Source organism: Lissotriton vulgaris, chromosome 4_1, assembly GCF_964263255.1.
Source record: "Lissotriton vulgaris chromosome 4_1, aLisVul1.2, whole genome shotgun sequence".
In the NCBI taxonomy this organism is placed as follows: domain Eukaryota; kingdom Metazoa; phylum Chordata; class Amphibia; order Caudata; family Salamandridae; genus Lissotriton; species Lissotriton vulgaris.
Window position 1 is genome coordinate 1,851,139,190 of NC_141691.1, and position 1,043,728 is coordinate 1,852,182,917.

At 45.4% G+C, this 1,043,728-nt stretch overlaps 2 protein-coding genes across 2 annotated transcripts; one reads left to right on the forward strand and one right to left on the reverse strand.

Annotated features, from left to right (window-relative positions):
• Positions 1-3,557: 3,557 nt before the first annotated feature.
• DSCC1 (DNA replication and sister chromatid cohesion 1) lies at positions 3,558-173,411 on the reverse strand. The gene is made up of 9 exons (XM_086966161.1): positions 173,164-173,411; positions 166,537-166,705; positions 132,240-132,374; positions 94,369-94,459; positions 90,188-90,326; positions 78,173-78,225; positions 39,393-39,550; positions 16,870-17,018; positions 3,558-4,309 (listed from the first exon to the last, which is right to left on the reverse strand). The coding sequence occupies exons 1-9, from the start codon at positions 173,337-173,339 to the stop codon at positions 4,201-4,203; spliced, it is 1,179 nt and encodes a 392-aa protein (XP_086822287.1). The 5' UTR covers positions 173,340-173,411; the 3' UTR covers positions 3,558-4,200.
• A 198,936-nt stretch (positions 173,412-372,347) lies between these two features.
• DEPTOR (DEP domain containing MTOR interacting protein) lies at positions 372,348-917,349 on the forward strand. Its single transcript, XM_086966162.1, has 10 exons — positions 372,348-372,978; positions 373,454-373,577; positions 615,645-615,823; positions 651,974-652,097; positions 754,641-754,819; positions 817,866-818,048; positions 824,400-824,534; positions 865,783-865,853; positions 868,561-868,665; positions 908,495-917,349. The coding sequence occupies exons 2-10, from the start codon at positions 373,495-373,497 to the stop codon at positions 908,621-908,623; spliced, it is 1,188 nt and encodes a 395-aa protein (XP_086822288.1). The 5' UTR covers positions 372,348-372,978; positions 373,454-373,494; the 3' UTR covers positions 908,624-917,349.
• Positions 917,350-1,043,728: the final 126,379 nt, after the last annotated feature.

The following is a 1,043,728-nucleotide window of genomic DNA, read 5'->3' on the forward strand; positions in this document are numbered from 1 at the left end:
CCGCGGGCCATTTGCGGCCCACCAGGCCATTCCATGCGGCCCCGTGGAAATCAGCAGGCACAGAAATGGCATAATTTCTGCCTATTGTAATTACTCGGGACCGCGTTTGCCCGGAAAAGCATAAAAGAGGCATGCGATGACAAACAGTGTCTCGCAGGCTCACCCATAGCCCCCCGCCCTCACCTCTGTCTCTGGCTTCACTTGCTCGCCCTGCCACTGAGAACCTTGGCTGTACTACTTGTACGTACTGCTCGCATACAGTGGGGCCTCTTTAATATCTCGATTGGTGCCACTAAAACAAAGCGGTCTCTGTGGTTAAATGTATGTTTTGAAGGCCCCTGGTTAGGGTTTCCGCCGAGCCCGGACTTTACTTCCTCATGGTCTCAGAGCAGACACGTGGTGTTAGCAGAATAAATCAAATAAGGATCCAGCAAAGTCTTCACATGGATCCGTGGGCTGCGCCTAGACGTTTGTTTCATGCATGGCTTCACTTTAGGTAAATGGGATGCTACAGGCTCTCGGTTCACAACTGTGGTGCTACGGAAAGTTTACAGGTGAAATTGGGGGAGATGCAGTTTATACACAGTTATATGCCTCGGAAGCAGCCCAGCAGAATAATTGTGTACAAATCCCAGCTTCCCCACTTTATTAAATTGTATGATTCTGAGTGAAACATTTATGTGCTTGTGTTGTGGAAAATATTTCTAACGTTTTTTACAGGCAATTCAGCTTGCTTTGTGCATTTCTTTAGAAAGTATGTTACTTTTTAGTCAATGTTATTTTATCAATTTTGATCAATGTATTGATGATTTTTATCGTATTAAAAATGTATTTTCGTAAATTGAACTAGTTGATTATTATTAATTATAGTTTGTTTGCCAAGTCTAGTGTGCCAATATCTTGTTTGTGTGCCTGGGAGTGTTACTTTGCATACATTGTTTACCCTGTCCCAGGATCTTGATCCATATCAGGGGGTCCTTGTTGTTAACACAGTGACACATTAGGTAGAGTCAGAGCTGAGGGGATAGGGGCACAGTGTGTACATAGAGATGAATGGGCAGAGGCAGAATAAGACGGCAGAGGTATAGGGAAGGGACAGAGAAAGGAAAAACAGAGGTACTGGCTGACTTTGTATGAGTAAAGCATACAAGACGAATGAGGAGCGCAGTGAGGAGGTATAGAAAAGTGAGGGATCAACATAAGAGAGCAAGGGAGTAGGAGCAATGTCAAATATGAGCGCAGAGTAATGATATTGCAGGTTATGAGGACTGTGAGGGGGCAGGAGCAGAGTAAGGACAGGACGAGTGGGCTGCTTTACATGTAAGGCTTATATTGTCAAGGATATGGGCAAGGAAATAGTGAGGGGTACAACACGGACGGAGGGTGACCGACGGAGGGTGACAGAGGGAGGGAGACAGAGGGAGGGAGACAGAGGGAGGGAGACAGAGGGAGGGAGACAGAGGGAGGGAGACAGAGGGAGGGAGACAGAAAGATAGAGACAGATAGAGGCAGAGATAGAGACAGGGACAGACAGACAGATAGAGGCAGAGACTGAGAGACAGCGAGGCAGAGAGAGAGAGACGGGGAGGGAGCGGGAGACGAAGGGAGAGCGAGGGAGGGAGAGAGATGGAGAGGGAGGGAGACAGAGGGAGAGCGAGGGAGGGAGAGAGAGGGAGGCAGAGGGAGACAGAGGGAGGGAGTCCGGGAGACAGAGGCAGACAGACAGAGGAAGGGAGACAGAGAGGAAGGGAGACAGAGGGAGACAGGGAGGGAGAGAGAGGGAGGGCGAGATAGAGAGAGGGAGGGAGACAGAGAGAGAGAAGTGTGTATGCAGAGTCTGGTGGCTCAGTGGATGAAGGCATCCGCTGCAGGGGCCTGTGTTCAACCTCTTGGTCACAGTTTTTTTTGCTCTAGCCCTTCCCCTTCCCCTTCCCCCACCGACCCCGCCCCACCGGAGCGGCCCTCGGCCACAAACCACACTGTAAATTTGGCCCCCGAGAGAAACTTTGTGAGTACCCATGTGCTAGATTGTCATTCACATTTTGCTTCTGCCCACCACAACATACATCACGGAGTAATGGGCCAGCCCACTTTTTCCCATTAGTTAATTTCATTTTGGTTAGTCGTCAAGGCGTGTGCACACGGTTCACCTCCGCATAAAGTGACAAAGGTTCTCAAAGAGTGATTTTTATTTTTTATTTTGTATATTAGCTTTAAATAGTGATTATTTATTATGCTTATCATTAGGGTGCCCGCTTAAATGGCGATTTATTTTCCGTCTCCTTTTTAAAGTTATAAAGTGTTTACACAATCTCGTAACTGCTTGTGATTTGAGTGCTTTATTGCGTAGTGATTTATTATGGTCTCATTCACAAATAATAATAAAATAAATTGCACAACTGAAAAGTTTTTCATTTAAAAATTTAATTTAAAAAAAAAACTTGTGAAACAACCAAATCGGTGAATGATTTTTATATCTAAAATGTTAACACAAGCATGCAGCATCCACATTTACGTTTATGCTTTTTTTTTTGCAAATAATTAACCATTGTACAGCATGACAAGGCCATGCCTACTGGCTGTGCAAATGACTGCTTATAGAGGACAAGTAAAATACTCCCCTGCCATGACTCTTGTATGAGCTTGGAACTGGAGAATGACTGATAATCCAGTGTTAAGAGAAACACCCACGGTTCTGGGTTCAGTAATCAATATGCCATTGGTGAGGGTACACATGTTCTAGTGCGATGGGTTTCATTTTTTAAATTCGCTTGAAGGCCATGATCGTAACTGCACGTTTTAGGGTGTTCCATATTTGGAAAGTACTGAAGATCTATTTTTAAATTAGTTATTTTTTCTTAATATACCCCAAAACAACCTAGTTGGGGATCGTAAATGGACAAGATGTAAATCCTGGTGGGGCCCACAAGCTGATCTTCATAGACAAGATCTTTTATACCTGCCATGTAGCTGCCCTCCCACCCCACAATTGATTGGCATACTTAATTAAGATGAGTGTACAAAATCATGAATCTCGTCATTATTTGAGTTGCCACTATGGACTAATTTCTGAAGATTTGTGGAGCTGTTTGACTTCATTGCTCTACATAATCGAGAGCAAATGTGTTATGGCGTTATTGTTTGAAGTTGTTGTAATACACCGCATAAAATCTTTTTACTTAAAAAAAATAAAATAAGACAAATGACGGATAATTACGTGAAATCTTTTAAAAATAAAAATGTACTGGGAGATAGTATATACAATAAAGTTTTTACCCTCCTACTGGGAGATAGTATTCCACTTAAGTCCCTTTTCTCCACCAGGAAACCCAAACTGGACTATTCCACAAATGTTTTATCCCCTTTAGCCAAAAGTAATACTGATACAAAAACGCGCAGGAATATTTGCTATTCAGAAGAAAAAAAATCCCTTAAAAATACAAAATAAAGTACACAGATGTTATATTCCATTCAATCTGTTGCATATTGTGTGCAGAAGCTCAAACATAAATTCAAGATTAACAATTAACCTTTAAACATACTGAAATACACACAAATTGATAATCACACAGTATTTTTATTTCACGAGTAAAATACAATATGGTTATTTAGTGTGCAGTTCACTCACTTGTATAGAACTACAAGTATCATTCAAAATGTGTGTCGCATATTGTGTGCAGAAGCCTAAACATCAGGGTTGTATTATTCATTAAAAAAAAATCAATTCAAAATTAACAGTTAGCATCTAAACAAAATTAAATAAACACAAATTGATAATCATGCATCAACTTTTTAATTTTTGATGCGTAAACTACAATTTGGTTATTTGGCATATAGTTTACTCACTTGTATAGAACTACAAGGATCACTCAAAATATATTCCAAGTTTTCTTTTTTGAAAATGTAAGGCAAGTATTTATTAGCTATGATGAAGTAGTCTTCTCTATTTATGACCTAATGTCAAATGGAAAGAAGAAAGAAAGTCATAGCATTACATCGTACAGTTACCTAATAAAACAGTACATCAACATTGTACCCTCGTGCATATTGAATTTTTGAAAATTCCAAATGCTTTCCAAATAGCTAGCATACACAGTAGTAATTACTGTGAATGGCAATTTGATTTCCTCCTTGTACTAATGTATGTCGTACAAATGATGATGTTGCATAAAAAGTATTTGTCAACAGTAATCATTCCCATTACTGTATCGGCCGTCTTGAATTATAAACCTTGATGCCATTCTGTATCGATGATCGAGCATATTTAGTCAGCAAGGCTCCTATTGTTTGCTTCTCTCCACACAAGTCTCTGTTTAACACAATAAGAAAAGAGGTCAATATAGAGCAAGCACTATCAAAACAAACAATCTGTAGTCACAGCCTTGAAGTAATAACTAGGCCATAGCCATGATCATATTCCATGGCTGTAAACATTAAAATAAGAGCCATTTTGGGAGGCCATCTGACTGCATAGGCTGCCACAGGGATCAGGTTTATTACCTAAATAAAAAAAGGTTCATGCTTTGTGGAGCTCAAACTGCTTTTTTTAATGCTAATTTTATTCCCAAATAAGCAAGACATCCTTAAAGAAAGAACAATGAAAGCTCACACATTTTGGATAGTAAAATGGTTTTAAAAAAACAATAGTTTAAATTTGACATCAAACTTTATTCCACTCACAATCAATGTAGAGAGATTGAAAAAAGCTCTACTAAAGCATACAAAAAGTCAAGATATTGGAGGCATCAGAAAGGGTTGCATGGGATGACTTATAACCACTGTAGCTGCATTGGAGGAGTGGCAATAAAGATCCCCGCAGACATGACTGTGAGGAGCCAATGACAGGCTCAGCCCGCAACGGAAGGTGGTGTTAAGTGCAACTGCCCAGGGGTGGGCCGTGGCTGAACTAGATGCTATAGGCGGCTTCTCGAACAGTGTCTTAGATCTGCTGTCTTAGGTACCCAGTGAGGACGTAGCAGGACGGGTATAGCCCTTGACCATGTGCCAGGCACACCGGGGTGCCTTTCCGTAACTTGGGCGGCTGGGCCCACTGATGTTGGTCCAGGAGTGGTCCTCGCGGGTTGGCCAGTAAATTGAGTGCAGGCTCGTGGTCTACGACTATACAAACATTTAGCAGCGGAAGCTGAGCATTTTGTGTGCAAATTGGGGAGAGACTTGTGGGCCTTATGAGATATACCCCTCTAGTTCTGGCTTCCACTGGCCACGGATGAATGGTACTTTAACAAAAGCAACTGATATGGTTGTGATACTGGGGGGCTTTTCACAATTTGTAATAGTTTGGTGGCAACCATTGGACCTATATGTCTGGTTCTCTGTATTGTAATTAGAAGCTTAATCGATTGCTGGTCTGTTCGACTGATGAGCAAATGTTCACTGGAGAATTCGCCCTCTGCACACTTAAAATCAAACTGTCAACATGTCTGCTCGTGCCCTGTAGGAGGCAGGTCTGTGCTGCTGTTGTGTTGATGATGAAGTACTACCTTGTGCCCCTGCTGCGTGATGATGCAGCTGGGGTTTCAGGGAATAAAACCCACACAGCTGTGAAGCTAGGTTTCCCTGGACCCAATAGGCTGCTAGTACCATATGTAATGGTAACTCAGTACGAGAAGAGGTTTCCTTTCTTTGTAACTGGACGGGAAGGCAAAGCCTGACCCAATGAGGGCCCGGGACAAATGCCGTCCGGGGGCGGGAAGCCCCTCCCTGCCCAAATTATGTAGCCCGCTAGAGGGGGCGACCAGGATTGGTCCCCCTAATCCAGGGGTGAGCTGAAGAAAACAAGGGGGGGTGGGGGGATAAATAGGGGTAACAGGCCCAAAAGAAGCACAAACCCCGCCCTTGCAGAAGAGACAAACAATCAGGAAACGCTGGCGAAGAAAGGACAGAACTGCTCCGTGGATCGCCGGTCTGAGGCAGCAAGGATCAGCAGGAACCGGATTACGTGCCGAAGGGCCTACCTGAAGTCAGAGCGGGCAGCTTTCGGAATCAGCCCGGATCCCCAGGGTCCAGCCGTAAAAGGAAGCGAGACGGATCGAGCAGTGGACGTTTTTCGGCCTCCACCCCCTCCCTTCCTCGGAGCGCATCGCAGCAGCTGGTCTTTTGCGGAAAGGAAAGAAGCAAAGGTTCAGTGGCAGAGCGGTGTGGAAGCGGCTCCATAGCAACCAACGCCAGGAACGAAGGACGACACACGTCTGAGGCCGGGCGTGGCCAGCTGGGAGGAGAGGCGCCCTCTTAAAGGCACACAGCCTTTTTTGCCTGCATTAGAGTGGATAGCGGGCCGTTCCAACCGGAGCCTGCATCAGCCTCAATTTTCCTGGTAGCTGAAGCACAGTGCCAATATCGGCCCACTCACCAGCCCTCCCGCAGCAACATGCATGTATCGTAAATAAACATACAAGACAACTTTTTTGTTGGGATAAAGTCGCTGCAGGTTTATTAGCATATACATATGCCAACATGGTGGGTTATCTTACAGACGATCCAAAGGCAAGCCGTCCCTCACGGCCTACCACCTGATGGGCCAACTTGCATCGTGGCCTTAGCCAATCGGTGCTTAGCGGTTGTGGTGAGTGGGTAGCCACTCTCACTTCCGGTGAACCAACGGTCCACCCTCTTGCTCACGCCCCCCCCTACGAGGGGCGGAGCGTTCTAGCGACCCCTGGTTGTACAGGTTTCCAACCGCCCGTAGGACAGACGGGGCGCCGTCGCACCCCAGGGTCCACCGCACAGACTTCCTGGGGATATTAGGCCTCAGCCCCCATTGTGCTCTTGAAGAGGGTACCCCTGAGTACCTTTCCGCCCTTGGAACGCCCTGTAACTCTGCCACAGCCCTGGGTGTGGCGACCGTCGCAGCCAGGCCCCCCACCAAGGCCGCCATTCCTCCCCGCTATTCCTACTTGCGATTACTAGGGCCTCATCCGTGTCCAGCAAAACAGGTCCAAGCATAAGTGGACCGCTGTACCCAATCGTCCCAAAACGCCCTGTGAATTTGGCGTGTAGCACACAAGACTAGTAAAGCCAAATCTCTGCTCCACTGGGATACACATGGCGCAGATGAACGTCCTGCGGCCAGCTGCCTCACTTGTCCGCAACAGAGCTCCATGCCACGGGAGCTAAGGGTGTAAAATCAGACCACTAAGCTCACCTGACCCCAACGGGTGGCCAATTGCCTTTAGTGGTCTTCTTCTAGGGTGCAGCTTGCCCCCTTGCCTAGGCAAGTTCACAGTACTTTTAATTGCTCCCTGGCAAACATTGCATGGAGTCACCCTTAGAAAGAGGGAAAGTGTGTGTGCCTGATATAGACACTCAAACTTCCGTTCAGGCCAACTTACGCAGCCTAACCTGCTTGCTGAACCTTCGACCGGGCACCGATGCCCGGTTCCAGCTAACCACCTGTGTGTCCTAGATCTTACACCAGGATGGTGTCGTACTACCACGTTCTGTGTCACCTGCTTCGCTGTCGTCCCTTTGGAAGCTCCGCTGGGACCCTTCAGTATCCCTGCAAATACTGCGTCACGCACTAGGCCTTATAATGCCCTTTCCTGTCCCTCAAAGACATCTGACCTCCTGATGCCCCATCCCGGCTATGGAGCCTGGCATTGGGCCCAACACCTCCAGTCAGTGTTTGCAACATATATTTTCCTTATAGTGCGTGACTAGCCCTGTCCTGCAATGCATGTCAAAGGCAGACCCCACCAGATGGTGACTATCTTGCCAAGGTAATGTGACATATGCACGGGTGTCCCTGAGTACCTGCCGGGAAGAGGGAGGAACTACAAGAACGAATACTTGCCCCTTCTAGAGCAGTGGGAAAGCCACCACAAACCTTCTTCAAACGTAGCAGTAACCTATGCTCTGACCCCGTGTTCCCCTTACCTTATAGCCCCGCAACCCACAAAAGCCTGGTTATAGGGTGGGTCTTTTTGCCAGTCTTGGATGATCTCGAGGATCCATCTCTTGGTGCATGCTTGCCCCCATAACACATTCCAATAGTTGGACAGCCCACTGCCTAGTCGCAAGCTTCTACATCATGCATATAAGGCCAGTTTGAGTTAGAATAGGCAACATCCCTTTAACATGTGAAGAGTATCTCCTCATGTATGTCACTTGTATAAGTCGTCGCCCTTTGCCTGGCTTTCGTTGGACCCTATAAAGCTTTTGCAGCAGCCTCTACCTGTATATACATGTTGTGCAACTAAGGGAACCAAAGCAGGCCCAGATTCTGTGCAAGATGCACATGCATCACCTTAGTGTGAATGGGCCTGCATGAGAAACTGGAAATTCTGAGATACAACTAAGTGAATGTTTCACCGTGTGCCAGGTTATAGGGTGATGAGTGTGGCTTAAGCGGGCCCAACTAATAAACAGGGCTACCACAAACGGAGCACTACTTCTACAACCAGCCCATCTGCCGGCCACCCACCACGGCCGGAAGTGACGCATAGGACCCTTTAGGGTCGTGGACCACTGGGCTGCCCCGTGTGCCATCTTGTGGCACTAATGTGTGTCCCCTGCGGGGACGTGTCGATCAGCCAGCAGTAAGGCAGCCTGAGACCAGCAGGAGGTTTTCAGGTTGCCGCAAAGGGGGAGAAAGGGCGCGAACAGCGTCGGGCCTATTTCCGGAGTCCGGCAGGGGAGTCAGGAGGAAGCCTTAGACTTCATCGAGTGGGCCTTCATGTCAACCAAGACTAAACCTTGGGCCCAGACACACTTGAACACAGTAGCATATTACACACAACTGGCAGCAGCAGAGGACCGGACAAGGTCCTTCCAAATCAGGATGGCACTGAGAGAGGCTAGGGCAGGTTGCAGCAAGCAAAGAAGGATGCAAGGCGTCCCATCCACTTTAGCATACTGCAGCGGACGATGGGGGTCCTACAGGGAGTATACTCCTCGAGACAGGAAACCATGCTCTTTGGGGCAGCATTCATACTGGCATTCTTTGGAGCTTACAGGTTCAGCGAGTTGGTAACCCCATCAGGGACCTATGCCTGAATCCCAATACGAATTTGTACATTATTTAAATTTGACTAGAAGGGTTTGACCTCGCTCACAGATAGTAACCTGCTGCACACGGGATGCGAGAATCCTGAACATCGATGTTCTCGATGTGCAATACGATATGGTTCCGCGAGTTATTGTGGGATCCGAAGTCTAAACTTTACTTAGTAATCCACAATAGTGGACGAGACATCTGAGGTGCGAGCCATTGAGAACTACAAAGACCGGCTGGCTTGTAGTTCTGATGCGACACCATACGTAAAGTGCACAGAATTATTTAATCTCTTCAAACTTCTCCTTCTTAAAATATAGTTATTCATATTTTTTTTAAACGAGACCTACATAAATATCTAATTTCATTATATATTGAGAAACGTGTCATTCCAATACAGCAGGAAAATGCGGGTATAAAATCAATTAGAAAACGACATCTCCCAATGTCTGTGATGTAGTTTTGTAGTTCAAGGTGACGCAATCAGTATACGCCGGCATCACGCCAATCAACAATACCGGCAATTATTTGCATTTCAAAATAAAAAGACAGTCTGTGTCTCGTTACCTCCATCCCAGCCATGTCAAAGCTGGAGGCAACGATGGACAGGTAAGGGGAATGAGACTTCTACAGGGTGTAATTTAGCTTTTTTCTAAAAAAAATCTAACTTTGATAGGTTGAGAGCTCACTGCTTCGCTACCGCGTACTCTGCCGTAGATCACTCACTACCTTGCAATCTGCCTAAAAACTTTAGTACCCTAGGTAGATAGCGAGTTATATAGTGGGGATAGTGCCGGTTGTTAACATACCCTATCCATGTGTCTTTTAACACACTCGGTCTAAGTGTCTGCTAGCAGCGATATGACTGTTGTTGCCGAAGAGCATGGCCTAATAACGCTAAGGGATATGCAGAAAAGGTGACAGTTCCCCATAAAAACGGGTCGGCTGTACACATGCAACGGCTGTCTGTCGTTAAGCATATTAAATGACTCGACTGGCATCTTTATTCACTGTTTATTTTCTGCTTTTTTTCTGCTTAATTTGCCATAAATGTATATAATACATTTTACACAAATTCAAATACTAGAAAACTATAAATACAATAGAAAGAAATATCTTTTAATAAAAATTAGTTATATGCTCAGCCCTAAATAAGTCAAGATATGGTTGTTTCGAAGAAGCACATAGTATACAAGAATGCAATGTGGAGTAAACCATGTAGAATAAATATACACAGGTTTAAAGAATTACATACAGTAAAGATACTGGTCCGTAATCCGATCTTTATTATTGGATTATGATTTTTCCATTGAGCGGGCCTCTTTGACTAGAGCTGTATGTATGTTTATTAGTGGTATCCTCACTTTTTTCCATATGTCGTATACATCAAGTACACATGGAGGATCAGAATACGGATTACACATGGTAAAACAGTGTCCAACTAATATGTAAACAATTTTATAAACAATGCAGTGACAAAGTCTTTGTACATAACGGTCCTGAAGAAAGCTAGGGAAAGTTATCCCGAAAAGCTGAAACATGTCGACCAGATAGGCAGTGAATAATTATAACTGCTTCTTTGTCTTCCTCTCACTTTTTTAAGTAGAAATCCAACTTAGAGAAGAGAACTAAGAGGAACACTCCATGTCTCCGTTGTATATCCTATTTTAATACACTCACTTTTTTGTTGCACTGCACTTATTAGAAAAGAAATCCTTTCATCTACACTCATTTCTCTCATATAAGAAATCCAACAAGAGGATACAACTCATTCCTAACAGTTTTTCTCCTGGATGGAGAAAAGAAGAGTAAGAGTTGTTTGGAATCCCAGATGATGACACTGGGCACTTTATGTGTAATGACGGGATACCATCTATCCTAAAGTGGATTTCTTTTCCTTCAAGTCACTTTTGAAAATTACTTTATACTACATCTTGATTTAGTCTATTTACGCCTTTTTTACACACTCAAGAATATATAAGACCACAGATTTTTTTTTTTTATTACAGTCTAAAACAAACCAGGTAGGCAGAGGGAGGAGGACTATAATAAACTGCACTAGGGACAAAGCCAGCTGCCCAGTGTGCATACTGCGGGAATACTTGGGACCTGGAAACTACGGCCAAGGGCCTCTGTTCAGGCATAGGGACGGGTCGTTCCTCAGCCGTTTTCAATTCATAGCAATGATGAGAAAGACTCTAGAGGCTTTGGGGCTCCCTGCTAGAGAGTTTGGGTCCCACTCTTTCAGAATAGCGGCAGCCACCACAGCCGCAGGGCTAGGTTTAGATAACAAACAAATCAAGTGGATAGGGCGCTGGGCATCCAGTGCATTTAAGCGTTACATACGCCCAATGATGTACTGTATCCGGTTTCGTCCTCTCATCCTTTCCCCCCACACTTTCCCCCCCGGTCTAGGTCTGACCAAACCACGAAGGTATGGATCCTGGGTCACTCCTGAGTGACGAAGGCTCAAAGATGGCCGGCGGCTAGACGTGAATTCGGCGGCATCTGGCTGAAGGACACCGACGTAGCCTGGTTGGGGCGTTCTGGAATGAAATGGGATCAACAGCTTCTCGCGGTACGGGAGTCAATAGGGCAAGGTGGCAGACCGGATGAAGTGGTGGTCCAACTGGGAGGCAATGACTTGGCAGCCTTGGGGAGGAAGATCCTCCTAGAAAATATGCAGAAACGCCTCACGGCCTTGGCTCGAATGATACGCCCAGCTGAAGTAATTTTTTCAGAAATAAAAGTTTGGAAGGCATGGCGTGGGTCCATGGACTTGGGGGCGGTGAAAAAATCCAGACTAATTCTAATTTTGTGATGAATAACCAAGTAGGGTCTATCAAATACATCTGTCCATTAGTCAGATGGTACATTATATTGTAGAAGCATATGGGTCAAAATTGGTAAGTGATGTTTGAAATTACCAGCAGTTATTTTGGATTACTTCAATTTCTATGTTTTCCTCAAGTTCCCATTATATTGGGCTGTTGCATATACCAGTTTGCACTTTTTGCTCATGTATTCAATAAATGTGTTGAACAATCATGATGTACAATGTGAAGCCACGTTTCTTTTCCGAACTAAAATTAGTCTTTGGCTAGACTTTACGGATTGTTGTCTGTAACAAACTTGCAGAAGTATGACGCTCAGTTTAGCAATTTGGGGATTTCTTTGTGGCTTTCTGAGATTTTTCGCCTTTTCACGGATTGAATTTTGCTGGTATACTGACTCTGTGCACAGTGACCATGCCATTCATTGCCAGTGTGCATTCCGTGTCCATATAAACAAGGTAAAATTAGTTCCACCCAATTGGCTTCTTAAACTTTACAGTAGGGCCATGGTAAGTTGGTACTGGAAATGCACCTTTTTCACTGAAGTTAAATACCATGCAGACAGTAGTATAGGTTTGAGGGGTTGAGTGCGCTACTGGGGTGTAGGCGCATCCCTGTGGTGGGCACACTTGTGTGGAGCTGTGTGTAACAAAACAACACAGTGATTTCCAAACGGTTAATTCAAATAAAGTTCCATTGGTTAAAGGTTTCAAAGTTTTAATCAAAGTCTTTCATTTGATGTGTTTCATATTAGATTCATATGAATTAGCAGACCATCAATTTAATCCATCAGAAACTGTAAGTGGCTCCGATGCATTTCGGACAAAAAGTGTCCTTTCTCAAGGAGCACTGAAACAAAGAGAATATATAAAACTAGATCAATGCACGTAGTATGAAAATGGATAAGGTACATCAATGTTTACATGAGTGACTCAGTGTGTGAACCTCATGCGCCCAGTAGCGGGATAGCGAAGAAACGTGAAAGGAGTGATGTCTCACCAAAGGACAGGAGTGTTCTCACCAAGATACAGGTGTGGGAAAGTGTGGGTAAAAAAGATTACCGGGGTGGTTTAAACAAGGATTGGAGACGTAAGTGCTACACGTGAGAACGTGGTTTAAACCGGGATTAGAAGCATCAGAGTTAAACGTGAGGAAATATAAGGCGTGGCGGGATAAAACAGGGTGAATGGTTTAAAGAGCAAGACAGTTAGGTGGTAAAACCAACGGCTCAAAAGAGCATCACACAGGGCTTACGTGACAGCTTGCGGTATACTCAGTGATCCTAGAAGAAAGATAGGATCACCGTTTTTAATATAATGGCGGGTGAAGGCGAAGCTGAAGGCTGTAAGGACAGCGAAAGAACGGGAAAACTTACTGGGTCTGCCGGTATAGCGGAGCCGTGTAGTGGGTTCCTGGAAGGTGGAACTCCGCGTAGCGAATGCGGAGTTTAGGTGGGTGGTGGAAGGGTGAAGGAAATGGAAGAGGGACTGATGAGAAAAAGTAAACAAGAGCGTTAGGTGAGGGAAGTGGCCATATTGGAAGGGAGGATGAAAACCCGAAGATACCAGGGAAAATCAGATGAAGGAGTGTGTTAAACAGAACAACAAATGAATGCAAACGGCAAAACAAAGTTGTAATGCATCAATGAATGCCCTGGAGCGGCATTACAAGTAACAGCTCAATTCAGTCCGGTCGTTAAGACCAAAAGGTTTCTGTGATTGCAGCCTGTACATCCAGGCAGTTTCTCTTTGTAACAAAGTCTTGTTATTGTCTCTGCCTTCGGTTTTAGGGACAATCTCGAGGACCATGTATTTAAGTTGAGCCACGCTGTGGTTGGCTTCATTGAAGTGGATGGCAATATTAGACTTGATGTTTTTGGTCCTTATGTTAGACTTATGTTCGTTCAACCTCGTCTTTATTTTCCTGCTTGTTTCTCACGTGTAGCACTTACGTCTCCAATCCTTGTTTAAACCACCTCGGTAATCTTTTTTACCCACACTTTCCCACACCTGTATCTTGGTGAGATAACACTCCTGTCCTTTGGTGAGACATCACTCCTTTCACGTTTCTTCGCTATCCCGCTACTGGGCGCATGAGGTTCACACACTGAGTCACTCATGTAAACATTGATGTACCTTATCCATTTTCATACTACGTGCATTGATCTAGTTTTATATATTCTCTTTGTTTCAGTGCTCCTTGAGAAAGGACACTTTTTGTCCGAAATGCATCGGAGCCACATACAGTTTCTGATGGATTAAATTGATGGTCTGCTAATTCATATGAATCTAATATGAAACACATCAAATGAAAGACTTTGATTAAAACTTTGAAACCTTTAACCAATGGAACTTTATTTGAATTAACCGTTTGGAAATCACTGTGTTGTTTTGTTACACACAGCTCCACACAAGTGTGCCCACCACAGGGATGCGCCTACACCCCAGTAGCGCACTCAACCCCTCAATCATTTAGGACGTACCAGCGAACAGTTACGTCACCTGTAGGAGCACCTTAAAATCGACACCTTGTTTACTTTTCCCACCTACTGTTGATAACCTACGCTGTGCGCCACGCCCAATTACCTTAGTAGTATAGGTTTACCATAAACATGTGTCACTGAAAAGGTCTTACTCCATTGACTCCTAGCGCAGTGTCAAAGGGCTTCTCCGCGCCGCAGACTGTGACGGGTCATTGATGCCTGCACTCGCAATTAAGGTTTAAAGAAGCTTTTTGACCTAGCATAAATCCATCTGGTCAGGTTGTTTCAAGGACAGTAACAGTCTACACCCTGGTGTTCGTCAGCATCCAAAGGATACTAACCCAGTATAGGGAACAGTAATATCATTGCTTCCCTTACAGTGGGGGCAAATCTCCTGTCCTTCTGATCAGAATTGTAAATTTTGCGGACTCGTGCTATAAGTATCACTTTGTATGCATCAGTACTCTGTTGAAAGCCCATACAAGCCAGGAGTCTTGTACCTGCTGAAAAGCAGGTAGCTGCTCGTATTGAGTGTGTGGCTGGCAGCACTTTCAGAGTATCCCTTTGCGCTGAACAAAATATGGGTAGTGTCGATAAAATATATATATTATGTGGGGCAGCAGGCTGAAAGTTATGAAAGGAATAGTGATCAACAAAGATAGCAGTGATCTCTGCCTGGGTGCAAACTTGGGTTCCATATTCATGGCAAGACAGTCATTCCCAGCCTGGAGTTGTCAGTGTACAGCAGATATGCAGTTTCTCTGTCTTGTCTCCTACATACTGTCAGAGGGAGTCTGAATGAATATCAAGGGTTCGCAGGCTCTCCATAGAAGTGGCATTTTCAGCACCAGCTTTCTCTGAGCCTAGCGCCAAACCTGCATTATGCATACGAAAGAGTCAAAGCATCCCGAAGTATGTATGCACAGTACCATCTGTCATGCCACCAGTTTAGTTACAGCTGCCCCATTCCTGGCCGCCTTGTTGTGTTGTAATGCATCTCTGCAGATTTCAGACCATCTCATCAATAATGATGGAAGTAAGTGATAGACCAGGTACCTTCGTATTCGCTGCAACATCCAACTTCCAGTCTGATTTATTAGATTGAGAGGCTGTCTTGCTGGAGAGGACTGGAGTTCCAGTGCAACCCCACAAGACCACTGTTGGGTTTATGGTTTCTCACCACCCAAGACTCTGTCCAAACTCATGCTGCAGCTGCATCGGTGAAAAACAGGCCACACTATTTACAATCACGTTCAGTTTGGCTAGGAACATTAGCAAGTACTTGAATGGCACGTATACTTGTTTGAACCTTGGTGATTAAACTCACTGCAGCTGAAATGCTTATGCACAGTTGAGAAGGTCATTACTTGTGTGTTTTCAAAATGCAGTGGGCTCACATGTTTTGCCATGTTACATATGTGGCCAAGCGCTCAGCCCCAGGGTTGGCAAGAGCATTGCTCAACAGCGAAACTTATGGATATTCCTTTTCACACCAATGACATGGATAACCAGTTCTCGAGTTAAAACTAGGGCCCTTAGCAAATTCAGAAAGACCCACTGCTCTTAAGTTATGGAGTTTGGATCAGCCCTCATCATCCTCAACATAAAACTCCAAGTACTTCACTTACTCTGTAGTTTCTCTAGATATTCCTGTAATTCAGCAGGTTTGTACGAGTCACTTTAGTCCTGCTGGGAATATGCTTTTGCTCAAGGGCCCCGAAAGTACGGGCTCAGCCTCTAGTAAGGGCTTTATTTACTGCTCCAACATGAGTTGGGGCTGGTGCAGTGGTTTTGTTTCCCCATCTCAAAAACAAGCAAAGTCAAGAAAGTGCAGATGGGGCCTGGTCTTGCACCCAGAGTGGGAGATGATGCTGTGGATAAAAGGGTAACTAATATAATACCAAGTGTCAGTATCTCAAGGGACTCAGAGTTCAGCAGCCAACGTTCATGATCTCAGGAGGGCAAGAGCTTCCTGGGTGCCCTTGAAATGGATTCACCCCTCCAGATTTGCAGTGCCAGTAAACCTGCTGCACCACACCCAAGGGTGCATTCCCTGTGGCAATACAGCAAAAGTAAATAAAGGCCCCGGCTACCGAGCAGCCACAGAAACTCCCTATCTATTGTCCCTGTAAGCTCTAGTTATGATAGACTATTCATAACTTTAGGCCCATGAAAGGATCACTCCTTCAATTTAGTATTGCACGGTAATGTGAACAGCTGTTTTTGATGGTAATTGTTACAAACTGAAAGACAGTGCACAAATGACATTACTGAATTGTATTGTCTATGGAGTAAACTAATAATTATATTTTAGAAAATATATGGTAATTAGTTTTATGGTAATTGTAATTATTGGGCTAGATACGTTCCCTTCTCAAAAGGTGAGTTGTACTATGTTACAAAACAAATTTTCAGGGAACAAAATATAAGGATAAAAGTCCTTTTTCGTATCCATATATAACACTGCTAGGTCCCAAGTGACATCCAGTCTCCTACACACTAAAGTATATTACTCAAATAAAATCTAGTTTTAAGTCACTTACTGAATATATGGTGCAATGTCAACTTCTGACCACTTCTCTCGGATGCCAAACAAGTAGTTAAATCTGTCCTGGGTGTCTTCTGGCAAGTCTTCGGTCTTTAATATACACACAGTTTCCGGTCTGGAACTTCGATCCAGCAATGCCAAGCCCTTATTATGGAAAACAAACATGTTTTGTATTACTGAATATATTCAGAGATTTCTCTGGATCTAACCTACGTTTGGTTATGTTAGGAAATGTTCCACAAGTGAGCAAAGGAGAAGAGAGAGAGAGAGAGCCAGAAAGACCTGGATGTCATTAAGCGGTTGCCCCTTGTGACCCCTGGCACTGCTTTACAACCTCTGGCACGGTCTTTGCAACCCGTGGCCTTAGTGGAGGCAAAAGAACAGAAGGTAAACACTGCCCTAATAAGCACGGTTTACTTTTGCAGCTCCCACTGCGACTTGGGACATTAAACGTTTCAGTTAAACAAACAAATCGGGTGGTTAATGCCGGACAAGTGATCATAATAAAAATGTAGTAACTGTGATAAGAAATAAATCAATATAGCTTACACTCCAAATATGGTCTGCATGAATAATTTCAGGTGGATAAAAGCACTTTTGATTTTTATGTCTTTTCATGATAATTTTCAGTATATATTATTCTTGAAGCATTCACTAGAACAATACGTCATGACGGTTTATGATTAAAATAACTTGGGTTCTCAGTATTTCCTCTTTCAACAAACTCATATCTTTTCATTCTTCACACAGTAAAACGAATCAGAAAAGTGTAATATTCCTATCACTTGAGCACCTTATTTAAAAAAAGATGGTAAATTATATGGACATTGATCAGATTTAAAAGCGGTTGTGTTATTATATAATCGTGGGCATTAGGGGTTCTTACCTTCAACAGTGCAATTACTGTGATGTCATCAAGGTCACATGACATCACTTCCAAGTAGAATTCTCCATCAAAAATCATACGATGTCACTTCCAGTGACAAAAGGAACAAATGATAGACGGAATGCTAAACAATGTCAAATATTCACCTCCAATACAGAGATCTGGGCTCAAATACATAGTTTCTTTACTCACCACACCTTTCCTGCTTGGACCCAGCCATATGCAAATCAGTCTTCACTCTGCTCCCCATGGGAACAAGACAGCCCGAACTGCCAGGCCAGGTCCTCCCTGGACAGGAAAGAAGCGTCCTAGGACCGTCCCACTTAAGGCAACAAAAACAAAAAGAACAAATGATGGATGGAATGCTGAACAATGTTAAACATTCACCCCAGTGCAGAGGTCTGGGCCTAAATCCATCAGAGTCAAGACTGGTTCGCTTTGGGCTGGGTCCAACCTGGGGTGGGGTAGTGAGCAAAAAAACAATGATTAAACCCAGATCTGTGATGGGGTGAATGTCTGCATTGTTCCGTATTCCGTCCATCATCTATTCTTTTTGCTTTTGTCGCCCTAAGTGGGATGGTTATGTCCAGACGTGGGTCCCGTGTTCACGGAATCACTGGATTCAAGCTAGCCTAGCTGATGAGGTGCGATGCCCCGAAAACCAGCCCCAGGATGCTTGTTTCCAGTCCAGGGAGGACCTGGCTTGGCAGTTTAGGTTGGACTGTTCCCATGAGGGTCAAGACTGATTTGAATATGGCTGGGTCCAAACTGGGGTGGTGTGGTGAGCAATAAAACCATGGATTAAACCCAGATCTGTGATTAGGAATGCATGTTTGCTTTGTTCAGCATTCCATCCCTCATCTATTCTTTTTTCTTCCAGTGATGCATTGAGGCAAAGGACGGGTATGCGGTTGTACTTTCGCTACCCCTGCCATTTTGGTGAATCAAAGTGTATGGAGGAACAGTGGGTGGAAGGGGTCGTTGAGAAGAGACAGTAAAGTATGAACATCTTGAAAGTCAAGATAATGAAGTATCGGCAAATACAACATTTGGAAATGTAAAGCCATTTTATATTGCACAATGCAGTTTTATTTCCACGTTTAAACAGTAACTAAAATAATCCTATTTTACATTGCGTAAAAATAAATAAAACAAGCATTGGAAATGCAATAGGTCTCGCATTAGGAAAGTTTGAGCAATTGCTATTGTAAAGGACACTTTTTTTAGTTATGTGTTGGTTTTGAAAATAGCAAAAGTAATAGCTTTGTCAGTTACAATGTCAATAGTTTTAACTTTCTCAAATGTGACACCTATAGCATTTGTAATGCAATGTGTGTTGTCTTTACGTGACTTAGATGTATTGATATTGCAAATAACAATGGCTTTTAATTTTGTAAATAATTAATACTTAAATAAAATTTATTGTAATTTATAATGGCAATAGCTTAAACGTTTGTAAATTAATTTTGTGAAGATTATGTTCAGTGTATTTTATTGTGACGAAAATCCAAGAACATTGCATTTGCACCTGGTGGTGGATGTGGTGGTGGATGTGGAGGTGATGGTGGATGTGGTGGATGTGGTGGTGGATGCGGTGGTGGTGGTGGATGCGGTGGATGTGGTGGTGGTGGATGCGGTGGAGCATGTGTTGGATGTGGTGGTGGATGTCATGGTGGATGTGGAGGTGATGGTGGATGTGGTGGTGGATGCGGTGGTGGATGTGGTGGTGGTGGATGCGGTGGAGCATGTGGTGGATGTGGTGGTGGATGTCATGGTGGATGTGGAGGTGATGGTCGATGTGGTGGATGTGGTGGTGGATGCAGTGGTGGTGGTGGATGCGGTGGTGCATGTGGTGGATGTGGAGGTGATGGTGGATGTGGTGGTGGATGCGGTGGTGGTGGTGGATGTGGTGGTGGATGTGGTGGTGGTGGATGCGGTGGAGCATGTGGTGGATGTCATGGTGGATGTGGAGGTGATGGTCGATGTGGTGGATGTGGTGGTGGATGCGGTGGTGGTGGTGGATGCGGTGGTGCATGTGGTGGATGTCATGGTGGTTGTGGTGGTGGATGCGGTGGTGGTTGTGGTGGTGGATGTGGAGGTGGATGTCATGGTGGATGTGGAGGTGATGGTGGATGTGGTGGTGGATGCGGTGGTGGTGGTGGATGTGGTGGTGGTGGATGCGGTGAAGCATGTGGTGGATGTGGTGGTGGATGTCATGGTGGATGTGGAGGTGATGGTCGATGTGGTGGATGTGGTGGTGATGGTGGATGTGGTGGTGGATGCGGTGGTGGTGGTGGATGTGGTGGTGGTGGTGGTGGATGCGGTGGAGCATGTGGTGGATGTGGTGGTGGATGTCATGGTGGATGTGGAAGTGATGGTCGATGTGGTGGATGTGGTGGTGGATGCGGTGGTGGTGGTGGATGCGGTGGTGCATGTGGTGGTGGATGTTACGGTGGTTGTGGTGCGGTGGTGGTTGTGGTGGTGGATGTGGATTTTGTCGATCATTTAAGTATAAGCACTGTATGTCAGTCAACTACATTGTACTGACTCTAATAGATGGAGATACATAGTTTTAAGCACAATCACTTTAACAATGGAGAATTGGCTTGCTCAACACAAGAACGTTAATATTTATCATAGGATACCCAACAAGGGACTTCAGTGAGACTAACATATGGGATGACCACACTCATGAAGCAAATGGTCAAATAGTCCAATTCCTAAAAACATTTCTCTTTATACCAAAATAAATAAGGAATCACAAAATATAAGAAATTAGGGCGATCAAATTGGTGGTTCATTTGTAATTAGGATAGGACATACAGAGATAAGCATGAACGTACTAACTGTCCGGCTTTAGAAGATGGCTGCCGTACTTTCACATGTACTTGTAGTCTTGATATCTGCGATACTTAAACATATAGTATCATACAGTTGCACCAAGGGATTGAGCAATTATAGATATGAGTGTCAAATACAACCCAAAATAAATATAAAAATGACTTAGGCAAAGACGGCACAAATAGAGGTTATATAATATAGACAATTACCAAAAATAATGAACAGAGCAGACTTTTTAGTCCTTAAAGATGGCCGCAGTGTAAACGACAAACCAGAAGTCCTTCCTCGATCTTTACACTGGTAGACAAGGGAGGAAATCAACACACCACGAGATCACGCAGATCTCAGATAGTATTTCAACAGGAACGCGGGAGTCTCTCACTCGAGCGTACTCTGCCTCGAGGACCCCGGGAGGCGTCTCGATAACTTCATGAAATCAGAGAAGGTAAGAATTACTGACACCAACCTTAGGGATATACGAGCGAAAACGAGCTAATCTCACTTCTAAGAGCCGGCGAATAGCTATAAGAGAATAATTTATGGGACCTTTTTACTTTTTTCAAGCACACGAGGGGTTTTAACATATGGCTGGGGAGTTGCAAAGACCGTAACACGGCGGGCAGGGGAGGGGGCGGAGCGGGGAGCGGTGCGACACGGCAGGCAGGGGAGGAGAGTAGGAGGAGGAGGGGGGAGGAGAGTAGGGGAGGCACGGCCTAGCGGCCGTGCAATCAAGAAGTGAGGGGGCGGAGCTGGGGGAGGCTGTGAGAGAGAGAGTAGGCAAGGCAGGCGGCTGGGGGCATGTGCACGCGCTTTTAAGCTCAATGCGTATGCGCATTGAGCTTAAATTTCTCGTGCACTGCAAGGAATCGCCACGATTCCTTGCAAGTTGGTTAAAGAGTGGATAAGCCCCCATAGTCTCGCAAGCTCGATGCGCATGCGCATCGACAGGCGAGACCTAAAAAAGACAAATATGCTCTTTTTTCCTAGAACAGCAATAAACCACAATAAGATTGCAAACCACTTTAGTAACCCATGACCCTGCTTGCAGGTTAGGCCGCCACCCACACCGCACAGCTCTGCCTGTGTGTGCCTGCCTTTCGAGCCAGCTGCTGCCGCCTAGTGAGTTCGCCGCACCCCCCGCCCCCTCCTGTACTGTGCCGTTTTTTCTTGTTCTGCTGTTTTTACTCTGTTGACTTAAACTATACTGTGCCATTCTTCTGGTTCTGTTGTTCTGCGCTAATTGACTGTATTGCGGCCCTGCACACATTCCCTTTTTGCCCCCTGTATCTCCCCGTCCCTTCCCGCCGCTGCCTCCCAAAGGCCCACCCCCCGCTCTCCCATTCCCCTCCCTGCTCCTGCCTCCCAGATGCTCCTCCCTCCCACATCCCCTTATAAGGCGCACCTAAGGCAAGCCCTTCTGCGCCCGACCACGCCCAGCTCCAGAACCCCTGGACCCCGAAGACACCATGACACCAGACTGCACTACGACGCCAGCACCCTCAACGCACTCAACCCCGGACGAGAACACACCTGCTACTGGGCCACCCCGAAGGGCACCCAAGGGCCCTTCACCTGCCGGAACTGCAGCTTCACCAGTATCCGAGCCGCAAAACCACCAACCAACGAACCCAACCACCACAGGTGCATCCTCCTCAACACTCGCTCCGCCCGCAAACACGCCGTCAAAATCTGGGACCTCCTCGACTCAACCGCCCCAGGCGTCGCCTTCCTGACGGAGACCTGGCTGAACCCCGCCTCAGCACCCGACATCGCCATAGCCATCCGGGAATGCTACAAGATCGCCCGCAGAGACCGCACCAACGCAACAGGAGGTGGAATTGCCATCTTCCACAAGAACATCCTCAGCGTCTCGTCCAGCACAGGCGACACCCTCAGCACCGTCGAACACCTGCACTTCCAGATTCACACCGACCCAAACACCACCCTCAGAGGAACCCTAATCTACAGACTCCCTGGACCCAGACCACAGTTCAGCGACTCCATCGCCAACCTCATCAGCATCCACGCCCTCGCCTCCACAGACTACATCCTCCTCGGGGACCTGAACTTCCACCTCGAGGACAACAACATCGTCAACTCCACCACCCTGATAGATAACCTCGGACTCAGACAGCTTGTGACAACACCCACCCACGCCGCCGGTCACACGCTAGACCCCATCTTATCCGCAAGCCCCCATGTCTCCTTCAACCACACCACCGAACCCCACTGGACCGACCACCGCTGCATCTATTTCACCTTCAGGAAGCCCACCACACACCGCCACACCCAACAGATGCCTCGTCGCTGTTGGGTCAAAGTCACTGAAGAGCAGCTAGTTACCGCCCTCGCCCAGAGCCCACCAGCCGACCCCACCAAACCAGACACCGCCGCCCTCAACATCCGACAGTGGATCGACGACTGCGCCAACACTCTCACCCCGCTCAAGACACCCTCCAACAGCCACACCAGCAAGAAAGCCGCCTGGTTTACTGAAGACCTCCAGACCTCCAAGCATACATGCCGGAAACTGGAGAAGAACTGGCTCCGCAAACGATCAGCAGACAACTACACGGCCCTCAAGAACTCCACCCGCAGACACCATCAACTCATCAGAACTGCCAAGAGGACAGCATTCAAGGACCGCCTGGATAACAACGCACACAACAGCAAAGAGCTCTTCAGTATCGTGAAGGAACTCTCCAACACCAACGACATCCCCCCTTCGCAGGACCTGTGCGACTCACTGGCAACCTACTTTCACCGCAAGTTCGCAGACATCCACGACAGCTTCAACGCCACTGCCGCCCGGCCAACCGAGACCCTCACCGCCACGATCACCAGCCGCTGATCGCATGGTCCAACGTCAACAATGATGACACCATCAAAATCATGAACTCCGTCCATCCTGGATCCCCGTCTGACCCATGCCCACACCACGTCTTCAACAAAGCCAGCACAATCATGGCCCCCCCATCTCCGGAAAGCTATCAATATCTCCTTCGAGACAGCAACCTTCCCGGAGAGCTGGAAGAACTCCGAGATCAACGCCTTACTCAAGAAGCCCAAGGAGGACCCCAAGGACCTCAAGAACTTCCGTCCCATCTCCCTGCTCCCGTTCCCAGCGAAGGTCACCGAGAAAATCGTCAACAAGCAACTGACCCGCTACCTCGAGGACAACAACATCCTGGACCCATCCCAGTCCGGTTTCCGCAGCAACCACAGCACCGAGACCGCCCTCATCGCCGCCTCCGACGACATCAGGACCCTGCTCGACAACGGAGAAACGGCAGCACTCATACTCCTGGACCTGTCAGCCGCCTTCGACATGGTCTCCCACCTCACACTACGAACACGCCTACACGAAGCGGGGATTCAAGAGAAGGCCCTGGACTGGACCACATCCTTCCTCTCCGGCAGAACTCAGAGCGTCCGCCTCCCACCCTTACGCTACACCGCCACCGAGATCATCTGCGGCGTACCCCAGGGCTCTTCCCTCAGCCCAATGCTGTTCAACATCTAAATGGCACCCCTCACCTACATCGCCCAACAGCACAACCTCAACATCATCTCCTACGCCAACGACACTCAGCTGATCATCTCCCTCACCAAAGACCCTCACACCGCCAAAACCAACCTCCACGAAGGAATGAAGCCCGTCGCCGAATGGATGAGGAACAGCCGACTGAAGCTGAACTCGGACAAGATGGAGGTCCTCATCCTCGGCTCCACCCCTTCAGCCTGGGACGGCTCCTGGTGGCCGACATCACTGGGAACAGCCCCAACACCCACTGACCACGCACGCAACCTGGGGGTCATCCGCGACTCCACCCTCTCCATGACTAAACAGGTCAACGCCGTCTCCTCATCTTGCTTCAACACCCTACGAATGCTCCGCAGGATCTTCAAGTGGATCCCAACCAAAACAGTCACCCAGGCCCTCGTCTCCAGAAGGCTGGACTACGGAAATGCCCTCTACGCAGGAAAATCAAACAAACTCCTGAGACGGCTGCAATGCATCCAGAACGCCTCGGTACGACTGATCTTCCACATCCCCCGCCGCAGCCACATCACACCCTGCCTGAGAGACCTACACTTTCTCCCCGTCAACAAGAGGATAACCTTCAAGCTCCTCATCCACGCACACAAGGCCCTCCACAACGCTGGCCCAGCATACCTCAACAGACGAATCAGCTTCTCCGCCCCTACCCGCAAGCTCTGCTCCGCCGGCCTTGCCCTCGCCACAGTCCCGCGCATCCGAAGAACAACCGCCGGCAGCAGATCGTTCTCCCACCTCGCCGCCAAGACCTGGAACACCCTCCCCACCAACTTACGGCAGACCCAAGACCTCCTGGCCTTCAGAGGACTTCTCAAGACCTGGCTCTTCGATCAGTAGCAGCACGCCCCATCCCAGCGCCTTCAGACCCTCACGGGTATGTAGTGCGCTTAAAAAATGCCCTGATTGATTGATTGAATGATTGAGTAATAGGCAGGTTGTAATGTATTGTAAAAAGACATACCATTTACCGATGTCATTTCTATTGATGCGATTGGGTGAACATTCTGTACCAAACAAGGCACTTTAGCCACAGCATATTCTTTTGAAATGCTGTTTCTCACTTACCCGTGGAGTTATCAACTTTAGTCAAAGTAAAACTAAAACTTTCAACCCTGCCCATGTGAATGAAACGTTTACAGAAACATTTTTCACATGAAATACGTATATTCAGATACATGCATATGCTTTTATTTTATTAGGTCTCGCCTGTCGATGCGCATGCGCATCGAGCAAGGCGAGAGTATTGCGAGTTATCCACACTTTATCTGCACTGCAAGGAATCGTGGCGATTCCTTGCAGTGCCCGTGACTTTTAAGGTCCATGCGCATGCGCATTAAGCTTATGCGCATGCGCATTGACCTTAAAAGTCACGGGCGCGTGCATGTCCGTCTTTGATTACCCGCTCCGCCCCCTTCCCGCCGTCTCGCATTTCCCCCTGCCGCATCAAAGGCTTTCACGGCCGGCCATGCTTTCAGTTTCACGACCGGCCGGCCGTGTCAATTACATTTCTCTCCCCGCTCCGCCCCCTGCTGCCACTTCCTTGACTGCCAGTCTGCCACATTTCCAGCCATAATGGCCGCCCGAAGCACTCCTCTGGTTTCTTTTTGAGGAGAAAATCAAAAACATAATGACCCATGTAACTAGCAGGATAAGAAAACTCGTGCCCTTGTAAAAGGCGCACACAGCAGCAGCAACATGCCCTAAACTGAAACCCACAAGTCTCTCTTCTCCACTCCCATCCCACTGGGTGGCGCTGGGAGCTAGTGTGGCATGACATGTGCTGCAGTTTTGTTTTCCAGATTTCTACAGCTTTGCCCCACGCTGCCGTCGGGAGCCGACAACTCCGCCTGTGAAGTGCAGCTCCCAACGGGCTCGGACACGTGTGATTGACTCACCCACAACTTTTAAATTCTTCACATTTTTGTACCCTGACTGCTCAAAGGATAGTCTCTTTTACATGAGGGCATAGTTGTTTAACACCTCTCCCCTCTCCGCCCCCTCCCCGCTCCGCCCCCTCCCCTTCCCTCCGTGTCGCATTTCTCCTCTCCCCCTCTCCGCCCCCTCCCCTGCCCGCCGTGTTATTTGTTTATTTTACCCGCCGTGTCTCTGCTGCTTCCCCCTGTCCTGTCTCTCCTCCTCTCTCTCTCTATACCCTCCCCCTCCTCCCCACCACTCCCATCAAGTCCCTCTGGCCCTTCCCTCCTCCCCGGACCCCTCCTCCCCTGCCCCCTCCACCCTTTCTTGTTTAACAGGGTCCTAAGTGCCATTGCCGGTGCAATCCCTTGACTTGTGACATTGTAATGTCACTTTCCAGTAATAAAGTAAGCAAAAATATGTATGCTCCCTGGCTTTCGTGTACCTTGTTAGTCAAAGCCGCTCATCCCCCTGCAAAAGGAAGTGGACTCGGAGACACAGAAAACGGTGCTCACAAACTACATGTTCCCCCAGCAACCGAGGACAGAGGACGGTAGGAGTAATCTCTTTAAGGACAAAATGTCTGAACCCTGCATTGGCCGTCCAAAGTGATGGCCGCTCAAGCCAGACCCTAAAGAATGGGCTTTTGTCACAGAACCTCAATTTCTATAGGTTTTAGACGTCAAAGGCCCGGCTATTCAAAATGGACGTCTCAGGAATGTGAGATCTTTTCTTTTTTTGTAATAGAATTTTGTTAGTCTTTTAGAGGGAATCTTCAAAGCGTAGTGGATGACTGCTCAGGTTCAAAAACGTCTGGTGTTTGGCAGCTCTGTGGTTGCATGCCTTTGGTTCATGGGGTAAGACCCTGTCACTGGAAATAATTCTTAGAGAGTAGTTGATTCTAGATTTTCTGGAAATCGGGCACTTTAAGATGAACTGCTGGCTATACCAGTCTTCAGAATGAGAGCTCCAGCCAGCGGACCTTGCAGAGGCTGTTCGTTTATTGATTTTAGCTCCTGCAATCTTTTAATAGCTCCCCTCTCTCAGCAGCGTCATCGGACCTGGTATGATTAAAAAAAAAGCGAAATTGAGTACCGAAGCATTTTCTTTGCATTTTCTCCTCCTCTCGCGGTCTATTACCATTTAACACTTTCATGCTGCCCCTGGTAATCTCAATCACATGCGGTCTTGCATAATCAAAAAAACACATCATCTTTCATAACTGATCCAGTTTGCTTTTAGAAATGCTACGATGAAACAGCCATGTGCCTGTTATCTTAGTTGTGCATTAGCTCTACTGTGGCCCTGTGTAGCTCCTTTAACTCCCTGCAGAACAGATCCCCGCGGCTTCCTTGTCTGGCGTCCGAATGAGCACCAGCGGAGTCCTGTGCAAAAACTACCAGGAGGGAATGGACAGATGCAAGAATCATACACTGCAGCGCACTCCAAGTACCTCAGGTTTAAAGAATTACTCTTGCTTCGTTGAGCAAAGCAGACCAACAGAACTTAGAATTAATGTGTTAGGCGGGTAGTCAGGCCCAACAGCGGAGAAGGACCTAAACTTGAACCTTGAATGGTCATTCAGTCAGTAGACTGTTACCAGGGTGAGCCATGCGGGAGTCCCACTGTTGACAGTGGGGGAACAGAGTACCGGTTCTGGGCACAGTGCTCTGGCCACCTCTATCTGTTGCCGCTTTGTTCTCTGCTCCAGGGCTGGGGCCTGGTTTTCCCACTTGCTCAGCACAACGTGATCCTGGAGTCACGGTTTTGGGCTCTCAGTTATGCAACTGAGACCATATTCAGTGACTTAGCGGTGTTTTGATGTCGGGTCCACCTCCTACCTGAAACGTTCAAGTGAAACTTCTCCAATATTACGAGGTACTCGAGAGTATTGCGAGTTATCCACTCTTTATCCACACTGCAAGGAATCGTGGCGATTCCTTGCAGTGCCCGTGACTTTTAAGGTCAATGCGCATGCGCATTAAGCTTATGCGCATGCGCATTGACCTTAAAAGTCACGGGCGCGTGCACGTCCGTCGTGTTTTACCCGCTCCGCCCCCTCCCGCCGTGTCGCATTTCTCCTCCCCCCTCCCCTCGCGCCGTGTCGCATTTCTCCTCCCCCCTCCCCTCTCTTCCCTCCGTCTTGCTTGTTCTTATTGCCAATTTCATCGGCTCCGTTGCTCACGGAGATGCCCTTCAAGACTTCTAGAGTTCACGCTCTTTTTTTCTGTTTGGGGGCTTGGCACCTCGAGCCGCCGTGGGGGCAGGAGGCAGGTGTTTCCTTTTGACGGCGCCACACTTCCTGGATGACCGCTCTGTAGATAACGGAAGTAGTGGCGTGTTGCTGATGGCCATCGCCTTGCTGCCAGGTGACACAGTTTGCTGCTGCTGCTTCCTCTTCTTCGGTAAAAGCAGATCTGGTCCACGCCGGTGCTGAGTGACATTCCCCGGAGAGGTGACCTCTGCTGCAATACCCGGCTGGAACCCCTGATGTGGTTTGGTAAAATGCCAAAAGTTGTACTTTATTCCTATACGACGAAAAACCATTTTTAATATAGAAAAGACCATCTTTTTTGATAGTGTACCATCGACTTTTTGACGTGCTCGCCAATTTGAAAAGGTATTGTCACAACAGCTCCGTTTGTTGCCTTTATCCTCGTTTCTTTTAAATTGTTCATTTTACACTGGTACAGTAACTTAACCCGCTCGCGGTTTGTATACTTGTAAATACTGTAGCGAGTGTTTCAAATTATGGTATAGTGAGAAAAGTGACTGCAACAAGTGTGTAATTAGTGCTTACTTTTTGAAACACTGCCGCAAAGTTGTGTGCTGCTTTTTTTGTAATCGTACGGGGTGATGTTCTTTATTTGGACTCTCACTAATCAAAATATTATACATTTCCCGTCTAACTCCCGGGCATAGCGCAGTAACTGTTTCTTTAATACTACGTGCAGTTATTAATGTATTGCTTTCATATGTCATTTCCTTGTACGCAACCGTAATCGATTCGTCCGTAGGGTGTTGGATATTTTTCCTCGTGGCAGCATATGTATCGGCGCTTTTGTACCTCGATTTCCTAATTTCCCATCGCTTTCATAATTTCCCCTCGCTTGCAGCAGACGTTCAATGTTTCTGGTTACTGTCTCGTAAGGTAAGGTAGAACTCGTCCTCTTTCCTGTATGTAATACGGTCCTGCGGCGGGATATATGGGTTCCAAATCGCGGCTCATCTCTCGCCTCCTTTGAGTACAGCTGGGAGTCCCCCAAGAGTCTGCGTGTTCCTGGATACCAAAGCCCTGCTACCTTGTACGTCAAGCAGCCCCCCCCCTACTTATCGCGATTTTGAGACTGGCAAGCCTCCCGTGAAATCTGAAGAAGCACGCAGCGAGCGCACTCCTCACCCTCACCCACCCTCAACCCCTCACCCACCCTCAACCCCTCACCCTCACTCACCCTCAACCCCTCACTCACCCTCACTCACCCTCAACCCCTCACTCACCCTCAACCCCTCACCCACCCTCAACCCCTCACCCTCACTCACCCTCAACCCCTCACTCACCCTCACTCACCCTCAACCCCTCACTCACCCTCAACCCCTCACTCACCCTCACTCACCCTCACCCTCACTCACCCTCACCCTCAACCCCTCACTCACCCTCACCCTCACTCACCCTCAACCCCTCACCCTCACCCACCCTCAACCCCTCACCCACCCTCAACCCCTCACCCTCACTCACCCTCAACCCCTCACTCACCCTCACTCACCCTCACTCACCCTCAACTCCTCACTCACCCTCACTCACCCTCAACCCCTCACTCACCCTCAACCCCTCACTCACCCTCAACCCCTCACTCACCCTCACTCACCCTCAACCCCTCAGCCTCACCCTCACTCACCCTCAACCCCTCACCCTCACTCACCCTCAACCTCATGCTAAAGATTTACAAAAAAACCCATAAACAATTCTAAAAGCACTAACTCTAATGCTGCGAGACCTATTGCATTTCTAATGCTTGTTTTTAACATGACACTCATTACTAGCTCAGTAAATAAAGCCTTGTTGTCCTTCGCGGAGGTCGTTAGTTGATGTGTGGTACCTGTCCCATAATTAAGGGCCTCAGTCAGAGATGAGGGGTACTGGCACTTAATACCCGTTAACACCCTACAGCAAGTAGGCACTTCGGCCAATAGTATCCATTGCCCAATGTCACCTAGCACAGGCAGACCAGCTGTGCAACTAACCAAGACTGCTTCATGGACCTGCTTCACAGGCGCTTTGGAGTTACAATGTAGGCCTGACACAGTAGGTACTGCTTGCATCCTGATTGCCTGAGCCAGCATTGCGAGCTTCCAGGATAAGCACAGGTGGGACCAAGTAAACATTACAGAGCCTGGAGAGAGCAGAACTTTGGGGGACTCAGCACACGAGGGGATATCTGCACTTGCAGAGATGAATCCTTCCAATTTTGGGGGTATGTTTTACAGGAATGGAGTGCGCTCACCTCGCTCTTGCATGGGGCACCAACCATTTGAAAAGTGTTTAACGATCGATGATGTCACTCTGAGAATAATGCACACAACTCACCTTTACTTTTATCCCTTGCTGTGGGCACCTCTTTCGGCGTTTGTGCCTCACCGAAAATAAAAACCAGACTAAAGTTTCTCAGCAAGAAGTTGCTTTCAAAATGCTGCTGTAGATTTAAGAGCCTTTGATAAAAACTTTGAGTTTTTGAGCAATGCCGCAGTGGACTGTGATGACTAAAGCTGGGCGGTGCAAGTAGGTAACTTTAGCTTTGCAAACCGGAAAAAGATTAGATATAATGAGTTTTTGTTTTGGCGTATTTTAAAAATGGTCTCCGGTCTCAGCATAGTTTCAGAAAGTAAACTGCATCAAAAACATAGCTTATGAATGCGGATATGGCCCATTCGTTATACAGGGCACAAATAAGATCTTCTGAAGTGTCAAACATATAAGAATTTATATGATTTAAAATCACAAGCCTTTCATTAGTAACAAAGAACCTTCCACAACAGTACTTTGAGTTATGTCAAAATCAATTCAATCTTCAGTGGTTCTGGTCTGGTGCTGCAATTAGGTTCCCTGCCTACCAACATTATGCGGCAAAAACTGCTACTTCACTGACTTAGAGAAAAGAAGGCAGGTATATATTTTACAAAGTACATTCACGTGTCTAGTCAGATACCAATAGAAGAACTAATTTCTTACGGTTAACAAGTTTAAGGAATTCTTGAAAGCCTCATACGAAATAAAAATTGCGATATTCACTCGATAGGTATAAATCAGAAGAACTTATAGACTTAATATGCGTCTGTAGTGCAATGCTCAAAGAGAGGTACGATCTTATATCTCTATTTAAGGATAACCAGCTACGCTTTTGCACACAGATACTTTAATTCCGTTTCACTGCATCTTTGAATATACTGTGTGGTTGACTGGTTACATTTGTTTCATAATTTGTGTCAAAGCCTAGAGCCTCAAAAATCATCTTTATTGATTAAAGTGCTGGAGATACTTACTGGTGCATCATTGTGGAGAAGTGTGGCTCAGGGGTTAGAGGTGGCAGACCCGGAAGCTGAGATCGGCCCTGGACCAGGGTTCAATTCCCCGCCTCGGCGGGGTCTTGAGTCCTAAAATGTCCATGGACTCGACAATTCTCGCTCCGGTGCCTTCTCGACTCACGGGTTCACACTCTGCGACTCTGGGCAATAGCTTGCTTAATCTCCACAACGGCCCCTCGCGGCGGGATGCCTGGCTTTCACCTTGTGGATACCCTGCCGGCGTTATCTCACAGGGGAATACCAGGACGGGTTCCCTAAGCAAGCGCCGGGAAACCCACTGCGGGTAGCTGTGCGCTATATAAGCTCAAATACATACATACATACATACATAGGGCCCCTGCTGTGACTAGGGGGTATCACGGTTTAGTTATTCTAGTAAGTAGGCCCAGGGAAGCGCGCCAGTTCCATGCGGCTAGATAGGTTATCAGAATTATCACAATGGTAATGGGTTATAGATATCTAATATTTAAGTGAAATACTTAAGTGCACATATGTGACTTTCTCCTTTTTTACAATCAGTATTTAGGGGCAGACACTGTAAATGTTTAATCTTTTTGATTGGTTTGTATGTCATTGTTTTATCATTTGGTAATGTTCTGAGGGGCTTGTTTCTCATGGTTTCTATGAGTCAACAAATTAAGTTGTTCACTTCATGCATGTGAACAGGAGGGCATTAAAAAGGGAGCCATCACAGGATAGCTGCCTTGTAGGTACTGATGTGTTACAATTGCAGTCAGCGATATGATGTGTTGCTCTGGAATGGTCGACAGTGCGCTGGGGGGTGGGGGTTGGGTTAGGGATGTTACAGTTATAGGGTTCAGATTTTATCTGTATTGTTCTTCATTTTCTCCTGAAAATATATGAAAATGGACAAATTCAATTGATATGTATTGATGCGGCAGAAGCTTCTGAGTCACAGAGCTCTGCGTCAGATGTGATGTTTTGACAAATAAAATGTGTTTAATAAAAAGAAGGAAGCCATTGCCTTGACATTCCTTATACCTACATAACAAGCATTTACAATGCAACGGTCTCTCCTTTGCAAAAGTTAGCGCTTTTGGCATTGTAAATGACAAATGTTTTATTTATGTGTTGGTTTTGGAAACAGATAAATAAATGGCATTGTCATGAGCAGTAGAGAGTGAGTAGTAGAGAGTGAGTAGTAGAGAGAGTAGTAGAGTGAGTAGTAGTGAGTAGTGAGTGTGTAGTAGAGAGTGTGTAGTAGAGAGTAGTGAGTGTGTAGTAGAGTAGTGAGTGTGTAGTAGAGTAGTGAGTGTGTAGTAGAGTATGTAGTAGAGAGTAGTGAGTGTAGTAGAGAGTAGTGACTGTAGTAGAGAGTGAGTAGTAGAGAGTGAGTAGAGAGAGTAGTGAGTAGTAGAGTGTGTAGTAGAGTAGTGAGTGTGTACTCGAGTGTGTACTAGAGTTTGTAGTAGAGAGTGTGTAGTAGAGAGTGTGTAGTAGAGAGTGTGTAGTAGAGAGTGAGCAGTAGAGAGTAGTGAGTGTGTAGTAGAGTGGTGAGTGTGTAGTAGAGTGTGTAGTAGAGTGTGTAGGAGAGTGTGTAGTAGGGAGTGTAGTAGAGTGTAGTAGAGAGTGTGTAGTAGAGAGTAGTGAGTGTGTAGTAGAGAGTGTGTAATACAGAATGTGAAGTAGAGAGATTGAGGTAGAGAGATTGAAGTAGAGAGTGTGGAGTAGAGAGTGGAGAGTCTGTAGTAGAGTGATGTAGAAAGTAGTGAGTGTGTAGTAGAGTATTAGATAATGTGTAGTAGAGTAGTAGAGAGTAGTAGAGGGTGTGTAGTAGAGTGTGTAGTAGAGCGTGTGTGTAGCAGAGTGTGTAATGTAGAGTGTGTAATGTAGAGTGTGTAGTGTAGAGTGTGTAGTAGAGAGTGTGTATAGAGAGTGTGTAATGTAGAGTGTGTAATGTAGAGTGTATAATGTAGAGTGTATAATGTAGAGTGTAGTAGAGAGTGTAGTAGAGAGTGTAGTAGAGAGTGTAGTAGAGAGTGTAGTAGAGAGTAGTGACTGTAGTAGATAGTGTGTAGTAGAGAGTGTGTAGTATAGAGTGTGTAGAAGAGAGTAGTGGCTGTAGTAGTGAGTGTGTAGAGAGTGTGTAGTAGAGTGTGTAGTAGAGAGTAGTGACTGTAGTAGAGAGTGTGTAGTAGAGTGTGTAGTAGAGAGTGTGTAGTAGAGTGTGTAGTAGTAGAGTGTGTAGTAGAGTGTGTAGTAGAGAGTAGAGTGCGTAGCAGAGAGTAGTGACTGTAGTAGAGAGTGTGTAGCAGAATGTGTAGTAGAGAGTAGTGACTGTAGTAGGGAGTTTGTAGTAGAGAGTAGTGACTGTAGTAGAGAGTGTGTAGTAGAGAGTGTGCAGTGATTTGAGTTTTACATCAAATTAAAAACGGGAACGGAACAAACTCATCCTATACATTATTGTGGTAGGTGCCCACGCATATAGGGTTAAATGATGCGTTAGATGCCACAGGTCCCACCAACACGCTTCCTTTATGATAGGAGAATGCCCAACATCGCGGAGATTTGCTCTCTGCTCTTCCCGGATATTTGTATTTTCAAATATATAATGTTATCCTGCTAAACGAAGACGATGCTCAAACTATAAAAGAAGAGGGTTTCACAGATATGTTAGTCCTTCCGGTCAAACGAAATGACCCAAAGAAAGATCAAGTGACAGTTTAGAGCTCCAAGTGAGTCTTAATAAAATCAGCATCAAAGGCGAGCGGGGCATCAAACTGCAGTGTCATTCACTCAAAGCTTCAAGGCTTCTGAGCGCTAGCCGAGAATTATTTTTTGTGAAGCACTAATCACTGTGGAAGGTGCCCCTGCTATCCCAGATGTGAGAAGTGAGTCTGATATGAAAATAAGCAGTTTTGGAATGAATGTATTTGGCAGGGGGAAGGTGGGGCGGCGCAAGACCGTACTGACGAGTGAACAGGAGCCATTTTGTACCGAGTGATTCTGCCTGTGTGCATGTAGACAAACCAGGCAGCAGCATGAGCATGTGATTCGGTAAATAAAAACGGGGCTTGATGTTAGGAGGGGGGAGCTGGAAGCTGCAGGTCCCCGGAACAGAAGGAGGAAGGGTAGCTGCATCCCCTGTGTGACAACAGGAGCCAGGCATTACTGGGGGTACAGGATAAAAAATTGAAGAACCACACCTCTTAGTCCAGAAGTTGTGATATACCACTTCATGTGATTTCATTTGGGGCAGTGGGCACCTTACATCATATCTGCCACGCCAATCATTTGCTTAAAATTATACCACATGTAACAGGAGGAAATAAACGGTCAGACTCCAAAAATCGGCCCTAATCACAATAGTATTATTTCACCTGCGTGAATATAAGTCTTTGAAATTCTGGCCAGTGGTAATACACACAAGTAATATAAAATTGTTGTTCCAAAGAGCATTAAATGGAAATAAAAAAATGAATATGCTGGAGATCACAAGCTTGGCTTGTGTTGTGTAAATGTTGTAACCTGCTTCAGTAATACCCAGATGGCTAGCAACATTAAACTTAATTACAATGTCCGGACCATGCATGCTGTTCGGCAGCAGTGAAAGGATCCCGCGCCCTAAGAAAACGCCTTACAGGCTGTGGGACTCAGCTTTTCTGCTGTCCAGGTGGAATAGGCGGTGGGTGTGGCCACATCTTGAAAGCTTTTTTGAGACAGGTTAATCATGCTGTGCCACTGTCGAGTCACCCCACCGCATTGCTATGTCATGCCGTGAAGTGGCAATTTAAAAGTGTATGGAAAGATTTGAGAAGCATGGGCCTAGGGCCTCGCAACCCGACCCGCTTGCCCCTAACGTCAGGTACTGCAGTGTGGACAAAAAGGGCCGCCTTGCTCAGTGGCGTAAAGTTACGTAAAATGGGGTGCCCCTCAGATTGTGAAGTCTCCCACATTTCACAGACCCCGTGCCTCACCCGCTGGAGGCGAGTGATTATCACACACCCCTATGTGTTATAAAAATGTATAATTGCATAAGATACGTTTTTGCGTAGTGGGTGTCGGAGCTGATTCTTAAATGCAAATACATGCGAACATGCCATTATTTTTTTATCCCTGTTGTTTGTATTTAATTCATTCTTTGGTGTTTTCTGCTCGCCAGTACGGGCCTGTTTCTTTCTCGACTCCTATCCGTGTTTGTTTCCTTCACCTCTGTGTTTTTGCGGCTTTCTTCTCCCCCGGTGGACGGTGTGGGGCAGTTACCGGCCCCCCGGACCACAACGAGCTCTGAAAACAGGACAACGAGCGCTCACAAAACGGCACCGGAAGAGACAAGTTGTCTTACGAATCCTCTAAGCAATGGAGGGCGTGAGATCCTCCTTGTGATGGCCAAGCTATCTGATGGGGCCATGGTGACGGAGACTCGTTCTACTAGCATACACCAACCTTACGCCTGGATGTTCTGATTTTAACCAAACAGAGATTCCCTTCCCATTTCCCGGTTGTCACCTGGTTGGTTCTTTACGGACCCAAAATGCTAAGGGAAAATTTGCTTCAAACTATTAGTGTCATGCTCCATCTCGGTCTGTACTCGAGACCCCCCCCCCCACCTTACCTAAAAGCGCTAAACAGTTAAATGACACCCACAAACAACTTAAACGTACCTAAGGCTACCAGATGACAGCCACCGAGAACACAGCTCCTGTCCTGGACTGCTTTACACAATGCATTCTGGGAGCAGCAGTCCTGGGCTCGTTGTACTGACCCAAACGAACCAACGCTCAGGAGTTGAAAACTGCATCGTTAGTGACAAGGGGTCATCTGATAACGCCTCGGCAGGGGGTAGTTCACGCTTCGTAACTACCATTACGATTACCGCTGGCTGCCCTATTGTGGATCCCGCCACCCTGCCAGCCCTTCACAAACGCTACCTGCCCACACCCCCACCCAGTCCGGGTGTTACCTGGCGTCCGGCTCAGTCAGCACGGTGGTGTCCAGGTAGTCGATCTTGTAGAACTCGAGCAGCGCCGGCAGATTGTCGAACTCCTGGTTGCCGATCTTGAAGCGCCTCGAAGGCAGCAGCGAGTTGATGATGTAGTGGGAGAAGTGCAAGTTCTCGGACACGGACAGCATGTAGTCTCCGGGGCACGTGGAAGAGTCCCACACCAGGAAGACGCCGTCCGACTGCCCCTGCAGCTGCCGATGAGCCTAGTTGCGGGACACCGGCCTGAAGTAGCAGCTCGAGCGGTCCGACGAGTCAAAGCGGGCCGAGGATATGGCTTGGCGGAGGTGGGCCCTGGGGCTGCAAAGGAGGTGTCACCGCAGGCCAGGGGCTCACACCCGATTCTCCTGACAGGGAACGCATAGGGCTCCTCAGCCAAGGCGGGGGCGGTCCCCCATCCTCCGAGTATTTGTTTATTGGTTCAAATAATTACAATTGTTAACAAAAGAAACAAGGAAATATTTATTTTCTTGTAAACACGGGGAGATTATGTGATGTGTTACGCAAAGAAGCCCCTCCCGCCCGGCGTCGACGACACTTCCGTTGCCAGGCAACGGCCCCACCGGCACCAATCCCAGCGCGGCTCCTCGTCTGACGTCAGAGGAGCTGCGCTCGGGATTTGTGAGGCTACCGAACTTCCCGGGCTGCGGCGGTGTTTACGGGGAGGCAAGTTTTAATTTACATACAATGCCGCTGTGGGAGGCGGCGGTGATTTTAGACAGCGCACCTTCTAGCACAGTGCCTTCACATGCGTAAGTGGAGAGGAGCCCGGTGAGTGGGGGTGGGGGTGTGAGTGGGGGTGTGAGTGGGGGTGGGGGTGTGAGTGGGGGTGGGGGTGAGGGTGGGGGTGGGGGTGTACGCGCGTGTGTCTGTTTGAGTGTGTCTGTGCGTGCGTGCGTGTGTCTGTCTGTTTAAGGGGGGGTGCGTGTGTCTGTTTACGGGGGGGTGCGTGTGTGTGTGTGTATGCAGTGTGTGTATGTGCGCATGCGTGAGTGTGCCTTGGTTTCAGAATGGGAAAATGAGGCACGGCGACGTGCGCGCTCACGAGGTAGAATCTCCGGCAGGAGACGCTCGCTCGTGACAGTCTGCTGTCCACATTCCCCCGAAAGTGATTACATAAATTGTCTCGCCCTAGACAGCAAAAAGCTTCGCTTTTTGCTTTCGTCTAGGCGAGACCTAAAAAGGGAGTAGGCTTTGTCACCCAATGACAAAAAGTACAAACACCTTTGACCCTCCAGGCAGGAGACTCGAGAAAGTGGGTGGCACCTTGATGTAAGCAGTGCAGTTCCAAAGCGGCTCATATCTGGTCCATCCAATGAGAAGTTGTCCCTGAAGGGCATAGGTCACAGACTGACTTCTGTTGGTGAGAGAGCTGCCAGGGCCTAGGTTTGTGACTAGTTTTTGGGCAGGTCTTTCCTGACAATATGCGGCACAGACTAAGAGCCTGCAGACCTTGCGTATGACACCAGTCACTAAAACACAATCCCTGGGGAGTCAGAGTCAGCAATTAGACTAAAGCTTGAAATACTATCTCAAAGGGTTTGTTGGGTGGGTGTTCTTGTTATTTATGTTGCTGTATGCTATTGATGATATGCTAGATTCATTACATTTATCCTCACCCTTGCTGTGGCAAAGATGGGCATAACGTGATGTGATGAGGGATTGGGAATACTCGAAACAAATCAATAAAAAATTACTGTTAAAAAAAAGGAGTCAGAGGCAGCGCACATGCAACAGTGAAACAAACAACAGAGAATCGAGAGTGGTGTGGCCGATGGACAGTGCAGACACTTCATTTCTGCTCCTACAGCACTACGAAGGGCGCCCATATCATGGGTCACGCCAGCACCTCTGAGTGGCAATTCAGGTACCCTGTGACCAATCGCAACTCCACTGTAGAAACCAGTCTCCAAGGTCCTTCACTGGTCAGACAGGCTTAGTATTAAAAGAGATCTCTTCACTTGTGCTTGACAAAGTCACAGAGAGTTCGGAAACGGATCATCTCAATGAATATAACCTTATTGATAAAAGATCATGCAAAATATAATTGAATGAACGTGGCTGGAATGTAGAAGCATAAACACCCAGGAGGACCATCTTCTCAAAGATGTAATCTGTAAGATACACATTTCTTAAAGCAAGTGAACTACGGCATATGCTGTCCGCTGTAAACCAAAGGGGGAAGCTTGCTAGCCAGAGAAGTCTGCGATCGAAAAAATATATGAAAACAAATGAGGTTCAGGGTGGGAAGGGGAGGGACAGATTCTTTTTGATCACCTTGGAAACAAAGGAAGAAGTATAGTCATTGGAAGCTAAAGTGTATGAAGAGGTGGGGCCTGGGCATAGGAGTGGCTTGCACATCCAGGCATGGAACTTAAAAGAAATCTACTTTTATGGTGGGTAAATGTACTCTGGGCCTCCTTCTCTCCTGGAGGCAGCTCCCATAAGGGAGGAGGAAAAGGGGAGAGGATGTGGCATGCGAAATGGTCAAAGGTTTGGAGCCCGGATAGAAAAAAACTCCACGAAAAAAGAAACGCAGTCTTCAGACTGTGGTTAATAACCCAGGCATAACAGACCTTTTGGCCAAGCTGAAGAAAGAAGTCACAGCTGTAGGGGATACCTTACCCAAAGCTTAGCACCGACGGCATAAAACTGTTATACAAAAGTACCTAGAAACGTTGGCTAAGTGTTCGGATCACTAGAATGCCATTTTTTCATGGAACGTTAGAGCTTGAGAATCAGTCTAAATTGTAGCAATGATCTAAAACTGATTACCTTGAGCTGGTCCAACCTGGTAGTCATTCCTTCTGGAACGCTCTGCTGCCAAACTTCCTGAAACTCGGAGAGGTTGAACTTCACTGCATTCTGCAGAAGCATTTGCGATGTGGCTCTACATATCTTATCTTCATTTAAGGCGAAACAAACTTTGCCTGCTAAAAAACAGAAACACACTTGAAAATCAATTTTTTATATTATAGTAGCATAAAACACGATAATACATTTGGACAGTTCACGATTTTCTGTTGTAGTAGAAATGATGTAAGAGAAATAAAGTTCACAAGTGTAAATTCAGGGTTATCTTATTTAGTTAAACATCCTTTGATGTTAAAAATATTAATTTCTTTCTAAAATCTAAATACATTGTTAATTTGTATTTATTTTGAGACAGTGGAATAGATCCCTGAGGGCATCATCAGAGCATGGAACAAAATTGACCAGTGTCTCTTCCATGCACTGAATGTAAGGAAAACAATGAAGAGCAATTTTTACATAATTCAGAAAAGTGATTTTTTTTTCCTCCAAAACGAATAACATTCAGCATTACCTTCAGAATCAAGTGCAAGGATATTCAACATATGGTAGAGTCCAGAATAATAACCAGACATCGAAGAGGTAAAGTAGATAAACCGCTATACTTGCGGTCTGTGGGATATAGATTTTAGATGTGTGGTGTGTATGCGTACAAACAAAAATACGTCAACTTGAAAAAAAAACTGTTAAAGTGAATTGATCCTTACAAATCCTTACAAAACAAACCATAAAACTCACCACAATTCACTGGTTATGGTTAGGAGAAATAACCATAACTCAAACCGTGCCATGCACTGCTTAGGACCTCACATTTGACTTCACTCATAACATCATTGATTACATGAAAACCGGCGTCACTGATAACCACATCATCAAACTACTGTTGGCATTGTATTGATTTTTAGAATGATATATGTAAGGACATGCGTCTTTTTGTATGGTCACCCCCAGGTTTTTGAACTACTGTTTTATCAACTCAGAGTACATGGAGGTCTGCCAACCAGACCTCAGTGCCCGTGCCCTGACCCTAAAATATGTTTGTTGAAATAGCTCATATCCGATTGGCATAAAGTAACTTGCCTATAAGTCCCTAGCATATTATACCAACGGTACTCATGGCATGTAATTTAGAAGGTCACCTCACCTCAGGGATTGCAGCACCGGTTGTGCCACCCTGGGTGTGACACAGATAAAAGGAGTCTCCCAGTTCGCCACTGCAGACTAGAAGAGCTCTTTTGAGCTGCTATGAGACTTTAGAATTTAAAGCAATGGCAAAGCCAAGCCTTCACCACGTGCCAGGCCTACCGAGCCCTAAGGCAGGGGGCAGCATATATCACAGGCAGAACATGTGTTTTCAATGTTCTAACAGTGAAAACTCGAAACTTGTTTCTACTATGGAATAACTTGGTCGCCCCATACTCCAATGTATCAAACAACTTGTTACATTCAGCCTCACAAGATTCTCTGGGCGAAATTAATTTAACAGGTTGTGATATACAACGTTTACAAAGTTGCCGTTTTGTTGCCTTTAATCTCCTGTGTCCTTAACAGTTGCACAAGGGGCCTCTCCCTGAGACAGCCTTCTGCTTTCCTGGAGGGACGTGCTAACGACTGTTAGGAAAGGAGACAACAGAGGTCTACACTGGAGAGAGATGTTACCTCCTTCCTGCAGGAAGCAGCACAGGCATTGACCTAAAAGGCGAGCTTCAAAGGAGAAGCGGACTTTGCAGAGCAATTGGGTAAAACTTGAGAGAGGGGCTGCTCCATTGTCTAAGTAGAAAGGTTGGCACCAGGAAAGGTAAGGGGAAAACAGTTGCCTAACAGTTTTTCCAGGGGTGTGTAGCTCCCTTTTTTAGCCACACCTCTCGGTAAGGCTAGGAAGCTATGGATGATGAGAGGGGGGATTCTGCCATGTTGGACATGGGCAAAATGGTGCATTTTGGGCTAGCCAGTAGCCAAACTTCACAGGAAGTGGTCATCAGTAGGGAAGAAACCTGATAAACAAGTTACATACTTTTGATAAATGCCTTATCTGGTATAGACTATCTAGCTGCAATTTTCTTGGCTTAGAATTATCCCCTGGAGTCAGACTGGATCTGGAATTTTTCCGTGAGCACTGCCCGTGCACGGCGGTAGGTGGTTTCAGCATCCACGGCGGTGAATGATCTAATTCATTCACGTTTAATACAGAGGACGTGGGCTATTATTTTAGCACACACCATTGCAATCTACATATTGGGGTAATTGTTACCCCTATGATTTTACCTCTGGAGGAAGGGAAATGGATATTTATACTCAACAACTGTTTGCATATATGCTGGGATTCGCTGTATGATCTAATTCACGTTTAATACAGAGCCCTGACGAAGTTATAATGAACGAAACGCATTGGCTGTGGTGCAAATTTTAAGAAACTAACTTATGGAATAAAGGATATTTTGAATACATTTACATTTTCTTTGACTTCATCTCTGGTGCACCGTCCTTACCTTCGCTTTTTGTCTGATCCCCAGTGGAGCGAAAGTGCGGCAAGCTCCGGACGGGTGTGCACGAAAAAAAGGACTTTATCTTACTTTGGAATGAAGTGCTGGACCTTCGCCCGCCGCATTGGTCTCTTTGAACAAATCAATGACTGAGTATCCTGGACTCGCCATTCAGGAGAATAAGCCCAAAACTGCACCAGGTCCAGAACAGCTCTGATGAAACTGAGCGTCTGCGAGGGAATCAGGTGTGACTTCGGCACGTTGATAGTAAACCCCAGCGAATGCAGGAGGTCCGCCATCGTCTGGAGGTGGGAGACAACTGCCTGGTGCAAGCCCGCCTTTAACAGCCAGGCGTAAAAATAGAGAAAGACTGGTGCCCCTCATCTCTACGGATTGTATGCAACCACCACCATCTCTTTGGTGAACACACAAGGGGCGCTGGTAAGGACAAATGGGTGCACAGTGAACTGAAAGTGCTCATAGCCTCTGAGAACCACAGATAACATCCTTGGGCAGGCAGGATGGCAATGTGAAAATCTGCTCCCTGTGTTATCCAGGCTCCCTGGTTCAGGACAGACAGGACTTGAGTATGAGCATTTTGAACTTCTCCTTTTTGAGGAAGAAATTGAGAGAGCACATGTCTCGGATAGGACAAAGGCATCAATCGTTTTTGGGCACCCGAAAGTAGCGGGAATAACGACCACAACCTACTAATGGCATTGGCATTCTCTCCATGCCTTCCCTGGCAAAGAGAATCTCCACTTCCTGGAGGAGTAAGGAGAGATGGTCCTCGGTCACCCTGTCACAAGTGGGTGGCATGGGTCGAGGGTTAGTCACAAAAGGGAAGGGAGCAGACCCTTCAGACAATCTGGCAAACCAAGCAGTCTGATGTTATTGACCTCCAGTAGTGCAGATGATGGAATATCCTGCCTCCCATTGGTTGCCCATAATTGTTGGAGGGTGAACTAAAAGGTTTAGAGGCCTCTGGCGACGAACAGGCTGACCTCTGACTGCACGACCCACAGGGTCTGGGTGGAACGCGTCTTCGTCCAAGCACAGGCTTGGGAGCTTGCATGCCGTAGTCGCTGAGCAGGTAAAGATGTGACTGTAGGCTCCTTTTGGGCAACAAAAGGATCAAAAGGTGGACTGAGGTTGGTGGGAGGCCATGGAAAGGCCAAAGCACCTGTCTGTAGATCCTTGAAGCACTCCAGCTTGTCTCCGAAGAGACTGGAACCATCAAAGGGCATGTCCATAAGTGAGGTTTGGACATCCCCTAAAAAGCCAGTCATTCTCAGCCAGGCGTGACGCGTAAAGCCATCAACGGAGAAACCGATTCGCTTAGCCCACACCTGCTCGTGAACTTGGCTGCATCTCTCCAGTCTGCCATTGCTTGCGACAGTACAGCCTAGGCTTCCTCCAGAACCATGAGCAGCACCTGCGCAACCGAATCCCACAGTGCATGGGAGAAATGGCCTAAAAGGCATGTGGTGTTACAGACCGCAGTGACAGGCTGGTGAAAGAAAACATTATCTTCCCTAAGGTGTCCAGTCTCCTGGATTAACTATCCAATGGGGTGTGAAGTAATGCACCAGGGTTTACACTGGAAGTGGAGACTTGAACCGCCAAGCTCTCTGGGGTATGTTGTTGCGTAAGGAAATTGGGGTTTTTGGGTCTGGCGATGGCAGCGGGCAATTGTCCTGTTCACAGGATCTCCTATGCAGGGCTTGGACTAGGTCCCAAGCAGGACATCCGTAAAGGCTTTACTAAATGGGAGAAGCGGTTCTGAAGGAGTCACTCATCAGCTGAAGCACCTCTGTCAAGATGCTAGTCCTGACATACACTGAGAGCAGGCTATGGTCTATGACTTTGTCCACCCTTCTCACCAACATTGCAAAAGAAGCTCTCTGCTCCATAGCCATGGTAGTAGGAGAGACCCTTTCATTACACATCTAAAAGTGGAGAGAGGTACTACTCCTTTTCCATCCTCTATCTTAGTCTACGCAGGGATGCTGTAGCAGCCCTATGATGAAGCAGGCCACTATTAGTGGGTGAGGGAAGTTTTAAACAAACCTGGAGCTTTCCCGAGGGGATGAGCTTTTACACCAACCTCTTTCTCCTTTTCCTCTTTTTGTGGGTACAAGAGGAGAAAACATACCAGTATCTGGGAAGGTGCCCAGTCCACTACCGTCTGCTAATCCCTCACACCAATCCATGTTGAGGTCTAGGGGCTGGTATTCCTCAGCGTCCAGAGGTCCCTCACAATATTCCACAAGTCCTAACATGTAAAAATAGGGCTCAGGCTCCGATCTGGAGTAAAAAGCTCCATTAGTCGTTGGGTGACACCCCTGCAGCTCAATGTTCGAGTCAGGGGTAAGAATGGGGAACGCCGCTGCTGGTGCCGGGGAAGGTCATGGTGGTACGGCGGGTACCGGTCCAGACCCATCTGTGGATCCAAGGGATTCCCCCCACGGGAAACCAGTAGAAGCTCCTCCCGAACCCACCGGACCCGAACGCATGGGCTGCCCAAATATGAGGTATATGGCCTGATACAATTATCAGAGGAGGCTCGGAATCAGGCCAGGCTCAACCATGGACCCATGCCTTGAATGATGACGCTCCCTCGCCTCATCAGATGCCTTTGATGGACGGGGTGAAGTCGAAGACCTCTTTGACTTCTTACTCTTTTTCATCTATTCGGACTTACTCAAATGCCTGTACAACTTCAACTGCAACAAAGATCAATGGCTTCCTGTCAACCGAGATCGAGACTGTTGCAGCGGTGCATGTTGAGCAGCAAGGAGCTTGAGGGACCACTCCTTCAAAGCATTCGGGTGAATGGTGTGGCAGTTGACACATGCCTTACTGTCATGGTTCGTTTAAGGGCCAGAGGCAAACAAGATACGGGTCTGTAACCAACATCTTTTGGTGACATTCACCGTAGCGCTTGAGACAGCTTTCCTAGTGAATATCCCTACCACACTAAGAGAACAATCTCCAAAAACTTTGCTGAAAAGTCAAAAGGTCAGTCAAAAAATTACTGGGGGTAGTTCTCCCTGAATCTGCGCTGACAGGAGCGTAATGTAAATAACGGACATCAGCGTGCTAGGGTGGCATCTATATAGGCACCACGCAGGTCATGTCTGACGCCACGCTGTGCCGAATGACGCCATCTACCGACAAGCAGAGGTGCTGCTCACGAACAATTTCCAGATCTAGTCTGACGCCTGGGAATAATTCTAAGGTAAGGAATATGCAGGTAGATGTCTCTATCAGATAGCCCATTGGTTACCGACCCATGTCCTACCATGAGGGCATTTTCTGAGCATAATTATGGCACACCTAGTACCCAGAACTCAGATCGTGACTGCCCTGCTGCTTGTGGAACTGGAAAAGAAAAGCTGCACCATGGACTGGACTGCTGAAAATTAGTGGCTAGCAGAGGAGAAGGGACTGTGCCTGCTCTGGCCTGCTCATGGAGAGTTGTCTCCAGAGCCAGCTGAAGCTGGAGACTCCATGGGGCAGTTGGCTGACCTAGTCGTAGCACAGGGCCGCAACAGCTGAAGAAGCCTGCTTTGGCAAGTTGGTATCCCAGAATCTTCACCCCACCACCAGACCCAAGACCCAACGTTCAAAGTTGCACTAGAAACCGCTGGACCTAGGAGAGTCGTCGGACTGCAGCCTGGTCACCCAGAAGACGTGTTATCGCCCAAGAAAGGATTTGGTTGGGAACGTGATACTGGGAAACTGATAGCCCGTTGCCAACTGGACTTCTACCAGGATCGAAAGGACTTCAATGGTTGCCTCGCCCCCTCCATGAACCGAGAAGCAGCCACATGAAGACACCCCTCCCCACACTGCTGTAAGACACCCCTGCCCACACTGTTGACCGCATTGCATCCACTGCATCCTGTATCCCTTGTATTAGGACCACCTATATAGAAGCCTACAGTAAACAAGATAAAAGTGTCCGGAACGGACTGAACACTGAATGATCTGCTGAGGTAAACGTTTGAGGACCTTACTGGTCTCCCTGATTAGCTTCCGGTCAGAGTTAGTCACCCAAAGTAACTAACCAATTGCAATTACACTAGCCAAATGTTTTTGCTTAAAAAGTTTCGAAGTGTCAAATGTGTAGAATTTGCCAATGCTTGTTCGCAGTCGAGTACAAAGTGCATATTTACTGTAACTTGTAAATCCTTTATCTCCAGATCATTCCAGTGGATCTTTTTATTTGTGTTGTCTAAAAATATATAAAAATACAGTCGACTTTTATAAATTGGTGTTGGATTTCTTGAGTTTTTCGTGTAATTCTTCTTCAGTTGTTTTGGTGCTGCTTAAATGGTTTACACTTGTTCCGTGCTCAGAGCCACAGAAACCCAAAGTTGAGCTACTGGGTTTAACAAATGAAACCTACTCATCCTAAAGCAGTTGATAGGTGTATAACATGGTGAGGTTGCACTACCACACCATATAATTCACCCCATTTCCTCAGAATATTAATGATGACTTTTGATATTTACATTATATTTAATATAAGTAAAATCTTTTTTCAGAATGAGTAATTTTGGATCTACTGTTTTGTGTGACAGTATTTTAAAAAAGTAAATAGATTTTTAATAGTTACATATATTTTGCAATGTGCGAAAGGGTCTCTTGTTCTGTAATAAGAGTTGTTGGTTTGTATGTTGGTTATACAGGTTTATTATTATTATTATTATAAAAGCTTTTGTAGCGCGCTCTATTACTAAGAAAATAGTATCCTGGCGCGAAAGAGAGAGAGGGCAGAGCAGAAAGAATCCGGAGATGATGATGTAGAGAGAGGGGAGAAACCTACAGAGTGGTGTTAAAGAGGTGGGTCTTCAATCCTTTCTTAAAAACAGTGATGGTGGGGGCTGTTTTTAGGTGGAGAGGAAGAGTGTTCCAGGCTTTCGCTGCTCTGACTGTGATGGATTGGCCACCTAGTCTGCTGCATTTAAATTTAGGTACGGTCATTTGTCACAAATTGGCCGACCTAAGGGGCCGGTTGGGTACATAGAGGGAAAATCTTTTCCTCAGATAAACTGGACCAGTTTGATGGACGGCGCGATAGGAGAGGACAAGGATTTTAAACATAATCCTGTGAGCGAATGGGAGCCAGTGATGGTCGCGAAGAGAGTGGCGGACACGGGAGCTTCTGGGTATGTTAAACAAAAGTCGCACAGCGGCATTTTGAATGACCTGGAGGCGATGTATAAGATAGGCCGGTAGACCACAGAATAGGCCATTCGCATAGTCTAATCTAGACAGTATTAGGGCACGGATAACAGTCTCTTTGGCCTCTCTTTATGTTACTTAGTATGTGATTTTATACTTATGTGAGGGTATCCGTTTGTGATGCTACTTTTGTGTGTCTATGGTGATAAGTATATTGCAGGACGTATAACTATATTTCTGTTCATGCTTTTCGTAGTCAAGTAAAGATAACTTCGATTTCGTCAACTGGAGCTATACAATTACATTCAATAAAATACATATAGGTACAGCTAAAACAGTAAAAGTAATCACAAACATCATATAAAATAATAAATAGGTATTACATTTCCTGGTTTGGCACAAATAGTCAGTACAAAGGGAAAAGTCAATCATAAAAACTGGTTGGACATCAGTGGAAGCAACTTAAGATGAAACACAAAATATTGCCACAAGTGCAGTGTAAAGTACAGTGTGCAAATAAAAGGTAAAAACTCTGCACGGAATCACCTTTGCTTCTTATTGGGATGGTAATGTCTTTCTTCCTATGAGCCACATTCGGACCAAGAATTTGGCAACTGAACAAGCACACAGTGGCTAGAGTCCAATCTTAAAATTCTAAGAGCTGTACAATGGCTTTGCATGCCCATCTGTTTGTATAGGAGCTTTATCCATGGGTGTTGTGGTAGAGTATAAGCCGGACAAGCAAATAAACCATGGGATATAGATTTGTCTGCAGTACTGCAAACTGGACATAATACAGAACCAGTAGCCGTCCATTTACAAGTCAACATTTTTCTGAGATAAAGCGCCAGTCCTGAATTGAAAGTAGAGCTTCCTGTCCATCGGAACAGCTAGGAGGCCCCAATATTGCTCAAAGGCGCTAGTACATTTGAAATCAAGAAATTCCAGTGTCAGTGTAGCTCTAGCAGCCCTTTGGGCGTCATTCCGCATTGTCCAAGACCAATATTGTTTTTTAGGAGCTCTTTGGAAGGAATAGAGTTGCGAGATGGAGTCTCCCAGAGCCCCTTCAAGCACAAAGAAGTCCACAGCTTTTTGATGTTCAAGAGTCAGGTAATTTTATTAAATCTGCTTTAATGACGTCCTGCAAAGTTACAGCGTAATGGGCGAGCTCGAGATGGACCATACCCTCCTCCAAAATAGTAATGGGCGCAGTCTGGCTTGCTTTCAAACGCTTTCCTACCCATATCTAGTGCCCATGGATGTAACGGAGTACTAGCTGGAAGGTAGGCTATATTCCTTAGAACTTGTTCTCAGATGTCCTCAGCCCGTGGAGTTCATCTCTATATAGGACGGATCCCACAACGTTTGCTTCATGAATCTCAAGGGCAGGTGCTATAGGTTTACTAAATGACGCACAATGCTCTTTGAGAATGACAACTGCAATTTGTTTTATATTTTACAATCATTATGTGAGGAACTTCAATGTCATAGTAGAAGACAATTTTATACCCAAGTCATCAAATGAGTTCACCTTTCTTAAGAATAGCGCTGACCTCCCTTTGCAGGATTAGTGCTGATTAAATGTGATGTATTTAGTTTTTGCTGCATTGATCTCCAAGCCGGGAGGGCATCAGAACTGGTTCAGAAGTTGCCGGAATCTGCTAGGGGTTTTGGAGATTATAAGGTTTTGTCAGCGAAAAGAAGAATAGGTGTCTTCACTTTGGCTACAGTGGGGGCATCAATGGGGGGCTGGGAAAGAAAGTGAACTATGTCATTTACGTATAAAGAAAACAATGTGGGAGCCAAGACACAGCCCTGATGGACTCCTTTATTTACAGGAATCGAATCAGTAAGATGGCCTTGGGGGGCGTGGCTTGAGCGCCATTGAGTATGGACGCGTGAGCTGAGAGCTTCGGGTCGATCTCGATATTTATCCTGACAGCGAGACTCCCCTGGCGGTGTTTGCGGCCCAGTGTGGGCAATCCGGAGCTGTGAGGCGCCCGAGCATCTATCTAGGGCGAGCGGAGGGTTCCGGCTGCAGAAGGAGGGACAAAAGGCGAAGCTCCGCCTAGAGGGCCCGGCCATTTTGCTTGCGGCCTGAGACGGGCCTCTCATCCTAGAGTGACGGCGAGGCCATCGGGGAGGAAGAGCGCCCAGGAGACGGCGAGGCGCTGAGCAAGAGCAGAGCGCGGACGCTGCCCACGCTTTGTGTGGACCTATCGGCTGAAGCAGCCAGAGTGGTTCCCCGGCGGCAACAGGAGGGACAACTGATGAGGCTTCATACGGAGGGCCTGGCTATTATCACCGCGGTCTGAGGCGGGCCTCGTGTCCCCGGCATAAAGTGGCGGCGCGGCCCTCCGGGGAGAGGAGCATCCTGGTGACGGCCTGGCGCTGCATTGGAACAGAGCGCTTGCGTTGCCCACGCATTGAGCGGGCTTGCAGGCGGGAGCGGGCAGAGCGGTGCAGCCCGCGCCCCCCCCCCCCCCCCCCCCCCGAGGCGGGCCACTGGAGGGGCCACAGGGCGGTGAGGAGCGCGACGCCCGTCTGGGGGTGCCATACCAGGGGGGCAGCCGGCCCGGAAGCTGGGAGCAGACATTACTGCATAGCGGGACGGGCTCTGGAGCTGGTGCCCGGCCCGAAGCCTGGCAGAGGTGGCAGCAGGGGCGGTCCTGGACTCCGCAGGCGACCAGACCCAGACTGGCGGTGGTGCTTGGTCGCGAATCAGAGGGGCTTAGCGGAGCGGCTGTGGAGATACCTGGACGGCGTGCACATTGTGGGGGCACTGACCAGCATGTTGTCCTCTCGCACCCTCGCTTATGTCAGCCGGCGAAGAGGGGGGTCTGAGGCCGTAACAGACCTGCAACGACCGCAGTGACCTCCCACTGCGACCTAGTAATTGTGGACTCAGTGCCCTGCCACACTGCGGAGGTGTGAAGACCTCGGGGGTCAGGACTGGCCTGCCCAGCCTACTGCGACGCTGTGTAGAGGACTGGCTCAACTTTACAGCGCTGTGGTGCAGGGACCCGATTGGGGACGGACACGGGGCCCTGTTTAGAATGGCCACAGCATGCCTGGTGTAGGCCGGGCTGAAGGACTGTGACGCTTGCAGGAGGTGCTCCCTCGCTGAGCAGAGGGCAATTGCGGTGCCCAGGGAATCGCCGCAGCAGGGGGTTGCTGGCCCTTGGAACATCCTGGGCAGGTGGCTGGTGAGGTCGCCTTTCTGACCGCCCACCCCCACGGACACAGCGGGGGTAACAGGCGCGCAGCTCTTATCTCTGCGGAGGGCGACTGGAAGTGCTGGGCCTTTACTGTCGGTGCTGGCGATCGGTTCTAGGGCTGGGACATGGGGAAACCGCGTAAGGTGCCGGGGACGGCACCAGTCGACCAGGTTGAGGATTCGCCGGAGACCCAGGAACAGAGCTTGACCGGAAACCCGAACACAGGGCTGCAACAGCAACAGATGGACCAGATCCTCAAGGCCATATCGGACACGAAAGAAGCGCTGCATCACGATATCGCGCAGGTGTCGATAAGCCTGGGATTATTAAGGGCGGATCACGACAAGCTAACTGGTCGTGTCAAGAGCACGGAGCTGGGGCTGGAAAAGCTGGAGCCGGCCCAGAAGGCGACGGATACTACGATGGGAGACCTTCTGCGCAGAGTGCAGCAGCTGGAGAAGAGGGCTGAGGATGCGGAAGGGCGCAACAGGCACAATAACATTCGGGTGGTAGGGCTGCCCGAACAAGTCGAGGGGAGTGATATGGTCTCCTATCTGGAAGCGTGGCTGCGTGATGTGGTTGTCCCCGAGGGCCTGACACACTTTTACACATTGGAAAGGGCCCACCGAGTGCCGGCCCGACCGCCGGCGCCGGGTCGCCCCCCTCGCCCTGTGGTTGCACGCCTGCTGCAGTTTAGGGACCGGAATATCATAATGCGGCAGGCCCGGGCGTCTGGCTCGTATAAGGTGGACAATGCCTCCGTCTCTTTTTACTCTGACTACTCCCAGGAGGTTCAACGAAACCGCTTGTTCTTCCTACCGGTCAAGAGGGCCCTCCGCGATGAGGGTGTGCAGTACACTCTGTTATTTCCGGCACGCTTGAAAGTGATGGTAGACGGGGTAGCGATCTTTTGTGACACGCCAGAAGACGCCTGGCAATGGCTGGAAAGATACAGTGCGGGAACGCACGGCGCTGGCAAATGGGACAGGACAGTTGAGGCACAGCCAAAACCCTGTAGGAGCCTTCGCAACCGGAAACGCACATTGAACAAACAATCCCCGTCTACATCTCAGACAGAGTTGTAGAGACTGGCTGCTTTACAAGCGTTGTCTGTCATTTCCGGAGCGGTGACTGCGGCCTCACAGGCGGACTCTGGATCGCAACAGGGATCGGATGAGGGTGGTCGGGGGGCTCTGAGGGGGACCCCGGTGGCTTGCCTCAAGTTACTCCACGAACTGCTGATGACCTGATGGACGAGTGATCCTGTTGGACTTCGCATGGTATACAGTAAGGGGTCATGCTTGTATTTCGGCAATAAGACGCCTGGGGCTGTAGTGGAACATTTACTGGAGCAGGCGGGAGGCTTGGTTTTCTCCTGGGGCGGGAATGGGCCTGGAGGGGGGGGGCTCCTGAGGAAGGGGGGCACGCATGGGGCGGTTTCCATGTACGAGTACTGACCGATACGCTGAGGCAGACTGATCGTGGTCCGGCTCGGTTGGTGTAGGGTCACCCCCTCTACCTCACATAACTTGTGAGCCTCTGGTTGTTACCAGAGTATCCCTGTCAGCGGGGTTCGGGTTTGGATGGGTAACAAATGTTTGGTGCCTGTTCTGGGAGAGGGTGGGTTGAGGGCTTGTTGGGGTTGTTTTGAGTTGCGGGGGTTTGTCAGTGTGCCCGTTAGGATGTACGGGGTTGAGCTCAGCCCTATACCTGCTTATGGCGACCCGACTTGAACTAAAATGTACCACCTGGAATGTGCAAGGGCTGAACTCTATGAGGAAGCGATATAAAGTGCATGCATATTTAGTCCGCAGGGGGATGCAGGTGGCCTTTTTACAGGAAACACACATTAATTAGGTTGAAGGGCAGGCGCTGCAGAGGAGATAGAGGGGACAGCTCTTTTATACCACTTACTCTGCATTTACCAGAGGAACCTTGATTTGGGTGCACGCAGGGGTTCCCTTTCAGCCCATGACCACGTTGGTAGACTCGGAAAGGAGATTTGTGGCGGTGTTGGGTCGTCTGGACGGCCGAGATGTTACGCTTTGCAGTGTCTATGCTCCGAATACCGATCAAGCCGCTTTCTTTTCGAGGCTCTCTGGGAGGTTGGCGTCCTTCTTGGTAGGCACAGTGTTTATGGAGGGGGGACTTCAATTCTGTTGCGGATGTGGAGTTGGATCGTTCTCATCCCCCGTTGGCCCAATCAGTGGTGCGTAGAATGGCTAAGACGCGGTGGGAGTGGCAGGAGGAGTGGGGCCTCACGTATGCCTGGCGGACGCATCACCCCGCAGATCGGGATTATTCGTTCTATTCCGCGCCCCATGACGTCCACGTACGACTTGATAGCATTTTATGTACACCAGGGGCCCAGGAACACACGCATCATAGTGAATACCTCGCTAGGACACTCTCGGATCATAACCCTTGTCTGATCACAATCCTCTGGTCGCGGCAGCGTCAGGCGGTCCCCACGTGGCGACTGAACCCATTGGCGCTGGAAGACCCTGTGTTTTGTGTGGAAGTCAGGGAGGGAATTGAACATTATTTTAAGGAGAACTCTGGGACGGCGACGACTAGAGCCCATGAGTGGGATGCCTTCAAAGTTGTGATGCGGGGCGTGTGCATCTCGTCCACCGCAGGGGCGCGTCAGACCTTACTACGCGACATAGAACAAGAGGAGGCTTGCCTGCGCCAGGCAGAGAAAGACAGTCACGCGGACACGGGGGGTCAGGAGAAAGTATTGGCGGCGCGGGAACAGATGGCCACTCAGGTTGAACGGCTTTGCTGCTTCAACTACAGAGAATACATGGTTCGCGCACATGCTGAGAGGGACGCGCACATGCTGAGAGGGACAAGGTTGGCACGCTGCTGGCCTGGCTGGCTAATCCGGCTGTCAGGGGCACCCCAATAGTATCGCTGGCTACGCCAACTGGGGATCTGGTATACTCACAGAGAGAGGTCAATGACCAATTTCTGGATTATTATACATCGCTCTATCAGAGTAGGCTGAAGGTGCTACCTGATGGTCTAGACACTTTTCTGGAGGAGGCACGGTTGCCACGATTGGAACCGGAGCAGGGTGACATGCTGGGCGCTGTTATTTCATTGGGAGCGATCAGGGCGGCGGTTAAGCACATGGCCAGGAAAAAGACACCGGGGGCGGACGGCTTGCCGATGGAGTTTTACGCAACATATATTGACCTCCTCGCCACAGTTACACATGGTGTACGGAGAGGCTTGGAACCTGGGCAAGTTGCCGCCATCAGCCAAAGAGGCGATCATAGTGCCGCTGCTGAAGAAGGGCGGAATACCCACTTCCAGGACAGCATACCGCCCACTCTCAATGCTCACAGTAGATTAGAAGGTGCTGAGCAGGATCTTGGCCACGCGACTTACGGATCATAGGAGTACTCTGGTGCACCCGGATCAGTCGGTCTTCATTGACGCGCGGAATACTGCGACGTGCATACGGCGGATGATACGGATCATTGGGGAGAGAGGAGAGGATCCATCGGGAACGGTAGTGCTGTCGGTGGATAGTGTGGAGTGGCCGTACCTGTTCCGGGTGCTACGAGGCTTTGGATTGGGGGATAATTTAATCCGCTGGACGCAGCTGCTGTACAGCTCTGCTACGGCCAGGGTTTGCACGGGACGCTCTATATCGGCGGCGTACCAGGTAGAGAGAGGTACCAGTCAGGGCTGTTCTTTATCTCCTCTCTTATTTGCACTGGCGATCGAACCATTGGCGGCGCATGCCCGTCAAGGACGACATTATGAGGGGGTTCTACTGCGTGGAGAAACTCATTATATCTCCTTATATGCGAATGATCTCTTATTGTACTTGGCCGATGCGGAGGATTCTGTGCGGGGGGGCCCGGACCCTTCTCCTGGAGTTTGGCCGGCTATCGGGGTTGCGGGTTAACTGGACTAAGACCGGTTTGTTCCCCTTAACTCCGAACTGCCCACAGCCCTCGACACTGGAGGATCTACGCTGGGAGTCTGTGTGCTTGCCGTAACTGGGTTTTCGCATATACCATGCCCACGCCGACCTTTTGGAAGGAAACGTAGGCGGGGCGCTGAGGGGAATTAAGGGGTAGCATGGGGTTCTGGCGAACTCTTCCGCTGTCGGTAGCTGGGAGAATAGCGCTCCTAAAGATGGTGGTCCTCCCGCAGTTGTTGTACTTCTTCCGCACTTTGCCGGTGTGGATCCCAGCTTCCTTTTTGCAGACGCTAAGATCAATGGTGACAGGGTTTATCTGGGGTTCTGGCAAACGGCATTGGCCACCCTGCTGCGGCCGCGGAGGAGGGGGGCTGGCAGTTCCAGATTTTGAGTGGTACTACTTGGCAGCGAAGTTGCAGTGGCTTACACAGGCGGTGGCGCGCGAGTTTAGAGGCCCAGATGGGCTGCAGGGCAGAGTTATTCCTCGCCACGTGTTGTCCTTTATAGTGCTACAGCAAAAACTTAGGTTGGATCAACTCACTCTTGAGGAGCGCACCATCCGACAATGCTGGTTGCGCAGCCAGAAACGAGCAGGAATTCCCGTCCCGTACGCCCTAGAGAATCCTTTGGGCATGTGCACCGCCATTCCACATGGCGGAGATTGGTCAGTGCTGGCAGGTTGGGAGGAGTGCGGAGTCCACGTGATAGGGGACTTATATAGGGACGGCGCCCTGTTGCCTTTCCGAGATCTGCAGACTGCCTTTGGTCTACCAAGTGGAGACTTTTTGCTTCACGCCGCCCTAGTGTCGGGAATCCAGAAACAGTGGAAGATGGGACTGTTGGAGCCCCCCAAATCATTGGGCTGTCAATATGTCGAGATGGCCGCGGGCACATTCAAGGTCATCACCTATTTATAAAGGAGACTGGCGATGGAGGGGCTCCCGCCCCTGGATAGGCTAAAGGGTAAATGGGAGGAGGACCTTGGCAAGCCGATACCTGAGACAACATGGCCACAGCTAGTGCGGAGGGCCTGGAAAGGCACGCGCAACGCCCGGTTTCAATTAGTTCAATATTTCACGCTGCATAGGGCTTACCTAACGCCGGTTAAAATCCAACAAGCTTTTGGGGGGACTCACTCGATGTGTCCACGATGTAATGCGGAGGGGGCTGATTTTGGTCATATGTCTTGGTCCTGCGTAGGGCTGGGTTCCTCTTGGACGGAAGTGGTGGCGTGTCTGAACCGGGTAACGGAGCGTCAGATTGAAGTGGGAATGGGAGCTAGTCGTCTGCTTTGGTTCCCACACACACCCGCCACAAAAATTACTAGCAAATTCTTTGATTTGGGGTTGGTCATGGCCAAAAGGAAGCTCACCATGCATTGGAAGTCAAGAGCGGGACCCAGCTTTCAGAGATGGCGAGGGAGTTTCCAGCAATGGGCGAGCAGCGAAGGGACGCTCAGACTACAATTAGCCAGGCGCACCTCTAATGACAAGGCGCTAGAAGCAGCGAGGGCTTGGCGCGCGCTGGTAGTGGAGCTTCAGTCTACAGCAGAGGCAGATGAGGAGAATGGGGAGGAGGTGCCAGCGAACCAGGAACTAGAGAGTGGAGCAGGGAACGCCGGGGAGCACACTGGGGACGGAGCCGCCTAGACCCATGTAGACATGAGACGGCTTCCACGCACTAGGCTGAGAAGAGATGCGGTCCCAGCGCACGGACACAGAACACACCTGATTATTTAGCTGGAACCATCGGTTTCCCGAGACGGACGTAGTTGCACACAACCATTGAAGGGAGCTAGGTGCCTGAGCGCAAGGGGTTTCTGTCATTTCATTAGGGGGGTAGAGGAGGGCACACTGACATGGGGGGATGGGGGTAGAGGGGGAGGCGGGTGGGGGGGCCAGGCGAGAGTTACTAGGTATTGGATACTTCTGATTTGTATTCTGAAGATAGGACCATCGAAGCGATGGCCCTGATTGAACTGTAAGAATGTTGGTAGGATGACTGAAGAAAAATTTATAAAAATGTGTTTAAAAAAAAAAAATTAGTAAGATGGCCTTGCGTACCCTAGTGAATTCTGGCATAATTATCTACGTGGGGGCAAATTACTAATAATAAAATATCAGTGGGCATGCGCCCATGTCTTGAAGTACCTGCCACAGATTTGGACGGGGAACTAGGTCAAAAGCAGATTTGAGATCAACGAAAGCAACTACAACTTGCCTCTGCCGATAAGAACTGTCTTCCAATATAGGAGTAAAAAACAAAAGACCTGGTCAATAGTGCTGTTTTTTTACTAAAAACCAGCTTGGAAGAGTGTCAGTATATCCTTTTCGTTGATCCAGTACTGTATTTTGATCGGTACTAGACAGCAGAAAACCTTTTGAATACAATCTATCAGACCGATTGGTCTATAATTTACTGGCAAATTTCTATTGCCGTTTTTAAAGATTGGTATCACTTCAGCACCCTTCAATGAATCCGGAATTGGGGCTCCCTTTGCAATAGCATTGGTAAGGATAAGAATTTATTTTGACCACTTTTCTTTATCATAGATAAATGTATTCGCTGGTATGCCATCAGGCCTGGGAGCCCTGCCACTTGTAATGGCGTCAAGAGTAGCAATAATATTGCATGGCTCAAACATTGGGGAAACATGGCCTGGGGATTCCGTTACTAGGAGGCAACCCCTTATCTGGACTAGGGCTTCATCAAAGTACAAATTTGTGAAGTGCTTAGACCAAACTTATGGAGATCTATAATTTGTAGGAGGGGGCGCAGAGCCGTTGCCACCTCAAGTGACCAAAGACCAGAACTTGGTAGAGTCAATGGCAGAACATGCTTCTTTTAGGTCTTTCCACATCTGTTTGTCCCAATCCCTTTTGACTTTAGACAGGCTTGTCTTGTAAGCCTTTCTAGAGTAACTGATTGGAGTGTTCTCCTTCGATTTAATGGTCAAAGCCAGGAGTCTTCTAAGATGTCTACATACCATGTTAAACCAGGTACTAGCGTTGTGGGAATGCTTTTGATTGAGGGGCACAGGAACAAAAAAATATGACGAAATGTGCTCAAAGAAGTTATTATGGAGGTCCGTTAATGATGGTAAGTCTACTTCCATGTTAGAACAGGCATTTGGATTCGCTAGTACCACTTGTCATCAGAGCTAATGGCAGGTAAGATATCAAGGTGGGCAGCTGCTTGGGACCATTCGAGGTGGTGTGCATCAGTAGATCGTTCAATATCCCCTGTAATGGAAGGCAGGAGGGAATCAGATGGATTTCCATAACAACCATATCATCGACATAGGGCCAAAGCCTCAGATTGACTAAAATAGTTGATAAGACTCATATGGTTGGGTTTGTTGAGCGTTAAGGCCCCCTTCATGTCTGATTTAGTCCAACCATTCGTGGCCCTGACTCCTATTCCTAAAGATAGAGTTTTCAACTGTAAAGCAGCCTAAGACCACCTTTTTATGGGTGCTAAGTCCAAATGAGGGATGGCCCATTTCTCATCCACCTCACAAGCTAACCTAATATCTTCTCTATCCAGGGGCTCAAATGTGTTGTTAAAGTCTCAGAAAGTATGAGATGGGATTAATGCTGGTTCCTTTCCAGGTAATGCTCTAGGAATTGGACAGTTTGACGCCAGACCACCCTTGATCCCTCTGACATAGATATTAAAAATGTCTGCCCTAAGATTCTGGTTATTCTCCATCTGAAAGCCTAGGATGTCAGGGCAGTCAGAATATAGTTGGCGGATTTTACAATTTAAAAAGGCTCTGAACCAGATAGTTAGCCCTCCAGATGGTCTCCCAAAGGAGCTCGTTTTCACTGGAACTTAGAAGTTTAAGCAACCTTTAAAAATTGGGCCATTGGACCATTTTTCTAGAAACAGAAAATGTCCTGTTTGTCGATGAACTCGTTCCAATCAAGTAGGGTTATTTTTGACTTCATGTCAGCAACATTCCATGAGACAAATATTATGAACGGTGGCTTCTGCACTGTTGTAATCATATTGGGCGGACTGATCAGAACCAGGGATTCTTGAGTTGGTATGACAACATTAGTATCCAGTGAGCATGGTGAAAAGTTGAGTTGTTGGACATTTGTTAGAGTGCCATTCGCACTATGGGTTATCTTAACACTAGACTCAATTTGAAGGGCAAGGGATGGCTGGTACCTCGAGCGAGCCATCGACGAGCTACTATCAGATTTCGGTGAAATTGGGCATGGAGTTAATAAGTGGATTCTAGGTAGATATAGTCAATCTACTTCACGCAAAGGAGAAGATCCCAGTGCAGTGCATGAGATGTTACACGGGGCGCTAAAGGACCTGTTGCCTGATCACTGATACTTAAACTGAATGTTTAAATTATTAGGACAACAAGACCTAAAGTCAAGAGCCACCGAATTGTCAACCATTTCTCTGTATTTGAGAAGGAGTTCTATTCTGCCAAATGTCTGATTTCTTGGGAAGTGTTTTTTGGCACAGAGGATGTCACCACGAATAACTGAGTGGCATCTCCTCACATATCGGATCCAGTGAACGGATTGGTTTTTTATCGAGTCCTCCCCTTCATGGCTTATGTAGGAAGGGATTTTTGGTACATTAACCATAGAAATTGAACTAGTGGGGGGGGGGGGGGGGGGGCGAATGCCTACTAGTGGCGTTAGATAAGGACTGGTGACATGCATTGCTCGGTAGGCCGTTAATGCATGAGCTGCCTAGGGGCACTAACTAGCTTTGATTGTTGGAAAGTGCCTGAGTATCTAGTTGGCCTATGTTCTCTGGAGGCTCAGGCCTCAAAGAACCCCAGGCAAGATCTTTACCTCGTCTCGCACAAATATCGTTGGATAATCCTAAAGTGGTGTATCCTGAAGTAGACCTGAGTGGTTGCTCAGGAGACCTGTCTTCCTGATTACGTGATACTTCATGGACTTTGGTATCATTAGTATCCTTAGCAGTTAATAACGGATGGATCTTAATAGATAGATTAAGATGAGCTTTAGTTCCCATACCTCTACCTTCAATTCCTTAATTTGTGATGTGTAGATAGCGAAGTCACCAGAAGGAGGAGGCAACGGTGTTAATGCACCTGTGGGCCCGCTACAAATCTCAGGGGTTGCCTACTAGGGGCAAAAAAAAAAAAAAAGATTACTGCAAGGTAAAGTATCTGCGGGGGAGGGGCACGGGGGTAAGCTTGGGAGCTTAGGCACATTGTTCTCTCTTGTGCAAGCTAGGTCGACATCAGCAGGTAAAGAAGTGGCCTTACTAGTTGATTTCCTGATCGTTTCCCAATTAAAATAACTAGGGAGGGTTCGTACAGATTTCTTAGAATTGCCCAGTAATTTGCCTTGGGGTGCAGAATCCGTGCCTATGATGGATTCAACCTCTTCTATTAAGAGGTCTATTTCATTGAGGGTACAGGTATTTGATTGTTTAGATGCCTTGCTGTGCTGCGTGGCATCCTGCTCAAGCTCAGATGTCTTGTATTTCCACATTTTAATGAGTCTAATGAAGGGGAGGGTACCAAAAGATCTTAAGCAAAAAAAAAAACAACAAAAAAAAACAAGAAAGTTGTCCCTGATCACACAGTCAAATTGTATACAATATTCTAATGGTTTAATCTAGAACATAAAAAACAATACTAATAACAATAAAACCAATAATAAGGGAGAACATGAGTAGAGCCTTAATCTTGATATGCAATAGCCACAAGTGTGATTTACAAACATAGCAAAATCTTAGGGGTCCAGCAAAACTTAGTTAATCAACCTCTACTAATTAACTGTCTAGATATCACTATAATACAACCTCTTCATGAACCCCAAAAATATTTTTAAATGCCAATATCTCCCAAAATACTGGATAGATTACATAAACCACACACAGGCCCTTCCTTGAATAAAGCTCTACTTTCATGCCAAGCTTGCTGTAATTCGGTTCAGTATTTTATTCTGTATTGAACAGCAAGAATCCTCGGGCATTGAAATGGGAAAAGTCACCTTTTTTGCCAAGCCCCCACTTGTTTTGGCCCTGCTTGACAGCTCTGCATGAAGCTTGCCATGCTGAACCCAAAGTAGATTTGCGTTTTTTTTTTATATTTAGTTTTATGCACATGAGCAAAAACGCTTCATTCCAGAGCAGTCGAGGTTGTGCATGTGACCTGGCTTATAAATAGGCTCAGTGCTCATCACCAATACAAACATGTTTACTGTACACGGTTTTCAGCCATGCACAGTAATAACTGAAAGCAGAGACTGGCACCAAAGACTCATGTACGTGGGCTTAAAACGAATTTCACTGATCAAAATAGGCTCTTAAAGCTCCATAACATGCCCTGTAATACAGCGAAAGCATATCCGTGGTGATGTGATCAATCATGTCAATGGTGAGGTGATATAACAGGTAAGGCGATAGATAAAGTAGTCTGTGACATGCGTGGAGAAGTGTGGCTCAATGGTTAGAGCGGCAGACCCTGATGCAGAGGTCTGGCTCGGGACCAGGGTTCAATTCCCGCCTCGGCGGGTCTTGGGCTCAATTTCCTCAGACCTGATAATTCTCGCCTCTGTGCCTATTCTAATCATGAGTCCCACTCTGCAACTCTGGTCAATAGCTTGCTTATTCTCCACAATGGCCCCAACAGCGCTGGGATGCCTGGCTTCACCTTGGGGGTGCCCAAGAGTGGACATTTCACAGGGAAAAGCCAGGAAGGGTTCCACAGTGGTATGCGTTACAGCGCCAGGACACCCCAGTTTTGGGTATTAGTGCGCTTTACAAGTACAAATTACATTACATGCGTGAGGTCATCACCAGTGGTCGGGGGCTGGGGTGAGTTACGGTTTCACAGCTAACTTTACTGTCCTATTTCAATGGGTTTGAGCCTGGTTTCATTTTAACTGTGTCTTTCTAGCCTAAGGATGTTGTTTTAAACATATGTTAACATCCTACGAGTAAAAGATATCATATCTTACCGTTAACATTTTTAGATGAATTTGTGGGTGTTTTTGAGGACAACAAATCCAACTTTTATGGTTTGATTGTATTCCAACCAACCATGCAACTAATCTCTTTGACCACATGCTACGGCTAATCCACTCAGTATGCAAAGGCTGTGCACAGCCAGGGGTTGGTCGTGCGGATAGGCCCTGTACTCTGGATGGGTGGAGGCCGGAATACAGGCCTCTAAGAACACCTGCCGTTAATGGCTTAGTGGGAAATTCAGCAGTGGGATCAGTGAAGGCCTTTTACGGAGGGTGCATGCAGGCTGTTGGGGAGCTCCCTTATAAAATCATGCTCGCGTGCATGGAACGCTTTTCTCTCCACGTTTAGGGATGCTGACTGTTTTCATTTCCTTCTTTAAAAACAAGCATTTACAATGCAATGGTCTCTTTTAAAGTTAGAACTATTGGCATTGCTCATGACATTATTTTTATTTATGTTTTTTTTTTTAAACATAAATAAATTGCATTGTCATTTACAATGCCAATAGCAGGGCAGGAGAGCAAGCACAAGCAACGAGGGGGCAGGACAGCAAGCACAAGCAACGAGGGGGGGGTAAGGGAGGACAGCATGCACGAGTAACGGGGGGACAGTACGCACAAGCAACAAGGGGGGCAGGGGAGCAAGCACAAGCAACGAGGGGGGGGCAGGACAGCAAGCACGAGCAACGAGGGGGGCAGGACAGCAAGCACAAGCAACGAGGGGGGCAGGGGAGCAAGCACAAGCAACGAGGGGGGACAGCAAGAACTAGCAACGAGGGGGGCAGGGGAGCAAGCACAAGCAACGAAGGGGGTCAGGGGAGCAAGCACGAGCAACGAGGGGGGTAGGGGAGCAAGCACAAGCAACGAGGGGGCAGGACAGCAAGCACAAGCAAAGAGGAGGGCAGGACAGCAAGCACAAGCAACGGGGGCAGGGGAGCAAGCACAAGCAACGAGGGGGGAGGACAGCAAGCACGAGCAACGAGGGGGCAGGACAGCAAGGGGGGGCAGGAGAACGGGGCACAAGCAAAGGGGGGCAGGGGAACAAGTACAAGCAACTGGGGGCAGGGGAGCAAGCACAAGCAACGGGGGGGGGGGATCAGCAAGCAATAGCAACGAGGGGGCAGGACAGCAAGCACTCACCTGAGGACGACTTCTTCCGGCGGCGGTCGGGCTGAAATGGCTTCAGCAAAGCGCCAACATTTTCCAATTCGGGGCGTGGTTTTCGTTCTCTCCTCTTCCCATTGACTGGAAGGTAAAATTCCAGCCAATGGGAAGAGGAGAGAACGAAAACAAGAAAAAAGAGAAAAAACACGCCCCCGAATCTGGAAAAGACGGGGCTTGAACCGAGTGACTCCCCCTCTCCTCCAATGGCTGGCCTCGGTTCAGGAAGCCAGCCAATGGAGAAGAGGGGCGGTGTGGGACTACTGAAGTTTGCGGTGCTTATTGCTTGGTCCGCTGGGTTTTTTTTTTTGTGACAAGCAGTAATATGAATGACAGGGAGGATAAATTCAATAGTTAAAATGGGAATATCCATAATTAATATGAGGAATGCGATTAAACAGCTAATTTGACAGAAATGTTGTTTGGGGTCTATGGATGTATAGGCCCTCCGACCGACATCCTTGTGGTTTTTAAACCAACCAACCAACCTCGGTTCGGCGGTCCGAAACCGCAATTACGATGTGACCACACGTGGTGCGGTCGCAGACTCCCATAACCCTAAGGGAGTTTGCGTGGTGGTCGGAAAACCGGTTGCAGCACAACCTCCCATAGAGAAATGGGAGTCACTGTAAATACCTGCACCTGCCACACAGTCCAAGGATTTACAAGGGGGGCACGTTAGGTGCTCCCCCCATATGGTTTCCCCCCTTGCTTTACAACACGCTTTCCATGTCAAAAGGCCCAACATGGAAAGCTTGTCGGAAACAGACATCATAATCCCGACAGTAGAAACACCGTCCGTAAGGGATTATGGTGGCAATTCCACCTGGCCGACGGGGTCCTTGAGCCAGTCGGAAGCCAGCCGGATTGACCGTCCGGTATCAAATCTGACCGCCGCCATTGTATAACAGCTGTCAGATTTGAAACCTTACATGTCGGTCCGACCGACATCCAAATTAGGGGCATAATGTCAGAATCCAGAAAAAGTGAAGGGGACAAAGGATTAACTAATGCCTGACGGAAATTACTGATGATTCCTTAGGCCTCTTTGGGTGGAGGGGTTTGGTTTCTAGGGTCCAGTTTGGTTGCTTCATTCCTGTGATTCACTCCTTTTGGCGATGGGAGACTGCAATAAATGGGTGCTTTTCAAAATGGGAGTGGAAAGTGGGTGTTAATACTAAATGCATAGGCTGTGTGATCTTGGTGCACAAGATTCTTCAAGGTATTAATGAGTTGCCTTTGGGCGGAGATCAGTTCATTGTGGGTGGATAGATCTTACTGGGTGAGGTTGAAGTGGGCTTTGGTGCAATTTGTGAGGTCTCTTTGTGGAAAGACCTTCCTTTGGGCATTGATAATTGTGGCTTTTTTATTTGGGCTTCCAGTTACATGTCATAAATTTAGCCTAATTAACATATTTGTTCCAAATTAAGTGAGCAGAAACCAACTATATAAAAAAAAATCCAGAGTAAAGTATTCGACCACCCTTTCCAAAACTCCCTGGCATATTACAATAAACTCCATTTTATAAAATCTATAAACAATACCATCCTGGGAGCTAGAACCATTGTACAATACAATTAAGTGTGTCATAAGAAAGCATATCATTCATGCCTTATTTTTTGCAACAACAAAAAAAGCAATGCTAAGGACAAAGTCCAACCCAAACATGTACTGCCTAAGCCATGTGACCTACAACTACACGATCTTAGATAGTGTTTTGGAATGTATTTATCTAGGGGAGGTAAAACAATCATGGAAGTCAGAAAGGCAGAATGCTATAGGCTGCTTTAGCTATTGCAAGACAGAGAATTTAGCACACAGTGTACGATGTTGTCCAGCTTCTCCTATGCAACACAAAATGTTATAAACAGCATTACGTGAATTGCAAGCACACAATTGCAATGAAGCAGTTTAGACTGTTTTAGCAACACAGAAGGGATTTTTATTGACAATTTTGTGAAATATATGAACTTAATCACCCCGCCCCCCCTCCCCCACCTCTCTACTAAACACTGTATACCTAGTATGGGAAATATGAATTTCTGTCAGTTTCAATCAATTTTATATGTAATATTTTGCACTGCGTGTAAAATGGGCTTATGCACTCAAAGTGAAATAGTTAGGCATAAGAAGCACTTTTATTAAACAACCTAGTGAACAACATGAATTAGATTTAAAAGGACAGGGCAATCTTTTAATTCTATCTCCCTATATATATCATGGTTTTAGGTCTCGCGACCTATCAATGCGCGCAAGCACATTGAGCGGAGCGAGAATTCAAGTGCTCAAAATGCTCGTCAAACCAAGGGTTTAGTTCCTGCGGTTTTCTTTAAGTTCACGTGAATCACGTGACCAAACAAGCACGCGCATCAGCCTCCCTCCTAATCCGGCTTCCCTCTGGCCATTTGCCACACTCCTTGCCTCTGCCGCAAAGGACTCCTCCCCCCGTCGACACCCCCTACAGTCTCACCGTGAGCTCCTCGCTCACATTCCCGCCCCCCCATCAGGCTCTCCCGCCCCCATCCGGCTTCCCTCCGGCCATTTGCCACACTCCTTGCCTCTGCCGCAAAGGACTCCTCCCCCGTCACTCTCCAAAACAGCTTTGTTTGCTCTTCTTTTCGCTTGTATTCCGTGAGCTCCTCGCTCACATTCCCGCCCCCCCACCAGGCTCTCCCGCCCCCATCCGGCTTCCCTCCGGCCATTTGCCACACTCCTTGCCTCTGCCGCAAAGGACTCCTCCCCCCGTCACTCTCCAAAACAGCTTTGTTTGCTCTTCTTTTCGCTTGTTTAATATACTAATATACTAATACGCCTCAGATCGATAAAGGAAAAAACGAATGTTGTTTTTGCAGGCGCACAAATGCATGTTGAACGAATACAAAATGACGCGGCATTCACATCATTGTGCTTTTTGTGTTTTTCTTTCTTTTTCTCTTGACTGGCATGTCATCCTGAAAGTGTTGCTCAGGGCACAAATTACATGACAAGTGCGATGATGAATATGACTTGAAAAATATAAGTAAAGAAGTTACCCTGCAATTATTTACCCGGCACTACAAATCGAAGGCGTAGTGAAACCTTCTGTCTCGATTCGTGTAGTTGAATATTTGGGATTCTTTTCTGGCTGCTTTATTTGACTGGTAACATTCACTAATGCGATCTGTCTGTCGTGCTTTGTTTAGCTATCGAGTTATAGAATTCACCTCGATCTCTTTCCGTGCTCCTTCCCTCTCACCGAGCTGAGTAAACTAGGATGCCCCTGGTGGCTGGCTCCGTACAGGTGGGCGGGCAGGCTCCATCTGGCAGGCGAAAGCGCTAAGTTTGTTGGCACTACTACCCACTTGTACTGCATGGGCTGGTTATTCAGTAACAAAAACAATGCCAGCGCTTGTTCATCCACAGGCCTCTCCGAAGCGCCGGCTCTTTGTGGTATGGGTGCAGGCTTCCCAGCATCGGCTCAATGCTGAGGGTGTGAAGTCACCCCGTCCGGCTGCGTGCCTCGACCTCATTATTAGGTGCCGCCATGTGAGACAGATGGATGTGCCGCTGAAGGGTGGACTATTCTCCCCCTGCAGGGGTGTATACACAGCGCCCGGCGTGTTTATCGTAAGTCCTTTTATAGTCTGCCGGAGAGGCTTTCCCGCCTCTGCCCACAGCGGATTGTCGGGCCTCGTGTGTCCGGGCGCCCACACCAGTCATTAGTAGTGATATCACTTTCTTGGCACACTTAATCTCGTTCTGACTTACCATAGCGTTCACAAACGCCGATTTATATGGTTGACTTCCACAACGTGTAATGTTTACACATTACTGATTTGGAGATGATTGTCCCTTAATTTTAGCTTTCGCCTGCTAAACCTCCATCCACTTAAGTGCAAATTAAAATGGTAATTAAATTCCGTCTTTTTAATCCAACTCTCTATCTGTTCAAAGATTTTGCCATTTGCGGAAATCGTATATCATCACACGAATAATATAAAGCAGTGTTTTAAATCCTTAAAATTTATTTTAACATGCGTTTCCTCGCGTTTCTCAATCTTTTGACACCTCCGCCAAAGATCTTTCAAGATATGACACCTGCAATCTTTTAATTCCAATGTGAGATTAGCAGCATGTAAAGGATTCTTTAAGACGGCAGTTTAAACAAATGCCTGCAACTCTACCCCTTTTCTCTTCTGACCGTGTGGAACCACACGCACAACCACACACACAAAACCACACGCACACAACCACACACACAAAACCACACACGCATACACACAACCACACACACAACCACACACACACACACAACCACACACACACACACACACAACGATACACAACCACACACACACAACCATATGCACAACCACACACACAACCACACAGCATCAGTGCACAATTTCTACAGGCAGACACACCCCCAGCCATAAGTGCACACATCAATTGTTAATGCATCCACAATTAACTATTGTAGCAATCGCAGTATGGGGCTCTTTACTTTTACTAATAAACAAAGAGAGAGTAAGGGTATAACAAATCACTCTCTTACCCCTAAAGGAATAATTACATCAACAACTAAAGAGTGATAGGAAACAAAACAAGACACCACGTCCAGAGGGAGATCGTGGCGTGGTGAAAAGACAGGCAAAAAGTGAAGGGAAACCAAAAATAGGTTAAATAAGAACCCTCACTCACCACCTAGTGGTGACATGCTTCATCACTGGGTTCCCACTGGAAAGACCTAGCATCTTTCCAGTGTGCTACGACGCCTGTTTTGCAGCGGAGCTGGTTGTCGTGAGTGTTGAGGGTGCAAACAGAAAAACCGAATTGTGATAAGTGAGTGCAAATAATTAAAAAGTGCGTAGTTGTGACAGTCAACTATTTTATTCAAAGTCCAACTAGCACTGGTTAAAAACAATTTTGAGTGGAAACATAGGGTAAGTCTCAGTAATTAAAGACACCTAGTCCACTAAGTGAAAAAATTGGTCGACATGTTTCTGCTCAGTGAGCCCAAGTCGCTCAGCTTTCGTCAGGACCAAAGGGACTGTGATCCCCCGGTGGTGTGCACACACTAAGGTGCACCCAACCGTGAGGAATAATATGTGAAAAATTAAAATTATAAGGAAAATTTTTCCAAAATATTTATGGCTTAAGGCCAATTCGGACCCAGATAGCAAGTTGCTGGGGTCTGTACCTGTAAGAGAAAAGTTGTGCTTAGTCAGCACAACTTCATTCCATTGTTTCATTAGCAAGTCATGATAAACCTTCACCACAAAAACCACCCAAGTGATGAAATTAGAATGCATGGGCAGTGTCGTTAACTATGCGTAGTGCATAGTAGGGAGTCCTCACTATTTTATGTTAACATTGAGTTGGTAAAAACAAACTGAGGAATCCAGACGGTAGATCACCATATAAAATAAGTAGATGAGTTAGGTCTAATAGGATCCTCAATTGCGAAAATCCTCCCCCATACTTCAATTCAAATTCAAACAAAGTGCTTGGGGTTATCAGAATTGAAGGCTATTTAGCCTAAGGTACAATAAATTTTGGGAAAGATGGAATGTCCAGAAGCACTCCTACTTGAGGAGACGCAAAAAGGACTGCAGAATTAATGCCAAGCGGTGTGATAACATCGGAAGACTGGGGGAACTCACTATCAGAGGGCGATAGTCTCTCCTCAGAGGCAGACGCGGTGGAGGGAAAGCTTCACGTCGCGTATCTTAAAGGAAACAAACAAGATAATAAACCTGATGTGAGCAGTTAGCAAAAAAAACCCCGAAAGCACAATATCATATAACAATATATCAATGGGCTGTATTGCTTGTTTCAAGATCATAGTGAGACGTCTATGGTTCCTAGTGAAAAATCATTTTGCCAATGATGGATAATTCGTGAACGGAAATGAAAATCTGTCCGTAGGTACGTGTTTATATTTCTGCAGGCAACTATGATAGATGTAACAAAATGTGCGGTATCGGGCAGGACATTACTAGAAGTTACGTGTGCCTGTATACCGCGCTAGTCTTTGAAAATAAGTTTTAAAACACTCACGGTCACGCTGACGACTCCCCGTATTCGACCTACTTTGTCGACACCGCGGCCCGGTAAAACGCCGAGTCTGCGCGGTGTGGGGTTTAACTCGTCATTGTTGTGATTACGTGAAGGTCCCGTGACCTCGTGTTTAATCCGCCCAGTTCTCGCAATTAAAGGGGCACCGTCAGTATTCACCGGTGCTCAGGAGACTTATAATAGAATTAAGGTTACTAGTGCAATATGTGTAAAGGGATATCCGACTTATTAATTACAACGTGACAAGCGAGCTGATCAAGTGAGCTGTACAATACAATTGGCATGACGAGGAGGGTGTTCAATCCGAGCTTGTTACTTACGAACATCCCCTTCAGCAAAGTGGTGTAGTCATACATTATTTGAATATGGGCCACAGTAGTCTCATAGTGCAACCAAAATATGTCGCAAAACCTTATTACCAATGGTGTAAGCATTTAAGTGAATGGACCGAGGGTATTTACTTTAGTCGCAGTATCGATAGTAAGGACCACGTTTTAAAAGAGTAGGGACCACGTTTTAAAAGAGTGTAAGGCAGGGGGAACATCAAGGAGGGCAAAACTGCTGAGGTGGAGTAAATGATCAAAGGTAAGAAAACAGGGGAAAAAATGAGTAGGCAGTATCACTAAGCCTATGCTAACAACCTCAGTGTTAGATCACAGTCCTAATAAAGGTGTGTACTATAGAGATGTATCATATCATAGAGATAATCGGACTGGATTGGATTACGGAGCAATCATGATATGCAGATTATTGACAGATTTTAGCGTCTTAATACAGAACCCCACGGGATATCATCATTTAATCCATGTTTGTGACTGGATAAACGGTGAATCCACAGTTGTTCTTTCTCAAACAGAAGTCTTTCGTCTCCTTGAATTTGCTCCACCACGGTCCACCGCATATCATTCGGTGTGTGGTTATTAGCAATGAAATGGTTCGTCAATTTCGTTGCATTGCGTTTGCACCGAATATTGCAGCGGTGCTCGCAGATCCTTAACTTTACCCTTCTGGTGGTCATACCAACGTACTTTAACCCACAGTTGCAGATGATCAAATATACCACATTACTGGTATTGCAGTTGGTATGGCCCCGTTGTTCCCTCACCCTCACACCCTCACTCACCCCCTCATCCTCACCCCCCTCACAACCCTCTCACTCTCACTCAGCCTCACACCCTCACCCACTCTCACCCTCACACCCCCTCACTCACCCTCACACACTCACACACCCACTCACCCTCACACCCTCACACCACTCAGTGCTACAACACATATGTGTGTGTAGGTGCAAATGCAATGTTCTTGGATTTTCGTCACAATAAAATACACTGAACATAATCTTCACAAAATTTATTTACAAACGTTTAAGCTATTGCCATTATAAATTACAATAACTTTTATTTAAGTATTAATTATTTACAAAATTAAAAGCCATTGTTATTTGTAATATCAATACATCCAAGTCACGTAAATACAACACACATTGCATTACAAATGCTATAGGTGTCACATTTGCGAAAGTTAAAACTATTGACATTGTAACTGACAAAGCTATTAATTTTGCTATTTTCAAAACCAACACGTAAATTAAAAAAGTGTCATTTACAATACCAATCGCTCAAACTTTCCTAATGCGAAAAGTTAAAAGTATGGGCAATGTAAATCACAAAACAAAAAAATAAAATGTCATTTAGAAAACCAATAGCTCAAACTTTCCTACTGCGAGACCTATTGGCAACGCCAGTGCTTGTTATATTGTATGTTTATATTTATCAATAAATAAATACAAAATATATTTAGGTGCATGTAGATGTCTGATGTATGCGATTACTAATGTGAACTCATTAGTGGCGCTTAAGAGGTAATGGGTTACAACTCTACTGTTTTCAAGTGAAGGTTTTGGGTCAGCAGTATTAATCCATAGGTATGGGTCTGGTGGCTTAGGGGACTAATGCGTCCACTGTAGGGGCGTGTTCAACCTCATGGTCACAGGCACGGATCCACTCAGCCTTTCATCCTTCTGAGGTCAATAAAATGAGTACCATTGAGTTGGGTAACACACATCTGTTATTCAGCACCAAGATAAACTTCTGGGTGAACGTGCGCTTTACAAATGCATGTTATGTTTACAAATATACAGTATGTTATAAGACGTCTTTTTTGCAGGCCTCCCTGATAATGAGGAGTCTCCGTGGCCTGGTGGCTGGACATTTTTGACTTCGAGGATGCACCGACTCCGGCAGTAAGTCACAGCCCAAGAGATCTTCCTCCATATCTGGCTGAGCAGCGCTAGAACACAGACCTGCAAGAACCCTGCCTCACTTTGTAATTCCACAAGGTGAAGCCGATTGCCACCACTTCCATGACAAGAAACAGGCTTCAAGACAGGTTAAGGCTCTACCGGCTGGCCCGGAGACTGGAGGAGACTGGAGGCCTCAGGCCAGCCCACGGAGTGCAAAGAAGCAGACAAAGCCTGTAAGTTTACATTCTTTTTGTGTGTTTGACTAGGGTCTTCCACACACTAAACAAGCATTTGCAATGCAATAGGTCTCGCATTAGGAAAGTTTGAGCTGTTGGTATTTTAAATGACAATTTTTGTATGTATGTGTTGGTTTTGAAAATAGTGAAATTAATAGCTTTGTCATTTACAATGCCAATAGCTATAACTTTCGCACATGTCACACCTATAGCATTTGTAATGCAATATGTGTTGTATTTACTTGACTTAGATGTATTGCTATTACAAATAACAATGGCTTTTAATTTGTTTTAATAATTAATACTTAAATAACGGTTATTGTAATTTATAATGGCAATAGCTTAAACTTTTGTAAATAACTTTTGTGAAGATTATGTTCAGTGTATTTTATTGTGACGAAAATCCAAGAACGAAGTGAAATATTAACATCTTTTTGTGACATTTGTAATAAAGCTTGAAACATTGAGAGAACATATTTGAACCAGTTGTTGAATGGTTGCACAGATTGATGCTGTGGTGGCGCTGAGTGATGCTGTTGTGGCGCTGAGTGATGCTCTGTTGGCGCCGAGTGATGCTGTGGCGTTCAGTGATGCTGTGGTAGCGCATAGTGATGTTGTGGTGCCCCTGAGTGATGCTGTGGTGGTGCTGAGTGATGCTGTGGTGATGCAATATAGTGAGGGTGATAGATAGATAGAGGGAGGGCTATGAGATAGATAGCTAGAGGGAGAGCGATAGATAGATAGATTGAGGGCGATCGATAGATAGATTGAGGGCGATCGATAGATAGATTGAGGGCGATCCATACATAGAGTGAGAGCGATCAATACATAGAGTGAGGGCGATAGAGAGAGTGAGGGCGATAGAGAGAGTGAGGGCGATAGACAGATAGATAGATGGTTGTGTGTGGTTGTGTGTGTTGTGGTGTGTGTGTTATTCTGCTATGCTATTTTTGTTATGTTATGTTTTGTTATGCTATGTTTTGTTATGTTATGTGTTGTTGTGTTTGGTATGCTATGCTATGTTTTGCTATGCTATGATATGTTTTGTTTTGCTATGCTATGCTATGTTTTGTTTTGCTATGCTAGGTTTTGTTTTGCTATGGTTTGTTAAGCTATGCTATGCTATGTTTTGTTTTGGTATGCTATGTTTTGTTATGTTATGCTTTGTTTTGTTATGTTATGTTTTTTTTTTATTGAGCATGATCTGTAGCATTCAATCAAACATTTTCTTTACAAAAGAATACATTCTTAATGAAACGATAATACATCAGGAAGGTTAATAGGAAGAGAATACATACAAAAAAAGAAAAGAGGGGAAAAAAAACAAAAAAAAAAAACATTACAACCCAATACATGTGCACAGCTGATATGAAGAAAATATAAAGAGAAAATTTATACAATTTGCCTCATCATATCATGTCAGTCCCTCTCTTATCAGGGGGGAGATCTTACATTGGAGTACCAGTTGGAGATTGGGGCCCAGATCTGGGTACCCCGGGCTCTAGCTTTTCTACCTCTTGTGCTATATATAGCTATCTCCTGTTTATATGTGGCAAGAAATCGACTAAGTCACATCTGAAAGGTGGGTACGTTGGGATCTTTCCATCGGGCCGCCAGAATAATACGAAAGACGGCATGCTAGGTTTTGTTGTGTTTTGTTATGCTACGCTATGTTATGCTAGGTTTTGTTTTGTTATGCTATGTTATGCTATGTTTTGTTATGCTATGCTTTGTTGTGCTTTGTTATGCTATGTTTTGTTGTGTTTTGTTGTGCTATACTATGTTTTGTTTTGCTATGCTATGTTTTGCTATCCTGGTGTGTGGTTGTGTGTGTGGGTGTGTGTGGGGTGGGGTGGTGTGTGTGTGTGGGTGTGGGTGTGTGTGTGTGTGTGGGGTGTGTGTGTGGGTGTGGGTGTGTGGGTGTGTGGTGGTGTGCGTGTGTGTGGTTGTGTGTGTGTGTGGTTGTGTGTATGTGCGGTTGTGGGTGCAGTTGTGGGTGTCTGTGGATGTGTGGTTGGGTGTGGTTGTGTGTGTGGTTGTGGTTGTGTGTGTGTGTGGTGTGTGTGTGGTTGTGCGTGTGTGTGGTTGTGCGTGTGTGTGGTTGTGCGTGTGTGTTTGGTTGTGTGTGTGTGAGAAAGAGAATGTGCATGTGTGTGTGCTTGTGTGTGTGTGTGTGAGAGAGAGAGAGAGAGAGAGAGAGAGATAGCGTGCATGTGTGTGTGAGGGGGAGAGAAAGAGAGCACAACAAAAAACCTACTGAGATTGTCCATAGAAGGCTTCCTGAGGACTGTGCCCCCAGGGGAATCTTCCAAGATTTAAAGGAAATTGTCTAATATAAGTGTAGAAGCCGGTGACCCCAAAGAGACAGCATGTTCTGATGAAGGTGTTACAACATCAAGTACAATAACACCGAAACGCGTCGACGCTTTTGTGGCTAGAATCCCAACAAGGTCAAGGAGGTAGCAGATATCCATAAATTATAGATACTGTCTACTGTACCACCAGCATTAAAGAAAAGACCAGTGGATCTATATGAGTAGTGGCAAAAAATATCAAGGCCACAATTACAGGGGGTTTGCGAAAAGGATCCATTTGTTGTTTTTTGTGGAATTGTACTGATTAACTTGTTCTCCTTTGTCTTATAATTCTGATGAATGTGATATTATGTTTTTTATGTATAATGAATTGTTTTTAATTGTCTTTTGATATTTTATTGTACTTATCCAGAGAGATGTACTTTGGATTTTTAATTTATCCAGTTGCGACAAGAAACTTTATTTTTACAAAACATTAAAGAGATTGTGAACGTTTACTTTTAGTGTGGAACTCCTTATCTAATGCTTTATTTTTACATAAATTTTCCCTCTAATGCCCCTATAAGAAATGTCTGTATGATTGGTTAGAACCCATGTAGTGAACATAACACACCTAGTTTAGCGTACAACCAGGGATTTCTTTTTGACTATATTTGTGCAACATTACAGTTTTCTTTGTAAACTACGCGGTCCGTTTTTTTTTACCCTGCAACAGGCGTTTTGGATTGTCAAAGAAAGAGTCTCCATAGAGAAAGAAAAGTCGAATAACATATCTGAAACACACGTCACCTCACAAACCGGTTCAGCAGTAATGGACTAGCATCTGAGTAGAAACTATTTAACATCAACCTCTCAGAAGGGGACCCTCCCCCACACATCCTGAACCTATGACATTCAAAGCAATGGTCCCGGATCCTTACATGACCCTTTCTCATCATTACTGGCCAAAGTGGAGACAAATGGGTAAAGAACGATTCTTTGATTCTTGTAGTCACATATTATTGCACAGAACTACAATTGCCATCGAGAGGCATACTATTAAGGTTCAGACTCCTCCCCTTGCTAATTGTCAAAGAAATGGGGCTTCTACTTCTTTATGACACATGCAAGGAAGTAGGCTGTGTGCAAGTTCCCCCTTGATCCCCCACCACCAAGGTTGATGGTTTTTAACTCTGAAAGTGCATTGGAGCCTGCTAATCAGGCCCCAGTGCCAGTGCTCGCTCCCTAAAATGATGTATGTGAATTGGTAACCCCAGTTGGCAAGGACTTTAACTCCCTTATAAGTCCCCCGGTAAGTGGTACCAGTGGTACCCAGGGCATGGGAATTTTAGGGGTCACCAGGGCCTGCAGCACTGATTGCGCCACCTTGAGTGACCCAAGTAAGTAAATGACAGCAGGCCTGCCATTGCAGCCTGCCGAAGAAGTGCAAACTGCTCAAACTCTACTTTCACAGCACTATTTTTAATATATGTCAGTCACCCCTAAGGTAGGCCTCCTGAGCCCATGAAGCAGGGTGCATTATATTAAAGGTGTGGAAATATAAGTACAATCTTATTTGGCGCTATAGTAGCCTTCTTCTATTTGGGGCTAATATAAGTGTTCAGGAAGCCATAGGATAACAAAGACTAGCACCTGGGCACCCTCAGGTTGCCAAGTCCATTATGGTTCCACTGAAAAGTGTCATGTTTGGTATCAAACAACTTGTCTCATCGAACCCACCTTTTTGCCAAAGTCTGATTTAATGTGACATGCACCCATGTGGCTACCTTCGCCCATGTGCCCAGCCTTTCCTGTGTCCTGGCTAATAGCCTGCAGCTGCTGCTGCCGCCAAAACAGGAATCTGACCCCCTGCCAGGAGGTGTGAACACTCCCAGGAGTCACCAACAAAGACCTGCCTAGGCGGAAGGGGTCACCTCCCTCCCTGAGAGGATGGGTTGTGAAGTGACACATCAAGGCGGGGAGCTTCAAAGCTCCCACCACCTGACATGCACCCAGGGAGGAAAAAGCCAACCCCCTGCCCCAGGCACATTTGCAACCCGGGCTGGTTGGAAAATTAGATAGTCAGGAGGCATCCACACCTTGGCTAGCCTCACCCCTAAGGTGGGTTACCTGGTCTGCACAACCGAAGAAGGGTGTTGCCATTTTTAAAAGTGGCAGAATATAGGCTTCTGAGTACAAAATGTGCTACACGCCACAGGAAGTGGTCATCTGAGCCTAATTAGCCATTGGGGCTAGTCGCCCATTGGCCACTAACTCCCACAACCCTAAATCTAAGATTTAATGAGTTCCCCCTAGCAACAGAAACCCAGATCTGATCGACTTGCAACCAAAAAACAAAGAAAAAACCAGAGCCTGTGACTTCAGGACTTTCACGAAGAAAAGGCGCCAAAGACTGCACCTGTGGCAACCATCCTGCAACTGCATGACGACGACTCATCCTGGTCCAAAGACCGGTTCAAAGGAAAGAGCCAACCCTCAAAGAGCCAAAGACAACTCCAGAACTCCCTAATACTAGAGGTACTCGTACCCTGCAGCGACAACTGCACCCAGGTGCGAATTACTGGCCATCGGACCAGCCAAGAAAATCTGACCTCCAGCGAGTTTCAGGCTTCTACCATTTTCCTCCCGGACTCCAGGAAGTCATAGTGACTGAAGGCTGAGCTTGCTGCTGCCAAGGCTTGTTGGTAGCCAGAGTCAGAGTACCACTGCCTTTATTCAACGCTATGCCTTGAGGGAACCTCGCAGTATCTTCATTCAACCCAAAGCCTCTCATTGCCCCCAGTAGTCCCCTTCGATCCGCTCACAAAAATCTACTCGTGGTCCCTAGGTGGGAGAGGGCCAGGTGGCGGGGTAGAGCCTTCTCCACGGTCGCGCCCAAACTGTGGAACTCTCTCCCTCTAGAGATCTCTGGACAGGCCGCTCTCCTTTTATTTCGCAAGGCTTTAAAAACCTGGCTCTTTCCTTGACATTCCTTCTTTAGCTCTATTCCTTTCTGTGTTCCGTTTCTTTCTCCGCACCAGCGCCTTGATGCCCTTGGGCTAAGTCTGCGCTTAACAAGATTACATTCATTCATTCATTGGCTCAGTTGTCAAGATTCTGCACACCTTTCCTCACTAGCACCGTCTAAGTGGTAAAACCAAAAACCAGAACCTGCACCGTTCCCCACAAGATAGGTAAAAAGCAACTGACTGTCAGAGCCTGGTCCCTGGGCACGCCTCACCTAATGCCCCCTCACCCCCCATCCTCTGTGCTTTCTACTGAACTCGATCTGCAAGTCACCAATTGTCACAAGTAAATTTCCTCATAGACTGCAACGTTATCATTTTGCAAATTTGAAATGCACTGATTTTTCTTCTAAGAATCCATGACTCCGGTTATACTCATCCGATTTTCTTCATTTTGGTGTTTAACATGATAGAAACATCTGCTTTATTTTGATAAATTGGTGTTGCATTTCTTTCGAGTTGTGTCAATTACTTATTGTCCATGTTGGTACTCTGAAATGTTTAACACATGTTCCTGTAGGAAAGCCTGACTGCTCTGGGCCACACCACCAGGACTGAGCTACTGATTTATTAATGTGAATCCAAAGGTCATATTTGGGGCAAGGTGAGATTATTACACAGTGAAGCCTAACCAGCTTTACTACATAATAATCCACTGTCCTACAACACACCATTGCTTCACCTTACTACATTAGCCCACATTGTTGATATCTAGATATTCCACAAGAATGTAGGGACAGCTTATGAGTCATGATGGCTCATTCAAGCAAAGAGAATACCACTTTTCATATAGTTTGACTAGCTCACACAGAGGCCAAGCAATATTCATGGAGTAGTTCTTTAACTTGCAGCCTGCCATCACACCATTCCATCAGGATAAGGGGCAACAAAAACACTAAGGGCCAGATGTATCAAAGGATTTTGCCCATTCTGTGTCTATGGGGAAATGTCTTGATACATATGGCCCATAGTCTTGATACATTTCACTAAGGGCATAGTAGACACAAGTCCTTCTTCCCAATCAGTTATTATCTCCAAACAACGTGGTACAACTGTTCTTTGACATATACACATACAGGAAATGTGAATGTAATAAACGAGAATCTGTTCAGATAGGTGGGCTTGCTTCATTTCTTATATTCCATGAATCTCCTTACATGCGTTAATTGAAGCATGTCATTCTAAGAAAGAATAACTAAAGTTGTGAAGCATTGTTATCTTCATAGTGCCTTTTTAGGTCTCTGCAGTAGAAAGTGCATGCACTGCCTCGAAGAGACATGCTGTATCGACTTTGTGGGCTGCTGCATGCCCATACGCTTCCCATTTGCTTGCTCCATCGTCACTTTCCTATTATTTCTCCCCATGTGTCCATGGCATGCATTTGTAATGCCTCTTCCTGTATTTACCCCTCCCCAAGAGCCCTCCTTTTAAGACCATTTTAGGAACGTTTTTGTTGTTGTTAATATTCTCTTCAAAATTACACACTGATTGTATACAGCTACAGGTGAAGACATTTTACACCATCTTCTATTTTTTATGCTTGTTTCTGTTAACTGAAGTTTTACAAACTGTCCTTTTGTGAACGTAGGACACAATTTGGCTATAAAACTCACTTCAAGTTCTATCAATGGATATGTACTGTTAATAACAAGAAAATGTTAATGATACGTTGCAAGTTTTCCAACACGAAATAAAGTCTTTGGTGCCATTTATATAACAACTCGGAGCTCTACTTTTTTTTTTACAGCAAGCAGAAAATGTCACCTAATATGGATGTCAAAAATAAAGCACAACCGGAAATACAAATATTAATTACAACTTCACATGACCAAACTAATGGTATGTGCAGCAGTTTCCCTAAAACGCTGACATTTCTAAAACTACAATGGCAAAAAATATAATGCTCAAACTTACCATCATCTGTATATTTTTTCCCATAGCACATGAGACAATGTTCTATCATATTGCTGAAAAGTAAAAATATGTAAAGATATTTAGCATTACTATTCTACCAGTATGCTTCTAAACTAAATTACTGCATTGTAATGTATTTACATTGAGCACAGCCCAGGTGGACATCTAAACATTCCAAGATGACAAAATCTGTTGCACTACAAGGGACCATGAACATGAAAGCGCAAAATTCTCCTTTACATCAAAACAAATGTCGATTTTGAAAAGTAAACATTAGTAAGAACCAGAGAAATCAGGATAAAGAGGCTAAGATGTGAAAGTGTGTGTGGTCCAATTATATTTCGGCTGAACTTCCCTTTTTGTAGCTGGTCCCAGTTTGAGTTGCATATTTCGGTGCCTTTATTTAGCAGCAGGCAAGCCAAAAATGATGGAATAGAGCGCTAAAAATTAATAGGACCTCTTAAGGCGGTCAGCTGAGCTTGAAGGAAGGAAGCAAGTAGTGGAACTGAGGAATAACCAGAACATATAATTGTCATGCCATTTCTTTGTTGGAATTTACTCATGAGATACCATTTCGCTGTAGGCCATTTAAATGTTGGCAAATTACAGTGGGTAATATATATATAAATATTTATTACACATATAGGAAAGTAATATAATATTAAAACAGTTAATTGGTTGCACAATGTAATCTGTGTACTTGATTTTGGTAAAAAAAAATTATTTGGAATTGTGACAGTTAACTTTCATTAAAAAAAAATAATAATCATTAAAAAAAAAGAGTATCAGAGTTGGGGATTTTTAGTAGTTTGGTATACACAGATAGCAATTTAATTTATATATACACATTTAAAACAATAAAATAATTAAAGCATTGCATTAATAATATAATTTTTAGGAAAAATGATGGGCCAGAAGCAGCCACACCCTAAGTATAACAAAAAGAATTTGTCATTTATATGGCAAATCTATAGATTCCTTAATTTAAAAAATAAGAAAACTATTTAATTGAGTAAATTAAATATTATTTACATATATTTATAGGGTAATAATGCTCGAGTTAGTGATAGCAAGGAAAAAATAAGAATATACTACAATATTTTGAATACCGTAATACAAAAATGAAGGGCTGCACTTAGGCTTAGTAAAATCAATCAATCAATCAATCAGAGTACTTTTAAAGCGCGCTACTAACCCGTGAGGGTCTCAAGGCGCCGAGGGAAGGGGGCTGCTGCTATTGCTCGAAGAGCCAGGTCTTGAGGAGTCTTCTGAAGGAGAGTAGGTCTTGGGTCTGCCGTAGGTGGGTAGGGAGGGTGTTCCAGGTCTTGGCGGCGAGGTAGGAGAAGGATCTGCCGCAGGAGGTCGTTCGTTGGATGCGGGGGACAGCGGCGAGGGCGAGGCTGGCGGAGCGGAGCTGGCGGGTGGGGGTGTAGAAGTTGAGTCTGCTGTTCAGGTAGGCTGGTCCGGCGTTGTGGAGTGCTTTGTGTGCGTGGGAGAGTAGCTGGAAGGTGATCCTCTTGTCGACGGGGAGCCAGTGTAGGTCTCTCAGGTGGAGGGTGATGTGGCTGCGGCCGGGGACGTTGACGATCGGGAGGGGGCGTTTTGGATGCGTTGTAGTCGTCGTAGGTGTTTGGCTGGGATTCCTGCGTAGAGTGCGTTGCCGTAGTCCAGTCTGCTGCTGACGAGGGCCTGTGTATCCGTTCTTCTTGTTTCGGTCGGGATCCACTTGTAGATCCTGCAGAGCGTGCGGAGGGTGTTATAGCAGGAGGAGGAGACGGTGTTGACCTGATTGACATGGAGAGGGAGGAGTCGGGGATGAATCCTAGGTTGCCTGCATGGTCGGTGGGTGTTGTTGCTGTTCCCAGTGTGGTCGGCCACCAGGAGTCGTTCCAGGCTGAGAGGGTGGTTCTGAGGATGAGTAACTCCGTCTTGTCCGAGTTTAGCTTCAGACGGCTGTTGCTCATCCAGTCGGCCACGGTCTTCATTCCCTCGTGGAGGTTGGTTTTGGCCGTGTGTGGGTCCTTTGCGAGGGAGAGAATGAGCTGGGTGTCGTCGGCGTAGGAGATGATGTTGAGGTCGTGTTGGCGGGCCACTTGTGTGAGGGGGGCCATGTAGACGTTGAACAGAGTCGGGCTGGGGAATGAGCCCTGGGGGACGCCTCAGTTGTCGGTGGCCTCGGATCGGAAGGGCGGGAGGCGGACGATCTGGGTTCTGCCAGAGAGTAAGGACGTGGTCCAGTCAAGGGCCTTCTCTTGGATTCCGGCTTCTAGGAGGCGTGTCTTTAGAATGCGATGGCAGACCGGTCCAGGAGGATGAGGGCTGATGTTTCACAGTTGTCTAGTTTGCGCCTGATGTCGTCTGTGGCAGCGATGAGGGCTGTCTCAGTGCTGTGGTTTCGTCTGAACCCGGACTGGGACGGGTCCAAGATGTTGTTGTCTTCCAGGTGGCGGGCCAGTTGCGTGTTGACTATTTTCTCGATGACCTTCGCCGGGAACTGGAGCAGGGAGATGGGCTGGAAGTTCTTGAGGTCCTTCGGGTCCGCCTTGGGCTTCTTGAGGAGGGCGTTGATTTCGGCGTGCATCCAGCTTTTCGGGAATGTCGCCGTTTTGAAGGAGATGTTGATGACCTTCCGTAGTTGGGGTGCGATGGCTGCGTCTGCTTTGTTGAATGCGTGGTGTGGGCACGGGTCTGACGGAGATCCTGAGTGGATGGAGTTCATGACCTTGCGTGTCTCGTCGTCATTGAACCAGGAGGTCAGGCGGTTGGCGCTGGTGGTGTTCACAGGGGAGGTGGAGTTTGTCGTAGTCGGGGTTGTCATGGTGTTGAAGCGGTCATGGATGTCGCCGATCTTGTGGTGGAAGAAGATGTGAGTCGCACAGTTCTTGTGAGGGAGGGCGTTATGTTGTTGGCGTTGGCGCTGGGGTTGGAGAGTTCCTTTGCGATGCTGAAGAGCTCTTTGCTGTTGTGTGCGTTGTTATCCAGGCGGTCTTTGAAGGAGGATCTCTTGGCTAATCTGATGAGGTGGTGATGTCTGCGAGTGGCGTACTTGTGGGCTGCGTGGTTGTCCGGAGCGCGTTTGTGGAACCAGATCTTCTCCAGTTTCCGGCATACGCGTTTGGAGGTCTGGAGCTCGTCTGTGAACCAGGTGGCTCTCTTGCTGGCGTGGTTGTTGGAGGGTTTCTTGAGTGGGGCGAGGATGTTGGCACAGTCGTCGATCCACTGTCTGAGGATGCGGGCTGCTGTGTCTGGGTTGGTGGGGGTGGAAAGTGGTGATCAGCTGGTCTTCGGTGACTTTGCTCCAGCAGCGGCGAGGTAGCTGTTGGGTGCGGTGGTGCGTGGTTGGTTTCTTGAAGGTGAAATGGATGCAGCGGTGGTCGGTCCAGTGGAGTTCGGTGGTGTGGTTGAAGGCGACGTGGGTGCCTGTGGAGAAGACGGGGTCCAGCGTGTGTCCAGCGGTGTGGGTGGGTGCGGTGACGAGTTGTCTGAGGCCGAGGTTGGCGATTAGGGTGGCGGAGTTGGCGTTGTTGTTGTTGTTCTCGAGGTAGAAATTCAGGTCCCCGAGGAGGATGTAGTCCGTGGGGGCGAGTGCGTGGGTGCTGGCGAGGTCGGCGATGGAGTCGCTGAATTGAGCTCGGGGTCCGGGGGGTCTGTAGATGAGTGTTCCTCTGAGGGTGGTGTTGGGGTCGGTGTGGATCCGGAAGTGCAGGTGTTCGGTGGTGTTGAGGGTGTCGTCTGCGCGGGTGGCGACCTTGAGGGTGGACTTGTGAACAATGGCTATTCCTCCTCCGATTCCATTGGCGCGATCCCTGTGGGTGATCTTATAGCCGTCCGGGATGGCTATGGCGATGTCGGGTGCCGAGGAGTCGTTCCACCAGGTCTCGGTCAGGAAGGCCACGTCTAGGGCGGAGGTGTCGAGCAGATCCCAGAGCTCGACGGCGTTTTTGCGTGCAGAGCGGGTCTTGAGGAGTATGCAGCGGAGGTGGTTGGGTCCAGTCCTTTTTAGGTTTGGTGGCTCTGTCGCAGGTGAAGCTGCAGGTGTGGCAGGAGAAAGGTCCGTGTGTCTGTTTCTGGGCGGCTTGGAAGCAGGTGTGGTTTCGGCCGGCGTGGAGTGCGTAAAGGGTGCTGGCGTCGTAGCGGAGTCTGGTGTAGTGGCGTTCGTGGGGTCCAGGGGTTTCTGGCGCAGGGCACGGTCCAAGCGCGGACGGGCGCAGATGGGCTTGCCTTTGGTGCTCCAGCTGCGCAGCCTCCATAAGAGGGGGAGAGGGACTAGCACGGGACCAAGATGGCCGCGTGATCGTGTAGCTCCGTAAGACCCGTTCCTCCGTTTGACTATCCTGCCAGTTATCCTGTGACCCGAGGACCGTATTCGATGGGAGAATAGTATTGCTGCGCCCTGGTGAAATTGCGGCTCGAAAAGGTGCAATTCTACCCTCCCGGATCGTTGTTTGAAGTTTTGGGCCTTCCCATCGCCCTAGCCGCGGACGGTGGTGACAATTGTGGCCGGGCGCTAATGCGACAACAGCGGCTGTGCCGACCGGAAGTGGTGCCTCCTCCTGTAACCGCTACCAGGACTTATCCCTAACTGCTCGGCGTCCTCAGGGGGCCTTCCCTGCACTACTTGATTCCTTATGGTTCTACTCTTGGAACGCGGAGGAGGTGTGAAGTGTTGTCGGAGGTGTGAACTTGTGCGACATCGGCCGGTTGATTGAGGCCTCCTCGCTCACCCTCCGTGGCGGCGAGGTCTGAGACCGATAAACCCCCCCCAAAGGTGGGAGAGGGCAGAGAGCTGTCCAATCCAACAAACTGGACAGGTATACACTTCCTAAGGGATTTCCGAGCGATCTGAGGCAACACCCCGCGACCAGACCGGCCTCCCCAAATGGCGGCTCCGAGCCTTCTCTGAAAGACAAAATGGATGTCGTCACTGGGATTGTAGCGTATATGGGGACGAGGATGGATGCACTTGATACCAAACTGGACTCGGTTAAGATCGATGTTAACCTTCTGAGCACGTATCACGCTAAGACTAGTGAAAAAGTGAAGTCCCTGGACATCAAAACCACCAGCCTGGTCGCTGACGTACAGAGAGAGATCCAGGCCTTACAAGCGGCACGGGAGGAGACCCGACAGCTGCTTGATGACTATGAGGGCCGTAATCGGCGCAACAACGTTCGCATCCTAGGTGTGCCGGAAAAGGCAGAAGATCGTACACCTGATCTCTACGTAGAAGACCTGAACCTTAAACATCTGAAGCCCAAGGGACTCAGCAAGTTTTTACGGTTGAGAGGGCACATAGGGTTCCGGGCGGGCCGCCGAAAGTGGGGGCTCCAGCTAGACCCACGATTGCGAGGGTCCTGAATTTTCGGGACCGGATGCCATACTCCAGGCCTCACGGACAGATGGTCCGCTACGATACGAAAATACCACTGTGTCATACTTTTCAGACTTTACGCAAGCCGTACAGAGGATGCGTCAGAGTTTCCTCCAAGTCAAGCGGAGGATGAGAGACAAAGAGATGAAATACTCTATGCTATATCCAGGTAAGCTATGAGTTGAAACGAATGGTAAGACTTGGTTTTTTGACAATGCGGAGGTGGCATCGGACTGGTTGGACACAGTGATGGCGGATGGTGCGGAAGACCGACGACATGAGGCCGAGGTCGAGCGGCAGAGCCCGGAATGAGAGACTTCTGCGCTGACCGATTTAATTGGTTTCTGGACACGGGGGTGGATATAACCTTTTCTTATTGTGTAACAGTAATGCTTTGGGCTAATATGTGTGTTCCTTAGGCATGATTTTTGTGGGGAGATGGGTTGGGGGGCTGTGCGGCAGGCTCCTCTTCCTACTTTTAGCTACCATTGTTGGGCGGGGCGACAGGCACACTACGATTTGGGGTTGGGGCGTTGTCCTAATGCAGAGGTGCAGGTTGGGGGGGAAGGGCCTTGAGTGAGGGGAGGTGGAGGGGGAAGTTGTTTGTTTCTTTTTGTTTTTGGTTTCGTTTTGAATTGCAATGGGTGTTAGCAGATGTGAATGTGCGCTTGTGGAGTGGGGTGAATGTCTTGCTCTAATCGTGCATCTGGGATCCGGGTGTTGAGTTGGAACGTGAATGGTTTGGGGGACAAAATTAAGAGAGGTATGGTTAGTCAACTTATCAGGCGCCATTCACCAGAGGTGGTACTTTTGCAGGAGACGCATCTTGTGGGTAATCGTTGTATGGCCCTTCACAGAGGGGGATATAAACTGATTGCGCATGCTGGGTTTACAACAGGCTCTAGGGCAGTTGGAATTTTGGTAAAGAAGGCTTTCCCATTTGAGGTTCAGGCTACGTGGTCCGATCAGCGGGGAAGATATGTGGGTGTCTCTGGGAGGGTCGGGGGTAAAGCTGTCACATTTCTCACTATATATGTTCACCCGGGACTCCAGTCTGACACATGTAAGGACCTTGCCAAGGTTTTTCTCTCGCTCCCACTTGGTCTCTTCGTTCTTGGTGGTGACTTTAATACAGTTGTCGATGGTAGTTTAGATTGTACCCTGCCGAGATCACTCCCTCCGTCACGTCAGTGGCTCCCCGAATTTTTGGATTCTTTGGGTCTGGTCGATGTGTGGCGTCTTTTGAATCCTGTACTACGGAGCTATACACATCTCTCAGCGACGCATGGCTCTATGTCGCGACTTGACTATATTCTTTTGCCCGCGGCTATGGCTGACACTATCAGGGAGGCGCGTCTTTTGGGAAGGGGTGTCTCCGATCACTCCCCAGTTTGGATCCGATTTGAGATGGGACAACCTGCGGTGGGCAGAGTTGCCCCTATTAACGCCTGGCACCTTCGGGACCCCGTCATCAGGAAAGGGATGTGTAGGGCTTCAGAACAGTACTTTCAACATAATCAGGGTACAGTGGATTCTGCACAGACATTGTGGGAGGCCTATAAAGTTGTTCTACGCGGGGAGGCTTTGTCTCTCATTGCGGGTAAGAAAAAGAGACGTCTGGTGGAGATTAATGCTGTTGAAGCCAAGGTTGTCGACTTGGAAGAGCAAGTTGCTTGTGGCGTGTCTGCCGGGAGTCAACATCAGTTACTCCTCAAGCAGGACGAGCACCATAGGTTGTCTAGGGAATCGGCGGTGACGCAACATAATGATGTCCAGAGTAGGATTTATGAACATGGCGATATGACGGGCAAGCTCATAGCGTGGTTGGAGCGTGGAGAGCGCGCCTCTCGGTTGGTACCGGAGCTTGAAGGTGGCGGTCAGGAGGCTCTCACAGATCCTCAGATGATCGCGGATTCCTTTGGTAGCCACTATCAGAGTGTCTATGCTTCCTCAGACACTTATACTGCCGCTGAACATGCTGAGATGATTAGAGATATTATTATGCCTACTTTGTCTGAGGAGGATCAGAAGTATACGGATTCCGATATTACAGATGACGAAATAGTGGGAGCCATCCAGAGCATTACCTCGGGGAAGTCGACAGGTCCCAATGGTATTCCAATTGAGCTCTATAAATTGAACGCTTACAAAATCGCACCACACATTAAAGCCATGTTTATTGAGAGTAAAGAGTCTGGTAGCCTCCCATATGATCAGCGGATTGCGAATATCGTAGTTATCCACAAGCCAGGTAAGCCCCGAACCTCCCCCTCTTCTTATTTCGTTGCTTAACACGGAATCCAAGATTTTGGCTAAAATACTGGCGATCAGGTTGGTCAAGGTGATCTCCGCTTTGGTACACCCAGATCAGTCGGGCTTTATGCCACGCCGCAACACTGCGTTGAACCTTCGGCGTTTACACGGAGTGCTGGGTAGGGCCCGTGATTTGTTGCAACCCGCTGTGTTGGTGTCCCTGGACGCCACCATGGCCTTTGATCGGGTTGAATGGTCGTACCTATTCGCGGTGTTGGAGAAGCTGGGCTTCGGGCCTGAGTTTATTGGATGGGTGCGCCTGCTATACACTGACAATTGTTCACAACGACGCGAGCCATAGGGGCAATCTGGCGATTTTGCGTTGGAGAGAGGGACTCGGCAGGGATGTCCTCTGTCGCTCCTTCTGTTTGCGTTGGCGTTGGAGCCGTTGGCAGCTTGGGTCAGATGGGATAGGTCTGTGCGTGGTCTGCGGTGGTCCCCGGACTGGGAAGACAAGATTTCGCTTTACGTGGATGATGTGCTTCTCTATCTCACATCGCCTAGATCCTCATTGCTCGTCTTTCTTGATATTCTCAGTGTTTGGTGAGTACTCAGGCTTTGCTATTAACTAGGCGAAGTCTGTATTGTTAGTATTGTCGGGAGACCCGCCGGTGATTCCACAGACCTGCCCCCTCCAAATTGTCACCACGGGCTTTGTTTATTTGGGAATTTATGTTGCCTTGGACGCCAAGACAAGATACGTAGAGAACTTGTTGCCACCGCTGGTCAGACTACATACTGATGTTGAGCGTTGGAGGGCCTTGCCTCGGTCTCATCTGTGCAGAGCGGTATTGTTCAAAATGTTGGCGCTTCCCCGGTTTTTATATGTGCTCCAAAATACCATGACCCTGTGCCCGCTAAATACTTTAAGGAGGTAGAGGCGCTTCAGAGGCTGCTTCTGTGGGATGGTAGACCCCGCATCGCGTATGCTAAACTCACCCTGGCCTGGTATGATGAAGGTATCGGGCTTCCCGACCTGAGGAAATATTATTGGGCCTCCCAGTTGGCGGCTATTAATCAGATAGTGTATGGCTTGCCAGGAGACCCTGGGTACGCCATGGATCGTAGTCAGGCGCCCGGGGGAGACTTCCTTCGGGCCTTGTATAATCGGCCGGGGCGGTTTTCACTCGCGGGTCCCACCTCACATGCGGTGAAGGTCTGGGTTGGGAAGGGAGATTGACTTTCCCGACCCCTCTCTTTAGCTCCGCCAAATTGGGCAACCTGTGGACCACCAAAGGATTTGACAAGTGGGAGCTGATTGGTGTTAGTCAGATTAAGGATGTCTGGGGGAAAGGGGAAGTGCTGTCCTTCGAGGCTCTCCAGCAGAGACATCGCCTTCCTAGTAATGAGCGGTTTTGTTACCTACAGATCAGACATGCCCTCCTCTCCCATATGTTACCAGGTGAAGCCCTCCCCGAGGCCTCCCCTCTTGAAGATCGTGTATTGGATGGGCATATCCCAGAGAAAACTATTTCATTGATTTATTGAAAGTTGATTAATCACATGGAAGACCCGTTGGGGTCTCTCAGGGTGGCGTGGGTTGCTGATGGTTTGGAGATAGACGATGAGGATTGGGTTGAGGCCGTATCCTCCCCTAGAGTAGTGGCGATACAGATGAGGTTGCGTCTGGTACAATTAAAGATTCTACATAGATCGTATGTCACAGGTCCGGTTCTGGTCAGGATGGGATGGACCACGAATGGCGCATGCAAGAGAGGATGTGGAGAGATTGCGACGTTTTTACACATACTGTGGCACTGTGATAGTGTTCAGAGTTATTGGCGCGCCACTCATGATACGCTGAAGGAGGTCCTGGGCTGTGAGGTGCGATTGGAAGCGCGCAGATGTCTTTTGAATATCTGGGAGCCCACGGATCTCAATCAATATTTACATTTACATCAATGGGTTACTCTGGCCTGTATGATTGCGAAACACAATATAGCACAGCTCTCGGGAGCTACTCGACCGCCGCAGCACACCAAATGGGCCCAGGATTTGGACTGGTGTATGTTCAGGGAGCGTGCTGTATATATTGCAAAGGGCTGCCCTGAAAAGTGGATAAAGATTTGGGGGCCATGGAATGTTTACCGGGGCGACATCTGTGCTCCCCCAGCCGGACAATCTGATTTGGACACTCAGGATTCCCCTTGATTCTAAGTTCTATACTATTCTGTGTATCATATTCTGTTTGCGAGACTTCCTCTGCTCCGAGCACTGCAGAAATAATGTCAAGGTATCCCAATGCATTTGTTAATTTTGTTTTATTGTTACCATATATCAATAAAAAGAAATATAAAAAAAAAAAAGAGGGGGAGAGGGAGGTAGGAGCAGCTGGGAGGCGGGACCGGGGTGGCCAATGGGAAGCAGGGGGGGGGCCACAGGGACGCAGTGGCGGGAGGAGCGGGACAGCAGGCGGACGGCAGAGAAAAGGAACAAAGTAGCTGGCGGCCGTGTGGTGGCGTGGGGAGCGACCTGCCTACGAGCAGGGTTAGAGGTCGCTCCTACACCACTGCGCGGTCTCCTTAAGAGGGGGAGAGGGAGGGAGGAGCAGCTGGGAGGCGGGAGCGGGGTGGCCAATGGGAAGCAGGGGGGCGGGCCCGCAGGGAGCGGTGGGAGGAGCGGAAACGGCGAGAAAAAAGGGTTACTATCCTTACGCTGTTTAAAGAAAAAGACACAAAAAAAATATAAGGTACAAAGAAATCGACAGAATGTGGAGATGGAAATGAGGAAATCATAGAAATAAGGGAAAGCGTATCTCAACTACATAATAGCAGATTGCAGTCAAGAAATTGAATTTGCACAAGGATATTACTTTTACTGTAGTACTATGCAGGAGATTCAGAAAAGGCCCAATTTCGTAAGGTGAGGAGTGCCTCTGACAGGAACGCCTTCATCCAGGATTTAAGTCTTTGAACCTTAATTCATGGTAATGCTCTCCAGCTCCAGATTGCCCTTTGTCGTCATATGGGCATCAATTCTACTCTTAAAGCGGGCAGATGGTTTGACATCAATTTATTTTGACTCTTCATGATCTCCAGATGTTAGGAGAAGTGTCTATGCATTCCTGCCACAAGTTCTTACTCCCTGACCATGCCCAAAGTGTAGAACAGCAGCCAGAAGGCTCTAGATGTTGAAGGTTTGATCGCTCTCACGAATCAGCGTCACAGTGACAAAGAAGGACTTGGCATTAGTGAAAAGAAGCCTGAAATTGAGAAACCGAAAGTCAGAGGAGACAAGATGGGTTGGATAAGACTGCTAGTTAAGCCGAAGTTTTAAAGGTCTACCTGAAGTAATTTCAGAGGACGCAATTGATAATCAACAGTGTCTCTGGGGTTAAAATGACTTTAACCCTTTTCTGAGTTGGGACAGATGCATAAAGGGGTCCTGTTTCACTAGGAGTTCCAAATAAGGTAGTCACCATTACTTATCCTACTTGTATAGACGCAACAGCTCTTTAGTAAGAGAATGATAATCTGCAGGACTCAAGAACATTAAAGGCAGGACACACTTAACCACATCCGTGCGGTACGATTTACCGCCGGGTGCTGAGCCCTAATGGAAACGTGCGTGGTCATGACGGAACGGTTCCGTCATGAGAACAGCTCAACCGATGCTCATGACAGAACCGTTCCGTCATGAGCATCGAAAGGGTTAATCAAGGATATAAAATGTTTACCAGAGACTTGCAACCCAGGAATATAATAAACACATGCGCTAGGAAAAGTGAAAGGAATTACTAAGTTTTGGGGCAGGAAATACCTGATAAGTGTCATAAGAGTTCATAGTTTACTACCGGTCAGCTATCTTGAAAAAGGAGGTCTGGCTTGCATCAACACATTCCTTCAGAAATAAAGAGCCAGAAAAGACTAATATCCGGCATCAGATGAACGGTAGACCAAAAACTGTGATTCTGCTACAATTTATTGATCTGCGCTAAGATTATATAATTGATTATGCAGACTCCATTCCGTAGGAAAACCCACACATATTTGATATTCTTGGACACTCAACATTCAGGGCAACATTTCCTTGGCTAGCACTCTAAGATGTATATTTGCCCAGTAGCGGAATGCAACAAAATACCTAGCATATCTGTTAAAAAAGGGCAAGATCTCTATATTTCTCAATAGGTCTTACGTTTGCAATAAGATACGGATGCAGGATTTACATTGATACGAATTGGATGACTGCACAAATGGATTCAAGAGATACATGTGTTTAAACAAACCTAAGGTCGATTTCTAGAAAAAGCTCAAGCGCAGAGGTCCGCAAACACCCAAGCAGTGAAAGGGTTAAATACTGAACCTAAAAAAAAAATCATTATTACTCACGGAGGCTCCAAAGTTTGAAGTTCCTGTAGACACACATCCAACGGTACTCTGCTGAAAGACCAGGACTCTGAATCCACGAGCTGTGTGATATGATTCAGAAGTTTCATCTCATAATCAAACTCAAGAATTCTCCAGCATCCTGCCAAAAACATATTTTTCATGTTAACTTAATTCTTTACACTAGTTGACCTTAATTCAAGAATCCTAGTACAAAACGGAGATTTAGAAGTAACTTGAGATTTATTTATATGTCTATATTTAACCATATTTTAAGCTAATGCTGGCCTTATCTCCAAGGAAGCTCCGCTTTGTGTCCAAATGTGTGGGAGGGTGTGAATTAAAAGTATCGATAAGGTGTGCAAGTCAGGTCTTGTCTCAGTTGCTGATGCATACTGGTCATCTGTCTTAAGTCAGTAAACAAAACACAGCTTAGGGTCCCACTGGGAAAAAGAGGGGGAAGAGAGAGTAGTGCTGGAATCAAGTGCCCGTGCAAATTAATACAGCAAATAGAAGTCACCCTTTTTCCCAATCAGTCATAGGTTATAACATACAACTAAAAAACACCCTTCTGCATAACTTATGCATAATTAAACCATACTTAACCCAATGAGTAAACTGGGTGTATCCTAACAACATTACTAAAGAAAACTAAGTATGTATAGAAATTAGCTTATAGGAATAATGGCACGGCAATTGTGAGGGAGTCCTATTGGAGCTACGATTCAGTGGTCAAGAATTACTATTTTTTTTATTATACTTGGTCCATCGAAGAAGAAACGAGGGAAAATAGGGAGAAAGATTATTCCAGGTTCTCAAAAAAAAAATGTGATAGCAAGAACGTCAAAGGTAGTTAAACAAAGAGGATAAGTAAGAAGATGTAAAAATAATAGCAAAGAAGTTTCAATAGTTAGTGTTGTAATTTTGATCCAATAGACATTAAGGGCAATTGAAGTGCAACACTGATATGTAAAGCAGATCCCATACAACGTGCAAGCAAACAAAAGAAACTTCTCTAAACTACTGTAGCAACATTTGAAAAAGCTTTCATTGTTAAAGGCTGTTCAGTGTTCCACTTTGAAAGAGCTCTTTCAAAGGAGTGAAAACAGAATAAGTGTGGTTTCTGGTTTTCAGTTAAAACAGATTTCAACCAATAAAACGCCACTGAATGGAACACTTTTTCTTTTCAGTAGAAACTGGAAAATACCAGATTTAGTTGCATTTTTATTGCTTTAGTGCCCTCTAGATTTAAACATTATAAGTGCAGCCTCTATGACCCACTCAGGACATTGTAAGCCATTTATTTGGCCACAAATTTCCTGCAGTCTATTTTTACTCCTGTATGAGAGCATGTCACAACTCATATGGCTTCAGCTCACTGTCAAATGCATGTGGTTGTGTAATGGCCAAAGCAAACACAAGGAGATGATGGACAGGGGGTAGAAACGTTTCACTCCACCCCAGTCCCAGATCTGGGTTGAATCTATCATAATTCTTCAGCCACCCCAATTCAGACCCAGCTATATGCAAATCAGCCTTGACCCTGTGCCTCATGGGAACAGTCCAGCTCGAACTTCCTAGACCGGAAACAAGCATCCTGGGACCGGTTAGCCCTGGAAGTAAGCAGGTATCAAGACTGCAACAACAAGATCACTGTGCATATGAACCCCTCTAGAATCAATGTCCTGTAGCCAGTACTCCTTTCCCTAGTTTTAAATGGCGATGATCATAAAAGCGTGCCTTTGTTAGCCATATCTTCTTATACAGAAAGACAAGGTTCATATTATGAAGAGCTTCAACAACCGTGCTGAAGCCCAGAAGAGGCCTATGCTCTGCTTTTGCTGAAACCGAGCTGCCTGGAACACAAAGATTAGCACAGAAAATCTACAAGTTTGTTTATGAGCTGCAGACAGCACAGCTCAAAATCATAAGAAGCAGCCATAGCTCTTTCCATTTCCAAATATGTGCTGCAGGCAGCATAATTTGAGAGAAAGCATGTGATGGAACCAGCACTGAGCTTGTATGCTGAAGTAGGACATGTTAATGATACACCCCCAGATCACCACGTTAAAGTTTCATTTCTACTGTCCCAATGTGAAAATGAAGCTTGGTAAGATTGGAACCTGTAGAGCTGAAACAAGGCCTGACACTGGACAAAGTCACCTGTACAAACTATGGCAATATACTTCATGTGATGGGAGAGCCGAGATAGTTTTTTTTCTCTACGGAAAATGCACTAAAACAGTGAGCAGTGAGCAAAGGAAGGAGCACAGGCACTCGACTGATTTCAAATAAACAAATGCCTACATGCATGGCACAAATCAATTGTTAGCTGCTCCCTCTTTACTCACTTTCAAATAAGCACAAAATTCCATACACGTAGCCCAATAATGTAAAATAAACAATTCATGGTGTGAACTGCAGAGGCATGACGTTTCATCACTATGTCAACAGTTTCTTTATACAGTAGAAGAGTTAGCTATCTCCAAAGACCCCATAGCTAACAGCATGCACAGTAGTTCCTCAGCAGACTTCTCCCATATTATCTTGTAGAATAGGACTAGGCACAGAAAACCACATTTATTTACCCAGTCCTTTCTTGGAATTTCGAAATAAAGAGCTGAACAGTGCGTATTGTTTTGCAATAACAGAGCACAAACCACAGCGTAATGTATATCACATGTCCTAAGCAGAAAATATTCATTCAGTCTATCTTTGAAAATCAAGCAGCAGGAAAACGCGTTTAATACTCACCATTAACATTTCATCTGCTGCAATCAAATATGAATGATTTGCTAACATATCAGAATCTTGCTCACTCTGAACACGGGGTGGGACTAGACGGCTGAACACCGGACATGGGGTGGAACTAGACTCAACAGTTATTTGGAAGAGCAAATGTAAAGAGAAAGGATTTAGGAGAAGGAAAGAAAGAAAAGAAGGAAGGAAGGAAGGAAGGAAGAACTTGCAATAGGAATGAACGAACAAAGAAACTAAAAGCCACATTATTTAAAGGACTGGAAAACAACATGCCCATAATTTTGTACGGTACAAAAAAAGAGTAAATATGGATAACCATTGATTTGTAACATTTTTGAAAACCCATTTAAATTTACTACAAACAGAAACCGAAAACAGGAAAGCCCAAGACTAAGCTGAGAAGTAACAGAGGAGCCAGGTTTGGAGTTCTTCCAGTTGTGCCAATTATGAGGTCTGTAATGGTATTGGTCTCTGAAACAAAGATCTGTCAGCCTTGAAAAAGTCTGATAATGTGATTCTTTGTCAGATTTACTGGAGGGAAAAAGATGCTGGAGTGACCGTAGTTAGTAAGCCGAGGGCAGTAATGATCTGCAAGGACCTCCAACACTAAGATAACGTGGTAATCGATGGTGTCAAATGATGCATTACACAGGTAAGAAAGTGTTTCAAGTGTTAATGGAAACCAATGCAAAGAGAAAATGAGCAAGGGCAAGAAAGACTGATGCTTCTCAAAAGATCTGCTGCAAAAAATCAATGCAAACCTCTCAGCGAATCAAACTGGCCTATCACAGGCCCTCAAAACTTCTGGTTCACTTATCACATTACGTCACACAGTCTAAAGGAGCCATGTTTTCTTTAAGTTCCCATTGCTTGACCCAGCTTCAGAGTGTACAATGTCACTTCCGCTACCATGACATTATGGTGAACTGGCAGTGGTGTCCTGCTGCTCTATCTGTCACTGCAACATAATGTAGTGGCTAGACACGGTACTACAGTGAGAAAAAAACAGAACCTATATACCTTTTGTCTTGCATTAAAATATGAAGGAGGGACCTGAATGCCATGCAGCTGCAAGTCAGCCTTATTGAAGGATGTATCAATAGTATTACTATGATCTAGGTGGTGTGATTTCCAGGTTGGCTACACAGACCCAATTAGGAGAGACACTCTTACCAAACCAAACAAATGAGGAGATAAGCAAATGTAGGTGGCACAGGCATGGATGTTTTTCTTTAATGTACAATTATGTATCTAAAGCGTGTAGCACATATTTCAGCAGAAGAAATAATGAGCGAAATTAGGATTTGTGGAAATAGGATTGCTTCACTTCAGGGAATAGAGAGTGTGAACTGCAAGCAAAAGGCCTCCATGTTTTAAAGAACCACCTGATAAGATATCCCAATTCTTTTTGCATGGCATCATACCTTCAATTTTACAGGCATGTATAACTTGCAATTGGTCCGTTAGCTCTTGCTCACTGGCTTGAATCTGGTTTAGCAAGTCTTCAGTGGTGTACTGTATGTAAGAGAAAACAATGCATTGGTGTACAAAAAATAAATATATGGAGGTAAGAATATGCACTCACATTCAAGAAAATACCTTCTTATCAAAATCAAATGTCAGAATTGTGTCCTGCTTTATACAAGAAATACAAGAGCGTGAGAAAAAAACACCAAATGAAACAGAAAAAATGTTTCGTGAATGTTATCAATTCAAACACACTGGCAACGTCAACATGCCTTGCGTAATGTGCCAATGAACACAAACAGGCAGACACAAATGCCCATATAGACTGTTCTTGCCATTTACGACTGTGCAATATGTTGGGTGACACCACACGCTTGAGGAAAGGTCTGTGCCCAGCTGGTTCCTCGTGGATTTCTGCATGCCTGTGTGTATATGCATTAGCAGATTGAAATAAGACCTTTTATCTTTGGTGATGCTGGTTTCACTCAGTGAGCTGCCCTAAGTACAAAGGGTGAGCATGGGTCTCGTGCTCACTGTATCAAGGCCAAAAACAGTACAGGGTTGCTAGTCTTCCTGCTCAGAGGGGTTACAAGTCAACACTGCAGGCGGACTATTGAACCTAGAATGGAACCAAGGCTGAGTTTCATATGGTTGGGTTATCTCTATGGTGGCACATGGAGCCCAAAAAAGATAAAACAGTAAAGTGTCTCAGAGTACTTACAAATACCCGAGTTTAATCCATTCACCAAACTAGTGTTTGTCTCAGTGGTTACACTGCAGTCACTGTTGTTGTCCTGTCGGCAACTGTTCTACTGTCCTTGATAGCAACCGCGGTCCCTGCCATAGCTGCTGTGGTGGTTCCTGCTGTGGTCAGAGCCAGGGTTGCTGCTCTTGTCCCTGATGTTATATCTACTGTGGTGACAGCTGTGATCTTCTGTGGTGACAGCTGTGATCTTTGTTGTTTTAATAGTTGTCTCTTCGGGTGTGGTCTCTGCTATGTTTGCAACTAGTGTTATAGTTGTGGGCGCTATTGTGCTTGTATCTACTATTGTAGTGCATATAGGGGTTAGGCCCAATGACAGGAACCAGGTAGGGCCTGAGATACAAATTACAACAACAGAGGACCTGGATTCCCACTTCTTAATTTTCAAACACCACACTATATTCCGTTGGTGGTTAGGTTTTTAGGTCGAGCAGACCTAAAAAGCAGGAGAAGCCTGCTTTGTCTGCGAAGACATCTTTTGCTGGCGTGTCTGGAGGAATGTGAGACAGCGTTCAAGCACGAGCTTCGCTGTCTCAGATTCCTCCTCAAGGGCGCGCACGTCGCCGTTCTATCCCCTGCCTCGCATTCTCTCTCATTCACACACAGTCACGCATGCGCACACACATTCCCTCGCGCACACACGCACACACACTCCCCCCCTCCCCCCCAGGCATACACACAGGCAGGCACTTCACATCAGCCCTGGGCCCCACTCACCGGCTGCTCTCTTCCGGCGGGGCTCCTCTCGCGCTCTGCTCCTCACGGCGCGTCTCCTCTTCTGGATCGGGGCTCCCTCAGGTCAGAGGAGCCCCGCAACAGGCGCCACACTGCTCCTTCTCCCCGGGCCCCCTCCAGGGGACCCGGGCTACCCAAGACCGGCAGGGCGCTCCATGCGCCGGCAGGCTTTCTTCTCCCGGACCTCAGGAGGCGGGACTTCCGGTCGGCCGCAAGCGGTTTGGCCGGCCGGGCAAGAGCTTCCGGGTCGCCGCGGGCAGCGCGGCTGCCCGTTTTTCATATACTTGTCTGTTCATGTGGTAGACGGCTTTTCCGCGAATGTATTTTACCTGACATCTTGGTCAAGAAGGCACAAAAGGGCACAAAATGGCGGTGACAAACTCTATCCCTGCAGTCTGTCCACACTATTAATAACGTCGTGTTCAGTCTTCTTATTACGACTTTACGTCGGACGCTCGCGCGCTTGGCAGCTGAGAAGGCGCCGCATCCTTTAGTTACCATGGAGAAAGGGGAGGTTTGTTTTCAAAACATGGCCCGCCTCTGTGGGTGGAGCAACCATTGTTTAGGGTAACAGTCAGACTGTACCATTCTATTTCATACATGGTGATTTTATTACTCTGACGTTCTTCAGTGCTCGCGAGGTGGAGGGTTAATGAAAACAGCACCCTACCTATCCTTCAAGTGCCGTTTCGTTCCGAAGCCTTCGCGCACTTAACCCGCCCTTTCAAACACCCCTGTTTCGTATGACAATTAGTCGCGCCTGTGTTAATGGGTTGTGTGGGGGTAAACAGAGCTTCGGAAGGTCCTGAATGTGAAGGTGAGTTCGAGGCTTGTGAAAACAATGCAAGAGTTTAACGTAATCAGCGCGGAAGGAAAAATAAGCAGTTTTTCAGCGATTACACTAAAGTTACATGGAGAGAATGGGTTCATACTAGTTTACCTTGCCTTCCTCCGCATCTCCTCCTTCAATATTGCAAATTCTTTTGTCTCAGCGTTTCTTGCCTTACCACTCCTTCCTCAAGATCTCCTGCTTTGCCTCTACGTCTGCATCCTCTTTTGCCTTTCTCACTCATTTCAGTTTTTTCTTTCTTCTTTCATCTTCTGCTCTTTCTCTGTGTTATGAGCTGAGCATCTTCCAATTTATCTCTCCTTTCTCATCTCATCTCACTTAAACTTTCTTTCTAATCTCTAGCCTTCTTTTTTCTCCCTAGCTTCTGTTTTATCTTTCCTTTCTTACTAGAACATGCTTTGTCTTCTTCCTATGTATCGCTTATTTTTCCTTTCCTCCACAGAAACGTCTGCGTTATTCTTGTTTTATATATTCATTCGAATCACATTATTTACCTCTGCTTCCATCCTCAGCATCTCCTGCTCCCCATCTCTGCTTTGTCTCTTTTCTCAGCATCTTCGGCTTTCCTAATTGGACATCTACTTTTTCTTTCTCCAACAGCTTTTTTTTTGGCTCTCTTTCTACTTTGTCATTTTAGTACCTTCTGATCTTTACTCTGCAGATGTTATCTTTCCTATGTATGTTGCTTTCTCTTTGTGTTTCACCGCACTAGTCTTAACTCCTGCTGCTTCTCTTTCACGTTTCCCCTCCCTGCTGTTCCTCAGTTCTTTTGCACTCCCTGCTTTCTCCATCTTCTCGCTAAGCAATTTCTGCTCAGAGTGCTTTTCCTTTTACCTGTTCGGCTGCTCACACATTCTTTCTCTTCCCTGTCTGACCAACTCGTCAGCAGTTTCTGCTGTTTTTGATTTCCTATGTTCTGTATCTCTCACCTCTACTCTACATGCTGTCTTTACCTAAGTCATACATGCCCCTTCCTCAGTCCTTTGCACTCCTGTTGTTCCCACCTGTCCTTAGTTTGTGGCTTTTTCTAGTTGTCTATTTTGCCTTCATATCTTATACAGTCACTGCTCCTGTTTTTAATCAACATCTGCCTTAATTCCAGTCAGAAGTTTATACAGCTTCACGGTAGTTCCTGTTGCTTTCTGGCCCCACATCAAAGTATATTGTACTGCCATCTCCTGTTTACAGTTACAAAGTACATCTAAACTCCCGCTAGGCTAGGGAAATTAAAATCTCACCTGCTACCACATATGCCATGATTGTGCAATCAGTAAAAAGCTTCTTCAGATAAAGGAGACTGGCACCTGACAGTCAAAAGATTTCTGATTGCCAGGGAAACACATTTGTGAATCCCCAGTCCCACTGACCTCCATGTTGGGCCTGTTTGAGAATATCTGTGGCACGAGAAGGTGTTCTGTGGGAGTGAGATGCTCTCGCAACCTCACAGCCTTGATTTAAGCTCTCTGATGTTTAGAAGTCCCTTGCTGTCATGATGCTGTGTGCCCAACTAATATGGCAGTACCAGTCAACTAATTGAAAAAGGTTGTTTATACTATTATAAACTATAGGTGAGGAAGACATGCAACAGTTTGAAATTTGAAACACCCTACAAAATGACCGACTTTTGACCAAGCTTCTTGCCATATTGATGGATACCAGAAATTTCTCCCGTAAAAGATATATTGCCTGCCTTTATCAAAGAAGGCTTGGAAGGCTCTCATCGGCTGAGTTTGAACTTCAGTTGCCCTATTTACTTTGACTTCCCTGCTAGTACCGTGACAGTGCCTTTACTCTGGCTTCATTTACTCAGCTGCATCATCATTTTCTCCAGAGCAACAGGAAAATTACTGTTAAGTTAATTGTAGTTTAGTGTTACTAAATTACTGGTAAATAATTTGTATCCATGTACTTCATTTTAATGTAGGGACATGGTTAATATCACTGTAATTTGTTGAAAAATAAAGAACGGGTTTGGTTAGAATAACTTTAAATATTTATTTTGTTACATTTCATTTGAAATAAATTGGGGACCTCTATGGTAATGTTAATTTTAACATTTAATACAAATACACTGAAATAAAGTGTACACCTGAAACAAAGGATTAGAATAAGGATTATAATTTTAATTTAGTTAAGAATGAATGTAATACAATGTACTTTGTGTTCATTTGATTAGATGGAGTTTATTTTTCTACTGGGGTAAGTTTTGAGTTTAAGTAAGGGTAGTTCAATCAATCAATCATTGACACTTATAAAGCGCGCTACATACCCGTAGGGTCTCAAGGCGCTGGGGGGGGGGGGGGGGGGGGGGGGGGGGTGCCGCTACTGCTCGAACAGCCAGGTCTTCAGCTTCTTCCTGAAGGAGAGGTGGTCTTGGGTCAGGCGCAGGTCGGTCGGGAGGGAGTTCCAGGTCTTGGCGGCCAGGTAGGAGAAGGACCTTCCTCCTGTAGTCGCTCTTCGGATGCGGGGGACGGCGGCGAGGGCGTGGTTGGCTGATCGGAGGTGGCGTTTGGGAGCGTAGAAGTTGACTCGGCTGTTGAGGTAGCTCGGGCCTTGGTCGTGTAGGGCTTTGTGTGCGTGGGTGAGGAGGCGGAAGGTGATTCTTTTGTTGACGGGGAGCCAGTGAAGGTCTTTCAGATGTCCGGAGATGTGACTGGTTCGTGGGATGTCGAGGATGAGTCTGGCTGAGGCGTTCTGGATCCGCTGGAGTCTCTTCTGGAGCTTGGCGGTGGTACCGGCGTAGAGGGCGTTGCCGTAGTCCAGTCGGCTGGTGACGAGGGCCTGGGTGACGGTCTTCCTGGTCTCGGTGGGGATCCACCAGAAGATCTTCCGTAGCATGCGTAGGATGTTGAAGCACGCCGAGGAGACGTTGTTGACTTGCCTGGTCATGGAGAGGGAGGAGTCCAGGATGACGCCCAGGTTTCGTGCATGGTCAGTCGGTTTGGGTGCGGTGCCCAGGGCGGGGGGCCACCAGGAGTCGTCCCAGGCGGAGGGTGAGGAGCCCAGGATGAGGACCTCTGTCTTGTCCGAGTTCAGTTTCAGGCGGCTGGTCGTCATCCACTCGGCTACCTCTTTCATCCCTTCGTGCAGGTTGGCTCTGGCGGCGGCGGGGTCGTTGGTCAGGGAGAGGATCAGCTGGGTGTCGTCGGCGTAGGAGATTATGCTGAGGTTGTGTTTGCGTACGATGGCCGCGAGGGGGCTCATGTAGACGTTGAAGAGGGTGGGGCTCAGAGATGATCCTTGGGGGACGCCGCAGATGACTTCGGAGGCCTCTGACTTGTACGGTGGTAGGCGGACTCTCTGTGTTCTTCCGTCGAGGAAGGAGATGATCCATTCCAGCGCCTTGTCCTGGATGCCGATGTTGCTGAGGCGCCGTACTAGGGTGCGGTGGCAGACCGTGTCGAATGCCGCGGAGAGGTCTAGGAGGATGAGGGCCGCTGTTTCTCCATTGTCCATCAGGGTTCGGATGTCATCGGTGGCGGCGATGAGGGCGGTCTCGGTGCTGTGGTTGGCTCTGAAGCCGGACTGTGAGGGGTCGAGGGATCCGTTCGTCTCGAGGAAGGCGGCCATCTGCTTGTTGACGGTCTTCTCGATGACTTTGGCTGGAAACGGGAGGAGCGAGATGGGGCGGTAATTCTTGAGTTCGGTGGGGTCCGCTGTGGGTTTCTTGAGAAGAGCGCTGAGTTCGGCGTGCTTCCAGCTCTCGGGGAAGGTGGCGGTGTCGAAGGATGTGTTGATGATGTCTCGCAGGTGGGGTGCGATGACAGCGTCGGCCTTGTTGAAGACGTGGTGAGGGCAGGGGTCGGTCGGTGATCCGGAGTGGATGGAGTTCATCGTGCGGATGGTGTCTTCGGTGCTGATCGGGGTCCAGGCGTGGAGGGTGGTGGTGGGGGGTGGTTGTTCGGTCATGGTGTGCGTTGGTTGGTTGTTGAAGCTGTTGTGTATGTCGGCGATCTTGTTGTGGAAGTATGAAGCGAGGGAGTTGCAGAGGTCTTGCGATGGGGTGATGTCGTTGTTTCCTGCGCTGGGGTTGGAAAGCTCTTTCACGATGTTGAAGAGTTCCTTGCAGTTGTGTGCGTTGTTGTCCAACCGGTCCTTGAAAGCTGTTTTCTTGGCGGCGCGGATCAGCTGGTGGTGTTTCCGGGTGGCAAGTTTGAAGGAGGTCCTGTTGTCCGGTGTTGGTTCCCTTCTCCAGACTTTCTCGAGGGCTCGGCAGTTCTTCTTGGAGCTCTTGAGTTCGTCGGTGAACCATGGGGCCTTCTTGCTGCCGGGTCTGCTGGGCGGGGTCCTCAGTGGGGCGAGTTCGTCCGCGCAGTTGCTGATCCACTTCGTGAGGTTGTCGGCGGCCTGGCTGGGGTTCGCTGAGCTGGCAGGAGGGTGCTGGCTCAGGGAGGTGGCGAGCTGGTCTGCTGTGATCTTGTTCCAGCTTCTGCGGGCGGCCTGTTGCTGGTGGTGGTGGGTCGTCGTTCTCTTGAAGGTGAAGTGGACGCAGCTGTGGTCCGTCCATTGAAGCTCAGTGGCGTGGCTGAAGTCGATGTCTGTGCTGGAAGAGAAGACTGCGTCGAGTGTGTGTCCGGCGAGGTGGGTGGGGGTGGACACCAGTTGCTTGAGTCCCAGGTTGGCGAGGTTGTCGAGCAGGGTGATGGTGTTGCGGTCGTTGTTGTTCTCCAGATGGAAGTTGAGGTCTCCCAGGAGGATGTAGTCGGCGGAGGGGAGGGCATGCGGGCTGACGAAGTCGGCGATGTCCTCGCTGAATTGTGTGCGTGGTCCAGGGGGTCGGTAGATCAGGGTGCCTCTGAGGGTGGTGTTCGGGTTGGTGTGGATCTGGAAATGCAGGTGTTCGGCGCTGGTCAGGGTGTTGTCGGTGCTGGTCGTGAGACGGATGGTGTCCCTGTGGATGATGGCGATGCCTCCTCCCATCTGGTTGGCGTTTCGGTCCCTCCGGACGATCTTGTAGCCCTCTGGGATAGCGATGGCGATGTCGGGAGCTGAAGAGGCGTTCATCCAGGTCTCCGTGAGGAAGGCAACGTCAGGGGCTGTGGCGTCTAGGAGGTTCCAGAGTTCGATGGCGTGTCTGTGGACGGAGCGGGTGTTGAGCAGGATGCACTTGAGGTGGGTGCTGCTGGTGTTCGTCTTGGCGGGTGCTGGTGCGAGGCTGGTCCGGATGCAGGAGAACTTGCAGGCGTGGCAGCTGAAAGGTCCGTGGGTACCTCGTGGAGCGGCTAGGTGGCATTCTGGGAGTCGGCCGGTGTTGAGTGCGGTGAGGGTGGCGGCGGAGTACGTCAGGCGGGTCGGTCGGGCTCTTCGGGGGCCAGGGGTCCTGGCGCTGGGCGCGGTCCGGTCGCGGACGGGCGCAGACGGGCTTACCTTTGGCGCGCCTTCGGCGCACAAACGGCGCGCCCGCTGCGCGTGACCGCTGCGCGTTCGCACGGTCGCCATTTAAGGCGAAGTGCGCGGGTGGGCGGAGCAGCTGGGAGGCGGGAGCGGGGAGGGTACAGAAGAAAAAGGGGCGGGGCTAATGGCGGTGGCGGGAAGCGGGAGCGGGGAGGGAGAGCGGAGGGCGGCGAGGTAGGCGGGCAAGCAGGAAGGAGACAGGCACAATGGGGGTCAAAAACACGAAGAGTAATTGGAACAGAAAAAACAGGCTAGAATACAGGTCAAAAAACGGCACAGAAAAAACAAGCAACAAATCAGGTCAAAACGGGGGAAAAAACAGTAGGAAAACGATCTTGGCCACAGAAAGAAAACAAGCACAAATTTTAGACAAAAACGGGCTAAAACCCAAGGGGAGCGCTCAAGGCGGCAGCGAGGTCGGCGCTGAGGCAGAGGCAGGCACTGGGGGCACACGCAGCAGCTGGTGGCCGTGCGGCGCGGGGGTGTCCCACAAGTCCTAGTTGGACTCTTTAGGATCACAGTATGGGTTTGCTTTAATTGAAGTGCATGGATTATGAATTGGTTTTCCATTCGTATTAGTGTATTATAATAAAGCTAATCTAAATTAGTGTAACGTAATTTAGAGTTCGATACGTTTTACAAAAATGTATTGTTATTTTTATTAATAAAACAAAGTTGAATTCAGTTTACTGTGGCATAAGCAGTACTGTTATTAAAATGTAATATATTTGAACACCAGCTTAAGCCATTGATTAGTATTATGAGACAGTTAGGGGACCACATGAAGGTAGGAAAACCCTGGCAGATTTGGACAGAATATTGTTGTGGTTGAGATTCCTCTAACAGTGTTTTTTGGTATCTTTGTAGAATAAGGCCTGCTCAGACCCCTTCAATAATCACGCCTCTCTTAGCCACTGATGTTCTTCAGTATCCTGTACCTCTCCGTGTTCCTCTCTTGTGTGCCCATTCTCGCTCCCATCCTCGTGTATTTGTGTGCCTCACTCTTTCATTACCTTAGTTTTTTATGTCTTTCAATTTTTTACTTCCTAGTTCTAGCAGTCTTTTCTTTTCACTATTCCCCTCAGCTGTATGCAATCTTGCTCTATCCTTGTCATCCCCTGTTTATTCCTTCCATTTTCTATTCCTTACCCTTTTGGCTACTTCTTCTTTTTCCATTCTATTTGTCATTTTCCCTTCCTCCTATCCCAATTTGAGAACATTTACCTTCTCTGTCACTCTTCCGTTACCTCTTCTGCAACCCTCCGTTCCTTCGGAACTTGTGTGGAACACGTTCCTCCCCTTGTCTCCTCATTTCGCACTCCCTATGATTTGTCCATCTATCTTGGCCTCAGGTTGTTTTCGCTCCTTGTTTGTCCTTTGTGATAACATCTCACTTACGGTGTACTTATTTTCTGCTATGCTTGCATACTCATCATAAGCGCTAATCATGTGAGACCCTGGAGCCCCTTAAAAAACCTCACCTTGCAGCATGTTTTTCTTTGATGGGAGATCTGGCAAGGCGACCAGCTAGTGGATGCATGGACGTGTTCTAGTTTAGCATGCAGCTTTGGCATGGAGGCGAAGGTGCATGACCTTTATTCCAGGAACTGGAACCTGAACAGCCAGTGAAGAAAAGAAGCATCCTGGCCTGGGAGAGTGGCACCTAAACTGGGCTCTGCGGTGTCCAGGAGTAGTGCTTCTGCAATCTTTCATTGAAATGCAGTATAAATGTCCCCTGCCATAACACCGTTGACTGGATATTATTATTTTAAATTTATTAAATCTATTGCTTGACTTCATATGTGGCCTGCTGTACCCATCACCCCTCCTTATTTCCCATAACTTTGTTGTTCATCTTCTCCATGGTTCATTTACTCGGCAGTGGAAAAACTGTGAACTGTATGTTTTGCATCAAATAATTTCCATCTCCTCTGTGCTAATGGGCGTAGATCACTATTCCTTACTCTGATTATGTTGATGCTTCTTAAGCTTCTCTTGAAAATAAGGTCAGCAGCTGGTGGGAGACACTGGGTTGGGGGGGGGGGCATGGGACGGGTTGGCGAGGGGCTGCATACTATTGGATCCGAGGCATTACAACATTTAAGGTGTTTGCTTACTAATTAAAGGTAACAGTTGAACGTGCATGGATATAAAATACCCTCACTTTCAGCATTACATAGGCAACAGCGGAATATTCCTGTTTAGGAGGATGAGGTTTGACAAATATATTGATGGAACATTTGACTACAAGAAAAATACTACCTAGTGTACACTGCTCCTCACATATTGTCACATTTGAGCATGCTGGTTTACAAGTTGCCTGCTTATTTCGCCTTCAAATCTGAACTCTTTTATGGATTACAACAGTAGAACTTTGCAAGCTGTGTTTGTACCAACCTTTCAATTTGTAATTGAGATAATACATATATACAATGGTTAGCCATTAAATTAGTTAGAATTATAAACTGAATATAAACTAATGGCTCCTTTGTGCCCCAGGCTTTTACACGTTTGTCTAATTTTTAGGTCTCGCAAACCTAGCGTTGCAGGGCGCATGCGCTGCTCGCTCTGCAGGGCTTATAGTAATTGAGGAGATTTCAGAAGTGGAGCTGTAGCCCCGCATTTAATTTTGATTGGCTAGTGTCACTGTTTATGCTAAACGCTGGCTTGTGATTCAGAATGAGGCTTCTTAGTTACCACCCTGTCTCCTTCACCGACTGCACATCCGGACTGGATCTTTTACTTGCGGCGTTATACAGTCTCCTTTAACTAATGAGTAAGCACTCTTTTTATTATTTGGGTAATGGTGACAGCTTGTTGTCTTTTGCATTGTAAAACTGTTTTGCAAGCTTCAGTAAGGCACATGGTACTGTGTAGGCTGCATATATACAATAAAAGGGGGTTCCCCAGGGCAATAGGCGATGTAAGCAGGAAGGGAGGGGATCAACAGAGCAATTAGAAAAGAACACCCTGCCAAGGTTGACAATAAGGGGTCCTATACAGGATCCTGTTGGACCCGGCCTCGTGGCGTGGTCCTCGCTGATCTCCGCAGCTCCAGATCTACGGGTGGAACTGATTCCCGTCCACCCAGAACTGTACATGACACTCCTACCCCGGACCTGAGACGATCCCCAGACCGCGTGCCTGCACCCGTGCACGTGACCATCAGACTCCATGTTTAGCCACCCCGGCCGGCCGGCCACCTTCTTTCCTTTCGGCAGCCCCTGGCCACTCCCGGCTACAGCCAAGCATGCGCGTCCGGCGCGCCCAGATCCGCCCGCGGGGGGGGGGGGGGGGTGAACGACTCCTCAAGTACACGAAACCAAGACCTCCATCGCACCTCCGGCCCCCTTCCGAGGAACTGGTTTCCCTCACACCTCTGAACTATCCCTGGGGGCTGGTTTCGATCACACCTTGGACCTCCTAGCGAGCTGGCTCCAGGCCTTGATGGGCGTCTGGGATCCCCTGGACGCATGGTCCAAAGCATCAAGGAACCAACCGCCAGACAATCAGGCGCCTGGCCCTTGGACCTCCGGCCTCCTGCCTCTGAGGGTCCGGACATCAAAGAGCTCCAGAACTATAAGACAGCCTGCCTTCCATCTAGTCGGCAGTTGTATTTTGGACAAGAAAGCCCTGCTGATCTGATCGCGGCTGACTTTCAGGAGAACAGACTCTGACCCACTGAGCCCTGCTGACGTCGTCGCGGCTCATCCTCGAACCTACGGAACGGAACCATCGGGGCCCTGCTGACGCTGTCGCGGCCCCCTCCCGAAGAACACGAGACCTGAACCATCGGAGCCCTGCTGACACTGTCGCGGCCCCCTCTCGGAACACAAGACCTGAACCATCGGAGCCCTGCTGACGCTGTCGCGGCCCCCTCTCGGAACACGAGACCTGAACCATCGGAGCCCTGCTGACGCTGTCGCGGCTCCATCTGCTTACGAGTACGACGGAGTACTCCTGACCAAGCCCTGCTGACCTCGTCGCGGCTTGACGAACTCTCTGGTCCAGCTGGACCATCGACGCTACCCTCACTATCATCTTGAACCAGAAGTGAGTAGGACAGCAAGTCCCATCACCAGCCCCCGTACCCCCCAGTTCGAGGATTGAGAACTGTGCGCAGGGTGCGTGGCGTGCCAGCTGGCCTCCTAAGACTGTCCCGCTTCCCCGATCCCTCGTTACGAGACCTTCGCGATCCCTCGATCGCTGTGTATTGCTCCTTACTTTTAATCTTGATAAAGTCCTTCTTGATAAAGAATCACGGTGTGGTGTCCGTTCATAAGTGTGGTGTGTCGACAGTGTGTACGATCAGTCCTCCCCGGCAGGGACTCCCCCCTCGATAAGACTCGGCAGTAATTGTGGGAGAGGAGGTTCCAGGTGGTTAGGAGAGTCCTCTTGACCCCTGGGGTCACCGCCTTCCAACAGATCCAATTCTGGTTAGAGGGGAGCAATATCAAATGAATATCAAGACCCAAGACAACAGATAGATAACAGTCAATTCATCTTTTTATAGAAAATATATATTTTTTTATTATTATTTGTTTTGATGCAATCAGTCATTTTTAAGAAACAGTCAAAAGCTAGCAAATTCTAGAATTAATAAAAACCATCAATGAAGTTCATCATTTCATGTGGGGAAAGGATTTTCTCCAAAGGATTGGGTGTTCCACTCACTCCAGGGTATTTCAAGGGGCTCAACAGACACTCACATCTTACGAGGGTCATTCATACTCACACATGTTCAACCACTTCACACGGGTAAATCTCGTTTCGCCTGCAACAAAAAGGTTGGACTTATGGTTGCATGGACGGGGGTGCAACTTAGGGAGGGCAAATTAGATGGAATAATGTTGCCGTTCTTGATGTGTAGGCTGCAGCAGTCAGACAAACGTGCGTTCTTCTTTTGTCTTTGTTTTCATATCACTTCTACCCAAGCTGTTTGTACTATCTGTAGTAGCTCTTCAGAAGTGCTGGCATATTGGGCAATCCTGTCTCCACCCCCGTGAAGCACGATCAGCTTTTCCGAGACAGTGACCTACTTCTCGTCTATACCATCCTGCAATGAACCCCAAACTCTCCGGCATTTTAGATACACCAGATTGTCTAGAAATCTACTGACATCTCCAGCATGCTAGAGAAGAAACATGTAGGGGTGCAGAGGTCAGTCGAAAGAGGCAGCCTCTTACCAATCAGTTTAGAGAAGTTGAGGAATCCCCTTCATAGATTATTGCAAACAGCACTTTGAGCAACTGCTTCTGTATATGGCGACTCTTGCTGTCACTCTACCGCCCTCACTCTACTACTCTACCACCCTCACTCTACCGCCCTCAATCTACCACTCTACCGCACTCACTCTACCGCTCTCACACCCTCACTCTACCTCACACACTCTACTGCCCTTCCTCTGCCACTCTACCGCCCTAACTCTACCTCTCTAGCGCTCTCACTCTACCGCCCTCACTCTAACACTATCTCCCTCACGCCCTCACTCTACCGCCCTCACTTTACCACTCTACTGCCCTCACGCCCTCACTCTACCGCACTCTACCGCCCTCACACACTCACTCTACCTCACACACTCTACTGCCCTCACGCCCTCACTCTACCACCCTCACTCTACAACTCTACCACCCTTCCTCTACCACTCTACCGCCCTAACTCTACCAGTCTAGCGCTCCCACTCTACCGCGCTCACTCTAACACTCTATCTCCATCACGCCCTCACTCTACCGCCCTCACTCTACCGCTCTCACTCTACCGCCCTCACTCTATCGCCCTCACTCTACCGCCCTCACTCTATCGCCCTCACTCTACCGCCCTCACTTTACAACTCTACCGCCCTCACTCTACCGCACTTACTATACCAGTCTACCGCCCTCACACACTCACTCTACTGCCCTCACTCTACCACTCTACCGCACTCACTCTACCGCCCTCACGGCCTTCACTCTACCATCCTCACTCTACCACTATGCCGCCCTCACTCTACCACTCTACCGCCCTCACTCTACCACTCTACCGCCCTTACCCCACCACTCTACCGCCCTCACTTTACCGCCCTCACTCTACCACTATACCGCCATCACCCTAACACTCTACCACCCTCACTCTACCACCTTCACTCTACCGCCCTCAATCACTCTACCGCCCTCAATCACTCTACCGCCCTCAATCACTCTACCGCCCTCAATCACTCTACCGCCCTCAATCACTCTACCGCCCTCCCTCACTCTATCGCCCTCCCTCACTCTATCGCCCTCCCTCACTCTATCGCCCTCCCTCACTCTATCGCCCTCCCTCACTCTATCGCCCTCCCTCGCTCTATCGCCCTCCCTCGCTCTATCGCCCTCCCTCGCTCTATCGCCCTCCCTCACTCTATCGCCCTCCCTCACTCTATCGCCCTCCCTCACTCTATCGCCCTCCCTCTATCGCCCTCCCTCACTCTATCGCCCTCCATCATTCTATCACCCTCTATCCCTCTATCGCCCTCCCTCTATCGCCCACCCTCTATCGCCCACCCTCTATCGCCCTCCCTCTATCGCCCTCCCTCTATCGCCCACCCTCTATCGCCCACCCTCTATCGCCCTCCCTCTATCTATCACCCTCCCTCTATCTATCTATCGCACTCACTCTATCTATTGCATCACCATAGCATAACTCAGCACCACCACAGCATCACTCAGTGGCACCACAACATTCAACAACAACTGGTTCAAATATTGTCTGTCAATGTTTCAAGCTTTATTACAAATGTCATGAAAAGATGTTAAATGTTTTCACTTCTGTTCTTGTTAAAACATTGTGATTTGTCAGATCCATATATGTAAGACAGGGGAAAACTAAACATGTACCTTTACTAATGCTATAGATGTAACATTTGCTAATTTTATAACTATTGGCATTTCTAATAACAAAATTAATACTTTTATATTTTGAAAAACAAACAAAAATTAAAAAATATTTACATTTTCCACACCAAAAAAAGACATTCTTATTTGCAATATCAATACATCTAAGTCACGTAAATACAACACATATTGCATTGCAAATGCTATAGGTGTCATATTTGCGAAAGTTAAAACTATTGGCATTGTAAATGACAAAGCTATTAATTTCTCTATTTTTAAAACCAACACATAAATAAAATAATTGTCATTTACAATACCAATAGATCAAACTTTCCTAATGCGAGACCTATTGCATTGCAAATGCTTGTTATTCAACCATTTCTTTTCTTCAGTTTACTTTTTTTTAAATGGACTCTCTTCCATTCTCAGAACCACATACAGTTCATACAATACAAAACATTACTACACATATATCATATATACAACTATTTTTTGCCAACAATCACATAACTGTACACAACAATGGCTCCATTAATCAATTTCAAAATAGAAATCGCTGCTAAGAATTACTAATCTCCCCCACTTAAGAATCCACAAGAAGATTGTTCAACTTTTGCCTATAATAAGAAAGCCCTGATGAAAGCCTGTGAAGAATATATGCGTGGCTGGAAACGCGTCAGCATTTATTCATGACTGTGTCATTTACAAAATTATTGGTTTCACGAGTTGAAGGATTTGAACTGTGCATAAATTGATTTAGATATCCTCCTAGTTCACAAGAATTAATTTGATTGTGATATGGTGTTTTGAGAAATAGGCAAATATATGTGTTTCACGCTGCAGGAAGTGATGAATTATTCTTAGCAGCGATTTCTATGGAGCCATTGTTGTTTATAGTTATGTGATTGTTGGCAAATTTATTTTGGCAAAAATTAGTTGTATATATGATATATGTGTAGTAATGTTTTGTATTGTATGAACTGTTTGTGGTTCTGAGAATGGAAGAGAGTCCATTTAAAAAAAAGTAAACTTAAGAAAAGAAATGGTTGAATAAAAACCTAACCACCAAAGGAATATAGTGTGGTGTTTGTAAATTAATAAGTGGGAATCCAGGTCCTCTGTTGTTGTAATTTGTATCTACTATTGTGTCAGTTGTTGCAGCTGTTGTTTCTACTACTGTTGCTAGTGTCCTTGCCTTGCTGATAGATGTTGTCTATGCCAGAGTGACAGCTGTTGGTTCTGTGATTTCTGCTGTCCTGGCAGTTGTTTTCATTGCTATGTCCCCTTCTATGGTGGAAGCAGTCATTTCTGCCGGTGTCCCTAACATGGTGACAGCTTTGGCATATTTGGCGGTTACAATTGTGGTTTCCTACGCGGTCCATGCGGTGATAGAAGCTGTAGTCACTGTTGCGGTTTCTACTGTGCTTGCAACTGTTGAAATGGTGGTTGTGGCAACTGTGGGAGCAGTTTTGGCTGCTATGGTCATGCTAGTGTGGCAGCTTTTTATCGCAGTTGTGGTTCCTGCAGTCTTTACTGTTGTGCCTACTATGATAAAAACGCTGGTCAGTGATGGTGGCCCCAGCACTTGCTGACAGCAGGTGTTACTCCCATTGCTCTTGCCACTTTGGCAGCTGTGATCAATATTGTGGTTCGGGCAGTGGTGTTTTCTGTGGTCTCTACTGTGCAGGCAGCGCCTTGTCCCAGTAATGGTGGCCTGATCACATCAGAGTTTCCTGTAGTGGTCAATACAGTTACGCTGCTTTGATCCCTGCAATGATTACTGTTGTGTATGTTGCTGTTGTAAATGTTGCTCCTATGTTGTAGTGGTAGCTGTGGTCATTATTGTGGTTGTGGCTTTATTCTCATCGTTGTGGCAGCTGTGGTCCCTGCCTTATTGGAAGATGTGGCAGAAGCACTCACTGCATTGCTTGCAGCTACTACTGCAGCTATTGTTGCTGCAGTAATGGTGGTTGTGCTACTATTCTGGCTACACCGGTTTCTAGTGTGCTAGAAGCTTTGTCTTTGGTGTTGTTGCTAATGTGGTGGCAGCTGTGACAAAGGCTATTGTTCGTGCTGTGGTGACAGCGGTCATTACTGAAATGTCAGCATCCGTGGTCACTGCGGTCCGTAAATCTATGGTCACTGCTTTGGTGCCTGTTGTAGTTGCAACTGTGGCAGCTATTGCTGCTGCACACAGGGCAGATATTGTGGGTGTGTTTGTGGCAACTGTGGTCAAAACCATGGTGACTTGTCATCCTGGGCTTGCTAGTAGCTGATGGTGGTGTTATCCTTGCCATGGTGAAGCTCTGGTCACTGCTGTGATGCCAGCTGATATGGAAGCTGTTGCTGCTAGTATGGTCCCTGTTGTGGTGGCAGAAGGGGTTGCTGCTGTGGTCACATGTGTGGTTATGATTAAGGTCATTGCCTCTGTGGCAAAGTTACTGCTGTAGTTCCTACTCTCTTGACAGCTACTGAGAGAGTGGTTGTCAATGCTTTTTCCCTGCTGCTGTGACAGCTGCGGTCTTTGCTTTGGTTGCTGCTCTTGTTGCTTTGCTGCAGCTGTGGTGGAATCTGTTTTCACTCCTATGGTCCCTTCTGTATTTGCAATAATTGCTGCAGCTGTTACTACTATAGTGGCAATTGTTTCAACTGTTGTGGCTACTGCCAGGGATTCTGGCGCTGATGCAGTCATCTCTCCTCTGGTAGAAGCTATGGTGGATGAAGAAGTGGCAGATGTGGCTGAATGCTGTTCTGCTGGGGTTACAATTACGGTTACTGCTCCCTGGTGTGGTGGAAAGCTGTGGCCCTAGCTAGAACTGCTGCTGTTCTCCCTGCTGTGGTAGCAGTTGTCATGGCGAGACAATGTCTGTGGTCACTGCTGTGGTCTTTGATGGAGTTGCAACTGTAGTCAATGCTGCGCTTATAGAGGATGTCACTCCTTGGGTGATGGAAAAAAGGTTGACCCAAATAACTTTAATGTCGGTAGGATAATACTTTACCCCTAAACACCTTAAGCACACAGAGTTGCGGTTGGGGAGGGGGCAGAGAATGAATACCCCCTCCAAACACCGCTCTTTAACCCTCGATGAAGAAGGTCAAGTGGTTGCGTCCAGGTGCTGATGCTAGAGAGGCTTGTTAAACGTTGGTGGTGCTGTGCAGCCAACGTTTTTAAGAATACTTAGCTTTCACTGCAACAAGGCACACTAACCCCTTAATTAGCAGCTTATTGTCCATGCTCAAGAATAATGCACTGAACCACAAGAAGGTCTGAAAATGTTCCAAGCTGAAGTGAAAGCCAATGTATGCCTTGCATTCAGTCCTAATGAGTGTGACACAAATGCTACAATGAATTCACCTTAACCATTTACGTGACTCAGCAGCACCAAAGAGCTGTTAAGCCTTTGATTCTTCCTAACTGTGCACATGAAGACAGGAACACGTGGGTGTTGCGTGCCAGCTGAGGCTGTGCCTCTATCATTTATTCACACGTCAGGCCAGTGCATGCTGTGTACAGAACTCCTCCAACCTCAAGGATTTCTTGTCACTGGCCTCAGAACGTACCCTATCTTAGTCAAGTAAGGGATTTCAAAGGATTAGCGGGATAAGGAGAGTAAACTCTTGAGCGAATTCTCAAAGCTCAGCGAGGTGGTCAGCCGCAAGGTTCAACACCTATATGTATCCTTCTGATATGAGACTTTTAACAGCACAGCACTAGATTGAAGGATAACGGGGATTAACATAATGGGTCGATTTACACAGGATCTGGACAGGGGTGTATGCTGAGATCAATAGCAGCTCTATGCTGCGAAGAGATTAAAAAAATCAATCTCCTACAAGAATGAGCTTTTATTTATCGGATTTTTGTTTCTCTGAAGTCACTACAGAGGGATTTTGCTAATGAAACAAAGCTCTCATAATCAAACCACAAGCCCACCACCTAACATGCAGGCAGATGCTGTGAGACATAGTGGGGTCCAATTTAGCAGCATTAGCTGCAACAAACAGAGCGAAAAGGCGCCTCTGTAATTCGGTGGGACATGCATGGCATCCAAAAACACCTTCAAAAGTATTTTACAAAGTGCAGGCTCTCTGTAAACACAGGAATTCTAACAGCCAACAAATAGATCAGCAAAAGGAAGAGCATTAACAAAACAGACCAGCTTTTCTGTACAACAGATCCCCTGGCTTGGAGCATGTTTACTCAATGTAATCCATGTCATAAATGATAGCCCTGTCCCACATGAGAATACAATATAAATCTCTGGCTTCGAAATTCAGAAGTGCGAACTTTACATTAACATCCGGATATTAACCTTCACAATGCATCATCTTCAATAGCTCACACCTCTCGCCAGAACAACAAGACATCCATCTACTCAAATCTAATCACACCATTACAAACTCTTAAAACCTCTGCCTATGTTTCACTAACTACATTGACCCCACAAATAAGACTGCAACACAATATGCTAATAAACCACTGAGGAATTCTTCAGAGTCTAACAATACTACAAGACAGGGGACATTGACCAAAATGAGGTTCGGGAGCCCTGTTCTCACTCACCCACAAAACACCCAATGTACTGTGCAAGTCTTCATTCCCTCCCAAGAAGAGGGATATCTCATTACCTCATCGTCCCTCCCTCGCTTCCCTTCCTTACGAAATTGAGGCATCCCTGCCTCACCAGACACCCGTACCCACGTGATTTGTCACGTGGGGACTATATATAGCCCCCAGCCCCCTCATACCTCCTGTTTTTTTCTGTCTCACCACTGTGAGACGCGCGTCCCACGCGCTGGCCGTTCTGCGGAGCTGCGGTCATTTTCACTATCTTGAGGGCTTCTCCCTCACTTGCTATCGCCATCCTGGGTCTGGCGGCGCCGACGTGGTGTATGCAAGCCTTTCCCACCGCATTGATGTTTTTGCGGTGCACTTCTCGGCGGCTGGACGGTCGGGTTCCGGGTGACGGAGTCACCGGCCCTGAGTGGCTGGGGCTGTGGTTCCGGTTCGGATGGCCGGAATGGAGGCGGCGGCTGGCGGATGTGCTGTAGCTTCTCGGCTGGCTGTTTCCGATGCTCCTATGCGGTAGGGGCCTCGTTTGAGGTCGTTTTTTATACATTTTAATGTTTTTGGTGATTGGTTTCATTGTCTGCGAGGCTTCTTTATTGGTTGCCTCGTGTATCCTTTGATTTTATTGGGTTTCTCCCGGCTGGGGCTGTGTTACACATTATTTAAGGGCTTGCCTCGGCTTTCTACCCTGTCAGTTTCACTATGGCTAAACGGACTTCGAAGCGCTTGAGGGTTTTGTCCTCCTCTGATGAGGATGGTGAGGTGCCTGTCCCGGCTCGTAGGACCAGGTCCCAGGGTCCGGTGGATTCTTCTGCCCTCCTGTCTGCTTCTGAGGTGCAGTCCATGATTGAGGCTGCTGTGTCTCGTGCTTTGGAGGCGAGGGGTGCTAAGCCACGACGCAGGTCTTCTCGTGTTGCGGGGGGTCCGGTGGACTCTCCCTCTGAGGACTCGTCTTCTTCTTCTTCGGACTCTGCCATGCCTTCTACATCTTCGGGGAAGTTTGTGCGTAGGGAGGAGGTGCCTGCTATTCTCCAGCACATCAGGGAGAACTTGGGGTTTTCTCCTTTTGCTGCTCCCATGGGGTCCGAGGACATTTTTCCCCAATATGTTAAGCCTCCTGAACTCTCTATGCCCTTTCATGGTCGCATCAAAGACTTGATTTCGGGGGAATGGCGGGACCTTGAGCGCTCCTCTGTTCCTCGCTTTTTGCAGAAGCTTTATTCCCTGGAGGAGGGGGAGGTCTCTCTTCCTTACTCTGTGAAGGTGGATGCCATGTTGGCCACTCTTATTGGGCGCACTTCTATTAATCCTGAGGATTGTTCGCCTTCGGATGCCACGGATATAAAGGTGGATGGTGCGCTGAAGAAGGCCTTTTCCGCTGGGAATTTGTCTTTACGTGCTGGTATCTACTCGGCGTATGCGGCGCAATCTTTGGTGTCTGACTTTGGCAAGCTGGCCACGGCTGTTCAGGAGGAGTCGGACTGCTCTGGCTTGCTTGTCCACATGGAGCAGCAGGCTAAGCTCTTGGCTGACGTCTCTTCAGATGTTCTTCGCTCTGCGGCCATGACCTCTGGCTCCTTGGTTTTGGCTCGTCGGAACTTATGGATGCGTGACTGGAAGGCTGATTCTTCGGAGAAGTCCTCACTCCTTAAGATTCCCTTTGATGGCAGGTTGCTCTTTGGTGACCAGCTGGATAGTATGGTCACTAAGGCATTCAAGGACCGTAAGCATGCTCTGCCTTACAAGGGCAAGGCGTCTTCCTCTGGTTCTCGCCGTTTTTGGAATCCTGCTCCTTCCTCCTCTGCGTCTTTTCAGTCTTCCCGCCAGTCCTCCAGGAACTTTTCTGCTCGTCAACGCCATTTCAGGCCCAGGAAATCTTCGGCCTTGCCTGGTCCCAAGCTTCCGGCGGATACCTTCAAGAGGAAGTCCTGACGTCGACTGTGTTTCGCCCTCGGGTCCTGTGGGCGGGAGGCTGATGTCTTTCCTGGACGCTTGGCAGCTGGATGTAAGGGATCGCTGGGCATTGACTATTGTCAGGAGAGGCTATATTATCGACTTTGTCGCCGTTCCGCCCGGCTGGGGCACCATCCTTACTCCTATCCCCAAGTCTCCATCCAAGAGGGAGGCTCTACTGGAAGGGGTTCGGGATCTTCTGTCAAAGAAGGCGATCGTTCCGGTCCCGCTGGCGCAGCGAGGTCTGGGATGTTATTCCATTTTGTTTCTGGTCCAGAAGGTGTCAGGGGGATTCCGGCCGGTTCTGGACCTGAAGAGGGTGAATGGTTGGGTTCGGACCGTTCACTTCAAGATGGTGACTTTGCAGTCCATCATTCCGTTGGTGGGGGTCCGGGACTTCATGACGTCTATCGATTTACAGGACGCCTACCTTCACGTTCCTGTGGCTCGGACTCATCAGCAGTTTCTTCGCTTTGCGGTTGGCGGCTTCCACTTCCAGTTTGCGGTTTTGCCATTCGGGCTGAAATCCGCCCCTCGGGTCTTCACCAAGCTCTTGGCCCCCTTGGTGGCCCTGGTCCACTGTCAGGGGATATTTTTACATCCTTATCTGGACGACTGGCTGGTTCATGCTCCCTCTTTCCAGTTGACTGTCGATCACACGGACTTGGTGCTGGCCGTTTTGAGGGGGCACGGCTTTCTTGTCAATCTGGGCAAGTCGTTCCTTCCCAGGATCGTCTCTTCATTGGGGCCAGGTTTCGGACAGATTTGGGAGTGGTCACTCTGCCCGAGGCTCGGGTGGTCAAGATTCAGTCTCACATCCTGTCTCTGCTGTCCGGTCCGGTGCAGGTGGCGGCACGTTGGCTGCAGGTTCAGGGGGATATGGCTGCCACGGTGTTTCGGTTCCTTGGGCCAGATTTCATTTGCACACACTGTTGGCTCATGTTCTGGCGCATTGGTCTCCCCATTGCCTTCCCCTCTCTTCTCCGATCCCGGTTTCCCCTCAGATCAGGTCTTCTCTGGGTTGGTGGCTGGTTCGGGATCATTTGCTGAAGGGTGTCTCTCTCTCTCCTCCGGCTCCGGTTGTGGTGACGACCGATGCCAGCCTCTCGGGTTGGGGGGCCTGGCTGGGGGTTCATCAGTCCAGGGGCTTCTGGTCTCCCGCTCAGAGCAGGATGTCATCGAACTGGAGGGAGTTGGAGGCTGTCCGTTTGGCTCTGTTGGCCTTCTCCCAGTTTCTGCTGGGTTCCGTGGTCCTGGTTAGGACGGACAACGTCACGGCCATGGCTTACGTCAACAGGCAGGGGGGGACGAGGTCCTCTTCTCTGGCCCTTGTGGCGAGGCGGTTGTTTGTTTGGGCGGAATCTCATCTGTTGGCTCTCTCGGCGATCCATATTCGGGGGGTGTCCAATTCCCGGGCGGATGCCCTCAGCAGGGCCATTCCGTCGTCTGTGGATTTCTGCCTTCGTCGGGAGTTGTTTGTGGCTCTGACGTTGCGTTGGGGTGTTCCGGTGGTGGACCTCTTTGCGGATGTGGGAAATGCCTTGGTGTCCCGGTTTGTCTCCCGCTGTCGGGAGGGGTCGGCCTGGGCGGTGGATGCTCTCTCTTGCCCTTGGCCCCGCGGGCTTCTGTATGCGTTTCCTCCTTTCCCCCTTCTTCTCCGCTTCCTGCTGAGGGTCCGGTCCTCGGGGGCTTCTGTGATTCTGGTGGCTCCGGCGTGGCCTCGTGCCTCCTGGTTTCCTCTCCTGGTGGAGTTGAGGTCGGAGGTGGAGTGGTTGCTGCCTCTGTCTCCTCCCCCTTTGGTCTTCCCGGCGTTTCAACAGGATGTTCTGGGCCGGATGCGCTTGGCGGCTTGGAGGTTGAACGCCTAGGTCTTCTGCGACGAGGGGTTCCGGCTGGTTTGACCTCTACTCTGCAGGCGGCTAGACGCGCTTCGACCAACAAGTCTTACCTTCGGCACTGGCGTTCTTTCAGTCGGTGGTGTCTTGTCAAAGGTTTGGACCACTCTTCCTCTTCTTTGTTTGAGGTGATGCTGTTTCTTCAGGAGGGTGCTTCCTTGGGCTTGAAGGTGTCTTCCCTTCGTTTGCAGTGGGCTGCGATTAGGGCGTTTAGGAGCTCTTGGGGCAATCTCTCGGATTCTGAGGGGTTGGTCAGTCGCCTTTTTAAGGGTTTGAGTAACGTTCTTCCTGCCCCTCGGCGGCATTTTCCGACCTGGGATCTTTCTCTGGTCTTGGACGCCTTGATGTCATCTCCCTTTGAGCCGTTGGTTTCTGTGGATCTGCGCCTGTTGTCCTTCAAGACTTTCTTTTTGGTGGCCATTTCATCTGCTCGCCGCCTGAGTGAACTGGGGGCTCTTTCTTCCAAACACCCTTTTTGTCGGGTTTTTGATGACAGGATCGTGTTGCGACCTATTCTTTCCTTTCGTCCTAAGGTGGACTCTCAATTGCACAGGGATCAGGAGTTGGTTCTTCCTTCCTTTTTTGGTTCCCCGTCCTCGGAGTCTGAGGTGCGGCTTCACTCTTTGGATGTTAGGAGGGCTCTCCTGGTCTATTTGGAGCGGGTCGCTCCTTTCCGTCTCTCGGATTCCCTTTTTGTTAATTTTGGTCCTGTGAATAGGGGTTTGCGTCCTTCTACTCCTTCCTTGAGTCGTTGGGTTCGTTCTCTGATTTCTTTGGCGTACAAAGAGGGGGGGCACCTTTCTCCTTTGGGGGTTCAGGGTTGTTCCACTCGCTCCATGGCTGCTTCCTGTGCGGAGGTCCAAGGGGCTTCCATTTCAGAGATCTGCCGGGCTGCCACCTGGGCTTCCCCGCTGACCTTTGCCTCTCATTACAGGATTGGCCAGGAGGTTGACTGTGCTGATGTGTTTGGACACAGGGTTCTTTCCACTATGATTCCTGAATAGTGGTTTTTCCCCTGGTCTTCTGTGTTTTTTAATAAACCTGTTTTTTGCATACCTTCTTTGGTTGTCCTGTTTGGCTTTGTATATCTCAATTTCGTAAGGAAGGGAAGCGAGGGAGGGACGATGAGGTAATGCTTCAATTACTTACCGGTAATTGCATTACTCTGAGTCCTACTCCCTCGCTTCCCTTACTTACATCCCTCCCTCCCTCCCTGATGGTCCAGGCCAACCTTTTGGTATGGTTTCGATCTGCATGGTATTACAGGAGGTATGAGGGGGCTGGGGGCTATATATAGTCCCCACGTGACAAATCACGTGGGTACGGGTGTCTGGTGAGGCAGGGATGCCTCAATTTCGTAAGGAAGGGAAGCGAGGGAGTAGGACTCAGAGTAATGCAATTACCGGTAAGTAATTGAAGCATAATCTCACTTTGACATCGAGATACCTAACAGTTCACCCACAATAACACCAGAGGGTGTATCTTTTGATAAACACAAGAGGCCGGGGTAACAGCATAACTACAAAACATCAAGGTGCTCCTTGGGCAAAGAAGACTTGAATGTATAAGAAATATATTAAAACATATATAGTTCCAGTACATCATAATAATCAATCTTAAGAAGAGAATATATTTATATACTCTAGTTAATACAAGAACAATCATAAAAATTACAAATAAAATACAAACTATTTCTGCAACCTTATTGGTAGCCCCATTCTTCAAATCTAACAAACAATAAATCAATCAGACATATATTTAATACAAATAAAGCAATAACGAAAGGAAGAAACAGTCATAACGTTACAGCAAAAACTGTAATACTTTCCTCAGAGCATGCAGAGGAAAAACCCATGGACAATATTCAACCTCTCCGACTTTTAAATTGGTCAATGTTTCTGTCCCTTTTAAGACTTATACAGAACATAAAGAGGCACCTGGACACCTACCCTGGCCTCCAGCTCCTGATTGTTCCAGACTGATCCAGTGAGACCACTGATGCCCAGGGTTTCCTGCCCGGGATTTCCCACTCACCATTCTTCCTGCCAACAGATGCCTCACCTACCGCAGGACTTATTTAATACATGTCACAGTGGGACCGCTCCGCTGGTGCATCAAAGACGGGTAAAAGGCAAGCCCGTCTGTGCTGGTCTGCAACTGAACTGCACCCATCACCACAACCGCTGCCCCTACCGCCCCCCTGAAAGGGGACCCCGGACGCCACAACAAACGATGCCATGCACCGACCAACACTCCACAGTATGACCTTTCACCTGTACCCACTGCCCCTTCCCCTGCCACAGCACACACACCAGCCCACTGACCATCCCCACCCCAAATACACAACAGACACCACCTGTACAAAAACAGCAACTTGCATACGCCCTTCTCAACACACGCTCACTATGCAAGCCACCCTCCCACCTGACATAGTATTCCTCATCGAGACCTGGCTCAACCATTCATACGCCCCAGAAATTGGATATAAAATCACTCACCAGGAAAGCACCAACAAGCTAGGAGGAGGAACAGCTATTATCCACAAAGAGAGCATACAGGGCACCACCACACCCTGGACCATCTCAACTTCAAGCTCCACATGGACAAGACAACCATCAGAGGGCCCCCTTCCGGCCAGCGCTCCAGCTCCGGCAACATCATCGCAGACTTCATTGCACCCCTAGCCTTAGACTACATCTTCCTCAGCGAAATAAATGTCCACATCGACAACCTCAGTGACAACACCGCACACCTCCTTGAGAGTATAAGCAGCCTCGCATTCACCTAGATTGTCAACAACCCTACACACACCACAGGACACACGTTGGACCCCATTTTCATCTCCAGCAACCGTGTCAAATACAGCAACGTCACAGGACTTACATGGACCGATCACTCCATCATCCACTTCAGCATCTCCAGCCCCCGCACCACCATCCCCAAGACAACCAGCGACCCCCACCGGAGGTAGAACAAAATCTCAGGGACCAGCTGGACGGACGCCCTTACCAACTCCAACTCCGCTACAACCACCAACCTCAAACAGGAGTGCAGAATTTCAACGGCTGGATCACCAATTGCGCCGACAGCATGTCCTCATCAAGAGCAACATCCAGAGAAATCCTCCAAAAAGGCCAGCTGGTACACCGAAGAATCCAGAACAGCGAAACAAGTCAGAAAACAGATGGAGCGGGGATGACACGCCAGCAAGGACACCTTTAAGACCTTCCTCACCCTCTACCACCACCTGATGAGCGCAACAAAAAGGCCAAACATAGCCACACGCATCAAAACCAGCACCAACAACACTAAATAACTTTTCAACATTAAGGAATTCTCCAACCCAGCTGCTAGCTGCTAGCAAAAACATCACACTCTCACAGAAGCTGTGTGACAACCTCGCCTACTTCTTCCATGACAAGATCGCAACCATATACAAAAACCTAGAACCTCAATCCATACCTATGGGCTTCCTCGACAGACACGCCACCACTGCAACTGACACGATCCAAAGACTGACCAACTGGAACATACTCACCACCCAGGACACCACCTCCACCATGAAATCCATCCACTCAGGAGCTCCCACAAACCCAGGGCCTGCACCAAATCTTCAACCTCGGAAACTATTTCTCGACGTCTGGAAACACTCCAAAGTCCGACCACTACTCAAAAAACCCTCCGCCGACCCCAGCAAACACAAAAACTACCGGACAATCTCCCTGCTCCCATTCTCAGTGAAGGCATTTGAAAAGATAATCAACACGCAACTCATGACACACCTGGTGCTGAACCAGCTACTCAATGCCTCCCAATCCGGCTTGCACAGCAATCACAGCACCAAAACAACCCTGATCGCAGCCACTGATGACATCCGAACCCTCCTCGACAGATGAGAAACAGCAGCTCTGATCCTCCTTGAGCTCTCGGCAGCCTTCAACACCTTATCTCAACACACACTGATCGAAAGATTCCACCACATCGCCATCCAAGGGGATACGCCCAGATGAATCACTCCCTTCCTCAAAGGAAGAACCCAGTGGAACCACCTTTGAACCCAAGGAGATCACCTTTGGTGTCCCCCAGAGCTCATCCCTCTGCCCCACGCTCTTCAACGCGTATATGAACCCGCAGGCCAACATCGTCTGATCCCGCAGTCTCAACATAGTTTCTTACGCAGAAGACACCAAACTCATACTCTCACTGACGACCCCACCACCACCAGAAAGAACTTCCACAGCTGCATGACCAGCATCGTCGACTGGATGAGGAACACCTGCCTGCAGCTGAACACAGACAAGACAGAAGTACTGATCTTCGACAACAGCAGCAACACATGGAACGAATCCTGGTGGCCATCAAATCTAATGTAGGAAGGTGAAAATCTGACTAAACCCCCACTTTTTGCCTGGTGTTTTGCTGGTTTTCGACTTTAGTATGGCTGTGGCCCTGCTAATCAGGCCCATAGCTGTACTCTCTCTAAATTTATACCATGTACTTTAGGTACATACCAGACTGGTTACTGGGTCACCCTTGTGAGCCCCTGTATATGGTACCTTAGGTACCCAGGGCATAGGTGCACCCTAGGCCTACCAGGGGCTGCAGCATGTTTGTGCCACCCCTGGTTAGCCTTCCAAACTGACACCACAGGTCTGTACTTACAGCCTGGGTAAGATGGTAATCACCCCTTACTTAGATATAGTATATCTAGATCTACCTTATATATAGACACATAGTAACCTATAAGTCACTCCTATGGCAGCCTTGACAATCCTGGAGGCAGAGTGCTTGGTTTTGTGTGAGAGGGTGCTTAAGCATGAGCTAAGCCCCTCTGCAGCTTTCGGAACCATCTCCTTAAAGCTGTCCTATGATATAGCCATACCATATACTCTTAAGTGCATTATAATCCTCGCGGTTAATGTGAACTTTGGTTTGGCTTTATCAAAACATGTTGTGTAAGGAGTCAAACACTTTGGAATACTACTCCCGCCAATTCTGGTGGTGAGGGTAGCATTCCACCCTTTTAGAGGGCGAAGACATGTAGTTACTGTTAAACCTGCTTAAAGTTAAACAGAGCCCCAGCATCACAAAATGGATGCTGCTACCACAGACACGAGTCTGCCCTCCTGCTGCTGGACGAAACTCCGGCAGGGGAGGCCTGGACAATAGGTGCCCTGTCCAGGGAGGTGCTGGCACATCCCCAGACAGCATTTAGTGAATTGGGGCAGGGAGGGTTGCATTCGGTGAATGCTTTTCAGACACTTCTTGGGGCACACAAGGTGCCCCATGCATTTCCCAGTTCAAACTGGTAGCTGGGGCACTCAGCCCAAGCTCTGGCGTGAAACTGGTCAAAGGGGAAGGGGTGTAACCACCCCCTCCCCAGGTCCACCCATAGGAGGGACCTTAGAGTTAGTCCAACCCCTAAACTTACTATAAGTATAGAACCCCAGTCCCTAGGACTTTAGATTTCCTGGCCGAAACTCTGCAACATATATCTTGGACCTTCGACATCCCATATTGAATGGAAGACGGAAGAAATCTCCCTTGTGGTCAAAGAGTGACCAACCTGTTCAAACAGGCACCATATATCTCTTGAAATGTCCATGCTCTCAAGGGTATGTAGGTGAAACATCACGTGCAATACAGACAAGACTGACAGAACATCGTTCAGCAGTCAAAACTAAAAAAATGACTGCACCCATTGTGAAACATTTCTTAGATCATGGCCATGGTCCCAATGATTTTACTTGGCGCATATTAGAAAAAATTAACATTGCTGATGACAAAGGAGGTGAGGCAATACGCAAAAAACGCGAAGTCTTCTGGATTTTTTCTCTCAATACATTCCGTGAGGGATTGAATAGTGAAATCCCGTGGGAGAATGCAATCTTTTAAATATAAAATTATAGGAGAACAGAAGACTAACCCCTTCTGTACTCCGTTCAAATAACTTAGGAAAATAGTTTTTGTTTACAGTATTGATATCCTTTTTATTTGTATTTCAGTTCATTTATTCATTTTTTAGATGCATACTAGCGATAAAAATTAAATCTAGTAATTTAGATTAATAGTATGTTAAAACAGCAATAGTCCGTCTTAGTGGACCTCAGTCTGTCATCGAGTTCTAGTTAACACAAGTAAAGTGAGGCGTGCGTTTAGTTTTCATAGCAACAGCGTGTTTACATTTGACCCTTGCGAGTAGATCGTAGTCTTTCCTCGCGTTCTAAAGCACCAATTAAGTCAGGATTAGCCTAATTAGCGGCAGCGATGTGCACATAAATACGCGCGCGCTGCACTACTCTTTCATTTCATCCCGGGACTACGCCCGAAGCAGACGTTCGCCTCCACGCTACTTCAACTCCAGTATTTAAAGGTATGCCATCGGCAGAGAGAGATCAGTACGTGTCAGTAATAGAAATAATCTGGCCTTACCATAATTTAGGAATTAATGTTGCCCTGCAGGAATCTGGAAAGCTGTATTTATTGAATTTACACGCTCCAACTTCATCTTGCCTTTTTGCAGAGAAGTTACAAGCCATCAATAACGGTATGTTATTAGTAATTACTTGCTAGATTATCTGTTAGACCAGACTCCGTCTTAGATATAGCCCTGTCCCAGTCTATAACAAGCATTGCTCTTGTCATTTAAGGAATCAGACGCAAGTGTATGTATGGCCATTACGTACACAGAAATTTCTAATCAGCTTCTGACCCCCTATCAGTGACGGTCACCTATTGATAATAAGCCCGGTAAGCATGCAATAGGGCTCCATAAAGAATACCTGTCGTTTGTAGTTAATAAAACAGATTCTCCGTACTGATATGTCCATATTTTAATTGTTTCTATTATCAGATACCGTGGGTATCTCAGATCCTGAGACCCAACTAGCATATAATTACAGTGTGGAGGCGACACTTTTCTAAAGCTCGCATTTGGGTAAGAAGAGCAATTAAGCACATTTATCTGTGGCATAGCCTTGTAAACTATCAGACATAGTCCATATCTAAGTATATCCTAACAGATTATTCTTTCATTACGATCCAGGCAGTTATTAAACCTAGAACTACAGATTGAATTATTTATCAACTAAGTAGCAATACCACAAGAAGTGACAAGTCTTCAAAATAGGTTAGTTGCCCTCTTTACAATTCTATTATCCATCTTTAGAGAGGATTGCATTTATGTATACCTGTAACACTAACTGTGTTTTTTATTTGTAGTCATCAACATTACTGAATTAGTCTTGTACCAAATCCGCTCTGGTTCAGAATAATAGATGAAACCGCTTTAACATCAATATCATCAGTTATTTTTGAAGTTTTTACTTATCTGTGGTAAGTATAAATTAGATATATGAACAGATTGACATCCGTTAGCGATACCCTATCATAATGACTAGGAGATCTACTAGATATATACATAGAGATTCATAAATAGGAAAATCATTCTGTTTTTTATATACTCTAATAAGAACAGAAATATCCATGTGATATAACCGACTAAGACTCCAACAATAATTAGTAGAAAATACAAAAATCATTTAATGTAGAAGAAAGACCTATGAGATTCAGTTTTTCTTTCCTGTTATCTCCACTCTATCCTTTATCTGCTTTTCTCTTAATTATATCCTTAGATCCATTCTTACTATTCAAGATCTAATGTTAGCTTTGATCATCGCCTTTCACTGCTATATAATGGTGACTGTATAATGGATCATGAAATATCATAATGGAATTAGACCTGTTCCTGCTTTTTCTATTAGATATTTAACCACATCTGTCATACTATACAGAATGTTCCAAAAATTATAGAAGATTAACTGTTTATGTTAAGTGATGAATACTCTCCTTATCTGACAAGTAGGCTGATATATATTTACCTTGCTACAAATTAGCATTTGTCATAAATGATTTATTGTACAATAATGATGCTCAAACCCTGAAGAATAAAATATTGAGATCAACAAGCCACCAGTCATTACATCTACAGACTGTGGTTTAAATATATACAAATCAGTAGCAGGCTACAAAAAGAGGTTATGATATTTTAATTTATGTTTCACAATTTTTGTAAATTATCAACTGTGTTGAGGACAGATTTAGGACCTGAGACTTCTGAACAATGTTTCTGTTATTTTTTAATAAAATGTATAGAATAAACATATTAATGTAATAACTAAGAATGATTTAATTAATACTATACATCATTTCATTTTCAGATAGTTGTAAAATTGTCTTGAGAAAGGCGCTGGTCGCCGAAACGCGTCGACATACAACTCACTCTTCTATGTTCAAGAATTTTTATGTTATGATTAATGTGAATTCAACCTTTTATGAAATGTACTTTTTAACTATTGTTTATGTGACTGTAATAAACTTATGTTTTTAATTGGAAGCTGTTCACTCTCAGTGTTGGTCCTTTTCGCAATGTGTGTTTAACTTCTAAATGACTGCCTAGGTAGTTTTTTCCATCAAACAGGCACCAACTGCATCTTTGCCGGTCTGCATTTTCGAGGCTCCCGTCGGATCCAGAAGAATCTGCGGCACATGACAAGGACTTCCAGACCTCTGACGCTGACGTGCGCTCCCAGCAAAGCTGAGACCTGTGGCGGACACGAGAGACGTGGGACCGGAACGCCTGGACATCCTGCATTTTGCAACCTACACCTACTTCTTGAGGTATCCCGAAGTTGTGCATTGGGGTGCTTGAAGCCCCAGCCCGAGCGCCTTTTGCACCGAAGCTCAGAGGCCCACACTCCACGAGTGTCCCATGGGCTTTGTGCATTTCAGCTCGACGTGTCTCCCCAGTTTCTAGTCCGTTGGCTAGTGAGCCCCTACGAAGACCAATGCTTGATGTACTTTGCTTTCCTGGTTGCTCCAGGCTCTCCAAAGGGGGAGTTCCACAGACCTTGCTCGTCTGCACAGAAGCCCATCTCGACATCCTTTGTGGATTGCGTATCCCAAGGCTTGTTGGGTCCAATCCGGATACCGACACCGCAGTCAACTAGATCCTTCGTGGGACAGCTCGAATCCAGCTCCAGGTCGTCATCAACGCCTCCTGGTCCTCGTGGCTGAAGAGACAAGCTTCACATTCTCACCTGAAATCACCAGACATCGGCTGGCATCTTCCCATCGCCATCCTGGTCACTGTCTAGTGACCCGGACTCGGTCTCCTCTGCTTTCAGGTTCTTCACATCTCCGATCCACCCTTGGATCCACCCGGACACTTTTCCTCTGGTCGCCTGCAGCACTTCTTCGCAGCCCTCCATTGGAATCGACGACGAAACCCAACACCAAAAGGCACCTATGCACCGGCTTCCCTGGGTGAGTTAACACGAGTACTCCGATGCTCCCGTGGGTCTTGACTCTCGAAGTGTCCTAGTGTAAAAGGGTTCCATCGTAGTTCATCTAGAAGTACCCTTAAACTGTAACTTTGCAACTTGTTCGTTCTCCATAGAAAGTCAATAGTAACCCGTGGCTGTGTTTAGACACTGCAAGCATCTCTCGTGGGCCTCCTACATCCTAACCTTTGGTGGTTCTAGGCAGCCCCAGCGATTCCACTGGCTCTAGGCCTGCTTTCTAACTCTCACGTGGTTCTTATACCACTGTTTTAGTATACGGTTTGTGAGGCCCCTAGGGCATAACGTATACTGTGCAACTTATCGTATGCTAATTAAGTTCCTTGTATTGTACTTTTACCTCTGACCTCATAAAGAGTGCAGAGGGGTAGTGTTTAGAATAAATACATATATATTTGATATATACCTTGTGTGGTGTGCTTTCATTTGATCATTCAAGAGCTTATAATTTGTAAAACAACTTGCTTAACTCGTCTCCAAGTCTTAGCCTGAAGGCTGCTCTCCACAGCTACCACTAGGATAGCTTTCTATAAGGTTGACTTTATAACCTACCATCAATAAGGGTCGTTCGGACTGGTGCAAGGTGTCCACTAGAATAGTGGACATCATATACCAGGCCAACTTCTCAAATCTAGGACCCACATACACTTCTTCCCACCACACCAGAAACCTCAGAATCATCACTGACTCAAGCTCACCATGAAATCACAGGACAATGCCATCGCAACGACATCTCAATGCTATCTTCTCCGTCTGCTTCCTCACTCTGCGCATGCTACGCAAGATCTTCAAGTGGCTACCCCTACACATGAGATGCACTGACATAGGCCCTTATCACCAGCCGACTGGTCTACGGAAATATCTATGTAGGAATCGATGCACACCTCCTATAGAGACTTCAGACTACACAGAATGCTTCATCCAGACTCATACTCGCCCTTCCCCGATAAACCCACATCACACACCACCGCAGACAACTCCACTGGCTCTCCGTACAGTAGAGATGCCAATGTAAGCTGCTGACGCAAGCACACAATAACATCTGCCTGAACTTCTACCAACCGTCAAAAAGACTGTGCTCCAACTCCCTCTCTCTTGCCCATACTCCCTGCAACTACCGAAGCAGAAGTGGAGGACGCTCCTTCTTCCACAATGCAGCAAACAGCCTGCCCAGGCAACTCCAGACCATCACCTCACTTCTGGAATTCCGAATGGCCCTCAAGACATCACAGTTCAAATTAGCCTCCGGGATCGGCAAGCACCTGGATACCCTATTGGGTGATTAGCCACACTTTATAAATCCTGATTGATTGACCATCATCAGGACCAAGCGAGGGTCTTTGCATATTTTTTTTTTTTTTTTAATACATTTTTGAAAACCTTTATTAGTGCATCCAGAAAAGTACAAATAGTGGCCCACAACCTTCAGGCTGGCCACAAATACTGTTGAGCACAGGTGCATGCAATACGGTGACGCAACAGCACAGCAATATCAATTTGTAAGCAGGCAGCAGTTACACTGTAGATCACGTGCTGTCACGCCTCAGGAGCAATGACGGTTAATTTTCAAGTTTTCATAGCAGCTAGTAAAGTCCAACTATTGCGTTTAAATAGAAAATAGAAATAGAAACTAAAAGAAAGGAACAGGGTCCATGTAGACGTGATATAGCGGTAGCGACAGAGGCACACACTGCCCAGCAACTCAAATGACAAATCTCCCCAGGCGGCATGGCGGCCAGAAAGTATGCAACAAGGATATTAGACCCAAGACCCTAACAGTGATCTACCGCCACCCGCCCGCCAGCAACACCGACACGGACCCAAAATAGAAAGAAAGAATAAATAAATTAAAAAGAAAAAACAAGGCACCATAGAAACAGAAACGAAACGAAAACCCATCCCCCAACCCCCACCCTACACGCATGCGAAGGCTACGGCCTACCCCCCCCCCCCCCGCAGCGCGTCTGTCGCCCCATAAACCCGAAATATAGAATAGAGAAAGAGAGAAAGAAGGAAAGAAAAAGATATATCGACACCTAGGATATAGGGAGCAAGAAAAGAGAAATCTAATCTAAAACTCCCACGAAATACCTAACCCCGGAGGAGGGCCATAATTTCTGAGTCCCGGACTCCACTACCCGCACAAGACCTACAACACATCAACTATGTCAGAGCGAATACAAAAGTCATTGTCACTAATGAGGAGGGATATTCCAAATAGAGCCCCTGCGTATATCAAGATAGTGTTCCAACCCGAGTCCCCCCCAGCCGAACAGAAACAAAGTTCGAGACCACCAAAAGTAACAAATATCCCCGGACCCCCAGCCCGCAAATACATCCACCCCGTTAGGAAGGGACAAGAATCAGATACATCAAGTGCAACCCGAAATGAAAAAGACCATGGCAAGTAATAGCAATTGCATTCTGAAATAGGGAATTACACATATGCAACACAACCAAAATATCGGCAAGTGTTCTAGTTCGGGTCACAGCCAGTCGATCAGGCAAAATCAGCGAGAGAGACAACATCAGCCCTGGCCTGAACGTTGAAACCCTCCCAAGCCTGGCCGTCGCTGCGAGTGCACTGCAGGCAGAACAAAGGAGCAAGATGGCCGCTCTCGGCATAGAAGAAGCAGGGGGAGAAGAAATGAGTGTTCCCAATCACCGACCATCACCATGCTCAAGATGACGAACGCTCTTTTTACCGCAGGACGGCACACACTCCAGCAATGTAGAAAAGACCATGGCAGCACTGGCAGAGGCAAAGTCTCAGTTTTCGGAGTGGAAGGAGACTTTGTAACTGCAGCTTCGTCAATAAGGGAACACTCGACACTGTAGCCAGGGACAGAACGTTCCACAGTATTCTCATGTCGCAACATTGTATCCACCGCGGGAGGAATAAGAGGTAGTAGGGGGCCAGCCAGCCGCAGTCGTTCCTTGTAAGGAACCGCTCCTTCAATCTTTCGCTCCAGCTCTCGGGCGTTTCGTCGCCATGTCGCCCTTAGGTCTGCAAGGGCTATCAGGATGTCGCCATAATTCAGGTCTTTCCCCAGCATCGGCCGGGTAGCAGTGCGCAGCGACGCCACCAGAGCACCCTCCAGCTCGAGAATAGGCAGGGCAGCAGGTACTGGGGATATGGGAGCATCCGCCTCTTCGGTTCGGTAGGCAGGCGCCATCACCACCCCTGCAGTTAGCTCACAACGGAGGGGGGGGGGGCGACTCCATAGCCAGGAGAAACATCAGTTAGAGCCAACAAAGGAAACACGGCTCGTAATCCGGGGCCTGCACGGTGTGAAAGCCCCCTCGCGTTCTGTCGATGCGGGTGGTACACGGCGGAAGAGGCGCTCTAAGATGGAGGCCACTCAGACTGCTGGCCGCCCAACGAAGGAAATGTCGCCTGCAACTCTTTGCATATTTTTTGAAAGATTGCTCCAGCAGCCATATATTTATTCTTCTCCGAGCATTCTTAAAAAATCACCCCTTGATTTGTATTTAAACAAAGCACTCTAGGGCTTACAAACTCCAAAATGGTGCAGACACCTGATTGTCTACAGCTTCAAATAACTGTGGTTTATTTCTTTTGCCGGTAATGCAGTCTTAACTTATGCAAGCTGAGAGATCAATCCCAAACGGCACACACAATGGTTATGTGGGGTCATTCGTTATATTTAAAGACCAATAATCAGAACCTCTCATTCACCGACACAGTCTTGGACCTAAAGATAGCATTTGAAAATGCTGTGCCGGAGAGCTTTCCAGATATCTTTGGTCAGCTGGTGTGTGCCCTTGGTAGCCAGGTTCTCTGTTCCCATTGCTCCTCGCACCAGGGGCCTACTAGATGTATGCTGTTCCTGGGGCCTTTTAGTGGGATATCAGTTCCCTAATCATATTAATCCGCTGTCAGCTGCGCTCTTTAGTGTGCCTTCTCAGATCCATTCTTGCAGTGACCACCTCACATTACAGATCAAAGAGGCCTTCTGATTTCCCCCCTGGGGATGTCCTCCTGTAGTCTTCGGCATTCCCTCTGCAGCTGTGCCATCATTCTTTAAGTGATTCACAAACTACAGCTCATCACTGGATCACTCCAACTCTTCCTCAAACTCTGGTCACGCTTATTTGGCTTAGTGGGTCTTGTCATGATCCCCAGTCAAAAGAGATTAAAGCAACTTTTCAGTTTGTGGTTACGTAGACGCTCCCTGCAGGAATAATCAAGATAAGTCTGAGCACCTGCTTGATAATCACTCCTTGCCAATCACATGTCCCCATTGCCTGAAAAGAGGGATTTGACCACCTTTACGGTATTCGAGTATACACGGTGTGTGCACCATAGGACTAGCTGAGTCTAACATACTGAGGTCTTCAGTGGTCTTGGAGAGGCTGCGTTCAATGGGGGAACAAAGGGTGATGCTAAAACTAAACCGGATAGGGCAGCTGCCCGCTCAGTTCAAAGAATTTCATTCTCAAAGAAATTGGAGATTTTGAAAAAACAATTCCATCTGTTAAAATGATCCAAGATGCCACATCAGTGCTTATGAATATCTCAAGTCAGATCAACTGTGTTTTAAAATAGCGGAGCAACAATTGTTGTACAGTTGGCAGAGCCACGTAACACCATAGTTATGTGCACCATCGATTTCCTTTACTCGTGTAAAAAAAACTTTTACAGTTCAACACCGGCCACTCTCTATGAAGGTAATTTAACAGGCTGAAATATAAGCAAAGATCATAACCGTCTGACTAGTCATCTGCATGTCGCATTGGCCAGAAATCTTGACAAAAACCATGGACCTGAAATTGCCAGTAGGCCTTTCATACTTCCTTCAGGAGCAAAACTGCCTTTGGTGCACACCCAGGGAGTTGTAGAAAATGTTCAAGACCCCTTTTTCACAGCTTCCAGTACAAAACGTTGAAGACCCACTTGTTCCCTAGGGCAGTTTAAGATGTTGGTTCTGTTGCTGACAGTGATCTCAAGCGCCAGGATGCCCTTGGGGTGACAGTAAAGCGCTATACAAATATACAATACAATACAAAAGATTTTTATCTGCAGCAGAAGCTTGAGGTAGCCTTTGGCAAACAACTGCACTGTTGGAAACAATGTAATTTTTACTATTTTCTATTAGTGCTCATTAATACAGCTAGGTCTCACCGATAGGCCTGTAATGAGCGAGGTAGCAATGTTTTCCCTTCATAATTCATTGGAACAGCGGGTAAAGAATATGGGTTGAATCTCTCACCCAATGAAAACCCCTGAAGATCCGCCTAAGACTGGCCAAAGACAGGTCCCAAAAGAACAGATTAGCATGGTGTGTGGGAAATCTTGATTTCCTTACTAGCCACATAAGTGCAACAAGATCCTGAGAAAAGAACCCCAGAAGCATTTTCAAGACGAAATAAGAACGTGACCATAAAGTAAGAGTGCGGATGACCACGAGAGAACTTGCACATGCACCAGGAGCATTACCGTGACACCCGCAGAATCTCTGTTACGTTCCACATCTGGGCCTTCGTAGGTATTTTCCACCAGAAGCTTTTTTAACTTCTTTACTTTGGGTCTGCATCTTCTTAATTCCCAATAATGGTTGGAGAAACCTGAAATCTGATTTTAAAAGTATACATGAATGAATACCATTTCTTTAAACACTTCACTGACAGAATTTAACATTAAGAATTCAAGGCGTAAACATAATGAAAACAAAACAACGCAGCCCATCCAACAATCTACCATACATACTACTACTTAAATGCAGAAACCTATTCTCCTCTTGTTTACAAATCCTTTACAGCCAGGAAGGTATGCAGCTAGGAAGGTATGCAGCATTAACATCCCACAATACGGCTGCTTTGGAGACTCATGCGTGCAGTTTAGTGCAACCGTGAAGGCTGTAGCTAGGTAGTTATGTGTGAAGGTTGGTGGCCAATCTCAGCTTGCATTTGTACCTTTTTTTAATTTACTTTTAATTGCCGTTCCCTGATCTAACATGATCTTTCAAAGTCTCAGGTTCTGACAAGCTGTACAGTTTATGTTTTCAGATGTTTAGGTGGGAACACCAGATCCCCATAAGACTGTCTACATATATATCTTAGCTTCCAGTGCACTGTAAATCAATTCTGTTTCATAGCTTGCAAATGCTGCCTAATCGATACATGTGATGTGTTCTCGCAGGTCCTTACAAAATCGGTCCTATAACACTTTTACATGGTACTAGCAACATGGGTGTTGGAAGTAGGGGTCCTAGTTGTGCTGCAGCACCCCAAAATAAACATGTTGCAGTTCAGAAGGTAAATGACCGTTAAAGATGCCTTTACATTTTGTTTTAATCTGGTCCCATTTGCTGTGTCTTCAAAGACAGAGGTCAAATAGGTCTACTGTCAAATTGCGGTTTATCCTTTTAACATGAAGAATGGTTCTTACTTTTCTTTCTCTGACTGCAAAGTTAGAGTATTATGTGAAGCAAACTATGTGACAATATTGCTGGGACACAGAGTGGAGTGTGAAAGAAAAAGCAACAGCGTGTCAATTCTTTAATAACGTTTATAAACACAAAAACATTGCTATATCTGTAAATGAACTGTGCAAGTATTTCTAAAATATTTCAGCAGTTAGGAAAGCACAAATGTAATTCTGCATATTTTGTTTTTCTGAAGTGTGATGAAATCAAATAATAGAATTTAAACAAATCGAGGCACTTGGCAATGTGCAAATGAAATATTTGCTGAAACATTTCCACACATTATCGTTGGCGCGCTATTTAGGTTTCTCAGTAAATGCAGGTCAGTGTGATGTTTTTTACCATTTCAATGGAAAAAGTGCGGTCTGTAAATGACCATGCTCTCCCACACCATGCTTTAGTAATATATTTGAGACAGTGTGTGCTCCACTGCCAAGGTCCTGGTGAATAAACCTGGCTTATTTGCTATACTCATTCTTTTCGTGACGCTTCCCTTTTCACAATCCCTATAACGTCCGTGATGTAACATTGATGCCAGCATCCCCACTCTGAAAATTGTTCCCGCACCAGTGACAAGCAATGAAACTGAAAGAAAAACAACAGGTTAGAATGGACTTGTAGCTTCCGAGCTGGCTTTATCCATGGAGCTGTGCATGCGATCAATGCTTGTGATATATGCTTGTATAGGAGTATAGTTGGTATGCGTGCAAAGCCATGCCTCTGCCGCCCATCTTTATCTCATATGCCACACAATTCAACTCCACTCCACACAACGCCACAACACTACACTCAAATCCACTCCATGCCGCATAATTTCACTTGACAGTACCGTCCAATTCCACCCCACACCATACAGTGCCATACAATTCCAAGGTGTAGATTATTGTAATGCCCTACTATTGGAGTCCCCTGGCTTCTTGTTGGATAGGCTTCAAAGAATGCAATCAGCGGCCGCTAGGTTGGTACTGGTGCTTCCTAGGAGAGCACATGCGCCGGCAGCCCTGGCAAAACTTCATTGGCTCCCGGTGAGACAGAGGGTACAATTTAAGGCCCTCTGCCTCGTTTTCAAGTCTCTCCATGGAATAGGTCCTCTACCCCTGCGATCTAAATTTGCCTGGTATACCCCAGCCAGGTGGCTTCGCTCCTCAGCGGCTAGGCTGGGGACAGTGCCTAGGTTTAGGAAGGTTAGATCAGGGGGTAGATCTTTTGAGGTGGCTGCTGCCAAATTATGGAATCTGCTACCGTCCGAGATTAGGCAAATTGGGGAGCTTCTCCCCTTTAGGAAAAAGGTTAAAACCTGGCTTTTTCCCAAGTAATGTAATCGGACTGTCCTGTTCCTGTCCCTTCCGACTCTCGTCCGTACTTTTTTGAGCCACCAGCACCAGGATGCCTGCAGATAGTGCGCTTTATAAGACTAATAAATAAATAAAATAAATAAATTCCCCTCCATGCCACATAATGGTCTTGTGCCCCAGCCCGAAATGACGAAAACATGGAGGCCGGTAAGGGTGTGCAAAATTTTTTATATTCAGCGTGATCAGTACAGTGCATACAGGCACCTCCTTCTCCCCTTGAGGTTTCCTGCAAGTGATTGTCCCCTCTCCTTGACCGGAAGTGGTGTCTGGTGTCCTGTCCCCTCCCCATCTGGTTTGTGCAGGGTCTTACTCCGCACCTACGCACGTTGTTCCAACAATAATGGCACACAATTCCAATCCACAAAATACCACACAACTTCACTCCATGCTACACAATGCCACACAGTCCCATTCCACACAGTGCCACAAATGTTCTCTCTACCAAAAATCAAGTGGAGTGGTGTGGCTCACTGGTTAGAGGCGGCAGACCCGGGAACAGAGGACGGCCCGGGACCAGGGTTCAATTCCCGACGCGGCAGGGTTGTGGACCAGGGTCAGCGGACTCGATAATTCTCACCTCGGTGCCTACTCTAACCAGGGATCACACTCGGCAACTCTGGGCATTAGCTTGCCTCATCTCCACAACGGCCCCCACATACGCCGGGGATGCCTGGTTTCACCTTGGAGATCCCCAGTAGGGACCATCCCACAGGGAAAGCCAGGACGGGTTCCCCAGCGGTCTATTCGCGCCAGGATACTCCGGTAGTAATTGAGCGCGGTATAAAACAGCATATAACATATAACATATAACAAACAATGCCGATCCACTCCCTACCACAATTACACTCCATACAATTGCACTCCACTCTAGTCAATGCCACACACTTCTTCTCTACACTACACAATTTAGCTCCACTCCCCTACACACAATGGAATACAATTTCACTCCACTTCACACAATGCCACTCCACTCCAATTCATGCCACACAGTTCCACTCCATGCAACATGTCACACAATTTCACTCCACACAATTGTATTCCAAGGTGCTAAAAACCATAGTCTCAGCTAGCAGCACTGAGATATTTGCGAATTTGGATATTAATACCGAACCATCACAGATTTTAACCAACTTTTGTAAAATTAATGGATCCATACAATACCGACCACAACATCAAGTAAGAAACACACTCAGAAAAGAGGATGGTTTAATCACGCCTGTACTCTCTCACTGAATTAGTTAAAACAAGCACTCTCTAGCAGCCACAGGGATATGGTGCTTGTTAAAAAATTAACACTAGACTATAAACTAAAACAAAACAGGAGGAAGAGAGAGCTCCAACAGGAGGCCTGGGAGAAACTAGCTATGGCTGCAGATACATCAAACAGCCAGTTGTTCTGGGAAACAGTTCATTCACCATTTTAAAAAAATGAAGTAGTCCCTGAATTGCTGTCCCAAGTTAGTAGTGAGGCGTGGGTGGTACACTTTTCCAGCATTTTTAACCCAGGAAATATTATTATTGAGGATTTTACTAATTCAAGTATTTGGCCTATCATGCCTTTAAACATTATATTAGCTAGAACAAGGAATTAATAGCAGTAAGGGAGGGAAAGCCCCAGGCCCGGACGGCATACCTGTAGATGTCTATAAAGCCATGCTGGATCTCTGGGGCCCCATACTTACAAGAGTTTTTAATGCTGCTGTAACGGAGGGGGCCTCCTCTACTTGGGGCGAATCAATCATTATACCCATCTATAAGAAAGGGAACAAATCAGAAGCTAAAAACTACCGGCCAATTTCTTTACTAGATTCATCGATCAAAGTTATGAGTAGGGTTCTACTGGTCAGGCTAGAGGAGTGGGCTGAGGACAATGGGATTTAACACAGGCCCAACATGGTTTTAGGAAAGGGCGGGGAACCCTAGAACAGTGCATCAATTTAGAACTTTTAATTGGAAAATACACATGTGCTAAGCAAGGGTCCCTTTTTTATGTTTTGCTGACCTCATGTTTTGCCTTTGACCTAGTGGATCATGCTATACTTTGGCCGATTCTACTTGATCTTGGAGCCCCAGAGTCCATTATTTATTTTTTAGCAAGGGTCTATGAAAAATTAGTACGGTACAGCCAAAGGGGCGAATGTACCCCTAAATTTGATGTTAAACGTGGCATCCGACAAGGCTGCGTCCTCGCATCATTGCTTTTTACGCTTTTTATAAATGAAGTTGACGCAGCACTTAAACTTGTACAGTCAGATGGCCCACAAGCTGAGGGCCAGGATGTGCCGGTACTGCTTTATGCAGACGACGCTGTACTTTTATCTAGAACGCCGGTAGGCCTTCAGCGGTTAATAGATAAGTTTACTGATTTTATTAATGGGAGGAAGTTGCAGATAAATAAGACAAAAACATACACTATGGTTTGTGGTCCGAGGCCCAGGAGGACAAAATCTTTCTTTATAGACTGGTACAAAATTCAAACCGTGGACAATTCCTGTTACCTAGGGATAACTTTCTCTGGTGATGGGAATTGGTCGCAGGACATGTTGAATGTCCGGGCTAAGTTGGCAAAAAGTGTACATGGGGTCTTTAGGTTCGCATCGAAACTAGGTAATCCCCGAATTGAAGATATGACACATATTTACCAATCTAGATGTACCTCTATTGCATTATATGGTGCTGGGGTATGGTGTCATCAATCTAATGGTGAATTGCAATCTGACGAAAATACATTCCTCAAAAAGCTTCTCTGTCTACCTACTTCGACGTCCACAGAATTAATCCACAGTCAAGGGGGGATTAACTATTTGTCAGACCATTACTGATCTGGAGACCAATATGGCTGAAAGAGGAGACTTTATTTAATAGAATGATTATCAAAGATTGTCTTCGATTAGATAACTGCCTTAAGATCCCCTGGCTTAAATATATAGCACACACTTTTAAAGATTTATTTAAATCTAGTATTCTGGATAACCCTAATGAAGTGATAGAGCTGCCCAAATCAGAAATAAAGAACACGTTCTAGTTGCATAGAAAGGGGTCACAAGAGAAATGTAGGGCAGCAACAACTTGTCAGTTGTATTACTCTTACTTAGACTCGGAGGGTTTCCAAATGTATTTGAGCCAGGTAAACAGATCTTCACATTGTTTTGTTCTCACAAGAATGAGACTGGGCCTTGTCCACCATCTAGTAGCATTTCCTAGTGTGAAACAGCATCCTGTGTCCCCCTGTCCCTGTGATGGACGCACAAAATAAAGCACTCTGCACTTTCTTCTCATATGTGATCTGTATTTGAACCTCCAAATTGTTTACTTGAAACCTTTGTTCAAAAAACACCGTATTACAACCACTGAAGCTGCTATGAGTTTACTGTTTACAATGCGAGAGCCTGATTTTTATTTTTTTATTGCAACATTCATATTGAGATCAATTTATGCAAGGAAAAGTATGCTGTTTTAAGCGGTATTAATAATTGTGACTGTACTTTTATTTATTGAATTGTAACTGGATTTTAATAATTGTATTTGAAATGTGCTTTTATGGTTGTTTTATAGTAACTGAATAAAGCTTATTGAATCGAATCGTATTCCAATCAATGCTACACAATTCCAATCTACTACACACAAATCCAATCCACACAATTCCACTCCATGCTATACAATGGCACAGAGTTCCACTGCACATCACACAATTCCACTCCACACAATGCTACACATTTCTACTCCACTCTTTGCCACACAATTCCACCCCATTCCACACAGTTCCACTCCAAGCCACACATTTCCACTCTGCAATGCCACATAATTCCTACCATGTCAAACGATTCCACTCAAGGCCATGCAACATAAAAACACTCAACACAACTGCACTCAATTCCACACAATGCCACACTATTCTATTCCACTCTATCCACACCACTTAATTCCAATCAGTTCACACAATGCCACACAGTTGCACACCACACAGTTCCACTCCACACAATGTCAGTTTTACTCCATGCCACAATTCCACTCAATTCCACTTCACCCCACACAATTCCACTCCATGATACACAATGGAAGAGAGTTCCACTCTACACAATTCCACTCCAGTCCACAGTTCCACCCTACACAATTCTACTCCACACATTGAGAGACACACAATGCCATGCAATTTCACACCACACAATGCCACTCCACAGCATACATACCACACAATTCCACTTCATTCTACACAATACCACTCCACCATCTACTCCACATAATTCCAAACCACTGCAGTCCACACAATGCCACATAGTTCCAACTATGCCACACAGCTGCATGCCACACAATTCCAATCTACACATTTCCACTCCATGCCACAAAATTCCACTCCATTACACTGCATTCCACTCACAGGAGACAATTCCACTCAACCCCATGCACACACAATACCACATATTTACACTCCACATCACTCAATGCCACACAATTCCACTCTACTCTACTACACACAATGCCATACAATTTCATTCCACTCCACTCCATTTCACACCACACATTTCCATCACATAGTGCCACACAATTCCACTCCAATCCATGCCATATTATGAAAATTCCACTAAACTCAATTCCAATCCACTCCACACAATGCCACAGAATTAGGATAGGATAAAGGATAAGAATTACAATCCACATCATACAATGCTACACAATTCCTTGCTGAGCGGAGCCTCATGGCACAGCATTAAGCAACTCTCTCTACTGAGGTACTGGTGAGATGGCGAGGCTGAACGGCGGAATGGGGAAAGGGCTTCCGTTTTGGAGGTACTGATGAGCAAAGAGCTTGGTAACGACACCCCTTTATTGCTGCCAGTTCTGGATGAGACTTTGAGGCTCAACTGAACTGCCCTAGTAATCGGTGTATTGGTGGGATCCCAACGTGGCAAGGTGATAGGGGGCCGGTGCGGCTCACCAGAACTGAGAACCTGCAAGGCTGCGGGGGTTCGAGGAGGCAGAGATTACAGCTAAGTGCACTGCGGGCGAAGGAGTGACTAAACTGGGGAGCGGAGACCAGTGAAAGGCAGGGCAGGGCCTACCCTTTTCAAGACATTCAAGGCAGTACTGAATGGTGAAAAGAGAGGGAGAACAGCCATCATATTCGGAGCATGTGAGGTTGGACATTGTCACACAGGGGACAGACTAAAGAAGTGTCGGCGGAGACGGTGGTGGCGGACCCTCCTGGACCGGGCAGAACTGAGGGAGTACGTCGCTGCTGATGTGCGTAGGCTGAGTGAGGAGTGGTGCACTCACTGCCAAATCTGGAAAAAAATGGCTAGAAAAAAGCTGTAAGAAGAGTGTAACTATTGGAGGAGGAGCAGGCGCACTAGGGTTGATGTGAGCGAGCTGACCGAGGAGCTGCTTATTCGCTACCATCCCTGGAATCACAAGGCCAGGCAGGGACTGAGGGAGAAGTGCCCTTAATGGCGCAGTTCGCCGGTGAAGGAGCTGCTGCGTTGGGGTGCACCGCGGACCGGGCGAGTTTGAGAGATTCTATGGTACGGCTGAGAGAGGTGCAAACACAAGGAGCTAATTAGCCACAGGCGGACGGGGAGCGAGCCTGTGACTCCTGCATGCCAGTGGGGTGACCCACCAGGAGACTGGTAGGGGTCGGATACGGCACGTGGTGGACTGTCGTGGGGATCTGGAACAGACGGAAGCAGAGGGCAGAATCGCTGTGGTGGTGGAACTCACGATTAGGACAATCGCAGGGCATGGGGAAGCCAAGGGGGAAGCAAGGGTGTGCAATGCCAGACCCTGAATATTCGGCTATGGAACCCAGGAAACAAGGCACTGTGGAGCAGCCACCTGGGACCATGATGCAGCAGCACGTAGATCAAATACTGCAGGCCATCACGGACAGAAGAGCGGCCCTGCAGCAGGACATTGCGTAGGTAGCAACGGGGTTGGGTCTCTTCCGGGTTGACCACGCAAAATTGACCGATAGGGTGAAGTAAACGGAAACGACATTGGAAGTCATGGAACCGGCCCAGAGGAAATTGGAGTCCCAGATGGGGGATGTTATAATCCGGTTACAGGCCTTGGAACAGAGAGCAGAGGACGCAGAGGGCCGCAACCGCAGGAATAATATAAGGGTGGTGGGGTTGCCGGAGGGAGTGGAAGAGTCCGGCATGGTGAACTATCTGGAATAGTGGCTGAAAACTGAGGTGGCACCGGAGACCTTTCCCCTTTGAGAGAGCAAATCGGGTTCCGGCATGCCCATTGGCACCCGGAAGGTCCCCCAGGCCAGTGGTGGCGCGACTACTCCATTACAAGGACAGAGAACTACTGCTGCACAGAGCCCGATCGTCGGGTCCAAACAAGGTAGACAATGGCAACGTGACGCTGTTCCCGGACTACCCCTTCGAAGTGCAGCGACGTTGTGCCTCATTCCTGGAGGTCAAGAAGGCGTTGCAGGATGAGGGACTGCAGTACTCGCTGATGTTCCCCGCGCGCCTGAGAGTAGTATTGGATGGTACAACACATTTTATGGATAGCCCAGGAGAGGCGTGGGATTGGTTGGAGTCTTACAGAGCGGGCATGGGGAGAGCGGGGCGAAGCACGAGAACGCATGCCCGGAGAATCACGCCTTCGCCGATCACAGCGCATCAGGCGGCGCCACCATGGTGCAAGAGGACCCACTGTGACCCAAACGGAGACGGAGAGGTCAGCTGCATTGAAGGCTGTGTCTGAAATATCCCTGGAAAGGCTTTCCCAATCAGTGGTGGACACCGAATCGGAGAAGGGCACGGAAAGAACTGACACGGACGGAACTGGAACAGGCAGCCCTGTTATACCACATGTTACAGCTGGGACAGCGGATAAGATGGTTGATGTTCCCAAATTGTGCTTAGTGATTATTTGAGTGTAAAATAACGATGGATCGCACACCACTAGCCCCTCCTCCGGATCGCCCCTATGCACTCTGGTATTCGTAGTGCGTGAAGTATGAAGAGTTGACACAAAGTTCGTAAGTGGTACACCAAGCTTGGTGTAAGTAAGTACTTATTGTTCCCAAGATCTCTAGACCAGAGGCATGGCCCGGGTTTCGGGATAGTTTCCCTCATTAGTAGAGAAAGTATTTGGGGTGGATGAGAAGGCCGCCAAGTAACCGTCACAGGCCTCGTTGCCTTTTCCGGCGCAGGTGCGTCTCCAAAAGCTCGTCAGCTTGGAGGCTCATGGGAGCCCTTAAGTAGAAAACAACGATGGATCGCACACCGCTAGTCCCTCCTCCGGATCGCCCCTATGCACTCTGGTATTCTTAGTGCGTGAAGTATAAAGAGTTGACACAAAGTTCGTAAGTGGTACACCAAGCTTGGTGTAAGTAAGTACTTATTGTTACCAAGATCTCTAGACCCGAGGCATGGCCTGGGTTTCAGGATAGTTTCCCTCATCAGTAGAGAAAGTATTTGGGGTGGATGAGAAAGCCGCCAAGTAACAGCCACAGTCCTCGTTGCCTTTTCCGGCACGCAGGTGCGTCTCCAAAAGCCCGTCAGCTTGGAGGCTCATGGGAGCCCTTAAGTAGAAAACAACGATGGATCGCACACCGCTAGCCCATTCTCCGGATCGCCCCTATGCACTCTGGTATTCTTAGTGCGTGAAGTATGAAGAGTTGACACAAAGCTCGTAAGTGGTACACCAAGGTTGGTGTAAGTAAGTACTTATTGTTCCCAAGATCTCTAGACCCGAGGCATGGCCCGGGTTTCGGGATAGTTTCCCTCATCAGTAGAGAAAGTATTTAGGGTGGATGAGAAGGCCGACAAGTAACCGTCACAGGCCTCGTCGCCTTATTTTTGAGTGGGATTGAGGACTGCTGAGACCTTATCTCACATTAGAATGTTTTCACAATTGCTGTACGGAGGCAAGGGAGGTTAGAAGGTCCTGGGTGTACTCATCCTCTTGTACAGTGGCGGCTCTCACTGAGATGCAGGCCCCAGGAGAGTTGGGGGGCCACGCGAGTAATGGGGGTATGGCGCCAGACAATGAAGGCGTAGTACGGCAGGTCCTCTTGGCCCTTGGTCGCCTCCCCTACTTTTTGGGATTGTGAGTCCTCAGTAGCTACTGAAGGACGAAGGTTGGGTTTTGTAGTTTGGATGGGAACTAGTGTTTTATAGTTATAGTCTGTTCTGGGGGGGGGTGGGAAGAGAGAGATCAGAGAGTTGCTGGATAGGGGCGTCTGAGAGCACAGGGGTTGGGTTGGGACTGCCGGTGTGTCCAAGTGGGGTAGGCAGATGTGTACAGGAACGCAAATGCGACATGGAGACGTTACCTGAAGTAAAATGCATAGCATGGAATGTACAGGAGTTACACACAATGCAGAGGCACCATAGAGTGCACGCTTATGTGGTACATAGAGGGGGACAAATTGCATTCCTCCAAGAAACCCATATTAACGGCGCCGAGGGCTTGGCGCTACTATGTAGGTGGAGGGGACAACTATTCTACACAATATACTCAGCTTTTGCCAGGGGGGGCGTTGATATGGGTCAGGGCAGGGTCCCATTCCAGATGACCAGTCAACGAGTGGATCCGGAGGGGAGGTATGTGGCGGGCGCCTTAATGGGAAGGATGTCACTTTGTGTAGCATATATGCCCCTAATGTGGACCAGGCAGCCTTCTTTGCCCATTTGTCAGGGAGACTGGCGCCGTATTTGACTGGCTCGGTACTCATGGGAGGCGATTTTAACTCTATAGCGGACATATGGATAGGTCACATCCTCCTTTGCCTGAAGCGCCCATACATAGTCTCAGACGTGACTGGCAAGACAGGTGGGGGCTCATTGACACATGGCACGCGCATCACTTGGGGGAGCGGGATTATTCCTTCTTTTCCGCGCTGCACGAACTGCACGGGCGGCTGGATGTGATATTATGCTCCCCGGATATACATGCTACGGTGGGCCACAGTGAATACCTCGCAAGAACACTCTCCGATCATAACCCGTTATTGTTGAGGATGCAATGGGCCCAAGTAAAGCCCACGATTCCGACCTGGAGATTCCGACCAGGAGCACTGGAAGACCAGGTCTTTCGCGAAGAGGTAGGGACCGGAACAACGCAATATTTTCTTGACAATGAGGGCACAGCGTCGTCAAAGGCACTGGAATGGGACGCATTTAAAGTGGTGGCAAGGGGACTATGTATTACTAAATTGGTGGGAGTGCGGAAGACGCTAGTGCAAGAAATAGATGGCGCAGAGTGTAGGAGAACAGAGTCTGCTTCCTATGGTAGCCCCCACTTTTTGCTGTGATTTTCTGGTTTTTCGACTTTAGTGTGGCTGTGGGCCTGCTAATCAGACCCACAGCCCATCTCTCTAAATTGATACCATGTACTTTAGGTACATACCAGATTGGATATTGGGGCACCTTTGTGAGCCCCTGTATAGTGTACCATAGGTACCCAGGGCATAGGTGCATCCAAGGCCTACCAGGGGCTGCAGCATATATTATGCCAACCCTGGTTAGCCCTCTAAACTGACACCACAGGCTGATCACTCAGCTTGGGTAAGGTGGTGTAATCACCCCTTACTTAGATATAGCATATCTATATCTACCTTATATATAGACACATAGTCACCTATAAGTCACTCCTATGGCAGGCCTTATCGATCCTGGAGGCAGAGTGCTTTGTTTTATGTGAGAGGGTGCCCTAGCATGAGCTGAGCCCCTCTGCAGCTTTCAGAACCATCTCCTTATAGCTGTTCTATGATATAGCCATACCATATACTCTTAAATGCATTATAATCCTAGCGTTTAATGCTAACTTTGGATTGGCTTTATCGAAACATGTCGTGTAAGGTGTCAAACACTTTGGAATACTAACCCCCCCCCCCCCCACCCCCACCCCCCCCCGCCACCAGTTCAGCACGGGTAGCATTTCACCCTTCTAGAGGGAGAAGACATGTAGTTACTGCTTTACCCGGTTAAAGTTAAACACAACCCAGCATCAGGCTTATGTGTATTAGGACAGGGAGGGCTGCATCAGCAGATGCTTTTTGAGACACTGCCTGGGGCACACAAGGTGCTCCATGCATAGCCCGGTTCAAACCAGTTGCTGGGGAACTCCAGCCCCGCTCTGGCGCGAAACGGGACAAAGGAAAAGGGGTGTAACCACCCCCTTCCCAGGGCCACCTTAACTTAGTATAAAGATAGGAGCTGTGACCCCAGGACTTTAGATTATCCTGGAACGAAACTTTGATACAGAACTCTTGGACCTTCGACGTTCTATTACGACTAGAAGACTGAAGACATCTCCCTTGTGGTCAAGGAGTGACCACCCTGTACAAACAGGCACCACCAGTAACTTGCCGGTCTGCTTTGTCGACGCTCCCGCCGGAGCCCGAAGACTCAGCGACACAGGAACTGGATTCTCAGACTTCTCTAACTCCGACCCACATCCATAGCAAGGCTGAGACCCGTGGCGGACACGAGAGACGTGGGACTGGATACCCTGGACATCCTGCATTTTGCTAACTGCTCGACTACCGAGGTACCCTCGTAGTTTGCATTGGTGTACGAGAGGCCCACTCTTGCATTTCAGCTCGACGCGTCTTCCTGGTTCCTTGCCCGTTGGATAGTGAGCCCCCTGAAGACTTTTCTTTTGAACTAAACTGCTTTCCTAGTTGCTCGAGGCTTGTTCCAGCTTCCCTTCAAAAGGAGAAGCGCCAGAGACCTTGTTGATCTGCAACAGAGCTAATCTTGACATCCTGCGTGGGTTGCGTTTGCCAAAGCTTGTTGGGTCCAATCCGGTTACTGACACCTCAGTCAACTAGATCCTTCGTGGGACAGCTCGAATCCAGCGCCTGGTCATCGTCAATGCCTACTGGACCTCGTGGCTGAAGAGACAAACTCACCTTCTTCACGTTCAAGCATGTGACATTGCCTGGTTCCTTCTTGGTTCCTGGCTAGTGACCCAGACTCGGTCCCCTCTGCTTTCAGGTTCTTCACATCACCGATCCACCCTTGGATCCACCCGGACACTTTTCCTCGGGTGCCTGCAGCACTTCTTTCCAGATCTCCACAGAAAACAACGACTAAACCCGCCACGAAAAGACAACTATGCACCCGGCTTCCCTGGGTGAGGTAACACGAGTGCTCTGGTGCTCCCGTGGGTCTTGACTCTCAAAGTGTCCTAGTTTAAAAGGGTTCCATCCTGGCACATCCGGAAGTGTCCTTAAACAGTAACTTTGTAACTTCTTTGTTTCCCATTATAAGTCAATGGCAACTCGCGACTGTGTTTAGACACTGCACGCGTCTCCCGTGGGCCTCCTACTTCCTAACCTTTGGTTGTTTAGTGTAGTCCCAGCGATTCTACAGGCCCTAGGCCTGCTGACTAACTCTCACGTGGTACTTATACCACTTTCTTAGTATATGGTTCGTGAGACCCCTACGGCATAACCGTATATGTGCACCTTATCGTATGCTAATTGAGTAACTTGTGGTGTACTTTTACCTCTGACCTCATAAAGAGTGCAGAAGGGGTGTGTTAGAAATAAATACATATATATTTGATATATACCTTGTGTGGTGTCCCTTCATTTGTTATTCAAGAGATAATAATTGGTAAAACAGCTTGCTTCACATGCTCTCTGAAGTCGTAGCCTACGACTGCTGGTCCATGCTACCACTAGGATAGCTTATCTATAAGGTTGACTTTACAACCACCATCAACAAGGATCGATTAGACTGGTGCAAGGTGTCCACTAGAACAGTGGACATCATATGCCAGGCTAACTTCTCACACAGAGCAACACCTGCGGATGGCCGAGAGGACTCGCCCTGAGAACCCAGACGCACAGGAGGAAGTTTTGAACGCCAGAGAGGCGATGGCGGTACAATTAGAGAGGTTGCGCTGTTTCGATCATAAGAGATACTTAGCAGGCGCGCATGCGGAGCGAGACAAAGCAAGCAAGTTGCTAGCTTGGTTGGCTGACCCGATCCCCAGAGGCACTCCCATACTGGACTTGGCCTCCCCGACGGGGACACTGGTGTATACCCAACAGGGAATTAATGGACTGTTGTACGACTATTATCAGGAGCTATACCGAAGTAAATTACGGATTGCCGGGGATGATATAGGGAATTTCTTGCCTGCCATCGAGCTGCCCCAACTAGAAAAGATGCAAGCAGATCTGCTTGGACAGGAGATTACATTAGGGGAAATTAGGAGCTCGGTTAAACAGATGGCAAGTAACAAAACGCCAGGGACTGACGGGCTGCCTATAGAATTTTATTCGGTCTATATAGATATTCTGGCCCCTAAGCTGTTGGTGGTTTATAAAGAGCCGAGGGAGGTTGGTGTATGACCGGCCTCCACTCTGGAGCCGGTCATTATTCCGTTGTTGAAGCCTGGGAAGGACTCCACTGATAAGACAGCTTATCGCCTCTTATCCATGCTCACATCTGATTACAAAATTCTGAGTAGGATCCTTGCAACTCGACTTCTCTCATACATGGTGCGACTGGTTCACCAAGATCAAGCGGGATTTATACCTACCAGGAATACGGCTACCAATGTGCGCAGGTTACTTCGTATACTAGGGGAGGACCGATACGAGAATACGTCCGCGGCCATCCTATCGGTGGATACTGAAAAGGCGTTTGATAGCCTTGAATGGCCATATCTGTTCTAAGTCATGCGGACGTTTGGTCTCAGGGAGGATTTTGTAAGATGGACTGAAATACTTTATAGGTCGCGATGGCTCGGGTTCGGACGTGGAATATGATTTCCCACTCTTGTCCAGTAGGGAGAGGAAAGCGACAGGGGTGCCCGCTCTCTCCTTAATTGTTTGCCATTAGCGGCACATACCAGATTGGAGCAGACTTATCTCGGGCTGAGTCTGCGTGGGGCTGTACAATATATCTCACTGTATGCTCATGATCAGCTCATGTTTTTAGCTAACACAGAGGAGGCCCTAGACGGAGTGACATCCCTGCTTCGCAAATTTGGTAGGGTCTCGGGGGTTGGGGTGAATTGGGCGAAGACTTCCCTGTTCCCAATGATCTCCTCAGATAAGGGTCCTGCCCATGTCAAGGGCATTAGGTGGGAGTCTCGGTGTTTGCCTTATCTCGGAACTAACATTTATCATGCACCTGAGGACCTGCTAGAAGGGAACATAAGCAGAGCAGTGCGAGGACTTCAGGTCAGTTTAACATTCTGGAGTATTTTCCCGCTCTCGGTGGCAGGTCGGGTGGCCCTGTTAAAGATGGTGGCTCTCGCTCGGTTGTTGTATTTCTTCAAGACGCTGCCAATCTGAATACCGGGATCTACTTTTTGTCGGCTCCAGTCGATGATCGGGGGTTTCTGTGGGGGAACAGAAGACGGCGAGTGGCACTGGACACAATGATGCGCCCGAGGGCCGAGGGGGGGTGGGCTGTGCTGGATTTTGAGTTTTATTATCTGGCAGCTCAACTACAGTGGCTTACCGAAGCAGTGGTGTTGGAGTTTCGGGGCCCAGATAACCCAGAGGGAAGATGGATACAGCACCACGTGTTGTCCTTCATAGTGCTCCAGCTAAGATTTCAACTCGGGATGCTTTCCAACGAGGAGCGGACGTTGAGGCTGTGCTGGAATCGGAGCCAACGTAGAGCTGGAGTTATTCGGCCCTATGCTCCGGAGATACCACTAGGTTTGTGCACAGCTCTCCCGCATGGGGGGGGGGGGAGGGGGGGTTGGTCCGTGTTGGCTGAGTGGGAGGCATTGGGAGTACAGGTACTGGGGGATTTGTATGAGGATGGTGCCTTGTTGCCCTTCCAAGCTTTGCAGGATTGGTACGGACTCCCTCGCGGCGACTATTTATTGCATTCGGCTTTGGTAACAGCCGTGCAGCGATATTGTAGAGTGGGTCTTACGGAACCACGGACGGCCATGGCGTGTCAGTATGTAGTGATGGCGGCGGGGACCTACAAGGCATTTACATTGAGGAAAATGAAATTTTACATGGCCTGTGTGTCCCCTGCTTGTACTCCAACGTTTAGTGTATGTGCAGGTTACCCATGCATTTTCCCTCTGTGGCCTGATTAATGAGGCCTCTGCATTTACGTCCCACATTAGGATGTCAGTTACCATGTCTTTCATAAAAGAAACGTTAATTCTGCACTGAGGCCAATGTTGCCCATGTGTTTGCATTGTGCACGTTTAATATATCGACATGAACCCATTTTGTGGCTCAGCCTGAGCCAGGACCCGAATTAAGGTTTTCATGCCTCCAGACACTCTGAAAGCTGCAGCTACGTATCCCTGACCTCTCGCATACTTTTGGCTCAGCCGAGAGGGGCCCAGCCCGGGGTGCCAAGACAGTATTTAGCACACAGTTATCTGCTTGCTCTACAGAATCACATTCCTGCCTAGTGAAGAAGGTAAACAGAACCCGTCTGCAGAGATAGGGCCTAGCCTTTCTGTCTCCGTTTAAGTGATTTGCACAGCTCGCATCCATAGAAAGCCCAAAGCCCCCACGCAATGAACGAAGAAATATATGAAATATATGCCCACACTGGCTCTTGGTGATGAGCAACCTTTGCTTGAGCGACCTTTACTTCAGATAATACATCTCCGGACACAAGATATCAGATAATACCAGACGTGCAGGTCGTCCTGACACTGAAGGTATCTCTACTAGACCGAAAGTCAGCTCCCCCCCAGCTTCCCCCCAGTTACACGTCAATTGCACGTCATGACCAAGTTGCGCACACAAGTAGGGAAAAGTTCAAGCTGGCCATGCAACCCCCTCCATGTATCCACCCACCTATGACTCACCTATGACTCCTCAAGTGAACGCCCACATGTACGCCCTCATGCACGCCCACATACTCTTATCTCTCTTTCTCTTGCTCTGCCTGGAGCGCTCCTCCCTATGTACAAGATTGAATGTATAAATATTGTACTCTGTGAATAAAGTTTAGAAGACCCTTCCTGAATCTTAGTGGTGATGGAACCGATTCTCCCTTAACTCGAGTTACTGAAATAAAGCCCTTTCTGAATCGGACACCACGGACTCTGCCTCTCATTATATGCATGACCCTTTGTTTAAGTATAGAAATTATGACAGGGTAATACTTTATTTACCACTTTAATCTGGCGCCCGAATAGGGACAAATCCCCTTCCCCACGCGCCGGAGATGTAGGTCCAGCCCTTGCCCCCTTCTACAGCTGTGACGGACTTCAAAGTGTACACGCCAGCGGGACTTCCTGCTTACTCCCTCAGGCCCACGAGGAGGACGGACTGCGACCAGGCATCCACACGAGGCGGTGAGGATCGCGGATCATCCCAACCAGAGCCCAAGCCGTGAGAGAGCAAGGTCCGAGGTTTCCAGAGGCCCACCTGTTCCGTGGCGCATGCGCAGTATCCAGCAGTACTAAGCAGTATCAAGTTTCCGAGGCCTTCAAGTTCTGCTTCCCGGTGAGTACCGCTATTGGGAACGCATAAAGTTCAAGACGGGTTCATTTATTTGAGCTCGGTAGAGACGTGTCCGTTCACACGAGCACGGTAAAGACGGGTCCACGGTAAACGTGGACACGGTCAAGACGTGTCTCATTTATGAGACCGGTATGGTTGTATTGTATTCCAGTGCATAAAGTTAACTGTTTTCAAATACATGTATCTAGTCAAACTGTATCTGTTTTAATGTTTTAGTGTTGTAGTGTGAATGATTGTTTCAGTCAGGGTATTTTTGTGTTTATTGTGTTTTTCATTACGTTGGTTTCAACATGCCACTGTTTTCGAAATTACGTCAGATAGGGACTAGGAAAGGCATACTAGAAGAGCCAGTTAACATCCCGCCTAGAGACACACCTGGTCATTACATGTATAATAAGCACGGGCTATATGCCGTATTGTATTTAGAACTATGGGTAGATTACACGAAGGATTTAGAGGAGAAGTACAGATGGCCTATTTCAGGAACGTGGGATTCTGAATGCATTATGAAAGTAGAGGAAGCGCTATGGAAAAGGAAAGCAAGACCCTCACAGAAAGATGCCATTGAGTTATGGCGCAAAGAGTCACATAGGAGATCAGAGAAAGAATTCCACCAAGCAGAGAGATCCAAACAAGCAGCGGAAAAAGCCAAAGAAAAAGAACTGCGGGAGGAGGGGGAACGGGTCAAGGCAGAACAGGCTGATAGAGAAAGAAATGCCGTCGTTACTGGTATTTATCCCGTCCTCTCAGAAGAACTAGCTAGAGTGACCCCCTCAGAAACACGCCGTAGGTCGCGAACGCCACCACCTGTACCCTTTAGAGTACGTAGAAAGAAGCCAACAGCATCAGAGGCTTTTATTTCCTCCTATCTAGAGGAGCCCGCACCAGACTATGTAAATGCAGATTTCCCTCCGCCCCCACCGGTAGATCAGCTCGAACAGCTCCAGCAGGTCGTGAAAGACAACGTAGGGCCCGGGGCAGTAGGAGGAGGGGGGCCAACGCCAACGTCACCGCCATATACGTTTACTGTAGATGTAGCAATCTCACGCTGTATTTACGATCCAGAACCAGGAAAGGGTTCAATGCTCGTGTTTTCACTAAGACTAAGACAAGCCGTCGACTATTTGGTCACACTACCGGATATGAAAGACCATCTAGATAAAATATACTGTTTCATTAGGTAGGGGGAGGGACCAGAGTGTATAGAAGAGGCCATGGAACACAGAAAGGTAGGGGTTAAGAACTACATTCTACGCTTTATGATTAACTGCCTGATCAGGGAACAAGACCAAGGAGACGGAGATGTAAAGCAAGGTCTGTTAGAATGGAGTGATAACATAGATGCCGGTCGGCATGATAAACAGGGACAAACAGATAGCATGACAACGAAAATACGAAAGGAAATATTGGCGATACACAGAGCAGGGTCTGACGAGAAGGGTGAGTCATCATCGGAAGAGGAAAACGAAGCAAAGGACAAAATGAATTATGTAGGTAAGGCACGACAGTTTGACAGGCCCAAGTGCCTCGACTACCGTAAACAGGGACAGGCTATAAAAGAAAGATATTCCCTTGAAAATCTGTTCCAAGCTACTGAAAAAGCACTGAAACGACGGATAGGAAGCGAGCGATCCCACACCCCACACGAAAAGGAATTGGCTCGGTCAGCCACCCAGTGGGTGTCAAATTCTAATATATATAGCAATGATATAGTGGCTCAGACTTTCTTGAGCCTCCCACCGAACGAACAGCGTTTGGCTGGTATTTACATGGTCCAACATTTAATAACATTGTATGAGAGTCAATATTCCGATCCTGGTCACTTGTATAAATTACTGGACGACATACTTCTAGAAAGATGGACAGGCCTAGGTACTGACTTAATTAACGTTATCCTGGATCAACGACATAAGTACTTGAATTCTCTGACCACATGCATGCTACCCGCCCCACACCATGACAGAAAGCACCTATACATAGACAGACAGAACCCCCTACGAGAGGTACATCCCGTAAAAAATGCAACCGGTGAGCTTCAACGAGTGTATGTTTACACCCCCTTAACGAAATTAGAAATACTGGAAATGAAAAAGATGCTGCCCTGCCATGATAAAGACCCGGGGGGGTTTCACCGAGAATTAAAAGACATTCTCCGCATTGGAGATTATACGTACGCTGACATTCTGAAACTATTGAAAGTACTGTTGCCTGCAGGTATTTACGAAAAGCTTAAGGAAAAAGACTGGAAGGTGGGAGAGAAAAAGATAAGTTGGACAGAATTGGAAACAGAGGATAAAGCCAGGCTCCCGGGGGTGGGGCTTGGTGACAAAGCTAGAGAACTACCTGAACTCCTAATACAGGTTTTGCCGAGATTATTGACTACTAAAAAGGAAGACTGGGATGCTATTTCAGCCTGTAAACAGAAAGCAGACGAGGACACAAGTGATTTCTATTCTAGATTCGAGAAATGTTTTGCCATTAATAGTGGCCTTAAGCCCAGTAGCGAGTCGTATCCACATCTTTTCGTGAGCAAATTAGTAGAGAATTCCTTACCCCAGATCAAGAATAGAGTATTGAAGGTTGAGAGTACTTGGCAAGCAAACAGTCCGTCGCAAATGTTACAAATGCTACAATATCACCAGAACAGGATTAGAGAAGAGCAGGATCAGGAAAAGAGACGCATGAAAGAGACAAAAATGAAGGTGCTGGTTGCCCAAACGGTACCGGCAAACACGAACAAAAATGGCAAAAATGCCACGACACCTGTCGAAGGGAACTGTAATTATTGCAAGCAACCAGGTCACAATGTAAATGAATGTGCTGTCCTGAAACACAATATAGCTACAGGCAAGACAAAAGAACGACCACACGTTCCTAGGCAGAATAGCACCCCACAGAACACACAACAGACAGTAGCGAATTTTCCACCCCCACCACCGCCTGTTAATGCCACGCAACAAATGTATCAGTACACGCAGTCGGACTATCCAGAATATCAAGCATACTCATGAAACAGCCTTGAGAGGGAAGTTGGCTTGCCCCTTATTGAGGTTCCTGTAGATCAAGAGGGTCCCTATGTACATAGTCGTGTATTGGGAAAGGATAGAAAGTTTCTGATTGACACAGGGGCGAGCAGAACTACCATCAGCCATGACGAGGTTCCAGGGGCACCCCTCTCGGGCTCACAGAATGTTTCCCTGGGATTTTCAGGAAAGCCTATTGTTAATGAAGTATCGAAACCAGTCTCCCTAGGAGTTGGTCCATTGTCACGTACCACAGACTTGCTACTTACTAAATCATGTCCAGAAAACTTACTTGGGATAAAGACGTTAAAAGAACTAGGAGCAGTTATCTGTTGTTCTCCGGAAGGAGTACGATTGTTCTTATGTGATTTTAAGGGACATTATGTGTTGACAGATTTTGATCACAGACTCCAGAATGTGCCACAGCACCTATGAGCACAAGGTCCGACTGACGTAGGTTACATGAACATAACACCACACCGTGTCACTCTCAAAGTAGGAGTAGTACTACCACGTATACGACAGTACAAGTTACCACCAGAGGCCGAAGAGGCCTTATTGAAAATTGTTGACGAACTCATTGCACAAGGGGTGGTAGTGGAGACTGACTCGAATGTATGCAACTCACCTGTTATTCCTATCCTTAAACGAACAGACCCTAATGCACCACCAGTTTACAGACTAGTTGTTGACCTTCGAGAATTGAATAAATGTGTAGTCCCTCAATACCCAGTGGTCCCAGACATTTCTTCATTACTGACTGCTATTGATTCTGAGGCAACGTTCTTTACAGTTATTGACTTGAAGAATGCTTTCTTTAGCGTTCCAATTCATCCAGACAGCCAGTATCTTTTCGGATTTAGTCTAAAAGGACGCAGCTTTAAATTTACGAGAGCTCCCCAAGGTTTTACAGAGAGTCCTAGCATTTACAGTCAAGCATTAAAAAGTCAGCTGGACAGTATTGACATGCCTACCAACACTGCACTGCTCCAATATGTAGACATCCTAATTACAGCACGATCAGAACCAGACTGCGAAAATGCATCATTGACAGTTTTACACTTTCTGGCAGACAAGGGGCACAAAGTGTCCCCTTCCAAGTTGCAATTCTGTGCACAGCAAGTGGTGTACCTTGGACACTTGCTGTCCAAGAGGGGTAGACAGCTGACACAAGAACGTATTCAGTTAATTTCTAACCTTTCACAGCCCAAGACACAAAAGGAAGTGCGGGCCTTTATTGGCCTCACTTCATACTGTAGGCAATGGATTCCCCAGTATGCCTATCTAGCCAAACCACTCATACAGTTGACAACACAGGAGGCAGCGTCTTCGACTGTCCTCCCTTGGACACAAGACCATACCTTGGCATTTGAAGAATTAAAAAGAGCCTTATGTCAAGCGCCAGTTTTAGCGACTCCTGATTACAGCAAACCTTTTATGCTTTTTGTAACTGAACGAGATGGAACAGCATTATCTGTCCTCACACAAGATCAAGCAGGAAAACACAAGCCTTGTGCTTATTTTTCTAGTACACTGGATCCAGTGGCCCAGGCTCTGCCTGCGTGCCTGAAATCGGTTGCTGCAACAGCCCTAGCCATAAGACAAAGTGACTCTATAGTGCTGGGACACCCCCTGATAGTCCAGGTACCACATGCAGTGGAAGTTCTCTTGAACAGGACACAGACACAACACTTGACTGTAGCGAGACTGACAGGATATGAACTGACGTTATTTCAGCCACACATAGAGATCAGACGATGTAACATTCTGAACCCTGCTACACTTTTGCCCTCAAGTACAGTAGACACCGCACCACATGACTGTGTGGAAGTAATGAATATAGTGACGAAACCAAGACAAGACTTGACAGATGTGGCACTGCCAGACCCTGACCTGACACTTTATGTAGATGGTTCATGCATGAGAACGAGTACGGGAGAGTTAGTGGCAGCATATGCCGTGACCACTGACACTCAAGTCATAGAGACACAAAGAATAGACACACTGTCAGCACAAGCAGCAGAGCTCATCGCTCTGACACAAGCCTGCATAAGAGCTAAGCACTTGAAAGTGAACATTTATACAGATTCACAATATGCATTCGGCGTAGTTCATGATTTCGGAGTATTATGGAGGGAGAGAGGTTTCTTGACCTCTCATGGTGCCAAAATTCAGCATGGCCCGCTTATTCAGGCCCTGTTAGAAGCAATACATTTACCTGCAGCCATAGCTATTCTGAAATGCAAAGCACACACCAAAGTTACAGACACCATTTCCCAGGGTAATGACCTGGCAGACCAAACTGCTAAACTTACAGCCCAGACACCAACAGACACGACAAAGACAGAGGTACCATTACTGACAAAAAGTATGACAGTCAGGGATCCTTCTCAAGATGTACTCGACATACAGACACATGCCACTTCAGACGAAATAAAGAAATGGACTGAACAAGGAGGGGTCCAGACTGACCAAGGTTGGATGACTAAGGGCAAAGCTACATGGTTTCTTCCAGATTCCATGGTACAAGTGATCATAAAACCCAGCACATAGTCCAGCACACTTGGGAGAGAAGGCAATGTTAGACAGCTTACAGAATATCTGGTTTAACAAGCACCTGCGTGCAGCAGCAAAGCAAAAAGTGCGAACATGTATGATCTGTTGCCAGTTCAATCCAGGTAAAGGCATTCCGGTGGAACAAGGCGGATTTCATCCTCCTGACCATCCTTTTGAGGTCCTCCAGATGGATTATATCCAAATGGACAGATGTAGAGGTTACAAGTATGTCCTGGTAGTTGTGTGTGCACTATCTAGATGGACAGAAGCGTACCCAGTCCCAGATTATAGTGCTGTGACCACCGCCAGGCAATTGGTGCGAGAATTCTTCCCTAGATACGGATTGCCCCGTGTCGTGTACTCAGACAATGGTCAGCCTTTTTCTTCTGAATTAATGAAACAAGTGTCCCTTCTGTTAGGATATCAGTGGAAGTTTCATTGTGTACGACATCCTGAAGCAGCAGGCCTTGTAGAACGACATAATCAGACAATAAAGACGAAACTAGCAAAGATCTGTGCAGAAAAAGGCGTGGATTGGATGGTAGCCTTGCCGGTTGCCCTCTTTTACATGCGTATGGTAGCCCATTCCAGAACAGGCCTATCTCCGTATGAAGTGGTTTTCGGTAGACCGCCAAATATGTGGGGTACGCCTATGCCTAAGAAAATAACTGATGTTGACAGTAACATGCTGACAGATAACCTGGCTTCCTTGATGTCTGCACTACTCTCTTGTCGTTCACAGGTTCCCGCCGCCTTCCCTGACAACACCCAAGTCAAGGAACATGCCATAGTCCCTGGTGATTTCGTATTCGTGCAGAATTTTGATCGATCAAGCCCCCTTGAGCCGCGCTGGAAGACACCAAAATTAGTGCTACTGACCACGAGGACAGCGATCAAGGTCGAAGGAAGAAAAGGATGGCTTCATGCCCACCATTGTAAAAAGTACTTTGGAGATTCTGGAACTTTGATAAAGACAAAAGACAGTACAGACTTTGAGCCCCCTTTGCTAGAAAAGACTCCGCAACAAGAGTACAGGTCCAAATTACGATCTAGTAAGTCAGACAGCGTTTAATTGTTTAAGTCCACTAGGTGGTGAATCGGTTAGACAGGTTCCTCACCTGCAGGAAGCGAATATACTGGATAATTCCCAGAACGGATTCCGTGCAGGTCATAGCACCGAAACTGCTCTTTTGGCTGTGGTGGAGCACATCAGGAAGCTGTTGGACCAGGGCCTGACGGCGGCACTGATCCTTTTGGATCTCAGTGCCGCCTTCGATACTGTGTCCCATCAGATTCTTTTACATCGTCTGATGGAGGCTGGAGTTGGAGAGGTGGCACTTGAGTGGTTTCGCTCCTTTCTTAAGGATCGAGGCTTCAAAGTGTCTACACCCCCTTTTGTTTCTGCTTCTCGCCCTATACTTCAGGGTGTTCCCCAAGGTTCGGCTCTCAGCCCTACCTTATTTAATTTATATGTTCAACCATTGGCGGAGGTAGCCCATAGTTTTGGTCTCTCCTTAGTGTCATACGCCGATGACACGCAGCTGGCGGTGGCACTTAATGGTGACTCCAAAATGGATGCCCCCACCTTTCAGTCAGCTCTAAAAGCTGTTGCTGGCTGGATGGCGAACAATCGACTCCACTTTAAGGCCTCCAAGACCGAGGTCATTATTTTTGGTAGGGAAAGTGGGCTATGGGGAGATCAATGGTGGCCATCTGATCTAGGCCCTGTTCCCACCCCCGTGACTGAAGTCAGAAACCTCGGGGTGTGGTTTGATGATAAGCTTTCTTTCACCTCCCATACTAAGCGTGTGGCTGGCACATGTCTAGGGACTCTGCAGTGTCTTCGACCAATTTTTAAGTTTTTTGACACGGAGACCAGACAGATTATAGTCCAAGCTCTGGTTCTTACCAGACTGTTTTTGGGTTTAAATCAGGCTGAACTATCCCGCCTTCAGAGGGTCCAAAATGCGGCGGCCAGGATGCTTGTCGGTCTCCCGAAGTTTGTCTCGGCTCGTCGAACCATCCAGGATCTCCATTGGCTACCGATAGAGCAAAGAATTAAGTTTAAAGCTTTATGCTTAACTTTTAAAATTCTTAAATTAGCCTCTCCTCCTATTCTCTCACAGACTATCCTGCACTATGTCCCTGCTAGAACACTCCGCTCTGCTGGATTAAATCTTGCCGTTGTGCCGCGATTTAAAAAAGCTAGAATGGGTGGACGCTCTTTTTCAGTGCTGGCGGCTGCCCTCTGGAACTCTTTGCCGGCTCCTCTCCGTTCAATCCCTGACTTGCTCCCTTTTAGGAAGGCTTTAAAGACCTTCCTCTTTTCTACAGTTTAGATCCTGTTTTCTGACCTTTTTCGATGTGTTGTGTTACTCAATGCTCCAAAGCGCCGGGACGCCACTTGGCTGCGGCATCCGCGCGCTATACAAAATAAAATAACATAACATAACATAAGATCGTAGACCAGAATAGTAAAAAGAGCAAAATGAAAGAGAAATACTGCAAGATATTACGCAGTAGATGTATAGTAACTCTGATTTTTCTGTCTCTTCTGTGCATCACTATAATCTGTATCAGTTTAATACTACATGTTTCCTTTCCTCCTATTGCCTCGCATATACACTTTTCCATAAATGACACTGTAGAGCATACATTTAGTGATCTGCCTCCCCATGAACTGTCATATCGACTAGCCCTGCGCAACAATACTTTAATTCGGATGTTGCACCGTTCTCATCAGACCAGCAATGCAACAGATTGCTGGGTATGTGGCCGACTCCCACCTTATCAGAAGACGAAGGGAGTTCTGCCCCTCGTCCCTTTTCCGTTCTCCCACAATGGTTCGTGCGGAGCATGGTTTGCTTTAATGACATCACTAGACAGAAAGTTCACAGTTTCCCAGGGCGACTGGATATGGGGAAACTTGAATAAAGTAATGAATGAGGCATGTTTTCCAGACGAAGACGGTCTTCCCCAAAGGAAGGGGACCGATCTAGAAAATGAAGAGTACGAGCAAGGAAATGCTTCCCTCAGTTTTATGATTCTGAATGTTCAGCCCAAGCAAAATGCAGGTCCACCGACTATTTCAGTCCTACCAGTAAAAGGTGATTTGTGCGTTAGAAAGAAAGGATCAGTACTTATGGGACACAGCGAGTGTAATGCTATAGTCGAGTTTAATGATAAAGGAAAGTCTTCTTTCAAAGCATCTCGCCATACCTATTTCAATTGTGGTCAGACAGCCTATGTACATCTGCCCTTAGACTGGAGTGGGACATGCTATATAGCGTTCCTGCTACCACCCGTCTTTCTGGCCCCATCCCATTATCATCGAGATTCACGACTAGAGCATGTTAGACACAGGAGAGAGACCGATTCCCCAGTGATTGATCAGACTGAGACAGCTTGGGAGCAATATACAGATTTCAATGGAGGATTCTTTTTCTTCATAGGTCCCATCCAAAACAGTAAACTCATACGCAGGTTAACAAGAACTCTAGAAGCAGTAGTGAATGAGACTGCATCTGCCCTGGCGAACTTGACCCAGGAGCAGTCTGCCATGCGACTTGTTGTTCTTCAGAACCGTCTTGTTCTTGACGTCATCCTGGCAGATAGGGGCGGGCTTGTAGAGTGATCGGCTCCAGTTGCTGCGTTTTCATACCGAATAACGCGCCATCTGTGTACGCAGCAATAACAAGGCTCCATAAGATTGCTCACGAGATACATCAAGACCCAGGCACATGGACTTGGTCCAGTTGGCTCTGGAGTGTAATATCAGCATGGGGATGGAAAGTGTTGTCGTTCCTAGGAATGATACTGCTTATGATATTCGGCTGCTGTCTCTGTCTGCAGTGTGGCCCGGCGATTTGCGGCCTGTGTGCCACTGCCTGTGTTCCCCATCCACGTATACAAAAGATTAAAGATGAACAAATGATGCTGTATGATCAGATATACGGTCTCATGAATATAGATATGTCCTGAAGGGTACAGTAGGGGACAAGGAGGGAATGAGGAAAATGAAATTTTACATGGCCTGTGTGTCCCCTGCTTGTACTCCAACGTTTAGTGTATGTGCATGTTACCCATGCATTTTCCCTCTGTGGCCTGATTAATGAGGCCTCTGCATTTACGTCCCACATTAGGATGTCAGTTACCATGTCTTTCATAAAAGAAACGTTAATTCTGCACTGAGGCCAATGTTGCCCATGTGTTTGCATTGTGCACGTTTAATATATCGACATGAACCCATTTTGTGGCTCAGCCTGAGCCAGGACCCGAATTAAGGTTTTCATGCCTCCAGACACTCTGAAAGCTGCAGCTACGTATCCCTGACCTCTCGCATACTTTTGGCTGAGCCGAGAGGGGCCCAGCCCGGGGTGCCAAGACAGTATTTAGCACACAGTTATCTGCTTGCTCTACAGAATCACATTCCTGCCTAGTGAAGAAGGTAAACAGAACCCGTCTGCAGAGATAGGGCCTAGCCTTTCTGTCTCCGTTTAAGTGATTTGCACAGCTCGCATCCATAGAAAGCCCAAAGCCCCCACGCAATGAACGAAGAAATATATGAAATATATGCCCACACTGGCTCTTGGTGATGAGCAACCTTTGCTTGACCGACCTTTACTTCAGATAATACATCTCCGGACACAAGATATCAGATAATACCAGACGTGCAGGTCGTCCTGACACTGAAGGCATCTCTACTAGACCGAAAGTCAGCTCCCCCCAGCTTCCCCCCAGTTACACGTCAATTGCACGTCATGACCAAGTTGCGCACACAAGTAGGGAAAAGTTCAAGCTGGCCATGCAACCCCCTCCATGTATCCACCCACCTATGACTCACCTATGACTCCTCAAGTGAACGCCCACATGTACGCCCTCATGCACGCCCACATGCTCTTATCTCTCTCTTTCTCTTGCTCTGCCTGGAGCGCTCCTCCCTATGTACAAGATTGAATGTATAAATATTGTACTCTGTGAATAAAGTTTAGAAGACCCTTCCTGAACCTTAGTGGTGATGGAACCGATTCTCCCTTAACTCGAGTTACTGAAATAAAGCCCTTTCTGAATCGGACACCACGGACTCTGCCTCTCATTATATGCATGACCCTTTGTTTAAGTATAGAAATTATGACAGGGTAATACTTTATTTACCACAACATGACTATATAGGCGCATGGTGGGAGAAGGGATGGAGCCGCTGAGGGAACTCCAACATAAATGGGAGGCGGATTTGGGCAAGGAGATCCCCGAGATGACATGAGCCCAAATAGTCAGAAGAGCATGGAAAAGTACTAGAAGCGCTAGATTCCAGCTGATTAATTTTTTCATATTGCATAGGGCATATCTTACTCCCGCTAAGATTAACAAGTATTTTAAAATAGCCACTGCCCAATTCCCGTGCTGCCATTTAGAGGGGGCAGAGTTTTGCCACATGATGTGGGGCTGGCGCGCCTCTGGGCACCTACTGGGAGGGAGTAACAGATATGCTCTGCGAAATCACGGAACGGCGGATCAATCCTGACATGGGTACCTGTTTGTTGCACTGGTTTCCGCACACTCCCAAACTGAAGGTAACAAGCAAGTTTTTAGATTTGGGGTTGCTCTTGGCCAAAAGGGACAGAACAGCGCACTGGAAGTCAAGGGAAGGGCCTAGCTTTACGAGGTGGAAGGCAGACCTAGTTAAATGGGCGTTGAGCGAAAGCACAGTTAGACTTCAGCAAGCCAAGTGGACCAATAGCGATAAGGCACTGGAGTCCGCAAGGGCATGGGAGGTCTTAGTCATAGCACTACAAGAACAGGAGACTCAGATACAGACTCGGTCCCTGACACACAGACGGGGTACTCTTGAAAAATGAGGGTGGGAGGGGGCCCCGGGGCAGACATGCTATGCAGTTGTTGCAATAGAGAGAGTAGAAATGGTGAGATAATGTGATAATATTACCACGCAAAGTACTGCTGAGGGAAAGGTTATTCAAGATCATTTAGATAATTGAAGGTTGTACGCACCGGTGGCGGAGGGTGGATCGTCTTATTCTAAGTTATATTGCCCAACTCTTGTGGAACGGGCACGCCTCGAAGAACAGAGTGGAAGGGGCTCCTGTCCGACAATTGCACGTTGCAAGGGAGGAGGACTAGTTGGGGCAAGCTAATTGATCGAAAATATTTGACTTCATGAATAGGAAGATAGGGGGCGGTGAATCTCCTGTTTAGAGGGGCATCGTGTTTGAGCATTACAGAAATGTTTGTGTGTTGTTGGGCAAGAAAAACTAATTAAAATATATATTTTTTTTAAATATCAAAAGAAGAGGAATACGAGCTGGCCAAAGGTACCTCTGACAATAGAAAATTGGACAGCGGCGTTTTTGATTTACACCAGTGTATATTGTGAGAAGTACCCGGAGCTCTGCGTAGCTTTATTTAAATACATGAACGTGATTAGAAAAGCTCAGATGGCAGGGGGTGGATACGCATGGGCACAATATGATGAGGAGTTCAAAGTGCGAATGGGGTGGGACCCAGAGGCAAAATGGGGGGAATTAAACACAGATCTGTGGCAACACACCATGGGGGCGGCAAAGGGGGGAGAAACCATATTTACAGCCAGCGGCTTACCAATAGTATACCGGCCCTTTCAAGGAAAGCCCATCCGGGGGAGGGGTGGGGGGCACGGGAAAGACTCAGACTGGGTCAGAAGGGGCGTGACGGGACTTTAACAAAGGCCTGTGCACACTGGAGGTTTGTAGGTTCCATCACGATTGCTCCAAATGCGGGGGCCGCCATTCATTGGTCAACTGCTGGGGCGGACAACCATAGGGAGGCCAGCAATGGCATCAGCCAGGATATAGCGCAGCAGGACACCCGCAGCAGTTCATGGGCAATAGGGGCGGGTGAGAGGCCACAGGGACCTGGGCTCAAAAGTTAGAACGCCAGTTAAACTTGAGAAGTTGGAGGAGGGGCTGCTGGGGTATGAGGACGTGAGAGCAGGGAGGGGTTCAGATGTGGGTTTCGTTTGGGTTACAGGGGTCCGAGACAGAGAAGATGGGCTAACAATCTGAAATCAGCTACAGAACAGACAGTTAGTGCGAGACAAATTGAAGAAAGAAGTGCAGGAAGGGAGAATGGCAGGCCCCTTTGACAATTGGCCAATAGAGAACTTGATTGTCTCGCCAATAGGGGAGTGCCCAAAAAAAGAAGTGGGGCAATACAGATTGATTCAGCATCTGTCATGGCAAGAAGGGACTTCGGTCAATAACTTTATTGCTGAGGAGGCAGCCTCCGTATCTTACTCATCAGTTGACGTGGCCATGTCACTGGTAGTGACCGCGGGTGCAACTGCACCAATGGCAAAATGTGACAAAGTCGGCTTTTCGGTTGCTTCCAGTCCATCCAGATGATTGGGATCTTCAGGGTATCCATTTCGAAAGAAAATGGTATGTGGACAAACACTGCCGATGCACATTGTATTGAGTGCTTCAGCACATTTCGGCAGTGGTAATTCACACGGCGCACAGGTCACCGACTAGTGACGCACTATCTAGACAATTTCTTCTTCGCAGGTTCGCCGGGCTCCAGGGAATGCCAGGCAGCGCTGGACAATTTCCACGAGCTAACAGAGGAAATGGCGGTGCCTTTGGCACCAGAGAAGACAATGGGACCCAGTACGGCTCTATCTTTCTTGGGCATAGAAATCAACTCTGTGGCAACGTGGGCTCGCCTACTAGAAGAGAAAAAAGGAAAAATGTTGGACTTGCTAAAAAGCATGTTGTCCAGGGACAAAGGCAAGATTAAGGACATTCAGGTACTGTTAGGACATCTCATCTTCGCATGCAGGGTAGTGCGGGCTGGGAGGACCTTTTGTAGGAGATTGGGGCGTGCACTAGCAGGGCACCACTTACCCCACAACCTGGAGTGATAGAAGATTGGGGGATGTGGGCTGTGGTTATTCAGTCATTCAATGGAGTGCTATTGGCGAGTGAGGATGAAGTCACATGGGATGTGCACATTTTTTAAGATGCGGCAGGAAGCGAAGGCTTTGGCCTGTTTTGGCAGGGAAAATGGTGCGCAGAACAGTGGCCGCCACTTTGGAAAGGTGGGGGCAGAAGCATAGCCTTTTTAGATTTTTTTCCCTTAGTGGTAGCAATAACACTTATGGGGTAGGAGTTAGCTCACAAGAAGGTACTGTTCAGAGTGGACAACATGGCAGTGGTCGAAATTGAGAATAGAAAGTCAGCAAGAGACGAGCAAATACTGAAGTTGTTAAGGGTCTTCGTGTTGGGGTGTCTGAGACATGATATTGCTTTCAGGGCTTTACACTTACCTGGTGTGGACAATGACATAGCCGATGCTTTGTCTCGTTCACAGTGAGGGAGATTCCATGGGCTGGCCAAGGAGGCAGACAGGATGCCAACGCCAATGCCCGCTCATTTGTGGTACATAGGTACCGTAGAATGCTACAATTGGTGGTAGGCTCGTTGTCTGCAACAACTTGGGCATCATACAGGTTGCCATCAGGTGCCCAGCGGCACATTAAGATCTGGCGGCGGTCAGAGGACGTCATTCAGTTCATTCTGGATCTCATTGATCGGAGTTTATCCAGGGTGACAATTGCCAGGAAGCTGGCTGGGATAGCTTTCATGGGTAAATTGTTATGGGGTTATCCTCCGACACCAGGTGAACTAGGGAGAATACTCGAGGGGTGGGCCAGGGAGAAATCCAGGGGTTGCAACTCGGGAAACCGCTTTCATGGCGGACTTTAGCTCGGGTGATTGAAGTATTACCAGTGGTATGTAGGGATGATTTTGAGTCTTGCCTATTTTCGACATTAATGGTTTGGATGTTCTTTGGGGCATTCAGGGTGTCAGAACTACTGGGTAACAAGTACGTTGGAGGGGTAGGGAGGCAGGATGTGACACCACAGGGGACAGGTTTGCAGATTTGGTTGGCCAGGTCCAAAACAGACCAAAGGGGTAAGGGTAGATGGGCCAGGTTGGAGGCGGCAGTTCCACAATTGACATGTCTGCTTCAGTGGACCCGATGCTGGTTCAACATGATGGGCGGGACGGGGGTGCGGTGTTTAAACATGAAAATGGACACAATGGGGCCCTTTTTGGGAATCATTCTTTTCAGATTGGAGCTGCAACAGAGGCGTGCAATAGGAGATGGGTCCGGGGGGATATCATGCAATTGGGGCACTGGTCTTCTGATTCCAATTTTTCCCGTTTCAGGTTCTGTGACCGGCCCTCAGGCAGAAGAATTGACCATTTGGATAGTGGGGCACTCTTTTGTCAAATGGGCGCAAGTTCAAGAGTTATTTTTTGGTCCACCTGGGTTTCAATGAACGTTCGTTTAAGGTTGTCTGGAAGGGAAAGGGGTATGCACTGGAAGGAGCTGATCCATTGTCTCAACAGCTGTGGCAGGTGCCTGTACATTTTATTGGTTCACCTTGGGGGAAACTATTTGTGCAGTGAAAAATGGGTTGTTTTGATGGGGGCGATGAAGGATTTGGCCTTGATAAAGGAGCAGTGGGCAGGTTGTCATGTGATGTGGACAGAGTTTGCACCATGCAGGGTGTGGAGGGGTGCCTTGCACCCGAGCGCCATTGACAAATCCAGGTGAAAGGTAAGTACCGAAATGTCCCGTTTTAGTCGAAGCTTAGGTTTTGGTCGAGTTAGCCATAAGGACATTCGTTTCAAGTCAGTGGAGTTTTTCAGGGATGACGATGTGCACTTGTCCAGGCTCTGTATGGATTTATACTTCTTAGAGATCAGGGAGGTTTTTTCCAGGTCTTTGAACGTGCAGAGGCACTCAACATAAGGACACGGGGATTGCATGCAGGTTGGGGGGCAAAAAGGTGGAGAAGATTCTCTCTGCCCACCTTCTGGGTGGCGGGGGTTATTGAAAGTTTGCCAGGGTTGGCAGAAGTTTTTTTGGTTATTGTTGAAGTTGGGTGTATGGACAGGGAAAGGGTAGGCAGGTTATTTTAAGCTCAGTTGGACAAGTTTGTGGATTTACTCTTGTAAAGAGGCAGGTATAGGATGTTGGTTAATTAACGTGTATAATTAAAGGGTTTAATTTTACTTCAATGTTTAAATGGTAATGTCAGGGTGTGGGCGTGTTCAGGGGATCATAGGGGCGGGGTCAGTAACTTGATGTAGTAGTGAGGCTTTAAGTTTTGTAAGGCAGTTGCCATGGATGTTCATTGTGATGTGCACCTGTTTCAATAAAGCGGCATATTTCACACATCAAAATGGTCTTATCTGGTCTGCTTCCCCAATCCCCCTCCCTCCCAACAGAGGATTCTTCTTTGAAACACTCCTGGTTGGCAATCATGGGTGGAGACATCACAGCAGTATGCAACATTTGGCACGATCAGTTCATCAGCAGACATGCGCAAGGTTAGTGGGTAATGACAAAAGCGAGACAACATATACTGGGGTGCTGTGTACCCATAGAGTATTGCAAAATAAACCTTCAAGCAAAGAAGCTGTGAGAGCCAGCTAGCAAAACTGTTTGCTCTGGGAATGACGATTACATAAAATAAAGAAAGTTCATTAGCCCAATTCACTAGTTTACTGAACACGGACATGCCCATGGCATGCTTAGGTTCTAAAGAGCTGCAGGCCAACTCACATCCAACAGTCATAGATTAAGGAAACCATACTTCTGTTGGCCTTAGCCAGGGTATTACTAGAATAGGCGAGTCTTGTAAAGACTTGTGGCTCTAATACAATGAGCATTTGCTTACAGGATCACTCAGTTATGGTTACCTCACTCCAAGGGCAGAAGGCCATGGAGCCCAAGAGCACTATACCCAAACAGAAGAGCCGTCATTACATGGAGATTACACAGAATGCCTCTTAGAATACCATTACACATTCTAAAAAATAGTTGCACACTTTAACTAACACCATTAAGAATCCAACAAAGCTCAGTTTACCTGTGTGTGAATTAGATTCCGCGTTTCCTTATCAGCAGTCAGCTGCTCTGGTGTTCCACAACCAGGAATAAAAAGCAGTAGATTTGAAGTATCTGCTATTTTCAAGTCATAGGTTTTGTCTCCACTGCATAAAACTGCATGCTCATTTTTGTCACCTCTGATTATAAGGCTAGAAAAAAAAGGAAGCACGTCATACAAAACATATTTACCTTTGTACAAAGTATTGGCATAATGAGCCAAGCGATAGATCTCAATCTCAGGGGAATAGGAATATAAATGCAGGAACTTTACCGGGCACCTCACAGGAGTACCTTGGGGCCTTCTCACTTTGCCAGGCAGTGACTGTAAACAAAGTTTTTCTAATAAGGTGCGAGGACGTCACATCAATTAAACATAATTTACAGAATTCTACGTTTACAGATAAAAGTGAAAACTAACTTACTATACACCCTATTAATTTAATAATCACCTACAATGAAAATGTTCCTAGCAAACATAAAATAAAAACTTCCAATTCTATTAAGGACACGGAGGGGAGGATTATGCTTATAATATTTTGGTTCACCTATTATATGTTTTAAACAGCAGCCATTTCAACAGCTTTGATCAAAAAACTAACATTTCCAAAAGACTTAGGGGCATAACACAACAACCAATTATAATAAAGTCAGTCCTAATAAAGTCCATCTTCAGTTTCCACGCTGCCTCTTTTCTTCGTATGAATCACTGCATTTCCACTGCTCACAAATCGTGCTTGGACCCATCATTTCCTAAGACCTTAAAGAGACCCCAGAGGATATATGACTGCATCCAGCAATTCACCACATTGCCAGCTGTACAATTTCTTGTTTACAATTGAACAGTCATATAAAATATTTTAAAAAATCCCAAAAACATTAATTTACAGTCAATCATAATGCGAGCATTCGCAGGGTAACTTAAAATAGCCAGGTACTTACAGAATACAGGGGGGAGGGGCGACCACAGGGACGACTGGTTTGAGAATTTCTCGCTGGGTGGGATAATCTTTGCCTCTGTGTCCTCAATCGAATTGAAACTTATGTTTGCTTGGGAAACTTTCATTCTATGTCAGGACCAGAGACGAGGATGTTGCTAGTTTAAAGCCTGCTGACAGCCAGCTATGCCACATCCATCACCAGTGTGAAATAAAACCTCTCATATGTAGAGTTCGAGGACCAGTCCGCTGCTCTGTGTACTGAGGCATCAACGGCCTCATAAAAATTATCGTCCCAAAGGATGAAGGACATGCCCTCCTCCTCAATATAAGTGTTCTCTGAATCCAGGGATGTGGAATTCCTATAGCCCAACACCCAGGACATATTGTTTGGGGTCAAGGGCAACAAGTTTTCATGTGTATTTTGACCTTGGGACAAGTACGCCAAACCCCTACAGCATAAACCCTTTGGCAGCCAGTTTGCAGTACTACAATATGGATCAGAGAAGGGCACTGTCTGTAGTTAAGGTAATATTTGTGTCCATATGTTAATGCTGCTCAAACTTGTATTTATGGTTTATTATCTGAAATCCTTTATTATTAGGGTGAGCACTCTAAGTAAATGTTGTAAGCTCTGACTGCACTTCTGACAGTGGTTCTAGTATAAATAGGTTTAGCAATATGAGGCTATGTATAATGCTTGATGATTCTTTGCTTTTAAAAAAGAAATTCATAAAAAAGGAAAGCCGGAAAAAAAAACATTTTGCAAAGCTTCTGTGCAAACAGAATTATTTTAAACATGGATGCTACTGGCAGAAAGCAACTCTTAAGTTCCGCCTAGACAGCACATGCACGGCCTCTGAGAGACATGCCTCTGTGAGACATCCTGCCCATAGCTTTCCATATGTTAGCTTCAGAGTCGCTCTCATTTCCTTTGTCCCAGTTCGTCACCACAGGTAAACGTTGTGTCTCCTTCTTCTTGAGTTTGGCCCACCCCTGGAGCAAGGACCAAGTATTTGTGTTCATCTACTACTCCTGTTTTTGGAGAGACTTTTTTCTTTGTGTTCTAGCGCTCCATATGTAAATGTAATGTAAATGTCATGGTATTTATAGAGCTCACTGTCACCAGACGATCACCAGTGGTGTTGCCTATGCGGTTTCCTGGCGCTGAAACTCATACTGCTGTGGAACCCCTCCTGGCTTTCCCTGTGAAGTGTCCACTCCTGGGCACCCCCAGGGTGAAGCCAGACATCCTTAGCGCTGTTGGGGCCGGTGTGGAAGTTAAGCAAGCTATTGCCCAGAGTTGCAGCGTGGGGCCCATGCTTAGAATAGGCACCGAGGCGAGAATTGACGGTCCGAGGAAATTGAGCCCGAGACCCGCCGGGGCGGGAATTGAACCTTGGTCCCTGGTCCGAACTCTGCATCAGGGTCTGCCGCTCTAACCATTGAGCCACACTCCTCCACACCCTGTGTGCCTGTGTTTTCAGTCCATCTCCCATATCTTTTTACATGTAGCTTCTTTTTCCTCCCATCCCCCTATCCTGTACTCTATGCCACTGTACACTATTCTGCACCACTCAACTTTACACCACTACATTGCAATGTACTCTGCACCAATGCACTTTTTCGCCACCCTATGCAGCTACACTCTATGCCACTCTGCTCTTCTCTGCACTACTGAACCACTCGGCGCCACTGCCTTCCATGCCATTTGCTCTTCTCTGCACCATTCTTTGCCACTGCACTCTGCTCTGCACCACTTTACGCCACTATACAGGCCAGTTTGAGTTGGTTTCAGGCTTCGTAAGGAAGCCAATTCAGGGTCTTCAGATGTGTGAGATGTAGTCAAATGTGTTCGAGTCTGTTATGAGCAACCTACCCCATGGACAAGTAAATATTCTATTAAAATCCACACCCCTGCAACTGCAACTTGAATTGATACACAGGACACAGAAGCAATAGTCCGTTTTTACTTGTTTGGACGTATTTGACAGACCGTACTGCAGCCGCTTTACACGCGGAGAATTGACCATGCTTGCTCGCTGTTTTTGGGAAATAAATGTAGCTATACTGGTAAGAATACTACAAATTTATGAAATTTCAAAGATAGCTGTATAGGAGATTTCTGATAGCGTCGAAGGTTAAAATAGTTGTAATTAATTAGGTTTCACATGCCATTCTGTTTGAAGGATGAGGCTATGAGGAAAACAATAAGTACATCACAAGGTGCACGGTGATATATTCTAATTGGGACTAAACTTAAAACTGGAAAACGGGGCTGAGTGCATGGATTCTTATGATACTTTTGGTCATTAGTTAAATAATGTTAAAGTCTGATCACAGTTTTGCATATTTACAGAAAATACACGCAGAACTCTTATGTCCATACCGGTACAGGATCACAACTAGCTTTAAGGTATGGTTTCCCTGCATTAGTCGGGCAAGATGTTTTGTAAGGTTGTTACCAAAGTGGGATCAATACTTTGATAATTATATAGTGGTATTGTGGCTCTTTTTTTTATTTTATTTCCTTGTTTTGCCAGAAACATTTTGACAAACTAACAGGTATCTATTAATGGTGATCATATTATTTCATTCTAGCAATGCAGTTACATTGCTTTGCACATAATGAAGAATCACAATTCGGAGTACGATATCTCCACAGTGCTAATCAGCGCATATGATTAGTTGCTTAGAATTGATAATGTATCTCTAACTGTTACATAGAGCACAACTTGAACATTTATGAACTGTATATTATATGATTACGCATGGGTTTCCACTAAAATGTCACTAATAAGAACAACTAATCAGCAGTGCCACACCAATATCACCGCAATTAAGGTGCAAATGACTAGAAAATTAAGTGTCACATTTCAATGGAATATATTTCTGTATTCTTTTAGCCCTGAGGAAGTCCTAGTTTTTTCCTCTTATGTGACGAAATGCATGTTGACTTGATGGCTAAGGACCAAAGAACAGGGCTTTGCTGGTTAACGACCAAAGACCTGAATACAAAGATTCAAATAATAAAAAGAAACCTGTGAAAATCTCAAACAAATACAAAATAACTTGCATTTGATGTTAGCGTGTGCTGGAGGATAACAGTTGACTATATTCAGAGAAATACTTTGTTAAGAAAAGTTTCAGAATCCTGGAGAGGTTCAATAATCTATCCCATTTTTAAGAGAGGGAAGTCAACCCAGCCAAGTAATCATCGCCTGTTATCCCTTTTGGATATTAAAGCAAAAGAATTTGCAGATTTACAGTAGGAAGATCTTAAAGGCTGGGCAGAAGTAAAAACGTTAATACCCCTGAACCAGACTGGGTTCCAACAAAATCCAGGCTGCACCTCAAACCTGATGACAATCTTGATTCTTATGAACCAGGACGTTCGATCACAGTAATTATCATGAATATGCATTGTTTATTTTAAGGCAACATTGACTTAGTTCCAAGGAAATCTCCATTGAAAAAGTTATTATTAGGGGCAATCCTCTTAAAACTACTGAGAGTAATTGAACTCCTATATACAGATACGTGAACAATGATAAAACTGGGTGATGGCAGGTTTCTCCCTCGAAAAATTAACACCACAATAGGGCTAAAACAAGAACGTGTTTTGGCAGCTTTGTTATTCAATCTGTACATGTTGGACTTCACTCTGGCATTGGACTTTGTAAATGCTCACCCCCCCCCCCCCCCCCCCCCCCGAGTTAAGGGGAAGGCAGTTGTCAAATCTGCTGTACGTTGATGACCTGGTGATGTTAAGCAAAACATGAGTGGGTCTCCAACGGCTGATTAACAAACTTGGTGAGTACACCAGATTTAACAAACTTGAATTGACTTTGGACAAAACACAAATTGTTGTTTTTGGAAAGAGAATTAATAAACCTGGTACCTGACTAGGTGGTGAACACATCAAAAAAGTGTCAGAATACAAGCACCTAGGTGTATGTAAGAGGGGAACTATGTGCAGCCAAGGGAATCAATCAATCAAAAACAAAGCCTGTGCTCTACAATGTGCCTCAAGCGTCTATGGGGTCCCTCCCAGTCTAGAGACAATTCTCCATGTCATGAAGGTGAAATTAATGCAAGCAATAACCTATGGAAGTGAATCAATGATGGGAAAAGTTTCAAAGCTATCGGGCGCCCTTGTGGTGAAAAAAATACAAATCCATCTTTTGCGTGCCAAAAATAGCAATTCAGGCGCAGGTATGGATTGAATTAATCAATCCACAGACAGACAGTGCGCATTCTTTAAATTTTTTTCATAAGCTGAGGGAATCAAAGCCAAACATTCTAGACCACGTTAGCTGGCAGGAACAAGACCCTACCATTTGGCCCATTACCACATCATGGAAAAAGGTCTAGACACTACATAAGTGAGGGAGGCATGGAAACTGTATGTTATCCACAAAGTGCTAAAAAAAACACCTTAATAACCAGCGCACAAGAGCTGAGCAGATTTAAGGATAAAGACCCAGCAGCACAGCGCAGTCACTCCTGGATGGAGATGAACACTTATAATAAGAAAGAAAAAACGTTATCTGAGAACAGATTATTCAAAGCAAGTTTAAGGCATTTCGGTACGGAGACTGCAAATGTTGGATTTTCTTTCGAAGTGGCAAAATCAAATCGCAGATCTAAAATGCAGACGATGCAAAAAAAGGAATGCATCTTGTATGTCTGAGACCCGAGCTTTTAGAAGCTCGCAGGCCGTTATTATGTAAATCATTCAACAATTTGAGGGTGTGGCCTTGCAGGCAGGCCATTACAGAGGAACATTGGACTGGTTGCATTTCTCCTAGTATTCTTGGACAAGCTATGCACTAAGTTGTACAGTAAGCACTAAGGAAGAAACCACTACCTCGTCCAGTTTGGTAAAAAATTCCATGTCGTTCACTTACGTAATTTATGTACATTTGACTGAAAACTAAGAACCGTACAAGATAAGCAAGGATTTGCCACCTGCATGAACTTTAGTGACTATGGCAGTCCCCACCTATGCACCGTTTTTGATTTGAACACTATAAAAGGCAGTTTTATCAATCGTTGATTTTCTTTTTTAGGATTTGCAATGATTTTACCAGACTGCTTTACAATGATTTTAATTAATCGCGCTATATATACATTGTTATTGTTTTATTGGGGGATGGGGGGGAGGGGTAGTACTTCACTCATTTTGTACCAATAGTCCGATTCCTAGAATGCAATCATTTGTTTAATGCAACGTCTGGACAGGATGTGTAGTGTCCCATTGCTGCGGTCACCTGTCCCCCTGTGAACTTACTTAGTGGCAGCATATTTCAAATGTGCAACTTTCAGCCAGTTTTCGATTTTATGAAAATCATTCTCTCTTCTCATACTTTTAAGTTCATACATTTAGTGGTCAAAGAAGAAACGTAAAGTAATGAATAACAGAGCAAAGTTCGACTGGCTAAAATGCCCTTGCTTAAGATGTCACACACGACTTGCGTCCACTTGACATTTATGCCAGGATAAGTTGTAAGAGAAGGAGTTCTCTTTCAAGACGAGCTGTGTACTTGTGTTCAGCGGGGCGAGCTAAGCAGTCACAACCAGTGATGTAAAGTGTGTACCATGCTAAAGAGTGAGGCACGTACACAATTTTGCATTACAGGCTACAGGAGTGACAGCAACACTGGGAGTACCTCTGGCCGCGCTGCACGCTTTCGCAGAGCGTGGGGTCCAGTTCCAGCAGGCTGTACTCCCCGGAGGTCACACTGGGGCTGAAGTTAAGGCAATGCACGGTTTCCAGCAGTTCTTCCGGAACTAGCTTAGCCACTTGCAGAGTAGCGTTCACCTCCTCCCGGGTGCGGCGATCCATGGCGCGAAAGTTCTCTCAGGATCGCACCGGGGAACGGAACAAGATGTTCTTCACTAAGACCATGCTCGAAAGTACGCGCATCCTCAGTGCCTTCAAGGTCTCAAGAAGCGGCCATCCTAAAACCAGGCAAAACAATCATGTTCTGTGTGACGTCACTAAGCTGTGAGCGCGCCGCGCAAACTTCTGCTGCTTTGAACGTGTATTTCGTGGTAATGAGACGGGGCCACTGGGGTGTGAGTGTAATGGCCTCTCTGGCTAGAGATTTTTTTACGTTATCCATGTAGAAACGGCACTACAGGAATACAACAGAATGATCTCATTACATTTTCTATAGGCTACGCTATCAATTATTAATCAAGGTCACGGTTCGATGTGTTACTGAGGGGGGCAGATTGGCCAATAGGGCAATAAGGTAGTGTCCGAAGGGCTGGTTTGACAGGTCAGTGTGTGGGCTTTTTTCGGCTTGTAACTGTTTGTTGGTCTTTTTAGGTCGAGTAATTTATTACTCAAAACTATTGTGTTAGAACAAACTCTCTTGACCAAGCGGATTTCTCACAATGCATGTTGTGTACTGGAGCGTGAAGCTTCCCCAGGCACGCGTTTGGCCTCACTCACACTCCAAATGCCTGCTCCCCCGCCCCCACGCCTCGCACCAGACTTCATTGGAATGCGCTCCACTCGCTCGCTACCCTGCCCCCCCACAAGGCTCTTGAAGCGCGACGCTTCGCCAGCTCTTCCCTCCCACTCGCTCACTCCCCCTCCCACCCCTCCACCCCCACAGCAATGCCGAGAACTTGTTGTTGGCCAGCTGTTACCTCCTTGCTCCCACCTCTGCCCGTATTTGCTTCCTTCCTTCCGGCGCCTGTCACTCCGTCTGAGCACACTCGCTGAGAGTAATGGGCATCCGCTCTTAAGCAATGCTGGTTTTATTTGTCGATTGCTTTGGTGTTAAAATAAAAAAGAACATTGTCACTGTATATGTGGCAATATGCTCCATAATTTGTATTTTCTTGTCCCATAATTTTGTCATTCTTGCCATACAATATGTTTTTAAATGCTGCAAACTTTTATCCCCCTCCTGTGATGTGAAACTAATTTCTGGACGTGGTCACCTATCGCCACCTGCAGGCCAAAACTATGATTTGTGTGCTGTAATCATCTGAACTCGCCACAAGAAAGATCTGAATGGCGTCTGTTGATAGGGTTGTTTTCTTTCTCAATATGAAAGTACGGGTGAATTTGTAAATGATCTTTTGCATTATAAGGCTATATAATGCAATTGCAATAATTACTCTAATTTCCAAACATATTTGATGTACTACGACTCTTGAAAGAAGATGCTGCAACCTAGGGTAGCTGTTAACCAAATGGAGACTAATATTTCAAGCGATTTGAGGATTTTGTCTGTTCACATCAGCTGGTCACTTAGCGCAACTTAGTCCAGTCCAGGAGCAGAAGAGCACCATGTCCAACATTTACGGTACTATCACAGGCGAACCACAGATAAGCATAAAAGGTTTATCCCTTGGCTTTGGTTGCTGGGAGGTTTCTCGTGGTGGGATTGTTGGTGCACTCGGTTGTTTGGACAGCACTTGCTGATTGCGCATTCCTTGTCTGTCTAAAAAGAATTCCACAGCTGAGCGCGAGCCCACAATCCTCTGCCCACCATCCCCCACACAAGGGCCGGATAGAAAGCACACAACTGCGCATTTGTCGTGGCATCTCCCTAGGCTTCAAACGGGAGGCACTGTTACTTTAGCACAAAAGAATCTCGGTGCACTTAAAAATAAGGCGGGAACTGGGTGCGTTCTAATTTTGTACCACTTCAAACATGGACCAATCACGTGTCCTCTTGCTGCAAATAACAGTACACCCGTCTATCAAAAGAGCATGGGGTGTCAATGCCTTTGTGAAATAATACACAACTGCTACATTTATCTAGAGCCTAATATCTTACTTTACAGTTTGAAGCTTAACTAATGGTCCCGATTATTTAAGTTTTTTTTGTGACTAAGTGCGACTTTGTATAGGATTTCCAGGAAAAAGTGGTCCCTACTTCTGGGTTTAAAACAAAAAAGCTGTGGAAATCTGGCCCAAAGTCTGTACTTTCACTGTTCACTAGGAGTGTGTATTTTCCCATATACATCAGTTAGCTTTGAGGACGAATGTCGGTTTTCTGAGCAGGGCATTAAACTACTTAAGAAATGTGAAAGATTGATGTCAGAATGGTACATTTTAATGGGTTGATTCCAGCAGTCCGCATCCTTCCATATGATAGAGTAGGTATTGTTTAGATTGCTTAATAAAGTACGTCAGAATATGTATGTAGATTCATTGTCCGAATTCAGCATGCACCTTCTCGCAACCCCTTCGAGCACTGTTATTTTAACATTTGTGTTTCTATCTCATGATTTCTGCCCTGCCACCATTTACTTTGTACCCTCACACACCCTCACCCTCACTCCTCACACCTCCTCACCCTCACACACCCTCTCACCCCCTCACACACCCTCACACACCCTCACTCACCTTCACCCCTCACCCACCCTCACCCTCACACACCCTCACTCACCCTCACTCCCTCACCCTCACACACCATCACTCACCCTCACACCCCCTCACACCCCATCACCCTCACCAACCCTCACTCACCCTCACACACCCTCACTCACCCTCACATCTCCTCACCATCACACACCCTCACATCCTCACACCCTCACTCACACCCTCACCCTCCCCCACCCTCACCCACCCTCACACACCCTCATTTACCTTCACACCCTCATCCTCACACACCCTCACACCCTCACCCTCACTCACCCTCACACACCATCACAAATCCTCACACACCCTCACTCACCCTCACACACCCTCACTCACCCTCACACACCCTCACTCACCCTCACACCCTCACCCACCCTCACACCCACACACCCTCACACTCACACACCATCACTCACCATCACACCCTCACACCTTCATCCTCACACACCCTCACACCCTCACCATCACAACCCTCACGCTCTCACCCTCACTCACCCTCCCAACTCCACCCTCCAACTCCACCCTCCAACTCCACCCTCCACTCCAACTCCACCTCCAACTCCACCCTCCAACTCCAACTCCACCCTCCAACTCCACCCTCCAACTCCACCCTCCAACTCCACCCTCCAACTCCAACTCCACCCTTCAACTCCACCCTCCAACTCCACCCTCCAACTCCACCCTCCAACTCCACCCTCCAACTTCCAATTCCACCTCCACCCTCCAACTCCACCCTCCAACTCGACCCTCCAACTTCACCCTCCAACTCCACCTCCACCCTCCAACTCCTCCCTCTAACTCCAACTCCACCCTCCAACTCCACCCTCCAACTCCACCCTCCAACTCTGCCCTCCAACTTCCAACTCCACCTCCACCCTCCAACTCCACCCTCCAACTCCAACGCCACCCTTCCAACTCCACCTCCACCCTCCAACTCCACCTCCACCTCCAACTCCACCCTCCAACTCCAACTCCACCCTCCAACTCCACCCTCCAACTCCACCCTCCAACCCCACCCTCCAACTCCACCCTTCAACTCCATCTCCACCCTCCAACTCCACCCTCTAACTCCAACTCCACTCTCCAACTCCACCCTCCAACTTCCAACTCCACCTCCACCCTCTAACTCCACCCTCCAACTCCACCCTCCAACTCCACCCTCCAACTCCACCTCCAACTCCACCTCCACCTCCAACTCCACCCTCCAACTCCACCCTCCAACTCCACCCTCCAACTCCAACATCCAACTCCACCCTCCAACTTCCAACTCCACCTCCACCCTCCAACTCCACCCTCCAACTCCACCCTCCAACTCCACCCTCCAACTCCAACTCCACCCTCCAACTTCACCCTACAACTCCACCCTCCAACTCCACCCTCCAACTCCACCCTCCAACTCCAACATCCAACTCCACCCTCCAACTTCCAACTCCACATCCACCCTCCAACTCCAACTCCACCCTCCAACTCCAACATCCAACTCCACCCTCCAACTTCCAACTCCACCTCCACCCTCCAACTCCAACCTCCAACTCCACCCTCCAAATCCACCCTCCAACTCCACCCTCTAACTCCAACTCCACCCTCTAACTCCAACTCCACCCTCCAACTTCCACCTCCACCTCCACCTCCAACTCCACCCTCCAACTCCACCCTCCACCTGTTCTGAACCTTTTGGTTGCAACCTTTTGGTTGCTAACGTCTATTCCCTCCACCCTCCAACTCCAACTCCACCTCCACCTTCCAACTCCACACTCCAACTCCACACTCCAACTCCACCCTCCAACTCCACCCTACACCTCCACCCATACAACTCCACCTCCACCCTCCAACTCCACCCCCACCTCCAACTCCACCCTCCAACCCCCCTCCAACTCCACCTCCACCCTCCAACTCCACCCTCCAACTCCACCTCCCCCCTACAACTCCACCTCCACCCTACAACTCCACCCTCAAACTCCACCTTCAACTCCACCTCCACCCTCCAACTCCACCCTCCATCACTCAGGGACACCATCACATCACTCGGGGACACCACCACATCACTCGGTGACACCACCACATCACTCTGGGACACCACCACATCACTCTGGGACACCACCACATCACACAGCCCAACCACATCATCACTCAGCCCCACAAGAGCACTGTTCTTGCTTGCTACCAACAAGCATTGCCATAGCCAATAGGACTCGCATTAGGAAAGTGTAAGCTATTGGCTTTGTGAATAACGATGCTATTAATTTATATATTTTCAAAGCCAACACATATTAAAAAAATGTGTAATTTACAATACCAATAGCTCACACTTTCCTAATGCGAGACCTATTGCATTGCAAATGCTTGTTTTTTTACGGGTTGGTCTGGTAACACAAAATGATGGCCTCCCCTGCAGAATGTGATGAAGTGCCCCTGTGGTTCGCATAGCTCACAGATATTCATGGACTCTGAGCTTAATTAGGGAGCCCCTTGAAGTGTTCTTTCCCTACGGTGCATTCGTTACCACATGGGTCTGCTGAACCGTATTTTTTACTATTGATTATACTGATATTAAAAAATACATTGCCTTTAGCAAACTCAAATCCACTCAGTCTTCAATAACTTGCAAAACACATACAGTATGACTTTCCAAGTTAAAACTGGCCCAGTTTGCAAACACTGTGCACTTTTTAGGTCTCTTCTGCGACAGTGCAAATGCCCTCTCTTGGAAGACTATGGGCCTGATTTCGCTGTCGGTCGGAAAGCCATAACCGCTGGTCGGATCCTTTCACCAACCTCTGTATTACAAAGCTGGTGGTCAAAGTTCAAACCGGCAAGGGAATTCGACTCAGTTCCGATGGGCTCCTGTAACAGACGGCGTTTCTGCCGTTGGGATTATGATGGCACTTTCCAACATCGGTTCGATGTTGGCCTTTCCGATATGTAACTGTGTAGTACTGGGAGTAGAATGTGGTTGCTGTTTTTTCCTTGACATAATTCTCTTTCAGGGATTCTGGTGTATTGTGGAATGAGGTCAGGCTATCGAATATAATGGTTTGAAGGACGGGCGGATTCAGACAACAGTTTGGGTTGGCTGAGGAGGTTTCTTTCTACAGTGTAGCTACAAATAAATATCTTCAACTTACCTACCCTCACCAGTGTCGTCATTACTACAGTATTCTTGGCAACGACCTGGCTACATGCCAACATCGCAACCCCACGCGTGCGAAGTCCTTCAAGTTGCTGCTGCTTTGCCTCGTCTTGCCGGTGGAGTTTCGAGCTGTTTTGCCTCGTCTTGCCTCTGAGTCCGGAGACTCCTCCTGCTGCTTGACGAACCCTGTTCTGAACCTTTTGGTTGCTAACGTCTATTCCCTCCCGCTGTGCAGCAGTTGTGGAGGTGTGCAGAGCTCAGCAACCAATCTTCTCCACTTTTCAGTGGACTGCAGTGCGTTCTATTTTTCCTATGGTTTCCGTGCGCTGATCTTCTTTGGGCTGGGAACTTTGTGAATTTATTCAGCGTATTTTCTAGATTTTCCTGGCTCGCTGTGGGTGGGTCATCGATGACGTCACCAGGACAAGCTGTAGTCCCACGTCCTCGCTTCCCCGCAGCGTTACCCTAGCAATGTCAGCAATGATGCGTACCTGCAGCGTGTCTTCACGCAGACAGTGTTACTTCGTTACCAAGGTGACTGCACGCTGTGCCAGGCTCTGGAGTGTGTCCAGAGTTACACAAAGGCTGTACCGCGCTCTTACTTGCAAAAGATAATCAAACATTTATTTGGAAATACATTTGTCAACACGGTCCACTTCCTGAAGTTCACCATCTGTCTCCACATCCTTCATGTCCAAGCGGATAGTGGTAATTTGCACACCAATTTATTTCTCTTCTCCCAACATTGTATTGTGAAGGATTTGTTAATTTCCACCACCTTTCTGCAGTGTGGATCGCGCTGATTCACACACCTTTGAATAAATCTTGTGTCAGTATTTGGTTCACATGTTTCAAGATATTTATTTGAAGCTACATGGTAGACAGGGACCTCCACAGCCAACACAAACCATTGTCTGAATTCGCCGTCCTTCAAATCATTACATTCCACAGCCTGACCTCATTCCATAGAAACACCAGAATCCCTGGGAAAAACTGGCATGATAAAAAAGGGAACTAAGTTGGTTCCTTTGGCTGTGGGTGACATAGATCACATCAAGTTGCCTGTTTGTGTGAAGAAAGGCCAAAACAGGTTTGGTTCACCCACCACTATCATAAAAGTGGGGAGCAATGGCGTTCAGGTGGATGGAGGGTGATGCAGCGGAAGGCAGTGTTTTTTCTTTTTTTCGCTACTACTTTATGACAACAACGTTATAATCACCTCAGCTACCACAAACCTACCAAATAACAAAGTTTAGCCCATATAACCTCTAACTTCACCGATTTCTGTCTAATTTACAACCTTCAGGGTCCTCTGATAGATCTTTTGATTGAGCTAATAAGGACTCAGATAATAAGAGACGAATGGACACTTCCTCATGAGGACATGGAATGAAGAAGTGCCTTCCTAGCAACAAAATCCACATATAATATCCAATGACCAGACATTAAATAATGACATACATATGAATGTTTATAAAAAGGAAATATTTATCTAAATTTCAAGTCGAATGGTCAAGAAACAAAAATTCCTGTAGAATCATTTAATATCAGTTATCAATTTAGTACAACTGAATCACAATACATCACCGTTCAGAGCCAAATACATTTCAAATCAATACCTGGTGAGAATGAGCGAGAGAGAGCATAATGCAATGTTTAGAATGCAAACATGAATCATACAAACTAAAAAATCGGTTGCAGATTATCAGGACCGGGGGTCTCTGGATGAACCCCAGAGTGACGCTAGAGCACATTGTGCGAAAGGCGGAGACATTCAACCCTTCAGCCAAAAGGTTTTGCCTACTCGACTTCACCAAGTGACAAAGTGCAGGAAATATGAGAGTTCAGTTCAAGGAAATCAGAGTTCAGTACGACTGCATGTCAGGCATATAGGACATTTTCAAAGATAGCCGGCCACAGTCCTTTTTCCACCTGACCGTTATACTTCCAATTATTCAAAGTTCCTTCCTACAAAAGTATCTTATGTGCAGTTTGCATGATTTCCATTGGTCAAAGTCTATGGTCTATCCATGGGGTGATCGTTACCTTACCCAAATGATCCAGAAATTATACGTAATACCATTGTCTGATGTTCATCATTTTACCGATAATGTTATTTCATTCCTCCGTGGAACTAGGAAATCCATTTGTATCTTATCATGTCTGTTCCCAAGTGCTCTCTTCTGAGATTGCAACATAGTCGACACAGTTCTGTTCTAGCAGAAAGGGTGTCCTTTATTCAAAACTAGAGAAAAGAAACTTTAATAAAAGTTCTCACAGTGGGTAGTGAAGTCATGTCAGCATATTCTAGTCTTATTTGAAGGAAATTATGAAAAATGCATTTTAAGGCCTAGGTGAAAGTCTGCTAAATCATTACTATTTACTGAAAGGTATCAAACTTTTAATTGAATAAAGCGGATTATATTTCTCTTGCGAATAGACTGTTCATAGAAATTAATACGCAAACACCATTTTATATTCTAATCAAGCATTAACTCATATACAAATCTTCTATAAATGAAACAGCCCATTTTCTCTCAACATTGGAAATTGCAGGTTTTTTCATGTCAGTGCTGCCACGTGAGCAGAAATCATTTTATTCCTTTTCAGCTCAGGTTAACCCATTTATTAAATACGCACTTTATTCTAGCATTTTCATAGTCATTTTGATAACAAGACTATACCATTATGTGACACATTATGGCATTCACAGGTTCTCATAGTATATTATTAACCGTCAAATTATTAACATAATTAGTTTCTCTCTGTCATGAATAATTTTGATCTCAAACTGAATTGCGACCGTACTTCATGCTTTTACGATGTATGTTGAACTCTTGTGTGTTTTACGAGCCACACTGTTAGTCATGTTTTTTAAGTATATATTAGTATCACACTATCCAATGAGCAGGAATTTATTGAGACAAATCACACTAAGATAATTACACTCCATTAATTCCCCGTTAGATGGCGAATTAAGCTATCACCCAATCTTTTTGATAATCTGATAACAATCTGATAACTCTTAGAATGCACTTATCTTCATTTGTTTCAGTCTAACACCTTCCCTGTCTTTCACAACATCATAATAAGTACTTTTTTCAGTCTTTAAATTCTATTTCAGTTCTCCTCCTTTTTCAACCTCTACTTTCTTTTGTTTCTGCTTTGCATTTACAGTGTCTGAATATCAGTACTAAGATGAATATGCCAATAGCAATAGTTATTAATGGTGTTAGTATTTGCCTAACCAAGATATTCCCTAATGCTGCAATCCAACTTCCCACTTAGGAAAACCCTCTCCCATTATCTAGCATGCACCATTAGCCTTTAGTTCTGTTAAATCATGGCTTAAGCTTATAATGTTGCCTATAAATCCCCACAAGTCTTTACTTTTATCAGGGATATAAATGCAACATTGTTGAATGTTCAGCATGCGTCAGACACTGCCTTCTTTTGCCAATAATACATCCAAAACAAGTCTGTTTTTCAAAACTATAGATCTAATAGCAACCATTTCAGTGTCAATCACTAAGAAACCAACAGCGGTATCTGTCGCAAATCGATCTGCCACTGTAGACAGTTTTCAAATTTCATGCAAGTTCAATATTACCCCACTAAGTGTATTATTGCACCAAATATATCACTAATAACCTCTGTAGCACCTATTCCCCTTTTGTTCTATGTACATTTATTTTAATTGGTTCCTTGATGATCATCCACATAATATATTTAAGGAAAGATAATACCCATGTAACAGCATCCCTACCAATATTTGAGCAATTTATAATAAGCATTTCTCCCATACACTTAGTACACGCCCAGAAATACTGGGTCAGTACCACCTTTTAATCCCCAACTTCCTGTTATCAGTAAGGTGTGTTCACACTCACTGGAACTAATGAATTTATTATTATATTCACTCTGTTGTCTTAGTATGCAGAGCTTTCCTTTGTGTTGCCAATCTAGAGACATTGCAGTGCAAGTCTCACCCTTTTTGTAATCACCTTCCCTATGCCCATGGAGGTATTCTAACTTTCTGCCCATCAGCTTTTCCTTTTATCTACCTTCTACGTTGTTAATACATTATTTTTCTACACTGTATACGATGCACGTTAAATGCGCATGTACAATAGCTATAGGCTTTATATTATGAAAGAATTCTCCTATTACCTCAGCATATTTCGCACTTACCACAATATTCAGATTTTCAGAAAATACTAGATCAAAATTAGAATAATACTGAAACTGCTCCTTGCCATAGAATAAACTTGTTAGTACACTACAAGAGATACCATAAGTTAAAGGAAGGCAATGGTAAGTCACCCTGTCAAACACAGACATCGGTAATTGCATGCACACATAGTAGTCTCTTGCATCCGCTGTGTCAACGTACTCTTACAAAAGTTTGGTAAATACATTTAATGAGAAGTCATTAGTTTAATTATCTTGGTGTAAGTCACTACTTGTTAGTTCTTTAGTGTCTATATTTTCTCCGGGGACTCTTGTTAATTCAGTAGTCGTACTCACATATACATTAGTAGATTTAACAAAATAAACATGATCAGGTACATTTAGAATGATCAACATCAAAACAAGTATTAGGACAAGAATAGACATAAAGCAAGCACTTATACGCTTTTGTCTAGGCGAAGCAATCTTTTTCGGATCTTCAGTCTTGGAACCAGAAACATCCATTTCTAAAATCATTTTCTATATTAATACGATGATTAGCAGCAGGATTTGCGTTTTCGATCACTTATACCATTGACTGATCACAGCTTTATTTTTTTCAGCCTTTATTTCCAGCATAGTCAAATTAGGATGGGTTATACTGAGTATTGTCTTTAAAACAGAATGTGATGAACTCTCTCTCGCAATTGTTTGCTGCAGCTACATATGTCCATTCTGGTGCTGCGTATCTTTGATTTGGGACTCGTGTTCTTTTTGTTTTGCTCACTGTATTCTCTTCTCCGTCTGTATCACTTTGTTCACACTGACTGGAGACTTCGATTACAGAAGATGGGATTCTTCCCACAGTCAGAATATTTTTCAATCGTTTAGTTCTTCTGGCCATCGGTCACCTTTATGCATTTGTTTTTCTGGCACAGTGTTTATTTCAATTGTGTCAATACTTCGTTTGGCTGAATTCCTTTCTCTCTGACCCTAATTACCTACAGGGATCAACTCTCTTTTGCTTTCAACAGTGTTTCGATACCCAGTAGCTGATGCCCAGTCTGGTCAGGCTGTCTCACTGCTACTACCAGTTCACCTGCAGCAGAACTCTGCACTTTCAAGTGGACATGGGACTCAATGAGTATGGGCTGCATCAACCCAATTAGGGAGACCACCACATTTAACCACAGTTGTTCTTACAAGAATCACTTGGTAAGGCCCACACCAACGTGCGTTCAAACAGGACTTTCTCACATGTTTCATGACAAGCACCTAATCACCTGGGCACAAGTCGTGTGTTTGCTCCTGTTGGACAGTAGTGGTGACTTCTCCAACCTGGTGAGACACAGAACGCACAACATCAGCCAATCCTTTAAAATAATCGAGCACCAAATCATCAGATATGTTTACAAGCTGATTTGCTGGGCTGTAAGCTGTCTCATAGCCCTCCCCATAATTATCTTGTGTGGGGACAGTCCCGTTCTTTTATATGGGATACTTCACAAACTCATCAACACTAAAGGCAATGCATCAGGCCATTTTAATGATGTGGATGCACATACCTTTGCCAATCATGATTTTCTTGTGCCATTCATTTGTTACACCACGCCTGACGCCTCAGATCGATAAGCACAATGCAACTTTTGCTCAATCTGTAAGTACCACTTCATTATTGAAGTGTGTTCCTCTATCTGATTCAAACGAGATTGGAAATCCAAATTTTGGAATTAACTCTCTAAGCAACAGTTTAGCAACAGTTAGGCTGCCATTTCGTCTCGTAGGGTATGCTTCAACCAAACTTGAAAACAGACACACAAACACAAGGTCATATTTTAATCTATTACAAGGAGGCATTTCTATTAAATCCAACTGCATGCAGGGAAAAGGACCTCCAAATTTGAACCATGCTAACTACTGTTTTCCTTCCTGCATTCTGCTGCTGACATGTTATACATCTCTGCCACAGCCTATCAGCAATGGCTCTTAATTTGGGGTTGTACCATGACTGTCTAAAAAGTTGCATCATTGCATCCCTGCCTACATGTGTTGGTCCATGGCAGACTCTTGCCATTGGTGACAGCAGACTATCTGGCAACACAGGTCTTCCATCTGTATAAACCTACACTTCATCTTCTGGTCTGCATGTACATCCTGCTTTGATCCACCATTCCCTTTCTGCCTGGTTAACTGAATCCTGTAACGCTCTAATGTCTTCCCATGTCTAAACAATTGAAAACATTAATCTGCATCCAGATTCATCGGATTGTTCTTTCAAGGATTCCTCATTGAATGCATAATAATTTAGAGCACAATAACAAGCAGTTTTGTCAGCATATCTATTGCCAACAGTCACATAGTCATGTCCAGATTGATCAGTCAAACATTTTACCATTGCAATTTGAGCTGGCAGTTGTAATGTCATCAATAGGTTCTTTACACACTCTGCGTTTCATATCGGTGAACCCAAAGAGGTCATGAACCCACGGTGAGACCACAACTGCCCAAAATCATGCACCACCCCAAAACCATATTGACTGTCTGTAAATATGGTTACTCGCATCTGCTCCATAATGCAACATGCCCTAGTGAGTGCAATCAATTCTGCCACTTGTGCTGAATTTACTCCTATCAACCAAGCTGCTTCAACAATACCCATCACTGTACAGATTGCATATGCAGCTCGTAAGGTGCCCCCAGAGTATCTCAAGCATGATCCATCCACAAACAAAACATGAACTGATTATGGCAATGGAGTGCACTTTGTTGGTCTAGGCTTTGTACACAAATCAGTCACATCAAGGCAATCATGATCAACTTCTTCCACAACCACTTCACAACTTGGGAGCGGTATCAAGGTAGCTGGATTCAGACTTGTGCACCTCGTTACAGTTACATTTTCCGCACCCAATATCACTGGTTCATATTTTGTTAAGCGACTGCTTGTAAGATGCTGTGTGCGCGTTCGTGTTAACAAAATTTCAACTGAATGTGGCACATATACTTTCAATGGATGACTCACAATGCTCCAAACTCACACATGTTGCAGCAACAGCTTTTAAGCATCCAGGTAAGGCAGCAGCCATGGGATCTAATGTGGCTGAAAAACATGCCACAGGATGGCGTGCTGTTCCGTGCACTTGCGTCAGAACTGAGAGTGCACAACCGTCTTGTTCACTGCAAAATAGAGTGAAACTCTTAATAAAGTCGGACATTCCCAATGCTGGAGCTCTACACAAACTGTATTGCAGTTCAAGAAACGAACACATGCATTCTTCATCCATATTTACCGAATCTGACACATCTTTGTGTGTCGGCCATTGCAAGGACTTGACTGTCAGTGAAAAGCTTGGTATCCAATGCCTGCAATATCCATCTGAACTTCCTTTTGTGTACTCAGTGAATTCATCTGCAATATGACATTGATCCGATCTTGAGACACTTTCCTGACTCCTTTTTCAATGTGATGTTCCAAATAAAGAACCTCTCTCTGACAGAATTGTAATTTTGCTGGCGACACTTTATTCCCACTTACTGCCAAATGATTCAGTAGAGCCATCGTATCAGTAACACAAGCATCTTTGGTTCCTGATGCAACCAGCAAATCATCAATGTACTGCACCAGCACAGAGTGATTAGGCATTATCAACGACTTCAAATTGCTTTCCAAAATCTGTTTGAAGATTGATGGGCTTTCAGTATACCCTTGTGGGACTCGGCACCATGCCAAAACACGGTCTCCGAACTGGAATGCAAATAAATATTATCAATCCAGATGCAAAGGGATTGAGAAAAAAGCTTGACACAAATCAATCACTGGGAACCATTCTGCTTCACATGGAATCTGATATAGAATCACAGATGGGTTAGACACTGCTGGATAACAAGTTATCACAATCTGATACATTTTTCGAAGGTCCTGAACAATTTTATCTTTCCCGTTAGGTTTTCGTATGTCCATGATAGGACAATTACATGGACTTCCTAATATTTCTCTCATAATACCTTGTTTAATCAATGTTTTATTCAAAGGGATTATTCCAGCCACTGTCTCAGGACTAAAATGATATGCTGTAATTCTCGGGAATTCTGCATTAGGTTTTACAGTAATTCGAATTGGAGCTACTCCTTTCATCAGACCAATGTCTTTACCTGAAAAGTCCCACACATTAGGCAGAATTGCATCTTTCAATACAGCTGGCATATCATTCGCTGTAAGTAAAGGATATAGGCTATTTACTTCCAATTGTTGTTGAGCCATTTTAAACACTACATCTTCATCTTTAATATGGAATTCTATCCCATTCTGTGTACAATAGATGGAACAGTTCATTTTGCATAACAAGTCTCGTCCTAACAGTTTAACTGGACTGGTATCACACACCACAAATTTGTGTATATCTTTAAAACTTCAAATTTGTACTTTCATTGGTTAGGTCACTGGGGTCGAGATCAATTTATTCGATACTCCTACAACTTGGATACTTTCTCCCAAGAGGGGTAGGTTGGGAATTTCCACAGTTCTCACAGTGGAATGGGTAGCACCAGTGTCTACAAGGAACAAAATAGATTTTCAGTCTACCTCGCCATCCACACAGGGACCACTTTGGTCTGCCTTTAAGGATGCGCCAAGCACGCATTCCTCCTCCTCCACAGGCACTATTAGAAATGGTGGTCTCTAGTTGGCAATGATATACACCTTTGTCTAAATAGGGACCCTTGCTTCTAGTCAGGGTAAGGGGCTAAACTTCTAAAAATAACCCCTGCTCACCCCCTTGGTAGCTTGGCACGAGCAGACAGGCTTATCTCAGAGGCAGTGTGTAAAGCATTTTGTGAACACATACAGTAATACAGTGAAAACACTACAAATGGACATCACACCAGTTTAGAAAAATACTTAATATTTACTAGACATAACACAAGACCAAACAACAGAAATTTACAATACTGTAATCAAAAATAGACTTTAAAATGGTAGAAAATAGCTTAGTTTAATGTAGATGGTAGGTGCAACACTTAACTCTCAAAGTACCTTGGATGTATCACGCAAAAAACAAACAAAAGGGTCGCAGGGAAGTTGATGCGCCGTTCCTTACACTCAGGGGAGTGGATGCATTGGTTCCTTACTTCTGCGCATGGGAGTTGATGCTCGTTTCCTTACTGTGTGGGAAGTTGATGCTCGGTTTCTTACTGCGTCCTGGTTATGATGCGACAAGATGGCGCCTTGGATGTGGCGCGCTTCCAGCTCCTAGCGACCCGTAGTCTCTTAGAAGGCCCAGCACAACAGCAGGTACTTCAATTCCCAGCAAAGGAATTCAGGAGGGAGCTAGTGGTGAAGTCTTGTATCCCTGAGACTTCAGACAGGTGCCAAGCACAGTTCAAACCCTTGGAGATTCTTCTTCAAGATGATGAAAGCACACTCAGTGTTTTTTCTCCTTTCTTTGGCAATGAAGCAACCACTGCAGGCCAACCCACAAAGAGCACACAGCACGGGGTAGTCTCCTCCTTCAGTTCTCTGGTTCTTCTCCACACCAAAGGGTCGTCTTGATTCCCAGAAGTGATCTAAAGTTCTGGGGTCTGGGTCCCCCTTTTATACACACAATCCCTTTGTCTCTGAAGGCAGAGAGTACCTGTAACTAGTCCAAACCAGTTCTGGGTGCATTCTGCCTGTGCACAACTTCTTCTTTGTCAGTGTGGGCCAGGGTCATCAGACGCACCACGGGAGGTAGAGCCAGCATTGTGGAAGGCAGGCACAGCCCTAATCAGGCCAAGGTGCTACTCCACCCACCACTCCCAATGCAGATAGGTCTATTCAGCCTAGTGCTGAAATACCTTGCCTCCTGGAGCCACCCCAGCCCCTGTCACTCACAAACCAGACATGGTTTACACAACCTAGCAGAGGCAGGCTTGGATGGTTAGGCAAGAAAATACCTCCTTTCTAAAAGTGGTATTTTCAAACACAGAATATTAAAACCAACTTCACAAAAAAAATTATTTTATCATTCTGAGCTCAGGCATACTAAATTCGAATTTTCACCTCGTTCCCTGGGTCAGTTAGGATTATAAGATGTTATAATAAAACTGCCCATTCTGGCCTATGGGAACAGGCAGCCTTGCAATAGTGAAAAACGAAATTGGCTGTAATTAACTATCAGGACATGCCTCACACATCAGGACATGTCCTACCTTTTACATAAAATGCACCCTTCCCATGGGGGTACCTTGGGCCTACCTTATGGGTGACTAACATGTAGAAAAGGAAAGGTTTAGGGGCTGGCAAGTGTGTGCACTTGCCAAGTCGACGTGGCAGTGGCAGCCCCAAGCTGCACACAGGCTCTGCAATGGCAGACCTGAGTCACACTTTACAAGCTGCTTCTGTGGGTGGCACATTCAGTGCTGCAAGCCCACCAGCAGCATTTGATTTACAGGTCCTGGGCACACATGGTGCACTGTACTAGGCTCTGACAAAAAAATCAAATAAGCCAATCATGGAGTCACTAATCCATTACAACAATTTACAATAGAGAGCATATGCACTTTAGCACTGATCAGCAGTGGTAATACCCGAGGAAGACAAAAAGTTCAGGGATGACCCTGCAAAAAGAGCCAAGTACATCACAACCCCCTTCCAGCCAAAACGCAGGGTAGACCAATCACTACCTTGATGGGATTCCCAGTTTTGGGCGATAGAACATGGACCCTGGCCCACAACTGCAGGGGCATACTCCAGTTCTACGCCAATCTGAACCTATTTGGATCCCTCTGTCCATACTCTCAGGACCCACTAAGCTAACCCATGGGGAACCTTTCTCCTCACCTGTGGACACCATCTGTGCAGGACCTAACCTTAGCTTGCTCACATGTGTGTCCCAACAGACAGACAGTACCCACAAGGACAAAACAGAGGTGTGGCCCAGTCCAACCCCGGGGTGCGGCTCCTGTCCCCCTCCAGGGCAACTCTGTCCACCAGGACAGCAAGCCACAATGGCCACTGAAAGCTGTCAGGTATGAGAACCAGGCCCCAGGCCTTTCATGGTTCTCCAACCTCTGCGGCGTCAGAGAGCGGGGGGGGGGGCAGTAGCCCCAGGTGATGGGTATCCTTGATCCACTCTCCCTCCTGTCAGGTCAGGTATGACATCCTGACACTGACCCACCAGCCCCGGGCCTGTCCCCGGGGACTAGACAGGAGACTGGGGTGGGCTTTCCCACACCCGGTCCTCCTCCTTGGGGTTCTGCACCCTTCCACCTGGAGCGGTACCTCCTTCCAGAATTGTGAGGGCACCTGTGGCAGGTGTCCTGCACAATGTGCCCACCAGTTCAGGGGTTCTATCCTGCAACTGGGATCCCAGCCTAGGGTCTGTACCCTTAGACTGGACAGAGGTCAGAGTTGTGGCTCCCCTCTCCCCACCACCCTTACTGGGGCCCTGCACCCTCCCACCTGAAGCGGTGCCCCCAGAAGACAAACCGGTAGGGACACGGATTACAGTTGTCTTTTCTTCCAGGTCAGGCAACACCTGAACCTGACTTCCCAACCCAGGGACTAACCCCTGCCGCGGAGCACCTGCCCAGCGCACCAGGACTTCCTGGGGAGCACACAGGGCCCCTGAGGGTAACACATAACTCATGTGTTGTGTGACAGTCTGCCTGGCGCAGATCTCCCGACCCCTGTCCATCTGACAGGGCTTGAAGATCCCCCAGGACAGAGGTGGTGTCACCATGGTCACTGCTGGGAGACTCAACCCTTCTGGCTGGCCCCAGACCCACTGGGTATTCCACTGAGGACTCTCGCCCCCTCTCACCCCTCAATCTATACTTCTGCACACTCCACATAGGAGTGGCACTGCCAGACATTAGAACTGATAGAGGTCCACTTACAGACACTCCCAGTTCTCCTGACACTAGGAGATCCCCTTCTGGACTATTAGTACAGCATATGCTCCCTACCTGGTGTTCCCTTAAGGAACCATCCAGGTCCTGAAACTGAAGTTGGGGCACTTTGGGACACATCCCAGTATCACTCTTTCTCCTTGGAGACAGGACGTGAGGCCCTACAACCCTTCCACTATACCAGGACCTAACTGGGCTACTCTGAACCTCTCCCACCACTCTGGGCTGGAAGATACCCGAGCCACTCCTCTTAGGGTCACTCCCCAATGCCTCTTCAGACGCTCTGGAATCCACCAAAAAAGGGAAATACCTGCCAGGACTAATATTGTAAGGTAAGGCCCAAGGAGAGGATCCTAAAATACATACGTTATCACAGGAGCAACCATGAGCAAGGTCAAAGTTTCAAATCAAAAAGTACATAGATTTATATTCTCAAAATCATTTCTTTATTCAAACATAAACATTAAAATATCAGATCATTTCATGATTCATTTACTTAAAAACAATAATATATATATATCTCATAAACTCAAGTCCCACACATCCAATTCATGCCCACCAGTCAGACCATCAACCATTCAAACTTCAAACGCACACTCTTAAATCCACCAAAAGTTCTGCCTCCCGGGTGAGCTTCCTGGGGTCAGAGAACTCACACTCTAACAGGTGTTGGCATAGCTCTAGAAAACAGGGACTTACAACAATCTCTCCTACAATTAGATCACACAGCCCCCCACAGGAGTTAACCAAACTATCTTTCACCTCATCATCCAGTCCCTCGCACACATACTCGACACCGCTCTCCTGAGATTGGCAAGACAGTATCTGACTGTCTCTGTCACTAAACCCACATTCTTCTGGGTGGTGTCCACACTCACACACCAGGATTTCAACCATGGGGGAACCCCTCTCCCTGCACCTCTCATCTAGAGTCAGTAGAGTGTCCCGCCCACCACTAGGACGATGAACCCCTGCGTCAGTTTCCCAATTTACCTCATGGACACTGTAAACCCCTGGAGCTACCTCATATCCTTGAACCCTCTGGTGTATATTAACCCCCTCCTTTAAGTCAGGCGCCATATCTCTGGGTGTATGTACTGCTCCCTCAGCACTAGATAACTCAATTTTGCTGCCATCATCTGAGCTGGACTCCACCTCCAACCCAGCCAAGCTCACTTCCTGAGCTATACAAATTTCCTCTACTTGGGTTAAGGCCTTCTTAACTTCAGCCCTCTCGAGCTCCTCATCAAGCTCTCTCAGCCTCTTCTCACAAACCAGTTGCCCTTCATCTTTCTCTGTTTCTCCCGTACTTTCAGAGAATTCCTCCTCCTCAGACTCATTTTGTAGTGTTAGCATCCAGCGTGGTCGTTCATACTGAAATAGGATTGTCTCTAGATCCTATCTGGACCTTCTCTTCATCTCTTCTAGTCAGGGTAAGGGGCTACACTTCTAAAATAACCCCTGCTCACTCCCTTGTTAGCTTGGCATGAGCAGACAGGCTTATCTCGGAGGCAGTGTGTAAAGCATTTGTGAACACACACAGTAATACAGTGAAAACACTACAAATGGACACCACACCAGTTTAGAAAAATAAGTAATCTTTACTAGACTTAACACAAGACCAAACGACAAAAAACCACAATACTGTAATCAAAAATAGACTTTAAAATGGTAGAAAATAGCTTAGTCCAATGTAGATGGTAAGTGTGACACTTTACCCTCAAAGCACCTTAGATGTGTCACGCAAAGCAAACAAAAGGGTCGCAGGGAAGTTGATGCGCTGTTCCTTACACTCAGGGGAGTGGTTGCGTTGTTTCCTTACTGTTGCGCAGGGGAGTTGATGCTCGCTTCCCTACTGTGTGCGGAGTTGATGCTTAGTTTCTTACTGCGTCCCGGTTACAATGTGACAAGATGGCGACTTGGATGCGTCGTGCTTCCAGCTCCCAGCAACATGCAGTCTCTTAGAAGGGCCAGCACAACAGTAGGCAATTCAATTCCCAGCAAGGGAATTCAGGAGGGAGGTGGTGGTGAAGTGTTGTATCCTGAGACTTCAGGCAGGAGGTAAGCACAGTTCAAGCCCTTGGAGATTCTTTTTCAAGATAATGAAAGCACACTCAGTCCATTTTCTCCTTTCTTTGCGAATGAAGCAACCACTACAGGCCAACCCCCAAACCACACACAGCACAGGGGTAGTCTCCTCCTTCCGTTTCTCTGGTTATTCTCTTAAGCAAAGGGCTGTCTTGATTCCCAGAAGTGATCTAAAGTTCTGGGGTCTGGGTCCCCCTTTTTATAGACACAATCCCTTTGTCTCTGAAGGCAAAGAGTGCCTGTACTTAGTCCAAACCTGTTCTGGGTGCATTCTCCCAGTCCACAACTTCTTTCTTTGTCAGTGTGGGCCAGGGTCCTCAGACGCACCACAGGCGGTGGAGACAGCATTGTGGAATGCAGGCACTGCCCTATTCAGGCCCAGGTGCTACTCCTCCCACCACTTCCAATGCAGATAGGTCTATTCAGCCTAGTGCTGACTCACCCTGCCTCGTGGAGCCACCCCAGCCCCTGTCACTCACAACCAAACATGGCTTACACAACCCAGCAGAGGCAGGCTTGGATGGTTAGGCAAGAAAATACCTACTTTCTAAAAGTGGTATTCTCAAACACAGAATATTAAAACCAACTTCACTAAAAGATGTATTTTATCATTCTGAGTTCAGGCATACTAAATTCGAATTTCTACCTTGTTCCCTGGGTCAGTTAGGATTATAAGATGTTATAATCAAACTGCCCATTCTGGCCTATGGGAACAGGTAGCCTTGCAATAGTGGAAAACGAACTTGGCTGTAATTCACTATCAGGACGTGCCACACACATCAGGGCATGTCCTACCTTTTACATACAATGCACCCTGCCCATGTGGGTAAGTTGGGCCTACCTTAGGGCTGACTAAGATGTAGAAAAGGGAAGGGTTAGGGACTAGAAAGTGTGTGCACTTGCTAAGTCGACATGGCAGCCTCAGGCTGCACACAGGCTCTGCAATGGCAGGCCTGAGTCACACTTTACAAACTGCTTCTGTGGGTGGCACAATCAGTGATGCAAGCCCAACAGCAGCATTTGATTCACAGGCCCTCGGCACACATGATGCACTGTACTAGGGTCTGACAAGTAAAACAAACAAGCCAGTTTGAGTCACTAATCCATTACAACAATTTACAATAGAGAGCATATGGACTTTAGCACTGATCAGCAGTGGTAAGGTGCCCAGAGTCATAAAACCACCAACAACATGTCAGAAAAAATACAGGAGGAAGGCAACAAGTTCAGGGTTGACCCTACAAAAAGGGCCAAGTCCAAAAGGCACCATCATTGAGATGCATCCGAATCGCTTTGATTCAAATATTATGAAGACACCTCCATATTTGAATTCATTTGGTCATTTGTATTGAAACCCATATTCGTATTGTATCTTTGCACTTGACCATTCATATTTGGCGTAGGAGCTTGAGGCATTCCCTGACCCTGTCCTTTTCCTACAGACATCGGCTGATTCGGATTCTGCTGATTCATTATTTAACTTCCCATTTGCAAATGCCTCAATCCATCTACTCCTGGGTCTATCGCTTGTACACCTCCTCTATTTGTCAGAATATTCCTACACTCGTGCCTCCAATGCCCAAACTTGCCACAACCATGACACAGAAACTTCTTCTTCAATTCTTCTAGATTACCTCCTTGACCTCTCCCCTGTGGCATCAAATTTGTCACAGGATTTATCGCCATACCTCTCATTCCAGTAGTAGTCTGACCATTTCCCTGAAATGCTCCTGAACAATCCGTATTCATACTCATATGCCCCCTTTCTTGGCTGCTTTCATCTGAGTGAACATTTGTTTTTCCTTTAATTTTTTGTGACACAAATCAATGTCATTTCCACAGTATTTTGTATAGCGAAGTATCCCACTATACTGTTTAAATGCCTGTAAAAGCCTCTCATAATATGAATGAATTGACTCCTTCAATTCTTGAGTAGATCTATCTAGTTTTACCCAATCTGTCTTTTGGCAAACTTTTCCCTTTCAGATAGATAATAATCTGATTATATTTTTTCATGACTTCATCTGACGGTGCTCCTGTTTTCGGATCTCTCGGATACTCCTCTTTTAGCCAATCTACAGCAATTTTGCATTCGGCCCATAATTCGGTCAGGACTACAATGTCGAACAAAGCATCTAGATCCTTCAATTAAACTTTCGGAACCTTAACAAACCTTTCCACTTGCTTGTACCACTTTAACAGGTTTTTCCCTCAACCTGGGAAAATCATTTGTGAATGACAATATATCCATTCTAGACCATGGAACATGAAAAAACCCTCTTTCTGGTACCTCTCTTATAGTGTTGCATTTGCTTCCCCCTTTTCTGCCTCCCTCACAGGATACAGAGGTAAAAGTACTTTTGCATCCTCTTTTTTTACCCATCTGCCTTCCCATGTATCCACTTCACCCCAACACCTTAGTGCGTTTATTCTTTGATCTGTAATTGTTTACCTGAGACATTTAAACTTTCCAAATCCTTGTCACTAAAATCCAATTGATATGTCTTTTTTAAATCTTTCGTCTTTTCTATGTCTACTCCATAATTGTGTGCTATCTCAGCAAATTTCTTGTGTGTATTTTTCACTTTGCGAGTAATATCCTTACACATAAAGAGTAATTCTTGATTACAATATTTGGCTAATATTTCGTGACTTATGGTTCCCAATATAATTTATTCTATTTCCACTATTAATTTGCTCATATCTATGCCCAAATCTCGAGAAGAATTACCAGGAGCAATTTCCCTTATCCATTTATCAAGCTCCTCTGGGGAAGGTCCTAACAATGTATCCTGTTCTGATCTTTGTAATCCCTCGCTAGTTCCAGGAGCCATCTCAGGCTGAAGGGTGGGTCCCAAGATGAGTACTTTGGTCTTGTCTGAGTTGAGCTTGAGGCAGCTGTCTTTCTTCCACGTAGAAACAGCCTTCATTCCACAGTGGAAGTTGTTTCTAGCGGTTGTAGGTTTGTTGGTGAGGGACAGGATCAGCTAGGTGTTGTCAGCATAGGAGAAGATGTTGAGTCACTGGCTCCTGGCGATGGCTGTGTTGGGGGCCATATAGATGTTGAAGAGGATGGAGCTCAGGGAGCAATCCTGGGGCACTCCACAGCTGATCTCTGTGGGTTCTGAGAGGAACAGTGGTAGTCTAACTTGCTGAGTCCGGCCAGTGAGGAAGGAGTGGTTCCAGTCCAGAGCCTTGTCGCAGATGCCAGCGTCATGGAGTCTCGTGATTAGGGTGCAGTGGGAGACGGTGTCGAAGGCGGCCGAGAGGTCTAGTAGGATGAGCGCTGCGGTCTAGCCCGGGTCGGGGAGGGAGCGAGTGTCATCAGTGGTGGCAAAGACTGCGGTCTCCGTGCTTTGGTTGCTTCGGAAGCGGGTTTGGGAGGTGTTCAGGATGTGGTTCCCTTCGATGAACTCAGAGAGTTGGGCATTGATGGCCTTCTCGATGACCTTGGCTGGGACGGGGAGGAGGAAGGCGGGTCTGAAGTTCTTGAGGTCTGTCTGGTTTGAGGATGGCTTCTTCAGCAAGGGGTTGATCTCGGCGTGTTTCCAGTCACCGAGGAAGGTGGTAGTTTCGATGGAGCAGTTGATGATGCAGCGACGCTGTTGATGGCGGTGGCTGCTCGGTGAAAGATGTGCTATAGGCAAGGATCTGCCGGCACTCCTGAGTGGATGAACTTCATAGTCTTGAGTGGGCCCTCTTTTGTGAGCCGGGTCGAGCGGAGCACAGTCTGTTGGGGTGCGGTGTAATTGTGTGCGATGGTGGCAGGTGTCTTGGCCGGGTCTAGGGCGTCGAAGCTGTCATAGCTCTTCCTGATCTTGTGATGGAAGAAGGTGCAGAGTTTGTTGCAGAGGTCTTGGGAAGGAGGAATGTCTGTGGTCTTGTTGTTGGGCCTGGCAAACTCCTTGACGATGGCGAAAAGTTCTTTGCTGTTGTGTGCGTTGGTGTTAATTCTGTCTTGGAGGGACGTTTTCTTTGTGGTTTTGTCAGGTACTTTTGGTGGGTAATGGTATGGAAGTGGGTAAATCCATTTGTTAGAAATTTCCTGATGCGTTTGTTGATGGAATTGGTACTTAGAAACAATGTGAACATAAAAACAGTTTAAAAGATACAGCTTGTCCAAAGGTTTTTAGTCTTTGAAAACAAACCTATGGTAAAAAGGAAGATGTGAAAGAATACTGGCGAAGCTAGTTGCATCCAGAGTGATAGAATCTGTTGAAGGTTCGGATTGGATTTTACCTTTGGTAGGGGCTAAATTGAGTAACTGGAAAATAAGACTATGTATCAACATTAGACATCTGAACAATAATATCATCATTAATAGTTTTCCCTTGCCTAGAATTAGTAAAATAGTGTAATTTGTAAAGGATGCAAATTAGTTCTCAATGATAGATCTAGCATCAGTTTACAGCCATGTTCCTTTGGTACCATAGTCCATGACAGCTTTCATTACATCTTATTTTTTATATAACATTTTATTTCTCTTTCCATGAAACATAAGATAAGCCAACAAGTAACCATGGTCACATTATTCTCCCCTTTCCCCTGCCCTCTCTTTCTTGGGGGTCACACCATACAGTTGTAACAGAGCCAGGCACCTCATTACACCTTTTGGATGTTTCCAATTTATAAATAAAATGCCTTTTGGATTAGTATCAGCTGCTACAGTCATTCAGGGGTTGATGGTTTAATCTCTTTGGCAAACAAAAGGGCATTATGTGCTTTCAAGATGATTATCGTATTTTCGGGTAGGACAGAGATGAGCATGATGACACAAGTTACAGGTGTGATCCTAATTTGCTATATGAGAACAGGATCTGTCGCTCAGCCCATTCCACTCTCCTCATATTTGATTGTGGATTAGACCAACATATAGGAAGACCAGAGGGACGTAGAGGAAATTACCTCACGCCTATGTGAACTATGAAGTTGCCTCCTCACTGTGTTTACTGAGCTACCAACAAAGAGCAGCGTATGGCACTTTTGGGTGCAGTAGGTTGGGATAAAGAGTCTCTACTATAAACAAGTGAAGAAAAAGGATGTTATCTCACTAGTGTGAGTGTGAGCCACTAGTGCAAAGTGAGTGAGCTGCATAGTGATCGTTTATGTGTACTGTCAAATGATCAATTTTACCAGGTGTTCCAGAGAGGACCAGTCTTTCATCATTCTCCAGTCTCCTGCATCAGGGTGACTGTAAATAACCTGCCAGGGTGTGTGAGTGATTCTTATTGGAAATAAACATAATGGAAGGTTTTCATTGACAACAACTGTGATAAAGGTACACTGACTGCTTTCATCACGGCCCTTCCATTCCCACAGTACATTTTACATCCAGATTATGGGGTGTTTCGGCTCCTGTACACATTAGAATCAATCAGGCCGAGACAGGAAGAGAGCCGCCTTAAGATGCATAGATTGCAACAAGGAGTGAAGTACAGCTGCAATATTTTCATCATAAAAAAAACATTTTCTCATTAAAGTCTCCCGTGAAGATTGTTTTTTCAAATTAGGCTAAATTCACCAGTGCCAAAATCATTGATTTAAAATTCTACAAAATATATTTTTCTAGCATTGCACCCTTCTGGGACAGATATCGGACAGCTTCTATGCCACCCAACGGTTGATGTCCGTAAACTATCTGAAACCAAATCCGAACAAAAGCAAATTTCTTCTAGCTTCACCAGAAATTCAGTTGGAGTCTATACATTTGTCCATAATGCTCACCCCAAGCCCTCTTTCCCAAAGTAGCCACAAGGGTGCAGAACCTTGGTTACTATAAGGAATCCAATCATGGGCTTGAGTCACATTTCAAGCATAGTCAAAAGCTGTTTTTTTTTCACTTGAAGACCCTGCGTAAAATAATGTCACTTCAAGATTGTAAAATGTAAAATACGAGTTGTTAATGCTTTCATTTAATCCCACATAGATTATTGGAACACTGTTTTACTAGTCGTGCCCAAACAAGAGGTCCCTGTGGTCCAACTCATTCAGAACGGAGAGTCAAGCTTGCATATACCCTAAGGAAGCCTAACAAACCTGACTTCTTGAGTAACAAAACTCACCATACATATACCAGTCAGGGATGTATGACGTTACAACGCATGCTTTTACAACGCATGCCTTTACAACGCAGTTTTTACAACGCATGCCTTTACAACGCATAGTGCTTTGGGGCACTGGATAGTGAATAGTTTATTTACTATTCCAACTCCAGTCCCTGTGGATAGTAGGGAAGGTGTTGGATAGTACATTAAACATTCCCTATCCTAGAGCGCCCCCCAGCGCAATGCGTTGTAATTGTTTGCGTTGTAAAAGTTGCATCGTAATGGTAGTGCGTTGTAAAAGTTTTGTTGTAAAGGTTGTTTACCACCAGTCAGGCTTCTCTGCTAGCAAAACAAATACTCCCTCCAAATCCCAGAGTATGCACTATCCCATATGAGGGACAAATCCTTTTATATTGCTGCCACTAAAATCTAAAACACTCTTCTACATAATCTGCGTATTCTTCCCTTCCACACTTCAATTTAGGAAATCATTCAAAGCGTACTTATTCAACCTATAACATCTCACCGATCTATGCAGTATCTTCAAATGATCCTATGACTGTTTTTATTGCTATCCACTAAGAACCTTTGCTGTATAAAGAAACATTAACATAATACAGACACATATTTGTCATCTCCTTTTTAATCTGCTTTGGGGTAACAATCGAACTGTAAGATAACAGTGAAAGAGTTTTTCCTTACATTTCAGGTTAGCCCCTAAATGAATGTTGAACTTAGTGATGCTGGTGCTATACCAAGAATGGGTTCGAGTTGGTATGCGGGCTCAGAATTGCTCCATGCACCTGTTTTTGCTGTAGTGCATACAGGTACACATAGAACAGTTGTCACGTCTTCTTCTTTCTATGCTGTACTATGTGCAGCTCAAACACTCATTTGTAGCTTTAATGTTCTGCTTGGGCACATGAACACCTTCTGGAATGTTATCTCAGGCCCGGCTTGGCAATGCATGTCCTCCTACTTTATCTTTGCTCCTCTTCATGCTATTTTCAAGTGGAGGCTTAAACTATTCATATGTCTTGTTTAATTACATTTTTGTTATTTCATTTTGAATTGATCTTCATTTGATTGTAGTTTTTTGTCAGAGATTTCACTTTTCTGATGCCAGCAGGGACAACCGTAAACACTACAAGATGATGGTAAACACAATAAGATGATGGACGGAGTGCTGAAACTTTTCAACCACTCATCCCCCAGTCACAGATCTGGGTTTAATCCATCGTTCTTTTACTCACTATGCCACCCCAGTTTGGACCAGCCAAATGCAGTCTTGACCTTGTTTCTCATGGGAACAGCATCGCCCGGACTGCAAAGTTAGGCCCTTCCTGGACCGGAAACAAGTATCTTGGGACCAGTTCTGGGGTATAGCTCCTCATCAGCCAGGCTAGCTTGAATCCAGTGGCACATTGAGCAAGGGACCCACGTCTGGGCATACCCTTGGCCACTTGGGGTAAACATAGCAAACACAACAAGATGATGGACAAGTGCTGAAACTTTTCAACTACTCACCCCCAGTCGAAGATCTGGGATTAAACCATTGTTCTTTTGCTCCCTTCGCGACCCCAGTTTATATCCAGCCATATGCTAATCAGTCTGACCCTGTGCCTCATGGGAACAGTCCAGCCCTAACTGCCAAGCCATGTCTTCCCTGGACCGTAAACAAGCCTCCTGGGACCGGTTTCAGGGGATGTCACCCTTCATCAGCCAGGCTAGCTTGAATCCAGTGGCACAGTGAGCAAGGGACCCACGTCTGGGCATTCCCTTGGCCACTTAGGGCAAGCATAGCAAACACAATATGATGATGATGGACGAGTGCTGAAACTAGGGGCAACGGTCACATGAAGTAATGCCTGTGATTTCAACAGATTGAAGAATGTGTGATGTCACATCCTATGATATCATCAGTGTCAAAGGGCATGTGATGTCACTTCTTTTACCCTCTGACATTTAGATTAAATATACTTGGAGAATGAACAAAGGGGCGAATCAAGTGTTTTTCTTTGGCAGCACTCGAGGTGCTTTTAAAGACAGCCTGCAATAAATCCCTTTTAGTGAGCTGACTTTACTGCCAGCACCTCCACTCCAAAGGTAGTTCCAGCACCCATGGCGAGTGGCGCACAGCTAACATTTTTTCAGTATTTATACAGTGTTGAGCATAAAGTGTTTCAGGCAATACGTTTGACTCTTCTGCCCCCTGGCGGATTGTGACAGAATTCAAAATTAGAAACCTCAAGTATAATAAACAAGCAAATCGGGTTTGCTGATGATGCTGCAGTTTGGCAAGTGCTGACAAATCCAGGAGCCAGATAGCGCACGGGGAGGGGGTAGGGGGGAGGAGGTCGGCGGTAACGGGGCCATCCTGCACTGGAGCGGCGGGGACCGCCCCAAAAAGAATTAAAAAAAAGTATTTAATGATAATGCACGCATGGACTAGGTTTTAGTATCCGCAAAATGCAGTGGACTGATACTCGCGGTTGTCTGCCCTTTAATCAATGGGGAAAAGCCAGCTGAACCACAGTATCTATTGGCTAAAAAGTCCCAGAGCCCCTGTAGATGGATTTATCTGTGGTGTGGATGACGTGCTCTCTCACCAGACCGATAAAGCTGTCTGTACAGTATCTAAACAAGCATTTGAAATGCAGTAGGTCTTGCATTTTTTAGAGTTTGCACTATTGGCATTGTAATGTAAATGGTTTTAACTTATGTGTTTTGGAGTGAAGTGGATGTCTCTGATGTCAATTGTGTGTTTTTTCACAAACTTGCGTAAATGCGAGACCTATTGCATTGCAAATGTTTGTTTTATTTCCGTTCTTGCTGAATAAAATCAATTGATAGGCATCAACATGAATGTTCAGGCTCAAAACAGGTGATGGGCAGCTGAGAAGATCGAATCCTTGTTAGGTTGGATTAAGCTTTAAAATGGCAGCGGGTCTTTGACAGGCCTGCTGCAGGTGCGCTAGCGGGAAGGTAATTGTGCAATTACAGGTTGTGTTTTGGCATGCGGTGTTTGCTTATCACATTAGCTGTGGTCTTCGGGGCTGCCTGGCACAGAGCGGCAAGGTTTTTCCAGGCTTGTGTCTCTCTTCCGAACTAGCCGCAGCGCACAGCGAGCACTAAAAAGCATCAACTGTGCGGCTGAAGGAAATCTGTCATTACTCCCCCTACAACAGTACGAATAAAGTGGCCAGTCTGCAAAACACGTGTCAGATTCCAAGACTAGCCCATTATATATAATACATGTGTATGTGTATATATATATATATATATATATATATATATATATATATATATATATATATATATATATATATATATATATATATATATATATATATATATATATATATATATATATATATATATATATATATATATATATATATTTATATATATATATATTTATATATATATATCTCCAGAGACATAAACAAAAAAACACCTTCAAGTTCTTGAAAACCCAAGTTCACTCAAAGGCAGGTGACCCTCCAGATTGGCCGCAGCACTTGAAGTCTCCACATTTTAGCGCGCTAATACTACAATATAAACATAATACAGGCAAAACCAGACTGTGCCGATGCTTGTCTGCAATACATGGATTTATTGTCACTTCTTCCACTGTACACCACACTGCCTAGAATTAATAAAGTAGCATTCAATCAGCGTTCTACATATGGCGAATATCGGATGCAACTCACTGATAGTTAACTTTTGTTGAGCTTCTTTTTTAACAATATTTTTTACATTATGTAAAGACGAACATGAAGTACTGTGCACTGAATTGCTTTAACTTTTTATGTATGTATAAACACACAGTTATTGCATTTAGACCGACTGAAAACAAGTAATAACATTCATCAAAACAACACCTACATCAAAAACTCTTGTTTCCTGCTCCTGTTTGAACAGACATGAACAACGTGGGTATTATTACCATAACTAATACCTCAAGTGTCAACGATCACTTGACCCTACCTGCACTGTGTGCTGCAAACAAACGTTTGCTGAAAATTAATCAACAATTTTCTACTAACTTTTGTACATTTTGAAACTTCACAAATTCATTTTAAAAACATATGGAAAACTTTACGCTTGAAATTTTATAAACTTACATTTTTGTCCACATCAATGATGTAATGTTTAACATGGGCAAGAAAGGCCTATACAAACAATCAATAACTAATCTTGAACTAATGTTGATGTTGTCGTAAGTCCCAATGCATTTTGGGATTCTAGATCCCTTCTTCAGGGGAACAACACTTTCATGTTACTACAACCTAGCTGTGCTGAACCCATTCGGTAGATTGAAAAAATGGAAGTTGAGATCTGTGCTTTCATATTAAGCTGAGACTGTGAATGTTCGTCGACCTCGGTCTAGAACAGCGTCTCTCTAGAAAAAAGTGCTCGGTGTAGGGAAAACAGTCACTAGGTTCAAGCTGCTTGACCACAGGTTTACGCGGCAATGCCGTAGCAAAACAATCTCTTAAGTTAGGCAAAGCTCGACATCACAGTCCCTGCAGACATTAATCCGGTGGCGCGGGGCAGCGTACTAAAAAGCGCCCATCGGCCCTTAAATGAACGTCAAAGGGAGCCGCAGTCTGCAGGACATGCCTCGGCATGTTATCGAGTCGGCCACCTCGATTCCGGGGTTTTAGTGCTGAGAGAGAACACGGGTGCACCTCCGCTATCTGTGCAAGACATTGCCACACAAGGCGACCTGGAGGTTGGGGCACCCACCAACGGTGGTCAGAGCCGGCGGGTGTGTCTCCCTCCCCTGAGATCTGGAGCGCTGGAGACCAACCAACTAGGGCCTGTAGGCAGACCCCCTCCTGAGCAGAGGGTGGGCAGGGTCGTGGCCTCCAGCAGCCCGCCGGCACTGACCACCGCGTGAGGCCAGTGATTAGCAAAACAAATCTTCACTCGTGCCTTCCTGTGAACTGAGCTGGGTGCAATACATGGCAAGTAAATGGGAGCTGTGCGTCGTGTTTGAAACATACCACAAAGTTCCATATTTTTGTATCAGAAGTACATTTGCAGTTTATTTTTAGCGCAAACTCGACCCGAAGGTGTTGGAGCACTTTACAGGAGCCCAGAATCACAGGGTGTTGAGCCAATGACGAGATTCGAACCAGGATTCCCAGCTCCAAAGTCGTCTGTTGTAATTCTTAGTTCATAGGCACGACAGTGGGGTCCTGGAACTACTGCAACATGTTGTATATTTATCCTTCTTCTATTTCCTTTACTCCACCACAGTTCTTACCTGTGTCACCCATTCCAGAATGTATATGGCTCTGTCTCCTCCTAGTGTTCTAGCTGGTGACAGTTTGTGCCTGGCCAGCTTGTGTTGAGGTTACTCCTTTCTGTTTCCTGCAATAAACCTCTACTGCTGCTCCTGTGGTCTCCTGGTTACTTACTACAATTTTGGCGACGTTACCTGCTGGCCAGTATTATTGAAGACCTCATCTTGATACTTCATTTCAAGATTTCCAGCGGAAAGCAGATTTAAACGGAGTTTCCTCAACAAGAAACGAATCTACGGCGTGCAGATCCCACTTTTGGTCCTCCTCTTCGGTTTCCAGTGAAGGCGCTCATCTGTGGTAATTCTACTACTTATTTTGGACTTAAAAGCGGAGCGGAGCTCGAGCTCTACCAGCGCTGACGTCACCCAAACAGCTGAGCTGGTGAGTCACACCTGAGCGAGCGCAGCGCGTGTGAGCCACGCTCGAGACAACGTCTTCAGTTGCCATAGAGACCCACCAGACTGGTGAGTCACAGCGCTCGAGACACTGCTTCCGTTGCCCTGGAGACGCACCAGCTGACGCAGCGCGTGAGTCAGCGGAGGCGAGCGCAGCACGTTTGCCTGGTGCTAGTGGAGAGACGCTCCTTGTGCGTTCCAAGCCTCGTTTAAGGACAATCTCAAGCCTCGTTTTCGGCGGCGGACATCTTCCTTCAGGTCTTTGCCCTTCAAGCCTCGTTTCAGCCCCAATCCAAGCCTCGTTTTCAGCGGCGGCCATCTTTGCATTCCAGTGTTTACATCCCAAGTCTCAATTTCGTCTTGCAGCCGTTTTTGGTGATTTCAAATCGGATTTTCCTCGTTTTGCCATAAAACTTCTGCCTGGCTCTGTCGCAGTACTATGGTATCGTTTGGACACTTTATGAATGGTAAGAGGTGTTACTTTAATCGCTAAATTTCTTTTGTTGTGCAAAACCTGTGGTTATTTTGTTTCACTCTACAATCAGTGAACATGGCACAACAATTTGTGGTAACTTTGCCTCCCCAGTTTTTACCTGAACCTGGTGTACCTGAAATACCTTGGGAAGACTGGTATATCATGTTTGACAATTACCTGGAAGCACTTGATGGACAGGAATTTTCACCCAAAAGGAAAAAAGCTATCCTTTTGAGCACTTTGGGCAAAGAAGGGCAGAGGGTCTTTAGATTCCTACCTATCACACTTGGAGCTAGTGGGCATGACATTGATGAGTTTAAGGAAGCGGTTGATCGCTTGGAGATCAGATTTGCAAAGGAAGAGAATCTGATTATGAACCGATATAAGTTCTATACACAACGCCAAAAAGAGTCAGAAGCCATAGATGATTTCGTGGCCAGACTCAGAGAGCTTTCTATAAAGTGTAAGTTCGGTTCTATGAACGACGAGCTCATAAGAGATCAATTAGTCGTCCAGTGCTCAAGCAAGAAAATCCAAGAGAGGCTATGGGCAGCCAAAAATCCTACCTTGAAAGACGCAATTGATCTGGCCAAAGTAATTGAGGAGTCTAGTAAGTGCATGAAGGTCCTTGATTCGCACAAGTCTACTCCTCACCAAGAAGTTTCTGTGGTTACCGACAAAGGTAGCGTTGTGGGGTGTGAGCATTGTTCTGGAGACAGTGTTGCGGTAGTAAAAAACAGACCCAGACCCACTGTCAAGAAAACCTCAGTAAGCAAAGTCTGCAACAGGTGTGGCAGTAGCAGTCACTCTTCCGACGCCAGGTTTTGCTTTGCATCAAACAAAGAATGTTTGAAGTGTGGGAAAGTCGGACATTTTTCCAAGATGTGCAAGGGCAAAGCTAGACAGAGAGTGAATATTGTTGATGACTACTACGCTGATGATTCTGGAGTTGAACCTGACAGGCTTCTGGTCATTGACGATGTTGATGTCATCTGTGATGATCCGAGACAAACCAGACCCAAAGCCATCTTCAAGATTGACTCCCACGAGGTGTTGTTGATGGTTGACACGGGTTCTCGACATACCATTATACCCAAGTCTACTTTCGATGCCTGTTGGGAAGGGGTGAATTTACAGCGTAGTGATATTTCACCTAAGGGTTTCAATGGCCAGAAAATTGAAATCCTGGGTTTCTTTGAATCTGAGATTGTGTTTGAGAAAAGGTCTATTTTTGGGAAAGTTTATGTTTCCATTGATGGTCCGCCTATTCTAGGGTGGGTACATCAATATGACCTCTACATCGTCATCAATCCTAGGGCAAAGAACCAAATAATGGTTGTCGACGATGACTCTATTGAGTTCATTTTGTCTGAATTTGGGTCTGTGTTCAGGGAGGAGTTGGGTGAACTTCGGGGGTATGCCCATCTCATTAAGTTAAAGAAGGGTAGTCTGCCAGTGCAACATCGGGTAAGGAGGATTCCCATCTCAATCCGGAGTGAGGTAAAACTCTTAATTGAAGAGATGCTTCAGTCTGGTGTAATTGAGCCTACAGAAGCATCAGCATGGGTTTCGCCCGTCGTGATTTCTAAAAAATCAGACGGAAAATTGAGATTCTGTGTGGACCTCAGGTCCCTAAACAAGTGTGTCGTTGCGGACACCTTCCCTTTACCCAACATCACGGAGATGGTTTCCACTCTTCAGGGGGCGAGATATTTCTCAAAACTCGACCTGAAGAGCGCCTACCATCAGGTTAAGCTCCATGAGTCCTCCAAGCATCTTACCGCCTTCATCACTCCAGAGGGTATCTTTCAATTTACTCGTCTTCCCTTTGGGTTGATTTCGGCGGCGAGTGTCTTCCAAAGATTGGTCAGTGAAATCTTTAAAGGACTCAAAAATGTAGTATTCTTTCAAGATGACATCTTGGTCTTTGGAGAGTCTGTGACTGACCACAACCTTGTTCTCAGAAATGTTCTACACAGAATCTGGGACACTGGCCTTACACTACGTAGGGAGAAGTGTTCTTTTCTTGTGGAGAACATTGAGTACTTGGGACATGAGATTTCAGTCAATGGCGTCAGACCCAAGAAGAACCTTCTTGATGCAATACGCTTAGCCCCTTGCCCGTCTGACAAGGACCAGTTGCGGTCATTCATGGGTTTGATCGAATACTACTCCAAATTTGTGGAGAAATTCTCAGAGAAGACCTTGCCTCTGAGAACCTTGCTGAAGAAGGGTTGCAAGTTTTCATGGGGTCCTGAAATGGAAGCTTGTTTCAATGAGATTAAGGAGGCTATCTGCAGTGCTAAGGTTCTGGCACCCTTCGATACTGCCAAGTCCTCCACTTTGTTGGTGGATGCCAGTGCCTGTGGCCTCGGTGCAGTTTTACTTCAGTCCCACAAGGATGGTGACAGACCTGTTGCCTTTGCCTCACGTACCCTTTCAAAATGTGAACAGAACTATTCTGTTATCGAGAAAGAGGCTTTGGCCGCTGCGTGGGGTGCTCATCACTTTCGACCATACCTATGGGGCACCCGTTTCAACCTTAAGACTGACCATAAACCCCTCATCCGCATTCTTTCTCCTGGGGGTGGGGCATTTGGTTCTCCAAGGTTGGCAAGGTTAGCCTCTAAACTCCAGGAATACCACTTTGACATCTCTCACATCTCTGGGTGGAGGAACTTCCAGGCCGACTGTCTGTCTAGGTTGGCTGTTCCGTCTGGTTCTGATGTTGGCTTCAGTCTGGAGGGATGTGATGCGAATGTTGCTTGGATCGACGATGTGCTTCTACTTTCTGAGAGCTCCTTTTCTCGCTCTGAGTGGGTTGATGCCATGTCTAGAGATAGTGTGTTACAGGAAGTCATCCAGCTCATCAAATTGGGTTCCCGCAGAGAGAGCTGTCTCCATGTCTCTGTCCGTCCTTTTCTCAAAGTCATTGATGACTTGTCTGTTTGCAATGACAACGTCATATTGCGTGGTGACAAATTTGTGCCTCCTGCTGACTTGAGACCGAAGCTCATCTCCTTAGCACATGAGGGTCACCTTGGCCAAACCCTGACGCAACAGCGTCTCAAGCTCAACTTCTGGTGGCCCGGTATGGACTCCATGGTCTCCTCATGGGTTGAGGATTGTTCTACCTGCAAGGTGGGTGAGAAGAGACTTAAGGTTTCAGTGGGTTCTGAGATGGGTGCGTTGCAGTTCCCCGAAATTCCATGGCACACCATCTGCTTAGATTTTATAGGTCCCATTGCCGAGCTGCCTCTTTCCCAGAGGTTTGCTGTTGTCATTGTCGACTGCCATTCTAAGTGGTTGTCTGTGGAGTTTCTCAAGGACATCACTACGGCTACTACCATTAATCACCTTAAGTCTCTGTTTTTTAGAGAAGGTTTCCCTAGTGTTCTTATAACTGACAATGGCACACAGTTGGTTTCGCATGAGATGCAAGCCTTTTTGTCTGATTGCGGTATCTCCCACCATAGGACCTCCCTCTACAACCCTCAGGGTAATGGCCTCTGTGAACGCCTTAATAGGTTGGTGAAAGGCACCGTTCAAATGGCCCTCTCCAGTGGTTCTTCTGTCTCTTCCCTTGTTAGTGAAATGGTTTATGCGTATTGTACCACTCTTCATGGTTCCCACTCCAGATCTCCTTTTGAGATGATGAGGGGTAGAGTTCCCAGCACCAAACTCATTCCCTCTTGGCTCAAGGACTTGGTCTGTCAGTCCCTTTTAGGTGATGTTTCTAGAGTGGTCCCCAAGCTTTCTCGTAAGGGCCCTGTGTGTTCTCCTGGTAAGGGCGCTTCTAGTTGTAGTTCTGTAGGTCTGCTTCCTAAGGCCTCCTCTCGCAAATCTCTTGAAGGTGATGGGCCCTCTGCCAAAGTTGTTGCTGGTAAAATTGCGAAAGGTGACCTTGTCAAGGTAAAGTCTGGTCGTGTTTCTGGCGGTTTGTCCAAGTTCCGTGGCCCATTTCTCGTTAAGATGGTCTATCCTCACTATGTTGTCCTCTCCAATGGGGAAAAGTGGAACTTAAGGAGGGTTGCCCTCTATCAGAAAGGTAGTGTTAGTCCTGTGGTTGGTCCTAGTCCTGCTCCTGTTCCTTCTCCTGTCCAAGACCTTCCCTCCTCAGGGTTCATGCTCGTTCCTTCTCCGGATCCGGGTCCTGTGGTTCCTGCTCCTGTTAATGTTTTGGCTAGGGGTGATGGTGGAGGGGATGCTCCTGATCCCGTTGTGTCTGTTCCCAATTCCATTGCTGATCTCGTTCCCAACTCCTTTACTGATTCTAATTCCAACCCCATTGCTTCTTCAAGTTCTCCTTTGCCTGCCATCAGACCTCAAAGGAGTCACAGACCTCCTGCTTATTTGAATGATTTCTGTTGTGATTAGTTCTTTTAGAGGGGTGACGTGTGTCCCTTTCAATGCTTATTAATTATATGATGTTTTCATTGCTTATAATTATTTGTGTTTGAATGCTTATCATTCTATGATGTCTTCTATTTTGTCTTTACTTCAGGAATTCTTTTTTAGTCTTGTGCTAAGTTTCCTTTCCATGGCATGCATATCCTTTTGTGTTAATTTTCCTTTAATTTCTTTTTGTTTATTCTACGAGAGGAGATGTGTTGTATATTTATCCTTCTTCTATTTCCTTTACTCCACCACAGTTCTTACCTGTGTCACCCATTCCAGAATGTATATGGCTCTGTCTCCTCCTAGTGTTCTAGCTGGTGACAGTTTGTGCCTGGCCAGCTTGTGTTGAGGTTACTCCTTTCTGTTTCCTGCAATAAACCTCTACTGCTGCTCCTGTGGTCTCCTGGTTACTTACTACACAACACTAATCGATGACCACGATAACGTGCTGCTCAGTTGTGCACGCGCCCTGGATTTCAAAGATTTGTATTTTGCAGGGGCCGCTAAAGATTTCATCCTTCCGATGTTGATGAGTGCAAGTAAGTACAGTAAGTACAGTAAATCTGTTGTAGCACTGCTACCATGCAAACTATAGGAAAAGGAATAGGGTAGTTGAATGCAATTAACATATTTTGACACCCTGACCACCCTAAAAAGTCAGCGGCCGTATGCGCTATGTCCTTGGCACAGAAACCATGCTCCCAGAGACCAAAAGCTAACACATTAACACACCCGACCAGAACAACACAGAGGTAAAACGTCCCAAAAATACATGTCATGATTTACATCCACAACTTGTGTGGTGGACAGTTGATTAAACGTCAAATTTAAAGAGAAAAAGGGCGACAGAGTACAATCTATTTATATCAAGGCAACATAACGATTCAGTTGTTGGATTTTAGCATGAGCACACCGAGTGCCGAGCTTGGCCCGTGGCCCATAGCCCTGGGCCTATCACGCCAAGATACGCAGCCTGGCATTTACAATAGAAGACGGGGCTGGCTTGCCCAGGTCAGAAATGGCTGTGACTGGGCTAAACCCAATTGGGCACAGTGTGCCAGTGTGTGTATCCATTAACACATTCCCGGAGCTGCTGCTGATTTTAATGCCAACCGCTCTTCCTCGAGCCCTGCGTGCATTAATGCCTACGACCTTGTGTTACATTACTCTGGGTATCACAGGGAGTGACGCGGCCTGTCAGCCCGTCTGCTGTAATGTCTCATTTCTGCCTTAAAACCTCCGCAGGGGCAGCTTGCTGACGGGCACAGTGTTACACAGGATAACTTCATGCGGTGGTCTGCTGGGCAATGCCAACACAGGGAACCCAGTGTGGGCAATGCTGAGGCTCATGAGGGGCAAAGCCACCAACACACAAAAATACATTTGTGGCTACGTTTATTTGCACTATCCAAGGTGCTGAAGAAAGACTTTTCCACTTTGCATTTATTATAGACACGCCATTTGCTGTCCGTGTCCCTCGTCTAATATTTTCGAAAACTGCGGCAACCATGATATAATATCAATACAAAAGTGATTTGTTGATGTATGAGAGAAATTGAGCTAATTTTAATCACCTGGACGCCCACAATGTAGCAGTGTCACTTGTAATAACTGCTTGAGGAAAACAAGCACAAGCATGCACAACAGCAGGGGGAGGGGAAAGAGGAGGGGTCCTGGGCGATTCACTTGCGGGAGCGAGCGGCTGGCGCCAGGATAATTGCTACCATATGGCACCGCGTGCTCCTGCAAGTGAATCGCCACATGTGCACGTGTTGGCATTGAAGGCAATGGAACGCGTGCCCGTGTTTGACTGAAAAGACAAAGCATATTCCAAAAGGTCTTTTTGCCTATGCAGCACATGCGCGCTGCGTAGCCGAGACCTAAAAAAGGTACATGGACAATGAAACGCCCACATCATATTTCCCAGTATTCAGAAACCATGAAGTTGTGTGTTGCTAAATGTATGTGATAGGCTTTTATATTTGAAATGTGGGCAGTCTACAATTATGAATGCAGCACTGTGTGTGTACTGTGGAACAATATATCTTCAAAAAACGTTCCTCTGAGGGGCGTGGCTAGCAGCTGATGATGGCGGCAGCAACCTAGAGAGGCTCCCGTAGCGCGGCGGCTCCCCGCATCAATCCGCATGCCTATCCGCTCAACAATCAACCCAGAAGGGGTGTCCTGGGTCCGGTGACCGAACGACGGCTGCAGGAGAAATCTGGGAGCGTTTACGCCCCGGGAAGAGGGAGAAGGTCCTACTTCGGCTAATCTTGGCAGTGCGGCCTGGTGGCACGAGTGCAGCCGCGGTAGTCGAGCTGAGTTCTATCCGGGCGGAAGTGGATCTTCATCTGCGCGGCCGAACGGAAGTGCCCGCTGCGGCCACGGATCGACACCAGCGGACCCTCGGACTGGCGGGTCCCTCTTGGTCACTCAACTTCTAGCCCTACTTCTCCGGCGTCGTGGCGGAGCAGTGAATAGTGGCGGCGAACTGACACAACTGAAGTTCGAAAGACACTGCGTAGTCGCCGCCATCTTGCATTTCGTCTGCCAGTGTTGATGCGGACCCGCTGCCGAAGGGTCCAGGACGCCATTAGTGACTTGTAAACTGTGCCTGGCGTGTCTGTTTGCCAAGACGCCTTGGCGCCATTGGTCAGAGGCGGCCTGCTTACCCTTCTACCGAAAGTGCCCCGACGTCGAGCCACGATGGCGGGGAAGGGACTCCGACAAACCGCCGCGCAGGCGAAGCTCGACAAATTCGCCTACGACAAACAGACACTTTCCCAGCCGGAGCAGCGCAAATCTCTGGGCAATGGTGCGGATAGTGATGGGGCTAAGAAGGCCACCCTGGATGATGTCCTTCACGCCCTGGCGCAGGTTCAGGCAACGGTGGGCGCGACTGCTACCGAGGTGACCCTGATACGAGCGGACCTCCAGAAGATGAGCGAAAGAGTTAAACAGGTGGAGGTGGTAGCCAAATCGCTGGTGGAAGATGTCTCGGACCTACAGGTAGCGATGGAAAAGCTGCAGGCTGACAATAAACTCCTGAAAGACAAACTGGATGATCACGAGGGGCGCTCCAGGTGGAACAACGTCCGCATTTTGGGGGTCCCGGAATCTGAAACTAAAGGGGCCATGGACTTGTACGTGGAGGATTTGATTAAAAATCAGCTAGCCCCCAAGGGGCTCTCCAACTTCTTCACAGTAGAACGAGCCCATAGGGTACCCGGTGGAACACCTAAGCCGGGGGCTCTCCCACGTCCGATCCTGGCGAGACTTTTCAACTTCAGGGATCGGGACACGATCCTACAAGCGGCCAGGGTGGCACCACCTATCCAGATCCAAAACTTGCGCATTTCCTTTTTTCCGGATTACACAGCGGAGGTCACGAGAAGGAGGAGAACTTTTCTGGAGGTGAAGAAAAAACTCCGCGAACAGGAATTGCCGTACTCCATGCTGTACCCGGCCCGGCTACGAGTGGTGGCCGATAAGAAGGTCTGGTTTTTTGACTCTCCTGAGGCGGCAAGAGACTGGCTGGAGGGATGGCGCACAGTGGATCGCACATATGGCCGACAACGCAACAGGCCCCAGAACGACAGCCGGCCCGGCTCACAGACGTCGGCTAGAAGGAGCGCGAGTGCATCGCCAACGCAAGACTTATCCGGGGCTGCCGGGGGCAGCTGAGATTCACAGGCCGCGAAATGTCTAGACTTCGACTTCCTCACGCACTGGTTGCTCAATCACGTCGTTATTGGACGCCGGCCTGGACATCCCGAGGGCAGCAAGGGGGCCGCCTGCTTTGGGGGACACTCTCCCCCGACGCGCAAGTACTCTGTTTGTGGGATGGATTAAGCGCTCTGCTAAGTTGGGGTGGCGGGCAGTTGTAGGTCCGTTAAGCAGGGAGGCAGTGTGGGAAGGGGTGGGGAGGGGTTGGTTCTTTTTCTTTTTCATGGGAAATCCACTAAGTCGATCAAGAACTGAAAAGTGTATTACTACTAGAATTGTGTTATTGCAGGTGCGATTGATTCCTTATGGACGTTTTGTGTGTTGTGTGATTGAAGATGGCGGATGAACGACTTAATGCCGCAGGGCTGGATGGGGCGCGGACTAGTGGCTCCGCCCTCTGAATATTTTCTTGGAACGTGCGGGGCCTGGGGGACAAGGTGAAACGTGGCCTAGTTCTGTCTGAGCTGAAGCGCCATAAACCAGACATAGCACTCTTGCAGGAGACTCATTTGGTGGGAGGGGCTACCAAGGCCTTAGACAGGAGAGGATATAAGATGATTATACATTCAGAATTTTCCTCTGGTTCACGGGGCACGGGTGTCCTGATTAAAAAATCCTCACACTTCATCACACTGAGTACTAAAGCCGATAATCAAGGATGTTTTGCGGCGGTAGTGGGGCAGTGGGACGGTCGTCCGTTGACAGTGGTCTCGGTGTATGTTCCGCCGTCCCTGCATTCAGTGATGCTCCCAGCCCTGGGTGACTTCTTGTTATCTCTCCCGGACAGTGATGTGATCTTGGGGGGGGACTTTAATGCAGCTGCGGACCCGCAGCTTGACAGGTTTCCGATGACTGCTTTGCCGGGGGGACCCTCCCGGTTTCAGAGGTTCCTAGAGGCAATGGGACTAATAGATATCTGGCGTCATGTTCACCCTCTGGTCAGACAATACACGGTCCACTCCACAGTCCACAACAGTCTCTCCCGCATTGATTATTTCTTGGCGTTGGGGGAGGGTGTACAGCGCGTATACACAGTAGACATACACCCCCGAGGCATTTCAGATCACTCTCCGTTAACTCTCACCATTTCCACCCGGACAAAGTCACGTCGCCGCATATACCCTATTCAGGCCTCTTACCTTAAAGTCCCGAAAATCAAGAGGGCTCTCCAAAAGGCCACGGAGCAATACTTTGTTGAGAACGAATCGACTGTGGCATCCGCCGAGGTTCTCTGGGAGGCCTATAAAACAGTGTTGAGGGGACAGGCTATAAGCTCCATATCGGCGCATAGGAAGGAACAGGCAGCTGAGCAATCTACACTCGAGCTCCAACTGCGCGCAGCCACAACCGCGCACGAAGCTGACCCCACAGAGGACATGGCACACAACCTTACACTCCATCAGCGACTATACACGGACCACGCTCGCCTCGCAGTGCAGGGACATATCACTGAGGTACAGAATCGAGTGTATGATGTGGGTGACAAGGCGGGAAAGATGTTAGCCTGGCTTGATAAGAGAGGGGGTAGCTCCAAGGGGATCCAGCAGGTGAAGGATGGGAACAGTACGATGCTGACTGACCCCGAACAAGTAGTGGAAGCACTGGCGGCCCACTTCGAAAAGGTGTATACTCCCGAAAGGGAGGTGACTGCGATTATGGCCCAGTGTGCGCTGAGCGACATAGATGTCCCGACATTGCAACCGGAGGCTATGGCCGACCTAGATGCGGCATTAACCACCGACGAACTACGGATAGCCATAGGGGCGCTCAAACCCGGTAAAGCACTCGGCCCGAACGGCATTCCGGTCGAATGGTATCAGGCGCGCTCTGAGGACCTTTGTCCTTATCTACTTAAAATGTATGACGAATGCCGCGAGAGGGGGCAGCTCCCACTGGACCAGCGCACGGCCACGATCGTGGCTATACCGAAGCCCGGCAAGCCTCAGGAGGAATGCTCATCCTACCGCCCCATCTCCCTGCTGAACGCAGAAAGTAAAATCTTGGCGAAGCTCCTGGCTAACCGACTGCTGGCTCACCTGCCTGATCTTATCCACCCAGATCAGTCGGGGTTCATGCCCCACAGAAACACTGCGCTCAATCTCCGTAGGGTTCATGGGGTGTTGGCGAGGGCAGACCAACTTAGTGATAGTGCAGTTATATTGGCCCTGGACGCGAAGATGGCTTTCGACTTGGTGGAGTGGGTCTACCTTTTCGAAGTACTGTCTCACATGGGCTTTGGCCTGAACTTCATATCCTGGATAAAACTACTCTATGCGGCACCAGTGGCACACGTAGTTGCAAATGGCCACATTTCACGCATGTTTCCACTTGGGAGGGGCACCCGGCAGGGTTGCCCTCTGTCTCCCCTGCTCTTCGCACTCACCCTGGAACCTCTGGCTAACTGCATAAGACAGCCTCCCTTGCTCAAGGGACTTCAATGGAAGGAGGTATGGGAAGACCGCTTGTCCCTCTATGCGGACGACATGCTTGTGTATCTGACGGATCCCGAGCGTGGAGTCCCGGCCCTTCTGCACTTGTGCGACGAGCACGGCAAAGTCTCTGGCTACACCATAAATTGGAGCAAGTCGGAGATGTACGTGTTGGCGGGTCAAACCCCGACACTCGGGCCAGACTGCCCTCTGAGACTGGCTGGTTCCTCCTTTAAATATTTGGGCATCCACGTCACGGCGGACCCACTTGAATACAGGAGACTGAACTTGATGCCACCGCTGGAGCGCCTCAGGCAGGAGGCCACCTTCTGGGCAGGGTTGCCATTAACAATGCTGGGGAAAGCAGCGCTGTACAAAATGAAATCACTGCCCCGCTTTCTGTACATCCTAGATAACACACCATTCCCGGTGGCAGCGGGATATTTCAGGAAGGTCGCGGCGGTAGTCTCCGGACTGTTGTGGGGCAATCGGCCGGCGCGCATAGCTCAAGCTAAACTCTGCAGAGGCTGGTATGATGGGGGCATTGCACTTCCGAACTTGCATTTGTACTACTGGGCAGCACAACTTAGGCCTATTAATCAATGGCTGCACGCCCCACAGTCTGACCCAGCATTCCAAGCAGACAGGGCGCAGTTGGGCATCAATAACATACTTGCCCCACTTTATGATCGGAGAAAGTTGAGATGGCTCATAGGACCCACCAAACTCACGGTGGAAACCTGGCACGCGGCGACAGCTGCGCTAGGATGGAAGGGGAAGATCACCAAACTCACCCCGCTCTGGGACGCACGCGCCTTGGGCAACTTGAGGACTAGCAAGGGGTTTTCCCTCTGGGACTCCATCGGCATCTCCACGGTGGGGGACATGTGGGAGCGGGAGGATGTGATTTCATTCACCCGCCTGAGAGAAATATATGATCTGGGGCCGCACGAATCGTACCGATACGTGCAGATCCGCCATGCACTCTACTCGGCCATCCCCTCCGGATCGACTCTCCCTGAGTCTTCCCCGCTGGAGGATCACCTCCTGACCGAGTTCATGGTGGAGAGAGCAACTTCCTTGACGTACCGTAAGCTCCTCAACAATTCGCCAGATCCTCTGGCTCCCCTCAAGGAAAGGTGGGAACAGGAGGTAGGCGCCCTGGATGAGTACGAGTGGAATGAGGCTCTTGCTTCTCCGAAAGAGGTGGGCATATCGGCTAGGATGAGGCTAGTCCAACTAAAGGTCCTTCACAGGGTGTACTACACGAGGACACTGCTACACTGCATCCACAGAACACCACACCCATTTTGCTTGCGTGGCTGCGGGGAAGAGGGCACCTTCTTTCACACGTTTTGGGATTGCCCTCGCATACAAAATTACTGGCGACAAATACTGCGTACTGTATCCCAGGTGCTAGAGATCTCGGTTCTCCCGGAGCCAAGGCGGTGTCTCCTCAATGTATGGGAACCGACAGATCTGTCCCGGCATGGTCGACTCTGGGTGACACTGGGAATGATGGTAGCGAAGCGGGACATTGCACAGCGTTGGGGGGCGGCAGACCTTCCAACTACGTCACAATGGTGCATGAATATGGATAGAACAATGATAACTGAAAGGGCGGTGTACTTGAGTCGGGCTTGTCCAGGCAAATGGAATAAGGTGTGGTCCCCATGGAATGCGTACCGAGGTGACATTTGCGATCCACTGTCAGAAGACGATCCACTGGACTCAGATGATGAGGGGGGGGGAGGAGTGAGGGGGAGCGGTTGAGGTAAAGGGTCCTTTCGGGAGGGAAGTGGGGGGTGACAGTTTCTATACATTCCACATTAGATCCTAGACAACACACAGCACCATATCCTATCCTGGGGACTCTTCTTACAGCTATCCTGCAATGTTATTTATCAATGATCGCATTGTGATTTCCCGCTGTTCTTTTGTTTCCTTTTTTATTTTTCATCAAAAAACAAAAAACGAAAACCTCATTTAATTTGTATGAAACGTGTACTAGAGACCTTCATTTATTTATGTGGCGAGCCTTCTTATACAGTGGCTTCTTTATCATGTGGACCTTATTTCTGCAAGGCTGTCATTGCTATCTCTTTTATTTAGCGGCCGGCCCCTCGGGGTTGTAGGCGACTTGCTGTGTAACTGTAAGAAGGTACAATAAAGGTTTTAAAAAAAAAACTAAAAAAAACGTTCCTCTGTTTTAAGTTGCACTTGTATGTTGGTCACAAATTTCAAAATTACTAAACGTTACATAATATTTTCCCTTACTCGTGTGTAGCCCATCGAGTTCAGTTTGTTTTTTCTTTGCATTCTGAGATTGTAGTGCTGATTAATTCGTAGTGAGATCAGGAGTACTGGTCCCATAACGCAAAGATGAAACCTGGGTCGACGATAGATCTATAAAAATTGAGCACTATGAATTCTATGTAAGTGGGGCTGTCCACTTGTTCGTGATACTGATAAAGGCTAAAAATATAGTAAATACAATACTTAACAGGATTGACTGGGCCTCTAGACCTCTACGCTCCAGCAAAACTACACCTGCCACACCATTGATTGGTTTTATGGAATTTGTGTGCTTTTCCTCCAAACTGTCTTACGTTGTTCATCACCACTGCTGGCATGCCCATACTCATTAAACACTGGATGGAACTTGAATGAAAATAAAACTCATAATATTAGCAGACTCCAATAACAATAATATCACGGTTAACGGGGAGAGGATGTGGCCTAACGGTGAGAGCGACGGAACGAGTTTCGGCTGTGGCTCAACATCTTGTGATTCTGGACAAATCACTTAATCTTCCTGTGCCTACCCAAAAATGTATGTTTCCCTTTTTAATGTAACTGGTGCTCATGTAAAGCACTTCTATAGCTTCCGGTCAAGTTATCCCCCAAAAAAGCAAAAATAAAACTCCCTTGCTCCTATTAGAACGGAGTAGGGCATTCATTAGAACTGTGCTATTTTTATTCATGGGAACGCTACCATGCAGACCTTCATGGCTGGCAAATGTTAACCTTTAGATCGCAGAGAGGCAGCGTAGAACTATGCACTGTGTTGAGCATGAGAGCCTATACACCCACGGATCTGTTCGCAAAGGTGTAAATAAATAAAACGAGCATTGGCAATGCAATTGCACTCGCATTTACGCAAGACCTATTGTATTGAAATGGCAACGTGTGCGGGCGACGAGGCGGGGGGGCAGTGAGAAGGCATCGGACAGGTAAGAAAGTAGTCTGTGCTGTAAAGGGGGCAGTAGCCATGAAAGGATACAAATGACTGACATGACTGTCATGGGGAGGGACTAACAAGCTTGAAACCAATCGGAAGGCTGCATTTATAACCTAAGCCTATGAAGAAGATGGGCGGGAGAGTGGGCGGAGCTTCCACGAAGCTTCCACACTATAGTGTATACTGCATGCCTCGCAAAGCGATGGCAGCGCATTAGCAGAGCATGTAGCCTTATGGGTTGAGCAGCCGACCTTGGAGCAGGGGAACCAGGCTCCAGACTCGGCTCAATATCCTGTGATTCTGGGCAAATCACTTAATCTCCCAGTGCCTACCAAAAGTTAATGTGTCCTTGTGTGATGTAGCTGGTGCTTGTATAAAGCGCTCAAATACCTACAAGGGACACAACATCACAAAGCAGTAACTGTCCAATCTCTGCTCTCTGAACTCAGCTACCCCTTCAGTCACCATCAACTGCATCTTTAGCCTTGACCATATACAGTACTCCTCTACCTTTACCCAAAAACCTTTTCCACCCATTCATACGTGCGAACGTTAATCCATACAAATCCTCATGTAAATCGTGCAAAGACATTTGTAGGTTCCAACGACTTTTTGTTCAAAGTCCAAAATTATTAATTTGGGTTCCTTTTTTGTTTTACCATCATATGTATTTTTATTAAGGAGTAAGACCTATATTAATGGAAATGTATGTCTTTCATCTACTATATGAACGGTGTACATTTGCGTGAAAAGTGAAAAGCAAGATTTGAAAGCCCCATTAACATGCCATGTCTCAGCATGGTGTAAATGTTCAATATTTTTTGTGTTTCCAAAAATTATAACCCAGATGTCGTTATAATAGAAAATGTACTCTCATAATTTGTAATGGGTTTCCTGTAAATTTCTTTGTGTTATTTTTCAGAAGCTTTTGGTGGTTTTCTCATGTTCGTTTCTTGCATTGCACAACAGTCGCAACAGTACTAACCAGGAAGTACACAGGCCTGTGTGGAAAAGGCTGCGTCAATGGAACGGATATGCATCACATTATACAAAGGCCTTTACCAAACCCTTGTGGACTACGTGCAACCTTACTAAGCAGATAATAATCTGACCCGAAACTACCACACTTACATTTCCCATGAACCTTCTAACATAGCTTTATCTAGCTTGAAACTTCCCATCCCCCATTGCACAACTTCCCCCAGGCGCTACCTGTCCTGTGACCAAGCCCCGCCCCCTGTTCACGCTCTTTGCTCTTTCAAAATGGGATCTCTTTCAATTAAAATACACAGCACCCTACCCCTCGAGCTACTCCACCTGCCCAGTAAACCCACTGTTTCTCAAAGTCAGGGGATACCTAAACCTACCAGCCAGAAAAACCCTCCACGGAGGAATGTTTCTCCTCCAAACCCTAGCAACCATCCAGATTCCCTGCCACCTAGCACCAATCATCTTTCCTCAGCGCCACAGCTAGAGTTTCCTTTAGTTACAACAAAAAAAGTATTATAGCCATAAATGAAAGGTGCTCACATTATGCTCTTTACCATACAGTAGGCCTTTACAATGGCCAAAGGTGTCCTTGCCTCAGGCACACCCTTTGTTGTGTGAGCTCCGTCACGACTACAATAGTCACGGCCCACAGGACTTTCACCTCCCCAATTCATCTCTTTCAATGGTACTCTGCCCTTTAACTGAATGAAATCGTTCTCACCAGGATCACTAAGATGTCGGGACACCATCTCCCTCTAAGTAAGTCCGCTAGCATTGGGAGAAGCTGACCCCACTGTATACAGACCTCTTTTTACCAGCTCTTCTGGCGGTCCTCTCTACTCCACTCTGTCGCTGCCCCAATCCTAAACGAATACATACCAATAAAGTTATACTAGATCAGTTTAATCATACGTTTGAGTTTATCGCTTTGACCCCTTCATGGACTTTAATTTCAATCCTTTTCAGTCCTGTTTTGCATCATCTTGCTTCTAGCCACTTCCTGCTAGCCCAACAAGCGAGACACGGATTCTGACGTTAGTCCACTTCAAACTAATGTTTCAACCATTACCAAGATTTGAGAAGAACTTAAAATAGCCCAAATAGAAAGGTCTTAACTTTTAAGCAAAACCTTGAATTATACAATAATCCTGATACATCAGCTTTATCAAATACCACAGTGGCATCACTAACAGTCGTATGGACTGTTACTGCTGGCGTTTCCACTATACTGAATATTCCCCCCTCCTCAAAAAATGGGAACTGGAGTCCTAACCATGCCAGAGAATTATGCAGGGACCCTGTAAACTCAATACATTTCTACTGCATTGTAAATTACATTCTGTGAATTGTTCTCAGTTATTTCAAACTAATTCAGCAAAAGTGATATTTTTGTTATTACATTTAATGCACTGAGCATTGACTAGGGCTACACCTCTAAGTAACAATACTATTCCTTTATTAGCCAACTTGCACCAATATTTTGGTTATATTTGGAAAGACAGCATATTTGGAGGATCTGTCCTTAAGACAAGGTTCATGGACATATCATTCCATACATAAGCAATATCCAGCAATTATGGTCCAGGTCTAATTGGACTGACGACTGCCGCCGTTTAATATTGGGTTAAGGGAGGAACAAAAGGATGTTCTTGTTTCAGTGTTTAACCGCCCTCCAAGAACTGTTCATCTAATTAATCTTACTTTAAAAATTGAGGCTCAAAAAACGCAGTCCAGAAACAAAAAAATGGCGGGCTTTCCTTTGGAGTGAGGTTCTTCCAGCCAATCTTCTGAAGGCACGGAGGAAAAGGAAGAACCAATTCAAACTGGATTGGTACAAAATACTTTTTACTTACAAGAAAAAGAGAAAATAATGTTATTTATATTGCTGGAGAAAAGAACATTGAGTATGTAATTGTCTCCAGCTGCAGGAAAACTAGAAAGCTAACCTATGACCAGCAAACGCAAGGTGACCTCATCTTCTTTCAAATAGTTTCCTACCAAACACACTCATTTCAACCTTAAAGTGTAGATAAATGTTCCAGACTATGGTACAACCTTTATTGCCAGTGGGGCCTTAGGATGCTTCATTAATTAAAGATTTTGCAAAGTTTTCAGCCTGTTGTTAAAAGCAAAGTTGCTGAGGCAATACAAGGCATTAATGGAAATTTTTTAATATCAATCAGTTTGTGCCTGGAAACAAAACAATTGCTTATGGTATTAGAAATGGGTATGAAGAGTCACTTACTTTTGGTATAATAGCTACTCCTATGTTTCCAATCGTTCCAGGCACTTCATAGTTAAGAACTTGCAATCATCAAACACACAAAATGTGATGGGTGCAATCCTTACAACTTGATTGCAAGTGTAACCACTGGCAATTGCTCGGGGTAGCATTTCAACCCATCGTTCTTTCGTCCACCATGCCACCTCAGTGTCAGGCGACACTGTTCTGCCCACTTGGCTAGAGCGTGCAGTTGGGTTAATTGAGGTGACTGCAGGCAGACCCGTTACTTACGTGTTCAGCCACATGAGGAGCCCCTGAAGTTTGAGGGCATGGCAGCTGCCTGGGGAAACTCCTTCCCACTCTGTTATTAAGGAGGTCGGTAGAACTGCTGCATCACCTTTTGGATGCGCACGAGGGCGCCATCTTGAAATCTTATTATAGCCCAATCCATGATGGCACGCTAAATTGCAACTATCCATCTAAGAAGATGGGAAATTTGTTCCTGTTCCTCTTCTATGTCCTGTGTAATTTGCACTAACTATTTCTGTTTGGGTAGCTATTTTCTTTGCGATTTCCCTATGCTGATTCCTTGTCTATCAGAATCCTTGGTGTCACTCCAGAGTTTGGTTCTCCCTGCTGTGAGGTTTATGCCTCTGCTTTTTCCCTCCTCAGCAGTGATTTCTTTCCAGGGCATTTGACAGCTTCTGTATTTTACATCACCTGTCAGTACAGTGGATACAGAAAAGAATCTCCCTTTCTTCTGGGTCAAGTCCTTGAAAATGCAAAGACTTCCACTGCATCCAGTTCTTAACACCCATATATAGGCAAATCATTCTTGGTCCTTCTTCAGTAGGAGCAGTCCAGCTCCAACTGTCAAACCAAGTTGTCTTTGAAACTGAACACAAGGAACCCAAAACCTGTTTCAGTCTGATTGGGCCTCTTCTGTCATGTGTATCCTGGTTCCACTGCCACTATGAGCAAGGGATCCATGTGTGGGCATACCCAAGGACACTTAGGGCAGTGCATCAAACACACAAAAGGTGGGGAGGAATGCTTGCAATAAGTCTGACCACAGGCTGATGATTTTTATTCTTCTCTTGATTTTCTTATGACATCATATGTAGATCTATAAATTGTTGTGGTAAAGCTGATTTGCAATCCGGATAAGATGAAGCTTAAGGGATTGAAAGTGAACCTTTCTCAACTCTTAAAGACATCTTGAATCAAGTGGTGGAAATGAAAAGAAAGAAATCTGGCAAAATCCAGTGCTAAGAAAGGATATAAGAAAGATGCAGCATTTGCCCAATATAAAATAGCCTCTTGGCCCATCACAACTAGATATTCATTGTTGGCAAAGAACAGCAGAAAAAGATCTTTTATTGGTTTCATGCTGTAACAGAACCAGGGCACTCAGGAATAAAAAGATCGCAAGATCTGATTGAGAGTCTGATTTAGTGCTGAGAATGGACTAAACCTTCAAAGATTATGGAACGAGTGGAGCGGTGCACTACCCGAGTTGTCTGTTTTAGTAATGACGATTGGTCGGTTTCTTTTTTTTAAAAAGATTCTTTATTTAATAGTCCAGCAAATTGTGCGCGTTTCGTTCAAGAGATTGCACTTCGTCAGGGCATTTGTGAAGATGGACAAATTATATACTGGTTCCAAAGTAGCAAGTCGCCTCACAGGATTCAACCGTGTGAATTGATGGAGAGGTCAAGTCTAAGTCAGTGGAGATACAGATATTGTGGATTGTTTTAACTAACACATTACATTTTTTCTTTGTTAATTTTTACAATGCAATCTTTAATGTGGGATGTCAGTTAATATTTTGTTTGAGGTACTCTCAGTTTTAAAATCGACATCATTTAGCTTTTTAAACTATTTTTATGTAATTGTAAGGGGTGATTTTAACGCCAAGCTTGACTGAAAATCTACAACCTACAATCCTTTTGTGACAGCCAATAATTTACCATACACCCAGCCTGATCATAAGGGTCTGGAGGTGCTTTATAGTTTACGTAATTTCGGGTTATTTAACATAGTGGAAAGCATGGGAGATCTACATAAACAGCCTCCCACGTTTGTTGGATGGGGCACATGTTCAGTCATTGACTATGTCTTCATTTTAAGAACATGGAACCTTTTGCCATCTCACGAAAGGTGACTGAAAGTACCTTCAGTGACAATAATCCACTTGAGTTTATTCTTAACATACCCGATTGCATCCAACCATCAGTTCCTTCGGCTGCAGTTGGTCTGTCCTAGAATAATAGTGGTCTGAGGTTAAGCTGGAGAGCCATCCCAAAATCCACTTTGCTGAGTCCAATCTTGATTTATCTGATATTTTCTTAACTTTTAACCCACCACCATCTAAACCTTTAGACACGTTTATATCCCTGAACCAGGCTATAAGGAATATTATTTGGAACCACTCAAGGTGCAAAGAGGCCCCTAAAAAACGGTGGTTTGATAAGAATTGCAGATAGGCAAACCGAAGCTTGCATGTAGCCCTTACTACCAAGCCCAGGAATCAACAGTGCATTGTAGGGGCTAGGGCAATCTATAAACATGCAATTAAAAAAAGGAAATCAGTACGTAAAGAGGCAACTTAGGAACGTTTAGTACACACATGCACAGCCAGGGACTCTAAGGAATTCTGGGAAATTGTTAATGGTTCAAAATCCTCACTCGCATTGTCAGAGTGATTAGGATCTAATATCAATTCTGATAAATGGTTAGACCATTTCAAATTGATCTACTTATATGGGGTGGTGCCCATGGCTGAGGACACAGTTAACGTTCTAACAGCCAGATTCATCAACCAAAATTGCGATCGCAATAGCTGCGAATTAGCTATTGCGATCGCAAACAAAAGTAAAGCAATTCATGATGTGAAAAAATCCCAAAAAGCGAATTCGCAAAATTTATTTAGCGAAATCGCAAAATAATTCGCAGAATCTAGGTGGAACCCCTTTAGCGAATCGGAATCGGAATTAGCGAGAAATACAAGTATTCTGTGAAGTATTTTGCGAACTTGCTAAATAATCGCAAACACAATTCATGAAAACTCGCAAATAGAGAAAAATCGGAAAATCGCTATTTGCGAAGCGCAATTTAAGGAGAACCCAAACCAGGTGGTAACCATGAAGTGAATAAAAAAAAATAATAATAATAAAGTAGCCCCAGGTGCAGGCCTGACCAAACACACTTAAGGAGACACAGTAGGAGCATGTGGGCTCACACAATGCCAGGACTCTACATGGTGGTCAGGCGGCGAAGGCTCCAGGCAGCAGCAAGGAACAGACGCAGGATCCATGAGGGAATATTCCACCAGCGGATCACCCTTCTGGGCCAAACTGAGGAGCAAATCTACTCCAAGTACCGCCTGAATGGGGCAATGATCACCAAGCTGGTCCGGGACCTAGACCCCCTGATGCAGCACCCAACAAGGAGGACCAATGCCGTGCCCACCCATGTCCAGGTCTTGTGCAGCCTGCACCTCCTGGCCTCCGGAAGCTTCCAGGGGGTAGTTGCCGTTGCAGGGGGATCTCCCAGAGCTCCATGTCCCGCTGCCTAAGGAGTTTCCTGGAGGCAATGCTGACCCGGCTGCACCATCACGTCACATTCCCGACCACCCAACAGGACTTGAATCAAACCAAGCAATACCAAGAATACAACATTATATCCATATCCACATCTGCCCACCTGCACAACCAGAATACATGTACTGGAACCGCAAGACCTACCACTCCCTGAATATCCAGATGGTGTGCAACGCTAAGACAATCATCACGGACATAGTGGCACAATGACCGGGGATCACACATGACTCCTTCATATTCCGGCACAGCGGCATGCACACACGACTGGCCAGGGGAGACTTTGGCGAAGGACACCTTCCCCTTTTCTGAATCGTTTTGTCCACCACAAGCGTGGAAGGGTATACTCAGATGTGAGTCCCTTGCTCACTGCACCATCAGGATTCAAGCAAGCCGGGCCGAAGATGGCTGTAATGCCAGAAACCGGTCCTCGGAAGCTTGTTTCCTTTCCAGTAAAAGAATTGGCTTGGTAGTTTGGTTTGCCCTGTTCCCATGATGCACTGGGCCAGGGACAGACTAATTTGCATGTAGCCGGGTTCTGAGCTGGGATGGTGCAGTGAGATAAAAAACGGTGATGGATCAAGCCCTGATCTTTTGACTGAGTACGAGTGTTCTGTTTAATTCAGATACTCTGTCCATCACCACCCCCTTTTATAAATAGTGAGAGGCATAAGGGACCAGGTCTTAATGTCTGCACAAATGTGCTCCCACACCGGTGCCAAGTTCCATTCCCACGATATCGCCAGCACATCCGAAAGGCATACTCCCAGATATTTAAGTCCTCCCACCGCTACCTGTAGCGCAAACGCCCACGTGCCCACTCTCACCCGAACACCAAAGACCCACAGCGTAGACTTGCGGGTGTTCATGTACAGCCTGGTCGTTTCCCCGAATATTTGCATGATCTCTAGGATTCGCGGCCCGACCTATCCAATGCCGTTAAAAAGAAGAGGACATCATCCGCATATAGTGGGATCCTGTCAGATAGGCCAGGAGCCCACTCAAATCCCTTCAACTGTGCGTCTATACGCACCCAGGCCGCTAACGGCTCCAGAGCGAGGGCGAATAAATAGGGCGACAGGGGGCACCCATGTCTGATGCCACGTTGGATGGGGAGTATCAATAGGGGGTTCACCCAGATAAAGTCACTGGGACCTGGGTCATGTCACTACTGAGAGAGGAGGGGTCCCAGTGAGAGAGTAGCAATTTCCACAAATTATAAACAAAAAATTAGTAATGCACTGAATTAATCTACACTATTTTTATTCACAACGTAGATATAACCAGGATATAGTATCCAGCAATAACCATTTCAAAAAGGTTGTATAGTGCCCCAGGGAACAAGGAAAAGGTGATAAGGTGAGGATAGTGTGGATGGGGAATTGTGACAATAAAATCAGGCAGTAATCTGAACGCACTTGTAGGTCAATTAGAACATACAGACGAACATAAATGCAAATATATCACTTGATCAGAAACATGCTCCACGTAATACATAAATGTAACAGTTTTGGTGTGGAGCTGAAGGGAGAAAAACAGTTGTCGACGTTTCGACCCTCAGGTTATGCAGGGATTAATGGTGCCCTTGCTGCGGGGTCTTCATCAGGACAGTGCGGGGGCAGGCAACCTATTTATGTGGTGCTCATCATCATTGTAATTGTAGACAGGCCAATTAAACCTCATTGTTGGGAACATGGATACATGATGGATTACAAGATCCGTGTTACGGCGGGATTCGAAATCTGGCCCGGGGACACTGGGAACTGGGGATCCGGAGATAGATCCGAAAGGTATTTAGGATTTAGTTGTCGTCCCCTCGTGGTTGACGTGCTGCGAATATTTCAAAGGGCACCCTCGGAGTGTGAATCAATCTGGCGTCTTGTCCGCTCGCATCTACAACGTCAGATGGGGAAGCTGGACGAGGACTGATGCTGTCAATTCGGTATAGAGAAGCATCACATACGACAGATTAAGCCTACGAAGGAGGGCGAACAGGTAAACCGAGCTCAGGGAATCAAATGCCCTGTCCATGTCCGCCAGTAGGAGCTCAGCCGGCTTCCCCGTCTGCCGGACCGCTGCCAGTGCTACGTATGCCCGCCGTATGTTGTGGCGCGTCACCCTCTGAGGCATGAACCCGGCCTGGTCCGGGTGGACCAAAGCCGAAATGTGGGGTAGGAGGCGATTAGCCAGTGCTTCAGCTAAAACCTTGGCCTCAACATTGAGAAGGGAGATGAAGTGGGAAAAGGCATGCCGCTCCAGGGGCCGACCAGGCTTATGAAACATCACTACCTCTGCATGCCGCCAGTCCGGGGGGAGCCGACCGGCCTCCCTGGCCTACTCCACCGCCGGCAGGAGGGGGTCTGGGTGCAACTGGGTTGAGTGCCACCCAGAACCCCTCCTGCCCTGCTCCTGTCCCTGCCCATATCCATGACATCATTCCAATCTCCACCCACCACTGAGGCCACATCTGGCATGTCAGCCCATAAGGAGAGCATCCGCTCCACCAAGGACCACTGTAAAGGGGGAGGGGCTTATACACATCCCAGTACAATAGAGTCCTCCCCAATCTTGCCCCGAAGAAACAGGTACCGCCCCTGCGGGTCCAGCCATTGTTGCGCGTTCACATATGGAACCCTGCGATGTATTAGAACCGCTACTCCCCTAGAACCCTGCATGAACCCAGCGTGAAAGACCTGCTGGAAGCCATAACGCTGCAGGCACGGGACCTTGAAGCCCATCAGATGGGTTTCCTACAGAAAGAGGATGTCAGTTCCGACACTCTTTGCCTGACGCAGGACTGCCCCTCGCTTAATTTTATCCAGGAACCCACGCACATTCCAACTGACAATACAGAGGGTGCCCAGGGACACCCGAGCATCTACAGCCCCACTAGCCATTGGGCAACAAGCATTGATGTAGCATGGATAGAAGGTCCCAACCGTGTGTGTGTATGACGTGGTGGGTCGAGTGTAAAAGCGCAACTCATGCCCCTAACCAAACCACTTCTCCATAAAAAACTCCCCACCCCATACTTCAAGAACACTGAAGTACCTGTCGCGGCGGGGTTGGCACCAAGCCCCAAATGGGGGGGCACAGTCCACACCTGCCAATGGATCCCCAACCTACAGCCCATGTCACCCAGGCCCACCCCCCACAAGCACTAGATAGGTGGGGATTCAGCCCTCCTAAGGGCTCCCTCTATACCACTTAAATCAAACAGTCACACTGTCCAATTAAAGAAGCGCCTCAGCACCATCCTAGTCACAAGGACCAAGGGTCCAATGTCTGGCACTGGGAAGCGGGGTCTCCCCGGGAAGAGGCTCTACAGGAAACAGAGCGTCTCTGGGACCGCGATCTTCTGTGCCCACTCCGGCGCTGTCCATGGGGATTCTTTGACGGCCTCTCACTTAATGATGAGTCTGATTGCAGCCCAGGCAGCGTATTCACCCGCAACAGTACAGTTTCATCTGTCCACTTGAAGACCTCCTCCGGGGAGTCAAAGAAGTAGGTGCGGTATTGAAATACCACATGCAAACGAGCAGGGAATAGTAAAGCATACGGGAGTTTGAGGTCTCTCAGTCTGGCCTTCACCGCCATGAACAATTGGCGTTGCTGCTGCATGAGTCGTGTATAATCCGGGAACACCAGGATACAATGATTGTTATTGAGCAAGGGTTCATTGACTCGGGCCTGCTTCAGCACAGTATCACGGTCAAGGTAATTCAACAGTCTCGCAATCACCGGTCGTGGACGAGTCCCCACTGGGGGTTTCTGAATGTGCGCTCTGTGGGCCCGCTCCACGATGAAGCACCGGGACAGCGCATCCAGCTCTCCAGCCACTGCGTAAGGAAACATTCCATATTGCCATTCTTGCACCCCTCCGGGAAGCCAACAAAGCGCAGGTTGTTCTGCCGGGCCCGCCCTTCAGCATCCTTGACTTGGAGTGCCAAGCCTTTCTGGATGCTTTCCATACCTTCCACCTTCTGCTTGAGGACCGAAATGTCGTCCTATACCCCTGAGATGCCGGTCTCTGCCTCCGTGATGCTGGACACCGCGTTCCGTAGATCTTGGCATAATAACATAACATCCGCACCCACAGCACCAATTTTGGCATTGAGCATATCCCTGGATTGGGTGATTGCCGCCATCAGGGCCGTGTTGTCTGGTACAGCATCTTGAAAACCCCCGGCGGCACCACCCATCGCTCCAGGGCCAGTGAACTAGTCTATAGGCCAATGCTTCGTGGATCCACCGCCGCCCTTGTTCCCTTGTTATGACGGCTTTCAACGGACACTCCGCAGATTCAGGCCATGGTGGACTGGGCTCCGGCACAAGAGCGTACTCTGCACAGGCACACCACAGGTAGATCTGTCACCCGGCCCGATCCCAAGGGAGAAAAAGAAGGAAGGAATAGAGGCGAGAAGGCACCCCGGTCCGGGGCCTGAAATCCACTAGCGGGGGCCTCGACCTGCAAACGGTCCCTCCACCAACCTGCCCGCCGAAGTCGCTAAGCACCAAGGCTGCATGGCTCCGCCGGTGACGCCGTCCTCCGGCCCCCAAACTGCCCACTCGACTGCCAATGTCCGCCACCCGGGCTAACAACGTGGGCACAGGGCAGTCTCCTCACGCACGTCCCCCAGGGGTGCGACCCGGCGCGGCCGCCGATCACGGGCCCCGTCACCACAGTCAAGGCATGGGAATCTCCACAAAATCAGGCCAACCAGCCTGCATCCACGCCCAGGGCTCACACAGCAGAGAAGGTCCATCACGATCCGCTGCATTCACCCTGCGGCTACACTGTCCCTCCTGGCCCTGCTCTTGCCACCGGCCTGTCACGGGGCACCCGTGGGGGACACACACCAGGCCCGGCCGACCTCCTCTCAGGCCCAGGAAACCCCCAAGGCTAGAGCACCACAAGGCCGATTCGCCGCCTCCACCACGGGACCCCGAGGTTCAAGGAGAGACCAGACCGCTCCGTTAGGACCTCCTTAGCCCCCCCAACGCGTCCCGATGCAGCCGCCGGTCCCCCAAGCAAAGGCACCAGCCCAAGGGGGGGCGAGTAAAGGCCTCCCGCTCCCCCTGCCATCGCTGCCGCACTGTAGCCACCAAATGTCTGAGTAGAGGGCCCTCCCGCGCCCGGGGCGCCAGAAACCGGCCTCTCTCCTGGGCGCGGTGTGCAGGCGCAGCTGAGCCTTCCTGCTGGCCGGGGCGCCCCCTCCTCCCCTTATCTCCTCACAGTTGTTCACAGCCTCGATCCCGGGCCGACCTGCCCCATGAAGACCGCCGCCGCCACTGAGCCATCAGGACCGCAAGCCGCCGCCGCAGGCTCTCAAGGGCAGCCACGAGGCTCGTGCCCCCTCCAGGGCTGGCTAAAATCCACTTTCTGGCTCCACCACCAGACAACAGGCCGTGCCTGGTGGACGTGTCGGTTACAGCGCCCAGGTGCTCCGGACACCGCTGCTGCTCACCGGACTGTCCCCAGAGTGACTGGCGCCGAGATGCCCCCTCCAGGACTTCTCAAAGGTCCGAGGGAGCTTATTATAATCGTCGGATCAATGTTGGGCTGGACGGAGCTGGCTAGCACACGTCGCCATGCCGGCCTGCTAAGCCACGCCCCGCTTCTGTTTGTTTTTAAGATAATTGAATAACCATTTTATCAGAGTGATACTGCATTGCTTTTATTGCTTGTTTAATAGCGATGACCATAGACTTTCTGTACCTGATGGCATTTCCTTGGCATTCCTGTCTTGGTGACTTTTGTTATTATCTTCATGGAGGATGCCAGGGAGTGAGGCTACCAGCCTCTCCCATTCTTCCGTTGTAAGGTATGGTATATTTCTTGATTCACCTTTTGCAGTTTTCGCAGGTTCAGTGTCTACCTTCTCTGTGGCATAGTCCGTTTTATTGAGGTGGTTCAATGCCTGAGGCTCCCCTGCATTCATGGCCGATAACCTAGGAGAGTTCTCAACCCCTACCCCTATCTTGTCAAATTGTTTGGTCACCTTCATGTTCCTCTGTGTTGAGTCGGGGTCAGAACCGATGAGCAAGCTTGATCCTTTCCAGTTGGCTGATGGGCAACCACTTGTTAGGTCTTTTGACCTCGTTACAATTGTTGTTGTAGATGTTGTACATGTGTTGTAAGCATATGAGGCTTAAATGCCAGCGATAAGTTGGACTTTGAATTGTGTATGGCAGGGTTATAATTCTTGGTTTGAGCGGTGCCTCTGGGGCCCCAGAGGCACCTGACATGTGCTTGGAGTTACAGTGCCGTTGTAATCAGTGCTTTGTATAGGCATGCTTTCTGCCAATATCTCCGTTTGAATATGTGCATTTATAGTGCCTGTTACCTGAGCACCTCCATTTTCCTGTGCTATGGTCCCGTGATATCTTTCTGTGCCTCTGGCTTCTTTGTACATAGTTAAACTCCTGTTGATTGCCTGCATTAGTGTAGCAGCTGCAGCTTCTGTTTGATCTAAGACCTCTGGGTACAGTGGAGAGGGTGTCACGTCGTCCTCACAATGATGAGGCAGACGACATGCTTTATTCACAGAGCTTTATTTAGCATGACCCTTCCTCTTCTATCCCTACTCTATTCTGCCCCTTTCCTTTCGCCTCCGCTCCTCCCTTTCCTGTCCCTCCCACATCTCCTCCCCCCAACTACTAGAATGCTAAGTCACGTTCTTACATCTCCCCTCTTCTTGAACAAATGCACAGTCAATCATGCTGGCAACAGCTTGCTACCTCAGTGAGGGTGTGAACATATTTACAGTTCTTCAATCAGCCGTGCAGGTTTTCGGATGGTTCGTCGTGGTTTCCAATAAGCTTCTGAGTTCCCACCTTCAGACTCAGCGAGATTTTCGTGTCTCGGCCGAATGTTACCAGCTATGGCACTCTCACTAGCCAGGGTCCTAGACGGATTAGCAAGGGCGTCTTTAACTGCAGATGGGCACTTGTCAGTGGTCACATGTGTAGTTGTTCGGTAAGCTCCCAGGACTCCGTTTGTTTCGATGCTTCACGAGAACAACAGTCAGCTCTGGGACCCATTTACTTGTTCTGTTTGCCTCACCCATTCCCACTTGCATTCGGGACTGTTGAAGTCTTTGACCATCTGAGCATCTGCATGTTCCTTTCTCATCCCCTTCTCCTTGAGAATGACCTCCCTCTGTCAACACATTTTGCCTTTCTCACAGAGTGATGAGACAGCCTTTTCTCAACATTTTGGGTAATGTCTTATACATTTGTTCTCATTCTGCAAGCCCTTTGAGTCAGCCTAGCGGACCCCATCAGGGGTGGAGGTATATTATTAATGTCCTGATATGAATGTAACTGACATGACATGTTGTGTGGTGGCGTAAGTGAATGTTCTTAGTCATCGGCATGTGATATTTTGCTCTGGACGGGGAGAACGTTCTCTGATTCCATGGTGCATTCGGGTGATTGATGCCATGGGCATTTTCTTGATCTTGATTCCGTTGACCCGAGTGATTGTACAGACATGCATTCTGAATCGGAGGAGTCTTTTACTGATTTCCTTTGAGGACGTTCTTTTGGGTGTGTCTTGACTGGTAAATTTCTTGAGCTGGTATGCTGTGATACGTGCTCCTGGAGTCGGAGCTATCTTTGGGACATTTCTTTGGGTACATCTCTCGAAGTGTCTTCTGTGTTATTGCAATGGAGAGATTGTTTGATAGCCACGCGTTAATTTTTTTTGTTTGGTCCCGGGGCATTTTGTCTCTGCCCCTCTCATATGTTAATTGTCTCCTCTCAGTTTTCTCATTGTCATGGTTGTCTTGAGTGCACTTGCCTACCCATTTCCGGTGTCTGAGTGGATTTCCCCGTCTTATGTGGTTTGTTTCTTCTTCTCGCTTGTTGGGTGCACTGATGTCTATGCCATGTGTGTGATGTATCCCACTGCTTGATGCTTCTTCGGAAAAGTCTAAGAAGTTTGATGAACAGTGGGTTGCTCGGGTGTGTTCGTATACCGGTTTACAGAGTTGGCGTGACTTTTCTACTCTTCTGTAGTTTGTCTTTTCTTCACACTTGTTGAGCAGACTGTCATCTGTTCCATTTGTGTGGTCTGTCCCACTGCTTGATGCTTCTTCAGAATAGTTTGGAAAGTTTGTTGAATGACTCCTTGAAGTTATATCAGGTAGGCTGCCACAATCCCGGATTGTCCCGGTCCTTTGTTTGCCATCCTCCACTGCCTTTCGTATTGTTGAATCGGAGTATTTCATGTCACTTTGTCTTTCATGATGTCTTGTCTCTGGCCTGCCTTTGCCCTCCCTCTTTCTGTTTTTTTGGTTTCTTGGGCTTTATTCACTGACACGAGAGGTATCTCCTTTCTCTTGTCTTCCTTTCTTGCATTGAGGTGCAATTCTCTTGCTTTGGCCCGCTCTCCAGCTTTGGCCCTGCTGATGATTTCCTTTAGCAAGAGCTGCTTTTGAAGGATCTTGCGCTTCGTGTCTGATATTGAACAGCCCTCAATTACCCAGAGTCGAATTGCTTCCTCATTTGTGAATGTATTGACATGGCAGTATTGTACCAGACTTTGTAACCTTGTTGTGAAGTCTGGTAATGATTCCCCTGGTTCCTGCCAAGCTGCGTTGAAGATGATGCGTTCATGATCAACGTCCTTCTTTGTGTTGAAATGGGCGCGTAGTGTCTCTTTGAGTTTTCCATATGTTTCTGTGTCCTTTGCTGAAAATGTTCTGATTAGGCGTCGGCCTTCATGACCCACCGGCTGAAGTAGTAGTAGGAGACGTTTTCCATCTCTTCGCTCACCGGTTGTTACAAGAAATTCATCCAGTGACTTCAGCCACCGGTTCCATTTGGGACCCAAACTCTGGATGCCAGTCTGTGTCACTGGGTGTGGCACTTCAATGCAGGGATTGGATTTTTGTGTTTCTTTTCCCACCGACATGATGGAGGAAAGTTCTAGTATGCTAATGTCACAGGACTGCTCACTATGCTTCCTGTATTATTTGCTGACCCTCTTCGGTCGAGATCTTGCATATAGTTGTTTTCCCTTAATTTTGGGAAAGCTTACTCACAGGTTACCACTGTAGTTTGCCCGCCAGCTTCACCTTTTCCTTATAGAGAGGTTCCAGTTTTTATGCCCCCAGCTATGCGTATTCCTTTCAAAAGCCACCCTAGCTTGGTGTCCGCCCTTAGTATGTCTATCTCAGTAGGATTCCGTGAATTAGACTTGGATTGCCTGAGTTCAAAATGGTCGCCACTCAGCTGCAGGTGATTTGTGCTTCCTCAGCACTGGTACTTGGCGATGTCCACTTCTTGCTCTTTTTCTCAAGGTTTATGCGGGTTACCAGCCACTTTGGTTGATGAGAGAAAGCTTCCCTGACACTTGTTTACTCGTGTTTCTAGATAATTTATTTTCTTTCTTCCTTTAATTTCAGTTACTTATCTTCACTTGGTGCTGAAAATTTACTTCGGGACTTGCACTTGCTTGTGCTTCTTACACTCTGGATTTGCATTTGCTTGTTGCATTCAAGACATGTATTTGCTTGTGCTTATTGCACTCAAAACTTGCATTTGCTTGTGAGAACTGACCATGGTAGTCCATATCTGTAAGGGGAAAGAGCACCCCCCTTGGATTGCACTGTGAGCACGGCTTAGGCGCCACTGGCTGTGGCGAATGGCTGGCAATACTGTCCAGAGCCAGCAGAGGAGGTGAGTGGAGGCGTGCTCTATGCTGGTGCTTGTGCCACTGCCTGAGTAGAGCAATACAATGTAGTGTAGAGCAAGGGGAGAGAGCCGACTGTAGCTGTGGCTGTCTGGCTGTGGCTGTCTGACTGTGACTGTCAGCGTGATGCCGCGAGGGAGGACAGGGAGGCGAGGTGCAAAACAAGCGTTCTTGGGTCGCCCAAGGGTATGAGTAGCAACCACCACTCCTACAGATACTGCAATCTTCATTGAAACACCCATCACCCATTCCCACATGCTAGCACGCTATATATGTGCCAACCCATGCAACTAATGTAAATGTGTGTTGTTATATTCCTTCCATTTACATGAAAACTTAAAAGAAATTGTAGATACTTATCTGGTGCTCCGTATTACATATTTACCTGTATCTAAAAACAGGAGCATATTACTACTGTAATCTAATGTGTGGACTAATCTTGGTCATGCGCTTTATTCAATCAGGTAATCAGACACTCACCCATCAACAGACACGCTCACACAGAATGCACACAAATGAAAACAAACATACTCAAGTTAGATTTATCAAATGATTTTACATAGAAGAGATTAGCAACAAATGTGATATCTAAGGCCAAAATAGAGGGGAGTATAGGTAGGAGTTGATAAAAACTATCAATGAGGAGGGTATAACTAAAATAGTCTCTTGCCCGGGTAGGGTATATAACTTGGCGGTGGGGAGGGGCAAAGCAGGATAAACATTCGATTAGTAGGGAAAAGGCTCTATACACTGTCCAAAGGGGAAAGGTATGGAAGCGAATGCCCAAAATATGCCTAAATGTCCCAAATCAAAGTAGTTGAAACAAAAAGTAATAACATGTCCAAATCAAACACATAGAGTCCCTCAACACACATAGAGTATTGTCTGAATCCTGGGATGGGGTCTGGAGATAGGTGGTAGCGGGTGAGTAAAAACTGTCCATGAGGAGGGAATAACTAAAATAGTCCCTTATCCAGGTAAGATAAATTGACTTGGAGGTGGAGGTGCAAAGGTAAAGGTTTGGCTAGAAGGGAAAAATCTATATGCAGTGTCCAAGGGGGACATGCATGGAGACAAAAGTCCAAAATAAAAAGCCCCAAAATGTGTCTAAATGTCCCAAAGTAATTAGTTCAAACATGCCCAAATTAAGGATAAAGCCAGTCCCTCAACACGGACAGGGTATCATCGTCTGAGTCCTGGGTTGGGGCCCGGAACACCTGGTCATCCTTTATGTCAGACGTGAGAATCACCTTTACCACTTCCAAGCTCTAAGACATGGTGGTTTGCAACTGGTTAAATTGAAGGGGCAGTCATGGTAGATGAGCGGGCTGACAATGACAGCAGGTGGGGAGGAGTGGGTGGAGCAGGGAAGACAGGGCAAAGGTCTAAGAAGGTCATTTTGCAATGATGGACTGCCTAGCAATCGTTCAGTGCTTGGGAGTGCTGCAGCCTCTACCAAGAGAACTGGGACAGCCTTGCTAGCCAGTGTGCAACTCCACCCATATTGAATCTTTTGGATTGGGAGTGTGTCACCTTCCAGGTGGGCACACAGTCACATCATTGAAGTCCGGCCCCTCCTTCTCCATGGTGTTATCCTCTAGTACCCACCTTGTCGCTGAGATGTGTCTTTGCCTGTCCCCTGGGTTCTGTGGCTCCCATTCTAGGTCTTGATTGCCAGCCGCAGAGGATTAGTCAGAAGCAGGTGTTCTGCAGGATGTATGACGTTACAAAGCATACTATTACAACGCATGCTTTTACAACGCATTTTTTACAACGCAAGTACCTTTACAACGCATGACTTCACAAAGCATACTTTTACAACGCGAAATAGTAAAACTAATGTAAAAGTACCATTACAACGAAATCACTTACAACGCATACCTTTACAATGCAAAAAAAAATATATATATATATCTATATTTTTTGTAAAATAAAGTCTGGATGCAGGGAAAATAGGGGTTTTGGGTGGGGAAGTGTATTAAAATGTAATGAAAACCTGAACGTAGATGTTACGAAATACAAACCTTTTTTAAAAATTAATACACGAGTATTAAAATTAATACTCGAGTATTAAATAAAGTACTACCTACATTTCTAAAAAGCGTTATTCCTCCTCTAAATATTAATATATCCTTTAAAAACAAAAACATTGCTCAAAACAGATTAATAAAATTAAATTTGCAAATATCAAACATTTGTCTTTCGAAAACTCGTCATTTTAGAAAGACAACATAATATTTTTTGTCCTACTACTGTTTTCATGAAAATGAAACCACAACACGATTTTCAAAATGGATGCCAAACTGAATGCGAAACTTAAAACAACACTTTTATAAAACATTATTTATAAATTGTAAGTTTCCACAGGAAATGAAAGGATTTTAGAAGCACATTAAAACGCCGTATTTCTTACTAATCATAATACCACTAATAAAATGTTATAAATACGAGCAAGACACCATTTTGAAACCAGTTGATTATCAACTCCCAGAGTGAGCAGACGCCGAAACCTGACCCTCTGACCTATGCAACAAAGTACGACCGGAATAGATTACAAGCGAAATATAATCAAATACTCAAGTAAGTGCACAAGGTAAAAACTACATTTTTAAATGTAAAGAATAATAATAACAATTATTAGTAATATTTAAAAAAAAATGTATAGGATTTTAAAACTGTCAAGAATAAACATTCGATTTTATACGTGCAAAACAACTTACAAAAAAATGTAAGGATATATATAAATATATGTAAATAAATATTTAAACCTTTAATTTTTTTTTCGAAATAATAGATTTCAAAATAAAAATGTTACATAAAGTAAACCTTTAAAAAGCCACAAATTATAATAACCTGCAACTTTTTTCAGATATTATAAAATCTAAATGAAAAGAGTGCAAAGTAAACCTATAGAAATATATTATTTCTATTTTTAATTTAATAAATATAAATTATTTTTCTTAACAGCACCACTGATAGATATACGGAGAATATAATTCGAAATTGCTTTTTCAAAAAAATACGACGCTCCTTTCCAACTAAAATAAAAGGTACTGTTTATAAATATTTTTCAAGGCATTTCAAAAGTTGCCAACACTACGAGAAGTACTTGTAAAACACACACATTTTATATCATTGTAACAGGAAAAAAACAAGTAAGAAAGAAAGGACAACTTCTTTAAGAGATAAATAATGAAACAAAAAATATATGTAAATAATTTTGTTATAAAAAAAGACTCAGCAGTAGGGAAAGTGTAGGATAATATATATACAATACTTATTAATCCAACTCCAATAAACTGCATCAGTAAGTAAAATATGAGATAGAAATAGTAGAGGATTACCAATCCTATCTCCAATAACATGCAGCAGTAGGTATAGTGTAGTGTCTAAAATTACTATTGTAACTCCAAAAAAGGTGCAGCAGTAGTGAAAGTGATGGATAGAGAAGAGGAAATATTTACTATTCTAACTCCAGGAGGGTACAGAAGTATAAAAAAAAGTGTGAGATAGTGTAGGGGCAGAATTTACTATTCTAACTCCAGGAAGGTGCATTAGTAGGGAAAGTGTGGGATAGTGTGGGGGCAGGATTTACTATTCTAACTCCAAGAACGTGCAGTATTAGTGAAAGTGTGAGAAAATGTATTGTTAAAGAAAAGCAAAATTATGTTTTTGCTCAAAAATGTAGACCTTTCACTTTGTTTTAAAAAAATGTAGGCAGCAAAAAACATTAACATATTTTTATCTACTTTCAGAATCAAAAGCAACTCTTTGAAAATCCGAAGCAAAGTCAAAAGCCAAGACACAAAAAAACAAACAAGGAGAAAAAACCCAACCGAATAAGGTAATACAAAAGAACATTCCTAGCAAAAAAAACTAAATAAATGACAGTACTTGATTATTAATACTTCAAAAAGATACTGCATTATTGCAACAGTAGGGAAAGAGATGGATATTGTAGGAGCAATATGTACTATTGTAACTCCATGAAGGTGCAGCAGTAGGGAAAGTGTGGGATAGTGTAGGGACAGGAATAACTATTGTAAAACCAGGAAGGTGCACCAGTAGGGAAAGTGTGGAATAGTGTGAGGGCAGGATTTTCTATTCTAACTCCAGGAAGGTGTAACAGTAGAGAAAGGGTAGGATAGTAAAGGGTGTGGATTTACTATTCTAACTCCAGAAGGGTGCAGCAGTAAGGAAAGTGTGGGATAGTGTAGGGGCAGGATTTACTATTGTAACACCAGGAAGGTGCACCAATAGGGAAAGTGTGGGATAGTGTGAGGGCAGGATTTTCTATTCTAACTCCAGGAAGGTACAGCAGTAGAGAAAGTGTAGGATAGTGAAGGGTGTGGATTTACTATTCTAACTCCAGAAGGGTGCAGCAGTAGGGAAAGTGTAGGATAAAGTAGGGGCAGGATTTACTATTCTAACTCTAGGAAGGTGCATCAGTAGGGAAAGTGTGGGATAGTGTGGGGGTAGGATTTTCTATTCTAACTCCAGGAAGGTGCAGCAGTAGGGAAAGTGTGGGAAAGTGTAAGGGCAGGATTTACTAAACTAACTCCAGAAAGGTGCAGCAGTAGTGAAAGTGTGGGATAGTGTAGGGGCTGGTTTGACTATTTTAACTCCAAGAAGGTGCAGTAATAGTGAAAGTGTGAGAAAATGTATTGTTAACGAAAAGCAAAATTATGTTTTTGCTAAAAAATGCAGACCTTTCTCGTTGTTTAAAAAAAAATAAAGCAGCAAAAAACATTAACATACTTTTATCTACTTTCAGATTCAAAAGCAACTCTTTGAAAATCCGAAGCAAAGTCAAAAGCCAAGACATCAAAAAACAAGGAGAAAAAAACAAACCAAATAAGGTAATACAAAAGAACATTCCTAGCAAAAAAACATAAATAAATGACAGTACTTGAGTATTAATACTTTAAAAAGATAGTGCATTATTGCAACAGTAGGGAAAGAGATGGATATCATAGGGGCAATATGTACTATTGTAACTCCATGAAGGTGCAGCAGTAGAGAAAGTGTGGGATACTGTATGGGCAGGATTTACTATTCTAAACCAGGAAGATGCAGCAGTAGGGAGAATGTGGGATAGTGTGAGGGCAGGATTTAATAATCTAACACCAGTAAGGTGCAGCACTAGGGAAAATGTGGGATAATGTGGAGGCAGGATTTTCTATTCTAACTCCAGGAAGGTGCAGCAGTAGAGAAAGTGTAGGATAGTGAAGGGTGTGGATATACTATTCTAACTCTAGGAGGGTGCAGCAGTAGGGAAAGTGTGGGATAGTGTAGGGGCAAGATTTACTATTCAAACTCCAGGAAGATGCAGCAGTAGGGAAAGTGTGGGATAGTGTGGGGGCAGGATTTACTAATCTAACACCAAAAAGATGCAGCAGTAGGGAAAGAGTGGGATAAAGTAGGGGCTGAATTTACTATTATAACTCCTTAATGGTGTAGCAGTAGTTGAAATAAGAGAAAATGTATATTTACTGTAAAGCAAAATTACATTTTAGCACAGAAATGCAGACATTTTTCTGTTTAAAAAAAAGGTATACAAAAAATAACAATAACATACTTTTTTCTACTTTTAGAATCTGAAACAATGCAAATAAAATCCGAAGCCAAGTCCAAACCAAAACAGCAACAAACCGAACAAAGAAAAATAACCAAATCTAAAACGGTAATTCAAATGAACATTCCAAGCAAGGAAACATACATTAATGGCAATACTTGAGTATTAATACTTTAAAAAGATACTGCATAATTGTAACAGTAGGGAAAGAGATGGATATTGTAGGGGCAATATGTACTATTCTAACTCCATGAATGTACACCAGTAGGTAAAGTGTGGGATAGTGTAGGGGCAGGATTTACTATTCTAACAACAGGAAGGTGCAGTAGTGGTGAAAGTGTGGGATAGTGTAGAGGCAGGATTTACTATTCTAACTCCAGGAAGGTACCTCAGTAAGGAAAGTGTGGGATAGTGTGGAGGCAGGATTTTCTATTCTAACTCCAGGAAGGTGCAGCAGTAGAGAAAGTGTAGGATAGTGAAGGGTGTGGATTTACTATTCTAACTCCAGGAGGGTGCAGCAGTAGGGAAAGTGTGGGATGGTGTAGGGGCAAGATTTACTATTCAAACTCCAGGAAGTTGCAGCAGTAGGGAAAGTGTGAGATAGTGTAGGGGCAGGATTTACTAATCTAACACTAAAAAGATGCAGCAGTAGGGAAAGTGTGGGATAAAGTAGGGGCTGAATTTACTATTATAACTCCTTAATGGAGTAGCAGTAGTTGAAAAAAGAGAAAATGCATATTTACTGTAAAGCAAAATTACATTTTAGCACAGAAATGCAGACATTTTTCTTTGTTTAAAAACATTTATACAAAAAAAATAACATACTTTTTCCTACTTTCAGATTCAGAAACAATGCTAATAAAATCCGAAGCCAAGTCCAAACCAAAACAACAACATACCGAACAAGGAAAATTAACCAAATCTAAGACGGTAATTCAAATGAACATTCCTAGCAAAGAAACATACATTAATGGCAATACTTGAGTATTAATACTTTAAAAAGATACTGCATTATTGTAACAGTATGAAAAGAGATGGATATTGTAGGGGCAATATGTACTATTCTAACTCCATGAAGGTGCACCAGTAGGTAAAGTGTGGGATTATGTAGGGGCAGGATTTACTATTATAACAACAGGAAGGTGCAGTAGCAGGGAAAGTGTGGGATAGTGAAGGGTCTAAATTGACTATTCTAACTCTAGGAAGGTGCAGCAGTAGGGTAAGTGTGGGATAGTGTAGGGGCAGAATTTACTATTCTAACTCCAGGAGGGTGCAGCAGTAAGGAAAGTGTGGGATAGTGTATGGAGAAGATTTACTATTCTAACACCAAGAAGGTGCAGCATTAGGAAAGTATGGGATAGTGTGGGGGAAGGATTTACTAATCTAACTCCATGAAGGTGCAGCAGTAGAGAAAGTGTGGTATAAAGTAGGGGCATGATTTACTAATCTAACTCCAGGAAGGTGCAGCAGTAGTTAAAATTAGAGAAAATATATGTAGGAAGGTGGCTACCTGACTATGGTTACCCCAGAATTTTTGCCTTGTGTTTAGCTGGTTTTCGACTTTGTTGGCCTGGTTCCCTGCTAATCAGGGCCCCAGGCTATCTGCTCTCTCTGTAAAATGGATTCCATGTACGCTAGGTGCATAACTAGATTGGCTTGAGTCACCTTATCAGCCCCTGTACAGAGCACTATAGGTGCCCAGGGCATAGGTGCATCCAAGGCCTACCAGGTGCTGCAGCATATCTTTTGCCACCCCTGGCTGGCTATCTAAAATTGACACAACTGGCTGATCACTCAGCTGGGGCAAGGTGGTGTAATCACCCCTTGCTTAGATATAGTATACCTATATCTAAACCTATATCTGGACACATATAAACCTGTGAGCCACTCCTATGGAAGGCCTTAGCAATCCAGGAGGCAGAGTGCGTGGTTCAATGTGAGATGGAGCTCTAGCATGAGCTGAGCCTGTCTGCAGCTGTCAGGAACAACTCCCTAAGCTGTTCCGGGATAATGCCATACCATATACTATTAAGTGCATTATAATCCTTGCGGTTATATAGCAACTTTGGTTTGGCTTTATCAAAACATGTCGTGTAAGGTGTCATACGAATTGGAATACTACCCCCTCGCCAGTTCTGGCGACGGGGGTAGCATTCCACCCCTCTAGAGGGAGACGACATGTTACTTTGCTAAAACGCGGTTGATTTTTAAAAGAGCCTCAGATCCACAAAATGGATGCTTCTGCCACAGACACCTGTCTGACCTCCTGCTGCTGACCGAAACTCAGCAGAGGAGGCCTGGACAAAGGCTTTCCTGTCACAGGGAGGTGTCACACCACCCCAGACAGGAGATAGTGGATTGTAGCAGGGAGGTTTGTAAGAAACCAGACAGTGCCTGGGGAGCACAAGGCTTCCCCTTGCATAATCCGGTCAAACCGGTTCTGGGGCACACCAGCCCCAGCTCCAGGGCGACCTGGACAAAGGAAAGGGGGTGTAACCGCCCCCCTTCCTGGTCCCACCCATAGGGAGGGACCTAGCAGGAGATCCACCCCTCAGATTGGAATAAGAGTGGGAGCAGTGCCCTAGCACAGCAGATCATCCTGACATCACCCTTAAACTAAGAAGACAACTGTACTTCGACATTCTGATGAACAGAAGACTGAAGAGCATCTCCCTTGTGGCCTAGGAGGGGCCACCCTGTGAACACAGGCACCATCCAGCAACTCGACGTCTGCTTTGCCGCAGCCTCCCGCCGGAGCCCGAGTGCAGAGCCTGACAAGACCCAGACTCCCAGACTTCTCACAGCGCTATCCACAGTCCCTGCAAAGAAGGGACCTATGGAGGCACTGAGAGACGTGGGACCGGACATCTTGGAAGACCCCCGAGACGCTGACTGCGCAGCACCCGAGGCACCCTTGACTCTGTGCTTTGGGGTTTGAGAAGCCCTTACAACCGAGCAGCATTTGCACCAAAGATCAGCCCTCCAGCATCTCCACGATCTGCGTGGGGCCCTTTTGCTTTGTGCCACTCGATGCGCCATCCCGGCCACTTGCCACGTGGTCAGCGGCCATCTTGGTGACAAAACCTACAATTTACACTGCAGGTCTGGTTGCTCCAGACTTGCCCTCGCTCCTGTAGAAAGGAGCACCCGCTCTGACCTTGCTGGTCCCAGTAATAAGCCTTTTTTACTTTCTGCGTGGCTTGCATTAGCCAAGGCCTGTTTGCTTTAATCAAGTTGCCGACACCGCCATCAGCTAGAGCCTTTGTGGGACAGCTCGTGATTGACTCCTGGACATCCTTTACCTCTTCGTGTCCACGTGGCTGCAGAGAGAACAACACCTCATCACCTGTTTGCACCCGACTTTGCCTGGTTACAATCTGGTTCCACGGTGGTCACTGGTCAGTGACTTTGAACATTGTCCCCTCTGCTTTCAGGTCTTCCCCACTTCAGATCCACCCTTGGATCCACCGGACACTTCTCCTTCACATAGCCTGCAGCATCTTCAGCTTCAAGCACCAAGAGCCTGCGTGTCAAAACCCGACGCCACTTCGACCCTATGCACCCGCTTCCTGTGGGTGAGGTAACATTACAACGCCGGTGTTCCCACACTGGTACACATCTCTAGGGTCTGTGTCTAAAGTTTGGTTCTTCTAGGTTCAGCCGAAGTGTCCTTAAACTCTATTTGTGTAACTTTTACGCACCATTGAGATTGCATTGGTGCAAGCCGCACTTTAAGTGCTGCACCCGAATCCCGCGGGCTTTTTCCGACTTCAGCATTGCTTGTCCCAACTGCTCCCAGCGATTCCCTAGGCACTAGGCCTAACCACTGTTCGATTGGTATCTCTTATTCCATTTTTTTAATATATGGTTTGAGTGGCCACCCGCCCTCATCCATAATTGTGCAACTTTGTATGTTATACTGTGCTTTTGATTTAACGCTTGTGCCCCTTTGCTCATAAAGAGTACTGGGGATTATTTTAGAAATAAACACATATATTTTTATAATATATACTTGTGTGGTGTCCTTTCATTTGATATTACAGGATTGTATGTGGTAAAACAGCTCGCTTAACACGACCTCTTAAGTTAAGCCTTTAAGGCTGCTTAGTCCATGCTACCCCTAGGATAGCTTGTCTAACAAGGTTGACTTACAACCAGACACCATAAGGGATTGTTTGGACTGATACAAGGTGGTTCCAGAATTGGAAACATGATATATCAGGCCAACTTCTCACAATATATAAAAAACTGTAAAGCAAAATTACATTTTAGCACAGAAATGCAGACATTTTTCATTGTTTAAAAAACAATAATACAAAAAAATAACAATAACATACCTTTTTCTACTTTCAGATTCATAAAAAACTCTAATAAAATCCGAAGCAAAGTCAAAACCCAAAACGACAACAAACTAAACAAAGAAAAATAACCAAATCTAAGATGGTAATTCAAATGACCATTCTTAGCAAAGAAACATACATTAATGGCAATACATGAATATTTATACTTAAAAAAGATACTGCATTATTGCAACAGTAGGGAAAGAGATGGATATTGTAGGGGCAATATGTACTATTCTAACTCCATTAAGGTGGATTAGTAGGGAAAGTGTAGGATATTGTAGGGGCAGGATTTACTATTCTAACTCCAGGAAGGTGCAGCAGTAGGGAAAGTGAGGGATAGTGTAGGGGCAGGATTTACTATTCTAACTCCAGGAAGGTGCATCAGTAGGAAAAGTGTGGGACAGTGAGGGGGCAGGATTGTCTATTCTGACTCCAGGAAGGTGCAGCAGTAGGAAAAGTGTGGGATAGTGTAGGGGCAGGATTAACTATTGTAACTCCAGGAGGGTGCAGAAGTAGGGAAAGTGTGGGATAGTGTAAAGGAAAAATTTACTATTCTAACACCAGAAAGGAGCAGCAGTAGGAAAAGAGTGGGATAGTGTAGGGGCAGTAATTACTATTCTAACGCCAGAAAGGTGCAGCAGAAGTAAAAGTGTGTGATATTGTGGGGAAAGGATTTACTAATCTAACTCCATGAAGGTGTAGCAGTAGAGAAAATATGAGATAGTGAAGGGTCTAGATTTACTATTCTAACTCCAGGAGGGTGCAGCAGTAAGGAAAGTGTTGGATAGTATAGGGGCAGGATTTACTATTCGCACTCCAGGAAGGTGCATCAGTAAATAAAGTGTGGGATAGTGTGGAGGCAGGATTTTCTATTCAAACTCCAGGAAGGTGCAACAGTAGGTAAAGTGTGGGATAGTGTAGGGTAAAGATTTACTATTCTAACTCCAGGAAGGTACAGCAGTAGAGAAAGTGTGGGATAGTGTGGGAACAGGAATTACTATTCAAACACCAGTAAGGTGCAGCAGTAGGGATAGTGTGGGGGAAGGATTTACTAATCTAACTCCATGAAGGTGCAGCAGTAGAGAATGTGTGGGATAGTGAAGAGTCTGGATTTTCTATTCTAACTCCAGGAAGGTGCAGCAGTAGAGAAAGTGTAGGATAGTGAAGGGTGTGGAATTACTATTCTAACTCTAGGAGGGTGCTGCAGTAGGGAAAGTGTGGGATAGTGTAGGGGCAAGATTTACTATTCAAACTCCAGGAATATGCAGCAGTAGGGAAAGTGTGGGATAGTGTAGGGGCTGGATTTACTAATCTAACACCAAAAAGATGCAGCAGTAGGGAAAGTGTGGGATAAAGTAGGGGCTGAATTTACTATTATAACTCCTTAATGGTGTAGCAGTAGTTGAAATAAGAGAAAATGTACATTTACAGTAAAGCAAAATTACATTTTAGCACAGAAGTGCAGACATTTTTCTTTGTTTAAAAAAAATGTATACAAAAAATAACAATAACATACTTTTTTCTACTTTCAGAATCTGAAACAATGCAAATAAAATCCGAAGCCAAGTCCAAACCAAAACAACAACAAACCGAACAAAGAAAAATAACCAAATCTAAAACGGTAATTCAAATGAACATTCCAAGCAAGGAAACATACATTAATGGCAATACTTGAGTATTAATACTTTAAAAAGATACTGCATAATTGTAACAGTAGGGAAAGAGATGGATATTGTAGGGGCAATATGTGTTATTCTAACTCCATGAATGTACACCAGTAGGTAAAGTGTGGGATAGTGTAGGGGCAGGATTTACTATTCTAACAACAGGAAGGTGCAGTAGTGGTGAAAGTGTGGGATAGTGTAGAGGCAGGATTTACTATTCTAACTCCAGGAAGGTACCTCAGTAAGGAAAGTGTGGGATAGTGTGGAGGCAGGATTTTCTATTCTAACTCCAGGAAGGTGCAGCAGCAGAGAAAGTGTAGGATAGTGAAGGGTGTGGATTTACTATTCTAACTCCAGGAGGGTGCAGCAGTAGGGAAAGTGTGGGATGGTGTAGGGGCAAGATTTACTATTCAAACTCCAGGAAGTTGCAGCAGTAGGGAAAGTGTGAGATAGTGTAGGGGCAGGATTTACTAATCTAACACCAAAAAGATGCAGCAGTAGGGAAAGTGTGGTATAAAGTAGGGGCTGAATTTACTATTATAACTCCTTATTGGAGTAGCAGTAGTTGAAAAAAGAGAAAATGTATATTTACTGTAAAGCAAAATTACATTTTAGCACAGAAATGCAGACATTTTTCTTTGTTTAAAAACATTTATAAAAAAAAAAGAACATACTTTTTCCTACTTTCAGATTCAGAAACAACGCTAATAAAATCCGAAGCCAAGTCCAAACCAAAACAACAACAAACCGAACAAGGAAAATTAACCAAATCTAAGACGGTAATTCAAATGAACATTCCTAGCAAAGAAACATACATTAATGGCAATACTTGAGTATTAATACTTTAAAAAGATACTGCATTATTGTAACAGTATGAAAAGAGATGGATATTGTAGGGGCAATATGTACTATTCTAACTCCATGAAGATGCACCAGTAGGTAAAGTGTGGGATAGTGTAGGGGCAGGATTTACTATTCTAACAACATGAAGGTGCAGTAGTAGGGAAAGTGTGGGATAGTGAAGGGTTTAAATTGACTATTCTAACTCTAGGAAGGTGCAGCAGTAGGGTAAGTGTGGGATAGTGTAGGGGTAGAATTTACTATTCTGACTCCAGGAGGGTGCAGCAGTAAGGAAAGTGTGGGATAGTGTATGGACAAGATTTACTATTCTAACACCAAGAAGGTGCAGCATTAGGAAAGTGTGGGATAGTGTGGGGGAAGGATTTACTAATCTCACTCCATGAAGGTGCAGCAGTAGAGAAAGTGTGGTATAAAGTAGGGGCATGATTTACTAATCTAACTCCAAGAAGGTGCAGTAGTAGTTAAAATTTGAGAAAATATATAAAAAACTGTAAAGCAAAATTACATTTTACCACAGCAATTTTTCATTTTTAAAAAAACAATAATACAAAAAAATAACAATAACATACTTTTTTCTACTTTCAGATTCATAAAAAACTCAAATAAAATCCGAAGCAAAGTCAAAACCCAAAACGACAACAAACTAAACAAAGAAAAAGAACCAAATCTAAGACGGTAATTCAAATGACCATTCTTAGCAAAGAAACATACATTAATGGCAATACATGAATATTTATACTTAAAAAAGATACTGCATTATTGCAACAGTGAGGAAAGAGATGGATATTGTTGGGGCAATATGTACTATTCTAACTCCATGAAGGTGCATTAGTAGGGAAAGTGTAGGATATTGTAGGGGCAGGATTTACTATTCTAACTCCAGGAAGGTGCAGCAGTAGGGAAAGTGAGGGATAGTATAGGGGCAGGATTTACTATTCTAACTCCAGGAAGGTGCATCAGTAGGAAAAGTGTGGGACAGTGAGGGGGCAGGATTTTCTATTCTAACTCCAGGAAGGTGCAGCAGTAGGGAAAGTGTGGAATAGTGTAGGGGCAGGATTAACTATTGTAACTCCAGGAGGGTGCCGAAGTAGGGAAAGTGTGGGATAGTGTAAAGGAAAAGTTTACTATTCTAACACCAGAAAGGAGCAGCAGTAGGGAAAGAGTGGGATAGTGTAGGGGCAGAGATTACTATTCTAACGCCAGAAAGGTGCAGCAGAAGTAAAAGTGTGTGATATTGTGGCGAAAGGATTTACTAATCTAACTCCATGAAGGTGTAGCAGTAGAGAAAATGTGAGATAGTGAAGGGTCTAGATTTACTATTCTAACTCCAGGAGGGTGCAGCAGTAAGGAAAGTGTTGTCTAGTATAGGGGCAGGATTTACTATTCTCACTCCAGGAAGGTGCATCAGTAAATAAAGTGTGGGATAGTGTGGAGGCAGGATTTTCTATTCAAACTCCAGGAAGGTGCAGCAGTAGAGAAAATGTAGAGAAAATGTGGGATAGTGAAGAGTTTAGATTTAGTATTCTAACTCCAGGAAGGTGCAACAGTAGGTAAAGTGTGGGATAGTGTAGGGTAAGGATTTACTATTCTAACTCCAGGAAGGTGCAGCAGTAGAGAATGTGTGGGATAGTGTAGGAACAGGAATTACTATTCAAATACCAGTAAGGTGCAGCAGTAGGGGAAGTGTGGGATAGTGTGGGGGAATGATTTACTAATCTAACTCCATGAAGGTGCAGCAGTAGAGTAGGTGTGGGATAGTGAAGAGTCTGGATTTACTAATCTAACTCCAGGAAGGTGCAGCAGTAGTGAAAGGGTGGGATAGTGTAGGAGCAGGATTAACTATTCTAACTCCAGAAGTGTGCAGCAGTAGGAAAAGTGTGGGATAGTGTAGGGGCAGGATTTACTATTCTAACACCAGGAAGGTGCAGCAGTAAGGAAAATGAGGGATAGTGTAGGGGTAGGATTTACTATTCTAACTCCAGGAAGGTGCAGCAGCAATGAAAGTGATGGATAGTGTAGGAACAATAATTACTAATGTAACTCTAGGAAGATACAGCAGTATAGGAAATTCTAGGATAGTAAAGGAGCAAGATTTACTTTTCAAACAAAAGAAAAGTGTAGCAGTAGGTAATGTGTGAGAAAATGTAAGAATACAGTAAAGCAAAGTTAAGTTTACGTACAGAAATACAGTATTTCTCTTTGATTAAAAAACATTAAAACAACAAATTACATTGATACACTTTTATCTATTTTCAGATTTAAAAACAACTCTATGAAAAACCGACGCAAAGTGAAAACCCAAGACATCAATAAACAGAACAAGGAAAAAAACCACATCAAATAAGGTAATTTAAAAAAACATTCCTAGCAAATAAACATAAATAAATGGCAGTACTTGAGTATTAATACTTTTAAAAGATACTGCACTATGGAAAATAAAGGATAGTGAAAACGTAGCATATAGTAATCTAACTTAAGGAAGTTGTAGCAGTACGTAAAAAGTGGGATAGTAAAAGGACAGAATTACCTATTCTAAGTACAATAAGGTGCAGCAATAGAGAAAATTATGGATATAATTTGAGTAAAATGTAATATTCTCTCTCCAGAAAGGTGCAATTGTAGGGAAAGTGTGGGATAGTGTAGGGGCAGGATTTACTATTCTAACTCCAGGAAGGTGCAGCAGTAGGGAAAGTGTGGGATAGTGTAGGAGCAGGATTTACTATTCTAACTCCAGGAAGGTGCAGCAGTAGGGAAAGTGTGGGATAGTGTAGGGGCAGAATTTATTATTCTAACTCCTGGAAGGTGCAGCAGTAGGGAAAGTGTGGGATAGTATAGGGGCAGGATTTACTATTCTAACTCCAGGAAGGTGCAGCAGTAGGGAAAGTGTGGGATAGTGTAGGGGCATGATTTACTATTCTAACTCCAGGAAGGTGCAGCAGTAGGGAAATTGTGTGATAGTGTAGGGGCAGAATTTACTATTCTAACTCCTGGAAGGTGCAACAGTAGGGAAAGTGTGGGATAGTGTAGGAGCAGTATTTAGTATTCTAACTCCTGAAAACTATAGCAGTAGGAAAAGCATGATATAGTGTACTTACTTATTAACTGTATAAAATATACATTCTAAAATAAAATAAAAAATTCACAGAAAATGTCAACTCAGGAAACAGTAACATACATAAAATCTAGAAAAGGAAACCGTTTACTGAAACATTCTGGATATATATATTGTAAAGAAAGGATAAGTGAACTACGTAGACATTGGAGGTGCGTGCAATACTACTCATCCCATTGCAACGGCAGAGCGGTTACCCTTGATGATATTATTATTAAAACAACAGAACATAACCACTCTGCCTCTGCAATGGAGATTGAAGTAAGGGAAACCTTAAACGAAATGAAAGACATTGCAAGCACCTCCAATGAAACTACTAGTTCAATATTACGAGAGGTTGCACAGCATGTTCCTAGTCATGTTGCTAGTAGTATGCCTATTATACCCAATTTGCGAAGAATTATACAAAGACAAAAGCAGGCAAGTAATACTCAAACTTCAACTCCTCACACTTTTTCTGACATTAAAATCCCAAATGAACTCACTATATCTTTTTCTAACGAACCTTTCCTCCTGCACGACAACCAAAACCCTCAAAAACGTATTCTTATCTTTAGTACACCCCGCAACCTTGTTAAGTTAGAAAATAGTGAAATTTGGATGATGGATGGGACGTTTAAAAGTACACCCTATCCTTTCACCCAAATTTACACTATTCACGCAAAGATTAACCATAATGTTATTCCATTAGTATATAGTTTGCTACCAGATAAGCAATCAGCAACCTACACTGAGTTTTTTTCAGTGATTAAAAGCAAAACATCCAACAAAAGTCCTAGGAAGATAATAATTGATTTTGAATTGGCTATGATCAATGTGATCACTAAAACTTACACGGATACCCAAATTCAAGGATGTTTTTTCCATTTTTCCCAGGCATTCTGGCGTAAATTACAAAAAACATCCCTGGTTGCTGAATACTCATCTGATAGCAAACTTCAATTTGAATTAAAATAACGTACCGCTCTTTGTTTTATCCCTCCTGAAAGTGTAGACGAGTACTACACAGCTATTTTATAATCTGATTATTTCAATGAAAATGAAGACAAATTGGCACCCTTACTAAATTATTTTGAAGACACATGGATTGGACATCTAAGCAGATCGGGTCGCAGGAGGAAACCACGTTTCCATGTGGAGTGGTGGTACTGCTACACGAGCTGCTTAGAAGGAGAAGGCAAAACAAACAATGCCATAGAGGGATGGCATAACTCCTTCAACCATACAATTGGCAAACCACACCCAAACTTCTACTCATTTTTGGAAACTTTGAAGAAGGAGCAAAGTTTTCAAGAAATGAGAATCTCTCAAACATTAACTGGTAGTTTAAACCCACGCATTTAAAAAAATCTAAGGAAATGTCTGAGAGACTATTGGCAATATTACAACCGTTTACGTTGTGTGTGGCTTTAGACTACCTAGATAATGTTGCTAGCATACTAAATTTCTAAGTTTAATCTACACCTTACTTTTCTGCTTCTACCTAAATTTAAATAACAATCGATTCAATTGGCATTTTTTTTTTACTAAATTACTTTTTTTAAATTTAAAGTCGGGTCAGCTTACCTTTAATTTTTGATTTTTTTCTAATTCCACTTCTTTCTCCAATATTAATTCAATAGAGAGAAATAAACAAATATACAAAGCCAAAAGAACTAGAAATGCACATAGCAAATAAACCTATTTTTTCAAAAATAATTTTCGAGCATTTTCTAATGTACAGATGCATTATCTTAAGAAATCCAAAGTGCATGCAAAAAAATTTATTGAATAACACCATTCAAAGTAATGGACAATTGAGAAAAAGCACGTTTGATGGTAAACAATGTGGTCTGTTCTACAAAATCTAAATTCATCCTAAAAATCATCCATACTCCCAGAACATCTTTGTCCCCCTAAATCTGTCTGAAAAGGTTTTTAAAATTCTAGTACATTATTTTGACAATCAAAATGATTTGAAAATCAGGTTAGTTCAAAACCATTTTTTAAAAGAATTACAACAACCATGTACATGTTGAAAACAATCAAAACTCCTAGAAATCCAAACTGTATACAAAACCTTCAATGAAGGTTTCTTTCATTCTTTTCCTTTCCCAAAAAAAGCCAAACTGCACGAAATCAATTTTTTTTTACATTTTGAAACATGTACGATTTTTTTCCGACCATAATCATCCTGATAGTAGAACAAAAATCCTATAAAAACCTTTTCATACAAACAACATACAGCATACGTTACTCGAAGAACGAAAACATGCTGAAAAAAAGACATAGACCAAAAAATAAACATCCGAAAATAGAACAAAATATTAAACAATCCATAACTTTCCCCACTGCATCCTATAAACAATTCGGTATTTACGTAGCAACAGACCAAAGTAATAAAAAAACAACCAAACCATCAAATATCTTTTTGCGATCTTTACGTTTTCACATTTGTGAAATATCCGGCACTTTGCGTTTAAAATTATCAATGCATTTGACATTATTATTTTTTTAACATTAAAAATTCTCCCATTAACTTATTTCATATTAATTGACATGTCCCTTTTATTTAAAGCTACCCGACAAAGACATACTACAGTAACATGATGGGCGACATGCTGAAATAACATGATATACAAATCAATTACATTTGCAACCTCTTCTTATCATTTCTTTACAATATATATATCCTAAATTACATTAAATTGTAAAATATTAAGTATTAAAAGTTTCCTACCTGAGCGCAGATCAGCTTCCTGCTGCTTCCAGCTTCGACGCTCTTCAAAATGGCCGCTTAACGACACGTTTACGCGTCAACCTCATCACCAGCTACAAAGATAAAGACAGGACTATTAGTATATATTTATTTTATTCATAATAAACATTATTTTTTTATTAATTATTTACATTTCATAAATGTATTAAAATATGAAAATTACAAATAAAAATAATTACATTTATTCATGATTTTTTCAATAAAAAAAAAACAATAATATCGACTAATTGTTTTCATTAATATATTTTTTTATAATGTATATTTATATTAAATATTTCAAGTTGTTAAATATTTAAAAATGTTACTTACCTCTTCTCTGATGCCAAATCCATTTAAAAATTGTTCCTAGTACCTTTTTTGCAGCTTCCAAAGTAGTTCCGCGGGACTCTAATCTACAAGTATGGAAATAAATGAAGAACAAAAATTCTCAATTGAATTCAATGTTAAAGCGTGGGAAAATTTCTCAAAATATTATTTAAGCATATAATTCCTTAACTATAAAAATAAAAAAATATATATAAAAATGATTTTAATCAATAAGAAATAATTTTAAAATGTCTAATTTTTAATTTCTATTAATGCACTATGTTTTTTAAATAATTTGTAAATAAACATTTTTTTAAATTCAAATTTTAATCATAAATTAAATAAAACATAACATTAAGAACATGTTTTAAAAATATTTTTATAAATATTTATTAAATTTTCATTCCATACATATTTTTAAATTTAACAATAATTTATTTTAAATAAATAATACTAATATCATTTAAAAAAATATTTAAATATAAATTGTATTAATTTACATTCAATACATATTTTTAAAATAAACAATAGTATTTTTTTTAATTAAATAAAATAAATTAATAATACTAATATTTTAATCTTATAATGTAACAGACTATAAATAATTATTAAATAATTTTAATTATAATTACGTTTTATAATTAATAATCACATTACTCTTTTAAAATTTAAAAATAGATAATATTTAAAAAAAAATTAACATTTTTATTAAAGATTTTAAAAAATTTAAATAAAAAAGATACACTTTTACATGTGTATTACCTATTTTTAAAAATTATTAAATAAACTTAAAATGAAACTGAAAAAATACTAGAGTAATATTTACATTACTCTTTTTAAATTAAAAAAGTAGATAATTTTTATAAAAATGTAAATACTTTTAAAAATTTTTTTTACAAATTTATAAGAAAAAAGATATACTTTTACATGTGTATTACTTATTTTTTCAAATTAATAATTAAACTTAAAATGAAACAGAAATTTTTCATTTTTTAAAAAAACTAGAGTAATATTTTAATAACATCAAAACAAAAGTAAACTTTACAAATTAAATACTCTAGAATTAATTATTTAAAAATATTACAAATTAACAATAAATTAATAATATTCAAATAAATACTTGAGTATTATTTGTATTTGTAAATAATATATAAAAATAATAATAATAAAAAAAATTAACTAATAATTAATTTACAAAATAATATAAAAAAATCTTTAAAAAAATTAATACAAAATATAAAACTTAAAACTATTATTAAAACTTGAGTAATATTTTTTTTAATATATCAAATATTTAAAAATATAAATAAAAAATTAAATAAATAATTTAAAAAAAATGTAAATGAAAAAAAACGATACTAAAAACCTACTTACGATGTAATAGCATGCGTTGTAATGACATCTGTGTTGTAATAGCATGCGTTGTAAATACAGGCGTTGTAAAAGCACTTGCATTGTAAAAGTTGCGTTGTAATGGAAGTGCGTTGTAAAAGTTGCGTTGTAAAGGATGTTCCCCGTTCTGCAGGATGTTCTTCTGTAGTGCATCAAGCCATGGGTGCCTGTTGTGTGTTTAGGTGTACTTGTCAAAGCTAGTCTGGGCACTGACCTGAACCCTGTAGAGTTACTTCCAGTGTTCGTGACATTACTAGACACTGCAGGTGTAATGCTGACTGCATTGCAGTGCCTGGCGATGTTCTCTCAGATGCCCAGGTGTGCATTCTTCATCAGCTGGGTATCTCGCTTTAAATAAAACTGCGGATATTTCTGAAGGATCTGCTCCCCGATCACCTCAATTTCACCCTGAATGGAGCCGTCTAGCTTTTATGTTCAGCCATTTTGAGAGCACCAGAACAAAAAAGCAGAAGCAGGATGGAGAAGGACTGTCATTCCCTTCGAGGGTGGCTCATGAATAGCTGTTTCTCTACTTCCACTATGGACCTTCTTGTAGGCCATAATTGGCCTAGAACTCCTCCTATGCTGTATAGCTCTAAGTAGCATAGACATAATATTTTCAAAAAAGTTGGAGAAAAAGGGGACAATAAACCTGGAGTAGCTAGTGTCTCCTTAACAGGAGTTGGTGCTAGAAGTGCTGGAAGTGTAACTCTGAATCATGTAGACGTATATTTACATGTGTTGAGTGTATCTGTAGAAACATAACTAATATTTGACGATTTTGATAACAATTATGAAAAGTATTACTACTGTGATTATTGTGTATTTCACTGTTGTATTTTTATTTTAGAATATGGTAAGAAGTGGCATTTTACTTCAAAATGTACTGGCTGTTTTGAGTGTTGTGTGTGTTTTTGGAAATTGCAATGTGAGATTATGTAGCTAAGAGTGTGTGTGTGTGTGGTTATGAGTGACGTCATATGTGTTACTTGTATTTTTAGGAGTGTTCTACAAATTTACATATTTTGGAACATAAGTGCATCTATTCTGTTTGCATTTTTAAAAAAGTGTAGAGTGTAATTGTATTTGACCAATTATTATTTAATGGTGATTTCTTTTTAGGGCTCGACCTCTGCCAATGCGCAAGCATTGCAGATGTCGAGACATATTGGGCCTTATCCAGAGCTTAACTAAACGGGCGATTTGATGCTGTGCCCGTAAAAAAGCATGTGCACAGCATCAAAGCCACCAGCCTCCCTCCACAAGCTTACCCCAGCGTGCGCTCTGGCATTTCTCCTCCCCTAATTATTCACTGCCCACGGCCGGCAAGCACATCAAAGGCTGCTGCTCCCCGTGCGTCTTGTCACCCTTACTCTCCCCTATTCTTCCCTTCTTGCCTCTCCCCGCCCTCCCCCCTCCCCACCACAGCAATGTGGAGGGCTTGTCTGCCTTCTCCCAGACTCGTTTACCTAACGTTCCCTAGCCTGCACACTAAACTTTCCCTAGCTCTGATGCCTGGGACTTCATTCCGCTTTTTTTACAATGCATTGACCAATGCTTGAGAAAATGATTGCATTTACCAGTGCTTGTTATGTCTGCGTGTCCCTGCGCTATGTAGGCTCCCAGTAGTCAGCAGAGCATATCTGTGGGGGTCCCTCCTTCTCCTCCTCGCTCTCAGAGTCCAGAATCAATAAACAACAAACTGGTTCTAATCTCCACCCTCAGAGTACGGCATCTCACCCAGGACTAAACACAGCAAACTACAACCCCCGACAGGCAGGACGCAAGCGTTGCACATCATGGCAGATGAAAATTCAATATAGTGTCATGTGCTGTCCAACTAATGAGCAACATGGTACGGTATAATGTTCAGCATTATTCTTAAACGTCACATGGTGCCTTATGTTATTTCTAACTGTTCCGTCACGCGCATGTCTCGTGGTGCCCAACGTTGCTGTGTTGGTGAACTGAGTCAAAAGCAGGCGTGGCACATTGGGCACCTTTCTCAGAAAAAAACACCGGTCGTTTATTTACATTCTGATTTAGGAGAAATATTTTTTTTACATAGGAACTATGCATGTTTGCTACTTTTTAAGTGAGTTCTTCTAGCTTTTGCGTTTCAAACTTTATGCCTCAAAGACTCGTTTTAACTAGTGTTACCGTACTTTTATTTGAATATAACACACTTTTATCATTTCAGGGGGCTTTCTGTAACTTTACATGGCTGTGAGCATTTGTAGGCGTATTTTCACTCAGCGTCCTACTTTGCCTAATACTTTCTAACTAGTAAGCTTTCTTTCTGCGTGCATTTCAAGCATGGTGGCAAGTTGCATACTTTTATCTTGAAACAATGAGTCTGGGATGCAACCGAAGCACCCACCACACAGCTCCACCGAGGCACCCACCACACAGCTCCACAGATGCACCCACCACACAGCTCCACAGATGCACCCACCACACAGCTCCACAGATGCACTCACCACCCAGCTCCACCGATGCACCCACCACACAGCTCCACCAATGCACCCACCACAAAGCTCCACAGATGCACCCACCACCCAGCTCCACAGATGCACCTACCACACAGCTCCACTGATGCACCCACCACACAGCTCCACTAATGCACCCACCACCCAGCTCCACCGATGCACCCACCACACAGCTCCACCGACACAGCTCCACCGATGCACCCACCACCCAGCTCCACTGATGCAACCACCACACAGCTCCACCGACACAGCTCCACCGATGCACCCACCACACAGCTCCACTGATGCACCCACCACAGAGCTCCACCGAAGCACCCACCACAGAGCTCCACCGATGCGCCCACCACAGAGCTCCACCTATGCCCCACAGCAGAGCTCCACCGATGCACCCACCACAGAGCTCCACTTATGCCCCCACCACAGAGCTCCACCGATGCACCCACCACAGAGCTCCACGGATGCCCCCACCACACAGCTCCACCGATGCACCCACCACACAGCTCCACCCAGGCACCCACCACACAGCTCCACCGATGCACCTACCACACAGCTCCACCGATGCACCCACCACACAGCTCCACCTATGCACTCACCACACAGCTCCACCTATGCACCCACCACACAGCTCATCCGAGGCACCCACCACACAGCTCAACAGATGCACCCACCACACAGCTCCACAGAGGCACCCACCACACAGCTCCACAGATGCACCCACCACACAGCTCCACCGAAGCACCCACGACACAGCTCCACCGATGCACCCACTACACAACTTTACAGATGCACCCACCCCACAGCTCTGCCGAGGCACCCACCACACAGCTCTACCGATGCACCCACCACACAGCTCCACCGATGCACCCACCACACAGCTCCACCGAGGCACCCACCACACAGCTCAACCGATGCACCCACCACACAGCTCTACCTATGCACCCACCACACAGCTCCACCGATGCACCAACTAAGCTCCACCGATGGACCCACCACACAGCTCCACCAATGCACCCACTAAGCTCCACCGATGCACCCACCACCCAGCTCCACTGATGCACCCACCACACAGCTCCACCTACACAGCTCCACCGATGCACCCAGTGCCACCGTTGCACCCACCACACAGCTCCACTGACACAGCTCCACCGATGCACCCACTACACAGCTCCACCAATGCACCCACCACACAGCTCCACCGATGCTCCAACTAAGCTCCACCAATGCACCCACCACACAGCTCCACCAATGCACCCACTAAGCTCCACTGATGCACCCACCACACAGCTCCACTGATGCACCCACCACACAGCTCCACCGATGCTCCAACTAAGCTCCACCGATGCATCTACCACACAGCTCCACCAACACAGCTCCACCGATGCACCCACCACACAGCTCCACTGATGCACCCACCACACAGCTCCACTGATGCACCCACCACACAGCTCCACCGATGCTCCAACTAAGCTCCACCAATGCACCCACCACTCAGCTCCACCAATGCACCCACTAAGCTCCACCGATGCACCCACCACACAGCTTCACCGATGCACCCACCACAGAGCTCCACCGAGGCACCCACCACACAGCTCAACCGAGGCACCCACTACAAAGCTCTACCGATGCACCCACCACACAGCTCTACCGATGCACCCACCACACAGCTCCACAGATGCACCCACCACACAGCTCCACTGATGCACCCACCACACAGCTCCACCGATGCACCCACCACACAGCTCCACCGAGGCACCCACCACACAGCTCCACCGAGGCACCCATCACACAGCCCTACTGATGCACCCACCACACAGCTCCACCGATGCACCCACCACACAGCTCCACAGATGCACCCACCACACAGCTCCACTGACACAGCTCCACCGATGCACCCACCACACAGCTCTACCGATGCACCCACCACACAGCTCCACCGATGCACCCACCACACAGGTCCACCGATGCAGCCACCACACAGCTCCACTGACACAGCTCCACCGATGCACCCATCACCCAGCTCCACCGAGGCACCCATCACACAGCTCCACCGACACAGCTCCACCGATGCACCCACCACACAGTTCCACTGATGCACCCACCACACAGCTCCACCAATGCACCCACCATACAGCTGCACCGAGGCACCCACCACACAGCTCAACCGAGGCACCCACTACACAGCTCTACCGATGCACCCACCACACAGCTCCACCGATGCACCCACCACACAGCTCCACAGATGCACCCACCACACAGCTCCACCGATGCACCTACCACACAGCTCCACTGACACAGCTCCACCGATGCACCCACCACACAGCTCCACCGAGGCACCCACCACACAGCTCCACCGAGGCACCCATCACACAGCCCTACCAATGCACCCACCACACAGCTCCACCGATGCACCCACTACACAGCTCCACAGATGCACCCACCACACAGCTCCACTGATGCACCCACCACACAGCTCCACTGATGCACCCACCACACAGCTCCACCGATGCTCCAACTAAGCTCCACCAATGCACCCACCACACAGCTCCACCAATGCACCCACTAAGCTCCACCGATGCACCCACCACACAGCTTCACCGATGCACCCACCACAGAGCTCCACGGAGGCACCCACCACACAGCTCAACCGAGGCACCCACTACAAAGCTCTACCGATGCACCCACCACACAGCTCTACCGATGCACCCACCACACAGCTCCACAGATGCACCCACCACACAGCTCCACTGATGCACCCACCACACAGCTCCACCGATGCACCCACCACACAGCTCCACTGAGGCACCCACCACACAGCTCCACCGAGGCACCCATCACACAGCCCTACCGATGCACCCACCACACAGCTCCACCGATGCACCCACCACACAGCTCCACAGATGCACCCACCACACAGCTCCACTGACACAGCTCCACCGATGCACCCACCACACAGCTCTACCGATGCACCCACCACACAGCTCCACCGATGCACCCACCACACAGGTCCACCGATGCAGCCACCACACAGCTCCACCGACACAGCTCCACCGATGCACCCATCACCCAGCTCCACCGAGGCACCCATCACACAGCTCCACCGACACAGCTCCACCGATGCACCCACCACACAGTTCCACTGATGCACCCACCACACAGCTCCACCAATGCACCCACCATACAGCTGCACCGAGGCACCCACCACACAGCTCAACCGAGGCACCCACTACACAGCTCTACCGATGCACCCACCACACAGCTCCACCGATGCACCCACCACACAGCTCCACAGATGCACCCACCACACAGCTCCACCGATGCACCTACCACACAGCTCCACTGACACAGCTCCACCGATGCACCCACCACACAGCTCCACCACACAGCTCCACAGCTCCACAGATGCACCCACCACACAGCCCTACCGATGCACCCACCACACAGCTCCACCGATGCACCCACTACACAGCTCCACAGATGCACCCACCACACAGCTCCACCGATGCACCCACCACACAGGTCCACCGATGCAGCCACCACACAGCTCCACCGACACAGCTCCACCGATGCACCCATTACCCAGCTCCACCGAGGCACCCATCACACAGCTCCACCGACACAGCTCCACCGATGCACCCACCACACAGCTCCACTGATGCACCCACCACACAGCTCCACCAATGCACCCACCACACAGCTGCACCGATGCACCCACCACACAGCTCCACCTACACAGCTCCACCGATGCACCCACCACACAGCTCCACCGATGCATCCACCACACAGCTCCACGAGTCACCCACCACACCGCTCCACCGATGCACCCACCACACAGCTCCACCGATACACCCACCACACAGCTCCACCGATGCAGCCACCACACAGCTCTACCGACACAGCTCCACCGATGCACCCACCACCCAGCTCCACCGATGCACCCACCACACAGCTCCACGACACAGCTTCACCGATGCACCCACCACACAGCTCCACCGATGCACCCACCACACAGCTCCAGCGAGGCACCCACCATACAGCTCCACCAAGGCACCCACCACACAGCTCCACCGATGCACCCACCACACAGCTCCACAGATGCACCCACCACACAGCTCCACAGATGCACCCACCACACAGCTCCATAGATGCACCCACCACACAGCTCCACCGAAGCACCCACCACACAGCTCCACCGATGTGCCCACCACACAGCTCCGCCAAGGCACCCACCACACAGCTCCACCGATGCACCCACCACACAGCTCCACTGATGCTCCAACTAAGCTCCACCAATGCACCCACCACACAGCTCCACCAATGCACCCACTTAGCTCCACCGATGCACACACCACTCAGCGCAACCACAGCATCACTCAGCGCAACCACAGCATCACTCAGCACCACCACAGCATCACTCAGCGCAACTACAGCATCACTCAGCGCAACCACAGCATCACTGGTTCAAATATGTTCTTTCAATGTTTCATACTGTTTTCAAGCTTTCACACTTTATTACAAATCACAAAAGATGTTAATATTTCACTTCTGTTCTTGGATTTTCGTCACAATAAAAAACACTGAACATAATCTTCACAAGAGTTATTTACGAAAGTTTAAGCTATTGCCATTACAAATTAAATAAATTATTTAAGTATTAATTATTTAAAAAAATTAAAAGCCATTGTTATTTGTAATATCAATACATCTAAGTCACGTAAATACAAAACATGTTGCATTACAAATGCTATAGGTGTCACATTTCCGAAAGTTATAACTATTGGCATTGTAAATGACAAAACTATTAATTTAGCTATTTTAAAAAATAACACATAAATCAAAAAAAAAAAATCATTCATAAGACCAATAGCTCAAACTTTCCTAATGCGAGCCCTATTGTATTTCCAATGCTTGTTTTATGTGGTTTCTATGCACGTTTGCAATGTGGCAATGAGGCTGCTTCGAGATTCCATGCCTTTTCCACTAGTGCAACGGTTACACTGTTATCCTTAGAAAGACTAACCCTCATCAGAGACAGTTGTAGGGTAGCAAAACTACATAATTCCAAGGGTGCTTCTCCTGGTAAATAGGCCACAAAGTGCTGTGTGACTTGCTCTACTGAAGCCAAGAGGGGCATATGTTGTCTTACCCCCTACTAGCACGTTATCTGAAAATCATTTTCCTACCCAGACAAGAAGGAGGGAGAGCTGGACTACAGTGCAAGGAACATTATATTCACGGTGATTCAGTACTCTTATTCATTCCACATCAGGCTTCACCTTCTATATAGGAAAACATGTAGAAACAAGGGGCACTGATGTATGTTCAAGCAGGTAACGAATAGTGGCTGCAGATTGTGGACTAACTTCTCTGGCCTGGTTGCCATTTTTGGATGTGACATGTGCACTGATGGATTATATCGCAAATTGGACATTCAGAGAGGGTTACAAAACAACATGCCTAGTGAATGCTAATTAGTCAGGTCGCTAAGTGCACACCCCGTGATTGGTTATGAACACAGGGACACCAAGAGACAACAGACCTTCATCCCTGTATTCACATTCTCAAAGCTTTTTTTAAAGTAGCCCGTGTCCCTTAAGGATAAGGTCTGATTTTAGAAAAAATGTCTGCTGCCCTAGAGCCCCACCAATATGCTTTTCAAAGGAGGAGTTGTCCCAAAGGGACAGCTTGCCTTTGCAAATCATACACCAACCCAACTCTAGAGTTGAAGTCTGATCAATGGCTATTCACAGCCACATGTAAGTCTTAGAAATGTGCAGCTGTTACCTTTCATGTCTCCTCCTAATTGCGATTCAGAATAAGTCTCAGAATCAGAGCTAACTAGCAAGAAATGAATGCTAAATGCATTTTAGAAAGTCTAAAATCACATTCTCTATAGTAATATTTCTAAGCTATGGATTATTGGGTGAAGCCAGAATTTCTAGTGAAACCACTTGTTGATGCATGTTTTTTAAGATAAAGGTTGGATGACTGCCCATGCTGACATTTTGGTCCGTTTGCAAACAGAGCTTATTGATTCAAAATACATGCACACAAGGGACAATAAAAGCTACATGAGCAGTCGAGTTTTTCCCATATATGCTCATAGAGAGCACAAGATTTAAAGTGTGGGTTGTTGCTTTGGGATCAACTGCCCTGCAAACTGATCCCACAAATTCAAAATACAAGGGAACTTGGGAGATAAAAATAGAAAAACTGTCAGGAAGAGCACAGTTGCACAGTTACTTGATGACTTTCGTCCTTACACCCTCGCCCACGAGGCCTTACATGACACAGACCCGGGTATGGTTCCCAACACTTTTACACTATACCGCTCAACCAGGCCCCTAAAGTAAGCCATCCCCAACTGTCCCCCAGTATTACCTTTGAGGTACAGAGTGATCAGGGTTAGCTGTTAGCACAATCAAAGCTACTCTAATGCCTCTACATTTGCCTTTCTAAGCATTCAAAGTTGCACTTTCACTAAGGTTTTGGACGTGAACAACTATCAGTTCTGTTGGTTTCTTGCTACTCTCCAATGCCCTTATTTGTCCAAACGCCGGAATTATTAATTGATGACACTACTTATTTAATAAATAGTATATAAGCAGATGCACTGAGTGTAAAATGCTATTCATTACCATTGTTGAGTATGGGGAGGGGCCATGACATACAAGAGGCGAAGGCGCGAGGGGAGTCATGATACTTGTTTTCTTCCTGCGGCGCTGTACATGTTAATATGTTGTTAATGTCATGGCATTTTTCCTGTGTATTTGTTTTTTCTAAAGAAATTTACCAAAAACCAGGATGTAAGGGGTTAAGTATGTGTAGAAAGTTAAAATCACACTGACAAAATAGCTCAATGTGACGGAGTCCCAGCGTCTCCCCCCCCCCCAGGATTCTTTCCCCCTGGGTCTTTACCTCATCCCGGGGACGTCCACACGAACCCTGGCCAGCCGATCCCTCGGGTCCGCCCCGAGCCGGAAAAATAACATTGACCCACAGTTCCCCGCCTCTCTCTTCAATACAGGAGCCAATCACGGACCTGCAAATACCGGAAGCACTACGCTGTGAACCCGGAAGTCCCGCCACGGAAAGAGCGTCAGAACCGGTGAAAAGCATCCCGGATATTGGAAGCAGGGTCGGAGAATCGTGGCAGGATACTCAGGCTGGAGACAGAGGAGAGGAGCCAACCGAAGCAGACGAGTGGTCGGAGGAGTGGTGGAACCCTTAAGGAGGAAGCTGAAGAGCGGCCGTAGCTCACCTGGAGAGCTACGGCAGACCGCGTGAGTACCTGTAAACCGCCCCTGGAGCGCGTTAGGTGCTCTCTGTATATATTGTAAATAATCTCTATCTTTGTAGGCACGAAGCACTTAGAGTTAACACTGTAACCTATTGTATAGCATTTATCACCGTGCACGGCCCGATTCCCCAACACGTCCCGAAAACCCTTGCGGATTCGCTATCTTGGTCCTGGCCTATCGTCCCTCTTCCCCCTTCCCTCCTTCCCTCACCAACTTCCGCTCCGCCCTTTCACCTCCCGGTGTTGGTAGTGGCATATTTGCCGAATCGCGGTTCGGACTAACGGTCCTTTTCTCTCTTCTTGCCCTCCGAGGTCTCTCCACGTTCCACGACGACCTACTACCCGGCAAAGAACCCTCCGAAGAGAGCTACACACCAGAGACGCCGGATCCGAACACCAGGAGCCCCTGTCGTCACATCTTGTATGACTGTTGTACTGCGAATAAACTACCTTAACTATAGCACACTATCTCCGGCCTCCTCGCCTGATTTACCGGCCCGCGGACACCCCACGACCACATCTGGTGTCAGAAGTGGGATCAGCCGGTAGCATGGAGGCCGTTATGAAGAGGATGGCCGAGTCCCAGGAGCAGCTGGGCAAACTCATGGAACAATTCTTGAAAACTGCCGAAGACGACAGGAGTCAGCTCCATGATGTCCTGAAAGGACATGGAACAGTGCAGGAACAAGCTTTGGGGAAATTGACTGATGTCCTGGGACAACCCAGACCCATGACCTCTCTACCGTCCGTGGTGTTACAGAAATATGTCCCCGGTGAAGACCCCGATTACTTTTTTACCAATTTTGAGAGATTGTCCCAAGCAGCTAACTGGCCTGTGGATCGATGGGGCCAGTATTTGGGTCCCTTGCTTACAGGAGACCTACAGGCCGCATACCAGCAGGCCAACATCCAAGGCACCACCCCGTATCCGGACATAAAGAAGTGCATCCTTGAACGTCTGGGCGTAGACGATGATACGTATAGGATGAAGCTCAGACAGACCAAGGAAGGACCCCAAGAAAATCCTCGAGCGCTGTCCTTCCGGATCAGGGATCTTGTCAACCGGTGGCTTAAACCGGAGGCTTCCACAAAAGAGGACATCATCGAAAAAATCTGTTTGGAACAGTTCCTAAACTCCCTTCATCCCGCCACGCAGAGATGGGTACGGCAACACACCCGGCTCACCCTGGAGACCGCTGTCGAAATTGCCTGTGCGTATGGACGGGCTCAAGACCTACAACGTGGTAAGGATGAAGCCACCCACAGGCCACACCCCTCCAACACCAACCGATTCCCAAGGCCACCTCAACCCCGAAGACAAGAACCGGCTCCTCTCTTGCCCTCCCCGATCCTATACCGTCCACCCAACCCTGGACCGCAATGCTATCATTGTGGGAACTACGGCCACATAGCCCGTATGTGTCCCCAAAAGGAAGTACCAATGGAAATCGGAATGGTACGGAACTATGTCTGCAACACCCCCGGGGCTGCTCCCCCTCCGTTTCATTGTCCCGTGCACATAGACGGACAGGAAGTTTTGGCCCTCGCAGACTCAGGGTGCCGTCAAAGCGTCCTTCGTCCACAGGACTTGGGTCTCCACCAGAAGACCCCAACAGGGGCAGTGGCCATTCAGTGCGTGCACGGCGACACGAAACGGTATCCCACCACCCGGGTTCGGGTGCAGCATCCCGGAGATACAGGAACCGACCTCACGGTTGGACTCATACCAGCCTTACCGGAACAGGCAATCCTAGGGAGCGATTACCCAGGTCTCCCGACGTTACTCCAGGACACAACGGACTCCCTGGCCCAGTGGTGGAAGGAGGTCCCCTACCCTCAGACACCGACCGGAAGCTCGGCGGAACCGAAACCTCACAAAAGCAAGAGACAGAAAAGACAGGAGAAGATGTCATACGCCTCTGCATATCCAGTTGAGGTGGAGGAACACCCATGGCAGACGGACCAGGAGTTCCGCGGGGCTCAACAGGAGGATCCGCTCCTACAGGAAGCCTGGGGAAGGGCCCTAGAAAACGAAGACCCTACACAAGTAGGTCCTTATTTCTTTAAGAAAAGGGGTTTGCTGTACAGAAAGGGGGGCCCACAACAAAACCCTCAATTGTTGATTCCTAGCCCCTTCAGAGACAAAGTTCTTTTCCTGGCCCACAGCCACCTATTGGGAGGACATTTTGGGGATGAAAAGACTAGCCAAACGGTCCTTGACCGTTTTTACTGGCCAGGTATACATCAGCACATAAAAACCTATTGCCGTGAGTGCGCTATTTGTCAAAAGAACAGTCGGTACAGACCTCCTAAGGTACCCCTGTGTCCCTTGCCTCTCATCGACATACCATTCAGTCGGGTGGGAATGGACATTATAGGGCCCCTATTGCCCTCCCGCAGTGGTTGCCGATATGCCCTTGTCATCGTGGACTATGCCACGCGCTTCCCGGAAGCCTTTCCGCTACGCCAGCCCACAGCCCAAAACATCGCCAAGGCGCTTATCACTCTATTTTCCCGTGTAGGCTTCCCCCGTGAGATCCTTACGGATCATGGCACACCCTTCGTTTCTGCCCTGATGAAGCAGGTCTGCTCAAGGCTAGGGATCAAGCAAATCAGGACTTCAGCCTACCACCCCCAGACAGACGGCTTGGTCGAACGCTACAATGCCACCTTAAAGCAGACCCTAAAGAAGATGTTGGGACTGGAGGCTAAGCGGTGGGAGGAGCTCCTCCCGCTGGCCCTTTTTGCCATCCGGTGTAAACCCCAGAGCAGTACCGGCTACTCCCCATACGAGTTGCTATATGGAAGGCCCCCTCGTACCCTGCTGGAGATGGCACAGGAAGCCTGGGAGGCTGACCCGGACCGCACACGCCCTTTGCCTGAGTATGTCAACAACTTGAAGACCCATCTAGCCCAGATCCGAGACATAGTCAGACAAAACATGGAAAAAGCGCAAGACAACCAGAAAAGGCAGTACGATAAGGGCACCAAAACCAGGACATTTTCCGTTGGAGACCTGGTCCTCCTAATGATGCCCTCATCCGACCACAAACTCCTCGGACAGTGGCAAGGACCCTACGCCGTCCTACGGCAGGTGACCCCGGTCACTTATGAGATCGAGCTCGACCCCACTAAAGATACGACCCAGATCTACCACGTGAACCATCTGAAGAAATGGGAGGGACCCCGTCCTGTCCTGGTCGGAGACAGTCACCCGGTTCCCTTTTCCTTTGCTCCCTGTCTAGACCCTGCCCTGACCCCGGAGCAGATCCATGCACTCCGCACAGCCCTGTCCCCCGTACAGAATGTGTTCTCTCCATACCCCGGTAGAACCACCATCACCAAACACGCAATAGACACTGAACCAGGGAAAGTGGTACGGTTGCGTCCTTACCGTGTCCCTGAAGCACGAAGGGCTGTCATAAGAAGAGAAATTGAGGACATGTTAAAGATGGGAATCATCGAGCCATCGATCAGTGAGTGGAACTCCCCGATCGTTCTGGTGCCGAAACCTGACGGGTCTGTCAGGTTCTGTATTGACTTTCGCGAAGTGAACAAAGTGTCCAGATTCGACACATACCCCTTGCCGAGAGTCGACGAAATGGTCGAACGGATAGGGAAGGCCAGATTTATCTCCACCCTCGACCTCTGCAAGGGTTATTGGTAGATTCCCCTCCGAGACCAAGATAAGAAAAAGACAGCCTTCTCCACCCCGGAGGGGCTGTTTCAATTTATTGTTATGCCTTTTGGACTCCACGGGGCCCCCGCCACCTTCCAGCGGGCGATGAACCAGGTCCTGCGGCCACACACGGAGTATGCAGGAGCTTATCTCGATGACATTGTCATCTACAGCGACAGCTGGGAACAACACCTGATCCACTTGCATGACGTTGTTTCTTCCTTGGGCTCCTTTGGCTTTTCCATCAACCCCGCCAAAACCACCCTGGCGGCCCAAACCGTCCAGTACCTGGGGTTCCTGTTGGGCGAAGGTATGATCAGACCTCAGAAATCCAAAACCGAAGCCATAGAGAACCTTCCCTTCCCGTGAACAAAAAAAGATCTCCGTGCATTTCTCGGGCTCCTCGGTTATTACAGGAGGTTCGTGCCTAACTTCTCTCAAAGAGCTGCACCTCTTACAGATCTTCTCAAAAAGGCTACCCACACCGAACAGGCCCTGAAGCATCCTACCCCCCTCCTATGGCAGGCGTTTTCTGACCTGAAGGGAGCCCTAACCTCCAGTCCGGTTCTAGTGAGTCCGGACTACACACGACCCTTCATTCTCCAGACAGACGCCTCCGACCAGGGATTAGGGGCGGTTCTGTCTCAAAAGGACGAACAAGGGAACGAGAAACCCATACTTTATCTCAGTCGAAAACTGTTCCCCAGGGAACTTAACTATGCTGTGGTTGAGAAAGAGGCCCTTGCCATCAAGTGGGCTATCAAAACCTTAAGATATTACCTGGAGGGCCGTGACTTCACAATCTATACCGACCATGCCCCCTTGGAGTGGATGGCCCGGAACAAAGGACACAACGACCGGGTCCTCCGCTGGTTCCTTTCTCTCCAGCTCTTCCACTTCCGTACCCAACATCGGAAAGGGTCGGAACAAGGAAACGCTGATTTTCTGTCCCGGTACCCCCTCTCGCCCTCTCCTGCCCGTACAAGAAGGACAGCTAGGGGAAGGGAATGTGACAGAGTCCCGGCGTCTTCCCCCCCCCCAGGATTCTTTCCCCCTGGGTCTTTACCTCATCCCGGGGACGTCCACACGAACCCTGGCCAGCCGATCCCTCGGGTCCGCCCCGAGCCGGAAAAATAACATTGACCCACAGTTCCCCGCCTCTCTCTTCAATACAGGAGCCAATCACGGACCTGCAAATACCGGAAGCACTACGCTGTGAACCCGGAAGTCCCGCCACGGAAAGAGCGTCAGAACCGGTGAAAAGCATCCCGGATATTGGAAGCAGGGTCGGAGAATTGTGGCAGGATACTCAGGCTGGAGACAGAGGAGAGGAGCCAACCGAAGCAGAGGAGTGGTCGGAGGAGTGGTGGAACCCTTAAGGAGGAAGCTCAAGAGCGGCCGTAGCTCACCTGGAGAGCTACGGCAGACCGCGTGAGTACCTGTAAACCGCCCCTGGAGCGCGTTAGGTGCTCTCTGTATATATTGTAAATAATCTCTATCTTTGTAGGCACGAAGCACTTAGAGTTAACACTGTAACCTATTGTATAGCATTTATCACCGTGCACGGCCCGATTCCCCAACACGTCCCGAACACCCTTGCGGATTCGCTATCTTGGTCCTGGCCTATCGTCCCTCTTCCCCCTTCCCTCCTTCCCTCACCAACTTCCGCTCCGCCCTTTCACCTCCCGGTGTTGGTAGTGGCATATTTGCCGAATCGCGGTTCGGACTAACGGTCCTTTTCTCTCTTCTTGCCCTCCGAGGTCTCTCCACGTCCCACGACGACCTACTACCCGGCAAAGAACCCTCCGAAGAGAGCTACACACCAGAGACGCCGGATCCGAACACCAGGAGCCCCTGTCGTCACATCTTGTATGACTGTTGTACTGCGAATAAACTACCTTAACTATAGCACACTATCTCCGGCCTCCTCGCCTGATTTACCGGCCCGCGGACACCCCACGACCACACTCAACTATTAGAAAAGTTCCTTCTCTGTGTCAAATTATTGTTACCTGTAATATGTGAGGCAGAAAAAAGTGCTGTACTGCAATAATAAACGGGAAATCTAAGGACCAGGTTTAGATCTTGGTGGTACTACCACCGTCCCGCCACTGCAACAGTCCCACGTACTCGGCGGTCCACCCGCCGTATTTAGATGTATGCTGGCAGACTCTCCGTCCATGTTTACAGATGCGGTGTTCTCAAATGCCAGTGAATAGTACTCCATCGCCGGCAGGGTGGGAGGATTGCGCGGAGCCAATTTAGATTTCCCAGTTGTGCTGGCGGTGTCCCAGCGGCGGGTTGCTGACATGGTGAATCCATCGCGGGACGCAGTCAGCATTGGACTATTTCTGTGGCTGTAGCCTGTATTCATTTTGCTTTTCCTACTACTTGTTCATTCTCTCTCTTTTCTAAATTTGAATGGGGTGGGTAAATACAATCAGTACATTTTATAATTTTATAATGCCAGGACACAAATATCTCCGTTTTACTGAGGGAGAATTGTCTGTCATGGTGGATGAAATCATAAGAGTAGAGCCGCAATTGTTTGAAGCCCAAGTTGAAAATATACCCCTATCTCAGACAAAGCAAATGTGGGCACCAACAATCAACAGAGTGATTGCTATAGCAAACAGCCTCGCACACAGGAGGAAATTAGGAAGAGGTGGATTGACTTGCAGGGGAGAGTGTGTTCCCTGGTCTTCAAGCGCCACCTGGAGGCCCAGAGGACTGGTGGCGGTTCTCCCAGGCTCCCCTTACAACTCATGCCCTAGGAGGTCTTGCTATCATCCTGAAGGCTTGACAGGAATAACTGGTGGAGTGGAGACTGGTAAGTTACACTTTTCAATGTGTCACCAAACCTAAAATATCCTGTTTTCTTTCATGTTAGCTGTTGCTAATGTGTTCTGCTCAATTTATTTCACATAGTAACCTAAATATATCAGTGTTAGGCTTGTTTGATTGAGTGTATTAAGTTTTATTTAAGGTAACTGGTTTCAATACACATCATATTCCACATGATGTTATGGTGCTTGTAAGTGTTTGTACTCTGTTTTGGGAGTCTTGTGAATATTTAATTGAAATAGCTACAACTACCATGATGCCTTGTTTCAATTTTGTGATAATAATATTGCCATCTCATTTTGTTTATTGTCCCTTTTCGGTCATATTTTTACATATGGTAAAGTGTCATTTATTGATCAATCTCTATTAAATGCTCTCCTTTGGAAATTGTTTGTATTGAATTTTGTAGGTTGTCCTTTTCTTGACATGTGATACAATTGATGTCATTAGCTTTACAAATCAACATTTGTTGAGCTTTAAAATTTAAGGTATGCTAAATTGTATGCTGAATAAAAGTGTCATATGCGAAAACTGAACTCTGCACTGTTTATATGATGACTAATGCTAAACATCTTTCTAAACATAAATGTTTGTTGTTTAGCCTGCTAGGCATTTGAATACTAAAGTTCACATTATTCTACTCTACTATGTTGGGTTCAATAGTTGTTATATTTTATGAATACTTATTCCTTTATCTTTTTTAATTTCAGGATATCTTCTTACCTGTTTATTTGAAGTAGTGGTGTATGAAACATAAACTGATTGTGAAATTAAGTACATTTCTCCTGAAAGGTCTAAGCATGATATTAAATTCATTTTCCCTTTTAGGTTGCTACATTCTATTTGCTTATAACTCATTGGATGTATAATTCACACTTTTAATGAATATTTTATTTGTCACAATCATTAAAGGTCCCAAAGCCAGAGCTTGTGTTCAAACATCTTTACTCCTGAAAGTCCAGATGAAGTTGAGCTGCCTGGTCCATCTGGTCTGCCTGGACAGATTGCTCCATTAAGCAGGCATTGGCACACAGCTACACCTCCCACCCCAGCTGTTACAACACCTGAGCAGATGGGTATCCTCACTTCCAATGTCAAAAGCAACATAACACCAATCTTGTCTCCCCCCCCCCCAGTCCTGGTTGATTGTGAGACAACACCACCACCACCACCAACTTCATTTCAACCAAGATCCAGTGAGACGAGACCCACTGGCTCAAGGCCCAGGTTAGTTAGGGTACGGGTCGTGGGAGGGATCCTGTGGGCCAGCATAGTGGCTACTGGGGTCACTGTCTCCCAGGCCACCATTAGTCAAGTCTTGGGAGCCCTCCATCAGTCCTAAGACATGATGAGCCAGGTCCTTAAAGAGCTCTAGTACATGAAGCAGTTGCAGAGGGAGCACACAACTCAGATGGAATTTCGGCTCCGTTACTGGGGTGATTAGGGTGCTGCTGGACCTTTACACCCATATGTGCAGGGCTTTTCCAGAACCATCTTCCCCTTTCTGTGGCCCAAATAGATCTGAACCTACTACATCCGCCTCAGCCATAGAAAGAGAGGCCCTGTCACAAGAGGCAATAGCTGCACCCACCTCAGTCTCTGCAACTGTGGTTCCAGCATCCACTCGCGAGAGCACACATTTAACGAGACCTCAAGGAGGGGATGGTAAGACCCCCACCCTCAGTAAGCGACACCACACCTAATTTCCTCCAGTGTGTGACTACCATTCACTCTGTGGACTATTTTCTGGTCACATTTACCTTTCTGAGGACAGTTGTATTTTGGTCATTGGACTGCAAACAATGTAGGTTTTACACTTATGATTTCATACACCATGACTGACTTTTTCTTTCTTTGTTTGCTATTTTGGTTGACCTCCTCTCTTACTTTATTTGCTTTTGCATAATAAAAGAAAAAATTCAAAGACTGGTATTGTAGTTATTTTCTGTATTCTTTTGTTTTTCCTTCCATTATATAATTCAAAATGTAAACAACAAAAGTATTGTTTATTTATAAATACATTGCAAGTAGGTAATGTTACTCACTAATGTCTACCATGACAACAAAATACAGATAACAAAAACTCATAAAATAGCATTTCATTCAATTGACAGAGTGTTCTGTCCAATTTGTATTGAACATAGCAAACCATACATAACACACATACTCAGAGCCAATTTTACATTTGCAGGTTCACACCTTGCCTCCAGGGAAGAAGGGGGAAGAATATAAATATTTAGATTCAATAGACAAAATATTAATGTGTAATGTCATGAGCTGGAGACAGATATTCTGGCTCACAATAGGAATTGTACAACAATAACATCAATAGTCATAAATCCTGGCAGTACTCACTTTTGACATTAGTGAGATAAATCAACATAGTCATACACGAAATGTGCATTTGGCCAGTGTGAAGGAGGATGACTATGCATTTCATTGACTACCATGTTGTTAGAGCAAATCAAGCAGCACATAATGGCTTGGTGCCATCATTCAACAGAAAACAAGTCTAATGCTATCTAAAACACTTCTATGCAATCACTGTGCAAGTTGTCTCAGTACAAGATATGTACACACAAAGTCTACGTGTATCTTCCACAGAAACAACCCATGATCCCTTTGTATGTTAAAACAGCACCATTTAACTGCAAATGTCACAATCTTGAAATCTCCAAATTAAGATGACATGGTAAAGATACATGAATAAAGATTAAAACAAAACAATGGGTAATGAAACATTATAAAATAGGCACATTACAAAGTCATGTTTTCCAATCCAAGATAAACAATGAAAATGAACACAAAAGTCAATGTCTCCAAACTTTGATCAACAAAGACTTTTAGCCTGGATTTCCCTGAACTTGCCCTTCCTAAAAAAAAATGTCCAGCACATACTTTAATACTCATTACAGCAATAGTTGGTTTTACAGTTACTGTGATAATATGTAAAGAGATACTTAAACTCATGTGAAGAAGTTGTCAGTGACATCCTGTTGTAAGTCAACTCCTTCCTCCTCACCACTATCATCTTCATTTGGCATTTCAGGATCCTCCCCTGGTGGCTCTTCATTGTCTCCATCCTGTGCAATCTGAGGGATATTCCATCACAGGGCTATGTTATGCAATCAGGCGAGTAGAGGAGGGCTCCACCAGTCTTGTCCAGACAGCAAAACCTTACCTTTAGGAGCCTAAAAGCCAGCTCCACTGGCCTCATTGAAGCAAACTTCCCCTAGCATTGTTGGATTCCTTAGCTGTGTCAATAACCATGGTGAGTTAGGGTAAGCTGAGTCTCCTAAATGGAGAAAAAAAATATGAGCCAAAATATGTAACACCATTTCAGATGATTCACCTTGAAATTATCCAAAACAATCTTATGTTAGGTTGAACTTACCAACAAGCGAGGGCCTGTCAGCACAAGTTTTAACATTTGCAGCTGTATGCTGCTACTCCTTAGTACAAAGCAATCACGGCTGATTCAAGGAATCACGCACAGATGCTTGTGATGTGCAAATCAGCTAAGCAGACAACGTTTACATTGATTGAATGGAAGTGCTTCTGATTCCGGTAGACTTGTTCCCTGGCGTATAATGGCACAAAGGAAATATGTGTGCCATCAATTGCTTCAACCACATGTGGTAGGTGACCCAAAGAACAGAAATCACCCTTCATATTCACAAAATCCGCATGGCGTGGAATCTGGATGAATCTGTTGATGTGTCTCCTCATTGACGAAAGAGCTTCATGTAGCAAACCACCGAAAGTAGGTTGTGACATTACATCAGATACTGCCACCGTGTATTGGAATGATCCTATGGCCAAAAAATGAAGTACTGCCACAAGTTTGTCAGTAGGTATAATAGATGAGGGATTCTGTTGTGAGGCAAAAGATCTGGCTCCAGCTGGTTACATAAATCCAGCATAGTTTTCATATTCAATTCTATTTTTTTTTATAATGTCCAGGTCTTCCATTGTGGTAAGGTCTGGAAATTGGGTCAATTGATGCTGTCATCTCTCAACTCTCCCCGGTTTCAAATGTCTGCATTGAAGAATTGTGAACATATTTTAACATTATCCACAGCAAACATTTTTTTTTATTATTGACACATGTTATATTGTGCTAAAAAGATATGTGGTTTTAAAAAATATGTTGTCATTTCTACTTCCCAAATGTAGTTTTTTAGCTGTTGATATTTTAAATCTGAAATAGTGTGTAAAAAATACATTACTAATGTATTATTTATACATCCAAATATTTTATGATGTTTTTCGGAAAAAAAACATCAACGGACGTGTACACAACACCATGCAAATATTTCATTTAACCACAGTAACGCCCTACATATATATATACTTTTTAATACATTAGTGTCAAACTGCCCACCATTTCCAATGATGGTGATACTCTTAACAGTCGGAACCCCACTATTTGACCTTCTAAGATGGTAGTCTCCTAACCTCACTGTCAGGACATTTGTAGTCCGGTGTCTGCGGTAGAAGTCGACTGCGTAGTGGGTGTTCAACTCTACAACAGGCACAGCCATAGGTTAACATGTGTGAAAGCAACATATGAAAACCGATGGCTGTATCCGTCTCCGCTGAAGACCGCGTACATGTAAGCGGCAGTTTAAAAAAAGCTCACTTTACTCCAAACACTGCAGCTATCAAGCCTGCCTCCACTTTTGCTGCGGTTTGTAAGCAGGGGCTGCTGCCTATATAAAGTGGTGGGGCACCGCAGGGGTAATTTTTTTTTTTAATGCACTCACCTGCTTCTTCCGCTGCCGGCCGCCTCAGTACTTCTCTCTTCTGGAAGTTCCTGGGGCAGCACAGGCTCGCAGAGCCCCACCCAATCCAGACACTATTCTCATGCTGTGGGAGCAGAGTCTGGATTAGTCTGAGTGGCCTAGTTAGTTGCTCAGTAAGAGACTAGGAGCCTGTGCCATTTCTTCACCCAGCAGTACAATGCAGTTTGGTGGATAAATTATAAGTGTTCATGTCTGTATGCCCAGTCTATTCTTCCGGCCAAACAGACATTCACCCTTACATGTGCCTTCCACTCCTCCTCGGAGTTCCTGCGCCAGTGTCAAGAGAGGACTGCTTGGGTCCACCCTATACTCGACAGCATCAGCTGCCAGTGAAAAATAAAACTATAGTAAAATTGTTTTATAATCATTTTATTTTTCATTCTGCAGTGGGACTACGTTCTTCCAACATTTTAGGGAGCCACATATGCTGTTTGTGACCTCTGGGAGCAACAATGCCAGGTTGAGCAGGTGAGAGGGCCCCTCCCTTCAAGCCAAAGGAGCTAGAGTTGATGGCAGAGGAGGTCCGTTCCCTGTATGGCCAGTTATCTGGCTCACCAGTGGAACAGGTACATGTTTGAAATGCATATGTGAATCTGTCTAACTGTTTGTTTTCCATTAACACAGACTACAATGTCCCTTTGTTTTGAGCTCCTGAGTAAAGGTAGTGATTGATGTTAAGTGTCAAATATTTTGGCCCTTACATAGGACAAAGATATTTGGGATTCATATGTACTTTACAATGTAAAAACAAAACACCATTAATATGTGTGGTTTGTTTAAAACCCTAGATTCTATATGGTGTGTATGTAGAGATATTTGTATCTATATGTATGATGTACATGTGATATGTTGACAACTCACATCATGGAAATTATAAAGCGCATTATTTACTCTTTACAACTGTACATAAATATGTATTCTGTACAAACAAAATGAAAATTATGTTAGCTGTGTATATTGTCCCACAAATCACTCAGCCTAGATCAGTGCTCTCCAAACAGTTGTTTGGGAGCTACCAGTATTTCCCAGATCCCTTCAGAGTAGCACACAACCTTGGGGTCACTTATTACATGGGCACAAGGTCTTTTTTCATGTAAGAGTTAAGGGAAGGGAAGATTGTGATCATGAGAAATCATGATCATGAGGCTGCAAATAGCAGGGCCTGACAATGAGCAGTAATCATTTGCCTGTCACTGCGACAAAAAACCGAAGCACTGAAATATATCTGTCATAAACATATCTCCTTGCCAGGTCAAAATGTGAGTGTTGCTTAAGAAATATTCCCCTGAAAGCTTTTAAATGGATGACAATTGAAAGGGAGAGTTACCTAACTTCTTGAGCTAACACTTTATTTCATTTAACTCCCATGAAGTAGGTCGGAACTGGGTTTGAGTCTCGGCGATGACGCTGAACATCCTGTGATTCTGGGCAAATCACTTAATCTCCCCGTGCCTAACAAAAATGAATGTGTGTCCTCATGTAACATAACTGGTGCTATGTAAAGCATTCGTATACCCGATTCGAGTCAATTTTGCGCTATATAAAACTCTGCAAATAATAAAGATGTATAAAAATGGTGTTACATCAATGCAGACACATAAAAAGTCACAAAAGCATTGTTTTTTCTTTTATTTATTGTATCTATACAGGTCAACGCCCATCAAAGTGTGAAATTTGGAAGGCGATCACTAGGAAGGTCCAGGCCCTGGAGGTCTACAAGCTGCGCAGAGTCCATTGCTGTAAGAGATGGGAGGACCTATGATGCTGAACCATAAAGTCAGCCAAAGTCCAGCTCAGGCAGTCCTCCCAACGTGAGAAGTGCGTGCTCCACAGCCTGACACTCCTAATGGCCAGCATTCTTGTGGTGGCCAATCTGGAGCTTGATGGGCAGTTGAGGTCCCAACAGCAACATGAGTTATTAGAGTTTCATATGTTACATGACTATTTTTTGTTACAGCCAGGATGTTTGCCATCAACATTAGGGTGATCCATGTCCAACACACAAGAAGAGTTCTTGAAGATGCAAGTTTTGCACACGATGTATGATGATATGCTTTGTCTATTAATTTGTTGGAAAGGATCCCACCTCATTCCTGTTCTGAGCAGACACATGGCTGCCTAAACTCCACATATAGATCAGGTCCTTTGATGTCATGAGGAACTGTTCTACCAAACAGGCCATTACTCTTTATCATGTCAGGTGTGATACTCCTTAATTATTGAGGATGATGTAATGGTACCCCTATGACATGTGATACAGTATACTATGCAATTATGTGGATATATCAAACACCACATTAGTAAATTGGGATTCCACACAAACAAGAGTGAGCATTTGATCCAAAATGACTAGTGACCTCAGAATTAATGGCTACATTATGGAATCAACATATATCCAAACTGTGTTTAGCATCCGAAATACTGTAAATGTTAGAAGTGGCAGATTTGCATGAGGTCTTACTCCTTCACAAATGTATGTATGCCAGTCTGTTTTTGGACAAATTGTGATAGGCATACACTTTTTGTTGCAACACAGACAGGAATGTGTACTCATTGATGACAGAGTAAGACATGCCCCAAACCATTTCTCATTGTCATTTGTCATGTCCAGATGATAAATCAATGATGGTAAAAAATGGAAACCTAAAGGGATTTTGGAAGTTGGAATGTTTCATCATATATATATATATATATATATATATATATATATATATATATATATATATATATATATATATATATATATATATATATATATATATATATATATATTTTAGATTAAGCCTTCGGACAAAGGTGGGAATATTGTTATGTTTAGCAAGGAGAATTATGAGCAAGAAGCACTAAGACAATTAAAAGACACTGAGTGCTATACCACTGTAAAGAGAGAACAATATGTACAAAGCACCATTGAACATCAGACACTACTAAATGGGTGGAAAGAAGATGGATTGCTGACTACAGATGAATTTGCTTTTCTCCATTGTGAATCTCCGGTACTGCCCACCTTTTATCACTTGCCAAAGATCCACAAAAACGCCAAAAGACCACCAGGGAGGCCGATTGTGTCGGCGATCGGCAGCCTGTTAGAAAACACTTCTCACTTCATTGACACTTATCTTGCCCCTATTGTGAAGGACTTACCCTCATATGTGAGGGACACACAAGACTTCCTTCGCATAATGGACAGCATATCATGGGAACAAAACATGCTCTTAATAACATTAGATGTGGTCAATCTCTATACATGCATAGACCATGAAAGTGGTCTGAGAGCGACAAAGTGGTTCCTGGATAGGAAACATGATAAATTCCAGGCGCACAGTGACATGTTATTATGTATGATGAGATTCTGTCTGTATAACAACTTTTTCCTTTTTTCTGGCCAACTGTATAGACAAATACGGGGTACTTCTATGGGCTCGTGCTTCTCCCCCAGCTACGCGAACTTGTTCGTGGGCTGGTGGGAGAGGCACGAGGGATGGGGAGGTACTAATGAGAGGTGGAGTGAAAGGATTTTAATGTGGACAAGATATATTGACGATCTTTTTATTGTTTGGTGTGGAGATAGGGCCTCGGCTGAGGAATATGTCGCCACCCTGAACAATAATGATCTTAATCTGAGATTCACCAGTAACATCAGTGAAAAGAGTGTATGTTATCTTGACCTAGAGGTATTTGTAGAGAATGATAGTCTTCAGACTCGACTCTATAGAAAGCCAACGGCGGGCAATGCCGTGTTACACGCGGCTAGTCACCATCCGAGAAGTCTGATTAAGAACGTACCCTATGGTGAATACTTGCGCCTCAAAAGAAACTGCTCACCTAAGAAAGATTTCCTAGATGCGCAACAAGATGCTAGTAATAGGTTCCTAGCAAGGGGCTATTCAAAGTGCATTTTACAACAGGCAGCTGCAAAGGCATCAGCAATCAACAGGAGGGATCTCCTTGTGGTGCAATAGGCACAAACAGACAATGATCAAGTTAGAATGATCACCACATTTAATACAAAATCAGGTGATCTGGTCCACACCTTTAAGAAAAACTGGCATATTTTACACACAGACAATATCTTGAAGAAACATTTGCCAGACAGGCCGATGATAACATATCGGCGATGCCAGTCCTTATCAGACCACCTGATCCATAGTCATTTCTCCCCTCAAATGGAACCCCCGGCCATAAACAGTATAAAGGGGTTCTATCCGTGCTTACGCTGCAAAGCCTGTAAGTATAGCAAAAAAGTCAAAGAGTATCCAGGGAGAACGGGAGATGAGAAACAGAAAAGAAGAATCACTAAACATCTCAATTGCAACTCTGACTATACGATTTACTGTTTAGAGTGCCCATGTAAGAAACGTTACATAGGTAGCACCATTAACCCCACAAAACTGAGAATCCTAGAGCATATGAGAGCCATCGCGAACAAGGACAAGTACTATCCGGTGGCTCGTCATTTTGCTGAATTCCATGGAAGTAACAGAGATCTCCTCAGTTTTTACTGTATAGATCAAATCAAGCGCCTAGAACGCGGTGGGGACAGGGAAAAAGCACTCCGCATCGCAGAATCCAGGTACATCATTGACCTCAAAACCATGACACCGTGGGATCTTAATAATGATGAGGAGATGTGGGTGCACCTGTAGATGTAGAAGGGTTGCTCTCCAATGGGTCAGAACTGGAAAACTTAAATAGAAAACACTACTATACTATACTTAAGAACTCCTAAGATCTAACATTGTATACATACATTTTTCTCAAGTAATAGTAGTAATTAAGCCCATACAGGGCGAAACAACCAATCTGAGAACAAGTTGTGAAACTCCAGTGGTCCCACAAGAATTACTTAGGGGTTACACCCCGCTATAGTAAAAACAGGAATTTGTAAAAATCTTTTTATAACTATTTGGTCATGGAACTGATTTATTACTTGATGAATTTAATGAAATGAAGTGTGCACGTGAATAATGAAATGTTTGTTGCTGTCAATGCACTAGAGCACTTTATATTCGCCATAATAACCAATGAAATGTATGTGTAATACTACACTCTAAAATGGCCACCACGTTCACTAAGATTCACCATCTTCTATGCTGCTGGAAAAAAAAATGTGAGGTGGGGTTTAAAATGGCGATCATTTCTATGCACAAACTGACACTGACGAAGCTTTTTACAGCGAAACGCGTCTGTCGAGGGTGAAGGGGGTCTGAAATAAAGAATTTCACAACAGGATACCCGTGTGCTTGCCATTTATCAACTAGGACTAGTTGATTTGTGCTGCTATATATATATATATATATATATATATATATATATATATATAAATATATATATATATATATATATATATATATATATATATATATATATATGTGTATTACATTACGCTGCCACAGTTGGAGGTGCACGCAATGACAGGCAAACTCAGTCACCACGGTTAAGTCCTTTATTGAGGCACAACGGGACACAGCGCTGGATATTTCATTAAGCCCCAAAGCGTTTCGGAGCTCCTTATGCTCCTTGCTCACGGGGTGGGCATGCAGTGGCAGACGTAGGAAGAGAACAAGTCCCTGGTTCGTCCTGTTTCATAGCAATTATTGCTGACGTCATCTTTGGACTTATGGGATTCGTAGTCCTCCAACCACCATATGACCCATGTTGGGCTCTGCCTCCTGTAAGATAAAATCAAACCCTTAGTTGGGCCTCCAAATCTGTGTCCGTTGCAAGTTAAATGCACAAAACCTGTCATTCTGCAATACGGTTTCAAAATGTATCGAATCCTGCAGTCCACAACCATTGTCGTGATGTTGCTACCTCCCCGACCTGGCTCGGCCGGTAAATATGTTCCATTACGCTGCCACAGTTGGAGGTGCACGCAATGACAGGCGAACTCAACCACCACGGTTAAGTCCTTTATTGAGGCACAACGGGACACAGCGCTTGATATTTCATTAAGCCCCAACGCGTTACGGAGCTCCTTATGCTCCTTGCTCCCGGGGCAGGCATGCAGCGGCAGACGTAGGAAGAGAACAAGTCCCTGGTTCGTCTGGTTTCATAGCAATTATTGCTGACGTCATCTTTGGACTTATGGGATTCGTAGTCCTCCAACCACCATATGACCCATGTTGGGCTCTGCCTCCTGTAAGATAAAATCAAACCCTTAGTCGGGCCTCCAAATCTGTGTCCGTTGCAAGTTAAATGCACAAAACCTGTCATTCTGCAATACGGTTTCAAAATGTATCGAATCCTGCAGTCCACAAACATTGTTGTGATGTTGCTACCTCCCCGACCTGGCTCGGCCGGTAAATATGTTCCATTACGCTGCCACAGTTGGAGGTGCACGCAATGACAGGCGAACTCAACCACCACGGTTAAGTCCTTTATTGAGGCACAACGGGACACAGCGCTTGATATTTCATTAAGCCCCAACGCGTTACGGAGCTCCTTATGCTCCTTGCTCCCGGGGCAGGCATGCAGCGGCAGACGTAGGAAGAGAACAAGTCCCTGGTTCGTCCGGTTTCATAGCAATTATTGCTGACGTCATCTTTGGACTTATGGGATTCGTAGTCCTCCAACCACCATATGACCCATGTTGGGCTCTGCCTCCTGCAAGATAAAATCAAACCCTTAGTCGGGCCTCCAAATCTGTGTCCGTTGCAAGTTAAATGCACAAAACCTGTCATTCTGCAATACGGTTTCAAAATTTATTGAATCCTGCAGTCCACAAACATTGTCGTGATGTTGCTACCTCCCCAACCTGGCTCGGCCGGTAAATAGGTTCCATTACTCTGCCACAGTTGGAGGTGCACGCAATGACAGGTGAACTCAGCCACCACGGTTAAGTCCTTTATTGAGGCACAACGGGACACAGCGCTGGATATTTCATTAAGCCCCAACGCGTTTCGGAGCTCCTTATGCTCCTTGCTCATGGGGCGGGCATGCAGGGGCAGACGTAGGAAGAAAACAAGTCCCTGGTTCGTCCTGTTTCATAGCAATTATTGCTGACGTCATTGTTGGATTTATGGGATTCGTAGTCCTCCAACCACCATATGACCCATGTTGGGCTCTGCCTCCTGCAAGATAAAATCAAACCCTTAGTCGGGCCTCCAAATCTGTGTCCGTTGCAAGTTAAATGCACAAAACATGTCATTCTGCAATACGGTTTCAAAATGTATCGAATCCTGCAGTCCACAAACATTGTCGTGATGTTGCTACCTCCCCGACCTGGCTCAGCCGGTAAATATGTTCCATTACGCTGCCACAGTTGGAGGTGCACGCAATGACAGGCCAAGTCAGCCACCACCGTTAATTCCTTTATTGAGGCACAACCGGACACAGTGCTGGATATTTCATTAAGCCCCAGCGCGTTTCGGAGCTCCTTATGCTCCTTGCTCAAGGGGCGGGCATGCAGCGGCAGACGTAGGAAGAGAACAAGTCCCTGGTTCGTCCTGTTTCATAGCAATTATTGCTGATGTCATCTTTGGACGTATGGGATTCATAGTCCTCCAACCACCATATGACCCATGTTGGGCTCTGCGTCCTGCAAGATAAAATCAAACCTTTAGTCAGGCCTCCAAATCTGTGTCCGTTGCAAGTTAAATGCACAAAACCTGTCATTCTGCAATACGGTTTCAAAATGTATCGAATCCTGCAGTCCACAAACATTGTTGTGATGTTGCTACCTCCCCGACCTGGCTCGGCCGGTAAATATGTTCCATTACGCTGCCACAGTTGGAGGTGCACCCAATGACAGGCAAACTCAACCACCACGGTTAAGTCCTTTATTGAGGCACAACGGGACACAGCGCTTGATATTTCATTAAGCCCCAACGCGTTACGGAGCTCCTTATGCTCCTTGCTCACGGGGCAGGCATGCAGCGCCAGACGTAGGAAGAGAACAAGTCCCTGGTTCGTCCGGTTTCATAGCAATTATTGCTGACATCATCTTTGGACTTATGGGATTCGTAGTCCTCCAACCACCATATGACCCATGTTGGGCTCTGCCTCCTGCAAGGTAAAATCAAACCCTTAGTCGGGCCTCCAAATCTGTGTCCGTTGCAAGTTAAATGCACAAAACCTGTCATTCTGCAATACGGTTTCAAAATTTATCGAAACAACATAAATCCGATACATGGCCACGATGCAACCGAACGGGTTGAATGATAGGATGGAATTCCTATGTTATCTTTAATATGTTCTATTCTCATGCAGCAATGTTGTTGAATCAGTTTCTGTTTTACGTACCTCTATCTTGTTTATCTTCGTATAATTAATGTTGTAATGTGACTATTTTCATTATTTTGTCAATTTACGACACAGTTATAAACAGTCTTTTCTGGTATTTACTAACGCCGGTAAATATGTTCCATTACGCTGCCACAGTTGGAGGTGCAAGCAATGACAGGCGAACTCAGCCACCATGGTTAAGTCCTTTATTGAGGCACAACGGGACACAGAGCTGGATATTTCATTAAGCCCCAACGCGTTTCGGAGCTCCTTATGCTCCTTGCTCATGGGGCGTGTAGGAAGGTACCTCCTGACTATGGTTGCCCCCAACTTTTTGCCCTGTGTTTTAGCTGGTTTTTGACCTAGTCGACCTGGGACCCTGCCAATCAGGACCCCAGGCCTACTGCTCTCTCTGTAAAATGGATTCCATGTACCTTAGGTACATTTCCAATTGGTACTGGGCCACCTTATCAGACCCTGTAACTCAGGGCATAGGTGTACCCAGGGCCTACCAGGGGCTGAAGCATGTATTATGCCACCCCTGGCTGGCCTCCTAAATTTGACACAACTGGCTGCATGACAGCTGGGGCGAAGTCGTGTAATCACCCTTTGCTATAGATATAGTATACCTATATCTAACCCTAAAAATGGACACACGGATTCCTATCAGTCACTCCTATGGCAGGCCTTGACAATCCTGAAGGCAGAGTGCTTGGAATCGTGTGAGATGGTGCTCTGGCATGAGCTGAGCCTGTCTGCAGCTTGCGGAACCAAGTCCTAATAGCTGTTCCATGATAACGCATACCATATACTCTTAAGTGCATTATAATCCTCGCGGTTAAATGCTATCTTTGGTACTGCTTTATCAAAACATGTCGAGTAAGGTGTCATACGAATTGGAATACTAACCCCTCGCCAATTCTGGCGACGGGGTTAGCATTCCACCCTTCTAGAGGGACACGACATGTATGTAACTGTGAACCCCGGTTAAAGTTAAACGAAGCCTCAGCTCCACAAAATGGATGCTGCCACCACAGACACGAGTCTGACCTCCTGCAGCTGGGAGTCCTTCCAGCGAGGGGAGCCTGGACAAAGGGTTTCCTGTTGAGGGCGGTGCTAGCACCGTCCCAGATAGGGTTTTGTGTATCCTGGGTAGGCAGGGCTTTACAGGAAGGTGACTGCTGAGTGGCACCCCGGTGCTCACTACGCATAGGCCGGTCAGAACCAGTTCCAGGGGCACACCAGCCCCTGGCCTGGGGAAAGTCCGGCATGGGAGAGGGGTGTAACCACCCCCCTCCTAGTCCCACCCATAGGCAGGACCTAGTCACCGGGTCAGCCCCTTTTCTTAGTATAAAGATAGGAGCGGGCCCCCTGTTCAAATTAGATCATCTTTGAATCAAGAATACTTTCTACGAAAGGACTTCGAGACTCTTCTCAAGATTTCTCCCTTGTGGCTAAGGAGTAGTCACCCTGTGTCCGCAGGCACCATCTAAGAACTCTGCGGTTTGCTGCAAGTCCTTCCTCAAGGATCCGACGGCCCAGCTCGACGAGAACCGGCTTCCCTGGCACCTCTGACCTTTACCCACGTCGTCAGCTCAGCTGAGATCTGTGGGTGCGACGAGACCTCGAGGGACCGGCCATCATCAAAACCTGCACGCTTTCTTAAATCAGCACGACCATCGAAGCAATTCTCTGGTGAGTGCTCTGGGGTCCGAGAAGCCCCGACCCTGAGTAGCTCCAGCACCGAAGTGCAGTCTCCCAGCATCTCCACGATCTGCGTGGGGCCCTTCTGCTCGCTGCTCAGCACGTTGTCTGGTCACTAGCCGCTGGCTTGTGCCCTTCTCTGACGACATCCGACAACCAACGCTGCTGGTCTGGTTGCTCCAGGCCGGCCCTTGCTCCCTTTTTCGAGAGGAGCACCCCGGACCCTCCTGGTCCACTCAAGACGCCATCTTAGGCCCACCACGTGGCCCTGAGATCTGCCAAGGCTTGTTGCCCCAATCCTGGGCCCAGCGACGCCGACAGCATCAACCTTCGTGGGACAGCTCGCACCTCCATCCTGGTCGCCGACAACGCCTCCTGGTCCGTGAGACTGCAGAGCCTAGCGTCGCCCACTCACCTAGTCGAGGTGACGGCCATCCGGTGCCTTTCTGGTACCCTCTGACTACTGGCTAGTAGTACGAACTTGGTCCCTTATGCTTTCAGGTATCATCGATCTCTGATCCAGGCTTGGATCTCTGCGAACTATTCATCACTGGTCGCCGGCCAGCAACTCCTTTTCTTCCGGCTCCTGGCTCGTCAGCGAAGACCCCAGACGCCTGTAAGACTTGTGCAGCCGCAGCCCTCGTGGCTACGTAACTTCGGCATTTCGGTGCCTGCATAGCCTCCTTACTCTAGGGTCCCGAGTCCCTCGCTTCTGACTTGCATTATCGGGTCCGCCCGAGACCACTAAACTTTCCGTGCCCTCGGGCACTTGTTTTTAATTGTGCACTTTAAGTATTTTCTAAGAGCTTTGGTTCTGTGCTTAGTACCCTATCCTGATAAAGAGTACAGGGCTGTTGTGATTCTAATAAATATACTGTTTATTTTCATAACACTTGTGTGGTGCCCTTTCACTTGGTGTTCAAGGGGTATGTGATGGTATTACAGCTGGCTTAACACGCCCTCTAGAGTTTAGCCCGAAGACTGCTCGTATCCACGCTACTAGGATAGCTGGTCTAAGGTTGACTTACAACCAATCACCATAAGGGTCGTTGGAACGATACATAGTGGTCGCTAGAATAGTGAACGCTGCATATCGGGCCACCTTCTCACAGGGCGGGCATGCAGGGGCAGACGTAGGAAGAGAACAAGTCCCTGGTTCGTCCTGTTTCATAGCAATTATTGCTGACATCATCGTTGGACTGATGGGATTCGTAGTCCTCCAACCACCATATGACCCATGTTGGGCTCTGCCTCCTGCAAGATAAAATCAAACCCTTAGTCGGGCCTCCAAATCTGTGTCCGTTGCAAGTTAAATGCACAAAACATGTCATTTTGCAATACGGTTTCAAAATGTATCGAATCCTGCAGTCCACAAACATTGTCGTGATGTTGCTACCTCCCCGACCTGGCTCGGCCGGTAAATATGTTCCATTATGCTGCCACAGTATGAGGTGCACGCAATGACAGGCCAAGTCAGCCACCACCGTTAAGTCCTTGATTGAGGCACAATGGGACACAGCGCTGGATATTTCATTATGCCCCAATGCATTTCGAGCTCCTTATGCTCCTTGCTCACGGGACGGGCATGCAGCGGCAGACGTAGGAAGAGAACAAGTCCCTGGTTCGTCCTGTTTCACAGCAATTATTGCTGACGTCATCTTTGGACTTATGGGATTCGTAGTTCTCCAACCACCATATGACCCATGTTGGGCTCTGCCTCCTGCAAGATAAAATCAAATACTTAGTCGGGCCTCCAAATCTGTGTCCGTTGAAAGTTAAATGCACAAAACCTGTCATTCTGCAATACAGTTTCAAAATGTATCGAATCCTGCAGTCCACAAACATTGTCTTGATGTTGCTACCTCCCCGACCTGGCTCGGCCGGTAAATATGTTCCATTACGCTGCCACAGTTGGAGGTGCACGCAATGACAGGCGACCTCAGCCACCACGGTTAAGACCTTTATTGAGGCACAACAGGACACAGCGCTTGATATTTCATTAAGCCCCAACGCGTTACGGAGCTCCTTATGCTCCTTGCTCACGGGGCAGGCATGCAGCGGCAGACGTAGGAAGAGAACAAGTCCCTGGTTCGTCCGGTTTCATAGCAATTATTGCTGACGTCATCTTTGGACTTATGGGATTCGTAGTCCTCCAACCACCATATGACCCATGTTGGGCTCTGCCTCCTGCAAGATCAAATCAAACCCTTAGTCGGGCCTCCAAATCTGTGTCCGTTGCAAGTTAAATGCACAAAACCTGTCATTCTGCATACGGTTTCAAAATGTATCGAAACAACATAGATCCGATACATGGCCACGATGCAACCGAACGGGTTAAATGATAGGATGGAATTCCTATGTTATCTTTAATATGTTCTATTCTCATGCAGCAATGTTGTTGAATCAGTTTCTGTTTTACGTACCTCTATCTTGTTTATCTTCGTTTAATTAATGTTGTAATGTGACTATTTTCGTTATTTTGTCAATTTACGACACAGTATCCACTATAAACAGTCTTTTCTGGTATTTACTAACGCATTATTGACTAACCCACCATTCAGATTTCACCATTCCAATATGGCGACCATTCGTTCCGCTAGAAACACAGTCCTTCTATAGTGTTTATACAACTAACAGGCGGGCTTTAACATCACGCTTCACTCTCACACTTAACGCCACGAGTCAGGCGGAAGCGCGGATACACGGCGGAGTTCCTTCGCATCCTAGTAAGTACCTCACATGAGGACCCGTATAAGCACTCACACCATTAGTATTGATCTATAATGATGTATATAAATATTGATATCTTTCCAGGTTTACCGGACACATCATAATTCACGTGAGTGAACCTCACTGTTAGACTCCACAGCTATTAATTCATTAATGCGTAGCCAATACTCACCATCACCTGCCAGTGTAAAATCGAGCACCGGATACGACACACATTCTAACATCACTCATAGAGTAACATAGCCAGGGAGCAACAACACAAATCACAGTCGTACAGCTTTTTGTTTGTCACTGTAAGGCACGAACCTGATTATAGACACTGATAAGGAGCATGTTTCACACACAAACACTTACAGTGTTGGACATTGCATGGCATGGAAGTACACCTTAACCCGTATCACTGATTTCTAACAGCGCATTGCATACTAGCAACATCTGAGAATACAACCATTGATGGGCGCATACTTTCTTTACTTGTAGAGTAATCCCCTGACGAAGGGCTGACACGAAGCCCGAAATGCATTGGGAATAGCGAAGAGGGAGGATCATATAACGGCAATATTGACACTGTGATGAAATGGATAAGGATGATATGTCACAACCATGAAGATAATGAGTTGAACTAATAAAAAAACTTTGAATCCACACCACTTTGAATACAGAGAACTTTATCAAACCCACAAAAGTGAACAAGACTATTTAGTCTCCAAAGCAGTGCACAGAGGAGCCTTCCCCCTGGCTGGGGCAGCTTTGTAATAGTCCTTGTCATATCTAACGCTGTGTGGACCAGACAGCGATTCCACTGTAGCACGCCACAGATAACAAACCACAGAATACAACAGAACAAACTGAGCGGTGCAAGTCCCATTCACTCCTTTTGACAACATGGCAGTATTCATTAACACACATTTATCCATCTTTTACTTATTGAGAATGAAAACTATGCAGTTTAGTACCTTGTGAAAACATTGCACAAAGGTATTTTGGTTAATATCCTTTTTGGTGACATAGTTCTCTATTCCAAACAACAAAGCCCAACCATTCAGAGGTGTTAAACAGTTTCTTGAGAGAATTAATATTGGATAAGTGTAAAGATTATACATGACATAGGAGCTATCATGGGGAATAACATAACTCCGACTAAATTGTTTCTGAAAATGTTGCCCACATGCATGAGCTTACGCTAATGTAGAACCAAAGTTTGAGGGCCTTGAAGCAGGGAAAATATGAAAATTTGGAACATGTTTTGTGATCAAAGTTCATTATCAGTTCTGTTACACAGATTCAATAAAATTATTGTATATGTCATTTCAGCATCATCCGGAGCAGGTGATGGAGGATTTGCCACCATAGGCCACTGTGGTTTGGGTGCTGACACCATCGACATCGAGGGACACAGTGGCATGGAGAAGGAGGGGAGTACAACGGAGTCCGCCAGCTCCGCAACATCTTCTTCAGAGGCCACCTCCAGAGAGCACTCCCTAGTGGGGGCAGACCAGACAGGAAGTCTACCAATTGCATCCTTATCCGCCACCCATTGTACCATCTCCACCCTCACTCTTACTCTTGCCGGTAGGCGAAAACAACCTGCCTGAAAGGGGTGGTGTCTCCTTCGCTCCAGGCACCTCAACCCCCTGCCCCTGTTTCTCCAGCTGCACTGAGTGAGGAGACTATTGACGTCCTGCTGTCATATGCAAAAATGGCAGCATACCTGGAGGGAATTTACAGTGCTATGTTGGCCAACAGAGTCCTTTTCAAGGTCTAGCCTTCTCACGGACCGCAGCCTCCAACCATCCCAACTGTGTGCCCCACCTGCCACCCCTTCCCCCTTCCAATTCCCAGACATGTTCCAAGCACACTCATACTTTTACATGCACCCACTCAAACATACACAAGCAGCACACCCATACAGAAACACAAACACCATAAAAAACACAGGCATACATCCAAATACACAAACGCCACACCTACATGCACCTCTATTAGCACACCCAAAGACACCGCACCCACCACCACACACACATGCACCACTCCAGCACCAGCACACCCATAGGCACAGCATCTACCACCACACCCACATTGACCACCCCTAGCACACCCAGACACCGCACACACAACCACACCCACAAGCACCACCACCAGCACACCCAAAGACACCACACCCACCACCATATACGCCCACATGCACCACTCCCACTACCAGCTACCAGCACACCCATAGACACTGAACCCACCATCACACCCACATGCACCATCCCAGCACACCCAGCCACTGCACACACTACCAAACCCGCATGTACCACCACCAGCATACCAACAGAGCCTGCACTCACCACCACACCCACATGCACCACCACCAGCACACCCAAAGACACAGCACCCACCACCACACCCACATGCACCCCCCACAGACATTGTACCCACCACCTCACCCACTTGCACCATCACATCCACATGCAACACAACCACACCCAGCATCTCAACAGCACATCCAACCACACGCACAAGCACCCAAATGTGGACGACATACACCAGAACCACAGACACCTGCATCCTCAACAAACACATGCACATTAGCCACTGACACTCCCTCTACCTTGCAAACCCAACTCTCTGCTGAACATCCTACCCATTTTCCCCGTGAGAGTTTATTGCTTGTTCTTTCCTTAACCCCTTTCAAAGCCCAAATCTCCCCTCCCAAATGCAAACCTACCTCTTCCACACCCCAACACACCCCTTCCACGTCCCAAACCCACCCATCCCAATACAGAAACCACCCATACTAAAACCAAAAGTACTCCTCCCAAATGCCAAGCCCCCACCAAACCTAAGAGCACCTCACAACCCCCACCCCTCCAAACTCAAGAGCACCCCTCCCAAACTCAAACACCCCCGTCCCAAGTAAGATCTTTGTGGTGTCAGCTCTACCCACTACATGCCTCTCCCTGAGGAGGTTACCCTTGACAGTGATTGAGGAGGCAAGCTTTGTGGAGGCAGCTTTGTGGAACCACACAACAGTGCACCATTTAATTTTGGTCATTTATGTACTGCCATTTGGTTTCATCCCATCAAGAGACTTCTTTCATTGTTTTCAACAAATGTATATTTTGGGTTTCACCAAATTAGTTCCTACCTTTGCAATTGTTTCATTCTAGCAATGTTTCTGAATAAAATGTGAAGTGATGGCAGGTAATACAAATAGGTTTTAGGTCTAATGTCACATGGCTAGGTTAGGCCCAGAAAGTACCAGCCAGTTAACATGTATGTGTTTCTAAAGTTGCCTTCTTTTTCCACACAATGAATTTTGACACACTTTCACTTGTGTGACAGTGCAGAATTAGTTCCACTGAAACCACATTGTTACAATTCTACTTCTAAGTACACTATCATGACACCATCATGACACCTTGAAGATTCAGTACAAGGCCTGGTTAAACATTGTGCAAATGTTGTGGTTTTTTATTCATCTATGAGGCGACTAAGATATCTCAGAGACAATAAACAATGTCACCTTGGCTGAAGCCTCAACACGGAGGCATGTATATTGTTGTTATAAATACACACGTATTTCCGTGATCAAATTTGACGAGCATTCAACTGTCATTGTGAGGTTGTCTCTATTGTCGAAGTCTCAGCCCAGCTAATTCCTGTGTACCCTCCGCGAGGAGGGGTGTCCAACTTGTGACCAAGACAGGGGCCTAAGTATCTTGCCATCAGGTAATGGGGATTTAGATCATCCTGTAAGGGATTCTAGGCAGAGCACATACCCTAGGCAACTAGATTAAGGAATGCATAGTAGGAGTTCAGGATATCCAGTACTTATATGCCAGGATATATACACTGTTTTAGCATGATGGTGGAATCGTTCATTCTTTTCAATGTCATGTTCTGAGGTTGCCCAAACAATTTGTTACCTTGTCAGGTTGAGGGTTATCTATGGTGGCACTGTGAGCTATCAGGGCTATAGGCCAACATATCCTGAGGAGGTGCATAGAATTAGTCTGGCACCATCCCAACGTTTATGTTGTCCAACAAAGGAACAGTCTTTCTGAAAAGTGCAAACCATATGACATGGCACCAACAAAATTGGTATATTGGGTTCTAATTTAATGGATTGCCTGAATAGTTCTTTCATGGAAAAGGTTCTAGATCTGTTACCACAATTCCTGGGGGGTCAGGGTTGGTATGTTCTGAGGTTGCCTAAACCATTTGTTACTTTGCCAGGTTTAGGTGTACTTTTGGTGGCACTGTGAGCTACCAGGTCTATAGGCCAACATATCCTGAGAGGATGCATGGAAACAGTCTGGCACCATTCCAATTTCTATGTTGTTAAACAAAAGAACAGTTGCTACTGAAAAGTAGAAACTGTACAACACTACTTTGTTAAGTGCATACACTGGTTAACATTGTATGTAATGGTCATTTGAATGTAGGTTCAGGCATTCATCATAGTAAGGCCACTTACACCAACTAATAGATATTTAAAGAGATTTTCTTCAAGTAGTTACTACAGGTGTGTTTGTTTCACCTTGATTACTGAACAGTGTGTACACATATGCATTACAGTTTATTCAATATTGTGACTACTGAAATCAGATACAGTACAGGACTTGCAGTAGAAAAGAGAAAATGTTACATAGATGTATATGTTGAATATTTCATATTTGGGCCAGACATTGATTTGACAAGTAATTAATAAGACAAAGGTTACACCTTGTCTAGTGCCATTTCCACATCATCTTAGATCGCACTTATCCCAATGATGTGCGTTGCATATGTTTTTACTGTGACAATTTACGAAATTAATTAAAACACACCTATATGGTGACTTTTTGTAATTTGATTTGATACCCTTTTTTGTGCAAATGTCCATTATGTTTGAAGGCAGCTTATACCAAATGAATACTTAAAATGTGATGAATCAGGTCTGTTTCTTTAATGTTCTTAAACGTCAACTTTACAGACATATGCATTCCACATTGGTATGCTATTGCTTGTAAGAGTGATTTATAAATGCAAGAGTCCACTGCAAATGTTAACATACAAGTCAATAGGTAACAGGTAAAAGTGGAGCGTACCGTCGATTGCGTCCGTGATGGTGTTAATTTTGTTGATAAAGTAGCAGTATCAGGAGTGGGAAGATCATGTCCATGGCAGAACATGAAGTGTGAAAAAGAGAAAAGGTGAGTTTCTTCCTTATGTCCCTTTCATTCCGCCTACTCAGGTGCGGAGGTTTTACTGCCACAGTCATGTCGGCAGGAAGGCACATAGTGACTTGCCCGGTGGGGAAGCTGGCGGTCCTCCTAGCGACATCCACTTTTGCCTATCCTGCCGTTGATGTGGTTGAGATTTTCTGGAGGTGACAGCGGGACCACAGTAGTTTTTCATCTAAGGACCCGCTAACATCTAAATAGGACAGGCGGAACACCAAGCTGGAGGGGGGAAAGATCGCTGAAAAAGCAACAGTGGGACTTGAAATGCCAAGATCAAAATCAGGCCCTTAGACTTCAGTAGCTTTTTCTGCCACAACTGGGAAAGCCTAAAAAGAAGTGATAAACTGTGCACCTCACACTGGAGCAATGTCTGGAGGTGTCTATTAAAGAACACTAAGACATCTAAATGAAACAAAGGTGGTTGTTTAGTGCTTCACAAACAGCAAACTGTTATGACTTTAAGTAATCTCCTGCTTGAATGTTCCATTCCATATGTCATTGAGAGTGTTGCGATGTATGGATTCCACCTTTGTTGGTTGATCTGTGGCTGACAGGAGGGAAACAGTAATAGTAGCAGGAGAACCTGCCAGTACCATGCTCTGTTCACTGGGTTTCTTTAATCCCAAAACCCTATTGTTAATAGAAATAAACAAGGCTAAACGAATGTTTGTACTGTCATAATATTCAGCTTGTTCAAAAATTAATCAGTACATGTCAAATGATAAAATTCATAATACAAAAACAATATTTCTGTGTTTAGTAATGCATGACAATAATCACTTTTAATGATACAAAAGCACAATACAAAGTCTTTAAAGATTAGGAAACTAACTAAATGGGGGCCTGAATGGGGACCTGCGAAGCAGGGAATTCGTTGTTAGTCAGCTTTTGCCACGTTCTCACTTGCGTGTATTACCCTCAGGGTTGCCAGATTTTAAGACCGGTCCCAAGCCAAATGCTACTCAAGTATAAGCCTAAATTTAGCCCAGCGCAGCCCAGTGTCAGCCCAAAAAGTAGACCAAAGTTGCAACTCTCAAATGATGCTAAACTAGTCATCAGAAAAAAATTCAACGATACCTCTAAAATCTATTCAGTTTACAGCTAGGGAGAGGGTGTTAACTGGGCACCTGTGTTAATAGCTACTCATTTTCAAGACCATTCACCACTGTGACTTTTCAACATGTAAAATGCACTGCTAAAGTTACACTGGTAGAAAACATGAGAGATTAAAAAAGGCAGCAATAGTATTATGTTCTAATTGTAAGCAAATATGTAGGACACGCAGTGCCTGAATTATTCATTGCATTACATTAAAATGGAAATAGACTTGGAAAAATGATCACTCATTTCTCATGATGAGCAGCAAATTGGACAAAGTAGTAATTCTGGGCTTGGTGAGACACATATGTCTTTAATCACATGCAAAGCGGTCCTTTGACACACCTTTTGCATTGGAGCCCTTTGCAGCATCCAGTTTATTTTCTTTCATTAGTAGACAGAAAGCAAGTGCAATAGCCACATCCTATGCCTTGATATGCTAGTTTCGCACTGTGTTAAACCTAATAAAATATCAGTCCCAGCATGCAAAGATAACATTTGCTACACCATTAACCTACAATAATCAACAACCCCACCTAATGGATTCTAAGCACAACCTGCTCTTTTTACTGCCTTTCATATGTACACTGATAAAGGTGAAATGCAAGTGGTCATTTAGCATTCAGAGTGTATATGTATAGTCTGCTCTACTGTTCTACTTTCAAGATTTTGCAGTAAACGGCCAGCAGACAACCTGTCAGTCTGATTGCCCTGCCTCCCATAGACGTACTGAGGCACTATCCCTACACCTATATTAGTGGGCTACCTCTGTCCTAGACTTTGGAGGTAAACATGGCCCTGAGGGAAAATATATCCGAGTACTGTTCTCCTTTTTTTTGTGGAGTTTTATATAGCGCGATCTAGACCCGAAGGTATTAGAGTGCTTTACATGAGCACCAGTTACATTACAGATGAACACATTCCTTTTTTGTTAGGCACAGGGAGATTACATGATTTGCCCAGAATCACAGAATGTTGAGCATCCCTGCCAAGACTTGAACCTGGGTCCCCAGCTCCGAAATTGACCGCCCTAGCCGTTAGGCCACAATTGTTGAAGCAACCGACCTGTTGATCTTCCTTTCTGCCCCCTCAATGCACTTTTTATTGATTGAATACAGACCACAAAATGAATCCTAGCCTAAGCATGGAAAATACAACCAAAATAAGGCATATTAAAGTTTGTTTTTAACTCTGTGAGTTGTTAATACTTAATACTAGAAAATACAATTATTGAAAAAAATGTGTACACCATTTTGTTTCACATTACACATTCCTCTTTAGTGAGAATACATTTTGCTTGAATATTTAGCAAGCTGGGAACATGCACCCCACAGAACAGTTAAGAGTTATTCCATTGAGCATCACTCATCTAGAATTTCATGCATCTCGTACATTATTGCGCTTTAAGCACCATCAGGAATTAATTCAAAATGCATGATATTGCACTTTCAAGAGTGGATTTTTAGCATCCTACTCCTTTGTCAGACACTTCCCCTACCTTCTTTGTATGTACTGTCCCACCACGCTTAGTCTCTTCAGCAAACATCCTGCCTCAAAAGCACATCAGAATTAAAGGCGGTATAAAGTAGTGTACCTAACTAGGAATCTTATGTGGAACGGCATATCTTACCAGTAACAAACATCTCATTTAACATCCAAAATGCCTAAAAGCATGAATGCCTGCTTTACAAATGCAGATGTTACATTCCAAATTAAAATGTGACTCCATCAATCACTGCTCCTCAAGCAAAACTTTCCACAATTCAAAATAGATGCACTTCATCCATGATAATCTCTTGAATGCACTTTAAACTGTGACATTTTCCTTTTGTAGATTCCAAGACTTACAATGCAAGTGGATCTTTTCCGCAGCACATCTCCTAAACACTTACGTGTGAATGGACTCACTAGCACCTGACAGTGCCTTAAATTACTTAAGCACAGCATGTGCGCTGTTAAATAGAGATGGGCAAATCAACGAACTATCAGGGGGTGGGCACTAGCTTGAGGATCCCCTACAAGAGCCCTGCAAATAATTACCAAGTAAATGATACAGATCAGGCACTCCTGTTGCTACATATAATTCAGTTATTCCCCGTCTAGGATAGGTTTGTGCAACATAAACACCTAAAATAAACTCAGCGCATTGCGTTACCAACCTATGTACCCATGAGGGCATCAACTTTTTTTTTTTAATGGCAAAAAGATATTGGCAACAAGGAGAAACATGGCAGTAAATTTGTTACATTTAATTGGTTGCAAATTCTGCATTTTAAAATATCTTATGGGGTTAAGGTACTGTACCGACCAGATTTTCGGACCAGATGGAATCAGCCCCTAGGGGCCCCTCTAACCCAGCCGGAACGTAATCACCTCCCTCCTTAGAACGTATTTACAATGGGTATAGATATATGTATGTACATCTCGTACCTAAGGATGGGGAAAATAGCAATAAACATGCATTGGTTTTCTACAATATCCTATTCACACCTACTAGTCTCGCGGCCACTTAGGCCCAGACTGATCTACCCTGGGGCAGGTCTGATAATATACTCTCACACACTGATCTCTCTCAGTGCTCACTCGACACGCAATCCGGCGCGCCTACACACATGGGCCTGCAGTCCCAGTGCTCTCGTTTATACCCGGTCCGCAATCCGGCAGACCTACACACCCCTCTATCTTAGGTGCTCTCACTTACACACAGTCCGCAATCCGGCAGACCTCCACACCGTGTCCCTCCGGTGTTCTCATTTACACACGGTCCGCAATCCGGCAGACCTCCACACCGGGTCCCTCCGGTGTTCTCATTAACGCCGTGTACCAACGACGATCACTTTCCTATGAACACTTAAGGATGAAGTCTTTTGTTATCTATTTGGGATAGAACTACGACAATAGAAATTGGTATGGCTTTCCAAATTACAATATGTACCTTCTGCTCCTGACATCCAATGTTCCCTCTCTCCCTACTTGCTCAGTCACTCCTTACCTGATCGGGATTCGCATCCGCTCATGCAAACAATGCCTGACTAGAAGACCAGGTTACCCTGATTGAACAAGAATACAAGGCACATGTCGGTTCACTAAGAACTGGGGTGTTTTATTACAATAAAAATAAACACAATACTACACAATGTATATGCTGCAAAGAAAAGTAAAGGTTAGAACGCGCGCTTAACAAGGAAAGGGCAGAGATCACCTGGTTAATATGAAGTCGGGGCTCGGCAGTCATCTAGGTTCCCTTCTCGTCTCTGTGTCTTGGCTCGTCTCGGAATCACACCTCAGCGTCACGGGTACACGTCTGCACCGCTAGGCTCAATCTCCTCTGCTTCCCTCCAAGTCACTGGAACCTTGCTCGCTATTAGCTACCGTCTCTCTCTCTCTCTGTCTCTGTGCGCTCCGCGCTATTTCTCCTTCAGTCTTTCTCAGAGAGTCTCGGTTTCAGGATCTTTCTCGGACTTCAAAATGGCGATTGTCTGCCTTGGAAATAATTAATGGCATAGATGCTAACGGCTAGCTGCCGCCTACAGACTGACTGACTCATTGCCTAACACTTTCGCTAATATCAAAACCTGTCCCTTCATGGAAAGTTACGGCCAGTAACCTGCCGCCCACCAAATTCTTGTACCTCCCCGTACCAAGGGCACGTTCCCAGCCGGCCGGCCTGGAGTTGTGTCTTCGGAGTGGAGAAAAATACAGTCTTTCGATAAGGGCCAGCCTGAACCGGTTCTCTCCAAGCGAACAACACCTCGAAACTAAAACATTACACTTGACCTAGAAAGCCTCTCAAGCTACCAGGCAGAGAGCAAGATGGAGTCTGTCCCGTTTAAGGCCTACAAGGCCCAAAATATGCATAACTCCACGGAAGATATACTAACACTCTTGCAAAAGGATGGATCATCACTAACACTTATATATCTATCCCCTAGCTTAAGTTTATAAGCCCTGATCTAAAGAAAAGGGTACGAAAATGCACTACTGTGCCTCATGGATAGGTCCTACTTATAATCCTAATCCCTATACTGCAAGGGTAATAGGCTGGAGTCATCTTCTATCATCCTCCCTCTAAAAGAGGGTTGAAAAAGTCGGCTATTACACTTCACCCTTGACTCCAGTCTATTAGCCATATCCTATATAGAACTAACATCAGTGGAAGAGTAATAAGAAACAAAATTAACTGACCTATTCTTCCTACCAAATCTACAAAATTGTAATAGAGAAGGAATGCACTGAATAAAGCAACAAAAAGCTACTAAAATACAAACAAAAATAATGACACCCCCTAGAATCTGTCGTAAAGAATGTAAGTCAGGCAACCAGTTAAAGAGCCAGTCGAACCAGCCCTGGTCGATATGTTTTCTAACTTCTGCAGTCAAGTCGTGAAGTTTGTCAATATGGGCCTGAATCGATTTAGAATGGTCCAAAAGGTTAAAACAACAAAGACCCTCAAAGTCAGAACAGTCATGGCCATGTTTTAACAGGAGATAATCAATCGCTGCGCGGTTTTGCAGAATAGCTCGACGTTCACCCTGGGCATCTAATAACAGGTCAGATAATACAGTAGAAGTTTGATTAATGGATTTAACCATCCAGCAGGCCATCTTGCCAATTGTTTTAGCATTGTAAACGGCTAGCGCCGGGACACCAATAATAGAAATAGCTAAACTAAGATACTCAGATTTAGAGTAAAGGTGTATGGAGGAATCACAGTCTTCATGTAATGTCATAGAGTCCCGTACTACACGGGAATGGGAACCAGGGTGCGATGAAAACATTAACAAGCTTAATCTAGTGATAGCGCATGGACCTCCAGAAATATTAGCGGGAATATAGGGCCAGGAGGAATTCCCGCATGAGAACAGCCAACCAGATGGCAGCAACATTGCACGGTAATAACTAGGAGCAACTAATACACGTTTACATGTCATATTGTTTTTAACGGAAATACATGAACTTGGAAGTCTTTGTAAACACAATAATCGTTGATGAGCTGAAAAAGAAGTGGCAGCCTGCAACTTCAATTTTATACATTCGGAAATTGCTTTAGGATCACATGTCAAAATGAAACATAAATCACTGTGTGTAATATTGTAGGTAGTAATTTGGGAATGAATTGGGGGAATGGAGTCAGAAAGGACAGTACACAAAGGGCAAAATTCATGAGCCGCAAAATCGCCCAGAATAATATTGGGTCGGGCACTTGAAATATTGAAAATGTGCCGCAACGTTTCGGTGGAAGCAGGGACAGCAACCAAGCAGGTCGCTAGGATATCAGTCACAGATCTCATGGGAGTGAGGCAAAAATGCGGAGAGTTAGTAACCCGTTTAGCAAGGGTAATCCAAAAGTTCGACGAAGAGTCCCACGCAGCGAAGGATCGCGGAACTCGGGTTCTCCAATCAACCGAAGTCGGTGGGTTCTCTCCTCTCCCGGCGTAGCAGACCAAAAGGAGTCCAACGCCGGCACATCCTGCAGCAGCAGTCCAGAGAATGATCTGAAAGAATACAAACACAGGCCTTAATCATTCTCGTAAGTAACAAACAGAGATAAATCGATGGACCCTTCCTAATGTCAGCACCTGACTACCTTTCTCCCCGTAATGTTACGTGGCCCTTGAGTTACTAAAGGGAATTGTGTGCACACTGGCTGGCACCCATCGTTACTGTGCCTATTCCCTAGGGAATCCAAGTACAAATAAAACAACCGCAAAGGTGCACCACAAAGGACAAAAAATAAGTGCAAATGATATATAGCACAAGAAAGAATTTTTTCTCAAAAAGATGTTGGTAATCTTCTGGTAATCTTTATTTTCAATTTTCAGTAAAACATACAGCCGACGCGTTTCGTCCCAAGCTGGGACTTCTTCAGGGCTTTTATAATCTTGGTTCATCACTTTTTGAGCGAATATACAGAAAAGAGTCCGAAGGGCGCCTTCCCAGACTCAGTAGTCCTAATATGCAAGCCGGAATATGTATTTCCTTCCAGTTTGGAACAGTCAGGGTTGAACTGTAACATTTTTGAGTGGTGAGGACAAAGCTTTGCAGGATTCCTAAACAATAAGAGGGGTCGGTCTCGCAACCTTAATGTGTATATGACTCATTTCATATTCTGAGTTGTTTGTCGGAATTTCAAAGGACAAGAGGTCTTATATGTCTCAGGGAGGAGGATGTGGGCACTGTATTCCAGTAGGCCGTTCGTGTTAAAACAGCCGGCGCCCATCCACAAAGCCTTCGTCCCGCCGAAACACCCGCAAATCGGATGCAAGACGATGCTCAAAAAGTGACGAACCAAGATTATAAAAGCCCTGAAGAAGTCCCAGCTTGGGACGAAACGCGTCGGCTGTATGTTTTACTGAAAATTGAAAATAAAGATTACCAGAAGATTACCAACATCTTTTTGAGAAAAAATTCTTTCTTGTGCTATATATCATTTGCACTTATTTTTTGTCCTTTGTGGTGCACCTTTGCGGTTGTTTTATTCTCGTAAGTAACATTTGTCAGCTGGGACAGCTTCCCAGCTATCTTTCCCTGGTCTCATTACCAAAATGGTATTGTCATGACCGGTCGCAATAACTTCAGCCTGTTCAGGGGGATGTTTAGGCGATTGCACCCATATTTTCGCACCAGGGTTATCGGTGGAACCAAAGCCTTTTTGGCCTCGTATTGTCAGCAAAGTCGGGGCAGTGCCTTTCTTAATCTCACCACTGAAAACAGGCATAATCAGCAACTGAGCAACACGGTCAGATTTTTTAATTGATAAATCAATCTCACTGCTATTAAGCAGGAGAACCTTAATCTCTCCCTGATAATCGCTGTCAATCACTCCTCCGAGAACTTGAATACTTTTCATGGCAAGGCCCGATCTAGGGGCAATCAGTCCAAAACTACCGGCTGGTATACAGACACCAACGCCGGTTTCAACAATGATTCGGTCTCTACCTTTCAGAATTGCATCATTCATAGCATGTAGGTCCAAGCCTGCGGAACCTGGGGTCGCTCTGCATGGAGCCAAAGCTCCGGGGGTAATTTCCCAGTACATGATAGTATTGGACATGGAATTGGGCTTTGCATCAACAGTTGGAGGAAACAAACGCATTAAAGGAGATTCAGCATGCAACAAAGGGCGATTATTTAAAATCAACAATGCTTGGAGCAAAAAATCTCTCCAGTTTTTATAATGTTCATCAGTCAATTTACGTAGTTGTTCTTTTAGCAAACCATTCATTCTCTCGATGAGGCCCGAGGCCTGCGGATAATATGGAATATGAAAAATCTATTCAATGTTACTTTCCACACAGAATTCCTGCACCAATCTTCCACGAAAATGGGATGCGTTATCAGATTGAATTTGGAATGGAACACCATAATACAAAATAAGCAATTCCAGAGTCTTAATGGTATTCACTTGAGTAGCTTGTTTGCAAGGGAAAGCGACCAATAGGCCACTAAAAGTATCAACAGCTGTGCAAATATACTGACAATTTTTGCTCATAGGGAGCGGGCCAATATAATCAATTTGCCAAATTTGGGCGGGCATTTTTCCTCGATGTAAATGGCCTTTAACAAAATGAGGCACTGTTCTTTTTCTAGAATGCTGACAGATAGGACAATGCAGAATGACGTCTTTAATCAAATTTAAGGGAATATGAATTCCTCGATCGGAAGCCCACCTGCTAGTGGCTCTTTCTCCAAAATGTCCCGCTTTTTGGTGGGCCCATTTCGCCAATCCCGCCAAATCAGAAACCTGCAAGTCCACCACTGCCTCAGAAATCTTGAACTTTTCATCTGCAATGTTATGAAAGAATTTGTCAAGGGAGTCAATCGGGGTATGAGCATCTACATGAAAGATTGTAACAGTACTCTGTGGGAGTAATTCCCAAATTTCTTGCCATAATTCTTTTCCCCACAGTTCTTTTGAATGCAATTCCCAATTATGAGAATGCCAAGTTGGTAACCATACCGCCAGTCCATTAGCAGTGGACCAGGAATCAGTGAAAATATGACATGTGCCAGGTAGTTCCTGTTTCAAAACTTGGTAAACTGCATACAATTCAGCATATTGACTACTCTTTCCATCACCAGTTGTACTCAATAATTTTTGCGTGATCGGATTATAGGACACTGCTTTCCAATGACGTTTTTCACCAATGAACTTCGCTGAACCATCTGTAAACCACACATGTTTTCTGTCCTCCACGGACAAATCATCAAATGGCTTACCCCACCTGACAGGAGATTCCTGGACTACAGGCACAGAACAATCATTTCCAGTCTCATTCGATGGCGCCTGCGCCACTCGCTCATGCAACACAGCCACACCTTTCGGACCCACACGCGCTCTGTCCTGAATGTACCATTTCCATTTAATCACGCTCGCCTCCTGAGCATGTCCAATTCGATGGGATTTCGGCGAACTCAAAACCCACTGCATGATAGGAATTTCAGGTCTCAAAATCACAGTATGATCCAATGTCAATTGCTCGGTATCCACCAGAACCCAATAACATGCAAGTAATTGTTTTTCAAAAGGTGTATAACGCTCACCAGCCTCAGGTAACTTTTTGGTCCAAAAACCTAATGGCACTTTTTGTCTGCCTTGCTTTTGCCACAGACTCCAATTGGCATACAGACCATCCACAGAAACATTCAAATCCACATCACCTTCGCCCACAGGCCACAAATCCAAAGCATACTGAATTGCTTCTTTCGCCAAATTAAAAGCATTTTGTTGTGGTTCACCCCATTCAAACGCATTCTTTTTACGGGTGACTCGGTACAAAGGAGCTAAAATCTGACTCAAATGGGGAATATGCTGACGCCAAAAACCAAACAGGCCAATGAAACATTGAGCCTCCTTTCTGTTCCTCGGAACAGCAAAATCCAAAATTTTTCCCCTCACCTGCGGGATCACTTCTCTGTGACCTTCATGCCAATTAATTCCTAAAAATTTAACATTCTGGGAAGGGCCCTGCAATTTATCGGCATTAATCTCCCAACCTTTTGCACGTAAACAGTCAAGAATCTGATCTAAATGGGATTGGACTTGGTCTTGCGTTTCACCTTGAATCAAAATGTCATCAATATAGTGACACACCTGAATATGGGGATGTACGGGCACTTCAGATAAATGTTCCGCCACCAGCCGGTGACAGATCGTAGGACTATGTACATAACCTTGAGGAAGACTCCTAAACGTCATTTGACGTCCATGCCAGGTAAAACTGAATTGTTCCTGACACTCAGGGGCAATTGGAATTGAAAAGAAAGCATTAGCAATATCAATAGACGCATACCATGTACCTGGATGCTTCTGAATTCTCTGAATCAAAGTAACCATGTCTGGCACTGCAACAGCTAAACGTGGAGTGTGTTTGTTCAATTCTCGATAATCAACCGTCATGCGCCAAGAATTATCACTCTTGCGTACAGGCCACACGGGATTATTGCAGGCAGAAGTGATTGGAGTTATAACCCCTGCGTCAATCAAATCCTGAATTGTGGCACTAATTTCCTCATGACCACCTGGAATACGGTATTGTTTCAGAGAAACAATTTTCGTAGCTTGGGGAATTTTAATGGGGGGCATCCGCAAACGACCAACTCGTACGGGTCTGGACGAAATGTAATGCTTCGTTCCAAATTGATAGCAACCATCATCAAGATGCAAAGTCATTCCTTTCAAAATGTCAATTCCAATTATATATTCCAGGAGAGGCACAACTAACACAGAATATTCTTTACGGGGAATTCTGCCAATTTTCATTTCAAGCGCTGTTTGCACTGCGGGGGTTTCTTTACCACCTAAACCAGTAATTGTAAAAAATTGTCCTTTGAATTTTTTCGATTTACCATGAATTAAAGTGGCCTCCGCTCCAGTATCCACCAATGCCCGGGCCCTTTGGATATTACGATGTTTCCAAAAAATTTCAATATCTACATAGGGTCTATTGTCTTTGTGAGCCCACCTGCGTACCGGAGCTTGACCTATTTCCTAGTAATTTTCCCGTGGTCAGGCAACCAAGACAAATCAGGATAAATGCTTTTAACTTTCTTTGGGATCAGAATGTCTTGCTCATATCCATCTCTATTACGAAATGGATTATTGTCATGTTCAAAGAATTGAGAATTACGGTCAGAAAGCTTGTGACGATCCTCCCGTCGTCTAACATCAGGGGAATAACTTCTCTCATCTCTGCGTCTATTAGAGACACGATCATCTCTTCCCCTGTCTCTCTCTCCCTCTCTCACCCTTATGCTCTCACGGCGGGGGGAAACATCACGTTCATAGCGCCGGTCATCACGGCGATCAGCATCCACACGACGCCTCTCATCACCACTGTCATCGGACCCACGGTCACAATCATTCTTTCGTACACGACGGGCACCCTCCTTCCGATCTAAACCACGCTTACGGAACATGTCCCACAAGCGATTATTAGGTTCACCATCAATGTCCTCCTTTTTCATACCATCAGCCAAAAGTGCAAGAAACATATCACGTCTAGAGAATTTATAATCCCCAGCGGTACGACCTTCAGGTCGAGATTGCCTCTCAGGTTTAAACCATTCACCCAACTCACCAAGCTGACGAACAGATTCAAGCACCATAGACAAAGGATTGCCAGTTTGATTGATCAACAAAGTCATCATAACTTGTTTATAAGCAACAGGCGAAGAACGGATAATGCGATTACGTACAGAAGATGTTAAAAGACCATCCAACAATCTGTCAGACGTACTGAGAAAAATGGCAGTTTTCATCACCTCCTCTTTCAAACGTTGCGACGCATCGCGCAAAGTGTACCATGGCTTGTCATTAACAGGCCAATCAGATTCAGTAGGGTATTTATGGTTACAGCCATCATTCGCAAGCTGGAGCAAACTAATTTGGCCAGCACCATTATAATTTCGAAAATGATCTTGTACAGTAGAATCGGAACTCAAAGAACAAAAACGTAAGCAATCACCAGCATCAAGCATAATACCAGCAGCACCCAATTCATAAAGGCGCACCATCCAAGTAAGCAAAGTTTCACCGGGTCGTTGTCGAAATCGTTGTAAAATGTCACTAACCTCCTGTTGAGTAAAATCTTCAATACTATCCAATTGAATACCATTTGGTATACCAGGAGCCTGTTGTAATTTGCGTCGAAACACAGGGTGAGCAGAAACCTCCGGAAGAGCCTCCGAGGAAGCCCGGTCCTTAGATTTAGAAGAACAATCAGAGCGTAATACGTCATCAGAATTGGTAGAGCGACCACGGTCGCCAGAAATGTCGTCTTTGTCACAAGAAGCAGATTTACAATCACGTCCGGAGCGAGAAGACTCGCGCTTGTCACCCTCCTCAGCCGAGGAGCCAGATTCGTTCGAGTCCCAGATATTACCATCCCACTCGTCAGGGTTCCAATCTAGTCCGGCTTTAGCCACGACCAGACGCACTTTCCGTGTAGACACACGACCACGACGGTGTCTGTATTTATATTTCGCAATGCGCACTGCAGCCCTTTCGGCTATAGTTTGATAAGTCTCAAGTTTGTCGGCAAGCAACTTATTCTGACATCGCAAAAGAGTATGCGCATTCTGCACTTCAACAAACTTTTCTTCCATATCCACAAATCGCTTCTGCAATTTAACAAACTTCTCATGAAGCATTCTGTATGCAGTCAGCACAATCCAACCTCTGCGTCCTAAAATAGGAAGCTCATCACCCTTCACTACTGGCGCTTTTTGCAAGCAAGAAACCACATCAGCAGGCTCCGCCTGCTCCAAACAAGAAGTCCAATTCTCACTCAAAGCAGAAGAATTGGCCCACTCACGGGCCAAAGCCTCATAAGGCGTTGATTCCCAGCCGGGAATATCTATAGGCAACTTGAAAGTAGATTTCGATTTTTTCGAAAACATTGTAACACACAAAAAATATATATACAATTATAAACAAAGAAAATACGTACGAGCCGAGCGCAAATCAACAAGATCAAAACAATACAGCGCACACAGGCTTCGTAAACAGTTCGTGACGCCAGATGTACCGACCAGATTTTCGGACCAGATGGAATCAGCCCCTAGGGGCCCCTCTAACTCAGCCGGAACGTAATCACCTCCCTCCTTAGAACGTATTTACAATGGGTATAGATATATGTATGTACATCTCGTACCTAAGGATGGGGAAAATAGCAATAAACATGCATTGGTTTTCTACAATATCCTATTCACACCTACTAGTCTCGCGGCCACTTAGGCCCAGACTGATCTACCCTGGGGCAGGTCTGATAATATACTCTCACACACTGATCTCTCTCAGTGCTCACTCGACACGCAATCCGGCGCGCCTACACACATGGGCCTGCAGTCCCAGTGCTGTCGTTTATACCCGGTCCGCAATCCGGCAGACCTACACACCCCTCTATCTTAGGTGCTCTCACTTACACACGGTCCGCAATCCGGCAGACCTCCACACCGTGTCCCTCCGGTGTTCTCATTTACACACGGTCCGCAATCCGGCAGACCTCCACACCGTGTCCCTCCGGTGTTCTCATTAACGCCGTGTACCAACGACGATCACTTTCCTATGAACACTTAAGGATGAAGTCTTTTGTTATCTATTTGGGATAGAACTACGACAATAGAAATTGGTATGGCTTTCCAAATTACAATATGTACCTTCTGCTCCTGACATCCAATGTTCCCTCTCTCCCTACTTGCTCAGTCACTCCTTACCTGATCGGGATTCGCATCCGCTCATGCAAACAAGACCAGGTTACCCTGATTGAACAAGAATACAAGGCACATGTCGGTTCACTAAGAACTGGGGTGTTTTATTAACAAAAAAATTAAACACAATACTACACAATGTATATGCTGCAAAGAAAAGTAAAGGTTAGAACGCGCGCTTAACAAGGAAAGGGCAGAGATCACCTGGTTAATATGAAGTTGGGGCTCGGCAGTCATCTAGGTTCCCTTCTCGTCTCTGTGTCTTGGCTCGTCTCGGAATCACACCTCAGCCGTCACGGTTACACGTCTGCACCGCTCGGCTCAATCTCCTCTGCTTCCCTCCAAGTCACTGGAACCTTGCTCGCTATTAGCTACCGTCTCTCTCTCTGTCTCTGTGCGCTCCGCGCTATTTCTCCTTCAGTCTTTCTCAGAGAGTCTCGGTTTCAGGATCTTTCTCGGACTTCAAAATGGCGATTGTCTGCCTTGGAAATAATTAATGGCATAGATGCTAACGGCTAGCTGCCGCCTACAGACTGACTGACTCATTGCCTAACACTTTCGCTAATATCAAAACCTGTCCCTTCATGGAAAGTTACGGCCAGTAACCTGCCGCCCACCAAATTCTTGTACCTCCCCGTACCAAGGGCACGTTCCCAGCCGGCCGGCCTGGAGTTGTGTCTTCGGAGTGGAGAAAAATACAGTCTTTCGATAAGGGCCAGCCTGAACCGGTTCTCTCCAAGCGAACAACACCTCGAAACTAAAACATTACACTTGACCTAGAAAGCCTCTCAAGCTACCAGGCAGAGAGCAAGATGGAGTCTGTCCCGTTTAAGGCCTACAAGGCCCAAAATATGCATAACTCCACGGAAGATATACTAACACTCTTGCAAAAGGATGGATCATCACTAACACTTATATATCTATCCCCTAGCTTAAGTTTATAAGCCCTGATCTAAAGAAAAGGGTACGAAAATGCACTACTGTGCCTCATGGATAGGTCCTACTTATAATCCTAATCCCTATACTGCAAGGGTAATAGGCTGGAGTCATCTTCTATCATCCTCCCTCTAAAAGAGGGTCGAAAAAGTCGGCTATTACAGGTACCTGCTGCCACAACTAAGTCTCAGGGGATAATAATAATAATGGTAAGAAAACTCTGGAGGATAACAAAGTTGATGGAGAGATCTGTGTTTTGTCTAGTCCCAATTTTGAATCTAAGTAGCATAAAGGATTAATATGTCTCCTGCAAAGATAATTATGTAACATGCAGATAACAGATTTTTATTTAATGTAGATGGGTAACTGGGATTCTGATTTTTGCAGTTCATAAATTGTAGTCCTTGTAATAAAACACAGTGATCTATGAAGGACATATGATTCCTACACCTGGTAACCTTCACTGTCTTATTTAACACATCATGTACATTGATTTACACACCAAATTTATTGCGTATGTGTTATGTAAGGTGCTCTGACACCCTGCATTGGGATTAGCAGCACAATAAAAAACATTTGTTAGTTACCCCCTGCATATACCCCACACAAAAAGGCAAGGAAGACAGTCTGGTTGCCCTATAATTTTACCTTCATTAAACTCCGACATGAGACAGCAAAGCCTGAATACATGCCGGGTCTGGTGGCTCAGTGGACTAATACATCCATTGCAGGGGCCTGTGTTCGACCTCATGGTCACAGGTTCAGATCCCGGCGGGTCCACTCAGACTTTCATCCATCTGAGGTCGATAAAATGAGAACCATTGAGTTAGGTAACAATGAACATCTGTTATTCAGCACCAAGAGACCTCGGGGTGAATGTGCGCTTTACAAATACATATGTTATGTTATGTTAATACATGCATAATACATTTAGAATGAGGCCGCATGGTGTGATGATCGTGTGTGCAACATGTGGTAGGTGAGGTCTGTGGGTAAGGCACGCAGGTCAGAGAAGAAATTAAGTTCAGTTGTTCCTGAATCTGAGAGATGTGTGGTGTCCTGTAGGTGCTCTCCTGCTATCTGCCCTCTACAGCAGTGCAGGTGTAATTAGGAGTAAAACTGAGGCTACAATGCATGAACATGTAACACAACATATGCATGGTCTTAGGATGGCACAGCAAATCTGTGCAAGATCAAGAACCAACAAGATGTGTTTTTAGTTGAACTTGACTAGCATGAGACACAACTTGCTGCCGCCCCTCCAGCTGTGATCTTCTCCATTGCACATCACCTTACATAACAAGGAACAGGCCAATGCGAAGTAAAGTTGGATGGGGGGCTGGGACGGTGTAGGCATGGAGGAGCGAGAGTGAGAGGAACTTGAAAGGGACGCTGGGACAGGCACTAATTTAAGGGAGGAGAGCATGTTCCCGAGAGGGCAGCATTGTGTGTGGGAAATATGCCGGGGTCAGGAAAGTGAGAGTTCTCAGTGTGAGGTCGAGGAAGGAGTACGTGTGTGACAGCTGAGTGGTAGTAGTGTGAGGAATGCGCACGTCTGCGAGGAAAGAGGTGCACGTCACTATGCATTAAAATGAAGAGGCGAGGGGGGGCGTGGTCCGGCCACGCAGGAAGATGGCCGCCTGCTAGGAGAGCTCCACCGAGGGACGGACCCCTGACGAGCTTCTCCGACTTGCCTGCTCGTGTGAGGCGTCTCTTCGGTGATGGCAGAGCTCCGGAGACCGTGAGGGTTGCGGCGGTGTTCTTGTTTGCTGGGCAGCGGCTTCTGAACACATGGCAGCGGAGTTGCGGTGAGGCGGCCGGCTTCCACAGCGTGCGCCTCGGGAGTCACGCGCTCCTGTGGCCGCGCTTCTCCTCAGCCGAGGCGGCGCCTACGCTACCACAGGGCCGCGCCTCCTTCACAAAAAGGCCCGCCTCCTCAGACGGTGGGGGCACGCTCTATCAACGCTGTAAGCTGCCTCTCTACCTCTTTTAATGTTATTGCGAACAATCAGCAGCGCCCTCCTCAGGCTATTCTAATATTGGTTTTTCTCACAAGCTGCATTTAATGCTTTTTTGGATAGGAAAGGCAACACAACAGGAATAAAGGGAAACCTAACAGACTGGCACCATGAAAACATGTCTACTTAATTAAATGTGCACATGTGCCCAACAGATTTATCAATACTAGTGGAACTACTATTGCCTGAATTGTCAATTCTAACATTTATTATTCCATGTGGAAGCAAACAGTGACTATCATTTGAAAGGGCAGAAATAATGGTACTGGCAGATTTAAGTTCAGGAGTACTGGTCCATTTCTCCCTCTTATTTTCACCACCTGGTTTTGGTACTTGTGCTTAGCTGTTTAATGCGCCATAAGTGAAATTTGTGTCAGATTGACTTGACCTTCTCAGTTTTATTACCCCTGTTATCTGACTTATCCTCCCAATATAGTATCTTACTAGTTACATTATTACAGGGAGAGGCAGATGGAAAAGATTGACGGCTAACTTTTTCATTTAAAGTCGCTATTTTATACTGTAAGCTCATGTACTTTGTTCTTCTTTGCAGCCATTTACTGTACTTACATACTTTTCCTATAAGGTAGTTTATGCACACAAGACTGGCTACTCTGATATCTCATTGGTTTTGTGGCATAATCATTTTTCAATTTCAGGAACTACTTGTCTGCTGGTTGCATTAGTTATTTTCTTGCTGCGTACACCCTATTGCCTCATTGTTATTTATTACATTCCTGGTTTCACCATTGCCTCATATTCCAATATTTCCTCGATTCGCTACTGCAGACCACCATTGAAACGGTGTATGACCATGTCTAACAATAGAAATGGGGGTCTTGGACCTAAACAGCCACTTTTCAATGAAGTGGTGAAACAATCTTCTTCTGTGGCAGTTAAAGGTAATGGCTCTACGTCATCTCCTTCATCGCAAGCTGCACTGCCTCCGAGCGACAAATCCTTATCTGACACTATGCAACGTATTTTGCAAGAAGTCTCTGGGGTCAACCGACGGTTAGAGGCAGTGGCGTCACTAGGGTCGGTGTCACCCGGTGCGGGTTACTCATGGTGTCACCCCCTCACAACTTACCGCATGGACCTCTTCCGCAGCGAACAGAGAACAATGGAGGGTGGGTGAGGGTAAGCAACACAGACAATGAGAATGAAGGAGGTGGATGGCGGCAAGCAACAAAGTCCACAATGAAGGGAGGGAGGGTGGATGGTGGCAGCTACTTGGACAACAGAGGGAGGCAGGTCAGGTGCGTATGGCTGTTATTAAATTTAGCAGTTTAGGAAACATCAACCGTGACATGAAATTTTAATACAAACGTATGGGTGCCTTCTGTCAGGATTATGCAGTGAGGCATGGTATAGAAACCCTTCTTATTTGTAATGTACATTATAAGAAAATATTACTCCAATTGGCACCAAAAAAAAGCTACCATCAACTTTGAATTACTGTAACCTAAGGACATTGTTTAAAACACATGGATGACTACACAAAATAAAACATGTGGAAAGAATGGAGAGAAAAGGGCGTTCCCAAGTAAAGTACAAGTTCACTGGCCCTGGCATTGAAGTGCTCCTCTTTTTATGCACTGGAAGGGGAACAAGGGAACCCTACTCACTGGGAGCCTGGGTATGAAGATTAAGAAGAAAAAAATGGGGTGTGGTTTGGATGAAAACCAAACTGTTCAAGTGTGTAGACAGCTTCTTTTTCTGACATCCAAACCACCCCCCTATATTGCCATTGTGCGTCAGTTCTATCAAAAGTTTTTTTGTATTATCCCACAGGAGCCGTTGTTTTTCTTCTTCTTCTTTTTAGGCAGGCTTGCACATGTGGACAGGAAAAATACTGCCACTCACAGAGGAAGAAAACCAGTGGCTGAAGTGGTCTGCCCCATTACACCATCATAACTGCTGTAGTGGGGAGAAGTAAAATGGGAATAACTTTGGAACTGATCCATGGATGACACACATAAAGTTTTTGTCCACTAAAATGATATAATGACAGTTAAAACACAGCATTTTTTAATGCAGATTTACAGCGCAAACTCGACCCGAAGGTATTGGAGCGCATTACATGAGCGTCGGTTACGTACATATTCAGGCACAGGGAGACAGGGAGATTAAGTGATTTACTGAGAATCACAGGATGTGGACGCGACCCCGAGGCTCGAACCCTGGCTTCCAGCACCAAAGTCGGCTATCTAGCCGACCGACCACATCCTCTCCCATCAAAGAATCAAAGAAGAGCCCTCGAATTTTACCCAGTGGTAGGTCCTCGGAAAACGTATTAGTCTTAAAACAGCGGCAATCGCCAGTTATAATGAAAAAGTTTATGTTAACGTATTAATTTCATGTATCAACTTCAAATCTCTCAATTCATTGTCAATGTCATGTGAAGGGTGCCTGCCTCCTTCGAATCAGATTCACATTCGAGCTAGACATCTGCTCGTGTTAGATTGCAATTTGAACTTACTGTCGCTCACCCCAATTCACATCCATGTACTCACCTTAACAAAACATACAATATCTCCCATCTTTAAGTATTGACTGGGAAATATGTTGTTTTTCCATTTCCAATAGTAATAAGAGCTGCAACAAACGTATAGAACATACCACCAGAGCCCCATTCACTAGAAAGGATGTTCTAGGCTGCTTACACCGGATACAACTTAGGGGCTGTGAGATGATGGAAGATTGGAAACGGGAACCCCTGTGCATGTTGATATAGGACAACAAGCAGAGTGGAATATTACAAAAGCTGAGGTGTTACACATTCAAAAGAGCTCTCACAAGCTAGTGCACTTTGACAGAGCGGTCACACGCCCTTCGGGACACCTGGCACGCACATTTTCAGACAGATGAATCAAAAGATGCACGAACTGGGCAACACACATTTTGACAGCTCGGTCAAACACAGGGTCACGAATGGATAGGTAGGCTGCTGTGACTAACACCCCGAAGAAACATAAACTCACAAGGAGGGGAGCAGGTTAACCAACAGAATGAAATTACAGAGACCTGCGATGTGAACAGAGTGATATTCACATGTTCACGGATTTGCAAGTACAGTTGTACATACCACTGCCATCAATCTCACCCATAAACACAAATCCTTCCACAAAACCCGAAGTTGTGCTGTGAAAGCCACACGATGTTCGCGCTGAGCTCTGCTGTTTGTAAACTCTGATTCCATAGGCCTGAGCAGCAGTCAAGGGTCACAGGCATGGTGCACACCTGACTGCTGCTCAAAAGGCCTCCTTGCTCCTAGGTTGCTGACATACCCTTGGCGCCGCCAAATAGAACCAATGGCTGCAGTGAGCTGACCAATTGCCTCATGCTGCATGTTGGTGTTGGTGGTAGCAAAGTGAGAATAACAATTTAGCAGATCAATGGAAAAATCCCGCTGACCTAAGGGCCTATATAAGTACATATTATAGTATTATTCAAAGGCCAGGCCTTAAAGCAGTCTATAGGTGCTGATATGAAATCATTTCCTTCTCTGAATGAACATCCAGATGTCACCTCTTCATCTGGCCTGGTGCCACGTCAGGCCTTTCCCTTATTCAAATACATCCCCGCGGTAGTTCTAATTAGAGAAACACCTGCGCAAGCATGAGAATCGGGATGCACGCCATAGCGAGGAGCACTCACTTGAGACAAATGTGCAGAAAATATCCCTCCGAGTGCGCACAAAGTGGGAATAAACAGGCAGTGTGCATATGACGTTCTTGTGCAACAAGAGATGATAGTTTGTAATTGTATGCGTTCTAATAAAAGCGGGGACACTTGGAGTAATAACGGGTGTCATCAAAGTAAAAAAAAAACATAACACAGGGATAACTTAAGGGCTCAGCACTCGCGATGAGTTTACTTTCTGAACTTTACATACCCGGCTCATGAAAGTACACGGTGCACACCGCCCGAAGAGGGTCGTGTTTTCGTTTGTGAGAAAGTAAGTGCACCCAAGAAAAAAAAGCATGTGCTAATACTGAATCTGATTCATTTGTGTGCCATTGCGCTGCTACAATAAATTAATAAATGATATTATTTCTCGCTCTCTCACCGCTCAAAATTTGAAGGGGAGACCAGACCACGACGGCGCTCGCGAATCGCGATAAACAGAAGATGGTGGTGATCTGAGTGATGTCATCGGTATCAATTCTTTATCATCACGATGCACACACTCTCGTCTCCTCTCACTGGCGACCTTGACGGGCGCGTGACCGCCGTGACGCGTCAGGTGCGCACAGCGCGCGGGGGCTGTCTCAGGGCCGTCATTGGTAGTGCTAAGATTGACGGCCCTGGGACCCACAAACTGCTGGGTACGTGGCGTACTCCGCGCGCATCCGCATCGCACCAGACACTGACAATCATCACATGCTGGTGCGTGTGTGGCGACGTGCTGCTGGCTGCAGTGAGTGCATTTGAATTTTTTGGAAGAAAGTGCGTGCGCAACTGCACATCGCACCGTGGTGGCGTGCGCTGCACTAAAGCCAGTGAGCACTACTGTGGCCAGGCAGCTAGCTAACTAGATTGGTGTCACCCCAGATGGGGTGACACCCGGTGCGGTCCGCACCCCCCGCACTCCCCTTGTGATGCCACTGGTTAGAGGGTCTGGATATTGCCATGACTTCATTGACTGCAGAAACGAAGTCTATCAGGGCAGAACTTGCTACGTTCCACTCCAGGATTGATGTTATTGACTCTAAAATAATGGACATAGAGGGTCATCTGGATTCTGTTCAGGGTTCAGATCAAGACTTACTTTTCCTACACAGTAAGATCATCGACTTGGAAGATCGCAGTCGTAGGGACAATATCCGTTTTTTTGGTTTTCCAGAGAATGTTGAGAAACAAGACATGAAGTCCTTTCTTTGTGATGCCCTTCCCACTATGACTGGGATTTCTTTTACTCCTCCTCTTGAGCTCCAACATGCTCACAGACTAGGCCCACCGCGTCCTGGATCTTCGGCAAGACCTAGACCAATCATTGCTTGCTTCCTTCGACATGAACAAACCAGAAAGATTCTATCACTGGCTCGTACTCATGGTTCCTTTCTGTTTCAGGGTCATACCATCCATATGGCTGCAGATTTCTCTAAAGAAATGAATGAATGACGGAAAGCGTTTCTTTCCATGCGACCCCAATTGCGTCAAATGGACATCAAATATGGATTATTTGAGCCTGCTCGGTTTCATATTACTAGGAATGGGGAGTCCAAAGACTTTTACGATCCTGCACTTCTACTGCAGTTTTTGAATGATATCAGGTCCGATGATATGGACACGCAGTCTCCTCCCTATGCTCACTCTTCTCAGTCCAAATCCTCCTCTATGAATCTTCCAACATATCAATCGTATTCCTCTCCTGAATCTAGACAACGTGGCAGAGATCTCACTTGTCTGCCTCGCTCTCAGGATGGCAAGGAATCTGCTCTACGTTCTGTCTCTTCTCACACTACTACGCAGCAAAGAGACAAATCCAGATCGCCTCTTAAGACACCTTCTGATGCTGACTGATTTTTTTTCGATGCCTTAATGTTTCATTACTTTTTCTTATTGTATAAGTGTATGGCAATGTTTACTGTTCATAATGTTTTCACTTCTCGTTTCGCTCACCGAGTTTTTAATGCATGATATAATAAGATCCACCCTCCTTAGTGTCCTATATAGTATTCTGTACCCTATTGTTCTTCTATATTTACTAATAATATGTGATTTACAGTTTGCAGTTATTTAATTATTACAGGTTTTGCTTATTATATACTATATGACTGTTCTCTATCCCACAAGAGATCTTTCTCTCCTCCTGTTCGCTCCCCCAGCTATGGTGTTGTTCTGTTGCTACGCCTCTCGCCATTTATTTTATGTATTACCTACTCTGGTTTTATATGATATTCTTTGTTTTACTGTTTTCTCGCTTTAAACTGTGTTTGATCATTTTTCTTTTGTTTCTTCTCTGTAGTATGGCTTGAGGAGGTCCTTCTTCCTCTTCTTTTACTTCCTATCTCTTTCCTGTTCTATGACAATATTGGTATGTTTCTCATTGCCTGTTTTCTTCTCCTTAGATATGTTTTCTCTTTTTTCTTGTCATGTTATTCTTGTCTAGGTTTTATTCTAACGGTGTGTTGTTCTTCTTTGTGGTGTGCTTACCCTTGTTCTCTGTTTCATGTTGTGGCTTATGCCTCCTTGTTCTTTTACGTTTTGTATTAGGTGATTGAATCCTTTAGAGTATTTATTTGATTGCAGCCTCTCTCCAAAGTTATTACCTCTTTTATGGTGGTTCCTTTTCCAATGCATTCCCCTTCCTATGATGTTGTACTTGTTGTTAAATGTGACATTATCTATTTCCTTTATTCTGATATGGATGGTTTCACATATTTCTTTAAATAGATCCTAATATTTTTTCCTGCGTCTATTACAACACCTCTCTCACGCTTTTTCTTTTTTTGTACCTTATCTTCCCTTTGCTTTATCCTTATTGCTTCTCTTCACTCTTCTCATGTCTTTCTCATATAATCTTTAGGATGCTTGGGGGTTTTGATGTATTGGTTCCTCTTCTTGTTACATTTCGTGACAGTCTCCTTTGGGGACGTACAACAGTTGGTCCAGGCTTTTATGATGCTATTTTATTCTCTTATGCTTTATGTATTTCATGTTATCATTTATCCTGTAGATCCCCATTCTTCTTTACTTGAAGGGGGTCCGGTTTCCCCCCTGGCGTTGGTCTAAGTGCGCCCAGACCCGCAGTTAACAGTCCAGGTTGCTCTTTTCTCCTACTGTTCTTACTTAATTTTCTTTTTCTTTTTCTTTCTTTTCTTCTCTTTTTTCCCTCCCAGAGTAGCATTTCTCCTCTTTCTTCTCTCTGCTTTCCCTCACTTATTGTTAACTTACTCCTATTATCATGCCTTCTATATCCATCCGTTGTCTGGGGTTTCTTGGAATGTTCATGGCCTCACCCATTACATAAAACGTAAGAAAGTTCTTTCCTATTTACATTCTAAGCATGTGGATGTTGCTCTATTGCAGGAGACTCGTTTGGATGATATTGAGTCTAGTAAGCTCAGCAGAGACTGGGTTGGTAAAGTCATTCATAGTTCAGTCTCTAAACCTGATCCCACCAATCCTAATCCTATTCGTAAATGCAGAGTCGCCATTCTTTTTCGGAAGTCACTTCCTTTCACAATTTTAAAGACATGGTTGGATCCGGAAGGTCGGTATGTTTTTGTTAAATTGAAGCTCGGCAATTCCTTCCTTTGTCTTGGTTCTGTATACGTTCCGCTTGGTTCCAAAAAGCAATTTTTTCTTCGACTAAATCGTCTTCTTACGGAAATAAATGCTTCTTATTTTCTCATTGGTGGTGATGGGAACCTGGCACTGGATCCTGCTCTTGACAGAACCGGTTGCATTGACACTGTCAACGCTTCAGACAGGGCCATCTTCGGTGACATTCTTGCTGACGCTGGTCTTGTTGACCACTGGCGACTAAGTCATCCACAGGATAAAGAATATACGTTTTTTTCTTCTACTCATGGTACGTTTTCGCGTCTTGACTACTTTCTTCTTTCGCAAGATTCAGTCCGACTGGTTACTGATTCTAAGATTTTAGAAGCAGCTATGTCTGCTCATTCTCCTGTCCTTTAGTCTCTAGATTTGAGTCTTATGTCTCCGGGGAGCAAACCGTGGCGTTTGAATATCAACAAATACAAATCACCAGCGGGTAAACTTCTTTTGTAATCCCACTTACATGATTATCTTCTCAATAATGCAGACTTGGTTTCCTCTAGACGAACGCTTTGGGCAGCTGCTAAGGCAACCATTAGAGGCCAAATTATGCGGGATGCTGCTCTTTATAATAAAAAGAACGCTGCCAAGAAGATTGAACTGTAAAAGGATATTCGCCGACTCTCTCAATTATATATCTCGCAACCATCTCTCCAAAACCGAAGTTATTTGAACAAGCGTGCATGTCCCTCAATACTCTTTTTACTTCTAAGGCGGAATATGCCTTACAAAAGATGAAAGGCCGCCATTATGAACAAGGAGAGAAAGCTGGTCGGTTATTGGGTGCGCAGGTGCGCCAAAGAGAGGCCGATTTGGCGATTCCAGCAATAAGATCAAGTGGTGGTGATATCCTTACTCGGCCTCAAGAGATAGTTGAGGAATTTGCCTCATTTTATTGATCTCAATACTCCCCAGGCAGTCAGGTAGATACGATAGCGATGTCTAAATTTCTGGATGAAGTTCATATTCCACGGCTCTCCGATGATGGTAGGGCTCTACTTGAGGGAACTATCAACAAGGAGGAAATTTCTTCAGCTATATCTGCCTTACCGTACCATAAAGCCCCGGGAGATGATGGTTTCCCTCCTGAATTCTTTAAATGGACTGGCCAGAGTATGCTTGATACTCTTCATGCTGCCTTTGAGGAAGCCGTGGAGGAGTCTTCTCTTGGTTCTATCTCTAACAAAGCCATCATAGCAGTCTTGCCAAAACCTGGCAAGGATCCTCTATTGTGTAATAGTTATCGTCCTATAACTCTTTTAAATTCTGATGTTAAGGTTCTTGCCAGCATTCTAGCATCACGACTCAGCAAGGTTTTGCCTTCCTTAATCCATAACTCCCAAGTAGGTTTTGTTCCCGGTCGTTCCTCCCGCAATCATTTACGTACTCTCTCCCATGCCCTATGGTCCGCTAAACATTTTGCAGATGATGCCCTCCTTCTTTCTTTAGATGCTGAAAAAGCATTTGACCGTATTGAGTGAAATTACCTTTTTACCATAATGCAAAAATTTGGATTAGGTGACCAGTTCATAGCCAAGTTCGACTACTTTATGATAGCCAATCTGCCCAAGTTAATTGTGGAGGTTTTCTCTCTACTCCATTTCCTATTCGATGGGGTACCCGTCAAGGTTGTCCACTCTCCCCTTTTCTTTTTCTTTTAGCTATGGAACTTCTGGCTGCTGCAATTCGTCAATCGGCTGCTGTGGTGGGTGTTCCTCTTCCAATTGGTCATTCAAAAATGTATTTATATGCGGCCGATATTCTTCTTACACTTACTAACCTTTCGCGATCTCTCCCTGCTCTCCTCCATGTCATTGATGATTTTTCTTCTTTTTCTGGCTATAAAATAAACTGGGACAAGAGCGAAGCCTTGCCTATGTCCCTTGGTACTACAAAGGATGCAATCTCTGGTTTTCCATTTCACTGGCAGCCTTATCGGCTTAAATACTTAGGAATACTCCTCAATAGGGGATTGGATAACGTTGTCACAGACAATTTAACTCCCTTGATTACGCAAATGCAAAGGGACTTCGATAAATGGAAGGTCTTGGGTTTATCCCTTTGGGGACGGGTTCAGGCGATTAAGATGGTCACCGTACCGCGTTTTCTTTATGTTTTAGGTATGCTCCCTTTGACTATTCCTCAGGCTACTCTTCGGTCCATTGATTCAAAAATTACATTTTTTATATGGGGTACAGCTAAACCGCGTCTCAGCTTTGCTAAATTAAAATCCCACCAATTGCAGGGAGGTTTGGGTCTTCCCTCTATCGAGCACTACTCCCTTGCCCTACATCTTTCCCATCTTTCTTTCTTTTTACCTAAATCTAACGACATCCCTCAATGAGTGCCACTTGAACGCCATTTATTGGCCTCTGGTCCTGGTTTATCCCTTTTATATGGCAAGGGTTCCAGTTCTCTTGACCCCAAAAATCCTATCTTATCTGCCATGTTTAAGTCTTGGCAAAGAAGTCACCGTCTCCTTAAATCTAACTCGCGGCTTCATTTTAATGCTCCTATATGGTCTAATTCGGCTATTCGGGTTCGAGGTCGAACTGTATCCTGGCCTCTATGGCAGGAAGCTGGTATTCATTCCCTGGAACAACTGTTCCATGGTGACAATTTTAAATCCTTTTCCCAATTAAGTGAGGAATTTCATCTTCCGCCCACACAATCCTGTAAATACTCTCATCTTCAGCAAGCTCTCACAAAACATTTAAGTTCCCCACCTGAGTAGTTGTCCATCTCTTCTATTTTATCTTATCTGAATTTATGGGGAACTTTTAAGGGTGTCACTTCTGGCTTTATAAGACTTTCCTGCTCCCTTTATTTTCGCAACCCCTTTCGAAAGCGCTTCAATTGAAATGGCAAACACGCCTACCTGTGACTTGCTCTGACACTCAATGGGATCTCATTTTGGAAGGATTACATAAGGGTGTTCGAGAAGCTCGCCTTAAATTTTGTATTTTTAAAATTCTCCACGAATGGCACTGGTCACCGGTCAAATTACATCATGCTAAGTTACTTTCGCATTCCTTGTGTTGGAGATGTTCTGCTTCTGACTGTGATATAACGCACATTATATGTGAGTGCCCTCGTACCAGATCATTTTTGGCTTTTTGTACGAAACACTTTGGCTCATTCTATGTCATTGCCCTTACCCTTTACCTCTGCAAATATAATTTTACATGACTTTCGTGGCCTTTCCAAGTTTACTAAACCACAGACTCGTCCCTCCATACTGCTTTAGCCACGGCAAAAATTTGTATATTGCGTCATTGGAAGTCTTCCTTAACTCCTTCTCAGGAGGAGTGGTTGGTTGCAATGATACAAACAGCTTCTTATGAACGTATAATCTATAGTCTACAGGATCAAGCTTCCATTTTTCTTCAAGTATGGTCCCCATTCCTGGAAACCACAGTGGATAATGACTCTGTCTCTACTTCTTCTTCTTCTACGACTACTCTTCCTTCTTAATTTCACCTTCCTTGTACCATGCTTTCTTTCTTTTCCTTTCTCTTTTCCGCTTATTATCATTATTCTTGCTTCCATCTCTCTTCACAACTAGTTTGTTACTCTGGGTTTCCTTTTCTTTTTCTTTTTCTTTCTCTTTCTTTTTCTCCTTCCTTTCTTCTTTCTTTCTTTTCTTTTCTCTATTACCCTTAATGTTGCCTTATGAATACTAGAGGATGTGTTGTTTTATGCCTCCTTTGTTATATTCTATGAATGGTTTCATCATTTATACTATGTTCCATTTCTTCCTCTGCATGTATATCTGCATTTGTGATTTATTTGAAATTTTCTTAATAAACAATTTCAACACAAAAAAAATGAAGAGGCGAGTGTGAGATGTAGTTGGGTGGGTGTCCGGGACAGTGTAAGCATGGGAGAGAGAGTGGAGAGGGAAGCAAGAGAGCATGATTGAGGAAGGAAGGGACAAATTGACAGGCACTATTTTAAGGGAGGAGAGCATGTGCCGGAGATGGCACATTGTGTGTGTGGGAAATACAGCAACTCCGGGGATTCAGGGAAAGCAAGAGGCAGGATCAATGATGTTTCTAGCAGGCAGGCGCAGCAGGTATTTCCTTCCCAATGGTGTGTTGGTTACTGTGGTAGATAAATGTTACTAGGTGTTATACTGGTCCCTACTCCCTACATGTTAACAGTTACTTACTGAATGTGTGCTTGCTTGTAGGGGGTTTTCCGCAGCTGAGCCCACACATGTCTGTTATAATCTATGTATATAGCTCTTGTTCTTTCCCCACCCCTTTCCTCTCTAGCTGCAGTGGTCTCTCCCATGGAACTTAGAGAGAGATAGGCAAATTAGAGTGTTGGTGGTTTGAGGCGTTTGGCACTGAGCTGCTCTCGCGAGCTGATGATGTTCATTGCTTACTTTTGAATAAAGTTATTGACTTTCTTTCTGCATCCTCATTACTTCATTTGGCGACGAGGATGGGATGCTGTGTAAGGGACAGCGCAACATCTTCACCCTGTTGACATTCTTCTTGCCAGAGGTGTACAATTAACGGTGAGCTTGTGTTGGAGTCTGTTTACCAGCACACATGAGGGGATTTCTCACCATTCTGGTTTGGTGTGCATGCGAGGTACTTTAGACATATTTTACAGCATACCCCGGAGCGAGCATGAGATTGAGACAAACAGCACGACTGTTAATGGGCTGTTAACTAAACTATTTGCATCCGTGTACCAACACAGGACCCTATTCAACAGAAACTGTAGCTGACTTAAAACAATTTTGGCAACCTTTCTGGGAAAAGTTTATTATACTAAAAGCACTTCCCTCAGCAAGGTGTTCTGTGCACTTAGCAGTCTGTCGTGGTATCTCACTGAAAGATCTTGTAGTTTTTGGATAGCGATTATTTATCGCGCCTGTACTGTCCATGAGAGGCTTTTCAGCCAGTTTTACGCTGGTCAGTGTCAGGATATAAACTCAATTTACAGGAGACTTCAATCAAGATCAGCTCGGTTGTTCTTACCATCATCCGGTGGCAGGGTACATCGAGTAATGCTGAAGAGGAAGAATCTCTGCTCACCAGTTCATTCGTCTACGTGTTGAGGAGGCGCCACCAGGGACTTCTTCGTAAAAGACAGCAGAAAAGATCATAGAAGTCAAAAGAGCACTGTTCTTTTACATATTAAGGGAAATGTTGAAACTTTAGTATAACTGTGAAAAATTACAGTTTTTATTTTTTTAGGTACAACTCATAGTCAATTTTCATACAAAGTTGTCACTTGTACTTATGCTTTTGAACAGTTGTATACTGGTACATTTAAGTTTCAAATTATTGGAGTTATACAGGTAGCAGGCTGAGGGTAACTTCAAAATGGCTGCAGCCTGCCTGAATGAATCAGTCCCCATCATTTTTGAATGAGTTAGGACAACCAGACATACCCTGGCAGAGATGGCTTAGAATATTTAAAGCATATCTAATAGCAATAGGAGGAAGCAATCTCTCTTCAGTAAGGAAACAACACATTCTTCTACATAATTTAGGGCTTCAAGGGAGGAAAATATATGAAGACATTACAGGAAGGGAACCTAATGAAGACAATGAGGAAGATTTACTGGGGAAGATGTACAAGAATATACTTTGAGGAAGTTAGAAGCACACTTTAAAAAAAGATTAACAAGGTGCTAGAACGTCACAAATCTTTTAGGAGGGTTCAAAGAAAGGAGGAAAGAGTGTCCACCTATGTAGCAGGTATATCTGCAACTTGTGATTTTGGAGCACTTACAGACTCTTTAATAAGGGATTCGTTAGATAAATGTACAAAAGACCAGAAGATACAAGAGGAACTATTAACTCAGAACGCAGACCCCCCTGGACAGCCCATAACTAGCGATACTCTAAGAACAGGGGACCCGGGGAACCTCTTCCCACGTCTGGCTCTCCTGACTCCCTGGGCCCGTTGATTCAAGCCTGCAGAAGCAATACAGACCTGCCGAGGCCCCTCAGACCGCGAATGGACTGTGATGTTGCTGTGAGTGAAAACCAAGTTCATAAAAACGAACAAGATCCCCCCCTACGTCCTATAGTTACAACTATCGGGAGTGTGACAGAACCCATTTCAAAGTATATAGATGCAATCTTACGTCCACACATAGAGAAAATACCTGGACACATTAAAGACACTAGGAATGTAATCACCCAATTTGAAGGCACCTCGTTCAATGCTCACCGTCAGTGGATGGTAACACTTGACGTGGAGAGCCTATATTCCAACATTCCTTGTATAGGGGCAATGGAAGCCACTAAGTGGTTTATCGAGTCCTTTAACATCGACTGTAATATGTCATTCATCCTGGACTGCCTCCAAATCATTTTGGACAATAATATTTTTGAATTTGCGGGTCAATTGTACAAGCAAATTAGAGGAGTCAGCATGGGCGCTTCATGTGCACCAACGATCGCAAATATCTATGTGGCTCTCTTTGAGGAGAAATTTGTCTTTAATGAAGTTGCGCCTTTTTTTGAATCAGTTTTTTATTGGTCACGTTTTATCGACGATATTATTTTCGTTTGGGACGACAATGAGGATGTCCTAGAAGAATTTGTATCTTGGTTGAATGCCTGTGACCCCAACTTAAAATTTACAGAAAAAAAGAGCAACACAGAAATTGAATTTTTGGACTTGAATATCAAGCATGACGAAGGAAAACTGATTATGGACCTTTTTACCAAACCTACAGCACGTAATACTCTCCTTCATTATAGTAGTTTCCATCCCTCGTCTCAGAAAGACAGCATTCCCTTCAGCCAATTTCTCAGACTTAGAAGGAATTGTACTAGGCTAACCGACTATGACCAGAAGGCTACTATAATGAAGGAGAAGTTTCTGGAACGCGGTTATCCACACAGACTAATACGTGACTCTTTCAAAAGAGCTAGGTATTATGACCGTCAACATCTCCTTACAGGCACCAATAAAAAAAGAGATGCCAGTTTAGTATTTGTAACTAGGCACTCTATGTTAAACAAACAAATTCAACAAATCCTGTATACAAATTGGCATATCCTTAATGTCAACAAAAGCGGAAATGAAATTATAAATAAACCTCTTTTCGCATATAAGAAAAACAAAAATATCAAGGACATAGTTGTCAGATCAAGGATGCCAACTCAGAAGGCCTTGAGCCAAAGAGATATCATCACTGGGGCCCCAGTGATTGGAAACCATAGGTGTGGAACTTGCAAAATTTGTCCACTTACTATCGAAACTGCTGAATTTTCGTTCAATAACATAACTATTCCCCTATTAACCATGACGAATTGTAAAACTACTAACATCGTTTACCTTCTAATTTGTCCATGTAATAAAGGCTATGTGGGTGAATCATCGCGATCTGTAAGTACTAGAATCACGGAACATAAATCAGCGATTCGTACACGAAAATTAACTGCCCCTTTAGTATTGCACTATTTGGATAAAGATCACAAACCTGAAGATATCAAGTGGATAATCTTAGAAAAAATTGTAGCTAAAGCAGGCATCAACACAGACAAAATCCGTCGTAAACGAGAAGTTTTTTGGATATTCACTTTGGACACCTTTAAATCAGGTCTTAATTCCGAAATTCCATGGCATCAAGCAATACTTTAGTGCTATTATCTAATTATGTGCTTAATTAAAAGAAAAGTGCTTAAATCTAACCATGTACTAGATTGTTAGAGTACATATGCCACCTTATCCAGACAATAACTATCGTCCGGATATGAACACTTCCTTTTCATTTGAATTGTCAGCTATAATATGTGGTCTTTAATAGTAATTGCATATAAATCTAGGCAAAATATATTGTGCTATGTAAGACTATCATCAAACCATAGACTAAAGTCTTTCTTTTAGTTGCCCTGGTAGTCGAACTACAAACTCTCATTTGGCAATAAGTCTGTTTTCGACCTCTACACGGTTTATTGTGACTCGTGACTCTTTCTTTAAAAACGTCATCGAACCGCGCCCTGAGCATTTGGCCGCAGCTGTTCAGTACAAACTTCTATTCGGCAATAAGTCTGTTTTCGACCTCTACACGGTTTATTGTGACTCGTGACTCTTTCTTTAAAAACGTCATCGAACCGCGTCTTTAGCAATTGGCCGCAGCTGTTCAGTACGTAGCGCAAGTAAATGAGCGCGCGTTTTCCTAAATAAAAAGGCGAAAACTGCTCAGTCCGTCTAGATCGCGGAGCTTAGAAGAATTAACCGACCAGAATCCCCGTCTGAACGAACGAAAGTCATATCAGAAAGGTATGTGTCTAACTACTAAGCGACATGACGTTGGCTAAACTAGACTCTTAATTTAGTTAAGTCATTCATATTATAGTTACGCCAATTTTAATAATGGTTTTTATTTTCTATTTTCTTCAACAGTGGCTGCATTACTTATCATTCTCAGCCCTTTCATGTGCGTCAGTATATTAAGGTAATAAACTTAAGAGACACTAGTAGATAGGCAAGTTGCAATGATATCATGCTTAGTACAATAGTGTCGCCTTATATCTTTTTGGTGCAGATTGACTTCAAGGAAAATGACCAAAAGCATTGACACTTTCTGTGGGTCGCCATGAAAATACGTTACAAAATTTAATCATCATATATCTGAGGTAGGCGTTTATTAATTAATTAAGACATACTCTGTTAAGGATCCCCCTTTGGTGTAAAATTTGTGAGAGTCTTTTTGCGGCAAAAATAACATATAATTCGCAATAGACCTAAATGTAATCTATATAACATGAATAAAATTCTAATTTACATAAATAGTAAATCTTGTTGTCCTCATTTTGATTCAGAATCAGCCCACTGGAATAAAGAACTTAAGGATTCACCTGTATCTCCGATTAACTAAACATACTATAATCTGTACGTGACTCAGTGCGTATAAAGTCTTGTCACAGGAACAAATAAGGTACATCTTCATTACAGAGCAGTTAAGATTAAAACTAAAAGTATATGGCTGGATATTAATATCTAAAAATGGGTACTTACTTATTTTTCAGCACAATTGACTCGATACAAATGAAATTAAAACTGTCGCCATAGGAACCGAAGTGTTAAGTTGTCAACCTGTCCATTGTTGTGTAAGTAGAAATAGCTATACTCCCCTACTTCATAGGTAAAGGTATCTCTAGGATGAGTGTAAAAGGCTGTTTATCTGTGTCTACATCTATTCTGCTTTCGGATCTCTTTCCTCTTGAAACTTTAGTGTCTAATATGGAACTGTTGGTCAAAAATCCTTTCAGCAAAACTATCACATTTAGAAATGCTACAAAAAGGGATATAGTTTAAGTGACGGTCTCTAACTTAACCAATATAGAACCAGAATCATCAAATAGATATCTATGCATCTGTAAAGCAACAAACTAGATGGTCTGGCATTAATTAAAATTAGGTAGTTGTACCGAGAGGATAAACATTGTATATATATGCATCTGTATTGAAACTGTTATAGACCCTAAAAATATAGAAATAGAAATTGCTTGTAAATAGATTAAATGATTATGTGTGTCTGAGCTGTTGATATATTTATATTTTTTCTGTTTTGTCTGTTTAGGTTATATCACCTGTTTTATTTATTTATAATATACGAATGACGGTCACCTGACGAAGGCCTTGGGCCGAAACGCGCGTAGTTCCATTCAACCGCATTGCCTTCATCAATTATTCCAACGACTGAATATCTCGTATATCACTGGGTTATTTTGCTTTTGTAATTATGGTTATGTAATTTTTTCTGTTCTCACCTATTGTCTTTACACGTTCTTAGTTGTAAATAATCAAATTTTTGCATCTGTTTAAATATTATGTATTATATACCAAGGTTCTTTTTAAATGTGAACAATGAATTAAGCAAGTAATTGAAATTTATACAAATGACAAAAATAACAAACTAAATATACTAAAAACAAAATAAATAAATTGAAGAATTTTTGTATAAATTATTGTTTCAGCACACAGTTATTTGAATGTGTTGAAGGGTCTATTATTTTGTTTAGATTATGTTCTAGGGACTATCCATGCCCTTAGAGTTTGCTACACATTCTTTCTCTACATAACCCGTTGATTCAAGCCTGCAGAAGCAATACAGACCTGCCGAGGCCCCTCAGACCGCGAATGGACTGTGATGTTGCTGTGAGTGAAAACCAAGTCAGAGGGGTCTCGTAGACGTAGTCTGGGAGTGGCGGTGCTGAACTTGCGGACTGGTGTGATCCCGGTACTGTACGACTGACGCGGCCTCCCTCCACACCGTAGGTGGTGTAGGGGCCGCACCTATGCCGCCGAAGAGGGCGACAACTAAAGTCAGTCATGTCTTCCCCCCACCGAGCAAAGGCACCCATTGGAACAAGTGACTCCTCAACCACTATGGCTCTCACCAAGACGGAAAAGATGGCATCTTTGCGCAAATTTAAGGAGGAATTACGAGCCGAATTGAATCAAGACATGAAGGCCTCCATTGATCAGTTGCAGGCAGATTTAACTACTCGCATGACCACTCTCCAGCACGACGTCGACTCAGTGGGCACGAGAGTGGCCGATCTGGAAACCCAGACCCAGGAGCTCGACAAACATGCAATGGACACTCTTGGGAAGCTGCAAGATCTTCAAAACCAATTGCATATGGCTCAATTGAAAGCTGAAGACCTAGATAATGGGGCAAGGCGAGATAACATCCGGATCCGAGACCTGGAGGAGGGAGCAGAAGGAACAGATCTTGAAGCATTCCTCGAAGGCCTCTTTGCTGGAATTGTCAGCCTGCGCCCACTGAAGATTAAACTGGAATGAGTGCACCGAGTGGGGGGCCTGACCAACGGAGAACGACGACAGACGCGTGGTGTCTTAGCTAAATTCCACTCCTACACGGTTTCTACCCCCCCACCCAAATCTGACAATCTCTAAGTACTCCTGATCTCCATCCTGACAGCGTAGTCCGAACACTATGTCCGGTGCCCGGTGGAGCTGCTCTGTTCAGCTATTGAGGAGATCGGCCTTGGTTCATCCCCTGACCGTCACCTACCCAGCCGGACTTTGGGCACAGTTTTTCTCTCCATCTCCCTGTCTCACCCACCCACCCCCATCGCATTTATGTAACTCTGCTTTTTTCCTTGTCTCCTATCTATCTATCTATCTATCTATCTATCTATCTATCTATCTATCTATCTATCTATCTATCTATCTATCTATCTATCTATCTATCTATCTATCTATCTATCTATCTATCTATCGATCTGTTCCCATTAAGCACTCTTTCTTTGTCCTACTTCCTTTACTCCTATCCCCTCTCACCTGAATCTTTCCCCTTGCCCGCTACACCACCTAGCCCCCTGTCCTTTTGTGCCCTTTGACTAAGCACTCCTTCTCCCCTTGTTGGGGAAAGATCTAATATTTATACTCTGAAGTCTCAGCGAATCCGCTGAGAGAGTCCACAGCACCTAGGGAGCCACTCACAGTTGATGTATGGTATGGCACCCCTTGCCAAAGCACTCCCTCTCCCCTTTTTGGGGAAGGATCCAGTATGTAGACCTTGGAGGATCACTGACAGAATATCGACAGTCAAAATATCGACTTGCCAAAATATCGAGGTTAAAATACTAGCCTTTTGACAGAGTTTCCTCCTATTTCCTTAAAAGAATTTTCTTCATTGCTTCAACCAGACATACCCTTGATTGCTTCTCAAAGTCAGCTCAGGTTCACCTAACGACTGTTGCCCTCCTCTGATTCTGAGGGAGGCCTTTCTGGCCTGTCCGGACCCTCCTCTGTCCTTGCTTAACCACTCCCTGGCCACTGAAGAGGTCCCTCGTTCCTTTAAACAAGCAGCCGTCCTACCTATCTTGAAAAAACCTAATGCGGACCCTACCATCTTAAGCAATTACCGCCCCATATCCCTTCTCCCTTATTTAGGAAAGATTTTGGAGACGTATGTAACCCGCTGCTTGACCTCTTTTATAGAGAAATCCTCTTTCCTGGATGTCCAACAAGCTGGATTTCGACCCCTCCACTCAACCGAGGCGGTTATAGTAGCTGTCATGGATGCCCTCAGGACTAGTGCCGATAAAAACACCTATCAGGCCCTTGTCCTTTTGGACCTTTCTGCAGCATTCGACACGGTCGATCATGCTATTCTGATCGACCGTGTCCACAATGCTGGCATCCAGGGAGTGGCCCTCGACTGGCTAAGTTCCTTTCTTGACCAGCGAACTCAAGCTGTCAACTTGTCCACATTCTCTGCACCTTACACATCTCTAACTTGCGGGGTCCCCCAGGGCTCGGCACTATCCCCTCTTTTATTTAATCTGTATTTACAACCCCTCTTAGCTATCCTCAGAAACTCTCCGGTCACAATCTTCAATTATGCAGATGATCTTCAGTTAATCTTTCCCATCGATTCCCAACCTTCTTCCAGTTTTCATTTTCAGTCCACCATGTTGACCATCTCAGATTGGATGTGCCACAGTCAACTCAAACTAAATCCCGCAAAGACTGAGCTGGTACTCACGGGTGTTCCTGCTAACCCTTGGAATGACACCTTCTGGCCACCTTCCTTGGGGACGGCTCCCACTCCGGTCAGTACAGTCAAGAGTCTAGGGGTGATGATTTCTGAAGATCTCTCGATGAGGCCACAAATAAACTCAGTGACCTCCTCCTGTTTTTTCCAACTCAGGAGGATCCGTAAAATTAGTAGGTTCCTCACAAGAGACGCCCTGATTTTAGTGGTCATTGCTCTCATCACCTCTAGGCTTGACTACGCCAACCTGTTGTACGTGGGGACCCCGGCATGCCACCTCCATCGGCTGCAATTGGTGCAGAATCAGGCTGCCCGCCTGATCTTTCACCAACCCAAGTATCATCATGTCACCCCCCTCCTCCGTAGTCTCCACTGGCTTCCTGTTTCCACTCGGTGTCTGTTCAAGATGGCTTGTACCGTTTTTAAGGCACTTATCGAGGCGGCTCCCGCCTTTATTTCATCACGCCTGGTTCGCTACACCCCCCCCAGAACCCTCCGCTCCTCCTCCCTCAATCTCCTTGTGGTCCCCAAATACAAACGGAAAAAACACGGTGGCTCGAGTTTCTCTGTTTTAGCTCCCTCCACCTGGAACTCCCTGCCTCTCACTCTCCGTCTTTGCCCCAGCTATGACTCCTTCCGTAGACAGTTGAAAACCCTCTTTTTCCAGTCAGCATTTGAGTAACCCCTTCTCCATGACCTCTGCTGTTTGTCAAGAGCGCCAAGAAACCGTTGGTGTATGTGCGCGGTACAAATATTTTTAATGTAATGTAATGTAATGTAAAATATCGAATGCCAGAATATCGACTTCCTATCTACAAACAGGTAAGTACAAAAATATCGACTCCAAAATATCGATAGAAAAAATATAGACAGTCAAAATATCGAATTTTTAAAATATCTTAAAAGTAATTTAAAACTAATATAATAATAAATATAATTAATCTAAACATGCATAAAATACTTACATAAACTTAACATTAATAAATAATTAATGCAACTTTAAAAAAAATTCTTTAAATATATATATTTATATATACATATTATTAACAAAACATATACAATATTTTTTCCGTAGGATAGCGAGAGGGTTACATTTACTATTCCCACTCCAGAGAGTGCAACAGTAAGGAAAGCGTGGGATAGCGTAGGGGTAAAAATTACTATTCCCACTCCAGAGAACGCAACAGTAGGGAAAGCTTTGGTTAGCGTAGGGGTAAAAATTACTATTCCCACGCCAGTGAGTGCAACAGTAGGGAAAGCGTTGGATAGCGTGGGGTAAAAATTACTATTCCAACTCCAGAGAGTGCAACAGTAGGGCAATCGTTGGATAGTGAGAGGGTAAAAATTACTATTAGCCCTCCAGAGAGAGCAACAGTAGGGAAAGCGTTGGATAGCGTAGGGGTAAATATTACTATTCCCACTCCAGAGAGCGCAACAGTAGGGAAAGCATTGGATAGGGTAGAGGTAAAAATAACTATTCCCACTCTAGAGAGTGCAACAGTACGGAAAGTGTTGGATAGCGTAGGGGTAAAAATTACTATTCCCACTCCAGTGAGTGCAACAGTAGAGAAAGCGTTGGATAGCGTAGGGATAAAAATTACTATTCCCACTCCAGTGAGTGCAACAGTAGGGAAAGCGTTGGATAGCGTAGGGGTAAAAATTACTATTCCAACTCCAAAGAGTTCATCAGTAGGGAAAGCGTTGGATAGCGTAGGGGTAAAAATTACTATCCCCACTCCAGTGAGTGCAACAGTAGGGAAAGCGTTGGATAGCGTAGGAATAAAAATGACTATACCTACTCCAGAGAGTGCAACAGTAGCGAAAGCGTTGGATAGCGTAGGGATAAAAAATACTATTCCCACTCCAGTGAGTGCAACAGTAGGGAAAGCGTTGGATAGCGTAGGGGTAAAAATTACTATTCCAACTCCAGCGAGTGCAACAGTAGGGAAAGCGTTGGATAGCGTAGGGGTAAAAATTGCTATTCCCACTCCAGTGAGTGCAACAGTAGGGAAAGCGTTGGATTGCGTTGGGGTAAAAATTACTATTCCTACTCCAGAGAGTGCAACAGTAGGGAAAGCGTTGGATAGCGTAGGGTTAAAAATTACTATTCCCACTCCAGTGAGTGCAATAGTAGGGAAAGTAATACTTCATATATAAATATAAATAACATAAATATTAATACCAATTACAAAATAATTAAAATATTTTACAATGTTATCAAATATATTAATTAATCAATTAAATTAAATGTAAAAAAAATTACTTGCTAAGCCCGGAGTGCAGGACCTCCTCTGCTGACCATCTACAAGTGGAGGTCCGGAAAGTGGCTGGACGGTAGCCTGCGGGCCGGACCATTGCTGGCACTACCGCGCGACTGACTGCGAACTGTGAGTACCTCCCCTGGGTCCCTGAATTCCGAAGGAGTGGTGGCCGGTTCTGGGGAGCGGGAGACCGGCATTACTGAGCCCGCAGCACGCGGCGGAGTGGCACAGATCGGCCAACAGAGTGTGGGACGCGCAGATCGCCGAGGACTGGGGTGTAGACCCCGGGGCCTGCCTTGGCCTGACCCGGGTACGGTGCCGGACCAGGGGTACGAGCATCTGACCCTCATAGTGGAAGGAGAGCTGCTGTGTCGGCCCCCTGTTGGACTTTGCAGACGAGATCAAAGACCTTATACTGCCATACCTGCCTACACGGTCGGTGGCCCAAGTACAGTCCGCAGCCATGACCAGAGGAGGCGGCGGCCTCACCAAACAGGCGACCATTGATAAATTCACGGGGCCTAGTGGGGGCTCCGGACCCTCGGGCGGAGGACAACAAGGAGGGTGGTCGGACAATGCAGCAATTATGGCGGCCATCACCCAGTCCAGGGACATGCTAGACGCCAAAATAGGCGCAGTGGGCACAGATGTCACCCTGTTGCGCCAGGACTTGCGGAATGCAGTGGCACGGATTACGGAGGCGGAATCTAGGGTTTCGGTAGTGGAAAACGACGTGGGCTCCCTAAAGAAGAAAATGGCGGCAATGGAAACTGCGCAACAGGGCCTAGTGCTCCGGGTGGAGGATGCTGAGGGGCGTGCACGTCGAAACAACCTCCGCTTCATTGGTTTTCCAGAACGATGCGAGAAAGGGAACATGGAACAGTTTCTCACGCAGTGGCTGAAGACCTGGCTGCCCCCGGGGGTTCTATCCAACTGCTTCGTCATTGTACGCGCGCATCGAGCTCTGACACAGAGGCCGCCGGAGGGCGAACGTCCCAGAGCAGTGATTGCTAGACTCTTGAATTATCACGATCGAGACGTCATTTTGAAGGAAGCGAGAACCAGGGATGCCATTCTCTACGAGAATCGAAAGATCATGATCTTTCCTGACTATTCCAAGCTCGTACAGCAACAGCGCCACTCCTTCATGGCCGCAAAGGCGAAGCTGCGAGGTCTGAAACTTCAATACTCCCTGCTGTACCCGGCTCGTCTGAGGGTGATTTTCCAGTCGCAGACGCTATTCTTTGACACTCCGGAGGACCTCTTTAAATGGACCGACGAAACAGTGAGAATCAGGCCAAATGCCCAGCCGGGACTGAACCTGGGCTCTTCGAGGGGATCGTCGCAGGAACGGAGGGATCGGACGGCCAAGAGCAGGAGAAATCGGAGGTCCAAATCACGCAAGCGGTCAGTCTCTGTCAATGGTACGCAAGATAGCGGCAGAACTGAGGCCTCGGACCACTCTGGGACGGATCACTGAAGACCAGGGGAACTCTGTGCTTCTTGTTTGGTGATGTAGGTCCTAGCTAATTGGGACGGGGCGCTTGAGGTTCAGTGGACTGGATGCATTATCGCTGCCTCAGCATCGATTCGTAACTGAGTTATTGAACATGAGTGGAGTTGTGGGGTGGGGCTCGGGGACTGCTTACTAAGGGCTGCCACCCTCCTACTAATGTGGGAGTTGATAGGGGAGGGGGGATGAGTTCACTGGTTTCCGGGGAGTTGGGATCCATTGGCATGGTTGGTCCTGGGCCCTCTGTTTTGGACTCGGGGCTACCCATGCCGCGACAGGTACTTCATAGTTCAGTGAGGTATAGGGGGGGGGAAGAGGGGTGCGGGTGGCCAGGGAAGGGACTGTTGAGTTGGGGACCGGGGTTACTCAGGACTGTGTGGGCAAGGGGTCTGTGGTTGTTTGGGGGGCTGGGTGTGAGGGGGGGAGAGCGGGTGTTGCTCTTTTTGTTGCTTCGGGGTCCTGGGGTGGGTGGGGGGGAATGCATGTGTCGTTTGCAATGGCTTTGATAACAGTGCGCAGTGGGTGGAATTGGCGCAGAGGGCCTACTTGGTGGGTCCCGCTTGATTATGGCTGAAATGACTCAGACTCCCTGAGGAGTCCCTACGAGTGATCACATGGAATGTCAGGGGGATGCTGGACAAGATTAAACGTGGGGCAGTCTTGCGCTGGGGAAGAGAGAGGTCGCAGATGTGCTCTTGCTCCAAGAAACTCACATGATGGGCTCGAAGGTACTAGGTCTGCAGAGGTTTGGCTATCAACAGATTTTTCACGCCGGCTTTTCCAGGGGGTCCAGAGGGGTGGCTACCTTGATTCATCGCAGGGTGGCCTACGTCCATGAGAAGCAGTGGGTGGACCCACAGGGTCGCTATCTCTTTGTTAAGGGCATGGTTAGCACTGAGCCTGTGGTCTTTGGGAGTGTCTACGCCCCCCCCCCACTGCAGTGGGCCCTGGCCGAGAAGCTGTTCACAGTGTGGGAGGACATCCCGGAATCCTTAGCAGTGGTTGGGGGTGATTGGAACGAGGTGATGGACGTATGTATGGACCGCCAGAGGCGCCAGGAGGTGTTTGGGATCCCTTCCCCCCCCCCTACCAGACTGCATGCTATGATTGAGGGATTAGGCTGGGTGGATACGTGGCGACATATGCACCCTACAGTACGCGAGTATACGTATGTGTCTGCGGTGCATGGCTCCTTCTCAAGACTAGATTATGTGTTTGTGCCCAGAGTATCCCTGTGCAGGGTGAAAGAAGCAGAGATCTTACCGAGGGGACTGTCCGATCACTCCCCGGTGTCGGTTAGGGTAGAACTCCTTAGAAAACATCAGCCATTCAGATGGAGGATGTCCTCGTGGCATCTCCAGCAGCCTGCCTATGTCCAACATCTGCGGGAGGCGATTGACCACTATTGGCGAGAAAACCTGGTAGGCGATATTGACGCAGCGGTGGTGTGGGAGGCTATGAAGCCCACTATACGGGGGGTGGACATCGCGTGTTGTACTGCGGCCCGTCAAAGGCGTCGGGAGACGATCACGGCGGCGGCCAAGCTGGTGGAAACCTTAGAACAGCAGAGCCGGGAAGGAGGCGATGAAGTTGTGATACAATTGCTTCTCCAGGCACAGCAATCCTATGCATCTGTCTTAATGGATGAGGCCAAACAGGCGTGGCTGGCCACGCGGAGTAGAATATACCAGTGGGGGGATAAGTCGTGTACGATGCTCCATAAACTCTGTCAACACAACCTCCAGCCCATCACGCTGCCGGGACTTACTGACCCGAACTAGTTAGCAGCGAGCTTTGCTAGCTACTTCACGACCCAATATGCCCCGTGTGACCGTCTGTCGGCAGACGAAGTGGCTAAATTCATCGATGACTTGCCACCTAAAGCGGTGTCGGATGAGACCAGGAAGGCTCTTGATGTTCCCCTTACAGCGGAAGAGCTGGGGGAGGCCCTGGGACAACTCAATGCAGGGAAGGCCCCTGGGCCGAGCGGCTACCCATGTGAGTTCTATAGGAAATTCCATGTACAACTAGGGTCCCATTATCGCCGTGCACTTGAGACGGCGCGTACACGGGGCAGGTTGCCCCTGGAATGGCGCCATGCTGAATACGTGGTTTTTCAAAAACCAGGTAGACCCCCAGACAGGCATGACTCATATCGCCCCATCTCTTTACTCAATATAGAGGCCAAAATTCTGGCAAAGGCTCTGGCGAATCGGTTACTCCCACATATAACAGATCTGGTTCATCCGGACCAAGCCGGATTCATGCCACACAGGGCAACGCGACATAACATCCGACGCGCGCAGGCCGCGGTAGATGCAATAGGGGCCACCGGAGAACAAGCGGCTTTGTTACTAGCTGATATAAACAGAGCCTTTGACTCGGTTAGCTGGACATACCTCTTTGCACTCCTGTCCCGTCTCAATCTGGGCCCGATATTCCTGTCATATGTCAAGCTACTGTATACCGACATCACGGCCTCGCTGCGAGTCGCGTGGGCGGTGTCGGAGGCGTTTCACATTGGACGAGGGACTCGGCAGGGGTGTCCACTATCCCCTTACTTGTTCGCCCTAGCCATGGAGCCTCTGGCCGCCTGGGTGCGCATAGATGCGCAGATGCGGGGCTTTGTGTGGACCGAAAACCTCTCGGATAGAATCGCACTATATGCGGACGATGTCCTCTTCTTTCTTACCGATCTGCAACGCTCGGGGCCGCGAGTGTTGGAAATTATGCGAATCTTTGGGGAGGTCCCGGGCCTTTACCTGAATCTGCGCAAGTCCACCCTGTGGGTACTGGGGGATGGAGCCGTGACAGATCCCTGGACATCGGGATTGCAGGTTGCTACCGGCGGTCTGAAATATCTGGGGGTGTTCCTGTCGGAATCGGTGAACATTACCTGGGAACGGAACATAGTGCCTGTTTGGGAGCGGGTTCAAGCAGATGTGAAAACGTGGTCTCGGATGCCCCTCACTATCTTTGGCAGGTCCGCAATTTTCAAAATGGTAGCGCTCCCGCGCCTCTTATATCAATTGCAGAATTATCCCTACCCTATCGCACCCCAGTGGTTTCGGCAGGTCAACTCGGTCTTGGGCCGCTTCCTGTGGGCTGGGGGGGCTGCCAGGGTAGCGCTGCGTACGTGCTTTTTATCCACATATTGTGGGGGCTTAGCCACCTCGGATCTACTATCCTATTACCAAGCCCCTCACCTACTAATCCTGAATGAATGGTGGTACGGAGACAGAGGTGATCCGGCTTATGCCCTAGAACGCGCGTTAATGGGTGACAATACGCTCCATACGATCCTCTACTCAGCCCGGCTGCGTCGGACGTTGCCAAGGGTCACAAGACTTGTCTTTGCTGTGTGGCGGCAGGCGTTACGTCGCATGGGCTGGTGGGGTAGACTGACTGCAGAAACGCCGCTGTGGCATAACGGCCTACTCCCCGAACTTTCCACATTATCGGGATTCGATGGCTGGGACACAATCGGGATCTCGCTGCTGGGACATGTACTGTCCGGGACTACTCTCAAATCCTTCCAAGAGCTCAGTACGGAGTTCAATATGCCCCGGTCCCAATTTTTTCGTTATCTGCAATTTAGACACACACTGACACCCAGCATTGCCAACCTGGACTCGCTTCCTGAATTTAGTCCGATTGAGGCGAAGGTCTTCATGGGTGACCTTGGAGATAAGAAGGTCTCCCGTATTTACCAAACGATGGTCACTCACTGTTCCTCCACCCTTCTTCCCCTGAGGGCGGCCTGGGAAGCAGATATTGGTTCCCTGGATGAGGATGATTGGAGGGAGTCCCTGGAATCCCCGCGGGGGACGGCCATTGCAATGCGGTTTAGGTTAATCCAATTCAAAATTCTCCATAGGGCCTACTACACCCGTGAGCGACTGTGGAAGGCAAGATTGATTGGGTCACCGGAATGCTTGCGCTGTGGGGCTGCGGTGGGCACATTGCTCCATACGGTATGGTCGTGCCCTAGAATAGTTGGTTTCTGGAGGGGGTGTGGAGCTGCCTGTCTGAGGTGCTGGGTTGGGACCTTCCTCGCACTCATCACCTAGGTCTACTCCACATCCTGGAGGGAGTTGGTGGGAACATATATAAACGACACTTGTTGTTACTGGGGCTGGTGGTTGCCAAAAGGGATTTCTGCCCGAGCTTGGAAGGATGAGAGGGCCCCTCCCCTGAGTGCATGGAGAGCCGGACTGGACTTTTGTATGGGTCTAGAACGACCAGTATTTGAAGCACGAGGATGCCCCCGCAAACACTTTAAGGTATGGAAGAGATGGGCAGACTATAGGGGGTTGACACTAGATCCCCCGGCGGAACCTGAGGAAGATCTCTAGGCGTACAGTATCCAGCGGGCCTGTGAACTGCGTCATGCTTGCCATACCACGACCAAGCACTGAAGCTATCTGTACACACGTGCACGGGGTAAGGGAGGGACAACGGGGGGGTAGCGGGGAGGTTGGGTGGTCAAAGTTGGGGGGGATAGGGGCGGGTATAGAAGTTTCCCTTCATTTGTGCTCTCTCTCGTTTTTGATTGGACTCTGGTCCTGTGATGTAACTGTACCAAGATGCCTGGTGGTGTTCTCCTGACTGTGGGGAGCCACACTTATTACTCTGCCCAATCCTATCAATAAAATTTGTTGTGAAAAAAAAAATACCTGCTAATACAAATTTTTTACCAATTACCAATAAATTAATTTACAATATAAAAATATTTAAAAATTAGACACAATAAAAATATTTAGAAAATGTAATTACTTACAATTAAATTACTTCCCAAACTATTCCCCAATAAATACACAACCCACTACAGAAAATAATGTAATAAAAGTAACAAATGTATCAATTAATCAATTACAATAAATTACAAATTATATTTTAATTAATTGCCAATTAATAATTAATTAACAGTTAATTCTAAATAAATAACATTAAATAAAAATAACATATTTAATTAATTATAATTAAATTACTTCCCACCCTATTCCCCTATAAACCCACAGCCCGCTACAGAAAATAAAATACTAAAATTAACATATTTATCAATTAATCAGTTAAAATTAATTGCCAATTATATTTTAATTATTTACAAAGTAATAATTAATTCACAATTATTTCCAAAAAAATACCAATAAATAAAATAACATATATAAATAATTATAATTAAATTACTTCACACCCTATTCCCCTATAAACCCACAACCCGCTACAGAAAATACATTACTAAAATTAACATATTTATCAATTAATCAATTAAAATTACCAATTATATTTTAATTATTACCAATTAATAATTGATTGACAATTAATTTTAAATAAATACCAATAAATAAAATAACATATTTAATTAAATATAATTAAATTACTTCCCACCCTATTCCCCTATAAACCCACAACCCGCTACAGAAAATAAATTACTAAAATTAACATATTTATCAATTATTCATTTAAAATTAATTGCCAATTTTATTTTAATTATTAACCAATTAATATTTAATTAACAATTAATTCTAAATAAATACCAATATTTAAAATACCATATTTAATTAATTATCATTAAATTTCTTCCCACCCTATTCCCCTATAAACCCACAACCCGCTACAGAATTATATTACACAAAAATTAAAAATTAATATTAACTTACCTTAAATTCGATATTTTTGTTGTCTATATTCTGTCTAGTCGATATTATGTCCATTCGATATTTTTGATTAGATATTATGTCCATTCTATTCGATATTAAAATTTTCTAGTCGATATTTTGGTAATCTATATTCTGTCTAGTCGATATTATGTCTATTCTATATTTTATACTCGATATTATGTCTAGTCGATAATAAAAACTCGATATTTTGACTCTATACCGTCCTTGGAGTCTCAGAGACCCTTCTATGAGAGTCCACTGCGTATAGGGAACCTCTCGAAACAGAGATGGGGAAATTATACCACTTACCCTGGGATCACAGCTTACTGGACTTTGGACGCAGCTTTGACTCGTCTACTGGTTTGTGTCCCCGTCACCTCTCCCTCCTCTTTCCATGCTGTGTATCTCACCCTCCCCTCCTCTTCCCTCCTCCATTCTCTGTCTACCTCCGCTGCTCTTACCCCCTCCTCCCCTGAATCTCTCTCCTTGCCTGCTTTTACCCTTACGTATATGTCCTTTTTGTTTGTCTCGACCTTACTTGTCACTATGTTGCCAGGCTCTAATAACTGTGTAACCTTTGTAACAATGCAACCTGCAATTATGGTCTGATACTCATGTAAAGCGCTCTGATACCTCCGGGTCTAGCCAGCGCAATATAAAACCTTTAAAATAAATAAATAAAATAAATACAATGAAAGGAATGGAACATACACTTATATGTATTAAGAAGATGAGATTAAGTAGTGTAACTCATAAAGAAAGAGAGGCGGTGACGGTGCTTGCTGAGGAGGAAGTTGTGTGTAAAATTAATGAAAAGATTTAGGAGATACATACACCCAAACATTAAAATGTACGTTGTTACAGATGTGGTAATCAGAACCATTTGGCTAACAGTTTTAAATGTCCCTCAAGGGGTGTAATTTGCAGGAAATGTAACAAAAGGGGTCAATTTGCCAAGGTTTGCAGAGTTCAATGTGACAAAGTTCATATGGTTTCTGATTCTGAGGGCAAGGTGGAGGAAACAAAAGAATATATTTCTCAAGTAGAACAGGAAGTGGGTGGAGAGAAAGTACAATACATAACATGTGATATTTGGCTTGATGGAGTATCTGTACAGGTTTACGCTGATTCATGTTCACCATATACCTTGATTGATAAGAAAACATTTGAGGAGAATTTTTCCAAGGAAAGATATACATTGAAGATACCTGACATTCAACCTGGGGTGTACAATAAGGAACTTATTCCTCTTGCGGGAATAATGAGAATGCGTATAATATTCAGGAACAGGTACACAATAGGGAAAGGTTATGTAACCAACAAGGGTCAAATTTACTGTGCAGGAAACACCAGAAGGATTTGGGGATTACTTTAGAAACCAACAATGTGGATCATGAGTTGCTTGTGGACAGTGCTTAATTTCAGCCAGTGCTTTCCAGTGCTGGGGCACCTGCACCTAATCCTCAGCACCGGTTATTATAGCACGAATTAAGGACAAACTAATTTGAAATTATAAAAAACAACAAGGGCACCCAATCGAGTCAGCACAGGACCTCGGGGAACATATGAGTAAAGACAACAGCGGTCCTATGCAAGGAGGGATATAGTCAAAAGGTAAATATAGACACAATGGAAACTATATTGTAAATTGACTTGCCCAGCCGGGCAGAGGTCTAATATTTAATTTAGAACCACAATATTAGGAGATACCTTCAACAATTTCTTGGAGATGGGCACAAGCCTGTGCCCAGACGTTTACAAATTGTCATGGTTAGCGGAGTGGATAGAAGGTAGAGAAAGGTTTTTAGGCAAAAGCTATTGTTTTCTGTGCATATAGCAATAACAGAATTCACATTTACACCATTACTTGAAATATAGTAACAGATACACAACAGAGTATATGGCCGTCGACAACTTCTACAGAAATTGTTGAAGGTATCTCCTAATATTGTGGTTCTAAATTAAATATTAGACCTCTGCCCGGCTGGGCAAGTCAATTTACAATATAGTTTCCATTGTGTCTATATTTACCTTTTGACTATATCCCTCCTTGCATAGGACCGCTGTTGTCTTTACTCAAACTAATTTGGAAGGCACACAATTTTCTCTGGAATCTAAGGATGTTGAGCCACGCCAAGACTCAAACACAGTTCCCCAGCTCTGAAATCGGCAACTCTAGCCATTAGGCTAAGTCCTCTCCAGAATAATAAGTGCTAGTCAGGAGGCAGTTTGCACCAGCACATTTCACCGGTTAGCGCTGCCTCCTGAGGAGAGCGCTGGCACTTTTTATTTTACAAATTAACCACTGCTTATGGAACAACCCATAGTGGGAAGGTATTTGTGTAAGGAATTTCCAGAAGTATTTTTCAACCAACTAGGAAAATTAAATAATTGCATGAATATGATCACATTCAAGGAAGTTCCATTCCAGTGGGGCACAAAGCCAGATCAATCCCACTATTGAGGGAACCTTCAAAAGCTCGAACTGCAGATACTAATGAGTCAAGGGGTCTTAGAAGAAATAGAAAGCTCTGAGTGGTTGGTACCCATTGTTATCACAAAAAAAGATGGAGGAAAGAGCATTCAGCTTTGTGTGGATTTGAGGGATCTCAATGCAAATATTTGGGTGCACAGTACAAGATCCAGTTATTTTAGTGTACTTGACTTATCCTCAACCTATCATCAGGCCATTCCCCATCCTGAGTCACATATGTTATCAGCTTTCACAACCCTTTTTGGTAATTTCAAATTCTCAAGAATGCCCTTTGGATTAGCTTTGGCCACGGCAGCCTTCCAGAGGATCATGCAACATATACTAAAAAACTGTAAGAAGACTATATGCTTTCAGGATGATATTTTAATTTATGGTTCTAGTGAAGAGGAACACAATTGTAGAGTGAGAGATATTTTGTCCAAGCTAAAAAATTCAGGTTTCACCACAAGAGAAAGTAAATGCAAATTAGGTGTCACATCAGTAGATTACTTGGGTCACACAATATCAGAAGAGGTTATCAAACCTAAAATGGACCTGGTAGAGTCAGGTTTGGCAGAGTACATGGCTAAATACACAACAACATTTTCAGTTTTGGTTCAACATCGTAGGGACTTATTAAAAAAAAGGTATACCCTTCCATGATGCAACATTTAAAGAGATAAAGAAATGCCCTTATATAGGGAATTTTCATGTTGATAGAGAAACCATACTAACAACAAATGCAAGTAATAGGGGTTTAGGAGCCACTCTTTCACAGAGAGCAGAGAATCAAGAGAAAATTGTGACATTTGCCTCCAAGACCGTGGTGGGCTCTGAAGTCAATTATTTGACAGTGGAAAAAGAGGCGTTGGCATGCTATTGGGCCATCAATCATTTAAAAAATGTATTAGTGGGGTTTACCATTTGGATTAAGTACAGATCACAAACCTTTAACCCCTTCCCTGCGCGGCAAATTCCGGAGCGTCGCGGGAGGGGCTAAGGGGTGGACGTGGCGCTCCCGTACTTACGACGGTTCCACGCCGTCATGAGTCACGGGCGGCGTGTGCTCATGATGGCGTGGAGCCGTCATGACCCCGCCCACTCACTAATTCGCCCGCACAGGTGGGAAATTAGTGCCGCGTGGGCGGAGCGGCATGATACCCTTGTTGTCTAAGAAAGAAATGTAAAAAAAACACTCCCCGGATAGCTAAATGGGTGTTGGGACACCAGGGTTTCAATAACAAAGTTGCATATGTTCCAGGTATCAAACACTGTGCTGCAGATTTCTTATCAAGGAAAGTGGAAAGATTAGAAGAGGCCAGAGAAAAGGAAGGTACAATATTGGAAGTTACAGTTCCAGCTATTATAAAAACTGAGTGGGAAGCACAGATGGATAGAGACCTCACTCTTAAAGCGGTTAGAACGTCCATTGTGGAGGGATGGCCCCCCAGGTGTAAAGAATTATCAGAAGAGTTACAACCTTTTTGGAATTTAAAAGAAGAAGAATCTCTAGAAGGGAACATAATCTTAAGATCAGGAAAGATTGTAACACCTTTTGGGTTACAAGAACATATTATTAATTTAGCTCCGGAGGGACATTTGGGGAGGAATCTCACCAAATCCAAGCTAAGAGCAGATTATTGGTTTCCTTACATGGATCACTTAGTGGAGGAAAATTCAAAGATTGCCATGCCTGCAGTTTAAGTGATAAAACCAAAGGCTAAAGAGTGCTCCCCTTATTTTGGTTGACGTACCCACTGTTCTGTGGAATAAGTTGGGCTTGGCTATTGCAGTTAATTGCTAATACTACCGTGGATTGGGGGTCTATGGGGAAAGTTTATAGACTTATTAGGTACATGTCCCTGAATACATAGAAAAACACGTAATACATACCTATGGTCTTCCACACGTGTATGTGATGTAATATTGAAGAGCTCTAATCTCTCTCTCAACTCTCAAGGTGTTGTAACACCGGGGAAGGCATCCCTTAAGGATAAGACCCCTCACTCACCCGAAGGTGACATGCTTCATCATATGGGGCCTCCTTACCAGTGGGGAAAGCCTAGTCACCACTGGGAGCTACTACTTCTGGAATTTAAGGAAGGAGTTCAGAGATGTTTTTTTGGAGTCGGATGGTAATCCCATATGTGTGCTGTTATAGGTTGAGTGAGGTATGTTGCAGCGCTGTGTGAATAGGGGGGTGTGAATTAAAACTGTCTAGATAGATCACCACTAACCTTTATTCCTGTGCACTACCTGACAGGGTTAAAATGTAACAGCACAGTGGTATGGATATGAGCCACTGTTAGTGATAGGTCGACATGTTTCAGCCTCTTGATCTGTTTTTAGTATCAGCGGCTTTCTTCAGGACCAGATATTTGTACAATGCTGCTGCAATTTAGTGATAAAGCAAAAAAGAACTAAAGAAGAATTGGTAATACACCACCAGTACTCCTTCGCAATGTTATTGCTGTGTCAGGTCATACTCTGGATATCTGTAAAAAAGAGTAAGCTGCAAAAGGTGGTTGTTGAAGAGAGCAAGAGAAATATATATATAGAGCAAATCAAAACCACATCTTACACATTCATATCACATGTGTCATGTGCATATTTTTCTATCATATGTCACACAAAAATTGCCTAATTTTAAGCTTATAGGACTTACCCACAATTGTTGAATAGTCCAGCCTCACCTCTACCTGTCAGGTTGCTCTGGAGGGAGGCCCCGCTCTGCGGGAGGAAAGAGATACTCTAGTAGTTTCTAACCATACTGTCTAATTTTTCCTAAAATCTAGTTTCTCTAAATGTCTGGAAGGGTTCCCAAACAGGGGCTATGCATAGTGAGGTCAGTGTTACATATACATGTTATCAATACTAGTGTACTAAAAGAATGTGTTTAAATGATATCCAACAAATTCCATTTGACACTGAAAAGGATTGGCTGGTGTCCTTCGATGTGGAATCCCTCTATACGTGTATTCCACAAGAGGAGACATTAGCCACCATAAAAGGAATGCTTGAAAACACTACTTGGGAGAGTATCACCCCGATTGATTTCGTGATATTCTGTGCAGGAATGGTCCTAAAAGAAAATTTCTTTAGATTTGAGGATCTATTGTACCTACAAATATCGGGTACTTGTATGGGCAGTATCTGTGCCCCTAGTTTGGCCAATTTGTATGTTCACAAGGTAGAACAGGAGATGATATTAACTACTAGCAACCCGTTCTACAGTCATCTACGTACCTAGAAAAGGTACATAGACGAAATTTTTGTCATATGGAGAGGAGAAGAAGAAACCCTTAAAATGTTCCATGAATGGCTGAACAATCAAAACGATTTTTTGCGGTTCACTTTAGAATCCTCCAAACACAAACTCCCTTTTCTAGATCTATTGATTCAACCAATGAATGGAGGACTCATAACAGAACTATACCGGAAGCCAACCTCCTGCAATTCGCTTTTACCATTTGAAAGTTACCATCCTCGTGCTTTGCGTGAAAATCTACCGTTTGGCCAGTTCTTACGGATAAGACGTAATTGCACAAATCTGGAACAGTATGAAGAACACGCTCAAGGACTGACAATAGATCTTAAGGTGAAAAAATATCCTAACCGCATCATTCGGAACTCCAAGAAAAGAGCGGCCAACAATAACCGAGAGCGGCGATTGGAACAACATACACAAAAGGAACCTAATCAAAGGATGACGTTTGTAAATACTTTCTCTAGTTTTTCAAATTCAGTCAAAAAAAGTATAAACAAACATTGGCCCATTCTCAACCTAGGAAATAATGAACTACCTCGCCCATTATTTGCATACAAACGGAGTGCGAACTTGAGGGATAAACTGGTCCATACCCGTCCGCTAAAAAACAGTAAGTCAGAGAGACAGCTGACTCTCTGGAATCTACCCCCAGTAGTAGGACATTTTCCCTGTGGCACATGCTCAGTCTGTCCTCAAACAGGGAAAACTTTGGAGCTAGACATTGGAACTTCACGCCCCTGGAGAATAGAAAAACATACCAACTGCAATAGCGAGGGGTTGATTTACCTTATATGGTGTCCGTGCCAGCTCCGCTACGTGGGCATGACCATCAGAAAAGTTAAAACGCGGATACAAGAACATAAAAACACGATAAAATGTGGCAAACGGTCAACAAAGATGACTAATCAATTTTTGGATAAAGGACATCGTGAGATAGACCTCAAATGGGTGGTATTAGAAAAGCCATGGATCCCGTCACACCTGACAGACCCCGCGAAATTTCTATTTCGCAAAGAACAGAAGTGGGTATACAGACTTAGAACGGACACCATAGGTCTAAATGATGACATACCCTGGATCTTACTCTAAATAGATTAACCATACACTTACAATCCTTAGTGCTAGATGCAATATGTGTAGATATATCTATATATATGTAAACTAATAATGGTAGAGAAGGCAGGATGAGGAGAATGCCAGCCTAAGCACGAAAGAAATAAAAACTCTATCATATCTGCCTTGGAGATATAAACAAAGAATAGGGCCATAAGTCGCTAGGTAGTACCCTCGAGTACCATGCCCTACTACACTTCATACACGAATAGTAACAACATTATACCCAGAATTACTGGGTAAGAATTTTCTTGTGAGTATTTCAGGATGAGAGTCCGTAAAGATTTTATTAATTCTAATAAAGATGCACTTAATACTCTAAAGGGATCCCCTTATAAAGCGTTACCTAGGAGGTACATATTCAGGGAAATTATTAGTCGTGTAAACATCACTCCAGTAGAGAATAATACCTCCTCACTCGTTCTACGAGAAATAATAGTAGCAGCTTGCACGAGGACAAATTATTGTAAATACACTAAGTAATACGCAGAGACATAATGTTGCCAAGTTCCTTAATTGATGACTACAATACACGGAATATTTCTCCGCAAGCATGGTTAATTTATTTTCTTAAATAACACTACAGCACTCAAAACGCATGCGCGAGTGGTTAGTGCGTTATAAACACACATGCGCGCATCGTTTAGTAATGAATGACAAAGAGAACGTTCAAGCGCATGCGCTAACTCGTAGCGTTTTTTAGCAGCACATGCATATTGATACTCCAGAATGCAGGCATAAACTAAGACGGCGTCCATGGGAAGGACCCGGAAGACACAGCCGAGGCCTATTAACCTCATTAAGGTGACTATAAAAACGCGAGCAAACCTGCCGTTGGACGTGGCGCTCCCGTACTTACGACGGTTCCACGCCGTCATGAGTCACGGGCGGCGTGTGCTCATGATGGCGTGGAGCCGTCATGACCCCGCCCACTCACTAATTCGCCCGCACAGGTGGGAAATTAGTGCCGCGTGGGCGGAGCGGCATGATACCCTTGTTGTCTAAGAAAGAAATGTAAAAAAAACACTCCCCAGATAGCTAAATGGGTGTTGGGACACCAGGGTTTCAATTACAAAGTTGCATATGTTCCAGGTATCAAAACCTGTGCTGCAGATTTCTTGTCAAGGAAAGTGGAAAGATTAGAAGAGGCCAGAGAAAAGGAAGGTACAATATTGGAAGTTACAGTTCCAGCTATTATAAAAACTGAGTGGGAAGCACAGATGGATAATGACCTCACTCTTAAAGCGGTTAAACGTCTATTGTGGGGGGATGGCCCCCCAGGTGTAAAGAATTATCAGAAGAGTTACAACCTTTTTGGAATTTAAAAGAAGAAGAATCTTTAGAAGGGAACATAATCTTAAGATCATGAAAGATTGTAACACCTTTTGGGTTACAAGAACATATTATTAATTTAGCTCCGGAGGGACATTTGGGGAGGAATCTCACCAAGTCCAAGCTAAGAGCAGATTATTGGTTTCCTTACATGGATCACTTAGTGGAGGAAAATTCAAAGATTGCCATGCCTGCAGTTTAAGTGATAAAACCAAAGGCTAAAGAGTGCTCCCCTTATTTTGGTTGAGGTACCCACTGTTCTGTGGAATAAGTTGGGCTTGGCTATTGCAGTTAATTGCTAATACTACCCTGGATTGGGGGTCTATGGGGAAAGTTTATAGACTTATTAGGTACATGTCCCTGAATACATAGAAAAACATGTGGTAACTTTCAAATGGTAAAAGTGAATTGCAGGAGGTTGGCTTCCGGTATAGTTCTGTTATGAGTCCTCCATTCATTGGTTCAATCAATAGATCTAGAAAAGGGAGTTTGTGTTTGGAGGATTCTAAAGTGAACCGCAAAAAATCGTTTTGATTGTTCAGCCATTCATGGAACATTTTAAGGGTTTCTTCTTCTCCTCTCCATATGACAAAAATGTCGTCTATGTACCTTTTCCAGGTACGTAGATGACTGTAGAACGGGTTGCTAGTAGTTAATATCATCTCCTGTTCTACCTTGTGAACATACAAATTGGCCAAACTAGGGGCACAGATACTGCCCATACAAGTACCCGATATTTGTAGGTACAATAGATCCTCAAATCTAAAGAAATTTTCTTTTAGGACCATTCTTGCACAGAACATCACAAAATCAATCGGGGTGATACTCTCCCAAGTAGTGTTTTCAAGCATTCCTTTTATGGTGGCTAATGTCTCCTCTTGTGGAATACACGTATAGAGTGATTCCACATCGAAGGACACCAGCCAATCCTTTTCAGTGTCAAATGGAATTTGTTGGATATCATTTAAACACATTCTTTTAGTACACTAGTATTGATAACATGTATATGTAACACTGACCTCGCTATGCATAGCCCCTGTTTGTGAACCCTTCCAGACATTTAGAGAAAGTAGATTTTAGGAAAAATTAGACAGTATGGTTAGAAAGTACTAGAGTATCTCTTTCCTCCCGCAGAGTCCTATAAGCTTAAAATTAGGCCATTTTTGTGTGACATATGATAGAAAAATATGCACATGACACATGTGATATGAATGTATAAGATGTGGTTTTGATTTGCTCTATATATATATTTCTCTTGCTCTCTTCAACAACCACCTTTTGCATCTTACTCTTTTTTACAGATATCCAGAGTATGACCTGACACAGCAATAACATTGCGCAGGAGTACTGGTGGTGTATTACCAATTCTTCTTTAGTTCTTTTTTGCTTTATCACTAAATTGCAGCAGCATTGTACAAATATCTGGTCCTGAAGAAAGCCGCTGATACTAAAAACAGATCAAGAGGCTGAAACATGTTAACCTATCACTAACAGTGGTTCATATCCATACCACTGTGCTGTTACATTTTAACCCTGTCAGGTAGTGCACAGGAATAAAGGTTAGTGGTGACCTATCTAGACAGTTTTAATTCACACCCCCCTATTCACACAGCGCTGCAACATACCTCACTCAACCTATAACAGCACACATATGGGATTACCATCCGACTCCAAAAAAACATCTCTGAGCTCCTTCCTTAAATTCCAGAAATAGTAGCTCCCAGTGGTGACTAGGCTTTCCCCACTGGTAAGGAGGCCCCATATGATGAAGCATGTCACCTTCGGGTGAGTGAGGGGTCTTATCCTTAAGGGATGCCTTCCCCGGTGTTACAACACCTTGAGAGTTGAGAGAGAGATTAGAGCTCTTCAATATTACATCACATACACGTGTGGAAGACCATAGGTATGTATTACGTGTTTTTCTATTGCAGTTAATTAACATGGTCACAACCAAGACCCTCACAAATGTCTTGACAGAGGTGTTTTCCAGGGAAGGTATTCCAGCCACTCTGATCACAGACAATGAGGTTCAGTTTGTTTTGGAGGAAATGAGGAACTTCCTAAAAGACTTATACATTAAACATGTTCGCACACCTTTGTATTGTCCCAAGGCCAATGGGAGGGTGGAAATAGCCAATAGAATGATTAAAGAACCGATTCAGTTGGCGGTAGCCTCTTGTAAACGCATAGAAGAAACCATAAGAAACATGTTGTGGTCTTATCACACCACTCCAAATTTGATAACGGGGTTGTCTCCATTTGAGGTGCTATGGGGCAGGACAGCAGGTACCAAATTGTAACCGCCTTGGCTCTGTGAAAGTAAAGGTATTTCAATCAATACAGAAGAAGTTGGGGAGAAAGTGAGTAGACAACAAGCCTTGTATAAAAACAGGTATGACAAGAAAAGGGGTACAAAAAGGAAAGATTGGAAAATAGGGCAATGGGTTCTAGTCTGAAAGCCCTACAATTTATGTGGGAGGGAGAAATTTTACAAACCTGATAAAATCAAGTAAGTCAAAAACAATGCGGTAATCCTTGAAAATGGGAAAATGTGGAGCATGGATAGACTTACCAGTTGTCCTATCAACATGCTCCCATTGGAGGTACCTGAGACGGTTGTAGGTAAAGCCCCACTGAGTTTCGATCCCAGAGTAAGAGTAAAAAGACAACTTCATCCTCAAGGTTGGCACAATGATTTCATGATGATTTAGTTTTGCAATATTATTTTGTATTTCTTCTGTTTCTAGTATTAACTGGTGGGGCTTTCCGCTTTCTCCCCTCTGTCCCCCCTTTTTCTTCTTCCTTTTCCATTGATGCTCATATTGTTTTTCCTCTCGCCTCATATCTTCATTTGTTCCTTGCTCTTTCATTATTGAAGGGAGATGTGTTGTAATCTATGGATATAGCTCCTGTTCTTCCCCCACCCCTTTCCTCCTTAGCTGCAGTGATCTCTCCCATTGAACTTTGAGAAAGAGGCAACTTAGAATGTGGGCAGTTTGAGGCGTTTGGCACCGAGATGCTCTGGCAAGCTGAATATGTTTGTTGCTTACTTCTGAATAAAGCTTTTCACTTTCTTTCCACATCCTCGTTACTTCAACGTCACAGGTGGACGGACGCCTACGTGCACAGCACAAGGCGCACCACCACGTGAGTCTGACAGTCCGAGACTCTCAGTCAGTAACACAGTGAAGTCAAGGGCCGCCGGGTCGGGAGTCTCGGGTGTGGCACTCTCGAAGTCTGTTGCTGGTCTCACTTACTCATTCACTCAGAGATGGCAGAGTAGAGGTATCAGTAAAAACACACAAGTGACGAATCAGTCAGTCAGTGACAGTGTAGTGACGATGACGAATCCCGAGTCTGCCAGTCCCGAGAGATCAGCATGGCACATCATTGAGGCTTTTAAAGAGCACTGAGGGGGCTGGCCAAAAATTATTTCCTGGGCCGTCAGCCCTGTGACCCAAACAGACTCTAAACCCACGGCACCACTATGCTAGTGTAGCAACGTAACTTGAACAGCAGCTGCAGGTGCGCTTGCAGATACAAACATGTGCTGCTGTCTTCAGCAACACATGTGTATAGTAACTAACAGTCACTGACTCTCCATCCCAAAATTGTGTCATGTGTCCAATACTATCCAATCGTGCCTCAGGCATGCAGCACGCTTTACGCTTATTTGCGTCTGACCTCTCATGCATCGCATGTCACTGACAGTAAAGTGATAGCCATCAATGCATCATCATCATCATCTCCGTGGCTACCTGACTTGCTGCGCTGGCTTTTGGCTGCCATCCATGCCTGCCAATGCATAATGGGTTACGCACAACGGGCTAATATACGCCCAAAAAATAGTCACCCACCAGGTGTGATTTCCCCCCCACAAATTGGAAACATGTCACCCATTTGTGCGGGAAATAACCCAATCTGGCAACACTGATTACCCATAAAGTGTTAATTCTGTAAGACAAAACCAAAAGGTTAATGTATGAGGTATAACAATCCTGAGTGATATGAATGTGGAACTGAAGGAGAAGAAATGACTAGAAAGACAGCCTAAAGAGTGCTCGAAAAAGTACCCATCAGCCCGCTCAATAGCGGAGCATCGTCATCTGGGTTGCATGGTTGAAATTGTGGTATCCAGTGTGCCCTTCCTCAGGACAAACCTAAGGCTAGCAAAAGCTTGGACCACTTTATTGACCCTCAACCATTAGAGATGATCAGGTGCAGACTGAAAGGGCTTAGGTTGCAGTGCTCAGAAAGTTGTGAGAAAAAGAAGGAAAAAATTGTAATCCACATGTTCTAAAAATACCTATCTTGATGTCATTTGAGAAACTTTATTGGGTCTGACCATCAAGGTGGTATGATTAAAAGCAGAGTGAAAAATAGCATGCAAGGAATTGCTATTCACCATGATTGTAAACTGGTCGACATGTTTCAGCCTGGATAGGCTTTCTTCAGGACCTATGATGCACTACTGCAACGTTTACTTACTGTGAAAAACTACAGACCAGCTACACTTCCTCAAATGAGAAAATGGTATTTCTTCTCCTGTGTATAAAGAAAATAATAATAGATAAAGATGACAAACATTGTTACTATTTAAAGAACTATCACATGTGCCTGGTGCACTGATTAATCCTCTGATCATCAACTCACCCAAATTGTAGGGAGGAAAAGCCTCACCTCACCTGGCACTGGCTCAGAGTGAAGGAGGCCACGCACTAAAAAAGACAAAAGCAAAACATACATTTCAAAAAAACCAAACTTGGACTGGGATTAGTCCAAAAATAGTTTATACACCTACAGCGACCACAAATGTGGCAGTACAAGGAGGTCAAAGGTTGAAAATGACATTACTCTGTTACTGGGTATAATGCACCAATCTCAAGGAACAAACCAGTATCCTAGGGTCAGCGTCAGAAATCTCATCTGCCCCAGGAAAAACTAGAAAGGACCCACGTGACCAGCGCCTCCCATAGAGACATCTACAAACGAACTGTGGGAAGCCAGTGCCTCAAAAAGGAAGTCTCTCCAATCTATGTTGTAATATTATAAAATGCAGCAAACTGCATTGTTAAAAGAGAGACTGCCATGTTCTCAGACTACTGGCAAAATGCGGAGTTACTGATCTAATCTCCAACTATGCTTCATCTCCTCTTTGAAGAAGTAAAAAAATGAAAAAAGTGAGCGCTCTCACCTCTCCGTCGTTGCCTCGCTCTGTGTCATGAGCCGAGGGGGAGGTAAAGGCACTCTGTAGGTGGCCGCGAGATATACGGCGGCTGCGGACGTGAGAGAGAACCACCCCATGTCTAGTAGCTGGTTCGATCTCTTCGCGTCCAGTAATATTGCTGTTATTTCAAGAAAAGCCGATGTGAATTGTTCTAACCACTCTTTACAAACCGAGCCCTGATTGGGCAAAAGGGTGTCTCGAAGAATCGCATTGGTCCGTTCTTAACCAATGCGCGTCGGACAATAGTTTGTTTATGTATGTTCGTGTCAGTGAAAGCATTCGCGATGTCGAATGGTGTTTCAAACCTGGACACTACTTGAAAAGACCGACTTCGTGTTGGAAGGTCCGTTCTTAAACACTTTTTTCATTTTTTTACTTCTTCAAAGATGAGATGAAGCATAGTTGGAGATTAGATCAGTAACTCCGCATTTTGCCAGTAGTCTGAGAACATGGCAGTCTCTCTTTTAACAATGCAGTTTGCTGCATTTTATAATATTACAACATAGATTGGAGAGACTATGCAAATGCGCTCTTTGCGGGCCTACCTAAATATCTGATATCTAGGCTGCAGATTGTACAGAATTCGGCGGCCAGAGTCATCTATAGCCTGCCCAGGAGAGCCAGTGCCTCAGCGCTCTTAGCCAGGCTGCACTGGCTGCCTATCGCTGGGAGAATTAGATTTAAACTCCTCACTTTGGCGTTTAAAGCTCTCCATGCGATTGGCCCTCACTATCTGAGGAAGCGTACCGCTTTCTATGTGCCACGGAGGTCTTTGCGATCGGCGGAACTGGCCAAAATGGAGGTTCCTGTGGTCAAACGTGTCCGGATGGGAGGCCGTTCCTTCCAACACGTGACAGCTTGCCTGTGGAACGAACTCCCACTTTCCCTTCGGAAAGCAAACAATCTCTTGGCTTTCAGGAAGGAGCTGAAGACTCTGCTCTTCACCAAGTAACCCGCGATAACTGTAGTGTGTCTGCCTTGGTTTTTTTCTGTTTCTAGGGGCCTCTTTGCTAAAGCGCCGGGACACCCTTTGGGGTAGCCGTGCGCTCTAAAAGTTTGGCTTACATTTAACATTAACTTCCTTTTTGAGGCACTGGCTTCCCACAGTTCGTTTGTAGATGTCTCTATGGGAGGCGCTGGTCACGTGGGTCCTTTCTAGTTTTTCCTGGGGCAGATGAGATTTCTGACGCTGACCCTAGGATACTGGTCTGTTCCTTGAGATTGGTGCATTATACCCAGTAACAGAGTAATGTCATTTTCAACCTTTGACCTCCTTGTACTGCCACATTTGTGGTCGCTGTAGGTGTATAAACTATTTTTGGACTAATCCCAGTCCAAGTTTGGTTTTTTTGAAACGTATGTTTTGCTTTTGTCTTTTTTAGTGCGTGGCCTCCTTCACTCTGAGCCAGTGCCAGGTGAGGTGAGGCTTTTCCTCCCTACAATTTGGGTGAGTTGATGATCAGAGGATTAATCAGTGCACCAGGCACATGTGATAGTTCTTTAAATAGTAACAATGTTTGTCATCTTTATCTATTATTATTTTCTTTATACACAGGAGAAGAAATACCATTTTCTCATTTGAGGAAGTGTAGCTGGTCTGTAGTTTTTCACAGTAAGTAAACGTTGCAGTAGTGCATCATAGGTCCTGAAGAAAGCCTATCCAGGCTGAAACATGTCGACCAGTTTACAATCATGGTGAATAGCAATTCCTTGCATGCTATTTTTCACTCTGCTTTTAATCATACCACCTTGATGGTCAGACCCAATAAAGTTTCTCAAATGACATCAAGATAGGTATTTTTAGAACACGTGGATTACAATTTTTTCCTTCTTTTTCTCACAACTTTCTGAGCACTGCAACCTAAGCCCTTTCAGTCTGCACCTGATCATCTCTAATGGTTGAGGGTCAATAAAGTGGTCCAAGCTTTTGCTAGCCTTAGGTTTGTCCTGAGGAAGGGCACACTGGATACCACAATTTCAACCATGCAACCCAGATGACGATGCTCCGCTATTGAGCGGGCTGATGGGTACTTTTTCGAGCACTCTTTAGGCTGTCTTTCTAGTCATTTCTTCTCCTTCAGTTCCACATTCATATCACTCAGGATTGTTATACCTCATACATTAACCTTTTGGTTTTGTCTTACAGAATGAACACTTTATAGGTTCCTGCAATCAGACTTCTGGTATCTCTCATGTTATTTACTGTTAAGTTGGGGGACAAGGTACCAACAGGTCTATAAATAAGACTCCCCTCAGGCCCTCTTTCACACTCTGTAATTTAACACTAATTACCCTTCAAGTCACCAGCTCGACTTGTGTAACTCCTCCTGCTGGCCTTGCATGGGAGTGAAACTGTCGTAGAACTAGTTCTGGTTGTGAGGGTTTTTAGTAACTCAGGAAAATCGGCACTCTGCTGGCTCACTTATGTGTGGGTAAAATCCTACACAGTTACAGAATTCAACAAGAGCCTGGGCACATATGTAAAACAGTTGTACAATGTAGATGTAATCAAACAGATCTAGAGCATTTTGAAAACAATGGTCAGAAACCAGCCAACACGTGATTCGCCGCATTTGGAAATTAATTCTGGTTGGTCAATATGTAGTCCTTAAGTGATGGCCTATTCAGTTTAGGAAACACTCTGATATTGGTGATCCAGAGTTTTAAATCTGCCGTGAGTCTTCTCTGGGTGAAGGGCCGATCGTGAATATCAATGAGATCTCAAGTGTGTGCACTAATACTCCTCACTGCAGTATTCCGTGTTCCGGATAATTGACCATTGTTTTCAAATTTATTAGATCTGTATGAATACATCTACATTGTACAACTGTTTTACATGTGTCCCCATGCTCTTGTCGTAGGACTAACGCCTGGTGAATTGAGGGGTAGATGCTGAAAAAGGACTCATGTTTCAAGCTCTCCTCCAGATTAGAGGAAGGCATCTTTTGAACTGCATTCACTTATTGGAAAGCATCAAGTTTTGTTGTTGTCAAAGAAATCGCGGACCACTAGGGTATTTGAAAGACTATGTAGAGAAATTATTTCTACTTATTGTTTTGAGACTTGTCCTTTTATGCACTGTTGTATTGGTGGGAAATGTGAGTAATGGAAATTATTTTACAGGTTTTCTTTATAAAGTAGAGGCTCCTATGCTAAGGCGGAGGAACTTTGCCCGACTGCTTTGCAGCAGTGTAAATGAAGGAAAAATAAAATGATAATAACTTGATGTTGATATTTGTTATCTTTTCCTACTGCAGCAGCTTGGAGGGGCTGGGCTAAACTGCTCTGCTCACAGAGCAGAGGAGGGATGATGGGCACTCTGTAAGTGCGCATGAATGTTTGGCTGTCCATCTTGGGCCTGTCAAACAGTCATGCACACTTTGCATGCTCTCCACCCAGGCTGCATTAGAGCCTGGGTGGGGAACATGCCCAGGTTTCCAGTCCCTCTGTTAGCGCTGAACCACGGTGCTCAGACCGATCACAACACTGCATTGCAGCGTTGTGATTGTCTCAGGGGAGCCTGGGTGCTTCCTGTTCTCCCCCACGTGGAGGAGAGACAAAGGAGAGACACGATGATAAGGGATGTTTTTTATAACTTTTCTTATACCACCTTATCTCCCCGCCACCCAAGTCCTGTGCCGTCCGCCCCAACATTTATACGTTTTATTTTTATGTTGATTAGTTCCTTTTCCTTGTTTATCATATATTACTATAAAGGAGGTAGATGTTTTATGACTGTCATCTCCTGCTTGGATATTCCATTCCACATGTCATTGAGAGTTTTGGGGTGCTTAGATTCCACCTCTGTGAGTTGATCTGTGGCTGGCATGAGGGAAGCAACGTGAATAAAAGCTGTTTATTTGTAACATCACACGTCTTCGGTGTTTCTCACAACACAAACCTTTGAATTTTACGGTTTTGCAGCAAACCTGCATTTGAGATAGTGCAATCCTACACAAGTCCTGCGATGTCTGTTTCACAATTCTTTATTAGAGTTTCACATAAAATGACATTGAATACAATCATGATCAATAACTAAAAGCGCCCCCACGAGCCCAGCAACTACCTGGGAAGGTCACAATGGTTTTCCTGAGCGACTGTAATGGAAACTCTACAGCATCAAGAGTAGGTTGTGAACGTAGTTAAGTCAGGATGCGATGTCAGTGCTTGCAGCACGGAGAAAAACAATGTTCCTTCCAACTGTGTGCAAACTTGCACACAAAAACCAAAGAATTCTTCAAGGATTTCCAGATAATCAAAAAAAGGGGTGTAGCCCAGTATCAGTGGGCCCGATTCACAGCACTAACTTAAGACAAAATCCTAAACTTACTACCATTTTGGTATTCACAGAAAGCACTTACTCATTTTGGCATTCACAGAAGGCACTTACTCATTTAGGTATTCACAGAAGTTAGGAGTCCTAACTTTAGGACACCTAAATGCCTTCTGTGAATACCGAAAGTCTTAAAATTAGGATTTTTCTCAATTAATAGTAGTAAAGTATTAATAGTAGTGGTGTATTTCTGTTTGATGTAGATGGCCCACTCAGTGTGGTTGCCTTCTAGGTCGGCTGTCCTCAAGCACTTTGTGATTTATCAAACACATAATCCATTTCTTGTCCTTGAAAGGAGGCACATTGTCAATTTTTATCTCCTGGTGAATTCCATGGGTTGAAAATATTATCTCGCGTTTTTTAATTACTTAATCTCGCAGACGTCGATTGGATCTACCTCACCATCAGCGTATTTATTTTAGTCGTCCACAATGACTAAGAGGTAGTGATTTTGAGACAGAGTATAGATGATAGGTGAGAGGCACAGAGAGCTGAACCAGCTTTAAGATGGACCAATGGGAGAGTGGGAAAGTCCTCTGACACTATAGGTGCTGGTGGGTCAGGTTTGTAACCACTTGACATGGTAGGCAGTCAGCAACTGTTTGGTCTTCTTGGATATCAAGCACAGGAAACCAGACTTTCTTTCACAGACTCATGGTGGGTATGGTGTACATTTGAGTTTCTAACTCCGAGGGAAGGACCATTCTGTGGCCTCTCATTATCTGTTACAGATAGCTCTCCTTACATTATAATAAGCTTGGACTTTAGATTTTGCCTCAAGCATGCGGTTTGGTTGGTCTTTGAGAAGCTTCTACCAGTTGTAGTTTTGGGTGGCTTCTTCGATCTGTGTCAGGTAGGCATCCTTTTGTAATACTGCCACTTATGTGACAGTGAGTGCCTGGAGGCTGGGAATCACTGACAGAATATCAACGTCAGAAATATCGACGTCAAAAATATCGGAGGCGGAATATCAATGTCAAGAATGTCGAAGTTCTCTCTCCATTATGGTAAGTACAAAAATATCGGGAAAAACATATTGTTGTCAAAAATATTGTTGTTAAAAATATCATTTTTTAAAATATTTTTAAAAAATAATGTAAAATAAAATAAATAATACATATATTTAAAATACAGATAGTTAAAAATGTGTTTTAAATTATAAGTAATACATAAAATGTAAAAAAATAAACAAATACATATAAAATATAATATATACTTACTTAATATTTACAATGAATTATTATAACTTATAATTTGTTAAAAAACATTATATATATTATAAATACATACATACACATACAACAATAAAATAAATAAAATATAAAAACTATATATAATAATTTTTTTTAACTATTTAAATAATTTATAAACTACATTAACTTAAACAGTAAATATTGGATAGTGTTCGGGTAAAAATTACTATTCCCACTCCAGAGAGTGCCAATGTAGGGAAAGTGTTGGATAGCGTAGGGGTAAAAATTACAATTCCAACTCCAGAGAGTGCAACAGTAGGGAAAGTGTTGGATAGCGTAGGGCTTAAAAGTACTATTCCAACTCCAGAGAGTGCAAAAGCAGGGAAAGTATTGGATAGCGTAGGGGTAAAAATTACTATTCCAACTCCAGAGAGTGCAACAGTAGCGAAAGTGTTGGATAGCATAGGGGTTAAAATTACTATTCCAACTCCAGGGGGTGCAACAGTAGGGAAGTGTTGGATAGCGTAGGGGTTAAAATTACTATTCCAACTCCAGAGGGTGAAACAGTAGGGAAAGTGTTGGATAGCATAGGGGTAAAAATTACAATTCCAACTCCAGAGCGTGAAACAGTAGGGAAAGTGTTGGATAGCGTAGGGCTTAAAATTACTATTCCAACTCCAGAGAGTGCAAAAGCAGGGAAAGTGTTGGATAGCGTAGGGGTAAAAATTACTATTCCAACTCCAGAGAGTGCAACAGTAGCGAAAGTGTTGGATAGCGTATGGGTTAAAATTACTATTCCAACGCCAGAGGGTGCAACAGTAGGGAAGTGTTGGATAGCGTAGGGGTTAAAAGTACTATTCCACCTCCATAGGGTGAAACAGTAGGGAAAGTGCTAGATAGCGTAGGGGTTGAAATTACTATTCCAACTCCAGAGGGTGCAACAGTAGAGAAAGTGTTGGATATCATAGGGGTTAACCAAAAAACAAGAATTAAAAAAAAATATGTAGCAATTAATGAACAATAAATTATTAATAATTACCAATACATTATCATTATTAAAATGGAATTACCAATTATTAATGAATGAACAATAAATTAATTTTCCTTTTTTATTACTTATTGAAAAGTTAGTACCAATTAATATTTAGCAATAAATGAATTATCAATACTCAACAATAAAATAAATATTACTTAATTACAATTAAATTACTTCTCAACCTATTGATCTATAACCTCACATCATACGTCAATAATAAATTAAGACACTTAATATAATTATCAACTAATCAATTAATAAAAATGAATTACCAATTAATACAAATTAATTACCAGTTCATAATTATTTAACATAAAATTAATTGTAAATACCAATCAATAAAAATAAATAATTACTTAATTACAATTAAATAACTTCCCACCCTAGTCCCCTATAAACCCACAACCTGCTACAGAACTAAAACGTAAAATGTAGTTACAAATAATTACTATTTTTTTTTAATTCATTTACTATAATTAAATTACTTTCCGCTCTATTCTCCTATAAACCGACAACCCGCTACGGTACTATAACGCATAATTTATTTAAGAAAAATATTAATAACTTCTAAAAATGTAATACATATTCTAAAATGAGTACAATAATTAACAAAAAATACAAACATAGACATAAAATACATAATAAAATACATAAAACTAATATTAATATCGATATTAGTTACATCAATATTTTTGCTATTGATATTACTAACTTCGATATTAACAAAAACGGTATTTCTTACCTTCAGGTCGATATTCTGGTTGTCGATATTCTTGATTTCGATATTGTGTCCCTACCATATTTCCAACTCGATATTCTTGTAGGTCGAAATTAAAAACTCGATATTTAGACTGTTTACCCAGGCTGGCGCTCTAAACGAGGAATTCAAGTTTCTTTTGCCTGTTTGGCTTTTTCTTGTGTGGCATTTCGATGTTTTAAAAATAGATAACCTGCTGGGTTGTTATGGAGTGATCTGTACACTAGCTCAAAGGAACACTGCTGTCACGGGAGAATTCACTTGTATTAGTTGTGATATTCTTTGTTATTCTGTATCCTTCATGATATGCTGTGTTGAGCAGTTTGGGCTAAAATCATTCCAAAACCCGATGCATTTCGGTTCGTTAAAGCCCCTTCGTCAGGGCCTTTAAATTACAATCCAATAAGATAACTGCTTCTCTTCAGGTTCCCTCTTTGGAACAAAATCTTGTTGATGATAACCAATTGAACGTTTGCAATCCATTGGAAATATTGCACATGAAATGTGATGTTTGGATGAAAAACATGTTTGTTTTGAAGTTAAGTGCGCCCATCAGCTTGGGAGCAGTTGATCCGCACCTAGCAAACATTTGATGGTTTACTTTTCCAGTGCTTACCAGACACAGCGCTATTGAATGGGATGCACACGAGTACTTGATTGAATAAAAAGGTTTATACAATAGTTAACAGGAGTGCACCACTGTAACATTATTTATAGCCACTTTGCATGTTCCTCACCAGGCTGCATTACACAGCCTGGTGCGGATCATGCCCAGGCCCCCAGTCTCTATCTGAGCATGGATCCGCGATGCTTAGACCAATCACAACACTGCATTGCAGCGTTCGTATTGGCTATGGGGAGCCTATGTGCTTCCTAGTTCCGGGACACACCAGAGAAGCGGAAGAGAGATGCGGACAAGGTAAGTAGTATTTTTTTATATTGTCCCCCCGCCCCCGCGAACCCCTACCCCTCCACCCTCATTCTTCCCTGCCAGCCATTATTGGAAATATATTCTTATTAGTAAAGCCAACCCCAACCAATGTGATACGTTTTAAATCCTGAGTTTTTCCTTCTCCAGGCAAAACACTCTTAAAATATACAGCCTACTAGCATAGATATCACATGATTCTTACACCTTGTGATCCTAATTGTCTAATGTAACATATCCTAAAGACTGATTTACACATGTGCGATTCTTTGTCTCTGTATAATGTGCGTGTGATATAAAGTGCTCTGACATCTTACACTGGTATGAGCAGCACATCAAATACCAAATGAAATACATGTGGGAGAGGGGCTATGGAGCGTTGAGGGGCACTATTGCAATGTGGCAGTGATGGAATCCACGGATATTAAGGTCATGAGGGGGGGGGGCCCAAAAAGCTTTTCATACTGGGCACCACCAGCGCTAAAGCCAGCCCTTGGGCAGTTTGCAGTATGACTTTGCAGAGGAATGAGGAGTGGCTCCCTTGTATAATCTTCACTCAAATCTCTTTGTCTACGTTGGTGAGCTCACACATGCTGGCAAGACCTTTGAGGTGAACTTAGAATGTGTCAACTGTTTCTATGGGTTTTCTTTTGCTTGGTGCACAATACATTGCTCATAGTCCCCATTGGCTTGTGTGCTGAACTGGTTGTAAGGGCTGTTAGAGCAGCATAGTAATTCGTGTTGAACCCAGTGTTTAGACGGGTCAGGAACATCTTGTGCACTTGTTCACCAAGCAGGTGGAGAAGGATGAAGCACTTTACTGCTGGGCCTGTTTCTTTCACAGCTGTGACATAATTTTCGAGCTTGGTCACCCTATTTTCCATTGGGCTGCCACGGATGATGGTGAGGTTAGCTTATCAAAAGGCTGTATAGCATTTGGTGCGCTGTGCAACAAAGTGTCGAAGTCTATAGCGTTCCTTTTGCTATCTTATTTTCTATTAGAAGTGGCTGCAGGGTGAAAAATGTGGATGTACACTCAAAGTTAAAGAAGTATACTTATTTGATGCTATTGCCTGCTAAAGTAATTCATTATGACATGTCAAAGTGTATTTTCCTGGCTTATGTTAACTAAGGCTCAGTTAGGCCTCAACACCATCTTGTTCAAAATGGATGTCTTCCTCTTCCACATTAACAAGTTTGTTCTGCCATCGCCAGACAGCATGCGCATAGAGTCTGAATCAATATTCATGTAGTAGGACAGTGCATAGATGGTAAGGTAATATGACACTTAATAGAACTGTGCTATGATTTGCTTAAGTTATAACTTTTTTGCTCACACCATGATGATTTAGCACCTTCAATGTTAGTCTATGAGATTGTTTCCTATATAAACCCTAGATTTTTGTTGTGAGTCAGAATATTTCGGAGACTTTTCGGATGCTATTTGGGATGTGGTCCAATTTCTTATTGATTTGCTGCTCATTTGAGATTTATAATTTTTCTAATTAGGTGATTCATACTGTACTGTTCTATCTCTGAGAACCTTTGTGGTATTGGCTTTAGGCAATTGCATTAACAATTTCTTATACCGCACCTCAAGATTTATGTAATAAATATCTATAAAGTGTTATAATTCTGCCCTAGAACACACTTATTGAGTTTATCCTTTCTTAATCAACTGTATTTTTCATATGCTGTGTGGTCCTTTGTTTGTGGACCAAATGCCAAGAAATTGAGGTTTACCATCGTCCCAGACCCAGTTACCCATGGACGTGCTACTGAAGTATCTTGTAGGCTTTAAGAATTTAGGGGTAGTCTGCACCCACACTAATATGATGTTAATACCTTTGAAACCATTTTTTTTTTTTAAACCTTATTTCGACAGAGCAATACAAATACAGACCTACAACCACAGGGGCCGGTCAGTAACAGCTAGCGTCAAATTCCATCAGTAATACACAGCTCATCAGCCGGCAACCCGGGGGTCCGGCAGCGATAAAATACACCCAGACGATATCCATGTAACGGAAAGAGGATCATTGAAAGGTTTCGCATTTTTTATTTTTTTTAAAAACAAACAAAACAACCTAATCCTGAGGCAATGTATAAAGGGTGTGTGACTGTCTCAAGAAGACAGCTATGAAAGGATATGAAAACATAAGGGGGGAATGAAGGGGTCAGACAACCAGGTGAAATACAACAGGACATGGACGTATGGAATGTTCGGTCACGGGGACTGAGGGACGGCAGTCGTTTCTACGAAGGGGGGGGTACAGATTTCTCCACGATACGAGTTCCATTGACCCCATATCCTTCCCCATTTCTTAGGTCGTCCACGGGCGATGTACACAGTTTGCTTTCGGAACATGCACCAGTCCATGTTGTCCTCCCAAGCGGAAACCAGGGGTGCACGTGGAGACCCCCACAGCTGGGCGACGTCTCTTTTCGCAATCATGTTGCCGAGGGTGGCCCATTGAGTCTGCGCTACGCTATAGTCATTCGGCTCCCACACATTCAACAGACATCTCCTGGCCTCTGGCAAAAGCGAAACACCCGTGACTTCATCCATAACCTCATGCACTCGTCGCCAATACTCCACCACATCAGGACATTCCCACAGAATGTGAAGAAAAGTAGCAAGCATACCACAGCCGCGCCTACACAATCCATCTAGAGAATAACCCATGCGCAGCAAACGTGGACCCGTATCATACACACGGTGTAGGATCTTCAATTGCACCAGTCGGAGACGCGCCGGGATCGCTACTTCCTTAGGAGAGGATATCGCAGCCTGCCAATCTTCATCGTCCAGCTCAAGCCCATCACCAGTCCAGGCCTCACGAAGCCGCACAAGAAGATCTGAACGATTATTAATCAGCTTTTTATAAATAAGGGAGATGGTGCTGTCCGGGACATGCCCGTCAAGCACCCGGTCTTCCAAGGGAGAGGACTCTGGGACATCAGTACCAACAGGGAAGACGGATACAAGTGCGTGACGAACCTGCAAGTAGCGGAAGTGCTCCCTATCGCCCAGTCTATATTCTTGTTGGAGTTCCACAAAGGATTTGATCCTGTCCTTGACCCAGAGGTCTCCTACCTTGCTAATCCCTATGAGATACCACTTGTCAAACCCCTTTGTTCTCCAAAGACAGCCCAGTCTCTCAGCCGCATAAAGCGGAGTGGCTCTGGTCAGCCGATCTGTCCACCCCTTAGCAACAGTCGCCGCGCCCCACACTCGTACCGCAACCCTGGTAGGCCCGGTTAAATACTTTCCCGCCGACCTGGAGTACAGCGTTCTGGTATAATCTCCTCCCGGGAGCTGCCATCTGTCCATCTCAAATGCCGGGTTAGGGACCGGGCCGTACATTGCATGGTCAATGGCATTTAGTTGCGACGCCCACTAATACCTGTTTATGTCAGGCAACGCAGTACCACCGTCGTATCAGGGTAGGGTCAGTTTCGCCAACGCAATGCGAGGTCGCCCGCCCCATACCAGCTTCCTCTGGATGCCCTCGATTTCCCGGAAGTAGCTTGCAGGCACCAGGTCAAGCGTGTTCTAAAGGGCATACAAAAAGTGAGGGAGGGATATTATTTTAAACAAGGCCGCTCTCCCAACCGGGGACAACGGCAATCCGCACCATGCTGTAACGTCGGATCGAAGCCGGTGGAGTGGCGGGAGCAGATTCTTCTCATATCGTATGGCTGAGTCCAGGGAGATATAAATCCCTAAGTATTTAAAGCCTTCACGCGATACTGGTATCAGACAGAAACGGGGCAACAGTGGCATCTCAGCAGTGAGCGGGTAAATACAGGATTTAGACCAATTGATGGCCAAACCCGAGTTTCTTCCAAAGGAGCGCAATACGTCGAACAGCACTCCCAGGGACTTACGAGGGGAAGTGAGATATAACAGGATATCATCCGCGTATAGGGATATACGGTCCTCAAAATCAGAGGACCACCTAATACCATTTAGCGACGGTTCCCACCTAAGCCACGCTGCCAGGGGCTCAAGAGCAAGCGCAAAAAGGAGCGGTGACAATGGACATCCCTGTCGTGTGCCTCTGCCAAGTACGAAAGGCTCCGAAGCCCTACCGTTTACGACCACTTGGGCCATTGGCTGTTCGCAAAGGAGTTTAACCCAGCCGATAAAATGAGGTCCGAAGCCGAATTTAGCAAGTGCCGCCCACAAATATGGCCATTCAATCGTGTGGAAGGCCATCGAGGCGTCTAACGAAACCAAGATGGCCGACTCGCGAAGCGACCCCGCCCTTGCAAGCACACCATGGAGGCGGCGTAAATTGAGAGCCGTATTCCGGTGAGGAATAAACCCGGACTGATCTGGGTGTATCAGATCACCAATAACCGTGATCCAACGATTCGATAGGAGTTTCGCCAAAATTATGGGTTCAACGTTCAGGAGTGAAATCGGCCGGTATGAAGAACATTGATCACGAGGCTTCCCATCTTTATGAATAGCTACAATAGAAGCCAATCTCTGATCTCAGGGAAAAAGCCCAAGATCACGCGATTCCAGAAACATTTGGCGAAGGCGTGGCGCTATTTTATCCGGACACAATTTATACAGCTCTATCGGGAGACCATTTGGACCAGAGGCCTTCCCTGAACGAAGAGAGCGAATAGCGAGCGCTACTTCATCAGTAGAAAAATCCACCTCCATAAGCTCGCTATTAGACTCCGAGAGGCTAGGCAACGCGATATCCCTAAGCAGCAAGTGTGAATCCTCCTCTGGCCTGTCGGAAACCGGCGAGTAAACCTTCTGAAAGTGCTGAGCAAACACCACAACTATACCATCCGGTTCCACAACCCGTTCACCGTCCTCACTCACCACGACAGGCACCACATGATTCAGCCTTTCTCTCTTATCCAGCCACGCAATCAACTTTCCAGCCTTATCTCCGACATCGTACAAACGCCCCTGTTGCTCACGACTCATCATCCTCGCCGCATCCGTCACCAACGCCTTATAATCGGCTTGTTTAAGGGCCAAAACATGTAAACCATCGGGTGTGACCTCAGACCCCAACTTCTCTTCCAACTACGTAATTTCAGTCTCCAGTCTCACCACTTCCTCATTCTTGCACTTTCTCGCGCTAGCAATCAGAGAAAGGGCTTGCCCCCGGACAACAGTCTTAAAGGCCTCCCACAGGGAAACCGAAGAGGACACCGACCCAGCATTCTCCACAAAGTAATGGTCTACACACTTAACTAACTCAGCCCTTGTTTTCGGATAACGTAGGTGCCAGGGGTTAATTGGGGCAACCCGGCCCCCGGCTTCTAAATGTACATCTATTGTAAGCCAGAGAGGCGAGTGATCCGGGATCCCCCTAGCAAGATGGCGAATTTCCCTCACAGAGACCATCTGCGCCGCTGGCAATAGGATATAATCGAGCCTAGAGAGAATTCTGTGTGCACCCGAATAGAAAGTATATTGTGCCTGCCCAGGGTGGAAGTGCCTCCAGCAATCTACCAAACCCAATGCATTCAGGAAATCGCTCATCCATAACTGCGACCTCAAAAGAGTCCGGGGGGGGGTGACGGTCTTCGCTACCACAAACAACCGAGTTAAAATCCCCACCAACCACCATCATACCCAGTGGGAAATTCAGCACCACCCTACCCAGATCAGCAAATGTGATGGACTGTAAACCCGGTGGGACATATACAGAAAGAATAGAGATCGTCTTCCCCTCCCAGCGACCTGTAATGGCCGCGTATCGGCCTCTTTCATCTAACACAGTGTCGCCTATCTCCAAGGGGAGGGAACTCCTAACCAAGACACCCGCCCCCCTCGATCCAGTAGTGAATCCTGAATGCGCCACCAAGCGGTATCCCCTTCTGTTCATTGCCTGGCAAGCATTCCCTATAAGATGAGTCTCCTGCAATAACACTACATCAGGTGAAAGACGTTTCAGATACTGTAAAACAATCCCCCGCTTAATCCTGTCACCCAGACCGTTGACATTCCAACTCAGCACCCGTAGCCCCCTACCCCCCATTCCCAGCGCATGAGCTATGCCCCCCCAAAGAAACAGACACAGTGATCCAAGTATGCAGCAAAACAGATCCCCGGGATAAACAAATAGACAAGAAGCCCCCCACACCCCCAGGAAAACCCGTAAAACACACCCCCCCACCCTGCCCCCCTGCGTTAGACCCGAAAGCCACCCCTACTTGCAGTGTGCCTGTCGCCCCATTGAACTAATCTACGGAAAGAGAGAAAAAGACCCCTTAGAGGAGGAAGAATCCTGAGCCCTCCCGCCCCCTAGCAATCAACAGGTCATATGCAAAATAATAATCAAACCCCCGCTGAAAGTCTAGATAGATGGCCCGCCGGTAAGGGCTCACTCCACCCGTTCCTCCAGGCCACCTTCGGCTCCCGTCGTCCGATCTTGTCCATCGCGATGTGTCGGCAAAGTGTCGAGCCAGTCACTTGCGACCTCCGGGCGGTCAAAGAAGAGCACACGCTCCTCGTACTGGATCCTCAAGCGAGCCGGGAAGAACATGGCATATTTTAGACCCATGTCCCTGAGGCGCCTTTTAACACCAGTGAAGCTCATGCGCTGGTTTTGCACCGCCTGCGTGAAATCTGGGTAGAAGTTGATCGAAGCATTATCAAATTTCGTAGGTCCGTTGGTACGCGATGCTTGCAGGATAGCGTCCCTATCACGAAAGTTGAAAATCCTGGCGACAATAGGCCTCGGCGCGGCGCCCAGTCTAGGCCTACCACCTGGGACTCTGTGAGCACGCTCCACAGTGAAAAAATTGCTAAGTCCCTTAGGCGCGAGATGGTTCAGCACCAGATCCTCCACTAAAAGGTCCATGGAGAGCTCCGAGGAACTTTCTGGAACACCAATAATACGAACGTTGTTACGCCTGGCACAGCTTTCAAAATCGTCCAGCCGGCGGGCAAACAAGTCATTTGATGATCGGAGAGTACGAACCTCCGCCTGTAGATCCGATACATCCGTCGTGAGGCTTGCGGTCTTAATGTCCAACGACTTGACCCGCTCGTTGGTTTTCACAAGTTCCGTTCTAACAAGGTTGACTTCAATCGCAACCGTGTCTATTTTGGAAACCAGGGTCTCATACTGCTGGCTCGTTGAAGTCTTAACGCCGGCAATGGCGCCCATGACATCCTGCAGTGACAAGTCTTCCATTCTGGGAGAGCCATCTCCAGTCTCATCCAAAACTTTGCCCACTCCTCCAGGGGATCCCTTTGGGCGGGCGAAGCGGTCGATAGTGTTCGACTGGGCTGCACCTCCTCGGAATGTGCCCCTGGTGGCTCTCTTCTCACTATCCGACCTACCCGCCATACCAGTTAGTGAGCCCAGCCGGGCCGTTCGAGATCTGGTGAGAATGGCTCCCCAAGACACCAACCAACAAAGGCAGGGATGAGGGCAAGAGAAGAGAGACGTAGGGCCAGCAGCAGAGCGAGGTCAACAGTCGCAGCAGACGGTGAATCTCAGTGGGTGATGAACCAAAAGCGAAACCGAAAGTACCACAGGGGCGACAGATGGATCTCAAAGGCCGCTGTTGTTCAATTGCCACCTGGGTACTTCAGAGACTCAAGGCCGCGGAGGTCTGTCGGTGTAGGCCACAAAGTTCAAAGGCGCAGAGAGTCCGGTTCCCAGCGGCCAAATCAATTTCTGAAAAACGACAGTATGTCAGCAGGGCATCAGCTAATATAACCCGTCGTCCAAATCAGGATATTTAACAGGATAGATGCGGGAGGCGGAAAGGGTCTCGGAGTCCTGTGCTCACGCGTCCATCTTGGATCCGCGCGTAGCTCCTCCTCCCCTTTGAAACAATTTTAATACAACCTGTTAAAGAGCAATTTACAGGCTTATGCTAACTAGGCCTTGACTGGGTCTTGACGCCATCTTGTTCAAAATGGATGTCTCACGCTGCACATTAATTTTTTGCTATTTCTGCAACAGAGTCGAACAAAGTCATATTTGTTCATTTGCAAAACACTTCTCAAAGACTTTTTAATCTTTCTCAAGGTTTCTACCACTTGCATGCACTATTGCATTCATTCACAATAGTTCACTGTTGTTTTTGTGACTAGTTTGTTCTGCCATTTCCGGATGATTTCAGCCTCCTCTGTTTGAAACAATATGCATGTAGTGAGATAGTGCTTAGGTAGTAAGGCAATATGACGCTGTTCATTTTCTGTGCTCTTATTTGCTGGAATTGTATTCTTTTTCTCAAAGCAGTATGAATCTACAGTCTTCATTATAGTCTATGAACAGATTTCCTATATAAACCCTCAAATTTGTGGGAAAGCCAGATGACTTTCCGATGCTACTACGGATACTGTCCAATTTCTCTCCGATTTTGCTGCTCATTTGGAACTTTGAATAATTCTTGTTTTTGTTTATTTTTCTGCATTGTCCAATTACTGAGAGATTTTGTGGCAATGATTTATGCATCTGAATTTCATAATTTATGCATTATTCCCTTTAAATTTCTGTAATAAATCATTCTAAATGTCGAATTCCGCCCTTGAACTCACTTATTGAGTCTATCCTGCCTTAATTAACGTGTTTTTGAGATTATGTTTTGTATCTTACCGGGGGACACACTGCCTCATGAAATGGAGGTTTAACACCGAACGCAGTCCACCCAACTTTTGGCGTGTTGTTGAGGTGTCTTTTTTGGGTGTAAGATTTTAGATGTCACCCTAGCTCACAGTTGCAACAAATTGGCGGATCGCTCGCACCCCCTTCTTCTTATGGGAGCTACACTGTTGACCTGTCACATCGGTTGTGCTTTGCTGCGGCAGGTGTGCATAGTCCACTGAGGCATGATGGGCCGTTTGATGAGATAGCTTAGCCTTTCAAGGTCATGGGTGGAAGGCAGAAAAGACTTGCCAATGGAAGGGCAGACATGTCTGGTGCGTGAAGCAACATGAGGCCTTGGCAAGCAAGTCTATACCTTGCTGCCGCTTTTTGGTGTATCGTTCGCTCAGGCAGATGTGTGCACCGCAGCAACTTAAGGACCACTTAGACACTGTCAGGGGGTTCACACCCGACTGCTGGAACTAACTAGGCATGATCAATAAATACATACAGCACGTCTCATGCTGGAAGAAGCCATTAGGTATCAACATACGTGCCAACAGACCTGGTTCAGATGGGAGGCTTCGATTTTTTTTAGCCCCAAATGGCTTTATTTTAGATGTCTCCAGCCTAAAATCTCCTCTGCTTCAATGTAAGTCAATGGGGAAAATCAATTACCCCGATTTTGTTTTCAAAATATCCCTCTTGCCAATTTCAAAATGTTGGCATGTATTTATCAACGAAGGAGGGGGACAAGAGTCTGCAGTGGGTCATTACAGTAGATCGTAAATAGAAAACGCACTGCGTTTCAGTGGAATTGTACACTGAGCAGACAGCTTCTTTTTAATTCCCAGCAGATTAAAGCGATTTTGAGGGCAAACAGCAGTCACAGGCTCCAGCGCAGTTAGGACTGCCTCCTTCCTTGCTGCGCAGACCCCTGCAGGGCAAAGGGGCCCCCTTCAACACAAGGCTTATGATTATGTGTGAGATATGGGGCTGTCAGAGGCTCCTAGCACATTCTGCAGGGGCGCCCCATAATGCTGGATGCCTGCAACCGGTTTCGGAGCTGGGCTGCGAAGAGGTTTGATCACTCCTCTAGAATAAAATGTATTTTCAGGTCTTATTCAAAACAGTGTCACTGTCACATGTTGACAGATGTAACGGGAGACTGTACGAGACTCCAATGTATGGTATTTAAACAGGACACGCACAACTGTTGCTTTAAATAGACTAGCTGTGAGTGCAGACCGTAGCCTTGGTGTGTTTTGGGAAACATTTTAAAAACAATTTCCAGACAAGCAGAGTGCACGCTTGCTTCTTTCAGTCCGGTTTAAAATAAGAAAAGTACAGCGCAGACCACTGAGCATTCAACGCAGCGGCTGTTATTCAACCCCAGACCCGACGACAGTTGGGAGGGGAGGGGAAGGGGGAAAAGTAGAAGCAGAACAGTCCCAGCTCTTTGGGAGGGATTCGGCGAGCTCGCGGATTTCTGCTGGGGCCCCACGTGAAGCAGCTGGAGCAGCGCGCGAGGCCGGCGGAAGCGCGAGGCGCTCGCGCCCCAGCTGCCCTCCCGTTTTGTTTGTGCGCCGGGCGCGAGCTGCCCGGGGTTCAGAGAGGGCACTTCAGCAGGCTGTGCCTTCTAACCGGGCGCTCGGCTGGTGCGCTTGTCAGACGCCGCCGCGCAGCTGGCTCTGCTGTCAGCCAAGTGCAGCATGCTCGTGAACTCGCAGCGCCCCCGTCCACTCCCCCGGCGGACCCACCTTCAGTGCCGAAGTTCAGCCCGATAAAGAGCGCAGCCCTTGGACTGAGCTCCCCTGCTGCCTTATTTATCTTCTTGGCGCAGCCTCGTGTTTGTAATTTGCAGTCGGAGCCGTGTGTTGCTTTGTGCTCCCAGCGGCCTGATGCAGGGGGAGCGCGGCTGCCTGGGACTGGGAGGATTGCAGCGCAGGCTCGCCCAGCGTGCACGGAGCTGCTGCCCGGTGTGCCCGGGTCCGTCTCCCGCTGGCATTAAAAAGAAGGGACAGGAACTCCAGGGTGAGTAAAACACGACACCCGCCAAATCTCCTATTCATCACATTGTGCCCGGCTTCGCGTCAAGGTGCATCAGCCCCGCTGGCTGGGCTGTGCTCGCGTGCACGGTTGCAAACAAAGAGGCAGCGTGGGAAGCTGGAAAATGTCATGCAAGGTTTATTTAACGAAATCAGCTGAAACAATCTTGTTTGTTTTGTTTTTGCTCAGAACCTTGGCATGTGGGCATTGCTGGTAACTGGGATTTCACGCGGGGCATGAGCACAACTCTCATCTCTCATTTAACATGTGAGAGGAATCTCACAGGTATTAATCGCTGCAGCTGTGAACTGACAGCCTCGTGCACGCTCCAGCAGTTCGAGGTGGGGTGGGGGGGAGAGGGGGTTCTTTGATAAGCAGCAGCAAAAGAGGGATGAGCTCGCGCGCAGGCTGGCAGCCGGCCCCGTGCCCTCTTCACCAGTCGTTGTGTTGTTGCTCACAGGTTGTTCGTAGAGGCGCGCTCAGGGCCCAGGAGTGGCAGCGATGGACGCAGTTGTGCACAATATGCAGAAGGTGACCGAGCTGGAGCACATGGCCGAGCTGCTTATCACCGGGGAGCAGTTAAGGTAGGGAAGCCTCCTTTGCACGGACGTCACTTTACACACCCACCCCTTCAAGCCGGGGAAGGGCCGGATAAGGCCTGCAGATGTAACTGGACAAGTACACTGAGCTGACATGATGGGCGTGGCCGAACCACGTGGTGGGCCACACAATTAAGCATTTGTGCGGGATGTATAAATTTAGCATTTTTATCCTCACAGATTGTTTTTAAAGAGCATGTAGAAGGGGTGAATTTTGTTTAAACGTATTATTATTTGCATGCACAAAATCACATTGTACAGTTTGCTACACATAGATACAGCAATGCATTAACATTACATTGACACAGATGTTGCTCAGCCCTGACATTCTTTGGGCAAGAAGGGGTGAATTTGACCATAAGTTCTACTTTGTTTAAAATGTATGTATCACAATTAGGGAGTCCTCTGGATAGACAAGCGAAGAAATTAAAAGTAAAATCTAATCACCTGCCACGAGGGCTTTAAGTGGAATGAAAAAACTAGGGGGTCTCTCAAAGTGGCGTGGCCGATGTAATTAAGGGCGTTGCTTAAAAATACACAAGGTAAAATTCGGTGCTTAGCAAAGTGTGCCTCCTTACTGGTATTTTGCTGCTTCAGTCCTTGCATACAGATATATAATACAAGTGACAGGGGCGGCTCCTCCACTTGGGCGGAGGAGCGTCGCCTCACTGCTTTCCTAGTGCGAGAGCCAAAACCTAAAATGGTAATAACTTTTGGGTATTACCATTTTATGTTGCTTTCTGCATTGCGGGTGGGCGGAACTGCCAGGGAAGGGCAGGAGTGGTTTGCCCACTCCTGAGTACGCATGATTGGTTTGGTCGGCCCTCTCGGGCCACCCAAATCAGTCCTGCGTACTCTGCAGTGCACTTCTCCATGCAGGCTGCATTGCAGCCTACATGGAGAATATGCAATCCCCTACAGCCCCCAGCTGGGGTGGGCCCTAACAATCAAAATGCCCCACTGGAGCGTTTTGATTGGCTTAGGGGAGGGGAGGGAGGCTGCCTGCTTCCTGTTCCTGCTGGAGGCAGGAAAGCAGGAGCAGTGAAGACTCTCGACCCAGGAAAGGTGGTATAACTTTTTTTTACATTATTTGAACCTCCCCTTCCCCACGCAACCCCTCACCTTAAGGATAAGGGCAGAAATGGAGGGCATGACAGGGAGAGCACTTACCTGAGACGCCGCCACCGCCAGGAGTCACAAAGGGGCCGCCATTATCACGCCGCCACCGCCAGGAGTCAAACGAACGCTGACATACCGCGCCGCCGCTCCGGGACTTCAATTCCCGGCAGCATTTGCGGCTGCGCGCTCCGTTACACCGCGCACCGCGCCAGGAGGCGCCAGGGGGCATAAGAGCAGGCTACGCCCGCTTCGCGGGACGCCCGGGGCTAAGCCCGGGCAAAGGGCGGGCCCTCTACGGCCCTCATCGTCAGGAAGCGACAGGGACAGGGCCAGAAACTCTGTTGGATGCTTGAGGCATACCCTACTATCCAAGTAAGACATTGTTGTATTTACATTACATCTACTGTTGAGACTGAGGAGACAGTCTTCTGGCTGTAGTGGCAGGATGCCGAAAAGAGGTGCTGTCCCTATAGCAAATACTATGGAAAACTACTTGGTCCAAACTGTGCAAAAAATAAATATTCAGAGGAGAGAATCTTTGGTGTTGAGTCAATCACCCGATTTACGATGTTTGAGCCTTACCATACTTCCCCCCACTGATGATATTATATCCCTGGATACTGATCTTGAAGCCTGTTCTATCCTTCCTATTAATCAGGATACCGGCAATTTAACTGAAATTACTGTGCCAGGCCCGGAGGTACTTATTGCGGACCCTGTGAACAATATAGACAGTGACTCTGAACAGGAGATACATGCTTGTCCTTCAGAGGAAGATCAGTCCATATCTGATCAAGCCCCCCGGTCAGAACACTCTAGGGCAAAAACCCAGCCAAAACGGGGTGGGTTAAGGTCGGGGACAAGGAGGAAGAGGGCAAACACCCCAAAGGTTAACTTAAAGGAAAATGGAGAGGGAAGAGCAAAGCTCAATGTCAATGTTGATGATGATTTGTTTGTAAAAATTGCTGAGCTAATTGAAAGTAAAATTAAAGCCATTGTTAAACCTCTAATTGCCAAAATAGACAAATTACAAACTGAGGTTAAAAAGCTAGGTGGCCAGCAGAACAAGCTAGTGGAGGGTGTTGAAAATGTTACTTCGCTGGTAGTTAACTTGGGCAATAATACTGGAGAGCATGTTGACCCCGAGGGTGAAGGAACAGATGAATTATTGCATAATAATCCCCCAACGCAGTTACCGGTTCTAAAAGCTAATGAAATAGTTGGTAAAGGGGATGGTCCTTTAACAGTTGAAATTCCCCCAGTACAAGACCAGTTAACGGACCCTTTACAATTTATAGTCGAAGCTTCACCTGTTGATCTAGTACTAGCCAATGTTCCCCCCCTAGAAGCTGGTATAGTAGAATCCCCCTCCTCTTTGTCTAATAAGGCATTGCAATGGCTCACAAATAGTATGAGGCTAGCCCCGGGGGGTGGGGGGGGGGGCAACAGTTGGCTCAAGAGATTAAGAACGCAAAAAGGGTTTCCTGGTTAGGAAATCGTCCCCAAAAATTTAAAGGGGACTGTGTGGCAGTGAGTTTTTCACATACAGGCGTTTTGCCAAACATCCTCACTAACTTACTCCCGCCCCAACGCAGGCAGGGTACTGTTGTCCCATTAACTTTAAATTTTTTTATGGAGAACAACAGAATGTCACCTACCCTAGGACTCCAGCTTTTGGGTGGGATAATAATTGGGATACAAACAATAGATGGGGTCGAGATCAACATCGAAATACTGTAAACCACCCAGTCTTTCCAGTTCACCAAAATCCTTTTGTACAACCTCTTTTGTTGTCTAACCGATATGCTCCACTATCCTTTCTGGATCAAAACAATTGACTTTTGCCTGAACATATAAGCCAAGAGGAGAACAATGTACCTGTATTTAGTATGCTTACTTGGAATATTGCGGGAATCAGGGCCAAAGTAGGCAATGTGGCATGGACAGACTTTATGATTAAGTTCGACATTATTGCATTGCAGGAAACATGGGATACAAACAATAGTTTTTCTTTAGATGGCTATAGCCATTTCTGTATTCCTGCAGTGTCTAGCGCTGCAGGAAGAGCCAAGGGAGGATTGTTAAGCCTCTTTAAACTAGATATTAAAGGTAGCCTAAAGAAATGTGACTTGGGTTCCGAGCAATGTTTAATTGTTGAACTTTCCTCAGTAGAATCTCCCAACATTTTATTTATACATTTTTATAACTCCAATGTATCAGACTGCACTTTACATAGTCTAGATAGATTGGACCATTTTTTGTCAGTCTATAGTGAAAATGTTAATTCTTTTGAAATCATTTTCTTGGGTGATTTTAATATACACCCGTGTTTATTAATGTGTGTTTGCGATGACATAGAATCCCCTCCAAATTGTTCGCCCATCCATCTTGAACATAACAAACAGGGGGATTGTTTAGAGAACTTTCTAGCAAGATGGAACTTATATGAGTCTGGCTGCATTCAACCGACCTTCGGGGGCACTTTGGAGTAAACTTTCCTATCGGCTGGCAGTGTGTGTGGTTCCCCGCCGCCGCAAGCAAAACGCGGCCGCCGGGTAGAACTACACTACCCAGGATCCCCTGGGACGCCGACCTCCGTGATCCCCGGACTTCCGCGCCTGGAGGCGCTTAAATTCCAGCTGCCCCTCCCGCGTCGCGGGAGCGCGCGGGGCCGCGCCGGGCTAAGCCCGGGCAAAGGGCGGGCCCTCTGTGGCCCTCAGAGGCACGAGGAGGACGGGACAGGGCCACCCCCTTTTTATTCACCCATTCGATACAACTTGAAGGTACTGTTCATTGGTCCATTGGCCATTCCTCATTTGGGAACTGTGGGTACTACTATCATTTCCGGGACTATTCTGTTTGCTATGTGTCATTGAAACCTGTATCTGTAGTCCTGCGTAACAACCCAAACCGCAGAACAGGGGTTAGTATCTGTCAGCATGTCCCCAAGAGGCACCCGCAGCAAAACTGCTGCTGCTGTGACTGGCCCCATTGACCTTTTTATATCTAAGGCCAATGATGCCATCAATCAGGGCATTAACCTACTAGAACGCAGGGTATCACAAGACCTGGCGCATGCCAAACGTTCTTCGCTTGGCCTTATTGCTACCGCCACCACACCTGCACAAGCTATGCCTAACAATATTAGACCCCTACTTGATGTTTGTGCTGACATACACACCATTCCCAGCGAGGTTAACCTCTCAGCCTCCATTCCCCTGCTAGACACAGACACCGACACTAGCACCGATCTGGAAAAAACGCCTGACTTACTAATTAACCCCTCTCCCAAAGTAAAATCTGCTGATAACATCAGGCATGCTAGAGGCAGGCGAGAGGGGGCAGTTCAAAAACTGAAGTTACACGCACCCAAGCCCCGGGTCACTACGATCAGGAAATATGGCCGGGCACAAAGGAAACCTGGGAAAAATACCAACTCTGTCCCTGACAATAATCATAACGCGACTAAGGTTATGGTAATATCCCAGAGGGATGATAGTGAAACTGTTCAACAGGGTAGAACAACGAACACTAACGGAAACATAGACAAGGCATATGACCCCCTGTTGGAAAAACTGGGGGATTTATTAAGCATTTATCTATCCCCAATCGAAAATAGGCTTGCTCGATTAGAAAAACAGCTAGATGAATTGAGCAACCCTCTTAAGACTTTCCTAAAGGGAGGTCCTGCAATTAGCACAAAAAATAGTAACCCCACCAATATAGCAGGCCCTAAAACAACTATTTTACAATTGCCCCCAGCTGCCCCAAATAACGTAGATAAAGTCGTACCTGTTGCGCCGGCCAATGGCCCAATTACCAAACAAAAAACAGCAACACCACACACTAACAGCAAATCCACAGATAAAAGGAAGGATCCTGGCACCAATACCACCACGAATACTACACTCCCAATTGCGAGTACCACAGGCCACCCTTCAGTTTCAACAAGCAATCCTATCTTGACCCAACCCATCCCAAAAACATCCAGACAAGTTCCTGCACGCATTAATCTTCCTCCGGAATGCGGTGCATATGTATTAGTGTTAGTAAACGTTACCAAACTAAGAGAGGATCAGGACGAAAATCCCACATCACTCAAAAATAAAACCCTGCACTGGCTAATTACTAACTGTAACTACCCGATTGATGGTGCAAGGGAGATTATTAACACACAGAGGGTGGGTTGGATTGGACCACTTAGGAAAAAATTTGAGGGCGACTGTGTCACTATTAGTTTTAGAAAACCACATTGGGCAGAGAAAACATTAGCCAACGCCCCTTTACCATCGCCATGGGAATTTAACACCACGCTCCTTCCCTTAGGATATTTTTACCGACACCTGATACCCCCAGAACAAGCCACGGTTAACTATCCCGACAATTTCCCCACTAATTCATACCCAGAGATGAATTTTGGTGCAAGGGTCAAATCACCCCTTTTTGCCCAAAACCAGAACTTACATGCCGCCTTTCCCAACAACCTCAATTGGCACCCACAACCTCCTATGCCAATCCCTACCCCCAACCATCCGCAGTACTTTCAAGCCCCAACTATGCACCAGAGCAAACACAGGGATAGGTCCTACTCAATCCCCAACCCATTCCAGTTTGCACAGATGACACAAGCTAGGCCAATGTACAATGTCCCAACTTTCAATCGGTTCGACTACCTATCATCATTAGACGAACAGGATTGACTGAGCACACCCCTTAACAAAAAATTACGCAACAACGCAAAAGCCTGTAACCAAGAGGATGCCACAATTATAAATTCACCTGCATCGCTCCATGTTAAAACAGCAGTTCCAGAAATCATATTGTCGGATAGTATTCCGGCCATTGTAAACGAACCAACTATCTATGATAATGGGAATACTAGGCGCACATTTATTAACCAGGGGTTCAAACACGGCCTATCAATTCTAAGCTGGAATGTCGCAGGTTTAGAATCTAAGCTCTCTGACCCTGCTTGGACCGAACTAATTAATGACATAGATATACTTATGTTCCAAGAGACTTGGGCTGTTGATAACCTGTATATTGAAGGCTACCACTGTTTCAGCCTGACATCTACAAAACCTAGCTTTGGCCGAGCGGTGGGTGGACTCTTCATGGGGATTAGAATTTTGGCAGGCGGTATAATTAATGTTTTGAAGTCAGACAACCTTGCCAATTCCAACATTCAAATTCTGGAATATAAATTGAAATCAAAGACCACAATTTATTTAATTAATTTTTACAACAATGATTTTAATGGTGTACCGAACAAAAATTTTGCTGCTTTATCTAAGGTTTTAAACATGATTGATTGTTCTTTGTCAGTAGACACTAAGACTAGTATTCTGATCGGGGGAGATTTTAATGTGAAACTTATAGATAACTACGGATCCACTAATTTTGATCACTGTAATGACCGCAGGGGTTTGGAACTGATTAGCATACTCTCTGATTTTAATCTTGCTGATGTAATGAGTGTAGGGTATGATATGAATTTTCCCTATGCCCCTACGTTTAAGGGCAGGGATAACGGTTCAATCATCAATTACATTTTTACATCACCTGTGCTAACGGACTGTTTAATCAAATCTACTGTGGTGCAAACGTCCTTCAGCGATCATAATCCTTTGTTTGCTATTTTTAACCTCGCACCCAGTCCGATTTTTATGAATTTAAATGGAGCAAGGGATATCACACCCTCAATTGACGGCCTTCGCCTTAAATGGAGAGGAATTGATTGTGGGGCCATTATAGATACGATCCGGGAGGCACATCCGGATTTATTGAAATGCCTCTCCTCCCCAAGTACAAATAATGAAGAACTGATTATTAATTTTGAAGCTTTATGCACCAATATAAAAAATCTCCTGTCAGTCCCACTCTCTACTGACCACAAAGAGCCACGGTGGTTTGATACATCTTGCTCCGTGGCCAATAGAGAGTTAAGAAAGGCCCTCTCTGCCAATCCCAGGTGTAAGGACGTTGTTCGAGCTGCCAGGAAAAACTATAAAGACAAAACATCAAAAAGGAAGGCAGATTTGCTCTCCGATCACTGGGATAAGCTGGTTATCAGCGCCAATCTGGGTGGCAGCGGCCCATTTTGGTCGGCAGTTAGGAGAACGAGGGAAATGGGCAAAGAGCTTACAAAAATTAGCTGCAACATAACCAGCTCAGCCTGGGAGACCCATTTTTCTAATATTTATGCCGCCCCCTCTGATGAGCAACCTCTCCCTAACCTGAACCAAACAGCAGGCTTAGAGATCTCGGACCTAGAAGTCAGGAAAGCTATCAAAGAGAGCCTAGGTAACAAGGCGCCCGGGCCGGACGGCCTCCCTATCGACATCATCAAATTTAACGTTGATCTCTGGACACCAATACTTTTAAACATTTTTAACAGTCTTCCACATGTAGCCATGCCTGCCACCTGGGCTACTAGTATTATTGTCCCCATCTATAAAAAGGGAGACAGATCTGACCCAGTAAACTATCGTCCCATCTCCCTCCTGGATAATACTCTAAAAATACTAGGACGAATAATTTATAACAGGGTACTGGAATGGGCGTCTGATTCTGACTTTTTAGACCCCTGCCAGATGGGGTTTAGGAGCGGGGTAGGAACAGTCGAGCAATGCCTAAACTTAAAATTGATAATAGATAAATACTGCATTGCTCGCTCATCCCCCGTTTACCTAGCCTTTATGGATCTTTCATCCGCATTCGATCTAGTGAATAGATCCAAGCTATGGTTAACCCTCCTGTCAAACGGTCTCGATGCCACTCTTGTTAGATTCTTAGCCTACCTCCATACTGACTTGAAAGCTCGGGTACGTATTGGGATGGGCGGAGAGGTATCGGGAGCCATCAAGATAGGGAGGGGGGTGAGACAGGGGTGTGTTTTAGCACCCCTGCTGTTTATTATCTATATTAATGGCCTGTCCAACTGTTTAAAGAAAGCTACCCCTGATGTCCCAATCATTTTAGGAAATCCCTTGCCCGTACTTTTATATGCAGACGACGCTGTCCTTATGGCACGTACACCTAACGCTCTACGTCTGCTTGTACATAGTTTTGTAAATTTTATGGAGGGACTGGATTTGAAAGTTAATTTTAAAAAGTCTTTTATCATGCCCTGTGGGCCGGGCAAAAGGAAACTCGGTACTATTCAAATTGGAACAGACAAACTTGAATCTGTCCATAAGTTCCCTTATCTGGGGTTGGTTTTCGCTGCGAACGGCTCCTGGAGTGGGCATGTGGCCCACGCCACGAGCAAGTTCTCGAAAGCCAACAACTCTGTCCTGAGTCTCCCCCGCCCTAAGAAAATCGGTGCCACTAAAGCTATTGTTAAAATTTTTAAACTACAGTGTTCCCCTGTTGCCACGTATGGAGCCGAAGTTTGGGGATCGGCCAGCAGCATTGGTATTCAAAGAGAGGAAAACCGTTTTTGCAGAAAATTGCTGGGAGCACCAATTTCCTCTTCCAATTTCATCTGTCATAATGAACTCAACCTCCCTTTTATAAACGACTTTATTAAAGCAAGACCAGCACTCTTCTGGATCAGAATCTGGAGGAATGAGGCTGCTGCCCTTACGCAAAACATCATTAGGGACTGCCTTAATAGTGAAAATGGCATGCAGATCCCCTGGTTTAAAGAAGTTTTTAAAATATTTAATGAAATTGGTAGAGGTACTTTGTTTACTGAGCCAACGGCTATTGAACCAAAGGACAAATATGAGGTCCAAAAGGCACTCTATGCACTTTACCGTAATGAACGGCTTGGAATTGAACTACAGAAATCAGGGGTCAAAAAATACATTGGCAATGGTCTCTGTATGCAAATCATGTCACCCTACCTATCATTGCCTATGTCAAATTGGGAACGATCTCTACTGTTTCGTCTAAGGGCAGGAACTGTGAAATTTTTGCTCTCATTTCCTCTGGGGTATCAACACCATACTGACCTTACCCCCTGCCCCTGTGACGGTACAAGCACTCAAGACGATTTGCACTTTCTGTTTTTCTGTAAATTTTATGCGAGATATACCAAATGGCTTTTAATCCCGTATTTTAGAAAACTTAGACCTCTCACACTTCAGGAATCTTATATGCTGCTGCTCACCTTGGACAATGATGAACTGACATTTCGCACTAGCACTTTTCTAAGACTAGCCATACGCGCACGCAAGACTATGGAAAGTCCTTGAAATCAGATTCAGTCAAAAATACTACTGCTAAAACCTTATAAGTTTATGAAATTTATTGTCTAACCGCTGTATGAATTGCTTTGTCACTATGAAATGTAAATTATTTAACTGTTTTGTATTATGTGTATGTATATGTTCTTTGATGTGTTCGGTACTTTTATGAATTTTAACAAATTCGAATAAAGGTCTTTTGAAACTTTGAAACTTGAAACTTGAGTCTGGCTGCGGGGAGGGGGGGTTAGGGCCCCTACATTTAAGGGAACAGACAATGGCTCTATTATTGATTACATATTTATTTCTGCATGTTTTTTAGCTAAGGTTTTAATGTATAAAACTGTGGTTTCTGTTTTCAGTGATCACAACCCTGTCTCCTTGGACCTAGTAACTTCTGATCTTATAGGGCGTAAATATGGCCCCTGTAATAATAAACAAGTATTCAAAGTTAAGGACCAGGGACGCAGACTGAAATGGGATAGTATAACCCCGGAATCCTTCATACAAGAGGTACTCTCTGAGGCTGAGGATGAGGTTGGTGTGTGCCTATCTAGTGTGTCCGAAGACAGGGAAGTGATATTTGCATTTGGTAGTATATGTAGCAAGATTAATTGCAGGCTATCTGTGGGTTCTAAACCTAAGACAATGCCCATCAAAAGATGGTTTGATCACAGATGTTCAAAAACACACTCTGCACTGCTAAATGCCTTAAAGGCTGTTCCTAAAGATCGTGAACTTATCATCACCTGTAAAGTCCAGTATAAAAAGGCCATAGCTGATAGGAAAAAACAGATTAAAGATGAAGCCTGGACACTGCTCTTAGACCCAGCAATATTGAAAAACAGTGGAGAATTCTGGAAGATTGTCAACCAACCTTTATTTACAGGGGAGGAAAACTCCCCCCTCGAAACTAATATTCCTGATGAAGGCTGGATTAAACACCTTAGTGACATCTATTCTGATCATACCAGTGGAGATCCTAGGGCGCAGGATGTTGACACTAACGCCACAGGGAATCAATTGCACTTTGAAGTAACGGAAGTCTTACATGCCATACACTGTACTCTGAAGAAAAAGGCGCCAGGACCCGATGGTGTTCCTGCAGACGCCTTCAAATGCTTCCCCAATTTTTGGTCGAGACTACTTTGCAGGGTCTTTAATGCATTAAACCATGATAATATTCCCGAGTCATGGAAAACTTCTATATTTATCCCTGTGTTTAAAAAGGGAAACAGGCAGGATCCTGCATGTTATAGACCAATCTCACTGATTGACTCATCAGTTAAGATCTTAGGAAGAGTTATTTTAGTAAAAGTAAATGAGTGGGTTACAGAGAACAGTATTTTGACAAATGTGCAATATGGTTTTAGACCTAAAAGAAGTACCAAGGATTAATGCCTTAATCTCCACTTGCTGATTGAGAAATATACCAGGGCTAAGGAGGGGTCCATGTACCTTGGTTTCATGGACCTCTCCTCCGCCTTTGATCTGGTCAACAGATCAAAGCTTTGGTCAAAACTACTGGAAATGGGCTTGGATAGGACAATAGTCAATTTATTGGCTGACTTGCACTCTGGCCTTACTGCAAAAATTAGAGTTTCCCAGAGCGGAAGGTGTACCGACGTTTTCGCTTCTGAAAAAGGAGTCAGACAGGCGTGCATTATGGCACCCCTATTGTTTACATTATGTGTGAATGCCTTGGAGCCTGCTCTTAGGGACGTGACTCTCGATATTCCGCGTGCAGGGGATCAGGGGATTCCTGTTCTCCTTTACACGGATGACGCGGTTCTACTTGCGCATACCGGGGTGGGGCTCCAACGCCTTCTGGACGCCTTTGAATCCTTCATGGGCTCACTTGATTTGAAAATAAATGCGAAAAAATCTCAAATTATGCTCATGGGCAGGGCAGCTAGGAAAAACTATCACAAAACTTTTCTCTGCGGACAGGATAAGCTTGCTCGTGTAACCTCCTTTCCCTATCTAGGGATTACCTTTGATGAGAAGGGTAACTGGGGACCCCATGTTAAGAATAGAGTAACTATGTTAGCTAGGACATCTGCAGCCCTTCAGGGGTTCTCTAAGAAACTTGGGGGTAGGCCAATTGCAGCCATTATGAAAATCTATAAGGCCAAATGCATTTCAGTGGCATCATATGGTAGTTCGATATGGGGATATAGGAGAGTGGATCCCTTACAGATGATGGAAAAGAAATTCTTTAGATCTGTTCTTGGCGTCCCACAGTCAACCCCGTCCTACACTGTTCATATGGAATTAGGGGAAGGCTACATCACAGACCTGATAAAAACAGCACCTTTAGTAGCTTGGCTGAGGTTGTGGCTCAACAAAGAAATCCCTTTAACCACATCGCTGCTGTGGTTATTTTTCCCCTGTGCTGGAAATTGCCATTTTGCTGGTGTCATGACGAGCTCAGCTCGTCATCTGCACAGCTCAACTGTGCCTCATGACGAGCTGAGCTCGTTATGAGCATGGAAGGGGTTAAACCATATTATTATGAGAGACTGTTTGTGTTTGGACAAAGTTAACAATATTAGGTGGCTGACATACATCAAGGAAACTTTTTTAAGGTTGGGGAGGCCTGAGCTTTATTCTGTAACAGATTCTATGAATCTAAAGATATAGTGTCTACAAAACTTGCAATGAAAGAGCTTTTATCTCTGGAGAGGGAAGAATGTGAGCTGAAAAAACCCTGTGTCAGGGCCAGTCTAATATTGTCCATACCTGATGGCCCAGAAAATTATTTGAATACGGTGACTTATCCTTACCACAGGTTTATTTTAACTCGTTTTCGTTTTAATTTGATACATTTTAATCTTGGTTTTTATCCTGTATGGAGTACCCCAGAAAAGGCGTCACCATGTTCTTGCGATCATTTCTCCGAACAAAACACCATGCACTTTGTAATGTTCTGTAGTCATTACATTGATGCTAGGAGAAAGTTCCTTGTGCCTATTCTTAGGGAAGCTGGATTTATCCAAGTTAAACCTGCTCTTATTTATTTACAGCTCCTACAGACTCCCAAGATTATGTTTCACGTGGCTAGTTTCTTGGTGAGAGCTATTAGGAGTAGGAATATTAGATTAAAAAATGCGCCTATTTCCCCTTGTAGTATAGATTGTGTACTTCAAACAGGCACTTTGTAATTATATCAGGTTTTGTAATTATATAAGGCATTGTAACAGGGACATCTGGTGCTAGTAATGTTTGTCTTGCTGGGGATTTGCTTAGTACTCTTTTAGCACTTTAGCACTTTGCACTTTGTATCATTTTATCGACATGAATTGTAATATGATCTATGATTTTTTTTATCTTATTGTATTTTAACTGTTTTTAAAGTATGTATTTTCTTTCTTTGTATCATAAATAATTTGTACCTTGCCATTGTCTTTATATGATATTAAGTTATCGCAATAAAGTATTTTGACTGACTGACTGACACGTCTAAGCACCTGCTTTTTAGAACTGCCGGTGCTGAGCACCGGCAGGACCCAGCCCAGGACCCGGCCCACTTAAAGCCCTACCTGCCACATCCAATCTAAATCTCCTGTACCTTAATGCACATATGTTACCATTAAATGCTGTTAGTTTACACCACTTCTCTGCTGCACTTCTTTCAATATGTATATCTCTTATGAGTAATGATATTTAATATCCCTTATCTTAGACACGCTCTGTACATAACTCTTAATTATCTTCTTATCATTAGGGTAACTCATACATGCCAACAGACCCGAATCAGGAGGAGACTCCCGATTTTTTAAGCTAAATGTGGTTTTATTTTAGCTGAAATTGCCTTTGTATCCATAGAAGTCAATGGGGAAAATAAATTCCCCAGTTTTGGTTTTCAAACCTCTCACTTACCTATTCTGAAATATTGGAATATATGCTTTCAGCTATTCCTGTTTTTTTCCACAGCACTATTGCTAAGCTTGCTGGAATAGTAATTGTACTTTTCTTGCTAGAAACAAGTTCAATGATGCTTTTTCTCTACTTTCACATATTTATTACAAATATATCCTTATTAAAATACTGCATTTGATTTTAAAGTAGATAGGTTTTGCAGCAACAGTTCATCCATTTGTGAAATTCACATTGATTTTTGCCAAAGGCTTTAACGATTTCCGTGTTAGTGGTGTTCTACTTGAGATAATTGGTTGTGTTTTAAGAGACAACTCTTCAATGAGCATTACAAGCATTACCACATTATACAAAAAAATCTGGAATTCGCCTGTCTCCTTATAAACAGCCTTGAATCGTATCCATGGGCTCTTGCTTGTTGTTCAGCTTACTGTTGCTTCACAGCTACGTTTGTGATGAGTAAATACCTACATACTCATCTTGTTTTATATTCTTTTAATTTTTCGTTGTCTTTTTTTTTCTCGTCTTCTTTCTCAACAATTTTTAGGTCTGGCATCAGCTAAGACCTTTTGATTTTTACAAAAATTATACATTTGTTATACGCATAAGGGTTTTTTCAAACTTTTTTATTCATTGGTCTGTATTTGTGTCATTCACTTTTTTTCTGCCCACTATAGCATAGAGCATCGGGCAAAGGGGCAGCCCACTTCACCCAGCTAACTTCACTATCAATGACTGCATTCTTCCCTTTCACAAGCAGTACACCCACCTACAAAGTAGTTCTTAGAAGTGCCAGGAACTACTTTTTTTTTTTGCATGCTTTTTGAGACCAAAAATATTTTAGATTTTGCACTTTTTTTAATCATTGGGCCCGGTAGCTTCCCCTGCAACAAAGCTTTGCATAAATCAAGATAAAACAAAGTATTGGCAAAGCTAAACAGCTGGTTGCCAACACAGAACTATTGCTGTGCCTTCCTATTTGGTAATCTACAACTTTGGTGTCTTCATCTCAGGCTTTGGAAATGCCTTGGCCATCACTGTTGACATCTTGAATTGTTCTGAATATTCTCAGTATCCACTTAACTAAGGAAATACCATATTCTTCTTTTGAATGCCCTCTATTTATAGAGCATGTCAGACCCAATCAAGTCATCGTCTTAGGTCTCACAGTGATGCAGTTCTGTGGTTGTTTAACCCCTGGGGTTATGCCAGTATCATTTCTTGTCACTGTTGTCGAGAAACAGCCATTTCTCTTTAATAGTGTTCTTGAATAGATTTTTCTTTCCAGTCCCTATATGGTCGCAATGGCAGGTGTTCATGATATTGTGTATTCCTGTTCATCACTTCATTGTACTTGTGGCTATAGTATGGCCTTTTTAATTTCCTCTGTGGCAGATAACAATGAGCTTTGGAGGCTGCAGGTTTTAAAAACCGCAGATTAGGAGTGGAGATAGATCCCCTCTATTCCTACACCATTTCTGTTTTGTGTTTCTAGATCTCCAAATTTTATTTAACTAAGTTTATCTATACTTATATTGGTGTCACAACAATGACACAATTGTAGCATTTAATCATTGTTAAGGACAGAAATTCAATAGTCGAAAAGCTCCAAGTAACTATTCCAAATTTGATGAAAAACAGCCAATTGAGACATTTATCGTTAGAGCTAGAATAGCGTTGTCCAGGCGCCAATTATTAATATGCAGTGTGTTATTCAGTCTCAAATTTGTAAGAACAATCTTGTTTTTGCTACTGTTAGGCCTTATTATAGCCACATAACTTTTTTCCCCAACATTTTCCTGTGTCATTAAAAACAAGTTTTTTGGCTGATAATGCCAGATTGCGTTTAACATCAGATTAATTTTGATATTGATTTCTTTACATCATTCTGATACTAAGTCACCATTCATAAATGGGTGAAGATAATCTGCATGTGTTTTTGACATGTCCAGTACTTCCCTACCAATCGTTTCCATTTAAACATTTTCTAGTATATTTTTTTGAGAATTGTTTGTTGCACTCTGTAGGTTGACTATTGACTCTGGTTCTTTTTGAACATTCCATGCCTAAGGTGTTGCAGTTAATTAGCTTCCCAACTCCTTTCGCTTTTTGAATAAAGGTGTACATTGCCACTTATCTATAATTTATACATTATTCAAATTTAATTGTACTGTTGTGACAGTTTTGACAACGTCATTTCTGTCTAAGTTTAGAAATAGTGGGATAGAAGTAACAAACATTAGAAATAAGGTGCTAGCAGTGGTAATAAATTGAGTCTTCTCGACCTCTCCTTTCTGAAGGCTATAGTGTTGTGTGGGATAGCAAAGATGGAACCCTTGGGGCTCCTGATGGACTCAATAGAACTGTGACATAGGCGTTAAAGCGTAGCAAAGTGAAGGCAGGTTTAGAATGTTTCGTTTGCGGTTATACACAGAAGAATAAAGACATGTTATGCTAAGCTCCATGTGTTGCGTAGTCATTGGCGAGACCCTGGGCTGCTGAGTAAGCTACAACTGGTGATGAGGTAGGAAATAAGTAGCCCAAAGATAAACAGTTGTCTCCCAAAGAGTTTGCCGTGGTCCAGCAAACTGCTCTTGCATGCCACGTGTCTCTCAGTCGAATGCGGAATCAATGTTTGGCGTATGTGAGGTCATAGCACAGCTCCAGTCTGTGTGAACATTTAACAATAACGGAAGGTGTACTGAGAAGTCCACGCATCGTTGGCCGAGAACCTGCTGGGAAAGCCACAAAAGGAGGTGTCATGCTGCCACGCAACGTCATGTTATACAACTTACGGAGTGATAACCCCAAAGGCGGATGCAACCAGGTTTTGAAAGAGCAGCAAATTGCAAGGTAACGCTGTGAACACAAGTGCTGCGAGGCAGAGATCAACCATGTGTCATACAGCACAAAGAGATGCCTAAAGGTAAAGTGATACAGATATAAGAAACAGTCATCCACTTACCAGAACTGAGAAAGGAGAGTCATCATGTCACAGTTCTGGGGAGAGTGAACTCAGAGGAAGCACCCAGGGTTGTCTTTGCTGAGCCTTCAATGCCCAAAGTGGGACACCATTAAAGCTGCAGAGTGGGGCTAGGAACAACTCCAGAGGTCTCAGAAGATCAGAAAGCTGAGAGCGGTGATCAGAATCCTGAAAGCTTGCATTTCCAATAGAGAAAGAGGTCATGTTTCCTTTCATTATCAAAGATGCCCCAGAGGCCAACACATCACAAGGCATCAGAGATGGTTTGCATAAACAAGATCACCAAGCAGCTTCAGAAGGAACACTACTCACCACTTCACTAAGTTCCAGTAATGGTTACAAATTTGCCGCCTTTCTGAAACCACCACTGCCATTCGATACCACCAAAAATCTGAATATTGGCGACAGATGGACTGCTTGGAAGGAGACATTTGATGATTTCATTCATGCAATAGAAGAAGCAGGTAATAAGAAGATTATCAAATGCCTTAAGAATCTTACTGGGGAAGGTGTAAAAGAAGTCATAAAGAAAATGCAGCGAGCTGATAATATTACACACAGTAAAATCAAAGCAGCATTGAATCTCAAGTTCAATCCAATGATGAAAGTAGATTAGGAAAGGTACAAATTTAGTCAAGAATGACCGAACATTAGTGAAACCATCAACAAATGTGTTGAGAGACTGGGTCCACTCAATTTTCCCAAAGCAACAACGGCGGACCTCCTATGCCGCACCTTGTGCCAGTTCCTATACGTGTGTTTGCTGTGCAAACTACCCCTATGCCAGCCGTTAAATGACATCACAGTGCTCCAGATCAGAGAATATTGTAACAAACGGGGGTGCGCAGCTCAAGAAGTCCAATAGGCCAAGGTAGTTAGAAAAATAACTTCTTTATTCACAAAATTCTTTTAAAATTCATTGAGTATAGACAATTCAGCCAACGCATTTCATTCCCATATAGGGAACTTCCGCAGGGCAAACAATGTGTCCGTGTGAAGTACACTTCAAAAAAGATGCCAGCAAATAGTTGTTAATAATAGTTGTTTTGAAGCAGTTGACTTTTCACATAGAACAATATACTCCTATGTAGGACTGTATATTACAGAAAGAACTTCCACTGGATATCTAGAAAAGGGGTTCCAAATGTGGTAAGATGGCCCCACGGGAAAAAGTCAACACGGAGGAGAAGGACAGATTCGCTTGCGACATTGAGGAATCCCTTTTTCTACTTAAAATATATATGGGCCACGGTGCAATACACTGTACCATATCAGAATTTTTGGAATATATTGTTGGTGATGCTAAGAAAATATAGAGGCACTCCAAATTACCTTTCCAATTGACCTTTTTTACTGTGAAGGTGTATGATTTCCTTCATACGGATTAATTCACTACACATCCTTGGAGTGTCTTGGGCAGTCACAACAGCCAATACCTGGTTGTTGACTTTTTCCCATGGAGCCATCTTACCACATTTGCAACCCCTTTCCCAAGGTACATTGCAACCTTTTCTACACCTATTGGTGTGTTCCGTTACAAAAGACTATATTTCAGTGTGTCATCAGCTGCAGCTTCAAGATGGCGTTTGACGTATCATGCAGCCTGTCATGAATGCTTTCAATATAGTGATCTCATGTTGTTTTTCAGAGCTACACAAAATGAGCATGATAAAGCTCTCACGCAAGTGTTTCTTTTGCTTGCTGAGGCAGGTTTAACATTGAATGCCAGAGAAATGTGAGTTCCATAAGACTAAGTTAAAATTCTCTGGCTATATTTTTTCTAATGGAGGTATGACACCTTATCCTGCTAAGGTGCAAGCGTTGTCAACTGCTAATTTCCCACAATGTTACATTAATTTCTTGGCATACTGTTGAAGATATATATGAGACTCTGTCACTGTCAGTGTGCCAATAAGAGACTTGACAAAAAAGGAATGTTTAATGTAATTGGTTACATGAATGCGAGAAAAGCTTCCAGAAACAACTACACTATCGTGCACCGTCCAGGGAAATGTCAAAACTCTGCTGACTACTTCTCAAGAGAGCCTTTACAGTGCCTAGGCATCCTTTGAAGACAGCTGAAGCTTACATAAATTTCATTGTGAAATGAAGCACACGAGCTTCCATTTTGTTGGAGCAAACCGTTACTGCCATAAGTCAAGAAAGTGACATGTTAAAACTAAAAGGCATTATTACACATCGGTCTTGACACCAGCACCCTCAACAGCTTACCAGTGACAGTGAATACCTGAAGTTTAAAAATGTCAAAGATGAGCTGTCCGTTACTCAGGAAGGCATTATCCTAAGAAGTTCAAGAATTGTTATTCAGTAGGAGTCTGCGATAGCAGATAATTTAAGTGGCACACGAAAGACATCGTGGACATAAAAAGAGCTCTCAGAGACAGAGCCTGGTTTCCATATCTCAACGAGAGTTGAAAGAGAATTGAAGGCCTGTCATGTGTGCAACTGCCTTTCAGTGAAAAACACTCAACTCACCTTAAACATGTCAGAGTTGCCAAAGCATGTATCAGAAAGAATTGCTGTTGACTTCTTCGGTCATCTTGGCATTGTACATCACTTGATGGCGACTGTTGATGAATACTCACATTTTCCATTGAGTCATCAAGAGATTAGACAGCATCTTCACGACATGGGGCGTTCCAGTGATTTTGAAATCTGACAAGGGTCCACCTTTCAACATTCAAGAATTCTGACACTTTCTCAGTAATCTTAATGTGAAGCATCTGAAAAGCACACCTCTTTGGCCACCGGCCAATCGCCTTGTCGAACATTTTTATGAATACTCTTAAGAAAGTTGTTCAACTTGCTGTACAGGAAAAGTTCGACCTTAAAACAGTCTTAAATTCTACTCTTCGAGCTTACTGTTTGACCCCGCATTCGGCCACAGGTGAAAGCCCTGCAACTTTGATGTTCAGGAGAGCCATGGTGCCCAAGTCATCTCTATGGACCAACAGAAGATCAAGTACTGAGGAAGAAACCCATATGAAAGACTTGGATCGTAAAAAGAAAATGAAGCCTATGCAGAAAAGGGTAGACATGCAAAAGATGTTAAGTTCACTAGAGGAGATCGTGTGCTTGTTCGTCAGCATAGAAAACGAAAATCTGATGCTCCTGTCGATGCTGAGCCATTTCATGTTGTGACCAGAATATGGTGACTGCCCAACGTCTTGGGAAGTCCATTACCCGAGATTCCTCACATTTCTGACATGTGGCTCATCGCTCGTCAGGCACTGACGTCAATGTAGAGACTGGGTCTGAAAGGACAAGTGAAGATTGATTACCTGACTGCAGTTGTTCCTTCATCACCTGCGCAGGGCATGGACACTTCTACTGCCTGTCCCCAGTTTTTCGAAGACACGGTTTGGGATGTGTTGTCAAAGCACCAGGAAGACTCATTAAAGAGCTATGATTGTTTATATATTTGTAAAAACATAAAACAAAATGTATTTAACAGATGCGGAGATGTAGTGTTGTATGAGTTAGCAATAACTGAACACTTGTGGCTCCAGATGGACTCTGTAAATCTGTGACATTAGAGTTAGATCATAGCGTAGAGAAGGCAGGTTTAGACTGTGGAGTTTGCGGATACACACAGAATAATAAAGATATATTATGCTAAACTCTGTGTGTGGCGTAGTCATTGGCGAGTGCCTGGGCTGGGGTGGACGCTACAAAGGCATGTGCAAATATTAAAATAGTTGCTAAGTTGATTTTGTGAGAAGCTATAACTGTGTCTCAGAATCTTGAAAGGACCTTGTTTTCTTCGGACGTAACTTACACTACCTTCTCTCCATACTTTCCAGGAGAGAGGTTTGTTATGCACCTTAATGAATGGGATGTTCAAGAAAAGAGCTGCCTGTACGTCAAAATAATTTATGTTATTTTTTTCAGTTTACTTCTGAAATTATATTTATTGAAGGCCATACTGTTTGTTCTCAAGATTTGTGGCCTGAGCCTGCCTACAGATAAATGTGAATAATATTTCTTTTAATGATTACTTGCCTTTACTAAGCTTGTTATAGGGCCTTTTCTTCGTGGTCTGAAAAAAGTAAGCCCAGTAGGTTTTTGAATTTAGAGAATAAGAAGTTTTACCTGACACATGTATGTTCTTTAACACTAAGGGGTCGATTACGAGTTTGGCATTGCGGCCAAACCTGCGTGAGAACCGCTTGCCATACAATGACTTTTTTAGTAATTGGCGGGCTATTCTTTTGGGTTTCCCATGGCGGTGCCTATAGGTAAGTAAATATTTTATTGTATATGGTTAATTAAAATCTTTACAAAGTTTGCAAAGAGAATATAACATAAAATCATTAAAATGAAAAATGAATGAAAACCTACATTTACTCTCTGTTTTAAAAGGGAAGACAGAAAAAAAATAAAACAATTTGACATTTGCTAAAATCGGCGTCTTTTGTATTCCTTAATCCTTTGATTCGATACCATTGTTCGCCATTTTTTCAGTTTGCATTATTAGGAGGCTCGCCTTCTGAAGAAATCTATAAAATAGGCATTGCCATGGGCACGTCAAAAACAGTTCCAGCACGACATGGACTGAAAAGTCGATGCCATGCTGGAACTTCTGTGCAGGCGCACAGGGGGTGCACATGTTGTGCCCTCCTGTGTGCATACACAGGGTGTGAGTCACATGGGGGCCTTGTAGGACTCCCTTTGTTTCCTCTCGGCCAGGTTTTTCATAGAGGAGGAACCGCCATGTAACCCTGGCGGAGAGGAAACTCCTAATATGCTCGGCGAGACCACGACAGACTCGCCAAGCATATGGATGACTCTGGACCAGCTCCAGGGACCAGCCGTTCCTTGGCAGTGTCAGCGGTCCCAGGGTGGCATGACCACTAGGGTCGAAAACAATGTTATAGAATGCATACCTCCTTGTATTCTACTTCACACTGCTACTATTAACCAATATTCATCCAATGCTTCACGTTTAATCATTCTTTTTATTGATTGCTCCAAACTTCATTATTTTTTTTAACTTCAAAGACAGCTTAATTCCACATTTTTTTCAAATGCCAAATGCATGCCTATCCGGGCCTTAACCTTGGCACATAGGAATCAGATTAACAGTTCATGGAGTGCTTGATTTAGAATTGGAAATCTTTGTTTCACGAAGGCAAGGGGTCTCCTTTTTATTTTCATTTTTTATTTTACTTCTGGTATGATTGTTTTCTTAATTTCATTAGGTTTTGTCAATAGCATTAAGTTTAAATATTTCATAACAACAATTTTTTTAAATAGCACGGCTGATAAGGGGGTAACCAGGGTAGTTGAGATGGAAGTACAACAGAATATTTATATATTTCTTTATTCATTGCAGTTACCCCTGACGAAGGGCTGTAGAGCCCGAAATTCATTGGGTCACAAAAATGAGGCTAACCGGAATTAATCTGATTCCTCTGCTTTGTGGCCTGGGGGGGGGGGGCACATATGGTGACCCCCAAACATCACATGGTGCCTGGCACACAGTGTATAGATATATAGAAACATACCCTTTACCATTGCAGCTTGTGCTGTGGCCCTTTTCTGGGTCGCAGTACAAGCCGCAGTAGGAAAGACTATGTTTCTGACTGCTGTGCTGATAGTCACATTCCACTCCCGAAATTATGTTGGTCAGACACTCGTCCGAATGGCATCGTAATAAGGCTCTAAGAGTAAATCTGTTCACATTTAAAGAGGTACCTGGTTTGGGCTATAACATTTTAAAATGGTACAATTGGCACAATTTGACAAAGCCCTATGGCGAAACGCATTGTTGCTGTTTAGTTCCCTGAAAATAAACTTGCTGTGGAACTACCCCCTGCGTGTGCTACTTTCCTGTGGATATATTGTCCGTGGATTTTGGAGCTGTGATTTCGTAACGGGCACACCCCCGTTCTGTGTGCACCCGCTCACGAGTGCATCTGGCTGGTGTTTGGTAGCTGTGGATATATATATATATATATATATATATATATATATATATATATATATATATATATATATATATATTGAGCCCCCCGAAATTCTAACTAGTTTAAGTATTTTAAAGTTGCAAGCGGCATAGTATGAATTGCATAGTTCTTTTTGCCATTTCTATTGTTTCTTCTGAATTTGTGCATACCTAGCAGTAATTTATGGATACCAAAGTAATAGTCAAATCAGTGAATGAGATTATGATGTTGATGTTCAATTTGTTAAAAACGTATGCAGCGTTTTGCACAACAGGGAGAGGTTTGTTTACAGTCGAATCTATAATGGAAATATTAAGTGACTATTTATTTAGTGTTTACCCTGGGTGTGATGCTGTGCAATAACCAGTTTATAATGAATATTTATCAAGAAACTCCCGTAGACATATATATTTAGATATTTTTATATTTATTTAAATATATTCTGTTTGCAATTTATCACACATTTTGGTTGTCTAAGTATGGGTAATGAGATATATTTGTGGAATATAAACTGTGGCTCCAATAGCTCCACTTTTTGTTAGGTCTTCTAAAATACTGATCCATCCCTTAAGCCAGCGCCGAGACGCCTACGGGTATTCGCCGCGCTCAATAAATGTCAATAAATAAATAAATAAATAAATAAATAAGATTAATGAGAGTATAACCATTTGGAGATTACATTTGGATTGAATTTATGATGTTTGATGTTGTAGATGTTGTGATTTGGGCACTGGCCAAAGATTAGCTCAATCCGTCCAAGAACCTAATACCATGGACGGTGAATAAAGTTTTTTTGAAAATATAAAAAGAATTTTTTTTTTAAATGTACTGGGACATGTGAAATTTGACATCATATAGGGCCATATGTATCATCAAACCATTTTGCATTTCCTAAAAACGAATTTTAAGGAATCGCTATTTAGGAAATGCAAAATGGTATGTATGAACAAAATCGCTTTTTTATAGTGATTCCTTACCATTCCTAATTTGCGATTCGCAAATTGCTAATCACAAATTACCCATTCATTTCTATGGGCCAGGAGGCTCAAGAACACCCTGCTGCACCCCTGAAAATAACATTTGGGGGCATATGGCGCACATACATGCCCTAAGGGCATGTATGAGCGTCATATGGCACCTTTGGTTTTTTTGAAAAAAGATTTTTTAAAAGAATACGCATCTTACCACCAACAAGAAGTTGGTGGTAATTTGCGAATCCTTATGGGCATTTTTTGCATATTTTTTCTTTGATACATTGCATTTAAGGATTCGCAAAATTTGCGATTCCTTAAGTGCAATCGCAAAATAAGGAATAGCAATTTTTGCGATTCCTTATTTTGATGCTAAGATGTTTGATACATACCATTTAGGTAATTAGCATTCGCAAAGGCCGAAATTCGCCGAATTTCGGCCTTTGCGAATGCTAATTAGCTTGATACATATGGCCCATAATGTTTTATGAATGTCTCTTCTATAGAAAAGGTAAAAAAAGAGGACGAAAAGAAAGGAAAAACTAAATAAAAAGTGCATTTGAAAGTATGTTTTTTATATCTATGATTATGATATTTAAAACTTTCACTGGTTTGTGGGTTTTTTACACTCTGAGAAAGACTAGGAATAGCCAAAATGTGTCAATGACGGATGTGCTGCAATAAAGAATTTAAATTGAAAATTGGATACCTGGTCTGGAGTGCCCATGTTTGTCCCGCTTTTGGAGAAGAAAATGTAAAAAAGAAATATATAAAAATTACTGGCCACTTGCAATTTCCTGATGAAATATAGCAAAACAAGATATGGAAACTCTTTTTACACCTTCACAAAATACTTCCCAGTTTTTAGAAAAAGGGCACTCTGGCAAAAGCATAGGCTGATCTAACTTATCAGCTTGAGACAGGGCACCCGCAGCACTCACCCATGGATCACTACATGAGGATGATGTGTTCTGAGCAATGACCAATCTTGTGAAACTACAGAATTATTTGGTATATTAGTGATTTCTGAAAATCATAAAGAACACACAAAACAAAATAAATGGTAGGTGTGTGTATTTTATTACTATACGTAATGCTAACCCCATGCTGTGCACAACATTTGGCGCTGTGGATTTGGAATCAGGGCCTGGCCAGAGGCCAGGCCATGCATTTAACCCCCGGCAGGCAGCCTACCTCCCTCTGCGCACCATCTTTGACCGTGTGTGGCAGGGGGTGGCCACAGGGCCGGCGCGCAGCCAGGCCCAGAATCCTAACCCCTGTGGGCAGCCAACCCACAGGTTGTGCACGGTCTACAACTGTGCGATTCAGGTGCTAAGGCTGCAGGGCCTTCAGTGAATTCCTCGGAGGCAGCCAACCCCATGTGGGGCATAGCATTTGGTGGTGGTGTGACGTTGGCCACAGAAAGCCAAGGATTTTTTATATAGTTTGAATCCCACAGGTATTCTACAGGAGCCAGCAAGTGAACCAGTTGGCCTCCTGTGGGAGTCCAGGGGCCTTTCTAGCTCCCATGGGATATCCCTCAAGATTGGAGAAACCAAAAACATTGTTTTTAAGTTCGGGCCGGGGTGGTCCTTTGGGATCCCTCACATGGTCCAGGGAGTCAGGATAGCAAGGATAGTGAGATGGTTGATGGGGAAAAAAGCAATTTTGGCCAACCAGATTTGCTCTATTTTTTTAAATTGTGTGATTGTGCAACTCTTGCGAACCTCTCATGAACCCAAATTCCAGATGTACAGAGTTTTTTAACTTTAATTTCTCAAAAACTACTGAACTGATTAACACCAAATCTCAAAAACATGCTTTTGTGACCAAGATCTAGTTCTTTTGCCAAATTTGTTGTAAGTACGGTCAGCCATTTTTGCGTTAACACTGTTTAATTGCTCTATGGAAAAATGAATGGTAAAATTGCGTTTTGGGACCACCTTTTTTTCTCAGCCTCAGCTTCACATATCACCCCAAAACTTTTCAGAAAGGAGTTAGGATGGTTAAACCTTTTAAAAAAAAGTTTTGTGAAGATTCCTCAAAGGGCTCCAAAGCTATTAGCAAACCAAATCGCCACTCTGTTTCATAAATACATATATATATATATATATTTTTTTTTTATATATAATATACATTAAAATGAAAGCAATTAAGAATCAAAATATTAAAAAAGAATTGCAATATTGTGGTGGTATTTCATTAATTCATTACATTGAATGATGGAACCAGTTATTTGTATCCAACCCCTCCTTCTAACCACTAACTAGCTGTCTAGTTGTCTTAGTTAGCTTCTGTATTTCGAGAAGGTTGCTCTGTGTCTTAGTTATGATGTTCCCAAACGGATACAGCTACGTTGGCTCTATTGAGCCAATTACCTTTGCTAGGTTTGTTTTCAACTCAGCTCGCACGATTTCTCAGTCTCCAAGGAAGAGGAGGCTTACCCCCAGGTCCCTTATGTCCTCGTCCCATTCATAACTATGTGGAGATAACCATCTCCCGACAGAAAAAAAGGATCAGAAGAGTGCTTGGGACACTAACCCCGCCCCTCCCATCGGGAGCACATAAGGGGTACTTACCCAGCATTCCGCCTGTTCTTTTTTCTGTCCGGCTGCCTGGCTTTGCGGGCGGGGGGAGGTGGGGGGGTTCTGTTGGTCTGCCTCCTGGCCTGCCGGGCTTGCTGGGAGGCAAGGCTGTTCCTGGATGGAAATCCTGGTTACCGGCCCTTTGCGGCTGGTGCACCGCCTCCCGGTTGCTTCCGGGTCTCTGAGCGCGTCTTTCTGTGGCCTGGTTGGTGGAAGACATGCTGCGCTTACTTTACCTGGATGTTGGAGTGGGGGCCTTGTTCCTGTTCCAGTCCCCACTCCGGGTAAGTCCCGCGTAGCGGTGTTTTTGTTTCCATACAATTTTCAGACGTTATGGTTCAATGATGCCCGGCCATGACGTGCACATGGATGCCACTGTAATAATTGTGTGCAGGCACACGGCTTCCCGCTTCCCGCACGACGCGGCCGTGTTCATGGACTGCTTCCTCCTGGCAAGTGGAATGTCGAGGGCTCTGATATACAGTGTGCGGTGGCAGTGGGCCGTTACTGTTGGTGCGCTTCAGCGCTTCGCCTGTGGTACTAAGCTAGATAACTGCATATTCAGTGCACTACTGTGGGATGTGCTCTGTGATACTGCTATTCTTTTACAGGCGGTGGTGTCTGTCAATTGTTACCTGGACTCGGAGTAACAGCATTCTTTTAACTCGGCCTCTTTGCTTTCTCCTGCTTCTGGTTGGCTAGGAGGCTGTGTGTAATTCCTATGAGTTTCGCACTGCTTGCTTCCGCCTTGTGCTATTACCTGCCTAGCTTTCTGCCTCCATGCGGAAACCAGGGTCCTCAATAGGCATGGTGGGGGGTCTGGAGATGCCGGGGTTTGCTCCTCGGTCACTCTCACGCAATGGCAGGTTGGGCTTCTGAAGTACGCCCCGTTGTGCACCGTTGTCTCCTGGAGATTTTGGGGTTTGGACCCGCGGCCTCCTCCAATCGTGGCATGTGCTCTACCACTGTACTGCATCCCCGCTTCTGACCTCAAGTGTTCCCCCTTCTCGAAGTTGTTATATTCTCGTCCTTGCTGTGAGGGGCTGTGTCTCTTATACTGCGCTGTGTTCTTGTTGGTTAGGTTCTGCATCATGGCTGGTCTGGTTTCTGCCTCCTGTGCTGCTTGAGGGACGCAGTGTTTCCGGCGGCGCCATTTGGTGTTGGGCTTCGTGGTGCTACCAGTCTTGGGGCCTGGAGTCCCTTGTTTGTGCCCCGTACGGTGCTCTTGCTTCGGGATCGTATGATTCTGGGCGCGTCACTTGGTCTCCCATGTTTAAGTACTGCATTTGCTGTGTGGGGTGAAATGTATTTTTGTGCTCCCTGATGTGTGAGCATGCTTTTGTGGCACCTGTGGTTGCGGCCTTGAGACATGCACTCGCGCCTTTGCACCATGTCACTCTGTTGTGTGTTTCATGACTGCAATAGGTTCTGGGCTGGTGGGATACTCTTTCAGCACAAACTTCCATGGTTCACTGATTGTGTTTACACTACTCTCCGTTTCTTTCTGCGTGGCATGCTTTGCTTCTCCTGCTCTTTTGCTGGCGGGGTGCCTGTCGATGTTGCCGTGGACGGGCGGTGTTTTTTGCTTCCTGTTCCTTGGGCTGCTGCCTTTTCCTCAAGTTTGGCAGGCTCCTCCAGGGCTGGGGCCTGTTGGGCTCTGCTCGGGTCCTGTGTTCTGCCTCCTTTGTGCCACTGGCACAGGCGCTGTTGCAGTTGTGTTTCTCGTTTGATGGGTTTGCACTGCGTTCTTCTCCTTGTACTTCGGGGCTATGCTCTTCTCGGACTTTGTGGCTACCTTGGGCTGTCTGTCGGGGTGCGGCCTTGTTCCTGGTGGTGTCCCGGCCTCCCCTCCGGGTTTGCGGGGGCTGTGGCCTTCGTATCCCGGTGGGTGCTCTCTGGGTCGTTTGAAGGGATTTCTCGACCCTGGCCTGGGCTTGGCCTTCCCTGTGTCTCTAGAGTGGTGCTCTGGGCTCCAGTGCCTCTGGGGGTCTCTGCCTGTGGCTTATCCTGGATGTTGTGTCTGTGGCTGCAGTGCCGGTTGTTGTCTCGGTCATCCTGCTGCTGTTCTGCTTTCATGGCACTTGCCACCTACAAAATAATGATAATTGCAGCCAAAAAACACTTTTTCTCGCTGCATATAGAAAAAGCGAAAAATTCCAGCAAGCAATTGTATGACATTGCCAAAACCCTATCTGGTAACACACCGGACCTAAACCCGCCCCGTCACAATCATTATGCGACGCTCTGTCCGAGTTCTTCTTCTCTAAGGTAAACAACATATACCAAGCTTTTACATCAGAATCTAACATCAGCAGTGCTTCCACTCCCCCTATCATCCTGGGAAATACCATGACTAGTTTTAAAACCCTAACCACTGATCAAATAAAGGCCATTGCTAGGTCTGTCAAATCGGGATCAGCTCTGGATCCTTGTCCCACCTCTGTACTCTCCTTGGTATCGGATACAACTATTCCGATTATTACTCATGTCTGTAATACGATATTGAGTTCTGGGACTTATCCTGACTCTTTAAAAAACACGCTGATCAAGCCTCTGCTCAAAAAACCAAATCTTGATAAGAAGGAATTGAAAAATTACCGGCCTATAGCGAGTCTCCCTTTTTTAGCTAAAGTGACGGAAAAGGCCATGAACCAGCAGTTATCTGCACATATAGAAATAAATATTCTGCTTGATGATACTCAGTTCGGTTTCCGTAAGTACCATGGTACAGAAACCGCTCTTATCAAAGCTGCGGACGACATCAGAATCATCCGTGATCAAGGAGGAACCGCACTATTGGCACTCCTAGATCTCTCGGCAGCCTTCGAAACGGTCGTTCATAAGACCTTGGTCGACCGTGTCGGAAGGATGGGTGTTCAGCTCACTACGAGAGACCTGCTTGCCTCCTTCCTGGCCAACAGAACACAGGCGGTCACACTGGGACCATACCAATCTGCCAAACTGTCATTACCGTGTGGGGTTCCTCAAGGCTCATCCCTAAGTCCGACACTATTTAACATCTATGTGTCGGACCTTGCTAGTGTCATCAAAGCATATGGGATGAGCCTAACCTCATACACAGATGACACGCAATTGGTGTTGGCCATCAAGGGTGATGGGCAGGAGGTGGCAGGACGTTTTCAAAATGGAATGACTGCTATTGGTGAGTGGATGGCAGGCAACTGCCTGAAGCTCAACTCTGATAAAACGGAGGTGGTCATTTTTGGAACTCTCTCCCCGGCCTGGTCTGCAACCTGGTGGCCCCCAGCTTTTGGCACCCCTCCATGCCCTACCTCTAAGGTCAGGAACCTGGAAGTAACCTTCGACGACCAGCTCAATTTCATGGCACATGCAAATAAGGTAGCGGCCTCTGCCCACTATAAACTCAGAATGATAAGAAAAATCATTCCTTTTCTGCCGGACGCGGCCGCTAAGACCCTGGTCACTTCTTTGGTTTTAACATCTTTAGACTATTGTAATGGACTCTTTCTTAACGCACAAGCTCGAGTCACAAAAAAGCTGCAGGCTATTCAGAACGCGGCGGCACGCCTGTTGTCCAGAACACCTAAATTCGCTCCCATCTCAGACACCTTGAGGACTTACCACTGGTTGACCATCCAAAACAGGATTAAGTTTAAATCTCTGTGTTCAGTGTATAAAGTACTGCAGGACCAAGGACCTCGTTTTCTCAAGGACCAGCTTATTCTTTATAACCCGGTTAGACAACTCCGGTCCCACGCTCCAGAACAGTCTCCTGGGGTGATCGCCGCTTTTTAGTTGCGGCTCCTAAGATCTGGAATACTCTGCCACACCACATAAAAACCAGTCCTTCACTCCTGCAGTTTCGAAAAGAAGACGTGGCTATTCAACCAATAACATGGCACATCAATCTGCATGAGCCTTCAATCTCTGGGGAGGGACATTACTGTTGTCTAGCGCCGAGACGCCTACGGGTATTTGTTCGCGCTCTATAAATGTCAGTAAATAAATAAATAAATAAAATGGTCCCTTTCCATGTTGCCTTTGCCTGCGCTTCTGCGATGGTTCTTGGCTGTGTTCTGGACCTGGTTGTTGCGGTCCTGGCCTCTGGGGATTTTGCCTGTGGCCTTTCCTCCCTGGGGTTGGCTTCTCACCTGGTTGGGGTCGCCTGCTTGGATTTCTGGATGCGGTTGATTTCCTCTTTTTCTGCTTCCCCGGGCTGTTGATTCTTGGTGGGCGCTGTGGTGCCGGTCTAGCCTCCTTTCAGGGTCTGTCTCCCTTGCGGGTGTGCTTGGGTTGCCCTGGTTGATCCTCTCTGATCCTCACTGCTGCGTGGTGTTCTGGGCGCCTCGTCTGCTCTGGTGCCTTGGTGGGTTTTGTCTTCCCCTGGGGTGTCTTGTGTTTGGCCTCTTGGCTGTTGGCTGTGTTTCTTCCTTCAGCCTTTCCTCCCTGATTCTTCTGGTCTCGTCTGGTATCAGAGGTGCTGCTGGGTGGACATTCTTTGGTGCCTGGATGGGTTCCCCGGGTGCTGTTGGCCTCTGCTGGGTTTCTTCTGGCCTGCAGTGGTCTTCTCCGGCTTGATTCACTGAGGAGGGGGGGGGGTGTTGTCCCTACCCTTTCTGGTTTTTCTTTTTGCCGGTGTTGTTCCTCAGCTTTCCCTGGACTCCTGTTGTTCAGGGGGCTTTGTTTCGGTCGATCTTGGTCTGCAGGCTTGCGGTTGCTTCTGCTTGTCCTTCGGCTGTTGCTTCTTTTGGTTGCTGTGGCCTTCGGCCTTCCTCCCTGTTGGCTCCTGTTCCTGGCTGGCCTGTTGGTTTCTGTTTGGTACAACCTGCTCGGGTTTGCCTGGTTGGGCTCTTGCTGCAGTCCTGGACTGCCTGATGGGGCTGTGTGGGAGGTCTGTTGGGTGGCCTGGCTCTTCTTTGCGGGGGTCTTTTCTGCCTGTGGGATGGCTGGTCCCTCTGCTGTAGGGTTCCGGTCCTTGCGGGTGTGGTTTGTTCCTGATGTTGTGGCATCTTGGTTTTGGCTGTGCCTGTTTGGGGCTGTTGCCCACTCCTTGTTTGGGCAACGCCGGGGCTTCTTTTGACCTTCTCCTGGTTTTGGGTTGGGACTTCGGGTCCTTCTGGTCGTGCGAGTTGCTTGGCTTCAGATTTGGCTTCCCAGCTGTGTCATCAGTTGCCGTTTTGTGCCCTGGGGGTTTGTCCCCTGCGTGGGCCCTGCCTTGGGCCGTTTCGGACTGTGGGGTTTGGTTTGCTTGTGCTTTCCACCCTGTTTGCCGTTTCTGCTGTGATCAGGTTGTTTTTTAGTGTTTCCTCTCCCCTGGTGGGTTGGGGTTCCGTGCTGTGATGGTTGGGCCTGTCCCGCTCCTTTGGGACCTCTGGAGGTTGTTGGCCCTCGGTCTCGCTGGCCTCTGTGTTTTTGCCCCAGCCTTCTGCTTGGACTGTTTGGGGTCATCTCTGCCTGGCCTGTATCTGGTTGGGCTTGGCTGTGGTTGATGTTGGCTCCCTTGGGGTTCCCTTGCTGTGATCTTGTGTTCTCTGGGTTGTTTAACCTTCCGGTTGCACTCCTTCTCTGGTGTTCGGGATGGGCCTTCTTCGGGCGGTTGCTTTCTGCTCCTATTTCCTTCAGTTTGGGTTTGGGGTGTTTTGCTGGAGCTGTGTTCTGGGGTTCCTGTGGTTCCTCCGGTTCCCTTTTTTCCTCTTTGTTTTTCCAGGTCTCCTAGTCCTGGTTGGTTGCCCTTGTTGGTTCTTGCTGCTCGGGTTTCCTGGAGGTGCTGGTTCCCTTGGTGCCTTGTTCCTCGTCTCTCGGAGCCTGGTGAGTTGGCTTCCGGGATTTGTTCTTCCTTCCCCAGTGCCTTGGTTTTCCCTCTTTCCCTGTCCGTGGGTTCTGTCTCGCCTTCCGGGCTGGGTGCTGGTGGACTGTCAGCTGCTGCTGGTCCTTTTCTCTAGGGGCCTGCTGCTCTTTTGTGTGGTTCCGGGGGTTTGTCCTCTGGTCTCTCTGGGGTTGGGTCATTTGCTTCCCTTCTCTTCTGGTTTGGTCCTGCCCTTGGTGGGCTTCTCTGCCCTTTTTTCCCCGGGGACAACTTTGGTTCCGTGCTCTCCCCTTATCTGGTGACCTCTGTGGTTGTGGGTCTGGTCGTCTGGTTGTTCTCCCGTTGTTTTATTGAGTGCGTCCAGGATTGGTGGGGCTCCCTCTTGTCGAGGGCTCTGACTGGGGTTTCGCAGGTTCTTCCTTTTGTTTCCTGCGGTTGCTGCATTGGTATGTTTCCTGGGTTGGCTTCTGTTTTGTTTGGGAAGGCCGGCTTTTTCTGCGTCGGTATTCTCCACATAGTTATGAATGGGACGAGGATATGAGGGACCTGGGGGTAATGCTCTATTACTTACTGGTAATCTTCATTACTCTGGGGCCCGTTGTCCTCATCCCATTCATACACCCCGCCCTTCCTCCCGGACGGCCGGCCTTCCTGTTTTGGACTTGGTTGTTCAGGCGGAATGCTGGGTAAGTACCCCTTATGTACTCCCGGTGGGAGGGGCTGGGTTAGTGTCCCAAGCATTCTTCTGATCCTTTTTTTCTGTCGGGAGATGGCTTTCTCCACATAGTTATGAATGGGACGAGGACAACGGGACCCTGAGTAATGAAGATTACCGGTAAGTAATAGAGCATTACTTTCTGCCTAATAGCTATAACAGGTTCAAATACACTTTTATGATTATTTTGCAAAGAGAAGACCTTGTGATAAATGATGTGAAATGGAAGAATTATCATATGAATTCTGTTTCACCTTCACTAAATCTATCGCATATTTAAACCATATTAAAACCTAAATACACTGTAATAAAGTAAATGTTGTATGGTATACAAGCGCAATCAATACTAAATGCAGCACACGTTTATAATGAAAAATGTGCACTGAGATACATGAACATACGAAATGCAGTGAGGATTCTTAAGCAGAAAATGCAATGCCTTTACAGAATGTTCAATATTTTTCTGGTATATAAAAGTCACACTAAAGATCAAGTATGTTTGTTAAGGTAACTACATTAGGGACTTGGATATACAAATGAAAACGGATTCACAAATTAAAATTGAAGCATTTTTTATTTTAATTGGTGTTTGTTTTAAGAAACAAATAAAACAATTAAATGAAAACAGTTACTTATGAATTCATGTTTGCTTGTTACTGAGAGAGACAAAAAAGTGACATTATAAATATAGTACATTCCTAGAAGGGAGGTCTTATGCATAGTCTCTATTGTCTACTCCTTCGCCTCTGAGACTAAGGGGGTTTCCCTGTGTCTTCAGAAGCACATCACCAAATATTTAGACTTTACCTTAATCATAGGAGGCCATAAGAGACCTTGATCATCCTCTATCCTCAAGGTGGCCAACAGTGTGTGTTATGTAGAGGAGAAAATTGTGGATTTGGAGTCATGAGGGTACTTTTATAGTGTACCCCAACCCTTCTAGACGCTGCCCAATTTTTTTGAAGGAGATGCATATAAGCAAAAAGATTTGTGAACTGAAGGCCTTCGTCTTAAATGTGGTCCATTACATTCAAAGGAACAACAGAAGTTTAATCCCAAGGCGTAGCTGGTAGACACTGGTGATTGCTGTGGCTAAAGAAACGTATTTAGCAGGAACATGTGCGTATTGTTGGGAAGGCCGTGAGTGTCGGGTCTTCGCAAATCTGCATGAAGAGTTTGGAGTCCTATATTGAGGAGCATCTTTTACAAATTATGATGTGCTTGGAGGTCAGAGGACCCGGACGGGTGCATTTTGCTGATTGCAGAAGTTGTCTTACGGTGTGCATAGACATCCTGTTCTGGAGATATGCTTGGGCAACACTGGTGATGCACTTGTTGTTGAAGGCAAATGTTAATTCTTGCAATCACTGAAAGACCGGGGGTTCTGGGAGGCAACCCGACGAGGTCTGTTAGTCTTTTTACTTTTTGGCTAGTCTTGCTTGCCACATTTTTTACTTTTTGGAGTTTATTAATTTGGGTGATGAAGTGTTTGGATAGTCCACTGTCCATTTTGGAGCGGATGACCGGGCTGACCACTGCAAGCTGGACTTTTTAATCAGTGTTGGGAGGGGTAATTTGAGTGCGCCCATTGGTAGTTTCTTCTTTACAGTGGCACTGACTTGACTGATTAGGTTGAGATAATTGAATATGTAGAATCCCATATTCTTCAACATGGGATTTTTCAGTAATCCTAAAAGGTTGAATATCTCCGGAACTGTGTAAAATCTTTGAACACATCTCAACAAATACATGTTTTCCAAAATCAGTAGCACATCTAGAAAACATGCCCAAAGACTTGAAATATCTGCTTAAGAAGAATACAAGTACCATGACAGCAATATCTAATCTCACTGTGTGACATAAAATTATCTCCTCGTTATTCCTGAAAAGACAGAGGAAGGCATTCGTTTGGCGAACAGTGTACACCTGTTATTATTTTCTTTACATCTGTATATTCCCTCATTCTAACTGGGTTGGAATTACTGTGAGGTAATTATGTACCAGCTAAAGTCTAATATCACACCTTCCACAATTATGTGTTATTTTTCTCTTTTCAACCTGTTTTCCCTGTACAAATTTCACCTGGCAATGCTTTGTAAAAGGTAAATGTGAAAAAACGCTTTTGCAGAATAACTCAATTTCTTGTAATCCAGATTAGGGTGCAAACACCTTTTATAAACCGTGTCTATATCTATTATTTTGAAATACCGGCTAGTATATTATTTGTTATTTCCATATTTTTAATTAATGAGGCAGGTTTTATACACACGCTGGAAATGCTCGTGAAATGTTCTTTTTTTTTTCTCCATGTAGTTTGCGAATCGTGGATGATTTGTAGGAATCCGGTTAAATGTTTGCTACACACTGTGTACAACATATACTGGCTTTTATAAATCGGATATTGGTCGGCTCATAGTTTGCACCTTAACTGATGTTGGCACTGCTCGGCATATTATTTTATATTCTGGATGAAATTAGTCAATTTTAACAGTGTGTTTACATTTTTAGATTTTTAGATGGTTTCTATCTGTATTTATTTATTCGTTGTGGAAATGGAATATATAACTGAATTTGTATTTTATGATTTATTGTACTTTTGTGATCTTATTGCCTAAGGTCAAATAAAGTTAATTGCCTGACTAATGACAAATATTTTTCCGGTAACTGTGTAATTCATTACATTGGAAAAACAACATACACAACCCCCTGCGATGTTCCTAAACTCGTCTTGTGTTCACATATAAATGGAGCGCAGTACTGCTAGGCACGTTGCAGTTGTGCTACTTTCATGGCTAGACTGGAACAAAAGGTTTCTGAGTCACCCGGTTGTGTATTCGCTCTTGAGTGAGGCTTGGCGTACAGAACTGCCGCTTGTGAAAAATGCTGACTCAGCATAAGCAGCTCTCCGTGCCTGCAATTGGTTCATGTGCGAGCCGCGTCACTGCATCTTTGTTTGGACGGTAAGCTCGAGCGGGCTCGAAAGAGGCCAAAAATAAACCCACGATGTTGTGCAAGGGCTTTTGTTTCTGTCTTGGTAACAGAGATTTCATCTCGCAGATGAAACAATATTTTGATTATTCTGTGATAAAGGGTATGTTTGCGCCTGGCAGTCTTCAAGATTATTTGCACAACAGTTATGCTTGAGGACAGAGGCAAGATCATTTGATTGTATTTGATGGAATAACCATTGAGCAGACACGCTGTAGTAGTTTTATGATGGATATACAAATAGAAGCAGCAGGGTGGTGACATTGATAAGTGGTGATGTTAGGTGGTGTGGGTTGGTACAGTTCAGTGACCCACACGACTGCGGTGATTACATGAATGACATAGGCAGATGGAGAAATGTGATGGAGGTCTCCCATACTCTGAAGACCAGAGGGAGGAGGGAAGGTATGGCCGAAACATTGCTAGGCCTAGGTGCCAGACGTCAAAAGGATCTCACCCTGATGGACTTGCACAAAAACATAACCAGACACCACAACTGTGGCTTTAAATCAGAGAAAATCTTTTTTTTCGTGGTGAAAAACTTCCCCCTTCTGAATTTCTTCAGAGTGTAAGCCATTTATGCCCTGGAATGTATTTTTGAACCAGGAGCAAAAACATCTGATGCAGTTTGCTATTTTCAATTGCTTGCATTACAATCGATGATCCTACACTTTATACTCATTGCCATCACTAAAATTATTTCACATTATCATATAAAAATATATTATTAAAAATGCATTACTCACTGTGGTTGGAAGACACCTACAATTCTCTCATTTAAGAGAAGGCAGACAAGGCAGCGCTTTCATCCTAATGCATTTAGGATTTGGACAAAGTCTAATCTATGTGTCATCTTTCAGACCGTGTGATGACCTACATGTAAAAAGTAGGAAAAGCGGTGGTAACACAAATTGAATTCTGTTTCATATGGAGGATAATTTGATTTTGGAAATTATCTTATTGGACATTGGGGATCTGAAGGTTGAGTGAGGGATGCACTTTCTACTTAATGAACTGCTGGGATATTTTAAAGTACAAGACATTAGTATCTTTTCAAAATCATTGAGTGATGATTTTCTAGCAAAGTCGTAATTTTTTTTGATAGTTCAATATTATTCTGTTGAAAACTGTGATGTGGAGAAATGAGTTTTATATTACAGATACACTGACAGATGTGACATTCTATGTATATTTTGTTTTCTATCTGTTTAAAATGTATTTATTTTTGTTTTACAGTAATTTATTTTTCAATTTTATAGAACTGAGCAACAAGTACAGTGCTCAGGTGTTGGATACAGTAACGAAACCAACATTCCTCCACATGTGACATGGTCAGCTTTCTAATCCATAAAAACCCCACCATTCCCCTCAAAGTTTCCAATACTTCCAAGGACAGCCCGTGCAACTCATATAATCTCTTCCTGTTTTCATACCAGTCCATAGCTGTCCAACATTTGCCCAAAGGTAGGAGGGTTAGGTAGTCTCCATTTTTTGGCAGTCACCCTTTTGGGGATCACTGTTCCAATCCCCACCATGATGCAGTCACAACTGTGCCCCTTAAAATCCTCTAAGATACCCAGGAGCACAACTCTACATGAGGGCTCCAAAGTCCTTCCTAATAGGATCGTCTGGGTGGCGAAAACCCAGCCTCCTATATGTCTGGATAAGTGAACAAGGCCCATCCACATTGAAGACATCCCCCTCCTTCACCGAGCAGTGGAAACATATAGGTGCTGGGATTTTGCTTGCTTGCCACAACCTTTAGGGCATAAGGTAGGTAGTATATAGCTAACTAAGCTGTATAAGCCTACGTCTCACTGAAACAACTAGCGATTTGGGGCCATATATGCATTCCTTCGATCGCTGATATCAAGGGATCCTACCCACTCCTCCCACTTGGTTTTCTGCTCTAGGAAGATGGTCTGGGGAGTGAATCACTAATAACTTATAAATGTAGGGTTTTGCCTCTTTTCCCATGGGCTCACGCAGATTTTGGCTTCCAGTGGGCTATATTTAGAGACTTCAGAGAGGGGGCTCAAGTGCTGTTCCAGGGCTTGACAAAGTAACAGATACTTGTAGAATTGCGATCAGTAAAGCTGAAACTCTGTGTGGAGGTCATGAAAGGACTTCATGGGGTTCCCTTGCTGGACATTTCCCACCCTTGATATACCAATGAGGTCCCACTTCCTAAAACCTGTCAGGCTGGTACAGTGTTCCTTCCACATGCGTGTTTCCAAGTGTGATCTTTTAGTTCGGTCCGATCCAAAAAGAGCCAATCTCCAGAGCAGGAAAACTATTCTAGTTGCTTTGGGGCGTGCCTGGGAGAGGGAGAACCCAAGCAACATTCCAGTTATAATATTCCGTCCCATGAGGGCTACTTTGAGATGGGCCCCCCCACAGGCAGTTATACAACACCAGGATTTGTGATGCCCAGTAGTAAAGTCAGCCTTGCCCATCCTGCCATCAAAAGTCAATTGTACGCATTTGCCAGAGGCGAAGTTTGGCAGTGGACCTTGGTTAGCAGTGATGGGAACCACGACTGTGGAAGGAAGAGCAGGAAGGTCTGGCATACATATACAAATTGAGGCAAGATCATCATCTTCAAGAGGGCTACTCTACCCTGGCCATTAAGTGGAGGTTTAGACCAGTGATTCAAATTTGTCGTCATTTTACACATGAGGGTTGTAATGTTAAGATGACAGGGGAGAGTGGGCCTCCAGGGTAGTATAAATACCCAGTTGTTGGAAACTAAGCCTACGGATTGGAATGCCTGACTGCCAATTCATATCTGCGCTGTCTCCTTTAAAATGAGATCAGGATATATTTAGGCCAGTTAATCTGGAGGGCCTAAAGCTCATGGCTTAGAGAGGAACAGGAGGACATGGTACATGTACAGTGCAGTTTGGTTTTCCATACCGGGTCCCAGTCAAACCCTCATATGTGGGAATCACACCCCTTCCAGACCCCAGGGGGTTTGATAGCTAGAGCGAATGTAATGAGGGAGAGAGAGTGCATCCCTGTCCTGTCCCTCTATGAATCTCGAACAGGGTGGAGAGTGTGCTGTTCACCAGACCTGGGCCTGTGGGTACGCATAGAGGACCCCGAAGCACGATATGAGCTACAGCCCGAAACCCATCCACCACAGCACACTCTCCAGGAACCTCCAATCCACAGAGCCAGATCCTTCTCAAGGTCTATAAACATAAGCACGCTAGGGTCCGGCAGAGAGTGCAATCATGACAGATCCGTGTGCAGTCTGTGTATGAAGGGTTACGCACTTCAGAGTGTAAGCCATGTGCAATCTGATCGTGAGCAGCCTGTTCGCAAGGACTTTAGCGTAGAGTTTGACCTCTGAAATAATGCGAGATAGGCCTTGTGGCACAGGAGACCAATGCCCTGGAAACCAATGAGTGCCCCTGCTTAGGGATAACCACAATGGTTGCCATGTCTAGGACCCGCAGGAACCGGCGTGCCTCAGCCGCCTTTAGGTACATGGCCAGGAAGGAAGGCAGCAGTTGATAAAATTCAATAGGATATCTATCCGAGCCAGGTGTTTTGTACAAATTCATCTTCACACTAAATGCCCTAACTCAGCCTGCATGATTGGACTGTTGAGTTCCAGTTTGTCATCTAGGAATATTCTTGGGAGGGGGAGCTCGCCAAAAAGCAGAACGAGGTATTCTCAAGCTGGCCGTTGACATGTTTTGTAGAGCTGGCGATAGTAATTTGCAAAGGAGGCTGCAATTTTGGGGGCAGTGGACACCCTTCTCCCACTGCTATCACAGAGGATGAGCTTGGATGCAAGGTCCCTAGTGGCTAGCTAATACAACAGTTTACTGCGCTAGTTTCCCCGCTTATACACCCTTTGTGTGGAGGCCAACCAGCATTGGCACTCCTTTCCAGACAGAGTTACCAGAGGGAAACTCTTTCAAGCTCAAAGCCTCTCTACACATGGTCCAGGTATTGTCCACAATCATCTATGTCCAATATCAAATTCTGGTCTCCACCCCGTGTATCTTTTGCTTTGTTTCCTGCTCTTTATCTTGCAAATATGTCCGTGTAAGTCTTCTCATGACTTTTTTCTTGTCCACCTTGCCCATGTTGACTTCGAGGTAGGCCTTCAGTTCTTGACCCAGGAAACGGGTGCAAGATTTGGCCACCAGGCGTTAAGGTGCCAGATTGGTTAGAAGCTGCCAGCCAAAGTGATGGGTAACCGGGGCATGATCCGAGATGCCTTGAGTTAAGATCTTTGCTGCCATCATCAGGTAGATATCTGCCACTGGCAGAAACAGCAGGCCAGTGCATGACAGTGTTGTGTGAGCTGCTGACATGTGTGTATATTTAAAGGCACATGGGTGCCACATATGCCACACATCGAAGAGGCCCAACATATTGACACAATTGGCCAAGTTACTCCTCCTCCCTACCTCCGCTTTCTTGGGCCCGCTGAATTTAAGTCAGGCACCATTGTGTTGTTAAAGTCTCCTATGACTGTGGTGCCCAGTGGAAATCCCAGCCTGGAGCATCGTAAGGGTCGAGCTTGAGCAGTGGGGGTATATTAACACTCAGAGGTTGTGTTGGCAGCCTTCAAGGGAGCGCTGAACAGCAACCAATGGGCAAGGAAGGAGCGTTTGGTACCCAGAAGATGGGTCTCAAGGAGCTTGATTGCTGCCCGAGCATAAAGCTACACAAACTGAAGGACTGCTCCCGTTTAATACACTCATCTGTGCTATGATAAAGCAGGCCTGTGTGGACGCAAAGCATAAGAGTAGTGCATGTCAAATAAGGAGAATCAGTGTAAACAAGCATATCGGGTAGTGTGCATGAGCAAAGGCCATGTTTTCAATGTGTCAAACAAGAAATTAACAACTATCCCATCCCCCCACCTCATGCTTCCTTCCTAGAAGCATCTGTCGCACCTCTTGCAACCAGTGAACTGGGAAACTACATGTAAAAGGATTAGCATTAGTAACAAGTATTTGCAATGCAAATTGTTCTCGCATTTGTGAGAGTTAGAGGTATTGGCGCTGTAAACGACAATGTCTTTTACCATTGTCTTTTGGATTGGCATGGAGTGGATGTATGTGGTGTGGAGTGTAATTATGTGAGTTGGATTGGAATTCTAATGGAATTGTGTGGTGGAATTGTGTGGTGTGGAGTGGATATGTGTAGTGGAATTATGTGGAATGGTGTGCAGTTGAAATATGTGGGTAGTAATGATGTGGTATTGAGTGTACTGGAGTTATGTGGAGTGTAATTGTGTCATAGGGTGTCATTATGTGGAATGGCAGTTTGTGCTGTGGAGTGGAACGTTGTGGATTTTAATTATGTGATGTGCTGTTGAACTTTGTGACATGATGTGGAATTCTGTGGTGTGGTTTGGATGTATGTGGTGTGGTGCAATTGTGGTGTTGAGTTTAAATATGTGGTTTGTTGGGGAATTATGCGGTGTGGAATGAAAATATGTAGAGCTAAATTTTATGGTATGAAAGTGTGTGGCATTGAGTGAAATTATGTTGATTGGAATTTTGTTGCATGGTGTGGAGTGTATTGACGTCGATTGTGTTACCAAGTTTTAAAATAATGAAACATAATTTCAAAGAATTGCAGCCTTTCACTGCACTCACATTTACAGGACCTTATAATATTCAAAGACTTGTCCAAATATCTCAATGAAATTTGTGTTGATGAATTTTAGGGGTGGGGGCTTGAACAATGTGGGGTGCTATTTGGGTAGCTAATGGTGCTAGGGTTCTGCACATGTGCGAGAAGGGGTGGGGGCACGAACCATGTTTATCTAAACTCAGCCTGGCACATTTGTTAGGGGAGTTCTGATTCCGGGAGTTTAAACCCTGCGTCCATAGATGTGTATGTGGCGCACAGAATTCTAAATTAATTCACTGCTCAGCAGGCAGCGAGCGAGTTGCTTGTGAAACTGTAAATGTATTAAATGCCTCAGCATTAGATAGCTATTGAGTGAGGTAAAAAAAACAAGCATAAACATTTATGTCAGATAAAAGTGGCAAGTCAGCGCATCATTACTTGTGGAGAAGTGTGGCTCAATGGTTAGAGCGGCAGCCCCTGATGCAGAGGTCTAGCCCGGGACCAGGGTTCAATGACCTGCCTCGGCGGGTCTTGGGCTCAAAAATTCCACTGACCTGATAATTCTCGCCTCGGTGCCTATTCCAATCATGGAGTCCCACTCTGCAACTCTGGGCAATAGCTTGCTTAATCTCCACAACGGCCCCCACAATGCTAAGGATGCCTGGCCTCCACCTTGGGGGTGCCCAGGAGTGGATGCCTCACAGAAAAAGCCAGGATCGGTTCCACAGCGGTATTTGTACAAGCGCCTTGAGACCCTTGCGGGTGTGTAGTGCGCTATACAAGTATCAATTTACATTACTTCTGGCTGCGCAGAGTTGTGTTTTCCTCGCTGCATTCTCGAGCTCTTATTGCCTTGTTTACCTTGTGAGATGGGGGTTGGATCTCGCTGGGGGGGCAGTCTTGTTTCTTTTAGAATGATGTTGCCCCGCCTTAATGCCAGTGTGATTGCTGTGTGTGTTTATGACTGGTGTGTTTAAGATGGTCATTTGCCACAAGTGACTTAGATCAATTTCCAAAAACAATAAATCACGCTTTCTTCCACAGGGCTCCGAAGACTGGCGATTTCACTATTACTGTACTTCCTGAGAAATGGTCTTATTCAAGCGGGATTCTAGTCTTGCTGCACAATGAACCCTAATAAGCGGGTCTGCTCAGTAGGTTACCTGTACCCTGCTGATATTACTGTGTGGCCTGCCAGGTTGAATTCCAGCTCAGCCTTGCATCTATCAAACACAGATAATTGAGTAGCATTAAATTGGGTAAGATGTGTTATTACAGTGCCTACAACTGCAAACCTGTGGCATTACACACCATATAAAACTATTTATCATCATTATTATTATTATAAACCTCCTAGTCATAGGATTGTAGTGGCAGGGCAAACTGATTGTTTCATAGTGCTAAAATAAGCTAAATGAGTTGGGTAATGAAGACCACTTGTTATTCATAGCATTATAAACAGGCCCGGACTGGCCGTAAAGGGCACCGGGCAATCCCCCGGTGTGCCGCATGGGTGGGGGCCGGTTTTGGTCACCTGGGGGCCGATTTTGTTACAGGGTCTTTTTTGCAGCATAGCTGCAAATTCGCCCTGTAACAAAATCGGCCGAAAACCGGCCCTGGCAAAGAGCTCAGCGGCATCCCGGGGGGCCGGCCGAGCACTTTGCCAGGGCCGGTTTTGGTTCCCAGTCCGGCCCTGGTTATAAACCGTAAACTCTTTGAAGCATCTGTAAAAATAACCATGTTCTTATCTGATGGTAAGACCAACGAGTACACCTAGCAGGTAATCTGTTTTAGATATCACCTGTACTCTTCTATTTGCTAAATCAAACAGAGAAGAAATGTGTGGATTTTTTTTGCTCACCTGGCTATCGAGCAACGGCGCAGAAAACAGCGAGTCAGAAGGGTAACAGAAAGTGCATTCGGGAAAAGGTGGGAGGAGGGAGACACCTGCCTGACAACAGACTGAGCCAAGAGCCACATCACCACTACTGTAGACAGATCCCAGCCGTAGTGGAGGGCACGCTGTGGAGTGGGAGCTCAGCGTCAAAAAGGTGTGGTCTTCCACAATCAGTTTCAGGAACAAGAAAAGAGCATGCCGCTGTATTAAGTCTAGAGGAGCAGAAGACCATCTGCATTATCGTAAAATTTGCAAATAGTACAGGGGGTGAAGAGGCTTAAAAGGTCACTTTGCCAAGGGTAGCAAAAATCCATGCACCGGTTGGCTTTCTTTGGTGCCCACTGTTTTGCTTGGATAATTTTTGGAGGGTATAGAGGACTGAAAAGCACTTTAAGGTGAACTACACAATACATCTTACATGGTGGGGTGTGGTTTCATAACAGAACACAAATGTTCCAACCACTCCACACAATAGCTTGGAGAAACAAGAGATCATGTGCGTTAATAGTTACAGCTCCGAAAGGACGTCCCTTCTCCAGAAGCAGTCTATACTCACAAGCAAGCGAGGCACGGAGTGACCTCAGTCTAAATATTCGACTAACATTTCCATTAGTCTATTATGCTTCCGGTGACCGGTCTCTCAGGTTTAAGCATAAGACCACCTTTGCAGATCCCTTCCCCACATGACTTACAATCGCCGTCTGTGAAAAACGAAAGGAAACCTAAACTGCAATAACCCTCACTTGAGCAGAAACATGCAAAATACAAAGAGAAACATGCAGCGGTCAAGAAGTCCTTCTATTTGAAGCATGCAGTTTAAAGTGCGAATGTGTCCATGCTTAAAGTTGAACTTCGGTGTACCAGATGAATGGATAAAGCACTTCGTGCCGCGCTGATTAAGGGGGAAAGAGCAGAGGAAGCGCGCGTTGCTATGGCCAACCAGAAGTAACCATGAACGTGTGATGGCCAATCCGAAGAAACAATTAGTAAAATCGCCTGGGAGTGAACTAGGCACCCAAAGGAGGGACAATTCAAGCAATGCACCAAGAAAAAGGCAGCATTTCTCTAAGGCACAAAAAAGAACGAATGGCAATCGATGGGCTTATTGTAGATGCATCATGCCTCGCTGAGCAGCACATGCTTGCTGACCTGAGACTCGACCTAAAAACTACATTGTGCTGCTAGCTTAAAAGTAAATGAGGAGCCCAGGTTCAACACAGTCTTCAGTTAGTCACCAGATCAGTTTCTCCATCCGTCCCGGAAGCCTAGGGTGTTACTCGGGCTGCAGCTGTCATACTGGTCAGCTTCCTGGGGCTCTCTGTCCACGTTTGCGGAGTATACATTTTATTTAATTTAAGCATTTTATCTATATTTTATATCATGAATTTCAGTGACAGCAGTAAGTGCATATTTTAGAGGGAAACCAGTATTATTCACGGCACTACAAGTACCAGAATTCCACTTCAAGTGAATACATTTGAAGCCAGATCTCAATGACAGCTCAGGAAGCCAAATAGGGCAAAAGGGCAAGCTTGTATTGACTTTGAGAAATTTGTGTGAATTTTGTATTCTGTTCATTCTCACAGTGTATGTATTAATGCATTTAAGCTGTATGTTAGAATTTTATGCAACAAATTAGTCAATTTGTATGATGCCAGTGAGTGTAAATTGTATGATTGACTAGTTAATATATTTGGCACTTCAAGCACCATAGTTCGTTAGGTGGGTTTGCTCCTAGTTTAATATTTAATTCCACTCCTAGAACTAGGGCAAAGCTTTCATTTCTTGTTACTCTAGTTTCCTCCCCTTCTCACCAATCACTTTCAGAATATGCAGAGCCAACACATGATTGCATCTAAAAGTCATGTGTGTGTTACACCGATGGTGCATACGTCTATTTTGGAATCTTGATAGTTTGCATTGGAAATGTACTATAATTTGAGACAGAAAGAGCACTCCAGTAGATTATGTCACAATTTGACAGAGACTGAGGTTCTTACAATTGGTAGTAGAGTCTTCGTGACTACTCTAAAGTAAAGTAGTTAAATCAGTTACCATTAAAAAATGTGGTACATAGGTGAAAACAGTCAGGCACGTGTGAAGATGCATGCCACAGAGCACAGGTTTCACTTCTAGGGTACCCCTAGCCAACCCAGGGGCGCAGGTCACTCTTTGTGGCCAGTGGACCATAGAGGAATCATGGGGAACACCATCTTGGTGTTCTTTTTTACATCATATGTTTACGTCTGGTGAGATGTAAACGAACAGTGCTCCTCTCTCCCACTAGTACCAATAAGAGTGTAAACAAGTATGACACGGCTCCTGTAACAGCAGGTCTGACCATGCATGACAGAGAGCAGGTCTGCAGCAACAGGAGGTGCTTGGACAAGGAGACGAGAGGGAGCTATGGAAAGTTCGAAAGAGTGCTTGAAAGCCTGGAGTGGTCACAGAGGAAGATATTTTCTATAAAGAGTGCTATTTGCTATTGTAGTCAGTCTTAATTTATATACGTGGGACAGCCCTTCCTTGGTGCCACACATTCCTATGAAGCAATGCACGAAGTGGTGGTGCCAAAATGAATAAAGGTGAGCACATGCTTTGAAGTGAGCACAAAGACACTGTGAGGTACCTTGCTGATCTGCTGGGAAAAGATTTTGATGAACAGAATTAAGACAGGGAACAACACCAACGCGGTAGCACACCAGACCATGAAGGCACTCTCCATCACTTACTAGGCCTCTCACGTTCTAAGTGCAGGATACGTTGGTAAAGTCGAGATTACAGCCTGAACAGTCTGTAATGAGACGCCACCATACCAGCAAGTTGGGCTGGAATCCCTGTAATGAAAAAACTGCGATGACTGTATGTTTTATGCTGTATGTGTTGCCGTATTGTAAAAGACAATAAAAACGTATTGAAATTTAAAAAAAAACAACAACATGCAAATGTTGCTAAAAGAAGATATGTGGAGGGGTCCACATTATAAGAGAAAACAGTTGTTTTTTGATTTGTGTAGAATATGTGGCATTACCTTATTTATTTAAAGTGATCTTTGAAAGTGATTTAAATAAAAAAAAAACGAGAGCCCGCTATAGGAAGTGTGAGAAACTGAGAGCCTGTAACCGTTTTGCATAGGTATGGGAGGACAGCTTCTATAGAAGTTACTAATTTTGCTTAATGCAGCGGACTGTAAATGTCTGGGCTTCTTGAATTTGCATCATCTATGCCTTCATTCAAAGCATAAAGTGTAAAATTGGGCGCAAACAGCGTTTTCAATAACTGCAATTCATGGGTTTCACATATCTTGTCCTCAGTCCCGACATTCATATATTCCTCAAGGTATTAACCGGTGGAAACAGTGCCGGTAAACCGCTGTGGTATGAAAGATACCGTGCTTGCAATGCAGGTTTTGCATGTGAATGACTTTTGCAGGGTGTAAAACTTGGAATCAGGTAGAAAAATTGACCTCCTACCGTGTTCAGCCGGTATTTCACAGGTTGATTTTTGCAAAGTACTTTCTGCAGTACCCGGAAAAAAGCTCATAATAGCTTGAGTACTTGCATTACGTGCCTCTTGCAGTCATCAGTTCACGAGCTCTGTATGTCCATTTCCGCGAATACTTCAGATCAAGTGGGTTGATATATATTTAGCTCTGGAAAGCACCATGACAGTTGTAAGTTCCAGAGTCAGTTGTTCGGTTTATGGAGGGATGTGCTCCCCAGTCAAAAACGTCCCCTGTTCCATAGAGCACGTCCTTGGAATTTACAAAGTATCAAAATAACTATTCCAGTTGTTTGATGCTGTAAAAACATGGCCGAACTCCAGAACTGTCCCAGCTACCTGCTCGTGTTCTGAAGTGATATGAGCAGGTACATTGAGATGTAGAAAATATAACATGTTTTTAGAAGTGCTGTTTAATTCCATTCATTGTTTGGTTGTTTAATAAGTTATCGCGCCCAGAGGAGAAAAATGAATGTCAATAAGAGGTACACCTTTCTGACACTTGGATGGAAACTATTCCTTAGCCTACAGTGTGTTTGGTAGTCAGAAATTCCACTTTCTGTGAGATGAACTAACAAATCATGTATTTAAAGCTTGGTGAATTCATGTCAACCTTTCGTGGATGAAAATAGTGATATATTTATAGAGCAAACAGTGGTGGGTAGAATCTATTTGCAGCTTAAGCAAAGGTTCAAGACGGTGTATCTTATATGTGCATGCATTTCCAAAAGCCATTATTGACTTGTGTACAAAATAAATTTACCTCAATGGTTATCGATTAAGATTCGCAATTTCGGATGGATTGCCAAGACGGAATATTACTGTTCTCAAGATAATGCTGATTTTAGGTGCCTCGGTCCCCCTTTTTGAATATTGTGTAATATTAATGAGGATGGGATATTGTCTGTCAATTATAAGTGATGACAAGGTGCAGCCTGTTTTTGTTGTCAGAGCAACATGTAGTTGTAGTAGGTATTACTCAGTGTCATAAATTTAAAAAATGAATTGAATACAGGCTTCTTGTTGGCTCCAGACCCTGCAAGCACGGTCACTTTGCTAGTCCCTTGCAGTGGACACAACCATGTGCGGCTCCAGTATAGTCGAAGGCCAGACCTGGCATTGTGATACTGACTAAGCAGAGGACACTGCTTGAGACTTGAGTAATAAACCCTGGTCCAGCTATTTTCATTTGCGAAGTGTTACTCCTGGCGAAAGTTCCTTAAAAGAAAGGAGTCAGTGCCATCCTGTTAACCCATTCCATGCCTTTATGGTGAGTATTAAATATTCAAGAAGTGCTTGGTCTTCAAGAGCCTAAAGCATTACTTACCAAATAGGGTTGATATCCAGATTTACCAGACACACATGAACTAAGACTGCATGTACCATCTAAGAAGCTGTTTCGATCTGTGTCAGAAACAGTATTGAGGTCACCTATAGCCTTTCTGGACTAGCCTAATGGGAAAGCAAATCATACATTATATAGTCTGTTTGAGATGTTACAGGCCTGACACATAAAGGAGTGAAAATAAGGAGGTGCTTCATACTGCCTGATAAACAAAAGCTGTAGTTCATTCAACTAAACTATTCATAACCATGGTTAACAAAGAGCTCTCTCTGTCTGTGTGTCCCACTATATATGTATGGTTTAGGAAATCACTTTAGGCTCAGTTTACACAGTTGTTTAAAGGCACACAAGTTTAAAGGCACACAAGTACAAAGATTGTGTAGGGGACCCTAAATTCCCTGACGGATTATCAGGATTAGTGAACATTCTTTTTCACCAATCTAACTGGCGAATGTAGACAATAATGCAGTATAGCACATTGTTGCATTCGTAAAAGTGGGCATTCGAAGTGATCCGCATGCAAATTGAGAATACCCACAAGCTTTGCCAGTTTGAAGGAATGAAAAATGTCCTAGCAATCTTAAAGGAAAGTTTCAGTTCTATTTAGGACGCAGAGGCGAGGATTAGGCTGTTCTTTCTCCACTTTATTCATTCCAGCAGCCATCATTCATAACAACATAACAAAAACTACATTTCCCATGATGCCAAGAGGAATGGAGAGAGAAAAAGTCCAACTATAGTGCCCAATCCTGAGCCAGGACCACTGAATAATTCCCTTTGAGGACTCTCCTCTATCTTCGTGCGACCTCAGCCTGCAAGTCTTCGAATTATTCTTGTTTGCTGGCGTCTGAACCTAAATCAAATAAGGATAGGTCGTAAGACCGGAATATGGGACAACATGTAAATCGTCAAACAGCAGTGATGTTCACAACCAGAGCAAATCAATATAACAAACAGGTTAACCAAGAATAACCATAAAAAATGTAGGCAAGTTACTCACCACGTGTAATTAGGTGCTCTGGGAGGGATTCTAATCTGGTGGGATAATCCTCTCCTCTGCGTCCTTAATAGAATTGAAACTTTCCTTTACGATAGCTAGGAAATTTTTCATTCTATGTCAGAACCGGAGGCTTCGGATTAGACTAGTTTAAAGCTTGTCCACCACTAGAGAGGCCAGAGATAGCACTGGCTTGAAATAGAATCTATTGAAGGTGGAGTCTTAAGACCAATCTGCAACTTTAAGGATATCCTCCAGCCACGCCCCCAGAGAAAAAGCTTTTGATGCCATTGCCCCCCCAACAGAAGGAGCTCCGAAATGAGAAGTGTCTATCCCTGCTTCCTGCATAGCCCAGCGAACCCATCTCACGATCGTAGGGGAAGAAACTGCCCTATATGGTTTAGTAAAAGTGATAAACAATTGCCTGATGCCCTAAGGACGTATGTCGACTGTTGCCACTTCATAGGCTTTAAGTGCTCTGACCACACATAATTTGGGGACGTCCGGAAAAGTGGGATAGGACACTGACTTTGAATGGCATTTGGTTCTCCTGGAAATATGAAATGTAACTCCCTTTGGAGTAACAACTCGGCCTGTGAGATCCAAGGCCTGCACATCGGAAACCCTGTGGCAGGATATCAAACATACGAGAGTCGCCAGTTTTGCTGATATTTGGTTTCTGGAGAGATACTTATTCGATAGCCATGATCAAAACAGGTTTAAAACCTTGTTAACATCCCAAAGGGCGGAGTACTGAGGTTCGGGAGGAATGGATAGCCTGATACCGCTCAGTAGTTTACAGACTAGCGGATGTTCCCCTACTCCTACTGGATGACTATCTACTGGCATATGGCCCTCCGATATTGCCAATTGGAATATGCTGATTGACCTGTAGGCCAAGCCCTCCTATGCCAGGGAGACTAAAAAGTTAAGGACGTTGACAACCTCGGTCCCCATCGGATCCACTTGTTGTCGAAGACACCAACTCCCCCATCTAGACCAATCTGAGTGGTATCTCTTGTTTGTGCTCTCTCCCCAAGACTTCGCAACTAGTGAGACAGCATCAGCAAAAGGGCCTGACACCTTCCAACATTGCCTGTAACCCACCAAGCAATCAGGTGAAGACTGCCTGTGAGAAGGAGGTGATGGGGATTCCCCTGAGGATCCCTGAGGAGATCTGGAAACTGGGGTAGACGGATTTGAAAATCCCAAGAAAGTTCCATCAGAACTGGAAACCATGCTTGCGGCCTCCAGATTGGGGTGATCACCACTAGATCCGCACGCTGCCTCCTCAGCTGAGTGGACACCCTCATTATCATCAAGAAGGGGTAACCTGTTCCGCACTCCAGTCCTGCAGGAACGCATCCACCGCCAATGCCTCAGGGTCCGGGCGCCAACTGTAATACATCTACAACTGGGTATCCAGTCGGGAGGCAAGGAGGTCTATCGAGAAGGGGCCCCAAAGAGTTTGAAGTTCTTAAAATATCCCTGGGTGTAATTTCCATAGGCTGGTGTCCTTTCAATAGCGGGAACACCAGTCCTTAACCTGATTGGATGTTCCCAGAAGATGTTCCGCTGAAAGCGAAATCTGGTTGGACAGACAGTATTCCCAGAGGTCTCGCACCAGATCTGATAAGGATCTCGCTCTCCCTAGATGATTGATATAACATATTTCTGCCAAATTTTCCATCTTGAGTAGGACGTTAGCATTGGGCCTTGTCTCTGGTCCAGCATTTCTCAGCAAAGGACCATGCTGTCAGCTCAAAACAATCCGTGGGGGACCATTTTCTGCCGGCAGAAATAGCTCCGCACCAGGCACTCCAGCCTGAGCCGCTGGCATCGGATTCTATCACCAGGTCGGGTTGGATTCCGACAGTCACCCCACCATTCCATGCCTCCATGTGTGAGATCCACCACCGCATCTCGGTTTTGGCCTCCTCTGAGAGGGGAACTAACTGGCAGTAAGTAAGGCCCTTGCGAATGTGAGAGTATTTGAGACACTGAAGGGCCCTCATAACTACTGCCTGTATTGATGACGATAGGAGGCCCACCACTCTGGCTTGTTGGCGAAGAGATATCGTGGACTTGGCTAGAGTTCGTCTCAGTTCGTGCCTCATTTTGGCCAGTTTTCGAGAAGGAAGGCATAGAGTCGCCTCGACAGAGTCAACCAGAAAACCCAGGAATTGCATCCTTTGTGAGGGGTTGAGAACTGACTAGGATTCGTTGATCACAAACCCCAGGGACTCCAACAGACTTACTGCTTGCTTTAGCTGGACAAGCGAATGTCGAGGACACTGATTCATTATGAGGATATCATCCAGGTAAATTATCAGCCGGACCCCCTCCGATCTGAGGTGCTCCATCACTTTGGTGAAACACCTCGGAGCAGAGGATGAACCGAAAGGAGGGATGAAAACTGAAATATCTGCAAATTCCACAGGAACTAAAGGAAACGCCTGTGAGGGGGAAAGATTGGGATCATAAGATACACATACTTGAGGTACAGGTGGACCATCCAATCCTGACTGTGGAGAAGATCGCTGAGGAGGTGGGTACCCTCAATTTTGAAGTGGAGATAGATGAGCCACTCGTTGAATTCCTTGAGGTTTATTACTGGGCGGTAGCCCCCATCCTGCTTCTCCACCAAGAAGATGGTGCTGAGGAAACCCTATGGGTGGAGGGTTGAAATTACAATGGCCTTCTGTTGCAACAGGTCTTAGACCTCCCTGTCTATGAGCTCCCTCTGTTCCTTTGGAAATTAGAGGGGTCTTGGGCGAGCTAACTGGGTAGAGTACTCGAAAAACTCTATCTGGAAGCCTTGCACTGTCTGTAACACCCAGGCATTAAGGAGGAAACGAGGTCCAAATCTGGAAAAAACATTGCAGTCTACCCCCTACTGCCACATCTCCTGAACTCTGAACTCTCACCTTGCTGGTTGTTGTAGGATCAGTTTCCTCTTCCTCTACCGCCTTTGTGGTGTGGGCGTGATCTGGTAGGGTAGAAATTCCCAAACTTGTTGAGGTCCTGTCACTGTCCACTCCGTGTTTCTGCAGACTTGAAGGAGGCTTGGTTGTAGGGACAGCTGTTCGACTGCCCCTTCCATGACCGGCTGCACCAAAAACACATGGGGTGAAGATGCGTTTTAAAGACGTTTCGCCTTTGTCAAGGGAGTTGAACGTATTACCGAATTTTCCCAACTCCCTGACAAAGGGATCTCCAAAAAGGTTGCCCTCCGCCACAGATCCAGCTTCTGAGGTGGTCAATTCTCCCAACTTAGGGTATATTTTAATCAATAATGATCTGCGATGTTCTGTAGAATTTGCTGCGTTTGCATTCCCTAGGAAAATAACTGCCCTCTGAGCCCAGCTGGAGAGGGTCTCGGGGGAAATAAGCATGCCTGAGAACTTGACGTCTTCTGCCGTATCTAGAATTTTTGCTAAGGGACCCGCTATATCCAGGAGCTTTTCCTAGCACGGCCTCCAGGAATTATGTATGCTCTTCTCAGGGTCCCTGATATATTTGGCCAGAAACGTGGCCATCTTACGGTCCACCTCTGGCATGAGGACGAATTTCCCTTCCAAAGTAGGTCTCGGGCGTTCTGCACTTAGGCAGCTCCTAATCTCCTTGTCAAGCGGTTTATGAAGCCTGGCAGCCATGTACGCTGCAACCTTACGGGCCGGAACCCATTCTGCTGACCGTGGATGAAGTAGGTCATCCGGGCTCAACATGTCGCTGCCTGCATCAGGCTCTGTCATCTGATCTACCTTTACTGGGTGCCATGGTCTGCCCAAGTCACCATAACCATCTGAGGTCTGGGGGGACTCGTCCGGATCCGGATGCGATTGTCTTCACTTGGATTCCTCTTTCTGCCAGAAAAGTCCTCATACATACGCTTCTTTTTTTTTTTTAAGTTTGAAGTTTATTGAAATATAAAGAAACAAAGACAGAAAATGAAGAAACAATCAAGAGTTATGAAAAAATGAAACCAATCTTACATAATAGTGAATTACATTGGGGAAACTGAAGCATAAAATATGAAAAAATAAATAATGGATATGAGGAACATAGGGGAATGAGGAGATATCGGAAAATATGAGAATGGATAAAAAATATGATAAAATACTAGCTATAACCGATAGTATATTAAACGAATAAATTAAGGTAATGCATTCATGGAGGTTTACAAACTTCAACAGTACGAATCGGAAGTGGTGGAGGAGGTTTAGCAACTGTGGATAGATAGTCAGTGAGGGGAAGCCATAAGAGATCACGTTTGATTGTTAAGGAGATAGGAGAAACAAAATTAGTGTCAAGTCGGTGATTAAAGCAAACTGCGTTCCACCATGCAGTAAAAGAAACATCATTAGCTTGTTTCCAGTGTGATGTAATATGATGGAAAGCAATGGCTATGCATAGATCAAGTAATTTTTGGTTGGAGTGGGAATCAGCGAGTGTGGGAGAGAGGGAACCTAAGAAAATATGTGAAATGGAGAATGAAACCGTAATGTTGAAAATTTTTTGGAGCTGAAACCATACTAAGTGCCAGAAACGTAATATGGGAGGACATTCAAATAACATGTGTTTCAAATCAGCTGAGGGGAAATTGCAGGACCAACAAGTAGATGGAGTGTCTGGGGAAAAGGAGGACAGGAATAATGGAGTGAATAGAATACGATTATAAATAAAGAATAATGTTTGTGTGGTATTTGCAGCTCTGGATGTACTATGAATTTTAGACCAAATTTTGTCCCATAAAATAATGGACCATGTGTGAGATAAATCTTCCTCCCAAGCCAACTCAATCTTAGATTTTGTACGATCAGCAGAGGACTGTAAAGATTTATAAATAAATGACGCAGAAAGAGATTGATCAATAGCATTAGAAATCGAAAGATGTGTGGTAGGGATAGAGGTAGAGGTTGGGAGTGAAGAAAGATATTGAGTAAGGGAAGGAAGTATCGATAAATATTGTTTACGGGATGAGGCAGGTAATGAGAATTTTGCTTGAAGGTCTTGGAAAGAAAGAGGTTGAGTATCTGAGAGGAGTTGTGAGATCCATTTTAGACCAAGGGAATGCCAGGATTTCCAATATAAGGAACGATTACGAATTTTGAGGAATTTATTGTGCCAAATAGGTTGAGCGTGGGTGGAGGAGGCAGATGGGTATGTGGATATTAAGTATGGACGAAGAAGAGAGCAGGAGTGAGATATGATGGGGGAACAAATGGATGATACCTTAGAGGTAAAGGAGAGGACTTCTCGAAAATCATAAGGGTGAAGAAGAGAGGATTCTAATGTGAGCCAAAGGGGAGGAATGCGAGGAAGATCTGAAGAAAGCCACCTCAGAGATTGTTTTAAAGAAAATGCGTTATGGTAAGACTTAAAGTGGGGGAATTTGATACCACCTAGGGATTTGTCTTTTTTCAGGGAAGAAAGTGCTATCCGAGATTTTTTGCCTTTCCACAAGAATTTTAATAGAAGGGAGTCGATCGATTTGAAGTAATGATCTGGAATACGGACGGGAATCATGGAAACAGAATAGAGGACTAAGGGAGCTAGCATCATTTTGATGGAGTCTAGTCGACCCCACCAAGAAAGGAATAGAGGGTTCCACCGCGTTATTGATGTATTAATTTTGGTAGAAAGAGCTTCGAAATTAAATTTAAGAGTGTCTGGAATGCGGGGGGCAAACCAGATACCTAAATATTTGATCTTTATGGGCTGCCAGGAAAAGCCAGAAGAGTCAAAGAGATGTTTTTGGCATAAGGGATTTAAAGGTAAGATTTCACATTTATCTGTGTTAAGACGATAACCTGAGACGGTAGAGAAAGAAGAAACTTGACGAAGGAAGGAAGGGAGAGTTGTTTGAGGGTCCGAGCAATAAAATAAAATGTCATCAGCGTATACAGATAGTTTAGCTTGCTGGTGAGGGCCATATTGGAAACCAGTGATCGTGTCATCAAGTCTAATCTTGGTTAAAAAGGGTTCTAAGGCTATAATAAACAGTAGAGGGGATAGTGGGCATCCTTGACGAACCCCTCTTTGAAGAGGAAAGTAGTCGGAAACCATACCATTGGCAAAGATTGACGCATGGGGGCTAGAGTATAGTAGTGATATTAGAGATATGAATTTAGGGGGGAAGCCAAACCAATGAAGAGCTTGGAACATAAAGTCCCAACCAATTCTGTCGAATGCTTTTTCAGCATCGAGGGAGATAGCAGCAAGGGGGGAAGAAAGGGATGGGGCTCTACTCAAAATATTAAAGAAAACACGAGAATTATCTGAAGATAGGCGACCCTTAACGAAACCGGATTGCTCAGGACCTATAAGTTCTGGTAATAAGGGATCTAGTCGGAGAGCTATAATTTTGGCGAAGATTTTATAATCAGTGTTTACTAGTGATATGGGACGATAGTTCTTACATAGGGTATGGTCTTTATCTGGTTTAGGTATCAAACAAATCAATGCTTCTTGGAAGGTTCCTTGAGAGGATCCGGAGGCCGCAAAAGATTGGAATAGGAGATGCAATTTTGGGAGAAGAAGGGAAGAGAAGTAAGTATAGAATTCAATGGTAAAACCATCGGGCCCTGGGGCTTTACCTCGACGAAGAATAGAGATTGCATGAGAAATTTCCGATTGGCTAATGTCCAAATCTAATGATTGAAAATCAAGATGGGATGCTTCTGGAGAAGGGATATTTTGAAAGTATGAAAGGAGATCTTGAGGGTCGGGAATAGATTCGGGAGTGTAGAGATTTTGGTAAAAGGAAACAAATTGAGCCAGTATGTCTTTATCTTTAAAGAAAGACACTCCATGTGGGTTTTGCAAGGATTCAATTTTTGTACGTTCTTTACGTATCTTAAGGTAATTGGCCAGGAGCCTGCCCATCTTGTTTTGTCCGCCGTAGTAGCGGGAATTGCATTTTAGAAGAGAGTTAGAGGCAGCATTGGTGGTAAATTTATTGAAATCAAGTTTGGCTGAAATTAATTCACGTAGAGAAGATTCAGAATTTGAGTTATAGTACGTATATTCCAATTTTTTAATTTTATCCAAGAGTTGAGTTGACTTAGAGATTGATTGTTTTTTCTTTTGGGAGACAAAATTAATAATAAAACCACGTGCAGCTGCCTTAAACGAGTCCCAAATCATAACAAAAGGAGATTCAGGAAGGTGGTTAAGTGTAAAAAATTCAGTGGAAAATTGCCTAAATTGGGTGCAAAAATCAGAATCAAGAAGTAGAGAATTATTAAATCTCCAACGGCCTGAATGAGGGGAGTAGGGAATAAGATCAATGTCCACAAAAACGGGAGCGTGGTCTGAAATGAGAATGGAGCCTATATCTGAGTGAATGGCAAGTTGGGCCAGAGGTTTGCTAAGGAAAAGGTAATCAATACGTGATTGGGAGTGATGTGTGGGGGAGTAGAAAGAGTATTCTCTGAGGTCAGGGTTACAAAGCCTCCAAATGTCAACTAATGCATTATTCTGTATAGAGGAAATAAACTGGGTATGCATTTTGGAAGGAACAAATTTAACTTTTGAATTTCTATCGATAAAGGGATCATAAACTTGGTTGCAGTCACCGCCAAGAATAACGTATTGGTCATTGAGGGTAACCAGTTTGTTCGAAATAGCAGGCCAGAACAATTTATCAACACCAGTTGGGGCATAAACATTAAAAATAACTAGAGGTATTTTGTCTATAAGAAGATTAACAATTACCCAACGACCATCATCATCGCACTCTTGGGATACAATTGAAACATTTAACTTTTTATGACAGAGTATAACAGTACCATTTTTCTTACCTACAGCAGGTGAATAAAAAACATGACCCACCCAACATCGTTTAAGTTTAGTAGACTCTAAATCTGTGAGGTGGGATTCTTGAAGAAGGGCTACATCTGCCTTAAGTCTAGTTAAATGTGTTAAAACTCGTTGACGTTTAATGGGGTTATTCAACCCCTTAACATTCCAGGTGACTACTCGGAATGTACAATATCATGAGAATGATATACGAGAAAAGAGAAAGTGGAATAGAAAAGTAGATGAGAAATGTTGAAAGAAGTAGTAAGATTGCAAGAACATATGTATGAGAGAGATAGAGAGAGAAAGTGAGAGCAAGAAAGAGAAGAAGAGATAAAGAAAGGAATATAAAGGAAGATAAGAGAGAACAAGTCAAGAGAAGAAACATAACAACAAATACAAATGAGAACTAGGGGGTGACGACGCCAGAAGAGGACGACATCAACAACAGAAACTCACGTCATCGAACACCGGAGGAACCAGCTTAGGATCAATTGAAGGGAGCAGAAACTACACCGGGACGGGGAACAGAAGGAGAGGATCTGTGATGAGACAAAAAATGGAATAGATAGGTTAAAAGTACATAAGGACGCCAAGTATAGGAACTACGCGACAGTAGAATGAAGTAAACAAAATATATATGTATACAATAAGGTAAGGGGAGTCGATACTAGGCACAGTAGGGAAATAAAGGGGTAATAATTTTAGTCAAATCAGGAAGACACATAAATCATTAAACTGGTCTTGCAGTGTCCATGTTGATGTTTTCATGGTGACGGAGGAATTCTTCAAGGACTCGTGGGTCTTCAAAAGTCGTTGTCTTTTCTTTATACGTAACCTTGAAGAGGCAAGGATGAAGGAGACCGAATCTGGCACCAAGATCTCGCAATCGTGGTCGTAGATCGAGAAATTGTTTCCTGCGGTCAGCTGTCACTTTGGCTACGTCTTGAGATAGATACAGACGGTGACCTTCCCACATAATCTGCTTCTTCGCTTTGGCTGCTGAAAGTACCTGAAGTAAGTCGGTATATTGTAGGAAGAGCATGATGACTCCGCGGGGCTTGGAGGAAACTTTCGGACCCAGTCTATGAGCACGTTGAATGTTGAGTGTGACAGAAGATGGAAGATCCAAAATTTTTGGTAAAAAGGTTTGGAAGAAGGAGGTTGGATTGGACCCTTCTGTGAGCTCTGGAAGATTATAAAGGCGCAGGTTATTGCGACGATTTCTATTTTCCAACTCCTCAGTCTGTCGTCTTAAGAGAGAGACATCCTTCTCCAATGAGGAAATTCTTGAGCAGGAAGATTGTAGAGCCTCCGTTGATTGTTCCACTATCAGGACTCTGGATTCGAGAGTGGACCATTTATCGTGAAGAAATTGCAGTGTTTTAGTAGTTTCAGCCATGAAGGGTTTAAGTGCTCGAAGTTCTTCAAGAATAAGATCCATGGAAGCGGATGATGACTCAGAACCTGGAGATGGTGGATCTTTCTTGTGACGTTTCGTGGAGCCAGGTTGCAGAAGTTTACTGGTGACAGTAGTCTTAGGAATAGCCCCACGAGTGACCTCCGCTTTAGAAGGAATGGTGTCCTCCATGGCCTGCGTCGTCGAGTCAGAGTCTGAGGAAAGATGTGGCTTGGTTTTGGTAGCCGTGAGCTTGAGAGTGCGCAGTTTCCCCATATATGGTATGGGAGATAAATAATAATGTTCCTGTAGGTTCAGAAGATAGAAGCTCTGTGGTGAAAGTATTCCTCAGTAAGAAAAAATATCAGTGCTGTGAAAGGTAGAGCACAACACATTGATGTCAGAACCTTGTTGCGCAGAAGAAAGTAAAATGCGTCACACAAAAGACATCATTAAAATAAAGGTGTACTCAAAAAGACTGGAATAGCACTGTATAATATGAGCATGAAGAGAAAAATCGTCTGTATCATGTGGAGAGACAGATAGACGTTGTTGAGGATAAACAAAAACAAATGATATCCTTTCTTGTAGGTTCCATTGAAAATGCCTTTGAAAAGCGGCGCCCAGATGAGGAATTCAGCCTGAAAGCAGCGCTCAGCGTGAAGAAAGCGTGACGAAATAGGGGAACCACAGGCTGAAAAACGCTGACAGGAAGATTCAGTTAATGAGGAACATCAGTATTATGTATACCTTCTTGCCGCATTGAGTAGCGTTGACAAGGAGAGCACCGCACCGCGGTGCAAGTCCTCCGCTGACAGAAAACGGAGACGCGGCAAAAGTTCAAAGGAAATGGCGGCCGCCTGAGAGCGCGCCGCGTCAGTCACGAAAAGTCTGCATTTAGACGGAGTAGAGGGACGCAGGTGGTGTCAATCTGCTCACCTCATACTCCGATGCAAGAAGATGAAGTCGGCGTTCGAAAGGGTGCAGTTTAAGATAGGAAAACTGCTGGCATCGGCGTCCGATGTCCGGAGCTCCGCAGTCAAGCCGCCATCTTGTGCGGCGTTCAGGCCACGCCCCCCCATACATACGCTTCTAGTCAGTAGACTAGACTATGGAAATTCCCTAATGGAAGGGGTAAGGGAGGATTTATTATCAAGGTTGCAAGTTGCCCAAACACAGCAGCGCGCCTAGCCCTCAATAAACCCGCACAAACTCTGTCACTAACCCTTTTGCGACAACTACATTGGCTCCCTATTAGAAAAAGGTCAGTCTTTAAACTCCTATGTCTAGTGTTTAAATCACTTCAGGGGATGGGTCCGGCCTATGTAATGAAATTAGAACCTTACACTCCTGTGCGCCAACTGAGATTGAGCAGTCGAAATCTGCTCTGCACTCGGAGAATCAGGAAATCAAAAATGGGTGGGCGTGCTTTTTCCTCATTTAGCTCCCACCCACTGGAACAGACTGCCAGAGGATATTCAAGCCTGTTCCAATCTGGCACAATTTAAGAAACTGCTTAAAACTTGGCTGTTTTAATGAGCACTCCCTAACATGTTGTCTGCTACCCACGCGCCAAGAGAGCCCCCTGGGGATGATTTGCTGCGCCTTACAAATAATAATAATATCACCACTATTACTGCCACCACCAATACCACCAACACCACTAATACTACCACCACCAATACCACCACCACCAATACCACCACCTCAGCGCCTCTCGCTCACTAGTAATAGCAGGGGCACTGTACGAGGCTGGAGCTGCAGCCAAGACCATCCCTCCCTCCCTCCATGCCTAACATTAGGCACAGCCCGCCCTGCACCAGGAGGTGAACCCACAGCCCTATTACATCTGGAGTGTTTTTATTAGTCCAAAGATAGCAATGACATTACACAATGCCACACCTCACATATAAATCACGGAGAGGCCAGGAAATAGCCCCCTGTCCCGCTCTTCCTCCTGAGCAGCAACAGTGTGGAGAAGTGTGGCTCACTGGTTAGAGGAGGCAGACCCTGATGCAGAGGTCCGACCCGGGACCAGGGTTCAATTCCCGACACAGAAGGGTCTTGAGCTCAAATGTCCACGGACTCGATAATTCTTGCCTCGGTGCCTACTCGAATCATGGGTTCACACTCTGCAACTCTGGGCAATAGCTTGCTTAATCTCCACTACGGCCCCACCGCGATGGGATGCCTGGTCTTCACCTTGGGGATGCCCAGTAGGGGTTATCTCGCAGGGAAAGCCAGGACAGGTTCCCAAAGCAAGCGCTAAGAGACCTGTCGGTGATTTGGCGCTATATAAATCGAAATTAACATAACATAACATAACATAACAGTGTAATCACAGAGCGAAAGGTGTTGGAGTGCTTTGCTAGTGTTTATACCTTGGATCATATGAAACTCTCACTTCACACTTTGTGTCTGTGTAATTTACTACACTCACACATCTTCTTCACTGCACTATTTATCACTACTTTGAAGATCTCACAGGTCGGTCTCTTCCTCTTATATTTACAATCTGACAAGCGGTCGAGAAGGCCCTTTATTACATTAAAATAGGTCTCGCATTTGCGAGAGTTTAAGCTGTTAGTATTGTAATTGACAATGCCTTTTATTTATGTTTTAAAACCCAAAACATAAATTAAAGGCATTGTCATTTACAATGCCAATAGCTCAAACGTGCATGAATGTGAGACCTAATGCATTGCAAAAGGTTGATTTTTATAACCAATTTTATTGAGTTTTCGTGAGAAGAAAAAAATACAGCACTTTTCACATCATCGCAGGCATGAAACATTAATTTCAATCAATGTAGCTGTTTACAATACACACTGTGGTCTGCACAAGTCCGAGGTGTCTTGCACAATAATAATATCTCTCTACACAACCTGACCCAACCATTTGCCCCACACCTGACCGTGCTTGGTTGCACATCTTCTGGCTATGTACAATGGCCCCTCTTGTGTTGCACACCAATCTATGCCCCTGCGCCATTTGGCTACACTAAGTGGGGTAGGGTTTCTCCATACGGCAGCTATGCCCGTTTGGCTACCATGCTGGGTGTACCCAAGAACAGTTTGTCCGCCCGGGACACGTCTAGACCATCAATAACTCCCAGGAGCAAGTTCATAGGATTACGTGGCACCTCCCAACCCATGACTTCAGTCAGCTCGGATACCAGTGCCTCCCAGTATGGGACGAGACAAGGACATGCCCATACCATGTGAAAGAAGTCTGCCGGTTCAGACCCGCAGTGCGTGCAGGACGGGTTGGTCAGCAGGTCCGCCCAGTTGAGACAATTAGGGGTGGGATATGTACAGTGGAGATAATACAGTTGGACCACACGGAGCCTGGCTGAAATGGGGATGGCTTTAGGAGCCATCAGGGCATCCCGCCAATCCTCCTCCGCTCCAGTGGGCCCAGCCATGCCTCCCATCGGCACCTAAGAGGGACGAGTGTGCTCGGACTGTTATTGGTCCAAGACTAGTAGATCCTCAACATCCCGCTTCCCAAATTACCCATTATGATCTGTGCTGACATACTTAAACATTTACACATATTCTTTCTAGGATGAGAAAGTACTCATGTTTGATGGGGGTAAAGGGTGCAGGTGTTTCCCCTGTGAAACCATTTTACCCTTGTGGTAGCGTACTTGAACAAATAAACATGTGTTTTTACTTTTGCACATTTCCACCATGGATGCTAAAATGGTTTTTACCTCTGGTGGGAAGAGTGTTCCTGGAAAATCTACAGTTTGCATAGGCTTCCGAGTGTAAATTTCTTGGGTTACGTGGATCAGCAAAGAGGCGTAGATTTTTTATAAATTGTACACCGAAGTCTGTGATTCATATGTGTTGTTTGCGGCACATACACTAAAACACAGTTTCAAGATGCAGATAATTTACTTAATAAACAGCATGAAGAAAGGGAGAAAGACAAGGCATTTCCTTCAAGCTTACGTAGTCCCATTTGAACCGCCACCTAAACCCTCAACCCCCGCACTCCACATTATCCCCAAGAACATGAGCACGGGCTCATAACTTTTCACACAGGCAGCATGAGAGCACTATAACAACATGTTTCTGTCTTTTTATTTTAATAAGTCAGGCCATTTATTTCTCTACTAATTTTTTTTAGGCCAAATTCAGGATGTGTTTAGAAACAGGCAAGGTAGTAAAACTATATCTGCCTATAGAGGCATATCTTCAACATATCGCAGTAATTAATATTCCAGAAGCAATATCTTGGCAGGACATTGTGTCCCTCAGTAGAGTGAATTACAAGATTGCTGGATGGTTCAAGTTAAATATGTCATCTTTTGCTGTTAAGTGATTTACCAGACAGACCCAAAAATCAGTAGTGACCAACTTCTTCCAGAAACAAGTTTTGGCTTCCAAAAGGAAGAAGCACACTTTTGTATAATTTTATATAGTGTTTTCTAAATACTGTCCCACACAAAGATTAGAATGGTTAGAAAAGTAACCCCTTTTTTGGTCTTTGTGAGATTATGACACAAACCATCTAAGGAGGATTTTTTTTTATCTAGAATTTTGACATCCAACGAGAAATGTGGTGGAGGAGTATAGTTAATCTAGCAGATGATGATTTCAGGGAAAGCTCATCATTTTCTATCCAGGAATAAAACAGTTTTTGAGCAAAAGATTTATCCTTCATGAAACAGCCCTCAGGAGAAGGAGGATGGGACACCCTAATTCCTCTAATGAAACAGCACCTTCAAGTTTTTTTGGCAGTCAGTTTATTGCCCAATCTGGCATGTTCCATTGAGGAAGCTTAATGACACAATTTGCATTTCTGTTGAATTTTTCATGACGGGATAGGAATGCAGGAGAATTTGCTATATAGGTCAAATCTTCTGAACCGGGATCAATGTATCCCCCTATGGCCAACTGTAGAGACTTGTATGCCTTAGATTTTCAAAAGAACAAGTGCTCCAGATGATGGATGCATGCATGGGATCCAGGCTGATCCGGGTGTAGGATGCAGACACCGGGAAATATTAGATCTTGACATTGCCACTGGGGAATTCTAAGTAGATGGTAAACATTATTGAAAACATCAAATGATAGAACGCAGACATTGTAGTACACTTGGGAGCCACAACCGTGACTATAGAAGCCTGTTCCCATTTCAGCCAGGGATCTGACGATCATTGTGATATAGGGAAATGTATCGTGAATCCCTTCCAATCAGTCCTGTAAGAAAGCATCTACAGCCAGAGTCAGCGGATATTGCCACTAGCTGAAAAATAGACAACTGTATTTTTAAAGTTGATCAAAAAAATCTACTTTAGTAAAACCCATAACTAAGAATTTCTTATAACATGAAAGAAGGAAGACTGGTTAAAATGGTGATATCTTCTGAAAAGCCTTTCTGCTACCATGGTTTGAATTCCCAGCATGTGTTCTGCGTAGTCTGAAATATTGTGATTGAGACAAGGGACCTTATTAATATTTTGGCGAATGGGATGCTTAATCAAAATGTGATGAATATCCTGGCTGCTTTTTTTGTAGTTGCATAGGCTATAACAGAGCGATTCTGCGCCTGATGTGTTTATTTGCACATTTTAACAAAAGTAAAATTTGTTTTTCGCTCAAACGGACCAAAAGTTATGAAAATTGCAGTGAATTGCTGCTGTGCAGTGGAGGGCACATTGCAAAAGTTTACTGCTCACCTTTCAATTTTCTATTGCGGTATGTGATTGTTAAACTATTATTAAAATGTACAAAAAACAATACTTTTTATTGTCACAAAATGTTGCATTACGCTGCATAATTTGGGCTTCCTTGCCACTAATTGAGTCAACTCTGACGCATAATTTGCTCATCCTGTGTTGCATAATTCTATTGGCTTATGCTGTAATGCACATGTAATACAATGGACGGGACATCCAACATATTTGTGACATGAATGCCAGAACCAAAATGAAACCCAAAATGTATTAAAATACTTTACTAACTATACTAAAAGATTTGCCCTTAGCCTTCTCAGATGATGATCTCTAAACAACTTATTTGCAAAGATGACTACTACTTTAGCTGTAATCTTCCATTTGGGAGTTGGATACACCTTGTGCCCCAATTTATGTGCGTAGATAAATACTTCATTGGCCATAGACTTCCATTTGAGAGTGGACACACCTTATGCCCCATCAAGACCTATTTGCTTTGGACTGTTCCAGGCATCAAAGTGATCTAGCAGCTATTGTAGTTTTAGTTGACATTCTTGATCTAGGGGAATTACTTGTGAGTGTACTAGGACTTATTTTAGATGGCACACCTTCAGTCTTTTAAGAATCCTGTAATGTAAGGATCCCATAAAAAGTAATTAAATTTAGGATATAAGAAGAGTTTGAATAGAGTTAGAAACATTTCTTACTTCATTCTTAAGAATTTTAACTCCAGGAGTTGCAGGTTCGGAAGATTTTGAGAGCATGGAATATGATCTTTCTCAAGAGAAATGTGTCTGATTTGTTGTTGATTACTAAATGCAGGGTCTGTAAAATAACTTTGCTATCTGTGTATGTTCCTGTGATATTAAATGATTCCGTACCACAAAGAGGATGTAAATATACCGTTTTTTAAATTACTTGTGAGCAAAGTATTGTGGTAACTGGCTTTCAAAACATTGTAAATCACATGGGGTAGGCTGAAGACAGCCTGAATTAAGGTAATCTCAAAGTAACTACAGATATTTGTGAGATACATTCATAACATACCATGGGGTTTGCTTCTTGAAGATTGAAACTTGTCATCCATTTCCCTAAAAAAAAAAGGGAGTCCGTCAACTACTCTGTTTTTGAAATGTTGGTAGAAAACAAAGAAATTGAAACCCTTGTGATTGATCGATTTATCACTGAATAGATTTTCGTATTCTTTTTCTGGACCAGGAAATTTGCACTCAGGAATCGAGGTCAGAGAGATGTTTGCTCGATTCCCGCCCGTCTATAATGGACTTTAGATCTCTGGAGTTACTTGATCTGTATTTGGGAAAATGGGGTTTGCTTGATTGGGAAGTTTCAGTGGAGTGGCATAAAACTATCTGAAGCCCTTTTCTACGTGTGAGAACCGAATGATGCACTGAATTGTGTACCCCTTTTAAATAAACATTGGTAATCCACCTCCTATGTAAAGAGGTGTTGTCTATGTTAAGCTTACCCCCAGGGACACGACCTCTACAACCACAGGATCTAAAACCTCATCCACTTTACAGGAATTATTGACTGAATAAATCTGTAATCTTGGAAGCCAGTTTGAGAACCCTGAAATTGTGAATAAAACTTGTTTAGTTGGAAGCAGTAGTTTTACCAAAACTGACCATAAAAGCGTTGCAAAATACCAACGGACAGATGTTAGGCTGAAAAGAGTGTATTGGAAGCAACGCCCCGCTCTAACAAATAAATTATAGATACGTGCTATGTTATAGGTATGTTGGTAACTTGAATTATGCTTCTTAAAGGTTAAGACATGCTATCCATTCCTTTGGAAGAAGGATAGTGGAGTATCTCGGGTGATAAAACTACGGGATCTAAAATCTCATCCACTTTACAGGAATTATTGACTGAATACGTCTGTAATCTTGGAAGCCAGTTTGAAAACCCTGAAATTGTGAATAAAACTTGTGAATAAAACTTGTTTAGTTGGAAGCAGGAGTTTTACCAAAACGAACCATAAAAGCGTTGCAAAATACCAACGGGCGGAAGTCAGGCTGAAAAGAGTGCATTGGAAGCAACGCCCTAACAAATAAAATATAAATACATATATGTTACAGGTATGTTGGTAACTTGAATTATGCTTCTTAAATGTTGAGACATGCCATGCATTCCTCTGGAAGAAGGATAGTGGAGTGTCTCAGGTGTAATATTGTTTGCACTTTTAAATGTTGATAAACCACAAATAAAAATGTAAGCCCTTGATATTTCTCACTAAAACTCAAGATTCAGCTGAGATGCAGGCACATGTTGAAGAAATCATTGTCAATATTGATAGCATTTTCTGCTAACCTTCAGAGACTTGTCTTTTGCATTGACCTTTCTGACAACAGTATTTGAGACCTCTTCCGCTTTGTGGACAGAATTGGGGTCTGCTGTAACGCTGATAGCCAGTTTGAGAACCCTGGAAGTGTATATATAACGTGAAATTTTGTTGGAAGCAGGTGGAAGAGCGGTTACTTCCACTACAGGCCTTTGCTAAATCCTTGGAGCCAATGGTGTTTAACAAAGTCCTTCCTACCTTAAGAATGCTTGGATATTTGCTCCTTTCAGTGGCAGGAGTCATACCTTTCCAGGGTGGGATTGAAAACAGAACACCCACATAAATGGTTGGGATTTATGGAAAGTGATTCTTTACAGAGGAACATATTTTCCTTGTTTTTTGTGGAGAAAAAAAAACTTCCTGAGTGTATTTGAACTTTATCTGATTATTTTGCACACAAAAATATGACTTTGTATATTTGTGTGCGCAAAAGAAAAATTCGCAAAAGTTTTCCAGGAGTACACCTGGAAACCTGTTACTTGGGGATGTTTTTGGGCATAACCTGGAAAATGTTTGTGAATTATGAAAATGAGTAAATGTATATTGATGTGATGTCCTAAATCACAGGGTGCAGATATACACATTTTCTGTGAATCGGACGCACTAGGACGAGCAGTTGGTGAATAGCTTCATATTTGGTACAGTAGAGATGTCAGGTATAATGTGTGTTGTTTTCTTTGTGTTGGGTGTTGGAGGAGCAAGAGAATTCTGCTAATGACGAGAGAAATCCGACATTGCCTTTCCGACTAGGAGTCCTGGCACTCAACTTCCAAGCACATAATGCATTTATTAGTGGAGTGACACTCCAAACACCCCCTGAAGCTGCACTCCTGCCATTAAGATCATTATTTTGGTAATTTTTGCCCCACTGCCAACCATTCGTCCTGAGGATATTTGTGGTCCACAACCACAAGCCAGATGGGAATGACTATACTGATTCAATTTACTAACCAAAGTTGCATTCACATGAAGTTGATATTTTCTAGAGGTGGTTATTTGTTTTTTCTCATGCTAGTGTGGTTCATCACCTTCTTCTCGCATATTTCATCCCGCATACCTTCCGGGATGAAAAATGCGGGATAATGGTATGCGGGATTTCATCATATATTCAGCTAGTGTATGTGTCTGCTCTGTTAGAAAGTATCCAAAACAATAGTACCACAAACAATTGTTGGTACACTCAAAACTGTGGTCCTGATTCCCAAAGGTAATTTGTGGGTAGTAAAGTTTAGAGCGCGGAGTCTCCGCACTCAGGGAAGTATCTCTGCACTGCAGGGAGTGCACAGTGCGGAGATTCCACCTCGAGTGTGCAGACTACGCACTTGTAACTTTACTACTCATAAGTTACCTTTATGAATTGGGTCCTAAGTGAGAAGCTTCCTGCTTTTATCAGTATGAGGGATCATGGCAGTCCAACCAATAGCTCGAGTGTCTCTGTTTCTTTGGAGTTTGACTTCATTGAGGACGTCATAGCCTGTTTATTTGAAGATGACCTAGAGGCTCTAATGAAATAGATCAGGTTATGCCTAAATACTTGAGCTTCACCAGACTTCTAATCGTGAATTGTGCCTACACATTAATCATAGGGCATTTTTACCTAGAAAGATGATGCACAACAAATTGTGGGCAAATTGACAGTATGTCAATTCGGATATCTGAATGAATCTACTCTGTTGGCAATGGATACTGCAGAGGGGAGAAGGAGATGTGCTGCAGACAGCAATGCGATACGAAGGGGAAAGTAAGTCTCATGAATGAAAAGTCACTGAACTTTTCTGATACCCACAGTAAAATGATTTTTAGGTCGAACCTACGCAGCGCATGCGCTGTCTCTCGACATGCTGTATTCAGTCAGGCGGGCTTACAACCCGCCTCCAGCTTCTGATTGGCTTTTGTCAGTGTCCTTTAAAAAACATGTGCTTCTAATTGGATAATGGTTCCTGCTTGTCCCACCTTTTTCTCAATTGTTGACTCCCATGGATCACCCACAGGACTTGTCCTCTTCCACTTCTCCTATTTTACATTCGGCTCAGTAATTATTTAAAAATGTTGACCAGCGCTTCACATATGCGAACGCTCGCTCCCTCTCCTCAGGCTGCAGCGGCCTCCTCGTCCCTCCTGCTTGTCGGGCTCTTTTCTCTCCTTCAGCCAGTGTGGCATTGTTGATCCCCCTCCCCTTATTTATTTTGATATACAGATGCTCGCTCCCATGGATCAATGTGTGTTTGTTTACAGCCAGTAATGGGCGTTTTCTGGGCACTTGCACCGGTATCCAATTGCTCTTTGTTGCTTCTGGTCTATAATTGCCTTCACTGGTTTATGCTTTGTGTCTGTAAAATCATTGCTCTGTTGTTGCTTGTCTCCTGTTCTCACCTCATTGTTTGTGCTTGCACTGTGCCCCGTCCACAGGTATTTGTTCCTGTCCCATGACCCATTCCGCGCCCTCGTTTGGCTGGTTCCCATCCCACATTCTTCCTTCCCCATTTTTTGTGCTTGCCCCGTGGCCCTATTTCCTTACCCTTTGTTTCTGCTTGTTCTGTGCTCAATCCCTGCTCTCAATTTTTTGCTCACACCCACCCGATGTTGCTTGCACCGCTTCCACCTGCCCTATTCCCACCCACAGTACTCTCCCGCAGAAAACAACTCTATGACACGGCTGCCACTGGTTGCATCATATCGATTTTCTTAAATTTCATCCGCAGCTTTGTAAATGCTTGAGTTTTTTTTTTGGTGGCTTGCCGCTACTCGATTCCACACCAAAATGTGATTAACGCTTATCTTGTTTATTTATTAATTAGTCATTTTCAGATGGCACAGCACCCAGATGCTCCTGTTCGAATATTAGTTGCTCTCTGACTGCACTGCTCCCAGCTGATCGAGTCTTCAGCGTACTGCTAATAAACTATCCTATCTAAATGTTTAGTCTTTTATGTATGTTTTCCTTAATTCAGCCAGGTATTATCCAGTTACACATCAATTACATATTAAAATTTGCTTATGCATTTATCTTTAATTCTATATAAAGTTATTCTACTTCGGCATTTGTCTTTTATTCTTTTCCCATGCATTTCTCTTTGGTTATTTTTTAAATGTTGTTTTTATGTACTCACGTTCAGCGATGCATGTGACGGGCAAGTTGTTTCATCGCACTGAGATAGGGGACTCTTGCTCACTCATCAATATTTCAGGAGTTCGGGAGGCGGGGTGGGCAGGAGAGCCATGGACATTCCTCGCTCCTTCTTTGACATCGAATCTGATTTGAAGAACTGATTTATTTATTCATGTCTTTGCAGAGCGCTATTATTTCGAAGCACTTGACTGAGTCTTTAATATGGAGAAAGACAGTATTTGGCAGGTAATTGTGCCTTCTATAGACAGCTGCCCTCGTGTTGTCTACGCCCAAGCCAGACCGCAGAGAGGCTTGTCGGCACCTCATGAAAGAAAATTTAAAAAACCACACACTTTTTCTTCATTCCTGTGTGTAGTGAAAATTAATTTGGATTTTTTCCAAATTTCTCAACTCTCGCCTTGCACACTGAGGAGGGCAATGTCATGCCAACCAGGTCAGCTTGCTCCTGACCACACATACTGGATATGTAGAGACGGTGTTCATATTGTGATCTTATTGGTTTATTTGTCGCCGTATAACGTGGAACTATACCCAATCTGGTTTCAGGGCGCTGTATAGAGAAAAGGTATGACAAACACCCCACAAAGTCAGCCCTGCTTGATAGGCAGCAAAGTAGATCACATTGTTTACAGTACATTGGTCAGACGTTCTAGAGCATTATAATGAGAGTCACTGAAATTATGCAGCAGGGAAGGACAAAATGCTTCTGCGGGGTAGAATAAACTATGCAGCAAGGAAAGAAAATAATGCAGCGCATTGCAACACATTTTGTGATAGTATAACTTGATAGTTTTGATATGTTTACACTCTTACCTGTCAGGGCTTAGATTTTACCTCAGTGCCATTTGAACACCCAAATACAGCAATAAGTCTACATAGTTACCCTCATGAAAACATACATACTTCAATGTTAAAGAAAGATTTGAAGCAGAGGGAACACTCTGCTATCATGGGATATTTTTCCATATGGTAACATTGCTCATCAGTTTTAAAGGGTAGGTTAACTTATTACACACACAATTCCTCACCACACAATTCACTGCCACACATTTCAGCACCACTCAAAATAATTACACTCCCCATAATACCACTCAACACAACATAATTCAACTTCACTTAATTACACTTACCTCAATACCAGATAATTACACCCCACATAAACCCTCTTGATAACACATAGCAACAATCCACAAAAAAACACTGCACACCATGCCACATAATTGCAATCAGCATAATTTCACTCAACGACACACAGTTCAACGCCACACAATTCAACTCCACACATTTCCATTCCACACCACATAATTCGAAAACAAACCACACATTTCAACTCAGCAACAGAATTACAAAACACGCCACATACATCCAAACCACACCACAGAATTCCACATCATTCCACAAAATTCAGCAGCACACCAGATAATTAAACTCCACTACATACCACACCACAACACAAAATACCAATTCACGTATTTACACTCCACACTTAATACCACATAATTACTATCCACATAATTCGACTACACACCATGCCACACCATTCCACGCAGCACAATTGCACACCTAACAATTCCAATCCAACCCACAAAATTCCACTCCGCACCACATACATCCACTCCACTCCATAACACATGGGTAAAACACATTATCATTTACAACGCAAATGTTTAGTTTTAGGCAAACCTAGTCCACATCCCATCCAGCTCCTGTATTGGTCCCCTAACTCCCTCTTGCTGCTGCAGCTTTGTCTTCATAACTAACCTTTGTTTAAATAATAACAGGGTGACAGAATAAATGAACACTAGCAAATACAAACTTAACTCGTCTGATGGTAGAAGGAAAAGAGTATCTTCTTTTAGTAGTGGATTGTTCTGTATACATATAAGATTATATGTTGGAGATTAATTTTCCTGGTTTTCTTCCTTTGTGTCTCGAGGAAGTGTTGCTGTAAAATTATGCACATCCAAATTAAAGACAAAGCACAATGACAACGGTTTCAGCTCCTTTCAAACCTGAGTATTACTAACTAGCACAAGGGTGTGTTTACAGGCAACAAATGCATTTCCACACACAGTGAGTGGTATTTCACAGTTCTCTGACATTTGTTTCCTGTAAATATTCTTATGTGCATGTTATTGTTAATACGTTTAGTATCATGGAAATACTAAATGCACGTGCCCTTGTCAAATTCAGGTCACCCTTTATACTTGCTGCTTATATGTATATTAGAGCTCTTAATAAACTTTATATTGGCAAAGTAGTCGCAAACTTGCAGCAACAGATGGTGGACCTCTAGGTACTGGCGAGAAGTAAACAGCAATTTCCTTGTTGTCCTCCTGAAACTGTGTGATGGAGACAAGGGACTGTTTGGTCCACTTAAAGCTTTGTTCTTTCAGTTCATGATACTTAAGCACCCAGATAATCTTTGCCACCTGTACCATGACCACTGCACGCACCTTGTAGTTGGCATGGTCAGGTGCACTTATGACTGCTTTCATCCAGTAACTATCGTGTTATACTGAGGATGTGCCACAGAAAGAGCAGGATGACTTCTCTGCTCAGCATCCTCTCACTCCACTATCTTATCAAATGGATAGTGCACGTGAAACACACACACACACGCACAAGTTTACATACACCTGACTGGACACTGCAAAGAGCCCAGGGAATATCCGGGCCCTGCAGAGACCATGCCAATGGAGATAAGCTAGAACATGTTATTGAACTCATGGGAGTCCAATGCTCATAGTGGGACTTGCATACTGTACTGTACAGTTAGCACTGGAGTAAGGCATTCCCTTCTAAGGCAAGGGAATCAATCTCTTTATTAATTCCAACTGTGAGGTCTGATCCAATTGAAGACTTCCTCCACCTCCTCTTCTCACTTCCTTTGCAAATGGATGCATGCATCATACAGCAAGCAAGTATTGGCATAGTCTGACTCATGAAAGTGTCTCTTCAGTCACTGATGAGATAAGGCAATCAGTAAGTCATACATACACTCTTTCACTCTTCACTGACCTCTTACATCTATTTATGCCCAGCCCAGCTCTCCCTCGCCACTATACCTCGCTTTAGGAAGAGCAGAACAGGAGAACACTTCTTCTCCTTCCTCGTTGCCAAGCATGGGACACCCTCCCTCTCCACCTCCACCGGACACCAACTCTCTCCAAGTTCCTGAAGGACCTCAAGACCTGGCTCTTCGACAAATCTCCATGAGCATCCGACACCGCACGCACATTGATGAGCTATGGCAACCCTCTGATGATTCCACTGCAAGGGCATTGAGCCACATGCCCCACCTCCCCCAGCGCCTTCAGACCCTTCTGGGTGAGTAGCTGCGCTTAATACACCCTGATTGAATTATTCACCATTGACTTATTCTTGCATTCATCCACTTACCCATCCACATTAAAACAGACACACGTCAATAAGCGTATGCAAGATAAATTGAAATAATCAAAGTAAAGCAATTGGCCTGGTAGGACTGGCTGAGAATAATGTTCTAGCAAAAAAGGAAAAAAGAAAAGAAATGAAAGGGGACCTATACGGAGAAAAAATGGAATGCTAAATGACTTGTCGACCAGTCCTAAGAATGACGCTCATTCCTTTTCCAGTTGCATAATAAACAGATATAACTTTTCATAATGTACTAATCGGACCTAAAGACTTTAGTAATGGCTCATCGCCATCAAGGGCGTAGCATAGGCAATATTTCTCGGAGGGGGGTGTGTGTCTGAGTATTTCCAACAAGCAATTGGGTGCACCCAACTAAAAAGGACAGTGACAACCTGGGCAGGCTGGTGGGAAGGGTAATGTGCAAACAAGGAACATTCTTGCTGCCATGTTTATCCACGTAGATCCATAAGCTGTTGGAAGCAATCCTTTTTGCACCGCTGTCCAAGCTGTACAGCCAAGTAATGCTAAAAATACATACTATAAGCCAATCATGTGTCACAGTTCCTTGTTTCCTTGTTTACAATGTGGCACAATGCAATTACAAATTTACAATATATACAGTAGAAGCTATGCACACAAGATATGGCACTGTGCCACTTTGGAACTATGTTATGTGCTAGGCTTGGTTCACTGAATTGTGTGTGTGTGTGTTTCTTTTTTTTTTGAAGGATGCCTAAATATAGGTCCCAGGTACCACAATATCCAGTACAAGGTCACAGGCCTCACAACCATACAGTGCTTTAAAGGATTACAGAGGTGAACATAGACAAACTTAAGGAAATACAGTTAACACAAAACCCCTTATTTACTTTACTCTTTCTATCTTTTATGTGAGCTAGGTGCTCAGCTGGGAATTCAGTTTTATTTGAAACTAGTCACATAATTATTTGCAGAGTAGACAATTGGCTCCTTCTCGCACAGGGTTAATCTGTTTTTGGGCAGTCCACCTCCTCTTGTTTACTTGTAGGCCAGGTAGCCAGCATGGGTCCCCAATGAGATAGTTGCTTGGTGGACAATGTTGTACACTCCAGTCCAGTTCCCCCAAACAGCACTACATGGCATGGGTTCCAAGAACAGCAGGTCTAGTATTAGCCCAGACTTAACACCAGGAGATCTGGCTAGTGAAGGGCAGCAAGAGCATGCTTAGTAGCAATTAAGCACTGTGACAGGGTATTGTAGACCAGGCTCAGCAGCAGTATCAGACAAGGCTGAAGGTGGGGGTACAGAAGAACTATCAGAGGTTAAATGAGGAACACAAGATTCACATTTTCCTAGGTGAAATGTGGACCAGCAGGAAACGCGTGCATACACCTAGCACCAAGTAACAACATGAGGCCTCCAAAACACAGAAGATTATACAGAAAAGTTTATTACAACCCGCATTGGCTGGTGTTGACCTTTGAAAGTGTTAGGAAAAAACAGATGAACTGTCATACAGCGACTATGCTAGACAATTTTCCCTAAGAAGGGTTCTCCCATCTTGCTCCCAGGGAATACCATGTAAAAGGGAGTAAAACAGTACATTTGAAGGCCCAATTTACACCTACGTTTGCTGTGGTGTCATAGGCTCAGAGAGGGCACCAGTGATGGTTTTCCAGTTCTGTGCTGTAACCAAGCCAGACAATTTCCTGTCTGTAGTGGTTGCAGGTTCAACATCCATGAATCAATTAGAGAAGATGGTGTTAAGATGGTGCAAGTAGACACTCAATAGTTTGTTGTGACTGAGATCATATAAGATAATTTTTTTGTGAATCATTGGAAGCGTCCAATGAGCAAGACTGTTCTCTAAGCTTTAAGACCAACTGAGTGAATCTGTGTTAGATTGTGGAACTTACATCAAGTTAGTGAAGCTGTGCTCCAGAAAATGTGTCTTGCCAACAATCAGATACTCTCTATTTCTGAAGTGAAACTCACACCCAGTGAATGCAACTCTTCTCTAAGGTATGAGACTTCCACCAAATGGAAGAGACGGTGCAGGAATGCCTAAATTTACACTCATTGTAAGATATTGTCCAATACATTATGGGACTTACATTAATGCAAGACTATGCTCTAACACAGCTCTGCAAATGCACCTCGTTCCTGGCACTGAAAACCTCATAGGTGCTAGTGTTGTGACACTTCCTCACATGTACAGTAATTAGCACTCCTGATTATCAGCACTCTCTGGTATTCAGTCCGGGTACACACAGCTTTGCAGCGAAATTCAGTTCTAACAGTCAGTGCTCCATGTTATTCCACTCCCTAATTTTAAGCAAAGACGGCTGCCAACTCATCTCACTTGCAACACCCCCTGGTTTAGACCTAGCTCTCCCACTACACCTCGGGCCTTACCTGTATCACCTTTAACTATTTCACATTCACACAAACACTTTCACTCACACACACTCTCCAACCCTTAGACACTTTTCCCTTCCAAACTGACACACACAGCTCCATAGACACACTCCCTGACTTTCAGCACCCATTGCTATTCACTGAGGTAACACACATCTCTACCACTGCAACTGATTCCTGACAAGAGCTCTTGTGCGCTCACGTCTTGACACCTGCTAGAAGGATTGTGCTACTAGAGTTCCTCAGTCACTTTAGTTATTACCTCTACGCAATGTTGCAGTGTTGAGTGCCAAACAGAGCTTTTATAATCCAATCACTCCTGAACTCCAATCAGTGTTATTCCAGTGCTCGGTACGTGTGTACACACACAATCGCACGCATGCATGCACAACCCCCCCTCCCAATTATTATTAGGATAGGCAATTGAACGTAATGAAGTGTGCATTTACTATTCTAACACACGTACACACACACTGTCCTTATGCAATGCAACTGCTGCTCATATAAAGCGCTCCAACACCTTCGGGTCGAGTTTGCGCTATAAAAAACTACACAAAAAAAGCACTTGATTCTTACTCCATGCTAGCCACGCCTTAGTGTCCAGATGGGAGATTTTGCCAACAGCCTCTCCAGACACACCCAAACACATATCTAATTCCAACCATTGGTAACCTTTTTCTATGCCAAAGAACGAGCTTTGCTAATGAATTTAATCATGAAGACCAGATAGCTGACTACAGGCCTTTGCCTTATGACATCTCTATCCCTCTCTCTCTCTCTCTTCTTCACACACATACACTCCACCCCATCAACATTATTTTATGAGGCTTCAAACTACTGACCAGACATCACACAAAGAATATCTAGAAGGTGCATAGCTGGCATGACTCGCGGGGGAGGGGGGAGCTTGCGGGGGGGGGGGGGGTGGAGGGGTGCAGGCAGGGGGGGAATAATTTCATAATAATTTAAAAAAATTAACTTACCGTCCTGCCGGCCAGGTCCTGCGTCTTCTCTGCTCCTCTCCTGCTCCCCTGCCTCCTGCAGGAATAGGAAACAGGCAGCCAGGCTCCCACCTCTAAGCCAATCACAATTCTGCAAGCAGCGTTGAGATTGGTGGGACGCGGCCCAGCCAGGGGCTAATGACCCGGCCATGTTCTCCATGTAGGCTGCATTGCAGCCTGAATGGAGAAGGGCAGAGTGCGCATGACTGGTTTGGTCGGCCCCAGAGGACACACCACTCCTCCCCTGCCCAGCGCTGCTCTCAAAGCATAACCCGCCCACCCACCCACCCGCAACCAAACCCTTCTGCTTTCTCGCAGTGCGAGAAGCAGAAACATAAAACTGTAGTTATTACCATTTTATGTTCCTGCTTCTCGCACTGCGAGAAATCAGAGGGGCGACACTCCTCCGCCCTAATGGAGGAGCCGCCCCTGCTAACCACTTCAGCTACCGAGTACCAATAGGCACTGAAACACCCTTTTTAAACAGTTGTAGCAACAGACAGAGAGAGAGTGCTAATACAAAAACAACTCATTATTATTACTATATGCCCCAACTCCTGTTTAAAGAAGTAACATACTTGTCTCTAAAGGGCCTGGCATAAATGCTGCACTGAAATGCTTAGGCCTTGAGCAATCAGAAGCTCCTGCAGCCCTGTTCAATGACAAACGCAAAAGTCTGAGGAAAGCGGTAAGTGATGTTATTTTGGGGATACATAGACCTGACTGTTTAAAGGAAGACCTGTGCCCAGGCTTCACACTACCAGAAATCAGATGTCACACTTCTATCCAGCTCTGATTTCTTAACTAGATAAAGGACGAGTCATGACTAGGGGTGGGCGTAATTTGCGTAATTGCGTTACGCAAATCTCTGTGAAACAGTAAAAAATCTCTGCGAACACGCGGAATTGCTTTTTCGCAATGCTTTTTTACTGTTCGCAATCGCTGTTTGCCTGCTCGGGGGGAGATATCTCGCAAACACACATTTGAGAACGCGAACAAGCAAAAAATGTCACGAAAGTCACGGAACGCAGAATTGTGGGCAATTTCGCGTTCTCCGCGGAACGCACAATTACCCAAATTCTGCGAGCGGAACGGAATTTGCCGCCCAGGCCTAAGCATAACACAATTCTAAATTGAACCCCTACTTGACCACATTGGCCTCTCCTTTAAATGAAATGCTCGGCAGTAGGAGGGTGACAACACCTTCGAGCATCCAGCAGTAGCTTGATATACAGCCCTGCTGTTACTGACCACAACAGGCGTCACATCTGACTGTGGAGATATTAACCACATGGCTGCTAGGCGTTTTCCCCTCCTGTGCTGGGAATTGCTGTTTTACTTTATTTCATGACGAGCTGGCCTTGTCATCCGCGCACGGCAGGTAAGCGCCATGACGAGCCCAGCTCGTCATTAGCTTCGAAGGGGTTAAGGAGGTGTTGTCCCATGTATCCCCCCTTAAGCTACACCCCTGATCACCATAAGTATCTCAGGCCTACTTTATTGAGCACTAGGCAGCCATTGGGACACAGGCAACAAAATCATAAATATGTATAAAATTACTATTGGCTCAATTACATACAACTCCTCTCAGGAAGGTTTTTTAAAAAAACATTTCTTTATTGATTTTCAAAAAGGAACAAAACAGAACGATAGTGGTACACTGCTTGCAGACACATCTCCAGGATGTCAATAACCATGCTACATACACAGAGATATAATCAAGACACACAAAGGCACTAAGCATATAGGTGTGCGACAACCAGGCCAATAAGCTGGATTACGAAGGAAAAGAAATAGGAAAAACAAGGGGGGCTTCTGCTTCAAGGTGAGATAGGGGAAGGACCCTAAGGTGGGGTGTCTGGGTCTAATGTATGGAGGTGGTCACACAATCGCCCCCAAATGTCCTTGGGACTGGAAGAAGGGGGTTGCAGGACGGCGTAGTCTTCGCTTACAATTTCACAAAATGACATACTTTTAAGCCAGGCAGTAGTAGAAGGAACTACAGTGCCGCCCCAATGAAGCACTATCTCACGCTTAGCCAGGAGGAAGCACATGGAGACAAAGCGCCGCAGGGAGAGTGATATGTCTTTTATGTATCCCAAGAGTGCAAGAAGAGAGTTCGGGGAGAGCAGTTACATATACAAAGACAGAGGTTCAGTAAGTATGTATCACAGGGCAGGGCCAGGCTAGATGTGCATAGTCAGCCTTGGGGGCATGGCATTTGACACACAGATCAGATCTAGTGGTGTCAAGTTTGGCAATATCCGAGAGTGAGATCTAAATGTTTTTGATTTGTGAACAGCAGTATGTCCGTATTTTATCCCTGAGGGGGACACCCAGCTCCTCTGCCCATACCCCCCGAACCGTAGCAGTGGTATCAGGTTTGCGTGAGATGCATGTATGATATAGTTGTGAGACTAGTCAATCACCAACTCCATCGGTAGCAACAAGCGTCAAGGGAGGGATATCTTTAGGGGGCAGCGGGAAGGTAGGGAGCAGAGAATGCAATGTGTTATGGAGTCTCCGGACAATAAAACGATCCATGAATGGTAATTCATGTAGGTGAGGCTCTGCAGTCGGCTGTACAACATGGCCGACTGGGAATAGATCCCATAGTAGAGAGGTGATGGCAGCGGAACATTCGTATGAGCTTTTCTCTGGCCAGAGGGAGCTAGGGATTATGAGGAAGGGGAAGAGCAGGGAAATAAAGAATGTCCCCACCCAGCAGCTGCCGCAGTCTACACCACGCCCAACAAGTCGTGGACTGTCTGGATGTCCTTGGCACCTAGCGAGATGCCCTTTTTGCAAGATTAAATTGTGTGGAAGGTAACCAGTTGGGACCGCTCTGGTCTCAGATAGGGGATGCGAGCATCTAGATGGTACCAGCGATTGGAATACTGGCATTGAGCAACCAGATAGAACAAGTGGAGGTTGGGAACCCCAAGTCCTCCGTGCTCAAAAAGGAGAGTGAGAGTGTCCCAGTGGACCCGTGGGCGACCCCCAGCCCTCACCACGTGCAGAAGGAGATCCCCCAGGGAGTGGAAATAATTCTGGGGTTGTGGGGTACGAATATTCAGAAATAATTATAATAAGCAAGGGTGAATGACCATTTTTATGATGGATAAACGACCAGTGATGGACAGGGGCAGCTTGAGCCAGCTATCAGCCTGTGAAGCAAGTTTGCCCATTGCCGGTATGTAGTTTAGTTGTAGAACTTGCTCCCTGTCTCTATGGAGCCCTATACCGAATTATTTAGTACGATCCGCTGCCCAGGGAAATGAGTAGTCAGCCGGCGTCGACAGCACCGCATCAGTCAATGGGAACAGTTGTGATTTGGCCCAGTTAATTCGGAGCCCAGACAAGTTGTCAAAACAAATGAATTCCTGTACCAAGGGGTACAAGTTTTCAGACGGATGACGAATGAAAAGCAAGATGTTCCGCATATAGGGAGAGTAAGAACTGTCCATTGGTATATTAAAGATTGCGATGCAGATAGTGGGCATGCATGTACCAGACCTGTGGATCCACGGGGATGATGAAGAGGAGGGGAGATAGGGGGCATCCCTGCCGGTCCCCCTCCTGATATGGAACATCTTGGAGAGTGAACCATTGACATGGGTAAGAGCCACAGGGTTAGTATACATAAGCATGCTCAGGGAGATGAAAATTGGGGGGATACCCAGTTTACCGAGGGCCACTCTTAGAAAGGGCCACTGGAGTGCGTCAAAAGCTTTCTCAACAACCAACAGAGCCACAACTGTGGAGATAGATGGTGAGATCTTGTTGAGGACGACAAAGATGGTGCGGAGACTGTGGGAGGTGCATCAATGTGGGAACAAGCCTGATTGCACAGGTGAAATAGAAAGGATCAGCCTAGTGGCAAGGATTTTATTGTCAAGGTTCAAGAGTAATAGGGGTTGGCAGGAGGATCATAAGAGGGGGTCAATTCCAGGTTTCAGCAAAAGGACAAGAATGGCCTCACGCAAGAATGAGGGCTGGGTGCCACTGGCCAAGAATTCGCTATACAACGTCAGAAGGTGGGGAGCCAGTAAGTGCTTAAAGGACTTGTAGAAGACCCTCTTCGAACCGTCAAAAGTGTCAATAGCAAATGTAATTTATTTGACAGTAATAGGCTCAGCAAGAAATTGGCATTAGCTGTCCGTCAGCCAGACCATCACCTCCTCCTTGAGATAGGAGGACATTTCAGAAGGAAGATCAGAGACATGTGAGGAGCATAGACTACGGTAATACTGATGAAGGTCTGCCACTACACCCTCACAACCAGATACCCGTTTCCAGATTCTGAATGCAGCTCCGTGAGGTAATTATGGGAGCTGTTGGGACTCAGAAGGCGGGTAAGAGTGCAAACTAGACGCTCCCCCTTCCCATACTGTCGAGCCCTGGTACTCCTCCCAATGTAGGCGACCTCTCTGTCAGCAAGGTCATGGAACTCTGTTAACAAGACTGAACGTCGATGTGAGCAGGGCTCGCTGCCTGCCATTTCGTCAATGTCTTGTAAAGCGGACTCAATACCATGCAGCTGTGTGAGTATGTCACATAAAATTCCCATGTGCTTGGAAGTACACACTCCGTGGATAAAGGTCTTAAAGGCTTCCCAAAGTGTGGCCTGCCTCCCCGCATTCAACTAAAAATATTCAGATATAGCAGCGAGCACCTACCTTCATAACATCGGTTCCCGAAGGGGCTTGCTAGGCAGTCTCCAAGTGCGTTCCGCAGCCATAAGAGATCTGCAGGTGAAGAATAACAGGACTGTGATCCAACAATGTGCATGGTAATACTGTAAATTCCCACAACCATTGGCCGAGAGTAGCCAATAGTCCAGATGGAGTGGGGAGCAGAATAAAAAGTAAATCCTGAGGCAGAGGTGTAGCGGGATTGTTAGGCTTCTTGCGCACAGGGCTTACCACTAGGGTGTGTACTTTTGGAGTCAGTTTGGGTGCACATCAGCATATTTAGGTAGCCACCCAATATCCATGTGTCAAGAGGTTGTGAAAGAAGTTAGGATCATCCACATTAGGACATAAATATTCAACAGCATCACTCGTTGAATATAAGTGCCCCATGAATATGAACTGTAGCAGAAGATGTATTGATGCGCACACCGTGGCCTAGCGTATGAGCAATCAGCAGTCAGAGGCAAAGGTGCTCTCTTGCAGAAAGGCGATTTTAATGCCATTTCTGTTTAAGTACAACAGAATCTGTTTCCCATTTCTAGGGTTGTTGATTCCACAAATGTTCCAGGTACTGAAAGTATGGTCCACTGACCTCTTACTTTGGGTGGGCGGCATGGCAATAACAAGGGAAAAGTGCATGAGGGTGCCTAGGGAGTGAAAGTGAAGGCATCACAGGAGGTGTTGCAGCAGTAAAACATGAGTGAACAAATGAACAGAAGCTTAGATCAAAACCTAAATCCCCATCCCCACCCACACTGGAACATAAGGTATCCAGTGAGAACCAACAAAATGAATCAAAAATCAACACAATCCCAACAACGAGAATGTGGTGTACACCATGGGAGCATAGCGGCAACACGACGGGCAGTGGACCATTATGAACCATCATCATGCAACAATAGAGATTAATCAACCACAGTTGTGCTAGAGCAACAATCACAAAGAATACAAGAAATGCACAGGTGCAGACAACACCGGGTCCTGGTGGGGAGACAGCGGGCAGGCACTAAGCTTGCAGAAATAGGGCAGTCACATCGGAGTAGGGTGGTCTGGGGTGATGGACCGGGGGCAAGCAGGGGATCCAGTCATGTTCAGAACAGATCTTCCAGGAGAAGTGGACTTGGCCCGCAGGGACTTGCAAAAGGCGGAGGCATCTAAATGGCATCGAATATTCGGGATCTTCCATTGTGCTCACTCGCCGACGTGCTGGGCAGCAAATCAGATGCCCAGCTTTTGAAGACAGTTCTTGGCATCACTGAGTTTGCTATGGGCCTCCTGGACCATTGGAGTGAAGTCAGGTAAAGGGCGATGTCGGCACCCCGATATCGGAGGGGACCATTCTCACAGGCTAGATGGAGAGCAGTGTCCCTTTCCCTATAGTTGAGGAGGCATGCAATGAGAAAATGAGGTGGAGTGCCCTCAGGATGGCAGGGGGCCAAGGGAACGATGTGCACACTCTGCTGCAAACGTGTGAGAAAACTGGAATGGTTAAATAGTTCAGTGAGGATTTGCTTTACGAAGGCGGTTGGTTGGCAGTCTCAGCAATGCCAGATATGCATATGTTATTTTTCCTGGACCTAGCCTCCAGATCTACATTCTTGACCACCACCTGCTTCAGAATACGTTCCATCTTGTCAAGCCTCTTCTGCATCGTAGTACTATTGTCCTCTAGCCCTGATATTCCCTCCTCTGCACCATCTATCCTTGATCCAGGCGCTCCCCCACCTATCTATATGACCAGCGAGGGTGTCGAAGGGTGCGTCGATTGCACAGAAGCCCGCTTTGAGCTCCAACATAATGGCTGTCGTATTGTTGGTCACTACGTTGTCCGCTTAGCGACCTGAGGCCTCCTACGCGTCACAGTGAAAGGCGGTATCTATAGCAGATTTTGTGTGGCCTAAGGTCAGGCCTGTGTTGTTTGTGGTCCGATAGGCCCATTGCAAGAGGAAGAAGGGCCTCAATTGGCGACTACAGTCATGCAGCAAACGCTCCTGAGGAAGCAGCCAGGTTATAAAGAACTGCACTGCCCAGTATAGTCATGTAGTAATGGGTATTGCCCACCTCCAATGGTCAGCTGCCACTTGACCATAAACAGAAACATGCAGAACTGGAGATGAGAGGCAACACAAGCTGTTTGGTATGAGAATACAGTTAAGTGTACAGTTGGAAAAGCAAAGAATACACGTGATCGTTGAAGTCGTTCCGCTCCTTTATTTCAAGTCTGCTTGGTCTGCACCATATCAAATAGACAGTCAATGCGTTTCCCCAAACATGTGCTTCAATCAGGGCAGAGGTAAAGTTGCCAGAGTCTTGCCTGGTGAAGAGGATCAATGATCCTAAGATCAGTGTGAAACATCCGTTTCAGAGCGTGAAGTTCAGACAGAGATAACAGACTCTAGGCCAAGGAACCTCCTGTATGTCCGTAAGGTGGTGGTCCTAGGTCAGTAGGAGGGTGATATGTCCAGGCAAATCCGTCTCTGTCACGCCAACTATCGGACGCTTACCGGACATGGCTACAACGTACATGACACTGTAAAGCTTACAAATCACTATACTACATCGGGTTTCTCTGGACATATTACCCTCTTACTGACCAGAAGGGATCACCAACACAAAAACTCTTGCTTATTACGGTAATCTGTGACTATCTATGTAACACAGTCTACAGACTGTCTACAGGGTTTAACACTGTTTAATAACAATCCATCCTTATAGGTAAAAACAAGGACTAATTTTCACGAGATGTGCATGTCTTCTGCCTAGTGAAAGTCTATAATCAAGGCGATCCACTTTAGGGTGGAACCAAAGACACTTTCTCAGTAGTGTTTCTTAAAGCTGTTTTTCTGTTGCTTACACAACTTTAGCAACAGCTTCTCTGTTAAGCAACACCTAAAAATGGCTTTTCAATCCCTAATACTGACAAGAGAGTTGTTCCAGGTCTTCCTCAAATGAGCAGATCATTTACAGACAACTGTCTCTCCAGTCCTATTTCTGCAGACGTGTGACAGCCTCCTGTTCCAATTTCCTAATATTGCACAACTCCATTCTAGAATTCCATCACACCATACTCTCCTAGTTTAGTAATTAGGACCAGAGTCCACCTGCCTGGCGCGAGACCCTCCTACACCAGATACTCCTCATGTGCCTCTTTTTTTATATCAAAGAAAATATGGAACATGGAGGAAATTAGAAATTCAAAATCAGGTAGTTAAATATCCACGCCGGAAAAATTGGATCCTCGGTCAAGAGTTCCTTGGTATGGGCTTTTTTTTGCTGTTCCAAAGATTGCTTCATGAAATTTTGGTATAATTTTCAGAGTGCACAGAAATTCTAAGAATTGTGTAAGAGTTATCGTGAACACAAACAAGCCACAACAGACATGTGTTTTATGGAGTATCCGCTTCCTCTGGGCCTCTGAAATTATCATAGCATCATCACTGAAAGTTTGTCTTTATTTTAGATATAACTCTAAATGAGTCGTGCAACTCTGTAAGTGTGTCCTTACTAGTTTACCAATTCAGCATTAGCTCGAAAGGGATCAAAGCAGATCCTGTCCTAAGTTTTTGAAGAATTTCAGTGCTTGCTATTCCATGATTATGATACAGCAGCCCATAGTGGAGACACGCTGTCAATTCTTGCCTTAGTTGCAGACTAAAAAACAATGCCCCATCCTTTTGCCTTTGGAGAGTTTATTTCCAATGCCAATATCGTAAAACCCCTGGTACTGCACCCACTTGCCTTTCATCACCAAGCTAGTCAATGCCTCTCTCTTCTCGTGTTCAGTAGGTCAGATGCTGAAACATCAGATAAACACTCGTTTGAAAAAAACTAGCACCAAAGACATGTCCAAACCAGTCATAGACCTATCACAGATCTTCCCTGCATTGTAAATGTGCTGGTAGTTTTCTGTATCCACCTTTTTATTATTTGGAGGTTAAATGCTTCCTTAGCGACTACCAGTCGCACTCAAATCATATAGAGAATTCTTTGGTGGTCAGCACTGTTGCTAATCTTTTACATGGGTCACTCGGCACACTTACAGTCCTCACCACGTGGGCTTTCACAGGAAGGCTGACGAAATCAAACTACAGCCCAGACGTCTTGATTATCCAAGCACTTCATCGCCAGCTGCATGGCAAACATCCAGAATTGAATGCAACAGAACAGACTGTGCTTAATTTCAAGCTTGAGGGAGATCACATTAATTGGCTCAGAAAATTCCTCCCAGTCTGACGCAGCCAACATCATTTGGCAGACAGCCCTCTAACACCCAGAACAAGAAAGACCTAAAAGTCACATTTCCCACGGACCTTTCATTCAAAATATTTATAAAGGCTATTGCAAAATGTGCTTATCTTCAGCTTCAACGATTCCTCCTTCTGATCTTGATTTCTCATTAAGTCACACTAGTGACTACCACTCAAAAGAGTAATACTATTTCATCTAGAGTCTGATGCGCAGAACACTTTTGTTGTGAAAAGCATTCAATTGATAAGATCACAGGCTTTTCAAGGGCAAAAGAGTGCTTTGGGGTGTACAAAATCTCTTTTGTGAGTTGGAAAATACTTTCCAGCTTTCAAAAGAGGTTCTGCAACTCATTCCATTCACAGGCAGGGGCATCCCTGCCTAATTGCGAGATGCACTGGTATAACGGTGGTTTATGAACACAAGTGCATTCACAAACAATGAATCAGACACCTGAGATGAGTGGTGTCTGATTCTAAAGGAAGTGCTATCCCAGCGGACAGCTTCTGCTTTGTGAATCTTGTCAAGGGACCGCAAAGGAGCATACAGTGGTCCCCGAACCCTTGACCCAACCAGGTAGGTCGCTCCCCCTCCGCACAGCACCACCTGTGCCTCCCTGCCCCAGCTGCCACTGCAGAGGGCGTTCAAGGCCCTCCACCACCCGCAGGCTGCTACCTGCGCCTCATCCCTGGTGGCCAGTGGTAGGACGTAGGTAGGTTTGTTCATCCTCCGCTTTATTGCTTTTATCGTATTGCCTGTATTTTCATTGTTGTGTCTGTGACTGCTGTTGTCTGTCTTCCCCCGCTGCCTGTACGTGGTCTGTGCCCCTTTGTCTTCCCTCTGTTCCCCTCGCTGTCCCTGTTCTCACTCTGCCCGGTCTCTCCTTCTGTACTCCTCGCTGCCCCCGTGTCTTTGTCCGGTTTTCCCTTCTGTTCCCCTCACTGCCCTCGTGCCTCTCTGCCCGTTCTGCCCTCTGCTCCACTCGTTTTTCCCTCGTTTTTTGTGCCCCTCTGCTCCACTCGTTTTTCCCTCGTTTTTTGTGCCTCTGCCCTCTGTTCCACTCGTTTTTTGTGCCTTTCTGCCCTCTGTGCCACTCATTCTTCCCTCGTTTTTTGTGCCTTTCTGCCCTCTGTTCCACTCTTTTTCCCTCGTTTTTGTGCCCTTCTGCCCTCTGTTCCACTCCTTTATTTGTGCCCTTCTGCCCTCTGTGCCACTCATTTATCCCTCGTTTTTTGTCCCTTCCTGCCCTCTGTTCCACTTGTTTTTCGTGCCTTTCTCCCCTATTTTCCACTCGTTTTTCCCATGTTTTTTGTGCCTTTCTGCCCTGTGTTCCACTCATTTTTCCCTATTTTTTTGTGCCTTTCGGCCCTCTGTTCCACTAGTTTTTTTGTACCCTCTGTTCCACTCGATTTTTGTGCCCTGCCCTATGTGCCACTTGTTTTTCCCTCGGTTTTTTTGCCTTTCTGCCCTCTGTTCCACCCGTTTCTCCCTCATTTTTTGTGCCTTTCTGCCCTCTGTTCTACTCGTTTTCCCCTCTTTTACTTGTGCCCTGCTGCCCTCCGTTCCACTCGTTTTTTTGTGCCATTCTGCCCTCTATGCCACTCGTTTTTCCCTCGTTTCTGTGCCCCTTTTGCCTTCTGTTCCACTCGTTTTTTGTGCCCTTTTGCCTTCTGTGCCACTTGTTTTACCCTCAATTTTTTTGCCCCTTTTTCCTCCTGTTACCTTCGTTGTCCCTCGCCGCTGTGTCCCCTGCGGCCCGCCCCCTGACTGCGCACTGCCCATTCGCTGCCCCCCCTCCCGCCTCCCAGCTGCTCCTCCCTCCCACCTCCCCATATATGCCAGCCGCTGCGAGGCCGCCTAAGGCGAGCCCGTCTGCGCCTGGACCGCGCCCAGCGCCAGAACCCCTGACTTCCGCCACGACGACCGCCACCACTATGACGCCAGCACTCTGCATGCTCTCAACTCCGAACGGAACCACACCTGCTTCAAGGCAACCCGAAAACGCACACACGGCCCCTTCACCTGCCGGAACTGCAGCTACACCAGCCTCAGAGCCGACGAACCACCCGCCAAGAAAGACCCCAACCACCTCCGATGCATACTACTGAACACCCGCTCCACACGCAAGCATGCCGTCGAGCTCAGGGACCTGCTCGACACAACATCCCCGGACGTCGCCTTCCTGACAGAGACCTGGTTTAACGACTCCTCCGCACCCGACATCGCCATAGCCATCCCAGGCGGCTACAAGATCACCCGCAGAGACCGCACCAACGGAGTCGGAGGAGGAATTGCCATCGTCCACAAGAATAGCATCAGGGTCTCGACTAGCACCGACGATGCGCTCAGCACCGCCGAACACATGCATTTCCAGATTCACACAGACCCTAATTCCACCCTCAGAGGCACCCTCGTCTATCAACTCCCCAGACCCCGCCCCCAGTTCAGTGACTCAATCTCCGACTTGATCAGCACGCACGCCCTGACCTCCACCGACTACATCCTCCTCGGAGACCTGAACTTTCACCTTGAGAACAACAACAACAACAACTCCACAACCCTGATCGATAACCTTGCCAACCTCGGACTGAAGCAACTCGTCACAACGCCCACCCACTCCGCCGGCCACACGCTCGAACCAGTCTTCTCCTCAAGCTCATACGTCTCCATCAGCCACACCACCAAACTCCTCTGGACCAACCACCGCTGCATCCATTTCGCCTTCCAGAAACCCACCACACACCACCGCACCCAACAGATCCCCCGGCGCTGCTGGAGCAAAATCACAGAAGTCCAACTACATGCAAACCTCGCGCTCAGCCCACCCACCGAACCCTCCAAAACCGACGACACTGCCCACAGACTCAGACGCTGGATCAAGGTCTGTGCCAACACCCTCGCACCACTGAAGAAACCACCCCACAGAGACACCAGCAAGAGGGCCAGCTGATTCACCCCAGAACTCCTAGCCTCCAAGCAAGCCTGCCGGAAACTAGAGAAGAAATGGCACAGTGAACAAACTCTGGACAGCCACGCAGCACACGAGGACACCATCCGCAACCACCACCACCACTTCATCAGGGTGGCCAAGAGGACCTCCTTCAAAGACTGCCTTGACAACAATGCACACAATAGCAGGGAGCTCTTCAACATCGTTAAGGAACTCTCCAACCCCAGCTCCAACACCAACGACATCCCGCCGTCGCAAGTCCTGTGCGACTCCTTCGCCACCTTCTTCCACCCCCAGATAGAAGACATCCATGACAGCTTCAACACCCAGACAGCCCCAGCAGACAGCAACACAACAGACCCTCCATACACCATTGACCACGGTCCACTGCTAGCCTGGGCCAGCGTGAGCATCGATGTCACCATCAAGAGCATGCGCTCAATCCAATCCGGCTCTCCGTCGGACCCATTCCCGCACCACGTCTTCAACAGAGCAAGCAGCACCATCGCACCCCACCTTCGCAACGTCATCAATCTCTCCCTCGAGACCGCGACCATCCCAGAGATTTGGAAACACGCCGAGATCAACGCCCTACTCAGAAAACCTAATGCAGACCAAAGAGACCTCAAGAACTTCCTGCCCATCTCTCTGCTCCCCCTCCCGGTCAAGGTCATCGAGAAAACCGTCAACCGACAGCTAACCCGATACCTCGAAGAAAACAGAATCCTGGACCCTTCCCAGTCAGGGTTCTGCAGCAACCACAGCACCGAGACTGCCCTAATCGCCGCCACTGACGACATCAGGACCCTACTGGACAACGGCGAGACTGCAGCACTCATCCTCCTAGACCTCTCTGCCGCCTTCGACACCGCCTGTCACCGCACACTACGTGCACTCCTCTACGCCGCAGTGATCCGATTTGTGCTCATCCCGCCCCTGGTTCATGGACACATTACTTGTACTTCACTGCTCATTTTTCAGATTCAATTTTTTTCTGCTTATGTAAGCAGTGTATCAGAGTGCTGTGTTTTCCAGATGTCTCCCTCGGTTAAACCTCCACAAGTGTGTTCCTCTTTCTCGTCCTCCCTCAGTTGACATGTTTGCTTTCCCTTCACCGCCTTCGCTGTGTGTTGCCCCAGCTCTGCCTGCCCACTTGCTGTTATCAGTTTGCTTCCCCAGAAACTCCTGTCCACCCTCCATTTTATGCGTGCTTCCCCATCTCTTCCTGGCCCCCTTTGTTAGCGTGCTGCCTAGCCACTCCTGCCCAACCTCTGTTGTCAGCGTGCTGCTCCCAACCGTTGCCAGCTTCCCTCCAGTGCAGCTTGCTTCCCCATCTGTTAGCGCCCAACCTCCATTGTCAACCATTGCCAGCTGCCCTACAGTGCAGCTTGCTGCCCCATCTGTTATTCCCCAACCCTCAATTTTCACACTGAAGTATACAAAAAGTGATGGATGGAATGCTTGTATTAATCTCTGCCACTGGTAATTACTCTGGGCTGTATCCTAGTCCTTTTTAGGTTTCGACCTGGCCAGAGCACTGCAAAGCAGTGCTCCGCCCAGGCGAAAGCTTTTGTTTACAGTATGGGGGACTTGAATCCGCCCCTTCTTCCATTGGCTAGCTCCATAAATGGAGGCTAGCCATTGGAAGAGAGTGGCTGTCAATCACGCTTTCCCTGTGAAAACGTGATTCAGGGGCGTTTCCGTGTCTTTTTTTAAGTCCCGCCCTCTCCTCTTCCCATTGGCTGGAATTTTACCTTCTAGCCAATGGGAAGGGGAGAGGGCGAAAAACACGCCCCCGAATCTGCCGGCCGGGACACCCCCGTGACGTCATTCCCCGGGCCGCGCTGTGATTGGCTGCCGGCCTGGGACCTGACTTGTTTTCTCCCTCAAGGGTCCCTTCCTGGAAATTCATTCAAGGATTTTAAAGTCACACTTTATTGAAGGAGAGATGTGTCATGCTTTGAATGCATTAAGCAATGTTTATTTATATACCCTTCCACTCCCCTCCCTCCCTTCTCTTTCCGCTGCGTCCCCTCCCGCTTGGAACTATGGTATGTTCCTGGAATGCTGGAGGTGCGTGGATTCGGGGAAGAGGATGTGACGTTCATGCAGGAGTCTGCTTTGGCAGCTGACGAGCATAATAAAGGCTGATTGCTTTATATTACTTCTCCGGGTTTTGTCCCATGCGACAGGCACCGCTCAGGTGTCAGAATTTGTCCTAATTTGCAGTGATGCCTTTTAACTCTCCTTAAGATCCTAGCCTCGTCTCCGGTTTCCAGAAGGCGATCCCTCTTAAAACAAGTGCTGGAGATAAAAGCGATGTATTATTGAAGAGAATAAGTCAGTGAGTGCACCCCCTGGCAGGCACCGGCAGAGTCCTCAGCAGCCGGTCCCGGGATCCTGACACCTCGGCGTGGAGATTTAAAGGGAAACAGATGATAAGGAAACATAACAAGGTCTGGGTAACCTCTGGGGCAGCGCCCTGAGAGTCTTGCGTGCGCCAAGGCTTGATAACAGGCGGGCCCCCTCCCGGTGCCGGGGCACGCCGTCGTGCAGATGGCATGCGGCGCACGGGAGTTTAATGTACTGTCTGTAATCTCTCTCAGCGCTTTAATCCGCTCGTATTTTTCCTGCTGTCACGTTGTTAAAGTGACGCAGCAGATAACGAGGCATTCGTCGCCTCATAACCGCCCGCCATTGTCAGGACAGTCTGATGCGGTGTCATCCCGCGGCTAACTAAGTGCCAGTCGGTGACCGTCTCAACTGGTACCCGCCGCAGCCGGCAGCAGCTTTCAAGCATTTGAACCTGCGACCCCCTGTGTAATGGAACCCCAGGGGCCCCCCGTTCACACTTCCAAGTACTGACTCTGCTGCTGCACCGTGGGGGTCACCGAAAGGGCAGGTCCGGGCTCTGCTGCATGCCCCCTTTGTAATATGAAAGCTCCCCTGAGTGCGAACGCCCGGTTTCTCTGCCCAGGCTCTTCCGTAATAGGAAAGCTAGTACTGGCCATGGAGTAAGACGGCCACCCGAGACTGCTTGGTCTTTGGGGCTGAGCGCGTGCACCCAGGACTGTCTGAGCTTTTCACCGGCGCTTACTACTCACTCTTGAGTATGGAGGCCCCTGTGATGACACCAGACCTCCTCATATTTATGACAGAATCACAGAATGTTCAGTGTCCGTGCTGAGACATGAATCTGGTTTGCCGGCTCCGAGGTCGACCGCCCTAGCCATTAAGCCACACCACTTACTGTGTCCTATGCTGAATGTAAAAAAAATTACAGTTTAAAAGTATCTTCCCTCTGTTTCAAGCCATCAAATGATTCCCCACTCTGAATAAGATTTCTTTCGTTTTGGGTGGCACATACATATGGGCAATGCAATAGGTCTCGCATTTACGTGAGTTTGAGCTATTGGCATTGTATATGACAAGGCCATATATGTTTTGGTTTTTAAAACATAAAGGCCATTGTCATTTACAATGCTAACTGCTTAAACTCTCGCAAATTCGAAACCTATTCCATTCCAAATGCTTGTTTATTTTGCACACCATGTGACCTCATTTTGGACTCCGCCACATGCAAATCAGTCTTGACCCTCCTCCAGTGGAAACAGTCTAGCCCAAACTGCCAGGCTAGGTTCTCCCTGAAACGTAAGACAAGCAACCCAGGTCCGGTTTTGCCCTGATTAGGGCTCATCATTCAGGCGTAGCTTGGTTCCAGTGGCACAGTATGCATGGGACTAAAGTCTGGCCATATCCGTTTCACTAAGGGCAACACACTGAGGTATGCAAAAAAAGTGATGGAGGAATGCTTGCATTAATCTCAGCCTTTGGAAATTACTCAGGCCGTATCCCAGTCCTTTTTAGGTCTCGCCCTGCGATTGCAGGCCAAAGGCCTGCTGTCGCAGAGCGAGACTATTGTTATCATTCCGGTTTTCAGGGACTCAAGGGGAGAGGACAACAGACTGTCACGCGCACGCAGCAGCAGCCTGCCGGGATCAGGTCGCGCGCGTCAACACGCGCTCCGATTCCGGCAGGCTGTTCACAACACATATACAGACCCCCCCCCCCCGCTGCGCATACACACACTCACAGAACCCCCCCTGCCCCCGCCGCCATGCATGCATACACACACAGAACCCCCGGCGCTTAAACACACACACATCCCCTACCTCGTCTCGGCATGTCTTCGAGCTCCCTTGCCCCCGCTCCTCTGGTGCGCGCGCACCACTGGTTTCGATTCCCGCGTCGGCTCCTCTGTGCACCACAGGTTTCTATTCCGTGCTTGTTTTTATTTTCATTCGTGTCCGCCAATGCTTGTCCTCATTAGCAGTTCATTTGCCTTTGATGCCTCGGTTTTCCTGCATCAATTCGACCCCAAAGGAAAGCTGGTCGTTAACTGCTAGAGAGGCCGACTTTGAAGCTGGGGACCCGGGTTCGAGTCTCGGCGTTCACTCAAAAATTCTCTGATTCTGTGCAAATCCCTTAAGCTCCGCTTTCCTAAAAAACAATCCGTATGCAATTGGTGTTCTTGAAAAGCTCTCCGATATCTTCTGGTCGAGTTCGCGCTATTAAAATTGAAGGGAAAAAAAAGCTGGTCTCCACGCACTTCCGGTGTCGCCGGAACCGAGAGCTGGTTGAAAAGCATGACTGTTACGCACTTCTGGTTGCACCGGAAGTTACCTTACCTGCAAAGCCTCCCCGTCTGGTCTACGCTGCGAACTGCGAGAGAGGGAGATGGTGGAGAGACATTGTGGTCATTTAAAGTGAGGGTATGGCGTTTCTTGTCTATCATTAATTCGTCATCGAACATTTTTAAAGAGGCCTCCTCCCGCTCTTGCATCTCTTTGGTCGACTTATTAATTTGTGTGCACCCTTACCGCCCAGCTCCGTGTACCACCTCTCGGAGCTGTTTAATGTTTCCAGCGGTTCTCCCTTCTCCTGCTCCTTTATGCACTCTGTAGTCTTAACTGGGTGGTAAACTCGTCCCTGGGGGGTCCGCCGGCTCTCCAGTGCCAGATCTACAGCTTGTGTTCACACCGAAATCGCATCGCGGGCCCGGCGACTTCCTCTCCTTCACATTCACAACCCGCTGACTTCCGCCAATCTCCAGATCGAAGATCATGTCGTCCCTCTGGATCCAGTACAAACCATGAGTTTGTGCTTGGAAAAAGAGCAGACTGCTTGCGCGCACATGCACGCGCTCGGCCGATGCTTGGTTTCCGACTTACAGTTTTCCAGGGAGCAGGAATAGTCAAGTGAACTTAGCCTGCGGGAGTGGGCAGTTATTCAAACAGTGCCAAATCTAGAGCAGTGCCTGGGCTGGCTTTTGAGCCCTCGAGAGGGATCACTCTTAGCGATATTCCAACTAGGAACCATACGATCTTTACTCTGCTTTCCTTTGGGCCAATACAAAACTGACTCAGTTTTAGTCTGTCCCTGTGATGAGCCTGTGGTGCAAACTCTTGCGATTTTATTTTGTTGTAAATATGATCAGCAGTGTACTCGTAAGTATTTAAAACCAATGTTAAATATGTATGGACTTAGTCAATGCAAGCCAGCATTGTTCTTTCTACGAACGTATCATTGCCTAATTTTCAGGTTTGCTTTAGCGTCTGCAGTTTTCTTGAAAATCATCAATTTTTAAACAGAAAATGTCATCTGTATGAGTGAATATTACTATCCACGTTTACATATTTGTGATGGATTAGGTACAACTTGTTCTGCTTTTCTTTATTTTTTAATAATCGAATAACGTTTTTGATGATGCTGATTTTTACCTTAGTAAAAGGAAATTAAATCGAATTACAAAGCAAACCTGCATCAAATATCTCAACCGTAAGTAGAAACCAGCCCACATTAAGGAAGATAGGTGGCTCTCATCCTCGGAAGAGTTGAAAAAACAGCTAAGGAAGAAATATAATACCAACATCCATGGAGTTCAGTTTCATACAGAAAGCCGCACACCTCCAGCAACGCGAAACAGGTTATGTAAAGGCTAAAAAAAGACTACCTTCAAGGAGAGCCTGAATATATTTCAAAGATGACGGGTTGAGCTGTACAAGAGCGCATCATATTGGGCATTGCGTTTCACACAAATGACGTGGCTTAAGGCAGGCAGGTGAACAGGTGGAACTTTGGGTGACGTGACCTTGACGCTGGAAGAGCAAAGCTAGTGTCTGAGCTTTCATGAGAGGGCAGGCATATTAACAGTTATGTGTTTGCTAGCTAAAAAATACGCACACCGACCAAACACACGACTGCAGCATTACAAAAAAATATATATAGAAATTGAAAAAAGGAAGAAAAAAAAATCTGTCCGCAAAACAAATTACGTTACTCATGTGGTAACCGCTCTCATGGTTGGATCCCTTCACTTCCATGCCACAAAATGAAACTTCGTATTTCACGTTGTCCTTTGTGGTCTTTACAGTTCAATGGATACAGTGCCAGGCTTGAGCACAGATTTTAGAAACTGTTCTCGTCACCCAGCTATGGCTCGGGATCACTGACCCCAGAAACAAACCTAACAAAGAATACGATACAAAAACAGAACTTGGGACAAAGGAAAAACTGACAGACCACCAACCCTTGCAGAGTTTCACTGGCATGCAGAAGCATCAATAGGGGGTCGCCAGCCAAGACCCAAAGACGCTTTAAAAAGGAAAATGCCCAACTCGAAGGCATGTCTATATTGTGTGTGGGGAAGGGGGGCGGGCACGTTAAAAAAATCATACTTCACTACCTATATACTGTCAGTGAAGTGAGTTTCATAGTTTGTCTCATGACCACTCACAGCCCTTTAAGTTTGCCTGGAAGAAACAGGTCTCAAGCAAGTCCTTCTTTGGCGAAAAGCAATCACACAGTCATTCTTGCAAATAAATAAAGGGCGGACGAGCAGGTCTGAGGTCTAGGGCTCAAGCTTCTGCAGCCACTAAATAACACCAAGAAAGCAGGGTCTGATAACTGGCTGCACCAACCACTACAACACAGTAGGAAGTAAGTTAGAAGGGGCTATCAGAGGAACTTTACTGGGGCAATAGGGACAACAGGTTAGGTGCCCTCTCACCAAGCACTGGAAACGGGAGAAGGCATAGCATTGCTTGAGGTGCAAGGTTTAACACAGAAGAGGATGGGAAACAGCAGTGCCCAGACATGGTCAAGAAGTGTTGCGTGGCCGAGGAAAGCAACTAAAGTTGAGTTTTACAGATCAGAACTTGAGGCCAACAAGTCATAAGTGCCCTTGCGTGCAGCCGAGTAGTTCTACAGAATTACCGGTCAGAGGAGTTGAGCACTCCATAATTATGCATAGCATGTCAGCCGGTATGTCTGCTTTGAGCTTAAAACATGTTTAATGGTGAAAATAAATGGGCTACATCTGTAGATGCTATTTAAGTCCTGCATTGATGTCTGTGGCCCACAGTCAGTAGCAGGAGCACAAGCACAGCAGAAGAGCAATATGCATTGGCATAGCCAATAGGTCTTGACTTTGGGACCTTATAAGTATTTAGTTATGCAGCACAATATCCGTGGTGCAACAACATTAACTGTTGCATGGGTAAACACTTGCAAGGTCCCAAAGGCGAGACCTATTGGCTATGCCAATGCTTGTTTATTTTGCACACCATTTGACCTCAGTTTGGGCTCAGACATATGCAAATCAATCTTGACCTTGCTCCATTGGGAACAGTACAGGCCAAGCTGCGAGGCCAGGTCCTCCCTGAAAGGGAACACAGGCAACCCAGGATTGATTTCACCCTGATTAGGGCTCATTGCCCAGGTATAATTTGGTTCCGGTGGCACAGTGTATACAGGACCCACATCTGGGTATATCGTCCCACTTAGGGCGACATACTTAAATAACAAAGAAGTGATGGGTGGAATGCTTGAATGAATCTCTGCCACTTGTAATTACTCTGGGCTACATCGCAGTCCATTGTTATTTTGCACACCCTGCCACCTTGGTTTGGAAATCCGTTTGGGTGCTGCTCCAATGGTAACAGTGCAGCCCGAACTATCAAGCCAGATTCTCCATGAAACTGAATGCAAGCTATACAGGACCGGTTTCACCCTGATTCTGAAGGTTTTCAGGCTGGACTGTTCCCATTGGAGCAGGGTCAAGACTGAGTTATAGGTCCTTGATTTGTAATCTGCCAGACACTCTACTGACTCTTCTTGATTATTTGGTAGAAGATACGGGTACAGGTTCCATGCAATACAAACATTGGGAGGAGTCCCTTACCCAGCCTAGTAAGCATGCAATACAGTAAAGCCTGAGACTCAATTAAGTCAACAAACTAAACTGGGTTTATTACAATAGTCAGAAAATATGCAATAATAATCTGGTGTTTAAGATGCAATAGGGAAGAGAATATGTTCCATCACACAATGGATGTGATATGATGTGTTTTGGGAAGTGACCCATTCTCAGCTGATGGAGATTCTTGAGACTGGCATATTTCTATTCCGTTTCTCCGTCATTGTCTTTGATATTGCACTGATGATAGGGGACATCGCCAAATAAAGGGGCAGCTCTGTACCACTAGAGCTTGGCACATCAATAGGAATTGACTGCTGGGCAGTATTTGCTGAAGGGGATGGGTATGCCACAAGAAATGGTAAACAAACAAAGGCAGTGCCAATAGGTCTGGCTTTAAAAGAATGTCATATGGTACCTTGAAGCACTGCAAGTACATAGCATGGGAATGGATATGTATTTGTGTGGAAGAAAAGAACTGTAGAATAATTTTCGTGTAGGTTAAAAGGTCAGGTGACAGTTGCACTGTCAACATCTAAAAATCCATGTACATTAATGACATCCTCCTCTCATCCCTAATAATAACAATAATAATAATACATTGTTTATTTACTTGATTAATTAAAAGCATTGTAAAATATAAAATGGGATTCATCCCACAGCAGCCACAACAAAAATCTTTCAAAGCAATATAAGTGGTAATATAAACTGAGCCACAATACCTCTATTAGCATGGCAATGCCAATATGCAGCCTGGGAAAAGTACATTGCAATTGTGCCTTGCTTCTTCATGATGCTAGCCGTTCAGCAGTAGCGGCTCGGGGAGGGAGTGCCGTGGGGCGGGGCGGGGGAGGGTTCAGGGTGGGGGGTAGTAAACTCCAGCTCACAGCCGACCGTAGTAATGTAAATAAATAAAACAAATTTAATTGCGTGCGCTGAAACGGCAAATGCGTTTCAGCGTGCGCAATGAAATTCGTTTTATTTATTTCTTTCTTTACATTACTCTGGTCGGCCGTGAGCTGGAGTTTACTACCCCCCACCCTGCCCCTCCCCCGACCTGCCCCGTGGCACTCCTTCCACGAGCCTCTACTGCAGTTCAGTACGTAGGAGGATATTAACAAGGAAGTGGGGGAGGGAGGTGTTAGCCTTCTTGGCTTAACGCCTCTCTCCGCCACTTCGAAAATGCAAGGCTGCACCATATTCACAAGGATATGGTGCAGCCTTGTGTTTCCCCCTACTATGGTGCTAAGTTTCACAACTTAGCGCCGACGCAGGCACCCTTGCACCAGAGTGCAAGAGTCTCTGCAAGCAGGGAGGTTTGTTTATGTAGATGTAGAGGAAGGTGTTCCTTCCTGCACATAAATAAACCTAAAATGCCAGTTTGTAACTTACATGTGTGCTGCTTTATGCAGCACACGTACAAGTTACATAACAGCATTTGAAAAAAAAGGTTGTTTATGTACTGGAAGGGACACCGTTCTGTACGTACACAAACATGGCATTTTGCCTTTTCCATGTGTGCTGCACAAGGCAGCACACATGAAGAAAAGCAAAACCAAGGAGAAATAAAGCATTTCTCCTCGTTTCGCCAACTTAAGACCAGGGTTTTCCTGGCCTTAATGTTGGCGCTGCCTCCTACTTATGCTACCCTTGTGAATAGGGGGCGGCGTCAAAATCAATGGGTGTTGTGGTGGCAGGCCCACCAAAACACCCACTGCACGCCCCTTGCACGCTAAATACAGCGTGAAATGGGGCCCTATTTACAAGGTAGTGTTAAGCCATGTTAAGTGGCTTAACGCTGCCTTGTGAATAAGGCGAGGCCCCTATTGCAGTAGTGTGGCTCACTGGGTAGAGGCGGCAGACCCGAGAGCAGAGGACGGCCCGGGACCAGGGTTCGATTCCCGACGCGGCAGGTTTCTGGACCAGGGTCAGCGGACTCGATAATTCTCTCGCCTCGGTGCCCACTCTGATCAGCGATCACACTCGGCAACTCTGGGCATAAGCTTGCCTCATCTGCACTAACGGCCCCACCAGACCGCCAGGGATGCCTGGTCTCACCCTGGAGATACCCATTAAGGGACCATCTCTCAGGGAAGCCAGGAAGGGTTTCGCAGCGGTCGAAGCGCGGAGATACTCCTCCGGGAGTCGATCCTAGCGCTATATAAAAAAACTTGCAATTGCCACCACAACGTCACTGAAAGTGACGTTGTGATGACAATAGGGGCTTGTGAATATGCCCCATAGTGCCTACAGAATATTCAGTAGCAACACATTCTGAGACCTATCTAGATTGCTTACCATTTAAATGAGCAGTAGCATTTTGATATAAAGTGACATAAGCATGAAAGGGACGCTGCTTTGCAGGTATTAGTTGCAAAGATATAACATTTCTTTGATGACTAATCTGCCTAGCGTGATTCATACAAGCAGGTACTTTAACTGCGTTGGGCAAATCTTTTGATTAGTCTTAAAGTGACTCGAGCACAAAAAAAGCCCTGCTGTACATCCGATAGTGTAATAAAAATAAAAGTGCTTTAGTGCCCAGCACATGCTCAGCTCAGATCAACGAACGGTTCTTAAAGTGCGTTGTGCTAATCTTTCGGTTAATCATTTCAGGCTGGCGTGTTCAGGTCCCCACAGAACTAGTGAGTTACCAGTTCTTGTGTGGCAATACTCTGGCCTTCCCAAATTGCACGTTTCACCGTCTTTAACATCAGGGCAAAAGATGTTTTCTTCTGATGGGTTGGTGGTTCCATTTGGCTTTATCTTGGCTCGTCTAATGTTTTGGTTTTTGCGTCTGTTCTCAAGTTCAGAGCATTCTTTTCTACCCTCTGAAGATAGTTTATCACCGTGCAGTTTAGTCGAGGATCACTTGGATTAAAAGAGGCTGGAACAGCCTTTCTACATGACCTTATTCTTCTTTCATTGAATTTCCTGTGTAGGATTGATCGACGATCCACTAGGGTGGCCTTGCACAGACACAGCACATGAACCATGACTACATAGCCTGCAGTTGCCCTGGCCTTTCTGTTCTTCCTCATGGTAGGGCATGCTTCAGTGCAGGCAGAACTCTCATCCTATATTTTAAAAACATTTTCTTTATTGGGTTGTTTATATAGCTCTTCTAGATAGCATTGGGGCCTGAGCTTCATGTAGTTATTGGGAGTTAGCCAGCCATGACTACGCCTAGCTTGAGCGGATTAATTCTTCATGAGTGACAGGGTTTTAGTGCTGGATTTTGTTAAAATTGTTAAATCCCTGCCTGCTCAGTTGTAGGTCTCAGGCCGATGAAAGGTCCAAATTAGTTATGGAATCTCACAATTTGTGGTGCACCGAAAAGTTACAGTCCATTTAACAAAAGTTCAGTTCCAAATTCCATGTGTTCGAAAAACGTCTTTATTTTCTTTGATGGTTAAAATAAGACAGCCAATGCTTGTTGTTCACCACATGTGGACGTCCTCAGGGCTGTAAAGAGATATATAACATAACATATATCTGCGTGCTCACGATAAAACATACAAAAACATAACTTCACGTAATACAATAGATGCAAAACCATTATTCCTACACCATACATACACATAACAACCACATAATAACTATACAAAGAAATACGATGGGTCAAATGTTTGCACATGTGATTTGCACTTACTATAACACACCGGACATGTCGTTGGCGATTTCCATTTTACATTTGTGTCTCTGTTGGTTTTAACTATATTTGTCAATATATATGTAATTTCAATAGTAGGGGGTTTATTTGGGGTTTCTTGTGATGGGTCTCTCCGTCTTTGTATTTCAGCGTCATTATCAATCAAGGCAACCAATCGTTAGTTTCCTGGATTACTCTTGTCCCCTCCTTTCTGTATTGGCGAGATTATGGAGCCATTCAATGAAGTGGGAATAATACTGCTGCAAATGATATAATAAAAAGTGGGGACAGTTGATCTGCCCAAAAAGTGGACTACTCCTTATAAATCTCAGGGGGAATCCCATTTGGGCCTGGAGTCCTTTCTCGTCACCCCTTAGCTATGTGTCTTTGAATGACGCCCGGACTGAAAAAACATTTACTGCTTCAATACTCTAGGTGGCCATGGGTGGAATTTTGGAGGACACCAGCAGTGGGATTGTTACTCTGTTTGCTCTGTTCCAGCTGGTTACTTGTGGGGAATCTTTGACCACAAGGGTGCTATTTTTTATTTCCCTAGTTGAGAGATTATGCATCTGGTTACTCCACTCAGACTGATTGTGAAAGGGGAGGTCTTTTCCTGTATGGGTTATACTCCCCTTGTTAAACGCTCCAGAAACCCTACCCATGCAGGTTGTGGGATGTTTGATTTTATCGCTCTGGTTGAAAATCTATTAATATAATTCACTGTGCACTAAAAGGAGATGGAGGTCTTCCTCTTGATGCCCCACAAGGTGTTGTTTCGATTCCCTGCCAGTTTCTGCTTTAAACTTTTAAGTCTTTCTTTGCTTTCCCAAGTTCGAGTTGTACAGCTGGATCTCTTGGGGCAGGGGTGTGGAATCCTATAGCCCGACGCCCAGGACATATTGTTAGAGGTCAAGCACAACAGGTTTTTATGTTTATTTTGTCCTTCGGACAAGTAGGCCTAACCCCCTACAGCACAAACCTTTTGGCTGCCAGTTTACAATACCATGTATCAGGGAAGGGCATTGGCTGCAGTTAATCAATCAATCAAGACATTTATATAGCGCACTACTCACCCGGAGGGTCTCAAGGCGCTTGGGGAGGGGGGGTCCGCTGCTGCTCGAACAGCCAGGTCTTGAGCTGCTTCCTGAAGGCGAGGTGGTCTTGGGTCAGGCGGAGGTGGGTCGGGAGGGAGTTCCAAGTCTTGGCGGCCAGGTAGGAGAAGGACCTTCCTCCTGTTGTGGCTCTTCGGATGCGGGGGACGGCGGCGAGGGCGTGGCTGGTCGATGGAAGCTGGCGTGTGGGAGTGTAGAAGTTGAGGCGGCTGTTGAGGTATCTCGGGCCTTGGTTGTGTAGGGCTTTGTGTGTGTGGGTGAAGAGACGGAAGGTGATTGTCTTGTTGATCGGGAGACAGTGCAGGTCTCTCAGGTGTCGGGAGATGTGGCTGTGTCGGGGGATGTCGAGGATGAGTCTCGCTGAGGCGTTCTGGATCCGCTGGAGTCTCTTCTGGAGCTTGGCGGTGGTTCCGGCGTAAAGGGCGTTGCCGTAGTCCAGTCGGCTGGTGACGAGGGCCTGTGTGACCGTCTTCCTGGTCTCGGTGGGGATCCACCGGAAGATCTTACGTAGCATGCGCAGGATATTGAAGCAAGACGAGGAGACGGCGTTGACTTGTCTGGTCATGGAGAGGGAGGAGTCCAGGAGGAAGCCCAGGTTGCGTGCGTGGTCTGTCGGTTTGGGTGCGGTGCCCAGGGCGGGGGGCCACCAGGAGTCGTCCCAGGCGGAGGGTGAGGAGCCCAGGATGAGAACTTCCGTCTTGTCTGAGTTCAGTTTCAGGCGGCTGGTCATCATCCACTCGGCAACGTTTGTCATCCCTTCGTGTAGGTTGGCTCTGGCCGTGGCGGGGTCGTTGGTGAGGGAGAGGATCAGCTGTGTGTCATCGGCGTAGGAGATGATGTTGAGGTTGTGTAAGGTAATATTTGTGTCCGGATGTTAATGCTGTAAGAACTTGTATTTGTGCAAAGCCATTATTATTAGTGTGTGCGCTCTGAGGAAATGTTTTAAGCTCGGACTGCACTACTGAAAGTGGTTCCAGTATAAAAATGTATACACGTTTGCAAGGTTTAACAATATGGAGCTACATATAATGCTCCAAGAATGCTCTCTGATAAGATGCAAATATTTGCAGTAGTTTGAAAGCAAGATTGATGATTCTTTGTTTTCAAAATAAAATGTTCACAAGCAAATGCAACAAGGAAAAAAATAATTTTGCTAATTACTGTGAAATTTTATGTTCCGTTTCTTTGAAGCATCAGTTGGTTAAATGTGTTGACACATGCTACTATTTCCCAAAAATATTCATATAAGAAAAATCAGGGAAGCCAATTTTCAACAAGATTATGGGAAACATGAAAATAAACAAGCAGTGGCAGGGATAGTAGGTCTGACATTGGTGGTGAGCCTTTTGGTTTTGTCAATACGTGTCTTGTTTTGATATGGTTTTTGTAACACTTTATTGTTGTAGGAGCTGCCAGGCCCTCACCATTATATTAAACATTGGCAAAATACAAAAAAAAATTGTCTCAAAAAAGCATTTATTGCGACAGCAGTTTGGGCAGTGAACAAAGCTCTGTGTGCTGATATGCTTCTTGTGAAAGAGCAGAATGCTGTCACAGTGAAGCCATCCTATTTAGAAAGAGAGACTTTCAATAAAAATAAAAGTCACAAAGGTGCATCCATGGTATATGTCCTTGCATTAGTGCAGATTTACAGCTTTCATGAATTCATTCAAATTTACAGAAGTAGGCTTGGAAATCATACTCCTAGAAAATATTTGTGAACTCCATTTTAGTCACAAGTAAATATGTATGTGTTGATTTGCTCATGCGATAATCTGTTCACTTTCCCTCCAACCCTGGAAGAAGTTTTACTTTTGCCCTGGTTAAGGAGTAAAATTTCCAATCTTTCCAGTATGGGAAAAGATTAGAAAAGAGCTGGTAAAACCCCCTAAAACATGCACGTTAGTAGGTTTGCACAGACTCATAAGGGCATTCCAATCCTGGAACTATTGCTTACCGCTACCTCCAATCCCAGTATGCAGATCTACGGATTTGCGAGTATTCAGACCTTACTATAGTATGAGCCTTTGCTTAATCAGAGAGGCTATTATCAGAGCTCTTATATAATGAGTTTGCTGCTTTAATTAGCCGCGCACTACACAGCACCAAAGGGACAAGTGGATTTTGTTACAGGATAAGTAGATTTAAGAAGCAACCTGTCCCATGGACAAGTAGATAGTTTATTAAGTTCCACACCCCTGTGGGGGCCCTCCAATGTACCCTCAGAAGTTTTTGTATACGTGTATTTCCCTCCCAAGAAATAAGCTGGGTGCCCTTATAACTGGTGACAACCTCTCATCCCTGCTGCTGCCAGAGAAAAGCACCATCAATTATCCAGTTATCTAAGACACTTTAATAGCTTTACAATGTCATGTGTGTTCTCCTAAAGTTCAGCCTCAGACAGCTGGATGAAAAAAATGATCACAGCTGTATGGAGACAAGCACTATTTTGTGAAAGCAGACAATGTCTGCCCAATTAAAACATGTCCTCCTGGCTTCCAGCATGTGGGCTGAGCCAAAGCCCCTGTTCTGGTGGTTCTCACTTAATTGGTTGGCAACAGCTGCGCCGTCAAGCCAGGCCATAAAAATATGGGTACCATGAAGTGGCTTGTAGTTGGTCTACTATGTTGATCGATATTAGGGAGCATTCATGCTAAGTGTGTAGCAGTGGATAGGAGATAGGGATTGGGTTGTCTGTGTGTCCGTCCCAATATGGAATGCATGCGTTTTGATATGCTGTTGTTCACATATTTTTTTAATGGTGCAGTACTTATTCAAATGGTGTTCCACTGATGTACTAAAAATGCTTTAAAAAAGTTAAATTGTGGTAATCATACTCTTTGCCTAAAACATGCTCCTTTTAGTCAACAGTACAGTGCAAATAAAATATGAAGGACATTCTGTATTGCTGAGTTCCATGGTGTGTGAGTTTTTCCCAAGAGCCTCCTCTGTTGCTCCTGATTCTGCCATCTTTTAGTACTTGCTGAGTTTGTGCCACTAGTAATCCCCTATTTTTGCACAAATTCTGGTTCACGGTCAATCCGTGCCACCCATCCCTTCTCCTTTGGAGTGATAATCCAAAAACATGCATTAACTGCTGTTTATGCCCTGGTTCCGGAGACTGATGGGGTGCTGGCGTGGTGGTTTTCCGTTGGGAAGTGAACCTCCAGGAGTGGAGTCCTTTCATCCGCCCTTCAATGTGTACAGTGTCTGAGATTAAAATCGACCCTCTCGACTCCTAACGGATATTTTCTAATATTCCAGACTTTTTTTTACCAGAGAATCGTTCCCGGATCAGCTTTCCTCAGGTTGAGCCGTCTTCCAAGACCGTGCGGTATAATGCCGAATGAACAATGCCAGCGGCGCGAGCCAGGGCTCTGTAATGAGAGCTCTTCCTTGTTTTTGGATCGGATTTGACAGTTGACTTCACAGATCAAATTGTCTGTTTCTTGGCTCGAGCCTTTCATCAGAGTGAAGTGTGCCAGCCTGCCGCAGGGCACCCCGCGGCTCCTTTCTCTCTCTCTCTGATCCACTCTCCCTTATTTACTCGAACAACTCCCTCAGTGCCGCTCTCTTTGTTACTTACTCCACCCCTTCCCTCAGTTTCACTGTCAAAGTTTTTTACTACTCTGTTCCCTCAGTTCTGCTCTCTCTGTTACTTACATAACATCTTTCCTCAGTTCCACTTTTCCACTTATTTACTTTTCCCTTTTCCTCGGTTCTATACTCTCAGCACTTACTCCAGCCCGTCACTAGTTTCTCTCTCCCTGCTACTTACTCAACCCTTCCATCAGTTCCATACTTCCCGTTAATTTAATCCACCCCTTCACTTAGTTCCTCTCTGCGTTACTGACTCTCCCCTTCTGTCTCTTCCATACTCCCTTTCTTTACCCCACCCCTTCTCTCTGCCTTAAACTTCTCACATATTAATATTCTTTAAAGCATGAACCGGATGGACTGAACGCTGAATTTACACCTGGCTATAATTAAGTCCTTCAACCTCTTGAGTATTACTTTCCCATGCCACCACTGAACATCCGAAGCCTCCTGCAATTCCATGGACACTGAGTCACCAAAATGCCAGGGGGGGTTGGGGGGGGCAGGTGTTAGATCACATACACATTTAAATACCCCCCCCCCCCACACTTCACCCCCATGACATCACAGGGTTCCCCTTGAACAGATTTTTGTCTCGCAGGAGACTCCCTCTAATTTCTGAGTGCCTAGGGAAATGTTACTAAGTGCAGAGGGAAAGACAAGGGGTGGAAACATCGGACAGTATACATGGCTCTTCTGGTCTCTGGGCGGAGGGGTCTCAAGGGCACAGAACCAAAGGGTAAGGCAGGTCTAGCACCTTGTACTCCTGGCGAACCCCAATGGACGACTGTGAGCAATTGCTGATGGATCATTTTTCTACCTCATACAATTTTCTCAGCCTTCATACCATAGTAAATATGATTGAGGAGTGTATGGTATTCCACCTGACTATCGACTATGTATCTAGGTAAGTGCAGGTTTACTATAATTAACTTCACAGATGCCTCGGTGATACACACATCTTCAAGGTGCATAGATGTGGATTTAAGCATAGTAAATCTATAGTTTCCTGTATGCACATTTTGGTCCTTGATATTTTGTGTCCACAATATTTCACCCTTCGATATTCTACCATACAACCAAGTCTTTTAAGATGCACTGCACTCTATTTTGCTGTGTTGGCATAATCGGAGAGCGTGTGCTATCGGAGAGTCCTGAAATCATGTAGACTCAAGGTTTGGCGCCAGTGTACAAGGCAGATGTACCACTTTCCTCGCTATATAAGTAAATTTATTGAACCTGCACCCCGCTCTGCTGTGCCTGCCCTACTGTGCGCCCAAGCCCGATCCTGTATAAACATGGGCGAGAGACTGCTGATCCAGTGCTATGGGCACTCACAGGGTAGATGACATAGAACTTCTGAGGTTGTTTCACCAAGTTTGCACAGTTAGTGGAAATTGAGTACATGTCTCTGCCACAGTTGTGGGTTGACTGATGTCCTAAGTAGTTGTAGAGCAATAGCTTTGGACCATTACAAATTTAACAACCCTAACAGTAAATGGCTGCTTGGCACAGGAACTTTAAAGGCATGTGCCGACTTTTGTTTGGAAAGGTACTCGTATTTGTTGACATATCTAAAGTAACCATTAGAACATAACCCAATAACTTGCACAGGGGCGGCTGGCAAGTTTATGGCGGGCAACTAAGTGGTGGGTGGGTGCCTGCATGCAGGCAAGGCGAGTAGCATATAATAAAAAATAAAGTCACTTACCGTGCCCGCTGCACGTTTGACGGTCTCCTCAGTTCCTCTTCTGTTGGCTCCACAGACTCCAGCCTCCAGGATATTCCACTAACCAATCCTGGCGCTACTCTAACCAACAAGAAAGCAGTGCCAGGATTGGATGGAGCGTCCTGGCTGGACGCTACTCCAGGCACTTTAGGCCTGTGCTTGGTCTCCACCCAGCTGTGTAAGACAGTTGGGTGGAGAGATTCAAGGTGCACGTTACTTTGGCCGACAAAAGACATCCGGCCAAAGTAACATGCGCACTTTGGAGCATCCAGTCAGCCCTGCTTGGGTACTCCTCTGCTGCTAATCAACAGCAGAGAAGGCCATGCCCCTATTTTTCCTGGCTGAAGGCAGGCTGGCACCTGCTGCGAGCTAAATGTGAAAATAAAATGGCAATGAAATGATTTCATTGTGATTTTATTTTTCACGTTTAACACCGCTACAGCATGTGTGTGTGGGGAGGGGCGGGGGCAGCCCTTCTCTGCTCTCAGGAAGAAACCGCAGCTGAACTTGCATTAAGCAACATAGGAGCGCAATTAAAGCATAAGGGCAAAACAAAAAAGTCAAGTTTGCTCAGACGTTCATGCCAATCAATCAATCAAAGCATTTATAAAGCGCGCTACTCACCCGTGAGGGTCTCAAGGCGCTATGGCGGGGGGGGGGGGGCGCTGCTACTGCTCAAATAGCCAGGTCTTGAGGTGCTTCCTGAAGCCAAGATGGTCCGGGGTCAGTCGTAGGTGAGTGGGGAGGGAGTTCCAGGTCTTCGCTGCCAGGTAGGAGAATGATCTTCCTCCGGAGGTGGTTCTGTGAATTCGTGGGACGATGGCTAGGGCGAGGCTGGTGGAGCGAAGCTGGCGGGTGGGGGGTGTAGAACAAGAGTCGGCTGTTGAGGTAGACGGGGCCCATGTTGTGGAGCGCTTTGTGTGTGTGGGTGAGCAGTCTGAACGTAATCCTTTCGTTGACGGGGAGCCAGTGGAGGTATCTTAGGTGGGTGGATATGTGGCTGTGACGAGGGATGTTGAGGATGAGACGTGCTGAGGCGTTTTGTATGCGCTGGAGACGAGTCTGAAGTTTGGCGGTGGTTCCTGCGTATAGGACGTTCCCGTAGTCCAGTCGGCTGGTGACAAGGGCCTGGGTGACTGTTCTTCTGGTTTCGGTGGGGATCCATCGGAAGATATTTCGGAGCATTCGCAGGGTGTTGAAGCATGAGGATGAGACAGCGTTTACTTGTTTGGTCATCGAGAGGGAGGAGTCCAGGATGAAACCCAGGTTGCGGGCGTGGTCTGTGGGTGTTGGTGCGGTTCCCAGCACCGAGGGCCACCATGAGTCGTCCAGGCAGATGGGGATTGTCCGAGGATGAAGACCTCCGTCTTGTCTGAGTTGAGCTTGAGACATCTGCGCTTCATCCAGTCTGCTACCTCTTTCATTCCTTCCTGGAAGTTGGTTTTGGCGGTGGCTGGGTCCTTGGTGAGGGAGAGTATCAGCTGGGTGTCGTCGGCATAGGAGATGATGTTGATGTTGTGTTTTCTTGCGATGGTGGTGAGGGAGCTCATGTAGATATTCAAGAGTGTTGGACTGAGTGAAGATCCTTGAGGTACGCCGCAGATGATCTCGGTGGCCGCTGACCGAAGGGGGGGAGGCGGACTCTTTGGGTTCTGTCGGAGAGGAACGAGGTGATCCATTCCTGGGCCTTTTCTTGGATTCCAGTGTTGCTGAGGCGGTGAATTAGGGTACAGTGGCATACGGTGTCAAAGGCTACTGAGAGGTCCAGAAGGATGAGGGCGGCTGTTTCTCCGTTGTCTATCAGGGTTCTGATGTCGTCTGCTGCGATGAGGGCGGTCTCAGTGCTGTGGTTGGCTCGGAATCCGGACTGGGAGGGGACGAGCGAGTTGTTGTCCTCAAGGAAAGCAGTCAGCTGTTTGTTGACGGTCTTCTCGATTACTTTACCCGGGAAGGGGAGAAGAGAGATGGGACGGAAGTTCTTGAGGTCCTTGGGGTCTGCTGTGGGTTTCTTCAGGAGGGCGTTGATCTCTCCGTGCTTCCAGCTCTCAGGGAAGGTTGCTGACGTGAAGGAGCTGTTTATGACGTTCCGCAGGTGGGGTGCAATGGTGGTGTTGAAGATGTGATGGGGGCATGGGTCGGAGGGAGAGCCGGAGTGGATGGTGCTCATGACGTGGATGGTGTCTTCATTGCTGATGGGGGTCCAGGAGTTGATGGTGATGCAGGGGGTCACTGGTTTGGTGTCCGGAAGTGGAGTTTGGGGTCCGAAGCTGACGTGTATGTCTGTGATTTTTCGGTGGAAGAACGTGGCGAGGGAGTTGCAGAGGTCTTGCGAAGGGGTGATGTCGTTGTTGCTGGCGTTGGGGTTGGAGAGCTCTTTTACGATGCTGAAGAGTTCCTTGCTGTTATGGGTGTTGTTGTCCAGTCGCTCTTTGAACGATGTCCTCTTGGTGGTCCGGATCTGCTGATGATATTCGCGGGTGGCGGCTTTGAGGGTTGTCAAGTTTTCAGTCGTCCGTTCTTGGCGCCAGGTCTTTTTGAGTGTTCGGCAGGATCCCTTTGCGGCTTTGAGGGCATCTGTGAACCAAGAGGGTCTTCTGGTGGTGGTCTTGCTGTGGGGGGTTTTCAATGGAGCGAGGTTGTCAGCGCAGTTGGTGATCCACTGTGCGAGGTTGAGAGCTGCGTTGTTGGTGTCGGGTATATTAGTGTCGGCAGGTGGGTTCTGGCTCAGTGACATGGTGAGCTGGTCAGCGGTGATTTTGCTCCAGCATCTGCGGGGGATCCGATGCGTGTTGTGGTGTGATGTAGTCTTCTTGAAAGTGAAGTGTATGCAGCTGTGGTCGATCCAGTGTAGTTCTGTGGAGCGGTTGAAGGTGACGTGGTTACTGGCGGAGAAGATGGCGTCGAGGGTGTGGCCAGTGAAGTGTGTGGGGGTGCCCACCAGTTGCTTGAGTCCGAGGTTGGCGAGGTTGTCGAGCAGGGTGGTGGTAGCGTTGTCGTTGCTATTCTCCAGGTGAAAGTTTAGGTCGCCTAGGAGGATGTATTCTGGTGAGGCTAGGGCGTGCAGGCTGATGAGGTCGGCGATGGTTTCACTGAATTGTGTGCGTGGGCCCGGGGGTCTGTAGATGAGTGTTCCTCTGAGTGTGGTCTGGGGGTCGGTGTGGATCTGGAAGTGTAGGTGCTCGGCGGAGGAGATGGTGTCTTGGCGTTGGTCGTGACGCTGATGGTGTTCCTGTAGATGATGGCAATCCCTCCTCCTGTTTTGTTGATGCGGTCCTTCCGGGTGATTTTGTAGCCGTCCAGGATGGCAATGGTGATGTCGGGGGCTGAGGAGGCGTTCATCCATATTTCCGTGAGGAAGGCGACGTCAGGTGTTGTAGTGTCGAAGAGGTCCCAGAGTTCGATGGCGTGCTTGTGGACGGAGCGGGTGTTGAGGAGGATGCACTTGAGGTGGTTGTTGTTGCTGTTTGCTTTGGGGGCGGGGTATGGGGTCTGAGGCAGGTGAATTTGCAGGCTTGACAGGTGAAGTGTTAGTGGGTGCATCTAGGGGTGGCTTGGTAGCAGGCGGTCGTTCGTTCGGTGTTGAGTGCGTTGAGGGCGGCGCTGTCGTATGTCAGTCGGTTGGTCTGGGTCCGGCGGGGTCCAGGGGTCCTGGCGCTGGGCGAGGTCCAGGCGCGGACGGGGTAGACAGGCTTGCCTTTGTCGCGCCCGCTGCGCTTCCGCGCGGTCTCCTCCATATATGGCGAAGTGGGAGGGAGGAGCAGCTGGGAGGCGGGAGCGGGATGGCGAATGGGCGTAGGGGAAGCGGGTACAGAAGGAAAAAGGGGCGGGCCGCAGGGGAGCAGCGGCAGGGAGCGGGGGGGAACAAAGCGGTAAAAATACAATCACGGGCAGAGCGAAATGAAAATAAGAAACAGGCAGAGCAACAGTGGGCACAAACAGATGCAGGGGCACAGAACAGCAAACACAAAATACTTATGGCGCAGGGGCAGAGTCAAACTAGCGGAAGCAGCGGTGAAGTCCTGGGAACCCACAGAGAGCCGTGTGGTGCGTGGAGCGGCCAGCCCTGCCACGTATTACTACCTCGACAAACAAGCTTTTATGAGACGATGGTTAAGAGTGTTTGTACCAAGCACTGCCTTTCTTCAGGGGCGGCCTTAGGCATGTGCAAGCTGTGCACCTGCACAGGGCCACCAAACCCCAGGGGCCTCCACGCCAATATATAACCTTAATATAATAATCCTCTGAGGATGGATACATATTTGCGTGGCGGCCCCTGGCAGGGATTTGGCGGCCTCCAGCTCTGTTCCACTTCCTAACACCCTGACCCCCCCCCAAGCCCCCCCCATCTGAGCTCCGGGGGGCCACTGCCCCGCCCAGACCCCCTCTTCCGGGACCCCCTACCTACGCTCCCTGCCCAGGGCCGCCATGAGCCTAGAGCCGCCCCTGCTTTCTTACACCCCATCACATGAACTAACAAGAGTTTTAAATGTTGTGTGATTCGGCCTCGGGTTGTCATATGCTTTTAAACTGAAAGCAATGGCAGCATATTTTCAGTGAGCATTAGAGTGTTCCTGAAGCAGAGTTATTTCCTGCACCACTGTGATTAGTCAGCCACTGCTGTTGGCAGGGGTGTCGTCCTGTCCACCGAAAAGCTAGACCTCGCCTTGTCTGAGGCTGTTTTGTGTTCATGCCCTCTGCTGCATCTGCATCACGGTTGTACCGTTTTATGCCACAAACATGGAAGCAACAAGCTGCAGAAAGTAAAAACGCAATCCAGTTTGCATGGCTTAGTTATGGACATATTATAAGATACGGAGGTTTAAAGAGTGGCCTCGTAGTAGTGGTGATATTTTGTTCCTCTGATTGGCATTTGTGAAATTAGCTTTTTCCTAATCTTTCTTTTTTTTGGTCAATCTTTAAGTACGATTAAATAATAAAATAAAATAAACATATTTAAAAGTGAAGATTGGAGCCACTAATTATATGTTAGGCAAGGACATACATCGCGCTACAAATTGCAGCATGGAAGATAAAAAGTTTAATTAATTATAGTCGGTTCTACAGGGGCATTAATTACATATTCAAATTATTTCATGTTTGCCCCTATTCTTCATAGGGGGTTTACAGCCGGGATGGTCCCTAAAAAACTTTAAATGAAGCCAAACGGTATGGTTTATGAAAGTTCCATAACAAATTGGCTAAAAGACAAGGGTTTTACAGGCACATTAAATATTGTATATCTGTCACACTGTCTCCTATCATTTTCAAAGTATATAAAGCATCTTCCTCCACTTTTACCTCCCATTTTATTTCATTTTCTCTTACACGTGGGTTCTCAGTCATAATTAGTTTGAGACTCTATTTGGTGAGGATAAAAAGTTACACAAATCACCCAATATCAAGACTGCAGACAGCTGGGCTGTCCCTCAGGTCGGATAATGTTAAAATAGGGTCAACAGGAGAGATTCTACCTGGGTTGCAGAGACCTCAGAGGTTCAGGCAGCAGACATATGCACTAGGTGACACCAATGTTACCGGCTCTGGTCCCTGTTACGGATGTATGTTGTTACAACGCATGCTTTTACCACGCATGCCTTTACAACGCAGGTTTTTCAACGCAAGTCGTTACAACGACTTGCGTTGGGGGGTGCGGGATAGTGAATAGTTTAATTTACTATTCCAACTCCAGTCCCCGTGGATAGTAGGGAAGGTGTTGGATAGTAAATTAAACTATTGCCTATCCTATAGCGCCCCCCCCCAGCGCAAGTCGTTGTAATGACTTGCGTTGAAAAACCTGCATTGTAAAGGTACTGCGTGGTAAAAGTTGCGTCGTAAAGGATGTTTCCCCCCTGTTACTGATAATGCTATGAAAAGCAATTGGTGTAGACGAAGATTGACATCCATCTGAGTCATGAGGTAACATTTACAGCAGCAAGTGCCCTCTCACAATTATCGAAATGCACTTATTTTGTCCCTGAAGATCAGGTCACAATTTCCTAAACTTTGTCTCTATTTTTAATAATGTCATTTTTCATTAACAATTGTTTATTATATTCTTTTTATTAACATGTGTTATTGTATTACCCATACACATCTTGTCATAAAATGCAAGCTCTCCAATTTTAGTACATAAATTAGTTTGCTCACAAAATATTCGAATTTTAGTTTTTAACCATACTTGCATGTACTGCTGCTCAACATGGACAGCTTCTGGGTCGCTTGCCTATGTGCCACCAGCAGATACCAGAAATACCATCCATGTACTGGGACGTTTATGATATGCCAGGGACACTTATAGCACGAATAGCCACCAGATGATAGGATTTAACACCTGGCTGCTGGTAGCCACCCTGTTCCCCTTGATTGCTCCCAATAACCAACGTGACAAGCATCCTCACCTTATAACAGCGATGCTCGCCTTATGCTGGACTTGGCCATGAGATGTTCAGGGTGCTGACCATATGCCACAAATGCCCGATTGTGGCCAAGAATGACCACCTTTTACCAGGGGTAGTGACCCGAGGTTAATGATGTCCACCTTACCACCAGAACTTTTTCATTATGCCGGAGATTCGTACCTTTTTTCCTAGGTGGCCACCAGATGGGTTTTCACATATTCATGGATGCCCGGCAGGTATCAGCACCCTGGTTCGCACATGTGTGCACCCACTTGCACAGGCAGACATGCGGACACACGGCACACCGTCAGCCTCATCTCTTGCCTCCTGTCACCCCACCTTCCTCTAGTGGAGCTGGTTGGCCACTGGCCTGTTCACAGCAGCCCTTCTCGTGCTTGCAAGCACATTACGGCCCGTTCTAGTCCCAGGAGGAGGGAAGTCCTTGGTCTGGTCAGCCACAGGACTTGGTTGTGTGCATCTACTGGATGCAGGAGCAAGAGAGCTGAAGATGACATTCTTCTACATTCTGTGCCAATAGAAGACTTAAAATGAGTTTAACAATTCATTTTACAGAGCCTAAATATTTGCCAAGAATATAAAGTTTGTGTGGTTTTCTGGATGCATGGTCAGAGGACCCTCTAGCTCTCCAACATTGATAGCCCCCTATCCTTCAGTCTACCACGGTTTTAGCTGTCTCCGTGCATTCTCCTATGCAGAGAGCCCCTGTAGTAATATTCTGAATATTCGTCGAGGCTGAAAGGCGGCGTGGGTGGCTGTCTTGACCAGAGATTAGGAGTGATGGTTTTGCCATCATGCAACTTGCTGGGAGCTGTGGCAGGTCTCAGGGCAGGAGCTGGTGGCCACATTGGGTTTCACCCTACGCTGCTTATAACCACGAGCACCAGATCTATGAGGAGAGCTTTCCTTTGTGCTTCAGAGACACATTTTGTGTTTGCTTGACGGACATTCCCTGTCCAGCTGCTGCAGATGCCTCTGCAATGGCCTGAACAGCAGCCAGTTCACAGCTGGCAGTCTGTTGTGAGCAATTTAATCCGGTTAACGATGCGCTCTGACTGCCTTACACAGATGTGCCTCCTCTGTAATATTTGTAGATAAGTTGCTTCTTTTTTTAGCCTCCTTAAGAAGATGAATTGCTGTTCTGCTCTTGACAGTGTGGCAGAATACGTCATCACTGTGCATACTATTAAATAGATTTTGAAATAAATGTTATTTCCGCCTTCTTCTTTGGGCTTTTGTGTAGAGCAATTTACCATAGGGATGGCTGCACTCTTAACCCTAAACAGAACAAATGACCAAGTCCGAAACAGCTTGATAGGTATATCACAAAAAAACTATAGCTCTGGCACCCATTATATTTTATCTCGGGCATAAAGCACTCTGATGTGATTTGACATTTTTTTTTTTAAATTTTTGAAAACCTTTATTGTGCATAGTAAGCATACAATTACGGGCCTACAACCATACAGGCCGGCCTCGAAAGCAATCCGTAGCACAAAAAGTAAGGATAGACCATCTCAGCGGTCCCTAAGAAAACCCAAACGATAAGTGTCCAAGACATGAGAAAGAAACAGGACCGCTAGGCTAAGGAGAAGTGAGGTTAATTTTTAAAAGTTTTGTAGGTAAGAAGGATCAGATGCATTCAATCCACCGAGAGCAATTGGCAGGCAACGAACCTGCGAGTCAGCAACAATATGAGGAAGAGACATGATATGCGACAAAGAATAATAATCATCAGAATAGTTGCACAATAAACAGTACACATTGGCCATCGCCCGCCCACGGACTCAGTACACCCAAATCCACTAAAATGACAGTATCAACAGCGGATAGAATAGGTATCACTACCCCAAGGCACCTGAAAACCCAAAGGGAAAGAAAGAAAAAGGAAGAAGAGGAGATGAGAAAAATAAGGCCCATAGAAACTGAAACTGAAACTAAATCCCTACCCCCCACCCCCCACCCTGCACGTATGCCGAGGCTACGGCCAACCCCCCCCCTAGCTACGTGCCTGTCGCCCACAAACCGAACCCGAAATTTAGAACAGAGAAGGGAAGAAAAGAAAAGAAAGGAAAAGAGAAAATAAAAAAAAACGTGTTACACATAAGACCGGAGGAGGGCCATCGGATATTTCCAAGACTACTATCACATATCACTCCGGCCACCCGATCCAAAGCCCCGCGACCAATACAATACCAATATTCACTATCTCCGGCAGTCCATCAGTGTCCCAGCAGTGTAAGCAAAAACAGTCCGAGCATATGAAGAGACAACCTCATCCCTCCCCTCCGCGATGCGGAGCAGCGACATAGTCCAGCCTCACAGTAGACATCCTGGGGGAGGTGAGCGAGCAAAGTGGCCATATCCGAGCGGGGGGGTGTCCATCAAAGTACATCCAGCACACAGCCGTGTTGATAACCACAGTACAGGAGGATGTAGCGCCCTTTAGTGAACCACCAGGATCAGCAAGCCAAGATAGTAGAAACCATTCCAGGATAGATGAGCAAGTCGTGTCAATAACCCCGCGAGGAGTCGCCAAACGTGGCACCCGGGCATCGCTCCTCAGCCACATTGCATCTCCAGAGATTTCAAACCTCCTCGTAGGAGTAACAGCTGGCCCTTCAGCAGGAGTAGGGTCTCGCACTCCAGGCGTGTCAGTAGCAACCGGAGAGGAGGGGAGGAGAGTAGAAGCCGGGTGTGGCATAGTGTCCTGCTCCCAGAGGCGTTCAGGCAAGGATGTCGTCGATAGAATCCCATCCAGCCGATCCCCCAAGTCGCGGCCAGCAACACCAAAAGCTGCTCTTAAGGTACATAGGGCTACCAGGATTTCACCAAGCAGTACCGGTGTATCAGGGAGAAAGGACATAGTGGTTCCCCTGGGCAAATGGTCGCAGTACTGACCCGGAATATGGCCGCCATCCCCCTCCACAGTCAGCTGGTCCCTTCGCCGATATATACCATGGCACCGCCCGACCGAGGGGACAGGGGAGGCAGACTCCATGGTCACTCAGTGCCGATGCAGTGTGGGCAGACGTCCGCAGCTTCAGGAGCAGCCCGGGAGCAGCCGTTACGGGAGTGAAGGCAAGCTGCAAAAATGGCGATCGGCACTACTCGCCAAGAAACAAAGTAGCAAGGAAGCCGTCTCCGGGCTAGGGATTAAATACAATGTTGCCTCAGCGGCGGCGGCGCCCAAAGCCAGAAAAAGCGATAGAGCAGGATCCAGGGGGCAAGACACGCTTGCCACGTGAAGTCGTTCGATTCCGATCTGCCAGGAATGGCGGCCGTCGTTGTGGACAGGGCCGGTCAGCGGGAGAACAAAGACCCGGCACAGCAGCGCAGCGTCAGGAGGAGGCAGAGGCGTCTCAGCACTTTCACAGCCGGGATCAAGCTGAGGAGCACATCGGCAGGTCCGGGTTCGTCTCCCGTTTCCGTTACCGCCACTCGAATGCAGGATGAAGTACAGGATGAGGCGGAAAACGGGAGAAAGGCGAGGTGGTCGGCGGAGCCGAGAGATCAGGCGGCCATCATGGTTCGAGCTAGGCTCCTCCTCTGATTTGACATTTTTGATGATGAATTTTATACTTCATTAGGAGGTTCTGCCCTAGTCTGTCATCTTTTTTGAGTTTGGTGAGGTGAACAGCATTTTCAGTGTAACAAGGTGCTACAAACTGTCATTTTTGTTGTCGCATTGTTATTTTATGAATCTGATGCATGGTTTTACTCTTCTTGCACTAGCACTTTAGCTCTCTGTTCTGGGCGCTTATACTGGAGAGAGCTCTGGGAGCCGGTTGTCATTTCTCCTCCCTCTGCACTTGAGAGGACGCCATTTTGGGTAGTTCCCACTCTACTGATCTGCCTGTGGTCACAGGGATGCACCTGCTTTATCTCTTTTAAAGATAGGTTGTGGCGCAGACACACGCAGCAAGTGCGTTGCTAGCTCACCAAAGCCAAGCCCATCCACATCCCTGCCACGGCCAGCGCTAGCCACACTGCCCACGTTGTCGGCCAGAATACCAAAAGATTGGTCTCCACTCCGGCTGAACCTAAACGTTGGGGCAGTGAAGCACATTCAGTGGCGGCTCCTCCCCTAATGCGAAGTAGCGTCGTCCCACTGAGCAATTCAAAACAGAAAAATAAAATGTTAATAACGCAAGTTATTATCATTTTATTCAACTGTACTGGCCCAGTTTGTTGGGGGTCGGGCTATTTAGAGCTGGGGAGGAGTGGTAGGCACTTCCTAACTGCGCATGATATTTTGGCTCGCCCTCTCAGGCCGGCCAAACAATCATGCACACTTTGCATATTCTCCAACCAGGCTGCACTCCACTACAGCCTGGGTGGAGAACATGCCCAGCCTTTTAGCTCCTGTCTGAGCGCTGAACCATGGTGCTCAGACCAATCACAACACTGCTGTAAGGCAGCATTGTGATTGGTCAGGGGAGGCTGTGTGCTTCTTAGTTCCTGCTGCCCAGGGCGAGAGAAGAGGAAGGAGGAGAGGCGGCCGCCGGCTGGCGGTATCCAGGTGTTTTTTAAATTTTATTTCTAACCTATTCTTCAGCCCAAAGCATGTAACTCAGCTATTATACCCTCTGATTAATTATTCTATGATCTCTCAGATTTCGTTGAGAATAAAATACAACCTGATTTTTCACCTATTACTCAACTCATTTTTCCTGAAGCTCTCTCTTGTTTTTTGAGGTTCATAACTAAATCTTGATTTCACAGATTTGAACCATTACTCTTCAGTAATCTAAATTCTAAACCAACCGTGATCGGTTGTAAATCAGGCTCCCCCTTGGCCTCGTGTCCCCCCAAAAGGTGCCATATCAGGCGATCAATGTTCTTTATATTGTGATAAATAAACTGTTTAACACATAATTAGCCTCTGTTGCAGCCATTTGTAAACAAGCAAATGTATGACCCCTCGTGAAAAAAACATATCAGCTAATCTTACCTTTTTGTCAAATAATTGTCCCATTTCTCTGCTCCCTGCCTTTGCTAAAGCCTTAGAAAAATTGGTTAATAGTCAATTATCTGACTATCTGGAAGGGCTGGGCGTCTGCTACATTGAATACAATCAGGATTTAGGCTTCTTCCACTCATTGTCAGCACTGCTGGAAGTATCTGATTTCATTACATTTGCCTTGGATGAAAGGGAAAGAGCTGCCCTCCTGCAGCTGCTTTCGACACGGTTTTCACCTCTTACTTCTTCAATGGCTGTCCTAACTAGGCATTTGTGGCATGGCGCTTCGATGGCTCCAGTCTTTTTTGTCGTACGGTGTCCAATCAGTCGGCTTATCCAACTTTTTTTCAGACAATAAACTACTCTGCTGTGGTGGTCCTCGGAGGTCGGCACTGAGTCCAACCCTGTTTAATGTTTACATGTCTCCTCTGGGGTTGGTCAAACCGTTGGTATTAAGGTAATATCATATCCTGATGATACCCAGCTGCTTTTTCAATGGACAGTACAACTAACACCTCAGTTGCATATTTTAAAATGTGTCTTACCAAAGTTGTGGCGTGGATGGATAGCAGTTGGTATGTGTGCCTGTTAGATCGCCTTAACACGCTTGGGAGAAAAGTCTGTATCTCAGTTTACGATGTGTTGTTTGTATGCAGATTGCTATGATTCTGGGTATGGTGTTGTCTTTATAATGATTTCTATTCACCTGTTCAGTGTGATCAGTGATTAATCTCTGAATCTAGGAGTGTCGCTCTTCGTATGTATGTATCATGCCTTTCATTCATTTTAATCTGAACTTTGAGTGGACTGGTGCTTTTTTTCACTCATTTTGGCTTAAATGTGGGAGCAGTAGTCTACCTGTATTAAATTACAACAGTATACATGAATATAAAGGATAAGAATAAAAGCTCATTCCTGTATATGGGTGAGGGATGGCCTCTGAGTGATAGACTTGCTCACCAACTTATCCCCAAACGTAACAAAATGTAATTTATTCTTGTTCAGGATATTTTACAACAATTATTATTACCATTTCTGAAATCTTTCCTTTCACTCTGTTTTAGCAGTACATCGGACTCTTCCTATTATTAACTTTGAAGTCTTCATTTTTCATGCTTTATGATGTTTGACACGTTCAACATCAATTATTAACCAGAGCTTTAAAAGATACTCTCTAGTGATCCCCCGTTAAAATTCCCTTCATCTTTGCTTTCTGATTTTTTTAAGTCAACTATATTTATAGTCACATCAATTTTATCTAAATAAAATATCTTGTATGAATCTACTGTTACTAGTGACCTGTATGCCAGCTTTTTGCATTAATTTCAAGTAGTATTCACAGTATACTAACTATGTCCTTCTTCTACTTTCACCTTTCTGGTGTTATTATTCTTGTTTATGTATATTTTTTTCCATGCAGTATGTAGTCTTTTAGCAGTGATCTTGAATAGTATCTCGTTTTTTGCTTATCCTCTTTTTATTCTAGTCACTGCTTGCCAGTCTCCATCATTCTGTGGAGGCAAGGGTTGTATGAAGTCCTTTATTTATTCCTGTGACATCTATGTCCAAGTCATCCAAAGAATCCAACAATTAATTGTTTCTGCTCTCAAGAGTCTTCGTTTGCTCTAGTTTTTCCGTCTATATTCACCAGCAGGTTCACCAGTCCCAAACGTAAATAGTTTGTCATCTTAGATCTAAGTGGCAAGTCTTTTCTGCTTCAAGTTTGTTTCGTTAAAGAAGCTCTTTGTAGTGTAACTAACTTGTATCTCTCATTTCCATATCTCTACTGGTCTGACAAAATCAATTGCTGGTGCTCTGGGTTACACGTTTTTATCCTGGGTCTTCTTTAAAACTCAAGTAGCGGAGTACATTTTATCTTTGTGAGTTCTGGTTTGAAGTTCAAGACGAATCCTATTATATAACCCTCTTCCAGCTTTTCTACTGGTTTGGGAAACACATATCTTGTCTTAGTGTTTTCTGTCTTCCAGGTCTATCCTTTTTCTTTTTAGGTTGCAATAGTCCTGCTGTAGCAGGGTAACTAGAGTTAGTGTGTTCACCAGTGGTGCCTGAGAAGGTGGACTGGCAATTCACCTTCTAAAGACTGGCTGGCTACACTGCCTCAGAATGCTGCCAAATACAGACAAGCAGTAGCAAAGCCAGTACATCTAACCATGTAATGGTTAGTGTTAGTAGTATTTCCTATCATGCTAAAGTACATAGAATATTTTTAGGAACACCTGTTCGTTTTAGGGCACATCACATCAACATATGATTCATGTTGAAGCAAAGAAAAGATACTACTGGATTTAAACTACTTTAACCTGAAGTCCTAGTTTAAAGGCACCAAGATGGCTCTTGGTACAATGTTCCCTGCATAGTATACAGACATGCCAACCTGCATGTACATCTGATATCCTGACTTTTATGTTGGCCCTAGCATCACACTAACATAAACATGTAGTCAGAGACCTTGGCGTGTCATTGACTATGCAAGGTCCTGGGCCTGTCCTCTGAGGGTCCTGAAGAGGCACACTAAACATGCGCCCACTCTTGGGCAGAGGACTACTATTACCCTCCTGGGTAGAATTCATAAAGTAGTGGTGGCATCATACCACATTTTTGAGAGTGAGAGCAGTGTGTTCTAGAGAGGATGGCCTACAGGCACCTCTTGTGTGAAGTTCTTATTCTTTTGTTTATGCCCAGAACGTTGCACTGACATCCCTTGTTCATGTGGAGTGCATGTGATTGCATAATCTGGATGTCGCACATGTGCAGTAGCGGGGCTCTTTCTGTGAGTGAGCCTGAGTACTGAAGCCATTGGAATCCATTTTAGATGACCCTGGCATGTCACAAGATGGAGATGAGGACATCTTCCCCAGAACTGTATTGCCTGCTTACCTGTGTCTTCATGGTCGATATCCAGGCACTGAACTGAGGTGGATGGAGACATAGGGCTACCTGTAAAAATTCCATTACTTTTGCTAGCAGGGGACTGATGATTAGTTTTACATGGGTACTGCCATTTGGTTGATGGTAGGGATAAGGGGTAGGACTGAAGTGTCTGGTATACTTAGATAAATTTGTCTGGGTCAGGCCTTCCCTCCTTTCCTTTTGTCTGTCCATGATTCCTACTTAAGAAACCTCACACTTTATTGTGGCTTTGTTGTAGGTGCTCCAGTTTGGAGACAGCCACAGTGCTTACCGCTATAGGAGGCACCACTCTACACAAAGGCTGTGTTTGAGAACTACCTCAAACCAGTTCTGAAATTTAAGACAAAGAATTCTCATCCCCTATCTAGAAAATGTTTATCAAAGTTTAAGGGCCTTATTACGAGTTCGGCTTTCCAGTGGACCACCGAACCCGTTACGGCAGTCCGTGTACTTCCAGAGTGGCGGTTAACCCCCCGCTTTAAGACTGTGGCGGTTGGACCGCCACGGGACCGCTGCTGCCACCAGGAATCCACGATCCCTAGTTGTGGCACCGCTGTCTGAGGCCCCTAATATGCCAGCTGTTCTGCTACTGCACCGCCACGCATTTTAGGAGTTTCCTCACTGCCACACTTTTCATGGCAGTGCGACTACCATGAAAAGTGTGCTTCTGCTCCATGGAGTGCATGCAGGGGGCACATGGTATATGGCGGGCCTCCTGTCTGCATGCACCTCCATCTTCCTGAACGGAACGAAATGCACAACATTATGCATTTCAGTCCGTGCAGGAACATGCTTTGACGTTCCCATTGCCTTGCCTATTTCGCAGGCCCCCCTGTGGGAATGCTAAGAACTGCTCGCCAGCAATGTAAAAAGTCAAATAAATAATAAAATTAATAGTCTGGCAGGCGGTTAGTTTTGGCTTTGGCAGTGTGGAGGCAGTGTGGCAGCACTGCTTCCACACCGCCAAAGTCATAATAAAGCCCTAAGCCAAACCAACCAATATAGTTCTAGTTCCAGGTCCTTCATGTCCAAGGAAGGGAGTGTTCCGTAGAGTACTTGCAGGACTGGTAGGTCCAACCAAGACACAGTGGTTTCCCTGCCCGCACTGGTAGTGATGCAGACAGGGAAACAGATCAACAGATTGCTCCAGCTCTGAGAGAGCAGCATAAACAGCTGCTCCATCCTGGTGTGAGCAACCCCTGCCCCCTACCAGCAACCCCCAACGAGGTGCCTGTTGAGTGCCCTGGGTGGGTACCAGGACACCCACCTTAACCGCATGCGCGCTAGCGGGTTTTCCCGCTGTGCGCTGAATTTTGAAAATCGCTGCTTTTGTGACAAAGCCAGCTCGTCATCCGCGTAGCGCAGGTAACGCCCATGACGAGCTGGCTTTGTCACCCGCGTCGAAGGGGTTAAATAATGTGGACCCTGGGCGATGGGGTACCAGGAGGTTGGGCAGTCTTACTTAAAATGACACCCTTTATGTTGTAAGGCAGACTTACTGACTTTGTCAAAAGGTCAAAACACCAAATTATAAAAAGTTAGCATATCAACATATATAAAGCACTCCTATTGTCTTTGTCAAATTATCACCAATATGTATAACCAAATGTATATTTCATTTATTCACATAGAGCAATGTTTAATAATAGTGACTGTCATAATTAAAGTGTAACTAAATGTTACATAAATAATCAACATTTTCAACAGCATTTAAGCTACACCTTGCAGCCATTGAATCAGCTCAAGGAAAATCTGCACTCTAGCTGAAGAACATAAAGCTCTAGCTAGAAATATGGTAAGCTTTCCTGGAGTCATGGATTTAAAGACTCAGGAGATGTGCTGTTCTTTTAAATGTTGGTGGAGGCTGATGAACTCACTGCTGCTCTCCACAACATTGAAAAGACTATCTTGGTAGTGCTCCTGCCCCTTCTAGGGACAACACAAAGATCTCAAAAATGTAAATAGGAAACCCCTGCAGGGCATTATGGGGCACTCCTTGCTTGGAGCAGTGAATAATAAATTGCTCAGCCTGGATGGCACTATGCTAATCCAATGCTTAAAACTCTATTAAAAAAAAAAACATTTGAGGTGAACAGTATCAGAGTGTCAGTGGTGTTGTAGAGTGCTCCATATAAAGGAGCTGCTGCCCACCTAAAACCTGAGAGTTACCCAGAGATCCCTTGCTTTTTTGCCTAATTTATGCAGCACTCTAGGCCTTAAAGGGTTTTTACTTCTATATACAATATTTCTTTCATGCGTTATTTTTCTAATATTTAATAAAGGAGGAACTTAACTGTTTAACAAGTATTTAAATGTAATTTATTCTCAAAAGCTATTTACAGTCCCTTTTTTAAAAGCTTTTTTTTGCACTCAAGGCAGCTCTACCCAGTGTTTTAACCCCTTCGATGGGCGCGTTGGCCAACGGCCGTCGTGAGCACCACCTCGGTAGTGCTGCACGCTACCGTTGGCTGACGCGGCCCGCTCACTTATTCAAACCGCGGCGGAATTCGCGCTGCGGTTTAGAGGTTAACTGTCAAAAGTCAGTGAGGAGCCGTGTTTTTAGTGAACAATAAATAAAACTGGATTGAAGTTTACGTTTTGAAATAGTTTTTTCTTTTGGAGTATAAAATGCATATTTGGTGTTAATACTGCATTAAAACCAAAGTGTTTACAAATCCTTTTTACAAGGACTTTTTTTTCACTGCCGGAGTAGCTCTTCCCTGACATTTAAATGTTGGAGGTCACTGATTCTGAGGAGGTGGGTTTTCGGTAGCTGCTGGTACATTCTAAGTGTCCATTATTTCTTTCAGAATATTTGGTGTTCATTCCGTGTCAGAGCAGGGTGAATAGTTTTAACAGTAAAAAATTGTAAATTGATACTTGTATAGCGCACTACTCACCTGCAAGGGTCTCAAAGCGCTTGTACGAATACCGCTGTGGAACCCATCCTGGCTTTCCCTGTGAGGCGTCCACTCCTGAGCACCCCCAAGGTGGAGGCCAGGCATCCTTAGCGTTGTGGGGCCGTTGTGGAGATTAAGCAAGCTATTGCCCAGAGTTGCAGAGTGGGACTCCATGATTGGAATAGGCACTGAGGCGAGAAATATCAGGTCCGTGGAATTTTGAGCCCAAGACCCGCCGAGGCGGGGAATTGAACCCTGGTCCCGGGCTAGACCTCTGCATCAGGGTCTGCCGCTCTGAGCATTTACAGACTTGCATGGCGAGACGAAAAGGGTAGAATGAAAAGCTAGTGGGTAAGATGCATTTGGAGTGCTGTACTGCAGTGAAAGGTCTGCATACAACCCATCAGGCCTAAGTGCAATGGTGGTGGGTCTTGAGATTGTTTGGGTTGAGGTTATTGTTATGTTCTAAATGTTTTGTTGTGTAGGAGGCTTTTGTTCTGTCTAAAGTGGTTTGGGTCCCTTCACACAAAAGACAGCTGAGGATTCAATACTACATTTAGTTGTACCATGAATAAAAACTGTTGAGTTTTGACATATTACGTTACTGTGATTTGTAATGCCATCTGTAATGTTATTTTTGAGGTTACATGAACAATCAGTTAACCCGAGAACATTGAGTGACAGCATTCAAAATAGGATCGCAATGACAGATTTCGGCATGCCCTCCTGTGCCTCCATTCCAGAATGGAACCATCAGTTCACTGAACCTGTGGCACATCAGCTAAATGATTGTTTAATGACAAAATTAAGAAAAAAGCATCCCCTGTAAGTGAGTTGCAAAAGGAAAGCACCTCCACTGTGGTATTGTACAGGAAATCCAGTTTATGCCTCAAAGAGATTTCTCTTCTATTAGCAAAATAAGGAAAGAATTTGACACCACTTCCAGAGTGAATGAATGGAAAAAGCAATGCATGAGTTACAACTATCAATATGTACAATATAAGAAGACATCTATACTGCAAGTTTATACCGTGGCTTGTATTGAGCCTAGGTAAAAACATGACCTGATGAATCTGCAAAGAAAACATGACCGCGAAACATGTTAATCTTCCCAAAATGGTATATATTTGCCTTTTACCTTTCACATATAATGAAGCTTGCGTCATTTATTTGTGGCAAACATATTCTAATCTATACTTTTAAATAACAATACACATATGAAGGAGGCTTTACCTCTTTAATTCATTGATTTGTTGAAGATCAGCCCACAAGTCATATAGCGAAAGTGGTGCTATTTATCACTACTGTTTCAACCTTTGTCTTCTTGGTAGCATCATTCACAATTTAGATTTGTCCACAGGACAGCCATTCGGTCTTGGATTTTTCAGTCATGATGAGTGACTGAATTTTTAGGCCTTGCCTGAAATAGTGAATGCACTGTCACTTGTCAGACATTTTGTTTACTTACAGGGGACTTAGAATCCCTCCCTTTACTTACCATTGGTTAGCTTCATCATCACTGTAATTTCCTTGCTTCTCTTTCATCAGCGTATGGTGGCATTACTTCCTTTTCACCTGTTTGCCCCTCCTCTGGAGCTTGCCCGAAGAACTGCTTCCTTGCCCAGTGTGTGTCCTTCCACTGGTTGCTCTTTTAGAGTACTTTTTTCTTTCTCTTACACCCGCCCTTTCCATGTTGTTGCTTGCCCCATCGTTGTGTGTTCTGTCCTTCCTGCATTGGCGCTTGCCTTGCCCACTCCATCCTCCACATGGATTGCCCTATCCCTATTACCCCCCTCCTGCATTGTTGCTTGCCTGTCGCTCCTGGCTCTTCCTGCCTTGTTTCTTTTACCCATCCCTCCAACCTCCTCCCAATTTGATGCTTGCCACATCCGTCCTGACCCCTCTGGCTTTGTTGCTTACCCCGGCCCTCCTGCCCTCTCCCTCTTTATTGTTTGCCTTGTCCTTCCCGCTCCATTCCCGCTTTTTTCCTTGCCCCCTCTTTGCTTGCCCTGTTCCCTTCCCATCCTGCATTGTTGCTTGCCCCTACCACCTCCTTTTTTGTTTTTTTACTACCTCCCTCCCAAGTGCATAGTTATTGCTTGCCCCATCCCTACCACTTTGCCAGAAAAAAAGTGCTACGAGGCGGCCAGCCCTGGCCGCATCCTAGTCGTTTTTTTCAAACTTTCAGCCATGATGCACAGCAGCCACACTGCTATACAAAAAGGCTGAAATGCTTTTAATAACACCTTTGTAGAAAGCTACCCTTGCGCCCTATGTAAGAGAATAGTTCTTTGGGGAACAGAGGAAAGATAACCAAGTTTTCACCATGACAAGATCATGCATCTACTCCTGCACAAGACATCAAGGGTAGCACATATATCACTTCTTCACACAAAGGCATTATCACTACCTTTGATATAAAACTCACAAATAAACACTGCCTCCACAAAAGGCACTTGCCTCTAGTATATCAGAATAACACCTTTCCTACGAGCGAACTCCATCACAAGCTTGTTCCTTTCCATGTGAGGAGCCTGCTAAGTGTCAAAAGCACGATCGACAGCTACTTAATGCTTAGAGCTAACCCTTCATCAGCCCCACTGTATCCTGACTTCGGATAGGCCATGGGCCAATGTTGTGTAAATGGAATCGCTGTCTGTGTTTATTCCTGCTGCTCAGGTTGCAAGGAGAACTTTAATGTATGTGTAAGCTGGTGCTGGTGAGGCTGCTCCCCAATGACCCCTTATGCACCAACCACCCATCAACTAGTGTGGCTGAGAGATCAAGAATTGGCAAAGCCCCTAGGTCTCGCATACGAGAACTATTGGTTTTGCCCATTTTATTTTAGCCTAATTGTACAGCAGCATGGCAGCAACAAACCCCAAAGATTTTACTCAATCAATTTTCAGTGTATTCTAGAAAGCACCCCACCAAGCCCTCAACTAGGAATATCCAAGTTATCTTCCCCGTTATCTGATGGGTATTTAGTAGAAGACACAACTCACCCGGTAGGCTAAACTGGTGCTGGAAAGGAGCAGCGACCTGGGCAGAGCCAGGGCCAAGACTAGATGAAGAACTAGGTCGCTCCAGGCTTTAGGTACGGGGTAGGAGAAGGCATGGCCGCTAGATCTGGGTCTGCATATGTGGGATGTGTGTGAGTAGGAGGAGTCCGGAAAAACTGAGGTGTTGGGTGTGTATGTGGAAGTCAATGCTATTATTAAGGTACGCAAGTCAGATGTTGTGCAAAGCTTTATATGTGTTTGTGAGGAGTTTGAAGAGTGCCCATTTGTGGATGGGGAGCCAGTGGAGGTCTTTAAGGTGTGTAGTGATGTGGCTGTGGGATGCCGCCTGAGGGTGAGTCTGAGAGCTGAGTTCTGTAAGATCTGGAGTCTTCTAGCCAGCTGTGTGTGGATTCCTACTTGGTGTGCATTGCCATAGTCCAACTTACGGGTGATGAGAGCCTGGGTGACGGTTTGCAGGTGTTGAAGACAAGTCACTTGAAAATCTTCTTCAACATCTTCAGTATGTGGAAACAAGAGGCAAAGACTGCATTCACTTTGACCTGTCATAGCGAGCTGGTTATTGACTAGTATTTCGAGGTTCTTCACGTTTGTGGTTGGGTTTGAGTGTGGGTCCAATATCAGCAGGCCACCAAGTGGAGTCCTATAGCGAAGTGTCTTTTCCAAAGATGACTACTGCTGTCTTGTCTGTGTTGAGCATGAGACAGTTGGTTTTCATCCATCTAGTGTCTTTGGACTTGCAGGTGAAGAAGTTGGTCCGTGTGTTCGAATTTTTGACAGAGAGAGAGAGGATGAGCTGGGTGTCGTCTGTGTAAGATATAACTTTGATTCCGTGAGCACGAATGATGATGTTGAGTGTGGCCATGTAAGCATTGAACAGTATGGGACTGAGCGCCGATCCTTGTTGTAATCCCCTAACAGTAAACTGGATAATACAGAAATTCTGCCATACTGATGTGAACGTGTGCTGTACTAAGATCCATCTTTTCTCATAAATATATCAATCTGTGAATCCAGATATCAGATTCTGCACTAACAGGCGGTTCTGTCTGTCTCTGGTTTCAAAGTATTACAGGAAAGCATGAATTTCGAGTTTTTTACCAGACACCTTTTGGATGTGTAAAATAGGAAGCTAATATTTAGGGAAAAATGCTCAGAAGCAGAAACAAACATGTGAAAAGTAGTGCACAAACATCAATTCCTGTAATTATTGGTGTTTCCAGGTGGTAAAGTAACACTGCACATGGTGACTACTGTGACCCGCTGTAATTCCGGGGGCAATGATGCTGCATCACTTTTCTCTGGAAACTCATAATGAGCCCCCCTATAGTAATCCTGCTATTCAGATCATGGTTTCTTATAACATCTGGATTAAATAAAATCGCTTATGTGAACAACCATATAATAGTTTCCCTAAACTTGGTTACAGAAAACGGAAGGACCTTTGGTCGTAAATATAACTTCTCATAGGAAATTATCATCATGACTGCTGACCGATATCACAGGTTACTTGCACATTATCCACCCTTGTGCATCCTGTTATCACACACTCTACTTGCTAAACATTTTAGAGAGTACGATTGACATTAAGAAGACAGAATAGTTCTGTGTTATTTATGTGGAACTGAACAAGTTTTTCGTAAGTGCAGCACTATAACCGGAAGAGCCTCTAAGCGGGCTAAATTTAACCAAGGGCTATATCTTATTTAATTACTTGATACTTTCACTGCCAGTGAGGGAACTGGGCACAGATAGCACATTATGGGTCAAAGCTCTTATTTTAAATCTGCAGTTTAACTTCTCGAAGGGAAAAGTGCACAACAACCTTGTTGTTTGTACCCTGTGAACACTCAAGCGGTGTCTATTTACTCTATATTTGCGTCTGTTATATTTTAGCCTCAACAGCTTTGGAGTAAGCGTGGGCGGAAAATCCGTTCCGCTCGCGGATTTTGCGGATTTTCGGGAAATCCGCAATCCGCGAGATTTGCGGATTTCCCGCAAAATCCGCAAATTCGCACGCAGCGGATTTTTTTGGCGGCGCGCGGCGTTGGTGATACAATTTTTGCGGCGCGCGGCGTTTATCATCGTTTGCCGAGTTGTTTTTTTCGATAGTTTGCGAGTGCTGCGCCATTTTGGATCTTGCTGTGTGATCCCGCGGGAATTGGCGAGCGCGATTACGTCATCGCGGCTTGCCAGCGATAGTTTGTCAACGCGAGTACGGCGAGATCACGTCTCGCGGTACTTCGCAATTTGCGAGATTTGAGATGCGGCGAGCGAAAATATAAATTTGCAATTCTGCACAAGAAATCCACCAGCAAGCAGCATAAACCTTCTAGAAATGATGATTTTTATGTGAATAACTCCTTAGTTTGACATTTGCCTGCACTTTTTTAGCGAGGAGTCCATTTTGGGGAGGGGGCAGGGGGGTGGGAGGAAGGAAGTGCCCCATAGTCTTCAACTTCCTGTTCCTGTTCAGCAGGCTCCTCCCAGTGCTTTGTCCATCTCCTGGTCACTTTTCATTCGGATGTGGACCTGGAAGGATTACCTTTTGTGGATGCTGCTGGATCTTTGGATTTGAGGCCTTTTTGACTTTCTTTGGATCACTGTTGGATTAGAAATTTTACAAGTAAGTTTGTTTGGGGCATTACAGTTGCTGCAACTAAAATTTTGGGATTTTCGATTTTTGGGCTGTTTTGGGGCCTTTTCCCAGGGGTACTCAGTGGTGGGTGGACTGATTCTTTCTGTGGGTTGTCTTGAATTTAAACATCATGGAGGCCATAGATGAATTGGGATTGTGCTGATTTTTCTGTGTTTTTCGATTTTTTTTTTTTGTAAAATTTTGTGTTTTTCGATTTTTGACCTGTTGTTGGGGCCTTGACCAGGGGTAGTGAGTGGTGCATGGGGCCTAGTCTTTCTGTGGGCTGTCTTGAATTTAAACATCATGGATGGAATGGGATTGTGCTGATTTTGCAGTGTTTTTCGATTTTTGGGGGTGTTCATGGGGAGGGACATGCCATGTGGCTGGTGGCCATTTTGAGTGCAGCTACAGGCACTGGCCATGTGCTGGCAGGCAAGTGGCCATTTTGAATGCAGGCTTTGTTGTTAGGCCTCCAACCATTTTGCCTACTTTTCAACCTTTATTTATGCCAGGGGTAGTGAGTCTTGCATGGGCCTAGTATTTCTGTGGGTTGTCTTGAATTTAAACATCATGGAGGCCATGGATGGAATGGGATTGTGCTGATTTTTCTGTGTTTTTCGATTTTTTTTTTTTGTAAAATTTTGTGTTTTTCGATTTTTGACCTGTTGTTGGGGCCTTGACCAGGGGTAGTGAGTGGTGCATGGGGCCTAGTCTTTCTGTGGGCTGTCTTGAATTTAAACATCATGGATGGAATGGGATTGTGCTGATTTTGCAGTGTTTTTCGATTTTTGGGGGTGTTCATGGGGAGGGACATGCCATGTGGCTGGTGGCCATTTTGAGTGCAGCTACAGGCACTTGCCATGTGCTGGCAGGCAAGTGGCCATTTTGAATGCAGGCTTTGTTGTTAGGCCTCCAACCATTTTGCCTACTTTTCAACCTTTATTTATGCCAGGGGTAGTGAGTCTTGCATGGGCCTAGTATTTCTGTGGGTTGTCTTGAATTTAAACATCATGGAGGCCATAGATGAATTGGGATTGTGCTGATTTTTCTGTGTTTTTCGATTTTTTTTTTTTTGTAAAATTTTGTGTTTTTCGATTTTTGACCTGTTGTTGGGGCCTTGACCAGGGGTAGTGAGTGGTGCATGGGGCCTAGTCTTTCTGTGGGCTGTCTTGAATTTAAACATCATGGATGGAATGGGATTGTGCTGATTTTGCAGTGTTTTTCGATTTTTGGGGGTGTTCATGGGGAGGGACATGCCATGTGGCTGGTGGCCATTTTGAGTGCAGCTACAGGCACTTGCCATGTGCTGGCAGGCAAGTGGCCATTTTGAATGCAGGCTTTGTTGTTAGGCCTCCAACCATTTTGCCTACTTTTCAACCTTTATTTATGCCAGGGGTAGTGAGTCTTGCATGGGCCTAGTATTTCTGTGGGTTGTCTTGAATTTAAACATCATGGAGGCCATAGATGAATTGGGATTGTGCTGATTTTTCTGTGTTTTTCGATTTTTTTTTTTGTAAAATTTTGTGTTTTTCGATTTTTGACCTGTTGTTGGGGCCTTGACCAGGGGTAGTGAGTGGTGCATGGGGCCTAGTCTTTCTGTGGGCTGTCTTGAATTTAAACATCATGGATGGAATGGGATTGTGCTGATTTTGCAGTGTTTTTCGATTTTTGGGGGTGTTCATGGGGAGGGACATGCCATGTGGCTGGTGGCCATTTTGAGTGCAGCTACAGGCACTGGCCATGTGCTGGCAGGCAAGTGGCCATTTTGAATGCAGGCTTTGTTGTTAGGCCTCCAACCATTTTGCCTACTTTTCAACCTTTATTTATGCCAGGGGTAGTGAGTCTTGCATGGGCCTAGTATTTCTGTGGGTTGTCTTGAATTTAAACATCATGGAGGCCATAGATGAATTGGGATTGTGCTGATTTTTCTGTGTTTTTCGTTTTTTTTTTTGTTGTAAAATTTTGTGTTTTTCGATTTTTGACCTGTTGTTGGGGCCTTGACCAGGGGTAGTGAGTGGTGCATGGGGCCTAGTCTTTCTGTGGGCTGTCTTGAATTTAAACATCATGGATGGACTGGGATTGTGCTGATTTTGCAGTGTTTTTCGATTTTTGGGGGTGTTCATGGGGAGGGACATGCCATGTGGCTGGTGGCCATTTTGAGTGCAGCTACAGGCACTGGCCATGTGCTTGGCAGGCAAGTGGCCATTTTGAATGCAGGCTTTGTTGTTAGGCCTCCAACCATTTTGCCTACTTTTCAACCTTTATTTATGCCCAGGGGTAGTGAGTCTTGCATGGGCCTAGTCTTTCTGTGGGTTGTCTTGAATTTAAACATTATGGAGGGCATGGATGGATTGGGATTGTGCTGATTTTGCAGTGTTTTTCGATTTTTTTGTGCTCTATAACTGAACTGATGTTCCTCTGTCTTCCATTTTTTTTAGGTGCACAAGACTCAAGAGAACCACCAGTGCCAGGAAGAAGTCCTGCAGCGGTGTGTGTGTGCAGCATAACGTCACGCGACGTCACGTCTGGCCTCAGACAACTCTACAATTCGTGCAACTGCGGCCTGCTGTCTGACCTGCTCTGAAGAAGATGGCCCCAAAGAAAGTTCTCCGTAGCTCCTCTAGCAAGAAAGTTGCTAGTAAGGAGCAGAAGAAGCAAGTTACCAAGGAGGCTGGTGTGCCACCCGCCACTTTTTTTGGGAGCAAAAAAAAAAGTACGCCTGCAGCAGCAGGATCTGCTGGGGACCAACCTGAGAGCAGCACCCCTGCTCCATTGGGTTCAGTGCCTCCACCACCACGCCAACTTAAGTCAAAGCCCTTGAGTGCTTCAGAGGCAGTCAGTGTACTTCTCCAATCACCATCGACCAGTGATGTTGGCTCATCGCAAGAAAGTAGCAGCAATGTCCCTGAATCAACACAGGTTGTTGTAACTCATCTGACAAGTGTTGAACAACCACAGCCGCAACAACAACACCATGTGCAAGTACACGCCCAAGTACATGTGGAAGGAGAGGCAGCAAAAGGAGATGCGCAAGCAAAGGTGCATGGACGTTCACAAGTGCCCACAATAGTTGTTCCTCCCGAAGTAGGGGCACATTTGGAAATCGACAATGAAGCTGAGGTATCATTGGAAGCCACTCCTCCTGATGATCATTCATTGTCTTCCACATCCCTAGCAAGGAAAAGATCAAGGGGGGTGTCTACATCTTCTTCAAGCCCACCTCGTTCTGGTGCAAGTGATCTGTCTTGGGAACCACGACAACTGCGGTCTGACAGTGAGGCAGAGGCACACCATGATCTGCCACCGGTACCTAAGCGTAAAAGGAAGGTCGTCCAAAAACTCAAACCTATGGAGTGTGATGAGGCTCAACAAGAAGTGACAGATACTGCTGGTGATGAAGCCTCTCACGATGACGACGAGGCAGTCATCACAAAGGTCACTGCAGCCCCACCGGGCATGCAGCAAAGAGACATTTTGACCCTATCCCGAGAAGCTGCTGAGCGTGATGATGATGTCGGCGAGGAGGCAATGGAAATGGAATCATTAGATTTGGAGTTAAGTAGTACACCAAAACCTACCGCTTCCATATTTCTTCCTCGCAAGAAGGTACCCACCTCGTCCTCGACCTCAATTCGTGGTGGTGAAAGTGCAAAACGTACTGAAGTTCGGCAATCCACATCCTCCACTTCATCTGTCATTAGCAGCAGGACCACCACCACCAGTATCGCCGCCTCCTCCGGCCCCCGAAGACATTTCAAGTCTCCAGTTTGGGACTTCTTTAGTGTTTGCCCAAAAAAGGAAAACGTAGCCATTTGTAGCCTTTGTAAGCTTCGATTTAGTCGTGGTAAGCTTGGTTCTAACTATGGTACCGGAGGCCAGAGAGGTCATCTTGAGAGAAGGCACCCTGTCGAATGGTTTCCGCACCTAGAGGCGGTCAAGAAAGCCGGAATTGCACGTAATGAAAACGTTGATTTGTCATCTGCTGATGACGAGGAGGTAGAAGACGATTCAAACACTTCACTTACACCCAGTTCCCATGTCAGCAGCACACCCCATGGGAGCCACACTAAGAGTGTGGGAGAGAGTGAGACATCAATGCGGAAAAGTTCATCAGCGAGCGTAACTGGGTCGAAGAGATCATCATCATCCCGTAAATCATTGGTCCAGGGCAACATTAAAAAGATGTTGTTTACAGAAGCGCAATATGAACGCAACCACCCAATGACCCGTCTGTATAACACTAAGCTGGCTAAAATGCTAGCTCTGGACCTTCTCCCTTTTTCTTTTGTAGAAGGGGTTGGTTTTCTAGAATTAGTGACAGTGCTCTGCCCTAAATGGAAGGTTCCTAGCCGGTTCTATTTTGCCCGAGTTGCGGTTCCAGCACTACATGAAGATGTTCTGAAGGTGATTGGGGCAGCTTTGCAGAAGAGTGCTGTTCACACTATACATCTGACAACAGACATGTGGACCAGTGGCGCAGGCGCTGATTACATGTGCATCACTGCACACTGGGTCTCTTTTTCAGGGGCTAAAGCAAAGCTAAACTCAGGTGTTGACACTAACATTGTTTTTAAAGGTGCTCGGAAACATGCAACACTAGCCATGTTTGGTTTGGAGAAACGTCACACAGCAGAAAACATTTTGGATGTCTTTAACACAAAGGTCCTTAACTGTCTGTCCCCACTAAAACGCAAGGTTGGTTATGTTTCCACAGACAATGGCTCCAATATAGTTAAGGCCATGAGGGACGGTTACTATTTCAGAGTGCCGTGTTTGGCGCACTGTATAAACCTGGTTGTCCAAAAATTCTTGGGTAATAAACGCAGTGCAGCGTACAGTGTATTGGAGAACTGCCGAAAAATTTGCAAGCATTTCAGGCATTCTTTTAAGGCCCGCAAGCAGCTGAGGAGCATGCTATATCAAAGTCAAATGCCAGTGAAAGCACTCATCCAGGAGGTGGTAACACGTTGGAACTCAACCTTCTACATGCTTGAGCGTCTGTATGAGCAGTATACGCAACTCGATCAATTTTTCTTGAAAGAGGGTATAGAGGAGCTGAGGATGGGTGGGCCGCAATGGAACATAGTTGAAAGCCTAACACGCATGCTTCGTCCTTTTGAGGTCTTCACACGTGCAGTCAGCAAGGAGGACTCTAATTTGGGAAAAGCTATCCCATTGTTGTACATGCTGGAGGACCAACTGAAGGAGGTGTGTTCTGTGTTTCGAAAAGATGACAAAAAGAAAGACTCTTTGCTTCTGGCTGAGACATTATTAGAGCTCCTACAAGGTGATGAACGTCTTCAAAAGATCCACTCAGAACAGCATTACATTTGTGCTACTATTCTGGATCCACGCTACAAAAAGGCGCTGGCAGGCAGAGCATTCTTTCCTTTTGCTGATGAAGATGTTACAAAGTACAAACGTTGGCTAGCCTTGTCAGCCAAGAAGTTTGAAACAGAACGGCTGGAAATTGAAGGAAATGGCAGTACATCAGCAGGCCATCCCCAGTCAAAACAATCCACTTCTGCACCTGTGGCTGTGGCACAAGTGACCTCTCAGCCGTTAAAGACACCGGCAACCGCATCATCTGCACGAAAGGCAGCAGAAACATTGGAGGCTGAAGAGGATTGGCTAGCTCTGCGTGGGTTTGGTTCTCAAAAGGCCAGAGGCACAGCAAGAGCTACGCAAAGTGGAGGAACCTTGGAGGAGGACCTTGAGTCGATGGTGAAGGACTATCTGAATGACTCCACAGAGGTCTATGTTAATTCTGACCCATTGGCGTATTGGCATGGGAAAAAAGAATTGTGGCCACAGCTCACCAACCTGGCTTTAAACTACTTGTCTTGCCCACTCGCAAGTGTGTCTTCTGAACGGGTTTTCAGTGCGGCTGGTGGGATTGTAACTCCCAAACGGAGCCGCCTCTCGCCCAAAAATGTGGAGAGGTTAACAATGATCAAGATGAATCAGCACCTCATACCACCAGATATAAGAGTACGAGAGAGCGTGCCGGATGAAGAGGAGGTGGCCAGCACCATAGATGAGGGAATTTCTACTCTGTCAGGTGGCACTGACCTCACCCGGGCTGAATTCGCAGAGTATGATGACGAAGCCTTATTCTTATTCCTGGACCGTGATTCCGGCTTCGAGCCCTGAAAATGAGACAACGAATCAATAACTTTCTTTTTCATCCTTATTCACTTTTATTCCTGTGTGTCTGTCTTTCTTTGTTGTGCACAGTTAATATAATTCAAACTTTAATCAGATAATCACAAAGACAAGCCCATCAGCAGAACTGTCTTCACTTGTTTGCTAATTTATTTGAAGGTGCCGCAGTCTGCATTCCTCAGGTTCACAAGTTCAGAAGAACATGCTCCTCTATCCTCCTCCTCCAGACTCCTATTTCCATCAAAGCAGAGGGCTGGTTTACGCCCAATGAAGAAAGACTCAGCACTTGTGGGGGTGTTGTTCTACCTCTTTGCAGGTGAGTTGACGGGTCTGGGGCCATTGCTGGGAAGCACTAAAAGTGGTTTGTGCCAAATCCGAGGCGGAAATTTTTTTGTGTTTTTGATGACTTGCTTGCCTTTGAGGTGCTCTTAGGGGGGGTTCCGTCTGTTTGTGGGTGAGTTTCATGGTCTGAGAGCATTGCTGGGACACTCTAATCTTGATTGCATTTGCTTTTCAGGAAATCCGTCGTGCCAACCCCGACTTATGGCCCAGCTACGCAGCGCGTTTGGACCGAAGGCCCAGAAATATTGCAAGTATGAGAGTTTGCTTTTGGCCTGTTTGGGGGTGTTATACTTCTTGGCGGGTGGGTTGCCGGGTCTTGGGGCATTCCTGGGAAGGTCTAATACCGGGTAGAAGTGGTTGGGACTAAATCCAGGCCGATTTTTTTTTGGGCTATTTCTGACATTTTGCTCTATGTAGCGTTTTCGGGGGCCTGTTTGGGGGGCTTCCTGGTGTTTGCGGGTGAGTTTCGTGGTCTGGGAGCACTGCTGGGACACTCTAATCTTGATTGCATTTGCTTTTCAGGAAATCCGTCGTGCCAACCCCGACTTATGGCCCAGCTACGCAGCGCGTTTGGACCGAAGGCCCAGAAATATTGCAAGTATGAGAGTTTGCTTTTGGCCTGTTTGGGGGTGTTATACTTCTTGGCGGGTGGGTTGCCGGGTCTTGGGGCATTCCTGGGAAGGTCTAATACCGGGTAGAAGTGGTTGGGACTAAATCCAGGCCGATTTTTTTTTGGGCTATTTCTGACATTTTGCTCTATGTAGCGTTTTCGGGGGCCTGTTTGGGGGGCTTCCTGGTGTTTGCGGGTGAGTTTCGTGGTCTGGGAGCACTGCTGGGACACTCTAATCTTGATTGCATTTGCTTTTCAGGAAATCCGTCGTGCCAACCCCGACTTATGGCCCAGCTACGCAGCGCGTTTGGACCGAAGGCCCAGAAATATTGCAAGTATGAGAGTTTGCTTTTGGCCTGTTTGGGGGTGTTATACTTCTTGGCGGGTGGGTTGCCGGGTCTTGGGGCATTCCTGGGAAGGTCTAATACCGGGTAGAAGTGGTTGGGACTAAATCCAGGCCGATTTTTTTTTGGGCTATTTCTGACATTTTGCTCTATGTAGCGTTTTCGGGGGCCTGTTTGGGGGGCTTCCTGGTGTTTGCGGGTGAGTTTCGTGGTCTGGGAGCACTGCTGGGACACTCTAATCTTGATTGCATTTGCTTTTCAGGAAATCCGTCGTGCCAACCCCGACTTATGGCCCAGCTACGCAGCGCGTTTGGACCGAAGGCCCAGAAATATTGCAAGTATGAGAGTTTGCTTTTGGCCTGTTTGGGGGTGTTATACTTCTTGGCGGGTGGGTTGCCGGGTCTTGGGGCATTCCTGGGAAGGTCTAATACCGGGTAGAAGTGGTTGGGACAAAATCCAGGCCGATTTTTTTTTGGGCTATTTCTGACATTTTGCTCTATGTAGCGTTTTCGGGGGCCTGTTTGGGGGGCTTCCTGGTGTTTCTGGGTGAGTTTCGTGGTCTGGGAGCACTGCTGGGACACTCTAATCTTGATTGCATTTGCTTTTCAGGAAATCCGTCGTGCCAACCCCGACTTATGGCCTAGCTACGCAGCGCGTTTGGACCGAAGGCCCAGAAATATTGCAAGTATGAGATTTTGCTTTTGGCCTGTTTGGGGGTGTTATGCTTCTTGGCGGGTGGGTTGCCGGGTCTTGGGGCATTCCTGGGAAGGTCTAATACCGGGTAGAAGTGGTTGGGACTAAATCCAGGCCGATTTTTTTTTGGGCTATTTCTGACATTTTGCTCTATGTAGCGTTTTCGGGGGCCTGTTTGGGGGGCTTCCTGGTGTTTGCGGGTGAGTTTCGTGGTCTGGGAGCACTGCTGGGACACTCTAATCTTGATTGCATTTGCTTTTCAGGAAATCCGTCGTGCCAACCCCGACTTATGGCCTAGCTACGCAGCGCGTTTGGACCGAAGGCCCAGAAATATTGCAAGTATGAGATTTTGCTTTTGGCCTGTTTGGGGGTGTTATGCTTCTTGGCGGGTGGGTTGCCGGGTCTTGGGGCATTCCTGGGAAGGTCTAATACCGGGTAGAAGTGGTTGGGACTAAATCCAGGCCGATTTTTTTTGGGCTATTTCAGACATTTTGCTCTATGTAGCGTTTTCGGGGGCCTGTTTGGGGGGCTTCCTGGTGTTTGCGGGTGAGTTTCGTGGTCTGGGAGCACTGCTGGGACACTCTAATCTTGATTGCATTTGCTTTTCAGGAAATCCGTCGTGCCAACCCCGACTTATGGCCTAGCTACGCAGCGCGTTTGGACCGAAGGCCCAGAAATATTGCAAGTATGAGATTTTGCTTTTGGCCTGTTTGGGGGTGTTATGCTTCTTGGCGGGTGGGTTGCCGGGTCTTGGGGCATTCCTGGGAAGGTCTAATACCGGGTAGAAGTGGTTGGGACTAAATCCAGGCCGATTTTTTTTTGGGCAATTTCTGACATTTTGCTCTATGTAGCGTTTTCGGGGGCCTGTTTGGGGGGCTTCCTGGTGTTTGCGGGTGAGTTTCGTGGTCTGGGAGCACTGCTGGGACACTCTAATCTTGATTGCATTTGCTTTTCAGGAAATCCGTCGTGCCAACCCCGACTTATGGCCTAGCTACGCAGCGCGTTTGGACCGAAGGCCCAGAAATATTGCAAGTATGAGATTTTGCTTTTGGCCTGTTTGGGGGTGTTATGCTTCTTGGCGGGTGGGTTGCCGGGTCTTGGGGCATTCCTGGGAAGGTCTAATACCGGGTAGAAGTGGTTGGGACAAAATCCAGGCCGATTTTTTTTTGGGCTATTTCTGACATTTTGCTCTATGTAGCGTTTTCGGGGGCCTGTTTGGGGGGCTTCCTGGTGTTTGCGGGTGAGTTTCGTGGTGTGGGAGCACTGCTGGCTATATATACTTTACTTTGCAAGAGGTTTGAAGCAAATCCATGGTGGCTGAGGGGACTTAGGGCCTAGCTGCAGAGCGCGCGCGGAGTGATTTGGGAAATTTGTGAAAAAGTGACTAAGTCCCCATTTTTGTACTTTTGCTCTTTGGCTGTTTGGGGGTCTTCTACTCGTTTTCTCCTGGGTTGACGGCTCTGGGGCCATTGCTGGGAAGCTCTAATACCGGATAAAAGTGTTTTGGACCAAATCCCAGGCGGAATTTTTTTTGTGTTTTTGATGACTTGCTTGCCTTTGAGGTGCTCTTAGGGGGGGTTCCGTCTGTTTGCGGGTGAGTTTCGTGGTCTGGGAGCACTGCTGGGACACTCTAATCTTGATTGCATTTGCTTTTCAGGAAATCCGTCGTGCCAACCCCGACTTATGGCCTAGCTACGCAGCGCGTTTGGACCGAAGGCCCAGAAATATTGCAAGTATGAGATTTTGCTTTTGGCCTGTTTGGGGGTGTTACGCTTCTTGGCGGGTGGGTTGCCGGGTCTTGGGGCATTCCTGGGAAGGTCTAATACCGGGTAGAAGTGGTTGGGACAAAATCCGCGCGGAAAAGCCTTTAGTTTTGGCACTTTTTGTAACTTAGGGTTCGTTAGGGTTAGCCCTAGCAGCAGGATTGCATGTGTTTCGGGGTGTTCTAGATTTTTCAAACTGAGTTCTGGGGTCTTAGAGCACTCGTGAGAATGTGTAATTTTGGTTGCAAGTCATTTGAAGAAAATCCATGGTGGGAAAGGGGGGATTTGGCATAGTTAAAGAAAGCCTTTGCCACTATTCTTAACTTAGGGTTCGTTAGGGTTAGCAGTATTTCTATTGCATGTGTTTGAGTGGGGGGGATTTCGAGTCTTGGAGCGATGCTGGCTATGGCTACTTTTGCTTGGTTGCTTGCAAGTGGTTTGAATGCAATCCACGGTGGGTAATGGGTAATTAGGGTACTTCGGCCTACTTTTACTTTCAAAGTAAGTTTTGTCACCAGTTTTCTGCTAGGCCTCGTTTTTTGAGATTTGATTGGGGGTCTTCTACATTTTTGCGACTGGCTTTAGTAAGGGTCTGGGTGGGAGCACTGCTAGGAAGATCTAATTTTGTTCTAAAACACAGTTTACAGTACACCTAGCTTGAGGGGCAAGATCCGATACATTAATTTGCCCATACATCCTTCAAAAGGTGACTCAGAGTACGCACTTTCAAAAACATTGTACTGTCTACTAGGAAAAACAAATTGTGACTTTTTGCACTCCACAGCCTACATGCCTTATATTTATTTATCAGTGGTGTTGTAATATTATATCACTTCCTGTTTTTCGTTGAATAATTACAGGCCGGGTTTCAGTCTCTGCAATGGGGAAAAAAGGATGGAGTCAGGCTTCACAGTAGCGAGCCACAATTCAGCATCAGGCAGGCAGTGGACAGGGTGTCTTCTGGTGACCAACATCGATGGACGAAGCGTCGGCTGCAATGGAGGAGTGCCGCTAATAGGAGGATTTTTTTTCTGCGGGCAACTTACTTACCACTTCCAACAGGACCACTACAACCACATAGATACAGTATCCCTTGCCTTTTTCTCTGACTGTGACTGCATTTCTTGGCTCTCTCTCTGCTTCTACATTGATCCCTTAACACATCACTTAGTCCACTCCACTATCACATCTGCACCACACATAGTCATTTGTAAGTGCTCCTACGTAATTCGCAAGTCGCAGCACGCCCCAGGCCGTAGAGGACTGGGATGGCCCCAATGATGAAGCATGTCACCAAGGGGCAACCCTGGTGAGTGAGGGGACACCTAGAAAAAAAGCAATTTCTCCTTTTCTATCTACTATACCTTCTGTCAGGTTACGCAGCCCCTAAGCGCCTACCGTACTATGAAACTACATTTCCCATGAGTAGGCGGGAGACTTGCAGACTATTTAGTGAGACTATATGAGAGTACCCTTGTATGTTAGGACAGCACTTCACTGATGCCTGTCTTGTCTTCTGTTACAGGTATCCTTTCCCTGCTGACCCTACCTTTACCCATCCCACATTTTTTATTTTAGTTTGTTATTTTTCTCCCCCGCCTAATGCCTCGAACACCCTGTGTTTACACTTCTGGGTGTTGGTGACATTTGGAAGTGGAACCATATTTGCATCGACTGGATCACGGGGAGTAAACCTGACACCTTCCAGACCAACCCCATTGAGTGTTGTTGTGAATGGATTTATAGTGACCAGCAAGGCTCTCAGGTATCTGGCTACAGAGACCTTATGTTGAATATAGTTATCAATATTTCCACCCACGCCCTGTACTGTCGCATTCTTTCTTCCACAGTTGTCGAAAGTACTAATTACTTTTAACTGACATGCATGCAGTTACAGTAGTGTATGCACTTTCAAAGATTGATGGATAGGTTTGTACCCAAAGATTTGTTTATGTTCACAATTGTTCGTCCATGCTGTGCTACTTTTTCTTGTCTCCCAAAACCTTTCCCAAAAACCCCCGTACCCATCCATTTTTCAAACCCTAACCCTCTTCCCCCGGGCTGTGTGGTTTTGATTGATGTGTGACTAAATTACAGCAATAAATCCACACACTTGCTGGGGAGGATAAGGTGATAGCAACAGGCTGGTGAAGAAATCCGATGATATATTCTTACTCTGCTTGACAAAGACCCATGGCTAATGTCAAAGAACTTCAACCGAATTAGTTATACTTTAACATTTGTTAGGCTACAACGTGGCACTGTTCTAGTGTACTTCTGTCACCTGCTATATTCTGTATTGTACCTTTGTATTGCTCAGGAGCACAAACCAGATTTCATTTTCTTTTTTTCATAGGCAAGCAACTGCCACTGTGTCACACCACTAGTACCACCGCTATGAGGAAATTTTATCCGCCCAGGATTGCCAACCTTATTTGCTGTTTCCCGTGGAGCCAGCCCTGGGCCTAGCCCTACTTGCAAACAGAAATTACAGGTAAGATAGGCGTTTGGTTGGAGGTAGTATAATGGAGTATTAGGAGAGACGAGAGATTTGATTGACGGTAGTACTACTAAAGTCCTAGGACTATTCAGGAAAACAAACTTACTGTTATGTTAAACCCCCACCCACCAGACTCAAAAGCAGTAAAAAACAGGTATGGTCAGATAAAGTTTCAAAAAGTATATTTTTATAGCCCTAACAAAAGAATCTCCCGCAAGACCCTCCCTAACCCCAACGATTGTCCTTCAAAAGTCCCCAAAAATCACAACTCCCAATTCCCACCCCCCAAAAGTCTCTAAAAAAGGGGCAAGGGACACTATGGCAGGGTGCTGTTGGAATTAGCAGCCAGGGCATCATGCTCCTTGCGGAGGGTGGCAAGTTCGAAGCGGAGGCCCTCCACCACGTTCTTATAATTATGGACCTCCTGCTCCAGGTAGGACAGTCTGAGGGATAAGCGGCGCCGGTGTGCCTTGCAATTCCTGTGAGGGGCAGCTGCTTTCTTTGCTGCTGGGCGGTGGCGTTTGGCTTTGGTAGCCCGGCTCCGTACCGCTGGAGCACTGCGCTGGCTGGCAGCCCGCACGGAGGAGGAGGCAGCTGTCCCAGTGGACGTTGTTGTTGTTCCAGACTGCGTCTCCTCCTCCTCCAGGGCCACCAGCCGCCGATATTCAGCAACAGTGGCATCCAGCCTCCGTTGCCGGGCCATTCGAGCCTGCTCCTTCCTCCTTGATGGTGTCTTGGATTTGGAAGGAGCAACTACATGAAAAAAGAAAGACATAGTCTGTAACCAATGCTCCTTAAGATTAACACAAAATGATTGAGCAGAAAGTTGTCACAGTACAAGTAGCAAATTGAAAGCACAGTGCATAACTATTGAGGACAGTATCTATGTAACCTCCGACTTCTTCATCCTTGCTCTAACATTAGTGGGAGTTTAAGGAACAAATTCTACGAGCACTATGGACTTCTATTACAGTCGACTATGACAGTACACCACTCTTATTCTTCTTCTTCTCTCTTGTTTAGGACAATTGGTACGTTATCTTATGCAAGCCGGCATAATGCCAGCGCAGTGAACTTGCACCCGAGAAAAACAGACGCACACCATGGTGAGTGAGACAGACTTGCGTTACTGTACCGGTCCAGTACATGCAGGTGGTGAAGCTCTTACTTTTCTATTACGGGTGGCACTGAGAATACTCTGTTAAAAGGGCTACTGCTTAATTAATTTAGCTTTCACCCTACAGTGCAAATGAGTATTAGAAAAGGAAAATGAAGAAGCTAAATTATCTGATTATCTATCACTTCACATGGGATGTATTTGATGACATATGGGATGACTTTAGGTGCTTTGCTTATTATTGAGTGAACAGTGATACCCCCACACATGAATGACGTACTACTACTAAACTAAAGTTATTAAGGGAGGTAGGGAGTGCCCACCGTAATAACTGGATATATGCTGTGCTTGCAGTTGCAATACAAACTACTGCTACTATTCATGGTAGTCTTTGGACAACGTTACAACTTCTTTTCCTTGCCTTTCCTACACTGGAACGGACGTGCGGGTGCGGTGTTACATGCTCTTCAAAGTAACACTTAGTTCATCCAGTGACCGTCTACTCTCTCTAGATTCACATATGCTATCTAAGAGTCAGATAGTACCATGAATGATCCAGGCATCCATCCATTCAAAGTATATTGCACACATACAGTTTCTGTCTCACCCACCCAGGCTGTTCTCCTTCCACCCATCCTTGCTTCATCATTCACCCAGCCATGCACCATACCATTTTCTTACCTTCCCAGCCACCTCGGGGACCAAGCAAACACATATCATTCTTCTTTGCCAGTCATCATTACATTTCTCGTGCTTCCACACTTACTTACACCCTTCTTTCGCTTTTCGTTCATCCCATCCATCAAGTTCACCTCAGATCTGATTGGGATTCTTCTCGCCAAAAACTTCACAGCTAAGTCGAAGTACATTTAGAGGAGGCTACTACCTGCTTTTTTTATAATACACCCGTGCAGAAAGCACACTCTGCAGTCTTCAATCTCAATGACTAAGGAATGTATAGCTTACCTCTGCCCGCCACCACCGTGTGAACCCTCACAGGCATGTCCTTTTCCGGCACTTGCACCGCCTCCTCCCCAGAGTTGTCCTCCTCGTCCAATGCCACCACCTCCGCGCTGGCCCCGTCTCCAGATGTTCCACCTACAAAGTACATTTAATAATGTTAGAATACACCACTCACTACTATATAATATTTGGTCTAGGAGGAAGAAAGAAATGTGAAAAAAAGTGTACAATTTAATAATTTTTGACTGTCTACTCTAGAGTAAAAAGGTCCCTTTTTCCAGGGAAGGCTGTTGTCTTGCTGCACTTTTTGGCACAACTGATGAATGTTTGCTTTTTACTTTTTAACACGCACCACTTTTTCTCCTAACAGACAGAACCTTGACTTCTAAGAACACGAGCAGGATCAAGTTCAAACCAGGTGAGAGCTCGGCTCGACCACAAGAAATGTGTCCAATTAATCGTCAGCACTAAGCACTTTTCCATTTTCAGTTACACGTTCACTTTTATGACAAACTTGAATTTAATAAATGTGTTTACTTTTAATAAAGCTTTTAAACTTAAATAGAGTCTGTGGTTTTTGGTCCTCCAGACTAGAGTGGATGAGCTAAAGGTTTTCGAATTTTTGCAAGCATGAGTCCGTGCCTCTGCCATCGGTGACTTTGGGAGCTAAATGACTCTGCCACACTATCTAGTCAGTAAGGAGATTGGGGCCGGGGTTCAACTACAAAGTCTGTTATCACTGAGGTATGTGGAAAGTCTAACAGTTACAGCACCTATTATAATTGATAAGCTAAGCGATGCATTATTTAGTGTCCATAGTTCTGTTTGTGCAGATTTGTCCCTGCAACAGTAGTAGAATGGATTGTCCTATCCAAACCAAAAGTAAAGTAGTATCTTATTATTTCTTGGTGGTGGTCATTCACCTTTTTATTGTTGGCAATGGTCAAAGCATAAACATTTAGAATACTTGAAAAGACAATATGGACAATCCCAGAGGACTACACTCAGTGCATAGAGCTATTGCTGACTAGAATGGGAGTCCAATGGAAATGCCAAATGTGCAATCTTAGTTAGCTACACAGACAGACTAATAAGAATAATCTAGTAATACCACACGGAGTCATAGGGATAAGAATTTAGATCCTGTCTACAAGAAGATCAAAGACGATTTAGAAAAAATCGAATGAGGAACGCTAGGAAAAAATAAGTACTCTATATTAAAATTAAAACTTACTGGGGCCAGCAAAGGAGCCCTCGACTGCCCGGTCCTGGCCTGCATCGACAACAGCACCCTCCTCCTCCTCCTCCTGTGTCCTCCTCTTGCCCCTGGGGGAAGCTGATGTACAACATGAAAGAAAGAAAAACAGAAAACATGGATGATATTTATTTCTCAACCAAATCAAACATTTAAAAAAGAACTAACAAAGTAACAAAATATTTTTGCGAAATAGCAAATAGGGAACGACTCCACGGGATATATTATTGACCAATCTCATGTGGTCGACTACGTCATTACTTTAGTATTGCTTGATTTGCGGACCGTCGAATTGGAAACTACCCTATGTAACTCACTAAACAAAGTACTAAAAAGGTTTGCCTAGGATTGGCAGGCAGCAGTCCGCAGCACGCAAAGTGACAGCCAAAGTCCATTGTGATTGAAGATCAGCGACAACACTAAAGTTTCCTACTACATTCACCAGTCATTAAAATACTCAAACTATTAATCCACCACCACTATTTCTTCTTATCGCCATGTGTACAAAGGAAGGACTGGACTTGAGTCTGTAGGGGCTGATTTATAAGGCCCTTGCGGCTCTTTTGCTCCATTGTTGCGTGACTTTTGTGACGCAGCGACAGCACATAAGAGGCGCAATGGTGCGGCGTATATTAACAACGTGACGCATCTGGGAGATGCATCACGTTGTAAAGCCCTGCGCCAATAGGGGTGTTCCGGCGCAAGGGAGGGCGTTCCTGCGCAGGAACGCATCCTAAAAGTGGCTGAGGGAAATCTACAAGATTTCAATCAGTCACTTTGAGGACAATGATGCGTGACTCAAACCCTGCGCCTGCTTGAAGCAGACGTACGGCTTGACGCAGCATTGGGGAGATAGGGCACCCCAGAGAATTGATGGAGCTGCACCATCGTTGCGACGCAACTCCAGCAATGCGCCACCTTTACGGCACAGATGCGTAACGCTTTGGTGACGTTTTGGGCCCATGGCGCGCCGCATTGTAATACGGCGCACCATGGGTGATGGTGGCGTGACGCACAATTACTGGCGCATCCCTGCAACTTTGCAGGGATGCGCCGGTAATTAAAAATCTGAACCTTAGTGTGTAGCATTGCGCAGTTCTTTCAACTACACTCATACATAATTTCACAGGCCAATGAAATGAACACAAAATCTAAAACAAATAAGCATAGTAGCAACACTACTGAGAAGGAGAGCAGTGTACCTGAAATGCACAGAAGATTTTGAAATAAAATGTACCTACAATGTAATGAGCAGCATTATTGCTCTTGTAAAAAAAACAAAAATTTGCAATATAATAACACAGCAGGAGAAAACATAGTAGTAAAGACATAGCTACTACTACTCACCAAGCCCGGGGATCTCAAGGCCAAGGAGGTCGAGCAGATCTCGCTCACGGGTCAGGACATCCGTCCAGCGGTGGGTGGCCTGGTTGTAGGTGCGCCAGACCCGAGAGTGGTGGTAAATGGCCTGGCACACCTTCTCCCACCGCTTCCGGCGCTCCCGGGCCCCGTACCCGGCACTGATCTTGCCGCCTCCCATGATGGTCCTGGGGAGGCGGCGCTGAACATAAAAAATGAGCTGGCCCACCTCCTCCGGGGTAAAGATCTCCCGTGGCATCACTAGCTCCCCCCTCAAACGCCCGCACGGGAGCCGGACACGGGGTGCGGGACCCTTCCCCTTCTCGGGATGCTTCCCGGCTCCCTTCACCATGGTCTGGGCGGAAAGGAATAAAGAAAATAGAATAGGGAAGAGAAGAAAAGAAAAGAGTTTACAAAAGTAGTTTAAAATTAACCAAAAGTAGCAGTAAACACAAAAATATAGGGCTAGAAAAATAGAGGGATAGATAATAAGTAAAATAGATAAAAAAAAACTTCAAACAAGCAAAGGATGGCAGAGATTGACAGAGGATACAAAGACCATGCCCAGAACCATAGCAATGAATGAGAAACAAGATGGCCGCGCCCGTTCACGACCGCGCGGGTAAGTTCGCGCGAGATTTTCCTTGCGAACACGCGCGAGACTGTACTGGCAAACCGCGGACTTTGCGAGATTACACTTCGCGCCCGGAAACGGAAATACGTCAGGCAAACAAGATGGCTGCGCCCTTGCACGACCGCGAGGGTAACTTCGCGTCTTGCGCTACGAGCGGCTCGCAAAAACGCACAAAACCTTGCCAACTAACACGCTGCAAAAAAAACAAATTGCATATTCGCACGAATTTGCGGCTTCCGAATCCGATCTTGCGCGTGTTCGCACCCCGCGAACCCCGCGAAATTGCAGAAAAACGAGTTTTTCAAAAGTGAAAGCACTCGGCAGGGGCAAGAGTTCAAACTCATCATTAGTAACAATTCCCGGTAGTGCTTCCTGACTGGGGCCCCTCCAGAATTCAGTTGCTAGTTGCAACAATTGTATGACCCTGCTCTGACCCTCACAGCAGGCTCATACAATAGCTACAAGTAGGCCACAAAGAAGGTCCTGGGGAAAAAAAATGCACTGCAACAGAAAGCAAAATTACAGATAAGGAAGCAGGTGCCAGACTGGAATTTTAAAACAGTGACACATTAATAAACTAACCCCAAATTAATTCATCTGAGTTGAAGCAGGGATGGTGTGCTTGCTTTTCCCCCCCATAATCTACAGTAATGATGAACCAGAGGGTGGCATTGATGTAACAGAGGGTTGCAGTGGTGAAACAGAGGGTGCTGGGAACCTGTGATGATGAACCAGACGTAGAAACAACATAATTCGCGACCGTTGCGCGACGAAATGTAAGTTCGCAATTGCGAACTGGTACGAAACCCTCGCGAACTGGCAGAAATCCTTGCGAACACAAAAAAAAAAAAAAATCCGCAAATTCGCAAGAATTCGCGGATTTTGCGGATTGCGAGTTCAAAAATCCGCAAATTCGCGAACGCGAGATCCGCAAAATTCGCTCATGCTTACTTTGGAGCCATAAGAGCTAAATTCCTCTCTTCTGGGCAGAGGTGGGTCTGGGGGACAAGAGTAGTGGGCGCAGTCTCCACCATCCTCTGCTAGCTCTGTTGTCCCAAAATCTCACCCTTAAGCCATCATCTCCATCTCCTGACGTCCCTTCGTCCACCAGGATGTGCTATCCAGCGCACACCTCGATTTTGGGGCAGAAAGAAATTCCTGCCAAGCTGAATAAGAGGCTATAGAGGTGGTGCCTCTGTAAGAAAGGGGAATGGCATTGTACTTCTTGATCCCCAAGAATGATAGAACACTGAAGCCCATCCTGGATCTCTGCATCCTTAAAATTTTCATTCTGTAGCAGAATTTCAATATGCTACCCTTTTGCTAAGTCCTTTTTGGCCCCTAATGCGGGAGATGGGTTAGCCAACCTGGATATCCAGAATGCCTTTTTCCATCTTCCAGTTCTTCCCAGCCACAAACATTACCAGAGGTTCATGTTGGGATCCCAGCACAATCAGTCCACAGTGATACCATTCGAACTGTCAACCGCTCTGTGCATCTTTACTAAAGTGCTTGCAAGTGTGATGGCTTTATTCAGATGGTCTGGAGTGCATGTATTCCTGTACTCTGACAACTGGCCGGCTAAAGAGAAGTCCCTGGCACTGGTCAAGGAACCCCTTCAGCAGACAATGACTGTCCTCCACAATATGGGCTTTACCATCAACTTCATCAACACACAGAGGCTACATGGGCTTCACTGACCATGACCCGCATTTGCATCCTATTTGTGCCACATGATAGATGGCAGATGAGCACCATTCAGTGGTTTCTGAGGTGACAGTGGCTAAAATATGAAGGAAGTCTCACAGCTCAAGAGCAGAAAGGCAACTCTGCTGATCTGGATCTGCCACTCAAACCATTTGATGGGTCGTTCTTTCAGTCCTCAGAGGGTCAGTCTACCATGGTCATGGACACTTCTTTAATGGATTGGGCTGGACGACAGGATGACATAGGCCTTTGGTTAGCATTGGAGTGGCTCTTTTACATAAATCTGTTAGAGCTGTGGGTGGTACATCTTGCCTTCTTCTTTCCATCTTGTGGAGCATCTTTCAGATTTTATTAGAGAGCACCACCACAGTCCATTATATCAAAAGAGTGCTGTGGGGGTGGTGGACCCTATGTTGGGATGTGATTCAATGAGAATTTTCGAAAGAGCTGCTCATCGAGCAGACTCCCTCATAGTGAGGGAAGATGCTGTCAATCACCTCTCGCTGGAATATCGTGACGCGGCAAAAATACTCGGCAGAGGCAAGTAGATTGAGGAGCTTTAATTTAAATCTAGAAAAACCACAATGTGGCACATCCTGGCAGTTCGGATCCTAACAGCAAACTGGCCGTTGTACAAGAATCCTTGCTGACCGTTCATGAAGAACGTGGGGAAATATATTTAAACGCAACAATGGGCGTGTGCATACAGCTTATGCCCAACGTTCCCAAAACATTTGAATAATGCATGACGATACATTCATCATATCACCTTTCCACCTTTAAAATGAATCAAATAATAATAATAATAAAAAAAATAATAAAACTAATAAAATGCAAAGTATATATATATATCGCATTAAGAGTATGTCCAGAATAATCACATTTTTCATAAACAATTACGAGAATACAAAGTCACCAAACCTCTTTGGAACCCTTCTGGTGCGGGACCCCACCGAATCATTACCTACAAGTATGCTGGGAAACTCACCACCCTTAGAACAATGTTCATCTATGTGTACATGGTCATCTTCTGCACATGTGCCTAAGTCTTACTTACTCATTGATTGTAACCACAGTGTCGAATCTGCAGAACCTTTCCTCTTGCACATTTTGTTTACCTGCTCTGGCGTAAGCTTCACTAACTGCCTCTTGTTCCACCAACCTTTTCCCAAAACGAGTGCAGCGCCTTTATTCACTTTGTCCACACTTATAGGTGCAGAAAACTTGCATTCACCTTTCCTAGCTGTGATGGGGTTCTTAATCATTACGCAGTCACCTACCTCTAGATCTGCTCCCGTTTTATAAAAAACGTTGCTTCATGTAAAATTGCTGTGCCAATCCCATGTGAGGCTATATCATCTCTGGAGAGGCCAACATCCACACTTTTGTGGACTCTTTCATTCAACAATCAGGTAAACAACGACGTGTGTACCTCTCTATCCCATCGTAATAAAAATGGGATCTACCCTGTGGTGCAATGTGGGGAATTATTATACCCCCAACCTTCTGAGTAACACACTTGCCCACCTCTAATTCTGGTGCCAAAGCAGTCTGTACACCTTCCTTAAAGATTTGGTGCCACACTCAATGAAATCATTAGAGGTAGGTGGGTACAAGGCTTCTTTAAGCTGTTTAATATCCATGTTGGAGAAAAATCTTCTCATACAATCAGACACAAAGTGTGTACAGTTGTCCGTAACCACAATTTTCGGTGCACCTTCCAACACAAAAATATGTTCTGAGAATTTGATAACTGTCTCAGTGTCAGGCTATTCTACGAATGAATGATACATCCACTTTGAGAAGTAATCAATAAGAAGCACAGTGTAATTCATAATACCTCGTAGTGTGGGACAAGGACATGAAAAATCTAATTCTACTTGTTTCCATGCATTCTCAGGAAAAGGTGTTGGGTGTAAAAGTGTATGCATGCTCTTTCAGTGCCTGTCAGAAAGCAACCACTCAGGACACCTGACAATCTTGAGCTTTACCCCACTGTCCAACGCAGGCCACCAGTAATGTTGGTTGATCTTCATGCATATCTCAGTGTCCCCACATAAATCTCTTAAAGCCAGAGTTGTAACAATTACATTGTTGACGTTCTCAAGGGCTTTAGCCAATTCATCTGACCATGCAAACTTCTGTTCCTTCCTGAGTAGCAACCTCAGAGGTCCAAAAGCCTGTGCGTACCCAGAGACAAAACATACGTAATACTCAGCTAGCCCTAGGAACGAGCGCAGTGCATCTTTATCTACTGTGCCTTTGTGTCCTTAATTGCCTTAATGAGGGACATTTTAGTTTTTATACCATTGCACGATACAGTATGACCAATATATTCTAATTCTTTAGTGGCAAACTTGCACTCCTCCAGTCCGATTGTCATACCTCTATGCATCAAAATAGACAAAATATTTCTCAGGATCTTGTCATGTTCCTCCAAATCCTTTGCAAAAACGAAAATGTTGTCTTGGTACACCTGAACGCCAGCGATGCTTCCAAACAAATTGTCCATGAGTTTTTGAAACACACCTGCAGGAGACGCCAGACGGAATGGCAATCTAAGATATTTGTAGGCACCATCAGATGTCATAATGGTTGTTAAATCCAATGACCCGGTAGTGAGGGTGACCTGATGATAAGCTGATTTTAAGTTCATTGTGTACAACTATATTGCTCCACTCAGGCTGGCTAACAGATCATGTATCTTGAGAAGTGGGTGGCAATCCACTACTGTTTTTGTTGAGGGCACACAAGTCTGCACACAATCTGATCACGCCAGACTTTTTGCTTGCCACCCACTAGGAAGAATCAGTGGATTGAATGATACTTTGAGACAATAATTCATTGTGTTTACTTGAACTCTTCGCTTACACTTAAAGACACTAGGCATATCTTGTGAGCTAATGATTTGCATTTGGGAGCAACTTCATTTGATGTTCAAACCCTTTAACTTTGCTCTCATGCATACAGAAAAATGGTTTAAAATCAGATAATATGTTGGCAACAGTTTCGTGTACATCACCAAAAAATTATACTGGAACATCACAAACCACTTCAATGTTGTCAGAACCTGGAACTATATATAAGCCCATTGTAGCCAGGTCAGGCCACTCCTAATATTTCTCCCCTTGACAGCAACATAATCTTTGGTGTAAGTCTCCCTTTCGAGATAAGAGACTTTGGAATTGAAATAGACTAGCATTTCAATGTCCTTCTCCCCACCTTGGGATTAACATCCATGGGAGACTAGGTGCAGTTAGCTCCCCAAAACTCATGGAATGTGGTGTCTGTCAGAATGGTTATGAACGAACCCGAGTCAGCCATAACTAATAGTGGCACATTATCAAGGAGAGCCTCACACATAGGGCCTTTAACAGCCATGGTTTGACTAGTAAAATCTAAGGTGAGAAGAACATTGTTTAAAGATTCAGCACTCGAAACTACGTCCACATCCACATTCCCAATTTTCACTGGGTGGTTAGCACTCTTACACAGAATTTGAAAGTGTCCCATTTTTTTACACAATGGACACCTTTTGTCAACTGCGGGACAGCTGGCAAAATTGCTGAGGTAACTTTTGGAACCACATCTGTAGCATGTGCCAAAAGTTTCCTTACCAGTGTTCCTAAATGACTTACCTTTAGTGTTAACAGCACTTAAGGATTCTGAGTAAACCTCGTTGGACACTATCGTGTTGACGGCAGGTTCAGGATGAAGAATTTTAGAAGAAATCGGTGATCTCTCGATGCTCTTGGCTAGGTCAACAACTTTAAACAATGTTGGATTCTTACAATTTACAAGTCTCTCCTGAACCTCTCTGAAGAACATTTAAACATGTACCTAAACCACTGGATCCATTTTATAGGTGGTTTACCAGGTTGACTTAAGAATGGAGGTGGTTGTGTGATTTTCTGTGGAGTGGCCATGATGGCATGTGCAGCAGCAGAGAACCAACAGTATACAGTGCAATGAGAAGAGCCCAAACTGTCCAAAGTAGCAGAATAGAGTGCAATAACATGAGCAAAGTCAGACTAAATAGCGCTTTAAAATGCCAGAAATGTACATCGAATGTATTGAAGTACTGAGTTCTGAATTACACAGTCACAGGATTGAAATACCTGGAACCACAATTAATCAGAATGTTCCCTGGAAACTGTTGCTGTTGTTGTTTTGATGTGGCGAGTGAAAAAGCTCAAAAATATGGCAACCACACAAATACTTTTGCTAAACCCTACTGCCTCTTTTCTTTGAGACAAAACAGGTACTTAGCCTGAGTTGTGTTGGATGACTTCCTAGATGACAGGCAGTACTGCGTGCCACCTCCGAGTGAGCTTTTGCTTTAGGACTGGGTCAAAAGGTAAGGAATGTGCGGGAAGATGTAACCATCAAAAGAAAACTGTACTTACCTTTTTGAATGATATTTCTGGGGGATCTTCTCACAGCTATCTCATCACCTACCCTCCTCACTTGGGAGTTCGCGCAGTAAATAATAAGATCTCAAGGTTTACAAACATGATTTTGGTTGTATTTGATACTTTAGTGATGTTCTTGGTTTCACTCTGTGTGCCTTGCTGTGGTTCAGAAAAAATCCAGGAACTGATGCATGCTTGTCAATTGTCACTTTTCTATACTCTATTGTTGTCATGTCCAAGGGCGAAGTTTTAAAGCCAGTCAGAAGCATAGAGATATAATTCATATGGTGATGACGCTAAAAAAGAAGAGTATGCACATGCTAGATATATTGTTACTGAAGAAAAGAGATTAACGGAAAGGTTCGAACCAGGCCGATAAAAATACAATTTCCTGTGATTATTTTAGAAGATTTCTAATCGTCAGGTGGTCCTATGGACATGCAGTGTCCTGTAAGAGCGCAGAAGTGTATTTGATGAGCAACTTGTGCATGGTGTTTCTTTGGAAAGCTGGTGTTTCTCGGTTGGATTTCTTTTTGGGGTATAGTTCCTTCCTTTGAGGATGATTCTTAAACTTGAATTTATGTTTTTTTCCCATTTATAATCTGTAATTCCTTTTTTTCAGAATGTCTTCTAAGGCATTCGCATGCGGCAGTCCTTAATTAACATTGTTATTGAAAATACTTTTGTTTGACTTCTGCAAGCTCACAGCTTGTGCACGCCTCAGGGCTCTGGATTTCACAACAGCACTCACTCCAAAACTCATCTTGTCACAATGGCCACGTGCTGAACCGCAATTGTGTACTTTGAGTGGCCCAAAAAGATGTCGCTCTCCACTCTGTGCCCAGTGTTCAAGCTGCTGACATAACATCCTTAAGGAGATCAGTGAGTCACTTCTCCTTAAGTGCTACCTGTTGACAGTTTCTGCAGACATAATGGAAGCAGGACCGCTGGCAACATTGAATTATTTGTTTATTGCAAGTAACTCTATAGATTGAGCCTGTCGTGTGTGTGGCTGAGCGCTTGCTATTAACTGACAAACGGAGGAACGAGAGAAAGGGTTAGAGACTGAGTGTTACCTATTAGGAGCAGCAAAGATAACAAAGGGTAAAAGTAGCGAAGACTAACTGGAATACAGTTTATTGTGTTTTCAGAAACAGATCAAACGTTAGAACCACGAACAGTGAAAATTCAAACAAAAAAGACATTGATCGAGTCATTTTATCATAATTGTACTAGTAAAGTGAGAGTCATCAGAGTTATAATAGTAAGGTTACCTTTGTCAAATCATGTTGATTTTCTATTGCTTTCCTGTGATATCTATCAAAACCTTGTAAGAGTGTAGGTCCCCTCTACCTGTCTTGTATTAGGTATCCTCATGTGCGCTACTCCAACCCTATCATGGTTGGGAAGGTTAGCCTTCTTTTTTGGGTGCCACGTTTATAGTTAAAATCCCATATGCTACTCGTGTGTCCCGTAGTACGTGGAATATAGTACAGGATTCAATGGGGATAATCCTCAGGTGGCCTCCTTTTCCGTACATAGGAATTTGCTCATCCATGGGGGTCTAGAATTGGCATGTCCAGTGTGTTTAAACAGGATGGCTCCAGTATCTTCGCTTGCTCGGCATGCATGTTTGTGGACTGACAGTTCTCAGACTACGTATTCTGCAGTGGCCCACCTGTGGATGTCTCTCGTCCAATTAGACCAATCCGACTCAGCGACACACCCCCTACGCCCCCGTTAAGTGCGGTAAAAAGAATGTAAACGAGCGCAATCACTAAGGCCCTACGGAACGATTGGACCAACGTGGCTCCCTATCTCGTCATAAGCAAGCCAATGATGTGACGGCTTGTCACACTTTTATAAGCCTCACAACTACAGAACCTTCCTAGTGCCCTTATTTCACTCCTTTCTCTTCTGCTTTTTACTTTCATCTTTTTTCTTGTTCTCACTTATCCACGTCAGGTGGGGTTAGCTAAGCATATGATTCGAAGTGACTGCTAACACTATTGTACAAACTACGATTGGCTAACCTTGGAACAGAAATGCTGATGTCTTGTTTATAAAAATCAATAAAATACTTTGAAATAAAAAAAAGAAATCATTCATGTTGCAAACAAGAAAGCCAAATCTGCGACTCTCTACTCCGTTTCACTAATTTTCGGACGTACAAAAAGACCAAACAGGCATGTTTTACATAAGTGCAGGTTTAGTTTGTGCAACAGGCCAAAAAGGTTGTCAGTCTCCTGGCTTCCAGTGGAGCTAACTGATGGAACTGGAAGAGTTAACTAGATTTGGGTAGTGGAATACGATGGTGATTGCTGAATAGGTGCTTTTTATGCTTTCAGATTAATGAATGATTAATGTTGAGGTTCCAATAAAAAAGTTAAAAATTAAACATTTGGTTAAGCATGTCATGCTGACACCAGATTTCGATGACATTACGTATCACTGTGGGATTTTCAAATATCACTAACCCAAAGAAAATCAAGTCTTTGGTTAAAGCGATAACACAATACCGGGCGGATCGTTGTAACAGAGACGCTGATCTGAGTGTCAAACCTACTGCCTCAAACTACATAAGGAAGTATAAAGGTATGTTTGGGGGGGATGAAGCAAAATGCCCGGCTCCATACAGTTGTCATCAATACTAGCAAATAGTCTTTCTTCTGAAATTTGAGTCCCTGCATAGCGCTATAGATGGATAAATGATGCTGTTTGGCAAACTGCTCTTATTCCCAAAGGTTTCCCCAACCCTGAGGAAAACAGGGAGCCAGCAGCCAAAGGGCACAAACGAGAAAACACTGCTGGACGGTCCATCATTCCACTCTTTTTCTCGCAGTGAGAACCAGGGATGCTGGTGGAATCAAAGAGCTGGAGTTGGAGCTAAATAGAAAATGTTGAGTCAAACTGGAAGATCCTGAACTTTCAGAACATGGAATAAATAATATGCACATATTAGAAAGCTAGTATAGAAGTCATAAACAAGATGAATCGTACCCATTCCGCTCACAACGAGCTGTCACAGCCCTGCAGGCATATCCGGTGGTAGGAGATTCCGTATATTTCAAGAAGGAGAATGGTGTCCAGCAGAGAGAAGCTCGGTCTATGGAATGCCAAGGGAAGTCCTTCAATGAGGGGGCAGAAGAGGAAGAACATACAAACGATGAGGGGTGCTAGTGTTGTGAGGTGGTGAAAAGCAACAGGCACTTGCTGACCATTCCTGCACCATCTATCCAGAGGCACAGTATGGAGCAATTAGAGAGGCATCTGTGGCACGTTGAATAAAAGTTGAAGGACGCAGGTTTGAGTTAATATAATGATAAGGTTTATTTGTCACAAGTAATAGGAAAAGAGTGACCCCAGCCACAGCTGACTATCACCCTCGCTCAAGCCGTATGACTCGCCTGGGCGCTCACCTTAGAAAGTTACCAGCTGTGACATTCTAAGGGATGTCACTAGCGGTGCGTTCCAAGGTGATTGCAGGGGAGAAGATACAATAGTGTGGCATGGCTTCCCCCTTGGGCGGAAGATACCAAAGCATCCCAACCAGATCTTCTCTTTGAGGAAAGCTGTACCAGATAGCAATATACTGTTACCAGCAAAAGTCAGGACAAGTGACACAAGCTTAAGAGTACTGAATTTGGGGTAGTGGCTGCTGATAAAGGAAATATCAGTTCAGGTAGAGAGATTAATGGTCGAACAGTGTAGCTGTCAGAGACAAGAGTGACTTCTTTAGAGCTACTATATTTGATTTGAGGAGGTTTAAGTTTTATTGATGAGTTGGAATGATGAATGATGAACAATGTAATTTGAGAGTCAATGAAAACAATTCTGTCGTTAGGAGGAGACATTCTGATTGAGGAATGCACTGGTCATGTAAAAAAGTGATAGAGGAATGATTGATTCAGGGACACAGAATGCTAGTTGAGGAATCGGACATGGTGATAAAAGAATCATAAGGATAAAGCAGAGGGCTACCTAAAGGTTACTGGTGAAGTCCGGCCAGAGACACTGATGTCTGGGAAATACTGAAATCAGGATACAGGAGTACTGATTAGTAAGAAATGTCTAAGAGCATGGCAGCATAGATGGGGAATAGTGGGGCTGAGTAGAAGGTACTGAGATGTGTACTGTAGGCAGACAGGTGAAACTGGGACACGACAGGCTACTCCCTGATAGCAGTTGTGGACTAATGCTGACTGGTGTATGTACAGAGATGTAGTAATTGATGTTTTAGTGTAGTATTGATGCTAAGTTCTTCTTTTTCATTTTATAGCCAGCTTCTGGCCACCAGCTATGCTTTATGGGTGGCTCATTAGATAGGTGTGGACAGAGGCGGCTGCTCTATCCTCCGAGCGACAGTGGCGGCTTCCCTATCCTCAGAGCAGTGGGACAGTGCGAATGCTGGGGTATTGGGGTAAGAGGGAATTCATGAATTAAAAGCACTTAACTGCAGCTGCGGTCTCTGTCTTGGTGCTCCTCTTCTGACCCTGTGTACACTGCACAGGCTCCCAGGGGCCAATCATGGCACTGCTCTCCTGCTGGTAATACTGGGGCTGAACTAATGCTCGCTCAGGGCCTGGAAGTCTGTGCCTTTTCTCCACCCGGCTGTGCAACATAGCTGGGTGGAGAAATGTAAGTGAGCATGTCAGCCGACCAAACCGGCATTCGCACTTACAGTGCACAATTCTCCTCCACCTTGTAGGTCAGTGACTCTCCTCAGGATGGCTCCGCCCCCACCCTGACGCTGGCAATTGGCGCAGCAAGAAAAATAAAATGACAATAAACTGGTTTTAATATTATTTTATTTTTCAGTGTGGCAGTGCTACTCCTCCATAACAGAGGAGCCACCCCTGGGCATGCAGATGACACCTAGCTTCTATTTAAACTGGCTAGTAAGTGTTGGGAAGCAACCAGTGACTGTGTCCTCAGTCCTGCAGCTATTACTTCCTGACTTTGAATAAGCCACTGATGGACATTTGATATTTTAGTTTTAAATTAAAACACTCTAAAATGGAAATTCTGCCATCTAATATAAATTCATCCTTTCGGGCATCATCATTTGGTCTCTTCGGTGAGGTTAAAGCCTACTCCATCGAAAGGAGGAAAACAACTCGGTATAACATTTTAGATCTCTCTAGGCACCCTCTTATGGTGAATGTTTCTTCCTCCTGTTTTTCTAACCTTAAAACCTTGAGGTGGAGTCACCATTGCACATACTGGTTGTTAGTGCTGTAGTGCAATTACTATTGGTGTGCGGAAATATGATTTCATCGCATGAATAGAGAGTTTTAAACTAATTGCAAATCGTGTAGCATGCAGACGCTGCACTGATTGTAGAGCTGAAGAAATATTATTTCAGCTACTCTATGTAAATGTCACTGGCTGCCAGTGATACCGAGAACACGTTCCAAAGCATGGACCATCGATCATAAAGCTCTGTTAGGAACTATGCAATGCAACATTTTCTGGCTTCAACTTTTAGGTGCTTTGCAGCTGTCCTGTTCATGAGATTGACCGATCGAAAATTCATTGGACTAGTTTAGTAAAAACGGATAGTAATGGTTTCTTCAGGAACTATATTCAGTTCCAAAATCACTTTCCTTCGATGCTAAGTGCAGAAACAAACCTAATGCATGTTCGAAAAAATGTAAAAACCTACTTTTGCAGTCAGCCATCAAGCTAAGTAAAGTTGTGTTGTGCTATAATATGTTTTCTAGCACCATAATTATTTGATGTACATGCGCCCTAGAAATAAAATATATTAAACAGTAACATATCTAATCATGCCTTAAGCATCTAATTATTCGCAATTTCCTGTTCTGATATTGATTTGTGTTGGTCCTTATTTCAGTCAATAACAGGCATTAAAATATACTTTTTTTGTAATACTTGGTTGGAGACATTGTAACAAAATGCTAACCACACTAGGGACAGATTTTTTTTTTTTTTAAACAAGAACTGGTGTACCCCTATCTAAAGGAGGACTTCTTTAAGAACACTAACCCGGGGAATCTCAACACCCAGTACAAGGGAAGATCTAAAACGAGATTCTTGACTTTCTCAAATTCCTCTTCTGACTCAGACCAAAGTGACGGAGGTTACTATTACCCCCCTTACCCACAATACCATTCATATTACCAATACCAGCAAAACCCGCCACCTTTTGTAGATAGAGGGGGTAGGAGAGGTAGGGGATATAGACGAGGTTGGAGACAACCACAATATCAATCTTTCCAACCATTTCCACAGCCAGCTCCAGCACAAGATCCAAATTTTTTTCGGACGCGACGAGTGTACCCACGTTGAACATTACTATCAACCGCCAGGGTTCTGGTGGTAACCATATTAATGACCCCATGAATACGGAACCTATACCAATCTACAATTTGTCCAAAATATCTTTGACCCCTGTGGAATTAAGAGTCCTCCAGAAAGGACTATCTTTTGTGCCTCTAACCATACAAGACACTGTAGATACGAAAACTGAGGTCCTTCAGTTCCTCAGAAAGGTTAGGTTAAAAGCATTCTTTCAAGATCAAGAAAAACCTATGGAATGGAATGCTAGTGGACTCAAACTTAGGTCCACTTTTTGCCCTGACGCTGCTAGCATGCCAGACGAAGTGATACTTTTTGAGAACCAGGTGTTAAGGGAGGTAGATAAATTGAATAAAAAGAATATTTCTTATAGATTCAATTTCTGGAAAGAAGATCGACAAGCACTTATCAGTCTAGCGAATAACCCCTTAGCAGTGATAAAACCTACCGACAAGGGTGGTGGGATTGTATTGTGGGACAGTGATGAGTATGATAGTGAAGTACTGAAACAGCTGAATAATCCTGCGCATTATCGGAAAATAGACAATAGCCCCGCCCCTATGTTGAGAGCCAAAATTCTGCATTTGACCACTGAAGCCTAAGACTTGGGATATCTTGGCAAAAAAGAATATGAATTTTTGAACACTTCGGAACAAAAGACACCCAGTATATATGTACTTCCGAAGGTACATAAGGACGTCCAAAAACCTCCGGGACGCCCAATTATTGCGGCATGCGGCTCAATGCTTGAGCCTTTAGCCAAATACATTGACACATTCCTTAAACCATTTGTCTGTACCACCAGGGCTTTTGTGCGAGATACTATGGACTTCATACAAAAGGTGGAAAACTCGGTGTTCGATGGTGACCAACAATTGTTGGTCACCTTCGACATCGAGAGTTTGTACACCAACATACCTCAAGATGAGGCACTGTTGTTCATGGGGTTGGTGTTGGACCGTAGAAGCAGACCTCACCGAGTGCCTACTAAATTCTCATAGAATTGGCCGAAATCTGTCTAAAAAATAACTTTTTCACTTTCAAAGACTCCCTTTATTTACAACTTAAGGGAGTCGCAATGGGTTGATGTTTTGCACCGGAGATTGCCAACCTGGTGATGGGTCAATTCGAAGAGGTGTATGTCTTCGGTGAGGCGAACCCTTTTCGGCACTTGATGTTGAGGTGGGTTCGCTACATCGACGAAATATTCCTTATCTGGAATAGCAATAATGAGGAACTTTCCCAGTTTCATGATTGGCTGAATTCATGTTCCTCTGATTTGAGATTCACTATGAGTGCTAGCAATGACAAAATCAACGTCCTCGATGTGTGGATTTTCAATAACGAAGGAGTCCTGAAAGTTAACCTTTACACTAAACCTACTGACCGGAATACTCTCTTAGAATTCAGTAGTGGTCACCCTAGGAGCCTTAAAGAAAACTTGCCCTATGGGCAATTTTTGCGTATTCGTCGCAATTGCTACAACAAAAGCGACTATTTTGATAATGCGGATACCTTAATGAACAAACTTTGCAATAGAGGATATCCCAGGAAGTTGGTCAGAGCAGCACTTAAACGTGCTTGGTACACGCCTCGAGAAAGTTTGCTGACACCCAAAGAGAAGAAAGAGGGCTTATCATTGATCTGCGTTCTAACATTCAACCCCAAAGCGAATAAGGTCAAACAGATTATTTAAAAAAATTGCAGACTTATAGATCATTTGAATATCCCAAAACCACTTTTTGCGTTCCATAAAGGAAAGAACATAAAGCAGCATTTGGTGAAGGCAAGTAGAGTGGTGCCAAGCAAAAAAGACACTAGGAGCTTGTTAGGATTACCACCTGTGATCGAACACTACCGCTGCATGAATTGTTCTGTGTGTCCGAACACTAAGGATCTGAAAGAGATGGATATCAATGGTCACATACATACGATGCGTACCTTCTCTAACTGTAACACCAAGAACTGTATCTATGTAGTGACCTGTCCCTGTGATTTGTCCTATATTGGGCAGACTACACAAGCAGTCAAAATGCGTATTGGACAGCATAAATCACGCATAAGATGCAAGTACATTGGGGCGCCTCTAGTACAGCACAATATGGAGGCAGATCACAATGAAGAGGAGTTGACTTGGGCAGTCCTAGTCACCATCTCGGCTAAAAATAAAACAGAATTAGAGACCAAGTTGAATCGTACAGAAGCAAGACTAATAGAGAGGTACCATACGTCTGATAAAGGACTGAATGAACGTGATGAAATTTGGGCTTTGATTTGATCACTTGTCCCCTCTTTCCTTAAGATCTGCTCTATGTCCATTTTTTGCTGTCGACTTTAATGAGTTGATATGGATGATGAGATAATATGACACATACTACTGTAGTATGTATAGATAAACTATACTGACATTTATACTGATTCTTGATGCGATTTTATCTTGTATATACAGCCATAGACTATGCCACAGTGTGTACTTGAATGGCCTTTGTCCATTTGGATGCTGCTTTGTCGTCTTGCAATATAAGGTCCAGGTGCCTTCTTTAAAATGGGAACCCAATAGTGGAAATGCAGGAGTATTAATATATATTACACATGCTTTTTATGTCTCTTTAGATTTGCTTTGTTCATTTGTTATCCTATGCTTATTTAGTATTTATTTGGCATGACTTTATTTTCTGTCGTTATTATTTTTGATTTGTACACTTTGTCTTGATAGAATGAGTCACATACGTTCCTCCTATGCCGATAGATGTGCCTCGGTTGTGGGTATACGGACTCAGGGATCCTCTTTGAGATTTGTAGTCCCTTCTTAGTGTTGCCCGCCGGTTAGGCGCCCTTGTTGACGCATGACACGCCTCATTTATATGGGCGGTGCCGGCGGCTCCTAGCTTCCCGGTGGATTGACTGACGCTGCGGTGAACACTGTTTGTTCGTGTCGCCGCGTGATCTGATGACTCAAGGTAACTGCTGCTTCCTCTCGTCTCTCGCTCTGCATACGTATGCGAGCAGGCTGCGGCGGCTGCGTTGTACTTTTGATATGCAGTAGACTTCTGAGGAGCACGTTAGGTTCTGCAGCGTAGTGATATGCTGCTATGGCCACCTAGTTTTCTTTCCGTGGATGGGTTTTGTTCTAGTGTTGGTCCCCAGCCTAGTAGCGACTTAGATTATGGAACCCTCGATGTCAGGTGGGTTTGTGTCTAATGGGGTTTGTGAGTCCCCGCTCCTCCCCCCCCCTTTTCCCCTGATGTAATTCCTTATTTGACCGGCTGACCCCTCCATTTGTTGTATTAACTACTGGCCTTGTTGGTTGAGACGGATAAACACATGTAGTACAGACTCTAGATGTGCGCAGTTCTACTTGTGCGCTCTTGTATTTAGTGCAGCCTGTTCTTTGGTGAAAGATTAATGAAGATAGAGGTTGGTGTGACTTTTAATGCGCTGTCCCTCTCTCTTTCCTTCCCCTGTGTTCGGACTTGATGACAGAAAGATCGTGTGACTTGAGCCACGCCTCTTTTACCTTTACATTACCCGAGCGGACACATTTTATATATAAGGTATGCCCGCCGCATTTTGTCTAGATATCATATTAAAGTGGTTACTTGTATGGAACTATCCCCCCCCTGTTAGATCTGTTACTGCGGCTGATTGGCCTTTATATGTGTTTACCCTATGTAGAACTTTCAAGACTTGAGCTAAGAAAGTGGTTCCTACCCCACCCTCGTGGGTGGTTGTGTGGACTAGCCGGCGATATCTGCTCTAGGCTCTGCCAGGGCCTTGAAAATTAGGTATTTACTCTTTTTCTTTGGTTTATAGTATCTGGTACTTAGACACACTTATACACTGTGGGATATAAGGTGTAAATATTTTCTGTTTCTAATTTTTTTGATTTCGTCACACGCGTGTGCTGTTCACCTTAAGAGGTTTGGCTGAGGTTTCGTCTGAATGTATCGTGTTTTATCTATTTTACCTTGATTATTGTTTGACCATTTAGTTGTTCTTGGCTCGGCTTTAACTTTCTGCTTTCTTTCGTTCTCTCTGATGTATTCACCTAGCGACACTGCATTTCCACGTGTGGGGGAGAGTTTGTCATTTTTGCAGCTGTTATTTTAGTTTATTTTATGTGGTGCCCATGTTAGGCAAGTAAGAAGATAATATATGTATTTGTTATTACTAGAGTACCCATGTCCTGATGAAGCCTATATCATCTGTCTGAAACGCGACCCGACTGCGTCGACACCTCTTGCTTTGAACGGAGTCCCCTGTTATAATTCAAAAAAGATTTGATTTTTTCCTTAGGTGCACCAATACAAATATAGACTGGGTTGATGTTCTAACCTCCTGGTGCTTTGCTTTTGGGACTACCATTTTGTTGTGCACTCCATTGTAAATAAAGAGGAGGCACTTATGTTAATTGGTGTGTATATATATCCTTATATATTCCTTGTATGTAGGGTACATAAAATTCATATTGTAAATGTTTTATATATTTGTATATGATGTACATGTGATGTTTTGTATATAGATTGTTGTTTGCCGTGCCTCCCTGGATGTCCGCTCATATATGTGTATATGAATTAATATATATATTTTTAAAATGTATAATTTGATATTCACAAGATAATTAATTGTTTCTTGTTTGAAAATTAAAAGTGGATTGATCCCTTCGGTACCCCTTGTTACTACTTTTTCATCCTTGGATGTCTCCTGCTCAGGTACGGGAGGGTAAAGTGGGCAGAACCCCTAACCATTTTCGCTAGTCACACTAGGGACACAAGCATCTGGTCATTAAACAGAAATATGGGCCTGATTATGAGTGTGGTGGTCGTAAGACCGCCGCAATTGCGCTGGCGGTTGTCCATCCGCTGCATTACGTCTTTAAAAGTCGTTTCAGAGGAGGACCACCAGCTGCGCCAGGGAACAGCCAATTTCTGGTGGTGGCGGAGCTGCCGGGACAATGTAAGTCCCGCTGAGCATACTATATGAGTTCCTGCAAACCCAGCCATTTCATGGCGGGAGCCCCGCAATGAAAGGGCTGGCACACCAGTAACAAAGGGGGTCCTACAGGGCCCCCACGCCCCCCCCCCCCCCCCATGGGATACATTCAGGGGGCATAACATGTGCTCCCCTGTCTGTATTCCCCCAAAGTTCCAGCATGGCATGGATGTCACTGTCCATGCCGTGCTGGAACTTTTTTGCTCTTCCATTGGTGGTGCCTGGTTTCCCAGCACTGCTATGGGAAAGGCAAAGGGCCATTCCGCCTTACACAAGTTCAACTTGTAATAAGGTGGGCAGTCCTTGCTTGCCTTTGATGGTGTTGTGGCGGCGGAGAGCCGGCACAGAACCGTCAAACGTCTAATGTGTGCCAGTGTAACTCAGTGCAGTTACTAGAGATGCAAACACAGTTTGATTGAATGTTGAAATGATCTTTTGAGGCAAAGGGAAAAGATATAAGGCATTTGTCTTGAAGAGGGTTTAACCTGGACAGAAGCATGGTAGCAGGCAAAACAATACATATAGTAAGGTTAAAGCCAAGAATTTCATGGACTTGATAAAAGAACAGCTGTGTAACATGTTGTTTGCATTTACCTGGACACAGGTGAATCAGAGTCTGAGACACAGTTTCCTATATGGAATATATTTTGTAGTTTATACTAACAAAGAAGTAACCCCTAATAATGATTGCTAATATCACAAATGTAACCCAACAACGTATCCATGTTAATAAACAAGCAATATTCAGTATGTATGACACTTTTTGCTGGTTATTGATTGGGGAAAAGGCGGGGCAATACTATATGCCCTGCCTTTCTAGGCCCTATCACCATTGAATCTGCATGTCTGCTAACTTCACCTTTTTCCAATTTTTAGCTCCATTTGACTAATAACCACATTATGGAAATCGAACCCCTTTTGATACTCCACCCTGAAGTCATTGTATTGTTTTGGTATCTATATAGCACTTTCCAAACCCCTTGCAAGACCCAAAGCGACTTTCTATTTTGAGTACATAGTTACTCCATATGTATTTTTTTATGTAGTGCTTTGTAACCCCCAAAAGGTCAAGCAAGGAAGGCTCCACTATTCATTGAGTGTCTAAGGTCTCATCATAGTGTATGACTCAAAGCGTGTTGGGAGTATCTCAATACGTGAACTAAGGAAGCAGGGCAGTATTGCTGCAGAGAATAAACATTGATGTTGCAGAGATTTTATATGGATAAGTGCAGCTGCACATATGAATACTTGTCGTCTTTGTGTATGGATTATTTTAGGGAGGAGTAGTGGTTGATGGTGTCTCTACAGTCTGTAGGTTGGCCCAGTGTCTTGGTCCATGCACAGTTTTGCAATCTGACTGGGGTCCTTGAGATGATTTCAGGTCTGTGTGGTGATGCTAAGGACATCCCAACATACATCTCTGTTTGTATGGCATTTTGGATGTATTATTTGGATCAGTTTATGCCATTTTCTAAAAACTGACATTGTATATGATCTTTGGTTTGTTGAGTCATGTTTGGGGAACAACCAGGTTTTTTATTGCTTTTTTAAGTTCGATGTTGTTGCTGATTGTATTTATTTTTGTGGATAATATGTTCCACAGTTTTCAGATCTGTACAGAGAAGGAGTCACCACCTAAGTGGGATACTAAGCAGTGGTGCCTGCCATTCTTAGGTTCCTCTTTTGGGTGTAGCGTTTGAATCTGTATCCTACAAAACGGGTCCAATGCTATGATTAGCCCTGTCAACTATGCAGATTGCTTTGAGGGAAATTCGTTTACAGCAAGTGCCCATTTTCTAGCTACTACATTCTGGATTTGCTGGAGTTTGTGGTCAGGAATTGTGTAATCCCTATGAATAACAATTTATCATCATATATCCGTGGCTGCATTAATGCAGTTGAGATCTCTTCGTATGGAGTTAGCCCAGGTAGGGCAAACGTCCCATTTAACACTATGGCTCTCAGCGGGCTCCCCCTATCAACAACGGCACCCCTAAGAGCCTCCCTGAACGCTGCCGCGAGACTCATCACTGGCTCAAGAAAACACTTGCATATATCCCCTGACTTAAAAACCCTGAACTGGCTGCCTTTTGAAGCCAGAATACAGCTGAAAATTGCCTGTATGACACACTCGGCCGTATATCACAAGTCACCCAACTACCTCACTCAAAAGCTGACTATATCGGGAGGCTCGAGATCCAATAGAAGCACAGAAACCCTCCTCCTGAAACCTCGAAGATTCCGGAAGGATAAAACATACAAACGCTCCTTCTCAGGAATGGCACCCAGGATCTGGAATGCACTCCCGCCTGAAACCAGACTTATCTCCTCTACTGCATTTTTTAAGAAAGAGGTAAAAGCCATCCTCATGGCTAAGTTCACCTGAACTCTAGTGTTACTGGATCAAAGACATTGCGCGGCTTCTGTATTATTGGTTTCCTGATTGTTTATCGTGTTATACTCTTACTTGATTGCTTTCCTACCTTGCAACTCACTGACTACCTACTATTATATTGTTTTCAAGAATTTGTTTAATCACCCCCTTGTTGCCCCTTCTCTCTATTTCTGTAAAGCGCTCTGATATCTGCAAAGATCTTGTTCACGCTATATAAAACCTTGAATAAATAAATAAAATAAATAAATAAATATGAAAGGGTTTTTTGTCACATTGTTGAACTGTGTCCCATAACAGAGGGATTAGAAGAGAAGCGGACTGTGATCGTCGGTACATCCCATAAAAAAAGGGGACAAGCTCTGAAATATGTAACAATGATCATCTTTTTGTCACTTGCCCAAGATTTACTGACTCTGTTAGATCATACTGAAGCAGCGTATTAATTAGCATCAGTTACATGAAAGCAAGCAGGATTTTCCAGTAATGAAATGTGATGGGAAGTATAAATATACCATTTGTACCATAGACTAAGGTAATGATGCTGCTGTTCTGCATATGAAGTTTACTAACTTGTATTGCCCTATGCAACACTTACGTCCAAGGATGCTTCCGGAGTTTTCACTTGTTATCATTTGCAGTGAGGAACAATCCGTTCATCCATGTTGTAATGCCACCCCTTAACATGGAAAATAGGGTCTTCCAAACAAAGTCATGATTGAAAGATTTGTTCTTGAAGTAATTTTTTTTCTCTGTACATAATGATTATGCATGACAATTTATTTTTCCAATTTACTTTCTAAAAATGATTTATAGTAAATAGTACCTTCTGTTTGCATTGGATGGGCAGGGGTGCCGTGTTAGGTGCGGCATGTTTGCAGTTGCATGCCCCAGTGCAGGTTGTAGTTTCTGAGATTATGAAATCACTGAAAACATTCATCATCCTGACAGAAAAATATTCCTCTTACATCACAGCCTGTATTTGCTCATGCGGAAAGCTGCCAGGAGAACTTATTTACATCAATAGGGCAGCAGTGATTAGGCTGTGGTGGGAGTCAAATTCTGTGGTAGGTACTGACTAACTTTGCAGCCATTCAGCGTGTTGCACTGGCAGGCACTGTTATTTATCACAGTGTGTTAATGGTTGACTTGTATAAACAGGCCCTCTGAAATAAACATACACAAACCAAAACTTGGACAGAAACTTCCAAGTTATTGGATGAACTATGGCAAAACAAGCACAAAAGTAAAGTTGTTGGCAGGAACTATACAAAGATGAAGGGAATCTTGTGGCTTCTGTATGAGGTCATGGAACTTCCCAATGACTTGCAGTATACTTAAAATGTACAGCAAAATATATTTTGTTCCTTAAAATACATGGCCATAACAACACACTTCCTACAAATCCCTTAAATCCTTGGTGTCTTACTCTTTCTTGTTCGTTAGAGACAAGAAGAATAAAAGCAGATTTTACTGCGAAATTAGTCACAATATAGATTAGTTAGTTATGTTTGGAAATGTATATTGAAATCCTTTTTAACGTAAGTTTTATTAAAAAAGGTTTTGGCTCAGATTGTGTAGATACATGCCGAGATTCTGTCTTTCCAGCAATGAGTCATTGGTGGAAAGACAGAATCTCTGCATGGAATGAACATAAGCATGTTCCCATTAACATCTCCTTACTGCTGATCAGTTTTTGTTTTTAGAAAATGGTATCAGACGAAGGAAAAGGCAGTTTCCGTTTTCCTTATTTAAACTGCAGCTGTTATTATGGTACCCGACCTGCCTTTCACTCTCGGTGCTACCTCTGGCAGCATTACTTGTGACATTAGAACTCAACTGTAATGACTTATTACAGTTGAGCATCTACTCCATTTCATGACTACAGGTGACTAGAGAGGTCACAGTTTGACTGTAATAAGGATATTAGAGACAGCTTTTTGTACAGCGATTGCAGGCACCCTTCTATAATTACCTTGGCGCTTGCCTAAAGTGTTTGCGCATTGATGAACTCTAGTTGGTTAATGCTTATTGGAGCAAAATTAGAAACAATGTTTGTCACTCCGACTCAGTTCCATAACCAATCTATCACTGGGAATTTTTCATAATTCAGTTACACGTGGTGAAAAGTCTAATGGTTATTTTGGACAAAATCACTCCACCCTTATACAGGTGAACTGTAGTTCGATGGAAAAGCTCAGATTTGACTATGTATATGATGACGCTATTTTCTGATTGAAAACATATTTGCTTATTAATATGAATCCATTGATGTGCAGAACTATATTTTTCTGACCTGTGCAATACTAGGACTCTGCTCCATTTTGTGTTCATATTGTTGCTGCTGAGAGAGCGCAAACTGAACAAAATGTATGAGTGCACCCGAATTGCAAGTAGTATGCACAATTCATAAAGAGAAATGCTATGAGTGTTGAAAATATATTCATCTATACCTTGAAATGTGTAGCTAGTCTAGAGATTTTATATAGAAGTAGAACTGATGTAGAAATGTGTGAAAATGTATAACCTTATTAGATGTGATTTATCAGGATCCATGTTATGTAGCTGCTAATGGAAGAAATTACGCTGTAAGGCATAGAAGGGAACGGGCCTCATGGCTAGGCCAGAAGGGTTCAGAAACGAAGATTGCTTTTCATATACATGGATTGCACTAATGTTACACTGATTTGTTTATTCATTGAATTTATATTCCATAGGTGTGTTTTCTTATTATGCTAAGAGAAAGAAGCTAACATGTTATTTTAGTTAACTTGCGAAAGGGTTGTAGGCCTGAAATGATGAAAGGTTTTTGATTTGCACGTACTGGTACAGGCTGAACTGTGTCAGGGGAAAATGTTGCAAGCTTCTGTTAGAAGTTTATGAGAAATGAAGATTCAGCTACGGATGTCTGTCTGCAAATGGGAGGGGGATCCAATTAATAATTGGATGAATAGAACGTTGTTCAAGAGATGGATGTAGACATGGAGGAGGGTTCAGGAATGTTTTAGGGGGTATCGGCGGGCCGGAGAAGAGTCTGAGAAGCAAGGTCAACGCTAACGCACGAGGCCCAAGAGTAGAACAGCATGGAAAAAGCCAGAAGAGACATCACGTGAGGGGCGTCTCGCAAGGGGCGTCTCAAATGTTGTTGTGTTTTGTATTAGGGTCAGCACCCCGGGGTGGAGAGAGAGCAGATGCCTGAGGACCCTTTAGAGAGCGGATGGGTAGGCAGAGAGGGGTCATGACTGGCGATCATAGGTTTTCATCTAGAGACTAAGTGTGGGTAATCTCCTTAGGGAGCCATTCACAGCTGACACCTTTGGTAGGTTGGGGTTCTGTTAAGTAGGGATACCATCCAGAGCAGGGTAGGGACAGCCTAACCTGAACCTTTCACTCCTGCTGTAAATGACGGAGAGATCACAATACGTGTCTATGCTTGCAGCCCTTTTGATTTTAGAACTGGTACTCGTAGTGTTCTTTGCTCGCTTAAGGGCCTTTCGAGAGCACATGTATGTAGTGGTGCCTGTATATCTTTTGAATCTCATTCTGAGATGTCTGTACTTGCAGTTAACCTTAACCTTGTAATAAATCTTTAAAAGCTAGAAGTAGTTTGTGGTTTTTCCGAGCGAGTCCACTATTGATTGAGTTAACCTGGTATTGGATGCACTTTCTTTCCTCAAAGACAGGCAATAAAGGTTCAGTTGACCAGAACGGGGTTTAGATCTAGAGTGATAAGATAGAGATCTACAATCTCGCCCTCGCAGTTGGTAGCTATAGAGGATGGTTGCCTTCTTGAGGAAGGTGATCTAGGCCAGGTTAGATTACCCCAAGGCCCCTAGAGATCGATGATCGGAAGAACCGCCCGCCGAAGAAGGTCCGGATGACGTGAGACAGAAAAGCAGCAGTATCGGTCGAGAGTGAGTATAAAGGGTCATGCGTGTTAGATTGCGGTGTTTTTGTGTTGTATCTATGTTGTAATGTCTGGCGGAGTTGAATGCCTGTAGAGTGACTGCGGAACAGGTTGTGAGCGCGCGCAACCGGTGAAAATCTTAAGTTCAAGGAGAGCTTAAGTGGTTCGGGTGTATCGGACATCCAGAGTAATTGTCAACCAGCGTGATAGGGGGAACGTAAGTGTGAGTGCGTGAGTAACGGACGCTGGTCGGAAGTTACTGTGTGTAAGCAACCTATCAGAGAGACGGAGGACGTTTCGTCAGTTGTGGTGACAATTACAGATAGACTGTGGACGTACAGTCAAGAGAAGTGACGGCTTGGTCGGAAGTAGTCATTTTTCGGTGTATGAATGGGACGCATGCATGACCAGGAGACTAGCTGAGAAAGGAGGGGTGCTGCTGCGAAGCGGAGGCGAGTGACGTCAGAAAGTGCCGCGCTGGGATTGGCCGGCCAGAGCAAGACCGCGCTGTGATAGGCCAGTTAGCAAAGCCGCGCTAGGATTGGAGGATTGTCATCAGGAAGTAAACAGAATAGCAAGGTCGGAAATTGTACGTTTAATCATGAAATGTTTTAAATGGTTAAGAGCGGCGTTTAAAAGAGAGAGACGAAGATCTTATGATGGGGAAGAAGCCCCGCCGGAGGGTACACCAGCTTATTATATGGCAGCAAATGTTGGGCTACACACGATAATGTGGATTTCAGAGTGGAGTAAGATTACAGAAGGAAATGAGGAACTAACGTTCCCAAAATACGGGACGTTCAGATTAGAGGTGCTACACCGATTAAAAGCAGTCATGACCTCAATGAGACCTATGCCTAGACCGACCCAGTTTGAAGCTCTCAATGCGTGGATTAGGGCAGCGCACGAGAGGAACCTGAATAGACGACAAGAAAGGGTGAAACGATCGGTAAGAGCAGTGCAGGATGCCAAATGGGATGCGGATGCTAAAAGATGGAGCGTGCATAACATTGAAGTAAACAAATTGAACCCAGTATTAGAGGTGACCGGAAACAAGAGCCCATTTGAGGAAGATGAGGAGAGCGAGACAGAAGACAGCCTGATAAATAGGTTACTAACAGATAGGCCACCCCCGTACAATAAAGAGACAGGAAATGTCGAGCCATGCAGGGAAGGGGGGCCTAGCAAAGGGGAGTATGGACCGCTTCCCACTACAGATTGGGATCCCACGGCAAGTAAAGAGTCGTCTCAACCTAGTCCGGTGCAGAAGGTAGTCGGAAGATTTGTGGTACAAAGGGTGCCAGAAACGGAGTGTGCCACTTCCTACGCACTGCCAGATGCCCTGCAAGTACCTGTTACTATAGGCCCTATAGTATTGATCTATGACCCAGGGAGAGAAAAAGGGGAGGAACAGGTACGACTAGACAGAGAGAGAGCAGAAATGACAAGGAGGAATGATACAATCAATTCACCAAGTCAGTTGACAAAACCAAGAGATTGGAGCACCCCAGTTCAAACAGCAGTAGATCCAAAAGGGGATCCGGGGGGCCCGAGATGGCCGGAGGATCTGAGGGGATCAGGACGGAAATCCTTCCAGGAGCTAAGTGAGTACATGAGGAAATGGGATGAGGCAGTGGAGGCTCACAAGAGCATCATAGCAGCGGAAGCTGGAAGGGAAAGCCAGGATAGCAGGACCCGGACTCACTGTGGGGCTGACGAAAGCAGTCCAGAGTGGGACGGGAGGGGTCAGGACAGTAGAGGAGACACTTGTCCAACCAGGAGAAGAGGGAGACCAGACCTGGAAGACAGGAGCCCCGAGTGTGGGGGGGTGTCTCGCCCAATTCACAGCGAAGGGGATAGGAGAACGCAGGAGTACAGGAACAGTTTTAAGTGCACCCACTATGCGTCTGACAATAGTGGGCAGAACGAGAGTTGCGAGAGGTCTCGCCATAACCCCTGTGACTACGGACAGGAACGCAGTCCTGGGGAGATGGGGAGCCGAGAAGGAACCTACCGTATCTTGAGTGACACTAGGCAACGGGAAGATAGCGACAGAAGGGAGAACAGCAGGGAATCCTATCAGGGAGCAAGTGAGGGCAGAGAGAATGAGATTGGGGGAAACAGGTCCGTGTTTCACCACCTTCCAAGGCCGGATGGCAGAGCATGGGACTTAGAGAGATGGGAACAAGGGAGGACACTCCTTAACTCCCCTGAGCCCAAGCGTAGGACTCGGAGTTGGGATGGTAGAGAGACCAGTGAACCCCCTAAGAAAGAGATCTTGCGAGCCGAGATAAAAGCTAAGAGACTCGATGTCGCCAGCCTAAAATCAGATCTGGATGACATGGTGGATGGTACCTTGCCTCTAGAGAGAATGGAGATGTATGAACAGGATGAGATACTGTTCATGGCAAAGGACATCACTCGGAAAGCGAGAGCGGCACATGAGAAATTAGTCGAACTAGCGGGAAAATATATGGTAGACCTGTCAAGGACCAAAGCATTACAGGGTAACCATAGGCTCCATTATTCCGATCAGGACCTAGATGAGCGAAGAACAATAGGATTAAAAACACACATAAGGGAACTGATCACGGGAATAAGGACATGGAGAGCGCTTGATAAATGGGAAGAAAGGTGGTCCAAGAAAGGGACCGTCAGGAGAAGCACGCTTGGGATGACCCCGGAGGGAGGACTACAGAGAATAGAGGCATACCCTTTGCGTGAGGTTGCAAACGGGAATTATGTGCATGTGCCATGGAGTAGAGGAGACTTAGCAGCTTTTACCAACTCCTTCCCTAAATTGAGGGAGAACCCAGTCGAGTGGTATAAACAGGTGGAGAGGTTCGTGAAAATCTCCAAGGTACTGTCAATAGATCTGAATACACTGTTTGATATAGTGGTACCAGGAGACTTGTGGACAGCATGTAAGGTTAGTGCTGAGTGGCCCACATCAGAGCCAGAGAGAGATGCACGGACCAATGGGCCGTCCGAGACAGTAATGGTAAAATACGAGAGAGTGATAACTTGGCTGAAAGACAAGGTGCCTATGCAAGACATAGACTGGGTCAAAATAGATCGAACAAGGCAAGAACCCAAAGAGACAGTTCACGAATATTATGAGAGATTGCTGAAGGCGTTTAAACAATATAGCGGGTTGGATGTAATGGACCCGAAAGACATAGGGCAGTTTGTGTCTAAGTTTGTCTTAGGGTTGAGACCGGATATTAGTTTAATGATTCAGCAACACTTGATTTGTTGGCAAAATAAACCTTTGGATGAAATTCTGAGATATGCTAGGTACTGTTGTGATGAGATAGACTCAAAGGCAAAGAAGCTAAAGGAAAAACTGATGGTGGTGCAGATGCAGTCAGCTGGCAAAGGGGGACAACAGCAACAGCAGCAGGGGACAGGGACTGGGGGTAAGAAGCAGTATAGTCAGAACAAGGGCAATGAGGAGAACTCCACCTTCAGACCTAGGGTGGACATTGCGGCATTGAAAAAGACGACCCGGTGCCATCAGTGTAATGAGGTGGGACATTGGAAACGCGAGTGTCCCTACAACATTGAAATTGGAGAACAAGAGGTAGAGGAGGAAGAGATTCAAAGCACTCCAGGAAAAGGGGTAACGCCGTACCAAGGGAAGGTGGTCAAAGGGGGGACCCCAGCTCCGCGAGCCCAGTTCCCTCAACCACCCAGAATAGGAACAACTGGGAAGACCTATAGACAAATGCCTTTTTTTGTAGGAGGAGAGGAGTGCTATTACGTTGATCCCTTAACCGGACAGAGAGTAGAGAGAGAAGACTGTACCCTCGGGGCAGCCTTAGACGTCGATCAAAGGGGACCCTATGTTGAGGCAGAAGTGGCAGGGTGCCCCACGACATTTTTAGTGGACACAGGAGCCACCAGATCCACGATAAGATCAGCTGCAGTTCCAGGCTTGCCTATGTCTGGAGAGACTATTCAAGTAGTGGGGGTCGCAAACAGGAGAATAACGAGCTCATTGACGGAACCGGTAAAGGTGAAAATAGGAAAGTACAGCGATGAGCATCAGTTTGTGGTTTGCGATTCTAGTCCTGTATGTTTATTGAGAAGAGACCTATTGTGTAAGTTAAATTGTACCATATATTGCACCCCGCAGGGAGTGGAGGTATTAACCAATGATGATGACGCTGACTTCAAAGTCGCAAATTCAAGAATATGTGTGGAGCTGTATCCCACTTTGACAGTGGATGAGCTCCCCTGGGATCTAAGGGAGACAGTGGCACCAGAAGTGTGGGATTTCACTGGGGAAGAGATTGGACCCAGTGAAAATAATAGTGAAACCACATGCTGAGTTTCCAAGAACACCCCAATATAAATTGACTCCGGAAACGATTGCAGGTATAAAACCCGTGATCGAGTCCATGATTAAGCAGGGAATACTGAAAGAGATCGTGGGTAGTCCGTGTAACTCCCCGATCATGGGTTTGCAGAAACCCAACGGAAAATTCAGGATAGTGCAGGATCTTCGAAAGATTAATAACATAGTTGTCTCATGTTGTCCAGTGGTACCGAATCCATCAGTGATATTGTTTCAGATACCGTTCCAAGCCGAATGGTTCACTGTGATAGATCTTTGCCAGGCGTTCTTTTCGATCCCTCTGGACGAGGAGAGCCATTTTCTTTTCGCATTTAAGCTGGAAGGTCGCGTCCTAACATGGTGTCGTATTCCTCAGGGGTATACAGAAAGCCCATCGATCTTTAACCAGCTGTTGAAGAAAAATCTTGAAAGTCTAGTGCTGCCCCAGAAGTCAGTTCTGGTCCAGTACATAGACGACCTGCTTGTAGCGTCAGAAACGGAAGAGGCTTGCAGGGAAGACTCCATCGCTTTGCTAAATCACTTAGCTGCGAATGGGCACAAGGTGTCCCCGGGAAAATTGCAATACTGCCTGACAGAGGTGCAGTACTTGGGGCACAGAATAGAGAAGGGGAAACGGAAGGTCTCCCCAGACAGAATAGAGGCGATCATGAAGATGAATGCGCCCAAAACTCAGAGAGAGGTCAGGATGTTCCTAGGGATGGTGGGGTATTGCCGACAGTGGATAGCGAACTTTTCACTGAAAGCAAAACCCTTGCAAAAACTGACGCACAAGGAGGTGAGTGATCCGGTACCATGGGACAAAGACTGTTTGATGGCGTTCCTGCAGCTGAGAGAGGACCTGTGTCGTGCTCCTGCTCTGGGAATGCCTGATTACGATAAAATATTCTTGCTCTACTGCTGTGAAAGAGAGGGTGTGCGTTGTCTGTCTTGGTCCAAATCCATGGGAATGCCCGTAGACCAGTTGCTTACTTTTCGGCTACATTAGACCCAGTAGCCGCAGCGTTGCCCGGATGTCTCAAATCCGTTGCTGCAACAGGTGTCAGTATCGAGCGTTGTGAGAACATCGTCATGGGACACCCGTTAGAGGTGTACGTGCCGCATTCTGTTGAATTGTTAATGACCAGGACCAAAACACAGCATCTGACCAATAGCAGGCTCACGCGATATGAGCAAGTCATTCTTGCTGCAGAGAACGTGACCCTCAAGAGATGCTCTGTTTTGAACCCTGCCACCTTGATGCCACTCCCAGGTGACATTGATGATGATGTATGTACAGACCATGATTGCCTTGATGTGACTGAACTATGCACCAAACCGAGACCCGACATCGTGGATTAGCCACTGACTGACCCTGATGAAATATTCTTTGTCGATGGCTCATGTGTAAGAGACGAAGTTAGGCAGTTGAGAGCAGCTTATGCTGTTTGTACAATTACTGGAGTTTTGGAAGCCGGATGCCTGGAAGGAGTACACTCCGCTCAGGTAGCTGAAATTATTGCCTTGACGCGTGCCTGTTTGGCAAGCAACCAAATTCGAGTCACCATATACACCGACAGCCAATATGGTTTCGGGGTAGTTCATGATTACGGGCAATTGTGGTCTCAAAGAGGTTACATGACTTCTTCAGGCTCTCCCATTCGTAATGGAGAGTTTGTACGTTTACTGTTAGAAGCTTTGCAATGTCCAGCAGGTATTGCAGTTGTAAAATGTACCGCCCACACCAGAAATATGGACTTCGTGTCACAAGGCAATAGATATGCCGACGAAGTCGCGAGATATTGCGCGGAACAAGGGTACTCTTTCACGGAGGTGGAGGTGGGCGGAATAAATGTAAGAACTGAATTAGCTATGATATTGGAGACTGTAGACACTTGGGATGAGTTGAAATGCATGCAAGAGAATGCACCCGATTTTGAAAAACAAACCTGGAGGACAGCAGGATGTGTGATAGGTGAAGCCCATTTCTGGGTTTCAGCAGATGGAAGAGCAGTGTTGCCCAATGAGATGGTGAGCCCAATGGCCAGGCAGATACATGGTCCAGTACATTTAGGGAGAGACGCTATGTTGAGAGTATTCAGACAAACCTGGTACAATCCTAAGTTCAGAGTAGCAGCAGAAGCCGTGTGCCAGCGTTGTGTGACCTGTCAGCAGTTGAATGTCGGAAAAAGAACACCAGTCACATTGAGTCATATAGGGAGGTCTGGAGGTCCATTCAATAGGATGCAGATAGATTTTATTGAAATGCCAAGGTGCAACCGCCTTCGTTATGTCCTGGTGGTTGTTTGCATATTTTCCAGATGGGTCGAGGCATACCCTACACGCAGGTGTGACACCCTCACAGTAGCCAAGTTATTGCTTAGGGAACTCATTCCACGCTTCGGGGTACCGGCCTCTTTGGAATCAGATAGGGGAACTCATTTCAACAGTGAGCTTGTGAAGATGATTTGTGCGGCCCTGAACATAGATCAGAAATTGCATTGCAGTTACCGACCAGAAGCTTCAGGAATTGTGGAGCAGATAAACAGCACCATCAAAAATCGAATTGCCAAAATGTGTTCATCAACGTCCCTGAGTTGGCCTGATGCTCTGCCATTGGTCCTTATGAGTATCCGTAGTACCCCAGACAGAAGAACGGGACTGTCACCGCACGAGGTGTTAATGGGGAGGGCAATGAGATTGCCATCAGTACCAACTGCTGCACTGTTAAATATTACAGATGATATGATCCTGGACTATTGTAAGGGGCTGTCTGACGCCATTCATTCTGTGTCCCTTCAGGTGCAGGCTGCCGAGGTTCCATCGTGCCAAGACCTGTGCCATGACCTGTACCCTGGAGATTGGGTGCTTGTGAAGAAACACGTAAGGAGAAGCTGCCTAGATGTTCGTTGGCGTGGACCCTACCAGATCATCCTGATCACGAACACCGCAGTGAAGGTGGGAGGCCTGCCCAATTGGATCCACGCGTCTCATACGCGGAGGGTTCCAGCACCTCTGGAAGAAACAGCTCCTCTCTCGGATGGAAGTCCAGCTGTGGACCGAGAAGCCATAGAGGGGGCTAGCCAAGCTGTAGAGGTGCAAGAAGAAGCAGGGAACGAGTCTGACCAAGCTGAGGACGGTCAGTACAACAGCGAAACGGACGACGCTACAGAAGGAGGAAGTAGCTGGGAGTACGAATCAGACACCGACCAGTCTGAAAGAGAGCGTGAACAGACCAGAAGGAGAAGGAGCAGAAGGGTACGTGGAGAAGCCAGTTGGCCACAAAGAAGGAGTTCTAGCCTGAGGTCAACTCCAGAGAGAACCCTTGCTCCAATATCGGAAGACTCAGACCAGGAGGAAGGTGCGCAGGGCGCTGAAGCACCAGATCTAAGAAGGTCAAGAAGAGTACGTGTGACCAGTAGAAGATACGCCACTCCTGAGTGGACATATCTGGCGACAAATGTCTTTGGAGCGGGAGACAGGGAGGATACGAGCGGTGCTGGTGTCCAGCTCTGAGCCCATCGTCACTGTGGAAGTACAGCTGTTAGTGCCCGGAGTCGAAGCAGAAGGGTCACTAACGTTCACACTCCCCAACCCTCCCCGCCTGAGCAAGTTAAAGCACATGTTTTTCACCGAATTGCAATTCCCTTACTTTGGAACCAAGATAACAAGCCATGAAGAGCACACTCTTCGCCTGGAAATATTGAACTATGCTATTCAAGCCGCGGGCTCAAAACTCATTGTAGATGCTTAAAGACTTTTTGTAAATAAGCAAGAAAAAGAAGATTACCTAGCGCCTAGGAAGCAGAGAATCTTAGGGACTTCCTATTAGTTGACGGAGAAGGGCTAGGGCTGTCTGTGTTAAAGCTTCAAAAGGACTTTTGCAAAAAGGGACTGCCCGCTTCCAATTGTGTGATTCTAAAGACTGGTTGATCCAAAGAGACTGTAAAGGAATAAAGAAGAAAGGAACTTTTGGGTTGAAAGGAGAGAGAGTCATACTGTCTGAAGAAATGGAGGCCGGTAGTCCGAACCGTAGGGCCAAATGTATAATAGGCACACTAATAGTAGGAGTGATACTTCTAATAGCTTTGGTAGTTATTGTATCATATGTAGTGGGACGTGAGAGAGAGGCAAGGGCATCAGACGAGAAGTCTGTAGTGACACCAAGACCCACTGTTGCTGGTAAGGCAGGAGAAAGCATACATGAGAAAGCGTTATTAGCAGCAGAAGCCCGTAGGTTACACATGGATGAGTCCCAAGGCGACTTTAGGTCAAATGCTTATGCTAAACTTTTGTATGAATACGTGGATGCCATGGAGGTCAAGGATTGCTACGTCTGCATGCAACTGCCTGCATCAGTAGACGAAGGCATTAGATATCATCACCTCCCGTTGACATATGGCATTACATGTAGCTTATTGCTTAGCATATTTTATGGGAGAGATAGTTTTGAATACTATTTCTCTAATTATGACTCAGTGTTACCAGAAGTCCCAAATTACAAGCAAATGAATAAATGGGACTACTGGAAGAGTGAAGACAGATTGGCCAAGTTCTTCATTCCTTGGGTTACCTTAGATACTTCACATGCCCGCAGAAATAATTTGACATGCAAAGTGTCAGAAGTCGAAAAGAAGTTTATAGGGCAGGTGGATGATCGGTATAGAAGGCAAAAGATTTTGAAGAAATCAGGACAATGGAAAACAGATTGGACCGAGGAAGAGAAGGCACACAAGAGAAAGGGTAGTAGTGGTCCAATAGCTTTGGATAAGACACAGAGAGGGAAGTTATGTCTTCACAGAAGCAAAACGTATTACGAAAATGTATTCGTAGGAGAAGTCAGTTGTGAACATGCTTTCAATTTAGAATATTATACAAAGGATTTCTTGAAAGGAATGCAAGTGATTCCAAATGTCTATTTTGTATGTGGAAGAAATGCCTACGTGAGACTACCTGATAATTGGTATGGATCATGTTACTTGGCAATTGTTTTCCCCAAAATATACCATGCTCAAGACTTAGAGATCATCGAGGGCAAGGCCTCGAAGAGAGGGAAAAGAGGAGTAGGAGATGCAGAATTAGTTGGAGATGTATTTGGAGCTGCATTTCCTATCTTAGGACTGATCCTCAATGATGTCAAAATTAGGCGACTGGCAACAGTCGTAGACAGGTTGTCTGCCAGCACTGCTAGATCCTTAATGCTGGTGGAAGGAGAGATGCAATCGATAAGGGCCATGGTGCTTCAAAACCGTCTTGCATTAGACGTCCTGCTAGCAAAAGAGGGCGGAGTCTGTAAGGCTTTGAAGGTCCAGGAATGTTGCACTTACATTCCAGACAATTCAAAACCTCTTGAGAAGGTCATTATGAATATAACTAATATTCATAAGGAGATCGAAGACCTAACCAAAGTAAATGTTTGGGAAAAGGTGAGTCATGGAATGGGCGAAGTTGGAGGTTGGTTCGCCAATCTAGGGAAGAGCTTTGTATGGTATGTGCTGAAACCTATCATCATAATAGTGATCTGTATGATCCTGTTGTGGGGATTGGTAAGGTCATACCAATGGTATAGATCGAAGAGATTGGAGAGATCCAGGAGAGAGCAGTTACAGAGATTGGCTGCAATACAAGATAATCAGTATCGGAGTCTGAGGGCTCTAGAAACGCAGAAACGAGGAGCATTAGCCATTAGTTCAGTTTAAAAATTGGTGATGACCCCTGGAGGTCATCAAAGGGGGGAACTGAGAGAGCGCAAACTGAACAAAATGTAAGAGTGCACCCGAATTGCAAGTAGTATGCACAATTCATAAAGAGAAATGCTATGAGTGTTGAAAATATATTCATCTATACCTTGAAATGTGTAGCTAGTCTAGAGATTTTATATAGAAGTAGAACTGATGTAGAAATGTGTGAAAATGTATAACCTTATTAGACGTGATTTATCAGGATCCATGTTATGTAGCTGCTAATGGAAGAAATTACGCTGTAAGGCATAGAAGGGAACGGGCCTCATGGCTAGGCCAGAAGGGTTCAGAAACGAAGATTGCTTTTCATATACATGGATTGCACTAATGTTACACTGATTTGTTTATTCATTGAATTTATATTCCATAGGTGTGTTTTCTTATTATGCTAAGAGAAAGAAGCTAACATGTTATTTTAGTTAACTTGCGAAAGGGTTGTAGGCCTGAAATGATGAAAGGTTTTTGATTTGCACGTACTGGTACAGGCTGAACTGTGTCAGGGGAAAATGTTGCAAGCTTCTGTTAGAAGTCTATGAGAAATGAAGATTCAGCTACGGATGTCTGTCTGCAAATGTGAGGGGGATCCAATTAATAATTGGATGAATAGAACGTTGTTCAAGAGATGGAAGTAGACATGGAGGAGGGTTCAGGAATGTTTTAGGGGGTATCGGCGGGCCGGAGAAGAGTCTGAGAAGCAAGGTCAACGCTAACGCACGAGGCCCAAGAGAAGAACAGCATGGAAAAAGCCAGAAGAGACATCACGTGAGGGGCGTCTCGAAAGGGGCGTCTCAAATGTTGTTGTGTTTTGTATTAGGGTCAGCACCCCGGGGTGGAGAGAGAGCAGATGCCTGAGGACCCTTTAGAGAGCGGATGGGTAGGCAGAGAGGGGTCATGACTGGCGATCATAGGTTTTCATCTAGAGACTAAGTGTGGGTGATCTCCTTAGGGAGCCATTCACAGCTGACACCTTTGGTAGGTTGGGGTTCTGTTAAGTAGGTATACCATCCAGAGCAGGGTAGGGACAGCCTAACCTGAACCTTTCACTCCTGCTGTAAATGACGGAGAGATCACAATACGTGTCTATGCTTGCAGCCCTTTTGATTTTAGAACTGGTACTCGTAGTGTTCTTTGCTCGCTTAAGGGCCTTTCGAGAGCACATGTATGTAGTGGTGCCTGTATATCTTTTGAATCTCATTCTGAGATGTCTGTACTTGCAGTTAACCTTAACCTTGTAATAAATCTTTAAAAGCTAGAAGTAGTTTGTGGTTTTTCCGAGCGAGTCCACTATTGATTGAGTTAACCTGGTATTGGATGCACTTTCTTTCCTCAAAGACAGGCAATAAAGGTTCAGTTGACCAGAACGGGGTTTAGATCTAGAGTGATAAGATAGAGATCTACAATCTCGCCCTCGCACTGCTTCATAATATTCATTGTGTGTTTATATTTCTCATTGACATCATACGTGGCAAAATGTGCACTATTTAGTTTGGTAATTACATTCACGAAGAACTGGAGGAAGCCTTCAGGAACGTTTCAAGGCTCTGCCTGCGCACTCACTGTAGGCCATTAATTTCTGTCTCATTGTTGATGATTTGTTCTGACACTGCTGATGACATTAGGTTAGAGGAGTTCATAATTATATAGGGTGGGATAGTGGTAGGAGGGTGGGATTAAATGATGTTTTTTAAGGTTGTGCTTTGATTTGTTGTGTATTGCTACATACGCTCACCCCATGCTTGCAGGAATTTCCAGTGCTTTCTGTGGTGCAAAATATTATAAATGGCCCTCAGTTTGGGGGTGAGCCAAGCTCTTTTGTGAGCTCTAGGCATTATGCCCGATTTTCTATTGATTTGCTGCACATGTTGGACTTAGTCTATTTATATATTTCTCTGATTTGTTCATTGCTGCATCTATCTTCAATGCTAAAGAGTTTTAGAGTAATTCATTTCTATGTCCTGTGACTGATTTATTGAGACTGACTACATTTTTATCTTATGTATGGCACTTTAATACTTTAATAAACCTTCATAGTTACCCCAATTTACTGATCTCAAACTCCCTTTTTGAATCAGTCCCTACTTTTTGACTGTTCAAAAATCCTGTTTTTAATCTTGTCTTTAGGGACGCACTGCTGCATCCTTTGTTGCAGACAACAGTCCCCGACTCTGCTATGGGTGCTTCAGTCTTGCAGGTTATCTAAGAGATAGCATCAACACAAATAATCAATATTTAGTGTTACCTATGTTTTGCGCCACAGGTTGCTTAATCCTCAGGTTCTGCTCTGTTATTTGCAGCTTCCGTTGCCTAAAAGTGGAGGATCATGCAGCCTTTACATGTTATGCACTGTCTGCCAGTTTATAAACAGCTATATACCTTCATATCTCAGTACCAACCTAACTCATCCCCCAAATCTTACATTCAACCTGTGGCAAAGCTAATGTGGACAGGGTATAAATCTGTCCTCTTGTATAGTAGCAAGGATGGACTATTCCTGGTAAAGCCTAAACGGAAAACGACCATTAGGATGGATTGATAAGTCTGAAATATTTGATAAGGCCTGCATATATCAAATGTAACTTTGTAACCTCCAGCAATGTCCCTATTGATGAGGTATAAGCATTTAATTTCCGATACAGCCCATACAAATGGAACATAAATATGGAATCTCTCGTAAGACCTGTAACTATGTATTATTGGTAATGTTAATCTGCAGACTCATATAAGTCCCCTGCATGCACTGTACAGTAGTGAGAATGGTTAGGTTTAAGGGACTTTACATGGAGAATTGAATGATGAACATGGAAACATATGGACACCACAGATATGGGTGTCTTATATGATAATATGTTGACACAGATATGTAAATATGTTGACTTAGATATGTAGATGTGTTGCAAGTTACTTTAAATGAATGGTTGTTTTCTCAGAAATGCAGGCAGATAGAAATGTGGCTGTTGTCTGCTTATTAACTGAGTCAAAGGTCTGATGATGATTTCTTTTATTGAGGGTTAATCATAGCTTCGAAGTTCAGTAGTGATAAACATTTGTCCGAGAAAATGTTAATGATTGAACTCCCAGGTTGGTGTACCAGGAGGTGTTTGTTGCTCTTTGCTATTCGTGTGCCTGCTCTTACTGTTGTTTGCATCTGCATGGAATGAGGCTTGTGCATGGTCACGTCACTGACTGATGCCTACAGGTAGCCACAGTACAGATTATTATGAAAGGAATACATTCTGTCATAGGTTAAAACTAATTTTTCTGGGAGGGATTTGCGAGGGCGAAATCTTGTTTTTAAGGCAGGCTTAAAACTGGTTTAATGGAGAGAGTCGATCATAAACCAGATTCCGTGTCTTTATAATGGCAGTTAATTGGTAAATGAAAGACATATCACATCTCATTTTCAGCGTGCAGCTTGATGACTATAATCGCTGGTGCAGCATGGTAAATATGTTAAATAACAATTTAAGGCGTGCTCAATTTCAACCTGCATCATTTTTTTTTATTTGGCTGGAGAGAGAGTCCCTGCATCCTGACAATTTTGTCAGTTTAGACAACATTGCGGTTAAGCTTGGGTTAAACTACATGGAAATCATGAGACATTTTCAAAAACTATATCGTTTGCAAAGTGGTGAACATTCTAGAGCTGTGGTGTACTTGTAGCGTCCAAACACTGAACATTTTGTAACATTATGCGAAGTCATTGTAGGCTGTACAGCTATGACTTTCAAAAGTAATGTCCGTACAATTTAATATTTTATAAATATGGGTAGGAATGAGTACTGGCGGCATAGCTCATGTGTGAGCTCTAGGAAAGTAGATTGGACAGGCTCTTCGGAAGAGATTAAATATGTGGCGTCACTTTACGGTAATCAATTTCCCAGTGCGCATGTTAATAATTTGGCTTACCGTTTTTCATGCATATCCTTTCAAGACATCCTCTATTTTGAGATGCAGAGGCCGAACAACTTATTGTTGTTTGCTGCCCCTCTTACACAACACATCACCATTTTGAGGCCATTTGTTGCAATCTGGTGCCGTGAGGTAGCTACACACAATGGCCTGCAAGTAATAGTGGCCCTGCTGACTGGGTGTCACATCTGTGCCGAGAATAGAATGGAGATCTTTCCTCTGCTGGAAGAAGAGGAAGAAGCATTTATGGCATTGTTGTGTTGATGGCTAAGGGCTGGCGCTGCCAGAAGCTTCCTGGTGTCACATTTGAGGCCGCCTGGAGGGGTGTTTTGCTATGTAAAGTACAGGAAGTGAATGGTGGCAGTAGGATTGCATAATGCAGAGGAGCGGAGAAAGATGTTAAACTTCGGCATCCTCCCTTCTCAAGCGAATACCCTGATTGCCAGAATGAGGCATGGTCAATCCATATAAAAAATCCCTTTCTGAGATGGTGGTCAGTCAATAGGATGTTGTCCAACGATCCCAAACCTAGACGAGGAAGGTCTTTTTCCTGGGATGTGAGTTTCCATTAGAACATATAAAAGTTTCAAGTGAAGGATGTCTTGTAAAGCATTTGTTCCCCTAATTGTCAATGTGTTTTTGTTCTTCGTCCCCTTGCTTCTATTTTTGCTCCTTGCAGCTGGAACTTTTAGTGTATTTGTTTCCTGGAATTTGGCCCAGCTCTTTTAAAAGGGGGTGGTGATGAACAGAGTGTCTGAATTAAGCAGACCACTCTTACCCAGTCCAAAGATCAGGGCTTGATCCATCACCGTTTTTTAGCTCACTGTAGCTTGTCTCCTTTCTGTTGAAGAATTGGCTTGGTAGTTTGGTCTGCCCTGTTCCCATGATGCACTGGGCCAGGGACAGACTAATTTGCATATAGCCAGGTTCTGAGCTGGGATGGTGCAGTGAGCTAAATAACGGTGATGGATCAAGCCCTGATCTTTGGACTGGGTAAGAGTGGTCTGCTTAATTCAGACACTCTGTTCATCACCACCCCCTTTTCTGAATCGTTTTTGGCCACTATAGGTGTGGCAGGGTATACTCAGACATGAGTCCCTTGCTCACTGCACCATCAGGATTCAAGCAAGCCGGGCCGACGACGGCTGAAATGCCAGAAACCGGTCCCCGGTAGCTTGTCTCCTTTCTGGTGAAGAATTGGCTTGGTAGTTTGGTTTGCCCTGTTCCCATGAGGCACTGGGCCAGGGACAGACTAATTTGCATATAGCCAGGTTCTGAGCTGGGATGGTGCAGTGAGCTAAATAACTGTGATGGATCAAGCCCTGATCTTTGGACTGGGTAAGAGTGGTCTGCTTAATTCAGACACTCTGTTCATCACCACCCCCTTTTATGAATCGTTTTTGGCCACTATAGGTGTGGCAGGGTATACTCAGACATGAGTCCCTTGCTCACTGCACCATCAGGATTCAAGCAAGCCGGGCCGACGACGGCTGATATGCCAGAAACCGGTCCCCGGTAGCTTGTCTCCTTTCTGGTGAAGAATTGGCTTGGTAGTTTGGTCTGCCCTGTTCCCATGATGCACTGGCACAGGGACAGACTAATTTGCATATAGCCAGGTTCTGAGCTGGGATGGTGCAGTGAGCTAAATAACGGTGATGGATCAAGCCCTGATCTTTGGACTGGGTAAGAGTGGTCTGCTTAATTCAGACACTCTGTTCATCACCACCCCCTTTTCTGAATCGTTTTTGGCCACTATAGGTGTGGCAGGGTATACTCAGACATGAGTCCCTTGCTCACTGCACCATCAGGATTCAAGCAAGCCGGGCCGACGACGGCTGAAATGACAGAAACCGGTCCCCGGTAGCTTGTCTCCTTTCTGGTGAAGAATTGGCTTGGTAGTTTGGTCTGCCCTGTTCCCATGATGCACTGGGCCAGGGACAGACTAATTTGCATATAGCCAGGTTCTGAGCTGGGATGGTGCAGTGAGCTAAATAACGGTGATGGATCAAGCCCTGATCTTTGGACTGGGTAAGAGTGGTCTGCTTAATTCAGACACTCTGTTCATCACCACCCCCTTTTCTGAATCGTTTTTGGCCACTATAGGTGTGGCAGGGTATACTCAGACATGAGTCCCTTGCTCACAGCACCATCAGGATTCAAGCAAGCCAGGCCGACGACGGCTGAAATGCCAGAAACCGGTCCCCGGTAGCTTGTCTCCTTTCTGGTGAAGAATTGGCTTGGTAGTTTGGTCTGCCCTGTTCCCATGATGCACTGGGCCAGGGACAGACTAATTTGCATATAGCCAGGTTCTGAGCTGGGATGGTGCAGTGAGCTAAATAACGGTGATGGATCAAGCCCTGATCTTTGGACTGGGTAAGAGTGGTCTGCTTAATTCAGACACTCTGTTCATCACTACCCCCTTTTCTGAATCGTTTTTGGCCACTATAGGTGTGGCAGGGTATACTCAGACATGAGTCCCTTGCTCACTGCACCATCAGGATTCAAGCGAGCCGGGCCGACGGCGGCTGAAATGCCAGAAACCGGTCCCCGGTAGCTTGTCTCCTTTCTGTTGAAGAATTGGCTTGGTAGTTTGGTCTGCCCTGTTCCCATGATGCACTGGGCCAGGGACAGACTAATTTGCATATAGCCAGGTTCTGAGCTGGGATGGTGCAGTGAGCTAAATAACGGTGATGGATCAAGCCCTGATCTTTGGACTGGGTAAGAGTGGTCTGCTTAATTCAGACACTCTGTTCATCACCACCCCCTTTTCTGAATCGTTTTTGGCCACTATAGGTGTGGCAGGGTATACTCAGACATGAGTCCCTTGCTCACTGCACCATCAGGATTCAAGCAAGCCGGGCCGACGACGGCTGAAATGCCAGAAACCGGTCCCCGGTAACTTGTCTCCTTTCTGGTGAAGAATTGGCTTGGTAGTTTGGTCTGCCCTGTTCCCATGATGCACTGGGCCAGGGACAGACTAATTTGCATATAGCCAGGTTCTGAGCTGGGATGGTGCAGTGAGCTAAATAACGGTGATGGATCAAGCCCTGATCTTTGGACTGGGTAAGAGTGGTCTGCTTAATTCAGACACTCTGTTCATCACCACCCCCTTTTCTGAATCGTGGCCATTGTAGATGGCACATAGGATTTCCGAGGAGGCAAAGAATGTTCAGTTCAGTTCAGATTAGCTTTATTCGATTTTGATTTAAAATCATAAAAGCAGCAACAATACATAAATAAATACCTTAACATTTCGTTACAAAGTTAATATTAACTATTAAAACAGGATTAAATAAATATTACGTATCAGCTAATCAATATAGAACATTTCATTATCAAGTAGAACAACTCTAAGAACAAAAAGGGTCATGCATACAGTGCCACAAAATAGCTTAAAGTTCAGGGGAAGAACATCAGGCAAACCTATGTCAGCAGTTTTCTTATTAGTTGCATACTACCGTGTCAATTAAGCTAGTACTCATGAGTGGCCTCTTTGTAGTTGGTTCTCAGAAAATACCATTTTTAAACAGTGGTACAAATTTATTAGCAGCTAGAAGGTTAGTGGCGCTAGGTGCACAAGATCCCCTTCCCCAGGAGTTGTATTTCTTTGCCGTTGATCTTAGTAACGGGATGTGTGGGATGCTCGGGTAAAAGACATGCAAGTCCCAAATGCAAATGGGGCCATCTCCTTCTTTGGGCTGGCAAGATCGTAAGTAGGGGACGATGTTCCTATTCTTAAATTTAATTAACACCAGGTCCCCAGAGGTGTCTTTGGGCAGCGTACCTAACCACCCCGCCCTCCTGACGCTCAGTATTCCACCATTTAGATCAGGTGGCAAAGGTCTGTTGTTCTGTAGCCAAAAAATAACCTTATTTAGCAGGTCCTGATGTGTTTCGTGTTTTCCCTGGCTAAGTGCAGGAACCCCAGAGAGGACAGTCACATATGGGGCGGCTTCAGGAGGTAAGTTAATACGTGGCATTCTTTCTGATTCGGCTCTGGCCACTGTGTAATTTATTAACGCAGGTTTTAAAGCCACTTTAGGTCCTGTTGCGGTAGGTGTATTAAGAGATAGTAATTGAGTTTGGGCATTCTTACGTGTAATTGACTTAAACTTTTTGGGGGTAATCGGAGGATTAGGGCAGATGGGTATTGTCATCTTATTGGTTGGTGGAGAATTCCTTTTAATTATTTTCTCAATGCTAGTCAGCCTGTCCCCCAGGTCATTAATTTGTATTACCAAAGGTGATATGACAGATTGTAACAGTTGCTCGAGCTGAGCCAGTAAAGTCGGTTGGGAGGACGATACAGGGTCATCTGTTTTGTCCACAGCCATGTCCGCCATTGATGTGATTAGGTTGGAGGGGGATGATGTAGGGCTGGTGCACAATTTTGGGATTTTAGGTTGGTTCTCATTGACATTTTCCCTGTCATGCTTCCTTTTAATATTGAGACCCCGAGGCAGTGCATTGGCTTGAGTTTTGTCTTTATTTAAAGGTAGGGATAGGTCCTGCGAAGTGCAGTTTGAATTGTCAGAATTACTGCCCATAATAGGGGGGGGTGATGCATCCGGGACATACTTGGTGCCACACAGGGCATTGAGCTCCTCCCAGATGGACATGTTTTGTATACAATATGCCAAGAAGCTGCAATAAGCAGTACAGTGCAAGTCAGTAAGTAAAGTGCGTCTCTATACCTCCTCCTATGGAACAGTCAGGTGGGGTGGCCCGTCCCGTCCTCTTCTGGCCTCTGAGGGCCGTAGAGGGCCCACCCTTTGCCCGGGCTTCGCCCGGCGCGTCCCGCGGGCCGGAAGTGAGAGCTGACTGAAATAGGCTCCGGTTGCAAGTGGGTGTGGCCGCCGCCTCCCGAGTCCTCCCGTAGCCTCCAGGAATGTCCGTGCACTTCCCTGTGCACACGCTGCGCCTCCCGCGAAGCGGGAGACGCGAGGTCTAATTTGATTCCCCCTGTAGCAAGGGGGTGTGGCCGCCGCCTCCCGAGTCCTCCCGCAGCCTCCAGGAATGTCCGTGCACTTCCCTGTGCACACGCTGCGCCTCCCGCGAAGCGGGAGACGCGAGGTCTAATTTGATTCCCCCTGTAGCAAGGGGGTGTGGCCGCCGCCTCCCGAGTCCTCCCACAGCCTCCAGGAATGTCCATGCACTTCCCTGTGCACACGCTGTGCCTCCCGCGAAGCGGGAGACGCGAGGTCTAATTTGATTCCCCCGGTAGCAAGGGGGTGTGGCCGCCGCCTCCCGAGACCTCCCGCAGCCTCCAGGAATGTCTGTGCACTTCCCTGTGCACACGCTGCGCAAAGAATGAACTGTGAGTGAGATTTCCAAAAGGTAGTAGGAAGCACATTGACCAGACATGTTTCTCTTTTGGTCATTTGTTTGTAGTTACAGCCTGGCTTCGGTTGGTGACTGCAAGAGAGACTCATAGAGTATATATAACTGCCTCAGCATGTCCCAGTCATCACTGTGCATGACTACATGCCATACTTCACACTCTGGAAAACACATTTATTTCAGAAGACCACATTTTTACAGTCTACCAAGCAGCTTCACATCTGCATCCCATCATCCGTGGAAAACCTTTCAGCACAAGATGTGCTCGATAAAATTGAGATCATCCTGAGCATCATTATATTATTGGAATATATATATATATATATATATATGGGATAAGGTACCCTTATCCACCAGGGATTCCTTGGCCACATAGAAGAATAAGGCCACAGGTCTCCAATGTGACTTGTTATGTAAATGTAAGTTAGAGTTGTTTTTTATCTCTCATTATCATAAATAGTCATACTATCCATTTATCTCTACAGCATTTTAAATGATTTCTTTCTTACTCTTTTTATGAAAGATGTTCTATTGTTGCAGAGACACAGAATGTAAATGCAACTTGCACGGTGAAAATAACTACAGCAATAAGCAAATTAACATTGGTTGTAAAACATAATAAAAAACTGTTGTGTTTCAGTATACATAAAAATATGTAGACTGATTCCTGATTTCTTGTACTGGAATCCAACTGTGCAATAGATAAGCACCATGACATAAAATCACTTAATCAGCTAATAATGTTTCATGGGAAATAGATAAGAGATGTGAAGTTAGCTCCCGGTTCACTGTTTATACACAGTTGTAATTCCAGTGACCTGGCTTTGACACTATTCTGTAGCAGACATGTTGATGCCGAACCTACCTGTAATGGCCTATTACTGTTAAGTAGCTAAGTGATTTTCAAATTAGTGGTGAGTAGTGAGGCCACAGCTAGGCAGTAATAAGAACATTGGAGACAAATTTGTATACCTGGATTATAGTTAAATTCAGTGTTTCCCAAACTCTAGTTCACGACCCACTGGTAGGCCATGAGCCAATTTTTTGGTTGTTGGGAAAGTCCAAGCAACAAAGATTCATTTAAAATCTGCATTTATGGTGTCATATTGGCTATGCTTCAAAGACAGAGATCAAATGTCGGGATATGTCTTCTAACAGATTACAGCACAGGTTTCTTAACATGAGGACTGGTGTTTACAAACTCCTCCCACTTTGTAGTCAGAGAAAGAAAAGTAAAGTGAATTATGCGGTACAGAGAGTGACAGGAAGGGCAAATTGTTTGCAACACCACTAAATGTAAATACCTGTAATTGAACTGCACACATTCAGCAGTTAGGAAAGCAAAAATGTAACACATTTTTATAATCCTGAAATGTGATGGAAACAAAGATTTTAACCGGATCAAAACATATCAAGATACTTTACTTGCTGATGTACAAATGATGCATATTCACTGAAACCTGAAACCTACACATTATCATTTGTTTGCAATATAGTTATATTTGTAAAATTGTAGTGCGCTACCTCACGATTATTTAGTTACATTAAAAAATCACCCACGTCATGTCAATTAACGTGGGTTGCGAAAGTTTGTTGTTCTAAACATTTAGTTGTGATTCTAACATGTTAGGAAGCACCCGTCTAGTTCCATATAGGAGAAGGAAGTAAGAGCTAATCAAATGGAGCCCAGAGATGGATTGATTCTCTTATTTCTTTAGATCATGCATGATGTATTAATGGTTGCCTCTTGGTAGATAACTTGTTGATGGAAAATAAATATTTCACCACTATGCATCAAACTCAAGAGCAAGGGCTGGAGCATCTCTTGAACTTGAAAATGACTTGATGTGACTGTAGGTTCTTATCCTGAGTACTGAGGAATTATGGGTTTAGTTGGATTTGGTTGGGTAATTTAGGTATTGTATAGCGTGAATAGGCTTTGCTGGGATGCTTCATTAGGCAGAAGGCTGCAAACTCTCTTCTATATTCCCAAAGCTGTTACTAACAACTGAATGAACGATTCAGGCTTTTCTGCTGAATCTCCATGAACTGATATACTGCTTAGGTTGAGTGTTGCCTAAATATTTGCATAGAACCACACTTCTCATGGGGTGGGGATTGGAGAAGCGGAGATAAATACTTTGCCCCACAAGCACGCCATCTTCCGTCTATAAATATCTTTGTCAGATCAGTAGTTACTAAAAAAGATCAACGCATTAAAGAAACCTATTTGATGTTATACAACAGCATAAGCATTCAATTAAAAAAACTGTAATCTATTAGCACAGGTGGACCGTTCTGCCTGACCTGAAGCTACTCCAGGCTGCATTTAATGTAAGAATTGCAATGCACCAAACCTGACTTGAATGCCTCTTCCGTAGGACAAAACATCTTCCTGTGACGTAGGTCCTTATGTAGTGTTGGGCAGACGTGTTACTCCATGAACATGAGTGATATCCTGTCCGTCTTATTACAAGTCCATTATATCATATGGAACTTGTAATAGGGCAGACACAATATCAGTCATGTTTTTGACAGGGCATCCTGTCGGTTAAACTCTAAATCAGAATGTAAGAGTGCTGATCTTCTCGTCACCGTTCCTCCTTAATGTTGTATCTATCAAGCCAAGCTTAAACAATTTAGATCCACTAAAACTAGTTTACTGTTGCATCAGAAGCACACAGGTCTTTATAGAACAGGGGTTGGCAATGTAGATGCAAGAATGCCAGATTCATATACGCTTTTCAGGACAATCCCGGCAATCTGCGCCCTGGTTCACAGAGGCGCTACGCATGGCTCGCAGCCTATGTAAGGTTGCTGAGCGGGCCTGGCGCCATCAATATGATGGGGAGGCCAAATTTGCCTATCGATCAGCGGTGAAGGCCTATCATCGCGACATTCTTGCTGCCAAGCGGGAATACCTCGCCAGGAGGATTGAGGCATCAGCGAACTCCTGCAAGGAGATCTTCACGATTGTGAAGGAGTTCACCTCTCCCTCCTCTTATTTACCCCCGCCTGTGTCACCCGATGCGTGGGCGCGTGATCTTGCCATCTTTTTCACCGACAAGATTAAGGCTATTCAGGCCTCCTTCTCGGAGAGCACGGCGGAGGCTTGTTGTGATCCTGGAACAGGACTTGGAACACCGGCCACGCCTGTGGCTATCCTGGAGGACTTTCCATCTGTCTCCAGTGACATGTCCCGAACTCTGTTAGCCAGTCTTAAATCTGGATCCCCACTTGACCCCTGCCCCGCCAAATTTTTGGCTGGGATGGCGGCAGTGGTGAATCCCCTGGTTAACCCGATCCTCAATGCCTCCTTGAGTGAGGGGAGTGTCCCACGCTCCTGGAAGAGGGCGATGGTGATCCCCCTCCTGAAAAAGCCAGGTCTTGATGCCGAGGTCTTGGCCAATTACAGGCCAATTTCACTTCTTCCGGCCTTGGCCAAGATCACCGAGAAACATGTTCATGGCGTCTTGTCAAACTTCTTGGAGTCTAACAATCTGCTCCACCCATCCCAATCCGGTTTCCGTCCGAACTTCAGCACGGAAACAGCGCTGGTGGAGGTCTCTGAAATCATCAGGGAGACCTTGGATGGGGGTGGCAAGGCCATGTTAGTCATGTTGGACCTGTCGGCGGCTTTCGACACCGTCCCCCATAAGGCGCTGCTCGCCAGGCTATATGACATCGGCCTAAGGGGGACGGTGCTCAGATGGTTTACATCTTTCCTGGAGGGCCGCCGCCAGACGGTCTGGGTATCCCAGAGCTCAGCCGAGATGCCGCCTTTGGGTGTTGGGGTTCCACAGGGCTCTGTGCTGAGCCCGACATTATTCAACATCTTTATGTCCCCTCTGGCGGCTATGGTGGAGGCCTACGGAGCCCAGATCGTGTCCTACGCCGATGACACACAACTCCTCTTCACTTGTGAAAAAGATCAGACATTTGATGGGGAGAGAATCCGGGACTGCTTGGACAGGGTCTTCAGCTGGTTTCAGCTAAATTGTCTGAAGGCCAACTCCAGCAAGTCGGAGGTTCTTTTCTTTGGCTGTGCCTCCGATCCCGAGTGGCGGCAGTGGTGGCCGGCTGCCATGTGTCCTCCGGCACAATCATCCTTGGTTGCCAAGAACTTGGGTGTTAAGCTCGACAACAAACTATCTCTGAGAGCGCACATCCTTGGCCTGTCCGGCACCTGTTTCGGTATCCTCAGAATGCTCCGCAAGTTTCTTCCCTTATTGTCCGCGGAGCACAGACGGATTACGGTGCAGGCGCTCATCGGTTCTAGGCTTGATTATGCCAATGCCCTTTTTCTAGGCCTTCCGGATTACTTAGTCCAGCGTCTGCAGGTGGCACAGAACTCGGCAGCCCGGGCAATCTTCGGTCTGCACAGACGAGCACGGGCTTCTGTGTTACTGCAGTCGCTCCACTGGCTGCCAATTCGGAAGCGGATTGTCTTCAAATCTATGACCCTGATGCACAAGGCTCTTTTTGGCTCAGGCGCTGGATATCTGAAAAAAAGACTAGTCTTCTACCGCCCGGCTCGCTCACTGCGTTCAGAATCCCTCTTCACTGCTGTGGTTCCACGCGTGAGGAAGGCACGTACTGGGGGGCGCTCTTTCAGCTTCAAGGCCTCCCAGTTGTGGAATTCGCTCCCTTTGGCACTGCGTAGTACCCCCAACCTGCTTCATTTTAGGAAGAATTTGAAGACGTGGCTTTTTAACCTCTCTGTTTAGGTGGTTTTCTTTTTTTTCTTCTCTATCGGGGTCTGTTTTTATCTGTTATGTTGATCAAACACTGTAAGTTGCCTGTGGAAAGCGCCGGGACACTCTTTCCGAGTAGCCGAGCGCTATAAAAATGCAATTTAACATATTAACATATGTAATACATTTCCAGTTAGATTTATTGTACAGAGGTTTACCATGGGGAAATATGCTGAGTATCTAGGGTGGAGCCAGCCCTGCTAGATCAATGTTGGGCACCCCTGCTACAGAACACAATTTTATGTTGCAACAATACTACTGTTTCAGAGCCATGCGGGTTCAATCAACCATAGTGCAGAAAACCTACCTTAAACTATGCATTGGAGCTAACCACAAAGAATTTCAGTTTTACCATGTGGTTCACAATCAGGTGGTGTGTGATGAAATGATGTGGCTAATGTCCCACTGTGGCCCACATCGTCCACACCTGTGTCTCCTTGACTTCAGGACTTCCTCTGCGAATGTGGAGGTATTTGCAGCAAGGTTCTTTTAGAGTAGTCCCACCACAGAGAGGCTCCATCATCTATCATTTCAGCCATTAAAAATACATGTTTTTGTTAGGAGCTTAACTCCACAGTAGTTGCCGCTTGTATTAGCCAGTTGAATTGTGCTTGATTTATCGACCTAAGAAAGATGAAAGTTTGATCTAAGGTTCACATTTTTGATCTCTAGATGGCGATATTAGGAGTGAGGAGTTCCCTCACTGAATTGGTCTACTTAAATGATCTAATGGTGGAATGTTGAGTAACATTTGAGTTATAGTCAGTATTTATAGTTTTTCAAGCTGTTTTCTAGTATTCATGTTGAATTGATATTTTGAAGTTCTAGATCTATAATAACAAGTAAACTTTGAGAACATTAGTCGTTTAAATTAGTCATGGAGAGTGGCAAATCCTCCTTTGGCCTCCACTTGGGTAATTTCTATGTTGGCATTAGCTCAAGCGAGAGTACATTGCTACTCAGTGAGGAGATGAAGGGTATCCTTAAATACCCCAGTTCAGAGACGTAAGACGCCCTCCTGGAGACGTTCTGCGAGGGGATCCCGTCCACTCCATCCACCCCTTAACTATATATGTGGAACATATGCTTCTCCTTCCCCTCTTCTTCCTTTCTCCGCATTGTTTTTCTTTCTCCTCTTTCGCCCCCACTGCCTCTTGTTGGCTCCCAGCCATTTGTGTTAAGCTACCATACCACCACGAAGTAGTGCAGCCACTGTTTCAGATTTATTTCCTTCTTTACTTTCCTCAGGTTTTTCACGCAGTTCAGTTATTGTTTAGAACAGTGTTCCCCTTTTGACATCCTTCATTGTTATATCGGTTTTATGTTCAGTGCATATGACCTCAAGAGAGAAATGTTCCTTGCCACCTAAATAGTTGACACCTTGATTTCTCTTTGTTATCTATGCATAGGTGGCTTGCATATACAGACTGCATTCTATGATGCTATACTGTTTTTTGTTTTTTTCAGTTATCTTGGACATATGTTTTGTACACAACTTGTACTCTGCTGCATCAATCACACTGTACTGGTTATATTCTTTAAAACAAAGTCAATAAAAATGATTCAAACAGAAAAAAAGTGAGTCATGCTGTTATTTCTTAAAAATATTAACCTTTTCTTTTACCTAGATGAATATGAGACGATACCATCATTCAGATAGGGTGTGTGGTAAAGGTGATCAGTAAAACGGGGTTACTGTGTATTTTTACATTAATGCACATTTTACTAATTCACTGTACTATCTTCCTTACCACGCGCTATTTCCTATGTTTTCACACTGGACTCTAAATGCAGCTAGGGTGATCAACGGGCATGGGTGCAAATTCAGGAGGGTGAGTGTAAAAATTCAAGACAAAGGGTCAAAATTCAGGACAAAAATTCAGGACAGGAGGTCAAAATTCAGGACAAAACTTCGGGACAAAAGGTACATTTTACAGACACGTCAGAGGAGGTGGCGCAATAGTATATAAGTAAGTAAATAGACAACCACTTTAGTACAAGTCAAAATAAGTTCATATTAGGTGGAGACAACCGTGCACTTAACAGTCTTTCAGTATGCCCACAGCTTGCTACCTTAGACGATTCAAAACTCGCATCTCACTCCAGCAGGTACATTAGTCACTAGACAAAGGTGAAACTTACCTAAATATAGGCGAGGCTGCTTTTATTGTTGATTGAAAACTACTGGATATACAAGGAACTTTGCAGTGCCAGCCCCCAGTAACAAAACCGCCCCCTTTCCAGCCTCCCAGGGAAACACCTGATGCCCGGTCCAGCCAGTCAGGCCTTGCTACCACCCTCCAATATTTCCCCTCATCTTCACATTGACTGTCTCTCATGTGTATTTAATTTCTTATAGTGTTACTCATCCCAAGTAAGTAGGGCAGAGTGTCGGAGTACGTTACATCACACACACGTTAATTAGAGACAATGACTCATATAAACATGAAAGGGAATGTATAGGAAATGTTACTTAAGATAAGAGGTGCTACAAGGTGTAAACATTATTTTATCCATCATTTAGTCTTTCACCGTTCATTCTGTCCTTCCATCTGTTTGCCCATCTATATCCAAACATATTCAACCATTTGTAAACCTATCCACCTTGTATCCTTCCATCCATCATTTGACTCATCCATCCCCCATCCACCCTTTCATCCCATCCAGCCGTACTCTCATCCATCCACTCTTCCACCAATCCATCCATTCACTCATCCACCCAGCCATCCTTTCACTTACTCATTCATCCATCCAGTCACTTATCCTTCCATCCATTCACCTTTTCAGTCATTCATCCTCCTGTACTCTCTCCATCCCCCTTTCACTTATCCATCCATCCTTCCACCCACCCATCTACTCATCCATTCATGAATCCATCCACTGACCCTATTACTCATCCATCCTTTCACTCATCCATCCTTTCTCTCATCCATCCACCCTTTCACTTCTTCACTCATATATCCATCATTTTGTCCATCTAACCCCTTTCACTCACTCATCAATCCTTACATCCACCCTTTTATTCATCCATCCATCCATTCACCCATCAATTCATCAATCCATCCATCCTTTCACTCATCCATTCACCCATTCATCATCTACCCTTTCACTCATCCACCCATCCTTTCACTCACCCATCCACCCTTTTACCCATCCATCTACCCTTCCACCCATCCATCCATCTATTTACTTTTTCTCTCATTCATCCTTCCATTCACTCACTCATCCATCCTTTCTTTCATTATCTATCCATTCACCCTTTCATTCGACCATTCATCCTTTCACTAATCCATCCAGCCATTCACATATTCCTTCACTTATTTACTCACCCACCTTTTCACATTAAGAGCTGAGCCTTTGTCTTCAGAGTTGCAGTCAGAAAAGGCCCATCAAGAACTTCACCTCACTGTAGTTCCTAAAGCAAAGGGTGGGGTGGGGGAGGGTTCACTATGCCCCTGCACATAGGCAATCTTATAACGTAGAAGTCATGCATGAGGCACAGTGCCAGGACGTGAGGCGACTATGACATGGTGTTGTTTCCAGGGCTTTAAGTGGGGGTAAAGAAACTGGGAGGTCTCTTCACAGGCGGTGTTCGATGTAATTAGGGCGTTGCTTAAAACACCTAGGCTAAAAATCTGTGCTTAGCATATTGGTCCGCCCGACTGGTATTATATTGTTTCTGTCTTTACATCCAGATGTATAATACAGCAAGTATCATTACACCAACAACAACCCAGGGCTATTGGCTTTGTCAATGGTTGTTAGTTTCTTAAAATAAAAAAGCAGCAACCATGGCTTTGTTGAATATAATATTGAAAATGCGTCAGTTCTAAAATGATGAGACAGTGAAAGTACTCTAGCCCTTTCTTTTTAACTTGTTTCACAGGCTTCAAACTGTTTTCTCACTTGCAGCAGGGCATTTTACATTTTATCCCTCTAACAGAATGCCCTGCAGTACACTGGGGCAGGAGGAGGCCACCACATGCTTTTAACAGCCCAGACTGCCCCATTGTCATTCTGAATGTCACTATTACCAGGCAGAAGCGTTCATAGAGTGCGGTAAAATACAGTCCCGCTCTCTTGACTGAGCACGGAAGTGTGCCACAGCACTACAGTTCTGTAGCTACAATAGAAAGTCCGCGTGGCCCAGTCACACGTGCTCGTGTTTTGTTTTACAGAAGATCCGGCCCAATGGTGACCGCGAATAGCACTGCTTGAGAAGTTACGTAACTGAAAAGTGATCTGAAGCTTTCAAGTAAACAGGAGCCAGCCGAGGGGCCCACACACTCGAAAAGGGAAGGAACAAGTGTTTAGATAGATTTCAAAAGCTGGGCTTTATTATTCTTCCTCTTAAAAACTCTGCACACACTTGGTGGGTGTGTGCCTGTACTTAGTGAAAAATGTTATACTGCAGAAGGTACTGGTTAGGTCTATAGTTCTATAATTCAACCTTAGTAAGACAAACCACCCCAGACTCCTATAAAGTGCATACATTGAACAGTCGTTACGATTAAAAACAATAAAATCAGCCAGTTACGTTGAGCCAGAACTCGTTCTCATAATGCGTCTATACATTATCTTGGGGTCTTATGTGTTAAAAGTTCATTTAAACTAGAAATGCGCAAACTTTTTGTGAAATTGCATTATAAATAGGTATGCATATTAAGTGTTACTGGAAGTGCTTTGCCAAGGTCAGGGAATTTGGTTACTTAGACTCCGGTGCGTCTTGCAGATTGTCTAAACAGATGAAAAGATCTGGAAAGATCTAAGATTCAACAGCTGGTGGTTTGCAGTCTTTCACTTGGAATTTTTTTGACTGATCTTCTCTGCAGCCTTCACCGCCTATAAGGCTAGGTGTCTCTGCAGTGCTTTATATGGGGCCGAACCTTGGAGTCAGCACGATGCAAAATGTTTGCCCAGGTGAGATCTTTACCGATTACTTTACGATTGCAGATGGGCCTCTTTACTAATCATAATGGAGCAACATTCAGAGGCACTGTGAGAGATTTACTTTCGGGTAGAGACAGGCTTTAGTTCGCTCCAGGGATCACCTTCCTTTTCTCTTGTGAGAGATACTTCTGATCAGTGAAAGTCATCAGAACTACTGAGGGCCAAGCACCTAATGCATTGTTACCAGACACCCTCACACCCAGGTCCATTGACTTTAAAGCCTAATGCCCATAGACCCGATAATATAGTTTCAATCAATCAATCAGGGATTTATAAAGCGTGCTACTCACCCGTGAGGGTCTCAAGGCCCTGGGGGGAGGGGTGCAGCTCCGGATCAGTCAAAGAGCCAGGTCTTGAGGCTCGTCCTGAAGGTGTGCAGAGTGGGTGAGCATCTGATGTTGACTGGGAGCTTGTTCCAGGTCTTAGCTGCGATGTAGTAGAATGCTCTTCCGCCTGCTCTGGTTCTGCTAATGTGTGGGGTCTCTGCCAGGGCGAGGTCGGCTGGGCGAAGGTTCCTTTTGGGTACGTGGAAGGAGACTCTTTTGTTGAGGTATTTGGGTCCGATGTTGTGGAGGGATTTGTAGGCGTGGGTGAGTAGCTTGAAGGTTACCTTCTTCTCGATGGGGAGCCAGTGAAGGTCTCGTAGGTGCTGGGTCATGTGCTTGTGTTCCGAGGACGAGTCTGGCTGAGGTGTTCTGGATGGTTTGGAGCTTGTGTAGCAGGGTTTTGTTGATTCCGGCATAGAGGGCGTTGCTGTAGTTCAGTCTGCTTGTTATGAGTGGCATGGCTGTCATGTGTGCCAGTGAGAGCGTGGACTTTGGGGATGAATGAACATGTGTGCGTATGAATGTGATGTATTTGTATGGCTTACTTAGAGTGTATGTTGTATGTACTAGTAGCAAAGAAGATACCTTTCGCCATATGAGGCACAGTTACATGTTACAAACATACAATCTTTTTTTTAAATGGGAGAAATTTAAATTGTAGAAACATTTTCTGCTAAAATGTTCATAACATGGAACATTTTTCTGCACTTTAAATTTTCCTAATTTAAAAAAATGGCTGTATTTTTAAGTTATTCTTATTGGACAGTGTCCACTGGCCACTGGAAGCAAGACTCCTGCTATTTATAAATGCAACACTTTGAAATAGGAAAAAAATAAAAGGAAGAGTCAACTTAATGATTAAGTTAACAATTCATTTGCATTTTCTCCCTGTTAAAAATATGAAGAAAAATTATTTTGTTCACAGCTTCAACAGTTACTTGACAAAAACATTTTATTTAAGATTTAAATCCCTAAGTGCTTCAGTTGTTCACCTCTGTGCCTCAGCCCCAATCTTAATTCTGACTGAGCACTGCTCATTATCAGGCCCTGATATCTGCATATATATATGATAATACTGTAAAATAAACTCAGCCTTCCCTTAACTTTAAAAAGAAAATATGACATTGCTTATTTAAAAATTAACACAATGCTGTTAGCTAATCTGAAGTGTCTGGAAGCTAATGGTAGCACGCCATGGACTGGTCGAAGACACCTGGTTTAAACACACAAAATGTTTATATTATCCATTAAACTATTCCCGAGGTGTGGCTGTCCTCTGATAATCTACAATCTAGAGACAGACAGGTTGCTAAAACAACGTTTTATGAATGGATAGATTATTTAAACTGAGAGTTGCATTTATTGACCTCCAGAGACCGCACATATCATGCACACAAAAAACAGGAGCAGCGAGTATTATCTGGAGATTATGCCCCTACACTTGCTCACTTTATGCCAAATTCAGCCTGGTAGTATTACCAGTAGCTGTGACAGGTAACTGGTGCTCTGCCACATAATAGTCTGGAGATACTTTTCTTCAGCACTGTGAGATTGAAATCACTTTTAATCCTTTGTTATCCTGCCCCTTTATGACAGCACCAGGAGTAATGGGGCTTACCTCTGTTTAGGGCTTTTAATATAAGAGGTGTGCGGGATGCTTATGTGCTGTGCAACTGTACTAAATAATCTTCCTGCCCCTTTACAATCTGTATATTTTTTTACTTGGCAGACGTGTTGAAATTTCAGGAATTGTATTTGTGCGTGATTAATTGAAACGAGTTATGAATTGTGCAAAAGTTATTTCCAATTGTAACTGTATGCGTGTTTTTCATGATGTGAGGATCTAATGTAATGAATGGTTCCACTAGTTTTCATCTAAATGAATCCGGCTGCCTGGACCTTACTTAACAGTGGGGAAACTCTTGGGCCAACCCTACCTGTAGAGTATGTTTTAACAAACCTGCCACACACAGCGTGACCCTGCAACTGACTGCAGTGATAGATCATGGTTACCAGATGATTACATTTCATCCGGATCATTACTGGCAGGCAGAGTACAAGTCCTAAAAAAAGAAGTGGGGGGACGCTCCAAGTTAGGTGGTGTCACCGGAAGTGACGTCACAACAGGAAGTGATGTCACGAAAGGTTGTCCCCTCTCATTACAGGGAGTCCTTCACTTTGACCCCCTGTGGCCCCTCCGGACTTAGGGCCTCGTTTGGCTGACTTATTGTATCATATTTTTTCAGATTTATGGCTGAGTTTAAGGTTGCTGCCAAGTGTTGCTGTTTTTAGTTTTGAGAGGTTCTTGGCCAGTGCTTGGCTGTTTGGCAGAGAGGGGGGGCACAAGGGGTTGGTTTTAAAGTGCTTATCCCTCGGAAGATGTTCAAAGTCCGTATTTCCCGCCCATTCTTTGGCGTATTAAACAGAAATCTGGATATTTAAAGTGCCTAGAAACAACTGGTGTGTGCTTTACACATGGTTTTGTCATAGAGCTCAGCCCTGCGATCTCACCAACTGTGGCATGGCCGCATTTGTTGGTGTCTCTCCATCTCGCGGGTTGTCCCGGAAGAGCTCCGGAGCCTGAGGCAGCCAGCTCTTCTTCCCAGAAACAACAGTGAGGCAGGGGGGGCGGCGTCCACCCGGTAAAATAAGTGGGGGGACGCCATCCACCCGCGTGGTACCCCGACTCGAGCCCTGCTGACAGGCCACTTTCATAAATCATTAAAGTCGAGAACTTTAATTCACTTGGTTCTACGAAGGTGTAGGAGGACTAATACAATTAGTTGTTAAATGAAAGCCCGAGACTGGAACAAAGTGTTCACCATGACAGTGTCATCTGGTAACTCTACAAGTCCTTGTACTCTCTCTTCAGCATTTCTGCATGCATGAAGGGTTGGCAGGTGCCTCTGTTTTGTATTTATAATGAGGCATTCTGTCAGAATACAACAACAAATAGAAATTTCAGCAGCAATGGTGTAATGTATTTTAACTTCACTTCATTTGAATATATATGTAGAATGTGTTATCTACAGCGGATCGGACGAGCTGGGAAGTGCGTGGAGGTTCAGGTGCGTTGAGGAGTGCAAGTTAGCCTTTGACTAAATATGTAATCAGCATAAGGGCACATTTCTCGTTTGCTCATTTCACCTACTTCATCCCAGTTCAAACATGCTTATCAGCACCTGCGCTCAGTGGTGCCTCCCAAGGGTTAGCATACTCCGGTAATTGTGTAGATATGTCCTTGATTCCTAGCTGGACACCAGTTGGAGATTTTATTTAAAAAAAAAAATTTTTGTTTATTTTGAAACATAGTCGTATTCCAACTGTACAATGTTATGTGTTAGCGGGGAACAAACCCGAATATTGTAACCATCTTTAGACTTGGGTCCGCCCAGTTGGATATTTACAATTTATTTCAAGAGGCCAGGTGGAAAAGAGACTCCTCAAGGAGGAAAGGACATTGTTCTGCCCTCGAATTTTAATATTGTGGTTCAGTCCTTTGTGTTCCTCAGTGCCTATGGATTTAAGATAATATTGTGGATATCTCAGACTATCGGACATCCAATGAAGAGTTTGTAAAAAGACTGATGGAGGGTGAAGGGCGTATCTACCATCTGATGGCTTATACATGCCAGTAACATGATGACATCGTTTAATCAGAGTGCTAAATTTGTAATTTCATGGCTATTCCTAATGATTGTTTTCTTGTGAAATCATATGCTCAATGCAGTAGGCCTAAAAAGTTACAAATAAGGCAGTAGTCCTGACTTATTTATTTTGAAAAGTAAATGTTATAGACAATAGACTCTTAATAGAGGTTTGTTATTACACTATGTTTAAGGCTTTTTATAGGTGTTTCATCAAATGAAAACTCACAGATTACCATATTAGGTTTGAATGTTGGTGTTGATTTCTTAGTCTGACGAAGCCTGGGGTAGAAAATGTGCAGTCTGATAATCCCTGTTGGTCCCTTAAGTAGGGGTTGTATGCTGTTTTCCCAGATGTAGTTTTGTACATATTTTCAAAAAATAATAAAAATAATATTGTAATAATGTGTATATTAATAATACATTATAATCATTCTATGCTTGGTGACTGCCTTTTGGGAAAGTTTTGTCAATACAGTACCTCTCAATTGGTTATGCTGACAGGCAACCACAAAGGCTATAGACCTGATTGGTTCTTCGGCAAAAAGTTATATCAGATGCCATAGATCTGATCCGTTTACCTTGAAACGTTACGACAAAGGCTGTAGGTGTTGTGTGGCCTTCCTTGGCCCACTTTGGTTTTCCATTTTAGATTTACATATTTTAGGTTAACATCGTTTTAGTAATGTTATTTTCACATGTTTTGCTTGCACAATATTATTCCAAGAAGACACTGCAGGTGCTGCATGTTTTTAGAAAGCCTTTCTCGTCATGTTAACCTAAAATGTGCAAAAAGTAAAACTAAAATGGAGAACCAAAGTGGGCCCAAGCAGGCCACATGACATAAGCATGTAGTCAAATACTTATATGTTATTTATGTAATGGCCTGCATACATTTTAATCATAAATATAAGAAATGTGTATATATATAGTAATATATTCATTTGTGCATTTGTTAAGCATAAATATATATATTCAAAAGTAATATGTGAATTTGTGCAAAGAAAATCACATATCTGAATACATACATATAATCAAAGTATACAAGCCAATAAACCTTGATTGATAGATTGTTACTTCACTCTGTTAGAGCCTGTAAAAGTTTTTTGTGTCATGATAATTACAGACTACTGCAGCAAACATTGGAGGTGGATTTTCCCTGTGAGGACCCATATTAGGCTCTTTTGAAGTGGTTGGGTAGTAAGTAATAAGTGTATCGAATAGTTAACATTTATACATACTTTCTGTATAATCATGTTTATATGTTGTGATATGAGTGATCATAATAAATAGAGACCCATAAGCTTGTAGTCAAATACTTATATTATTTATGTAATGGCTCACATACATTTTATTTACAACAAGGGGTGGTGAGGGACAGAGTCTCTGAATTAAGCAGAAAGCTCTCACCCAGTCAAGAGATCAGGGCTAGATCCAACACCGTTTTTTAGCTCACTGCACCATCCCAGTTTCAGAACCTGGCTGTATGCAAATTAGTCTGTTCCTGTCCCAGTGCATGATGGGAACAGGGCAAACCAAACTACAAAAGCCAATTCTTACACTGGGAAGGAAACAAGCTCCCGGGGACCGGTTTCTGGCATTACAGCCGTCTTCGGCCCGATTTGCTTGAATCCTGATGGTGCAATGAGCAAGGGTCTCACATCTGAGAATACCCTTCCACGCTTAGGGTGGACAAAAATATTTACAACAAGGGGTGGTGAGGGACAGAGTCTCTGAATTAAGCAGAAAGCTCTCACCCAGTCAAGAGATCAGGGCTAGATCCAACACCGTTTTTTAGCTCACTGCACCATCCCAGTTTCAGAACCTGGCTGTATGCAAATTAGTCTGTTCCTGTCCCAGTGCATGATGGGAACAGGGCAAACCAAACTACAAAAGCCAATTCTTACACTGGGAAGGAAACAAGCTCCCGGGGACCGGTTTCTGGCATTACAGCCGTCTTCGGCCCGGTTTGCTTGAATCCTGATGGTGCAATGAGCAAGGGTCTCACATCTGAGAATACCCTTCCACGCTTAGGGTGGACAAAAATATTTACAACAAGGGGTTCATCACCACCCCCTTTTCTGAATCGTTTTTGGCCACTATAGGTGTGGCAGGGTATACTCAGACATGAGTCCCTTGCTCACTGCACCATCAGGATTCAAGCAAGCCGGGCCGACGACGGCTGAAATGCCAGAAACCGGTCCCCGGTAGCTTGTCTCCTTTCTGGTGAAGAATTGGCTTGGTAGTTTAGTCTGCCCTGTTCCCATGATGCACTGGGCCAGGGACAGACTGATTTGCATATAGCCAGGTTCTGAGCTGGGATGGGGCAGTGAGATAAATAACGGTGATGGATCAAGCCCTGATCTTTGGACTGGGTAAGAGTGGTCTGTTTAACTCAGACACTCTGTTCATCACCACCCCCTTTTTGTAAATCGTTTTTGGCCACTATAGGTGTGGCAGGGTATACTCAGACATGAGTCCCTTTCTCACTGCTCCATCAGGATTCAAGCAAGCCGGGCCGAAGAAGGCTGAAATGCCAGAAACCGGTCCCCGGTAGCTTGTCTCCTTTCTGGTGAAGAATTGGCTTGGTAGTTTAGTCTGCCCTGTTCCCATGATGCACTGGGCCAGGGACAGACTGATTTGCATATAGCCAGGTTCTGAGCTGGGATGGGGCAGTGAGATAAATAACGGTGATGGATCAAGCCCTGATCTTTGGACTGGGTAAGAGTGGTCTGTTTAACTCAGACACTCTGTTCATCACCACCCCCTTTTTGTAAATCGTTTTTGGCCACTATAGGTGTGGCAGGGTATACTCAGACATGAGTCCCTTTCTCACTGCTCCATCAGGATTCAAGCAAGCCGGGCCGAAGAAGGATGAAATGCCAGAAACCGGTCCCCGGTAGCTTGTCTCCTTTCTGGTGAAGAATTGGCTTGGTAGTTTAGTCTGCCCTGTTCCCATGATGCACTGGGCCAGGGACAGACTGATTTGCATATAGCCAGGTTCTGAGCTGGGATGGGGCAGTGAGATAAATAACGGTGATGGATCAAGCCCTGATCTTTGGACTGGGTAAGAGTGGTCTGTTTAACTCAGACACTCTGTTCATCACCACCCCCTTTTTGTAAATCGTTTTTGGCCACTATAGGTGTGGCAGGGTATACTCAGACATGAGTCCCTTTCTCACTGCTCCATCAGGATTCAAGCAAGCCAGGCTGAAGAAGGCTGAAATGCCAGAAACCGGTCCCCGGTAGCTTGTCTCCTTTCTGGTGAAGAATTGGCTTGGTAGTTTAGTCTGCCCTGTTCCCATGATGCACTGGGCCAGGGACAGACTGATTTGCATATAGCCAGGTTCTGAGCTGGGATGGGGCAGTGAGATAAATAACGGTGATGGATCAAGCCCTGATCTTTGGACTGGGTAAGAGTGGTCTGTTTAACTCAGACACTCTGTTCATCACCACCCCCTTTTTGTAAATCGTTTTTGTCCACTATAGGTGTGGCAGGGTATACTCAGACATGAGTCCCTTTCTCACTGCTCCATCAGGATTCAAGCAAGCCGGGCCGAAGAAGGCTGAAATGCCAGAAACCGGTCCCCGGTAGCTTGTCTCCTTTCTGGTGAAGAATTGGCTTGGTAGTTTAGTCTGCCCTGTTCCCATGATGCACTGGGCCAGGGACAGACTGATTTGCATATAGCCAGGTTCTGAGCTGGGATGGGGCAGTGAGATAAATAACGGTGATGGATCAAGCCCTGATCTTTGGACTGGGTAAGAGTGGTCTGTTTAACTCAGACACTCTGTTCATCACCACCCCCTTTTTGTAAATCGTTTTTGGCCACTATAGGTGTGGCAGGGTATACTCAGACATGAGTCCCTTTCTCACTGCTCCATCAGGATTCAAGCAAGCCGGGCCGAAGAAGGCTGAAATGCCAGAAACCGGTCCCCGGTAGCTTGTCTCCTTTCTGGTGAAGAATTGGCTTGGTAGTATAGTCTGCCCTGTTCCCATGATGCACTGGGCCAGGGACAGACTGATTTGCATATAGCCAGGTTCTGAGCTGGGATGGGGCAGTGAGATAAATAACGGTGATGGATCAAGCCCTGATCTTTGGACTGGGTAAGAGTGGTCTGTTTAACTCAGACACTCTGTTCATCACCACCCCCTTTTTGTAAATCATATACATTTTAAGCATAAATAAAAGGAATGTATACCATAGTAATATACACATTTGTATTTTTGTTTAGCATAAATATTAGAAAATATATATTTTTTTATTCATATGTAATAGGTGCATTTGTACAAAGAAATGCACATATCTGAATACATACACATAATCAATCTGATCCCAAGAATTTAGATCACTTTTGGACAAACAAGAAGAAACCTTTGCTGAGGAGTAGAACCAGAAGAAACTGAGGAGAGACTATCCCTAAGCTGAAGTGCTGCTTGGGTGATTGGCCTGCAGTGGTTGCCTGACTGCGAAAGAAAGGAGAAAGGAACTTTGTGCACTTTATTCAACTTGTAAAGGATCTCCAAGGGCTTGAGAGAAGAGCTTGCCTCCTGCTGAAGTCTCAGGGACAACTGACTTCAACCACCAGCTCCCCAAGAGTTCTTTAGAAGTGCCTGCTGCTGTTTTTGGCCTTCTGAGGGACTGCGTGTCTCAAGGAGCTGGTAGCATCTCGCAACGAAGAAGAAGTGTGTCGCCTTCACAGCCGCTGCCGTCGCATTGTGGATGTCGCCACTGTAGCTGTCGCATTGCACCGCATCAAGAAAAGCGTCTCGCAATGAAGAAAAAGCGCGTCGCAGCCGCTGCTATTGCATCGGGATGTCGCCGCTGTAGCTGTCGCATCCACTGCATCAAGAGAAGCGTCTCACAACAAAGAAGAAGTATGTCGCCGTCCCAGCCACTGCCGTCGCATCGTGGATGTCGCTGCTGTAGCTGTTGCATTGCACCGCATCACGAGAAGCGCTTCGCATCCACGGAGAAGCGTGCCGCCGTTAGAGCCGCTGCCGTCGCATCACAGAACAAGGGTGTCGCCGCTGCAGCTTATGCAACCAGTCGAGACTTCTTGCAACTTCTGAGAAGCGTGTTGCATCAAGAAGAAAACAACATCTTTATTTCTTTGCACCAAAATGTCATCGCATCGCGGCGTTGCTCGCCGCATCGCCCTGGAAATGCAGTAAGGGATCAACGCATCACCATCCTTGCAACGCTTTCGTTGCCCTGCGTGTCGCATCTTAAGATACATTGACTCAAAGTGTCGCATTTTAAGATCTAAAGAGAACAGTATTGCGGATTTTTGTTGTTTGTGGTCTTGTGTTAAGTCTATATAAACAATATTTATTTTTAATATACAACCTGTGTGATGTCCATCTGTAGTGTTGTCACTGTATTACTGAATGTGTTCACAAATGCTTTACACACTGCCTCTGAGATAAGCCTGTCTGCTCGTGCCAAGCTACCAAGGGGGGAGCAGGGGTTATTTTAGGAGTGTACTCCCTTACCCTGACTAGAGGCAAGAGTCCCTATTTGTCACAAGTACCTACCTGTGCCAACTAGAGACCTCCAAATCTAACAGTGGTTTAGGCAGTTTCCATGACATGATGAGAAACAGTCAAGCAACAGTGCTAAGTTCAAGATGCCATTCCCTGATCATTCCCTCTTGGGCATGGAAACAGGCCCAGCAGGTGCAAAATCTTCTAATGTGATGGTAACCTCTCTCCAAATTGACCTGTGATAGGACAGTCCCGCACCATATGGAAAAGCCCTGTGTCTATGTTTTTGCAATTAGGACTCCCCTCTGTGATTAGCTAAATTATATATATATATATATATATATATATATATATATATATATATATATATATATATATATATATATATATATATATATATATATATATATATATATATATATATATATATATATATATATATATATATATATATATATATATATATATATATATATATATATATATATATATATATATATATATATAACCTAGTGTTCATGATGATTTAGTGTGGGTATTCAAAGGTTATATCCCATTATCTTTCTCCTCAATCATGCCCAAGATCTGTTTTCCTCTGTTTATCAGTTGGGCTTTAGATGAGTCTGCAGATTTTCCTCATGTCAAGGAGGGCTTTGTAAATCCAAGTTCGAATTTCCTTACCCTCTACGATAGTAAAGAGAAGCTGTAGTACTCAAGTCTCAACATGCTGGAGGAGTAACACTCCACTACGGCCCTTGCAATCACCTTTTCAACCCTTGTCCATCTGACCGATTGCCTGTGAGTCTGACAAGCCTGTCAGTGGTGTGGCAGGGGCCTAGAGCTTAGTTCTAAATATACATCAATACCAGCACTTTAGGGCACCATGGTGAAAACAAGGTTACGCATTGGCTGTTAATCTGCCACATATGAACACGTTAGCTATCATTCCAGTTTGCACCTGATGCCACTGCCATCATCTGGCCCACTTCAGTTACGTGGCTAGGAAGTAGAATGTTACATTCCACACCCCAGTCCTCCCTCCAATAGAAGGAGTTTGAATTTGTCAAGAGCTACCCTGTGTCTGCCTGTCCCCAAGATCAGCTCAGTATCAGACGCATCCAAGGCTTTAAAAAAAGGTCAGCAGGAGCCACAGTAGGAAGTTGAAGGAGAAATATAGTAGTCGTGTGAGCTTTAATATGTTGGACAATGAAGCTTTGCCCATAACCAAGAGAGGCCGTACCTCCTCAAAGTTGACACACCGCTCAATAATTGCACAGCTGTGTTCAGATTTACAGGTCTAAGGTTATTGCCTAAATTATAAATACATATCCCCAGGTACCTAAATGAATCTGGTTCTCGTGATAATCCCTTGTAATTCAGTCACTTGATTTGCTATAGGTATTCCTAGTTTGTCTTGAGTCCTGATATACCTCCAAACTCATCAAGGCAATTAAAAGAAGGCCCAACTCGTGTTTTCCTGCCCATCATGAATAGCAGCAGTTCATCCGCGTATAGCAATATGGTGCTTGCATTGTCAGCCAGTGCCACGCCTCTGTCCTCTCTATCGATTCTGAGTAAACCAGCAAAGAGCTGTATTGCCAGCACACACAGCTGTGGAGACCTATGGCATCCCTTCCTAATGCCTCAGAGGATTGAAAGTGATATCAGGTTGCCTATTAGCATTGTAGCTGTTGGTGCAGTCTATCTTACCATAGCTTGTTGAGTTTGTATTTAGGGTTTATTGGGGACAGGGGAGTGCATGGATGTGATAGTGTGCATGCATGATGATAATATTGAGTGCCTTAACTCGCCAGTAACTGAAAATGCATGTTTAATTATAAGCCAGACGTTTTTTGTTTTTTCTCCCCTATTTGCTGCAATATATCCATAACTTTTTAATAGAGGCTCCCACACACTCTTCTCACTTCTTATCAAAGTGCATTGAAAAGACACTCAGACACTCTAGAAACAAGTTTTGGATAAGCCAGTAGGTATGGCTTTAACTCGTATAAACAAAGGCTTTCACAAATGCTGTTTACAAGGTTTGCATGCACAAATGCTGCATATCACATTAGAGACTGCAATAGTGGATTTCCCAGTGCTGTTAAAAAAGTAGTTAAAATGTTGAATTCGGTGTAGAATGCATATCGACATAAACAACTGAAAGCAGCTAATAGTATTATGACTGAGTGTACTATTCAGATGTCAAATAGTCCATCCTGCATTCCTATGGATCCACTTCCTGGAAGGAGGGATAATGCAATAAATAGTCAAAAGCATGATGTGGGAGTAGAAGTCCTTTAGTTGGAGCCAATACTTTGTGTATTAAACTAACTGGTAACAGTACATCTGTGAAGCCAGACTGAAAAACAAAATAAGCCTGTGCTCATCCTCAAGTATTTGATACTCACTAAATCCCTCACACTGAGTGCGTTCATCCCTACCGATGACTTGTCCAGTGATAAACTTTGTATTATGCTATGTTTGATCCTACCCTCTTTCAAAATTTCTTACAATCAAGATGACCATTCGGGCACATTCCAATCATGCTGGACATCCCCAAAAAATGGTAAAATGGTAAAAATAAAGCTTGCACATTCTCATTAGTTTAAATGGAGGCAAATGAGTTAAATCATGCTTGGGTGATCAGTAGTTGCGAGCTATTTCCTCAGTTACCACCGTCAATCTTTATCCTCCCACATCAACCAGTTTCTCGCTGTCCACGTTGGTTCTATTGAACCTCTCTGCTAAGCTATTAGATTCAGGATGGCACAAGTATTAAAGTTCTGTCAACTATCTTTTTCTTCTCTATAAAGCTGCGCCTCTCTCAGTGTGAACTAAATCCCATGTTCAGTCAAGATCTAATCAGAGAATTCTATACTGGAAATACTCCCCATAAACTTTAACGAACACTTTGTTGTTCGACTGTTTATTTTATTTTACTTGTTGCCGTTTTGTTGCGGTATGAACTAGAGCTTCAGGAGTGTTTTGCAGAGGATTGCTTTTCTACCTACGAAACAAGAAAAAAAGAAATTCTTTAGTAGTCTTTGCTGGTTTAATTGCCTAGAAAATGCGGAGATGTCCATTTAATGTGATTGTTAGACATATCGGTCTGTCTAGAAATATAAATCTATTCAGCAATTGATGGCATTATTTGGAATAGTTTCATTGGAATACCTGAAGGTTCGGTTTTCCTTTGAAGTTATCATAGGAAATGATTGTCCTGAAGGCTGGTTGAATGGAATTCCAGACTTTTGGTGCACTTCCAGGGAAAGATTGTTTTAGTAGTTTCTCTTTTTTGGGAGGGGGCACCAAGTCTGAGGAAGGCCGCAATTCAGAGTCTGCCTTGACCCCTTAACATGGACAGGTTTCGAGTAAGGTGTTACGCAGATAGGTTATGTATGCTAATTGGAGAAACCTTTTCCTTCAGTAGAGAGCCATTTGAGAGTAATTAGATGTGGTGTGATGTGGTCATAATTCCTCAAGGAAGTGGTTGTCAACCTGGCAGAAATCTAAGCCGTCCCAGAGAGCTCGCAACACCCCTCCAAAAGTGCCCCGCGAAACTCTGTCTCTTCGTGATACACCTGCATACTTCTGGGCACCTTGCGTAGAGTTTGACTAAAACATAAATCTGGGCACCATAACTTTCAATCACAGTGAAACCTGTGTATACAAACCAGAACCTTCTACATGACCTCATGGGCAAGGGTAGAGGAATTACAGAAATAACCACTTCTCATTTACGATCCCTTCTCTGCACGGTTTGTATTAATCCTAGATGAGCCTTGTATGAAATATGACTGAAACATTGCCTTTCACCTGCTGGTGCCAATACTTTATCTCTCCTAAGTGGTTGCTCCTCTCTCACTCAGTGGGTTCTTCACAGACCAGAATCTATGTTATTCTTCACCTGGCCTTGTACTTAGCATAAAGCCTTCGACCATTTTTAAATCAAGTCCTTTCCTTCTCCAGTCTTATAAAGCAACTCCTCCACTCTGCACTTTCCAATTTCCAGTATTGGTGATTCTAATTCTGCTCTGATACCTGTGAAAGCGGTGAGTGCAGGAAAACCACTGAACCATTTCTCATCCAAAACAATTATATTACCATAAAAACACATTTGCAGCACCAACCACAGACCCAGTCTCAAAGTACTCAATTTGAAATATAATAATCCATCCATTTATTTTCTCTTACATCAAAACATCCTATTTTAGTTTAAATAAAAAATAGTCACTCCTAAATTAATTCCTATATATGTAAAGACCCACCCATCCTAAGGGTTCTGCATGAGCCATTGTGTAGAAATCTACACTCATCTGCTCCAGCAACAACATACACAAATATGTCACTTCCTCTCCAACGTCCTCTAACTTGTCACCAGCATCATCTACTTACCAGTCTGCTTGGCCAACTTGAAAGAATGTTCTATACATTTCCTTGTTCCTGAAAGATTTACAACTCCAAAAGAGTGCTCTTTTAACCGAGTTACCGATTTGCAAATGTATGTGGAAATTGCAACTAAATCTGTGTTGATAAAAACAGCCCTGTGTGCTGTTCTCTGTCCCCTTAACATAATGTCCCCCCTCAAGTCAGGAACAAAAGGTTCTCGCTGCATGAGAACGTATTTCCCGGAGACCAGGACTCCGCTTCCTTCATGCAAACTCTCTTGATAGTGTAATGCTCTTACATTCCTCACACATCTGAGTTAAAAATGGCACCTTAATCGCATCAGTCACACTAGTGGGTGTTATGGTAATTGTGTCCTTAAGAACCGATTCAAGATTAGTGCTTTTGCAATCTTTGTAGTGATCCTCTCTAACTCATTCTGTCAGTCAGTTGGTGATGCACAACTCTCTACCTTCGTCAAGAACTCTCTGAGATTAAGCATTCACTCAAAACATGAATTACAGTGAGTCATACTGATACATTTCTGTTATTGAGTTCTAGTTCTTGAATCGCACAAATAACCTTTAATATGCCTAGTGCATGAGGATGGGAGGTGGGTGGAGCAGGGGATCCCTTGCAGACGCCTTTCCCTGCAGTGCAAATCTGTGACATTTCCGTATTAGGTGTTTTCATGGCGCTGCCCTGTAGACTCCTCAATCTCCCTGGTGGTTTGTTTATCTCTGCAGTGCTGCCCTGGCTGCCTTGTTTCAACGTGGCGTTGCCCTGCGGCATGCACTTTGCAGTTCGGCCTAAGGCAAAGCACCGGTAATGCAGTGTCAAAGCGGTTTTCTCAAATCTTGGGAGTGGAAAAGCAAAGCTCAGAAGCTGTGTTTATCAGTATTCACAGAATGGATCTACTCTATTTCTACAAATGCCTACAAATTTAAAAAAGAAACATGTTCCCCAGCGATCCCTCTTCTATATCGATCTCAGTCAATTATGAACATTAAATAGGGCATTTTACTCAAAGCCATGCTGCTGCTTTCTCCCATAAAGACTCCTCAGTTTGTTGCTCCCTCTGGAGTCCTCTGGTTTGGTGCCTCTCTCATCTCCATCTGCCTTGCATTAACTCCTGCTCATGTCCATAATTATTGGCAGGTATAGCACCTGCCAGAGATTTTTCTTGACCCTCTGTATTTTCCTTTGGAAAGACTCTGTATTACACTATGATGTCTGTTTCATCTAAAATTTGGAATTTTACTGATTCAGGAAACGTACCAATTCAAATTGACAGAAGGGAAAGAAGACCTGGACTGTAACTTCACAATGACAAGCCCTTCACACAGTGTTAAATTGCACAACATCCCTGCTTAATCTAGAAAACTCACATTAAATATTCATCTCTACTTTCTGCATCTATGACATTTCACGAGAAAAATCAGAGGACTCTCCTATAGCCCTTCTATTGGATGTCACTACAGTGAACAACAATATTGTCCTGAAAGAGAATAATCCTAAATTAACCTTTCAGTAACACATTTATGACATACTGAAACTCTGTGCCAATTGATACCCAGTTAAATTCTTCTGGATTGGTAAACTCCCACTGATGCCACAAAAGCAATGGGCTTTACGAAGAAGGGTGCATCTCGAACTGGTGTTACACCAACAATAGATCGATTTGCCTTTACCTAAGCTCTGTCTAATACGGTACTCACCTCACAAAAAGGTAGTCACACCTGGAAGGACATAACCTCTTCTTTGTAGCTCATTCTAAGCAGTCCGCAAAATCTTAAGGCCAGCTATGATGCAGACACCCTAGTATCTCCCATTTCAGATGCACAATCTAATCTCTCTCTCTCTCCTCGAAACTGACTTTGGTTTTAAATGAACTATCTTTATAGATGCCTCTTCATTCCTCTCTGTCGCAATTGTGCCTTTTTTTTAAATTACCATCTCTTCTTCATACATTTCATTAGCTGTGTCTAATGACAGCATGGTGACAGTAACCACAGGAACCCACCAGCATCCTAATAGGTTTACTATGAACACGTAGATTGACAAACGTTGCCCCTTTACGTTTCATGGTCACCATCAGTACTACTTTCTCCTTCTCTTTGGTGACCCTTTAAAAAAAATTCTGTTTGGGATTTAAATGCTCCTCTAATGCCCTCAAATTCATGCAGCGCATTTCCATGGTGATCCCTTCATTAAGTAAAGCGCAGTATACTTTCTCCTACCCGAGGGGGGCGCACTGCAACTATTGGTGCACAATTGGGGCCCTGTCTGCAAATGATTGTCTTCTGTGAACTGACCAACTTTGCAGGGCTTAAATCCTCAGCAGTGGACTGGAGTCTGAAAATAAAGACTGCATAATTGTTGCAGGTGACAGTAAAACTATGGTGGACCCAGCTAGTGTGTGACGATACCTGACGCTGAAGGGCGAACAATAAAAATAATGGTCAAGCTGGCAATCACACGTGTGATGAACCCAGCTGCATGTAGGATTCCAAATATTTATTGACATTTGATGATGAAGGATGCAAGAGGCCTAAAGGCCTGTAGGGGAGCATCCCACCAGCAAACCTTTCACTTTCATTCTGCGTTCAGGAAAAATGAGTGAATCGCACCCTGCAGGGTTCTTTAAAGTAAAATTATAGTATAGTTAGAGGTAGTCCGCAGGATCGGGGCCTTCTTATCTAGGGTCATATGTATCAAAAAGTCATTTTGCGATTCTCTAATAGCGATTTTTTGCGAATCGCTATTTGAGAATCGCAAAATGCTATGTATGTAGGATTTGCAATACATTTTGCGAATTCTACATATTCCTTAGTTGTGAATCTCAAATTGCGATTCGCAATTAAGGAATACCTCCCCATTCATTCTTATGGGCCTAGAGGCCCATAGGAATGAATGGGAAGACATTCTCAATTTGCGATTTGCAATTAGCGAATCGCAAATTGAGAATGCAATTTCAAGGGTGCAGGGGTGTCAAAAGGACACCCTGTTGCACCCCTGAAATAAGCATGGGTGCACATGTGGCACACATACATGCCTTAAGGGCATGTATGTGCGTCACATGGCACTTTGAAAAATGAAAATAAGTGAATTTTTCAAAGAAATCGCAAATTACCACCAACTTGAAGTTGGTGGTAATTTGCGATTCCTTAAGGCAAAATTGCACTTTTTTTGTGCTTCTTACATTGCATTTAAGGAATCGTAAAATTTGCGATTACTTAAATGCAATCGCAAAATAAGGAATTGCAAATTTTGCGATTCCTTATTTTGCACGCAGATTTGCTTCATACATACCATTTAGCAAAAATGCGATAGCAAACGCCGAAATTCTGCGAATTTCGGTGTTTGCGAACGCATTTGTGCTTGATGCATATGGCCCTAAATGAGGTTGACATTCACCTTGGGAAGCCCTCTTATCCTGGATGAAGTGTTTTATGATAGGGGCCACTAATACCAGGAATCAGGAACAGCTATTGTGTCTCCTTTCCATGTCCATTTTTAGGTCTCGCCTGTCGATGCGCATGCGCATCGAGCTTGCGAGACTATGGGGGCTTAAACAGTCTTCAACCAACTTGCAAGGAATCGTGGCGATTCCTTGCAGTGCCCGTGAAATTGAAGCTCAATGCGCATGCGCATTGAGCTTAAAAGCGCGTGCACATGCCCCCAGCCGCCTGCCTTGCATGTATTTTCCCTCAGGCGCACTCCTCCCACACCCCCGCTCCGCCCCCTCCCCTGCCTGCCGTGTTGCATTTCTTCAGTTCCCTCAGCCGCACTCCAGGCCCCTGCTGCTTTCACACCCTCTCCCCGCTCCGCCCCCTCCCCTGCCTGCCGTGTCGCATTTCTCCTCCCCCCTCCCCTTCTCTGCCTTCCCTCCGTCTTGTCTCTTCACTTCTTGGTTGCACGGCCGCTAGACCGTGCCTCCCCTACTCTCCTCCCCCCTCCTCCTACTCTCAAGACGCAATATGTTCCCTCGCATTGAACGGTGCTTATTTTACAAGTGAAGCACCCCGGCGCCTCAGCGCGCTAATCCTTAAGAATGTGTTTTGAGAGAGGAGGAGCTTCGCCGGCGATCAAGATGGCCGCGTGAGCTCGGAGCTCCGAAGACCTCCCGATCCTCCGCAATAATCCTGCTATCTATCCTGTCCCACGACAGTGGGAATCGACTGCTGAGTGGGTCCTGATGCGGCGCCCGCTTTCGGAATGAAAATCGGACATTCCTGGACTTAGTTAGCTCGACGAAACCCAGAGGCTCCTTCCGCGTCATTGTACACCATTGAGGGGTACAGCGGTGCTTCCGCACGAGCGCCTCTTTGTCTGAGCTTAGTCCCACCGATGAGCAACTCTGATAACTGCATGCCCTGTTACTCGGCCTAAGTACCGGACCCTGGTTCTACCATCGTGTGTGTGGCGCGCCTACCAAGAGGCTCCTTACCCCTGCTTGCCGCCTGACCCGAGGGTACCAACATGGCGGGCAAAGGAGACCTGGACAGAGGCAAGTCCCAGCGGGTCAACAGAAAACCGTCCCAGTCCCAGTCTACTATCCCGGAACGCTTTTCCCAGTCCAAAAACTCGCCGGTGCAGGCGGGCCGTACTAATGACTCGAAACGGGATGGATCGCCGGACGATTCTGCCATAACGCTTCGGGACGTTCTGGGCGCGATCACGGGAGTACAGACGGAGATGCACGCACTCCGGGAGGAACTGTCCAGCAAGGTCGACTCCCTGAAGATCGAGATGAACCTCATCAGGACTGACCTCGGGAAAACCAACGACCGGGTGAAGTCGTTGGATCTCAAGACGACTAGCCTGGTCACTGATGTATCTGATATCCAGACGGAGGTACGTGACCTGAAATTGGCGAACGGAATGCTGGCGCGCCGACTGGACGAGTTTGAAGGCCGCGCGCGGCGCCAGAACGTCCGTATTACTGGGGTACCGGAGAAGGCCGAAGAGGACTCGGCTGAACTTTTCGTGGAGGATCTGGTGCTTAAGAACTTGGCGCCGGGGGGCCTGAGTAAGTTCTTCTCGGTGGAACGGGCACACAGGATACCGGGGGGACCACCCAAGTCTGGCGCTTTCCCTCGCCCCATCATCGCACGGCTCTTTAACTTTAGGGACAGAGACGCTATCCTGCAGGCGTCAAGAGCCGCGGGCCCTTTGCGATTCCAGAACTCCGACGTGAACTTTTTTCCGGATTTCACTCAGGCTGTGCAGAAAAAGCGTCAGAGCTTTACCGGGGTGAAACGAAGACTGAGAGAAATGGGCCTGCGGTACTCCATGCTCTACCCTGCCAAGCTCCGCATCGAACGGGACCACCGGACCCTGTTTTTTGACTTTCCGGACGAGGTGGGGCACTGGCTGGATACCCTGCCACAGGAGCGGCGCGAACCGGCTGACCAGACGGAGGAGTCCACCGAGGGCGCGGAAGCGCAGGAATGAATATTTATTGTTTGACTTTCTGTGAGCTGGGTAGCCGTATGGGACTTTCACTTCAGACACTGCTGCTATGGTTTGACTCGTTTTGTCAATAATATGGGGGATGACGGGGGGTGATAGGATGTCTCCTTTCTCCTCTGTGGGCTTTCTGTAGGTTAGTTAAGGGGCGACAGGCACACTGCTAGTTGGGGTGGATTTTAGTCTTATGCAGGGGTGCAGGGTGGTGGGTAGTTGGGGTGTGTTTTTTCGACTTCTTTTCTTGTCTTATTCTTTGTCCTGGCTGAGGTCTTATTGCGCTGCTATGTTACTGCTGTGGGCGCCATTGCGGGCACGGGTGGGGGGGAGGGGGCGGAACGTCCCTGATGATGGGGGGTAGAACTCTTAACTTGTTAAGCTGGAATGTAAACGGGTTGGGGGACCGTATTAAAAGGGGTGTGGTGTTGCAAATGCTCAAACGCTGTTCGCCAGATGTGGTTTTCCTGCAGGAGACCCACCTAGTGGGGCACACTTGTAAAGCCTTGACTAGACGTGGTTTCAAAATGGTGGCACACTCGGGGTTCTCCTCGGGATCACGAGGGGTGGGCATCATGGTGCGCATGTCCCTCCCGCTGGAGGTGGAGTCGGTGCTTGCGGATGAGAGAGGCAGATATGTTGCTGTGGTGGGCAAATGGGAGGGCCGCACGCTAGTTTTAGTTTCGGTTTATGTTCCCCCGGGGCTACAAGAGACTACTTTCAGGGATCTAGCTGGCGCCATTTTGGGTCTCCCTGAGGGGCTGCTGCTTGTGGGTGGTGACTTTAATTCTGTCGTTTCCGGGGACCTGGACCGCTTCCCATCCAGAGATCTGCGTCCTTCCCAGTCCTGGCTGTCTGATTTCCTAGATTCCATGGGGATGGTTGATTGCTGGCGTCTGTTGCACCCCTCCCAGAGACAGTACACGTTCCTCTCCGGCGCCCATGGTAGCCTTTCTAGACTAGACTACGTCCTCACCCCGGCTGCCCAGGCGCAGTCCGTGTCCACTGCGCGTCTCCTGGCTAGGGGCATTTCGGATCACTCCCCAGTTTGGGTCTCCTTTGACTTTCGAATCCCCGTGTCCTCGCGGGTGGCTCCCATCAACCCTTGGTACTTTCGCGACCCGAAGACCAGGTCGCTCCTGGCTAAGGCTATGGATCGGTACTTCGTCGAGAATACAGGTTCAGTTGACTCGTCCGTTTCCCTTTGGGAGGCCTTCAAAACTGTACTTCGCGGCGAGGCCTTCTCCTTGATTGCGGAGGTCCGCCGTCGGCGGGACGAGGACGTAGTTCGACTGGAATCTGACATTGCTGCATTAAACTCCCAGCTGGAGCTGGGCCCGTCTCCCGAGCTACTCCACGCTCTCTCCCTCAAACAGTCTGAGCTCCGGGCGACCGCCACTGACGCGGCGAAAGCCCTGAGCAGGGAGCAGCAAGGCAGAATATATGACGCGGGTGACAAGGCTGGCAAGCTCCTGGCGTGGCTAGATAGAAGGGAACTCGCGTCTCGGGTGGTCCCGGAGCTGACCAGTGCGGAAGGCCTATCCCTCACGGACCCGGCGGCTATAGTTGGGTCCTTCGCGGACTACTTTGGGGAGGTTTACGCCTCGGCGGACCCCCTCCCGGAGTCTGCGTCGGCATCCTTCTTGGAGAACATTGAGCTTCCCTGCCTCTCGGACCTCGAGCGCGACGACATGGATCGGGACCTAACGGTGGATGAGACGGCCTTGGCTATTAAATCATTACGCTCGGGCAAAGCGCCGGGGCCAAACGGCATCCCGGTTGAGCTCTACAAACTCAGGGCCGACGCACTTGCGGCACCTCTGTTGAATATGTTCCTTGAGGCCTGCGAGGTGGGAGAACTCCCCCCCGACCAGCGGCTGGCCACCATTGTGGTGATACATAAGGAGGGGAAGCCTCGCGATCTTTGTCGATCCTACCGACCCATCTCCCTCTTAAACGCCGAACCCAAGATTCTGGCCAAACTATTGGCTAATCGGTTGGTGGGAGTGATCTCGGACCTGGTGCACCCGGACCAGTCCGGCTTCATCCCGCATCGGAATACGGCGCTCAATCTGAGACGGCTTCACGCAGTAATGGCGCGTGTCCATCTGCTCCGTGAACCCACTGTCCTCGCTTCCCTCGACGCCACTATGGCATTTGACTCGTTGGAGTGGAACTATTTGTGGGCAGTTCTGGCCAAGTTGGGGTTTGGACCCGCTTTCATCGGCTGGGTCCGGCTGCTGTACTCCGCTCCACTGGCCAATGTGACGGTCAATGGTCGGTTGTCTGCCTCCTTCGCGCTGCACAGGGGCACTAGGCAAGGTTGCCCGCTTTCCCCGCTCCTATTTGCCCTAGCACTTGAGCCACTGGCGGCCTGGATCAGAACGCACCCCGATATCTCTGGGATACCGTGGTCCCCGGGTTTCGAGGACCGGATATCGCTCTATGCGGATGACATCCTTCTGTATCTCTCCTCTCCATGCCACTCGCTTATAATGGCCTTTGAACTCTTGGGAACCTTCGGGACCCACTCGGGCCTGGTAATCAATTGGACTAAATCCTCGTTGTATGTACTGTCCGGAGACACGCCGCGCCTCCCCCGTGGGTGCTCAATTCAGGTGGCCCAGCAGGGCTTTCGGTATTTGGGCATCTACGTGTCGCGAGACTCCCGAGCCCGGTACTCGCACAACCTCCTCCCGCCGTTGGAGCGATTGCGCCGGGACGTCGAAGGCTGGAAGAAGTTGCCGATCTCCCTGATGGGTAGAGCCGCACTTTTTAAGATGATGGCGTTGCCTCGCTTCTTGTATGCCCTGCAGAATACACAGGATCCCGTACCGGCAAAATACTTTACGGATATCGAATCACTGCAGCGGGCGTTGCTGTGGGATGGTAGGCCGAGAATCTCGTTGGCTAAGTTGACTATACCAAGTTATGATGGGGGCATTGCCCTGCCTGACGTGAGGCGCTACTATTGGGCGTCCCAGCTGGCGGCAATTAATCATGGCCTCTACGGCCCGGCGGTCAACCCGGGCTACGCTATGGATCGGTGGCTAGTGGGAGATGGGAATTACTACAGAGCGTTGTACTCCGGATCTCTGGATCGGAAACTGACAGGTCCCACTATGACGATGGTGCGTATATGGCGCACAATTACTAAAACTCTGGGCTGGCATAATAAGGTTACTATGGCCACTCCGCTGTTTGATTCGGATATACTGGGGAAGCTGTGGCATACTAAGGGCTTCGACAGGTGGGACACCATTGGGATTTCCAAGGTTGGGGACATGATAGCCAGAGGACGGGTCAAGTCGTTTGAGGTGCTGCAGTCTGAATACCAACTGGCGGCGACGGAATACTTCCGACACGCCCAGCTTAGTCATGCCCTCTCTCCCTATGTAGCGGAAGGGGAGTCTATCCCTGAATCATCCCCCCTGGAAGATCGGGTGCTGGACGGCCATATGCCGGACAGCGCTATCTCTCTAACGTATAAAAAACTCATTAATGTAAGAGTGGATTTGCTGGTGCGACTGAGAGAGCTGTGGGTGCATGACGGTATAGAGGTGGATGACGAAGAGTGGCAATCGGCGATCTCCTCCCCTAGGGAGGTGGCCATATCGGCACGGCTCCGCCTGGTGCAGCTGAAGATACTGCACAGAGTGTATGTCACCGGCCCCAGACTTCTACGTATGGGGCTTTCTATGGATGGCGTGTGCCGGCGGGGGTGTGGTATGCTTGGGACCTTCCTGCACATCATATGGGAGTGTCCGGATGTGGCCCGCTATTGGAAGCGTGTGCATGAGGTTATGGAAGAAGTGACTGGTGTGGCCCTGCCGGCGGAGGCCCGGAGATGCCTCCTCAACATCTGGGGCCCGACCGATTACAATGTTGCACAGACCCGTTGGATCACCCTGGGCAATATGGTGGCTAAGAGAGACATCGCCCAGAAATGGGGTGCGCCGGCTCCTCCCTCGCTCAGCCTATGGGAAACTAATATGGACTGGTGCATGCTGCGTGAAAAGACGGTGTATGTAGCCAGGGGTAAACCTAAAATGTGGAGATCTGTTTGGGGTGCCTGGAACTCTTATAGAGGTGATATTTGCGACCCCCCCGTTGAACTTGATCCCGAGATCCAGCTTTCCCCGTAGTGCCCCCTACCTGTGGTTCCAGATTGTCTATCCTGCGGTACTACTTCCCACATGCCTCATTGTTGCCATTATCAGTGTGTTACCTTGGGTGTGCAGCCCCCGACCTCCTACCGCCACGCAAGTCCGCTGTATCTGTATTGTCCTCAGCCTACCCTCTCTTCCCCTCTTTTTCTCCCGTGCTTATTGCACACTTCTTTTTCTTGGCCTTCTGGGCCCTTTCTCCTTATGGTTTACTTGTTTCAGATTTTGATGTTATTTAAAAATTAAACCTGATTGCTCCTGCTTCTGGTATGGTACATGACCTATCCTGTTGCCTTAATGCTGCCTGGCCTCCGGGATGTATGGCTGAATAGCGGTGTACTTTTTCCTAAAAATAAAGGTTTTCCAAAAAAAAAAAAAAAAAAAAAAAAAGAAGGTGTTTTGATACGATGCAAACAAGAGGTGCGGCGGCTTTCCTTTACAATATCTCTGCCCGGTGCAATCATATTTCATCTCTTGGTTCAGTAATGCTGAAAGAACAGGTCGCCGTTGCTCGGAATATACTTAAGAGATGGGGGATTTGAGATTGCTTTTCTGCCGAGCGGGAGGAAGTCTCCATTTGTAATCGTGTGTATAAAACATGACTTTGAGGCAGATTAGCTTGCCTCTGCCCCGGCTCTGTCTGACATTGAACCGTGAAATGTTAGCATTTCATTGAACACGCACTTTAATGACAAGACGGGAGCGTTACTTTGACGGGGGAATCGGATTTTTATCAAAGGTGGCCAATAAGTGAGGTAAAATATGCTTAAGCAGTTGCAAAGAGGAGCAGGTGTTTGAGAAATTAAATTGGCCACTATCAAATCTGCGTGCTTCTGCGTGAAGGCTTGGGACATTGTCTTGTAACGTTATTATATAGTATACTCCCTTCGAAAGCAACACTGCCCGTGCACTTTCTACCAATGAGACTTCCAACAACATTTCTCTTGTTATGGCTTTTTTTATTTGTAATTCTTTAGCATTGGCTACAGGAAACAAAAATGCTAAAGATTTACAAAAAACCCATAAACAATTCTAAAAGCACTAACTCTAATGATGCGAGACCTATTGCATTTCCAATGCTTGTTCTTCATTGGTATAGCTGACTCTCCCCAACCAGAGCCTCACCTCGTTTACCTGCTGATCCATGGAGCTACATTGTCAGGTGACTGTCTGATCCATCCTCGGTGGATTCCTGGATGCTGCTGTACTGCAGTGGAGGCTGTTCCTTTTCAAGCGTGTGGCTGTCCTCCTGATTTCTACTGGAACTTTCACATGCCAGGGAGTAACCCGGGGAGAACCAGTTTGTGATTTATAAGGAAGGATGTTGTCTTCCTCTGCAGCCTCTTTGCTGCATAATAGTTGTTTTTCCCTAATGTACTGTGCTTTGTGAAGTAATGCCTTTCCAAACCCATTATCACTTTAATGTTGTGAATATTTGAAGCCTAGTAAACTGCATTGTCATTGTTGATTGAATACAGTGAGCATTCATTTTAAAATATGTCAGTGTTCGCTCACATTAACACTGAGCATGGCATTTTGGAAACTGGAAGTCACATGTCTTGGATGATGTTTTTAGATTGATGCACGGCAACCTGGGATTGACATGCGCATATTCACACCAGTTGAAGTTACGTGGTCCAACTTGCACCATCTTGTTTAGATCGCGATCCTGTCTGAAATTTATCAGGGTGAGTGTCCCTGCTCCCCAGCCGGCACCTTCTTGATGTGATTTGTGTGGGAAAAACAATAACAATACATTATCCTCCTCCTTAACCAACAATCAATATATCTATCTATCTATCTATCTATCTATCTATCTATCTATCTATCTATCTATCTATCTATCTATCTATCTATCTATCTATCTATCTATCTATCTATCTATCAATATAAAGTACTATTTTTAGATATAACATTTTAATTTGAAAGATGTATCCCTCCTCATGCTAAACCCATTGGTTTGGCATTGGTTGCCTGCCTTTTGGCTTTGTCAGTGCATGTTTTGTTTTGTCATGATTTTTGTAACATTTTTTGAAGTACTGCCAGGACTCGACCAATTAAAAAAATAAAATAAAAATAAAAGTAAAAGTTGTTTTTTGGCTTCACAAAGCACACTACTGTAGTTGTCCCTGACACTGAACAACTGCATTCGGCCAATGTGCTCTTTGTGAAAGAGCAGAGTGATGTCTCTCACAGTGGAGTTATCCAGTGGCTGAGAGGGCTGATCCATTGCCTCATGCTGTACGCTGTAGTGGAAGGAAGAAAAATGTGAATGACACAACAACAGACCAATAGTTGGAGAGGACTGGCAGAAAGTCTCTCGCTCTCTCTCTCCCTCTCTCTCTCTCATTATATTTTGTTATATTGGCGAGACTCGCGCCCGCTACCTTGCACTGGCTGCCACGCAGCAAGAGAATTCGTTTAAAGCTATGGGCTTCTGCCATCTAATGTTTAATGACAGGGGCCCACAATACTAGCTTGAATGGTGAAGGGCCACGATTTAAGCTCCAGTCTCATGTCTTCAGGGACCAACATGGCGGTAGTCCCTAGGGTGGGGAAGGCCAGCATGGGCGGTTGCTCCGTTGGTTTTTGGCAGCAAATGTCTGGAATTCTCTGCCTCTTCAGTTGAGGATGGAACCTTCAGAAGGCTTTTCGGGCTGTCTGTCTCTAGCACGGTGACACGCTTTTGGGCGTAACCATGCACTGTATAAATCTGGCTATTATTATTTTTATAAAGCTGGCTATTTTATATATTTGTCTGTACAATCAAAAGGCCTTGTCTAAAGCCATAATTCTTAAAACAGGGAGTTACAAAAAAAGGCTTTTCACATATATAATCTTCAAGTTTTATTTTGGAGGTATATTCTTCATCCTCACTCTTTATTCTTCTAGGGCAGCTTCAGAAGCTCTTGAATTAATTCTAAACCTTTTGCCCTTTCAGATAATCCGGTTGCTGTTATAATTTGTTCTGAAATGTACGTTTTCACCTAATTTCTTCATCTATACTCTTGGCTGTTAAGAAGAAGGATGTGCAGTGTCCCCCTCACTGCACTGTGTCCCGCCTTCTAAAGAGTGTATTTCACATTTTCCTTTGAGCAAGCTATCGTCATTTGATTTCATGGTGTGTATTATATCTATTTTTTAAGGACGAGGGCTATTGACAGCGTCTGAACAATTCTCTTTCTACATAGCAGCTTTTACTTTCTTTGAGACAGATGTATCCTTGTTCACATCTTACTTAAGCCCTATAGTTACCACATTTTGGGTTCTTGGCTCAGGGATAAGAGAAGGCAGCTGTCGGCGCCCTCTAAAAGCTCGAATTCTCCGACTGCTTCCCCTTTCACATCAAGAGATTGAGCAATACCTTGGAGAGAGGGATTATTGCTGTTTTTGTGAAACTGCAAAATTTCTTCCAAATGGTTTTCTTTTGCATTTGTGGATTACATTATTTCTTGAGCTGAAATGCAACACCTTTTTGTGAAAAGCTCCCCTGCGTTATAAGAGTGAGAGTGTTATTAGAATGAATTTGTGGAGCAAGAGCCATTGATATTTGGTGTTAATGCATTTTCTGAACTCAGCCCTATCCTTCCTTCTTTTGAGATTTCTTAACCCCTTGGCTGAGGCTTTACCCGTCATGATTTCTTTCTGTGAAAGGCAGACCTGCCAACATGAACGAAAATCTCACTGTGCGAGAAGGGGCGGTGCCTTCGGAGGGGGCAGGGCCTTCGATGAGGCAGGGCCTTGTACCAGAAGTTCCTCAGAGGCTCTTTTGCCCCCACCCTGCAACCAAGCCCTCTTCTCCTTTCCCCAAAAAATGAAAGCTTGCTGAAACTGTGTCAATGTACTTGGGTTTTCACACTCCTTAATGGACATCAGCAGTTTAAAGCCTTGGAAAACGAGCTGGAAATCCACTATTTTCAGTGGTTTTCAGTTCGTTTTCCATGCCACCATGTGATATTGGTTCCTCACTGGGTAACCGTGTGAAAAGAGCTGGTATTGTGTGTCACATGTGTGGCACTGTGTGAGTTGGCAGGTTTGGAAAGGAATCCAGTCCAAATTTGCATTTTTCCCCACATGTTGGGAACTCTAAAGGACCCAAGGTTTGTTGATTTCCCTGGGGGCAACAAGAACATTGCATAAATAAAACAATTTCTTTGGATAAAGGGGAAAAAATGCTTTGCAAGAAAATGTATGCTTTTTCTAAAGATGGTATCACAAGTTTAGCTGTGCTAACATTGCTTGTTATAGAAATCTGGAAAGATTGCAGAGTTGTAAAAAAACTAAAATACCACAGTTTTTGAATTTTTTTAAACGGTAGTCCATCTTTTTGGTGGTTTGTAGTTTGTGGGGGGAAACAGTTCCGAGGTAATTTCTGTAGATTGGTCATGGTTTTCCAAAATGAATGAATCACTGAAATAAACAAATAACAAAAATAAGTAGGAGAAAATAGAACCTGGTGACAACATTTTCACCTTTATTGTTTGCCCTTATGGCCAATTTACAAAATTGATATACCATTATGTCTGTCAGACCCCTCTGGTCACAGTGATATGAAGTGTTTTCTGGCTGTCCATAAACACATGGTAACAAGAGCTAACTTTAGTTGAGATGCAGGTTACAATGATTTTTCATTGTATACCCATATTTGGGCCTGAGCTTAGCTGCCACAAAGTGAAACATACTAAACCCAGGTATTTCTGAAAACTAGACACCCAGGCAGTTCAGATTGGTGTGACTTGTGTGGCTTCCACTTCATTTTTTTATATTTTTATGAGAGGAATCTCCAAAATCTTTAGAGATCCCCAAAAGTTCTACCACCCACCATTCCTACACTCCTGAAAAAAACTGTTTCCCACGTGTGTGGCTGGGCCAATCGTCTCTGACACAATAGACATAAAACACAATGTGAAGACATCATTTTTTCACAAGGAAAATTAACCTATTTTGGTTATGTGGGTGTATTTGGGCATGGGTTCGGCCACCACTCAGCGAAACGTACCAAACCTAGACATTTGTGAAAACTAGACACCCCAGTGAGTTCAGGGTGGTTTGACTTTCATGGGTCGTACAACTCTCACCCAGCATGCCCGGCAAGCCTCAAACTTTGGCTAAAATTACGCACTTTTCTCTCAAGGTATTGAAGGCAGGCTTTTCTCCTATCTCGGCTCGGTTGCTTTGAATAAACTTCCTTTGGTTTTACATACAACAGCTGAGACATCAATCTTCTAGAGCCGTGCTGAATTTTCATGCCTGCAAGGACCCCCATTGCGGACCTGCTCATTACATTGCCAGAATTCTAAACGAGGGCATCTTCCCTGTCGATCTAATTGAGTCAATTCTTGGATGTTACCATTGAATATAGTTGCATATTGATTTTCGGGCTGAATCTCTTTCAGCCTCACCCCACCGTAGGGACAACTGTGAATGTTAACTCTTTAGGCAATTATTCTTTGTCCTGAGGATGAACCGATATTGTTTAAGGTTCGAAACGTCGTCGACCTAAATGCACTAAATGCATAGTTGATACAAATTTTTCATGCATATGTGTATGTTTTGGATTATCTGCTTTATGATTTACAATAACCAGATGACCTGTTATTGCCTACTACTTCCCCTTTGTTTGTGCTCCCTTAGTGTGTTAGTCGGACATCGGCTGGTGTCCCGCTTCCATCACACTCTGTGGTTTATTGTGTTGTGACCATTTTCTATCAAGATAATAAATTGTCCGGCTGGACACTTCCTTAAAAATATAGTTCCATTTGGTCTATATTCATTCTCCTTTAATCTTCCCTTGGCTAAGGACCTCTGCCTTTGTAAATAAGTACAACTCTCACCCAGAATGCCCGGCAAGCCTCAAACTTTGGCTAAAATTACGCACTTTTCTCTCAAGGTATTGAAGGCAGGCTTTTCTCCTATCTCGGCTCGGTTGCTTTGAATAAACTTCCTTTGGTTTTACATACAACAGCTGAGACATCAATCTTCTAGAAAAAAACTAAAAACCTGGATGGTCCAACAGGAATAGTGCCACTGTGTGCAGATAGCCTTGAAGCCAGCGCTGAGACACTCAGTTAAGTATCTGAGCACTTTCAAATGTGTAGGGAGTCACAAAATTCCTATCACCCAGCATTTTCAGACATCTGCCGTTAAAAATGGTACCCCACTTGTGTGGCTAGACCAAGCGCCTGTGACAGAAACGGATGAAAACTGAGACCATATGAGGTCATTGTGGCCTTCAAAGGTCCCTAGTTTGATGAAGTGTTATTTAACAAAGGTATATTTAAGGCAACCGCAATCATGCCTTAATTGTTTGCTAAAATATGGGGCAGGTTAACTTAATATTTGTTGGCAGTATTTCAGTATGTTGTCATTTTATCACGTAAATAATTTCTGAGGAAAGATTTCACTGTGTTAGCATAGTACCAGCTTAATACCTTTATGTAGCACTCAGCAATTGAAATTTGATCAGGTATCAACCTTTGCAAAGGATCTGTCACTAAGTGGCACCACATATGGCACTTTTATGTTACATTTGATCAGTTTAAGCTAAAAACTCAATGTGTTTGTTGAAAACTTCAGATAGTGAATTATGGGAATGAAGTCTATAATTATGCAGAAAATGCGGTCAGAGAGCTGCGTTCTTCCTGTGACCCTGGCTACATTCAACATACTTTTTGATGATCATGGTTAAGTTGAATCTCTTCACTTACCTGGTCCTAACTTTGCCATGTATGCGGCTCCAAGCTTCTTATACCGATCTTATCAACTAATGTTGAGGTTAATTGATATTTGTATATATGTACCTTTTACATCTTGTGACTGGGCTGGATTCTGCTTTGTGACTTTCTAAAATTAAATGAGTACACTGCCAGAACTGCACATGTGTACCATTATGCTCAATCTTCCAGTGTGCAAGACCTGTAAACCTTTTAGGCAACTGGCATTCGATGGAGTCCTGGCTGTTCTTAGGTTGCTCTTAGGACCACTGAAGAATGTTCTATATCAAATGCAGAACAACAGTATAGGAGACCCTTGTCTTTTAGTGAAGTTTTGGACATTGACAAATAAGTTACCTCCCCATGTCGAATGTTTAGAACCTGCAGACTCAAAGCAGAGACTCTCAATGAGGAGGTGTCGTCCACTCACTCACCCTAATCTTTGCAATTCTGAATAAGTCGAAAAAGGCTGTTTGCGAGTCAGAAAGATTGTTTCGACTCATCCAACACGGACAGTGTCTTTAAAACACTCCGAATTTTGCTAAGCAGTCCGTAAGTCGTAACCATTGAACCGCATGATCTGTTTAGGTGAAAAGACTCAACATGGCTAGATTTCTTACCGTACGGTAGTAGTATGTCACAGGCATCTACTCTAATGATGAGAAAAGTAAACCTCACATTTACCTTGACGAACTTTTACCTCTTTACAAGAACGAGCCTGTAAACGAGCCATTTTATACATGTTACGTACTCAAAAGTTATTATACATGGAATCTAATATACAATTACTTTGGAAGTAAGAGCGTACACAAACAATTGTATATTGTGTATTTCTACTCCTTATCTATTCCACATAGGAGCTTCAGTTTCTGTAACATCATTTGATGTATCAGGATAACAGCAAATATCTCTTCTAGAAGGGAAAACAGGTGTGGCCATTACAAATCCATCATACCAGATCTTTCACATTCTGTAAGAGAGCCAGTATCACTCTCCTGAGAGGTGTTACTAAGTTTTGGATCCAGAGCTTAGCATTCAAGCAGAATGAAAGATGCCGGATCAGGTTGTAGGCTTGCTTAGGCATGTTTTTTTGGCTTCTCTTCAGTAGCATCTTGATTCAGCACCCAGATCTCTATCCTTCAACTTCTAAGAGTAAATAAACTGTATGGAACCTCTACCACTCCTCTAATTATGGATGGACAATATCCAGGCATTTGCATTTGTTCAGATCCAATTACAGTTACCTCACCTTAGAGCTGATCAAATCAGAAATTACATGAAATCACCTATAACATCTGTGTACGTTTTAGAATGTTTCAATTTCTCTTTGACCTATAGAGACCTTTATATGAATGTTCAAACTGAGGGCATCACCTGATGTTACCTTTGTACTCGTGCTTTGGCTTCATACCTAAGTTGCATAAGTAATTGGAAAATATCTGAGCATCATAAGATGCACTTCTTACCAAAGGATGCTTCCTGCTCACCCTGGACATTGGCAGCTTTTCAATAACCTTGGATGGCAGCCAAAGCAAGTTCTTGCTCTGGCAGAAAGGGGAGTAGGGACCCTTTGGGGTGAATGCAGACTGTTTAAGAATGACCCTTTTCTCTAACGCTGTACATATTTTAATTGTGCTACTTAGTAGGATAGTAAAAATACACCATGCATAAAATACACCTTTCTTTGGTTAATTCACAAATGAAAGTTGTTATGCGTTATATGTTTAATAGTTCTAGCTTATGAATAATAATTCGACCATGCTATTATGGTGATACTTTTAACACAGGCATGTCACCGGGTCACATCTCAGTAAGGTCTATTTAGCCTTCCATTCTCCTGAAGATTGGTAATTTAAATACCATAAATTGGATAATAAAAGCATGTTTTATTTACAGAATTGTGACACAGCACACCACCTGTGAAGAACTCTTGTTGCATTCCATAAAAAAGATCATTACATAAATAATTAGTTATTGTTCTGCCCACATGCTGCATTGACTCCTCCATTGTTGTCATTATGGTGAAAAAAGTAAAACCACAATGCCGTTGGTTTGCACACTAAGGCCATCTGCTTTTCACACCTACTTTTAAATCTAGGAACATATTGGTAGTAGTTTCTGAATAGCTGTTCCCATCTCAAGCTTTTCACTGGTGCTTCCAGCTTCATTGCCATAATTCATGGTCTTTTACTTTGGCATTCAACAACTGCTATTCTTTTATACATGGACAACTCTTGCAGTCTAGTGTTTGAATATGTCAAGGTAATGAATGGAGCAGAGTTCCAAAGAATAAAATGCCCCTGTATGTTTTCTTTGTGTCATATAAACTATTTTGTGTTCCCCATGTGGTTTTCAGCAGCCCGATTCATACGTTTGCTTGCTATTTAAAGTACACCACTGCCCCTCTGTCCTGTTCCCTTCTCTATAAATGCTGTTAATACAATATAAACAATTATTTGCAATGCAATAGGCCTCACATTTGTGAGAGTTTAAGCTATTGACATTGTAAATGACAATGCCTTTTATTTATCTGTTTTGATAATTGGCACATAAATAAAAAGCATTGTCATTTACAGTGCCAATAGCTCAAACTCTCGTAAATGCGAGACATATTCCAATTCAAAGAAGTGGCCGCCATTGGCCCTGGTTGCTTGGAAAGCATGTCGTGCCTGCAGTAGGAGAAACTCATTAAAGACAATAGTGCTTACAGACTAAATAAGAGGTACCATGTAACAAAAGAAGTCAAAGAGCCTTTCCACTTGGGAGGTTACAAATGACGACAAGCCAGTACTAAGGAGGTACTCGAAAGCCATCATTTACAAAGAACAATGCAACAAGCCAATGAAATAATGGACAGAGAGAGGGAGGAGCTTCAAATCCATACTCGAATACAGCATGCTTCGCAGAGCAGCGCATGTGCTGCCCAGGCTCGACCTAAAAAACATAAGCACTGTACATTAATTCACAAAGCAAGTCACTCCTCGCCTGCGAGGTTATCACATACTCCAAACATCTCCTACTTTAGCCCTTATGCTGGAAACAGTCAAGTCAAGTCAAGTCAGATAATTTATATAGCGCACTACATACCCAGAGGGTCTCAAGGCGCTTAGAAAGGGGAGGAGGATTACTTGTCAAATATCCACGTTTTAAGTTGCTTTCTGAATGCTAGGTGGTTCTGGGTAAGGCGAAGGTAAGCGGGGAGTGAGTTCCATGTTTTAGCAGCTAGGTATGAGTAGGATCTGCCTCCCATGGTGGTCTTGTTGATGCGAGGTACAGTGGCGAGGGCTTGGCTGGAAGAACGTAGTTGGCGGGAGGGGGTGTAGAAGGACAGTCGTGAGTTAAGGCATTCTGGTCCGATGTCGTAGAGTGATTTGTGTGCGTGGGTTAGCAGTCGGAAAGTGATTCTCTTATTGACGGGTAGCCAGTGGAGGTCTTTCAGGTGACCGGAGATGTGTTCGTTGCGCGGTATGTCTAATATGATCCTGGCTGAGGCGTTTTGGATTCGTTGGAGTTTCTTCTGGAGTTTAGCGGTAGTACCTGCGTAGAGGGTGTTTCCGTAGTCCAGTCGGCTCGTGACCAGAGCATGGGTGACTGTTTTCCTTGTTTCGGTGGGGATCCAGCGAAATGTTTTTTTGAGCATGCGGAGAATGTTGAAGCAGGATGAGGATACGGCGCTGACTTGTCTGTTCATTGAGAGTGAGGAATCCAGGATGACGCCTAGGTTCCGTGCGTGGTCTGTCGGGATGGGTGCTTTTCCAAGGGCTTCCGGCCACCAAGAGTCGTCCCATGCAGAGGGGGATGTGCCTAAGATGAGGACTTCTGTTTTGTCTGAGTTCAGTTTCAGACGGCTTTGTTTCATCCATTCGGCAACTTCTTTCATTCCTTCGTGTAGGTTAGTTTTGGCTGTGCTGGGGTCATTGGTGAGAGAAAGGATTAGTTGAGTGTCGTCTGCGTAGGAGATGATGTTGAGGTTGTGTTGGCGTGCGATGGCCGCGAGGGGGCTCATGTATACGTTGAAGAGGGTGGGGCTGAGTGAGGACCCTTGGGGTACGCCGCAGATGACTTCAGTGGCCTCGGATTTGAATGGTGGAAGGCGGACTCTCTGGGTTCTTCCGGTGAGGAACGAGGTGATCCATTCAAGTGCTTTTCCTTGTATTCCGATGTTATTGAGGCGTTTTAAGAGGGTGCTGTGGCAGACTGTGTCGAATGCTGCAGAGAGGTCGAGGAGGATGAGGGCGACTGTGTCTCCATTGTCCAGTAGAGTTCGAATGTCGTCTGTTGCAGCGATGAGGGCGGTCTCAGTGCTGTGTTTTGCTCGGAAGCCAGATTGTGAGGAGTCGAGTGATTTGTTGGATTCGAGGAAAGCGGCGAGCTGGTTGTTGACAGCTTTCTCGATGACTTTGGCCGGGAATGGAAGGAGCGAAATGGGGCGGTAATTTTTGAGTTCGGTGGGGTCCGCTGTGGGTTTTTTCAGAAGGGCGGTGAGTTCAGCGTGTTTCCAGTCTTCCGGGAAGGAGGCGGAGTTGAAGGAGCAGTTGATGACGTCTCGGAGGTGCGGTGCTATGACGGAGTCTGCTTTGTTGAAGATGTGGTGAGGACATGGGTCTGTGGGGGATCCTGAGTGGATGGAATTCATCAGGCGGATTGTGTCCTCGGTGGAGATTGGGTTCCAGTCGTTAAGGGTGTTCACGGGGGGAGGATGTTCAGCAAATGGTTGGATGGGTTGGTCTCCGGGTTGGTTGTCGAAGCTGTTGTGGATGTCTGCAATCTTGTTGTGGAAGAATGAGGCTAGGGAGTCGCAGAGGGCTTGAGAGGGGGTGATGTCGTTGGAGTTGGCCGAGGGATTGGAAAATTCCTTGACGATGTTGAAAAGTTCCTTGCTGTTGTGGGCGTTGTTGTCAAGTCGATCCTTGAATGCTGTTTTCTTGGCCTTTCGGATTAGTTGGTGGTGAGTGCGGGTGGCGTTTTTGAAGGCGTCCTTGGTGCTAGTGGTTGGGTCTTTTTTCCAGGCCTTTTCAAGGGAGCGGCAGAGTTTCTTGGACTTCTTAAGATCCTCGTTGAACCATGAGGCCTTCTTGCTGCCAGGTTTGCTTTGACGTTTTTTCAGTGGTGCTAAGGTGTTGGCCGTGTTGGATAACCATAGTGTGAGGTTGGCGGCGGCTTGGTTTGGGTTAGAAGAGTGGGCTGGGGTGTTTAGAAGGAGCGATGCTGAGATCTGGTCGGTGGTTATTTTGTTCCAGTTTCTTTGCAGAGTTGGTTGGAGGTGGTTGATGGGTTTTGGCTTGTTGTAGGTGAAGTGAACGCAACTGTGGTCAGTCCAGAGGAGATCCGTAGTGTGGCTGAAGATGTTCATAGATATATAGACAGATATATATGAGGCCGGTCATCTTCAGAGATGCTCTGTATGGTCATCCTGCTTTCGGGTTCTTTTACCAGGTTCTTATACAACTAGTTCGGACTGATTAATAGGACAATCAGGGAGTGCCTGATGGGCTGGTCTGACAGGTCAGTGTGTAGGCTGGTTTTCTGACTGTTTGTGGGCCTGTTTATTGTCTGCTTGGCTGGTTTTTACTATTGATTTCCCTGGTATTGAAACAAACATTGCTTGCAGCAAGCTCAATTCCATGCAGACTTCCATACCATGCAAAACGCCTATACAGCTTGTCTTTGCAAGTTTAAAACTGCCACAATTGGAAAAATGTGCCTCATTTTTAGCTTTCTAATTCACTAAAGGGGGACACTTTTATTTTGTTTCCCAGGCCTATTTCCTGTTCCAGTCAGACCCTGTGAATACTGCACAGGCCTTCTTACCACGGAAAGGTGTTAGTAGTCAATTTAAGATTTTGCCTATACAAAATAATGTGCTAACAAAAAACAGGATTAGATCCTGCCCATTACTTACCATTGCTTGTTCTCAGCTGTACCCGTTTCCTTACTTCTTATTGGTCACTGCCTCCTGCTCGCATCCTACTTCCCGCTGTGTCTTCGAGCATTTGCCCCTGCTATGGAGCATGGACCAAGTACAGTTTCCTGTCTGCGGCCAGTGTCCTTCCACTGATCACACACTCCTGCAGTTACTTTTCGAAAATGTTTTTACATGCAGTCTAAATGGTGTATATGTCTCGAGTCCCTCCCTCCTCTCCCACACCTCGCTCATGTTGCTTACCCCCACATTCCCACACCCTCTGTTGTGTTGCTGCTCCCTCCCTCTTCTTCACACTTCCCTGATGTTGCTTCACCCCCACACTCCTCCTACCCTCTCTTGTGCTGCTGCTCCACCCCCTCCCCCACACCTCCCTAGTGTTACTTTCTCCTCCTCCCTATATCCATTGTGTTGCCAACCTCCCACACCCACCCACGGTTATTCCTGCCCGCTCCAACCTTCCCATCCCCACAAAAGAAATTTAACACAGCCAAATAGCTCTCACGGATGCGAGTACAATTTAGCTTTGTTTAGTCTTTTTTAGAAACATTGCACAGCAGTGGGGCCTCTGTGCAACATGGTGTAAAGAAAAAAGTCACTATGACTTGGTTAATGTTAGCCACGTCATAGCTCTTTTTAAAATTTTCACTTTAAGCAATGTTGTACTTCAGCCCGCGCTGCTGTACAACATGTTTAAAAAACATTGACAAAACCAATAATCTCGTATAGGTGAAATCTGTTGGCTTTGAAAATGCTTATTATGTAAGCCTGGGGTCTGGTTTGTGATTTGGTAAAGAACAAAGGCACCACTTCTAAATAAATAGCATATTGCATTCTGTTTATCTGTATTTATACTATGTATTGACCACATAAGAAGGGGGATTTGCATAACATTGTATGTTCCTCTTTGCTATTTTAAGATTGTAGTTTTTTTATGGTCAAATAAAAAGCAGGCTCTTAGAGGAGTCCTATTTCCTCTCTTGAATGATGTCTTTATTTCAGTTATACTTGTGTAACTTGTTTTGCAATACCAGTCTGTTAATTTCATGTATTTGCTTCATTCCCTTTTAGGCAAAATTGCAGGTCATGATAATAGAAGTGAGAACTGCATTCTGTAACTCAACACACAAAACACCACATGCCTCCCACATGGGCCACAATCAAAATCATCCCACTTTTCAGCCAGACACAACAATAATATAAAGCTCAAGTGATCTATCCATGTGCTTCTAAACGCTCTAGTCTAGCAACATGTGACAGCATAAGAGTGCCCTCCCTGGTCATCTCGCTTGACACCAAGAGATATTCCCCTGAGATAACACTCTTATTAAACACCCTTACACAACCTACACTGTATTTTTCTACCCGTGCACCAAGGTATGTTGTTCCTTTGTTAGTGGCATGTACATTCATCTGCAATGCAGTACAGAAGAAACCAGGGGCAGCTCTAGGCTCATGGCAGCCATGGGCAGGGAGCGTAGGTAGGAGGCCCCGGAAGAGGGGGTCTGGGCGGGGCAGAGCGTGGAGGCCAGTGAAGGGGGGGGGGAGTAGGGTGTGGTTGTTTGGAAGTGGCCGCTAAATCCCTGCCAGGGGCCACCACGCAAATATGTATGTTATGTTATGTTATGTTATTTTTATTTTTATCGCACACAGCTGCCCCAGCAAAGGGGCGTCCTAGCGCTTTGACAAGGTCAACACAACACAACACCACAAAATATCAGGGGGACCAAAGAACACAGCAAGGGAGCTAAACAAATAAAATGGTTTTGATGGCCCGTCTGAACTGAAGAAGATTGTCCATAGCTCGAACATGTACCGGGAGAGAGTTCTATCCTCATTATCATATTAAGGATATATATTTGCCAGGTGGCCCCTGGGGTTTGGTGGCCCTGTGCAGGTGCACAGCTTACACATGCCTAAGGCCGCCCATGGTAGAAACACTTCTCTATGGTACGATTGATCAGTTCATTCTGTTGTGTACTTCCTACGAACAGCAAAAGACGCAGGACTTAGTTGTAGCAGGACACAGTCAGCTTTTTTTAATAGATTGATACAATGAGTGTCTTTACTTTATATGCTATTAGCAGCTAATATATAAGCATTGAGATACAATATGATATCAGTATTAATAATAGTATAGTGAAAAATGAATCAAAATAAGAAAAGAAGCTGAAGGTAATGAACAATAATTACTTGGAAAGATGTTTTGTTGCTGCCAACAAAAATATAAAAAATTATACTAATAGAAAGCATGCCACTTGGGGGTGCTCTGTGTTTTTCTTGCTTTTTAAAAAATATTTTTATTTGCAAACAAAACATACAGGTCTGTGTAATACAGTGGGGTGGTGTAGGCAATCAGAGTAACAATCAATACAAATCATTCAGCACAGGAGCGACTGGTGACATAGAGCCATCATTCCAGTACTGTATAAGGTGATCAGCAGGGAGTATGGTTACACAGAACCTAACCATGGAATTAGAGTGATCAGACTTTGACCAGCTCAAATCCCTGTATACATGTGGGCCACAGGCTAATTTCCAGTTCATCCTCAGCTGTCTGTAAGCACGTATAAGCGCGAGATATGCAAATATGTCAGGCACCTTTCGAGAAGCGCCACGGTCATGAAGGCCTTATAAACAAAAATGGTGGAACCAAGCTCTGATCAGTAGCTTGGCAAATAACCTAGAGGACAGTGGTCCAGTGCAGTTTCAATGTCGGGCAAGCCCACACCATATGAAAAAAATCTGCATAGTCTACATGGCATCGAGGGCAGGACAGCGCCGCACCAGTGAACTTGGCAAGTAGACGTCTGGGTAGGTACGCCGTGTGCAAGTAGTAGAACTGAATGAGTTTGAAGCTAGCATTCCTAGACACCTTGGAAGTAAGTTCTAGTGCCCTTCTCCAAGCTGTGTCAGACAATGGTGTCCCTAAGTCCTCCTCCCAGCGCTGTCGCAAGCATGCAAAGTCAAGTAGTGCCTCCTTCAACCAAGCCCTGTAGAGTAACTTAACCCCCCTTGCGTGGCTTGTAATTTGGAATAGATAATACAGCCACTCATGTCCTGGAGGTTTTGCAGTGCCTCAACCCCACCACTCGTGTATCCCATGCACCAGAGCCCCGGGGAGTAAAAAAACTCCACTGGGAGGTCATACATCTCCTGCAGCTCAAGAATATAACATGCCTCGCCCCCCAAAAATGAATCACCCACTATGTTTAGCCCCGTCTGTGTCTACCGGCGCACCCCCGACCAACCCCCAAGGCGCTGCCAGCGCTGAGCAACCGGCAATGGCAGTTTGTGTATGTTCTTTGTAGTGCCCTATCCCAGACGTAGCAAGCCATTCTAATCAGTACATTCTTATCTTGAACCATGGGGGCGAGCTTAGGTTTTAACAAAATGCTAGGCAACAGTCTCTTAGAGGGCAGTCCATGTTGTCGGTGGCCCACCCTGTCTCACTGCACAGATCTCCACTGAGCCACCCACTGCATTTGTCCTGCCTGATAATGAAGTTCGAAATCGGGACAACCCACCCTCCTCAAATGGTAATCTCAGTTTCTGCAGTGCAACCCAGCTCTGCTGCGTTCCCCAGTATAGTGTTAGTAGGATACCATCCAATTCTCAAAAGAACCACCGTGAAAGTTCTACTGGTAGGGCCACAAACAGACAGTGGCGGCATGGTAGTACCAACACGTTAGAGACAGCTATCTGCCCACCCACTGACCGTGTCAGAGTGGTCTAGAAGGTCAGTGAACATTTTAGGGCAGTAATTGCACTGCCAAAATTACCCTCGTAGAGCATTTCCTCTGTACAGTAAATAGCCACTCTCAAACAGCGAATGACGGCTTGTTCCCAGCGCAATGTCAGGGCAGCCGGGAGACGTCTGATCACCGCGCAGAGAGTAGATGCAGGATGTACTCCAGTTTACCTCCAGGCTAGAGAAGCGCCCAAAATCCATCAAAGCTGCCACCGCCCCCTCCAGGTCAGTCTCCCCCTCTCATATATAAAAGAATGTCATCTGCGTACAGGGAGAGATGAAGGCAGTCAGTGGAAAATTGCAAGCCCCGATAATGGCCACCACACCAGACTGTCTGGGCAAATGGATCTAGAGCCAAAGTAAACGGAGGGGATAATGGGCACCCCTGGGACACTCTACTACACATTGCCTTACTGCTAAATGTGCCATCCAGAGTGGTAGGAATACCCCCTTGTCTCCGGGTTCTGCACCCTCCAGCAAGGTAAAAGGCCCCACTGCGATCCCAGGTGTGCAAGCCTCTGCCAGCCTATGCGCCTTTGCGTGTGCAAGGGATGGTGCGACTGCGATCTAGCCAAGTCAAGGTCTGCTACACATTCAATGACACCTCCCACTAACCTCACACAGGGAAGCATCAACGGAAGGAGAAGGGCCAAGCTGGAGGGGAAAACTGACTAGTCCACATTTGGGCATATACATTCAGCAGAGCAGCGTCCGTACCATCCAATACATATGGACCATCCAGGTCAAAAACTGCCATATTCAATTGGAAGAAAAATAAAAAATTATTATGTGATTGCACATGTAGTGTTTCCACTTTACAAACAGGTACCTGGAGCACCGTGAAAAATATCTCAAACCTGTCCACGTTAAAAAAAAACAAAAAAACACTAAATCAAATCCTGAATTCTGTATAAAATGTCTTCTTTCTTCCTTGTATTGAAAACAAAACTTTTCAATAAAATGGAAAGGTATCTGTATACATTTTACAATGACAGGCCGTGACTGCCCAGAAATGTAATTTTTCGTGAGGACTACCTTCATTAGGATTGCACATTAAGTATTTTGTGCAGCAGCAGCGGGCCATGACCTGGAAGTAGACGACAGGGCCCAGCATACACAAATGGCTTTTAGATCTCCGCAGGGCGCTAATAGCGGAACACGAAATTCTTCAAACCAACGCTGCACCCCTGCCCGACACAGCAATCCCAATTAAATACCACAAATCTTACACTATAACGGAGCCGGGCCACGCTGTTGCATCTGCATGATCGCCCCAAAGAACTTACTTATAGAGTAGAAGGTGTGCCTCCTCAAACAAGCCCCTCCTCCTCCCTGCTTTTGGGGGGAGGAGGGAGTGCCCCCACCTCTTTCTTTCCCCAAGGGACAGGTTCGACCGCCATAAGGGTTGCGCACGCTATTTTAGCGCTCGGCCTTGTTCAGTCGAGCAGCCAGCCGTCGCGTGTGGCCCTCTGAATCCACAAGGCAGCGTTCCGTGGTTTGGGCTGCAGGTTTAGGGTCTGCACAGAGACCTCCAAAGTGTTGCCCCTCTCAGACAGTTTCTTGGGAGTCCTCTCAGATGAGGCCCAGTTCCACTGCAATGGAATTTATCTTACCCTCCAGGCGTTCCCAGAGGCATTGATCGCAGGCCAGGAGTTTGTCGAACTTACTTTCAATGTGAGATGTATCACCTTCACTCTCACCCTGCTTGATCCCCTCTTGGGAGGCACCTGTCGACATAAGAACCCCACAGCAAGAGTCACGGGTAAAGCCAAAGTGATCGCCAATCAGTCCAGCTCAGGTCCCCAACAACTATATCAGAAGCTTCAGTCCCCAAGTGGATTGGGGATTACCAGGGGCCGCCCGGCAAGCGCAGTCGTGTGAGTGGAGGAGAAGGACCCAGTCGAGGTAACCTGCTACAGTGCCCAGCCCCAAGAGGCTGCAACACCTCCGCTTACCTGGGCTGTCTCCAAGTACCCCCTCAGGGCCAAACACTGGTGTGGGTACTCAGCGCGATTCCCAGCTACTACCAATGACACCAGTAGAGTTTGGTTGGGGGAATAGCCTTACCCGGCACACGAACGTCAAGTGCTTTGAGAGAGGGCTCCTGATTCCCTGCATGTAGTCCTCTAGCGTGAGGTTACCCCACTTTTCAGGGATACTCATGGCACTTCATTCTTGGGGCTCTCTCTTTCCAAACTGGGCTTCACCCAGGGACAATGCCCGTAGTCCCTGTGGCCCCTGCTAGCTATGGAGGCCACCATCTTGATTGCGTCGGGCACCTTACCCGAACAGGCTCCCTCGCTGCCTGGCATGGCGGTTTGGCCCTCCGAACGACCGCGGCCCCCACTGTGGTCAGTGGTCTAGGGGCCTCTCGGTAGGCTCGGAGGGGCATGCAGTATGGCTGCAAGAGGGCTGAGCCTGTCGACTTTGTGACCGTAGCTAACATTATGGGCCGCCATCATTAGGAGTGTCGGATGCCACCCCCAATCCAGCTGTGTCTTCTTTTACAGTGGCGTGTCAGTCCAGCTATCGCCTGTGGGCCCCACCAGGTTCTCGGCAGGTCAGGGGTGTGCTGTTGGGGCAAGCAGGGCACGTGTGATGGCTGCAAGGGGTTGGGGGTTCCTGGTTGGCGAGGAGTTTGCGCCGTCCGTGTCTTAACACCATGACAACTAGCCCTGCTCCCCCATTCTTCTACAGGGTGTTCTGTTCTATGACATACCTGCTTTGCCTAATATGAGACTGCCAGTGTAAGACAACTAAACTGTTTCTGGATTAAGATGATTCCATCTAGAATAGCATTTGCGTTGACTATGAGATCTAAATGATGTTTAGAGACTATTTACACAGATGTCTTTTGTTGCAGGCTTAGGCTTCACGAGGAAAAGGTCATCAAAGATAGAAGACATCATCTAAAGACATATCCAAATTGCTTTGTTGCCAAAGAACTGATTGACTGGCTGATTGATCGCAAGGAAGCCACGGACAGGGAGACAGCAGTCAAGCTGGTGCAGAAACTGTTTGAGAGCAGCATCATTCATCACGGTAAGTACAAGGCAATGTATCAGTTTGTACTACATATGGAGAAAAGTTAGGATTCATGAGCAGTGGTACTTTAAAATGAAAAGGGAAAAGTTAGAACTTAGCAAAAATATCCTTAATAAATACAATTCAAAGTAACTTAAAGAAGGCATGGTAGCTACTATTATTTTGTGAATATATTATTTGGATTTTATTCAATATTTTTCACATTTTTTGTTTTTTGCTTAATTTTCATGTGGAGTAATATTGACTAAGGATTTCCAAGGTGTATATATTTGCATTCTTCTTGATGACCACTAGGAAACTGACCGAATATGTGTAGTTGACGGAGTTGCATTAGTATTGCTTTTTAATTAATAATTCGGCCTGGGCGTAGTTCACTGAGTTTTGCAATGCAGAACTCTGCGAAGTTACAAAAAAACTCTGCAAAGTTCCGCAAGTGGCGGAGTGCAGTGAGAACTGCAGTTTGTGCTGGTATTCCTGCCGCTCGGGTAGAAATTATACCCCAGAGGCAGCTCGCACTCGTGAGCTTACTGTACACGATCGCAAACTTACCTTTCGCAATTGCAACCAGGGAAAAAACTCAGCTTCACATTGCGAAGCGGAGTTTTCTGCACTCCGCGAGCTCTGCGGAGAGCAGAAAACTCCGCAAACTCTGTGAACAGAGCGAAGTTCACTGCCCAGGCCTAATTAATATGGATATCGCTAAGGAATTGTGTTGCTTCAACTTAGCTAGGTAACAACAAAGAGATGTAGTAAGAGGATGTTGGGTGACTAGTTGAAATTGAACAAGCTTCTGGGGTATAGGGCTGGCTGTTCTGTGTTAGGCAAAGGAGGCAGTGGGTGCAACAAGACCTCCATCGCTAACTGATATTTTGGTCCAGAAGAAATTTCTTTAGCAGCATTTGGGAGAACTCGATTCGTGGAGGATTGTTGCTCGTATTCTGCATGCATACATACAGGGTGAATGTTTACCTCTGTGTTTTTCTAATTTGCATGTCCTAATTTCCAGTCTCTTAGTATTTGAGCCTCTTGTGTTGCATTGGCCTATGGAAGTTTTACATTTTACTGACAAGTAGGGTGAGCCTGTGTTTGGCGCTGCCTTGCTTCATCTGTTACAGGTCCTGGACATTTATGTTGTCATATATTTCAGTTTTAGTACCTTATTTCAAGTACATGTTTTATGTAACTAAGACATACGAAAACTGATTACAGACATTTCATAAAAGACATCAACTGCTGCTCCTTTCAAGGAGTCTATGGCTGCAGGTGCATATTATCTCAGAGATTTGTTACTTCCTACCCTCTAGTCCTCCGTTCCGTCCTGCAAAGACTTGCTAAACGGCTTTGTAAATGGATGTGATTTTTTTTTATTTTATTAATGATGATTTTAGAGCAGCGTCATAACACTCTCAGCCGACTTTGAAGAGCCAGGAAGGGATGTGAGGTTTTGCACAAACAAGAGAAAACATAAAGGGGTTTTCAGGGTTCATTAAGAGCATGGGAAGGACATTATGTAACACCTACCAAAATAATCTATTTCTTTTTTTACACAAATATTTTGATTATCATTTTCACAGGCCAATAATTTGTTTCTTAAATTGTATTACCTTGCAGCTGAAACTGACTGTAGATTTCCAGTTCTTAGCGGAATGGTGGGAAAGGAAGGTTTAGAGCACTTTGTGTATTTTAAGTAGTCTTTCTTTACCTGTAAGACTTTCGAGTATCTATTGCTATACTGTTTTAATTTGATTGTTGATGGAACAAAGTTTCCATCTGGTACAGACCTTAGTAGATCCCACTTTGTAGTGTTTTGTACACTCACTCTGGACCTTCTAGTCTGTGGACCAACATCCCTTGTGTATATTACATTGTGGGGCCTCATTACATTTTAGTACCATCAACTTCGGTGGACGGTATTCTTAAATTGCTGGACAGTAATCTACCACAACATACCCAGTCAGGGACCAAGGAGCCAGTACCAACATAACATTCATTCAGCAAGTGGATGTAGTGGCAAAAAGCAATCGAATACCTTTCGCTTGCTAAATGACCTTGAACCTATATTTGTCTGCAAATTCAAAGTGGACCATGTTGAAACACTGGAGTGGTGACATTTCAACAATTACTTAAACAAAGACAAAGAAACAACGTAGCTAGCTGCAACTAGTCAAAAGCAGAGCTGCCTGGTTGATGCCAAGTCTAAAAAGTATGGTCCACCTTGAAACAGCCCTTCAATGTTCCATAGAGGGATTACTTTCTATAATAATCTATAACTTGTATTTGTAAAGCATGAACTAATCACCCGTAGGGGTTTCAAGGCGCTGGGGGCCGTCTGGGAGATTGAGTGATCTATTGCCCAGAGTCACATGATGCTGAGCTGAGCTGCTTCCGGTGCTGGGGATTGAACCATGAGCCCGCGCTCCACAGTCAGCCGTTCTGGCCACTGCACCACATCTCACTTTTTTGAGAAAAAAACCTATAACTTTCTGCAAGCCTTTCTGCAAAAGACGAATTAGCTAGATAGCCCGTAACTGTGACCAGCATCATAGTGGCTGGGTGGATGATCTCACTACCTACACCAGTGACCACATGTTACAAGAATACAAGGTCCATTGGTAGAACCTCTGAAAGGAGAATGGGATAAAAGAGAAAACAGGCACCGGTCCTGCACTCTGATTTGTCATTTGTACTGGATACAAATGTCTGAAGGTTTAAGTGGTAGCGAAAAGCACCGATAGAGATGTTAGTAACCTGTTAGTAGTCCTGCATGTATCTGTAAGCTATATCTCTGTGTAACCGATTCCCTGTATTCTAATATGAAACTTGCTATTCTTGAAACTGAAGCATAACAAGACATGAGAACCTTTATATATGTATCATTATAACTTCTGACTTATTGATAAAAATGACTACCTCACACTTCGCCACTATGCGCTCTCTAATGAAGATACGCTTAGTTTTTACTTGACTCTTATGCTAATTGAAAAGTAGTTATGAGTTATTAACATTTTGTGGTTCCCATCATTAGCATTTCATATACTACCCTTAGTACATTATGCATAATTATATACATACATTTTTTTGTTTAGCATATCTTGGCATGATAATTCTTCTCGTTCCATCCCAGTTTAAAACTAAAAGTTATATACAAAAGTTCCTAAGATCTTTAGCAATGCCCAAAGTCAAATCCTCAAAATAGTTCAAAAGTCTGTTTTTCAACGCGACTTGATTTCTATAATCCTCTGATACTCTCAAAGCACCTGTTATTACATAATAAAATATTGGATCCATGTGCCAAGGTCTGGCAACAGTGTCGCTCAGATGTCTAGCTATCATGCTGGTAAGCATGAGGAAGGGTAACCCCATATTTCAAGATGGGCACCATCAACTGGACTTCTGGAAAATGTAATTTATCATCAGGACGTCATTGTGCAGGGTATTTTCCACGTATGTAATCATCCCACCAGACAGCGTCGATGCTCATGGTAACACTTCTAGCCTTTCCTTCTCTGGAATGGATTTAGTGTGAGCGGGTTTGGATTACTGGGCCTCCGCTGGGCTATGAGCAGTAAGGTATGCATTCTAACATTCTCCCTAACACTCTGTGCCAATTCCAACAGGGGTGCAAATTGTATGCTCAAATTTGCACCCACTAATTACTGATATCAGTGGTGTTGTGATTAGTAGATGCAATGTGTGCAATATTTTGACGTTTCTGGACAGCATAACTTTGAATTTCCTTCTGATTTGTGGCAGATTCAACTGGGTGAAAATTCTGGAACTAACACCTATGTTAGGTGCATATTGTCTGGAAAAATGCACACTCCCTTTTATTTAATGCAGTCTATATTTCTGAATCAGACTGGAAGGTATTGTCATGAATATGTGGTGAAACAGGAGGCGCGCATTTTCTGCAGGTTTAAAGCTCATTTATCACATATGTAGAAAAATAATCAGTTAGTTTCAGATAAAAATAAATAAATGTGAATCCTTAGAGTTCGGGAAAAATCTGAAAACTCTCCTCTTTTCTAGCGCCTTTGCCACTTAGTATGCCTATCCCTGCTGCTATCTGCTGGTCGTAATCCCTAAAGCGCCATGAAACCGCTGGGTATAAGTGCGCTCAACAAGTGTTTTTAAATTCAAATTCAATTCAAATTCTGAAGCCCAGCCCACCAAATGCAAAACCAAACTACTTACCATTAACCTTGTTATGTTATGTTATGTTAAATTGCTTTTATAAGGTGCACAGCTACCCAAAAAGGGTTTCCCAGCGCCAGCCAAAGGATGAAACAGAGCCTGGAATTATTGGTTAAATAGCCATGTTTTTAAATTCTTGCGAAATCTTGCGAAATTTGTTTCTAGGCGAAGAGATAGAGGCAAACTATTCCACAAAGTGGGACCGAGAAAGGCAAAGGAGCGGCCCCCCCATCTGTGAGAGTCTAATCCTGGGAACCAAAAATGTTCCCTGAGTGGTGGAGGGCAGTTGCCGTGAAGGATAATAAGGTTAGGCCAGGGCCTGTAGGTACAAGGGAGCAGTGCCAGCTTTGATCTTAAATAAAAGGCTCAACGTTTTAAACTTAACACGACTTTCCACTTTCAACCAATGGAGATCACGTAAGTAGCTGGTGGGGGAGGTGAATTTGGGAATTCGGCATAATAATCTTGCTGCCGCGTTTTGCACTCCCTGTAGCTTCTGCACTATATCTTTGTTGGCCCCTAGATAGAGAACGTTGCCATAGTCCATTCTCAAGGTCACAAGTGCCTGGACTACCGTTTTCTGGGTGGAGCAAGGAAGCATCCAGACAACTTTTCTCAGCCACTTCAATATAGTGAAACGGGTACCTGCCACTTTTACTACTTGCTGTCTCATGGACAGCCGTTCATCAACAATGAAGCCCAAATTACGGACTTGTTGGGTGGGCTGAGGTGCAATACCCAATTCAGTGGGCCAGTGACGGGGGCCCCTTAGTTCTTTGTTATTCCCAAAAACAAGGACCTCGGTCTTGTCACCATTAAGTTTAAGCATGCTTGTTTGAATCCATGCTGCCACTTTCCTTAAGACGTCTTGAAGAGCTGACGGAACGGCCATCCTCTCAGAAGAAAGAGAGAAGATGATTTGGGTATCAATCAATCAATCAAATCTTTTTTTATAGCGCGCTACTCACCCGCTAGGGTCTCAAGTCGCTGGGAGGAGGGGAGGGGGAGCCGCTACTGCTCGAACAGCCAGGTCTTGAATTGCTTCCTGAAGGAGAGATGGTCCTGGGTCAGCCGTAGGTGGGTGGGGAGGGAGTTCCATGTCTTGGCCGCCAGGTAGGAGAAGGATCTTCCTCCGGCGGTGGCTTTGCGAATTCGTGGGACGGTGGCGAGGGCGAGGTTGGCGGATCGGAGCTGGCGGTGGGTGTGTAGAATGTGAGGCGGCTGTTGAGGTATTTGGGGCCCATGTCGTGGAGAGCCTTGTGTGCGTGGGTGAGGAGTCTGAACGTGATCCTCTTGCTGACGGGGAGCCAGTGCAGGTCTTTCAGATGGGCAGAGATATGGCTGTGACGGGGGATGTCCAGGATGAGTTGTGCCGAAGCGTTCTGTATGCGCTGGAGTCTTTTCTGGAGTTTGGCTGTGGTTCCAGCGTAGAGGGTGTTCCTGTAGTCCAGACGGCTGCTGACGAGGGCCTGGGTGACCGTCTTCCTGGTTTCGGTGGGGATCCACCGGAAGATCTTTCGGAGCATGCGCAGGGTGATGAAACAGGATGACGAGACGGTGTTGACTTGCTTGGTCATCGTGAGGGAGGAGTCCAGGATGAAGCCCAGGTTGCGTGCATGGTCCGTTGACTTGGGGGCGGTGCCCAGGGCAGGGGGCCACCAGGAGTCGTCCCATGCAGAGGGGGATGGTCCCAGCATGAGGACTTCCATCTTGTCTGAGTTCAGTTTCAGACGGCTGAGCTTCATCCATTCCGCAACGTCTTTCATTCCTTCCTGGAGGCTGGCTCTGGCGGTGGCGGGGTCGTTGGTGAGGGAGAGGATCAGCTGGGTGTCGTCAGCATAGGAGATAATATTAAGGTTGTGTTGGCGTGGGATGGCTGCGAGGGGGCTCATGTAGACGTTGCAGAGGGTGGGGCTGAGCGAGGATCCTTGCGGAACGCCGCAGATGACTTCGGTGGCCGCAAATCGGAACGGGGGGAGGCGGACTCTCTGGGTTCTTCTGGCGAGGAACGAGATGATCCACTCCGAAGCCGTTTCTTGGATTCCGGTGTTGCTGAGGCGCTGTATCAGGGTGCAGTGGCATACGGTGTCGAAGGCTGCTGAGAGGTCTAGGAGGATGAGGGCAGCTGTTTCCCCGTTGTCGAGCAGGAACCTGATGTCGTCGGTAGCTGCGATGAGGGCGGTCTCGGTGGTGTGGTTTGCTCGGAAACCCGACTGCGAGAAGTCGAGGGATCCGTTTGTCTCGAGGAAGGCGGAGAGTTGTTTGTTGACGGTCTTCTCGATGACTTTGGCAGGAAAAGGGAGGAGCGAGATGGGGCGGAAGTTCTTGAGGTCCGTGGAGTCCGCGGTGGGTTTCTTCAGGAGGGCGCTGAGCTCAGCATGTTTCCAGCTCTCCGTGAAGGTGGCGGATGGGAAGGAGCTGTTAATGATGTCCCGGAGTTGGGGTGCGATGATGGAGTCGGCTTTGTTAAAGATGTGGTGTGGGCATGGGTCGGTTGGGGAGCCGGAGTGGATGGTGTTCATCGTGCGGGTGGTGTCTTCGGTGCTGACCGAGGTCCAGGTGCAGAGGGTGGTGGTGGGGGGCGCTGGTTCGGTGGTTGGGTGCGTGGTCTGTGCGCCGAAGCTGTTGTGTATGTCGGCGATCTTGCGTTGAAAGAACGAGGCGAGTGAGTCGCAGAGGTCTTGCGAGGGTGCGATGTCGTTGTTGCAGGCGCTGGGGTTGGAGAGCTATTTAACGATGCAGAAGAGTTCCTTGCTGTTGTGGGTGTTGTTGTCCAGTTGTTCCTTGAATGTTGTCCTTTTGGTGGTGCAAATCAGCTGGTGGTGTTTGCGGGTGGCGTTTTTGAGGGCTGTCATGTTTTCTGTTCTCTGGTCGTGGCGCCAGGCTTTCTCGAGGGTGCGGAGGGTATCATCTGTGTAAGAGAAGAGAGATAGCCCAGCCTCTTCTACAATAGACGCCAAAGGGTTAACATAAACATTGTAACTTTGTTCAAAAAGAAATCGCAAGATCATTATATTGTACATCATCTAAAGCGGGGGGGCATTGGTTGAGTTTCAGAACCTGAAAGGGACCATTTACCATGTGCTCCCCATTAAGACATGATTTATCAAATCTAAAACTGCAACAATTGCATTTAGCAGACTCATTCAAAGGATCAAGGCACTCACATTTAGATTGAGGAAGGCCACTATAGTTTAGTAGCTGTGCCGGTGTGTATCTTATTGGGACAAAGTCTTTGAAAAAAAATTTGAACAGGGATTGGGGCCCCTGGTCCCGTCCGGGCACTGACGGGTACTGTCAGGCTTGCCTTTGGCGCGCCGCAGGCGCACCAGCTGCGCGCGTCAACTGCGCGTTCTGTGGTGCATCCGGTTTTATCGCGGGAGGGAGTGTCCGCTCGAACGCTCAGGATTTACCCACGGTGGACCTGGGACCGACACTCAGGTAAGTGCAAGTGACAATAGTTTTAAAAGCAATGCGGAGAAAAAGCAGTCATTCATCCAAAATAAAATAAACAACTCAGGCAAGATATCGCTTGATAGTTTTAAAAAGTATGTTAACCCACTCTGGCTAAGAGCAGCGAGCATCTTGGTCTTTTCGTGCTCGTCCGCTGCGGGTTCTGTGGTGCATCTGGTTTTATGGCGGGAGGTAGGGGCCGCTCGAACGCCGACCTCCTCTCAACCGGAAATGGTGTGACATGAACAAAGTCCCTCCACAACATTCGGGAAATACCCGCGGTGGACCGGGGACCGACACTCAGGTAAGTGCAAGTTACAATAGTTTTAAAAGCAATGCAGCGAAAAAGCAGTCATTCATTCAAAATAAAATAAACAACTCAGGCAAGATATCGCTCAATAGATTTGAAAAGTATGTTAACCCACTCTGGCTAAGAGCAGCGAGCACCTTGGTCTTTTCGTGCGCGTCCTTCTTTACTCCGAGTCCTACTCAACCTTCACAGTCCTACGTTTCCTCCCCAAACCTAGCTGCCAATTGTCATTGCTTTGCTGTGGATAGAGAATGTTTTTATGGAAGAATAACAAAGTAGACAACCATTTGTAAAGCCAGTGGGTCTCAGCTCTGAAGGGGCAAACCATTGGCTATGTCATCGCTTGTGGCAATGGCAAGCAAATACATGTGTCAAAATGCAAACGCCCACATGGCCTCCAAACTTGGATTGGGTTTTCTTTAAAATGAAACCCATTCCTAGATGCTCATCAATGCGCCTGAATGTGTTGTTGTGCATGCCTTTTGATACATGCACACCTGTGTGTCATCACATAGTACCATGCATGCAGGGTGATGCAAGTGCAGATATAATTCATGATGCTGCATGTGAATGTGTCATGATGCATGGTGGCCATTTTTATTACAATAGAAACAAGCATTTGCAATGCAATAGGTCTCTCATTTACACGAGTTTGAGCTATTGGCATTGTAAATGAAAATGTCTTTTATTTATGCTTTATTTTTTAAAACATAAATAAAAGGCATTGTCATTTACAATGCCAATAGCTCAAACTTGCATAAATGCGAGACCTATTGCATTGCAAATGCTTGTTACTAGGATTACCCCGGGATGTCCCTACTCGGGACCTAACATGCTACCTCTCTTCCATTGTTGGAAGGTTCTCATGTCAAAGACAAAAGGTCTGTACTCGAAATGACCGTGGTGGCCCATATGAAGTGGCTTAAAGGTTGCCTGGCTGTGCCTCCCTCTGTCACTACAGAGCTTGCCTTGTATAGCGCTTCTAGGACTAAAAGTCTGTGTCAAAACGCGCAGGGAGAAACAGGCAAAGCAGGAGGCAGTATAGGGGAAGGCAAAAAAATGAATAGGGAGAATGGGGAATATAATCATACATCACACGGTGTCCTTGTATAACGTACATAAGTACTAAATCCACCTCGGGCGCTAAGTGAAAAGACGTGGAGGAAATGAAGAAAGTAGCAAGATAACTTGTTACCACGTCTTACTGCATGTAGATATTACGGTGTACTCCAGTGACCTAACACAAAATGATGGGGGCCCTGCAGAATGTGATGAGGGGCCCCACGACTCCTACAGATCTCACTAGGAAAATGGCAAAAACATACCATGGGATGGGGGGTGTCTGTAGGGAAAGCACAACCGCCAACCGGTTCTTCAGAAACACTAGAATTTAAAGCATATATTTCAAGTACTTCCAGTGTCTGAAGTCTGCACTGGAACTGTCAATGTGTGCATAGTTCACCTCTCCAAAAAATAAACACCCTTCGGCAGAGCATTCTGTAAAAGTAACAGCAAAAGAGATTCAAACTCCCACCGGTCTACACATTTCCACTACTAACATAGCGCCTAGAGGGCTGCTTGCTCTCTGTCTTTGCATCTGCTAAATCCATCTCATGCTCTGTCGGTGTCCAGGGCATTTTTTTCTCCAAAAGTATTTACATCTGCTCTGCTGCATTCTGCAGTCTGACTTTGGATCTCTGATCGAAGTGGGTGCCGGATCCTGTCACACAGTCGCCATAAAAAGGACACACTCCTTAGATGAACACAAACACCAACACCAACACACGGCATGAATAAAAGTCTTAACTTTTCCAGGTGCGATGTAGATGAAGTACAGGAAGGACGAGGAGAGAGAGAGAAGAGAAAGAAGACTGCCACCACGGAGCGGTTCAGCTACCTGAAAAATGTGCTCATGGCCACACGTAGTCAACGATTTAAAAAATGTGAGAAATAAAATAGAATACAAGTTCAGAACACAGCAGGTGCCTCTGTAAGAAGTCACTTTAAAATAAAAAAAAGTGATCAGCGAGTTTAAGGACTGTTGAAATAAAAAATAACAAATAAATGAAAAGCTGCAGCAGAAAGTGAGAAATTGAATCCAGAAATCGAAAAGGTCCTGTGGTTAAAATTTGGTATACAAAATAGTAATGTGACTTTCCAAACCAGGCTCAGCCTTTTATCGACAGAGGGAAGGGGCAGCTTCTATGCAGAGGGTGGATAAGGTGAATGAAACAAAGAGCTGCTGCTGAAAGTGAAAGTGCGCCATGCTCGTTGAACAAGGCAGAAAAGACGCCGTGCGTGAGCAAAAGAGATGCCGTGCGCCAGCAAAATATCCAGTCCGGGTGTTTGAGCCGAAGAGGAGACAGGGAGGGAACAAACAAACCTCACTTGCAATGAAAAGCAAAGGTTCAGCATAAATTGTGACGCACGCCAATCAAAAGCATGGGTGGAGCTTCCACCCTACTTCCGAAAGCAACCCGATGACAATAGATCTTGCAGAGCGAGCCGGGCATGCGACGCTAGGCGAGACCTAATAAGTGCCTGCAAAGCATAAAAAGGAAGCGAGCAGCCAGGTAGAAATTTACAGCTACGGAGCCTTGGAGAAAGAAAAAGATGACACAATCAGATCAATGGGTAGCGCGAGTAGGGAAGGGGCATCCAGGAGTGGGGGTTGGGCATGCAGCAACAGGAGATGGAGAGTATAAAGAGAGTGCGTGGGCAGATGAGGAGTGGGTGAAAAAGAGTAAACAGTGGAAGAGAACATGGAAAAACATACACACCGACAGAGTTTTGAATGCCAAATAGACTTCCCTTCAAACTTGGTCCATTTAGCCACCTCCTCCTTCCACGCGGCAACACTCGGCCAAGCTGACCCTACACTACCAGGGCTAGATCGATAAACTTGGTGGTAAAATTTTTGATCTTAGGCCTCGGGTACAAAACCAGTAAACAAGTCTAGGGAGTTACAGCAATATCCTTTTCTCATGTCGGATTGATTAATAGTACTGACTTGCACTAGTAATCTGTCAGTCTGTGACATCCCCAATTTCATTGCAGGGAAGGAAGGTTGCGTGTGCCCCCATGTAATATTTATTTACCCTATCTGGGGACATGTACGCTCTATTTATATAATTGTAAGCTCTATGTATGTTATAAAAGAAGAATTATTTGAAACCTGTCATTTCAGGATATATTTGGGTCATTGAAAGGCACATGTACCCAGTCTTCCTAGCTAAGCCGTCTACCTATATCCTCCACCCATTTACCCTTAAATGTATCTAAGATGAATTAACAATGACCAGGTAGTGCTTTGTACAGGAGTGACCCTACTTTCCATTTGCCACTTGTGGTTACCATGACTTCCAGCCCGAAAAGGCCTACTTTCTAGGTACATTTCAGAGCTTCAACCAATGGATGATATAGTAGCAAGTGCCCTATCGGTAATTCGTATTCCTCGAGTATTATCGTGAAATCCAAAACTCTGCTCTCCTCTCTGTCAGAGGTCACCTACTCTTCCAGCCCTCTTTCTTTCCACATTTGCTGTCCATTCCAAATGCCTTCTGTATGAAGTATGAAGGTCCTCAAAATATCTACTGTTAGAGAAGGGTAGCGTTGTACAGCTCTTTTGAAGGCATCTCACCCAACAGTGCTTAAGCCATCGACTGTATATCTCCTCCCAAGCCTCCTTTTTTTGGCCACATCAGTATTTGGTTCCTCAAGAGTATTTATTCTTTCAGTCTCCCATCTAGTTAACATCTGCAGCTGAGCTGCAAGATAGTTATTTTTGATTTTTTTTACTGGCATCTCCAAAAATCGAGTGAATTTCCCTTAACTAACTACCCGGAACCACAATGGGCAATGTCCAGAAATAGTACCATAATGTGACTAGTGCTGACGTCTTAACGAAAGCTATCCTGCCCACCACGGAAAGGAAAAGAGTTTTCTAGAACTGCACACTCCTCCTCACTGCTGCCAGCACATGTAAATATTTCCCTCTGTTAAGACCCTCTCAGTCTGATATTAATGAACCTCCAGGTATCGCAGGGCTACTGGCTCCCTGTAGAATCTACTTAAGTCGTCAGTGATTCTGTTCTTTAACCCAAAGAAGGGAAGAACAGGAGCAGAATCTCAAGATGCTTGCCAAAGGAGCTCTACCTACCAGATCTGTATGGCATCTGGCATCTCTGGTGGAGATAGGTACAAAGCAATAGAAGTCAGCATCTTCTGCTATGGGCAAATAGTTATGACAATGAAGAATTACATTCAGTGGTTATGTGGAAAAATTGGCTTGTTACTGAGTAGGTTGCTTACTGGTATAGGATGTAGTGATCCACATTGGCACGTCAGTGTGCACTTGCATACTTGAAATTCGTGGCAGTCTGTAACCTGAAGAACACAGCTTCATTTTTGTAAGCAACTTAAAGGTGGTAACCTACATCTGACCTAAAACACTGAGCAATACTCTTGCCATCTTAAACCCAAAGGTTCTAGCATGCTCACAGTCCGAAGAGAACACTGGCACGGGGAGTAGCCCTGACCAAGTTGAGCATCGTCATTGACCTCCGATAGGCTGAAACAATGAGCAGTGGTATTCTGCCAGCATTTTGGAACAGCACCCTTAGTAGTCTGAGGCGTTCAGTGTCATGTTATTAAAAACACTTTGTAATATATTTGTAAAATAAATATACATATGATAGCATTCTGAAATACTTGAACAACATATATGTATTTTGGGGATTGGTGTCAGTACAACGCGGATTTTTACGTCGCATTCCGTTACAACGGAATTTTTACAACGCAGGATCCATTACATCGGATGCCATTACAACGCATGGCATTACATAGCAGATGGTATTACAACGCATGGCATTACATCGTAAGTATAGGTAAGTATACCTTTTTTTAAAAATTTTATTAAGTTAATTTAATTAATTTAATTTAATTAATTTAAATAACATACATTTTAAAATAGCCATTAATTTAATTTAATAAAATAATATCTATTTAATAAATGTAATTTTAATAAAAAATGGGAATACTTTAATTTAATTAAAATAATAAAATTAACTTAATGTACATATTTTTATAATTAATATTAAATTAAATTAATTGAAATAATTTATTTAATTTAATTAATTTAATAAAAAAATGTAATTAATGAAATAAAATTAATTTAATGTATTAAATATATTTTAATTAATTTAAAAATGGTAAATATAATTTAATTAAACCAAAACAAAAACCCCTGTACTCCAAAACCCAAACCCTGCCCTAAAACCTAAAAACACCCCTGTACCCCAAAACCCAAACACTGCCCTAAAACCTAAAAACACCCCTGTACCCCAAAACCCAAACCTTGCCCTAAAACCTAAAAACACCCCTGTACCCCAAAACCCAAACCCTGCCCTAAAACCTAAAAACACCCCTGTACCCCAAAACCCAAACCCTGCCCTAAAACCTAAAAACACCCCTGTACCCCAAAACCCAAACCCTGCCCTAAAACCTAAAAACACCCCTGTACCCCAAAACCCAAACCCTGCCCTAAAACCTAAAAACACCCCTGTACCCCAAAACCCAAACCCTGCCCTAAAACCTAAAAACACCCCTGTACCCCAAAACCCAAACCCTGCCCTAAAACCTAAAAACACCCCTGTACCCCAAAACCCAAACCCTGCCCTAAAACCTAAAAATACCCAAACACCCCAAAACATATAACTCAGTACCCCAAAACATATACTCCTATACTCATACTTATTTAAAAAATTACTTAAATTAATAAATTACATTTATAATATTTAAAAACATAAATAAATATTTTTATTTATTTTTATTTATAAATAATAATAATAAAATCAATTATATAATATTAAATAAAATAAAAAATAATTATATACTTACCAATACTTACGATGTAATGGTATGCGTTGTAAAACCATCTGCTATGTAATGCCATGCGTTGTAATGGCATCCGATGTAATGGATCCTGTGTTGTAATAGCTGCGTTGTAACAGCATTACGACGTAAAAGTTGCGTTGTAAGTGATACACACCGTATTTTGGATGTGCCTTGGCATTTGATGACAGCAACTTGGCATACAATGGTATCGATTATTATATTATTTTATTTTCTAGAACTTGTGATGCTGTGTTAACTATCAATGGAACAGTAGTAGACATTTTTTCCATTGCACATTATTTTAAAACAGTGTCCTACCATTTTTAGGACTTGCCGGTTAGCTAGTGTATGTACTGTCTTTTGCTAGACATATTGTTAACTTACAGTGTGCTTAAATTCCACCCATTGCCTATTATTGGTTAGCTTCATTGTTACTCACATTTGTTTACTTCTTATTCATTAGTGTATGTGGCCTCTCCTTCCTCTTCTTGTGTTTGTACATCCTCTGGAGCATGGACGCAATACTGTGCCCTTAAATACCCGCTTTTGCAGGTTCTACCTTTTTAGGGCTCGCTGCGAAAAGCGCGCGAAAGCGCTCTCTCGCTGAGAGCACTATAGCTGTCGGATTCCGACGCGCGCCTTGGGATTGGGTCGCGCGCGTGTGCTTCTGCCTAGAGAGTTTACGACGCGCGGCTTGTCTTTCCTTGCCCTCTCTCTCAGCTCGCTCCTTCACCCGCTCTCTCTGCTGAACCCCTCCTCCCTCCCTTCCAAACATTCATGAGGTGCGGCAGCCCCATCCCGCTCTACATATCGGCGGTCACGGGCAGCAATCGCTGCCGAATCTCGCCAGAACCCCGCTCCCCGTTCCTCGCACGCGTTGCTTTATATTTAGCGGAGACACACGCAGAGCTCACTCAGCTGTCGGCAGTGTGGGTGGCTGCAGTGCGGGGTGGTGCACAGATCCGATGATGGCGTTGCTGGGCATGGGCTACCCGGGAAAGATGCTGGAGCTCCTGAGTCAGAAGATGAACGACAAGGTGGAGTTCTACACTTGGAGCCTGACCATTGCAGGTAACGAGCTAGTTGATGGCCTGTGTGCAGGGAAAGCAGGGGTCATGTCATTAACACCTCCCCCCTTCTGACAGCAGCTGCTCATCAAAATGGCCTCACCGGCTGCTATAAGCACTGGAGTCGCGTGCCTCAACGCAATCCCCCACACAGCCCCCCACCCCCCGCACTGGCTGTAGTAGCACGCCCTACATCAGCAAACAGCTTAACTGTAAGACTCCCAGGCATCTATAGGAGCGAGTAATGGGCGGAATAGGTCATAACATATACAGTCTATGAATGAAACCTGCATGCGTGCCACGGGTGTAGGCGCCAGGAACAGGCGAACACTGCAAAACACATAGGCATTAGAATATCCTAAGTACTGTGCAAAGGACAGGCCTGTATACATACATTACTGACAAGCAAAGATGCATAATGACACGAATATGCAGGGATCATAGACACACACTAGCATGCAGGGCAGAGTTAATATACATATACATCCAGGCATCATAAGAGACCTACACTAAAACATGACACAAATAAATATTAATTGAAACGTCCGACCATAAGAGCATTACGCACATTAGGACATGCTTACAGGTGTGTCTGTGTCACGATCATGTATGTGGATTATAAACACATAATCAAGTGACAGCCTGGGAACAAGCCTCGTCGGTGTTATGCAGCGCTATATACACTCATTCTATAGTATAGTACGATGCAACGTAGCTGAGACGCACACGTGAAAGGCATGCACATGAACTACACAAGTGAAAGGGGTGGTGCAGATGGCCCCGAAAGTCCCCGGTGTCACTGCACCTGCCGCACCACTGACACCCACGCTTCCGAGGACCTCCTATGCGGCACTGCAGCACAGCACAGATCTGCAGGACACCTTCCCATTCATATGTATGGCTACAGGGGGCAGGGGGGCGCATATAGGGCATGGTGTCGTATGGCTATTGGCCAGCCGGTTTGACATTCAGGGCGTATACAGACAAGATGAGTGCGCGGTCCCTTTGATAGGAGCTTGCTGCAGTCGTGACAGAAGCCAGACGAGTGCTCACATCCTCCGCAGGTATCAGAGCGCTTTAAATCAGCATGCTTATAACAAGCAAGACTAGCACTCTATATTACTGCCAACTTAGCTTAGCATAAGCAACAGCTAACCACTAACAAACAATGTTTATATACCAATTGCAAGTTAAAAAAAAATAATGCAAAGCATTGTCATTTACAATGCCAGTAACTCAAACTTTAATGCTGCGAGACCTATTGCATTGCAAATGCTTGTTCTTTTTGTTTAAACACACTAAGAGAGTTCATGTGCTTTTCAGCTGTCTTCCGATTGTACAAACTGTGTCGACTTTATAGCTTGCATAACACAGACTATTCCATTTTTGTTGTGAAAAATAGGATGTTTTCTACATCTCAAATCTGTCAATTGCACGTGAGACTGCACAGCACTGTGCATGCTGAGGGCATGTGCTGTGCTGCACCGATTATAGAAATTAAATGAAATGTTCATAAGAATGCATAAAACGCGCTTTCTCCAAGCATACAACATGTTGTACACCCGATGACACACACAGTGCTGTATGTTGCATATAATGGTGCTTTTCAGAACACCAAGGAGACCGGCTGCACTCACCATATTAATAGACAAAGGGCTTTGCTCTGCACTGAATGGATATGCATGAAAAGCACTGTAACAGGAGCAATTACAACAGACTCTAACGCAGCAGCTTTCAAGCACCACGTGTACAAAACACATGTGCATACTTTTGACATTTGCAGTTTGGGGGATTTTACACCTTATTTTTGGTACTTCAGTTTTGTTACAGAACATGTATGCAAACATTTTGCTTTGCCAAACGCGCATTTTATTAAATAAATGTGCCAGTCAGGCTGTTGCTAAGAGAGGGTCTGGGTTAGCGAAGGATCTTTCGCTGAGGAGACTTGGGAGGTAAGAAGTAAATAACGCTTGGTTTGAGAGTGTGGCCAACTAATTATCAAAAAGTATGAAAATCTCCAACTTTAAAACCACCAGCAATGGCATGTTACTTTAATACTTTAATACTCGCTGAGCGCGATGATTAGCCAGGGGCTTCTTTGCGGTAAGAAAACAAAACCTGCAGCCTGGTAGGGGGGACCGAAAATAACATCCACTCATTGAGAGGCTAGTAACCAAAATAAAAGATCTTTAGTTTTCTGAGTGTGTCAGCTTTACCACATTGGGAATGCCAGTGGAAGCGGATACATAAATATTGCATGGGCACGGGGTAAAAATCCCAGCACACATCCTACTACTTCATGCCCCATCAGAAAGTATTCGTTTACAGAACTAAACTCGCAATATAGATTATAAAGAGGATAAGCAGGGTCTCTGAATTATAATTTATGGAAGGCGTTTGCATGTGTTCGAAAAGAATTTAGTTGAGAGTCTGAAGCGTAATTCCCTACGGCCGGAGAGTCGCCATGTCCCAGGGATACGTACCCCTCTTCACAAAACCATCAATGCCATTGACAAAGCCTGAGGCCATCTCTTTTTAGGTCTCGACTATTTATCACTTAAGTGATAAATTGACGAGAGTATTGAGGGCCAAATAATCTTTGAAACCAACGGCGGATTTGCCACAGTGCATGTGCTCCGTGCGCGTTCACAAACCAGCTACGTCACAAACCACCATCTGTCTCTCAGTGCCTCACACACTTCAAAGGCTCCGCTCCCCGCCCCCCGCCCCCGCCTGCACTTCGCACTCTCCGACTTCCCCTCCCACCTCCCACGGCCGCTCTTCCCATTCACGCGCTCGCACATCAAAGGCTGCTGCTCCCCAGTCAATGCGCTCCCGCCCCGCCCCCCCACAGCAATGCCAAGAGCTTGTATTTCATGGTGAATAAAGCATTCTTTTTCGCGCTGCTCTGGTTTTACTTTCTATGTTGTGTATTTACCCGGCTCCTCCGCCCCACTCTCTACTCTCCATCCCCCTACCCCTCCCTTACAATCACTCACGGGGCCCCATCATGCTCCTCTCTGACACCCCCCCCCCTCCCGCCTCCTCGCAGCTTGCCCCCTCCTTGTTTAAAATTCGTATTAGTTTCCTGCCTCCTGCGCCTCGCACGGTTTATGGTTAACGCTCCTGATATCAGTGCTGCATAGGAGAGAGAAGGCATTTTTCGATTATTTCTTTTTTGCTTCTTTTCTTACCTCTTCGGAGTTCTCTCCTGCTCCTGCTCTCTGTTTCCCTCCCACAGCCCTTTTCTCCCACTCTGTGTGCAGCCTCCCAAATACGCATTCTTATCACTATATTTCAGTTATTTAAATAGTCAGACATGAGGTTGCTTACTGGGAACCAGTTGCGCCATATCAGTGAGAAGCGGGTTTGCGAGCTTCATGGCACACTGTCTCCTGCTCGTAACAACGTTTGCATCCCTGATGTGCGCTACAAACTTTGCACAGACTGGACGTATTTTCGAAATTCTGCTGCTGTTTTTGCAGGTCATTGTCCTTACACTGTTGACAGGTTAAGGACATCAGTCCCCAATAAAAATGACTGTAGACGGGGGGAGGGGAGAGTGTGTGTTTCAATAGCGCTTGTAATTTCAGCGGATCCTCGTTTATTGCTTGAAAACTAACTAGGATCGCTTAAAACACAAGCTGATCCTCGTCCCTCTAGCCCCTCTCGCCTGCTTTACCTTTCAGCAACCAAGCATAATCCCTAATTCACTCCTGCTGTTGCTTGTGTTGCCTTCCCTCCTCCCTCACCTCTCCGCCTCCTCCCAGCTGTTTCTGCTTGCTTTCCGACTCCCTGCCACACCTTCCCACCCTCTGTCCTTCTTTAACTACCACCAACATTTCTCCCTCGTGTTGCTTGTTGTATTCATGTATTTATTATTTGTGTATGGTTTTGTACTATATGAGGATAAAAAGAGAGCTAAGGTTGTCTCCAGGCCAGACCTTAAAAACAGTGTCAATCGTTCAGCTAGTCAAGTTCCTGGATTATGGTAAAAGATTTATCAGATTCAAGATAACCTCTTCCACCAAGTAAATTTGGTTAATTACCATGTGCTAAAGCCTAAACTGTGGCTAGGCATTATAACGTGCATCCGTGACTGCCTATTTCATGAGGGAGGCAGTAAAATCAACAGAAATCAATGGAAGAAAAGGCACCCTAGCGCTGTAGCAGGCTCAAAAGACACACTAGGGATTACCCTGGGAATGTTTGCATTTTCCATTTGTTTGCCTATTAATTGCTTCATATATACAGCATCGCAATGCAGAATACAAACTTTAATTAACAAATACTGATTGCTTAAAATCTCTAAACTTAAATGTTTTAAGGCTAAGAATTTGGTGATAGGATGTATAGCAATTTGCATGTCAAGTCTTTTAGTTTAGTTTTTGCCCTTTTCCACGAGATTAGTCTTTTTAATATAAGCGAAACCGACATACCGTTTGTATAACGTAAATCTCCAAATTCCATGATATTACAATCTTTAAAAGTTAAGATTAGGCAGCTTAAAAAGGTGTTAAGCAGATAAACGCCAAAATCAAGAAATGGTGTATGGAAAATAGATAGGAAAACCTGCATATGTGGTGTAAACATACTTATTACGTTTGTTCCTAAAGAATATTTGTTTCACTTGCTGTTTTGATGTGGGTCTCCCAGTTTATATTGCTTGTTATTTACATCTTGGTAAATAAATGTGTTGTCCTCCTCGAGTTCCATCTCCCAAGGATGAAAACTCTTTAACCATCGTTTTTTTCAGACCCTCATTATCTTAGTTTTTTGTGTGATAATTGTCAGACATTTGGATGTGCCATATTTACCCATGGCTGTTAGTTGCAAGACCTCTTTGTATATATTTGTGTAGATTGAAAACAGGAGTGGAACACAGAGGCAGCCTTATTTTACTCCTCCAGAGGTTGAGAATTGTGTGTTTAGCTTTCCTTTTGGATTTACCTTTACCTTAGAGTTTGTTCCTGTGTTCAACATTTGAACCAGGTATAAAACAGCAAATTACAGGGTGAAGTTTGCCAGTTTTTGCTATAATCTTCCCTTGAAACTAGATTGAAGGCTGCGGTAAAGCGTGGTTGCCATATACAGGGGCATTTTGTTTTGGCTGTGATGTGTTTGTGGGTTGTGTGGTAGAAATGAAGAACTGCTGTACGGTTGAGAGTCCTAACCTGAATCTGCCTTCAATTGGATTAAATATGTTTAGTTTTATTTTCCATTCTTCCATTAGGATAGAATAAGGAGAATTGTTAAATTGTTCCATTCTCCCACAAAGAAAATTATTTTAGAGTAGAGTTAGCATTCTGTGTTGAGGACACTAATAGGTCTGTAGAATTTGGGGTCGTTCTTTGGGCTTTTTTATAATCTTAAAACTATGCTGTTCAGCCAGGATGCTGGGCAAACAAGGCGTTCCAAAATTTTTATGAAGGTGGCTGCTAGGATTTGTGTCCACCATTCCAGTTGGGGTCTGAAGACTTTCAGCAGGATCATATTTGGACCTGGTTAGTTCTTTGATAGCTATTTTCACTTTGACTTCAGTGAAGGTTTCCTCATTATTTCTCAATGTGGCATGATCTTTATTTGTGGATGCATTTCTTGGTATGATTTTCTTAGATGGGTTTGTTTTGTGTTGCTTGTTGTTAGAGGGGATCTTGAAATCAAGTTGTTCCTATGGTATTGGTTCTGTGTGTGCAAGGGAAATTTACACTGGTAATGTCCATGGGTTGTTTGTGCATACTTGACCACTCACCCACTTTTTCGTGTTCATTCGTCATTCACCTGGTGGATTACACTATTAAACGCCGGACTTCGCCCACGTGTTTTGCTCAGGGGTTGCCAGGTAGCGGTGTGGTTAAGATAATCTCATCCCGGTTATCAATTTGTTCTTAGTTTTATATAGTGAGAACTTGGCCCTAGGAACCAGATACCATTACACAAGGTATCATTTTTTTTAAAGGCACAGGAGCTTGAGGGATTTTATTCAAAATCATACGATGTTGTGCTGATACTGGACTCAAACCTTATTTCCTTGTTCCAGTGTTGGAGCTAAACCAATTTTGTATTTTTTGTTGTTGTATATTTCTAGAGGTCGTCCACCAGTACATACACCCATACACACGTGCCTGTGCGGTTGGTTGGTCTCAGTGTGTCATCACATTTATTGCTATCAGGGGCTGTATTACACATCACTCTGGGACACCACCACATCACTCAGGGACACCACCACATCACTTGGGGGCACCACCACATCACTCAGGGGCACCACCACATCACTCGGGGACACCACCACATCACTCTGGGACACCACCACTTCACTCAGGGACACCACCACATCACTCACGGGACACCACCACATCACTCACGGGACACCACCACATCACTCACGGGACACCACCACATCACTCACGGAACACCACCACATCACTCACGGGACACCACCACATCACTCACGGGACACCACCACATCACTCACGGGACACCACCACATCACTCACGGAACACCACCACATCACTCACGGAACACCACCCCATCACTCACGGAACACCACCACATCACACACGGAACACCACCACATCACTCACGGAACACCACCACATCACTCACAGAACACCACCACATCATTCACAGAACACCACCACATCACTCACAGAACACCACCACATCACTCGGGGACACCACCACATCGCTCAGGGGACACCACCACATCACTCACGGGAAACACCACCACATCACTCTGGGACACCACCACCACATCACTCTGGGACACCACCACCACATCACTCTGGGACACCACCACCACATCACTCTGGGACACCACCACCACATCACTCAGCCCAACCACAACAGCATCACTCAGCACCACAACAGCATCACTCACACCACAACAGCACTCTCCTTGCTTGCTACCAACAAGCATTCATAATCACAAAGGGGAAAAGGATCATTTGTCCTGCGTAAACCAAGGTGTGCAGGTAGGTAAGTGGGTGTCTCCCAATAAAAGACCCTCATACACGCGTTTTTTGATATCTCGTAGCGGTATATGATGTGTCCCCGCTTATTTAAACACGTGAGTGCGTAATCCTTGGGTCAATTTTTTATGTGCACCCTCCGCCAGGAGGCTTTACCTTTGGTTGAGGCAGTAGTGATCGTGAATTGGTGAGTGAAAAAGTGGTGATATCTTAAAAATTGTCCTAACAACCAGTGTATCGATTTTTAATAAATCTGGAGTTGGACAGATATAAAATTCAATTTGCGTGGCTAATGAATCGATTATGAATTCTAGCGCACTCCATTAGTGAAAAATCGAGGTCGACCTGTTTCAGCCTTAATTGCCAAATGGCCAGTAGGCTTTCATCAGGACCAAAAAAGTGGTGCAGTGAACAAAAGTGAAAGAATAGGTAAATTTATGACCTGATTCTTTGAGTAGTAGAAGGTCGCATTGTACCTGTAAAGAGAAGAGAGACATGCACACAACAACAATGTGTAGGGAAAAGGGGAATGGGAGGAGACAACACAGTTGTGTACAATTGTACAGTTTTCTTCAAGAAACTAAAAAATGGCAATACTTTTTGCAGAATCACAGTCATTTCAGGCGTCAACTTAGTCATTCTCATGCCATAGTGAATAAGAGTGATTTCGCTATACTGTAGTGCAGTGCCCATAGCTGTAATATTATCCGTGTCAGAAAAGACTTCATGGTACTGATAACTGTGGTGATGACTTAACGTATCGCTATCAGGTGATGATATTGTGCTCTTACGGCTTTAAATAAAACTCTATTGCGGTTCTAACGGTCTCCTTTTATAGTTTTACGAGACTTAGTGGAATGACTACGGGGGAAATGTGGCTTAATACTGTGTGCAACTGATTAGAATAATTGCGCACTATATTGTTATGGTGGAACTGATGCGCGCATGATGGTCGTTATCGGAGCCTACCTCTACGTATTGTAGAATTTGCTTCTTCAGGTAGAGGGGCGCTCAGAGGGAGGTTATACTGTGGGGATAGAGCACTCGTTAGTTTCATTATAAACCGCGGGACTAATTGCGGTTTTAATCCCCATTGCACGGAAATGCCGCGTGTTACCTCTATCCTTCTCCTCTGGTCTCGCAGCTTGTGCTGTCTCTGCCACTCGCCGCCCGGAACTCTTCGTGAGTTGAATCCGGTTCAATTTGTGGGAAACCACAGTGATAGAAAGAGACGAAAGATTCTCTATTGTCATTTGCGGTTACAAATGTAAAGATGTCATATATTTTTACAGTAAAAGTGATAGGTACTTTCCTTACGTTGTATTCCAATATTAGAACCAATGAGTAATTATAATCAAAAAAGAACAGGACATTACCCTTGTGGCACCTGCACAGCCTGTGAGACCACAAAACCTACAAAATAATTGCAGCTACTCCCGCTTTAAACGTTATGACTCACCAATTTGGTATTGAATTAAGGAAGCAATTGACTTCGCTGCTTCAACACACTTCATCGAACCTAATATGTTGTTTTAACATTGACTTATAATTTTCTTGTTTTGCTTTAATACGGACTTACGTTTGTTGTTTCACATTTTGTTGAATTCATGGGGACGCATTCAATTTGAGGGGTTTCCTTGTCTAGATATTAATCGTAGTGCACAGTGGGAGATGTAGTTTTATGGCATAGGGACACTTTTTAAATAAGGAGGGTGGAGTAATATCACGACCTGATTGTGAACAGGTGGGAAAAACGTTATCTTTAAAAACGCTATGTGCGGGAGGGATTAACAACAAACATTTCTGTGAAAAGCAAGGGAAATGAGGCATGTTGCCAAACATGGCCAGATAAGGTAATTGGGAGAGAAGGGTTGCTCGTAGTTTTTGGGATACTGTTTCAATGGGAGAGAGTCGTGACACTAGACAAGTTAATATAATTGGGGAAGTATATTTTGAAAGTTGGGATTGATATGAGTAAACAGGGAGGTTCTTTATGTTTAAGGGTAAATACTGGTCGTTTTGTTGCTGGGTTTGGGTGTGGTTGGAATTAGAAAAATGAGCTTGGGGTGTTTTCGCACTGAAACTATGACTGAACAGCTAGCTGAATTGTTTCCTCATTTTTTTACTTGTAGTTAACCCCTGACGAAGAATCTAATAGATTCGAAATGCATTGGGACACGCTTACATTTAAAAATCACTTTTGAGAACATGTTTGACTTCACATGTCTTCGTAAAAGCCTGGATTGGCAACGTCAAACACTTGAAAATGTTGAATAAAAATTCATAGCACAAACATGTTTTCTCCGCAGTGGTGTAATACTAAAGCAGAAGTATGATTAAAGATTTTGGATAAACACTTGCAAAGAGATAAAAATGATGAATCGTTGGATGAAAAACAGGATGTCGGAAAGATTTCCTTATTCGCAGTGCGACAGCAGGGTGCAGAAGAGTTGTGCCCCACTTGGAATTATTTTCATATTGAGCTGTGAAGAGGCGCTCCACGGCTACTGTTCCGCACGCATCCAAATAAAGGAGTTGAAGATCTAGAGTAATGAGCAAAGAGAAGGAGTGCAGCCGCTCAACCAAGACTTTTTTGCTATTTTTCAAAGTAGGCATTTTTTCGTGTAACAAAGGGGTCAGTGTCTGCCTCCTGGACTTTTCGATTGTCATCAGAAACATCATCCGTCCTACATCCGGAGCGAGCAGGTGGCTGGACATCCACTCACCGGCATCAACAAGTGTAGTGGAGGTCATGGCTGACTGCTGGGGGAGGGGTTCGGAGGGAGACAGGGTGAGAGGGGGTCTCTGAGGGCATGTGTGGGACTCCAGAGGGCGGGCGACTCTTAGAAAGGGGGGGCGCGTGTGTGGGGCAGCAGTGTGAGTACACAACGTAATTTAGGTGCGCGCGTGACGGGCAGAGAACGTGTGAGTAGCACGAGGGTGCGTGTGCCCGGACAAGTAACTACATGGATAAACACGTTTCAGTCAAGCGGATGTGAAACCAAAAGCCATCTGTAGCCACTACCAAAGGAAACTAGCTGAGGAATGAAAACAAGGCGGAGGGGCCATGACACGCTGTACAGTGTGATAGCCAAACAAAATGTTCTCTAGGTGAAATCGCCAGGGACAAACTAAGTAGGCAAAGGAGGGGCATTTACACAAATGCACCAATAACAAGCCAACATTTCTGAATGCCACAGATAGTAACCAATGGCAATAGGTGCGTTTGCCAAACCCCACAGAAGAGATATAACAGGTCGATCAAAGCTCGACCTAAAAAGGGGGCATACGTCTGCATAATTGAAAACAACCACACCCCAACATGCCCCGTGCCCCTTGCTCTGGGGATGGTGGGTAAGGAAAACAGCTCTCAGCCCATGTGGCTCCCGAAGGTGTGCGGCCTCAGTGTCGTCTATGGGGACGTCCGTCCTTCAGTGTGTGGGGAGAGCAAAATTAGGAGAGCTGCGACTTCGGTGGTGTGCAGGAACCAAGAGACCTGCCCGCAGAGTCACGGCTCCTTTTAAGGGGCCTGGCCATGACCGCAGAGAACCCAGAATCATGATTTTTTCCGGGGCAGCATCTAGGTGGCCTACCATCCCCCTGGCCTACCCCAGGCCCGGGGCAAGTGGCGCGAGCCTCTGGCTGTCCCCCGGCTTCCCGCCATATCGCCAACTCTCCCAAATTAGGAGAGCCTTTCACTCAGTTTAGATGAGATGGTACGCAGTGAACAGTTTATTTCAGATCACTATCCACTTTGGGGTTTTTCTGAATTGTTCACATCCTAGCATTGCCTCACGAAGGATTTGGGGCATAGGTGGCACTATTTTCAACAATCACATGGGCACCAGAGCGAGGTTATTACCCAGTACATTAGTTCTATCACCAGTACCTACCAGTTCTTCCTGTATTGCCTATGAACTGAGCCAGTGCTATAAATGGAAATACAGACATGCAGGTACTCACTCTTCAGAGTACCTGCTGGCTTCTGTGAAGTGCAGGTACTCTTAGATTAAAAGCATTGTACCAGTGGTGAGAAGTGCAGCTACTTTCTCTTTCAAATGAAAGAAGTACAGGTACTGAATAATAGAAAGTGCCTGCCCATGTTAAGAACTGAACTGAGCTCAGTACAACCTCATGGAGAATAAATGCCTCTGCTGATGACCCCTTGATTCAGGGCCAGATTCACAAAACCTTTCTAGGTCCGGCTTACTGGTTATGAAAAGACTTACTGTTAGCTTACAGTTGGCTTAGGACCTGCGCATTGCTTTCCATTGAGTGGCTTTTTTGTCACCACATTTTCTTGCTTTTTATTCGTTAGCTTGTATGATGGCCTCATTACTTGTATTGTTCCACTGCTTAACTTCCAGGCACTATCTTTTTGTGTTTGTCCCTTCTATGGAGCCTAGCCTCAATTACTTTTATCCTTTCACTGATTAATTTTCAGGCACTAGTTTTGTCTTTTTCGTTAAGGTCTCCCAGAGAGTGTATACGTTGTCAGCTATCTCCCTCGTGTACTTCTCGTAATCGCTCCACCGCGCTGTATGTTGCTCTTTCTCCCCTGTGTGCTTATCCCCTTCATGTTTCTTTCTCCCTCATGTGTTTCTCCTGTGAGAGCTGAACCCCCAACCTCCTCGTTGCTTCCCCCCCATCCTCCCACTTCCTTTTACTGATCTCCCACTCTGCATTGCTGCCCCGTTACTCTACCACTCCCCATTGCTGCGTCCTCACCCTTCCACTCCATGTTGCTGAACTCCCATTGCTGTCCCTCTCTCCCGTTGATTCCCCGTTGCTGTCCCCTTTCCTCCCACTCCCTGCTGCTGACCCCCCACCCTCCCGCTCCCTGTTGCTGTCCCCCCGCCCACCCTAGCACTCCTCGTTGCTGCCCTCACCCGCCCATCTGTTGTTGCTCCCATCCTCCCACTCCCCATTGCTGTACATCCTGTTGCTACTAGTCCACCATCCAACACCCCGTTGCTACCCCCTCCTTCCCACTCCTTCTTGCTACCCTCCCACTCCCCATTGCTACCCTTTCACTCCCTGGTGCCCCTCCACCCTCCCACTCCCCCGTTGCTGAACTCCCCGTAGCTGCCCCTACACCATCCCACTACCTATAGCTGCCCCTACACTCCCAACAAGTAGCTGCACCCACCCTCTCACTTCCCATAGCTGCCCCCACCCTTTGATTCCTCATAGCTGCCCCACTCTTCTACTCCTATTGCTGCTCCCTCAACCCATCTGCAGACTTTTCTTAAAGTTTATTTGTTTATTTATTTACAGCAGAGAACCAGATGGAACATTTCTGCTGGCCTATGTGCCTTAAGAAAGCTTTTGCATTACTTCTGTATTTTGTTTTTATTTAACGAGCCATCTTGCATCAGTAATAAAAATAACAGCACCTGTATAATTTTGTAGAAATGCAGGCATAACAGAACATGCACGCGCCTACAAAATGACGTGTTATAGGTTTGCGCCATGCTGCACAGCATTTTGCAGATGCTGTATAGCATGGCTATAAGGCTTTGGCGAAGCCAACCGGACTGACAGGAGAGACCTATTGACTTTGCTGTGTGCTTGTATCTATAGGGGCCTCGTATATCAGATAAACAATGCTTTACCAGTGGAACAAACATATTTATCGGCTGTACACACAATGCTTTGTAGTGGTCTTGTGATGGAAGCACACATGCGATTACCACACATGCCAGTTCAACACAGTCTTAACCTCGCAAGTCTTAACCATGCATATGCATTTAACACAGATGTCTTTACAATGAAATATGCTTTGGTAAGGCATGTTATGTATATGCAAAAAAGAAGCAGAGAACTCTGGGTAGTTCTCAAGTTTAGGTGGAAAGCAGCTCTAGTATAGAGCACTCTCGACACCAGCGACTGGCGACACTCTAAATTTGCTCTACTTAAATGTCTGCTTTTCTATCAAAGTCTTTATACTGCTTACCACCTAAACTTGAGAAGTACCCAGAGTTCTCTGCTTCTTTCTTTGCATACTTTATGTGTCACTCTATGCCTGAAAGGGTATTGTTTAGACTTCTACTGGGTGCTCCCTTGTGTCTGGACAAAGCTATACCTCTCTGACGAGCGAAACACATGTCAGGGGTTGCTTTTGTACATTTCAGGTTGGCTTGGATGGTATTTTACTAATCCAAAGCTGCATTACTGTGCCTGGGGTGGTAAAAGGCTTTGGTCATTGTACAGCTCAGCATGGATAGCACTGTGCTAATCCTATCCTTAAAGACTTTGTCCCTTTCTATCTCGGCGTAGTTGGCACTGTGCTAATCCTATGCTTAAAAACTTTGACAGAAAAGCAGACATTTGAGGTGAGCAAATTTAGAGGGTCGCTGGTGTTGAGAGTGCTCTATAGTGGAGTTGCTTTCCATCTAAACTTCTTTTTTTTGCATAATTTATGCATCACTCTATTGTATTGTTCTACTATGTATATATATATATATATATATATATATATATATATATATATATATATATATATATATGTATATACCCTGACATCTGCCCCCCCCCCCCCCACTCTGAGCCCTAAAACACCTTTAGGTCAAAATTCTATTCCTGACCCAGCCCCCCGCCCTGAGTCCTAAAAGAGACCCCAAAGCCCAAAAAAGTACCCTGATCCCTGCCCCCTGCCCAGAGCCCTAAAGTGGGCCCCAAGCCCAAAAAACAACCTCTTCCTCCTCGCCCAGAGACCTAAAACGAACCCCTCTATCCTGAAGACAAATATCCTTAACCCAGCCCAACAACCTCCCTGAACCGCCCCCGAGCCATAAAAACTACCCTGCCACAGCCCTAAAAACTACCCTGACGCCAGGAGCCCTAGAAACGTTCCCGACCCCCCTGAGTCCAAATGAAATCCCCAACCTTCCAGCCCTGTAAACATCCCGACCGCCCATCCCTGAAACTACGCCCAACCCTTAAAAATTACCCCCACCCCCCAAACCCCAGCAACAGTCCCACTTACCTCACGGCGTCCTCTCTCAATGTTTCCTGTTCATGGGCCCGCCCATTCCAGCAGCTAGACCTCGCATATGCATGGTAAAGGCAAGCGTGGTTGCGCTTGCGTTGTTCGTGCACACTTGGCAGAGCCCGCATTGTTCTGACCTTTTTCTCTTTGTAGTGGATGCACAGTTCCGTGTTTGGCATGTGCTTGACATTTTATTTCCAGTTGGAAAATAGTTTCTCATTACTGTGGTTAATTCTTAAGTATTTACAGGAGCGGCCCTTGCAGGTAAGAGCGGTGGGTCGATGGGATGGGCAGGGGACTCGACAGACAACGACAAGGGAAAAATAAATAAATAATTATTTTTCCCTTGTCGTCGTTGGTTGAGTCCCTCTCCACGCAGCACCACCGCCCCACCGTTCTTACCTGCACAGGCCACTTCTGAGTATTTAAATAAGTAATTTGTTCCCCTTTAGATCCAGTGAAACATATGTATCTTTTAGGCTAAAATAGTTTAAAAGCGAGCTGTAAAAATTTGCAGTTTTCTCCCTGTTTTACCAAAGTCTTGGGTAGAGCAGTGTAAGCCCTCTACAAAGTAAAATGCTTGTTTGTTATACTTGCTCTGTTGATTCGGTGTGGAACCTGTCTAAACAGGTTTTGTTCCCAGTCCTGCACTGCATGGTGCTGATATCCAATGGTGGATAAAGCATTTATAGCTTGTGAAACATGTTGACTTTTCATGTGTTTACTTTGACAGTTGTTACCACATTGAAGGTCTGTAGGATGAGTTTCAAAATATAATCTTGATGTTTCTGGCAGCATATTTTTGTAGCATGCTGTTAATGACATTCCAGAATTAATTGATCACAGAAAAATGTACAAAATGTTTACTGGAAGTTTTAATTAAATGCCTTTTTACTTGTGTAAGAGTGTGTGCCTCACGTTTGTTAAGGCCCAGGGGCACCAACTTCGCAAAAACATTGTACCCAGACAAGGGTTGTAATCAACTTTAAGATAGTCTCTACGTCACATGTAAATCAGTACTGTCTTCAAGAACAAGACTAAATGTTCTACTACATTCAGACACACCTTCCCTTTGCTGAACACCTCCCAGTCGGTTCAGAGATTCTCATGAGTCCTAAAAAAAAGTTATGTTATGTTATGTTATGTTATAGGAATTTTTATAGCGCAACAGCTGCCCCAGCAAAGGGGTGTCCCGGCGCTTTTGAACAGGCAGATAACACACATAACGCCACACAAACTACGGGCAGGAGCAAGAAGGGAAAAAATTAAAAAACCTTAGGGAACAAATGAGTTTTAATGGCCCTCCTAAATGCGAGCATCTAACTGCAGTTAACTGCAAAAACCCACGTCCTCTGTCGTTCCTGAAGATTCTAGCCTCTACAGCTATCTCTCCTGAGTAAGCATGGGCGGAAAATCCGTTTCGCTCGCGGATTTTGCGGATTTTCGGTAAATTCGCAATCCGCGAGATTCGCGAATCTCCCGCAAAATCCGCAAATCCGCGAGCAGCGGATTTTATGGCTTGCTCGCACTGTTCGCGTGAGTTCGCGGCTTCCCAGTACAACTTCGCGCCCCGCGAATAAGCGCTAAATTGCAGAAATACGATCTTAGCAAAACTGAAACTACTTACCAGGTTCAAAAGTTCAGGCTCATCATTAGTAGCCATTTCCTGTAGTGCTTCCTGAGGGGCCCCTCCAGAGTTCAGTTGCCAGTTGCAACTATTATGTGACCCTGCTCTGAACCTCAGAATAGTTACACATATGCCACAAAGGTCCTGAATTACAGCTAAGGGAGACAAGCAGGAGCCAGGCTGGAAGTTCAAATCCATTAATCAGCCCCTAATTCATTATTGTCAGTTGGGGCAGGGCAGGTGTTGTAACTAATTTTGCAACAATGAAAGCACTTAGTAAGTGCAAAAGATCACTAATCAGGAAGCACTAAGGAAGCAGGTGCCAGCTAAAAAAATATTCTGTGACACATTAATCAGCCCCAAATTAATTCAGGGCACTTGAGGCAGGGAAGGTGTGCTTTGCTTTGCCACAATAATGTACACTGACTGGACAACCAGAGGGTGCTGTGATGAAACAGAGGGTGGCATGGGTGGGCCAGAGGGTGGCATGAGTAGTCAGAGAGTGGCAGTGGTGACAGAGAGTGGCAGTGATGAAAAAGAGTGTCCCAAACAGGCTGGACACGCACTCGCGAACTGGCAGAAACCAGCGCAAACACAAAAAAAAAATCCGCAAATTCGCGAGAATTCGCGGATTTTGCGGATTGCGAGTTCGCTAATCCGCAAAATTCGCGAACGCGAGATTCGCAAAATTCGCCCATGCTTACTCCTGAGCATTTTCTTCACAGCACACACATGTAGCCCTTGAGATGATACGAGGACATTAAGTCATTAACTGATTTTTTGGGGATTCATATTTATTGGCAACAATTGCAGTCGACAGTGTCTATCACAGTGTTAGACTGTGGTCTTGGAATATGAACAGTTCATACCTAAAAGAGCACATATCGATAAGTGAACATTACATACAAAACAGCAACAGTTGTAAAGTTCTAGTCAATATGCACCTGCAAATGCCAGCGCTATACCGCCGCAATGTCGTGAACTGGGGATAGAACTAGGAATTGGGGTGGAGGTAGGGTGGGTGAAAGAGATGGCAGTGGCAGGCCATAGCAGTCGAAAAAGTAATGCACATGCACTGGCTGCCAGGAGTGTGGAAAAGGGAGTACTAGGTAGAGGAGGGTAGAAAGAGTGGACAGGCACAAGCACGCAGACCCCTACCGCATGAGTGGTAAGTGGTGTTCGTGGGAGAGGCACGCTCAGGTCATGGGGAAATGGCATAAATTCCCACCTCCTGTAGAAGGTCTGTAGAAGGTGCATGAGGAGGGTAGTCCATTGGAGACTGCTTCATGCCCCTACCGGTGGGGCTGTGGGAGATCATTATGGGAGTGTGAGCGCATGTTTCCCAAGGAGGAGCGCTAGGGCCCCAAAACAAGTGCGCGCCTTCTGTTGTTTTCTATGGTTAAATATGCCCAAGGAGAACGCTTCCCACATGTGCGTATCCGGTAAGTTTGTGACCGCACACAGGGTGGTGTGTACCGAGTGCCAGTAACTCTGCAGGGCCCAAGAGGACCACAACATATGCTTGAGTTCAACGTCAGGGGTATGGCAATGGGGGCCATCCACCTGTGCGTCAGGGAAATAACGATTCAATTTGGTTGGGGTAAGATATGCTTTGTGTAGAAGAAAGAATTTAATATTTTTAAAGCAAGAATTACGGTAGACGAGCCAGGGGGAATTCTAACGCTAGTTCCCATTTCCTATCATGCAGCGCTCTCTTAAAATAGTCCTCCTACTTTTGCAGCAGCACTGCAAGAGGGACAGCCATCAGTTCATGGATGGCTTTAAACAGCCAGGTGATAAGGTGCTGACCGCCACCCATGGTAAAGATGGCCTGCAGTACTGGATGAGTGGTAGGCTCTCCCTCCGAGAAGCTCCAAAGGGTACAACAGGTATGGCTAATTTGCTTGTGAAGAAGGAACTTCCCCGAAGGGAGGCCATGTTACGCTATCAACTGGTCGAACTTGAGAAGGTGGCCATCAGAGAAGAGGTCTCCTAGCGTAACCAGCGAGTATACCATTCCAAGTTCTCAGGCCCCTGGGAGAGAAAAAATCATGCAGAATCTCGCCCTGCATGCAAACGGTGGCACCCAAAAGTGTGGCCACTTCCATAATAGGGCTGACTGTGGGGTCCTGTCTTATCAGCCAGGCCAGTAGTCTGCCCGACCTGTCACCCTATCTGTGGAGGGCTGTGCAGGAAGACTTTGCATCCGCGAGTTGCTGGGCAAGTGCAGGATTGCAGTCCACTGCTTTACCCAGTCAGACGAGGTGCTTCTAAGCGTCTACTATTTCCCTATCCAAAGTCCGGTGGACTCCTACATTCTTCTGGGTACAGAAACCTCTTGTCATCACCTTAATGGCTACCCACTCTAGTGCCCTGGTAGTAGCTGTTTTGTGGTTCTTAGCAAAGTACTGCCGAATATGGTTTGCTTACTCGTCACAGAAGAATTGTTCCTCCAGGCAATCCCTCGAGAGCCAACACAAGGAGATGATGGACGGAGCATTGACATTTTTAGACACTCACCCCCAGTTACAGATCTGGGTTAAATCAATCATCGTTCTTTAGCTCACTTTGCCACGTCAGTTTAGACCCAGCTATATGCAAATCAGTCTTGACCCTGTGCCTCATGGAACAGCACAAACTGCCAAGCCAGGAATACAAGTCTCCTGGGACCGGTTTCGGGGTAACACCCATCATCAGCCAGGCTAGCTTGAATCCAGTGGCAAAGTGGGCAGGGGACCCATGTCTGGGTATACCCTGCCAACTTAGGACAAACAAAGCAAACACAAGTAGATTATGGACCGAGCCCTGAAATGTTTCTGACACTGAACCCCAGTCACAGATCTGGCTGAATCCATCATCGTTCTTTAGCTCACTTTGCCACCTCAGTTCAGACCCAGTTCAATCCCTTGAGAGCCTCTTCGTAGATGTTTGTGGATGTGGAGGAGGTACACACCGGGGGTCTATCATGTGGGAATCATGATCGGAGACTATGCGACTCCGATAATCCAAGTGTTGGATAAGGGGTGTCAAGGAGGCGTAGCAAAGAAAACGGTTGAGGCATGCATAAAGATCACGAGGCATGCATAAATATCATGAGGCACCGAGTGAAAGGAATAAAGCTGAGTCCTAGTGAACTGAGATCGCCACACATCCAACAGTGATCAATGATTTACTTAGCTCCTGAAATGCAGAGGAGCGTGGCACTGGAGGGTGGGGTCTGTCCAAGTCGAGTTCTTGCACACAGTTGTAGTTGCCTCCCTACACCAAGGGCAACACTGTCTTATGAGCTAACATGGCGGATAGAGAGTGCCTGAACGCTTCCGGATCTGTGTTGGAGCGTAGATGCCCCCTATAAGTATTGGCTTACCATCTAATTGGCCCTCAAGGAGTACATACCATCCCTACCTTCGGTCATGGCCACTTCCTGAAATGGAATATAGGGTCTAACCCAAGTCAAGTCATTGCTGCAAATCACTCCTTTAGAGTGAACTGACCTTTAGAAAATAATCTTAGTGCTAGGATAACTTTCTTCAGTGTGTTGCTGCTCTTTTTCCCTGCAGTGGATGTTGGTCCTTGACCTTCCAAGGAAACCCTTAGTAACACATGACATTTCTTGTTGACTTTTGTCTTCCAACATTGCATTTATTAGGCTCTTATACTAAATGTGCACCTTCAGTGCAAGGGTTTTCACTAGTCCCTTATGAGACTAGTGAAGTTTATTTTTATTTCCACCCTTGGTATATAAATGTTAACTGGTTGAATAAAATGTACTCTTTTGTGATGTCTTTTATCTGCCTTTTAAATATAAACGAGGCTTGGAGAAGAGCTTCCAGACTGGTCTGATGCTATCCCTTTTGTTGAGAAGTGTAAGAACATTTCGCATCTCATATCATTGCCCCCTGGGGACCCAGGCTTGACCTATATTTATTGATGAAAATATGATGTTTTGCAATGTGCTTGTTAAATTAAATCACCAAGCACATATTGTAGAGCTAAACCTTGAAGTCTGCAGAACTGCTAAAGGGAGAGGCAAGAAATGATTCATCTCTGTCTGTGAGTGCCTCCTTTTCACGCTTGGATTTAGTATATTTAAACTTTACCCTCTCTTAAATGGAAAGTGTCTTTCCCTCGGGATCTTTCAATATATGCATTTAATAAAGGCGTTGAAGGACAAGGAACCAGAAGGAGAACGTTTTTCCCCTCAAAGTCTGACCAAGCCGTAGGGATCACTTTACTTTCCAACTTAACCCATAAATCCTGGCTGGCCATCTTGCTATATACTAAAATCTGGTCTTTCGGCCACAGCTGCCGACTTGGGAACTGGGGAAACAGGTTTCACTACCGGCGTCACCTCAACCTCCTCTGATTCTGGGCAAATCACTTAATCTCCCTGTTAAATGAATGGTAACACCCACTAATCATATCAGAGATTGCTTTGGTTGACGTTGAACCCCCCACTGTGCAAGTTGCTGTTATTGTTATTATTGTAAAACCTGCTGTGTGAAATGTTATTTCTGCCATATAAATAAATGCTTTATCTGTACACCATTTGGCCTCAACAGTACAAGCTCTCATTTAAAACAGGAACAGGTAATCATTTGACTCAGGCGTGCCATCTCTAGTTTTAGAGGTTCTGCTGTAGGGATAACTGGATTCGATGTTATTATCTGCAGTGTATTGTTTTGTGTAATACAAAGTACAAAAAAGTATGATGCAATGCTTAGCTACTTGTTGTGGATGTTAAGAGCTGAGTGGCGCGTTGTACTGCATACTATCACATGGAGCTCTGTCTTCGTTGTTTGCTCCACGGAGCTGTGTAAATGGCTTCCAACTCGTATTAAGATTTCTGAGGTTCTCATCGAGAGCAAGGCGTATCATATGCAAGAGGAGATATCCTAAGCACTTTGAGGCCCAACGCCATCTAACTATCCAATGAAGTTCTTTGCACGGTGGTCATTACTAGTTGAATTACCTCCCATGTTCATAGAATAATGTGCAATATTGCAGTCATGTCAGCTGTTCAGTCATTATCAAACAGCCCCGAATATGCTTTCCAGAATGATAGCCAATTGTAGAGCCACCAACTTTGCTGTAATGTGACATCCACTGAGGAAAAACAAGCATTGGCAAAACCAACAGGTCTGGCTTTGGCTTCCAGTCTTTTGGCTGTGTCAATGCTTGTTTTGTTATGTCATTGGTTTTCAAAAACGTTATTTGTTGAGGAAGCTGCTGGGCCCTCGCCAATCTAAAAAACAAAAGTGGCTAAAAGCAAAAATAGTTTTGTAGTCTCAAAATTTGCAAAATGGCATAGTAGTCCCTAACACTAAGGCAACTGCTTTGTGTGCAGATGTAGTCTTTGTGAGAGAGCAAAATGCCATCACTCACAGGGAAGTCTGCCAATAGCTGAAGTAAGCTATTGCCTCATGCTGAATGCTGTATGCTCTGTATGCTGAAGTGCACAGACCTAAAATTTGAATTGCGCATTATCAGAGCAGAGGATGAAGAGGTTGGCTAACATGCATTGCTACTGCCAGACCTAATAAATCGGTCTTCTTCACTGCTATATGATTCTTGCGCTTTTGCTCCCCTGCTGGGGTGTATTTTCTCTGATATGTGCTTTTCTTCCTTTACTTCTTAGTGTGTGATGAACATAAGGAATTCAAGGATGTCAAGCTCTTCTATCGCTTCAGGAAGGATGACGGCACCTTTCCCATGGACAATGAGATCAAAGTCTTCATGCGAGGACAGAGGATGTATGAGAAGTAGGTTGCATTGAATGACTAAATAAGTGACCAAATGAATGGAAAGATGAATTCATAATACAAGATGAATTAAAATAGATTCCAAGAATTTAGGCAGGGATCTGCACAGTATAAAGTAGTGAAGCAATAGAGATGGAGCTAAGAGAGTGGAGAGGGACTTGTAGATACATAGCAACTTTGGGTCTCTCCTTAGAGAGCCTCCACATTGTGCAGAAGTCCACAGTACAACTTGACCACAGTACTACGTCATGGATTTTCAACCTCACATGAAACACTAAATGGTCTGCCGCAGAGTCCCTGGTGAAATGTCATGTGTTTTTCAAACTGTTCTCAAGGACCGTCATGCATCTAGCTCTTGCCGGCCATGGTCACAGAGGCAAAGTAATTAGCAAACTTATTTCATATGAACCTCTAAAGTGAATTCACAATTACTTAAAAGCTCTTCATAAAGATCACTCTTAAAGAAGAAGTTGTTGGGATTGTTAACGATTTAAATAATGGGGCTGATTCACAAAGGTATATAAGGAATGTAAACGAGTGCTGCTGTAATACTCTTTTAAGTATTCTTCCATCACTTTGTGAATTGGCCAAAAAAATATCCAAAATGTTATTCATTTATTAATAGTGAGTTAGATGTTTCAGGGATGATTCACAAAAGCATGCAAGATTAAGTATATAGTACTTCTTCCTGTACTCGTAAATGATTTCATGGTTTGGCCCTAGTGCATTTGGCATTCTCTGTATTCTGTCTGGTTAAGGTAATGTGGAGGCTGCTGTCTAAAAATGTGTTTGACTAATTCAAACTTGTGACTCAGTTTTGTTGATCATCAGACACATTTGTGTGTGGGACGGGTGTGTAGAGGAATACCTTGATAGAAACTTAAAACACAACATAAACCCATAGTGACATCTATTCCGACAAACTTCTCAGCCACTGAAGTTGACACATTATTACTTTTGATACCTTTTGATTTAGAAGAAACTAATAATACTTCTGAGTGACCCTGTAACTCTTCTTATTCTTATGGTTCTGAGTAGTGGGATATCCTCGGCCTCTGCAGCAGCCCCCACTGATGATAGAAAGATGACCATCTATAGGCAGGCTGGGGATGGAATCAATGCGTGCCTTAGATTTACCAATCAGCAGTCTCCGTAGCTCTCATTGACCAAAAGCAAAAGGATGGGACTTCTTGAGCATTATAACTACATATTGAAACACTGCATATCTCAAGAGCCACAGGGATGTTTCAAAAGTAATAATGTCATTCTTCTCTTCTGTATTATTGAGTTGCAAGAGGCATGGTCAACTGGCAAACTTTGGCTTAATGGTGATGAGTTTTTTATGGTAAAATCCAAGCCATCAAAGAAAGGGAGATCATTAGATGGGCTATGTACTTTTATGAAAACATATTACAGAATCAGTTACATTTTCCGCTAAGAACAGTGGCCTTCTGGCTCTCCTCTTGCTGCTTTTGCTGCAAATTGGAAAGCCTCTCTTTTCAATAAATGGATGTATGCAATCCCTGATGATTAACGCTTACATCTCTTTGACGCCTCTAGCTCTTTTTAGAAGCATATGAACAGTTGTAGCAAGAACAGTGTCATAGGCCTGCGTAATATGAATGCATGATCCTCCGAGATGTGTATTCTGGATGATGATTGGGCCAGTAGCTTGAAAAACCCAGGTACCCGCAACATAAATAAATGTTATATCTTAACAGAGTACTAAACTGCAAAGGTTTAATGGCTGAATGAATAATGTACCAACCTTAGCTTTGATCAGCTGCTAAAAACGTGTTGTTGACTATGATTTGCTTGATTGTGGTTTACTTAAAAATACTATTGTTGATCTTTTTTGTGCTAAAAGACAAAAGTGACAATGACTCTATAGTAATTACACTTAAAGTCAAGGTGACCTCACCTAAAGGACCAAAACTGTTAGAACCCAAGGTTTAACATCTGGGGAGAGGCATATTTGCCCAAAAGTCAAAATATCTAATGGGAGGCCTGATTCAGCCTTTTTTCAGTACCAGATTTAAAAAAAAACTCACAGAAAATTCTGTTTTAATTGCCTTTCTATAATAAGTTAAAAGTGTGAACTGCTTCATGCTATTTTCATTTAAATTGGTGAATTCTGAAACTGAACCTGAACACTAGCGGCCATCAAACCTGCTCCTCTCTTTCTAATCCCAGTATTGCTAAACACAGTTTTAAGAGATCCCTTAAGCACCAGAAATCAGAAAGTGTTTGCGGTGCCCTCTTTGTAACAATTTAAGGTAAAGTCGTTTCTGTATTTTGGAAGTTGTCATAGATTGTGGATACTTGGCTTTACCATCGAACCACACAGTCACCCATGCCCTGTGGTTCCTCTTAACAATGACTGATGCTGACAATGCAAATACAAACCGCCTAATGATATGTGTTAATACTGACTTACTAGCTTGCTGTTCTTCAGTCAGGAGAGGCAAACCATCTGATCAGTACCTTCTGTCTGATTTTTCACTAATAACCCTGGGTGGAAGATTTGTACGGTACCATTGGTATGGCAGTTGGACAATTAAAATGATTTTCCAAAGTTGGACAACATGGGTACCAGTTCACAATAAGAATTCTCTTATTGACCCAGATTGATTTCCATCCATTGCCACGCTTTACATTGTTTAAAAAACTTATACTAAGTGGTTTATCAATAATATGGAGACATAGGTGGTCCAAAGTGATGTAGTGCTAGCTTGTCAAGTTGGCTTCTAGGAGTATGTAGCACTTATGTATACACTGTATGGTTCTTGAAATCCTTAACAAATTTATAGGATTTTCTCACCAGCTGGTAATTTTGAGATCAAGGTTCAGCAAATGTAGTCTGACTGGGCTACCATTTCTCCTTCTCGGAGTCTTAAAAGTGATGCTGTAATAAAAATCTCAGGGCATCGTTCTAAGATCAAACTACCCATCTACCAAAGCTCTTAAGATAATTTGTTAATGCTTCATAGTGGCTTTTGCAGATAGAGAATTGGAAAGAAATCATATAACAATACCTGCAACATTCAATAATCATATTCTCTTTCTCCTGCACTATCCACCCTAAACTCATTTGATTGCGAAAAAGCAGTTGCACTGTTGTTTTTTCGTTAACATCTAAATATGACTTCTATTTTTGCTGATTTTATTGCTAGTCCCCTGCCAAAAGACAGATCCTCAACCAGCTTTATCTTTTCTTCTGTCTTTATCGCTTTGTAAGTTGGGAATTAGTGGCCCTGTTTGAGAGGTTTTGTGTATAGGGTATTGATCTTGTCAAGTATTTCTGTATTTTAAAGACAAACATTAAGTATAGAAGCAAGTTTTTTAAACTTGAAATAAATTTTATCCTTTTGTATTAGAAACAATGATTTCACGTTTCAATAAGATTGAAGTTGTTCAATGCATTTAGTAAACAAGAAATTGAATTTAACTGAATAAAGAGGTTATCTTAAGTTTAGAAAAGTCTTGTCTAGACCACTTTTTTCCTTTAAAATACAAAATACAGAGGAGCCATGCTCCCCTTGGTATAGCATTGCTTACTATTTTGTATTGTTGTGACATAATGGCTGGCATTGCGAGAAAGCACAGTTTTTTTAGGATGATGCTAATTATGATGGTTACTTTTTTCACAGGGCAGTCAAAACTATTATAAAATATCCCACTTCTTAATGCTTCTGTCTAGAAATGAAAAACTCTTTTTTTCTGAGCTTTTCTGCCTGTTATATCAATACATATTCACAAAGTGAGGATTCCCAAATTTTTCATTACTTAATAAAAATATACTTGGTCTTGATTCTGTCTTAATGAACCCTTCAAAGCTGTCATCTTGAGGAGGGTTGGCAAAAAACACGATTGTTGTTTCTTTTCTGCTGGGTACCACAGTGCACGATTTTATTCTTAATGTTTTTACTTGTCTTAGCATTCAAAGGATTTGTTTGATAGTGGATCAAGCTTTTTTTAATATATCAAGTGATCCCTTTTCCATAGATAATGTTTAGGAGTGTTCTACTTTATATTTTGAGATGTTGGGAGTAAAATCAATTTTAAATAAATTAAAGGATGCGTTCATTACGTTAAAGTCCTACTTAACATCAGGCGACACAAATAGTAGTGGCCCAACTTGGAGAATGTAGCTACTAAATATTTTGATCTGGATATATTTGTAGAGTAGTGGTCATATTTTGGCTAGTAGTCTCTCTATCTATTTCTCCCTGTTTTAACGATTTAACACGTGAAATCAAGGCTTATCTATGGGACTGAGTGCGCCAAGAAAAGTTTCCAAATATAAATGCGGGAGACATAGAAGCTACCATGTGGTGGAGTTCAACAGCTTTTGTAGGTCTTAAGGTGCAACAACCTTTTCTTTTTGGCAGTTCCTGGATATTTTCAAAGATAAAGATTTCCCTTTTGTTGAAGATAAAGAAAGAATTCATAGCAGATTCCTAAAGCGAGTAAATTGTTAGTTCAGTTGACAATGTTTTTTCCACTTGCCAGTTGTGATTTAGGGCCACATGTACGACAGTCAGGTTTTGCGACTTGCAAAGTGTGGTTTTTGGTGAATCGCAATTTACGAGTCATAAAACCTAATGCACAACTGTGTCTCAAACACTGTTTGTGATTCCCAAATGGGTCACTCACAATGAACCTGCATTCATTAATATTCAAGAGGCAGGTCGCAGTTTGCAACCCATTGGGATTGGCCTTCACTCACAGAGATGGTGGCCTGCTGGGGTCAGCAGACCACAATGTCTGTGACAGCTTTTTAAATAAAGTAGTTAAATGCAGCCCGTGTTCCTTTTTCTTCCTTAAAGAAAAACAGGATGCATTTAAAAAATAAAGATTAAATTTTTTTTTTCGTTTTTATTAAAGCGGGCAGTGGTCAGTGGGACCACTGCCTGCTCTGAAACAATGGTGAGGGCCCCCATGCACAAAGAAAAGGGATCCCTTCAAATTTTCGAATGGGTTACCACCAATTTGAAATTGGTGGTAATGTGCGAATGTTTTTTGACCGCATTCCTGGCTCGCAAAACATTCATACATACAAGTGCGACTCGCTATTAGGAAGGGAAGCCTTTTACACGCCCCCTCCTAATAGCGACTCGCAAACCCTATTTTGCTTACCAACCCGCAAAAAAGGGTTGGTATGTAAAAGTGGGCTGTTTACGACCAGTAAAATGCATCCTACATCTGGCCCTCTATGTTGTTGAGTGAGTTCCATCAAATAATTGGACTTAGTTTTGATTACGCAATTTGTTTTTTGTGGTGGTGCTTCTTTTTTCAGTGTTTGTTTAAACAAAAATGGTAAGTGATGCTTGCATATTACATTCACCTCTAAAGAAGACAGATAAAAAAAATCACAATGCTGTGATAAGTTGCTGGTAGTATTCAGGATGAGAGAAGACTGGGAAAGGGGCAGCAACATTGTATCCCCTCTCCTAGACATAAGAAGATTAATACCTGACCTCTTAAGTGCAAGTCCTCTATTTTTACTACTTGTTCAGTACCACAGTAGTTAGAGACACAGACCACGCAGGCTGCAGGTGCGAGGGATTTAATTGAAGACTGATAATAAAGTGTGGCATATAACATAATATCATGACTATATCACTTTACCCCTCTTTCTTATCATAGTCCTGCCTGCCAGCATAAGAATGAATTAAGAAGGGACAAGTGTTCGAATGGTATCCAACAAGAGATAACCTGGAGTTCCACTCCAGCCGCAATCCATGTGGAAGCATCCATATTGATCCACTCTTAAGAAAAAAGAGCGACTCTCAGAAAAATATAAAACTTCACAGATATAGAGGTTTAAAAAAACACACACTCACACAGTGGTTCCACATCATGCATGATTTGAACATTGTCATCAAATCGGTAACAAGAACCTAAGACACCAGAAAGATCAAATCAACACTACCATGATGAGGAACATGAATTCTTACAGGATAACCTAGGACCCAGATCTCCCTCACAGTACTCAGACAACCTTTGGAATCTCAGTGAGGCCTTCAACCAAAGAAGAACCATATACAAACTGGAAAGATGGGAACGCCTGTTCACAAACAGCACTAACCTCAACAAACAACTATTGTGAACAGAAACAAGTTTCAAAGCAAGGTCTGACAAAGGCCATAATAAAAGTGCTGTTCTTTTAAGGACTGACATATAAACCTAAGACCCAGGCACAGCCGCCACTTAAGAACAACTGTCATCTAACACCTCTTGCACTAGCTCACTGGACGTAAGATATTGAGGAAGGTTATCACCAAAATCTGTCTACAGAAACCTTAGTTTCTCACAACATAGGGTTCTGTGAGGGGTCATAATGTCAGAACAGGGAACGCACCGGTACAGGTGAGCATATACATCAACAGGAGGATGTCAGTGACTTAGATGAAAGGAAAAAGTTACAGGTACATATATCTTCCTCAATCCTAAGCCGATATCTGCAAATCTCAACTGTCGACATTATACCATACAATCAATATATTGCCCATTTGCCCACATTTAGCAGTATAGCCAAGTAGTTGGAGAGCCATATTCTGAGCCCTAACTTATTTATATTTATTTTTAGAGAGCCTTACAGAGTGCTGACGTGTGACCTTGTTCACTGCAGAAGATTGAAAAAGTGACAAAAAGGGTTTTTGAGTCCAGCTGGAATAGGTGTGGGGTACTTAAGCCAGCATTCCTCATTCGCTCCCCTGGTATTGAAGGTTCTAATTTAACATTGCTCAGAACAGGTCTCTTTGTATGCTTCTCCTGAATTGAAGGTAGTTGACTCTCTGCTCGAGCTGAGGGCTAGGATTGCTCCACAGATTCGATCTCAGGATTCCGATGGATCTTCAGGCTTGTTTTAGTCTTGTGAAGCGGTGTTTTTGGCTCACCTGAGAAAAGCATGCTGCAAGGTCATGGTTGGTATCATAGTGGCAAGTCATCTTTTGAAGGTATATAGCACCTAATCTGCTAAAGAGAGAAAGTGAAAGCAAAACAATACATTCTCAATATAACCCTCTCAGAGATCTAAAAGAAGGTATATTGAGTCTGCCAGAATCCTCCATACTTGCAGAGAGAATGACATTTACAATCTGCTGGAATAGCTTTCGTGAAATGGAATAAATTCTTAGCTTTTACTGCAGTATTCTGAAGCAATCAACTGCAAAATCATAAGTTATCACCGCTCATCAAGGTCGGAAAGATTTAGTTGGCAGTGGGACACAAAGAAACCTACGTGTAAGAACAGCATGTAAAAGCCTTATCATATGTGGTAGACAACAGCAACCACTAGTGTCATAAGACCAAATCCACGAGGCGATCATTATTGAAAACTTGAGCCACTTCTGGCATCCAGCCTGCATGTCTTATCTCCTTTTTATCACTGAAACAAAACTGATTACAACACAGAGAGCACAAAAACAAATCAACATGAAGTGCAAACCAAGTTACTTTTCTGCCACTTCATATGACAGGCAGTCCCAATATTCTGTTTGAGAAAGGATCCATTATTGAATATCAAACCATTGGTGAACCGTAGGGCAAAACCTTAGAATTACAAATTGAAGAATAAGGTATCATAACACCAGCAGAATCAAACCAAGCCAAAGTGTAGCCATGATATCAATTCAGTTAAAAAAGAATGATGACAGACTCATGAATATGCATAACCTCTCGAAGCTCTTGCACGACAAACCCTTTGCTATCAAAATATGAGTAACTGCATAGTACACGCATGTTAATGACGTGGTCTCCGAAGGTTCTGACACACATTCCCCGGAGTCACATGTATCCCACACTACCACCCCTACTCGTGGTAGCTGAACATCTCCAAATGTCCTGACTTCATCATCTATGGAAGGGGTGCCTTCAATTGGTCGTGCCAGAGGATCCCCCTATATTGAGCCCAGGCCGCCCATATCTTGTGGTGCTTTTGTGGGATCCCCAAAAGGCATTCACAGGGATTTCCAGACTCATACATCTGAGTAGACTCGTTTTCCATCTTTCTAAACTGTGGACATTTTCATCTTTCCATGCTTTGGTGATGTCCTGTTTTGAGACAAATAGCCCCAGCCACATGAGGGCGGCCTAATATCTATTTTTGTCGATTTCTTCTGCAAAATACTGTAGGGTAAATTTGGGGTCTCTGGGCAAACTCCATCCCAGTTTCCACCCCAAGTAAGTATGCAGAAATACCTTCTTGAATTATGAACAGAAGAGAAGGTGATTCATCCATGTGATTGTAGGCGAAACCCTACAATGTCCAGGACAGTGCATCCATGGTGTAACAGAAAAATCCATAAGGCCGACATACGGAGAATATGGCGCATACTGTCACTGTAGACCCTGCAACGAAGTTACACAATGCAGGACAATGACATCCTTGAATTAAAAACACTTTTAAAAGAAGTGGCGTGTCAGGAAAGAACATTTTATTTGAAAACGCATTGCTGTATTTAGCAAATTCAGAGCACTGTAGCACCTGCTGGCCTTGGAATGACCTCAATGAAACCGTGCACAACAGTACCACCCAACATCAAGTCATCATAAAAATAATTATACTTGTACATGTGATGCTTATATGTTCTTAATACTCCCTCGCGCCTTTGGAGGAAGGAACATCTCATGCATCTGTAGGATGTCTTTGAGAGGTATTACGATGCTTCTGCTTTAATAGAGCATCCCTGGTCTGGCACCCATTGTGCCAGACCAATGCGATGCACAGAAACGTGTACTTAATTTATCAGGGCATCATGCGACTGAAGGGAGAACCTATGGCAGCGCTTGCTGTTACATTGCACGTTCTTGTTGGTCCTACACAAGGAGCACACAGATAATCAACAGAATATAGTCCCAGAGGACCAGAGAGAAACCTCCCACTGACCACCAGTTGTACAGCTGTGCTCTTAAAGGTTCCAGGCAATACTGTGACAGCCACACTAGTGACGCTGGAAAGACCCACGACCAAACCACACTGCTGGCATTTGGATCTGGTACCCAGACCTTCCACCTTACCCCCAACCACAAGGCACAAGTAGCGAGTATAGTCAAAGGCGTAGCTAGAGCTTGTAGCACCAGGGGCTATCCCTCAGAATGCCGCCCCTGGCATCCGCAGCCCTGTGATTATTGTGTGAGCTTAAGTCTCGGACTTGAATTTGGAATCTCACCTCACTGTCAAATTTCGGGCCCAAATATTTCTCATGTGTATCATTGTAATGCTAGTTTTTATTGGTCTATTAACGAGTGCAAGTAAGTGTTAACTATCTAAACTTGCAGTTGTAGAAGGCTGTGCAGAGCACCCTGAGTATTTGCAATTTTCTGTTGAGTGTTTCTTTCAATTTGATTATTCAGTTTTCCATCAACAAAAAAATACAGAGAACTAACATTGCAGCATAGTTACAGTTGACACAGACCGCTTCGCTTAGGTGTGTGTGGTGGGCGCAGAGACTAGACCGGGAAGTCCAATATGTTCTCAACTTCGTTAGGGAAAGAAGAAAGAACAAAAACCCTTCCTCTGTCGTACACGTTACTACTACACAATGTGCATGTGTGTGGCCAACGGGGAGGTGGGGGTAGAATTTTCAGATCCAAGTCGGATGCAACACCTGTTCAAAGGGACTACTGTCAGGTCCAGTCAGATTCAACAAGTGTTCACTATTGGGTAAAACTTGTGAGTCCAATGCATCCCCCTGCTCACACTCCGCACTTGTATCATTGTCTCCCAATGTTATTGAGTCTTAATGTACACTGCTATGTTAACATTGTTTACCAAGAGTTCCAGACATGATGTTGAATAATCCAACCATGTGAATCTATGAAAGATCTAGTATTAGAGAGCACCTAAATACGCCAACGTATTGTTATTTGAAAGCTTGAGAGCGGAGTGAAAAGGACTGATTACCAGGGTGTTTACATGTTTTATGCAGTGAAACAAATGTCTAAGGCCCTCGTTATGACTGGCCAAGCAAAATGGGCAGGAATGTCCCTCCCCCAGAGTTACTGATACAGGGAAAATCCAAGTTGGACCCTAACAGACCACTAAGAAATAAAGAATTACTGGGTAAAATCTGTAACACTGGTACTAATTCCCCTGGTATTTTCACATTTTTTCCATGCCTTCACACAGATTTCGTCTGTTTTCAGCAGTCGAAATCTCCGGGTAAAATAAAAAAATCTGTGGTGCTTCCACAAATCTCATAATTCCGAAGCGGTTTCTGGTCCCATGGGAATTAATAGGTCATTCATATTGAGGGCCTTATATGCTTGCAATTAGGAAGACTGCCTTGAAAAACTATCTGCAAGTGGCAACCCTTCCTTCTGCTGTAAGAAGTAACTGCTCCTAGCAGTCAAGTGCTGGGCAGAATAATTCAATTTAGTAGGCTGTGAGCTTTAGGCTTCATTGAGGTTTGTTTTTGACCTGAAATCAAATTATAAATCACGCTGTTCCTCATTGTGCTTGTGTCCCCCCCACGCTGTGTCTCGTTGTGCTGGTGTCCCCCCCGCTGTTCCTCGTTGTGCTGGTGTCCCCACCCACCCACGCTGTTCCTCGTGCTGGTGTCCCCACCCACCCATGCTGTTCCTCGTTGTGCTGGTGTCTCCACCCCCTACGCTGTACCTTGTTATGCTGGTGTCCCCCCCCCCCCCCCCACCCATGCTGTTCCACGTTGTGCTGGTGTCCCCACCCACCCACGCGGTTCCTCGTTGTGCTGGTGTCCCCACCCATGCTGTTCCTCGTTGTGCTTGCTCCCCTGGCTGTGCTTGCTCCACTGCCCCCTGGCTGTGCTTGCTCCCCTGCCCCCTGGCTGTGCTTGCTTCCCTGCCCCCTGGCTGTGCTTGCTTCCCTGCCCCCTGGCTGTGCTTGCTTCCCTGCCCCCTGGCTGTGCTTGCTTCCCCGCCCCCTCGCTGTGCTTGCTTCCCTGCCCCCTCGCTTTGCTTGCTTCCCTGCCCCCTTCGCTGTGCTTGCTTCCCTGCCCCCTCGCTGTGCTTGCTTCCCTACCCCCTTGCTGTGCTTGCTCTCCTGTGTGTGGCTCTGGGTGTGTGTGTGGCTCTGGGTATGTGTGTGGCTCTGGGTGTGTATGTGGCTCTGGGTGTGTGTGTGTGGGGCTGTGTGTGTGTGGGTGTGGGTCTGTGTGTGTGTGTGTGTGTGTCGCTCTGTGTGGGTGGCTCTGTATGTGTATGTGGGTGGCTTTATGTGTGTTTCTCTGTGTGGGTGTAAATACAATAGGTCATGCATTTGGGAGCTATTAAGCTATTGGCATTGTAAATGACAATGCCATTTATTTAACGATTAAGCTACTGGCAATGTAAATGACAATGCCATTTATTTATGATAAAAATAAAAACCTTGAGCAATGCCAATAGCTCTACCTTTAATAATGCCGAGACCATTGCATTGTAAATGCTTGTCTTTTCTTCCTATTCTACACTTTGTGTCCTTCCCAACCTTACTTCTGTGCTCACTCGTCAGCCCTCCCTTACCAAGTCATCTAACCCCGATGTAGGTATCTATTCCGCCTTTACCCAAAACGTTTATCGCTTATTTCCGACATTTTCTAAAAACGAGATTCATTCGCATATCTCTAAATACCTCAGCGCGACTGACCTCCCCTTCCGATTCGGCACCCTAGACCCCCTTCTGAACAATTTTTTTTCGTTACTACTCCGGTGCAGGTCGCCGACTCAATCGTGGCCCGCTTTGCATCCAAGATTAAAGAAAAGGTCCTTGGCAACAGCGACCTTGCGTCCTCCGGTTGCCAATGGCCTCTTCTTCCCACAGTAAACGCTGCTCTCCAGCTGCTTCACACATCCACGCTCGAGCCCATTGCCTTGACAACGCGGCATAAGCACAGGAGAATCGATGGTCTTGAGGTACCTACCCCTAACATCAATAATGAAGAAATGAAAAAGATTACTCAACAAGAAATGCACTCCTGCATGCGCAAAAAACTCAACCAGGTCATGTCAACCAAAAAACCCTTAATTGAGGAAGAAGCTGGCACTACTGAAACCCAGAAAGGCGAAAACGGGTAATGCAATTAAAAAGGGGGCAAAAGATTTAAGGGAAAGAACAACATTGAAAGAGCAAGCCCCATGAGCACATTGGGAGGTCTAAGCACCTCAACTTATAAGGGAGGTCTACGCACCTTAAAAGTATCAGGTGTCCTTAGCGGCACAACACATTATCTAAGTGCTCGTCATGATACACACGATCTTGAAATTGAACCACAAGGGGACCAAAACATTAACCCGTTGGATGAATATATCCTTGACCTAGACCAGGATGATCTAAACTTCGAGAGTCCCCTTTCAGAGGAAGAGCTCCCTTAATCCGCTAAACAAATAATAACCAACCCATGGGTGAGGAGATGTTTTCTCCACATAATATCAGACACTCGAGGAGCTCAGAATGGTGGCCCCAAGATCCAGTGGTTCAAGAAAACGTATGCCTGGCACCCAACCTCGAACCAGAATTAATTAAATTCCTATTCAAACTTGGTAGAGACCCCAGCAAGGGCATGGAAATATCACTGAAGGCCTGCCAGGATCATATGCTTGATATTTTAAGCCCACTGACTAGAATAATTGATATGGCGGAAGACATCCACATTAACTGTACCCCGTTAGACTTAGATCTACTAAGATCTACTAAGCTAAGAGGATGGAGTCAGAAAACTCTGATCCTGGTAGGGAGCACGAATGCAGGGATAAATGCATGCGCCAAAGAGTAGTCCTTACCAAGATCAGCGCTAAGCTGAGCGACATGGCTGACAAAGAACCCTCAGCAAACCCAAAAGGACTCTTATTTGGAGAGGACATGGTCAAGATCTTAGGCAAATACGTTGCAACCTTCACAACCCTAGACGAAGCTCAGGACAGCATGCGTTGAGTATTCAACCCTAGTGCTTTTGCCGAAGGGGCCGCTCTACTGGCCATGCCAACTAAACACCCTACCACAGACAATGAGGATTAGGTCGACTCAGATTGTTTTTTACAGACTTGAAAAACAATTACACAAGACCCCTGGGTTTTAGAAACCATTCAAGGCTTCAAAATAGAATTTTTGAAAACACTGACACAATCCTCACCCTCAAGAAACCTAGTACTGATCACAGAACAACAGAAAATAGTAGAGGAAGAGGTAATGCCCATGATAGAGTAAGGATCAATTATATAAGTACCTTGGGATCGTATGAAATTCTTAACCACTCTCTTTCTGGTAGAGAAAAAAGACAAGGGTTGAAGACCAGCCATAAACCTGAGAGAACTGAACAAATCTCTCATCTACAGGCACTTCAAAATGGAGGGCATCTACCGCCTTAGAGACATGCTTCTAGAATAGGACTTTCTAGTGAAGTTGGACCTGAAAGGTGCCTACTAGTGAAGTTGGACCTGAAAGGTGCCTACTTCACAATCCCCATGGCCTCAGAGTTCCAACCATACCTCCAATTCACATGGAACTGTTGTCTATTCCAATTTCAAGCTCTCCACCTTTGGCTGTGTTATGCTCCCTGGTGTTTCACCAAGGTAATGAGAGCTATAGCATCCTTCTTGAGAGAAAGAGGGATACGACTGATAGTCTATCTCGACGACATTCTCATTATGTCCCAGCACCACTCTCAGATTCTTCCAGACCTTAATCAACAGCTAGTATAGGAATTTCTTGGTCTTGTTTTAACCAGCCCTTAAGAGGGGATAGAGTTCTGAATGAGGGTACATGTCGGTTTGGCACTGAAAGAAGCATGTTGGACATGATCTGCTGTCTGTTGCTGCTGGGTCCAGCTGAGAACAGACTTAAGAATTCAGCATCCTATTAATATGTGTGGAAGGGTGCACTCGTGTTTTGTCTATTGTATTTGTGTACCTTTTTAATGGGACCACCGTATGAATGATGTCACAGTACATTCCATAACACCAGCTGATGTCATCAGATAAACAAGGGTTCTAGAACACCTGGGGCCCTATTGCACAAAGTGTGTGCCTGGCGCAAACAGAGAAAGTGCGCCCTTTTAAATTGAATGGTTTGCCCCACTGGGCAGCTGGAAATTTCCGCTGGGGCCATCGCATTCAAGTAAAATACGGAGCGGCTTTGAAGCCTCCGCTCTGTGTTTTACAATGCAGGTGACAACCCACCTGCACTTTTAAGAGGGGTGAGAGGTCCCCTTGCAGGCAGGTGCAGTGATGACTACACCTGCCTACAAGTGTCTATTGGGTCCATACGACCCCCTTTCCTTCTCTCCAGAGGGCTGCCATCACATTTTAGGTGGTGCACTGCACAGAGGCAAAGGGATTCCCTCATTTGCACGGGGGCACGCTCCTATGCAAATGAGGAACACCCTCTGGTGATAGGGCTGGCACTATGTGTGCGCCAGCGCTATGTGTATTACAGAAAGGGCCGCACAAGCATCTGCAGTCCTTTTCGTAATACCAGGAGGAGGGGTGCACAGCTGGCTCACATGCCCTTGCGCTCCCAGGGCTCTTTCCATAATGCGGCCCCTGTTGTCGATGACTGTTTGAGATGCAGGGCTGGGTAGAGAGAGCTGTTTATTCCCTACATCGGATGGCCCCTTCAAGCATCGAGGGCTATGTGCTCAGAATCACACATTTTTGTGGTTTAACTTGTACAGACTAGTCTTAAATTTTCAGGATTAAACCTCTAATTAGTTACCTAAGTGTTACAACGGCTTTACTGGCAAGATGGCCCAGTAAGTTAACGCGCTCTGCTGACTTCTGCAGTTACCCTGAAAATCATGCGTTTTCAATCTCGGCAAAGCACAGTGAGGTTTCTTTCCAGCCTCATGAGTTGAATGGATTACAGTTAAATCGTGTAACAGCAACAGCATGTATCGACAACATTAAGAAACGGCAGAAGGAAGCATGACATACTATTTTTAATCAAGTTATTCTTGCTATACAGAGAATTGCTCAGAATATTTTGAGGTTGCAAAGACTTTGGTGCCAATACGCAGAGGCATTTATTATATGAGTAGGCGAAGTAACACTACAGAAATGCTCAATGAAGTACTTGCCTTCGTGAATTGGCCTGAAAATGTCCAGAAGGGGAGAGGATTCTAATCCCGATTCTTCCTGGTCAGAAAAAAGGAGAAGAAGCAGTGGAGACCAATACTGGATCTGAGAAACCTAAACATATACCTCAAGAAGCAGTCCTTCCGTATGGTTACCCTCCAGGAGGTATTACACCTACTCAATCCAAAAGACTATATGGTATCCTTAGACCTCCAGGATGCCTATTTTCATATCCTCATTCACAAGAGTCATCGACAATTTCTGAGGTTTGCAGTGGCAGGCAGACAATACCAGTTCAGAGTTTTACCATTCGGCCTGAAGTCAGCTCCACGCATCTTCACGAAGTGTCTGTCTCCGGTAGCCGCATACCTTCGCCAGCATCATCACCAAGTCTTTCCCTACCTAGACGACTGGCTCATCAAAGCTCCGACTCGGACAGGCGTAGCCAAGTCCTCTTCGGCCTGCCTTCATCTATTCGAAAATCTGGGCCTAACACTCAACCAGGAAAAGTCAACTCTCCAACCGTCACAAAGTCTCAATTTCCTGGGAGCAACGTTGGATACACAACAAGAGAAAGCCTTCCCTTCCAGAGAACGTCAGGTCAAGCTGAAGACCCTGGCCGTCCACATTCAGACCAAAAAGAGAGTCAAAGTTCGTCTATTCAAGTCGTTGTTAGGAATGATGTCTTCCAACATTTTTCTCATTCCTCACTGTCGCCTACACATGCGGCCTCTACAGGAAGCCTTAACATATCAGTGGATCCAAAGTACAGGGTCTTTCGACGACTGGATCAAGATCACTCAGGTCATGAAGAAAGCTCTGAGATGGTGGCTTCTGGGCGACACAAGGGTCTCCCTTTTCTTCTCCCAGTCTCTCCTCATGTGATAACCACAGACGCTTCACTGGAAGGATGGGGGGCGTTCCTGCAGGAACTGCAAGTGCACGGTCAATGGTCAGTGGCAGAAAAACAACTCCACATCAATCTGCTAGAGTTAAGAGCAGTGCGCTTTGCACTTCGAGCATTTCTGCCCCGAATCCGGAACTCCCCAGTGCTTGTGAGGACGGACAACACCACCACAATGCACTACCTGAACAAGCAGGGGGGTACTCGATCCAGGACGTTGTCTCGAGAATCTCAGCAAATTTGGATCTGGCTGGTACAACACGACATTTCTCTGCGGGCAGAGTATGTCCCAGGAGTAGACAACACCCTGGCAGACTCGCTAAGCAGGCAGCGTTCACTTTGTCACGAGTGGGAGCTCGACCAGCAGACGCTCGACTCGGTGTTCTCCCGTTGGGGCAAACCTCACCTGGATCTCTTTGCGACGGAAGTGAACGCGAAATGCCAACATTACGCAAGCTGGCTTCCCCAGAAAAGGTCCCTAGGGAATGCCTTTTCGATGACATGGTGCAACGTCTTTGCTTACGCTTTTCCACCGTTTCCCCTGATCCCCAGGGTTCTCCGGAAACTGAAAGCAGAGAGTTGTACCATGATCCTGATAGCCCCAGCGTGGACGCGCCAACACTGGTATACAGAACTACACCTTCTGGTGGTGGCGTTGCGTAGTTTAGTGGCGTTGCGTAGTTTAGTGGCGTTGCGTAGTTTAGTGGCGTTGCGTAGTTTAGTGGCGTTGAGTAGTTGAGTGGCGTTGCGTAGTTGAGTGGCGTTGCGTAGTTGAGTGGCGTTGCGTAGTTGAGTGGCATTGCATGTGTGAGTGGCGTTGCATGTGTGAGTGGCGTTGGGTAGTTTAGTGGCGTTGGGTAGTCTAGTGGCGTTGCGTAGTTTAGTGGCGTTGCGTAGTTTAGTGGCGTTGCGTAGTTTAGTGGCGTTGCGTAGTTTAGTGGCGTTGCGTAGTTGAGTGGCGTTGCGTAGTCGAGTGGCGTTGCGTAGTTGAGTGGCGTTGCGTAGTTGAGTGGCGTTGCGTAGTTGAGTGGCGTTGCGTAGTTGAGTGGCGTTGCGTAGTTTAGTGGCGTTGCGTAGTTTAGTGGCGTTGCGTAGTTTAGTGGCGTTGCGTAGTTGAGTGGCGTTGCGTAGTCGAGTGGCGTTGCGTAGTTGAGTGGCGTTGCGTAGTTGAGTGGCGTTGCGTAGTTGAGTGGCGTTGCGTAGTTGAGTGGCGTTGCGTAGTTGAGTGGCGTTGCATGTGTGAGTGGCGTTGCGTAGTTGAGTGGCGTTGCATGTGTGAGTGGCGTTGCATGTGTGAGTGGCGTTGCGTAGTTTAGTGGCGTTGCGTAGTTTAGTGGCGTTGCGTAGTTGAGTGGCGTTGCGTAGTTGAGTGGCGTTGCGTAGTTGAGTGGCGTTGCGTAGTTGAGTGGCGTTGCGTAGTTGAGTGGCGTTGCGTAGTTGAGTGGCGTTGCGTAGTTGAGTGGCGTTGCATGTGTGAGTGGCGTTGCGTAGTTGAGTGGCGTTGCATGTGTGAGTGGCGTTGCGTAGTTTAGTGGCGTTGCGTAGTTTAGTGGCGTTGCGTAGTTGAGTGGCGTTGCGTAGTTGAGTGGCGTTGCGTAGTTGAGTGGCGTTGCATGTGTGAGTGGCGTTGCGTAGTTTAGTGGCGTTGCGTAGTTTAGTGGCGTTGCGTAGTTGAGTGGCGTTGCGTAGTTGAGTGGCGTTGCGTAGTTGAGTGGCGTTGCATGTGTGAGTGGCGTTGCGTAGTTTAGTGGCGTTGCGTAGTTGAGTGGCGTTGCGTAGTTGAGTGGCGTTGCGTAGTTGAGTGGCGTTGCGTAGTTGAGTGGCGTTGCGTAGTTGAGTGGCGTTGCGTAGTTGAGTGGCGTTGCGTAGTTGAGTGGCGTTGCGTAGTTGAGTGGCGTTGAGTAGTTGAGTGGCGTTGCGTAGTTGAGTGGCGTTGCGTAGTTTACTGGCGTTGCGTAGTTTACTGGCGTTGCGTAGTTTAGTGGCGTTGCGTAGTTTAGTGGCGTTGCGTAGTTGAGTGGCGTTGCGTAGTCGAGTGGCGTTGCGTAGTTGAGTGGCGTTGCGTAGTTGAGTGGCGTTGCGTAGTTGAGTGGCGTTGCGTAGTTGAGTGGCGTTGCGTAGTTTAGTGGCGTTGCGTAGTTTAGTGGCGTTGCGTAGTTTAGTGGCGTTGCGTAGTTGAGTGGCGTTGCGTAGTCGAGTGGCGTTGCGTAGTTGCGTGGCGTTGCGGCGTTGCGTAGTTGCGCAGCGTTGCGTAGTTGAGTGGCGTTGCGTAGTTGAGTGGCGTTGCGTAGTTGCGTGGCGTTGCGTAGTTGCGTGGCGTTGCGTAGTTGCATGGCGTTGCGTAGTTGCGTGGCGTTGCGTGGTTGAGTGGCGTTGCGTGGTTGAGTGGCGTTGCGTGGTTGAGTGGTGTTGCGTGGTTGAGTGGCGTTGCGTGGTTGAGTGGCGTTGCATGTGTCAGAGGCTAAATGTAGCACAGGGAGACCTCCAGTGGTAAGACAATCAAAAACAACTTAGAAAACATTTGACAGTATGAAGAGATCAAACTCATGAACAAGCGTGATACACCTCAGCTAAAAATCATGATAAATAACAACACACATTAGAAGTGAAACTGCAAGTACAGAAGGACCAGCTTTGCTTGTTTAAAACTCCCACTTCAGGCAGATGAGTGTAATGTGTAAAGCGTCTTGTGCACATGAGCAGATCGGAGTCTGGAAGCAAATACAAAGAAGAGGAATGACTGAGGCGCATTGGTGTGAAGCACATCAAAGGGCTTCTCCTCCCCTAATTAGCCGTTCTGGGGAAACTGAAAGTACGGCCGGCCTGCGGCCGGCCATGAATAATTAGGGGAGGAGAAGCCCTTTGATGTGCTGGGCTGGCTGGCCCTGAATGCGCGTGCATGTTATCACGTGGTTCACGGGCACTGCAAGAAAACCGCGGCTGAAAGCCCTTTGGTTTGACGAGAAAATAGCCGACTTGAATTCTCCCCATTTCCCATTCCTGCGGAATGGTAAAGGCTCGACCTAAAAATCATTCTCCGATCGGATGCTATCTTGCACCATTTCAGTGCGTGTAATCTTAGCCCGGGCAGAGGAGGCGACGGGGGGGGGGGGGGGGGGGGGGGGGGGGGGTAGCTGAAGCCCGGTGAGCCCAATGGGTGTTGCGCGCCTGATTGGGTCCATACGATCCCCTTTCCTCCTCTCCAGAGGGCTGCCATCACATTTTAGGTGGTGCACTGCACAGAGGCAAAGGGATTCCCTCATTTGCACGGGGGCACGCTCCTATGCAAATGAGGAACACCCTCTGGTTATAGGGCTGGCACTATGTGTGCGCCAGCGCTATGTGTATTACAGAAAGGGCCGCACAAGCATCTGCAGTCCTTTTTGTAATACCAGGAGGAGGGGTGCACAGCTGGCTCACATGCCCTTGCGCTCCCAGGGCTCTTTCCATAATGCGGCCCCTCTTGTCGATGACTGTTTGAGATGCAGGGCTGGGTAGAGAGAGCTGTTTATTCCCTACATCGGATGGCCCCTTCAAGCATCGAGGGCTATGCTCAGAATCACACATTTTTGTGGTTTAACTGGTACAGACTAGTCTTAATTGTTCAGGATTAAACCTCTAATTAGTTACCTAAGTGTTACAACGGCTTTACAGGCAAAATGGCCCAGTAAGTTAACGCCCTCTGCTGACTTCTGCAGTTACCCTGAAAATCATGCGTTTTCAATCTCGGCAAAGCACAGTGAGGCTTCTTTCCAGCCTCATGAGTTGAATGGATTACAGTTAAATCACGTAACAGCAACAGCATTTATAGACAACATTAAGAAACGGCAGAAAGAAGCATGACATACTATGTTTAATCAAGTTATTCTTAATGTACAGAGAATTGCTCAGAAAATTTTGAGGTTGCAAAGACTTTGGTGCCAATACGCACAGGCATTTATTATATGAGTAGACGAAGTAATACTACAGAAATACTCCATGAAGTACTTGCCTTCGTGAATTGGCCTGAAAATGTCCAGCATTTTAGTAATAAAAATGTATGATTAGTCCCTGAATATTTCCATTTAATTCTCATTTTAGATGTTTTGGGGCAAATTCACAAAAGCATGTGAGAATATTTAAAAGAGAATTATAGCAATACTGCTTTACGTATTCCAAAATGCCTTTATGAATAGGCCCCAACATGTCCAACTGCCTATTAGTAAAAATGCAAAGTAGGCACAGTCCTTTCTGTTTGTACTAATTAAAATATGTAAATGTAAATTGATACTTGTATAGTGCACTACTCACCCGCAAGGGTCTCAAGGCGCTTGTACGAATACCGCTGTGGAACCCCTCCTGGCTTTCCCTGTGAGGCGTCCACTCCTGGGCACCCCCAAGGTGGAGGCCAGGCATTCTTAGCGTTGTGGGGGCTGTTGAGGAGATTAAGCAAGCTATTGCCCAGAGTTGCAGAGTGGGACTCCATGATTGGAATAGGCACCGAGGCGAGAATTATCAGGTCCCTGGAATTTTGAGCCCAAGACCCGCCGAGGTGGAGAATTGAACCCCGGTCCCAGGCTAGACCTCTGCATCAGGGTCTGCCGCTCTAACCATTGAGCCGCACTTCTAATTGTATATAACTATTCCTTGAATAATCCCATTTTAGATGCGTTGTTGTCTAATTCACAAAAGCACATAATACTATGTAAAACCGTACTATTGAGGAATACAACTCTACTTACTCTAAATGCCTTTTGTGACTAGCTCCCTGACATTTCAAAAGAACGTCTAGAGTGCTGTGTTACAAAAGCCCCGAAGCATTCAGGCGATCACTGTGTATTTATACACTGTCAGTAATTGCAGTGAACTCAGGATGAGGCTACTGTACACATAAGAGCCTTACACTTAGAAAAGGTTTTAGCCAAAGTCAACAGGGCAGCTTCCTGCGCCGGCGAAGGAAGTGGGTGCCCTCGGTCTCACCCTGACCCTGCCACAAATGGATTGTAGTGCGGGAGCACAGAGTGCACAATAAGTGCTTGAGAGAGTTTACGAAGTAATCTGAACGCACTGCAGTGGAGGTGTTCTCATCTGGTTCTTACTAGTTACATGCCTAGCACCAGCAATTCTAGTGCACTGAGAAGTGAGAACTTTAAGAGGTCATTCACTGACATCTGGCATGTAAGGGCATGTTTTAGCAACTAGAGAAGGTTGTAGAACAAATACTAAATCATAACTTGATAAAAGAACAAGCATTTGCAATGCAATAGGTCTCGCATTCACCCTAGTTTCAGCCATTGGCAGACATTGTGATGTCAGAACTCAATGGTAGTAAATTATTACAGTTGAGCGGCTACATCATTTCCTTGTAATAGGGTCATGTCACAAGTCACCTATTGTATATGGGACATAGTACCCCCTACTGTATATTGTAAGGATATAGCATGTCACAGGGGAGTTGCATCAGTTCCTTTATAAGTTTATGGAACTCTGAGGTGGCTTGAAATAGCCTTATCATGTACAGCAGAGGGTACTTTATTCCTTATACTACATGGTCACATCATCACCTTTCCCAGAAACCACTTTAATCCTTGGTTAAAAGCCATGTTTCATTTTCATTTGTTAAACAGCAACTTTTGTTATGCTCCTTGACCTGACCTGCCTTTCCCCTCAGCTGCTGGCTGTGACTGCAAGCATTGCTAAGCAATGCTTGCAGTCACAGCCAGCAGCTGAGGGGAAAGGCATTGCTATGTCCGAAATCAACTGTTAAAAGCTATGAAATTTCTTTATAATAGGTAACTGGTGTCTCACAAGCCGAGATGGGTTTTTAAAGGAAGATTACAAAATCCCATGTGTTAAAGCACAGCTACAAGTTTGCCACAATACAATGAGGGCCCATTTTTGGTCATATGTCACGGCACTAAACCTCTTCCCACACAGTGTTGCACCCTGAACCCTCAGTCTAAGAACGAAACTCATCGATAAGATGTACAAGCGTAAGTGGCTTTCACTTACTCTCTTCGCTCCACTCACCCTTGAGTTCAGCTACTGATAGCAAATTAAGAGCTCCCGCCTGGTCATCTTGCTTTATACTGATAATCTTACCAGATAGGCCACACCATAAACATTCTACTAATGAAACACAACAACGCTTTGTCTACATGTAAGCAACTACATCTCTAACTCTTCTTCGCTCCTCACAACACACAAGCGCAGCCTCATGGGACATGTTAGAAGCTCGACTCTGTACCACACTATAAATCCAGCCTTCCAACCACGCACAACCTGAGGAGTAGCTAGTCCTCCATCCCATAAAAGTCCTTCTGTGTCTCGTGAAATGTGCGAGGAGCTACACCCACCTAAAAATACACAAATGTTGAAGAAAATATATACATTTCTTGCTATATCTTGTTCTTTTAGGTACATGGTAAAGGTGCACAGACACATATTCCATCTGCATCTGTCTAGAGTGAAGTTAACGTGTAAACCCAGCAGAGTCACCAGTTGGATTGTGCTTTGCTTATTTTTACCTAGACCTGGTGAAACTAGGTCACTAAACCACCATCTTTAGTTTATTCCACACCACTTTCCACTACCCTTGGCAGAGCGTGTATGTAAACTGGTGGGCTAGTAGGCTGGTGTCAGTGTGGGGGGGGGGGGGGGGGAGGGGGATTTCATCTTGTCAGTACTGTTTTCAAGTTTAAGGAGCTTTATTGAAAGAATTATAGGCATAGGGACAATATATAGCAAGGCTTATAGAAAAAATTGATGGGTGTTGACAAACTGAATAGATGATTTGATAGGACAAATAACAAATAAAACAATATTAAACATACAATTATTCCAAGAAGAGGAAAAGCAATAATAGAAGAATTAATCTTGAAGTGCCAGTAGCGATGCCTTCTGCTTGAGCCAGAATGGTGCATAAGGAGTCATGTGTTTCCACATGAGGACGGCCGGACGATGTTGAGGTCTTTGTCATTTCCTTTGTGGTCAGAGATGTGCTTGTGACTGATCTCCCTGATGCTCCTGATTCTTGTTTTGCTAGATGCAAGTGACTGGTACTTGCCACTGGAAACAACTAGTGCTCGAGGGCATGTGCTGCTAAGAATTATAGTGTTGTACCATTGTGGACGTGTTTTTTTGTTTTGTCTGCATTTTCGCGGAGACTTTAACTAAAGTTAAGAGAGTGAGGTAAGTAGAAACAAAGCATGGAATTCAGTTAGTGGTAGGATCTGTCACCCTTGACTCCCCTGTTGCTGGCACTGACCTTATCAGGAGCATGAGCTAGATGTAAACATGGCGCCTGGAGCTCTGGTTTACATTGTGTCATTTGTGCTCCTTGTTATTCTCCAGCATGGTGCTGCTCAGGCTGGGACAAGGGGTAATTCATCCCCGAGATCTCCTTGGCGGGGTCGATGGGGACCGAGGTGCATTATGTTACTTCCGTTATCCCTGGAACATTCTTTGTTCATCATCCATTTGTTTTTAGTATATTGTTTTTAGCGTTATGTTTGAAAACCCTGCACAAATAAGAGGACTGTGAGGTGTAACATAGTGCTTCGGGGTATGACCTACCCCAATTCTGTTTCAGCACTTCCGCCCCCCTCCTTCAGTACATTTGGCTTGATATGAATATGACTCCCTCACACTGAAAATGCAGTAACCAGTGGCGGCTGTGTCTTTGCAGCAGTGAACGAAAGGAAAAATAAAATGATAATAACTTGATGTTACTATCATTTTATTTTTTCCTGCTCCGGCAGCATGGGGGCAGGGCTGCTCAGCTCACAGGGCAGGGAAGGAGTGGTGGGCACATTGAAGTGCGCATGAAGCTTTGGCTGACCATCTCGGGCCGGCCAAACAGTCATGTTCACTTAGCATGTTCTCCACACAGGCTGCGATACAGTACCCGCCTGAGCACCAAACTACGGCTCTCAGACCAATCGCTTAAGGGAGCCAATCACAACGCTGCATTGCAGCATTGTGATTGGCTCAGGGGAGCCTGGCTGCTTCCTCTGCGGCAAAGGAGAGTCAAGGTGGGACAGAGCAGCAACGAGGTAGGTGTCTTTTTCTTTTTCTACAACTCCTTACCCCTTCGCCCCCATCCCGCCTCCCCAGATCCGTGTCGGCCGCTACTGGCAGTAACCGGTGTCCTGCATCATTCTGCACAAATTGCAGTCAATGAATCAAGTATCTAGAAAGTCAGACAAAAAAACTGAGTTACTCTAGTCCAAGCAAGACCCTGTTATTACAGACGTATTTCAGAAAGTCATCTATGCCTAAGTATGCCAGTGACTCTTTCCAAAAGTCCTTAAAACTGTTTCAGGGGGGAGGAGCCACGCGCGTGACCAAGATGGCCGCGTGAGAGCTCGGCTCCGCCGACCTCCGTTACCAGCCTTCACATCCTAGCATTAATCTTCTGCTATAAACCTGCTCCTATAAAGATCTGGCGAAGCGACAACTCCCGCTGTTTTCCCGGGCTGCCTACGGTGCTCGAGACCGAAGTTATGCCGGGTTGTGGTCTGCGGCCTACTAGCATCTGAAGCAGGGGGCTTGAGTGGACGAGGAATCCGCCACTAAGTGTAAAAACATCGGGGTCGCAAACCGGATGTCGCCGGTCCGGCCCCGTGAACTACCCCAAATACACATCCAGCAGACCTGGCGGGAGTGAAGTGGTGGCGATGCGGCCGCTGTGAGGCCGTGGTGCCGTGAACTCCTCCTGATTTGCCCTGTTAGGCGCACGGAGGGGGCTACCCGTCGTGGACACGAAGCACCGCGCTCCGGGGCGGCGAGCCAGTGCTGGCGAAGCTTCAGCGCGGCTCGAAGGGAGAGAGGAATCGTGCACAGAGGCTGCGGTGAGCAGTGTGTTGGCGGTGCCGCCCCTCCTTGAGGCATATATAAAGCCCTGTGGTGCCTGTGTGTGGCGAGGTAGGCAGGTTGCAAACAGGTGGTGCCCACTACATTGGCTTTGTGGCGAGCAGTGGTGGCCAGGTTGGCACCCTGTTTGGTTGTACAGAACTGCGGACTGCGGGAAAGCGGCTGCCCTGGGGCCTTCCTTGCAGGCAATGCCCTACCTTGCTGCGGTGTGTATACCCTGCTAGTAATGTTGTGGGGTGAGCCGGGCAGCTGATTGGAGATGCTGCGCACATACAACCCCCAGTAATCCATCCATTCCTGGCTGCTGGCTGGGCGGGGTCAAGCGAGAGGTTGTGCTGCTACTGAGGGGACGGGACGTCTGCCACAGCTTCGCCCTGTTGAATTGGCACTGTCTGCGCCCAGCATTTGGACCAGTGAGTTAAGCGGCCCGCTTTGTGGGCGGGGGTGGGCGCTGGTGAAAGGCGATCTGTCCATTGCGTGTTTGTCGCCCTCCCTGCCTGTTGGCCAACAGAACTGGATATTGATCAGTTGAGACCCTTGAGGGGCACCGTGACTGGGCGGCCAGCCCTGGAGGGACCGGAGGACGCTCGGGGGCCCCGGGCGCCGAGAATACTCCTTTTGCTATTAACGGCTAGCGACGCGGAAACGGCGTTAAGATGGCAACCAAGCCAGAAGCTGAAAAATCATCCTCTAGGTCCTCCAGGGTGTCCAGAAACATCCAAACCAATAAGTTGGACCATTATACCATGCCCAAGGGGTCCCCCATAGAAACGAAGAAGGCTCAGTCAACAGTGGGAGACACTGCAGGCCCTCCCACTGAACCAACTTTGACCGATGTCATGGCAGCTATAAATGGGGTCCAGGCGTCCTTGGGGCAAAAAATGTAAGCTTTGGATGATAAGTTGGACACAGTCACAATTGAGGTGAACTTGATATGGGCGGATCTATTTAAGGCAAGTGAGTAAGTCAAATCGCTTGAGCTCAAGACTACTAGCCTGATTGATGATGTGGCGTTGTTGCAGCAAGAGGTGAGAGACCTGAAGACCTCGAGAACCCTGATGGATCGAAAGCTCGACAAATTTGAGGGGAGGGCTAGGCGTGGCATCGTTCGCAGTCTTGGGGTACCCGAAAAGGCAGAAGGCCCAACCCCGGACCTGTTTGTCCAGGATATTGTCCTTAATCACCTTAAGCCCAAGGGACTCAGTAACTTTTTCACAGTCGAACACGCACACAGAGTGCCGGGGGGAAGGACCAGGCCCGGAGCCCCCCTCGCCCGATGATTGCGAGGATCCTGAATTTTCGAGACAGGGACGCGATCCTCCTGGTGGCCCGAGCGGGATCCCCCCTCCGGTATGAAAATGCGACGATCTAATTTTTTCCGGACTTTACTCAAATGGTGCAGAAACAATGACAGAGCTTCCTGCCGGTAAAGAAGAAACTCAGGGACAAGGGACTGAAATATGCTATGATGTTCCCGGCCCGCCTGCGGGTGGTACTCAACGGGAAGGTCTGGTTCTTTGATAACCCTGAGGTGGCATCAGACTGGTTGGACAGCAAGCACCCAAGCGAATCGGAGGATCGAGATCGTGGAGGAGAAGACGAGCAACAGGAACGAGAATAGATAAGACTGTGGGAGTTAATGTGTAGTATTATACTTCGGGGGTGGGGTGGTTCCACAGCCAACTCTTTGATTAGACCTGTTTAACTGGAATTAGTGTGGAATGACCCGGATTCGAACAAGTGTTTTGGGGAGGCTGAGGGGTAGCGGGGGTTTCTTTTGGCCCTCCTTCCATTTTCTACCTTTAGTTAATTTGTAGTTTAGTGTTTGGGAGACGGGCACACTGCTAGTTGGGGATGGGCGACAGCCATATGCAGGGGTGCAGGGAGGGGGATTGAGAGCAAAGGTGTTTTTTGGTGTAGTGATGGTATTGTGTGCAGCTATATTCGCAATTCTTTTTAATGTATTTCTTGCATCTGGTGGCATAGCTATGATTGGAATGATTCCGTACCATTACAATGTCTGCTGTTAAATGGGGATCGGGGATAAATGTGCTCAGTTGGAATGTAAACGGTCTAGGGGATAAAATGGTGAATGGTGAACCAGTTGGTTAGGAGACATTCCCCGGATGTGTTGCTATTGCAGGAGACACATTTGGTTGGTAATCGATACATGGCATTACACAAGGGGGTTACAAATTAATGGCTCATGTCGGATTCACTACGTGATCTAGAGGGATGGGTATCTTAGTTAAAAACTCTTTTGCCCTGACCATCCAGGCCACGTGGGCTGATCATCGAGGCAGATAAATTTGCATATCGGGACTGTGGGAGGGGAGAACCGTTCCTTTTATGTCTATATATGTTCTATATATGTTCCACCGGGTCTGCAGGCGGACACTTTCCGGGACCTGGTGCAATTTTCCTGACGCTTCCCGTGGGCCTCCTGGTGATGGGTGGGGATTTCAATGTGGTGATCGATGGCGAGAGAGATAGGCACCCTGCTCGAACTCTAAGGCCATCCCAGAAGTGGCTCTCAGAATTCCTAGAGACAACTGGGCTTACAGATGGCTGGCGGTTGAAAAACCCAAACGGGGTGCACCACACGCACGCATCGGCTGCTCACCATACCCTCTCTAGAATAGATTATGTACTAATACCGGCGGCCCAGGCGGCGACGGTCTGGAAAGGTGCATCACCTGGGGCGTGGAATCTCCGACCATTCGCCGATCAGGCTCTGGATGGAGGCTGGTCAATCTGACGTGGCTAGAATAGCCCCCATCAACGCATGGCATCTAAGGGACCCCGCCACCAAGAAGGAAATTTCTCATGTACGGAAAGGTATTTTCATGAGAATGCGGGATTTGTCGACTCTGCACGGACCCTGTGGGAGGCGTACAAGACTGTTATTCGAGGGAAGGTTTTATCATTAGTAACCGGGAATCAGAGGAAGAGATGGGCCTTTTGTAGACCGGGCGGAGGCGGAGGTGACCAAGATGGAGATTGAGGTATCCAGTGCTGTGACCTCTGAAGGTACACACTGATTGAAACTCCTTCAAGATGAATACAGAGACCTACCTAGGAATAAGGTCAAAGCACAGCACGCAGATACTCAAAGTAGGATATATGAACATGGCGATAAAGCAGGTAAACTAGGGGGTCTAGGCTAGTGCCAGAGCTGCAGAACAGTTCTTCTGATAGGATAACTGACTCGCAAATTATAGCTAATGAGTTTTCTGACTATTATAATTCAGTGTATACGTCTGCAGGGGTTTACACTGAGGCGGAAAGTGCAGACATGATACACGACATTCCTATGCCCACGCGATCGGAGGATGATCGGAAATATTTAGATTCCCCTCTCACAAATGATGAAGTGGCACAGGCCATCAGAGGTGTGCACTCCGGGAAGGCCTCGGGACCGAACGGAATCCCCATAAAATTATATAAACTGAGTGCGAATAAACTTGCTCCGTTCCTCCGCGCCATGTTTGTAGAGAGTAAGGAGGGGGGTCAGCTCCCCTATGATCAGCGAGTAGCCAATATTGTCGTTATCCACAAAGCGGGAAAGCCCAGGACGCTCTGCTCCTCATGCAGGCTGATTTCGCTACTAAATGCAGAGCCTAAAGTGCTGGCGAAGCTCCTGGTGACGAGACTAACTAAAGTTATTACCACCCTGGTTCACTCGGACCAATCGGGCTTTATGCTACGTCGTAATACGGCCCTTAACCTGCGAAGGCTGCATGATATACTGGGCGGTGCCCCGAAGATACACGAACCGGCGGTCCTGTTGTCATTGGATGCCACCATGGCCTTTGATAGTTCGTTTGATTGAGTGGCCCTTCCTGTTCGCAGTCTTGGGAAAGATGGGCATAAGCCCTGAGTTTGTCAACTGGGTCCGTCTCCTGTTTACAGATCCTCTAGCTAGGGTAGTGGTAAACAATCATAGATCAGCTGACTTCAGTCTGGGCAGAGGCACTAGACAGGGGTGTCCCCTGTCCCCCCTTCTATTTGCTTTGGCTCTCGAGCCATTGGCGGTGTGGGTCAGGTGGGACCGTTCAATCAGGGGCTGCGTAGGACGCCGGAGTGGGAGGACAAGATCTCGCTCTACGCAGACGATATCCTGCTCTACCTTGCCTCCCGCAGAGAATCCCTGTCTTGCTTTCTTGATGTGCTTACTATATTTGGGAGGTACTCTGGTTTCGCAATTAACTGGTCGAAATCGGTACTCTTTGTTCTTATTGGTGATCCTCCAGTGGTTCCGAGTTCCTGCCCATTACAAATTGAACCAGTAGGATTCTGTTACCTTGGTATTTATGTGACGTTGACCCGAAGTTGAGATACGCATGATGTGGCGCGATGGAAGGCGCTACCGCTCTGCCTCCTGGGTAGGGCGGTGCTCTTCAAGATGATGGCCCTTCCCCGATTCCTAAACGCGCTTCAGAATGCATAGGACCTGGTGCCGTCGTCCTACTTTAAGGAAATTGAGTCCCTTCAACGGCAGCTTCTTTGGGAGGGCAAGCCTCGCATCATCTTCTCCAAACTTACACTCCCCTGGTATGATGGAGGAATAGGGTTGCCGGATCTGGGGGAAGTACTACTGGGCCTCCCAACTAGCGGCAGTAAACCACGCTATTTACGGGTCTCCTGGAGACCCCGGATATGCGATGGACCGTAGGCAGGTGCCGGGGGGCGACTTTATGAGGGCACTATATTCCAGGGCTCGCCGGTTTCCCCTCGTTGGCCCATCGGCCCATGCAGTACAGGTGTGGCACGCGGCTACTCGATATCTTAAGTGGGACGGTAAACTCACCCTTTTGACCCCATTATGGCATTCGGAGAAGTTGGGCAGCTTGTGGAAATCAAAGGGTTTTGATCAATGGGATCTCATTGGGATCTCGCAGATCAGGGACGTTTGGGGGAAAGACACTGTGCAAACATTCAGTGCTCTCCAAGGAAAGTATCAGCTACAAGAGAGTGAGCATTATCGTTACCTCCAGGTTAGACATGCCATCTTTGGTTGGGCTGAGTGTGTGTGTGCGCGGGCGCCATCTTGGAGTGTCTCGACGCTCGAGGGGATGTGGGAGACGCCTATTTAAGGCGGACTCGACTTTCTGGCATTCTGATTGATTGCTACACGAGCGCAGGTCGCGCTGACACCTAGCTCGGACAACTGGTGATTTTAAAACTCCCTTTGCCTATCTTTGTTTACCTAGGTTCCTTTAACCCCTGATTTTATTGCTGCTCCACTGGGCTTCTGTCCCCTTACCTGCACTTAATTTTTGGAAAATACACCGCCATTTGGCGGGTCCGGGTTCCGGGGCGGATTTCATTTGTGGGCGCCATCTTTGGTTGGGCTGAGTGTGTGTGTGCGCGGGCGCCATCTTGGAGTGTCTCGACGCTCGAGGGGATGTGGGAGACGCCTATTTAAAGTCATCCTCTCCCGCGCAGCGGGACGCCGTCGCTTAGCCGGAGTCGTGCCAGAGTCCTGCCCGTCTGCGCCCGTCAGCGTCCCGGAGGCGTACGAGGCGACGGGCAGTCCTGGGCAACTGTATTCCATATGTAGCTTGTGCATGTGAGCATTATGCTTCACTACTCGGGTTCGGAACTTCGTTCCTTGCAACACATCAATGGCTCCTGCCGTACGGTGTTTCCTGCTCGCCACAAGGGCAAGTATTGTTGCCCTGAGTGTGGCTGGCGCCCGCAGAAACATCTTGGCGGGGCGCCGCAGAAGGTGGCGGTTAGCGCTAAACATCTGGGCTTACTGCTCAATACTAGATCTCTGGGCCGGCATGCTCTGGACATATTTGATCTGCTGGACTCAGAAAAACCCTTGTTTCTGATGCTCACCGAGACGTGGCTCGGCGAGGCGTCCAACCCAGATATTGCTACTGCTCTCCCGCCCGAGTATAACATCTTCAGGCAGGACAGGCCGAAGGGGCGTGGAGGGGGGGTTGCACTAATAGTAAATAAAATAGCCACCTGTACCATCATCCCCTCGGACGCGATCAAGGATTGCGAATCCCTTGCCTTTGCCATTGTTCTTTCACCGCACCAATCGATGAAGGGTCTCCTAGTCTATCGGCCGCCAGGGCCCACGGGCTCTTTTTTTGAAGAGTTCCAGTCGGTGACTTCTTCTTTATTACTCACGGCAGAGCATTGTATTGTTGCCGGGGACTTTAACGTCCATATGGACGTGGTAACGGACGCTGATGCGATAAAAATGCTGGAGGTCACAGCCCCTCTGGGCCTGGTTCCATATCATATCGGACCGACCCATGAGAAGGGACATACTTTAGATCTGACCTTCTCTACGACCCCTATAGAGATGCTGGCTCCTAGCCAGGTTCTTTGGTCCGACCATAGGTTGGTGAAATTTTACTTCTCGGAAGTTAGGAAGCCTTCCGGCGCCCCCCGGCAGTCTTCCGTGGGATTCAGGGCACTTCACCGGATTACTCCGGAACTGCTGGCGCAGGCTTGTGCGGACCACCCCTTCGTGTTAGCAGGGAACTTAGAGGAGGATGTGGAGCGACTGCAGGCCTGGTTCTCAGAGAGACTTAATGATCTGGCTCCTCTGAGACCCCTCCGCAAACCTGAAAAAGGTGCTTCTGCCCCTTGGTTTACGGAAGCATTGGCGGCCTCTCGGCGCCAATGCAAGGTAGCGGAAAGAGCATGGCGCGCAAATTACGACGCGACGGCGAAACTCGCCTATAGGTCTGTGGCGAAAGCTTACCACCGGAACATCCTCGCGGAGAAGAAGGCTTATTTCGCGAGAAAAATTGAAGCTGCCTCCAATTCCTGTAAGGAGCTTTTCGCCGTTGTGCGGGAGTTTACAACGTCTCGCGCAGTACCAACCCAGACTCCCCCTCCTGCGCCTTGGGTCAGGGCGATTGCGGACTTTTTCACCTCTAAGATCCAGCGGATCCAGGACTCCTTCCAGGTGCTGGAGCCTGAGATACCGGGTCGGGTGGAGAATACCGCTGCTACCCGACTTAACGCAGGTGTGGCCTTGGCAGCTTTCCCTCCTCTTTCGCTGACCGCCTCACTTGACCTGATGGCTGGGCTTAAATCAGGTTCCCCTCGGGATGCCTGTCCGGCAAAATTTTTGGCTAAAATGGCAGCTGTCATTAATCCCCTCGTGAACCCCCTGTTGAATTGTTCTCTTGCACAGGGTGTGGTTCCCCAGGCCTGGAAGCAGGCCTTGATCATTCCCCTGCTTAAAAAGCCTGGCCTGGATGTGGAGGTGTTGGCGAATTATAGACCTATTTCGCTCCTGCCGGCTTTTGCGAAGGTCATTGAAAAGCATGTCCATAAGGTGCTTGCCGATTACCTGGAGTCCCACGACCTACTGCACCCTACCCAGTCGGGTTTCCGCGCCAATCTTAGCACCGAAACAGCCCTCCTGGAAGTCTCGGAGGCGATTAAGGAGGTGCTGGATTCGGGCGGGAGAGCGATGCTGGTGATGCTAGATCTGTCGGCGGCCTTCGACACCGTCCCTCATGAGGGTCTTCTTGCAAGACTCTCAGAGGCTGGTCTCCGAGGGACGGTGCTCCAGTGGTTTCGATCTTTCCTGGCAGGCCGTCGACAAACGGTCTGGGCTTCTGCTTGCTCCGCCGAGATGTCGCCATTGGGTGTGGGAGTTCCTCAGGGCTCTGTCCTGAGTCCAACTCTATTTAACATCTTCATGACCCCTCTGGCGGCATTGGCGGAGTCTTTCGGGGCCCAGATCGTTTCTTATGCCGATGACACCCAGCTCCTCTTCACCTGTGAGAGGGGTGCGGACTTCGATGGAGGTAGGATCCAGGGTTGCCTTGAGGCTGTGTTTCAATGGTTCCATCACAACAGCCTCAAGTGCAACTCGGATAAATCCGAGGTCCTCTTTTTTGGGTGCAGTTCGGATCCGGACTGGAAAGTGTGGTGGCCTGAGAACATGTTTCCACCAGCAAGTTCGTCCCAGGTGGCTAAAAACCTTGGGATTAAGATTGATAATGGCCTCACACTACGTTCACAGGTAATCGGTCTCACTGGTACCTGCTTTGGCCTACTCCGGATGCTACGTAAGTTCCTTCCCCTGTTATCGGAGGAACATAGGAAGATCACGGTGCAGGCGATTATAGGCTCGAGAATTGACTATTCCAACGTCCTTTATCTCGGCTTGCCAGAGTATCTGCTCCAACGGTTACAGGTTGTCCAGAATTCGGCAGCACGGGCCATCTTTGGACTATCTCGCCGTGCCAGAGCCTCGGGTCTTCTGGAGGCTCTGCACTGGCTCCCTGTCCGGAAGCGGATAATTTTTAAAACTCTTACTCTGGCGCACAAAGCCTTGCACGCCTCCGGAGCAAAATATCTGCAGAAGAGGCTGGCCTTTTATTTGCCTGCCAGGTCGCTCAGGTCTGAAGCCCTGTTTCTTGCGGCGGTTCCTCGTGTGAAGAGAGCCCGCATCGGAGGCCGCTCTTTTAAACTGCTAGCGCCTCAGTTATGGAATAAACTGCCTGTGTCCCTGCGCAGCATTCCTAATTTGTTGGCCTTTCGGAAAGGGCTTACAACCTGGCTCTTTTCCTCTTAGTTTCGGTCCCTATTAGGTTTCTTTTTTATCTCTGTTTCTTATTTTCCCTGTTGTGTTATGAGATTAGTGTGCAATCCAAAGCGTCGGGACACTCTTCCGAGTAGCCGTACGCTATACAAAACCCCTGCATAACATAACATAACATAACATTCCCAGAGATACCGCGCTCCCAGACACCTCTCCCCTGGAAGATTGAGTGTTAGATGGTCACCTCCCGGAAAAGACCATATCATTGATATACAAACAAGCATTGGAAATGCAATAGGTCTCCATTAGGAAAGTTTGAGCTATTGGTATTGTAAATGACACTTTTTTTATTTATGTGTTGGTTTTGAAAGTAGCAAAATTAATAGCTTTGTCAGTTACAATGTCAATAGTTTTGACTTTTGCAAATGTGACACCTATAGCATTTGTAATGCAATGTGTGTTGTATTTACGTGACGTATTGATATTACAAATAACAATGGCTTTTAATTTTGTAAATAATTAATACTTAAATAAAAAAAATTGTAATTTATAATGGCAATAGCTTAAACGTTTGTAAATAACTTTTGTGAAGATTATGTTCAGTGTATTTTATTGTGACGAAAATCCAAGAACATTGCATTTGCACCTACACACACACAGAGCCACACACATATAGATGTGGTGGTGGTGGATCTGGGGGATATGGTGGTGGTGGATGTGGTGGTGGTGGTGATGGTGGATGTGGTGGTGATGGTGGTGGATGTGGGGGTGGATGTGGTGGTGGATGTGGTGGTGGTGGTGGTGGTGGATGTGGTGGAGGTGGTGGATGTGGTGGATGTGGTGGTGGTGGATGTGGTGGTGGTGGTGGTGGATGTGGTGGTTGTGGATGTGGTGAAAGTGGTGGTGGATGTGGTGGTGGATGTGGTGGTGGAAGTGATGGTGGTGGATGTGGTGGTGGTGGATGCGTTGGTGGATGAGGTGGTGGATGAGGTGGTGGATGTGGTGGTGGATGCGGTGGTGGATGCGGTGGTGGATGCGGTGGTGGATGTGGTGGTGGATGTGGTGGTGGTGGATGCCGTGGAAGTGGTGGTGGATGTGGTGGTGGTGGTGGATGGTGGTGGTGGTTGTAGTGGATGTGGTGGTGGATGTAGTGGTGGTGGGTGTGGTGGTGGTGGATGTGGTGGATGTGGATGTGGTGGATGTGGCAGTGGATGTCATGGTGGATGTGGAGGTGATGGTGGAGATGATGGTGGATGTGGTGGTGGTGGTGGTGGATGTGATGGTGGATGTGGTGGTGATGGTGGATGTGGTGATGATGTGGTGGTGGTGGATGTGGTGGTTGTGGATGTGGTGGTTGTGGATGTGCTGGTGGATGTGGTGGTGGTGGTGGTGGTGGATGCGGTGGTGGTGGATGCGGTGGTGGTGGATGTGGTGGTGGTGGATGTGGCAGTGGCGGTGGATGTGGTGGTGGTGGAGGTGATGGTGGATGTGGTGGTGGATGTGGTGGTGGATGTGATGGTGGATGTGGTGGTGGATGTGGTGGTGGATGCGGTGGTGGAGGTGGTAGTGGTAGTGGTGGATGGGGTGGTGGTTGTAGTGGATGTGGTGGTGGATGTAGTGGTGGTGGATGCGGTGGAAGTGGTGGTGGATGTGGTGGTGGTGGTGGTGGATGTGGTGGTGGTGGTGGATGTGGTGGTGGTGGATGTGGTGGATGTGGTGGTGGATGTGGCAGTGGATGTGGCGGTGGATGTGGATGTGATGGTGGATGTGGTGGTGGATGTGATGGTGGATGTGATGGTGGATGTGGTGGTGATTGTTCCCTTCAGGAAAATGTTGAAGACCTTCCTATTTAAACAGTAGATTAGAACATCTGCAATAGCCCTTCTTCTTAATTCTTTGTAGAAGCCAAAGGCGCGGAGATACTCCTCCTGGAGTGAAGCCAGCGCGGTACAAACTTGCAAATAAATGGTGGATGTGGTGGATGTGGTGGTGGTGGATGTGGTGGATGCAGTGGTGGTGGTAGTGGTGGATGGGGTGGTGGGTGGTGGCTGTAGTGGATGTGGTGGTGGATGTAGTGGTGGTGGGTGTGGTGGTGGTGGGTGTGGTGGTGGTGGTGGATGCAGTGGTGGTGGATGTGGTGGTGGTGGATGTGGATGTGGCGGTGGATGTCATGGTGGATGTGGAGGTGATGGTGGATGTGATGGTGGATGTGGTGGTGGTGGTGGTGGTGGATGTGATGGTGGATGTGGTGTTGATGGTGGATGTGGTGGATGCGGTGGTGGTGGATGCGGTGGATGTGGTGATGGTGGATGCGGTGGTGGTGGTGGATGGGGTGGTGGTTGTGGTGGTGGATGTAGTGGTGGTGGGTGTGGTGGTGGAGGCGGTGGTGGTGGATGTAGTGGTGGTGGGTGTGGTGGTGGAGGCGGTGGTGGTGGATGTGGTGGTGGTGGATGTGGTGGTGGATGTGGCGGTGGATGTCATGGTGGATGTCATGGTGGATGTGGAGGTGATGGTGGATGTGGTGGTGGATGCGGTGATGGTGGATGCGGTGGTGGTGGTGGTGGTGGTTGTGGTGGATGTGGTGGTGGAAGTAGTGGTGGTGGGTGTGGTGGTGGATGCGGTGGATGCAGTGGTGGTGGATGCGGTGGATGTGGTGATGGTGGATGCGGTGGTGGTGGTGGATGGGGTGGTGGTTGTGGTGGATGTGGTGGTGGATGTAGTGGTGGTGGGTGTGGTGGTCCTGTGGGTTCCATAAGGGTTTGTGACCAGATGATCTTATTTCAATAACATTTAAATTCGTGTCTGTATTTGTGTGTAAGACAGATCCAATTCTCCGGAATTTCGAACAAAGAGTACATTACACAACCAACGGTCGAAGCCATCCCGAAAAAACCAAGCATCCTGCTGTGAGTTAGAGGCCGTTGAGGACCGTGCTGCAGGGGTGGCCTGGACGTCGCGCTCCATGGAAGGCTGAGAAGGCAGGCCAAGCGCCCAACGGGGCATTGGTGCTGTAGCCTGCAGAGCGTTGAGAGGGGCCATAAAAAGAAAGGGTACAGAGAGAGAGAGAGGGGGGGTAGGGAGAAGGTGTGAGAGATGAGAGAGAGGCATGGGAGAAGGTAAGAGAGATGGCAGTGACGACGCGATGGAAAGGAGATGTCGCCATAGCACCCATCAGCCTGTGCCACCTATAGAGACCCACACACCCATATGTAAAACTGCGCCGCATTACTTAGGAACCTGCAGTAATAAACATGTATGCCTATAATGCTTGCACATATAGAGAGAGCGTTTCATACGAGACATGGTGTTTGAAAGCACCCTAATAATTTATCAATAAAATAAGCATTGTAAAATAACAGATGTTGCTTTTACCACTCACTTTACCAACCTCAGAAGGATGACAGGCTCGGTTACTGGCTTTGCGAATGCTCGCTTTCTTTTTCTCTCTCATTCATGCCATGTTCATGGAGTGAAGCTAGGTAAGTGTCATGTTTGAACAGTAATTCAGGTTTAGCCATTGCAAAAAAGTTAGCTGAAGTTTGGCAAAAAATATGCGGAAGAAAACAATCGAGTATTGGACATCATGTCCGTGATACATAGGATAGACTTCGAGGGAAAGAGAGAAGGTTTAGTGAATCGGGGAATCACGGCAACTCATGCTTAAGCGTTGGTCGGCTCATGGGGGGGGGGGGGGGGGTGACAGGTGGGATAAAGGCTGCTAGGTGAAGGGAATTTATAGAAGAGGGAACATATTGTGTAAAAAACACAAAAAGGGAGACATTACACAAACAGAAGTAGGAATACAATTGTGGATCCGGGTAGAGTTGGCGCTAAGTAAAACTGCAATAAGTAAATAACGAAAATGGTGAGACAATGGGGTTAAAGGGTTAACGCCCTAATGACGCGCTTACATCAACATAAAGGCCAGACAGACGGACTTCTTTGGAAAATACGAAGAAAGGCGACTGCGGGTAAATCCGTCCTCGCACCGTCATATTGAAGACGCCACCAAACCTCTCTGAACCGGTGTCTCCCAGCGTGTTTAGGTAATTGACCAATCAGTTACCATAGCAGCAGCGATAAGACGCTTCTCAGATGGCTAATCACGCTGCCCCATTTGGCGCGGGCCGCAGGTGATAAGGCCGTGTTTGCTAGCTCTATGGAAGCCAATCTCAAGAACCCAGGGCGGAGCCTCAAAGGAGCTCGACATGCTTCAGCATATGGGATAGGCGTGATTGTATTGGACAAGTGTACTTTTTAGGTCTCGGCTAAAAGACGCGCGTAAGCGCGTCTCCGCCGAGATCTTATGTCAGCGAGTCTCAGTCCCAGGAGACACTCCTGGTCGCGCGCAGGCGATTCTAAACTGGCACGCGCATTAGCACGAGCGCTGCGCGAGGCTCCCACACAACACACGCATACATAGAAACAGAAGCGCTCACGCACGCACATACATACAGAACCCCCCACTCATACACACACATACACACACACACACACACACACACACACACACGCGCGCGCGCGCGCGCACCGGCCCCCCCTCTCCCCTTTAACTTACTGCTCCGCACCGGCAGGGAGAGTTGACGCTGCGGCTCCTATCCCAGGACTCCCTCTTGGTCAAGGGAGCCCCGCAACACGCGTGCAACGTCCTGTTGTCGGCCCCGGGGGCTCTCCACGCTCGCAGGAGCCCCGGGCCGCTCCACGCATTTCCTCCGCCTGCCTCCTCTTCCGGTCCGGACGCGGCTCCGCCCCCGTCACAGGCGACCTTGCCTGACTTCCGGTGCGGCCGCGGCGGAATTCCGGGGGCAGTAAGTTATTGTATATTTGGCTCCTAAATGAAAGCGTGTCCATCTGCCACTGACATTTAAATTTACTAAAAATATGTGAATATGCCCTAAATCCAAATGTAAATTTAATTTAGCTAAAAACTATTATTATTTTAAGTGAAATTAATGTTTTCATGTAAATCAAAACCCATGCTGAACAGTTTGTTTCGGCATTACTGTTTGCATGTCATATTTTTATCTTTTTGAAGGAAATGTACTACTTTTGAGTAGAGAAGTAGTCTAAAGCGTGATTTAACACATGCTGCTCGAAATGTGAACTTGGCGTGGTACAGACAGCTTCAGTGTGTTTCCTTGTTTTCTCTGTTTTGACATTATGCACTAGTTCTAGCTGTGGAAGGAAGCTGTAGTGAGTGCAGAGTAGTGAGTGTGAGTAGTGAGTGTGAGTAGTGAGTGCAGAGTAGTGAGTGCAGAGTAGTGAGTGCAGAGTGCAGAGTAGTGAGTGCAGAGTAGTGAGTGCAGAGTGCAGAGTAGTGAGTGCAGAGTGCAGAGTAGTGAGTGCAGAGTAGTGAGTGCAGAGTAGTGAGTGCAGAGTAGTGAGTAGTGAGTGCAGAGTAGTGAGTGCAGAGTAGTGAGTGCAGAGTGCAGAGTAGTGAGTGCAGAGTAGTGAGTGCAGAGTAGTGAGTGCAGAGTAGTGAGTGCAGAGTAGTGAGTGCAGAGTAGTGAGTGCAGAGTAGTGAGTAGTGAGTGCAGAGTGCAGAGTAGTGAGTGCAGAGTGCAGAGTAGTGAGTGCAGAGTGCAGAGTAGTGAGTGCAGAGTAGTGAGTGCAGAGTAGTGAGTGCAGAGTAGTGAGTGCAGAGTAGTGAGTGCAGAGTAGTGAGTGCAGAGTAGTGAGTGCAGAGTGCAGAGTAGTGAGTGCAGAGTAGTGAGTGCAGAGTGCAGAGTAGTGAGTGCAGAGTAGTGAGTGCAGAGTGCAGAGTAGTGAGTGCAGAGTGCAGAGTAGTGAGTGCAGAGTAGTGAGTGCAGAGTAGTGAGTGCAGAGTAGTGAGTGCAGAGTAGTGAGTGCAGAGTAGTGAGTAGTGAGTGCAGAGTAGTGAGTAGTGAGTGCAGAGTAGTGAGTAGTGAGTGCAGAGTAGTGAGTAGTGAGTGCAGAGTAGTGAGTAGTGAGTGCAGAGTAGTGAGTGCAGAGTGCAGAGTAGTGAGTGCAGAGTAGTGAGTGCAGAGTAGTGAGTGCAGAGTAGTGAGTGCAGAGTAGTGAGTGCAGAGTAGTGAGTGCAGAGTAGTGAGTGCAGAGTAGTGAGTGCAGAGTAGTGAGTAGTGAGTGCAGAGTAGTGAGTGCAGAGTGCAGAGTAGTGAGTGCAGAGTGCAGAGTAGTGAGTGCAGAGTAGTGAGTGCAGAGTAGTGAGTGCAGAGTAGTGAGTGCAGAGTAGTGAGTGCAGAGTAGTGAGTGCAGAGTGCAGAGTAGTGAGTGCAGAGTGCAGAGTAGTGAGTGCAGAGTGCAGAGTAGTGAGTGCAGAGTGCAGAGTAGTGAGTGCAGAGTGCAGAGTAGTGAGTGCAGAGTAGTGAGTGCAGAGTAGTGAGTGCAGAGTAGTGAGTCCAGAGTAGTGAGTGCAGAGTAGTGAGTGCAGAGTAGTGAGTGCAGAGTAGTGAGTGCAGAGTAGTGAGTGCAGAGTGCAGAGTAGTGAGTGCAGAGTGCAGAGTAGTGAGTGCAGAGTGCAGAGTAGTGAGTGCAGAGTGCAGAGTAGTGAGTGCAGAGTAGTGAGTGCAGAGTAGTGAGTCCAGAGTAGTGAGTGCAGAGTAGTGAGTGCAGAGTAGTGAGTGCAGAGTGCAGAGTAGTGAGTGCAGAGTGCAGAGTAGTGAGTGCAGAGTAGTGAGTGCAGAGTAGTGAGTGCAGAGTAGTGAGTGCAGAGTAGTGAGTGCAGAGTAGTGAGTGCAGAGTGCAGAGTAGTGAGTGCAGAGTGCAGAGTAGTGAGTGCAGAGTGCAGAGTAGTGAGTGCAGAGTAGTGAGTGCAGAGTAGTGAGTGCAGAGTAGTGAGTGCAGAGTAGTGAGTCCAGAGTAGTGAGTGCAGAGTAGTGAGTGCAGAGTAGTGAGTGCAGAGTAGTGAGTGCAGAGTAGTGAGTGCAGAGTAGTGAGTAGTGAGTGCAGAGTAGTGAGTAGTGAGTGCAGAGTAGTGAGTAGTGAGTGCAGAGTAGTGAGTAGTGAGTGCAGAGTAGTGAGTGCAGAGTAGTGAGTGCAGAGTAGTGAGTGCAGAGTAGTGAGTGCAGAGTGCAGAGTAGTGAGTGCAGAGTGCAGAGTAGTGAGTGCAGAGTGCAGAGTAGTGAGTGCAGAGTAGTGAGTGCAGAGTAGTGAGTGCAGAGTAGTGAGTGCAGAGTAGTGAGTGCAGAGTAGTGAGTAGTGAGTGCAGAGTAGTGAGTAGTGAGTGCAGAGTAGTGAGTAGTGAGTGCAGAGTAGTGAGTGCAGAGTAGTGAGTGCAGAGTAGTGAGTGCAGAGTAGTGAGTGCAGAGTGCAGAGTAGTGAGTGCAGAGTAGTGAGTGCAGAGTGCAGAGTAGTGAGTGCAGAGTGCAGAGTAGTGAGTGCAGAGTAGTGAGTGCAGAGTAGTGAGTGCAGAGTAGTGAGTGCAGAGTAGTGAGTGCAGAGTAGTGAGTAGTGAGTGCAGAGTAGTGAGTAGTGAGTGCAGAGTAGTGAGTAGTGAGTGCAGAGTAGTGAGTAGTGAGTGCAGAGTAGTGAGTAGTGAGTGCAGAGTAGTGAGTGCAGAGTGCAGAGTAGTGAGTGCAGAGTAGTGAGTGCAGAGTAGTGAGTGCAGAGTAGTGAGTGCAGAGTAGTGAGTGCAGAGTGCAGAGTGCAGAGTAGTGAGTGCAGAGTAGTGAGTGCAGAGTAGTGAGTGCAGAGTAGTGAGTGCAGAGTAGTGAGTGCAGAGTAGTGAGTGCAGAGTAGTGAGTGCAGAGTAGTGAGTGCAGAGTGCAGAGTAGTGCGTGCAGAGTGCAGAGTAGTGCGTGCAGAGTGCAGAGTAGTGCGTGCAGAGTGCAGAGTAGTGCGTGCAGAGTAGTGAGTGCAGAGTGCAGAGTAGTGAGTGCAGAGTGCAGAGTAGTGAGTGCAGAGTGCAGAGTAGTGAGTGCAGAGTAGTGAGTGTGCAGAGCAGTGAGTGTGCAGAGCAGTGAGTGCAGGTGCAGAGTGGTGTGTATTGGCAATGTAAATGACAATGCCATTTATTTATGATTTAAAGAAAAAAAAAGAAATGTCATGAGCAATGCCAATTGCTCTACCTTTAATGATGCCGAGACCATTGCATTGCAAATGCTTGTTATCACTTAAATCTGGCCTGCAAACCAAGGATGTTAATTCACCATAACGCTAGTGGTGATGGAAGTGACATCATGGTTTAGATTTTTTTTGCTCCGTTTTATGCGCCTGAACTCGACCCCAAGGCATCGGAGCGCCTAACATAGCGACAGTAGTCAAGACAGAAGAAAATGCCAGATACCGCTGCACTTTATAGGTGTTGGGAATAAACACCATGGGTCTCAGGAGGGGGGTGGAGGCGTATTCGGCACACCGCCCTTGACGCTCAGCACCCTCAGTCTACCTACGTCGCCCTCGAACCGGACCCCGACGATGTGTATAAAGTGCAGAAACAATCAGTAGAAGCCTCCTAAACCAGTAGTAATTAGGAATAGTTCAATCATTCCTAATTTTTTTGCACTTTTTTCACATTTATTTAATTTTCACTCTCACGCCCCTAGGTAAGGGTGGGCCTTAGCGTGCCCATACCGCCAGGGTTTACCACACACAGTCCTGAAGAATTGCCGGGTAAATTAACACCGTTTCGATGGCAAGAAACATGTCGACTAACTTATAGGAACCCACCACTCAATTAAAGTGGAATGTTTCCTCACATATTTTAATATCTCTGTCTTTAGTGATCATTTAATAAAATTATTACCTCAGATACACTACTGACTATTTTAAAACCCCCACCACTCACTAGTCTTAATTCGCACCCAACACGCCCTGAACTCACTATCCCGCTCCGCAGTAATCCTGGCGTTGCAGCACACCAAAGAGACACTCGGTCTCTTTGGTGGGGCCCGATGATGAAGCATGTCATCACTAGGTGGTGAGAGAGGGCTTTCTTCAACATCCCAGTGTGGTTGTTTTTGTGCTCCCTAGAACGGCTTAGCCTTTCCTGTAGACACTCTTCTTTTGATTATTGATTACTGACCGGGGAACAAGAGTGTCAATCTACTCTCCCTACCTCTCTCCTTGTTACTCAAAGTTTCAGAGCAATCAGGTTTAACATTAGTGGACTTATGGTTGTGGCGATAAAACTGGTCCTAAGAACGACTAAGATAATTTTTGAACAGTTGCTCAGTGTACCCCAAGACATAGCATATTTTCAGAATGTGAAACAGGCTGACAGCCTCATGCTTATGTGGTCTAATCAACAGCCAGCTTTCAATAAGCAGTTAATAAGCGATGTCCAAGTTCTTCTCTCTGAATCCCTGCCTGTCTATTATTCAGTAACTATTAATGCACTATGGGGGGTCCACTGTGACCCCCATGCCTGGCAAAATCCAGAAAAATATCACAGAGGCTTTTCATAGATGAGAACATTTCTGGTTAACCGAAGAGAATAAAAGGATGATGTCAGAAGCTGAGAAAGCTATGTTGAAGGCGTCTTTCTTACATAACCACTGTATGATTCCAGTGACATCTTAGGGAGGTGAGGAACACACGAATGGCTCAGTGCGTTCCTGCAATGGATACTGGAGGGACCGGAGAATACTTTTGTCCTTTGTCTGAAATTAGATCTGTAATGATTCAAAAAAGACCAATGTTGTCTTTTAACTTTTATCCCAAAAATCTGTATGATTCTGCACGTCACCGCATTTAATCAACCACAACACACAGTTGCAATATGTAGACTAATCATAGTTATTGGGAACGTGGAATGGGACAAAGACAAGACGAACATTTAGCATATCACATCTCTGGAAAGGGTGGTATGCTGTAAGGGTATTACAGCATACCACCCTTTCCAGAGATGTGATATACCTTTAGAATAGCTCTAGTTTTCAGATTCTCTGTTTTGAAGTGGGATAATAGTAGCCTTGAAAAACTGGGACATAAATAACATCTTTGTAATCAATGATCTACAACCTTCAGCATAACCTCACTCTCTGTAATAAAATGGTTACATTCTAGCTGTGAATACACACTCTCTGCTCTATAACTGTACATCACCACTACATTAAATACGTATTGTTCATTGGACGTAATCCAAGACTCTAGAAAATGAGAAAAATCCCTTTCATTGCTCTAAGTCATCGATCCAATTATCCTCAACAAAAGTGGAGTTGTCTACTCCTTCAAGAGATTAACAGTCATTTACACTTATTGAAGATTTTTTTCTCCAAATGCGACAATAAACTATTAGAACAATTATCGATGTTCAGAATCCGCTATCCCCCAAAAGCTTTAGATGCTGAAACAGTCTTTAAAGTGTTCACAAGAACTGGAATGGAGGTACTGAGTGCCGCTCAAGGCGAACCCTGATAATACTTACACCAAATGCTTTCAACATGGCTGTTTCTTTTTCAAACCAATGTGAGACTTTATATAACAGTTTATTACCTGGAGATTTAAGTGATTTGCATAGAATCACAGGACTTTGAACAGGGCCGCCGAGACTCAAACCGGGATCTCCAACTATCGAGTCAGCATCTCTGACCGCTGTGCCACATCCTCTCCACTCCAGGCGAAACCAATGCATTACCAATGTTTGTTTCTATATGCTCTTTAGTAACATCCATAATCTTTCTGGAATCTATGACCTACTCCTTCCTTCAGGAAAAAACGTGAACAGCTGACATCACTTTTAGTATCTTTTGTATATTTTTGGAGGGTTACTTTGCCATTCCAGTGAATTGAGCAGGGGGTTTCTCATGACGGATGCCAACATTGCTTTTAAAATATGAGCAGACTAGCATTGAAAGCAGAAAATCTCTTTATATTACATGTTGTCATTGTCATTCATATGCTATGTTGATATCAAATATAAGGACAAGGCAGGAGGTTCAGACTCGTGTGTTGCCCATACAGTACATGGAAATGATATCATACAGCCAACAATTATTGCCTTCAACACATAACTAGTATTGAGTAAGCAATCGCTCTGTGTTTAACAAATCAGTCAGGCTTTGATATATGAGTCTACAAGAATTTCCCCAATGCAGCACATCTTCTCTTTGGTAATGTACAGATTCCATGAAAAGAAAAACGGATTCAAACTTAACAATTGGAGCCCGCCTTTACAATTTTTGTGTTGACCTTCAAAGCAGAAAATCTCTTGTTGTGTTTTCTTTTCTCCTGGCTATATTACTCTCCAGTCTCAAAAGGAGAAAAAATTCTACATCTCTCCTATATATTCGCATAGCGTTCCGGAAGTCCCTCTATTCATACTTTTAAATTGCATTATTGCAGTAATGGATGGAGAATATGATAGAGCTTGTTTTTGTGGGTAGAATCTATTATTGAGAAAGGCCCTTCCTCAAAAATGGTCCTGACGGTACCAACAAATTTTGCATCCACTAAATCAAGAGATGTCCGTCCCTCGGAGTCGAGGGGTATCTCGCCTTAATCCATGCTTCGTTGGTGAAGATCAGTTTGATGTGGATGATAACAATTGCATTGCGGCAATCTCTGATGCTGTATGATGATGCATCGTAGAAGCTATATTTGTCAGGAAACACGTCTGTAATATTAAATCCTGTTACAAAGCAGCAAGATTCCTTCTAAATCTAACATTCCCAGAGTAGCACCATGAAGGCTGATGTTGCTGCTCGATGGCCCGTAAGCCTCTTATACTCTTTTGAGAAATCTGATGATGTATTCATTGGAGATCATCGCCTTCTGGGCACTTCTGTTGCAGCAGTCCATCCCATGCCACACACTCGCCTTAAATTGTTAATGTGCTGTTAAATAATTTACAGTCTTTACCTTTTATACCATAGCAGGAGCGGTATGTAAAGCACTAGCTTTACCCTTTCTTCTGCCTATGTACAGGGCTCACACGAAGAGATGATTGTAATTATAGTTTTTAATATAATGATTTCATAAGATATTACCTATTTTGAATATAGCTGTAAATCTCAGGACGTGGAAACTTATGCAGAGAGGACACTTCTTATACAATAGCGAAAATCCTATGCTTATGCACAGCTTTGTGCTTCTTTCGAATTAAAATTTCTCAGATTTGACATTTGTGTTAAAACCAAATTAGTACACACACAAAACTTTGACTTGAAGCTAAATGTAAACATGGCAATCAAAATTTTGAAAAATTGTTGAGGGTCAGGAAAACTTTATAAATTATTAGTTTCAAAATCTTGCTACATTTATAGTTGCTCCTAATGCAACAAAATAAATATCATGAAAAATACAGTGCGATAATTTAAAAAAGATTATTCTAGAATTTGACACCTGATGATAATGCAGGAGGCAGGGCTTTACATCGGTTGGGTCCCTCCGGGACTCAGATCCAGTAGTAATTTAAAACAGATATTGAAATTAATCCCTGTCTTCATATCATTAACTTTTCATTCAAAAAAAGTAACAATTTCTGATCAATGAGTGTAAAAAACATTAAGGTAATCCATGTCATTCTTGTTTATATTTCACATGCTTTAGTTAATCTTGCATTCCCTATGAGTTTCTGCTTTTTCAAGGATGTTGCGTTATGGGTTTTTCCAGGAAGCATATTACTTCTGTCTACTGCATAATTTGAATTGAGTCGCATCCATGTGTTTATAATAGGGGACAAATGCATTGTGTCTGAAGCCAGTGCGAGTTTATCTCGGTGCCAGTTATGGGCCAGAAGGTGCTCAGAATACATGGTCATCCAATCCTCGGCCTCCCTGCAAAGCGCACAGAGCAATCAATGATCACTTAGGCCAGTTGCAGTTGTAATTCTACATAAATATGTGGGTAGGGTGAAACGAATTTTAGTACATATGTTTAAGCCATGCTATTAATTATATAGACGCTGACCCTTTTAGTGGCCCCTCACTATTTTATTCCAATTTAAATCCCTGGCAGAAGGGAATATGGGCCATTGATGCACATGCAGTTGGTTTTCGAGGAGCTTAAGACAATTTTGCGAAGAGGTATGTGGAAGGATTACTTTTATTGCAAGTAAAGAAATCCCAAAATGAAAAACACTGGCAATATTTCATTACCTTTCATCATAGATTATCTTTCCCAAGAGAGTAAAAACAAATAAACTAACACTTGGCCACTGGAAACAGCCTCACAAGGCTGCGATCGAGGACTGGACTTTAGGTGTGAGTAGGTCATGAATTAAAGGGACCTGGTGTGTGTGTAAATAAAAAATGTAAATATGTACGTTTTCTCACTCTTGTATTCAGAATGGAGGCCTTAGCTCTTACTACTGGCACCATTATGTTTTACAGCGCACTGTTAGGGTCAGATTTACAAATATTTCGTGCAATGCAACGCAGCAAGGCAACTTGCTGCATTACATGAATGGGAGGGATCAGAATTTCACCATATCTACTAAAATATTAAGCATTCCGGCTCTCTTTATGTGCTGTCACAGTGCGCTGCCTAGTGCCAATGCCGGCACCCTCGTGCCATGCAGCAAGGGTTCCTTTGTTACAGGCAAGATTGTGTTTTGTACAGGAAGTGATACATTCCTGTATATAAACAATCCTAAGAGGCAATTTCCTCTTTCTAGGCAGGATGCAAAATGCTTCATGCATAGAAAGAGGAAGTAACAAGAAGAACTAAAGATATTTCTCTTCTTTACTCCTCTCTATGGTAGGCACCCCATTTTGGTGCTACTCCAGGTTTTTCTGTTTTTAATAAAAATCTGAGATCGCGTCGGATTCCATGGTTGGATGGACGGGAACACCTATGCTCCACCCAAGGAACTCCTACCACTATGAAATGAAATACAGTGCAGTGCAAGCTGTTGTATTACATTTCATTACAAAGTCAAGCAAGGCGGCGCAAATTGCCGCTTGTGTGACTTTGTATATCTTACTTAAGCTTTTAAGTGGACTTGTGTCGCCAAGTGTTGCCTTGCGCAACGCAAGGACCATGCAAAGGCTTAGTAAATCTTGGCCACAATGAGACCCTTATTGATATCTCTCCATGCAGAAGTATGTTAATCCTCTCTTTGTGACTCTAGGTCAAATTTTGTGAGAAGATTTTGTTTCACTTTTAAGTCAAGTCTGATACATGCAGGATAAAGCTTTGTGGACACTGACTTTACATCTACTACAAAGGAAAATATGTCCTGGGGCAGATAATGTGAGGTTTGTTAGCAGTCAACAGAGGATTCTGTAACAGTGGTTGTTTTGGGTTTCAACACAACCAGCTTCACCAACAAACAACCACCTGCTCAGCAGATAAGTTGCTGGCTTCAACCCTTGCAAAGTTGGACAGCCATCCATCGGGTTAGCTTTTTAAAAAAAATATTCTCTTTTGCCAAAAGTATTAATAGTAATGTTCATGTTTTCAAACTCTGAGGATAGAAGAACTAAATACTGAATGTTATCGCATTGGACTCACTAATGCTTGCTGTTCAGAAAGCCTCACGCAAATCCACAACGCAAAAGCAGTCTCTTTTTGTTTGATTTTTGAGGGTCAGTGATTTTTTTAGGAAAACTTAATCGCTTTTCTTTTCCTAATGCAGACGTCTTTTTTCTTTACTACCATTGGACTTGCCTCATATGAATATTGCTCTTCTGACAGTCTCAATCTTGATACCGTCAGTTCAATATAATTAGGTTATAGTGAATTTAAAGCTTTGCAGTAGTGGTTCTTGGATGCGACTTGCTTAAAACGTGTGGGGATGAAATGGACGGATAGCTGATTAATTCAGGACAAATTCCTTGCATCTCACAAACGTCTTCTGCTGTATACGTTTTTTAAGTACATGTTTAAAGCAGTCTGAGCACATTGATCTATTTTATGCAAATGCCTACTTTTCTGTCTTGCAATGGCAATTGAAGCCAGCGCCTAACACAGTACATTGGAGAGCTGCTCTGGGTGCAGGTATGAGTTTGCTGCCTGTAACCTGCTGTCTTGTATGGCCCCCAATCTCCTTGTTCCCTGGCACAAACGGTAAAGTGAAGTTGCTCTTATTCGCCCCACACACGATCCATTAGGTCGGTGGAAAGACAGGCCCACGCTGAGCATCTGTATGTGGCTACCAGTCAACTAAGGGATTAGAGGGTCTTTTTCTCCACCGGTTTTTGCACCAAATGCTTCGATGCTGGTGCAAACAATTAATGTCAGAGCTGTGTTATGGCCGGCAGCAGTTGTTGGGAATCAAATGCAGCACAGTTGCAACCAGATTTAGCAGCCCCTCAGGGGTACAAAGATGCACGGTGTGTTACTACACAAGTTGACCATCGATAAAGCTTTCATTTCTCAAGCTCTGTAAGATGTAAAGTAAGTGGCTCTATGCATGGAAGGAATGCAGGGCTATATATGTTATCAAATTAATATTGGCTATTTATGTGCCACACAGTATAGACTGAATTATGTTAACACATACATATAGTGATTAATTACTATCCAGGTCTCGGTAGCCAATTTATCAACCTTGAGAGGCTGAGGCAAATAAACCCTGTGAGGATTCAATTTTTTGCCGATCAGGTGGCACGCAGTTGTGTGCAGTGGGTCACTGTGTTATTTTTCTTAGATCTGCACTTCTGACCCGCATGTTTCACAAAATGCACTGCGGCAGGCACATTACCCGGCACATTACCACTTGAAGTTGTTTTTGATGCTGATATTTGACCAAATGATTATACACAGATGTCCACTGAAAATGCATCAACCAGTTCGGTGTGGATGATGGCTCTGTGCCATCCTCTGTATCAGTCCTCATCTGTTGAGAACAGCTCCAAGCCGTCCTTGCACGAAATTTCTCTGGTGCAAGTACCAGAAGGATTTCCTTTTACCATATTCAGGCTCGGGTGCTCGGGAAGAGCTTCCCCAACACCAGAGGCTGTTTTTTTCCTCTTTAAAATGAAAATCAGCGCACATGGCGCGCTGACGGAAAACAACCTTTACAACGCATTCATTACATCGCACTACCTTTACAATGCTGTCATTACAACGAAACATTCTTTACATCGAATGCCATTACAATGCAGCCATTACATCGCATGTCATTACAATGCATGTCACTACAATGCATACCATTACAACGCATAGTTTTGACCCCTACGCTATCCAATTCTTTCCCTAATGTTGCACTCACTGGAGTGGGAATAGTAATTTTCACCCCTACGCTATCCAACACTTACCCTCCTGTTGCACTCACTGGAGTGGGAATAGTAATTTTTACCCCTACACTAGCCAATACTTACCCTACTGTTGCACTCACTGGAGTGAGAATAGTAATTTTTACCCCTACATGATCCAACACTTACCTTAAATGCAATGTAATGGTATGCGTTGTAATGGTATAGTGCAATGCAATGGAATGCGTTGTAAAATCATGCGTTGTAATGGATGTTCGGATGTAAAAACTGTGTTATAAAGGCATTGGTTGTAAATGTTTGCCTTTTAACATCATACATTCGTGCTGACGTCATTTCAGAGAAAACAAAAGTGAAATGAGATGCATCGATGCTCACGGATTATCTCAAACCCCTAATACCGATTCAGACAGGAGAGGTATCAATAAAGAGGGGAGAATTTCCCATTTCCAATGGTACCTTTCCCTACTGGATCCCTACTGGGGGATTGCTGCAGGAGGGCTAACCTGTTCTTTCTTGTGATAAGCAAATGCATTGTAGTGTTGTAGTCTTCTTTCGCTTCCATTGACCTAATTAGATTAACACCTGAAATCAATGACATGTGGATGAAGTGTTCTACACTGGCGCCAATGTCCATAATGACCCGGAGTGAACCGTTGTGGCTGTAGCTTCGTTCAATAAAAAAAATTAAGATCAGCTGATAGGACGGTCAAGAAGCTGTTCAGGTTGGCACTGACTCAATGTAGAACCCACGAGACAGCCGACAGAAACAATTAGTTCAATAATTGTAATTTGATTCTGCAGGGCAGAGCGTTGGGTTCAGATCTGGAAGCAACGGAAACCACAATTGCTAACTTCACCGAATTTCTAGTTGCCGTCACTTCACGATTGCAGTCCTTCTTTCTAGCCCACAGCCTTTTATAATTTAGGTCTCATAATGTTACTGAATTGGCTTGAGAAATGGGCCAAGATCACCAAAACAGAGCTGCCTGCGTGTCATTCTTTCCTTTCAATCTGCATCCAGCAAATTTACATTTGTTCTGCATCATCGGTGAAACCTGTCAGATGCAGAGTTTGCAAGGATCGTCACTTTATCTACTACTTTTCAGCATATGCATGATACCATTCACCCAATTGATATTGCAAATCAGCTTCTTTTCCAAATATACATAGATGATATCCAGCTTTAGCCGCAAATTCAATTTGTCATATGTCCTGTGCAGGTACATTGTCGTTTTCCCTATGTTAGCATGAGCACCTTGCAGACTGCCCTCTGCTTTACGCTCGTTACTATAAAACTTATTTTGGTTTGTGCCACACTGTACTTTCACACAGAACCCGCTGTTTTCACGTTCTGTTATTTTGGGGCATTTAGTCTGAACACTGGCGATAAAGTCTAACAACAATGCCCCTTGTTATTCTGTTCTGGTCAGGCCCTAGCACCTAGACAAAACACACAAATGCAGATGGTTTTTGGGAACATGTACATTTGTCATATTGGTATGCGCAAATAGGTAACAGCACATACTTGCAGAGGGATCTTTCCAGGGAAAAGATTGCAACAGGACTTGAGATATAGATGTATCTGTATATGCTAAGGAACAGGATATGTGGCCAACACCCAAAGATCTTCTGAAATATAATCATTTTTACTTCTGTAGAAGGGGAGAGAGGTTAGGCTATTCTGTCTTACACAATGACAGCTAGTTCATAATTTGTGGACTACTTACTATGCTAACCATCTTTGTGTTAGCCATTTTCTTACTTATTGTGGCTCGTATTCTGCATACTAGAGCATGATAGTTAAAATAAGCATTTTAAACTTTTCTTGTGTCTCTGTCAGAATTTATTGTGGACTAGACAGAGTGTGAGAGTGAAAGGGTGTGTCCTGCAACCTCGATTCCTGAGAGGGTCAAGAGTGTTGTGTTCTGGGGTGTCTAATCACGTGTGCCTCTATGAGTGAGTAGGAGGGCAAGTGAGATTCTATAGCTAGTTGGTCCCGGGCTCATGGGTACTCAGGTGGTAGGATAACTCAGTCCCTGCCAACTAAGGTTCCTTGATTCCAAGCATAGTTCTGTGACTGCACAGGATCCCTGCAACAGCAATAAGCATCAATAAGGATCACTAGCAGATCATCACCAACTAACTGAAAGACACTCGTTGGTAAACGAGGGAAAGCCCTCTGTGACTGATTTGATCAAGAACTGAAATCTTGAGAGATGGAGGTCCCTCTGCTGAAATCTTTCTATTCAATTAGCCAGAGATACTCAGTGTGAGGCCGTCTCCTGCTAAAGCAGCAAAAATCTTGCAGTGAGGTCCGACTGCTTATTTTAGTCACAGTACCACAGCAGCCACCAGAACAGATTCTTACTCATGCTGCTGAGAAGCATCTTACCTTTGCTTCAGTCTTCTGACCAGAGTCTTGATTCTGTTGAGACTGGTCTATTATAATGTTGTCTTTGCGGAGGAAACAAGAAAAGAGAAACTCCATGGGAGACTGCAAAATCAAGAAGCCTGGCTTGGTGTCAACTAAAAAACGTATTTTTTATCACTCGTCCATAATGAACTGCCTTGTCTTTCAGAGAATACATTTTAAAGCCTGCAGTCCTAGGACATGTGTCCCAAAAAAAAAAAAACCTAACCTGGCTACTTAAAACATAGAAACCAAGCTTCTTCAAAGAAATCTTTCCATGAATGAAATCATCTGTAATATCTCCCTCCCATCCAAGAGCAGGCAGGTCCCCTCCATGAGCAGCTGGATCCTTGCCTCAGGCTACATCTGATCTTTCTGGCTTCACAACCATATACTCCAAAATTTCAGTTGATTAGTTTGACCTAAAACAGCTACCCTATCTGCTATCAGTGCTGCAAAGTGGCAATCTATCACAAGCCAGCACTTTACTTAATAAGAAAAAAATATTTTAATAAAGGTCCTTGTACTGAAGACTGGGAGAGAGAGAAGAAAAAGGAGCCACATATGGCCTCAGATTTTTTTCCCCGGGTCGGACTGAGTCCTCCAGACACCTGGAGTAAGTGAGTTAGCGTGTTTGTGTGTGTCTGCCCCATGTCCTGTTGTCCATGCTGAGACTTAATTGCTTGTTAGCAAAGCTTATGAAAAAAAATCCTTCCACTATACAAGAGCCAAAATGATTGGCATTGGAAATATTGGTCACTAGTTAAGATTGCTAAGCCTTTTTAGGTCAGGATATATTTAACTCTCCACACTCATTGTGCAAACACCTGTACCCCTTTGCCTTTTTCGCAATGATACAGCACAGTTAGTGGTGGTTTTGACAGTTGCACCTCTAATTCTACAATAAGTCTTAGTTTGTGCTAATTATTTCTGGACAGATTCTTATTTGTATAGTACCGGTGCCCCTTAAGGTAAGAGTAACATCCCACTACCACAGATGTTGGCTTCAACTGGAATCCCAGCGCAGTATTTGTTTCTCCAAAGAGAATAAGAATCTGTCCAGAAATAATTAGCATGTAAGGACTCACATATTTGTAAGTATAGTAAAAACAGTGTAGATAAAAACTCGCCTGGATACTACTGTCTGATTATTCAATACCAGTCTCTTTTATTTATCCTTGTAGAGGCATGGACTAGCCTCGAAATAGCTCATGACTAAAATGCTTACATCATAGCACATATTCTCTGTACACGTGATGTTGAGCCCACCCTCAAACCGGCATTTCTGAATAAAGCATGCTAGAAACGGGCATACTTTCTTAAACTGGCCATTAACATATGAGATTCGGCAGTTATTATACTGTACCTTTGTCTTATCTAGAAACATGTCTCATTTCTCTCAACAGAGAGCTGCCGTTTAATGCTTAATCGCCGCAAAATCACCGCGTGTGGAATATAGGACTTATTATATTCCCCCCACAGAGATACCCCACGAATTAGTATGCTGCCGCATCCGGAGGTACCAACATGCACATCTCTTTGATACCTAGACTAATTAATAAACGTTTTTAAAATATTTTTAGCATACAAGATATTCTAACTTATTGGAGAAAGGCAATTAATACTCTATGTTTATCGCATTACTACTTTACGGTGTATAAACGTGCGCTATTTTCCCTTCAATAGGAAGACATTGGTCACATATAATCACCACATAGAGTACATACGATCTATTGGAATCCTATCGTTGGAGAGACTTATAAAGCAAAACGCTGTCGTTCTTTCAGGTAATAAATAAGGAGTCTCTTTGAGTAACTAGCATTATCTAACCCAGACCTACCTCTTGGGGAGTCATGCTGCTACAGTAATCAGTATTTACAACAAGGGGTGGTGAGGGACAGAGTCTCTGAATTAAGCAGAAAGCTCTCACCCAGTCAAGAGATCAGGGCTAGATCCAACACCGTTTTTTAGCTCACTGCACCATCCCAGTTTCAGAACCTGGCTGTATGCAAATTAGTCTGTTCCTGTCCCAGTGCATGATGTCTCCTTTCTGGTGAAGAATTGGCTTGGTAGTTTAGTCTGCCCTGTTCCCATGATGCACTGGGCCAGGGACAGACTGATTTGCATATAGCCAGGTTCTGAGCTGGGATGGGGCAGTGAGATAAATAACGGTGATGGATCAAGCCCTGATCTTTGGACTGGGTAAGAGTGGTCTGTTTAACTCAGACACTCTGTTCATCACCACCCCCCTTTTCTAAATCGTGTTTGGCCACTATAGGTGTGGCAGGGTATACTCAGACATGAGTCCCTTTCTCACTGCTCCATCAGGATTCAAGCAAGCCGGGCCGAAGAAGGCTGAAATGCCAGAAACCGGTCCCCGGTAGCTTGTCTCCTTTCTGGTGAAGAATTGGCTTGGTAGTTTAGTCTGCCCTGTTCCCATGATGCACTGGGCCAGGGACAGACTGATTTGCATATAGCCAGGTTCTGAGCTGGGATGGGGCAGTGAGATAAATAACGGTGATGGATCAAGCCCTGATCTTTGGACTGGGTAAGAGTGGTCTGTTTAACTCAGACACTCTGTTCATCACCACCCCCCTTTTCTAAATCGTGTTTGGCCACTATAGGTGTGGCAGGGTATACTCAGACATGAGTCCCTTTCTCACTGCTCCATCAGGATTCAAGCAAGCCGGGCCGAAGAAGGCTGAAATGCCAGAAACCGGTCCCCGGTAGCTTGTCTCCTTTCTGGTGAAGAATTGGCTTGGTAGTTTAGTCTGCCCTGTTCCCATGATGCACTGGGCCAGGGACAGACTGATTTGCATATAGCCAGGTTCTGAGCTGGGATGGGGCAGTGAGATAAATAACGGTGATGGATCAAGCCCTGATCTTTGGACTGGGTAAGAGTGGTCTGTTTAACTCAGACACTCTGTTCATCACCACCCCCCTTTTCTAAATCGTGTTTGGCCACTATAGGTGTGGCAGGGTATACTCAGACATGAGTCCCTTTCTCACTGCTCCATCAGGATTCAAGCAAGCCGGGCCGAAGAAGGCTGAAATGCCAGAAACCGGTCCCCGGTAGCTTGTCTCCTTTCTGGTGAAGAATTGGCTTGGTAGTTTAGTCTGCCCTGTTCCCATGATGCACTGGGCCAGGGACAGTCTGATTTGCATATAGCCAGGTTCTGAGCTGGGATGGGGCAGTGAGATAAATAACGGTGATGGATCAAGCCCTGATCTTTGGACTGGGTAAGAGTGGTCTGTTTAACTCAGACACTCTGTTCATCACCACCCCCCTTTTCTAAATCGTGTTTGGCCACTATAGGTGTGGCAGGGTATACTCAGACATGAGTCCCTTTCTCACTGCTCCATCAGGATTCAAACAAGCCGGGCCGAAGAAGGCTGAAATGCCAGAAACCGGTCCCCGGTAGCTTGTCTCCTTTCTGGTGAAGAATTGGCTTGGTAGTTTAGTCTGCCCTGTTCCCATGATGCACTGGGCCAGGGACAGACTGATTTGCATATAGCCAGGTTCTGAGCTGGGATGGGGCAGTGAGATAAATAACGGTGATGGATCAAGCCCTGATCTTTGGACTGGGTAAGAGTGGTCTGTTTAACTCAGACACTCTGTTCATCACCACCCCCCTTTTCTAAATCGTGTTTGGCCACTATAGGTGTGGCAGGGTATACTCAGACATGAGTCCCTTTCTCACTGCTCCATCAGGATTCAAGCAAGCCGGGCCGAAGAAGGCTGAAATGCCAGAAACCGGTCCCCGGTAGCTTGTCTCCTTTCTGGTGAAGAATTGGCTTGGTAGTTTAGTCTGCCCTGTTCCCATGATGCACTGGGCCAGGGACAGACTGATTTGCATATAGCCAGGTTCTGAGCTGGGATGGGGCAGTGAGATAAATAACGGTGATGTATCAAGCCCTGATCTTTGGACTGGGTAAGAGTGGTCTGTTTAACTCAGACACTCTGTTCATCACCACCCCCCTTTTCTAAATCGCTACAGTAATCAGAGCATAAGACACATGTTCTCTTTAGACTGGTAACTTCATAAAATGCAGTAGGTGACTCTGTCTGATGTGCTCACTTCTATAACACCGTGAAATTTGTCGCGTAGAATTTCTTAAATTTAAATAGTATGAGAAATGCGGGTTTTTGTTTTCTGCACCCGATTATTAAATTATGTTCTTTTAACTTCTGGATCTCACATATAGGATCATATAATGAACCTTTCTTCAAATCACAAATCACTTTTGAGAAACAAATACTGCACAGACAACTACATCTCCAAGAGAGGTAATGAGTAACAGAAAGTACAGTCTCTCTTCACTAATGAAATCGGTTCTTAATGATAAATAACAAAGAAACATCTGATTTTGATGTCTTTTACAGAATAACATTTATCTGGCTCTTGGGGGTACGACAAGTCACTCTCATTGGATCATGAGGCAATGTATCCTTCTAACAAGGTAATTTTACTGTTGTGGGTCATTTCCAACAGACCTCACTAACGTCGTGCAAAAATAATAATTATTTCCGTCTTTCGTAGGTCTAAGAACTTATTTCTTCTTGAAAAATGTTTTACAAGACTATGATGTTTCTCACTTACAACATAAACAAGGTACTTTTTAGCCGCCTCTCTGCTAGATTTCGAGGGCAACACTTTTGGGAACTTACTTTTCTAATCTTGAAAACTCTGCATCCTCATAGGAGTTCTTGGCATGAAATTAGGCACTTTGGTTGGCTTACTATCATCACTTTTAAAAAAGTGGAATGTCACATTCTTTGCTCTTACCTCCTGACCAAGCTTTATTCACGTCCCATTCACTTCTAAATCACTTTCCTAATGCCTGTTCACATAACATCTTCTTGCACAATGTGTGTCAAAGAGAACATCACTGTTCGGCTTATCTCGTCACTTGTTATAACATGCTTCACACACAACTCTCTACTAACAACTAGAAAGATAGAGGATAGAGATAACAGGTTTTTCTCTTGACAATCTCTGTTTGCAGCCTTGAGGAAGTTACGTTTAGTAACGAAACACGTGTCGGCTGCCTGCATCAGTTCTTCGGGATCAAAGCAAAGAAGAACTTGCAACAATAATGCTGTATCATGTGTTGTTAACAAGCAGTGTATTGTTTGTAGAGGAACTGTATCTAATAACACATTAAATCACTAAATGAATTCCACATTTTTGATGTTCTTTTTCTATATATAGACATTAGTATTGTCCATATCAGAGATCAATAGTCAGGACACTTTAAACAGGTCAGGACTGGGAATAAACTCCCTTAATAGCACATGCTTATATGATAACAAATATTGGAGTTCCGAGGTACAATTAGTTCTAAAAATGCCCTTTGCCTCTTTGTATAGTCAGCCAGTACCATCCTTAAATTCTACATTGTGTGTGAGAGATATCAACTACAATAATCTTTGCATTTAAAAACATTTATGGCTCTGAATCAGCCATGGTTGCAGCTTAAAGCAAAGTTAAAACACGAAGAATTGAGTTGATAAAATGGTAGACATGGACAAAGCATATTTTCTTAAGATTTTAAAAGATATTATATATTGTTGAAGCCTGATGTTCTGCATCTGGGTGAGATACACTTTAAAAATTAGATGGTCTGTAATCGAACATATTTCTGGTTCTAAAGTTGTAACCTGGAAGGTGAGAATCTAGCGCAGGAAAAGAAATATAGTTTGGATTGTAAAGAAACAAGAATTAGTTTCACTACTTACATCTTGAAGAATATAGACACTTTGGGGCTGATTAAAAGTTTCCTTGGTAGGATCACTCTTTATATAGAACATTTTATTGATATTTATGAACACCATAAAAGAGAATCACGGTAGGTACAGTTGACGATACACATTAGCCCCTGAATTTGAATTATTGCCCTGACTTGATCACTACTTTACTAGGGCGGGTTCAGCTTGTGTCCCAAGAAACTGTTCCTTGAGTGTGACCCAGCTTGGATGTATAGGTTGGTCTCTATGTAGCAATACCAGCCCCCAAATCTTAAGATGCTTCTACGGACATCCCCTTTCTCTGTACAGCGATATATCCACACTCACACAGAGTTCGAAACCTTGGCACTACGTTTCCAAAGTTGAGGGGTACCAGATACCCCTAGGGGTGACTCTTCTGCGCTATACATATGCTGATTGATTAATTGAATGAGGGGCCTGGAATTCGCCGGTTCTTGACAAAATGTTGCCTAGTGATGAGTAACCCATCCATAAGACTGCTAATGTATAGCGATCTGAGTCAGTATCTATTGTTACATGCAGTAATGCCAGTTTTGGGTCATCTCCAAATGGTATTGGGGCTGTTGAAAGACCCTGATCATGCGATAACACCATTTGTACTTTGATGTCAAGAACGTCAGTTTCAGTGCCATGTCACGGACGAAACACAAATTGAGCATCAGAAAAAAAAGTCGTTTTACTTTTTTTTTTTAAATCGTTCCACTACTATTAATTCTTTCATGTTCACCAGGAAAGAAACAATAAGTGTTAGCCTATAATTTACTAGTGCTGGAGCCCTAACATTATTTTTTGACCTGCAGAGTCACAGTAGCAATCTTTACAGAAGTACTGTAAGATCTGCATTACAAGAAAGCATTAACTAGCAATATTTGCCAATATTTTATTTTATAAAGCAACATGAAACATTTCACATTTTGTGATGTTAACTCAAATGTATACATTTTTCAAGGTCGGCTTATCGCCCAATCCATCTCATTCACTTAGAAAGGTAGCAAGTTAATATAGATTTTATCAGTCAAATCTGTGAAGACACTTTTCTCAGGTAACACATTTATTTAGGAGCACCGAGGTAGTGTGTTGTGTGGAGAACATCCAACCAGGCCCAGCTTTAGCGCTGGTGTCACCGGTGCGCAGATCATTTTTGGTGCACCCACCAGGGGCGGCATTAGGCATGTGCAAACTGTGCACCTGCACAGGGCCACCAAACCCCAGGGGCCACCACGCCAATATATATCCGTAATATAATAAACCTCTGAGGATGGATACACATTTGCGGGGCGGCCCCTGGCCAGGATTTGGCGGCCTCCGGCTCTGTTCCACTTCCAAACAACCTGATCCGCCCCACCCAACCCCCCCTTCCCCTCTTCACTGGCCTCCGCACCTGCGTTCCTCCTGGTTCCTGATTGGCTTCGTTTTTTTCCCCTACCCACTGCTGGCCCGCTGGTAACTTCCTGAGCTCCGGGGGGCTCCGCCCCACCCGGACCCCCTCTTCCGAGGCCCCCTACCTACGCTCCCTGGCCAGGACCGCCATGAGCCTAGAGCCGACCCTGTACCCACACCCCATGACTGTTTCCTTGGATTCTCTCACTACCACTGGGAAAAGGTGCCCCTCATCTCACTAATTATAAGTTATTGCTAAACACAGCACCAACCCCTGAGGTCAGCGCTCCACCCATAGGTAAGTGCTCAGTGCGGCCGCAACAGTCGCACTGCCCTAAAGCCGGCCCTGCATCCAACTCAGTCCTGAGACTGAAGTCAATATTTATAAACTCCACGTTCAGAAGTCATCTGTTCTTCGTTAGATAAGGCCTACACAAACACAGTGTTTTATGGCTTAACAGGTGAGCAAAAAGAATTATGAAAGTCTTCCTGCAATTAAAAACAGTTTTCCCTTCCCAAAACATGATAATAAATACATTGATTAGCCTTTAGCCTTGTTTAGTGAATTACAGCAAGCGATGTATGGAGACAGAAGAAGTCTCAAAACAGAAACAGCTAGCTTGCATTGTTCCAGGATGAAATTATTTTTTTGGTGTTGAAGAGAGAAGCACTAGTCTGGAAGTCCTGTGTCCAGATAAGTTATGATGTGCACATACACGTTTCATCATCATAGGCATTGTTGTATTTTTTTTGTTTATCTTCCACAATCCCATCTCTTGTGCTTCCTCAAGAACAATTAGCCATATGTTTGAAGCCATTAATTTAGCTAGCTCTTTATTGTACCCTTCTGTTTCCTTCCACTTCCTGTCCACTATTTTCTACATAAACCCTGATCTCTCCTCTTGTCCAATTCAGAGAGTGTTCTTTGCAAAATAGTGATGACTCGTAACCCTCTCACTCACCAAAGACCCTAATACCGCCAAAACCAACCTTCATGAAGGAATGAAAGAAGTAGCCGAATGGATGAAGCATAGCCGTCTAAAACTTAACTCAGATAAAACAGAAATCCTTATCTTAGGAACCTCCCCCTCCGCCTGGGATGACTCCTGGTGGCCAGAGGCTCTTGGAAAAGCACCCATCCCGACGTATCACGCACGGACCCTGGGCGTCATTTTAGACTCCTCACTCTCGATGTCCAGACAGGTCAGCGCCGTCTCATCATCTTGCTTCAACATTCTTCGCATGCTCAAAAAAACATTTCGCTGGATCCCCACCGAAACCAAAAAAAAAGGTCACCCATGCACGGGTTACAAGCCGCATGGACTACGGAAACACCCTATACGCCGGCACCACCGCAAAACTCCAGAAAAAACTCCAACGCATCCAGAACGCATCAGCCAGACTCATACTTGACATTCCACGTAAAGACCACATCTCCAGTCACCTGAAAAAACTCCACTGGCTCCCCGTCAATAAGAGGATTACTTTCCGCCTCCTAACCCATGCACACAAATCACTTTACGAACTCGGACCCGATTGCCTCAACACTCGACTTTCCTTCTACACCCCCCCGCCCGCTACGTTCCTCCAGCCAAGCCCTTGCTACCGTGCCTCGCATCAATAAAACCACCATGGGAGGTAGATCCTTCTCCTACCTGGCTGCTAAAACCTGGAACTCACTCCCCACTCACCTTCGTCTCACTCAGAACCATCTAGCATTCAGAAAGCAACTTAAAACTTGGATATTTGACAAGTAATCCCCCCACCCTTCCTCAAGCGCCTTGAGACCCTCTGGGTATGTAGCGCGCTATATAAATCCATTTGACTTGACTTGACTTGACTTGACTTGAATGACCCAAACAACATGTGCTCCTGTGTCCTTTGGATGTGCCCGTCGTTGTATTGTATCTTGCTGCAGGTGCGTCGATGCCAGTTTCCCCCCTGCGTGACAGGTTTGAGAAACTGAAATGTAAGCAGAGATGGAACATGCATCAGTACAAGTGAGAAATGCCACACTCACAGCATGTGTAGCTGCACATAGCGCGTATAACAATTGGAGGACCACCTCCCAATCCTTTTTACACTGTTGCTGCGCAAACCTCTGGCTGTTGCTTCTGTGGCAGCCCCTATTCTGAATGAATGTGTTCCAAAGCACTTCGGATCCAAGCCTGTCCTGGTTATTGCCATGTCCATGACCCTTTTAAACTGGAACCTGGTGAGCGGGGTCCCATCTGCATGTATTAGTAGCGCTCCCCCCATTGCACTATTCCTCTGTCGTAGGAATGTTTCTAGCTGAGTCACGGGACAGCAAGGATTATCACTTGCGCGGTGAAGTACTATCCCTTCGCCACGGGCTTCCTGGTCTGTTTTGGATTTTCTAATGGATATTAGTAAAGGGTCGCCCTGTACTTTTGCATGTTCAAGCTGCAGCCCTCCTTGCACATCCTGTTTATTCTGCGCCACCAACTCCCCTATCCTAAATGCTCCATAAAAGACCAATGAAAAGGCGGATCTGAATAGCAACGCCTCCCCTGTTGAGCTGCAAATGCCATCAAGCGCTGCTAGTAGAAATGTCAGCAGTTCTATCCCAATTGGGCGTCTTGTGTCTGGTGCTGACCCCTGGAGGCGTTCCACCCCTTCAGTGCCTTTCTAACAATGAAACTATTAGTTGGATCCCTGCTGCCCTTGATTTGTGCGAAGAAAGAGATTGCTGATACATGTCGCCTGGCTGCCACCGCAGGAATGCCCCTATCCCATGCCAGCTGTCTACCCAATCCTGCCCCAAAAAAGCACAGTAAGCCCAAAACGCTCCTTCATAAGCTTTCCTGGTCTTTGGAGCTAGCCTAGCTTCCACGAGATTCTGTAGCTGGGGGCACCAATCTGCCAAAGTACTTTCGGGAAGAGTGTTGGTGTTGCCTCCGCAGAGGGTAGGTGTTCCCTGAAAACCTGCATCTTGAAGCGAGAGAGTGCATCAACAGCAGTATTCAAACCCCCGGGACATGTTTAGCCTTAAACTGTATGTTCAGTTTCAAACATAACAACACTATTTCCTTCAACAGGCGGAGGATCGTTTTACACCGTGCAGCCTGTTGGTTGATGCATTCAACCACCGTCATGTTATCTGACCAGAAAATCACAGATTGATTACGCAAATGATGAGGCCAAACAGTGAGTGCCACCCAGATGGGAAAGAGTTCCAGGAAACCAATGTTGGCTGTCACACCATTCTCAGCCCACCAGGCCGGCCAATGTTGTACCACCCATTCATTCCCGAGTATGGCACTAAATCCCACACTTCCCGCAGCGTCAGTCCATAAACCTAACTCCGCAGAAGTAGTGGGAGGACCGGGCCAGACCACCCTGCCGTTGAGACCCTCCAGAAATGCCATCCAAATGCGCATGTCCTGGCGAACCTCAGATGACAGTATTGTGTGATGGTGTTTTCCTTGGAGACCTGTCATGGCCTGTGAGATGGAGCGGGAGAATGGGCGAGCCATAGGTATGACTCTCAGTGCGAAATTCAACTGTTGCAGCTGATGTAAGGTTACTTTATCTTTTGCCAGGCATTGTTGTAGTGATGTCTTAAATTTTGCAATTTTTTCCTTAGGTAACCGGAAACAACCCTGTACCGAGTCTAACTCTTTGCCCAGGAATTCTATTGTGGTCATTGGACCCACCATCTTCCCTGGCGCCAGGCGAATCCCAAAGGCCTGCATGAGCACACAAAATTCCTACAATGCCCAAGCGCACTCCCGGGAGCCCGCCGACCCCAGAAAAAGAAAATCATCCAGATAATGCATAACTCATTGGTGCCCCATCGCCTGTCTAAAAACCCATTACAAAAATGAACTGCATTTTTCAAAGTAAGCGCAGGAAACGGAGCATCCCATGGGCATGCACATATCCATGTAGAATTTGTCCTGAAACTTGAAACCCAGAAGGTGGTAATCAAGCAGATTTATCGGCAGCAAACGGAAGACAGACTCAATATCTGACTTGGCTAGCAAGGCCCCGGGGCCCAGAACCCTTAGCATATCCACTGCCTGGTCAAAGGAAGCATATTTTACGATACAGCGTTCCTCATTGATGGCGTCATTCAATGAATTGGGGCTGACAGATTATGAATCAACCTGAACTCCCCCTCCTTTTTCTTGGGGACTACTCCAAGGGGTGAGCAAACAAAATTGTGTACTGGGATGTGATCAAAAGGACCAGCTATTCTGCCCAAGCGTAATCCTTGTTCAATTTTTGTTGCTGTCACCCAGGATTGGTCCTTACAGAAAGCTGATTTTTGCAATGTGGTGTCCCTATGTAATCCAATGCAGGAATCCGGAAGCCATACAAAAAAACTTTCTTATAAGGTCCTAGCAGTGGCATGATCTGGGTACTTGTTTAACCAAGGAGTCATAGCCATAACGTCAATGGGTGAGTGTGTTACAAGTTGTGTCCTCTCCTCACTCCTGTTTCTTCTTTCCCCTATATCCTGATTTTGTGAGGCATTTTGATTCTGGGTGCGATGGGTTATTGCAGATAGAGCATGTGTGTCTGAACTTACAAGTGCCTGTGGCCCTGGTGCATGTCCGCCTATTAAAATCCCAACCTGTCCCTTTCCGTCCCCCTGCTCCCTGGACTAGGGGCCGTACCTGTCGTTTGGGGTGGCCGAAAGGGCTGAGAAGCTTGTAATGTGTGACCCTTGTTGAAGTTTTGCACTGTGCTACCAGGTTGCCCTGGCCCACACTGATCCAACTATGAGATTGTGTTGACTTGGTCCCATGAAAGTGATGGGCCAGCTGCCCTAGCCTTCCTGAAGTTCATGTCATACTCCTTCCACCCTACTCCCCCATATTTGTCATGAGACATAGTAATCCTGCTCTGGTAACAAGCCATCTCTGCTTGTATGTTAGGTGAACGCTCAGCTGTTATTGCCATAAAAACTGAAAAGGCCCTAATCCAGTTGCTCAAATTCTCCTCTACCCTGAATTTCAACAGTTTACTGTGCCATTCACTAGGAAGCATCCAATCTTTCTGTTTCCTTGAATACTCCATTTCTCTTTCATCCACGAGTAAGGAAAACATATTAATGTAAGCACCAGACCATACCAATTCTTTCACTTCCTGAGTTACATGTCTGGCCAAATGTTCCCTTCTGTGCGTGACTCCCCCACGCCTAATAATGGCAATGTCACTTCCTTACCTATTGCAACCACTCCAGCTGGCTCCGTCAGCTTGTCCTTCCCCTGGCTGCTCGCTGGCACATCCTTGTTGTTTCCTGTTAAAGGAACCCCCGTTGGTTGCATAAGAGATGGAGAACCTGGCCCCTCGCTTGGCGTCCCACCTGGTGTTGCAATAATCTTTGCCACCATCTTTCTTGCCTTGGCCAGGGGGTCCTCCCCTACCTCCTTTGCCCCCACAGAAGTTGGCAACATCCCTCCCTTCCCTAACCAAGGGAGAACTGCCGCTATCTGTGCTACTAATTTCTGTGGGACCTGATTGATGTCTATTGGGGTACCATATGGGACACAACCCTGCGGGGCCACCCCACAGTGACCGTTGGGGCAGGTGTAGGGACCACTGGGGCAAGTATAGGAGCCACTGAGATATGCGCGGGGCCACTGGAATAGGTGTGGGGGCCACTGGGATAGGTGCGGGGACCAATGGGGTATGTGTGTGGACTCCTGGGATAGCTGCGGGGACCACCGTGACCGGTGTGGAAGGGACCCCCGTGGGACATCCGCCTGTAGGAACCCCACCTGATGGACCAGGACTATCCCCGCCCCACCCCCACCCCCAGATGAGGGACTGGCACGGGGGCTCTTTCTTGGGTCTTCTCCTTGGGTCTTAGCCCGCCTAGGGAGTGGTTAGAATTCACCCCTGGGTTTTGTTGGCACTATTGTTCGCTTAGGCCTCCCAACCGCTTCACTCTGCCCTTCAACTCTTTCTCTGAGTTCCGCCAGGTTCTGCCCTAGTTTTTCAACCTTTCTCCATCTCCTATCCATAGTCACCATCCTGCGCATCATGGACTCCATCATGTGTTCCATGCTGGAACGCTTCGTCCCACGCTTACTGGCCATAACACCTGTGCCCCAATTGCAGGATCACTTATAATTGGCAAAAATAACACCGCAAACACAATGTTATCTATACCTCAATGTTATCTCTCACTAAGAGCCTCCCCACAATATTTTTCCGGGCCTGGACAACCTGTCCAGGTCCTTACCTGCGCACTGTTGGAGGTACACACACTGGCCGTAAGCACCACGCAACTGGAGCCGTGCCACACCAGCTAACCTGGGTGTTGGGCGAGTAATATCAAGCCTGTGCGGCCCACAGAAGCAGTGAAATGCAGGCCTGTCTGTAACCCCTGTGAGTGATGTCCTTGCGCCCCTCGCTGCCCCTAGTGGAGTCTTTGCAAACTTGGGTTCTGTAAGTGTGACAAGGAGATTGTTATACCACTGTTAGTCTTATACAAAACACACGGGACAGTGGACCACTTATATACCTTCAATGCACCAACCCATATATCACCAATATGTAAATCAGAATTTCTTGTAAATGGCGTGCAATTTCAAATACTCCCTGTCCCAGGAGTATATCCCAGAAACATCCTAGGAAAAAGACAATTTTCAACCAAATTTCGAAATGCACCACCCAAATAAAGTGAATTGCCACTAGGCTTATTTGGTAATGTTCATAAGCAAATGGTAGTTCCAGATGAAAAACGCTGAATCCGTGGTTGCAAAAGAGTTCTTTTAATATGCCAAGAGAAACCAGTAATATCAAGCCTGTGCGGCCCACAGAAGCAGTGAAATGCAGGCCTGTCTGTAACCCCTGTGAGTGATGTCCTTGCGCCCCTCGCTGCCCCTAGTGGAGTCTTTGCAAACTTGGGTTCTGTAAGTGTGACAAGGAGATTGTTATACCACTGTTAATCAAAGCACAATACTGTACATATACTCTACCCTTATATCAACAAAACTTGACCCTTGTCCAACTGTGCCACTGTCAGCCGCTATACCAATGGCCCTGATGTGCCCCTTCGCCAGGAAAGGTAAAAAGGGAACAAAGGCTGCAGACTTTGCTCCCTTTTTACCTTTCCCATTGAATAACATTGAGCGCCCGACGGCTCAAAAGCACCCTGCACCCAGCCGCCCGAGTGCCCCTGGCAGTGCAACCTGACGGTGATTCTTCAGGTGCGACCACCACTGCGAGAGGTAAGTTGGGATCCTGGAGAAGAGGTAGGTACCCCAAAAGGAGGCACAGGGGGTCGCAGGGCGCCGGGTGCAGGGGTGTCTTTGGGTGTCGGACGTAGCACCTCGCCCAGGATGTGTATTGTTGCAGGCCCAGGAGAGCGGGGGGGGCTCTCCACCCAGGGGTCCAGCAACATGTCTGCTGTGTGGCAGCCTCTGCAGCCACTCAGCCCAGACGTGGATTGCAGGTTAGGTTTTAAGGGGGCATCTCTAAGATGCCCTCTGGTGCATTTTACATTAAATCCCACACTGGCATCAGTGTAGGTTTAATGTGCTGAGAAGTTTGGTACCAAACTTGTCAGTCTTCAGTGTAGCCATTATGGTGCTGTGGTGTTTGTAATGACCACCTCCCAGCACCATATACTCTTAATGGCATCACTGCATTTACAGTGCCCAGGAATGGCCCTGGGTACTGTAGGGGCACAGGGCTCATGCACCTGTGCCCACACCTTTGGCATAGGGCACCCAGCTAGAGGGGTGACTGTATGCCAGGGCAGTGGGTTCTGTGGGCATGGCACACAGGGATGGGTGCCATGTCGACTCTTTGTTTGGGTCTGTACTTATACACTCAGCCTGCAAAGGCAGTGTATGGGTGTCGGGGTACAGGGCCCCTGAGGGTGGCACAATAAGTGCTGCAGTCCCCAGGAGTCTTCTCTAGTCACCATGCCCTGGGTACCTAGGGTACCATTTACTAGGGGCTGACAGGTGGCCAGAGATGCCAATTGGGTTTTAGTTTCAACACAGCTTTAGGGAAGGAACACAGGCCCTGGGTACCTGGTCGGCAGGAACCCAGGGCACACTCAGTCAAAGCACATCAGCAGTTCAGAAAAAAAGTGGGGGCATACCAGTTCAAGAAAGATGGCACTTTCTCACTGGAGGCCATGGTGGGAAGGGGACGTTTAAGAATGACTTTAATCCTAAAGGCAGATAGATGCTGATGCTCATTTAATGCCTTAAGGTCCACTACTAATCAGTAAAAGCATAAGCTGCAGGACAGGGTGGTGGAGAGATTATCCCATAAGAACACTTTGGATGAATTTAAACGAGCCGGTACATGCTATAAGACATTTGCAGTAATGCAGCGCCTGCCACAGTACGAAAGAGCACTCTAGGTTTACAGCCGGCAAATATGCTGCTGCCTGGTGCAAGAATGGCAATCACCAATCCCACATCAGGAAAAGTAACATTGTGTGGCTCAGTCCTCTAGACTGTACTACTGAGAAGTCTAGGAGAGTTGTGAATTACCGATCAACCTCAGGTTATTGTTCCTTTAGGCACAGTACTCCATTACATGCAGTAAAAATTGGCAGGTGTGTCTACAATTCCCTTGTATTCAAAGCAATGACACATTACACTTTGCCTCCTCTATGTAACACCAAGGCTGGTGCAAAGATCTTTGCTGCCCTTTGTGAAGTAACATTTCGTTGACTCGCTCCCATAGCAATGGGGCTACAATTGATGCTGGCAGGGGCAAACTCGTGCCCCCTGCTCATAATGCCTGAGGCTGTCAGCTAAAATTATCTAGATGGTGAATCGGCTGTGTGGAAAACATAGTCAGCCATATCAGTTTCCACAGTGCTCTTCATGAGTGCACAATTGTCATATTTTTTAGTGATCTAAATGTAATAAACGTTACACTGCACATTGTTGCATGGCTCTGCTCGCACCGCACTCACAATGGCTGTTCCCCTGTTGCAAGGCATTCGCCGCAGGCTTGTTTCAGCCAGTATGTAAAGCACTCATTGCCATGAGATGGTACTGTGAGCCCTAACTATTGAGCAGTGGCAGCACATGAAATTGATGCATACTTTACATACAGGGCAATGTGTAATTTGATGATATATTGCTCTGTATGTAAAACACACATTCATCACATGCATGTTTCCTCTTGAATTTAAAGCACATATTTCTATGCCCATTCTACATTGTCAACAGCCAGCAGTCTTGATTCTGATTCACTATGACCAATGTGAGGTTATACTTATGCACATCTTTTACATGTAGTGCGACATCTTACTACAGTGCTTTCTCTGTGTACTCAGTGATAACCCACAGCTGCATCGTGTAGCTGTCCCTTGTGGAAACTGCTTCTCAAGATCAGTAGTCAACTCATTTTCAATTTCATCTTACTATAGCCACTAAAGCAAGAGATGCGTGTAACTACACCTCAAAGATCCTGTGTGCCCAGGACAGTTTCAATCTACCCACTAATACTCCTAACACCGAGCCCTGATAACCACTCAAGAAACTTTAATCAGTGACAAATATTATATCTCAGACTGGGTTCCATGAAAATGGACACAATCTTTGATTTTTATTAAAGACATTCTCTCATTTACCCAAAGTATGTTTTTTATCTTTAACATTTAATGGAGTTTGTGGCATTAAGGACTTACATATTGTATTCAATAAAAACTGTACATAGTGAAAGGCTCTTTGGTTTAGCCACCTTCAGCCATTGACTCCTTTGACTCCTGAAGCCTCAAAGATTGTCTTCTGTGATAATCAATTACATCTTAGATCAGCGCACGGGGGTATTTTATTCACACCAATTTATTGTTGGCTGTTTGTGTGTGTCATTCCACATCCACTGTAATGCATGAGAAATTAATTTACATCTGTAAAATACTGTCATTCATCACATATGCAACATGTAAATGTCTTAATAGTCTAAGCGGCAATACATTTTACTTTATTATTATATTAAGTCCATGTACAAGTATTCTGTGATCTACTATGGTAGAGAACTCTGTGGTGAGCAGCACTTTCGATGTTGCACTCTAAGCTACATGCTGCCATGGTACTAAATTGCATACACTACACAGTGTTGTAATGGCCAGTCTAAGGATGGAAACCTCTTGCAATAAAACTTTCATGCTTGGAAGTAGAGAAGGTCAGTCTGTGGATAGGTTTATGATTGGGACCACGAATTGATGATCAAAAACTTTCCTTCAGAAGTAAAGTAGGCCTGGCTAACACTAGTACTCATTTCATCTCTAAACAAACACGTGAGGACACCATAACCTGTTCAAAGCGAGTTTTGAATTCCACACTCAGATCACACAAAACAAGTCCAGAAAGATAGCAAACTGGCCTGTGATGATAAATGAAAAGAAATAATGGCATTATAAACCTGGTTTATTGTAGTGTATTTAAGCAGATTTACACATTCAGAAACATATGCACATATACATACACACATGCAGACACACCAGCATACCTTTCAGCATTCATGAATGCAAAAGCCAAAATTGTTAGTAACACCTACACATAGAGAGATATAGATGCAAGTACACATATACAAGAACCAACAGACAAATTGGCACAAATGCTCTTGCAGAAAAGATATAGACAGACACCTTGGTACGCAGACACCACAAAGCAGCACATGCAGACAACACATGTGCAGGCAAACATTTAGTCACTGAATTAAGGAGTACATGGCTACAAACTTAGACTTCTTTGTTTCACTCTCTCCTGCTTCCCCTTCTTCTTTCTTCCTACCCACTTTTCTTTGTTTATGCCTTGTTCCTTCCTTCCATTTTTTCTCCCCTCCTTTCCTTCCTCCACTGCATTATTTCCCTCCTTCACGATAGAGACATGCAACACATTGGCTTTGACAATTTGTGTTCTTCTTACTCTCAACGAACATGAAAAGCTCGTTTGGGGAAAATAATACGGTTGCAGGTTATCACAAGAAGAAATGTGACCTTCAATCCTCGAATATTAAATTAACCTCTGTTTATTCTTAGCATTGGTTGACACTCAGATAGCCCTGAATGTTTCATCAACAGTTGGAGATGGTAGCACTGTCTTGTGCACCTCTAGCTTACCCTCTTTCACTCTCACATCTCCCTTGTATCACCCACACACTGGAGGAAATTAAACCGGATAGCTTAATTATAGCTGAAACATACCACTAGTACCTAAGCCTTAGGATATTTATTACAAAAAGGGAAACTGCAAGTAAATTGTGGTCCAACTGTTAATTAGTGACACTGCACGAAATGCTGTGCTCGACTCAGGACTCGTGTAAACATCATACTACAGACTCTTAGATTGAGTCTCTTAGATGAAGTATGGATGGATCGTGGAGTGAAAGCCCTTCCACCGGTGAGCACCAATCCTCAATATAGCCCCTTTCTGTCAGCCAACCTCCTAGCTTTGCCAAAACAGCACACAACCTGACTCACCACAGAAGGATTTGACCACTTGTATCATGATTGACTTGAATTACTCGTGGTATAATTCAATTGATCCATTTACCCACCATCAGAGAATGCGGCTGGCACTTCGTTAAGGTCCACATTGTGCATCCCGTCTCTTCCTTATGGCAGCCAGTGCACCACTCTGAACAGTGTAGCCAGCTTTCGGGGTAAAATGAAAAGGTCCGGTCGGTGCAGGCCGCATCATCTTTTAAATTAATTTAATTTCTGCTAGGATAGCATCGCTGCTTGGGCGGTGCGGGCTGCCAGAAAAGGACAACTATCGAACTCGGGTCACTCTCTGCAAACTCATATGGTATCCCCTCGTGTGTGCTGCTCTGCTTGTGTGTGTGTATGGGGGAGGAAATGGGTAAGAGGGCAGGGGACCGGGCATCAGCCTTGTGTCTTGCAGAGGCCCCCGCAGCCCCCCCGAAGGGGGGGGGGAGGCTCAAGGGCCGGCGCCTTAATCCACGCCGAGCCCCAGTGGAAGAACCGGTTCTGGGCACCCAGAAGCGGCAGGGAGACTTAACACCTCGCAGGGGAACATCCGGTTTACACCAAGGAACCCTCAGCCAATCGGGGGGACAGCATGGTACAAACCCCCCAATGGGGTGGCCAGCTTCAAGGAACGGACATACAGAAGTGGGGGGATATAAGCCACCGCTTCCACCAGTTAAGCTCCTAATTTGGCGGAGCAGGGGAAGCGGCGCACCTGAACTTTTGGAAAATGGTACCTTTTACTTACTACGAGGCGAAGCTTTACAAATGCGGACGGAATGAAAGCCCGAATCTGTCGCCAGAGAAGCACGAAGAGGCGAAACCCACGCATGGCCTTGTAAAGGTATTTGAATATGAAGAAAGCAAGGGAGGTGCGCCCGCTAATAACCCCCCCACAAATCTCCGCGGCTGGAACCCTCAAGATGCCGACTACTTGGTTGAGGCCTGGCGGTCTGCCGTATGTAAGGTGGTAGGAGACCTCCGCAAACTCCACGATGGCGGCAGAGGTGGAGGGCAGCGGCTAAGCCCAGCCGGTGGCAGAAATGGCGGCCTACGCGTTTCAAGGGAACGCCCGATGACCGTCGACGAAGGAGGTATGGAGTGACCCCTGATCAAGAGAGCCTAGTCCAGGGATCGGAGGACAAGGCCGAGGGGACCGGCGCGCCCAGGAGGCACGCAGCATAAGAAAAGCAGGAGGCTCGCGGTGCCAGCGACGATCCGGCAAAGGAGACGACGATGAAGTGCACCCCCCCCACGCCCCTCCACCCCCGACAGCGATGGAAGAGGCTCCCAGCTTCGGTAAAGATCCAGGCGGAGCGGAGTAGCGGTGGTGGCGAGGTAAAGTGGCGAAAGGGGGGGGCTAAGCGCTAGCAGCAGCAAAGGCACGAATAGGTCGATAAAATAAAAAAAAAAAAAAAAAAAAAGGCAGATTCCAAAATGTAAAGTGCTGGGCGGTGGAGCCCACAAAGGGGACGAATCGTGCCGATAACAGAGGTTTCTTTGAAAGGGAAACTCACGGACAAAGACCTCTCCTAAGCGAGGTAGGTTCATGGTATGCTTTCCGGGCAGCACGGGTTAATGTAACAGCATTTCGCAGCGTAACTCTAGGCCTGGGGGGCAGCCGGGCAGATAAGGCAGCTTGCGCGCCCGGAGATAGCAGTGTGCCCAGGATCACACAGATCGGCCAAATGTGGGTAAATCGAGCATGAGTGAAAGTGCCCCGGACAGAATGTTGCAAGCAGCTTATGGCAGCCAGATCAGGCAACAAAAGAGGTGCCCTCCCGGGTAAAGCCAGCTGCGACCAGCACAAGTTATGAAGAAAGTGCCCTACCTAGGGTAGCGGTTTTGCGGTGACTAATCGTGAGCAGCTCAGGTAATGAGGTACAGTGCCCCGGTTAGTTTTGTTGTTAATAAAGGTTGTAAACAGCTAGGAGATAAGCTGAACCGACGAGGCGCACGCGTGGCAGGCTTGCAATCCCGTCATGTAACACGAACAACTACGACGAGTTTGATCATAAGAAAAGCCGAAAGAAAGGAACGCTAAGGGGGCAGGTAGAACACCCCTTTAGAAACGATCGTATATCGCATTGCGCTAGTGGGAACATAATGCCGAGGTAGAAATTGGTCAAAGAACCGCCATCACGATATAGACGTGGTAAGAGGCATTTAAAAAAAAAAAAAAAAAAAAAAAAATTTTCACGTGAACATAAGAGTCATCCTAGACAATAATGTTAAGCAGGTGAGCATGCGGAGGCTAAACACGATTGGAAGGGGAATGATGTAGCAAGGTTACAAATCAGTTACACCGAGAAGTGTTGGCTTAGGCCGTCACACCCCCCGAAGGGGGGGGGGGCGCGGGGGCAGGCACCGTAACCTTTGAAGCGAACAGAAGCCAAGAGGGGAAATCCGCGATTCACAGCCTCCCGCCAAAATGAAGGAGAATGTCCAGTGGCGCCAAGAGGGCGGCCAATGGGCAAGGAGAGCGAAAAATGAACATCACGGACACCGCAACTTGATCTCCGCTGACCCAGCGCCAGGGCGGAGAACACCAAGAGGATAGCACATTTTTGTGCGTCACCACAAGCGCTCCAGGGTGTCAGTGTTCAGGAACGCCGTCCGACCTAATTGGTTTTAGACCGGCCAACGCTGTCGCTTGTCCTCATAGGCGTTAAACGTCCGCAGGCAAGGGAGAGATGTGTCTAAATGCAAGCATCGCTGGTGTTTTGAGCAGCCGAGGCTTGTGTACGGCAGCAGGTATGGCCCGGTTTAACTATGATGTTTCCAGCAGTTGAGCGCCCTCGTAGTGGGATGCCCTACTTACGCGTGCCACGGCACCAGTCCGTTAAAGCAAGGGAATTTGCCTCCGGGTAGAAATTCCAGTTGACCAGTTGCAGTCAATTTGTTATGCAAACCAGATAGGGCGCAGTAAATTAACTCGTTTTCTATACAACGCTTGTCGCCACACTCTTGTCATTCCGAATCATTGTCAATGGAAGTGGCCGGGCGTAGTTTAAAGGTGCTACGGCATCCGCCTCTGAAGAGTTGAGGGCGGCGTGAGCTTGACTGAGAGTAAACTTCATCAGTCGTTAGTACATGTTTGGGTTTGATAGGTTATATCACCGAACCTTCCCAGGTAACTGGACAAGAGATAAGTCGACTTCATCAAATGCACCCATAAGACACGTTTAAAAAAAAAAAAAAAAAAAAGCCAGGGGGGTACACCGAATGGACAACTTGGTGCACATTTCTTTCAAAAGAAGGGCAACCCCGGCCTTGAGGAAGGCATTTTGTTTGCGCGATGGCGGATACCTGTGGACAAATGGGTAATCCATTTATAGGCGCTGACCACCACCTGTTTCCAAGCGTCACGTTCGTAGAGGCATCATCTGGTATATCAGTGGTCTTTCCTTACCCGTCACCGGGGCCGGGGTTTGACATCAGGGTTGCGGTCCATATCCCGGCGGGGCCCAGCCAGCCTCTCATGCATCTGGGGCCGACGATAAACCGAGTACGAAGATGAAACAGCGTTTATTCAGCAGCGAGGGAACGCGCGTTCAAAATTACACATGTTCGGATATGTCAGGCTAAGGAATCCCAGAGCCATGGCAGTGTCGGGCAGAACGGTAGCAAACTGTCGCACACCAACGCAAGCGCTCCAGTGGTACTGTTGTTCTGTTGGTAGCGCCTGACAATTTTAAAGGGTTTTAAAGTAGGTAAGGCTTCCTATTGGGCCTAACTACGTTAATTTAGCAAGCAGGAGAGCGATGCCTCAGAAAACAAGCACGGGCGGTCGTTAGACAGCCGGGTGAGACTATATCGTGCGATGAACTCGGCATATTGGTGGCGGCCTGTCCGCCCCAGAGGTGAACTTGGTGCCCTCAGACCGAAAACAGTGGAGGGGAAGCACTGGTGATGAATGCATGTGCCACAGAGTTTGCCTTTGTGGTGCAAACAGTGCGCAGCCAATTGGCTTGGCTTTAAGCGAGGGCGGCCGCCGGAAGCCCGATGCGAATACCACGACATCTAAGGCCGGCTGACTTCATTGTTAAGCGCTGGAACGCGCGAAAATCACGGAAGGCCACGGTCCCTGTAAACCCCGTTGAATATTCAGTTCACTAGCAGTGGCTAACCTCCAGGCCGGGCCGGGAACGGGCGGTCAGCTAATGCAGCATAGTGGTTAATCGATTTGTGGAGGAAGGTGAGGATGAACGCGCCGCACACAGGCGGCTCCCACGTGGCGGACAAAGCCAACAGCGTTTAAAAAAAAAAAAAAAAAAAAAAAAAAAGAACAGAGTGGAAGGCAGACGGCTGCCGGGCACGAGTTGCCATTGAATACTGCAGGAAAACAAGAGTTGATTGTCGCGCCGGGGGCGAGGGGCCCCGGCGCAGGTCCTGCGCCCACCCTGGCATGGAAAAGGAGGGCCGGCCTCACAAATAAAGGTATAAGCACAGCTGCGCAAAAGTACGCAAGGCCGGCTCAGGATATGCGTGGCGGGTGTCCACATTGGGTGTTGTGCAAGGTAGCCCTGACCCTCTCGGCCACGACCGAGTATAGCTGACTGAAGAAGGGGTAAGAGTCAGCGAAGTGCCGTCCGATGGCCCAAGTGCGCACTTAAGCCACAAGAATCACAGGAGCTGGGGGGAGCCGCAGGAAGACGTGCGCCTCCCTGCGGCGTGGCGGGAATGGTTACAATCGGATGGCTAAGGAGACACACCAACAGGGCGGTGTGTAGAAGTAGGCCACTCATTTTGGGATGCCGCACGGCAGGGTGAGGTGGCCTGGCCAAGGAGGGGAGTAGCGAACGGAGACGGCGCTCGCGGCCCAGACCCGGCCGGACGGCAGGGCACATAAAGGTAGCGAGTTGGGGCCTAACTCCTTGGAGAAGCTACCCCTCCATACACGCAAAGGGCGTGGGTGACCAGCCAAAATGGCGGTCCTTGAGGTAACACGACAATGGGGAATACCAACGGACCAACAAAAGAACTGGTTTGGTAGACGTGCCATCTACGAACTGATCTGCACAATATGTTGATTGACATGTTTATGACCCAGATATGATTTATGAAAATAATGATGACATGTATGATTTATGACCCAGAGATGATTTATGATGATGATGGCATGTACGATTTATGACCCCGTTATGATTTATGACCACGGTAATGGCATGTATGATTTATGACCCAGACATGTTGTATGACACAGTTATGACCCAGACATAATTTACGGGATATTGTGTTGACATGTATATGACCCAGATATGATTTATGATCCCAATAAAAACTGCGGCCAACAACCACCACAACAATTACGAGCTTGTTGGCTAAGTGTGTTGGGGATAAGATGGGTTTGGGTCTTTGGGTAGATACTTCCACGGTATGGGGGAGTGCGGGGGTTATTGCAGAGGCCGCAGCCCCCCCGAAGGGGGGGGGGAGGCTCAAGGGCCGGCGCCTTAATCCACGCCGAGCCCCAGTGGAAGAACCGGTTCTGGGCACCCAGAAGCGGCAGGGAGACTTAACACCTCGCAGGGGAACATCCGGTTTACACCAAGGAACCCTCAGCCAATCGGGGGGACAGCATGGTACAAACCCCCCAATGGGGTGGCCAGCTTCAAGGAACGGACATACAGAAGTGGGGGGATATAAGCCACCGCTTCCTCCAGTTAAGCTCCTAATTTGGCGGAGCAGGGGAAGCGGCGCACCTGAACTTTTGGACCCACACCTAAGAACCAGCAGTTGTCGCAGTGCTGGACAGGAACACAAGCATCGACGGGAATGGTTACAATCAGATGGCTAAGGAGACACACCAACAGGGCGGTGTGTAGAAGTAGGCCACTCATTTTGGGATGCCGCACGGCAGGGTGAGGTGGCCTGGCCAAGGAGGGGAGTAGCGAACGGAGACGGCGCTCGCGGCCCAGACCCGGCCGGACGGCAGGGCACATAAAGGTAGCGAGTTGGGGCCTAACTCCTTGGAGAAGCTACCCCTCCATACACGCAAAGGGCGTGGGTGACCAGCCAAAATGGCGGTCCTTGAGGTAACACGACAATGGGGAATACCAACGGACCAACAAAAGAACTGGTTTGGTAGACGTGCCATCTACGAACTGATCTGCACAATATGTTGATTGACATGTTTATGACCCAGATATGATTTATGAAAATAATGATGACATGTATGATTTATGACCCAGAGATGATTTATGATGATGATGGCATGTACGATTTATGACCCCGTTATGATTTATGACCACGGTAATGGCATGTATGATTTATGACCCAGACATGTTGTATGACACAGTTATGACCCAGACATAATTTACGGGATATTGTGTTGACATGTATATGACCCAGATATGATTTATGATCCCAATAAAAACTGCGGCCAACAACCACCACAACAATTACGAGCTTGTTGGCTAAGTGTGTTGGGGATAAGATGGGTTTGGGTCTTTGGGTAGATACTTCCACGGTATGGGGGAGTGCGGGGGTTATGGTCCAGAGCGCAGGCATTGAGACAGTGTCTTTAAAAGTCACACACCAAGGACCGGTCTCTCCGCGACTTCAAAGTGTACTCTGACAGACCAGCATCGTCAGTGCCAGCCTGGCAGCTGAGCTGCCCTTGTACCGGGACAGTACCATGGCCAATGCCATTTATGATCTCCAGATCGGCAACCTACTCCAGCACTTGAGTTTCTGAGCAACTGTCAGCAGTGAGTGAGTGTGAGTCAGGGCCGGACTGGCTACCGGGCAGTTTGGAATGCTGCCGAGCTGCTGCCTGATTTTACTGCAGTGGGGGCTGATTTCGTCCATGGAGACCTGCGTGTTCTTCGAAATACTGAAAGCAAAACGAATTTCGTTTAGCTCACGCAGGTCCCCATTACCGAAATCAGCCCCCAGCTCAGCAGCATTCCAAACTGCCCAGTAGCCAGTCCGGCCCTGGTGTGAGTCCACAGACACAGTGCAGCTACAGTAACAGTCTGAAGTCCCAGGCATTTAAATCAAGTGGCCAGTTATAAACTACAGATGGGGAAAACACTAACGAGTGCTGTGCAGGGCTGGCTTTAGGATGGCAACAGTGCAGCCTCACCTGGCTCTGAGCTGGGGCACTTCTCGGTTTAAGAATAATTTGTGGGAAGCACCTGCTGTAGAGTTCCTTGTGTGTCCAGCAGTTTTCAGGCAACAATAAAGAATGCTAAAATAACCCTGATGATTAATGCTTCTGCTGGAGAGAAATTTGAGTTTTTGTTTAGTGGCAGTTTTGACTCATAAGGTAGCATAGAGCGTTAATTTGCATGCTGCAAAGAGCATGTACAATGCAGATCGCAGAACTCTTTTTTTATGTGGATAGCCCAGTGGGTTATTCTGTTTTCGCATAGATCCTTTGTTACCGGGCAGTTCATAAGTTACAATCCTAATATCGCACAATGCCTAAGAACTGTCATCAAAAAGCTGCATGCAAACTGCATGGTATAGGTTAGAACATTTTGTTTTTTTCTCTTCTTTCAGTACCCTAATGTTGCTAATAATTGTTTGGGAATAAATACATTCTTATTAGTAAAGCCATACACAACCTTTGGTGTATATTTTAAATCCTAAGTTTGGGCTTCTCCAGACCAAGCACTTAAAATATACTGCTGACTAGTCTGTATACCATGAGACTCCTACACCTTGTAATCCTCATTGTCCCATGTAACATTTACTATAGATATATTTTTGTAGGTATTATTCATTGTCTTAGTAAAAGGTGCCTGTGATGTAAAGTGCTGTGTCATCCTACACTGATATAAGAAGTGCTATCAAACAAATAGAATGGATATTAGAGATGGGTTATGGAGAGATGAGGGGCACTGTGGGAGAGTGGGAGTGAGGGAATCCCTGGAGAAGGAGGTCATTGGGGAGGCACCAAAAATAGTGTTGCACTGGGTGCCACTAGTGCTAATGCCAGCTCTGAGAGAGTGAATCAGTGAAATCTGTCGCTGCTCTGTTTGAGAACTATACCATACTAATGTTTAGCACTGTATAGATGGGGTTGGATCACAAATAAGTTGTGTTGAAAAGTGTTTTATGTAGCTAAATTACAGTGGCCTGGCAATTTCACAATGACTGTTCAGAGACACCAGTGAATGCCATAATTTGTCCATGGTACTGCAGGCAGTACCATCAGATGCAGTGGTCAAAAGAGGTGTAAAATCATGTAGAATGTGAGGAGGTTGTGCAAGATCTTAGAGTTTCTTGTTCCAAATAGGTGTAATTTCTGATATTTAGATATTTCACTGCATTTTCATTGCCTGATGTTTGCCTGCGAGAAAGTGTCACTCGTAGTCAATGCATGCCAGGGCAGAGAATGTGGCCTTACAGCCAGAGCTGCCGACTTTGGAGCAGGGAACTAAGGGGTCTATTAGATCCGGTGGAAACGGGACCGTCCGCCACGTGGGCGGCGGTCCCGCCATAGCAATTATGATGCGCCCGCAAAGTGGTGAGCGCATCCAGCATTTTTAACATTGTGGCGGGCGGTGCTCTCAGCACCGCCCGCCGCAATGCTAAAAATGCACGTTGTACAGTTCAATGCACAACATGACAGGCACCGCGCGGTGCCTGTCATGTTGTACATTGAAATGCTGGGGGGTACCATAGGTACCCCCCCATGTGCACCTCCCACCCCCTTCACCCTGGGGACCCTGTAACAGGCCCCCAAAGCAAAGACCGTATGCATTTCCGTGGCGGCAATAAAGGCATACCCCGAAGCCCATCCTAATATGGCTGGCGGTGTCTGATAGACACCGCCACCATATTAGACCTTTTCTTGCGACCGCGGCGGATGGTCTTTCTGTCCGCCGCAGTCCCCCCCGCCATTGTAATATGGCGGGGGTAAATTGCTGGCGGACGGTGACGGATGGCGGACGGATCTCCCCCTAAATTCGAGCCTCGGCATTGCATTATCCTGTGATTCTGTGCAAATCACTTAATCTCCAATACCTTTGGTCGAGTGCGCGCTGTATTAATCTGAAGAAAAAAAAGTCACCCATAATTCCACCAAAATTATGAATATGTCACACATAAGCAATCTGAAACTTTGGCAGCAATGTGTAGCAGGCTACGAGTCTGCTTTTTGACCCAGAGGAGCTCCCATGTCCCTGCCACACCGTCTCCTGGGCCCAATATATTTGCGGTCTCTTGCAGAATGGAGCTGGCTGGAACATTTTTACCAGAGCGGAATTTGGTTTCCAGCAGGGTCTGACTGACGATAATATATTTACTTCGTGTCTGAAAAGGACTGAAGCCCAAAAAATACAGTACCATGCCGCGCTATAAATCAACAACCAACACCCCCGTTTTGTATGCATCGGACCCACAGATTCAAACGGCTGAGTCTCCTCGCCGTGGTCAACCGTGACTGCTTCCGGTCATCTTTCGGCCGGCCGCCTGGCAGCGCGAATTGCACGTGATATCAGTTATCTAATTAGTGCCCTGGCTTCTCGATGCCTTTACTCCTCGGAAACAGAATCCTTTCCGTTAGAAGCCTCAACGCACTTCTGAGCCCGAGACCCGGTCGCTGCCTGGTAGTCGTGCACCGGGGTCACTGGGGTTTGTTTTTTAAACCTCATCCATATTTTCCAAGAATTTGTGGGCAGTTGTGTTCAGAAAACAAGCATGTGGGAGGCACGCGTCGAATAAACACGACACTGATGAGTACTGTCTTTCTACAGCTCCTCAATCGTGGTTTTGTGTTGGAAAAGGTTCCCTGAAAGCAGTGTACTTTGTATTTGTAAAAGTTAGAACTGCCTTTCTTTATTGAATAGGTACTTGCCTCCTTTTGCAAGGTTGTTATTAGATTACCTTATCGCCACATATCACATATTGTAAAGGTGTACTGTTTGTAGTTCCCAACTCTCCGTATCAACACCATGTTTCCAGTCCTGGCTTTGGTTTTGTCTGTTACTCTCGCCTGTGCCGCTAGAAATGGTGCCATGGCAGGACACCGAGGTGGCAGCACGCAGAAAGCATCAGACTGTAAAATAAATTGATGCACCAGGCAGAACTCATGATGCCTTGACAACATGACGTGAGATCGCAAACCTAGTGCTCCTACTCAATTTGTGCAGCGGCTACTGCTGTTTTGCAACAGCAAAAATAAATGGGTCTTATTTGTTAAGGGCCACATGTATCAAACAATTTGGGAACGTTTGCGAAAGCAAAATAGCCTTTCAAGAAGTAGGAAAGGCTTTGCAGTCACAATTTTAGGTAATTGCAAAAATTGCGATGACCTAAAATTGCAACTACAAATAGGGAATCGCAATTTGGTATGGCATTTTCTAAGTGCAAGACTCCAAGTCGATGGTAACCACGTGAAATTTAGAAAAATGCACAAAAATTAATTTTTCAAAGTGCCATGTAGCGCACACATGCCCCTAAAGCATGGGTACTCACAAACTTTCTCTCGGGGGCCAAATTTACAGTTTGGTTTGTGTCCGAGGGCCGCATCGGTGGGGGGGCAGGGTCGGAGTGGGAGGGGCTAGAGCAACAACATAAAACTGCCCATGAGGTTGATCATAGGTCCCTGCAGCGGACGCCTTCGTCCACTGAGCCGTCCCGGCATACACACATCTCTCTCGGTCTCCCTCCCTCTCTCTAGCTCTCTCTCCCTCTCACCCTCCCTCTCTCCTGTCTTCCTCTGTCTCACTCCGACTGTCTCACTCCCTCTCTCTCACTCCCTCTCTCTCACTCCCTCTCTCTCACTCCCTCCCTCTCACTCCCTCCCTCTCCGTCCCCCTCCCTTTCCCTCCCTCTCACTCACTCTGTCTCACCCCCTTTCCCTCCCTTTCCCTCCCTCTCCATCTCACCCCCTCTCCCTCCCTGCCCGTCTCACTCCCTCTCCGTCTCACTCACTCCCTCTCCCTCCCTCTCCCACTCACTCACTCTCGCTCACTCACTCACTCTCGCTCACTCACTCCCTCTCACTCACTCCCTCCCTCTCACTCCCTCCCACTCCCTCCCTCCCTCCCACTCACTCCCTCCCTCCCACTCACTCCCTCCCTCCCACTCACTCCCTCCCTCCCACTCCCTCCCTCCCTCCCACTCCCTCCCACTCACTCCCTCCCTCCCACTCACTCCCTCCCTCCCACTCACTCCCTCCCTCCCTCTCACTCACTCCATCCCACTCACTCCCTCCCTCCCTCTCACTCACTCCCTCCCTCCCTCTCACTCACTCACTCCATCCCTCTCACTCACTCCATCCCTCTCACTCACTCCATCCCTCTCACTCACTCCATCCCTCTCACTCACTCCATCCCTCTCACTCACTCCATCCCTCTCACTCACTCCATCCCTCTCACTCCCTCCATCCCTCTCACTCCCTCCATCCCTCTCACTCCCTCCATCCCTCTCACTCCCTCCCTCGCACTCACTCACTCACTCCCACTCATTTACTCATTCTCTCTCACTCACTCACTCCCTCTCACTCACTCCCTCTCACTCTCACTCACTCCCTCTCACTCTCACTCACTCCCTCTCACTCACTCCCTCTCACTCACTCCCTCTCACTCATTCTCACTCCCTCTCACTCTCTCAGTCACTCTCTCACTCCCTCCCTCCCACTCCGTCCCATTCACTCCCTCCCTCTCACTCACTCTCTCTCTCATTCACTCCCTCCCTCTCACTCACTCCCTCTCTCTCTCTCTCTCTCCCTCCCTCCCTCTCCCTCCCTCCCTCTCCCTCACTAACTCCCTCTCCCTCACTAAATCCCTCTCACTCACTCACTCCCTCTCACTCACTCACTCCCTCTCACTCACTCACTCCCTCTCACTCACTCACTCCATCTCACTCACTCACTCACTCACTCACTCACTCACTCTCACTCACTCACTCCCTCTCACTCACTCTCTCCCTCCCTCTCACTCACTCACTCTCTCCCTCCCTCTCACTCACTCCCTCTCTCTCTCCCTCCCTCCCTCTCCCTCCCTCCCTCCCTCTCCCTCACTAACTCCCTCTCCCTCACTAACTCCCTCTCCCTCACTAACTCCCTCTCCCTCACTAACTCCCTCTCCCTCACTCACTCCCTCTCCCTCACTCACTCCCTCTCCCTCACTCACTCCCTCTCCCTCACTCACTCCCTCTCAACCCCTCTCTCTCCCTCTCACACTCTCCCTCTCACTCCCACTCACTCTCCCTCCCACTCACTCACTCACTCTCCCTCCCACTCACTCACTCACTCACTCTCACTCACTCACTCCCACTCACTCACTCACTCACTCCCACTCACTCACTCACTCATGTACTCATTCTCACTCACTCCCTCTCACTCACTCTCTCTCTCATTCACTCCCTCCCTCTCACTCACTCCCTCTCTCTCTCTCTCTCTCTCCCTCCCTCTCCCTCCCTCCCTCCCTCTCCCTCACTAACTCCCTCTCCCTCACTAACTCCTTCTCCCTCACTAACTCCCTCTCCCTCACTCACTCACTCCCTCTCAACCCCTCTCAACCCCTCTCTCTCCCTCTCACACTCTCCCTCTCACACTCTCCCTCTCACTTCCACTCACTCTCACTCTCCCTCCCACTCACTCTCACTCACTCTCACTCACTCACTCACTCACTCCCACTCACTCACTCACTCATGTACTCACTCCCTCTCACTCACTCTCTCTCTCATTCACTCCCTCCCTCTCTCTCTCTCCCTCTCTCTCTCTCCCTCTCTCTCTCCCTCCCTCCCTCTCTCTCCCTCCCTCTCTCTCCCTCCCTCCCTCTCCCTCCCTCCCTCCCTCACTAACTCCCTCTCCCTCACTAACTCCCTCTCCCTCACTAACTCCCTCTCCCTCACTAACTCCCTCTCAACCCCTCTCTCTCCCTCTCACACTCTCCCTCTCACTTCCACTCACTCTCCCTCCCACTCACTCACTCACTCCCTCTCAACCCCTCTCTCTCCCTCTCACACTCTCCCTCTCACACTCTCCCTCTCACACTCTCCCTCTCACACTCTCCCTCTCACACTCTCCCTCTCCCTCACTCCCACTCACACTCACTCCCACTCACTCTCACTCCCACTCACTCACTCCCACTCACTCACTCCCACTCACTCACTCCCACTCACTCACTCTCACTCCCACTCACTCTCACTCCCACTCACTCTCACTCACTCACTCACTCACTCACTCACTCACTCACTCCCACTCACTCCCACTCACTCACTCTCTCCCTCTCACACTCTCCCTCTCACACTCTCCCTCTCACACTCTCCCTCTCACACTCTCCTTCTCCCTCTCACTCACTCCCACTCACTCTCACTCACTCTCACTCACTCCCACTCACTCCCACTCACTCTCACTCCCACTCACTCTCACTCCCACTCACTCACTCCCACTCACTCACTCACTCCCACTCACTCACTCACTCCCACTCACTCACTCACTCCCACTCACTCACTCCCACTCACTCCCACTCACTCACTCACTCCCTCTCAATCCCTCTCACTCACTCCCTCTCATTCACTCACTCCCTCTCATTCACTCACTCTCTCTCATTCACTCCCTCCCTCTCATTCACTCCCTCCCTCTCACTCACTCCCTCCCTCTCACTCACTCCCTCCCTCCCACTCCCTCCCTCCCACTCACTCCCACTCACTCACTCCCACTCACTCACTCCCACTCACTCACTCACTCCCACTCACTCACTCACTCCCACTCACTCACTCCCACTCACTCACTCACTCCCACTCACTCACTCACTCACTCCCAATCACTCACTCACTCACTCACTCCCACTCACTCACTCACTCACTCCCACTCACTCACTCCCACTCACTCACTCCCACTCACTCACTCCCACTCACTCACTCACTCCCACTCACTCCCACTCACTCACTCCCACTCACTCCCACTCATTTACTCATTCTCTCTCACTCCCTCTCAGTCACTCACTCCCTCTCAGTCACTCACTCCCTCTCAGTCACTCACTCCCTCTCCCTCACTCCCTCTCCCTCACTCCCTCTCACTCCCTCCCTCTCACTCACTCACTCCTTCTCTCCCTCCCTCTCACTCACTCACTCCCTTTCACTCTCTCTCTCCCTCTCCGTCCCCCTCCCCCTCCCTTTCCCTCCCACTCCCTCTGTCACCTCACCCTGCCTGTTGCCAGCCGGGGCACACACACACAGCCGCACCCGAGCACTTCACAGGTCATTAAAAGACCATTTGCATGTTAATGATGCCTTTGTATTTCACCTCTCCTTAGGCCCCTGCAGCTTTACTCTGGCCATTCCTAGGATCGCCCGGCCGGCCGTCAGCCCCCACAAAGCAGCAAGAGTCTCTCTCGCTGCTGCAGACACTATAAAAAAAAAACTCGGGAAACACAGGTATTATGTCTCGGGGGTCCGCGGGCCGCCAGGGAAGGCTTGCCGGGCCGCCACTGGCCCGTGGGCCGTACTATGAGTACCCCTGCCCTAAAGCATGTGTGCGCTTTGCATGTACCTTTTGTATTGCGTTATCTAATTTTCGATTACTAATTAGGTAACCGCTAATTAGGTACTGCAAAACCAGTCGAACCTAAGGGCCTTATGCCCATAGGAACAAATGGAGTAATATTACCTAATAGCGATTACCCAACTGAATGGTAGATTGATCAAATTCCTTAAAGTCTTTTCAAAGCTTTGTTAAAAGGGTCTGAAATCGGGCAAAGAAAAAAGGACAAACTTTTGGCTACTGAATTTTTAACAATTTCAGGTGTGGCAAGCAGCAATAAAATGATGAAATGAATACAGTGTGTAATCCGATTTTAATTTGTTTTGTATATACATAAGGTTTTTTTATATTGTTAAAGTTTTAATTAACTAAACAATAAACATTTACTTACTTACTTACATTTCTTAAAATCGATTACCTAAAATTCACTATTTAAGAATGCAAAAACGATTTTTGATTCATATGGTCCTAAGCTTTTTAGGTCGAGGACCGTCGCACTGCGTAGCAGTGGGCAGAGTCTGAAGATTTTATGTTTTTAGATTAGGGGGGCTTGAACCCGTCCATCTCCTCCATTGGCTGGCTTCCTAAACGGAGGCCAGCCATTGGAGGAGAGGGGCATCACTCCATTCAAGCCCCGTCTCTTTCGGATTCGGGGGCGTGTTTTTTGCGTTCTTTCGCCCTGTGACGTCATCCGTCACTCACGCAAAAAACACGCCCGAATCCGAAAATGTCCGGCCCTTGCACCCATCCGACACTTCCAGTGCGAGCCTGCCTATGATGCCATTGCTGTTGCGCGCTTCCAGTAACTCCCCAGTGTTGTCATTACTGTGGATTGACGGTCTTGTGTGCGCCTCGTGCTTCGGAGACACCACCCGGCTCACGCACCTTCTCTGTAAGATTTATGTTTACATGCCCCGCCCTTATTCCTACCCCACACTGCACCCCAGCCCACCGCTGCTTTTGATGAGTGCCTGCACTTGTTTTTTTCCTATCAAAGCCCTGGTCACAGGGCTCTGCTGCTCTCAGCGGCCCCAGACAAACTTTCTCTTCATTTCTTGTTTTCCCCTGGGCGGAACGCATCTCTTCCCTGGCAGAACCAAGAAAGCGTGCAGAGCGAGCACAAAGCGCTTTCCTCAAACTAGTCCGCCTCACGGCGCTAGGCTGGCAACAGCAGATCCGTGTGATCCAGGCGTACAAAGCAACCTTTGACCTCAGACCAATGGGTAAGTTAATCTTCTTCAATGGGGAGATGCTCAGAGGTCAAAGGTCGTAGGCAGGCTTCTGGAAAGCACTGGAACCCGTGTTAGACCCAAGGGCCCGTGATCACACGTCAACAATTGGGAGTCCAGGCCGTGAGGAGGTGAAACACGGGGCTGCGGGGGACAGAGAACTGAGCAACAGCCGTGTGACAAGTGAGTGCGGGCGAGATGGCAAGAGGCCCCCCCACCAAACCCCCAAAAGCTCACACTGAAGTCATGCGCCTGCTCTGTCCCCCACTGTGCATCAGCAGACGGGCAGCTGGGACTTCAGTGATTAAAGATGCCCCCGGGGGGGGGGCTCAACTTTAACCGGGCAAAGATTAAGCACTCACCTGCACATTCTGGCCAGGGAGGTGGGGGCCCCAGCAAGGGGGGGGGTTGTAAGGCAGCATTTCCCACGATCCCTCACGCAGGGCTGGGATCCAAAGAGCTGCCTTTATAGCGCTTATTTCCAACATTTGTTGGTTCTAAGCACTATAGATATCAGGCGATATTATATAATATTAATAGTACCCACCCCATCGACCTCGGAAAGATAAACGGTAGATGGCCATGCCGAGGCCTAAACATTTGCCCTGATATTATACACATACATAACCTTATGTTTTATTAAAATTTCAGTACAGTAAATCAGGAATGAAAAGACCGCTGTGACCTGCTGGGAGGGGGTTTATCAGTCCATTTTTACCGAAGCTGTGATTCTGACTACTCGGGAGGGGCCACAGCCCCTTCCTCTCATAGATTTGAGCGTCTCACCCAATAGGGCGAAATGTGTTTGTGATTGTGACATCATTTTGACATATGGTTGTCCTCGTCTTACAAGCCATCCATGCCCGGCGTCGATACAGGGAGCTCTAGGCGTAGATTTCACGTCCTTCGCGCAGTAGAACACTTAGTGAAAAAGTGCAGCTCTTTGCTGTGCAAAGAACCAAAGACAGTGCAGCACCCGAGGGAGCGGGAGTCACGGGTGACGTCATCAGAGGTGCACAAGCTAACAACGGGCTGTTGTGCACGATGCCCAGACGTGCACCGTGGGACAGAGGCGGCCAGCAGTGTCTGGGGTAGGAATAACACTCGAGGCACCCCCCACCCACCCCCATGACAAGTGCAGAGTTCAGATTGTGAGTGCAGAGTGCAGATTCCGAGTGCAGAGTGCAGATTCAGAGTGCAGATTCAGAGTGCAGAGTACAGAGTGCAGATTCAGAGTGAAGAGTGCAGATTCAGAGTGCAGAGTGCAGATTCAGAGTGCAGAGTGCAGATTCAGAGTGAAGAGTGCAGATTCAGAGTGCAGATTGTGAGTGCAGAGTGCAGATCCAGAGTGCAGATTGTGAGTGCAGAGTGCAGATGCAGAGTGCAGAGTGCAGATTGTGAGTGCAGATTGTGAGTGCAGATTCAGAGTGCAGATTCAGAGTGCAGAGTGCAGATTGTTAGTGCAGAGTGCAGATTCAGAGTGGAGAGTGCAGAGTGCAGATTCAGGGCGCAGAGTGCAGATTCAGAGTGCAGATTCACAGTGCAGATTCAGAGTGCAGATTGTGAGTGCAGAGTGCAGATTGTGAGTGCAGAGTGCAGATGCAGAGTGCAGATGCAGAGTGCAGATTGTGAGTGCAGAGTGCAGATTCAGAGTGCAGATTCAGAGTGCAGATTCAGAGTGCAGATTGTGAGTGAAGAGTGCAGATTGTGAGTGAAGAGTGCAGATTGTGAGTGCAGAGTGCAGATTCAGAGTGCAGAGTGCAGATTCAGAGTGCAGAGTGCAGATCGTGTGGGTGGCTCTGTATGCGTGTGTGGGTGGCTTTGTGTGTGTGGCTCTGTGTGGGTGTAAATGCAATAGGTCATGCATTGCGAGCAATTAAGCTATTGGCATTGTAAATGACAATGCCATTTATTTAACGATTACGCTATTGGCAATGTAAATGACAATGCCATTTATTTATGATTTTGTTTTTAAAAACACCCCCAAAAAATGTTATGAGCAATGCCAAGAGCTCTACCTTTAATAATGCTGAGACCATTGCATTGTAAATGCTTGTTTTCTGTGACTTTGACTTACTCCTGGAAAATCAGGTGAGAACCATATCTGTTTGAAAACAGGAGTAAATCACTACTACTAGAGCAAACGTTGTTAATCGAATACATTTTCATATTCATTCTACAGACAAAATTCAATGGGATCTTTTCACAAAGGCAAATTTGCATGTGTAGGTTTACATCTATGTAAACCAACTCCCGCACCCAGCTCTAAGTGACTTTTTCACTATTCACAATGGATTCAGGAGTGGAGAGTAAAGTTACTAATAGTAATAAATAGTACTTATTAATTGTGAGCAAATATTAATTTTTTTTATTGTAATATAAACATTTGATTTTATTTATAATACATGGGATTCTGTAATCCTTTTACAAACGTATGTCTCAAATGTCTTTATAATTGGCGAATTGTGACGCACCCATTCACCGAATATAAAGAAAAGCCATCACAATATCTGCTGCCAGTGCCAACAGCTGAGATGAAAGGCTGGTCAGGTCTGAGAGCAATTGTTTAAAGCGATGGAAATGAAATGCTGCTTTTCCTTCTTCTGCTTTATTTTTCTAGCTTTAAGAGACTAGCAGAAAGAACATTATTATTTTTGCATGCCTTAGATAATTAGAGAAAAGTTAGAATCTGTCTGCATGTTTCTACACATTCTGAACCCCTGCAGCTTTTCATTTTGTTTTTTTAACCGAGCTGTATTGAACTGTTTTTAATATCTTTTTGCAAAAAATATCTAACAGGTTTTTGATGCGTTTCATTTTTCACTTAAAGTTCTATTTTTATTTGCAAACCTGCTCTCTCTTTCATATAAAAGAGCTACGCACCAAGGTTTCAAGTTGTTTGTAGGAACATAATGGTGTGACCATGTATTATATAGGCTAAAGTACCCCCTGCCATACATGATAAGGAAATTGCAGGTGATTTCGGTGTCCCATATCCTTATAAAGAAACTAGGCCTTCGGCCTTGTTCCTCTATATAGTTATGGAACTCTTCAGTGACTTACAATAACCTTATAGTGTATGTCAGGGGGTACTTTATCCCTTAAATGATTTTAAAGTTGAAATTGTTTAATATATTAATATGATTTTCAGTGGGGTATTATATTAAGTCCCTGCCTAAATTATTTTCAGTGGGACAGACTTGCAATTCCGGTGAGTCGCCATGTGTGATGATAGACTTACCCCAAGGCTGGAGTACATTTACCACTGTTTTGTCATCTTTTGGACTGCAGTAACTTTAGACGTGTCATTTGTGAAGAGCAACGATCTTACCCTTTTGTGGATGGGTGTTTTTATTTGTATGTTCCTGTATTGCGATTTATATAGCGCACGTATCACCTGAAGGCATCAAGGCGCTTGCCTTGGGAACCCGTCATGGCTTTTCCCTGTGAGATAACCCCTACTGGGCATCCCCAAGGTGAAAGCCAGGCATCCCGCAGCGGGTGGGCCGCCGTAGCGGAGATTAAGCAAGCTATTGCCCAGAGTTGCAGCGTGGGACCCCATGATTAGAGTAGACACTGAGGCGAGAATTATCGAGTCCGTGGACATTTTTGGGCTCACGACCCTGCCGCGTCAGGAATTGAACCCTGGTCTCGGGCCAGACCTCTGCATCAGGGCTTGCTGCTCTAATCAGTGAGCCACACTCCTTCCTACCTAAATCCCTCCTTATTCCGCCATAAACCACTCCCATTTAGGTGTGAGGAGTCGCAATTTTTCAGCTACTCGATCGCTGCGTGGAGTGAAGTTTATTTAGTATTAGGGTATGTTTCATAGATTCACATGCCTGAATCATTTCCCGTCGTTGTGATGGGAGTCCCCGGTACATAACTAAAGTAATGTCTCATTAGACATATAGAGTAATAGGCCAAGGGCCTCACCTTAGTAACATATCCATGTCCTTTTGTAAAAAGGACCAAACTTTGGAATAGAGCCAATCAGCTATCACCACCCTCTGGAACCTTCCTGGAAGGAGCTCTTGTCCCTCAGATTTTCTACCGCATTTCGTGCTAAGGGAGTCTCCTCTGAGCTCTGCTCAGCTTTCCTCATTTCTGGATTTCCAGTGGTTTTTTCTTCAAAATTCCATCTTTTGAGTGAAGTTCTCAAAATCTTCATGGCAGATACTCCTAAGAAAGGCCTTTTTAGGCCCTGTGCTTCCTGTGGTAAAAAGAGACTTCATGTGGTTGACCAACACAAGGACTGTCTCTACTGCCTTTACCCGGATCACTCCTCAAAGGACTGTAAGGTATGTCGTACCTTTTCTTCAAAGACCCTCAAAGATCGGGAGGGATGCCTCTTAATTTGGCTGCAGAGGCTTAAAGACAAAGACCAAGCCTTGTCATCTGAGGAGAGTGAGGGCTCCTCCAAATCTTCAGTCCTCTCAGAAAAGACCAAGAGTGGCTTCTCCAGGCCCTCCGTCGCAGCCACCTCAAAAGAAGACACACAAAAAGTCTTCGGAGGTACATCCTAAGGCTCTACCAGCAAAGGTTTCTCCTCAGGAGGTTTTTCACACCTTTAAAAAGCCTACTTCCACCCCGTCGTACTTGAGCACATCAAAAGCTATTTCAGCTTAATCATCCCAACAAAATAATCTGTTACTACTTTCTTTCTTCAAATCTTCAGTAATGTCCTTAGTTACATCGGCTAAAGTCATAATAAATCGAGTTTATGTGGATCTGTACAAGGTGATGAGGTTCTCCCAACGACGGTGCTTCCTTGTCTAGAAGACATTTGGGTTCATTCCGCTCAGGCCTCTTTGCAGCAAAGAACCAGTCTTCAGTGGGACTGCGCAGTCAAGCTGTCTGGCCTTGATGAGCCCTGCCTAGCTAAATTATCCATCCATGCCTGGTGGAACCAAAGAGGTGGTGTAGTTTGAAGCTAAAATATGAGACCTTGTGAGGTGGCAAATGTTCACCAACATTGTCTCATGCTGAGCTTTAGTGCTAAGGCTGAAAGTTTCAGTAGGAGTTTGTGGACGGCACATCCAACCTGGAGAGACCCTCCCCCAATTGGGCATCCACTTGAGCATTTTGACAACTGGAAAACAAAATTCCAAGGTAAAAACATTCACTTTTATGATGGCTAGGCTTACCTTACCCTGCTGCCTATGCTGCCAGTCTAAAGTTGTGCCCCAGTCTACCACAATGATTAACATAAAGTTACCATTTGTGTATTCTTGCTGCAATTTTTGCCTTAAAATTGTGAAATCCATAACATTCGTCTTATCTGATTTTAACTTGTGCTTTGCTCTTAACTTACTGCTTGAACTTCTCTGGGAAGTTGCCTATTGTTTTGTGACATTGTTACCAGGAGTTAAGCAGAATTCATTTAAAATTGGCCTGTGACTTAACCAATATATGTTTATTAAGTTGGTAACAAGTGTGTCAGAAACAGCCGTTATAACAACATGGATAACTGCATTATGTCAAGAATAGGCCACTATTAACCCAAAGGATAACCAGATTGTTACAAAGATTGCCAACTGTGTCAAGGATGATTACTGGTGTTACACCAGGCATAGCATAAACTCTTCTAGAGTGCTATTAAGGGTCACCACTGTGTCCGCTATGGTCCATTTGGGCACCATTGGGCTGCGGAAAGTCAAATAGTACTCTATTCTGCAGCATCCACCTCCCTACTTTCCAAAACCTACAAAAATCACACTCACGCACTCATTCACAGACGTATACACTCATGTATATTGACACCATCTTTTCTTCACTTCCTGCCAACAAATCTTCCATGCTCTCCACACCACGGGAGTCAAGCTATCCTGGCTGAAGACAGCTGATAGCCCGAAACCGGTCCTACGATGCTTGATTCCGGTCCAGGAAAGACATGGCTTGCAAGTTCGGGCTGCACTGTTCCCATGATTAACAGTGTCAAGGCTGATTTGCATATGGCCATGTCTGAACTGTGGTGGTGTGGAGTGCAAAAAAACAATGGATTTAGGCCCAGATCTACGTACTGGGGTGAATGTATGATATTGTTCTGCATTCTGTCCATCAATTGTTGTTTTTGCATTTGTCACCTCGAGTGGGATGGGTATGCTTAGACGTGAGTCCCATGCTCTCCACACCACTGGAGTCAAGCTATCCTGGCTGAAGACGGCTGATAGCCAGAAACCGGTCCTAGGATGCTTGATTCCGGTGCAGGAAAGACATGGCTTGGCAGTTCGGGCTGGACTGTTCCCATGAGGCACAGGGTCAAGGCTGATTTGCATATGGCCATGTCTGAGCTGGGGTGGTGTGGAGTGCAAAAAAACGATGGATTTAGGCCCAGATCTCTGTACTGGGGTGATTGTATGACATTGTTCTGCATTCTGTTCAACAATAGTTTTTGCAACAAATTTTCTTACGCCCGCTGCCCAGCATGTGATCATCCAGTTGTCCACTGACCAATAACCCCATTCCTCCTTTCAACCCTGAGACCTGGTAGCAATAATAAAATAAACAGACAGCATCAAGTACAGGTGGAAGTTTTCAGTATTGACAACGTCAATATTCCTTTCCCAGGCCACTGCCACCTCTGCCTTAGCAAATTGCTCACTTCATTTACACCCTAAAAATGGCAGGAGTCTGCCTACCACGCCCTAATGGTCAGCTTTTAAGTGTAATAACGTTAAGAGTATATACATATGTATAGTATAGTTAGATCAGCGGTTCCATAGGAAAATTATTTTTTGTGTTGCTAATAACTTTAGACCCGTTTGCCAACTCTCCACAAAACTCTCCCAAAAGATGCTACTTTTTGACTTGTCTGTTCATGGAAAGGTTCAGGGTGATCAATCAAGCGAGGGACAAGAAAAAACAGGATGTCCCAAAATGTAAAATCCCCATGCATTTTCCTCGCCCACATTCCAGTTAACCCTCATGGGGCACTCGGCCATTTTCAAATTGGTCTCATAACCCCGTTTTCTATACCACCTACACTACTATCCATTCCCATTACCTGCATCCTTCTTTCCAATAGTTCACTCTATGTTTACCAGCTTTCTATGGAACTATGGATGAGACTAAGGTATGTTTGTGCACAGGTTAGCAGACAAAGCTTTGTCAAAGCTAATGATTGACCATTGTTTGCCGTAAGTAGTTGTGCTTCTTAAATTAAAGCCTGGTGGGTTAAGACTTTGTAGGCCTTCCTAGTCTGTCAACAAACATTTAATATTGTGTTTTGTGTTTGTAGTCATACTTCTTTTGTAGATTTCTCTAAATGGGTAACTGCTATCCTGATGCTGTAGTTGCCATCACTAAGTATGCATGAGAAATAGCAGAAAGAACCAGGATTCAATGCAGGGGTATGCGCATTGTTTATGAAGTTCCAGTGTTCCCTTTTTCCTTCGACTTCACCCCCGCAAAGTTTTTTTGCACACTTTTTTCTTTTACCAAGGTATTTTTTGTGATCATAGAAACCAGCTAAGCCCAACACGACGAGAAGAGTGCCATTCACACTTCTTGTATATTTGCATCATAACTCCATTTCGCAAGATACATTCTTTATTGATCAGAAGATGTACATTTCTACTCAGAATGACATTTTGGAGATGGAGAACACTAACAGTGTTGTTTAGACCCTAGTGGGTGGCTGGCCTACTGCCATATCAGCGGAGGCCAGGGGGTTGCCCACTCTACTGAGCGATCCCCCCTCTGTGACTGTGATATCGAAGTTTCTGGGAGACAGGCATTCTAAGGGTTGAGCTGCGCCATGTTTGTTTTGCCCACTCTGCAAACAGTTTTGTTTTCAAGAAAAAATTCCCATACCATCGGTTTTTTCTTCCGTGGCATAGGGGGATTTTTCTCCCTGCATGTAGGGGCCTTTGATGGATTTATCTGCTTGGGGCCATCCTTCCTTTCCAAGCAAAGAAATGTAATGCTGATTGTGCCACACTTCGGAGGGCAGGTGATGCACGCACGCTGTGATACACACTGTGTCCCAGCAGCCCACTGGTAGTTGAAACACCATGGGCCCGATTCGCAGAACTAACTTAAGACAAAATCCTAAACTTACTACCATTTTGGTATTCACAGAAGGCACTTACTCATTGTTGAGCAAGTGCCTTCTATGAATACCAAAATGAGTAAGTGCCTTCTGTGAATACCAAAATGGTAGTAAGTTTAGGATTTTGTCTTAAGTTAGTTCTGTGAATCGGGCCCCAAGTGAAGAGTTTTCATGGTGGGGCCATCTGAGGCTCAGTCGGTGCAGACCCTGCACTTCGCCCACTTATAAATGAAGCATGAGATGGCTTACAGCAGGGCTCCACTCCCCATGCTCTATGCGAGGCTCTCACTCTGTTCTACTATGTACTTCTTCCACAGTATCTTTTAGCATTAAATAATATACGTGTGGTAAATTATTTCTAAAATCACAATTCTCTAAGAGGCGAAAATCTTCCTAAACTACACGAGGCCTGATAGTGTTTGCTTCAGAGCTTTTCTAAGATGGCAACAAAAATAAGTGTGAAGTGAGAAATAGTAGTAGCTTAGTAACGGAGAGACGGCCTCTCGTCTGTTTGGTCCGGTGCCACTAAAAGTCCAGTGGCCGCCCTTTGTGCATGGAAGAAATGGGGAGCTTTGTCTGACCCGTTCACTGGCCTCCTCCTGCCTCCCCATCGTGGCAGCTAATTAACAGCGTACAAGAGAGACAGGGTCCCGCTGCTGCTTCTCACACATACTTGCCGATTACGGAAGCCCAACTAACAAGGGCATATTGTGCAATCTCTTCTTCGGGCAGACGCCGCAGGCGTTGATATTCACATGGCAGCTCCTTCCAGCAGTCCTCGTGACTTCTTCAGTTTATTAAGAATCCCAATGTCCTAAAGCACGGCCGAGGTTGTCTCGTGCCCCTGTAGAGAAGCATGTGCCGAGGCACTCCATTGAACAAACATTCTAACATGGAACCCTTAGCAATATGTGTTGTGTCCCATTGAGGCTGATTCAGAACATAGCATACTACTAAAAAGAAAATGAGCAGAAACGAAATATGAGAAAATAGAAAAAACCTCAGACCGTGAAGCAAAATTAAATAGACCCCTTCATTAGAGCAATGCAGCCGGAAAGTGTAGTGATTGGAATAGATGGGAGGGGGTAAGTTTGGGAATGCAGGTACCTGAATTGTAAACTGAAGTAACTGCATCAGAACGCGTGTTCATTTGCTCTGCTTTTACCGCCTAACAATTTATGATTTGAAAACACCTAGTAACAAGTATAAGAGACTTTACCAAGTAATAGGTTATAATTTATGTGTCAGATTTTCTATTTGCCTTTATAAAAAGAAACGCTGCCTTGTATCCAATAGCAAACAATTAACAATATAACTATAAATGGTTACTCAACTTGAGGCCATATTTAAAGTTTAGTGGACAGGGTACAGTTCTTCAGGGTTGCAGAGGACATTATGCCTGCCACCCTGACAGGCTAGCACCTTCCACATTTAAAGATCATGGCTGTATCTTGGTTCAAAGATATAATGACACCCACACCTACGGAATATTTTGATGAATGTGTAGGTCATTATTTATGTTTTTTTCTGTCCTCAACTTCAGGTTTTACCTGGTGGTGATGGACAGAAAAAAAAGACATAACACTGTCTGCCGTAAATAATGTGGGTGCTATAATCCACCATCTCCATCGGGCTATCAGAGGAAGCATTCTGTCAATGGAGCCAACTGGAATTTCACTGTCTTCCAAACTCTAAATTTGAGGCTTAATCAGTTAAACATTTTGACTCCTTACCAGGGAACAAGTCGTAAAAAAAGAAGTGGGGGGGGGGGACGCTGTCACCGGAAGTGACGCCACAACAGGAAGTGACGTCATGACAGGTGCCGAGCTCCTCGTCCCAGGGAGGCCAAAGAGAGAAGTCCAGCTGTTTGGCAGGGGGGACGGTGTCCCCCCGGTAAAATAAGTGGGGGGGACGCCGTCCACCCGCGTGGTACCCCGACTCGAGCCCTGCTCCTTACTTCTCTAAGTCCAACCAGGTCGATATCTCAATAAGGAAGCCAAGTTAACTGAGTTTACTTTTGTATCCTACCTCAACTCTCAGTGCTCACTACTGTGTTAGGCCTGGTCCCTCAACCATGTAGCTGGGAACGTTGCCAGTGTATGATTCTTAGTAGGCATGTACGCTCTTAACTTGGCTTGCAACTAATCCTGAATGGGGCCCAATCTTTGCTAAAGGATTCAGGTTTGCATTCTAGAGTTATTGTTAGTTTATCCATACCAAGAAACTCCAACAACCTGTAAAACCATTCTCTGAAGTCCAGAGCTTTCATCTTACCCCACTAAGCTGTGATTACGTGCCTTCCTGCACAAAGAGCAAGTGTGACCTGCTTAGCTCTAGATCAGTGATACTAAAAGGACGGGCCAGGGGCCGCATGCAGAGCCGGTCCTAGGCCTTCTGAGGCCTTCTGAGGCCCCGGGCGAAAGGGAAGATGTGAGGCCCCTCTAAGTGCCTTACTGCCTGCGCGAGTGCGCTTTTCCCTACTCTGCGGGGCCGGCAGGGGGCCCCCTGAGCGCGAGGCCCTGGGCAGCTGCCCATACCGCCCATGCCTAGGATCGGCCCTGGCCGCATGCGGCTCTCCTGACCTTTACATGCTGCCCCCTGGTCAAGAGCAGCACTGGGCTGCTGTTCCTCGACTCAGCACTAACTTTGAGAAATATGTTTAATTAAAGAGCACACATTTATTTACAACTTAACTGACGTTAAAGGAAGTAATTAAGGTGTTGAGCACCACCTAAATTTAGGAACACCTTCATTTTAAAGGCGTTGCAGTTTTTAGCTGTCGCTTAACGATGATCTATTGTGTATCATACCAATACTTACATTGGACTTCAGTTCATACCATTTCTTATCATTTCTTGTCAGTCTAATTTGTTTGGTGGCCATCTTTCCTCTCCTTCTTTAACTTCAGTCTCATTGGATTACTTTTACCCTTTCACTACTTTTATTCATGGGACTACTTTTTTCTATATCATTGAGCACTCCATGGGAGGGCATGTGTTTTTGCTCTCTCCCCATGTGCCCTTTTCCACCTCACATCTCTTCACCCACTCTTGTGTTCTCCATGTTGGTCCGTCTTTTTGGTTTTTTTTTCTCCTTCAGACCAACACCCCCACCCCCACTCCCTATCTGTTGACTCCCAACCCTTCTTGTTAACCACCACTCAGTGGTGATGAATTAATGCCAGTCTCCTCAACCAGGTCTCTTATCCGAGTACATCCTCCTCTCCTTCAGGCCTTGATGCCACCATCTTTGAATGCTGACGTAAAGCTGAGATTGCTTATTATCGGTGTAAATGTTGACAAGATCTTCATCAGGCCCAGTCTTGCAGATATTTTATCCCACACTCCCATTGTGGGTCTAGTGACCAGGGCTGAGTGAAAACCCCAATGGACGATGTTTGCTTTCTAACTAGAGGTTGTTCCAAATATGTATTCCAGCAATAATTAAATCAACAAAACACCATATTTTTCAGATTCTGGACAATTGCATTCCACCATGTATCATAACTGGACTGCTTGAGGATATCTCACTACGGTTAGTACTCCCAGTTAGCCTTTAAAAGCTGGTGCTGTTAGTATAAGTCTGGTGATCTTAGATCTTTCCTCCCTTACATATAAAGTTGTCTGTTAAACTGTGCAAGCTATTTATTAAGTGTGCTGGGAGTGGAATCAGCAATGTTGAAAACAAACGCAAAAGTTTAGGTTGCTTCATCATTTTGATGGCTGAATTTCTGCCAAACCATGAAATGCTCCCCAAATGTCAACAGTGCAAGTTATTTTGCATAGATTGTATGACTGGGTTATAATTAGAGGGGATCATTTGCTTAATCGATGGAGTGATTTGGATCATGTCAGGTTCCAGATTTGTAGACCCATTGAAAGCCCCTGATATACCTGAATAACTAAGCTGGTGAGCGAAGAGGGACTCACTACCGGACATAACAATCAGACTAGAAACAGGGAATGGGCTAAGAGAGAGATCCTGGATTGGCGTCCACAGAGGCATCACTCTGTCTAGATGTTATGGAATGGGTAGATCCACACCTGCTGGGAGGCAGAGGGGAGATGCTTAATAAACAATTCAGCCAGTAAACAAATAATAAAGTACATATTGAATTATGCTTACTGGCTATAGCAGTAGGTAATGCTTTTTCAAGCCAGAAGCTGACCAGGGTTCACGTGGAAGGCTCCAGAATGCTTCAGCAACACACTGGTTTGGCAACAACAAATGGGGTGCGACAGAACAACACCAGGCACAGCAACACAGGAGCAGAGCAGACAACGGAACCGAAAATGAACCGTTCTCCAGCTTCCTAGCACCTGCCATTTTCACAGTATACGCAAATCCAAATAGTGCTTTAGCTGTCTTCTCCAGGGTCTTGGGCAGGGTCTCCATTGCAATAATGCTGGTTTTGCCACGGTTGCTTTACCATTTCCCTACCTTGCCTGTCCTACCCCAGTGCTTATTACATGAATTGAACTCACTTCTCTCTGATTTGATGTGGGGTACTGGGAGGAAAAGAGTGACCTTACACAAGTTGTTCGCCCCTCTGGAGAACGGGGGCTTGAGAGCGCCGCAATATGAACTGAACTATGCTGCTGTTCAACTGCAGTGGTCCATGCGATGGGTAACAACGTTCCCACCCCTGAGCGGTCTTGCGTTGTCCAGGACTTAGAGGATCTGGCATCTTGGACTGGCTCATCGACCCCATGGCGCCCCACCCATGCATGAGGGTGGGGCACCTGCCTAATTATTGTTGGGATAAATACATGACACCGAGGTGTGGCCCAGTGCCATACTCACCCGCTCTACCACTGGGGGTGCTCCTGGTGTTTTGTGAGGTTAAGTGCTGTCACAGCACGAGCATCTGGACAGAGACGGGTGTTCTCATGGTGGGGGACCTGTACAACCACCAACTCCTAATGTCCTTTCAGGACCTTAGGGAGTGTTATGAGGTTTATAAGGGCCATTTCCTGTCATACAATGCCTTGGGAGTGGCCTTTGAGGTAGTGTGGGGGCCGGAATGTGAGAAGCTTAGTCCTTCCTCTGCGCTACATGTACTGTTGGGGCACGCTATGGGTAGGCATGCAGTAACACTGCTATATGGTGGGTTGTTGAAATTTAGCATCCAACCCTCCAAGTCTTGGGGGCTAAATAGGCTCTATCTCTTGGCCATGATCTGGCCGACAGACAGTGGACTAACATGTTGGAGCAGGTATGGGGTGTTTCCAGGAACTCTTGACTAAAATTCACCCAGTTCAATTATGTCCATCTGACTTTCCTGACCCCTGTGCAAAACATGTATCTTTCCGGGTGTTCCATTGGGTTGCCCCTAGTGTCCCTGTCTTGAGGCTGACTTTTACTTTTATGGCACGTGCATGCCCGGAGATTGCCTGCCACTGGAGGGAAGCCATCCAGACCCTGTCTGATATCATGGGCTGTCCCCACCAGGTTGATCCTCTCCTTTGCGTCCAGCATCTGATCGCTTGTACCAGTAGGAACAAATAAGCTGTCAGGTTCATCGACTTGGCGTTCGTTGTCCTGTAACGCCATATAGCCAACGCTTGGAAGTTTACAGTGGCGCCATCGCTGTCTCTCTCTTTGTAGGACCTTCTTAAATGGATGTCTGCTGAGACAACAACACGGAGATTGCTCCCCCTGCAGTGGGGAGAGACACTCTAGCTGGATGCTTGGGACACTTATCTTGACAAATTGTTGGTACAGATGAATGAGAGACCCTCTTGAGACTGAGTGTTGACTTATCGGTACATGTTGGCCCACTGGGGATACCCTGGTTGGCGTTTTCCTTTATATAGATTCTTCCTTTGCCTTGGACGACGGGGTTGGTTCCCTGCACCTACTGCTTCTTACTGTTGTGACACATAGGCAATCTTCTTTTTTTTTATACTCCTCCTTAACCCCGTAGGCTTGGCAGTTGGCTCCCCATCCCCTCCACCGATAACTGGTATACACAACACTATTACGTTCCACAGAAATTATTTTTTATTTCACACTTTTGATTCTTTTTGCCATGTTTCAGCTTCTTTTCTCTGTGCAGCCGACCTCCAATACAGATCCTATCTGGTCACTGTGTCTAGACACATCATCCTTCGACCCGTTTAAGGAAAGAGTTGATTTTGGTCCTTTGGTACTCTTCTTGAATACAAGAAATTGATTGTTCTCCTGCTTTGTTCTTTCTTCATTCGCAGGGCATTGATACCCGGGTGTATGAGGGCATGCACCTTGTACTGAATGTGAAATGCAAATGTCCTAGAATGTTCGTGTCGAGTTCATGATGTTTAACGATGAACATGTGTTGATAAAGAGCTACTTGGGAAAAACAAACAAGTAATGCACTGTGTGCATTACTATATAAAAATATCTTTTAATAATTGTGTTTCTTTGCCTTTTGAAGGAACTCTGCTATGGTGTTTTTGATGAATTCCTCCCTGCCTGAGTTGGTAGCATATATATTCACTACTGTCAATGTGGATTCCCCCAATTTAAGCATTAACACTACAGGTCTTCCCACGCCACCTGTTTTCACATTCAAAACCTCATCAATGAAGTCTCTATATGGTAGTAGGGCTACCCTGCAAGTTTTTTAATTCGGTGGGAACTATTTTAACTTGCATAAGGCAGATATACCCACCTTCGATTTATACCACATGTTCAACATGGCTAAAGGTATCACGTGCACGAAACTCAAATAAGTCACCATAGTTACCAGACCTCAGATCAAACCCCACATGGATGGGGCAAGAGGAGAGTCATCATTCAACAAGGTTAGCTTGATGCAGTTAATAGGATGCTGAGTTATAAATGCTGACGGCAGAGCTTTTTAGAGACAGAAGACTAGGGGCCTGATGTAGGAAGCCTAATCCCGGCCGGTACCGGCCAAAATTACCGAATTTCGGCCGTTACCGACCGGTATTAGGCATTTGAGATGTAGGGGCCTAATTTAAGGATTCGGTAATTTACCTATTCGGTAGTGTAAGGAATCAGTAAATTACCGAATTCCTAAATACCGATTCGGTAGGAAGCACTCAAGTGAGCGCTTTTCACTTGTAAGGATTCGCTATTTACCACCAACTACAAGTTGGTGGTAAATAACGAAAACCATTTAAAAAGCAATTTTGTGCTTTTTTAACAGTGCCATGTGGCAGACATACATGCCCTTAGAGCATGTATGTGTGCCACATGTGCACCCATGCACTATTCAGGGGTGCAACAGGGTGTCAGTGTGACACCCTGCCACCCCTGTAGGTCTTGCCCCTCTTACCGATTCGGTATTTACCGATTCGGTATTCCCCATTCATTCCTATGGGCCTCCAGGCCCATAGGAATGAATGGGGAATACCGAATCGGTAAATACCGCCTCTTACCGATTCGGTATTTACCGATTCGGTAATAATTATCGAATGAATACCTACATACCATTTACCCATTCTAAAATACCGAATCGGTAAAATTCGGTCTTTTAGAATCGGTAAATGTTATTTACCTACATCTGGCCCTAGGTAATTGCCTTTCAATGCAGCAGCATCCAAAAATGTGTAAACGCTGCCCCTTGTCACAGAGCCATCTCTAAAAGAATGTTGCTGTTCCTCCGCATCTCTTACTAGGACTGGGACATGCTTTATGGTCAGCAGGCCCGATTTATATTAAATAAAGACTTCAATCCGTTCCTTCAACTCTACAACAGGTGCATCTAGAACCTTTGACAGTCACATGCTCCAGTTGTACTCCCGGAAAACATTTGTGAATTCCACTTTCTCACGAATAAGCATACAGGTAATATGTGCACATGGGAAAAACTACTGAGAAAGTGCAAGTACACTACTAACTTTTATGTTTCTTTTATCTCCACAAGGAAAATGACATCCCGCATGGAGGATCCCCTCCCCCTACTTTTCCATACTTTTGAGAATGTTCCCTTTCCCTTCACCTTCAATGCAGGAACAAATTAAATCCTGCTCGTTAGGAGAAAGGAGGAAAAGAATAGAATGCCACTGTTGCTAGCAGAGGAAACAGAAGTCAGAATGTCAGTAGGGATTTTGATTTAGGGCCTTATTGGGAAGTAATGCACTTGTAATAAGACGGACAGGATATCCTTCACATTTGTGACATAGTGCCTGTCCATCAAAAGTCAAGACCTAGTAACTTAGGGTTTGCATAATCGAGGTATTTATAGTAAGGGTAATTCTAAGCTTTGGCAATGTTACTTGCTGTTCTGTACACAAGTATTTAATTTTAAAAAGTATCTAATAATTCAATCCTCGTGCTCATGCTGTATATAAATCAGAGGCAGCTATAATAGTTTGCTGGTCCTTAGCTCTGTCCTTGAGTTTTTTGAGTAGGAATATTTTATAATATCACTGTCTTTGTGCGTTTGCTTTCTTTGCAGACTGATGAATTCAGAAAGTGTGCTCTTGCAGCCGCGGGAAGAGGAAGGTGTGAAGTATGAGCGAACTTTCATGGCCTCTGACTTTATTGATTGGTTGATCCAAGAAGGGGAGGCCACAACAAGAAGTGAGGCGGAGCAGCTTAGCCGAAGACTACTGGAGCATGGCATCATACAGCATGGTGAGCAGCCAAGGGATGCACCAGTAGGGTCCATGTATGGTATACTGCACACCATTCCCCCATGCAGGTCAAATTAACAAGAGGATCTCTTTGTGATTTGGCTATGGTCCAGGTTTTCTGGAATGACATTATGGATTCCCGTATTGATTTTCTTGCAAAGTATGTTCCAAAATAATTTATGTTTGTTTTTTTGATTTTTGTTGTTGCTGTATTAAGTACACATATTGAATGCTGGTGCCCGTAGCTGAAAAATTGCCTAAATATATAATAATAATGTCCGAATCTTGACACAGTTATGAAATGATGATCCCTGTTAGGTACGGTAAATGGGAAAAGAGTTTGATTTGGAAGGTAAGATGATAATGATTATGTTGAATCTCTGAATGTCAAAAAAATTGAATATTATTGCCTTGAGATAATAAGAACGCATGTTGTATAATAGTAGCTCCTGTCTAGTACAGTGACAAGAAACTGCAGGAGCTTGGTACCAAACTCAATATAATATACACGCTTCAAAAGTAAGTTATCAGGCTTGGATTTCAGTAGATTCCTGCTCTGATGTTAAATGAGTTTTCAGATTATGCTGTACATCAACTGGCTTTTCTAGGATGATCCACAATGCCATTTCCCAGCCATAAACATTTATTCCCGGCACACAGTGGCTCCTGTCAAAAATCCACAAATGAATACTTGGTAGATGTAAATATTGTAGTACTGCACAACTTCCCTTTCAGGAGGGAATGGTATGGAGTAGCAGACAAAATGATATGTCCCCATGTGCAGAAAAAAGGGGAAAGAAAGCAAATTTGCATTGGGAAAGCGCAGATGTCACAACTACAGGCGGATGTGTGACAAATTATCATATATGAAAATACTGTCCTAGAAAAATATCATTGCCAGAGTAATGACTACCACTGTATTATGAATGTATGCATATATATATGTAAAGGATAGATTACTATTCTTAACTCTCTATATATCTTCAAGGAACATATATATGGAATAGTAAATATTTTGTTGACCAATATTTAAAACAATATTATAGTAGAGTATGTTCCAGGTGTAATACGGAGAAAATGTGTACAGTTTCAAAAATCATACATTTACACATTTGTGTAGGAGTAGGTGTATGGATGTTATGTATGTGTTTTCTTTGTGAACTTAATCTACAAACTTTGTAAGTCTTTTTTTTTTTTATAACATCGTCAGGGCAGCACTGTCCGTTTTAAGACAAGCGTTGCTTCCAATTTTACAGGGACTTTTCCATAAATACACTCCTCTTGTTTTAAAGGTCATTTGACCCTAAAGATCCACTGGAGCAACTGGGGCTTACCCTGCACCCAAGTACATCCAGCACTGCACCTTTAAAACAAGAGCAGCACCCTGATATGCACATAGGTGTTTGCATGCCCTGCCAGAACTTCTCAATAAGAAGGTCTGTAAACATGGCTTTTCTACTGAAAGAAGAGCTACTAACTAAATGGACACTAAGGGGCCGGTTACAAGTTTGGTGGTCCTGGAGCGGGTTGCTATGCCACAGCCCCACTCCAGAACTCTCAAACCAGTGTGCTCACGCCCACCAGATAATGATTTTTTCAGTCAGTGGCAGGCGATTCTGTGGCATTTCCACGGCAGTGCCTATGAAATAGGCACTGCAATGGGAATGTCGAAGGCAGTACCTGAGCAGCATGGACTGATGTAGTCCATGCCGTGCAGGTACTGGAGTGCATGCAAACAGCAAGCAATCCAATGCCCAGAGGCAACAGGGGGCTCTGTAGGATCCTTTGTTAATTCTCCGCCACAGTTTCCATGGAGGAGGAACCACCATGAATACCGTGGTGGAGAGGAAACTCATAATATGCTTGGCGTGTCCGCTGCTGCCCTGCCAAGCATATTGTGGCCTCAAGACCACCGCATCACCGCCAGGGATCTCTGATCCTTGGTGGCTGTGGTCGTGCAATGGCGGTCCGACCGCCCTATTCGTAATGGGGCGGTCAGAGCACCGGTGCGGTGGTGGCTGGACTGCCACAGCTTCGCCACCATGAGTCTGGCAGTCCATGGACCACCAGACACATAAGCCCTATGTCTGCACAATGAACATCTGTACACTAGATTGCATATAACAGATTCCAGTTATAAAGCTGAGCCTGCACTGCTACCGAGTGCACTGAATTCTGGTGTAGCAAAGGACTGTGCCAGTTTACGTAGGCATCAATCACTGGAGATGGACTGGAGCTATGTGATAGGTAGTTGATGTCTATGATCCAAGCCTTACATTCGAGAGAGGCAAACGAGTGGTAGGAACCAATCTTTCGTAAGGTTTTAACCAACTTCTGGCACGTCCGTGCTTTACCTTAAAAGATCCCCACCTCACATTCTATTTGTAACCTTTTATTTTGTGTCTCTCCTTTTGAGATTAAGGCCTCCTGCTGACACAGGGGTCACCCTATTGTTTTCATTTCCTTTGATGTGGTGCTGGACACAGTCCTGCAGGATGCCTCTATATTTGGGGTAATGAGGGATTCCTAAGGCCTAAGTACTCGCAAACATTTCCCCTGGGACCTCATGCTATGGTCTGTGATGTGCCTGAGGGCCGCATTTATGGCAGTAAGGTGGGAGTTGGACTTTATGGGGGTTAAGGTGTGCTTAGGGGAAGGAAATCACATCCATGGTGTGGTCAGTGAGTCATGGAGTTATTTTGAGGTTTCTTTCCACACTGTCCTCTATATTACGCCCCTTGACTATAGAAGAGTCATAGATTTGGCAATACTGTGTTATTCTCTATCTGATTTGCTAGATCTTTACCACGTCTTGTGGTAAGCCTTTCTGCTTGCTATCTGTACATTGGGAGAGGCAAGTGTAAAAATGAAATAACTTGATTATTGAATTGAAATAGAACTGCACAATGCAGAAAACCTAGGATCAACATTTGATCCGAGGCAATTGCCTAATTTCACTTTGCCTCCTTGTTCTTCACTATGAAATTTAAGAGCACCTTGAAATACTTGAGTTCAGGATATATGCTGTACAGACTTCTTGTGTTTGCTTTAATATTTTATAAAGTTCTCAATGTATAACAACCCTGACAATTGGGACGGTTCCATATGGCAACTGACTTGCCTCTAAGGAGGCATGAATATTTCTACACTCACTTTTTAAAACAATCAGTTTTAAATAAAATACTTATGAATGGCCTTATCTATTTTGATGTACTAAGGTGTAACGCTTCTGCATGTTAATGAAATACACTTTTGGAATATTGGAGAGACTTTATCATATTTTTACATGTTTATTGCAAGAAGTATTGAAAAATGGATGTGTTGCTAAATTAAGTTTTGCAGGTTATCTTATTTGCCTCTTTTCTTTTAATTAAGTTACCATGTAAATATTGTGAATGTTTAGTGTTTTCTGAAGTAAACAGCAGCCCAGTGTAGTCATTTACCTGGTGGCCTCATGTGAAGGTCAAGAGGGCCGCATGTTTGGGATGTACTTTGAGCACCATGGTCCTCAGCCCCCCCCCCCCCCCCCCCGTTGCATGGCCCTGTCCGGCAAAAACAGGTATACAGCCATCCCTGATGCAGCCCTTTAGTGTCCCCCGATCTCCACAGCCAAACAGATGACGGGTAGGCAGAAGTGGTGCCAGGTGTAGCCCCAAGACAGGTACAATGTCTTGTCTAGCTCCATTATTAGGGTTATTTTGAAAGTTCACCAATAACATCCCAGCTTCAATCCACAAGTTGGTCTCAGTTAATATTCAGGCTTCAGTAGCAGTAATTCTTTACTGTTACATTTTCATGTCTGTTGTGGACAAGTTGTATGTAGGGATCCAAACTTTCTCTTCAAGTCCTGTTGTTTGTCTTCCACTAGACACCAGTTTAACGGCTTCTACGTGCTCGAAGAGAAGCGATTATTGGATATCAACTCACAGCTCTCCTGACCATCTCAATCTAAAGTTGCTTTAGAGCCAAAAATGATTGGAGCCAACTGATGTACTACTTTGTTCCCTGGCTTGATACTGATGACATCAGTATTTAAAGAAAGGCCTAGTAACTACAACTTCATTTTCAGACAAGTGCAGTCTTCAAAGCTCCGCATAAGCAGTGGTGGGGGATCCTCTATGATGGAAAATTGTTCTCTCTGAATGCTGGTTCTTGGTTTCTTTAGCAAACATACTAGACCAGCGGCACGTCTGGTAGGCCCACATGTTTGACTCACTCTGGAAACATAGCTGGAGATCTAATTAATCCTGACAAATGTAGATTTATACTTGCTAGAACTCCCTTGCGCAGCATATACATCAAATACTTCACAATTGGTACATTTAAACAAATATTTTGGTTTCTAATTGGTAGGTTTGTTGATCCAAGAATTACTTAAAATAATTGGGAGCCATGAAACCTAAATATCTATTTCTAAAAAGGGATCTCTCACTATCTTGATTCAACTGTACTTATATTCCAGTAGGCTTAAAGAATGACCATGAAAAGAGTTCGAAAAAGTATTGCTCCTTGCTCACCTTCTTCTTGTAAGTCCTAGTAAAATCCATCTCTCATCTCTGGGGGTGATAATTACTGCCCAATTAGGATGTGGACTTGGTATTAAGTGCAGACACTAAAGAGCTGAGGTTACCGATATTTGATAAGGATTTTGTTTGATGGAGGTTAGTTGATGCTCTTGGCTAAACAGTGAATATCTTCTTCTCATTCAAGTTTGACCTGCCATTTTACTCCCCTCCTGCAATATAGCCCAAACAGTACACAGTTCTAATGTTTTGCTGAAAGATTATTTTGTAATTCATTTGATTTCTTGTCCTTTTGACTTCTGTTGACTCTCACTGAATCGCTAATGGATGCTGTGGACATGGCCTAAGCAATTTCTATGATTTGACCCCGAAACACAAAAGAATACAGAAACAAGTGTAGATCAAATAAATACAAGCTATGAAATATTGTATTTATATCACACACAAAAAATCCGAATTTTAATACAAACTTAAAAGAGCTTTCAAAAAAAGTGACTGTTTTTCTAAGCGACAAAGAAACTTGCTAGCATCTAGCATATCACTTTGTCTTTTTTGCTCCAAATACATTCCTTCTTTTTGTCAGATTCCTGAGCTTCAACTGAGGCTACCAATCGGATATGCCAGATTCTGTTTGTTGTGCTTTTATGTGTTCCCACAAACCAAGCTAAGGATACCCAGTAAATGATTAGCTTCCAATTTCAAATTACTTCACGTTTACAGATCTTAACATTTTCAATTTTGCAGTTTGCATGTATATAGGCTTTATTAATCAACAAATAATCTTTAGGTTTTTCAAGTATTGAACCCAATCAGCAGAAGTTGAGTCTGCAGACAAAGGACCTTGCATTTATTGTAACAGTTCTATTTAAAATCAGATACTTATATCAGATATTTAATAAACAGGCCCTCTGTCAAAAGGACAATAAAAACCTTTTCAAAGGATGTCCTTCTTTCACGGTTATACATTCTATCCAGATTTATGGAAAATATAGATAGATATTTTTGAGATGCAATTTAAATCCATAATCAGGGCCGGACTGAGAACCAAAACCGTCCCTGGCAAAGTGCTCGGCCGGCCCCACTTCCCCACTCGGGGGGTGTTGGAGGTGCCGCCGAGCGCTTCGCTAGGGCCGGTTTTCGGCCGATTTTGTTGCAGGGACGATTTTGCAGCTATGCTGCAAAAACGGCCCTGTAACAAAATCAGCTCCCAGGGGCTCAAAACCAGCACCCACCCTTGCGGCGCACCGGAGGATTGCCCGGTGCCCGCTATGGCCAGTCCGGACCTGTCCTTAATACATAGGCTTAACTGATGTGTAAAATGTACCATTGGTTTCATTACAAAGATCTATTATTTTTTATTTGTTTTATGTGGTTATCATGGTCAGAGGGTTGTATGACTGAACCCCACATGCATTTACCCCGCATGCCTTTACAACGCAGTCACTACCCCAGCTGCGATGTTACTATATGTTTTTTTACCACATAGGTTGTTACGATGACTTGCCTTAGGGGGTGCTGGACTTTGGAATAGTAGAAATTGCTCCAGTCCACTCAACAGTAGAGAAGGTGTTGGACTTAAACATCTAACACCAATCCTAGAACGTGCCCCCTAAACCAAGTCGTTGTAACGACTTGTGGGTTAAAGTAACGCATGGTAACGTCGCAGTCGGAGTAGTGACTGCGTTGTAAAGGCAGATCGTTGTTGTGACTGCGGAGTGAAGGATGTTTCCCTGGTCAGAGTATGGTCTTGTTCAGTGAGATAGACAATATGTGTGGTTATGGCACAGTTCACATGATACAAAGAATATTTAAAAGGCACAGGATGGTAATAGGACCTTAACTTAGTTCAGCAGATAGATTGCTTTCCTCAGAAGACATGGTGAGGTGGGCATGCCAAGCTCAGTCCCTATGTTGTTTCTGAGGAATCCAATTGTTTAAAATTGTGGTACAGGGAAGTGGTGATTTCCCACACACTACACAATTTGAAGAAACGAGAAACCAGAAATTACTACTCATGGCTTTTTACATTTAGGCTCTAGCTCAGATTACAATATTTCTGCAGATTATATCAATTCTGATGATCATTTCTCATGAAAAACCTGGACCTGTTGGCCAGTTGCAGCGTGGTGACCATTAAATCATTCCATTTGTTTTTCACAAGCCGAATATCACATTTGTTTCCTTACTCATATGCCTGGCAAGCCTGACCGGGTCTGCCTCCCAGGGTCCTTCCATGCTTAATGTCTACACCAGTGGTTCTTAACCTGTGGTCATGGGACCCGGGAGGGTCTGCAAACCCTACTCAGGGAGTCTGCAACAGCTTAGAAAATTAACTAATATTAACATATTAATAAAGTGTATGTAAATATATAAGCAAAATGCATAGCGGACATTTTTTAAAGCAGTGTGTAAATTGCTGTAAATGTGAACAAATTTCAAAATACCATAACATTGGTATTTGTAAAGCGCACATTCACCCAAAGGTATCGTGGTTATGAATAACAGAGGTTTATTGTTACCCAAATCAATGGTACTCATTTTATTGACCCTAGAAGGAAAAAAGGCTGAGTTGGCATGCTGGAATTTGAACCTGTGACCATGAGGTTGAAGACAGGCCCCTACAGGGGGTGCATTAGTCCACTAAGCCACCAGACCCGGTTGTGGAGGCTTAAAATAATGTTAGTATCCTCAAGTTGATTCAAAGTAGCAGTGCACGTGCATCAGATAGTATTTGTGAATTAATTTAAATATTTCAAAATGTGTATATTTGTTTGATGAATGCTTTTTTCTGTACTTTGTATGTCTTGTTTTGTAGTCTAAAAAGGCTTAGGCCATGAGCCACGGCTTCCAGTAATTACTCTTTGGGGAGTGGGGAGGGAGGGGGGTGTATTCCAACAGTGATTCAATGAGGGCACATTGGTTCCAGTAATATTTAAGTGGGCTCAACAGACTCCTCGGCGCCCGACATCGCCATAGCCATCCCAGATGGCTACAAGATCACCCGCATGTATTGCTCCAACGGAATCGGAGGAGGAATAGCCATCGTCCACAAGTCCGCCCTCAAGGTCGCCACCCACGCATATGACACCCTCAACACCACCGAACACCTGCACTTCCGGGTCCACACCGACCCCAACACCACCCTCAGAGGAACACTCATCTACAGACCCCCCGGACCCCGGGCTCAGTTCAGCGACTCCATCGCCGACCTCGCCAGCACCCACGCACTCGCCTCCCCGGACTACATCCTCCTCGGGGACCTGAACTTCCACCTCGATAACAACAACGACGCCAACTCCGCCACCCTGATCGACAACCTCACCAACCTCGGCCTCAGACAACTCATCACCGCACCCACCCACGCCGCCAGCCACACGCTGGATCCCGTCTTCTCCCCAGAGTCCCACGTTGCCTTCGACCACAACACCGAACTCCACTGGACCGACTACCGCTGCAACCATTTTACCTTCAAGAAACCAACAACGCACCACCGCACCCAGCAACTGCCTCGCAGCTGCTGGAGGAAAGTCACCGAAGACCAGCTGATCAACTCCCTCGCCAAGAACCCACCCACCGACCCCACCAACCCAGACGCCGCAGCCTGAAACCTCAGACAGTGGATCGACGACTGCGCCAACACCCTCGCCCCGCTCAAGAAACCCTCCAACAGCCACGCCAACAAGAGAGCCACCTGGTTCACCGCCGAGCTCCAGACCTCTAAACGTGCATGCCGGAAACTGGAGAAGACATGGCTCCACGAACGCACACCGGACAACCACGCAGCCCACAAGGATGCCACCCGCAGACACCACCACCTCATCAGATTAGCCAAGAGATCCTCCTTCAAAGACCGCTGGGATAACAACGCACACGACAGCAAAGAGCTCTTCAGCATCGTAAAGGAACTCTCCAACCCCAGCGCCAACGCCAACGACATCCCGCCCTCACAAGAACTGTGCGACTCACTAGCCATCTTCTTCCACCGCAAGATCGCTGACATCCACGATATCTTCAACACCACGACCGCCCCGACTACGCCAGACTCCACCTCCCCTGTGAACACCACCAGCGCCAACCGCCTGACCTCCTGGTCCAACATCAACGACGACGAGGCACGCAAGGCCATGAACTCCATCCACTCAGGATCTCCGTCTGACCCTTGCCCACACCATGTATTCAACAAAGTAGACACAGCCATTGTACCCCAACTACGGAAGGTCATCAACATCTCCTTCGAAACAGCGACATTCCCGGAAAGCTGGAAGCATGCCGAAATCACCGCCCTCCTCAAGAAGCCCAAAGCAGACCCCAATACGTCAGTATGCAACTGGCCCGTCACCTGGAAGACAACATCTTGGACCCGTCCCAGTCCGGATTCAGACGAAACCACAGTACCGAGACAGCCCTCATCGCCGCCACAGACGACATTAGGTGCCAACTAGACAACGGCGAAACATCAGCCCTCATCCTCCTGGACCTGTCAGCCGCCTTCGACACGGTCTAAAGACACGCCTCCTAGAAGCTGGAATCCAAGAGAAGGCTCTTGACTGGACCACGTCCTTCCTCTCCGGCAGAACCCAGAGCGTCCGCCTCCCACCCTTCCAATCCAAAGCCACCGACATCATCTGCGGCGTCCCCCAGGGCTCATCCCTCAGCACAACGCTGTTCAATGTCTACATGGCCCCCCTCGCACAAGTGGCCCACCATCATGACCTCAACATCATCTCCTACGCTGACGACACCCAGCTCATCCTCTCCCTCACCAAGGACGTACACATCGCCGCTGGATGAGGAGCATCCATCTGAAGCTGAACTCGGACAAGACGGAGGTCCTCATCCTCGGACCCACCCCCTCAGCCAGGGACGACTCCTGGTGGCCGACCACACTGGGAACAGCACCAACACCCACCGACCATGCACGCAATCTAGGATTCATCCTCGACTCCTCCCTCTCCATGTCTAAGCAGGTCAACGCCATCTCATCCTCCTGCTACAACACCCTCCGCATGCTCCGCAGGATCTACAAGTTGATCCTGACCGAAACAAGAAGAACAGTGACACAGGCCCTCGTCGGGAGCAGACTGGACTACGGCAACGCACTCCACGCAGGAATCCCAGCCAAACACCTACGACGACTACAATGCACCCAAAACGCCTCCGTCTGACTGATCTTCAACGTCCCCCAACGCAGTCACAACACCCCCCACCTGAGAGACCTACACTGGCTCCCCGTCGACAAGAGGATCACCTTCAAGCTCCTCACCCATGCACACAAAGCACTCCACAACGCCGGACTTGCCTACCTGAACTGCAGACTCAGCTTCCACACCCCCACCCGCCAGCTCCGCTTCGCCAGCCTCGCCCTCGCCGCTGTACCCCGCATCCAACGAACGACCTACGGCAGGAGATCCTTCTCCTACCTCACCACCAAGACCTGGAACACCCTCCCTACCCACATACGGCAGACCCAAGACCTACTCGCCTTCAGTAGACTCCTCAAGACCTGGCTCTTCGAGCAGTAGCAGCACCCCCTCTCCCCTCAGCGCCTTGGGACCCTCACGGGTAAGTAGCGCGCTTTACAAGTACTCTGATTGATTGATTGATTGATTGATTGATTGATTGATTGATTGATTGAACAGACGTCAAAAGGTTAAGAACCACTGATCTAGCTGACTCACTGTACTATCTAATCTGAGACTTCATAGTGAATGACTTCCGTTATCATAATGAAAGAAAGTTGTACATCCATGCCTGATCGGCTGTCTACTCAATTGCTTGACAACTATTCATTTCTGTATGAAGTTCAGCTTGCTGACGATAAACCCAAGCAAGGAAAAGATCATTCTGTTGTCAAAAATGGAAGACACCTATAATAGATTTGACCCTTCTGAAGCGGTGGGTCCTTTCCCTTTCCATGGCCTTCTAAAATGCAAACAAGTCACTTACCTGCAGCAATAGTTCTTAAGCTTACTTTATTTATGCATCTCGCGTTACATAGACTACCACCATCCTGTGGTTGGACCTGGAATAGTATTTTGATTTTAATGTTTTTTTGCCTGGAAAGTGGGTTTCAACCATTGGCATCTCTTGAATGACTCGCTTAGATGTCACACTCCTATTCCTACAATTTAACGTGATTATGATAATTATTGTAGGAGATGCATCTGCCCTCTTCAGTATTCAGGATGTCTTGGTTGTTTGTACCTAATTTTGCACTTCAAATTAGTGTTGGACCATTTGTATTTTTGCCTTAATCAGCTATTGATATTCATGCGACTGAAGAAACGAGCATTGGTAAATGCATTAGATCACCTATATGATGAATAATAAGCTGTTTTTTGTTGTAAGTTGTAGCTTGCTGAGTAATAGTACACTTTAAGTTACAGAAAGTGTTATGACTTGTTCATGTACAAAAAAGCAATATGTTGTGCTGTTGCAAGTGGTATAGTGCTGGTACGTAAAAGCAACATTTTGAAAAATTAAATGAAAGAGGAAAATAATGGAATTATTTGATTTAATTGCAACATTATGTGTTTAGATGAGTTCTGACAACTTTTGGGCCCACTGCCACTGCACATGCTGCACCATTCAAATCATGCCCCTAGTGCCTGAACGATAACTGCATTTGTGATTGCCTGTTCAGTAGTAAGATACTGCAATATTTGGTGCTTATAGGAGATATGACAACGTTTGGCCCCAGTGCCACTGCACCTGTTGCACCATTTAAATCATGACCCTAGTGCCTGCAATGTAACCACTTGTGACTGCTTATTTCGTAGTTAAATATAGCAATATTTGGTGTTTAGCGGACTTATGACAACTTTTGGCCCCGGTGCCACTGCACCTGCAGCACCATTGAAATCATTTCCCTAGTGTCTACTAGATAACTGCACTTGTGACTGCCTGTTTAGTAGTAACACTTAGCAATATTCTGCATTTAATGGGGGTCCCTAGTGCTTTTGGCCCAGGTGCCACGGCACCTTCTGCATCTTTCAAATCAAGCTCCTTTTAACTGCAAGATAACTGCAATTGTGTCTGCCTGTATAGTAGTAAAATATAGCAATATTTGGAGTTTAGAGGAGTTCTGACAACTATAGGGACCTGTGCCACTGCATTTGCTGCACTATTCAAATCCTGACCCTGTTGTTTGCATGGTAATTGCACTTGTGGGTGCCTATTTAGGAATACAATACAGCAATTTTACATGTTTAGTGGGGTGCCTGGAGCTTTTGGTCCCGGTGCCACTGCACCTGCTGCACTATTGAAATCATCACCCTAGCGCTTGCTAGATAACTGCACTTGTGCTTGCCTGCTTGGTAGTAATACATCTCTATTATAGATGGTTCGTGGGGTGCCTAGAGCTTTTGGTTCTGGTGTCACTGCACTTGCTGCACCATTGAAATCATGACCCTGTTGTCTACAAGGTAACTGCACGTGTACCTGCCCGTTTAGTTTCAATTTTTTGCAATACTCTGGGTTTAGTGGGGTCCCTATAGATTTTGGCCCCAGTGCTGCTATGTCTATTGCAACATTCAAATCAAGCCCCTATTACCTGCATGGTGACTGCAATTGTGACTGACTGTTTAGTAGTCAAATAAAGCAATATTATGTGTTTAGAGGATTTCTGACAACTTTTGGGCCCAGTGCTAATGCACCTGCTGCACCATTCAAACCATGATCCTGTTGTTGTCTGCAAGGTAACTGCACTTGTGGCTGCCTTTTTAGTTGTAAAATATAGCATAGCTCTTCCATAATAATTTTATTTTTAACTTGCAATGTTTATTGAAACATTTAGAATTTGATCATAAAAATCAATCCGATAATACGTACAAAGTGCAAAACAAAGGTATTGAGGAAGGAATAGGAAATGTCTCCAAATGTTCTCAGGCTAAAGCTTCTACTTTACACAACTAAGTAATAAAAAGCAAGTATTCCAGCATACTGTTAGAAGCTGTCTGCCTTTTCCACTCACTGTCTTATCTTGACAGTGAATGGGGCTTAAGCAGTGTGAACAGCTTTAGTAGAAGTATCGCAAATGCATGCAGCCAGGGGAAGTTAACAAAAAAAGAAAAGTTAGTCACAAAAGCGAATGAACACAGTAATTCGGCTTTTGGGAACTGATAAGAGCCCCCTTTTAAGAAATATTAAATCCAAGCTGTGTGCATGCGAAACCTAAAAAGGCTAAATACTTTTTACAGAACCAGGCTTGCTATGACTATAAATTTTCAGTGTTTAACAAACATTTTTTGAGGTATCCCCATGTTTTGTTTCTGCAAATCACAGTTTACCCTTGTTCTACTAGGCCATAATCAAATTCTGACAGCTTCAAGTGTGCCTGTAGCAATTTCTGGATTTTTGTCAGAGTTGGACTTATGGGATTTATACTGAGTTATTTCTAAAGGCGAGAATCAGTTGTAGAGATAGAAATATTGCACTTTTTCCAGTCTTTAGTTTGTTTTGTACCATGGATCCAGACCAGCTAAGCCTTAAAGCTCCTTAATCGGATTAGTTTTAATTTGCTCTCAGTGGTTTTAATGACTACCTCTTGTAGCTACATAGTTACAACCCATTGTGCATTGCAGCGCATATTGCAGCCCCTTAAAGGCTCGGAGTTAAGCTAACAAGGGATGCCTTCTGACTAGCCTCTGTCAGTCGGTTATTTGTGGTAGCAACACGAAGAACCAGAGGAACAGAGAAAACGTGCCCCAGAAAGACTCTCACTGGTTATGCTTGATTCACAGATTCTTTCAACTTGGTGGCCATCATCCAACTCTTGTGAAATTTCCGGATAGACCATCTGTATAAGGTGCTGGAGAAATATATGTATTCTTTTAGTTAGGTGTTCAACCCCTTGTGTGTTCGTGACAGAACCGTTCCGTCACGAGCCTCGGGTGGGCTCTGCTGGTGACGGAACGGTTCCGTCACGGCCCGCTCGCCGCGCCTGCGCGGCGCGAATTCCACGCCTGCGCTGAAGGTTCTATTAGGCGGGCGGGGCCGTGACGGAACCGTTCCGTCACAAGCACAGCCCACCCGAGGCTCGTGACGGAGCGGTTCCGTCACGAGCACGGGAGCGCCGCGCGGCCCCCCTACCCCCTAGCACTGCGGCGGAATAGCCGCCCCAGCTAAGAGGTTAAAAGTTCAAGAAACAAATGTTTAGAAATACCAAATAAAATGAAAATATCAGCTGAAAATCTATCTTGCCAAATATTTCAGAGGGACATCCATTTGCTCCTATGACTGCTTTGCATGTCCTCTGATGCTGGCCACTGGAGCAGTCTCTGTGCCGTCTTGATGCTTTGAGCTCAAGTACCTGGAAGCCCTGTGAGCTTAACTCTGGTCCCTGGCCACTCCTTTAGAATGATTTACTGGAGCAGACAATAAAGTTCTGTTAGGGAGAGAAGCAGGAAAGTTCCAGAACAATAGAGCATTCACCTCTGAATGCCGTGTCCGGAACACAGTAGACAGTGGAAGCTGGCATAAAATGTGTTGCTGCTAGGACAAGTACAAAGATAGGCTCTGCCATGTGGTGTTAAACTCCGAGGGGGAACCAGACATGCTTTGTGTTCTCTCCTGAAACCATGATGCATGGATCTGTTTTCACAGAATATCTGAAGACTCCTTTACATGACTGTAGCTCATGGTTGCTTCAATACAAGTGTGTTTCTGTTTTTGAAACAACTGTAGTTGCTCCCATCAGTGAATTATATTGATAGAATGGCTTCACTCTGGCTCTCTGGAAATACATCTAGTTCAAACTGGTCTGCTTATCTACCTTCAAATATGTTACATTTTGGGCCACGCATTTCCTCATCTCTAAAGTGAAATCCTGCTCCACACACTCATGTCTGCTCCTCAGAGCAGTGACATCGGATTATCCATCATTTCATCTAAGCCTAAACATGTGTGCATCGAAGACAGAAATCATAGAGCTCATCTCCTTCCTTCTACTTCAAAGCACAAAAAAATGTATGTCCTTCAATCAATCAATCAAGCATGACTTGTAAAGCGCAGCTAATCACCCATGAGGGTATCCAGGCATTGAGGATCTTGCTACGGAAGCTCAGTCGAACAGCCAGGCTCCTTTCCTGAATTCCAGTAGCAAAGGTGAGGTCCAGAGGTGAAAAGGGATGTCATTTCAGGACTTGACCACAAAGTCGGAGAAGGAACAACTGCCACTTCAGCTTTGACATATGCGAGGGGTATGAGCAAGGTGGAGGGAGGCTGAGTAGAGTTGTCTGGAGTGTTGGTGGAAATTCAGGCGATGGTTGTTGTATGCTGGTCCTTTGTTGTGCAGTGCACTGTATTTGTGAATCAGTATCTTGAAGTAGAATCTCTTCTGAATGGGTACGCAGTGGAGCTGCCTGAGTTGAGGAGTAATGTGGGTCCACTTGAGGAGGTTGAGGATGAGTTTGGCCGCAGAGTTCTTTATGGTCTGTAGTCTGTTCAGGAGGTGCAAGTTGAATACTGCTTAGAGTGAGTTGCCTTAATCTAGCTGGCTGGTGACTATGGCTTGGGGGACGGTTTTCTGGTGTTGACCGAGAGCCATTTGAATATCTTGCGGGGCATGCGAAGAGTGAGGAAGCAGGTGGAGGAGACTGTGTTGCTCTGGTTTTTCATGGTGCGTTTCCTGTCCAGGATGATGCTAATGTTGTAGGCATTGTCTGTTGGCGTGGGTGAGGGACCTAGTTCGGGCGACCACCAGGGTGGAGATGTTGTTGCCGATGATCAGTACTTCAGTTTTTTCTGTGTTGAGGTTCAGGCAGTTGTCTTTCATCCAATCTGCGATGCTCGTCATGCACCTGAAGAAGTTGTTCCTCGTGGTAAAGGGCTCTTCTGATAGCGTGAGGGTGAGCTGGGTGTCGTTAGCGTAGGATATGATATTTGGTCGATGGGTTTCTGATGATATCAGCCAAGTGGGTCATGAAGGTGTTGAACAGGGTGGGCTGAGTGATGAGCCAGACTCTGCAGATAATGCTTTTGTGTTCTGAGGTGTAGGGAGGCATGCAGATTTTCTGCATTCTTCTGATGAGGGTGTCTTCTTGGATTCCAGTGTGGTGGAGTCTTTTGATAAGAGTGTGGTGGAATACAGTGTCAAAAGCTTCTGAGAAGTCGAGAAGGGTCAGGGTTGCTTTTTCTCCATGGTCAAGCAAGGCTCTGATTTCATCGGTGGCAGTGATGAGGTCAGTTTTGGTGCTGTGTTAGTCATGAAATCCAGATTGGGAGATGGCCAGAAGGTTAACAAGAGTTCGAGGACATTGGTGGGAAGGGGAGCAGAGAGATGGGATGGAAGTTTTTGAGTTCACTGGGGTTGGCGGACAGTTTCTTGAGGATTCGTTTGATTGCAGTGTGTTTCCATTAATCGGGGAAGGTGGCTGTGGCGATGGATGCACTGAAGATGTTGGTGAGATGGTTACTGATCATCTTGATCCCAGGGTTGAAGGTGTTCTGACTGTAGGTGTCCGTTGGTGCTCCTGATTGGACAGAGTTCATGAAGGTGGTGGTGTTTTGAGTGGTGAGCTGGTTTCTAGGAGGTTAGCAGGTGGTCAAGATTTCCCTCTGTGGGAGTGATGAGCATGTCTGTGGCGGTAGGTTGGGGCTTGAAGTTTTTATAGATGTTGGAGAGCTTATCCTGGAAGTAGTCTAACAGGGAGTTGCACAGTTATTGGGAGGGGGTGATGACGTTTTCAGAGGTTGAGGGTTAGAGAACTCTCTGATGAAGTTAAATAGCTCTTTGCTGTGGTTGACACTTGCCTCGATGCGTTTTGCAATCGTACTCTTTTTGTCCTTTTCAGGGGTTGATGGTATTGATAGAGCGGTGTATTGTAGGATGTTTGGTCTGTAGTGTCCTTGCTAGTGTGCCATATTCTTTCCAGTTGCTTGCAGTTGAGTTTTGTACTTCTTAGTTCCATGGTATACTAGCTGGCCTGTGTGAAGGGTCTATTAGATTTTGTGGGCTTGATGGGGCGTCTCCATTGGCGCAATCCGTGAACCAGGCAGAGAAGTTCTTGACAGCCTAATCTAGGTCAGTTGAGATATTTGGGTAGGAGGAGTTGGGAGCATTGGTCCATTGGCTCTCTGATACTTTATTCCACCGTTGGTGAGGGGCACTAGGCAGGTTGGTGGTGGTGCACGGAGAACCTGTGATGGTGAAATGGAGGAAGGCATGGTATGTTTAGGTGAGTTTGGTGATATGGCCATACTTGACTCTTTCGCTGGCTGTGAGAATGGGGTCGAGAGTATGTCCCGCGATGGGCGTGGGGTTGGTGACTAGTTGCTTTGGGCTCAGGGTGTTAATGCTTTCGAGGAGTTTGGTGGTGTTGTCACAGTCGTCGAGGTGGAAATTGATTTCTCCAAGGAAGGTGTAGTGCTTGGAGTCGATGGCGAGCTGTGCAGTGAAATCAGGGATGGCGTTGCAGAAGCTGGGGTGAGGTCCGGAAAGTCTGTAGGCGATTTTGCCATCGGTGTGGGAGTTGGAAGTTGAGATGGTCCATGATCGGGGTGGCATTGTCTGTGGTGGTGGTGCAGTGTATGGATTTCTTGTGAATGATGCTGATACCACCTCCATGTTTGTTGGCACTGACTTGGTGCGTTATCTTGTAGCCATCGGGCATTGAAGAGGCAGTGTCAGGTGCCAATGCGGGGTTGAGCCAGGTCTCTGTAAGGAAAATGATGTTGGGAGTGAGGGAGGAGATTGTGTCCCAGATTTCAATGGTGTCTTTGCATAGAGATGGTGCATTGAGCAGGAGGCAGTGGGAATGCTCTGTATTGGTAGTGGTTGACGAGTTAGTGGGTGCCCCGGTGATACAGACGGAGAAGCAGTGAGGCTGGCAAAAGGTATTACCTTAGATCGAGACGAGGTGTGGCAGCAGTTGTTGTTGCAAGGACCACAGCATGGAGCTCGGAGGTGGTGTAGATTGCCCCAGTATTGGAACTTTCATAGATTCCCATGCTTTGTCTCATTCCCCGTCGTCGGAATGGGAGCCTCGGTAAATAGAAAATACCATAGTAGCAAGCACAAAGTGAAAAAATAGGCCTAGGCCTCATCTCATTTTGTAGCTTATCCACCTCCTTTTGTAAAAAAGACCAAACTTCTGCAGTAGCCAATCAGAGCAGCCTCACCCCATAGAACCTTCCTGAGAGAAGCTCAGAGCCTCAGATTTTATACCGCACGTTGTGCAAGGGAGTCTCCAGTGAGCTCTGCTCATTTTCTTCAGTTTTTCTGACTACTTTTTCTACAACTTGGATTTCTTTTCGACATGTCTGACAAGGAGAAAAAAGTCCTTTTTAGAGCCTGTGCCACCTGCTCCAAAAAGAGGTTGTTTGTCGATGACAAACATGTGGACTGTATTTACTGCCTGTATCCCGACCACAAACCTACAGGCTGCCCCATGTGCAGGACCTTCTCAGCGAAGGCCTTGAGGGACAGGGAAGGACGTCTCCTCACATGGCTTCAGAAGATGAAGGACCGTAAGGACATTGTGTCTTCGGACAGTGAAGGCTCCTCGTCTATGGTGTCATCTAAGAGGTCTCAGAAGAGGGGTAGGTCTCCCCCTTCTACCTCAGGCGAGTCCCTTCACAAGGCCTTACCAGGGACCTCTGATAGGTCTGACAGGCCTGTTTCCCTAAAATCTCCTCACCACGGTGAAAAGGAGAGGCAGGGTAAGCCTGAGGAATCACAACCCTCAAAGAAGGTGAAAAAGTCTACAACTATCTCTTCACCTCACTCTGAAAAGGATAAAGGGGTCAAGAAACCTTCAAGTTCAGTTCAGGAGATCAGTTCGGACAAGAAACTGAGGTCGTCGACGATTAAAATCTCAGGTACGTCGACTGTAAAGAAGGACAGCTCTGTTAAAGTTGCCTCGTCGACGGGCTCGTCGACGACGGCTGCGTCGACGACGCCTGCACCGTCGACAGTTTTCAAAGCTCCTGAATCCTGCTCGTCGTCGACGAAGATCACAATCTCCACGTCGACGACGATGACCGCAAAGGTGGCGATGACGACGACAAGGACGACGTCGACGACGACGGTGTCGACGACGCCAGTTACCATGTTACTGACGACGAGTTCGTCGACGACCCCGTCGACGCTCCTACCATCGTCGACACTGAGTTTCTGTTCGTCGACGACGCGATCCTCGACGACGAGATCAATATCTTCGTCGGCGCTTCCACCGTCGACGCAGTCCCATAGAGAGTTGCTGTCGACGACGACGACCTCGTCGACGATGAAGAAAACAGCAGGTCTGGGAGCACACCACTGACCTATCAAGCAAGGGTCGCCCCTGGCATTCTGGGTAATGCAGTCTCTGGTAGTTTGCCTCGTAGTAGTGTTATCGAGTGTTCCGCCAGGGTTGGCTCAAATGTGCTGATCTCTAGACACCGGTGTTTCAGGTTCATTAACCTTCGTCAGTAGAGATTACAGACTAGTTTTAGGGGTTTGCTGGATAGGTTGCCGAAATCATCTCAGGTCTGGTACCGCTCACTGGCGCGCAGGGCATCAACCACGAGCTCGTCAGCTCCATGAATCACGGGAGTCCATTTGAAGAAAACAGCAGGTCTGGGAGCACACCGCTGACCTATCAAGCAAGGTTCGCCCCTGGCATTCTGGGTAATGCAGTCTCTGGTAGTTTGCCACGTAGTAGTGTTATCGAGTGTTCCGCCAGGGTTGGCTCAAATGTGCTGATCTCTAGACACCGGTGTTTCAGGTTCATTAACCTTCGTCAGTAGAGATTACAGACTAGTTTTAGGGGTTTGCTGGATAGGTTGCCGAAATCATCTCAGGTCTGGTACCGCTCACTGGCGCGCAGGGCATCAACCACGAGCTCGTCAGCTCCATGACTCACGGGAGTCCATTTGAAGAAAACAGCAGGTCTGGGAGCACACCGCTGACCTATCAAGCAAGGGTCGCCCCTGGCATTCTGGGTAATGCAGTCTCTGGTAGTTTGCCTCGTAGTAGTGTTATCGAGTGTTCCGCCAGGGTTGGCTCAAATGTGCTGATCTCTAGACACCGGTGTTTCAGGTTCATTAACCTTCGTCAGTAGAGATTACAGACTAGTTTTAGGGGTTTGCTGGATAGGTTGCCGAAATCATCTCAGGTCTGGTACCGCTCACTGGCGCGCAGGGCATCAACCACAAGCTCGTCAGCTCCATGACTCACGGGAGTCCATTTGAAGAAAACAGCAGGTCTGGGAGCACACCGCTGACCTATCAAGCAAGGGTCGCCCCTGGCATTCTGGGTAATGCAGTCTCTGGTAGTTTGCCTCGTAGTAGTGTTATCGAGTGTTCCGCCAGGGTTGGCTCAAATGTGCTGATCTCTAGACACCGGTGTTTCAGGTTCATTAACCTTCGTCAGTAGAGATTACAGACTAGTTTTAGGGGTTTGCTGGATAGGTTGCCGAAATCATCTCAGGTCTGGTACCGCTCACTGGCGCGCAGGGCATCAACCACGAGCTCGTCAGCTCCATGACTCACGGGAGTCCATTTGAAGAAAACAGCAGGTCTGGGAGCACACCGCTGACCTATCAAGCAAGGGTCGCCCCTGGCATTCTGGGTAATGCAGTCTCTGGTAGTTTGCCTCGTAGTAGTGTTATCGAGTGTTCCGCCAGGGTTGGCTCAAATGTGCTGATCTCTAGACACCGGTGTTTCAGGTTCATTAACCTTCGTCAGTAGAGATTACAGACTAGTTTTAGGGGTTTGCTGGATAGGTTGCCGAAATCATCTCAGGTCTGGTACCGCTCACTGGCGCGCAGGGCATCAACCACGAGCTCGTCAGCTCCATGACTCACGGGAGTCCATTTGAAGAAAACAGCAGGTCTGGGAGCACACCGCTGACCTATCAAGCAAGGGTCGCCCCTGGCATTCTGGGTAATGCAGTCTCTGGTAGTTTGCCTCGTAGTAGTGTTATCGAGTGTTCCGCCAGGGTTGGCTCAAATGTGCTGATCTCTAGACACCGGTGTTTCAGGTTCATTAACCTTCGTCAGTAGAGATTACAGACTAGTTTTAGGGGTTTGCTGGATAGGTTGCCGAAATCATCTCAGGTCTGGTACCGCTCACTGGCGCGCAGGGCATCAACCACGAGCTCGTCAGCTCCATGACTCACGGGAGTCCATTTGAAGAAAACAGCAGGTCTGGGAGCACACCGCTGACCTATCAAGCAAGGGTCGCCCCTGGCATTCTGGGTAATGCAGTCTCTGGTAGTTTGCCTCGTAGTAGTGTTATCGAGTGTTCCGCCAGGGTTGGCTCAAATGTGCTGATCTCTAGACACCGGTGTTTCAGGTTCATTAACCTTCGTCAGTAGAGATTACAGACTAGTTTTAGGGGTTTGCTGGATAGGTTGCCGAAATCATCTCAGGTCTGGTACCGCTCACTGGCGCGCAGGGCATCAACCACGAGCTCGTCAGCTCCATGACTCACGGGAGTCCATTTGAAGAAAACAGCAGGTCTGGGAGCACACCGCTGACCTATCAAGCAAGGGTCGCCCCTGGCATTCTGGGTAATGCAGTCTCTGGTCGTTTGCCTCGTAGTAGTGTTATCGAGTGTTCCGCCAGGGTTGGCTCAAATGTGCTGATCTCTAGACACCGGTGTTTCAGGTTCATTAACCTTCGTCAGTAGAGATTACAGAGTAGTTTTAGGGGTTTGCTGGATAGGTTGCCGAAATCATCTCAGGTCTGGTACCGCTCACTGGCGCGCAGGGCATCAACCACGAGCTCGTCAGCTCCATGACTCACGGGAGTCCATTTGAAGAAAACAGCAGGTCTGGCAGCACACCGCTGACCTATCAAGCAAGGGTCGCCCCTGGCATTCTGGGTAATGCAGTCTCTGGTAGTTTGCTTCGTAGTAGTGTTATCGAGTGTTCCGCCAGGGTTGGCTCAAATGTGCTGATCTCTAGACACCGGTGTTTCAGGTTCATTAACCTTCGTCAGTAGAGATTACAGACTAGTTTTAGGGGTTTGCTGGATAGGTTGCCGAAATCATCTCAGGTCTGGTACCGCTCACTGGCGCGCAGGGCATCAACCACGAGCTCGTCAGCTCCATGACTCTACCAGAGACTGCATTACCCAGAATGCCAGGGGCGACCCTTGCTTGATAGATCAGCGGTGTGCTCCCAGACCTGCTGTTTTCTTCAAATGGACTCCCGTGAGTCATGGAGCTGACGAGCTCGTGGTTGATGCCCTGCGCGCCAGTGAGCGGTACCAGACCTGAGATGATTTCGGCAACCTATCCAGCAAACCCCTAAAACTAGTCTGTAATCTCTACTGACGAAGGTTAATGAACCTGAAACACCGGTGTCTAGAGATCAGCACATTTGAGCCAACCCTGGCGGAACACTCGATAACACTACTACGAGGCAAACTACCAGAGACTGCATTACCCAGAATGCCAGGGGCGACCCTTGCTTGATAGGTCAGCGGTGTGCTCTCAGACCTGCTGTTTTCTTCAAATGGACTCCCGTGAGTCATGGAGCTGACAAGCTCGTGGTTGATGCCCTGCGCGCCAGTGAGCGGTACCAGACCTGAGATGATTTCGGCAACCTATCCAGCAAACCCCTAAAACTAGTCTGTAATCTCTACTGACGAAGGTTAATGAACCTGAAACACCGGTGTCTAGAGATCAGCACATTTGAGCCAACCCTGGCGGAACACTCGATAACACTACTACGAGGCAAACTACCAGAGACTGCATTACCCAGAATGCCAGGGGCGACCCTTGCTTGATAGGTCAGCGGTGTGCTCCCAGACCTGCTGTTTTCTTCAAATGGACTCCCGTGAGTCATGGAGCTGACGAGCTCGTGGTTGATGCCCTGCGCGCCAGTGAGCGGTACCAGACCTGAGATGATTTCGGCAACCTACCCAGCAAACCCCTAAAACTAGTCTGTAATCTCTACTGACGAAGGTTAATGAACCTGAAACACCGGTGTCTAGAGATCAGCACATTTGAGCCAACCCTGGCGGAACACTCGATAACACTACTACGAGGCAAACTACCAGAGACTGCATTACCCAGAATGCCAGGGGCGACCCTTGCTTGATAGGTCAGCGGTGTGCTCCCAGACCTGCTGTTTTCTTCAAATGGACTCCCGTGAGTCATGGAGCTGACGAGCTCGTGGTTGATGCCCTGCGCGCCAGTGAGCGGTACCAGACCTGAGATGATTTCGGCAACCTATCCAGCAAACCCCTAAAACTAGTCTGTAATCTCTACTGACGAAGGTTAATGAACCTGAAACACCGGTGTCTAGAGATCAGCACATTTGAGCCAACCCTGGCGGAACACTCGATAACACTACTACGAGGCAAACTACCAGAGACTGCATTACCCAGAATGCCAGGGGCGACCCTTGCTTGATAGGTCAGCGGTGTGCTCCCAGACCTGCTGTTTTCTTCAAATGGACTCCCGTGAGTCATGGAGCTGACGAGCTCGTGGTTGATGCCCTGCGCGCCAGTGAGCGGTACCAGACCTGAGATGATTTCGGCAACCTATCCAGCAAACCCCTAAAACTAGTCTGTAATCTCTACTGACGAAGGTTAATGAACCTGAAACACCGGTGTCTAGAGATCAGCACATTTGAGCCAACCCTGGCGGAACACTCGATAACACTACTACGAGGCAAACTACCAGAGACTGCATTACCCAGAATGCCAGGGGCGACCCTTGCTTGATAGGTCAGCGGTGTGCTCTCAGACCTGCTGTTTTCTTCAAATGGACTCCCGTGAGTCATGGAGCTGACGAGCTCGTGGTTGATGCCCTGCGCGCCAGTGAGCGGTACCAGACCTGAGATGATTTCGGCAACCTATCCAGCAAACCCCTAAAACTAGTCTGTAATCTCTACTGACGAAGGTTAATGAACCTGAAACACCGGTGTCTAGAGATCAGCACATTTGAGCCAACCCTGGCGGAACACTCGATAACACTACTACGAGGCAAACTACCAGAGACTGCATTACCCAGAATGCCAGGGGCGACCCTTGCTTGATAGGTCAGCGGTGTGCTCCCAGACCTGCTGTTTTCTTCAAATGGACTCCCGTGAGTCATGGAGCTGACGAGCTCGTGGTTGATGCCCTGCGCGCCAGTGAGCGGTACCAGACCTGAGATGATTTCGGCAACCTACCCAGCAAACCCCTAAAACTAGTCTGTAATCTCTACTGACGAAGGTTAATGAACCTGAAACACCGGTGTCTAGAGATCAGCACATTTGAGCCAACCCTGGCGGAACACTCGATAACACTACTACGAGGCAAACTACCAGAGACTGCATTACCCAGAATGCCAGGGGCGACCCTTGCTTGATAGGTCAGCGGTGTGCTCCCAGACCTGCTGTTTTCTTCAAATGGACTCCCGTGAGTCATGGAGCTGACGAGCTCGTGGTTGATGCCCTGCGCGCCAGTGAGCGGTACCAGACCTGAGATGATTTCGGCAACCTATCCAGCAAACCCCTAAAACTAGTCTGTAATCTCTACTGACGAAGGTTAATGAACCTGAAACACCGGTGTCTAGAGATCAGCACATTTGAGCCAACCCTGGCGGAACACTCGATAACACTACTACGAGGCAAACTACCAGAGACTGCATTACCCAGAATGCCAGGGGCGACCCTTGCTTGATAGGTCAGCGGTGTGCTCCCAGACCTGCTGTTTTCTTCAAATGGACTCCCGTGAGTCATGGAGCTGACGAGCTCGTGGTTGATGCCCTGCGCGCCAGTGAGCGGTACCAGACCTGAGATGATTTCGGCAACCTATCCAGCAAACCCCTAAAACTAGTCTGTAATCTCTACTGACGAAGGTTAATGAACCTGAAACACCGGTGTCTAGAGATCAGCACATTTGAGCCAACCCTGGCGGAACACTCGATAACACTACTACGAGGCAAACTACCAGAGACTGCATTACCCAGAATGCCAGGGGCGACCCTTGCTTGATAGGTCAGCAGTGTGCTCCCAGACCTGCTGTTTTCTTCAAATGGACTCCCGTGAGTCATGGAGCTGACGAGCTCGTGGTTGATGCCCTGCGCGCCAGTGAGCGGTACCAGACCTGAGATGATTTCGGCAACCTATCCAGCAAACCCCTAAAACTAGTCTGTAATCTCTACTGACGAAGGTTAATGAACCTGAAACACCGGTGTCTAGAGATCAGCACTTTTGAGCCAACCCTGGCGGAACACTCGATAACACTACTACGAGGCAAACTACCAGAGACTGCATTACCCAGAATGCCAGGGGCGACCCTTGCTTGATAGGTCAGCGGTGTGCTCCCAGACCTGCTGTTTTCGACCTCGTCGACGATGTTGTCGACGACAGAATCATCAGAGAAAATTGTTTTTTCACGCAAGAAGAAGCTAATAACGCCAGAGATGACGTCTCCGCGACAGGTTCAGAAATTTCCACCTAATCTTCTGTTGGATGACGACTCTGATGAAGAGACTTTTAGTGACTTTGGACAAGCATATAGTCCTTCTGACCTACAAGTTAAGGTTCAGGGTGTTAGTTCTGAGGAAGGAGAGATGGAACAACAGCACTATATTACGGAACATTACTATGAGGAAGAGCGCGCTCCTGCCAGGCAGATGCCTTTGCAGCAACCTCCGCGTCAGGTACAAGAAGGGATGGTGGCGATGCCGTCCAGTCTGATTGCGGATCTACAACGGTTCCCTACTCCTCAGGAATCTCAACAAGCGCGTCCTACGACACCTCTGCCTCAATCATTGCAACCTGTGGCGGCCCAATCTTTGCCTCCAAAAGAACGAACCGCTGCGCCTGAAGAGCGCCTGCAGGAGGTGGTGCAAGTGCATGATACTGATGATGACACTGCTTCTTCTGATGCGAATCAACAAGTGGATCCTGATCAGGATCAACAGGCGGATTGGAATCCGACTGACCCAAGGGATCCAGACATCGCAGATCCAGACAACGCTTCCTCGCCTCCAGCGGACGTTGGAGGTTTCCACAACCTGATGGAACGGGCTTCCAAAAGATTTGGTCTCCCAGTGACCACGGTTCAATCAGAATGTTTCTTATATGACTTTAAGGAACCGTTCAAAAAATCAGTACGGTCCATACCAATTGTTGAGCATGTCTGGTCTGAGGGTTTGAAGGCTATGCATAACCCGGCCACAGTCCTCTCGGTGCTACCAAGACTAGAGAAAAAGTACAAGGCACCAGATGGCAGTCCGGCATGTCTGCTTGGCCAACCAAGACCGGACTCGGTCATTTCTCAAGCCGCCCAAAGCAAATCTAAAAATCCATCCACGCCACTAACTACACCACCAGATAAGGAGGGCAGACGCCTAGACAATGTTGGCAAAAGATTTTCAGCTATGGCCAGTCTTCTGGTTAGAGCAGCCAATGCTTTAGCAATTCTTGGACGTTATGATCGCCAGATGTGGTGCGACCTTGCTCCATTTGTGGAGGAATTGCAGGATTCATCTAAGGAAGAAGCGAAGAAGATTTTGCTTGGAGGGGAGCGGGCCTCTTCGGAGGTCATTGATGTGGCAATGGATATAGCGACCACCGCATTTCGAGCACTTGCCGGTTCGGCTGTTCTGCGACGCCAAGGGTGGTTGAGGGCCACATGGTTCAGGCAGGAAGTGCAGAATAAAATCTTAGACCTGCCATACGACGGAGAAATGCTGTTTGGCAAGCACGTCGATGACGCCCTGCAGGGCATAAAGAAGGACACCGATACAGCCAAGTCCTTAGGATCATTGCAGTATCGCAAAGTACCCTTCAGGGGAGCAAGAGGTAGAGGATTCACCTCTTATCGAGGAGGAAATCAGAGTCGCTACTCTTCTGGCTCACAATCTAGCCAGACATATAAACCTCAGTACTCTCAGAGGGGTTCTTTCTCTCGCCAGCAGCCTAAAGGACGTCAAGGGCAGCAAAGGAGAGACAACACCAGGAAACAATAGCGGCCAGGTGGCTCTTTCCGCTGTTCCTGTTCCCTCAATAACACCAGTGGGGGGCAGGATTGCCCATTGCCTACACAACTGGATGATCATTACATCAGATCAGTGGGTCCTACAGATAGTCAAGGAAGGACACACGTTGGAGTTTCAAGACCTTCCTCCAACAAGAGCGCCAGACGCCTTTCCTCCCAAACATCTCAAACTCCTACGCCTCGAAGCCCATCAACTCTTCACCAAGGGGGCGGTAGAGCCTGTACCCCTTTCTCAGAAGGGGAGAGGGTTCTATTCCAGGTTCTTCCTGGTTCAGAAGACAAGGGACAAGTGGCGTCCAATTTTAGATCTACGGCAGCTCAACACTTATCTCGTAAAGTTGTCCTTCAGGATGGTCACTCTTCAGGACATCCTCCGCCTTCTCAATCCAGGGGACTACATGGCGACCCTCGATTTGGAAGACGCTTACTTCCACGTTCCTATTCATCCAGCTCACAGGCAATATCTTCGATTTACAGTGGGCAAGAGCCACTTTCAATTCAAAGTACTGCCGTTTGGTCTCCGGTCCGCTCCGCGGATCTTCACAAAGATTCTGGCACCAGTAGCAGCCTTTCTCAGGAGGCAAGCTATACAGGTTTTTCCATATCTGGACGATTGGCTGCTAAAAGCTCCATCTGCCTTAGAGGCGTCCAAGGCAGTCACATCATGCAAAGAACTCTTCGAACAACTAGGTCTTTGACTCAACAAGGAAAAATCTGTTCTATGCCCCTCCAGGACAGCGAGGTTCTTAGGGGCCATCCTCAACACAGAGAGTTGCCTAGCTTTTCCATCGGAGGAGCGCCAAAGCAAACTGATTTGTTCAGCCCGCCTTCTTCAATCTCGGAAGACACTGACAGTTCGCAGGTACAAATCGCTTCTAGGATCGATTTCATCCTGCATACCATTAGTTCCACACTGCAGGCTCAGAATGCGTCCACTGCAAGAACAATTAGACAAGCAATAGCGTCAGGTCACTGGATCCTTCGACAACAGGATTGTCGTTACCCCGGAAATTAGAAAGGCAAGCGGCTGGTGGTCGCTGAAGGACAATCTTTGCAAGGGTCTAACGTTCCAACTTCCACCATCTCCCATTGTTTTGACAACGGATGCTTCCATGGACGGATGGGGAGCGGTCCTCCAAGAGTTAAAGGTCAGCGGCCATTGGAGTCCAGTCCAGGTCAAGTTCCACATCAACCTTCTGGAGCTTCTCGCTGTCCGTCTAGCTTTACAGGCTTTTCTTCCGAGGATACGCAACCGTGCAGTGCTGGTTTGTACGGACAACACCACGGCCATGCACTACATAAACAAACAGGGCGGAACAAGATCCTCCTCCCTATCCAAGGAAGCCCAGACACTGTGGAATTGGGTGATCCAAAACAAGATCTCCCTCTCAGCGGAACATCTAGCGGGGACACTCAATGTCAGGGCAGACGCTCTGAGTCGCCAAAGGACTGTCTCTCACGAGTGGGAACTGGATCAGACCGTTCTGGAGGAGCTCTTTGCACGATGGGGGACACCATCCATCGACCTGTTTGCAACTCCCCAGAACGCCAAATGCCAGTCCTTCGCAAGCAGGGTTCCCCATCGGGAATCCTTGGGGAATGCGCTTTTGATTGCTTGGTCCGGCGCCTTTGTTTACGCCTTTCCTCCCATTCCGCTAATCCCGAGGTTGATCAGCAAGCTCAAGGTGGAACCGTGCAGGATGATTCTGATCGCTCCAGCATGGCCCAGACAGTTCTGGTACTCGGAACTTCTCCTCCTCTCCCAGGACCAGCCAGTTCTCCTGCATCCTGTTTCAACACTGTTAACAATGTCTCACGGACAAGTTCTACATCCGGACTTGGAGTCTCTGCGATTGACAGCGTGGCTCCTGAGTTCCGAGAATTCCAAGGTTTAAATCTCTCAGGAGAATGTAGAGACGTTTTTGCCCAGGCCCGGGCACCTAGTACCAACAAGACCTATCGGGCTAAGTGGAAGAGATTCTGTGTTTGGTGTCGGAAGGAAGGTTTGCACCCATATACTTCTGCTCCGCACCAGCTCTTGCCTTACATACTTTCTCTGGCCAAATCTGGATTGGCTCCATCTTCTGTGAAAGTACATTTAGCGGCCATTTCTAGATTCAGACGTTCATCTTCAGGTCCTTCTCTATGGTCAGCAAGAATTATCAAACAATTTCTGAAGGGTTTATTCAGGGTCTTTCTTCCAGTCCGGCCACCGCCACCGGCCTGGCATTTGAATCTAGTCTTGTCATATCTCATGAAAGCCCCTTTTGAGCCTGTTCATAAATCTGACCTCAAATTTCTCTCGTGGAAACTGGCTCTTCTCTTGGCCCTGACATCGGCTAGAAGAGTAAGTGAGCTCCAAGCTTTCACAATTGAGGAACCCTTTCTACAATTCAGGAATAATGTTCTTATCCTAAGGACAAATCCTAAATTTATCCCAAAGGTGCCTTCAGAATTCCACCTTAATGAGCCAGTGGTCTTGAAACCATTCTTTCCACAGCCTTCCACACCCGCGGAAAGAACTTTGCACTCTTTGGACATCCACAGATGCCTGAAATTCTACCTGGAACGGACAAAACCGTTCAGAAAATCTTCACAGCTTTTTGTTTCTTTCAGTGCTCCTCGCAAGGGGTACCCAGTTTCTAAAGCTTGTATTTCCCGCTGGATTTCAAGTGCTATACATTTTTGCCACCAGGCGGCTGGAAAACCACTACAGCGAGCAGTTCGTGCTCACTCTACGAGATCAATGGCTTCATCGACAGCTCTATTTTCAGGCGTCCCTATCAAGGACATATGTAGAGCAGCGACATGGAGCAGTGCCCACACCTTCACTCGGCACTACTGCTTGGATTCTTCTGTGAAGGAGGATGCGGCAGTGGGCCAGGCGGTTTTGAGGTACCTTTTCCAATAAGTCAGTGAGCTTTCCTTTCTATCCCGCCTTCCTGTTTGCATATTTTGTATTACTGTGTTATTGTCATGCTTTATTATTCTAAGGTGTATCTAGTTTTCTTATCAGAAATGTGTGACATTTTCAGTTTCACAGATTGCAAAATATGTTTTCCTATGTACTGCTGGTTACTCTGATACAAAGCATGGGAATCTATGAAAGTTCCAATACTGGGGCAAGAAAACAAGTTACTTACCTGTAACTTTGGTTCCCCAGTATTGGTAACTTTCATAGATTCCCATACGCCCACCCGCCTCCCCTGGGAAAGCTCAGTCTTATTGATATGCGAGATAGCTGTTCACAACGGCTACGAAAATCTGAGGCTCTGAGCTTCTCTCAGGAAGGTTCTATGGGGTGAGGCTGCTCTGATTGGCTACTGCAGAAGTTTGGTCTCTTTTACAAAAGGAGGTGGATAAGCTACAAAATGAGATGAGGCCTAGGCCTATTTTTTCACTTTGTGCTTGCTACTATGGTATTTTCTATTTACCGAGGCTCCCATTCCGACGACGGGGAATGATACAAAGCATGGGAATCTATGAAAGTTACCAATACTGGGGAACCAAAGTTACAGGTAAGTAACTTGTTTTCTTCAGGTGGCGAGAGAACCAGGGTTTGTGGTGCTAGGCGTGATCCAGGTTGGACGGGTGCAAATGGGTTTGCCTTTCGCACGCGGGCGGCGCTCCGACTGCATGGACACCCTGCGGCCTTCATTAAGTAGGTCCAAAGAGGACAGAGGGGCACTGGGAGGCGGTAAGTGAGCGAAAAACAGTGGGGAGCAGCGGAGAAATCCTTAAAACACAAATTGCCCGGCAAACAGGTTAAAACAGCAAGTAAAAACAGAGTACTGCTCGGCTAAAGAAATACAAAGTTAAAGTTAAAGGCTATTCAGAAGGAGAAACAGAGTTAAACAGCTAGATTCAATGTTAAAGGCAAGGATACAATGCTACAGCAGAAATGGCTATCTACAGCAAATACCAGGAAGATAACTGCAGTGTAAAAACAGCTATGAGAACGATAACAGTGTAAAAATGAAGACCAACAAGGCAGCGAGCTTCACTTAGCAAAGGGGGGAGCTGGCATGTGGGGGGCCATCCCTTCTTATTGTCATTCTTCTCGTAGTCCGCACTCATGCCTTCCAAATCTTAATCCTTCCATTTCCTTAAATAAAAGCAAGTGCATTTGTTCTAAACCGAAGTCCTAGGATGTTAAAGCCTAACTGCAATCTACAAAGATCCCGCAGATTCTGTCACCCACCTTTGGTTGACACAGTCCGTCTCACGTGAACACAGTGCCCTGATTGTGGGATGAACCATGAAAATATAAGTGTAGTTAATGTACTCTTCCATCTCTGGTGTTTTTGAGTCAGGCTGTTTTCTTCCATTAGTTTTCCTTCATATAATTTTCTAATGTGCTGTTTACTTTGGCGCCTGTGGTTTCTTTGCTTTGTATCACATGCTTAAGAAGAGCTGAATAAGAAAGTAAACAGATAGCCAAGGTCACTTTTTGTAATAATGATCTTGGGCAGAAGCAATACAAGTGGAAAATTAATGTGCATGTGTTTTGTTTGCTCATTAAAAAAAGGTTTCCATTTTTCTCAGAACTGAGAAATGCAGAAACAAGAATAAATACAATGTTCTGTCTGCTGTGCATGTATAGCGAAACAGACTGGTAGAAAATATTTGTATTTTTATATACTTTGTCTTGAACATGCACATGTTACATTGTTGGCCCGATTCACAAATAATAATTTACATTTACTCTTGTAGGTTTACACCTACTTTTTGAGTAAATGTATATTTTCTTGTAAGTCTCAAAAAATTCCAGGAGTAATCATGGGAAGCAGCGACAGTCAGAGCTTTCTGTGAGTATTCACAGCCATAAGCAATTAGTTATGTGTAACTATACTTGGGGTACTTTTACATATGTGTAATTGCAGGTGGAAGTGCAATACCTTCCGCGCCCGTCTTCCCCGTCCCAGTTCTCACAGGATGAGCAACTCCTCCTTGTACACAGATTTAGCCCTTGTATCCAAACTTATGATTGACACCCCCAAGCCACCGGTCACGGTCATAACCCTCGCATGTGCCTATTCCGCGGAGACCCCAGTCTCCATACTTACCGGCCCCCGCATTCTGCTGTTGCCAAAGGTGGGAAATAATGTCAGCCAACAAAACCTGGTATCATTAGTGGTCGTTGTTGGCCGCAGTTTATTAATAACCAAAGACATATTAATAACACAAACTGGTTTCAAGCAATCTTCCATTTTGCGAACATTACTCATCAATCATAATTATCAATCATAATTGGCATATTACACATTATGACACCCTCTTGTGATAGCGGGTGTCAGTCTCTTTGTGCCCTCCTTAGTTCGAAAATGGGGCTTGTACCCAAACCAGTTTGTTGCCAGTCTATTGGTGCTCCAGTGGTTGGTTGACCACGCCCTTTGCGTGTTGCGGAGGGGAGATTTCCAGTCGGGAGTTAGGTCCCCAGCTCGCTACCAAATTGCGCCCTGCCGTCCGGCCGGGTCTGGGCCGCGAGTGCCGTCTCCTCCTGTTACTCCCCTCCTTTATGCCGCCACGTCACCCTGCCGTGCGGCATTCAAAAGTGAGTGGCCATCCTCTTACACACCGCCCGCCGGTGTGTTTTCTTAGCCAACCAGTGTAGAATTTCCGCCACGCCGCAGGGAGGCCCACGTCTCACTGTGGCTCCCCCCCCTGCACCTGGTTCGTGGCTCCCACCTTTCACCATATCTTTTCCCTTATTTTTTTTATTTATTTTTTTTTATACGCAACCTGCGAGTGACATTGCACCCCACAAGTTATCCCAAAACACCTTCATCCCCTTCTCGGATAGGTGTACCCCGTCTTGCCCATAGATCTCCGGGCGGCCCGGGTGGATGAGGCCGTGCCGAATTGATTCCAGGCCATTGGCGAGGCAAAACTTGTGCATCGCCACATTTAGTTTCCTTCTTGCGTTGTCGACGGCCTTGTTGGAATCGGCCCCTCTCCAATGTTTCCTGCTGATCATTTCGGACCAGACTACCGTCGTAGGTCCCAGCCACGCTGCTGTCTTGGTGAGATCCCTTTGGATGGCTTGCCCGACTGCTTTTCGCCCTAGCCGGGTCAGGTCGTTGCCCCCAAGGTGGATGATCAGGACGTCGGGCAACCAGGCCGAATCTGCCATGAGGCCGTCCAGCGTCGGCAGTAGCTGCTCCCATCTCATCCCTGGCTGCCCTATCCACCGGATGTATGTCGCTTTGGGCCTGTTTATGCTGCGGCCCCCCTGCCGCCACCAAGACTCCATCCGGGACACGAATGAGTGCCCCACCACCCAGACCAGCTGCGGGCGTCCCCCTGTCGAGAGAAAGCATTCTGTTAGGTGGCTTATCTGCGCACCGTGTGCATTTATGAGAGGGAGGGGGGGGTGCTGTCACCCTGCCGTGCGGCATCCCAAGGCGAATCCCTCTCGTTCCCTCCCCCAACCCCCCCCCCCCCGTGGCTTTCTCTCTTTTTTTTTTTTATATGAGGTGAGGGCGTATGTACGACTTGTACGCCCTGGAGCGCCATCTGCCCACTGCCTGGATCCTGTCCTCTGGCATGCCATGCTGCGCTGCCGAGGTCGCTGCGCCGATCCTGAAGGAGTGAGAGGCAAATGATGCCGCGCAATACCCGGCTTTGCCCAAGCCTTGGCGCATTATGGCTGTAAACTGGAACTTACTCAGGTTCCTCCCGTCCTTATGTATGAAGAGGGGGCCCTCACCAGCTGGTCGAGCCCCCATGTACTTAAATAACCAGCATACCGCACAGAGCCCCGACTCTGGGATGCAATGGAGACGTATCATCGTCCCCCTCCTTTCCCTGTCCGTTTTGGACTGTCTCAGCGTTAATTCGACTGCCCTCTCCATTGGTTTAATGTCTCTTGCCTGCAGGGATTGCTGCGCTGGGCCCGATTTGCTGGGGGCTACCAGTTCGCTTATACGGAATGCTCCGAAGAAAGCCGTCGTGAAAGCCGCCCTAAACAGCAGCAGCTCGTATTTATCCGATATTAAGCCCGTGAGAGCTCCAAGGAGCTGGCCCAGTTTGGCAAAATCAATGGGACGCCTGTCGTCCTTCTTTCTACCTTCAACCCTCCTCCAGCCTTTTAAGGCCGTCTTTAGATAGGCCGAGTTAGTGGGGTCCTCACCTGTGTAAAGCCTGGCAAAATGGGCGATGGCGGCTAAATGCGCCTGGGCCCACGATCTCGTTTTTCTCGACTCGAATGCCCATTGCACGAATTTCTCGACTGCTGTGCGAGTTTTTGCCCCGTCTTCCAGTGATCTTAGGCCCCCCACTCTCATTACCGTGCCCGCGTATGTCTTGTACCTTCTGTTAGCCTCTGCGGTAAGTGACTGCCCTATTAGCCATGATAAGTCTACTCCCCCAGGTCCCAAAGGGACGATGGAAAGGGGGTCATCTCCTTGTCCGCCCCAGGCACCAGTTCTCTGAAACGTTTCATTTGGGCCCGTGAGAGCGCGTCTGCTGCTGAGTTCTCTGCTCCTGGCACGTGGCGTGCTTTCAGCTCCAGGTTCCCTTCCAGCTGCAATTTAATTAACCGTCGCATTAGCCTCAGCATGTCCGGGCATCTCGCTGCGCCTCTGTTAATGGCCTGTACTACTCCCATGTTATCTGACCAAAGCGTGAGTTTCAGGTTCTTTATTTTCTCGCTCCATATGGTCAGAGCCACAATGATCGGGAACAGCTCGAGAAACGTGATGTTCCTGGTGAGCCCCTGCACATGCCATTCATCCGGCCACTGGCTGGCGCACCAACTGTTTCCCAGGACCGCGCCGAAGCCAAGGCTTCCGGCCGCGTCAGTGTAAAGAGCTATCTGTTCGGCCGTTACCCAACCTGCCCTCCAAATCAGCACCCCGTTGAAATCTTGTAGGAACTCATCCCACACCTGCAGGTCCTGTTTCACGCCTGCGCCCAGCCTGATGTGGTGGTGCTTGTGGGTGACGCCGGCCGTTAGCCCTGTTAGGCGTCTTTAGAATACCCTGGCGGGCGGGATCACCCGAGCCGCGAAGTTAAGTCTCCCTATCACTCGTTGGATTTCCCTCAGGGTGGCCTTGCTCTGACCCCGTAGCTTCGATACTTCCTCGCGAAATTCTTTCACCTTGTCGGGAGGCAGCCTGGCCGTTCCCGCTATAGAGTCCAATTCTATGCCCAGGAACGTGAGGCTTGTGGTCGGGCCTGTAGTTTTCTCTTTTGCGAGGGGGACCCCTAGGGACCTAGATAGCTCCTCGAAGGCTGCCAATGAGCTTGCGCACACTGAGGATCCTGCCGGGCCTGTGAACAGGAAGTCGTCTAGGTAGTGCAGTTTTCCACCTTCTTGGTGCCGGTCATGCAGCGCCCATTCTAAGAAAGTGGCGAACTGCTCAAAGTATGCGCATGAAATTGCGCATCCCATGGGCATGGCTTTGTCAATAAACACGTCCTCGCCCCATTGGAAACCCAATAAATGGAAGCTGGAGGGGTGGACCGGCAATAGTCGAAACGCAGATTCAATATCGGCCTTCGCCATGAGGGCCCCTCTGCCTGTCGCCTTAACCAGCTCGATAGCGTCGTCGACTGACGCATAACTCACCGAGCAAGCTTCGGGGTCGATACCGTCGTTCACAGAGGAACCTTCCGGGAACGATAGGTGGTGTATCAGCCTGAATTGACCTTGTTCCTTCTTGGGGACCACGCCTAGCGGGGAGATGACTATGCCCTCATGCAATTCCTTTGGGAGGGGGCCCTCAACTCTACCCAGTTTCAACTCCTTCTCTATCTTGGCGCTAACCACTTCGGGGTGTTGGCTTGCCGACTTCAGGTTACTCGCACCCGCCGAGGGGAGCGGGCCCTGGAATGGAATAACAAAGCCTTGCTCGAAGCCCTCTACCAGTGATCTGGCCTCCGCTTTGTTCGGGTATTTGTTTGTTAATCTGCGCAGCTGTTGCGTAACAATGGGGGATCTGGCCAGCGGGCGCCTACAAATGTCCACCAGTCCCCCCCTTTCTCCTGCGTTGGGGCTACCGCTTCTTGCTCTTTTCTCTCTTCTCTCTTTTTGCGCTTGGAACCTTTGCATGCAACGGTGGCGTGCTTGCCCCCGCAGCTAGCGCATGCGTGTTGAAACTTACAAGACGAGCCCCATGAGCAGTCCCCCGCCTCGTATCTCCAACAGATCGCCTTGGTTGCGGTTGGGGAGTACGATCTCCCGTTCGACCGCCTTTGATAGGAACCGCTCTTCCCCTTTTGGTAGGAGCTCCGAAAGGGCTGGTCGCTTTTTCCCGCCCAGGCCCTAACATCTTTGGCTGTGAGCATCTTGTGGATAAAACCCGAGACATCCTCCTCATTCCACTCCATTTTGGGGTGCCTCTGCATTTTTAATCTAAACCCTTTGTCGTATTCTAACCAGGCATCCCCCGGGAACTGCCTCTGTGCTAGGTGGATATTGGCCTCGTAAAGCCACAAGTCAGCCGCGCAATGGGGGAACCTTTCCACTATAATGCACGCCATGATTCTAAAGGCATCTAACCAATTGTCGAAACTGCGCTCCTTTCTGGCCCCACGCCTTTCTCTCCTGTCCTCTTCCTTCCTGTCGCACGTGGTTAGATCAAGTCCCTCTAGCTGTATTTCGAGCAGCGAAAATATGTCAATGAATTCTTTGCGCCATATCCTCTCTTTCACCGCTAGGGGGATGAGACAAGCCAAGCCTGTGGCTTTCGTGGTCAGGGACGCCGGACCAGGGGATGGCCTGATGTAATGATCGTTGACTACGCCACTCGGAGGCGGGCTTCCCGAAACGGGGCCGTAACCCCAACCGGGTAGTGGGGAGATTTGTTCCCCCTGGGTGGACAAGCTTACCTGTTCTTGCACTCTTGTCTGACGGGCCCACCCCGGGTCGACCATATGCCACGTGAGACCTGTCGCCTCCTCCGCGCGCTGCTCCCTAGGCCCTGGTACCCCCTGCCCTGTGCCATTAAGTAGCCCCGGCGCCAGCGATTTTAGACATTCCCTTACGATGTTGCTAATATGCTCACCCTTTTTCTTTTGGTCGGTGGTCTCGTTCTGGTCGCCGCCCTCTGGTCTCGGCGGGAGGGGTTTCTGCCGCACTTTCCTCGGAGGGTTCCTCTTCGATGTTCTCTTCATCGGCGTGTTCTTCAACTTCTTGGGTGCGGAAGGCCCTGGCTCTTCATCCGCCTGTTCTACCGGTCTGTTCTCTTTCCCTTTGCCCAGGTGGGGGTGAAGCCAGTCGTCGCCGTGGGTGGCCGATAACTCTCGGATCTTCGACAGCACCTCTGCCATCTCGTCCGGCTGGCCTTCCGACATGTCGTGAGTCCCTGCGCACTGGTGTGTGGCTTCTTGTTTTCCCGCGTCTGCGTCAGGCCGTCAGCTGAAGGCACAGCTGGCTGCGTGTGCTTAACCTGGGCTCTGAGCTTGCTGCGGTTTTTACCTGCTGCTGCTTCAAGGGAGCTGGCACGGCGCGCCGCGCTCCGTAAGGCGTCCTCGGTGATACCGACCTTGATCTTCAACTGGAGCCTTGCCGTCTTCCTCTTCGTCCTCCGCCGCGTCGCCTCTCCTCCTCTTCAGTCGTTGTTGCTGTCGCGCCGTTCTCCCAGCTCCTCGGATGCGATGTGCTTCTGCTGGGAGGGCGGCGTCGCTTAAATCCTCTTGAGCCCTCCATGCAGGTCTCAGGTGAGTCCCCCTGATTGGGGGGTTCAAACAAAGCCAGGTTGACCATTGGGCGCCCTTTGGGGGCGCTCAGGTCAACAGGTCACTTCCGGTCGGGTGGCTGGTGCGCACCCCGCTTCCGCTGGTTCCTGTGCGCATCGAAGCGCCCAGAACCAGTTTACCCCCGCTGGTGGCACCACGAGGGTTATGGCGCCGGCCTTCGAGCCTCCCCCACCCTTCGGGCGGGTGCGGCGGCCTCTGCAATGATCACGTGAGCGTAAAGGAGCGGCCATCACTAAGCACTTCCTGTTTCGTTTTCTGTGGTTGTATGCCAGATTTATATCCGTAAAAAAGTTATGTGTTTTCTTCGTTTAAAGTTGATTTAATTGTTTTATTGATACAAACCTGCTATAGCAGCCTGCTCTTGGTAGTTTTTTTTGCTAAACAGATTTTATTGAATTTTGTGCGGAGGAAAGTAAGAACATAGGACACACGTTTAGCGTGTTTGACATAGATACACAGCAATTGCTCAAGCCATTGGCATTCATTTGATATAGTAGTGTTACAAAACAACATCAGTACTCCTGGCTCTAATCAAAACCACATGCTTATTGACCCAGCCTTTCCCCCCACACTCACTGTGCTTAAGGGGACACCCCCGGCCTCATAGACCTGTATTTCCTGCTGTGCACACCAGTCCACCCCTCTGCGCCAGTGTAAAAGGGTGGGTGGAGAAAGGGGAATTCCATCGAGTGGTGATGTCACGTTTACCGACCGTAAAGGTCGTTCCCAGGAACGATTGATTAGCCCTCATGCCCCCAGCGTCCGCAAGGACACCCAACAGAAGCATTAGTCCCATCCAAACAATTCAGTTAATTCTCCCACTACCACAGCACAGAAGTTTTCAAACACACGGCATAACAAAACAATGTGATAGGAATCGAGGGGGGTGTCCCTAGAGCAGGGACAGACAGGCTCAGAAAGAAGTCCCGCTCGGTGGAGCCTGGCTGGAAAGAGATAGGTGCTATGGAGGTAATATGTTTGATTCAACTGCAGTCTGGAGGAAATTCTGATAACCCTTAGTGACATCAGCACGTTGCACCAGTCTTCATCTTCGAGGGGTCCCAACCAACCATCCATCAGGTTCTGAAGTGGTTTAGAGAGCCCGGAACATTAAAAATCAAGGTACAACAAATTTGGGAGATTCCACCTTTGCCCAGATCACCCATCAGAAGCTTGGCCTCCAATGGGTTAAACTCGGGAAGAGAGTCAGTTTGTGGGACGTGAGACTTAAGGGCGTGTCTCAATTGAAGGTACTTATAGAACTGTGTATGGGCCAGCACATAAGTATAAAATAAAATAGGGCTATGCGACCCATTACGATCAGTGGGAGAGATTGCCATTTAGCAAGGTTGCCAGAGCTTTTCATGTTAAGGGCCCAGGTAAGTTCAGGGTGTAGTGCAACCCAGATGCCAAGGTATTTGAAACTAAGACGACAAATGGCTCTGGTGTCCTGCCAATCGAAGCAATGCTGAGAGGGGGCAGGGGCATCAATACTGATTTGGAAGGGTTCACCCTGAGCCCAGATGCCTCCCCAAAGCGATGTAGGAGGTGGAGACAGCGGGGGCCAGTCTCTGCAGGTTTCGCCCTGTAAAGCAGGACATTGTCTGCATATAAGGCTGTACAAACTTTATGACCGTCACTCCATCTCCACCCGCATACCTGTGTATCATTTCGGATGAGTTGCACCAGTGGCTTGATCGCAAGCGTAAAGAGGTTTGGAGACAGAGAACAGCCCTGTCTGGTATCTCGGCCGATGGGGAATGTGTGGGAGAGGGCTTCATTGATCTTAACCCTTGCCGTAGGATTGGAATAAAGGTCCTTGACCATTCCACTAAAGCGAGGTCCAATCCCAGCCCGGTCCAGTACCAGCTAGAGGTAAAGCCTGTCCACCATGTCAAAAGCTTACCCAAATCAATGAAAAGCAATACTAAGTCATTAGGCAATAGATGTCAGTGGGCAAGGGCCACGTGAAGCCGTCGAAGGCAGTGTCTTGTGCTGCAGGCCAGCAATTGCGGTCGCAAAACACTCGCAGTTTACCACCCTCTTCAAGAAGGTGGTAAGGCGCTCGCAAATGGGAAGTGATCCCCAGGGGACACCTTCCCCCCTTTGAGAATGCATGCAAAATAATTTTTTAGGGGTGGGCAGTGGTCCCAGGGACCACTGCCTGCTCTTAAAACATGAAACTTCAAAGAATCATATTTTTATAAAAATGCATCCCATTTTCCTTTAATGAAAACGGGCTGCATTTGAAAAAACCTGCTTTATTTAAATCAGTCCCAGTCATGGTGGTCTGCTGAGCTCAGCAGGCCATCATCCCTGGAAGGCCAGCCATTCCCAATGGGGTCGCATATTGCGACTGCCTCATTAATATGCTTGAGGCATATACTTTGCAACTCCAGTGGGAATCACAAACAGTGTCTGAGACACTGTTGTACATTGCGAGTCACAAATCACAATGTCGTACATCTGGCCCTAGGAGTTGCGGGGTCAGGATATCGCGAAATACCTTGTAGTATTCCGCAAGACACCCATCAAGATCAGGAGTCTTCCCAAGAGCTGCCTCCAACAAAGCTGCCTCAACCTCCTCTTCTGAAAACGGCTCGCCTAATACTCGGGCCTCGGTCAAAGAGAGGCAAGGGAGTGAACACCTTCAAGGAACTGAAGGGCAAAGGCCGTTTCTCTCCTGGGCGGAGCAGCGGTGTACAAATGATGGTTGTAGTAGACAAACGCATTGTGAGCTCAGGGAGGATATGTAAGGAGTCCCTGCGTTCTTCAACGATCTCATGCACGATCCTGACTACTTGCTGGTGGGAGGCTAGCCAACACAGCAGCTTCCCATTCTTGTCTCCCCACCCGTAGACCCTGGCCGTTGTGGCACGTCAAAGATGTTTGGCAGCTTCCAGGAATAGGGGGCAAATTTCTTCCCGCAGAATATTCTGTTGTCGGAAGGTATCGACTCTGGAAACCATCTAGAGATTTCTATCTTGCCGGAGGGCACGCGTCTCCAACTGAGTGATGTGAAGGGAGCCGGTGTCCTCCTGTATGTGGATATGCCCCCTGGCAAAACCCCTGTATAGTGGCCTTACTGGTGGCTCAGAGGGTGCCAAGACCTGCAACAGAGCCTTCATTATTGTGGAAGTACATTTGCAGTTCTTCATTCAAGGCTTGCACATAGGTTTGATCTTGGAGATACCAGGCATTAAGAAGCCACATAGGTCGTGGACCATCTCTGGGGGAACCTAGATTGAGGAAGGGAACAGCGTGATCAGGTATGCCTTGAGAGAGAGAATCTGGACGTGAGAAATGGCACGACAATCGAGCGTGGGCATGAGGACAAGGTCTATACTTGAATGGGGTGATGTGCAGCCGATGTATGTGTATATTGTCGATGCCTTGGGTTCCATATACTCCACGCTTTGCAGAGACCAAAGCCTAGTCAGAGAGACAATGGACCCCGGAGTGCCTGGATAAGGTCCTGGATACCAAGGGAGGTCCAGTTGCATCATCCTCTGGGACGGGGATCCCGTTGAAGTCCCCACCAATTACTGTCATCCCCTGTGGAAAATCCAGGAGGATCTTGGACTGGTCATGGAGAAAGGTACATGGGCCGCAGTCGGTGCATACACACTTACTAGATTGATGGATTGGCCTTCAAGCATCCCAGTAAGGGCAAGAAAGCAGCCTTGTGGTTTGCAGACTTCACAGGAAACTGAGAGGGAGAAGGAACGTCACAGCAGAATGGCCACTCTGCAGGATCCGCGTGTATAGCCCGTGTGAAAGACCCTATTGTATCCGTGACGTGCCAGAAAGCGGCAGTTTTTACTCATAAGGAGGTTTTTTTGGAGCAGGAGAGTGCAGAGAAGGTGGCGGTGGGCAAAGGTAAGGACTGCAGTGCGCTTCACCCGGTCCAGGAGACCATTAACGTTCCAGGACAAAATATGAAAGGATGCCATCACGAGAGGTGATAAGTGTCTTGTGTGGCAAGGAGGAGAGGAAGGGAGACACCCTGTCTGCTATTGTACTTGATATTTACATCTTTCATTCCTTGTGCACGGTTGAAGTATTCAGACAAGGTTGTGCTCATCTGCAGCGCGATAAGGAGTGCGGCCAATACATGTACTGATGCTTTTACTGTTTAAATTCCCCCGCTCTGCAATTAAGAATTGCTTATGGTTCTTTAGAGTTTTTGGGCTGGATCAGCCTGTATTGGGAATAAATGTTGGTTTTTACGATCACACGCTTTACAGCGGACCAATGCTGTAGAAACAAAGTGTCTTCCAGCTTGCTGCTTCTGGTCATTTACTTCCGCATATTCCACCATATTGGTTGCTGAAGAACGAGAAAGGGATAACATTTTCAAGTCCACGGCTGGGTAAAGTGAGTGTCATTGCTGACTCTGTGGACACATTGTACCTGGCGTTTTCCTGTCACAGTGGACTGTTCTACCAGAAAACATGCTTCTAAGAGGAAAAATGTTAAGTCCTGTTAAGGAGAAAGAGCTGCCTTGGGCTTTTGACCCATACCCTCTGCAGCCTAACATGGATTTGTTTCAGTGGTATCAGCTTTTGTGGCTAAAAAAGCTACCTCTCCCCAAAGAAAGCGAAGGGATCTGTGGAAACTTATGTCTCATGCAACGACAGAGAGCAAAGGGACAGATATATTCAATGCTCAAAGCTTAAAGACATTTTGGAACATTTGAAGGAGAACCTCTCCTTTCCTTTAACTTCCCAGGGAGAGAAAGAGTATTCTTGTCTCTAAATATAGGCGTAAAGATCCTGAGGGGCTCCTGATTCACAGAGCTGTTAGAGGGTTGCTGGCCAGAGAATGGTCAGAGTTTTAGAAAGTAAGCTTCCTATGCTTTCTTTCAAAACGATGAGTTTCCTGCTAATGTGTAGTTGAACCCTCTCATGGCAGGACTTTCTTCGAGTGTATCCATTATTTCTGAAGAAGCGTCTACAGCCTATCTTACTGATAAAACATTTGAGGGAGCTATCAAATGATCCTATTCCGCCTCTAACTTTGCCGTTAAGGCTGATACGTATGAAATCTATGCAATGCAGTCATCACTTCAAGACTTTTTCTGCCTTGGCAGAGGAACTTCAACAAGGCAAAGACTCCACAACACGTTTGGCAGTAATGGAACGACAAGTTTACTTTTTATCAGACGCTTCCTTTAATTCTCTATGTGTAGCTGCAGCCAGGTGTCTCATCTGGATGAGGTCTTTGAGAGAGGACAGTAGCCAAAAATCACTACTTAGCTACCTTCCATTTCCTGACAATAAGTTGTCTCAGTTGGAGGAGCGTATCAAAAGATCAGCAAAGGACCCCAAATGTCTGGGTCCAGTTCGTACCGCAGGGAGAGGACGAGGTTTTGGTTATAAGAGGGCTTCAGCAATTCCTCCTTGAGACCTTCCGGGCAGCTGTTTCGTGGTATTTGACCTGGCTGGATAGGTCCCTACACTGATGAAGCCTAGCAACAGCCCACATCAATTTCCAATCCTCCATGAGCTCCAAATGGCTGTCCCTAAAAGGAGGGTAGAAATATCTGCCTTTTCTACAAGAATGGCAGGCGGCTGTCTCAAATGCCTAGGTTCTCCAGGTCATTCAAGTTAGCTACCAGATTCAGTATTCTGCAGAACCTGAAGATTTCTTCCTTTCTACACCTTCAACTTGATGCCCTCTAATATGGCAAAGAGTAAAATAGGGAATTTTGGATCTCACCAGCAAGGGTGCCTTCATTCCAGTGCCGGAACACAAGAAGGGCCTCAGATGTTACTCCATAATGTTCCTAGTAAAGAAACAGTCAGGAGACTTCCACCCTAGTTCTGTATTTAAAGAAGGTGAACAGATTCAGTCTATATCAGCGATTGAAAGATGGTGACTCTGCAATCCATCCTTTCATTAATTGCTCTTGGGATCTTTGTAGCCTCCCTAAACCTCCACGATGTGTACTTCACATTCCGATACATCACAGGTCTCCGACATTTCTAAGGTTCAGAGTTTTCGGAGAACACTTTCAACTCTGTGTCCTTCCGTTCAGACTGGCTTGAGCCCCCAGACTGTTCACAAACAGTCTGGCACCTCTGGTGGGTAACTTTCATGCTTCAAGTCTTTTTGTTTTTCCTTATCTCGATGACTGGTTAATTTCTGCTTCTTCTTTTTCGAAGGGTCAGGTAGCAGTTTGTCTGGTATGTAAAGTTCTGTCATCCTAAGGGTTTCTTCTGAACGAAGCCAAGTCTCATCTTCAACCAGTACAGGGGCTACTGTTTCTCTTTGTGTCAGATAAGGGGAGGGTATATCTGCCTCCTGTGAGACAAGAAAAACAGATGAACCTATTTTCTCAGGTCCTAAGTCGCAGGAAAGAGCCAGCCAGACAGTGGTTAGCAGTGGAGGGAGACTTGGCTGCTATTCTGTCTCTGGTTCCCTGGCCTTGTTTGCATCTGTATCACCTGATCAATTATGTTCTGGACCATTGGAATCAATTAAAAAAAATCTGTTTATTGTTTTATTTCAGACAAGACAAGCATTTAATATCTGAATACAGCTGACCCGTCCATTTACCTACCATTTGCCCCACCCCCTCCCTACATATAAGCATAAAGGATGCAACCAAATCTCTGTATGGCTTCTCCTGGTTGTGTGGTCGATCCTCCTGCTACCCTCTGTGGCATGTGTACAATGTAACTCTAATCTAGACAGGCTGACCCCACTCTTCCCTTAATCCTCAGCTGGAGCGTTCCTCACCTTTTGGCCCACCGGTCCCCTTTGTGCACTCCTAGTCCCAGTTGCACCAGATTTTATAAAATTTCTGGCAACAACCCATCCTCTTGTAGAACTCCTTTCCGACTATCTTACAATGCTCCATACCAGCCTCCCAGTCTAGATACCCTGAGGGAGCTCCAGTGCCCCATTTTTGGGCAATTACGCGCTTGGCCACCATGTTCACTAGTATCTTCTGGTATCGCATCATATCTGAGGTACCCCATATTCCCAACAGCACAAGTCTGGGTTGCATATCTAAGGGTACTCCTGTGGTCTCTTCCAGTGAACCTCTAACCTCATTCCACAAGGAGCGTGATCTGGGGCAGCTCCACAGTGTGTGCAGAAGTATACCCTCCTCCCCACAGTCTCTGAGGCAGAGTGCATTCTCTGGCTTCCCAATTTTATACAGTAATGCTCTTGTGTAATCCGTCCTGTGGACAGTTTTAAGTTGGATCAGTCAGTAACTCTCTTTTATTGCGACTTCCACAGGGAAACCCAGTGCCAGGTCCTGTTCCCATCTACCTTGCGGTTGTGTGAGGGGGCCCTGCGTGTTCCTCATCAGAGTGCCGTAAGTCAATGAAATGAGTTTACTGCTGATCCAGCCATCCAACAGTCTCCCTACCAAGGAGGAGGCCTTCTGGGTTTCCGCATCCTGGGGCACAAAACTCTGGAGTGCATGTCACAGTTGGCCATAGCGTAACCATTGTGTCTCTGGAATCTTGTATTCCCACCACAGGAAGGCAAACGGGACAATGCCTTTGGCATCTAGACGTCTGCCAAATTAGAGAGACCAATATTATCCCAGCTTCAAAAGCCCTTCAGTGCTGCCACTGGTCCCAGTCTGGTCCCTTCCCATAAAGGTATTTTGAGGGTGAGTCTCCTGCCCCATCCCATCTCTCTAGTCAGTCTCTTCCAGGTGTCCATTACTGTCTTAGTCGCTGAGCCCACCTGTGGACCCAGCTTTCACCCATAGAGTGCATGTAGATAACTCCATGTACCCATACCTCGTCTGTCCAGATGGAATGGTCGGTCATCCTAGTCTGCCAGTGCCTCACGTCCCTTCAACATAGGCATAAAATTGAAAGCTATTGTTGAGGGATCACAATTTCCTGGTTCCAGTTTCACAAGAAATAGTGACCAAACTCCAACGGTGGTCGATCCCTTCTAACTTGAACAAAGAGTTGTCTCTGACTCCTTCCCTTCCTGTTACATTGACCACGGATGTCAGCAGTTGGGATGGGAAGGAACGATGCAGGTGCATTCAGTCCAGGGTGTTTGTTCAAGGAAAGAACAGAATCAGTGAAACATCTCGGGAGCACAAAGGTGCCACATTTGGCCAGTGTGGGGTGACTAATTGGCTACTGGGCAGCAGTGACTCTGTCCTCTCTTTCATCTTTGTATCTGCCAGAGAGAATATTCATGCTGACAAGTCAAGTCGCCCATTGCCATCTTCGGTGGAGATGTCTTTGTGTCCCAGGGTATTTTGAGTAATTCAGTACAAAATGGAGAAGCCTTGGTTGGACCTGTTTTGTGCCCCTCACAATGCTCGTCTCCTGAAGTTTTGTTCTCTTGTTCCACATCCTTTTTTCGGGGGTGGATGCTATGAGTTTCAGAGGCCCAGGGGACTCCTGTTTGCTTTTCCTCCTTTCCCTTTGTTGACAAAAATCCTAGTAAGGATCAGGGAGGTTCTTGTGGTGGCTCCACAATGTTTGCTATCCTTGGTTCCCTCTGTTGTCCCAGCTGGCGATAGAACCACCTTTGATATTTCCAAAACCTCCATCTCTTCTCAGGTTCCCTCTACTTCCTCAGAAATCTCTCCTTTCTCTCTCCCTAGCAGTCTGCCATTTGAAATGCAGAGATTAGAATCCATGTGTTTTTCTCTGTTGGTGACCCCCTTTATCCAGAACTCTAGAAAGAAGAGCACATTGGGGTAGTATAAAAGACATTGAAGATACTTCCCAGCTTGGTGGGTAGCTAAAGCTATGTCTTGTCAAGGTTCGAAGATTCTTGACTTTTTGAGAGATGGGTTCCTTCTGGGTTTGTCTGTTTCCATCTTCCGTAGCAATTAGGGCCCTTAGGAGTCCTGGCTTAGATGCCTTTGACATACTAGTAGCCACATTGCTGAGGAGGTTTTGTTTAGAATGACCAGGGGTTCTTTCCGCCCTCCCTTCAAGGGATTTGTCTTTGGTACTGTCAGCACTACAATTTCTGCCTTTTGATTGAGTTCCCCTAAAGTTACTAACTCTTAAGGTTTTATTTCTGGTTGCTATTTGTTCGGGACGTTAGTTTGGCGAGATTGGAGCCCTTTTGGCTTCAGATCCCTTTTTGAGATTTGTTTAAAGATGAAGTGGTTCTTATACCAGACCCTTCTTTCCTTCCTAAAGTTCCATCTTCCTTTCGTTTATCACAGGATTTGCTTTTGTCTGTCTTTTTTCCTTTTCCATCCAATGATCAGGAATCTCTTTCACGTTGGCTTGATGTTTTTGGAGCTCTTTCCATTTATCTTTGGGGAACAGCCTCAGTTTATACAGTAGACTCCCTCCACTTTTAAAGAACATAATAATAATTTGTTCTTGTACCAAATACACCATGGGAAATATGTGAGCTTTTTAGAAAGTACAGAGGGGGACACAGAATATTCGAGAATTGAAAGCATTATTAATGTGGTTTACGCTTGATGCATCCTTATTTTTTTTTTTTTAAATCAAGACTATTGTGTAACTATGAAGTCTTTATGAAGGGTGGTGCCAAGGTTTATAGTCACTAACTGCCCACCAGGATTGATCTAAAGTTCCCCAACCAACACAATCTCTTCAGTTTACAGGCAATTCTCATTTCTATGATAAAACTCAAAAATCGGAAGAAAAGGATAGAGAAGACTGTCTGACTCATGTGTAATATGGAGAGGGTGTCTTCTGGAATGGTAGAAATGTCTCAGCGAAACTGGGGCTCTCCTGCTGTAATCTGACCCTGCCTCGTGCCGGAAGCAACCTACATCCATGCCCTGCCTCAATGACTGACATCTAAGCCACGCCCCTGAGATGTTCATGCCTTGGCATTTTGTCACTAGGGGAGATTAATCAAACACTTTTAGTGCGTAACACGGAGTCCTTTATTTAAACGTTCGCACTGTATATGGTTAATGTATAAGAGGATACATCGGTAAAATAACCATTAGATTTTATTACACTCACCATCATGATACCAAGCTGACTGGCAGGAAGACCTGTTGACCCACAAACACAAAAGCAGACGCCATGCACAGTAATGAAAGAATAATGCTGAAAGCGCACACTGTGCTTAAATATAAACAACGCAGCACCCGTGTTGTAAATATAACAGCAGGCGCCGTACTAAAACAAAGCGCGGTGCCCGTGCACAGTAATGAAAGAATAATGCTAAAAGTCGGTGCCATGCTAAAATATGAAGCGCTGCGCCTGTGCATATTTAACTTTTGTGCATGGCAGCTCATGAAGCGGTCGCAATGGTTATAAAAAAAAAAACATGAAACCGGTGCTGTGGTGACAAAATATTAGTTGCACATAATAAAAGAAGTAGTCCCTAAACACCACACATGAGGGCTTACAGCATAATAAAACTGTAGTTGGTCGGTGCTGCTTCAGATGAAACTGAAGTGATGTATTGGGAGCACTAACAAATTAGGAGAGAAAAGTAATGCTGGAGTTAAGCAATGGCAAGCAGCAGGCGGGATTACACTATACTGCTTATGGCAGGTCTTGCATACAGCGCATGCTCGCTGCATAGGCTCGCCTTAAAAATAAACTGTTCAGCACCAATCCTATTCCCAGTGCAAATAGTTACACTCATCTTGTGCCAGGTGTAGCCGCAAATGCCCACTGTGATTAATGGTAACATCCCATCACAAGACACGTTCATCCCAGATTTATCTACGCCAGCACGTATTTGTACAAGATGCCTTTCCTTACCTCGGTATATACGTATTGCTTTTGGCTACGAAAGGCAGGACTGTTGAATGGACCTGGGGTTATACTTCAGTACCCTCCCTTGCACATGAAGATAACAAAGTGTCCACTAACCATAGAAGAAGATGCTAGTCACTGATATAGCCAGCAAAGGCTAATGATTTCAAACCACTTTCTGACAAAGTTTGGATTACATTCTTAACCCCCGTACAGTCACACAACTTTGCATTACTTTTGGAAGGATTAAAGGTTTGGCCTTTCTGACCAAACAACGCACGTAAGCGACTACTCCCAGAACAGAGCAGGAAAAGGAGAAAAAAACCAAGTGTCTCCCTAACACGAACTACATTTCACTGATGCCTATAGTGACCATGAAAACTCCCATGTATTTGTAGTGTACATAAGGCGAATAAGACGCTCTTTCTTTGTACAGCTTGGCAAGCCACAGGATGACTTTCACTTAAGAGGAACACACAGGAGCCTGTAATCATCAATTGCAATGGGAAGGTGCCCCAGTCGCTTGTTCAAAAATAACATACTCTGTTTCTGCTTCATCCACGTTTAGTTTGCAGAAAAAATAATTACTCTTGTGTTGTAGAGAAGAACAACTTCTCCATAAAGGCACAGCTTGAAAAAGGCACCAAGTAACGGGCATACAGATATATATTCGATTTACTATGAGCGCACTTTGTGGCATGGTGTGTGTGTTCCAGGGGAGCAGTGTGATACCCTTAACCTTTCCTTCATCAATGTACTCTGTATTTATATCTTTCCACTCCATGGTCTGTAGGATAAGATCAGCACCCCTCCCCCAATCATCAGCACTCTCCTCCATTTCTCCCTATCATGGGAGCATGAGATCTTATATGCATGGCATGCCATGGAAGTGTAAGGCCATCACTAAGAAGCAACACAATTAAGAGGCGGAGGCCCTGGAGCACTCACCACTGTTACATGATGTGATATACTGGTTCTAATGCAGAAGATGCCTCGCTCGCCATCGAGTCATCCCGAGGGGAGTAAAGCAGTGAAGGGGTAAGGTAGAACCATTCTGGTGTTGTACAGGTGGTCCTCAATCCACTGAACCTAAGTGATCTGTGATGCAATCAATCTCTTTTATTGGAGTTCAACATCAGCCGCCCGCCACAGCCCTTTGCTCAGGCCGAGCAGCTGCATGTACAACACACCCTGGAAAGAGGCACTGCCACTATTTTACTGCTCTCGTGCAGTGCTCTCCAAGCGGCAGGTATCTGTGCTTTAGCAGAAAGGAGGAGGACTCATGCATGGCACGGGGTTGCCCTTTCTTAAGTGTTTCCTCCCTTTTCAAGCCCTAAGGAAAAGATCACATTTCTTATCTGTCCCCCAGTCCATCATCAGCCAATAAGAGGATGGTAATGGATCTGGGGTGGTGACTAGTAGTGGGTGGTCCCATCCTGTGGCCCGCCCTTAGGCCAGCAAGAGCCTCCTCTTGAATGCTGAGGGGATAAGGGAAGGGCAAGGAATGAGAACTGCAGAAAATAAATGCGACTGTCATAGAGCTTATGTTTGCCTTCTGTTCCTGAGACTGCCAAAGAGATTTTAGAGCCAAGAGCCACAAGCACAGCACAAGGGTTAGCAAAGGGTATGTCAGGGATAGCAGCTACTATACCTGGTGATTCCTAAATGATGTCTACGATGAAGCTGGAAAGAGAAGTGTTTTCGCTTACCATGATTGCAGGAGACATCCTTGGTGTCAGTGACTGATCCTAGAGAATCATTGCAGGAACTATTTATGGTACTTTGACAAGACTGAGAGGTCTTAAAATTCAATATAATCTTAGCTAGATCTGAGGTTCTCAGAATTACTCTGAAGTCAGCGCTATGGGCTTTGAAAAACCCATACATCCTGGCCTAGCTGAAAACATGCCTGGAGCAAAGGAAGGGATTTGGGGACTCTCTAAGTTTGCTGTGATAGTATCATGCAGGAAAATTACTTTGTCTAGTGGATTGGAGAAGGATAGAGTCATTTAAAGAAGGGTGCATCATAGATAATTCACTCGTACTGCACTATCTGAGAAGCTCATAGCTCCCAAGATGTCACAGATAAATGCAGCTCCATATGTCACTAGTAACCAGAACAGCTGTTGGGGTCTGAGATAAAATCAGCCTCACACAAGAGCTACTCTTTCCCTTTCCTGCTGCTATGGGGCAGTCACTATTTCTCCCCAGATCTATGTAGTAGACTGTTTGAAAAGTGGAAATAGGGGGATCTTCCAAGGTAGAGGACAGGTTTGTGGATGGGACAGTTAAGTCTTTGGAGAACATCAACAGAGATGACAGGATCCCTCAAACAAGGTTTTCAGTATTTCCACGTTAGGCAGTGGGTTGAGCAGCTCACAGTAGTGACATGGCCTCCTCCACATTGTGTGAGAACACTTTCCATTTTTCTCAACTTAAACTGAGTTCCATTATCTGTAATTAAAACATCAGAACAGTCTTTTCCTACTTGAGTGATGATTTGCGAAACAACTTTTACTTCCGGCCACTTGGAGTAATAACTAACCCTGGGCGAAGCACTACGCTACGCTCGCGTAGTTTGCGAAGTTTGCCCAACTTCGCACTACGCGAGCTGCACGTAGCACAGTGCCAACATGCCTAGCGCAACGTAGCGTAGTGCAGAGGTAATTTTTTGCTTGCTCGCAGTCCTCAACTTCATGTTCGCGACCGCGAGCAAGCAAAATGACATCCCGGCGAGATTCTCAACGCGGGGAGGTCAGGTTTCTCAGTGCGAGTGGTCGCGCATGCTCGCGACCGCTCGCGATGAGAAACTACCAGTCCGCGTTGAGAAAGCTGCAGCTCGAGTAAAAATCTACTCGAGCAGCAGAAAACTACAGCTCGCACTGTGAAAGATGCCGTTTTCAATGATTGCACAGTGCCGGATGTTTGTCCGCACTGTGCAATCATTGAAAACGCATCTTGCACAGTGCGAACATGCTACTACGCAGCTCGCATAGTGCTACGTGAAGTTCGCAAAGTGCACTTTGCGTAGCTTCGCGTAGCACTACTTCGCGAACTACGCCCACAGTTAGTAATAACCTGTCATCACTAAAGCAAACCTAGCTTCTTGAGGTAAAGAAGAAAACAGACCAGAAATGTCAAAGGCTATTTTTTCCCACGGGTATTTCAGCCATGCAATAGGTTTCAAAGTTGCAGAGTTAGCCTTTATGGTTTTCTCACCATTAACACATTGATCACACTCTCTTACCACCCTGTCTGCCTTTCTATCCATACTTAGCCACCAAAAACACGTTCTGATAAACCTCGTCATAGGCGACATGCCAATATGCTCCTCCTGAGCCAGACACAAAATCAGATATCAATTTGCATATCAACTAGGAACACACTTGCCTTCTTTCTTTATATAATAATCCACCTTCCATGTCCAGTTCTCCTGAAACCTTCTAAAATGGTAATAACTTTGAAGAAATCAACTCCTTCCTAGGCCAACCTTCCTTCGCACATTTCCTTACCTGTTGCCATAACGTATTCCTCGTTTCACTCTCTCCCTACTTCTTCTCTGTAATGGCATCATAAAGTCGAAGCAACTATATATTTTATTGTAACAATCATGTCCACTTCAGACACACTTACATTTGTATCCTTCAACCAGCAAGGTAGCCTTGATAAGCAATCAGCCATCACATTGCACTTTCCAGGAACCAATGTTGCTTTAAAACAGTACTCTTCAAGCCTTGAAGTTAATCTGGCAATGCGTGCAGTGGCATTCCACACCCCACCAGGTGATAATAGGACCAACTTCTGTTTGTGATCTGTCCTATATGTGAATCGACTTCCCCACACAAAATATCTAAATGTTCAATAGCTACCCACATGCCAACAACTCTGTTTTAATCTCCACATACTCCTGCCAGTATCATTTAAGGTCCTGGACGCAAAACCTACATTCCACTCTTCTTTACCACACCTCTATGATAAAACACAACCAACTCCATGCATGCTAGCAGCCGCAATAATGATACAATCTTTGTTTACACAGAAAGTCTTCAATGTAGATTCCTCTTCAATATCTTTCTGAATACACTGAAATGCCTGTTGCTGTTTTTCAGACCAAAAAAACAGAGTCCACATTTTTCCTGGTCAGTCCCCTCAACTGTTCCATTTTGGTGGCAACATTCCTAATGAATTTGCCAGATCATTAATGATAGCTTCTACAATAGATTTCTTGGGCACAACTCTATTCGTAGACAAAGAATGGCCAAAATAATCCCCAGAATTGCTAAACAATTAGCATTTGGAGCTTCTGAGAGTCAGACCATGTTTCTCGAACCTTCTACATGCTTCAATAATATGTTTGACGTGTTTTTTGCTCATCCTTTGAAAATATCAACATATCATCTTGGAAACAGTTCTTCAAATTGTGCACATCCTTGAAAATATGGAACTCAGCCCTCTGGAACACTGATGCAGCCGAAGCCAATTCAAAAAGGCATCCTTTTAAATTGATATAGTCTGTGCGGCGTAAGAAAAGCAGTTCAATGTTTCGAGTCTTCTGTAAGTTCAATCTGGTAATAGGCTGATCTTAAATCTAATGTGGAAAATATGTTAGCATCTTCAAGCATACAAACCACTACATTGATGTTAGGTAAAGGGTGTCAGTCTTCTGCAATATTTACAGTATTAGCATTTAGTGCTCTCAGTCCACACAAATCTTAGTTTGTGTCCGCCTTGTGTGCCAAAACAATGGGAGATAGCCATTCAGAAGACTCAGTCTCCTCACTTATGCTATAATCCACCATTTCATTCAAATTATTCTTGAGTTCTTGTCTTACATTAATTGGTAACCCCCTTGGCTTTTTTTTAAAAAAGGTACCACACCTATCTTTATTTAAATTCTTTGAGAAAAATATGTCAGCTTCCCTAAAGTGTAATTGAATACTTTTGGAAATGTCCTAATTATTTAAGATTCTTTACTTACATCCGTGATAACTGACATTGGCTATTTACTTCTGGAATTTATAATTATTCCCAACCTCCATTGGTCCATCCACCCCAATACTTTGACTCCTTTTTCAGCCACATACAATTTTATGTTGAAATTGCTACCTTTTAATTCAATCTTGACCCACTCAAAACCAATGATATTAACAGCCATCAATTCTTTCAGAAAATATATCAGAAGTTCGTAGTTTCTTAAGATCCAAAACATTTCCAAACTTCTCCATAAAGTAGTTCCATGTGATGATGGTGCAGAGTTAATGCCCAAGATCACAACTTTACATTTAGGAGGCTTTCTGAATAGCAAACTCTCCTCACAACACAAGAATCATTGACTGACAACCCAATAACGTAATTCTCCATTGTCTTCCCACGCTCAGATTTGGAATCCTCATTTCTAGTAATACCTTAAACTTTACCTCTCTGCAACATAACTTTTTATTTTACATCCTTACAGACACAAAGAAAAGGACCCACAAGGCCACACTTTTTACACTCCTTGCCTATTGCAGGGCTTCATGCAAATTAAGCAATATGATTACTACTACCGCATCTGTAACATACACCAACCTTCTCAACTTTCTTCAGAAAGGTCGCATTATTATGGCGAGCATTGTTCATGCTACACACATCAGTTTTACTCACACTGCACACTTCTTCAGGACTGTTGACATTTAAACAAATTATTTATCGAAGAATCAATTTTTCTGACTGTGTTAATGCCTTAGCAGTGGCAATGGTATCTTACAATTTGGGATCAGCCATGACTCATTACTGTTCCTGTTTTTTTAAAACTTTTGATGAGCAATTGTTTGATCCATAATAATCTCATCTATCATGGGGCCAAAATTGCATGTCATGAAAAGGGCCCTCAGTGCAGTGAGAAACACTCCCCTTCCATCTGTGCACAGGTATAAAATTTAGATCTATTAAACACAATACTTAAAGTCCGTCTTCAGTAGCGTCTCCTCATAAGCATCAATATCTCCTTGACCTTCCAATGGTAAAACTTGTGGTAAATTTCTGAATACAACTTTACCCTCAGATGTTAAACAATCGAGCAAAATACTTTTTTCCTCTCTGCTCCCATCCTTTCCCCAGCAATGGCCTTCATATGTCACAAATTCTTCCTTCCATCTGGCCCATGGAATGGGAGGGTCTCCCTTATTCTATAAACAATTTCGGAGGAGGCTCAAACTTTATGATGTATATTTAACTCCCCAAAGAAATCGAGGAAAATGCGCACAGATAAATATAAGACAAAGAAAATGAGCTGGAACAGCAATCACACAAGTGTAAAATCATATCCAATTGACTTATTCCGCCAGTACAGCCAACCCACTTGTTTTTAAAGACAAGAAGCAGGAAATATTGTCCAATGAACACGACAATAAGATCACTTTTGCAATATACTTGCAGTTATTCCTCTGCTGCCCGTCATCCAATAGAATACATTGTAGTATCCACCAATCAGAGTGTGTGATATGCTTGAGCTGGTCCTTCCGTGCTCATAAGCAGTCATCCACGCTCTCCACGCAGAACATGGTATTTTGAAGCCGGCCCGTCCGTGCTCACAAGCGCTTTCCATGTGATGTGTTTAAAACACTCCTCTTGCCTAAGGTGGGAAAGAAAGTTAAGCCAGTCTCCAGTAGTGGTAGTAGTAGTAGTTCATCTACTGTTATCACCAACTTGTTCCTTGAAAGTATACACAGGCAACCATAGTCACATGTTGAAATCGAAGATGAGTCCATAAATAGAGATGGTATTGCTCCTGTGCCACTGTGAAGATAGATACACCTCTACAAGTTGTCACAGTTGACAGCTCTTTATTAGTGCAGCTCAGTATCTGCCTTCAGGCAGTCAAAACAGACATGAATCTAAACATTCTAATAGGGAACTGTGAAGACAGTTCCTCAGTTAAAAATAAACAATACACAAACCACACACCTAATTGAATGTAAACTCACTACAACATCTAGTAGTTCATTAGAACTCTGTGTTGGCATTGCAGTATATTACGTGGGAGTTAACTAACGGACTGCTGAGAGTGCTAAAAGTAGGTTTCACTCTGCATGTCAGAATTTTATACTGACATGGATGAGAAAGATATTGTCGCACGCAGAAAACGAGAAAATATGTCCTAATTTAACCTTTCTAGATCATCACTTCCTAAACTTTTTAGAACCACCACACACTTTTTAAAACGGACAAATATTCATGACCCATCTAGCTTTAATGGACATGAGGCGGGTGATTTTTTTAAATGTAAGTAAAGCATTGTCTGCTAGACAGCACATTTTTCATTTAAATGGCCAATAAATGCGCACAGACATACAGTTTTACTGATAAAACTATATTGCACGCGAGTGATAATGTGTGGATATCGGGTTTCATTGAATGTTTATGATTTGTGCATCACCAAGTAAAGTGTCTTGACTTGTTTTGATCCTATTAAAATCTTTGTTTCTATCACACTGCAGAATTACCAAACACAAATATGTTTAACTTATACTTTCCTAACTTCTGAATGTGTACAGTTCATTTACAGGTATTTACATTTTGATGTGTGTTACAGAAAATGTCATCCAACATCCTTTCCTTTCACAATTTCTGTTCAATGGAAAGATTGTCACATAATTCACTTTACATGTCTTTCTCTGACTTCAAAGTGAAAGGAGTTTGTCAACACCATTCCATGTAAAGAAAAGAATACTCAGCAATTTGTCAAAAGACATAGCCTGACATTTGACCTCTATCTTTAAAGTGAAGCAAATGTAACAAGATAAATGCAGAATTTAAAGGCTCACTGTTTGGAAGGCAAAAAGTGAACTGAGTCCATGAAACTAACACCAAATAGAAAAGGAATTGTGGCCCAAACAGAATAGAATATCTTCAGGTATTGTTCTAATAGTTGCATAGGTTGTGATTCTTGCCCAGAGTTTGATGACCAATTTGGCCAAGAAGTCTTAAGAGATGTGCTTGCTCAAGTCAATATCTGATGCTGCCCTTCTCATTTTAGTCTAGGATCTTGCTTTGCAGTCTATCCACAGAGTGGGAATAGGAGAAAGCAAGGGTATAGGATAAAGTTGTTCTTATTGTGACATGTCATACTCCTAGTTTTAGGCTCTCTTCTATTCTCATCTCCTAATAGTCTACACCTTCTAACATTGGTCACACTCCTCATAGAGATAGGCCTCTTTGTAAAGATGGAAAGGGTAAGTGTACACACCCCTGAGGATGGTACCAGTTGCACAAGACTTGAACATTTCAGTTTTGTGTCCTACGACTTGATTGCAGGGTGCCCACAGGATGGAAATAGTGAAACTTGGCTACAAATGTAGAGTCCTAAAGTTAACTTTATCTTATTAATACCCAACTTAATGGTACTAATTTTAACATATTTAGAGCAGTGAGTAGTGATCCAGTGCTGCTCCAAACCAAACCTCCAAACCATCACTATAAATCCTAGGAGCTATCACACTTTACTCGTCGGTGGGGCCCTTAACACCACAAGTCATTCATTCACACAAATCACCCTGCTCCCAGGATCAGTGAAAAACCAGAGGATGTGACGCTGGATTTTTAGCGGAGTGTCTTTTACTTCATCTATGTAATCTAATTTTTATACACTATGTACATCTTCAGTTATTAAGTCTTACCATGGTTTTACTCTTAAGAAACATTAAACACTCCACTATTTGGTCAATGGATCAGCTAGTAAAAGTTAACTCATGGACAACAAGACCAGCTTAATTCTCCATTTTTTTATTTTATTTACTATTTAGATCTCCTAGCATGACCTTATTTTTATTATTATTATTTTTAATCAAATAAGCATTTCATTTACCCTATAATGAAAGAGAAAAGTAATTCAAACAATTTACATTTATTAGCAGAATAGTTCAGAAAAATACGTCAAAAACACATTACCAATCCTTTCGGTTAATGGAAATCAGTAATAAGGTTCCAATTGTTTATTATTACATTTTTTAATTTGTGTCCTTTAACTTGTCACTTCAACATCTTTTCCCAGGCTCATGACTCGGACATCTCAATCTTGGCACCATTCTGCTTTTCAGGCCACGCTGACCTTGAACCACACTGTACGAGCACAGGCTGCTTGCACATCTCTCGAGCATAGTCGCGAATGCGTATAAAATCACCCACTCGGAGTCTCGCAAACCACCATTTTATTTTAGGCCGCATGGGCCATAACGGGAACTATTATAGAAACAAACACAATTAAACGTTAGATTTCGAAATATAGCCCTTCTGTTTACCTCCCCCCATTCTAAGATAACCCTGTTAGTTATTACCTAGCATATAAAGGTACACATACGCTGTGTTTTATTACCATTCTCCATCATTTCTGCCACAATTATACATCTAGAAAGCTTACATGCATAGTTTTTCATTAGATTATAGCATTTCCGCACAATATTAGTAAAACGACTTCACATAATTAATGGATTAAATTTGCAACTCAAGTATATTAGTATCCCACGTGTATTTGTGTGTGTGCTTTCTATTCTATGTTGGTTAATTATAAAACCACATTATTAATACATATTACAGTTATGAAAAGTCAACTTCACGAGGGGTATACAAAAATTTTCTTTTCACCCTCGCTCCATCAGAAGCTAAGTGGCCATGTCAGGATTCAATCTGTGACTTTTATTCAGGTTATGCACAGATCCCTCCAGTAGATATAGTCAGTAGATCCCAGACAGTAAGAAAAGGGTAAAAATGACACACTTCCCCTTGCTTTCCCTAAGCAGCAAAGACGTCCAAGTACCTATTCAGCAGCTAGAATACAAAAGGATTGTTTAATATGCACAAGTAGTGTGTCACAAGAAGTATCTTGAACTGACGGAAATGTTTCTATACTCATTATACTAAATTTGCCACTGGCATATTCTATAATATTGTCTACTATGCAGTATTTCTTCAATAGCACAATTTCACATTTCTAAGCTGTCATTGGAGAAAAATTCAGCTCTGAGCCGATGCCAAGGCTTGCTCATGCCGGTCCAGGATTTCTGCTCCAGAGTCAGTACTGAGTCTTGTTCACTCATCTGAAAGATGGACAGTTTCAGACTCGGTGTGAACACCTGCACACTGACTATACAGATGTAGAGGAATGCAACTACAATACACTAACCAGTATATCACCTGTTTTCTGCTAAATCATCAGCCCCTCACCTTCTATGTGCATAGCTGTTTCTTTCTGGCAGATACCTGGGAGAAAGTTGCATAGCACAGCTTTTAGATTAGAGTAGTTACCCCCCTGCTTAAGAAACCCTCCTAGAACCCCATGGTCCCGGCCAATTTTAGACCCATATCTCTGTTGCCCTACCCAATTAAAATCCTAGAGAAAATAGTTAGCAAGACTCTGTCAAGCTACCTAGAGGACAACCATCTACTAGATAGGGATCAATTTGGCTTTCGCCCGGGCCACAGTATGGAGACTGCTCTGTCCACCGTAATGGACAATCTACGGATGAGTGCCGACAACGGAGATTCTTCTGTTCTAGTGTTACTAGACATGTTGGCCGCATTTGATACGGTGAGCCATACAATACTGGTGGAAAGATTGAATAGCCTGGGGTAAAAGGCCGAGCCCTGCAGTGGCTACAATCTTACCTATCATGGAGACAACAGGCGGTGACTATGTCGCCGTTTAAGTCTAGTAAGTCCCCGGTACACCACGAGGTCCCGCAGGGGTCTGCGATAAGCCCCATTCTTTTTAATATCTATTTGCGCCCTTTACTCTCCCTTATCAAGTTTTACGGAATCGACTTGGTTAACTACACGGACAACACCCAATTGGTGTTCTCCCTGGAAGGGAAACAGGCAGTGTCCATGGATACGTTCCAGGAGTGCATGCGCCAGAGAGTAGGCTGGCTCAAGCAAAATTCCCTACAATTTAATGGGGGGAAAACAGAGGTGATTTTCTGCCCTCCCACTAGCTTGCAGCTACATCCGATACTGGAGTTTAAGCTTACCCCAGAGCATGATCCCCTGGTTCCTGCCAAAATAGTGCGCAATTTGGGGGTACTAGTGGGCAGTAGTCTCCAAATGGAGTCCCAGGCAAATAAAACTGCCAGCGCCTGCTTCTCTTTGTTGCGGATGCTGCAACAGATTCTTCCACTCCTGCCCAAAGATACCCATTCGCTTGTAGTAAGGAGCGTAATTCTTAGCAGACTGGACTACTGCAATGCTCTGTATTTGGGAGCCCCACAATACATCTTACAGAGTCTGCAGAGAGTCCAGTCCATGGCAGCTAAGCTGGAGCTGAATATAAGCTGGAGCTGAATAGGAAATGCAGGTCCTCTGACCTTAGCCCTAAGAGAAGTACACTGGCTGCCTATCAAAGAGAGAATTTGCTTTAAATCTCTCTGCATTGTGTATAAAGTGGCACACAAGGTGGGCCCTATCCCGCGGCAGGAGAGGTCTATATGGCATAATCCGAAAAGGCAGCTTCGCTCCTCCAATGCAAATTTGATTAAGACCTCCAGATTTAAGGAAGCCAGAATGGGGGGCAGAGCCTTTGGTGTGGCAGCTGCACGATTATGGAATGATGTGCCTCAGACTATCAGACAGGCAAACTCGTGGGCCTGTTTTAGAAAGAATCTGAAAACCTGGTTGTTCCCAAGGATGGAAAATTAGTCCTCCCACTGCCAATTATGGGCTGGTACCGTGCTGTCTACCCCCAAGTCTAAGCGCCAGGATACCCGTAGGGTGACAGTTTTGCGCTATATAAATGTACAATACAATTAATTTGCTGTTGGCCATCCTGTAAATGTGTTTTCCCCATCTGCGGACTATTTTCCATTCCACATCTTATCATAGGTTAAAGAGTTTTGATATCTGCTTCCTGTCTTTTGTTGGTTTTCTTCCAGGTTCTTGTACTTTTAAGAAGACTGGTCGATTACTTTGTCGTGTTGCAGCTATTCATGTTCTAGCTTGTTGCTCGCTCCAGAGGAACTTTCCTGCTCCTGTTTTCTTACTTTCTTTAGTCCTGACCTTAATGCTTTGCTTGATTCCTCACAAACTTTTTTCTGATCCTCAGTTTTTTCCTGCTGTGGAACTGAGCTTTCTTCAGTTTGTTTAGCTTAATTTCTTGTTATACTGTATCCATTCTGGATTTAGAGCTGGCGAGGGAAAGTAACAGCTCATATTTTCACTCAAGAAATCATCAATCTACATCGAACACCCACCCTTGACTACAGGATGTATAAGTTTCACACTAACAATTTGTGTAACTTTAAAAAAAAAATGTAAACATACAGCAAGTTTATAATTGCTTTGAGAATACATATTCGCTGGTCCATGAATGACATTGTGTAAACAAATTATTTTTGCACCTAAGCATTAACAAACTACAGAAGGTTGCCATGGTCTGGAGTTGTTGCACAAAGAGTACAAATCCAGTTGTAACTTGCCACCTGATTCCTACAACATTGTCTTCCTCATCTTCACTTACCTGAATTTGTTTTACATCACAGCTCTCTGTAGCGCCCAACCGTAGGCTCTTGCCAATGTGTTGTTCTCAAGAGTCCTAAGTTCAAGAAGGGCTAAGAATGGCTTATGGAAACATAAGATAACACATTTTAAAGAACAGAAATAAGTGAATATGCTCACAAATGTTGATGAGCTAGATTTTTAAGAAGGAAAACTATAAATTTTCCAATGTGGTGAAAAAAGGCATCAATAAAAACCAGCATTTACAATGCAACGGTTTCGCCTTTGGAAAAGTTTGAGCGATTGGCATTGTAAATGACAACATTTTTATTTATGTGTTGGTTTTGAAAACAGATAAATAAATGGCATTGTCATTTACATTGCCAATAGCTCTAACTTTTCCAAAGGCGAAACCGTTGCATTGTAAATGCTTGTTCTTTTTGCTAACCCATCAGTCTCATCTGTTTTCCTATCTGCAACGTGCTCCTTTATCAGGTAAAGGTTTTAATTAACTGCATCGTGATTAATAAATATAATAAACTAGCACTAAGTAAACTTGACTTTCGCAACAGTATGCCTTCCCCAGTAGTTTTTCTCCTCACTGGACCAGGTCATAAACTAAGCCATCAAAACCTTATTCCAGCGTCCCAAGCACACTACACCTCACTCGATCGCGAGCTGGCTCTCCGTCAAAGGCCGAGCCACAGTCATCCTATTGACATTGGTGCACAAGGCTGGTTATATGTCCATCACCTACTCCCACTACCACCCAGTTGCAACCCGTCAATCCATCAAACAATCGTCTAGCCCTACAGCCACTGCTCTGGCTGCACTTCCAAGCCTTTTGCTTTTTACGGTCATGGACTCCAGTCTTCTAGGCACACCGTCAATCCAGGAGTCCATACAGGCTCCAATATGCCAACTACTGCTCCTATAAGCAGAGGGGGGAACCAACCCATAGTACTAACACCCTGCCCTCAGTCTGAAACCGATGCAGCGCCCAGATTATAAACCGTGGCAGCCACCACCGGTTTGCAGAGTGACACCCGGCCCAGAAGGGGTGCGACAGACAGTTTAAAAGAGCAGCGGGGCCCCCAATCCAAACAACTGAAGGGTCGGTGCTGGCAGCCCGGCCGAGTAGCGGCGGCAGTCCAGCAGTTGGGCATAAGTTCAGGGCCGGTCTCAGGTCTGGGAAAGGGCTCAACCTCCGAATCTACCTGTGTGCCTTTTTGACAGAGAACCCGGCACTTACCTCTTACTCCTGAGTTGTGACCCGGCCTCTCCTCGGTCCGGAACGCCGCTTTGGGTTTCTCGGTCGTCAGGAAGCCCACCCCAGTACCGTACGGGACACCGCTCTCTCCCCGAGGCCTCCCCGCACTCTGTCCCCTGCCTCCCCGCACTCCTGTCAGCGGCGCGCGAAACCACGACGCGGGAACCCGAAATGAACGCCCGGCTCCCAGCTCAGCCAGCCACACACAATGCACGTAGGATGACGCCGACAACGTCACACGTACGCACGAGCGCGCACACAAAGCCCATGCTGAAGGTAGGGAAGTGTCTCGCCGGGCAGCCTTTTCAAAGCCCCGCCCCCGTGAAGAGTAGCGTCTCAGTCCTGCTTATCCATATCCAGACCGAAGCAACAGCACGCCGATCTGTGGAGGGCGCCTATTAATAAGCAATGTTGTGCTTCTTTTGCCGTTTTGGACCCGAATACCTCTCGAGTATTTGAAGTGCTGAGGCCTTAGCCTAATGTCACACCAGGTGAGAAGGCAGGTATAGAGACTGAAATGTACATGAAATTCTGTTTAGAGCCGACTGTGTGCAGGACAGAAACTCGGACCTATTGAGGCATCAGAATCCTATTGCAGAGGATACCACTTTATTTAACATTTTAAGGTCGAGCTCAGGGCACAAGTCCTAAACAAGTCAGGTCCCGGGCCGTGCTGTGATTGGCTGACGTCACGGGGGTGTCCCGGGCCGGCAGCCAATCACAGCGCGGCCCGGGAAATGACGTCACGGGGGTGTCCCGGGCCGGCAGCCAATCACAGCGCGGCCCGGGACAAAGGGGCGGGGCTTAAAAAAAGAACGAGAAACGCCCCCGAATCGCGTTTTCGCAAGAAAGCGTGATTGACAGCCTCTGTCTCCCAATGGCTAGTCTCCATTTATGGAGCTAGCCAATTGGAAACAGAGGCGGTCCGAACATCCCTACTGAAGACAAAAGTTTTCGAACTGGGAGGGGCACTGCCCCTCGCCAGGTCGAAACCTAAAAAGGGGGGGGGGGGAATTGTGAATATAGAGTTTCGGTATATTGCCCTTCGTGCCCTAAAAATATATTCTGGAAAAAAAACTTTCCAAAGGCCCTATCTGGAATGAAAGTTGGAGAATTCCTGTATAAAATATACTCGATTCCTCCCTTTTAAAACTACTTCCAGCCAGCCTGGTCAAGTAAGTACCAAAGATAACTGCTCAATAACCTGTAAATGTACAGAGGGGGGACTAAGCTACATTTAAGACTCTTTTTCAATAGTATGTATTTATTTAGGTGTTGTGTAGACAATGGAAAGAGTCATTCACAATCAGACGTCATCCCCCATCCTTCAGCTAGACTTGTTGGGCGGTAAAGGCAGAGAAAATATTTTAAATGTTAGGATGTTGGCAAATTAGTTGTTCTAAAGCCATTGTCAATTCTAGATCGTTGTATTTAGTTCACTATCTATCTCTATTTTCAGTATCCAACAAGCACCATTTCATGGATAGTAACCTCCTCTACCAGTTCAAAATGAACTTCCGACGGCGACGCAGGTTGATGGAGCTCCTCAGTGAAAGATCCCCCACGGTATCTGAAAGCCAAGACAGTCCCTTTTGCCTGCGCAAGCAAAACCATGACAATAAAACCACAAGTTTCCTCTCAGGTGAGGCATTTAGTATTGAGTGCATCCAGATATATGTGAAGTGTGAAGATTGTGACAGAGTGACTTGAAGTCTATAGATTGTGCCAGAGTGTGGGGTTAAAGGTTATAGTGAATCTATAAGCCATGGAGTCCATACTGGTTAATTGTACTGTTGGCAAGGTTTCTAAGAATTACTGTTTTGACTGTGCCTAACTTTGTATGTTACATGCTGTCCATATCAGACTGAAGATGGGAGGTTGATGTAGATTACACTAAACTAATGTTAGCCTGTGTTCAACTATCCTTAGCCCTTGTTTCTAGCCAGAATTCAGTATGTTTCATAGGGTAACACCAATCACGCAATGGGTCAAAAACTCTTACACAATGATTCAGCATGATCATTTCCTCCTTTTTAAATGACAACCTGCACTTAGACTAACACAATCTTGCATCAGTCGATCACTTTTCTAGTACCATATGCTGAACTCAGTTATTAACTAATGTTTCCATCCAATTACATGGTATTTCTTTTTTTTTTTTTATTTGTTTTTTATTGTTGCATCATAGTATATGGGTACAGTGTAAATCATCTGCTGACGTGGCGTCAACATTCAGCCACGATCAGCTAGGCGCGCAACGTTTTCTTGCTTTATATAACTGGTACAATTAGGTATTTCCTCCATTAAACAGCACAGATCGAGCAAATATGTCTGCAGGCTGGGATACAGTAAACGTATTCCGCCAAGGGGACGGAGAATAACAGTGGGCATATGAGTTCCCGCCTCGAGGGCGTAGGATCGGGGACTGTACAGTTCGCATAGTGGTGCTACCAGAGAACGGGGGGGACAAAACTGTGGGAGGGAAGCATGTGGGCTCTAGCAGGGTCCAGGTAGGGGGATACTGGTGACGGGCGTCGGGGGGGGGGGCACAGGGCTTTCCAGTTTGCACTCTCAGGGGGAGAGGGACGGACAGGGGGGGATACATCCCGTGCATGTGAGTGATGGGATGGGTGATATGATAGATGGGAATTGACCAGGATGCGTGGGGCACCGGGATTCGGCCCTGGGATGGTTGACACCAGGCAGAGACTACTGGCCCTCTCGGGCGGGGGGGGGAGGAGTAGGTGGGTCCCCTGCATGCAAGGACTGCCGGAAGCTATGAAGGAGCATGGCCCATTCCATGGAAATGGGAATTTTACGCGCGCCCCTGGCTTCCTCTTCCCTAAGAGCATCCTCTTCCGCCGCCGCCCATGCTGCTATAGGCCGCCCTGTCCATGCTGCTATAGGGGGCCCTCCGGGGACCGCCAGTGCATGGCAATGCATCTGTTCGCCAACAGGAGTGCTAAGGACACGAAGCGTCTATGCACCGGTTCTTGCTTAGGGACATGAAAAATGCCTAGTGCGCTGGACTCCCAGGTGGCTAGTGTGGTAAGACCTGTGAGTTCCGACAGTGTTCCGTGCACCACCCGCCATAAGGGGTGAAGGTTGGGACAACTCCAAAACATGTGACAAAAATCTGCATCAGGGGAGCAACATCTGGGGCATAGGAATGGTGTGGAGGGATAGAACTTCTGCAAGCGCGCTGGGGTGAGGTATGCCCTGTGTAAAATATAGTATTGGATGTTTTTGAAGCGGGCATCCTAGAGACGCGTTTTGGGGCCTCGAGTGCTTTAGTCCATTCCGAGTCGTGTAGTGTGCGACCTATGTCCTCCTCCCACGTAGCACGTAAGGTCGTTAGGGGAGCGTGCAAGAGTTCCCGGATAGATTTATATAGCCAGGTGACCAAGTGGCGTCCCACTCCCATATGTAGGATAGTATGTATTACTGGATGCGTGTCTGGCTCACCGGTTCGGAGATTATAATGGGGCCGGTACCCATCGAGCAACTGTCTGTATCTGAGGAATTGTCTTGGGGGGAGCCCGTATTCAGCGACCAGTCGGTCGAGTGATTTCAGCTGGCCTTCTTCAAAGAGCGACTCCATATCTGTGATGCCACAGTGCGACCATTCGGTTAACAGTGGAGCCGTGAAGTAGGAGTCCTGCCTGGGGCTGCCTATCAACAGTAGTAGCGGGGAGTATGGAGGTCTACTGGGGGACATCCGGTGGATCCGCATCATGCACCGGCACGCTATCGCTACCTGGAGGGGGTATGTTCGCCGTGGCTTGGTGCCAGGGAGGAGCAGACGGGTGAGTTCCGGGGTTGTGACTCTGCCGGCCGGGGTAAAAGTCTCCTGGGGGTAACGGTCCGCCGTCCAGTATGACAGCCATTGGAGCTGCGCCGCAAGGAAATAAGACTCGAAGGACGGAGCTCCAAGCCCACCTTGCGTTGTGGGAAGTTGGAGGGTTTCAGGGCAACCCTGTGTCGGCCCGCGCCCAAGATAAGGGTACCTAGGAGGGAGTCGACGTCTCGGAAGAAGGACCTGGGTGGCACTACCAGTAGATTTGTGAAGTGGTAGAGGAGTCGGGGAAGCATCACCATTTTAGCCAGGGCTATCCGTCCTATTGGGGCTAGCGGGAGTTTATTCCAGAAGGCAACAGTCGGGCGCAGGCCAGCGAGTGCTTTACGGTGGTTACCCTCAAAGATGTCTGCTGGAGAGTGGTACAGGCGGACACCGAGGTATCGGGGAGCTTCTGCGGACCAGGAGAGTTTATGCGGTCCGAGCTCGACTTCCCGGGGGGTAGACTCGAGTGAAAGGGGTAGACTGTGGACTTGTCCCAGTTCACCTGGAGTCCCGAGGCGTCTGCAAATTCCGCCAGCGTTACCCCTATGGGGGCCAGGTCAGTCTCGATGTCTCGAACGTATATGAGGAGGTCGTCCGCGTACATGGAGACGCAATGTGTGCCGTCCGCGAGCGGAATGCCCATCCAATTACATGGTAAACGAATTGTGCAAGTGATATTAAATACATATTCTAGAGTATAAGAATATTCTATTGCATGGGGTATGTTTGTATATTGCCAGATAATGTATTTACTTAAGTATTTTTTTAAGTGTTGTGTAGAACACAGGTTGTTACTTGAGAAAACTTTGCAACCCTTTTTGTACAAAAACCATGGTAAGAAATGTAAAGTTGACAATGAACCAGAAGCCCATCTATCTAGGTCAATCTTACAAGACTGTCTAAAGCTGGACAACTATCTGGATATCCCATGGCTTAAGTAGATTAAAAGAATTTTGAAAGGACTTGGTATCCTTAATTTTTTTCTCAACCTGTATAGTCTGGTAACCATTCCCCTAAAGCACAAATGACATGGGCAGAGACTAGAGCAAGATGGCTAGGAAGCACTCTTAGGGTCCTACCTGCACTTTCCGCATTTTTCTTACATAACATTATAAATGGGAGACAGAAGTTCCTTCTGACACGGTTCAGTCTTCAAAGTATACGCTTTCAGTTAGCATTACCAGTTAAAGGTACACGGTTTTCATCTCTTCCTCAATGTCCCCGCAAATTCCCAGTAGAACAAAGCACAATGCACTTTTTGCTTTTTTGCACATTTTAGACCACACAAAGAGTGTTGTTTCTCCACCCTATATTACGAGCATTAAAAATAAGATCCCATGTTGCGCCCTTTACTTATTTGCACTGTCTGGGAAACAAAACTGTTATACATGCTGTTTTAAATCACATGCTAAGTGCCATAAAGATAAAATCATATTATTGAATGACTCCTTTATGGTATGGATGTCTTTTAATACCTGTTTTTAGTGTAATTAACAAATGTTTCCCTCAATCCTATGAATTTTAATACTGTCTATGTTTTTTTCGTTATAACTTTTATGGCTCAGGGGAGCCAAATAAAGTATTTTGATTGATTGAAGTAGCCCCATGAAACAGAGGTTGGTCTGGTTGGCTTGGATTTGGGGATTGAGCTCGAATTTAGAAGTGATTGTTTTCAAATCATTGTTTACTTTGTACATTTATGGAAACATCCCTCATTTGAATCAGCCTGATGAAAGTTTATGTTGTACAAACTAACTGGGGAGCAACAGAGCTCTGTAATTCAAGTGAGATTGGGAATGTGTTCCTCGTAAAATACGTAAAGCGGGAAGAAGACGACAGAACAAAGCCTCTTCTTTGTTGGATGCAGGTGGATGGTGAGAGCGTGGAGGTTTCTTATCGAGGATCGTTGAAGAGTTTCTTAAGAGCCATACTTAGTGAACTACAGTAGGCCTGCAGCAGGTCTGATGTTTAGAGGGATGTTGTTTCAGATTCCGATTGTCTAGCTGGATAAGGCTTGCGTTCAGGGTTTTCCCTTTTTTGTATTTTCTGAATTGTAGTTTGTCTGTGTCCTGATTACTTCTTTGTGTAAGCCCTGCACATATTTCGGTTCCTGCCAGGCAGGCTGCGTCACTGAATGTTACTACCTTGGAGGTGTAAATGTAAATGTAAATGTGACCCTTCAGGTGTTGAAGGCTTGAAGCTAGTGCTGGTATGCGAGGGTCTTTGATAGTCGAAACTTGTATCCTTAGTTCCCTCAATCTGAAATTACGCTGAAATAGCCAGATTTTGGAAATATACTGATATTCAATTACCCGGCTGTCTCAGCACATTACACGAGGAATTACTTATATCTTATATTTAAAGGCTAATAGATTTCAAGAGGTTCTTTTCTTGGTATCCGCCTACGCTGGGCGAAGCCGCAGGATTCTCCTTAGTGTTAATAACTTTGATAAAACATAGGTCTATTAACACATATTTGTTACCAATTCAGACCATATACATTTGATGTCTTCGCCATCCATTATTGCTCACAGTACTTGTTCAAAGAGCCGCCATTGACAATAGCATCCGACAATATCTTGAATGGAATTAAACACTAATAATCTACTGACACTAGGATGGCAACCAGGATAGGGGGAAGCCTACCCACACTAAGATAGCGCTTACATACCGAGTGCAGACAGCTTGGGAATGAGGAGAGCTGCTTTGTCCATCTTTAATTAATGACTAGAGGCATTGATTTGTGTAAGTACCATGTTTTCTGCTTAGATCTCGTAATTTGGATATATTTGGATATATTTTGTATTGATTAATAAAATGTATTAACTATAGTTTTAATTTAAAACAGCATCCCAGAAACTGAACATTGAATATTGTTATCAATAAGTGAAGTTAAATTAAGGTGTGCAAGATGGCTATATTAATCTGCTGCTGTTGTTTAAACAAATGGGGACCGATTCACAAAGGCATTTAAGATAATATGAGGCATTGCCGCAGGTTTACGACTTGACATACCACTATGAATCAGTTCAGAAATGTCCAGCTCCATATTAGTAAAACTGCAAAGAGGGCACAGTTCTTTCTAGTTGTCAATGAATAGTCCCTGAATACTTTCATTGTATTCAAAATGTTTGATGTTTTGGGGCCAGTGCCTATATTTAAGAATACGTAAAGTAGTACTACAAGATGTGAAGTAGTACTACAGGATTACTATTTCGCATACACATTAATGCCTTTCTGAATGAGCCCCATGGCTAATAACTAGTTCATTAACAGTATCACTATAGGGGTGATAATTATCCTGATGCAGATGGCTTGACTAATGGATCAGTGACAGAGTACAATTGCTCCGTAAGGTAGGACATTGTCAGTAGAAAGAGGCTCACAGCATGGAAAATGATCAATCCGATATTGAGCGACATTAATTTCCCGTGACAGTGGCACACTTATGTCCTGACATGGCATGTCTTCTCTTTCACATTCTACATTGGCACCACAAAGGGCTGTTTGTTGTAGCTCCCCTTGGCATCAACACCTCAGAGGCTTTAGACAGTAACAGCAAGAAAATATTACTTTCAGCACCTAATTGAACTGCCCCGTAATTGACAGATGTCTTGAAATATAATCCTTATATGAGAGCTTTCATAAAGTGTGCAAGACTTACTTTTAACTTTTGATTTGTTTTCTGTTCTTTCTTATTGCTGACTTGCATTAGTCATTGCTATCTTTTCAGTGCTGTCTTTAATGAAATAGAATTCTTACATAAATATAAGATGTTGATGGTTCTCTGAACCAGCATTGGCCTGTTGCATACTAGCACAATTCCAGAGTAACACCCACACTTGATAAAAGCACTAGCTACACATTTCATTAACACATCCAGCTGCAAATTTCTTGCCATTTGTGGACCCTGCCCTGTTGTGCCTCTTGGTAAGAGACTGAATAATATACTCTTAAGCAGTTGCTACATATTTAAGGAATCTTTGAGTAAAGATAATACTCCCATTTACCTTGCCCTACACAAAGTCACCTTGCTGCTTAATCAGGCTTATAGTGAAATTCTATTTGCATAGTTGAAATGCTTGGTGAACAAGACAAGTCCAATACAGTATATGTCGCTGACCCGCTGTATTTGCTTTTTGATTTCCACAGTAAGTCCTACCAAGGAGATCAGGATAGTGTCGGCAGTGAGACGGAGCAGCATGAGTAGCAGCAACAGTAGCGGATACTTCAGCAGCAGTCCCACCCTGAGCAGTAGCCCGCCAGTGCTATGTAACCCCAAGTCAGGTAAGAATGTGACATTCTGTTGCCTCTGCTGCTCATAAACAATGTTTTGGGCCAGTATGAATTGGGATTATTCAGTTACCCGTCTAAACCATTTAGCTGGATTGAAATGATTTTCTTTGGCACTTACCACCCTGAATGCAATGTGTATGAAGCATTGTTTGTATTCATGGCTCTTATTATACAACATAGCTCACAATATTTTATGATTGAGGGGCTCCACCAATACTGGCATGTAGCAGGAAGAGGTCAGGTTCAATTTTCAGCAGCTATTTTTATGCTGGAACCTGAAGTCCTGGCTAATCATTCTGCTGTGTCTTGCTACAGTGTAGTGGCAAGCACCGTGGAAGGGCATTAACACATTCCGTATGTGGTGTAATTCTGAGCAGCAGCTGCCAGAGGTCTGGGCGAATTTAAGGCTTTCACTCCTCCACTGCCAGGGCTTCACCTCAAGGACAATTTCTAACTCTTTTCACAGTGTTTTGGCTGGATGCGACTGTTTGAATCTGAGTCAAAGGAAGGCCAGCCAAACAAGACCACTGCTGGCCTCCACACCCACAGAGCTATTCACAAAGGTTACTTACAGTAGTGGGTAATTTACACATATAATTTACTCTTACACAATTGAATAAGGTTACATTTTTGGCTATTCACAAAATCTGAGTGTAAAGTTGCTCAGAACTGTAGACTTTCACATCTCCACCCCCTGAAAAAGGGGGTGGAGCCAAATTTAACGGTGCAAGTTACTACTGCCAAAAAACATAGACCAAGTGGCCAACCACTGATACTGCAACACTGTTACATGCAAAATAATGGTGGTAGGGACTTAAAATGGAGCCCAATAGGAAATAATGTGAAATTGAAATATGTAAAATTGTTAAAAATATAAATAAATATAATTAAATGTTCTTACAAAAACGAAAAATAAAACAGTTATTATTTAATTGTAAAATAATTTAACAACCTTCTTTGAAGTTATAAATTAGTGTTAAAATACATTTTTATTCAAATATAAATAGCTTCCTTTTATTGAATTCTATACATTACATTTAATGTTTAGTAATGCATAACAAAAAAATAACTATTTTAATTTAAAAGGAAATTTATTTTTTAATTTAAACTTCAGAAAAAGGTACTTTATTTTTAAACTAAATTAGTTGAAGATTTAATTCAAAATTAAGTTAATGATGTAGAATTATTTTATTTTGTTTTACATTTACAATAAATATATAATTAATTTACAGTAATATTTAAAATAAAAATATTTCTATTCATTTATGATAAAGCTTAATACACTTTTTTTGTTTTAGCTATACCCTACCCTAGGTAGATCTCCACCAAAATGGAGTCTACCTATGGTAAAGTATAGGAAAAAGTAAAACAATTTTATTTAACTAAAAAAAATTAGCTGATGCATTTTATGTTCAGTATTAATATGAATCAATTGTGTATATGTATTTTGAATGTAGAACAAAATTAAAATAATGCTGCTGCATTATTAACCAAATTTTGAATTAATTTAAATATATTGTATTAAATAAAATTATTTTTCCAATGTTTAGATTAAAACATACATTCCCATGTAAAGTGATTTTTTCCCTTTATTATGCATTGCTAATTATCAAAAGTGTTACTAAGGCCCCCATTAGGATGTCCGCCCGCCATCCTCACGGTACTAGGGACCACCCGCCATAAGGGCTGGGGTCCCGTGCATGGCATTAGGATGCGCCCGCCACAGTGGCGGGCCCATCCAGCATTCCTACCATTGTGGTGGGCGGTGCACTCAGCACCGCCCGCGACAATGGTAAGAAGGCATGCAGTGCACTTCCATGCACAACATGGCAGGCACTGCGCGGTGCTTGCGCGGTGCTTGCCATGCTCCCCCCCCTTTCCTAATTGTTTTGTCCACCGTAAGCGTGGAAGGGTATGCTCAGATGTGAGTCCCTTGCTCACTGCACCATCAGGATTCAAGCAAGCCGGGCCGAAGACGGCTGTAATGCCAGAAACCGGTCCCCGGAAGCTTGTTTCCTTTCCAGTAAAAGAATTGGCTTGGTAGTTTGGTTTGCCCTGTTCCCATGATGCACTGGGCCAGGGACAGAATAATTTGCATTGCCGCCACGGAAAGGCATTGAATATTGCGCATCCTAATATGGCTGGCGGTGTCTGATAGACACCGCCACCATATAAACCCTTTCCGTCCCGGTCACAAGGCGACCGGGGCGTAAAAGCAGCGGACGGTCTTTCCGTCCGCCGCGGACCCCCCTGCCATGTTAATCTGGAAGCCGGTGGCTACCGCCAACCTGGCAGGGGCAATCCGCCCGCCATCCTAATGGTGCCCCAAGTATTAAAAGTAATATAATTATAATTTTATATAAGATAATGTTACTTTAATTTATCAATTAAAAAAAGGTAGTTAAAATATTTTATCATTCAATAATAAATGTTTCATTTTTAGATTTTGTTTTATATTAAATTATAATTACTTTTATGTTAAACTATTTAAAAATTATTTTTTTACATTTAAGAGTAAATCTTAAAGGGTTTTATTTTAAGTCCCAACCGCCAATATTGTCTATTTTTATTTTTGTTTTGCGAAATCAATGAGTGGCCATGTGTGTACTTGACTTACTCCAACTCTCAGTGGAAGTAATATACTATTGTTTGGATACCTTTTTTGGCTGTAGTAAATTTAGAAGTGCAGTTTATAAATAGTAGTTGGCATACTATTTTGTGAGTGGGTGCATGTCTTTCCCTAAAGCCTTCCTTACTCCCCTTAAGCACCCTCCTCCCCAGAAAACTCCCATTAGGTTATGAGTATGCCACTTTTTACTGCCATTTTCCCTGGTCCCACCCATATTTGCTACCAAGTATTAAATCTACATATGTCAGGAACACCCGATACAAAAGACGGAAGCTACAGAAGTGGACAATTCCACTCGTAAATTTGTTGTGGGTAACATTTGGTAGCAGTTTAGTAGTAATACTACTAATGTACCTCAAAATGCAGTCTGTGAATAGGCCCTTCTGCATCCAGTCTGTGCAAACAAGAATGCACTGTGTGTCAGTACACACACTGGTGAAGAGTTTAACTAAGGCATACAAGTGGGGAGTAAGGAACTCAATACAGGATCTCCAAAAACACTTGTGGAGCTCAACTCCCCAAGCTTTATCTACAGGCCAAAATAAAAATGGGTTGTTTCGAGGTCACATTTTTAATAGATCATTAGAAATCAATTCTCTATGAGTAAAGTGTTATTTATTAACTGATGATCCTTTTTTCATCAAAGAATAAATGACTAAAACCTGATTAAGTATATAAACTAGTTAGAGTACTGTAAGACCTGCTGGATGACAGAGATTTCTGCTGCAGCAAGTTTAACTGATTGGGTTATCTTAAAATGTGTCTAATTTAGCAGTAGTATAGCTGTTAGACTGAAAAATCGATCACTTTGTGATAGAAAGCTGAAAATTGGTACAGACATTCATGCAGCGGTGGTGAGTACTTTTTCCAAATATATTCATGCCTGTGAGTGCATGTCGACTGCATATGTGTCGGATGCACACATATGTATGATATATGTGGAAAAATACCATATACCCATTACAGGGGTGCAGCCCATAAGAGGGCAGTCCTGGCAATTGGTATATGGTACGAAAAAGGTTCAACAGTATATACAGCACACAGGGTAGTAATGCTCGAGGTGAAGATCGTTCTGTGAAGGGGGGACCTGGAGGCAGGGATCCACGCTAGAGTCTGCCTGGAAGAAGAAGAAAGGGTTGAGTATGCACCCCAAATCCTTCATGTCCACCACCTTGAAGCAGACGGTCGGACCGCTGCGGTATGCTCATGGATCAGGCAACTCGTAATACGCACGTTGGTGCAGCTCCCCCGTACCGCCTTATGGTGGCTGCCTTTCCCCGATTGCAAACCCAGTGGTCAGGGGTTTTGGTGGTCCAGGGGAGGTCGGACCATCGAGCTCTCCATGCTCAGACAATACATAATAAGACCCTTTATCTTTAAATTTTTTTTTATTTTTATTAACATATGCTCAGCAATTAATACAATCAATGGACACTAACATTGAATTACAGTAGTTCCTGTTCTCATGTCATCAATGGTACATAAATCATTACAATAGCAACTCATTCCATGTCTCAACTTACCCTACAATACTTCCCTCATAGATCTCTGTAGGTCTGCCAGGCTCCCCATATCTTCTCCCATTTCCTTGGGCACCCCTGCTCTTGTATATTGTTTGTTCTGTTTGCCTGCACCAGTCTAACTCAGATTTCCACTCCCCTATCGTCGGAATCTTGGTTGCTCCCCATTTCTTCGCAACGTGTCAAAGCCATCCATTGTCTTGTGTGTCTGGGCCAGTCTTCTACCCCGTTAAACATAAGTAAAAATTATTTCGGTGTCAGCTGCATGTCTATTCTGGTAACAACCATTAGTACTCCCCCCGTGCCAAAACTCTCGTAACCTTGGGCAGCCCCATATTAAATGATAGAAGGTCCCCTCGATTCCACACCCTCTCTGACATTGTGAATCTTCACTTTACCCCATTTGTTGTAACACTGTTCTGGGATAGTATAGTCGGTGAAGGACCTTCAACGGAATCAGCCGGAATCTTTCCCTAATCGCCACCTCTATTGGGCTTTGTAATGCTTCCATCCATTCCTCTTCTTCAAGCGGACCAATGTCCCCCTTCCAGATTGCTCTCAATGAGCTCAATATTTCAGGAGCGTTGTTAATTATTTTTTGTATATCAGGTAAATGGTCTTTTCATGCATTGACTCAGTCAGTGTTCTGTCCTTTAATGGTGAGGCTTCTACCAGTGTCTCCCCTTCCCTTAGATAATTGCGTATAGCATGTCCTAGCTACTAGTTCTGCAACCACTCCCCTTTTTCCATCTCAAAGTCCGTGTGCAGGTTTGCAAATGTTATGTAGGCTTGATCCCTCCATATATTACCTTAAGTCTCAATGTCCAAAAGCTCCCATTTCGCAAACCCCTTTAGTTTACTCACTTTTCCCAACCAAGTGCCATCCCAGAGTGGGGTCATCCCTGTACACTTACCCTCCCATCCTTTGTATTTTGTGGCCATCTGCTAGGCTAATGCCACTGTCTGGGAGTGCTGTGGTATGTTCCTCGCTAGTCGTTTGGCGTACAATATCGATCTATGCCCCCTTGCCTATGGCTAGTCTGCCCACCCTGTAGGCCGGTTCCACTGGCTCTACAAACATCCACCCATTTACTGTTACTAGTTGGGTCACCCAGTGTTCGCTTTGGATGTCTGGTATTGCTAATCCTCCTCATAGACCCCTCTCTGCAATTTGCGTAGTGCTATCCGTGGTGCGCCTCCACTCCACAGCAAGGATCGCAATTCCGCCTCCACTCTTTGAAAGAATAGTGGAGGTACATTGTATGGTGTATTTTGCAGTGCGTATAACAAATGGGGGGGGGGGGGGGCATCGACTTAAACAAGGCGGCCCACCCCATCAAAGTGAGGGGCAGGCTCTGCCAGTGCTTGCCATCCACCATTAATCTATCTAGCTGTGAACACAGGTTACAGCAATAGAACTCCTGAGTGCTTCTTGCTACGTATATTCCTAAATACTTGAAACCCTTCATCCCAACTGGCACCGTACATCTTGAAGTTAACTCTGGGGCACCCCCTGCCTATGGGAAGAGCAATAATTTATTCCACTTAATTTGGTATCCGGAGTATTCCCCGTAAGTTCTGAATATCTGCAGTATTCTGTCGATTGACTGCCGTGGTTTCTAAACATACAGTTAGACATCATCCGCATGTAAGGAAATGCGTTCCTCCCCAATCACGATCCCCAAATCAGAGGGTCCTGACGTACCCATGCTGCCAGAGGCTCCAGAGCCAAGGTGAACAGCAGTGGGGACAGTGGGTATCCCTGCCTTGTTCCCTTTCAGAGGGAGAACACCCTTGACACCGTGGCGTTGACTCGTACTCTGGCAGAGGCTGTTGACAGAGCAGTCTAACCCACCCTATGAACTCTCGCCCGAATCTCAGTTTGTCCAGCACTGCAAAAAGGTATTTCCTTTCCACATTATCGAAAGCCATTCTGGCATCTAAATACAGGAGCGCCACCTATTTTGCTGAGATTGCCTCTGTAAGGTGGAGGACCCCAAACAATCTACGCAGGTTAAGTCTGTTTCCCCTATGGGGCATAAACCCTGATTGATACAGGTATACAAGGGAGGTAATCACCTTGCCCAGTCTCAGGGATAGGAGTTTCGCCAAAACCTTCACTTCATAATTAAGCAGGGAAATTAGTCTGAATGAACCGCATTGGGTAGGCGGTTTACCCTCTTTAGGTATTACAGCTATTACTGCCGTTCTTTGATCTGGTGGAGAATTTCCTCTTTTTTTGCCTCTTTCAGCATATCTAGCATATGTGCTGCTGTCCCTTCCAACAAACATTTATACATTTCCACTGGGAGACCATTTGGTCCCACTGCTTTACTCGATTGCAGTGAGAGGGAGTCTGCCTTTATTTCTTCCGTCATTACGTCTGCCTCTAGCATCTCTTTGTTTTTCTAAGGCAGTTGTGGTAGAGCAATATTGTGTAGAAAGTCACTACAGTCCTGCTCCGTTTTCACTGAAGAGGAGGCATAAATTCCTTCATAGTAAGTTGCGAATTTCTCCGCTACGTTTTTCCCAATGACATAATTGTGACCCTTATCATCTATTAGTCCAGGCACCCATCTACCTTCCGCCCTGCTCTTATCCAACCAGGCAAGTAATTTATTTACTTTGTCCCCTGCATCATATAGTCTGAGCTGTGTTTATCTAGCGCCTGGATTCTTGTGCTATCTTCCAGCAAGTCTACTGAATCAGCCCCCCCCCCTCTGCCACCCAGGACTCCAGCCTCATTATATCCTCTTCCAGGGTTTGAAACCTAAGCAATTTCTCCTTCCTTTTGGCACACACAGGTGCTTGGATTCTGCCTTGGAGCACTGTTTTAAATGCCTCCCAGAGTCTACTGAACCCACATTTTCAGCAAAAAATAATTCTGCTCCCTTCTTCGCATCTTCCCTGAAATCACCATCTCTGAATAACCATGGGTCTATTCGCGGGGGTAGTGTATAGTCTCTCCTGGAGCCAATGAGCCCCACTTGCACTGGGTAGTGATCCCACACCCCACGAGCCCTGTGGGTCGCACCCACAAGTTCTCCCAAACCCGTGAGTTGTGTTATCATGTAGTCCAGTCGTAAAAGGCTCCCGCTTAAGGCCAACAGAACTGTCGCTCTATGGGACGTTGGTATCGCCATATGTCGCCCAGTCCCATCACCTGTAGGAAGCCCCCAATGGGCCCACTATTCTGCTTGTTACTGCCTGGCCGGTAACATCCATCTCTATGGCTACAATATTATTCATGTCTCCTCCTAAATGAAGCGCCCTTCCGGAAGTTCCAGTAGCAGAGGGCCCAGCGTCTCTAGTGTGGTGGCCTGCAACCCTGGAGGAACATAGACTGAGCCTTCCCATGTCCCACTAACTGCTACATATCTACCAAATGTATCTGCCCATACCCTCTCTTGAATAAATGGAAGTGTTTTCCTGATGAGCACCCCTACTCCCCTGGATCCTGCAGTGTACCCTGCGTGTGCCAATATGATATAACCAAATCTATTCAGAGCTTTACATTGGTTGCCTTTTAACCCCTTCGGTGCTCATGACGGTACCGTTCCGTCATGGCCCCGCCCGCTCAATAGAACCTTTAGCACAGCGCGAAAATTTGCGCCGTGCTGAAGGTGTTAAGTGCGTTTCCTGAAGACCCTTGATCTTGATAACAATGTCCACTGCAAAAGCAAAGGTCGGTGCACAGGAGGCTTGCCTTTGAGCATTTGCATTGATTTTGGCACAACTTTTTGCACCCACAACAAATAAGTTCTTTGCATGCTTTAGATGCCTCCGGAATGGTTGTCCAATGTGGTACCATTACTCCATCAATCTGCTTCCAGCCAAATCATTTAAATTTGGCAACTCTGCATGGGCACTAAAGTCTGAAACCAAACATGGCGCCCTTGGTACGCAGATCGTTTAACATCTTGAATAAGAGCATCTGGTGTAGGTGGGATGTTTTCAATAGATCTGTTGCCACTTGCAAACATGAATTGGCAAGCACCAATTATTTCATGCAATTTACAAGTGTGGCTATACATTATTAAAATGAATCTATTGACATTTCCGAAGCGAACAGATTCAACAGAACTTGGTCGATCTGACAGAAAATTTGAATGCGGGAGTAGCAGAAGATAACACCATTCAAGTGTTAGGAGCTGCTTTCTTCACTCTCCCATGCCGCAACCGGTAGTAGCATGGAAAAAGGGCAGAGACTCACATACATCAATGCCTACGCTTGCTGCAATACTATGAACTGGTATGTAGCGAAGGCTATTTCCTGTACCAAATGGTAACCACAATTCTTGACATCCAGTGTTTTTAAATGAACAATTTTAAGAACAACTATAACGGTATCTACTGTACAAATCATTATTTTGGAATGATATTCAGTTGCTGCATGGAAAAATGAAGCATAACTTGTGTGTCCGCCTCCTCATGATTGCAAGGTAATTGCATTTGGAAATTCGTAACTGCCGTAAAACTTGCAACTTTATCCTGACAGCTGACAATTACTTGCTTCCATTTGATGTTAGTGTGTTGCACACGCCTATTCAGTAAGCCAAACAACTTTGTCCTGCTCATGTCTAAGGAAACAATGCCAATCTATGGGTACAGAAGTGTTAGATTCAACCCTCTTTTTTCTCTAACACTTTGCTTAATGCTTCTAGTAATATATATATCCCACACAAGATCCAATTGTTTCAGGTTTCTTGCTTGAGTTTAGTAGGGTGATAAAAACTGTGGAGCGTAATCATCAATTGTTTTACAAGACTTGGGAGGTAAGTTGTTTACTATAGCTGCACCATCTAATATATTTACATCCACCTCTGAAGCAGTGTTGTGTATGGTGGTACTTCCTGCAACGCAGTCCAATAGCTGTGACTTCTGACCTTGTATAAGTTTTTTATTCACAAATTTAAAGGGCGTAAAAGACTGATTCTTGTGCTTGAAAAATTCTTCCAAATTTCCAATTTTTGCCTGACACCTGATATATAATCTAGGAAACAGATTGCATTTACTTTTTCATGAGGATAGTTTGTCTTTGGATTCAGAAGTTTTATGCAGACAGGTGCTAGAGTAATTGAAGTTTGTTCCTTGGTATTGTATCTGATGGGCTTGGATTATTTTTGCAACACCTCATGAAAATAGGAGTTCTGTTGTGATCTACCTACTTCATTTGCTGTTTTCACTGACTTGATAACTGTTGCAGGCATAACTTTGTTTCTCTCCGGACTGAAAAGGTCACCACTGTCCTCCATAAACATATTACCAACTTCCTCAATTGTTTAAAGTATACATTTGACATCTCATACAAAAGATTTTTGTACACTAGTTATTTGTTCATGGTGGCAAAGCTTGCATGTTTATTTAGCATCCACAAATGCTTTTCAAATTCATTTACAACTCTGGTCCAGATATCATCCATCCTCTCATAGCTCCAGGATTTTCCATCATACCTACAGCCTCCTCCATCTCCATTGATGATAGCATTTTCCTGCCCATGATTTTGATCTAGAGCAATTGATGAGAATATCCGGTTACTTTTATTGACAATAAACGTTACTTTTCGAAACTCCGAGTGAATATGTGGGTGGCTTTCTGCTTGTGTCACCATGTCGCGAATGTGGACAGACTGCCATCATGAATAATGACTATGATTTGTAGCAAACATCCACGGAGCCATATGATCAAGAACTTGTACATATAAATGGAAGCTGCCGTCTCTAAATAAATAAACAAATTCAAGTGCAAGTATCAATAGATCCTTAACAATTGCCCAAAATTGAAAGTGTGGGTTCTCATTCAATTTCCATCTTAATCCAGTTAGAAAACTCCCTTATTTCTTCATAGGGCTTTTAGATTCAAGATCATTTTGATAAGCCTTACTCTGTAATATATAAATTGCAGCAGCAGTAATTTGACGAGCATGACGTGTGTGAGTTAGGGGTGAACCCTTCAATATAGCAGCAGCCTTTCCTATGGCAGTGATGTCAGCTTGCACTAACATACAGTTCCATCCACTGTTCAAAAGCCAGTCTCCAAGTATTTCAAGGAAAGACATTTCGATAAGAAGATCCCCATCATTACAACATATTTATCTTCACCATATAGATGTGATGCATCCCATTGAATTTGTTTTGCTAGGGCAAAGAGAGGTTGGTTTATTGAAATAATAGATGTGTGTCCTGGATTGAAATAATGAACAGACTCTTTAATGACTTTCATGCATTGCAAGACCATGGTTTTAGAATGAGCACCATCTGTGAACAGCGGCAAATTGCAGTAGTTGACAGTAGTCTACTGATAGGTGGTAGCAATGATGCATGATGTGCTGCCCAAGATATGCTTTCATCAGAAAAAATATTTCCACTCTCAGCATTTCGCATCACTCTTTCAAGCCATTTATATTCAAAGGAATTAGTAGCATCAATTAGATCACTTTGTCAATCAACTACTACATATAGTAATGGAACGTGATAATCTGTATTGTTCATTAAAGCTCGTTCAATATTTGTATACAGTACTAGAAGATTTGAAATCTGTTTTGACGTTGCCATATTGCTATTAATCACAACAATACCACAGTCAATTCATTCAAGTTCTCGTTATGGGGTTGTGTAAGAGTTATTTCTGTTCCATGGAAGGAGTCTTTAGCTGTTGTGGAACTTGGGTTGTGATCTATGTTGTCAATAGTTCGACGGGTGAGTAGTTGCAACTTCAGTTTTGGTGGAAACATAACTTGTTCATTCTCACACAGTGTGCAAATGCTAATTCCTTATTCAGCAGATATTTGCAGAACCCTATTATATGAAATGCAAATACCTAGTTTATGGAACTTGCCTGTAAGTTCTCGATTTCTCTTTTGACTATGGATAGAAAGAGCAATGTATATGGACAGAGGAGTTTCTTTGTTGCTGTTATGTCTACGAACTGAAGAGTCTGTTCTTGAATTCTGTACCCTGTAAATATCAGTAATTCAGAAATAGACAACACTACTGGTAGTGGCTGTTTTCACAGGAATATTGATCTCTTACGTTAGATCCATCAAGGATCATTTTAACAATGGCAAAAAAAAGATTCAGGAACTGATCGGTTTCTACAATCATCTCCAAACATCCCATTGAAGTTTTCAGATTTCTGCATCATGTCCCTGCTAACAACATTTGCAGCATTAGCAATATTTACGGCACCAGAATCTGACTTGTCACAGGCAAATACTAATGTGGAACCTACGTCATCCCCGAAAGCTAACAGGACATCTTTTCCTTCATTGTCTGCTTCAAACCTCTTGTACTTCTGAGATTTCTCTTGTCTCTTGTTTATTCTTGTTGAGCTAACCTTACCTGCAGTGGATTCGAGCTGCTTTACTCTGCTTGTGTAAAGGTTTACTAAGTCACAGAGTTTGAAAATTATTTTAACATCTTGAAGTCGCAAATTTTTCAGATAGGAGACAAGCGCGGAGCTTGTCTCCTATCTGAAAAATTTGCGACTATCACTTCGACTGAGGTCTCACTAGGTGATTCGTTTTTATTCTTTCGTACACTGCATGCTCTGTTCTAAAGTCCACAGCGATACCAAAGGGGATGATGGACGGAGCGTTTCAGCAAATCAAACACTCACCCCCAGTCAACTGATCTGGGTTTAATCCATCATCATTCTTTAGCTCACTCCACCACCCCAGTTCAGACATGGCCATATGCAAATCAGTCTGACCCTGTGCCTCATGGGAACAATCCAGCCCGAACTGCCAAGCCATGTCTTCCCTGGACCGGAAACAAGCATCCTGGGACTGGTTTCGGCTTCATAACCCTCATCAGTCAGGCTATGTTGAATCCAGTGGCAAAGTGAGCAAGCGACCCACATCAGGGCATACCCTGTCAATTTAGGGCGAGCAAAGGGATACCAAAGGGGATGATGGACGGAGCGATTGAGCAAATCAAACACTCACCCCCAGGAGAGTTGGCATTGTTCATTAGGAGCTGCTCCCTGTGGTGGTAGCAGCATTTTGATTTGTCTCATTGCGGGCAGGGAAACAGATCAAATGTCCACTCCCTGCAAGCAGGAGCACTTTTGAAGCTCCTGCCCTCTAGCAGTGGACTTGGTGTTAGCTTCCCCTTAGCTGGAGCTTTGAAAATGCTCCTACCAAGCGAGAGCAAACACAGGTTTCTCTTCCTGCGCCACTGTGGGCAGGTAAATGTCCTGGAGATGGGCTTCCCGGGACATAGCATCTGAGCCGGCCCCAGAGGATGGGGTCCACCGGCCATTAATGGCTCAGGGAGGGGGTCCCCGCGGGTCTTCGAGGCTTGAGGAAGGGACCGCGTGGCTCCCTCCCCATTTGACCCAATGTTGGCCCTGGGGGTGGGCTTCCCATGGCCGGCCCTTCTTTAAAGATTTCAGTTCATGGGTGGGTTGCCTTGCCCTTCGATGGTTCAGGGAGAGCGGCTGCGTGTCTTCCTTCCCATACATAATATGTTCAGTCCTACGGCGGGCTCCCCAGGGCTTCTAATGGGTTGGCAGGGGACGACACTCCCTCCCTGTATACAATATGTTCGGCCACAGGAGTGGGCCCCCGGGCCCTCTGATGGCTCTAGGAGGCGGGATGCGCATCCGTCTTTCCATAAACATTTTTTTTGCCCCCCGAGGTGTACTCCCCGGTGCCTCTGGAGGCTAGGGGAAGGGGCCACGCAGCCCCTCTACCGTTTATGAACACAGCCAGGGAGTGGGCTCCACAAGGTTTATAGTAAATAATTGCTGCCATTTTTTTCTTCTTCTTTTTTTCGAGTCTGCAATTTTTCCCTTTTTGGCCCGATATATAATTTATGTATATTCGCTAACAAATACAAAGGAAGGTTAAAGTGATGTTATAGTCAAGTGAGAATCTCAGTTTAAAAGTAACAGTTTAAACTAGAAGAAACACTGAAATTCACCAGTTATATTTATTTCAAGTAACTATTTCTGGGGCCCGAGCCATGCCCAGTGTTGTCATTTCAGATGGCATCAGTGATATCAATGATATCATAGATCGTGTAATGAGTGATGTAATACGTGAGGTCATAAGTAGTGCAAAGGTGAGGGTGAATACCAACATGTAGAAAAGTAGTAAACATTCAAAAAATTGTAACACAGATACCATTCTTTGCTTCTAGGTGCTAACTGGGTGGGAGCTCACATCAAAACCAAGGCTTCTCTCTCCAGTAGCTTAAGAATCGTCTGTTTCCCAGGTGGACAGATCAAGGGTATTCACTGTCTATGTGATACTCACCAAATGGACACTAGAGTTTCGAGGTAGCCTGTTCAACAGGTATAGTATAAGCCTGCTGGAATGCAGCTCAGCCCTACTTTTGTACATAGTATGTACAAAACTGAACACTTTGGATCTACTGTCATCTTTCTATAACTTGGCAGTGCTCAGATATTAAGTGCTTACTTCCTCTGACCTCGACTACGAAGAAAGATAACGTTATAACGTCCCTCTCATTGGCTCCCAATGTCTTGAAAGAGTAGAGGCAGTCGGTATGCCATTGCCATCCCACACTGTCTATGGCCGCAGTAGCTGGGAGGACACCCTAACTATTTTCTACTACTGGTCAGAAGTAGGTGTCGTGAGTACCAGGTTCATCTGAACTCCCTTTATGTGCCGCGATCAATAGAGTAAAGATGTTACCAGTAGGCTTTCAGCCCCGCCCCTCTTTCCACACACAGCACGTCATATGGAATGATAATTCCTAGCAACAGCGAGATATCAAATGAGCCTGCCATGGTCGGTTCTTATACTGACTGGCCTGTTACACATCTCCACAACGTCAGTTAACTGCTAACACAATTTAAAGGGTACTGAAGTGCAGGATGGCTTCAGGAATGGACACTACAGAAGTAGGAATATTGGAAACTCATTGGCACCAAAATACATGTGAAAATTGGGTTTACATCATTAGAAGGCATCATCCATCTGTGGTGAACTGAGGGCTTTCCTAGCAACAGTAGCAACATTCATGGATTTATACTTCTGCATCCAGGTGGATCTGAAACACTGCAAATACTTGTTCTTTGTGATATGTGGGAAGCAATTCCATCTGCCACAGCATATGGTTGTTGGTGGTGGCAGTACCTAAGCATAACAATAAGTCATGGAAGAGCAACAGGGCTGGACTGGGAACCAGATACATCCTTACAAAAACATCCACACCAGTGCCTACTTGCACTGCATGAGAGAGAAGATGTAGCAAACAAACATGGCAGTTTCCACTGGTTTTGGGGGACCCACTATATCAGAAATTCATATTAGGTAACAATATTTCAGCTGTATTGACTTAAATGCTGTCATTGCTGCGCCCAAGCAGCTAGACCAGCCCTAAAATCAGCCTGCTAGCTTGTAGTTCACTGGCAAATGTCATATTGTCTGAATGGCAAGTCCAGTCACGAATGAGGATTCTTTACAAAGTATGGCAATAACATTAAAAGGACAGTACAACATTTGTACCTCTTCAGCTTCACGGTCAATCTACAGAAATCCAGCTCAGCCCCATTCGGCAGAAGTAATTTTGGATGATTGCTGGTGAAAGCTGTGGCTAGTCCTACACTGATGTGAATTTCTAACAGGAATGAAATTGGTCTATAATGGCATCCTGTATTAACATGGTGCCACACTCAAAGCTACACATGAGACGTTTGCAAGAATAGCTCCTCAGTGACTAGTAATAGAGTAGATTTGACTGGGAGAGTGCTGTAGTTTTAAAACTGAGAGCACACAACTGGCTATGGTTATGGAGACAAACACATACTATCTAAAAGAGGGTCCAAGGGCTACTTTAATGACTCCAAACTGGACACGTGCCCCCAATAGAACTACTTACAACAAAAGGTATCCAGGAGTCACAACTCTGTTGTCATGCTTTAGACTAACCACTACTTGATTAAACTAAATTGTGAATTAAATGCAATTAGATATGTAAACACCATCTCAACACTCATATCTATGACATACAACCCTGGTGGGAAATTTTTCCATCAGTTGTCGTCCTGTGCCACCACTATTACATCATTTGGATACTCCTTACCCAGGAGTTAGTATGAAGTCCGTCACCTTAATTAAAAAGTGAGGGCTATATGAGTCGGGAGGTGTTGGTAATAGTGTTGTTACTGGGTGAGAAAGAATAAAATAGAAAAATATCACCTAATTTTCAGGTGTTGATTCTCCACCACAATCCAATTTCTGTGGGGATGGCGCCTCACCTCACCTGGCTGCAGCTCAGGTAAATAAGGAGCACCGCTCTCTCCGTCGGTGTCTCCCAGCGTCCCTCTGGGCTGTTCTGGGGCGGCCTCAACACCTGAAAATTAGGTGATATTTTTCTATTTTATTCTTTCTCACTTTATAATACAGCAGTAGCAACATCATGGTCCTGATGAAAGCATAGGATAGTTTCCACCTATATGCAGAAACATGTCGACCACTTGCTGAGTAGATATTATGTTAAATCTACTTGTTTTTTCATTGTTTACTTGTTTTTAAACTTAGGGGTCTGAGAGAAATCATTAAAATATCTATTCTACTCAGTTCCACCTAATTTTACCCACTTCACTTATTTTCACTTTGCACTGCTTTTTCTTCAGTTGTAAACACCAACACCATACTGACACCACCCAGTAACAACACTATTACCAACACCTCCCGACTCATATAGCCCTCACTTTTTAATTAAGGTGACGGACTTCATACTAACTCCTGGGTAAGGAGTATCCAAATGATGTAATAGTGGTGGCACAGGACGACAACTGATGGAAAAATTCCCACCAGGGTTGTATGTCATAGATATGAGTGTTGAGATGGTGTTTACATATCTAATTGCATTTAATTCACAATTTAGTTTAGTCAAGTAGTGGTTAGTCTAAAGCATGACAACAGAGTTGTGACTCCTGGATACCTTTTGTTGTAAGTATGGTTATGGAGAAGCAAATATGTACTACTGGCAGTTACAATATTCTCATCCCCCATACATACAGCCATTACAACCGCAGACCGCTGCCCCACTGGGTGTCAAAGGAAAAATAAATAGATAATATTGCAACGTTAATATTGTAACGTTATTTTAATTTTATTTTACTCTATGGAGCCCCAACCAGGTTAGGGCAGGGTGGGGCTGGACTGTGTCACAGGGAGAGGGTGGAGGAGTGGTAAAATGTGCACTTATGTATGCATGACGGTTTGGCCAGCCGCCTTGGGCAGGCCAAACCGTCATGCGCACTTAGCATGTTCTCCACCTGACTGTTTTGCAAGGCCTGGGGGAGAACATGCACAGGCTACCACATCCTGTCTGAGCACCAAACAAGGCAGCTCAGACCACTCACAACGCTGCAGTCATGCTGGTGACTGCAGTGTTGTGATTGGCTAGGGGAGTCTGGGAGACTGTGCTTTCGTTCTGCCGGGAGATTAAAAGAGGATGGAGAAGAGGCGGCGGCCCTTCAGGTAAGTGAACTTTTCATTATTTATTTTCTTAAATCAAGCCCCACTCGCCCTGCCCTGCCACTACTTTCCAAAGCGGCCGTCACTGAATACAACACACCAGAGCGCTTCCAGTATACTGCAGGTGAAAACAGTGGGGTTGGCTTTGAGAGCCTGTCAGAAACAATTGCTTAACTACGTGTGCCAGAATCAGCATTTAACGTGAATAAGCAAGGAGAACAAAATCTATTCCTTAGCCTCAGATTGCACAGAATATGAATCATTAGGCGGTCACAAAAGATGAAAAATAAGTCACATAACACATGCCAGGAGAAAACAACGTTTTAACAAATACACCCAACAGGGAACAAGAACACGGTCATGAATGGGAGCTAGGTCAAGACAGCACAATGTTGTCTGAGTATGGGAATTCCTACAGCTAGGCTGACTTAGATTAAAGGAAATCTAAAATTGCTCAGACTCCATGTTCAGGTGTTCTATGCGTTGATCTGAGGACATGCATAATGTGAAAGTAGATTCTCAAGGAGGTCAGAAAACTAGCTACCAGAAGATATCAACAAAGTGGAAATGGTTTGTGCCATGTTGTGTAAGCATAAAACACAGTACGATACATATTTACTGGAGTCACAACTAGGTTATGCATCAGCTTGGGACGTCGAGCTCCACTGCATGGTTATATGAAAACAAAGTCATATCTTAACCTTTTATACATTGGTTTTAGAGGGGGGTAAATATGCCAATCCCAAATTCAAAACACCAACACAGACATGTACTACATACAGCATGGCATAGATTAAAAGAATATCAGGTTGTAATAAGGCAGGATTATTTCCCACAGATACATAAGAATTGAATGGTGTTAGGAACACATCCTACATTTTTAGGTTTTGCCTACACAGTGCTTGCACTTTGCTCAAGAAATCTATTGTTTTTAATATAAACCTGAAAGGTACTTGTATCCCGCCTTCTTTCCTGGCTTCTCATTGGTTCCTGTGTGTGACACCTACCTTTCCTCCATTTCTATTGTCTGTAGCATATTTTCCTGCATTTACCAATGCTTGTTCCTGATCTGCTTCTCTTATCAGTTTCCCACTGCAGAAATACTGTTAACATCCTCTTTGGTGGAACTATATTTTCATAAAAGTCTGCCTTTTAGTATTGCAGCATATTTATCTGACAATTTATTACCCGGAGAGATTAAGGGGCACATGCATCAAGGGTTTTTGCATTCGCAAACGGTGCGAAACGCAAAATTCGGTCGTTTGCGATTGCAAATCCCTTTTTTGGGATGCATTAAGGTTTTTGCTGTTTTCGCAATTTAAGAAATCGCTATTTATTTGGGATTTCTTAAATTGCGAGTGCATTTAAGAAATCGCAATTTTGAAATTTCTTAAATGCAATGCATGATTTCTTTTAAATTGCGAAATCGCAAATAGGAAGTGGTAAATTACCATGAAGTTAACCTTCATGGTAATTTGCAAAAACTTTCAAAAATGCACAAAAGTGCATTTTTGAAAGTTTCATTTTACACACACATGCCCTTAGGGCATGGTCGTGTGAAAAAAGTACTCAAAGGTACATTTCAGGGGTGCCGGGGGGGTCCTTTTGACCCCCCCTGCACCCTTGACATTGCATTCTCATTTTGCGATTCCTTAATTGCGAATCGCAAAATGAGAATGCCTTCACATTCATTCCTATGGGCCTCTAGGCCCATAGGAATCAATGAAAAGGGATTCCTTAATTGCGATTCGTAAATTGTGAATCGCAATTAAGGAAAATTAAGAAATCGCAAAAAAAATGTGATTTCTTAATGCATAGCCGTTTGCGAATTCTTAATTGCGATTCCTTAATTTTCGCAATTAAGAATTCGCAAACGGGAAAATTGATGCATGTGGCCATAAGTGCTTTGCATTCAATCCCAAGATATTGTGCGGCACCTGCTGGGACTCGAACCAGGATCCCCAGCTCTCGAGTCAGCAGCTCTGTTCGCTGTTCCACATCCTCTCCACTCCTGTGTTATTTGGCAGGGAACTCTTTCCTTCTCCCGGACTATAATTGATGAAAACAGCTCTTTCTTCATTACGTAGGCGAAACTGCTGCATTACCAATTCTTGTTGTCTAAGATTGTATCTTCTTTCCATGTTAATAAAACTGTCAAGTTACAGGCTTTATTTCTAAATCCACAATCTGCATTCGAGAGGTGTGTACACCCATGAGATGTCAGAAGGATCTAATATATTACTTTGATAGGATAACTATTTTTTTGTTGAAAATAGATCAATCTTAATATTCTTTGCTCACCACACAAGCCCATTCCTAATACCAAGGCAAGTGCCGCAGACTCTTTCGTGACTTTTGCAGTTTAGTTATCCATTAGCTCACAACTAACTGCACTTATTTCTCTTTAGTGTCTGCACTTCAGTGTCAATAGATTACTCGTTGAATAATGCAACAGAATCTATATCCGCTTTAGGTTTTGTTTGCGTTGCATAAATAGAGGGCACATTATGCACCTATATTTAAGTGGTTGTTTTTCCCAAGACGTGATGCTCGTTAAAGCACTCTTGGAAGACCGTGCCTTTCACGTTTTTATAGTTTATTTAAGGAACTCGTTGTACAAATCATGCAGCTCCGATATAACATGAATTTTACAGTACAGCTGAGCGGGCCCATTTTCTTTCCCATTTCCTTGTAATTGTGTAATGTGTTATGTTTATTGGACGGATTGATGGCTCACTAAGGCATTCGAGAATATACAAGTCGTTTTCAGTCAGAGTGAAACCATTTATTTTCTCTCATCCTTTCCTCTTCCCCAGACAGTGACGTTAACAGTAGCGATGTTATTCGTTCTGCTTTGGCCCCTCTTTGGTGGGAGTGTGTGAAATGTAGTTTTTTGTTAAACTAATATGTTTATTTTACTAGTACAGTACGGCTGGGTAATCGTACTCACCTCACATCAGCTATATAAGGTTGACATTGAAAGAAGATGGACAGCAACTATATTGTAGGGAGCCAGCACAATTCTGATTCAACCCTTAGATGTTTTATCACTTTATCTACACCTGTATTTTTGACTCCTAGGAGTTTTCCATTCAGCCCTGTTGATTGTCTTGCTGGGAAGAGGTTGTAATGCCTGCACTACATGTGTATCATGTGTCTCCATTGCATGTGCTTGGGCCCTGTGGGGATCCCTGTCGGGGTTCCAAGGCAGACTAGTAGCGCACCAGGGCCCTACAGCGCTATTGTTATAAGGTTTGCTTTTTGGGATGAGAAGGATGATAATTTCCGTGTTCCCGTCATTTAGATAAGTACCATGAATGTTGAATGCTTTTTTTTCAAAGGATGTCATATTGTCAGCAGGATGGCAACTCGAATTGAATGAATTTTATTGTTGGTTACTAAAAACCATTACATAAAACCAAAGACACAAAAGTCACAACATTACAAAATTTAAAAACAAGAGAGTTTCGAACAGATCAAGTTATCTAGTTGCCCTGAGAGCACTGAAATGCCAAGGAAAAGGTTCATGGGCCGGCAAAAGGCTCTATGATCCGACCAGTGGAAGTCTTCAGCATTGTCCGTGCTTGAGAGATAAACTTCCCAAAGGCGGCCATGTGCTTAACCGTGGACAGGGTATAGAGATGAAAGATCCCATCCTTTGCAGAGCGTAACCCTGAATGTCTTAATAATGGCCTAAGGTAAAGACTGCGGGGCAAACGCAGGGCCGGGCAACAGAAGAGAAGATGGGCCAATGACTCCCGTTTATAGCAGCACAGCCTGCATTCCTGCGCTCCTGGGCTTTCCTTGCCGCACTTTGAGGGGCAACGGGTGTAGTCTGTAAGCCAAGATCTTATGAAGGGCTGCACTGCCCACTGCCTGCGTGAGATGCTGTTTAGGAGTGTGCTGGATGTGGGGGAAACACAGGGTCTCATGCAAGCCTTTTCTTCTCCTGAGGGACTCCAGATCCAGTTCCCGTGATCGCACACGCACTTGTTTTTTAATCATGTTTTTGTTGGCAGAGTATGTAACGTATTCTGGGTTCCAGGAGTCCATGGCAAGGTTGAGATGAACCTTAGCCGCTTCGAGGGTGGCCGACCAGGGGTTCCCTGGCTCTCTGAAGATACATTTCAAGACTGCCTTCAGTGTGTTCTCTTGTGCCGCCGTTGTTAAAAAGTAATATTTACTTAAGGCGGCCAACTCTTCCAGGTTTTGCTGGTTGAGTGAGAATTCCAGGCGAACGAGGGTGTTTCTGGTGCAGCTTGGGAGGTGGAAAAGTCTCTTGTATGCCCTGCAAGGATGGCAACTCGTGCATTTGTTTCACACTCCTAATACACACATTGCACTGTTGTTTGTTCCTTTTTGCCCAGTTACTGCAGAACGATTTCTGGAACCGAGTTTTACAAAAGAACCAATCCACCCAATTGATTTAGACATTTGCGTTCTTAAGTCTTAAGTCTATTTACGTACCAGGCTTCACTGGGCATGCGTCTGAATTTATAAACGTGTGCTATGAACTTCATCTGCTGCCTCCTCAGCCCCCATTTTTCTGAAAATAAAACAGAAAGGGAGAGGTATTCTCAAAATAAAGAGAAACCCAGGTCGAATGCAGATAAGAATAAAGACGAAAGTGCCTTGTTGAAATATATCATGGCATGGCAACTTGTTCACCTTTTTTTTCTTATAAACTTTATTTAACGTTTTGTGGAAGTACAACAACCGACAACAAACAAGGCTCAGCACAGTAGTCCCGCGTCATACATAACTTGTTCACTGTTGAAAGTGCGTGCTCAGAGCCTCCTGGTGCGCTACATGACAAGGAAAGTTGGGGGGTGTGCTTGTGCTGCTCGGAGGGAACATAGGAGCATAGATCAATATATACATATTGCAATACATACATAACGAGGGGGCCTGTCAGTCCAGACTTCATTGTTTTAAAAGTTCAACAAACCACTGCTCCAAGATGTACAATCAGTGTTAACAATAGTCTAACTATAAACCGCTGACTGAAAACTGAATGAAATTATTCTATCAGAGAAGAATTTAATAGATGTATACTTGCTTGTTGCAGAATGTCTAACAACGGCTATAAAGTTAGCAATTGTAGTCACAGAGATCGAGGAAATCACCCCAAATGCATTGAAAAGTTTGGATATTGTTTTGCGTTTTGTATATGGTTCGCTCGGTGAGGGCCAGATACACCATGGCAATAAACCAGGATTCTAGGCTCGGAGATTTAATGGTAATATCAAAAGACTATTGAATTTGCAGGAATTATTAGCATCCCTTATTTCGGGGTAGAAACCTGGACCACGAATAACTAGTGTTTACTAGAATTATTGTCCACTTCCTTATAATTAGTAAAAATAAAAAAGCAGAACTACAGAGTCGAGGCACTAAAACTACAGAAGATATAGCACCTATTAATCCTAAAACATTTACAGAGTAAATGCTGTGCAGTCTGCCACATTTCGAGACATTTTTAGTTATATTATTGAAAAGGTTCACTCTTGTTTAACATAACATATTGGCTATCATCACATGCCATAACGATACAGAAATAATGCATGCCAAAGTTCTATTATGTGGTGCAAAGAAGTTTCTATTTACAGATTCGAGCAGATTGTTATCCCAGGTATAAAGGATTCGGACATGAAAAACACCATTTTCACTAGAAAAATGTCGCACATCTGAAACTTTAATCTCTTAGGAAGGTAACAGATATGCACCCACTTGTTGGTAGTCACAACTATTTTTATTTCCCATGTTTCAAAATGTGCTGGATACTGTGCAGCTGGAATTGTAAGAGGAGTGAAAATGTGAAGTAGCCTCAGCAGGCATGTCTACATTCAACCTGATAGGCATACACCGCCCTGTCGAGTTATTTCACCAACGTGAAGGTAATGGAGACTCTTTTTCCTGGCTCTGGAAGAAAGAGCACATTTTCTGAGATCTTCCAGTCAGGTGAAGGCATGAACTGCTTCACAAACCTTCCTATATTCATATATTAAGCAGCAATGGTGCTAACAGAGTTGTATTCCGAGTTGTATTCATTTAGTGTTTCTTGTAAATTACACGCTAATAGGAGATGAAGGGGTGGGAAAAGCACCTAGAAGCAAATGAGCAATACCAAGCACTCGGAACCAAATGTCTGTAAGGTACTTGTTCTACTTATCCTTATGTTATTTCTTCAGTTATTTATATAGCACATTGTACACCATTAGGTGGTGTTAGACTTGGCCTTTTTGGCAGGTTCACCCCTAAACTTTATGCCTTTTCTGTGACCTGATATTAGTAGTTTTTGGCCTCTTTGCACTTTAGCACTGTGGCCCAGTGTAAGGTGCGTTCACGCTCTGAGTGCGTGTGGTGAGATTGGCCTTCCCTCCCGTAGGAATGCCTGGTATGAGAGGAGTGCAGGGGTGAGTTTAGTGTGTGCGAACTCATGAGAATAGATGCTGCGCAATGGTGTGCACAGATGTATGATGACTGGTGGAGAAATGCCACTTTTAGAAGTTGGCATTTCTGTGTGTGGTGTGTCTGCCTGCCTGATGTGAATTGCATGTCTGGCTTGAGATTGATAGGTGTTGGATGGTGTGGGTGGCCCGAGGAGCCAGGATGAGTCTGCCTAGTGGTGAATAAGGAGATCTGCATGTAGATGGGAGGGAGGAGTTGCACCTGGGTCCTGAATAGGGCTGTGCCTTCCCTCCACAATGCTAGCTTCACCCCCTGTGGTGCGTCTGATCCCTGAGCCCCCACCTAACAAAGGAGAGAGGAGCTGAGCAAAACAAAGTGCTCCAAAGCTCCTCTACACCAGTTCTAACTGGTATCCCTAAACCCTGTGCTGTGACACAAAGGAAATGAAGTATAAATGCAGGGGATGTGACCCCATGAAAGTGCTGTGCTGTTCTGACTTGAGGCGGGCCTGCTGCTTCTGCTGGGCTCCAGGAGGAACCGCCACTAGGGACTGCCTCCCTGATGGAGGACCCTGTGAGCTGGCCTGCCTGAGCCCAGCCCTTGCCCCCCGATCCTTGCTTTGTTTCTGGGGAAGAGTGCTTCGTTTTGACCCTAGACTTTGGACTTCACTTCTAGCGCCTTGGGAGCTCATTTCTTTTATTTAAAAGAGCGCTGGTGGCCTGCAGCGCAAGGCTGCAGCATGTGGGATTCCCCCACACTGCCCCTTTATTCTGCCATGTATCGGCAGCCTGTGGTGCTCATTTTTGGGTATTGGCGGGTGCCCACCCCGCTTTTGTGCTCATTGCATGAGAGCCCACCCCGCATTTGAATTTATTTAGTTGGCGGTAGCCCACCCCGCATTCATGCATACTCTGCCGCTTTGGTGTACACATAGCGGGTGCCCACCCCGCGTCTTTGACTGTATGTCCTGACGGGTGCCCACCCCGCATGTTGTGCTGCTTGGCGGGTGTCCACCCCGCTTAAATAAGTATTGTTGAAGCGGGTGCGCACCCCTCATCGCCGTAAAGATCTCAAGAGGGATCACCGCCGGCCCGACCAGGAAGCCAGGCAGCCTTGACTGACTCTGGGCGGGGCCACAAGAGGAAGTGGCTGCTGCTGCCAATCACATCGCGACTGGACCGGAAGAGGCAGCGCCTGTGGCGGAGTGAGGCGAGGCAGGCTCCCGTGAGCTGAAGGGAGCCCTGCATGCTGCCCAGGGGAAGAGCACGGAGACAGTAGCCCATGTCTCACGGAACCAGAGGAGTCTGTCAAGAACTCCGGTGCGTGGAGCTCCTACCTGGCCTGGTGGTGCCTGTGCTTGGAGCCGACCAGAGGGAGTCCTGGGGAGACCGGAGGGCAGCCAGAAGTGTCCCGGTGAGTGGGGGCGGATCGTTTGGGGGAAGCTGCATTTGGTTCACAAAGTCCCTGTGGGGCTTGGGGGCATTTCTCAGCGCCTTCAGTTTATTAGTGCCAGTGAAGGAACAGTGCCTGTGCGGTCCCGCAAAGGGAGCGGGCCGCTCCAACAACGGGGGCCACAATTGTGTTAATTACAGCCAGTGGTGCCGGGCCTCATGGTGATGGGGTCACAGCTGCCCCGGTTGACAGTGGGCAGCTTCAACGTTGGCATTGAATTAGAGGGCACAGTGAGTGCCCAGCCTTTCTTTTAATTACACAGCTGCCCAGCAAGTAGTGGGCAGCTGCAACGTTTAGGACATTCTCTTCCTTGGGGGCATTTTCATTTAGAGTCCCAGAGAGGGGCTCCGTGCTCATTCTTTACAGCTGCCCAGCAAGTAGTGGGCAGCTGCCTCATTTAGGCTTCAGTAATTGCGCCTTCTGCTTTTGCTGCATGCGCAGCCAGCCCTGACTTTGCAAGACATAGGTCGCAGAGTTCTAAGTTGGCGCATAAGGTGGTTTCTGCATGATGTGATGCTGATTGCATAATATGTTGTATGTTGCAGGCTATACTACTGAGTACAGTGTTTGCCAGTAATTACTGGTTGAGTACTACATTGATTCGTCATTGATTATATGTTCTACATCTACTATTTTCACTATGTGATGGTGCTCATGCTTTCAGGTATTGCCTAATGTATTTATGCTTGTGATTCCTATTGCGTAATGCGTTATGTTAATGTGGTTCTATGCCTAATGTGATTCATGCGCAAGATGATGTGTACATCCTATGTTTTAGGTTGCAAGATACGAATCTACGGTCCTCAGTTTACCAGTAGTTACTAGGTTGTGATTTACATCTACTACGTGCATCTCTAACGGTTCTGACAGTGGCCCAATTGGGCCTGTCTTGTGTTAAAAAAATCCCCTGTAAATACTGCCCAGTGCCAGTTGGCACAGTGTATATTGTGCGATTATAATCTAATGTGTTTTATGATAATACAAAGGCTATTTATGATATAACCTTATGAAAAGGTCGGTGGGTGCTATGGTTATTAAGATGATGGCGCAGTCATAAATTGATTTAACACATAAAGTGATTTAACAGGGTAAACATTTTGACTGAATGCTATTTTCGAGTGTCATTCATATAGCATTGAAATAATATGTTCAAGAACAAAACATTATTATGGGACGAAGCGTTGAAATACAAATGTCAAGTTTGCATACCACAGTTTTTCAAATACTTACGTCTTCACTAGGATAATGTTTACACATCATTGAAGCAGAAACCCTTCAAAGGCAAACCAATATATTAATTTTGGATTTTTATGAAGTATAACTCAACCAGAGTGAGCTGTACCTACAAACAACATGGGGGTGCAAGGCATCCGTTACAGACAGAACGCTAGTGGTACAGTCCAATAAAATGGATAATAATTTAGTGACAACCTTATCTCAGAGCAAGAACGGGCATAAGTCTTAAAGTTACAGGGTAAGAGAAGGTTGAGAATAATATGGTGATATAAAGAATGCAGTAATTAGGAAGTGAAGCGCAGGGTTAGACTCCTGTGAACACAAAAGCATGAAGATGAAAGAGGAAAGGGATCAGGGGGGATATTCTTATATAGGAGTTCATACGAAGGTCAGAGACAATTCACAGGAGAGGCAGGGGAGCGGTAACAATCCTCAAGGAGAAGGGAAGCATGGTAAGAGTGGCATCAGACAGAATGTAGATAGCTGTACGAGGATATTGAAAGGGGAAAAGATAAGTGCAAGAAATGTAGCAGGAGTTTAAAAAGAACTGTACTTAACCAAGTCAACGGCGACTCGTCCAAGTAGAAGAGAAACTAGAAGAGTAGAAGCAGTTGCTTCCATGAGGCGTGGTTCTAACTGGAATCAACTTCACAGCTGAAAACACCCTTTCCCAATATATATTAGTTTCGTTTTGAGCTCAAATTTTGACTCCTCCGCATTGGACAGCTTGTTACATACTATACTATTTACATAAACTTCCATTTTATTGTTAATGTATGTAAATATGACGTTCTTTCTCAAAAAGGTAGAGACCTTACTACTATCATATAGAATATACATTAATTCACACGTGGGTAGCAACTAGGCATCCATGTGTGAATGGATGTATTTTTCTGGTCACCCATGCTGGTAGGGATTGCACAGCTATCTTGCAGGCCACAGAATGCTTAGATAAAGCATTCATCGGACCTCCAAGAAAGTGCTCAGGTCTGCTCCTTGAGTACAGTCAAGGGCCTGATGGCATCCCTGGTGACATCTTTCTACATGATAAAGCCAGCTGGTGCCAATATATCCTCTTGCTATCCAATGCGATTGCACAAGGTGCCCCGATTCCCGCGTCTTGGAAAAGTACGGAAATCATCCCTGTCTGCAAGAAAGGAGACAAAGCATGCCCGGGGAACTATAGGCCTATCAGCCTAATCGACTGCTTCCAGAAAATAATTGGTAGAATGGTGTTAAATAGATTACAGGGGTGGATAGAGGAGGTCGGAGTCCTATCTCCATTGCAAGCTGGATTCCGAGCGTCCACAAGTACCATAGACCAGGTATTTAGATTTACCCTAATTTACTGGAAGATTGTGACGATAGGCAAGGTTAACCTCTATGCTGTCTTCGTAGATCTTAAGGCGGCATTTGATCTAGTACCCCGTTGGAAATTATGGCTAGTTTTGAAACAGCTTGGGCTCCCCTTGGACCTTTTGACTTTGATTAGAAGGCTTCATGAAGATAACAATGCCCAAATAAGATGGCGGGGGCAGGGGGAATTCACTGATGTTCCCTGTTGAACGCGGTGTGAGACGGGGATGTGTGATGGCCCCAACGCTATTCTTGTTATATATTAACGGGATAGCTGAATGTATGAGTGCAACACGAACTGATGCCCCCGCACTTGCTGGAGAAAAAGTACCAATACTGATGTTTGCTGGCGACACATTGATCCTTTCCAAGACCCCTAGTGGGCTGCAGAAGGCCTTAAAAATCTTTGAGGATTTTTGCTGGCAGACGGGCTTGGAGGTCAATGTGTTCAAGACAAAGCTAATGGCATTCAACGCTCGTAAGGCAAACATGAGGGGCTTTAGTATGAAGGATAGACCGCTAGAATCAGTTAAAGAGTTAACTAACCTAGGGTGGAACTTTCAAGGAAGTATGAAATGGGATCGCCAAATTGATCTAGCTTCTCTTAAACTCAGGCAGATTTCAGGGGTTCTCTGTCAGGAGCACAATCTCTCTCATTTTAAGCCTATTAGCCCAGCCCTAGAAATGTATAACCTGAAAGCTGTTAGCTCAGCATTATATGGCTCGGAAGTCTGGGGATGCGAGAACCTTCTAGGTCTTACCATCTCTGAAAACAGGTTCCTAAGAAATATTACCAGACTACCCCAGAGTACCCCAGAGTACCCCTATGAGTCCTTTGTTAATTGATCTAGGCAAGAAACCTATTGCAGTAGCAGCTAAATTGCGTCCCTTTCTGTATTGGAGGAGACTATGGATTACACCAGAACTTGCAGGCTATGCACAAGGTTTCTTAGTAATAATCAGGGCTGACACATTACATCGTATTAAATGGCTATGGGTAGTTCGAAACCTTCTAGTAGATCTAGGCCTGATTTCGCTGTGGGTAGATCCTGTAAACTCTCTCTTCCCATCAAAAGAGGTGCTGAAGACCAAGTATTGGGATAGGTTTCAGGGAAAAAACGTAAGACAACAAGTGTCAAATTCCCTCACTAGCCGTTTTTTACGTTTTTTGGACCATAAAGTCGCCCCGAAGCTGGAACCTTACTGGGATGCTATTACTAAACCCCTGGACCGTAAATTGTATTTTCAGTTCAGGGTGGGAACGCTCCCAGTGAGATCATTTACCACTAAATGGTCAGCCCAATCTGCAACTAGGTGCCCGGGGTGTAGATTCTGCAACGAGTCCACAGCCCCTATCCTCTTTGTTTGTGATGCCTATGCAGCCCCGCGACGGGCCTGGTTGTTACCAATTTGTAGGCTCTTGGGCACAAGGAGGGTAGTGGCACATCATTACCTATTGTATTAGCCATGGCAAAATTTGTAGGCTGAGTATGGATTTTGAAGTCTCGCTTAATTTCTCAGAGTGTGTGAAAACAAAAAAAAAAATAATTTCTACCTAATGCTGTCAATTGTATATATTTTAATTGTTTTTATCTTGTAATTTAACGAGTTTTTAAATGATTTTACAACATGTACTTTTTTTCACCCATGATTTTGTATAATCAATTCCATTTTATTGTACATATTTTACCTACATGAGAGTTTTGCAGTAATATATACACCAAAGCCTTTTCCAAGTGGTCACAGGTGTTTGGCCAGACAGAGTACGCCCACTGACAACCATCCTAATCTCCATCACATTGCTAGAACAAAATCACGCCAGTCCCCTGAAACCATGATGATGGCTTGAGAAACAGGTTAAAGTCCCATCATGAAAGATGTATGTGATCAGTGCTGCAGGGTTTGGGTAATATATCATCACAAATGTGATTTTTGCTCTTCAATACATGTAAAAGAGATCACGTTCCTTAATGGTGTTCTAACAAACATTTTAAAAAATCCTTTTAAGCCTGCTAAATCACTCATACATGCATTCATAGTGCGCTGTTTAAAACCAAAGTCCAGGGCTTGCACCCAAAAGTTTGTTGGCTTCAGGAGAGCTGAGCGACTATGGTGTTGTCAGCCTTGTGCTTTACTTCAATACTAATGGAAGCTTGTGCACTGTAAACAAGAAATAACAGTACTAACAAATCAATACGTGATGGTGCCAGTGATGTAATTAATGCTGTTAACTATGATGTTATCTGTGACATCAGGTGTAAGGGCTTGAGCAGGTCTTTGGAAGAGTTATGATTGTAGGTTCGAAAAAGGATGGAAGTAGCTAATGTCTAGAGAATCCAATAATGCTTTCTTAACTGATAGGCTGAATTTGCCGATGCAGAGAAGTGGAAGACGTTCCCTTGATAAAGCTAAGTATTGTGCTTGTCCAAAACAGTGCAATTTAATGTGAGATTTCCTTGAAGGCTGATGTTTGTTTTAATAGGTTCAGAAGGGTGGGGAGGTTGGTTTGGTTTTCCTGATAATTTGCTTGGTTGTGATAAGCAAGACTTCTCTGACTTGTTTTTTTTTTTAGCTAGAGTGTATGTTCTCTCCTTGTCTGGGATGGTTAGGAGTGGAATTGTAGAGTTGGCGCTCTAGCTGGCGTGAGCAGCGTGATGACGCGGCACGCCCGCGGCCATGCTGGGAGGCGCGCGCATCCCGAGCAAAAGAGTGCGAGTGTCGGAGCCGGCAAGTTCATTGGCTCGGCGCTCTCTGATGCCTGTAATACAATAAATAACGTAAACGATAACAGCGGCTCCTGTCTTCCTTGTAAGGCGAATAACATCATTACAATGGCGACGAGTGCGGGATTTACAAGGTGAAAAAAAAACGAAAAAAAGAACCAGAAGCAAGATCGACCACTGAGCCCTGGGCAGGAGCACAGACTGAGCAGCACTACGAGCTCATCAAACCAAACCTACCACCAACCACTGGACAAGGACATCAGAGAGCGTGGCAGAGCCCACTCACACACAAGGGAGCTTCACAGCCACGGAAGGAGGTGGGAGGGCACTGAAGGAGGGGATAAGACAGTAAAGGACCCCACCAACCTCACACCCCAAGGGCTGGAGAGCTGGCGATCCCGGGGAAAGGCGAAGGGGAAGGCAATAAAAGCCCCCAGAGACAGCCAAAGAAACAGGAGGAGGACGACTCGCCAGGCAGCCCCAAGAGCCATAGTGGGACTGACCCACAGAAAAGTGCGAAAGGATGTGTGCCCAAACATCTTCAGCTATGGCACCGGTTCCATTCCTACCCAAACCAGGGGAACCCCTCATGCGGTGGGAAGATTGGAGAGAATACATAGACAACTTTATAGAAGTGCTGGAGGATGAAAACGAGGAGAAATTTACAAGCCAGAGGAAGAAACGAATACTACTGCTTAACCTAGGCCCGGAGGGGCTCAGGGTTTTCAAGAACTTGGTACCCAAGCAACGGGCAAGTACGGATCATGATGTCTACGCCCAAGCCATCGAGGAATTGAATGAACACTTTCGCCCGGCGGTCTGCGTCTCAATCGACAGATATAATTTCCAGCAAAGAAAACAAGAGATAGGAGAATCAGTCGAGGAATACGTAGCGGCATTGAGGAAATTGGCCTCCACGTGCAGGTACAATGCATTCCAGGATGAGTTTATCAAAGATCAGATTGTGATGCACACCACGAGCAAAGCTGTGCAGGAGAAGTTATGGGCGAGCGGTGACACCACGCTGAAGGAAGTCATGGCGACGGTCAAGAAAGCGGAACTTGCAAAGCGGTGTGCCGAGACGGCGAAAAAAGAGCCGGTGGCCAGACCAATGGTCAACAGGATCGAGGACGAAGGGCCCCGGAGAGAAGGCAAGTACAAAGGTACGGCAGAGAAGAATCCGAACAGATGGCAAGGCAATCCGGGACCCCCAGGAAAACAGGCGGGAAACAACAAAAGGAGTTGTTACAGATGCGGAAGCATGGCACATGAGGCTCACGACAGGAAGTGCCCGGCGTTTCGTGCCAAATGCCTGTTCTGCGGGATCGTAGGACACTACGAGAAGGTGTGCCGCAGGAAATCCACCAGGACCATGGTGAAGTTCGTAGACCAAGGGCAAGAGGACCAAGACGAAAACAACTACGAAGAAGAAGACACCGTGCTATGCATTTACGACCAGATACTCTGTGTCGACACCAAGAGGTCAACCAAACCAATGTTGGATATGACAATAGGAGGAGTGCCAATAAGCATAGTAGCGGACACAGGCTCACCTTACACAATAGTCCAGAGGGCGGTAAGGAATGAGACATTTACGCCGTCACTGGGCCCAGAACTGGAGCGGCTGGACATTCGACCGGTCACGTACAACGGAGACCGCATACCCATGGCAGGGTTCAGACCATTGAAGTTCGAATTCAAGGGACGCCCGCCATCTGCAAACTGTACGTCTCGGAGAAGGGACCCTCAGTCTTGGGTTGGTTGGACCAAAGAGACTTGGGCATCAAACTAGACCCGGGAGGAAAGGTCCAGATACTACTCACCAAACAAGACAGATGGCCGGACTTAGACCAGTGGTAGAAGGAATACCCCAAAGTATTTGGAGGCAAAGTGGGAAGACTAGAGAAGTTTACACACAAGATTGTACTCAAGGAAGGAGCGGTACCGATATCGCACAAAGTGAGGAACGTACCTCTGGCCGTAAGAGATGCAGTGCAGGAAGAACTACAAGAACTAGAGAACAAGGGCATAATCGTACCCATTACGTGTGCAGAGTGGTTGGCACCACTGGTGGTGGTAATGAAACCCAGCGGTAAGGTCAGGCTGTGTGTTGACCTCCACGAGCTCAACAAGAGCATTGTAGTGGAAACGTTCCCCTTACCCCGCATCGAAGAGATGGTAGCAAAAACCAGGGGAATAAAGTGGTATTCCACGGTAGACTTAACTTCTGCATACCACCAGATCGCATTACATTCTGAGAGCAAGAGATTGACGTCCTTCATCACTCCCTTTGGGTGTTACCAGTTCTGTCGTATGCCGTTTGGACTGGCATCGGCTGCAGCAGTGTTCCAAAAATTGATGCACCAACTTTTCAAGAACATGGACGGCATCCAATACTTTCAGGATGATATCCTGGTGATGGGGCGAGACAGAATAGACCACGATGCCAAGCTAACCAAGGTCCTGAGTGTACTGGAGTAAAAAGGCCTGACGGCGGAGTGGAGAAAATGCCGCCTGGGCATGGAATCAGTAACATACTTGGGGCATGAGATTGGGGTGCAAGGAAACAAACCAAAAACCGAGAATGTAAGAGCAATTTGTGATGCACCGCCCCCCGCTAACAGAGAAGACGTCAGATCCTTCTTAGGGATGGCGGAATACTATAGTAAATTCGTCCAACATTTTGCAACAAAGAACCACGACATGCGACAACTGACAAGGGAGCAGACGCCATTCAGATGGACAGAAGAAACACAGCAGGAGTTTGAGAGTGTAAAGAGAGAAGTGGTGAATGCAGTACCCTTGCAAGGGTACGATCCCCAGGGACTAACGGTGCTCACGACAGATGCCAGCGACAAGGGACTTGGCGCAGTGTTGATGCAGGACAGAGGCCAAGGAATGGTGGAAACGTTGAGTTTTGCATCACGCACACTGAGTGATACCGAGAAAAAATTCAACGTCATAGAAAAGGAGATGCTGGCTGTAGTGTGGGCAATGGCAAGATTTCGACAATTTCTATGGGGCACGCGGTTCCAGCTGAAAACGGATCACAAACCATTAGTAAAGGTACTAACCTCAAGTGGACATGCCAGCGCCATGCCCAGGATAGCTAAGATGACGTTGAAGCTGCTGGAATACAGATATGACGTGGAGTATATCCCGGGCAGTCGGTATAAAGTAGCCGACTATTTGAGCAGAGCAGCAGCAATGGAGACGGAAGCAGAGGACGGAGAAATCGGAGGAGAAATGGTGGCATTGACGGAGGACCAAGAAAGAGTCATCAGTAACCAAGAGTGGCACGAAGTCTATAAAGAGGATGGAGGCTTACAGGAGGTGAAGGAGTGCATAGTGAAGGGGTGGCCGGAGAAAAGACATATGGATGAAAATCTAAGGAAGTATTACGAAATCAGGGAAGAACTGTCTGTTGGCGACAAAGGAGTGTTTGTATACAGAGGAGATAAAGTCATCCCCCCAGCAGGAATTGTCCCGAGGTTACTAGCGATACTCCATGAAGGACATCTGGGGATCGTAAAGATGAAATTACGGACTAAGCAAGGGTACTGGTGGCCGGGCTTGGATGTACAAGCGGAACGGTACGTCAGGGAATGTGCTCAGTGCCAAGAAGCGGACAAAACACTCAAGCCTTTGAGGCCAGCGCTGGGGAAGTTCGAGTCCCCAAGGAACCCGTGGGAAGAACTGTCCATTGACATCTTAGGCCCGATTTTGGATGGACAGGGTACCCAAAAGTACGTTTGTGTCCTCATAGATAGGTACTCTAAGTGGCCAGAAATGAAGGTGGCAGAAGTGATGGACACGGAGACAGTTGTAAAGTTCCTGAATGACACGTTTGTAAGAGAAGGTATTCCCAAGTCTATACTAAGCGACAATGGGCCTCAGTTCACCTCGGAGAAGTGGATCAAATTCATGATGAGGAATGGAATCCTGTCCAAACACACGTCTATTTACTACCCGGCTGGGAATGGTCTAGTAGAACGTTTCAATAGAGTGGTGATGGGGTCGGTGTAGGCGGCCATAATGAGTGAAAAAGATTGGGAGAAGGAAATATGGAAAATGATATGGGCCTACCGAATCACACCCATGGGGACAGGATATAGCCCCTTCCAAATATTGAGGGGCCGAGACCCTTTTACGAGGGGCAACAGAGTGTGGAAAGAAAAAACATTGACCAGCCAATGGTCCCCAGCAGTAGTTCATGCCAACCTGGAGAAAGCACAAGCTGTTTATGCCAAACATTACAACTTACGCAAGAATGTGAGAGACACTGGACTGGAGAAAGGCGAATGGGTGAGAGTCAAGCTGGTGACAGTACAAAGGAACGGGGACAGCAAGTACAGTAAACCACTCCAAGTTAAGAAGGTGTACGACAGAGCGGCCTTATTGAGCGACAGAAATGTATGGTCCCAAGATAGAATGGCAAGATGCAATAGAATAGTAAGATGGGACGCTGACGAACAGGAACAGGAAAGAGCAGCGGAGTTTGAACAGGAAATGGAACTTTCCAGCTTGGAGGTGGACACAGATGCAGAGAATTGAATGAGGAGCAAGGCAGCAATGTTGGCCACAACACGGAAGCGGAGAGGAGCATAAGGAGATCGACAGGGAGCCCAGCTGAACCGAACCCAGGAGAAGGTAGTGGAGCGACTCAGGAGAGAGAGGACACTGCAACCCAGGTAAGACGCACCCGAGGGGGGAGAACAGTGGTGAGACCATCCAGGTTCCAGGACTATGACATGGGTGATGGACAATAGTTCTCAGTTTTCTCATATGTGTAAAAAGGGGAGATATGTAGAGTTGGCGCTCTAGCTGGTGTGAGCAGCGTGATGACGCGGCACGCCCGCGGCCATGCTGGGATGCGCGCGCATCCCGAGCAAAAGAGCGCGAGTGTCGGAGACGGCAAGTTCAGTGGCTCGGCGCTCTCTGATGCCTGTAATACAATAAATAACGTAAACGATAACAGCGGCTCCTGTCTTCCTTGTAAGGCGAATAACATCATTACAGGAATCTCAATCGATTTCACCTTTTCTTTGAATAAGTTTGCATATTTCTCAAATCTCTGCGAGGAAGGAGAGCGTCTTGGAGGGAGCAGCGTGTTTTTCATTACCTCCAAAAGCTTTCTAGGGTGATTTTGGTTCAGTTGATCTTATATCTGAAAGCAGTTGATTTGGCTTTGAGGTAAGTGTTCTGTACTGTTTCCTTTTCGTTGTCAAATGTACCAAATTTTTAGCTTTGGGTTATGTCGTCATTGTCGCTCTGACAGTGTTAGGATACTTTGTTGTCATTGAGATATTTAAAGAAGCATTTTCCAAACCTTTTGATTTTCGCTCTTTTTTATTTTTTAGGGGTGGTCTTGTCACTAATTTCTGACACATACTTTGTTGTGATGCCATTCATGTTTTCATGTATGGATATTTTTTGTTGATTGAGATTTCTAAGGAGTCCATTTGGGTTGTTGAGGGTCCTAACTAACTGATTGACGGATCTATCTACTCTTGTAGATTTACTACATGTGCATTTACTTTTACACTTACCAGTAATTTTACTGCTTTTGCTATTAACCATTTGCAAGTGTAAAGTTACTCAAAAGTGTAGACTTACATGTCCTCAACCCCTAACAAAGGGGGTCTAGTCAGTAAAATGGTCAAATGCAGCTGTTAAATTAATATTACTAGTAGTGACTTTATCACTGTATGTGACTTTCCACACACCTTGCGGAGACCTCTGCAATCAACCGGTGTGGAGATATAGGGAAGTATAAAGGTTTTATAAATCTTTTTTTTAAAAAATATTTTGTTATGTTAAATATTAATGTGAAGTCATTTCATATATTTATTTAAAATGCAGAACAAAATAGAAAATGTATCATCATTACATTTTAAATACAAAATACATTATTTTAAATACATTGAATTAAAATAACATTCTTTTTCAAAAGTATAAATGAAGAAAATCCCACATAATGTAAAAAATGATGTTTTATTATGTAAGAATATTTAAAATATTGTATAAAATTAATTAAAAGTATTGTTTAATTACTGTTACTTTATTTCTTACATTTTAAAACGGCTAATAAAATATTTTAAAGCAATATAACAATTATCGGATATAGCAGTGCTGAATGGCATTTCAATGCAAACCATAATGTTTCACTTCTTATTATCATATTCTGTGAGCTTTTCTGTACCTCACTCTTTTCTACGTTCCTCACTTGTTCTTCCAAATGGTTTATTGTAGATTAGACATGTTTTTTGTATTTTTTCTTATCTGTTCAAGATTCATGAACATCACTATGATGTTAAAAAATCTTGGACGCATTTATATGTAAAAACTTTATTTACATTAACATAAAAAAGATATCAATGAAAGGGTAGCTCCTAGAAGAGACTTTTGGGTTAGGTGGAGAAATATTAATGGCTCTGACTAAGGACGTGATTACGAGATCAGCGGTCCTGGAGTGGGCCGCCACACCAGCGCCACGCTACAGGATCACCAAACCCATAGTCAGAGCGCCCACCAGATTAGGAGTTTTATCCTGTTTTAGATGGGTTCTTTGGTGTTCCCAATGGAAATACCAAACCTGCTTACTTGCCCCCCAAAAGCCGTTCCTGCATGGCATGGACTATAAAGTCCATGCTGTACAGGAAAGGGGGTGAATGCAGACAGGGGCACACCATGTGCCCTCTGCATGCATCCCTTGGCCCACTAAGTTTCCTCATTTTTAATGGCGGACTAACAGGCATTGAAAGTGAGGCAGTCAGGGAACTCCTAATAAGCTGGGCTTTGCATATGCGGGCCTCTGACCCCTGCGCCACTGACGCAGGATCTATGATCCCTGATGGGTGCAGCGATCCCACTGCCCTATTCGTACTATGGCGGACGGCCCACCAGTCTGGCGTTCCAGGGACCGTCACCATGGGTTTGACGGTCTGATGGACCGCTAAGCTCGTAATCAGGCCCTAAGTAACATGCCTGCAAGGACTTTGCAAATTACTTAAAAGACGTAAATGAAAGCATTAACACAGTCAGTAAGATGGGCACTATATCTCCAAAACAGATTTGGATGTCATATCTTATACTACCAGGATAAATGCTGCCAAATTGATCATCACCAAAATGTGCAGACATGACATGATTGTCATTGCGACAGGCATGCTTTATCTTTGGGTTAAAGTCTGAGCCACTTTTGAAGTTGGGTAGTGCATGTAAAATAAAGTTTGTGTTTGTATTGGGGAACGGGGATACAAGATGTCCCTTGTATCCTCGTAGCACAGGTGTGATCTTTCCCTCCTACTTGTAAAATAAATAATTTGGGATGGCGCAGACTCGATGATCCTTTAACGTAGGAACGACTTTCTCCATCTCCGAAATGCAAACCTCTTTACCTTAACTCCAGTAAAATCCAAATCCATTAACACATTATTATGCTCTATGGCCTTCTTCACATCCTAATACACACAGGAATCTCCTACAAGTCAAACTAGAGGACAGTTGTGGCAAACCATCTATACTTTTCCAGCAGTAAATAGAAATGTATTGAAATTAATGAACTATGAAAAGGTTAAACACTCCAAGATAATGCTTTACCCACTGATGGGCTAAAACAATTAGGTCACTATGTACACATGGTAAGTTAAAATATGTGAACTACTGTGGATTTTTTTGTCTCCATTGCTTACTTTTTATTGTCCATTATGTTACATAATTCGAACGTTTGCAAACAGTAACTGACACATCATTGATCATTTAAAAAGGGCACTTTATGTAATATAATGTTCACGTACACTAAAAAGAAATAAAGAAAATATATAAACTGGAATATAAAAAATGTTCACGCCATTACACATGCACAGCAATACTGTTATTAGGAGGAATCCACAAGATGTTCCTGTGCCTTGATATCCCTTACAAGACCCAATCACTAAAGCACCTTGTGATGTCAAGGATCGATTAGGCTGAAGGACCTACCTGGGGCATCCTTAGGGTTTGCTGAGCCAGTTGCGATTGCTCAGTGCAGCAGCAAGATGTTACACTGGCACCAGTGAAACGATAATTGAATTCAAAGCAGGGTGCTGGTCCATAAGACAGTGCTTTAATGCATACAATTCATTCTGAAATCAAAGATTTCAGCAATATGTCCCAGGAAGAAGGATACGGTCTAAGTTCCAAGGCTTACTACCCATACCAGAAATTGCCAAAATGTATCAATTTGAGAGCAGGGAGGGGATTCTTTGAAGTTCAGGCAACACAAGGATGGAATGCATTTCCCACAACATATCCGAAGAATAGTAATTCATTTATATTTCTGGAATAAATTAAAAATCCATCTGTTCAGAAGAGAAAGGAGAGGCTTACATCTTGGATTCTGTATTGGCTAATTTGGGACCCCTTGGGGCAGCTGTGTACTATATGAAACTTGTTAATATAACATAATATATTGCATACCATTGCATAACATTTCCATCCCTCTGCACCTCTCGTGTGATGGTATGTGCTGACCCTGACATCCGAGTTTTTACCCTTGAAAAGCCATGGCGGGCAGTCATTTTAGCGGGGAGGTGGGCTGGGGGCCATAAATGTATGCATACACACTCACACCCATTCATTCACACGTGCGCACACTTACCTCCCATTCACAACATGCACTCACAAATACACATACATACATTCATACATACATGCATGCAAACATCAAACATAAAAAAATACCTTCCCTGCGTGTTCCATAGAGGGAACCCTTGGAGGTCCCAGGAGGGTTGAGACTGCTGCCTTCAATGATTGGCTGACCAAAGGTCACTTAGGTTCTTCACTCTTCACAGAGTTGGATGGGGTCAGTGAGTCTGCAGACCTCATTCCCCTGTGACGAGGTGTCACTGATTGACACCTGGTACCTGGGCACTTCAGGGCTTAAAACTGAAGCGCAAAGTTCAGAGGCTATCAGTGACCCCCCTATCGTAACAAAGGGGAGGGCCTTGAGGCACTTTTGCCAGGTAGAGGAGGCCACAACCCCAGGGCTGTGAAATCATCAGCCTGGAAAAATTCAGCTCAAGCAGCCAGGTGCCAGCGCATTTAGTACGGGTAATGCTCCTGGTGGCCGGAACAGAACAAGAAGAGTATCTGTCGAGCTGACCTTTGTTCAGCCTGACAGACGGTCTTCTTGTGGGGGGAAAAAGGTGGGGGGAGTGGCCCATCCGCCCATATGGACAGGCCGCGGCTGTTGAAAAGACAGACAGAACAAAATGTTAAGCCTACAGTGAGCCATGCACTCACAGCATGTGCCCCAAACAACCACCACACATTGCACCTGAATGAAGGTACCTGGCAGACAGCATGTCCATTAATTGCACCCCACTCACATTACTCCCTTACAACACAATCCGCATATTACAGACTCTCTCAATGTGGCCACTGTAGTGTACCCCAAAAATACAGTAGCCTCATAATTTACCTCCTAAACCTTTTCTTCTTAACCCTAGATCCATTGCAGACAGACACCCCTTATGATACACTGCCGTTCGTCCTGCACATAAAACCCAAACGCACATGCTCACACACTGCACCATTGAAAACTATACCTCTTTCAAACTGTAACCTCACATACTGACTGCACCACCTTAGACTATACACCTTCACAATGCATCCCCTAAACTGCGCCTCTTTACCAGTGCATCCCTCCACATGCAACACATCCCGCACGCCCCAAAGTGTGTGTGCTCTGCTTTCCATTGTGGGTTTTTCCACACTGCTCTCTTGAAACATCCGCAAAGCTCCCCACACTACAGTACATCAGCACTACTACTGAAACACTCCACATTGCAACTCACTCAGTAGCACAGAGCCATGAATTGTCTGAACTGGATGCCCACCTGCGCCGTTGCCCTTTGAACTCCTGAAATTCCTTCCCATCACCCTTCTATGCTTCACTAAATCATCTACTCTAAACATATACACCTAAAACATTGCACAGAACCGCCCATTTTACTCAGGCAGATAACTAGGCCTGTTTGTTCTCAGTGGCATGTGCTGAATGTGGTGGGGCAAGTGGCAAAAAATATTAAATCAAAATAAAACACACCTACCTCGATACGCAACGTCCTCCTCCACCAGTCTTCTCTCTTCCAGGCAGGCTCCAATGTGGGATCCAGCCTACTCCCCTAACCAATCCTGGTGCTGCTCTCACCAGCTTGAGAGCAGCGCCAGGATTGGAGGGAGCAGTCTCACTCAGCGCTCTTAAAACCACTAGAGGCCTGCACTTTTTCAAATCCAGCTGTCCCAGACAGCTGAGTTAGAGAAGTTATAAGGCACATGTTTGGCTGGCTATCGCAAGACAGCTGGTCAAGGGACTTGCACATTTTAAACTTAAGTACACAGCTCCCTGCTGCACTCAGCAGCAATGGCCCATTACCATTTTATTTTACCATTACCAAATTACCATTTTACTTTCCAGCTCTGGCCTCAGGCTTCTCTTTGTGGGGCGACACTCCTCCGCTCAAGCGGAGGACCCTCCCCTGTAAAATTGTCCTCAAATGTATTGAGCAGGTTTGGTTGATTTCCGCCTCTAAGGGAAGAAGGTTCCTCCTGACTGATGGGAATAGGCCTAATGCAAAGTGGTGGAAGGAATAGGGTAATGTCAAAGAGGCTGGGTGCATGTGCAGGTGGGGTGTAGTGTGACAATAAATTATGGAAATCTCTGGCTATAGCTGTAGGGGCTGAAAGAGCAATCCGCCAGAGGTGATGAGGGTAGCAGGAAGGACATTCAAATGGTGATGCGATATAAACTACCAGCAAGAAGCTACACTGGAGGCCAGGTTGCATAATTGAGTCGGTGCCACTTTCTCTTTTACTTACTGCTAAATATTGCTGGGGAGGTTGCTTCCACGTCCACTCGGTGCTATGTTGGGTAAATACACGTCTTAAAATCGTTTTTTGTTTTTTTTATTCTTTTTTTTTTTTTTGCAAAGTACTACGTTTTGTGTAGCGCTTATTGCGGCCGGATTCAAAAAGCTTTAATACTCGAGTGAGATTCATTCGTGAAAATTCAGGAGTTAGCTAAACATATATCTCAAATAAATCACACTGAATGTAGCCATTTAGCCATTTCTATATAACCACCCCAAATGTAAAATTCACTTTCTAGTCAGTAGCAGCACATTGTAACTGCAGTCTTTGTGATACACACGTGCCAACATCATGGAGTAAACTATACAACTCATCCTTTTACAGTTGTGTTTGTAAACGGAGTACATATTTACCTTCTAGTTCGTACCCATTGAGGTCATTTTGTTCTAAATTTTTTCCATGAGTCATAAATAAGGTAAGTGTTATTATACATGGAACATGTATTGGGGAATAAACAAAAGAATGTCTTATTTGACTAGATCTCTAATTAAAAAAAAGTATGGAATGTTAAGAACAAGTATTTTTCTTTCGGTCTTTGCAGTTTTAAAGAAACAAGTAACTCCAGATGAACTTCTCAACCCAGGGGCTCCATACGTGAGACGAACGCTTACGGTACGTAATCTCATCCTTATTCACGCTGCTATTGTTTCCACTGAGGGTGGGTTCTTATTTAACTCTGAAGAGAGTTGAGCAAAAAGTTACAATTCATTGAAATGATGACCTCCACTGTATGTGCGTTCAATGTATAGAGTTTTGTTTGACCAGTTCAAGGGGACATTTCCAGAAATAGACGGATGTCACGAGATTTATGAAAGAATAGATATATTACTGGGCACTGCGTCTTTGAATGTTAAATTAACTCCATCCATGCTCATGACGAGCTGAGCTCGTCATGAGGCACGGTGCTCAGGTGCTCATGACGAGCTGAGATGAGCCGTGGAACGCTCACACGCGGGGATAATTCCCCTGCTGTGCTGAGCGTTCCACGGGAACGGGTGTAGTCATGACGAGCTCAGCTCGTCATGAGCACACGAGCACAGTGCCTTCATGAGCACAGGGGCGCTGTGCGCGCCCCCCCGGCCCCCAGCACAGCGGGGGAATTACCCCCGCTGCGAAGGGGTTAAAGGAATGCTCGCAACCCCTTTTCAGTGGGTTTTGTTGTCTAAGTCAAGCTTCCATGTTTAGAATTTTGACTGGGAGACTAAGGTCCTGGTTTAAAGATTGGTGGACCAGTTACAACGTCACAAACGTGATATCACATCTGCCTTAAATAATATTGTAATAAGGTGGACAGAAGATCAGTTAGTGTATCCTGAAAGTAGTGGTGGGCGAGCCACCAAAAAAAGAGGGTGAACCAAGCCAAGGGTCTGGGTTGACTCTTCTAGCCCGTGCACGAGCTGAGCCCTGAAACTGTTTGCCATGTAAATCATACAGCAATCATCACTTAAAATTTAATAAAGGCTCTTCAGAATTAAAAAACGTGCATTTCTTTATTTATATGTCACACTGAAGCACTGCACTGAGAAGTAATTATTAAAAATGTTTACCTTAGGCTGATGACATTCAGCTTCTTTCATTTGACAAATTTCCTTTGGTCACGCCCTGCACTGAGAGACTGACGTGTCACAGAACACATTTGATGGCCACCAACTTTCTTAAATTGAATGGGGGCAAAATGAAATTCTTGCTCATTAGTAAAGACCAGACATGCTGGTACAACATGATGGCGCGGCCGGTACAGTAAAGAGCGGTGTCGCGGGGTTGGGAGGACGAGTTGACATACGATGGGATAGGGAAAATAAATATCTAAATAAAACTACTTACCTTATTCTCACCACATCGTCGAGCGCAGGGTGTTTTTTATTTATTTATTTATTTTCCGCAGCCCATCGTATGTTGACTTCCCCACCCCACCTCTCTTGTCTGTACCAGCCGAGTCTGACAACTTGCAGTCTGGATTTGCCTAGTTCTAGAACCTTGGCATCCGGTTCAATTACAAACTGCATGTACAAACTGTATTTTGATTGCAGTTTCAAAGCCTTTGGACCCCTACTGAGTTTATGCATGTAGAGAAAAGTCTCTGCACAGGCAGAACATTTAGTATCTTGGTCCTCAAACCCGCAAGACCTACACCAGATGTCCAGTTTCATAAGTTTTATGAAAAACTTAAAACCAATTTGATCTCCTACCTTTCTTTTTTTGTCCATTTATCAGCGTCTTTGCATGACTATTGTGCCAAATAAATGAATAAACAAACAAACTTAGAACTAATGAATTGTTATGTGTATAGGAGTGATTTATGGGAATGTGTTGTTTGTCCTCAGGACCAGTACTTCTAGGTACACTTCTAATGCCCCCTGGAGCATAAATGCGAGTTCAGTGTCTGATAATTAGGAAAAATCATAAACCGCACCAAACAAACACAATAAATAACAAGCATGGATGAAGAAAATCGGTCTGGCTTTGTAAGCAGGTTCAATGGCTACATATGTTTTATAATACGTTGAAAAAGTAAAAACGAGACAAAATGTGTTGGCTATATGCTTCCAAAAAATGTAAATTAAAAAAATGAACCATTGCATGTCATTTTAACAGGAAAGATGTTTACTAGCAAACAGGTGAACGTAAACAGATATGGAAACTAATTTTAGTTTTAATACACATCATCGCAAAATGTGATTATTTTAGTGCAAAGAAAATATACGATTGACTTGTAACTACTGTAATGTTGAGGCATACTTTAACACATTCTGATGATTAAAAAAATAATAATGGTAAAGAATGAAAATAAAAACTATTGGTAAAGTAAAGTATTAGCCCACCAGCTCTGGCACTGTATAAAGAAAAATGTCATCACTCTGTGCAAGAGAGACAGTGGCTGAAGTGGGTAACCCATTGCCCTGTGATGTATGCCTTGGTAGGTGAAAGCAAAATGTGATTTGCAAATGAACAAGCCAGTGGATGAAGAGAGTTGACCCAAATGCTCTCTGTGAATTTTTGGAAGGGCGTATTTTATATGTATGATTTTTCTTTGTTCACATAAAGCTAATGACACTGTGCCAAACAAAACTAATTTCTAATATGTTCGAGTTCCTTCAAGGTGCTTGATGAACATGTTGCTCACCTTGTTGTGCTATAAATTTGGCCAGCCAGCTCCTTCTAAAAATGCAGCTCATTTCTAGACAGCACAAAGAGTTGAAGGCAACTCTTACTTTTCACAGTAACAAGGCACTCCTCATTCACAGCAATGAATCAGTTGTAAAATGTATAGCTAGTCTTATTTCAGGACAGCAACCCATTCTTGCCTATTTCTTTTTAGGTTGTTGGTGATGCAGTAGGGTGGGGCTTTGTTGTTCGAGGAAGTAAGCCATGCTTTATTCAAGCAGTGGATCCCAGCGGCCCTGCCGCTGCAGCTGGGATGAAGGTATGTTTTTCTTACTTTTTCTGATGTCATGTTTTGGCCACTGATATAGATCCACAGGTAAGTTTTATCAGTTTTTTTTGCATTTCATCTCTTCTGATATAGATGTCAGAAAATACATAAATGTGCTTGGCAAATGAAATGAGGACTGTGCTGGAGGAGTGGCATGTTCTCTGCTGTCAGCAAGAGGAGAAATAGGAAGAGCGAAAGAAAGTTGTACCTTAAAGACATTGGGCTTTATCGTATAAGGTGTGAACTGGGTGCGCTAATTTAACCACTTTGCTGCTAGGCCTCCCTGTGATAAGCCATTTTTTGGCTATTTGGGGTAGTTCGCGTTTAGAACCCCATAATGTTTTGTCCACTAAAGGTATCCATGCCAAATTGGTGGCCTTTTTTCCAACATCCTTTGTATTCTAAAAACACCCAGGGTTTGTGGACTCCTCAGGAGGAGACCGAGAAATTAGACAAAATACAGCTACAGTTTGGGTTTTTGGGGGAGAATGGGAAACAATTGCTGAAGGAGAAAGTCTGTTTTTTTCCTGTCAATGACATCAATGAAGGGTTTGCCGTGCTAACATCACCATCTTCCCAGCTTCCAGGAACAGGCAGGCTTGAATCAAAAAAACTAAATTTTCAACATCCTTTTTACTAGGAATAGCCCATTTTTACTATTTTTTTGTACTTTCAACCTCCTTCCAGTTAGTTATGGAAATGATTGTGAAACCAATGGTGGATCCCGGAATGCTATACATTTCTGAAAAGTAGACAACATTCTAAATTCAACAAGGGGGTCATTTGTGTAGATCCATAAAGGTTTACCTATAAAAAGTAACCGTTGAAATAAATAAATGTTGAAATTGAGTTGGAAAAAACAGACATTTATGTCTACATTTTCATCTTTGACTTTTTCTAACTATGGTAGATTATTGAAAAAGCAATATACTGTCACGTCCGCCGGACCCTTCTGGCTCCGGGATATATAGGGCATGTTGGTTCACCAAGAACCCAAGGTACGCAGAGCCAATAACCAAGCTGAACACTGCCATGGTTTTTCATTGTATAATGGGTATACAGCAATTTATTCTGTAAAATATAAAGAGTGAAAAAAAGGTATCAAGGAAACCTATGTATTTCTGAAATGGGCCAAGATATGGAGTTTAGAAGCAGTGATTATTTGCACGTCTCTGAATTTGTGGGTACTCATACTAGCATGTGAATTAGAGGGCATTTCTTAAAATGACTTCTTTCTTACACACTGTCTTACATTTGGAAGGTGCAAATGCAGCGAAAGACAATTGGTAAAAACACTTTCCTCTAAGTCTCCCGATAACAATGGTACCTCACTTTGTGGGTAGGTCTATTACCTGCGACAGGAAACAGCGCAAAATGAAATGTGGACACACTGCATTTTTCCACTCAAAACTGAAAAAAAATTTTTTTTAAATGAGCCTAGCTGTGGAATCTGGGCCCCTGTACATTTTTTAAAACTAGACACCCAGGGGAATCTTCAAAAGTTGTCTAAAAAGACACATTTTCATCAAATTTTTGTGATGGAAGGTTCTAAAATCGGTGGGAAGCCACACACTTCCATCCACCCAGCATTCCCCTAAGTCCCCGCATACAAATGCTACCTCACTTGTGGGCAAAGTGCAACATCAACACATCATATTTTCCCACCGAAAACTGAGCCTTTTTTCCCAATGTGGGTAGCTCTAGATTTTGAACTCTTGGTCAGCCGGCACCTATGGAAACCTAGCCAACTTTTACGTTTTTCAAAACTATACACCTAGGGGTATCCAGGGTAGACTGACTTGTGTGGCTCTCACCATATTTTTTACCCAGAATCCCTTGCAAACCTCAAACTGTGAGAAATGTGAGACTAAACAGTCTCACATTTCTGTGATGAAAAATTCTGGAATCTGCGGAGAGACACAAACGTCTGCCCACCTGGCATTCCCCCAAGTCTCTCGATAAAAACGGTGCCTCACTTGTGTAGGCCTAGTCCCCTCGACAGGAAACGGCTACAAAACGTAACATGGACGCATCACATTTTTCCACCGAAAACAAAGCTTTTTTTTCCAATGTGGATAGCTCAGTTGGCACCTATGGAAACCTAGCTAACCTGTCCATTTTTTTAACTAGACACCTAGAGGTATCTAGGGTGGGTGACCTGCATGGCATTCACCACGTTTTTTACCCAGAATCCCTTGAAAACTCAAACTTTGACTAAAAAAAACACATTTCATCACATTTCTTTGATGGAATGTTCTGGAATCTGCAGACAGCCACAAACGTCTGTCCACCTGGCATTCCAGTGCTTAATTTGAGCAGGTGGTTTCCGGTGCTCAGCACCTGCACTTAATCATCAACACTGGTGCTTTTCACTAGCACAATTAAGGGCACATTAATTTATGAGGATATTAAGTGATTTGCCCAGAATCACAGGATGTTGAGCCGACGGCGGGATATGAACCTGGTTCCCCACCTCTAAAGTATGCAGCTCTGGCCATTACACCACACCCTCTCCCAACTTTCATAGTTAGCAGTTGGTTCTGTTTTAGGCAGCGCTAACAACGAAGCCGACTGCTTAGCTTGTGCTCAATTTAGATAAAAAAAACTCTTCGGGTTCGACGTGCGACGCGACAGACGATGCAGAGGTCAGCGCCCGAACCGGAGAACATCTTTGAAGATGACGAAGAGGTCGTCGACCCGGAGGACTCGGATCAGCAGTCGGAGCAGGGGTCTGAACACGACTCCAACTACTGCGTCAATGACGAGGAAGACATCATCGAGGTAGGGGACGACGAACCAGGCATAGGAGCCGTCGAGGACGACTCCGGCGAAGACGCTGGGCCGACCGTGAGTACGGAGCCCAATATATTCACTGGTTCAGATCCAGAGGCTCAGGTCGAGGCATCGCCGGAAGGCCTTAGCCAAGATCAGAACAACAATTCGATAGCCCCACAGTTAAGCCCGGCTACGAATGTATCACAGGAGCCATCGTACGACATTTCCAAATTCTGGAGAAATCGAAACCGAAAGTGATAGCTGCCAAACAGAAACCGAAACTAATCGACATCCCATTCTTCGGACCGAAAATGGCGGATCCGTCGAAGTCGATCAAGCAAAAACAGGTCGTCGACCCATCGAGGTCGCTTGCGAAGGTTGTCGAGGCCAGAGCAACTACTCCCACGTCCGTGCTTAAGCGGAAGGCAGTCGACCCGACGACATCGACGTCGACGCCTGGCAAAACTAAAAAGGGACTCGAACGGACAACGGTTGTCGATCCGAAGGTACGCGTCGAACAACCGAAGCAAGTGCACACGAAGACACTTATTAAAAAATCAAGACTCGAGCCGAAGAGCTCAGTCGAACCAAGGGACATAAGCATCGCTCCGAAGCAACATGCTCCGAAGTCGACGCCGGGCAACAGAATGGTTATCGAACAGCCAAAACCAGTTGGATCGAAAACCACGGCTCCGAAAAAGCTCATACAGGCTACTAAAACGGTCCAACAACCTCTTGGACCGATAAAATTCGGACTCCCTCCGTATGTCAAGCCAAGGGTGGTCGAAAAGGATAGCGGATTCCAACCAACACAGCCAAAAAGGCCGAAATTGGGGGAAAAACCGACAGTAGCACAAGAACAGGATCCCTCAGCCGAGGAATAGTCTAAACTGTATGTCGACCCCGACACTGGGAGGGTGACCCTGTTAAAGAGGAAAATCAGGCCTGACACTACCGTTGAGTCCTACAAGATACCTCTAAAGAGGAAAAGAGACACTTCAACATCTCCAGTTCTCTTTGAAACTATCACGCCATATGTACAGGAAACATATATGTACTTCCCCACACGCACATATGACTATGGGGAGTATGAGGACAATGACCAATACAATTATCCAACGGATACTGACCAGGACACACAAACTCAGCCATGGACTGACCCTGTGGATCCTGGAGATTCTCAAACAATTCCTGACACCTCTGCATACCCTGTAAAAACATCGCCTACAGAGGACACAGCTGCCTTTAACGCACTGATAGAAAGGGCAGCATATAATCACCATGTGGAGATGCACACAGATCCCATTGATGAGGACTTCCTCTTTGACACTTTTAGCACCTCAGAGAAAAATGTCAAAACATTGCCAATGCTGAAGGGGATGCTTAAACATGCAGGGGACATATTTAAAGACACAACCAGGGCACGGGTCATTAATCCTAGGATAGAGAAAAAATATAGACCAGCCCCGGTTGACCCTACATACATTAAGGGACAACTGCCTTTGGACTCTCTAGTTGTCTCCAATGCACGTAAACGTGCTAATTCGCAAACATCTGGCGAAGCTCCACCTCCAGACAAAGAGTCCAAAATTCTGGAGGCATCAGGAAAAAGGGTGGCTGCTCAAGTGGCTAACTTCTGGAGAATTGCAAACACGCAAGCCCTGTTAGCTAGGTATGACAAGGCGCACTACGACACACTGGAACAAATCTTTCAACACCTACCTGACCTTTATAAAGAACAGGCAGAATTCCTGATACAGGAGGGCAAGCTCATATCTAATGCATCCATAAAATGCGCCTTAGATGCAGCAGACACAGCAGCCAGAGCTATCAACACCAGCGTCATGCTTAGACGACATGCGTGGCTACGCATCTCCGGGTTTAAAAGTGAAGTTCAAACCACTTTACTTAATCAACCCGTTAACCCTGACTATTTATTTGGTCCTGATGTGGACACCATACTGGACAAAATGAAAAAGGACACCGAGACAGCCAAGTCTATGGGTGCCCTGCAGTCACAACAATATAGAGGCGGTTCCTTTCGTCGCTCCAGCAACAGAGGAGCTCTTAGAGGAGCCGCCCTCAACACAGCAAACCTCTTATAATAAAAGCAACACGCAAAACACCTACAACAAGAACAGTAGAGGTGGATACCGTGGCAATAGCACCAAGGGTAGAGGACGAGGAAATAACAGCTCCAGGTCCTCCGCCAACACCAAACAGTGACTTCTTGTCACTGACCCCAGACCATGTAACACCGGTCGGGGGAAGACTACAGCAGTTCCTGCCAGTCTGGAAAACCATAACTACAGACAGGTGGGTGAGGCAAATTATACAGCATGGCTATTGCCTAGAGTTAATGTCCACACCGCCCAACATACCCCCCAGACAACGTCCTATGTCCACAGAACACCTACACTTATTGCAGCAGGAGGTCATCAGCATGCTACAAAAAGGGGTCACAGAACTAGTACCCTTAGAACACCAAGATACAGGGGTGTACCCTCTGTACTTTCTAATCCCCAAAAAGGACGGGTCTCTCAGACCAATATTAGACCTCAGGCCCCTGAACCAATACGTCTTATCAGAGCATTTCCACATGATCACTCTGCAGCAGGTGTTGCCACTGTTGCGTCAAGGAGATTTCCTCGCAACATTCGACCTCAAAGACGCATATTTCCATATACCTATACACCCGGCACACAGGAAATATCTCAGGTTCACAATTCTAAACCAGCACTACCAATTCAAGGTCCTCCCTTTTGGGGTAACAACAGCCCCAAGGGTGCTTAGCAACAGTAGCGGCACACCTCAGAAGACAGCACATACATGTCTATCCATATCTGGGCGACTGGCTAATACAAGCACAGTCAGCCCAGCAATGTGCCAGCCACATGTCACGCACGATTCACCTCCTGCACGACCTAGGTTTCTCGCTGAACTACAACAAATACCATCTCCAGCCTGCCCACGTCCAGCAGTATCTGGGAGCAACAATAGACACTCTGGCAGCGAAAGCACAACCAAATCCTGCCAGAATATAAGCAGCATCCAAATGCTCATCCAAAAGTTCAGGCCGCAACACTCACTCCCGGCCCGAGTGTTTATGCAACTGATTGGCATGATGGCCTTTTGCATCTCCATAGTTCCTCATGCAAGACTTCACATGCATCCGCTGCAGGAGTGCCTAGCACGGCAGTGGAACCAGACTCAGGGACAATTAAACGACCTAGTGTTGGTGATCAATCATGCATACAACTCTCTGCATTGGTGGAAACCACAAAACCTTTGCAAGGGACGACTGTTCCAGGAGCCTGTACCACAAATTGTGCTGACAACGGACGCATCCCTGATAGGGTGGGGAGCCCATGTTCTCCACCACACAGTACAGGGCCTATGGACCACGCAGCTGAAAAAACTGCATATCAACCTGCTAGAGCTGATGGCAATTTTCATGGCGATGAAAGCTTTCAAAGTACATCTCTGCAACAAGACCGTGTTGATCCGGACGGACAACATGACTGCGATGTACTACCTACAAAAACAGGGAGGAACACACTCTCCACAGCTGTCGCATCTGGCACAACAAGTGTGGAAGTGGGCCATCCAGAGAAACATTTTTCTCATGGCGGAACACCTCCCAGGCAAGGACAATCAGATAGCGGATCTGCTCAGCAGACACAGCCAGCAAATGCACGAGTGGGAGATTCACCCCTCGGTGCTTCAACCATACTTTCAACAGTGGGGACAGCCAGAAATAGACCTGTTCGCCACAAAAGAAAATGCAAAATGCCGGTCCTTCGCCGCAAGGTTCCCACACCCGCAGTCTCAGAGGAATGCGATATGGATGAACTGGTCAGGCAGATTTGCATAAGCTTTTCCACCAGCTCCGTTAATACCGCTAGTGGCACGCAAGCTGCGCCAGCATTCCATGACGCTAATCCTAGTTGCTCCAACGTGGGCGAGGCAACCGTGGTACACCACGTTCCTAGAACTTTCCGTGGTGCCCCATCAGAGCAGAGCCATGGAGACATTCAGCACCCAGATCCACAGCAACTGAACCTTGCAATCTGGCTCCTGAGGTCTTAGAGTTTCGCTACCTCAACTTACCTCCTGACTGCATGAACATCATCAAGGAGGCAAGAAGGCCTACAACAAGAGCTTGCTATGCGTCAAAGTGGAAACGTTTTGTCATTTATTGTAACAACAACGACATAGACCCACTGGACGCGTCCATTCAAAATATCATATGCTATCTTTTGCACTTACATCGCTGCAATCTAGCCTATACGTCCATACGGATACACCTAGCAGCCATAGCTACTTACCTTTAGAACAGACAGCACCTTTCCCTGTTCAGAGTGCCTGCAATTAAGGCGTTCATGGAGCGCCTCAAACGAGTAATTCCGCCAAGACACCCTCCTTCCCCTGTCTGGAACCTAAACGTCGTGTTAACCAGACTAATGGGACCACCTTTTGAGCCATTGCACTCCTGTGAGATACAATTCTTAACATGGAAGGTGGCTTTTCTCATAGCCATCACTTCGCTTAGAAGAGTTAGTGAGCTGCAAGCCCTAACTATTCAAGAACCATTCATTCAAATTCACGCAAATAGGGTCGTGCTTCGGACAAACCCTAAATTCATGCCTAAAGTGGTATCGCAATTCCACATAAATCAAACAATAGAACTGCCAGTGTTCTTCCCAAACCCACACTCAGTACCTGAAAGAGCCCTGCACACACTGGATGTGAAAAGAGCTCTGCTATATTACATAGACAGGACTAAAGACTTTAGGAAGACAAAGCAGTTGTTCATTGCCTTTTCACCACAGCACAAAGGTAACCCTATTTCAAAAAGTGGCTTAGCTAGATGGATAGTTAAATGCATCCAAATATGTTACATTAAAGCTAAACGTACTTTAACAGTGCCCCCAAGAGCTCATGCCACATGCAAAATGGGAGCATCTATGGCTTTCCTAGGGAACATTCCTCTAGAGGAAATATGTAGGGCAGCCGCATGGACCACCATACATACATTTACCAAACACTACTGCGTAGATGTACACTCCAAGCAGCAAGCAGCTGTGGGACAGGCTGTTCTCAAAACTCTTTTTCAGACTGATGCAGCTGGCACAGGTAGCCACCGCTAAGGGAGAGCCTGCTATACATTCTATGCACAGATATGAATTCAGCAGCCCACATGCCTCGAAGGGAATATGCTGCTTACCAGTATGCATCTGTTCTTGGCATGTAGGGCTGCTGACATTCATATCGCCCACCCTCCTCCCCGGTGCCTGTCGCAGCTGTAGCATTCACTCTTACTTTCTTGCATGAACACCTCTTACTGTATCACACTCCATCTCTGCCACAGTGGCGAAAAACAATCTGAGGATGGAGAGGATGCCCATGCGCACTGTAGTCCAGAGGAGAAGCCACCTATCTCGTGATACTTCGAAGACTCTTCCAGGACAACAATGTGCAATCATCCGGACCCAACACTAGGCGGCGATCTATGCACAGATATGAATGTCAGCAGCCCTACATGCCAAGAACAGATGCATACTGGTAAGTAGCATATTCCTTCTTATATGCAATGCATTAGTCCATGATAGAAAATGTCTTGTTTTAATTTGATTTATGACTAACCATAGTATCTGCTTCCTTAAGAGACAGATAGAAAAATCTCACTGTAAAGAAAACTAGAATTTGAATAGTGATACATTTATTACTACCTAACCAAAGCAGGTATCCTCAAAGAGGTCCAAAGTACGCTATTCTCCAGTATTCAATCTTTCATAGATTCACATGCTTGTATCTTCCCCGTCGTCATGGTGGAAGTCTCCCGGTAAATAATAATCATAGCAGTAGAAGAAAAAACTGCCTGAAACCATAGAGTAGAGAAACCAGAGGGTAACCTCTCCTCCTCATTATGTGGCCCAAACTACAGCCAATCAGCAACCAGCCCCAGCTTACACCATTCCCAGCAGAGCCACCATACCTCAGATTTCTAACCGCCTTCGTGTGAGAAGGAGTCTCCCTGAGCTCTGCTCAGTTTTTTCTCTCTCTTCACTGAACTTTTGACCTTTGTCAGCTGGATTCAGGTACTGTTTTTTCTTGTTGGAATTACTTCAGTCACGATGTCTGAAAGCTCTAAGAAGAGTCTTTTCAGAGCTTGCAGATCCTGTGGCAAGGCCAGACTTTTTTCTGAGGATCCTCACAAGGAATGCTTGTACTGCCTGTACCCCAAGCATATCCCTAAGGACTGCAAGTACTGCCAGAACTTCCCTCCCAAAACTCTGAGGGATAGGGAAGGGCGCCTCCTAATATGGCTTCAGAAAAGGAAGGTTCATGACTCTGAATCTGAAGGGGAAGCCATGGGACACTCCTCTAAGAAGTTAAGAGGGTCCTCTGAGGAAAAGGGAGATGTGAGGCAAAAAGCAGGAAAATCTAAGGAAGGTGAACCTTCTACTTCACTCCCTCCAACTCCTCTCAAGCCTTCCTCAGAAAAGAGGGCTCCGTCGTCGCTTCCGTCAACGAGATCTGTTAAAAATCCAGTCAGATCGACGACGAGATCGTCGACGACGGCGGCGAAGACCGTTCCGTCGACGATGGTGACGACGACCGCTCCGTCGACGACCAGGTCCAGTCCGTCGACGACGACGACAGTCTCGATGTCGACAGCTTCGTCGACGACGATGACAACGACGACTCCGTCGACGGTGAGTGTTAAGTCTTCGTCGACGGCGAGATCTTCGTCGACGAGCATCCCGTCGACGGCCCCGTCGACGGCCCCGTCGACGATCCCGTCGACGACCCCGTCGACGGCGAATAAATCATTGAAGATGTCTTCTCCAACGAAAATAACGTCAACTTACATCTCTGTTAAAAGGATTGCTCCGTCGACGGGGGGGTTGACGAGCAGAAAAGGAGAATTTTCAACGCCAAAGATATCACCTCTGCTACCTTCCACCATTCTAGATGGCCAGGAATCGGAGGAGGAAGGATCTTTTGGAGCGGCGTACAGTCCTTCGCAGCTCCATATTAAGCATCAGGACACTGATGAGGAAGATCAACAGGAGGACTATGCCTTTACAGACCGGCCGGTCAGGGGCCAAATGAGATATGAGTCTTTCCACCAGGCCTATCACTATGATGATGATGAGGAGGAAGTGGATACGCCTGCGCGAGATGAGTCAATGTCGGTGCCAATCTCTTTAATATCCGACTTAAGGAGTATGATAGACAACTATTATCGTCGTTTTCCAGAAGATAATGCTCCTGCGGCCTCTGAGAAAAGCTCTCAACCTGTTAAAGAGGCGCCTATAACTCAACCACCTCCCCCTCCTAGGAAGGAGGTTCAAAACGTAATTACGATTCGTGATGACCTGAATGAGTCTGATCATGAGGAGGAAGAAGGGGAAATTGCTCAGGACGATGAAGTGGGAGACGAATGGAACCAATATATTGCTCCAACGTCTCCGGCGTCACCCTTGCCTCAATCAAGTTCTCCTCCAGCGGATATAGCCAGCTTTCATGACCTAATGGAGAAAACGGCTACAAGGTTCAAGCTTTCTATGCCAGTCAAGGAAAACGATTGCTTCCTTTATGACTTTAAGGAGTCCTCCAGGAAGTCGGTAAGAGCTATTCCTATCATTGAGCATATCTGGGAGGAAGGACTCAAATTGATGAAGAATCCAGCTTCAGTCCCAGCGTCCATACCCAGGCTGGACAAGAAGTATCGCGCTGTAGAGAAGGCTCCAGCATGCCTTATTGGACATCCTCGTCCAGACTCGGTGGTGACTCAAGCAGCCCAGAAGCGCTCCAAGAACCCGATGGCCACATGCGTGGCGCCCCCTGATAAGGAGGGCAAGAAGATGGATGGCATAGGAAAACGCTTTGCGGTGATGGCAGCGGCTTCCATCAAAGCTACCAACGCAATGGCTCTGCTGAGTCGGTTCAATAGACAGATGTGGTTGGACATCGCGCCTTTCCTGTCGCACCTTCCAGAGGACAAGAAAGAGGAGGCAACTACCATTCTTCAAGATGGAGCCAGAGCAGCGTCGGATTGCCACATCTATGGACATATCATCTATAGCTTTTCGCCAAATGGCCGGGGCGATAACCCTACGGAGGCAGGGATGGCTCAAGGCTACGTCTTTTCGGCCGGAAGTCCAGTCTAAGATATTGGATATGCCATTCGATGGAGAAAGCCTCTTTGGAAAACAGATTGATGAGGCGTTGCAGGGGATAAAAGCAGATACCGACACTGCTAGATCCTTGGGATCATTGCAACAGGGCCGTTATCAGTCCTTTCGCGGTCGAGGATCCAGAGGACACTTTCAACAACAACGTTCCTCTTATCAATCTAATCGGTACCAACCGTATAACCAGCAGGGCTACCGTCAGTACCCCTCCAACCAACAATATCGGTCCTCAAACACTTCCTTCCAGCAGCAAGGAAGGAGAAAGTCCGCAGCCAGAGGAAAGCAGGACTCTGGGCGCAGACAGTGATGTTCCGCAGGCGCCTCTATTGCCGCTTCAGATCAACCAGTTCCACTACCTCTCTCAGTTTCTCCCATATTGGCAATCCATAACATCGGACAGATGGGTATTGGACATTATTACACAGGGTCACACCCTGGAATTCTCGCAAAAACCTCCAAATCGTCCACCCCTCTGCAAGGTTCATCAACACCTAACGGCTCTCAAAGCAGAGGTCTTATCACTCATTCTGAAAGGAGCGATAGAGGAGGTACCACCAAACCAGCGGGGAACAGGGTTTTATTCGCACTTTTTCCTTATAAGGAAAAAGCAGTCATCGAAATGGAGACAGGTGCTGGACCTCAGAGATCTGAACACATACATAAAAAAGATTTCTTTCCGTATGCTATCCTTGCAGGAAATTCTGCTACTGCTTCGCAAAGGAGACTACATGGTCTCTCTAGACCTGCTGGAAGCATACTTCCACATTCCGATACACGAAAAGCACAAAAGATATCTTCGATTCATGGTGGAGGGGCGCCATTACCAGTTCAGAGTTTTACCTTTCGGACTGAAATCCGCCCCCAGAGTTTTCACAAAATGCATGGCCCCTATAGCGGCGCACTTAAGAAAACAAGGTCTACAGGTGTTCCCATACTTGGACGACTGGTTGATAAAAGGACCATCGTTCCAAGCAACGCGAAGATCTCTACAAAAGTGCATGGATCTCTTCCAAGGTCTAGGTCTTCGGATAAACAAGGAAAAGTCATCCTTTATCCCGACTTGCGTTCTACAGTTCTTAGGAGCAATCTTGAAAACACAAGAATTGAAAGCTTACCCTTCAGAGGAAAGGATAACGAAAATCTTGAATCTGACGGCATCCCTAGCAGCAAAAAAGTGCACTTCCATCAGGATATTCAAATCATTACTGGGAATGATGTCCTCTTGCATTCCGCTGATCCCCAACTGCCGTTTGCAAATGAGACCGTTACAGGAAGCCCTGGACAAGCAGTGGGTCCAAGCCCGGGGTTCCTTCGACGACAAGCTGGTCATAACAAATCAGATCAAGCGGGCAATGTCATGGTGGGGTATCAGGAGCAACCTAACAAAGGGCCTCACGTTCGAACCACAATCACCAAGCTACGTCATGACGTCAGACGCTTCATTGCGAGGTTGGGGGGCTCATCTGCAAGACCTAGAAATTCAGGGCCTTTGGTCTCCTCAAGAGGCGAAACGTCACATCAACCTCTTGGAATTGGAAGCGGTCTTTCTGGGCCTCCAGGCTTTCCTTCCCAGGATCCAAGGTTCATCGGTTTTGGTGCGGACAGACAGCACAACAACAATGTTTTACCTTCGCAAACAGGGCGGAACGAGATCAAAACCCTTGTCGATTCTGGCACAAAGAATCTGGAAATGGCTATTGGGTCAGAAAATATCGCTGCAAGTAGAACATGTTCCGGGAGTTGACAACACAAAAGCGGATCTGTTAAGCAGGTCATCCGACATTTGCCATGAGTGGGAAATCAACCAGATCCAGCTGAACCGGATTTTCAAAGTGTGGGGCAAACCAGGTCTAGACCTGTTTGCGACTCTGAGCAACAAAAAATGCAGTCATTATGCCAGCAGGTTCCCTCAACAAGATTCGAGGGGGAACGCTCTTCACCTCAGATGGACAGGGATGTTTGCCTATGCCTTCCCTCCTTTCCCCTTAATTCCCAGACTACTAAGGAAAATGAGAGCAGAACCTTGCCAGATAATACTGATAGCCCCGGCATGGCCGAGGCAGTTTTGGTATACGGAGCTTCTGCAGTTGTCGGTAGAACCGAGAATACAGCTCCCGATAACCAGAGATCTGATTTCCATGAACGGAGGCCAAGTACTTCATCCGCAACTGACCTCGCTAAGATTGTCTGCTTGGAACCTTTTGAGCACGAATTCCGGTCCCTAGATATCACCCCAGAATGTCGTGAAATACTGCAAAGTTCTGTGGCACTGTCTACCAACAGGACATATGTAGCAAAATGGAAGCGATTCTGTAGTTGGTGCGTGACTAAGGTACTGCATCCCTTAACGTCCTCGGCTGAGCAAATCCTTCCGTATTTACTGCATTTAGCCAGATCAGGACTGGCGCACTCATCTATAAAAGTCCATCTTGCTGCAATTTCCAGGTATAGAAGATCACCAGGATGCCCTTCCTTGTGGTCTAACAGGCTAATCAAGGAATTCTTGAAAGGGCTGTTCAGGAAGTTTCCTCCTGTCAAGCATCCTCCACCTTCATGGCAGCTTAACACAGTATTGTCGCAGTTGATGAAAGCTCCCTTCGAACCCATACACAAATCAGAATTACAATTCTTGTCATGGAAGGTGGCTTTACTGTTGGCGCTCACGTCTGCCAGAAGAGTGAGCGAGATACAAGCTTTTTCTATATTGGATCCCTTCATTCAATTCAAGCCGGATAAGGTGATGATAAGAACCAACCCTAAATTTGTGCCTAAAATACCCTCTTATTTTCATCTGAATGAACCTGTCATCCTGCCGACATATTTTAAGAACCCATCCACGGCGGCTGAAAAAGCTTTGCATACTTTGGATATCGGCAGATGCCTAAAATTTTACATTGAAAAGACAAAAAGCTTTCGCAAATCAAACCAACTGTTTGTTGCTTACTCAGGGGTCAGAAAAGGGCTGGCCCTTTCACGTTCCTCCATATCCAGATGGATTGCTTCCGCTATTTGCTTCTGTCATGAGAAAGCAGGAAGACCTCTCGACAGGAAAGTCCGTGCCCATGATACACGGAAAATGGCGACGTCTTCTGCATGGTTGGCAGGAGTACCCCTTCCAGACATATGTAGAGCAGCAACCTGGTCGACTGCTCATACATTCACCAAGCATTACTGTCTGGACACGGAATGGAAAGCAGATGCAGCAGTGGGACAGGCAGTCCTGCGACATCTCTTTAAATAAGGTACATGTTTATGAATTGTATTCTGCAAATTTCTTTTTACTGTATAATATGCTTTTCTCTTTACGCAAATACTTATGATGACAATGTTTAATTGATCATGCCTTGGTATTGTGGAAAGTTCTTTTGTAATAGAAGCAATTTATGGCACACAGCCCCGAGATAGGAAAGGGGTCTAGCCTAGAAACGCTCTAACTACAGGAACTGCTATCTAATCTGATACAAGCATGTGAATCTATGAAAGATTGAATACTGGAGAAAGAACTAGTTACTTACCTGTACACTATGGTTCTCCAGTATTATCTTTCATAGATTCACATGCGCCCGCCCGCCTCCCCGTTTCCTTTAGGTAGACCGCCTTTTATCTCTGGTTTTCCTGTATAGCTCACTCTTGGGCGGTAGGAAATCTGAGATATGGTGGCTCTGCTGGGAATGGTGTAGGCTGGGGCTGGTTGCTGATTGGCTGTAGTTTGGGCCACATAATGAGGAGGAGAGGCTACCCTCTGGTTTCTCTACTCTATGGTTTCAGGCAGTTTTTTCTTCTACTGCTATGATTATTATTTACCGGGAGACTCCCACCATGACGACGGGGAAGATACAAGCATGTGAATCTATGAAAGATAATACTGGAGAACCATAGTGTACAGGTAAGTAACTAGTTCTATACTTGCTGTGCCCGAAGGAAAACTTATTTTGTGATTTTGCACTGAGATCGGAAGGGGCCTTTTGTAAGTGACAAAGGTCTCCAATGAACGTCCCCTTGCACCCCTCTCTGATGAGGGTAGCAACTTTGCATCTCTGTGGCAGGCACATCAGGCATAAATGATGTAGCTGCAGCAGAGGTTACCTGCCTAGAATGGATTCCTGACATGGTGAGGGAATGGATGTCTCCAGATGATTTAGACTGCAATGCGTACAATTATACAAATCCTCAATTATTGTTGAATGAACTCCGCAAAATGAGTAAGTAATAGATGGGTAAAACAAATTTCAAACAAGCATGGGCAAAGTCAATAGATCGTGCTTGCAATTTGAATCCCAACTAAAATGTTTACAAAGCCTGCAGTAGTGAAAAACAAAATAACCGCCAACTACTTTCTGCACATTATGCACATATAAGGTAAATAACTTCAAGTCAAGTCAAAACCACTTTATTCGATTAATTAAAATCATAAAAGTATGCTATACATGTACAGAAATATTAAAAAATCTTATAAATAACTATTAAACAGATAAAAACTATTCATTAACAGTAAGAATTCATGATCGACCATAGCCACCTTAAGCAGTTAATACAAGTTCATTGTCTGTTAATTGAGGGGATCAGTATCTTGTACAGTTTTTTGTCTGACCCTCTTCTCTCTAACAGACGCTGCAAGAAAGCTGGCAACACAAAACATAATTAATGGAGATTCTACCAATTGTAAAAACATTAAAGCTGGCTTGCACTGAATAAAGTTCATACTTTTTAACAATGGGATGATAAACCTTTTCCTGGCGTGTTTATACAGTGGGCAGAAAAACATAAAGTGCATGGTGTCTTGAGGTGAAAAGTCGTCGCACTTACAAGGGGCAACATCTTCAAGTCTACTCCAACCCTCCACATCCCATAGGACCATGTGTATTTGGTTAAACCGCAATTTGGTCAACAGCCATCTATGGAAAGGATTGGTTACTGTTGTCAGATATAGTGGCATTGCTGGAGACAGGGTTACCAAAACATGCCCCCTAACAGAAGATTTACAGAGTTCTGCTCCCTCCCGCTCAGCCTCCCTTAGCTTTGTGAAATTGGTTTTTACCCACTCAAGGTCAGCCTTACATAGGGATTCTGGGTTAGAAAAAATGTCTGGTCTCCCCATGTACGCAGCTAACATTTCTATGTTAGACAACCACTGAATTTTGTTCCTATTGTCTAACCTAATGCAGTCCTTTAAGATCTTATGATTTAGGGGGAGGTTCGGATTTAACCAGATTTTGATCCATAGCAGTATTGGGGCTAATTTAATTATATCTGCTATGTAACCAATCCCAAGTTCAAGATGGACTGAGTAGGAAGCGGTTTAATGTGGAAGGCCAAGAAGAGAGCGTAGGAATTTATTTTCTTCCGTTTGGATCATATCGTGTTTAATGTAACCCCAAATTGTCGCCCCGTACCTTACAATAGAAATGGTCTTGGCTTTATAAATTGTTAAAATTGCCTCTACCGGCTTTCCCCCCAACCTTTTGGCAAAGCCTAGTACTGCCGCTGAAGAATTTCCCGCGGAGTTTGCCTTTAGTAAAAGCTGAGGGGACCAAGAACTTTTATCGTCGAAGACTACTCCCAGGTAGGTAAATACCTTCACTCTGGAGATTTCTTCACCACCGCAAAAGAAGGTCTTAACTTTATTTTTTGCAGGCCCCAACGACATAACATGTGATTTGCCGTTGTTTACTACCAGGACCAGGCTTTTCATGAAGTCCCCAAACGTATCCAGCAATCTTTGCAAACCCAGAGGGGTCCTGGCCAAAAGGACAGCGTCATCCGCGTATAGGAGCACCGGGACCGGGGTACCTCCCATACGCGGAATGTCCGGCGTCGCTGCCAACAGATTTTGCTCCAGGGCATTTATGTATAATGTAAACAGCATAGGGGCTAATATGTATCCTTGTCGTACCCCTCTACTGGACTTAAAGCTGGACTTACATTTCCCCTCGGTCGTCATCCTGATGGAGGCATTCAGGTCTTTGTGGAGCTCGGCCAAGAAGTACACGAGGGACCGATCAAGTCCCATTTCCAGGAGCATTGTCCACAGCTTTGACCTATTAACTAGGTCAAAAGCTGTGGACAAATCCATAAAACCCAAATAAATGGAGCCCCTGGCCGCTTTGGTGTATTTGGCTATTATCAGGTGGAGGTTCAAACATTGGTCCTCCGTACTCCTCCCCGCTCTAAAGCCATATTGGGCATCTGACAGTATGTTATTGTCGGAGGCCCACCCTGTTATCCTTGCTAGGATAACCTTCCCCAGAATTTTTATAGAGGAATCCAGCAAGGATATGGGCCTATAGCATCTAGGGTCTGCCCTTTGGCCTTTCTTGAACACCGGGATAATAGTCGACCGGGACCAAGATTTAGGGAATCCTACACAAGCCGAGGTGTTAAAAACATTTGTCAAGATGTTGGCCCAATACAATGGATTGGCCTTGTACATATCCGTAGGGACTCCATCTGGTCCTGGAGCCTTCCTCCCTGAAGAATCTTCAATTGCTTTAATAACCTCCCCTATATGAAACCTAACTGGCGTGGCGGAAGATTCTGAGGCTTGACCCACAAAAATTTCTAATTCAAGGTGGCTGCCATAAATCTTTTCAAAATGGCTCAGCCAATCCTCCTCCGCAATATTAGTTTCCAGCACGTTATTTTTAGTGTTAGAAAAAAGGGGCGTATTAATGATAGACCAAAATTTTGCACTGTCTTTTAATGTAGCTTTGTCCATAAGTTCAACCCAGGCATTATGTTTAATTTCGTTTTTCCTATCCTGCACTATTTTTTTATACTCTCGTCTAAGCTGTGCCACCAGAACTTTATTCCTTGGGCGCTCCTGGAGAGCTTTTTTGAGGAGATTATGGGATTTAGTGCATTTATGATCAAACCAGCCCATGACTAAACTATTAGTGACTGGTCTGCTTTTAGTGGTGAGTTCTTTTGCCACTTTGGAGCAGATAGCTTCATACAAGGATATTACTTGCTTCCCCGTAGAATGTTGGTCTCCACAAATTTCTAAATCTAGAACCGCCTTTAATGTAATGGTGTTAAAAAACTCGTCTGGAATTACCTTGCTCCAGTTTAGCCTCCTCCCCTGGTCTTTTGCTTTCACTTCAACCTCCGCCATGTGAGGGGTGGATGTGTTTAAAAAAGAGAAACCATCTACCAGTTCAATTGCCTCTGGATTATGGTCACTAAAAATTGACGGTATAGCATTATAAGAGTCTACGTATTTTAAAAGGCCAGAAGAAAGGAATATGTAGTCAATTATTGTGTCACAATCCCTGCCTGTGAATGTGGGAACACGGGAGCTATGTTCGAAGAACCCTGGTTCGTACAAGTCATTGTTAGATAAGAGTTTCTCCAGTGCTTCCCCCTTACTTGAATGCTCAAAGTGTTGCGGGGATGTAAAATCTGGCCCATCAATGTCAGTTAACAAACAATTATGACTACATAAGTGCACATTAAAATCTCCTAACAAAATATATTGGCAAAAAGTGGTTTGCTTTAAAGTGTATGTGTTTAAAAAATTCAACAACCATAACAAGTTTACATTCGGAGAGTCCCCTTGCTGGGAGTTATACCAATTCACCAGAATTAGTTTCGTATTATTAGTAAGTTTGAATTCCAGGATAAGAAAATTATTAGATGAACAATTTATCCTGCTAACTGACCCTCTTAAGTTCACAGAAACCAAGACCACCAAGCCCCCTATATCTCTCCCGGCCACTGATTTTAAAGCTGGGACGAAATATGACGTGAAACCATCCATCCAAAAGTCACAGTCTATATCCCAAGTCTCTTGGAAAGCCATGATGTCGTATTGTTTCACAAAACTTAGCCAAGAGGTATTTTCTCTCTTGGAACGTAGACCCGTTACATTCCAAGTTAACATCTTAATCATTGCCCCCTTGGGATTACCATGAGTTACTGGAATACAGTTAATAGCAAGAGGATTCTCCCCTCCTATGTAAAGCGCTCTGATATCTGCAAAGATCTTGTTCGCGCTATATAAAACTTTCAAAAGAAAATAAATAAATAAATAAATAGGTAGTTGGTCTAATTCCTGGGGTACCAAACCGAGGCAAGACTCTTCCCCAGTTCCATTGCTAGCCTCTCGTCAATCACACATATCCAGAGAAGAAAATACCTCAAATCTGTTGTGTGTGGGGATATTAGGCCCATAATTAAAGTAATTTTCTCCTCCTGTTCCCTGATGAAAAAACGGCGTCTGTGCCGTCGCGGGGGTGTAGGGTCTCAATCTTGCGCTATGTGGGAGCACTCTGGGGGGATGGTTATAAAAGAAACCGAGGGGGCGCACCCGAATACTATTTTCATCGTGCGCCAAAGAAGCTGCCCTTAACAAGACGGTGGCCACGTGTTGTGGGTGTCTAAAGTTGACTATTATACAATCTCCTTTACAGGATTTTTTAGAAGACCCAATCCATTTCGCTTGTCTAGTACTTAGAATATCAGGGGCAAATTTTGTCGGGAATCCACAGTTCCTGTTTAACCAAGAGACAGTTTTGTACTTAAGGGACTCATGGGATTCCTTATGCGTCTGGGCTGAATGACTATCCTGAGGCGGTACATTTGTTAGAACCACAACGTAAGGGGTGCAGGCTGAGGGTAAGTTTGTGGGTCTGCTACTCCTTTCCACGTGACTTTTGAATACTAGATCAGACCCTGTTGTTACTGGAGTAGCTGCACTTAGTGCGGAGGAGGGCGCTGGTGTAACTGGTATAACTGGATTAGTAATATTTAGGGGCTGAGTTATTTGTTGTTGATTTTCTACTCTAGCTACCTGCGCTGGCCCAGCTAAGCCCGTCTCCACCTGTTTGTTACTGTCGGCCGATTGTAGATGTTTTGCTAGCAATCCTCCCAGCCTCTTAACCTCGGTGGTCACACTGTCAAGTTTCCGAACTAAAGGTTGCACAAACTGCTCTAGTTTGGCTTCAAACTTGACTTGCAAGGAGCAAAGTAGTTGGGAAAATTGTTCAGAACTTAAAAAGTTGTTTACAGCATCACTGTCAACCCGTACGTTAGAGGGCTCATCTACATTGACCTGTACTTGATCAGTGATGTCGACCCTTTTTTTAGAATACCCCCCCCCCTTTTGCTTTGTTGCTTCTTGCAGTTTCTAACTGGTCTAGCAACAGGGGTGGCTTCATCGTTATTTTCACTCACTATGTGTATGTCTGATGCTGAAGAATCCATGTGGACCTGGGCTGTGACCGTGGAGACAGCTATAGAGGCCGGATCACAGGTAACATGTTCCAGGGGACTCTCTACTGGAATTAAAGGAGCTTGAGTGTTTTTTGAGGGACTATCCCTTCCTAGAGAAGCCCTTCGTTCACTGTTTATTTTGTTTACCATTTTCACCAAATAGTTATCAAGAGGACCTGACCCCGGTGTGAATGATTCCTTTGCACCGTTAGGCATTGTAAAAACAAGTGACTATTTCCGATGCTGTAAAGCGGCTGGGGTGTATGTGGCACTACTAACTAGACTGTATACAATATACCAAGGAAACACTTTACCAGAGGAGAAGTCTTCAAAATCCTAGTAGTCCGGTACAAATTGTCAAGGGGTTTGGCCCAGCCCTGCCTCTTCCTGTCTATGACTGTCTTAGACTGTCCCGCCCTTGTCCCGGGCTTCTCCCGGGCGCGCCCGCGCGCGTCCCGCGGGGCGAGGAGGCGTGGACTCCTTTATGCGCCTCCCGGCGCTTCCTGCTTGCGTGGGCGGCATCCTTGCCGCGATGAGGCTGCTGGGGGTTGTGGTCTCTGGCGTCCCCCGGCGGAGCCAAGCCCGGCCAGGAACACCACGAAGAAGGAGAATGAATGGCGGAGCCAAGCCCGGCCAAGAACACCACAGCGGAGCCAAGCCCGGCCGAAAAGCACACAGCTGAGCCGAGCCCGGCCGTGTACAGCAACTGGTCAGTGAATTGCGCCACCCCAATGACTTTATGGCGTGGACTCCTTTATGCGCCTCCCGGCGCTTCCTGCTTGCGTGGGCGGCGTCCTTGCCGCGATGAGGCTGCTGGGGGTTGTGGTCTCTGGCGTCCCCCGGCGGAGCCAAGCCCGGCCAGGAACACCACGAAGAAGGAGAATGAATGGCGGAGCCAAACCCGGCCAAGAACACCACAGCGGAGCCAAGCCCGGCCGAAAAGTTCACAGCGGAGCCGAGCCCGGCCGTGTACAGCAACTGGTCAGTGAATTGCGCCTCCCCAATGACTCTATGGCGTGGACTCCTTTATGCGCCTCCCGGCGCTTCCTGCTTGCGTGGGCGGCGTCCTTGCCGCGATGAGGCTGTAAATAACTTAAATATGTGGTTATTCAGTATACTTTTTATTTGTAATTTTGTCCCTCGTGGATGGCAGTGCAAGCACTCTAAATGAAGTGGAAGGATACACCCCAATGGTCATTAGCATGTGGGTGAGAATAGTACTCTTCTGGATGGAGCCAAAGTCCTCCAGGTTTATATTTTATGAAAATATTATTCCTAGATCTTGCAGACAGTTGAGCTATCAAGCTAGACCTAAACATAGTTCAGTATGAGACAAAGAGACTTTGGAAGAAGATAAAATAACATTTGATGGAAGATTTCTTTTTAGCTGAGGCTGTGGACAGGGGAGTATGTTTCGAATATTATATAAAGAAAATAAGGAATTGCTGCTCCTTGCTGGGCGCTACATAGAAGCACACCATGTATCGGTCAGGATTGGAATGTTTGTGGAGGGTGATGTAGGAATTGAAATCACTAAACATAATGGGCACCCTGAATTGGAAAATGCTATTGGACCTTAAAAATAGTAGAAACGCACTGCAGAAATTCTCATAGCCAAACATTAAAAGCGTGGATTACACTCAAACTGCATTTTTTCTTTAAGCTAAATTGTTCTTGGATAATATTTCTTCATTTTGCCTTATTTCTCCAAATTTACTGTCATTTGAGATGTTGGCAAATTTTATCCCAGGAAACAGGGAGATTGTGGAAGTAAATCCGTTTTGTCTCAGATGGCTGAAGACGGTAGGCTAGTGGCCCATTTTGCTACCTGCACTCTGATGAGGCTAATGGTTGACTAGACCTCTGAACACAAATGTCTCTGCCACCAAGGAAGTTTGTGAGGATTTATCCTGGGGGTGAATTTTATACGGTCACTTTCCTAGGGTTGAAGACCTCTCCTGGGAACTGCCGCATATTAGCCGGTGCCTCAGCATTAGCCGTAAACGTCCTAAATGTAGACTAGCCATGTTCAGCCTTGCTTCGACAGTTCCATGATGCCGATGAGACATACGAAGTTGGTTGGAACTAAGTGCGGGACCAAATATAGCATTGGCCGCTTCCCATCCTAACATGGAGCCGCCTGTCCACAGCCAGTAATGGACAGAGGGTTTTCACACCGGTGTGTGCCTCACAGCGTCACAAGTAAAAGAAAAAGGGAGGTCTCCTTATTAATCCAGTGAGGGACAAGGAGAATAGGAGTGAAGAACTTAACAAGTCCCAATATTCAACTCTTGAATAGTTGAATATTGGGACTTGTTAAGTTCTTCATGCCTCACAGTGTCACCGCTGGGTCTTAAGTAGTAAGATGTTCGCCTACTTGTACTTAGCACCATTTACTGAACGTGGTGCACCTCCGAGCCTCTGTGGGCTCCTAACCCTCTTAGAATGTCTGACTGCACTGCTGCTTATTTTTATCTCGAAGTAAAAGCTGAACCCACCGAGCTTAGAGTGGCTCTGAATCCACCACAAGGCCTGTGCTCTGTGACAAGCCTTTCATTGATACAGAGGTTTTGAGCAGTCGCGGGCGTCTCCTCAGCAGCACAATGAAAGGCCGCTTTGATTGCAGCTGCCAGTGCTTAGACACAGTTGCAAGTGTACGAGTTAGAGCTTCAAACCCTTCCCTCTGGACTCCAGCCTGCTCGACGGAGGGGAACAGCTGTGGTCGCAGGCCCCTTGAACCTCCTGGCAAGAGCGGCGGGCTCCCCTTGGCACAGCAGAGGCGTCCTGCAGTGGGCCCGGCGAGGGAGCAGGCTGAACGCTGCATTTGTATTTAATCACTGACACGGTGTTTATTCCATGGAAAGCGCTGTCTAACAAGCCTAAAAGACCTTCAAATCAAACAATCCATTAAACACACGGCTTGTAGTTGCCTCATGACACTTCCTGGTAATTGAGCGTTCATGGCCTTGCTGTTTACAAGCCTTGTTAACATTTCACGTGAAACTGTCGTCAGAGTTTGCCTAGAAAGAGGAGCATAATGACACACATGGCCTGTGCTTGGACAATGACCATCTTTAATTAAAATAACTGTGTGTTATTGAAGTTATCACATGACTCCTGTGATTCCGGGCAAATTACTTACGGCCAGATTCAACAAAGTGAATTCGGCTCGCAAAGGGCCAGATTCTGAGAATACGGCCCTTTGCGAGCGCTATTTTTGCATTTGGGATTCATCATCCCAAATGCAAAAATCGCAATTACAGAACTCGCTAAATTGCGAAGAATCGCATTTAAGGAATCTCAATTAGCGATTCCTTAAATGCTATACATGAACCTTTTAAAAATTGCGAATTCGCAATATGGGGCAGCTATTTACAGCGAAGTGTAACTTTGTGGTAAATAGCAAAAACTTAGAAAAATGCACTTATGCCCTTTGGAATGAATGGGAAATCGCATCCTTATTTGTAATTCGCAATTTGCGAATCACAAATAAGGAAGCAGTAGAAATCGCAAAAAATATTGCGATTTCTACATGCATCCCGTTTTGCAAGTCTGTAATAGCGATTCCTTAATAATCGCTAATACAGACTCGCAAAAGGGGACTTTGATGAATCTATATGATAATCTCCCCGTGGCTACAATTTTTTTTTTTTTAAATGAATGTATCCTTGTGTAACATAACTGGTGCTCAGGTAAAGCGCTCCTAAACCTTCGAGTCGAGCTCGCGCTATATAAATCTGAAACAACAAAAACGACTGGGAGATAATCAAGGACTTTTGTGCGTTGGTGGCAATGGTATCCGTGCACCCATTTTAAATCAAAAGTCGCTATTTTATAGACAGATACCTTTCTATATACTGACATTCTGGTGGTGCTATGTGAAACTGTTTAGATTTACCAGTAAAATAATACTTTTGTTTGCGGAAATCCTGAAGGTATGTAAAACATTTATTATTTCAAGTAGAACACCATGCACCATTCGGAAATGCCTCTTGATTGCCTGGCCAGAAACATTTGTTGTGGCCACCCTTTAGAAGATGCAGTACTTAGTCACGCGTCCTAAAAAACTAAGTTAAAGGATCCCCATGATGTCAACATGACAGGTATGTCATAGCATGTCTTTTTACCTGCTGAATAAAATAGGAGGCATTTCCACGTATCACAATTCATTCTTCGTCACACCATTTTCTTCGCGTTCTTCACCTCCCTGCCACTATTTTTTGCCGTCGGTTTTTGCTTTTTGACACTTCTCCTGGACCTACCTGTGGATATTCCTGCCTGGCTCTTTCATATTCCCTGATGTCAGAGGGGATTTTGGTGCCTTGCTAATAATATGTGCATTCATCTTAATCTTCAAGCAAGAGCTACAAGATTGGCCCTTATGTTGTTTCCTCTTAACTGGGCACCTCCTTTGGAGGCATTTCACAACTTTCACATGTAATGTTAAGTGTAAGTGGCACTTTGGCTATTGGGAGGAGCCGCACTTTCCTTGTGCCGTCAAGAAGGGTACTCAAAAGACACATATTGGTGAGGCAATCATTGAAAGAGGAAATGAGAATGCTGTTAAGTACTCTACATGAACTTTTACAGCAGGCTCTATGTCATTGTGTCATTGCCTGTGTAGTCATTATGTTTTATACTGAGATTATTAGTAAGAACATGCAACAGCGTCCACTATTTCTGACACAATAGGGTGGAATTTAAGAATCCGGGAATATCGGCAAATTTGCATTTCATGGCAAATGCAAGCACAAATGTGCAATCTTTTCCCATGAGGGGCTATTATTTCTGCTGAATTTGAGAAAAGAACAAGCCGTGTTTACTGTAAGGTACGTATAGCTCTGTTGATCATTATTTTGTCGAAAATCTTTCTCTGAGTCAATAAGATGTGCACTTTTCCTTCTCGCTGTGTAATTTCCCGAGTGTTTACTATGGGACATTAGCCAGCCCAGAAAGCAGGCCAAGAGACTACTGAAAGCCATATTTTCTCTGGAGATATGATCCCTTGTTTACTTTAGAAATTCTGGACTCTGTCCCATTCCCACACTGCCCACCGTATGTACAGCCAGTTGCGCATTTGGCTGCGATATTTATAGCACCCCTAACACATAGTTGCCGCCTATCCTGCAATAGTATTTTGTCAAAAGCACTTTCGCTTAAGCTGAAAAATGTGTCACTCCGTTTTAGTTTTTAGTTGCATTAGAACTAGCGTATGAGCTCTTAAAGAAATGTACAGTTAATTTCCTGACTCTACACTACAGTAATGTAGAATTGCATTACAGCACAAACATTTCTTAGAATTCACAGCGTGGCCATCTCTTAAGTAACGTTTTTCTTAAAAATAATGATGATTATATTTATTCCTTTTCATGACCTCTTAAGTCTTTTATTAACCGTCTTATTTTGTGTGAACATCCTATCTTCACAATTGTTTGTATAGCTTTTTTTTTTTTTTTGAAAATAACCCTTCGTAAACTTAAAAAGTAAAATGTTTCCATTTCCTCTCCTGAACCTTGGCTATACATGTATGGCATAAAGTAAAAATAATCCCACTATATACTGATTTTCTGTGGCTGTCACCCTTTTTGGAGCTGGCTAAAAACTCAGCTTTAATTGTCTCACCGGCCTGTTATAAGCTCGATAAAACATATCATATTTTTAGTATTACTGCATACAGAAAGGGGCTTTGGGTTAGCCTGCTTCACCATTGCACTTATGGACTGCCAATCACACGTAAATGTAGTCCCCAGAATAGCTTACATACTGGATTATTCCCCTTCAGCTAATGGCTTGTAGGCAGTGTCAGTCAGATTTTATCTCTACCTTCAGGACATCCATCCAGTGTTTAGCTTTAGAAGCATGTGAATGACAGCATTTTGCCTTCTTACTTTCTGCTTCTGTATCAAAGAGGGACAGCTACCGACAGGCAAAGGAGTTTGCATCCATCTGTGAACTTCTGCTCTGCCCCACCCTCACTATCACCGCTTCATTGCAATTCACAGGTTCCCAGCTCCTGCTCCACCCTGCCCTATTTGTTACTGTGGCTAATGGTAGTCTCGGCTTTTAGTCTGTCTGCCCTCCCCGTCAGCAGTTCCTTCCACACTTATCAAGGTTCTGTGTGGCCCTTGAGCCACGCGAGAGCGATGCAAATCCTAAGTGAGATTTATCCTGCCACTCACAGCAACCTTGGGTGGCCCTGTTTGGCTTGATAAATCTAGATAAAGTGGAAGGAGTATGCTGTTCCTGTGGGGGAAGGAGGAGGAAGCTGGGTTGGTCAACACCCCTAACCTAAAGTGGAGACAGGGTGTCTCCCAAATTGGGAAGTGGGGCCCCCACACACCCGGTTGGGTGTCATGCTTCATCATAGGGCTTGCTCCTTGTCAGGCTGGCGCTGCAATGCCTGACGGGCACCGTATGAGGGGCGCTTTGGCGGAGATCTTTTTCCCAAGCCGTTAGGTGATGTGTGGGGCCTTGTGGTGCAGGTGTGGGAAAAGTGCATAGTGAGATGGTATGTGGAAGGCTAAAATGAGGCACAGTGGTGCTCCAAAACCAATTCATTCTCTGAATGGTTTTCACCATTACCCACAGTACAACAACCATTAGCAACAGCACCACCACCACTGTTACCACCACCACTACCAAACAACATTTACCACCACAGTTACTCCAGCTTTACCCCATCAGTATCATCACCACTTTTAGCACCACAACTACCATTACACTGCTACGATGACCACCATTATCACCACCATTAGCAAAACACCACTACCACCATTACCTTTATCACTTCTACACCCATCATCCTAATTATGACCACCACTATCACAATTGCCACCATTACCACCACCACTATTAACACCATTTCCCTCAGCACCACCGACACCACCATCCTCACTATTACACACTCAATACCACTATCACCACCAGTACCACGATCTCCTTGACTATCATTATCACCATCATCACTATCACCACTATCAGTTTTATCACCACTATAACATTCTCGTTGACTTGACCAAAACGGTTTCTTTCTCATGTTTTGGTTGGAAGGAAGGTAATGGTTATAGCAATTGGAATTAGTCTGAGTGTTTCAGGTGAGTGTGGCTGATCCATTTACCAAGATGTTTTTCATTACAGACTCACTAGATGTTCTAGATTGAGACTGGGTGCCTTTAGGATCAGGAATATAGACACCATTTATTTAGGGTCCATGGCACAACCTGAAGAAATAGGGAGGGATTAACTGTCACAGAGATATACGCACACGTTAGACCTGTATACTTGACTAGAACTCATCCAGGCATGAGAGCTGCTGTTACTTCTATGCTGAGAGCAATATCAAGACCTCACAAGAGGCTACATGCATTCAGAGAGGAAGAAATGATCCACGCCCCACAACAATACATTGCTGAACAACCACACCCATTGTTCTTGCTGCCTGAATCGTTCTTGTGTCGGTACCCAGTATCGGTAACTCCAGGCGTGGACATATTCTGACCCTTTAGAAGTTGGGCACTTAAGGTCCAATAAGGAATTACCCTAATCTGGATCCCGTTTCCCTGTTAATTTATTATTCTCCTCAGTACTATCACACAGAGATTTTTACTGTTTTCAGCAACCCAAATATCCATGTGAAAGTAAATGGATCTGTAGTGTTCCCGTTGTGGCCACTCTTAAAGTGGCCCTAATTAGTTAGATTTGTTGTTTTAAATTACTGTAAATGTTGACAGTGTGTGTAATGACCTTAAATGGGCCATTCGGTGTGTGATGTCATAATATGTCTCAAAGCTCGATCAAACATCATCAAACAAAGCAACATTCTAGAATGGCAGTTGTTAGCAATGGAGAAACTAAAAATATTTTTTTGTTTCTCTACACGGGATTATCGCTTTATTATGTCTGAATCAAATTAAAGTATCAAATAATACATTTACAATGATATCTGTATAAGCATATGTAAAAATGGTGGTAAATTATTAAAATACACATAGTTTCGATTCTTCATGAGCTCCAGGTCTCCAAACTAACCTTTTTCCAAAGAAGTAATTTGCTTTTAGGTCACAAATTGGCTTATGCACATTTTTAAGAGCTGCCTATTTCAGTTGAGTAGAAATGTAAACATAACTGTGAATGAAAACAAAATTATTATCAGCCTGCCCTCACGACTACTCTCTAATCACATTGCTACTCAATCCAGAGCCTTTTCTGTGCAAAGACGAAACAAGCAGATGCTGTAGGCATCACAGGAATCCCTAACTTCTACCACCTATCCACAGCTTTGTTTTTTAGCACCCAAAGGGGATGGGGAGGTGACCTAAATGTGGCGTGTTTAGGATGGTTAAGTACCTTGAGGTGCCCATGACTCTCTACTCAGATTTGCTCTCTACTCATATAAATTGTCTCTCAACCCCATTTTCTCACAACCCCATCCAACCTATCTGTTCAACAGAATCCTATTCTCAGCTTCAAATACTATTTCTTCAACCACAGAGTTTAACAGGGTCTTTATTACCAGCTAATATGGAATGGGACAGCAATAACATCTCACAGCGACTACGTTTTGATTATACTCTACCAGATGTTTCTTCTTTCTCCCCACTGCGGCTTCCTAATAAACCCATGCTGAAGATCATTATAGCTTATCAATGCTACGATTAGGATTGATTGTGGCCAAACAGGACAAAGCCCGTTAATGGAAAGACAGCGACCCTCCCTCTGTAGAGGAACGGCCCTGAGGACTTGACAGGTGCATTAGCAGAGACCAGGCCGTGTGTGAAGCCAGGGGTTGTCGCCATAAACACACTAAGATCTAGAAGAAATAGGCAGATTACAGGGGCATAACCATAGGCCCAAGAGTCTCACAGACTGACATGATAGAAGCAGAGATCTGAATGTGCATGGACTGAGGGCTGGTGCACCCTCCTGGGTTACAAGCTGTGGGAAATTCGACTGGAGGGGGAGAGCGATGGGTAGGGCCCTGGGGGAACAGTCTAGAGGTAAATATTAGTCAAAACGTCCCTTCCACTGTAGCTTCTCTTATTTGCTGAGCTCAGAGGAAGGGAACAGAATACTTAGGTGATTCACTGTCCCACAGCAAAAATACTACACAGAAGCCTAGGAAATAATTCTCCCAAGAACATAAGCATCTTTTTAAAAAAGTCTCTGATATGTGAGATTTGAGCATGAACTGACATTTAGTGCAAAATAGTTTTTTAAGGAAGAAAAAATCCACGTCCAAGCCCTTGAAGAATGTCCAAATCTGGCCTAGGATGATCACTCCATTGCAGCTCCCAAACGGGCCAAAGGCGGGAGCAGCCGCTCGTAAATTGAAATGGTAGGGCGGGGGGAGTGCGGAATACACAAAAAGATAGTCAAAATATTAATAACATTTCACTTACCTGCTCTTGCCTCTGCCTTCCACCCGATCCTTGCGTCCTCGTCAGGATCCTGGTGCACACTGCACAAGCTCCCAATCCCAACGCTACTCACATGCTCGGAATGCTAGACATATACTGGAAGCCTGTGTTGGTTTCTTCACCCAGCTGTACAACACAGCTAGGTGGAGAAAGGCTACGTGTGCATGATGGTTTGGTTGGCCACCTGGGGCCGACTAAATCATCATGCGCATTTAGCAGTGCCCACCACTTCTCCTGCCTCCCTGGTGCTGCAGCCTCACTGTGGCTGTCTCCCCACCTCCGTCGGCTGGCAGGCAGCCTACAGGACGCAAAAATATTGATAATAAAAACGTTTTAGTATCAGTTTATTGATGTCCTTGCCTCTGATGACTTTCAGCAGGAGGGGGCGATGCTCTTCCGCCATAACAGAGGCGCCATCCCTGACCAAAGGTACAGCAGCTTGTAGCGGTACCTGCCAGGAACTGGCAGTGAGAGACCAGGAAGATCCACTGTCATACTGGTCACTCCCAACTCGCTCTTGTATAGTGAGCACAACTTGGATGTCATGTAGTACCATGGGCCTCTTTTCTCCTAGACAGTCTGTCCATCTGTATGACCAGACAGACTCCTTCCCTCTCTCAGCAGGCATAAAGGCTTCTATGTGTTTGAGGGAGATTCGCAGATCCTAGAGCAGAAAGTATAGATTTCAGGTGATATCCTCTAACCTCTGGGAGACTGGCATTCAGGCAGAGACCAACCCTGGTTGCACCGCAGTCCTATGAGTATTCTGTAGAGCACTCCCATGCCTGGTCTAAATGACTTGGAACAGGAACCAGGTAAGATGGTTTAGGGCCCACTTTGATACTCAACATTTAATCCAGGGATGTGAATCCATTGTCTAAAACTCCATAACCGGTATGGTTCTACCTCATACACTTCCACTTTCTGGGACAGGAGTTGTCAATCTCCATCTGTGCTAGGACAAGCCAGGTGCATCCAAAATGGATCCCATTGTCCGCAAAACTCAGGCTGACTCACACACAGTTCATCACCATACATGCACATGCACCAAAACATGCACATTCACTTGACAAACACCTGGAATGCTGGCACAAGGTCCCGGGCATACACAGCATAACAACCCTTATAGAAGTGGAACCAGAAGGCCTCATTCCCAGTGGCAGAGATGAAAAATGTCTGGTCACAATATTGATCCTTCTAAATGCTGCCACTGCGGCTTTATGTACCATACCCAGGACAGGGGCAGATGTCCTCTGCCCATAATGAGAGCACGCTTGATGCACCCCTCCCAGTCACAGGACTGGTCAACGATTTCACATAATCAGAGACAGGCCTAGGCCTCTGTAGTTGTGGGACACTAGGGCCAAAATAAAAGTAAGGATACCAGACAAACGTGTTGCAGGGATTCTGTTCAGGAACAGAACTATGCTTGGGACCATAGAACATCAGTAGGTAGGGACAAAAGTCTCCATACCCAATCAACATCTCTGAGCCCGAATCCGGCTATTTCATAGTACCTCACTTTCCCTCTACAACACTCCTGACCCTCTCAGGATCGCGGTGTCAGGTCACCCCCTTTCGTTCTCTCACTCGTACCAAAAATAGAAAAGAAGCATGAGGAAAGTTTTTAATGTTTGTTTAAACTATTGTGCTCTGTGCATTAGTTGCAGCACAACCAGCAAACAAATACACCTCAGGAAGGTCATTAGCCTAGCTATTAGACCGAAACCCACCCTCACTACGAAAGCTAAATGATTATAGATATATGGGCTTGGCAACAGACCCTGTACCTTAGCATTCGTAGACAGTTGTTCTACATCCAAGCTGACGCAGCTGTCTTGTCTCAGGACCTTTGCGCTGCCTGCCGTCTCCGCTGTGTGTGTGTTTAGAACAACATGTCCCGGGTAATATGGCAACACGTTTTTAAAAAACAGCAGCTGGGTGTCTCTATTACGTCTAGGTCCTTGTGTCCCACACAGAGAATAACACGAAACAGTGTTGTGTGACCTTGCCTAGGCTGTGCAGACTAAATCCCAGGAAAAGGACAAAAAACATGTGCTAACTATCGGCCAGATTCATGAAAGACCCGTTTTGCGAGTCTGAAATAGCGATTCATGAGGAATCGCTATTACAGACTCGCAAAACGGGATTCATGTAGGAATCGCAAAATTAAATGCGATTCCTACAGATTCCTTATTTGCGATTAGCAAATTGCTAATCGCAAATAAGGAATAACTCCCCATTCATTCCTATGGGTCAAAATGCCCATAGGAATGAATGGGGAGTATTCCTTATTTACGATTAGCAATTTGCTAATCGCAAATAAGATAGCGATTTGAAGGGTGCCAGGGGTGTCCAAAGGACACCCTGTAGCACCCCTTAAATGCACATTTCAACAGGTGTTGCGCACACACATGTCCTAAGGACATGTGTGTGTGTAACACGCAACTTAGAAAAATGCTTTTAAAAGCATTTTTCTAAGTTTTCGCTATTTACCACGAGGTTTGACCTCGCGGTAAATAGCGGCCGAAATTTGCGATTTCGCAATTTTAAAATGTTTCAAGAATAGCATTTAAGGAATCTCTAATAGAGATTCCTTAAATGCTATTCCTCGCAAATTTGCGAGTTTCTAAATAGCGATTTTTGCATTTGGGATGATGAATCCCAAATGCAAAAATTTCATTCGCAAAGGGCCAGATTCTCAGAATCTGGCCCTTTGCGAGCTCAAATATGATTGATGAATCAGGCTGCAAATGTGAAAGTACAATGTGGCACAAAAACAAGCATGTGCTTTGGTAACAAGTGCACAGCAGAAGAGGCCTACAATGTGAAAAGTTAAGCTAAGATAAGGAAAACAACAATGTCCATGTAGGAAGCACAGGACACGTGCAGTTGGGCACTCAGGACAGGAGAGCACATCTGTATACGATGTAAGGGGCATTCCAATCCTAACAGATTCTCGAAATATTTTACACAATGCTGCACCTACTTTTATGAGCATCAAGGGCATCAGCTTTGTCAGGAAGGCTGAAGGGTCTTTAGATAACACACATGTAGTTGTTTGATTTTATTCACACAGTATCACATAGCTAATTTGACAACACACTGGTAAATTCAGGATTCGCAGTGTCGACATCCTGATAATAAATAATAAAGTCTTCTCTTTTTGACCCTGGTAGAAAACGATGATCGATATGTAGCATACGGCCACATGCATCAACCTATTTAGGAAGTGCAAACGGTGCGAATCGGTAAATTCGGCCGTTTGCGATTCCTAAATAGGCTTTTGGGATGCATCTAACATTTTTGGCAAAATCACTATTTTTAGCGAATTCCAAAAATGCGATTGCTTTTAAGGAATCTCAAATTTGCGATTCCTTAAAAGCAATGCATGAATGCTTTTAAAATTGCGAATTCGCAATTAGGGGGTGCAAATTACCACGAGGGTGAACCTCGTGGTAATTTGCAAAAAAGTATTACAATTGCTCAAAATTGCATTTTACACACTGTCATGTTACAGACACACATATCCTTAGGACATGTGTGTGTGAAACATGCACTTTAAAATACATTTCAGGGGTGCAGGGGGGGTTCTTTGGACCTCCCCCTGCACCCATGGAATGCATTAACATTTTGCGAATCGCTAATTGAAATTCGCAAAATGTCAATGCCTTCCCATTGATTCCTATGGGCCTTTTGGCCCATAGGAATCAATGGGAATTGCGAAATCGCAAATTAGAATTCGCATAATATTTGCGATTCGATAAAAATTGCAATTTTTACCGAATCGCTAATATTATGTGAGGAAAATCATGCATCCCATTTTGCGATTCCTTATTTGCGATTCCCTAAAAATCGCAAATAAGGAATCGCAAAACCATGCAATGATGCATGCGGCCGTAGGTCTGAACAAGTAGTAAAAGACCCAGACATAATGCATTTCCCCTGGGTACCTTGAGGTTGGCAAGTACAGTGTCTGTACCCCAACATGGAATGTAAGGAAATCATCTTAATCTTTGCTCGGAAATGGACGACTCCAGGTCCTGCTCCTGGGCTATCTACTGCTGCCTGTGCCAATATAAAGTTCAAATCTACCTTGCAAAAAAACTGTCCTCAAACTGTAAACATTTCTCCTCAATTTCGCCTGGACATCCTCTTTTAGTCTTCCGGAATGTTGCTGATCTTGGGTCAAAATTGCAAGACTTGGATTTCCAGGATTTTATCATGCCGAGACGAAGCGATATGGCTCTGGAAACATGGCTACTGGCTCCAGTGAACAAAGAAAGCTACAATACCTACTTCCTGCACTATTTCATGAACTATAGAGGACGTGCTCTGGGAGGCGGATTGGTATGGATTCTATCGCTTTGATAAGTGAACCCCCCTCGCTTTCAACTCACAGCAAATCTGTAGGCCTTGTTTTGGTCCAAGGCCACTAACTTTGATAGCAAGTGACTTTAAATATCTACATCAAGACACACTTCTGGCTGATGTAGAGTTTGATTCTAACATTAGACATAGCAGATTGGCCTTTTATTCTGTCTGGCATTTCCCCAGGGACTGGAGTCATTGTAGACTGGATTTCTAAGCCCAGGGTCACTGCTGGTGCCTTTGTCAGTGTCCCAGCTCCTGACTGCATTTGTTGCAGCCACTAGGGGCTTCAAAACAGGGAGAGAAAGAGCTGGGGGTGGGAGGGTACAGAGAGAGCGAGTGATCAGAGAAGTAGAAGATAGAGAGGAGAGAGTGAGAGAGAAAGACTAGATGGATGGAAAGAGAAAAACCTAGTTTGACAATTTTTCCAAGGGAGGCTTATGGCTCCCATCTCCGGCCCTCTAATGCGAGTTCTGGTGTCATGCACATTGTTACTGCACTACTATCCCCAACAAAGATTCCATCAACAGAAAAAAATCTACTCCCTATTACATGTTTTGCTGATAAGGAATGGAAATGGCCGCTCTCCATCTGACACCCTTGCAAAACCCACTTTATGCTGGGTAGCCCCAGAAAGTGTAATTGATTATTTATGAGTGACCATTGAACACTGGTCAATGTAAAGGTCTGCGAGGTGGTACTGAGGGTCGAAAGTGATTATAATGAATTGCTTGTTACGTTAAATCTACCATAACCACTGTGTTGGAATAGCAAATTGGAAGACATGAACATGAAAACAAAAAAAATGGGAGTTCATTGACTCGATAACCGTGATCTCGTAGTTCCTCTAGGTTATAGCTGAGTCTCGCTTCTAAACTTCAGAATTCCAGCCTGAGCTCCCACATGTGGAGTTCCATCGGGAAAAAACGGCAAAAGAGTGCCCATGGGCGGAAACCACAGATTAACGAAAAGATCTCTCCTGTCAGAATTCAAGGAACTCGAACCCTATGATCAGTCTATCGATCAATAATAACAAGAAAGAAGAATAACTACTACAGCAAAAACTGGAAAGACTTGAATAATCCTGTACAGGAAAAACACGGTTGAGGCTTTTTTACACTCTTGGCATGAGGCACCAAATAGATAGGTCCTCTTCTAATTTCAGCAGAGACTTGGGGCCAGATGTACGAAAGAATTTAGCATTTCTTAATGGACCGATTGCCAATTTCGGTCTGTTAAGAAATGCTAAATTTCCTTTCCATATGTACAAACTGCCAGATTCATCAAAGGCCCGTTTTGCGAGTCTGTAATAGCGATTCATAAGGAATCGCTATTACAGACTCGCAAAACAGGATTCATGTAGGAATCGCAATATAAATTGCAATTCCTGCACAGTCCTTATTTGCGATTAGCAAATTGCTAATCGCAAATAAGGAATAACTCCCCATTCATTCGGAATGAAGGGGGAGTTATTCCTTATTTGCGATTAGCAATTTGCTAATCGCAAATAAGGATGCGATTTCAAGGGTGCTAGAGGTGTCCAAAGGACACCCTGTAGCACCCCTGAAAGGTAATCTACATTGGTGTTGGGCACACACATGTCCAAAGGACATGTGTGTGTGCAACATGCAACTTAGAAAAATGCTTTTAAAAGCATTTTTCTAAGTTTTCGCTATTTACCACGAGGTTTGACCTCACGGTAAATAGCGGCCCGAAATTGCGATTTCGCAATTTAAAAATGGATGATGAATTGCATTTAAGGAATCTCAAATAGAGATTCCTTAAATGTAATTCCTCGCTAATTAGCAAATTCGCTTTTACTGATTTTTGCATTTGGGATGATGAATCCCAAATGCAATAATTGCGCTCGCAAAGGGCCAGATTCTGAGAATCTGTCCCTTTGCGAGCGCAATTCAGCGTCATGAATCTGGCTGTTACTGCCAGATTCATCAAAGGCCCGTTTTGCGAGTCTGTAATAGCGATTCATAAGGAATCGCTATTACAGACTCGCAAAACGGGATTCATGTAGGAATCGCAATATAAATTGCGATTCCTGCACAGTCCTTATTTGCGATTAGCAAATTGCTAATCGCAAATAAGGAATAACTCCCCATTCATTCGGAATGAAGGGGGAGTTATTCCTTATTTGCGATTAGCAATTTACTAATCGCAAATAAGGATGCGATTTCAAGGGTGCTAGGGGTGTCCAAAGGACACCCTGTAGCACCCCTGAAAGGTAATCTACATTGGTGTTGGGCACACACATGTCCAAAGGACATGTGTGTGTGCAACATGCAACTTAGAAAAATGCTTTTAAAAGCATTTTTCTAAGTTTTCGCTATTTACCACGAGGTTTGACCTCACGGTAAATAGCGGCCCGAAATTGCGATTTCGCAATTTAAAAATGGATGATGAATTGCATTTAAGGAATCTCAAATAGAGATTCCTTAAATGTAATTCCTCGCTAATTAGCGAATTCGCTTTTACCGATTTTTGCATTTGGGATGATGAATCCCAAATGCAATAATTGCGCTCGCAAAGGGCCAGATTCTGAGAATCTGGCCCTTTGCGAGCGCAATTCAGCGTCATGAATCTGGCTGTTAGACACATAAAGAATAGCAAAATGCGCTTTCTCCACAGTAGAAATTGCGTTTTGCAATTCCCTAAATAGGAAATAAGAAATATGGATTTCCTAAGCACATGTACAAAGCAGTAACAAAATGCAAAATGGGCATTTAGAAAATGCTACTTCCATCGACTCCAAGTCGAATTGAACATTTGAAAAAAGCACCGCAAAATGGTTTTTTTAAGTGACATAAAGCACACACTTGCTCCAAGGGTATTTTTGCGCTTTACATATGAACTAAATTTTTTTGGGGTGCATCAAGGGCATAGAGCGGCTTATCAATGTGTGGATTGTATATTATTGTATTATGTACATGTTATATTAATATCACATTATGTATTGCTGTAATGTTGGGTGGTTTAATGAGTCCTTTTCTCATATTTAAACAAATAAAATTGATAAAGAGAGACCCGTTTCTTGTTTTATCATTTTGCTGATGACACAAGCATATAGTGACTCTACAAGCACACACATGCAGCACTCACATGCACACTCAGACACACTCGCTTTAATTCTGTTGAAATGTTAAAATGTTTCCTTTACATGTAATCTGTATTCGTCCACTGTTCTAAAGCCTCTCTTATAATTCACATTAAATTTGAGAGGGCTACCTGTATAATTACGGGAAACGACCTTAGCAATGCGGTCAAAACACTGCAGTACATTTAGGTCGCTGATTTTACAACGCAAGTCGTTACCACGACTTGCACTGGAGGGCGCTCTAGACTAAGGAATAGTGTGATTTACTATTCCTACACCTTCCCTACTGTACGTAGGCTGGAGTTAGAATAGTAAATCATACTATTCCTAAGTCCAGCGCTCTAGAGCGCAAGTCGTTATAATGACATGCGTTGTAAAACAGTGATTTAATGTTCCGCGATCTAAATGATCACGTTGTTACATCATACATCCTATGATTCCATTTATTCTGTAACCATATTATGCCACTTTCATTTTTTTTTGTATTATTAGGTTTTCTTAAACAGGGCAGACATTCACAATTTACATTCCTGCTAACATTGATCATTTGATGGGTTGAATCAAGTGTACATCAAGGCATATTTAAGAAAAATAGATTCACATTCATAACTGTGGCATGTACATGTGGCTGCTATCTGTATTTATGTCTTGAGTATTTATCATTGGTGTTTATACAGCTCTGCAGCACATGCATGTATGCTGCATATAGATTCTACTAATCTTTTCAGTGTAGCAGTTTGTGAACTGGGGAGGCGGATACTAATGTAACAGGAGCAACTTAAAACATAACAGGTTGTTGTGTGATATTGAACCGGAGGGTTCCTTGGTCCCTCACCTAGTGTATCTTCTGTACTGTCGCACATTTAATGGAATCTATTGTCTATCTAAGAGGCAATATTGAACAATACACACTCATGTCTGCGTCCTCTTTTCTCAGATCAACTTTTTGGCTGTCGATTTCCTCTTCTTTTAGTGTGTACCCCTATACAGTGGTGTTCACTGAAGGTGAATCCTCCATATTGGTAGTGTGTATGTTTTGCAACAAATTTAGTACCACATCCCAACTTGCGGCGAGTCCTATGGATAGCCATGGTGTCTTCCTGGTGTAGCACAATGATCTCGGCCTTAGCCCATGTCAGCATGGAGCATCTCCACGCTAGTATGTGTGGGGGATCCAGAGCCTTCCATCTCTGGGTGATTGGTCTTTTCGCTGCAGCGATGCCCAGATCGAGAAACCTTGAAGTCACTTTGTGTGCCCGGCTTCTACAGTATAAATGCAAAATGTGTACTTCCCATTCAAATGGAAGGGAGCGGTCTGTACAGTGGGTGAGAGTGTCTGCCATCTCTGTCCAATACCTATGCAGGTGGGGGCATCCCCATAGCACATGCAGTATATCATTGTCTATGAGGGAGCAACAGGGACATCTTATGCCACTTTCACACTCAGAGATGGTGTCCTATAACCCAAATGTTTCATTGTGTTGATCATATGTTTTTGAATAGCTTAAATTAACAAGCAGCGCTTAATATGCTAGCAATAAGTAGTGGCCGTCTGGAGCTGTGTGTTTCATATATTTCACAATTATTCTGAAGGTGGTTAAAACTGCAGAGTCCGATGTAAGTTCACAAACCATATACATCCAGGATTTACAGCAGGTCCACTAAATATGTGTATAATTCCAGCTGGCATTTTTCGACCCTAAGGCATGCGGATATAATCAAACCGACACGAAAACGAAGGCTATCCATTTAAACGCTGCAACTGCTTTTGGAAAGCGTGACATATCTCACGTTGCAGGCATATCCGTCGTGGACATAATACGAAAACATTGCTAGGCGTCTCAGTGTTAATTGACAAGATCCATTCATATTCAGAAAAACCTGTACTAGATTGATCGACATAGAAATATTCTTGGATTTCAAATTATATGAACATAAGGGAAAAATTTCATCCACAACTTCAGACCAAAAAAGTGTACTCGAATGGATAAAACGGAAGTCTAGACATAAAAAACACGGGACTATCTAGAAACTAGCCAAAAACGTATGGAAAATATTACCGAATATCTGGCCGTATTATTATTCAGCCCTCGCGCTACTTTACTGCTTGTATGCTATCACAATTAAAACAACTGATTCAAGGAATAGAAATTATGCTAAAAGACGGAGTCCTGATGAAGGCAGCAGTGCCGAAACGCGCATAGTCTCTATTCTGCCGCTAGCCATCATCATATACATCCGCTCTCCATGTTTGTACTATAAATGTGATTTATGAATGTAAATAAAGTGTTATAATGCATCAGATATCCTGAAAAATGTGTACACTTTTTATAAGAATAACAATGAATCCCAAAAGAAATACTAGAATAATAGAATAAAGATATATTTTTTCAAAAAATATCTAATTGTGGATTTACCCTTTTTGAACCCATTAAGTTAAGTTGTTAAATGTGTGTTTGCTATAGATAATTTTCCTAAACTGTGTATGATTCCAGTATATATCTTGAAAATATAGTGTGAATCTGGCCCTTGTCAACCAACCGTGGAAACCCTAGGGTCCTGCTAACATTTAAATGTTGAACTAAAACAACCTTTTCATCTTTTCAAAGTTTTAAAAATAACAATATAAAGTGGGTTTTAGCTCTTCCATCTAAAAGTATGTGAATGATGGGCAGTGAAACCCCTTGAGAGATTTAAAGCAGCTTTTCACTGGTTTACTGTCCTCTCCCTTCTTCTAGGTCTGCCAGTTTGTTCTTTCGGTGAACGGCCTCAACGTACTCCATGTTGACTACAGGGCCGTTAGCAATCTCATATTGACCGGCCCGCGGACCATCGTCATGGAAGTAATGGAAGAGCTAGACCTCTAGCAAGAAACCATGAACAGATGAAGAACGGCCTCATATTGTCAATGTTGTTCAACTACAACCATTAGTACTTAGAGCAGGCGGTGTACACAGAGACCGCCCCAACCAAAGTAGCGCACAGGGTAAAAAAGATAAATCTGATTAAGAAAAGGCAGTTTGTTACACTCACCTGCCAATTTCTTTCATTAGCTATGACAAAACTTGAAAACTAGAAGTACTTAAAGTGCCACAGGTGAACCTTAATTTCGAGGTTGGCATGCACCCACACAAACACATGTTATATATAGAAAAACTGTGATGCGTTCATGTATCTACTAAAAAGATAATATATTGTGTAAATATATTTTGCAAATATTCAGGAAATTTATGAACGACGATTACCTCTTGTCTGAGAAAATCAGTCACATTGTCTCCAAAATGTTAACAGCGATTCACATAGGGGGAAACACCCTATTCTTTGGCAGCTTCGGGAATGCAGCTTTGTAATCTTTAAATGTATACGTTAAATTTTCACATAATATTTCTTTTTATTTGAGGAGTAAGGTTGTGGCATAAGCTCTAATGCACCACAAGGAATCTTTGGTCCTTGAAAAAGCCAGAAATATTAAGACAACACCAGACTGATGCGAAAGGTGCCAGTAAACACAGTATACAAATAAAAGTGATGGATGGAATGCCTGAATTAATCTTAGCCACTGGTAATCATTCGGCACCCCATTCCAGTCCATCTTTATTTACCATACTATGCCACCTCAGTTTAAACCCAGCCATATGCAAATCAGTCTTGACTATGCTCTAATAGGAACAGTCCTGCCTGAACGGGCAGGCCAGGTGCTCCCTAAACTGGAACATAAGCAACCTGGTGTCACCATGTGGGCGAAAAACAATGGATTGGAATGCGACCCCAGGCGATTTCCAGTGGCTGAGATTAATTCAAGCATTTCACCCATTATTTTGTGTTTGATGCCCGCAAATTTCCAGTAAAGGCAAAAATTATAGCCTCATTGCCAACTGAGCCTGGGGTGCAGCAAAATGTCACTTTACCTATGGCACCAGCAATCCATGCATCAACCCTATTTGAAGGTGACATCATGAAATATATATATTTGATTTAATTGTGGTGTGTTGACCTTCTTGCCTCCTAGGCTCTCAGGTGGGAGACATTATACCTTTCCAAGCTCCTTTTTGATACTGACACTTCTAACAAGCAGGATAGCTTAAGAAATCATGGAATTAAGGGTACAGTGAAGACAGAAGTCAAGAACGTCTGACAGAAGAGGAGTATAGGGTGAAGAACGGCATGCCTCAAGACCCAGCCTGCTAGAGAAGCTGCTTATTGCACACATTCAAAAGGAAATCAAAGTCCACATGTACAATAGTTCAAAGTAGGACGCAAGGCACATCTCTTAGCTCAAAGCATGTTTTACACCTTTTTTGTGCCTTTATTTAAATGTGCTTATTTGTATGTTCTTGTTCTTTCTCTTTTCTTAATATTGCTCATAGCCAGCCTTTACCTTGTGCCTAAGATATTATTGTAACTTTACAGCCAGTTGTACTGACATCTGATCACAGTAGTTGTTTCTGAAGACACGTGCCTCTGTCACATCAGTTAATGGACTGTGGTTAAGTTCTGTTGCTCTCATTACATTTTTAGGTGATTTTTCCCTTTCTTCTATTACTGTGACTTCCCAAAGAGGATAAGCGTACCATGCAATGTGTTTCCTAAGTACCTTTCACAAGGCTGTGGTGTGATTTATATGTTTGAGCCTCTGAGTATCTGGATGGAACATAGAAGATAAGCATGTCTTAGCCTGCTGGCTTCACACCACATTTGAGGGGGGAGGAGGGGTTGTCAAGCTTGCTGAACTAATGGGTTCCTACACACCAGTGACCATCATTGGCTGTTCATGGAGACGTGTGTGGTACAGAACGGGTGGTATTTAACAAAAGTCAAAAAATCTGTTGTCACAAAGTAATTGTCCCTTTTGTGCATATTTTTATTCTAGGCGCAAAAAAAGGATGCTAACTGTACCACAAAATGTTTGTGCCCAGTCTTTAAATTTGTGATGTGACCTGTGTATCAATTGATCGCATCACAAAATGTCCAGTTTCAGAGAGTTGAAGAACATTTTGTGTAGTCAATATAAATTAGGCACTTTCTATGTGCAAACCTCTGTAATTGGCAACAAATACAGGGACGGTGGCCTGCTAGCTAGACAAAGTCAGATCAAATCGGTCATGGACTGGCTACGAGCTCACAATCACATTGGGACGTGACACAAAAGATTTAAGTGTTCTGATAAACATTTCAATCGTAATCATGACATGCTACCTCATTTCAATTCTGAAATACTCTACCTGAGTGTGAAATTTTCCATTGATATCATAAAGGGTTGACCGATATATATATATATATATATATATATATATATATATATATATATATATATATATATACTGCATTTTTTGGCGCACTTACTACATATTTCCAAGACATGCTAAATATATCAGTCACCACGATTCCACTGTCATGAGGACTACATTTAAAAAGATCATATATATGACAATTATTTCAGATTGTTTTTAGGATGGGGACTTGCAATCTCTTTATTCGCCATTTGTCTCCTTTCATATTGTTTTTATTTCTAAGTGTCCTATTCTTTTTCTCAGATGCTCAACCTTGCGATTCCACTTTCTGTTTGTGCTCATCCTCTTATGAAGGGGACTCAGCACTTCATCAGAGGACTTAAACTTGCTCTGATGCCAGCTTCAGATGCTGTAATGCACTTGCTTCTGGGACGAGGCTACTAGTGACTTTTGTCCCAGGACAACAATAATACTCATGTTTCTGTATTGTTTGTTATGTTTGTGATACATTTGTTATGTAGACATTTGTCATTATTGATTAGTTACTTTGTTGTTTATTGTTTTAGCTTTGTCATGATTGCATAATTCTGATCTGACAATTCCTGAAAGGGGGCTACCTTAAAGAGGGATTGTGTGTTTGGTAAACATCGTTTACAACGATGTTTTCACAACGCGGTACCTTTACACCGCGGCTGTGACAACGCAAGTCGTTACCACGACTTGCGCTGGAGGGCGCTCAAGGTCTAAAAATAGTTAATTTACTATCCTAACACCTTCCCTAGGGTCCACGGGGACTGGTGTTAGAATAGTAAATTAAACTATTCGAAATCCGCGCCCCCCCAACGCAAGTCGTGGTAACGACTTGCGTTGTCACGGCCGCGTTGTAAAGGTATGCGTTGTGACGGTACGCGTTGTACCGTCATATATCCGTGTGTTTTGGTGTAAAAAGCTCCTCCTTCCCTTACCCTAAAGCATCACTAGTCTGTCTTTTGATCGGTTATTTATTTTAAAATGATGACAAACAGAAGCAGGGTTTCAAGTCATTGAAGAAAAGGGTTAGAATGGTGGTGGTGAGCGAAATGAAAGGTGCCTCAAATCGACCAATAACATTAGTCTTTTGATATTAAACTATTGGGCAATCTAAATTCATGGACAATCATCGAGATGTTAGGTTAGATTTTCAAGCATATGATCAACGTGTATTGGAAGCCAATTACATTAACATTAGTATGCATTACATTCTTATACAAATGTAAAAGAGTCATTTTGGAAAAGTGCAAAGCTTTTGTCGAACATATATTGTGCTAGACACTAAACAGAACCTAATTCAGCATTAATACATGTAGCTTTAATAACATTTATTTAATAGATATTAGAAAATTATTGGAATGCTGGGCGCTCCATTGAAAACAATGGAGTGCTGCGGGCTTCTATTGGCTGGTAGAAGTCTGGAGCTCCAACATTTCAGCGTTGTACAGTCCTTCACAGCTGTTGCTGTGAACAAAGGCTGAGGGCTCTAGGAGACCTTTGTTTTATTTGTTAGAACATTCTACCCTCTAGTGGCGGAATGTTCTAATAGCCTTATAGCCCTCCGTAGCTGGGCTATACTGGCATTAAAGCCCTGCTCCCTTGTTAAACGCCCTTGCCTTCGACTCAGGCCTTTAATACTGGAGCGGGCCAATAATGGTGGGTATAGCTCGCTACGGCGGGCTATAAGGCTATAGTGGATCACATCTTCCATTATGGCAACAACCAACACTAAATAATTGTCTATTAGGAAGAATTGCTGAAGTCCTAGTTTAAAGTTTAAGTTATCTTTCATTATACTCTTTTGAGGTGCTATGCACAATGGGACAACGCAGGATGAGCATTGCTGTGTAACTGAAATCAATGCAATGGATGCATGTTTCTAACAGTAAGGCCCTGAATCCGAGGTTTCGGCATTATTCCTGTTGGAGCAGGAATCTGTTATTTGCTTTGCAATAAATATTGCAGCCTTGCTGTTTTCCCATGACAGATATAGGCAGGTGAAACATGTTGAATTTTGTGCAAGTTTTGGGGAAAGGCACTGACGAAGTGCGAAATTCAGTGTTTTCTTAAGTAACAATTTTGGATGTTATGACGCTTTTCCAAGTGAAAAAATTGGAATGAGGAGTCTTTGCCACACCTGGTAAAATATCTCACCATGTTCCCACCTAGTTGGAGTGGGGCTGAAATGTATGAATACTTAAGCTAATTTGTGGAGAAAAGCTAAGATTTCTAGGACCTGAATTCTACACTTTTTTGTGCGGCTAAGTATTGTGGGCATAATATCACTGACCCTTATTCCCAAATTCAGGACCCATGAGGTAATATTGGAGGATTTTTCACACTTGGGCCAGCAATACAAATTGTATGATATAGTATGCCATATTTACCACAAGTGGTAAATACTGTCAGCCGATGGTGAGGCATTTTACTATGTGTTAAACAGCTCCAATTTAGAGTTTTGAACACAAAATTCTGCATGTTTTGGCTTGTGGCAAGCCTTTCTTCCCTGGTGTAGTATGGCAGTTTTAACCTGCAGGAATCTCTCAGTAAAACTGAGTGTGTGAATTTATCAGCCAAACTCCTAATTCAGATCCCTGATCAAAAAGGCATTGGAATTCAACTTTTCCTTTGTAATGAGGGCCTAATATCCTTCGGGATCAAGTTTGCGCTATATAAAACTTTATAAATAAATAAAAATAAATAAATATAGAACTGTTGTGATGGTTTTGTAAAAGAGGTGTTGTCAGGGTGAGCAATGATTGTGAAAAATCCATTGTGCACCCATAAAACCGAAACTTTTTTGATATTTGTAAACATTTTGCCTGCCCATTCCCACTCCAGAAGGACTCGTATAGCAACTCCAGGAAATGTTGAAGTAAGAGTGTTTCCAGACTGTGAAAAGGTAGGGAACAGACCCCAAAATTCTTGACGATATGAGGAATGGGGAGTCTATCCATAAACAAAAGTTAAATATCCTGCTGCATATTTTGCTGCACTGACAATCCACAGAAACGTTTTAATGGAGAATGAAATCTCATGGAATTCAAAGCCTTGTGTAGATGTCAATGATGACTCAAGGGTATTTCTCAGAATCTTCTGAAAGTCATAAATCTATGTTACTCATATGTGTATTATTGATTGCCAACGTTTTAAAAATTGCTGAAAATCTGCCTCTTGGTTCCTACTTTAGAAGATTAATTAAACATTGTTATCACTAATACCACAATTGAAAAGAAGGGAAATAGAAGTAATTTGTAAAGCTTTCATTTTTTTCTTGTGAAATACTTTTTGATTATAAATAAAAATGAGGTTCTATGTTTTCTCCATCCATCTTGTGACTTCTACCAAATTAGCGAAGTTAACACCTGAAGCTTTCATGTGTATGTTAAATGTGGAGATGGAAGTTGAAAATGCATTTCTGCGTGTTTGCAATTGCCTTCAAAGTTAGGTTTGTGATGCTTTTCAAGCCCTTTTGCATTGGGTTTCCCTGCAATTGGTACTGGTTTGTACTGTGTTTAAAACTGCTTGTGAATAGTGTTCACATTGATGTGTACGGTAAACAATTCTTGATCACATACATATGGGGTTCTTTCATTATTTTGGATTAAGGCATAAACTATTATCTTTCCCAAGTTTAAGTCATACTTGCAGCTGATAAAACTTGGTCCTTGATGAGCTAAGAGTTTTGCAAACTGAGCATACTTAACTCTCCTAGAAGGGAGCGTTCCATGCTCATGACGGTCATCCATTTTGAAATGGTGGCATTAGACAGTAGAGGGCCTTCTAAGTCCTGCCTGTCTGCCAGGATGAATTAGAGGTGAATGTCTAACACAAATCACTTTCTCACCAGAACAGACTCCTTGTTCTCTTATTGTCTAGTTAACACCATTTATATCTTAGATTATTTACATCACAGGCACCAGCAAAATTGACCACCAGAAGTCAATGGCACAATCACATAACACCAGTCTTGTGTCTTTTTTGGGCGCTTGTTAAACAGCCCATTGAATGTAAAGTCTTGCCCTGTGAGATGCTTAAAGGATCTGTACCAATAGATTCTTTCCATATCACCCCACATGGAATTTATACTCTTCAGGAGAAATCCTCCTTCGCCTTCAGCCATTTCCAAAAGTTTGAACTGGAAGACATTGTAAGGTGTGCAGTTTTTTGTATGTCTCTAAAGTCTCTTTTCCTCTTCATCGAGCCACAGACCTTGCATGCAAAGTACCTTGTCAGCCCCTTCATTGGAAGCAAGGCGCCATACATGTCATGGCACTCAGTTAACTGAAACTCTCACACAATATGTGAATGGTGCTACTGTGTATGGAATGAGCACTCACTCTAGTGGCATTGATTACAATAAAGCCAAACAAGCCGTTCTGCTTTAAAGGGATCATAATCGCTGTCTCTGATGAAAACAGAGAGGGCTGCTCATGGTGCAGTAGCAGGCATAATTCCTAAGCCAACTCTTTCCTTATTGTTGAAAAATTTGCATAACACTAGAAATGGAAAATACATCAGCAGTTATGTTTAGCCTGAAACCTGACAGCACTGTGTTGATATTGGTGGGTTGTTTTATATGGATACTTTCAAAAGGGGTTATACATATGCATACATGATAATGAATGTACTTAGTGCTTAACTTACCTCAAAATGTTGTTGGAAAACAACGGTACTAAAGGGGGTGGTGATGGACGGAGCATCTGAATCAATCAAACACTCGCACCAGTCAAAAGATCTGGGTTTAATCCATCACCGTTCTTTAGCCCACTCTGCCACCCCAGTTCAGACATGGCTATATGGAAAACAACGGGCGCCTTCTTGTCTGTAACTTTGGAAGAATAATCACTTAGATTAATATTAATATGACACTATTATAGAGATAATATATGACACGCAACATACCTTGTGCAGTGTGAAAGCAGCAGAATATGATGCCAGCATTATAAGGTGCGCGTTGGGTAAGAAAACCAGTGATAAAACTGTTTCTCTTGATATCCTTTGCTAAAATGTATTTTCCAGAACATTTGTCAGTAATCGCATGTTCTCCTAACACCTCGCACTACAGTATTGGAATTTATTGCACAAAAAACCTCTTTTTTTCATAAAAATGGGTATTTATAGTTGGAAGATGAAAGTCTCCTAAGTTAGAATTTATTGACAATCAGTAGAGAAAATGCTGTAAATATTTTAAGACATGTAAAAAACATGTTAATTCTTTTAATTTTAAAACCAAACAGTAAAATGAAAATCAATTCAAAATCAAATAAATTGTTCAGTGTTAATAATTTTAAAAAGGTTACATGTAAATTAAATTCAATTGAAAGGCTAAGTGCTTGGAAAGGTAGACATTACACTTGAGGTATGAGGGCTCTGTTGTAAGTAAGTATGAAGGAGAGGAATGTAGTGAAACTTATTTCGGGCACATGGGAGATGTCACCCTCAACCCTGTTGAAAAGGTTGCTGGGGCTATTTACCAATATGAAAAATTAACCATATTTTGTATTTTAAAACACCTATATATAAGATGCAAAAAAAAGATGAAGCTAAGTTGAGATATATAAAACCATGTTTTCATCAAAATTATATCACACGTGGAACAATAGATTATTTTAAGAGATGTTTTGGGAAAGAAATGTTGGCAAAATATGGTAAGAAAAATGATTTTAACAAGAAATCGAGCTTGAAAAACACTATAGAGAGAGTGGCATGTTTAGTGTGCAACTGCTGCTGAGCTTTGTAAGTATTTAGCCATGAATCACTTCACCTTTCACCTCGAGTAGTATTGTAAAATCCCTCTATAATTTTTGCAATGTGCATATTTGGGGGAGGGGGTCCCTCGAAGTCTCCTGCTGTCTGACGTTCTGTGAGATAAAGTGCATGTTCCATAGTCTGATAGGCTGCTCCAATTTTATATCTACATCTTAGAAGCAGTGTATTGTGCTATCTTCATTTTATTAATTTTTAAGGAACCAAAAATGTCATCTTTTCTAACCTGGGAACAGCTTGAAACGTATTTGTAGCACTTCTACTGACATTGATTACTAGTGGATCCGTAAAACGGAACATGCAATGAAGGGAAAGCAGGATTTGTTTAGTGGATATTCAGCTCCCTCTAGTGCTTAATGCTGCTCATAGCAGCTCTTTGAATCTTTGTACATGACACTGTGCAGTAACAAACGTTCTTGTCTGTGTTAAAAGGATGTATGTTGAAATGATCATGCCACGCTGTACTTTCATATTTTTCTTCTTTTTGTCACTTGAAAGTCTATTTCCTAACATGAAATTTTAAGGCAAGCTGTCAAAATAAAATGTGCTCTTGTGACAAATTACCATCAGTTTCTAGTTCATTATTAATCCTCTATTAACCATTGTGCTTGTTTTTTTATACGCACGTGGGCGTATGACGTGAACTCTTTTGCGTTGTCGGTATTGGCGTAAACAGATATGTGTTAGCAATATTTGAATTTGTATGGACTAAACAATGGAGTTTGAAAATTGAACCACTGAATGTATTCTCCATTGTTGCCACTGGTTTTTAAGTGAATCTGTGAAAAAAAATGTAAATCCTATTTTATTGATGTTACATTTACAAAAATACAATCTGAAAATATTTTACAACAATTCTTTACATTTTAGAACACAAAAAAGCAAAAATGAAAAGAATTAAGGACATCAAAAGAAGTTCTTAGATAATAATAATTTTTAAATAGACTCCTTAGAAATTATACACATTTTCGATAGTTTGTGTTGCTTTATCGCTGACAAAATATTAATTTACCCCCAAATCATAATTATATTATATGGGCAGTTCCGGAAACACACTCAAATACTGCCAACACAAAACGGTTTGCGTGAAAGGGCTCTACAATAGAAAAGTAAAAATTGTCTATTTGAAGCTTGTATTCACGGTTATTCCAAAGCATGATTCTTCATAAATATAAGCTATGTACTCCTGTAAGCTTCATATCAAAACCACAGATAGAATGTCATGCTGGCAACACAGAGCAGTGGGATGTTGACTCGCACAGGATGTTCATTCAAAATGGTTTCAATAGAGATGTAAATGAGAGTAGAAGAGAGTGCAAGGTGTAGTGTTTGCTATTTGCGTCATGCAGTGACGCAGCGCGATCGCGGTAATAATCACAGGAGCCTGCAGATTAGTTTTACACGTGGCTCCGACTGACTAGCCGAGGCTCCGCCTTTATTATTTATACCCGCGAACGTGTGACGTCGCACGTCAGCGTTCGCTCGTTCCGATCACGTGGGAGCGCGCGGGCGCCACCTCGTTGTCAGAACACTACATTCCTTCCAACCTTTATTAAGCAACTACATTTTTAATTTTACGCTTCAAACAAAATGACGATGAAACAGTTACCAGTCTCAGTCCTTGATGGTTACACCAGATAGTCCGCCAGCTGCGACGATGGCGCCGGATTTGTTCGTAGGCTGTACCGGCCTTGTCCACCTCGGTATCCAGCCGCCTGCGGGGATCTGCCTTCGGGGGTGTTAGGCTCCCCTCGGGGTGAGGGGGAGAGAGGCTGATCACCCCTGGGGGATGCTGGCAAGGATCGATCACATTGGTCCATCAGATTTTCATCATCGGGCGGGCACTGGTCTGTGTCCAGGGCTTCTGACGGTTGACTTAGGGGCATTCCTTCCGACTCGGGCCCGGGCCCTCTCGGAGTCCTGGGATACGCTTTCTTGAAGAAAGATACGTCTTTCGTGACAGTCTCTGTACCTCTTTGAGCGGTTACCATCGTGCCGGTCCGGCGTGTGACAGTCCATGGCCGGTGCTCGAAAGGAAGTCTGAACTTGCTTCCAGGATATCGATCCTTGACATGCACTCGATCTTGCAATTGGATGGTGGATTCTTTGGCTCCTCTCCGCTTGCTGGCTTGGTCGTTTGAGCGAGTTCGATTGGCTAAGGTCTTTTCTCCGCTGGCCGGCCTGGGAACCCAGTTTGGGTGGTGAGGAAGTGTGTCACTCAGAGTTCGACCCATGGTCGCCGTTCCCGGCGCTGCCTCTGTGGTGAGGGGAGGGGTCATCCGATACTCCCTCAAGAAGCTATAGATCGCCCTTTCCAAGGGGGATCCGTCGGCCACTGCGATGCGTATTGTCTTGTAGAGGGTGCGCATGAACCTTTCCACTTCCCCATTTGCTTGGGGCCAGCGTGGGGTGATCTTTCGATGGTGAATTCCCCATCCTTTCGGATATTCTGCAAATTCTTGCCCCTGGAAGGGGGGTCCATTGTCTGTTTTTACCACCTCGAAAATGCCATGAGTGGCAATAGTCTTTTCAAATTTCGCAATCACCTAACTTGCCGTCTGGCTTCCCACAATTTCCACTTCCGGATACTTGGGGAAGTCATCGATTATGACTAGGGCATAGTGTCCGTCCGAGAGATTCCCAAAATCTGCACTCATACACTCCCACGGTCTCTTGGGATTTTCTTCCGTGACCACGGGGTGGGGTCGATCTGCTTGCCCTGCCGCTTGACACCAGTTACATGCTCTCACTGCTTGTTCGACCATGGCGTCCATGCCGGGGAACCAGACTTTGGCCCTCAGTCTGCTCTTAGTTTTCACCATGCCTTGATGCCCTCGGTGTGCTAAGTCTACTGCTTGCTGGGTGAGGCTCGTCGGCATCACTAGTCTGGGGCCTCGCAGTAGGCATCCTTGGCCATCGACGGATAGCTCTCCTTTCACTCTTAGGATTGATTCCAGCATCAGCTTGGCCTGGGGGGTCTTTCGGCTCAAAGACTCTTGGATGGCCTTCCAGTCTCCCGACCTGACTGCCTCCGCGGCCGCTTGCAGGCATTCGTCCGCTCTTGAGGCCTCAATGATTGCTGCTAGGCTCATGGGGAGGGGTCGTGATCTCTCAGTCACTAGACGGACAAATTCTTCTGTGTCCTCCGCCTCTTCCTGTTCCTCTTTGGTTGTTTGCCGAGGATGCCTGGATAGATAGTCCGCCGAGTTCGTGGACCCTGGTTTATACTCCACCCTTTAATCGTATCCTTGCAACTGGAGGATCCATTTCTCGATTCTGGGTGGCGGCTTTGAAGCCGATCCTTGGAATAGCGGTATGAGTGGCTTGTGGTCGGTGGACACCGTGAAGTGATGGCCATACACATACACATGGAAATGCCTGCAGGCCCAATGAATGGCGATAGCCTCCCGCTCAATCTGCGAGTATCTTTGTTCTGTTTCTGTCAGGGACCGACTGGCGTAGGCGATGGGGGCCCACTCTCCGTTGTTTTGCAGTTGGGCCAGTACGGCTCCAAGTCCATACGGGCTAGCGTCTACGGCCACATTGGTTGGCTTTGCGGGATCGAAATACGACAAGGTGGTGTCTGCCGACAAGGCCGCTTTCGTTGCACTGAATGCTTGCTCTTGTTCAGGGCACCACTGCCATGTGGATGTGGACTTTGTTAGTTCTCTGAGGGGTTTGGTCAGGTTGGATAGATCGGGGATAAAGCGCCCGCAGAAGTTAACCATACCTAGGAAGCTCCGGGCTGCGGAAATGTTCGTTGGAGCGGGGGCCTCCTGGACGTCTTTCACCTTCTCGGGGTCCGGGGCTTCCCCTTGATCAGAGAATGTATATCTGAAGAAGCTAATTCGATTCCGTAGGAACTGCCACTTCTCCCTGTGCTGAGTGAGGCCTGATTCTTGGATCCTTTTAAGGACTCCTCTCAGTCTCTGGTGGTGATCTTCCACTGTTGATGCGTAGATCAATAGATCATCGCTAACATTTAGCACTCCGGGGAGTCCACTGAGGACTTCTCTTATGGTGTTCTGAAACACTTCAGCAGCACTGGAGATGCCGAAGTTTAGGCGCCGGTATCGTCTGAGGCCTACGTGTGTGGAGAAAGTGGTGATATACCTCGAGTCTGGGTGGAGTGGCAGTTGGTGATAGCCTGACCGGAGGTCCATTTTGGAGAACCACTTGGCTCCGTTCAGCTCTCCCAGGATATCGTCGATGGTGGGCGTTAGGTGTCTTTCCCTTTTGACTGCGGCGTTGGGAAGGCGCATGTCCACGCAGATGCGAACTTGTCCGGGCTGTTTTGGCTTCCTGGCAATCACAATCAGGGATACCCATGGGGTTGGCCCGCTGACTTTCTCTATGATGCCTTGTCTTTCTAGGGCCTCCAGCTCCTCCTCGACCTTCTGCCTTAGATGGAACCAATTCGCCTGTGTCTCAACGCCATTGGCTGCACCGACGGATCAATGTGCAGGGATACTTCTTTTCCTTTCAAACACTCGATTCCTTTAAACACTTCCCCAAACTCTTCCATGATGGTTTCCAACTCTTCCTCTAGTACTGCCATGGCAAACGATATTAGTTTCAGTTCTTCGGCCGATTGCCCGCTTAACAGCATGCCGCTGCCTTCTTTTGTGATGTAAATGGTGGTGCCTATTTTCGTCTCTACGTGCTCCACAGTGGTTTTGAAGCATCCGATGAGTGGGATGGGGTCTTTTGGCCATACGCGAACACTCGGATCTTCGCTTCTTGCAGTGGGGGCTTAGTGCGCAGTTGGTTGTAGACTTTGGCCACCATTAGCTCAATGGACGCCCCCGTATCGATGGTCGCTTTTACCTCCTGTTGGTGGATCATGATGCGACATTTGGGCAGGCGTCGCTTTTTCCTTTGCGGCTGGTTGATCGCGAATACATAGTGTACTGGGTACTCTTCAGCGTCCTCGTCCATGTCTTCGCTATCTGCCTCTTCTCACACTGCTTGTGCAGCCTCCTTCTTGGCCTTGGTGGAGGTGGATCTGCATACGGCTGCGAAGTGGTATAGCCATTAAGGGTGGGCGTAAAATCCTTTCGCGGGCGAATTTGCGGATTTTCCGCGATTTCGCGATCCACGAATCTCGCGAAAATCGCGGTAAAATCCGCGAATCAACGGGGACGAATTTTCAGCCAAGGAAGGGTTACAGCAGCAGGTGCAAAAGTTGAACCTAATTTCTTTGTAACCTTTTACAAAAGGGTTACAAGCAAATTAACTTCAACTTGGACACCTGCTGCTAATTGCTTCCTGGCGCCTCGTTGCCTACTTGCAACTATTCTCTGACCCTGCTCTGACCCTTGAAGCAGGGTCAGAGAATAGTTACAAGTAGGCAACGAGGCACCTGTCCAAGGAATTAAGCCTCATCAGGAAGCACTTACAGATATAAAAAACAGGAAGAAGGGAGAGGATGGCAAATACACCCATTTTGAGTTGTCAGGAGGGGTTAAACTAAAAGAGACCTTTACAGCACAATTTTCATATGCATTTTGCTAAAAATAAAAAGCTGCTCAGGAATCTGGCCCTTCAGAGATCCGGCCTCTCTTTTTTTCTCTCGTTCTCTCTCTCCCTCTATCTTTCCCACCTCTTTCTCTATCTATCTATCTATCTATCTATCTATCTATCTATCTATCTATCTATCTATCTATCTATCTATCTATTTTCTATCTCTCTCTCCCTCTCCCATAAACGACTGCATGGGTAACTTCGCTATGCAAGCGGCTCGCGAAGACGCAAAAATCCCTGCGAACACGCAAAAAACCCCGCGAACACGCAAAAAAACAGAAATTCGCGAAATTTGCAGATCGCGAATTCGGAAATCTGCAAATTTGCGGATCGCGAATTCGCAAAATTCGCCCATGCTTAATAGCCATCCGCATGTGCTGCATTTCTTCCCTCGTGCCGGGCAATCTTGCCTGCGGTGAGGTTTGCCACCGCAGTACCCACATTCCTTCTTTTTGGCTTCCGGTTGTCTCCTTCCTCCGGTTTGCCTCACTTTGGGCCTTGCTACGTTCACTTTCTCCGCCACGTGGGCTTGTTCCATTTTGATGGGGCGATGCAATGCCGCTTCCATGTGCGACGCCCTCGCCAGCGACAGTTCTTTTGACCGGCCTAGTGTGAGGATGTCTGCCAGCGGCTTACCGTCTTCCTGGAGGATGGCGACTCGGAGTTTGGAGGAGTAGCACCCTTGGATTATTTGTCCTCGGATCTCTTCCTGCTCGTCGCGGAATCCGCACGTGCTGGCTAGCTCTTTCAGGCGGCCATGGAACGCGTCTAAGGACACTTCGGCTTCCTGCTTGGCTTGGCGAAAAATGAATTTCTCGTAGTCTCTGTTTGCCATGGGCTCAAAGTGTAGTCGGACTGGACTGTTCCCAGGAGGCACAGGGTCACAGCTGATTTGCATATAGCCAGTGTCTAACCCAGGGTGGTGTGGAGTGCAAAACAACGATGGATTTAGGCCCAGATCCGTGTACTGTGGTGAATGTATGACATTTTTCTACATTCTGTCCATCAACTGTGTTTTTTGCAATTTTCACCCCGAGTGTGCTGGGGATGCTCAGACGTGAGTCCCAGTCTTTCCACACCACTGGAGTCAAGCTATCCAGGCTGATGAAGGCTGATAGCCAGAAACCGGTCCTTGGATGCTTGATTCCGGTCTGGGAAAGACATGGCTTGGTAGTTCGGACTGGACTGTTCCCAGGAGGCACAGGGTCACAGCTGATTTGCATATAGCCAGTGTCTAACCCAGGGTGGTGTGGAGTGCAAAAAAACGATGGGTTTAGGCCCAGATCCTTGTACTGGGGTGAATGTATGACATTGTTCTACATTCTGTCCATCAACTGTGTTTTTTGCAATTTTCACCCCGAGTGTGCTGGGGATGCTCAGACGTGAGTCCCAGGCTCTCCACACCACTGGAGTCAAGCTATCCAGGCTGATGAAGGCTGATAGCTAGAAACCGGTCCTTGGATGCTTGATTCCGGTCTGGGAAAGACATGGCTTGGTAGTTCGGACTGGACTGTTCCCAGGAGGCACAGGGTCAGAGCTGATTTGCATATAGCCAGTGTCTAACCCAGGGTGGTGTGGAGTGCCAAAAACGATGGATTTAGGCCCGGATCCTTGTACTGGGGTGAATGTATGATATTGTTCTACATTCTGTCCATCAACTGTGTTTTTTGCAATTTTCACCCCGAGTGGGCTGGGGATGCTCAGACGTGAGTCCCAGGCTCTCCACACCACTGGAGTCAAGCTATCCAGGCTCATGAAGGCTGATAGCCAGAAACCGGTCCTTGGATGCTTGATTCCGGTCTGGGAAAGACATGGCTTGGTAGTTCGGACTGGACTGTTCCCAGGAGGCACAGGGTCAGAGCTGATTTGCATATAGCCAGTGTCTAACCCAGGGTGGTGTGGAGTGCAAAAAAACGATGGATTTAGGCCCAGATCCTTGTACTGGGGTGAATGTATGACATTGTTCTACATTCTGTCCATCAACTGTGTTTTTTGCAATTTTCACCCCGAGTGTGCTGGGGATGCTCAGACGTGAGTCCCAGTCTCTCCACACCACTGGAGTCAAGCTATCCAGGCTGGTGAAGGCTGATAGCCAGAAACTGGTCCTTGGATGCTTGATTCCGGTCTGGGAAAGACATGGCTTGGTAGTTCGGACTGGACTGTTCCCAGGAGGCACAGGGTCACAGCTGATTTGCATATAGCCAGTGTCTAACCCAGGGTGGTGTGGAGTGCAAAAAAACGATGGATTTAGGCCCAGATCCTTGTACTGGGGTGAATGTATGACATTGTTCTACATTCTGTCCATCAACTGTGTTTTTTGCAATGGGCTCAAAGTGGGCATTTAAGGCGGTCAGTAGGATGTGATACGTTTTCGGAGTTGCTTCCACAAGGGTTTTATATATTTGGTGGATGTCTTTGTCACCTAGGTGTAGTAAGAGTGCTCTGCGCCTTTCTCTAGATATCCCAGCCCCCTCAAAGTATATTTGGAGGCAATCATTCCAGTCCCTCCAGCGTGGGGCTAGGGACGATGGGGAACCGTCGACGATGAATGGCTCGAGGGCTGGGATCGACGCCATGTTGGCACGTGCACCGCGTGCTACTCAGGCTGTGTACCGTCCCTTCACCTTCTGGGCAAACGTTGAGAGTCGACGCTCCTCGATGCACGGGGCGCAGCAATCAAGCTATCATCCACTGCGGGGTGGCCAGGTCGAGGTCATCAGCCCCAGCATGGGGTGCAGGCACTACAATCCAGCGTTGGTTAACCACCTGGCCCAGGAGGGCAAGTGGGGCGCTGCTCTACCTGTAGGCAGTCCGTGAGCCCTTGGGAACATATTTTCGACCCTCAGGGCGGCGACAGAAGGCTCAGGCGGGCCTACCAGAGGGCTCTGAACCCGGTGGACTCAGCGACATGCTTCCGTGGGTCAGGCATAGAAAAAGGGTATGCGTCCCTGCTCGGGGATTCAACTCGATACCCTCGTCGCCAGTGTAGCGTTTGCTATTTGCACCATGCAGTGGCACAGCGCGCTCGCGCTAATAATCACAGGAGCCTGCAGATTAGTTTTACACGTGGCTCCGACTGACTAGCCGAGGCCCTGGCTTTATTATTTATACCCGCGAACGTGTGACGTCACACGTCAGCGTTCGCTCGTTCCGATCACATGGGAGCGCGCGGGCGCCACCTCGTTGTCAGAACACTACATTAGGCACAAATAGCACTAGTTGTAAGTGTGCCACCAAAAGTTTTCTTTTTTAATGAATAAGTCATGTCTGTGCATGAGTGAGTTACTATCATTGTTCGAAGTTCATAAATAATGATATTGGCACTGAGGCTAGACATGCAATACCTGTTCATTAGATACACAACCAGAGACAGGTTTTGGTATTCACGTAGACTGGAAATTTAACAACTACTTCTATAGCCCTATAAATGTATATTACACATTGCAAAGATAATTCATGCTTAGGGTTATGAAATTTGCTTAGGGTTATGAAATTTAAGATGCTTACATTTAGTTCTTCATTCTTGTTTTACTAAATATACTGTCCCCATACCTTTCACCCTTTCACAAATACATTTTCTGAATTTCAAATTAATTTGTGCACTTCACCAGACTGATGGAGTAAGGACCATCAGAGAATTGGCTTTATGTCCATCCACCCAATTAGGATGGGCAGGCATATAGCTGTATGCCCCCCACGCCATGGGAAATGACTCCTATGGCAAGGGGTGCATTATCTTTTTTATTTTCAAAAAGAAAGTCCCGCTTTGGGATTTTCTTTTTGGAAGTAATAAGAAAACAGTTTGGTGCTAGGAGCCCTGCTTCCAAACAAAGTACATTGTTTGGAAATTGGCAGCGCCAATGAAGATGGGTCAGATATGCAGAAATGTGGGAGCACTTGCAACAACATGGTATGAGGCGGGCTAAGGTATTCTGCAATTACTAATCCGTAGGTCCGGTGAGATAGAAGACCTACATTTACAGGATTGCAGTAGTCAAGACGTAAAGGTCTGCACCAACATTTTCCTGGAGGAAGTGGGCTAGAAAGGCAGGATTATTTTTGTGATGCTCAACAGTCGAAAGCAGGTGGAAGTCACATTGCTAATGTGAGCATAGAGAGAGAGAGAGCTGTTTATCAAAGATGATCCCTAATGAGTCGGTGTGGAAAGCGGAAAGCGAAAATCCTGCCTCCACTTTGAAGTCCACATAGATAGCTTACCAAAAAAAGGGCGTCTGTTCTGTCCGAATTCATTAGCTTTCATAAAGTTGGACATTTACAACAAGTTTTGAATTGTTTTGAAGCAATACCATATTCCTATCAATTCTGCGAATAATTTGAGTACTGTCAATGTAAGCAAAAATATTGTATCCCCAAGAATTCCTAAGGATCACCAAAGGGCAAAAGTAAAGGTTAAATCAGGTTGGACTTAAGTAGAACATTAACTCATAGTGTTCATGAAAGAAACCAGTTATAGACTGTGCTTCTGACATGATGTCTTCAAGCCGCTTTAGCAGGATCTCATGAGAAACGGTGTTAAAGGCAGCAGTCAAGCAACAAAATCAAAACAGCAGCACCACTGGCATCTAAAATCATCTGAATATCATTCAATGGAACTGCATCTTAATCCTGAAGTGCAGCATGCCACTGAGCAGGACATCCATTGGTGTGACATTGATGCGGACGAGGAGCAGGTGAGAGAAGGAACAGATGAGGCAAGCAGAACAGAGCAGTGTGGATCAGTGTGGATCAGAGGAGGCAAGCAATGTGGGGCCATTACAGTCCGGGGGATTGAGGCAAGCTGCTTGACCGTTACTAAAGCTACGTAATACAAAAGGGGATGATGGACGGAGCGTTTGAGCAAATCAAACACTCACCCCCAGTCTCATGGGAACAGTCCAGCCCGAACTGCCAAGCCATGTCTTCCCTGGACCGGAAACAAGCATCCTGGGACCGGTTTCGGGTTCATAACCCTCATCAGCCAGGCTATCTTGAATCCAATGGCAAAGTGAGCAAGGTACTCACGTCTGAGCATACCCTGCCAACTTAGGGTGAACAAAGCGATACAAAAGGGGATGATGGACGGAGTGTTTGAGCAAATCAAACACTCACCCCCAGTCAACTGATCTGGGTTTAATCCATCACCATACTTTAGCTCACTCCGCCACCCCAGTTCAGACATGGCCATATGCAAATCAGTCTGACCCTGTACCTCATGAGAACAGTCCAGCCCGAACTGCCAAGCCATGTCTTCCATGGACCGGAAACAAGCATCCTGGGACCGGTTTCGGGTTCATAACCCTCATCAGCCAGGCTATCTTGAATCCAGTGGCAAAGTGAGCAAGGGACTCACGTCTGAGCATATCCTGCCACTTAGGGTGAACAAAGCGATAAAAAAAGGGGATGATGGACGGAGCGTTTGAGCAAATCAAACACACACCCCCAGTCAACTGATCCTTTTTTAATCCAGGTTTCCGATTCATAATCCTCATCAGCCAGGCTATCTTGAATCCAGATGGTAGAGTGAGCAAGGGACCCACGTCTGGGCATACCCTGCCATTTTAGGGCGAACACAGCGTTACCAAAGGGGATGATGGACGGAGCGTTTGAGCAATTCAAACACTCACCCCCAGTCAACTGATCTGGGTTTAATTCATCACCATTATTTAGCTCACTCCACCACCCCAGTTCAGACATGGCCATATGTAAATCAGTCTGACCCTGTGCCGCATGGGAACAGTCCAGCGCGAACTGCCAAGTCATGTCTTTCCTGGACCGGAAACAAGCATCCTGGGACCGATTTCGGATTCATAATCCTCATCAGCCTTTTGTATCGCTTTGTTCGCTCTAATTTAGCAGGGTATGATCAGACGTGAGTCCATTTCTCACTTTGCCACTGGATTCAAGATAGCCTGGCTGATGAGGGCTATGAACCCAAAACCGGTCCCAGGATGCTTGTTTTCGGTCCAGGAAAGACATGGCTTGGCAGTTCGGGCTGGACTGTTCCCATGAGGCACAGGGTCAGACTGATTTGCATATGGCCATGTCTGAACTGGGATGGTGGAGTGAGCTAAAGAATGGTGATGGATTAAACCCAGATCAGTTGACTGGGGGTGAGTGTTTGATTCGCTCAAACACTCCGTCCATCATCCCCTTTGGTATTGTTAGTAAAGCTACATCAATCCCTTGTGTCCGCGCCGGATGATATCACCAGAAATCGTTAGGCCTTTGGCGTCGGCTGGATTTATTGTGCTGGGAAATTTGATGTTCCCACACACCGACAGCTTTAAACCCAGCCTAGCTGAGAGCTACTTATGTCAGAGCTGCAATTCAACAGCAGCTCAAATACAATCCAACTACAGCCCAATTACAGCCCAGAAAGAAAAAATAAGGGGAGCAAGAAGGGCACCCTAAGTGCCGCATTGGGTGTCACTAGGGGTGGTGAGTGAACCACTGTGAGTTAGCCACAGTGGTGGTGGGTTCATCCCGCTGAGCACCGAGGTGCCTGACCTAGGAGTCGGTGCGGCTTGCAAAAAAGCAGAGCTCCCCCATCCTCGCATCTCTGCTTACCCAGCCTAACAAGATCAAAGCGAATAAAACACCTCTACCAGTCTTTAAAGTGTCAAAAGGCAAGTTCCAAATGGAAGATCATAATCCACCGAAAATACTTTTCAACTCGAGCAGAGTTGTGGAGGACCAATCTAAACCACGTGTGGCAAGTGGAAGAACCGGACCAGGACGAATCGGTGCTAGATAATGTGTACTCATAGGAACTCATAAAAGGGCACCCAATGGAACCGTGGGTCATCAGAAAACAAGCATTTACAATGCAATAGGCCTCACAATTACGAGACTTTTAGCTATTGACATTGTAAATGTCAATGCTTTTTATAATATTAAAAGATATTGTCGTTTAAAATACCAATAGGTCAAACTTTGTCAAAAGCAAGACGCAATGTATTATAGAGCAAGGTGTCTGTGAAGCGGGGGCTGCGCTCACCAATAAAGTTAAAAAAATAAAATTAAACAGAGCCCGGTGTTCCTAAAGCCCGTGCCACATTCAACATTATAGTTAAAAAAAAATGAAACTGAGCGCAGGGTCCCTAACGCGGGCGCTGCGCTCAGCATGCAAGTTTATTTAAAAAAAAGGTGAAAGAACGCATGGTGTCCCTGAAGTGAATGCTGCATTCAACTAAAAAGTAATTAAAAAAACAAGCATTGGCATAGCCAATAGGTCTCGCTTTGGGACCTTATAAGTGTTTAGCCAGAGATATTGGCAATGTTTTTAAGGTATATTGTAGAGCAATGTAGCTGCTGTGTTTAGTGCTGTAAACGTGTGCAAGTTGTGCTTAGTGTAATGACGTAAGGGCACTGGCATGGTGTGGAATGTAGAGGCGAGTTGTGATATGATGTGTGTTGGTGGGATGTATGTGTATATATATCATAACAGACTCTGAGATTACAATACTGAGTACCTCACATATTTCTTTATTAAGGACATACCTTTAGAAATAAAATCTACTGAGAATATAAAAATTATTGTGATTTGTGAGGCTGGACACAAGATAGCAAGGAATAAACAATAAAAGGCAGTAAGGCACCCTAAAAGGTACTGTAAATCCTAGGGCCCAATCTTTCTCCCCAAATGTTGTATTATTTGAGCATTTGTGTTGCGCACTGCAAATATTTCTGTTGTTGGTAGTGATTTTGTAGCATGGTAACTCATATGAATGTGTTCGCTCTGCAAGCAGGCTATTAGATTATATAACAAAACATTAAAATTCATAAATTACGTTTTTTTAAATTAAATCTCATAGCTAATGTGGGAAGAACATTAATACTCCAGAACACATAACATGATTCCATTCAATGCATTTTTAGTTGAAGAGCGGAGTTATTTTTTATTGTGCTGCATTTATTTAAGCTCCTTAACAGATGTGTGATGTTTTCCTTTAGAATATTTTGCAGTGGCCAAAGTCATGACTTAAAATGTCCCACAGGGCCATGCATAAGCCTGCTCCCTAGCCAGATCGTGAAGACCTAAGAACCCAGCGAAGGCACTCGTCCACAGGAATGGTGTTCACCAAAAGCAGAGGCCCCACACAAAATGGAATCTATTCACAACAGGAAACAGACCAGGGGAGAAAGCCCACAATCTTCCCTCCTCGTTGTTCACCCGTGGCCCAGGCACGGATTTGTCTAAAGTAATGTCACATCATGTGGGCCTATCCTAGTTTAACACGGACTGAAGTATGTGGCACTGCTGGAAGTGGAAATCTGAGAACCCATGCATTTCCTTACAGCGCTTCTGAAAGCCCTTTACAAAGCCTGACTTATCACATATTTGCTGCTTAGTGTTACATATGGGTGTTACACTGGTGCTAATGAGGTGAATCCAAAGCTCAGACAGTGTTAGCATAGAATAGCAAAATAATGAAGTAATACCATCACAAAATGTAAGGCATTGTGCCTCGCAATTTGCCTTTTCTTGCCACATAATTTAATCAACCCTGCTTCATATTTTACCCTCCCCTGCTACATCATTCCGGTGGCCCTGATTATTACCCTCTCACACAGTAAGAACCTATTCATGTCGGTCTGTTTTTTTTTAAATCAGGCTGTATTGCAGAAATGCAATCACATGCATATTCAATAATTCAGCTGTTGCTATGCAATTAGTCTTTTCAATAATGTCCAGAGAGAAAAGCCGTTTATAGCAGACTGCTGCAATGTTAGTGACAGCAAATAGACTAGAGTGGAATATGTATGTGGTGAAACTGTCTGACTCCGCTCCCTACAGCAGCGTTAAGCAGCATCTTGCACTTTGACGGTGAAAGTGTAGGATGCTGCTTAAGGCTGCTGGGAAGACCGGAGACAGTGGCTTGCGCTCCTGTTTGATTAATTACATGAACAGCCCCATGGAGTGTACGGATTGCTGCTTTTTACCAACTTTCATGTACCTCGTCAGCCATGGTATACACAGTGGTAATGCTCCGGAAGTGGAGGCATGGTGTGCCATGGTATACACATGGGCAATGCTCCGGAAGTAAAAGCATGGTGTGCCACGATATGCACACGGCAATGCTCTGGAAGTGGCAGCGTAATGTCCATGGTATACACATGGGTAATGCTCCGGAAGTAAAAGCCTAGTGTGCCATGATATACACACTGGTAATGCTCCGGAAGTGGAAGCGTAGTGTGCCATGGTACAGACACCGGTAATGCTCCGGAAGTGGAAGCGTAGTGTGCCATGGTATAAACACCAGTAATGCTCCCGAAGTAAAAGCCTAGTGTGCCTTGGTATACTTACTGGTAATGTTCCGGAATTGGAAGCATAGTGTCCATGGTATACACACCGGTACTGCTCATGAAGGTGAGCATTTTCAGTAATCGTAAGTGGTAGTGAGCTCTGGTATGCACACCGATAATGCTTTGGAAGCATAGTGTGCCATGGTAAACACACTGGTAATACACCGAAAGAAAAAGCCTAGTGTGCCATGGTAAACAATGGTAATGCTCCGGAAGTGGAAGCTTAGTGTGCCATGGTATACACACCGGTAATGCTCTGGAAGTGGAAGCGTAGTGTGCCATGGTATACACACCGGTAATACTCAGGAAGTAAAAACCTATTGTACATGGTATATACCGGTAAAGCTCCAGAATTGGAAGCATAGTGTCCATGGTATACACAACAGTAATGCTCCAGAACTGGAAGCATAGTGTGCCATTATAGACACACCGGTAATGCTCTGGAAGGGTGGCATTTTTTGTAATAGGAAGTGGAAGCATAGTGTGCTATGGTAAACACACCGGTAATGCTCCAAAAGTAATAATATTAGTAGTTCATTTGTAGAGCGCCTGGTTACCCCCAAAGGTGTATCCCCACGCTAGAAACACGTCAGCAAAAGTGGGAGAGAAAACTAGGCTAAAGTTTGTAAAGCCAGGTTTTCAGTTCTCTGCGAAAGACTGGTTTGGATTTCCCAGCACGTAGCCAGAGAGGGAGTGTCTTCCAGTTCTTCTTGGCCACTAGGTAGCTAAAAGATCGGGTGCCCATCCTAGCTTTCTTTATCCTGAGAAGTGGAAGCATAGTGTGCCATGGTACAGACACCAGTATTGGTCTGGAAGTGGAATCATAGTGTGCCATGGTATAAACACCCGTAATGCTCCGGAAGTAAAAGCCTAGTGTGCCTTGGTATACATACTGGTAATGTTACGGAATTGGAAGCATAGTGTCCATGGTATACACACCGGTAATGCTCCAGAAGTGGAGCATTTTCAGTAATCGGAAGTGGTAGTGTGCTATGGTATGCACACCAATAATGCTTTGGAAGCATAGTGTGCCATGGTAAACACACTGGTAATACTCTGAAAGAAAAAGCCTAGTGTGCCATGGTATACACCGGTAATGCTCCTGAAGTGGAAGCATAGTGTGCCGTGGTATACACACCGGTAATGCTCCGGAAGTGGAAGCATAGTGTCCATGGTATACACACCGGTAATGCTCCGGAACTGGAAGCATAGTGTGCCATTGTAAACACACCGGTAATGCTCTGGAAGGGTGTCATTTTGGTAATCGGAAGTGGAAGCGTAGTGTGCTATGGTAAACACACCGGTAATGCTCCAAAAGTAATAATAATAATAGTTCATTTGCAGAGCACCTGGTTACCCCCAATGGTTTATCCCCGCGCTAGAAACATGTCAGCAAAAGTGGGAGAGAAAACTAGACTAAAGTTTGTAAAGCCAGGTTTTCAGTTCTCTGCCAAAGACTGGTTCGGATTTCCCAGCGCACAGCCAGAGAGGGAGTGTCTTCCAGTTCTTGGCCACTAGGTAGCTAAAAGATCGGGTGCCCATTCTAGCTTTCTTTATCCTGGGTATCTTGAGTAGCTGTGCTCCTGTTGATCTTAGATGGCGGCTAGGATTGTACGGGGTAAGAAAGTTATGCAGATAGCTAGGGCCTTTCCCCTTTAGGCTCTTATGACAGACGCACATGCTTTGAAGAGAATGCTTTCCTCAATTGGCAGCCAGTGGAGGGAGTCGAGAGCTTTTGTCATTGAAACACACCACAGTAGATTAAAAACAATGTGTGCCGCTGCATTTTGAATGCGCTGTAGTCGTTTCACACAGTCCTTAGGTGCACCCAGATAAAGGACATTCCTGTAATCAAGTTGTGAGGTCACCAGAGTGTGGACTATGGTTTTCCTTGCTGATACAGGGAGAATGTCTAGTTTTTTTAAACAACTTAAGAGTGCTAAAGCATCTCCCTGCCACCTTTCTGGTTTGGGACTCAAACAAGAGTTTAGGATCCAGTCACACTCCTATGTTTTTTACCTCGGTTTTAGGCTCAGGGATAGGCCCCAGTGACTGTGGCCACCAGGCTGTACCCCAAATGGAGGGAGATTTCCCAACTATCATGACCTCAGTATTGGCACCATTAAGTTTAAGGCAGTTGTTTTACATCCAAGAGGCCAGATCGTTGAGGCAGGAAGAGAACTGTAGAGCTGACTCACCGGAGTCTTGCGCCAGGGTTACCACAAGATGTGTGTCATCAGCATACGACACCATATAGATCTTGTAATTGTCCATAATCTTAGCCAATGGTCCAATGTACAAATTAAAAAGGGTGGGACTCAAGATAGATCCCTGTGGGACCCCTTGATTGAGTGGCAGGATTTTTGATCGATGGGGGGGGTTGTACAATTTGGAAACTACAATCTTCAAGAAAAGACCGCATCCACTGTAGTGCTACCCCATCCACTCTACACACCCGTAGATGCTGAATGAGTAGCTTATGGGATATCGTGGCGAAGGCGAAACTTAGGTCCACCAGGACCAAGGCCACCGTCTGACCGCCGTCCGCCATCTCTGTATGGTCTCAGTAGTAAAGAAGAGAGCGGATTTGTTAGAGAAGGATGCTCTGAGACCTGACTGTGTCGGATGTAGAAGGTTGTGTGAGTTGATAAGCTCCACTAATTGCTTATTCACAACCTTTTCAGTGAGTTTAGATATGTAGGGGAGCAAGAAGATGGGACGCAGATTGTTCAGTAGCTCAGGGTTGGCAGAAGGCCTTTTCTTTAAAGGTATGACAGTCGCATGTTTCCAAGCCCCAGGAACTTCTCCACACTTGAGGGATGTGCCTATTGTTGTATTTTAGGTATTATCAATTCAATTCCCTCTTTAACCTCTTTGGTGTTGCTGGATCCGCGGGGGAACCAGATTTGATTTGTAAGGCCATTTCCTTAAGTACCAGTGCAGGGGGGGCGAGAAACTCACTCGAGGATGGTAGAGTCAGTTCAATAGATTCCTCTTTAGGATCATTTAGGCAGTTTCAAGCTTCCTCATCAAAGGAGTTATATATAGTGGATACTTTTTGAAGGAAGAAATCTGCAATTACTCTTCAGAGCTGATGGGTGTTGTAAGAGTTCTATCTAGAGACAAGTGGAAGCGTAGTGTGCTATGGTATACCCATGGGTAATGCTCCAGAAGTAAAAGCCTAGTGTGCCATGGTATACAGACAAGTAATGTTCCGGAAGTGGAAGCGTACAGTCCATGGTATACACACACCGGTAATGCTCCAGAAGTGGAAGCGTCGTGTTCATGGTATACACAGGAGTAATGCTCCAGCAGTACAAGCCTAGTGTGCCATGGTATACGCACCGGTAATGCTCCGGAAGTGGAAGCGTAGTGTGCCATGGTATACACACAGTCATGCTCCGGAACTGGAAGCACAGTGTCCATGGTATACACACTGGTAATGCTCCAGAAGTGGAAGCATAGTATGCCATAGTATACACACCGGTAATGCTCCGGAAGTAAAAGCCTAGTGTACCATGGTATACACCGGTAATGCTCCGGAATTGGAAGCATAGTGTACGTGGTATACACACCGGAAATGTAAGCCTAGTGTCCATGGTATACACACTGGTAATGCTCCTGAAGTGGAAGCATAGTGTGTCATGGTATACACACAGGAAATGTAAGCCTAGTGTCCATGGTATACACACTGGTAATGCTCCTGAAGTGGAAGCATAGTGTGTCATGGTATACCCACGGGTAATGCTCCGGAAGTAAATGCCTAGTGTGGCTTGGTATACTCACTGGTAATGCTCCAGAAGTGGAAGCGCAGCGTCCATGGTATACACACCGGTAATGCTCCGGAATTGGAAGCATAGTGTCCATGGTATTCACACCGGTAATGCTCCAAAAGTAGAAACGTAGTGTGCCATGGTATACACACCCGTAATGCTCCAGAAGTGTAAGCATATTGTGCCATGTTATACACACTGGTAATGCTCCGGTAGTGGAAGCGTAGTTTCCATGGTATACACACCGGTTATGCTCCGGAATTGGAAGCATAGTGTCCATGGTATACACATCGATAATGCTCCGGAAGTGTGGCGGTCTGCTAAGCTAACATGACTATGCCTGCCTTTTCAGACGAGGACTTTTAATTAAATAACCTCCTTGCAATCAAATAAACCTATGGGAGATAGCATGACAAATTAAAAAGTGCGAGAAATAAATAAAGGAGTGAACATGAAAAAGAACCACATACAAGTGTAGAAGACAAGCATGCACGGCCACGAAGGTGAAAGCAACGGCTCTGTTTAATTAGTAACATGATCCATGACTAGGGAGGAATGCAGCTGGCAACCTGCGCGCCGCTGCTCGCTCCCGACATTTGGCCAATTGCGTGCTTTCATTTTTGAACGCCACACGCAAAGGCCAACAGAATGTGTGGAAGTTGAACAAGCATTTGCAATGCAATAGGTCTCGCATTATTAAAGTTTGAGCTATTGGCATTGCTAAATAATGCAACACCAACATTGGTGTTGCATTATTTAGCAATGCCAATAGCTCAAACTTTAATAATGCAAGACCTATTGCATTGCAAATTTTGTTTTCTTAAGCTCCAGTCATACTGCTGTACAACATGGTGAAAAAAGGACAAAACTAATAGCACTTTCTCAAGCTTGACCTATTGGCTTTGCCAATGCTTTTTTGTTATTAGGAAGTGAAAAAGGCATAACGTGTCTCATGTAATCTCTCAGCATTTCTCTTTAAGATACTAACAGGGTAAAGTACACACGCTCTCTCACGAAGAGGCAATTACAAGCACAAAGAGCAAGTTAGATTGTCAGATACTCGTTCTGAGGCACCGACATCTGTGCACAACAGCACCAACTCAAATACATGTGATGACATGACAATGTACAAGCTAAGAACAAAGTAACCATCGATCAGTATCGACACACATACTTTTATGGACGACTCCAAATACCATGCGAGCATTAGCAAAGGCATATTCCATATATGCATTAATTGCTGTCCTAATGAGTACACGCATGAAGGTGCAGTTACTCCCACAGACATGCATGCACTCATGCACTAGAGCAGATATCTGAAGCTAACACATGGGACAGACAGAGAAAGTGTGCAGACATACCGCCAGGGTCCTGTTTGCCGCTCTTCCACTCATTCTCAGGTGCACACAGATAAATACCGCATACACAGGGCAGTCTGGACAGACCCGCTCAGGTACTCTCTTCACCGTACTTGAGTTAGCCATGTCACAGAGCACTGGCATCGCACATACCTGAGTCTAGCATTGCCTTGGTGGCTGCTCAGTGGACTCTGAATGAGTCAGAGATTTTACGCCCAGTCTGCCCTCGACATACATGAAGTATATCTAAAGCGTGGTGTCCGGGTCGAGACAGGGATGAGGGGCTGCAAGCAGCGGGCTCCATTGTTGACTGTGTTGATTGATTTGGGCGAGCTGCACATAACAGAAGAAATGCGCAGCTGCCATTCTGGAACCTGACACATGCCTTGTGCTTCAAAAAATAACACAAAGCGTGTCTTAAAATGAAGGTGCTTTAAAGAGAATATATGATGGCGTGAGCAGAGTTAATAGCGCGGCCATCATTCTTGAATCAAAACACATAACATAAGTTAAAGCGCGGCCGCGCAACGTAAAATAAAATACGCGGTTGCAGGAAAGCATGTTGCAGGATAGTTAAAGCAGTGTAAATGAGTTTCTAATGCTGGCTACAGATTATGTTAGAGGTATTAATATATATTGGCACCTAAGAAGCAAGAGCAGCTTTAGAACATGTGTGCTAGAGGTAGCATAGCATGTTGTTCCTATGCGGGAGACTGCAACCTGCATTGGTGGTTGGGAGAAGTCTGTGGTTGACTGCTGCTGTTTGAACACAATCTTAAAACAGCTTCCACCAGAATGTAGCCTTCTCAGCCATCACCTGCCCTGTACACGGGCCCACTGGACCAATGGAAGCCCCGAGGGGAGGCCCAACCTCTTCTGTAGGTTGACAAAGTTATGTGACAAGAGAAGGCATTTGAGTAGGAATCAAAACCAAACTGTGCAGCATATTATGTGATTAAGGGCAAACTACGCAATGTATAATGTCACATTATTGTTACACTATTTTCAGTTCTTCACAGACTGACACGTTGGTTTCTTACAACAACCATTCACATCTAGAAGAGTTTATTCGCAATATAACTCACCAACGATTAGCAATGTAGGCTTTTGGCAGGTGCAGAAACACTGCTCAATAGTGTGCATTCTACTTCTGGAGTGCAACAGATAGTGCAAATCCTATGCAAGAAGGCATTTGGTGGAAAACAAGCCTACATTTACATGCTTACTGCAAATTTAAGGGGTGCCTCATTTATTCAGCCATCCCGCTTACATTCTAAAACCTGTCTTCAGGTTTGGGTTTAACATGTGTTTATGGTACAGGAATTCTGGAGGCACCACTTTTCATAGCAGAATTCTGCATACTAGAATAGCACGTTTGGGTCCGAATTTGAAAGCAAAATCAGCAATACCTAAAATCTTCAAACCAGACACAGGCCACAAGAGGACAGAAGTGTCTTGAATCAAGCCTTAGCTGGGAGAAGCTGACAAGCCTCACTTGCTAACCCCTGAACAGTAAATTCCAGCCACATGCTAGGAAATGTGCACTGAGCAGAAATGGGGGAATAAGGTTTCGTCATGGTTGCCCCCTTCAGCTGAGGGACCTAGGATCACAGCTCTTGCTACACACTTCTTCCCATCCATGACATGTGAACCTTGGAGGGCGCCAATCCTTAATAAACAGCAAGACGGTTCTGTGGGTGCTGTGCAGTGCTTAATTTGAGCCTGCGGTTTCCGGTGCTCAGCACTGGCACTTAATTGGTTTACGGTACTCGGCACCAGCACTTAATTGATAACACCACACTTAGGACAGTGTGCCATATGGCTGCGCTGCTCATGTAATTTAGAGATGAGCAGAACAATGGCTGTTTATGAATACAATATACATTAAAATAACTAATATCTGCCTCCCCAGCCATTCCTTTATCTTTGGGGACCTGAAATAATCTGAACTGTCGCACCTGAAGTAAGAGAGAGATGGTTAGTAGTTGTTTTGGCAGTGATGACAGGGGTTATGGGTGGTGCAAGCTGCAGTTCCTCCTGGTCAGGGCCCTGGCCCTTATTAATATACAAATTAAGCGCTGCTTAATTGTGAAAGGTTATTTTAGCATGCTCTTGATGTCAGAAAATACGGTATGAACCTTAAAGACAACAAGTCTTTAGTGCTTCTACTACACACTGGGAAATGGTAGGTGGTTGGCTTCTAAGAGGAACATGATCTTATCCCACTTATAGTCCAGCATCCCACATCCTTTCAAAAATAATTTTCCCAAATTGCATTTTAAATAATTGACATGTTTAGCCCATCAATTCACTGCCCTGGACCTCTCCAGTAATCCAGGGAGGTAGTTCAGGTATCTCAAAAAGGACCCAGCAGGTGCTAGGGGTTGACAAGCTAGAAAGCTCCCGCCTATTACCGGCTTTGATTGGACGGACGGACTCCAGCAGGTCCAGTGTCCATTCATTCAAGTGCAGCACTGCCAATACCATCTGACCAAGGCTTTCCCCATTGGCCTGCCCGGGGCAGAGTTAAGAGAGTGGACATCTCGGCTCATCTAATAGCTTAGGGCAGGGTACGCGCCTGAGAATCGATTATCACCAAAGAAAGGAGACCTTATCGACGGCCCAGCGCTGCACCGAGCACAAGACACATAGGCACGGGAAATAAAGGCTGACAACCAGCCCCGATAATCCCTACACAGGGTTATCCCTTCTGTAAGCCTACCAGGCGCTGCAGCCCCTGTGCAACCTCCTGTGGGAATGTCTGTGTATTTATCCCCGTACATTGCTAAGCATACGTGAACTGCCCCATTTCTAAGGGAAACTCTGGCGTACAGTAGTGGGAATACTATGCTTGTTCTGCACACACACACGGGGAACACATGAAGCAGCCAATCCATAATAAATGGTCATTTCCCCACAAATAGAATTGAGCACCGGACAAGCGAAGCGCACACACTGTCAGGTGCACGGCAGTGGCTCTCTGTGACCCATGCCCTCAACTTCAAGAAAACACAGTTCCAATTGAATGCATTTATTGCGAGAAAGAGAAACGTTAAGGTGAAATGCAGCTGGCTGCTGCCCTGGGATGTGCTAGTGTGGGGTTACAACAGCCGGCCACAAAAAAAAAACAAGTAAAGCGCTCGCGAAACTGAAAGCGATCGCTTTTAGGAAACATAGCTGCAAGTGTTGCGCGCGCACCCCATATTGTTTCAATTATCGCACCTGTTTCTGGTCACAATAATTGAAACCAAATGGCAGGAATGCGCGTAATAGACACCAATAGGCCATGGGCGGAGCAATGCGTCCGCCTTTGGCCTATTGTGTGCTATTTTAAAAACGAACACCCAGGCGAAGGTCAATAGCAGGCCACAAAAGTTAAAAACACACGCACAAGCGTGTACAATTCCAGGGTCCATTTCAGAACCCTGAACAAAAGGACTCTCACTGCGCGGGCGCTCCTGCGCAGTGCATCGCTACGCGCGAGACCTAAAAACCCCACAGGGAAGTCTGGAGTGATTCCAAGAGGCCTCCCCGTAGAGCAGCGCATGCGTGCTGCATTAGGCTCGACCTAAAAAGCGTCACCATTGTGCCTTGAGTGCTGTGGGGCTAGTGTGCAGGAACTTTTAAAGTTAGAGCAGCATAGCACTTCCTACGAAAAGCGGCCAACATTGTCCTGTGTGGGCACTCTACAAATACAAAAATCAGCTGATATTGTCTCCATTAGTCAATAATCAAAATAGTGCTCACCCACCCACTTATAACGCAGACCGTGTAACTAGCCAAGTAAAAGGTCCAGTTGTTATGGGAGGTAATGAATGCAGACAAGCCTATTTATGAATCAGAAGCCAGCATTTATGAAGGACAATGACACAAGCCAATAACAAATATGGGCGGAGAGCGGGCGGGGTTTCCAGGGCATACTCCAATGCAGCATGCCTCGCAGAGCGAGCAGCGCTTGCACGCTGCCTCTAGGCTCGACCTAAAAAACAAAATGTATAGAAAAGTAAATATCCAGTTATACAAACATCCTATGAGAGAGCATTTCAGCTCCTGCCCCATCAGCTGACCTAGAAACTTGCTTGGCAACAGCCTTTTATGACAGTATGGTATCGCCTTGGAGGTGAAAAGAAAGTTGGAAACTAAGAATAAAAGGGTAATACAGACCATTCCAACAGTTCTTGTTGGCTTTCTCTCTTGGATGTACTTCAAGTATCAGTTGCTGCCCTAAATTCCCAATCAAAAATACTAGACCTGCTGGTTGACCTATTAAACAACTTGGCTGTATTTGTGTCTGATATAAACTCTAAAATGGAACATTTAAACAGTCTTATTAGGAGGACACAGGTATTGGGAAGTTGACGTTGATCACAGATGTGCCTGCTCTCCTATAATAGTAAACTAGGCTAGTTACCGGATTTTCTATTGTCGGCTTTAACAGACTTAAAAAAATCAATTTCACATATTAATTGGTCCAAAATGGAGATTACAGTGAAGTAAGAGCCAACTCTCATGTTATGGGGCCGAGCCTCAAAGCCCAAGCTCTTGCCACAACTACAGGCGTAGGGTGACAGGAGCAGTTAATATCGTCAGTACACTCAGTAGTAGTCCTGGCTTTACAACTTCAACTATATTTAGAAGTGTCAAGTAGAGCACATGCCCTCAATGTCGCCGTCCTAAAAAGCCCAGCTCTTTAAGCGACTACGAACCTTTTCCTATAACTGATAACACACCTAATGAAACCTTTAACAAAATGTGAAAGAAAGAGAAATAAAACAGCTAAAAGTAAAAGTTTCAGGATAAGTACAACCCTGTATGGTCCAACTAGGGAACACATCTTCCAAATATTTCATAGCTGAGCAAGGAAGCTCCCGGGCATATCTCCATTACTTAAATCTTCAACTGCAATGAGCAAGGAACACCTATCAGATCATGCAACACATGAAAAGGACTCTCAAATTCTTATAAAGATAAATTGCACAGGGTGACCTCATGTGCAACCCTGTTGTAGTGATTACATTTAATCTCCAATTTAGTTTTTCTTTCTAAAATAGCATCTTTTTAAGATAGTGGTTTGAATATGTTTTTCATGCATTTATTTTTGGTAGATATTGTTGTTCTATAATCTGCACTGTTTGTACCAGGAACACACATATTAGAACGTGATGTCCTTGCTTTATTATGGGCTCGGAGGTGACAATTAGAATGCTAACAGTGGGGGGGCGTGGCCAATGCAATGGCTGAGTAGACGCTTCGCCCGGAGACTCCGATAGCCTGACATGAATCTTGTACCAAATCCTGACTGCCAAACCCTATTCACACCAGAAACAGACACCGGGAAACAAGGTGGGGAGCAATGACATAAACCTGAGAAATTCAAGCTGAAACCAAGCAGGGAAACCCGCCAGCAGAGAGGGCGTCTCAGAGGGAGCCCAGTACCTGACGGCACAGGCAGATATTCTGATCGACTGGAGGAGACGGCGAGACCCTCCATCCGTGACAATGACAAACTCTCCCCCTGCTGAGTTTACCCGAGCCTCATTTGTTGTCGGAGCTGGAGGAAGCAGGGGGGGCTGTTGTGGACTGCAGCGAGCATCTGGATCCTGCAGACATGGAGGAGCGCCACACGGATCCACACCGCCAGAGTGCCTCACGACAGGAGACGAGGTCCAGCACACCCTGGACAGACCCGCACCGCCACAGGCAGGTGGGAGACCTGCAGGACCTGAGACGCTTGGGGTGGGGTGGGAAGAAGCCCACGCCCTCACTGTCTGGAGGCACTTGGAGGCCCCAATCGAGTAGACTATGAGGTGGACAAGCGCTGAAGTAAGCTGGGGCCCGCGGGGATGCGAATGGCAGAAAACATTGGGCACTCCCTCAAGCATGAGCAGCATCCCCCCTTCTGACGATCTCAGTGACGGAACGGGGCCCACAACTTCTCACGCAGTGCCTGGACAGATCTGGTAGCCACGATATAACTGCGTAGGCGATGGGCAGGAGACTGGCCAGAGAGGCACTACATATCCCTACAGGAGATGACCAATGCTCAGTGCAAGACTAGGGGGAGAAGGGAAGACACGCAAGAACTTCCAGAACCCGTGCCTGAACCAGAGGGTAGCCGGGGTAAATTACTCCAAGCCGAGGAGGGAAGATGAAAACTGGGCATGAGAGCAGCCAAGAGAGCCTGTATCGGCCCGGGTCGGTGGTGCCGACCCCGAACAAGTCCCCCTCCGCTAGACCTGTGGGGAAGGACCATCTGCCAAGCGAGACAGGGAAAACCGGATAGCACAAGGGGAAGTGGACTGAACAGGCCCACCTGAGACGATGAGAGATACCTACAACTGTGGGCTTAGACGTGCCAGGAGGGACTGAGCACCCGAAAAGGAAGACCTCAGCGTGTATGCCCAGCCCACGCCAAAACCCAGGAGGCACTGGAGCTACAGAGGGGGGCAGACAGGAAGCAGCAAGTCATCATAAACCACACGCTGCTGTGATGGTGGGGTCGGGACACCTGGTGGCACTTGGAGCCCGCAGGCAGGGAGAAGTTGATAGCTGAGACCCTGCGGGGAAGACCTCTCCTCATGAAGCAACCCAGAGTGCGAGAGAGCGAGCAGAAGAAGGTTCCGCAACAGGGAGACACTGACCACAGATTAACACCCCTCAGGCCGGCCAGTACCTCAGCGCACTCTGAAATTACTCACGGGCAAAAACATCGACAACGAATGTCCAGAGACAAGGAGCCAAAGTCCCAAAGGCAGGGGAAAATGGACAGATATGCTAAAGTGGTGACCCCACTGTCAGGGGCGACTGGAAACCCAACATCTATGCCAGATAACGCAGTTGTACTGCTGGCAATACAGTAATCTAGAGAGGCGCTGGAAGGAAGGATAGCAGAAGTACGCACTGACATGACATTGCTGAGACAAGACCTCCGCAATGTTTTAGAGAGAGTGACACTTGCGGAGCAACACATTTCGGAAGTGGAGGATGTAACACAAAGCCTAAGGAAAGAAGTTACTCAGCTGACAGCCACCTTGAAGGAGACGGCGTGGAAAGTGGATGATGCCGAAAACCGTGCGAGGTGGAACAACCTGCGCTTTATAGGCTTCCCGGAAGGGATCGAGGGTGCTGATGTGGGATCCTTCCTCTTCCAATGGCTTAAAAGACACTCTCATGAATGCCCGGTTCTCTAACTGTTTTGTGATTGAACAAGCACACAGCATGGCTTCCTCCAAACCTCCGGCGGGATCCCCCCTAGGCCAGTAATCACCCGATTCCTAACTTATCAGGATAGAGACTTAATATTACGTGAGTTGAGACCCCTGGGAGAGGTCTGGACAATACTAAAATAATGGTCTTCCCGGACTACTCCAAAGAAGTCTAGAAACAGAGAAGAACCTGTGATTCCGTCAAAGAAAAGCTAAGAAACCTCTGAATTCAATATATGCTACTTTTCCCTGCCAAGCTCAACTTAATATTTCAAAACAAGATGTTCTTCTCTCAGATCCCGGAAGAGGCAGGGTCCTGGATAGTGGAACGGCCTTCTAGAATGCAAAGGATTGATCTGCTGGAGTCTCAACGCCGGACAACAGAGACAGTAGTAAGGCCTAACTCCATCGCTGTACACGTATAGGCCCGAAGAGAATGCAGAACGGAGAGCCCACGACTCAGACTCGGAGGAGGATCCAAACAAGAGACAAGGGAATTGCCGCGTACCGGGGGCTGTCCCAGGAGACAGGCCACACCAACCCTGTTGGAACAGGAAAATTCAGAAGAATCTGACAATGACCACCCACTCCTGCAAAACATTACTCGGCTAGAAGAGCGAGGCGCAGAAGACGAAATCAGGAAGGCCCCCCCGACCCACAACGCCGGATGGGAACGAAGAAGGCTGAGATTCAGGGCATGTCAATTGCCGAAGGGACAGTTAGAGAGCACTAGGTGCCCATATAGACTTAACCAGCCCAAGTTAGGGAGGACTTAAGTCTGGGCTTTAGAGCCCCAAGGAGCCTTTGTTCACATTAGTTAATTCATTGTTGGTGGACGGAGGGAGGTTATAGACCTCTCAGGCTAATCCTACGACACAGTTGTCATGTTGACATTTATGGGGAACTGCATGGGTAGTGGGAGAGAGTGGGGAGGGGGGAGCTGGGGGGATCAGGTTCAGAGGGGGGACAGAAAGGGAGGCAATCCGATTCTAGTAACGGCGCAGAGAGGCAAAGTAAAGGCCAAGCCAGTGGCAGGCAACTTACTGAGACACTGAACAAAGAACAAGGGACGTACCCCGCCAAATGATGTAGTGGTCCCGACACTAGCATCCCAATATATATGGGGTGATAAGCCTAGGAGTTGGCACTGCACATGACAAGATTAACTCAATCCAAATATACTGAAGAGGAGGTTTTTAGCAAATATATATGTATTTTTATTTTTTTATATATACTCTTAGACCTGATGTAGAAAACACTTACATACATAAATAACACATGATTTTCTTTAGGATATTGCACAACATGCATAAGACAATGGAAAAAGGTAAAAGTAACAGAAATTCATTTTACTTTGGGGCCTACCCAGTAACACTTCACACTTCAGTCATACTCTCATACTCTCAAATTTTCAAAAAGTAATCCTACCTAAAGTTCTATCATTCCACTTTCATTCTTCCATACATTCCCATCGTTCTGGTGTATGCAACACATAGATGGTAAATATGTAGTATAGAACAGAATATTGTTCCAGATAGACAATCTTAGTACGGCCCCTAATTAATATAACACAGTATGCCGTATTTCTGGAGACACAAGCCGACGTGCGTTTCGGTGACAGGCCGGGTGGTCCACACCTTCGTCAGGGTTGGGAGTTGTTGACTGGGAGGGGAGGAGATAATGATCTGGAAATAAAACACAATGCCTTAGTATTTTTCTATATAACAATTAAATTTGTCAAGACATATATATATTCTTATCCTTTCTAATACATTTTTTACAAAAGTTAGACCATAATTGTTATCGTTCGTCTGATGTCTATATGGTTGCCATTTTGAGGGTGTGCAGTACCAAGCTACCTAGAGACACTCCCTGAGCCAGACACCCGGTAAGGTGAGATCTGTGAAAGGCAATTAGATAACCTGAGCTAAGTAACCAATCAAGAAACCAATGTCACATCTTTCATATCTCACATTATATTACATTATAATATACAGTCATTCTGGCACACATATTGACCAAATGCAAGAAAGTTATTGCATATCAAATTAACAGCCAGGGGCTAAGGTATTATAGAGCCCAACCTTCAGCTGGAGGAGGGGAATTGTTTTAGACATAATATAAAAGAGGATTTTTGATAGTTATTGAACTTTGAAAAACAGTAGGGGTATGCATAGATTAAATAAGGTTAAACAATGGTGGTACTAGGTAGTATCCAGTTTATCTTTACCAAACAGTATTGCGCCAAAGATACACAATGTTAAATCAAGTTTTACCTATTATGAATTTCTAGTTGGAAATGATGTGGAGGCTCAGAACCGGATGTCTTGCATCTATGGGAGGATATTTTATAATTTCCTTCAAGACGGGTACTACAATGGAGGACCTATAATTGAGATGAAGTGTTTTTTATATATATATCTCAGTGCTCGTTTTAACATAATAGAATTTGCCATTATTTAACTCACACTATCATTCGATAGTTTTATTCGATTTATAAAGTTAGTTGAGCCCAGGCCTGTGTTGGGGGGGTAAGAGGCTTCAATTTACCTGATATAGTCTTAAGACGATTCTTCAGGGCAAATGCGCATTAAGTATATTTTCAGGGAACCAGGATCCTGGTAAATAATAAATGAACTCTGATTACGAGTAGTCCTCATTAGTTTGTTATAACCCAACAGTGGATAATGCCCAAGGTTCTATTACCTGAATCGTTAAGCTTGTATATCAAAGGATAGGCTCCACTACGCAGGGGTTGACGGCGGAAGGATAAATGAAGGACCGCTGTACTTTAGAATTTTTTAGGACTGGCAGTATCAAGCAGATGTCCCTAAAGGAGGATAATGTGGTAAGTATACATAATAGCCAATGTCCTCTAGGTAATACAAGGTAAAGTCGCTAATAGTATATACACCGTGAGCGATAAGGGACTTTAAAGCGGTGAGTCTAGTGGGGTATAGGTCCACCGTAGCTGCTGGCATGTGCAGGACAACAGGTATCTTGAAAAAGTACCTAGTAGAGGATCAAATAGTAAATATATAATATAGCAGATAACCTCTATGTATTATGGCGTCAGGGTGTCTTACATATACACACCGTTAAGGATAGATGTGAGTGGCCGCTACGTTTTTCAGTTGTTTAGACGGTGCGTTGCTGCAGAAGGCGCTGCCTAATGTTGGATATAAGAAAGAGGAGCGAAATAAGTAAGACGGCTTAGCGCATTCTCTTGGAATAATAGCGTATCAGACAAGCACACTTACCTTGCGTAGTGGAAGCGCAGTCCATAGATGGGGTTCCGTCGATCAGCCGAATCGACCTTTCATCACGGGAAACAGGACTCACATACGTACCGAGCCTGTTAATATTTAAATAGCCGATTTTTTGCGCCACAATTAAAGCTAGTCAGCTGCTTAGGGATAATAAAATCGATGACGGACTAACTTGTTGCCGATAGCTCGGTGGCGGCCATCTTAGAGCGGACATTCAGCGGCTAGATAGCTAGTCTATACATCTTTGTGGTCGCCATCTTTGAAGAGGGTTTAGTTGTTTCTTTTAAATAGTGAATACCTCAAAACATTTCCATAAGTATAATGTAACTTGGTTATGATGCAGTGAGTTTATTTAGGATCAAGCCCGTTTTTCGAGTTATACATTGGATATATCGGCGGCGTGGATATGGTCGACATAAACGACGGACTTATATGTTACTAATCAGCATGTCGTAGCCATCTTGAGAAGGCTACTCGAGTGCTATAGATATAGATAATGGGCTACTTAGCAACTACCATCTAGGAAGGATGAATTCTGCTGTCCTATTTACTGTTATTAAACTAGACACTATGTTGTAAGATATATATTATAGCATACTCCCTAGAGGGATTCAAAGTATATACATTATAAAGTTAGTTATCAAATGCAGAGCAGTTACCTCCTAATTTAGTTCTCTGTTTCTTGGAAATTATGGTCAGGCATTATTGTCACGAAATTCATGTTTACAAAAATGCTTGGTGCCAGGGACATTCTTCATTGAGTCCTTTGTCCACAGTATCCAAGAAAAAGATCCAGAACACCTCCCGTTTTTTTCGTAAACCTACGGGATCAGTTCCAGGGTTCGCTTTTATTTTTTCCAGGATGAACCAACGAAGTTCCAGTTCTTTGTGATCTTTCTCAAGCCAATGAGTTACTATGGGGGCAGTGGTTTTTTGATTCCTGATGTTAGACTTGTGTTCCCCTATCCGCACTCTGCATTCTCTGCCTGTCTCCCTAACATATGGGAGGTTACATGGACACAGGATTAGATATATGATGTTGCTAGTGCGACAGTTTGTCATAGTTGCATTCCGTCGTACAGATATCGTGCGGTTGTTGGTACTGACAGTCTCTCCCACGATAGCCTGAGGACAGATGTGGCATGTCCCACATTTGTGGTTGCCATATATGGGTTCAAGTCCGGTTATGGTGGTTTGAATGTTTTCGGTCGTTTCTCGGACTTTGCCTCTTACCAGATGGTTTTTCAGGTTGGAGTTTTTTTTTAAGGCAAATATCGGTCGGGTCAAGTGTGGCTTCTCACTTTCTACATTCAGAATATGCCAACTTGAGTTGATGGCCTGTCTAATCTTATGGTTCATTTCAGAGTGGCGAGTAACACATACAAGCTGGTTGGTTTTTTCAGAGTTTCTCGATGTGAACATAGCCTCTCTGTTGGTGTATCTTGCCCGTTTGAACGACTCTTTAATTAATCTAGCTGGGTAGCTTCGGAATCGGAGAGGGACGCGCTGCAATTTTCTAGGGAGAGGTACATACACCCCTCTGGCCCACACAGTATTTTCCTCAGGATCTAGAGGGGTGGCAATACTCATTAGAAAAACTATACTTTTCACTTCTCCAAAACCTGGTCTGACCCAAACGGCACATTTGTGGCAGTACAAGGGACATGGTGACACAGGGATATTACACTAGTAAGTGTTTATGCACCTCTGCGACTACAACGGCAGACACTGGAGAAAGTAGCAGATTTCCTATTGGGTTCAGACTCCCCCTTACACCTGGGTGGAGGGTATTTTAATGATAAGCCCGACCCTTCCATAGGGCCCTTGGGAATGACAGTAGGAGGGAGGGGGAATACACCACTGGCCGAATTTGCCCTCACCTTAGGGCTACAAGATATCTGCGGTGACATCATCCCACTGACCGGCATACTCCTATTTCTCTGGGGCACACAGGGTGTTTTCTAGGCTGGATTATTTCTTCGCTCCAGCGGGAGAACTAGAAAAGGTGGTCGGTGGAATACTTGGCGCGAGGCTTATCCGATCACTCCCCTCTGTGGCTCACGGTGGGGAGCGGCTTGATAGAAAAGGAATTGAGAGAAGACTCTTGTACTCCCTAGAAAATAAAAGATCAGATAAAGAACAAAACGCGATCGCGCATAATCACAAGAGAGAGACACAGGAAATTGTGGCCCTCGAAAGCAAACTCCTGAACTTGGAACAAGATGCAGGTGTGAACCCCAGACACTCCACTCTCCGTCAGATAGAAGTTACTTGTGCAGAATATCAAGCAATGGCATGAGGAAAAAACGCTTTATAACCTCAAGACATCGCCTATATGAGGCGGGAGACAGGGCAGGGAGGCTCCTGGCATGGTTGGGAAGGAAGAAGACGGAATCCATGTGGATGAGTACCACCCACAGGGCCGGGCTTACCTTCACCACAGCGCAGGATATCGCCAACGCCTTCACAGATTACTATGCCGACCTGTATAAGGCTAGGACGCGGGTGGTCGAATCACAGATTCAGGAGTATCTCCACGAGATAGACTTCCCGGCTCTGTCACCAGAAGACCGGGATATCCTTGAGGAAGAGGTCACCCTCAAGGAGGTCATGGGGCCATACACAAACAGAAAATAGGGAAAACACCAGGACCTAAAGGTCTGCCGGAGTAATTTAAGGCGCACTACAAGGACCACACCTCCTCGAGATGTTCCAGGCAGGACAGGAGGAGGGCACCCTCCCTCCCAACCTACGAGGTGCAACAGTGGTGGTAATTCACAAGCCTGGGAAGCCAGCAAGGGAGTGTGGGTCATACCGGCCAATTTCACTTTTTTTTTTTTCAAAACTGGTTTTATTGAATCGCAGAAATAAACATCCACAGTGCTCCGAGCCCCGAAGGGACTGTGACTACAATCATGGGTCATGCTGTGCGATACATTTAGTGAAAAATACCCTCCCCCCTCCACCCCCCCCTAACTACCCAACCACCCCCCCCCCATCCTGCAACACTCCGTCTCCCCAACACTGCTATGAAAAGCATACATTCCTACATGAAAAGAACCGAGCCCCAATATGCCCTCTACATCTGCCCTTCCTCGCTCCTTGGCGGCGGTGGGGGCTCCAGCCACAATCCCCTATTGTCCGCCCATCTCCTCCATATCTTATAGTGTTTTGTGGGACAGCCCCTGGCCTCGAACACCGGTCGCTCCAGTCCCATGCAAAAGTCCAGGCCTTTCTTCCACCCGACCACTTTAGGAGCCCCAGGGTCCTTCCAGGCCTGAGCCACATCACGTTTGGCCAGTGTGAGTCCCAGTAGTAACAAGTGCCGCTTGTACACATTCCCACCTACCCCTTCAAGCACATGGAGCAGGCCCAATTTCTCCGTGCGAGGGAGCTCCCACCCCAGCACCTCCGACAAACAGTCCCACACACCCTTCCAGAACCGCGCCAGGCCACAACATTCCCACACTGTATGCAACAGGGTACCTATCTCATGGCCACATCGCAAGCACGCCGGGGACTCAATCAGCCCTGCCTTCCACAATCTCTCTCTGGTATAATATGCACGGTGCAAGTATTTGAATTGTATTAGCCGTAAATGGACTGCTATTGCTGCTCCCCTGGGGGACACAAGAGCCTCCCGCCATTCCTCCTCCTCCAGTTCTCCCACATCCCGCTCCCATCGATCTCTTAAGGGCTGTCGGTCTGAGGAACAGTGCGTCACTAATGTTTGGTATATTTTGGATATTTTACGGTCTTCCAAGTCCCCCATAAAGACTTTTGCTTCTATCGGGCTGAATTCGAGTAGTGTAGCCAAGCCCTCCAGCACGGGCGCCAAAGCATGTCTAAGCTGTCGGTAGCGGAAAAACTGGGTGCGGGGCATATTGAACTCTGCACTGAGATCCTGAAAGGTTTTAAGCGTGGTGCCTCTAAGGACCTGGCCCAGAGTAGAAATTCCTATTAAGTCCCAGCTCCTAAACCCTGAAAGGGACATCAGGGCCGGCAGTTGCCCGTTATGCCAGAGCAGGGTCTCCCCAGTCAGCTTTCCCCACCATCCCATGCGGCGCAGTGCCTGCCGCCATATCTGGAACACCACTTGCGTTGCTCTAGGCAGTCTCTTTCGCAGCTGGGGTGAGTATAAGACCGTATGGAGGGAATCAGGTTCCATCAGAAATCGTTCTAGGGCATACGCCGGGTCCCCCCGTCACAGTACCACCAATCATTTAGGACCACCAGATGCGAGGCCTGGTAATACGACAGAATATCCGAGGTCGCCAGTCCCCCACAATATGTGGATAGAAAGCAGGTTCGCAGCGCTACTCTCGCCGCGCCACTGGCCCACAAAAAGCGACCAAGAGCCGAGTTGACTAGTCGGAACCACTGCGGTGGGACCGGGAACGGGTGGTTTTGTAGTTGATATAACAATCTGGGAAGGGCAACCATCTTGAAGATAGCTGATCTACCATAAATATTGAGAGGCATGCGGGACCAGCATTTCATTTCCTGCTGCACTTTGTCCCAAACAGGAACAACGTTGTGCTCCCAGGCTATAGTCGGCATAGTTGTCAGGAACACTCCCAAGTATTTAAGGCCCCCGACCGCTCTCTGCAGTGTCGAGGCCCACGACCCGACCTTGAAGTGATCTCCCAAAGTCCATAAGGTGGACTTCTGCAGTTTCAAGCAGAGTCCGGAGACCTCGCCAAAGATTCTCATGATGTCTAGGACCCGCGGCCCGGAGCGGTTCACATTGGTAAGGAAAAACAGGACATCATCTGCATACAGTGCGTTTCTGTCCGACGGTCCCGCCTGCCACTCAAACCCCTTCAGCTGTGCATCAATCCGGACCCACGCCTCCAGCGGCTCCATAGCTAGAGCAAACAAGTAAGGTGAGAGGGGGCATCCCTGCCGAGTGCCACGTCCTATCGGGAAGGCTGCCGACACCTCCCCCGCCACCCATACTGAGGCCATCAGACCGGTATAAAGAAGCTTGACATAGGACAGAAAGTGGGGCCCTAAGTTGAGGCGTGGAAGGAGGGCAAATAAGTAGGTCCAACTCAGGGAATCGAAGGCCCTGTCGATATCGGCTAGCAGCAGTGCCGCTTGATCCCCGGTCTTACTCATCGCTTCCACCGCTACGTGGGCTCGTCTAATATTGTGCCGCGTCGCCCTGCGGGGCATAAATCCGGCTTGGTCCGGGTGGACCAACTCTGATATATAGGGAAGAAGGCGATTCGCGAGTGCTTTAGCAAGTATTTTGGCCTCAATGATCAGAAGAGAAATTGGCCGATAGGACTCGTGGCGGTCCGGGGGCCGACCGGGTTTACAGAAGACAACAATTTCGGCATGCCTCCAGTCCACCGGCAGTGGGCCCTCCTCTCGCGCTGCCTCCAGGGCGGCTTTGTAGTGCGGGCCCAGCTGTAGGTGATAGCGCTTAAAAAACTCACTCGGGAAACCGTTGGGCCCGGGGGCCTTACCAGCATTAAGTTCCCCCAGTGCCATGCCCAATTCATCGGCCGAAAGTGGGGCCTCAAGGAGCTCCTGCACATCATCAGAGAGCGCACGGGGTGGGAGATCAGCTATAAATTTATCAACATCAAGCGCCGAGAGAGGGTCCCTTGGGAATGACAGTAGGAGGGAGGGGGAATACACCACTGGCCGAATTTGCCCTCACCTTAGGGCTACAAGATATCTGCGGTGACATCATCCCACTGACCGGCATAATCCTATTTCTCTGGGGCACACAGGGTGTTTTCTAGGCTGGATTATTTCTTCGCTCCAGCGGGAGAACTAGAAAAGGTGGTCGGTGGAATACTTGGCGCGAGGCTTATCCAATCACTCCCCCCTGTGGCTCACGGTGGGCAGCGGCTTGATAGAAAAGGAATTGAGAGAAGACTCTTGTACTCCCTAGAAAATAAAAGATCAGATAAAGCACAAAACGCGATCGCGCATAATCACAAGAGAGAGACACAGGAAATTGTGGCCCTCGAAAGCAAACTCCTGAACTTGGAACAAGATGCAGGTGTGAACCCCAGACACTCCACTCTCCGTCAGATAGAAGTTACTTGTGCAGAATATCAAGCAATGGCATGAGGAAAAAACGCTTTATAACCTCAAGACATCGCCTATATGAGGTGGGAGACAGGGCAGGGAGGCTCCTGGCATGGTTGGGAAGGAAGAAGACGGAATCCATGTGGATGAGTACCACCCACAGGGCCGGGCTTACCTTCACCACAGCGCAGGATATCGCCAACGCCTTCACAGATTACTATGCCGACCTGTATAAGGCTAGGACGCGGGTGGTCGAATCACAGATTCAGGAGTATCTCCACGAGATAGACTTCCCGGCTCTGTCACCAGAAGACCGGGATATCCTTGAGGAAGAGGTCACCCTCAAGGAGGTCATGGGGCCATACACAAACAGAAAATAGGGAAAACACCAGGACCTAAAGGTCTGCCGGAGTAATTTAAGGCGCACTACTAGGACCACACCTCCTCGAGATGTTCCAGGCAGGACAGGAGGAGGGCACCCTCCCTCCCAACCTACGAGGTGCAACAGTGGTGGTAATTCACAAGCCTGGGAAGCCAGCAAGGGAGTGTGGGTCATACCGGCCAATTTCACATTTTTTTTTTTTCAAAACTGGTTTTATTGAATCGCAGAAATAAACATCCACAGTGCTCCGAGCCCCGGAGGGACTGTGACTACAATCACGGGTCATGCTGTGCGATACATTTAGTGAAAAATACCCTCCCCCCTCCACCCCCCCCCCTAACTACCCAACCACTCCCCCCCCCATCCTGCAACACTCCGTCTCCCCAACACTGCTATGAAAAGCATACATTCCTACATGAAAAGAACCGAGCCCCAATATGCTCTCTACATCTGCCCTTCCTCGCTCCTTGGCGGCGGTGGTGGCTCCAGCCACAATCCCCTATTGTCCGTCCATCTCATCCATATCTTATAGTGTTTTGTGGGACAGCCCCTGGCCTCGAACACCGGTCGCTCCAGTCCCATGCAAAAGTCCAGGCCTTTCTTCCACCCGACCACTTTAGGAGCCCCAGGGTCTTTCCAGGCCTGAGCCACATCACGTTTGGCCAGTGTGAGTCCCAGTAGTAACAAGTGCCGCTTGTACACATTCCCACCTACCCCTTCAAGCACATGGAGCAGGCCCAATTTCGCCGTGCGAGGGAGCTCCCACCCCAGCACCTCTGACAAACAGTCCCACACACCCTTCCAGAACCGCGCCAGGCCACAACATTCCCACACTGTATGCAACAGGGTACCTATCTCATGGCCACATCGCAAGCACGCCGGGGACTCAATCAGCCCTGCCTTCCACAATCTCTCTCTGGTATAATATGCACGGTGCAAGTATTTGAATTGTATTAGCCGTAAATGGACTGCTATTGCTGCTCCCCTGGGGGACACAAGAGCCTCCCGCCATTCCTCCTCCTCCAGTTCTCCCACATCCCGCTCCCATCGATCTCTTGAGGGCTGTAGGTCTGAGGAACAGTGCGTCACTAATGTTTGGTATATTTTGGATATTTTACGGTCTTCCAAGTCCCCCATAAAGACTTTTGCTTCTATCGGGCTGAATTCGGGTAGTATAGCCAAGCCCTCCAGCACGGGCGCCAAAGCATGTCTAAGCTGTCGGTAGCGGAAAAACTGGGTGCGGGGCATATTGAACTCTGCACTGAGTTCCTGAAAGGTTTTAAGCGTGGTGCCTCTAAGGACCTGGCCCAGAGTAGAAATTCCTATTAAGTCCCAGCTCCTAAACCCTGAAAGGGACATCAGGGCCGGCAGTTGCCCGTTATGCCAGAGCGGGGTCTCCCCAGTCAGCTTTCCCCACCATCCCATGCGGCGCAGTGCCTGCCGCCATATCTGGAACACCACTTGCGTTGCTCTAGGCAGTCTCTTTCGCAGCTGGGGTGAGTATAAGACCGTATGGAGGGAATCAGGTTCCATCAGAAATCGTTCTAGGGCATGCACCGGGTCCCCCCCGTCACAGTACCAACAATCATTCAGGACCACCAGATGCGAGGCCTGGTAATACGACAGAATATCCGAGGTCGCCAGTCCTCCACAATATGTGGATAGAAAGCAGGTTCGCAGCGCTACTCTCGCCGCGCCACCGGCCCACAAAAAGCGACCATGAGCCAAGTTGACTAGTCGGAACCACTGCGGTGGGACCGGGAACGGGTGGTTTTGTAGTTGATATAACAATCTGGGAAGGGCAACCATCTTGAAGATAGCTGATCTACCATAAATATTGAGAGGCATGCGGGACCAGCATTTCATTTCCTGATGCACTTTGTCCCAAACAGGAACAACGTTGTGCTCCCATGCTATAGTCGGCATAGTTGTCAGGAACACTCCCAAGTATTTAAGGCCCCCGACCGCTCTCTGCAGTGTCGAGGCCCACGGCCCGACCTTGAAGTGATCTCCCAAAGTCCATAAGGTGGACTTCTGCGGTTTCAAGCAGAGTCCGGAGACCTCGCCAAAGATTCTCATGATGCCTAGGACCCGCGGCCCGGAGCGGTTCACATTGGTAAGGAAAAACAGGACATCATCTGCATACAGTGCGATTCTGTCCGACGGTCCCGCCTGCCACTCAAAACCCTTCAGCTGTGCATCAATCCGGACCCACGCCGCCAGCGGCTCCATAGCTAGAGCAAACAAGTAAGGTGAGAGGGGGCATCCCTGCCGAGTGCCACGTCCTATCGGGAAGGCTGCCGACACCTCCCCCGCCACCCTCACCGTGGCCGTCAGACCGGTATAAAGAAGCTTGACATAGGACAGAAAGTGGGGCCCTAAGTTGAGGCGCGGAAGGAGGGCAAATAAGTAGGTCCAACTCAGGGAATCGAAGGCCCTGTCGATATCGGCTAGCAGCAGTGCCGCTTGACCCCCGGTCTTACTCATCGCTTCCACCGCTATGTGGGCTCGTCTAATATTGTGCCTCGTCACCCTGCGGGGCATAAATCCGGCTTGGTCCGGGTGGACCAACTCTGATATATGGGGAAGAAGGCGATTCGCTAGTGCTTTAGCAAGGATTTTGGCCTCAATGTTCAGAAGAGAAATTGGCCGATAGGACTCATGGCGGTCCGGGAGCCGACCGGGTTTACAGAGACAACAATTTCGGCATGCCTCCAGTCCGCCGGCAGTAGGCCCTCCTCTCGCGCTGCCTCCAGGGCGGCTTTGTAGTGCGGGCCCAGCTGTAGGTGATAGCGCTTAAAAAACTCACTCGGGAAACCGTTGGGCCCGGGGGCCTTACCAGCATTAAGTTCCCCCAGTGCCATGCCCAATTCATCGGCCGAAAGTGGGGCCTCAAGGAGCTCCAGCACATCATCAGAGAGCGCGCGGGGTGGGAGATCAGCTATAAATGTATCAACATCAAGTGCCGAGAGAGGGTCCCGCGGGGCGCACTGCGCCGCAAACTAGCCAGCGAAGCTGTCCGCAAGTTCCTTGGGAGCTGTAATGGAGGCCCCGGTGTCGTCTCTAAGGCCCGGCAGGTCCTGTGCCTGGAACACCTTTTGGCAGAGCCTATGAAGCATGGTGCTGGACTTGTCGCCCCATTGATAAATTCTAATCCTGGTCGCCAACCAGATCTGGCGGGCCTCGTCTAGCTGGAGAGAGGCGTATGTTTGTTGCACCAGCAAAAGTTGCCCTACGTCTTCTAAGTGATTCGCCACCCCACATTGAGTTTCCAACCGCTCCACCTCCGCTGCTGCCCGCACCAGTTCCTCCCGTCGTTTGCGACGCGCTGCCGCACACCATGTTATGTCTACCCCGCGCAGCATGGGTTTCATAGCCTCCCAAACCGTCCGTGTATCGGAGACCGTGCCTAGGTTTTCTTCCCAATACTGGGCAATAGCCACCTCTAGATGTTGTTGATACGCCTCTTCCTGCAAATGCCAGGTGGAGAGTCTCCACCGGAATGGGCGCCTCTCCCTGTCGAGGGCGACCTCCACAACCACGGGGGAGTGATCTGAAAGTCCCCGCGGCCGGATAGCCGCCGAGACCACCCTGGAAATGACCGCCGCTGGAACAAAAATGTAATCCAGTGTCGAAAATGAGCAGTGGACCGCCGAGACGTACATGTATTCCCTCTCATGTGTATGGAAATATCGCCATGTGTCTACCCAGTTCAGGCCATTCACCATGCTGTGTAATTTAGTGGGGGTATCAACAGCGGGATCTCCCCTGAGTCTGAGGCGATCAAGTCGACACTGCATGACATCGTTCCAGTCTCCCCCAATCATCGCAAGGCTCTCAGGGATCTCGGCCCACACTGTGAAGAGTTTTTCGATTAGGGCCCACTGCAGCGGGGTGGAGCATAGACACTCCCAAGAACCACGGAGTCTGAGCCCTTCGTCCCATGTACAAAAATATATCGGCCCTGGGGGTCTATCCAGTGTTTGGTGTGTGTAAAGGCCAGTCTACGATGTATCAGCAAGGCCACCCCCCTGGAACCTCTCCCAAAGCCCGCGTGGTAGACCTGATCATATCCATATCTTTGTAGGCTCAGTGCTTTGTTACCCATGAGGTGTGTTTCTTGCAGCATCAGGACATCTACATTCTCCTTCTTCCCCTGTCGCAACACCGCCCCCGCTTAATCTTGTCTAGCACACCCCTCACATTCCAGCTCATCACTCTCATGAGGGCACCTAGTTGCGCCCGCCTAGGGTTTTCAGCCCCCATCTAAGCGCCGGTGAATTCGTACAGTAGGCAATAGGCTCAACAAACGTGAACACCACAGCAGCATCTTTCGAGACAATCGTGAGCAGGACAACCCTCTCCCCCCACCTCCCTCAGGCCCCAATCCCCCTACCCCAACTGCAATCAACGTCCCACAACTCCACCCCCCACCCCCACCCCATACCTCAAGGAACAATGAAGTACCTGTCGCGGTGAAGCTTGGCTCCTGCCCCCAACGTGAGACAGACCGCCCACCACACCAATGGACCCCCATCGCTACCCAAAACCCACTAACAACTAAACCAAACAGAGGGGTCAAGTCCGCCCTCCTTAAGCCGTCCCCCCACCCGAGTCCCGAAACCATAAAGTTACTTGCACAAATGAAATCCTTTGCTTCAATCTGCCACAGCTGTTCACATCAGGGGGGAGTGAATCAACTCCCCACAAATCTCAATGGAGCCATCGCTTGGCGTTGCGGTGGCTAAGACGCCGGATCTTGAGAGTCTGGAGCCCCAGTAGTTCCCGCTGCCCCATCATCTGTGGAGGAGTTTTTCTTTGAGCGGGACCTCCAATTACTTCTGCTGCGCGACCGCTGCGGAGTCCGAGGGGGCCCGGTCGTGGAGGAGTCTGAATCCCGACCCGGGGGGGGTGTGCACTCAAATGCGGACTGTCTCGTCTGTCCAGGCGAAGACCTCCTCAGGTGTATTAAAGAACAGAGTCCGAGAGTGAAACACCACCCGCAGGCGGGCTGGATAGAGCAGGGCATATTGGATTTTCAGACCCCGCAGCTTCGCTTTAGCTTCAGTGAAGGATTGGCGCTGCTTCTGCACTAGCTTAGTGTAGTCCGGAAAAATTAGGATCTTATGATTGTCGTATAGCGGAGGGTCCTTCAGACGGGCTTGACACAGAATCGTATCGCTGTCGTGATAGTTAAGGAGCTTGGCTATCACAGGTCGAGGGCGTTCTCCCACCGGCGTCTTCTGTGTCAGCGCCCTGTGTGACCGTTCGACGATAAAGCAGCGCGATAGGGACTCTGGAGGCATCCAACTTTCTATCCAATTGGTCAGGAAGGCCTCCATGTCACCCTTCTCGCAATCTTCTGGAAAACCCACAAACGTAGGTTATTCCGTCGGGCGCGCCCTTCCGCATCCTCTGCCCTCAGGGTAAGGCCCCTCTGGATGCCCTCCATGGTAGCCACCTTCTTCTTAAGGGTCGCGACATCTTCCTCCATCCCAGTGATCCTAGTTTCGGCTTCCGATATGCGGGCCACTGCATTGCGGAGGTCCTGGTGTAGTAGTGTCACGTCTGCTCCAACCGCCCCAATTTTTGCATCCAACATGTCCCGGGATTGCGTTATCGCCGCCATGAGGGCAGCATTGTCAGGGACAGACGTAGGAGGACCCCCAGCCGCTCCAGCACCCCCCGGCGGGCCTGTGAATTTGTCTATGGTCCCCTGTTTGGAGGTGTGACCGCTGTTGCCTCCCCTCATCATGGCTGCCAAGTAATGCGAAGGCGAGGTCCAAGACGCTATCGGTAGGGCCAACAAGGTGTAGAATGCCCTCCTCGGCCGAAACGCGCCACTGCCTAGGGCGCCACACCCCTGCGTTCCGGCTGTACCGTCGCCGGGTTGCCTTTCCCTCCAACAGCCGGTTAATGGGCCAACGCCAGGACCAAGGCCACCTGTGTCGTTCCGTAGGGCGCTCTCCAGGAGGGGGGCCACCACCTCTGACCCGCAGGCCCACTCCACCAAGTCAGGCTATAGCCCCACGGGACCAATCCGCTGCGAGGCAATATACCGCCAGGCTCCACTGCCCGTCTCCTCCTCCGTGTATCGGGACCTGCCCAGTGGCCCCGCAGTGGTTCCGTGCCTGGGGAGGATAAAGTTCAGTACCCCACGGGGGGGACGCCGGAACTGCGCCCCTTGGCCAAGTGTCACACACCCCTCCCCTACTCGTGCAGCTCCAAGGAATGCCACTCGGCTGCAGGAGAAGGTATATGGGGGTGGGGAAGCCAAGTTGTGTCGCCAGGGGAGGAGGGGGGGCACTCCACCGCCCCACAGAATGGCCGCCGCAACCTCGCGGCAGCCCGCCCAGCAGCCGATCCCGCCTGCGAGCCAGCTGAAGATGCGGAGCGGGGGCCACCAGCAGATTATCCACGCCCCCCCCCCCCCAAGTGCGACCCGGGTACCTCCTCTGCCGCCGCCTCCGCGATCTTGATGGCAGGGACCGGCTCCTTCCTCTGCGGCACGCCGGCTGCGCCCCACTTCCGGTCCGCTGTTGTTAGGCGAGAGCCCCGGCTCCACTCGTGACCACAGGCCTCTCCACACCGGGGCCCAAGTCGCCGCACAGCAAGTCTCCACAGCCCGAAAACGATCACCGCAGCTCCGCTGCAGGGTCCGGTGGGCGAATCCGTCGGCTCGGGCTGCTTTGGGTGAGGGAAGCAGAGGATAACGTCAGGATATTAGATCGGCTGGACGGAGCTCTTTCAAGCTGCGTCCGCCATGATCGCCGCCTTGGCCACGCCCCCCCAATTTCACTTTTAAACAAGGATGTAACATATTAGCCGCCATCCTAGCACACATATTGGCTTCGGTCATTACTTCCCTTATTCACGCCGACCAATCGGAGTTTATACCCAAGAGAGCAACAAGGTTTAATCTATGGCATTTGGCGAATTGGTTAAGCACGGTTAAATATAGTTTGAACCACACTTGCTGCTCTCTCTCGATGTCTAAAAGGCCTTCAATGCTGTACGTTGGCCGTTCATGTGGCAGACGCTGGAGAGGTTCGGACCCAGATTCATGGCTTGGATCGAGATGCTCTATAAGTCACCGCAGGCAAGGGTGCGTGTCAATGGGGCAGTGTCTGCATGGTTTCCAACAGAACGAGGCACTAGGCAAGGGTGCCCACTGTCCCCAATGCTATTTGCTCTGACTTTGGAACCGCTAGCATCCCTAATTAGAACTCACCCGAGGGTGATGGGATTTAAATCAATTCAATTTCAAATCTTTATTTCGATCACAAGATCATAAAAGATATACAAAATTACCATATCAATTAAAATCAATACATTGGAAGTCTAAAAGGAAAATAATGATAAAAAGGGTAACAATGCATCAAGGGGTACAAATTTTCAGGAGTCTCCAACCGTCTTTATCAATCGGGTTCGGATATACCACATTGCAGTTAAAAATTTTGCCACGGCAAACACAGTTGGCGGTGATAGATCTGTCTTTAAAACTCGATATGCAGGCAAAAATGTTCTAAAACCCAGGTTTTTAAGGAGGGGAACAAGCCAGATCTTCCTACTTTTCTGATAGGCTCGGCAGAAGAAGATCACGTGAACATCATTCTCCTTAGTGTGATCACATGCTGGGCACATCTCTGTGGTGGACCTGCAGGATCAAGTTTTAGTGAAAGACATTAAAGGAAGGGTTCCATATCTCCATTGGAGGAATAATTTCCTTGTTAGTGCAGGAGTCATGCCATCCAAAACGCTTTCAAGGTTATATGAGTCTTTAATTGTAATAAAACAGTGTGTCAGAGATCCCTCTCGTGCGCTATCCATGGCTCGAAGAAGCATTTTGTCATAGCATGTCCTGGACAACACTTTCTTTGAAATCCTGGTACTTGTGCTTTCCGGGTCTAACCATAGTTCTGGTAGACCAAGGGTCTCACAGGTTCTCCTAATGTATTTTAACCAGGGTATTTTGGTGGCATTAGATAGAGATAAGAATTCCTGTAACTCTGATCTGTAGGAGATAAGATCTTGACTGCTCCAAAGACGACACCAAAATGTTAATGGTTTAAGTCCTAATTCTTCAGTGATAGGCCTCAGACCCAGATCCAGTCTTAGGGGCAGGAGTGGAGTGCTTGGTGGAAGAGCTGTCAACTGCCTCAGAAATTTATTTTCTGTGGTTAACAGATTGGACGATGGAATGTGGCCCCAGATCTCTCCCCCATAAGTAACTCCCCCCCGCGCCTGTGCTTTATAGATTTGGATGGCGGGGCTGGGGGGGCGATATGATGACTTGGTCGCAATTCTCATGATACCACCCACCTTCTGGGCCAGCTTCATGTTCGCTTTTGTCTGGTGCGCCCTCCACGTAAGATTTTGATTTAGGGTTATCCCCAGGTACTCAATCGTGTCTACCCTTTCCAAGCGCACTGTGCCAAGCAAGGGATTTGGACGCTTGAAAGACGTGGGGTTAAGGATCATGAATTTTGTTTTCTGCGGGTTGATTTCAAGTCCCCTTTCTATGCAGAATTCCAGGAAACCATCCAGCACCCGCTGTATGCCCATCGGGGATTTGGACAGCAGCAGGGTGTCGTCCGCAAACATGATTGCGGGCACCCTGCTGCCGGTCAATTTTGGAGCATCAGTGTTAGCAATCCCCGCCAGGTGCGCGATTACCCCGTTCACAAAGAGGCAGAACAGGGTCGGTGCAAGCACACAACCCTGTCTCACCCCTCTGCGAACGGGGAATCTTTCGGTTAGGTTACCGCCTCTCCCGAACCTGACGCGTGCGAAGTTGTTTTGGTGTAATTTCATCAGGATTGCGAGGATGTCTTTCGGAACGCCCAACTCCTCCATTACCATCCACAGTTTTGGTCTGGGCACCAGATTGAAGGCGGCACGTAGGTCCACGAAAACCGTGTACAAAGTGCCGCCCTCGATCAATGCAGTCCTCCAATACATTAGGTTTAATCTAAATATTTGATCGATTGTGGAGACCCCCCTCCTAAATCCTGCCTGGTAACGGCTCAGGGTATCTGTTTCCTCCAACCAGCTCTGCAACCGGTCCAATACTAGCCTACCGAAGAGCTTATGCAACACGTCGATGAGGCTTATTGGACGATAGTTGGCTGGGATCAGAGGGGATCCCTTTTTAAATATTGGGACCACCTCTGTACCCAGCCAAGTATCCGGGACCTCCATCCCTTTAAGAACCGCGTTAAATATCAGCAGGAAGTAGGCGGCCCATATCCCCGGCTCCTGCTTGAAAAGATCTCCTGGCAGCCCGTCGAGCCCCGGGGCTTTACCTGCTGCCAAGCCCCCAATTGCTGCCCTGACTTCTTTTTCCGTAAAGGGTTCTCCCTCCTGGTCACATAATGTAGTACAGTGGGGCGTACTCAGGGACATGTCCTCTATTGCGTATAGGGACTGAAAGTGGTTTTGCCAAACGCTCGGCTATGTTGGGTTCAATTGCCGAGGGGAGATCTTCTGAGCCATTATTGACTAACCGCCAGAATTTACGGGAGTCTTTGGTGACTAAAGCACCAGAGAGCTCCTCCCAGTGTTGTTGATCCCACTCGGCCCTGGCATTTGCCAACAGTGACCTATATGCCCGTCTTCTTGCTTGTATCTCCTCCCGGGATCTGCGCACCTTAATTGCAAGTAGGAGCTCACGTTTTGATTCCCGGCATGAGGCATTATACCAGGACTTTTTATATGTCCCACTGGTTCTACCAGGGTCTTTTACAAAGAGATCTGACTCCAAGGTGTTTATTACATTTTCATGAGTTCGCAATAGCTGCTCTCTATTTTCCCCGGTGCTAAGGTCCGTACCAAGAGCAAATGCCTTTTCCAGCACAGGGGTAATTCTGCCATAAAGCCTGGATAACTTAACGCCACATGTAGCCAGTTTTCCCCACCTAACTCTCCTCCTGTTATTCTCCAAGAGTAACCCTGTCTTTGGATTTGCTATGTCCTGTCCCGTGCCCTCAATGCCTGGCATGGCATATTCAAGTTCAAGGGCGTTATGGTCGCTATCACCTCTATCCAGTACCCTGAAGTCGATAATTTGTGACCAACAAGAGAGTTGGACTAAGACATAATCTAGTCTGGATTCACTTCCTACTTTATTGAAGGTGCATTTACTGGGGATGTCTGATTTAAAACGACCATTACAAGCCCTGAGACCATGGTTGAGGGTGAAAGCAGTGATCTGCAGTGCAAGGGAAGTCCAATCTCTTGGTGGAGGTGCCACCGTGGCAGGTATCAGCCATCTTGAATCCTCCTCTAAGGAGGGTCCATCAAGAAGGCCGGGCAGTGGCTCATAATGCAAATTCAGGTCCCCTCCAACCACGTAGGGGAGGTCCCTAGGGATTTCACTCAGGAAAGCCGAGAGTTCCTCAATGGTGGTTGATTCGCGTAATCCAGCTACAGGTCTCGAGTAGACATTTATTAACATCAGTTTGGAGGAGTTTGGCCATTCTAACAGGACAGGTAATATGTCTTCTGAATCGGCAGTTAGGCCAATGGCCTTGCAGCCTAATTGGGAGGCTACCCAAGTTGCCAACCCTCCTGACGGTCGTCCTCTTCCCCCCCATTTGGCGGGTTTTGAAAACACTGCAAACCCCGGGCATGTGTACTCCTCTCTTGCCCAAGTTTCTTGGAAGAGACAGACACTTTTTGAGTTAATAAAGGAAGCCCACTCCGGGCAATCCATTTTATTACCCAGCCCAGCTACATTCCAAGAAATCAGGTTGAGTGTTGGGGTTCTTGGAGATGGTGAGACTGTATCAGGATGGTTGTCCTCTTTTGTTCCAAGATTTACCATTGGGTGTTGTAACATTTCCCCCTGTCCAATCCTTAGATTACTAACATTGCACAGTGTATCTGCTGGTGAGTGGCCGGGGTCCTGACACTGTGTAGGAACGTTGGGGAGGGTTATCGATTCTCGTGGAACCTGGGCTTGTTCGCTGAGGATAATTCTGTCCTCGCTCCCATCTGTTAGGTGGAATTGATGCTGGTCCCTACAGTTGGGCTCAGACAGTCAGTCAACCATTTTGAGGCGGCTGTATCTATTAGAGACAGGGAGGTAAGCTGGCTGGTGGATTCTATATGGCCCCTGGACTCCTCTTGCTCGTCCCCCCCATCCGCCCCTCCTCCTGGTACTAATCTCCCATCCCTCTTCGTCACTATATGGGGGTAAGTATTCGGGCGCCATAGCCCTGTGGTATTGGGTGTTCCTCCTCCCTGCACGGTTGTTCTCCCACTCTTCCATTAACTCTTGTTGGTGCCCCCATCTTTGATCTTCAGATATGTACATATTCGATGAGTAGAAAAATGAGAGAGGAAGTGACTGGATGTGGCTCCCTTGCTCTTCGGGGACCCAGCTACAGATGTAGGAGGCTGTCCTGGGTTCTCTAAAGCTAACTACAACACAATTGCCTCTGATTGTTTTTCTCATGTTTCCCACCCAGGGAGTCCGTCTCACCATAAGAACGTCACTAGTTGTACCCTGTGGAAGAGGTCTGTATATAGACAACCAGTTGATGACTTTGTTCTTGAGGGAGGCAGTCGTCTCTATAGTGGTAGGTTTTTTTTTTGTGTTCAAAAGTTTTTATTGGGAGCTTCAGAGATATACAGCTGAACAGAAATAAATAACAGAATAGAATAAAAAGTACATACATAGCAGCAAATAAGGGAGTAACAAAAGTTGGCGTAAAAGGGCATGCACATGAGTCGTGTCAGAGATCTTGCAGTAAAAATAAATAAATAAACAAAATTTATACATACGTTATCCAAACAAATATTCAAAGGAGAGTTACATCCAATGTTACATGACGGAATGCATGCAAAGACCTGGATTGATAATGTCACCTCCGCAGTAAAACAGATACAGAGTAAGTTAACCAGTTACGTGAAACATACATGTATACATAGGAGAGTTGTGATTGGTAGCCCTTGACGATGAACGTACGGAGTCATAGAATGGTAACTCTACCCCCCAGCAGACAAGATAGGGAAGTGAAAATACGCAGTGGGCGTGAGGTGACCAAGCTTCAAGGAGGCTTGTGTAGGTCAAAGTGATTGTCTAACGAGGACCAGATTTTCCTGAGTGGCGTACGCCATGGGGTAGTGGCTAAGGCTATATTGTCAGCCCCTCTTAAGTTGGTGACCCAGTTCAGCCAATGGGGGAAAGAAGCTTTGTTCGTGCTTTTCCAGTTATTAAGTATGATTTTAACCGCAGCCGTCAGCAATAGGTCGAGTAGGGCTTTGTCATTATCATTGAGAGAGACGGCTTTGGCAAAACCTAGGACAAGCGTTGAGAATTCCCTTGGGAGGGTGATATGGAGGACTTTTGATATAAAATCAAAGATTCTGTCCCAATAGGCGGTTACACAGGGGCATCTGAAAATTAAGTGTTCAAGGTCCCCTCCCTCACCTGTACAGTTCCAGCATGTGTCATCGTCCTTGATTTTGTGCAGAAACAGCCTCCTAGGTGTCCAGAAGGCCTTATGAAGTAGCCAGAACTTGGTTTGTGAGAGTGTAGGGCTTATTTTGTGGCGAGTGGTGGACTCCCAAGTTCTGGCCCAGTCTGTCTCTGAGGTAGGAGTGGATAAGAAGGAGTCCCAGTAGCGTTGTAGAGGCTCGGTTATGGAGGACGATTGTGGGCGCATAAGTTTATACATTCTAGAAACTTGGTGGCCCAGTTTGTTAAGTGAGGTGAGCAAGCCGGGGAGGGAGGGGGTGACGTCCTTCAGGTTAGCTTTTGCTAGTGCTACTTTAATGTGTAAGAAGTTATAGAATTCAACGTGGTGTAGAAGGAATCTATTCTGTGTTCGCGAAAGGTAAGTGGTAACAAATTTTCGGTGAGTTGGTGGGGGAATAGTATACCTCTTTCTATCCAAGTGGAGTAATTTAGAGTTTTCCCTTTGTATGTTACGGCGGCGTGCCAGAGTGACTCCCAGTTTGAGTGCCGGAATTGATGTGGTAGGTGTTTACTAACTTGGAGAAGAGCCATTTTGGTATTCTTGAAGATAGGGCCAGAGCCTAAGGTGGGACGGAGTTTAATGGTGAGTAGGGCACAGGGGTTGAGACCTTTTAATATTGACCTTTCCACAGAGAGCCACACAGGGGTATAATCAGTCTGTGGGGTTAGCCAGTACGAACCCTGTTTTGCTAAAAAGGCAATTTGGTAAATTTTGAAGTCCGCCAGGTTGACTCCTCCTAATTCTTTGTCTAAACGTAGTTTCTTTAAACTAATTCTGGCTTTCTTGCCCTGCCATAGAAAGGACGAGATCAGTTTATCCAGTTTACAATGAAACTCTTTGGAGAGCATGAGTGGAAGCATTGTGATGAGGTAGTTGACCAGGGGGGATATCATCATTTTTATGGTTTCTATACGGCCCCACCAGGTAATGAAACGGGGTGACCAACCGTCTAGCAGTCGTTTGATTTTGGCCAGGGTTGTGTTTTCATTATGTTTAAGGGTACTTAGAAGGTCATCTGTAAATTCTATCCCCAAATATTTAATCACGTCAGTTTGCCAAGTTAGGCCCGAGTCGCCCAGCACTTCCCTAGAGGTATGGACATTTAGAGGTTTTACCTCGGATTTATCTCTATTTAATTTGTAGCCGGATAGGGAGGAGTATTTGTCAATTGAGGACATAATCCCAACGATGGAGTTAGTAGGGTCTTCCGTGGTGATTAGGATGTCGTCAGCATACGCTGCTAACTTGACTCGTGTGTCACCGAAGGAGATACCCGCAATGTCTCTATTATTTTTGATGTCTGTAAGGAGGGGTTCGAGGGCTAAGAGAAAAAGAGCTGGGGAGAGAGGGCAGCCTTGTCTGGTACCTTGGTGCAGGCGGAACAGGTCGGATAGGGTGCCGTTTATAGCTATCCTGGCAGTTGGGACAGAGTATAGGGCCATCACCATCTTGGTAAAGGAGTCGCCAAGGTTGAAAGAGTGCATGCATTGTCGTAGGAAAGACCACAAGACTTTGTCAAAGGCCTTTTCCGCGTCCAAGGTTATCGCTACCATTGGGGAGGAAGAGGTCTTTGCTTTCTCTAGAAGGTGACACAGCAGTCTTGTGTTGTCGTTTGACATCCGGTGTTTTAGGAAGCCAACCTGCGAGGGGCTAATTAGTTTGTGGAGGACGGAATTTAGTCTGGTCGCCAATATTTTTGCATAGATTTTGCAATCAAGATTTATCAAAGAAATGGGGCGGTAATTTTTAGTGAGGAGGGGGTCTTTCCCTTCTTTGGATATTACTATGATCGTTGCCTCACTCATCGATGGGGAAACACTGCCGCTGGATGCTGTAGAGTTATAAAGGTTGAGGAGCGGAGGGCTAAGTTGATCTGTAAAGGCCTTATAGAAGGACGCAGTGAAGCCGCCCGGTCCGGGGGCCTTATTATTCTTCAGAGTGTGGATTGCTGCTCTGATTTCTGTGCTAGAGACTGGGGAGCCTAAGTGAGTCTTATCTGTTTCTGAGAGTTTGGGAAGGTGGAGTGAATTGAGGTAGTCAGTGCAGGCTGATTCACCTAGTGGTTTGTCGTTTTTGTATAGGTCTTCGTAGAAAGTTTTGAATGTGTCAAGGATATTAGATTGTTTAGTGTGTGTGTTGTTTCTGGAATCTTTAATGGACGATATGGTGGACAGTTTCTGTTTATGCTTGAGATTGGAGGCTAGCAGCTTCCCTGCTTTGTTGCCCTCGCAGAGTTTTAGGGCCTTGAAGCGATTGATCCATACCCCCGCTCGCTTGCTGGTGATGGTGTTGTATTCGTACTTTTTTCTGGTTAGTGTATCTAGCAATATAGTATCTAACGGGTTGGACTTGTGTTGGGCTTCTAGTGCACCAATCTGATGTTCCAAAGATTCTAGTTCTTTATTCAGCGCCTTGTTTGCCTTGGCCCTGATGTTGATGATGACCCCACGGATTGTGGCTTTCAGAGCATCCCCCAAGGTGTTGGGTGTAGTGTTGGGGGTGTCATTTATGGTTAAGTATTCCTCAATGGCATTAGCTATTAGTAATTTGTTTGTGGGATCTGAAAGTGTTTCATCATTAAAACGCCATCTCTTGGGAGGGAGAATCGATTTGGAGCCAGCTAGCTTGGTGCGAATACAGGCGTGGTCAGAGATCAATTTAGGGGCTATTTCAGTTTCCTCTATAAGATGTGTGAAGGGGCTTGAGATCAAGATGAAGTCGATGCGTGAATAAGATTTGTGTGGTGCGGAGTAAAAAGTATAGTCCCTACTGTCCGGATTTTGGAGGCGCCAGGAATCCTTCAGATTATATCTATCACAGAGGCGAAGGAGGGCGTCATGCGAGCGGGATGGATGGAAGGAACACTTAGATTGCCTGTCCAGAATCGGGTCGAGCGGGAGATTAAAGTCTCCTCCCACTATCATCAGGTCTTCTGAAGGGATGGGTTCTAATGAGCGGGAGACTGAGTCCCAGAATTCCGGGTCGTCAGCATTTGGGCCGTAGATATTAACTACATGAATGGGGTCGTCCTCCCTTAGAAGGTGTGTAACGGAAAGTCTACCTACTTCGTCGTGAGAGTGCGAGACTAGTGTTAGGTTAGCTTTTTTCACTAATAAGGTGATTACCCCACCCTTTTTATGAGTTGCTAGTGAGTGCAGAATGTGTGACGCTCAATAGATGTTCAGAAAGCATAGGTCATCCTCAGACAATTTGGTTTCTTGGGGTAATATAATGTCCCCCTTAGATTTGGTGAGATACTCGAAAATGTTCCTCCTTTTTACTGGATGGTTGAGGCCCTTAACATTAAGAGAGACTATTGTGAGATCATCGGCTAGTGATTTTGCATTAGCCATTGGAGATGGGAATCATCGCTGGGGAGTTGCGTGGTAGTCTAGAGATATAAGTGAGTGTTGCCGTGAGCTGGTCCCCATGCGGGCCATTGTGTGGAGATACATTGGACTGCAACGAGATACATATGTCAAATGTGAAGTAAAGAAATAAAAACAAAATACAGTACAAAACAAAAAGAAAGACTAAGAAATGTTGAACTCTTTTAGCTCCATTTTCTCCCTCCCCTGTCCCTACCCCCTCCACCACCCCCCTCTCCCTCCCTCCCCTCCCCCCCAATACGTACATCGGGAGTGCGACGGCAGCCCCGTGCAAGGCGGAGTCAGGGGTACACAATTGGTAGCTAGTAACTTCCCTAGACATTGAGAATAGTATGGTAGTAATGAACTTGAAACTCGTTTTACAATTCAAACTGCATTGCGGCTGAAAAAGACCTATTAACTATAACGGTAAACATTGGACGAGGCGTGAGAACGTAGGCATTTCGCGTTAAGGCGAAATGAGTGTAACGATAGCATTAGAAAATACCAGTATCAACGATCATTAAAGAGCAACAATAGTGCGACAATATGATGAGGCACGAGGCCTGCTTGCATTAAAGTTGTGGGTACCTGCATCCGCAGAGAAGCAACCTGTAAAGGAAACAATGGCACACTGTTAAGAACAATAGACTCACTATACAGGAGAGTAAACATTCAGATGAAGGGCTTCAATATTGAAATGGCCAATGCCCGATTACAGGGCATGATTTTAGGAACATAACAGCAAACGGTTTGATGAACTAAGCGGAGGGTGAGTTCACGTTTTCCTTTTGTTCGAGAGGCCGAACGCTAGGTCCATTTCTTGTTCGCGGCGATCTTCAAGTAGATCAGCAAGGGCTCTGGGGTCCGTGAAGTATTTTGGATGGCCATTGACTACAATCCCGAATTTCGCCGGACCATCAAAGGAGAATGTAATATTTTTGGATCTGAGTTTGTCTCTGAGCTCCAGGAAACCTTTGCGGATTGCCACCGTGTCTTTTGAAAAGTCTTGCGTGAAGATGATTCTATGACCTTCCCATGAGATGGAGTGGTTTCTCCTTGCGAATTGAAGGATCATCTCAACGTGCTGAAATCTGAGCGGTTTGCAGATCAATGGTCTGGGGCCATTGGAGCTCCTGGAAGCGAAGGTGGGGATCCTGTGTGCCATATCCAATTCAAGACCGTGTGGAAAGTCTAATTTGATGATCATGGGAATCCACGATTCAAGAAAGGCCACGCAGGAGTCAGCATCTTTTTCGGAATTCTCCGGAACGCCAAAGATCCTGATGTTACCTCTTCTGTTCCTGTCTTCCAACTCCGCGTTGTGGCGTTTAAGTTCGTCCGTGGCTTTTTCTAGACGTTGGATCTTGAAGGCTGATTGTTTTGCCATGTCCTCCACGTCGCTGATACGTTGTTCGGCCGCCCCCAAACCCGTGTTTATTACACTTATATCGGGTCTGATCGCAGTGAGTTCTAGCTGCATAGAGTCGGTATTGGACTTGGTGGATTTTGAGAGTTCCGGTATAGGTCTGCCAATTTTCTGAGAATCATATCCATAGTGGCCGCCATATCCGATTTACTTTTAATGGGCGAGTCCAAGAGTGAGTCAGATTTCACCTTTTTAGTGTTGTTTCTGTCCTCTCTGTTTGCCATTGCTGCGTGGTGTGTGTTCGCTTCTGCTGGGAACTGGGTAGTCCTCGTAGAGCCTGTAGGAAGGCACTGTGGGCTGGTGAGGCTGGACCCCCACGAAAGTAGGGTCGGCTGCAGAACTACTGTTGTGCCTGGGGTCTCGTGAGTGGTTCAGGACCAGGATCTAAGGGTGGAAGGACACTGGCTACAGTCTCATGGCAGAGCAGAGAGCGCGCAGATAAATACGTAAGTGCAGTGACTGAGCGCTACTTTAGTAGATGGACTACGCAGCTCAGTTAGGCTAAGGGTCTGTTTCACTGATCCAGATGAGACGTTTGGCAGTGAGGCAGGGCTTGGTGTCCACTTGGGAGGCAGCACCGGGTACAGGGCACGAGTAGTCACTTCCAAGGATGGTATGGCCGGGTGGAGCCACACAGATGCATAAGAGACTCACTGAGATGGTGAAGCTGGCTTCAGATGGGCTTTGGATGGGCTTAAGAAAGGCATAAACGCTCACCGTGTGACCAGGCAGTGAATTTTTGCAGGGATCGCCTCCGCCATTTTGGGGTCAGGCACGTCGAGCCGATCTGCAGCTGTCGAGTCGTCTACCTGCCAACCTCCATCGCAAGAGACACTCAAGGGGTGATTCCCGTTGTTTTGTGGCGCTTCCCCAGCCTGTGTGGTCGTCTGCTGACAGTAGGAGCGATAGTAAAGCTCGCTGGGTCAGGCGGAGCAGCCGCGACCGGGCGCAGCCATTTTGAGGAAAGCCCGGGTCGGAGATCGCCCAGCCGACAAAGTCCAAAAAAGACCGCTACTGACTGTTGCAGGCAGTTTTCAGCCCACCGGAGGATTCAGCATGGCCGCCATAGTTCTGGGGCGAGTCTCCGTTCTGGAAGTAGGGATGGCTGAGATCGCGCTCTCCCGTTCCGCGGAGCACTCGGTTCAGGCGGCCATTCCTTCTGCCGTCCAAGCCACGCCCCCATAGTGGTAGGTTTTAACTCAGGTACACACGCCAAGATTACTGTGTAGGGGGACGCCTCAGGTGGTAGACTCACAGGTTTGATTTTACGGGGATTATTTGACATGTTATCTACGGGTTTTAAGTCACTCTGGAATTTGTCAGAGGGGATGGCGTTATCTTTAGGGTGTGCAGTTGTGTTTGAAGGTGGAGGTGGAGGAGCCTGGGTTTGAAGAGGTAGGATGGTTTTGTTTGTAGTGGCCAAGGGTTGCGGAGTGTTATTTTGGTTGGGTTTGTGGTGCGTGTTATGAGAAATAACTGGGTCATTTTTCTTCACTAGAGTTGTGGGATCAGTACCCTTTTTGAGCTTGGAGTTTAACCCTCATTTGGGTCCCATATTTTCTATTTTCAGGCTGTCTGCCAGCTGGACTGTAGATTTTTCAATGTTGACCAGCCTGGCTTCGATCTTTATCAGCCGGGCTTCAAGGGGGCTTAAAAGAGACCTGAAGAGTGTGCCTGTATCTGCGAGTGTAATTTCCTCACTGGAGGATTCCAATGAGATATTGATGGGATGAGAAGGTGTGCCCATGGGTAGAGTAACTATTGATGGGACCTCTACGCTGATCTTGGATGGTTGTCTGGAGGTATTTGCACCAGGACTAGGAACATCATTTACGGGGTTTGGCTTAGATATTTTAGGCTTACATCCTCCCTTAGTGTGACCCCCTTTCTTCCTTTTTTGAATTGCTCCTTCCCTTGCTCCCCTTGAAAGATCCGAGACAATCTCGGTTGTGGTAACAGTAGCAGAGACCTGGCTGGGGGTTAGAGCTGGGGTAGCTGATATTTGGCCGGTCGGCAGGGTCATTAGGCTCATGTCCTCAAGATCGTTTAAGGCCTCCATAGTGAGGCCTGGGTTAGTAAGTGACTGGTTAGCCCCCTGGCCCTCATGGTTAGGGTGTTAACCTCTTGCCTTCCTTCAGGAGTCTTGGCCAGAGCCATTGGGCCCATTGATGATCTCCTTACCCAATCGATTTCCTGTGAAATGCGTCTTTCGAGCACAGCAATTTCGTCAATCCAAAGTGAACCAGCTTTGACAAAATAATTTTCGATGGTACCTCTAGCAACTCCTGCCGTAGCCTGTGAGGATTTGCTCCTTGTTTCCCTGGTACACATCTCGACGTCTGTATGATCGGGGCCTTGTGGCGCTTGGAATGATGGAATGATCCGACCAAGGGGAGAGGCCGGTCCCGGTCTCTGCCGTCCTCGAACGGCCTCAAACGGCCCGCACTTTGCCCGGACTTCGCTCCGCGCTTCATCCCGCGTGTGTCCCGCATGCGCGGGTGTTGGACTGATTATATACGTGTGCTGTGGGCGTGGCTTCCAGGGAGAGCTGGCCAGGTTTCAGGAATTGGCCTCGCAGGGACTCCTGGTCAGTGGAGTCCCTGCTGTCACGCTCGCAGCCCCGTTGAACCTCCACAGCCCCTCTTAGCTTGCCTGTGAAGCGGGACCCGCGGAGCGGGTCCGGCGAACAGTTTGACAAGCAGAAGTGATTTAGAGCAGGCCAGTGGCAAAGGTCCGTAGCTCCGCTAAATTCTCCTCGTGGAGTTCAGAGTCCCACCAGCTGGAAAGAGGAGAGCTGGTTTTCAGCAGTCCGATGTGCTGTGGGCGTGGCTTCCGGGGAGAGCTGGCCTGGTGTCAGGAATTGGCCTAGCAGGGACTCCTGGTCACTGGATTCCCTGCCGTCACGCTCGCAGCCCCGTTGAGCATCCGCAGCCCCTCTTAGCTTGCCTGTGAAGCGGGACCCGCGGAGCGGGTCCGGCGAACAGTTTGACAAGCAGAAGTGATATAGAGCCGGTCAGTGGCAAAGGTCCGTAGCTCCGCTAAATTCTCCTCGTGGAGTTCAGAGTTAAATTAAACGGAGGTGAAGAACGTATCTCACTCCATGCCGACGATGTCCTTCTATACATCACTAACCCCTCATACACGATACCTGCCCTATTCCAGGTGCTTGGAAGATACGAGGAATATGCAGGATATGGGATTAACTGGGAGAAATCAATTTTGTACCCAGTAGGAGGGCCTTTAGACGTGCAAGAACTTCCCAGGGACCTACAAGTAACCACTGAAGGGTTTAAATACTTAGGAGTTTACATATCCACAGATATCCCACGGAGCCTCACTCATAACATCCTGAGGGTAGTTGCAGATCTCCACGCGGACGTTGAAAGGTGGATGCGGTTGCCCCTTACATTATTAGGCAGAGCAGCAATGTACAAGATGATTACACTCCCCAAACTTCTATATATCCTACAAAATACACACTATAAGATTCCGGAAGAAATTTTTGGGACAATAGATAAGGAGGTGCGTACGCTCCTGTGGGAAGGAGGCCAACGAAGGATAGAGCTCCAGACACTATACCGCAATCTGTACAATGGGGGAGATTGCCCTCCTGGGCATAAGATTCTATTACCGTGCAGCAGATCTGATAGTAATTAACGAGTAGGGACACTTGCCAGGAGCGCACCCAGCATATGCACTGGAGCGACACCAATTCGAGACAAACTCTCACCTACACTACGCATATGGGGGGAAGGGCTCTAAACACCTACTACCAGCCCCTCCAAAGGACAGTGGAAGCGTGGAAGGGTGCAGAGAAACAAATGGGATGGGACAGGAAGATCACAAGGGAGACCCTGCTACAGGAAGGCACTTGCCTCCCAGACATTGGGAAACTGAGGGGGTTTAAAGTCTGGGACTTGATCGGAATTTCCAAAGTGGGAGACCTGATAAAGGAAGGCACTCTGACTACATTTGACGCCCTACAGCGAGAGTGTTTCAGCTGAAGGACAGTCAAAGATATAAATATATGCAGCTACAGCACGCTTGGAACGCAGAGGGAATAGATAGTGCAAACACTTCTGAGTTCGCACCGCTGGAGGGAAGACACCTTCAAGGAGAAATAGCAGAGAAGGCTATCTCCTGGACAAATAAGACTCTCATAAATAATGTTCCAGACAGCTTGACAGGCCGGAGGAGAGGCTGGGAAACCACTTTAAGTGAATTAGAGGATATAGATTGGGAAGCCTCCCTAATGCATCTGAGGGACATGGCCATTAAATCAATGTTACGCTTAATTCAGTACAAAATCCTCCATAGGACATACATGACAAGGTCCCAACTCCACAAAATGGAAATGGAAGAACCCCCTGGCTGCCTCCACTGTGCGTCAGAGAGTGGCAGCTACATCCACACCCTATGGGAGTGCACACACGTACAAAGATACTGGGCCAAAATAACTAGGGAGCTAAGTGAGATAGTAGGGACACAGTTACTAAGAGGCGCTAAGTACACACTGTTGGGCATACCCTCAGAAGTAGACCTACCCAGAAGCACCCTCATCCTTTGTACCTTGGGGCTAGTGGTGGCCTAGAGGGACATAGTCAAACATTGGGGTGCGCCACAGGCCCCAACTCTGCGAGCGTGGAAAGCAGGGATGGACATGTGTATGGGGGCAGAACAAGTGACAAACAAAATGAGAGGATGCCCCCCAAAATTCTCTAAGATTTGGCATCCCTAGCTCAGGTACTATGGGCTGGGGTTGAACAGCATGCAGGGAGGTTCGCATCCTCCAAACACAACCAGGGGAGAGAAGGTGCGAATATGCACACACCCGGTGGGATGAGGTAGGCGGGTGCCCAGTGAGATTCAACTTGTATAAACCAAGAAAGACATATGTTGATGTTACTAAATACGCAAGATGCCTGTGATCAGATGATGGACATGTACTGCCTTGTGTACCTCTTCATGCTATGAGTACATTTGATATACTTGCAAAACAGAAATTGAATCAATAAAAATATTCAACAAAAAAACCTGGTAACAGTAAACTGAGAGACTAGTCAGCTTTTATGTGCACCCCCTAGGTGACCACAGTTGCTACTATACATCAATAGAATAGTTTATTAAATAAAACACAGGTGAATATATGACATTGTTCTGCATTCTGTCCATCAATTGTTGTTTTTGCATTTGTCACCCCCGAGTGGGACGGGTATGCCCAGACGTGGGTCCTGTGCTCTCCATGCCACTGGAGTCAAGCTATCCTAGCTGATGAGGGGTGAAACCCCAAAACCGGTCCTAGGCTGCTTGTTTCCAGTCCAAGTTAGGACAGGGCCTGGCAGTTTGGACTGGACTGTTCCGATTGGGCGCAGGGTCAAGACTGATTTGCATATGGCTGAGTTCAAACTGCAATGGCATGGGGAGCAACAAAACGATGGATTTAGGCCCAGATCTCTGTACTGGGGTGATTGTATGATATTTTTCTGCACCCTGTCCATCAATTCTTGTTTTTGCCACCCTGAATGGGATGAGTATGCCAAGACGTGGGTCCTGTGCTCTCCATGCCACTGGAGTCAAGCTATCCTGACTGATGAGGGGTGAAACCCCGAAACTGCTCCTAGGATGCTTGTTTCCAGTCCAGGGAGGACCTGGCCTGGCAGTTCGAGCTGGACTATTCCCATTGGGCGCAGGGTCAAGACTGATTTGCATATGATTGGGATCAAACTGGAATGGCATGTGGAGCAAAAAAACGATGGATTTATGCTCAGATCTGTGTACTGGGGTGAATGTATGACATTGTTCTGCATTCTGTCTATCAATTGTTGTTTTTGCATAGCTACACTGGTGGCCCTCACTTTTCCAGGTCGGGTTATGTACACAAAACCTGGCCTCACCCCACCACCAGATTATACATACAAACTACAACAAAGCATATATATTATTGGTGAATTTTTTTAACTGTATGTGATGTCAGTAATTATGCCATAGTGAAATCAATGCAGGAGGACATAGAGCACAGCTTGAGTAATTTCTTCGGCAGTTATGTGATTATGTGGATGGGGATTTCAATGCTAAACATTGTCAAGCGTCCCCAATGCCATGTGGGCTGCTGAGCACAGATCAGTAGCCCACTACACATTTTGCCCACAATCCATATGGGGATGAACTCAACCTGTTGTTAACTAAGTGACACCTTTTTGAAAAAACAGCAGGTGACGGGTTATCTGCAACTGCTGTACTTTTCTCCTAATAAGAGGGTTATCATGAGCTGGGCAAAAGTGATTAAGGACTTTTTCTTCTTGAATTTAATTCTTGCATTTTTTAGCAATCTTTTGATATGTCTGGAGGAGATTAAGGACGGGGGATTTGAGAGAGTTAATAGTTGCCACAAAATCTGCAGAACCACAAGGAACAAATGCTCACTGTCACCCTGAACAGACACTCACCACAACAAAAGCGGTGGTGTGGTTTGATACAAATTGCACCAAAACCCACAATCGATTATTGCTGACACCCAAGAGATCCGAAAGGGTTCGTGGCTGCTGCAGAAAGAGCTATAAGGCTGCCTTACAGGTCTGGAAAAGACACTAAGAGGGGAAGCTTATCATGACCTAGTAAAGGCCATTGACCTTAAAGATGGCAAGCTCTTTTGGCAAACTGTAAATTGAAACTACATGGAGAAAGCTAAGGAAACTGGGCTTGATACAGTGATCCCTCCAGAGGTCTGGGCTAGCACTTTTCTCAGTTATACCCAGACCCTGCCCCCCCCCATAGAAGGGCACGTTTCAAGCATGATTCAGGCAAAAACACCTGCAATTCCGTTAGCCTCCACCCAGTCCCTCTGCAGCTTAAAGATTGATGTAACTGACGTGATTGGGACCATTAAGAAGTGCCGTGCCTCAAAAGCCCCAGGCCCTGATGGGATCCAAATGAATCTTTTAAGGGCAAATTTACCCCTCTGAGCTACTCTCTTGACTAATGTTTTTTGTACCATTTTATTTTCAGGTCCTTTCAAAGCCTGGTCACATCCAACAATAATCCCAATTTTCAAGAAAGGATCCAAGGGAGACCCAACGTGCTATCGCCCTATATCTTACATTATTTGCACGGCTAAGATAATGAGCAGGATCCTGTTGGAACAATTGCACACCGGGTCTCTCCAATCTCCAGTTTGTGTTTTGCGTAGGCTTAGTGACCATAGAGCAATGCCTCAATTTATACTTATTAATAAAGAAGTGTGGAGATGTGTGGCTCAAGGGTTAGAGGCGGCAGACCCGGAAGCTGAGATCGGCCCTGGACCAGGGTTCAATTCCCCGCCTCGGCGGGTCTTGGGCTCAAAAATTCCACGGACTCGATAATTCTCTCTCCGGTGCCTACTCGACTCACGGGTTCACACTCTGCGACTCTGGGCAATAGCATGCTTAATCTCCACAACGGCCCCTCGCGGCGGGATGCCTGGCTTTCACCTTGTGGATACCCTGCCGGGGTTATCTCACAGGGGAATACCAGGACGGGTTCCCTAAGCAAGCGCCGGGAAACCCTTTGTGGGTAGCTGTGCGCTATATAAGCTCAAATACATTTACATTTACATAAACAAGTATACAGTAACAACGGATGCATGGATCTGAGATCGGCCTTTTAGGTCAAAGCTCTGGGAAATTATGATTGAGCTAGGGGTCGAGCCCAGCATCATAGTTTTTCTGAGGGAACTCCTCTTAGAGGTAACAGCAAGCGTGAGATATGGCCGAGCCGGGGAAACAACAGAAAGCTTAAGGCTCAAACGTGGATTGCGTACTTGTCCCCTATCTCTTTTCCTTGCATGTCAACGGTCTTGAGACGCACTTATTGAAATCAAGAGCCGATTGCCCCATGGTTGGCAGTCACAGAATACTGGCTTTGGTTTATGCCGATGATACTGTTCTGCTGGCCAGGACTGCAATCGGTTTGCAGCGTTCAATAGATCAATTCTGTGCCTTCATGACTAGCCTAGACTTGGTAAACCATTCAAAAACTCACATTATGGCCTTTGGCCACCGAGACAGGAAAAGCAAGGCTTTTTTTGTCAATGGAAAGAAGATTAGCAAGGTCCCCTCTTAGCCCTGTCTGGGAATACTATTTGATGACAGGCTGACGTTGGGCACCCTGAAGGTTGGCAGGAGTATTGCCGTGGGCTTAGGCTTTTCAGCTAGCTGAAGCAGCAAGCCAATCTATGAGATGCAAAAAATTTACAAGGCTAATTGCTGCCCAGGCACCACATACAAGGCCGCCATCTGGGCCCTTTGCTACCAACCGAGGTTAGAGAAGGTAGAAAATTGTTTTATGAAAAGGCTACTTGTTGTTTCCGAATCCACCAGTAATTATATATTCCACATGGAAATTGGGCTACGGTGTATACGCAAATTTGTAAGGCTGCAGCATCTCTTGGTATGGCTGAAAATATGGACCAAGCGGGAAACCAGACTGAATCGCACAATCTTGGCAGATTGTTTGAATCTGGAAAACAATTCAGAAATACCCTGGATTGCGTACCTATCCAAGATCTGCAATTGACTGAATCTAGACGAGCTGTTCTCAAACTCTAGTTTCTTCAAAGATAGTTTCTCCAGACCACTGACTAAACTTTTCCTAGTCAAATGTACAGAGGAAAGGATGTAAAAAAATGTAGGATTGTCAATATTCATTGCCCATGCCCAACTTAGTACTTGTCCTGGTACCTTTCTTGGGTTAACAATCTACATCATAGGTCCCTGCTAGTCAGACTGCACCTAAACACTGTCCATTTTCTTATTGCACACACCAGGCAAGGTATCTTTGTTATCAACTTGCTTTTTTGTCCTTGCAATGTACTTTCTGCAACGAGCACCCTGCACTTTAGTCTCTTTCCAAATACTGGGGCATATTATCAAGGGGGTTTATCTCCGCTTTTTTGGCTTTAAAAGCCAAGAAAGCGGAGATAAAATTATCTCCCTATTACCTAGCTGCCGCTAACACCAGTTAGCGACAGCTAGTAGGAGATAGCGACCATCTTGGGCCCCACTTTGCATGTCAGTGATATTTATCACTAATGAGATGCAAAGTGGGCGTGCCAAGATGTTAGAGACTGAAAACAGTCGCTAACATCGCTATCTCCTATTACCAACTTTTGGAGATATTCGCGCTCAGCGGGAATATCTCCAAAAGCTAACACCTGCCCTGAGCAGTTCTTAGCCATGTTATCCAATGGGAGGTGGATAACATGGCTAAGAGCATTAGCTCGCTAATGCATGAATATCGCTGACTTTTCAGCGATATTCATGCTTTGCGGCGATTCTTACCGCATTTGCGTTAAACCTTGGTAATACCAAGGTTTATTTGCGGTAAAAATCGCCGCAGCGCTGCGGTAAATTTTTGTCTCTAACCAAGCAATAGCGATAATTATCGCTATTGCTTGGTAATATGCCCCACTGTTCCTTGCTAAGGACTGTGTTTATCTTACCACTCTTGAAGCAGGTAAGCTTCAGACAGTGCAGTGCTGCCATGGAGGTTTTGCGAAAGCTATTAACTGTGAGATATTGCTTTTCTATCGCAGTCTTCATATAGCGGGCTATACACTTATGCTCTGCACTTGCCCCATGAAATTCTTATATGCCTGTATACCTCCACCTTGACCTAAAGCTTTCTGATTTTACACTATAATGGATTTAAATGACTATTTTTATACACTTTTGTGTGCTTTACGGTATTTTTGTGATTGTTGGTTAACAACACAATGAAAAATATGTGAAAGTTAAGCAAGGCCAAGCTGCTCTTTTTTACTGCTAACTGGGCTTATCTATGGCAGGCGGAACACGAGGCTCTTTTGATTGTATCGACTGGAGTAGATGATGACTTCATTCGTCCTGGGGTTTCGCCGGTAGCTTTTAGCTTCTGCCTACCACCAGGTAGAGTTTGATGTGTCTTGTCAGGACTTGACAGCATTTATTACTCCAATGGGCACATTTAAATTTAAAAGGATGCCCTTTGGGCTGATTTCAGCTGCTTCAGTTTTTCAACGCATTATGGCACGTATTCTCAAAGGTCTTTGTGGCGTGAAGTGTTATCAAGACGATTTGTTAATTTATGGAACTGATATGTTTGAGCATAATGAATGTGTATGTGCAATATTAGAGAGGTTGAGTAAAGCTGGTTTGTCACTTAAGAAAGAGAAGTGTAAGTTTGGTTTGGAAGAAGTGAATTATCTTGGGCATTGTATTAAGAGCGAAGGTGTTTTTCCAAAAACTGAATTAGTTGAATCCATTGATATTATGGCGGAGCCAGTAAATAAGGAGGAGTTACTTTCGTTTCTTGGTATGGTGGAATTTTATCGGAAATTCATCATACATTTTGCTGATAAGACTAAGAATATGAGAAGGCTTACTAGGAAGAGTGTGGTTTTTGAATGGTCAAGTGAATGTAAGAAAGAATTTGAAGAAATTAAAGATGAATTGAAGAAAGCCCCATGTCTTCATGCATTTGTTCCAGGTTTTCCAACATATTTATTTACTGATGCTAGTGATAAAGGTCTTGGTGCGGTTTTAGTTCAAAGTAAACAAGGTAATGATTCTCTCATTGCTTGTGCTTCAAGATGTCTTCGAGGGCCAGAGTTAAATTACTCTGTTATAGAGAAAGAGTCTTTGGCGATTTTCTGGGCTCTGAGGAAATTAAAAAATTTAATTTGGGGTACTAAAATCTTTGTCATGTCTGATCCCAAGCCTTTAAAAGAGTTTTTTTGCAAGAAAGGTTTAGATTCTATCTCGTCTCGGATTAGGAGATGGATTATTTCTTTGCAGGAGTTTGACTTTGAGGTACAGTACATACCTGGTGTTTCTAATAAATCGACTGATTGTTTCTCTAGATTGGTGAAAAGAGATAATATGTTTGTTGAGGATGTGTTTGAAGAGGACAATGATGTTATCAATGTCTGTGAAGTTACGGAAGGTGTTGTTGAGGAGAATGAGTGGAAAAATGAACTGGAAAAAGATGAGGTGTTAGTTAAGGTGATGGGTATGTTGAGAGAAAAAAACGTTTGGAAAAACCTTGGTCTCTTGTTTCTGAAGAATTATCTATAACTGATGGTATGTTGACACGTGGAGTGAGACTTATACCTCCTTCAGTGTTGAGGAAAAAATTGTTATTGCATGCACACTGTGGTCACTTGGGTATCGTGAAAACTAAGGAGATGTTACGTACACAATTTTGGTGGCTTGGAATGGATTTGGAGATAGAAAGAATGGTTAGAGAATATGTTGAATGTTGCGGAAGCGATAAAATTCTTAAGACTAAACAAATGCCCATGGTTTGTAGGAGTTTACCTAATCATCCGTGGGATGAGATTGCCATTGATATCCTAGGGCCGCTTTCAGGTGTGTCTGACACTCCTTACTTGATTGTAGTGATTGATTTGTATTCACGTTGGATTGAGGTGTGTGCAGTTAGTGACATAACGTCTGATTCCGTTATTAAGTTTTTGGAGGAAATTTTCAAGAGGGAAAGCTTTCCTAATAGTATATTGTCGGACAATGTTCCTCAATTTTGTTCTGGTGTTTTTGGCGATTATTTGAATAATCGTGGTGTTGTTCACAAGAGATCTTCTTTGTATCATCCTGAAACCAATGGTGCTGTTGAGAGAGTGAATAAAACGTTAAAAGAATGTATTCAGCTTGCAAGGGCTAATGGTTTAAATTGGAAAGTAGCTCTCAAGGAAAGGATAGATGCCTATCGGTGTTCTCCTCACTTCACTACTGGTAAATCTCCTTTTGAGTTATTTAAAGGCAGAATTCCCAATACCATGTGGTGTCCTGGTTGGATGAAATTGAATAAAGGGTTTGTGGATAACCGCATTGGTGCATGGAGAGAGAGGGAGTTGGAAAAGCAAGCCTGTAGAAAAAGGTATTTTGATGATAAGAAATGTGTTCAGTTCCAAGAAGTCAAAATAGGTGACTTAGTCAAAATAAAAGCACCTGTTGGACGAAAATCTTGGTCTAAGTACACCAATGTTAGATCTGTACTAAAAGTTTTTTGGAATGCTATAAAAACAAATGATGGGAGGATTTGGAACAAAAGTCGTGTTGTTGTGGTGAAATCCAAGAGTTGTGAACAAGGTAATTTTGATGCTGATAATCATTTATTTGGTGCTGTCAATGTTCCTCCACTTTGTTCCAGATATTCTCCTGGAGTTCGTGTAAGGAGTCAAAGAATATGCAAGGCTCCCGCTTACATGAAAGATTACATATGAACTCTTTTTCTTGTCTTCTATTTTAGGTTTCATTGTGTTGTTCTCCCTTTTCTCTTATTTTGCTGCATATTTCATTTTATTGTTGTTAAGAAGGGAGATGTGTAATGGTAAGCTTTATATATTCTGCATGGTATGCCTATGTTATTTATAGAATGTGGAATTAAGTGTTTGTAACGTTCTGATGCTGGGAATGTCCAGATGTAGATTCCTGGCAGTTGAGCAAGAGCTGTTCGTGGCTGAGGTTTAATAAACTATATCTCACGTAATTTCATCCTCTGTTCTTAATTATTTAAGTGGTAAACACCACACATACTACTGCTTTTAGTTCCCTGAGAACTACTTCTGTTTCAGATCTGCGTGGCCGGTCCCTTTTGATCCTTTAATTACATAGAACTCTGTCAGATATCTATGAGGGAGCTATCACAGCTAACCAATATCAGTCGGAATATTGCGTCAACACTGTTTAGGGACATTCATATGCTGCTCCAGCCAGAATCAGATCTTACACTGCCTCCATCGTTGGGCTGACCATCGCCTTGATATTTTAAGTGGGACCTGTTTTATGCAAAAATCTCCTGCCCTAATGAAGTTCCTATAAAGGGAATGAAACACGTTGGCTGTTGTCCTGTTGTTTTAACCTAAAGAAGAATAAAGAAATTTGACTAGAACATATTCACTAATGTGACTTCATCCCTGGTGCTGCCTCCATTTTCCTTCAATTTGTGTCTCTGGATTTCCAGTGAGACCCAAATGCAGCAGGTCTCGGAGGCTAATGGCACAGGACTCTAATATCTTGTGGACACTATGATTGAGTTGCTAAACGTATAGTCAGCTGCAGTTTCAATATATTCTGGTCCAACTTAGTACTTGTCCTGGTACCTTTCTTGGGTTAACGACCTACATCATAGGTCCCTGCTAGTCAGACTGCGCCTAAACACTGTCCATGTTCTTGTTGCACACACCAGGCAAGGTATCTTTGTTATCAATTTGCCTGTTTGTCCTTGCGATGGAGTTTCTGCAAAGAGCACCCTGCACTTTAGTCTCATTCCAAATACTATTCCTTGCTAAGGACTGTGTTTATCTTACCCCTCTTGAAGCAGGTAAGCTTCAGACAGTGCAGGGCTGCCATGGAGGTTTTGCGAAATCTATTAACTGTGAGATATTGCTTTTCTATCGCAGTCTTCATACAGCGGGTTAGACACTTACACACTTACCCATGAAATTGTTGTATGCCTGTACACCTTGACCTAAAGCTTTCTGATTTTACACAATAGTGGATTTTAATGACTATTTTTATACACTTATATGTGTTTTTGTGATTGTTGCTTAACAAGACAATGAAAAATATGTGAAATTTAAGCAAGGACAAACTGACAATAGCACTTCACATTCTTGCATTTTAAAAATGCTTTCTTACATTTCTTTTTACGTTTATTAATAGCTGGTGCCCTCTATATGAAGAAGTATGGATCTATGCTTGCTTGCATTCTATAAAAGGTACATTACTATATCTTGTAACATAGTGGACCCATAGTGGTTCCTGTCTACAGATCTGTTTTGCAGCTGGCAGAATATGGTGCCTTATCACATTATGTCGTTATTTCTCCCTATGCACTTAGGGGCTTATTTACAAGCCCCTTGTGCCGCTGCTGCGTCACTTTTAACATGGGAAAAAGTGACGCACCGGGGGCCAGTGGACTTGTAAATAGTCCCCTTAGTATTTTGGAATTTGTCCAGCAGGTTGTTGTTATGGCACATTCAGCATGTATTTTATTATCATTGTAGGAACGCTGCTATGCAGTTTTAAGTACAATGCATTTTTGCAATTGTACTTTTATGATTTTTATTAAAATGAAATAAAGATTTTGACTGGGCAATAACCTCGAATTGATCTCAAAAATCTAAAAACAAACCAAAATCTCGATAATTGGAAATAAAATGAAAAAATGGTGCTAGGTTCCCGAATGGCAAAAAATCAAGAGGGAATCGGGATATAAATATCTAGGAGTCCTGATAGACAACCGAGGTTCTTTTTGCCCCACAAACAATACACCTAGACAAAGCCTCTGTATTCTGACCTCCACGCATTCCGAGCTCTCTCAAACCAACTTCAAGGTCCGACCATGACAACAATTTTAAACATCGTCTTAGCAAATCTAACTCCAACTATTGGTTACGGCTCCAAAATGCTACTGGGAAAAGACCCAAATACTTGGATACTACAATGTTAAATACATACAGGGAAATTTTCTGCCTCCTGAGCCACATCTCTCTTGCTCAGATATGCCTTGCGTTCGGACTGGTCAACCAAACCATTGCTCAAAAGGGGGCTTTTTTGAGGATGTGCTTTAAACTCTGGCAAGTCCAACTCAACACTCTAGATCACCGTTGTGGTAGAAAATAAAGCCCACAGGTGATAAGGTTGTGGTTCGACACTTACTGGAGAAAGCCATGTCAACATTGCATATAAAGAGCCTCATACTTTTTAATAGTCTCCTCAGGAAGAATATGCATACTTTTTCCTTTTTTTTTTTTTTTAAATCTTTTTATTGAGAAATTTTTCCCCCACTTTTGCGTACAGGGCACGGCAATATATTACATTAAACATAAACAGATCAGCCACAATACATAGAGAATGTAGATCAATCAGCATACTTCAAATCTTTCTATTCTACACGATCTCTTCCTTTTAGTGTACCGCACCAATTAATATGCTGATTAGCCAAAACTATATATATATTCTTTTGGGAGTGAAGGAGGAGGAGGGGCAACAGCAGGGTGGGGGGGAATTCTTGTTTGTAGCTATGTCAGTTATGAGACTCTGCATTGCATCTGCATGGCTGGACCCTTCGCCACCTTCATTTCATCATCCCAAAAGAATTATCAAGGGGGTTAAAAGAATATCAGTTCCTAATATTCTATTTATAAATCCCTTGATGCCTTTTTCGAGCAGTTGCTGGTGAGGGCATGCTGCAAACACATGTACCAGATCTGCATCTAAGCTTACACACCTAAAACAGATAGTTCCTGTTGCGCCTCCCCACTGAGCTATCTTTGCAGGTGTGTGATAAAGATGGTATATAGTTTTATAGTGTTGTGCCTGGAGAGGCGCTGAGCACAGCAGTGTATATCCCTTTTCTAAAGACATGTAAAAGTTTTCCTCACTGATATCCAAGCTATTTTTCAATTCTTTTGCCCATTTTTCAGTATCATCCTCCTTTGAGATTATCAGTTCAGCATAAAATCTCTTTATTGTACAATCCTCCCCTGCTTGAATCACTTCCATAATTGGGTTTTTGCTGAATCCTGATGGTCCTCCTTTTTTGTTATACAAAAAACTCCTTATTTGTAGATATTTATAAAATTGTCTATTGTCTAGCGCATACTTTTCCTGCAGTTCAGAGAACTGATAGACCCCTTGCTGTCCTAGAATATCTCCTACCCTTCTAACTCCTTTCCTTTCCTATTCTGTGAGTATAGGACCAGCGAAAACGTCCTCCGGAAGATTTGGATTTTCTTTCAATCTGGTGTAGAAATTGTACCTCCCCAAGCCAAATCTTTTGGCGAAAGCTTTCCAAACTGTCTGAGCCGCCATAAGCGTCTTGAACCGTGTCCTTTTGAAATAGCTAGGTTCTGTATATTTCAGAAACACGTTCTCAGCTTCTGGCCCCAATACTAGGCCATATATTGCCAATGACCCCAACTCATTCCATCCTTCAGACTCTGCCCCCCCACCAAGCCTACCATATTTTGCAGAGCTGCTGCCCAGTAATAAAGCTTTAAATCTGGCAGTGCCCACCCGCCCCTCTCCCGTGAAAGTGTCATAAACCTGAGCGCCCTCCTAGTTTTCCCCTTTGCCCAAATAAATCTATTAATCAAATATTTGATCTTCTTGAACAATTTGGCCTCAAATAATAAGGGTATTGCTCTAAAAAGATAAAGGAACTTAGGTAAAACCAACATCTTTACTACATTCGTCCGCCCCACGATAGATAGATGTAAGTTATCTAATCTATCCAAGTCCTTCTGCACTTTATTAATTAAAGGTGTTATATTCTTTTCCACTAAGCAATCTAGATCGGCCGAGATAGTCACCCCTAGATTTGTTCCTGCCTGAATAACTTGGCTATCTACACAGGTAGTGTAACAGTTTTTAATTATCTGTGTCTTAGCAGTGTTGAGTTTATAGCCCAAGATCTCCGCAAACCTCAGGGCCTCAATTTCCACTTGGGCAATAGTCTCCATTGGAGTCGGTGTAATTACTGCAACGTCGTCGGCGTATGCTAGTATTTTGCACTGGCCAGTTCGTGTAGGTAATGGTGTTATTAATTCACACATCTCTATTCTCCGGATCAGTGGATCCATGCACATGGCGAATAACAATGGGGAGCAGGGGCAACCCTGCCTCGTACCTTTCCTTATCCGAAATTGTCCTGTGGACCCCGCATTCACCCGCACAGAGGCCACTGGGTCTACATATAGTGCCTGAATTGCTTTAATGAATCTTTTTTTTACCCCTGATCTTTCCATAGTATGTCACAGATAGTCCCAGGAGACCCAATCGAATGCTTTTTCCGCATCTAACAACATGACCGCCATCGGGTTCCCTGAGACTGCTGCAGCATCAAATAGAGTTATCACCTTACGCGTGTGATGGGTAGTGCCCCTTCCAGGTATAAAACCATGCTAGTTCTTACTCACTACTTTATCTATTATCCTAGCACATCTTGTTGCTAACGCTTTAGAGAATACCTTAGTATCCGTATTCATTAGGGTAATGGGCCTATATGACCCAGGTTCTTCCGAAGGCTTCCCTTTTTTCAAAATTATCACTATTTCCGCGCCCCCCCCCCCCATGACCCGGGTATAGATTCACCTATCTGTGCCTGTTGCATTGTCCTAATTATATCGCCTTCTAAAGTGTCCCAAAACACTTTATAAAATTCTATTGGAATTTGGTCAGGGCCCGCAGCTTTCCGGGAGGGGAGGTTCAAGATAGCATTTTTTATTTCTTCTCCCTGAAAAACCTCTTCCAAACCTTCTGCCTCCTCATCCGTGAACATAACTACCGGAATTTCCTGTAAATAGTCTCTGATTCTCCGGGCATCTCCCCTTATTGGTTCATCATACAGTTTCTCATAAAAAGTTCTGAAGACCTCCCTTATTTCCTCTGAATCTGAGTGAATCCTGCCTGCGGTATCCCTGATCTTCCTCACAATACCCGACGCTTCTTGTTGCCTTGTCCGTATAGCCAGAGTTCTGCCTACTGTTTCACTAAATTCGTGACATCTCTCTCTTTTTGTTGTATATATTTTTGCAGCTTTTCTGGCAATATCTCCCTCCGCATCCCCTTTAGCTTTCAGAAGTTCTATCATAGCAGTATCTAATGGGATTCAATTCATAACACACTCCTCCAATTTCTCTTCAGCCTTAAGTACTGCCCCTGCTAGTTCTATGTTCCGCATCTGCTCCTGTTTTCGCTTATAAGAATTAAAACTCAGCATCTCCCCCCGGAACCCTGCCTTAAAGGCATCCCAGACTACCCCTACAGCAGAACTGTCTCTATTAATCTCAAAAAATTCCCTAATCCATATTTTCATATGATCCACATATTTATCTTCCTGTAGTAGCCCTCTTTCAAAAGTCCACACTCTTTGCTGTTTAATATTTATTGACTTAGTTATTGTAAGCACAAGGGGATTATGATCACTGAGGATCCGTGGGAGTCTTTCTATCCTTGATTCCGATAAGACTGTGCTTGAGACAAAGAAGTAATCCAATCTTACACAGGTTTGCCCTCTTTTTCCCCCAGACATCAGATAGAACATTGTTTGCTACTAAGCTCTGTAGGGCCTGGCATACATGCCTCTTCCTGCCTAAATATTTACCAAATGAGCCCAGACCCAAACCATCAGCGCCATTGATATCAAAGTCCCCTGCCATGATAATTCTAGGTGCCCAGGTAGCTAATTCCACGTCCAAAAACTGGAAAATCTCCGGGTCGTCCTCGGTTGACCCATATACTGTTACCAGCGTAGTCCACTCCCCATCTATCATACACTCAATCATTGCCCATCTCCCCCATTGATCCTGTGCCTTTTTTCTCAATAGCAAATTTTTATTCCTAGATAGTATGGTTACTCCCCTTTTTTTGACGCCTTGCCGTGAGCTTACTAATACCTGAAAGCCCAATTGTTTCAGAAAATATTCTTGCGAGGCCATAACATGTGTTTCCTGCAAAAAAATAAAGTCCACATTCATTTGTCTTAATGCAACTGAAACCTTTAACCTTTTCTGGGCATCATTTAAACCGCAAATGTTCCATGTTACATATCAAGTCCCCATAAATAATGTATTACTTTACTGCCATATATACTCATACATTTATTAAACTTATTTGTTTTTCCGTTATTTCTTAATTTTTTTAGTCTGTGCCCACCACCAGATAGACCTTTCCTTCCTTCGAACCCCAAGTCTCTTGTCTTATCTCCCCTCTCTCCCACCTCTACTTCTGTGAATAATTCTGCCTTTTGCTGCTGTACCGTGCCCTGTACCTCCCTCCCCTCCCCTCTCCAAACCCCAACCCCTCCCCCCCCTTACTGGCAAATAGGTCAATGCTGACCTATATCTGACAGCCGAGCCCCCCCAGGAAGCCTCTCCCCCTCCACTCTCCCAGTATCTCAGTATCCCTTTCTTAGTCCTGCATAGCCAGGCTTATCCGTGCTGCTCCCTCCCTTACTCTTACTTCCTTCATTTTTGCTGTGTCACCTGGGCTGTTTGTCTTATAGCTGCAGCCCTGTCACTTTGCGCCTTTCCTTCTCTTTGTGCCTTCCCTTCTTTTAGGTAAGTCAGGTATTCCTGTGCCACTATTTCAGAGTAAAATACCCTAAACTGACCATTAAAACCGACTTTGAGGCGGCAGGGAAACAACAGATATACCTCACATCCTACATTTTGGAAGGGTGTTATTAGCTGCCTCATGCGCCACCTTCTCTCCACAGTGGTGTGGCAGAAATCTGGGCGAGCAAAAAAAGTTATATCTTTGTATAACCGTTTGGCCGCTGGCTTTGCCTTGCTGATTACCTCCTCTCTTAACAAAAAATTTCCCACATACACCAGTATGGCCCTTGATTTAGAGCCTGTGTTTTTTCTTCGTGTCAGAGGAAAACGATGCGCCCGCTGCACCTCTTTGTCCCAATCCCACTTATCCATCTCCGGGAAAGCCCCTTTCAACAACTCAACAACAAAGGCACGTACATCAGTCCCCTCCTTCCCTTCCTCAATTACAAGCAGTCTTATATTATTGCGCCTCTGTCTATTCTCGAAATCTTCGAGCTTCCACAAAACGTCCGATGAAGTCTTTTCTTGCTCGTCTCTATATTCCCGTAATTTTACAACTTCGTCCTCTACTTTGCCTGTCCTCTCCTCCACTTCCACCAGTCTACCAGACACTTCCGCATACATTTTATTGACTTTGCGCAGAGACCCTTGTATTTTCTTGTTTGCGTGTTTAGCTCTTTGACTCTCCCGCCGAGCCTCCCCCTGGATTTGCTTTAGGGTTGAAAACAGAAGTTCGAAACTAGCTGCGTAGTCTTTCTCATGGGCCTGTGCCTGAGCCTGAGCCTGATTTGTCTGTAGGGAGCCATCAGTTGCGTTCTCCTGATACAGCTGTGAAGTGGCTGCGTAATCCCAGTCCAGTTTTTTAGCCACCCCTGACTGCGTTGTGCTCCCACGCTTCTTAGCTCTTCTACGAGTCCTTCCCCTGGTTCTGCTTGACTTACCCACTTGGTTTCGTTTTAGTACAGTATTATGCTCTGATTCAGATTCTAGTTCTGAAGTATCTACCTGTGATACCTCCGAGCAGCTCTCCGTAGGTGACGATGAATCATCTAAGTTAGTGGATAAATCATGACTTAAATCTGATCCTTCAATCTCCTCCTCCTCCTCATTCTCCTCATTATCTTCCTTATCATCGTCATTTCCAGTAAAAAAGCAGTTATCACTAGGTGAACCATTAGCTGTAGGCAGGTAATTATTCCTATTATCGACTTCCCCATTATCCACCCCCTCAGTCACTGCTTGAGGATTATATGGGGCTCCCTCACGGGCATTATCTTTACTTCCATTTTTAACCTTGCTCGTTTTGTCTACTAGGTTGTCTCCTAGGTTGTTATTTGAGAGGGATCTCCCTGTTATTTCCTTATTACCAGGTAATTGCTGTGTCACTTCGTCTATCAAGGTACTCTCAGTCAATTGGCTAGCCCCCTCTTGCACCTTACCCGTCTGGGCTTGCTGTATATTCTGCGCTGGCATTAACGTTGGGGGCAGAGGCACAGCCTCTAAAGCATCTTCTCTTACTGTAGCATTTCTCTGCGGGTCCATTTCCCCCCCCGCACTTCCAAGCAGTGGACTTATCTGTTTTGAGCCGGTTAACTGCTCCCGGACTGCTGCTTCTGGGTGTTCCTTTCTGTTGCGAACCTCCTCTAGGTCCGGGGCGGCTGATCCACTTTCGCTCTCCAGGGCTGCTGCCTTGCCTGTAGTTTCTCTCCGTGGGTCACTGTCAACTTTCTCCGGATCGCGCAGCTCTTCTCCCTGACTCACCGCAGCTGCAGCCCCGGATTGCGCCTCATTCCTCATCCCGTTGACGTCACCCTCCGATTCCAGCTCAACCTCTAGGAGCACAGCCTCGTTTACATCTGTCAATGAAGTCGTCTGTTCTGTAATCCCGGCTGACCCGACTGAACCGGTCGACCCAGTAGCATTAGTGGGCGCGTTCTCAGTTCTAAGCGCCGGGAATGATTCGAACAGCGTCGGCTGCCGCAGACTGACTTCCCTCGAAGAGTCAGAGCCAGCATCCATGTTCTTAATAGATCCTTTACCAGGTAGCTCTTTTTTTCTTTTCTCTGCCTCTCTGTCCTGCTTTCTTCGTTCCGCGCAGACTGTTTCTCCTCTTCACGCATCCTGGCAGCCTCTCTTCGCGCTTGAGCTCTGTGACGAGCCTTCGCCCTGAGATTTGCTGCCTGTATCTCGGAGTCACTCGCTTGCACATCCTCGTCCTCTCTTCCAACCAGATCCTTGATCGCCTTCAATACCTTCGGAGCCATGACTCGCCTTGCAGTATCCCAGCTTGTCTGAAAACGCTGGAATGTCTCCTCTATCGTTGCACCAAATATCCGCCAGAAAGTGCTCGGCCTTTTCTCAGAGCCAGCATACACTCGTGTTGGAGGCCACTCCACTAGATCAAACCAATTGATATAGTACTTGAACATCCCACTACGTGACTCAAACTGAGATTACTTCAGCAACTGGGATGCAGCATACCGCCCAATCCATCGCTTAGACCGAGGTTCCCAGCACATCACTACGGGAGAGTGGTTTGAGAGCTGCTGCCTCCTACGGTCTGTCGGCGGCCATCTTGCCCTCCTCTTTCTAAGCATACTTTTTCCTTATTGGAGGACAAAAACAAATTTGCAAAGTGAGCCCATGCCTGGACAGTGATTAATAACTATACTTCACTCACGGTGCAGCTCTACCTGGGCATAAGCTATTCCAGGGCCCTAAAAATGAAATTGATGTAGTTACGATGGGACACCTCCATCCACCAACTTCTTACCAAAGTGGCCTAACATAAGCCTAGAAAGTGAAGTAAGCTTTGTGAGTATGATAGAGAATCAATTGAACACAAGGAGCCCAACTCACAAAGGAAAGCGCATACCTGAAGTCTAAATTTGGACCTGAAGCCTAAATTAGACCTGAATGCTCAACTTAGACTTCAGGTCTAAAGTTAGACTTCAGGTGTAAGTTTACCTTTGTGAATAGGGCATTTTGTATGTACCTACCATCCACAGTTATATGATAGATGCTGCTGGCTAAAGCAGTTTTTATCATACTGGGCATTGGTTCATGAAGGAAGGCAGTCGTGGTATCAACGCAAGGAACTAATGCCAAGCTAAGGGCCCTTTTTGTGAAGTTCTTGATCGTTGCTGGAAAGAGATTGAAACGTATGTGGGTAAATCAAGATTGAAACAGACATTTTAGCACAACATTTTAAATTGGTCTTTCAGTTATTTAAAATTCTTGCTTTGGTATTGTAAGCTAGTTTTAAATGCAATGGTTTTAATTAACTAATCATTAATACTTTTTTGTAACTTTGTAAAACTATTGATGCCATGAGACTAGTAAAGCCAAAGCAAACACAAGGAAATGATGGACGGAGCGCTGAAACTTTTCAGACACTCACTCCCAGACACAGATCTGGGTTGAATCCATCATCGTTCTTTAGCTCACTTTGCCACCCCAGTTCAGACCCACACGTGGGTCCCTTGCTCCCTATGCTGCAAAAACTGGCCTGTAACAAAAACGGCCCCCAGGGGCCCAAAACTTGCCCCCACCCTTACGGCGCAACAGGAGATTGCCTAGTGCCCGCTACGGCCAGTCCGGCCCTGAGTATACCCTGACTTACAAAATGCCAGTGGGCTTAAAACCTACCCTGACACAGAGCTTGGGTCAGTGACAGAGGAAAGTGCCTTGCTTGCGGTGGTATCTCGGAGGGCAGCTGAGGTACTAGAGCTGCAGTTGCCCTCCATTGGCACTAAGACAAATGTTCTGAAGGAGATTATTCAACTTGGGCCTGGAACATTGGACCCCTTACTCTAATTCAATGATGCAGCACCCTCGTGGATACCTTGATGTCTATATGGTTGAAAGCATGTCCTTGACTGCCTGTTAGTTGCCAAGTAGTTGAGTGACAAAGGCCTGCACCCAGGACACCTAGATTTCATCACCAAGCACCCTACCCCACAAAAAGTTATTGTGCTGACTTCGACTAGTAAGGTGAATCCTTTTAATTTTCAACCAAGCCCCACAGAGAATCTAAAATGATTTATGCTTTTGGCAAACATGTTTTCTTCTGCCAGCTTGGCACTATGGTGAAAAAAAGCAGTCTGCTTGCTGTGCCGATATATGCATGCCTTACAGGACATAGTCAGTGATATCTTGCCTGGTCTCGTTGCCTCCCCAACTCAGACATTCCATGATGGGCAGGTTGTGGTGAAAATAAGGCATCTGCACAGGCCTGTAAACAACAGACTTCATTTAGATAACAGTTTTCACCAGTGAAGTACTTTGACTGCATGTACGGTTGAGGTTGACCTGTTTGCGGATGACGTGCATAATGAACATGCGTTTGTTTGGGTCTAACTCTTTGGAGAAAATGCAGACCCAATGCTGGAAAGTTTTAAAGACAGTTGGTCGAAAGAGCGCTCCTTGATGGCTACTGACTCCTGTGAAACAATTCCTCAATTGATTCCTCAAATGTAAGGGATATTCCAGGGGGCTAGTCTTTAGACTATGCCAGCCTTTCGAAACCAGTGGTGCAGCACACCGCTTAGCTTTTACGGGCCTGTGGACATAGCATCAGCATACTTCGAACAAGAGAGTAGGAACACCAGTCCTCAAGCTCCTTGTCAGCCCCTTCTACAACTACAAAGCTGCTTTAGTTTGGTCTCAACGACTTATGTCCAACTGGTGGGAGGGCAGATTAATTATTTCCTCTGAGGTTGGCGATCCATCATACACAACAGATGGGTCTTACAGATTGTTTAGTGGGGCTTTGCCCTACCTTTCATTTTCTACCAACTCCACCATCCAAACTACAATAACGAATTCTGGAGATGAGGAGCTGTTGGAGGAAGATGGCGGCCGGCAAAGAGGTCCGGTCGGGAGCTCCATGCTCGCTGCGGATGAACCACGGAATATACACCTACACATCGCAAACCCGCATTTGTAAGGAAAGAACCTATAATATGGACTCTACGGGCCTCATTCACAGAATGAACTTAAGACTCAATCCTAAACTTACTACTGTTTTGGTATTCACAGATTGCACTTACTACTTTTGGTATTCAGAGAATGAACTTACTACTTTTGGCATTCACAGAATGCACTTACTACTTTTGGTATTCACAGAATGAACTTACTCATTTCGGTATTCACAGAAGTTAGGACTCCTAACTTTAGGACTCCTAAATGCCTTCTGTGAATACCGAAAGTCTTAAAATTAGGATTTTTCTCCATTCAGTAGTAGTAAAGTTAGGACTCCTAACTTCAGGAGCATGTGTGCATCTAACTGCAGGAAATATATATTGTACTCTCCAAGAGTGAAATTGCATGGTATTGGACTTAGTAAAATGGGAAGGCTATTTTTTTTATGGGAACTTCCTCTGTCCAAAAAATACAGTGGCCTCAGATCGTCGATTCAGTTTAAACATTTATGGCAAATATGAGAAATCGAGCTTTTACTTACTTAGGACAATTTCTGCTCTGACGTCTATCTTGTGTGTGACACTGTAGTATACTGTTGTAAATAAAGAACCTTGAGTTTTGCTATGTGCTGAAACTTTCCCAGCTTTCGAATTATGTATTTTCAAGAACAGACTAACTGTCCTTAACCCGCCGTACAAGTTCACCCCGGAAGCCATTGCGGGAATAACACCCATCGCCAAGCATATGATACAACAGGGGTTCATTAGAAGTCCATTCAATTCTCCAATTATGACCTTGCAAACTGCAACCCAAAAAAATGGCGCATCAGGAAGAACCTAAGCGAAATTAACCAATTAGTTGTTCCATGCTATCAAGTGATACCGAACCCTGCCATAATCCTGTTCCAGATTCCCCAAGAAGCAGACTCATTCACGGTCATTGACTTAGGCCCGGATTCTTTTCAATCCCCCTTCACATAGAGAGACTGTTTCTCTTTCCATTCAGATTCCAAGAGAAAACTCTTGTGTGGTGTTGTACTCCTTAAGTGTATACTTAGACTCCCTCATATTTGAGTCACGTACTAAAGAAGAACTTAGAGACTCTGCAACTACCATGCAACTTAGTTGAGTACATTGATGACCAACTTGTGGTATCAATACAAAAGACGCTTGTAGGCAAGACACCATTGCCATGCTCAAACACCTTGCTGAGAACAGGTGTAAAGTTTCTCCTGAGAAGTTGCAGTACTGTCAAAGAGAAGTCAAGTATTGGGGACATCAAATTTAGAGCTAGGAGAGGTTCCCATGAGCGCATTGAAATGGTTCTCAAAATGAAGTTTCCAACCACACAGAGAGAAATGCGAATGTTCTTGGGCATAGTTGGCTCTTGGCAAAATTCAATCCCAAATGTTTTCCTCGTGGCGAAGCCCTTACTGGGGCTGACATGCATAGATGTCAATGAACGGGTACCCAAAGATGGCTAGAGCATGGACGCATTGCAGGAGCTCAATCATTTACTCTGCAGTGTGCGCTCTTGGTATGCCAAACTACATCAAAGAATTAATTATTTTCTGCCATGAACGTGATGGGTGCACTTTATCTGTGTTGACACAGACTCATGGAGATTCGAAACCCGTGTTGCATACCTTTCGGCAACCCTTAACTGTAGCCGCAGCATTGCCTGGTTGTCTAAAAGCAGTTGCAACGATCAGCCTGAACATTCAGAAAACTGTGACTTGTGATGGGTCACCCGCTCATTGTCATGGTGCTATATTGATTTGAAATACCTATGACCCACACCGGCATGCAGCATTTGACTAATAGCCACCTAACTCGCTATGTGAAGCTATGCTAATTGCAGATAATGTCTTTGAAAAGATGTCATTCTTTGATCCCTGCCACCTTGTTGCCTACTCTTGATGAGGATGATGAATGAGTTTGACTATAATTTTGTTAACGTAACAGAATTCTGCACAAAGCTGAGACCTGATATGCTAGATGTGCCATTTCTTGAATCTAGCCACACTTTATTAATTGAAGGCTCATGCCTGAGAGACAGACGTGATGTTTTAAGAGCAGCATACTGCGTATGTACCCTCAGTAGAGTTGTAGAAACTGCCTACCTCTGCCATGTGACTTCTACATAAGTAATTGATTGATCGCAAAATGCGATGCAGCCCGCGCTACGAAATTCGTTTTATTAATTAAATTGTTTACTTACCTCCAATTATCCATATTCCGGTTTTTAGCAGCCCCCCCTGTCCCTCCCCCGCCCCGCCTTTCCACCACACCGCAACTCCCTCCACGGGCCGTGGCTGAGCGTCAGGTAGTAGAGTGGTAGTAGAGAGGGCAAATGGGATGATCAAAGCAAAACAGCTCATCTCTCAAATGGCCAAATGCACTTCCCTTGCATGCCGCACAAGAGAAACAGATTATCCTCACATGAAGTGTTGAAGGGAAGAGCCATGATAATCCCTTCTCCTACAACTTTTGCTCTTGTAAATATTACAGATGACATGGTCCTCAAGTATTGCAAGGGATTGGCTGATGTGGGCCATTCTATCTCTCATCAGGTGGACATTGCAACTCCAGCAAAGCAAGAAGCCATTATTTGCCCCCTGGTTCATGTGAAGAAATGTGTGTAAATTATGCCTAGAGGAATGCTGGAGTGGTCCCTTCTAGGTTATACTGATGACCAACACTGCTGTGAGGTGTGTCGGATTGCCGAACGGGATACATGCTCCAGTACCAAGAGAATGAGACGAGCAAAGGAGGTATAAGAGCCAACATCTGCTACCGCTTTGTGTCTGACCAGATTTGAAGTTTGAAGAAGGGGAAGAGGAAGATCAGTCCAAAACTTCCCAACAATCCACAGTAGAGCAGCAGATACAGTAAGTACGGGATAGTAGTACAAGTTCCTTAATTGCAACTGCCATTCAAGGCTCCAGGTTGTAGATGAGCATCTTCCAAGAGAACAAGGATTCGTGGGGAGTGGAAACAGATCTGCCTGGGATCTGTTTCCAGATCCCAGGCAGTACCTTTTTCTGCCCCAGAAAAATGAAACAAACTCTACTGAGCCGGAGATCACAAGTACTTCAAGAGAGCGAGTGTAAACAGAGAAAGGATGGCCATGGACCAGGAAATAGACGAACAAGATTGTTGACCAAGATTAAGAGACCAGAAACAATTAGATAAGTCAATGAGGTCAAAGAACAAGAACCCCAAGAACTGCAAAACTTCAGTGATGAGGAGTAAAACGTAATTATTCTAGTAGTATTAGTAATTGCTGTAGCTGTCTCTATTGGGTGGATATTAGATGTCTGTCTGCTGGAAAGAAATGTTTTATCCCTGCAACCTAACCAGACTCAAAACCCTGTAATTGATAAAGATATGCATGTAGGTAGAATGTCTATTTTCAAATGCTTGCCGAATATGTTAAAATAATGGAAATTTAAGATTGCTTTGTTTGTTTCTATCTTCCAGTCTCCACAGCCGAGGGCTTAGCCTATTGCCACCTTTTGTTATTTTATGCCTTCTCTTGTAGCATAGTTCTTAATCTGTTTTATTAGCAGCACTCACTTAAACTGTTTTATACAAATTGTGAATGTCTCTTAGAGAAAGTACCTTTTGTGAAAGGATCAAATTATGTATTTTTGGGCAACAAAGCATGTTTATCACTTTTCCAAAGCCTTTAAACAAAGGGATCATTGTTTGCATTTGATTACATTCTTTACTCCTTTAACTAACTCAAACACTACTAGTAATAGCATGCATGATCTATCTTGCAAAATGTACATGGATGAGAGAAACCTTGTAGATTAATTAAATGAAAGAATAAGACTAGGTGAAGAAAGGGGAAATGGGTGAATCAAGCGGAAAGAGACTTAATGGAAAGGGAAGGGAAAACTGGAAGATCCACCAAATGACTTTGCAAATAAGGAAACCTTGCGTATGGTCCAAAGACAACAGGGGAATGAGGCCGTAGAAGAGGTAGGATGAAGGGAATGTGAATATAGCTATGTGGCAAAGAAGGGAGTGTTTTCTGAAATTGAGGTAAGTATTAAGGGTATATATTATGTATGTTGTAAGTCAGCTTATTTCCATCTGCTGCACAATTTGGTGGGCAGTTGCTATGCAGTCTTAGTTTTACCAAGAATCTACCACACGGGAAACGTAGATCCATAACTTGACACTTACCTGAGATGAAGCACACATCGTTTTAATCAAATAAGTGACATTTTTGGAGCCTAGTAACTTCAGTAGATGTGGTTCTAAATGGTGTTAAGATTGGAAACCTGTCAACACTAGTAGATAGGCTTGCTGCACATACTTTAGGTTCTCGAACAGTGAATAACAAGGAACTGCATGCAATGAGAGCTATGATCTGACAAAACCTCTTGCTTTAGATATACTGCTTGCAAAAGAATGCATAATTTGCAAAGCAATTCATGCGAGAGAATGCTGTGCTTACATTCCTGGAGTACATATTCAGATCAACAGCTATGCTGCAAACGTTACGAATATTACTCATGAACTAACTGATCTAGAAGAGACCGGTACTAGGAGGGACTTGGTTCCATATTTGAATCCATTGAATGGGGATTTGCTAAGCTATGTGAATGGTTAGGAAGAGTAGGATGAGGGATACTTAAACTGCTTTTGAGTCTTCTTATTGTCATTCTAATTGGTGCTGCATGTGTGCTTTTCTTCCTAAAACTTTGTAAAATAATTGTATCAAATGGTAGGACAAACTGTGGGAGAAAGAAGCTGTCAGCATTTAGTGGAAGAAAAAGTGAAAGAGCAGATGTCAGAGGTTGTATGGGAGCTTAAGTGCTTTTCTCAGTGACTGTATAGGTGAATGAGTACATGTGTTAGCATGCTTGTGAATAAGTGAGTGGGTGTGTGGGTGTGTGAGTAGCTGTATGGGTGACTGATTCAGTGTGTGAGTGGCTGTGTGGGTGTATGAGTAGGTATGTAAGTGTCTGCGTAAATGAATGTGTGAGTGGCTGTATTGGTCAGTGAGTAGATGCACAAGTGGCTATATGTGAGTTTGTGGTTCCATTAGTGGCTGTATCGGTGAGTTGATGTGTGAACAGCTCTATGGATCAGTGAGTAGGTGTGTGAGTAATGGTATGGGTTTGTGGATGGGTACGTCAGAGGTTGTGTGGGAATGGGTGAATGAGTTGTTGTATGGGGTGTAAGTTAGTATGTCAGTGGTTCAGTGAATGATGTCATCAGAGATGTCATTTGAGATGTCATCAGTGATGTCGCTGACCATGTTATGAGTGATGTAATATGTGAGGTCATAAACAGTGCATTGTAGGGACGTAAGTTATAGTAAGCTCGGCAAACTATAATTGCTGAATTTCTTGGTTTTTCCACGAGTGAAATGTGAGCCTTACTATAACGTCCCTATTACCTTTGTTTTCTACAGAAAATTTCCAAGGTTTTTTAATTCTATTTCCTAACCGTAATGTCCCTGTAATCTTTGTTATTTTCAGTGGATTTCTAAGGTTTTTAAAATTGTATTCTCTAACTAGAATGTCCCTGTAACTTTCGGTTTTGTCATTGAATTTCAACGTTTTTTAAATGTTATTTCCTAACTGTAACCTGTTAAGGTTTAATTTCAGCGAAATGATCATCGTGCCAGAATGAATCCTGTCCTGCGTATTCATCCAAAAAGATGCCACCATTTTGTGCAACACCTCTACCCTACTGGAGTACTTTCTACTGGCTAATTAGTCAGTGCTATCCTGTTGGCTAATTGTAAAGTGCATTTCAAATACTACAGCTGTATAAAGAATGCCAATGAAATGTCCCCAGTGACCTTGTGTGCCTGTAACATTGCCAATGAGATTGTTGCTCAAGCATCTTCAACAGATAACTTTACAAGGTGGAACTGCAGAAAAAACACACTTGGATGTTTTTCACTTTAAAGAAGTGAGTGCTTCTTTGGTGGAGATGCAATCGTATTCCTAGGCATCAAGACCCATCTCCAAAATCGTCAGAAAACATGCTCGGAGGTGCCTTTTAGTAAGCTGCACATCATCCTGGGAAAAGGGCTGGTAGATGTTGCATATTGCTAATGTATAAGGGGCAGGACCAAACAGGTGGGGCTTTTTGGCAAGTTTACATACTTCTAGTATTTCAAAGTTTAGGACAGGATCTCTGGTCTCAGCAGCGGATGACAATAAAGAACCTTCTCATCACAGACACTACATGAGATATTACGCTTGAGAAAAGCAAGGATGCAAGCACCTCCATCATGGATTACAGATAACTTTTCATGGTGGAAATGTAGAGAAAACACAATTGGATGATTTATACTTTACAGAATAAGTGCTTCTCTGTTTGGTAGAGATGTGATCATATTCCTAGGCATCACAACCCCATCTCCATATATGGTGGGAAAAGCGCTCCAGGGACCTATTTTTTTTTAATAGGCGAGGGGTGTCACGTGGCCCCCCTCCCTGGGCCGAGTTTGGCCGTGGGGACCCCATTCCCGGGGCCCAACCTTTTTATTTTATTTATTATTATTAGTTGAAGAGAGCTTGTGGTCCCCCTCGCCAGGCCAATTTTGGTCCCGGGTACCTCATCCCCCAGGGCCCAGCCATTAACAAATGGGAGAGAGGGGCTGCACGGCACCCCTACCTGGGCCAATTTTAGCTCCAAGGAACCCATAACCTCCTGGGTACCACTTGGGTGCCCAGTGTGCAATGGGACCGTTGGGGAACCCCAAGGCCCCCGTGATCCCAGCTGACTGCCCGCCTCCTGCGGGAGCTGGCATTTATTTATTTATTTGTTGAATTTATAAGGTGCAACAGCTACACAAAAAGGATTTCCCGGCACCAGGATGGAACTGGAAGCAGAAGAAAGGAGGTAGGAAGAATTTAATGATTAAATAACCAGGTCTTTCAAGATCTGCGGAAACGGGTATAAACGTTTTCTTTACGGATAACGAGGGGGAGAGTATTCCAGAGGATCGGACCAAGATATGAAAAAGACCGACCACTCATCCTAGCAAGTTTGAACCTGAGCACTGTGAATTTTTCAAGAGTAGCGGAACGAAGATGGCGGGTAGGGACATAAGGGCAAACAAGAGAATGCAGGTATTGTGGTGCTGAACCCCGTTTGATCTTAAACATATAGCTCAGAGCTTTGAATTTTATACGATTTCCCACCTTGAGCCAATGTAAGTCACAGAGATATCCAGAGATGGGAGTAATTATGGGACCTCTGCAAAGAAGTCCTGCTGCAGAGTTCTGAACCGGCTGCAGTCTACGGGTCACCTCCTTGTTCGCACCCAGAAAAAGAACATCCCGTAATCCAGCCGTGAGGTGATAAGGGCATGGACTACTGTTTTTAGGGTGGTATTAGGTAGCATCCAAAGGATCTTCCTAAGCCATTTTAATATAATAAAACAAATGGCTGTGACCTTGACTGCTTGATGATGCATGGTCAAAGAGTCATCAATATAGACTCCCAGGTTACGGACATGGCTGGAAGGCTGCGAAAGAGCACCCATCTCGTCCGGCCAGTGTAGCGGGCCCCAAAGATCTTTCTCTTTACCAAGGATTTATCACCGTTAAGTTTCAGATAGTTCTGGTTCATCCATGTTGCAATTCGCCTGAGACCCAACTGAAGGCAGGATGTGGAGCAGGGGTCAGATCGTGAAAGTGAAAAGATGATCTGAGAGTCATCAGCGTAGGTAAAAAAGGGTCAGACTGGCCTGTTCGGCAATGTCAGCTAGAGGCCTGACATACATGTTAAAAAGCGCGGGGCTCAGTATGGAGCTCTGGGGTACCCCATTGGGTGATGGATGGATATTGGAACTATCCGTAGCGGAAAAAATCTGAAAGTATGGCCATCCAGAAAAGAAACAATCCAATCCAAGGCAGATCCACAAATGCTAAAGGACCCCAGTGTGTTGACTAGTATGGAGTGGGAGGTAGTGTTGAATGCCGTGCTGAGGTCTAGCAGTATGAGAGCGACGGTGTCTCCAACATGCAGATGATGGCGGAGCCTCTCTGTAACTCCCAGCAAAGTGGTTTCTGTGGAGAACCAAGTTCTAAACCCAGATTGAGAGGGGTGGAGGATTTTGTTAGTCTCAATAAACTGGGAAAGATGAAGATGGATGTGCCTTTCAAGGATTTTGGAGAAAACAGGTAAAAGGGAAATCGGACAGTAATGTGCAAGAATTAGGGTCAGCAGTGGGTTTCTTTAAAAGAGGAGTCACCATAGCGTGTTTCTAAAGTGAAGGAACTTTGGGCTCAAGTAGAAAAGAGTTTAAAACCTTCAAGATGACATGCATATGGGAAGGATCAAGTTGCTTAACAATTGAAATTGGTAATGGGTCATTAGGAGAGCCGGACTTAACTTTGTCTAAAATACTAATAAGGGAGGTCAAATCAAGAAGGAGCTCCGTGACGAGTTCTGAATGCGATGTGACAGCAGTCAAACTAGGAGAAGGAAGTATAAGGTTGGTGGTTGTAGAATGTGGTTGCAAGGGCCTGTTCAAAGGAGAGTTTGCAATTTCAAGGTAGATCTTCTCAATTTTATGTGTGAAGAATTGGGCAAGATCTTCACACTGATGTTTGTTTAATGGCGGAGGGTTTCCTATAGTTTCAGATCCAGCAAGCTTTTTACTAGACCGAAAAGTGTTTTTGAGCAATTAGTGGAATCAGTAATGGTTTGGAAACAAAAATGGCGCTAGCAGTATTGCAAAGGTTATGGTATTTTTTTTAGCCTTTTTCTAGGCATCTTTGAGATCAGGCGTATAATACCTTCTCCATTTTCATTCTAATACTTTACATTTAGATTTCTCAATTTTTAATGTGTCGTTTAACCATGGGGCCGGGGGACGATGGTGTGCACGTTTCTTATTGGTCGGGGCAAGACAGGAATCTGTGGCATTAGAAAGCCAGGTGTGAACATTTTTAGAAAGCACGTCAACCTGTGAGTCAGGTGTGGGTAAATTAGAACGTAGAAGATTGTGAAGATCATAGGAATCAATTTTTTTCCAATCTCTTTTTGAAGTCATCAGAGAAGGGAATGAAGACCTCAAGGTGAGAGGAAGAGTGATTTTAAACTTTAATAGAAAATGATCAGAACAGTGAATAGGTACTGCTGGAGCACAGTGAACGTAGGGAAGGGTAGAAAAAATGGGGTCAAGAAGGTGTCCTGCTTTATGCGTAGGGCCTGAGTTACAGAGGTTAATGTTCATGGCAGCAAGGTCGGAAATAAAATTAATGCATGTGGAATTGGAGAGATTATCTAAATGTAGATTTACAGCCTGATTCATTAAAGGTAATTGCGCTCGCAAAGGGCCAGATTCTGAGAATCCGGCCCTTTGCGAGTGCGATTTTTGCATTTGGGATTCATCATCCCAAATGCAAAAATCGGTAATAGCGAATTCGCAAATTTGCGAGGAATTACATTTAAGGAATCTCTATTTGAGATTCCTTAAATGCAATTCATCATCCATTTTCAAATTGCGAAATCGCAATTTCGGGCCGCTATTTACCGCGAGGTCAAACCTCGTGGTAAATAGCGAAAACTCAGAAAAATGCTTTTAAAAGCATTTTTCTGAGTTGCATGTTGCATACACACATGTCCTTTGGACATGTGTGTGCGCAACACCTGTTTAAATTAGCATTTAAGGGGTGCTACAGGGTGTCCTCTGGACACCCCTGGCACCCTTTAAATCGCTATCTTATTTGCGATTAGCTAATTGCTAATCGCAAATAAGGAATACTCCCCATTCATTCCTATGGGCCTTTTGGCCCATAGGAATGAATGGGGAGTAATTCCTTATTTGCGATTAGCAATTTGCTAATCGCAAATAAGGAATCGCAAAAAATTTTGCTATTCCTACATGAATACCGTTTTGCGAGTCTGGAATAGCGATTCCTTATGATTCGCTATTTCAGACTCGCAAAACCTCCCATTGATGAATCAGGCTGTTAGATCCCCAAGTAGTGAGAAGTTTTTAGAACTTATAATTAAAGGGGATAAAAGACTAGGCAGAGATGTAGCCCAAGAGGTGAGAGGGCCAGGCGGAAGATAAACCAATAAGCCAGAAAAGGTGAATTTGCGGCTTAAGTGTAATTTTAAACATGGCGGCTTCACAGTTAGGGAAATCCACTGAATCAAGTTTACATTGGAGGTGTTTCTTATAAATAATGGCTATACCCCCGCCTGTTCTTGTAACTCTATCCATTCTAACAATGGCGTAGTTAGATGGTAGATATTGCAACATCAGGGCCAGCACTCTCATTTAGCCAAGTCTCTGTGAGAAAAAAAGCATTGGGTAATTCCTCAAGGAGAAAGTCAAAGATATCCCTTTTATGATTAGCTAGTGAGCGACAATTTAAGCTGAGGAACGTAAACTCTTTTGTGGGGGAAACATTAGAAGGTGTGTTTGACCTATTTCCTGTGGACGCAGGGTGACCTAACTGAGAGGTGGCAAGAGAGCAACTGCAGCCAGGACAGGCTTCTTTAGCTGAGTTATCACCTAAAAGCCAAATACAGTCAGGTTTAATTGCAGGGCGAAGGGATGAAAGTTGTTTAGACGAAAATACAAGTCTATTGGAGAGCTCTGGACCAGGGGTCGTGGCCCGGTGCGCGCGTCCGCTGCATGAAGCGCGATGCATGAGATTTAAACCCCAGGTCAGGGGGCCGGCATCCTGTGATCCCCCACCTCCCCTCACCTCTAGCCCGGAAGAAATGTACCGCACCTCCCTCCACTACAACCGGGAAAACCTGTGGTGGAACGGGGAGTTTGCGGCATGAGAAGGCCATCAGAAGAAAACAGGTAAGCGAACTAGATCAGGCTTATTAAAACAGACAAACAGTGCAGGCTTAAAATTATGTGAATTATGTCAGAATAGCATTAGGGTAAAAAATTTAGCGCGAGGTACAGGAGTGCAGCAGTTAACAATGGGCTTTCACTCCCAGCGTGCGTCCACATTGCTCTTGTACGTAAGGTAGCTGCTGGAAATGCAGCTACCTGCTTGTGGGAGCAATGTTTTCATCTGTTTCCCTGCACGCATTTTTGTGTGCAGGGACACAGATGAAACCTCGCTTTGACAGCTCCCACTTGCAGAAAGCAGAGTTATGTTTGCTTTTGCTTAGTGGGAGGTGTCAGCTCCCACCAAGCAAAAGCAAACAGCTACCTCTCAAGGGTGGGCCCCTCACGAGGCAGCAAGAGTCGGCCCTAGGTTTGGTGGTCCCATGGGCCATCCATGACTCCACAAGATGGGCCACAAGGCCCCCCTCCATTGTAGTCCCCAGGGCTGCGGGGGTCCGTGGGCACCCTTTAGTTTGAAAGAATTGCGCCAGGGAAGTGGCGGTCCCTGGGGCTATGGGGGTGCACTGCATGCCCCCCCGCATTAATTTTATGTTTTGCACTGGGGAGGCGGCAGTCCCCGCGCATACATATTTTTAAGTTGCCTGGGAGGTGGCGGTCCCTGTTTGTGTGGGGGGCACGCTTCCCCCCCTGCATTTATTTACACAGATTTGCATTGAGGAGGTGGGGTCCTCAGGGCGCGAGGGGTGCTGCACAGGCCCCCGGGGAGGTGGCGGTTCTTGGGGATTTTATAAGCCTGAGGGGGTTCCCATGTGCCTCCCTCCTTTTTTATCATTTCTGATTTCTGCCCTGCCACCTTTTCTTTTTGTAAAAACATTTTTTGTCAGCCAAGTCCCAAGAGTGTAGACAATACTTCCTGGTTGAAGTGTTGGCAGCCAATCACCTTTCAGCACATTTCAGACTGAGGACTGGCAGAGCCTCAGAGGACCTGCGTCCCTAGATATATATTTTTTTAAATAACTCTAAAACTACTGAACTGATTTACACCAAATAACCAAAAGCACTCTTTCTAGATCAAAAGAGAACTTTCTGCCAAATTTGGGGCAATTCGGTCCAGCGGTTTGTAACATTGGAAAAATACTTGTATTTACCCTTCCCCTCGTGACAGATCGACCCAAAAGTTTCCAATTCCAACAAGAATCACAAAATTTTTGGGAACATTTTGTAAAGGGACATCAAACTGCGCCAAAGATATAGGCAAGTCAAAAGACTCTTTTGCTATGGAAGCTAGATACTAACTGTAACTACCTACTGGCGACGGTCAGTAGGTTTTATATATATATATATATATATATATATATATATATATATATATATATATATATATGTTTGTCACAACAGCACTCCCGTACGCTCTCAGTAAACGTCAGCCAGCCAGCTCATATTCCAAGGGTGTTAATTCCAAGAAACAACATGTTTCGGCTTACCAGAAGCCTTGTTCACGTTAAATGAAATTGTGCTCACAACAGTACTGATAAAGCATTCGGCAACTGACAAATCAAGATGCAATACATAGACATAGAAAGAGGACTATAAATACGTCACGCCATAAGTAAAACAGGAGCAGCCATATTGGAATGGGGCAATGTGTACACAGTTCATCATGATAATAACAGAAAACAAATTAGATCTGTCAACAAACTTAAATGATCAAAAATTGCTAGGAAGTTATTACGTTAAATACGCATGTAATTTAAACATGAAACACTTAAAGGTTGATAATGCTGACACAATTTTACAGTCAAAGACCCACTGGTGTAAAGCAATTCATGCGTGAAAAGCCCACACTTAACGCGGTGCTCTTAAATTAAATCATCATTTAGAACAGTAACCATGTTAAAATACACATAGACTGCTTGCCTTGTCAAGAGCAGCAAATGCCCTCACTGTCAAAATACAGCGCTGCTAGAGTGTCATGCAAATAGAAAAAATACTATTCTTGCCGTAATGTTCATCAGAAAAATAATGTGCTCATGTGATGGTGAAAGAGAATTACGCGGCCCGTGTCAAGTGAATACGGTGATTGGGCCACTTCCAATTCTACTGTTGAGAAAAAGAAGAAACAACAATTGTGACACGTGAAGTAATGTGAATAAAACTATTAAAAAACAAATCATTTTCTCATTCATACATTGAACATGGAGGATTATTAAGATATTTTGATATATATATAGTTTATATATATATATATATTCACTTAAAAAACCATAGGTTTCAGGCCTTATATAGTTAGGAAGTAGCATTTAAAAAACCTTGCAAATTCACTTAAAAAAACCATAGGTTTCAGGCCTTATATAGTTAGGAATTAGCATTTTAAAAACCTTGCAAATTGACTTAAAAAAACCATAGGTTTCAGGCCTTATATAGTTAGGAATTAGCATTTAAAAAAACATTGAAATTGCTCCTATATATTTAGTTGTACTAACTATATTTCGCGCACCCGCAATCCACTGCTGATGATGTCACATATTACATCATTCATGACATGGTCAGTGACATCACTGATGACATCACTGATGACATCTCAAATGACATCACTGATGACATATCATTTGACATCACTGATGACATCACTGATGACATCATCCAGTGACTGTGTGTTTCTGTAAAGTTTAAATATGTTTTACATATTGAAGAATGAGTGGATGTATAAGTGTCTGGATGAAGGATTTAGTAGGTGCGTGACTGACTGTATGAGTGAGTGATTAAATGTGTCTTACTAAATGCATGGGTTAGTGACTAATCTGTCTGAATGTGTGCATCAGTATGTCTGTTGTTGTGTAAGCTGCTGCATGTGTTGATCAGTAGCTATATGAGTGGCTATATGGGTTATTGATCGGTTGCCCAAGTATTTGAATGGGAGACTGAGTGTGTGTGTGGGTGGCTGGGAGGTGTGTGACTCTGTGCATAGATGTGTGAGCAGTTGATGCACTAGGTGTATGAGTTCAAGAGTGCATGTTGAAACAGCTATATGGGCGGTTGACTGTGTGCATGGGGGTGTTGGTGAGTGAATGGATATCTCAGTGCTACATGTCCAAGTAAGTACATATGTAAAACACAGTGCATGTGAGAGTTGGCATATATAAATGACTATACATGAGAGCCAGTAAATGTGCGAGTGGCTGTATGGATCATTGTGTACTTGTATCAGTGATTGTATAATTGAGTAAGTATGTGTTAGTATATGTTTGAATAAGTAAGGTGTTATGTGTATAACTGTATAGTTGAGGAAATGGAAGTGTGATTGATTCTTTGCATGACTGACTAGGAATGTGAGTAACTCCATGGATGAGTGGCAGTGTGTGAGTGTCTGTATAGGTGTATGAGTGCATATGATAGTGTTGTATTGATGAGTGACTGTATGTAAGAGTGATTCTATGGGTGAATGAGTGAATATGTGTGTAGACCTAGGAATCAGTGAGTGCGTATGTAGTACCTGGTATTGGTGTGTCAATGGTTTCAAGAATGGTAGTCTGTATTTAACAGTGGGTGTATCAAAGGTTATATTAGAGTGTGAGGAGGTGCATCGTATTATCACATGAATGATATCATCAGTGATGTGATCAGTGATGTCAAATGAGATGTAATGAGTGATGTCATCAGTGATGTCATTTCAGATGTATCAGTGATGTCATCAGTGATGTCACTGACCATGTCATGAATGATGTAATATGTGACATCATCAGCAGTGGATTGCGGGTGCGCGAAATATAGTTAGTACAACTAACTATATAGGAGCAATTTCAATGGGTTTTTTTAAATGCTAATTCCTAACTATATAAGGCCTGAAACCTATGGCTTTTTAAGTGAATTTGCAAGGTTTTTAAAATGCTAATTCCTAACTATATAAGGCCTGAAACCTATGGTTTTTTAAGTGAATTTGCAAGGTTTTTTAAATGCTAATTCCTAACTATATAAGGCCTGAAACCTATGGTTTTTAAGTAAATTTGCAAAGTTTTTTAAATGTTAATTCCTAACTATATTAGCGGATAAAGTTTATATATGTTATTATCCTTCGGGGACCACCTGAGCAGCCATCTTGTTTCTCAGGAGAAGTGAGGCACAAGAGAGCACAAAACAAGAGTGGAAAACGTGAAAAGGGGGCAGGGTTGAGACCTCCTGACCCCCTAGCCCTTGTCAGGGGGTCCCAGAAAGACCACCAAGTGCAAAAAAATATTATTTTTTTAAATCGCGGAGTACACGCATGGTACGCGTACCGTACGCGTACGGTGCACGTACCCCATGAATTTTTCAAATTTAGGTTTTTTTGCCCTTGGTGGTCCTTTTGGACCCCCAAGGGGACCTTCTATGGGACCTTCGTGTCTGAAGGTCCCATAGAAAATGCCATTTGAAAAATTTCAAATTCACTTTCTCAAGAACTACTGGAGGGATTTTCACCAAACGTAGCAAAGGCACATCTGCATACCAGGCCCTACCATTTTGCCACGTTTGGTGTAATTCCATTCAGCCGTTCGGGCTGTAGCCGTGTCTAAAGGTCCCTATGGAAATTAACATGGGGAAAACACGTTTTGGGACCCCCCTTTCGGCCCCCACTTGACGAATCCCCCCGAAACTTTCAGGGAAGGCGTGGAGCGGAGCTGGCCAAAATTCTGGAATATTACACACATATTCCTCAATCGGCGCCAAAGTTATTGCCAATAGAATGTTGAGCGCATATAGATATATAATTTGCTCAAATTCAATTTCTCAACAACTACTGGAGGGATCTTCACCAAATATAGACAAGGCACTACTGCATACCTGTCCCTACCATTTTGCCAAGTTTGGTGTAATTCCGTTCAGCCATTTGGGCTGTAGCCGTGTCTAAAGGTCCCATAGAAAATGCCATTTGAAAAATTTCAAATTCAATTTTCTCAAGAACTACTGGAGGGATTTTCACCAAACATACAAAAGGCACTGCTGCATACCAGTCCCTACCATTTTGCCAAATCTGGTGTAATTCCGTTCAGCCGTTCGAGCTGTAGCCTTGTCAGAATGTCCCTATGGAAATTAACATGGGGAAAACACGTTTTGGGACCCCCTTTTTTCTCGGCCCCCGCTTGATGAATCCCCCGAAACTTTCAGGGAAAGAACGGCAAATTTAAGGAAAATTACAGGCAGATCCCTCAATCGGCACCAAAGTTATTCCCAATAGAATGTTCGGAATTTCCTATGGTAACTAGGTCCTAACTATATATACCTACTGGCTATCGCCAGTAGGTAATATATATATCTATCTATATATATATATATATAGATAGATATATATATTAGCTATTAATTGATAAATATGTACCTTTTAAAACTGTTTGGTATTTATTTAAATGTTTTGTAGTGTTTTTTTGGTTATAGATTAATTTTTGAATTTGATTGTGGGGTTTATTGGGAGATTGGTATGGTAGTTCTTTTAAGTAAATATTAAAAAATTAAGATTGTTTGAAGTATTAACTATGCTATTTTATTTAAATTGCTGCACAAACAAATGATGGACGGAATGCTGAACAAATCAAAGATTCGCCACGAGTCAAGTGATCTGGGTTAAATCCATTGATCTTTTGCTCATCATGCCACCCCCGTTTTAGACCCAGCCATATGCAAATCAGTCTTGACCCTGCTCCTCGTGGGAACAGTCCAGCCCGAAATGCCAAGCTACGTCCTCCCTGGACCAGAAACAGGCCTCCTGGGACTGGTTTCAGGGTATCACAGCTCATCAGGCTAGCTTGAATCCAGTGGCACAATGAGCATGGGACCCATCCCACTTAGGATGAAAAATGCTGCACAAGCAGTTGATCGACAGAATGCTGAACAAATCAAACATTCAGCCCCTGACAAGAATTACGAAGCCGTGGAGGTGAACTATTAGGTTCTATATGCTGAAACCATAAAATACTTTGTTTTAAAATAAAAGCTTTATGATACACAAGTAAATCCGGTAAACAAAATCAACTATTGTTTTTGGACAATTTCAGTTTTATATAACTTAACCGATGAGATTAGTTATTTTTTAACATTTGAGAGGGAGTTGAATAGGTATAATTGGAGCAAGATAAAAAAAAGCGTGGTAGCCATAATCATTTTAATTGCATCTAACCTTCCCCACCAAGACAAAAGCGAGACAGACCATTTTTAAAAATGTATCCTTAATATGAGCCAAAGTAGAATCAAAATTCAATGACAGAGATTGTTTATGTTGTCAGCAAATAATATGCTTATACATTTAACCTTATCTTTTTGCCAAACAATTTCTTTATTGGTAAGCATTTCAGACGAACAATGAATATTTAACGGGAAAAAATCGTATTTGTTATTGTTAAGCTTATAACCTGAAATCTTAGAATGCATATCAATTAAACTCAATAATGGAGGGCTGGAAGAATTTGGATTCACACTATATAAGAGCATATCATCAGCATATGCTGATGTTTTAATAGGGACTTTGTTTATTTGAAGGCCCTCAATTTCTAAACAATTTCTAACAGCAATTAATACGGGTTCAATTGCAAGAAGAAAAAGTAAAGGAGACAATGGGCAACTGTGCCTAGTTCTCATAAAGAGGTAAAATTATGGGAAAGTCAACCATTATTAAAACATTTGGCAGACGGGCTAGATTATAGAGCTCAAATCATACGAACAAACAATGTACCAAAATTGAAAGCAGACAAGGTGCGAAAAAGGTATTGCCAATGTATTTTATCATAAGCCTTTTCCGCATCTAATGCTAGAACTCCTGCTGGAAACAGCAGTAATGATCCAGCATCAATTGCATGAAACAATAATCTAATATTATTTGTCGCACGTCTATTTTTCATAAAGCCAGGCTGGTCCACATGTAGGAAGCACAATAGCTAATCTAGTCGCAATAAGTTTAGCATAAAGTTTACAATCTTGATTTTTTAAAGCAATAGAGTGATGATTTGTAACCAGAAAAGGGTCTTTATCTGGTTTCAAGAGGACTCTAATCATCACTTCAGAGAACGACCCCAAAGTAGAACCATACTACTAAAATAAGAAAACAATGAACGCAAATGCGATAAAAGGTGAGGGGAAAATTCCTTATACAATTCCGCAGGAATACCATCTGGAACTTGAGTTTTTTTACATTCAGCGATTTAATGCTGAAAGTATTTCATCTAAAGAAATTAGAAGATCCAATTTAATTCTACTTGCTTGTGAAATTTCAGGTAAACCACATCATTCTAAAAATGTATCAATATGTAATATATCATTAGGAGATGTTTTGTTATATAAATCAGAATAATATTTAATGTATTCAATAATTATGTCTTCGTGAGAAAAAGCAATTGAACCATTTGGAGTGTGAAGAGCATTAATTTGATTTTTATTTTGTTTATATCAAGATAGTTAGTCAGAAGTCTACCAGATCTATTGGCACTAAAACCAAATTTAGCTTTGTTATTAGAGAATTCTATGCCTGCTCTATTGCTTAAAATAGAGTTCAATTCATAACAAATAGTACTTTATATTTGATGTTTGATGTGATTAGAAGTAATATATAGATGTTCATATTTAGCTTTGTTTATCCAAATCTTTAATAGTAATAATTGTATTAAATGATTTATTTTCATGTGCCAAAATGGAAATAGTTTCTCATCTGATATATGCTTTAAATGCATCCCATCCATTCATGTTAGACATAGATCCTTCAGGACTGAATGAAAAATACTCATGATTTTGGTATTGATGCAGCAACGACCTTGACCATGTTGACGGGAGTTGAAGCATAAAATGCATGATATGAGAGCATGGTCAGAAATATCTATATTTTGAATAGTGGGATTAAAAATTGAGTGTGTTAGACTACGAAATATGAAAAAATAATCAAGTCGAAAATAAAATCTATGTGGATTAGGAAAAAAAGTAAACGTTTTGTCTGTATGGTTATGTAGATGCCAAACATCTACTATTTTGGTAGTTTTCAAGAAGGATTTAGTAGTAAAAAAAAGCTTTTGGTGGATGGTATATGATTTGGGACATTCTATCCAGCAATGGATCAGAAATAAGATTAAAATACCCTCCAATAATCAGAGGAACATTACCCAATTTTAGTACTTCTGCAGTAAATTGGGACCAAAAATCAGGATCATCATTTCTGGGCCCATATACATTAATTAGGTATAAAACCTTATTGTCATTTTTAATATTGGCTATACTGAAATGACCATCAGGATCAGAACATTTATGCAAAATCTGAACATGTAATTTTGTTGCGAAAAGAATAGAAACTCAATTTTTCCTATTAAGACCCGGAGACGAAATAATAGAACAGATCAATTTTTTACACATGGAAGATAACCTTTATCATCTACATAAGTCCATTGAAGTAAACATATATCTGCTTTATGTCTAGCTAAATAATCTGAAACCTTAGTACGTTTCACAGGGTGACGTAAACTTTAACATTAAATGAAACAATTTTAATACCGTTAATATTCAACATTATGAGAAAAGACTAAAAGAAAGATAAAAGGATTGACAATTCAGATAGAATGAAAAACTAAATGAAGCTCTAATACCAATAAAGAGAAGTAAAGAAGGACACAAACTGACACAAAAATTATAGACTAGACAACAGAGAAACATAATTAGTACTCTTCAATTGCACACACACATTCCAAGAATGGCCTTAATCTACATGCCCTTATAAAATACTCTAAACAAAAGTCTAGCAAATTAGAAATTCAAATATGATTGAGATCAGGTGCCTGTCTCATTTGTTTCCATGGAGTACCGTGTCTGTTGATCCAAAAAGCCACGAAGATCATCTGGTTGCTGAAAAGACTTAAAGGACCCATCTTTCCATATTCGCATTGTGGACGGATCAAATAAACCATATTTATAACCAGCATTTTTCAGTCTGGGTCGAAGATAAGATGAATAAAAATGTTATTCGCATTGACCATTAAAGAAGGAATGTCTCTGGCTGCCTTTCATATCAAAACTAAATGGTGATGACGAAAGACTTTGAATATCATTTGACGAGGCTTATCCTGTCTTGGATTACGATGAGAAGGAATTCCATGTGCCATTTCAATCTCAAAATTTTCAGGAAACTTTATATGTAAAAGACCAGGTAACACGTTTTCTAATAATGACTTGCAGTCAATACCTTCTGCATCCTCCAGTAAATTAACCATTTGCAGATTATATTGCCGATTGAGGTCTAGTAATAACTTATTCATTGGTACTATTTTAGCTGCAATCATGGGCGTCCGCAGAAATGTTTCCAGGGGGGGGCAAAATGTTTACTTCATCACTCGCCTTCCAGGGGGGGGGCAACATTGTAACTTTATCACCAGCCTTCAAGGCAAGTTAAAGGCAGACGGCCCATTGTCATTCTTTATGTGATGATCAGCAGCATAGAGAATGACAATGGGCCTGTCCACAGTCTGCTCGAGGTCGGGGAGGGGCTGCTGCAGCCTCTAAAGTTCAAAGAGAAGTGCAAGCAGCCCCAAGTGGGAGATCATTTAAACTCCTGGGGCTTCTCGCAGGGGAACAGCCTGCTGTAATGGTGAAAATTACAGACCAAAGGCGTCCGTCAAAGTCATGCGACCGGCGATCCAGGGGGGGGCAAGCGCTCCCCCTTGCCCTCCCCTGCGGACGCCCATGGCTGCAATAGATATAAGATGGTCAATTTTAAATGTATTATCCTGAATTTCAATAGCATTGTCCGAAATGTTCATGTTAAAACCAGCCATATCCTTTCACAAATGTTTTATTTCAGCTGCAATGTTATCTGTATTGGAGCACACAGCTTGTAATTCCTCCAGTAAAGTGGATAATGAAGGCTCATTAAAATCAACTAGTTTAGTCTTAACCGGTGGAGGAGATATATTTTGTTTGCTTAGTTGACATAGCTTGAGAAGTCTTTCTATCCATCTCCAAAAGATAAAAAGAAAGGAAAACACCAGTCACAGTATTACTTAAATGACAAATAATATAAATAAAAAAATAATTAAAAGGGGCTGCCCAGCATCTAAAACTAACTGTGGGAGTGGGCGAGGTCACAGTTGTGCCCTTTCCTGGGAGTCACTCCATCCTACTGACAGTCAGCAGCTCCAATACCAAGGACACAGGAGAGCAGCTCCCACTGTATGCATGTTCCCCAATGCTTGTTGGATTGGAGTTAGAATTGTGAATATGTCCCCTGCCCCCCAATGTTTGCATGTTCCTCATCATTTGTTGGACTGGAGTTAGAATTGCAATCCGGTACCACACCCCCAACCTCCAAAGTATGCACTTCACCCAGTGTTTGTGGCATGCGAGTTAGAATAGAAAATCTGCCTACCCCTCACGTAATGCACTTTCCATAGGGCATATTATCGAGGAAGAGCGATGAACATCGCTGAGCGCACTTAGCGCGTTTCTGTTTACCGCCGTCTATCGGTAAATTACATCTCCGTGTTAGCGGCGTATTATCAACGCTTTGAGAACAGGCAATGTAATTTCAGAGATAGACAGCGAGAAACAGAAACATCGCCTGAAATCCAGCGATGATTATGGAGATGCTTGCTGATAGGGGAGTGTGGTCATAACATGGCGATCCACCTCCCATTATCAGCATAGCTAGGTAAAATAAAAAGCAGACGTTAACTTCAGTCAATAACAGCGGTTAGCGTGGTTTTTTACATCGCTGGGGCGCATTGTTAATAGTGCGATGGTCTGTCTGACACATAAATCATGCATTATGTAGAAAGAGGGGTCCTGGACTTGAAGAGTCAGAGCAATCAAAATAACATTTATAAGAAAAATCTAAAACAATTTCACAGTACAGTGTTAATTATTCACAAAGTACTCATTCTTATTATTAGTTCAACAATTGCAAGTAAAATGTCATCAATATTCAGTTAAAGTTGTGCCCAAGGGAAGAAAAGGGGAGGGGAAGGGAAGGGTGTGCCGTGAAGGAATTCATGTAGGATGAGAAGAGAAGATTCTTCACTTTAGTGCAAGTCAAAAGTACATTAATTATAAAAACATTACTATATTGGCTTTCCAAAGGAGCCAAACAAAATTGCCGCACAGGGTCAGGTAGTTCATATAACCAAGCTTCAAAAGGCAAGCTGGAACAATCCTGCTAGGGGTGGAAGCTGGTTTTACGGGGAGTAGGTAGTCTACGTTTCAACCCTAGTAAGCGTAGGATGTTTTTCCTTACAATGTGGGTCTTCTTCAGGACATGGGAGGAGAGGCTTGGGCTGTTTTCCTTGCAGAGCTGCAGGTCGTGAGCCAAGGTAATCAATCATGTGTCCAATATTATTTCGGCTCTCTAGCCAGTGGAACGTCTGGAGCTGGCATCTACATGTTCGGGCAACGGCCGTTGCTAATCGTGTAATTCCTTGCGACTGTTTCCCCGTCTAGTGGGTTAATGCAAACTGGTAATTAAAGCAAAATGGAACGGATATTGTCCTGGAGCCTTTCTATTGTTCTATGGTGGATCAGCGTTGTAACAGTCAGCCACCAATTGGCAAAAATGGAAGCGTGGATCACAACGGGCTGGCGCGATTCAATCACGGGCTCCCGTCTCGTAGCTACGGCAGTGAGGACGTACACGCCGGATGTATTAAAGCGTTTCTAAGGGGCGTGTCATAGCCCGAAGGCTGTTTAAATCATGCAGACATTGTGAGGAACACCCATTTTGCATGTCATTAGCGATAATAATCGCTGACATGCAAAATGGAGAGAAAACGGCTACTGAATCAAGGAAACACGCGTTAGCGTGTCCTTGAAAATAGTGAGATGTTTATTTTGCCGCTTTTCGGCCGAAATCGGCCGCTAAAGCGGTGAAAATTGGCTTGAAAATATGCCCCCACCTTGTTTATTAGACTGGAGTTAGAATACTAAATCTGACCTCCCCACAAAATATATGCACTTTTCCAATGTTTGTTGGACTGGATATAGCATAGTAAATCTTTCTCCCCCTCCCATATTTGTTTGGCTGGAGTTAGAATAGTAAAGTTGGCTTACCAATGTATGTACTTTCCCCAATGTTTTTAGGCTTGGAGTTAGAATAGTAAATCTGCCACACCCTTAATGTATGCCTTTTAGCCAACGTTTGTTTGAATACAGTCAGAACAGTAATCTGACACCCCTCACCCATGTATGCACTTTCCCCAATGTTTGCTAGATTGGAGTTTGAATAGTAAATGTGCCCCCCCCCCCAATATATGTACTTTCCACCGGTAGGAAATAAAACTTGACCCAACCCCGTGCATGTTCATTCCCCAACATTACTGGGATTGGAATTAGAACAGTATATATGCCCCCAACGCACTTCACTAAAAGTTTTTTTAGACATGAGTTAGAATGGTAAACGTGACCACCCCCTTCAAAGTACACACTTTTCCCAGTGTATTTGAGAGTAGATTTAAATAGTAAGTCTTAGCTCTACTGTATGTAATTCCCCCAGCATTTTTGGGACTGGAGTTAAAATACTAAATGTGCCCCTACAATGTATGCTCTTTCTCCAATGTTTATTAGATCGGAGTTAAAATACAAACATGATCTCCCCCACCTCCCCATGTATTCACATGTATGCACTTTCCCCAGTGTTTATTGGACTGGAGTTAGAATAGTAAACCTGCCCTTCCGAAGTAATGATTGGACTGGGGGGTTAGAATAATCAACCTGGCTACCTAATATAAGCAGTTTCTCCAACATGCGTTGCACTGGAGTTAGAATAGTTAATCTGATACCTCTCCTTCCTAAATGTGTGCAATTTCCTCTCTGTGTGTTGGACAGCAGTTAGAATAGGAAATATGCTCCACATGTATGCACTTGCTCCAACATTTGTGGAATTGGGGATAGTAGTGTTAATCTGGACCCTCAATATATGAACTTTGCCTAACTGGAAGTATAACAGTAAATCAGACCCCCGCCAATGTATAAACTTAGCCCAATGTTTTTTAAACTAGAGGTATACTGATAAATCCGACCCCTACAATGTATGTATTTCCCCCCATTTTGTTGAACTGAAATTAGAATAAAAAGTCTAGTTCCCCAGCTCCCCTCCTTAATATTGATGTTTTTCACAATATACAAGTCTTTACAATAGTGTACTTTTTATGTTTTTTAATTCAAGTATTTTTTTGTTTCATAATTTCTTAACAAATATTTTGAGGTTATTTAATTGAAAAGTATACATTTGTAAAATTCTAATGGTTCTTTTATTTTTAAATCGCGTTTTGATTTTTATAATTATTTGTATGTGTTTTAGTCTTTGACAAATATCCGTTTTAGTAATTGATTTTTAAAATGTCTTTTAAATGGCTTGATAATGAAATAAAGTTTTTTAATTTTTCAAAAACAATTCATAATTAATATTAGTGTTTATATGGAGTTTAGTGTATAATAAAATATATTAATACTAATAAAAATACGTTTAATCTCAGAATTACTTAGTGTGTATTTTACAGACAAGTTTTTTTACATTATGAAATAATTGTTTGCTTTTTTAGAAAAAATGTAAAACATATTTTGGTTATTTTATAATGTAACTTTTTTAAGTAACAATATTGTTAAATATATTTTAATATATATCCTTCACTACGTAATGTCAATATTTTTGTTTACAATGTGTTTGTACTTAGTTATTCTTATACATTTCTTTAGAAGTATGTAAAGTCAATATTTTGGTCATCGAAATATTTTTTTCTGCAATATTTTTGTATTTTGATATTCTCGTGGATAATATTCTAGCATACAATCTGCAAGAATGATTACAGAGTCCAGGGCCCAGATTTATGCCTTTTTTTCGCACTGAAGGTACCAAATTCTCTGGACTCCTTTGTACAAGAGGGAAACCAGCACAGCAATATTTTGTTGCTGCTGACATCCCCTAAACAGGAGCACAGACAGGCTCAGTGGTGAGTGTGCACTCTCTTGCTTAGGATTTGTAGTGAAAGTATACCTTTCGAGTACAATGTCTTATGCGTAGACAAATTCAGAAGGATTCCACACATAGCTTTGCACTACAGTACACAATCAACACATTGTATTTTTTTAGAAATTAACCCACTTCCCCATTTAGACCTGTCTCCAGCATGCATTAGTTTTTGACGCAAAGCCCAGCTCAATATCTTAATACATTTGCTTTGCATCAAAACCTAGCAGTATTTGAACTAGTCTACCATAGTAATGCCTCCTTGTTGAAAAGTGGTACAAAGCATTTTTTGTGCTGAAAAAAGGGTGACTCCCCAGGTAGATTACCTTTTGCGTGGGATACCATGTGAGACTTTAGATCTCTACCTTTCGTTTTGTGCGGGGATAAATCTTCGGTAAATGTGTAAGAAAGTGTGCTGAGGAAAATGGGAGTAGCATTGTACCCGTGTCAGGAAAAATGAATCATCTTGTGAGACTGCTGGCATGTGATTGGGTGCAAGCTAAAAGGGAAATGTCTGTACATGTGAAAAATCAGCGGTCTGGAACTTGACTTTGGGATAGAGTCACCTGGGCTCCCCTCTTCATTATATTGTCCTAAGTAACAGAGATCAAGTTGCGATAAAAGGACCTCTGACCTGCCTTTGGTCAGGAGCTCGCTCCCCCACGACCACAGCACCACCTAGCTGTGCCCGTGTCCTTGACCCCCGCCCACGCTGCTGTTCGCGTGTTCGAGGCCCTCCTCCACCCGCAGGCATCCACCTCATCCCTGGTGTCTAGTAGGCTTCTGGTAAGCATCGCTAGACTTGTGCATTGTGCATTATTGTGACTGTTTTATTGTGCCTTGTTTTATTGACCAAAGGCAGGTCAGCCGGGTCTGGTGGCTCAGTGGACTAATGCGTCTACTGCAGGGGCCTGTGTTCGACCTCATGGTCACAGGTTCAAATCCCGGCGGGTCCACTCAGCCTTTCATCCATTTGGGGTCGATAAAATGAGTACCATTGAGTTGGGTAACAACAAACATCTGTTATTTCAGCGCCAAGATGCCCGTAGTGGTGAACGTGCGCTTTACAAATACTCATGTTATGTTATGTTATGTTATTGTGTCTTGATTTATTGTGCCGTTTTTCATTCATTTCCTTTGTGCCTTTCTGGTTTTCTGCCTGTTTTTGCCCCTTGTGCGCTCCCCTTTGCCGGCTCTGAGCCGCTTTCCCACCGCTGCCTCCCTGTGGCCCCGCCCCCCTCGCGCCCCCCATTCGCCGCTCCCTCCCACCTCCCAGCTGCTCCTCCCTCCCTCCTTCCTTCTTAATGGTGGTCGCTGTGTGACCGCTCGCAGCGGGCGTGCCGCTGGCACGCCGGAGGCATGCCAGAGGTAAGCCCGTCTGCGCCCGTCCGTGCCTGGACCGCGCCCAGCACCACCCCCCCTGGCCCGCATGGCCCCCACACCTCAACACGCCGCTACACGGCCGACCAGCTCAACGGCCTCAATCCCGGCCACCTCACAGCATGCTTCCAGTCCTCACCGAGGAACACCAACGGACCCTTCTCCTGCCACGCATGCAACTTCACCAGCGACAGAACGAGGAAACCTGCAAAGACCGGAACAAACTACCTCCACTGCATACCCCTCAACACCCGCTCCACACGCAAGCACGCCATCGAGCTCTGGGACCTGCTTGACACCACCGCCCCAGACGTAGCCTTCCTGACCGAAACCTGGTGGAATGACTCCTCGGCGCCCGACATCGCAATAGTGAACCCCGGACGGCTACAAGATCATCTGAAGGGATCGCACCAATGGAATTGGTGGAGGAATAGCCATCGCCCACAAATCCACCCTCATAGTCTACAACCACACGGACGACACCCTCAATACCGCCGAACACCTACACTTCCATATCCACACCGACCCCAACACCACTCTCAGAGGAACGCTCATCTACAGACCCCCCGGACCACGAGCACCATTCAGCGAATCCATCGCCGACCTCACCAGCACCCACGCATTCACCTCAACGGATTACATCCTCCTCGGGGACCTAAATTTCCACCTGGAGAACAACAACGACACCAACTTCACAACTCTGATCGATAACCTCGCCAACCTCGGCCTCAGACAACTCGTCAACACACCCACCCACATCGCCGGCCACACGCTTGATCCCATCTTCTCCTCAAGCACCCACGTCACCTTCAACCACACCACCGAACTCCACTGGACCGACCACCACTGTATCCACTTCACTTTCAAGAAACATACCTAGCACCACCGCACCCAACAACCACCCCGCTAATGCTGGAGCAAAGTTACTGAAGACCAGCTTACCAACATCCTCGCCCAGAACCCACCCTCCAACCCCACCGACCTGGACCCCGCCGCCCACAACCTCAGACTGTGGATCAACGATTGCGCCAACACCCTCGCGCCACTCAAGAAACCCACCGACAACCAACCAGAAAAAAAGCCACCTGGTTCACCGACGAGTTCCTAACCTCCAAGCGCGACTGCCGGAAACTAAAAAAGAAATGGCTCCTCGAACGCACACCTGACAGCCTCACAGCCCACAAGGACGCCACCCGCAGGCATCACCAACTCATCAGGCAAGCCAAACGATCCCACTTCAAAGACCGCCTGGACAACAACCCACACAACAGCAAAGAGCTCTTCAGCATTGTGAAAGAACTCTCCAACCCCAGCGCCAACGTCAACGACATCCCACCATCCCAAGAACTCTGCGACGCGCTGTCCACCTTTTTCCATCGGAAGATCAACGACATCCACGACAGCTTCAACACCACGCCCACGCCAGACCCCACCCCCGAAAGCTCCACCTGTGCAAACCGCCTGACCTCCTGGACCAACGTCAACGACACAGAGACACGCAAGATCATGAATTCCATCCACTCAGGATGTCCGTCAGACCCTTGTCCCTACCACGTACACAACAAAGCCGACTCTACTATCGCCCCCCAACTACGGAAGGTCATCAACATCTCCTTTGAAACAGCGACATTCCCGGAAAGTTGGAAGCATGCCTAAATCTGCGCCCTCCTCAAGAAGCCCAAAGCAGACCCCAACGACCTCAAGAATTTCCGACCGATCTCCCTACTCGCCTTCCTGGCGAAGGTCATTGAAAAAATAGTCAACGCACAACTAACCCGCCACCTCTAAGACAATGACATCCTGGACCCCTCCCAGTCCGGCTTCAGACGAAACCACAGCACTGAGACTGCCCTTCTCGCCGCCACAGACGACATCAGACGCCAAATGGACAACGGCGAAACATCAGCCCTCATCCTCCTGGACCTATCTGCCACCTTCGACACAGTCTGCCACCGCACCCTGAAAACATGCCACCACGAAACCGGAATTCAAGGAAAAGCCCTCGACTGGATCATCTCATTCCTCTCCGGCAGAACCCAGAGAGTCCGCCTCCCCCCCTTCCGTTCCGAAGCCACCAACATCATCTGCGGCGTCCCCCGAGGCTTATCCCTCAGCCCGATGCTGTTCAACATCTACATGGCCCCTCTCACACAAGTGGCCCGACAACACAACCTCAACATTCTCTCTTACACCGACGACACCCAGCTCATCCTCTCCCTCACCAAGGACCCGCGCACCGCCAAAACCAACCTCACCGACGGAATAAAATCCATCGCCGAATGGATGAGAAGCAGCCGTCTGAAACTGAACTTGGACAAGACGGAGGCCCTCATCCTCGGACCGACCCCCTCCGCCTGGGACGACTCCTGGTGGCCTACCTCACTAGGAACCCCACCGACACGACCGACCATGCACGCAACCTGGGCTTCGTCCTTGCCTCCTCCCTCGCCATGTCTACCACTGAACAGCTTGTCGTGCACACGTGAATCCTTTATCGGTAAGACTTTCACAACACTCCCGCTGAAGCAGGTTAACCATGTCTTTACGAGACCACAGACCACTCATTGCTCTTTTTCTTTCACAGGGACGCTCCATATACGCGATACGGTCACTCTCTGTTTTACGCCTACGGGTGAGCAGATACATTCACTTCTTTCTTCCGCACCCTTCTTACTACTAGATCACCCACGTATGACTTCCGTACTTATTTTTTCCATTAGCTCTTTTCGACGTATCATTGTGTAGAGACATTGACTCAAACCAGCCTTATCCTACGCTCCCGACAAGATATGTAAGTTCTCTTCTTTCGCACTACCCTCACGGTTCTTTCACTTCCCTCACGATTTTGGGCACGAATCTAAGCATGTTAATTTTCTTTCATGGAGTCTTCACGCAACTCATAGGCCTCTCAGTTCACCCACTCTCAGCCACTCGTGGTGACAAGGGTCTTTACTTCTGGTCTTTTCGCATATATTCTCATTCTTCTTAGTGTTGATTATCAGATGAGTTCTTGCTCTCTTAGCATGATGTGCTATAAATATTTCTGCCAATAATGTTTATTAATTCACAAAATTATCGTTTTGTAGATTCCCCTGACGAAGGGCACACTGTTAAGCCCGAAATGCATTGGGACGCATAAACAAACATTGTTGCTGAAGTTCTGTAATTTGTGATCATACAACATTTTTACAAGAATACTTATTAAATATCCATCGAGCAACAAACCACCAACGGCATCTGCGAAGTTTTATTGAATTGTTATAATTGCATGTTTATTATGTTGAATTGGAATCTCCTATGACTAACACAGTATAATTGTATGAAGATCCACCATTTACACTCATTTGAGTGAACGGGCAGTGCATCAGGTTCCTGGGAAATTCCCAGGAAACCCCCTCCGTGTTCGATCAGTAACAGCAGCACCCCCTCGACCCCCCCTCAGTGCCTTGAAACCCTCACGGGTAAGTAGAGCTCTTTATAAATTCTATGATTGATTGATTGAAGGTGGGTTGGTAGGTGAGTACTGGAACAAGGAAGTTTATTCAAAGTAATGAAAATTACCGGAAAGTAATCAGAACATCACCTCCCCAACCGTTCCTTCTTCCAGTCCTTATATTATTGCGGCTCTATTAAAACAGTATATCACAATTTTCAATGCACAACAAACAACAGCACTTAGAATATAGTGCTTGAAATATATTTTAATGAATACAATATAATTATCTATTTCCTCCAGCTGCAGCCAACACACTGGTTTTGAACTCCAAACACGTAGAATTTCCAACGTCTAGTCTATAATGAGCTATGAATGTATTAGCTGCATCCCATGTAGCTGCTCGACAGATATACTGAAGCCAAGCACCTCCTGCATCAGTCCAAGAGGTTGCCGATTCATGTGTAGAGCAACTATAAACATCACCTGGCAAACAAACCTGTTGTTTTTCATAGGCAATTGAAACAGTGAACTTTATACAGCTTCTCGAGGTGGAAGAGGAGAACTTATGACCACTTCTAAACAAACCAAAATTTACAAACAGGCTGTCACTGACTGTAAACAAATCTGATGTGCATTTCTGAAAAATTTCCTTGTTATCTATTGTAATAAGAGGACCAAATATAGGTCTGACACAGTATTAATGTTTAGGAGCAAGAGCACTCACCCACCAATTGAGAGCATGCTTCAACATAGAAGCTCTTCGTAGGGCTGGCGCTGCAGTGCCCAACTGGTCCCTCAAAGGCTCTTTACTGGAGATCTTATTTAATTAGCAAGAAACTCTAAATTCATGAACTTGGAATGTGTGCTGAGCATATTTGCTGAAACGGTGGGTGAAAGAGTATTAAAAGGAACTAAGGAACCCCCCTAAATATCCTATGTAATCCTTAGGGGCCTCTGTTAAGATTAAAACCAGTGGAGATCTTAGGGAACTTAAGTTCCATAAGATCTAATCTGGGTCAACATGTTTCTTGCCTAAGTCCCTAAATGGATGTGTGGCACTTTGTCAGGAATTATAATGTAATTGCTTATCTATGTGAAGGGCTCTACCTAATTCAAGAGATACTGAAGTAATGTCCTTATGGTAGACCCACAACTGGAGTCATATAAATAGGAAAACTACAATTACCCCTATTATTAAGAGTACTTGTATAATGCTGTTATAGAAACGAAATGTAAAGAGAAACGAGACATACACCATATAACACCCATATTTAATTTTTTGTTGCCAATTAAAAATACTCAACTTGTTCTCTTACAACTGGCTAGCCTTACTCAATAGTACAACTCATATGTGTTTTTGGACTTTTCCCTGTCACACTTAAGTAAAAAGCATGCAACATGCAGAAAACCATGCCTCAAGTGGTGATTGCAGTGGTATTTTCATGAAATCAAACAAGGATGGAGTCTCCCATAGAAGTAAGTTAGGTCGCCTTGGTACGCACGGAGTGAGAACCTCAGTATGGCCTAACTCTATTGAGGAGTGCTTGCCTTATGAAGTGTTTTCAGGAGATGGCACTTCCCAAGCAAAAGTCAGGGAATATATCACCGATTTGTCTCGAGAAAAGTCCCCGCTTTTTGCCTATCCACGCCGTGGATCCGAAATTGATAAACACCTGAATCGGGGAGACGTGTTTAAGCTCCCATTCATGGGGTCATAGGGTGACGTTTTCTGCTGGCGTCACAGTGTATGCATTGCTCGTCTCACTGTGTATGTGCTCAGTGGTGGTCTGCACCTCTACTGCTGAAGAATCCTAATTGTGCTGTCATGACGCGGTGTGTGGTAATGACGTGTCCATGCAGTAGCAGCAAACTGGGATGGCATTGCGCATTACGGTGGTCGGAGACATTTTGAAATGGCAGAAGGTCCAAAATGGGACTCAGTGTAATCACCCAAATACTAAGAAATTTTAAAGAAGAAACAGCGGATAATTTATTGAAATTATATACTACCCTGAACTATATCATTGGTACTCAGCATCATGGATTTGTGGAAAATAAAAATCCATTAACATAGTGTTACAAGCCCGAGAGGACAAATGGGAGAATAGTGAGATCCTAAAAAGTCAAAAAATCTAGGTAATACCAGAGGTTGAAAATGTGAGAGGAGCTTTGTGATTGAGGTAAACCCCCATGAGATATGGGCAAAACAAGGCTCATTAACAATCAGGGTCATAACAAGGAGACCAAACAACTGTCATGTCAAAAGCAGAGCTTTACTACACAATTTATAGAGATTATCAGGGTTCGATCAAGATATTAATGTTGAAAGTTTTAAGTGAAAATAGAGCCTAGAAACACAAAGTGCCAACTACGGTTACCTAGTCTAACTAGATGAAGACAAAGTCACAAGTTCAGACTGACCGCGATGGAGCACGGGCCGGGTTCAGAACTGAGTTCTGCCTGCCTGGAGTTGTACCTTTGTGGCATTGAGGTTGACATGCAAGGTCCTGTGTTGGTCTGTGCTGCGCTGTGTCAGTTCCGGTGAAGCTTCTGGTCAGGAGCTGCGAGGTGCTGCCATGTGAGGTCCTGCGTCAGGTTGCATCACAATGTGCTAATTCCAATGAAGCCATCGCTCAGCAGCTGTCTGAGTATGTCACCGTTTTCTATGAGGCCCTGGATCAGGAGCTGGGGGGTACTGCAATTTGAGGTCCTGCATTGGGCTGCATCACACTGCGTTAGTTCAGATGAGGCCACTCACTGATCAGGCCACTGATCAGGAGCTCCGATGGTACTGCAACACGAGGTCCTGCACCAGGTTGCATCATGGTGCACCAGCTCCAATGAAGCCTTCAGTTAGGCCAGGCGGAGTTTGCTCTGATGCCAGCCAAGTGTCCAGGACCTTGGAGGCACCTCATGGGGATCAGGCTCACTCCAGCAGAGGCCAGCAGCAGGGCTCAGGCAGGTCCAATTGCAAGTCCAGTTGCAGCAGGTCGGCTGAGCAGTTGAAGGAAAACTGATGAAGCTTGTGTCCCTGTAGTTAACACAGGAGGTCAGCCAACTAACTCTTTAGAGTCACTCTGGGTAGCCTCGGATGAAGGCAAAGATGTCCAGACGTTCTTCTCAAACAGCATGGTAGTCCTTCAAGCAGCAGGACAGCCCTCTGCCAGCAAGGTTAGTCAATCATATGTAACTTACACAGGTGTTCTGATGAGAAGCTTTGGCGGTCCAAAATGTATAACTGGTGCCCGCTGTTTGGGCGGGACTTACTGTCCTACCCCCACATCTAACTCTGGAAAGTTCTTCCCCTTTCAGGGCTCCAAACTAAGCATGGGCGAATTTTGCGAATCTCGCGTTCGCGAATTTTGCGGATTTGCGAACTCGCAATCCGCAAAATCCGCGAATTCTCGCGAATTTGCGGATTTTTTTTTGTGTGTTTGCGCGGGTTTCTGCCAGTTCGCGAGGGTTTTGTACAATGTCGCAAATTGCGAACTTACCTGTCGGGTCGCAAGTTTCGCGAACTTGTTGTTTCTACGTGTCCAGCCTGTTTGGGACACTCTTCTTCATCACTGCCACTCTCTGTCACCACTGCCACTCTCTGACTACTCATGCCACCCTCTGGCCCACCCATGCCACCCTCTGTTTCATCACAGCACCCTCTGGTTGTCCAGTCAGTGTACATTATTGTGGCAACGCAAGCACACCTTCCCTGCCTCAAGTGACCTGAATTAATTTGGGGCTGATTAATGTGTCACAGAATATTTTTTTAGCTGGCACCTGCTTCCTTAGTGCTTCCTGATTAGTGAACTTTTGCACTTGCTAAGTGCTTTCATTGTTGCAAAATTAGTTACAACACCTGCCCTGCCCCAACTGACAATAATGAATTAGGGGCTGATTAATGGATTTGAACTGCCAGCCTGGCTCCTGCTTGTCTCCCTTAGCTGTAATTCAGGACCTTTGTGGCATATGTGTAACTATTCTGAGGTTCAGAGCAGGGTCACATAATAGTTGCAACTGGCAACTGAACTCTGGAGGGGCCTCTCAGCAAGCACTACAGGAAATGGCTACTAATGATGAGCCTGAACTTTTGAACCTGGTAAGTAGTTACTTTCAGTTTGCTAAAATCGTATTTCTGCAATTTTGCACTTATTCGCGGGGCGCGAACTCACGCGAACTCACGCGAACAGTGCGAGCAGTGCGAGCAAAATCCGCTGCTCGCGGATTTGCGGATTTTGCGGGAGATTCGCGAATCTCGCGGATTGCGAATTTCCCGAAAATCCGCAAAATCCGCGAGCGAAACGGATTTTCCGCCCATGCTTACTCCAAACAAGAGGCAGGACAGGCCTGTTGCCAGGTTCCTTTGTGTGTCTAGAAGGCAAAACTAATTAAAGTGTAAGGGAAACTAGGCACAACTACTCTCCAGTCATCATGACAGGATTGCACATCCTGTCCACATCCAAGTCCCATTTGTGTTACTGTCTGGAAACTATATATAATTCCCAACAGCAGAGCCATTCACATTCACCCAACCCAGGGCACTGGCAGAAAGCACAAATGGTTGGGACAAGAAAATGCCAACTTTCTGAAAGAGGCATTTTCCAAATTCCTATTTAAAATGCCATTATATTTTAAAGTACAATTCATTTAAGTGTAAACTATGGGGCAGATTTATGAAGGGCTTGCGCCACGTTTACGCCGCCGTTGCGTGACGCAACGGCGCGGAAACGTGGCGCATCCCTGCGCCCTATTTACAACGTGACGCATCTAGGAGATGCGTCATGTTGTACAGCACTGCGCCATGAGGAGGCGTTCCTGCGCAGGGGGGGGCGTTCCTGCGCAGGAACGCCTCTTGAAAGTGGCTGAGTGAAATCTATGAGATTTCACTCAGTCACTTTCAGGGCAATGCTGCGTCAAAACCCTGCGCCTGCTTGAAGCAGGCGTAAGGCTTGAGGCAGCATTGAAATAATAGGCCCCCCCAGAGCATTGCTGGAGCTGCGTCGCGCTTGCGACGCAACTCCAGCAATGCGCCACATTTCCGTCACAGATGCGTGACGCATCTGTGCTGTTTTTGCCCCATGGTGCGCCACATCACAAATGCGGCGCACCATGGGTGGCGTAGCTGTGGCGCACTGTGGCACATGTTAACTGGCGCATCCCTCGGGATGCGCCAGTTAACATCAATCTGCCCCATTGTTTTTATATCTGCTTCCAATCCACAATTATCGCTTACTAGCAGCCCGTCCCGACGTTGTCCGGGTATGAATTGCTGCCGGCCAGTAGTATATTGTTTTGTAGGATTTCGTTTTGATAGCATTTCTTATCTGTGACAGGTCTGTGAAACGCTCCGATTCACAGTGCACTGCTGATGCACTTAAGAGTACGCGTTCAGTAGTGTGTGAACTTGAGTTTCCCTACTTTATTTTTCCTTGCAATATTATATAGCGCGAACTCCACAACATGGCATGAGCACAATTTACATTACAGAAGAACACATTCATTTGTGGTAGGCACAGGGAGACAAAGCAGTTTGCCTGGAATCACAGGATGTTGAGCTGATGCCGAGATTTGAAAGTAGCTCTCCAGCTCTAAAGTTCGCAATTCTAGAACTTGTGGCAGGAGGTGTGATAAAAATGTATGTCGGTGCTGGCCATCAATGAGAGAGACCTTTGCATTTTTCAAATGGGTGGTGAAAAAATATGAGTATGTTGCTGGAGATGTGGGCCCCTGTGCCACCAATGTACTTACCGGGGGAGGGTAAACACCCATTATTCCGCAACTTTCTTTCCTCATACCATCACTCCGCATACTTTCATTACGAAAGCACCATGACTCCGCAATGCCATTATAACGCATGGCATTACATTTTATATGCTTTTACCACACATATACATTTACAACGAAATTCGTTGTAAATGCATGAATGGCAAAAGCATGTTTTTTTTTAATGTTTGGATAAGGTAAGTATGGGTATAGGGGTATATCTTTTGGGGTACTGAGGTATATGTTTTGGGGTGTTTGGGTATTTTAAGGGTTCAGATATAGTTTTGGGTTATGGGGTACAGGGGCAGTTTTAGGGTTTAGGGATAGGTATGGGTTTTGGGGTACAGGGGTATTTTTAGGGTTCAGGGCTAGGTTTGGGTTTTGGGGTATAGGGGTATTTTTAGGGTTCAGGGGTAGGTTAGGGTTTTGGGGTACAGGGTTATTTTTAGGTTTCAGGGCTAGGTTTGGGTTTTTTGGGTACAGGGGTATTTTTAGGGTTCAGGGGTAGGTTTGGGTTTTGGGGTACAGGGGTATTTTAGGGTTCAGGGGTAGGTTTGGGTTTTGGGGTACAGGGTTATTTTTAGGGTTCAGGGGTAGGTGTGGGTTTTGGGGTACAGGGTTATTTTTAGGGTTCAGGGCTAGGTTTGGGTTTTTTGGGTACAGGGGTATTTTTAGGGTTCCGGGGTAGGTTTGGGTTTTGGGGTACAGGGTTATTTTAAGGGTTCAGGGCTAGGTCTGGGTTTTGGGGTACAGGGGTATTTTAGGGTTCAGGGGTAGGTTTGGGTTTTGTGTACAGTGGTATTTTTAGGGTTCAGGGCTAGGTTTGGGTTTTGGGGTACAGGGGTATTTTTAGGGTTCTGGGGTAGTTTTGGGTTTTGAGGTACAGGGGTATTTATAGGGTTCAGGGCTAGGTTTGGGGTACAGGTGTATTTTTAGGGTTTGGGATAGGTTTGGGTTTTGGGGTACAGGGTATATTTATAGGGTTAAGGCGGGTTAGTGTTTAAGGGTGTTGGGGTATTTTAAGGAGTAAGGGTGGGTTATTATTATGGGGTGCAGGGGTATTTAAAGGGAGCAGGGTGGGATTAGCACACAATATGAGACATGGCATGAAGGGCCGAACGTACCACACGCCCCCAGCATTTGTCACGCCCCCAGCACACGCTCACAGCACAACGCAGACACGCCCACAAGGGACTACTTTGCTGGCACGGTTCTTTACCTTTTAAATGTATATGGTGGGCGTCTGCATAGCCTATGTCCTTCTGCTGCAACTGCCCTTTCCAACACTGTATTGGGTGTTGTGATTGGTGCTGTGGTTCCCGAGATTACCCGCCTCAAAGGTTTGGGCTCTCGCTTTATTATATTAGTATAGATTAAATGTAATACGCTAACCCAGTGTTAGTCAATAGAACAAATAGACCTTGCAAGAGTGAAAAACGCCTTTAGAAGTTTTTAACTGCTAGGACATATGAAACATAAGTACACATGTCCTACTTTTTCATTTCAATGCACCCTGCCATATGAGCCTTTGGGGCGACTTCTAAGTATTAACAAGCATTTGAAATGCAATAGGTCTCGCCTTTGCAAGAGTTTGAGCTGTTGACATTGTAAATGACATTGCCTTTTATGTACGTGTTGGCTTTTAAAACATAAATAAAAGGCATTGCCATTTACAATGCCAATAGCTTACACTCTCGCAAATGTGAGCCCTATTGCATTGCAAACGTTTGTTTATTATTAGTGCTAGCTACAACTGGTGAACAAAATAACTTTTGACAAACAGAGCATTTCCTCGCTATTGAAAAGAAAAAAGCCTGTGCACCTGCTCCGACAGCACCAGGAATTTACAAGAAGTGCCTGGATGGGGTTTTCTCTGCAACGTGACAGTTTATACGTTCCCGCGGAGGACACTGCCCACACAAGGCCTGGCAGCTAGGGCCCGAGTCGTGCCTGCTAAAACTATAGCAATGATCACTTAATACAGCCATTCACCGCCTGAGAGGCAAGCGGTGATTTATTTTTTTAATTCCTTGAAAAGGCAGTACCTGCCTGTGGATTAATGTCCACCTGCAATGGGTTGTGAGAAACACTTGGGCCAGTGTGTTCCTTAAACCATGTGTCTAACCTCTGCCGGGTAAAAGCGGCACTTACCTAATTTGAGGAATTGGTGCTCCCAGAATTGCAAATCCAAACGGCCCGTGAACAGCATTCCACGAAAAAACTAGAGCAAATCCTCAATTCCAAAATAATCGGGCAAAAAATCCACATAATCCCAGAGGCAACCATCAAGCACTCCAAAAGAGGCACAAATGTCCACTTGTGTAAAATCCCCAAGGCAGAGAGGGTGTAGTCGAACACCTAAAAACGTCTTTTGATTTTGTTTTCCTTGTGTGCGTGTTATAAGAAGATTCCGGAAACCATGTTGTAATTTGAAGTCTTCTTTATTCTGGGAAAGCAACACCCACAGGTATGTGCTGCCGCTCGACTCCAGGACTCCAGGCAACTGACTAACGTTGCTCAGAGTGCTAGAATCGAACGGAGCCATTGGAACAGCAATACAAAAGAAAACATGAAGTATTCCCTCGTGCTGAGTACAGCACGAGGAGAATAGGCATATACTACAACTTCTCCCTCTTCACAACATATTAAAGGAGAAAGCAAAAGAAAAAGGGCAAGGATAGAAAAGAAAGCAAAAGCATTTTAACCTGAAACATGAACATTAATTTCAACTTAAAACGTAATCATTAAACCTGACAGGTAACTTCCTACATCGAACAGATGAAGCAGAAGCTTGATGTAAAACCTTCCCGTCAACCTCAGAATCAATGGATGAGGGAGAGGAACTTGTCAGAGATGCAGATACATCAGACAAAGAACTCGATGAGGAGGGATCAGTAGAAATAGGAACATCTAACCAAAAAAACCAGTCACACTGATCAAATTGTTCTTTGGTCAAATTCAATAAAGAGCGTGCTTGTGAATTGGTCAAGTGAACTAAAGCTCTCTTATTCCACCATCCTCTGCTGCCAAGTAAAGCAGAAGCCTTACTAACAGAAATTACCTGGACTGGGGTAGAGAATTTTGAGAGACCTTTAGAAACCTTTCTTGGGTTTTTGATGAGAACCCAATCACCGATTTTTAAGTCAACAGAACTGAAACATTTACCTGAATCATGTTTGCTCTTCATGACAGTCTGTTTTTGTAAAACTTTTTCAGATAAAGTAAAATCAGAAGGTTCATGGGTCTCGACATTCTTCTCAGACAACCATTTAGGACACAACTTAGTGTGAACATTCCTATTTCTTAATAAAGAAAAAGGAGACATGCCAGTTGTACAATGAGGAGAAATGTTATATGACCAAAACTTTTCTTCAACAAAATTCCTTACATCATTGTGGGAGGAAGTAGCAGTTTGAACAGCATCTTTGAGAAGTCTATTAGCACGTTCAACCAAACCGTTTGAAGTGGGCGAGTAAAGTGAGACTTTAAAATGAACCACATCATGTTCCAGTAAAAATGAGGTAAATTTTTCGGATATGAAATGGGAACCATTATCAGTAACTACAACAGAGGGACAGCCTTCAATGATGAACAGTTTCCGCAGGAATTTGATGGCGTTGGCAGAGGGAGAGTCACAAAACATGTGATACAACCATTTTGAATGATAGTCAATTAGAAGAATGACATATTTCATTTCATGAGGGAGAACATCAAATGGGCCAGAAAAATCCAAGCCGACCTTTTCCCAAGGTTTATCCGGAAAAGGGACAGGATGAAGGGGTGTACTAATGAGTTTCCATTTCTTATCCGAGAGTAAGCATTCATTACAAAATTTTACCTGAGACTCAATAGAAGGCCACCAATAATGGGATTTGATAAGTTGAGATGTTTTTGTGATGCCAAGATAGCCTTGATGTGCGAATTTAATGATATCAGGTCTGATATCTGAAGGAGGAACAAAAACATCATGCCTCATTATTAAACTGTTGACAAGGGAGAGTTCAGAAGAAATCATGGAAAAGGCTTTCAGCTCATTAGACAGTTTCCTATTCTCAGGCCAGCCCTTAGAAATGTATTGTGCAACCAATTTTAAATTGTGATCATTCTCAAATGCTTTGGACCAAGATCCTTCCGTAATGCAAGGGCATAATTTAGTGGCATCAAGAGTGGCGACTACACACTCAATGTCACCAATTTCCTGCAAATCAGATGAATCATTGAGTGAGATGCGAGATAAGCAGTCAGCGCGAAAATTTTTACCACCAGATATATGCTTAATATTGAAGTGAAACTCATGTAACTTGGACAAGAGTCTGACAAGTCTTGAGGAGGCTTTCCCTAGGCCATCCCCATTGAGAAGTTGAGTGAGTGGCTTGTGATCAGTAAATAAATCAAATTCTCGTCCCCATATGTAATTTTTGAACTTTTCAATGGCCCATACGCAAGCCAAGGACTCTCGCTCAATGGTGCTATAGTGTGTTTCAGAATCCTTAAGTCTCCTAGAAGAAAAAGCAACTGTGTGTTCTTTACCTGAGACCCACTGACCTAAAACAGCACCTAAACCAGTCAAACTGGCATCAACCATAATGAAACACTTGGCAGGATCTTGAAAGGGATGCAACGCGGGAGCACCAACAATCATGTTCTTGATGTGAGTAAAAGAGGCATCAATTTCTTCAGACCAAGCAAATTTTGAGCCTTTGCGAAGCAAAGAACGAAGAGGTTCAACAATTTGTGCATAGCCTTTGACAAAATGGGCATAATACTCTGCTAAACCAAGAAAGGAGCGAAGGGCATCCTTGTCCTTGGGAGGGGAAGCATGAGTGATAGCCTCAATGAGAGAGGACTTGGGTTTTATACCTTCGGGAGTTAAGGTATGACCTAAGTATTCCAAAGATTGAGAGCCAAATTTACATTTGTCAGCTCTGACAGTCATGCCAGCTTCATTGAGCTTGCTCAAAACAGAAGACAGATGAGACAAATGGGAATTCCAATCAGGAGAAAAAAACAAAATGTCATCCTGATAGGCCTGCACACCAGGAATAGACTCAAAAAGGTGATCCATTATTTTTTGGAAAACACTAACTACATGAGAAGGAAAGATGGCGTCAGCGTGAGCAGTCGCAGCGGCGGTGCTCTGAGACACTGGGCTGTCTCTATTCAGTACATGCTTTCCCACAATCTAGCCGAGTGATCAAGACCCCCGCATCTTGCATTTATTTCCCGTATCCTTCATCCTGCATTTTCTGGTACTACCAGCGCCATGGACCGTCGGAGGGAAGGAAGAATCTGGAGGCACTAAACCGGACCGAGCTGTGCATTGGGAATGCCATTACGAATCTCGCATATGGGGGAAGTCCCAAATTAACCTCGACTTCGACCTAGTTTCGACCCTAGCTGCAAGTAGTTTTTACATTTACATTACATTCTGATAATTGACGTTTTGGCACATGGCGTTGACATCGTTTTGCATTGAATTACACAGCAGAGGAACATATTTGCAGAAGGGCATATTAGCGTGCACACGTGCTATCTGCCATTGTCAGCTGATTGATTCACTGGATTGCTAAAGCGAGTGAGTGAGTGTTCATCCTGTTCAACCTCTGCTGTTCAATTTATCCCCCGCATGACATTTTGACCTGGGCCCTTCACAATTTAAAAAACCTCTTGTGCCTTTATGAGTCTAATTCCTGACCTTCGCCTGGCATCGCATCGCGTTTTTGTTAAAGCCCTGATCAAAGCCTGGATCTTTCATTACCTTTAAAAACGTAACAGGCTCAGTAACTTTTCAGCCTTTCACTGCCCTTGAGACGCTGGAGCTTCTCTCCCCATCCGCCTCCCTTCGATTCTAGATTCTAGACTTCATCTGCAGACGGGAGAAAACCGGACTTTAACTCTTACGTGTACTGCGCTGCGTGTTTGAGCACGCCCCACGTGTCCTGTGTCCTGTTGCCTGGCCTGTTGCCTGTTGCCAGGGAGACGCTCTGTAGGTGAAAGGAGGGCTGGGAAATCAATGGTGCTTAGGAGAAGGAGCAGATTTAAAACGCAGGAGAAGCAGTTTATTCCTCAATCGCTCTCTGCAAGTGAGACTGGAGCTGGAACTCGTGCTGTCTCATCTGCCTCATTGCTTTTTTTGGGGACTGGAATTGTGACTGTGGTTAATACTAGCTCTGTATTTATATCTGTGTCTATTTCTTTATCTGGCATTACTGCAAACCCAGCAAAACCAGCGAAACTAGCAAAACCTCAAGTAAAACTTCAAATAGGGAAGAGCTACCTTCTTAACACTGGTTCTTTACAGAGAGAGCAGAGAACTTGTCTGAAGGAACTTAAGGGCACAAAAGTTCAGAAGAAACGCACTACTACCGTGAAACAATTTTATTACAGGCACAAGAGGAAATTTCATGGGGGAAATCGGCAGGGTGCACTGACGTCAGTAAACTGTCTGAAATGGATTGTGATGCCCTTAAAGCCTTCTAAAGTTACAGATATGGAAGGGAATACCGGAGAGAACAGGGAGGGCAAGGAGGACAGAGGGGAGAGGCTTACCCTGCTCACCCTGCAAGAGGAGCAAAAAGGCCAGAAAACACAAACAGGGGCAGTATATAACGCCGCTTTTAACAAGGAAAAAGGGGATGAGGTAGCCGAGATTCTACAGGGAGAGATATCGACCCAACAAGAGCGTGAAAAAAACGCAGAAATGGAACTGACACCTGCCCAACACACAACTAACAGACATAAAGGTCCTGAAACCAGAGGAATTAGAGCAAAGGAGAAAGGCCTGACAGGAGATGAGGTTCAAGATAAAGGAAGAATTAAAGATAAAAATATGGAAAAAAAGCTGGAAAAAGAAAGAGAAAAAACAAAACGAAAGGAAGAGAAAGAGAAAGAAAAGGAGAAAGAGGCTGGCAAAAAGAAGGAGAAAGGGGTTGAAACGGAGGAAGATGCCAAACTGGAGTTAATGGCCAAAAAAGCACAGAGATTACAGACTATAAAAAATTTAAAGGCAACTGCAAAAAATACCGGTATAATTGAGTCATCCCAGCCAAGAATATCCAATATATTCAGCCCTCTACATAAGGATTACCAGAGCGATGTACCAAATAATGGGGAAAAAATACAGATCCAAATGCAGAATAAGAACACTGAGGAGTGGAATGAAAGCTGTAAGGATGTTCAATGTATACCTCCAACCAATTTGGAAAGAAGTGGAGCTATAGGCACTGGCGAAGGAACTTGGAATGCAGATTCAAAAGTGACTCAGCAAGAGATAAGGGCACCTATAGAGTTAGACGTAGTAACATCAAATCAGAGAGAACAAATGGAGCAACTTGATAAAAAAAAAGGGAACAAGGAAACGAAGGATCTGAACCCTTTTGTCAACGCTCCTAATTTGCAAGATCTTCCAGTGGGGAAGGAAGTACATTCAGCTAACTACTCTCTCTCGGATGAAGATTCAGAATCCGAGGTATACGAAACAGGATTGTCTATCTCTAGTGACCTAAGCCAACTGAGCAATTCAAGAGAATCAAGTCCAAGCGCTCGAAGGGGCGCCGTATCTCTGGAGCTCTCTGGCTCCAATGATTCAAGATTATCTATCGAAATCAACACCAGGAAAAAAAGGAGTGGGGGGAAAAAAAGGTCAAAACACAAAAGAGAACGAAACGTGTTGAATGAGGAAACCACAGACCCTGGTAATAACACGGACTATGTCAAAAGTAGACCTAATCCCCCCCGAAGAAGCCCAGAAACTAAATCAACAGGGGAAACACCATGCCAAACCCTGAGGGTACATGAAAAAAAAGATAGACACCAAAAAACTACGGAGCCCTCGTTGAGCCAGGTGCTCAGCTCAATAAAAAACTTCCATGAGGATGTGAAAAAAGACAGTCAAAAGAACCGCATGGCCATTGAAAAATTACAAGGAGCAGTGAGGAAAGTGGGCAGTATTTGCTCCGAGATCTCTGAAAGAATGGTCATGATGGAAACCCGTACTGAGAATCTTGAAACCGATGTTGCAACGCTTCAAAAAAGGGAAACAGAACAAGATGGAACAATAAGGGATCTTATGGCCAAAGTGGAAGATCATGAAAACAGATCCAGAAGAAATAATCTAAGGTTTCTCGGAATTCCGGAGAATTTTGAGGGAAGCGATGCTAGAGGGGCAATGGTTAACATACTCAAAACATCGTTTCCGGAATTGGAAGCCTGGGATATGGAAAGGGAAGTCCAGCGGGCCCATCGTTTTCCTCTAATGCTATCAAAAAACTCTAACAAGCAAAATCAATATCCCAGGGCAATGCTGGTCTGCTTTGGGAATTTTCTCCTCCGTGAAAAAATCTACGACCTTGCAAGACCTACCACCCAAAGAGAGCATAAGGGGTTCAAATTTTTTGTTAGACCGGACTTCGCTCACGCCACCGTGGAGCGAAGATGGAAAATGCGTCAGCTATTTGGACCCTTTGAAAAAGTTGGAGCAAAAGTATTCTTGCAAAATCCGGCACGCCTGAAAATTATATTTAAAGGTACAACAAGAAGCTTCAACAGCGAAATACAGGCGGAGGACTATCTTCGAGAAATTTCAGAGATAACCTCTCGAAATCCAGGGAAATAATCTAAATCAGATTTATAGACTTGTAGACTTAAAGACTTGTTGTAAAAGGAATATATAAGATGAAGGAACTATTGCAATGTATATCAAGTAGAAGGTATATATTGGGAAAGCGTGGACTGTTAGTGGAATGGCTGAACGATTTGGGGAAATTAAGTCTGAAAAATTATTTAAAAATTTAGGCTTAGGGTCAACTTTAAAAAATAAGCATAAAACTTATACTAACAAACTAGCCTAGTTCGCAGAGCCTGCTTGCGCGGATGTCGCACCCCTGGTCCAGATAGGCCCAGGTAACCTTCAAAGGTGGTGGTGGGTGGGGGGGGGGAAAGGGGAGGGGGGGAGGCCGGACAGGTTAGACATACAGGGAAGTAAATCTATGTCAATAAGAACTATGGAAATACCTATAGGGATCACAGGAAACCAGATTGTCTGTGATATAAAATATGGCACTCTTTTATTAGGAACATGGCTGGGATAAAAATATTATCTCTGAATATTTGTGGTCTGAACGATCTTAAGAAAAGGCAAATGGTGGCAATTGGTCTACAAAATTGGGGAGCCAACGTTGTATGTATGCAGGAGACGCATATTGAAGGGTCCCAGAGCCAGTTGTTAAATACACTAGGGTATAAACTGGTGTGTGCTACCTCACAAGGTGCTAAAATTCGGGGGGTTGCCATTCTGGCTAAAGGGAGTGGATTGGTGTTTAACAAATCTAAAGCTGATAAGTTTGGCCGCTGGGCTATTACTGAATGCAGCTATCAAACAGGGCAAAAAATCACAATTTGTGCTATTTATGGGAGCAATACAGATGACCCCAGGGTTTTCGATGAGGTCTCTAATGAACTTTCACACTGGCCTCTTCCAGTGTTGGTCTGTGGGGATTTTAATATTAACCTCCCGGCTAACTGGTCTTTAAACGATGAATGGGTCTATAAAGGATACAAACCTAAAGTATTTCGCTCCCTTAAGGATTTGTGTCTTGTGCATGGACTTGTAGATAGCTGGCAGACGTCAAATACTAACACCGGGGACCTTGGATATACCTTTTATTCAAATCCACACCACACGCACACCAGAATTGACTATATTTTACTCTCAAATTCACTACTCAGGAATTCCCAAATTGTTAAATTGCCCCGGGTACTATCTGACCATAACCCCCTTCTCTGTACACTGACTATTAGGCTAGCTAAATCAGAGCCTACTCTGTGGTCATTTGAAAAAGCACTACTGAACGACCTTCAGTATTGTATTCACATGAAAGACTGGATACCCAAGTTCCTAGCAGAAAACATTAATAGTACGTCAATAGAGGTTGTTTGGGACACATTGAAAGCAGGGGTCCGGGGTGAGACTATGTCATATTCCCTCAGAGCAAACAGGCGAGAGAAAGAGGAGATGCAGAGGCTGCAGGATGAGCTTATGCTAGCTGAAGTAGGGCTCATCAGTGTCACCAGCAATAGAGACTCAACTGGGGACATCTCTAGCACCTTAGCCCAAGTAGCAGTTGCCAAGGCAGCAATTACCAATATCTTTTCAGATAAGGCAATCCGGAAAGCCACGGCACGAAAAGAATTAATATATGAAGTCAATGAGCAAGTGGGTCATCAATTGGCGGTGCGATTGCGACAACAGGTCAATGCTAATCTAATAAGGGAAATTATAGACCCAGTGGAAGGCCAGTTAAAAGACTCAGAGCTGATTAAGCAAGCATTTTGGAGGTTTTATAAAGAACTATATACGGATAAGGGCAATGAAGATATTACAGAAATAGAAAGGTACTTAGAGAATTGTGATATCGTAAAGCTTGAGGTAAATACTCAGCTGGCTCTAGAGGAAACTCCGAATATGGAAGAGGTATTGACCGCAGTTAATAGCCTCCCTAAAGGAAAGGCAACAGGTCTGGACAGTATCCCCTCGGAGTTCTATAGCACATTTATAGACGAAATCAAACACATATTTAGAGACTTGATTATCCATATTTTCTCCGGGGGGGAACCTCCCAGCTCCTGGTCCAACGCCAAAATTGTGATTTTCGCTAAAAAGGGGAAACCCCCAGAACATTTAGGATCATATCGCCCCATAACCCTTATAAATGCTGATTCTAAAATATATTCCAAAATCTTGGCAAATCGAATTGCCCCTATAATACACAATGCAATCGTCAAAAGCCAGCACGGTTTTGTCCCTGGAAGGTCAACGATCAATCATATCCAGAGGGTAATAACACTTTTTGATGGAACAGAAACTACAGGAGACCCTATGGCCCTGATCCTTTTGGATGCAGAGAAGGCCTTTGATAGGGTCTCCTGGCAGTTTCTCTGGAAAGCAATGGCGATGATGGGATTTCGAAACAAGTTTATTCAGGCGATACAAAAAATGTATAATAATCCTAGGGCTGTCGTATCTATCAATGGAAGTCTTACTAAGGAAATCGCCATCTCCAGGGGAACACGTCAGGGGTGCCCTTGCTCGCCATTGCTCTTTGCAATATATATAGATTCCTTTATTCGTTATTTGGAGAAAAATAATCATATAACCCCCATTATATCACAGGGGTATACAACAAAAACATTAGCATACGCCGATGATATTGCTATAGTTACCGCTGACCCCATAGTAGCAATGTTGATCATTGAAGCCGAGGCTAGGAAATTTGGTCTTGTCTCTGGCTACGCGCTAAATCAAGGAAAGACACAAATTGTTTTAAATCAAAAAATTGGGATGGATGACCCTAGGGTGGTGAAGGGAGCGACATACCTGGGTGTCACAATCTCTTCAAAGCTAGAGGAAGTAGTGGACATAAATCTTAAGCCAATGCTGAACACGATACAAAAGGATCTACGACGGCTAGACAATCTTCACCTGTCCATCATTGGAAGAGTAAATGCAATTAAAATGGTGTACTTTCCTAAAATATTATACTTATTCAGGGCAATTTGCCTAGAGTTCTCTAATCAGTGGTTTACAACAATGGAACGTACCTTTTCTAGATTTATATGGTCATACGCTCAACCCCGTCGAGCATATAAATATCTTACCCTTCCTAAGGACAGAGGTGGGTTAGCACTTCCCAATTTAAGGAGATATTACTGGTCATGTGTATTACTTTACAGTAAGGAATTATTGCAAGGGGGGAACAACACAGAGCTACATACCGCTTCAATCTTTCAGCTATTGGTGGGGAATTCCTGCTATGGCTACTTTTGGAGACACATACATGACAATTACCACAAAAAGGTCAAATTCAAGACTCTCTATAGCTGTTTTAAGGTATGGAAGGCGGTAAAAAAAGTACTAGGCATAGGACGATTCTCATATTACACTCCGGTACTAAACAACCCAACTCTTCCACCAATAATCTTTAAAGATAATTGCATTAATAAATGGTATAATTTAGGAATTACACAACTTGGGGATTTTTATACCAATCAGGGGATTAAATCGTTTGAAGTTCTGAAGGGAGAATTTGGTTTAGACTGGCGGGATTTTTTTAAATATCTCCAAATTAGGGACTTCCTAACTCACAAATCTGGAGCAAGGACACTCTGGGAACAATCTACTGTAGTGGAGACAATTATACATTCAAGGAAACAGTCAATAGGTGGAGTGTATGTGTCATTGCTGGACAGGTTCCCGGATGATCTAGATAAAACGGCAATGAGGTGGCAAGGCAAACTCGAGATTTCTAAAGAAGGATTTTTGTACTCCTATCAGCTAGCTCAAACTATTCTTATTTCGACTAGACTCCAGGCACAATTTTATAAAACCTGTTTTTTTCTTTACTATACACCCGATAAAATTGCAAAATGGGGAACCAGTAATGGGACTTGCTGCCCGAGATGCAATCTATTTAAGGCAGATTCCATCCATATCTTTGCCTCTTGCCCGGTGTTAATACCTTTGATACAAAGTATAGAGAGGTTTCTAACTTCAGTTCTTCACAGAAAGGTTGCCTTGTCACCAGAGGTAATGGTACTTGGGGTGGAGGATCCAGATAATCTTGAGAGCGGCCACGATTTTATATTTGTTGCTATGGCTGTTTGGCGGCTATGCCTAGCCTCGGCTTGGCTAGACCCGCTACCACCTACTTTCCAACAGTGGCTAGCTAGGCTCTTAGCTGTGCATAATATCGAGACAGCTATTTATAAGCGTAAAGGCAGACGGCGACGTGAAAGGGGTATGAAAATCTGGACTCCTCTCACACACTGGCGAGCTCTACAAAACTGATTTATTATCGATACTGTAATGTATTCATGCTACTGTTTTAATTGGTTTTTTCGTGATGCTGGGAATATATTTTATTTTGTAAATTCTCTATAATGTATATTTATTTATGTCAAACACAACGAAAAGTTCATGATGTTAATGAACAGAAAGTCTGCCTGTCCGGGGGGGGGGGATAAATATGTAAAAATCAATAAAAACATTTAAAAAAAAAAAAAGGAAAACACTAGCTGCACTAGCAAGTCCAAATGGAAGTTTCAAATATTTGAAAACACCAAATGGGGTCACAAACGTGGTGAGATCTTGGGAAGCCTCAGTGAGGGGAACCTGATGGTATGCTGAACGCAAATCAATTAGAGAAAAATATTTTGCACCACCCAGATTGGCCAGGAGATCATGAATCTTGGGGAGGGGATGGCAATCAACCAAAATATTTTTGTTTAATGTGCGTAAATCGGCACATAGCCTAACCTCACCATTCTTTTTGCGTACGATAACAATGGGCGAAACCCATTCGGAAGAGTCTGAAGGTGCAATGATACCATCCAGGGGTGGGGGAATCATATCGCCCGACGCCCGAACCATGTTGATATTTATGAGGGGCAA

Excerpts from the sequence above, each read along its gene's own strand:
- DEPTOR (XM_086966162.1), top strand. The coding sequence starts at position 373,495 with ATGGACGCAGTTGTGCACAATATGCAGAAGGTGACCGAGCTGGAGCAC. Across the intron at positions 818,049-824,399 it reads AACCACAAGTTTCCTCTCAG|TAAGTCCTACCAAGGAGATC; the intron begins GTGAGGCATTTA and ends TGATTTCCACAG. Across the intron at positions 868,666-908,494 it reads CCGCTGCAGCTGGGATGAAG|GTCTGCCAGTTTGTTCTTTC; the intron begins GTATGTTTTTCT and ends CCCTTCTTCTAG.
- DSCC1 (XM_086966161.1), bottom strand. The coding sequence starts at position 173,339 with ATGGATCGCCGCACCCGGGAGGAGGTGAACGCTACTCTGCAAGTGGCT. Across the intron at positions 39,551-78,172 it reads GAAAAAATATACAGATGATG|CAGGCAAAGTTTGTTTCGCC; the intron begins GTAAGTTTGAGC and ends TCTGTTTTTTAG. Across the intron at positions 4,310-16,869 it reads GACATTGCACCATATATTCA|AGACTTGTGTGGAGAGAAGC; the intron begins GTAAGTGACTTA and ends TGTGTTAAACAG.